Raw genomic sequence first — 1153433 nt, forward strand, 5'->3', positions numbered from 1 at the left:
CAAATACTTAGGAATTCCTATTCATAGAGACCTCTCCCATCTATGTTATCTTAATTTTGGGCCCTTTATTGAACAATTCCATACAGACCACGGTTGGCAAGTTAGAACTGTAAGATTCACTACGTGAACCACTGGTGTTTTGTGGAAAAGCACATGTACACCGCGTTCCAAATTATTATGCAAAAAGTGTTTAGGAGTGATAAGGGAAGAATTTGTTTGTTTGTCAGTTAAACTCATTGATGGTGATGTGTGTCAGGGCTCTTTATATCACTGTAAGCAATTGCAGACACCTGTGCTAATTAGTTTGGCAGGTGTGTCCAATGAAAGGCAAGACTACTTAAGAAGGCTCTCTCACATTATTAAGCAGCCTACATTTTCTGCCAAAATGGGAAAGAAAAAGGATGTGTCGGCTGCTGAGAAGCAACAAATTGTGGAGTGTTTAGGTCAAGGCATGACTACAATCAACATTGTGCGATGATCAGGATGAAGTGTCTTGGCAATCAAGAAGTATGTAGCTGATTCACAGTACACACGTGTGCGTGCTGATAAGGGCAAATTGAGGACTCTTTCCTACAGGCAATTACGTCAGGTTGAAAGAGCAGCGGCAAAAAAGCCTTGTCATAGCAGCAGACAAGTTTTTGAAGCTGCTTGTGCCTCCAACGTCCCCCGAACAACAAGATGCAGGGTCCTTCAGAGGTTTGCAGCTGTGCATACGCCATCCTGTCGACCTCCTCTATCCACTTCACACAAGCAGAAACGGCTCCAGTGGGCCAAACATTACATGAAGACTGATTTCAAAACTGTTTTGTTCACGGATGAGTGCCGTGCAGCGCTCGATGGTCCAGATGAATGGAGTGGAGGATGGCTGGTTGATGGACACCCCACGCAAACACGGCTACAGCGCCAACAAGGAGGAGGTGGAGTAATGTTTTGGGCTGGAATCATGGGGAGAGAGATTGTCGGCCCCTTTAGGATCCCTGAAGGCGCTAAAGATGAACTCCATAATGTATGTGGATTTTCTCAAACAGCACTTCCTGCCATGGTTCAAGAAGAAGAACCGTGTATTTCACAGCAAGATCATTTTTCTGCATGATAATGCACCATCTCATGCTGCACATAAAACATCTGCATCTCTGGCTGATATGGGCATAAAAGGGGACAAACTTATGGTGTGACCCCCATGCTCCCCTGACCTCTACCCCATTCAGAACCTTTGGAGCATCGTTAAAAGGAGTGTCTATGATGGCGGGAGGCAGTTCACATCTAAGCAACAGCTCTGGGAGGGTATTCTGTCCTCATGCAAAACAATTGAAGCAGAAACCATCCAAAACCTGACAAATTCAATGGACGAGAGAGTTCAGAAGCTCCTTTCGAACAAGGGGTTCTATGTGAAAATGTAACATCACCTAGAATAAAGTTTTGAGTTGAAAACTGTTTGATTTCAGTTTCTAACAACCTGCTAATGCTTATAATTTCAAAAATGACCATTTTTTTGGTCTTTATTAAAATGAAAAGGTTGATCGAAAAGTTTGGGGGATCTAAGAGTGTGGCAACCCAGTAGTCATGATTACTTCGAATTCTGACAATATGAGGGTCATGCTGCAGGTAGTGCAGCAAGAAGGCACTTATGTGTCTTGCGCATCTCGGAGCCCCAAAATTATTTTCCGGGCTAGATGCAGCTAAAAATTATTTTTAATTTTAAATCTGGTGAAGCTTATTATAGATGGCCTAATAGGATCAGTGCTGCACACTGCTACAAAGCCCAAATTATTTTCCAGTCAAGATACAGATAAACATGATTAGTAATTTGAAAGCTTAAAACGGTTGGTAGGGTGATTTTAACCAATCATCAAGCTTTTACTCTCCCCAGGATGACACAGGGGTAGAAAAGTCGTTTCGGATCCATGATTTGTTCATCTTTATGAACGTGAGTCTGTCTACATTATCAGTGGAGAGCCGCGTGCGCTTATCTGTCAGCACACCACCAGCAGCGCTGAACACACGTTCAGACAGAACGCTGGCTGCGGCGCATGACAAGATCTCCAAGGCGTAAGTGGCTAGCTCCGGCCATTTATCCAGATTGGAAGCCCAAAAAGAGCAAGGGTCCAGTGACACAGTCGTGGCTTCAATGTTTACTTGGAGATACTCCTGTACCATCGTCTCTAGGCATTGACTATGTGTCAGACTTCTTGTCTCCTGTGGCCTTGCAAAGGATGGGCTAAAAAAGTGGTGAAATGATTCCGCAAAATTGATGTTACCAGCAGATACTGTGGTTCTGTTACGGTTTGAGTGCTGAACACTTGACGGTCCCACGGTTGGCAAGTTGGAACTGTGAGATTCACTTCGTGCACCACTGGTATTTTGTGGAAAAGCACATGTAAGATTCTGCAACAGTCTCTGCTGATACTCCTGCATGCGTGCATCCCTTTCTATGGCAGGAATAATTTCTGCAAATTTACTTTTGTACCGGGGATCTAACAGTGTGGCAACCCAGTAGTCAGGATTATTTCTAATTCTCACAATTCGAGGGTCATGTTGCAGGTAGTGCAGCAAGAAGGCACTCATGTGTGTTGCGCATCCAGGAGCACCAAGTCCCTGTTGTGTTGGTGGCGAGGTAACAATCATGCTTCCTTCCTCTGTCCTCTCCCCCCAACCTCGCACAACAGAAATGTGATCAAGGTCTCCCTCATCTGATGAGTCTTCCATCAGTTCGTCCTCCACTTCTTCCTGGGCTCCTGCACCTTCCTCACTAGTTTGGCTGCTACCATGCGCCCTGGTTAAACCATCTCCCCCACCCTCACATGCCTGCCGCCTTGGTGCTGCCGACCGTCTGGACCTTGCAGATGTTAGCCCTTCCGCATACAACTCCTCCTCCTCTACTTCCTCCACCTCCTCTTGTGCCACCACCTGACTCCGAATTCTGTTTAACATGTGCTCCAGCATGTAAATCACCGGAATAGTCATGCTGATAATGGCATCGTCAGCACTAAACATCTTCGTCGCCATTTCAAAACTGTGCAGAAGGGTGCATAGGTCCCTGATCTGAGACCACTCCTCCAGCGTGATTTGCCCCACCTCTGAATCTCGTTGGCCCAGGCTATACGTCAGAACGTATTGCACCAGGGCTTGTCGGTGCTGCCACAGTCGCTGCAACATGTGCAGAGTTGAATTCCACCGGGTAGGCACATCGCATTTTAGCCGGTGAAGTGGCAGGCCCAACGACTTCTGTAGAGATGTAAGTCGCTGAGCTGCGGGATGCGAACGGCGGAAGTGAGCACACAGCGACCGTGCCCTCTGCAGAAGGCCATCTAGTCTGGGATAGTGGGCTAAAAATTGCTGGACAACCAGGTTCAACACGTGAGCCATACAAGGCACGTGTGTGACATTGCCCCGGCGAAGGGCCGCACCCAGGTTTGCAGCATTGTCGCACACGGCCTTCCCTGGTTTCAGGTCCAGTGGAGACAACCATTCATGAAATTGGTTCTCCAGAGCTGACCACAACTCCTCAGCTGTGTGACTCACATTTCCCAGACATTTTAATGTAAAAACCGCCTGATGACGTTGAGCCCTACTGCCAGCATAGTAAGGAGGTGTGCAGGATCCCTTCTGCGCAGTTAGAAAGCTTGTGGCATGACCAGACAGGCTTTGGGTGCAGGTGGAAGACCGAGAGGAGGTTGAGGAGGCAGAAGCAGTGGAGGAAAAATGACATAAAGAGGATTGACCCACAACTCGTGGGGACGGCAAGACTTGGACAGCAGCCCCTTGTCCTGCTGTCACCATAGTTACCCAGTGCCCAGTCAGCGACATGTAACGCCCCTGTCCATGCCTACTCGTCCAAGTGTCTGTGGTGAAATGCACCCTGTCACACACAGAGTTTCTCAAAGAAGCGGTGATGTTGTGTGCGACATGCTGGTGGAGCGCAGGCACACCTTTCTTTGAGAAGTAGTGCCGACTGGGCATCTGGTACTGGGGCACTGCGACGGACATAAGGTCTCGAAAATCCTCTGTGTCCACCAGGCGGAAAGGCAGCATTTCTGTAGCCAAGAGCTTGCAGATGGTGAAATTCAACCTCTTAGCTTTCTCATGGCTAGGAGGAAATGGTCTTTTACTTGTCCACATCTGAGGGACCGAGGGCTGGCTATTGTGCTTAGACGGGGTTGATAAGGGTGTCCCCGGCAAACTGCCGGTCTGTGAGGAAGATGCAGGCGGACATGTTAGGTTGCCTTGATCCAAAGGTGGTGCTATCGATGTCGGACAGCGCTCAAGACCAGCTGGTGTTACCACCTCCAAAGAAAATGATGACCTGCCAATCACGCTGGCTGTTGCGGGTAAAGAGGTGGCAGGTCTGCGCCCCAAAACAGGTGTGACTGCTGTCCCCCCAGTCACAGAGGATGAAGAGGCCGCGGATGCACAAGATATGGCAGACGGTGGTTGGCCCGGCCGGCTAGACCGCATTGTAGCACACTGAGCTTCCCACTGCAACTTATGCTTCATGTCCATGTGCCGGTTCATGCATGAAGTACTCAAACTATGTATTTTTTGGCCTCTACTTAGCTTTTGCTGACAAATGTTACAGATAACACGAGTTGGGTCATCTTTATCGATCTGAAAAAATGCCCAGGCTATGCAAGGCTTAGCACCCATGCGACCTGAAGAGCCACCACGACTTGTGGTGAGAGGCAGAGTTGTGTTTGAGGATGCAGTTGTTGACGTGCTTCCAGTACTACGTCTCTGTCCAGGAAGGCGCAACCTGACCTCGTCGTCACTAGCATCTTCCTCCACCTCCTCTGCTGACCTCATCTCTTGGCTGACTGTGGGTTGACAGTAAGTGGGATCTCCGACCTCATCATCATCACCCTGTGCGTTATCACACCCGTCGTCCTCAGAGCCAACCTGTTCCTGCCCTGACAAAAAACTAAAGTTGTCGCTCCAATCAGGTATTTGAGTCTTATCATCGTCTTCCTCATTGTCTCCACCAACAGGAGTTACAGTTTGGGAATGAGGGTCTACATTATGGTCAGAACCTTCTGCGTCTGGTCCTGGATCCGACTCATAAAGATTCTGGGCATCAGTGCAGATCATTTCCTCGTCTGGATTCACAGAAGCGCTGGAGTCGACCTCTGATTCCCAGGCTATAGTATGAGTAAACAGCTCTGCAGACTCAACCATCTGTTCTACCTCATACTCAGACGGGCAGCTGGAGATTTGGGAGCTGTGAGGAAGCAAGTGCGATTTGGGTGACACCTTTGAGGACTGGAGTATTTGTGATGTTGAAGTTGATGTGGAGGAGAGCCCACTTAAAGGAGCACTTGATATCCGTTGAAGCACCTGCTGTTTTTGTGCCTCATCTGGAATTTGTAGCGATTGGCGTGGCCGTAAGAAAGGGATCTTATCACATTGTCCGCTAAAAGAAGTAGACATTTTAGTTTGGCTGGAAGATGGTCTTTCTTCTGCACCTACCCCACGGACACAACCTTTTTTCCCCTTCTCAACACGCCTATTCCCCTTTCCACCAGCAGCAGGCCTTTTTCCACTCATTTTGGTGGTTAACTAATTCACAACTCTGGAGTTGTTTGCACAAAAAAACAATGGATGGTAACCGAGCAGAGCTGAGTGGCCAAACTGTGGTATTAGGCCAAAACTATTGGCTGGGTTAGATGCAGAAAAAAATTATTTTTAATTTGCAACCTGATGGAGGTCAGTATAGATGGACTAATAGACCAAGTCCCACACACCGCTAGAAGCCCAAATATTTTTTCAGAGCTAGATGCAGAAAATTTTTTTATTCAATTTGCAACCTGATGGAGGTCAGTATAGATGGACTAATAGACCAAGTCCCACACACTGCTAGAAGCCCAAATATTTTTTCAGAGCTAGATGCAGAAAAAAATTATTTTTAATTTGCAACCTGATGGAGGTCAGTATAGATGGACTAATAGACCAAGTCCCACACACTGCTAGAAGCCCAAATATTTTTTCAGAGCTAGATGCAGAAAAAAATTATTTTTAATTTGCAACCTGATGGAGGTCAGTATAGATGGACTAATAGACCAAGTCCCACACACTGCTAGAAGCCCAAATATTTTTTCAGAGCTAGATGCAGAAAAAAATTATTTTTAATTTGCAACCTGATGGAGGTCAGTATAGATGGACTAATAGACCAAGTCCCACACACCACTAGAAGCCCAAATATTTTTTCAGAGCTAGATGCAGAAAAAAATTATATTCAATTTGCAACCTGCTGGACGTCAGTATAGAAGGACTAATAGAACAAGTCCCACACACTGCTAGAAGCCCAAATATTTTTTCAGAGCTAAATGAAGAAAAAAATTATTTTTAATTTGCAACCTGATGGAGGTCAGTATAGATGGACTAATAGACCAAGTCCCACACACTGCTAGAAGCCCAAATATTTTTTCAGAGCTAGATGCAGAAAAAAATTATTTTTAATTTGCAACCTGATGGAGGTCAGTATAGATGGACTAATAGACCAAGTCCCACACACCGCTAGAAGCCCAAATATTTTTTCAGAGCTAGATGCAGAAAAAATTTTTATTCAATTTGCAACCTGATGGAGGTCAGTATAGATGGACTAATAGACCAAGTCCCACACACTGCTAGAAGCCCAAATATTTTTTCAGAGCTAGATGCAGAAAAAAAATATTTTTAATTTGCAACCTGATGGAGGTCAGTATAGATGGACTAATAGACCAAGTCCCACACACTGCTAGAAGCCCAAATATTTTTTCAGAGCTAGATGCAGAAAAAAATTATTTTTAATTTGCAACCTGATGGAGGTCAGTATAGATGGACTAATAGACCAAGTCCCACACACCGCTAGAAGCCCAAATATTTTTTCAGAGCTAGATGCAGAAAAAAATTATATTCAATTTGCAACCTGCTGGACGTCAGTATAGAAGGACTAATAGAACAAGTCCCACACACTGCTGGAAGCCCAAATATTTTTTCAGAGCTAAATGAAGAAAAAAATTATTTTTAATTTGCAACCTGATGGAGGTCAGTATAGATGGACTAATAGACCAAGTCCCACACACTGCTAGAAGCCCAAATATTTTTTCAGAGCTAGATGCAGAAAAAAATTATTTTTAATTTGCAACCTGATGGAGGTCAGTATAGATGGACTAATAGACCAAGTCCCACACACCGCTAGAAGCCCAAATATTTTTTCAGAGCTAGATGCAGAAAATTTTTTTATTCAATTTGCAACCTGATGGAGGTCAGTATAGATGGACTAATAGACCAAGTCCCACACACTGCTAGAAGCCCAAATATTTTTTCAGAGCTAGATGCAGAAAAAAATTATTTTTAATTTGCAACCTGATGGAGGTCAGTATAGATGGACTAATAGACCAAGTCCCACACACTGCTAGAAGCCCAAATATTTTTTCAGAGCTAGATGCAGAAAAAAATTATTTTTAATTTGCAACCTGATGGAGGTCAGTATAGATGGACTAATAGAACAAGTCCCACACGCTGCTAGAAGCCCAAATATTTTTTCAGAGATAAATGAAGAAAAAAATTATTTTTAATTTGCAACCTGATGGAGGTCAGTATAGATGGACTAATAGACCAAGTCCCACACACTGCTAGAAGCCCAAATATTTTTTCAGAGCTAGATGCAGAAAAAAATTATTTTTAATTTGCAACCTGATGGAGGTCAGTATAGATGGACTAATAGACCAAGTCCCACACACCGCTAGAAGCCCAAATATTTTTTCAGAGCTAGATGCAGAAAAAAATTATATTCAGTTTGCAACCTGATGGAGGTCAGTATAGATGGACTAATAGAATGATGCTATGCCCAAAAGATTTTACTTCACTAGGTGCAGTAAAAAAATTGGTATTCTATACACAGGTGGCTGATAAAAGTCGTAGGAAATGCTGTAACCTAGTCCTTAAAAGGACTGCAATCACAACTATTCCCTACTCCCAAGCTATCTGTATATTTGTGCGAAAATTGGCTTGAAATTAACAAGGTATAGCGCACACAGCAACAGCGGTGCCGTCTAACACGCAGCTGCAGCAGTGAGAAAATGGTGGCAACGGGGAAAATGGCTTGGTCTTATAGGGCAAGGACATGTGACATACACTGCCAATCACACATGCCCTTGCTTGTGTGAAAATAAGCACTTCGCTCCGTGTGTGCGCTGCTGATAGGCTGACAGATTGCACCTCCCCACTGCAAATGCGGGAAAGAGAAAAAAAAATGGAGATCTTCATTGTTCCTGCAGAGATCCATCCCCTGCCCCTCCCCCCGCCCCGCTGTACACTCAAACTGCGTATTAACATTAATTTTCATCATTACTGAGAAAAAATCCAGTTATGATTTTGGTGCACGAACAGTTATCGAACATAACCTCGAACAGCCGAATTTTTCTCAAATTGTTCGTGTTCGCCGACCGGCTCGAACACCGCCCAAAACAGCTCGAATTTGAGATTGGCGAACAGTTCGAGTAGAACAACGCTCATCTCTAGTGGAGAGAGGAAAGAGCGAGAGGACCCATCTGACCATAAGTGCTTACACTTTACAAAAGAGAGAGAGAACCCCACTGACCATAAGAGCTTACACTCTACAGGAGAGAGAGACCAACCTGTTGACTATAAGAGCTTACACTCTACAGTAGCGAGATGGAAAATGTCTCTGCGGTAAAAACTGCTCCACTGACACCAGTGATTACAATTACGTTATCCTTCTCTCTGATGTTTAGCAGCGTGAAAAATGGTGCTGGTAAGGTTCCAATTTGCATGAAACCGCAAATTTCAGGAAATTTGACTCAAAATTGATTGACCGCTGATCAATCCACTCATGTCTAATCCTTAGTGATGGCACCAGCATACAGCACCTACTAATTGGTAAATGATAAAGTATTATTTATTTATTTTTTTTATATATATATATATATATATATATATATATAGCGCCAACATATTCCGCAGCGCTTTACATACATTATTATCGCTGTCCCCAATGGGGTTCACAATCTAAATTCCCTACCAGTATGTCTTTGGAGTGTGGGAGGAAACCGGATAACCCGGAGGAAACCCTCACAAACACGGGGAGAACATACAAACTCCTTGCAGATGTTGTCTGTGGTAGGATATGAACTCAGGACCCCAGTGGTGCAAGGCTACAGTGCTAACCACTGAGCCACCGTGCTGCCCATTATTATAGCATTGGGGCCTCCTTATATTTAGCTGCTTCTCGGGACAGTTTCATATATTGAATATTCACGGTCTGAGCACGGACAGTGATCTCCAGACAGGTTGCGTATCTCCAGAACTGTATTCAACAGCTTCAAATATGCCTATAATGCTTTGAGTTGGAGTCAGAAAAATGAAATACAGTACTGCTTCTACAACTGTTAATATATTTGTGTGAAATTTGCTATTAAAGCTTTTTTACTGTATAAACATGACCTCACCATTTCTTATGGAGGAGACAGGTAGAACTTCTACTTGTCAATGGGTCGGAATGACTTGGATTTTTTTAATCTTTTCATTTGATGTGGCTACGGAGCCCTGTGTATATGGCCTAAAGGTTGCCTTTATTGAGAACATTTCTTTGGAATAACTTTCTGGCTGATTAAGAGGAAATTGAGCTCCCTGTCTTCTATAATGAAGAGAACAACTTCTGCTTTGCATGTTCCAGCTGTTCATACTGTAATAAACATACTAATAATTCATCTTTATTAGAGGAACTTACATAGAGGTGTACAGATGTATATGACTATAAGGAAGTCATTCAAGCGTTGTCTTATTTCTAGATAGGATCGTGGGTGTGTAAAATTCCAGATTGAATATGCTGTAACAGATGGAGAATCTCTCGGTATTAAAATATCTTATAGAGCAAAGCTTGTTTTCTATCTATCTATCTATCTATCTATCTATCTATCTATCTATCTATCTATCTATCTATCTATCTATCTATCTATTCAGCCTAAATAAAAAAAAGAAATGAAACATTTCTCCATAGTTGATGTAACTAATAGCAGATCAATAATTTTCATAATTCTATATTTTGTAGACATAGACTCAACAAACATGTACAGATGGAGGAATTGTAAGGCGTTAGCTACCTCATTTTTTAAGACTGTTAATGAGATACTGAGATACTGTGTAAGAAAAGCAAGGACTAGGACCTTCTTAATGACAGTGTCTTCAATCTTCAGAGGTTGCATGATTGACATTAGTAGGGGGTCACTTTTTATCTCAGTAATTGAAGGGAAAAGTATTCTGGAGCCCGAAATACTGAGCTTACAAGAGAAGGATTCTACATAGTTATTATTACACCTAAAGACTCATACTGTAGTCAATTTGTAATTATTTGCCGGAGGTATGCTTCAGGTAAATGCATAATTTAAACATATTGTATATTTTAGCAAAAAGTGGAACTTGCTGTTATACTGAGTCAGGACTGACCACCATGACCAATTATTATCAATCTGTCATAAATGTATCACTTTATTCTGCATTTGGAATATTTCAAACTAATCAGCCAAACTGTTTATCATTTTGTGCTGCAAATAGAGCTGCATATGCACAGATTGGTTACATAGCTTCCTTACTGAATCTTGTCACCACCTGAAAGTCCAATGGGCATCTGAGAATCAGAACTGAACCATGGAGCTGTAGGAGAATTTGGCCTGTTCTGATAAAACGCCTTGTCTTTTACATCACGTGGATGGTAGGATGTATGTGCATCAATTGCTTTAGAAAGATATACGTTGGAAGAAAGCAAGACGCAGAAGTCATATGATACTCTGGGATGCTCTTCTGAGAAAGTTTTGGTACTGGCATTCAACACTTATTCCATAATATTCATCATGAACTCTTTCAGCAGAATAATGCCCTCTACCACATTTCAAGAATTGTTTGAGGAGCATGACAAAGTTCAATTTGTTGACTTGGCATTCGAATTTTCTCAGATTGAAATTATTATTATTATTATTTATTTATATAGCACCATTGATTCCATGGTGCTGTACATAAGAAGGGGTTACATGCCAAATACAAATATCACTTACAGTAAACAAACTAACAATGTTAGACTGGTACAGAGGGAAGAGGACCCTGCCCTTGCGGGCCTACATTCTACAAGGGATGGGCGAGGATACAGTAGGTGTGGGTAGAGCTGGTTGTGCAGCGGTATGGTGGAGCGGTGGTTACTGCAGGTTGTAGGCTGGTCAGAAGAGGTGAGTCTTCAGGTTCCTTTTGAAGGTTTCCACAGAAGGCGAGAGTCTGATGCATTGGGGTAGAGAGTTCCAGAGTAGGGGGGATGCACGGGAGAAATCTTGTACGTGATTGTGGGAAGAGGAGATAAGAGGGGAGTAGAGAAGGAGATCTTGTGAAGATCGGAGCCTGCGTGTAGGTAGGTACCAGGAGACTATGTCACAGATGTATGAGGGAGACAGGTTCTGGATGGCTTTGTTTGCCAAGGTTATGGTCTTGAACTGGAGTCTCTGGGAAATTGGGAGCCAGTGAAGAGATTGACATAGGGGAGAGGACGGACAGTAGCGGGGGGACAGGTGGATTAGTCGGGCAGCAGTGTTTAGGATAGATTGAAGGGGTGCTAGACTGTTAGAAGGGAGGCCACAGAGCAGGAGGTTGCAGTAGTCGAGGCAGGAGATAATGAGGGCATGGACTAGAGTTTTTGCAGAGTCTTTTTGAGGAATGTGGGGATCCGGGAGATATTTTTGAGTTGGAGTCGGCAGGAAGTGGAAAGGGCTTGGATATGTGGTTTGAAGGAGAGGTCAGAGTCCAGAGTTACCACGAGGCAGCGAGCTTGTGGGACTGGGGAAAGTGGGCAGCCATTAACTTTGATGGATAAGTCAGATGGGGGGGGTTGATTGAGGTGGGGGAAAGATGATGAATTCAGTTTTATCCATGTAAAGTTTTAGAAATCTAGCAGAGAAGAAGGATGAAATAGCGGACAGACATTGTGGGATTCTGGTTAGTAAAGAGTTGATATCGGGTCCAGAGAGGTAGATCTGTGTGTCATCAGCATAGAGGGGATACTGAAAGCCATGAGACTCTATGAGTTGTCCCAGGCCGAAGGTGTAGATGGAGAAGAGCAGGTGCCCTAGAACTGAGTCTTGGAGGACACCAACAGATAGGTGGCGAGATGAGGAGGTGGTGTGTGAGTGGGAGATGCTGAATGTCCGGTCGGTTAGGTATGAAGAGATCCAAGATAGGCCCAAGTCCGTGATGCCAAGAGATGAGAGAGTCTGTAGTAAGAAGGAATGGTCCACTGTGTCGAAGGCAGATGACAGGTCCAGGAGTAGGAGGACAGAGTAGTGTTGCTTGAATTTGGTGGTTAGTAGGTCGTTGGTGACTTTAGTCAGGGCAGTTTCAGTGGAGTGATGCGGTCGGAAGCCAGATTGTAAGCGGTCGAAGAGGGAGCATGAGGAGAGGTGGGAGGACAGTTCAAGGTGGACATGTTGTTCCAGTAGTTTTGAGGCATAAAGGAGAAGTGATATGGGGCAATAGCTAGTCAGAGAGGATGGGTCAAGAGAGGTCTATTTGAGGATGGGTGTGATTGAGGCATATTTGAAGCATGAGGTGAAGACGCCGGTTGTTAGTGACAGGTTGAAGAAGTGGGTTAGGGTTGGGATGAAGACTGTGGTAAGGTTAGGGATGAGGTAGGATGGGATTGGGTCAAGTTCACAGGTGGTGAAGTATGATTTGGAGAGTAATTGGGAAACTTGATATTTTGTAATGGTGGAGAAGTTGGTTTTGGAGGATGAATGTTGAGTAGATGTGAGGAGGGGCTGTGGGTACTTAAGGCAAAAGCCTTGTCTGATGGTGTCAATCTTATGCTGGAAGAATGAGGCAAACTTTCGGCTGAGATGAGAGGAGAGGGAGGTGTCGCTGGGGGATGGAGAAGAGAATTGAAAGTGTTGAAGAGCTGTTTGGGGTTGTGAGACAGAGGATATGAGAGATGAGAAGTATGTTTGTTTTGCTGCTGTGAGTGTGGACTTGAAAATAGTGAGGGACTGTTTGAATGCGATGAAGTGCTCGGAGTGGGATCTTTTCCATCTTCCCTCAGCCACCCTGGAGGCCCTTCGCAGTTCTTTAGTCAGGTTGGTGTGCCAGGGTTGCCTGTTGAGTGTGCGAGTTTTGGTATGTGTGATAGGGGTGACCGAATTGAGAGCTGCAGCTGTTGTGGTGTTATATAAAGCAGCAGGAACATTTGCATCATGTAAGGAATTTATGCCTGTAAGAGGGAGAAGGGATTCAGAGAGTGAGTGTAGGTCAAGGTGTTTGAGATTTCTGCAAAGGTGTACAAGTTTGTGAAGTGGGGATTGTGGAATTGAGAGGAGAGGGCAGAGAATGTAAGTAGGTTGTGGTCAGAAAGAGGGAGAGGTTAGATAGGGAACAGAGGCATGTGAAGATGAGGTCCAGTGTGTGGCCATCTTTGTGAGTGGCTGCAGCAGACCACTGAGCAAGGCCAAAGGAGGAAGTGAGGGATAGGAGATTAGAGACAGATAAAAGGGAAGTGTCAATGGGGATGTTGAAGTTGCCCATGATAATAGTGAGGATGTCAGTGGAAAGGAAGTGAAGCAGCCAGGTGGTGAAGTGGTCAAAGAAAGTTGTGGCTGGCCCTGGGGGGCGGTAAATGACATCCAGTTGGAGGTTGGAAGGGGAGTAGATGCGCACACAGTGCACCTCAAAAGAAGGGAGAGTAACGGAGGGCGGTAGTGGGATTTGGGTGAAGGCGCAGGTGTCTGACAGGAGAAAACCTATGCCTCCACCATGTTTGCCGCTGAGGCAGGGGGTGTGAGAAAGGTGGAATGCGCCATACAAAAGTGCGGTGGGAGAGGCCGTGTCAGAGGGAGTGAGCCAGGTTTCGGTGATGGCGAAGACGGAAAGTTTGTTAGTAATGAAAAGATCATGAATGTAGGAAAGTTTGTTGCAGACGGAGCGAACGTTCCATAGAGCTCCTGTTAGTGCAACTGGGGAAGCAGGGACTGGGTGGATGGGTATGTGGTTAGAAAGGTTGCGAGAGTTTGTGGTAGATCGTGGATAGGAGGTAGAAGTGACTGTGGGGATATGGTGAGGAGTACCAGGATTTGGAGAGATGTCGCCAGCAGTGAGGAGCAGCAGAGAAAGTGTTAGCAGGTGAGAGCAGGAGAGGGCATAGGGTGGTTGCCAGTGTTTGGAGACACAGGATTGAATGTTGAGGAATAGTTCTGAGGTGGATGGGGAGGATGGATGGAGAGATGAAGAGTTCATTACTAGGTGGTTAGTAGAAAGTGGAGGAATAAAGAGGAAAAAGTGAAAACTAACAAAAACATAGTTAGAAGAGTAAGTAGTCAAAGTATGGGTTACCTGACTCCTGCCCTGACTTACTGCCTCTGAAATAACTGCCACTTGGCTCCGAAGACACTTTGCAGAAGAAGACGCGTGCACAACCCCACACGTGTGCACCCCTTAGGCAGCCTCTGATTTTTATAGGGCAGATCCAATTGATCTGTGCACTGTGCTGGAAAAGCACATCTAATCCATGGAGATCCTACTTCTCAATTTACAGGATTCAATGTTTCTGCTACTGCCGCTTTGGTGCCAGATATAAGAGGACACCTTCAGAGGTATTGTGCACTAAATGCCTAGACAGGTCATGTGGTTCACCAGAGATCATATGAGATGATCCAGACTGTGTTCCTTTAATTGTTTCAAATAAGTATTACTGTGCTGTTCACATAAACTGTTTATGCAGGGTGGTCCAATTCCCTCCTTATTTAGGTTAGACAATGGTAAAAATCCTTTACCGTGTGCACACTTTATTATAATGTTCTAGCAGATGTAAATTGTTTAAGGTATATCAAGGATACACCCAAGAACCAGCAGAGTAGTTTGTACTGCTTGTCTACATGCCCCAGATGAACGATGGATGGAAGCTAGTTAGTGGAAATGCTTAATTAATAAAAAAGAATCCAACCCTAGAATTAGTGGGGTAGTTTGGAGTAGCCTGCTCATGTAGTGCTTGCCTGTTATGAAGCCCACTTAGATGCTACCCTTATACAGAGTGAATGAAGCAAAGCTGTGTGAGGTCCAGTGGTCTGATACCCTAAAATGGTAGATGAGGACAGAGAAGTTATGTGGCCTACTATGATAGGATTTGGTACAGTGGATGGAAACCAAGCTGTAGATGATAAGCTCACTGGAATTGTCCTATAGAGGGGATAAACTGGAGGTTTGTGCAGCTGGATGTGCCTGAAACAGAAAGGGTCATTTAGATACAAGTGAAAGATTCAACTAATATGTTGTGTTTAAGTTTGTGCCGCTGCATCTCAGAAGACAAAACCAACATGTGTAAGCACAGTGCAAATTAAACCTGAGTTCTAAAACTGGTCTCCTTTTTACCTAGCCTTTTATATCTGTGAAAAATTATGAGAATAGAAGAAAAATGAGTGGCACTCACCACTGGTGCATTATTTTGTGCTTTCTTATTCCGAGGTCATATGGGAATACAGAGTGGAGACAGACAGACTGGACAGTTGAGCACCACCACGTCTTCTGTTCTCTTTTATCTAGCATTACAAACTCCTGTGGTATATACTTGCAACACTGCCAGTCTGCTGATCATGGGTTATTATACCTGTGATGCAACATATAACATTACAGCCGAAGAACAAAGCGTAACCCTCATTTTCATCATTTGGGTCACATAGTAAAGTAAGAGCCTCAGCCATTTTACAGGAGGACCAAAAATAGAGATGTACTAAGGGGACTTACGGTCCACAATATAACGTTTTAATGCTTTGGCTAATTAGTGAACATCCAAGTATTCTGTTACCTGCTTTGCTACTTTTATTTAATCCAAGTTCAATAAATACAGTAGCACTGAATTAATTTAAAAGAAAAAATATGAATTTACTAGAATTAATGTGATCCAGAAGGTGCAATATCAGCAATAATATGTTCCAGAACGAGAATTAATGTCTAATATACATTCTATACAGCATTAGGACTCTACACTGAGGCAATGAGCCTAGCATAGCAGCTCAGTAAATTGTTCTAAGCAGTAGAGTGCATTTTCCTAATAGTGTTTTGCTGTTATACCTATGCCTCATTAACTGGTATAAAAGGTTAAATCTGTAGTCTTGGAAGACTATAAACTTTCTTCACATTTTAAGTAGGTATGTTTCATGTATAGTTTTCACCATTTGGTTGATCACAGCTACTCGCTGAATATGACAGTACTTGCAACAGAACTGGATAAAGTGAACCATGTATTTGGCTGAAATAAATTGTATTTATGTTATAGCTTTAACTATTTTTGTGACTAGAACTATTTTAGGGTATATTCACATGATATAATGTATAATTATGTGCTAAATTGTAAAACACTGGGTAAAACTGTCACTGAGAGACTTGGGTGTATGGGTGAATGGCAAACTCCATTTTAATGCTCAGTGTCAGTTAGCTGCTGCCAAGACAAAAAAAAATTGATTGCATTAAAAGAGTCAAGAGATGCTCATTACAAGAACATAGTTTTGCCTATATACAGGTCACTAATTCGGCCATACTAAGTATACTGTGTACAATTTTGGTCTACGGGGTATAAGAAGGACATAGCTGACCTAGAGCGGGTGCAGAGAAGAACGACCAAGGTTATTAATGGAAAGGGTGGACTGCAGAACCAAGATGGGGTTATTCAGTTTGGATTATCCTATACACTTTTTTAAAAATATTAATAAAAGTTAATTTTTAGGGGTCTATTTTTTTCTGTTGGTTGTAAAGTAAATGAGGCCCCATTTCTGCATTTATGATTTGGTGTTTACTTATTCAGTTTGTAGAAATGAAGGTTTTGGGGGTCTCATTAAAATGTACAGAGATCTTTCTAATTATCTTTTTATACTTAGGCCTGTAACAGGAAAGAAGGACTAGATGAAAGAAGGTTTACTCATAATCACAGATGCGGATTCTTTACTGTAAGAGCAGTGAAGACTATGGAACGCTCAGCTACATGATGTTGTAATGGTTGATTCACTACTAAAATTCAAGAGAGGCCGGGATGCCTTTCTTGATAAATATAATATTACAGGTTATGGGCACTGAATTCTGTGATGAGGCGTTGATTCAGGGAGCTAGTTTGATTGCCGTATGTAGAGTCGAGAAGACATTTTTCCCATAATATGCAGCTATTAGCATCTGCTCCATGGGGTTTTTGCTTTCCTCTGGATCACCATGTTAGGCTACAGGTTGAACTCGATGGACTTAAGTCTCCCTTCAATCTTAACAACTATAAAACTAAGTTTTCTTACATTGAATTTTGAATTGGATTCTGCTCAAAAATCCACAAAAATACTAACCTCAAATACACTGAAAAATGTTCCTATTTATTTCAATGTGAAAACACGTTTATAGTGCACCTAATGCCTTTTTTTCACACTTTTCTTCAGTGTATATATAGAAACAAGAGTATGTTCAAGTGAAGTTGTTTTTACATTGGATATTCAGGTTTCAAAATCTCCAAAAAAATGCATACAAACACTTTTTTTGTCCATTTGACATTTTTTTCCTGTTTCAATTAATTCAGTAGTCAAGTTTGGAGCTATTTTTATGGTAGAAAATCTTTAAGAATTGACATGTCGCTTTTTTAACATGTTGAAAAAAACACAGCAAAAAGCAGTTCTATAAGCACAATAAGTGCATACAATACCCTTAATTTGTACTGTGCTTGCATGTGCTTGCAAGGTGGTTTCGTCTTCTGAGATGCAGAGGCACAAACTTAAACACAACATATTAGTAGAATCTTTCACTTGTATCTAAATGACCCTTTTTGTTTCAGGCACATCCAGCTGCACATACGTCCAGCTTATCTCCTCTATACAACAATTCCAGGGAGTTTATCATCTGCAGCTTGGTTTCCATCCACTCTACAAGGTCTTATACGAGTGGGCCCCTTAACTTCTCTGTCCTCATCCACCATTTTAGGGTATCAGACCACTGGGCCTCACACAGCTTTGCTTCATTCACTCTGTATAAGGGTAGCATCTCAGTGGGCTTCATAACAGGCAAGCAATACATGAGCAGGCTACTCCAATCTACCCCACTGAATCTAGGGTTGGATTATTTTTTATTAATTAAGCATTTCCACTAACTAGCTTCCATCCTTCGTTCATAAGGTTAACACCCATTAGGTATCGTTCACATAAGAAATGCGGCTTGGTCCAAACATGTGAACTTAGTTGCTCTCAGAAAATTACCAGGGATTCAAAACCAAAAACAGCCTCTTCTGGGCACAAAGATATCACAGCAAATAAACAGTTCATTTAGCAGGCCACAAATGTCAGTGCGGGCTCATCCAAACCGATTACAGTCCATTCTTCTGGAGCAAACTTCATACACAGAAGAGGCCTGATCCCATCAGTCTTAGTATCTCCTTTAGCCTGAGCTCCAGCAGCTTCCAGTGCCAAACAGAAATATTCAACTTGGTGCACAGTTCACACTGAATAGACTGCAGCTACCACAAACAGACTGCTCATCTTTCCTAGCTGAATCATGCAGTCTCCATTCAGAGAGAGACTCCGACTCATCTCTCTCCAAGCTACTGCGCACATTTTGGCTGGACACTCATCATCAGCACACTCGACTCTGCTCCATCCAACAGTTTAACACACCTAGTGAACACTGGCCCTGGTTCTAGTAAAAAGCTAGGCAGGTGCATTTGGGCAGAGCTAGGACTTATTTCTGTCCTACTTGGCTCTGCTATATATCCCTCCTCTGCCCAAAGTCAGGGGCTGGGAATCATCTGCCAACACTCAAAGCCTCCAGGGCTCTGTTACCTATAGATTACATACAATGTTCTGACACCTACAGATTACACAGGATCAACCGCCTGCACATCACGCATATAAGCTCTGCTAGACATGCACTGATGCTGGTCTGTACTCAGTACACTACATCTTCCTTTTTAGCCAATACAGTGAAAGGACATTTACCATTGACCTTGTGACCTTGTTACCATGGACGACTACTGGTGGCATACCAAACTACTGGGTGCTATATCTTTAGCCCATAAGCCCCAGAACAATGGAAAATCTTGACCAATAACAATAGTATGCAACAAGTACTTGACCACTCACACTTGATGGGACACGGAATCACAGTCTGTGTTTATGTCCATCTGGGCCATGGGACAGATCTTGTCATTTCCATGGATACACCTTCCTCCAACCATCTTTCCATGGACAAGCACATGTGGATGTGTGGCCCTTACCAGGGTCACCAAACTCCCTGAGTCCCAAAGTCCAGGCACTTGGTCACCATTCAGAGTCACCTGGCATGCCTGAGGCCTCTTGCCAGGATGAGGAACAGCACTCCAGGCAGGGTAGGCAAAGTAGGAGTTGCGCCAGTGAATGCTGGAGTCCATTGATTCTGGGACTTGGTCAATTTCATAATCTCTTTGTACCAAAGTGCTATGTGAACCTTGCTGCTGGCATTGCAAACCCTGGCTCTCCTGAGCTCAATTCCACTTAAAGAGACGGCTCCCAGCTCTCCCGAGCCATACCAGTGACACCATGACACCGTAGCAATGTCACCTTCAGGCAGGACAGCTCCTCCATGCTTTCCAACTGTCTTTGCAATGTTGTATTTGCCTTTACCCAGGGGGACTTTCAATCTCTACACTTCAATCAACTGTGCTCACAGGGACTTCTAGCCCACATGCAAAACGCCAATTGTAGGGATTCATGCTCTCAGGTAGACATTAGGTAGCGTTCATACATGCAATACGGTTTAGTCCAAAGAGGTGCAGTTTTATTGCTTTCATGAAACTCCAACGGATTCAAAACCAAAAACAACCTCTTCTGGGCACAAAGATATCACAGCAAATAAATAGTTCATTTAGCAGGGCACATATGTCAGTGTCGGCTCCTCAAACTGATTACAGTACATTCTCCCAGAACAAACTTTATACACAGAAGAGGCCCGATCCCACCAGTCTTGGTATACCCTTCAGCTTGAGCTCCAGCAGCTTCCAATGCCAAACTGAAATTTGCAACTCCGTGCACAGTTCACACTAAACAGGCTGCAGCTTCCACAAACAGACTGCTCAGCTTTCCTAGCTGACCCATGCAGTCTCCATTCTGAGAGAGAGCCAAGCACGTCTCTCTCTCAGCTAAAACTCATATTTTAGCTGAATACTCACCATCAGCACACTCGACTCTGCGGCATCCAGCAGACTGACACACCTAGTGAACGCGGGCCCTGATTCTAGTAAAAAGCTAAGCAGGTGCATCTAATCAAATACTGCAGAGCTAGGACTTAACCCTTTCCTACCTGACTCTGCTACATTGTATACCAAATAATACTCCAGTTAATTTCTTGCACTCAGTGCAAGTAAGGGCATGCTCTCCCTTTCTTTGAGCTGGGTATTACATTTATATAGCTTCCCATAGCTGGGTGTCCATATTCGGGCCCAAGTCCAGCAAAGCCCTTCTTCACATTGAGGTCATTTTTGACACATGGTAAGGTTGTAATACTAGAGGTTAGGACTAGTGTTGAGCGAGCATGCTCGACACTGCTCGTTACTCGCCAGAGCATCTCACTACTCGGGATGTTCGGCGAGCACCGAGCATTTTCGGGTTACTCAGGCGGGAGCTCAGGTCTCCGCCCTGCATACTTGGCGCCCGTTACAGAGCAAATGAACATGCAGGGATTGCCAGGCAGTCACTGTAATGCCGCAGCCATGTTGGTTGTGGGCATTACAGTGATTGGCTGGCCACACAGCGTCACCTCGAGTATTTAAAACCGGGCGCCACCATCTTGGACAGAGTCGCTCCCGATCAGACAGTGTAGGGAGAATGCTGCTGAACTAGGGAGAAATTTATACTGTGAAATAGGTAGTGTAGGGTCTCTAAAGCCTGCAAAATCAAACAAACAGTCCTTCTGAGGACTAATATCCATCCCAGATATCAGGCAGGCAGGCTGTATAGGAGACGCAGTGGTTATACCAAAAAACACTGCATTACAGTCCTGTGTGCTGCTGCTGCTCAAATTGCTAGACTTAGCCCCAGGTCTAGGGGCCAGGAAAAATCCTTTTTTTTCATCTAAATCCTCTTTTTTTTTCCTCAGTCAGACTGTGCAAATACCCGTCTTATTAACCTTTTGGTATCCCCCCCCCCCCCAAAAAAAAAAAAATTGAGTGTGTCTGTGAGTGTTCAAACACAAATATAACTGTTTAAAAGAGTCTGGTTTTGGCCAGATAGCTAGAACTGTGGTTTGGCTGTTCCACGGTTCAAATCTCTGTATTATCCATTTTTTTGCCTTTTTTCAATAAAAAAAACAGTTTGAGTGTCTCGCTGACTGTTCAGACATAAATATATCTGTTTAAAAGATTCTGGTGTAGGCCAGAGAACTAGAACTGTGGTTTTCCTCTTCCACGGTTCCAATCTGGGTGTAATCCACCTTTTTGCCTTTTTTACATAAAAAAAACAGTTTGAGTGTCTCGCTGACTGTTCAGACACAAATATATCTGTTTAAAAGATTCTGGTGTAGGCCAAAGAACTAGAACCGTGGTTTTCCTCTTCCACGGTTCTAATCTCCTTTTTATTACCCTTTTGCCATTGATAGTGCGAGTGTAAGCTATTTTACTTCATTTACTATGGGCAAGGCGTTCTGGTGATGTGCGTGCAGAGGATGGGGCCGTGGCCAAGGTGAAAATGTGCCACAACCAACAGCCACATCTTCTCGCTCCCAGTTCTGGACCGAATTACTAGGGAAGCACACAACAACACCACTATTGCGAACTGATCAGTGTGAACAGGTTATTAATTGGATAGCAGATAATACTTCCAGTTACCTGGGCACCACCACCTCCGGTCTGTCTTCCACACGGTCAAGTTTTAGTAGCCGTGAGTCTTGACCGCATACTTCTCCTCATCCTGATGCTCCTTCCTCCCACCATGCTGAGTGTCGTCAGACAGCAACTGATCCCACAGTTGGACACCCTTATGAGCTGTTCACTGGTCCATTTCCATATTTGAGCTCCTCGCCTGCTCCCATGTAGCGATGGCCAAATATTTGAACAGCCACGGCCACAGGAAGTCGACGCTGGCAATTTGTCACAAAAGGTGGACGAAGACGAGACACAATTGCCACGAAGTGAGGAGGAGGACCGTGGTGCGGAAGTGGAAGAGGAGGAGGTGGTGGATGATCTAGTAACTGACCCAACATGGCAGGAGGACACGCAGAGCGAGGCCAGCAGCACACAGGGGGAGGGAGGCAGAGTACCCTAACAGGCAGGAAGAAGCAGTGTGGTGGCCGCAGACAGAAGGCGGGCAACCGTTCCCCGTAACACCAACACGAGGCACATAGAGAGTACAACCGGTAGGTCTTCCAGAGTCTGGAATTTTTTTAAAGACTCAGCTGATAACCCCAAAAAGGCCATTGGTACCACCTGCCATGTCAGCATCAGCAGGGGTGACAAAACTACCAGCCTGACAACCACCAGCATGATTAGGCACATGTCAGCAAAGCACCCGACTTTGTGGGGCGAACCCCAGGGTCCACGACCAATGTCACCGGGTGTCACCACTGCTTCTTCCGCTGTTGTGCGTGTAAGAGAACCCCCTGTTGTGCGTGCAAGGCAATCCCCTGTCCATACTGCATGCAAAGATGCCCCCTCCTCTCAGTCTTCACTTGTTATGGCAGTTTCTCAAGAAACAGCATGAACGTCCACGTCCACGTACCACCACAGCGTTCAATTGTCCATATCCCAGACCTTTGAATGAAGGCGCAAATTCGCAGCCAACGCCCCACAGGCCACAGTCCTAAATTCGCACATTTCACGACTGCTTGCGTTGGAAATATTGCCTTTTTGGCTGGTGGAGACGGAATCCTTCCGCAACCTTATGGCGGTGGCCGTCCCTCGGTACTCGGTCCCCAACTGACACTATTTTGCCCGGTGTGTCATCCCCGCACTACAGAAGCACATGTCCCAAAACATCTGCCGTGCCCTCAACAATGCAGTTACTGGGAGAGTCCACCTGACAACGGACACGTGGACAAGTGCTTGTGGCCAGGGATGGTACATCTCCCTGACGGCACACTGGGTAAACATAGTGGAAGCCGGGACCCAGTCGGACCTTGGGACGGAACACATCCTCCCCACACCGAGGATTGCGGGCCCTATGTCAGTCAGAGTTGCCCCCACAGTGTACAGCTCCTGCGCATCATCCTCCTCCTCCTCCTCATGCTCAGCCTCCATCTCAGATATCACCACATCAGTTACAAGCTGGAAGCACTGCACTACTGCCTCAGCCAAGCGGCAACAGGCTGTGCTGAAACTCATAAGCTTAGGTGATAAACTTCACACTGCTTGTGAGTTGTGGACAGCTGTGAAAGAGCAGGCAGATCTGTGGCTGAGACCGCTGAACCTACATAGAGGCATGGTCGTGTGTGACAATGGCCGTAACCTGGTGGCGGCTCTGAGGCGAGGCGAGATCACACACGTACCATGCCTGGCTCATGTGCTTAACCTCGTGGTTCAGCGGTTTCTTAAATCATACCCCGAGTTTCCAGATCTGCTCATCAAAGTATGCCGCCTGTCAGCTCATTTTCGGAAGTCGGCTACAGCTTCCGCCGCCCTTGCTGTGCTGCAGCAGCGTTTGCAGCTTCCGGCACACCGACTGGTGTGTGATGTCCCCACACGTTGTAACTCTACCCTCCACATGTTGCAAAGGATTTGTGAGCAGAAGAGAGCAGTTGTGGAGTACCAGCTGCAACAAGGCCATTGATATTCAGGTCAGACCAAACACATAAGACCTCAGGAGTGGACCTGGATGTCTGACATATGTACCATCTTGACAAACTTTGAGGAGTTCACCAAGATGGTGAGTGGCGATGACGCCATCATTAGCATCAGCATCCCACTTGTCTGTCTTTTGCAACGCTCTCTGCAGAGAATTAAAGAGGAGGCATTGCAGCCAGAGTATGATGAGATAGATCAAGAAGCCGTAGCGGGCGATTACACAAAGCCCAGCCTCATCTCATCCCAATGTGCATTGGGGGACAATGAGGGAGAGGAGGAAGAGGAGGAAGAACTGGAGCTGGTATCATGCGCTGTAGACGGTAGTACCTGTACAAATGTCATACCGTTGGTTCAGCGTGGGTGGCCTGAGGACAGGGGGGAGGAGGAGGAGGAGGAGAGCATGGTCAGTCGTCATCGTGGTGAGGACACGGAAGTCTTGCCTCTTACCAGTCTGGCACGCATGGCTGACTTTATGTTACGCTGCCTTAACCGTGACCCTCGCGTTGTCAAAATGTTGGGTGACATTCATTACTGGTTGGTAACACTTTTAGAGGAGAACAAGGAGAACTTTCACTCTCTTATTCCTGAGGTGGAGAGGTCTACAAAAATGGGGCAGTACCAGAAGGCCCTTGCTGCAGAACTGTTAAAAAAATTCCCATCTGAACACGCTAGCGGCAGAGGTCACAGTTCGTTGCCCAACCAAGGCGTACAGGCGAGAGAGACGCAACTCCAATCCAGCAGAGGCAGGGGAACACTGTCAATGTTCTGGGACAATTTTCTGAGACCCGCCCAGCTTACAGGCCCTGAGGCACGGGGTACTCTCACAAGGAGTGGAAAGTTTCAAAAGATGGTGAGGGAGTATCTTGCCGACCGTACCAGCATCCTCCGTGATTCCTCTGTGCCTTTTAATTATTGGGTATCCAAGCTGGACACTTGGAATGAACTCGTTCTGTATGCCTTGGAGGTCCTGGCCTGCCCTGCCGCTAACGTGATATCGGAGCGTGTTTTTAGTGCCACTGGGGGAATTATAACTGATAAGCGCACTCGCCTGTCAACTGACAATGCTGACAAGCTGACCCTTATCAAAATGAACAAGGGCTGGATTGGCCCAGACTTCTCATCACCAACAAATGACAGCAGAGTAACATAAAGTCAAATCCACTGTGTTATTTCAGGAGGTGTATTCCCATGCACCGCTTCACACCCACACATAGGTATACGCTTTCTCATTTCAGCTGTTTTTTGCTCTTCTCCTTATCCTCAGCCTCCACCACCACTATACCACCAGGGTGACCGTGGTCTGTGTTGCCAGCATTGCAAGTTCCTCCGTCCTAATTTTTGGCAGATTTTGCTTGGAAGGCATAGGCAAAGACTATGGGAGACCCACTCCCAATATAATGGGAATAATGTTTTTAATATGCTGTACTGCATGGCTCTTGTAAGGGGAATTGCAAGTTCCTCCATCCTAATTTTTGGCAGCTTTTGCTTGGTAGGCATAGGCAAAGACTATGTGAGACCCACTCCCCAATAATGGGAATAATGTTTTTAATATGCTGTACTGCATGGCTCTTGTAAGGGGCATTGCAAGTTCCTCCGTCCTAATTTTTGGCAGCTTTTGCTTGGAAGGCATAGGCAAAGACTATGGGAGACCCACTCCCCAATAATGGGAATAATGTTTTTAATATGCTGTACTGCATGGCTCTTGTAAGGGGCACTAAAATCATCTTGTTAAGCTACTGTGACCTCCACCACTCTTCCAAGGGTCATTGATATTGTCTTTTTATTACACTGGGACCTCCACGTCTCTTCCAAGGGGCATTGATATTGTCTTTTTATTACACTGGGACTTCCACGTCTCTTCCAAGGGGCATTGATATTGTCTTTTTATTCCACTGTGACTTCCACGTCTATTCCAAGGGGCATTAAAACCGTCTTGTTAAACTACTTTGAACTCCACGTCTCTTCCAAGGGGCATTAAAATCGTCTTGTTAAGCTACTGTGACCTCCACGTCTCTTCCAAGGGTCATTGATATTGTCTTTTTATTCCACTGGGACCTCCACCACTCTTCCAAGGGGCATTGATATTGTCTTTTTATTCCACTGTAACCTACACCACTCTTCCAAGGGGCATTGATATTGTCTTTTTATTCCACTGGGACCTCCACGTTTCTTCCAAGGGGCATTAAAACCGTCTTGTTAAACCACTCTGAACTCCACGTCTCTTCCAAGGGGAATTAAAAGCATCTTGTTAAGCTACTGTGACCTCCACGTCTCTTGCAAGGGGCATTAAAACCGTCTTGTTAAACCACTCTGAACTCCACAGCTCTTCCAAGGGGCATTGAAATGTTGTTTTTAATTAACTCTAACCTCCACGACTCTTCCAACGGGCATTACATTTCCTCCTAATTTTAGTCAGCTTTTGCTTTTCAATACATAGGCGAACACTAAAGGAGACCCACTCCCCAATAACGGGTAGAAGGTTTTTAGTATGCTGTAATCCACGTCTGTTTCAAGGGGCATTGTAGTTCCTCATAATTTTTGAAAAGCCTTCCATTCACTGCTTAGGCCAACAGTGTACAGGAGACCCAGTTGCTATAAATGGAAAAAATGGTTTAGTTAAGGCCCTCTGACCTCCATGTCACTTCCAAGGGGCATTGGAGTGCCTCGAAATTTTTGGTAGGCATTGCACTCACTGTATGCCCTATAACTGTGTAGCCGAACCGCTCCTTTTGGTACAGAAACATATCCTACAAGACATGTGTGGTTGACTGGCCTGATATTGATGTGAATGGTCCCTGTTCCTCCTGCTCTTTCTCCTTTGCCACCACCTCATCCATCATTCATCACCTGAAGCTTTGCTTTAACGGGAGTCATAGAACTGGGATAGTAGCAGGAAAACATCCAGCAATCCTCGGAGGAGGTAGGATATGCGCCAAAACGCTGACCACCTCAGGCCTAGCCGCTACTACATACATGCGCTTGCATTCCAAGGAACAGAAAGCTTAGGAGATGGATGGCCTCATGATCATGACTAATTTTCTCATTGTGTAGGAGGCCGACTACTGCTGCTGTCTACCTTCTGAACTTTGTGTTGAAGCCTGATTGACCCAGGACTAGAGATGAGCGTTGTTCTACTCGAACTGTTCGCCAATCTCAAATTCGAGCTGTTTTGGGCGGTGTTCGAGCCGTTCGGCGAACACGAACGATTTGAGAAAAATTCGGCTGTTCGAGGTTATGTTCGATAACTGTTCGTGCACCAAAATCATAACTGGATTTTTTCTCAGTAATGATGAAAATTAATGTTAATACGCAGTTTGAGTGTACAGCGGGGTGGGGGGAGGGGCAGGGGATGGATCTCTGCAGGAATAATGAAGATCTCCATTTTTTTTTCTCTTTCCCGCATTTGCAGTGGGGAGGTGCAGTCTGTCAGCCTATCAGCAGCGCACACACGGAGCGAACTGCTGTTTTTCACACAAGCAAGGGCATGTGTCATTGGCAGTGTATGTCACATGTCCTTGCCCTATAAGACCAAGCCATTTTCCCCGTCGCCACCATTTTCTCACTGCTGCAGCTGCGTGTTAGACGGCACCGCTGTTGCTGTGTGCGCTATACCTTGTTAATTTCAAGCCAATTTTCGCACAAATCTACAGATAGCTTGGGAGTAGGGAATAGTTGTGATTGCAGTCCTTTTAAGGACTAGGTTACAGCATTTCCTACGACTTTTATCAGGCAGGTCTGTGCTCTTAAATAGATTGTGGGAGTAAAGACTAATTGTAATTGCAGTCCTTTTCAGGACTAGGTTACATCAGTTCCTATCAGTTTTTGCCAGGCAGGTCTGTGCCAGTGTTGTGCAAGTTTTTTTCACAGCATTTGGCTGAATCTAGCAAAGCTAATCCTTTTTGGCCTATTGCAGAGTGTGTTAGTCAGTGGAGTAGCCTATCTGTGTTGCAAGATATACCACCTGTGTATAGAATACCAATTTTTTTACTGCACCTAGTGAAGTAAAATCTTTTGGGCATAGCATCATTCTATTAGTCCATCTATACTGACCTCCATCAGGTTGCAAATTGAATATAATTTTTTTCTGCATCTAGCTCTGAAAAAATATTTGGGCTTCTAGCAGTGTGTGGGACTTGTTCTATTAGTCCATCTATACTGACCTCCATCAGGATGCAAACTGAATATAATTTTTTTCTGCATCTAGCTCTGAAAAAATATTTGGCCTTCTAGCAGTGTGTGGGACTTTCTCTATTAGTCCATCTATACTGACCTCCATCAGGTTGCAAATTAAAAATATTTTTTATCTGCATCTAGATCTGAAAAAATATTTGGCCTTCTAGCAGTGTGTGGGACTTTCTCTATTAGTCCATCTATACTGACCTCCATCAGGTTGCAAATTAAAAATAATTTTTATCTGCATCTACCTCTGAAAAAATATTTGGGCTTCTAGCTGTGTGTGGGACTTGTTCTATTAGTCCATCTATACTGACCTCCATCAGGTTGCAAACTGAATATAATTTTTTTCTGCATCTAGCTCTGAAAAAATATTTGGCCTTCTAGCAGTGTGTGGTACTTTCTCTATTAGTCCATCTATACTGACCTCCATCAGGTTGCAAACTGAATATATTTTTTTTCTGCATCTACCTCTGAAAAAATATTGGGCTTCTAGCTGTGTGTGGGACTTGTTCTATTAATCCATCTATACAGACCTCCATCAGGTTGCAAACTGAATATATTTTTTTTCTGCATCTACCTCTGAAAAAATATTGGGCTTCTAGCTGTGTGTGGGACTTGTTCTATTAATCCATCTATACAGACCTCCATCAGGTTGCAAACTGAATATAATTTTTTTCTGCATCTAGCTCTGAAAAAATAGTTGGCCTTCTAGCAGTGTGTGGGACTTTCTCTATTAGTCCATCTATACTGACATCCATCAGGTTGCAAATTAAAAATAATTTTTATCTGCATCTAGCTCTGAAAAAATATTTGTCATTCTAGCAGTGTGTGGGACTTTCTCTATTAGTCCATCTATACTGACCTCCATCAGGTTGCAAATTAAAAATAATTTTTATCTGCATCTACCTCTGAAAAAATATTTGGGCTTCTAGCTGTGTGTGGGACTTGTTCTATTAGTCCATCTATACTGACCTCCATCAGGTTGCAAACTCAATATAATTTTTTTCTGCATCTAGCTCTGAAAAAATATTTGGCCTTCTAGTAGTGTGTGGGACTTTCTCTATTAGTCCATCTATACTGACCTCCATCAGGTTGCAAATTAAAAATAATTTTTATCTGCATCTAGCTCTGAAAAAATATTTGGCCTTCTAGCAGTGTGTGGGACTTTCTCTATTAGTCCATCTATACTGACCTCCATCAGGTCGCAAATTAAAAATAATTTTTATCTGCATCTACCTCTGAAAAAATATTTGGGCTTCTAGCTGTGTGTGGGACTTGTTCTATTAGTCCATCTATACTGACCTCCATCAGGTTGCAAACTCAATATAATTTTTTTCTGCATCTAGCTCTGAAAAAATATTTGGCCTTCTAGTAGTGTGTGGGACTTTCTCTATTAGTCCATCTATACTGACCTCCATCAGGTTGCAAATTAAAAATAATTTTTATCTGCATCTAGCTCTGAAAAAATATTTGGCCTTCTAGCAGTGTGTGGGACTTTCTCTATTAGTCCATCTATACTGACCTCCATCAGGTTGCAAATTAAAAATAATTTTTATCTGCATCTAGCTCTGAAAAAATATTTGGCCTACTAGCAGTGTGTGGGACTTTCTCTATTAGTCCATCTATACTGACCTCCATCAGGTTGCAAATTAAAAATAATTTTTATCTGCATCTACCTCTGAAAAAATATTTGGGCTTCTAGCTGTGTGTGGGACTTGTTCTATTAGTCCATCTATACTGACCTCCATCAGGTTGCAAACTGAATATAATTTTTTTCTGCATCTAGCTCTGAAAAAATATTTGGCCTTCTAGCAGTGTGTGGGACTTTCTCTATTAGTCCATCTATACTGACCTCCATCAGGTTGCAAATTAAAAATATTTTTTTTTCTGCATCTACCTCTGAAAATATATTGGGCTTCTAGCTGTGTGTGGGACTTGTTCTATTAATCCATCTATACAGACCTCCATCAGGTTGCAAACTGAATATAATTTTTTTCTGCATCTAGCTCTGAAAAAATATTTGGCCTTCTAGCAGTGTGTGGGACTTGTTCTATTAGTCCACCTATACTGACCTCCATCAGGTTGCAAATTTAAAATAATTTTTTGTCTGCATCTAGCTCTGAAAAAATATTTGGCCTTCTAGCAGTGTGTGGGACTTTCTCTATTAGTCCATCTATACTGACCTCCATCAGGTTGCAAACTGAATATATATTTTTTCTGCATCTACCTCTGAAAAAATATTTGGGCTTCTAGCTGTGTGTAGGACTTGTTCTATTAGTCCATCTATACTGACCTCCATCAGGTTACAAATCGAATATAATTTTTTTCTCCATCTAACCCAGCCAATAGTTTTGGCCTAATACCACAGTTTGGCCACTCAGCTCTGCTCGGTTCCCATCCATTGTTTTTTTGTGCAAACAACTCCAGAGTTGTGAATTAGTTAACCACCAAAATGAGTGGAAAAAGGCCTGCTGCTGGTGGAAAGGGGAATAGGCGTGTTGGGAAGGGGAAAAAAGGTTGTGTCCGTGGGGTAGGTGTTAAAGCAACAGTAACATCTGCAGAAGAAAGACCATCTTCCAGCCAAACTAAAATGTCTACTTCTTTTAGCGGACAATGTGATAAGATCCCTTTCTTACGGCCACGCCAATCGCTACAAATTCCAGATGAGGCACAAAAACAGCAGGTGCTTCAACGGATATCAAGTGCTCCTTTAAGTGGGCTCTCCTCCACATCAACTTCAACATCACAAATACTCCAGTCCTCAAAGGTGTCACCCCAATCGCACTTGCTTCCTCACAGCTCCCAAATCTCCAGCTGCCCGTCTGAGTATGAGGTAGAACAGATGGTTGAGTCTGCAGAGCTGTTTACTCATACTATAGCCTGGGAATCAGAGGTCGACTCCAGCGCTTCTGTGAATCCAGACGAGGAAATGATCTGCACTGATGCCCAGAATCTTTATGAGTCGGATCCAGGACCAGACGCAGAAGGTTCTGACCATAATGTAGACCCTCATTCCCAAACTGTAACTCCTGTTGGTGGAGACAATGAGGAAGACGATGATGAGACTCAAATACCTGATTGGAGCGACAACTTTAGTTTTTTGTCAGGGCAGGAACAGGTTGGCTCTGAGGACGACGGGTGTGATAACGCACAGGGTGATGATGATGAGGTTGGAGATCCCACTTACTGTCAACCCACAGTCAGCCAAGAGATGAGGTCAGCAGAGGAGGTGGAGGAAGATGCTAGTGACGACGAGGTCAGGTTGCGCCTTCCTGGACAGAGACGTAGTACTGGAAGCACGTCAACAACTGCATCCTCAAACACAACTCTGACTCTCACCACAAGTCGTGGTGGCTCTTCAGGTCGCATGGGTGCTAAGCCTTGCATAGCCTGGGCATTTTTTCAGATCGATAAAGATGACCCAACTCGTGTTATCTGTAACATTTGTCAGAAAAAGCTAAGTAGAGGCCAAAAAATACATAGTTTGAGTACTTCATGCATGAACCGGCACATGGACATGAAGCATAAGTTGCAGTGGGAAGCTCAGTGTGCTACAATGCGGCCTAGCCGGCCGGGCCAACCACCGTCTGCCATATCTTGTGCATCCGGGGCATCTTCATCCTCTGTGACTGGGGGGACAGCAGTCACACCTGTTTTGGGGCGCAGACCTGCCACCTCTTTACCCGCAACAGCCAGCGTGATTGGCAGGTCATCATTTTCTTTGGAGGTGGTAACACCAGCTATCCGACATCAATAGCACCACCTTTGGATCAAGGCAACCTAACATGTCCGCCTGCATCTTCCTCACAGACCGGCAGTTTGCCGGGGACACCCTTATCAACCCCGTCTAAGCACAATAGCCAGCCCTCGGTCCCTCAGATGTGGACAAGTAAAAGACCATTTCCTCCTAGCCATGAGAAAGCTAAGAGGCTGAATTTCACCATCTGCAAGCTCTTGGATACAGAAATCTGCCTTTCCGCCTGGTGGACACAGAGGATTTTCGAGACCTTATGTCCGTCGCAGTGCCCCAGTACCAGATGCCCAGTCGGCACTACTTCTCAAAGAAAGGTGTGCCTGCGCTCCACCAGCATGTCGCACACAACATCACCGCTTCTTTGAGAAACTCTGTGTGTGACAGGGTGCATTTCACCACAGACACTTGGACGAGTAGGCATGGACAGGGGCGTTACATGTCGCTGACTGGGCACTGGGTAACTATGGTGACAGCAGGACAAGGGGCTGCTGTCCAAGTCTTGCCGTCCCCACGAGTTGTGCGTCAATCCTCTTTATGTCAAAGTTCCTCCACTGCTTCTGCCTCCTCAACCTCCTCTCGGTCTTCCACCTGCACCCAAAGCCTGTCTGGTCATGCCACAAGCTTTCTAACTGCGCAGAAGGGATCCTGCACACCTCCTTACTGTGCTGGCAGTAGGGCTCAACGTCATCAGGCGGTTTTTACTTTGAAATGTCTGGGAAATGTGAGTCACACAGATGAGGAGTTGTGGTCAGCTCTGGAGAACCAATTTCATGAATGGTTGTCTCCACTGGACCTGAAACCAGGGAAGGCCGTGTGCGACAATGCTGCAAACCTGGGTGCGGCCCTTCGCCGGGGCAATGTCACACACGTGCCTTGTATGGCTCACGTGTTGAACCTGGTTGTCCAGCAATTTTTAGCCCACTATCCCAGACTAGATGGCCTTCTGCAGAGGGCACGGTCGCTGTGTGCTCACTTCCGCCGTTCGCATCCCGCAGCTCAGCGACTTACATCTCTACAGAAGTCGTTGGGCCTGCCACTTCACCGGCTAAAATGCGATGTGCCTACCCGGTGGAATTCAACTCTGCACATGTTGCAGCGACTGTGGCAGCACCGACAAGCCCTGGTGCAATACGTTCTGACGTATAGCCTGGGCCAACGAGATCCAGAGGTGGGGCAAATCACGCTGGAGGAGTGGTCTCAGATCAGGGACCTATGCACCCTTCTGCACAGTTTTGAAATGGCGACGAAGATGTTTAGTGCTGACGATGCCATTATCAGCATGACTATTCCGGTGATTTACATGCTGGAGCACATGTTAAACAGAATTCGGAGTCAGGTGGTGGCACAAGAGGAGGTGGAGGAAGTAGAGGAGGAGGAGTTGTATGCGGAAGGGCTAACATCTGCAAGGTCCAGACGGTCGGCAGCACCAAGGCGGCAGGCATGTGAGGGTGGGGGAGATGGTTTTACCAGGGTGCATGGTAGCAGCCAAACTAGTGAGGAAGGTGCAGGAGCCCAGGAAGAAGTGGAGGACGAACTGATGGAAGACTCATCAGATGAGGGAGACCTTGATCACATTTCTGTTGTGCGAGGTTGGGGGGAGAGGACAGCGGAAGGAAGCATGATTGTTACCTCGCCACCAACACAGGGACTTGGTGCTCCTGGATGCGCAACACACATGAGTGCCTTCTTGCTGCACTACCTGCAACATGACCCTCGAATTGTGAGAATTAGAAATAATCCTGACTACTGGGTTGCCACACTGTTAGATCCCGGTACAAAAGTAAATTTGCCGAAATTATTCCTGCCATAGAAAGGGATGCACGCATGCAGGAGTATCAGCAGAGACTGTTGTAGAATCTTACATGTGCTTTTCCACAAAACACCAGTGGTGCACGTAGTGAATCTCACAGTTCCAACTTGCCAACCGTGGGACCGTCAAGTGTTCAGCACTCAAACCGTAACAGAACCACAGTATCTGCTGGTAACATCAATTTTGCGGAATCATTTCACCACTTTTTTAGCCCATCCTTTGCAAGGCCACAGGAGACAAGAAGTCTGACACATAGTCAATGCCTAGAGACGATGGTACAGGAGTATCTCCAAGTAAACATTGAAGCCATGACTGTGTCACTGGACCCTTGCTCTTTTTGGGCTTCCAATCTGGATAAATGGCCGGAGCTAGCCACTTACGCCTTGGAGATCTTGTCATGCCCCGCAGCCAGCGTTCTGTCTGAACGTGTGTTCAGCGCTGCTGGTGGTGTGCTGACAGATAAGCGCACGCGGCTCTCCACTGATAATGTAGACAGACTCACGTTCATAAAGATGAACAAATCATGGATCCAAAACGACTTTTCTACCCCTGTGTCATCCTGGGGAGAGTAAAAGCTTGATGATCACCCTACCAACCGTTTTATGCTTTCAAATTACTAATCATGTTTATCTGTATCTTGGCTGGAAAATAATTTGGGCTTTGTAGCAGTGTGCAGCACTGATTCTATTAGGCCATCTATAATAAGCTCCACCAGATTTAAAATTTCTAATCATGTTTATCTGTATCTTGGCTGGAAAATAATTTGGGCTTTGTAGCAGTGTGCAGCACTGATCCTATTAGGCCATCTATACTAAGCTCCACCAGATTTAAAATTAATAATAATTTTTAGCTGCATCTAGCCCGGAAAATAATTTTGGGGCTCCGAGATGCGCAAGACACATAAGTGCCTTCTTGCTGCACTACCTGCAACATGACCCTCATATTGTCAGAATTCGAAGTAATCATGACTACTGGGTTGCCACACTCTTAGATCCCCCAAACTTTTCGATCAACCTTTTCATTTTAATAAAGACCAAAAAAATTGTCATTTTTGAAATTATAAGCATTAGCAGGTTATTAGAAACTGAAATCAAACAGTTTTCAACTCAAAACTTTATTTTAGGTGATGTTACATTTTCACATAGGACCCCTTGTTCGAAAGGAGCTTCTGAACTCTCTCGTCCATTGAATTTGTCAGGTTTTGGATGGTTTCTGCTTCAATTGTTTTGCATGAGGACAGAATACCCTCCCAGAGCTGTTGCTTAGATGTGAACTGCCTCCTGCCATCATAGACACTCCTTTTGATGATGCTCCAGAGGTTCTGAATGGGGTAGACGTCAGGGGAGCATGGGGGTCACACCATAAGTTTGTCCCCTTTTATGCCCATATCAGCCAGAGATGCAGATGTTTTATGTGCAGCATGAGATGGTGCATTATCATGCAAAAAAATGATCTTGCTGTGAAATACACGGTTCTTCTTCTTGAACCATGGCAGGAAGTGCTGTTTGAGAAAATCCACATACATTATGGAGTTCATCTTTAGCGCCTTCAGGGATCCTAAAGGGGCCGACAATCTCTCTCCCCATGATTCCAGCCCAAAACATTACTCCACCTCCTCCTTGTTGGCGCTGTAGCTGTGTTTGCGTGAGGTGTCCATCAACCAGCCATCCTCCACTCCTTCCATCTGGACCATCGAGCGCTGCACGGCACTCATCCGTGAAAAAAACAGTTTTGAAATCAGTCTTCATGTAATGTTTAGACCACTGGAGCCGTTTCTGCTTGTGTGAAGTGGATAGAGGAGGTCGACAGGATGGCGTATGCACAGCTGCAAACCTCTGAAGGACCCTGCATCTTGTTGTTCGGGGGACGTTGGAGGCACCAGCAGCTTCAAAAACTTGTCTGCTGCTATGACAAGGCTTTTTTGCCGCTGCTCTTTTAACCTGACGTAATTGCCTGTAGGAAAGAGTCCTCAATTTGCCCTTATCAGCACGCACACTTGTGTACTGTGAATCAGCTACATACTTCTTGATTGCCAAGACACTTCATCCTGATCATCGCACAATGTTGATTGTAGTCATGCCTTGACCTAAACACTCCACAATTTGTTGCTTCTCAGCAGCCGACACATCCTTTTTCTTTCCCATTTTGGCAGAAAATGTAGGCTGCTTAATAATGTGAGACAGCCTTCTTAAGTAGTCTTGCCTTTCATTGGACACACCTGCCAAACTAATTAGCACAGGTGTCTGCAATTGCTTACAGTGATATAAAGAGCCCTGACACACATCACCATCAATGAGTTTAACTGACAAACAAACAAATTCTTCCCTTAACACTCCTAAACACTTTTTGCATAATAATTTGGAACACAGTGTACATGTGCTTTTCCACAAAACACCAGTGGTTCACGTAGTGAATCTTACAGTTCTAACTTGCCAACCGTGGTCTGTATGGAGTTGTTCAATAAAGGGCCCAAAATTAAGATAACATAGATGGGAGAGGTCTCTATGAATAGGAATTCCTAAGTATTTGATACCCTGTGAGGGCCAGGCAAAGGGAAAGTTGGACTGGATGGAATCCTATATGGATTTGGGGAGGGAGACATCGAGGGCCTCAGACTTCGCTGCATTGATTTTAAAATTTGACCATGTAACAAAGTGATCTATTTCAGCCATAACAGCATGGATGGATATATGTGATTGAGTGATATATACTAGGACATCATCAGCAAAGAGAGCACTTGTACTCGGTGCCTCCCACCTCAATCCACCTAATATTGGGGTTATGGCGAATTGATGAGAGCAGGTGCTCCGTCACTAGGATGTATAAGAGAGGGGACAGAGGACATCCCTGCCTTGTCCCATTGGTGATTGTGAAAGGTGATGAAAATGTTCTGATGCACCCCCTGGGCCTTGGGACACCCGGAGCCGGACCCTTTTTGGTGGATGCTGGTGGTTGTAGTCTTCGTGGCGGCGACCCGGTTCCGTGGCTCAGGGTGGTCAAACCAGTGGCGGAACTATTTATGTGTTTTTGATGTTTAAATGTCCGACTACGCCACCTGTGGATTGCGGTCAGAGTGAACCGCCGCTGCAGGGCAGACCGCTGAGGCTGGTGTTGTGGGTGCAGCAGAGCGTAGCATAACTCCCCACGGGAGGAGTATAGCCTCAGGGCAGTGTATGCGGAGGATGGGGGTGATGGTGCAGGGCAGCAGCAGTAACGACACTCAGTCAGTGATGCAGTCCAGGGCCTTTACTCACAGTTCTTATTATCCAGACCACGTCTGCAGGTAACGGCTGCCCACGTCGTACTGTGCTCACCAGGTGAGGGGCTCAGACAACTCCCAGATAACTTTGGAGCGCTTCACAGGACCCCCTTTGTGTGTCCTTTGTCTGGCCTTTCTTACCAACCCTTCTGTCCGGCTGCCTCGGGCCTCCTCTTGGTAAACTTGGCGCCAGTTTCCCTGACCCTATGTGGTGCCTTCCTAGCGGGTGTAGCGAGGGGCTGCGCCACATAAAATGTCAGAGCCTCCGGTTTCTAGCTGAGGGTCGTTTCCTGCCTCCACTAGTTTCGGGGACCGGTCTCCCCCTTTGGCCTGACCCCTCCACGCAGGTGGATTCGGGCGTGCGGTGGCGACTCGCCCGTCCGCACCCCTGAGATCCCTTCATTCCTCGTTCCTGGAGCCTTCTCCGCTCCTCTTCCTTCCTTCTCCCTCTTCCAGGCCTGGGCCTCTGTTACTAGGCCCGCCTCCGGAGCAGAGCTCATGCAGAGCCCCTGCTCCCTGCCACTTCTGCTCAGACTTCTCTGCACTGAACTAAGATGGTGCCCACCTTTTATACTCCCTTCTCAATGCACCCAGGAACTGCTTCCTCCCTGCTCCTGCACTACAGGGTTCCCCTTCCTCAGTGTTCCCTCCCCCCACTCCAGCCAGGGACAGGGACTGTTGTGCCCATCTCAGAGGCATATTGGTCGCCCTGCCCCACAGCAATGTGGTGTAATGCATGCAGGTGTCGGGTCCTGATCCACACTCCATCCTTACCTGAGAGTGAGATATCACACCTCTGGGTGAGGTGCAATACCTCTGTAGCAACCGAGCCCTCAGGGTGCTACAGTTCCATTTATCTTCAGCCTAGGTGACGTATTGTGATACAGGGCCGTGATTTTGGCTATAAAAGGGTCCCCTAGACCCCTACCCCAAGCTTTTTAAGAGAATCATATATGGCGTGCCAGGAGACTCTATGGAATGCTTTCTCAGCATCCAACGAGAGTATCTAATTACAAATTTTTAACTGCATCTAGCCCAGGAAATACTTTGTGCCTAGTAGCAGTGTCTGCTAGTCAGCGGATTATCCCGGCTGTTAAGCAAGCTACACCACCTGTAGTTTGGACACTTAATTTTTTCAAAGGAAATGCTTCGGGACCACGGGATACTCAGTGAAGAGAATCAGGAGGCACCCCAAGGCATAGGGGCTGGGACTGGCAGTAGGATGCCTTGCGGTGGACAGCCGAGCTCGATCCTTATAAAAGCTTTTTAACTGCAGCAGCTTTAGTGGACGCTACTGGAGCTGGAATTACGCGGCTGCTGGCATGAGACTTGCCCTCCAATAGATCCTTGTAAATGGATTTAAAGTGTATTCATTCAAATTAGAGAGACAATTTAAATTAAAAAGCTTAGAGCTGCCTCCACCACAGGGGGGCTCGCTCGACCCACCAGCGGACAGGCACCAGTATTGGGAGAGGGGGGCTGGCCGTCAGGGTTCACCGCGGCTCTGGCACAAACCCGGCGACACGGAGGTGGCACGGGCAGGAGCGGACTGAACGTGTCGGCTTCTGACTTTTTGGATTTTAGAAGGGCATGACATGCCTATATTTGTGTCTCCCCCTCCTTTTACTCCTCCACCTCTTTTCTTTTCGCATGACTATATGTACTTGTCACTTTTCCATGTGTTAGTTGTGCCTTCTGAGCAGTTTGTCAGCTTTTGGACACCTTTGAAGGTGTTTTCTATGTGTTTCTATGTGTTTTTGTTTGCCTGCCATTGGTTTTAACGGTGTTCGAAGGTGTTCGACGAACAGTTCGACGAACAGTTCGGCGAACACACGGGTGTTCGACGAACCGAACTCGAACACTACGGGGGTGGCTCAACACTACCCAGGACCCGCAATCCTCTATGTCTAGAGGATGTGTTGCATCCCAGTGTCCAACTGTGTCCCGGCTTCCACAATATTAAACCAGTGTGAAGGCGTCAGTGAGATGGACCACCCTGGCCACATTCACTTGTCCACGTGTTTGTGGTAAGGCTGTCCTTCCCACTAAATGCACTGGGGAGGGCACAGGTACTGTTTTGGTATGCGCACTTGTGTATAAGGCACACCGGGACAAATAGGGGCGGCTGGGGACAAAGTATGGACACCCGGCCACCCCCTGGCGGCTGTGGACTGAGTATGGATACCATGCTGCCGACGCAGCCATGACATGGTGGCCGGCATCTGCCTCCACAAGCCTAAAAGGCCTCATTTCAAGTGCTAGCAAGCTAGCAGTATGGTATTGCAGCCTGGGGTTGGGTGGGTGGCAGGCTGCACACTTACGCTTGCTTTCCAAGAAAACAAAGCAGATGCTAACTTTCATCATCATCATGCTCCTCACCTTGGCACTCTCAACTCCCCTGATGGAGAAGCCAGGGCCCACCGGAGGAGTCTCTGGTTGTTTGGTGGGCTCGTCCAATGCTGCCCTAAAGCAGGCCAGGCTTAGAAAAGTGTAGGGATGGTTCCCGGGACAAATAGTGGCGGCTGGGGACTGAGTATGGAGACCTTGCCGCCAATGCAGCCATGAGGTAGTGGCCAGCTTTGGCCTCCTCCAAACTAAAAGGCCCCATTTCAAGTGCAAGCTAGCAGTATAGCAGCCTGCAGGTGGGTGGGTTGTTGGCTGTATATTTGTGCTTGCATTGCAAGGAATGGGGGAGGTACAATTGAACACTGCCCTGGGACAAGGACTTGCACGGGGATAGTTGCAAGTCTGCATCTCCTTATGCGGCAAGGATTATATGCACATAAAAGGGTGTGGCCGCCCTATGTCTGAGCTGAGACGCTCATTCTGCCCCGGGTCTATGCTTATACTAGGGATCCAGTCTCTCTGCCCTTGTCCATATGTATGTCACTTGTCAAATGGTAAGGTTTTTCAATATTAGAGTTAGGACTGCCCCATAAGGGTTGTCGTGATGTGGCGGGATAGCTTTTACATTATTTTGATCAAAATTATGTTAACTAAATACCCTTTATTATTTATTATTATTTTTGCACCTGCGATCTATCCATTTACTTCCAGTTATTTGGGTATTTTTCTTGTCTTTGGCTTTTCTGTGACTCATACAGGTATCGCAGTGCTGATGAGCTGTAGTTTATATCATAAATAAACACTTACATCCAAGTACCTTACAGTGACGTCTTCTCTGATTGGAGTCATTCTCATCCCTTTCTTCTCCATTTAGTCCAGATACCATGATGACTTTTCACATCCACAGCTCATCTCTGCAGATTTATCTCTTTTCTGCCCTTGTGCAGCACATCTTGACACTACCATTAAAAATAAGTGTCATTATAGTGCCATGCCTCCTGTGCCCCTGAATAAATAATTGCCTCTGCATAAAATGTTGCCTATGAATAAATAATTGACTCTCACAGTGCTCCCTACACAAAATATGACCCCTAAACGATCCCGCTAATACTATATTGCCTCCACACTGTCCGCTTCTATACAATAATGCCTCTACATCATTCTTTCTTGAACTACTACTGCCATACCATCCCATCTTAAGCATTCCAATCGCCATACTGTCCACTTTTATGACCTATAACCGTCACATTGTCTGCTACTATAAAATATTGTATCCATACTGTTCTCCCTTATGAACTAAAACCACTATATCATCCTTCCTTATGAACTACAACTGCCATACCATCCTACCTTATTAACTATGGCCTATATGCTGTCCCCACTCCCCTCTCCACTATTTCTTCTCATTTTGTTCCTATCTCTACAATGTCCCCATAATCATTTCCACCCCATGCTGCTGCCTCATACTGCCCTCACTCCATACTATGTTTACTCTCCATACCTTGCTTCTTCCTCATTTTCCCCACCACACTGCCTGTGCTCTATCTCCATATTATGCTTTCTCACACTGCCCCCCAAAGCTGCCCCTCATCATACTGTATCTCATCTACATATTGCACCTCTTCCTCGCACTGCCTAGCTACACACTGCTTCCTCTTTATGACTCGCCCCCTGGGCCGTGGGGCACTCGGATCCGGGCAATAGGGAACGATGGGAGTAGTAGTGGCAACCCAGTTCCGTGGCTCAGGGTGGTCAGGCCAGTGGTAGTCCGTTATATTGATTATGTCCGACTACGCCACCCATGGATTGCGGTTATTAGGAACCGCCGCTGCATGCAGACCGCTGGGGCTGATGAGGTGTGCAGCTATGGTAGTGTGACTCCCCACGGGAAGAGTGCGGCCCCAGGGCAGTATAGTGGATGGTGGGAGTGATGGTAGTGCTGGAGGAGCAAGGAGCACACAGACAACAGGTTGCAGTCCAGGGTCTTTAGTAAACAGGTAAACTGACCCACAAACAGTCCCAGCTAGGAGGGGACCTGGATGTCTGAAAGCAACGGGGAAATTGGCCCTGGTCAGGGTGAGGGTGTAGGCCTACCGTGCTTTCTGCGCTCCTTCTGACTATCTCCTCCTGATAGGATAACAGCCCACGTTTCCGAGCTTTCCGTGCTTTCTCGCCTGTATGGCCTGCGACGTGGGTTCCTTTCTGCTCCCAGCCTTGTATGGCTTTACTGGTCCCTTCGGTTGTGGCAGGGCCTCCAGGCTTCTTAGGCCAAGGAATGTACAGTCCCTTGCGGGCTGGTTCTCTGCTGGGGGATGTGGAATCCCTCCAGCCTCAGACACCAAAGTCTGGTAAAGTTAAGTCTTTTCTCTGCCAAGACAGGCTCTCTTCGCCTCTTGTCTCTGGCTTGTGGCTCTCTCCTACTGCCACACTTCCTCTTAGGTTACAATGCAACTTTCTGTCCCTGCTCCACTCTGGGACACGTCTCAAAGCTGAGACAGGCAATCCAGTTCTCTCTAACCCTGTCCCCAGTACCAGCTTTTATAGGGGCAGCCTGCTCCCCCTACTGGCCTGAGACAGGAGGCATTGCATGCTAATGTTCCCCTGACCAGAGAACCTCCCCCTTGCTCTCAGACACAGCTTTATTACACTTGTGGCATCCAGGCAGGGTGACACATTCCCCCCTAGTGAAATTTAGTACTCCGGGACTAAACAATAAACAAAGACAATATGCATAACAATAAAACATTATCAGGAAAATGAAGCACAAATTGAGTTCTTTAGGTCACAGTGTGGTCTGTGACCGGGTGTCCATATCACCAGTACAACGGGGAGCCTTAACCAGGTGGGGGTCTGTCCTACCCCAAGTCCTTTACAGTCTTAGTTCATTCCTGGGTTAGGCTCAGAATGCAGTCCATACCAGGTCCCGGTTATACAAAGTCCATAACCTTTGAGTCCTTACGGTAGCTGCAAGAAACTGAAACAGAGTATTACCAAACATGCATGTAACTTTGCAAATGATTCAACATTTGGCAACAGGGTTATTTACAATCTTAATACACTCTATATTCTCCAGCGAGCGGGTATCTGCCCCTTTGTGCTCCTGGTTGACCTACGTAGCCCACTGTCTGGTGGTGGACCAACCTGTCCTTCCCCACTAGCGTTAGGGGTACAGCTACCAGCTGGGTGTACAGGTAGGGCAGGCAGCTGTCTGCGGGTTCTTTGGCTTACCGCAGGCATGGCAGGCTCACTGTCAGCAGAGGGTTGACTCTCCTGGGCTGCTGGTACAGGCTCTTCTGCCTCTGGAACCGCTTGCTCCTCTTCACCTTCCGGCTCTGGTGTTGGTTGTTGCTGTGCCGGTTGCAGGAAATGCAGGACGGGTACCACTATGGCATCATTTATGCGAGTCCAGGACTGAGGGAACTCTCCGAGAACGGTGCTGATCATTTCTTCCTTGTCCTCTGCGGGTTCAAGGTCACTCTGATCCTCTTCTGCACTGCGGAGTTGCTCGGGGCACCTTTTGAGGTGGTCTCTGGAGACGACACTAGTGGTTTCTCCTCCGTCCTTGGTGATCACGCACACCTTTGGGTTGTCGTGGTCAGACTGCAGTACGGTGTAGGGTTCCCTTTCCCACTGGTCGTCCAACTTATGTAGCCTTCTTTTTCGCTTTAGGACTTGCTCACCAGGTTCTAGGGGACTAGCAGCGGCGTGTTGATTGAAGAGTCTTTCTTGCTTCTCTCTCACCTGGGCCAGGCTCTTCTCCACACTCTCCTGTACCTTCTTGTACTGCAGTTGCCTTTCCGTATCCCAGTCCGCATCCGGGGAGGTGTCCTCAGGTATTAGGACTCCCATCTCCAGGTCTACGGGCAGCTTACCTGGTCTAGCTCGCATCAGGTAAGCCGGGGTGCAGTTTGTAGCGTTCACCGGGATGTTGTTGTACATGTCTACCAGGTCCGGCAATTTTTCTGGCCACAGGCTGCGTTCCTCCAGGGGCAACGTCTTCAGGAGATCAATGACTATATTGTTCATCTTCTCACACATCCCGTTGGTTTGGGGGTGGTAAGGCGTTGTCCGAATCTTCTTACAGCCATAGAGGTTGCAGAACTCCTGGAAGATTTCAGCTTCAAACGCTGGACCCTGGTCTGTCAGGACCTGTTCCGGATACCCGTGTGGATGGCAGAAGTATTGTTGGAAGGCTCTGGCCGTTGTTTGGGCTGTCAAGTCCTTTACCGGGACCACCACTAGAAAACGGGAATAGTGGTCCACGATTGTCAGGGCATAGATGTATCCTGACCGGCTGGGAGCCAATTTGACATGGTCCAGAGCTACCAGCTCAAGAGGCTGCGTGGTGACGATGGGCCTCAAGGGTGTCTTCTGGCTGGCACGGTCCTTCCTCCTTAGGTGACAAGGGCCACAGTCTCTGCACCATTTTTCTACAGCTCCTCTCATGCCGACCCAAAAGAATCTTCCTCTTAGTAGGAACTCCAGTTTCTTCCAACCGAAGTGTCCCGCTCTGTCATGGTAAGCTCCCAGGACCATAGCTGCATCTCGCCTTGGGACCACGACTTGCCAGGTCAGCTCGTGCGTCCGGTGGTTGACAATCCTTCTGCACAACTTGCCTTCGTAGAGGAACAGCTTGCTCTTCTCCTTCCATAGCTGCTTGGCTTCCTCTGGGGCATCTGGATCTAGGCGGGCGTCTTCCCGGGTCAGCAGATCTTTCACCAGGCGGACAGCAGGGTCACTATCTTGGGTTTCGGCCCAGCTGTGGTGAGGTAGGGGATTCATCATCACAGTTGTTAGATCCTCCTCCTTCACGCGGTGAGAGTGTTGAGCGGCTCCATACCGGTGAAACGCGGGGAGTTCTACCTCTTCCAGCTCTTCTGGGTCTTCGTCACCTTCAGGTAAGTGAGGCATTCTTGATAGGGCGTCCGCATTGGCGTTGGTTTTGCCTGCCCGGTACTTGATCACGAAGTCATAGTTGGAGAGACGGGCCATCCACCGCTGTTCCAGGGCACCCAGTCTTGCATTGTCCAGGTGTGTCAACGGGTTGTTGTCCGTGTACACGGTGAACTTTGCGGAGGCCAGGTAATGCTTGAAGCGTTCCGTCACGGCCCACACCACCGCCAAGAATTCTAGCTTGAAGGAGCTGTAATTCTCCGGGTTCCTTTCGGTGGGCCTCAGCTTCCGGCTGGCGTATGCGATCACCCGTTCTCTGCCCTGTTGGTTTTGGGACAGTACGGCTCCCAGTCCCACATTACTGGCGTCAGTGTGGAGAATGAAAGGCTGGCCATAATCAGGGTAGGCCAGGATCTCATCCCCTGTGAGGGCCAACTTTAGCTGGCGGAAGGACTCCTCTTCCGGTTTATCCCACTTGAAGGGTGGCTTTTGACTTCTGGACTTGGACTGTCCGATCAGGAGGTCCTGCATAGGAGCTGCCATCTTAGTGAACCCGGGGATGAACCTTCGGTAGTAGCCTACCAACCCGAGAAACTGTCTCACTTCTTTGATGTTCGAGGGGCTTGGCCAGCTCTTGATTGCCGTGACCTTGTCAGGGTCGGGGGCCACTCCTTCCGCGCTTACCACGTGCCCTAGGTACTGGACCTTTGGTTTCAGCAGGTGACACTTCGATGGTTTCACCTTCAGGCCATAGCCTGCCAGGGCTTCGAACACCTCGGCCAGGTGCTTGAGATGGTCCTCATAGGTCTTCGAATAGACGATCACGTCGTCCAGGTAAAGGAGGACCGTCTCGAAGTTTCGGTGCCCTAGACAGCATTCCATCAGCCGCTGGAAGGTCCCTGGTGCGTTGCAGAGCCCGAAGGGCATACAGTTGAACTCACTCAGTCCCATCGGGGTGGTGAAGGCGGTCTTCTCCTTGTCAGCCTCTGCCACAGGAACCTGCCAGTACCCGCTAGTAAGGTCCAAAGTAGAAAAGAAGTTAGCAGATTTTAGTGCGGCTAAAGACTCCTCTATTCTAGGCAGCGGATATGCGTCTTTGTGGGTGATACGGTTGATTTGTCTATAGTCTACGCACATTCTCATGGTGCCGTCTTTCTTTTTGACCAGAACCAAAGGGGCTGCCCAGGGGCTACAGCTGTCTCTAATGACCCCAGCTTCTTTCATCTCCCTTAGCATACCCTTGGCGTTCTGATAATGTGCAGGGGGTACAGGTCTGTGCCTCTCTTTTATTGGTGGGTGGCTCCCTGTGGGGATGTGGTGTTCTATCCCTTTTACTCTGCCGAAGTCTAGCGGGTGCTTACTAAAGACTCTCTCGTACTCCTGTACCACCCGGTAGACTCCTTGTTTTTGGTGCAGGGGAGTGGAGTCAGCACCCACGTGGAGTTTCTGGCACCAGTCCTCTTTTTGTTTCTGGGAGCCATTACCCTCCGCCTGAGGAGATGGAGGCAAGGGTTCCACGGCCCTGATAGCTTGGTGTTCGACAACAAACAGTTTGGCGAGTGTAGCGTACCTGGGTAAGTGTACTTCCCTCTCCCCAATGTTGAGGATGCGGACGGGCACCCTCCCATGACGGACATCAACCACCCCCCGGGCTGTCAAAATGGTGGGCCTGCTGTCTGAGTACACGGGTTCTACCATGGCTTGGTAGTCTCTACCTCTCAACCCGATTGCAGTCCGACACCAGATCATCATTTCACTTTTGGGAGGCATGGAAATGGGGAATGGATCACTGAGTCTTACGCTACCGATCTCACCACCAGACAGTTCTACCTGCTGCCGTCTCATCAGGGCTTTTATCTCCTTGTTGAGGACTCTCTTTTGGCTGGAACTAGCATTCACCGCCTCCTGTTGTAGAATTACAATTACTTCTGAAAGACAATTTTCAATTATGTTAGTACCCACAGTTATTTTAGGGTGACTTTCATGACGGTCAATGTCCACAATAATCACTCCCTGTGCCGGTAGTTCAACTTTACCAATTTTAATGGTCATCTCCTTGAACCCCATCTGCGGCACGGGTAAGCCATTACTGGCGATGATGCTCAAGTTACTGTCTGGATACCGTGTGATATCAGCATCAGTCCAATACTGCTTAAAAAGTACATAAGGGATTGTGGTTACTTGCGACCCAGTATCCAGCAAGGCGCTCATGGGGATACCGTCCAGCACCACGGGTAAAACCGGGCGCCCCCCAACGTACTTATTACGCCAATTGTAAGGGCCTGGTGATCTTATGCCTGGGGGTCGGCCCTCTGCCCCAGGTTGGACCCGTTTAAATTACAGTACCTGGAAATGTGTCCGGGCTGGTTGCATCGACGGCAAATGGGCTGTCCATCCTCTGCGTAGCGGTCTGTGGCCTCCCTCGGAACGACGGGATCCTCCTCTGTCGACGCCACGGGACATCCTCCGGACTTGAAGCCAGCTTGATGGGTCTTGACGGGTCCACTTGCAACGCCTGGACGGTCCTGGTCAACGCCGCGACGCTCCTGGTCAGCTCCTGGACTTGGTGGTGCAGGCCTTTCGACGGGGCTTGGTTCAGGGCCTGTGCATCAGCCTCCACGGAGTCCATAGAGGAGGGCGCCGCCTCTTGGTGGTAGGTGATAGCAGGGCGCCGGGGGTTTATAGCGCCACTGGTTGCAGATTCACGGAGCACCCTTATGGCCCTGTCCTTAAATTGGGCAAAGGTCAGGTCGGGGTTCTGAAAGAACATGAGGCGCAGTTGGGCCCTGTGGGCGCTAGACAGCAGACCCTCTATGAATTGTTCTGTTAGCAGTTTATCCGTTTCCTGCACACTGCCAGGGTCAGTTTGTTGAATAGCCCTCAAGGCTTCCTGCAGATTTAGGGCATAGTCTCTGATGCTGTCCTGTGCCCGCTGCCTACATCCATAGAACCTCATTTTAATCTCAGCGGAGGTACGTGTATCAAAGGTACCCCGCAGCCGGGCCAGAATACCCTTCACAGTCCTTTTCTCCTCAGTGGGCCATGATTTTACCTCCCTCTGGGCTGCGCCAGTTAACTGCCCTGTTAATATGCTGACCTTCTGTTCCTCTGTCAGGGGGTAAACCTGGAACAAACTGTATAGCCTTTCCTTGAAGTCAGTTAGGGCATGGGGCTCCCCTGAGTATTTGGGCAGCCAGGCCGCTCCAGGGATGTAGGGCAGGGAAAAGGGCATCACCGCTGCTGCAGCTGCGTTGGTGGTAGTGGGCGCCTCTGTGTCCGACATCTTCCTCCCCCCTAGTTAAGCGTGGCCTACCTTCCGACGATCCTCTTCTGTAGGCTGCGGCTCCGCTGCTGCTGCTCTGGACGAGGACCTGGTGTCGCGTCCTGATGACGTCAGCGTCGCTCTCTCTCCCTTCCAGGACCTTGCGCAGCGTAGGTGCGTGGGGCGGAGCTTCGGATCTCACGCGGTTTTGACGTCCACGCCCCTATTCTTCCCGCGCGGCGTCCTGGAGATGGCGTCCGATGGCGGGAAACAGCTGCAGATGGCGGGAAGACGGCAGAAGACGGCGGGAAAAGGTCCAAGATGGCGTCTGATGGCGGGAATCGGCTCCGGATGGCGGGAAACGACTCCAGACGGCGGGAAACTTCGCCACAGGTAAGTTACAGAAGTCTTTTTCAGGCACGCAGTACCCGGTGATTGCGGGCACGAAATCCTGCCGACTACGCCAAAGCTGACTCGCCCCCTGGGCCGTGGGGCACTCGGATCCGGGCAATAGGGAACGATGGGAGTAGTAGTGGCAACCCGGTTCCGTGGCTCAGGGTGGTCAGGCCAGTGGTAGTCCGTTATATTGATTATGTCCGACTACGCCACCCGTGGATTGCGGTTATTAGGAACCGCCGCTGCATGCAGACCGCTGGGGCTGATGAGGTGTGCAGCTATGGTAGTGTGACTCCCCACGGGAAGAGTGCGGCCCCAGGGCAGTATAGTGGATGGTGGGAGTGATGGTAGTGCTGGAGGAGCAAGGAGCACACAGACAACAGGTTGCAGTCCAGGGTCTTTAGTAAACAGGTAAACTGACCCACAAACAGTCCCAGCTAGGAGGGGACCTGGATGTCTGAGAGCAACGGGGAAATTGGCCCTGGTCAGGGTGAGGGTGTAGGCCTACCGTGCTTTCTGCGCTCCTTCTGACTATCTCCTCCTGATAGGATAACAGCCCACGTTTCCGAGCTTTCCGTGCTTTCTCGCCTGTATGGCCTGCGACGTGGGTTCCTTTCTGCTCCCAGCCTTGTATGGCTTTACTGGTCCCTTCGGTTGTGGCAGGGCCTCCAGGCTTCTTAGGCCAAGGAATGTACAGTCCCTTGCGGGCTGGTTCTCTGCTGGGGGATGTGGAATCCCTCCAGCCTCAGACACCAAAGTCTGGTAAAGTTAAGTCTTTTCTCTGCCAAGACAGGCTCTCTTCTCCTCTTGTCTCTGGCTTGTGGCTCTCTCCTACTGCCACACTTCCTCTTAGGTTACAATGCAACTTTCTGTCCCTGCTCCACTCTGGGACACGTCTCAAAGCTGAGACAGGCAATCCAGTTCTCTCTAACCCTGTCCCCAGTACCAGCTTTTATAGGGGCAGCCTGCTCCCCCTACTGGCCTGAGACAGGAGGCATTGCATGCTAATGTTCCCCTGACCAGAGAACCTCCCCCTTGCTCTCAGACACAGCTTTATTACACTTGTGGCATCCAGGCAGGGTGACACATTTACACTATAGCCCTCTTCATACTGTGCTACATGGTCACATTGCTCTCTCTTAATACTGTGCCCCTCTCCATACTCTGACCCCTCTCCATACTGTACCTGCTCCTCACACCACTCCTGCACATTGTGCCCTCTCCACACTGTGCCCCCTCTCCACACTGTGCCCCCCCTCTCTACTGTTCTTCCTCCTCACACTGCCCCAACATACTACCACCGCTCCATACTATCCCCTCTCTCCACACTGTACTTCTTCACACTGTCACCCTAAGCTGCCTCCTCTCCATACTGTGACCCCTCTCCATACTTTGATTGCGCCTTACACTGCCTCCCCTATGCTGGCCCATCTACATACAATTCCTTCTGTCCATACTGCACCTTCTCTTCATACTTTACTTCCTCCCCACACTGCCCCAATCACCCTGCCCCCCTCTCCATACTGTGTCTCTCTTTATACTATGGATTTTCTCCATACTGTTCCCCATTTTTATTTTATCTTTGGGGGGGGGCAATTAGGACTTCTGCTATGGGGCCCCGTGATTTCTATGTATGTTCATACGTCCATATAAACAGATATGCTGTTAAATAAAATGATATTATACAGGGACAAAATGATGTATTAGTGGTCATTCCATGCCCATCATTCTTTGTCAGTCTGTATAAGATGCTGGTAAACAAGCGCCAAACAACTTCAATGTAGTCGACCGCACTTGTTTTAACGGTCTGAAATCTGCTCGCATATATACAATCTAAATGTTTCTGTGTGATGATGCAATATATTAGCATTTGGCCCCCACTTTTAACTTTTGCCCATGGCCCCACTTTGTCTAAAACCGGACCGGGCTGCAAGTTAATTTACAGCAGATCTAATATGACAACCTCGCATTGAGAGCTTCGCACAAGTGCACACTATGATCAACTAATTGATATAGGTAAAAAATGATTTAATTACCAATGTTAATGAATGTTGATTACAATATCAATATCTGTATTAGCACGGCTGTAAATGAACTGTATTGCATTAAATTAAATGTCTAAACTCCACGCAGTTCCATTAGTTGTACTGTTTTTAATGATAGAAGCACAAGGCACTAAATGAATAGTTTTAATCTCGTAACAATGGCCTATCTCTTAATGAGAACAACTGCATTTTCTAATGAATACAGCCAAGGAACAGAGAAAAACGGAGGAGCACATCTTTGTGTTAGTTGTCAAACAGTTTCTGCTCTCGGTTTCTGCAGACTCCTATTTTATGTGCCTTATATAACCAAACTGTGTCTCCTGTACTTGTGAGGATGTAACATTTCTCTGTGGTGAATAGAACAAGGTAAACTCGTTTACTGTAAAAAAAAAATTACAGGATACTCTGGTATGTCTTGACACTATATATAATCCTGTACTATTATGAGATTCAATGGAAGATAAACTTACTATGCATGAACTTTACTTAACTGCATGTGGACCATCCATAGACTGGTGGTCCACATTCTCATCCTGACATTCTAAACCATCACTGTATAGTAGACCAACTATGCAGGATTGTGTCAGACACAGCCGAGCTGCCCATAAAGAAGACAGAGATAGCTCATTATCGTCTCTGCCTTCCAGATCACTGTACACACAGAACAAATGGTGCTTCCTTCTCTGGACCCAGTGGTCATGTGAATACTAGGCATAGGGTGGGAGCATAAGTTGCTCGGTCTTAGAAGACCCAGTCAGCTCTGCATTGCAGCCAACAGGTTGCATTTCGACAGTATCTCAGGCTAATATATCAGCCCCAGGAACAGAAGAAATCATATCAAGAAATAGCATCAATATGTTGAAATGACTCTCCAAGGTCCTTAATGAGGTTACGGGGGACACAATATGTGAAATAAGTGAAAAAAATATAAAAATTGAATTAATAAATAGTAGGTAAAAAAATATAAAAAAAGCCAAACCCAAATCTTTGTTAATAACCCTGCCTCTGTAAAAAAATGTATCCTATATAAAAAAATAATTGTTCCAAAAAGGGAAACTAATTTAAAATGTGTTTTAGTGTCCATTGTGGACATAAAAATGCAAAAATTGTGGACATAAAAATGGAAAAAAATAACGTGAAAAACGAGGATGTATTTCCTTTCTTTTTTCTCTGGTATTACCTGATATCTGAAAAAAAATTAAAAAAGAAAGTATGAAAATAACATAAAATTAAACCTCATGTATCATGAAAAAAGGTGCAAAAATGATTTGGATTTCCCTACAAGAAAATATTTTTACAGTTCTTTAGACTGCATGTACGGAAAAAAAATTGTGCCTGGTCAGGAACGTGGGTAAATGGCCTCGTTCATGTACTGGTAAAAGAGCTGTTTAGTAGAGATGAGCAAATCAATTTGATGTGAATTGACTTTGAGTCAAATTTCACAAAATTCGCAGTTCCCTATGGATTTAAAGAATTCATGATTCAATTTGTGCAAATCGTAATTTCATACATTGCCAAAACTGCATCAACCAGGGAAGGCTCAAATGACCTTAGGCACAGCCATATGGGCTTCCCCAAAATGCCTTTCAGATATCACATCGGAGCCTGTATTAAAGCTGAGGCAATTAAAGCAGCAGCCATTTGGGGTTTTACAGCCTAGAGAGAGGACCTCAAACCACAAAAGCACATCATTAGAGAAAAGGAAAGAAAGGTCTAAAACAGGTTGAACAACATTGACAGCACTGCATGTGGGGGACATGTGACGCATAACTGAATTTTATATACTCACTATTTGCCATACAACTTATTGATGGTACCACGGGGTGCTATCTATACAATTAAGGCATAATCTTATTGTAACGGACTGGGTGGTGGAACCACTGTGACTAAGTGCCACACCAAGACTAACCTCGGATGCACAGCAGCTGACGGTGCCACGATCTGTGTAAAGCCCGGGGTAACAAGACCAGGTGTTACACCAGGACTGACCTCGGATGCACGGCAGCTAACCCCCAAGGGACAGGAAGCAGGAACGGCCAGGAATGGGTAGACTTGGCAAGTACAGGTAGACACGGCAGGTATACCGAATGGCATGGCTGATTCACTGACAGGCTGGTACTGGCAGACGCGGCTGGTATACAGGCAGGCAGATGCTGGTGAACATGCTTGGTATACAGGCAGGTAGGTGAGCTGGAAGATATTACTGTAACACTGGCTGGCTTGGCAGATGTGGATATACAGGACAGGTATACTGGGATACGAGAACTGGGGAGCTGAGAACTAGCAAACATGCAAGACAAAACTAACACGTTGCTCAGGCACCTCCCAACAGGTGGAGGAGCCTTAAATAATAAGTGTCTCCCAGCAATTGGCTGGGGGCACTTTAGGATGGTGTGATCTTTCCCTTTAAGAGGACAGGAATGTGCACATGTGCGTCCTAAGCACAGTGCCCGGGGATCTGTACGCCATGCGCAAACCCCAGGCGGCAACAGGGGGAAGAGGGGAAGGAGCGGGACAGGGACCGCGGCAGCGAGTAAGTCGGCATCTCTGCCGGGGGAGAGGAGACACGTGCAGAGATGTCGGCACTACACTAATGTTACCCAATAGACTAATCATAATTAGATAAGGGCAAATATGATTAAATTATTTTATCCTAAACCTCATAATTTAATTTTAAATTAAGTAAAGAAAAGTTATATTTTATTGACTAGTTAGTAAAAGTTTCAATGGGGCCTTTCCCTATAGGCTTTATATTTAAATATACCCCCAGGCCAATTTGTCTCCAATAGTGTATATCTACATATAGCAACCAATCTTTTGCAGTGAACAGGCTTTGCAGTTGGAAGATAAGGCATGGACATACTGGAACAAATTGACTAGGAACTACATCTCTCTGTCAGAACATGAAGTGGCATCTGTGAAGACATGGGGTCCTCAGTGGGCTTAATACTAGTGTTGAGCCACCCCCGTAGTGTTCGAGTTCGGTTCGGTTCGTCGAACACCCGTATGTTCGATGAACTGTTCATCGAACTGTTCGACGAACACCTTCGAACACCGTTAAAACCAATGGCAATCAAACAAAAACACATAGCAACACATAGAAAACACATAGAAAACACTTCAAAGGTGTCCAAAAGCTGACAAACTGCTCAGAAGACACAACTAACACATGGAAAAGTGACAAAAACATATAGTCATGCGAAAAGAAAAGAGGTGGAGGAGTAAAAGGAGGGGGAGACACAGATATAGGCATGTCATGCCCTTCTAAAACCAAAAAAGTGCGAAGCCGACACGGCCAGTCCGTTCCTGCCCGTGCCACCTCCGTGTCGCCGTGTTTGTGCCAGAGCTGCAGTGGACCCTGACGGCCAGTCCCCCTCTCCCAATACTGATGCCTGTCCGCTGGTGGGTCGAGCGAGCCCCCCTGCGGTGGAGGCAGGTCTAAGCTTTTTCATTTAAATTGTCTCTCTAATTTGAATGAGTACACTTTAAATCCTTTTACAGGGATCTATTGGAGGGCAAGTCTGATGCCAGAGCTGCGGGAATTCCAGCTCCAGTAGCGTCCACTAAAGCTGCTGCAGTTAAAAAGCTTTTATATGGATCGAGCTTGGCGGTCCACCGCAAGGCGTCCTACCGCCAGTCCCAGCCCCTATGTCTTGGGGTGCCTCCCGATGCTCTTCACTGAGTATCCCGGGGGCCCGAAGCATTTCCTTTGAAAAAATTAAGTGTCCAAACTACAGGTGGTGTAGCTTGCTTAACAGCTGGGATAATCCGCTGACTAGCAGACACTGCTACTAGGCACAAAGTATTTCCTTGGCTAAATGCAGTTAAAAAATTTTAACTAGATACTCTCGTTGGATGCTGAGAAAGCATTCCATAGAGTCTCCTGGCACGCCATATATTATTCTCTTAAAAAGCTTGGGGTAGGGGTCTAGGGGACCCTTTTATAGCTAAAATCACGGCCCTGTATCGCAGTACGTCACCTAGGCTGAAGATAAATGGAACTGTAGCACCCCGAGGGCTCGGTTGCAACAGAGGTATTGCACCTCACCCAGAGGTGTGATATCTCACTCTCAGGTAAGGATGGAGTGTGCATCAGGACCCCCACACCTGCATGCATTACACCACATTGCCGTGGGGCAGGGCGACCAATATGCCCCTGAGATGGGCACGACAGTCCCTGTCCCTGGCTGGAGTGGGGGGAGGGAACACCGAGGAAGGGAAACCCTGTAGTGCAGGAGCAGGGAGGAAGCAGTTCCTGGGTGCATTGAGAAGGGAGTATAAAAGGTGGGCACCATCTTAGTTCAGTGCAGAGAAGTCTGAGCAGAAGTGACAGGAAGCAGGGGCTCTGCATGAGCTCTGCTCCGGAGGCGGGCCTAGTAACAGAGGCCCAGGCCTGGAAGAGGGAGAAGGAAGGAAGAGGAGCGGAGAAGGCTCCAGGAACGAGGAACGAAGGGATCCCAGGGGTGCGGACGGGCGAGTCGCCACCGCACGCCCGAATCCACCTGCGTGGAGGGGTCAGGGCAAAGGGGGAGACCGGTCCCCGAAACTAGTGGAGGCGGGAAATGACCCTCAGCTAGAAACCGGAGGCTGTGACATTTTATGTGGCGCAGGGAAACTGGCGCCAAGTTTACCAAGAGGAGGCCCGACGCAGCTGGACAGAAGGGTTGGTAAGAAAGGCCAGACAAAGGACACACAAAGGGGGTCCTGTAAAGCGCTCCAAAGTTATCTGGGAGTTGTCTGAGCCCCTCACCTGGTGAGCACAGTATGACGTGGGCAGCCGTTACCTGCAGAAGTGGTCTGGATAATAAGAACTGTGAGTAAAGGCCCTGGACTGCATCACTGACTCCGTGTCGTTACTGCTGCTGCCCTGCACCATCACCCCCATCCTCCTCATACACTGCCCTGAGGCTATACTCCTGGGGAGTTATACTAAGCTCTGCTGCACCCACAACACCAGCCTCAGCGGTCTGCCCTGCAGCGGCGGTTCACTCTGACCGCAATCCACGGGTGGCGTAGTCGGACATTTAAGCATCAAAACCACATAAATAGTTCCGCCACTGGTTTGACCGCCCTGAGCCACGGAACCGGATCGCCGACATGGAGACTACAATCCCCAGCATCCACCAAAAAGGGTCTGGCTCCGGGTGTCCCAAGGCCCAGGGGGCGCGTCAGAACATTTTCATCACCTTTCATAATCACCAATGGGACAAGGCAGGGATGTCCTCTGTCCCCTCTCTTATACATCCTAGTGACGGAGCACCTGCTCTCATCAATTCGCCATAACCCCAATATTAGGTGGATTGACGTGGGAGGCACCGAGTACAAGTGCTCTGCATTTGCTGATGATTTCCTAGTATATATCACTCAATCACATATATCCATCCTTGCTGTTATGGCTGAAATAGATCACTTTGTTACATGGTCAAATTTTAAAATCAATGCAGCGAAGTCTGAGGCCCTCGATGTTTCCCTCCCCAAATCCATACAGGATTCCATCCAGTCCAACTTTCCCTTTGCCTGGCCCTCACAGGGTATGAAATACTTAGGAATTCGAATTCATAGAGACCTCTCCCATCTATGTTATCTTAATTTTGGGCCCTTTATTGAACAACTCCATACAGACCACGGTTGGCAAGTTAGAACTGTAAGATTCACTACGTGAACCACTGGTGTTTTGTGGAAAAGCACATATACACTGTGTTCCAAATTATTATGAAAAAAGTGTTTAGGAGTGATAAGGGAAGATTTTTTTTGTTTGTCAGTTAAACTCATTGATGGTGATGTGTGTCAGGGCTCTTTATATCACTGTAAGCAATTGCAGACACCTGTGCTAATTAGTTTGGCAGTTGTGTCCAATGAAAGGCAAGACTACTTAAGAAGGCAGTCCCACATTATTAAGCAGCCTACATTTTCTGCCAAAATGGGAAAGAAAAAGGATGTGTCGGCTGCTGAGAAGCAACAAATTGTGGAGTGTTTAGGTCAAGGCATGACTACAATCAACATTGCCAAGACACTTCATCCTGATCATCGTACAATCAAGAAGTATGTAGCTGATTCACAGTACACACGTGTGCGTGCTGATAAGGGAAAATTGAGGACTCTTTCCTACAGGCAATTACGTCAGATTAAAAGAGCAGTGGCAAAAAAGCCTTGTCATAGCAGCAGACAAGTTTTTGAAGCTGCTGGTGCCTCCAACGTCCCCCAAACAACAAGATGCAGGGTCCTTCAGAGGTTTGTAGCTGTGCGTAAGCCATCCTGTCGACCTCCTCTATCCACTGTACACAAGCAGAAACGGCTCCAGTGGGCCAAACAATACATGAAGACTGACTTCAAAACTGTTTTGTTCACCAATGAGTGCCGTGAAACGCTCAACGGTCCAGATGGATGGAGTGGAGGATGGCTGGTTGATGGACACCCCATGCAAACACAGCTATGGTGCCAACAAGGAGGAGGTGGAGTAATGTTTTGGGCTGGAATCATGGGGAGAGAGATTGTCGGCCCCTTTAGGATACCTGAAGGGGTAAAGATGAACTCCATAATGTATGTGGAGTTTCTCAAACAGGACTTCCTGCCATGGTTCAAGAAGAAGAACCGTGTGTTCCGCAGCAAGATCATTTTCATGCATGATAATGCACCGTCTCATGCTGCACATAACACATCTGCATCTCTGGCTGATATGGGCATAAAAGGGGACAAACTTATGGTGTGACCCCAATGCTCGCCTGACCTCAACCCCATTGAGAACCTCTGGAGCATCATCAAAAGGAGTGTCTATGATGGCGGGAGGCAGTTCACATCTAAGCAACAGCTCTGGGAGGGTATTCTGTCCTCATGCAAAACAATTGAAGCAGAAACCATCCAAAACCTGACAAATTCAATGGACGAGAGAGTTCAGAAGCTCCTTTCGAACAAGGGGTCCTATGTGCAAATGTAACATCACCTAGAATAAAGTTTTGAGTTGAAAACTGATTTCAGTTTCTAATAACCGCTAATGCTTATAATTTCAAAAATGACAATTTTTTTGTTCTTTATTAAAATGAAAAGGTTGATCGAAGAGTGTGGGAGATCTAAGAGTGTGGCAACCCAGTAGTCAGGATTATTTTGAATTCTGACAATCTGAGGGTCATGTTGCAGGTAGTGCAGCAAGAAGGCATTCATGTGTCTTGCGCATCTAGGAGCCCCAAAATTATTTTCTGGGCTAGATGCAGCTAAAAATTATTATTAATTTGAAAGCTGGTGGAGCTTAGTATAGATGGCCTAATAGAATCAGTACTGCAAACTGCTACAAGGCCCAAATTATTTTCCAGCCAAGATACAGATAAACATGATTAGTAATTTGAAAGCTTAAAACGGTTGGTGAGGTGATTTTAACAAATCATCAAGCTTTTACTCTCCCCAGGATGACACAGGGGTAGAAAAGTCGTTTCGGATCCATGATTTGTTCATCTTTATGAATGTGAGTCTGTCTACATTATCAGTGGAGAGCCGCGTGCGCTTATCTGTCAGCACACCACCAGCAGTGCTGAACACATGTTCAGATAGAACGCTGGCTGCGGGGCATGACAAGATCTCCAAGGCGTAAGTGGCGAGCTCCGGCCATTTATCCAGATTGGAAGCCCAAAAAGAGCAAGGGTCCAGTGACACAGTCATGGCTTCAATGTTTACTTGGAGATACTCCTGTACCATCGTCTCTAGGCGTTGACTATGTGTCAGACTTCTTGTCTCCTGTGGCCTTGCAAAGGATGGGATAAAAAAGTGGTGAAATGATTCCGCAAAATTGATGTTACCAGCAGATACTGTGTTTCTGTTACGGTTTGAGTGCTGAACACTCGACGGTCCCACGGTTGGCAAGTTGGAACTGTGAGATTCACTACGTGCACCACTGGTGTTTTGAGGAAAAGCACATGTAAGATTCTACAACAGTCTCTGCTGATACTCCTGCATGTGTGCATCCCTTTCTATGGCAGGAATAATTTATGCAAATTTACTTTTGTACCGGGGATCTAACAGTGTGGCAACCCAGTAGTCAGGATTATTTCGAATTCTGACAATTCGAGAGTAATGTTGCAGGTAGTTCAGCAAGAAGGCACTCATGTGTCTTGCGCATCCAGGAGCACCAAGTCCCTGTTGTGTTGGTGGCGAGGTAACAATCATGCTTCCTTCCTCTGCCCTCTCCCCCCAACCTCACACAACAGAAATGTGATCAAGGTCTCCCTCATCTGATGAGTCTTCCATCAGTTCGTCCTCCACTTCTTCCTGGGCTCCTGCCCTTCCTCACTAGTTTGGCTGCTACCATGCACCCTGGTAAATCCATCTCCCCCACCCTCACATGCCTGCCGCCTTGGTGCTGCTAACCGTCTGGACCTTGCAGATGTTATCCCTTCCGCATACAACTCCTCCTCCTCTACTTCCTCCACCTCCTCTTGTCGCACCACCTGACTCCGAATTCTGTTTAACATGTGCTCCAGCATGTAAATCACCGGAATAGTCATGATGATAATGACATCGTCAGCACTAAACATCTTCGTCGCCATTTCAAAACTGTGCAGAAGGGTGCATAGGTCCCTGATCTGAGACCACTCCTCCAGCGTGATTTGCCCCACCTCTGGATCCCGTTGGCCCAGGCTATACGTCAGAAAGTATAGCACCAGGGCTTGTCGGTGCTGCCACAGTCGCTGCAACATGTGCAGAGTTGAATTCTACCGGGTAGGCACATCGCATTTTAGCCGGTGAAGTGGTAGGCGCAACGACTTCTGTAGAAATGTAAGTCGCTGAGCTGCGGGATGCGAACAGTGGAAGTGAGCACACAGCGACCGTGCCCTCTGCAGAAGGCCATCTAGTCTGGGATAGTGGGCTAAAAATTGCTGGACAACCAGGTTCAACACGTGAGCCATACAAGGCAAGTGTGTGATATTGCCCCGGCGAAGGGCCACACCCAGGTTTGCAGCATTGTCGCACACGGCCTTCCCTGGTTTCAGGTCCAGTGGAGACAACCATTTATGAAACTGGTTCTCCAGAGCTGACCACAACTCCTCAGCTGTGTGACTCACATTTCCCAGACATTTCAAAGTAAAAACCGCCTGATGACGTTGAGCCCTGCTGCCAGCATAGTAAGGAGGTGTGCAGGATCCCTTCTGCACAGTTAGAAAGCTTGTGGCATGACCAGACAGGCTTTGGGTGCAGGTGGAGGACCGAGAGGAGGTTGAGGAGGCAGAAGCAGTGGAGAAACTTTGAGATAAAGAGGATTGACGCACAACTCGTGGGGACGGCAAGACTTGGACAGCAGCCCCTTGTCCTGCTGTCACCATAGTTACCCAGTGCCCAGTCAGCGACATGTAACGCCCCTGTCCATGCCTACTCGTCCAAGTGTCTGTGGTGAAATGCACCCTGTCACACACAGAGTTTCTCAAAGAAGCGGTGATGTTGTGTGCGACTTGCTGGTGGAGCGCAGGCACACCTTTCTTTGAGAAGTAGTGCCGACTGGGCATCTGGTACTGGGGCACTGCGACGGACATAAGGTCTCGAAAATCTTCTGTGTCCACCAGGCGGAAAGGCAGCATTTCTGTATCCAAGAGCTTGCAGATGGTGAAATTCAACCTCTTAGCTTTCTCATGGCTCGGAGGAAATGGTCTTTTACTTGTCCACATCTGAGGGACCGAGGGCTGGCTGTTGTGCTTAGACGGGGTTGAGAAGGGTGTCCCCGGCAAACTGCCAGTCTGTGAGGAAGATGCAGGCGGACATGTTAGGTTGCCTTGATCCAAAGGTGGTGCTATCAATGTCGGACAGCGCTGAACACCAGCTGGTGTTTCCACCTCCAAAGAAAATGATGACCTGCCAATCACGCTGGCTGTTGCGGGTAAAGAGGTGGCAGGTCTGCATCCCAAAACAGGTGTGACTGCTGTCCCCCCAGTCACAGAGGATGAAGAGGCCGCGGATGCACAAGATGTGGCAGACGGTGGTTGGCCCGCCCGGCTAGGCCGCATTGTAGCACAGTGAGCTTCCCACTGCAACTTATGCTTCATATCCATGTGCCGGTTCATGCATGAAGTACTCAAACTATGTATTTTTTGGCCTCTACTTAGCTTTTGCTGACAAATGTTACAGATAACACGAGTTGGGTCATCTTCATCGATCTGAAAAAATGCCCAGGCTATGCAAGGCTTAGCACCCATGTGACCTGAAGAGCCACCATGACTTGTGTTCAGAGGCAGAGTTTTGTTTGAGGATGCAGTTGTTGACGTGCTTCCAGTACTACGTCTCTGTCCAGGAAGGCGCAACCTGACCTCGTCGTCTCTAGCATCCTCCTCCACCTCCTCTGCTGACCTCATCGACTGGCTGACTGTGGGTTGACAGTAAGTGGGATCTCCAACCTCGTCATCATCACCCTGTGTGTTATCACACCCGTCGTCCTCAGAGCCAACCTTTTCCTGCCCTGACAAAAAACTAAAGTTGTCGCTCCAATCAGGTATTTGAGTCTCATCATCGTCTTCCTCATTGTCTCCACCAACAGGAGTTACAGTTTGGGAACTTGGGTCGACATTATAGTCAGAACCTTCTGCGTCTGGTCCTGGATCCGACTCATAAAGATTCTGGGCATCAATGCAGATCATTTCCTCGTATGGATTCACAGAAGCTCTGGAGCCGACCTCTGATTCCCAGGCTATAGTATGAGTAAACAGCTCTGCAGACTCAACCATCTGTTTTACCCCATACTCAGACAGGCAGCTGGAGACTTGGGAGCTGTGAGGAAGCAAGTGCGATTGGGGTGACACCTCTGAGGACTGGAGTATTTGTGATGTTGAAGTTGAGGTGGAGGAGAGTCCACTTAAAGGAGCACTTGATATCCGTTGAAGCACCTGCTGTTTTTGTGCCTCATCTGGAATTTGTAGCGATTGGCGTGGCAGTAAGAAAGGGATCTTATCACATTGTCCGCTAAAAGAAGTAGACAGTTTGGCTGGAAGATGGTCTTTCTTCTGCAGATGTTACTGTTGCTTTAACACCTACCCCACGGACACAACCTTTTTTTCCCTTCCCAACACGCCTATTCCCCTTTCCACCAGCAGCAGGCCTTTTTCCACTCATTTTGGTGATTAACTAATTCACAACTCTGGAGTTGTTTGCACAAAAAACAATGGATGGGAACCGAACAGAGCTGAGTGGCCAAACTGTGGTATTAGCCCAAAAGTATTGGCTGGGTTAGATGCAGATAAAAATTATTTTGAATTTGCAACCTGGTGGAGGTTAGTATAGATGGACTAATAGAACAAGTCCCACACACTGCTACAAGCCGAAATATTTTTTCAGAGCTAGATGCAGAAAAAAATTATATTGAATTTGCAACCTGGTGGAGGTTAGTATAGATGGACTAATAGAACAAGTCCCACACACTGCTACAAGCCAAAATATTTTTTCAGATCTAGATGCAGAAAAAAATTATATTGAATTTGCAACCTGGTGGAGGTTAGTATAGATGGACTAATAGAACAAGTCCCACACACTGCTACAAGCCGAAATATTTTTTCAGAGCTAGATGCAGAAAAAAATTATATTGAATTTGCAACCTGGTGGAGGTTAGTATAGATGGACTAATAGAACAAGTCCCACACACTGCTACAAGCCGAAATATTTTTTCAGAGCTAGATGCAGAAAAAAATTATATTGAATTTGCAACCTGGTGGAGGTTAGTATAGATGGACTAATAGAACAAGTCCCACACACTGCTACAAGCCAAAATATTTTTTCAGAGCTAGATGCAGATAAAAATTATATTGAATTTGCAACCTGGTGGAGGTTAGTATAGATGGACTAATAGAACAAGTCCCACACACTGCTACAAGCTGAAATATTTTTTCAGAGCTAGATGCAGAAAAAAATTATATTGAATTTGCAACCTGGTGGAGGTTAGTATAGATGGACTAATAGAACAAGTTCCACGCACTGCTACAAGCCAAAATATTTTTTCAGAGCTAGATGCAGATAAAAATTATATTGAATTTGCAACCTGGTGGAGGTTAGTATAGATGGACTAATAGAATGATGCTATGCCCAAAAGGTTTTACTTCACTAGGTGCAGTAAAAAAAGTGGTATTCTATACACAGGTGGTGTAGCTTGCAACACAGATAGGCTACTCCACTGACTAACACACACTGCAAGAGGCCAACAAGGATTTGCTTTGCTAGATTTAGCCAAATGCTGTGAAATAAACTTGCACAGCACTGGCACAGACCTGGCTGGCAAAAAGTGATAGGAACTGATGTAAACTGCCCTCAAAAGGACTGCAATTACAATTAGTCTTTACTCCCAACATATCTATTTAAGAGCACAGACCTGCCTGATAAAAGTGATAGGAACTGATGTAACCTAGCCCTGAAAAGGATTGCAATTACAATTAGTCTTTACTCCCAACCTATCTATTTAAGAGCACAGACCTGCCTGATAAAAGTCGTAGGAAATGATGTAACCTAGTCCTTAAAAGGACTGCAATCACAACTATTCCCTACTCACAAGCTATCTGTAGATTTGTGCAAAAATTGGCTTGAAATTAACAAAGTATACACAGCAACAGCGGTGCCATCTAACACGCAGATGCAGCAGTGAGAAAATGGTGGCGATGGGGAAAATGGCTGGGTCTTATAGGGCAAGGACATGTGACATACACTGCCAATGACACATGCCCTTGCTTGCGTGAAAAAAAGCAGTTCGCTCCGTGTGTGCGCTGCTGATAGGCTGACAGATTGCACCTCCCCACTGTAAATGCGGGAAAGAGAAAAAAAAATGGAGATCTTCATGATTTCTGCAGAGATCCATCCCCTGCCCCCCCCCCGCCTCGCTGTACACTCAAACTGCGTATTAACATTAATTTTCAGCATTACTGAGAAAAAATCCAGTTATGATTTTGGTGCATGAACAGTTATCGAACATAGCCTCGAACAGCCGAATTTTTTTCAAATCGTTCGTGTTCGCCGAACGGCTCGAACACCGCCCAAAACAGCTCGAATTTGAGATTGGCGAACAGTTCGATTCGAACACCGCTCATCTCTTCTTAGTACTACTCAGACAACACAGGGTGAGGGTAAAACAGCATGGCAATACTTTATTGAGCCACAAAACAGACAATAAAAACATAGAACAGTCCCAGCAAATACCCAAGATGATACAACATTGCACAGTCTCACCCTTCCGCTGGCCCGCTTGGGGTAGAACAACTGCGACTTTGGGACTTTCAGGGCCATCTACCTCAACCAGTGGCCCCCTGCTTCTAGCGAACCCCCACAGAGAGAACATAGTGTTCCATTGAGGTACAATTCCAGGAGACCCGAGGGTCCCACCCTGGATTCTCCGAGAGTTTCCATGGGGCCAGATAACCAGCTAGTCCCAAACTGGCTTCTCCGAATGTCTCCATGGGTTCCAGGCGACCAGAAGGTGCCACCTGGCAACCCCAAACAACATATCCATGGGGCCAGGTGACTTCATGGTCCCAACCTGGTCTCCCCAAATGTATCCATGGGCTCTCTGATTGTCAATGGAGCAGATCCGTATCTTTCCAGTCAGGGCCATATACCCATAGGTTGAAATCATGTAGAATCCAAATCTGTGTCATTTTGGTTAAAGCTATACTTCCAAGCTGATGGTCTGAGAGAGTTTGATCCTTGATTCTCACTGTAAAGTCTCTTTTGATTCTTTATTTCAAGTCTGACTGCTACAGAAGCATATGTCCTTTTAAGTACACATCCACAGGTCAAGGGTTAGGGATCATATTATTCCACAGGGCTCAGGTCTCATTGTTTGTGCATTTAATCAATTTACATAGTTGGTATAGCAGGGGGCTCTTGTAAATAAACTAGCTAGCTTAGTATAATATGAAAATAGCACAGTAACAAACATCATTGTTCACAAGACCAAAAGAAGACAACAATCAGGGTTATACAAATACTGGTCTGTCCTTTTTGACCAGCCACAGAAATACACATACATTTACAAGTCAACACAAACCCAATAGTGTATTTCTCTTGGTTTAACAAATCTAAACGTCTGACTGATTAAGATTACAAGTTGTTCCGTCACAGCATCAACCGCTCATGTGGGGAAATCAAACTGACCAATAAGGTGAGCAAGGTTCAAGATGTCCTCTTTCTTGTCTTCCTGATTGTCGTTCCGGTAGCCAGTTTGAATCTAAAAATAGTGTCTGGTTGTTGACAAAGACCAGTGACTACTTGTCATCCTCACCATCATAACCTCATCTACTACTTTCCGTACTCTTCCTCCTCTCTCTCCACTGCATCATCAGTTAACCTTTTGTGTGCCCAAAAAAATGTGCATTCTGACATCTATTTATGTGGAAACTGAACTCTCATATGTGAAAGTTGCCCACAATCAATGCTAAGCCACCTGGATTGTACTACCTATTACAAAATAATCACGTGCCACCACTATTTATTAAATAAAGCCCTATCTGTTTTATACTGTCACATGGCAGAGACTGTGGTCCACTCCTTGACGTTCACTTTGTGCTGCATGGTGCAATTCACCGTCATCTGCACAATTATTAGGCAAGTGAGTATTTTGACCATATAATTATTTTTATGCAGATTTTCCAACTCCAAGCTGTATAAACTTGAATGTTTATTGGGTGAAGCAGATCAGGTGATATGTATTCGTGTAATGGGGGATGGTGCGAACTAAGGATATCAAGGTGTGCAGAAAATATTAGGCAGATTGTTTTCTTCAGACAAAATGGGTAAAAAAAAAAGATTTCACAAATTCCGAAAAATCAAAAATGGTGCTGGCTGACAGCACTGTAATTGTTCAATAATAAGATTAATCATTAAAAATACAAATTGCTTAATAATTGTGCGCACAGTGTACAGACAGAAACATTACATGTATTTTATGGTCCAATGAGTCAATGTTTTGCATTGCACCAATGCACTATAGAAAGCTGGCCAGGTGTTTAGTGGTGACACCTCCAAACCAAGCACTGCTCATGCATCCTCCTTAATGGACATCTTCCTGTCCCCACCAGCAACAGGACAGAAAATTACATCAAAAGTCACACTGCATGACTCCAAAGTCAACTACAACTGGGCAACCTAGTAAGCGTCAATGCCAGAAACATTGTATTTGCCATTTAATTAGGCAAAGTAAAACTTGCCCAATGCTTGGACACACTCTGATCGTGGAACTTTTTATAAAACAAATAAATCTGCTGGAGCAAAGTTGTGCTCATTGCCAGGAGAGTGTGTTGGCACTTCAACCATTCTTAAATGGTGTTCTCAAACTTTCCATGATATGCAGTAACAGACTGGTGTGTCTGATCTCCCACCTTATTTGTAAAATTATAAAGTGATAGAATTCAGCATTGAATATATACAGTAGCAGCATCTGTACAAGCAACATCAGGCGTTGAGGTGATAAATAATATTATGGAACAGATAAACCGTAGCTTGTGTTACTTTGACATCCACCATTAGTTGGTGATGAGAGTTGAGTGACGTTTACTAACGTCTTTCAAAGAGAGTCCAAAATTGTTACAAGGGACAACTGTGCCATCAGAAGTGTTGTTCCACACTTAATCATATTGGAAAAAAAAGCTGATTAGGATGCAGCAAGGCATGGAGGAAAACTAACTTCCAGATCTCTGGGTTTTTGGTGACCATGGTGCATCCCATTGCTTTTTCACAGGCTGAACTGTATGGGCTTAACCCAGTTGTTTCACATTCTATTATTAATGTCCTTTATATTAGAGTCCTTTGGGCTTTCTTGAGGGTGTGGTGATCAAGATCCTGTGCCCCTGTCATGTAATAATGTGATCAATCATGGGCCCCTTCTAGATATAATGTCCTCCATCCTGGTATAATGCCTCGCTTTCATGGTATAATGTCCTCCATCCTGGACCCTTTCCAGTAATATATATCCCTCATCCTGTCACAATGTCCCCCAGCCTGGGCCCGTTCCAGGTAAAAAGCCTCCCTTTCATGGTATAATGTCCCCCATTCTGGGCCCCTTCTATTAATATATGCCCCCCATCCTAGTATAATGTCCCCCATCCTGGGCCCCTTCCAATACCATATGTCCCCCATCCTTGTATAATGTGCCCCATCCTGGACTTGTTCCAGTAATAATGTCTCTGTTCTGCTGCTCTTCTCCAAAAATGTAAAAAAATAAACAATTCTACCCATCTTCCCCCGCTTCCATGACATGCAGCACGCTCTTCTATAGCCGGGGACTTGCTTCAGCATGCAAGCGACAGGCAGCACATGGCATCACTGTCACGCATCGCCAGTGACTTGCACATCAGCTGTCGGCCTTTGAGTGACCAGCAGCGTGTATTGCAGTGCAGGGACTGGTGGGTTTCTGTGCTGCAATACATTTCAGTTGAATATGCATCCTCGGACACACATCCTGCTGAAATAGCTGCTGCCGTTGGCGGGCCCACCTCCTGCATGGGCCCGGTCATGGTTGCACTCTGTGCAACCGCAACTGTTACACCCTTGCTTGAGGAACAGAACCTTGAGTCTCGATTTCCCATGGTCTTGAAACCATTTTACCCATGAAAAGTACCATCCAAATGTTAAAGACACAGTGTTGTTGCACCAAAAATCGATGACCATTCAAATTCTGAACCCTGCCTGCTTCATTTATAAAACACATAATCTGTCTGTGCAATGTGCTGTTGGTTACCAGCAGTTTCGAATCGCTTACCGATAGCTGTATACAGTACAGACCAAAAGTTTGGACACACCTTCTCATTTAAAGATTTTTCTGTATTTTCATGACTATCAAAATTGTACATTCACACTGAAGGCATCAAAACTATGAATTAACACATGTGGAGTTATATACTTAACAAAAACGTGTGAAACAACTGAAAATATGTCTTATATTCTAGGCTCTTCAAAGTAGCCACCTTTTGCTTTGATGACTGTTTTGCACACTCTTGGCATTCTCTTGATGAGCTTCAAGAGGTAGTCTCCGGAAATGGTCTTCCAACAATCTTGAAGGAGTTCCCAGAGATGCTTAGCACTTGTTGGCCCTTTTGCCTTCAGTCTGCGGTCCAGCTCACCCCAAACCATCTCGATTGGATTCAGGTCTGGTGACTGTGGAGGCCAGGTCATCTGGCGTAGCACCCCATCACTCTCCTTCTTGGTCAAATAGCCCTTACACAGCCTGGAGGTGTGTTTGGGGTCATTGTCCTGTTGAAAAATAAATGATGGTCCAACTAAATGCAAACCGGATGGAATAGCATGCCGCTGCAAGATGCTGTGGTAGCCATGCTGGTTCAGTATGCCTTCAATTTTGAATAAATGCCCAACAGTGTCACCAGCAAAGCACCCCCACACCATCACACCTCCTTCTCCAAGCTTCACGGTGAGAACCAGGCATGTAGAGTCCATCCGTTCACCTTTTCTGCGTCGCACAAAGACACGGTGGTTGGAACCAAAGATCTCAAATTTGGACTCATCAGACCAAAGCACAGATGTCCATTCCTTGTGTTCTTTAGCCCAAACAAGTCTCTTCTGCTTGTTGCCTGTCCTTAGCAGTGGTTTCCTAGCAGCTATTTTACCATGAAGGCCTGCTGCACAAAGTCTCCTCTTAACAGTTATTGTAGAGATGTGTCTGCTGCTAGAACACTGCGTGGGATTGACCTGGTTTCTAATCTGAGCTGCTGTTAACCTGCGATTTCTGAGGCTAGTGACTCGGATAAACTTATCCTCAGAAGCAGAGGTGACTCTTGGTCTTCTTTTCCTGGGGCGGTTGTCATGTGAGCCAGTTTCTTTGTAGCGCTTGATGGTTTTTGCAGCTGCACTTGGGGACACTTTCAAAGTTTTCACAATTTTTCGGACTGACTGACCTTCATTTCTTAAAGTAATGATGGCCACTCGTTTTTCTTTACTTAGCTGCTTTTTTCTTGCCATAATACAAATTCTAACAGTCTATTCAGTAGGACTATCAGCTGTGTATCCACCTGACTTCTGCACAACACAACTGATGGTCCCAACCCCATTTATAAGGCAAGAAATCCCACTTATTAAACCTGACAGGGCACACCTGTGAAGTGAAAACCATTTCCGGTGACTACCTCTTGAAGCTCATCAAGAGAATGCCAAGAGTGTGCAAAGCAGTCATCAAAGCAAAAGGTGGCTACTTTGAAGAACCAAGAATATAAGACATATTTTCAGCTGTTTCACACTTTTTTGTTAAGTATATAATTCCACATGTGTTAATTCATAGTTTTGATGCCTTCAGTGTGAGTGTACAATTTTCAAAGTCATGAAAATACAGAAAAATCTTTAAATGAGAAGGTGTGTCCAAACTTTTGGTCTGTACTGTATGTTGAGGTTACTTTGACATTTCTAAGGTTGTGTTTGCGTTAAAGATCTTGAAAATAGATTCAATACAGTCTTAGGAGATCTTAGACTGTTATATATCTTTTCTGGGCAGTTTAAAGTTTAGCAAGAACTTGTAGTTTGCGGCAAATCGATTTTCTGTGCATCAAACTTGGGGAAAAATTTTGACAAAATCGAATTTCAAAAGATTCAATTATCTCTATATATTAAAGGGAACCTGGCATAGCCTTTGTACTATCTAAACTTCCCCCATTGCGTTGTCAGTGATGCACATGCGTTGTGACGAGCGGCTCCCCACGTGTGTGCAGTGAAGCTTAGTGTAGTTCCCAGCTTCACTGTGTGCAGCCGGAGCCGCTCGTCACAGCGCATGTGCATCACTCCCAGATCGACCAGCGCGGATGGCCAGTATACACACTGCGCAAGCGTGTCTGGCCATGACATACTGCGCAAGCGCGGCATACTGGTGACGTCAGCACAAACCAGGCTGCAGAATTCAAATGGCGTGGGTGGCGCCAACCATGACTAAATGCTATGAATCACATCCCTATGACTAAACGAGCAGGTATGATATAAACATATAAAGTGCTTTATACACATGATTATAGCGCCGATTTCAATGAAAAAAGCGTGTTAGTAATGCACATTGCATCACTAACAATGCAATGGGGGCAGTTTAGATACTACAAAGGATATGACAGGTTGCCTTTACGTATCCATGGGATAGGCAATAAATGTATTATTGCTGAGTGTCAGGCTGCTGAGATCCCCACTGAAAATGGGCAGCCAAAATTCACCTGTGTGAAATAAAAATGATCGAACATGTGTGATCACTACTCCATTATCTATACAGTATATACAGTAACTTTATGCCATAAAGTTTACTGTATAAAGTTACTGCATAAATTCAATATTTAAGTGATATACGTTGAACTGTTGATGCAGTCTCACCATCACCACTCAGATTGTGTCTGTTAATTTATCCATCTGTGATATGCTGAACCAATAGCTTCTTAACCGGTTCCCGACCGCCCACTGTAGATAAACGTCGGCGCTTGCCGGGCTCTGTGCAGCGCCGACGTTTAAAAACGGTGGGTGGTCTCGCAGTGCTCAGGACCCCCAGGGTCCTGCAAGCGCTGCGATTCCGGTGCAGAGCGTTAGCTCTGACAGGGAACATCATCGGGACCTGATTAGATCAGGTCCCAGTGATGTTAACCCTTAGCTGTCTTCTATATGCTGTGATCTATAGTGATCGCGGCATATAGGAGACAGCAGGAGGAGAGGGGGTCGTCAACTTACCTCTCCGAAGACCTCCGAGTCCTTCCAGGACCTGGGGTTGCTATGGCAGCTGGAGGTCACATGACCGCCTCCAGCTCTGCCATATATGGTGTCCTGTCTGGCTCAGCTGCAGCTGTAGCCAGACAGGAGACTCTGACTGAAACAGTCAGGGAAGATCTCATGTAATGTAATATATGTCTATTACATTACATGAGATCAGAGATCAGAAAAATAAAAATTAATGTCCCATACAGGGACTAAGAAAAAATGTGAAAAAAAGTAAAAAAAAAGTTTTAAAACTATTAATAAAAAAATCACAAAATAAATAAAAATAAATAAATAAAATATTAAACCAATAAATCCGTATATTTTTACAAAACCAAAAAAAGTACACATATTTGGTATCGCCGCGTCCGAAACAACCCGAGCTATAAAACTGTCACACTAATTAACTCCTTCTGTGCACACCGTAATAAAAATAAATAAAAAACGGAGCAAAAAAATATGCTTTTTCATCATATTGCCAAACAAAAAGTGGAAAAAAATGCGATCAAAAAACAAAATAGAAATAAAAATGGTACCACTGAAAACGTCATCTTGTTACGCAAAAAAAAGCCGCCATACAGCTCCATCAGCCGAAAAATAAAAAAGTTATAGCGCTCAGAATAAAGCAATGCAAAAAAAATATTTTTTTCTATAAAAGAGTTTTATTGTGTAAAAGCGCCAAAACATAAAAAAAATACAGTAAGTGTAGTATCGCTGTAAACGTACTGACCCGAAGAATAACGCTGCCTGATCACTTTTACCACACGCAGAACGGCATAAAAAAAAACTCAAAAAACAATTCCTGAATTGTTTGTTTTTGTTAATTTTACCTCACAAAAAACGGAATAGAAAGCGATCAAAAAATGTCACGTCCCCAAAAATGGTACCAATAAAAATGTCAACTTGTCCCGCAAAAAACAAGCCGTCACATGACTCTGTCGGCCGAAATATGGAAAAATGATAGCTCTCAAAATATGGTGATGCAAAAACTAGATTTTGCAAAAAAAGCGTCTTTTAGTGTGTGACAGCTGTCAGTCATAAAAACCCGATATCAATCTGGTATCTCTGTAATCACACCGACCCGAAGAATAAAGTAATCTAATCAGTTATATCACACTAGGAACGGCGTAAAAAATAAATAAAACCAATTCTTCACCTGCTACTGATTTGTTTATTATGTCCCCAAAGATCCCAGTAAGGCTCTGCCCACATTTATCCTGTGCTCTGCGCTGAGCACTTACACCAGAGTTTCCGTGTAAATCTCTGAAATACATGATTCAGCCGGAACCCATGACGGAAGATTCCCTGTAATGAGACAGATATAGGCCACTGTGGACGCCGTCTAGCCTGGGATCCCACGGTGTCATTTGTTTTAGGCGTGCATAAAAGTGCGGTTGGCCACAGTTTTGTGCACTTCTGAAAAAAAGGACACCGCTACACAGAGGCCAGACGGTGTCCAGAGTAACTCTGCTGCCTCATTACAGTGAATGGATCCTGCAGGGGTTTCATCTGAATTACATCACTTGGAAATTTAGATGGAAACCCCGATGTAAGTGCTCAGCCTAGAGCGCCGGATAAATGTTACGTAAAATGTTCCCAATAAAAGCTTCAACTCAGTCCTCAAAAAAAGCTAGTCCCCACTTAGGTCCGTCATCTGTTAAAAATATAAGGGACTTCCAAGTTACTGGTAGCAGAAAGGCTCTGGAAAAGCAAAATGACCCTTGCCCCCCAAAAGAAATTCAGAAAATTTTGTGCTCCCAAATCCAAATGCCTATTCTACAATAATTTGTTCTCCAATTGTCAAATAGCGCTCCGTCCCCCCCAGATCTCACCGTATGGCTAAGCGGTACGATACAGCCACATATGGGGTATTGACACTTTTAGAAGAAATTGTGTGACACATTTCGGCACCATTTTTACCCATTGCCCTGTGTGAAAATGTAAAATCTGAGGGTAAAACATTTTTTTGTGGTAAAAATATAATTATGATTTTTTCACTGCCCAATGGTATAAATTTAAAAATTAAAAAATACTCACTACTTCCCTAGATGAATTCCTTGAGAGGTGTAGTTTACAAAATGGGGTCATTTGTGGAGGTTTCTGCTGTTTTGGCATGTCAGCGACTCTTCAAATGTGACATGGTGTCTGCTGCCTATCCCAGCCAACATAGCGCTCCTTTCTCTTCCGAACCCTGCCGTACACCAAAGCAGTGGTTTTCCCCCACATATGGGGTATCGGCGTACTCAGGAGAAATTGTACAACAAATTTCTTGGTGCAATTTCTCCGGTTATCCTTATGATAATGCAAAATTAGGGGATGAAAAACATTTTTTATGGGAAAAATGTGAAAATTTTATTTTCACGGCTCAATATTATAAACTTCTGTGAAGCAGCTGGGGGTGCGAGGTGCTCACCACACATCTAGATAAGTTCCCTAAGGGGTCTAGTTTCCAAAATGGTGGCACTTGTGGGGGGTTTCCACTGTTTAGTCACATTAGGGGCTCCCCAAATGCGACATGGCGTCTGCTAATTATTCAAACAAATTTTACATTCAAAAAGTCAAATGGCGCTCCTTCCCTTTCAAACCCTGCCATGCGCCCAAACAGTAATTTGCCTCCACATATGGGGTATCAGCGTGTTCAGGAGAAATTGCACAACAAATTTCATGGTGCAATTTATCCTATTACCCTTATGATAATGCAAAATTAAGGGATGAAAAACGGTTTTGTGGGAAAAATGTGAAAATTTTATTTTTACGGCTCAATATTATAAACTTCTGTGAAGCAGCTGGGGGTGCGAGGTGCTCACCACACATCTAGATAAGTTCCCTAAGGGGTCTAGTTTCCAAAATGGTGGCACTTGTGGGGGGTTTCCACTGTTTAGTCACATTAGGGGCTCCCCAAATGCGACATGGCGTCTGCTAATTATTCAAACAAATTTTACATTCAAAAAGTCAAATGGCGCTCCTTCCCTTCCGAACCCTGCAGTGCGCCCAAACAGTGGTTTTCCCTCACATATGGGGTATCAGCACGCTCAAGAGAAATTGCACAAAAAAATTTGGGGTCCATTTTTTCCTGTTACCCCTGTGAAAATAAAAAAAATTGGGTCTAAAGTAACTTTTTTGTGAAAAAAGTTAAATGTTAATTTTTTTTTTCCACATTCCAAAAATTCCTGTGAAGCACCTGAAGGGTTAATAAAGTTCTTGAATGTGGTTTTGAGCACCTTGAGGGGTGCAGTTTTTAGAATGGTGTCACTTTTGGGTATTTTCTGTCATAAAGACCCCTCAAAGTGACTTCAAATATGATGTGGTCCCTAAAAAAATGTTTTTGTAAATTTTGTTGGAAAAATGAGAAATCGCTGGTCAACTTTTAACCCTTATAGCTCCCTAACAAAAAAAAATTTTGGTTCCAAAATTGTGCTGATGTAAAGTAGACATGTGGGAAATGTTATTTATTAACTATTTTGTGTGACATATCTCTCTGATTTAAGGGCATGAAAATTCAAAGTTTGAAAATTGCAAAATTTTCTAAATTTTCGCCAAATTTCCGATTTTTTCACAAATAAACGCAAGTTATATGGAAGAAATTTTACCACTATCATGAAGTACAATATGTCATGAAAAAACAGTCTCAGAATCAGGGGAATACGTTGAAGCGTTCCAGAGTAATTACCTCATAAAGTGACAGTGGTCAGAATTGAAAAAATTGGCCTGGTCACGAAGGCAAAAACAGGCTCTGGTGCGAAGTGGTTAATAGCTGCTTTGTTTCATACAGTGCCAGCAAGCAAGGGTAGCATTAAACCAATCATTCCAGATTTTGCAACAAAATTGAAATTCTAATGTAATGGAGTATATGTCCCATCACTCATATCAATCACAGCAAGATGATGCACCCTCTGACAGCGACATTATAGAGTCAGCGTTCTGCTGTGTTCATTTCCTACACCAGTATAACAGTTAAAGTTGTACATGGCAGAATTTCCAATCCATTATTGACACCTGTTACTATTCTGCTCCAAAGTCAAGTCCCATAACCTACAGCACCCTGAGGTCCAAGGAGCATAATATACCAGTAACACTTCTTCAAGTTGATATCTTGGAAGACATTAATCTCTCGAAAGACATGGTGCTGCAGGAGAAGGACTATACGATCCTATTGTCAATCTGTGTTGCAGGCTCCGCACAGGAAGCCACTTTTCCTGGATGAGTCATCATCAGAACTACAGTTCTGCATTACTGCAAAGTCACTGGAAGCCCAGCTCCATCTCCTCTCCAACTCATGACCTAAGTGTTCCACTCATTCCCACTGCTAGGAACTTTACAGTGATGTAGAATTGTAGTTCTAATGATGACTCATCCATGGAAAAGAGGCTTTCGGTTTCTACATAAAGCTTAGAAGGATTCTGCTGGTTTGTTTTTAATCATGTGATGCCATAGACTTAATGGAAAAAATAAGAATTTAACTGTGTAGAAAGGCAAAATCAGCTATTGTAAGTACACAGTGCTGTATAATATGATGATTGCAATACATTAAGAGGATAAAAATGTTTATGGGAGGAGTGCTTCTTTAAACATGGTGGTCAGGATACAGAGGATATAAGGAGCTTCAGAAGTCTTCACAGAAAAATCTGGTCTATAGTTGGAGGGGTTCTTTTGAAGAGGTTTCACTATAGTTTTATTATCCACCATACTTTCTGTACCTTTATATTTGCTAGATTGTATTTCTGCTATGGAAGTCTCTTCATATATTCTGCGGTATTCTTTATAGATTAGAGAAAGCTGTCCATATCAAGTGATAAATAAGAAAATATTAAAGTCAATATTGTAACTTAAGGTTCTTAAATTAAAGGATATTACTATAGTTCCATTTACGGGAAGATTTAGTTAAATTTAACCTGTGCAATTCTATGTAAGGACTAAAGCCTGGCAACAGCAGATTATTATTTCCCAGCTGAACTGAACCGTCCTATTTGTTATGAGCTTTATGTTACTGAATAAGATTCTGTTCTTCATGTTTATTGTACACATCCTTATACTGTTGCTATGAATTCCCCTCACCCTCCCATACGTGCTCCGTTTCATACAATGTAGAGAACTGAAAGATGTGGAATGTTCAATAATGTATTTATCATTGATTTGTACACTGTACTAAATGACATAGTCACGTACCAACTGAGTTATCAGATGAGAAAATAATTTATATTTAATCAATGATTATACTATTACTATACTCTTGGTATTATTTTCATTACTTGCTTCGTTATGTGAAATCACTCTTGCCTTGGTGCCCATTTATATAAATAATAACAGGTAATTGACTCAGTACCGATTGTAAACCTCATTTTGCCTATTAATATATACTGTATCAAGCCCTTAGTCATCTATTATTTTAATTATTTCATTAATCAGTAGCATTATTTTACCTAGGGCATGAAATTAGTTCTGACCACTCTTTCAAAGGACTCAGTTTTTCTACTATCTCTCACTGCACCCCCTACACTACTGGGGGCACATGCCTTGGCAGCCCCCTTTGCCCCTACATAAATTCATTCATAGCACTCACGGTTGACATATAATGCAGCTCCTGGGAAATAAATGCATTCTCATATAGTTTAGTTTTCTTGATCTGTATAATAATATTTTCTTATACAATCTCTTTGGTCCATTAGTTGCTGACACATAAGGTAATCCTTTAATCCAAATTTAACATGAGATAACATTTTACTAATACAGAAAAGGATTTACAACTCTTGTCCCCGGAGAGAAAACATAATGCATGAAGTCAGGAGTAACAATGAATGATTTAACTCTTGTAAGCACTAATTGAAAGTATGGTAAAACATTAAAGTGCTTCAAATTAAATGACCCGGATGGTAATTCAGGAAAAGATTTACTCAAAAATTCATAGGAATTTTGTGGATTATCCAAGATTAACAACATTGGGTGAAAATACCAAGAAAAAACACAAAACTGAATAGTAAAGCAAATGTCAAAGCAACCTAAAAAATTGTGTTATTTTTCACTAACAATACAAAATGACGTTTCAGTAATAGGTTCTTGCGTTCTTGTAAATATTGCACAAGTTCACTATAATTGTTGATACAATACAGAAGGTTTTGATAAAGTCCTGTACTCATGAAATGTATCAGTGCTCTGATCATTTCCCTGCAGTTGTAAACTCTATGGCTGCTCATGCCATGCTTTGATGCATAGATGGCATACAGTATCCACTGTAGAGTCTATTTTTACCCTGACTATCCGATTGCACAGTTCCCTCTGCAGCTCCCTTCAGTGCATGCCTTCCCCTCCATGTGTCTGTGCCTTATAGCACTTTGTGCCTGCATTCTCTCAGTTCATTGCCTTGGATGTTATAATATGAATGCTTCCTAGCAGCAGCCTACCAGAATACAACCCAATCTGTCATCTTAGGTTTGTACTGAAGATTTGGTTTCTGTCCTGCATCCCTTCTCCTTCCCTCTGCTTTGCCCTCTGTAGCATGTTTCTTCTTTGCAGACCATTGCTGTATCTTTCAATCTCCCATGCACTCTTCTTTCTATTGCTGCTGCCTCCATCCTTTCTTTCCTAGAGCCTCTGGTCCCTGCCTGCCCTCTCCTTTCTCATCTCTATCACACTGCCTTGTCTCTCTCCCTCCTTCTCCATTTCAGTACAGTTTCATTCTTTTCATAAGCAGGCACAGAGCCCTCTCTGTGCATTTCTGTGCCTCTCTTTCCTCTTCCCCTTTAATCAATAGCCACACCAGGAGAGTTGCTCACATGAATGAGTCCTTGTGAATCTCACCCCCAGACATCTTTCAGTGGATGTGCAGACCAGAGCTGGAAATCTTGCTCAACTACCCTTTACTTATCCTGGTCTCCTTAAAGTCTGAGGTTCTGTCATGTTGACCCATGGAATATGCCAGGCTCCTGGTCCCTATGTCCACCCTTTCATCCTCTTCTTCCTCATCCTGCTTCTTGGAGCACACGCTGAAGGTAAGGAGATGCTTAGCATCAAGGCTGACAATGTCTTTCCTCATCTTCCTTCTAGCGCTTTCCCTTTAAATTGTTAATGCATTGAGTGCTTTAAATGTTATAGAAAGGCATAAAGAAAAGCAAAGTAGCAGCAGGGGATCAGCTATAGCTTTCAAGACTTAATCAATTAGGATTGTCCTAGTGCTGCAAGATATATGGGAATTTTAAGAAACTAGTATGTAGGACACAGAAGCACATGGTCTTCTCACTGTAATTCTTCTGAGAAAGTAGCATAGTACTGTGAGCTGCTTCTCCTCACTGCCAGAACAGCAATGATTATGAATATTTCACTACTTAGCCTATGGATGAGAGTTTAGAAACTGGTTTTCTATGTGTTAGCACAGTATATATAATATATTCCTTACAGCTTGTAGAGATGTGGATCTTGATTTTGATTGAACTTTCTCACTCTGGGACTTTGCATTCATTAGAATAACAGGGCAGTGTAAGTGTCCACATCTGATCCCACTGCACCTGGTGCTTTTCTGAAGCCAAATATTGTGTGAGTGAAAGTTAATCTTTGAGAAGGATTCAGCTCTGTCTCTTTTTTTTTAAGCAGGATGGTGAGAAATTTTTCGCTTTTGATCTTTTGCCTCTCATTTTGACGATTATTAAAGTGAATATGCAGCCTTTTAGATTTCAATCTATTTTATTTTATTCCCTTTGCTGAGTTTCTTCTGCTGCTCTGCAATGGGTTGGATTCTTACATCTTTTTCACTTAGATCTGGGAAGATTTTTTTTTATGCATTTTGATGTTTTGTTTTTTTTTGCTTTATGGTTTCAATGTGTTTCTCTGCTGTGAAATGTTTATTAAAAGATATGGCCCCCTTCTAAGTTATAATGTGAAATCTTCCAACATCTGAAGGCTAGATACTTAGATAGACTGTCTCATCAACAATGTGCAATGCAGTCAGTTACAGATAAGATAAGGACTGGGTTATCTTCTGTGTGTTATTATAAAAAGTAATGAAAATCCAGAAAATGTAATTGAATGGTATTGGAAACTATGTAAATGAAGCTTATAATTATGGCTACACATGGGTATCATCAGCCTTTAACCAAGGAGACATAAACTGCTCATCAGGTGAGTGCATCTATAGACATGTGGTTTATTCTTATGGAAACCATGTGTTAGAGTGCCATGTAACAATCACCTATTACTTGTATTAATGTGGACAGTCCTGTAGATCTAAAAAGTCTTTTAGTATCACCCTGTATAAGGTCTACCCTAAACACATGAACAATACTGATATAAAGCAGGTTAAATAGTGTCATAAAGACATAATTGTCTCAAATAATTATACTTATTAATTAAAGAAAAAGCTTGATGCTAATGAGATCTAATAATTTTATAGAACTTGGCAGATGGATAAGTAGACTCCCATAGTAATAAATTGCTTAGATGTAGACTATTAGATTATTTTAGCCTTTTTTAAATTAAAAAAAAATATATAATTTTTCTTTGTTACGTCTCTTCATTTGATAGATTGATTTTTCTGCAGACTACCTGTGTGTCTCATTAATTGGACTTACTGTGAAAGTCTTTTGTGTGTGTTTTTATTTTCCAAAAATCCAATCACTTGACCTAAACTATGTGTGTTGTTATTTGTGGCACATCTAATGTATAAAGGCAGAATCGAGAATGTGTGTCTAATAGTATCTGAGATACTGGATACAGTGTTATCACATAAGATCGAAGAAATGATATGATTGTATCCATCTAATAGGGTTGGCTGCTTCTCCAAAATGGCAATGTCATGGTTGGGGATATTCTGAAGATGGTTTATACCTGAGAGAAAGGCAAACATTTCTGTGTCTGGATCTCAGTGTTTTATCTGTAAGCTTTAGAAGAAAAGCTTTCGCACGCATCGTTGTGTATTGTGATCAGCCACCAATTGCACACACGGTCACTTCCATGAGTAATTAAACTCAGAATGAAATTTTGGATCAAAGTAGACAAGTAGTTGTAGATCTTTTTATCAGCATTTACCACGAGGGTTTCTGGTGCTGCTTCTATGCCTGTCTTGAGCTGTGCCAATAAAACACAGAGGTCTATGGAGTGTTCTTTTGGCTGTAAAAGGTTCTCTACATGTTGCCATTTTAGATATACCATCTGTCTGATAATACTACAGGTTCAGTGCCCAATGTATTAGCATAGGTTATCCACAGGTCTCAGCTAAAATCATAGTTGTACTAGTAGTTTAATAAAACAGATATAACAATGGATACAAGCAAATATGTTGATTTTGAAATAATGTAGAGAAAAGCAGCTGTACAGATGTATTGGCAATATTTGAAAATTTACCATTGCTATCAATATTACCATTGTTTTTAAAGGATTCTTCTCATGCTTCTGGCCTTCTTGTCTTCTACCAGAAGTTTAATAATATACTGGATAAATCAATCACCAGATAAGATGGCACTACTACCAAGACAACCATGGGATGGCAAAAAACTCTCATATTTTTAGGAGAAACTTTATGTGTTTGCCTATCCAATAATTCCACGTAATCTGCCAGATATATCCTCCATCAGATTTCAACTTTTGCCAAGAGATAAGAATGGCAGCATCATTGGAGATATCCTTTAAATGTTATTTTTAACTTACATTATCTTTATATAACATTTTTTTTTACTTTGCACTAAAACACATGCAAGATACCTTTTATCCTTTATGTTGCCCCAATTCCAAAATTCAAAGGATGGTTAAGTAGGTGCTGATAACCTCCACTATGTCAACCCTACTGTGTATTTTTCTCTTTTTGCCTATTATGTGTGAACCCACTGAAGACCAATTTCATTCAGGCTTAAAAATAATTGGTGGCATATAATGCTTTTATTTTTAAATGTGATATATGATGCCTTAATGTATTAAAGGGGTTGTCCAGTCTTACACTACAAATCTGCAGTCACTCAATGTGACTGCAGACTTGTGATTCCTCACATTGTGTGCACTGCGTGCTCTGAGGGTTTTGTGAGGGAGCGGTGGTCATGTGACTGAAATATGCATACTCCAGGCCATATTCTGACTAGATGGGCATAACCTCGCTCAATGCAAGTGTATTCAGTGAGGCCGGTAACAGTCTAGTTGGAATGTGGCCGGGAGTATGCATAGCCCTGGAAAACCCTCACAGTACGCAGTGCACGCGAAATGAGGATTCACAAGTCTTCAGTCACATAGAGTGACTGCAGACTTGTAGCTTAAGAATGGACAACCCCTTTAATGTGCCAATAATGTGCATGATAAAATAATTTCCTAATAAAATATGACATTATTATGGTTTAATGGACTCAGACCTGCAAAGATTTCCAACCATATGGGTCACATAGTGTTATAAACTTGTACCAAAATCCTTTGAATTCTCACCAAAACATTTGAATAACAGTCATAACAGAAAAAAATTTATTTATCCATCATTTTGTTTTGTAATGCTTCAGTGTAGTCAAGTTTTGCCATTGGTGACCCATCATATACTTTCATCACAGATGGAGACTTCTATATATCGCTACCTACAATTTTGACTAATTGTAGTTTTTTTGCACTGAGACTTTGATATTTTTGGCTTTGATTGATGCAACCATCGGGTATCATTATGCAATAATTCTATTAAATAGTTTTCCTATTTAGAGTGATTGAAATGTATCATCACCTGCCATTTGGAAATGTTTAGCTAGAAGAATGGCTGTAATTTACACGTGTACTTGCACACATTCTTACAAAATACATAACGTAAATTTCTGTCTAGTTTCTTACTATAATATAATCTCATATGCCAGCTGCTTAACAATGAGACATGTTTAACGCATAAATAAAGTGTTTCTTAAAAGAACACATGGTAAGAAACATGACAGTTCTACCATATGTGTTTAAATAGAAGAGGTGTGGGGAAAAGCTGCAATGATTAATCAGTGTCTTATGACACTGGAGCTGTGCCATTAGCTAAATGCATCTGTTTTGCACAAGACTCGCTTGTTGCTTTATTGTGTCCCTGATAATTATGACTCCCTCTGTGTTATCTTTCTCCATGATAAAAAGCCTTCTTGACTAATTATGTTCAGAAAATTTTCTATACATATACCACAGAGAATGGCTGTGAAGTTCACTTCTTTCATTTAGGTTACTGATTTACTAACTATGGCATTCCATCCAGAAATCTGGTGATCATTTTTCAAATTCAGTACCGTGACAAAGTTTTAGCCTTAATGTTAGTAGCTTATTTTTTATAAATTAACAAAATGCAAAGTGAAGAAACAAAAGAGAAATCAAAATCAAATCAATATTTAGTGTGACCTCCTTTGTGTCTTCAAAAAACGGCATCAGTACTTCTAGATACACTTGCACAAAGTTTTTGATGGAACTCAGCAGGGAGATTGTCCCAAACATCTTGAAGAACTAACCACAGATCTGTGGATGAAGACTTGTACAAATCCTTTTGTCTCCTCATGTAATCCCAAACAGACTTGATGATAAGATCAGGGCGGCACTTCGTGTATAGTTGATTCGAAGGTGTGGCTTTTTGGCCACAATTCCTCCATGAAGACCCCTTCTGGCCAGACTTCTCCAAAAAGTGGATGGTTGATGCTGGGTTCTACTGGTTACTGCCAGTTCTGAGCTGATGATGTGGTGCCCCTGCGGGTTCAGTCGCCACAGAGGTACTGCATCTCACCCAGAGGTGTGGTATCCCACTCTCAGGTAAGGATGGAGTACTGCCCGGGACCCAAACACCTGCATCCAACACTACACTACTCCAGACCAGCAGGAGGGGCAAGATGCGCTGCTCCTCTGCTGAGCCCTGACCCTGGCTGGAGTGGGGGGAACCAAGAGAGGGGGAACCATGTAGTGGGTGTGGGTGGAGGAAGAAGATCAGGGGAGCACTTGAGAAGGAGGATATAAAAAGAGAAGCCATCTTGTGAGTCCAGTCCAGTCTGAGGAGAACAGACAGTCAGTCAGTCAGTCAGAACAGTCTGAGTGCTCAGGAGGAGGGCCTAGTGAGAGAGGCCCAAGACAGACTGAAGAGAGGAGAGGAGCAGGAAGAAAGGCTCCAGTAAGAACAGAAAGGATCCCAGGGGCACTTGCAGTGCGGATGCCACCCGTGCGCCCGAACCCACCAGGAGTGGAAGGATCAGGCCACAGAGAGGGGACCGGCCCCTAAACTAGCAGAGTTCTTAAAGTCCCCACTTTGAATTTTGCAACTGATAAAAATAAACTATTAACACTTCTATTCTTTAAAGCATACTTTAAAGCAAACTGTCTGCTGAGCGTGCCAACATGTATGTAATGTTTATGGCCTTAAAAGAAGTAAGGCTCCAGATTAGTTTGCTCCTATATGTCTTCCACCTATGTGGAACTGAAGTACAAAAACTGCCTCTTTGCACTGCTGCACTGGCAAACATACGAAATGGCTTAACGGTCAAACTAACTAAAATTGGGGCAATGAGTGTGACAAGAGTTACTATCAGAGAGTCTCAAAGACATCTACCATACCTGCCAAGGTGGATGCTTGGTACAGAAAATTTACAGCTACTAATATTAATTAAACATTTAAAGGGAGAAGCTAGAGCTGAACAATTTGATTTGTGCTGCCTTGGTCTAGCGTCCAGTCTGGTCCTCCATGGCAGCTGGTCTTCACATCTGCATTGGGTATTCTTTGTCTAGCATCCTGGTTACTTTTGGAGTTTACTAGACCCTGCGACTAGTCAATAGGCCTCACATGATTTTATGACATGTGTCATAATGTCGTCGGGCCTATTGAGTGCCAGAGCCTCCAAGAATGCCAAGCCAAGGATGCTAGGCGCATAAATGAAGACCAGCTGCCACAGAGGCCTGGACTTTATGGCAGACCAGCACATTGCAAACTGAACTGCTCATTTGTAAAAAGAGACCCTATCTGGCATTCAGTCTGGTCTTTTGTGGCAACTGGTCTTCACATCTGCATTCGGTATCCTTTGTCTGGCATCCTGGTTACTTCTGGCGCTTATTAGGCACTGTGACTATCAAAAGGCCTCACATGGTGGTATTACATATGTGCTGATCTCGTAGGGTTTATTTAGTGCCAAGGATGTCAGGCGCATAAGTGAAGACCGACTGCCACAGAGGTCTGGACTTGATGGCAGAGCAGCGCAACGCAAATTGAATTGCTCATCTCCAAAAGAGCCTATGACACTATTAAGTTATACAACTGACATGCGTTTAAGTCATACAACTCATTAGAACTTGGCATATGATATGAATCAATAAGACTAGGTCTGCATGGCTTTTAACGCCGGAACACAAGCAAAAATGTATTAATTCACTGACAGGAATCAAAGAAAACAGGATATGCTTATTTTACATAAGGGATAAAAATAAAATGAGAAATTAAACACTTCCCTGACTCTTAGAGGAATAAACTGACAACTGTTTCTATTCTTATTAAGTGAGTAATACATTTTATTTTTTGATTTGGTGGCAAATTGATAAGCTTAGTTACCTAATATCTACATTTTCAATTGAATTAGGAAATGTTTTACTCCATTAACAGGTAAAGATGTCTGTTGTGTGTATAACCTTCTTTTAGAACTCAGCTATGCGTGTCGCCACTTTAGATCTCATTTAAATTTCTCTATTTTATTGAGCGTTTTTTATAGATGTATTCTCTATTATAGCTACATCATACATACAAGTATGCATAAGCGCATTAATATACAATACATCAAGCCACACATTATGTAATGCATTGCGGATATGCAAAAGATTTCCTGAGCCTATTTATGGAATATTATAGAGCTCTGTACAGAAAGCCTAAATTATTCTGGTGCCAAATATTAACTGCACAATAATAAATAATGATGAGCTTTAACTTATTTTGTAACAACATTTTTAATATTGTGTATACAGTACTGCTATAATATTGTTAAATATCAACTGGAAGTATTCTACAGGGTGGGCCATTTATATGGATACACCTAAATTAAATGGGAATGGTTGGTGATATCAACTTCCTGTTTGTGGCACATTAGTATATGGGAGGGGGAAAACGTTTCCAGATGGGTGGTGACCATGGTGGCCATTTTGAAGTCGGCCATTTTAGATCCAACTTTATTTTTTTCAATGGGAAGAGGGTCATGTGACACATCAATCTCATTGAGAATTTCATAAGAAAAACAATGGTGTGCTTGGTTTTAACGTAACTTTATTCTTTAATGAGTTTTTTCCAAGTTTATGACCACTTATAAAATGTGTTCAAAGTGCTGCCCATTGTGTTGGATTGTCAATGCAACCCTCTTCTCCCACTCTTGACACACTGATAGCAACACCGCAGAAGAAATGCTAGCACAGGTTTCCAGTATCCATTGTTTCAGATGCTGCACATCTCGTCTCTTGATGGTATGGTGTGGTATATGGGGTACAAAGATAGTGGGGCCATTCTTCATCAATGGAAACCTCAATGCCACTGGATATCTGAAATTGCTACATGATGATGTGTTGCCCTCTTTATGCACTGAAGATGGCACGTTGCCTGAGTTTTTCCAACAAGATGGTGCACCACCACATTATGGGTGTCAGGTCCGAGCATTTCTACATGAACTGTTTCCTGGAAAGTGGATTAGTCATCGTGGGCCAGTTGAATGGCCACCAAGGTCTCCCTATCTGACCACCTTAGACTTTTATCTTTGGGATCATCTGAAGGCAATTGTCTATGCTGTGAAGATACGAGATGTGCAGCATCTGAAACAACAGATACTGGAAGCCTGTGCTAGCATTTCTTCTGCGGTGTTGCTATCAGTGTGTCAAGACTGGGAGAAGAGGGTTGTATTGACAATCCAACACAATGGGCAGCACTTTGAACACATTTTATAAGTGGTCATAAACTTGGAAAAAACTCATGAAAGAATAAAGTTACGTTAAAACCAAGCACACCATTGTTTTTCTTACGAAATTCTCAATAAGTTTGATGTGTCACATGACCCTCTTCCCATTGAAAAAAATAAAGTTGGATCTAAAATGGCCGACTTCAAAATCGCCACCATGGTCACCACCCATCTGGAAAAGTTTTCTCACTCCCATATACTAATGTGCCACAAACAGGAAGTTGATATCACCAACCATTCCCATTTAATTTAGGTGTATCCATATAAATGGCCCACCCTGTATAATAATGATGCATCATATTTGCATGTACAGCACAGATAATTAGGGGTAAATTCATGAAGACTGGCATTTTATACAGTGGTCTAAATTCTGAATTTGCTGTAGTAAGATGCACCAAATTCATTGGCGAATTTGGTGGATTTTTCAGCTGTCTGTCATAGTCAGAAAATGTACTGCAGTCAATGTCTGAAGTATGTATCTCTTACAATTTGTGGCATTAATTATAGTAAATCTGTTGGGCCATACTAGACCACGCTCCTCCAACTAAGCTACACACATTTTTTAAAAAAACTGGCAAAGCTAGTATAAAATCACAAAAAATTCTTAGTTTTTAAGACATACGTCCATCGAATTCAACCTTTAACCTAACATCATAAAAGTTGCAACATTTTTGTGTAACTGTGTGTTGTGCAAATATTTATGACTTTTTAAAGACACAGTTTTCTGGTAAAAAAAAAATGCTTAATTAGCCCCCCCCATAATATTTCCTTATTATTGTCTCTTTAAAGGCTATGAAGTTACTTAAAATTCCGATTGTATTGCAATTACCAATAAATGTGTCACAAAATATGCAAAGAGTATTTACTGCTTAAATGTAGCTTGGGTCTAAGGTGTCTAATGGTAAAATCCAAAAACGATTGCAATAGAAAAAGCGAAATAATTGAGTATTACCTATCAGCTACCTCAACATTCAACAGTAAATGAGCAGCCAACATTAGGCACAGATGTTGCAGACCTACTTGGTCACTGGCCCCAATGGCTTTTTTCCCAAATAGGAAGATGGTAGTGCCATAAATGATACTTTTTGAAGACCCTGATAGCAATATACATAAGAGCCCAGGAACTTCTCTCTGACTTAAGTAGTTTTACAACATGTAAGAAAGTAAATGTGCATGTGTTGTTTGGTTATAAGATTTAGCTTTGTTCCTATGGTGAAGGATATATATTAAATGGGTTGTCCTGTCCTAAATTACAAGTCTGCAGTCACTCTTTATGACTGCAGACTTGTGAATCCTCACAACACAAGCACTGCGCACTGTGAGGATTCTCTGAAGTCAGCGCCTTCATTCTGACTAGCGAGGGCGCAGACTCGCTCAATGCATGTGTATTGAGTGAGGCTGGAAACATTCTAGTTGGAATGTGGCCAGGAGTATGCAAATCACATTCTTGCAGTCACATGACCTCTGTCTCCGGCATCGGAGGATCCTCACAGCGTTCAGTGTGTGTGATGTGAGGATCCACAAGTCTGCAGTCACATAACGTAACTGCAGACTTATAGCCTAATGTCGGACAACATGTTTAACTCCTTCCTGGCATGTGATGTACAAAAGTCACAAATATAAACTTACTTAACCCATACGGTAAACATCGTAAAGCAAAAAAAATCATACTACCACAACTGCTGTTTTTCAGTAACCTCACCTCGCCCCCAAAAAAATGCGATAGGAAACAATCAAAACATTGTATGTACCCAAAATTAACATAAAGTAAAAAAAAACTTTACAAGTTTGGCATCGCCATAATCATATTGACCTGAACAGTCATGCTGCCAGGATAATTTTGCCACTCAATGGAAGTAGTAAAAACAAAAGCCAAAAAAGAAAGGAGGAATTGCATAAAATGGATGGTATCATTCAAAACTACAACTTGTCCTCCAATAATCAAACCCTTATATGGCTATGTCAATGGAAAAAAAGGTTATGGAAGCGCAAAAGCAAAATTTGTCCATCAATGGCAGGAAGGGGTTAATATATCTGCAAAATACAATGGTCCCAATTCATAATTTGCAGGGTTTGTAAAGATCTCCTTTTCTTTTTTTCTTGTGGTACTTGTTGCCAGTTTTTTGCACCAAATTCTTCAACATTGGACACTTGTTAATGAATTTTGTGCAACGTAAAACACTTTTTTTCTTTGACCTGTTTTGCGACTTTTCAGTGCAAGAGCCATACATTGCGTAAAATGGAGCAAAATTTGCACAATAATAACTGGCATATAGAAAATACCTCCAGAAAGGACTGGCGTTCATTTGTGTCAAATTTTAAGACTTTTTAAAAAGTTGCAATTGTTGAATCAGTGGAAAGCATCTAGTAAGCACAAACTCCACCCACAATGGTGAACATAAAGGAAAAAAAACCAGGTGAGCACAGATAAGTTACACTTAAAAATGACACAAATTAAAAGAACAGTTAGGCGCAAATGAAAAGAAAGCGTCAACAACCAAAAATTAGGCAAAAGGGAACAAATGCAATGATGAATCGGGCCATTTATGTCTTCTTCACAGAGAAAAAATAAGAAGTTAGAAGTTGTGCACTTTTGGCCTTATTTCCGATATATATTAGTTAGCTTTCTCTATTTTCTGAAAAGATAGGTGAGCCTCAGGTTTTATTGTGGATATTTTAGTGTGCTGTATATGGAAAATTCAGATTGTATGAGTTGTATACCTGTCCTCCTCAAACACCATGCAACTACTCAAATATACTTAAATCCTTAAGTCACAATTTTCCTTCTTTAACAGAGCATCTCTTATCTTTGTCCCATACAAAGGTTCCTTCAAAATCTGCTTACCCTCTGCTTCAACTGTAAATGGTCCTGCACTAGTTTCCTATAACTTCTTCTTCAGCCACTCTAATAAATTGCTTTCCTAAATTACGTACAAATTATTCTCTTTAATGCTTCACTAATTTAATAAGTATTTTCAAGTTCTTTACTAAGTGCTCCACTCAATCGCTCTTGTCTTAATTTTTATTATGGTTCTTTCCTATGTAACATTCTTCTATGTGCTCTGATAAGCACTCAATCAAATGATTCTTTGGCTGATTATATAGTTACTAGTGTTGAGCCACCCCCGTAGTGTTCGGGTTCGGTTCGTCGAACACCGGGATGTTCGAGGAACTGTTCGTCGAACTGTTCGTCGAACACCTTAGAACACCGTCGAACACCGTTAAAACCAATGGCAGGCAAACAAAAACACATAGAAACACATAGAAAACACCTGCAAAGGTGTCCAAAAGCTGACAAACTGCTCAGAAGACACTCTCTTTAAAAAAGCCGGCCGGCAAATTCAGCAGCGGCATACACCGGTACCCGACAATTTAGACAAGAAGGAATAGAGCATCACACATAGATTAGATAGATAGAAACATGTCAGTCACACATATAAGAAGCACAGTGACAGTGTTGGTTACTACACTTGTCATTTAGTGTAAAGGATTTATTAAAAAAAATATTAGTGTTTTCATGCACCGTCTCTTTAAAAAAGCCGGCCGGCAATTCAGCATCTGTACCCGACAATTTAGAACAGAAAGAATAGAGCTTCACACATAGATTAGATAGATAGAAACATGTCAGTCACATATATAATAAGTACAGTGATAGTGTTGCTTACTGTACTTGTCATTTAGTGTAAAGGATTTATTTAAAAAAATAATAGTGTTTTCATGCACTGTCTCTTTAAAAAAGCCGGCCGGCAATTCAGCAGCGGTACCCGACAATTTAGAACAGAAAGATAGAGCATCACACATAGATTAGATAGATAGAAACATGTCAGTCACATATATATGAAGTACAGTGATAGTGTTGGTTACTGTACTTGTCATTTAGTATTAAAATAAAGGATTTATTATTAAAAAAATTGGCGTGGGGTTCCCCTTAATTTTAGGCTCTAGCGGAGGTTAAGCAGACGGCTGGGGCAGATGTTTGAAGCCTGGGAAGGGGGTAATACCCACGGAGCTTCCCAGGCTACTAATATCAGCCCCCAGCTGAATACATAGCCTTTACTAGCTATTAAAATGGGGGACCCCCCAAAAAAAATGACGTGGGGTCCCCCCTAATTTAATAGCTAGCAAAGGCTAGGCAGACAGCTGGGGGCTGATATTAATAGCCCAGGAAGGGAGCCATGAATATTGGCCCCCTCCCAGGCTAGAAACACCAGCCGTCAGCCGCCCCAGAAATGGCGCATTCATAGGATGCGCCAATTCTGGCACTTAGCCTCGCTCTTCCACGCTGCCCTGGTGCGGTGGCAGGGGGTAATAGGGTTGGGGTTGATGTCAGCTTATAATGCCAGCTGACATCAAGCCCAGGTTAGTAATGGAGAGGCGTCTATAAGACACCCCCATTACTAACCCCATAGTCAAAGTTAAAAAAAACACAAACACCCAGAATAAAGTCCTTTAATTGAAATAAAGACACAATCCTTTATTGTTCTAAATTAAATCATACTTACCATCACGCCCATTCCAGCTGAAGCCAACGATCTCCTGCAATAAAAGAAAAATAATAAAGCAACCTCATCCTTACCTTTCCATGGTTCCCACGACAGCTTCAGCTCTGCTACATCGAGATGACAGGCTGGACCGCAGCAGAACGCTGCCATCCAGCCTGTCATCCCGCAGACACTGAGAAGCGCAGGCTTGCTTGCGCTGCTCAGCGTCTCTCTGTGACGACATCCAGATGAGCCGAGTTCATGTCCAATGAACTCGGCTCACCTCATGCACGTCACTGACAGCGTGGGAAAATTCTCACGCTGAAGCGCTGATTGCAGGAGAATTTTCCCACGCTGTCAGTGACGTGCAGGAGGTGAGCTGAGTTCATTGGACATGAGCTCACCTCATGCACATCACTGACAGCGTGGGAGAATTCTCCTGCACTCAGCACTTCAGCGTGAGAATTTTCCCACGCTGTCAGTGACGTGCATGAGGTGAGCCGAGTTCATTGGACATGACCTCGGCTCATCTGGATGCCGTCACAGCGAGACAGTGAGGAGCGCAAGCATGCCTGCGCTTCTCAGTGTCTGCGGGATGACAGACTGGATGGCAGCGTTCTGCTGCGGTCCAGCCAGTCATCTCGATGTAGCAGAGCTGAAGCTGTCGTGGGAACCATGGAAAGGTAAGGATGAGGTTGGTTTATTATTTTTCTTTTATTGCAGGAGATCGTTGGCTTCAGCTGGAATGGGTGTGATGGTAAGTATGGTTTAATTTAGAACAATAAAGAATTGTGTCTTTATTTCAATTAAAGGACTTTATTCTGGGTGTTGTGTTTTTTTAAATACTTTACTAGAAATTCATGGCGGTCATGTCTAATACTGGCGTGACCCCATGAATTTTGGGCTTGGGGCCAGCTGATAATACCAAGCTGGCCCTAACCCCTTTATTACCCAGTGAGCCACCGCACCAGGGCCCTGGATGAGTTGGGTACAGCGCCAGAAGATGGCGCTTCTATGAACGCGCCATTTTCCGGGGTGGCTGCGGACTGCAATTTATAGCGGGGGGGGGCCCAGAAAGCTTGGGCCTCCCTGCGCTGCAGATTCCAGCCCCCAGCTGCCTAGTTGTACCTAGCTGGACACAAAAATAGGGCGAAGCCCCACGTACTTTTTTTTTAATTATTTCATGAAATTCATGAAATAATTAAGAAAAAAAGGCCTTCCCTATATTGTTGTGTCCGGCCAGGTACAAATAGGCAGCTGGTGGTTGGGGGCAGCCCGTTCCTGCCTGCTGTACCTGGCTGGACACAAATAGAGTGCGAAGCCCCACTTCAATTTTTTTTAATTATTTCATGAAATTCATGAAATAATTAAGAAAAAAAGGGCTTCCCTATATTGTTGTGTCCGGCCAGGTACAAATAGGCAGCTGGTGGATGGGGGCAGCCCGTTCCTGCCTGCTGTACCTGGCTGGACACAAATATAGTGCGAAGCCCCACTTCAATTTTTTTAAATTATTTCAGGAAATTCATGAAATAATTTAAAAAAAATTGACGTGGGGCTTCGCACTATATTTGTGTCCAGCCAGGTACAGCAGGCAGGAACGGGCTGCCCCCAACCACCAGCTGCCTATTTGTACCTGGCCGGACACAACAATATAGGGAAGCCCTTTTTTTCTTAATTATTTCATGAAATAATTTAAAGAAAATTGACGTGGGGCTTCGCCCTGTTTTTGTGTCCAGCCAGGTACAACTAGGCAGCTGGGGGCTGGAATCCGCAGCGCAGAGAGGCCCAAGCTTTCTGGGCCACCCCCGCTGCAAATTGCAGTCCGCAGCCACCCCGGAAAATGGCGCGTTCATAGAAGCGCCATCTTCTGGCGCTGTACCCAACTCATCCAGGGCCCTGATGCGGTGGCTCACTGGGTAATAAAGGGGTTAGGGCCAGCTTGGCATTATCAGCTGGCCCTAAGCCCGAAATTCATGGGGTCACGCCAATATTAGACATGACCACCATGAATTTCTAGTAAAGTATTTAAAAAAAACACAACACCCAGAAAAAAGTCCTTTAATTGAAATAAACACACAATTCTTTATTGTTCTAAATTAAACCATACTTACCATCACGCCCATTCCAGCTGAAGCCAACGATCTCCTGAAATAAAAGAAAAATAATAAAGCAACATCATCCTTACCTTTCCATGGTTCCCATGACAGCTTCAGCTCTGCTACATCGAGATGACAGGCTGGACCACAGCAGAACGCTGCCATCCAGCCTGTCATCCCGCAGACACTGAGAAGCGCAGGCTTGCTTGCGCTCCACAGTGTCTCTCTGTGAGGGCATCCAGATGAGCCGAGTTAATGTCCAATGAACTCGGCTCACCTCATGCACGTCACTGACAGCGTGGGAAAATTCTCCTGCACTCAGCGCTTCAGCGTGAGAATTTTCCCACGCTGTCAGTGACGTGCATGAGGTGAGCCGAGTTCATTGGACATGAACTCGGCTCATCTGGATGTCGTCACAGAGAGACGCTGAGCAGCGCAAGCAAGCCTGCGCTTCTCAGTGTCTGCGGGATGAGAGGCTGGATGGCAGCGTTCTGCTGCGGTCCAGCCTGTCATCTCGATGTAGCAGAGCTGAAGCTGTCGTGGGAACCATGGAAAGGTAAGGATGAGGTTGCTTTATTATTTTTCTTTTATTGCAGGAGATCGTTGGCTTCAGCTGGAATGGGCGTGACGGTAAGTATGGTTTAATTTAGAACAATAAAGGATTGTGTCTTTATTTCAATTAAAGGACTTTATTCTGGGTGTTTGTGTTTTTTTTAACTTTGACTATGGGGTTAGTAATGGGGGTGTCTTATAGACGCCTCTCCATTACTAACCTGGGCTTGATGTCAGCTGGCATTATAAGCTGACATCAACCCCAACCCTATTACCCCCTGCCACCGCACCAGGGCAGTGTGGAAGAGCGAGGCTAAGTGCCAGAATTGGCGCATCCTATGAATGCGCCATTTCTGGGGCGGCTGACGGCTGGTGTTTCTAGCCTGGGAGGGGGCCAATATTCATGGCTCCCTTCCTGGGCTATTAATATCAGCCTCCAGCTGTCTGCCTAGCCTTTGCTAGCTATTAAATTAGGGGGGACCCCACGTCATTTTTTTTGGGGGGTCCCCCATTTTAATAGCTAGTAAAGGCTATGTATTCAGCTGGGGGCTGATATTAGTAGCCTGGGAAGCTCCGTGGGTATTACCCCCTTCCCAGGCTTCAAACATCTGCCCCAGCCGTCTGCTTAACCTCCGCTAGAGCCTAAAATTACGGGGAACCCCACGCCAATTTTTTTAATAATAAATCCTTTATTTTAATACTAAATGACAAGTACAGTAACCAACACTATCACTGTACTTCATATATATGTGACTGACATGTTTCTATCTATCTAATCTATGTGTGAAGCTCTATTCTGTCTGTTATAAATTGTCGGGTACCGCTGCTGAATTGCCGGCCGGCTTTTTTAAAGAGACGGTGCATGAAAACACTATTATTTTTTTTGATAAATCCTTTACGCTAAATGACAAGTACAGTAAGCAACACTGTCACTGTACTTCGTATATATGTGGCTGACATGTTTCTATCTATCTAATCTATGTGTGAAGCTCTATTCTGTCTGTTATAAATTGTCGGGTACCGCTGCTGAATTGCCGGCCGGCTTTTTTAAAGAGACGGTGCATGAAAACACTAATATTTTTTTTGATAAATCCTTTACGCTAAATGAAAAGTACAGTAAGCAGCACTTTCACTGTACTTCGTATATATGTGGCTGACATGTTTATATCTATCTAATCTATGTGTGATACTCTATTGTTTCTGTTCTAAATTGTCGGGTACCGGTGTATGCCGCTGCTGAATTGCCGGCTTTTCATGTTTCACTGTGAGCACTGTTCCCATCGATTTGGGCAATCACTGTAATGCCACAACCACCATGGCTGTGGCATTACAGTGAGTGGCAGACAATCCCTGCATGATTGGTGCTCTAAATAGCGCCAGACATGCAGGACACGCTTTTGGTGCACGAACAGTTATCGAACATAACCTCGAACAGCCCAATTTTTTGCAAATCGTTCGGGTTCGTCGAACAACTCGAACACCGCCCAAAACAGCTCGAATTTGAGATTGGCGAACAGTTCTAGTCGAACACCGCTCATCTCTAATAGTTACTACCTTTAGTAAACTTCACCTTGTATTATAATAGGATTTCTTCTTTAAATCTATTATCTTCATTACAGAAATTCCTATTATTCTTATCATTAAGATGATAGAGCTTTAGACTATAAGAGAAAACGTATATACAGTATTGACCTGGCAGTACTACGCATCAGAATTAATAGTTTTTACCTTAATAGCTCTACCATTGTACTATACATTATAGAGGTTCTTTCTTAATGATAATATTATTTATTATCTATTTAATATCGCCAGAGGCAAGACTTAAAAGGAACTTACCACCAAGAAAATGCAGTCTAATCTGTAGGCACCATGTTATAGAGCAAGGGGAGCTGAGTAGATAAATAGGTGAGTGAGACTATTCAGTATAACCTGTGTTTTCATCATTTAAACCTCTGCTCTTTCTGGGAATTTCGGTCCAGTGGGTGGTCCTATCAGTGACTGACAGCTATCTCTGTAAGCATAACTTATGCAGAAAAAAGCTGTCAGTCATTGATAGGACCACCCACTGGACTGAAAATCCCAGAAAGACCAGATGTTTAAATGATTAAACACAGGGTATACTTAAATCTTCTCTCAAAAAGCTATATATCATTCCAATAAGCTCCACCTGCTCTATAACATGGCAACTCCAGATTAGACTGCATTTTCATGGTGACAGGCCTTGATTCATGCTGCCCATGGTTCAGGTAGCAAGAATCTGACGAGAGGTTCACTTTAAAGAGAACCTGTCACTAAATCGGCCATATGGTTTCAGAGATTTGGGCCTACTTATTTAGTACTAATTAATATGGTCTGGGGGACAGGGCTTACAGATTCTCTAGGCTGCCCTGCATAAATATTCTGTGAGCAATGCTTACTTGTAAAGACAATACAAATTAGAACTACATAAAAAGGACCATACCTCTGGAAACATAATAAAAAAAAACGTAAAAAAAATAAATAAAAAGATTACTCGGGGGAGCTGCAGGGAAAAAGTAAGAACACAAACTGATTACCTTTTACCTAGTGATCGGTTCTTAACAAAAAGTTCAAGAGAAAAGTGACAAAGTTTTTCATAAGAACAAATGAAATTCTAACTGTCCCATGACTTTAAAAATGTGTGTAGAGAAAGGTAATTTAGACATGAAATATGTCTTAAGCATTGTTTACTTTGGTTTAGTAAATATTATTGACAAGCTAGAAATGCTAGATAAAGCTACATTTCACATAGGCTTTTACCAGTAAAAACCTCTGATCTCCAAGGATAAGACTGACTTCTTTATAAAAGACACCGGGCCCGATCCATCAAGACTAGCGTTGTTCATGCCAGTCTTGAGGAGGAGATGGTCTGGAGTCAGACGATCCTTATTCATGAAGGGGAGTACCCCTCATCATCAGGAGCGCCGGACAAGTAGCATGCACCTCTGTGTGCGCCATACCACAGATCCTACTGTAAGATTTGTAGCATATCAAATGTCGCCACTTTTCATGCCCTCGTCTTAGTTCCACCTCCGCCTACTTTGTCGGAGCGTGGTGAAAATGACGTGAGAACAACAAAAGTTGCATAAATTTAGCACAGCCTAGAATTGCACCAAAATAATGGGACTTTTTAAAGCTTTTTACACCGTAATACTGTCCTAAAAGCCTTGATTAATCGGCACACTGTTGCTATGAGAGCCCAATCCACCCATGAAAACGATAGAATATTAGTACTCCTTTACCATACTCTACAGTTTATATTTGGGCAATGACTTTCACAAGACTGGGATTTATACGTCAGTATGCAGAAAGTTTTAGCTTAATCTATCACTCCAGAGAATTTATTTCCGATGGTCTAGTGTCCATAACTAGTGTGTTTTCCATCATTCCAGCTGACACTTGACAAGTATGACAGATGCAAGCTTCTATAAAGCTGCTCACTAATGGAAATCCAAACTACAAAGCTTCCTATCACCAGTTTCCACAGGAAGGCTGAAACTGGGATTTTTTCTGCTGAAATTTTTTTCTACTTCATCCTTGATCCTGTTCTGTGAGCTTGTGTGGCATGCTGCTTCATGGCTGAGCTGCTGCTTCTAGGCATTTCCACTTCACAATACCAGCACTTACATCTCTAGCTGGGATGATATTTGACAAACTGACATGTTGAAAGGTGGCGTAATACGACAGTGTGGCTATTCAGACTGAACCGTTCTACTGCTAATATTTCTCTACAGAGATTTCTCGATTGTATTTCAATTTTTGTTTTACCTGGTAGTATTGAGAGTAAACTAAAATAAACTGGGTAGAAAAGGGAATGCATTGCAGCTAAATAAAAAAGAGATAAACTTGAAAAAAAAAATTAATACAGGTATAAATTAAACATACGGTATACCCCAGGTTAAAATACATATTAATAGGTTACATACGTCCAAGGGGGTGACAGATTCCCTTTAAAGAAATCTACTGACAAATAATTCAGTTCCTCAAGCACAGGGACAGTCAAAGCAGCTAAGCTCATAGATCACATAGTATACACTGACAGCATAAATGGTAATTTATAGGGGCCAAAATATAATCAAAGGGTTATGCCCAACTCAGCAAGTTAATACCTTTTCAGGATAGTTATTAATATGCTAATCGCTGGGGGTCCAACCGCTGGAACCTCCACCAACCCCAAGAAGGGGTCTCGGAAATGCCTCATTAGCATGGAGCATGTGTAATATACATGTGTATACTTAGTAGCTGATCCAAGTGGAAATAATGTATAGCTCTAGTAAAGTTACCAGACATAATATTCAACAAGATGACACCATGTGGTTTACATATGTATAATTCATGAAAGGTCACACCTATATCACGTATGCAACAAAATGTAAACTGTTAAGATGTATTTTATGGCATATACACACAGCATACATCTAATCTATCAAATTGTCAGTGCTGCAGGCTACAAGGTCAAAGATATCCATCATTGGTAAATCTATGCTTGTTGTAACAAAAATATATTTATGCAGTTCTATGTGCACAACTCCCATATATATCTCAGAAGCATAGACTAGCAAGCAACGTTAGGATCTTTTGTTAAACTTGAACTAATAAACATAAGTTCAGCACATTCAATACTCATCAATATTAGTATTATTAATATTTTATTAGTCATTTTGTTATATGGTCCCTTATTGCTTTTACTTTACTTTTTTATGTTTATGTAAATGATTTTTCACAAATAACGTGCACTTTATGACTAATATTTAACTAACTCACTCGTGCTCAAATGTGACCAATCGTCTGCTAGTGTAAATGGATCTTAACTGTGATAAATAGATCGTTATCACCAACCATCTATCTAATGTAAAGGACATAACCTAAAATAACTTTAGGTAGATGTATAGGTAAAAAATAAACACTATAATATGAGGGTATATCTCTAAATATTCAAACAGTAAATATACTCATATGGGTCCACTGAACCAGAGTCAAACTATGAAGTAGCCTAAAGAAGCCCAGTAAGGACCAAAATAATACAACATGAATAAGTCAAATAATTTATTGGGATAAATATAGTGGCCAGACACAAGATAGTTAAAAAAAGACATGAATAAACAATAAGATATTTAAAACATAAGTTAGGTGGAGGGTCGCGCCAATGTAGAAAATGCTGAAATAATACAGTCTGGGTACAATTATATTAGATATCATGCAATGCATATACAGAGGAGATAAAATAATCCCAAGGACATATAAAGTATATAAAGTGCAAGTGCATACTGCTCAGGCTCATGTGTTTCACTCACGCCTTGACTTGCATATGCCATATTAGGTCTGTATCGTATTTTATCCCATGCTCTTTATAATGATGACATTTTTTAGCTATTGAGTCTTCTTATACCATTGTGAATGAAAAATGCCTCCGTGCGTGCAGCTAACATCCATTTCAGCCATCTGTCCCATACACAGAAGCGATCATTCAGCTGGGCGCTCCTGTGTTCCCTTTGAGGGTGCTTTCACATTGTGTTTAGTACACACTCGGTGGCCTGTCAGGGCATACATTCAAACCCCAATTCCCCTCCCCCCTGCAAAACGGTATTCGGACGTATACACCAACAGGGCCATAGACTATAATGGTGCCGGTAAAGCGAACGTGTGCTCTGCTATGCATCATTTTTGAGCTTGTATGCTTACTGGAGGCAGACACTTAGACATAGTGGACTGCATCTGAGTGTCTGCCTCCAGTAGGTGTATACCCCCGAAAATTATGCACAGCAGAGCTCACGTTCGCTCTATCGGCACCATTATAGCCTATGACCCCATCGACGCATGCGTCTGAATACCGTTTTTTTGGGGGGTTCAGACGTCAACCCCGACAAGGCCACCGAACGGGTGCCGGAGCGCAATGTGAAAGCACCTTGAGATAGCCATTGGCTGACATGTTGGAACATACAGTACAGACCAAAAGTTTGGACACACCTTCTCATTTAATGATTTTTCTGTATTTTCATGACTATGAAAATTGTACATTCACACTGAAGGCATCAAAACTATGAATTAACACATGTGGAACTATATACTTAACAAAAAAGTGTGAAACAACTGAAAATATGTCTTGTATTCTAGGTTCTTTAAAGTAGCCACGTTTTGCTTTGATGACTGCTTTGCACACTCTTGCCATTCTCTTGATGAGCTTCAAGAGGTAGTCACCGGAAATGGTCTTCCAACAATCTTGAAGGAGTTCCCAGAGATGCTTAGCACTTGTTGGCTCTTTTGCCTTCACTCTGCGGTCCAGCTCACCCCAAACCATCTCGATTGGGTTCAGGTCTGGTGACTGTGGAGGCCAGGTCATCTGGCGTTGCACCCCATCACTCTCCTTCTTGGTCAAATAGCCCTTACACAGCCTGGAGGTGTGTTTGGGGTCATTGTCCTGTTGAAAAATAAATGATCGTCCAACTAATTGCAAACCGGATGGAATAGCATGCCGCTGCAAGATGCTGTTGTAGCCATGCTGGTTCAGTATGCCTTCAATTTTGAATAAATCCCCAACAGTGTCACCAGCAAAGCACCCCCACACCATCACACCTCCTCCTCCATGCTTCACGGTGGGAGCCAGGCATGTAGAGTCCATCCATTCACCTTTTCTGCGTCGCACAAAGACACAGTGGTTGGAACCAAAGATCTCAAATTTGGACTCATCAGACCAAAGCACAGATTTCCACTGGTCTAATGTGCATTCTTTGTGTTCTTTAGCCCAAACAAGTCTCTTCTGCTTGTTGCCTGTCATTATCAGTGGTTTCCTACCAGCTATTTTACCATGAAGGCCTGCTGCACAAAGTTTCCTCTTAACAGTTGTTGAAGAGATGTGTCTGCTGCTAGAACTCTTGTGTGGCATTGACCTGGTCTCTAATCTGAGCTGCTGTTAACCTGCGATTTCTGAGGCTGGTGACTCGGATAAACTTATCCTCAGAAGCAGAGGTGACTCTTGGTCTTCCTTTCCTGGGGCGGTCCTCATGTGAGTCAGTTTCTTTGTAGTGCTTGATGGTTTTTGCAACTGCACTTGGGGACACATTCAAAGTTTGCCCAATTTTTTCGGACTGACTGAACTTCATTTCTTAAAGTAATGATGGCCACTCGTTTTTCTTTACTTAGCTTCTTTTTTCTTGCCATAATACAAATTCTAACAGTCTATTCAGTAGGACTAACAGCTGTGTATCCACCAGACTTCTGCACAACACAACTGATGGTCCCAAACCCATTTATAAGGCAAGAAATCCCACTTATTAAACCTGACAGGGCACACCTGTGAAGTGAAAACCATTTCCGGTGACTACCTCTTGAAGCTCATCAAGAAAATGCCAAGAGTGTGCAAAGCAGTCATCAAAGCAAAAGGTGGCTACTTTGAAGAACCTAGAATATAAGACATATTTTCAGTCGTTTCACACTTTTTTGCTAAGTATATAATTCCACATGTGTTAATTCATAGTTTTGATGCCTTTAGTGTGAATGTACAATTTTCATAGTCATGAAAATACAGAAAAATCTTTAAATGAGAAGGTGTGTCCAAACATTTGGTCTGTACTGTATGCCATCGACATCTCTCCCAACCATCAGCCCAATACACATTAGACCATTGGCTGAACCCATCAGCGAGTTTGGCCATCATTAGTCTAATGTGTATTATTGGGCTTTAAATCCCAACTAGATGGTTTAGAGTGGAAGGATTTGTATGGTGCACTGGCCAAGCACGGATATGAAAATAGTCAAGTGAGAGTAATAACCCTTCATTATATATCCTAGAACACAGACCTTAAACAACCTTTACGCTATAAATGTATACCTAAATATTTAACAGACAATTATTTTGTTAATACAGAGTGCAGTATTGGTACATTATTTTTATATAAGTTATTTGTATTTATTTAGGACATTAATCAGGGACTTTGAAAATGTAATTAAGTAACACATCATAATAATCTGTAAATACAATTATTTTATGAGCAATGATGCCAGGCGGTTTCAGCGTGACTTCTTGAAAATGGTAGCGATGATGAATATGCATCTTCAGACCATTCAAGCATCATCCTCATAAACACACAGGTGTTCCACAACATATGCTCTAGAAAACAGTTTCATTAAGCATTGACAGACAGCATTATTTTCCATTTACTCTGGTCACTAGATAGATTCAGCAGCTTGTCTGACTTTAAAATCTGGCTTTGAAAATTATCTAACAACATTAAGAACATTTACAACTAAAAGCATTACTGATAACTTCATTCATGCAGAATCATAGCTATAAGGGAAACAGACGTAGGAACCGCACTGCTGTCTGGGAGGGTCTGTAAGTCCTCCTGACATGTAAATAGACACCAGTTTTTTAAATGTCACATGGTAGGTTGGGGACCCTGTTACTGATTTTACATAGGGACCATTGAGCTCGGAGGCTACATCTGTGCAAGTAAAAATCTTCATAAATAATACGCAAAGATTATAAAAAGCTGGTAGAATCATAATTTGTAGATCTCAACTTGGAGACTTACAATATATAAACAAGATTTCAAAGAGAAAAATAGCTTTTTTATTTCTAAACTACACTCAAGAGAAAAAGCTGAAATTTGATTGGCTCTATCTACAGAAAAATGCATATGTAGGGCCCTTTTTGTCTTGGGTCATATTAAGATGTCTGAGGAATTGAAATGAATGAAATCTGTACCAGATTAGAGCAGATATGAAACATCTCATTCAGATATATATGGTACCTATGGAGCTGGTTTTAAACAATATACCTAACAAAAAACTGCAGTAAGCAAGACACATGCCCAGAGATCATCTGATAGCTGCGGATCCAGCACATGAAAACTTTGTTTAGCCTTACATTTCCATGTAGTTGGCCTTAAAGGGAATCTGTCACTGGGTTTTTGCAACCTCAGCTGAGAGCAGCATGATATACAGAAAGAGACCCTGATTCCAGTGATGTATCACATAGTTTACTGGGTGCAGCAATTGTGACACAATCAATTTTTTTAGATATAGCATGAAGCAAAGCTCAGAAAGCTAACCCCACCCACACCAGGCTCTCTGTGTGCATAGTTTATTGACAGTGAGCTGCTAATCAGTGCTGGGGGCGTGGTCAGACCAGTGCTCACGTGCACTGTGGTCATGGCAATGATAATCTCCTAGTGATAAAATCTTTATTGTAAATAACAGAACACAGCCTAATACCCCCACATCATGCTGTCCTCAGATTAAATAGCAAAAACCTATTGACAGATTCCCTTTAACAAGATATTACATGCCAGTTATCCAAATTATAGGTCGACCTTGTAATACATGAATAGGGCTAGTACACCAGAGTGGGAGCTGATCTTACTTAGCAACTCCCCATTCTGACATATAGGAAAAGATCTGTGATGTCCATAAGCCCAAGGCATATTAGAAGCAGGATGTAGCTGTCCTATTAGGCTCTTGTACATAAAAGAAACCACAAGTAGTTGCATGGTTGGTTGACAAAACTAATGTTGCAAAGCATAATCATTGCTTTCTCTCTACTCTTTGGGTTTATGAACATTTTCTGATAACCTCATAACAAGCATTGAAAGCTTTAACAAACAGAAAACATGTCCGCAAGGGAAGGTCTGTAGGCAATTGAATTGACATTTACACTAGAGCCTACATTCCCCCTGGCATGGGAGGCTTACATGGATAATTGAATGATAAGAAGCCATAACTAATCCTGCAAATAGATATGTTGACATAAATCAAAGTATTGATGCAATCCCTTGAATAATATAGTGATGATTTGTATATTTAAATGAGAGCTGTCACCAGAAAATAACCTATTGTTTAAATCAGGTTTTTATGTTATTTAAATGGCAATATTTTTTTTATATTTATTAAAAAATACTAAATTAGTAACATTGTAATTTCCACACTGGTCACTGGGGCTTTATTTAGACTCATGCTTCCTATCATTTCAGCAATAGTTTTCTGCAATGCTCCAAATTATCAGAGGCAGGATTACAGCGACAGGTAACACCTCTATATACAACTGGTAACACAGGACCCACTAATCACAATAGGCGATGTCACAGCGGACCCCGCTCCTCCATCCTTTACTGTGCCCTTTGCACAGGTCCATTAGACACTTCAATACAAAAGATAAAGTCTGGTGATGACCATTGTGTCTATGTACAAGTGTTGTTTCCTGAAACAAACAGAAAAAGCCCCAGTGGACAGTGTGAAAAATGCAAGAATTCTATTTTTTATTTTTAATGCAGATTGTGATATGTCTTAAAAAAATTGCCAAAAATGTCTAAAAAATTCATTTAACACAATAAACTGATTTAATTAATAGGCCATTTTCAGATTATAGCTTCCATTTAAGCTGGAGTTTTTAAGATGCAATCTAAATTTAACCATATTTCTTATATTTTACTTTGGCTTTCTAGAGTATGTTCATACATTTTTCATAAAGTAATTTCCAGGGGTTTAAATATATAGTAGCTTCTAACCCAATCTTAGTTATTACTTTCAATTATACTTACTATTGAAACATGAACCTAAAACATTGATGTGAGAGAAATGATGTTTACTTCTAAACATTCGCCCATGAATATACTGTAGATTAGTTTCACACAGAGATTTTCGAATATAATAGCGAGTGTTTAGATGGGGTACAGATGAGTTTATTTGACTAAACTCATTTTGATCTTACAGTAGAGTCACATAGGACTACATTTTCGCAAGCTTATGAAAGTTGAACAGAATTAGGTTTGCTGTTGCAGAAAAACAACATGTATCTCAATGGAATATAGAGCTGCAAGACCAGACACCACTATTTGGAATATAACGTATGTTTGGCCATGTGAGATATGCTTAAAGGAGCTGTTCGGTCTAAAGCTACAAGTCTACAGTCACTCTATGTAACTGCAGACTTGGGAATCCTCAACTCGCAAGCACTGTGTGCCGGGGTCGAGAGCGGCGGTCATGTGACCGCAATTATGTGATATGCATAGTCCCGGACACATTCTGGCTAGATGGGTGCCGCCGCCCTCAATGCTATTGCATTGAGTGAGGCCAAAAATAGTCTAGTCAGATTGTGTATAGGAATTTGTATATTGCATACTTGCGGTCACATGGCTGCCGTTGTGCCGCACAAGTCAGAAGTCAGAAGTCTGACTGCAGAATCACATAGAGTAACTGCAGACTTGTAACTTTAGACCAGACAACCTTTATTAACCTGCAAATATGGGGTTAATCTGCAGGTTAATAGCATTCTGACACTGTGTGGCGCCGCACTGAGAGCCCCTCCACCTTGAGGAAAGAACTTTATTCCCCCGGGCAGTGTTCAGCTTCCAGTCATAGTGATGATGTTGACACTGTTTCAATCACCGCTCTGTGTATAGTGAGCAGCGGATTAGCATTAGACCCGGCTTTCAGTCACTGAAACCATACAGTAGGCGGTATACATCTTGAAATAAAATACATTAATATCTATATACAAGTATATATATATATATATATAAATATATATATATACAGTACAGACCAAAAGTTTGGACACACCTTCTCATTTAAAGATTTTTCTGTATTTTCATGACTTTGAAAATTGTACATTCACACTGAAGGCATCAAAACTATGAATTAACACATGTGGAATTATATACTTAACAAAGAAGTGTGAAACAGCTGAAAATATGTCTTATATTCTAGGTTCTTCAAAGTAGCCACCTTTTTGCTTTGATGACTGCTTTGCACACTCTTGGCATTCTCTTGATGAGCTTCAAGAGGTAGTCACCGGAAATGGTTTTCACTTCACAGGTGTGCCCTGTCAGGTTTAATAAGTGGGATTTCTTGCCTTATAAATGGGGTTGGGACCATCAGTTGTGTTGTGCAGAAGTCTGGTGGATACACAGCTGATAGTCCTACTGAATAGACTGTTAGAATTTTTATTATGGCACGAAAAAAGCAGCTAAGTAAAGAAAAACGAGTTGCCATCATTACTTTAAGAAATGAAGGTCAGTCAGTGAGAAAAATTGGGAAAACTTTGAAAGTGTCCCCAAGTGCAGTTGCAAAAACCATCAAGCGCTACAAAGAAACTGGCTTACATGAGGACCGCCCCAGGAAAGAAAGACCAAGAGTCACCTCTGCTTCTGAGGATAAGTTTATCCGAGTCACCAGCCTCAGAAATCGTAGGTTAACAGCAGCTCAGATTAGAGACCCGGTCAATGCCACACAGAGTTCTAGCAGCAGACACATCTCTTCAACAACTGTTAAGAGGAGACTTTGTGCAGCAGGCCTTCATGGTAAAATAGCTGCTAGGAAACCACTGCTAAGGACAGGCAACAAGCAGAAGAGACTTGTTTGGGCTAAAGAACACAAGGAATGGACATTAGACAAGTGGAAATCTGTGCTTTGGTCTGATGAGTCCAAATTTGAGATCTTTGGTTCCAACCACCGTGTCTTTGTGCGATGCAGAAAAGGTGAACGGATGGACTCTACATGCCTGGTTGCCACCGTGAAGCATGGAGGAGGAGGTGTGATGGTGTGGGGGTGCTTTGCAGGTGACACTGTTGGGGATTCATTCAAAATTGAAGGCATACTGAACCATGGCTACCACAGCATCTTGCAGCGGCATGCTATTCCATCCGGTTTGCGTTTAGTTGGACCATCATTTATTTTTCAACAGGACAATGACCCCAAACACACCTCCAGGCTGTGTAAGGGCTATTTGACCAAGAAGGAGAGTGATGGAGTGCTACGCCAGATGACTAGGCCTCCACAGTCACCAGACTTGAATCCATTCGAGATGGTTTGGGGTGAGCTGGACGGCAGAGTGAAGGCAAAAGGGCCAACAAGTGCTAAGCATCTCTTGGAACTCCTTTAAGATTGTTGGGAGACCATTTCCGGTGACTACCTCTTGAAGCTCATCAAGAGAATGCCAAGAGTGTGCAAAGCAGTCATCAAAGCAAAAGGTGGCTACTTTGAAGAACCTAGAATATAAGACATATTTTCAGTTGTTTCACACTTTTTTGTTAAGTATATAATTCCACATGTGTTAATTCATAGTTTTGATGCCTTCAGTGTGAATGTACAATTTTCAAAGTCATGAAAATACAGAAAAATCTTTAAATGAGAAGGTGTGTCCAAACTTTTGGTCTGTACTGTATATATATGTATGTAAACATATAAAATACAGTGGGGAAAAAAAGAATTTAGTCAGCCACCAATTGTGCAAGTTCTCCACTTAAAAAGATGAGAGAGGGCTGTAATTGACATGATAGGTAGACCTCAACTATGAGAGACAAAATTAGAAAACAAATCCAGAAAATCACATTGTCTGATTTGGAAATAATTTTTTTTCAAATTTTGGTGGAAAATAAGTATTTGGTTAATTACAAACAAGCAAGATTTCTGGCTCTCACAGACCTGTAACTTCTTCTTTAAGAGGCTCTTCTGTCCTCCACTCATTATCTGTAGTACTGGCACTTGTTTGAACTTGTTATCAGTATAAAAGACACTTGTCCGCAACCTCAAACAGTCACACTCCAAATTCCACTATGGTTAAGGCCAAAGAGCTGTCGAAGGACACCAGAAACAAAATTTTAGCCCTGCACCAGGCTGGGAAGACTGAATCTTCAATAGGCAGGCAGCTTGGTGTGAAGAAATCAACTGTGGGAGCAATAATTAGAAAATGGAAGACATACAAGACCACTGATAATCTCCCTCAATCTGGGGCTCCACACAAAATCTCACCCCGTGGGGTCAAAATGATCTCAAGAACGGTGAGCAAAAATCCCAGAACCACACAGGGGGACCTAGTGAATGACCTGCAGAGAGCCGGGACCAACGTTACACAGGCTACCATCAGTTACACACTACGCCCCCAAGGACTCAGATCCTGCAGTGCCAGACGTGTCCCCCTGCCTAAGCCATTACATGTCCGGGCCCATCTGAAGTTTACTAGAGAGCATTTGGATGATCTAGAAGAGTATTGGGAGAATGTCATATGGTCAGATGAAACCAAAGTAGAACTGTTTGGTAGAAACACAACTCGTCATGTTTGGAGGAGAAAGAATGCTGAGTTGCATCCAAAGAACACCATACCTACTGTTAAGCATAGGGGTGGAAACATCATGCTTTGGGGCTGTTTCTCTGCCAAGGGACCAGGACGACTGATTTGTGTACATGAAAGAATGAATGGGGTCATGTATCGTGAGATTTTGAGTGCAAACCTCCTTCCATCAGCAAGGGCATTGAAGATGAAATGTGGCTGGGTCTTTCAGCATGACAATGATCCCAAGCACACCACCAGGGCAATGAAGGAGTGGCTTCGTAAGAAGCATTTCAAGGTCCTGGAGTGGCCTAGCCAGTCTCCAGGTCTAAACCCTATAGAAAACCTTTGCAGGGAGTTGAAAGTCCGTATTGCTCAGCGACAGCCCCAAAACATAACTGCTCTAGAGGAGATCTGCATGGAGGAATGGGCCTACATACCAGCAACAGTGTGTGCCAACCTTGTGAAGACTTACAGAAAACGTTTGACCTCTGTCATTGCCAACAAAGGATATATAACAAAGTATTGAGATGAATTTTTGTAATTGACCAAATACTTATTTTCCACCAAAATTTGAAAAAAAAATATTTCCAAATCAGACAACGTGATTTTCAGGATTTGTTTTCTCATTTCGTCTCTCATAGTTGAGGTCTACCTATGATGTCAATTACAGGCCTCTCTCATCTTTTTAAGTGGGAGAACTTTCACAATTGGTGGCTGACTAAATACTTTTTTTCCCCACTGTATATGTATGTAAATATCTAAAAATATTTATGTATGTAAATATCTAAAATATATAAGTATGTAAATATATAAAAAATATACAATACAGACAAAAAGTTTGGACACACCCTCACATTTAAAGATTTTTCTGTATTTTCATGACTATGAAAATTGTACATTCACACTGAAGGCATCAAAACTATGAATTAACACATGTGGAATTATATACTTAACAAAAAAGTGTGAAACAACTGATAATATGTCTTATATTCTAGGTTCTTCAAAGTAGCCACCTTTTGCTTTGATGACTGCTTTGCACACTCTTGGCATTCTCTTGGTCTGTACTGTACATATACATATAAAATCAATACTTTTGCTGATTACTTTTGAGTTAGGCAGAAAATGGTCTACTTTCCTTTAAACTATCATCTAGGAGTTACTAGCTGTATGCACTGTATACCAATTATATACTTTTTTGTCAGATATCCGTATGCCCTTTCTAACATCAAACCAATTTAATTGGTTTTATTTTTAATGATAAACTATCCAGTGGAAGAATAGATTTTTTGGCGGTTTCAGCACCTGTGTACTGGACAGCTCTCCATACTGAATGCAGTTATAATAGACTCATTTATTATACGCTCTTGTCCTCTTGCCTTGTTTAACTGTGAGCTTCATGACATTCACAAAGCTGATCTCAGAAACCGAAATAAATAAATGTGCTGCACAATAGATGAAGACAGAAAGGCTTCTCACCAGGTGGTCAATGATTCATTTTCCTGCCCAAACAGAAAAGAGAAAGGAAATATTGTACTTTTTCTTAAAATGCAGTAGAGTCAATAACCCTGCGGTAAGGAAGCAGATATGGAAGCGCCTGCATTTTAAGGTGACAGCTAAATTTTTATGTCCTTTTAACCAATCAGAGGTCACTCAGATCTACGGCATATGGAGATTGAAGCAGTTACCTTTGTGCATCATAGCTAAATTATCCTTTCCATTCAAAAGGACGATGTATATGTATAGAGCCCTGATAAAATCAGACAAATGTATTGTGCATTCAGTAGGACTGCACGACCAGAAAGACAAAATCTATCTCAAAAGTGGTGGACAGAGGGCCCCTGTGCAAGATAACTACATAGACTCCTTTATGTGTCTGTGGCAGAAGCAGCATGCTGCTTTGGAGGCAGAAGTGGGTGCCTTTATCTCTTGGGCCTCTGTGCTGCTGCACAGGTTGCACCTATGGTGGTATGTCCACCCCTATATTTCATAACTAATCTTCTCATGAGTACCGTGGCTTGCAAAAGTATTAACCCCCCCTTTGGGCTTTTTGCCTGTTTTGTTACATTACAACCTGTGTTTAACCCCTTAATGACCCAGGGCGTATTAGTACGCCCCAGGCATTCACCCCCGGTTCCGTGAGGGCTCCGACAGTGAGCCCGCACTGAACTGGGCACATGTCAGCTGATTCTTACAGCTGACATGTGCCGGCAACAGCCGCGGGAGGAATCGCAATCCACCCGCGGGTGAAATCGCAATCCACCCGCGGCTGTTAACATGTTAAATGCCGCTGTCAATCTCTGACAGCGGCATTTAACATCGCCGCGCCGGAAGCGCGTCACTTACCCCACCCATCGGTGACCCCGTCACGTGATCGCGGTTCACCGATGGGTGGGCATGACAACCCTGGATCTGCAGAAAACCCCAGTGGTTGTCATGTAAAGATCGCTATGAGCACTCATAGCACAGGAGCATTTCTGATACGTAGAGGTGATCTGTTCATCACCTCTATGTAGCAGAGGCGATCAGACAGTTTCTGCTTCTAGTCTCCTATGGAGACTATAGAAGCATGCAAAAAGTTAAAAAAAAAGTTTTTAAAAATATTTAAAAAATTAAAAAAATATATAAGTTTAAATCACACCCCTTTTGCCCCATTCAAAATAAAATAATAAAAAATAAACCCCACATACACATATTTGGTACCGGCGCATTCAGAATCGCCCGATCAATCAATATAAAAAAAGAATTAATCCAATTGGTAAACGCTGTAACGAGAAAAAAATTCCAAACGCCACAATTACATTTTTTTGGTCGCCGCAACATTGCAATAAAATGCAATAACAGGCGATCAAAACATCCTATCTACCCCAAAATGGTATCAATAAAAATGTCAGCCCAGCGCACAAAAAATAAGCCCTCACCCGGCCCCAGATCCTGAAAATGGAGACGCTACGGGTCTCGGAAAATGGCACCATTTTTTTTTTTTTTTTTTTTTTAGCAAACTTTGGAATTTTTTTTCACCACTTAAATAAAATAGAACCTATACATGTTTGGTGTTTACGAACTCGTAATGACCTGGAGAATAATAATGGCAGGTCAGTTTTAGCATCCAGTGAATGTTGAAAGAAAAAAAAAAAAAACAACTGTGGAATTGCATTTTTTTTGCAATTTCACCGCACTTGGATTTTTTTTTCCCCGTTTTCCAGTACACAATATGGTAAAACTAGTAATGGCGTTTAAAAGTACAACTCGTCACACAAAAAATAAGCCTTCAGATGGCCATATTGCCCAAAAATAAAAACGCTATGGCTCTGGGAACAAGGGGAGCGAAAAAACGAAAATGCAAAAACGGAAAATCCCAAGGTCGCGAAGGGGTTAAATGTTTTTGAAATCCGATTTGTGTGTGATGCATCAGCACTAAATAGTCTAAGTCGGTGAAGGGAGAAAAATATAGGCATAAATTAAATTTATGGGATCAAACAACTAAAAATTGGCATGTGCATATGTACTCACCCCTTTTGCTATGAAGCCCTTAAAAAATTTCTGGTGCAAGCAATTACCTTCATAAGTTACATGCTTAGTTAAAAGAAGTCCACGTGTGCAATCTAAGTGTCACATGGTCAATAACCATGAAGCAAATGGCATCTCTAACCAAACACCATTAAGACCAGGGAGATCTCCAAATAAGTCATTGTTGAGTTATAAAAAAATATCTTAATCTCTGATGTGTTGCAGTGGCCTAGTCATAGCACAGACCTTAATCCAATTGAGAATCTGTGGTCAGACTTGAAGATTGCTGTTCACCAGAGGAAACTATTTAACTTGAAGGAGCTGGAGCAGTTTTACCTTGAGGAATTTGCAAAAATCCCAGTGGCCTGATCTAGAAAGCTGATAAAGACTTCTAAAGTGACTTGCATCTGTAATTGCTGCAAAAGGAGGCTCTAAAAAGTACTGACTTTAGGAGGTGAATAGTTATGAGGTAGCAAAAAGCAAAAAATGCTAAGGGGGTATCTGCAGATATGCCAATTTAAAATTAGCAATTGGAGCACCATGAACATTTATTAGACATGCTGATCATTTGTATACAAATTGTATGGTGCGAACGCTGTAATACAAGGCACATTAGATAAGCAGTGCCTCTGTGCATATTGCATTGGCACACTAATCTTCTGCCATAGTGAGCTGCGAAAGTCTCTCTGGCGTTAGCGACTGTGCATCCATATCTAGTGCTTTGTTATAAAATGAGTACTTCAGATCCCATGATATTGGTATCAAATTCTTCAATACTTAAAACAGAATTTCTTACCTGATTTATCCAATTTAGAAACATTGAAGGCTTCCTTGCACAATCTATTTTTTTGCGTTAATTTTTGAAAAATTTAAAAAAAATTTACAGCTTTTTTCCAAGCTTTTTTAACTGCATTTTTATTTAGCAGCTAATTTATTTTATTTATATTTAGTTATTTTTATATGTGTATTTCTGATTTTTTTCCAATGGAAAAGTTCATGGGAAAGAAACAGAAAATTGCTATACCTAAAAGCTGCTGCATTTAGAAAAAAAAGCAATTGACATATCAAAGCTTTTAAAAAAAACACACCAGGAGGACTTTATTATTTTCTTTGTGGTAGAAAGTTACAAAAAATTGTTGCAAGTTGTACTTGCATGAAATTTTGCATCATTATGCTCTTTTGCCTAAATCTACACCAACTCATGGGCGGCGTAGATATAATTTTCTGTCAAGAAAGCCCAAATAATTGCTATATTTTTTGTGTTGTGTGCCTCTTAATACATTTGTCCCATCTAACTACAGCAGTATATAACATTAATGTAGGCTATGCTAGACTCTCTGGGTGGGTGCTCAGAATAGGATTCCACTCCAGATAAAAATAAGGAAAATTTGGCACTCCAAGTCAATGCAGAAAGTGATTACTTATTTAATACAGATTCCTCTGTGTGTTTATGACTTTTCGGCCTACAATTGGTCTTCTTCAGTACAGTCTGAAGATCAGCGGTTTATTTAATATAATAATGAACACTAGTGACCAGGGAGGAAAAGATTAGCTGTTAACAGACCACAACACATGGCGCAGGGGTATCGCACAACTGTGCTTCAGGATGGCGCTCATTACTATATATACTTACCGCTGATCTTCAGCCTGTACCGAAGAAGGCCAATTGTAGGCTGAAATGTCATAAGCACACAGAGGAATCTGTATTAAATAAATATTATTAAATAAATAATCACTTTCTGCATTGACTTGGAGTGCTGAATTTTCTTTATTTTTACAGCAGTATATAGATTCAAGATTGGCATACCTAATGCCAGCCCATTATTGTATGTAGTATGTTTCTTACTGCGCTATATACTCTATTATAACATCTGTATGTGAAAATCAGATATGCCTACAAGTCTTTCTCTATAAAACTTTAGGTGAAAAATAATATCAGCCAGATTGTTAGTTTTTATTGTTTACCTCTTTTCACCATCATCAGCTGTTGCTTTACTGAAACTTATTGATATATACCTTTAATTATTTCTTCAAACAGGCTTTGTTCAGTGTCATAAAGCATGGAGGTTGGCCCTCCTGTGGCTTAACTACATGAATTATAAGATTAAATTACTAGGATGACTGCAGCTGTCTCTCTGCATGACAGGAATCCTAATACTCACATCTGAACTGTCTTGTAACCACAAAGAAATTACATTCGAGTTCTCTAACAAGGTGGAGAGAAAGAAAACTTTTCACTTTCGGCCTTTTTGTTTTTTACTTGTATCATCAATAGTTTATTCGCAGATAGTCTCATATGTGTTCATTCCCTAAAAGAAAGTTAGTCTATTTGTCTAAAAGAATTATGTCAGCATATAGATGGATAGATGATAGATAGATAGATAGATAGATTGATAGATAGATAGAAAGATAGATAGATAGATAGATAGATAGATAGATAGATAGATACAGGTGCATCTCACAAAATTAGAATATCATCAAAAAGTTAATTTATTTCAGTTCTTCAATACAAAAAGTGAAACTCATATATTATATAGAGACATTACAAACAGAGTGATCTATTTCAAGTGTTTATTTCTGTTAATGTTGATGATTATGGCTTACAGCCAATGAAAACACAAAAGTAATTGTCTCAGTAAATTTGAATAATTAACAAAAAACACCTGAAAAGGCTTCCTAAGCATTTAAAAAGGTCCCTTAGTCTGTTTCAGTAGGCTCCACAATCATGGGGAAGACTGTTGACTTGACAGATGTCCAGAAGGTAGCCATTGACACACTAAGTAATGCAAAGTAAATTTTGCATTTCATTTGGAAATCAAGGTCCCAGAGTCTGGAGGAAGATTGGAGAGGCACACAATCCAAGCTGCTTGAGGTCTAGTGTGAAGTTTCCACAATCAGTGATGGTTTGGGGAGCCATGTCATCTGCTGGTATAGGTCCACTGTATTTTATCAAGACCAAAGTCAGCACAGCCGTCTACCAGTAAATTTTAGAGCACTTCATGCTTCCTTCTTCCGACAAGCTTTTTGGAGATGGAAATTTCATTCTCCAGCAGGACTTGGCACCTGTCCACACTGCAAAAAGTACCAATACCTGATTTAAAAACAACAGTATCACTGTGCTTGATTGGCCAGCAAACTCGCCTGACCTTAACCCCATAGAGAATCTATGGGGTATTGTCAAGAGGAAGATGAGAGAAACCAGACCCAACAATGCAGACGAGCTGAATGAATGCTGCTATCAAAGCAACCTGGGCTTCCATAACACCTCAGCAGTGCCACAGGCTGATCACCTCCAGGCCATGCCGCTTTGATGCAGTAATTGATGCAAAAGGAGCCCCGACCAAATATTGAGTGTATTTACTGAACATACATTTCAGTAGGCCAACATTTCAGATTTTAAAATCATTTTTCAAGCTGATGTTATAAAGTATTCTAATTTACTGAGATAATGACTTTTGTGTTTTCACTGACTGTAAGCATAATCATCAACATTAACAGAAATAAATATGAATTTCACTTTTTGTATTGAAGAACTGAAATAAATTAACTTTTTAATGATATTCTAATTTTGTGAGATGCACCTGTATATCCTTTCTCACCTATCCTATCCTTTGATGCTATTTGTGGGATATCCAATGTAACACTTCTAGTGTTGCTAAAGCTTAAATCATGTGGCTGACAACCATTTCCATTGTTTTGGAGCCTTATAAAATGAAAAATGTTTTTGCTAGGTAATTTTTAGGGTGATTTTCGTTTTCACCTGATAGATACAGTCTCTCCGGATCAAATTGTACACATTCGCGTTCCAGCAATGCAGAGATGTTCAGATGTTGGGGCTTTGTTTTCTACTCCTATTTTATTTTGTTTTTCCATGCTGGTAGTGATGATAATATATTAATGGTCTCTTTGCAGTATGTCATTAATGAACTCCACTAATCTCCCCTTAAGTAAGTTTCAAGCATACATGTTTCAAGGCTGAAGGTTTGCAGAGTAGATGTTCAATGCTGATGTCCTAATTAACCGTGCTCTATGTTATCATCGACAATCTTAACTAGGGACACTCATTAATTGAAAGCAAATTAATTTCCTTCCCGAGATAATTCAGCTGCTCGGGTTTTCATTTTCTAGGCCAGGTTACAGAAGTGCTACAACAAAAGGTCACTCTTTGAGGTTGGAGGTCTCAATGCTGCACCACCGTTAGGATCGTTATCTTCATAAGCAAGACAATCGTAAACCTTTCCAAAACAGCAAAGATTAAATGTAAAATATAGAAATGTAATATTAAATACAATCTGACGCAATACTGAATTATGAATACATTGCCATATACATTGGAAATTAGGCTAAAGCGTGCAACGTAGAAAGCCATCTCTCCCATAGCAATCAATCTGGTTGCTTACTTTATTTAAAGGCCTGTGAAATATGAGCGCTTATCTGATTTTTATAGGGAACACCTCTGTATTTTGCTCCAGCTTGGATAAATCTAACCTATCGACCACTTTATCAGCTGCCTACTGAGATCAAATGGGGCAGTAGCAGTACAGTGCCACAGATGACAGCATGCATCATTTCCCATATTGTCCATTTGTGCAGTTAGTAAAAGAGTGAATGTGCACAGATAGTACTTCCCATAGTGCTTTTAAAAACTGACACAGAGCAAAAGCCTATTACTTGATTCTAAGTACCCAAATTGCATTATGTAATTTATATTCATTTTCTCATTCTCATAAATCTACCCTGCAATCAGCTCATTTTTCTGGGACTGGCTTCTGAAACTCCTGGAAATCAGCTCTAATCGCTAATTTATATTATCAGATGTATGACCATGTGATAGGTGGCCAGGCTTAGTCCGGTAGAACATGAGCTGCGGTTTGATGCTCTCCATGGAGAGTTTATATGCCGTTTAGTTACTTGTTTTGTATATGATAATCACTAAGTGATTCAGATAAATTGCTTGCATCATCCTAATATTCAATGTTACTTAAAAACAAATTCCATTCACAGTGATATTTTTAATGGTTTCAACGATGTATAAGTTTCAGACTGTTGTACCCCCCATCTGCGAACATGCTGGCAGTAACTGAAGATTAAAAGAAAAATAGATGCTTTGATCCTATGCAAATGTCCATTAATGACTTGTATAATCTAGAATAAACTAACTTAAAAAAAACCCTAATAATTATATGAGCCGTAAGATTTTCAGAATTACTGGAACCTAAATATGTTCCAGTTATATCATTTAGAAATATATATATCAATAATGATAAAATAATTACTAGTATATCATTGTGAAAAGTTTTCGAGGTACCAATTGTGTGGAAGATATAAACACACCTCTAGTGAAGCATGCCAGTATTTAAGGGCAAGAGGAGCCCATACACATTAGTTGTAAATCTGCCACACTGCCCAATATTAACATCTCCATGGGTTCAGTGATGGCCAATGGAGCAGATCTGTATTCTTCCAGCTAGGGCCATGGTCTCTTAGACTGGCATCCTGTAAAATATCAAATCTGTGTCCCTCTTGATGGAGCCATGGTGCCCTGGCTGCTGTTCTGTAGAGTCTCTCTCCAGAAGGATAGAGATCCCTTTTTATGCCCACATCTGTGGTTCAGGCCATCATCCACAGGTCAGGGGAAAGGCGGGATGATATTAACTTTCATTGTTTGAGTATTAATTAGTGTTGCGCGAACATGCTCGGTTAACCCTTTCAGCGTAGCTGTTAGATTGCTGTGACACATGCAGGGATTGCTTAACAAACAGGCAATCCCTGCATGTGTCACAGCTGTCTAACAGCTGCAACACATGCAGCCGCGGTGGCTCGAGCATAGATGCCGAGCACGCTGAAAATACTCAGGCTGCATCCGAGCATGCTCGGTGAAAGGGTTAACCAAGCACGCTCGCGCAACACTAGTATTAATCAATCTGCATAGTTTGGCCTTTACTGTTTTTGCAGGTCAACAAGCTAGGTGGACTTATACAATGGGTAATCAACATATTAGCAAACATTGATTGTTCAATGGCCCTGCGTCCCTGTCCTCCAAAGATAGTCACACAATCACCTGTAGGAGCTGATATAATAGGTAAACAGCAGCCATTCAACAATTCACAAACATCAATTCAAGAGTCAACGTTCAGGCTCCTATGAACACTAGTCTATGTCTCCCGACGTACTAAAAATATACAGTACAGACCAAAAGTTTGGACACACCTTCTCATTTAAAGATTTTTCTGTATTTTCATGACTATGGAAATTGTACATTTACACTAAAGGCATCAAAACTATGAATTAACACATGTGGAACTATAAACTTAACAAAAAAGTTTGAAACAACTGAAAATATGTCTTATATTCTAGGTTCTTCAAAGTAGCCACCTTTTGCTTTGATGACTGCTTTGCACACTCTTGGCATTCTCTTGATGAGCTTCAAGAGGTAGTCACCGGAAATGGTCTCCCAACAATCTTGAAGGAGTTCCCAGAGATGCTTAGCACTTGTTGGCCCTTTTGCCTTCACTCTGCGGTCCAGCTCACCCCAAACTATCTCGATTGGGTTCAGGTCTGGTGACTGTGGAGGCCAGGTCATATGGCGTAGCACCCCATCACTCTCTGTCTTGGTCAAATAGCCCTTACACAGCCTGGAGGTGTGTTTGGGGTCATTGTCCTGTTGAAAAATAAATGATGGTCCAACTAAACGCAAACCGGATGGAATAGCATACAGCTGCAAGATGCTGTGGTAGCCATGCTGGTTCAGTATGCCTTCAATTTTGAATAAATCCCCAACATTGTTACCTGCAAAGCACCCCCACACCATCACACCTCCTCCTCCATGCTTCACGGTGGGAACCAGGCATGTAGAGTCCATCCGTTCACCTTTTCTGCGTCGCACAAAGACACGGTGGTTGGAACCAAAGATCTCAAATTTGGACTCATCAGGCCAAAGCACAGCTTTCCACTTGTCTAATGTCCATTCCTTGTGTTCTTTAGCCCAAACAAGTCTCTTCTGCTTGTTGCCTGTCCTTAGCAGTGGTTTCCTAGCAGCTATTTTACCATGAAGGCCTGCTGCACAAAGTCTCCTCTTAACAGTTGTTGAAGAGATGTGTCTGCTGCTAGAACTCTGTGTGGCATTGACCTGGTCTCTAATCTGAGCTGCTGTTAACCTCTGATTTCTAAGGCTGGTGACTCGGATAAACTTATCCTCAGAAGCAGAGGTGACTCTTGGTCTTCCTTTCCTGGGGCGGTCCTCATGTGAGCCAGTTTCTTTGTAGCGCTTGATGGTTTTTGCAACTGCACTTGGGGACACTTTCAAAGTTTTCCCAATTTTTCGGACTGACTGACCTTAATTTCTTAAAGTAATGATGGCCACTCGTTTTTCTTTACTTAGCTGCTTTTTTCTTGCCATAATACAAATTCTAACAGTCTATTCAGTAGGACTATCAGCTATGTATCCAACTAACTTCTGCACAACACAACTGATGGTCCCAACCACATTTATAAGGCAAGAAATCCCACTTATTAAACCTGACAGGGCACACCTGTGAAGTGAAAACCATTTCCGGTGATTACCTCTTGAAGCTCATCAAGAGAATGCCAAGAGTGTGCAAAGCAGTCATCAAAGCAAAAGGTGGCTACTTTGAAGAACCTAGAATATAAGACATATTTTCAGTTGTTTCACACTTTTTTGTTAAGTATATAATTCCACATGTGTTAATTCATACTTTTGATGCCTTCAGTGTGAATGTACAATTTTCATAGTCAAGAAAATACAGAAAAATCTTTAAATGAGAAGGTGTGTCCAAACTTTTGGTCTGTACTGTACGTCTGGCATATACTTCTGGCATATTTAAGATTAAATGCTGTGTCGTTACAATCTGCCACACCGCCCAATATTGGCAGTAGTGATCAACTAACCATTAATAATAATAATAATAATTTTTATTTATATAGCGCCAACATATTCCGCAGCACTTTACAATTAAGCGGGGACATGTACAAACAATAAATTCAATACAAGGTGAGACAGTTTAACAGTTACATCAGGAGTGAGGTCCCTGCTCGCAAGCTTACATTCTACAAGGAAATGGGGGGACACAATAGGTGGAAAGTGCTTGTTATTTCAGGTCAGGCAATTATAATAAGTCGGGATTATCATATAAAGCTGTATGATCCGGTCATCAGCCTGTATGTTCAAGTGCAATACTCAATTACCGAGTGCAGTTATCGTGTGCATGGAGGGTGTAGAAACAGATGAACAGTAGGGGGCAGATTCTGAAAAGTATTTAGGAGGGAACAGGGGAAAGTTAGTTTACTGGGTATTTGAGATGGTAGGCTTGTTTAAAGAGATGGGTTTTTAAAGCGTGCTTGAAGACATCAGGGCTAGGCATCAATCGGATCGTCTGGGGTAGAGCATTACAGAGAACTGGCGCAGCACGAGAGAAGTCTTGGAGATGGAGGTGCGAAGTTAGGATTATGGGTGATGTTAGTCTTAGGTCATTTGTGGAACGGAGGGCACGTGTAGGATGATAGACTGAGATGAGAGAGGAGATATAAGGTAGTGCAGAACTGTGGAGAGCTTTGTGGGTGAGAGCAATGAGTTTATATTGGACCCTGTAGCGAATGGGTAACCAGTGTAATGACTGGCACAAGGTGGAGGCATTGGTGAAGCGGCTGGACAGAAATACGTCCCTGGCTGCCGCATTCATCACAGATTGGAGATGGGAAATTTTGGTAAGAGGGAGACTGATCAGAAGAGAGTTGCAGTAGTCCAGACGGGAGTGAATAAGAGCGACAGTAAGAGTTTTAGCAGTTTCCAAAGTGAGAAAAGATCGGACTCTGGAGATGTTTTTAAGATGCAGGTGACAAGAGCGAGTGAGTGATCGGACATTGGGAGTAAAGGAAAGGTTAGTGTCGAATATGACCCCAAGGCAGCAGGGTCATATGTTAGAACCTTGCTCTTAGGTTTTTTTTCCTTTGCTGGTCACATGACCTTGTTGGCCTATTTAATCCTGCTCCGCCCTTCTGGCTTTGCTGGACTTCATTGTATAACTTCTTTCTAGCTAGCCTGTGCTCTGTGTCTTGCTCTGTTAGTTTGCTTGGTCTACTGACCTCTATGCTCTATATATTTTGTTTGTTCATCTGTCTGCTACTATTTCTGTTAGGAGGTGTCCCATATTCCTCCCAGTCCTTAGTACTTGTAGGGATTCCTTCCCCACATCTATAGGTCTCCGTACAGACTAGCTTAGGACTTTAGCAGGTCTGATCGCAGGATCAGGTTCCCTGTTACATCGTAGGGATTAAGCTGAGTTCTATCGTAGGGACAGATCTCCTCTCTTTCCTTAGCTCTGGTAGCAGAACATAACATCATATTCGACACTAACCTCCAAGGTAATTTCGATGTTAGGTAGAGTTAAGTTAGTAGAGGGGGGAAACACAAGAAGTTCAGTTTTGGAGAGATTCAGTTTAAGATAGAGGGAGGACATGATGCTAGACACAGCAGACAAACAATCCTTGGTATTTTGTATTAGGGTAGGGGTGATGTCAGGTGAAGAGGTGTATAATTGGGTGTCATCAGCATAGAGATGATACTGGAACCCAAATCTGCTGATTGTTTGTCCAATAGGGGCAGTGTATAGAGAGAAGAGGAGGGGGCCTAGGACTGAGCCCTGCGGAACCCCGATAGTAAGGGGATGAGGAGGGGAAGAGGAGCCGGCAAAAGATACAGTGAAGGAGCGGTCAGAGAGGTAGGAGGAGAACCAGGAGAGAACGGTTTCCTTGAGGCCTATAGAGCGGAGCATAGTGAGGAGGAGCTGGTGATCCACAGTGTCAAATGCTGCAGAGAGATCCAGGAGAATCAGCAGGGAGCAGTGACCTTTGGATTTGGCTGTTAGTAGATCATTAGAGACTTTAGTGAGGGCAGTTTCAGTGGAGTGTAAGGAGCGGAAACCAGATTGTAGAGGGTCGAGGAGAGAGTTTTCTGAGAGATAGCGGATTAGACGGGAGTGGACCAAGCGTTCCAGGAGTTTAGAGATGAAAGGAATATTAGAGACAGGTCTGTAGTTAGCAGTGCAGTTCTGGTCCAGGGATGGCTTTTTAATGATGGCGTGTTTAAATGAGGAGGGAAAGATACCTGAAGAAAGAGAAAGGTTAAATATTTTAGTCAGGTGAGTGGTGACCCCCGGTGAGAGGGACTGTTTGAGATGTGAAGGAATGGGGTCACTGTTGCAGGTTGTAGGCCGAGAAGAAGCGAGGAGCTGGGTAACTTCTTCTTCTGTGACAGGCTCAAAGATGGCTAGTGAGCTTGAAGTGCGGCAGGGAAGGGGATCCAGGCACTGAGGAGATTGGGCTGAGATGTCCTGATGGATGTGGTTGATTTTTTCGAAGAAATAAGTGGCCAGATCCTCCCCGCTGAGGTTGGTGGTGGGGGCCTGTGCTATAGGTTTCAGGAGGGAGTTTAAGGTTTCGAAAAGTCGTTTTGGATTGTTGGACATTGAAGTGATGAGGGTGGTGAAGTAGGATTGTTTGGCCAGATGAAGAGCAGAGTTATAGGTTTTGAGCATGAATTTATAGTGGATGAAGTCCTCTGCTAAAAGACATTTTCTCCACTGATGCTCAGCACACCCTGAGCAACGTTGAATAAAACGTGTTTGCATCGTGTGCCAGGGCTGCCGTTGTCTGTGTCGGATCTTTCTGCGAGTAGAAAGAGCTGCTTCATCTAGGGCACTCTTCAGTGTATTATTGTAGTGTGACAATGCTAAGTCTGGACAGGAGAAGGAGGAGATGGGGGCTAAAGCTGTGTGGAGATTGTCCATAAGCTGCTGGGTATTAATGGTACGTGTATTCCTATAAGTGTGGTAAGTAGGGGTGTCCCGGGTGAGGAGACAATTCATAACAGAGAAGGAAAGAAGGTTGTGGTCCGAGAGCGGGAGAGGGGAGTTGGTAAAGTCATGCAGCAAGCAGAGACTGGAAAAAAACAGGTCCAGAGTATTCCCTTCTTCATGGGTAGGAGAATTAGTAAACTGTGAGAGACGGAATGAAGAGGTTAGAGAAAGTAGATGAGAGGCAGATTGGGAGAGGGGATCATCGATGGGGATGTTAAAGTCGCCCATGATGAGGGTGGGGATGTCACAGGATAGAAAGTGAGGAAGCCAGGTGGCAAAGTGATCCAAGAACTGGCGGGGGGAGCCTGGAGGGCGATACACGACTGCCACTCACAGGGAGAAGGGTTTAAAGAGTCTGATGGTGTGGACTTCAAAGGAAGGAAACATAAGTGAGGGAACCGGGTGGATGACCTGGAAAGCACATTGTGAGGAAAGGAGCAGACCAACACCTCCACCCTGTCTGTTGCCAGGTCTGGCGGTATGTGAAAATTTCAGCCCACCAAACGAGAGAGCAGCAGCAGCGGTGGTATCTGGCTGCTGAATCCAGGTTTCTGTGATAGCCAGAAGGTTAAGAGAATTAGAGAGGAAAAAATCATGGATGTAAGTTAGTTTGTTACACACAGACCGTGCATTCCAGAGAGTGCAATGGAAATCGATAGGAGAGGGCATGCACTGAACGTTAATAAGATTAGCAGGGTTTCTATATGCAGCTGGAGGAGAGTGGTGTATGCTAGTGGAGGGGGGCCCAGGGTTGGGGGAGATGTCGCCTGCGACTAGTAAAAGGAGAAAGAAGAGAAAGAGCAGGTGGTCTAATGATTTGTATGAATGTTTTGAGTGCTGTTTGGAGGTAGAGGATGGTTGGCAGTGGGTGAGGAATGTCAGTAGAGCCTCAGAGTTATACATGGGAGAGGGGAGAAGGGAGGGGCTGATATAGAGAGAGTGCACAGAATGTGTTAAAGGGCGCGTGAGTTGTGAGAGACTAGAAGTGAAAACAAATAAAAAGCAGATTGATAAGACTAATGCATAATGCAGTATTAGTGGCCGAGAAGCATGTTTGTATGAATATCTTATGCATCTTACCTGTCTCCTGCCCTGTCCAACTGCCATTGTATAACTGCACTTGTAATTATTGCACTTAAAATCTATTGCACGCGTGACCCAGCACGCGTGCTATTCCCAGCCAGAGCTGAATATATATGAAATGAAATGTCTGATAGAGGCCAGCACCAGTTGGTCAAACTGAGTAATTAGCCAATTAGCACAGGGCTAGAGCAGGCAATGCTATGTAAGATAAACACAGAGGCCATAAACCAGTGAAAGAGAAGGCTTTGAACATTTTAAAATAGAAACCAAACAAAAACAAAAAAGACACAGGACCAAGGAATTAAATACCAAGGAAAAATGTTGGTAGAGAATATGACTCTGTTCACTCTTATCAGACAGCACACAAACGGATGGATGGATTAAATACCTGTGTGAAGAAGAAGAGAGGAGAGTGGATTATCAGCTTCCAGCCATTGTATAACTGCATTGTGTATGGATGTGACCCCACTTTTCCTTGATGGCAGAAGTAATGGGTATATTTTTAACATTGGAAGAGGGGTCCATGAGGACTGAGCTCCAATGAGAAAATGTTAAAACATAACTTTTACTGTGCAATTAAAAACATATTGAGAAAAAGCAAAAAAAAGTTAATAAAGAATAAGGATCCACAAGATTAAGTGTTTTGGGTTAGCAGCCCTTAATCATAAGTTTTCAACATGCCTAATCCCTTGTTCCTGAAAAAGATGAACCATTTCTAGAGATGTCTGGCTTATTCCCTTTTCCTTAGAACACATATATGTTTATGGAGGATTGAAGGGGAATAGCTGTCATGACAGCTATCTAAGACATACATTATACAAGGTGAAAACATTTCTAACCAAGAAATTTCAGCATGTCATAACATCCGAAGTTCATGCATTGCTTATTTATCGTTGTTATTGGTGACAACATTGAAGTGTGGTGATGGACATTATATAATATTTTTATAATATTCTTTTATTACACTTCTTTATTTAATCATATCATATGTCCGTATGCATTACCGGTGTGTCACTTTAACATCATTTTTAGCGCGGTGGTGTATGACCTATTTTAAAAATGGCTGTCATGACAGCTATCTAAAGTATACAATATACAAGGATTAAACCTTTCTAACAAGGAAACTTAAGTCTGTCATAACAGCCAAAGTTCATGCTTGAAGTAAGACCCAAAAGTCCCAACAATCCAACCAAGTGATAACTGGTATGCACCTAAAAGGGCGAGCCCTCTCTAACAGCCACCATAGACAAAAGTATTGTGGTTGGTAACAATACTTATTATCACCAAACCAAAAATGCAGAATAATTAATACAAAAAGTAAACAAGTAAATATTCATTGTGAACATAGGGAACATAGCATAGAAACTGCACTGATTCAGTCTGATCTAAAAAAGCACATTTTTTCATGTTAACATGCCAAAATACTGTAAAAAAAGAGATGTTACTACTGTCACTACGTTCTCTGAATTCTAGTAAAATATTTGTATATACTCTATACTGTGTACTGTGGTGCAGATATAAAAATCTCAGATACTTAGAAAAAACCCTAATCAAGATCAGTATACACCAACACATGTCCATCTGATGAGGTCATTAGGGGACAAAAGAGGTATAGTGCCAGGAATCCAAAATTCATTAGGATCTTGTTTGATTTAAATGAAACAATACATCCAAAACCTGAAAAAAAAAAAGTCAGAATGTGCAGTACACATCAACGATGATTGCAGTATAGACATTGTTCACTTTACAATCCCACTTAAAAAAATTACAAATTAATATTTTAAAGGAGAAAAAATAGTGTCATAATGGTCATAAATGTAAGAGAAAAAAAATCAAAATAAGATTATAGCAGATATTCAAGCAGAATTTATAAGAATATAGAAAATCAATGGTGAAATGAATACCCACAGAGCATTTAGGTGAAACTCCCAAGTCAATAGCTATCATTAAAGTCAATGATGCCATAACTGTACAGCTATACATAAGAACATGTTCAACACCATTGAACCATTTTCCCGAGGGAGACAGAATTTATTACAGCTATAAGGGAGAAGTAAAGATTCTTTTTTTTCCTAAATATGTTTAAAGTGGTGACTAGAGATGAGCAAATCCTTTAAAATTCAAATTTGTCAGCTTCACCGAATTTTCCCCCCAAATTTTGATACACAGCAAATAAATTTGCCTCGAATCTCAATACTGCAATTTCCCAGTACAGAGGTGTATAACACTCTAATGCCCCCATCTCACATAGCGAGATCGCTAGCGAGATCGCTGCTGTGTCACGGTTTTGGTGACGCAACAGCGACCTTACCGGCGATGTTTCTATATGTGACACTTTGCAGCGATCAGATCCCTGCTGTGAGGTCGCTGATCGCTGCAAAGTGTCCTGGACCATTTTTTGGTCGTTGCCCTCCCGCTGGTCAGCACACATCGCTGTGTGTGACCAGCGGGAGCAGCGATCAGGCTGGTAACAATGATAAACATCGGGTTACTAGAGGCACACGCGCACTTAGTAACCCGCTGTTTATCATGGTTACGAGCCTGCTAAAGTGAGCGGTAACCTCCTGCTCACCGTAGCAGAGAGGTAACCATGATAAACAACGGGTTACTAGGTGTGCGTGTGCCCCTAGTAACCCGATGTTTATCATGGTTACCAGCCTGCTCCTGCTTCAGCAGGCTGGTTACCAGGAGCAGGACATCGTGGAAAGATTCTTTCCACGATGTCGCTGCTCCCCTGATTGTTGGTGAGCCTGCCTGTTTGACAGCTCACCAGCGACCACATAGCGACGCAGCAACGATCCCTAACAGGTCGTATCGTTGTCGGGATCGTTGCAGCGTCGCTAAGTGTGACGGGGCCTTAAGGTCTCCTATCAGTGTATTAAACCCTCCTGAGCTCTTCAAAGCAAACACAGTCTTATTAGGGTCCAAGTGACCTCAACCTATCTGGCTAGGAGAAAACGGATGATAGGCAGCTGGAATCAACAGCCCATTTACCAACCCTACAGTAACAAACTTTCTAAGATATTTTTGTAAAAATGGTACCAAAAATTATTACAGGTTGCTGTATTTTTGGTGGCATGTATGGGTCTAATATTTTACTATTACGAAAAATAAGTATGCAAACAAGATTCAATTTTTTTTATAATGCATGCTTTGCCAGCTAGATTGTTGTGTTTACATTTCTGGAATATAGAGATTTTTCTTTTGTCTTTTTTTTTTTTTTTTTTTTTTAAAGGATAAAGATAAAGAAATGCAAAAAAAAATTGCTTATTGCTTATGGCTTGCCCATCTCACAAGCCAGGAAGCACAGTTTCTTTGACACACAAGCCTTGGTTTTAGTATTTTCTTCACTAGCAAAATTAGTACAAAGAGGTATTAAACTGCCCTCCTTGTTTGCAGTTAGTCAAGAATATAAAAAAATTATGTTATTAAGGTGTACTGCAGTATCTCTCAGATCAATCAATTAACAGACACACTGAATCTACAGCTCCTGAACTTCCCTATCACCTGAATCTTTGGATTCACAGACTACAGCTCCCATTTTCATTGTTCTTCAGCACTGCAGTAGTACACCATAATCAGATTAACCTTTTTTATCCCTAGTTTTTAAAATCCAAACATGGCCAATGCTTTCTGTGCCCTCATCTTTTATAGTCTCTGCGTTGGACCCTCTTGACCATGTGATGTGATAGCTGCAAGACATTATGGGGAAGCCTACATGGCCGCACCTGACATCATGAGCCCACCCAATCTCTGTCTGATAATTTTTCCATGCACTGATTTCCTGTTGAGCCTGTGATTAGCTTGAGCTAATGTAAGAAAAATGAACTGCAGTGTAAAGCATAAAGAAGGGACAGGTAATTCACTGTACCTCAATTATAGCCACTGATTATAGCTGTGCTATAGTTGAATAGCAAACTTTAGAAAAGTTGACTACAACTGAATCAAATTATTAGCAGTTAAGCAGCTGCAATTTCACCTTGATAAAATGGCATTGAAAAGTCAGTATGCGAGCGTATACTATGTAAATGTATGTCATGTGGATTTCAGAAGCATGGGGAAATAATTAGGCAAAATATGAATAATTAGGCAATATTTAAATAATGATAAAATCAATATGTAAATGTGCAAGTTAAAATGGAATATGTTAAGGCTCTTTTTCTAAATTATCCCATCGCTCCTTTTGTTTTATGTGCCAACTGAGACATAAAACTTATGAAATGCTATATTTTGCCTTCTGGAACAATAAAAGTTCTGGCAATCAGAAGCTTTATTCCTGATTGTTCAGAGCCACCATTGGGCTCCACATTGATTAATAATGTGGGGGCACCAGGTTCTCAAATTTCCTTACCCTCATAACTCCATTAAAATGTATAATTAAAAACAGCATGTCAGAAGCAGACACAGACAGAAGAAGGGTCTCTGTGCAAGAATAGTATATGGGCCATTTGCCGGTCACTAGATCATAAACCACATGGCAGGGGCGGACATACAGCACATTTGCTTTATTTAAAACTGCTATAGGTTTCAACGATATAGACCTTTTAATTTAGCTCTAGGTTTAATGGTCTTTACCATCATAAAGTTGTAATGTTCAACTCTCAGTGATGTTTGCGCCTCTTCTACCGACTCTCTCATAAAATTGTTGTGTCACATGAGCACTTTATGTCACTGCAGACTTGTGAATCCTCACATTGCATGCAGCGCAAGCTATAAGGATTCTCCGATGCCGGCGGTGAGACCGGGCGGTCATGTGGCCGCAAGTATGTGATATACATACTCCCGGCCACATTCCCAATAGACGTACACGGCCTCGCTCAATACGAGTGAATTGAGCAAGGCCACGCACGTCTAGTCAGAATGTGGCCAGGAGTATGTATATCACATAACTCTGGCACTGGAGAATCTTCACAGTGTGGGTTGCATGCAACTAGAGGATTCACAAGTCTGCAGTCACATACAGTCTGGACAGACCCATGGTCAATCTGATAGTGGAATTATTGGAATTCATTTTAAAACATAATTTTTTTGTTTTCAAGGATCGATTCTATCTGCAGACAAGAGGCACTGCCATGGGGGCGGTGTGCGCTCCGTCGTATGTGAATCTCTTCCTCGGCCTTTGGGAGAGGGAGGTGTTTAGTGGCGACGAAGTGCAGTGCTGGCTCTGATACATTGATGATCTTCTAATTATTTGGCAGGGAACCAAAATTGAATTGAACAACTTCATGAGAGGGTTAAATGCAAACGAATATAATATTAAATTATTATACAAATGTAGTAAGAACGAAATTGATTTTTTGGATATTGCCATATCGGTTGACAGCATAAGCCTGGTCCAGACTGACATTCACAGCAAGGCCACCTCTGTAAATACTGTGTTGCATGCTTCATCAGCACACTTGCCCTCGACCATTAGAGCCATCCCTATTGGTCAGTTCCTGAGGGCAAAAAGAACTTGTTCCACAACAACCGGTTTTGAACAGCAGGCACGTGACCTAAGGGATAGGTTCATTAGTAGAGGGTATAGTCATAAAAGAATCAAAAATGGATATATCAGAGCAAGGGCAACCCCGCGGGTTAAGCTACTCACCTCTGCTAAAAAGAAGTCCGACATTAATCCAAAAGTAAGGTTCATTTCTACCTTTGATTGTGAGTGGGATCTGATGAAAAATATTCTAAAAAGAAACTGGCCCATTTTACTTACTGATCCAGTTCTCCAGAGGGAGAGCCCCGAGATCCCACTCATGACTGCAAGATGCAGTAAGAATCTTAATGACTATCTGGTGAAGAGCCACTATGTGGCAACACCAAAAGACTTTTTTGGTAATAGTAGACAAAGATGGGGTTGCTTCACCTGTGGGGATTGCCTTGCCTGCAAAAAGGGTAATATCATTAGAACTAATTACACTCCCTGACAGAAGTTATGTCGCTTATCCATGTTATGTAAATAAAAGCTTATAACCTGACGTTAAATTCATCCATTGGTTTTATATATTACTCTTTTGAAAGTTGAAACCCTCCGAAATTTGGTTTAGGTTAAGAATATAAATTGGCATCAATGCTGAAATATTGATCATTTAATGAACACAAAATGGTCAGATTTTGGCAAGACAAAAGTTTTGTCGCCTGGTGATATAATGCACCCAATTCCTAGTTTACATCCTCACCAGTGCTCAGTAAATGATCGGTTAATTAGTGGGTGTGTATAAAAAGAAACCCAGCACCCCAGATCTTCACTTTAACTGCAACTTGAGCTCTGACAACATGCCAAAAATCCACCCTGCGACCAAAGCCTTGATTATCAAGAGGCTAAAGACCAGATCCACTGCAGAGGTGGCTGGCACCTTTAATGTGTCTTAGCTTCAAGTACAAAGACTAAAAAAAAGATTTGAAGAGACTGGAGATGTGTTTGACAAGCACAGGCCCAGCAGATCCGGCAAGAAAACTGCTCAGGAGGAACGTTTGTTGGTTAGAAAATCCAAAGCAAGCCCCTCTTCCACTGCAGCAGAGCTCCAACAGGCCTGGTCACCTCAAGTCCCTGTGTCAACTAGAACAGTTTGTAGGATTCTGTCTCAAAATGGCCTCCATGGTCGAATCAGTGCCCAGAAGACAACACTAAACAAAAGGCAAATAAAAAGCATTTGCAAAGTCCCACAGCCTGCTAAACAGATGAACGCTGGAAAAGTGTCAGAAGGTGGATTTCTCTGATGAATGTTCAGTAGAATTACACCTCAGCCGCTGCAAATACTGCAGGAGACCTACTGGAGCCCGTATGGATCCAAAATACACCCAGAAAACAGATACATTTGGTGGTGGAAAGATCATGGTCTGGGGTTACATTCAGTATGGGGGTGTGCGAAACATTTGCAAGGTGGAAGGCAATATCAATAGCCTAAAATATCAAGAAGTATTAGCTACCTCTTACATTCCAAATCATAAAAGGGGTCAAATTCTGCAGCAGGATGGTGCTCCATCTCATACATCCATCTCTACAACAAAGTTCCACCAGACAAAAAAGATCAAGGTGCTCAAGGACTGTCCAGCCCTGTCACCAGACATGAACATCATTCAGCATGTTTGGGGTAGGATGAAAGAGGAAGCTTGGAAGACAAAACCAAAGATTCTAGATGAACTCTGGGAGGCATGTAAGACTCCATTCTCTGCTATTCCTGATGACTTCATTAATAAATTGTATGTATCATTGCTGAACCGCATGGATGCAGTCCTTCAAGCTCATGGAAGTCACACAAAATATTAAATATGACTCTAATAACAGCACAACTTCATTCACCAATGTTATGCAACATATATTTGTATTTTAAGATAATTATTTGTTTGAATATCACATTAGTTTCTGTGGGCGACAAAACTTTTGTCTTGCCAAAATCTGGCCATTCTGTGTTCATGAAATGATCAATATTTCAGCATTGATGCCAAATTATTTTCTTAACCCAAACCAAATTTCGGAGGGTTTCAGCTTTCAAAAGAGTAATTTATAAAACCAATGGATAAATTTAACGTCAGGTTATAAGCTTTAATTTACATAACATGGATAAGCGACATAACTTCTGTCAGGGACTGTATTTTGTTTCAGCTGATGGGACTCAGATTTTCGCGGTCACCAACTACATCTCCTACAGTATGTCCTTTGTCATATACTATGGTGTTTGCCCATGTGGTAAGATCTACATTGGACTTACATCCAGAGAACTACGTGTACGTGTCCGCGAACACGTTAGGGACATCACTGCGGCAGGAGAGGTGGAGGATCTGAAGGTGCTCAAAACAGTACCAAAGCACTTCAAGCTCTTCCATAACTCTGATCCTGGGGGCTTTAAAATTAGGGGAAATGATAGGCTCCACTGTGGGATCAGGGGAGGTGACACCAAGAAGTGCTCAAATATAATGATTCTATAACATTTTATTACTTATATCCTACCTGCTCATTTTCAGTCATAGGGGTTTGATCCTCATAATACACATTAGACTAACATCAGCCATGCCTCCTGATATGTATGGGTTCAGTTAACAGTTTAATGTGCATGGGGGCCCCGGACAGATGATTATTGGGGAGTAATGGAGTCGGTATGTCCGTTTTCAGACTGCAGATCCTTTTGTTCCCCATAGATAAACCATCGGAGCTGTCTGGCAGCAGCTCTCTCATAGAGAACACAGCTATCTCATGTGTACGGCAGACCTTTCTAGCGATAGAGATCATTACATTATTGTGTTTTCTCCCATGTTACCACTATGAGTTACATAGACTATATGGTAATTATAACCCTTACTTGTTAAACTAAGAGAGATTAATCCTGTGTCTGCTGCAAAGTGTTGTATCCATTTCAATATCTGAGAATAAGAGAAGAGAATTGTGCATGTGGCAGCTTATCAATCAAAAGAAAACAATTGCTAGTGTGGTTAGCGCCACTTAATAAATGCAGTAACCATAGCAACTACTGCAAGGTTCTCACAATTGTCCTTTAAGTCACTCACCTGATGCTTGTTTGACAAATCCAAAGGATATGCCACAAATCTTATTACTAGGAGAAAAGAAAAGACTAGAGGAGCATGTGTGGAGGACTTAGTGAGCATGTTGTATGAGTGGAGAGTATTTGCCTAGAATACTGAGCTACAAGCCCTTTTTTACATATAATTTTTATTCCTTATTTATCTCTTATCGGTTTTATTTCTCCAAAATAGGCTAGATAGGCTGGGGCATGCCAATCATTGGTAACTCTGTATCTTTGACTTTTTTTAGATTCATCAGAATTAAAGCAAATTTGTCAGCAGGTTTTTGCTATGTAATCTGAAGACAGCAGCAGATAGAGACTGATACACAGGGATGTGTCACGTGTCAATGTGTGTGCTGTTTACTAACTGTGAAGGATTTAACACTAAGAGATTAACATTGCCAGACTAGTCCAGCAGTGCGCTTTCTGTGATAAGCACCTCACTGTCTTTGGACTTTGAACATGGGAAGCCTGGTGCGGGCGGGGCTAGCTTTCTCAGCTCTGCTTCATTCTAAATCTAAAAGCTCTGATTGTGTCAGTAAGCTAAGTGATACATCCTTGGATTCAGCTTCTTTTTACCTACATTACGCTGCTCTCAGATGAGGTAGCAAAAACATGCTAACAGATGCTCTTTAATTTATCATCTCCTCTGACTTTCTTTCCATTCAAAAGATACTCCACTCTCCATCTGCGTCACAGAGAGATTCCTTCTGTTAGGCTCACTAGGTAGGCCACATGCGTCGGTGCAGCTGGCAGTTGAGGCATGAGGGAAACAAGTAGCAGAGGTCCTGGAGAATTCAGACAGGTAGCAGAAATCCTGGAGACTGCAAACAGTAGCAGAAATCCTGGAGACTGCAGACAGTAGCAGAAATCCTGGAGACTGCAGATTACTGAGCAGGTCAAGGTGTACAGACAAACTAAGAGTCTTATTACCAAGACACAGGTGTGTGTCTTAGTAGGCCATAAGGCCTAGGTAGATGATCATGTGGGAGCATGCTGGGCTACTTGCCAAGCCCAACATGGAGCACAAGAAGGTTTATGAAAAGAGCAGAGTCCGAACCTGAGACAGGTGTGTAACACCTTTCTAGCCAGCTTAGCTCACAGTCACAATTCCTGGCTGCCACTACTGTATATATGGATTCATGACAATGAAACTGCTCATATTACTCAACTTGATCTCTATGAGCAGTCTCCTCAATGCACTTGGACTTTTTAACTTCTAATAGGTTCATGCTTTACCACAGTGCGCCAAAATTTCACCATTTGACATATGACTGGTAGCATGCACATCACCAAAGTACTACACAACCTCCTCGAAGCATTTCCTCAACCTGCCATGATGACCTCAACCGCCAATGACATGGAGGCCAATTCTGCCAAACAGCAGGGAACAACTGTACTACTTTAAGAGGAAAACACTATAGATAAGCAAATGGATTTGCAGGATCCTAGTCCAGCAGCTATATCAGTATTCCTTAGTCCCTGGATGGAAGCTATACAAGCCATCTACTAACTGCTGGCATACTGAGAGTCTCTTTTGATTAGTAGGCCCGGCGCGACATCATGCAGTTGTCACGCCACTACGATGACCTCGCACTGGGCCTACAAGTCAGAAGAGGCATTGGGATTATGGCAGGCAGGGGTTGGTTTATAGGGCTCCCATTTGGTGACCACGGAATAATGATGAAATTACTGGACCAGAGTACTATGAATCTGTACCAACATCTCTAACATGCACCATTTCAGTACACAGTTTGCATACAGCTATATACCATAAATGATATTGTAACATTAAAGTCAAATTAATAAAACTATCAAAAATGTTCACTTCTTTACAAAGTGACCAATATGAAAGTTAATTAACATAACAGTTACTAACGTGTACGACGTACAGTCAATGTAACACATAGTGGTAAATATTTAACTGGAATGGCTGGAGGCTAGTCCTGTGGAGGACATACCTGGGGAATCTGTGGTGAATGCTACAAGGAGGCCAGTCACAGTGGAAGGTCAGCTGAGACAAGAAATTGCAAAGAAGCAACTAAGAAGTGAGGGACGAGGATAGTCACCATGGCGGTGGCAATGCACAGGCACTGTCGTCGTAGCCGAAAGCAAGAAACAAAATGGAAGGCAGACGCAAGATCAGATGATTCAATAGAACCAGACAGTAGGAACCAGGTAAAGGAACAAGACAATAAATTTATGAAATGTGAACAGAAAAGCTCAGTCACGAAGTGCAGATTTTTTTAATTACAAGATGTTTCATAGATGCATAGAGAATCAGTCACAGCCATTCAGGCTCCGCAGTCTGTTTGTCATGGCTGTGTAGACTATGTTTGTCATGAAATATATATTATAATGTGAAACAATGAGGTTTTGTGGATGGGGATATTTCAAATTGTACAATGAAACCAAAGCTATGAACTCATATGCAGTGTTTGATTAGAGGTGGAGAGGAAACATTATCTTCTCATTCCCACTGCAAAATTGCTATAATTTAATCCACACTTGTGAGATAACAGATGTCAGTGCTGTTAATATAGTTAGAATACAAAGGACAAGCACAGGATTTTGGAAAGAGGGAAGTCCAAAATATAAATTAAATAACTGAATGGACACAATCATAAAGGAAAAAACGTAGTGTATAGTCTCCTGAATTAATATGCTGTGACAAAGCTATAGGCAAAGTAGTAGTGTGGCATGGTGCATTATCCTGCTTGGAGAGGCTGACATTAGGGAATATTAGGGGTAATCAAAGTAACGTTTAGGTAGGTGGTACATGCCAAAGGGAAATCCACATGAATGCCAGGACCCAAGGTTCGCCAGCAGTTCATAGGCCACAATAACACATTGCCTCATCTATCACTTCCCTCTTCACCACAGTGCATACTAGTGCCATCTCTTATCCAGGTTAGCATTGGACATGTACTCAGTATACACATTTGACTTTGAAAAAAATATTATTAATCAGTCAAGGCTAGTTTTTCTAATGCTCCTTGGTCCATTACTGATGCCATGTTTGTGGTGGGTCAAATCAAGTGATCAAGGGCAGCAATGCCAGAAACGCACCTGAACATTCTCTATGTACCATCATAGATTTTTTAGCTAATTTTCCGCTATCTGGAACCTTTCTTTCTTTGCAAGATAGTAGTGAAGTACTATTGTTGTACTACCCTCACACAAGCCTTGAACACCAATGGCCGTGTCATTGATTCACTAGTTGTCCTTCCTTGGACCATTTTCGGTAGGCACTAACTACTGCCTAGTAGTGATGAGCGAGCGTGCTCGCCACTGCTCGGTACTCACCTGAGCATCACTGTGCTCGACATGCTCAGCGAGTATTTCCGGGTAGCTCGGACGGAAGCTCGGGTCCCCGCCCTGCATATTTGGCGCTCTTGAAAGAGCCAATGAACATACTGCGATTGCTTGCCACACAATGTAATGCCGTAGCCATGTTGGTTGTGGCATTACAGTGATTTGCTGGCCGCATTGTGTCATCGGGCCTATAAAAAAACCTGGTGATGTTAGGCTTGTCACAGTCTATCCCGGAAACAGGCAGAGTAGATAGAGGTGTTGCTGTGTGAGGGACAGAAATGGCGGTGTAATAGTTAGATATAGGTAGTGGTACTCCAGGAGTGTATATATATCCATCTAAACTAACAGTCCTTCTGAGGACTAATACAGCTGCATATATTAATCCTGATAGCAGGAGTTAGGCAGGCAGGCAGGGTTTGTGTCAGTTTGTACTGCACAAGAGGGTCCATTGCGCGTTCTGTCTGCTCCTGCTGTTACCCATATTCGTAGACATAGCCCCAGATATCAGGGGCCAGGGCTACATTTTTTTATCTTAATCCTGATTCTTTGCTTAAAAAGCAATCCTGAGTAAACCATTTTACTGCTCCATTTGCTTATTAGCACTGCAGAATACAGCCAGATCTTTTCCATCATCAGAAGTGATCCCATATTACAGCAATAAAAATCCAGCCATTTGTAGTGACCGTGGAAAATATTATCTTCCATTTACAGTTTGTAGCAGTGTGTCAGTGAATCTATTCACATGTGGTCGCTGTGAATAATAGGAAATACAAGCCCGCTATTTAAATCCGTGGGCGTCCGTCAGATATATCACATATAACTGCGGTACAAATCCAGCCATTTGTAATGACCGTGGAAAATATTGTCTTCCATTTACAGTTTATAGCAGTGTGTCAGTGAAGCTATTCACACATGACCACTGTGAATAATAGGAAACCACAAGCCCGCTATTTAAAACCGTGGGCCATTTGCACCATGGAAAATATTGTCTTCCATTTAAAATGGGCAAGGAGCGTGGCAAGGGAGGGGGAAGTGGACATGATGCTGATGGTGCATGCAGAGGCTGAGGCAGTGGGCAAGCTGAAATTGTGCCACAACAAACACCCACATCTTTTCGCCTGACTTTCCTGTCCCAATTGCTAGGGCAATGCAGCACACCACTATTGAACCCAGAGCAGTGTCAAAAGGTTGTTGGTTGGATAGCAGATAATGCTTCCAGTCACTTTGCCGCCACCACCATCACCCTGTCTTACGGTCAAGTCTCAGTAGCCGTGAGTCTGGAGCGCATATTCCTCACACTTATTCTCCTTCCTCCCACCATGCCGACTGCCCGGAGACAACTGATCCCACACTTGGACACTCCGAAGAGCTGATTACTTTTCCATTTATAGATTCGGGCCTCTCTCCTGGCCAGCTTTAAGCGGGGCAAGAGGAGAACGAGTGTAGTGACGCTCAAATATTTGAGCAGACACGGTCACACGAAGGCGATGGTGGGAAAGAGCAATTACTGTTGCAAGAGGTGGATGATGATGATGAGACACAATTGCCAGAAAGTCAGGAGGAGGACCAGGGTGCAGAAGTGGAAGACGAGATGGTGGACGATGAAGTCACTGACCCAACCTGGCAAGGTGACATCAACATACAGATCGAGGACAGCAGCACACAGGGGGAGGGAGGTGTAGTACCACAACAGGCAGGAAGAAGCAGTGTGGTGGCCGCAGACACAAGGTGGGCAACCGTTCCCCGGAACACCAACACAACGGAGGTTGCCAGTACAACTGTTAGATCTTCCCGAGTTTGGTTATTTTTTAAAGACTCAGCAGATAGCCCCAAAAAAGCCATTTGTACCATCTGCCAGGCCAGCATCAGCAGGGGTAGCAAAACTAGCAGTCTGACCACCACCAGCATGATCAGGCACATGACAGCAAAGCACCCCAGTAATTGGGCCGAACCCCAGGGTCCAGAAACAGTGTCTGCAGATGAGACCTCAGCTTCTTCTGCTGTTTTGCATGCACGCCAATCCCCTGTCCATGGCACATGCGTAAATGCCTCCTGCCCTGCACCTGTCATTGCACACTCTGAACTAGCACCATCAGCAAGCATGTTCAGTTGTCCCTACCCCAGTCCTTGGATCGCAAACGCAAATACGCAGCCAACGTCCCACAGGCCACACTACTAAATTCACACATTTAGCAAATGCTTGTGCTCGAAATGTTGCCTTGTAGGCTCATGGAGACAGAAGTTTTCCACAACCTGATTGCAGCGGCCGTCCCTCGGTACTCGATCCCCAGTCGCCTCTATTTCTCTTGGTCTGCCATCCCCGCATTACACAAACACGTGTCCCAGTACATTAGCCATGTCCTCAACAACGCAGTTACTGGTAAGGTCCACCTAACCACACGTGGACAAGTGCTTGTGGGCAGGGATGGTACACCTGGCTGATGGCACACTGGGTTAATATAGTGGAAGCCGGAACCCTGTCAGACCTTGGGATGGAACACATCCTCCCGATGATGAGGATTGCGGGCCCTGGGTCAATCAGGGTTGCTCCCACATTCTACAGCTCCTGCACCTCCTCCTCCTCATCAGCCTCCATCTCCAAAGTGTCCACATCTGTCAGAAGCTGGAAGCACTGCCGAACTGCCTCGGCCAAGCGGCAACAGGCTGTGCTGAAGCTAATATTCTTAGGTGACAAACCGCACACCGCTGAAGAGTTGTGGACAGCTCTGAAAGAACAGGCAGATCTGTGGCTGTCACCACTGAACCTACAGCCAGGCATGGTCGTGTGTGAAAATGGCCCGAACCTGGTTGCAGTTCTGAAGCGAGGCAGACACACATCCATACCATGCCTGGCCCATGTGCTTAATCTTGTGGTTCAAGAGTTCCTCAAAATGTACCCAGATCTGCCGGATCTGGTTTTCAAAGTATGCCGCCTGTGTACCCATTTTAGAAAGTCAGCTCCAGCCTCCGCCACCCTTGCCATTCTTCAGCAGCGTTTGCAGCTTCCAGCTCACCGACTGGTGTGCAATGTTCCCACGTGTTCTAACTCAACCTTACAGATGTTGGCAAGGATTTGTGAGCAGCACAGGGAAATTGTTCAATACCAGATTCAAAACATTAGTCGGTATTCAGGTCAGCCTCCGCAAATAAGAGCTCAGGAGTGGGCATGGGTGTCAGACATCTGTGCTGTCCTCCAAAACTTTGAGGACTCCACCAAGATGGTGAGCGGCGATGACGCCATAATTAGCATCACCATCTTGCTTCTCTGTCTTCTGAAACGCTCTCTGCTCACAATTAAAGAGGATGCATTGCAGGCGAAGCACAATGAGATGGAGCAAGGAACCATACAGGGTCATTCCACACAACCCAGCTTCATCTCATCCCAATGTGGATGGGGTGACAATGAGGAATAGGAGGAGGAGGAAGAACAGGAGCTCGTTTCCTGCACTATAGGCGGTACTACCCACACAAATGTCATACCGTCTGTTCAGCATGGATGGCCTGAGGCGAGGGAGGAGGAGGATGAGAGCATGGTCAGTCATCCTCTTGGTAAGGACACGGAAGTCTTGCCTGTTAGCAGTCTGGCACACATGGCTGAGTTTATGTTACTCTGCCTTTCCCGTGATCCTCGCATTCTCCAAATTTTGGTATTACTGGTTGGTGACACTTCTAGACCAACGCTACAAGGAGAACTTTCTATCTCTTATTCTCGCAGCAGACAGGTCTACTAAAATGGGGCAGTACCAGAAGGCCCTTCTTGTGGAATTATTGAAAAAATTCCCATCTGAAAACGCTGGCGGCAGAGGTCATAGTTCGTTGGACAACCAAGGAGTACAAGCGAGAGAGACATGAATACTATCCAGCAGAGGCAGGGGAACACTGTCAAAGGTCTGGGAGAGATTTCTCAAACCCTTCTATCGCACAGGCCCTGATGCGCGGGGTAGTCTCACAAGGAGCAATAATTTTACAAAGATGCTGCAGGAGTACCTTGCCGACCGTACCAATGTCCTCCATGATTCCTCTGTGCCTTATAATTATTGCTTATCCAAGCTGGACACATGGCATGAACTGGCTCTCTACGCCTTGGAGGTCCTGGCCTACCCTGCCAATAGTGTTTTATCAGAGCGGGTTTTTAGTGCCGCCAGGGGAATTAAAACTGATAACATAAACTCAAATACAGTGTCTTTTTTATGTCTATTCCCATACACCTCTTCACACCCAGACATTGGTATACGCTTCTTGATTTTGTCTATTTGCTGTTGTCCTCCTCCTTCTCCCCATCCTCATCCTCCATCACCATATCACCATAATATCTACCAAATCACCATATCTACATCTCTTCCAAGGGGCATTGGAGTGCCTCCAAATTTTTGGCAGCCCTTGCATTCACTTATTATCCAATAACAGTATGGGAGACCCACTTCCTAATAATTGGAAATTTTTTTTAATAAGGCCCTCCTCTACGTCTTTTCCAAGGGGCATTGGAGTGCGTCTAAATTTTTGGCTGGCGTTGCAGTCACTGCATATGCAAGAACAGTATAGAAGTCCCGCTCCTTTATAATGGGAACAATTTGTTGCTGAGTCCCACCTCTATGTGTCTTTAATCGGTATTGGGGTATTTCCAAAATTCAGGCAGCCATTGTAGTCACTGCATACGCAATAACTGTAAGGCAGAACCGCTCCTTTCTAATGGAACATGTTTTTATGGAGGCCCTCCTCTGTGTGTCTTTAAATTGATATTGGGGTTATTCCTACATTTAGGCAGCCATTGCAGTCACTGCATATGCAATAACTGTATATGTAAAAAGACATTTTTTGCTCAGTCTCTTCTGCAATATTCTGTAACTTTCAGTGCAGACTCGTGCACAGATCTGATATAATGTTCTTAAAAGATTGGGACTTGGAAGAAACTGGTACAGATGTTCTTGCCTGCTGGCCACCCTCGTCTGCTAGGTGACTGGCTGAAGTTCTATCTACTGCAGCGTTACCCAAACCAACACTACTCAACTTTAAGTGATTGGATTGTACATACTCATTAAGGATGACAGAGATGTCAGAATTTGATATTTCCAATGGCGTTTCATACCTTAATCGACTGAAGTGAAAGGGAGAATATCTTAGAGTTGTAACATTTCTTATAGTCCTTGAATAGGTAACCGGTTCATCCCATAATTCATCCTCATAGTAGGGTGAAGTATTGTATATGTTTGAGTGTCTGCTGTCAGGTCTCCTAAAGTCTGTCCTGCAGTATGGCCACCGCACAGTGATAAGCAGAGAATTTCTACACTTCATTGTAGAATGTGAACAGCTAGGAATTCTCCTGGAGTCGAACATAGTCTGAAAACGAGGTCCATATATGTACTTTTCTTTCGATGACTTTCGTAAAATCTCCTTTAAATTACAAGTAAACCTTACATTTTCCATATCAAGAGTGTTCTGAGTAAGATCATCTGACACTGTTCTGTTACCAGAAAATACTTGGTCCAAGTCAGACCTAAACTCTCTTTGCGGATTGTTTTTGTAGCACATTCAGGGTCTTTAATATTTCTAGTTACAGTAACATTACAATGATTTGTCTTGCTCTTGTGTAACACAGGTGCCGGAAGGCAATGCACAGAGACAAAAGTCGGGAACAGTCAGGGATTGATAAAACCAGTTTATATGTATAACAATTATTATGCAAGGGGGTTAGTAACTTGGATAATAAACAGCAACTTGGAATAACAATAAGAAATAGTTTCACTGAATAACGGTAAAGTTCTTTGCAAAAGTGTGATGTACCCAGTCGTGGGAGGCACTACGTGAGTTCTCTTTGTATGGCCCTAGCAGGGGTCACAAGTTCTTCCCGCAAGACGCAAGTCTCTTCTGAATAAAGTCTATCAGATCCCATTTAGCCTCCCATGCACCAATCGGCCCCCACCCAACCTGAAATCCTAATCCCACCTGTCCCCTGTACCGTAGGTGAGAGTTGGAAGTGACGGCCCTGTTCAGTTGCGCGATTCCTCCGCTATTGCTGATGCGTCTCTCCTGTCGCAGTCCTCTCTCAGCTGTTCTCGGCTTGACCATCGATGGCAGTCTCTTACGCTTGGGGTAAGGGGATCCAGACCTCGGCTCTTGACAGGCGGCGTCGGGTCCCGGGAACTTACTCAGTGTGGGGTGCAGGTCCTGACACTGACCAACATGTGCCGGGCTCAGGGCGATTCTGTGAGGAGTCCAGAGCCTATCAGGCGGTTCTCCGACTCTGAGGCCTGTCATGCTGGGCACTGCGGTCCCTCTGGAGCACGTCTGCTCCACTCTGCAGCCTGGTGCCAAATCTGCCTGTATCTTGTCGCGCTGGACTTTTATATCCAGGAAATCCTTCCTGGGGGTCACCTGATCAGGCATCTGAATTTGCTCCCCCTTCAACTCTTCTAGCACAACTTGGTTCTGCTTGATTTCACCTGGCCAGCATATGGCAATCTTTCCTCATCTCTGGCACATCCTGCAAAAATTCTCCTGATGGTTCATTGCCCTCTACTACAGTTGTATTCACGTTCCTTTAGATGCCGTAACATATTTTCATCAGCTTCATATAGACCACTATTTGAACCAGAGTGCTTTCTAAAAGACTTTTTTGCCCTATTTGTGGGAGTCAGTTCCTAAAGATGTTTCACTTCCTCTGGAAATAAATAATCTGGGAGGTTCAGGAATATCTTCCTGGAGATCTTTTTGATGTGAGAGACGTTCTGTATATGAACGTATATATTCAATACCATCATCAGAGTTTCAGACCAGCGATCATGGTGTTCTTTTTACTTATACTTCTTGAATTTTCTATAAAGCAAATATCAGGAAGTTTTGGAGATGCATTCTATTCAATTCTGTCAGACACATCTTCAAAAGACGGCGATATTAAGCAGTTATCTTGAGGATTTCATCACTTCTTCAAGGATCTCTGGATCAACAATGTTTTCATTTATCAATTCTTCTGATGATGACTTTGAACTTTATCTATTATAGGCACTTCTTTTCTGATATTACATCACAATTCTCCATTATATTTTCTTCTGCTACTACACCACAATTGTCCATTGTAAATTCTTCAGGCTCAACATTGCAATTGTCCATTGTAGATTCTTCAGCTTCAACATTGTAGTTCTCCACTGTAGGTTCTTCTGCTTCAACAATGCAATTATCTACTGGAGGTTCCTCTGCTTCAACAATGTAATTCTCCACTGCAGGTTCTTCAGCAATGCAATTCTCCACTGCAGGTTCTTCAGCAATGCAATTCTCATTGCAGGTTCTTCAGCAATGCAATTCTCCACTGCAGGTTCTTCAACAATTCGCTGCAATACTGGTTTTCCATTCAGGTGCCAGCTGGATGGCAACGGGACTGATACTTTGATATGGGAAAAGTTTTGGCCTTGCTGCGATGGGCTCTAAATAGATTTTCTGGCAAGATACTTAATCCTAGCAGCTCTTGTACCCTACGACTCACCTCTAGACAGGCTTGACACTCTCTAACCGCCAACTGCCAACTCCCCCTGGTCACCATAGTGACCAGACTATAGAGGATGTTGATCAAATATTCTCCAATACAGTCCTTTGCCGATCCTTATACCACCACCTGCTGGTCTCCAGTGGTATTACAGAGCAAAAATTTATATTTAATTTAACAGAATGACACCAGGTAATACATCAAAGCATAAATGATTCCACGGACTCCTATGAATGCAGAAATGTTTGTAATGGCCCCTTTTGGGTCATTACAGAACCGCTCCTTTCTCATAGGAACATGTTGTTACGGAGGCCCTCCTCTATGTGTCTTTAAATTGGTATTGGGGTATTTCCCAAATTTAGGCAACCGTTGTAGTCACTGCATACGCAATAACTGCACAGCAGAGCAGCTTCTTTGTAATGGGAACATGTCGTTACTGAGGCCCACTTCTATGTGTCTTCAAATTGGTATTGGGGTATTTCCCAAATTTAGGCTGCCCTTGCAGTCACTGCATGGGCATTACCACTATAGGAGACCCACTCCTTTATAATGGGAACATTTTTTTACTGAGACCCTCCTCTTTGTCTCTTCAAAGAGGTATTGGGGTGAGTTAAAATTTTTGGCAACCCTTGCAGTCACTGCAAACGCAATAACAGTATAGGATACCCATACTTTAATAATGGGAACAACAAAGCATAGCCGGCTGATGGCTCTCTAACAATAGTGAGGGCCGACTGCTAGCCCTTTAAAAATAGTAAGGGCCGCCTGATGGCTCTATAAAAATAGGCTTTGTGACTTTCAGAGTCCCTCCTTCATAAATGAAACAGGATGTGTCTGATCATGTCTCGCACACCACATGAGAATATAAGGCAGGAAAATGTTAAAATGACATTTACTGGTAAATGTATTTTTCACCGCCGAAAGCAATGCAAAAGTTCAAAAACGCATCAAAAATGCTACGTATGAACATAGCCAAAGATGTGGAGGAGCATTTTTGTTTTTGGTTATTTATTTTGCCTTATATACACAAGTCATTACCCTGGAAAGGATGTTCCTTAACATTTTTCCCAGGAAAATCCACTTTGGTTTTGTTTTTGTATGTTTTATTGTGAGTCTGTAAAAGTGGCGTAATACTCTGACAACATTGTTGACAGCAGTAACCTGGGAGTCAATGATGCTTCCAGGGGTCTTCCCCATGCTGTTCCCTTGTCATTTGAGCATTGTTCTCATCGATTTGGGCAATTTCTAGTCCCTCTACAGACCTCCGGGGGATGGGGGGCCATCAGAAAAATGCTCGCGTTTCCCATAGACTTACATTGGGCTCATTGCTCTGGTTGAGCACTCAAGCATTCCTATTTGCTCGACTCGAGCAACGAGTACCCGAGCATTTTACTGCTCGCCCATCACTACTGCCTATCAGACTCATTACACAACAATCGGCCCTGACATCTTGTCATCACAATCTGGTGCTTGTAAAAGTCTCTCGCATCCATTCCTTACGCTTACTCATTTTCCATGTTCCCAGAAAATAAACTTCAAAACCTGTTCCTTTGCTGAGAGTCATTTCTTAAATACAGTAAGCAGACAATTTCTTCAGATATTGTAAACTACAGTATCCTGCTGGCAAAGTGCTGCATCTCTCTGAGCAGCGTCCTGCTGGCACGGGCTATTCTTTTCTTAGTTAATCTTATGTTCTTTGACTTTTTTTATTCTACCATTGGAACAATGAAAACACGTCTATACACATTTGATCTGCTTACATCGTATTTTAGCCTCTGTTGTACATTCAGTCTTACAAGACCCTTCCTTGGTGTGCAGATTAGATCATAATGGTTGTAAGAGCTGTCATTAATCTGAGTGGTGGTGAGACTTATTTTTTCAGTTTTTGATGCATTTCTCGAATACTATTGACAAAACATAAACAGGCACAAGCTCCATGTTAGATACTGCCAAGCAGTTATTTTATTCCAATTTTAAAAAGGCATCAAGACACTCGTGAAAGCTCCTATTTTTATTGACCAGCCAACTGTTTGGAAATCCCATAGATATCAATGGGGGACATTAAAGTAATCATTTCCATATTTTTCTGCAGTAACTATAGAATAACGTAGAGATGTTAGCAGCAGCCCCTTTCATATATTTTCTTTAGTATGTGCTCAGTTTCATACAGTAGAGCTATAAGCATATCTCTTTCCTAAAACTACTGTTTTAGTTTTGTAAACTTCAGTACAAACATTTTACAGCAGCCGCTGTTCGGGATGTAAATACTAGCTTAGTAAGCATATATTTTTATTTCCAAGTAAATGATGCTCTAAACAACGATGCTAAAGCACGCTGATGCTTTTGACATGGCACACATTCGCTTTTATGCTTTAGAGCTTCAAGTTTGCTTTCATTAAGCAGTTCTGAATTTGCTTAATTTCTGGACCATATACATTATTTACAAACTTAAAGAGTAACCATTGTTTTAATTTTTATTTCTTAAATCAATAGTACACGTGAAAATTAACATCTTTGTAATACATCTTATCAGAGAAACTTGCTTCTTTCGTCCCCAGGACTGATTATTCATGTTCAAAATTCTCAATTCACTGGTAAAATCTGTATTCAGTGAAGACAGATTGTTACATTACTGATGACTCGCCCAGGGGGATATGGGGGACTCGATACCCGGGCCTTTACCTCCTTGGGATGTCACGGCAGTTGGCTCCCGGGCCCGTACTCTGGGGTCACTTTTTAAAAGGGGATTTGTTAACAGTTTGTCTCGTGACGCGACCTGTGGTTCCCGGTAATGGGTACCGGCGCTGCTGCAGACCTCCGGGGGTGATGGGATGGCAGCTGGGATGTTTCTGCTCCCCACAGGCGGAGCGGGCCCCGTGGCAGGGTTGATGGAAGGGATACAGGTGAGAGATGGCCCGGTCGGGTCAGGGGGGAATGACGGACATGCACACAGGGGATTCGCTTCTGTACCTTTACTGGTGTAACGGCAGGTATGGTCCAGGGTACCTATTAGGATGGTGCACTTCAGGACTCTCCCCAGTCAGTGGGTAGTAGGCCTCCTGGTCCTTTTTTTCCTTTTGCTAAAGCTTCGGGCCAGCCTGGAACTAGGCCTTGCTTCTATGCTATTTTGCTGTTTTACTCTCTCACCTATCTGTTTGTAGTAGAACTTTTCTTTGGCTACCACTATCCCTGGATGCTGGGGCCTTCAAGGTTCCTCGTTCTGTAAAATGATGGTAGCTTCAGGTTGACCAGGGATCTGGAATCCTCCTGGTATGCCGGTTGTCCCTATTAGGTGTAGAGGACCCTGAAGGCGTGGACCCGGTGTCCGGCTTGTGTCCTGGGGTGAGCTTCAGATGCTCCTCTGCCCCCTTAACTCCTCTCTCCTCTCTCCTTGCCTTGGCCACACTCGGGACCCTCAGCACAGCAGCAGACGTGCTGCTCCTTCACTTATCTAAGTGTCAGCACACTCTGACTACCTAACTCCACCCTCCAGTATATATCTATCCCTAACAGGGCTCCTTCTGGTGGTATGAGGTGGAAGGGTGGAGGTGTCTGTTATGTAATGAGGGCCTCTGGTGGAGAAGTCCGTACATGCACCCTTTTGGGTCCTGTGGTACCTGTAATAGCTGAGATAGGACTTTTAACATTCTATGTATATGGGAGGGGGTAGGAGAGGGGAGGAGCTCTGTCTCTAGCTCCTCCCTCCTTCCCTCTGGCCACTCACTTCCTCTTGAATACTTATACATCCTAAGGCGGAGACAGCGACACCAGCACTGATTGGGTACAGGGCTCACATGACATAAAAACCTCATGTGGGTCCTGGGAATGCGAGTGCTGGAACGGCGCCAGCACGGGAGGTGAGTATAAGTGCTTATATTTTAACAGGGGAAACATTTAGATTGAGACGGGGTTGTCCCAGTAGTGGAAACTCCAATAAAATGATGGTTACTCTTTAAAGGTTCAATAACACTGAGAACCTGCAGATATAGGGTTTATCTGTATGCTATTAGCATTATGGAGGTGACCGGAAGAAAATGAACTTTATTTCTCCCAGGAGCTGCCGGCTTTCAGTCATTTAGGTGTGTCAGGACCATTACAGTCACTGCTCACATCACTGAGAGCGGCAGCTGTAAGAACGCCCCGGCACTGCTTCACATCTGGCTTTGCAGCATATCAGTGCACAGTCGGCAGTCTATCTCAGTGCCTATATCCTATATCTGCAGGATAACAGTGTTTTCCGACCTGACAGGTTCCCTTTAAAGTTCATGGACCATGATGAAAATCTGTAACAAGGCACCCCAGCTTTACATGCAGTGTATAGTAAATCAATAATCACATGGCTGTTTACGGCTTCCTTTTGTTCCTGCCTTGTGAATAAGGCCTTAAATGAAGTTCCCAAATTGTCTTATAAGAGTAAGTCCATTTCACATGTCCAATATTCAGCCTGAGTAAGGACCACAATGTCCAAACCGGCCACGGGTCTCTTGACCGTAGCTCAACAGATGCATATTGTATCTATGAGGCTGAAAAGTTCTCGTCAAGAGACCCGTGACATGTCTGGACATCACGGTTCGTACTAGGACTGTGAATGGCAGATATGTGAAACTGGCATGTCAGCAGATGTGTGTACTTCTTCTTCAATATGTCATTAGCTGTCACAACACATCTATTCCTGTGTAAAAGCCGGAGTTGTACTATATGGGAGATAAACATATTCTAAACAAATGGAAATGGTGGTGTATCCCAATTAATTTCTGCTAACTTTTTTTGAGACTTTTTTCTCCAAATTTTGCCTATTAATTGGCAATGGCTATGCCACAGAATTCCCTTTCCTCTAATTTTAGGCCTGGTTTACACAGAGAGATCACATTCCCATTATAGTTAAAATAGTTCACATACGGTATCCATGTTTTATTGTAGACCTTGTGTCCCTGTGAAAATCACGGATACATTTAAGTTTTTAGCGCCACGAATAAAAAGTACCAATACAAGTCTATAAATCAGTGAAAATTATAGACAGCACGTGAATGGCCTCAGTATACGGCCCATGAGATATGAAAAGGTTTGTAATTTATTTATTTATTCATAAGTGAAAATCACTGATGAAACACTGATGGTAAAAACTGACACACTGACCAAATACTGATGAAACTCAGATCCAAAACACTTATGAAAGTTGTACCATTTTTTTCCATAAGTAAAAAATCACGATGAATAAGACCTTGGATGATGCATGAATATTTTTGAGTCTTCAATTTATTAGACGTCCTAAAAGCCACAGATTTGAACTATGGGCTCAATTCATCGTGACTGGCGTTGTTTATGAGGAAATATGCTGGAGTCAGACACCCCTGATTTATGAAGAGACATACTCTCCTTCATGAATCAGGAGCATCGAATGAGTGGCGTACACCTCTGTGTATACCTTGGCCCATTGCTACTCCAGTACTTCATGAACTTGACAAGCGGCGATCACCACTCCCCTATCCCGCCCCAGGTCTGCACACTTTGTCAGAGCAGGGTGAAAGTTACGCCAAGAGTCACAAAATTTTAGCGCAGCTTCAATTAATGCCAAAATTATGTGAATTTTCAAAGCTTTTTAAGCCACAACACTGGTGTAAAGGCTTTCATGAATAAACCCTTAAAGGGAACCTGTCACCATGAAAATGCAGTCCAATCTGCAGGCACCATGTTATAGAGCAGGGGGAGCTGGGCAGATTGATGTATAGTATTGGCAGAAAATGTTCAACATAAACTTTGTTTTCATCATTTAATCCTTTGCTATTTCTGGGATTTTCAGTGACTGACAGCTATCTCTGCATGCACATTTATACAAAGAAAGCTGTCAGTCACTGATAGGGACCACCCACTGGACTGAAAATCCCAGAATGAGCCAAGGATTAAATGATTAAAACATTAGTTATACTGAATCTTTTCTCACAAAATTATATAACAATCTACTCAGTTCTGTACCATGATGTCTGCAGATTGGACTGCATTTTCATGGTGACAGGTTCCCTTTAATGCCCACAATATATTCTTTTCAAGAAATAATAGGTTTCACTCAGGGTGTGTGCAGATGATCCGGAGCCGCTGCGGGTTTGAAGCTGCGGACTTATGCCGCGTCAAACCCACAGCGCCCAGATGTTACAGCATAGTGGATGGGATTTGTAGAAATCCCATGTCCACTATGCGTATCTGGGCACCTGCGGATCACCTGTGGAAACTGACATGCGGCGCGTCTTTCCAGACCGTAGCATGTCAATTTCTCCTGCGGGTCCGCATGCGGGCTTTCCCCATAGACCTAACCTCTATGGAGAGAGTCCGCATGTGAAAAAAAAAATGGCCGAAGGCGGCTGTTCCGCAGCGTCTAAGCTGCAGGCCTGGACGCATCCCGAGCACATACCCTTAAAGGGATTCTACACTTTCTTAAAACAAAACCTTCCAAGGTCTTACAACTTTTCTAAAGCATACTATAAAATACTTAGCATTCTTTACATAAGAGAACATTCTCTGATAAGATTCCAGGACATGTTCTCCTACATCTTATTAAGGCTGGTCGTCTGGGGAGGGAGAATTAGAACAGAGTGTATTTTAGAAAGTTGTATCCATTCCTAATGTCTAAAGGGTAATTTTTTAAATTATTTCATTTTTACATTTAATTAAGGTACTGAAGCATTGCTCTTTTTAGCAGGTAAATTAGATAATGTAAGTAAAACCGGATCATCTATAAAGATCAGCCATCTATAAACTATGTATCACTTTCTTTCTCAGATTGTACAATTCTCATATTTCAGCGCTTAGAGGATATTTGCATAAGCAGATGGTGTAACTTTTTAATGATCTAGGGAAACAGAGCTAATCTAATCTCTTTATAGAAGTCATCTTCAGTATTTAATATCTTCATAAAAACAGGTTATTGTTTACAGATACGTTACTAAAACTACTTGTATACGCATCATGCTTTATATTAATGTTCACGCTTTCTGGTTTCTAAACGGCAAGATTGATTCTTGGTTACTTTTAAAGTTTGCTATTTTTAGTGAACTGTTAGGCCATACATTGTTTTTTTTATTTCCTTTCAGCATTTGAACAGTTCCATTAATTTTTATAGGATCATTTCCAGACGTCCAGTGTATCAATAGTTGCCCCCATTTTCTCTTAGAGGCAGATGAAAAAACATTATAAGCATTCCTTCAGACTATGGATGCTAGACTGTGAACAAAGTGCCATGAGTTGTCGCCGATTAGGGATAACTGATATATGGAAACCCAGCCTTAGGCCGGGATCAAACAAGTGATGTTTCTCCTATGTGAAAGAATTTTCTCAATTATATTAATGACACTCAGCTCAAGCTCAAACTTGAGTCGAGTGTCATCTTAGTGTGATCTGATTCTCTCACATGAGAAAATCATATTACAGGTGCGAAGAAGACGGCAACTTAATTTCTACATCTTCTCCATTGTTTGAGTCCGCAGGTGTCGGACTGCACTCCATAGACTTGTATGTTTATGAGTGATCCGAATTTCGGAGCCACTCGCAGCATGCTGCAATTTTTCTCATGCCAAACCAGCATGAGAAAAAATAGCAGATCTGCATTGCCCCATAGAATAACACTGGTCCGAGTGCTATTCGATAATACATTGGATATTATTCGGCCATGTTATACGCTCGTGCGAGCGAGGCCTAAATGTGTAACTGTCTGATGAAAGATAAAAGTGGTTATCTACTATTGCATAACCCTTTATTAATGGGTCCAGGAAGGTGGAAAAAAAAGATATTAATCTCTTGGACAGATGCCACGCTTCTATACTCAGCGCTGTCTTTCCTACCAGTTCCTTGGAATCAACATCCTACAGGAGTGTCACGCAAAAGCAGATAGACAACATTTTTAGGGTTATAACCACAGTGATAATCTGCAGCGCAACCTGTCATTCTATGGATTTCACATCTGTAGCACATGTTATTTTAGACTGCGGATATTTCACACAGAGCGAACATGAGGGGGTCAATTCCTGATATTCTTTTTGCCACATTACTGGTGTAAAACACCTTCAAATTTTGCAAAAAATGTTGTGCAACACAAAATTACTCAAAAAATGTGTGACGTTCGACATTGTCACGCTAGGTACGACCAGCTCTGTCAAAGGGAGTGGAGCTGGGGTAGGACAAAGTTTGGTAAAATTGACCCAAAAAAATTCATCAAAAGTTGTGGCATAACTTACTACAGACGTTACTTTTCTGGTGCGGCGCACACTTCTGAGCAGATGCCTCAAATTCGTTAAATAGTGTAAGCCTCTTAATGAATTAGGCTCATCCAACTCCTGCACACCCATTATTAAAACTTGTATGAAATGCCAGTCTTCATGAATTGGATCCAAGAGTTTTTTTAAACTTATCCATGGTTCTGGAATGTATTCTGCTCTAGGAAAAAACCTGGGTATCTGTTCCTGGGCACATGCAATTTTTGTAATTCTGTCTAGGGGTACTGATAAGTGGCAATAATACTTAACGATTAATAAACGTATTATAATTCAAAGGTGTATCTCTAAAAACGTATTCACAAATTGTGAGTGATAGCATAATATGCGGTGTCATACTTACCTATGAGAAATAGTGTGTGTTAGGCTAATACAGTCTATATACTTATTCCACACTGTAGATATCAATACAGGCAGTAATCAAGTTACCGGTCTCCAACTATTATATTATACAAATAAAGCATTGTCCAAATAGCTCAGAACATACCTGGGGATGCTGCCACTACAGAAACTGACAAAGCGCACACATATGTAAGTCATAGTACTCGTGCCCAAAGATAAGCCTAATGGTACAAGCATCCTATGTGCCTAAAATAGTAGACAAGAGTTGCACAGAGTAAGTCAACAAATCATAGGCAAATAATATGGGCTGAAAAGGAGAAAAAACAGAGATCTCTCCCAATCCTAACACAGTATTATGCCATAGAAACAGATCCCAGGTGGGAGCGGGAGATGTGGGTATTCAGCCTAAGTGAGGACTGCATTTGGGTACTGCCCTTGTTAGGGTAGAAATCTTTCCAGGGGTATAACCGGGGTAATAATAGAAACTGGGTACCTTCCTTCATACCGCATAAGTGATGACCTGCTCCTGTGGACCACTACTGTGTTAGGATTGGCAGAGAGCTCTTTTTTTTCTCCTTTTTAGCACTGTAAGTAGGAGTTATAATATTCTTATGCTATCGCTCACAGTGTGTGGATAAGGTTGGATATACCATTGTATGTTAATACATTTATTAAAGGTTGAGTTTTATTAGTAGTTATTCTGTATCAGTAGCTCAACCTCTGTATCCATTATGTACTTTCATGTAACCTTTCCTTGAATAGGGTTATTAGTATTGCAATTATTATAATTCTGTTCAGGATTACAATGAATTGTGGCTTCCTGCTTAAGAGAAAAAGGTAGTTTCCATCCTACTTATATATTATTCATGTTGTGTAGAGATGAATGGATCAGGCAAAATTCACACAGATTTTCCTGAGAAATTTGATTCTGAAAATAAGTTTTTCTCCATGAATTTAATCTCTCTAGACCGCAGAACATAATAAATATAAGATGTAAAAAATAATTAAAATACACCTCACCATTCACTGTTCCAGCCCCTCCACTCCGCAACGTTCCCTGTTCTGTCATCAGCTTATCTTTCTATCTTATCACCAACGCTCATGCGAGTGCGCGAAGAGTCGTGACATCATGATGTCATAACGTGCACTGTGATTTTACACCTGCATGCGTGGAACCATCATGGGCCTCATCAGAGCCAAAACTCCAAGCCTTGCGCAAGGGGCCCGGGGATTTCAGCGTGAGCAATGGTGATAAGATGTGGTGTGGAGCGGAGGGGCTGGAGAGGTGTGCGATAAGATACTCATTTTTTTCCATTGTTTAACCTTTCGATGGCCCTTGACGGTTCAGAAAAATGGTGACCGCTGCCATTTTGCTGAATTGAATTACAAAATCAGCATTTTGGCAAATGTGGATTCTTGTAATATTTGAGTAGAATTCAATTCCACTTGAATATATTTGTTCATCTCAAATTTGGGTAATAATTACTTTTAATTTGAAGAAAATTGGACAAATCCATCATCATGGCGTATAATCCATTGTACATGTGTATGATCTAAGATTAATAGTATATACAGTATGTATTTATATATGTATATATTGTTTTCCAAATTAGCTTACTGTAGTTACAGTATAATCTTTCTGTATCACAAACTGCTAGATATCATGCCATCATTTCTCATGGCTATTTTAACCTTGCTTATGACAAGAAAGGAGAGTTTAGAATAAGCTGTCTCTTTAGTTGAAGTGTCCTCAAAATTAAATGGGTGATCTAAGCTGTTCATTTATCTGGTCAACATAAATGAGCAGACCCTGTCACAAAGATACCCCGGGGCTCATTTATCATTTGTACTGGAGGAGCTGACACCACATGCTGATGACAGCTACACAGATAATATATACGTATATATTGTAGGTATAGTCAGTATAAATAATGCCTGGTTCTTCTGATGTATCCACCAGCCAGACTGTGTATGGATATGATTGTCACATTATTACAATTACGTTTATTCGATAAACTATTAATTGTTTAGGATTTCCACCAAATCCGATACCCTCTAAAAAAACACTTCAATTTGAGCTATTAAAAATGTAATTCAAAGAAAAGGTTAACAAGAATACGATTTATACCTTAAAATAAGTCACATACTGTATTAAAGGGAATGTACTGTATGTCCATTGTTCCCTCCAAGCTGTGCACTCTGGAAATGATAGTAAAAGAATATCAGACTCTGCAGAATAATTATTACCTGTAATTGGTCTCGTTAACCTTATTATTAGATTGCTTTAACTCTTTCCTTTCCAGATTGCTAATTTTACCAAGAATACTGAATCAGAAAATTACAGTTGTTAAAATCAAGTTTATATTAACATAATTTTATTGAATTTATTTATTTTTTTTACATTTTCCATGTCAATGCAAATCCTGATAATTTTCACTTTGGCCATTTAGTTTTACCATAGACTGATACTTTTCAATAGTCATTTGATTATCATCCCATGCAGGATTACAATGAAAGATATAGGTACACAGCATCTATCATTCACAACAGGAAATATCACAGCTCTCCTCTTCCTCCTCTCTGTACAATCTGTACACCTTAGCACAGATCATAGAACATGACTAGAACAATCTCCCATAAAAAACCTTTCCATAAGTACTGTAGCTGCAGTAAAGCATATCTCTAAATGATTCTGGGAAAGATGGTTACCTCCAAAATATGTCTCAATATCTGAGTAATTTTAGTTGGCATAAAATTATATGTGATAGATTCCCTTTAACATCATTTTAGGTGCAACTATTACGTTATTACACTCGTTTCATAAAAGATCTTTATAACAGTTTGGGACTTGCCTGCTTGCAATGTGGTGGTGTAACTTGAAGCTCATGGGCCCTAATGCAAAAGCTCCAACTGTGACCCCTATTATTGCAAATCTTCAAAAGTAATAGTCCAGGATCTTTTGAACCCCCTAAGCTCCAGTGCCCAAGTGCGATTGCAACCTCTGCCCCTATTACGCCCCTTGTCCTTAGGATACTATTCCATATGGTTCATAGAATGAAGTACGCTGTAACTAAGCTCTCCCTAGTGGTGACTGCAGATAGCCAGATTTTATTACTGAATTATTTTTTATCTAAGAAGAGAATTTAGGGACTTTTTATAACAGCATAAAAGGCACTATTTACTAGCACTTCAGGCTGCAGAATAGTAGGCCAGCCAAGTCTTTTTATTAAGTGGTGCCTAACAGTTTTATAGAATCTTAAAGGGGTATTCCCATTTCCAAGATCCTATCCCAATATGCAGTAGGTGTAATAATAATAATATTAGTAAATTCCTGCAATTAGAAAAGCCCTCCCCATACACATTAGATAGCTGTCAGCAAAACAATGGTTTGGCAGCTATCTAACCTGTTTCTCTCATATTCAGGCGTTCTCATTCTGCTGAGTGCTTCCTTGTTCTTTATGGAAGAGCCACTGCCAGACATCTCTAGTGGTGGTTTTTCTCTAGAGAACAAAAGGTACAGCCGCCTGAAATCGGACATGCAGGCATTGCAGGACCTTAGGTATCCATGGTTACAACCACTGATATAGTGACAGTTAGTGAGCTAGTTGCTAGTGGTCGTAACCATAGATACCTAAGGTTCTGCAATGACTGCTGTGACGACATAGCTTTTCTTCTTAATTATGCCAGACATACATTCTGTAGACCAGGATCATTATACCTTTATTCTTATGCTGACATTTGAACCTGTATTCTTCTTTGGTTGCTCAACACAGTTTATTGTTCGTATAAACCTAAATGCTGATCACTTGAGGTGATATTGGTAATTGATGAATGACTGCTATTCACATCTTATATCAGCTCTTACAACGTATCATCTGCCAGTTTTGCAATACAGGGACTCTGAAGAATGGATGTTTGCTAAGATATGTTAAATACCATTGTAGAGTGTTTGCCAGCCAACATTGGGGGGATGGGCTGTGGATATTCGAGCATTGTAAATTAACCTCTGAATAATGGCTTGAAAGGACAAATGTGAACTATAAAAAGCAGGTCTCTGTGTCTGTTCAAGAAGACACTACAGGATGACAGCCTAAGGGACAACAGCACTGACTGGAAAGATACAGAACTGCTCCATTGACCATTGCTGAACTCTCAGTGACGATTTGAAGAATCCAGGTTGGGACAATCAGGTCACCTGACCACACATCTCACTACTCTAGTCCCGGCAGGCCAGCGGAAGGGTGAGACTCTGTAGCTTGCACCATCTTGTGTATTTGCTGGGACTGTTCTATATGTTAGTGATTGCTGGTGGTTCAATAAATTATTGCCACACTGTTTACCATCACCCTGTGTTGTCTGAGTAGTGCACTGCCCACGGTAGACCGCCGTGTCTTCACACCTGCACATGAGAGAAGAGACATAGCGAATCAGAAAAACTGTACTGCATTTCTAATTGGAGGTATTTGCAAATATTATTTTTATTACACCTACTACATATTGGGATAGGATCTTGGATATGGGAATACCCCTTTAACAATGCAAATATTCCAGCAATAAAGACCTTAAAATCAATGATAAAGCGTCTAAATAACTGAATGTACAGAGCAAACATGGATATGAAGTTTGACTCTATGGTTTACTTTTCAGGATTAATGTCTGTGAATAATACTAAGCTGTCCTGCTCACTCGGAAATGAATTAGCAAGATGCAATGTTCAGGGGTGGGGAGTGATCCAAAAATGTAAGATCTGTACCCATGGAGCCAAAGCTACTTCTGTCTAGTGCACATAGGTCTGCTTGATATATATTCAGCAAGCATATTAAACATGTTCCATGGATGTCCCTGAAATATCAAGTATTTATTAATGGAAGTCATGTGCCAAGGTATAAATGTATTTAGCATGTGTAAATGTAATGGAATCTACTAGATATAGCAAAATACAGGCTGCCCCTTATTAATCTACACTGGTACAGCAAAGGATTGAATTAGAGCAATGTTTACAGCAGATGAGATATGCACCAAATTAATGAGTATACTCCAGTCCCCTTAGGTATAGATATCCCTTGCGTAGTATTACAAAATTGCAGCGAAGCATAGTGAATCTATCTGGCATGTTAGAAAATAGAAGGTCAAAACGAAATGATGTGTTGACCATTAGGTAGAGTTTGAAGAAGTCTAGATTCACCTCTTCGCGAAATAGTTCCTTGGACGGTCATAGCAACATTGCATTAGAGCATGAGGGTTAAATAGAGGAACAAATTAAATATATAGCCCAATAATTAATTCTTTGCTAAATGATTACTGCTTGGTAATGCGTATCAGCTTTCGTTAAGTGATTAAGCACCGCATACATGAGCAAGCTCAATGTAACGTACAGAGTCTATTAATCGGAGATTCAAAGACTAAGTAGGAAGTATATAGCGCTAAATAAAGACTATCACACTTTTAATTCTTTCATTTAAAACCAGTGTGCTCAAAGGTGCAGAAAGGTTGCTGTTGTTTGCAGGTTGATTGAAAGCGCAGGTTATTATTAGATGACATCATTGGGAGAGCACCATAAAGTGGACACAATTGGGCAGCGTGGTGTAAAGACCTATAAAACATTCATGAATACATTGATGAGCATGTAATTTCCTATTTATACACAGAAACTACAATGGCAGAATTTTGTTACAGTGGAATACCAAGAGACGATTAGAAAATCATACAATGAAGTATGAAGAGAAAATACTGTTACAAGTTACCAAATACAGTAAGGAGACATGGGACATTACTGCAAAATTTGGCATACAAGATGCCATCTGTAGCTAAAAGTGTTACAAAAGCAGCTCTGTGCAGTATTATTGCAGTATTATTGTTGGACACACTAGGTGAGATGGATTATCAAAGCCCAAGGTCCAGGTAGGCACATGGGCCATAGGCATCAGTGCAATTAGCTTGTTAAGGAACATGGGAAACAGGTAGCAGAGATATGGGAGACTGCAGACAGACAGGACTTCAGGAACAGTTAGCAGAGGGCCTGGAGACCGCAGACCGCAGAGAGGTACTGAGCAAGTTGTGGCACACAGAAAAACTTGGAGTCTTAATACCAAGACACATGTGTGTGTCTTGGTAGGCCTTATATAGGCCTAGGTAGATGATCACATAGGAGTACTCTGGGTTACTTGTAAAACCTGACATGGAGCACAAGAGAGTTTAGCGAATCGGGATGACGGGAACAGAGCCCGGACCCAGGACAGGTTTATAACAATTCTTACATACTATATTGAAGTATGTAATAATACTGAAAGACTCAAACCATTGGTATTCACTAGAGATAATCAAAGAAATTGAATGTGGATTTCTTGTAGTTTGCTTCTGTACGGATTCAGCAAAATGGTAGCTGCTGGCAGCCATTTTTCTGAACCTTAAAAGGATATCAAAATATTAAAAAATGAAAAGATAAACCACTTGTACTCAACTTAATGCTCACATCTCTGGTCCCTCCACATCACCCATTTGGTCTGCACCACATCTTCAGATCACAGCCCCCTTGCTGAAATTTCTGCTCGTCCAGTACTTCAGGCTTTGCTGAAGCCAAAGATGATTCTGTGCAAGCGCGCGAAAGGTCATGGCGTCAGGACATCACAGTGTGTTGCGAGCATGCGTGCACATGCACATGCACACACATCAGTGATCTGAAGATGCGCTGAGGACTGAACGCATGACAGTGAGGAGCGGATGGGCCATAGATGTGAGTGGTGACGTGAGTATAAGTGTTTTTTTATCTTTGACATCTTACATTTTTCCCGGGGGTTTAGAGAGACCCCACCACATAATAAGGGACATTAAATTCATGGAGAATAACTTATCTGCGAATCAAATTTCCCAAGAAAATCGGGGAGAAAAGGTAAATTCCCTGATCAGTTCATATATTGTAATCACCACAAAATAAAATTTCACAAAACTACATATTTAGACTGAAAATTGAAAGACGAGACGAGAACACTGGAAGAAAATATAGGTGGTGAGGAACAAACAGTGCAAAAGGTAGCGGAGTGGTGGTTCTACTCCGCCTAATCAGTTTTTGTACAATGCAAATCAATAGCAGCATAATGAACATCCTTTTACACCACCCTGTTTGAATTTTATTATTTTTTTTAAATCAAAGAAACTTACAGCTCTCTTTTGCAGCGTTACAAATAAGGGCTTATATAGAGGTACATGAGTCCTACCTACTATTGTACTATTATACCTACCTAGACCTCAGATTTTTATTTAGAGGTAAACTGAGTTATTTTTCTGTTGAATTCCATAAAAAAAAAATTAAATCGGCCTTGAACTATGGAACTTCGTATATATGAAGCATTAATTCTATTGTTTTGTATGATGGTTGTATGACACTGAACTAAGGTAAAGAAATAAGTTCTTTGGAAAAAGATGTTAAATGGTAAAAACCAAAAGGAGTTGTCTCAGATTAGACCTTGCTAGTATTTTACAAGGATATGCCATTAATGTCTGATCAGCAGAAACTCTATTAGTGTTACCCAGCTAAAACAAAGTGGCACTGGTACTACAAAACTTCCATGTCACTTAGTCTTCTTACTTTACTTGCATTTGGAGCATATTCAATGAAAACTTCTTAAATCCAAGGACATTGAATGGATTGTTTATAACCCTGGAATAAGAAGCACGGCAATGACTGTATGGAGATTTTAGTCTCTAATGTTGTAGGAGAATCTTGTATTCTTGAGTAAAAACTATTCCGAGCCATTGTACAAAGCTACAGTAGGTCCTCCAAGTATGAGACTTTTAAAAGTTAACACCAAAGTGTATGTATGTTATGTAATCTAGTATAAAACCTCCACTACACAGGTTGTGCTAGCAATATTCCATGAAATTGTATAGTTTTTATATCTATTACCACAATGTTAAAATTTATCATTTAGACTGCAAATATGGAATGACTGAAGGTCATCCTGGATCATGACCATAGACTTCCTGCACTTTACATTATTGCATTCTTTCAGGGAAATCTAACCATTGGGAGACATGTCCTTGTGACAAACCTCTAGGCTTGGAAATAAAGCCATGTAATTGTATGAACTGACACAATTGATTTCCTTTGTATGTTGAAATATAAGGAGATTGGGGGGGAAATGAGGCTGATTAATGCTGTCTGTAGCTCTTACCGCTAATACCACTCACATTTACAATGCATGTCAGATAAATGTTGACTGCACTGTATCTATCAGGGGACACATTCCAGCTTTAGATGATGAGAATAGACAAACATGACATTTACAGAGTCAGACTAAGCGCCTATATAATGCTTTAACAAAAATGCTTTACACGGAGGAGTAAACCTGCTGCCTAATCAGTGACCACATCATGATATAACTATATCTAGTGTCATCTAAAGCACTGAGACAAATATTTGGTCTCACAGTTTGTGTTCTTTTGGGGGCGTTCACACCCTCCAGGTAATCTCTGTTTCAATCTGTAAAATCTGTTAAATTTATCCTATTGATGCAAATACATTCATGATCTGCGCCCTTTATAAATTGCAGTATTCTTTTATATATATTATAATATATTATTATTAGTGTTGAGCGAGTATGTTCTATTAACCCTTTCGCCGAGTATGCTTGGGCCGAGCTCCGAGTATTTATAGCTGCTCGATGATAAGGTTAAATCGCTCCCGTGTGCATGATTTGCGACTGTTTGACAGTTTTATTACATGGGAGGAATGTCTATTTCTTACACATTCTTCATATGTAATAAAACTGTCAAACAGTTGCAAATCATGCACACGGGAGCGATTTAACCTTATCACAGAGCAGCTGTAAATACTCGGAGCTCGGCGCGAGCATACTCGGCGAAAGGGTTAATAGAACATACTCGCTCAACCCTAATTATTATATATTATTTATATATATATGATATATAATATTTTATAATATAGTTATTAAATACACGGGCAAAACTCATCCACAAATAAAATATAAGGGGCTCTTTTAATCTATTTGGACTATAGCAACTATCACCACAGAGAAGAAAGCAGAGAAAGGAAAGTGGCAGGTGCTAATTTGGCACAAGATTGTGTGTAGACCGATAATGTAGCATAAAAATTCATAAGTGTTGTAAGGAGTTTTTATCAGTCTTATTCCCCCATTTATAATATACAGCACAATATTAACAGAAGCATAGAGGATGCGTCTATGAAACTGAAGATAAGTAGCCTTCTGCCACCTCTCTTGCTGCATATCTAGAGGTAAATAATAAAAAATACACAATAAATAGAAAAATTGCAAAATATGAATAATCCAAAGTGTAATGCAAAGCTGCTACCAGCGTACGCTCTACTAGCAAAACCGAAAAAAAATATTACAGCATCTATACTAGATTTTGTTTGCCAGTCCAAGAGGTTGCATGTACCATACAGCAGTGTATAACCCAAGTAAGGCTGTGTGCCCACTATGCAGATTTAATGTGTTTCCACCGCGGAAACGCATTAAAATTGCTTGTTAAGATGTCTGCCATGTTTCCCAATGATAATCCGCATGTGCTGTGCACATGCTGCGGAAATTTCCGCTGCGGATTATCATTGCGGAAAAAACTGCAGCACAACCAATTTGGGCGCGATTTCGCGGCAAAATCATGCCCATTGACTTGCATTGAACCGCATAACATTCTCATGTATACATGCGGATATTATGCAGTTCAATGCGCAGATGGTACCCAGGTTGAGAGAAGAGGAGACTCTCATCCGATCCGAGTACAATCATACCTGTAAGTTAAAAAAGAATTATAAAGTTTAAAAATAAAAAAAAATATTCATACTCACCTCTCCGGCAGACCCCGGTCTCCTCCCGGCGGCGATCCTCTCTCCTCGGCGGCCCGAGGTGTACTGGCAGGACCTGCGGTGACATAATTTAGTCAGCTGATGGTCACGTGACCATCACCTGACCTCTGACGTCAGCGGTCGCGTGACCATCAGCTGACTAAATGACGTCACCGCAGGTCCTGCCAGTACACCGCGGGCCACCGAGGAGAGAGGACCACCGCTGGGAGGAGACCGGGGGCCACCGGAGAGGTGAGTATACAGGTTTTTTTTCTTTTTACTTTTTAATTCTTTTTATTTACACTAGATGCACCATTTGAAGCAGAAATCTCCTTATAAGTTGGTCACTCAATATAAATTCATGCCAGTTGCATAGATTTATATTGTGTGACCAACTTGTCAAGCCCTTTTACAAATGATGCTCAAAATTGCTTGGAAAATCGCTTGAAAAAAACGCATGCATAAACGCATGTAAAAACTCATGAAAAACGCTGAAAAAACGCATGTAAAATCCGCTTACGTTTTTTTCTGCCAAACAGATGCAGAAAAGCTCAGGAAATTTCTGCTTCAAATCTGCATCGTGGGCACATACATACCTTAGGCTCCATTCACACTGCATATTTTTTTGTTCTGAGTCTAGTTTTTCAGACAGTTCAAGAATTGCTCCTTGTTTCTGGCGTCTTCCCAGAGTTTTCAAACTCTGACCATTTTTTTTAGCATGTTTTAGTGATTTCTTGAAGGACTTTGTCGACTTTTTTTTTCACAGCATATTTAGATAATGCTTTCCCAGTATTTTGGGGTATCTTTTTATTACCAATTACAGATAATCTATAGATTCTACACCTATGGAATCTATATATAATCAATTATCTGTCATTTTTTTAAATCCATTAAAGGTTGGCCACTACTTTTCATGTGAACTGCCATAGATAAGCACTTTACGAATTACTTTGCGTTTGCAAATCCTTCTGTAACTTAAGCGGCTCTTCTGGTCACATGATCTTTGACTGAGAATCTCCGGACATCCTGTGATGTCACATCACAATCTCTCTCAGTTCCGGGCTCTGGAAACTGACGGATAGGCATGGTTTTCCGCGTGGGTGGACAATCTGCTATATTCCCTTTATATTTTCATCCCTCCTTTCATCCCTCCATCCATCAATCCCTCTATCCATCAGCGAGGGGGACTAGGGGATAATCTTTATTGTCAGGGCTAATGTAAGGGTGCTTTGTGCATTACTTCTATTCCCTGCAGTGTCCTGTACAAAAGATCCTGCTGATGCTGTGTGTGAGGCTGGGGGAGGTGTGGGAGGCGTTTAGGGGGCGTTACAGGTCTGTGCTCACTGCTGGCTTGCAGCCCAGCCCAAGGAATGATGGGAAATATAGTAAGAAAGGAGCAGAGGATTCTAAAGAGAAAGTGATCGCTATGATAACAGGACTGATGCCAGGGCACGGGAAGTGAAGCAGAAAGGCATAAAACAACATGAAACTTAACAGGAAAGGCACATGTGGATCGTTAGGGTCACTAGCCTTAAACATTTATTGCAAAATCAGTAACTGAGTCAAGGTAGTGGACAAGCTCTTTAAGTAATTAATAAAATGCTTGCTTTTTTAAGGTGAAAATGCGTACATAACGCTGAAAAACACATGAATAGCAGGTGTTTTTTTCATTAAAACAAATAGGATGGTTCTTCCGAGTGTTTCTTTTTCCAGTGTTTTTCCAGTACTCGAGCATTCCTACATGAACAGTTTCCTGGAAAGTGGATTGGTCGTCGTGGGCCAGGTGAATGGCCACCAAGGTCTCCCGATCTGACCCCCTTAGACTTTTATCTTTGGGGTCATCTGAAGGCAATTCCCTATGCTGTGAAGATACGAGATGTGCAGCATCTGAAAGAACGGATACTGGAAGCCTGTGCTAGCATTTCTTCTGCGGTGTTGCTATCAGTGTGTCAAGACTGGGAGAAGAGGGTTGCATTGACAATCCAACACAGTGGACAGCACTTTGAACACATTTTATAAGTGGTCATAAACTTGTAAATAACTCATGAAAGAATAAAGTTACGTTAAAACCAAGCACTCCATTGTTTTTCTTATGAAATTCTCAATAAGATTGATGTGTCACATGACCGTCTTCCCATTGAAAAAAATAAAGTTGGAAAGAAAAAGGCCGACTTCAAAATAGCCGCCATGGTCACCACCCATCTGGAAAAGTTTCCCCCTCCCATATACTAATGTGCCACAAACAGGAAGTTGATATCACCAACCATTCCCTTTTTATTTAGGTGTATTCATATAAATGGCCCACCCTGTATATTGTAACATCTGTATAGAATTACATGGATGCCATTATTTTATTGTTTTTGAGTGGAGGATATTTAACTCCTTCCTGATACAAGATGTTCTATAATGTCATGTAGCTGGTGTGATTGTATGTAGCTGAGCCTGCACCACTCCAAGTGGTGGTTTTGTTACATAGCTATTATCTGTCTCTATCAGCAGCGATCAGAGCTAGTTTCTGTTGCTGCTGTTTAATTCCTTAAATGCTACTGTCAGTGATTGACAATGGTATTTAAGCCTTCCCATCCCCGCACCGTGTCTATTTGGGTAACTTTCATCTCATTCTTCATGATCAAAGGGTGCCGATGGGTTACTATGGCAGGCGGGTGTTGCTGAAGGCTCTCCTTACCACCATGTTAATACTCCTGTGAAGCCCTGCCACAGGTCGGCTACATATAAGATGCCAAAGTATTGCAGTACATAATACAAAACGAACGCAGGTTCAAGTACCCTATGGGTAATAGAAAAATATTTTTTAATGTAAAACAAAATTAAAAAAAATATAGAATTAACCCATAAAAATTAGAATCACACCTTTTTTCCCGATTAAAAAATTAAATAACAATGTTTGGGATTGCTGCATCTGTAAAAGTTTTTTCTATGAAAATATCTAATTATTACACCCATTCAGTAATTGCTTGTTCATGGGCTGTGGCTTGTACTGCAGTTGAGCCCCTTTAACTTGGTTTAGGCAGATATCCAATACCAGACACAGCCTATAGACAAGGATGGCGTGCTTTCTGGAATAAAGCAGACATGTTTTTTTAACCATCCTATATTTTAGACATCAGATTGCTTGGAATACTGAGCAGGTATCTACTGCCTATGGCTACAGCAGTGAATATAAAGCAGTAGTTTGCGCTGTTAACGTTTTAGAGGTACAGCGGTTCGGCGGTAATTGAAATCAATCATGACATAAAGACAATGCCATTTAAGGGTATTTCATATTTTTTCTGCCTAGAATCTGTCCTAGGTTTATGATAATGCATTTCCTGTCAAACTACAAGGATCTTACAATGTCACATACATTTAATATGTATTTAAACACATTGGTGAGCCTTTGTAAAGGTACATTGTGTGCCCAAGGCTGAGGATTAGCACAGCAACATCAGCTCAGCTACTTAATAAGCTGTTTTGACAATTCAGCTCTAATTTGCACTGGCTCTAAACTGCATACTTTCTCCAATTCTCCATGCCAACCTTATGTAAGTTTTGTAATTGGGAACTGAGACAGCCTTGCTTAGCGCTTGATTCTACTTCACATGGTTGAATCAAAATTTGAGAACACATCTATATTCTGCAAGCACGCAACCCAAAAGACCCTTACTACCATTGTCAGCACTATCATGTAATGATGTTTGTTAGAGCCAAAAAAAAAGGCTTTTTTAGGGCACCTATGTGGCGCCGCTCGTAATGTTCCGATGCAGTTAAAGGTTGTTACATTTTTGCATTAGCGACACTTTGTGCTGGACGCTGTGTGACCTGCGGAAACCCTTGAGTCTCTGTTACATGTGTCACTGTACTATGTAATATCATTAGTTCACACATTTTTTCCTTTACTCTTGCCAGACTTTTCACTGTTTCATAAAAAAAAGTCCCTTCTGAAATATATAGAAGAATCGTTTTCACGTTCTTGCAAAGTAGCAAAAAACAGAGATATGATAATTGGTGAGAAATTGTAACACCTAGTCTGGCTTCTTTCACAGGTGTTAATTGTAATATCCATTCCCTCAAGACAGGAATGGATTACAAGGAGATGAGAGATGAGGAATACTTTTTATTTCGAACTTCGGGCTGAGTTTTTCCTTATATAACACAGCATAGCAAAAGATGAACAGTGCGAGAAACTCTCCTTTGTACTAGCCAGCAGAGATGTGATAATCAATTAAATATGCTACGAATTTCACAAAAATTGTATTATTAAAATCCACATTTTCTTGAATGCAGCAAAAGAGTAGGGCTAAAAAATAAGAACATACTGTAATCACCTCGCCTTTCAACTGTCCTGGCACTGAGTCTTCTGAATTCGAATTTTGGGATACTCATTCTTCTATAGTAGATAGGAGGATCTCTCTATGTAATAAAATAAAATTCTTTTAATCTGACATCCATAGTATCTAGTGATTAGCTGATTATCTAATATCCTGGATTTTTAAAGAGTCTTAGGAACCATTTATACTGCCTAATCTCGGCCGTTAATCATCAATTAGCTATATAAAAGCTAATTGACAGTCCTTTAATGACCTGTTAAGATAAGCTGACCAAAATTCTATGAGCACAGAAGGATTAATCGCACTGTGCGCAGAGAACATCATGTTCTCGGTTGCTTATGGCCTGTTTACACAGGACAATGTGCTGCCAATAATGATGAATTTTAAGCCTACTTAAAAATCATCACACACAATAACCAGGCTGAAATTGGGAAATAAGTTTTCGTAGGAACACACGTTCTCGATTATTGACTCATCTAAACAGGTTGGCAAACACCCGACGAACAAGGAAATGCTGGAATATCATACTAGATTATCTCTTAATGGCACTGAAGGATACTGAAATGTCCACCACTACTTCTTTTGCTTTCCAAAATAAGATAACAGAGGGTTGCCTTGAAAATAAGTCTCCATATAAAGTAGCGTCTCTGTACTATGAGCCAGTACACTCCCCGAGCTGGGTCTAAGGCATCTCAATCAGCCAGTCAATACACTGCTCTGTTCTGATGAGAGGCAAGAACCCCGAAGCAGTGCTGTCTGCACATTCTTCTATGTCCGGGCAAGTATAAGCTACTTCGCATGCATATATAGTAAATGTCTTACGAGTAAAGCAGGCTTAAAAAAACGTTGTCATGCGTTATACCCAGGCACAATGGGATGTGAAGGTTGGTGAATAGATCTGTTTTAAAAAGTCTCCACATGAAGGTAGATAGGGGGAAACTGACCTTTTGTGCAATAGATATTGACCACGGGCAGTTATTGTACTCACAGGCCTTCTTATGCAATCTTTTTGTACTTTTTTCCTTATATCCTTATCTCCTATTTTCTATTATAGAGTTAGGCTACGTGCCCACGATGCAGAAATGCTCCGGATTTTTTCCTGAGCGTTTCTGCATCTCCCTGGCAGAAAAAACGCATGCAGATTGTACCTGCTGATTGTACATGCGGATTGTACATGCGTTTTTACTGCCAGGGACATGCGGAAGTGAAGCGTGTGTGCCCACGATGTATTTTTTAAGCGTTTCCGCAGCGGCAAAAACGCTGCAGAAACGCTTAAAAAACGCATGGTAGAAGGCCTGCCATGTTCCCCAATGATAATCCGCATGTGCTATGCACATGCTGCGGAAATTTCCGCTGCGGATTATCATTGCGGAAAAAAACGCAGCACTACCAATTATTTTGCGGAAGTACTGTGTTTTCGCCGCCATTGACTTGCATTAGAACGCTTGGATTCCGCTTCACTAGATAACCACATGCGGAATACATGCGTTCCAATGTGCGGATGGTACCCAGGTCTGGAGGAGAGGAGACTCTCCTCCTGACCCGGGTACCATAGAAACTGTGAAAAAAATAATAAAATAAAAAATAAAGATTATATTTACTTTCTGACGGCCCCCGCTGCACTCGTCCTTTCATGCCGGCAGCTAGCGATGGACTGAAGGTCATGTGACGGGTCACGCGATGCTGACGTCGGCAGGTCCTTCAGTGTACCGCTGCCGGCAGCCAGGACGGAGGGAAGCACGACACCGGGGGCCATCAGAGGGTAAGTATATATTTATTTTTTTATTTTTTACCATTCTTTCGGTCACACTATATAAATCCATGCCGTTTGCATGGATTTATATAGTGTGACCAAGTTGACAAGCACTTTCCAAGTGATGCTAAAATCGCTTGGAAAGCGTTTGTTAACCCGCATGCGGAAATGCAAGTGAAGAACGCTTCACATCCGCATGTCCCTGGCAGGAAAACGCATGTACAATCCGCATGTACAATCCGCATGCGTTTTTTTCTGCCAGGGAGATGCAGAAACGCTCAGGAAAAATCCGGAGCATTTCTGCATCGTGGGCACATAGCTTTAGACAGTAAAATGTTGCCTGTCTGCAGCCTCCATCAATGGAACCTGCATATGGATTTAGACAACTCTTATTGAATATAAATAAAAGTGTATACATTTTTCTCAACAAACAACCTTTAAAGAGGGCTTGTCATCAGGTCAAAAGTAGCCAGTTTTTATTTTGATTTTATTGGCACTGATTTTTTATGTGAACCAACCATTGACTTTACACGTGTGGGCGCTCCCGCTCCTACTGTGCATAGCAAAATGTCACTGCATAGCAGAGGAGCTACACACAATTGAGCAGCTGCAGAAGCAGGTATGGAGACCCCATAGAGAAGGCAGAGGTGGTTTATTACCAACTGCACCTTCTCCGTCACTAATGAAGTGCTGTGTACTCGCTTAGTAAAGATCATAAAAATTGGGACTACATAAAAAGGCCCCTATCTCTGGAAACATATGTCTGATTTAAAAAAAATAAGAAAAAAGGAATCCACAAGTGACCACCAGAAATAACATAGGAACAAAAACTGGCCACTTTTGTTCTTTTGACAGGTCCGCTTTACAGTTAAAAAAGAATGCAAAAATAAAGCAATATTGTGAGTTGTGAAGGATTCTTGTCTTGACTTGGGACCCGTACAATTCTCAATCTGAGGAAAAAAAGCAATTGTTGTAAAGTAATTGATATTGTTAAAATTTAAATAAAGGTAATTTTATATTTTAAGCTAAGGAAAAACTAAAATGGAACCTGTCATGCCCCCAAATTGTATTAATCTGCAGATATAGAGTTAATCTGTAGAATAAAAGTATTACAATGTCTTACTGAAAGTATAGTTGCTGGAAGAAAATGATCTTTATTTGTCTTGTGAGACCGGATATCAGTCATAGAGGCGTGCACGGAGTGGCTATAGTCACTGCTCAGTGCACAGTGAGCGGCAGCTGTAAGCACGACCCTGCACTTTGATTGACAGCTCGCCACAGATCCCAACTTGTCTTCTTATCTCTTCTAAATATCACGGACAGAATATATTTTACGGACACATTGGAAAACAATGATAAGTCATTATGATTATAAGTGATACATGATTACAGCCCATAATTCTGATATGAAGACATCAGCTTCATTCTCTGTAAACTATAAAATGATGATCATTACAGTAAAAGTAATCTGTATAAGTTTCATCAGCTTCAAAAAAAATCATGGATGCCTTAAATTTTTTTTATGAACAGGGCAAAAAAGTGCCCATCCAGGAAGCTCTGGATTCTTGGCACATTCTGCAGCTTTCTCTACACAGTCTTTCAGTGAAGGATCGGACAGCATTGTAATGCTAGGAAACTGCATATTAACCTTATATCTGCAGGTTAATAACATTTGGGGACATGAGAGGTTCCCTTTAATCGCAATTATCATGTTTCCATGCTTCTGCTAATCTTATCAGTGCAACACCAAAAATGAAAAGTCCTGGAATTATGGAAATGACTGGATGTATAGACATGCTAATAATATCCAAATGATGAAAAATTAGAAACAAAATTTTCAAAACATTTTGATTTATTCAGCTTTATGTATGAGTGCCAAGCACAGAAATACCTACACTTGCACTCCTTCGCATGATATCATGCTATTAATGGATGTCTGAAGAATGTTATTCTACACTGAATGAACTCCGGCATGCAAATAATCAACATCCTCTGCTGGCAGTTCCCTTTTAATTCCCAATCAATGGTGTCCCAGATGTGGTCAATGAGAGACAAGTCTGGTGACACTGCAGGCTTTGGGAGCACATTAAGGCCATTTAGGCTGCTCACAATAGCAGAAGTAACAAGGTCTACAGCATCTCTGGATTTGTCTCCCATCGAGCCCATCTGGGACATCATTGCCAGCAGCGGTTCTTAATGATTTTCATGCCCAGGTCCATTCAGCCTGGCAGAACATTCCTCAGACAACTATTAACCTCATTAATAGCAGCCAAGGTGTGTAAGTGCTGTTATTTCTGCACTTGGCTCGAATACTCAATAATGAATACATTTAGATGTTTTGAAAATTTTGTTTCCTGTGATTTCCATTATTCCATGAATTTTCCTTCTTGGTGTTGCAATTTCACTGTATATACTTCTTTCTTTTTAATGTTTATATATTATATATAAATATTCAGTGTAAGATTTCTGTGTATTCTTGCACTATGTGAATAAAATGCAATCACTTAGCTTTTGCCTACTTGGTCCCTGGGCTTCCTTCTAATGTGGTTACTGTCAAACAAGAAGACATCTAGAGGAGATAATTTTGCACATAATTTAATGTACCGAGATGTTATCTAGTTTCCTAATTGCCTATTTTTCCTCTGCGTTAGCACACTGGGATTTAATGAAGAGTGAGAATGCATGGGCAGAAACAAACATCTATGCCATCTTTCTGGTGCAGTGTGTAAACATGCACTCCCTTTTGAGAGCCTGTAAACAATTTATATGTGAATATGAAAAACGTATTCTACAATTACTGAGGACCAGAGATCAGCTCTGCAATTTTATTCTTTTTTCTACTGACAGCTTACTGCATTTTAATGAGGAGGAATGCAGCTTTAATTCACCCATTGTGGGCATATCTCTTCTGAAACATGGCATTATGGTCCTTCCATGTAAGTCACTTTGTAGCCAAGAATTCCCAAAAAAAGCAATATTTAAAGGGAACTTATCACTCAATCACTCAAACCATGGGTAGCATGAATCAGAGCCTGGCTGCACCATTGTAGCCAGGTATATTTGTCTCTGAAACACCGGAGCGGAACAGAGTTTGTAGAACCAGTCGGGGACCACACGTAGAGGAAAAATGACTAGTCTAGCTTTTACCCACTCCAGGTGACTGACAGGTCTCTCCCTATGTGCACACATGGCCGAGACCTGTCAATCAACTAGAGCAGTACAGGGGAAAACCAGCTGGGGGCAGTGTCAGACTAGTCACTTCTCTCAAAATGATCCTTGGTCTGCTCTTCAAACTTTGTGGCCTGCGATCATGCAGCCAGGCTCTGATTCATGCTCTACATGGTTCGGGCTGCATGAACTTAGTGACAGTTTTTTTTAAGATGTCCTACTCTCTACTACAGCCCTCCTAATACACCTAGCCTGGGTCAGTTGGGAAAGCACTCTGTGGAATATTTCTCAATATCAATATTTCCTAATTATTAGACAGTGCAAACTTAGACTTGAGTCTAAAAATGTAGAATATTTGTCACACTGGTTCATGGTGTTAGACTAAATATGCATCACTTTTATCAGTTTAGTCAGTAAGTTTATTAGTTGGTTTACTTTATGCCCAAATTAGCGCACTGTGTTGCATGTTAAGTTACACCCCCTTTTAAAATAAACAAAATCCCTTTAGCGATTTAGAAAATGTGAGCGTCTAGGCGCAGCCCTGGCTTCATGTTGATTACTTATACGTCCAAAGGCGGGACAGTGACGCCAGCGCTGATTGGATGCAGGGCTCATGTGTCATAGCAACCTCACTAGAGCCCCAGAAACGCGAGTGCTGACACCGCTATAATGGCACCGGAGGTTAGTATAAGTGTTTATATTTTAATGATGGAAAGCATTCAGATTGAAAAGAGGTTGTCCTAGTAGTGGACAACCCCTTTAACCCCTTTACAGCCTGGTACGTAATAGTACGCACCAGGCTGTCACCCCCTGTTCAGCGCGGGCTTCGGCGCTGAGCCCACACTGAACCGGGCACATGTCAGCTGATTATTACAGCTGACATGTGCCCGCAACAGCCGCGGGTGGAATCACGATCCACCCGCGGCTGTTAACATGTTAAATGCCGCTGTCAATCTCTGACAGCGGCATTTAACATCGCCGCGCCGGAAGCGCGTCACTTACTCCGCCCATCGGTGACCCCGTCTCGTGATCGCGGGTCACTGATGGGTGGGCATGACAACCCTGGGTCTGCAGCAGACCCCAGTGGTTGTCATGTAATGATCACTATGAGCGCCATTTAGTTTTGGGCGCTCATAGCACAGGAGCATTTCTGCTACATAGAGGTGATTTGCTCATCACCTCTATGTAGCAGAGGCGATCAGACAAGTGCTGCTTCTAGTCTCCTAGGGAGACTATAGAAGCAAGCAAAAAGTGAAAAAAAAATGTTTTTAAAAATATTAAAAAAATAAAAAAAAATTTTAAATGATCCCCCTTTCGCCCCATTCAAAATAAAATAATAATAAAAAAAAAAAAAAACACATACACATATTTGGTATCACCACGTTCAGAATCGCCCGATCTATCAATATAAAAAAATAATTAATCCGATTGGTAAACTGCGTAACGAGAAAAAAATTCTAAACGCCGGAATTACGTTTTTTGGTCGCCGCAACATTGCAATAAAATGCAATAACAGGCGATCAAAACATCTGATCTACCCCAAAATGATATCAATGAAAACTTAATCTCGGCGCGCAAAAATTAAGCCCTCACCCGGCCCCAGATCCCGAAAAATGGAGACACTACGGGTCTTGGAAAATGGCGCCTTTTTTTTTTTTTTTTTTTAGCAAACTTTGGAATTTTTTTTCACCACTTAAATAAAAAAGAACCTATACATATTTGGTGTCAACGAACTCGTAATGACCTTGGAACTTTTTTCCCATTTTCCCGTACATGGTAAAACCAGTAATGTCATTCAAAAGTACAACTCATCCCGCAAAAAATAAGTCCTCACATGGTCATATTGACCAAAAAATAAAAACGCTATGGCTGTGGGAACAAGGGGAGCAAAAACGAAAATGCAAAAACGGAAAATCCCAGGGTTGCGAAGGGGTTAAGGACTAGTTCGGGAAACACTAGAATAATGCACTCATTACTAAAACTTATTAAAATAGTTTTTCTACCCCAGGGCAAATGTTACAGATTGTTGAATATTAACTGTGTAATATACTCTGCGCTTCTAGCTGTTTTGAGCGACAGTCATGAGTGCAAGCATGCGATTTACAGTCCATAGCATGTATATTATATACAACATAAATAGATAGCAAAAGGTGAGAAGGAAGTACAAACTGACATGACTAAATGAATGAGCATTATAAAAGGATAGTGGACCCTGCCCATGAGGGTTTACAATCTGTGATGGAAGAGGGGACAACTTAGTAAGTTAGGCTTGATGCTGTTTATATGATATTTTAACAGCATGGATATTGAAGGTTGTAAGCTTTCAACAGATGGGGAAGAGTTTGACCAGAAGTAAGTAAGTTCCAATGTAAGGGGGATGCACAGGATAATTGTTGTGATTGCACGTGTGAGGAACAGCCAAAGGGAGAGCAGTGAAGAAGGTCTTGTGTGAATCAGAGATTATGTGTGGGGAGTCAACAAAAGATTGAGTCAGAAATGTATAGATTGGACAAATTGTAGACCTTTTAGCTTTGTAAGTTAGTATTAATATTTTGAAATTAATTCTGTGGATAATGAGTAGTCAGTGAATAGATGGGAACAAGAATAGCTGGATTCGCCGGGCAGCAGAAATGAGGGTGGTACAGAGGAAAACAAGAGTATTAAATGGGAGTCCACAAAGACGAATGATGATGTAGTCTAGACAGAAGATGATGATGTAGTCTAGAGATGATGATGTAGTCTAGACAGAAGATGATGATGTAGTCTAGAAATGATGATGTAGTCTAGACAGAAGATGATGATGTAGTCTAGAGATGATGATGTTGTCTAAACAGAAGATGATGATATAGTCTAGAGATGATGTAGTCTGGAGAGAAGATGATGTAGTTTAGAGATGATGATGTAGTCTAGACAGAAGATGATGATGTAGTCTAGAGATGATGATGTAGTCTAGGCAGAAGATGATGATGTAGTCTAGACAGAAGATGATGATGTAGTCTAGAGATGATGATGTTGTCTAAACAGAAGATGATGATATAGTCTAGAGATGATGTAGTCTGGAGAGAAGATGATGTAGTCTAGAGATGATGATGTAGTCTAGACAGAAGATGATGATGTAGTCTAGAGATGATGATGTAGTCTAGGCAGAAGATGATGATGTAGTCTAGACAGAAGATGATGATGTAGTCTAGAGATGATGATGTAGTCTAGACAGAAGATGATGATGTAGTCTAGGCAGAAGATGATGATGTAGTGTAGAGATGATGATGTAGTCAATACAGAAGATGATGATGTAGTCTAGAGATGATGTAGTCTAGACAGAAGATGATGATGTAGTCTAGAGATGATGTAGTCTAGACAGAAGATGATGATGTAGTCTAGAGATGATGATGTAGTCTAGACAGAAGATGATGATGTAGTCTAGAGATGATGATGTAGTGTAGAGATGATGATGTAGTTTAGACAGAAGATGATGTAGTCTAGATAGAAGATGATGTAGTCTAGACAGAAGAGGATGAGGGCATTTACTGATATTTTTGTTGAGCAGAGGTTAAGGAAACAGCAGATGCGAGAAATGGTTTTGCGTGGAGGTGGCAGTTGTTTATGCATGGATATGGAACCATTGACAATTCTAAGTAAGTCACATTGACTTTTCTTATCTGGATATGCCCCATTTTGTAGATATTTTTACCCTTGCTTTCTCTACTGCATTTTAGCTAGTAGGATATGTTTTACAACAACAATCCACTACTTTTCCCCAGCTCTCTTCTGTTCTGAGTTATCATTAAATAAGCAAGCTAAATTACGGAAATAATCAAAACAGAAGTTTATGCTTTGAAGTTAAAGACACTGTCCAGTTAGAAACTCAAAAATATTTTGTATGTAACTAAAGGTGATTTTTCCTTAGATCTTGCTACATGACAGATTTCATGCTTAGCTCCATTCAGGCAGAGCTATGATCTGTGATCACAGTTAAGTTGCCTACCGAGGATGATTACCTGCAATTTATTTTCTACAGATCTTGCACACTGACTGCGTGTTAGCTCAGCTCCATTAGGCCAGAGCTGTGATCTGTGACTAAAGCTTAGCTACCATGCCTATAGGGAGTCTGAGGTAGTCTGATGTAAACCTCCTCTCTCATCATTGGTCCATCCCCTGCAGTTTTGCCTCTTCTGATTGGCTGTTGTGTAAAAACACAAGTTTATCATCTGCTTGCCAGGATAACAGTGCGTTGAGCTGACTTACTGTACAGAAAGTATATAAACTATGGACTGATATACGTTCAGTCAGAAATAATGGATTATCTTGCAATAACAAGACTGAGGCAAATGAGCCTTATCACGTGGAAGCCTGAAAGGTCACTTTAAAGTCTCAACATTTTTTATGAACTCTCTTGTCATTAAAATAAACATATTAACCAACTATGATATGCTGATGGAGCACAAGGAATAAAGGCAATGTTGGTCTCAACAATTAGATTTTTATTTTCCCAAAAGGCCACAAAACTGTATCTATTTCTGCTCCCCATGAGAGCTTTGAAACAAAAAGCAAATATTGATCTGTTTGGATTCTATCCAAATGATTAATTAATGGTCCATGGCCTTTTAGGTTGAAAGATAGCTTCATGCCCGATGCTTTTAGGCCCTTACTGTATTTGTTTTAACTGTTTGTGTGTTAAATTAATTCACGTCCCTTTGCTGCTCCAGTACAGTAATCCCTATGGGGAAAAGGTCATGTGGAATTGAATCTAGGTGACGTAATTAGCATAATGATTAATTACAACAAGGTAAAATAATCCAGCGTCATTAAATTTAGTTTAATACAATAAGCCAAAAGTTACATTTTGAACTAAGCAGGGTAAATGTCAGCAGTTGCTAAATGTTGATACGTTTTCTCTTTTACTGTGACCTTATCTAGCTTCTTGCAAAGCTCGCTGTTATATGCAATGCTTCATTAGCTATACAGGACAGCAAGCTCTTCATTGGTGCACTGTGCAGTTAATCTTTGTCAGCGTCTCGGAGGCAGTATGTTCCAGGCCGTTCAATATCAGTACACCTATTAAGGGCTTGATTTACTAAAATATGAATGTGTTGTGTGCAGTCTAATCATGCTTTTAAATAAACTATTTGACTTGGACAAAATATGGTTGTTTTGTCCCTTGCGTGCTGTACATATATATATATATATCTATATATATACATATACAGTACAGACCAAAAGTTTGGACACACCGTCTCATTTAAAGATTTTTATGTATTTTCTTGACTATGATAATTGTACATTCACACTGAAGGCATCAAAACTATGAATTAACACATGTGGAATTATATACTTAACAAAAAAGTGTGAAACAACTGAAAATATGTCTTATATTCTAGGTTCTTCAAAGTAGCCACCTTTTGCTTTGATGACTGCTTTGCACACTCTTGGCATTCTCTTGATGAACTTCAAGAGGTAGTCACTGGAAATGGTCCTCCAACAATCTTGAAGGGGTTCCCAGAGATGCTTAGCACTTGTTGGCCCTTTTGCCTTCACTCTGCGGTCCAGCTCACCCCAAACCATCTCGATTGGGTTCAGGTCTGGTGACTGTGGAGGCCAGGTCATCTGGCGTAGTACCCCATCACTCTCTTTCTTGGTCAAATAGCCCTTACACAGCCTGGAGGTGTGTTTGGAGTCATTGTCCTGTTGAAAAATAAATGATGGTCCAACTAAACGCAAACCGGATGGAATAGCATGCCGCTGCAAGATGCTGTGGTAGCCATGCTGGTTCAATATGCCTTCAATTTTGAATAAATCCCCAACAGTGTCACCAGCAAAGCACCCCCACACCATCACACCTCCTCCTCCATGCTTCACGGTGGGAACCAGGCATGTAGAGTCCATCCGTTCACCTTTTCTGTGTCGCACAAAGACACGGTGGTTGGAACCAAAGATCTCAAATTTGGACTCATCAGAACAAAGCACAGATTTCCACTGGTCTAATGTCTATTCCTTGTGTTCTTTAGCCCAAACAAGTCTCTTCTGCTTGTTGCCTGTCCTTAGCAGTGGTTTCCTAGCAGCTATTTTACCATGAAGGCCTGCTGCACAAAGTTTCCTCTTAACAGTTGTTGTAGAGATGTGTCTGCTGCTAGAACTCTGTGTGGCATTGACCTGGTCTCTAATCTGAGCTGCTGTTAACCTGCGATTTCTGAGGCTGGTGACTCGGATAAACTTATCCTCAGAAGCAGAGGTGACTCTTGGTCTTCCTTTCCTCGGGCGGTCCTCATGTGAGCCAGTTTCTTTGTAGCACTTGATGGTTATTTCAACTGCACTTGGGGACACATTCAAAGTTTGCCCAATTTTTCGGACTGACTGACCTTCATTTCTTAAAGTAATGATGGCCACTCGTTTTTCTTTACTTAGCTGCTTTTTTCTTGCCATAATACAAATTCTAACAGTCTGTTCAGTAGGACTATCAGCTGTGTATCCACCAGACTTCTGCACAACACAACTGATGGTACGAACCATATTTATAAGGCAAGAAATCCCACTTATGAAACCTGACAGGGCACACCTGTGAAGTGAAAACCATTTCCGGTGACTACCTCTTAGTACATCTGCTGAGCTTCCCTTTGGCTGTGTAGTGTCTTGAACGATAAGGTAAAATCCATAGTTAACCACATCTGTAGAACATATTGCTCAATATTTAATTTTCTTATAGTAGATGGTTCAGTGTCTGTTGGTGGGCCAGATGACAACAGTAAAACTTTAATAACGATATTAGATCTGTGACCGGTAGGGATTTTGAGAAATGTTCAATTATTGCAATCTCTATTTATCTAAAGGATATGAATAGTGTTGAGCGAGAATGTTCTATTAACCCTTTCGCCGAGTATGCTTGGGCCGAGCTCCGAGTATTTACAGCTGCTCGGTGATAAGGTTAAATCGCTCCCGTGTGCATGATTTGCGACTGTTTGACAGTTTTATTACATGTGAGGAATGTCTATTTCTTACACATTCCCCCCATGTAATAAAGCTGTCAAACAGTTGCAAATCATGCACATGGGAGCGATTCAACCATAACACCGAGCAGCTGTAAATACTCGGAGCTCGGCCCGAGCATACTCGGACACAACATACTCGCTCAACCCTAGATATGAACTATGGCTTTTTTCTATATAAATAATCAGCTTCCGCTGGTAATATCTGGTAAATTACACTAGTTGGTGAATAGTGTCACAAACTACGATCCCAAGAAAAGGAGGATTATCTCCACAAACTGGAAATCAAGGGACCTTGACCTGTACTTACTGAGGCTTGAAATGAAAACATCCACTGTGAGCATCACCGGTTCCTCATCTATTCGTCATGTGTGTAAGGAGAAGTACAGGTTGCTTAACGGGCACCGTCCATTATATTCCTTTAGGATTTATCAGTGGCAGATGTACTGGAAGAGATTTGCTACATGAACATGGAGTTATCACATTGTGACTGGAGCAGCTTTTCATTTTTAGCAATGTGATGTTTCAGAGATTCCTTAGAGTTTTATATGTTTACTCAGCAAAGAATTAAAGGCAAACAATAGCAAAAAAACACAACCCCTTGTAAAATTCCATTACTTTTTAACTTCTGAAATTTAGTAATGAGATTTAATTTTGAGATTTTGTTGCTTTGAAACAAAATAATGATTTTGTAATGCAAACTACATATATAAATAGATCGTTTAGACCTGATGAGACTATTGGCACTTTTGTTTTGAAAATCTGTGTGAGAATGGCTGTATAATCCTGATTAAAAAAAAATGTCCAGTCAAAAAGTGAGCGACCTCAAGAGTCTAAGTATATTCTGCCTCCACCCAAGCAGCCTCAATGACAGCTGCAGGTTGTACTGAGCGGCATGAGATCTCTCCAGCATCAGGAAGAAGGAACACCCAGAAGAAATCAATCAGAATAGATGGGCGGAGATTGAAAATGATTATACTGCATGACATGCATTTTCAAAGTAAGTACACCAGCCTCATGAGTAGATTTAATTAAGAATGTACTGTATGTAGTTTATATTAAGAATTTTGGTGACAAATCCTCTTTTACTTGCTAGATCTCATATGAAATAGTCCTAACACATGCATGAATACAGCATAAAGTCTTAGACTATTACTTTCAATAAAGTTTTGATGAGTTTCCATAAAAAAAAATCATTTGTTATAATAAATATAATCTATCCATTAGCAGCGTAGCTGGGCTGCCAAGCTATCACCAGCATCCAGGGCGCATGCACATCTTTCCTGCTGACTTTGCGGGATGTATGGCAACAAGTGATACCTAAGACACTAAAGAGTCCCCCCTTTGCCTCTTTCGAGTATACAATATGAATACTTCCAGCCACATTCCGACTAGGTGTGCGCAGCCTCACGTCTAGTTGGAATGTGGCCCAGATTATGCATATCGAACACTTGCAGTCACATGACCGCTCTGTCTCGCCAGTGGCACCAGAGTATCCTCATATTATGCAATGTGTGCAGTGTGATTTACAAGTCTCCAGTCACGTAAAGTGATGGTAGACTTTCATGATAAGCCTGTACAAACCCTTTAACTAAACAGGGTAGCACAGTTGCTTCCAATTGCTTCCATAGAGTCACCTTCATTGGTCATAGCCTGGATGGAGTTACTCCTGTCTCAGCCATGTGAGGCAGAGAAAGGGAATGCTCTTTTATTTATTTTTTCCATGCAAGCTTTAGTTTACAGGTGCACAGATAGAAAAGAGGTAAAAATGTGGGTTAAAATGATGCTCTGTGTGATCTCGATTAAAGAAAAAATATATATTTATAATCTTTATTATTTCCTTATTAGATTGTTCCATTCTAATAATCCTTGTTATCCCATAGCGGAAGAAAGTTATGTAAAATATTGTAATTTCTTGAGTATTTTTTACTTTGAAAGCTAATAATATTTAAATAAGGTATCCCTACAATGTATACTATATAATTAGTAATATAATTAGTAAAATTAATAGTGCTTAAAGGACTATGGGGGATATGACAATGGCCAACCTAGTAATCTTTTTATGCATAATTGGTACCTTACATAACCTTCTGTAGCACTATGTATTACTATTTTAGCAGTACAATAAGCCATTACATTGGAAAATGACACAATGTTAGATACATTATTAATGTATAATCATGAATATAGAGCACAAAGTGCAAGATTAGATGCCTATTGAAACAGGTATCCTTTACTTCATGCTAAATACAAAAAGACAATTTTTTTGGTAAAAGCACATATGCTGTGCAGACTGCTAGCAATGTACGTTAAGATCAGTGATGAGAAGTTGGGAAGGTTTAAAGGGAATTTGTTTGTAGGATCAATGCTCCTGAGCCGTCTATATGGACATACAGGTCATAGGAAGCTGAATGAAATGACACCTTGATATCTGTGATCAGATGCTTTATTCCAGAGAAATCCATGCTTTTCTTATATGTAAATGAGCTGTTAAGATCTATGGGCTGAACACTGATCTGCACAAGAATCTGCCTCCAGATCTTATCTTAAATAAAAGGGGGAGTTACCAGTGTGAGAAATGTAACTAACACAGAACAGCAGAACTGAACTTTGTCTCATAACAAGCAAATTAGCAGCTGCAGCTCTCACAGCTCTGCTGTATTGTAACAATATTGCAACACTGGCTGGCTGTGAGATGGAAGCTGAGAGAAAGCTGCAGATGTATCAGGTATAATCACACACAGCTCTGCAGGAGTGCAGGGAGCGGCCATTAAATATACTGGTAACACTGGTTACCATTACACATCACACTGGTAACTTCCCCTTTTCATTTACAATAATCTCTGGAGGCAGATTCTCAGGGAGATCAGTGTCCAGCCCATAGATCTTAACAGCTCATTTATATATAAGAAAACCGTGGATTTTTCTGGAATAAGACATCAGATCGCAGATATCAAGGTATCTTTATCTTCAGCTTCCTATGACCTACATGCCCATATAGATGGCTTAGGAGGGTTGATCCTACTGACAGATTCCCTTTAACAGCCGAAATGTCATATCCCTTTTTCCATGGTTTAGGAAGGTTCAGCACATACTTGGCAACTTATTAGCAAACAGCAGAGTGAGTGATAGCAACTTTGGTTTCTTGATTATCTGAGCAGTCATCTCATATGTTTCACCAGCCTCAGTATATATTTAGTCATGTTAATAATTTAGTAGTCAAAACAAAACACAGATTCCCTTTAAATATTTCCAGACATATAGTATATCAAAACCTATTTTCAGATGCTATATTGAGTTGGTGACTGACATGTGCTTGTTACCTTTATATAAAGATGTTACTTTTATATAAAGATTGGCAATATGATATGATAAGCAATATTGAAATATAAAGGGGTGGCAATGTGACTAACAGAATAAGGTGTTTGTCGTTGGTTATGTATTTTCTTTATCAACATAAAGATGGCTCAGAAAAAAAATGAATATCAGGAAGCTCTGTTGGGAGGAACAAGATACAATTTACATTTTAAAAGCTTTGAAGCAGAAATCTGTCACTTGAAAGTGTGGTAATGGTGCCACAACAAACTGAGTCTAAATGTTTCAGCCAATTGAATTTAAAAAGGAACTAAACTTTATTTAATTTAATTATCATTTAGCTATAAATTTCGCAATATACTTTATTTCCTTTTTTTTGTGCCAATTCTGGCACTTAGCCTCGCTCTTCCCACTGCCCTGTAGCGGTGGCAGTGGGGTAATAGGGCTGGGGTTGATGTCAGCTTATAATGCCAGCTGACATCAAGCCCAGGTTAGTAATGGAGAGGCGTCTATAAGACACCCCCATTACTAACCCCATAGTCAAAGTTAAAAAAAAAACACAAACCCCAGAATAAAGTCCTTTAATTGAAATAAACACACAATTTTTTAATGTTCTAAATTAAACCATACTTACCATCACGCCCATTCCAGCTGAAGCCAATGTCTTCTGCAATAAAAGTAAAATAATAAAGCAACATCATCCTTACCTTTCCATGGTTCCCACGACAGCTTCAGCTCTGCTACATTGACATGACAGGCTGGATCGCAACAGAACGCTGCCATCCAGCTTGCCATGCCGCACACACTGAGAAGCGCAGGCATGCTTGCGCTCCTCAGTGTCTGGCTGTGGCGGCATAAAGATGAGCCGAGGTCATGTCCAATGAACTCAGCTCACCTCATGCACGTCACTGAAAGCGTGGGAAAATTCTCCTGCTCAAGCGCTGAGCGCAGGAGAATTTTCCCACGCTGTCAGTGACGTGCATGAGGTGAGCTGAGTTCATTGGACATGAGCTCACCTCATGCACGTCACTGACAGCATGGGAAAAATCTCCTGCGCTCAGCGCTTCAGCAGGAGAATTCTCTCACACTCACTGCAAGCGCAGGAGAATTTTCCCACGCTGTCAGTGACGTGCATGAGGTGAGCTCATGTCCAATGAACTCAGCTCACCTCATGCACGTCACTGACAGCGTGGGAAAATTCTCCTGCGCTTGCAGTGAGTGTGAGAGAATTCTCCTGCTGAAGCGCTGAGCGCAGGAGATTTTTCCCACGCTGTCAGTGACGTGCATGAGGTGAGCTCATGTCCAATGAACTCAGCTCACCTCATGCACGTCACTGACAGCGTGGGAAAATTCTCCTGCGCTCAGCGCTTGAGCAGGAGAATTTTCCCACGCTGTCAGTGACATGCATGAGGTGAGCTGAGTTCATTGGACATGACCTCGGCTCATCTTTTTGCCATCACAGCCAGACACTGAGGAGCGCAAGCATGCCTGCGCTTCTCAGTCTCTGCGGCATGGCAAGCTGGATGGCAGCGTTCTGTTGCGATCCAGTCTGTCATGTGAATGTAGCAGAGCTGGAGCCGTCGTGGGAACCATGGAAAGGTAAGGATGATGTTGCTTTATTATTTTACTTTTATTGCAGGAGATCGTTGGCTTCAGCTGGAATAGGCGTGATGGTAAGTATGGTTTAATTTAGAACAATAAAGAATTGTGTCTTTATTTCAATTAAAGGACTTTATTCTGGGTGTTTGTGTTTTTTTTTTAACCTTGACTATGGTGTTAGTAATGGGGGTGTCTTATAGACGCCTCTCCATTACTAACCTGGACTTGATGTCAGCTGGCATTATAAGCTGACATCAACCCCAACTCTATTACCCCACTGCCACCGCTACAGGGCAGTGGGAAGAGCAAGGCTAAGTGCCAGAATTGGCACATCCTATGGATGCGCCATTTCTGGGGCGGCTGACGGCTGGTGTTTCTAGCCTGGGAGGGGGCCAATATTCATGGCACCCTTCCTGGGCTATTAATATCAGCCCCCAGCTGTCTGCCTAGCCTTTGCTAGCTATTAAAATAGGGGGGACCCCACTTCATTTTTTTGGGGGGTCCCCCATTTTAATAGCTAGTAAAGGCTAGGTATTCAGCTGGGGGCTGATATTAGTAGCCTGGGAAGCTCCGTGGGTATTACCCCCTTCCCAGGCTTCAAACATCTGCCCCAGCCATCTGCTTAACCTCCGCTAGAGCCTAAAATTACGGGGAACCCCACGCCAATTTTTCTTTAATAAATCCTTTATTTTAACACTAAATGACAAGTACAGTAATCAACACTATCACTGTACTTATTATAAATGTGACTGACATGTTTCTATCTATCTAATCTATGTGTGATTCTCTATTCTTTCTATTCTAAATTGTCGGGTACCGCTGCTGAATTGCCGGCTGGCTTTTTTAAAGAGATGGTGCATGAAAACACTGTTATTTTTTTTTAATAAATCCTTTACACTAAATGACAAGTACAGTAAGCAACACTATCACTGTACTTATTATATATGTGACTGACATGTTTCTATCTATCTAATCTATGTGTGATTCTCTATTCTTTCTATTCTAAATTGTCGGGTACCGCTGCTGAATTGCCGGCTGGCTTTTTTAAAGAGATGGTGCATGAAAACACTATTATTTTTTTTTAATAAATCCTTTACGCTAAATGACAAGTACCGTAAGTAACACTGTCACTGTACTTCATATATATGTGACTGACATGTTTCTATCTATCTAATCTATGTGTGATGTTCTATTCTTTCTGTTCTAAATTGTCGGGTACCGGTGTATGCCGCTACTGAATTGCCGGCCGGCTTTTCATGTAATACATTCTACATTATTCTTAGTTGTTTTCCTTCATGTAGAATTAACCTACAAGGAAAGAAAGGGTTTATTTTTATTCCGATATTTCTGTCCCATTGACTTGCATTGGTTTCCGGTATCGGAATCGGCGATATCCGATACTTTTTGGGTATCGGTCCGATCCAATCCGATCCGATATTTCCCGATATCGGAAGGTATCGCTCAACACTAGTTATGATTGGAAGAGTGACCTTAAAAAGCACATATTTCTGCAAAGTTCCTATAATGTACGAATGAAAGCTTTGGTTGAGAGGTGTTAAGAAGGATGAACATCAGATTATTTTAATACTGGAGTTTAAAATATTTTTTTATAGCCTGTGAGGGATTCCTGGTAGGAGAATTTTCTTTGTAAACATAGACTTTCCATAATTAATAAAGGCTGAAAGCATGACTATTGTGAAATAGATTACATTTTAAAGGGTTTAAATAATTTTAGAATATAACATTTAAAGTCACTAAGTCAGCTCCACTATCCTCCTCTACCTGTATCTAAGTGCAGTGTGGGATAGAGAAGGAGTCATTAGCCCAAATTCATTAAGATTGGCATTTTCTAAGGCAGTCTTAATGAGGAGCATGCAAGAATAAGATGTAACAAATTCATTAACAGGTGCATGCCACTTAATGATTTTGATGTATCTTATTGTGGCGCTCCTGAGGGTTCAGTCGTCACAGGGGTACTGCACCTCAGATAGAGGTGTGGTATCTCCTCTTCCAGGTAAGGATGGAGCAACACCCAGGACCCCACTTCACCACTCAACACTACACCACTCCTGTCCTGTAGGGGGCCTAAATGTACCAGGGTGCTGCCCCGGCCCGGGATAGAGGAGATGGGGGGAACCAAAGATAGGGGGAACCAAGAAGTGGGTGAGGGTGGAGGAAGCACTTATAAAATCATATATAATATACGGCCATCTTATGTTCAAGGTCTTTTGATTTTGGTCTTCTGTCAGGGTCCAGCAAGAGTCTGCAGCTGGCTGAAGATACACGGTCCTCGTACTCTGGCCTTGAGACGAGGAGCGGGTCAGAGTTAACCAGTGTCTCTACCCAATCAGGGTCCTGTTCTAAGAAGGCCTTGGAGGGGAGGAGAGGAGATAGGCTCCACAGGCAAAAGGATCCCAGGGGAATACGGACGGAGCGGAGTCGCCACCTGTATTCTTCACTCTGGCCCAGCCAGAGGGATTCCTGCTGCAAGAGGGGTTACCGGCCCCCGATATCTGACTTTGTCACTTCACGTCTCAGTCAGAAAAGCCCGGAGGCTTAGTGGATCCCAGTGGGATACGGACGGAGCGGAGTCGCCACCTGTATCTCTCAAACCTGCGTTTATCCAGTGGGACCCGGCTTTACACCACGTTCATACCACACACAGGAGAAGACTCAGTGGGAGAACTTCCAAACGAGAGGAACACACTAACGGGGTCTTGACAGGTGCGCTGAACCCCCTTCCTGATGGCCGCAGTACGCCGTGTGTAGCAGAGAGAAGCTTTGCGGCTGAAAGTTCATCTAACGTGAGTAAAGTACCTGGATGACTTCATTCACCGCCTCCGCTTGTTTATTCCTGCGCGGCACTGCACCCACCACTCCTCCACTCAGTTCATCAATCACTGCCCTGAGGCCTACTCCGCCTGTGGGGAGTAGTACCAACCAAGCTGCCAGAACACCAGCCTCAGAGGACTGTAGCAGCGCTCGTGGCCTTCACCAGAAACCACCGGTGGTGTAGTCGAACAACCACTCATCCAGAAAGCCCATTTTTTTATGTGACAGCCCTGGGCACGGAACGGGTGTAGGCCACGACTGCATCCCTCCACAACACCCGCAAGGCCCGGCTCCGAGTATCCCCCAATTCGCTCAGGGAGGGCGTCACATTATTAGTGGCATCTTTTTAGTGGGGTGCGCCATTCAGTGACTGGAGTAACATTTCTGGTGTAATGTATTTTGACACTTTCAATGAATTTGACTGGCAGGCATAGCTATGCCCGATTCTGCCTTTGGTTTGTCCCTAGTTCCCCCTATTTTGGTAGAGCTACTTGAAACTTTCATGGAAACAGCAAAAGTTGCAAAAAGTTAGAGCAACTCCACATTGCATAAAAATTTTAAGACTTTTTAAATTAATTTAAGCTGGCAAAAACACTTTGATGAATCTCCCCCATTGAGTTCAGAATTATATAGCTTTCTATGATTTAATTCAGTACTAAGCTTTCTAAATACTGCAAGTACTTATAGAATCAGTCTGTCAGTCCAACTTACTTCACCCACAAAGAGTGATTTACAGCTTTTAAAGTCACACATGAACTCAAAAAGCTGTCAATCATTGTGTGGGTGGGAACAACAGGACTCCCAGGCTTTTTTTGTGTGCTCCTTGTCAGCATTTATTCATGATCTTTCACCAATTTGACCATGTTACACTGGCCATATTATGGGATAGTAGCTGCAAAGCTAAGTAAAACATAGTTTTTATTTTTTAATTTCTCATGTCAGTTACGAAGATATTAGCCTGTAAAGTTTAGATTCTAATTTTCACTAAGACTAAGGGCGCATTAGCAGAGATTCTTCTCTGGGGGTGGTTACTTTTTCTCTGTATGGAATTTCCCAATCATAAGCAAGCAGTGTTATACAGAAAAAGAAAAATTAAACACCCCCAGAAACTGTCAGTAATCACTACTGTGATTATTAGCAGGGGGGAGTAGAGGACAGCTGTATGTTATGACAAATACCTCTGCGTCTGCAGCTCTCATCTCATGGCATAGTCAGTGCTGGGGGAGGGGAGAAGACCAAAGTTGTATATGATTACAAATACTGTTTTTCTTGCAGGTTTAATGTCATGGCAGTCAGTCTGGGAGAAGAACACAGCACGGCTGTGTGTAATTACAAACACTTTCTGCAGCTCTCATCTTAGGCAGTCAAAGGAGGAGTAAAGTAGGGCTGACAGTACTGTAAGAGGAGAGCTGCAAAAGGTGTTTGTAATGACACACAGCTCTCCTCTACTCCCCTCCCCCACATGTAATCATTGTACTGTAGATACCAGCAGTAAGATCAATGAGGAGAACAGGCCTGTGTGTCATTATATGCCTGACAGAGAGAAAGTTACCACCTCCAGAGAAGAATCTCTGCTAACGCCCACCTGGTCTTAGTGAAAATTAGCATGTAAACATTGCATGCTAATATCTCTACAACAGAGAAATGAAATTAGAAAATCAAAACTATGTTTTATTCAGCTCAGCAGCAACTATTTCATGATGTGACAAGTTCAACAAGCTAAAACTGGTGAAATGTCCTCTTTATACACCTTTTCATATTAAAATGGCAATCCACCCTGGGACTAAAAAATGATTACATTTCTCTAGTATAATCACCCTACCTATTTGTTTTACCCTGCCTGCTCCACTCAGACCGGCATTCCATTTCTCTTGCTTCCAAAATGGCTATCGCAGTTGGAGGAGGAGGTCATCATTAAGTTTAAGCCACACCTCAACCACCTTCCACAGCACAGAAGATACAAGGGAAAACTTAACACTGCCCCCCCCCCTGTCATTGTAGCAGCCATCTTGGAAGCAGGAGAAATTGAATGTCAATCTGAGTGGAGGAGGCAGTGGGGGGCATAAGGAGGGCATCAAATTTGGTCTCTATACATGAGAAATATATAGTCTCTTTTCAGTCCCGGAGCAAGTGTTGCTTTACAATATGAAATTAAATCACTGAATTCTGCCTCAAGAGAGGACATAGTAGACCTGGTTGCCTTAAAAAATAATTATTATCCAGGTAAATATCTAAGTAATCTTCAGAAGGTTTCAAATCCAAAACGGACATCACAATATTTTTTGTGGCATTAATAAAATAATAAAAAAATAATTTACAATCATCACCAAAGGTTTTGAGACTGACACAAATGTTGGTTTTCATAAAGTTTGCTGCTTCAGTGTTTTTAGATCTTTAGGTGACATGCACAAATTGAGTATTTTGTGAGTTTTTTACCTTAGTATTTGTAATCCATGTAATCCAAAACCAGGAGTGGGTGAATAATGCAGAAGTGGTGCACATGTTTATACTTGTTCTCTGATTCCTCCACTCCTGGTTTAGGCTTACACATACTGATGCAACATACTGACCAAATACTGAACGCATGAACGTGACCTTAGTCAGATGTTTCTATGGTTACTGAAGCCTAAGTATAAGCATTACAGAAGTTTTTGTTGTTTACCGAGCCACTTAGTTATCACTTTTGCCTTGTGAGATGGTCTTCATGGGAAAAGCATTGTTCATTACTGAATTGCTCCTGGATCGTTGGGAGAAGTTGCTTTTGCAGGATGTATAAACAAAATTATTTTTTCTTGGCAATTTTCTTAGGCAAAGTTGTCAGTGAGCCCACTGCCTTGGATGAAAAGCCCCCACACATGAATGGTCTCAGGACGCTTTACTGTTGACATGACAGAGGACTTATGGTAGCACTCATCTTTTTTCTACAGAGATTCATTCTTCCAGATGTCCCAAACAGTCTGAAGGGGTTTCTTCAAACAAAATAACTTTCATCCAATTCCTGTCCTTCCTGCAGAATATGAGTCTACTCTTGATGTTTTTCTTGGCAAAGTGGCTTCTTTGCTGTCCCTCTGGACACTAGGCCAATCTCCAAAATCCTTCACCTCTGGTGTGTAGATGAACTGACACCTGCTTACAGCCATTCTTGAGCAACCTCTGCATTGGTGTTAATCCAATCCCATAGCTACATTTTCTTTAGGAGATGATCTTGGCCCTTGCTTGACCTTCTTAGGCACCCTGAAGCCTTCTTCACAGCTATTTCACAACACAGCAATGTCTTTGCCTGTAAAGGCTTTTTGATGCAAAGCAATGATGACTGCATGTATTTCCTTGGAGAAAACCATGGTTGAATGAAGAAGCACCAGTCCCCATTTAATGCAGCCAGTCTGCTCTTATAATTCAATCAGAATAACAGGTGATTTCAGTTGCCTTGTCCTCGTTAACACTTTCTCCTGAGATAACGTGAAGATTACTGAAAGAATGAAAGCAGGTCATGGGGATTTTGTAGTTAAAGCATCACTCCAGCATTTCTTTTTCACTTCTGGAGTGGCGCTTTAAATGTAAGTCCCCTGCCTCCGGTCATATACTCACCCTCCAGGGTCTTCACCATTTTTCGGTGCCACTCCGGTCCCTCGACGCCATTTTGTAAGCACAGCTTCTCACTGTCCGAAAGTTATAAGCTACGTCACAAGTTCTTAATGCAAGTCTATGAGAGCCAGAACAAGGCCAGAACGAGACTCTCATAGAATTGTACTGTAAAGTGACCTCTGGCGCGCTACTTGAAACAGCTGCTGACAGGTCGCTTTTCGCCGGAGACTGACAGGAGTGACGCTGGAAAACGATGAAGGCGACTGCAGGTGAGTATCAGACAAGGGGTAAGGGAATTCCATTTAAAGCACCACTCCAGCCGTGCAATAAGACAAAAAGCTGGATTATTGCCTTAAGTTAATTTCCACGACATATTGGCAGCAAATTACCACTATAAAAACTTTGTGAAAAGCTAAATTTGTGTCAGTCCCAAAAGCTTTTGCCCATGATTGTATATTATAATATATGTAATAATATCTATATTTTGTTTTTAAATTATATTTAAATCATTATTGCATGTCGCGCATCACCACACACCATTCTGAATGCATTTCATCATCCCTGAAGCAAAATTTGCCCTTAGAGATATAGTAGAGTTAATAGGAGACAAATGTACTGCATCTAACAGGAAAAGTGAACTTTACAATTTCAGATACCTTCAGTCTCTACATTTATCACCCACCTTCTGTCTTTTATGTAAATGAAACATCTGCCTATTCACTTAAAGTCTAATCAATTTCATTGGCTTTCACATGTCCTAATAAAATAATGTCTGGCAATCATAAATAGCCAAATATACAAATATCCTACCATAAAATATTACTTAGAATTGTCATGAGTGGCGATGTAATGAACGCATTTGCTTGACCCTTTGTATATAGCCATAATCTGTCCATTTCTTCCCAAGAACTTTATAAGCTTCTGTATATAGCAGATGGCAGAATTTGTTCTATTTACAAAGATACTAAATGGCTAGCAGCATATTATGTCATAGGAAGAAAATGGTATTAATTAATGACAGTCATATACAGTAGTTTAACCCCTTAAGCCCCGCGGGTGGTTTGCACGTTAATGACCGGGCCAATTTTTACAATTCTGACCACTGTCACTTTATGAGGTAATTACTCTGGAACGCTTCAACGGATCCCCCTGATTCTGAGATTGTTTTTTACGTGACATATTGTACTTCATGATTGTGGAAAAATTTCTTCGATATCACTTGCGTTTATTTGTGAAAAAAACGGAAATTTGGCGAAAATTTTGAAAATTTTGCAATTTTCAAAATTTGAATTTTTAAGCCCTGAAATCAGAGCGATATGTCACGCAAAAGAGTTAATAAATAACATTTCCCACATGTCTACTTTACATCAGCACAATTTTGGAACCAAAATTTTTTTTTGTTAGGGAGCTATAAGGGTTAAAAGTTGACCAGCGATTTCTCATTTTTCCAACAAAATTTACAAAACCATTTTTTTAGGGACCACATCACATTTGAAGTCACTTTGAGAGGTCTTTATGACAGAAAATACCCAAAAGTGACACCATTCTAAAAACTGCACCCCTCAAGGTGCTCAAAACCACATTCAAGAACTTTATTAACCCTTCAGGTGCTTCACAGGAATTTTTTGAATGTGGAAGAAAAAAATGAACATTTAACTTTTTTCACAAAAATGTTACTTTAGACCCAATTTTTTTTATTTTCACAGGGGTAACAAGAAAAAATGGACCCCAAAATTTGTTGTGCAATTTCCCCTGGGCACGCAGATACCCAATATTTGGGGAAAAAATACTGTTTGGGCGCACGGCAGGGCTCGGAAGGGAAGGAGCGCCATTTGACTTTTTGATTGTAAAATTTGCTTGAATAATTAGCGGACGCCATGTTGTGTTTGGAGAGCCCATGTGTGCCCAAACTTTGGAGCTCCCCCACAAGTGACCCCATTTTGGAAACTAGACCCCCCAAGCCACCTTTCTAGATGCATAGTGAGCACTTGGAACCCCCAGGTGCTTCACAAATTGATTCGTAACAATGAAAAAGTGAAAAAAAAAAACACTTTTTCATTTTTATGAATCAATTTGTGAAGCACCTGAGGGTTCCAAGTGCTCACAATGCATCTAGATAGGTGCCTTGGGGGGTCTAGTTTCCAAAATGGGGTCACTTGTGGGGGAGCTCCAATGTTTGGGCACACAGCGGCTCTCCAAACGCAACATGGTGTCGCTAACAATTTGAGCCGATTTTCCGTTAAATTTGTTAGAGGACACCATGTTGCATTTAGAGAGTCCCTGTGTGCCCAAACATTGGAGCTCCCCCACAAGTGACCCCATTTTGGAAACTAGACCCCCCAAGGCACCTATCTAGATGCATAGTGAGCACTTGGAACCCCCAGGTGCTTCACAAATTGATTCGTAACAATGAAAAAGTGAAAAAAAAAACACTTTTTCATTTGTATGAATCAATTTGTGAAGCACCTGAGGGGTGCTAACAATTTGAGCCGACAATTTGTTAGCGGATATCATGTTGCATTTGGAGAGTCCCTGTGTGCCCAAACATTGGAGCTCCCCCACAAGTGACCCCATTTTGGAAACTAGACCCCCCAAGGCACCTATCTAGATTCATAGTGAGCACTTGGAACCCCAGGTGCTTCACAAATTGATTCATAAAAATGAAAAAGTGTTTTTTTTTTCACTTTTTCATTTTTACGAATCAATTTGTGAAGCACCTGGGGGTTCCAAGTGCTCACTATGCATCTAGAAAGGTGCCTTGGGGGGTCTAGTTTCCAAAATGGGGTCACTTGTGGGGGAGCTCCAAAGTTTGGGCACAGAGGGGCTCTCCAAACGCAATGTGGCGTCCGCTAACAATTTGAGCCGATTTTCCATTCAATTTGTTAGCGGATACCATGTTGCATTTAGAGAGTCCCTGTGTGCCCAAACATTGGAGCTCCCCCACAAGTGACCCCATTTTGGAAACTAGACCCCCCAAGGCACCTATCTAGATGCATAGTGAGCACTTGGAACCCCTAGGTGCTTCACAAATTGATTCATAAAAATGAAAAAGTGTTTTATTTTCACTTTTTCATTTTTACGAATCAATTTGTGAAGCACCTGGGGGTTCTAAGTGCTCACTATGCATCTAGATAGGTGCCTTGGGGGGTCTAGTTTCCAAAATGGGGTCACTTGTGGGGGAGCTCCAATGTTTGGGCACACAGGAGCTCTCCAAACGCAACATGGCGTCCGCTAACAATTTGAGCAGATTTTCCATTCAATTTGTTAGCGGACACCATGTCGCGTTTGGAGAGCCCGTGATGTGCCTAAACAGTGGAGCTCCCCCACAAGTGTCCCCATTTTGGAAACTATACCCCTCAAAGATTTTATTAAGGTGTATAGTGAACATTTTGAACCCAGAGGTACGGCACATTATTTGTTTACATTAGGTCATCATATTGAATAAGTTGTCATTATTCTTGAGCGCAAGTGCTCGCTACTTGAGTTTGCATCGGGTACTCAGGTATGCACCATGTACAGCGTGTGCTCGAGTGACATGCTCGAGTCCCTGCTCCGCATGTTTCACGGTTATTATACACCCAAAAAAAAACATGCGGGGATCGCTCGTGCATGGCAGGCAATCCCCGTAAAGTTTTTTGGCCGCGAAGCATATGGGGCAGAGACTCGAGCATGTCACTCAAATACCCACGATACTAAATGCATACCAGAGCACCCGATGCAAACTCAAGTAGCGAGCACTTGCTCTCAACACTAGTCGCCATATCGTCATCTTTTTTTCTTACTTTTGAAAAAAATCCCAACCCCAGCCCTAACCCTAGCACAACCCTAGCCCCAGCACAACCCTAGCCCCAGCACAACCCTAGCCCCAAACCCAGCCCTAACCCTAGCCCAATCCTAACTCAAGAGTTTATTTTTGACGCCGTTCCTTGTGTGGTATAAGTGATTAGACGACTTTATTCTTCGGGTCGGTGTGATTACAGCAATGCCAGAATCATATGGGGTTTTTATGACTGACAGCTGTCACACACTAAAAGACGCATTTTTTGTAAAATCTAGTTTTTGCATCGCCATATTTTGAGAGCTATAATTTTTCCAGATTTTGGCAGACAGTCATGTGACGGCTCGTTTTTTGCGGGATGACTTGACGTTGTTATTGGTGCCATTTTCAGGCACGTGACATTTTTTGATCGCTTTCTATTCCGATTTTTGGGAGGCAGAATAAACAAAAACCAACAATTCAGGAATTTTTTTTTTTTTTTTTTTTATTCTGTTCCGCGTGTGGTAAAATTGATGAGGCAGCTTTACTCTTCGGGTCAGTACGTTTACAGCGGTACCACATTTGTATCATTTTTCTATGTTTTGGCGCTTATACACAATAAAAGCTATTTTATAGAAAAAAATATTTTTTAGTATCGCTTTATTCTGAGAGCTATAACTTTTTTATTTTTCGGCTGATGGAGCTATATGGTGGCTTGTTTTTTGCGGGACGAGATGACGTTTTCAGCGGTATCATTTTTATTTATATGCGTCTTTTTGATCGCGTGTTATTCCACTTTTTGTTTGGCGGTATGGTGATAAAGCATTGTTTTTTGCTTGTTTTTTTTTTTTTTTTTTTTACCGTGTTCACTGAAGGGGTTAACTAGTGGGACAGTTTTATAGGTCAGGTTGTTCCGGACGCGGCGATACCAAATATGTGTACTTTTATTGTTTTTTTTTATTTTTTTATAATAATATTTATTGATGGGTACATTATATTTTTATTTTTGGTGTATTATTTATTTTTTTTTTTTATAATATTTTTGCACATTTTTTTTTTTTTTTTTTTTCCACTTTCACACAGTTTATACACTTTATTACTTTGTCCCACTCTGGGACTTTCACTTTTTTTTTTCTGATCGCCTGCATGGCACAGGAATGGAGCACCATCCCTATGCCATGAAGGCTGTCAGAAGTGCACAGTGTGAAGATTGCTTGGAGATGCACTGCGCATGTCCAAGCAATCTTCCTGCTCTCTGGTGACCCGGATGTTGTCATGACGACATCGGGTCGTCATGGCAACACCCGGGAAGCCTTTGCAGACTGCGCTGGAAGCCGGAAGAGGAGGTGAGTATCGCCGATCACCTCCCCTTGCCCCCGCAATGCCGCGATCGACTTCGATCGACTTCGATCGCAGCATCGCGGGGGTTAATGTGCTGGGAGCGGTGCGTGACCGCTCCCTGCACATAGTACCGGGTGTCAGCTGTGACAATCAGCTGACACCCGGCGGCGATCGCGCCCGCACAGCCTGTGTGCGCGCGATCGCGATGACGTACTAATACGGGTCTGGCTCTTAAGTCCCAGGGCACAGACGCGTATTAGTACGTCAGATGTTATTAAGGGGTTAAATGGGAAATGAAATAGGAATGTGTGGTATATAATATTTATGCTTACTCTGTATCTGTATGCAATAGTTTTGCAAAAATAAATCAGTATTACATCAGTAAACTTATACCATCCACTATATATGCCAATGAACATACATGTATGTACCGTATATACATATTTATTTATATATATATATATATATATATATATATATATATATACAGTACAGACCAAAAGTTTGGACACACCTTCTCATTTAAAGATTTTTAAAATAGTACATTCACACTGAAGGCATCAAAACTATGAATTAACACATGTAGAATTATATACTTAACAAAAAAGTGTGAAACAACTGAAAATATGTCTTATATTCTAGGCTCTTCAAAGTAGCCACCTTTTGCTTTGATGACTGCTTTGCACACTCTTGGCATTCTCTTGATGAGCTTCAAGAGGTAGTCACCAGAAATGGTCTTCCAACAATTTTGAAGGAGTTCCCAGAGATGCTTAGCACTTGTTGGCCCTTTTGCCTTCACTCTGCGGTCCAGCTCACCCCAAACCATCTCGATTGGGTTCAGGTCTGGTGACTGTGGAGGCACCCCATCACTCTCTTTCTTGGTCAAATAGCCCTTACACAGACCGGAGGTGTGTTTGGGGTCATTGTCCTGTTGAAAAATAAATGATGGTCCAACTAAACGCAAACTGGATGGAATAGCATGCCGCTGCAAAATGCTGTGGTAGCCATGCTGGTTCAGTATGCCTTCAGTTTTGAATAAATCCCCAACAGTGTCACCACCAAAGCACCCCCACACCATCACATCTCCTCCTCCATGCTTCACTGTGGGAACCAGGCATGTAGAGTCCATCCGTTCACCTTTTCTGCGTCGCACAAAGACACGGTGGTTGGAACTAAAGATCTCAAATTTGGACTTATCAGACCAAAGCACAGATTTCCACTGGTATAATGTCCATTTCTTGTGTTCTTTAGCCCAAACAAGTGTCTTCTGCTTGTTGCCTGTCCTTAGCAGTGGTTTCCTAGCAGCTATTTTACCATGAAGGCCTGCTGCACAAAGTCTCCTCTTAACAGTTGATGAAGAGATGTGTCTGCTGCTAGAACTCTGTGTGGCATTGACCTGGTCTCTAATCTAAGCTGCTGTTAACCTGCGATTTCTGAGGCTGGTGACTCGGATAAACTTATCCTCAGAAGCAGAGGTGACTCTTGGTCTTCCTTTCCTGGGGCGGTCCTCATGTGAGCCAGTTTCTTTGTAGCGCTTGATGGTTTTTGCAACTGCACTTGGGGACACTTTCAAAGTTTGCCCAATTTTTCGGACTGACTGACCTTCATTTCTTAAAGTAATGATGGCCTCTCGTTTTTCTTTACTTAGCTGCTTTTTTCTTGCCATAATACAAATTCTAACAGTCTATTCAGTAGGACTATCAGCTGTGTATCCACCTGACTTCTGCACAGCACAACTGATGGTCGGTCCCAACCCCATTGATAAGGCAAGAAATCCCACTTATTAAACCTGACAGGGCACACCTGTGAAGTAAAAACCCTTTCCGGTGACTACCTCTTGAAGCTCATCAAGAGAATGCCAAGAGTGTGCAAAGCAGTCATCAAAGCAAAAGGTGGCTACTTTGAAGAACCTAGAACATAAGACATATTTTTAGTTGTTTCACACTTTTTTGCTAAGTATATAATTCCACATGTGTTAATTCATAGTTTTGATGCCATCAGTGTGAATGTACAATTTTCATAGTCATGAAAATACAGAAAAATCTTTAAATGAGAAGGTGTGTCCAAACTTTTGGTCTGTACTGTATATATATATATATATATATATATATATATATATATATATATAAAACTAAAGCTGTTTTTATAGCTTGTGCTGCCCTAGGCTATAAGAATTAATATGCTCTCATTAAACAATTGAGCCACTGTTTTCCTTGGCTACGTACATCTTGCTGGTTTAGACTAAACTACTAATTCTACTTAATCTCTGACTACACAAATACATCTAGTGATCACAAAACTGTAAAATGTAATAACAGTAATTATTATAATATAATTATTATTCATTATTTAGTTAAAATTCTGAGATAGGAGCCTTTTTATTTTGTGCAAATTTTTACCGCCTTTACGGGGCATAGCTCACAGCTAAACGTGGCTAAGGGGACATGGCTCACAGCATTCTCTGGGGGCATGTCATTGGCCCCTAAAGGACTGGGTGATTTTTCAATTTTGCGCTTTTTTTTTTCCTCCCCTTATCACAAAATATCAAAGTTTCGATTGCTTCTTATTACATTTTTTTGTGTTGTGGCGGAGGATGAAAAAACGCAATTCTGGCATTTTGATTTTTTTCTCATTACACTGTTTACTGGTCAGATTAATTTATTTTATATTTTGATACCTCAAACTTTTATGAATGCAGCGATACCAAATATGTGTATTTTTAATTTTTTTGCATTTTTCATTTTTAATGTGGTAAAAGGGGAGTGATTAACTTTCATACATTTGTTTTATTTTTTTCATATTTATATAGCAAAAATCATGGTTTCCTGTGAATGTCAGCTACAGGATGGCTTTCACAGGAGTACCAACATGACAGGCACAGGGGTCTTCAGCAGACCCCTGGCCGTCATGGCAACTCATGGGCAGCCTGCAATCACATCACATTAGCGCCAATGGATGTATAAAACAGCATGGCCACCTGTCGATGCCCCTGCTTCACCAGCTGCTGTTAAAGGCAGATGATAGCTGAAGAAATCTGCAGACAAAGAAGCAGGCTTGGTTTGTGAGCCTGCACCAGAGGCGGGGAGACGGCATATGACGTACCCTGTACGTCATATGTCGTTAAGGGGTTAAGCTACTTTGCATAATTAATCTATGAGCAAAGCCCCATTGATAAAGAACAAAATTAGCACAAAATAAAAAGGACAATATCGCTATGACGGTATGGCAGGTTAATCCGGAATACATAGGCGAGCAAAAACATGTCACTTTTGGTCTTGTGACAGGTCGTCTTTAAAATAGAGAGTTTACCAGTGCAGATGTGCACTGCTGAAGATGAAGGACCCTTGTACGCTATATTTATTACCTTTTTTTCAACTTTCAAGGTGATTGGGCTCTGAGCACCATCTTGTCATTAATCACCATCTCCTGTTTGTCTGTTTATCTTACAAATAGATGGAATAGAACAAGCTGTATCTAATCAGATAACTAAAATGTCCAAAGTGGAGAAGATAAGAGCGCTGATCTTGAGGAAGGCAGGGACTTGTCAACTTGTGTGATTATGTTAGTAAGACAGGTCTGTATGTAATGGGACAGAGCAATAAATCATGATGCATAACGGCAAATGTAGAGAGAGGCTAATCCACCTGAAGGTAATAGTTGTAGCTAATACTACCCTGTATAATCCAAATGTCTTAGGCCAGTTTCACATGTCCAATATTCAGTCTGAGTATGGATCGTGATGTCCGTACCGACGACAGGTCAAACTCATTAGACTCATAGACTTATATGAACTTGTTGAGCTCAGGTCAAGAGAACCACAGCCGTCTGGACATCCATGAATGCTGGACTTGTGCAACTGGCCATATATAATGCTTTGTGTGTATATCAGTAAGGCAACGTTCCCACTCTCAGTATTTGATCAGTATTTTTTCTCAGGAGTGGGAGCCAAAACCAGGTGAGGAACAATCAGAGAAAAGGTATAATACAAACAATCACCAATTCTGCATTTATTACCCACTCCTGGTTTTGGCTCCCACTCCTGAGAAAAAATACTGACCAAATACTGATAGTGGGGCCGTGGCCTAATGCACACATTTGCATATGGCTCAAATTGCTTGGTTCCTATTATAAAGGCTTTAAAAATTGCTTATAATAGTACTTGCATTCCTTTGAATCACATCTTGTACATTCCTGTCTTAGAAATCCAATGTATGGTTTGCATGTAGGGTTGCTTTTGTAGTGCCGGCGTCCCTGCCCTCTGCTAGGCAGGGACGCTGTTCCCCTCACCGCTCTGCTCCGTGCCCGGCGTCCCTCTCCCGCTCTGCTGGCAGCGCGCGCTCCTTCCCGGCCACTGTGCTTAGGGCGCGCGCGCGCGCCCTCCCTCCCTCTTAAAGGGGCCGCGCGCGCCGTCCTAAGGAGTCCCCGGCCAATGGCCGGAGGACTTTACCATATATAAGGCACCTCCTCCAAAATGGAGGTGCCCGAGCAATGTTGTTGCACCGTTCTACTCTGCTTCAGCCCTCAGGTCCCGTTGCCAGTTACCTGCCAGTTACCTGCCAGATTCCTGCCAGCTTGCTGTCCTAATCCTGCCTGATTTCCTGTTACCTGCCTGCCTGCCTGAGGTCCGACGGTCTGCCTTACAACTCCGGTCAGTCTGTCTAAGGACCAACTTGCCCGCTCACCTGGGAGCGCACATCAGCTACCTGCCTGCTTGCCTGAGGTCCGACGGTCTGCCTTACAACTCCGGTCAGTCAGTCTGTCTATGGACCAGCTTGCCCGCTCACCTGGGAGCGCTTCTCCGCTACCTGCCTGCTTGCCTGCCCGGAGGCTCTGCTGTCACGTGCTGTGACCACCAGCTATTCCAGACTCTTGCCCGCTCACCTGGGAGCGCTTCTCCGCTACCTGCCTGCTTGCCTGCCCGGAGGCTCCGCTGTCACGTGCTGTGACCACCAGCTATTCCAGACTCTTGCCCGCTCACCTGGGAGCGCTTCTCCGCTGCTTGCCTGCCCGGGGGTTCCGCTGTCACGTGCTGGGACCACCAGCTATTCCAGAGACTCTTGCCCGCTCACCTGGGAGCGCTTCTCCGCTACCTGCCTGCTTGCCTACCTGGAGGCTCCGCCGTCACGTGCTGTGACCACCTGCTATTCCAGAGACTCTCGCTTGCTCACCTGGGAGCACACATCCTCCAACTGCCTTGCTAGCCTACCTGGAGGTTCAGCCATCACAGGTCGTACCTACCCTTTACCTAGAGACTGCCCCGGTCACTTGCCGTGACCTCCAGCCCGTTCTTCCAGAGACTGCCCCGGTCACTTGCCGTGACCTCCAGCCCGTTCTTCCAGAGACTGCCCTGATCACTTGCCGTGACCTCCTGCCCGTACACCCAGAGACTGTCCCGGTCACCTGCTGTGACTGCCTGCCTGGTCGCCACCCGCTCCCTTACAAGGACCGCTCCCTTGTATAGTAGCCCAGAGGTTCCGCCTCCCAGACCCGTTACAGTTTGCTCGGGCCATGGAACCCGGTGGCACCCAAGCTCCCTCGCTCTCGGACCTGTGTCATGAATTGTCCCGTCAAAGGTCCCAACAGGAGTCCATCCTGGGTCACCTCTGGAATGTCAATACTCGCCTGGACACTCTGACTGTTCCACCAACAACCTCCGCCAGTGCCATGTCTCGCAATCCGGCAGCTCCGCTGTCCACTAACACCATGATATCCTACCCCGGACCTCGGCTTTCTGCACCTCCTCGCTTCGGAGGCGACTCAGCCCAGGCTCGGGGCTTCATAAATCAGTGCACCCTGCACTTTGAACTATTGTCCCACCAGTTTAACTCCGACCGAGCCAAAATTGCATTCATCATGTCCCATCTCACCGGGGAGGCCCTGGCCTGGCTAAATCCTCTATGGGAGAGAGGAGACCCCCTGGTGTCCAACTTGCCTGCTTTTCTCACGGCTTTCCGGAAAGTCTTCGACGAACCCGGACGGAAGACCTCATCCGCATCATCGTTGCTACGCCTCCGTCAGGAAAGTCTCACCGTGGGCCAATATGCCATACGGTTCCGTACCCTTGCCTCGGAGCTGGCCTGGGATAACGATGCTCTGGTTTCCGTCTTCTGGGAGGGTCTGTCCGGCCGTATTAAAGATGAACTTGCCGGTCGGGACATTCCTACCACTCTCGATGACTTAATAACTCTTGCCACCCGGATTGACCTACGGTTCCAGGAGCGTGCCAGAGAGGTCACCCGTGAGAGGAGGTTACCACGTCTAGCTCCTACTTTTCAGAAACCCGTCACTCCTTCTGTCTCTAACCAGGTACACCCTCCTGAGCCTATGCAGGTCGACCAGACCAAGATGGTCAAGACCCGTCAGGACTTACGCCGTGCCGAGGGGACCTGCTTCTACTGTGGCAGTAAGGAGCACCGGATCCGTGCCTGCCCGGAGAGGTCGGGAAACGCCTGTGTCTAGGTTCGCTCAGAGAGGTCCACCTAGACAAGAATAAATCCTCTCCATCCCTGCTGTTGTCAGTTTCAATCGTCTACGGGGAGAACCGTTATTTCGAACTAGCCCAACTGGACTCTGGAGCAGCCGGGAATCTTATTTCACAGTCCCTGGTAGAGAAATACCGCATCCCCACCAAACCTCTGGCTGTACCCTTGTCTGTTGCTGCCGTGGATGGGGGGCTCTTACCACGCCCCATCCAACTCATCACCGAATCCATTACTCTGCAGGTGGGAATGCTGCATTCTGAAAGTATCTCCTTCCATGTTCTGCCTGGACTCTCTCACGCCCTCTTGCTAGGCCTACCTTGGCTCCAGAAACATGCACCCGTTCTTGACTGGCAGACCGGAGAAGTCCTTCGCTGGGGACAGGGCTGCCATAAGACCTGTCTGGTTCCCGTTCATCCCGTCCGTCCTTCTCCTACCCCAGCTAATCTACCTGGACTTCCGATTCCTTATTGGTCTTATGCTGATGTCTTTAATAAAAAGGAGGCAGAGACACTACCCCCTCATAGACCATATGACTGCCCTATCGACCTGTTACCTGGTACTTCTCCTCCCCGTGGGCGTATTTATCCATTATCCGCTGCTGAGACCCGGTCGATGTCCGAATATATTGAGGAGAATCTGGCCAGGGGATTCATCCGGAAATCTACCTCCCCGGCGGGAGCAGGCTTCTTTTTCGTCAAAAAGAAGGACGGCTCTCTCCGTCCCTGTATAGACTATAGAGGCCTTAACCAGATCACGGTGAAGAATAAGTACCCCCTTCCGCTCATTCCGGAGTTATTTGATCATCTGAGGGGGGCTAGAATCTTCACCAAACTGGACCTCCGTGGGGCGTACAACCTGGTTTGTATCCGTCAGGGGGATGAATGGAAGACGGCATTCAACACCCGGGACGGCCACTATGAATATCTGGTAATGCCCTTTGGCCTCTGTAACGCTCCTGCCGTCTTTCAAGAGTTGGTCAATGACATCTTCCGGGACCTTCTCTACTCCTGCGTAGTGGTGTACCTGGACGACATCTTGGTCTTCTCTCCGGATCTCCAGACTCACCGGAGGGATGTTCGTCAGGTCCTGCTCAGGCTCAGGCAGAACCATCTCTACGCTAAATATGAGAAGTGCCTCTTTGAGCAGACCTCGCTTCCGTTTCTGGGCTACATTATCTCTCAGACCGGCCTACAAATGGATCCTGAGAAACTGTCTGCCATCGAGAAATGGCCCCGACCAGAGGGGTTGAAGGCTATTCAACGGTTCCTGGGCTTCGCCAACTATTACCGCCTCTTCATCCCGCACTTCTCTTCCCGGACTGCCCCAATTTCCGCGCTCACCCGTAAGGGTACTAATCCCAAAGAGTGGCCGCCCGAAGCAGAGGAGGCCTTTCTTTCCCTAAAACAGGCCTTCTCTTCCGCCCCGGTGCTGCATCGCCCGGACGGCAACAAGCAGTTCTTCCTGGAAGTTGACGCCTCCTCCTCTGGAGCCGGAGCGGTACTTACTCAAAAATCATCTTCCGGGAGAATGGTAACTTGTGGCTTCTTCTCCAAACTCTTCTCCTCTTCTGAGCGCAACTATTCCATAGGAGACCGAGAGTTATTGGCCATCAAGCTGGCGTTGGAGGAGTGGCGTTACCTACTCGAGGGGGCTCTTCATCCGGTAATAATTTACACTGACCACAAGAACTTGGCTTACCTCCAGCATGCCCAGAGACTTAACCCGCGCCAAGCCCGGTGGTCCTTGTTTTTTGCTCGCTTTGATTTTGTTCTTCATTTTCGCCCGGCTGACAAAAACGTCAAAGCAGACGCCTTGTCCCGATCCTTTCTGGTGTCCGATCTCGAGGAAGAACCTAAACATATCATCGATCCCGCCAGAGTAATGCAGGTGGCTCCCGTGAGTCTAAATCGTCTCCCTCCCGGTAAGACGTTTGTTTCAGTACCTGATCGGGAGAAGATCCTACACTGGGGCCATTCGTCTAAACTAGCTGGCCACGCCGGTCAGAAAAAGACCCTCCAGCTTATTGCCCGGCACTATTGGTGGCCTACCCTGCACAAGGACATAATAGACTTTGTTTCTGCCTGTGTGTCCTGTGCCCGCAACAAAGTCCCGAGACATCTGCCAGCTGGACGCCTCCTTCCGCTTCCTGTACCTGCTGCCCCCTGGCAGCATATAGCAATGGACTTTATAACTGATCTCCCCGTCTCTGCCGGTTGTACGGTCATTTGGGTGGTCGCTGACCGCTTTTCCAAGATGGCTCACTTTATTCCCCTGCCAGGCCTTCCGTCTGCACCCGAGCTGGCTAAAGACTTTATCCGCCACATCTTCCGTCTTCATGGCCTGCCCCTCCACATCGTGTCGGATCGTGGGGTACAGTTCACCTCATGTTTCTGGAGAGCCACTTGTAAACTACTAGACGTCACCCTGGACTTCTCTTCCGCTTACCACCCACAGTCCAATGGTCAAGTGGAGCGGATCAATCAGAACCTGACCAGTTACCTCCGGCACTTCGTTAATGCCCACCATTCTGACTGGGTGGATCTCCTACCATGGGCCGAGTTCTCTTATAATAATCACGAGAGCGAATCCTCCTCCAAATCCCCATTTTTTGTAGTCTTTGGTCAGCATCCTCGGATTCCTTTTCCTGTCTCCACCTCTGTGGACAACCCGGCTGCGGAATCTCTCGTTAGCAAATTTTCCTCCATATGGGAGAGTACCCGGTCCGCACTCCTTCTGTCCGAGCGTATGAAAAGAGACGCTGACAAAAAACGCCTGGATCCTCCACAATTTCGTCCAGGAGATAAAGTCTGGCTCTCATCTAAATATGTTCGACTCAAGATACCTTCTTACAAGTTAGGGCCTCGGTTCATCGGTCCTCTGGAGGTCATCAGTCAGATCAACCCGGTGGCCTATAAATTGAAACTCCCGGCCAACTTATGGATCCCTAACTCCTTCCATGTATCTCTCCTCAAACCCGTGGTGCTTAACTCTTTTTCCAAGTCTACAGGTACGCCTCCTGCTCCGGTTTCTGCTGAGGACGAGTTTGAGGTAGAGAACATTCTTGCCACCAAAAGGGTAAGAGGAAAGACCTTTTTTCTGGTAGATTGGAAGGGGTTTGGTCCTGAGGAGAGAACGTGGGAGCCCCGGGAGAACATCCATGCCCCTCTCATCCTAGCTAAATTTCTATCTGGCCTAAAAAAGGGGGGCCTAAAGGGGGGGGTACTGTAGTGCCGGCGTCCCTGCCCTCTGCTAGGCAGGGACGCTGTTCCCCTCACCGCTCTGCTCCGTGCCCGGCGTCCCTCTCCCGCTCTGCTGGCAGCGCGCGCTCCTTCCCGGCCACTGTGCTTAGGGCGCGCGCGCGCGCCCTCCCTCCCTCTTAAAGGGGCCGCGCGCGCCGTCCTAAGGAGTCCCCGGCCAATGGCCGGAGGACTTTACCATATATAAGGCACCTCCTCCAAAATGGAGGTGCCCGAGCAATGTTGTTGCACCGTTCTACTCTGCTTCAGCCCTCAGGTCCCGTTGCCAGTTACCTGCCAGTTACCTGCCAGATTCCTGCCAGCTTGCTGTCCTAATCCTGCCTGATTTCCTGTTACCTGCCTGCCTGCCTGAGGTCCGACGGTCTGCCTTACAACTCCGGTCAGTCTGTCTAAGGACCAACTTGCCCGCTCACCTGGGAGCGCACATCAGCTACCTGCCTGCTTGCCTGAGGTCCGACGGTCTGCCTTACAACTCCGGTCAGTCTGTCTATGGACCAGCTTGCCCGCTCACCTGGGAGCGCTTCTCCGCTACCTGCCTGCTTGCCTGCCCGGAGGCTCCGCTGTCACGTGCTTTGACCACCAGCTATTCCAGACTCTTGCCCGCTCACCTGGGAGCGCTTCTCCGCTACCTGCCTGCCCGGAGGCTCCGCTGTCACGTGCTGTGACCACCAGCTATTCCAGACTCTTGCCCGCTCACCTGGGAGCGCTTCTCCGCTACCTGCCTGCTTGCCTGCCCGGGGGTTCCGCTGTCACGTGCTGGGACCACCAGCTATTCCAGAGACTCTTGCCCGCTCACCTGGTAGCGCTTCTCTGCTACCTGCCTGCTTGCCTACCTGGAGGCTCCGCCGTCACGTGCTGTGACCACCTGCTATTCCAGAGACTCTCGCTTGCTCACCTGGGAGCACACATCCTCCATCTGCCTTGCTAGCCTACCTGGAGGTTCAGCCATCACAGGTCGTACCTACCCTTTACCTAGAGACTGCCCCGGTCACTTGCCGTGACCTCCAGCCCGTTCTTCCAGAGACTGCCCCGGTCACTAGCTGTGACCTCCAGCCCGTTCTTCCAGAGACTGCCCTGATCACTTGCCGTGACCTCCTGCCCGTACACCCAGAGACTGTCCCGGTCACCTGCTGTGACTGCCTGCCTGGTCGCCACCCGCTCCCTTACAAGGACCGCTCCCTTGTATAGTAGCCCAGAGGTTCCGCCTCCCAGACCCGTTACAGCTTTCAGATAGCTTTAATGTGGCTATGCTTGAGCATCTGTATTAAAGCTGCAATGAACTGAACTGAACCAAACTTATCTCACTGGAGACCCCAATGATTGTGTAAAGACTGAGAATTCACCAAGGCTGTGAGGCCTCATGCATACAGCTGTAAGTCCAGACATCATGATACATTTTCAGATCGTGGAAGTCGAATGTGTAAAACTTTGCATAAGTGAATATACATACATGGAACCTTTATGGATGCCCCATAAAACAGATGTGTGCACAAGTCTTTATAATACCAAACTGTTCATTATCCCAATTTAGAAAAACTAAAGATTAGCGGATCAGGCAAAGCTCGAATTTGCCTGTTTGCAGGGATTTTCCTGGCAAATTCAATTTGCACAAGTTATTCTCCTATGTAGTATCTTTTATTAAACTGCAAAGTCTCTCCACACCCCGAAGCACAGCAAATATAAGATGTAAAAAATAAAAAAAATCCTTATACTCACCTTTCCACTCACCTCTCCGACTCCTCCACTCCTCACCAATGCACATTAAGTCCTCGCCACATCTTTTGATTATTGCCGCTCTCGCTGGAATACCCAGGCTTCTCACACTAGGCTGGGATTTCCAGCTTTAATATGGCCCGGAAGGGTTCTGTACAAACATGTGAAAAGTCACGGGGTTGTGACATGGGCCGTGACCTTGCACGCACATGTGTAAAACCATCCTGGGCCTCATGAGATCTGGAAGTCCCAGCCCGGCCTGAGAGGTCCAGAAATTTCAGCGTGAGTGGCAGTAATCAGAAGATGCAACGAGGACAGGATGGGTGACAGTGAGGAGCGGAGGAGTCGGAGAGGTGAGCAGCAAGGGGAGTATATGGATTTTGTTTTTATTAAATTGGAGAATAACTTCTCTACAAATCAGATTTCCTGGGAAAATCCCCACAAACAGGCGAATGCTGGCCGGCGACCGCCATTCTGCTCAATCCACGCAGAAGCGAATTACAAAAAATCCACATTTTGGCAGATGCAAACTTTTGTAAAATTTAAGCAGAATTCAATTACACTCAAGTATATTTGTTCATCTTTCCTTGTACAGCAGTAGATTTGAGATGGGTTACATGGGACACATTACATGACTGGAGATTTCTCAAACTCCTATTATTTTGTGATATATGCAAACGATGTCTCAGGTGCAGTAAACCTAGCGCAGAGTAAATGCGCAATAATAAGCAGCTCATTAACTCATCAGGTATTCTCAGCAACAGCTCGAGATCATCTAGGAACAGGGGAATACAGGAGACCTGAGTTATGGGACTGATTACAATCAGATTATTATGAGGAAGTTTTCGTGAGCGCTAAGCTGACAAAGATAACATTTCTTCATTTAAAGCCGCATCGTTTCCTAAAATTGTCCTATTCTGCGGGTTCTTCATTCTGTGCTGCATTGAATGCAGACCATTAAGAATATAATAGGGGAAAGCAGAAGATAAAAGTAAAATAAGTGGAAACACTCAACATTTTTCTGATTATTAAGTACTGAATGTAATGCTGCAGTCGTTTGGCTTGTGTTCTTTCTGGTAGATAGGTTAAATCGTGCCGGAAAAAAGCTTCATATCAGCATCTTATTAGTTATATCTTGTGGGAAACATCTGTCTTATTTCTTCTCAGCTATAATTGTGACTACTCAGTTGGGAAAGTGCGGGATAATAACTAGAAATTATTTTGGTCCTCAGCACTCAGTAAACGCCATCTATATCTTTGTAGAAGATTACATGACAAAGCTTAAGGGGATGAAACCCAATCTGCAATGTGTTAAAGTGATTTTTATGTCAGAGAACCACAGGATCTATACGGAAAACTGGTCTAAATGGACAAGATTCTTGTTCTTTGGATGTGGCAGGAGGTTATAAGATGAAATTAAATTTCAAGTGTGCTATTAACCTATTTGCGTGTGAGCACCTGAGAGATCAAATGGATGTATTTTAATAAAGTATTGATAAATGATTTAATTTGAAGCCATTCCGTCTATGTTCTTCAACTTTAATTTCCATATCTAAAGAAAAGCTGCAAAATAAAATCATTTATTACTTTTACATAGTGGTTGTCAGCAAAATTATTAATGCTGAGAAGGAAATTGTGTCAGACTCCACCCTTTTTATTTCTTTTTTCCTATATAGATTTATTTTGGAAGGTATCCATAAAAACATATTGGGCAAACCCAACCAAAGTAGAGATTTGAAAGCCACAATTGAAAATAATACATCATGGTACTGAAAAACAATAGGTTACATGTACATTTCAGCTGCAATTCCCTTTACTATTGCTGTTTCAGCAGTGGAAGAATTTACACCTTTGGATCAACGATTCTTAGGGGGTTAAGGCGATCAGAATAAAAAAGCACTTTCAAGAATTTTTCAGTGTGTGATTTATTATTTATCAAGTCTACATTCTCAGAATTGCCCTTTAGAAATAGATTGGCACTTTTTTATGACTATAAGAGTCTTTTATCCCTTTAAAAGATTTTTGAAAGCGTAATCCAATATATGCAGCACTCAAGCTGGGATCGAGGATAGGAATTTATAATAATTGTGATGTCCGTGAGTAGGGCATGTCCGCAACCAGATCTGACTAGTGCATACACAAGCAATAGCGACCATATTCCTTTTACATCTGTGCCGGTTTCTGCTTTGGTTACTAGGGCGGTGCCACACCATTGTTGTGGGTGATGCTTGATAGCATCAATCTTGTTTTATTCTTGGGACTTGGGACTATGGCCAATCCGGAAGCTACCGGGTTAATATTGTTGATTTGATTTCTGTCGGCTGTTAGCATTGGTTAAGCCTGTTCTATACAAACCCCTGAGAGCCAGCTACCCACGGCCAGTCAATGGTTCAGCTGTTGTGATTTAGACCTCTGCGCTGTGCTTCCATGTTTTGTCCTGATTATAACCGTTCTGTTCTTTGACCTCAGCTTGATATTTGACTACTTGCTTGTTCTATGATTCTGTTCCTGACAAGACCTCTTGGCTTTAACACTGCTTGGTGACCATTTCTACCTCTGGACGAAAGCCCTACCATGGTAGCAATCCACTGGATCCTGTTGTAAAACCAGATCCCTGTATAGGGGTTAAAGGGTATCGGGATTCCTCTGGAGTCTGCCAGATGGAGTGACTTGTTCCAAGTCTGTCTGATGTAGCCTTTTTGAGACGGTGGCCTTAGTCAGACGTGACAATACCTCTTTGGAGAATAAACCACAACTCTTCGTAGGGGGTGATCAACTTTTATAGATATATTTGAAAAGTAATCCAACAAAAGAAAATATTAGTGGTAACCAGCCCGAGTCTTATGAACTTTTCTTTGTTTCCGGTACGGGAAACAAATAGAAGCATAGGAAGTGGTGTGAAGAGGCAATGACCGAGTGAGACCTGTACAAGCGCAGAACAGTGTGAAAAGGCTCTCAACTCTTAACACCACTATTCCTCCCATGCTATAGCTCAATAGACTGGTGAGTGCCATGGCCTTTATCCTCGTTTGTTGAATTTGTGGTACTTGTGTCTTTTGTTGTCGACATCATGACAGATGTGTATGAGTTATAGATATTATGTATGCAAATAGGTTTATAGGTTCTATACTACTACTTTGGTATACAACAAACAGCTATTATATGGCCACATATCAGGTTTATCTTATTACTGCAATTTCTGGATCCCATTAGTTCTTCTGAACTGAACTTAGTTCACCATAAAAATGGTGGTTCAGTAGTGTCATAGGGCCCGGGTATTATAGCCATAAATCTGATGATTAAATGCATATTATAGGCTTCTGAAATTGTCCTGCAGATGATAAGATACTTTTCGTATATAATAACAACATAATGTGTTGTACTGAATGTGTTCTCTCACTTCATTGCCTGTTTGCTCACTGGGACTATTATTCCTATGTTCTTACTTTCCTTTGCGCACATCTCATTCTGTATTGTCACTATTTGTACTACCTCTGTGCAGAGCTCTTTTTGGGGTTTTTTTCAACACACTTTGCATATAATCAGTAGAACAAGAAAATAAGTTAAACTTTATAAAATATCTTATCAGAGAAATTTGCTTGTTTTTCCATGAATCATCAGTCACTAAAAGAACTGAGGCATCAGATTACAGCTGCTTATTAACCTCTTTGGAGAGAGGAGGGAGGGAGGAGCAGCATCAGAGAGCAGGCAGAGATAGACACAGCCAGTTGATGCTGCTGCTTTCTAGTAGCTATTTCTTTTTTTCCCAGTGCTGTATTCAAATCACTATTAGGTAATGCTGTATGATGCCCTCCATGCTGTTGCCATCCATCTCAGCTTAATTCCAGCAGGGACTGGTTCTTGATACATTCATGAACTGCTTTGTGTATGTATCTTACTTATTGTTTCTTCCATTGTGCTGTCTACTTGGTACATTCATTCATTGTCGTGCTTCTGAATTAGAACCCTTGATTCTGTGTTCTGTGGTCTCTTTCGCTGATCCACAACAGATATACCTTTTGTTTGGGTGTTTTAGTTCTGTTATCTTTATTTCTGTCGGTTTTGGGTAACAGGTGTTTTTCATTTACTCTGTTTGTCTGTCTTATCACCTTGCAGGTGCCGCTTTAAATATCTTACCCTACCGGTGTTTCCTGCTGGAGATAGACTTGGTTGGATTCATTCACTTTGCTGTAGTTTGTGCTGGTTGCAGTAGTTTTGTGTGTGATTTCTTTATTCCTTAGGGAACCGATACCCTAGCAATCCTAAGAGCTGCTAAGGACATTCAGGGTAAGCCGCCATTGAGTGGAGGCACCATTATGTTATCTTATGGTGCCAATATCTGCAATCAGGCAGGTACAGACCAGGGTCAGTGAAGGGTTTCTCCTAGTCAGACCAGGGACCTGTCAGGTTCAGGTATTTGTCTTCCTGGTTTGTAAGTTACCTGTGTGAATGTGCTTTTACAGTCAAAACATTCACCCTATTAAACTTCTATTCTTCTATTATTCCTTCCGTTCTCCTGCTGCACAGGTCACTCTCTTTTCTGTTTGAAGCTGGTTTTAACCTATGTATAACTGTTTAATGCTGTAATATAGTATATTTTGGTTGTCTGCTTGATTTTTGCGAGAGCAGGAGTCCCTTATGTTTGCATGTGATGTGTATTGGAGACATCAAAACTATTAGTCGCCACCCACTAGTTCAGAGACCACTGAAAATTAGAGATGGAGCCTGCAGAAAGAAAAACTATGGAAAAATTCAGGATACAAGTTGCACAATGGGCGAAATAGTGTTATTCCTCATGTACATACATACATATGACAGCTTATTCTGAAAAGCCATCTCAGCATTGATTCTATATTGTGACAGCTGTCATTTTATTTATTATACATGTATTGTCACATCCCTGCAGTTAGTATTCTGTACTGTGACATCACTGTGGTTAATATACTTCTACTGTCACATCACTCCGTTTAGTATCCCTGTTGTGGCATATCATTGTATTATTACATTTCACAACAAAACTGTTACAATTATACCTGGCATGTAGCAAATGATGCCTGCAGTGGTCCACTGGCTCCCTGAGACATGAAAGGATGCCAGTACTATATAAAGTGTAGCGCTAACAATAACTTGTGATATAATCATGATAATAATTATTATTAGTGTATGTATATTTATTTTACTTACTTTTTTTCTGACATCATATTCCACGGCGCTTTACATACATCATCATCACTGCTCCATTTAGGCTCACAATCTAGATTCCCTATCACTATGTCTTTGGAGTGTGGGAGGAAACCAGAGAACCTGGAGGAAACCCACGCAAACATGGGGAGAACATACAAACTCCTTGCAGATGTTATCCTTGGTGGGATTTGAACCCAGGACCCCAGTGCTATAAGGCTACATTGCTAACCACTGACAGCTGATTTTAATACTGCCTTGTAGTGAGAGCTGTACATCTTTATTTCTGAAACCCTCGCTTTTTTGTCATGAATTGCCCACAGCCTGATATTTTGTGATATGTCTTTCAGCAGGAGAGAAGGATATTGGTAATTTATTTTGTGGTTCATATATAAATAACTAAAGAAGAGATTACAAAATAACCGAGATGTGTAGAATAAGAATGAAAATGAAGCTTTCATATCCAAATATGCACTATTTATAACTGACTGCATGCAGGTTTGGCAACACCATTGGTTTCATGCAGTTAAGTTTAGATTGCAAATTCTGCTTAATTGAAAGATTAACCTCACATACACATACTGCCTGTTGTGAAAGGGCTGTGGGAAGGCCAGGGATCATATAGCTGCAATAACTACAGTATTTAGAGACACCCACGCAATAGAAAAATTATCCCTGATGTCAGTGGAAAGTAAGGCAATTTCATTTCTGCTTATCTGAGTCTTACATTTTTCTGGTGATATAAAACATTTTATAATAAGCACATTTTTATACATCACACTGGTACAGATATAAAATGGGGCATGCTTTTACCATTGGCAAAAATGGCACAAAATGTACTGCATATTTATTGTATGTCCCAGGTCCTTGAACGATGCAAGTACTATTTAATCGCATACACACAAGATATATAGCACTGCTGTAATGCCTCATATATACTGTAGGCATAAATAAATAGAATATGAAAAAACGCTGTATAGAAAATGCACACAAAAGGTATAGAGCTCAGAATTTTATACAAGTGTATGAGGTGTAAGAATGTATGAGTGGCAAATGTATGCACTTCATTTTTGAACTCTTCGTTTTCTAGAGCCATTTTCTTCTGAAAATACATTCCTTGTTCATCAGTATTCAAAATGAGTCCATTACCTCTTAATGACTGACACATGTGTAATCTATGCCATGATTGTTGCCTAGGCATAGCCTATATGATACATTCTCCAACCACCCCCTGATGAAGCTTGATGCGAATCACACGTCAGGTTCATTTGCTTTGATACAAAAAGTGTACTCCATGCAACTGATCATTACTATCATTATGTGTACTTTTATGTGATATCACTTCACTCTCTCCCTGTTTACCTGTTTGTATCTTAAAGGGCCTTAATTTATAAAGCACTGGCTATTTTGTCTTATATCTTTTGAGTATCCGTCCTCAATACTGTGATTGCACACAATATAATTTTGTATGATTTGTAGTATTCACACAAGGGAGGAGTTTTGTCATTATCACTATTTACCTTTGGTATTTTATATGTCTGACTTTGAAAAGTCTATTTTTACGTTTTTAATTATTATGTTATCCAATGAAGAATATAATTTTTATTGATTTTGAGCCTTGCATATAGGTATTTTTCAGTAACATAGCCAAAGATCATTTTGACAATATAAATGCATCTATAAAAGAAAGCCATAAATTACTATATTCATGTAAAATATTAAAATTTGAGAGTTCTCAGTGGTTGATACCTTTGAATGGCTAACTGAAAAGATGGTAATAATTAGCAAGCTTTTGAGACTGCTCAGGTCTCTTCATCAGGCATAGTACTATGATATGATATGATACATAGGTGATTCTTTTCTGTTTTATATTTAGAATATATTTAATTCTTTCTAATCTGTGAGGAGGACATCTGCACTTGATTCACTTATGGTTATTAGTGATGATTATTTTTTTACCATGGTCGTTGTTTTTCGGTGCCACTCATTTTGTTGGCTGGTTATTACTATTGCTTTGCAATGCTGGGGTCCTGGGTTCAAATCCCACCAATATCTGCAAGGATTCTCCCCGTGTTTGTGTGGATTTCCTTCCACACTCCAAAGACATACCGAAAGGGAATTTAGATGGAGAGCTCCAATGCTGATATCTGTAAAGTGGTGGGGATTTAATGGCGCAATATAAGTGAGTAAAAAAATTAAATAAATATTCTTTCTAATATACAAGTATAGTGGTATCTCCATTACCGGAGCATTGTCTGAGCCAACCATGTCCACATTTAGCTTCACTTACGTTTGATTTAAATTTTAATGATTATGAATCAATCGATGCCCTCGCTCGAAGTAACGTCATACACGAAGGTTGTCTAAACTTATTCATATTGTTTCAAAACTGAGGAAGATGCAAATCCTGCATCGAAACGCGCTGTCTAGCAATATAATTCTTCATATTTACCTACATGACGCTTGTCACGAGCATCACCCTACAACAGGCTGAACACTTCAAGCACATTGTTTCCATTTTCACATCTTGTATTTTCGGCCCCAGAGACAAGTTAACTCATATGGACAGAGCAGCGGCCTACACCCACTGTTTGGTATACATATCCCAGCCATTCTCACTGTAGAGTTGTGCCTATTCTTCACACACATCCTAAAGGTTAGTAATCCCATTACTTTTTAACAACCAAAAATACTGAAGATATTGCACCAGGGACACCCTTAGCTATTTTTTTGCCTTTTCACAATGCTATTGGTGGACGGATTCATTAAAGAAGCACTCACATCAAAGTTTTTATCCTCATAATATATTGCAGCCATCATATTACATAGCAATGTGTACGTACAATTGCTCATTTTGCCTTTCTACCCAGATAATTCTACTCTTTTCCCTGCTCTAGGTAGAAACAGGAACTCTCTTTTCCCTGCAAAAATCATTCCCCTCTTCAACTCCTGACCCAGCTGCTCCCTCCTATCACCTGCCAGGAACTTTTGCAGTTACTCACAAGTCATGCAGAGAAAATTGACCTCCTGTTTCGACACGGAGCTTAGAAGGATTCAGCCACTCAGTTTTTAATTATGTGATATCATAGACCTGTTGGATAAGGGGAATAATTATCTATGTAGAATGGTAAAATGAGCAATTGTAAGTACACAGTACCATATAATATAAGGATTGCAATATATTAAGAGGACAAAAACTTTGATGGGAGTATTTCTTTAAAATAGAACATATAATCTGAAAAATCGAAAAAGGAAATAACCCTGTATCCTGTAGTTATGGTTTCACTATTATTTTTTTAAAGCTACATCAATAACTACCCAAAAGTTTTACTGCCAGATAAATATGGTAGTTTAGCTAGTTTGTACTGCGGTTTTATATGGCTTTTTGCAAACCCTGTCTATCAGTGCTAGAGTGATCTCAGGCTCTGTGTTGGCTGTGATTTACGATGGCCGGTTGTCTTTGAGGCGAGGTTGCTATGTCAAATGTCCCTAACTTCAATCCTCCTCAAATGTCAGGTTATCCCAGCTTACTGCCATAGCACCAATGATTAAAGCAGGTAGCCTGGCAGTAGAAGAGCCTTACTCTTTAACAATTCTGCTGTTGACATTGATTTAATTAAAAATAGAAATCTGTGAATAGCCCTGTAAGTATAAGGATGATCGATTGTCATATTTTGTTATTGTGCTGTTAAATAGTGACATCATTTTGACAATCATTGACATTTTTTCCTAATTAAAACCTTCCTTTAATGTTATAACAAGCCCCTGGGGTCCTCTGTTTTCTTCCTGTTTTGACAATTGCATTTCTGTTTTTTTCCCGTGTAGTTCAGACTCTTTTATTTTTTTTTTCTCTTAAAATTTTGAGCTTATTTATTTCATTATATTCTAATTTCCACTTTCCTTTACATTGCTAAAAACTAAATGATAAAATATTGTCTCACAGCTGTCACTTCTGGAATTTACCGTGGAATATATACAACTCTCATTAAACTAAATTATAGATCTGACTTCAGTAACATTATTCCTCCTGGGAGTCATCGGCATTCAGACATACAGGTGGGTTGATGCAGCTACAGTCACCACTCACAGTCCTGCGATCAGAGGCTTTAAGCACTCCCAGCACTTTAACTGACAGTCGGCTCAGCACTAATGCGCTGCAGAGAAAACTGTCAATCAAAATGCCGGGTCACTGTGTGCTGAGCAGTGACTGAAGCTGTACCGGCACACCTTTATGACTGAAAGCCAATGACTACTGGGAAAAGTAAAATTCATTTTCCCCTGGGAGCCACGCTTTCGGTAAAAGTTTTCTAAATAGTAGGGAATTATCTACTCCTACTTATTATCTATTCCACTCCCAAGCAGCACGCCCGCTGCCTTGGGGTCATATTCGACACTAACCTTTCCTTTACTCCCTATATCCGATCACTCACTCGCTCTTGTCACCTGCACCTTAAAACATCTCCAGAATCCGACCTTTTCTCACCTTTGAAACTGCTAAAACTCTGACTGTCACTCTTATTCACTCTCTTCTGGACTACTGCAACTCTCTTCTGATCGGTCTCCCTCTTACCAAACTTTCTCCTCTCCAAACTGTCCTGAATGTGGCAGCCAGGGTCGTATTTCTGTCTAGCTGCTTCACCGATGCCTCCATCTTCTGCCAGTCATTACACTGGTTGCCCATTTGCTACAGGGTCCAATATAAACTCATTGCTTTCACCCACGAAGTTCTCCACAGTTCTGCACCGCCTTATATCTCCTCTCTCATCTCTGTCTATCGCCCTAAACGTGCCCTCCGTTCTACAAATGACCTAAGACTAACATCCCCCATAATCCAAACCTCGCACCCCCGTCTCCAAGACTTCTCTCGTGCTGCGCCAGTTCTCTGGAATGCACTACCCCAGGTGATCCGACTGATGCCTAGTCCCCATGTCTTCAAGCGCACTTTAAAAACCCATCTCTTTAAACAAGCCTACCACCTTAACTACTCAGTAAATTAACTTTCCCCTGTTCCCTCCTTCTAAATATTATTCAGAATCTGTTCCCTACTATTCATCTGTCTCCACACCCTCCATGCACAAAATAACTGCACACGGTACTTGAGTATTGCACTTAAACATATTGGCTGATGACCGCATCATACAGCTTTATATGAAAATCCCTATTTATTATAATTGCCAGACCAGAAATAACAAGCACTTTTCACCTATTGTGTCCCCCTCATTTCCTTGTAAAATGTAAGCTTGCGAGCAGGGACCTCACTCCTAATATAACTGTTTTTAAACTGTCTTAAATTGTACTGAATTTATTGTCTGTACATGTCCCCGCTTAATTGTAAAGTGCTGCGGAATATGTTGGCGCTATATAAATAAAAATTATTATTATTATTATTATTATCTAAACTAGTACTTTAACATTGCAGCACAACTGCTCCAGTGGTCCCCACAAGTGGTAAAACTAACGTTGCCCTGTTGATCAGTCATCAGACTATTGGAGCCATATGTTACATTTGCAGCACATGACCAATGAGGCCAGTGATTGATTGCAGCGTTCTCAAGGCTCTATAGGTCACTCTCGGTCATGTCCCACAGGCGATGACGTTACTGATGAGGACTGGTCTTATTAGGCTGGGAAGGGGAAAATATCCTTGTCCCTTCCCAGCCTATTAATATCAGCCACCAGCTGTCTTCTTTGTCTTAGCTGGTTATTAAAAATAGAGGGGACCCACGTCATTGTTTTAGGGCCCCCCATTTTTAATAACCAGCAAAGGCAAATTAGACAGCTGGGAGCTGATATTAATAGGCTGGGAAAGGATACTGGTCTCTTCCCAGCATAATAAAACCAGCTAACAGCTGTCTGCTTTCCCCTAACTGGTTATTAAAAATAGTACATAGTAATGTGGGTTGAATAAAGACCTAGGTCCATCAAGTTCAACCTTCCTCCCCCAATTGTACATTTTGTATTATTTAACTGTAAAGCACCATGTTATAGGTATCGAGGAAATCATCCAGCCCTTTTTTGAAGGCTGTTATAGTGTCTGCCATTAATAGCTCTTGTGGTAGGGCATTCCACAGTCTGACTGCTTTGACTGTAAAGAACCCTTTCCTGTTTAGGTGACGGAAACATCTTTCTTCCACCCGTGATAAGTGCTCCCTAGTCCTTAGCATGGTCTTTGGAAGGAATAAGTCATGTGCTAGGAGGGCACTGCATGTCGTTTTTTCAAATTATTTATTTATTTTATACAGCCTTTCAACAAGCTTTATTAGGCTGCCAAACCTGAACAGTAACACCGACATACAGTGAGAAGTCCATGTTCAGGGTAAGGCACCGGACACTAGGTGTCCGGTACAAACTCTAAACTTTATCGTTCGGGTTCACTCATCCTTATTCTTAAATTGTTTAGAAACATTTAATCATTAGTATATTTTTTAGAGTATATGTTAGTTGATCAGCTGTTTTTGCTGTACAACAGAGCATCATAAAGTCCCTCACCAGTGTAAACGCCTTGAAATATAACCAAGAGGCATGACTTAAAGGAGTTACACGGACTTTTTTCTTTTTTTCTATAAGGCTAAGAACTTACAAACAGGTAGTTGTTAGATACTTGCCTGTTCTGCCCTGCAATGATGTCTGCTAGCTCAGAGGGGTCATGGACCGTCCCTGCCAGCGATTATCCTGTTTTCTTTAACCTAATGTCAGCTTTCTCTTCCATTCTGCTCTGTCGACAGGGCATCACTGCCAATGCCAAGCTGATTGACAGCTGGCTCACTGCAGTTAGGCAGGGGGGAGCCCACTGTCAACCAGCATGATAGACAGAGCAGAGCGGAAGAGAAGGATCTTCTCTGTCGATGTAATATCACAGAAAGCAGGAGACTCACTGCAGGAATGGTCCATGACCCTTCTGAGCCGGGAGACATCATCACAGAGCAGGGCAGGCAGGAGTGCCGGATAACCCCTTTAACTCATTTACTTGCATCACTAACTCATTAGAAAATGAAAGGAATGCTTGTCTTAACATGATAATTTAAAGCAATGTTTTGCTGGTTTATTGAAAAGGACAATGAAATGACTATAAAATATGCATTTATTGCAGCCTGCCATTAATAAGAAGTCATCAGTGTTAAGTACGCAATTGCAAGAAGGAGATTATCATTTCATGTTATTGAATTATGTAACGCCTTTCTCAAAGGCACATTGAAAATAATCAACAACATAGTAATTGCAGTGTAATAAATGGAGCTTATAGCTGGTATTTGTACCATGCGCTGAGAAATGGAACACATTTATGCCCGTGATTCAGTGCACCTGCTCTACTCCTTAACATCAGCCTTATCCATTACTAAAAATAAAAATTGAATTTGCCCATTTACATTCTGTCAGCACTAAATCCAACTTGTTGAAATGTCTGACACATTTATAACTTTTATTTTCTCCCTTGATTGAAATTAGTCACCAGAAAGTGTCGGTCGTTTCATTGATTATTACACAGAGCAGACACGAGGCGTCCTTCTGACCAGCTAATTACTAACCGTCACGCTATCCATCCCTGCAGAAAATGATGCTCTCGCTTTCCAAATTTGAAAATCAATTACCCCTTGACTTGAGCGGGTGTAAGTCATTGCAACAGCTGAGTTATCATTAGCTCTTCTATTACTAATGACATAAGGGTCTATTTAATGAAAACCCGGCATGTTCAGACTCCGCCTTTGAACAATTTTATGTTCTCTTTGTGCAATAATTTTTCATTCAGGTCTAGACTAGCTTTATATCAATACACTCAAAGCTTTTACACATTTTCCTGTTATAAGTTAGCAATATTATTTTTACCACAGATGTATTGCAGGTCTGATTAAAGCTGAATGTAGTCTATTAAATGCTAGGACCTTTTCTTCAATTATACTGCATAGACCTCAGTCACTTTTTTTCATGTTGAACTTTATGGTTTTTCAACCAAGTCAGTGGCCTAAGCCCAATTTTGACTAATTGCATCTCCACTTACTGGTCACTTCTTCCAGTCATCACATAAGAAGACAGAGCTATGAACTTTATTTTCCCCCATATTGGCTTATATTTACAATGGTTGGCGGCATGTTTACATGATATGAAAATGATCGATCATTAAAGAAATTCTCATTCTATAAAAGTCTGATTGTCAGTGTTCAGATGCTGTAGATCTTTAAGGAAATTTTATGCACATCCCTATACTAAGGCTGCCAGGACAAGAACCACTCCTCCAAAGTGATACAACAGGACATCTGAGCCTAATCGGCTGTTTCAACAGGGGCAGTCTTCTTGAGACAATATCTTCTTAAACAATATTTATAATTTAAATTACATTTACAAACAGGCAGATCTCACTATAAATCACCCCATACTTAATTAGATAGAGCTGGCTTTAGAGCAAGGAGAGTGGGGGACAAACTGCAATTGCCTAGGGCCTCCATTCACAAAAGGACCACCAGTGAGACTCACTCGGCTGATTAAAGAGGTAGTCAAAGGAACACTTTCCGTTTAAGTTTTCAACTGGTTTATTAAAACCGTACTGCATAAACCAGTCCAAAATTAGGTACACCAACATGGCTCTTCTGGCATAACAGGGAAAACAAAACAGCATACAGTACAGTTGGTGTGGCTGCAGGGATCTGCCCTCTTAGGGGAATAAAAACATGGTTCAGTTCCCTTTAACACGAGCATAGCTCTGGAGCTCTCATCTCCAGACACACGAAACACTGAGTGAATCCAAAGGCTCCATATTTACCTTCTGTACCACACCCTGGTGTGGAGATATGGTGAACAGCCTCCCACCCACTCTTCAGATGTTCACAAAAACCCGGCCCTTAATATGGCCAATTAACCCCCTTCCAGCACTTAGTATGCTGGAACATTTTTCCAGGTTCATATCACTGAGGCTAACATCCTGAGTGACATCTATTTCCCCTCCAGTATTTTACCAGTGACCTTCTCACATAACATACAGTGTGTGTATTATGAAGTATGTGTAAAATACAGTATGAAGTGTGTGTGAGTGCATGTGTAACATACAGTGCGCGTGTGTGAATGCAGGGGTGTAGCATGGAGAGCGCGTGTGTAACATACAATGTGTGTGTTGCATGGAGTGTGTGTGTAACATACAGTGTTTGTAGCATGTACCATGCAGTGTGTGTAGCATGAAGTGTGTGTAACATACAGTGTTTATTATAGCAATGTAAAATACAGTGTGTATGTGTAGCATAGTGTGTGATTAGAACATACATTATGTGTGTAGCATACTAAATAGTCTCAGTGTAGCATGGACTGTGTGAATTTAACATGCATTGTGGATGTAGCATGGAGTATGTATGTAGCATGGAGTGTGTGTGTATCATGGAGTGTGTGTGTTACACACATTGTGTGTTACATCAACATTTACAGATTGTTGCAGGCCAAACAAATGTTCATGGGTGTAAATCATTGGGTGAGATTGGATCTTTATTCTGAAACAAAAATTATCATTCTCGGCAGCACTTTACCCATTGTATACAGGAGATAAAGTGGGGAAAATAAGTATTTGATACACTGCCAATTTTGCAAGTTTTTCCACCTACAAAGAATGGAGAGGTCTGTAATTTTTATCGCAGGTACACTTCAATTGTGAGAGACAGAATCTAAAAAAAAATCCAGAAAATCACATTGTATCATTTTTACATTAATTAACATTTTATTGCATAAAATAAGTATTTGATACAATAGAAAAACAGAACTTAATATTTGGTACAGAAACCTTTGTTTGCAATTACAAAGGTCAGACATTTCCTGTAGTCCTTGACCAAATTTGCACACACTGCAGCAGGGATTTTTGCCCATTGCTCCATACAGATCTTCCCCAGATCTTTCAGGTTTCCGGACTGTCGCTGGGCAACATTGAGTTTCAGCTCCCTCCAAAGATTTTCTATTGGGTTCAGATCTGGGGACTGGTTGGGGACTCCAGGAACTTTAAATGCTTCTTACAGAGCCACTCATTAGTTGCCCTGGCTGTGTGTTTCAGGTCATTGTCATGCTAGAAGACCCAGTCACGACCCATGTTAAATGCTGTTACTGAGGGAAGGAGATTGTGGCCAAAATCTTGCGATACATGACCCCATCCATCCTCCCTTCAATACGGTACAATCGTCCTGTCCCCTTTGCAGATAAGCAACCCCAAAGTATGATGCTTCCCCCACCATGCTTCACGGTTGGGACGGTGTTCTTGGGGTTGTACTCATCCTTCTTCTTCCTCAAAACATGACGAGTGGAGTTGATACCAAAAAGTTCTACTTTGGTTTCATTTGACCCCGTGACCTTCTCCCATGCCTCCTCTGGATCATCCAGATGGTCATTGGCATACTTCAAACAGGCCTGGACATGTGCTGGCGTGAGCATGGGGATCTTTCCTGCCCTGCAGGATTTTAATCCATGACGGTGTATTGTGTTACTAACGGTAATGTTTGAGACTGTGGTCTCAGCATTCTTCATGGCCATTGGCCAGGTCCTCCCATGTAGTTCTGGGCTAATTCCTGACCTTTCGCAGAATCATCCTTACCTCATAAAGCAAAATCTTGCATGAAGCCCCTGACCGAGAAAAATTTTCTAATAATTGCGGCAACAGTTGTTTCCTTCTCAACAAGCTGCTTGCCTATTGTCATGTAGCCCATCCCAGCCTTGTGCAGGTCTACAATTTTTTCCCTGGTGTACTTAGACAGCACTATAGTCTTGGTCATGGTGGAGATGTTGGAGAGTGATTGATTGTCTTTTATAGAGGTAACGACTTCAAACAGGTGCAATTAATACAGGTAATGAGTGCAGAGTAGGAGGGCTTCTTAAAGAAAAAATAATAGGTCTGTGTGAGCCAGAACTGTTGTTGGTTGGTAGGTGATCAAATACTTACAGTGGTGGCCAAAAGTATTGGCACCCCGGCAATTCTGTCAGATAATACTCAGTTTCTTCCTGAAAATGATTGCAATCACCAATTCTTTGGTCTTATTATCTTCATTTAATTTGCTTGCAAGGAAAAAACACAAAAAAAAATGAAGCAAAAATCAAATTATTGATCATTTCACACAAAACTCCAAAAAGGGGCCAGACAAAAGTATTGGCACCCTCAGCCTAATACTTGGTTGCATAACCTTTAGCCAAAATAACTGCGAACAACCGCTTCCGGTAACCATCAATGAGTTTCTTACAATGCTCTGCTGGAATTGTAGACCATTCTTCTTTGGCAAACTGCTCCAGGTCCCTGATATTTGAAGGGTGCCTTCTCCAAACCGCCATTTTGAGATCTCTCCACAGGTGTTCTATGGGATTCAGGTCTGGACTCATTGCTGGCCACCTTAGAAGTCTCCAGTGCTTTCTCTCAAACCATTTTATAGTGCTTTTGGAAGTGTGTTTTGGGTCATTGTCCTGCTGGAAGACCCATGACCTCTGAGGGAGACCCAGCTTTCTCACACTGGGCCCTACATTTTGCTGCAAAATTTGTTGGTAGTCTTCAGACTTCATAATGTCATGCACACGGTCAAGCAGTCCAGTGCCAGAGGTAGCAAAGCAACCCCAAAACATCAGGGAACCTCCGCCATGTTTGACTGTAGGGACCGTGTTCTTTTCTTTGAATGCCTCTTTTTTTTTCCTGTACACTCTATGTTGATGCTTTTTCCCAAAAAGCTCCACTTTTGTCTCATCTGACCAGAGAACATTCTTCCAAAACGTTTTAGGCTTTCTCAGGTAAGTTTTGGCAAACTCCAGCCTGGCTTTTTTGTGTCTCGGGGTAAGAAGTGGGGTCTTCCTGGGTATCCTACCATACAGTCCCTTTTCTTTCAGACGCCGATGGATAGTATGGGTTGACACTGTTGTACCCTCGGACTGCAGGGCAGCTTGAACTTGTTTGGATGTTAGTCGAGGTTCTTTATCCACCATCCGCACAATCTTGCGTTGAAATCTCTCGTCAATTTTTCTTTTCCGTCCACATCTAGGGAGGTTAGCCACAGTGCCATGGGCTTTAAACTTCTTGATGACACTGTGCACTGAAGACACAGGAACATTCAGGTCTTTGGAGATGGACTTGTAGCCTTGAGATTGCTCATGCTTCCTCACAATTTGGTTTCTCAAGTCCTCAGACAGTTCTTTGGTCTTCTTTCTTTTCCCCATGCTCAATGTGGTACACACAAGGACACAGGACAGAGGTTGAGTCAACTTTAATCCATGTTAACTGGCTGCAAGTGTGATTTAGTTATTGCCAACACCTGTTAGGTGCCACAGGTAAGTTACAGGTGCTGTTAATTACACGAATTAGAGAAGCACCACATGAGTTTTCAAACAGTGCCAATACTTTTGTCCACCTCCTTTTTTAGGTTTGGTGTGGAATTATATCCAATTTGGCTTTAGGACAATTATTTTTGTGTTTTTTCATTGAAGACAAATTAAGTGAAGATAATAATACCAAAGAATTTGTGATTGCAATCATTTTCAGGAAGAAACTGAGTATTATCTGACAGAATTGCAGTGGTGCCAATACTTTTGGCCACCACTGTATTTCATGCAATAAAATGCAATTTAATTATGTAAAAATCATACAATGTGATTTTCTGTTTTTTATCTTTAGATTCTGTCTCTCACAGTTGAAATGTACCTACGATAAAAATTACAGACCTCTCCATTCTTTGTAGGTGGGAAATCTTTTCTGCAATACTATACTGCCAAATTTTTGACAGCTGCTTGCACTTGAAATGTGGCCTTTTAGGCTCGTGGAGGCGGAAGCTTTTCACAACCTCATGCCGGTGGCGGCCGAGTGTCCATACTCGGTCCCCAACCGCCACTATATTTCCCGGTATCGCCTCCGCCTTCCATAAGCACGGGTCCCACAACATAACCCATGCCCTCCCCAGTGCACTTACTGGGAAGGACCGCCTAACCACAAACATGTGGACAGGTGAATGTAGCCAGGGACGGTATGGAGCCAGTCCACAACTTTTTTTGCTAAGAGTTGTATTTAGCTCGGTGAAAGGACTGGCATAGAGGGAAACCGTATCTACCCTGCGTGTCATTTCACCCAGGAAGTCCTGTAATTGAGCTTGTTGCAGAAGCAATGGCAGCCCATCCAATATCAACTCGCACTTGTCGGTGGTGCGTTGACACACACACATCTTTCTTTGCGCATTTAATTTCTTGAATACAGAGTTGGACAATGGCCTGATCTGTAATGCGTTTTGAAAAATAACATGCATAAGCATGGCCGATCCACATTAAAAAAGCAGCCATAGAGTGTCCGGGAACCTTCCCCCACACTTTTCTTAGCCAGGGCTGCTTTTCGGCAGGGTTGGACGGGCCCACCAGAGAACCGAAGACTTCTCCGGCGGGCCCTGGCTTCTCCTTCAGGAGAGTTCATAGTGCCGAGGTGAGGCCATGATGTTGATAGAGGCCACCATCTGCTTAGTTTTGCAAGTGCAAGTATGCAGCCAGCCACCCACCCACCCACAGGCCGCAGCACTAAACTACCAGATTTCTGGGCAGCTCTTTGCACTTGAAATTTGGCCTTTTAAGCTCGTGAAGGTGGAAGCTTTTCACAACCTCATGCCGACGGCGGCCGGGTGTCCATACTCGGTCCCCAGCCGCCAATATATTTCCCGGTATCGCCTCCGCCTTCCAAAAGCGCGGGTCCCACAACATAACCCATGCCCTCCCCAGTGCACTTACTGGGAAGGACCGCCTAACTACAAACATGTGGACAGGTGAATGTGGCCAGGGACGGTAAGGAGCCAGTCCTCAACTTTTTTGGCTGAGAGTTGTATTTAGCTTGGTGAAAGGACTGGCATAGAGGGAAACCGTATCTACCCTGCGTGTCATTTCTCCCAGGAAGTCCTCTAAAGCTGCTTGCACTTGAAATGTGGCCTGAACATTACTGCTGGTACTTTTCTGTGGGAATTTGCTTGCCTCCTACCAGCCTGGAATATTTCCAGCAAACTATGTACGACGCCATGGTATTAGCACTGCTCCCAGTACCAGTAGCGAAGCCATCCCCAATTTCCTTCTCAGGAATTTTATTTGGTAGACTGAGTGGCTTCCCAAATACATTTTCTCACAAAGGAGCTGAAGATAGAGTGGCAGTAGGTGCAAGTTTCTCCAGCCTGTTAGATATTAGAGGGTGAACGGCAGCACATTGGATCAGTGGTTAGCACTGAAGCCTTGCAGCGCTGGGATCCTGGGTTCAAATCCCAGCAAGGACAACATCTGCAAGGACTTTGTATGTTCTCCCTGTGTTTGCGTGTTTCCTTCTCAGTAAAAAAGCAGCCATAGAGTGTCCGGGAACCTTCCCACACACTTTTCTTAGCCAGGACTGCTTCTCAGCAGGGTTGGACGGTCCCACCAGAGAATCCTCTGGCGTGCCTTGGCTTCTACCTCAGGAGAGATCATGATAGCGCTAACTTTGCAGCTGCTATGGAGCTCTTGAGCGGGTGAGAAAGGTTAGCCCTCAGAATCAAATCTTCTGATGGGCACAATGTTTTTCAATCTGAAATAGCTTCTCAGAGGGAGTTGTATTTCACCACAGCCATATTCTTTAGCTCGGTGAAAGGGCTGGCATAGAGGGAAACCCTATCTACCCTGGCTGTCATTTCTCCGTCACCAGGTTCCGCCCATTGTCACACACGACCAAGCCTGGCTGTATGTTCAGCGATGAGAGCCACAGATCAGGCTGCTGTGTTACAGCTTTCAACAACTCTGCAGCACTGGGCAGTTTGTCAATTAATCATTAAGCATGTTATCTTCAGCACAGTCTGTTGCCGCTTGGCCAAGGCAGTGCTGCAGTGCTGTCAGCTTGTGACTGATGTGATCATTTCGGAGATGGCGGAGGAGGTGCATGAGCTGAACAGTGTGATTACATTGAGGTTAAATTGGTGACGCTGTTTTTTATACTAAAGAAAGATCCTATTGTTTTGTTTTTATTACGTTATTCTTTAAGACAAATGCATTCACCAGGAAATGGCATTTTAACATTTTACAACCTTATCTGGCAATGTGGTGTGTGACACATCATCAGACACATCCTTTTTTATTTATGATGGAGGGACTCTGAAAGTCATAAAGCCTATTTTTACAGGGACATCAGACGGCCCTTACTATTCTTAAAAGGCCAGCAGTCGGTCGTAGCTATTGTTAGAGAGCCATCAGCCGACTATGCTTTGTTGTTCCCATTATTAACAAGTGGGTCTCCTATACTGTTATTGCGTATCCAGTGACTGCAAGGGCTGCCAAAAATTTGGACGCAACCCAATACCCCCTTGAAGAGACATAGAGGAGGGTCTTAGTAAAAAAAATGTTCCCATTATAAAGGAGCGGGTCTCCAATAGTGGTAATGCCCATGCTGTGACTGCAAGGGCTGCCAAAATTTGGGAAAAACCCCACTAAGAATTTAAAGACACATAGAGCAGGGCCACAGTAACAAGGTACGACATTTCCCATTAGAAAGGAGAGGGTCTGTTATACAGTTATAGGGTATGCAGTGAGTCCAACGGCTGACCAATTTTAGGAAAAGCCCCACTAAGAATTTAAAGACACAAAGAGCAGGGCCACAGTAACAAGGTACGACATGCTGCCGTTAGAAAGGAGAGGGTCTGCTATACAGTTATAGGGTATGCAGTGAGTCCAATGGCTGACCAATTTTAGGAAAAACCCCACTGAGAATTTAAAGACACACAGAGCAGGGCCACAGTAACGACAAATTCCCATTAGAGAGGAGAGAGTCTCCCATAGTGTTGGCCTATGCAGTGAATGCAAGGGCTGCCAAAAATTTGGAGGCACTTCAATGCCCCTTGGAAAAGACGTGGAGGAGGGCCTCATAAAAAATGTTCCCATTAGAAAGGAGCGGGCCTCCTATACTTGTATTGCTCATGCACTAAGTATATGGGCTGACAAACATTTACCCCTGGGGGGTATACATGAACATACAGTATAAAAAAAAATTTTCACGGGCATCAAAAACACCCATTAAAAAAATTATGTGGGTGTTGCATCGCGGACAACGGTCACCCTGGTGATATGGTGGTGGAGGATGGAGAGGAGGAGGACAAGAGCAAATAGACAAAATCAGGAAGCGTATACCCATGTGTGGGTGTGAAAAGGTGCATGAGAATACACCTCCCAAGAAAAGACACTGGATTATAGATTATGTTACGCTGCTATCATTCGGTGGTGTTGAGAAGTCTGGCCCAATCCCTTGTTCATTTTTATAAGAGTCAGCCTGTCAGCATTTTCAGTTGACAGGTGGATGCGCTTATCAGTTATAATTCCACCAGTGGCACTAAAAACCCGCTTTGATAAGACGCTGGCGGCAGGGCAGGCCAGGACCTCCAAGGCATAGAGAGCCAGTTCATTCCACGTATCCAGCTTGGGTACCCAATAATTATAAGGCACAGAGGACGTTGGTACGGTCAGCAAGGTATTCCCTCAGCATCTTCCCAAACTTTGCACTCCTTGTGAGAGTTCCCCGCGCCTCAAGGCCTGTGCGATGGGAGGGTCTGAGAAAACTCTCCCAGAACTTTCACAGTGTTCCCCTGCCTCTGCTGGATTGAAGTTGTGTCTCTCTCGCCTGTACTCCTTGGTTGTTCAACGAAGTGTGCCCTCTGCCGCCAGCGTTTTCAGATGGGAATTTTTTTAATAGTTCCGCAACAAGGGCCTTCTGGTACTGCCCCATTTTTGTAGACCTGTCCGCCTCAGGAATAAGAGATATAAAGTTCTCCTTGTAGCGTGGGTCTAGAAGACTCACCAACCAGTAATGACTGTCACCCAAAATTTTGAGAACGCATGGGTCATGGGAAAGGCAGCGTAACATAAACTCAGCCATGCGTGCCAGACTACTAACAGGCAAGACTTCCGTGTCCTCACCAAGAAGATGACTGACCATGCTCTCCTCCTCCCCCTCCTCCTCTCTGTCCTCTGGCCATCCACGCTGAACAAACGGTATGACAGCTGTGCAGGTAGTACCGTCTATAGTGCATGAAACTAGCTCCTGTCCTTCCTCCTCCTCCTCCTCATTGTCACCCAATCCACGTTGGGATGAGATGAGGCTTGGCTGTGTTTAATCACCCTGTATGGTTCATTGCTCCATCTCATCGTTCTCCGCCTGCAATGCATCCTCTTTGATTGTGAGCAGAGAGTGTTTCAGAAGACAGAGAAGTGGAATGGTGATGCTAATTATGGCATCATCGCCGCTCACCATCTTGGTGGAGTCCTCAAAGTTTTGGAGGATGGTACATATGTCTGGCATCCATGTCCACTCCTGAGGTCTTATGTGTGGAGTCTGAGCTGAATACCGACAGCCTTCTTGATGCTGGTACTCAACAACTGCCCTCTTCTGCTCACAAATCCTTCCCAACATCTGTAGCGTAGAGTTCCAGTCTGTGAGCTGGACGCTGCAAATGCTGCTGAAATACTGCAAGGGCGGCGGAAGCTGTAGCTGTCTTTATAAAATGGGCACACAGGCGGTGTACTTTTACAAGCAGATCCGGCAGCTCCGGATAGGATTTAAGAAACTGTTGAACCACGATGTTAAGCACATGGGCCAGGCATGGTACATGTGTGAGCTCGCCTCGCCTCAGAGCTGCCACAAGGTTCCGGCCATTGTCACACATGACCATGCCTGGCTGTAGGTTCAGCGGTGTAAGCCACAAATCTGCCTGCTCTTTCAGAGCTGTCCACAACTCTTCAGCATTGTGCGGTTTTTCACCTAAGCAGATTAGCTTCAGCACAGCCTGTTGCCACTTGGCCGAGGCAGTGCTGCAGTGCTTCCAGCTTGTGACTGATGTGGTCATTTCGGAGATGGAGGCTGAAGAGGAGGAGGAGGCTGAGGAGGATGAGGTGCAGGAGCTGTAGACCGTGGGGGCAACCCTGATTGACCTAGGGCCCGCAATCCTTGGCGTCGGGAGGACGTGTTCTGTCCCAAGGTCCGACTGGGTCCCGGCTTCCACTATGTTAACCCAGTGTGCCGTCAGTGAGATGTACCATCCCTGCCCACAAGCACTTGTTCATGTGTCCGTGGTTAGGTGGACTTTACCGGTAACTGCATTGTTGAGAGCACGGCTAATGTTTTGGGACACGTGCTTGTGTAATGCGGGGATTGCACACCGGGATAAATAGTGGCAGCAGGGGACCGAGTACCGAGGGATGGCCACCGCCATCAGGTTGCGGAATGCTTCTGTCTCCACGAGCCTAAAAGGCAACATTTCGAGCGCAAGCAGTCGGGAAATGTGAGAATTTAGTAGTGTGCCAAGAGTGTGCAAAGCAGTCATCAAAGGAAAAGGAGGCTACTTTGAAGAACCTAGAATATAAGACATATTTTCAGTTGTTTCACACTTTTTTGTTAAGTATATAATTCCACATGTGTTAATTCATAGTTTTGATGCCTTCAGTATGAATGTACAAATTTCATAGTCAAGAAAATACAGAAAAATCTTTAAATGAGAAGGTGTGTCCAAACTTTTGGTCTGTACGGTATATGTGATCCGAGTGGCGGAGAAAATACAGTTTTAAATAACTGGCCTGTAGGTAAGTAGTTTGAACAGCAAACTGCGGTGAATTGCTTCACTGACACACTGAAGGAAATTTTTAATGGAGGCCAGAAATGGCAGCATTTCCTGACAACGTATATGTGATCCGCTTGATGGAGAAAATACAGTTTTAAATAACTGGCCTGTAGGTAAGTAGTTTGAACAGCAAACTGCTGTGAACTGCTTCACTGACACACTAAAGGAAATTTTTAATGGAGGCCAGAAATGGCAGTATTTTCTGACAACGCATATGTGATCCGTTTGACAGAGAAAATACAGTTTTAAATAACTGGCCTGTAGGTAAGTAGTTTGAACGGCAAGCTGCGGTGAATTGCTTCAATGACACACTAAAGGAAATTTTTAACGGAGGCCAGAAATGGCAGTATTTTCTGACAACGTATATGTGATCCGTTTGATGAAGAAAACACAGTTTTAAATAGCTGGATTTCTAGTGCTCTAATATGGAAAGGACCTGGCTGTATTCTGCAGTGCCAACAAGCAAATGACGCAGAAAAAATGGTGTTCTCTGGATTGCTTTTTAAGCAAATAATGAGGATTAAGATCCAGAGAAAAGTATTCCTGGCCCCTGAGACCTGGGCCTTTGTATAGAAATATCTAACAGCAGCAGAAGGCAGAATTGGAATGGAGCCTCTTGTGCTATATGCACTGCAGTCTGCTATATACACTGCCTGCCTATACACCCTGCCTGCCTGATATCTCTGCAGATAGATTAGTCCTCAGAAGGACTGTTTGTTAAGATTGATATGTGTAATGTACGGTTTTTCTCCCTACACTACCTAATACACAAGCAAATCTGTCCCCGACGCAGCAGCACCTCTCCCAAAACAAGCAAATGGCGCAGAAAAACGGTGTTCTCTGGATTGCTTTTTAAGCAAATAATGAGGATTAAGATCCAAAGAAAAGTATTCCTGGCCCCTGAGACCTGGGCCTTTGTATAGAAATATCTAACAGCAGCAGAAGGCAGGGTTGGAATGGAGCCTCTTGTGCTATATGCACTTCAGTCTGCTATATACACCGCCTGCCTATACACCCTGCCTGCCTGATATCTCTGCAGATGGATTAGTCCTCAGAAGTACTGTTTGTTAAGATGGATATGTGTAATGTATGGTTTTTCTCCCTACACTACCTAATACACGATCAAATCTCTCCCTGACACAGCAGCAGCTCTCCCTACACAGTCTGATCCGGAGTGACTGTGACGAGCATGGCGGCGCCAGGTCTGATATAGACCTGATGACGCTGTGAGGCCAGCCAATCACTGTAATGCCCACAACCAACATGGCTACGGCATTACAGTGCATGGCAGGCAATCACTGCATATTCATTGGCTCTCTAAAGAGCGCCAAACATGCAGGGAGGGGACCCGAGCTCCCGCCCGAGCAACCCGGAAACACTCGGCGAGCGCCGAGCATCTCGAGCAGTGAGATGCTCGGGCGAGCACCGAGCAGTAGCGAGCATGCTCGCTCATCACTAGTCCTCATCATTCTTAGTCAGCCTGTGTAAAGTCGCCAGGAAGCAAGCACTTGAACATACAGTTGATCGGTTCTCGTTTAACGTTCTGAAAGCGACTCATGTAAATGCACCCTAAATGTTTGTGTGGTGTGCAATATGTTAGCATTTGGGCCCTCACATTTAATTTTGCCCACAGCCATATTTAGTTATAAACTGGTCCTTGTTTTAGAGTATGCAGCCTACATGTAACAAATTTACTTATGGCTAATCCAATGTATAATCTACGAGATCTGCAGGTGGACACTCAGACGTGCTGCGGACATGCCGCTAATACACTGCAGATTCGAAGAATAGCGCCACTGTTATTATATGTGGATAATACAGTAAATGTCTTTTCCCAGGTAAATCTGCGAAAACAATGTTATGTTCATTATTTCAGAGGTTTATTTTTCTATGATGTGGACAAAAATCTGCACAGACTTTTTTTTCAGGAAAGTGAATGGGGACAAAAAATTATAATCAAATTCTTTGGATGCAGAAGATTTGCAGACTCAGCTACTTCACAGCAATTATCAAATATGCCTGCTCTTTCTCAAGTGCTCCTCAGTGTATGATCTTCTCTGTAATCAATCAATGTTGGATTATATAAAAAAGGAGAAAATTCATTTTAGTAAATCTCTAGACTTCAAGGAGCAATAATTACATAGTGAATATACACATATGTTTAAATGGTGTCCCTAATGTCTACATATGCAAAACATTCCATTAAAAATAAATTGCTTTGCATTAAAAAGTAACTATACTTTCAAGCAACTTTTCAGAATAAACTAAGTAGAGGTAATTCATAGGAATGATAGCAATATAGTCCGTTTATATAGATATATAATAAATATATTCAGAAAACGTATTGTCTACCCATTATTGGACTCTAAGTGGCCAATAGTCATATACATGAAGGACAACACAGCAAAACAAAAAGACGATCAAAGGGCCGCAAGGTTTGTACAATCAAACTTTATCAGCAATAATTATAAGGAAAAATAGGGGGAAAAAGTGCAAACGTGCAGGTAGCTGGGTACGCATGGGACGCACAGCAGTAGAGCTACAGTACTTTACAATAAGATAACACAGTATACAGTATATCTGCATCTCTCATATATCATAAATCAATGATTGTATGCATGGAAATATTTACTCCTATCAAGCGTTCAATACTATGCCATCAAAAAGAAATCATAATCATAAAAGTATTACAGATTTGTAAGGCATAATTGTAAGTCTGGGCAAATTGCCTACACAGGTAAGGTCACATTGACTCGTAGGACTAGTATGCTGGTTATCCCACAAAAATTCACTACCTGGATGCAGGGGAAAGAGAGAACGCATTGGGCTCCACTGTCAGTGTGGCGCCCCTGAGGGTTCGACCGCCACAGGGATGCTGCACTTCTTTAATGGAGTGTAGTGTTCCTCCTCTGAGGTAAGAACAGTGTGATAGTCATGACCCAACCTTTGCATCCAACACCACATTTCTCCACCAGAGGGAACTAGTATGCACTAGGTGCTACTCCCCTGGTTACAGGGAGACTGGGGAACCAAGAGTTAGGGGAACCAGTTAGTGGGTGAGGGTGGAGGACCTACAAGTTAGTTACACTTTAAATTTCATATTTAATAAAAAGCCATCTTTGGTCTTGGGTCTTTCGGCTGTTCTTCTGTGCTGTCATATACTGTGTGTAACTGTGACCTCCCTCCCGGAGCGCAGATCATGTGTGGGCCTGCACCGGCAAGGGACACAGCCCTCGTACCTTAGCCTTGGGACGAGGGGCAGGTTGCAGACGAGGAATGTCTCAACCCGGCCAATGACCAAGACCAAGTAGGCCCGGAGCTCAAAAGTGTGGCTCCATAGCAAATGGATCCCAGGCAGGATGCAGACGGAGCGGAGTACGCCACCTGTCCTCGCCATGCTGATATATTCAGATGGACTCCGGCTGCAAAGGGGGTACCGGCCCCCGACACCCGACCTTGCTACTCTACGTCCTGGATGGGAAAGCCCGGTAGGTCCAGAGGATCCCACCGGGTATCGGACGGAGCGGAGCTGCCAACCATGCCCTAGTTCTGAGAGGAGCTAAGAGGGAGTCCCGGCCTATTTGCACACACACGGACAGGAAAGGATTCGGTCTGTAGTTCAGGAACACTCTGCAGTAGGGTCCCGACTGAATGCTGGACTTTCTCGGAGGTTGTCGGACCCCCGCCTCTGGTGACTGCAGGACTCCGCGGGGAGCAGGGAGTCGCCTTCCTTCTGCCATCTCTAAAGTGATTAAAGCCTTGCAAGTTCACCCCTATGGCCTCCGGACTGTTTATTCTGCTCTACACCACACGACGCGGTGCCCGTTCTCCTCTACTACTACAGTTATATGAAAAAGTTTGGGCACCCCTATTAATCTTAAGCTTAATGTTTTATAAAAATTGGTGTTTTTGCAACAGCTATTTCAGTTTGATATATGTAATAACTGTTGGACACAGTAATGTTTCTGCCTTGAAATGAGGTTTATTGTACTAACAGAAAATGTGCAATCTGCATTCAAACAAAATTTGACAGGTGCATAAGTATGGGCACCCTTATCATTTTCATGTTTTAAATACTCCTACCTACTTTTTACTGACTTACTAAAGCACTTTTTTGGGTTTTGTAACCTCATTGAGCTTTGAACTTCATAGCCAGGTGTATGCAATCATGAGAAAAGCTACTTAAAGTGGCCACTTGCAAGTTGTTCTCCTTTTTGAATCTCTTCTGAAGAGTGGCATCATGGGCTCCTCAAAACAACTGTCAAATGATCTGAAAACAAAGATTATTCAACATAGTTTTTCAGGGGAAGGATACAAAAAGCTGTCTCAGAGATTTAACCTGTCAGTTTCCACTGTCAGGAACATAGTAAGGAAATGGAAGAACACAGGGACAGTTCTTGTTAAGGCCAGAAGTGGCAGGCCAAGAAAAACATCAGAAAGGCACAGAAGAAGAATAGTGAGATCAGTCAAGGACAATCCTCAGACCACCTCCTGAGAGCTGCAGCATCAACTTGCTGCAGATGGTGTCACTGTGCATCGGTCAACTATACAACGCACTTTGCACAAGGAGAAGCTGTATGGGAGAGTGATGCGAAAGAAGCCGTTTCTGCAAGCACGCCACAAACAGAGTCGGCTGAGGTATTCAAAAGCACATTTAGAGAAGCCAATTTCTTTTTTGAAGAAGGTCCTGTGGACTGATGAAGCCAAGATTGAGTTGTTTGGTCATACAAAAAGGCGTTATGCATGGCGGCAAAAAAACACAGCATTCCAAGAAAAACACTTGCTACCCACAGTAAAATTTGGTGGAGGTTCCTTCATGCTTTGGGGCTGTGTGGCCAATGCCGGCACCGGGAATCTTGTTAAAGTTGAGGGACGCATGGATTCCACTCAGTATCAGCAGATTCTTGACAATAATGTTCAAGAATCAGTGACAAAGTTGAAGTTACGCAGGGGATGGATCTTTCAGCAAGACAAAAACATGATAAATACTTTGCAACTTTGCACATTCTTGGAGAGAGAATGAGACATACATTGTAAAGCTTGCACATATATATTTTGTTGGGAGAGAGATTGACATAATATATGCATTTGCACTTTATATGTTTCACATTTTGGTCATCCTTTATATAGTTCTTATGTGACGATCATGTGTTTATGTATATAGAATTTGTTATTTATGGACTGGTAATTCTATTTATTAATTGGCTGTTCCCAATATGAATTTTTCTACATACAATCCGGATATGCTCCCCTGTTTTTAAATGGTTTTAATATATGTTTTATCATCGTCATTGTTGGCTATCCATTTGTTGGTCACCTGTAATCAATAAATAAAAAAAATTCTTTCATTGTATTTGACGTCTGGGACTTCATGGTCGCACTACCGTTCACTGTGCAGACAGTCCATTAAATTGTTTTTTCAAATTGGATGGTGAGTGACAGTGAAGAAGGGAAAAATTTACTTATAAGTGGAGAAACAAGTAGAAATATTTGATAAGATACAAAATGTATTATATATTTTCCTGTTCTATTGATTAATGCAAGGTTGTTTGAAAGTACAGTTCCCTTTAAAAATGTTGTTGGTCAAAACAGAAAGAGAATTCATCATGCGATTTGGTAATAAAAATAATTTGGGTGCAGCTTTTATCTGCGATTGGAACATACCCTTGAAGATATCAAAAATGCATTGTGTATTGACTACCAGCAAATATTCAATCCTGTGGTTTTCTGAGCAAGTTGTGCTAAAGATGCAAGGTCTGCAAAAAAAAAAGAACAAACAGTGATATGTACATGAAACTGCATCTGCCAGAACGGCATTGTCTAAATCTATGAGCAAGGGGAACTGTGATGGTTAACTCTAAACAACTGTTAGGGAACCATATTCTGGAATTACATGCTTGGGAAGATGGTTATGAAAAAATGCAAGATGTGCAATTCTGCTTGCATTCTAGCTAACGGTTGGCAGGCTTCCATATAAAAATTAACATAAAGTACAAGTTACTATAGGAATCCCAAATCACCTGTTATAGCTATATTCATAATATAAATAAGGCAGATACAATTATGGTAAATTTATGGATCATACCTTATAAAAGCCTCCATTTTTCATTGTAGATAAACAGTTTAGTATATTGCCTATACATTTTACTTTATTTTACCTGTTCTAGTCTGCTTAAAGCAGTGTTAAATTCTAATGTTATGTAAGGATATTGCCAAAATAATTGTACACTAAATGTATTCAGTGCCTCAGGTACAATAAACTCTATGTTAAGGTTATATGGTAAATTATAACTTCCTGTGCAGACCACACCAGCAAAAGTGAATATCCAAAAATATAACTTTTAATAGATGCATCTTAAAAAAGTCCGATGAGACATAAAGCACAATAATCAATACATATTACTTAACAGTCATTGGGAAATATAGTAAACTTGTGCCCTGCCAAAAAGAAAACATATGCACCAAGAACTGGTAACCTCTTATCAATGAAGCCTCAATACATTTGTTCCTTCACATTTACTCCTGTGCCCTTCTGCCCCTGTACGTAATTACCCAGCTACATCCCGTACTTGTGCCCTACAATTTAAGCCTTACTTATCCAGAACTCGTAAGGGGAGAACATATAGTACACAAAAGTAGAGACTTGTCTTTCAGCATAGAAACAGAAGGGTGTCCTTATAATAGCAGGAGTCAATGTGGGGCAATAGATTGGCCTTTGTGATATCAGGGTTTTCACAGGTCAGTAGACGTAAACGCCGCTCCACATGGATTGATTGTGGCTCCCTGAGTTGGTTATCTTATGAGATCTGGACATAATTCCCCTGTATACGGTATTCACTGTGGCAAACTGTCCTACATGGTGCTAAAATAGGCTTCACTGATAAGGGGTTACCAGTAGTGTTGAGAGATACCTTCCGATATCAGGAAATATCGTATCGGATTGGATCGGACCGATACCCAAAAAGTATCGGATATCGCCGATTCCGATACCGGAAACCAATGCAAGTCAATGGGACACAAATATCGGAATGAAAATAAACCCTTTCTTTCCTTGTAGGTTAATTCTACATGCAGTAAAACAACTAAGAATAATGTAGAATGTATTACACGAAAAGCCGGCAATTCATAAGCGGCATACACCGGTACCCGACAATTTAGAACAGAAAGAATAGAGCTTCACACATAGATTAGATAGATAGAAACATGTCAGTCACATATATATGAAGTACAGTGACAGTGTTGCTTACTGTACGTGTCATTTAGTGTAAAGGATTTATTAAAAAAAATAATAGTGTTTTCATGCACCGTCTCTTTAAAAAAGCCGGCCTGCAATTCAGCAGCGGTACCCGACAATTTACAACAGAAAAAATAGAGTATCACACATAGATTAGAAAGATAGAAACATGTCAGTCACATATATAAGAAGTACAGTGACAGTGTTGGTTACTGTACTTGTCATTTAGTGTAAAGGATTTCTAAAAAAAAATAATAGTGTTTTCATGCACCGTCTCTTTAAAAAAGCCGGCCGGCAATTCAGCATCTGTACCCGACAATTTAGAATAGAAGGAATAGAGAATCACACATAGATTAGATAGATAGAAACATGTCAGTCACATATATATGAAGTACAGTGACAGTGTTGATTACTGTACTTGTCATTTAGTGTTAAAATAAAGGATTTATTTAAAAAAAAATTGGCGTGGGGTTCCCCGTAATTTTAGTCTCTAGCGGAGGTTGAGCAGACAGCTGGGGCAGATGTTTGAAGCCTGGGAAGGGGGTAATACCCACGGAGCTTCCCAGGCTACTAATATCAACCCCCAGCTGAATACCTAGCCTTTACTAGCTATTAAAATGGGGGACCCCCCAAAAAATGATGTGGGGTCCCCCCTAATTTAATAGCTAGCAAAGGCTAGGCAGACAGCTGGGGGTTGACATTAATAGCCCAGGAAGGGTGCCATGAATATTGGCCCCCTCCCAGGCTAGAAACACCAGCCGTCAGCCGCCCCAGAAATGGCGCATCCATAGGATGCGCCAATTCAGGCACTTAGCCTCGCTCTTCCCACTGCCCTGTAGCGGTGGCAGTGGGGTAATAGGGCTGGGGTTGATGTCAGCTTATAATGCCAGCTGACATCAAGCCAAGGTTAGTAATGGAGAGGCGTCTATAAGACACCCCCATTACTAACCCCATAGTCAAAGTTAAAAAAAACACAAACACCCAGAATAAAGTCCTTTAATTGAAATAAACACACAATTCTTTATTGTTCTAAATTAAACCATACTTACCGTCACGCCCATTCCAGCTGAAGCCAACGATCTCCTGCAATAAAAGAAAAATAATAAAGCAACATCATCCTTACCTTTCGATGGTTCCCACGACAGCTTCAGCTCTGCTACATTGAGATGACAGGCTGGACCGCAGCAAAAAGCTGCCATCCAGCCTGTCATCCCGCAGACACTGAGAAGCGCAGGCTTGCTTGCGCTCCTCAGTGTCTCTCTGTGACGGCATAAAGATAAGCCGAGGTCATGTCCAATGAACTCAGCTCACCTCATGCACGTCACTGACAGCGTGGGAAAATTCTCCTGCACTCAGCGCTTCAGCGTGAGAATTCTCCCACGCTGTCAGTGACGTGCATGAGGTAAGTTCATGTCCAATGAACTCAGCTCACCTCATGCACGTCACTGACAGCGTGGGAGAATTCTCACGCTGAAGCGCTGAGTGCAGGAGAATTTTCCCACGCTGTCAGTGACGTGCATGAGGTCAGCTGAGTTCATTGGACATGACTTCACCTCATGCACGTCACTGACAGCGTGGGAGAATTCTCACGCTGAAGCGCTGAGTGCAGGAGAATTTTCCCACGCTGTCAGTGACGTGCATGAGGTGAGCTGAGTTCATTGGACATGACCTCGGCTCATCTTTATGCCGTCACAGCCAGACACTGAGGAGCGCAAGCATGCCTGCGCTTCTCAGTCTCTGCGGCATTGCAAGCTGGATGGCAGCTTTCTGCTGCGGTCCAGCCTGTCATCTCGATGTAGCAGAGCTGAAGCTGTCCTGGGAACCATGGAAAGGTAAGGATAAGGTTGGTTTATTATTTTTCTTTTATTGCAGGAGATAGTTGGCTTCAGCTGGAATGGGCGTGACGGTAAGTATGGTTTAATTTAGAACAATAAAGAATTGTGTGTTTATTTCAATTAAAGGACTTTATTGTGGGTGTTTGTGTTTTTTTTAAATACTTTACTAGAAATTCATGGCGGTCATGTCTAATATTGGTGTAACCCCATGAATTTAGGGCTTAGGGCCAGCTGATAATGCCAAGCTGGCCCTAACCCCTTTATTATCCAGTGAGCCACCGCACCAGGGCCCTGGATGAGTTGGGTACAGCGCCAGAAGATGGCGCTTCTATGAACGCGCCATTTTCCAGGGTGGCTGCGGACTGCAATTTGCAGCGGGGGTGGCCCAGAAAGCTTGGGCCTCCCAGTGCTGCGGATTCCAGCCCCCAGCTGCCTAGTTGTACCTGGCTGGACACAAAAATAGGGCGAAGCCCCACGTCAATTTTTTTTAAATTATTTCATGAAATAATTTAAAAAAAAAGGGCTTCCCTATATTGTTGTGTCCGGCCAGGTAGAAATAGGCAGCTAGTGGTTGGGGGCAGCCCGTTCCTGCCTGCTGTACCTGGCTGGACACAATTATAGGGCGAAGCCCCACTTCAATTTTTTTTAATTATTTCATGAAATAATTTAAAAAAAAGGGCTTCCCTATATTGTTGTGTTCGGTCAGGTACAAATAGGCAGCTGGGGGTTGGGGGCAGCCCGTTCCTGGATGCTGTACCTGGCTGGCATACAAAAATATGGCAAAGCCCACGTCAAAATTTTTGGGAAAAATTAATTAAAAAATAAATAATAATTTAGGGACTGCATCTTTATTAACTCCTCAAGTGTCATTTAGTGTTAAAATAAAGGATTTATTTAAAAAAAAATTGGCGTGGGATCCCCCATAATTTTAGTCTCTAGCGGAGGTTAAGCAGACGGCTGGGGCAGATGTTTGAAGCCTGGGAAGGGGGTAATACCCACGGAGCTTCCCAGGCTACTAATATCAGCCCCCAGCTGAATACCTAGCCTTTACTAGCTATTAAAATGGGAGACCCCCCAAAAAAATGACGTGGGGTCCCCCCTATTTTAATAGCTAGCAAAGGCTAGGCAGACAGCTTGGGGCTGATATTAATAGCCCAGGAAGGGTGCCATGAATATTGGCCCCCTCCCAGGCTAGAAACACCAGCCGTCAGCCGCCCCAGAAATGGCGCATCCATAGGATGCGCCAATTCTGGCACTTAGCCTCGCTCTTCCACGCTGCCCTGGTGCGGCGGCAGGGGGTAATAGTGGTGGGGTTCATGTCAGCGCCAGCTGCCATGAAGCCCAGGTTAGTAATGATGGCCATCTATAAGACACCCCCATTACTAACCTACAAAGTGTTAAGAATAAAAAACACACACTACACCCAGAAAAAAATAATTTATTTGAAATAAAACACACCATTTTATTTAATTCTTAGTTTACTAAAAAAAAAATAGTTACCTGTCCACGTTCCTGCGCTGATCTCCCATGCACAGCTGTCACATCTGGAGATGGTGATAGCTGTGCATGGCTGCTGTAAGCTCACGCTGCCGGGAACACGTCCGCTCCCGGCAGCGGGAGCCACTGACTGAGGTCACCGGAGTGCATTCAGTCAGCGCAGCTCCGGAGACCTCCATTACGGCACTGCTGTACCGTGGGAATTTCTCACGGTACAGCGGGGCCGTAAAGCAGCTAACCGGAGCTGCGCTGCCTGAACTCGGCGAACCCGCTTATGCAATGACGGGGCTGCTTTACGGCTCCATCATTCTAGCGGCGGCGGCGGTTCAGAGCGGTCACATTCTATGTGGCTGCTCTAAACTGGAGATCTTCGTGGGACACTCGTGGACTACTACGGAGGGGTAAGGATAAGGTTGTGGTTTATTATTTTATATTTTATTACAGGAGATCGATGGCTTCGGGGAATTAGGTGTCTAGGTGAGTATAGGTGTATTTTTTTATTTTTTACTTTATTTTAGGTGGCGATCGGCGGGTACAGGTAATGTATAAACTAATTTATTGTAGGTAACCACTGGCCACCAATGACATGTATTTAAAATTTATTGGGGACCAAAAAAACACGTATAGGGGCAGTTTAAATAGCAGGATCAGGCTGATGGGAACTACTGCTCCCATCGAGCTGATCCTGCTGGCACGAGTGGACGAGGGACAGACATAGGCCGATGGGAGTAGTAGTGTCACATCGGCCTATGTTTGCCTGCACGCACACACCCGCAGGCATCGCACAGACACCGCGCACACCCGCAGACATCGCACAGACACCGCGCACACCCGCAGACATCGCACAGACACCGCGCACACCCGCACACATCGCACAGACACCCACACACACCTATCATGACGGGCTGATGGTCTGGGAGGTGAGGCTGACCTGTGCGGCCGTGGGAAAGTTCATGTGAGTTCATGCAATGCAGTCAAGCATGAACTCACATGAACCCTCTGAGGGCACCGCGGCTACTTCAAATGAACAGCTGATCAGCATCACCTGATACCTCAGCTGTTCATTTGAAATAACCGGCGGGAAAGCGCAGCACAGAGCGGGAAAGCCGGCGGTGAAGTCTTTTCATTGCCGGCTTCCCCGCCCGGGTCCTTCGCTCCCTGCTCCTTGGTGCTGTGCTCCCCGCCCGGTCCTAACTTACGATCGGGATGGGAGGTGGCGAGGGGAGCGGAGGATCGGGGTGGGAAGCTGCGGGGGAGCAGTATGGGGCTGTGTGATTGTTTAAAAGCCGGCGGCTTTTTACCGCCCGCCGGCTTTTAAACAATCAGGAGAATTCTCTCACGCTGGGATGGCATTCTGATGACAGGCTGGATCGCAGCTGAGCGCTGCCTTCCAGCTTGTCATCCTTCAGAGACACTGCAGAGCGCAGGCATTATGGGAACTTCCGATTCCGGTATTCGATATTGTAAAAGTATCGGAATTAAGTACCGGCCGATACCCGATATTTCAGTATCGGAATGCTCAACACTAGTTACCAGTTCACGGTGCTGTCATTTTTATGGCATGGCACATGTTTATTATGCTTACAATGGTGTGTTATATAATTTGAATAACGGTAATTGTTCTTAAAACTTTTATAGACTTTTATATCTTTTAGGCCGTGTATTCCTACCTCCTAAGCTGTGTGCTTCTAGGAGATCTTTAGAGGGATCATGGGTGGTGGTGGGTTCTCAGGACCAGATTCCCTCTGATCTGAACAGAAATAAAGGGCCTATAACATATAAAAAAATCTTCAAAAGTTTAATACTCTTTAATAATGGAGCTACATCTTAAAGGTCTCATATGATTTATTTTAAGGTATATCTCTTATATTTTAGGATATCTTTGTCGGCTTGGTCTGCACAAACTGTTATTCTGTAATTTATGGTTAGATCCTTACATAGAGGGTATTGTTGCTGAGACAGTGAATGCATGTGGTAAGCAATTATTTTAGCAATAAATAATCGATTCATTTGTAATATTCTTTAGCACTAGGCACTTGTGTGTATTATTAGTATTCTGAGCATTATGCAGTGCTTCAAATCCTTAAAGGGGTTTTTCCACGAACAAAAGTTCATTTTGATCAATAGATCTTGTAATAATACTAACTTCCACAATTGGATGTGATTAAATAAAATGTTCCTGTGCTGAGATAATCTTATAAATGTGCCCCTGCTGTGTACTGTGTAATGGCTGTGTCTGACTGTGCAGGAACACAGTCTGATCATACAACAGCTCCTGGGCAGGGGAGGAAACAAAAGAGTATACATATATTACAGCAGGAGATCAGAGCTGATTCTTTTTGTGAGGTAAAACATTTTACTGCCTGTTTTTAAGCAATGTTTTACCTCACAGAAAGAGCTTTGATTCCCTGCTGTAATATCTGTATACTCTTTTACTTCCTCCCCTGTCCAGGAGATGTGGTATGATCAGACCATGTTCCTGTACGGTCAGACACAGCCATTACACAGTACACAGCAGGGGCACATTTATAAGATTATCTCAGCACAGGAACATTTTTTTAATCACAACTTATTTTTATTCCAAGATTTAGTGAATAAAATTAACTTTTGTTTGTGGGAAAACAACTTTAAGGTTAATGTTTGGCTTTCTAATTTGTCCATAAAAATGTGGTTTGCAATATTGTTATAACTTCCTTTATTAAAGTGATTATCAAGGCTTCCAATATCGGATAGATCATCAATGTCAGATCGTTGAGGTGGCATGTGTTTGGGACCTTATATTGATGACCTGTTATCAGCTACGGCGGCGGCTTGATATCAACAGTGAACAGTCAGAACAGCTCAGCTCCGTACACTGGTTAGTGGCTCAGGTGATATTTGGTCACCCACAAGCTACACTAATGCCATGCTTTTATGGCAATCTGTCGTGGATCCATATCCTACCTCCAGGTCAGTTTCCCACAGCGCTTTGATGCAGTCTACAAATACTAAAATAAAACCAAGGGAGGAAATGTATAAGGTAGAGATTAAGGGAAAGGTTACATTGTCTAAATCTGGCCTTAGACATTAAAAAAAATATATGTAACTAGCACATATTTACAGGGAGCAGTACATAATAGGCAAATAAATAAAAAAAATGTAAAAAAAACTATATACGGTATGGAACAGAAAATGATAAATACCAGACGACAAAAAATTATAAATGCTACTTACCCCTGTAAGGTCTCTGCCATCCGCCAGAATCACCACAAAGTGAATAGTGCTTGCCAGCTAAAACCACAATAATAATTGGAACTGTCCCTGGAAATGTTGGAAGACTATTGCAATGACATATATAATACCACAGTGTTATTTTTGGTCTGTCATAGAGTATAATCTACTGTGACCTGAATGCTCAAAGCAAATCATTCACATAATGACACACTATATGCAATTTCCAAATATTAAAACATGACCTTTTCATTCACATCAACAGAACGGCTGTACAACTTTCATTTACAACCCATTCCGTACAAAATTAAGAATTGATCCTATATACACTACCGTTCAAAAGTTTGGGGTCACACAGACAATTTTGTGTTTTCCATGAAAACTCATACTTTTATTTATCAAATGAGTTGCAAAATGAATAGAAAGTATAGTCCAGACATTGACAAGGTTAGAAATAATGATTTTTATTAGAAAGAATAATTTTCTCCTTCAAACTTTGCTTTCGTCAAAGAATGCTCCCTTTGCAGCAATTCCAGCATTGCAGACCTTTGGCATTCTAGCTGTTAATTTGCTGAGGTAATCTTGAGAAATTTCCCCCCATGCTTCCTGAAGCCCCTCCCACAAGTTGGATTGGCTTGATGGGCACTTTTTGCATACCATACGGTCAAGCTGCTCCCACAACAGCTCAATGGGGTTGAGATCTGGTGACTGCGATGGCCACTCCATTACAGATAGAATACCAGCTGCCTGCTTCTTCTCTAAATAGTTAAGCATAATATTGGAGGTGTGCTTTGGGTCATTGTCCTGTTGTAGGATGAAATTGGCTCCAATCAAGCACTGTCCACACGGTATGGCATGGCGTTGCAAAATGGAGTGATAGCCTTCCTTATTCAAAATCCCATTTACCTTGTACAAATCTCCCACTTTACCAGCACCAAAGCAACCCCAGACCATCACATTACCTCCTTTTAAACACCTAAACAAAATATCAAATGAGGGGCCTAATAAATAGAGACAACCAGCAGACACATAGCCCCCCTAAAAAATAACTTTTATTAATAATCTCTAAAAAGGACCTAAAAGTCCATAGACAAACAACAATAATACTCTAAATGATAGTACATATAGAATCAGGTAATACACCGACCGGGAGGGAATACAGATTCAAGCTGTCCCTGTTATGTCCCTAAATCCTGTCCCTACCTGACAGCGGAGGTTGGCACCCTAATTTGTACTTCGTGGCGCCCCCGCTCAACGTCGGTATCCCTAATGTCCCTACAAGGACCCTTGTCTTAAATTAAACAAAACCACAATAGTGAGAAAGGGTAGAAAAAGTGAACGTATAAATACAGAAGCCGATAATAGGTCAATGATTATAGATGGCCAAATTCATTTGGTCGGGTAAACATAAATGCTCTAGGGTAGAGGAGCACAGTGCTTGTTTCTTCATAGCCAAAACAAATCAAATAGCAGCCAGAGCAATCAAACATGGACACATGCTACACTATGATAGTCCAGCTATATACCTCAAAAGGCGGCTCAGAAAGCAAAATCCCACCCAGGTAGATGTCTCCCCATACATCAAATGGAATTTAAGTATTGGTATTTGAAAAAGCATAATATCTATATCAAAGTATCAGGTCCAGACTCTGTCTGTCATAGATGTACATAATAGAAGGACACTTATCATTATTAGTCCCTATACCTTTTCAAAGAGAGACACTCATCATTATTAGTCCCTATTCCTTTTCAAAAGACCAGAAAATGGCAATCAGAATATACATTTTCATTAGTAAAAAAAAAACAATAACACTAAAACCTTAATGGTCCCCAATTCCAGCAGTCAGAAAGTAGATATCATTAGTAAGTAAAAAAATGACACTTATCCTTAGTAGTCCCAACGCGTTTCCCCCTAGTTTCCACCAGGGTTCATCAGGGGATCTGGGGAAGACCTCAATCCCTCACCCCAGATTGCCAGACAATGCTGCATGTGTAGGAAATTCTTGCACATATACCTCCCTTATAAACTCAACTCAGCCCCATAATTAGTGATAATCGCAAACGCCTGTGTACTGCTGTCATCGTACACATGCCCGGCGTCCACCGCCAAATGTAAGTCCGTGGACCGCACATGGAACGCACGCACCCGGAAATGACGATATGCTAATGACGCCCACCGGAAATGACGTCACCAGACTGCATCAGAGTATCTGAAGCGCATCTGGAACGCACACACCCGGAAGTAACGGTGTCTAACTAGCGTCCATCGGGATATGATGTCATCCAAATGTGGTGGTACATGGTTAGGAGGCAAAGTCTACACCCATCCCCATATACGTTTGTCAGTAATTGTCATGGTAGCCAGCAATGCAAACACCGGCCAGACGGGCATCCCTCCCACCAACATACCCCATATATTTAAAGTGCCATAGACGGACAGGTCGGCACCAGGGCTAAGATGTCCAAAAGTTATTCAGCGCAAAATAAATGTACACGCTGTACACCGAAAGACAAAGGCATTCAGTATATAATAAATAGGAAGGTTAGAGTCTGACTATTATATAATTGAAGTGTTATCCACATATTACAATGTTGTTTATCATCCACAGAGTATTTAACGCTGTTAGAGTAGGAGAAAAATAAGTCCCATACATATAAATACATATTTAGCCATAATGGGTATATACATATGGTGATCATTAGACCAATACCATATAGGCTGGTTCTATTCGGCCCCTAATATCACATTCTTGGAATCAGATAAAACTCGAGAAGCTCAACTGTTCATTAATGCCCCCAGGGGCCATTGACTCCATCCAAAAGATCCAACGGGCCTCCCGTTGGAGTATTTTTTTATTCCAGTCACCCTGCCTGATTGACCGTGCCACAACCTCCAAAACCCTAAATGAAATGCATCTCACATCACCCCCATGTTTAGATATTATATGTCTGGCGAGTGGTGTATCCCTGCCATGCCTAACGTCTCCAAGGTGCTCGCCTATCCGTACGCGTAATTCACGTTTCGTTTTCCCGATGTAATCCATTGGACACGTACACGTGCAGAGGTACACCACTCCTGACGTTTTGCAGTTGGCGAAATCTTTCATCTCGTATGTGCGTTTAGTCACTGCACTCACAAAACTCTTTGAAGGTGTGACAAATTTACAGAAGGAGCAGTGACCACATCTGAACGTACCCTTAGACCTACTTCTCAACCATGTGATCTCCTTCATCTGAGGCGTAAAGTGACTATGTATGACTGTATCCTTCACGGATCTCCCCCTCCTATATGTAACCGAAGGTGTTTTTGGGACCAAGCCCACCACATCCGGATCTGCTCGTAGGATCCCCCAGTATTTTTCAAGAATGCCCATTACTTTTCTTGACTGATCATCATAGGTGCCTATCAGTCGTGTGATGGACTCAGAGTTACATCTATCTCTTGGAGTGAGGAGGGACGATCTATCTGTCGTCCTTGCCTGTTGATATGCCTTGTCTATTACTCCTTCAGGATAACCCCTAGTTCTAAGCCTATGAGATAGATTACACGACTCAGATTGAAAGTCATTCCACGAGGAACAGTTCCTCCGCACCCTAAGGAACTGTCCCTTAGGAATGTCTCTTTTTAGAGGCGGAGGATGGAAGCTCCCCCACTCTAGAAGGCTATTGGTCGCAGAAGGTTTACGATACAGTGAAGTTTTTAAAGTACCATCACCATTTCTTGAGATTTTTAAATCCAGGAAGGAGATCTCGTCCACTCCCACCTCACAAGTGAAGGATAGTCCAAAAGGGTTAACATTCAGATGTGCCACGAACGTCCGAAAAGATGCCTCATCCCCTGCCCACAGGACGAGGATGTCGTCAATATATCTGCCCCAGAAAAGTATCCGTGGGGCCCAGACGACATCCTCGTCTCTGAACACAACAGTATCCTCCCACCAACCCAGGAGCAAATTAGCGTACGTAGGGGCACAAGGGCTCCCCATCGCTGTGCCCCTGAGTTGGTGGTAGTATCTCCCATTGTATAGAAAATAATTATGTCGTAATACAAAATCCAAGAGTTCCAGGAGAAATTTATTGTGTGGCCTCAGGTGTGTCCCTCTACTTTTCAAATAGTATTCGACGGCTGTTAAACCCACTTCGTGTCGAATACTACTATATAGAGCCTCAACATCAATTGAGGCCAAAATCGTATTGGAATCAATGGACACACCTTCTAATTTGTTCAAAAGGTCCATAGTATCCCTCAGATATGATGGGAGGGCTAGGACAAATGGTCTCAAGACCTTATCCAAATACACACTCGAATTTTGGCATAGGGCATCAATCCCTGCAACAATAGGTCTTCCCTTGAGGGGGCTGATGCCCTTGTGTATCTTGAGAAGTGCATAGAACGTCGCTGTTACAGGCCACTTCGGAACGAGGAAATCATATTAATTTTTCGAAAGCAGATTCATTGTCAGTGCACATGACAGAATCTTAGATAGTCCCACCATATATTCACTGCTGGGATCCTTCCGTAGGACTTCGTATGTGGACACATCTGATAGGAGACCCTGACACATTTCAATATACTGGGTGTCGTCCAAGACAACAATGTTGCCGCCCTTATCAGAGGGCTTCAGCACTACTGCATTATTAGCACCCAGGGATTCCAACGCCCTTTTTTCCCCCAAAGACAAATTAGAACGTGCTGGTTCATATCTTGGGTTAATATTGCGAATCTCTTCAGAAACCAATTTAAGGAAGATATCTATGCCCCCTATGTCACCGACTGGGGGCACCCTAGTGCTCCTAGGTTTCAGGTCAGAGAAGGGTCCGAGGCCAGGACTCCTCTGTCCCTCCTCTGATAATTCTGATAATGTTAACACATCCGGGAGATCCTCCAAGGATATGCCCAGATGTTGGCACTTCAATCTGTCATTATGCAGAAAAAACTTTCTCCATTTTAATTTTCTGGTAAAGAGGTTAATATCTTTTATCCAAGAAAAAGGGTCAAATCTCGTTGTTGGGACAAATGTGAGGCCTTTCCGGAGGACAGACCTCTCACAATCAGACAAAGCATAAGAAGATATATTAATTATCTGGTTTTCATTATCCTCTGAAAGATCATTAGTCCTATAGCCCATTACCTGTGTGTTTGGGGCCCAGTGCGTTCCCGCAGTTTGTAAGGAAGAAGGCCCCTTGTTTCTAAAAAAGACGATGAGGAAGAGGAGGACTGTGCAGATGGGGATATAAGACTGCCCCCTCTTTGTTCCAAAATTTGTCCCTGCCATCTCCTTTGGTATCCCCTCCTCCCTCGTCCCCTACCTCTATGGTTAACCTTACCACCGAGGTGCCTTACTCCCCCTTCAGCATCTGAAGACTCAGGGTCGGAGGAGGAGATATCTACAGGGAAGTTAGCCCCCTCACTAAGGCCCGGATAGGCACGCTTTTCACGAAAGTCTGCACAGTCCCTCAAAAACCTCTTATGTTTTCTATCTTTAATATTTAGTTGAAAACGTTCAACCGCAGTTTTTAGATTATCCTCCTTGTTAGAAAAGTCAGGGTTAGTCCTATATTTCAATACTTCCTCAGTTAGCTCTCTCAGTCTACTAGAAGTTCTTTCCAATGTTATTTTTTCCTCATTCAATAGAATCTGCATAAACCTAACGGAGGAAGCTGTAGATTCCTCCTCCCACCTAGACAACAGACCCGGAGTTCTACACCTTTGTGCTGGTGCAATGTGTATTCTCAGGCCTCTTGGGACTATTTTTTGTTTAATATAACTCTCAAGGGATTGTACCTCCCACCAAGATTTAATGTTGTCTTTAAACGCACTCAGTAGCTCAGTAAACACTGTTTTTAGGGTAGGAGTTGCTGAGGAGCTATTCTCCAATTCAGCTTCAGAAAAAACCTCTCGAGCATCATCCATCCATTTATTAGTATCAAAAGGGCCTGATAAGAAGCCAGCCATACTAGAAAATCAATTTAAACACCTAAACAAAATATCAAATGAGGGGCCTAATAAATAGAGACAACCAGCAGACACATAGCCCCCCTAAAAAATAACTTTTATTAATAATCTCTAAAAAGGACCTAAAAGTCCATAGACAAACAACAATAATACTCTAAATGATAGGACATATAGAATCAGGTAATACACCGACCGGGAGGGAATACAGATTCAAGCTGTCCCTGTTATGTCCCTAAATCCTGTCCCTACCTGACAGCGGAGGTTGGCACCCTAATTTGTACTTCGTGGCGTCCCCGCTCAACGTCGGTATCCCTAATGTCCCTACAAGGACCCTTGTCTTAAATTAAACAAAACCACAATAGTGAGAAAGGGTAGAAAAAGTGAACGTATAAATACAGAAGCCGATAATAGGTCAATGATTATAGATGGCCAAATTCATTTGGTCGGGTAAACATAAATGCTCTAGGGTAGAGGAGCACAGTGCTTGTTTCTCCATAGCCAAAACAAATCAAATAGCAGCCAGAGCAATCAAACATGGACACATGCTACACTATGATAGTCCAGCTATATACCTCAAAAGGCGGCTCAGAAAGCAAAATCCCACCCAGGTAGATGGCTCCCCATACATCAAATGGAATTTAAGTATTGGTATTTGAAAAAGCATAATATCTATATCAAAGTATCAGGTCCAGACTCTGTCTGTCACCTGTCATGGACATCTTAGCCCTGGTGCCGACCTGTCCGTCTATGGCACTTTAAATATATGGGGTATGTTGGTGGGAGGTATGCCCGTCTGGCCGGTGTTTGCATTGCTGGCTACCATGACAATTACTGACAAACGTATATGGGGATGGGTGTAGACTTTGCCTCCTAACCATGTACCACCACATTTGGATGACATCATATCCCGATGGACGCTAGTTAGACACCGTTACTTCCGGGTGTGTACGTTCCAGATGCGCTTCAGATACTCTGATGCAGTCTGGTGACGTCATTTCCGGTGGGCGTCATTAGCATACCGTCATTTCCGGGTGCGTGCGTTCCATGTGCGGTCCACGGACTTACATTTGGCGGTGGACGCCGGGCATGTGTACGATGACAGCAGTACACAGGCGTTTGCGATTATCACTAATTATGGGGCTGAGTTGAGTTTATAAGGGAGGTATATGTGCAAGAATTTCCTACACATGCAGCATTGTCTGGCAATCTGGGTTGAGGGATTGAGGTCTTCCCCAGATCCCCTGATGAACCCTGGTGGAAACTAGGGGGAAACGCGTTGGGACTACTAAGGATAAGTGTCATTTTTTTACTTACTAATGATATCTACTTTCTGACTGCTGGAATTGGGGACCATTAAGGTTTTAGTGTTATTGTTTTTTTTTACTAATGAAAATGTATATTCTGATTGCCATTTTCTGGTCTTTTGAAAAGGAATAGGGACTAATAATGATGAGTGTCTCTCTTTGAAAAGGTATAGGGACTAATAATGATAAGTGTCCTTCTATTATGTACATCTATGACAGACAGAGTCTGGACCTGATACTTTGATATAGATATTATGCTTTTTCAAATACCAATACTTAAATTCCATTTGATGTATGGGGAGACATCTACCTGGGTGGGATTTTGCTTTCTGAGCCGCCTTTTGAGGTATATAGCTGGACTATCATAGTGTAGCATGTGTCCATGTTTGATTGCTCTGGCTGCTATTTGATTTGTTCTGGCTATGGAGAAACAAGCACTGTGCTCCTCTACCCTAGAGCATTTATGTTTACCCGACCAAATGAATTTGGCCATCTATAATCATTGACCTATTATCGGCTTCTGTATTTATACGTTCACTTTTTCTACCCTTTCTCACTATTGTGGTTTTGTTTAATTTAAGACAAGGGTCCTTGTAGGGACATTAGGGATACCGACGTTGAGCGGGGGCGCCACGAAGTACAAATTAGGGTGCCAACCTCCGCTGTCAGGTAGGGACAGGATTTAGGGACATAACAGGGACAGCTTGAATCTGTATTCCCTCCCGGTCGGTGTATTACCTGATTCTATATGTCCTATCATTTAGAGTATTATTGTTGTTTGTCTATGGACTTTTAGGTCCTTTTTAGAGATTATTAATAAAAGTTATTTTTTAGGGGGGCTATGTGTCTGCTGGTTGTCTCCATCACATTACCTCCACCATGCTTGACAGATGGCGTCAGGCACTCTTCCAGCATCTTTTCAGTTGTTCTGCGTCTCACAAATGTTCTTCTGTGTGATCCAAACACCTCAAACTTTGATTCGTCTGTCCATATAACTTTTTTCCAAGCTTCCTCTGTCCAATGTCTGTGTTCTTTTGCCCATATTAATCTTTTCCTTTTATTAGCCAGTCTCAGATATGGCTTTTTCTTTGCCACTTTGCCCTGAAGGCCAGCATCCCGGAGTCGCCTCTTCACTGTACACGTTGACACTGGTGTTTTGTGTGTACTATTTAATGAAGCTGCCAGTTGAGGAGCTGTGAGGCATAGATTTCTCAAACTCGAGACTCCAATGTACTTGTCTTGTTGCTCAGTTGTGCAGCGGGGCCTCCCACTTCTCTTTCTACTCTGGTTAGAGCCTGTTTGTGCTCTCCTCTGAAGGGAGTAGTACACACCATTGTAGGAAATCTTCAGTTTCTTGGAAATTTCTCGCATGGAATAGCCTTAATTTCTAAGAACAAGAATAGACTGTCGAGTTTCACATGAAAGTTCTCTTTTTCTGGCCATTTTGACAGTTTGATAGAACAAACAAATGTAATGCTCCAGATTATCAACTAGCTCAAAGGAAGGTCAATTTTATAGCTTCTCAAATCAGCCAAACCATTTTCAGCTGGGCTAACATACTTGTGTAAGGTTTTTCTAGGGTTTTCTAAACATCCATTAGCCTTCTTACACAGTTAGCAAACACAATGTACCATTAACACTAGAACTACTGATGGAGTCATTTTGACTCCTTTCGTTTTTTATTTCTCTTCTGTGACTACATTTTTCAGAATTCCGGCTTGAAACTCAGTGACTTTTCCTCAAATATGATGTGAAAAAAGATTTTGTGAGAATAAATAATTTTGGTGAAAAATTTGCGCGTTTTTTTCAAAATTTACCAAGAACTACTGAAGGGAGTCATTTTGACTCCCTACTATATTTTGAGGTCCTTTTGTCACTAAATGTTGCTATAAAGTTTTGTGCATAATTTTTTCACTCTGTCTTATTTACCCTGATGTTCATATAGATGTAGTTCAATTTACATGTCAACTTTTCACATTTTCCTTGTGTTTTACCTGCTTGTATTACTGTGTAATGCTGAACAAAATAGCTTGTTTACTCTAGGCTCTTATCTTATGCTAATGAAGGGTGGTGTTTTTCTAAGGTCCTAGCAGGAGACAGTATTCTGGATAGTAACTTTACTTTCAGTTCAGCTGAAGAGACAAAGAGAACAGACGCAGACATACGAGCTCTGAAGACTCATACAGGTATGAATTGTTATGAAATAGTTTAGCTGTCTGTCAACTGATTCAGCCCACCTACTTTTGAAGGTGGCAGAACAGTTATTATTTCTTTTAGTTTTCATTTCATTTCTATTTTTCAGCAGGGAACTATATAGAATTATGGAATTTGTGAGGAATATGGAGAGAAGACGTTTGATAAAGCCTCAGGATATTCTGGCTACTTTGCAATCCATACCGGAGGATGAATCGGAATCCGAATTGCAGGAACATGTATTTGATTCTGACAGTGATGAAGATTTCATTCCTCAGAACATATCAAGTGAATCTGAAGACTCAGAAGGAACAAATCCAGAAGGTAAGTAGTTATGTGTATTTATTTGTTCTTCCACACACTGAGTTAGGGCCTGTGCACACTAGCAGAATTCTGGCTGAATAGCCATCTGGATATTCTTGCCGTAATACAGGCCGTACCTGCCCGCTCATGCCTGAAGCTCCGCTCCGAACCCCGGGCTGGAGCCGCTGTCAGGGACAGAGCAGCGCTTGCTTACGCGCGAGCACGGCTCCGTCCCAGACAGCGGCTCCAGCCCGGGGTTCGGAGCGGAGCTTCAGGTATGAAACTCCGCTCTGTACCTGAGCGGGCAGGTACGGGCCGGATTGTGGTGAGAATATCCGGTCGGATATTCCGCCGCTAATCCAGCCAGTGTGCACGGACCCTTACAAAACAAAAATTCTAAATATTCATCAACTTTTTTACAGATATTCCAAGCACATCAACTGGGGATCGGGCTCATGCAGTTATGTTGCCTCGTGACCATCCTCCTGGTCGTGGACAGAAAAAATCAGCAAAACGTCCCAGAAATGAAAGAACAACAGATAACGATGGCGGCGAAGGTAATGCAACAACAAACACCAGAGAAGGCGAATCTGAAGGAATACTAGTTTCAGCGGATGGTATTCAATGGAAACCTGTTGAAATTGGAGAATACTTGCCTGGTAGGCATGACAGCCAAAATATTCTTCGAGAAGCACCTGGCCCTACAGGATACGCTAGAAGAAATATCATTATCGATAGTCCTTTGAGCGCATGGCGTTTATTTTTTTATTCATATATATTGACACATATAAAGAACTGTACGCTTGCAGAAGCATGCAGGAACAATAATTTACAGTTTACTCTATCTGATGAGGAGCTAGATGCATTCATTGCGATATTCTATGCTCGTGGAATATCTGGCACGAACCGTCACTCGATTAGCAGTATTTGGTGTAATGACTGGGGAATACCGTTTTGCAAAGCGACAATGTCTAGGGACCGCTTTGTTGAAATTATGAGGTTTCTCAGATTTGATGAGAAATCTACTCGATCGGAGAGACTGCAAACGGACAAGTTTGCTCTATTTTCTACTGTGTGGGACAGGTTTATTGAAAATTGTATTGCGTGTTACAAACCTGGCCCATACATAACGGTGGATGAGCAACTTTTCCCAAGCAAAACTAGGTATCCATTCATGCAGTACATGCCTTCCAAACCAGATAAATATGGCCACAAATATTGGCTAGCTGTTGATAAGAGGAGCAGATATCTGGTAAATGGCTTCCCTTATCTAGGCAAAGATGACACAAGCCGTGCTGAGGACCGTTTAGCTGACCATGTGGTAATGAAGTTATTGGACCCGTTTTTGAAAAAAGGTCGCAATGTTACAACCGATAATTATTTTACTTCAGTAAAATTAGCTAAACAGCTAAAAAGCAAAGGAACAACCATCGTGGGAACACTGAACAAGATAAGGCGAGAAGTGCCTAAAGAAATAAAATCCATGAAAGAGGAATTGTACAACACTAAAGTGTTTAGAAATGAAGACAATTTTACACTTACAGTATATCAAGGAAAGCCCAACAAAAATGTTGTCATTTTGAGTTCCGTCCATCCAGATGTTGTTGTTGCGTCTGATTCCGCTAAAAAAACTCCAGAAACGGTAAAGTCTTACAATGAAACAAAATATGGAGTAGATGTAGTGGATCAGATGGCACGAAAATATACCACACGAACATGCACAAGGAGATGGCCTGTTCATGCATTTGAAAATGCCTTAGACTTTGCGGGTATAAATGCATGGATAATATTCAAGGAGATTACCCACCAAAAAATGTCACGCAAGGCATTTTTGCAAACGCTTGTGAGAGAGTTGAGTGGTCCTTATGTCACAGATAGGGAAAAGGGTTCCACGTCCCAAGTTTCTACATGCTCAGAAGTGATGGTTCAAACAAAATTTTGCCAGATCAAAGAAAAGTGCAAGAAAAATAGATCTGTCGGAAATTGTAAGACTTGTGGTAAGTCTTTGTGTGGGCAATGTACTGCCATAAATCAAAGGCAATGCCTAAAATGCGAAACACCAAATGTTTAGAAGGTGAATTCTGCGCCATATTTTCATTTTTATGCTCCTCCACCTACATTTTCTCTGCTTTTTGTTCTTCAGTTGTTGTTTATATGTGTGCACTTGAATAAAAAAAAATGTTTGAAAAACGTCTATTATAATTATTGTTATTTTCTGTAGAAAAATAAGAAAAGCAGAAAAAAAACAATCAAAAGCATTACTGTTGGATCTCACAATAATAATACATTACAAAAAATATAATTATTAATAAATAACCACAAATGAAACTCTAAAAATAAACAAAAACAAGCAAGGAGTCAAAATGACTCCTTTCAGTAGTTCTAGGCGGGGTCACGAGTCTAGTAGTCCTAGTGTTAAAACACTGGAGTGGTGGTTGTTGGAAATGGGCCTCTATACACCTATGTAGATATTGCAATAAAAACAAGACATTTGCAGCTAGAATAGTCATTTACCACATTAACAATGTATAGAGTGTATTTCTGATTCATTTAATGTTAGCTTCATTGAAAAAAAATGTGCTTTTCTTTCAAAAATAATGAAATTTCTAAATGACCCCAAACTTTTAAACGGTAGTGTATATTGTATTTGAATATTTCTATCCATCTTGAAATGTTACTTCTTAGATACAGGTCTGATGCCTCTCACCCAGCCAAACCAGAACTCACACTTTGCACTGATGAGGGGCTGTACCCCGAAACACAGTGTCTGCAAATTGAGCTTCTGGTTTGGCTTTTATCCTAAGTCATGTGACAAGGCTCGTTAAAGGGTCATTATTGACTTTTAGGATTGCTACTTCCAATAGATGGCACTATAGTTCTAGTTCTCTTACTCTGAAGAGACAATTTGCATATTTCCCAGAGGAGCATTGCGGCTTTAAAAGTCTGCTCACCTTGACGGGCTTAGCATGTCGCTCTCCGCAAGGAGAAAATTTACTTCTTAGATATCCATCTTAAAGTAAGTCAATCTTCAAAAAAATTTCTTTCACTTTTTAGTTTGCGCTCTATACACTGGGGGTAGTGGTAAGAATCACATTATTATGACAGAGTAGCATTATAATGAAGACAACTCCTCTATTATAAAGCTAGATGCGGATAACACAGGACAGGACCACACCATTCATGAGACGTGATGAAAAAACAATTCAGCCCTACCTCCCTCCTCTATCTCTCTGCACAGCAACCACTGCACATGTCACTGAGCATGCTCACAACACTCTACTGTAAGGGATACTTTCTAATTCTGAAACTTTTTTCTTAAATGGATTGTTAAAGCAAATACATCAGTCTCATCAGGTGTAAGAGAACTATTTAATCATGTATTCAGTTTGTTTTATGAAATCTGGTGACATATCAGCTTTAAATGTGTTTTCTTAATGCTATCATCATAACTAACCATAACTTGCCAAAAAGAAACAGTAATATATTAGCTGTTATATATAGCCTTAAATTACATTATTATTAGTAATATTATATTGTTAATATCTACTGCTTTCCAAAGGCCCATGTTATTCCCATCGGTCATTGATATGTAATCTACTGAAGGTTAATTAGGCCAAGGTGACGTTTAGTACACAGTGTTGTTCAGATTTGCCAGCGAGGACACGACGGAATGTGCGTGTTAATTATTGTGCCCATTCTAGCAATTCTACTTTAAATTACAGAGGTGAGCATGAATGCTGAAATATTCTTCCTTCATCAGTACGGCTGAGTTGAGCAGAAAACCCTGGGAAATCTGCATTCAGTAATCAAATTAAGATGTTCCACACAAGCAGAGCTCAGTTAAGCTCAGCGGGGACTTTGGAGACATGGTTCTGCATGCAACATCTTCATGTGAATGTTTTCTTGAGGTCTTTATCTTAATATCTAGTCATAGCGAAGATGTAGTTAGTGTTCGGAAGCCATAGAAAATGAAAAAAGGGTATTACATTTACAGAAATATTATAGTCATAGTTTTTAACCCCTTAACAATGGCTGCTGTACATGTACAGTGGTCGTGCACTATCTCGTACAGCACGGGATCCACTCCCGGTGCCAAATCTTTTACAAAGCCGACACTAGATCTCCAATTGCATTAGTTAACGCCTCTGTCAATTATAACAGTGGCATTTAAGAGACTTCAACATGGCAGGCGTCACTTCTGACGGCCAAAGGCACCTGAGCGTTTCGATCACAGGGTGCCAATCAGATGTGCCCTGACAGGCTTACCTACAGCGTCCTCCACCAGAACCACCAATGACAGGTTCAGAACATTTAAGGGATCACGTTTAAATCCACACGGATCCCTGTACAGGCTTCTCTGGAGCACCGCACCTGCCGAGACCTTAATCTATGGGGCTGGCCATTATCGCCTCCTACACTATCTCGCAAAATATATCCCATACACGTGACACACAGGACCGAGCCAACTGCAGCACGGCACCAGACCATATTTTTCTGTCCGCCACTTATAATTTCCCAGCAGACGTGGTCCTTGTCTCCAGGACACCCTGAACCCAGCACTTTTCTAACTGACGGGCATACTCCATCCGTGTCTATACCCAGACACCTCCTATGGGATTGGTTTCCTTATCTGAGAATTGCCCCTCACTTTTTCTTGACTGGTAATTCTTCTCCTTTGTTTCCCGGATGTGTCTATCCACTTGCGACATTGTGATCAAGGCCACAGTGTTGGCCGAAACGTCCACTAGTCGCCTCAAACATCATCCTTTAAATAAAGTTTCACCTAAAGCATACCATACCTCTCTACGTGTGCAGTGATTTTTATGGTTTAATCAGATGCCAAGGCAGCCGCAAGCCTTCAGAAGGTCTCCGTACCTACCATGTGAAATATCCTATAAAGTCCATGCTATGGCTGGATGTCATAGGAGACCACTGATTTCACAATACATTCTGATACTATCGTATTGCAGTGCATTATACCACCTGATCAAGGGATCACAGATCCAATTTCCCTAAAAGGACAAATTAAAATTGTAAAAAACGTAAAAAAAATTGAGAAATATGAATAAAAAATATATGTTTAAATCACCCTCCCCCTTTTTTCCCAAATGAAATTAGCAAAATGTACAAAAAATAAAAACCCTTAATATATTGGGTATTTCTGTGTGTGTAATCATCTCAACTAAGAAAATATAAAAATATTTATACCAAACAGTGAATGCCGAAATGGAATAAAAAATTAAAACACCAGAATTGATGTTTTTTGGTCATTGCAATTCCCAAAATGTGCAATGAAAATTTCAAAGTTGAATTTATCGCAAAATAGTAATAAAAATGTCATCTTCACATGTAAGAAACTAGCCCTTACAAAGTTCCAGCAATGGAAATAAATTACGGATCACAGAAATGGTGGCACAAAGCACATTTTTTTTCAAAGTTTTAAATTATTTTTTAACTAAGGTAGAAAAAAAATCTTCTAAGTTTAGTATCATCATAGTCATACTGACATGGAAAATCATATTACCAGGTCATTTTTATATTGACTGTCCATAAAAGTAAAACCCAATAAAAAAAATGGCAGAATTGCATTTTTTCACTATTTTGCATTACTTGAAATTTTTTCCCCATTTTCAAAAAAGTTATAGTAAAATCAATAGTATCATTTTAACCTACAACTTGCCTCACTAAAAAAACAAGCCCTGATAAGACAGTTGATGGAAAAATTAAAAAATTATAACTCTAGGAAGAAGGGAAGAAAAAAAAAACGAAGCACAGAAATGAAATATCATCTGGTTCTAAATGAGTTAAAATGAGAATGGAAGATAGAATAGCATCGCCATGCTGACCAAAAATAGAGTTTTAGTAGTAGAGATAGTAATCAGTTATGAATGCTGGCAACAAACCACAATAATAGAAGAAAGAAAGTGGTTACTGATATGTTACGGGAACTGCACCAGCATGAAATCCATGGTCACCTACAGCAGCAAGACTTGCTGGTAATTGGGTTATTCTAGTTATATGCAATTACTACTGTATAAATGGCTAAATACACTAGGAAGTTGGCCAAATCTTACTATTTTATCTACATGGGATTGTAGATGTAGGTGTTTTTGGAACCACTCTGCATAATGGGTAAGAATAGGCAATTTTGGGCCGAATTTCTGATGTTTGGTTGGATGGTTTTGTGAGAGGTCACAAATACCATAGTGGTCTATATGCTCATTTGTTCTATTTCCCCCTCTTTCCTTATCCACTTCTAGGACCCATTGCTTGTGGTCCACCTTTTCCTATTACTTACATGTATATTATATTTAAAGCTTTTTAATAGTTTGTATAAATAAAGACTTTTTTAGCTTTTGAAAGCTCCATTTTCTACTCCTTTACTCTCATGTTTTGAGGAGTGGCTTTGCCCTAATTTTTGCCTACATATTTTGCTAGGGTCTATTATGGCCTGATATTTATTTATTACTGTGCTCATGGTATTTTTTTCATTAAGCGCTATAAAAAATGTTGGTGTCATAAAAGCAACTGGAAAAAAACAAACACAAAGCAATCTTTCTTAGCAAGAACCAAAATTTCAATGAAATATGTCATTGACCATACAATCACCTACTCATGATCTTTAAGTTTCAAGAATAATCTGACCTGTCATAGAAATACAGCTGCAGATGACATTGGTGTGAATCCTTGAGCCGCAATCTTCAGGAGTAAAACAGGTCCCGATACTCTTTCCAGTTGCCATGCCCATTCCACCTGTAACTGTAGATCTGAAGATCCCTAGCCTAAAGTCAAAATTGCTGTCATATCTTGCTATTCATTTCACAAGTCCATTACAGCTCCATTAGCTAAAACAAAAACTTGTGATCATGGAATATTGTTTCAACTTTAAACGGGTATTCCCATCTTCAAGATCCTATCCCAATATGTAGTAGGTGTAATAATAATAATATGAGCAAATACCTCCAATTATAAATGTAGTATGGTTCTTCTGATTAATTATGTCGCTTACCCCATGTGCAGGGCATTGCAGTAGCTTAGGTATCCACGGCCACAACCACTCATATAGTGACACTTAGTTAGCTGTTCGTGGTCTTAACCATGCATACCTAAGCTACTGCAATGCCCTGCACATGGGGTAAGTGACATAGCAAATCAGAAGATCCATGCTTAATTTCTAATTGGAGGTATTTGCTAATATTATTATTATTATTACACCTACTGTTGAGGGATGGCAGCAATGACCCTTTACGGTTGACCAAGTGATTGTCAAATTATTATGTTACAAGGCTGATTGCGCAATCCAACAGAAAACCAGACGGAGGCAAAGCTCTGTTTGGGAGGATTCGAGAATCTCTAACCCCGTTTATTTCTATTTAGCATTTTATATTGTTTTGAATTTATAAATATCCAATCACCTACAACCATACTAAAAGCTTGAACCAATGTTAGTACAATTATTACGGAAATACACATATGGTCATATTATCGTTAGTTCGGTGTACGATGGAAAGTTACAAGGTTATATATCCCGGCTCAGACTAGCTAGATAACAGGAGCAGGGTGTCTCATAGAATGTTCTTGAGAGAAAAGGTTAGTGTGGGAAAGTTGCATGTGAATCAAGAGGAAAGAAGGAAAGAATGTATGTTACGCAAAGAGTATAATAACATGATTTTGAAGCAAGCAGACAAAATGGAGTTGCCATAGCATGAATATCAATATGTCCTTTACACTACTACATATTGAGATAGGATCTTGGAGAAGGGAAAAATCCTTTAAGGCTCCCTTGCATAGTGTATTTTATAGTTTTTCATATAGATTTCTTCATAGTTTATAAGAGACAAGATTGTGCCGCCATTATTATTATTATTATTTTAAAAAATGCAGAAGTAAATTATTCTAAATGAATTGGCTTCAGTATCTGGTCTATGTGTAATTATTTTTCATCTCATAATTCTAAATCTTATTTCAGTTGCAGAGGTGTCACGATGCGTGAAAATGTGGTTAGGATTACAGGGCAGATAATAGGATTTCCTCTCACTGTAAGATTGCTGGATGTTACGTAGGTCTGCTACATCTGTGCTCAGAGGTGTTAAATTGTATAAAGTAGGATCAAATGGACATTTCGTAGTGGCAGAGTTTGTTGTGGGTATATTTTTGCTTGTGCAGAAAGTGCTGATCGCAGAGAACTGTTCTAGAAAGATGCTAGAACCTAAACACAGCTATTACTCTGGCAAGACATTCTTTATGCCAGGCCAACATTTTTCCTTTGAATTTGCTGACCCATTACTCGCTGAGAAATACAGCGCTGGTGTTTCTCTGGAGGATATTAAATTGGCAGACTCTGCCACCAACATATACGAGATTAACACACACGGCTCTATGACCTTGACAGTACAAAGCACTTCATTTTTGTTAGGATCTTCCTCAAGTAGATGTAACTGTATTTGTATTTTTAGGGTGAATACGTTTTAATGTCCTACACATTATATTAATTAATTTTATTGCAAAATTTATTATGATATAATATAAAAATGTTTATTTTAGCTGAAAGTAAAGCCCCTTTAAGACCTCATTCAAACAATCAATTTTCATACATGTGGTCTATCCCTGTTTTTCATGGATGGAACACATATCCATTATAATCTATGGAGCTGTTTACGTGTCCGTGATTTCTTGCGGACTGTATGTCCACAAAAAAATCTCTTTTTTATCCGAGTGATGGATCAAAATTACCGTGTCATATCCAAAGACATACTGATAGGAAATTTAGATTGTGAGCCCCAATGGGGACAGTGATGATGTCTGTAAAGCGCTGTGGAATATGATGGCGCTATATAAGTGAACCTAATAAATAAATGTCTATAGGACTGTGAAAATCATAGATTTGCTGCCCATTTGCTGTCCATTATTAACACTGCAATGAACAGGAGGACCTTTTCAATTAATTTATTTTTACATATGTGAAAATCACTGATGAAACGCAACACTGATAGTAAAAACTGACATACTGACCAAATACTGATGAAACTTGGATCCAAAGCATTGATGAACAAAGGTCTGTGTTTTTACATATGAGAAAAATCACGGACGTCTGACTAAGGCCTTTGAGGGAAATTAATGGGCATTTACATTATTGATAAAGTAGTCTAGAATACAAAAAAAATGTTTATTTTAGAAATATTTTCCCTCTTCTTAGTGGTCTTTATTAGTGATGAGCGAGCATGCTCACCACTGCTCGGTACTCGCCTGAGCATCTCAGTACTCGAGATTCTCGGAGCTCACGAGTAGTTGTACGATGCTCGGGCGGGAGCTCGGGTCCCCGTCCTACATGTTTGGCGCTATTTAGAGCGCCAATCAACATGCAGGGATTGCCTGCCACTCATTGTAATGCCGCAGCCATGTTGGTTGTGGCATTACAGTAATTGTCCAAAACGATGGGAATAGTGCTCAGTGAAACATGAAAGCCGGCAATTCATCAGCGGCATACAGTTATAACATCGGTACCCGACAATTTAGCACAGAAAGAATAGAGCATCACACATAGATTAGATAGATAGAAACAGGCCAATCACATATATAATAAATATAGTGACAGTGTTGGTTACTGTACTTGTCATTTAGTGTTATAATAAAGGATTTATTAAAAAAAAATTGGCATGGGGTTCCCCGTAATTTTAGTCTCTAGCGGAGGTTAAGCAGACGGCTGGGGCAGATGTTTGAAGCCTGGGAAGGGGGTAATACCCACGGAGCTTCCCAGGATACTAATATCAGCCCCCAGCTGAATACCTAGCCTTTACTAGCTATTAAAATGGGGGACCCAAAAAAAGTGATGTGCGGTCCCCCTATTTTAATAGCTAGCAAAGGCTAGGCAGACAGCTGGGGGCTGATATTAATAGCCCAGGAAGGGTGCCATGAATATCCCTGGATCATAGCAGAACGCTGCCATCCAGCTTGCCATGCCGCAGAGACACTGAGAAGATGTCCAATGAACTCGGCTCACCTCATGCACGTCAGTGACAGCGTGGGAGAATTCTGCGCATGCGGTGCTGGCAAATTACGTCACCGCGTGAGCAGGAGAATTCTCCCACGCTGTCAGTGACGTGCATGAGGTGAGCCGAGTTCATTGTACATGAACTCGGCTCATCTGGATGCCGTCGCAGCGAGACACTGTGGAGTGTAAGCATGCCTGCGCTCCACAGTGTCTCTGAAGGATGACAAGCTGGATGGCAGCGTTCTGCTACGATCCAGCCTGCCATCTCAATGTAGCAGAGCTGTAGCTGTCGTGGGAACCATGGAAAGGTAAGGATGAGGTTTGTTAATTATTTTACTTTTATTGCAGAAGACATGGGATTCAGCTGGAATGAGCGTAATGGTAAGTAGAGTTTAATTTAGAATATTAAAGTATTGTGTGTTTATTTCAATTAAAAGACACCTCCCCATTACTAACCTGGGCTTGATATCAGCTGGCATTACAAGCTGACATCAACCCCAGCCCTATTACCCCACTGCCACCTCTACAGGGCAGTGGGCAGAGCAAGGCTAAGTGCCAAAATTGGCACATCCTATGGATGCGCCATTTCTGGGGCCGCTGAGGGCTGGTGTTTCTAGCCTGGGAGGGGGCAAATATTCATGGCACCCTTCCTGGGCTATTAATATCAGCCCCCAGCTGTCTGCCTAGGCTTTGCTAGCTATTAAAATAGGGGGGACCCCACGTCATTTTTTTGGGTCCCCCATTTTAATAGTAAAGGCTAGGTATACAGCTGGGGGCTGATATTAGTAGCCTGGGAAGCTCCGTGGGTATTACCCCCTTCCCAGGCTTCAAACATCTGCCCCAGCCGTCTGCTTAACCTCCGCTAGAGACTAAAATTACGGTGAACCCCACGCCAATTTTTTTTTTAATAAATCCTTTATTATAACACTAAATGACAAGTACAGTAACCAACACTGTCACTGTATTTATTGTATATGTGATTGGCCTGTTTCTATCTATCTAATCTATGTGTGATGCTCTATTCTTTCTGTTCTAAATTATCGGGTACTGATGTTATAACTGTATGCGGCTGCTGAATTGCCGACTTTTTTCAAGAGATGGGTGCGTGAAAATCGGAGGGCACTACTGTGTTGCGAGTGCCCTGCTATGTTTTTCATGCACCCTCCTACATACCCTGCCTGCCTGTCTGCCTATATATTCTGCCTGCCTGTCATGTTTCATTGAGCACTGTTCCCATCAATTTGGGCAATTTTTGACCTTCTGCAGACTGCCGGGGGGACCGCCAAAAAAATGCTTGAGTTTCCCATAGACTTACATTGGGTTCGTTGCTCGGGTCGAGCACCCGAGTATTCCAATTTGCTCGACCTGAGCGACGAGTACCCGAGCATTTCAGTGCTCGCTCATCACTTTATTTCATATTCCAATTCATTGCCAATCAAATAAAAAGGGCTGAGCTGCAATATCAGGCATAATGGACAAGACTGACCCTTTCTGGTAAAAGTACAGATCCTTTTTATCTTCCCGGACAACCCTTTTAACAATTCTGTAATATTGTGTATAACAACATTCAAGGCATTGGAAAAAATAAAGTTGAATAAAAACTAAAGGCTGCTGTTAATGGCCTATGATATCGCAATAAATTCATAACCTTCAGACTACAAGCTATCCAAACGCAGCAGGTTTCACAGAGAACTTCAGGACTTTGCGTATCTAATCTCATCCCCATGGGAGAGGTTTGGGGTGCAATGCTTGTTGCTAGGCAACTGATTGAGATTTAATTGAAATTTTATGAGCAGGCTCAAAACTCTGGGAGCCTGTAGTTTCTATTTAATGGCTATGCACACCTTTGTAATGATTTTATTTTTACTTCTGAATGCAAAATTGAGCAACTTTCGAAATTGTCTTTATTAAAGGGGTAGTCCGAAATACAAAGGCAATGCGCTTTGTCACCGGCTCTTGACATCACTTGTGGGGGCGGCGATGGTCCCTGCAAGAATGGTATTTGCCTTTCAAGGTACACATCGTACGGTGCACATCGCGCAGGGACTAGCCCAGACTCTGAAACAAAGGTCACTTCTGGGGCTTCATTTCAGGGAGGGGGCAGGAGCCGCGGCAGTGACAGCAGCCCTTGTCCCCTGAAGATGCTTTGTTTCAGTATCCCAGCATGCACTGGGGATTCTCAAACAAAGCGTCATCAAAAAGGAAGTAGGAAAAGTTATATATCTACATTGTAGCTATTGTAGATAAGGAATTTTTAATTAAGTATATTAGAAAATAATGAGATTTTAATAGACCAAAATAAAGGGCTCTCTCCTGGTAATTAAAGAAAACCTACAATAATATGGGAGTAATAGCCAGAGAAATGCATACAATTTATATATTTTATTGAACAATACCAAAAACAATTAAAATAACAATTAAAGAGGAGAATATGAAAGACAGGCCTATACCACACAGGGCACTAAACCAATGCATACAACCACTTTGCATAAATGTATATGGTTCATTTATCGTAACACAAATGGAAAGTAATCCTGACTTGCTATCAGATTATAGGGAATCATAGAATCATAGAATCATAGAATGGTAGAGTTGGAAGGGACCTCCTGGGTCATCTGGTCCAACCCCCTGCTCAAAGCAGGATTCACTAGATCATCTCAGACAGATGTCTGTCCAGCCTCTGTTTGAAGACGTCCATTGAAGGGGAACTCACCACCTCTCGTGGCAGCCTGTTCCACTCATTAATCACCCTAACTATCAAAAAGTTTTTTCTAATATCTAATCTGTGTCTCCTCCCATTTAGTTTCATCCCATTGCTTCTAGTCTTTCCTTGTGCAAATGAGAATAAAGATGATCCTTCTACAATGTGACAGCCCTTGACATATTTGTAGACAGCTATTAAGTCTCCTCTCAGTCTTCTTTTTTGCAAGCTAAACATTCCCAAATCCTGCAACCGTTCCTCATAGGACATGGTTTGCAGACCAGTCACCATTCTGGTCGCTCTTCTCTGAACTTGCTCCAGTTTGTCGATGTCTTTTTTAAAATGTGGTGCCCAAAACTGTACACAGTATTCCAGATGAGGTCTGACCAAAGAGGAGTAAAGACCGATAATGACTTCACGTGATCTAGACTGTATGCTTCTGTTAATACATCCCAGAATTGTATTTGCCTTTTTTGCTGCTGCATCACACTGTTGACTCATGTTCAGTCTATGATCTATTAGTATACCTAAGTCTTTTTCACATGTACTGTTGCTTAGCTCTATTCCTCCCATTCTGTATATGCTTTTTTCATTTTTATTGCCCAGATGTAGTACTTTGCATTTTTCCCGGTTAAAAACCATTCTGTTGGTTGCTGCCCACTGCTCCAGTTTATTTAGGTCTTTTTGAATCCTCTCTCTCTCTCTTCTCTAGTATTAGCTATCCCTCCTAGCTTTGTGTCATCAGCAAATTTAATCAGTTTACCCTCAATTCCTTCATCTAAATCATTGATAAAGATGTTGAACAATACAGGTCCCAGGACGGAGCCCTGTGGTACCCCACTTGAGACATTCATCCAGCTGGATGTGAAGCCATTTACAACCACCCTTTGAGTCCGATCACTAAGCCAGTTATGAATCCACCTAACAGTTGCCTGGTCCATTGCATACTTGGTCATTTTTTCAATAAGGATGATGTGAGATACTTTGTCAAATGCTTTGCTGAAGTCAAGATATACTATATCTACAGCATTTCCCTGATCCACCCAGTCAGTGATTCTGTCATAGAAGGAAATTAAGTTAGTCTGACATGACTTGTTAGTTACAAACCCATGCTGACTCTGGTTAATCACTTCATTCTTATCCATGTACTTACATACATGTTGTTTAATAATTTGTTCAAAGATCTTTCCTGGTATAGAAGTCAGACTCACCGGCCTATAGTTCCCTGGGTCCACCTTCTTCCCCTTTTTGAAGATAGGAACAACATTTGCTCTTCTCCAGTCTTCTGGGACTTCTCCTGTTCTCCAAGAATTTTCAAAGATTATGGAGAGTGGTTCTAAAATTTCTTCTACAATCTCCTTCAGTACTCTGGGGTGTAATTCATCTGGACCTGGAGACTTGAACTCATTTATGTTAGCTAAATACTCCCTCACAATCTTTCTGTTTACTGATAACTTGGATTCCTCTATTCCTTTAAAAGGACAGTGAAGATCAGTTGATGTTACATTTTCTTTCTGAGAGAAAACAGATGCAAAATAGGAATTAAAAAGTTCGGCCTTCTCAACATCCTCTCTTACCATTTCTCCATTTTCATCCTGTAAAAATCCTATAGCATCTTTGACTTTTCTTTTACTTTTGACATACCCCCAAAATCCTTTTTTATTGCTTTTGACATCTCTTGCAAGCCTTAATTCATTGTCAGCTTTAGCTAACCTGATACGTGCCCTGCAGGATCTGCAGACTGCATTATAATCTTCTTTAGATATGCCTCCCTCTTTCCATTTAATAAACATTTCTTTCTTTCTTTTTAGCATGTGTTTAAGTTCTGTGTTCATCCATCCTGGTTTCCTTAAATGCTTCCCATTCTTCCTACTTTTCGGGATTGTTAACGATTGTGCTTTGAGAATCTCATTTTTAAAAATTTCCCATCCTTCCTGGACATTTTTGTCCTTAAGGACATCCAGCCATTGGATCCCTCCTATTCTCTTTCTGAGTCTCTTAAAATCTGCCTTTCTAAAATCTAACCTTGAAGTTTGAGTCTTCACATGTCTTCCTCCTCTAGTTATCCAAAATTCTATAATAGCATGATCGCTGCCTCCTAGGGTCCCAGCCACCTTTACCTCCTCAACCATTTCCTCCCTGTTTATAAGGATTAGATCCAAAGTAGCAGATCCCCTTGTTTTCTCCCCTACCTTTTGGAAGATAAAGTTGTCAGCAAGAGAGGATAAGAATTTGCTTGACCTGTTAGTTTTACTTGAGAGAGATTCCCAACAAATGTCTGGATAGTTGAAATCTCCCATGACCACTACGTCATATTTTTTGGAGAACTTGGTCATTTGATACATAAAGAGTTCATCCATATCTTCAGCTTGCCCAGGTGGCCTGTAGTAAATGCCTGCAATGGTGTCCTTTCCGTTGTTCTCTCCTTGTATTCTTACCCAAACAGTTTCCACAGAACTCCCAGTCTCTGAAGCTTCAATCTCTGTGCAGATATACGCTTTTCTAACATACAATGCAACACCTCCTCCTCGTTTATCAAGTCTGTTTCTTGCAAATAAGTTGTATCCTTTTAGCCTTTTATTCCAATCATGTGTATCGTCCCACCAAGTTTCAGTGATTCCAATGACATCATATTCCTTTTCCTGCATTAGTAGTTCCAATTCTCCTTGTTTGTTGCCCATGCTTTGTGCATTTGTATAAAAACATTTTAGTTTGTGATTGGTTTCTCTTCCTCCCATATTTTTATTATTTAGATTTTTTTGTCTTTGTTCTTCTTTTCCACTTCCAGTAGCAGAGATCTCAATAGTATTTGTCAGCTGTATGGCTTTTTCTGGCCTTTTGCTTCCCTTCCCACATTGTTCTAGTTTAAAGCTCTTCTGATGAGTGTAGCAAGGTGACTTCCAAATACATGTTTTCCAGTCTTCGTAAGGTGCACCCCATCTCTAGCAAGTAGTCCATCGTATAGGTAATTCATTCCGTGATCCAGAAATCCAAATCCTTGTTGACGGCACCATCGACGTAGCCAGTTGTTCACCTGTAGAATCTTATTCCACCTCATTGTTCCATGGCCATCCACTGGGAGGATGGATGAGTAGACCACCTGCGCTCCCAATTCTTTCACTTTCTTGCCTAAGTCTTCAAAGTCACTGCAGATGGTTGCCAGGTCCTTTCTTGCGGTGTCATTTGTCCCCACATGTATTAGCAGGAATGGGTAGTGATCTGTAGGTCTGAAGAGTCTTGATATCCTGTCAGACACATCTTTAATTTTTGCTCCTGGAAGACAGCACATTTCTCTTGAGGTTATGTCTGGTCTGCAGATAGCGGCCTCTGTTCCTCTTAACAGGGAATCCCCCATGACCACCACTCTTCGTTTTTTCTTCACAACATTCTTCTTTCTCCATCCAGGAGGATTCTGAGGGCTTACAAGGTCATTCATTGCTGGCAAAGTCTTATCTTGCTGTATTTCTTCATGGTTCTCCTGTGTGAGAGCCTGGTACTGGTTCCTGAGCAGTATGGGTGCTGACTGCCTCTCGATCCTCCTGCTTCTGTGGGTCACATGCTTCCATTCCTCTGTTTCGTCAGGTGCAGTTCGAATTTCTTCTCTTTCTGAATCATGAAGAGATAATTCTGCTCTGTCTAAGAACTCTTCACCTTCCTTAATGATTTTCAAGGTAGTTATCCTCTCTTCTAGATTTCGCAACTTTTCCTCCAACAGGGACACAAGCTTGCATTTCTGGTATGTGAAGTCTGGCTTTTCCACTGGCAAGTCTGTGAACATGTAGCAGGATATGCAGCTCACCAAATGGCTCCTGGACTCTTCCATGTTCTTATTGTTAATGTTCTGAAAACAGTGAAAAAAGCTTAAAAAAAAAGCTTCAAAATGCGCGCGCCGGTAGGCGCGTGGTTTACCGATGTCCTCTTTTCAGCTCCAACAGCCAAAATCCAGTGTTCTTTGAGCTCGCGGAGACTCTTCACTTACCCCAAAATGCAGTGGGAATATGCAAATTATCTCTTCAGGACTCCTCCCCTGGTTTACCGATGTCCTCTTTTCAGCTCCAACAGCCAAAATCCAGTGTTCTTTGAGCTCGCGGAGACTCTTCACTTACCCCAAAATGCAGTGGGAATATGCAAATTATCTCCTCAGGACTCCTCCCCTGGTTTACCGATGTCCTCTTTTCAGCTCCAACAGCCAAAATCCAGTGTTCTTTGAGCTCGCGGAGACTCTTCACTTACCCCAAAATGCAGTGGGAATATGCAAATTATCTTCTCAGGACTCCTCCCCTGGTTTACCGATGTCCTCTTTTCAGCTCCAACAGCCAAAATCCAGTGTTCTTTGAGCTCGCGGAGACTCTTCACTTACCCCAAAATGCAGTGGGAATATGCAAATTATCTCCTCAGGACTCCTCCCCTGGTTTACCGATGTCCTCTTTTCAGCTCCAACAGCCAAAATCCAGTGTTCTTTGAGCTCGCGGAGACTCTTCACTTACCCCAAAATGCAGTGGGAATATGCAAATTATCTCCTCAGGACTCCTCCCCTGGTTTACCGATGTCCTCTTTTCAGCTCCAACAGCCAAAATCCAGTGTTCTTTGAGCTCGCGGAGACTCTTCACTTACCCCAAAATGCAGTGGGAATATGCAAATTATCTTCTCAGGACTCCTCCCCTGGTTTACCGATGTCCTCTTTTCAGCTCCAACAGCCAAAATCCAGTGTTCTTTGAGCTCGCGGAGACTCTTCACTTACCCCAAAATGCAGTGGGAATATGCAAATTATCTCCTCAGGACTCCTCCCCTGGTTTACCGATGTCCTCTTTTCAGCTCCAACAGCCAAAATCCAGTGTTCTTTGAGCTCGCGGAGACTCTTCACTTACCCCAAAATGCAGTGGGAATATGCAAAGATACTCCCACAGCAAAAATACTCCCATATTATTGTATGTTTTCTTATAGTACACTATAGAAAATAGTTTAGATTGTGGCATTGAAAAGATAGGTATTTAGGGGGGAAATTATTTTGTATTGCAGACAGGGGCGTACATGGGAATCATGGGGCCCCATAGCAGAAGTTCTAATTGCCCCCCCCACACACACACACACACACACACACACACACGCACACACAAAAAAAAATGTAAATAATTGTCGGGGTCACAGAAGAGCAGATCTCCAACCTTTATATAAGACTTGAGCAGGAGGAAAATTACTAGATTCCTTTTTCATTGCCCCTTAAAGTGTGATGCCAACAAAAGTGCCCCCAAACACAGTATGATACACCCATGGTGAATTCCTTGACATGCACAGTATAATGATCCTACTGTACCTCACCTCAACTCCCAGGGCAAAGTATGGTGAGTAGTAGCAGTATAATTGACTCGCCATGGTCCTCCACGCAGTATAATGGACTCGCCATGGTCCTCCATGAGTATAATGCACTCACTATGGTCCTCCACATGGTATAATACACTCGCCATAGTCCTCCACACAGTAATAGACACTCGCCATAGTCCTCCACACAGTATAATGCAGTCGCCATGGTCCTCCACACAGTAATAGACACTCCCCATTGTCCTGCACACAGTATAATGCATTCCCCATGGTCCTCCATGCAGTATAATGAACTCGCCATGGTCCTCCACACAGTATAATGCCCTCCCTATGGTCTTCCACACAGTATAATGCTGCCCCCCCATGGTCCTCCATACAGTATAATGCACTCCCCATGGTCCTCCACACAGTATAATCCACTCCGCATGGGCCTCCACGCAGTATAATGCACTCCCCATGGTCCTCCACACAGTATAATGCACTCCCCATGGTCCTCCACACAGTATAATGCACTCCCCATGGTCCTGTACGCAGTATAATGCAGCCCCCCATAGGTTAAACTGCAGCTCCCCCCGATAGGGTAAAATGCAGCTCCCCCCTCCGCCCTATAGGGTAAAATGCAGCCCCAGTCCTCCAGTATTATCAGTACTCACTGATTTAAAAATAAATAAATACATACATACTTACCGCTCCTCATTCCCTGCTGCTTCAGTCTCTGCAGCGCGTCTCTGTCATCACCTCAGCAGCTGGCAGCTCCACTGTCTGACAGAGCGTGGAGCGTCATCACGCCGCTGCGTCAGACGCAGAGGAGGAATGATGGGAGAGGGAGTGTCACATGATGCTCCCTCCTCCATCATTGCTTTTAACCAGGGCCGGCTTCAGGTTTTCGTGGGCCCTGGGCGAAAGAGCCTCAGTGGGCCCCTAACACATACCGCGATTCAAGATGCACAGATACGACGGAGAAATATAGGTATACAACACAGGGCCCAGGCTGTCTCCTCGTCCTTCACATATGCAGACATGCATGCACACACACAGTACGCAGACATGCACGTACACACACAGTACACAGACATGCACACACACAGTACACAGACATGCACACACACACAGTACACATACATACACACACACAGTACACAGACATGCATGCACACACAGTACGCAGACATGCACGTACACACACAGTACACAGACATGCACACACACAGTACACAGACATGCACACACACACAGTACACATACATACACACACACAGTACACAGACATGCATGCACACACTGTACACAGACATGCACGTACACAGTACGCAGATATGCGCACACACAGTACGCAGACACACAGTACGCAGACATGCATGCACACACACAGTAGGAAGACATGCACAAGCACAGTACACAGACATGCACACACACAATACGCAGACATGCACGTACACACGCAGTACACAGACATGCACACACAGTACGCAGACATGCACATACACACACAATACGCAGACATGCATGCACACACACAGCAGGAAGACATGCACAAGCACAGTACGCAGACATGCACACACACAATACGCAGACATGCACGTACACACGCAGTACACAGACATGCACACACAGTACGCAGACATGCACACAGAGTACGCAGACGCACATACACAGTAGGCAGACATGCACACACACACAATAGGCAGACATGCATACACACAGTATGCAGAAATGCACACACACAGTACGCAAACATGCGCACACACGCAGTACACATACATACACACAGTACACAGACATGCACGCACACACAGTATGCAGACATGCACACACACACTGTACACAGACATGCACGCACACACACAGTAGAAATACATGCACACACACAGTACGCAGACATGCGCACACACACACAATACGCAGACATGCACGTACACACGCAGTACACAGACATGCACACACACAGTACGCAGACAAGCACGTACACACACAGTACACAGACATGCACATACACACACTGTACACAGACATGTACACACACAGTATGCAGACATGCACACAGTATGCAGACATGCACGCACACACAGTACACAGACATGCACACACAGTATGCAGACATGCACACACACAATACGCAGACATGCACATACACACACAGTACACAGACATGCACACACAGTATGCAGACATGCACACACACACAGTACGCAGACATGCACGCACACACACAATAGGCAGACATGCATACATACAGTATGCAGAAATGCACACACACAGTACGCAGACAAGCGCACACACACAGTACAAAGACACGTGCGCACACACACAGTACGCAGACACGCGCGCGCACACACATATTACGCTGACATGCACACACACAGTACGCAGACATGCACACAAACACAAACAGTATGCAGACATGCACACACAGTACGCAGACACACGCACATGCACAGTACGCAGACACGCGCATACACAGTATGCAGACACGCGCACACACAGTACGCAGACACGCGCACACACACAATATGCAGACACGTGCATACACACACACAGTACGCAGACACGCGCGCCCACACAGTACGCAGACATGCGCACACACACATGGTATGCAGACACGCACACACACATGGTACGCAGACATGCACTCATGCGGTACGCAGACATGCACGCACACGGTATGCAGACATGCACATGGTACACAGATATGCACACATACATTACACAGACACGCACATACACAGATACGTACATATTTGAACACATTCTTAAAAACACATAAAACAGACGTAAATATATATACACAGTCATACACACAAGACATATTAGAAATATATTTAATATGGGGATTGGGGAATCTGGTGACAAGCCTCACTTACCTGCCTCTTGGCCTGTGTCCAGTCCAGCTGTGCAGGGACGTCGGCTTGTCTAATGGCCATCACAGGCCCTGGACCATCAGAGGGGCGCACTCGCCATCGGGGCCCAGACCGCTCCCCCAGCATCTCTGCAGGGAGGACCTCCGGCAGTATTTGATTGCCGGCACTTCATCAGGGCCCCCTCGGGGCCTCCCTTCAGCAGGGACTCCCTCTGGCCCCCCTTCAGCAGGGCCTCCCTTCAGCAGAGCCCCCCTTCAGCAGGGCCTCCCTCCAGCAGGGCCCCACTCGGGTCCTCCATTTAGCAGGGCCCCCTTCAGCGCCTCCATTCAGCAGGGCCTCCCTCGAGGCCTCCCTTTAGCAGTGCGCCCCTCCTGCACCCCCTGCTCCGCTGCTTGATTGCCGCCGCCCGCTGGCACTGTCTTCAGGTATGGCCATGCGCTGTGCGGCTGTGTATTGTAGTAATGATGCAGTAGCACAAGCACAATTAAAGGTGCAGTGTTGCCCCTGCCGTGTTATTACAACAAGACACAGCCGCACAGTGTGCGGCCATGCCTGAAGATAGTGCCGATGGGCGGTGGCAATCAAGCAGCAGAGCACCGGGTGCAGGAGGGGGGTGACTGCAATGGGGCCCCCCCGGCTCACAGGCTTCATAGCCATCGCATGGCCTGCCGCCATTGGTAGTGCGCCAATGATTGCAGACAACCCATTTGAAAAACCTTGCAGCAGCAAAATGCAGCAAAAGGAAATATTTAATTACAGCAGCTATCTGGTGTGTAAAATCTGACATAAATCCCTTAGAAGGCTTGTACCAGTTCTAGTGGCTCTGCTGTCTCTTCTGTTCTCTCGGAGATAACAGCAGAGACAAGGAGGTTGTAATATTCAAGTTATTAGAGAGGGGAGATCACTCATGCTGTAGATTATTCTTTATGAGCTATAGAAGAGGAAATCACTCCAAAAATATAGTTGTGCTAATACATAAGAGCTAGTAAGGGCAACAGATTCCTGGAAACTGACCTTGCATTCAGCATCTACAGTTTATCAATGGGAGGGACATGCTATCATTAAAAAGTCTGAAGCTGGAAGCAGGTTGCAAACTGAACATTTCAGGGTCAGAAAATGAATGGGGGTCAGATTGTAATCTTGTAAATGTCCTTTTCTTTTTATCAAAGCATGAATTAATGCATCAAAATGTAGCTCTGGTGCCTTTGTATTGTGTCCTGTCAGATTTTAAAGACAAACTTGGGTTATTTCTATGCAGAGATCCCCTAGACTGCTGCGCAGTTACCAGTCCTGTGCCTGGACTATACATGCTACACCTTCCTTACCCTTACTGCACTGATCAGGGAGAAAACCATCCTCTCTGTATTGTAGTAGGAGTTGTAATAGAGAGAAGAGATGGAGCTCACAGTCCATAGCACAATGTGATGCTGAGAGATTGAGATGACAGCCTAGTAAGTGAAGAAATATTTAGTTGAGAAACAGTAGCATGAATAATTAGGGTTTGTGTCCCTACCCTAATCCTGTTCAGCTACTATCACATCTATAGATATGTACTTCTATATGTTATTAAGGTAGCTGGTACAGGCATTAAAATTTTCTGTGCGATTTCACAAGTAGCTGAATGCTGCATTGTGTGAAAATAAGCAGATGTTTATTATGATGGTGAAGCAGAGGAATCATCATATTATATAGCACTGTGCACTTACTATTGCTGATTTTGCCTTTCTACCCAGTAAATTCGCCTCTTTTCTCTGCTCTATCTAGAAACAGGAAGTCTCTTGTCCTTGTATCTATCATTCCCCTCTTCATCTCCTGATCCAGCTGCTCCCTCCTCCCTGCCAGGGATTTTTGCAGTGATGAGTCATGCAGGGAAAATTGACCTCCTGTTTCTACATAGAACTTAGAAGGGTCCAGGTAGTCCGTTTTTAATCATGTGATGTCATAGACCTAATGGAAAATAGAGGCATTAACTGGGTAGAAAGGCAAAATGAGCAATTGTAAGTACACAATGCTGCATAATATGACGATTGCACTATATTAAGAGGATAAAAACTTTGTTGGAAGTGCGTCCACAATAAAGTGGATTTCTTCACCAAAAGGTATCAATTTAATCTGTTTTCCAGCTCCATTACAACCATGCCTTTACTTTACAATACACCATTGTGCTGGCAGTTTCTCTTTAAGCTGCGTATAGTATCCGACCACTAGCAAGAGCGTCTCTGATCTGTCCCTGCTTATCTGCTACTAGAGATGGAATTAACCTAACAATAGGTAGCGGACGGCAAATTGCAGAAGAGGGAGTCACCAAATGGCCAGCACTTTAGTGCATTTTTATAGGGATAATACCATGTTTTCTGTAAATAAAGTGATTTGCAATTTTGCTATTTAACACACTATTAAATGAAGACAGTGGCAATTTAGATTTAGTGCAGCAATTTTAATCTAATGTAACTACTAATGTATGCATAAATCATTTAACAAAAATAATGATGACAATAATCACGATTTTATATTTAGTCATAACCACCTGTTATCATGAAACAACACATTAGTCGTTATTCTATATTTCTGGCAACAAGGATAAATCTGAAGATCTATTTTGTCCCTTTGCCTCTTAGGAGTCATCTACAGCCTGCTGTACAATTTACTGCACTGCTATATTTGTTATTTATTGGTTTTTAAATGATGAAATAAAAGCCACCATTCAGACAAACAGTTCTTGTCATTGATGGGTTTCACCTGCAGCCATTTAATTGCTGCACAAACAAGAGATTTGTTGACAAGGGCAAAATAACAGCAAAGTAATATTACAAAAGTGGAGATCGCTAGAAAATAAAAGACAGTAGAAAAAACAGTATATATGAATTAAAAGTTATCAGCATTGTAAACTTTGTCAGGTACAAGCATGGTCAATGGAAGCTGGAAAGTGCGGAAATTAGACAGTTAATCAGAGGGAAAAATTGTGTCATAGTTGCTAATGGTGTGAAATTATTTCCAGGCACAGCATAGAGCTGAGCTGGCAATACTGTCTGGGAAAAGGATTTCATACTATGTTCCTCAGGATAAAGTGGTTACTGCATTTTCATTACACAATGGATTTTTTTTGTAATAATCAATAGTCATGTTTAATAAAGAATATATTAAAAACCAAGGTAAGATGAAATTAAAACATGAACTGAATCTATTGAACCTAGAAGGTACTGTTTGAAGATTTTGAGGTTTGTCAAATGGGGTCAAATCAATGGGGTACCTCTGGAGCAGTTTAAGTCAGGCAAGGAATGGATCTGGCTCTGCATCTTTTTTTTTGTTTTTCTGTTCCTATGAAGGAACAGACAATGGGTAAATGAACACAGATGTGAAAAAAAGCACCTTAATGCAAAATAAAATGAATTGTCTGTCTGCTGTCTCTAACATCATGTCCTCCCTCTATCTGAAACTGAATTTCTCCAAAACGGAACTTCTTGGGATTCTCCCCTTTACTAACCTATCTATACCTAATACAGCAATTGCCTTGGGTGTTTCAACCATAACGCCTTAGCAGCAAGCTTGCTGTCTTGGGGTCATATTTGACACAGAACTTTCCTTTATGCCCTACATCTGATCACTCACTCACTCATGTCACCTACATCTTAAAAACATCTCCAGAATCCGACCTTTTCTCACCTTTGAAACTGCAAAAACTTGTACTGTCACTCTCATCTATTCTCGTCGGGACTACTGCAACTCTCCACTGATCGGTCTCCCTCTCCTCTCCAAATCATCCTGAATGTGGCAGTCAGGATCATATTTATGACCAGACACTACACCAATTCCATCTCCTTTTGCCAGTCATTACCCTGGTTACCCATGCACTGCAAAATACAATACAAACTTATCTTTCTCACCCACAAAGCTCTCCACAGTTCTGCACACCCATACATCTCCTCCCTCATCTCTGTCAATCACCATACCCAGGCTCTACAACTGATCTAAGACTAACATCCTCCATAATCCGAACCTCATACTTCTGTCTCCAAGACTGCTTTCGTGCAGCACCAGTTTTCAGGAATGCACTACCCCAGACAATCTGATTAATACCTACCCTCCACTTTTTATGCATGCTTTAAAGACACATCTCTTTAGACAGGCCTTTCACATCACTTCACTAGTCTCTCTCCTATTCTCCTAATTTTTTTTCAGAATCTGGTTCCTCTTATTCATCTGTCTCCACATCCTCCATGCACACAATAGCACTTGGTAACTGTACTTTGACAGATACTGGATGATGACTGGATCATGCAGCTTTATATTATAACCCCTCTTTATTTTCATGATGGATGGATCACACATGACAAGCACTTTTTATCTATTTTGCCCCCCTATTTCCTTATGGATTGTAAGCAGGGCCCTCATTCCTCCGGTAACTGTTGATCTATGTGTTACTTTGTAATGTCTTTTTTGTCTGTATATGTCCTCACTTAATTCTAAAATGCTGCGGAATATATTGGCACTATATAAATAAAATTATTAAAATTATTATTCATGTTACATCTCTTCATTAACATGTGAGCATACCTCATAGCTGAGCTAATAATTCCCATCTTGTATACATCTTTTCTTTATTTTTATATAGTTTTTTTGCTATCTTTAGCTAGGTCTTTTTAAGATTAAAAAATAGGAAATCCCCATGCAACTTACTGTATCTTAAAGGGGGTGTCCATTACTTTGACAGCCCCTTCTCAATTGCTATATTCCCCCTTCTAAAATAATAACAGGCTGTATTCAGCTCCAGTGTCTGTGCCTTACCAGCGATGTCGGCACTAGATCTCCCAGGGCTCGCATGACATTGTTATGTCACATGAGCCCTGGTGCCAATCTGCGGTCTCTAATGGGCCGCTTCATTCTCACTTCCTGTAAATAGTCTAATCTTTCAAAATGTCAAAATAAGGAATTACTGCCCAGAAGAGAAAACATAATAGAGAGTACTGATGAAAATAACAACATGCTTTCAATAGGGATACTGAAGACAGAACCAATTATTTCTCACCAAGGAGCTTCATTATAACTTGCTGAGTCCTGTAACATAATTTGTATTTAAGCATTATTGGATTTGTAAAACCATAAACCGAAGTAATAAATGCTACTGAATTTGTGATTTATGCATAAAATAATGTGTAAGACATATGCCATATAATCCAGACTATGAACATTCACTGGCTTATATAATAACAAGGTCCTTATAAAATCACTTTGTGAGTAAATTTTTTTTTATTCATTGTAAGTGACTGCTATGGTTATTTCCAGTTAATGCTCTTGAACATTGTTAATGTATTTATAATACATATCAATGGATTTTTTTCCATTAATATGATTGTAAGCTATAAATGCGTAATTGTACAGATAAAAGATACACGGTTTTACACAGATGCTGTGCAGAGTATCTCTCAGGGCAGGGCCTTTAGTCACCTCATTGCCCCTTGTAATGCTTTTGGTTAGCAGGGCTTTTGGACATCAGCATTTCGGCGTGACCCACAGATGACGTCAAGCCAGCCCTGGCTAATCATTAGACTAGTTGGGGATCCCTGATGGTAAGAGATTCACCAGCCTCCCATCCAGAGGCTGGAGACTACAGATGTGGCCAAAGGACCGGAGTCCCGCAAAGTGATCTGCCCATCTTCCCTACTAATATATATGGTATCAGGGATATACAATACAGTCTAGGTAGAATTCTTGAGCACTATATTTCATCACCATAATTCCATTTTCTATTTTTATGATACTATATGATTCATTAAAAATCATTTTAAAGTTTAACTGTTGCTTCATTAGAACTTGCAGCAGAATGTGTCTGCCTCTAGCTCCTCCTCCACATCCGCCCCTCTCCATAGAATACTATGAGCACTAACTTCTTTCTCCTGTCTCAGTAATGGGAAAATCTGTATTAGGTAAATACAGAATTTACTCATGAACTGAAAATGTTGAGAATGAATGACAAATCCGGCAAGAGAGGGAAGCAGATTTATCTGATAAGATATATTACAAAGTTTTTTACTTTCACGTGTACTATTAATTTATGTGAAAAAAAAATTAAATGATGGTTACACGTTAAAGTGCGTCATGGGTGTAAACAAAGCGGAAGATACCAGTGCTGTTATGTAACACATATAAGGAGCGGTGAAAGAAGAGACATAATTCACAGAATATCAAGGGATTTTTGTTTTGGAGAATCAATGGAGAACAGAATTTTTCAGATTTCTTCTTAAATACACAGTACTACTATTCTTTATCAAGACTTGATAATTGAGAACTTCCTCATATATACTAATTAGTAAGTCCATTGTATAACTTAAGTAAATTACATATTCTGGAAAATTATATTCTAGTCAGCTGATCAGACATCAATCTTTAGGGGAACATAGAAAACACCCCTGAGTCATTTTTGAATGCTCTAATTCATACGTGTCAAACTGGGCCAAATATGGCCCGCAGGGTGGTTACATTTGGCCCTCAACACCAGAACCACCACCCCTATGTGAGGTCCATTATATTGTATGGAGGACTATTTGTGGCTTCTTATTCTGTATGAAGGACTATGGGGGGCTCCTTATACAGTATGGAGGACTATGTGGGGCCCATTATTCTGCATGGAGGACTATGTGGGTCCATTACTCTGTATGGAGGACTATGTAGGGCCCATTATTCTGTATGGAGGACTATGTGGGGCCCATTATTCTGCATGGAGGACTATGTGGGGCCCACTATACTGTGTACTGGTTGGCCCACGACTTTGTCTAAGTTTTTAATTTTGGCCCTCTGTGTGTTTAAGTTTGACAGGTGATGGTGAAAGGACTGTGAATACAGATTTTGTCATGGGCACAGTATATCTATATTAGTGGTAGAAGAACTGATTGACTAGGTTTACGATTTGCAATTAATTGAGTTGATTGCTATCTTAAATAAAATCAATTCAAAGAGACGTGGTATATACATATGCAGATGGGAAAGTGGATTTCGCAGATGTTGCATAGGATTGGATCTGACTAATATGCTCTAAGAGGATCAATAGAAAAGAGAATGTTTGAGGACTCACTTATCTCTAATTTGGTGTTAGCCAACTACTAATTTCATTACATTATGGATACATTATGGATACGAGCATTACTAGGTAGTAAATCTAACATAGAAATGATAATTTTGCATGTCAATGCCTTTCAAAAATCACGGACTACGTTCTAGGTCTCATTGGTTATCACGATTGTAGATACAAATATTGTTCATATACTCTTTGCTACAGCAGGAATGTGCATTGACATTAACAATGACATACTAATAAGCCAAGTTCTTTGCACCCTCAAGTGCTCCAATGATTATAGGAGGACCTGCAGATAAACGGTATCCTGCTGGATATTTTTTATCACTATTAACTGTCTTGTGTTGAGGTCATAGCCATTAACAACCAATCACTTGTATTTATTGTCCATTACTGACTTCTAATAATGTGATTGTTCACAGTTTATCAGAAACATTACACACCATAACTCCAGAATGGTAAAATGTGCCCTTAGGGTTCAGTGAAAAGCAAGCTGACAATGGATTTCTGCTCGGCCTCAGTGAATCCCTTTTAAGAAAAGCCACTGTAAAGTAAGGATGAATTATATTCTGGTAATGCTTTCAATTATTCAGATACTTCCTAACATAAAATAGTATCTATTTTCTGTTTAACGAGGATGTGTCTAGAAGGACATCCGTCAAGCATTCATAGATTAGGCGATATATGTTTGATTGTTGGGGACACCACCACTGGGACCTCCAACTATCACTAGAATGGGGATTCCGAGTCCCCAATTCCTCCTCACTACTCCATCGCAGTATCATGGTTTGTTTCCTTATTAACCTCTACAGCTTTGTATATTCTTCATCTTGCCATTTTGTGAAAGGTACAGTACTTGCACTTTTAAAGGAGATTAAGGAGTTTTCAGGAAAAAGATGTGTAAATAATTAATTTTGGTCTTGAAGCAAGACATACTCTGGGCTATTTTAACACAAATAGGTGGCACAGAAAATTAAGGTTCACTGAACCGAGTCATGAGCACTTGCCCATTATACACTGTAAAGCTGAGAAGTTGAGAACATAAGGAATGATTCTCCTTGAGGCTTCACAACATGGTTTTATGAGCATGTTCTGACATTATTTATCATGCTATCCCCTTGTCTTAATAAATGACGTGCACACATTTTAATCAATACACATTTTATCTCCATGTTTCCGGACCATTAATGGGGGAAAATAGAGAGTCCAGTATCTGCGGGATCAGTGTAATGCTCAAAACATGGATTTTCTGAGCTATATTTAAAGAGCATCCTAAAACATGAAATAACAGGTATTTTACAGCTTCAAGAGATTTAAAGGGAACCTGTCATGTTGTACATGCAGTCTGATCTGTGGACAGCAGAGTATAGAGGAGAAAGCAGAATGATTCATAGGTTTGTTGGAAAAGATTCAGTATAAGTACTTTATTCATTGAAATCTGTGATGTTTTTATGCAGATGAGCCCAGTGGGCGGTGCTACTAGTGATTGAAAGCTATTTCTGCATATGCAGTAATACAAAAGTACCAGTAGCACCACCCACCGGACTCATCTACATACAAAGTCCTGGGATTTCAACGAATAAAATACGAGTTTAACTGATTAGGAAAAAAAACAATGCAATCCGCTCCTTTCACTCTATAACATCTGCCTGCAATACAGAAACCATTTTCGACATGATAGATTCCCTTTAAAGTGGTTCCTGTCTAGTGGTTCCTAAGATAATGAAACTTTATGTGCTGTGGAAAAATCATACTTAAAGCTACACAGCCATGCTAATATTTCTATTAGTCTAGGTTCATATAGCAGTTTCATACGTTATTTTTAATACCATAAGCAGAAGGCAAGAGAAGTAGAGAGGAAAATTATACGGCTCCTCATCTCTTATCTGCTCCTGGGATTTTTAGCTGAAAAAAACTTTTACCTTCGTAATTCCATCATTAGCTGAAAAATGTGGCAGCATGCTCTGCTAGATTCTGTAGGAATATGCATTAGATATTTAAGATATTTTTTGCTAAAATTATTGGCCAATAGTGCTTTTATCGCAGGTCACAAAGACCACTTTTACCATAGTAGTTGGTGTGGCAACTACTGTAGATATAAGCTTTATGGACAGAAGTATTGGGACACATCTACTAACCACTAATTCAGGTTTTTCATTCAAGCCCATTACCACAGGTGTATAAAACTAAGCACCTAGTCATGTAGTCTGCCTTTATAGACATTTCAGAAAGAATGAGTCCTGTAATAGGATGTCATCATTGTAACAAGTCATTTTATGAAATTTCATCCATTCGAAATGATCTACAATCAACTGTGAGTGGTATTATCGAGTAGTGGAAATATTTAGTAACAAAGTGAAGACCACGTAATAATACGGTGTGGGGTCACTGAATGTTGAGGTACATAGTGTGTGAGTCATCACTTCCCTGCTGACACAATAACCATAGAGCTCCAACCCTCCTCTGGCATTAACATCAACCCAAAACTATGCCAGGAGATTCATAACATGGGTTTCCATGGCCTCGCTGGGTGTAAGTGTGGCGCCCCTGAGGGTTCAGTCGCCACAGAGGTACTGCATCTCACCCAGAGGTGTGGTATCCCACTCTCAGGTAAGGATAGAGTGCTGCCCGGGACCCTAACACCTGCATTCAACACGTCCACTTCAGTAGGGCAGGGTGAGATTGCTCCTACGGGAGAGCACAGTCCCTGGTCCCTGGCTGGAGTGGAGGGGAACCAAGTGAGGGGGAACCATGTAGTGGGTGTGGGTGTGGAGGATGTAGATCAGGGGAGCACATGAAAGAAAGCTGTATAAAAAGGGGAGCCATCTTAGAAAGACAAGCCAGTCAGAGGAGGAAAGTGAGGGGAGCAGAGGCTCTGCCGGAGCTCTGCTCTCGAGGTGGGCCTAGTGAGAGGCCCAGGACTGAGAGAGGAGAGGGAGCAGGAGAAAGGCTCCAGGAACAGAAGGGATCCAAGGGGTATGGGCAGTGCTGGAGGCCACCCGTACGCCCGAATCTGCCAGGCGGTGGAGGGATCGAGCCGCAGAGGGGACCGGCCCCTAAACTAGTGGAGAACTACAAGGCTCAGCTAGGAACCCGAGGCTGCTGTACTTGCATGGTGCAGTGGCCACATCCGCAACTATATCGCCGAAAAGGTGGCCACATAGGGTACAGGGGACCGCAGGTCGCCCAACAAGACCCGAGGCTACCGGATTGGGACACTGATTGTGAGGCGCAGGGCAGGAGGGCGAGAGCCAGCGCAGGAAGACAACTGAGGAAGGCACATAGAGAGGGGTCCTGTCAGGCACTCTTCAATTACCTGAGGGATTGCTGAACCCCTGCCTGGTGAACGCAGCACGACGTGGGAGGTTGTAGTCCGGAACCTGTAACCTGAGGAACTTAAGAACTATGAGTAAACTCGGAAGACTGCACCCCACTGTCTCTGTGATTATTATCTGCGCCATCACCCCTGCACTACAACGCCCAGCATCACCTATAACATCTACACTGCCCTGGAGATAAGCTCTACCTGTGAAGAGCCACACCAGCTTTGCTGCACTAACATCAGCTCCAGAGGTCCTGCTCCGCAGCGGCGGCTCCCCTATAAAATTCCCCTTTTGAATGACCGCCCTGGGTCACGGACCGGGTCACCACCACTGTGACATCTCCCATAGCAATGACCGGCCCGACACCGAGTACCCCACGGCCCAGGGGGCGCATCATAAGCAATCCTTGCATCACATGCGGCAGATTGAGTGGTGCAATATACACAGTGCCACCAGACTCTGGAGCAGTGGAAACCTGTTCTCTGGAGTGGTGAACCACGCTTCTCTATCTGGTAGCCTGATGGACAAATCTGAATTTGGCGAAAGCCCAAGAGAGCATTTCCTACCTGACTGCACTGTGCCAACTGTAGAGTTTGGCCAGACTGTTTCACTAATACTATTGGGTTGTTTTTCACAGTTTGGCCTAATTCCATTAGTTCTTTTGAAGAGAAATCGTAATGCTTCAGCATAACAAGACATTTAATTGAATGTTTCCAACTTTGTGGAAGGCACTTTTCAGTTCCCCATGACTGTGCCCCAGTGCAAAGCATGGTCTGCATAGACCTGACCTCATTCCCATCAAATACCTTTGGGAAAATTAGGATGGAATTTGTGAACCAGACCTTCTTTTCCAACATCAGTGTCTGACCTCAGAATGCCCTTTTGGATGTATGGATGAAATTCCCACAGATACATTGCAAAAACTTGTACAAAACCTTCCCAGAAGAGTGAAAGCTGTTTTAGCTGCAAAAGGGCATCCAACTGAATCTGTTAGCCGTTTTTTGCTATGTAACCTGTTAGCAGCATGATGAAGGGACAAAGAGCCTGATTCCAGGGATGTATCACTTAGTTTACTGAGTGCAGCAGTTGTGATAGAATCACAGTTTTCTCTTTTGCACATTTAGCAGAGCGCAGAATGTTGAGCCCTGTGTAACCCCGCGCACATCACTGATTAGAAGCTTTCTGTGTACAACATATAGTGACAGATGGCTGCTAATCAGTGCTGGGGGGCGTGCTTGGACAGTGGGGAACAAGGCAGCTTGTCCTGTGGTGATAATCTCTTGCTGATTAAACACTTGTATTGAAATATCAAAACACAGCCCAGTAAGTGACACAAGCCCCTACATCATTGTGCTCTCAGATTACATAGTACAACCCTGGTAATGGATTCCCTTTAATGCCTTTGGATTTAGAATGGGATGGCATAACAGGTTCTGTAGATGTAATATAGAGATGTCCCAATACTTTTGTTCATATAGTGCAGTGTTTCCCAATCTCTTGTCCTCACGGCCCCCCACAGGTCATGTTTTCAGGATTTCCATAGTGTTGAAGCGGTGAGAGAATTACTGATGTCTTGATGATACTTCCACCACCTGGGCAATATTAAGAAAATCCTGAGAACATGACATTTTGGGGGCTGTGAGGACTGGAGTTGGGGAAACACTGGTATAGTGTAAGAAAGAGCTAGAAAAAAAAGCAGACACAAGAAAAAATAGAATAGAAAATGTAATAAACATAAAACCCAATTCATTCATCTGAAAGAACATCTTGACAGCAACATAAACCAACAAGTGGCACTTCGAAAAATTGTGCATTTTAAAGGTGTTGTCCACTACTCGGACAATTCATTCTCTTTCACCATGTTTCCCCCTTAGAAAATAATAACGCCTAAAGACATCTCCGGTGCCAGCACCATTCCAGAGGTGTAGGCTCCGGCTCTCCCAAGACTCAAAAGATATTGTTATGTCACATGACCCCTGCGGGAAATCAGTGGCCACTTCACTCTTCCTGCTTTCGGACAAATCAGACATCTCGAGGAAGTGAGAGATCAGCCGCAGCGCTCACTTCCTCCTGATATCAATTACAATGAAGTGGCTCAGCCTCATCTGTAAGTGTGTGAATTTCTATCTGAGTTATTCTATATGTTGTATGTCTCTGTGCATGCTTGTGTTTGTAGGTGCATACTGCCCGAATGTGAGCTATACAACAGCTGACAAATTAGCTATAAGGTCCATAACAAATTTAGGTAACTTCTCCCAGAAGTTTCATGGTGTTATTTTCTGTTGCTCCAGATTCCCTCAAGCCTCTTATTTCATACTAGATGGTGGCCCGATTCTAATGCATCGGGTATTCTAGAATATGTATGTGGCCGACCGGGCGCAATCAGCAAAACGGTGTTTAAATTTGGCGGCAATATCGGTGATTGGTCACGGGTGGCGGCTGCGACCAATCAGCGAACTGTGTTAGTGAGGACCGGAGAGCTTGTTTAAATTTGGCGGCAATCTCGCTGATTGGTCTCGGCCTGCCGGCGGCCGGGACCAATGAGCAGAGCGGTGTTTAAATTTGGCGCCAAAATCGCTGATTGGTAGCGGTCGCTGGCGCCCGCGACCAATCAGCACAGCGGTGTTTACATTTGGCGCCAATCTCGCTGATTGGTCGCGGTCGGCTGGCGGCCGCGACCAATCAGCAGAGCTGCGTTTAAATGTGCCGCCCATCTGGCTGATTGGTCGCGGCCGGCCACCGTGACCAATGAGCAGAGCAGCGTTTAAATTTGCCGCCCATCTCGCTGAATGGTCGCAGTCGGCCACCGCGACCAATCAGCAGAGCGGTGTTTAAATTCGCCGGCGATATCGCTGATTGGTCGCGGTGGCCGGCCGCGTTTAAATTTGCCGCCCATCTCGCTGATTGGTCGCGGTGGCCGGCCGCGATTAATCAGCAGAGCGGCATTTAAATTTTCCGAACATCTCGCTGATTGGTCGCGGCCGGCCACCGCGACCAATCAGCAGAGCGGCATTTAAATTTGCCGCCCTTCTCGCTGATTGGTCGCGGCCGGCCACCGAGACCAATCAGCAGAGCGGCGTTTAAATTTGCCGCCCATCTCGTTCATTGGTCGCGGCCGGCCACCGCGACCAATCAGCAGAGCGTTGTTTAAATTTGGCACCAATCTCGCAGATTGGACGCGTCTGGCGTCCGCGACCAATCAGCAGAGCATTGTTTAAATTTGGCGCCAAGCTCGCTGATTGGTCGCGGCTGGCGTCCGCGACCAATTAGCACAGCAGTATTTAAATGTGGCGTCAAAATTGGTGATTGGTTGCGGCCGCTATTTAAATGTGGCGCCCAAATCGGTGATTGGTCGCGGGCAGCGGCCGGGACCAATCAGCAGAGCGGTGTTTAACTTTAGCGCCAAGATCACTGATTGGTCGCGTGCAGAGAGCGTGACCAATCAGCGAATCGTATTGGTGAGGAGCGGGGAGCGGAATCGTATTAGTGAGGACCGGGGAGCGCCGCTGCCTGTGCGGATACTTCCGCTGCGAGAAGCCGGGACATGAGCGGGCGCTCGCAGCAGAAGTATCCCGACCCGCAGCGCCGCTCCCTGATCCTCCCTTCACACCCTAGCATCTGCATGGTGTTACAAAGGTCCGGACATTTGTGTTAAAAATCGCTGATTGGTCGCTGGCGCTGCCCGCGACCAATCACCGATTTGGGCGCCAAATTTAAATATCGGCCGCGACCAATCACCGATCTTGGCTCCACATTTAAACACCGCTGAGCTGATTGGTCGCCGACGCTGGGCGCGACCAATCACCGATTTTGGCGCCACATTTAAATAGCGTCCGCGACCAATAAGTACAGCGGTGTTTAAATGTGGAGCCAAGATCGGTGATTGGTCGCGGCCGATATTTAAATTTGGCGCCCAAATCGGTGATTGGTCGCGGGCAGCGCCCGCGACCAATCAGCGATTTTTAACACAAATGTCCGGACCTTTGTAACATTATGTGGATACTGTGGGGACATCAGCAGCTAGGGTGTGAAGGGAGGACCGGGGAGCGGCGCTGTGGGTCGGGATACTTCTGCTGCGAGCGCCCGCTCATGTCCCGGGTTCTCGCAGCGGAAGTATCCGCACAGGCAGCGGCGCTGACATCCATGCGGCTAGGGTGTGAAGGGAGGACCGGGGAGCGGCGCTGACATCCAATTGGTCGCGGCCGCTATTTAAATGTGCCGCACAAATCGGTGATTGGTCGCCGTCTTGGCCCGCGACCAATCACTGATCTTGCCGCCAAAGTTAAACACTACTGTGCTGATTGGTCACGGACGCTGCCCGCGACCAATCACCGATTTGGGCGCCAAATTTAAATATCGGCCGCAACCAATCACCGATCTTGGCTCCACATTTAAACACCGCTGTGCTGATTGGTCGCGGCCGATATTTAAATGTGGCGCCCAAATCGGTGATTGGTCGCGGGCAGCGTCCGCTACCAATCAGCACAGCGGTGTTTAACTTTTGCGCTAAGATCAGTGATTGGTCGGGTCCGAAGAACGCGACCAATCATCAAATCGTCTTGGTGAGCACGGGGGAGCGGCGCTGCCTGTGCGGGTACTTCCGCTGCGAGAACCCGGGACATGAGCGGGCGCTCGCAGCAGAAGTATCCCGACCCGCAGCGCCGCTCCCCGGTCCTCTCTTCCGCATGGAGGTCAGCGACGCCGGTGGTCCTTCCGCTGCTACCGGCCGGGAGATGAGCGCCTCGCGCCGCTCATCTCCCGGCTGCATCTCCGTCCCGCAGATGGGTCCGGCGGTCGAGGTTCTTCTGCTGGTACCGGCCGGGAGATGAGCGCTCATCTCCCGGCTGCATCGCTGCTGAGCTCCGTCCCGCAGATGAGCCGCTAACGGCCGCCATCTTTTTTCCGAAATCCCGCGGCGCTGATTGGCCGCTGCCGGACCAATGAGCGACGCGGGATTTCCTGGACAGACAGACAGACAGATAGACAGACAGACAGATAGACAGACAGACAGACAGACGGGATAAGACGATTATATATATAGATTATTAAGCTCACTGCGTAAAATTACTTATCACTTTGGCTTTCTTGATCTACTAGTGACTATAATATTGGAATGCAGCCATATACTGGATGCATAATAAACACACAGCATACTAGAGGACAATTTTAAAAACTGGTAAATAAGAAAATCATGCATTTTAAAACATTAGAATATTATACCTATAATTTTAGATTGAAATTGAGGCAATAAAGGCACGTATTTCTTATTTCTCGTATTGCTCAAGCCTCATTGCGCAGTATAAAAATACTATTTATACGCGCATTTCATGTTCCTGCTGAATCGGACTATACTGTAAAAGAAAGTAGGGAAATGTTTCTGACAATCAAGTATGTAATAACAAAGAGCCTAGGATTTATTTTACTTATATAGTGCCATCATATTTCACAGCACATTACCGCCATCATCATCACTGTCCCCATTGGGGTTCACAATCTACATTCCTTATCAGTATGTTTTTGGAGTATGGGAGGAAACCAGAGAACCCGGAGGAAACCCACGTAATCATGGGGAGAACATACAAACTCCTTGCAGATGTTGGTGGGATTTTAACCCAGTGCTGCAAAGCAACAATGCTAACCACTGAGCCACCATGCTCTGCATAGCAGTAGAAAATATAACCCAGCAAGAATGGAGTCACAATTCACCTTTAAGCAGACATCATCATGTATATGTCTACATGAGTATGTTTCTCGTCTCTACATACTTTATTGGTTATTGTCTCACATTCTGATCTGCTCTGTTGACCGGGTGTCACTGTCAATGTCATACTGATTGACAGCCGGCTCCCTGTTGCCTAACTGCGGGGAGCCAGCTATCAATCACCTTAACGTTGGCAGTGACGTCTCATCAACAGAGCAGACTGGAAAAGGAAAAGCTACTTTGTTGACTTGAGGTCAAAGGAAGCAGAGGAATCGCCTTCTGAGTCAGAACAGATCGTTGCAGGGTAAAACAGGCCGATCAGCAACTACCTGCGGACAAATTCTTAGCCTTATAGGAGAAATACCCAAATCCCTTTAATTCATGGATAATATGTAAATTATGGATATGCTTTAAAGCAACTTCATTTACAGACTATATGCAAATTCACTTGACACTGCGGAGTGACATGAGGGTCAGTCATGGTATCTATAATAAGTGTTCTGGCCTTTACAGTAACAGATACTTCATTTTAGTAAGAACGTCTTTGCATAATCAGACATTAGAAAAATGAACCTGAAAAGATTTCAAAGTAATGATGTGTTTCTATGGTAACCCTTTCTTTGGATGTCTTGTAATGTCGGAAAGAGACACGTCTACAGTTCCCCTTTTCTCTTGTTTCCCGTGAATCTATAACGTAATTTCATTTCTCGAGAAGTGGTTTGAGGAAAACAAGGAGACTTTCTAAAACGGAGGAAATGATTGCTAGGCTGTAGTATGTGCTATTAGCAATCAACAGACAGGTCTATTTTTTTCTAAGGCCAGCATGATGATAAAATATTACTTACAGCTTCTGGACAGGGCGCTGATTCAATAATGTATTATAATATAAAGTTGTGTTTTTAAAGGTAGCATTAGCATTTTAGTTCTGCATCTTCAAGTCTATACACCATTAACCGCTGTTCACATTAGTGCCATGGCATTGATTCATAATGGTGTCATGTCGTCTACAGATATGTCCTATCTTACCTTTCATCTTGGCTGGAGATAACCAACGTGGTTAAAAAAAAATATGATTTCACAATAATCTTAGGCTACATGCCTCTATTCGTGGCCACCAAGTGGTGTTTATGTGGCTGAAGTCTGTAGACCATTTTCCTAGGATGTTGTTATAATATATCTCATTGCTATAGCAAAAAATCCTTAGGAAAATTCCTTGTTCTTAAAAAAACCTGTATGTTTTACTTCATTTTCAGAAATTTCCAGGAAAATTCTGAAGGATCCCAATGTCATATTAAGGTCCGTTGTGTTTCCTTTGGCTTTTTTCATTCCAAAAATGATGCTGCATTTTAACAGAGTGAACAGAACCTTAACAGGTTCTATATAGAGGGATCCTGCATAAATAACTGCTTCATTTTGTAATTTTTCCTATTACTTGTCTTGTATTACTTCTGAATTATAGTCTTTATTATTTCCTGGGGCTTGATTCAGAATTCTGCAAACTTCAGAGCTGAAATTTAATAATATAAATTGTCGCTTGCTGGCTCATGATTCACACTAAGCTTACCATAGACATAGTGAAAGGGGAGATTGTGGAAGAAAGTTTCATATTACAGGTCATAGACTATGGCAATGGCACCAGGCTATGTGTTTCATACACTGTGTGCAGAATTATTAGGCAACTTGTATTTTAGAGGATTATTTTTATTATTGATCAACAACTATGTTCTCAATCAACCCAAAAGACTCATAAATATCCAAGCTTAATATTTTTGGAAGTTGGAGTGTTTTTTTTGTTTAGATTTGGCTATCTTAGGAGGATATCTGTTTGTGCAGGTAACTATCACTGTGCCGAATTATTAGGCAACTTAATAAAAACCAAATATAATCCCATCTCACTTGTTTATTTTCACCAGGTAAACCAATATCAGTGCACAAAATTTAGAAATAAACATTTCTGACATGCAAAAACCAAAACCAAAAAAATTACTGATCAATATAGCCACCTTTCTTTATGATGACACTCAACAGCCTTCCATCCATAGATTCTGTCAGTTGCTTGATCTGTTTTCGATCAACATTGCGTGCAGCAGTCACCACAGCCTCCCAGACACTGTCCCGAGAGGTGTACTGTTTTCCCTCCCTGTAGATATCACATTTTATGATGGACCACAGGTTCTCTATGGGGTTCAGATCAGGTGAACAAGGGGGCCATGTCATTATTTTTTCTTCTTTTAGACCTTTACTGGCCAGCCACACTGTGGAGTAGTTGGATGCATGTGATGGAGCATTGTCCTGCATGAAAATCATGTTTTTCTTGAACGATACCAACTTCTTCCTGTACCACTGCTTGAAAAAGTTGTCTTCCAGAAACTGGCAGTAGGTCTGGGAGTTGAGCTTCACTCCATCCTCAACCTGAAAAGGTCCCACAAGTTCATCTTTGATGATACCAGCCCATACCAGTACCCCACCTCCACCTTGCTGGCGTCTGAGTCGGAGTGGAGCTCTCTGCCCTTTACTGATCCAGCCTCTGGCCCATCCATCTGGCCCATCAAGAGTCACTCTCATTTCATCACTCCATAAAACCTTTGAAAAATCAGTCTTAAGATATTTTATCTTACGTTTCTTGTTCAAAGGTGGTCATTTTTCAGCCTTCCTTACCTTGGCCATGTCCCTGAGTAGCGCACACCTTGTGCTTTTTGATACTCCAGTAACGTTGCAGCTATGAAATATGGTAAAACTGGTGGCGAATGGCATCTTGGCAGCTTCCCGCTTGATTTTCCTTCATGGGCAGTTATTTTGGGCCTTTTTTGGCCAACACGCTTCTTGCGACCCTGTTGGCTATTTGCCATGAAAAGCTCGATTGTTCGGTGATCACGCTTCAAAAGTTTGGAAATTTCAAGACTGCTGCATCCCTCTATAAGACATCTGAGAATTTTGGACTTTTCAGAGCCCGTCAAATCTCTCTTCTGACCCATTTTGCCAAAGGAAAGGAAGTTGCCTAACAATTAAGCACACCTTATATAGGGTTTTGATGTCATTAGTCAACACCCCTCCTCATTACAGATATGCACATCACCAGATTTACTTAATTGGGAGTTGGCTCTCAAGCCTATGCAGCTTGGAGTAGGACAACATGTATAAAGAGTATCATGTGATCAAAATACTCATTTGCCTAATAATTCGGCACACAGTGTATAACACACATAACCTGCATACTTAACGTATACAGCTAGGTCCAGAAATATTTGGACAGTGACAGAATCTTCGTGATTTGGGCTCTGCAGGCCACTATTTTGGATTTAAAATGACACAAATGAGATGCAATTGAAGTGTAGTTTTTCAGGTTTAATTAAAGAGGTTGAACAAAAATATCCTATAAAATTTTTAGGATTTTTTCTACAAATCCTCATTTCAGAGGCTCAAAGTTAATTGGACAAATTTACTTTATGATATATAAAGTATTCATTTTAATACTTTGTAGAGAATCCTTTGCAGGCAATAATTTCTGAAGTCTGGAAGCCATGTATGTCACCAAACTCTGGGTTTCCTCCTCTGCGATGCTTTGTCAGCCCTTTACTATAGCTGACTTCAGTTATTACTTGATTGTGGGTCTTTCTTATCTTTCGGATAGGTCATCAATGTCTGATCGGTGGGGGTGCGACACTCATCATACTGTCGATCAGCTGTTCTCTGTGCTGGCAGTGGCCAGAAGTACCTAGTTACAGAGTTGCTCCGTCTACTGATAGTGGCTGCAGCCGGGTACTGCACAATCCCCCCTATTGATTTGAATTGGTTTGAATCTGCCCCCCATGAATGGGTTGCTTTCGCAGTATGTTTTGAGTCATTATCCATGTGTATTGTGAAGCACCGTCCGATCAACCTTGTTGCATTTGTACGCTACAGAATTCATCCTGCTGCTTCTGTCTTCAGATACATCATCAATAAACACTAGAGAGCCAGTGCCATTGAAAACCATGCATGCCCATGCCGTCACATTGCCTCCACCATGTTTTACAGAGAATGTGGTGTGCTTTGGATCATGAACCATTTCAAGCCCTCTCTATATCTTCTTATTCCCATCAATTTGATACAGGTTGATCTTAGTTTCATGTGTCCAAAGAATGTTTTCCCAGAACTGGACTGGCTTCTTTACATGTTTTTTGGTTAAGTCTAATCTGGCCTTTCTATTTTTTACACTATGAATGGTTTGCACCTCATGGTGAACCCTCTGTATTTGGTCTCATAAAGTGTTTTCTTTATTGTACACTTATATACTGAAACACCTACTTCCTGGAGAGTGTTTTTCACTCATGTGGATGTTGTGAAGGGGATTTTGTTCACCATCGAAAGGATTCTGTGATCATCCACCACTATTGTCTTTTGTGAACATTAAGGCCTTTTTTGAGTTTCCAAGGTCAGCAGTGCATTTTCTTTTTTTTTGCAGAATGAGATCTCCTTTGACTGCTTCTTGTGGGTTCACAGCATTAGTTTCCAAATGCAAATGCCACAAGTGAAATCGGCTCCAGACATTTTACCTGCTTAATTGATGATGAGTTAATGAGGGAAAAGCCCATGCAGTCCATTAAAGAGCTATTGAGATAATTGTCCAATTACTTTTTGGTCCCTTGAAAAAGAGGCAGCTACATATTAAAGAGCTGTAATTCTTAAACCGTTACTCCAAATAAAATGTGAATACCCTACAATTAAAGCTGAAAGTCTGTGCTTTAAGCCCACAATGATTATATAACTGTATCTTGAATATGTTTTGGTAGACAGCTAAAATGCCAAACCTTGTGTCAGTATCCCAATATTTCTGGACCTTTCTGTATATATACATAGAGAGAGAGATGAATATGGATTGTTTTCAGGGGGTGGCCTAAAGTCTTTAGATCCAGTGAAGAGAAATATTATTGCTTCAGTATGCCAAAACATTTTGGACAGTGTTTGATTTGAACTTTGTGGGAACAGTTTTGGGAAGACCATTTTCACTTCCACCGTGACTATGCCCAAGTGAACAAAGCAAGGTCCATAAAGGCATGGTTGGGTGAGTTTAGTGTGGAGGAACTTGACTGGCCATACAGTGCACTGATCTGAAGCCCATCCAACACATTTAGGATGAACTAGAAGGGAGATTGTGAGCCAGGCACTCTCAGCCAACATCATTGCCTGACATCACAAATGCTCTTCTTTTTGTATGATTGGCCAAGAATTCCCAAAGATACAGTATACTACAGTATACTCCAAAATCCTGTAGAAAACCTTGCCAAAAGAGCTGAAGTTGTTTTATCCGCAAATGTGGGAGGGGAGCAACTCCATATTAATCCTACAGGTGATATGTGTAAGTGTCCCAATATCTTTGTACATGTAATTTAAGATATACTGTATATCTGACAAATATATAGATATTATCTACATTTGAATTAATATTTATATATATATATATATATATATATATATATATACATACACACACATATATATATATATATATATATATATACAGTGGTGTGAAAAAATGTTTGCCCTCTTCCTGATATCTTATTCCTTTGCATGTTTGTCACACTTATATGTTTCAGATCACAAAACAAATTTAAATATTGACATAGCATTTCAATTAGATTAAAGTCGGAACTTTGACTAGGCCACTCCAAAGTTTTAATTTTGTTTTTCTTAAGCCAGTCAGAGGTGGACTTGCTGGTGTGTTTTGGATCATTGTCCTGCTGCATAACCCCAGTGCGCCTCAGCTTGAGGTCACGAACAGATGGCCGGACATTCTCCTTCAGGATTTTTTGGTAGACAGCAGAATTCATGGTTCCATTTACCACAGCAAGTCTTCCAGGTCCTGAAGCAGCAAAACAGCCCCAGACCATCTCACTACCATCACCATATTTTACTGTTTATATGATGTTCCTTTTCTGAAATGCTGTGTTACTTCTATGCCAGATGTAATGGGACATGCACCTTCCAAAAAGTTCAACTTTTGTCTTGCCAGTCCACAGAGTATTCTCCCAAAAGTCTTGGCAATCATCAAGATTTTTCCTGGCAAAACTGAGACGAGCTTTTATGTTCTTTTTGCTCAGCTGTGGTTTTCATCTTGGAAATCTGCCATGCATGTCATTTTTGTCCAGTGTCTTTTTTATGGTGGAGTCATGAACACTGACCTTAACTGAGGCAAGAAAGAAAAAGAAACAGAAAGCGCACTTTGCGCAGATCAAACTACACCACCACAGATCTCACTAGTGGATTTGCTCACCTGGGTATGTTGTGCAGATCCCGGCAAGAGACCCAGATGGAAATTCAGGATAATAGAGGGTAGCGGTGGTTTTGGATAGTGCTGCCAAAGGATTGAACAAGTATGATACCACTAGGTTATTTGTAAAAGTTAAAACATTGTGTTTTTGATCAGCTCCATAATGAGTAGCATAAAAATAAAATTGCTTAACTAAGGCAAGTGAGGCCTGCGGTTGTTTGGATGTTGTTGTGGGGTCTTTTGTGACCTATTGAGTCGTCACTGCTCTCTTGGGGTAATTTTCCACTCCTGGGAATGTTCATCACTGTTCCACGTTTTCACTATTTGTGGATAATGGCTCTCACTGTGGTTTGCTTCATTTAAAAACTGCATTTTGTGTTTACTTGTGTTATCTTTGTCTATTATTTAATTTATTTTGTTAACTGAAACATTTAAGTGTGACAAACATGCAAAAGAATAATAAATCAGGAAGGGGGTAAACACTTTTTTACACCACTGTACACTATAATAATATATTTGTAAAGTAGATAGACAAAAAATGTAATGAGTAGAGATCATTTAAATAAAATACTTTTACAACCTGGTAAAAGGATAGCACTTCTTATTAGACCTTTTCCAAAATGACTTATGTGATTGACAAGTTCACAGATGGGCATTATAGGCACAGCCAAAAATCAGCAGGCGATAACGACAACAGAACTGTAATTATTATTGCTATAATTATTACAGAATTACAATGAGTAATTATTCTACTGGGCTCTTTAAACAAAACAGGAATTAAAAAATAACAATAAATGATGTAGTAAAGCATTCGGCAATCCAGTTGTACAACAACAGCTGTAACTGTGTAAATAGGCTTTAGTGGAGCATAACGGGTGTGCGTGTTTCAGTCTTGAATCACCATCTGGTTTCAATTACATTTGAACTCTGCCAGTCAAAAAACAGTGACCAGCTTTTGATCCTATTGAAGACATCATGGCATATCACTAGCATTGTAACTAGCACCGTGATTATTTTGCAGGACTAGGTTAATTGATAATAACTGATTAAGATGTAATGATACTTACAAAAATTTCTTACTAAAAATTCATGTAATTGAATACTATATGAAGAAAACTATACTATATATAGAAGTATACTATATATAGAAATATGTATTTTGGATAATATTGCAATTTTTAGTTTTTATTTAGATTTGAGTGTCCTCAGTGGTTGATACCTTTTAATGGCTAACTGAAAAGATGATAACAAATTGCAAGTTTTCGAGACTACTCAGGTCTCTTCATCAGGCCAGTATAGCACAAAATATGAAGAGTCACATATTTATACACAGTAAGACACAGAAATAATGCAATAGATGAGATAAGTAACGTAAAGCAGAAGTATTACTATGAGAGAGACAGTTGTGGCCGTAAATGTTGGAATAGTTCATAGATAAGGAGTGTGAAAGTTTTATTATCCGGTGATTGAGGTCTGTCCAGGGTTGTGATGACCCCACAGGTTTGAGGAGCACATTCCTTAGTTGATGTAGAATGACATACATCCATGTGACACATTCATTCTTGCTCTAAAGGTGTCAAAGGTCATCATGAGTTTATATTGCCAAACTTTTCTGTCTCTCTGAGATTTGAAATTACCTTTTAATACTAGCAATTTCATGTCTGCGCTGCTGTGATCAGGGAAACAAAAATGTTTGGCCACAGGTAGATCTATTGTGTTTTCTTTTATTGTGTGGCAATGAGAATTCATCCTTGTTCTAAGATTTTGCCCTGTCTCCCCTACATATAGACCCCCAGATGGACATTTGGTACATATAATTAAGTGCACCACATTAGATGTGATGCAGCTGAAGTACCTGGGATCGTGTAGTCATGATGTGAGTTGGGTATCTTCATTTTGTCTGTGGGCATTATAAATGGACAGGTTTTACATTTTTTCTGGTTGCAGGGAAAGGTTCCTGTAGCTAGTGGAGATGAAAGGGAGCTTCTGACAGGGGCATCTTTTTGTAGTAAAGTTTGTATATCCCGTGCAATTCCCCTTAGCGCCTCCAGATTTGGATTGTAGGTGACTACTAGAGGCACCCGATTGCTTTCCTGTTTTGTTTTGTAATGTAGGAGGTGATTCCTTGATATTGTGGTGGCTCTTGTAATCTGGTTCTCAATTGTTCTTGGATGGTAGCCCTAATTCAAAAAGGTTTTTCTGAGGCCATTAAGGTGTTTGTCTCTATCCATAGGGTTGGAACATATCCGATTGTATCTGATGGCTTGGCTGTAGACAATAGAGTTTTTTATGTGTTTTGGATGGAAACTGTCCCATTTAAGGTATGTTGGACGGTCGATTGGCTTCCGGTACAGGGATGTCTCTATTTCATTGTTCTGTAGCTTAATGATGGAGTCCAAAAAGTTAATTCCAGTACAGGAGTAGTTGAGCGTTAGGTTGATGTTGGGGTGAAATTGATTAACATGTTCATGGAACGTCTTCAGCTGTTGCTCAAACTCCATCCAGATGATTCAAATATTGTCAATGTAATGATAGTAGGCCAAAGGCCTGATGGGATATGAGGACAAAAAGTCACTTTCAAGCCTCATCATGAAAATATGTGCGTACTGTGGAGCTATTTTGCTTCCCATCACTGTACCAGTCTCCTGTAGATATACAGGTGCATCTCACAAAATTAGAATATCATCAAAAAGTTAATTTATTTCAGTTCTTCAATACAAAAAGTGAAACTTCTATATTATATAGAGTCATTACAAACAGAGTGATCTATTTCAAGTGTTTATTTCTGTTAATGTTGATGATTATGGCTTACAACGAATGAAAACACAAAAGTTATGATCTCAGTAAATTAAAATAATTAACAAAATACACCTGCAAAGGTTTCCTAAGCATTTAAAAAGGTCCCTTAGTCTGTTTCAGTAGGCTCCACAATCATGGGGAAGACTGCTGACTTGACAGATGTCCAGAAGGCAGTCATTGACACACTTCACAAAGTCCCAGAGTTCCAATTTTCATTTGGAAATCAAGGTCCCAGAGTCTGGAGGAAGAGTGGAGAGGCACACCATCCAAGCTACTTGAAGTCTAGTGTGAAGTTTCCACAATCAGTAATGGTTTGGGGAGCCATTTCATCTGCTGGTGTAGGTCCATTGTGTTTTATCAAGACCAGAGTCAGCGCAGTCGTCCACTATGAAATTTTAGAGCACTTCATGCGTCCCTCTGCCGACAAGCTTTTTGGAGATAGAAATTTCATTTTCCAGCAGGACTAGGCACCTGTCCACACTGTAAAAAGTACCAATACGTGGTTTAAAAACAACAGTATCACTGTGCTTGATTGGCCAGCAAACTCGCCTGACCTTAACCCCATAGAGAATTTATGGGGTATTGTCAAGAGGAAGATGAGAGACACCAGACCCAACAATGCAGACGAGCTGAAGGCTGCTATCAAAGCAACCTGGGCTTCCATAACACCTCAGCAGTGCCACAGGCTGATCGGCTCCATGCCACGCCACATTGATGCAGTAATTGATGCAAAAGGAGCCCCGACCAAGTATTGAGTGCATTTACTGAACATGCATTTCAGTATGCCAACATTTCGGATTTTAAAAACACTTTTCAAGCTGTTGTTATAAAGTATTCTGAGATAATGACTTTTGTGTTTTCATTGGCTATAAGCCATAATCATCAACATTAACAGAAATAAACACTTGAAATAGATCACTCTGTTTGTAATGACTTTATATAATATATGAGTTTCACTTTTTGTATTGAAGAAATGAAATAAATTAACTTTTTGATGATATTCTAACTTTGTGAGATGCACCTGTATGTTGTTATCAAATTCAAAGTAATTGTGGGTGAGGATGAATTTTGTAAGTTTCACCACAGAATAAGCATAAATTCCTGTATTTTCCATGAACATTTTGCAGGCATTTAATCCATCCTGGTGTGGGATATTAGAGTACAAAGATTCCACATCCATTGTAGCCAGAATGGTTCCTTCTGGTTGAGGACTTATTGCTGCTAGCTTATTCAGTAGGTCCGTCATGTCCTGAATGTACAGTACAGACCAAAAGTTTGGACACACCTTCTCATTTAAAGATTTTTCTGTATTTTCATTACTTTGAAAATTGTACATTCACACTGAAGGCATCAAAACTATGAATTAACACATGTGGAATTATATACTTAACAAAAAAGTGTGAAACAACTGAAAATATGTCATATTCTAGGTTCCTCAAAGTAGCCACCTTTTGCTTTGATGACTGCTTTGCACACTCTTGGCATTCTCTTGATGAGCTTCAAGAGGTAGTCACTGGAAATGGTACTTCACAGGTGTGCCCTGTCAGGTTGAATAAGTAGAATTTCTTGCCTTATAAATGGGGTTGGGACCATCAGTTGTGTTGTGCAGAAGTTAGGTGGATACACAGCTGATAGTCCTACTGAATAGACTGTTAGAATTTGTATTATGGCAAGAAAAAAGCAGCTAAGTAAAGAAAAATGAGTGGCCATCATTGTTTTCAGAAATGAAGGTCAGTCAGTCTGAAAAATTGGCCAAACTTTAAATGTGTCCCCAAGTGCAGTTGCAAAAACCATCAAGCGCTACAAAGAAACTGGCTCACATGAGGACCGCCCCAAGAAAGGACGACCAAGAGTCACCTCTGCTTCTGAGGATAAGTTTATCCGAGTCACCAGCCTCAGAAATCGCAGGTTAACAGCAGCTCAGATTAGAGACCAGGTCAATGCCACTCAGAGTTCTAGCAGCAGACACATCTCTGCAACAACTGTTAAGAGGAGACTTTGTGCAGCAGGCCTTCATGGTAAAATAGCTGCTAGGAAACCACTGCAACAGGCAGGACAGGCAACAAGCAGAAGAGACTTGTTTGGGCTAAAGAACACAAGGAATTGACATTAGACTAGGAGAAATCTGTGCTTTGGTCTGATTAGTCCAAATTTGAGATCTTTGGTTCCAACCACCGTGTCTTTGTGCGACGCAGAAAGGGTGAACAGATGGACTCTACATGCCTGTTTCCCACCGTGAAGCATGGAGGAGGAGGTGTGATGGTGTAGGGGTGCTTTGCTGGTGACACTGTTGGGGATTTATTCAAAATTGAAGGCATACTGAACCAGCATGGCTACCACAGCATCTTGCAGTGGCATGCTATTCCATCCGGTTTGCGTTTAGTTGGACCATCATTTATTTTTCAACAGGACAATGACCCCAAACACACCTTCAGGCTGTGTAAGGCCTCTTCGACCAAGAGGGAGAGTGATGGAGTGCTACGCCAGATGACCTTGCCTCCACAGTCACCAGACCTGAACCCAATCGAGATGGTTTGGGGTGAGCTGGACCGCAGTGTGAAGGCAAAAGGGCCAACAAGTGCTAAGCATCTCTGGGAACTCCTTCAAGATTGTTGGAAGACCATTTCCGGTGACTACCTCTTGAAGCTCATCAAGAGAATGCCAAGAGTGTGCAAAGCAGTCATCAAAGCAAAAGGTGGCTACTTTGAAGAACCTAGAATATAAGACATATTTTCAGCTGTTTCACACTTTTTTGTTAAGTATATAATTCCACATGTGTTAATTCATAGTTTTGATGCCTTCAGTGTGAAAGTACAATTTTCAAAGTCATGAAAATACAGAAAAATCTTTAAATGAGAAGGTGTGTCCAAACTTTTGGTCTGTACTGTAGCTGGGTGTATTCTTTACCAGGTGTTTAAAAACTCCCTCTACCCATACAGAAACTTGCTCATTAAGAGTGCCCACATATGAAATAATTGGTCTTCCTGGATTTCCAGATTTGTGGATCTTGGGATAGCAGGTCCCTATTCTTGGACTCTCTGTTCATCGGCTCTTATGGATTCGTCAGGCAGACAAGATACCAACTTGTTTAGTTAGTTGTAATATTCCTGTGTAGGGTCAGACTCCAATTTTTTGTGGTAGCATTTGTGGTGTCCATCAGTTGTCTGTTTGCTTCCTTTATATAGTCTGATGTGTTCATCATCACTATTGCACCACCCTTGTCAGCAGGTTGAATGATAATTTCTTTGTTGGTTTTCATAGATTGTATGGCCTTTCTCTCCTGGGCACTGATGTTGGATGCTTGTCTCCTGTTTGTGTCTATGATGGTGGATTTTATCAAATGTCTGAGTCTATATATGTATCCAAATGAGGGTTGCGTCATGGTGGAGATGTCTAGTTTGACTTCTTCTTGGTTGTCAAGATCCCTTTTTCTTCAGTTCGGGTGGGTTCTGAATCTTCTGTATTATTGAAATATTCCCTCAGGCGCAGTTGCTTGAAATAATTTTCCATATCACTGCAGAGTTCAGTTTTATCTAGGGCCTTAGTAGTACAAAATGAGAGTCCTCTAGAAAGCACGGCCAGCTCCACTTTGTTGGGTTTATAATCTGAGAGATTGATGACACAGTTAGATGCTTCTGTGCAAAGAAGTGGTTGTCCAAGTTGTCAGGTTTTGGCTTTGTTTTGTAACTGTTTATATAGAGTCCTGAATTTAGGCGCAATCTATGTAGTTTCTTTTCCTTGTTATGAATCAGAACGGTCCGTAGTTTGTTGTAATATTGCTGTAATCTTTGCTCTGTGTTCTCCGTAAGTATTTTCCTCAGAGTTTCAAATTGCCCTCGGACTTTACACTTGATGCTGTAGAAGACATGTAAGAGGTGGTTTCTTAGTCTCTCAGAAGTCCTGTGACAAAGGTTTTGTGCATAATGAGTATTGTAGGTATGAAGAATTGGGTTTGTAATCCAGAGTCCTTTGGGAATTAGATTCTCTTTTTTGCATTTAGATAAGAAAAAAAATGTCGCTGTCCAATTGTGCACGTTTCTTCAGAAGTGGATTTACACTGTGTGCAGAATTATTAGGCAAGTTGTATTTTAGAGGATTATTTTTATTATTGATCAACAACTATGTTTTCAATCAACCCAAAAGACTCATAAATATCCAAGCTTAATATTTTTGGAAGTTGTAGTGTTTTTTTTTTTAGATTTGGATTTTAGGTTCTCTATGGGGTTCAGATCAGGTGAACAAGGGGGCCATGTCAATATTTTTTCTTCTTTTAGACCTTTACTGGCCAGCCACGCTGTGGAGTAGTTGGATGCATGTGATGGAGCATTGTCCTGCATGAAAATCATGTTTTTCTTGAACAATACTGACTTCTTCCTGTACCACTGCTTGAAGAAGTTGTCTTCCAGAAACTGGCAGTAGGTCTGGGAGTTGAGCTTCACTTCATCCTCAACCCAAAAAGGTCCCACAAGTTCATCTTTGATGATACCAGCCCATACCAGTACCCCACCTCCACCTTGCTGGCGTCTGAGTCGGAGTGGAGCTCTCTGCCCTTTACTGATCCAGTCTCTGGCCCATCCATCTGGCCCATCAAGACTCACCCTCATTTCATCAGTCCATAAAACCTTTGAAAAATCAGTCTTAAGATATTTCTTGGCCCATTCTTGACATTTTATCTTATGTTGCTTGTTCAAAGGTGGTCATTTTTCAGTCTTCCTTACCTTGGCCATGTCCCTGAGTATTGCACACCTTGTGCTTTTGATACTCCAGTAACGATGAAGCTCTGAAATATGGCAAAACTTGTGGCGAATGGCATCTTGGCAGCTTCACGCTTGATTTTCTTCAGTTCATGGGCAGTTATTTTGCACCTTTTTTGGCCAACACGCTTCTTGCGACCCTGTTGGCTATTTGCCATGAAACGCTTGATTGTTCGGTGATCACGCTTCAAAAGTTTGGAAATTTCAAGACTGCTGCATCCCTCTGCAAGACAACTCACAATTTTAGACTTTTCAGAGCCCGTCAAATCTCTCTTCTGACCCATTTTGCCAAAGGAAAGGAAGTTGCCTAATAATTAAGCACACCTTATATAGGGTGTTGATGTCATTAGTCAACACCCCTCCTCATTACAGAGATGCACTTCACCAGATTTACTTAATTGGTAGTTGGCTCTCAAGCCTATTCAGCTTGGAGTAGGACAACATGTATAAAAATTATCATGTGATCAAAATACTCATTTGCCTATTAATTCTGCACACAGTGTAGTTCTATGAAGATGCGGTACATTCTGGTATCCTCCATTTTGATACATTTTATTGTAATTTTAATTGTTACATACAACATAATTAACAACATCACTGTTAGTATTTTAGGATCCCACCCAGTGGTGTAACTAGAGTCCGATGGCCCCCACCTGCATGTTGGTCAGATGTATGGGCCCTTATAGCATCTAGGTTCCATAAAGACATTTGTGTTCACCCTTCTTCTAATAATTTCCCCATCCTGGGCACCTTTCTGGAATAATTTCCCCCATCCTGGTCCCTTTTTATAATAATGTTACCCATACTAGGCCCCTTTCCATAATAATGTGCCCCATCCTGGCCCATTTTTGTAATAATGCCCCCCATCCTGGCCCCATCCTGTAATAATGTCGCCATCTTGGGCCACTTTGTAGAATGTCCCCCATTCCGTGGCCCTTCTGGTTAGAATGTTTTTTACTGGTATATCGTTCCCTATCCTGGGCCCTTCCTGGTATAATGACTCTTATCCTGGTATAATGACCCTCATCCTGGTATAATGCCCTCCATCCTGGTATAATGTCCCCCAACCTGGGCCCCTTCCTGGTATAATGTCTCCCATTTTGTGACCACGACCGTTACACCCCCTGCTCCCACCACTAACCCCACTACCCACTCAATACTTTTAAATATGTGAGTATGTCCATTTTGGGGTGGAGATTCCTTATCCAATTGTGGCCAGGGATAGCTCTTGCAGTCTCAGAATTATTCATCCCCTTTTTGACAAGCATCTTTAGTATTTAGTAGAGCACATTTGACTGTTATGATCTGCTGCAAACATGATCTATAGCCAGACACCAGCTTATACCAGTGTTCCTGAGGAATCTAAGCCAGTCGCCAAAGACAATGGCCTCCAGTTCACTAATATTCTTGAGTTTGCATGCTGCAACCGCCTTCTTCAAATCCTACCAGATATTTTTTATGTGGTTCAAGGCAAGTGACTTTGGCCTCTACAGAATCTTCAGGAGCATCTTCTGAAACCGAGCCTTGCTTGACTTTGAGGTATGCTTGGGATTGTTGTGCCATTCGAAGGCGCAATGACGCCAAAGCTTCAGGTTCCTCACAGAAGGCATGAGGTTTTCTCCAAAGATTTCCTGATACTTGATTGAATTGAATGTATCCTCCACACACTGCTGGTTTCAGTTCAGACAGTTTATAAAGCCTATTGGAGTCTTAGTTTATGTCAAGAAACCAGTGGTTGGCCTGGGCATAACGTTCCATACATGCATGGTGAAGTACTGCTCTCTAAATCCTGCATTACATTGCTTGTGCAAGTCAATTATCTCTTCTCTTAACTTTTTTAACAAATTGAGACACTTGATTTAAAAACATTCTTTTATGCTGGATTTAATAATTCCTCTATTTACATATTCTATTATACTCTATTCAGGGGATTGAATAATTTCATAAATCTAAGACTGTAGGAGTCATCAAAAGTGGCATTTTGTGTTGAATTTGGACAAACCACTTGTTATATTAGTTGTGTTGAATTAGCTAAATTGTTCTTGTTTGGTTTATTACAGTCGAAAGTTTGCAAATTTTGCCAATAAATCTAATTTGCATAGGGAGTTGATAACTTTTCTTGCAAGCGTATGTATTGCAGGTTCCTATAGAAGTGTATTGGCACCGTATTATGTCTCCGCACAACTTGTAGGTTGAGTAAAGCCGTGATATGCTGAGTTTTGTAAAGCTCTATGATGGTATATACGAGTTATTGTTGTATAACACGGTCCCCAGAAAAGAAATGTTTCTTTTTGTCTGCATTATTGTCAAAGAGAGGATATATAGCAATAGCAGCAATTATATAGAACACCAATTTAGTCAGATTGATATACAGTATCAAGTACTAATGAGCTAGAAAAATCCCTTTTGTGACTTGAGTCAGACGAAGATTTTTTTCCACGTTTGTTCTTTAGCTTTGCGTTGCGTCCAAGAATTGCAGTGCATTGATTACATGGTAGGAAGCCGCACATTTTGCTGATATCTCCATGTATAATACCTAATCTGGGCTATACTTTTATGATCCGGACATATACAGTTAGGAAATCTATTCCTTTACTAAAAATATATATCATACCCACTGTAGACATTGGTATGCAATGAGCAATTTGTCATCCCACAGTCTAATATTACACAAGCAATGCATTATACAGTTGATATGACATTGCTGAAAAGCCCTATAAGGTGAATCATTGTATTGCTGATGCTTGTAGCAATTGAATGACATGAAATGGTAGACTAGATAGCAATGCTTCTTACAGGGTACCCAACTGTTTTGAAATGCCAGCACATAAGTAAATGTCTTGAGATGAACAAAGGAAGCCTTCAAATGTCATCTCATATTAAAGCAGCCAATTAAAGTGTACCTGTCATGTTGTCCTTTGTCCTTTTTCTGTATGGATGACTTGCACTTTTGGTACTTGTCAAGCCGCCTGGTGTACTGTACTCCGGATCTACGTCTGACTATAGATGATCAGGTTATAAGGAATTATACAAGTGTTAGGGCGCTTGCAGCAGAGCAGCTTGTGAGTAAATCCATGTAATATTAATGTAATCAGTAAAGCCCAGGTTTTGCAATACTGCAAGCTACATTTGCATGAATATGTAAAGTCTTATCATGTAGTTGGTGACAGTCTCTGTTACATCCAAGTGTAAAATGTTTAAAAGAGTTGGACATTATTACTCCAAATTTTCAAAATACCCAAAACTGATTTTTGCTACCATATCTGACAGCGGCATGATGTAGGAACAGAGACCCTGATTCCAGTGATGTATCACTTACTGGGCTGCTTGCTGCAGTTTTGATTAAATCACTTTTTTTCTGCTGCAGATCTAGCAGATTTCTGAATGCTGAGCTCTGTATAACCCTGAGCTTTGTCCCCACCACTACTTCCTCCACCCACACCCACTACATGGTTCCACCCTCCAGCTAGGGACCAGGGACTGTGCTCTCCCTTAGGAGCAATCTCGCCGTTCCCTCTGAAGTGGAGTGTAATGGATGCAAGTGTGTGGGTCCCGGGCAGTACTCCATCCTTACCTGAGAGTGGCATACGACTCCTCTGGGTGAGATGCAGTACCTCTGTGGCGACTGAACCCCCAGGGGTGCCACATAACCCCCTGGTAAAACATAGCACGTCCGTGGGCTGGAACAGAGTGAAAACAAGGTATTTTAGACATACAAAACTTTAGAACGCATTCACTTAGAAGAATAATACACAACTTTGTCTTCCCTTTATGGGAGGCTCTTTTCTTAAACGTTACAGGTTTCTTTATCAGCTTACAAAACATTATAAAACTTTCTTCACATGAATAAAACATTTTTCATATAAAACAATTTTCAGCTCAATACAGTCAGATCCATAACCAGGTGTCCATCTTACTGAAGAAGGTGCAATTTGAGGGACCCGTCCGAAAACCCTCAACGTAGGCCCTGGGCGTGGCTGCAGGGCATAGGTGATCCAGCTGTTGGACCACGTGTTCGGCCACGCCAAACGGGTTTTTGTGCTGTGGTCTGTATAAAACCAATAAGAAGCACCTTAAGAAGTGCAAACTATATACAGTTTAAAAGTTTTTGGCTGCTCACAGTCCTCAGCCTGACAGTTCTTTGTGCCTTAACTGGGTACACTAGGCAAATAAACAAAACTTTTCAAACACGCAGCATTCCTGCTTTACCTTTCCGGGTAACTATATGCAGTCTCTTTATTTTTAACTAAGCAGTTCAGTAGTGGGGCCCCCTCTGGGGGAACATTGACCCACCACTAGATGGCCCAGCCGGGTCATCTTCTTCAGGTGGCAAGGGTACACTCTCCTCCTCCACCACCCTGTGAAAATGGAGAGCATACCAGCCCCGCTCTCCTCTGTGCCTGGTATAGGTGACCTTGTCACCAGGGTAAAGATCCCGGCCGGGATGTCCCTGTTGGAGATGGGACTCTACATCGCGCCGGTTCATGAAAAAGTCCTTTGCCAACTGTGGCTCCTGCAGGGGGCCCAGGAGCAGGTCGGTGTTGGAAGCGCCCGGGGAAGGAGGTTCCTGTAGGGGGACCAGGAGTAGATCAGTGCCACCGGTGCTCAGGACAGGGATGCTGCTCCTACCTGCTCCCGCGGTCGCTCAGGCACTATCCGATGCCTCCCGGTCCAGGAGGGGCTCCGCCAGGGCTGGGGCGCTGCTGATGGAACTCAGCGCTGACTGCTGCCGGGTCACCAACTTCTCCAGCAACTCGCTTCTCCATATAGCAACGGCAGCTTGCTGGGCCTCCTCCATCCGCCAGCCCAGCTCTTGTACGTCATCACGGAGGAATCCTGTATCCTCCAGCGACAGTTTGGCCACGACTCCCTCCAGGTTGAGGGATACTGCTCCAGGCCACAGGCCACGGGCCGGAGTTTGAGGCTGGTCTCCCTCCATTGTGCCTGCCGGGTGCGGTCTGGCTGCTCTGCTGGAGACCCTGCCCTGTCTCCAAGGTTTCTCTTCTCCTCTCCCCTTTCTGGGGCTTGCTGTCGGCCACACCTGGGGACGGCTTCCCCAGACTGATGGACTGGTCTAGGTATATGGCCACAGGCGCATGGGGCGGGCTGCGCTTTTGGCGCCATTCTGGGACCCGGCCCACGATGGGAGGTTCCTTGTTGTCTTTTTCCATTCACATAATGGCACCCATTCTTCTGGGGCGGGCGCCACATTCAGTATACAACACAGTTTCTAGGCGCACATTACCTGGTTATAACGGGTTGGTTCATATTCTGTTCGTGACACCAAATATGATGCACCTCCTGGGCTGTGGGGTACTCGGTACCGGGCCGGTCGGTGCAGGGGCTGTCACAGTGGCAGTGACCCGGTCCGTGACCCAGGGCAGTCAATAAAAGGGGATTATAGTTTTTATAGTTTAATGTTTGTGACGCCACCTGTAGTATGCGGCTATATGGAGCCGCCGCTGCGGTGCAGATCCTCTGGAGCTGATGGTGACGCAGCAGAGTTAGTTCAGCTCTCCACAGGTAGAGCCAGTCTCCAGGGCGGTGCAGTGATGATTAATAAGGTAGATGTTGCTGTGCAGTGTAGTGCAAGGGATGGCGCAGATAATAATTCTAGGACACAGTGGGGTGCAGTCTTCAAGGTTTACTCACAGTTGTTGAACTCCAGGTTACCAGGACCAGGGTAACCTCCCACGCCATCCTATGTTTACCAAGGCAGGGGTTCAGCAAACTCCCAGGTGTTTCAGGAGTACCTAACGGGACCCCATTCTGTGTGCCTTCCTTGGTCGTCTTCCTGCGCTGGTTCTCACCCTCCTGCCATGTGCCTCGCAACCAGTGTCCCATCCGGTAACCTCAGATTTTGGCTGGCAACCTGCAGTCCCCTGAATCCTATGTGGCTACCTTTTTAGAGATGTAGTTGCGGTTGTGAGCAGCTGCACCCTGAAAGTACAGAAGCCTCCGGTTTCTAGCTGAGCCTTGTAGTTCTCCACTAGTTAGGGGCTGGTCCCCTTTGTGGCCTAATCCCTCCATGTTTCTGCAGATTCGGGCGCACTGGTGGCTTCCTGCACTTCCCGTGCCCCTGGGATCCCCTCACTTCTGGATCCTTCCTCTACTCCCTTCCTCGTCCTGCCAGTCCTCCTGGGCCTCTCACTCTAGGCCCACTCCTCTGAGCAGAGCTCCTACAGAGCTCCTGCTCCCACTCCTTCTCCTCTCAGACTGTCTTCTCTGACTGGACTCTCTCTTCTAAGATGATTCCCCTTTTTATACTACTCCTCAAAGTGCTCCCCTGCACTGCTTCCTCCACCCACACCCACTACATGGTTCCACCCTCCAGCTAGGGACCAAGTACGGTGCTCTCCCTTAGGAGCATTCTTGCCCTTCCCTCTGAAGTTGAGTGCAATGGATGCAAGTGTGTGGGTCCCGGGCAGTACTCCATCCTTACCTGAGAGTGGGATACCACACCTCTGGGTGAAATGCAGTACATCTGTGGCGGCTGAACCCGCAGGGGCACCTCACATCGAGTCATACTCCTCTGCTCCTCAGCATGTGCGGTCACCTCAAGCCAGGTGAGTATAATGATTTTTTTTATTTTATTCTTATTTTTACCGGTTTTGAAGACATTAGGAGCAGAATACTACTCTCAACATTGTCCCCTGCTGGCGCTGATTGCAGTGCAACCAGGGGGCAATGATGAGAGATTCCTCCAGCATCCAGCATTTGGGAACAGCGCGAACTGTACCGTCGATTCCCAAGCGCCGGTACATGTCACACTGATGAAACACGGATGTCATCACTATGCATGTGTGTTGGATGTTTTGCGGCCTGTGAGGCGTGCAAAACACGGATATGTCATCGTGTTTTGCCCACGGACAACCGGGCCTGGGAAACACACTGACATGTGCACAGACCCATTCATTTGAACGGGTCTACGTGTGTATGTGTCTCCAGTACGTGTGGAAACTGTCACCACACATACTGGAGACATTGACATGTGAATGAGGCCTAATAAGGTGCCCTGTCCCTTTCTAGCTCTATTATTCATATTAATTCTAATAATCCATGACCATACGTTGTCAATCATTTCTACCATTATAACCTAATTATTCATAAATAGCACCTCCAGTATAGAGCTGTGCTGATGTGACCGCAGAAAAGCCAGGGGACCCTATAGGCAGACATAACTCATGAAATGTAGAGCAGAACCTAAACCATGTGTTATTTTTAAACATTGCTATTTTTATTCTATTGCTGAAATTACAACTGAGACGTTTCTATGGTTACCAAGAGTCGGAGTATCACCAGCGTAGCATCCATTGGTCAGAAATCCCAGTATTGTTCAGCGTTCTCCTGCAGGAGGACTTGTTCTGGAATCTCTGTCGCAAAGATGTTGTCAGAATTTAGACAAAAACCCAGCGTTATGGCTCAGAGGTCTGGTGAAGAAAGCGTCACATCATGACACATTTCATCTTGATACTCATGAGTCCTAAGGCAGGCAGACTGCTCATTACATTTTTATATTCTGACAAATAAATCAAGCCGGATAAAAAGTACATGAAACATTTCCGATTAAGCTTCATTATTATTACAGTTCGGAAAATGTGTCTGATATGCAAATACACTTATAACAAAGCCAGGAAAAAAATCTAGTTGGAAAATTGAAGAACCAGAAAATGAATGTAAAACTCACCTTTCCCTCCACTTTGCATCATATTATAAGATTAAAAATAATATTTTATATACTGTAATCCTGCATTTGTTATCATTTGATATTAGCTTTTGTTTGTCTTCATTATAGACTGTTGCTAAGCATGGCCGGAGGAACTGTTTCTCTACTTATCAGCTACCATGTCGCAAATAAAAAAAAAAACCACTGTATTGGCTTAAGATGGTTAAAATATGATGATTAGTTTTATTATAGAACAACTACACTGCTGCTGATCAATCTAATCCTGAATATTGAAGAAAGTAAAAGAGAGGTTTTTGTCTTTCTTAGGAGAAGATCTACGTTTTGCAGAATTGTTTATTTCCAACTGAATCATAACCAAACAACTGAAAATGTACAAAAATATAATTATAACATTTGAAAAAAACTATCACTGACCAATAGAGCCACCCTTCTTTTACATAAAATAAGTCTGTCAGTTTCTTAAAGGGAATCTGTCAGCTGTTTTTTTGCAATGTAAGCTGAAGACAGCATGCTGTAGGGGTTAAAACACAGATTTCGGCAATGCCTCTCTTATCAAGTTCTGTGCTGTTGTTTACTTGGAATGATTGTTTTAGCACCAGGAGCTTATCATTGCTGGGACACAGAAGCTGGTAGTCCGACTCCGCCCCTCTTGTGATAAGCAGCTCACTGTCTATAGATTGGTCCTGCAACTGCTGTCTTTAGATTTTCAACCAGCAGAAACTCAAGAACTTTATGAAAGGTAAAAAAAAAAATCACACAAAAGTATGTAATTTGGAAAGGAAATCTCATTTTCACAATTTCATTATAGGTGAAGCTTTCATCATCTCATGAATATAGTTATATCTATTCTTACAGCAGGCTATTTATAACCTTGTGCATTAGCTATAGTACAGATAATAGGAAAAGTACATTATACACATACTTTATAAAGCCCATTTCATTCCTGCTAGAGGACATTGAAACACATTATGGAAGGAGTATTCAACTGGATTTCAGCCTAGATTACAATTATTTTTGTAGAATGTGTTCCACAGGCCAATGTGGCGGCAATGCTATCAAACTTATACTTGCAGTTGCTATGACAAGTTTCCATGAGTTTTCTGTCATTTTGATGGAAAGGAAAAATAAGTTTTGTAGTTTTGTTTCAGTAACTTGATGGCTGTGACAAAAAATCTCATAAAGTCTGCAAGTAGCCAACACTGTATAATAAAAATCCAATATATTGTGCAACAGCTTATTATAGGTAAACTTCAGCAGACACATACAATTATACCACTAAATGCTGACCTCATCCACATTGTAACAATGTCCGAGTCCCCACACGGCACCTCTAACTTATTATATAGTAATTATAATCCAGTTTCTGTCTCCCGTCTTGATTTTAAAAATGACTGTCTGCAGGCCTTAGCTCAGATAGCTCAATGTCAATGATATATATCAGAATGTAGAGTTTTTAACCCCTTCACGACCTTAGCGTAATTTTACTTTAAAGGCCGTGTACCCGTCTTTCATGCTGGCTCACACGCCAAGTCCACGTCTTTCCTCGCACAAGATGACTGATTTAATGAGCCATCATGTGCCTTTAACATATGAGGGTGGAGTAGTTCTCCGCCCGCGGCTGTTAACAAGTTAAATCCTGCTGTCACTCACTGACAGAGGGATTTACCACCCACTGTCCGGAAGCGCATGAATCATCCCGCCCAACCCCAATGGGTTGTCATGACAGCCAGGGGTCTACTGATGACCCCAGTGACTGTCATAGGAGATCGTGATTTCTGCTATAAATAGCAGTGCTGAAGCCTTGCTGTGTATAGCACAAGCGATCGGATGATCACAGCTTCAAACCTCCTAAGAGGACTATTCAATACAGTAAAAAGTGAGAAAAAATCTGAAAACAATAAGAAAAACACAAAAGTTGAAATCACCCTCCTTTTGCCCCATTAAAAATAAACCAGTTAAAAAAATACACACATTTGGTATCGCTGCGTTCTTAAAAGTCCAATCTATCAAAATATAAAGTAAGTTAATCCGATCGGTAAACAGCGTAACAAGAAAAAAATCCAAACACCAGAATTACGTTTTTTTGCCCGCTGCAACATTGCAATAAAATGAAATAAGAGGCAATCAAAACAGCGTATCTACCCCAAAATGGTATCCATAAAAACATCAGCTCAGGGTGCAAAAAATAAGCCATCACACAGCCCCATACCCTGAAAAATTGAAATGTTATGAGTGTCGAAAAATGGTGACATTAGCGAAAATTTTGTTTCTCACACATTTCCGAAATTTTTTTCACCACTTAAATAAATATATGTTTGGTATCTGTGTACTCGTACTGACTTAGAGAATCATATTGCCAGGTCAGATTTACCGTATAGTGAACATGGTAAATAAAAAAACAATTGTGCAATTGCACTTTTTTTTGAATTTCAATGCACTTGGAGCTGTTGTCCTGCTTTCCGGAGTAGTCCTCGTACGGCTATGGGGACTGAAAAATAAATTGCTCTTGGAACAATGGGAGGAAAAAACTAAAGTGCAAAAATGGAAAATCGCAATATTATGAAGGGTTAGAAAGGACCTGTCATCAGATAAAAATTAGCCAGTTTTCTCTTATTTTATTCCTGCTACTCCCCAATTTATTCAATTTTTGGTGTTATTAAAATCCACCATACGTTTCCAGAGACATAGACCTTTTAATTTAGTGCAAAGTTTTATGGTCTTTAGACACTTTACTAAATGGGCGTGGCTCACAGGATTATCTGGGGGTCTGTATTTAGGGTACTCTTCATAATTACTCTAGGACCAATGCCTACTTCATAACGAAGATAGAATAGAGCACTGAATAAAAAGTCAGATATCTCTGAAACTGTGTGGTGGATTTAAAAATAAAGTTGGACTACTCCGGGAAACAGCAAGAATAAAATAAGAACCAAAGCTGGTCACTTTTTACCTAGTGACAGGTCCTCTTTAAGAATAATCTAATTTTTGTGCATAGTACAGAAGAACCAGAAAGGTCAAAGGCATGGGAAAAAGAACAGCGTACAATATGTAGAGCAGTATATAGATCACAAATATTTCACAAATTTAAGCTCATTGCAAGAGCAGGTAGACATCACTGGCTGGCAATAGCTTTGCAGTATCTTCAGCCCACATGAAACTTACTGAACGAAAATCAGTGACAACTCCAAAACAGGATCTAAGGGGTAACATTTCTCCTTGTGGAGAAAAAAAAGTAAAAAAAAATGTTTTAAAAATATAAAAAAAATAAAAAAAAAATATAAAAGTTCAAATCACCCCCCTTTTGCCCGCATTCAAAATAAAACAATTAAAAAAAAAATGCACATATTTGGTGTCGCCGCTTTCAGAAATGCCCAATTTATCAAAATATGAAAAGAATTAATCCAATCGGTAAACGGCGGAACAAGAAAAAAAATCAAAACAGCAGAATTACGGCTTTTTGGTCGCCGCAACATTGCAATAAAATGCGATAACGGACGATCAAAACATTGTATCTATCCCAAAATGGTATCAATAAAAATGTCAGCTCGGTGAGCAAAAAATAATCCCTCACCCGGCCCCAGATCTCAAAAAATGGAAATGCTACAGGTCTCTGAAAATGGCGCCATTTTTTTTTTTCACAAACTTTGGATTTTTTTTTCACCGCTTAAATAAAAAAGAACCTATACATGTTTGATATCTACAAACTCATAATGACCTAAAGAATCATAATGGCAGGTCAGTGTTAGCATTTATTGAACATGGTAAAAAAAAAAAACAATTGTAGAATTGCACTTTTTTTTGCAATTTCACCGCACTTGGATTTTTTTCCAGTTTCTAGTACTTGATACGGTAAAACCAATGGTGTCGTTCAAAAGTACAACTCGTCTTGCAAAAAACAAACCCTCACATGGCCATAGTGACCGAAAAATAAAAAAGTTATGGCTCTGGGAAAAAGGGGAGCAAAAAACGAAAACGCAAAAATGGAAAAACCCAAGGTTGTTAAGGGGTTAAAATATTATCTGTAACAGGCTTCTTAAAGGAGTTGTCCAGTCCAGATGTATGACAGCAGACTTATAAATCCCCCCCGATGCACCTCGCGCTGTGGGGATTCACCAGTTTCGAACCCGGGACGGAGGGTATGTATGAGTTATGCATACCCCTTTAACCCTTGTTTCCATGCCAGTTTGTAGAACTTCTTATAATTAGAAATCAATTTGGTCATTTTATAGATGAATTGTATTTATTGATCTCCTGCAATTTTTATATGGAATTTCCCCATTGAGTACAGTACCTGCACATTACAACAGGAACTTTTGACTCATTTTATGCTAAGTCCATAGACACTAATATGGAGTGACCCCTGGAACTCTGCACCCAGCAGAGCATTGGTGACTTCTATCCATTACGTGCCTCAGCCCTCAGTGACCCTGCCCTGTAATGTTACGTGGCCTGTCACTTTGTGGGTGATTTGTTGTCATCTCTAAATGCTTCCTTCCATCCTTCAAGATCACGTACAGCTAACTCTATAATATTTGGGAGGGAAGAAATTTTATGAACTGATTTGTTTGGAACACTGTCATCCTACTCGCTCAAAGTCTGTGAGCTCTTTAGGACAACCCTTTCCATCACATGTATTAGTAAAGGTAGACTTCGTGGCTCGGGCTGAATTTTATACACTTGTAGATATAAGGCTGAATGAAAAACCTGAATTAATTAAGAAGTGTGTCATAATATTTTTATCCATAAATGGTATGTAAAATATAGCACTATATCCATTATATCACCATGTACCATCCTATAAATATTAGCTTCACTGTATTTTTCTCATATTTCCGTAGTCTCACATTTTGAGGGTTTCTCATATTATTCTGTTCTTCTGTTCTTCCAGCACTGGAGTAGAATGAACAAAAGGCCAAAGCAATAATTTAAATTGTCACCTTTATCTCTTTCTTGTTCTAACATTGCACAAAGGACAGGGAATCTGCTTAATGCTCATGGAAATTAATTAGATCTATGACTTATTTTTCTACAAGCCAAGGGTGACATTGCTAGACTTTACAAGATCCTCTCTGATAACAGATCTATTCTGCTTGTGCCTTTTCCTCAGGGTCCTATTGAAAGCAGTGTAACACCACCGCAAGTGCTGGTAATTACGGATATCTGTCTACCATGTATCAGGGATAAAACAAGACACACTTCATATGAATTGTAATGTATAGGGTTATTTTTAAGGAGTCAAATGAAAAGGTGACTCCATTACATCATCCTTAGAGGCATAAGGGTTTCTTTATTACTAACATGAAATTGCATATACTTCATTTTTTTTTGTAAATTATAGGGAGACCAATTCTATCATCAAACAGAATATATTAAAGTAATTAATTCACAAAAACCCTTGTGTATGTATCTTATTAGGGTAATGGATATCTTAGTAAAAAGTCACCTCTTAATATTCCCTTTTGTTCTGGAAGACACAGGCTATTAAAAGGGTTATGGAGTTTTGGAGTAAAAATCCTATAGCAATCAGTTGATCTGGATATCGGCTTCTCACACGCAATAGCAGTTTCTGTATACTATATAATTATCTATATCTGACAACATCAAAATCTGTGTGAGTAGCTGTGTTAGCTATGTGTGAATCCGGCGGCTGATAAATACATTGGCTTCAATCTGAAGAGGTTTTGTGAGGACAATTTTAGGACTGCATTCCCAATTGCAAAGTTTCCATTGTTTATGTCTTCAACCATAGTAAATTAGGTATATTTTATGGCAAGAGTAAAGTAGTTGTCACGCTTGGACACGACGATGTCCGGCGGACGGTACAACATAAAATACAATGGGATGGAAAAGGGGAAGGAAGGCCCTAACGGTAGGGAGCAAGGGATGGGACACCTCCTGACACCAACCTCTGTCTGTCCCTAAGCTCCCCTAACACCCTATGCAGGTTCTTCCCCCCGCCACCGTCACGTGCCTAGTCCCTGACTGTCACCTCAACTAGCCCTGGCTATTTCACTGGCTGACAAGGATGCTAGCCTTGTCACTACAGGTAATGTACACAGGGTAAGATGACAAACAACGGACTGGCAGCAAGAAAAACTTAACTTAGAACCTGCAGCAAAGCTCCAACAATGGCACCAGGGTACAGAACTCCTACAGCGGCTCCACCACAGTGACAGGAGGACTCCAAACCTAGCTGGTCTGCATAGAATTAACTCTATAACCAATGATCAGCTGATGGGTCATGTGGCTATTTAACGGGAGGTGGAAGTGGTTACCAACCAACATCAGCTGACCAGACAAAAAGAAACTTGCCAGCAGTTTTTTAGTGCGAAGAAACTTAAGGACCTCCATAGATACTTGGTACTTAAGGTCAATGCAGACCGATGGTGATGGTAATGACGTAGGCTCCAGAGGCACAACAAATCTCCTAAGCAACGACCTGTGGAATACATTATGGAAATGCATCACTGGGGTAACTCCAACTGGAGGTCGTAGGGCTGAGGACGGCCGTAACCCTATACAGACTGATCACCCTAGAACCCAGAGTCCCCGATGCATACTTCCTCCAGATGTTTTAGTGGACATCCGCACATACTCATTCACACACAGGTCCGGACCTGAACGTTTATTACTACACATACGTTTGGAACCAAATGGTACTCTCTTTGAAGGACTGACAACGGAGGCATTCACCCGTGTCACAAAACTCTAAGTCTTAGAATGCTCAGTTGTAACTACCACCCCACTTTGATCCATCCTCCCGGGAGAACACCAAGGTCTAGAGTTACCCTGGGTAGCGTCTCTCACCTATTCTCCGTAGCCCCTTAGCTACCTCTACCGGAGAGAGAGGGGTAGGTTTCACACCAAGATGGCACAAATAGTAGTACCCAGGCAACTGTTCTTACAAAAATTGACCCAGCTGACTACTTCTCTGGACCGCCAATCTATGACAGAATTGTGTTTCTTTAGCCAGGGAAGGCCTAAGACGATGGGCACAACAGGAACTCACTATGTAGAGTCTCTATGCATAAGTTCACAAGTTTGCAATAGGCAAGCAGCTTGATGAGAAGGCAACAACTGTTGGCACAGTTATTAAAAAATGGAAGAAACACAAGATGACTGACAATCTTCCTCTGGTGCTCCATGCAAGATCTCGCCTCGTGGGGTAAGGATGATTCTGATAAAGGTCAGGAATCAGCCCAGAACTACATGGGAGGACCTGAAGAGAGCTGTGACCACAGTCTCAAACATTGCCATTAGTAATAAAATATGCCGTCCCCCTGCTCATGCCAGCATATGTCCAGGCCCATTTGAAGTTTGCCAGTGACCATCTGGATGATCCAGATGAGGCATGGGAGAAGGTCATGTGGTCAGATGAGACCAAAATAGAACTTTTTGGTATCAACTCCACTCGCAGTGTTTGGAGGAAGAAGAAGGATGAGTACAACCCCAAGAACACCATCCCAATCGTGTAGCATGGTGGGGGGAAACATCAGACTTTGGGGTGCTTTTCTGCAAAGGGGACAGGACAGCTGCACCGCATTGAAAGGCGGATGGACGGGGTCATGTATCGCTAGATTTTGGCCAACAACCTCCTTCCCTCAGTAAGTGCATTGAAGATGGGTCATGGCTGGGTCTTCTAGCATGACAATGACCCAAAACACACAGCCATGGCAACTAAGGAGTGGCTCCGTAATAAGCATTTCAATGTCCTGGAGTGGCTTAGCCAGTCTCCAGACCTGAACCCAACAGAAAATCTTTGAAGGGAGCTGAAACTCAATGTTGCCCAGCGACAGCCCCGAAACCTAAAAGATTTGGAGAAGACCTATATGGAGGAGTGGGAAAAAATTCCTGCTGCGGTGTATGCAAACTTGGTCAAGAACTACAGGAAACATCTGGCCTGTATAATTGCAAACAAAGGCTTCTGTGCCAAATATTAAGTTTTGTTTCTATTGTATCAAATACTTGTTTCATGCAGTAAAATACAAATTAATTATACAGTGTGATTTTCTGGATTTTTTTCAAGATTCTGTCACTCACAGTTGAAGTGTACCTAAGATAATAATTACAGACGTCTCCATTTTTTGTAGGTGGGAAAACTTGCAAAATCGGCAGTGTATCAAATACTTATTTTCCCCACTGCATGTAATCACATTGTGATGAGAGCCGCGATTTAAGATCATTTTCTACACCAAAATATCAGTCATAGTTACATAGGTTGAAAAAGACTTAAGTCCATCAAGCTCAACCTTTCTCGACCAATTATACATGTTTTGACTGTAAATTATCTATACCCTACAATGCAAGGTATAAAAATATAAGATTATCAAGATATACACAGATATGGATAGCAGCACAAAGCTAAATGAAAAGCATTGAGTCCTACAATGTACCCACTTCCTAAAAATTTGGCTTTTAGGATGGGAACAATATTATTCTGATTCTTAACCCCTTTAAAGCCCATGATGTACTATTCCGTACCTGCGCCCTGGGCTTTAAGAGCCTGGTACGGAATAGTACATCAGCCTGTGTGCTGGCGCGATTGCCGCCGGGTGTCAGCTGATTGTCACAGCTGACACCCGGTACTATGTGCAGGGAGCGGTCCTGCACCGCTCCAGGCACAATAACCCCCGCAATGCTGCGATCAAAGTCGATCACATCATTGCGGTGGCTAAGGGGAGGTGATCGGGATACTCACCTCCTCTTCCGGCCTCCAGCGCTGTCTGCCGCGGCTTCCTGGATGTTGCCATGATGACCCGATGTCGTCATGACAACATCCGGGTCACCAGTCAGCAGTAAGATAGTTTGGTCATGCGCAGTGCATGACCAAACGATCTTCTCCCTGTGCAGCGCTGATAGCCTGCATAGCACAGGTATGGTGTTCCATTCCTGTGCTATGCAGGCGATCAGAATAAAAAAAGTGAAAGTACCATAGTGGGACAAAGTATAAAAGTAAAAAAGTATCAGAAAGTGAAAAAAAAAATAAAATAAAAAATTGTAAAAATATATAAAAAAAAAATAATAATAATCCATCAAAAATAAAAATATAATGTACCCATCAATAAATATTATTATGAAAAAAAAACAAACAAACAATAAAAGTACATATATTTGGTATCGCCGCGTCAGGAACAACCTGACCTATAAAATTGTCCCACTAGTTAGCCCCTTCAGTGAACACGGTTAAAAAAATAAATAAAAAACAAAGCAAAAAACAATGCTTTATCACCATACCGCCAAACAAAAAATGGAATAACATGCGATCAAAAAGACAAATATAAATAAAAATGGTACAGCTGAAAACGTCATGTTGTCCCGCAAAAAACAAGCCGCGATACAGCTCCATCATCCGAAAAATATAAAAGTTCCAGCTCTCAGAATAAAGCGATGCAAAAAAATATTTTTTTCTATAAAATAGCTTTTATTGTGTAAAAGCACCAAAACATAGAAAAATTATATAAATGTGGTACTGCTGTAAACGTACTGACCCGAAGAATAAAGCTACCTTATCAATTTTACCACACGGGGAAAAGCATAATAAATTTAAAAAAAAAACAATTCCTGAATTGTTGGTTTTGTTTATTCTGCCTCCCAAAAAACGGAATAGAAAGCGATCAAAAAATGTCACGTGCCCGGAAATGGCACCAATAAAAACGTCAACTCATCCTGCAAGCACATCAGGGGCTCACCAAACGCAACATGGCGTCTGCTAATTATTCAAGCAAATTTTACAATCAAAATGGCAAATGGCGCGCCTTCCCTTCCGAATCCTGCCGTGCGCCCAAACAGTGGTTTTCCCCCACATATGAGGTATCTTCTTACTCAGGAGAAATTTCACAACAAACTGCATGGTGTAATTTCTCCTGTTACCCTTATGAAAATGCTAAATTGGGGGCTGAAAAACATTTTTGTGGGAAAAATGTGAAAATTTTATTTTTACGGCTCAATGTTATAAACTTCTGTGAAGCACCTGGGGGTTAAAGGTGCTCAACACACATGTAGATAAGTTCCCTAAGGGGTCTAGTTTCCAAAATGGTGTCACTTGTGGGGGGTTTCCACTGTTTAGGCACTTCAGGAGCTCTCCAAACGCAACATGGCGTCCTCTAATTATTCAAGCAAATTTTACAATCAAAAAGTCAAATGGTTCTCCTTCCCTTCCAAACCCTGCCGTGCACCCAAACAGTGTTTTTTCTCCATATATGGGGTATCTGCATGCTCAGGGGAAATTGCACAACAAATTTTGGGGTCCATTTTTTCCTGTTACCCCTGTGAAAATAAAAAAAAATGGGTTTCAAATAACATTTTTGTGAAAAAAGTTAATTGTTAATTTTTTTCTTCCACATTCCAAAAATTCCTGTGAAGCACCTGAAAGGTTAATAAAGTTCTTGAATGTGGTTTTGAGCACCTTGAGGGGTGCACTTTTTAGAATGGTGTCACTTTTGGGTATTTTCTGTCATAAAGACCCCTCAAAGTCACTACAAATGGTTTTGTAAATTTTGTTGGAAAAATGAGAAATCGCTGGTCAACTTTTAACCCTTATAGCTCCCTAATAAAAAAAAATTTTGGTTCCAAAATTGTGTTGATGTAAAGTAGACATGTGGGAAATGTTATTTATTAACTCTTTTGTGTGACATAGCTCTCTGATTTAAGGGCATAAAAATTAATATTTTGAAAATTGCTAAATTTTCGCCAAATTTCCATTTTTTTCACAAATAAACGCAAGTGATATTGAAGAAATTTTGCCACTATCATGAAGTACAATTTGTCATGAAAGAACAGTCTCAGAATCAGGGGGATCCGTTGAAGCGTTCCAGAGGTATTATCTCATAAAGTGACAGTGGTCAGAATTGTAAAAATTGGCCTGGTCATTAACGTGCAAACCACCCTGGGTTGTAAAGGGGTTAATGTCGTCTGAACATGGATAAGTCTATCATTTTCAATATGTGATGGAAATTTCCAGGATTCAGTACAAGACTGAGTTATATTGAGAGTATTGCTATCTGTAAAACTAAATGCCTGTGGGATCCTTCCTTCTTTTCAATCTTCTTAATACTGATGTGGAAATGTAGCAAACCTTTCAGAAGATACACACTAATATTTTCTGGCAACAGCCAAGGGAGATCTGTACTATTAGATACATTTATCCTGAATAATAAGCACAAGAGAGTTACAAGCATGAAGATACATTTATTAAAGGGAACTGTCACCAGATTTGACCCACCCAAAGGTGGCATGTATGGCAATGATATAAATCCAAAAATGCCCATGTGTCCAGCAAATGCTTGAGCAAGGGTCCCTATGATTATAACATTGATAGTCAATCCTTTGGAAAGCTCAATAATGCAAATTGATAAGTTAACTCAATAATTAACTGGAGTATAAGTTGGTATGTATGCAAAATAGGAGCATGTCCACACTGGCCTCCGAGCAAACAAAACCCAAGACAGAAACTAAATAAACATATACCCTCCTGCAAGCAAATAAGTAAAAGCAATAGTGCATATAAATAACGTAGGGTACTTATTAAACACCGTTTTTTATTAAAAAAAAAAGTGTAAAAAACATCCCACCAGCATCAAGGTGTACTACAATCGGGATGGTCCTAACCTCTAGTATTAAAACCTTAATACTAATGTGTGAAAGTGACGTCAATGTGAATAAGGGTAGAGCAGTATCGGGTCCCGAATGGATACCGTGCAAATGGGAAGCTATGTAAACGTTATGTCCAGCTCAAAGAATGGGAGAAGAAAGAATAAGGTAGAATAGAGGACTGGATTGTACTGTGCACCAGGCTTTGACATTGTTGCTATCAATAGCAGGTCTTTTTTTATCAAAACTGTAAAGTGGCTACCATGCATTTATGTGAACACATATCGCTACAAATAACAAAGTGCTGGATTGTTGATTTAGCAAAACAGCAAATAGCCTGACATTCAGTAATCTAACTTTCTGTAGGACGTGTATCTGTACTTCTGCAGAAAAAGCTGCCGTTAGGAAATTCGCAATATGCCTCATACTGAGCAATGACAGGGGTTATACATCACAGGCAGAAATATTGTTATTTTTTCCTATTACCTTAATGCTGAAAATAATATTGGTTTGCTTTAGTGCATACAACACAATAACCTTTTTTTCCCAAGCTATAAGTTCCCGCTTCATAGGAAATGTGATTACTATTTTTCTCATAAGGCAGTGAGAATGCATTGCTAAGCTCGCTTTAAGTAATCATCATCTGGTTTTTCTGCTAACTGCAGAACAACAAAATGTTTTGTGAGGAATTATAGTGAATAGTTGGAGCCACAGTTCAGGGAAATTACTTAAAGTGGCTATTGGTACATTTACTGCTGTTATTTAAGATTATAGTTATATTGCAACAGAATCGGCTAGGAAAAAAATCTGCTCAGAATATTTTGTAACACTATTATTCTGTTCTAGCTATTTTCAGTTAGAATAAGCTGCAATATATTTTTATGTCGGCATGCTGATACTTCATAATAGGGAGGGCTGGCAGGGCTTCTAATGGATGGCTATTGAAAAAAGTCATTTCGTCTTGATAAGTCCAATAAAACCTACACCATTTGGACCATCTTTGGCATTCCCATTTTTATATCCAGTATGGCTTCTCTCTTGCACGTCTTCACCCCCTCCAGAATTGTTCTCCACTGTATCCGTCTGTTGATGATCCGCTGACTTTGCACATACATATCTTCTACGTATCTCTGCACATACATAGAATTTCTTTGGATTGCCAATCTGATTATGTTTTGCTATAAACTCGAATTACAATATAAAATCTTTAAAAATGTACAACATATTTTTATCGGACAACATGATAGTGAAGGAAAATTATCCGTTACTAAAAAGTACTTAATGGACATGACAGGAGATTCATAATGTGGGGCCATTTTAGAGTATGGTCACATAGAGAAGCTTCATTAAATTGGTTGGGACCACAGCACCCGGACTTTTGACAAAACTTCAGTACTGTACTGAACGGTAGATCACTATGGGGTTCTATGATGATTGTTTTAATTTCAGTTTTGAAGTTAAAACTTCACCATTCTAGAGTCTCAAAGTGCCATAAGTTCAGTACAGAAGAAGTGTCAAATGCATAACTGCGAGAGATCCAACTGTCCTAGCTGTAATACAAACCTTTAGATCTGAAATATGCCTTCAAGGACTGGCAGCTGTAATAGGTTTGGTTCCAACCTTGTATTTAAGGGAACATGTTATAAAGTTTATTCTGACCAGCTGTTATTGTTTAAGAGGTCTATTCCTAAAACCACTAGAGGTCCAGCTATAATTCAAACCCTAAGCTCTCCAATGTGCCTTCAAAGAGTAGCTGTTGTAATTGGGTTGGTTCCAGCTAGTCATGAGCAAGTGTGTTCATTTAACCCTTTAGCCAAGCACGCTCGGGTGCTTTCCGAGTATCTTTGGCATGCTCGTATATTAAGTTCGAGTCCCTGCATCTGCATGATTTATGACTGCTAGTCAGCCTCAACACATGTGAGGATTCCCTAACAAACAGGCAATCTCTGCATGTGTTGAGGCTGTCTAACAGTCATAAATCATGCAGATGCAGGGACTCGAACTTAATATACAAGTACACCGAAGATACTTGGAAAGCACCCGTGCGTGCTCGGTGAAAGGGTTAAACAAGCACACTCGCGCATCACTAGTTCCAACCCAACGTTAGAAGAAACATGTTAGCCGGTTTATGTTACCCAGCAAAATGCAAAGCTAGCAACCTAAAGTAAAAATTCACATAGTGCTTTAACACTGCCTTAAGAGGGGAAATTGGTAGCACCATAAAATGCATGCATTTACCAGTCATTGAGAATTGCGCAACTTGGGCAAGATTTATTTTATTAAGGTGCATTTCCACTATACGATTGTTGCTAGCAAACATTCTTAGGAACGCTTGTTTGATGACAATTGTGTAGTCTAAATAGGCCTAAAAAGATCACAGTTCTTTGCAGCACATCATTCTGTACAAACAGGACTCACGTTGCCAAGAACAATGGCAGCCTATGTGCACTGGATGATCTATTACTGATCGCTTACTGCCCATTTGAAGCATGGTCTGTCAGTGTAAATGGGCAATTAAACGACTGCCCATGCTGAGCTGCATGTAGTATAAGTGGACCTCGAGAGTCTTCTAGTGGTTATGCCACTTAATGCCTGGCACAAGTTTTACCAATATTTTGAAACAAACTATACCATGTGTTCTTTCTATAACTCCACGTAAGCCATATGCTTTTTTCTATAATTTTTCTAAAGTTTCTAGGTAATTGTAAAACTGCCTGAGGCCACGTTCACACGTTCAGTAATTGGTCAGTGATTTACATCAGTATGAAAACCGGTAATGGTGTGATTAGTGTTTTTCATCATTTCCATCAGTGTGTCATCAGTGTATGTGTGTTTACAGGGCCGGCTCGAGGTTTTTGTGGGCCCTGGGCGAAAGAGTCTCAGTGGGCCCCTTTAACACATACCACGATTCATGATGCACAGATACCGCAGAGAATTATATATACACTGCTCAAAAAAATAAAGGGAACACTTAAATAACAGAATATAGCTCCAAGTGAATCAAACTTCTGTGAAATCGAACTGTCCACTTAGGAAGCAACACTGATTGACAATCAATTTCACATGCTGTTGTGCAAATGGAATAGACAATAGATGGAAATTATTGGCAATTATCAAGACACCCTCAATAAAGGAGTGGTTCGCAGGTGGGGACCACAGACCACATCTCAGTACCAATGCTTTCTGGCTGATGCTTTGGTCACTTTTGAATGTTGGTTGTGCTGTCACACTCGTGGTAGCATGAGACAGACTCTACAACCCACAGAAGTTGCTCAGGTAGTACAGCTCATCCAGGATGGCACATCAATGTGAGCTGTGGCAAGAAGGTTTGCTGTGTCTGTCAGCGTAGTGTCCAGAGGCTGGAGGCGCTACCAGGAGACAGGCCAGTACAACAGGAGACGTGGAGGGGGCCGTAGGAGGGCAACAACCCAGCAGCAGGACTGCTACCTCCGACTTTGTGCAAGGAGGAACAGGAGGAGCACTGCCAGAGCCCTGCAAAATGACCTCCAGCAGGCCACAAATGTGCATGTGTCTGCACAAATGGTTAGAAACTGACTCCATTAGGGTGGTATGAGGTCCCGACGTCCACAGATGGGGGTTGTGCTCACAGCCCAACACCGTGCAGGACGCTTGGCATTTGCCACAGAACACCAGGATTGGCAAAGTCGCCACTGGCGCCCTGTGCTCTTCACAGATGAAAGCAGGTTCACACTGAGCACATGTGACAGACGTGACAGAGTCTGGAGACACCATGGAGAGCGATCTGCTGCCTGCAACATCTTTCAGCATGACCGGTTTGGCAGTGGGTCAGTAATGGTGTGGGGTGGCATTTCTTTGGAGGGCCGCACAGCCCTCCATGTGCTTGCCAGATGTAGCCTGACTGCCATTAGGTACCAAGATGAGATCCTCAGACCCCTTGTGAGACCATATGCTGGTGCGGTTGGCCCTGGGTTCCTCCTAATGCAGGACAATTCCAGACCTCATGTGGCTGGAGTGTGTCAGCAATTCCTGCAAAATGAAGGCATTGAAGCTATGGACTGGCCCGCCTGTTCCCCAGACCTGAATCCGATTGAGCACATCTGGGACATCATGTCTCACTCCATCCACCAATGTCACGTTGCACCACAGACTGTCCAGGAGTTGGCGGATGCTTTTGTCCAGGGTTGGGAGGAGATCCCACAGGAGACCATCTGCAAACTCATCAGGAGCATGCCCAGGCGTTGTAAGGAGGTCATACAGGCACATGGAGGCCACACACAGTACTGAGCCTCATTTTGACTTGTTTTCAGGACATTACATCAAAGTTGGATCAGCCAGTAGTGTGTTTTTCCACTTTAATTTTGGGGGTGACTCCAAATCCATGCCTCCATTGGTTAATAAATTTGATTTCCATTGATGATTTTTATGTGATTTTGTTGTCAGCATATTCAACTTTGTACAGAACAAAGTATTCAATGAGAATATTTCATTTATTCAGATCAAGGATGTTCCCTTTATTTTTTTGAGCAGTGTATATAGTACAATGCCGAAGATTTCACTTCTTACATTACATGAGTATAGTTACAATATCTATTGTAAATTCCACAATAGCTCAGAATCCGGCGATTCGCTTCATACAGAATACTGGCCCCCATAAAATGCTCCATACAGGATACTGGCCCCCATATAACGCTCCATGCAGGATACTGGCCCCCATATAACGCTCCATACAGGATACTGGCCCCCGTATAACGCTCCATACAGAATACTGGCCCCCATTTAATGCTCCATGCAGGCTGTGCCCCCACATAATTCTCCATGCAGGCTGTTCCCCCCTTATAATGCCCCATGCAGGCTGTTCCCCCCATATAATGCCCCATGCAGGATGTCACCCACCCTTATAATGCCCCATGCATTATGTCACCCCCCCTTATAATGCCCCATGCAGGATGTCACCCCCGTTATAATGCCCCATGCAGGATGTCACCCCCCTTATAACGCCCCGTGCATTATGTGACCCCCCCTTACAATGCCCCATGCAAGATGTCACTTCCCCCCATATAATGCCCCATGCAGGATGTCACTTCTCCCCCTTTTAATGCCCCATGCAGGATGTCACCCCCCCTCCCTTATAATGCCCCTTCCAGGTTGTCACTCCCCCCCTCATATTATGCCCCATGAAGGATGTCACTTCCCCCCCTTATAATGCCCCATGCAGGATGTCACTTCCCCCCTTTTAATGCCCCATGCAGGATGTCACTTAACAGCTTTTAATGCCCCATGCAGGATGTCACACACCCCCTCCCTTATAATGCCCCATGCAGGATGTCACTCCCCCCCTTTTAATGCCCCATGCAGGATGTCACCACCCCTTTTAATGCCCCATGCAGAATGTCACTTCCCCCCCCCTTTTAATGCCCCATGCAGGATGTCACAGACCCCCTCCCTTATAATTCCCCATGCCTCCATACATTAAAAAAAAAAAATCAAATACTCACCTCACTTCTCACCTGCTGCCGCTGCTCCAGACTCCTCACCTGCGTCGCTGGCATCTTCCCGCTCTGCGCTGTGACGGCTTAGGAGAGAGCACGGTGGAAAGATGTCACTGCGCCCTCTGACCTGAGACGTCACAGTAAGAGGACGCGGAAGAGACCGAAGCTGCTGCGGAGGCACGGGGAGAGGTAAATATTGTTTCGCTGGCTGCCGGGACCCTGAACAAGCGGGGGGGAGCGGGCGCTTACACCGCTCTCCTCCGCTCATGGGTCCCATAGCGCGGCGGGGTGCCCGACGGCGCTGTGTGTTTACATCAGTGTTTCCCAGTATGAATAAAATAAATAAATTCTAAAGCTTCTCCTATACTTTGCAATGTTAAACACGTACGACACACAAATGCCATCAATGTGCTGTACGTGTTTTTCATGGACCCATAGACTGGTATTGGCCCTTGTCATCCCTGCTGCCATAAAAAAAATGGACATGTCTATGTGTTATACAGGGTCACACAGTCTGTGTAAAAACACGGACATGTGAATAACAATAGGTTATAAAAGATATATGTGGTATCTGTGAAAAAAATGGATACCACACATACTGGAAACATAGACATGTGCAGGAGGCCTTAAAAACATTGTCCAGATGCCATCACCTCACCTTGGCATCTGAGGGCGCATGGCAGTGATGTCATGTGCTGCTCAGATGTGGAGGTGAGATGCTGGAGAACAGAATGCAGCGCTGGAGCAGAGGTGAGGAAGGAAGGTGATTAGAAGTGTTTTGGATTTTTTTCATGTGTGCATTGATGAAGAGCCATACATACCAGGATAGGGGGGCCATGCATACTAGGATAGAGGTGCCATGCATACCAGGAATGGGGATGAGGGGACCATGCATAACAGGATTGGGATGAGGGGTGCCATGCATACCAGGATTGGGGATGAAGGGGCCATGCATACTAGGATTGGGATGAGGGGGCCATGCATACCAGGACTGGGATGAGGGGGCCATGCATACCAGAATTGGTGATGAGCGGTGCCATGCATACCAGGATTGGGGATAAGGGGGCCATGCATACCAAGATTGGGAATGAGGGGGCCATGCATACCAGGATTGGGGATGAGGGGGCCATGCATACCAGGATTGGGAATAAGTGGGCCATGCATACCAGGATTGGGGATGAGGGGGTCATGCATACCAGGATTGGGATGAGGGGTCTGTGCATGCTAGGATTGGGATGAGGGGGCCATGCATATCAGGATTGGGGATGAGGGGTTCATGCATACCAGGATTGAGTATGAGGGGTGCCATGCATACCAGGATTGGGGATGAGGGGGCCATACATACCAGGATTGGGGATGAGGGGGCCATGAATACCAGGATTGGGGATGAGGGGGCCATGCATATCAGGATTGGTGATGAGGGGGCAATGCATACCAGGATTGGGGATGAGGGGGCCATGCATAACAGGATTGGGGATGAGGGAGTCATGCATACCAGGATTGGGGATGAGTAGGCCATGCATACCAGGATTGGGGATGAGGGGGTCATGCATACCAGGATTGGGATGAGGGGGCTGTGCATACTAGGATTGGGTTGAGGGGGCCATGAATATCAGGATTGGGGATGAGGTGGTCATGCAGATCAGGATTGGGGATGAGGGGGTCATGCATACCAGGATTGGGTATGAGGGGTGCAATGCATACCAGGATTGGGATGAGGGGGCCAAGCATACCAGGATTGGGGATGAGGGGGGCATGCATACCAGTATTGGGGATGAGGGGGCAATGCATACCAGGATTGGGGATGAGGGGGCCATTCTTACCAGGATGGAGAAATTTACCAGTAGTTGCTGCATTTCCCACCCTAGGCTTATTTTTGAGTCAATAAATTTTCCCAGTTTTTTGTGGTAAAATTAGGTGCCTCGGCTTATATTTGGGTCGGCTTATACTTGAGCATATACGGTATTTAGGTACAAGACAATGAAAGTAAAAAAATGTAAAACAAAAATGAAGGCCCTCATTACTGCAATATTAGGGTATGCTCACACAGGGAAGATTTTTGCAGAAATTTTTGTGATTTATTCACTTCTGTAATAATCTAGTCATCTATGAACATACCTTTTTTTCTGCGGTATATATAAGTAGTGCAGTAGTAACATTACCGCTCTTCAGTATTCCGGTTCTCACGCTGCACTCTCCGTGACCTGGCTAATGTGAACAGTGGTAATGTTACTGACATCACCACTTTTCCAAATCGCCAAGTCTCGCGCTGTGCAGTGGGATCTGAAAGTGGCTGTTGGCAAAGGCTATGGAGCATCAGAACGAAGCTCCACAGCCTTTGTTCAATGGAATTGTTGGATTCAGTGGACTACGGCAGACCTGTGTGGGATATTTTTCCTTTTTGAATAAAGTGGTGAAAGAGGGAAAATGTGGGGGAGATAGTTACCTCTCCATTACTAACACCAGGGCTTGATGTCAGCTATGTTTTTGGACACTACACAGTTGACATCAACCCCAAAAACCATTAGCCTGATTACCAATGCACCAGTACAGTCGGAAAGAGATAAGGCAAAGCGCCAGATTTGGAGCATCGCATGTGATGTTCCACTTCTGGGGCGGTTGATGGCTGGTATTTTTAGGCTGGAAAAGGCCCAATAACCACGGACCTTCCCAGCCTGATAACATCAGCTCTCAGCCATCTGCTTTACCTTTGCTGGTTTCAGAAAATAGGGAGACCCCACATTATTTTTTTCATTTATTTGGCTTCATAGCTCTACAAACTATCTATCTGTTATCTATTTTTATATTTGCACATCTTTAACACTTAAAAATCACTAATTTCTTGAATGCATTATGAAGGGGGCTTAAAAGTGACTTCTGCAAGGCCACTGGAGCAAGGCAAAGATGTAGCTGCAGTATTGCCCAAGTTTCTTGCCTTTCCTGGTCAGTGCCAGACATAGACTATTGTCAGCTGCACCATTTTATCTAAGCGTATTGAAAGAATAAGTCTACACTTGCAATAACAAAGTGAGATGGGAAGTGCTGAATGTTCCTACTGACAACTGTTTACAGAAAAACATGGGAGGGTAAATGACTAAATTAATGATGTAGAACAGGGAGAGAACAGACTTAAATAGCCAGTCTTGAAATTACATGAGATGACCCATAAGAAACCAGTTTGCTTCAAAGCACAAATCCTCAAATATTGTTACATTTCTACAATATAATAAGGTAGATCAGGTAATTATACCGAGCGAGGTTATATTTGGTGCATTCTGCGCAAAGACATAGCAAACAAATTATGCCGTTGATATTACACAATAACAAACAGTAGAAATAGAAATCTAATCATAGACATAGGCTGAATAGGTGATTGATGTCATAATAACCCAGGCATGGCTGCTTTACACATTCATTAACCATTTGATTGAATCCATCTGCAGTTATAGAAAACATGGATGCTTTATCACAAACTCAAGACTTAATACATGTTGTGCACAACTGGTGGAAACCAAACAGATTCCATCATTGTCATTTTCAGTGTTTACAACCATACATATTACACTGCTCAAAAAAATAAAGGGAACACTCAAATAACACATCCTAGATCTGAATGAATGAAATATTCTCATTGAATACTTTGTTCTGTACAAAGTTGAATGTGCTGACCACAAAATCACACAAAAATCATCAATGAAAATCAAATTTATTAACCAATGGAGGCATGGATTTGGAGTCACCCCCAAAATTAAAGTGGAAAAACACACTACAGGCTGATCCAACTTTGATGTAATGTCCTTAAACAAGTCAAAATGAGGCTCAGTATTGTGTGTGGCCTCCATGTGCCTCTATGACCTCCCTACAATGCCTGGGCATGCTCCTGATGAGGTTGCGGATGGTCTCCTGTGGGATCTGCTCCCAGACCTGGACTTAAGCATCCGCCAACTCCTGGACAGTCTGTGGTGCAATGTGACGTTGGTGGATGAAGCGAGACAAGATGTCCCAGATGTGTTCAATCGGATTCAGGTCTAGGGAACAGGCGGGCCAGTCCATAGCTTCAATGCCTTCATCTTGCTGGAACTGCTGACACACTCCAGCCACATGAGGTCTGGCATTGTCCTGCATTAGGAGGAACCCAGGGCCAACCGCACCAGCATATGATCTCACAAGGGGCCTAAGGATCTCATCTCGGTACCTAATGGCAGTCAGGCTACCTCTGGCGAGCACATGGAGGGCTGTGCAGCCCTCCAAAGAAATGCCACCCCGCACCATTACTGACCCATTGCCAAACCGGTCATGCTGAAGGATGTTGCAGGCAGCAGATCGCTCTCCACGACGTCTCCAGACTCTGTCACGTCTGTCACATGTGCTCAGTGTGAACTTGCTTTCATCTGTGAAGAGCACAGGGCGCCAGTGGCGACTTTGCCAATCCTGGTGTTCTGTGGCAAATGCCAAGCGTCCTGCACGGTGTTGGGCTGTGAGCACAACCCCCATCTGTGGACGTCGGGCCCTCATACCACCCTCATGGAGTCGGTTTCTAACCATTTGTGCAGACACATGCACATTTGTGGCCTGCTGGAGGTCATTTTGCAGGGCTCTGGCAGTGCTCTTCCTGTTCCTCCTTGCACAAAGGAGGAGGTAATGGTCCTGCTGCTGGGTTGTTGCCCTCCTATGGATCCCTCCACATCTCCTGGTATCTGCTCCATGCTCTGGACACTGTGCTGACAGACACAGCTACCCTTCTTGCCACAGCTCGCACTGATGTTCCATCCTGGATGAACTGCACTACCTGATCAACTTCTGTGGGTTGTACTGTAGACACCGCCTCATGCTACTGTACCTCTAGGGGTGAGAGCAATCGCAAAATGAAAAAGTGACCAAAACAACAGCCAAAAAGGATGAGAACAGAAAAATGGTCTGTGGTCACCACCTGCAGAACCACTCCTTTATAGGGGTATATTGCTAATTGCCTATCATTTCTACCAGTTGTCTGTTCCATTTGCACAACAGCAGGAGAAATTGATTCACAATCAGTGTTGCTTCATAACTGGACAGGTAGATTTCACAGAAGTGTGATAGACTTGGAGTTACAATGTGTTGTTTAAGTGTTCCCTTTATTTTTTTGAGCAGTGTATTTGACAGCTGATACTCCTATGGATTATGCACTAATGTAACTTTACAGGGGTTATCAGCTTTCAGAAAAAATAGGGTAAATTAAAAAAGTAGGTAAATTAAAATAAGCATTACTTACCTGTTAAAGCTCCAGTGGTTCCAGTACCACCTCTCGGCTGCCCCCTCTGCAGTCTGTTTACAGGGCTGCAGCTGTGACATCCTGTCTAAAACACATGACTGCTGCAGCCAATCATTGACCTCAGCGGTCATGCTGAGGTACGGATGTAGCCAACACTAACTTGACAAAACATACTATGATATTATAAGACAGCAGACCTTGGCTTGTGTTTTGTTAAATGTCAAATTATTGTTTGAAGTATCATGGTGGCGGTGAGGGATTAGTTATTTTATCCTCCGCTGGTGTTTTGGTCCCTTTTCTATTGCGGTACCTTGATATGTACAGTATATACTAAGGTTTCATTACTAATAATAAGGATTATGTGATACAAGAGATATCTAGCACCTTTTGTTGCAGGTGATATTGAGCTGTAATATCTAGTAGCTGTTTGTTTGGCCCAGTGGACCACTCATAATACAGGCAGGAAGTAGCAGAAAGTTCCACAGACACTAAATAAGTGTAAGCAACAAGATCGGAACAGGTTTTACAATACTGCTAAAACCATATCGATAAATAAATATATTTAAGTATGTTACAAGATCAACTGTGGTCATTTGGATTTGAAAAAAAAAAAAATTCCTCGAAGAAAAGAAAAAAAATTGTGCATCAATAAAAAAGAGTTTTTCTATTCTAAGAACAATGTGTTAAATTGCTTTAAAAATGGATAAAGTATGAAGGTATTATGGGTTTAGCACTGATTTCCTCTGTTTGGAACACCACCTGTTTGTTAGTGCAGTCAGTCGCTGATGGAGGAACATGGGACCAGACCTGTCCATCAACCTCTACCAATCGAAAAGCAGCTTTCCTATGTGCAGTGTTTTTCTGGTCATGTGCTCGTCCATCAACTCTTATTTTGAGAACAGGAGCATTGTACAGTCTGTGAGGAAGGCTGTACTAACAGGTAGGCAGCACTTTAGGAAGGAGGAGATTGGGGCTGAACCTGTACAGTGGCGGACATTCCACTGGTGCAACCTATGCAGCCGCATTGGGGTCCAAGAGCAGCTTATTGTTTTATGTCATTTCCCTCTTCCTATTGGCAAATATTTTCTTGATCCTTAAACTGACCCAATGGCAGTGAATTATTTTGAATTTATAACCATACAAATCAACATCAGCTCAAATTATTATTATATAGACATGCACAAAAAGCACCACACCCCTGTGATGGACAAGTGAGTCACGCAGTTTTTTAGCCCTTTTTCCCATCCTTGTAGAAGAGGAGTGCAGTATCTAACAATTACTCTTCCATTTGTAATATTGTTGAATAGGGTAACATCTGAGATTCATGCATAACTAGATCATTACCCGGACCCTCAGCTTGCTTGAAAATTTGGGATATTTTAATGTACATATAAAATGTACACATCTGTGTTCACCTGTAACATAGTTGTATGTGAAAAAAATGGTCTCCGTTATTTAGAACGGATATTGCCTTTGTATTGCGTCTGCTTTTGCTGCTCAGCTCCATTAAAGAAAATTGTCAGCTGTAAAACAAGAAATAACCCATAGACAAGACTGGTGCTGTTTATGGAAAACAGAGCAGGGTGTAGTGATAATTTGGTGGGTTTTGTCTATAGGTCACACCAGGACCAGACACAATTTAGGTCATTTTATAATATTTATGTGTCAATCACACCACACTGACTATGATTTTTGGAGCACGTATTAGCAGTAATTCTTTTCTTTTGGCCTCAGTATTTTAAATGTTTTTAACTTTGGTTGTTTCTTTTTGCTTTTTTTTGTTTGGGCTGTTATCTAGTGTGCTTCTTTATGTAGATGGGAGGGAGGAACTAGAAGCAGAGCTTCCTCCTCTGCCATCTCCTATCTCAGTAATGTAACAATCTGTCTTCACTGAATACAGATTTTACCCATGATTTAAGAATTTTGAGAATGAAAGATCAGTCCAGGAGGAGAATGAAGCAGATTTCTCTGATAAGATATATTACAAGGTTTCTTATTTTTACATATACTATTGATTTAAGTGATAAAAATTAAAGCAATGGTTACTCTTTAAAGAATCCTTTTGATTTCATTTTTCTTTCAAACTATTTGAAAGTTTATAGTGATTAACTAAGCCATCCTAATTTTTCCCACAAACAATAAGTTTAAGGCCACATGTACACGATGAGTATTTGGTGATTTTTTTACATCAGTATTTGTAAGACAAAACCAGGAGTGGGTGAATACTACCGTAGTTGTACCTATGTACATAGAAAAGTCTATACTTTTGCTCTGACTGTTCCACTCCTGATTTTGGCTTACAAATGCTAAGATAAAAAAACTCATCAAATACCCAACATGTGCACGTGGTCTACGTGTAAAAAAAAAAGCCTCATTCAGATCCATCAAGAGCAAATAGCCAGTATATGATCTACACTTTACAAAATAAAAAGGAAGATTGATGCACTGAAGTTTTATTAACGTACAAGGAAGATTCATGTTGTTGCATTTTTGTTTAGAATATCACATTTACTGTAGCTAAAGACTGCAACATAATAAGCATAAAAGGAAGCTGAAGAGCTGCATATCTAAGTCCCGCAGATGAGAAGGACCTGCCTCCAGCTTGCCATTTTTAGGATCACGCAGACAGTCTGCAGAACTGAAACAAAACTGTTCTAATGCGATCAGATCCAAATGACGTTATGATAGTGCTTTGTTTCTGTGAAAAACATATTCGAGTAATGGCATGCTGCTGAATAGTCATATTATCTACGAATGGCTTCATCGTAATGCTCTTCATGATCCTCACCATTATATGATAATATCATAACATACTTACAGGGTCCTCATCAGTCTCCTCAATGTCACTAGAAATAATGACAGCAGTTCTGCTTTCAGCCTCTCTGGCAGCTGATAAATGTTCTCTTGGAGCCGTGGTATCACTATTTGATGTCAATCCATGTTAACTGCTGCAGAGAGCGGCTTACAAAGCCTAAGCTTGTCAGAAACATATTACAGACGGGCAGTAGTCAATGTAACTATATTACATGGAGTTTTTACTTTGGGACCAAGTCTGCCGGAGCAAGTCCTTAGGGGCACACTAACATCATTTTTTCCTCTTTAATTCTGTTTTGCCCAGGTCAGTGTGTATGAAATCATTTCCTATTCACTCTGTGTGTACCAAACTGTATTGCTTGAAGTATGTTTGAAGTACAGTACAGACCAAAAGTTTGGATACACCTTCTCATTTAAAGATTTTTCTGTATTTTCATGACTATGAAAATTGTACATTCACACTGAAGGCATCAAAACTATTAATTAACACATGTGGAATTATATACTTAAAAGAGTGTGAGACAACTGAAAATATGTCTTATATTCTAGGTTCTTCAAAGTAGCCACCTTTTGCTTTGATGACTGCTTTGCACACTCTTGGCATTCTCTTGATGAGCTTCAAGAGGTAGTCACCGGAAATGGTTTTCACTTCACAGGTGTGCCCTGTCAGGTTTAATAAGTGGGATTTCTTGCCTTATAAATGGGGTTGGGACCATCAGTTGTGTTGTGCAGAAGTCTGGTGGATACACAGCTGATAGTCCTACTGAATAGACTGTTAGAATTTGTATTATGGCAAGAAAAAAGCAGCTAAGTAAAGAAAAATGAGTGGCCATCATTACTTTAAGAAATGAAGGTCAGTCAGTCTGAAAAATTGTGAAAACTTTGAAAGTGTCCCCAAGTGCAGTTGCAAAAACCATCAAGCGCTACAAAGAAACTGGCTCACATGAGGACCGGCCCAGGAAAGGAAGACCAAGAGTCACCTCTGCTTCTGAGGATAAATTTATCCGAGTCACCAGCCTCAGAAATCGCAGGTTAATAGCAGCTGAGATTAGAGACCAGGTCAATGCCACACAGAGTTCTAGCAGCAGACACATCTATTCAACAACTGTTAAGAGGAGACTTTGTGCAGCAGGCCTTCTTGGTAAAATAGCTGCTAGGAAACCACTGCTAAGGACAGACAACAAGCAGAAGAGACTTGCTTGGGCTAAAGAACACAAGGAATGGTCATTAGACCAGTGGAAATCTGTGCTTTGGTCTGGTGAGTCCGAATTTGAGATCTTTGGTTCCAACCACCGTGTCTTTGTGCGACGCAGAAAAGGTAAACGGATGGACTCTACATGCCTGGTTCCCACCGTGAAGCATGGAGGAGGAGGTGTGATGGTGTGGGGGTGCTTTGCTGGTGACACTGTTGGGGATTTATTAAAAATTGAAGGCATACTGAACCAGCATGGCTACCACAGCATCTTGCAGCGGCATGCTATTCCACCCGGTTTGCGTTTAGTTGGACCATCATTTATTTTTCAACAGGACAATGACCACAAACACACCTCCAGGCTGTGTAAGGGCTATTTGACCAAGCAGGAGAGTGATGGGGTGCTACGCCAGATGACCTGGCCTCCACAGTCACCAGACCTGAACTCAATCGAGATGGTTTGGGCTGAGCTGGACCGCAGAGTGAAGGTAAAAGGACCAACAAGTGCTAAGCATCTCTGGGAACTCCTTCAAGATTGTTGGAAGACCATTTCCGGTGACTACCTCTTGAAGCTCATCAAGAGAATGCCAAGAGTGTGCAAAGCAGTCATCAAAGCAAAAGGTAGCTACTTTGAAGAACCTAGAATATAAGACATATTTTCAGCTGTGTCACACTTTTTTGTTAAGTATATAATTCCACATGTGTTAATTCATAGTTTTGATGCCTTCAGTGTGAATGTACAATTTTCATAGTCATAAAAATACAGAAAAATCTTTAAATGAGAAGGTGTGTCCAAACTTTTGGTCTGTACTGTATGTGCTGTATATTTTAGCCCCTGAGATGACGTGCTTAGTACGTTTGGGAACAAAAGAAACATATCAACAGTATATTCTGGACAGTGACAGAATAGTGAAGCATGATAGTCGTTAGTAGAGATGATCGAATCTTTTTAAACACAAATTCGCCATTTTTTTTCCAAAATATTCAATTTGCAGTGAATCTCAAGTAATCCAATTGCATTGGAATGGTGTAGAGCATTTTGCTGTTCCACAATAATGTATCCAATCTGCTCTATTGTTAATATAGCCTTATGGCAAAGAGAGAGAGACAGGAATGGAGAGAGAGAGAGACCAAAGTTTGGCACTGCAAGAAAGATGAGAAATGTGTGTAATTGGAGTACATTATTCTGTTAGACTGATGTTGCGTCCACCTTCTGCCCTAAGTCTCTCTCCTTATTGATACAAGTAGGTGTTCATCAACACTGGTGCCTTTATCTGTCCCTATGTGGAATGAGCTGTGCACACTGACCTCTATGCCTACGCTGTAAAAGCATGAAATGGCTCCTCATCCTCTTCTTTTATGCTGGCTGTGATAGTCCTCCAGGATTGCCTGCGCTAGACCATGTGATGTAGTAACTGCAAAACATTATAGGGAAGCCCGCCTGGCCCCGCCTGACACCCTTAGCACTCTATGCAACTCTTCAGCAGTATTTGAAATGGCGTTGGGCATATTTTTGGGGGGCCAGTCCACGTGAATTAAATTGCAAACTTTTAAAATTCATTGAGATCTGTGAATTTCAGGAAATTTGACTTACATTTCATTCGCTATGGATCGATTGAATGATCTCTAGTCACTATAAGTAAAAATGGATATAATATATACAAATGCTATTATACATTAAGCAAATCTTAAAAGCGCTTTTTTTCATAATTTCCATGGAGAAACCTAGAAAATGGAAAGTGTTGACAACTATAATTAATTATGCAAAAAACGAAATGTATTATTCTAGTTTAGCAGAAAACAGTTGCATTGCCAAAGGCAACTTAATGCTGTTTACATTGGTTTCTAAACCCTTACTCACAAAATTGCAATTTTTCCATATCTACCAGTACTTCACGATGAAGCAGGATTGGAATAAGCTCAATAGCAAATAAACAAATCGGCGCAAAACATCATCGACTAGATTACTGCCAGCACTACGGTAACAGAAAAGAGGTCTCCAAGCCACCATTAAGTGGACAATACTAGAATTAGTAAGGCTTGGAAGTAATTAATATCCCAAGATCCACAGGACATTGACCTGTCCATGGTATTTGATTGAATATAATGAAACAGGTAATTGCCATTAGCAAAAGATATGCCCACATACACATTTGAAGGTCCTGTCTATGTTTCACAACTCCAACTGGAGACATAGGGGCTCAAAAGAGTAGATCCCTACTGATTGCTGGCAATGCACCATAAAGGGTACACATGGTGAAAAATAAAAGGTGGCCATTGACCTTTTCAAATAATTAGACACAGAACATCTGGTGTTGATTTATGAACAGGTTGGGAACTCAGCATCCTATAGTTATTGTGTAATGTACCGGTGACAGATTGCTTGGCCATTTCAGGGACTTCACTGGCAGTGCAGTCATGTGCAATATATATCCATTGTGATAAGTTTCCTTCAATTTCTAAAAAAAATATTGCTTCATTTTATTTTGATTAAATGGAAAATGTATTGAAATAGAATGAAACCTGACCTAATGCTAAAAGCTATCATTGCCAAAAAACAATATCACCATTTTTCCCAGAAGTTTTATAGAACCGGTAATTGGTAATATGATAAAGTTTGTTTTGATCCCTTTCCATCCCCTGGTCAATGAACCATCATCATTCCAACCAATAATTCTTACTTTCCGAGCATAGTGGTCCTTGTGAAATATTTCTTAGGTTAATACAAAGTGTCACTTTAAGGAGATTTAGTTTTATGTAAATAATGTTCAATTACTATGTAGAAAAAGGTTATAAAACTTACTGATATGCTATGTGTTAAAATTCCTTACATCTTTTAAGATCTCTGCAGGCTGCAAATGAAAGCATTATTGCCGTACATCAAAATGATGGAAATGTATCTGGGGTTGTCTGGGTTATTAGATCTTGCAGCTGTTGGGTTTATTACAACATATGTAAATGAACAGTATTGGAAAAGTCAAGGTGAAAACTCAGTCTGACACACCGCTGCTGTATAGATAAAAGGAGACCAGATAGAAATAAGTAGCAAACAAACCCACATACAGCGGATGAAATAAGTATTAAACACGTCACCACCAATGTTCTAAGTAAATATATTTCTAAAGGTGCTATTGACATGAAATTCTCACCAGATGTCGGTAACAACCCATCCAATACACACAGGCAAAGAAATCAAACCATAGATGTCCATAAATTAAGTTATGTGTAATAATCAGAAATTACACAGGGAAAAAGAATTGAACACGCTTACTAAAATTCATTTAATACTTCATATAAAAGTTTTTATTGGTAATGACAGCTTCAAGGCACCTCCTGTATGGAGAAACAAGTTGCATGCATTGCTCAGTTGTGATTTTAGCACATTCTTCCACACAAACAGTCTTTAAATCCTGAAGGTTCCGTGGGCTCCTTCCATGAACTCTGAGCTTTTGTTCCTTCCATACATTTTCTATTGGATTCAGGTCAGGTGATTGGCTGAGCCATTCTAGCAGCTTTATTTTCTTTCTCTTAAAGCAATTGAGAGTTTCTTTGGCTGCGTGTTTGGGATCATCGCTGAAATGTCTACCCTCGTTTCATCTTCATCAACCTGGTAGGTGGGAGCAGATTTTTATCAAGAATGTCTTGGTACATCTGTCTGTTCATCCTCCTTTGAATTATACAAAGTTTGCCAGTGCCGTATGCTGAAAAACAACCCCACACCATGTTGTTCCCACCACCAAACTTCACTGTTGGTATGGTGTTTTTGGGGTGACATGCAGTGCCTTTTGGACTCCAAACATGGTCTGTATTATGGTATCCAAACAGTTCAATTTTTGTCTCATCTGACTAGACTATATTCTTCTTCCAGTATTTCACAGGCTTGTCTAAATGTTGATGAGCAAACTTTAAATGCGCTTGAATATCCTATTGTTTTCTTTAAAATAATTGAACCTTCTGATTCCAGGTCTTTCTGTAGTTCTCCACAGGTGGTCCTTGGTTCTTGGACAACTCTTCTGATAATTCTTTTCAATCCTCTGTCTAAAATCTTGCAGGGAGCACCTGGTGGTGGTCAGTTTATGGTGAAATAATGTTTCTTCCACTTCCAGATTATGTCCCTGACAGTGCTCACTGGTACCTTCAGTAGTTTAGAAATTCTTCTGTAACCAATGCCATCAATATGTTTTGCAACAATAAGGTTGTGAAGGTCTTGAGACAGTTCACTGGTTTTATTCATCATGAGGTGTTTCTTGTATGGCACCTTGGTAATGAGACACCTTTTATAGACCATTAGTTGAACCAACTGATATTATTTTTTACTAAGTTACAGGATTGCTTTCTAATTACTAATAGATTTCAGCTGGGGTCATGACTTTCCATGGCTTTTTGCACCGTTCTTTCTTCATGTGTTCAATACGTTTTCCCATTATCATTTCTCAGTATTACACATAACTTAATTTATGGACATCTATGGTTTGATTTCTTTGCTTGTGTGGATTGGATGGGTTAATACCGACATCTTGTTAGAAATTCATGTCAATAGCACCTTTAGAAATATATTTACTTCAAAAATTGGTGACGTGTTTAATACTTATTTCTCCTGCTGTATTTATGAAAAACAATATGACCTGTTGCAAGACTAGAGATAAGATCAGAGACTGCTATCAATGTAAAATGAAAGAGTTAGGGACATAGAATGGAAGTTTTGGAGTTGTTTCAGGAACTTCCTTAAAGGGAACCTGTCAAATTGGACATCATGTTATAAAGCTGGAGGAATCAAGCAGATTGTTATATAGGTTTTTGGGGATTTTCTTTGTTGGAAATAACATAAAGGCCTCAATTCATCATTGTCTTTGAACTTTTTTTTTTGGAATAAAAATGGTTCTGACAGTAACTTTTTTGTTTGCACCTTATTCATTATTTAATTTGTGCCTATTTTAAGTTGATTTTATGTGGTTTTGACTGTTTTAGCCTAATTCATCATTTGTGACTTTTCAAAATGATGCAACACGTTAGTGCAGCTGTACTTCAGAACCCTAGTAAAGTACAAACCCTGTCTAATTTTAACTTTGAGCAGCTGAAGACTAATAATAAATTTGCTAAATATCAGATTTCTTGGTAAAGTCCATGTGATTTAGCAAATTCGAATCTCGTCAGATCCGCTCATCTCTAGTGAGGGTATGTACAGACCACCAGGCAGCCTCCAGAGAAGACAAAAAAATGTATTTTACTAATATGATTGCTAGAACCATTAGACTCAATGGCAGTGCATCTCACACATACAACTTACATTTATCAGAAGATACATTTGAAAATATTTGCACAATTTGAAAAATCAGTACATGCGAAAAAAATATTTTGTATAATGTATATGTGTATTTTAAAAAAAATCTGTTTTTTTAAAGCCACCTTTAGACTCTGGGCCCATGTTGTATTCCACTTTCCATCTGCAGTTCTGAAAGTTGAATAGCAAGTAAAACAGCCTGCAGCTATGTTTTTACCATAAAATATTTGAAGTGTAATGGAAATCTGAAAAATGTATAAGTCAAATAGATCCATCAGGATTTTTTGTTAAAAAGTAACCGTCTTTTTAATTTCTATTTCATAAATAAATAATACATGTGAAAATAAGCAACATTATAATATATCTTATCAGAGAAATCTGCTTCTTTCTCTGCCAGAATTGATCAGTCATTATCAGAATTCTCAATTCTGAGGTAAAATCTGTATTCAATGAAGACAAACTTTCCATTACTGAGATAGGAGATGGCAGCTGCTACTGATAAGATTCTAGGTTGCAATCATAAATAGGGAGCTTTATGACAAAGTATCATGTAGATTGTGAGCCCCAATGGGGACAGTGCTGATAATGTCTGTAAAGCGCTGTGGAATTAATGGCGCTATATAAGTGAGTAAAATAAATAAATATATTTTATTAAAGAAAAATATCATGAAATAATAAACTAATAACAAGACAAAGGATAAGATGACAAAACACCATGAACTCTGGTGATACGTGATCAATAACCAGCAATAGTGCAAGTATGGAATATATATCCTACCCTAAGCGGACAGGGATGCTTAGTAGGACATGAAGGTAGCACAAGTCTAAGTTATCTATAGAGCTATCCAAAAGTAATTTCCATAATAGACCCATTTGTAGAGAAGTTGTAACCAAAGTGCTTGTGCATTGCTAAATGATTAATTTGAATATTGCACCCTTACCCAAAGTAGGAAAACCGTCACCAGGGGATAAGAAAAAACCCCAATGCGCGTTTTGAGTACACTGCACTATGTAGAGGAGGGCAGAGCTCTGTCTGTAGCTCCTCCAGCCTCCCATCTACATAGAATCTCATCAGTAGCAGCTACCATCTCCTATCTCAGTAATGGGAAAGTCTGTCTCTATCGAATACTGATTTTACCACAGAATTGAGAATTCTGAATGCGTTTGTATCCTGAAGAAGAGATTGGAGAACCACAAAACGAGTAGATCCACACCACTGAATAAATAATCCTTTTTATCTTGTTGATTCTCCAAATTCTTTGTGGGACATTGGCAGCAATGCAGGAAAGTCGGCTATCTCCTTCCACTATCCTAAATGTTTGTAACACTTGATCAAAACAATATGTAATGATAATCAGGATTGTGGTACATAATATAAATCTGCACCATATGTTTGCTATCGCTAATTACTATCCACCTATAGGTGGAGTACTTTGATATAATCTACACTTACGTCCTGCCTAACATCGCTGTAATTCTATAAAGATGATATGGAGTGGGCTGCATGATCCCATGCACCTATGCTGAAACAGAAACACAAACTGCATGCCCTTATAGTACTCAAAACTTAAGAAAAAGGCTACATGATCACTTTTTGGAGCCTTTATAATATCCGCAGCTATTTTTATGCATATTCTAGAAGTACACAGTAGTCTTCAATATTGCTTTGCTATGACATGATCCATTAATTTACTAAGTTTCTCTTGTTTGTAGGACAGAGAATCTTTGCTAATGATTTCCATTTTGCAAAAAGTCAAAAAATACTTTAATCTAGAAAAATTATAAATGTTAATACCTGATAATTATCTTTTTTTTAGGGCACTGATGTTTTCACCTCCATCTAAAATAATCTAGCACTGGTTTCTTTATTTTGATTATGTTGAAAGCTCTTTTTAGATAGTACTTGCTTAACAATTAGGATAATAAAAGATACATTAGAGAAATGCAGTGGGTGGTGCTAGAGTTAAAGGCAGTAAAAAAATGTTCTCACTCCCATTGTAGAATTAGAATAATATATCCTTAATTTCATGCCTTGTTAAAGAGGAGACTGTGCTAATACTTCCCGCACAGCAGTGAATCAAGGTATAAGTCAAAATTCTGGAAGCAGAAAATGGATTTCACAGTAAAATGTATTGTAGAATCAAAAAATGATAAAGTGTTGTATTATTGAAATGAAAACCTTACAGGCCAATATATTTTACGCCACCACATCATGAATAAGATTTCAGAGTTATCATATCTTACAGTAGGAATTCTGTGGCAAACAAAAATTAGTCAAACATATAGTGATTACGAGGACAGGAAATTATATCGGTATTGGAATTGATTTAGAAATTAAAATGGGGCAAAATAATTCATTATTAACAGAGTTACAATGCATATGTTTGAACCATTATAGAATGGATTTCATTGACTTATGATGGGTCAGCAGTGGTGTAACTTGAAGCTTGTGGGCCCCAATGCGAAATCTCCAACAGGGCCCCCCAACTAATACAGGTCTTTAATCGTAATAGTCTTTTATATGGAAGAAAGAGACATTTTGGGCTCCCCTAGTCTCCAGGGTCCGGATATGATTGACACTCCTGCGCCTATTGTAGTTACACTCCTGTGAGTAAGTCATGAGAGTGTGGATTTCATCAAATCCTCTGGCTTTGGAATATAAGGTAAATGATTTCTTTATGAAAACAAGGCTAGTTCTGTTTTTTCTGTTTTTGATTTCTATAGGTAGTTTCATGCAGTATACGGATTATAATTACTGATAACAAGATTTCTTATAATAAAATTATAGAAATTAATTCAACCAATGATTGGATAAGCTATTTCTATGAGGTCACATAATGACATGTCTACTTGACAAACATCAGCTCAGTTTCACGAAAGTCTTTTCACCAGAATTCTGGCGTAAAACACTTTGTAAAGTCGCAACATTTTTGTACAACTTGAGGTTCCACAAAAATGTCATGATTTTTGGCATTTTCACACCGATTTCACCCAGCTCTGACAACATGATCACTGTGTACCTTATGCCAACAATCTTACTACAATCCTCGAATGGAGAAAGATTTGTGGTGAGACACACATAGGCACAAACCACTTTTTTTAGATGTGCCTGATTCATTGAGAGATGAACTCATCTTAATGAATCAGGTGCATCTCCAACATACCCCCTCATCAAGACCAGCATGAACAATGACAGTCTTGATGACCATTATGTCTACTTCATGTTCCTCTTTATGCTACACCCCACTCCGGTTCCTCCCCAGTGCTGCCCATTTTGGCAGAGCCCCCCTAAACTGGAGTGAAGATATGAAAAGTACCAAGATTTTGCGCAACTATGAGTTGCACAAAAATGTTGCAATTTTCAAAGTGTTTTACGCCAGTTTTCTGGTGTAAACATTGATGATTCAGGGCCATAGCATTGTTATTTACATATACAACACTGTTCAATTTAAAGGGGCTGTCCGGTACTTTTAAGTTGCCCAATGTATTCAGCATGTGGGCATAAGTATCTCTGTAAATACCTTGTGTTGCAGATAATGCCTGTTAGCGGCGCTATCACTGGCCGCTCACAGGCATCACGTGACCCCCGGCTGCAGCCAGCGCTCACATCTACTGATGTCACGTCAAGTCCAGGCTGCAACCGAGGGTCCCTCTTCCACGTTCCACGGGAGGCTGTTGTGGGCGGGGTTATTCCTCTGTGTCACAACTGGCATCCACAGCGTGCTCTGCCTCTCCCCTTTCATGGGGAAAGCGCATGGTGGATGCTGGGTGTGACGTGGGGAATAACCCCGCCCACACCCCAGCAGCCACCGCGGGGACCCCAGCGCTGAGTCACGCCTCACTTGTCGTGACATCAGCACGGGGTCACAAGATGCCTGTGAGCGGCCACCGATAGCGCCGCTCACAGGCATTATCAGCAACACAAGGTATTTACAAATATACTTACGCCCACATGCTGAATACATTGGGCAATTTATAAAAGTACCGGACAGCTTCTTTAATTTATAAATTTTAATCTAAAACGTTAAAAAATCATATATTAGTTAATTCCATGTAGGTACAGTACAGCCAAAGTTTAGAAATTGTTTATCTTTTTTGCATTTTATCTATTTGTGACACATGTTAAAAAAATTACAAGAGGAAGTACAGCCATATTGTCACTTGTTGGCATTTAGACGAGCCAAGAATTGGTATATTAAAGAAGTTGTCCACTACTTTTACATTGATGCCCTATCCATAGGATAGGACATCAATGTATGATCGGCCAGGGTCCCGCACGCGGCACCCCCTCCGATCAGCTGTTTTCGGTGCCAGCGGCGGCGGCCACCGGCCGGAAGTGCTCTCCTGCGGGGCTCTGTCGTCAAGTGGTAGTGTCCGCCGCGGTGTACTGCACATCCACCTCCTATTCAATTGAATGTAAAAGCAGTGGACAACCCCTTTAATAATTATTCTGTTCCCATCTCTAATCTTGAGCCTGTGTAAACCGGTGAGTAAATAAGTGCCAATCAAAGTGTTTGATCAATGTCGTGCAGGACTTTGTCCCAGTTGTAGTTTGTTGCAAAAAGAAGAAGCGGTGCTAAGTACAGCAAGAGAGCCTGCGCAGACAAACAAGTATGACAAACTTTGTTAAAAATTTGTTACTTCTTTATTGATTGTCAATGAGACATAGAAAAATTATTAAAATCCACACTAGTGAAGTGAATTTTCAGACATGTGGATTTTAATCTTTTTTTCTATTTCTTATGGATCAATAAAGAAGTAACATTTTTTTAATGAGATTTGTGGATGTGTCATTTTCCTTCAATCCTCAAAAGAATTTTAGGGTACATACCCATGATCAGGAAATGCTGCAGGTTTGACACTGTGAGTTTATGCAGCGTCAAACCCCAGCTTCCAGATGTTACAGCATAGTGGATGGGATTTCTAGAAATCCCATGTTCACTCTGTGTGCATCTGAGGCTGCGGATCACCTGCAGACATTGACATGTGGCGAGTCTTTCAGGACCATCGCATGTCAATTTTTCTTGCAGAGTCGCTATTCTCCGCAACAGAAATTTGACCACTGGAATGTATTGAATGTGATAAATCCGTATGGTTCAGTGAACATATGCGGATTTACCTGCGTTCAATAGAGTGCAGCATTTTGGACGCATCAAAAATATGCTGCGTCCAAAGCGTTGCTACGTCCAGATCATGGGCACATAGCCTAAATTCATTAAGACTTTTCAAGAACTTTTCTGGAAGTTTGGAAGTGACTCTTCGCTCCAAGACAATTTTAACCCATTTGTGACAATGAATATATTTGATCATCATTTGGACATCAGAAATCAATGGCTTCATGGCCCTGAAAAGTAAACTTAATTAAATAGATTGTAATAAAACACTAAAAGGATTATTCCGATCTTCACTGACTAGTATTGTTGAGTAGTGGTTGTAAAAATGATTTATTGTTTATTGAGAATCCACATAATTTCTCCGGTATTGCAATTTTTTTTAAACTCATTGCAAAGGAGACCGACCACCACTGTGGACTATAAGTAGTGGTTATACATGTACAGTGCTTAGATGATGTTTTCTAATGAGCTTGTACGCACTGCACTGAGCCTAGCCAGGACCAATGAAGCATTCTATTATTGCAATTACAGCTTCAGCGCCATTGATCCTCGTATGCTGCACAGGCAAATATAGCTCATATAGCAACATTAGAAGCACATAGTTCTTGCTAATAGTGTAACTATGTTGCTAGTTTAAATTGTCAATCAGGGAAGAACACCCACCCATTCCCATCCCATCAAATCATGAGTCTGTAAAGTGGTGGGCATCTGAAATGAGAAGGCAACTCCTTTAATAATACCTAAAAAATACATTTTAATATGTTCTTTTAAATACATATTAAAGTAAAAATACATTGAGCTTGATTTTATGTAATCAATCTGTGAAGATCTGAGGTTGTGGGTTGTAATAATCACCTAGGCAGGTTAATGATGCAACTAATTTTATTCCTTACGTCAAAGGCTTTACAACAACTCTGGGTAGATGGCCAAAATACATTGCCCCCCAGTCTACAAGATGCCCTTCCCGGGGCAGGTAGTCCCACTGTCTCCATTCCCGGTGATACTCACTGTCTCCCAACTATTGATTGAACGACAGATTTCATATATCCCGCCAGTATAATCTGTAGTCACAGTCCACTCTCCTCCAGGCGACAGATAACACAATGTTATGCCGATGTATCCAGCAGCAACAGTCCTTAAGAAAGTTCTTAAAATCTACACGACAGATCCCTCAACGATAGCAGGGAGAACCAGCCCAGCCAGCAACTGATATCCAAAACACCATAGGCCATCCATCCATGGCCACCAGGACCTCAGCCTAGATACTCTCCCTTCGACATCACTCTCCCAACTCCCTAACTAAACATGTGGCTTGTTTTACCCCCTCCTTGGGATCAGCCCCCTGGATGGGCAGAAGTGTTCACACCCTTCCCCCAAAGCTATCTGTCTATTGGTGGAGGAATTTTTGTTAGGTGAAACCCATCACCTGGGACTGCATGTGAGACGCCCTGTGGTGACGGCTCCACTGGGTATACTTTCCCCATCCACACAATAGCATTAGTGGCTGGGAGAACAATGGCTTAAGGCCCCTGAGACACTAACGAGATTAATGAAATGAATACTTTCTTTGATTACCAATCTTGGGTCTGGCCTTATGTGTGCATAAGATCCAGCCTGCACGTTTTCCTCTGCTTACTGTCCCTGAATGGAAACATTGATTCCTGAGGCTGAACTGACGAGCAAGCAAATCTCTAACAGAGCACAACAATAAGATTAATGTAACCGATGTTCCGTGCTAGAAAAAGTCTGCATCCCTTAGAGCCGCAGATTCCGCTCTACGTCCATTGGTTAAATAGTTTTTAGAACAAGGCCAGCTCCTCACACCATACATATTTTATGGTGTAAAAAAACAGCATATATAGTTTTAGTCCAACACAATATTTATTGTGAAATCCTTGCCTTTAAGGGGTGTTTCACTTTCAGATAATCCCTGCCCCCTGGCTGCAGTTTCTTTAAAAAAAACTGTGGTTTACTCACCATCACCAGATCCAGTGCTAAGTCTCCACCGCTGCCCTGCTGTCTGTTATTTGCAGCACTGATGTCGACAGTGTTGTAACTAATTAGTGAGCTCTGAGCAGCATGTGGTGTCAACTGAGGCAGAGCCGCTGAGCTCACTTATTGGCTGCAGAACTGTCAACATGACGTCAGCTCTGCGGACCATAACATACACTGGGAGCAGAGGAAGACACTTAGCATAAGGCCACGGCCCCACTATCGTTATTTGGTCAGTATTCGGTCAGTATTTTTTCTCAGGAGTGGGAGCCAAAACCCGGAGTGCAGAAAAATGCAGAACTGGTGCACTTGCTTCTATTATACCTTTTTTTCTGATTGTTCCATTCCTGTTTTGGCTCCCACTCCTGAGAAAAAATGCTGACCAAATACTGACCAAATACTGATAGCGGGGCTGTGGCTTTAGGCAAAGAGAAGGTGAGTTCGGCTTCTTTCAGACATAAGTTTTTGTCATGTACAAGAAAAACGGACAAAGTTACATCAATGTGTGACATTTCTCCACTTTCTCCTAGCTATCAGTCACTGAAAAACGGACAGCACACAGATGGCATTCGAGTGCTGCCCAATTTTTTCACGGACCTATAGACTTGCTTTTCTGATTTCGATTTGACACTGGGATCAATATCAGACATGTCTCTGCGATTTTGCACAGACCACTCGGTCCGAGGAAAAAATCAGACATGTGAACAACCCCATTGGCTGTCATAGGTAAGAGTGCAATCCGTGAAAAACACAGAAGGGACTCGTATGAGAAAAAGGTAAAAAAAAAAAAAGACATCTGAATGTGGCCTAAAGCACAGTTTGTTTTGTTAAAACAAGCTGCAGCTAGTAGACATGGGTTTTCCAAATCCAGAAAACTTCTTTAATGAAACCAGAGCCCTTCCCTCTTTTTAATCTAATATCTTCTGTATAGAAATTAATTTCACAGTGTTAAATAATGTCAACTAATTTAAGATGATTTAGACTAAATAGAAACTAATAAAAGTGGTCATTTATCTGATTTTATTTCTATGGAATATAAAACTACAGTATTTCTCAGTTAATCATATTGAGGTCAGTAATAAAGAAAACATATTCTTCAGAGGAAGTCTGGAGGTCACTCACAACTGCAAATAATATCCTGAGGATTTTTAATATATCACTCTTTACAGCCAGAGTCACTGGTTCTCCCACCAGGAGAATAGAACTTGTACTGGAGATGCGAGAATAGAAAAATAGTATATGCACAGTCCTCACAATTTGTCTTTTTTTGGTTTGTTTTTCTTTTTTTAGATTTTATGTTTCTTAATACTGTATCTCATCTAAGCGTTCAGTCACCCTACTAAAGCACTGCAATCAATTACTACTATAATAGCAATAATAAAAAATAACAGCCAACAAGGAACAAAAGCGTAATAAACCATGAACTTTACAGGAGCACAGTACAGTATTCTAATGTATGTTAACATTTTTTCTTTATAAAATAATTTATTAAAATTAAGTTTTAACCCTCGAAAGCTGAAAGTTTACCCCTTCATTGTGTTAACATTTTTACTTGGGATTTGATACAGTGAAATTCTTATTCTCCCAACCCACTAACAGAACTAGTATTACCATATTCAGTTCCTCTCTGCCTGGAAATAATATGCATAATTCTCTTCAATTAGGTCATGTGATCTCATGATGACTACTAGGAATTACATTAATATATATTCTCTGGATGGCTTCACTATCTTAGTTACTTATAACTTCTTATACAGTCATGGCAGAAAGTGTTGGCACCCTTGAAATTGTTCCAGAAAATGAAGTATTTCTCCCAGAAAATATTTGCAATTACACATGTTTTGTTATACTTATGTTTATTTCCTTTGTGTGTATTAGAACAACACAAAAAAACAGAAAAAAAGGCAAATTGGACATAGTTTCACACAAAACCCCAAAAATGGTCCTGACACTATTGTTGGCAAAATTATGGGTAAACAACTTTGCTTCAAGCATGGGATGCTCGTTCAAACTCACGTCTGGCAAGTAATAGGTGTGGCCAATATGAAAATCACACCTGAAACCAGATAAAAAAGGGTGACGTTGACTCAGTCTTTACATTGTGTGTATGTATGTGCCACACTAAGCATGGAGAACAGAAAGAGGAGAAGAGAACTGTCTGGGAACTTGAGAACACATTCATTCTACACCTATCCATAGAGTATAATAGAAGGTGTAACCTGACATCTCACTGAGCTGACCAAGATGGAGTTTTTTAGATAGCATAATGAGTTCAGGAGGTAGGGGAGAGGGAAAGTAGAGGCTCATATGTGGGAAAAAAGCAGATTATACAGCTTATTAGATTTACCTGAACTATTAATATATGCAAAGTTTTTTGCAAGTACAATTCCCACTTACATGTAAAATTATCTAAAATATTGTTTCAATTCAACACAAAATATTTGCCTAAAATATTATTTTCTTAGCCTTTAAGGTTGTTCTTCTTTAAATATTTAAAGTTCAATAAAACTCAGGTTATTGTTTTTAATAAAACCTGAAATGTGTGCACTTGTATGTAGGTGGTTTTTCAGAATATGATTGTTGAGCTATATTTGAAAAGATCTTAAGAGCTGCTAAGAGTATAAGAGATTGTAAATTCGGCAAATAAGCTTTTGGCAGATTGCACTAATTCTCTTTGATACATCTTTCAAATATCACATCAATCGTTTCTAGAAAAAATGCTGGTAAAATAGTCTCATGATGTAATTTTTGAAAATGGAGCATTTATTATGTATGATGTTGATGTGCTTGTTTTGTGGATCTATATCAGCTTTGACTTGAGAATGAGCTTTTTATAAGCCAATTGGCGTAAAAAATGGCTGCCAATATCTTTCTAATGATGCAGTGCCTTCTTAGGTTGCACCTGCTCACTGTAGCATTGTTAAAATAGAACAGTATTGCAATGCATTACTTAGTTATATAGTAAGGTTGAAAAAAAAACATAGGCCCAACCTATAATCCTAAGATGTTTATCTAGAGCAATATTTCCCAAACTACAGGCCCCCAACAGATCATGTTTTCAGGATTTCCTTGGTATAGCACAGGTGGTGAAAGTATCATCAAGGCATCAGGAATTCTCTCACTTGTGCAATACTAAGGAAATCTTGAAAATATATGTTGGGGGCCATCTGGACTGGAGTTTGGGAAACACTGATTTAGAAGAAGACAAAATCCCTATGAGGTAAGGTTGATTGTGATTACTGTTAATTGGGCAACCAGAGTAAATTCCTGTATTAGCATTCCACCTGCCAAAGTCAAATATCTATAATCTCTAATTGTATTTGTAATATTAGATTTTTCAAGAAGAGCATTCAGAACATGTGTTTGAGAGTTCAACATTTTCACTACTCTTACAGCAAAGGCTCCTCATCTTTGATGATGGTGAAATATTCTTTCCTCTAGATATGGAGGATGCTCCTTTGTTGTTCTTTTTTAATCACCATTTGAAGTTTTCAGCTAATTAGATTCCGGTGCATCAGGGTGGACTGTGCACTGGGTTTTCTCCTCCCTGTCTGTGATTCTCCGGCCCCTCCACCTGCGTGGAGTATTATTAATAAAACTATTAATAATACTATTTTTCTAAACCTAAAATGGCAATATGAAAAAATAAACCTAGTAACTGAATGCCAATTTTTGATTGCCACTGGTATAATTAATACAAACAATATATCTATGCAACCAATGAATGTATGTTTTTTTCAAAAATAATAGTTAATAGTGCAATAGTGCAACTGGGAACTATTAACTATGATCATTATTATTTCTGTTGAATCTAGAACATTATTATAAACTGACTGACTTATTTTACATTGTATATCTAATAGGAATTTAACCGGTTCCTGACCGCCCACTGTAGATAAACGTCTGCGCTGCCTGGGCTCTGTGCAGCGCGGACGTTTAAAAACGGTGGGTGGTCTCGCAGCGCTCAGGACCCCCAGGGTCCTGCAAGCGCTGCGATTCCGGTGCAGAGCGTTAGCTCTGACAGGGAACATCATCGGGACCTGATTGGATCAGGTCCCAGTGATTTTAACCCTTTGCTGTCTTCTATATGCTGCGATCTATAGTGATCGCGGCATATAGGAGACAGCAGGAGGAGAGGGGGTCGTCTTACTTACCTCTCCGAAGACCTCCGATTCCTTCCAGGACCTGGGGTTGCTATGGCAGCTGGAGGTCACATGACCGCCTCCAGCTCTGCCATATATGGTGTCCTGTCTGGCTCAGCATGCAGCTGAGCCAGACAGGAGACTCTGACTGAAACAGTCAGGGAAGATCTCATGTAATGTAATACATGTCTATTACATTACATGAGATCAGTGATCAGAAAAATAAAAATTAATGTCCCATACAGGGACTAAGTAAAAATGTAAAAAAAAGTTAAAAAAAAAGTTTTTAAACTGTTAAAAAAAATCACAAAATAAATAAAAATAAATAAATAAAATATTAAACCAATAAATCCGTATATTTTTACAAAACCAAAAAAAGAACACATATTTGGTATCGCCGCGTCCAAAATAACCCGAGCTATAAAACTGTCACACTAATTAACTCCTTCTGTGCACACCGTAATAAAAATAAATAAAAAAAGGAACAAAAAAAATATGCTTTTTCATCATATCGCCAAACAAAAAGTGGAAAAAAATGCGATCAAAAAGCAAAATAGAAATAAAAATGGTACCGCTGAAAACGTCATCTTGTTCTGCAAAAAACAAGCCGCCATACAGCTCCATCAGCCGAAAAATAAAAAAGTTATAGCGCTCAGAATAAAGCAATGCAAAAAATATATTTTTTTCTATAAATTTGTTTTATTGTGTAAAAGCGCCAAAACATAAAAAAAAAAACAGTAAGTGTAGTATCGCTGTAAATGTACTGACCCGAAGAATAACGCTGCCTGATCACTTTTACCACACGCAGAACGGCATAAAAAAAACCTCAAAGAACAATTCCTGAATTGTTGGTTTTTGTTAATTTTACCTCCCATAAAACGGAATAGAAAGCGATCAAAAAATGTCACATACCCAAAAATGGTACCAATAAAAATGTCAACTCGTCCCACAAAAAACAAGCCATCACTTGACTGTCGGCCAAAATGTGGAAAAATTATAGCTCTCAAAATATGGCGATGCAAAAACTAGATTTTGCAAAAAAAGCGTCTTTTAGTGTGTGACAGCTGTCAGTCATAAAAACCCTATATAAATCTGGTATCTCTGTAATCGCACCGACCCGAAGAATAAAGTAATCTAATCAGTTATATCACACTAGGAACGGCGTAAAAAAATAAATAAAACCAATTCTTCACCTGCTACTGATTTGTTTATTATGTCTCCCAAAGATCGCAGTATGGCTCGGCCCACATTTATCCTGCGCTCTGTGCTGAGCACTTACACCAGAGTTTCTGTGTAAATCTCTGAAATACGTGATTCAGCCAGAACCCATGACGGAAGATTCCCTGTAATGAGGCAGATATAGGCCACTGTGGACGCCGTCTAGCCTGGGATCCCACGGTGTCATTTGTTTTAGGGGTGCATAAAAGTGCGGTTGGCCACAGTTTTGTGCACTTCTGAAAAAAAGGACACCGCTAAACAGAGGCCAGACGGAGTCCAGAGTAACTCTGCTGCCTCATTACAGCGAATGGATCCCGCAGGGGTTTCATCTGAATTATATCACTTGGAAATTTAGATGGAAACCCCGATGTAAGTGCTCAGCCTTGAGCGCCGGATAAATGTTACATAAAATGTTCCCAATAAAAGCTTCAACTCAGTCCTCAAAAAAAGCTAGTCCCGACTCAGGTCTGTCATCTGTTAAAAATATAAGGGACTTCCAAGTTACTGGTTGCAGAAAGGCTCTGGAAAAGCGAAATGGCCTTGCCCCCCAAAAGAAATTCAGAAAATTTTGTGCTCCCAAATCCAAATGCCTATTCTACAATAATTTGTTCTCCAATTGTCAAATAGCACTCCGTCCCCCCCAGATCTCGCCGTATGGCTGAGCGGTACGATACAGCCACATATGGGGTATTGCCACTTTTAGAAGAAATTGTGTGACACATTTCGGCACCATTTTTACCCATTGCCCTGTGTGAAAATGTAAAATCTGAGGGTAAAACATTTTTTTGTGGTAAAAATATAATTATGCTTTATTCACTGTCCAATGGTGTAAATTTAAAAATTAAAAAATACTCACTACTTCCCTAGATGAATTCCTTGAGAGGTGTAGTTTACAAAATGGGGTCACTTGTGGCGGTTTCTGCTGTTTCGGCATGTCAGCGACTCTTCAAATGTGACATGGTGTCTGCCACCTATCCCAGCCACCATAGCGCTCCTTTCTCTTCCGAACCCTGCCATACACCAAAGCAGTGGTTTTACCCCACATATGGAGTATCGGCGTACTCAGGAGAAATTGCACAACAAATTTCATGGTGTAATTTATCCTATTACCCTTATGATAATGCAAAATTAAGGGATGAAAAACGTTTTTGTGGGAAAAATGTGAAAATTTTATTTTTACAGCTCAATATTATAAACTTCTGTGAAGCACCTTGGGGTTCAAGGTGCTCACCACACATCTAGATAAGTTCCTAAGGGGTCTAGTTTCCAAAATGGTGTCACTTGTGGGGGGTTTCCACTGTTTAGGCACTTCAGGAGCTCTCCAAACGCAACATGGCGTCCGCTAATTATTCAGACAAATTTTACATTCAAAAAGTCAAATGGCGCTCCTTCCCTTTCAAACCCTGCCGTGCGCCCAAACAGTGGTTTTCCTCCACATATGGGGTATCAGCGTGTTCAGGAGAAATTGCACAACAAATTTCATGGTGCAATTTTTCCTATTACCCTTATGATAATGCAAAATTAAGGGATGAAAAACGTTTTTGTGGGAAAAATGTGAAAATTTTATTTTTACAGCTCAATATTATAAACTTCTATGAAGCACCTTTAGGTGCAAGGTGCTCACCACACATCTAGATAAGTTCCCTAAGGGGTCTAGTTTCCAAAATGGTGTCACTTGTGGGGGGTTTCCACTGTTTAGGCACTTCAGAAGCTCTCCAAACGCAACATGGCGTCCGCTAATTATTCAGACAAATTTTATATTCAAAAAGTCTAATGGCGCTCCTTCCCTTCCGAACCCTGCAGTGCGCCCAAACAGTGGTTTTCCCTCACATATGGGGTATCACCACGCTCAAGAGAAATTGCACAAAAAAATTTGGGGTCCATTTTTTCCTGTTACCCCTGTGAAAATAGAAAAAATTGGGTCTAAAGTAACATTTTTGTGAAAAAAGTTAAATGTTAATTTTTTTCTTCCACATTCCAAAAATTCCTGTGAAGCACCTGAAGGGTTAATAAAGTTCTTGAATATGGTTTTGAGCACCTTGAGGGGTGCAGTTTTTAGAATGGTGTCACTTTTTGGTATTTTATGTCATAAAGACCCCTCAAAGTGACTTCAAATATGATGTGGTCCCTAAAAAAATGTTTTTGTAAATTTTGTTGGAAAAATGAGAAATCGCTGGTCAATTTTTAACCCTTATAGCTCCATAACAAAAAAAAATAATTGGTTCCAAAATTGTGCTGATGTAAAGTAGACATGTGGGAAATGTTATTTATTAACTATTTTGTGTGACATATCTCTCTGATTTAAGGGCATGAAAATTCAAAGTTAGAAAATTGCAAAATTTTCAAAATTTTCACCAAATTTCCGATTTTTTCACAAATAAACGCAAGTTATATCGAAGAAATTTTACCACTATGATGAAGTACAATATGTCATGAAAAAACAGTCTCAGAATCAGGGGAATATGTTGAAGTGTTCCAGAGTAAATACCTCATAAAGTGACAGTGGTCAGAATTGAAAAAATTGGCCCGGTCATGAAGGCAAAAACAGGCTCTGGTGCGAAGTGGTTAAATCCCTTTTTTGCCAATAAGTCTATTGCAAATCAAATATAAAATAAGAGTTCAGAGACACCCTGCACAGCGCATCTGTGCATTTCATGAATTCCAGCAACAAATGCTAGAAAAAACTTAGGATAAAAACAAAATGAGTAAATACCCTGTAGTAAGTAAATAAATGGAAATAGTACAGATAAATAACATAGGGTACGTAGTTGACACTATTTTGGTCAAAAGAGCGTAAAAGCCATCCCACCGCGACAAGGTGTCCCCAATCAGGATGGTCACTAACTCCTGTAGTTCATCACGCTATGTGTCAGCAGACCTTAAAATAGACAGGGGCAGAGCAGAACTGAATTTTCAGACACCTGCCCGTGGAAAGCTATATTGACAAAATGTCTAGGCCAAAAAGGGGGAGCCACGCCCCTGTTTGTAAAAAAAAAAAAAGTAAACCAAAACCAAAGAAATGAGCCGGAACACATGTTGATATAAGTACAATGTGTAGGTTCACATTCACACGTGGTTTTTAACAGAAAAAAACCTAGGATAAAAACAAAATTAGCAAATACCCTGTATACCCTGTAGTAAGTAAATAAATAAAAACCATAGAGAAGAGCTAGAACATACTGTATGTTGGTAAAAGTGCAATGTGTAGGTACACATTCACACTATGGCCATTTAACAGACATAACTTGTTCAGTCTGTTAAGTAAATAAATAGTAATAGTACATGTAAATAACATAGAGTACTTAGTTGACACTATTTTGATCAAAAGAGCATAAAAACCATCCCACCACGACAAAGTGTACGCAATGAAGATGGACTCGAGCTCTTGTAGTTCATATATCAGCAGGACTAAATATAGATGGTGACAGAACAGGACCCAGACCTCATAGAAGCCTGAAAAAAGTAGAAAATATTTCTCTATCAAAAGCAAGCAACAATGGGTGAATGGGTGCAGAACTTTAGGCAACAACTCAGAGTCCTTCAACAATATAATAAAAAATAGGCAGCACTCCAATATGAAAAAAAGTCAGGGTTTCCGAATTTACCTATATCTTGACAACGTTTCGCCTCTAAGCATGAGCCTTTCTCAAGCTTCAGAGGCTTGTGAAAGGCTCATGTGTTTAGAGTCAAAACATGGCTTAGATAGGGGTGAATAAAGAAACCTTGACTTTCACATTGGAGTGCTGCCTATATTTTTACTATATCTTTTACATATAATATGCAGAAAAAAATTCTTCTGATTTATTTTCAGATGAACATGCTTTATATTAACCCAAGCTATTCCAATATTAACACTACATTATGTTAGGCAATTGTAATTGCAGTTCCTTAATGTGTAGTCAATTTCTATTAAAAATAATTCCCTATTCCATAAATGGATCAATTTAATCATAGATAATTTATTATATAATGTTGTATTAATTGTTTGGATTTTATACTCTACTTTTGCAGATGTATTCCAATAATAACAACGTTATTTAAAAAGTTATTGTTTCATGTACAACTTTTGTTGTTTCATTGTACGTTGGATGATCGGTTAAATCGCTTGTGCTAAAAATACCCATCTGTTTGTTCACACCACAAATAACCGTGTAGATACAAAGCTCAGAGGTCTTATTATTTCATCATCTGTTCTCAAGTTAACGCTTTTGAACATCGTCTGTTCTCTGATGCGAAACAGAGGGATGAGAATTCAAGCCAAATAAAATTGCTTTGCTTCAGAGGTGAGACACACATGTTCAACACAAAACAATACAGCAATAAAGAAAGAATAGGATGACATAAGAATCACAATAGAATCCTGAAAACTGAACAGAAGTCTTGACAGGCTATGTTTTCATCATGGTTATGGCCTGTGTTTGACGAATGTGCCAGGAAGAACTTCCTATATATGTTAGGCCTCTGACATAGTCCATTAGGTAAACTAAGAAAGAGAGAAGAGCGCAATAGGGTCTTATCTGGTTAAAATAGATAAAATAATTAAAGGTTGTGCTAACCTGATAATGTTGTGTTCACACAACAATTAAATGAGCATGTAATCCCAGCCGCAGCAGGTCCATGGGTCCACACCATTATTTCTTCTTTAGTCGTTTCTGTTACACCGAAATGTCCGAGATGAACTTTGACAAACATCATGTTTCTGTCTTTTGGCGCAACATTTTTTTGAAATCTCACCAGTATATATATATGGCTGTAGCCTGTTATTTGTCATGTTTTTTTTTTTGTCCTGAGGAAGACGTATGGTACTTCGAAACGCGTAGACAAAATAAAAAGAAACGCATATTATCCTAGTGTAGACCTGAATTGTTATCTACCAACAGCGCGGAATTTTCTACTTTTTTCTTTCCACATATGGTCCGTTAGGTGGCATCCATCACCCATAGGGTACCATTGTATAAAAAAATGTATACTATGCAGTAAACTTATGAGTGAATACTATTGCATAGAATAGCAAAGTCTGCAGCTAGACTTAGGTTCATCTGAGCTGAATAATATGGATAAAGCCATATTAAATATTAGCTTAATCTCAACCAATATGGCCAAAAATGGAACGCTTCCATTTTTTTGGCTATATTATATTATTTGAGATGAAACTAATATATAATATGGCTTTGGCCATATTATTAAGCTCAGATGAAGCTACATAAAAACCTTTTTGGTCACTGTTGGACTAGCAGAAGCCTATGGATAGGCTCATCATATATATATATCAGCAACTTTTCCTATCATAACCGCTAAATGTAGTTCACAAGCGTGATCTGAACACAGCCCTAGTTACTCGGTCACTTTCTCATCCGCATACCTTAGTCAGTAAGTGACTAGTCACATTCAATCTGACTCCAAAATGTAATGGTAGCTGTATAGTACAAGAGCTTCTTCTAAAGATGTCCTTGCAATATTCCTGGGTGACACCTTTAGTCTAGGTTACGATTAGTGTTGACACATATTACATTTGTTTCTGTAGGAACCTGGCTGATGAAAGATCCAAAGGGCACTAGGTTAAGATTGATATAAACACTACTAGACACAATGAATTATCTATGTTAAAACCAAGGGTTCCTTTAGAAAATTCTTTATGTTATAGCTTCCTTTAGAAACCACAAAATTCAAAGAAACAAGATGTGGGTGAATTATGAAAGAAAGCTCTCTCTGGAAATTATGACTGCAAAATGACAGAATATTAATAATAAATGGACAGAATATTACACAAGTTGATTCACTCGCTACTTTACCCGGAAAAGTTGTTGTAACTTCTAAAATATACAATTTATTATGCAAAAATTTGGACAGTACATACCTTGGTTCATGAGAAACTGATGTTTTAAAGCAGATGTTGAAGATGTCCTCCATTCGCATCCAAGCACGTCTGCACGCGCTGTTCCATATTGTTGAACGTATTCTGCAGGATTTCTAGGGTCATACCCTGAATTTCTCGCTGTATGTTCTTTCGGAGTACCTGTAATGTTCGTGGCTTGTTACTGTACGCCCGACCTTTCAAATGGCCCCAAAGAAAAAATCTGACAATAACGAATTTTTTCCTCTTGATCGGGCACTTTCAATTCTTTAACAGTGGCTCTGTATGGGCGAACAAAACCTTTCTTGGCTGCTCGTTGACATGTGGAATATGACATGCCTGTCTCCTGGGAAAGCCTGTGTTACAATTTACGTGGAGGTACCAGAGGTCACTATTTCACACCTGTTACGGGTCCGGGTGGAACCTTTGTGCTGGGATGCAAGGAGGGTCCAGAGGGGCGTAATTAAGCGCCTACTCGGACTGACCCTGGCCACGTGGCGGATTAGTCGACTCCGTGAACCAAGGATGGACCGGGCAGGGAAACCTGGTGCCACTCTGCGACCCACCTTGTGTGAGAGCAGGTGACTCCCACGGGTCAGGTGGGTGAGGCTGACAGGTACAGCGGCAGGTAGCTTGACGGGTGATCCGGGTAGGCAAGCAGGCCGGTACAGCTGGTAGACAGGTGATCCGGATAGACAAGCAGGCGGACACAGCAGGTAACCTGACAGGTGATCCGGGTAGGCAAGCCGGTGGGTATGGCAGGTAGACAGGCTGGCGGGCACGGCTGATAGACAGGCTGGCGGGCACGGCTGAAAGACAGACTGGCGGGCACAACGGATAGACAGACTGGCTGGCACGGCTGATAGACAGACTGGCGGGCACTGGAACCTGAGGGCTGAGGAGAGTGTTAGCACACAAACAACAACCTTGCACAGGCACCTCCATTTTGGAGGAGGTGCTTTAAATAGGAGAGGTCCTCCGGCCATTGGCCGGGGACTTTTTAGGACGGCGCGCGCGGCCCCTTTAAGAGGGAGGGAGCGCCCGCGCCCTAAGCACAGTGCCCAGGAAGCTGCGCGCGGTGCGCACAACAGCAGCAGGGGAGTTGGAGGACGCCGGACCAGGACCGCGGCGGTGAGGGGAGCATCGTCTCTGCCCGGCAGGAGGCAGAGACGCCGGCGCTACAACACCTTGAATTATGAACATTTTCGGATGTCCTCAATTATGCCTATCCAGTAATGTTCCTGCACGCTCCAGTTTATTAACCAATGACAGAATATACTGTTTGGATGGTGAATTTTGACTTCAAAACTCCTTTAGTAACTCATTTTGGCACCTCTTTAAGGACTGCATTTTCCAATAAGTTTCACAATAAAAACGCTTTCCTCCAAACTGCATATGTACATTGTTAACAAACAAAGAAGGAATTTGGCAGCAATGAAATGCAAACACCACACATAAACTACTGACGCGCAGTAGGGCATGCAGCAAGTCTATCTCCTAGTGGAGACGACCAGTGGAGCGACAAATCAGCGAGACCACTTGGCACAAGGATGTTTGTCTTCGCTTTCACTGAGATTCATTGCACTCTCACTTCTCATGAACCAAAGTATATACAGCTCAAATTTCACTACCATATATCGCCTCTTGCATAAGTTACAGCAATTTTGGGGGGTAAAGTAGCAAGTGAATCCCCCCGTACAATGCTTTCTTAATTGTAAAGGCTTTAGGTAATAAAATATTACTGGTGCATTGCAACAAGTGTATTATGGTAAAGACACAAACTCAGACCCTATATGACAACACACAGTATAAACAAGACGCCGTACCTTCATAAGATGCCTTCATGACACAGCATGTGATTAAACACGCCACTTTTATTTAATGGATTCATACATAAAGAACTTTTGTGTATGTCCATATAAAATGTGAGTTACAGTGCACAGTGTTCCATATAGAATCATATGTGTAGAGCTTGTAGCAGACAGAGAAGTCCTTCCAGTTCTCCATGAGTCCAAACACTTCCTTCTTTCATTAATTTCTAAGCCACTTTTTTAACTCCCTAAGCTCCCGCTGTCTTTCTAGTGACACTAATGGCACTGACAGTATTTCTGAAAACACCATCTTGGAGGTCCTGGACTTCAGCTTATATCCTATCTCTCTCATATAATTTTTAGATACCTTCCATCTCCCTCTGACTTTTTACACTGGTTCCAATGTGTCCCATGGCTGCTGGGTCTTCTCCACCCCTACCCAACAATCTGTCTATCCTATAGATAACATGCTGTTCGGTATTCATGTTCTCGGCAGTCACGGCCCTATGATTATAGAGGCTCCTACTACTAACGTAGGTCTGGCCTTTGCTACACTCCAATTTCCCACTTTCCTATAACAGTCATTCTTATGGTTGCTAGCAACAATATCCAGCAGTAGTGATGCTAGTCCTGGGCTGGCATACCTAATATCAGCCAACAGGCATAGTTACTAGGGTGTGCCAGTTCAAGACTAGTCATCATGTCACTTTTTTCCCCTACCCCTTCTCTGGAGTTTTACAAGCTGAATATTTAGATCCATGACCTGTGCTTCCAAATATGCAACACACTGGGATGTAGTGCAAACTCATATACTCTTAACCAGTTGTTCAAGGTATGCATACATCTCACAAAATACACACTTGGTAGCGTTGCCGATAGAGAACATACTTAAATGAAGATGAATGGTGCAGAAGATGCCAGATATATGAACAAATATTGATATGGTTTTGAAATACATGTTTTGTGCTGCATTATATATCTAAGAATAAGATGTGACGATACAGCTTATAATTAGTGTTGAGCGAACATGCTCGACACTGCTCGGTACTCGCCCGAGCATCACGCTACTCGGGATGTTCGGCGAGCACCGAGCATTTCCGGGTTACTCGGGCGGGAGCTCGGGTCTCTGCCTTGCATGTTTGGCGCTCTTTACAGAGCCAATGAACATGCAGGGATTGCCAGCCAGTCACTGTAATGCTGCAGCCATGTTGGTTGTGGGCATTACAGTGATTGGCTGGCCGCACAGCGTCACCTCGAGTATTTTAAACGGGGCGCCGCCATCTTGGACACAGTCGCTCCGGATTAGACAGTGTAGGGACAGCGCTGCTGATTTAGGGAGAGATATAAATTGCGAAATAGTTAGTGTAGGGTCTGTAAAGGCTGCCAGAACAAACAAACAGTCCTTTTCAGGACTAATATCCATCCCAGATACCAGGCAGGCAGGCTGTATAGGAGACACAGTGGTTATACCAGCAAACGCTGCATTACAGTCCTGTGTGCTCCTGTTGCTGAAATTGCTGGACTTAGCACCAGGTGTCGGGGGCCAGGAAAAATCCTTTTTTTTTCATCTAAATCCTCCTTTTTTTTTCCTCCTTCACACTGTACAAATATCCGTCTTATTAACCTTTTGGTGTGTCCTCCCCCCCAAAAAAAAGCGTGTCTCTGATTTTTCAGACACAAATATAACTGTTGAAAATAGTCTGGTGTAGGCTAGAGAAATAGAAGTGTTGTTTTGTACTTCCACGGTTCAAACCTCTGTATTATCCATTTTGGGCCATTTGTATCTAAAAAAAAAAACAGTTTGAGTGTGTCGCTCACTGTTCAGCCGCAAATCTATATATTTAAAAAAGTCTGGTATACCCCAGTAAACAATAGCTGTGGTTTTGCCATCCCACGGTAAAAAATCTCTATTATTCAGGTTTTGGTATATTTTCCGTAAAGAAAAACAGTAGTGTCTCCTGACTGTTGTGACACAAAAATATATCTGTTGAAAATAGTCTTGTGTAGGCCCGACATCCCAGTGTGGTTTCGCAGTTCCATGGGTCAAATCGCTGTACAATGCAGTGTTGGGCCTTTGGTATCTAAAAAAAAAGCAGTTTGAGTGTGTTGCTCACTGTTCAGCCGCAAATATCTCTATTTAAAAAAGTGTGGTATACCCCAGTAAACAATAACTGTGGTTTTGCCATCCCACGGTAAAAAAATCTCTATTATTCAGGTTTTGGTATATTTTCCGTAAAGAAAAACAGTAGCGTCTCCTGACTGTTGTGACACAAAAATATATCTGTTGAAAATAGTCTTGTGTAGGCCCGACATCCCAGTGTGGTTTCGCAGTTCCACGGGTCAAATCACTGTACTATCCAGTTTTGGGCCTTTGGTATCTAAAAAAAAAGCAGTTTGAGTGTGTCGCTCACTGTTCAGCCGCAAATATCTCTATTTAAAAAAGTGTGGTATACCCCAGTAAACAATAACTGTGGTTTTCCTCTTCCACGGTTCTAATCTACTCTTTATTACCCTTTTTCCATTGATAGTGCAAGTGTAAGCTATTTTACTTCATTTACAATGGGCAAGGCGCGTGGCAAGGGATGTGGAAGTGGACGTTCTGGTGATCGTTCGTGCAGAGGACGGGGCCGTGGTCAAGGTGAAAATGTGCCACAACCAACAGCCACATCTTCTCGCTCCCACTTCTTGACCGAATTACTAGGGAAGCACAGAACAACACCAGTATTGAGAACTGATCAGTGTGAACAGGTTATTAATTGGATAGCAGATAATACTTCCAGTTACCTGGGCACCACCACCTCCGGTCTGTCTTCCACACGGTCAACTCTTAGTAGCCGTAAGTCTCGACCGCATACTCCTCCTCACCCTGATGCTCCTTCCTCCCACCATGCTGAGTGTCATCAGGCAGCAAGTGATCCCACACTTGGACACTCTGAAGAGCTGTTCACTGGTCCATTTCCATATTTGGGCCCCTCGCCTGATGCGCTTGAAGTGGTGGAAGAGGAGATCCCATGTTGCGATGCCCAAATATTTGAACAGCCACGGCCACAGGAAGTCGACATTGGCAATCTGTCACAAGAGGTGGACGATGACGAGACACAATTGCCAGGAAGTGAGGAGGAGGATCGTGGTGCGCAAGTGGAAGAGGAGGAGGTGGTGGATGATCTAGTAACTGACCCAACATGGAAGGAGGACATGCAGAGTGAGGCCAGCAGCACACAGGGGGAGGGAGGCAGAGTACCCCAACAGGCAGGAAGAAGCAGTGTGGCGGCCGCAGACAGAAGGCAGGCAACCGTTCCCCGTAACACCAACACGAGGGACGTTGCCAGTACAAGCGGTAAGTCTTCCAGAGTCTTGAATTTTTTTAAAGACTCTGCTGATAACCCCAAAAAGGCCATATGTTCCACCTGCCATGCCAGCATCAGCAGGGGTGACAAAACTACCAGCCTGACCACCACCAGCATGATCAGGCACATGGCAGCAAAGCACCCGACTTTGTGGGGTGAAACCCAGGGTCCACGACCAGTGTCAGCGGGTGTCACCACTGCTTCTTCCACTGTTGTGCATGCAATAGAACCCCCTGTTGTGTGTGCAAGGCAATCCCCTGTCCATACTGCATGTAAAGATGCCCCCTCCTCTCAGTCTTCACTTGTTATGGCAGTTTCTCAAGAAACAGCATCAACGTCCACGTCCACGTCCCACTGCAGCGTTCAATTGTCCATATCCCAGACCTTTGAACGAAAGCGGAAATTCGCAGCTAACGCCCCACAGGCCACAGTCCTAAATTCGCACATTTCACGACTGCTTGCATTGGAAATGCTGCCTTTTAGGCTGGTGGAGACGGAATCCTTCCGCAATCTTATGGCGGTGGCTGTCCTCGGTACTCGGTCCCCAGCTAACTCTATTTTGCCCGATGTGCCATCCCCGCACTACACAAGCACGTTTCCCCAAAGCATCTGCCGTGCCCTCAACAACGTAGTTACTGGGAGAGTCCACCTGACAACGGACACGTGGACAAGTGCTTGTGGCCAGGGACGGTACATCTCTCTGACGGCACACTGGGTAAACATAGTGGAAGCCGGGACCCAGTCGGACCTTGGGACGGAACACATCCTCCCCACACCGAGGATTGCGGGCCCTATGTCAGTCAGAGTTGCCCCCACAGTGTACAGCTCCTGCGCATCCTCCTCCTCCTCCTCCTCATGCTCAGCCTCCACCTCAGATATCACCACATCAGTTACAAGCTGGAAGCATTGCAGTACTGCCTCCGCCAAGCGGCAACAGGCTGTGCTGAAACTCATAAGCTTAGGTGATAAACCTCACACTGCTTGTGAGTTGTGGACAGCTGTGAAAGAGCAGGCATATCTGTGGCTGAGACCGCTGAACCTACATCCTGGCATGGTCGTGTGTGACAATGGCCGTAACCTGGTGGTGGCTCTGAGGTGAGGTGAGATCACACACGTACCATGCCTGGCTCATGTGCTTAACCTTGTGGTTCAGCGGTTTCTTAAATCGTACCCCGAGTTGCCAGATCTGCTCGTGAAAGTACGCCGCCTGTCAGCTCATTTTCGCAAGTCGGCTACAGCTTCCGCCGCCCTTGCTGTGTTGCAACAACGTTTGCAGCTTCCGGCACACGACTGGTGTGTGATGTCCCCACACGTTGGAACTCTACCCTCCACATGTTGCAAAGGATTTGTGAGCAGAAGAGAGCAGTTGTGGAGTACCAGCTGCAACAAGGCCGTCGATATTCAGGTCAGAATCCACACATAAGACCTCAGGAGTGGACCTGGATGTCTGACATATGTACCATCCTGACAAACTTTGAGGAGGCCACCAAGATGGTGAGTGGCGATGACACCATCATTAGTGTCAGCATCCCACTTGTCTGTCTTTTGCAACGCTCTCTGCAGAGAATTAAAGAGGAGGCATTGCAGCCAGAGTATGATGAGATGGATCAAGAAGCCATAGCGGGCAATTACACACAGCCCAGCCTCATCTCATCCCAACGTGCATTGGGGGACAATGAGGGAGAGGAGGAGGAGGAGGAGGAAGAACAGGAGCTGCTATCATGCGTTGTAGACGGTAGTACCGGTACAAGTGTCATACCGTCGGTTCAGCGTGGGTGGCCTGAGGACAGGGGGGAGGAGGAAGAGGAGGAGGAGAGCATGGTCAGTCGTCATCTTGGTGAGGACACGGAAATCTTGCCCGTTACCAGTCTGGCACGCATGGCTGACTTTATGTTACGCTGCCTTAACCGTGACCCTAGCGTTGTCAAAATGTTGGGTGACAGTCATTACTGGTTGGTGACACTTGTAGACCCCCGCTACAAGGAGAACTTTCACTCTCTTATTCCTGAGGTGGAGAGGTCTACAAAAATGGGGCAGTACCAGAAGGCCCTTGCTGCAGAACTCTTAAAAAAATTCCCATCTGAACACGCTAGCGGCAGAGGTCATAGTTCGTTGCCCAACCAAGGCGTACAGGCGAGAGAGATGCAACTCCAATCCAGCAGAGGCAGGGGAACACTGTCAACGTTCTGGGACAGTTTTCTGACACCCGCCCAGCTTACAGGCCCTGAAGCGCGGGGTACTCTCAGAAGAATCCGTGATTCCTCTGTGCCTTTTAATTATTGGGTATCCAAGCTGGACACTTGGAATGAACTCGCTCTGTACGCCTTGGAGGTCCTGGCCTGCCCTGCCACTAGCGTGTTATCGGAGCGTGTTTTTAGTGCCGCTGGGGGAATTATAACTGATAAGCGCACTCGCCTGTCAACTAACAATGCTGACAAGCTGACCCTTATCAAAATGAACAAGGGCTGGATTGGGCCAGACTTCTCATCACCACCAAATGACAGCAGAGTAACATAAAGTCAAATCCACTGTGTTATTTCGGGAGGTGTATTCACATGCACCGCTTCACACCCACTCATGGGTATACGCTTCCTCGTTTCGGCTGTTTTATCTTCTCCTTATCCTCAGCCTCCACCACCACTATACCACCAGGGTGCCAGCATTGCAAGTTCCTCCGTCCTTATTTTTGGCAGCTTTTGCTTGCAAGGCATAAGCAAATACTATGGGACACCCACTCCCCAATAATGGGACTTATGTTTGTAATATGCTGTACTGCATGGCTCTTGTAAGGGGCATTGCAAGCTGTTCCGTCCTAATTTTTGGCAGCATTTGCTTGGAAAGCATAAGCAAATACTATGTGAGACCCACTCCCCAATAATGGGACTTATGTTTGTATTATGCTGTACTGCATGGCTCTTGTAAGGGGCATTGCAAGTTGCTCCGTCCTAATTTTTGGCAGCTTTTGCTTGCAAGGCATAAGCAAATACTATGGGAGACCCACTCCCCAATAATGGGACTTATGTTTGTAATATGCTGAACTGCATGTGACGCGCCCCCTGGGCCGTGTGTACACGTGTGTGGGATACCCGGTGCCGGGTCTCTGGGGTCTGTAGTCTCCGTGGCGGTGACCCGGTCCCGTGGCTCAGGCTGGTCAAACCAGTGGCAGTCTTTCTTAGATTTTGAGGTTAATTGTCCGACTGCGCCACCCGTGGATTGCGGTCAGGGAGTACCACCGCTGCGAGGCAGACCGCTGAGGCTGGTGTTGTGTGCGCAGCAGAGAATGGGATAACTCCCCACGGGAGGAGTATAGCCTCAGGGCAGTGAGTGTGGATGATGGGGGTGATGGTGCACGAGCGCAGCAGGAACGACTCAGAGTCTTTGCAGTGCAGTTCAGGGTCTTTACTGATGATTATAAGGTAGACCCTCCCGGGAGTACTGGCTAGCATAAGAGGCCTGGTCAGTCTGTGAGCAAGCAGGAGTTCCCCTGGCCAGGTGGAGTTGTAGGCCTCCCCGTCTGTCTGCACTCTTCCTGGCTACCTTGCTGTAAGCAGGTAGAAGTAGCCCACGTCCCTGAGTGTACCGTGTAGTGCTCACCCGTATGGCTGGTGACTTGGGGCCTTCTGTTAGCCTCCGCTCCACGACGGCGGTGCTGGTCCCTTGCTTGTGACTGAGCCTCCGGGCTTCTATGGCCAGAGGACCTGAAATCCCCTGCCAGCTGGTTTCTGCTGCTGGATATATAAGTCCTCACAGCCTCGGACTCCTGTGTCCGGTTCCTATTGTCTTCTGCCAGGGCGAGCTCTGCTCAGCTTCCAGCCCCTGGTCTTTAGCTCCTAGCTCCTACAGAGCTCCTTGCTGTTACTTTCCCTTGCTCTCACTCTGACTCTGACTGTTCTCTGTTCTCTGACTCACTCAACCCCGCCCCAGATCCAGTTTATAAGGGCAGAATTCTCCCCTCCCAGGACTGGGGCAGGAGGATGTTACATGTTTAAGGGATCCTGACCAGGAAACCTCCCACTTGCTCTCCGACGTAATATCTCTATTACTATGGTGACCAGACCCCTGGGGTGCCACACATGGCTCTTGTAAGGGGCATTGCAGTTCCTCATAATTTTTGGAAAGCCTTCCATTCACTGCTTAGGCCAACAGTGCACAGGAGACCCAGTTGCTATAAATGGAAAAAAAGGTTTAGTTAACGCCCTCTGACCTCCATGTCATTTGCAAGGGGCATTGGAGTGCCTCAAAATTTTTGGTAGGCATTGCACTCACTGTATGCCCTATAACTGTGTAGCCAAACCGCTCCTTTTGTTACAGAAACATATCCTACAAGACATATCTGGTTGACTGGCCTGATATTGATGTGAATGGTCCCTGTTCCTCCTGCTCTTTCTCCTTTGCCACTACCTCATCCATCATTTATCACCTGAAGCTTTGTTTTAACGGGAGTCATAGAACTTGGATAGTAGCAGGAAAACATCCAGCAATCCTCGGAGGAGGTAGGATATGCGCCAAAACGCTGACCACCTCAGGCCTAGCCGCTACTACATACATGCGCTTGCATTACAACAAAACAAAGCAGATGCTAACTTCTATCATCCTCATCATGCTCCTCAACTTGGCACTCTCAACTCCCCTGATGGAGAAGCCAAGGCCCACCGGAGGAGTCTGATAGTCCGGTGGGCTCGGCCAATGCTGCCCTAAAGCAGGCCAGGCTAAGAAAAGTGTGGGAAAGGTTACCGGGACAAATAGGGGTGGCTGGAGACCGAGTATGGACACCCGGCCACCCCCTGGAGGTTGGGGAGCAAGCGGGGACACCCGGCCACCAGGCGGCTGGGGACTGAGTATGGATACGAGGCCGCCGACACAGCTATGGCGTGGTGGCCAGATTCCGCCTCCACATGCTTAAAAGGCCCAATTCAAAGTGCAAGCAAGCAAGCAGTATGGTATTGCAGCCTAGGGGTGGGTGGGTGGCAGGCTGCATACTTGCGCTTGCATTGCAAGGAATGGGAGAGGTACAATTGAACACTGCCCTGGGACAAGGACTTGAATGTGGTGCAAGGTGGGAGGCATCTTCGCATGTACCATGAACAGGGGTTTGGCATTCACACACTTAAGCGGAATAGGCTCTCCTTCCCACTAAATTCACTGGGGAGGGCACAGGTAATGTTTTGGTATACGCGCTTAATCTTATGTATAAGGCACACCAGGACAAATTGGGGCGGCTGGGGACTGAGTATGGATACCTCGCTGCCGAAGCAGCCATGAGGTAGTGGCCAGCTTCGGCCTCCTCCAAACTAATAGGCCCCATTTCAAGTGCAAGCTAGCAGTATGGAATTTCAGTCTGGGGGTGGGTGGGTGGCAGGCTGCACACTTACACTTGCATTAAAAGAAAACATAGCAGATGCTAACTTCTGTCATCATCATCATGCTCCTCACCTTGGCACTCTCAACTCTACCGATAGAGAAGTCAGGGCCCACCGGAGGAGTCTGGTTCTCTGGTGGGCTCGTCCAATGCTGCCTAAAGCAGGCCGGGCTAAGAAAAGTGTGTGGGGGGATGTTCCAAGGAGAAATAGGGGCGGCTGGGGACCGTTTATGGACACCCGGCTGCCCCCAGGCGGCTGGGGACCGTGTGTGGACACCCGGCCGCGGGGCGGCTGGGGACCGAGTATGGACCCCTGGCCGCCGGGCGGCTGGGGACTGAGTATGGATTCCAGGCCGCCAACACAGCCATGACGTGGTGGCCAGATTCCGCCTCCACATGCCTAAAAGGCCCAATTTCAAGTTCAAGCAAGCGAGCAGTATGGTATTGCAGCCTAGGGGTGGGTGGGTTGCAGGCTGCATACTTGCGCTTGTATTGCAAGGAATGGGGGAGGTACAATTGAACACTGCCCTGGGACTAGTACTTGCATGGGGATAGTTGCAAGTCTGCATCTTCTGATGCGGCAAGGATCACTTATGATGGGCACACTTTTAGACAGTGACCTGGGAGTCAGAGATGCTTCCAGGGGTCTTCCCCATGCTGTTCCCATTTTTTTCAGCACTTTATGCATGTGTCACACAGCACATGGCCAGATAAGGTTGTAAGATGTTAAAATGACATTTCCCGGTGAATGCATTTGTCATAGTTGAAAGCAATGAATCCAAAGATAACAAATACTAGTGACTAAGTGTCCCTCAATATCTGTAAAACCTACAACTATGACACATGGTCAGACGTAAAGGCTCGTTTATTCAACAAAAAATCACATACAATATATATTTATACAAAAGGTGGATAGACACAGAGGAAAAAAGTCCAGAGAAATGAGAAATGGATATTCTGAGGGCAGGCAGAAAAATCATAAAGAATCAGAGTCTATACAAGACATACCACTAAGTACCATACCGGAATCAAAAAATTCCAATCATATAGGAATAACAGTTAAATTTAAAGTGCATAGTGCAATAAATATATTCCCAGATACATGTACATATATATAGATAATGACATATAGATAATAAGCTCATAAAGATGAAGTAATAATACAGAGACACATTAAATAGGCAGAGCGGTATGTCAAAATAGTAAAATGTAAATATATAATGAACTACCTGTAAGTCCCTCAGAATCCACACAGATCCGACGCGCGTTTCGCCGTTTAGCTTTAACCAGGATATGATGAGATAAAGGAAATAGAGTATATATAGAAGGATTGGGCCAATGAGGCTGTGTGCTGACATAGCGCTATGCCCTGATGGGCCAATCACCGCCGCATCTGGGGATCGCGTCTCCGTGGAGCGCGGTCTATCAGAGGCGGCGGCATTGGCGTGCGTGTCATGCTGGAACGCAGGCCCGGAAGTGACGTATGCGGAACATCCGGAAATGGGAAAGGGGGCCGAAGGACTGAATGAGAGACATGTCAGTGTAACAAATGCGTGCCACCCTGAAACGCAAATACCGGAAGTGATGTGTACAAAGATACATGGTGAAAGATGGCCGGGGATTGGCTAATAGGAATGTGAATGTGACAAGTGTGTGCCACACTGAAACATAAAGACAGCAACTGTGACTAATATGTGTAACAATTATATATAAAAGCATGTAAAGATGTGTGTATGCGAACTATACAAAAAATATATACATATAATATATAAGACACATAAAACATGTACAGAATATACAGCATGCATATACACCTCCAAGTATAAAAAATATATATAAGATAATAACGTGAAAAAAGGGGGGAGGGAAAGCGGGGAGGGGGGGGGAAGAGGGGGAAGGGAAGAAAAGGGAGAGAGTGTACATAAGTGTATTGACATGTCTGTTGATACAGTCCATCACATAAAGAACTTGAATAAGGCTTGCTATTTCATTCATCCGACACATAAGGGCGGCCATCTTCCTCCTCATAAATAGATGTACGGAAAGGCGAAAGAACTAAAAAGAGGGGGGTAAGAGAAGTAAGTAAACATAAAATTGGAATACAAGACTAAAACATATAAATAAAAACATCATAAAATAGTGACCAGTAAAAAAACGAGAAGGGGGGGGGGAGGGGGGAAAAGGGGAGAGGGGGGAAGGGGAAGAAAAGGGAGGGTTTAAAGGAAGGGAGCAAAACTATTAAATTCGTTAAGGCCATTAGGTACCATAGTGTTGAGAATGGTTATCCATTTTACTTCCTTTTGGGCAAGGACTTTTTTCCAATTCCCACCACGAATCCCCACATAGACCCGATCAATGCCACTGACCTTTAGAAGAGAAGCGTCACATCCGTGATATCTTTTAAAATGGCGAGGTAAAGTTTTCAACTCATCCAAATTATCTATCTCCCTGGCTGTTGTAATATCAAGGACGTGTTCTCTCGTCCGCCTACGGAGCTCACGGGTAGTCATCCCAATATACATTTTACCACAGGGGCATCTTGCACTATAGATGACCCCTGTTGTAATACATGTAATGGTATGGGTAATTTTGTACTCTCTGGTTTGATCTGCGTTGGTGAATCCCTTCGTAGAGAGGATATTTGGGCAAGCCACACAGGACCCACAAGGTCTGCACCCCCATGCAGGACCTCTGGATCCGAAAATGTATATTTTTTTGTTGTTTTCTTGTAGATGGCTATGGACTAATTTATCTCGTAGGTTCTGGGATCGCCTAAATGTGACCGTGGGATTCCGGGAATATCCATTTCTCTGGACTTTTTTCCTCTGTGTCTATCCACCTTTTGTATAAATATATATTGTATGTGATTTTTTGTTGAATAAACGAGCCTTTACGTCTGACCATGTGTCATAGTTGTAGGTTTTACAGATATTGAGGGACACTTAGTCACTAGTATTTGTTATCTTTGGATTCATTTATTTCCTGTATTTTTACAGAGTTTCTTTGCCTAACATGGATTTTCGTGCCAAAGAGGCGACATGGCATGACCAGGCCTTGTCCGTCTTTAGAGGAAAAATTTCCCAGACTGATATTAGTGACCATAAAAATATTCGTGATCTTAAGCAAAAATTGAAACTTTTGTACCACCGCCGTATTAAGGTGTGGTGGAACAAATTTACCCTAGAGAGATATGTGGAGGAGAGTTTAATACCAAGAGGCCTTAGAGTTCAAGTCTTTCCATCATATGGTAAAGAGGATGGCGAGTTTACTTCACAATGGGAGACAATATGTAATGACTGCTCGGGGAAGTTCCTACGGCTGATTATTAAGAAAAATGGAACTACCATGACTGAGACGGACCAGGAAATTGACTCCTTACAGGAGCAACTTAAATCACTAACGTCCCAGAATGATTTTGATAAATTCAATAATGAAATTGATGACTTATTCGTGACTTGGGAAAAACAAATTAAGACTACGAAAACTACAAAATATCATCGTGATTTACAAGATAAAGAATATGATAAGATATATAAATGGAAATTCATAACCACTCCGCGTGAACGGAGAGCATCAAAGTCTTCCATGGTTTCTACTGATAATGAATCAAACGACTCTTCTTCCTCAAGATACAGTTATAATACTAGATGGAGGCAAAAAGGTCCGGGTTCATACAAAAATACACCTAAAGGTGGATCCACAAATGAGAAGGGAGCATCTAATTCCAGTTCAAAGGTAATCAACTTATCTGAACACACTCTTACCCAATCACAGATTGACGTCCTGGGGAAAGGTCTGTCTTTTTCACCCTCGGGTAATTTTGACTTTTTCACTGCTTTAAAAGACCTGCACTTATTTGCCCGTAAATTGATTTTTAAAAAAATGTTTCATAAACATATTGATCCCCATATGTTTCCTACTTTAGAAGAACATGAAGCCATAGAGACCCTACAAGACCTTCTTGATGAGCAGACAAAATCAAATACATGTAAGTTACCTGAATCTATCAGACCCAAATCTCAAAAATTTCCTCCTCTATCCATGTATTCAAACATTGATTTATTTGTACAATTGGTAACAGAGGAATTTAGAAAGATACCGTTCTTACGGCCCTATGACAATTGTAGTAGAGATGAAAGGAGGGCAATCGAGGAGCTCAACAATCTTCGGGACATAGTGATAAAACCTTCTGATAAAGGTGGCAATATAGTTCTTTGGCCTACCGTAAAATATAACAAGGAGGTCAAAAAACATTTGGGGGATTCTACCACTTATAAAAGACTTACATTTAATCCTCTCAGGAAGTTTCAAGACCTACTTGGGTCCATACTATCTGAGGCAGTATTGAGAGGAACTTTGTCTAAACAAGAGGCAGAATGCCTATACAACAAAAATCCACGCATCGCCACTTTTTACCACTTTTTACCTTCTCCCGAAGACTCATAAGAACTTAATCACTCCTCCAGGAAGGCCCATAGTGTCCGGTATACAAAATTTCTGTGAGCCAATTTGCAGATTTATCGATCACACCCTTCGTCCATTAGTAGAAACACTACCATCTTATCTTAAGGATACTACAGATTTCCTTAAGAAAATCGATGGAATACATGTCGATGATGATGTCATCATGGTGACTTGTGACGTGGAAGCGTTATACACGTCTATTCGCCATGAGGACGGAATCAGAGCAACAAAGGAATTCCTGGGGATGTCGGACATGGAAGATGAGATGCGCAACCTCGTGTCTGAGCTTTTACACTTTGCCTTGAATCATAACTTTTTTCTACACGGAGAATCCTTCTTCCTGCAGCTCCAGGGGAAAGCAATGGGGGCAGCATGTGCTCCCTCATACGCCAATCTGTTCCTGGGGCTGTGGGAGAGGGGTATCTTCATGACTGACCCAGTGCAGGGTGTTGACAAGATTCTGTACTGGGGTCGTTACATTGACGATATCTTTTTTCTATGGCAGGGCTCGGACACTGAGGTTGCCTGTCTCATCTCCACTCTGAATCTCAATGACCTTAATATTAACCTTACTTTCAAGGCTGGGAGACATAATATCGAATTCCTGGATGTTCTGTTGAGTGTCGATCCTAATGGATACATTCAAACGGACGTCTTTAGGAAGCCTACAGCGGCTAACACTCTCCTTCATGCAAGTTCATCGCATCCAAGAAAGTTAATTAATAGTATTCCTACAGGACAATTCTTGAGAATCCGTCGCATCTGCTCGAGTGATGACATTTTTGAAAGACAGGCATTAGACCTCAAAAAAAGATTCAGAGAGAGAGGCTATAACGAACAAGTTATACGGAAAAGTTATCGAAGAGCCAAATTTTCTAAAAAGAAAGACTTACTATACCAACAAGGAAAACCTGAAGAAAAAGACATAGTGAGATTCATTTCAACATTCAATACTCGGAGTGGTGAAATGTGGAATGCTCTAAAGAAACATTGGCAAGTGCTACAATTAGACAAAACTCTTTCCTCATACATTTCCCGGAATCCCACGGTCACATTTAGGCGATCCCAGAACCTACGAGATAAATTAGTCCATAGCCATCTGCAAGAAAACAACAAAAAAATATACATTTTCGGATCCAGAGGTCCTGCATGGGGGTGCAGACCTTGTGGGTCCTGTGTGGCTTGCCCAAATATCCTCTCTACGAAGGGATTCACCAACGCAGATCAAACCAGAGAGTACAAAATTACCCATACCATTACATGTATTACAACAGGGGTCATCTATAGTGCAAGATGCCCCTGTGGTAAAATGTATATTGGGATGACTACCCGTGAGCTCCGTAGGCGGACGAGAGAACACGTCCTTGATATTACAACAGCCAGGGAGATAGATAATTTGGATGAGTTGAAAACTTTACCTCGCCATTTTAAAAGATATCACGGATGTGACGCTTCTCTTCTAAAGGTCAGTGGCATTGATCGGGTCTATGTGGGGATTCGTGGTGGGAATTGGAAAAAAGTCCTTGCCCAAAAGGAAGTAAAATGGATAACCATTCTCAACACTATGGTACCTAATGGCCTTAACGAATTTAATAGTTTTGCTCCCTTCCTTTAAACCCTCCCTTTTCTTCCCCTTCCCCCCTCTCCCCTTTCCCCCTCCCCCCCTTCTCGGTTTTTTACTGGTCACTATTTTATGATGTTTTTATTTATATGTTTTAGTCTTGTATTCCAATTTTATGTTTACTTACTTCTCTTACCCCCCTCTTTTTAGTTCTTTCGCCTTTCTGTACATCTATTTATGAGGAGGAAGATGGCCGCCCTTATGTGTCGGATGAATGAAATAGCAAGCCTTATTCAAGTTCTTTATGTGATGGACTGTATCAACAGACATGTCAATACACTTATGTACATTCTCTCCCTTTTCTTCCCTTCCCCCTCTCCCCCCCCCCTCCCTCCCCGCTTTCCCTCCCCCCTTTTTTCACGTTATTATCTTATATATATATATTTTTTATACTTGGAGGTGTATATGCATGCTGTATATTCTGTACATGTTTTATGTGTCTTATATATTATATGTATATATTTTTTGTATAGTTCGCATACACACATCTTTACATGCTTTTATATATAATTGTTACACATATTAGTCACAGTTGCTGTCTTTATGTTTCAGTGTGGCACACACTTGTCACATTCACATTCCTATTAGCCAATCCCCGGCCATCTTTCACCATGTATCTTTGTACACATCACTTCCGGTATTTGCGTTTCAGGGTGGCACGCATTTGTTACACTGACATGTCTCTCATTCAGTCCTTCGGCCCCCTTTCCCATTTCCGGATGTTCCGCATACGTCACTTCCGGGCCTGCGTTCCAGCATGACACGCACGCCAATGCCGCCGCCTCTGATAGACCGCGCTCCACGGAGACGCGATCCCCAGATGCGGCGGTGATTGGCCCATCAGGGCATAGCGCTATGTCAGCACACAGCCTCATTGGCCCAATCCTTCTATATATACTCTATTTCCTTTATCTCATCATATCCTGGTTAAAGCTAAACGGCGAAACGCGCGTCGGATCTGTGTGGATTCTGAGGGACTTACAGGTAGTTCATTATATATTTACATTTTACTATTTTGACATACCGCTCTGCCTATTTAATGTGTCTCTGTATTATTACTTCATCTTTATGAGCTTATTATCTATCTGTCATTATCTATATATATGTACATGTATCTGGGAATATATTTATTGCACTATGCACTTTAAATTTAACTGTTATTCCTATATGATTGGAATTTTTTGATTCCGGTATGGTACTTAGTGGTATGTCTTGTATAGACTCTGATTCTTTATGATTTTTCTGCCTGCCCTCAGAATATCCATTTCTCTGGACTTTTTTCCTCTGTGTCTATCCACCTTTTGTATAAATATATATTGTATGTGATTTTTTGTTGAATAAACGAGCCTTTACATCTGACCATGTGTCATAGTTGTAGGTTTTATAGTTGAAAGCAATACAAAAGTGCAAAAACGCATAAAAAATGCTACTTGTGAACATAGCCGAAGGTGTGGAGGAGTATTTTTGTCTCTGGTCATTTATTTTAACTTATACACAAGTCTTTTCCCTGGAAAGGATGTTCCTTAACATATTTCACAGGAAAAAAGTTTCACTTTCGTTTTTGAACGTTTTATTGTGAGCCCGTAAAAGTGGCTTAATACCTCTGACCACGTTGTTGACAGCAGTGACCTGGGGGTCAGAAATGCTTCCTGGGGCGATCCCCATGCTGTCCCCGTGTCATTTGAGCACTGTCACTATCGTTTTGGGCACTTGTTAGGCTTTTAAAAGACTGCCGGGGGTGCCACCGCAAAAATGCTCGAGTCTCCCATAGACTAACATTGGGCTCGTTGCTCGGGTCGAGCACCCGAGTATCACGGCGAGCTCGACCCGAGCTTCGAGCACCCGAGCATTTTAGTGCTCGCTCAACACTACTTATAATCTTAATCAGCCAGACGATTAGATTTGTTAAGCCAAGAGAAATACACTATTGTGTTTATGTTGACTTATAAATGTATGTGTATTTCTGTGGCTGGTCAGGAAGGTCATTCTATTTGTATAACCCTGAATGTTGTGTTCTGTTGGTCTGTAAACAATGATGTTTGTTACTATGCTAATTGCATATTATACTAAGATAGCTAGTTTATTTACAAGAGCCCCCTGCTATACCAACTGTGTAAATTGAATAGCTCAAACAATGAGACCTGAGTGAGCTCTGCGCCTTTACCTCTGACCTGTGACTGATGACCTTAGCCACATATGTAAATATAAAAAAGGGTTTTTCTATCCTGCTGAAAAGGAGATTTTGAAATAGAGAATTGAAGGAGACTTTACAAGGAGAATCAAAGATCAGACTCTCGTCACACCATCAGCTTGGTAGCTTGTCTTTACCCAAAGAGACACAGATTTGGATTCTACATGATTCCAGCCTAAGAGTATATGGCCCTGACTGGAAAAATATGGATCTGCTCCATTGACCATCAGAGTGCCCATGGATAAATTTAGGGAGACCAGGTTGGAACGATGAAGTCACCTGGCCCCATGGATATGTTCTTTGGGGTTGCCAGGTGGGACCCTCCGGTCACCTAGAACCCATGGAGACATTCGGAGAAGCCAGATTGGGACCCGTCGATCATCTGGCCCCATGGAAACTCTCAGAGAGGCTAGGGTGGGACTCCCAGGTCTCCTGGCCTTGTACCTCGATGGACTGCTAGCTTCCTAAGCTTGCCGCTACCTTCTCTCTGTGGGGGGCTGCCGGAAGTGGGGGGCCACTGAGGTAGTTGGCCCTGGAAGTCCCAAAGTCACAGCTGTTCTATCCCAGGTGGGCCAGAGGAAAGGAGAGGACTGTGTAATGTTGTACCATCTTGAGTATTTGCTAGGACTGTTCTATCTGTTTATTGCCTGCTTCGTAGTTCAATACAGTATTGCCACACTGTTTTACCCTCACCCTGTGTTGTCTGAGTAGTATTATGCCCACAGAAGACCTTGGGTGTTCACATAAGACTTTAGAGATTTTATACCAAAGGCTCATTAATGTATCTGTAACATCCCTGGGGGCATGCTGGCATGGCTTACCATCTCCCACCATGCAAGACCGCCAACTTACCTACCAGTCCAGGCAGCACACTATGCTCCTCTACCTGCTGTGTTCATGTCTCTTGTCTGCCGTCTTATGGCGGTGGCGCTGGCACTTCCTGATTCTTAAAGTAACAGTGTGTGCAGTCCTAATGCATCCCCAGCCTATTTCTGTGAGTCACTGGATACTTAAAACTTCTCCACCCAGTGGGAGGTGCCTGAGCAACACTTTCTTACAGTGTGTTCTGTGCAAATGTGAGTTTCCAGGTCCTGTCCTGTATCTTGTCTGTTTCCACCACCCTGGAGCTGAGTGCCCAGGCCTGTTACCTGTATCTGTGACTTCAAGTCTATTTCCGCCACCCTGAGGGCTGAATGCCCAGGCTCATTCCTTTATCTCGCTCCTGTGTCAGTTCCTGTCTGAACTGTGTCCTAGCCTGTTACCTGCTTGTCTCTATGTCTGATCCTTCCTTTTTCCTGCAGTGTCTGAACCAGTACCTAACTCCTGCTCGTTATCTCTGTACTTCTGTTTATGAGGTTTGTGTCCACTCGCTACTTCATAGCAAGTACCTTGTGTGTATCTGGTTCTGCTTGTCCCGTTTTCCTGCTTCCGTATCTACCTCCTGTGTTCTAGCTATTTTCCTGTGTTTCCCTGTCTGTTCCCTTTGAACAGAGCCCTGTCCTGTCTGCCTGCACCTGCGGTTCTGCTCTGCTCTGCCCTGCTCTGCTTGTCCTCCACACCTGCGGCTCTGCTCTGCCCTGCTCTGCTTGTCCTCTGCACCTGTGGCTCTGCTCTGCTCTGCCCCACTCCGCTTGTCCTCATCACCTGCGGCTCTGCTCTGCCCTGCTCCGCTTGTCCTCCGCACCTGCGGCTCTGCTCTGCTCTGCCCTGCTCCACTTGTTCTCCACACCTGCAGCTCTGCTCTGCTCCACTTGTCCTCCACATTTGCGGCTCTGCTCTGCCCTGCTCCACTTGTCCTCTGCACCTGCGGCTCTGCTCTGCCCTGCCCCGCTTGTCCTTCGCACCTGCGGCTCTGCTCTGCCCCACTTGTCCTCCGCATCTGCGGCTCTGCTCTGCCCTGCTCCGCTTGTCTTCCGCACCGAGGGAACTGCTCTGCTCTGCCCTGCCCCGCTTGTCCTTCGCACCTGCGGCTCTGCTCTGCCCCACTTGTCTTCCACACCTGCGGCTCTGCTCTGCCCTGCTCCACTTGTCCTCCGCACCTGCAGCTCTGCTCTGCCCTGCTCCACTTGTCCTCCTCACCTGCGGCTTTGCTCTGCTCTGCCCTGCTCCGTTCGTCCTCAGCACCTGCAGCTCTGTTCCTGTATCCCAGTCTGCACTGGTCCCTATCCAGCCTGTTTACCTACCTGCCAGTACCCGCCCGTCTGTATACCCGCCGTGTCTGCCAGTACCCGCCAGTCTGCATATCAGCCAAACCTGCCCATCCCTGCATTCCCCGGTGTGGGTTAACAGCTGTGTGACCGGGGTCTGACTGGAGTAGCACCTGGGCCACCTCCCTCGTCCCTCCTCAGACCACGGAGTCGATTAAGCCGCCGTGCGTCCATGGTCGGATCTGGCGAGGCCCCTAGTCATGCCCCTCCAGGCACTCCTCGGTTCGTGGCCCAGTGGGACAACTAACCACGCTTACGCCAAACAATCCGGGCGTGAGCATAACAGTATCTATACAGTATATTTGAAAAACAACATGGATTTAGTTCTGGGTTCAAAAGCAGTAGGGAGTATCTGATGACAACATAGAGTACATTAATGCCCTCACATACAGTACAGACCAAAAGTTTGGACACACCTTCTCATTTAAAGATTTTTCTGTATTTTCATGACTATGAAAATTGTACATTCACACTGAAGGCATCAAAACTATGAATTAACACATGTGGAATTATATTCTTAACAAAGAAGTGTAAAACAACTGAAAATATGTCTTATATTCTAGGTTCTTCAAAGTAGCCACCTTTTGCTTTGATGACTACTTTGTACACTCTTGGCATTCTTTTGATGAGCTTCAAGAGGTAGTCACCGGAAATGGTCTTCCAACAATCTTGAAGGAGTTCTCAGAGATGCTTAGCACTTGTTGACCCTTTTGCCTTCACTCTGCGGTCCAGCTCACCCCAAACCGTCTCGATTTTGTTCAGGTCTGGTGACTGTGGAGGCCAGGTCATCTGGCGTATCACCCCATCACTCTCCTTCTTGGTAAAATATCCCTTACACAGCCTGGAGGTGTGTTTGGGGTCATTGTCCTGTTGAAAAATAAATGATGGTCCAACTAAACGCAAACCGGATGGAATAGCATGCCGCTGCAAGATGCTGTGGTAGCCATGCTTGTTCAGTATGCCTTCAATTTTGAATAAATCCCCAACAGTGTCACCAGCAAAGCACCCCCACACCATCACACCTCCTCCTCCATGCTTAACGGTGGGAACCAGGCATTTAGAATCCATCCGTTCACCTTTTCTGCGTCACACAAAGACACGGTGGTTGGTACCAAAGATCTCAAATTTGGACTCATCAGACCAAAGCACAGATTTCCACTGGTCTAATGTCCATTCCTTGTGTTCTTTAGCCCAAATAAGTCTCTTCTGCTTGTTGCCTGTCCTTAGCAGTGGTTTCCTAGCAGCTATTTTACCATGAAGGCCTGCTGCACAAAGTCTCCTCTTAATAGTTGTTGAAGAGATGTGCCTGCTGCTAGAACTCTGTGTGGCATTGACCTGGTCTCTAATCTGAGCTGCTGTTAACCTGCGATTTCTGAGGCTGGTGACTCGGATAAACTTATCCTCAGAAGCAGAGGTGACTCTTGGTCTTCCTTTCCTGGAGCGGTCCTCATGTGAGCCAGTTTCTTTGCAGCGCTTGATGGTTTTTGCAACTGCACTTGGGGACACTTTCAAAGTTTTCCCAATTTTTCGCACTGACTGACCTTCATTTCTTAAAGTAATGATGGCCACTCGTTTTTCTTTACTTAGCTGCTTTTTTCCTGCCATAATACAAATTCTAACAGTCTATTCAGTAGGACTATCAGCTGTGTATCCACCAGACTTCTGCACAACACAACTGATGGTCCCAATCCCATCTATAAGGCAAGATATCCCACTTATTAAACCTGACAGGGCACACCTGTGAAGTGAAAACCATTTCCGGCGACTACCTCTTGAGGCTCATCAAGAGAATGCCAAGAGTGTGCAAAGCAGTCATCAAAGCAAAAGGTGGCTACTTTGAAGAACCTAGAATATAAGACATATTTTCAGTTGTTTCACACTTTTTTGTTAAGTATATAATTCCACATGTGTTAATTCATAGTTTTGATGCCTTCAGTGTGAATGTACAATTTTCATAGTCATGAAAATACAGAAAAATCTTTAAATGAGAAGGTGTGTCCAAACTTTTGGTCTGTACTGTATATAACAACAACAATACAATCCATGCGAGATCTTCATGACAACGCTACACATGGCAGACATCAGAAGAAGGCAAATTGTCATCAGAGTCTCTCAAGAGTACAGCATTAGCCTGTGGTATCCCAGCATAAAGTGATGCTGTCTGTGCATATATATACACAGACAAGTCTTTGAAGACACTTTTTTTATTTTATTTTATGGACAGCAACTGGCATTTTTTCTTATATTTTCTTCCAGTGGGTCTACTTTAAGTATCCATAACCCTGAACTTCTATATATACAAAAATTCCTTAGTTTTAAATTAAAAAAAAAAAAACAATGAGGCATGGTCTACATAGTGAAACTGGTCATACTACAGCAGCAAATCCCAGATAAGTAGCCTGATTAAAAACTCTTGTACAACTTGCTGTTTTAGAGCTTCACAGACAAGTCTACTTCAAGCCACAAGTTGCATGTGACTTGTGTTTAAAGGGGTGGTCCGGCACCTAATTGTATTTTCTATCTATCTTTTCACCCTAACCAATGAGCTTTATTACACAACACCCTACACTTGTCCCTATCTACCTAATGTCTAAATGTGTTTTTTTTGCTGTAGTTCCTGTGATGTTTCGTTTGAGAGGAGTCTCAAACGTGACGTCACAGGAGGCTCGGGCTGCACTCACTCCTCACAGCGTCCATCAGCATCATCAGGGGGCAGCACTGCAGTTAATCAATAGTTTATTGCATCACTGCCCCCTATGAAGACGTCCTGGATCCTGGATGATGGGCAATGTGGGAGAGGTGAGTGCAGCGTCGGCTCTCTGCTTCTGTCTCCACTGCCGCCGTAGCTTCTGTGAAAGAGGACGTCATCAGGGGGCAAAGATGGAAGCAGTGAGTGACACTAGCGCCGCCACAGAGCTTCTAGCTCTGCCCTTCTTTAAGTCTATGGGAGCAAAATCATGTGCGACTTTCAGACTACATCCAAAAGTAGTGTTGAATTCTTTGCCATGTGAGATCACGGTCCCAATAGATCACAACTCAGCCTCAATAACAATCATTAGATGAAATTTTGCAATGTGACAGTGCTATCTTCATGCTGTAAAACCAGTGTCTCCATGAAGCACTAGCTTAACTTGAAGGGACATTATCGGGTATTTCAGCTCTGCTAAAGATTGTCAGTCTTCTATATCTGCCGTATATAATCTATTGATTGCATACAGTTTATAGAGAATGCTACTTTTAAGTAATTGAATTTTCCTGATTGGTGACAGACAAGTGATAGAATCATGTACTCTATGCTTAGTGGGAGATTCTCATTTACATAATTGATTCTGTGGCTGACTACTCATGTCAAAGAGCTTTGCTTTAGATAGAATGAAAGTGCTCTGCAGAGAATAGCGTGAGAATCTACGTGATGTTTGTGGAGTGACCATATACAACATGGCTGTAAATGTCTCTTCGTGTGAAATATATGCAGACATCACTGTTATTCACTCCATAACTAATGGAAATTCTGTTTCGGTCTGATTATAACTTAATGCCGGGAATATATTCACAACAGTTAGTTATTGCCATGCTGACTTAGCACCTCTTGCTGATGACTTTTATATGAACCATAATGTTACATGGAGAAGGGCAATTGTCCCTGTCCAATGCTGGCAGTGTAAATGGCTCTCCAGCGCTCATCCATTATAGTCTTAGTCATCTGGAAGAGGTATGTGATTCTAAAGGGAACAGTGACCCAAATACATATTTAATTTTGACACAGAGTGCTACAGCTACAATCAGGAAAGTGCTGAGCTCATCTTGTTTTGTACTACCCGAATATGGCTGTAAAACACAGCAATGGTCCTGCTATGTGCACTTGTTATGTTCCTGTAAGGAGATGGACATACTTCCCATGTTCCCCCTTGAAGACACGTGTATTGTTGTAATGTGTATTGCAACATGTGTTATTGGTGATAGTGTTGTGTTCTGCCTGACAGTAGGGAGAGTTAGGGTTAATGTTTGGGACTATCCCAGAGTAGGAGGGGCTAAAGTGAAGAAACGGAGACAGTTTCCTGTCAGGAACTCAGATATGGCCCAGTGTGCTCCAGAAGCAGACCTATGGTCTGGATAGTGAGGGATGGGGGTGTCCCTGACATAAGTGGAGACCGAGACAGTGGATAGCGAGATTCGGAGTAGAGGAAGGAAAAGTGACCGAAGAACAGGGTGATGCATTGGAGACGGATCCTGGGACAGGACACCTAGCAGTACGGCCCCGAGTTTATAACTCAAAGAGGTAATGGGCCAGGACAGGACAGGGAACGTGAGTCGAAAAGAGTGCCCCGAGTGGAAATTCCAAAGAGTCAGAAAGCACAGAAGCTAAATACTGGCCAAAGTGGAACACTAGTTCCTCTTAGAGGAAAAGAGATTGCGGAATCGCGAGTTGAGAATAGGACTCTCACTAACTGAACTGTAGCATAGTTTTGGCTTGTGGTGAAGGCAAAGGGCCTTGAGGTAGAAACAAGAAAATTTGGAAAAGGTAGGGACATGTGAAAATGCTTCGTATTGTAACGGAAACGTTTGTGAAGTTATGCACCCGCTATCTATTGTACATAGTTCCCACCAAGTTAAGTAAAAGATTGCTTATTTTAGAGTGGTGGTCTCCCTCATTGAACTGTTTAGTATCCAGTCCTGGCCAGCCGAAGTCACCGGCATCATGTCGCCTGCAAGGGCATAGCGCCCCCATAGGCAAAGTCCACATACCCAGCCAGGACCTCCATCTTAATGTAGTGTGCTGGGGCGTGAAAGATGAGTATGTCACCCATGGCTACCACCCCGCGCCACATTACATTCCTACATATAGCTTAACAACCTGTGCAAAGTAACATCACTGACGCTTTTATAGCCACTAGTGTCTTATGCCCAAGACACGGCAAGTTTCACACCCATAAACACCTCACCTTCAGTTCCATATTCTGTGTCTCCTGACCGGAAAATAAAGGATGCCATTGGCACACGACACCCTAAAATGGAAGCAGTCAGGGATCATGCAGTGATCACTGCACAGCAGCATACCTGACTGAAACTCATGTGTGATGTCACAGCAGCTTACCTGACTGAAACTCATGTGTGATGTCACAGCAGCATACCTGACTGAAACTCATGTGTGATGTCACAGTACTTGACCTGACTGAAACTCATGTGTGATGTCACAGTACCTGACCTGACTGAAAATCATGTGTGATGTCACAGTACCTGACCTGACTGAAAATCATGTGTGATGTCACAGTACCTGACCTGACTGAAAATCATGTGTGATGTCACAGTACCTGACCTGACTGAAACTCATGTGTGATGCATAGCAGCTTACCTGACTGAAAATCATGGGTGATGTCACAGTACCTGACCTGACTAAAACTCATGTGTGATGTCATAGCAGCTTACCTGACTGAAACTCATGTGTGATGTCATAGCAGCATACCTGACTGAAACTCATGTGTGATGTCATAGCAGCTTACCTGACTGAAAATCATGTGTGATGTCACAGTACCTGACCTGACTGAAACTCATGTGTGATGTCAAAGTACCTTACCTGACTGAAACTCATGTGTGATGTCATAGTAGCATACCAGACTGAAACTCCTGTGTGATGTCACAGCAGCATAACTGACTGAAACTCATGTGTGATGTCACAGTACCTTACCTGACTGAAACTCATGTGTGATGTCACAGCAGCTTACCTGACTGAAACTCATGTATGATGTCACAGCAGCATACATGACTGAAACACATGTGTGATGTCACAGTACCTTACCTGACTGAAACCCATGTGTGATGTGACAGCTTCTTAGCTGACTGAAACTCATGTGTGATGTCAAAGTACCTTTCCTTACTGAAACTCATATGTGATGTCACAGCAGCATACCTGACACAAATATATTTGTCACATCACAGTAGACTTTACCTGGCAGAAACAATTTATCAATATCACAGTCGTTTAGTCAAGAGCAAACCCAAAAAACTGTGAACCTCTATACAAGAACTTTCTAGAATATCAATTCTATTGTCTAGATCAAAATAACAGTGTCAGGAGACATTCTGCTATTCTATTTAGTGTTTATTTTACAGCCCCCCGAGGAAGCCTATGTGAAACGCGCGTCGGGGCAGGCATAGCTGGTCCACACAGGTTGAATATGGGTAAGAGGGTCCTCTCCATTAATTTAGACCATTAACTTATCTTTACTTGAGTTTACATACCCTATAGTCATTGATATTCTGGGAATTGTTATTGTGGCTATAAGTGATAGTTATGCTGGATGAAAAATATATTGTTCTCATCGGACTACATTTACGTACATGTTATATGTGGTTATATTATTCATGCACTTGTACTTTCTATACCAATTCTTGTTAGTCTTTGTGGTGATATAGACTATTTATATCAGGTCAGTACACACTGAACTTGGCCTGCATTTCTGGTCCAATTTTTTTCTCTCATAATATGACATGGTTGCACTAGCACTTTATGAGATTAATTATATATAGCGGTCAAATACTACCCCTGTCTATTATTGATTTGTGCGGTGTCTTGTCACTCAGTGAGCTCAGCACAGTGCAGTGAGTCATTCTCTCCGACTCCTCGGCATGAGTGGTCAGATGGATTACAGTGGGGGACACCTTCAGACAGGTGAGTATAAGGATTTTTTTATTTTATTATTATTTTTACACCAGGATACAGTGGGAGCAGAATACTACTCTCAACATTGTCCCTTGCTCGCGCTGATCGCAGCGCAGGCAGGGGACAATGATGAGGTCAGGATTCAGCACCCTGCGCTTGGGAACAGCGCTAACTGTACCGCTGATTTCCAGGCACCGGTACGTGTCATCCATGTGTCATCAGGGTGGGACGTTTTGCTGCCCATGCAGAGCGGAAAAAATGGACATGTCAATGTGTTTTGCCCACGGATGCACGGTCTGTGGAAACACACTAACATGTGTGCAGACTGATTCATTTCAATGGGTCTGCGAGTATAAGTGTCTCCAGTGTATGTTGAAACTGTCACCACACATACCGGAGACTCTGGCATGTGAAAGAGGCCTAAGAGAGAGTAGTGGGCTTTATGTGTGTGAATGAGCCCTCACTAGTTTCTATGTATAAAAATATAGAGTTTCACGGTGCAGGTATAACACAAAAAGTGCGAAATGTAACCATATTCCAGAAGTAAGATTAAATACAAGGTAAATATATGCAGCATGTTCACAGACTGATGGGGGAATAATGAATTGACTTTTACTGCAGTGTGTGGCAAATGTATTTCACTGAATGAGGCAAATGTATTTGTTATTATTATGAACTTGAAAAAAAATCAGCACAATAAAAAAGGAATTACAGCACGGTATGAGGTGTATTCACTGGAGTGTGATAGCCTGTATTGCTCATAAGCAGCAGTTGAAGCGTATGTGGTGCATATTATACCCAAATTATATGTTTTATTTATTTTATCAGTACTTGTACAGCTGTTTTCTTAGTATTTTTAGTTTGTTCTGGAACTTCACAAGAATTATGTTTTTGAAGGAAGTAGTAGGTCACATTGCATGAGTTTTTTATGCTCTTTTTATAACAAGTACTGGGTGTATAATTGCGGCATGATAATCACAGCGGTATTTAAATGTGCTGTTAGGCACATGTGTAAAGTGTTTTGAGTGTTTCCTGATAATTTGTAGACAATTACAAATCACTGGGAGGTGTTATTCCTGCTAATGGGTTGCAAAAAAAGAAAGGCAGAAGTGTATTTACACAAAGAAATATTTTATCAGGATGTGTGAATGGGACTACAGGTACAGGTATATGATTTACTAGAGTGGATTCTTAAAGGGATAATCCCATGAAACAAATTTTAATCTATCCACAGGATAGGTGATAAATGTGTGATTGCAGAATGCCCACTGCTGAGACTCCCACAATTACTAGAACGCTTGACTGTTTCTCTAGTCCCATATACTTTAAAGGGAACCTGTCACCAGAAAAAACGCTATTAACCTGTAGATATGGGGTTAAACTGCAGGTTAATAGCATTATTAACCTGCCCAGCACCCACACTTAGCCAAACACTGCCAGGAGAAAATGAATTTTATTCCCACCGCAACGTTCCGGTTTCAGTCTTGAGGGCAGTGCCGGCGCTTGTTCCATCACCACTCTGAGAATACAGAGCGGCGGCTGTTACCGCGCCCCCGGCCGTGACTCACGCTGGCTCTGCATTGGGACCGGATGTCAGTGAGGGTGGGAGGCGCAGTTACAGACGCTGCTCTGTATTCTCAGAGCTGTGACTGAACCTGCGCCACTCCCGTGACTGAAACTGTAACGCAGTCGGGGAGAATAAAGTTCATTTTCTCCCCACAGCGTTCGGCTAAATGTGGGCACCAGGCAGGACAATAATGCTACTACCCTGCAGATAAAACCCATAACTACAGGTTAATAACATTTTTTCTGGTGACAGGTTCCCTTTAAGGCTACATTCCAATGAGTATCAGGTGAGTTTTTGATGTTACAGATTTTCTGCACCTATTACTTACATTTTTTTTCATTGTGTTTTAGTGTGCGTATTTTTACGTGCATTTTTATCACATTTTAAAGCTGCTTTTTTGTCTCATTTTCACATGTTTTTGATACTTCTTGGTATTTGGTTTTGACAAAACTTTATTGATAGTTAGGTACGGATTACATGCATTCTTTATGTGTTTTCACTGAGGAAACACACTAAAACCACGTGTGTGTTATTACAAGTCTATGTGGAAAATTCACACAGAAAACTCAGCGTACCCGCAATAGATTCTGTGGATTCTGCGGATTTGAAACATGTACCACAGGTCAGTTTACATTGAGTAAAATAGAAGCACAGTGGACAAGTGATTTCTATAAATCCTATCCACTTTGCTGGAACAGTAAGGCCACGTTAAATATTTGGTGAGTATTTTACCTTGGTATTTTACATCAGTATTTATAAGCCAACACCAGGAGTGGGTGATAAATACAGAAGAGGTGACGTGTTTCTATTATACTTTTCCTCTGATTGTTCCACTTATGGTTTTGGTTACAAATACTGATGTAAAATACTGACCAGATACTGAACGTGTGAACATGGTCTAAGATTCTGCGTTTTTTAGGCTACGTTCCTACGATGAGTTTGTAGTGAATTTTTGACGATGCGTAAAAAAATGCAAGTAACTTATTTTACTTAATGGGCGCAGAAAATCTGCAATATCAAAAACTCACCAAAAGCTCATTGTGGGAACATAGTCTTATGCCATTTGCACACATTGAGTGTTTAGTGATTTTTTTTTGCATCAGTATTTGTAAGCCAAAACCAGGAGTGGGTGCAAAATACAGAAGTGGTGACGTGTTTCTATTATACTTTTCCTCTGGTTGTTCCACTCTTGATTTTGGTTTAATAAATACTGAGGTAAAAAAACTCACTAAATACCCAACGTGTGGACGAAGCATTAAAGTCGCAAAAAAGGTTAATGAATAAATTAAAAAAACACATGCGTCTGATTTTTGGAATTTGACGCAAAACAGTAAAAAAAAAAAGTGCCAAAAAAAACCTGTAAATGATGAATGTACTTTCCATCCTAGTGCAAGATGGGAATGAATTTCAGAATAAAAAATGGATATTGGGAAATCTAATTTTTACCCTTTGCTTTTAATTTAGAAATATTTACTGTACCATTAATTTCACTTGTTATCGGAATTACAAATTTACAGAAACTTTTTCTTCCATTATATCACCCATAAAAATGTAAATGTTCTCTATCACTCCCACTCTCTTATTGTTACAGTAAAATTATGGTAATCTAACGTGCTCAGGGCAGTGTGATCCAGCAATGACCTTCAAATCGCCATTGGGTAAAGAGAAAAAAGTCTGTAATGAAATCCGCATGCTAGACTTTATCGCCAAGTAACAGAATAATTATTTGCATTTTTTAAACATTTATGAGTAACACATTTTTGGATACCATTTTCCAGGACTTCGCATTTTAGTGCATGCAATTTTGATGTACCATTAACAAGACAAATTTAGAATAATTTGGGTAGGGCTTTACCTACCATTATGGTGCTTTAAAGGCCTTGAAATGAGGCTAGTGCCAGCTCATTGAAGGAGGTAGTGTGCTTGTTGCAATTTCTTCTAGGACAGTAGAAAATTACAGTATGTATGTGCTATTATATTTAATGAGACACTTCCAGGAAAATTGTGCTGGCAACTTTACATTTTGAATGACATTTTTAAATGTGACATCATTCAATTGACACAAAGAAACAGCTCAAAAATTCTGACCATCTGATTGATGAAGCATAATGGGCCAAATTATTGTACATTTTCGCTATTTCCATATTGTTACTTATCAGTTTAAAATTCTTATAAAAAATGTGTTTACTTTAGAATTTGATCCACCGATCAGAATTTAGCTATTCTGGGCACATTTCAATCTAGTTCTGTTTAATTAGGCTAATGTTCATTTGGGAAATCTGGTGTATGGAATATCCAAGTCATGATGAACTGATATATGCACAGAAATCCAGGTGGCCAGTAAGAACATTTGTTAAATTTCATTTGCCTGATTGATATATGCTGCAGTGTTCTGTGAGAGCGGATGATAGATTCATGGAGTCTTTGGAAATAATACACACAACACTATAATGAAACTATACCCGCTTTACAAAACCAGTACTGATTTTTTACTCACTTGTAATTGCTGCTATTAAATAACATATTAGTACAGTCTATGAAAATTAGGAGAACTGTCTGAAATGTCTCATAACTTTTCCACTCTCCGCCCCCCATCTAAATATATGTTGCAGAACCATCTGCTTCAGTGTCTTTATCGGTAATTCTGATACCTGACAGAATTACATTTTAAGTTCAAAAAAATGACATTGATGTTTGTTTTTTATTTCCCTTTTGTGACAATGGAACCACTTTGTCTTTTTTTTATTTTTACTTACCGTATTTTTCGGACTATAAGAAGCACCGGACCATAAGACGCACCTAGGTTTTAGAGGAGGAAAATAAAAAAAATTTAAGCAAAAAATGTGGTCATGATGCACTTTTAAGGGGGAGGGGGTCTTCTGCTGACACTGGTATAGGGGTAATGTCCCCCAATTCTGACAATATCCCCCATCCTGGTATATATGCCCCCCCCCCTTCCTTTTATACGTGGTCCCCATCCCCATCCTGGTATGCCTGGCATCCCTCCATCCTGGTATGCATGACACCCCTCATCCTTATCCTGGTATGCATGGCACCCCTCATCCTTATCCTGGTATGCATGGTACCCCTCATTCCTATCCTGGTATGCATGGCACCCCTCATTCCTATCCTGATATGCATGGCACCCCTCATCCCTGTCCTGGTATGCATGGCACCCCTCATCCCTGTCCTGGTATGCATGGCACTCCTCATCCTTATCCTGGTATGCATGGCATCCCTCATCCCTATCCTGGTATACATGGCACCCCTAATCCCTATCCTGGTATGCATGGCACCCCTGATCCCTATCCTGGTATGCATGGCACAGCAATCCCCATCCTGGTATGCATGGCACCCCTCATCCCTATCCTGATATGCATGGCACCCCTCATCCCTGTCCTAGTATGCATGGTACCCCTCATCCCTATCCTGGTATACATGGCACCCCTCATCCCTATCCTGATATGCATGGCACCCATCATCATTTCTTGAGGGACCATCAGGAACAAGAAATCCTGAAATTAGAATATTGTCCAACTGAAGATATGACAGCAGACATTTTAACAAAGGCATTGAATGCTGAAAAACATCAGAGACTAATGAAGAAATTAGGTTTGACTGAATAAGTCCTTACTGTTGAGAAAGGGTGTTGGTATATGCAACAGTTGTGGACTTCTTTGTGTGAAGGAGGAATTTATGCTGATCTGACAGTAGATGGCGATGTTGTGTAAAGTTTCCTTGTTTACTGTATTGTAAAAGAAAAAAGTATCTCTTGTACTTTCTGTTTTGTTCTTACTTCCTGGTGCAGTACTGTGTGACTGTGCGTTTTTTTTCCTTTACCTCATGATCTGAGAAGTAAAAGCTTGTTATCCCATGTAATCTGCTCTGTGAAGTTTCTACCCCAACTGTGGGTATCCAGAAGCTGTGCAAGCTACTGTGATTCCCAAGCGCCGGTATGTGTCACACGGATGGCATCCGTGTGCAGTACGTGTTTATACAGACCCATTGACATGAATGGGTCCGTGTGATTTCTTCCGCAACTGTGGGTATCCAGAAGCTGTGCAACAGTATCTTCAAACCAAGTGGGAACCATTAGGAAATAAATCACATGAAGCAGATTTGCTGCAGGACTTTACATGGCTAAAAATCAGTTACATCCATATGAATGGGGTTGGTTAGGTGAAAAGCACATAGATTTCTGCAAGCCCAATTCAGGTGAATAGAAAAGAAATTCGGCAAAAAAGTGTAACTAAACTCTAATTGTAGTTGTTATTACAATTACATTTGAATCACATACAGAAAACTACTCAATCTATATATTCACAAACATAGAAGATGTATTTTCTCATCCAAGATTCAGACTACAGGGTAGAACAAATACAATATAAGGCCGGTTTCACACGTCCTGATATTTCCGGTACTGGAAAAAACAGTACTGAAGAAATCGGTGTCCGTGTGCACCTGTGTGACACACGTGTGTCTCCCGGGTGCCACATCAGAATCACACGTACCAGCACCAGGGAATCAGCTGTACAGTTAGCGCTGTTCCCAAGTGCCAGGTGGTGAATGCTGCCCTCATCATTGTCTCCTGCTGGCACTGCAATCAGCACCAGCAGTGGACCATGATGAGAGAAGTAGTATTCTGCTCCCACAGTGTCCACCTGTAAAAATAAGTAAAATAAAAAAATCCATATGCTCACCTGTCCTAAGTGTTCCCCGCTTTAATCCATGCGACCGCTCAGCCGAGGAGCCGGGGAGAATGACTCTAGAAGTGATCAGGGGACACCGGAACTGTGCTGAGCTCAGTCAGTGACAGGACCCCGCTCACTGAGCACAACTCCGGAGCCCGCTCTCTGGAGGAGTCATTCTTCCCTGCTCCTCTACTGAGTGGTTGCATGGATTACAGCAGGGGACACTTAGGATGGATGAGTATATGGATTTTTTATTTTATTTTTATTTTTACAGGTTGACACTGCAGGAGCAGAAAACTACTCTCATAATTATCCCTTGCTGGTGCTGATCGCAGCGCCAGCAGGGGATAATGATGAGAGCAGCGTTCAGCACCCGGCGCTTGAGAACAGCGCTAACTGTACCGCTGATTCCCAAGCGCCGGTATATGTCACACGGATGGCATCCGTGTGCAGTACGTGTTTGTACAGACACATTGGCATGAATGGGTCCGTGTGGTCCGTGCTGCCGGCCAAAAATGGACATGTCTACGTGTGGATCATACAGACACACTGTCCGTGGAAACACACTAACATGTGCTCACACTGAATGGGTCCATGTGTGTTAGTGTCTCTGGTACGTGTGGAAACTGTCACACATGTACTGGACACATTGACGTGTGAAAGAACCCTAAGGCTGCTTTCCCATGACAGTGCTATGAACAGTATTTTGAATCAGTAGTCATGAGTAAATACCATAGGGCTACATTCCCACGATAAGTAGTTGGTGAGTTTTTACACCTGTTCGTTGAATTGGGTTATTTATGATTTTCTCATTTCTTTTTTAAGTGTATTTTTATGTACCTTTTTATTGTGTTTTTGACGCTGCAGTTTTTGGCTCTTTTTGATGTGTATGTTTTAAATAAAGCTTCTTTAATTTTGATACTTCCTGGTATTTGTCTTTGACAATAGTATATTGATACAGTCATGTGCGGATTACATGAGCTTTTAGATAATTTCCAAGTATACTCACCTCACTTCTCACCTGTCCAGCCTTTCCACTGTTCGCTGAGCTTCTAATGATCTTCAGAACAACCTCTTTTTTCCCCCTTCTCAGATGTTATGGCCTATCGCACGTCGTGACTCTTGGACTTGCAACATGCAATGACAGCTGAGGCCTAGACACATCGAGAAGTCCCGTATGATGGCAGAAAGATGAGGCTCTAAGGACCAAATGGCAGGCAATTAGCAGCTCTGCCTGCTGTCCAATAATCTTCTTTCTGCTATCTCATCTTTAATCTGTTCACCTTAGGCCAGGACCTCTGGCCACGACCAGGCCTCAGAGGTCACTGTGTCTCGCCTTTCCGTGACAGCATGACATGCAACGAGTTGTCACCTCCAAAGTCTGGTCGCAGCCGATAGTTGCAGCCTAGAATGATCAAACCAGGAGATGCGGCTCACCACAGGAAAAGAGTTGGCTCTGAGGACCAGACAGCAGGCCACTATCAGTGGAAGAGTTGGATAGGTGAGAGGTGAGTATACGTTTTTTTTGTTTATTAAACTCTTGCCATCTACAGTTCAGCAAAATGACAGCCACTCTGAGGCTATTTTGTGGAATCCAAGAGAAGCAAATTTCTCAAAATCTGTTTTTTGTTTTTTTTTTTTAATTTGTATATTCGAGTCGAGTAGTAGTTAAACTATGCATCAGCTTTTCAAATAATGAATACATGAGTTCCCCTATTGCTATACATGTTAAAAATGTAAGGTACTTAGTTGATATTTATTGACTATAAGTACAATAGCCATCCAACCATGTCAAGGTGTACCTTTAATATGGATGGTCCCTATCACTAATGTGTGACCTCTCCAGAAACCATGTGTAGCTCATAAATAAAACCTAACTTAGAAAGATGGGAAGGTAAGTGTGCTCAGCCCATACCCCTAAAAAAGAAAAAATAGGGCCTGCACACCTTTAGTATTAATTTTATGTTCAGGTGCATAGATATGCTATGTGGCGAATATACACTGCTCGAAAAAATAAAGGGAACACTCAATTAACACATCCTAGATTTGAATGAATGAAATATTCTCATTGAATACTTTGTTCTGTACAAAGTTGAATGTGCTGACAACAAAATCACACAAAAATCATCAATGGAAATCAAATTTATTAACCAATGGAGGCCTGGATTTGGAGTCACCTGCAAAATTAAAGTGGAAAAACACACTACATGATGATCCAACTTTGATGTAATGTCCTTAAAACAAGTCAAAATGAGGTTCAGTATTGTGTGTGGCCTCCATGTGCCTGTATGACCTCCCTACAACGCCTGGGCATGCTCCTGATGAGGTTGCGGATGGTTTCCGGTAGGATCTCCTCCCAGACCTGGACAAAAGCATCCACCAACTCCTGGACAATCTGTGGTGCAACGTGACGTTGGTGGATGGAACGAGACATGATGTCCCAGATGTGCTCAATCGGACTCAGGTCTGGGGAACGGGCGAGCCAGTCCATAGCTTCAATGCCTTCATCTTGCAGGAACTGCTGACACTCCAGCCACATGAGGTCTGGCATTGTCCTGCATTAGCAGGAACCCAGGGCCAACCACACCAGCATATGGTCTCACAAGGGGTCTGAGGATCTCATCTCGGTACCTAATGGCAGTCAGGCTACCTCTGGCAAGCACATGGAGGGCTGTGCGGTCCTCCAAAGAAATGCCACCCCACACCATTACTGACCCACTGCCAAACCGGTCATGCTGAAGGATGTTGCAGGCAGCAGATCGCTCTCCATGGCGTCTCCAGACTCTGTCACATCTGTCACATGTGCTCAGTGTGAACCAGCATTCATCTGTGAAGAGCCCAGGGTATCCTGGTGTTCTGTGGCAATTGCCAAGCGTCCTGCACGGTGTTGGGCTGTGAGCACAACCCCCATCTATGGACGTCGGGCCCTCATACCACCCTCATGGAGTCGGTTTCTAACCGTTTGTGCAGATACATGCACATTTATGGCCTGCTGGAGGTCATTTTTCATGGCTCTGGCAGTGCTCCTCCTGTTTCTTCTTGCACAAAGGCGGAGGTAGCGGTCCTGCTGCTGGGTTGTTGCCCTCCTACGGCCCCCTCCACGTCTCCTAGTGTACTGGCCTGTCTCTTGGTAGCGCCTCCAGCCTCTGGACACTACACTGACAGACACAGCAAACCTTCTTGCCACAGCTCGCATTGATGTGATCCTGGATGAGCTGCACTACCTGAGCAACTTCTATGGGTTGTAGAGTCCGTCTCATGCTACCACGAGTGTGAAAGCATAACCAACATTCAAAAGTGACCAAAACATCAGCCAGAAAGCATTGGTACTGAGATGTGGTCTGTGGTCCCCACCTGGAGAACCACTCCTTTATTGAGTGTGTCTTGATTATTGCCAATAATTTCCATCTATTGTCTATTCCATTTGCACAACAGCATGTGAAATTGATTGTCAATCAGTGTTGCTTCCTAAGTGGACAGTTTCATTTCACAGAAGTTTGATATATTTGGAGTTATATTCTGTTGTTTAAGTGTTCCCTTTATTTTTTTGAGCAGTGTACAAACATATGCATACACTATGCATAAGCACTGGGGATGAGCAGACCTGTGGAAGTTCGGGTTCGTTGCATTCGACCGAACATTAGTCCAACATTCGGTTCGGGTGCCAGAACTGTACTCAACCCAAACCCCATGAAAATCAATGGGGACCCGAACTATGAAGCTGGAAAATCTTTCTATCTCTCTATATCTCTCCTCCCCGAACTTTAAAACAGACTTCCAGGAGAAGTCTGTGTTCGGAGTTCAGCACCGGTCCGGTACGAACCCCAAACTTTGCAGTTCAGGTTTACTCATCTCTAGTAAGCTCACAACTTTTTCCCTTATATATTTCAATATAAATTGTGTGTGATTACAACTTACATAATCGCTGCAGAACCAGTATGGAACAGCAGAACTAGAGCAAAGGGAGATTGAATATGTAAGCAGTGGATGTGTTATTGTTTTTGTATATTCCAAGCATTTAGTACATTTTTTATGAACTCACAATAACCCCTTTAATACGGGTAAAATTCTGTACACTGCACCTGTGGTACTTTTGGAATCTAAATATTTGTAATACTTCACCAAAATGTGTCTATTTTTCTGGAACACATACTTTGATAATAAGAGTTTTCTTTTCATCTCAGAAAACTCACTTTTATACAAGCTATTACAGATGATAGAATTGATTCACTCGGTTAGGGCTTTGCAGCAGGTGATTCGCATTTTGGAGAAGCAATGAAGAATTGAATTTTTAAATGATTCTCTCATCCAAGCCAAATATAAAAGTAAGAATATAGAAAGTAAAAATTGATCCATACATTATGGTTAAACCTTTATTGTTTATATTCTGATGTTGAAAATGTGACCACATTTTGCTGACATAGGCGCAGTATGCATTGGAATATATGAGTTTTCAATGTTTTAGTGTACAATGCAGCTTCGAGCCCGGAGCACATTTCAGGAGAGAGATTCTACTGTGTTCACCCATAGTAGATTGCAAAGTCTGACACAACACAATTCTAACCCCTTTACGACATGGCTATTTTTTGTTTTTGCGTTTTTATTTTTTCCTCTCCTTCTGTGCCACCACTCATTTTATTATGTAATGTCCTGGAAAGTAAGAAAAGAATTCCAAACAGGGCTAAATTGCAAAAAAAAAACACAATTCAATTTTTTTGGGGGGGTGGGAAGTTATTTACAATGTTTACTATACAGTAAAGTTTACCCAGCAATATGATTATCCATATTAGTGCAATTATGGAGTTACCAAACTTGCATACCGTAGGTTTTTTTTTATTTGAGTGGAGAAAAGAAAAATCAAAAATTAAATGAATAAAAAAATTTCGCCCATAGTGATTTAAATTTTTGGTCCATTGGGCTGTGTGAGAGCTTGTTTTTAGCACTATGTGCCTACGTTTTTATTCACACCATTTTGGGGTTGATACAATTTTTTGATCGCCACTTATAACATTTTTTTTTTTGGTAATATTGCACATCTGTTTTATTTAGAACTAATTATCCTAATTATAGCAGGGATGTTTTGAATTACAGAATCTTGGCTGTTCTTCATTTCCTTAATGCATTTACCTTCACTAAATTTGCTCAGTAACTTTATGATCACAGTGAATGACTCATAGACGCTTATAAAAGCTCATAGAAATCTATCATCATCATCTGAAGTAAAATGCTGCATGAGGTTGATGGAAGTGAACAAAAGACAGCAAGGTAGCTCAGTGGTTAGCACTGCAGCCTTGCAGCTCTGGGGTCCTGGGTTCAAATCCCACCAAGGACAACATCTGCAAGGAGTTTGTATGTTCTCCCTGTGTTTGCGTGGGTTTCCTCCAGGTTCTCTGGTTTCCACCCACACTCCAAAGACATACTAATGGGGAATCTAGATTGTGAACCGAAATGGGGACAGCAATGATGTCTGTAAATCACTGTGGAATTAATGGTCTATATAAGTGAGTGAAATAAATAAAACACCATACAGTAAGAAAATGCAAATGTAAAGATCTTGGCCCTCAAATATATTTCTTACTCTAAAACTAAAAATGTTTCAGAAAAGACAGTTTTCAAATTTTGTTGAAGACCAAAATGATCAAATATCCAGATGTGGGGGCCACAAGGTTCTGGAATATATAAAGAGATTAAAAACTCTTAAACAAGGTGCCCCAAAAGGCTGGGAGGGTTAATATGAGGCCACATAGGCAAGATCTGTTCTTCCAAGGTTAAAGTTTATGATAAAATTTCAGATACAATATATAAACTGATACAAAATTACAAGCAGACAGAAAAGGAATGAAACTCACATTGTCATATTATGCAGCTGGAAATTTACCTCTTAATTCATAATAGTAAAAATGTCAGATTTTGTGGTTAAGATCTATGTTCCCATGCTTAACAGAAGCTATGTAACATTTTAATATTTATGACAATATTGAGCAGCCTCATTGATAACCCAACCACATGCGCAATGTCTTTCAGTTCCCCTTCAGCTGTATGAATCAGAGCACAGAGCAGGTGGAGGGGTGAAGAATGGAGAGATTTCTGGACATGTTGTCTTATGATCCATCATTACACATATTTTCATGCATTAGCACAGTAAATTTAAAATATAGTTTTTTCAGCTGAATCTCAAGATATATAGTGTTTATCGAAAACTTTGAAATATATGGCCCTACCTCAGAAATCAAACATTATTATATTACATTGGATATCATAGCTGTAGCTATTGAAAATAATATTTGCTTGATTTTCTGCATTAGGGCTCTTGCACTTGGCTTCATTACAAAACTATAATCCGCTGTTCATAACCTGTGAAGAGTACATACTGTACCTCCATGTGTGTCACATTTTATATAACAGCACATTAAGTTTTTCTAGGGCATAAGACAGTTCTTTACGAGACCCTTTCAGCTCTCCAGACACTTGTATTCTCTATTGAATAAAGTTCTGGAGAACATTTTCTTAGAACTCTAAGCTGTGCTTGTCCTCTGTTATTCCTGCTAGAAATATGTTAATAAATAGACAATTGAGTGTTACCAATAAGTTATTTTTTAATGAGGGGTATCCCTTAACATCCAATCGCTAACAGTTACATTTTTGACTACCAAAAGAATAGGCATTATTTTTCTCATATATGTTATTACTCAACTCCAGAATATTATATTACTTTCTTGATTGTTCTCACTATTTGGTTCCATTGCCTAGAAATACTCATTCCATTGCCTAGAAATTCATTTTATTACGCTGATAGCTGATACTCATAATATATTGCCAAATATATGAAATAATATTATCCTTTGATTTTTGTAGATGGTCACTTCAAACAAAATCCCATTCCTACTATTACATTGGAATTGCTCCCAGTGGAACTTGTCAGCAACAGAATCGGCAAGGAAAATTCCAACCTCAAGGACGCAGGATCACAAAGTGCCCCTCATTCAGGAGAAGAACTCTTTGACTCAGATCCAGAAAGGGAAGGATTGTTCCGTAGGGAGGTATCCCAAGCTCCAAGCTCCACTCCAGACTTTACAGATAATCAAACATTGCCAACTAGGAAAAAACCTCCATCCTTAAAGCAATTAAACATTGCAAGGAAGCGCTTGAGGCCACAAGTTATGCCAACTGTCTCGGAAAGACTAGTAGAGCTCCTCCCTAGTATGTCATCATCATCATCATTATTGTCATCCTTAGAAAAGTCCCCTGTTTTAAAGGATATCTCTTCTGAAACCAGAGAGGTAAAGGAACATATCCCAGAGTTTCCATTGTGGATAAACAGAAGACGACATACTGGATTCATCCCTCAAATACCTTTCCAGTTGACTCCCTACACAGCACAGCCTCACAATCTGCATTCTGTAAAGTTGTCTTCACCTGACATAAACACTTCACTACAAGCGGATGAACCCTACAGGACCCATTATAGGGACAGTGATATGGTTGCAGATGAAAGTCAAGATACAACCACATCTACTATAATAACCACCACAGTGATCACGACTGAACAGAGTCCAGGTATCTGTATAGCATATTCAATCCTGGTGATAGCACTGTCAATTACTCGTTGTAGTATTACTGTTTTTCATTCTGTCTATGTGATAGAAAGAGACTGTGTGGTGCTTGCAGGATAAATGTATGATTTTCACCACTGGGTCTTCCTCCAATTACAAGAACGAGAATCCCAAAGCATCCAGGTAGTGAGCATGTGCGAGTATTGCTCCATTCACTATATTTAGATGTGGTGGTCGCATATGCTCACTTCTGCTCCATTCATTGGAGCTCTTTGGGACCTTGCTCTCATGATTAGTAAGGGTCTTTATAGCTCAACCCACAACAACAATACTATTATTATCTATTCTGTGGGTAAGGGATAAATGCTCTGTATGGAAAAAAAACATTAAATAAATTCTATTGTGAAAGTGACTAATCCCTTAAAGCATAAAACCACGGTGAATGACAGAAGAAAAGTTAAGAAAAACGCAATTTAAATAACTTTTTTTAAAATTATAATTGTAATTATATTTTTTGTTTTACAGATTAAATGTATCATTTAATGAACTATAACTATACATTTCAAAAGCAATCATTGCAGTACCATACTCAGCATATTCTCATCATTTATCATTATTGTTCCAAAGGAAAATAATGAAATCTCTATTACTATATCTGTAGTAAATCCTTTCAAGTTCATATTTCAGTTATTATAATTCAGAATGACTTGGCAATTAGGATAATTAATATCTTGTAAGGTATGTAATACCGTTTTACATTGCTGGTTAAATGTGAATTAATCTCAATATAATAAACCTTATACCTGTCCATTAATTTTTTACAGTCGCCCCATTGACATAAGCTCAGAAATCACTAAGAAAATAAGCAAAATGTCCTCTTCTATCTAGTGATTCATGAGGATCCAAGCTCAGGGTTTATCGTTGGACATACAGTTATGATATAATAGAAGGTTGTTAGAACTAGAGGAAGATTTTGAGATTTTTTTTTTAATTTCCTGTGAAATCTTTATTACATATACAGTGCCTACAAGTAGTATTCAACCCCCTGCAGATTTAGCTGGTTTGATAAGATGCAAATAAGTTAGAGCCTTCAAACTGCAAACGAGAGAAGGTTTTATGAACAGAAGCATAAATCTTACAAACCAAAAAGTTATGTTGCTCAGTTGAATTTTATTAATTTTTAAACATAAAAGTGTGGGTCAATTATTATTCAACCCCTATGTTTAATATTTTGTGGAATAACCCTTGTTTGCAATTACAGCTAATAATCGTCTTTTATAAGACCTGATCAGGCCGGCACAGGTCTGTGGAGTTATCTTGGCCCACTCCTCCATGCAGATCTTCTCCAAGTTATCTAGGTTCTTTGGGTGTCTCATGTGGACTTTATTCTTGAGCCCCTTCCACAAGTTTTCAATTGGGTTAAGGTCAGGAGACTGACTAGGCCACTCCAACACCTTGACTTTTTCCCTCTTGAACCAGGCCTTGGTTTTCTTGGCTGTGTGCTTTGGGTCGTTGTCTTGTTGGAAGATGAAATTACGACCCATCTTAAGATCCTTGATGGAGGAGCGGAGGTTCTTGGCCAAAATCTCCAGGTAGGCCGTGCTATCCATCTTCCCATGGATGCGGACCAGATGGCCAGGCCCCTTGGCAGAGAAACAGCCCCACAGCATGATGCTGCCACCACCATGCTTGACTGTAGGGATGGTATTCTTGGGGTCGTATGCAGTGCCATCCAGTCTCCAAACCACACGTGTGGTTGGCACCAAAGATCTCGATCTTGGTCTCATCAGACCATAGAACCTTGAACCAGTCTGTCTCAGAGTCCTCCAAGTGATCATGAGCAAACTGTAGACGAGCCTTGACATGACGCTTTGAAAGTAAAGGTACCTTACGGGCTCGTCTGGAACGGAGACCATTGCGGTGGAGTACGTTACTTATGGTATTGACTGAAACCAATGTCTCCACTGCCATGAGATCTTCCCGGAGCTCCTTCCTTGTTGTCCTTGGGTTAGCCTTGACTCTTCGGACAAGCCTGGCCTCGGCACGGGAGGACACTTTCAAAGGCTGTCCAGGCCGTGGAAGGCTAACAGTTGTTCCATAAGCCTTCCACTTACGGATGATGCTCCCAACAGTGGAGACAGGTAGGGCCAACTCCTTGGAAAGGGTTTTGTACCCCTTGCCAGCCTTGTGACCCTCCACGATCTTGTCTCTGATGGCCTTGGAATGCTCCTTTGTCTTTCCCATGTTGACCATGTCTGAGTGCTGTTCACAAGTTTGGGGAGGGTCTTAAATAGTCAGAAAAGGCTGGCAAAAGAGATCTTTAATCCACACATGTGAAGCTCATTATTCTTGGTGCCTGAACTACTTCTTAATACTTTTGGGGGACCAAACAGAATTCTTGTGGTTTGAGGGGTTGAATAATAAATGACACTCTGAATTAACTTTTAACGTTTTAAAAAAAAAAAAAAAATTTGCTGCAGTGCATTTCCCACTTCCAGGCTGATCTACAGTACAAATGTCACAATGCCAAGTTAATTCCGCATGTGTCAACCAGCTAAATCTGCAGGGGGTTGAATACTACTTGTAGGCACTGTACTTCTACTCTGTATTCTTCTTACTAACAAGGGTTTGTATGTAGTTCAATGCAGTGTGAACTTCTTGGAACCAGAAGGATACATTGATTCAACAGATTACCCTCCACTTCCTTACAAAAATTACCTGGAATGTGCCTACAATATCACAGTCTACATGGGTTATGGAGTGGAGCTACAGGTAAGAACCTGACTTTGTTGCTTGCAAGTTAACATAGGCAAGGATGTCTTGAAAATGTATAACATTGTGATGGCAAACAATTTAATGGATAACTAACAATGTGTCTGGACAGTAACGGCAAATCTAAAAAGATTTCAGATTTTTCATGTAGCTAAAGCCAAAATGGGCTAATGGGCTTGCGTGGAACTGTATAAATCTTCTAATCCTATGAATCACAATAATAACTCATCATAGGCTTAGACAAATTAGTCACCACTGATTATTATTATTAAGTCAAAAACATTTTTGTGCCTGTATAATACCTAAATGCACACTGGATATGCTACTTAGCTTTGCTATGTAATGTCAAAGAGGCATGTTCTTCTAGTAAATTATGATGCCTAATAATATGCAATAGTTAGATTTTGGGACCAGAATGAAATTATTTAAATCCCAGGTTGCCCAAGAATTCTAGTAGGTAATTTGACTAATCATTAAAATTTGCCAATCATTTCAATTTTAAATTGTAATATCAAATTATAGGTAGCATGTATTAGCATTATTTTTGAGGATGGTGCAACCAATTGTTATGGCGGTTAGATAACTTTGCCATGTAAACTATGCCATGTGTTTACTTAGGTTCCTTTTTTCAAGGTTATGTTTTAGATAAAGAAACTTTCCATCGTAAAATAATTAAATTAGCAACAGTTGTGTCGTTCTGCAATCCTGTAGATCCTGACTGGCCCTCAACCGTTCAGGTCTTGGCTACACAGAGACTTTTTGTAGCGCTTCTCGAGTGACAGCTACAGCCCACAAGATTTTATATAACTCACCATATTTCTGTGGACTGCAAATGTAGCTTTATAGTAAAAAAAAAAATTATTAGTGTTATAAAAAGTTTAGTCATTGTGTAAGAGAAAATTTGAGAATGATGAACTTGTCTTAAGTGTGTGGTAGTGGTCTGTCTCCCTTTCCTCCATTGAAAAAATATTTATTCTCTATTACCATGCATGTTTGTGGGAAGTACAGGAAGATTGCTATTGTAATCTTCCTGTTAATACATTCATACAACCACTGCCCTGTTATCACTTCATAGCTCGGCAGATTGTCTAACAAAGGATCTAGAACATTTGGGTGACAAACCCCATGAGAGCTTTAATGTTGCCCAGCTTTCTAAGAAACACATATAACTTAACACCTTAATTCATAAGCAAAACTTGGTTTTATGAATTTATTATTTTAACCCCATAGCGCAAAATGATATACATGTTCCCTTCCCGCACATGCGACGGGTGCTAGCTATGTTACATAGCCGCTATCTGTATCTAACAGCAGCTGCCAGACCTGAGCTTAGATCACTACTGTGAACCACATAATGTCACTGTCAAACTTTGACACTGTCGTTTAATTAGAGCAGTTGCTTCAACTGGTATTCCCACGATGCAATCTAAAGGGCAACAATGGGTTAGCATGGCAGCTGGGGGCCTGCAGAAAGCCACAGTGTCTGCCATGTTAATGTGACATGCAGAAGTAGTGCTCTTGCTTCAAAAGCATCCAGAAACTATTAGAAGTAACATAAGCACAGGAGACAGGAAGTGTTGTGCTTCAGAAGCATCCAGCAACCCCAGGGGGATTGTGGGGAACTTGTATTGTATTCTGGCTGCAGCCAAAGGGAGAAGTGGTGTGATCTGTATCTCACAGAAGTGCAGGAAAGAGAACAGGATTCAAGTCCAGGGTGAAGCTCAATACCGGTCAGATACCCTGCACTGTTAGTTCAGGAAGTCTATCATCGGGCAGGAAGATAAGGACTGGAAGGAATTGTGTCACAGGGATCATCTCCCTCATCAAATCCCCCCCACCTCTATCTCCATGAAGGATAAAGAATGCTGTGTACTATTGTGTCCTTGTGAAGGAAAAGCCTGTGGTTGTGTATGCATAGAAGTGTGCTGCAAAGAGATCTAATCTATGTTTAATTATGCTACTGAAGAGACTGTAATACTGTGTCTTGTGAAGAAACTACTGTATTGTTACTGGAGCCGGTTGCTCAAGAAACTCAGACTGTACTGTAATGAAGATTGTTGCTTAAATATCCCTGAATTGCACTGGCCGTGCTTCAGATTAAACTCCACTGTTAAACTGTTGAAAAAGACTCTTGTCAGATGTGTCTGGTCAACAATTGAGTCTATCGTGTGCCTGAGAGAAGCTGCAGCCTATGGTCGCCCTGAGTAACGGTTCCCCCAGGATTCCAAACAATTCATGAAACCCGTCTCGTCCTATCTGACGCTAGCAGCGTGCGTGAAACATTCACAATTAGATGATTGCAGGTTCAAGTCCCCGAGGGGGATTCAAAACTAATAATAACATAAAAAAAAATAAAGTTTTAAAAATATAAAAATAAAAATTAGAATCTCTCTCTTTCCAACCGTTATGAATAAAACATAAACATATTTAATATCGCCTCATTTTTTAAAAGTCTAGACTATGAAAATATAATCTTAATTAAACCACTCCTTTCAAATTAAAAAAAAAGCAATAAAAATTAGCAAAGTATTGTATGTACTTCTAATTGGGATCAATAAAACTGTTAGCTCACTTTGCCCACTCAGCTACTGAGCTTGTACTGAGCAGTGTGAGATCTCAGCAACAGGAGAGCCATAGAGGCGCTGACACTCAAGCTAGGCGGGTGGATAGTGACTTAAACATGTATAAAGAATTATCCACCCATTCAGATATGGATTTTCAAAATAAATACAGTATACTTATCAGGTGTAAGACATCTATGTCATAATGAATGTAGTTCATGTTATCAAACCTGGTGACAGATAAAAACAACACTATGTGTTTCTTCAAATATCAGTAACTATTTTGTTTGACATAAATGTAATAATGGGAGATGTCTTGAATAAAAGTACAACTGTAGATAAATATATATGATACTTGCAGACGAGTTAAAGATACAAAAGATGTTTTCTAAAGAAAATAATACTGCCAAATATTTCAGCAAATATAAATGCTGCATACTATATCCAAACATTTTATTAGATATAAAGCAAAGGGCAAAAGTTTTAAATAAATATATTTTAAGTCAGAATTAGAGATGAATGGACCGCTTGGCGCAAATCCCATTAATTCATGGCCCAGGTCAGTGCTCCCTGGCCATGGACAGGAGCTGCGCAAATTTCCTTACCCTTTGGGATCCCAGCTCAGCTTATGATTAGACGGGCTGGTGAGATGTCACCTGTGTGCTGCACAAATGACATCATGCCAGGCCGGTGAATCAAATGCCATGCCAAGGAACTCGGAAGCTTAGGAAATTCACTCAATTCCTAGCCGTGGCAAAGGGACATTGACCTGGATAATGGACTGGGGTTGTGCAAAGCGATCTGCTCATCTCTAGTCAAGATGAAAGTATTCATAAATCCAAAATTCTTCACTAACATTTCACTTAAACTCATCACATACTGTAACATCTGACTGGCCACCAAATGATATATTGGAAATATGCTTCAGAAACCTACAAACCTACTCAAGCTCCAGTGTTAGATCCTTTGTTAGTAGCTTTATTAGAAAAGTGAAAGGTGAATATCTCACTCATTCCCTCATACTGCGATCAAGATTTTTTTCTTGGAGAGATTTTTGCCGGTTAAAGAGTAACCCTCATATACTTTTTATTTCTTAAATCAATAGTACACCTGAAAATGAGAAACTTTGTATTATAACTTATCAGAGAAATCTGCTTCTTTCACTGCCATAATTGATCAGTCGTTATTGAAATTCTCAATTCTGAGGTAAAATTTGTATTCAATGAAGACAGATTTTCCCATTACTGAGATAGGAGATGGCAGCTGCTACTGATAAGATTCTATCTAGATAGAAGTGAGAGGAGGAGTTTTGTCTCTAGCTCTTCCCATCTACATAGAATCTTATCAGTGGCCACTGCCATCTCCTATCTCAGTATTGGGAAAATCTGTCTTCACTGAATACAGATTTTACCTGAGAATGAGAATTTTGATAATGACTGATCAATTTTGGCAGAGAAAGAAGCAGATTTCTCTGATAAGATATATTACAAAGTTGCTTATTTTCATGTGTACTATTCATTTATGAAATAAAAATTAAAGTGACAGTTACTTTTTAAGTTTATGGAGGGCACTGGTTCTCTGTGAGGTTGGAAATCAAGCTGGTGTAGCAGGTCTTACAGAAAATGTTCCCTAGCAAAAGTTAGTAATTGATGTATAAGGTATCCAAAAACGGAGGCAGCACTCAATTGGAAAGTGAAAAAACGACGTTTCAGTCACAAGTTGGGGACCTTTCTCAGCCCCAACTTGGGACCGAAATGTTGCCACAGCCACATGGGCTATTAAACAATTTTCTTTTTTTCACTTTCAAATTGAGTGCTGCCTCCATCATTTTTTTGGATGTCTTGAGGTTTGGTATGTGCCTGGGGGGCTTTTTGCACCTAAAGTTTCTCTGTGCTGCTATTGAATTTTTTTTAAATATTGATGTTTAAGGTAGCTATGAAAAGGTGACACTAAAGAGACAGTTTTCTTTCTTAGGAAGAGAGCTAAGGAAAGATCAGAATCCCTTTCTGATCATTGTGTTGTTTTTTGCTTTACTTTTATTTAAGATAATATTAAATAAGACAAGATCTATAGAAATCTGACAATTCTGTGTACACAACCTGAAGCGAGACTCTCAGTCTGCAGTCTACAACAATAATACTGCCAACATTCATTGTGACAAGGTGTAGCGGGAGACTTCACATTCCACGGTAGGTTTGACATTGTTACGTGCACACTTTATAGAATAGGACTGACCCGCGTATGGAATAAGAAAACACAAGAATAAGAATTTGATTGTGCATGCACAATATAGGAATGAGATGCTAATAATAAGAAGAGGCAGCATTGACTTATATTACATCAGAGCACAATGAATCTTCCTTCTTAAAAGGTCTATACTTTCTCGAGATGCTATGGGAATTGGAAGTGACAGTTCGAATGCAGTACAGAGAGTTAGTCAAGCTTTTATCACTTTTATTCCGGGTCTTAGTATTTCATTGTAGTTAATCATATAGATCATATTTATGTCTTTTTATTTTCATACCAGAGTTTATCAGTAAACTACTGTAGGATCCACCAGTTCAGTATGAAATTAACCTACCTATTAAAGAGAGTATGCCACCAGGTTTTTGCTACCTAATCCGAAAACAGCATAATAAAGGGGCAGAGACCCAGATCCCAATGATGTGTCACTTACTGGGCTGCTTGTTGCAGTTTTGCTAAAATCACTGTTTTATCAGTGGGATATTATTACTAGAGGACTAGTAAACTTCCTGGCAGTAGTCCTCCATAAATCATGAGCTCACCACCACCGCTTTCTTCCTATGCACATTGTACATTGAGGACTATATGGCAGCAGGTTTATTAGTGTAATCTGTGATAAAACAATGATTTTATTGAAACTACACCAAGCAGCCCAGTAAGTGACACATCCCTGGAATTAGTGTCTAGGTCTCTACTGCTCTGAGATTAGGTGACAAAAACCTGATGACAGATTCCATTTAAGAAAATAGTCACAGTTTAATTTTTTATGCATTTTCCCCTTTTTTGGTAAATCTTAGGCATCACCATTTTTGGGATGCATTCTAGCTACTCCTTAAAAAAATTTCAGCTGTTATGTGAAACTAAAATTTGGACACAAACCAATACGTTTAACCATACTGATATTTGGTGTTACTGCAGAAGATTTCACATAGGAATAGCACAACAATTGAAGCAAAGGGCTTGTCTGATATGTCACAGACCACATGTAAGCATGCCATACTGCTCGTTAAGAGTGTATTCAGGACAAGGGTATTATTACAATTACTATGAAGGAAATTTATTTTGAGAATTACCTTCAAAACTTCTGCTAATTCGGAAATTATCCTATTCTTATATCCATCTATTTTCGCACAATGAGGTGATTTGTTCTGAGGTTTAGCATCAGATTGGGCCAATATTATACTAAACCCAAATAATAGTGGAAAAAATCATATGTCCTGTATATGAAAAAAAAAATCAGAGCCCGTATAGTGTTAAATGTTGTTGAAGTGAATAAAGAATGGGCCAAGTTGTGATTTTTTTCTGTCTTGTACTAGGTGTTGTTTCTGATTCTCTTTTCATTTAAAGGTCTATTAATAAATAGAGATGAGCGTTGTTCTACTCGAACTGTTCGCCAATCTCAAATTCGAGCTGTTTTGGGCGGTGTTCGAGCCGGTCGGCGAACACGAACAATTTGAGAAAAATTCGGCTGTTCGAGGTTATGTTCGATAACTGTTCGTGCACCAAAATCATAACTGGATTTTTTCTCAGTAATGATGAAAATTAATGTTAATACGCAGTTTGAGTGTACAGCGGGGTGGGGGGAGGGGCAGGGGATGGATCTCTGCAGGAACAATGAAGATCTCCATTTTTTTTTCTCTTTCCCGCATTTGCAGTGGGGAGGTGCAATCTGTCAGCCTATCAGCAGCGCACACACGGAGCGAAGTGCTTTTTTTCACACAAGCAAGGGCATGTGTGATTGGCAGTGTATGTCACATGTCCTTGCCCTATAAGACCAAGCCATTTTCCCCGTCGCCACCATTTTCTCACTGCTGCAGCTGCGTGTTAGACGGCACCGCTGTTGCTGTGTGCGCTATACCTTGTTAATTTCAAGCCAATTTTCGCACAAATCTACAGATAGCTTGGGAGTAGGGAATAGTTGTGATTGCAGTCCTTTTAAGGACTAGGTTACAGCATTTCCTACGACTTTTATCAGGCAGGTCTGTGCTCTTAAATAGATAGATTGTGGGAGTAAAGACTAATTGTAATTGGAGTCCTTTTCAGGACTAGGTTACATCAGTTCCTATCAGTTTTTGCCAGGCAGGTCTGTGCCAGTGCTGTGCAAGTTTTTTTCACAGCATTTGGCTGAATCTAGCAAAGCTAATCCTTTTTGGCCTATTGCAGAGTGTGTTAGTCAGTGGAGTAGCCTATCTGTGTTGCAAGATATACCACCTGTGTATAGAATACCAATTTTTTTACTGCACCTAGTGAAGTAAAATCTTTTGGGCATAGCATCATTCTATTAGTCCATCTATACTGACCTCCATCAGGTTGCAAACTGAATATAATTTTTTTCTGCATCTAGCTCTGAAAAAATATTTGGGCTTCTAGCAGTGTGTGGGACTTGGTCTATTAGTCCATCTATACTGACCTCCATCAGGTTGCAAATTAAAAATAATTTTTTTCTTCATTTATCTCTGAAAAAATATTTGGGCTTCTAGCAGCGTGTGGGACTTGTTCTATTAGTCCATCTATACTGACCTCCATCAGGTTGCAAATTAAAAATAATTTTTTTCTGCATCTAGCTCTGAAAAAATATTTGGGCTTCTAGCAGTGTGTGGGACTTGGTCTATTAGTCCATCTATACTGACCTCCATCAGGTTGCAAATTAAAAATAATTTTTTTCTGCATTTAGCTCTGAAAAAATATTTGGGCTTCTAGCAGTGTGTGGGACTTGGTCTATTAGTCCATCTATACTGACCTCCATCAGGTTGCAAATTGAATAAAAAAATTTTCTGCATCTAGCTCTGAAAAAATATTTGGGCTTCTAGCGGTGTGTGGGACTTGGTCTATTAGTCCATCTATACTGACCTCCATCAGGTTGCAAATTAAAAATAATTTTTTTCTGCATCTAGCTCTGAAAAAATATTTGGGCTTCTAGCAGTGTGTGGGACTTGGTCTATTAGTCCATCTATACTGACCTCCATCAGGTTGCAAATTAAAAATAATTTTTTTCTTCATTTAGCTCTGAAAAAATATTTGGGCTTCTAGCAGTGTGTGGGACTTGTTCTATTAGTCCTTCTATACTGACGTCCAGCAGGTTGCAAATTGAATATAATTTTTTTCTGCATCTAGCTCTGAAAAAATATTTGGGCTTCTAGCGGTGTGTGGGACTTGGTCTATTAGTCCATCTATACTGACCTCCATCAGGTTGCAAATTAAAAATAATTTTTTTCTGCATCTAGCTCTGAAAAAATATTTGGGCTTCTAGCAGTGTGTGGGACTTGGTCTATTAGTCCATCTATACTGACCTCCATCAGGTTGCAAATTAAAAATAATTTTTTTCTGCATCTAACCCAGCCAATAGTTTTGGCCTAATACCACAGTTTGGCCACTCAGCTCTGCTCGGTTACCATCCATTGTTTTTTTGTGCAAACAACTCCAGAGTTGTGAATTAGTTAACCACCAAAATGAGTGGAAAAAGGCCTGCTGCTGGTGGAAAGGGGAATAGGCGTGTTGGGAAGGGGAAAAAAGGTTGTGTCCGTGGGGTAGGTGCAGAAGAAAGACCATCTTCCAGCCAAACTAAAATGTCTACTTCTTTTAGCGGACAATGTGATAAGATCCCTTTCTTACGGCCACGCCAATCGCTACAAATTCCAGATGAGGCACAAAAACAGCAGGTGCTTCAACGGATATCAAGTGCTCCTTTAAGTGGGCTCTTCTCCACATCAACTTCAACATCACAAATACTCCAGTCCTCAAAGGTGTCACCCAAATCGCACTTGCTTCCTCACAGCTCCCAAATCTCCAGCTGCCCGTCTGAGTATGAGGTAGAACAGATGGTTGAGTCTGCAGAGCTGTTTACTCATACTATAGCCTGGGAAGCAGAGGTCGACTCCAGCGCTTCTGTGAATCCAGACGAGGAAATGATCTGCACTGATGCCCAGAATCTTTATGAGTCGGATCCAGGACCAGACGCAGAAGGTTCTGACCATAATGTAGACCCTCATTCCCAAACTGTAACTCCTGTTGGTGGAGACAATGAGGAAGACGATGATAAGACTCAAATACCTGATTGGAGCGACAACTTTAGTTTTTTGTCAGGGCAGGAACAGGTTGGCTCTGAGGACGACGGGTGTGATAACGCACAGGGTGATGATGATGAGGTCGGAGATCCCACTTACTGTCAACCCACAGTCAGCCAAGAGATGAGGTCAGCAGAGGAGGTGGAGGAAGATGCTAGTGACGACGAGGTCAGGTTGCGCCTTCCTGGACAGAGACGTAGTACTGGAAGCACGTCAACAACTGCATCCTCAAACACAACTCTGCCTCTCACCACAAGTCGTGGTGGCTCTTCAGGTCGCATGGGTGCTAAGCCTTGCATAGCCTGGGCATTTTTTCAGATCGATAAAGATGACCCAACTCGTGTTATCTGTAACATTTGTCAGCAAAAGCTAAGTAGAGGCCAAAAAATACATAGTTTGAGTACTTCATGCATGAACCGGCACATGGACATGAAGCATAAGTTGCAGTGGGAAGCTCAGTGTGCTACAATGCGGTCTAGCCGGCCGGGCCAACCACCGTCTGCCATATCTTGTGCATCCGCGGCCTCTTCATCCTCTGTGACTGGGGGGACAGCAGTCACACCTGTTTTGGGGCGCAGACCTGCCACCTCTTTACCCGCAACAGCCAGCGTGATTGGCAGGTCATCATTTTCTTTGGAGGTGGTAACACCAGCTGGTCTTGAGCGCTGTCCGACATCGATAGCACCACCTTTGGATCAAGGCAACCTAACATGTCCGCCTGCATCTTCCTCACAGACCGGCAGTTTGCCGGGGACACCCTTAACAACCCCGTCTAAGCACAATAGCCAGCCCTCGGTCCCTCAGATGTGGACAAGTAAAAGACCATTTCCTCCTAGCCATGAGAAAGCTAAGAGGTTGAATTTCACCATCTGCAAGCTCTTGGCTACAGAAATGCTGCCTTTCCGCCTGGTGGACACAGAGGATTTTCGAGACAGTATGTCCGTCGCAATGCCCCAGTACCAGATGCCCAGTCGGCACTACTTCTCAAAGAAAGGTGTGCCTGCGCTCCACCAGCATGTCGCACACAACATCACCGCTTCTTTGAGAAACTCTGTGTGTGACAGGGTGCATTTCACCACAGACACTTGGACGAGTAGGCATGGACAGGGGCGTTACATGTCGCTGACTGGGCACTGGGTAACTATGGTGACAGCAGAACAAGGGGCTGCTGTCCAAGTCTTGCCGTCCCCACGAGTTGTGCGTCAATCCTCTTTATGTCAAAGTTCCTCCACTGCTTCTGCCTCCTCAACCTCCTCTCGGTCTTCCACCTGCACCCAAAGCCTGTCTGGTCATGCCACAAGCTTTCTAACTGCGCAGAAGGGATCCTGCACACCTTCTTACTATGCTGGCAGTAGGGCTCAACGTCATCAGGCGGTTTTTACATTGAAATGTCTGGGAAATGTGAGTCACACAGCTGAGGAGTTGTGGTCAGCTCTGGAGAACCAATTTCATGAATGGTTGTCTCCACTGGACCTGAAACCAGGGAAGGCCGTGTGCGACAATGCTGCAAACCTGGGTGCGGCCCTTCGCCGGGGCAATGTCACACACGTGCCTTGTATGGCTCACGTGTTGAACCTGGTTGTCCAGCAATTTTTAGCCCACTATCCCAGACTAGATGGCCTTCTGCAGAGGGCACGGTCGCTGTGTGCTCACTTCCGCCGTTCGCATCCCGCAGCTCAGCGACTTACATCTCTACAGAAGTCGTTGGGCCTGCCACTTCACCGGCTAAAATGCGATGTGCCTACCCGGTGGAATTCAACTCTGCACATGTTGCAGCGACTGTGGCAGCACCGACAAGCCCTGGTGCAATACGTTCTGACGTATAGCCTGGGCCAACGAGATTCAGAGGTGGGGCAAATCACGCTGGAGGAGTGGTCTCAGATCAGGGACCTATGCACCCTTCTGCACAGTTTTGAAATGGCGACGAAGATGTTTAGTGCTGACGATGCCATTATCAGCATGACTATTCCGGTGATTTACATGCTGGAGCACATGTTAAACAGAATTCGGAGTCAGGTGGTGGCACAAGAGGAGGTGGAGGAAGTAGAGGAGGAGGAGTTGTATGCGGAAGGGCTAACATCTGCAAGGTCCAGACGGTCGGCAGCACCAAGGCGGCAGGCATGTGAGGGTGGGGGAGATGATTTTACCAGGGCGCATGGTAGCAGCCAAACTAGTGAGGAAGGTGCAGGAGCCCAGGAAGAAGTGGAGGACGAACTGATGGAAGACTCATCAGATGAGGGAGACCTTGATCACATTTCTGTTGTGCGAGGTTGGGGGGAGAGGACAGAGGAAGGAAGCATGATTGTTACCTCGCCACCAACACAACAGGGACTTGGTGCTCCTGGATGCGCAACACACATGAGTGCCTTCTTGCTGCACTACCTGCAACATGACCCTCGAATTGTGAGAATTAGAAATAATCCTGACTACTGGGTTGCCACACTGTTAGATCCCCGGTACAAAAGTAAATTTGCAGAAATTATTCCTGCCATAGAAAGGGATGCACGCATGCAGGAGTATCAGCAGAGACTGTTGCAGAATCTTACATGTGCTTTTCCACAAAATACCAGTGGTGCACGTAGTGAATCTCACAGTTCCAACTTGCCAACCGTGGGACCGTCAAGTGTTCAGCACTCAAACCGTAACAGAACCACAGTATCTGCTGGTAACATCAATTTTGCGGAATCATTTCACCACTTTTTTAGCCCATCCTTTGCAAGGCCACAGGAGACAAGAAGTCTGACACATAGTCAACGCCTAGAGACGATGGTACAGGAGTATCTCCAAGTAAACATTGAAGCCACGACTGTGTCACTGGACCCTTGCTCTTTTTGGGCTTCCAATCTGGATAAATGGCCGGAGCTAGCCACTTACGCCTTGGAGATCTTGTCATGCCCCGCAGCCAGCGTTCTGTCTGAACGTGTGTTCAGCGCTGCTGGTGGTGTGCTGACAGATAAGCGCACGCGACTCTCCACTGATAATGTAGACAGACTCACGTTCATAAAGATGAACAAATCATGGATCCGAAACGACTTTTCTACCCCTGTGTCATCCTGGGGAGAGTAAAAGCTTGATGATTGGTTAAAATCACCCTACCAACCGTTTTAAGCTTTCAAATTACTAATCATGTTTATCTGTATCTTGACTGGAAAATAATTTGGGCTTTGTAGCAGTGTGCAGCACTGATCCTATTAGGCCATCTATAATAAGCTTCACCAGATTTAAAATTAAAAATAATTTTTAGCTGCATCTAGCCCGGAAAATAATTTTGGGGCTCCGAGATGCGCAAGACACATAAGTGCCTTCTTGCTGCACTACCTGCAGCATGACCCTCATATTGTCAGAATTCGAAGTAATCATGACTACTGGGTTGCCACACTCTTAGATCCCCCAAACTTTTCGATCAACCTTTTCATTTTAATAAAGACCAAAAAAATGGTCATTTTTGAAATTATAAGCATTAGCAGGTTGTTAGAAACTGAAATCAAACAGTTTTCAACTCAAAACTTTATTCTAGGTGATGTTACATTTTCACATAGGACCCCTTGTTCGAAAGGAGCTTCTGAACTCTCTCGTCCATTGAATTTGTCAGGTTTTGGATGGTTTCTGCTTCAATTGTTTTGCATGAGGACAGAATACCCTCCCAGAGCTGTTGCTTAGATGTGAACTGCCTCCCGCCATCATAGACACTCCTTTTAATGATGCTCCAAAGGTTCTGAATGGGGTAGAGGTCAGGGGAGCATGGGGGTCACACCATAAGTTTGTCCCCTTTTATGCCCATATCAGCCAGAGATGCAGATGTTTTATGTGCAGCATGAGATGGTGCATTATCATGCAGAAAAATGATCTTGCTGTGAAATACACGGTTCTTCTTCTTGAACCATGGCAGGAAGTGCTGTTTGAGAAAATCCACATACATTATGGAGTTCATCTTTAGCGCCTTCAGGGATCCTAAAGGGGCCGACAATCTCTCTCCCCATGATTCCAGCCCAAAACATTACTCCACCTCCTCCTTGTTGGCGCTGTAGCCGTGTTTGCGTGGGGTGTCCATCAACCAGCCATCCTCCACTCCATTCATCTGGACCATCGAGCGCTGCACGGCACTCATCCGTGAACAAAACAGTTTTGAAATCAGTCTTCATGTAATGTTTGGCCCACTGGAGCCGTTTCTGCTTGTGTGAAGTGGATAGAGGAGGTCGACAGGATGGCGTATGCACAGCTGCAAACCTCTGAAGGACCCTGCATCTTGTTGTTCGGGGGACGTTGGAGGCACAAGCAGCTTCAAAAACTTGTCTGCTGCTATGACAAGGCTTTTTGCCGCTGCTCTTTCAACCTGACGTAATTGCCTGTAGGAAAGAGTCCTCAATTTGCCCTTATCAGCACGCACACGTGTGTACTGTGAATCAGCTACATACTTCTTGATTGCCAAGACACTTCATCCTGATCATCGCACAATGTTGATTGTAGTCATGCCTTGACCTAAACACTCCACAATTTGTTGCTTCTCAGCAGCCGACACATCCTTTTTCTTTCCCATTTTGGCAGAAAATGTAGGCTGCTTAATAATGTGAGAGAGCCTTCTTAAGTAGTCTTGCCTTTCATTGGACACACCTGCCAAACTAATTAGCACAGGTGTCTGCAATTGCTTACAGTGATATAAAGAGCCCTGACACACATCACCATCAATGAGTTTAACTGACAAACAAACAAATTCTTCCCTTATCACTCCTAAACACTTTTTGCATAATAATTTGGAACGCGGTGTACATGTGCTTTTCCACAAAACACCAGTGGTTCACGTAGTGAATCTTACAGTTCTAACTTGCCAACCGTGGTCTGTATGGAATTGTTCAATAAAGGGCCCAAAATTAAGATAACATAGATGGGAGAGGTCTCTATGAATAGGAATTCCTAAGTATTTGATACCCTGTGAGGGCCAGGCAAAGGGAAAGTTGGACTGGATGGAATCCTATATGGATTTAGGGAGGGAGACATCGAGGGCCTCAGACTTCGCTGCATTGATTTTAAAATTTTACCATGTAACAAAGTGATCTATTTCAGCCATAACAGCAGGGATGGATATATGTGATTGAGTGATATATACTAGGACATCATCAGCAAATAGAGAGCACTTGTACTCGGTGCCTCCCACCTCAATCCACCTAATATTGGGGTTATGGCGAATTGATGAGAGCAGGTGCTCCGTCACTAGGATGTATAAGAGAGGGGACAGAGGACATCCCTGCCTTGTCCCATTGGTGATTGTGAAAGGTGATGAAAATGTTCTGACGCACCCCCTGGGCCTTGGGACACCCGGAGCCGGACCCTTTTTGGTGGATGCTGGTGGTTGTAGTCTTCGTGGCGGCGATCCGGTTCCGTGGCTCAGGGCGGTCAAACCAGTGGCGGAACTATTTATGTGGTTTTGATGTTTAAATGTCCGACTACGCCACCCGTGGATTGCGGTCAGAGTGAACCGCCGCTACAGGGCAGACCGCTAAGGCTGGTGTTGTGGGTGCAGCAGAGCGTAGCATAACTCCCCACGGGAGGAGTATAGCCTCAGGGCAGTGTATGCGGAGGATGGGGGTGATGGTGCAGGGCAGCAGCAGTAACGACACGGAGTCAGTGATGCAGTTCAGGGCCTTTACTCACAGTTCTTATTATCCAGACCACATCTGCAGGTAACGGCTGCCCACGTCGTACTGTGCTCACCAGGTGAGGGGCTCAGACAACTCCCAGATAACTTTGGAGCGCTTCACAGGACCCCCTTTGTGTGTCCTTTGTCTGGCCTTTCTTACCAACACTTCTGTCCGGCTGCCTCGGGCCTCCTCTTGGTAAACTTGGCGCCAGTTTCCCTGACCCTATGTGGTGCCTTCCTAGCGGGTGGAGCAAGGGGCTGCGCCACATAAAATGTCAGAGCCTCCGGTTTCTAGCTGAGGGTCGTTTCCTGCCTCCACTAGTTCGGGGACCGGTCTCCCCCTTTGGCCTGACCCCTCCACGCAGGTGGATTCGGGCGTGCGGTGGCGACTCGCCCGTCCGCACCCCTGGGATCCCTTCATTCCTCGTTCCTGGAGCCTTCTCCGCTCCTCTTCCTTCCTTCTCCCTCTTGCAGGCCTGGGCCTCTGTTACTAGGCCCGCCTCCGGAGCAGAGCTCATGCAGAGCCCCTGCTCCCTGCCACTTCTGCTCAGACTTCTCTGCACTGAACTAAGATGGTGCCCACCTTTTATACTCCCTTCTCAATGCACCCAGGAACTGCTTCCTCCCTGCTCCTGCACTGCAGGGTTCCCCTTCCTCAGTGTTCCCTCCCCCCACTCCAGCCAGGGACAGGGACTGTCGTGCCCATCTCAGGGGCATATTGGTCGCCCTGCCCCACGGCAATGTGGTGTAATGCATGCAGGTGTCGGGTCCTGATCCACACTCCATCCTTATCTGAGAGTGAGATATCACACCTCTGGGTGAGGTGCAATACGTCTGTAGCAACCGAGCCCTCGGTGCTACAGTTCCATTTATCTTCAGCCTAGGTGACATATTGTGATACAGGGCCGTGATTTTGGCTATAAAAGGGTCCCCTAGACCCCTACCCCAAGCTTTTTAAGAGAATCATATATGGCGTGCCAGGAGACTCTATGGAATGCTTTCTCAGCATCCAACGAGAGTATCTACTTACAAATTTTTAACTGCATCTAGCCCAGGAAATACTTTGTGCCTAGTAGCAGTGTCTGCTAGTCAGCGGATTATCCCGGCTGTTAAGCAAGCTACACCACCTGTAGTTTGGACACTTAATTTTTTCAAAGGAAATGCTTCGGGACCACGGGATACTTAGTGAAGAGCATCAGGAGGCACCCCAAGGCATAGGGGCTGGGACTGGCACTAGGATGCCTTGCGGTGGACAGCCGAGCTCGATCCTTATAAAAGCTTTTTAACTGCAGCAGCTTTAGTGGACGCTACTGGAGCTGGAATTACGCGGCTGCTGGCATGAGACTTGCCCTCCAATAGATCCTTGTAAATGGATTTAAAGTGTATTCATTCAAATTAGAGGGACAATTTAAATTAAAAAGCTTAGAGCTGCCTCCACCACAGGGGGGCTCTCTCGACCCACCAGCGGACAGGCACCAGTATTGGGAGAGGGGGGCTGGCCGTCAGGGTTCACCGCGGCTCTGGCACAAACCCGGCGACACGGAGGTGGCACGGGCAGGAGCGGACTGGCCGTCTCGGCTTCTCACTTTTTGGATTTTAGAAGGGCATGACATGCCTATATCTGTGTCTCCCCCTCCTTTTACTCCTCCACCTCTTTTCTTTTCGCATGACTATATGTACTTGTCACTTTTCCATGTGTTAGTTGTGTCTTCTGAGCAGTTTGTCAGCTTTTGGACACCTTTGAAGGTGTTTTCTATGTGTTTCTATGTGTTTTTGTTTGCCTGCCATTGGTTTTAACGGTGTTCGAAGGTGTTCGACGAACAGTTCGACGAACAGTTCGGCGAACACACGGGTGTTCGACGAACCGAACCGAACTCGAACACTACGGGGGTGGCTCAACACTATTAATAAAGTCTTTTCATAAAGCCAGTTTCACAGACTGTGCTCGGATCGGAGTACCTGACCCAACCACCGGGCCTCCTCACCTGAGCTAACATATATATGTTTGTGAAGCAGTTAACTCAGGTAAGGAGACATAGCAGTTGGGATGGATATTCTGGCATGAGCACAATCTGTGAGTGGACTAAAGAGAACCTGTGACTTGTCCATAATATGTGGTACGATAAAGACATTGTATCATTGGTAGCAAGGTGAAGTGTGAAAAAAGACACATTTTTCTTGTAATTTGGTACTTTGAGCTAAGATCTGATATGCTTGATGGAGTTTATCATTTTTAACTTAAATGGAACTTGACAGAAACTTCAGGGTTACCAAACTAATACTAATTGATGGGTGAGAAGTAAAAAACAAGTTTGAACATAATATTTGACTGAAAATGGATATTCCATTGCTAAGAAAATCAACTTTGACTTTGAGTATCTATGTAATGAAATCTGAAGTACAACAATATTAGGATGATTTGTGTCTAGTGCACCATTTCTCCAATTCTATATTACTGATATCTGTACAGCGCTGATAACAATAACAGCAGTGCTGTCAGTTAATCCCATGGGGGTGGTTCAAGTCTGGAGTAGAGATGAGCGTTGTTCTACTCGAACTGTTCGCCAATCTCAAATTCGAGCTGTTTTGGGCGGTGTTCGAGCCGTTCGGCGAACACGAACAATTTGAGAAAAATTCGGCTGTTCGAGGTTATGTTCGATAACTGTTCATGCACCAAAATCATAACTGGATTTTTTCTCAGTAATGATGAAAATTAATGTTAATACGCAGTTTGAGTGTACAGCGGGGTGGGGGGAGGGGCAGGGGATGGATCTCTGCAGGAACAATGAAGATCTCCATTTTTTTTTCTCTTTCCCGCATTTGCAGTGGGGAGGTGCAATCTGTCAGCCTATCAGCAGCGCACACACGGAGCGAAGTGCTTTTTTTCACACAAGCAAGGGCATGTGTCATTGGCAGTGTATGTCACATGTCCTTGCCCTATAAGACCAAGCCATTTTCCCCGTCGCCACCATTTTCTCACTGCTGCAGCTGCGTGTTAGATGGCACCGCTGTTGCTGTGTGCGCTATACCTTGTTAATTTCAAGCCAATTTTCGCACAAATATACAGATAGCTTGGGAGTAGGGAATAGTTGTGATTGCAGTCCTTTTAAGGACTAGGTTACAGCATTTCCTACGACTTTTATCAGGCAGGTCTGTGCTCTTAAATAGATAGGTTGTGGGAGTAAAGACTAATGGTAATTGGAGTCCTTTTCAGGACTAGGTTACATGAGTTCCTATCAGTTTTTGCCAGGCAGGTCTGTGCCAGTGCTGTGCAAGTTTTTTTCACAGCATTTGGCTGAATCTAGCAAAGCTAATCCTTTTTGGCCTATTGCAGAGTGTGTTAGTCAGTGGAGTAGCCTATCTGTGTTGAAAGATATAACACCTGTGTATAGAATACCAATTTTTTTACTGCACCTAGTGAAGTAAAATCTTTTGGGCATAGCATCATTCTATTAGTCCATCTATACTGACCTCCATCAGGTTGCAAACTGAATATAATTTTTTTCTGCATCTAGCTCTGAAAAAATATTTGGGCTTCTAGCAGTGTGTGGGACTTGGTCTATTAGTCCATCTATACTGACCTCCATCAGGTTGCAAATTAAAAATAATTTTTTTCTTCATTTAGCTCTGAAAAAATATTTGGGCTTCTAGCAGTGTGTGGGACTTGTTCTATTAGTCCTTCTATACTGACCTCCAGCAGGTTGCAAATTGAATATAATTTTTTTCTGCATCTAGCTCTGAAAAAATAGTTGGGCTTCTAGAGGTGTGTGGGACTTGGTCTATTAGTCCATCTATACTGACCTCCATCAGGTTGCAAATTAAAAATAATTTTTTTCTGCATCTAGCTCTGAAAAAATATTTGGGCTTCTAGCAGTGTGTGGGACTTGGTCTATTAGTCCATCTATACTGACCTCCATCAGGTTGCAAATTAAAAATAATTTTTTTCTTCATTTAGCTCTGAAAAAATATTTGGGCTTCTAGCAGTGTGTGGGACTTGTTCTATTAGTCCTTCTATACTGACCTCCAGCAGGTTGCAAATTGAATATAATTTTTTTCTGCATCTAGCTCTGAAAAAATAGTTGGGCTTCTAGAGGTGTGTGGGACTTGGTCTATTAGTCCATCTATACTGACCTCCATCAGGTTGCAAATTAAAAATAATTTTTTTCTGCATCTAGCTCTGAAAAAATATTTGGGCTTCTAGCAGTGTGTGGGACTTGGTCTATTAGTCCATCTATACTGACCTCCATCAGGTTGCAAATTAAAAATAATTTTTTTCTGCATCTAGCTCTGAAAAAATATTTGGGCTTCTAGCAGTGTGTGGGACTTGGTCTATTAGTCCATCTATACTGACCTCCATCAGGTTGCAAATTAAAAATAATTTTTTTCTTCATTTAGCTCTGAAAAAATATTTGGGCTTCTAGCAGTGTGTGGGACTTGTTCTATTAGTCCTTCTATACTGACCTCCAGCAGGTTGCAAATTGAATATAATTTTTTTCTGCATCTAGCTCTGAAAAAATAGTTGGGCTTCTAGCGGTGTGTGGGACTTGGTCTATTAGTCCATCTATACTGACCTCCATCAGGTTGCAAATTAAAAATAATTTTTTTCTGCATCTAGCTCTGAAAAAATATTAGGGCTTCTAGCAGTGTGTGGGACTTGGTCTATTAGTCCATCTATACTGACCTCCATCAGGTTGCAAATTAAAAATAATTTTTTTCTACATCTAGCTCTGAAAAAATATTTGGGCTTCTAGCGGTGTGTGGGACTTGGTCTATTAGTCCATCTATACTGACCTCCATCAGGTTGCAAATTAAAAATAATTTTTTTCTGCATCTAGCTCTGAAAAGATATTTGGGCTTCTAGCAGTGTGTGGGACTTGGTCTATTAGTCCATCTATACTGACCTCCATCAGGTTGCAAATTAAAAATAATTTTTTTCTGCATCTAGCTCTGAAAAAATATTTGGGCTTCTAGCGGTGTGTGGGACTTGGTCTATTAGTCCATCTATACTGACCTCCATCAGGTTGCAAATTAAAAATAATTTTTTTCTGCATCTAGCTCTGAAAAAATATTTGGGCTTCTAGCAGTGTGTGGGACTTGGTCTATTAGTCCATCTATACTGACCTCCATCAGGTTGCAAATTAAAAATAATTTTTTTCTGCATCTAGCTCTGAAAAAATATTTGGGCTTCTAGCGGTGTGTGGGACTTGGTCTATTAGTCCATCTATACTGACCTCCATCAGGTTGCAAATTAAAAATAATTTTTTTCTGCATCTAGCTCTGAAAAAATATTTGGGCTTCTAGCAGTGTGTGGTACTTGGTCTATTAGTCCATCTATACTGACCTCCATCAGGTTGCAAATTAAAAATAATTTTTTTCTTCATTTAGCTCTGAAAAAATATTTGGGCTTCTAGCAGTGTGTGGGACTTGTTCTATTAGTCCTTCTATACTGACCTCCAGCAGGTTGCAAATTGAATATAATTTTTTTCTGCATCTAGCTCTGAAAAAATAGTTGGGCTTCTAGCGGTGTGTGGGACTTGGTCTATTAGTCCATCTATACTGACCTCCATCAGGTTGCAAATTAAAAATAATTTTTTTCTACATCTAGCTCTGAAAAAATATTTGGGCTTCTAGCAGTGTGTGGGACTTGGTCTATTAGTCCATCTATACTGACCTCCATCAGGTTGCAAATTAAAAATAATTTTTATCTGCATCTACAGTACCTCTGAAAAAATATTTGGGCTTCTAGCAGTGTGTGGGACTATTTGTATTAGTCCATCTATACTGACCTCCATCAGGTTGCAAATTCAAAATAATTTTTTTCTGCATCTAACCCAGCCAATAGTTTTGGCCTAATACCACAGTTTGGCCACTCAGCTCTGCTCGGTTACCATCCATTGTTTTTTTGTGCAAACAACTCCAGAGTTGTGAATTAGTTAACCACCAAAATGAGTGGAAAAAGGCCTGCTGCTGGTGGAAAGGGGAATAGGCGTGTTGGGAAGGGGAAAAAAGGTTGTGTCCGTGGGGTAGGTGTTAAAGCAACAGTAACATCTGCAGAAGAAAGACCATCTTCCAGCCAAACTAAAATGTCTACTTCTTTTAGCGGACAATGTGATAAGATCCCTTTCTTACGGCCACGCCAATCGCTACAAATTCCAGATGAGGCACAAAAACAGCAGGTGCTTCAACGGATATCAAGTGCTCCTTTAAGTGGGCTCTCCTCCACATCAACTTCAACATCACAAATACTCCAGTCCTCAAAGGTGTCACCCAAATCGCACTTGCTTCCTCACAGCTCCCAAATCTCCAGCTGCCCGTCTGAGTATGAGGTAGAACAGATGGTTGAGTCTGCAGAGCTGTTTACTCATACTATAGCCTGGGAATCAGAGGTCGACTCCAGCGCTTCTGTGAATCCAGACGAGGAAATGATCTGCACTGATGCCCAGAATGTTTATGAGTCGGATCCAGGACCAGACGCAGAATGTTCTGACCATAATGTAGACCCTCATTCCCAAACTGTAACTCCTGTTGGTGGAGACAATGAGGAAGACGATGATAAGACTCAAATACCTGATTGGAGCGACAACTTTAGTTTTTTGTCAGGGCAGGAACAGGTTGGCTCTGAGGACGACGGGTGTGATAACGCACAGGGTGATGATGATGAGGTCGGAGATCCCACTTACTGTCAACCCACAGTCAGCCAAGAGATGAGGTCAGCAGAGGAGGTGGAGGAAGATGCTAGTGACGACGAGGTCAGGTTGCGCCTTCCTGGACAGAGACGTAGTACTGGAAGCACGTCAACAACTGCATCCTCAAACACAACTCTGCCTCTCACCACAAGTCGTGGTGGCTCTTCAGGTCGCATGGGTGCTAAGCCTTGCATAGCCTGGGCATTTTTTCAGATCGATAAAGATGACCCAACTCGTGTTATCTGTAACATTTGTCAGCAAAAGCTAAGTAGAGGCCAAAAAATACATAGTTTGAGTACTTCATGCATGAACCGGCACATGGACATGAAGCATAAGTTGCAGTGGGAAGCTCAGTGTGCTACAATGCGGCCTAGCCGGCCGAGCCAATCACCGTCTGCCATATCTTGTGCATCCGCGGCCTCTTCATCCTCTGTGACTGGGGGGACAGCAGTCACACCTGTTTTGGGGCGCAGACCTGCCACCTCTTTACCCGCAACAGCCAGCGTGATTGGCAGGTCATCATTTTCTTTGGAGGTGGTAACACCAGCTGGTGTTGAGCGCTGTCCGACATCGATAGCACCACCTTTGGATCAAGGCAACCTAACATGTCCGCCTGCATCTTCCTCACAGACCGGCAGTTTGCCGGGGACACCCTTATCAACCCCGTCTAAGCACAATAGCCAGCCCTCGGTCCCTCAGATGTGGACAAGTAAAAGACCATTTCCTCCTAGCCATGAGAAAGCTAAGAGGTTGAATTTCACCATCTGCAAGCTCTTGGCTACAGAAATGCTGCCTTTCCGCCTGGTGGACACAGAGGATTTTCGAGACCTTATGTCCGTCGCAGTGCCCCAGTACCAGATGCCCAGTCGGCACTACTTCTCAAAGAAAGGTGTGCCTACGCTCCACCAGCATGTCGCACACAACATCACCGCTTCTTTGAGAAACTCTGTGTGTGACAGGGTGCATTTCACCACAGACACTTGGACGAGTAGGCATGGACAGGGGCGTTACATGTCGCTGACTGGGCACTGGGTAACTATGGTGACAGCAGGACAAGGGGCTGCTGTCCAAGTCTTGCCGTCCCCACGAGTTGTGCGTCAATCCTCTTTATGTCAAAGTTCCTCCACTGCTTCTGCCTCCTCAACCTCCTCTCGGTCTTCCACCTGCACCCAAAGCCTGTCTGGTCATGCCACAAGCTTTCTAACTGCGCAGAAGGGATCCTGCACACCTCCTTACTATGCTGGCAGTAGGACTCAACGTCATCAGGCGGTTTTTACATTGAAATGTCTGGGAAATGTGAGTCACACAGCTGAGGAGTTGTGGTCAGCTCTGGAGAACCAATTTCATGAATGGTTGTCTCCACTGGACCTGAAACCAGGGAAGGCCGTGTGCGACAATGCTGCAAACCTGGGTGCGGCCCTTCGCCGGGGCAATGTCACACACGTGCCTTGTATGGCTCACGTGTTGAACCTGGTTGTCCAGCAATTTTTAGCCCACTATCCCAGACTAGATGGCCTTCTGCAGAGGGCACGGTCACTGTGTGCTCACTTCCGCCGTTCGCATCCCGCAGCTCAGCGACTTACATCTCTACAGAAGTCGTTGGGCCTGCCACTTCACCGGCTAAAATGCGATGTGCCTACCCGGTGGAATTCAACTCTGCACATGTTGCAGCGACTGTGGCAGCACCGACAAGCCCTGGTGCAATACGTTCTGACGTATAGCCTGGGCCAACGAGATTCAGAGGTGGGGCAAATCACGCTGGAGGAGTGGTCTCAGATCAGGGACCTATGCACCCTTCTGCACAGTTTTGAAATGGCGACGAAGATGTTTAGTGCTGACGATGCCATTATCAGCATGACTATTCCGGTGATTTACATGCTGGAGCACATGTTAAACAGAATTCGGAGTCAGGTGGTGGCACAAGAGGAGGTGGAGGAAGTAGAGGAGGAGGAGTTGTATGCGGAAGGGCTAACATCTGCAAGGTCCAGACGGTCGGCAGCACCAAGGCGGCAGGCATGTGAGGGTGGGGGAGATGGTTTTACCAGGGCGCATGGTAGCAGCCAAACTAGTGAGGAAGGTGCAGGAGCCCAGGAAGAAGTGGAGGACGAACTGATGGAAGACTCATCAGATGAGGGAGACCTTGATCACATTTCTGTTGTGCGAGGTTGGGGGGAGAGGACAGAGGAAGGAAGCATGATTGTTACCTCGCCACCAACACAACAGGGACTTGGTGCTCCTGGATGCGCAACACACATGAGTGCCTTCTTGCTGCACTACCTGCAACATGACCCTCGAATTGTGAGAATTAGAAATAATCCTGACTACTGGGTTGCCACACTGTTAGATCCCCGGTACAAAAGTAAATTTGCAGAAATTATTCCTGCCATAGAAAGGGATGCACGCATGCAGGAGTATCAGCAGAGACTGTTGCAGAATCTTACATGTGCTTTTCCACAAAATACCAGTGGTGCACGTAGTGAATCTCACAGTTCCAACTTGCCAACCGTGGGACCGTCAAGTGTTCAGCACTCAAACCGTAACAGAACCACAGTATCTGCTGGTAACATCAATTTTGCGGAATCATTTCACCACTTTTTTAGCCCATCCTTTGCAAGGCCACAGGAGACAAGAAGTCTGACACATAGTCAACGCCTAGAGACGATGGTACAGGAGTATCTCCAAGTAAACATTGAAGCCACGACTGTGTCACTGGACCCTTGCTCTTTTTGGGCTTCCAATCTGGATAAATGGCCGGAGCTAGCCACTTACGCCTTGGAGATCTTGTCATGCCCCGCAGCCAGCGTTCTGTCTGAACGTGTGTTCAGCGCTGCTGGTGGTGTGCTGACAGATAAGCGCACGCGGCTCTCCACTGATAATGTAGACAGACTCACGTTCATAAAGATGAACAAATCATGGATCCGAAACGACTTTTCTACCCCTGTGTCATCCTGGGGAGAGTAAAAGCTTGATGATTGGTTAAAATCACCCTACCAACCGTTTTAAGCTTTCAAATTACTAATCATGTTTATCTGTATCTTGACTGGAAAATAATTTGGGCTTTGTAGCAGTGTTCAGCACTGATCCTATTAGGCCATCTATACTAAAGCTTCACCAGATTTAAAATTAAAAATAATTTTTAGCTGCATCTAGCCCGGAAAATAATTTTGGGGCTCCGAGATGCGCAAGGCACATAAGTGCCTTCTTGCTGCACTACCTGCAGCATGACCCTCATATTGTCAGAATTCGAAGTAATCATGACTACTGGGTTGCCACACTCTTAGATCCCCCAAACTTTTCGATCAACCTTTTCATTTTAATAAAGACCAAAAAAATGGTCATTTTTGAAATTATAAGCATTAGCAGGTTGTTAGAAACTGAAATCAAACAGTTTTCAACTCAAAACTTTATTCTAGGTGATGTTACATTTTCACATAGGACCCCTTGTTCGAAAGGAGCTTCTGAACTCTCTCGCCCATTGAATTTGTCAGGTTTTGGATGGTTTCTGCTTCAATTGTTTTGCATGAGGACAGAATACCCTCCCAGAGCTGTTGCTTAGATGTGAACTGCCTCCCGCCATCATAGACACTCCTTTTAATGATGCTCCAAAGGTTCTGAATGGGGTAGAGGTCAGGGGAGCATGGGGGTCACACCATAAGTTTGTCCCCTTTTATGCCCATATCAGCCAGAGATGCAGATGTTTTATGTGCAGCATGAGATGGTGCATTATCATGCAGAAAAATGATCTTGCTGTGAAATACACGGTTCTTCTTCTTGAACCATGGCAGGAAGTGCTGTTTGAGAAAATCCACATACATTATGGAGTTCATCTTTAGCGCCTTCAGGGATCCTAAAGGGGCCGACAATCTCTCTCCCCATGATTCCAGCCCAAAACATTACTCCACCTCCTCCTTGTTGGCGCTGTAGCCGTGTTTGCGTGGGGTGTCCATCAACCAGCCATCCTCCACTCCATCCATCTGGACCATCGAGCGCTGCACGGCACTCATCCGTGAACAAAACAGTTTTGAAATCAGTCTTCATGTAATGTTTGGCCCACTGGAGCCGTTTCTGCTTGTGTGAAGTGGATAGAGGAGGTCGACAGGATGGCGCATGCACAGCTGCAAACCTCTGAAGGACCCTGCATCTTGTTGTTCGGGGGACGTTGGAGGCACAAGCAGCTTCAAAAACTTGTCTGCTGCTATGACAAGGCTTTTTTGCCGCTGCTCTTTCAACCTGACGTAATTGCCTGTAGGAAAGAGTCCTCAATTTGCCCTTATCAGCACGCACACGTGTGTACTGTGAATCAGCTACATACTTCTTGATTGCCAAGACACTTCATCCTGATCATCGCACAATGTTGATTGTAGTCATGCCTTGACCTAAACACTCCACAATTTGTTGCTTCTCAGCAGCCGACACATCCTTTTTCTTTCCCATTTTGGCAGAAAATGTAGGCTGCTTAATAATGTGAGAGAGCCTTCTTAAGTAGTCTTGCCTTTCATTGGACACACCTGCCAAACTAATTAGCACAGGTGTCTGCAATTGCTTACAGTGATATAAAGAGCCCTGACACACATCACCATCAATGAGTTTAACTGACAAAGAACAAATTCTTCCCTTATCACTCCTAAACACTTTTTGTATAATAATTTGGAACGCAGTGTACATGTGCTTTTCCACAAAACACCAGTGGTTCACGTAGTGAATCTTACAGTTCTAACTTGCCAACCGTGGTCTGTATGGAGTTGTTCAATAAAGGGCCCAAATTTAAGATAACATAGATGGGAGAGGTCTCTATGAATAGGAATTCCTAAGTATTTGATACCCTGTGAGGGCCAGGCAAAGGGAAAGTTGGACTGGATGGAATCCTATATGGATTTGGGGAGTGAGACATCGAGGGCCTCAGACTTCGCTGCATTGATTTTAAAATTTTACCATGTAACAAAGTGATCTATTTCAGCCATAACAGCATGGATGGATATATGTGATTGAGTGATATATACTAGGACATCATCAGCAAATAGAGAGCACTTGTACTCGGTGCCTCCCACCTCAATCCACCTAATATTGGGGTTATGGCGAATTGATGAGAGCAGGTGCTCCGTCACTAGGATGTATAAGAGAGGGGACAGAGGACATCACTGCCTTGTCCCATTGGTGATTGTGAAAGGTGATGAAAATGTTCTGACGCACCCCCTGGGCCTTGGGACACCCGGAGCCGGACCCTTTTTGGTGGATGCTGGTGGTTGTAGTCTTCGTGGCGGCGACCCAGTTCCGTGGCTCAGGGCGGTCAAACCAGTGGCGGAACTATTTATGTGGTTTTCATGTTTAAATGTCCGACTACGCCACCCGTGGATTGCGGTCAGAGTGAACCGCCGCTACAGGGCAGACCACTGAGGCTGGTGTTGTGGGTGCAGCAGAGCGTAGCATAACTCCCCACGGGAGGAGTATAGCCTCAGGGCAGTGTATGCGGAGGATGGGGGTGATGGTGCAGGGCAGCAGCAGTAACGACACGGAGTCAGTGATGCAGTTCAGGGCCTTTACTCACAGTTCTTATTATCCAGACCACGTCTGCAGGTAACGGCTGCCCACGTCGTACTGTGCTCACCAGGTGAGGGGCTCAGACAACTCCCAGATAACTTTGGAGCACTTCACAGGACCCCCTTTGTGTGTCCTTTGTCTGGCCTTTCTTACCAACACTTCTGTCCGGCTGCCTCGGGCCTCCTCTTGGTAAACTTGGCTCCAGTTTCCCTGACCCTATGTGGTGCCTTCCTAGCGGGTGTAGCGAGGGGCTGCGCCACATAAAATGTCAGAGCCTCCGGTTTCTAGCTGAGGGTCGTTTCCTGCCTCCACTAGTTCGGGGACCGGTCTCCCCCTTTGGCCTGACCCCTCCACGCAGGTGGATTCGGGCGTGCGGTGGCGACTCGCCCGTCCGCACCCCTGGGATCCCTTCATTCCTCGTTCCTGGAGCCTTCTCCGCTCCTCTTCCTTCCTTCTCCCTCTTCCAGGCCTGGGCCTCTGTTACTAGGCCCGCCTCCGGAGCAGAGCTCATGCAGAGCCCCTGCTCCCTGCCACTTCTGCTCAGACTTCTCTGCACTGAACTAAGATGGTGCCCACCTTTTATACTCCCTTCTCAATGCACCCAGGAACTGCTTCCTCCCTGCTCCTGCACTACAGGGTTCCCCTTCCTCAGTGTTCCCTCCCCCCACTCCAGCCAGGGACAGGGACTGTCGTGCCCATCTCAGGGGCATATTGGTCGCCCTGCCCCACGGCAATGTGGTGTAATGCATGCAGGTGTCGGGTCCTGATCCACACTCCATCCTTACCTGAGAGTGAGATATCACACCTCTGGGTGAGGTGCAATACCTCTGTAGCAACCGAGCCCTCAGGGTGCTACAGTTCCATTTATCTTCAGCCTAGGCGACGTATTGCGATACAGGGCCGTGATTTTGGCTATAAAAGGGTCCCCTAGACCCCTACCCCAAGCTTTTTAAGAGAATCATATATGGCGTGCCAGGAGACTCTATGGAATGCTTTCTCAGCATCCAACGAGAGTATCTAATTACAAATTTTTAACTGCATCTAGCCCAGGAAATACTTTGTGCCTAGTAGCAGTGTCTGCTAGTGAGCGGATTATCCCGGCTGTTAAGCAAGCTGCACCACCTGTAGTTTAGACACTTAATTTTTTCAAAGGAAATGCTTCGGGACCATGGGATACTTAGTGAAGAGCATCAGGAGGCACCCCAAGGCATAGGGGCTGGGACTGGCAGTAGGATGCCTTGCGGTGGACAGCCGAGCTCGATCCTTATAAAAGCTTTTTAACTGCAGCAGCTTTAGTGGACGCTACTGGAGCTGGAATTACCGCGGCTGCTGGCATGAGACTTGCCCTCCAATAGATCCTTGTAAATGGATTTAAAGTGTATTCATTCAAATTAGAGAGACAATTTAAATTAAAAAGCTTAGAGCTGCCTCCACCACAGGGGGGCTCGCTCGACCCACCAGCGGACAGGCACCAGTATTGGGAGAGGGGGGCTGGCCGTCAGGGTTCACCGCGGCTCTGGCACAAACCCGGCGACACGGAGGTGGCACGGGCAGGAGCGGACTGGCCGTGTCGGCTTCTCACTTTTTGGATTTTAGAAGGGCATGACATGCCTATATCTGTGTCTCCCCCTCCTTTTACTCCTCCACCTCTTTTATTTTCGCATGACTATATGTACTTGTCACTTTTCCATGTGTTAGTTATGTCTTCTGAGCAGTTTGTCAGCTTTTGGACACCTTTGAAGGTGTTTTCTATGTGTTTCTATGTGTTTTTGTTTGCCTGCCATTGGTTTTAACGGTGTTCGAAGGTGTTCGACGAACAGTTCGACGAACAGTTCGGCGAACACACGGGTGTTCGACGAACCGAACCGAACTCGAACACTACGGGGGTGGCTCAACACTAGTCTGGAGACTAGTGATGAGCGAGCGTGCTCATTTAACCTTTTAGCTGAGCATGCTCAGGTGTTTACCGAGCATCTTTGGCGTCCTTGTATACTATGTTCGAGTCCCTGCGTCTGCATGATTTATAGCTGTTAGACAGCCTCAGCACATGCAGGGACTACCTGTTTGTTAGGGAATCCTCACACGAGTTGAGGCTGTCTTACAGCTGTAAATCATGCAGACACAGGGACTCAAACATAATATACAAGCACACTGAAGCTACTTGGTAAGCACCCAAGTGTTAGGTGTCAGGCATTTGCTGGATCTGAAATTGGGTCAGAATCATCTGTGGATTCTGTGGTCTCCCATTCTGGTCCAGCTAGGGAAGATGCTGCTCAGTATCACTGTCAGTCCCAACACCTAGCTAGTGCATGACATGTACAAGCTGTCTCTCAGGTCTTTGTTCGTAGTAGTGTTAAGCATAGGTTGCGGAGGGGAACAGGGCTGCTACAGCCTAAATCCAGGGTGCACTGCACTAAGCATGCCCGTGACATGGCGGACCGTGATTGGTGGTTTGGTGTCAGCTGATCCGGTGACCCGGTACCGCCTGATTCGCCGCGGGTGACGTCATCAGTAGTGCGACCTGTAATGCAACTGTGGGCAGGGCTTAGTCTTTAAATAGCCCGACTACAAGCATGGCGGTGCACTCTGATCATTCCGTTTAGGTTGTGTACTTGTGTGGACGCTTGTCTGTTTGGGCTCCATGTGCTCTCTAACTGCTCTCTCCGTGACATGCCGATGCCAGAGTTCACTCGGCTGATTAGCACAGGTCGCTTAGGCAGGTTCCATGTGCTCCCTAGCTGCTCTCTCCGTGACCTGCCAATGCCAGAGTTCGCTCGGCTGATTAGCACAGGTCACTTAGGCAGGCTTAAATGTGCTTAGGCAGGTAGTTCCCGTTTGGCAGTCTGGCTCTGGCAAGGAGGTTGCTATACACCTCGAGCAGACTGTGGGTTCCGTATCCCTCGCACCGCCTGTTAGCCACTTGGAGTGTTACTCCGCAGGCCGGTCACACACCGGCTGGGAGCACGTACCCTCCAGCGTTAGTCACACACACTTCCTAGCGCCTGCTGCGTAATCTCTTTGCAGTCAACAGAGCTACGGCTATGTTAGTTGTCACACATCTCCTGTGCAGTTAACGGAGATAGTGCGAATCCTTTTCCCGTCCCGATGTGTAGTAACACTGGAGGGATTTATATTTTAGTTGGTTGTTTTACATTCTTACCCGGTGGGTGTTTGGCCGCAGTCTTCTAAGCTGCATCGCGGACTCCGGGTTCGGTTGCTTTCCACTCTTAATAAAGTTGTTGCAACCGTCTCCTTAACAGTATCAGAGCGCCAGGGTCTAGCCGAACATGGCTGACAACCAACAACTGCAGCACTATATACAGCGACTTGAGGCCAGACTTAGGACTATGGAACAAACTGTTCCGGTTGCTGATCTCACTGCAGTAGCTACCCAGGCAGCTTCACAGGCGGCTAATCTTGTTAACACGGCTGCGGTGAATGCTGCGGCTACTCCTCCACTACCCCGTTTTGCTCTCCCGGAAAAATTTTCTGGTGACAGCAGATCCTGCAGAGGTTTTATTAATCTGTGCTCCATTCAGTTAGAGATGATGGAAGCACGGTTCCCCTCCGAAAGGGCCAAAGTGGGTTTTGTCATCTCGTTACTTTCTCACAGGGATTTGGAGTGGGCTACCCCTCTGTGGGAGCGGAATGTCCCGGTAGTTGCTAATACGGGCCTCTTTCTTAGAGCCTTAAAGTGTGTTTTCCTAGGTCCTCAGGTCACGTATGATACGGCTCTTAAGCTTCTACCGTTGGTCCAGGGTTCGGCCACCGCCAGCAACTATGCCATCCAGTTCAGAACCTTAGCGGCTGAATTGGATTGGTCTGAGCGGTCGCTAATCCCGGTGTTCTGGAAGGTTCTGGCTGGGCATATTAAAGATGCTCTAGCTGCCAGAGAGATTCCAACTTCTCTGGAAGAGTTAATCACTCTCGCTAACCGAATAGATTTGCATCATGCAGAACGCAAGTTAGAGCTGGAGGTCTCCAGTCCTCGGTTTCGGTTGGCACCTTCATTCTCTAGACCTATTTCCAAACCCGTGGCTCCCGACCAGGAGTCTGAGGCTATGGATATATCCCGGACTAAGTCTAGGTCCCCTCGTTTCCGACCTGCACATCTCTTGGAGTACCCCATTAATAAAGGTTCCAAGCGGTCGGGAAACGAATGTGTCTAACCGCCGTTGGAGGAGGTGTGTTAGATTTTGGGGCTTTTTCCTCCAAATTATTGTATGAGGTGACGTTGCTCTTCGGAGCAACCATGGTTACTGCCAAGGCGTGGGTGGATTCTGGCGCCGATGGCAATTTTTTGTCATCAACATTTGCCCAGTAGCACGCCATTCCTATGGAGTTACTGCCTAAACCAATGAACATTAGGGTAGTCAACGGTTCACTGCTGGACACGTAAATCACTCACCAGTCGATTCCCCTCACCATGTCGTTTCCTCAGGGTCACCGGGAGGTTATCTCCTTTCTTATTATACCCGGTGGAATGGACGAGGTGCTATTAGGTCTTCCATGGCTAAGTTGTCACACTCCACACATTGACTGGAATAAGGGAAGAATTTCTTCCTGGGGTGAGAATTGTGTTTCTCAGTGTATGGTTACAGCCGCCCGGAGGGTAGTTTCTGAGCCTTCTACTGACTTGGCCGCTCTTCCTGTGCAATATCAGAGTTTTGCGGATGTCTTTTCTAAAAAGGCTGCAGAGACTTTACCTCCCCACCAACCATATGACTGTCCTATTGATTTGGTCCCCGGCACGGAGCCTCCTCGCCGTAGGGTTTATCCCCTGTCTGTCACCGAGACCCAGGCCATGTCAGATTATATCAAAGAGAACCTGGCCCGGGGGTTTATCAGAAAATTGGTCTCTCCTGCTGGAGCGGGGTTTTTCTTCGTCCAGAAGAAAGAGGGTGATTTACATCCCTGCATTGATTACAGATGACTAAATGCCATCACCATCAAAAATAAATACCCTCTGCCCCTTATTTCTGAATTGTTTGACAGGTTGCGAGGGGCTAACATCTTCACAAAATTGGACCTGCGAGGGGCATATAATCTCATGCGAATCTGTGAGGGTGACGAGTGGAAAACGTCTTTTAACACTCGTGATGGTCATTACGAATATCTCGTCATGCCCTTCGGGTTATGCAATGCCCCCGCTGTTTTTCAGGATTTTGTCAACGATATCTTTTTCGGGATTTGCTGCTATCATCCATGGTAGTCTATCTTGATGATATCCTTATATTTCCCCGGACCACTCCACCCACAGAGAGGATGTTCGCAGAGTTTTCGAATTCTCTGTGTTGTAAGCTGGAGAAATGCCAGTTCGAACGGGAGTCTCTACCGTTCCTGGGTTACATCGTATCCAGTAAGGGATTGGCCATGGACCCACAAAAGTTGGTGGCGGTACAGAATTGGCAGGAGCCCCATTCCCTTAAAGCGGTGCAACGCTTCATGGGGTTTATCAACTACTACCGGCAATTCATACCACATTTTTCCACACTGGTGGCTCCTTTGGCCGCTTTAACCAGGAAGGGTGCCAATCCCAAGAATTGGTCTAAGAGAGACATCCGAGGCGTTCTGGGAGATTAAATCCTATTTTTCTAGAGCTCCTATTCTCCATCGCCCGGATGTTGACAGGCCATTCTTCCTGGAGGTCGACGCTTCCTCTGTAAGAGCAGGAGCAGTTCTCTCTCAAAAGAACGAACAGGGTTGGAGAAGACCATGTTTTTTCTTCTCCAAGACCTTTTCTCCAGCAGAGAGGAATTACACGATTGGGGAAAAAGAATTACTTGCTATTAAGATGGCTTTTTCAGACTGGAGGTACCTCTTGGAGGGAGCTAAACACCCTTTCGTGGTATATTCCGATCATTAGAATCTCTTGTACCTACAGACGGCACAGCGTCTTAACCCGAAGCAGGCCCTGTGGTCCCTTTTCTTTTCCGGATTCAATTTTTCCATTCATTTATTAAAAGGGGAAAAGAACCCTCGGGCGGATGCTTTGTCCCGGTCTATGGATACGGCTGAGGATGAGGACGGGCCCAGGCTTATGGTTCCTCCAGAGAGTATGCGAACGGTGGCTCCAGTGTCCCTAAACCAGGTTCCTCCCGGGAGGACGTTCGTTCCTCCTAATCTACAAAATGAGGTGCTCTCCTGGGCACATGCCTCTAAGATTGAAGGTCATTTTGGGATCAAACGTACCAGAGTTTCTCCAATGGTCGTATTGGTGGCCTCGGCTGCCCCAGGACGTTAAGGAATATGTACAAGCGTGTGTCTCCTGTGCGAGAAATAAATCGTCCTGTCAGAGGCTGGCTGGTCTTCTTCATCCGTTACCTGTGGCGGATAGACCTTGGGAGCTGGTTGGGATGGATTTCGTTGTCGAGTTACCTAAGTCCTGGGGAAATACGACAATATGGGTGGTTTCGGACCATTTTTCTGAGATGGTTCACCTTGTTCCTCTTCTTAGGGTTCCTTCTTCCCGGGTTCTGGCAACACTGTTCATTCGTCACGTTTTCCGTCTCCACGGAATGCCCGATAGGATGGTCTGTGATCGGGGTCCACAGTTTACCTCCCGGTTCTGGAGAGAATTGTGTAATTTGCTTAGCATTGAACTAAATCTTTCTACTGCCTATCACCCGGACACCAATGGTTTAGTGGAACGCACTAACCAGACGCTTGTGACATGCTTGTGCCATTTAGTTTCAGCCCACCATAATGATTGGGCGATATTGCTTCCTTGAGCAGAATTTGCTCTAAACAACGCAGTAGCGGATTCCACAGGTCAGACTCCATTTCTTCTAAATAATGGCCAACATCCGCACGTCCCGGTTCCTATGCCAGTTTCATCTGTGGAACCTAGGGTCAGAGATTGGGCTGTGGAGGCGCGGGAGGTTTGGGACCATAACCAAGAATGCTATATTGGCTTCCAAGAATCGGATGAGATAGTCGGCTGACACTCATCACCGTCCAGCCCCCGTATTCTCTCCGGGTGACAGGGTGTGGTTCGCGGCTCGCAATATCAGTACGCGGGGAATCTGCTATGTTTGCCCCCCGTTTTATTGGTCCTTTCAAAATTTTGGCCCAAGTAAACACCGTAGTGTACCGTTTACAGTTACCACGACACCTGAAGATTCACGACACTTTTCATGGGTCGCTCCTTAAGCCCGTTCGCCTGACAAAATTCTCCGAATTCCAACCTGCTTCAGACACCATGGGTGATGATCTCGAAGTACAGGCGATTGTGGGGTCTAAGATGGTTCGTGGGAAAAAATATTACCTGGTACACTGGAGGTGTCATGGATCTGAGGATTGCTCCTGGGAACTGGTAGACCACATTCATGCTCATTAAGGAATATGAGCATCAAGTGGAAGGGTATGTTAGAGGGAGGGATAATGTTAGGTGTCAGGTGTTTGCTGGATCTGAAATTGGGTCAGAATCATCTGTGGATTCTGTGGTCTCCCATTCTGGTCCAGCCAGGGCAGATGCTGCTCAGCATCACCATTGGTCCCAATGCCTAGCTAGTGCACGACATGTACAAGCTGTCTCTTGGGTCTTTGTTCCTAGTAGTGTTAAACATAGGTTGCGGAGGGGAACAGGGCTGCTACAGCCCAAGTCCAGGGTGCACTGCACTGAGCATGCCCGTGACATAGCGGACCGTGATTGGTGGTTTGGTGTCAGCTGATCCGGTGACCCGGTACCACCTGATTGGCCGTGGGTGACGTCATCAGTAGTGCGACCAATAATACGACTGTGGGCAGGGCTTAGTCTTTAAATAGCCCGACCACAAGCATGGCGGTGCACTCTGATCATTCCGTTTAGGTTGTGTACTTGTGTGGATGCTTGTCTGTTTGGGCTCCACGTGCTCTCTAGCTGCTCGCTCCGTGACCTGCCGATGCCAGATTTCACTCGGCTGATTAGCACAGGTTGCTTAGGCAGGCTCCATGTGCTCTCTAGCTGCTCTTTCCGTGACCTGCCGATGTCAGAGTTCGCTCGGCTGATTAGCACAGGTTGCTTAGGCAGGCTTAGATGTGCTTAGGCAGCTAGTTCCCGTTTGGCAGTCTGGCTCCGGCAAGGGGGTTGCTATACACCTCGAGCAGACTGCGGGTTTCATATCCCTCGCACCGCCTGTTAGCCACTTGGAGAGTTACTCCGCAGGCCGGTCACACCGGCTGGGAGCACGTACCCTCCAGCATTAGTCAAACACACTTCCTAGCACCTGCTGCGTAGTCTCTATGCAGTCAACAGAGCTACGGCTAAGTTAGTTGTCGCACATCTCCCGTGCAGTTAACGGAGATAGTGCAAATCCTTTTCCCGTCCCGGTGTGAAGTAACACTGGAGGGATTTATATTTTAGTTGGTTGTTTTACATTCTTACCCAGTGGGTGTTCGGCCGCAGTCTTCTAGGCTGCATCGCGGACCCCGCGTTCGGTTGCTTTCCATTTTTAATAAAGTTGTTGCAACCGTCCCCTTAACACCAATCATGTTTGGTTAAAGGGTTAAACTAGCACACTCACTCATCAGTACTGGAGACTTTAAAGATACTGACCCTTTAATTATTTGTCCCTTGTAACTTTACATTTCTTGTGAAAAGTTCATATAAAAAGTGATTTTTTTTTTTAAACATAATTATAGAGAGTTCAAACTAATACATATAGCTCTAAATATGGTGTCCTAACAAGGTCTAGATTAATGAACCACAGTTCATACAAATGCTTTAACACCTTTTGAACATAAGTACTTTTTAATGAGGCAAAGGGTAACTCAATTAATTACCGTACCTCTATAACAATGATGGATTTTGAAGAGCAAATACCTATATTATTGATTCCCAGTAGTCTTAAATGGATTGTCCCATTAGTGGGCATCCATACATAACTGTTCAAATGAATGATCAACCATGCAATACATTACTTGATAGCATCAACTCTCTAAGAGCAGAAATTGCTCTTTCCAGTGACTGTACACTAGATATGACCGAACATGTTCGGAAAACATTTGGTTTTTCAAATTTTGGCATGAACATTGCACATTCGGATTCTAACACTTTTACTGAAAATCACCCCAATTCAGCAAAAGTGGGTAAATGATCGCGTTTCCACTACTATATTTGTTATGACTTTAGCTAGGATAGTGGTGCTGTATGATGAGCAAGGGGAACGTGTTTGATGAGGAGAGAGGGTGGGGAGAGGTCAGAGTAGCGGCGGACTGTTAGTCTTAATTTTTTTTTTCTTAATGTGTGCAGATTCCGGCAAGCCAATCAGGGCGCAGGAACCATCCACAAGGTCCAGACACGAGGGCTTGTGCCATTGGCTGCTGAAGTCACATGTCCCTCTCCATAAAAAGAGCGGACATGTTGTTTTAGTTCAGTTTTGTCAGTGTAACAGCGCAGAGAGGCTACTCCTGACAATGCTCCTGGAAACTGAGAGATTGAGATAGTTAGCTAGGTGGTTGCTTCTAAGTCAGATAGTTTTGATAGATAGGATCCTGTGTGGCTGTGAAATCGACCTTCCAGCAGATCAATCATTTTTGCTATTACTGTGGTCCAGACAGAGACAGCAGGCAACATTTCAGCATAGAACTCTGTTGTGCACTGCTGATATTGTGCTCCATGCAGGAGTTCACCTTTGAAACTCTAATTTTTCTGTTCGTATTGTGCTACATAAAGCAGGCCACATCTAAGCTTGTAATCCTTTTGTGCTGAGATTCACACAATTTGTTGTGTTACTACCGTGCTACAGAAACTAGGCCACATTTCAGCTTTTAATTATTTTATGCTAGCATTGTGCTCCAGCCAGGAGTCCACATTTTACAATATAAGTTCTTTGTGCTAATAGCTTGGTCCAGAAATCAGGCCACATTTCAGCAAATACATATTTTGTGATAATACTGTGCTCCATCCAGCAGTCCAAATTTCAGAATCTATATTGGTTGTGCTAATAGCGTGGTCCTGAAACCATGTCACTTTCAAGCATTGGACAGGGCTTGGAGCAGCATTTCTAGGTTAAACTTTGATCAGTAACTGGTGGATGAGTGACAGGTGTAGGCCTGGTGCTCTGAGACCTCTGTCAAATTCAGGCAACACACATGAAGGAAACCCAACTTGGAGACCAAACATTTCCAAAATTATTCCATACACTACTAAAGTAAACTACTAAAGTAGTACACTACTAAATTAGTAGTACACTACTAAAGTAGTACTTTTTTCACCAGAGTAGAAAAAGTACAATGGGAACTGACACCACTTCCACTACAGGCAACCCTCCAGGTGGAGACCCAACTTGGAGTCTCCACATATCCAATAATTATGGGCAATTTCTATTTATTTATTTATTTTACTCATTTATATAGCCCCAATAATTTCACAGCACTTTACAGACATTATCAATTTCTCCATAGTAGAAATAGTATAATGGTAATTGACACCCCTTCCACTAGAGGTAACCCACCAGATGGTGACCCAACTTGGAGTCTCCATACTTCGAAAAAATTTTAGTAACATTAGCAGCACTAGCAAAAAGAGGCACAGAAGCCACGACAAAGGTGTCACAGACTGTAGTAATGCGAAATCAATGCAGCACACTAAAAACTACACCATCACCTAGTCTTCCCAGTCTGCGACTGGGGTGCAAAAGTCATCTTGATGAACGTTAGGCAGTCTACACTTTCAAGTGACAGCCAGTTGCGCTTATTTATGAAGACACCAGCACCACTGAAGACATGTTCTAAGGGAACACTGGCTACCGCCCATGACAAAACTTCTAAGGCGTGACAGGCAAGCTCAGGCTACTCTTCAAGATTTCAATGCCAAAATTCAAAAGGGTCCAAACCCCCCATGGCATTGATATTGAGCTTGAGATACTCCTGCACCATCTTTTCCAGTCCTTCATTACGTGTCAGTCTGGTACTCTGTTCTGCAGGTGCACTGTCTGGTCTAAAAAGAAGTGAAATGACTAGCAGAATTTTTTTTTCTTTTAAATTTATTTTACTCATTTAGCACCATTAATTCCACAGCACTTTACAGACATTAGTGGCACTGTCCCCATTGGGGATCACAATCTAAATTTCCTATCTGTATGTATTTGAAGTGTGGGAAGAAAAATGAGTACCCGGAAGAAACCCCTGCAAACACGGAGAGAACAAACAAACTCCTTGCAGATGTTGTCCTTGTTGGGGTTGGAACGCAGGACCCCAGCGATGCAAGGCTGGTCATGTTTTTGCGGTGATGACTCAATGTTCCCAGGGTTGGAAGTCTGTAATTGCGATGCACACTGTGTGCCTCACTGCTATCTTGGGGAAAACCTCTCTCAAGATTGTCTTCAAGCATGTTTTAATACTCTGACATGGGTGCATCCCTTTCCAGGGGGGAAGCATCTGGCAAAATTTAATCTTGTACTGTAGATCGAACAGATTGGCAACCCAGTGATCAGCACTATTTCTAATCCTAACAATGCGGGCAACAATCATGTTGCAGATAGTGCTGCAAGAAAGCGCTGATGGGTCGGTCTTTTTCATGCGGTTCAAGTCCATAGTGTGTTGGTTGCAGGATAACACTAAAGCTTGCTTCCTCTATCCCCTCCTGACAACCACGGACAACAGAGAGAGAATCATTATCCTCTTCATCTCCTAACTGTTGTGCATCCATCACTTCTTCCTCCTCATCCTCTTCCATTTTTTCCTTGGCTCCTGCACCTTCACTAACAGTTCTTCTGGTACCATGAGCCCCCCTTGATCACTGTAATCCACCCCCCCATGGCAACCACCTGTGAGAAACTTAGAGATATTGTTATCCCTTCTGCATCCTCTTCTGCTACCTCCTCTTCCTCCTCTTTCCCTGGGACCATCACTTCTTCCCACAGACTATTCAAAGTGTGCTCCAGCATGTACACTGTGTTCCAAATTATTATGCAAAAAGTGTTTAGGAGTGATAAGGTAAGAATTTTTTTGTTTGTCAATTAAACTCATTGATGGTGATGTGTGTCAGGGCTCTTTATATCACTGTAAGCAATTGCAGACACATGTGCTAATTAGTTTGGCAGGTGTGTCCAATGAAAGGCAAGACTACTTAAGAAGGCTGTCCCACATTATTAAGCAGCCTACATTTTCTGCCAAAATGGGAAAGAAAAAGGATGTGTCTGCTGCTGAGAAGCAACAAATTGTGGAGTGTTTAGGTCAAGGCATGACTACAATCAACATTGCCAAGACACTTCATCGTGATCATCGCACAATCAAGAAGTATGTAGCTGATTCACAGTACACACGTGTGCGTGCTGATAAGGGAAAATTGAGGACTCTTTCCTACAGGCAAGTACGTCAGGTTAAAAGAGCAGCGGCAAAAAAGCCTTGTCATAGCAGCAGACAAGTTTTTGAAGCTGCTGGTGCCTCCAACGTCTCCCGAACAACAAGATGCATGGTCCTTCAGAGGTTTGCAGCTGTGCGTAAGCCATCCTGTCGACCTCCTCTATCCACTGCACACAAGCAGAAATGGCTCCAGTGGGCCAAACAATACATGAAGACTGACTTCAAAACTGTTTTGTTCACCGATGAGTGCCGTGCAACGCTCGATGGTCCAGATGGATGGAGTGGAGGATGACTGGTTGATGGACACCCCATGCAAACACGGCTACGGCGCCAACAAGGAGGAGGTGGAGTAATGTTTTGGGCTGAAATCATGGGGAGAGAGATTGTCGGCCCCTTTAGGATCCCTGAAGGGGTAAAGATGAACTCCATAATGTATGTGGAGTTTCTCAAACAGCACTTCCTGTAATGGTTCAAGAAGAAGAACCGTGTATTCCGCAGCAAAATCATTTTCATGCATGATAATGCACCGTCTCATGCTGCACATAACACATCTGCATCTCTGGCTGCTATGGGCATAAAAGGGGACAAACTTATGGTGTGACCCCCATGCTCCCCTGATCTCAACCCCATTGATAACCTCTGGAGCATCATCAAAAGGAGTGTCTATGATGGCGGGAGGCAGTTTACATCTAAGCAACAGCTCTGGGAGGGTATTCTGTCCTCATGCAAAACAATTGAAGCAGAAACCATCCAAAACCTGACAAATTCAATGGACGAGAGAGTTCAGAAGCTCCTTTCGAACAAGGGGTCCTATGTGCAAATGTAACATCACCTAGAATAAAGTTTTGAGTTGAAAACTGTTTGATTTCAGTTTGTAATAACCTGCTAATGCTTATAATTTTAAAAATGACCATTTTTTTGTTCTTTATTAAAATGAAAAGGTTGAAAACTCTGCTGTGCATAATAATTTGGAACATGCATTTTGAGTGCAGTTTGAGTGTTTTATTTTTTTTTTAAATATACTGTTATCATAGGCAGTTTGTACAAAAACCTTTCAATTGTACTCTAATGGTTATTTGACTGGAAAATTACAATGACTGCAATTCATATAGGTAATTTGGAAAATATGAGAAAATATTATTTGCATAATAATTTGGAACACAGTGTAGATGACCGGAATAGTGATGCTGACTACGGCATCGTCAGTGCTAGCCTTCTTTGTAGCCATTTCGAAAATGTGCAGAAGGGTGCAGAGGTCCTTCATATGTGTACACTCCGCAAGTGTGATTTGCACCATGTCCATACTTTGCTGGCCCAGGCTATGCAAAATGACATACTGCGTCAGGGCTCGTTGCTGCTGCCACAGTCGCTGCAACATGTGCAGAGTTCAATTAGACCTAGTCGCAACATGGCATATCAACCGATTAATCGGTAGGCCAAAAGATCTCTATAGCAATGCAAGTTGATGACCCATGGGTTGCAAATGGCATAAGTGAGCAGACAGCGACCGTGGTTTCTGCAGCAGCGCATCCAGGCTGGGATAGTGGCAGAAAAATTGCTGTATCACCAGGTTGGGGATGTGAGCCATGCAATCCACATGTGTGAGGTTGCCCCTGGTGTAGGGCCGCCACCAGGTTTGTACCATTATCGCACACAGCCTTCCCTGGCTCCAGGTTCAGTGGAGACAGCCATTGTTCAAACTCAGCATAGACAGCTGTCCACAACTCTTGATCTGTATGATTGCGATCTCTCAAGGCATTTTAATTTAAACACTGCCTGATTGCAGTGAGCCCTGGCTGCACAGTGTGGAGGTGGGGGGATTCACTCTGCACTGTTGGAATGCGTGTCTCATTAAGGCAGAGGTTGAGGGCACAGGTGGAGGCCCTAGAGGAGGTGGAGAAGGCAGAAGCAGTGGAGGAAGTGTTAGATAAAGAGGTTTGTCCCGCAAGCCTTGGGGATTCCAAGACTTGGTGTCTAGCGACATCTTGGTGTCTAGTGGTTTAGTTTTCCATCCCCTGGTGTGTAGTGGTTTAGTTCTCCAACCCCTATTGTCTATTCGTTTAGTTCGGCATGTTGTGGTGTGTGTTTGTTTCGCTCTCCAACCCCAGGTGTTTAGTAGTTTAGTTCTCCAACCACTGTTGTCTAGTAGTTTAGTTCTCCATCTTCTGGTGGGTAGTGGTTTAGTTTTCCATCCCCAAGCACTATGCAAGCCTTAAGGATTCCCAACTTGTGGAGCAGACCATTCTCCGCCTGCCCCCACCTCCACCAGAGTCTCCCAGTGCCTAGTCAGCGAGATGTAACACCACTGGCCATGCTTGCTTGTCCTGGTGTCAGTGGTGAAATGCACCCTGGCAGACATAGATTTTTTCTATAAATGGGTGATGTTGTCTGCAACATACTGGTGTAGCGCAGGCACATCATTCTTAGAGAAGAAATGGTGACTGGGCAAAAGGTATTGGGGGACTGCGACGTCCATCAGCTTTCAGAAAACGTCTGTATCCACCAGGCAGAAAGGCAGCATTTCCTTGGCCAACAGATTGGAGATGTTGAAGTTCAAGCTCTTTGCTTTGGTATGTGTAGGAGGAATCAATCTTTTACGTGACCACAATTGTGGGACCGAGGGCTGGCTGCTGTGCTGAGAGAGGGTGGAGTAGGGTGAACACGACAAACTGCTGGATTGTGAGAGTTGTGCAGGAGGAGATGTTATGATGGATTGAGAAAGATGTGGTGTGCTCAGTGTCTGAGATCGGTCAAAAACAGCAGGCATGTCCACTTCCATAACAGCTGACGGGCTCTCACTCACCCCGACTGTAGCGTGTAAACAAGTGGAAGTTCTGCGGCCGGAGACCTGTGTGAGAACACTTGCCATGATGACAGAGGAGGAAAAAGCAGCAGTTGCGGTTGATGGGGCAGCCGGTGGTTGGTGAGGCCCACTAGTCTGCATTCTAGCAAATGACATACTGCGTCAGGGCTCGTTGCTGCTGCCACAGTCGCTGCAACATGTGCAGAGTTCAATTAGACCTAGTCGCAACATGGCATATCAACCGATTAATCGGTAGGCCAAAAGATCTCTATAGCAATGCAAGTTGATGACCCATGGGTTGCAAATGGCATAAGTGAGCAGACAGCGACCGTGGTTTCTGCAGCAGCGCATCCAGGCTGGGATAGTGGCAGAGAAATTGCTGTATCACCAGGTTGGGGATGTGAGCCATGCAATCCACATGTGTGAGGTTGCCCCTGGTGTAGGGCCGCCACCAGGTTTGTACCATTATCGCACACAGCCTTCCCTGGCTCCAGGTTCAGTGGAGACAGCCATTGTTCAAACTCAGCATAGACAGCTGTCCACAACTCTTGATCTGTATGATTGCGATCTCTCAAGGCATTTTAATTTAAACACTGCCTGATTGCAGTGAGCCCTGGCTGCACAGTATGGAGGTGGGGGGATTCACTCTGCACTGTTGGAATGCGTGTCTCATTAAGGCAGAGGTTGAGGGCACAGGTGGAGGCCCTAGAGGAGGTGGAGAAGGCAGAAGCAGTGGAGGAAGTGTTAGATAAAGAGGTTTGTCCCGCAAGCCTTGGGGATTCCAAGACTTGGTGTCTAGCGACATCTTGGTGTCTAGTGGTTTAGTTTTCCATCCCCTGGTGTGTAGTGGTTTAGTTCTCCAACCCCTATTGTCTATTCGTTTAGTTCGGCATGTTGTGGTGTGTGTTTGTTTCGCTCTCCAACCCCAGGTGTTTAGTAGTTTAGTTCTCCAACCACTGTTGTCTAGTAGTTTAGTTCTCCATCTTCTGGTGGGTAGTGGTTTAGTTTTCCATCCCCAAGCACTATGCAAGCCTTAAGGATTCCCAACTTGTGGAGCAGACCATTCTCCGCCTGCCCCCACCTCCACCAGAGTCTCCCAGTGCCTAGTCAGCGAGATGTAACACCACTGGCCATGCTTGCTTGTCCTGGTGTCAGTGGTGAAATGCACCCTGGCAGACATAGATTTTTTCTATAAATGGGTGATGTTGTCTGCAACATACTGGTGTAGCGCAGGCACATCATTCTTAGAGAAGAAATGGTGACTGGGCAAAAGGTATTGGGGGACTGCGACGTCCATCAGCTTTCAGAAAACGTCTGTATCCACCAGGCAGAAAGGCAGCATTTCCGTGGCCAACAGATTGGAGATGTTGAAGTTCAAGCTCTTTGCTTTGGTATGTGTAGGAGGAATCAATCTTTTACGTGACCACAATTGTGGGACCGAGGGCTGGCTGCTGTGCTGAGAGAGGGTGGAGTAGGGTGAACACGACAAACTGCTGGATTGTGAGAGTTGTGCAGGAGGAGATGTTATGATGGATTGAGAAAGATGTGGTGTGCTCAGTGTCTGAGATCGGTCAAAAACAGCAGGCATGTCCACTTCCATAACAGCTGACGGGCTCTCACTCACCCCGACTGTAGCGTGTAAACAAGTGGAAGTTCTGCGGCCGGAGACCTGTGTGAGAACACTTGCCATGATGACAGAGGAGGAAAAAGCAGCAGTTGCGGTTGATGGGGCAGCCGGTGGTTGGTGAGGCCCACTAGTCTGCATTCTAGCACAGTGAGATTCCCAGTCTAACGCATGTTGATCGCACATGTGCCAGTTCATGCATGTAGTAGTCAAATTATTGCAATTTTTGCCTCTACTCAGTCGTTTTTAACAAAGGTGGCAGATAACGTGAGTTATGTCATCCTTTGCGGTCTCCAAAAAGACACAGGCTAGGCAAACCTTGCCACCCCTACAAATTGCAGACCCGCAACCGCTGCTGTCCACAGCCACAGTTGTGCTGGTCGTGGTTGCATTACTCAGGCTGAGTTCACACGATGCGTTTTTAATGCGTTTCCGCGGCGTTTTTGCAGCTGTGTAAATGCCGCGGAAAAGCATTAAAAACGCATGGTAGAAGGGCAGCAATGTTCCCCAATTGAAATCCGCATGTGCTGTGCCCATGATGCGGATTTTTCCGCAGCGTAAACGCTGCGCTCAAAAATCCGCAGCATGTCAATAAATTTTGCGTAAATGCGGCGTCTTCGCCGCCATTGACTTGCATTAGAACGTGCCAATTCCGCAAGACTGCAATTGTACTTGCGTTATTGGCGCGTTCTAATGTGCGGATGGGACCCGGGTGTGGAGGAGAGGAGACTCTCCTCCACACCCAGGTACCATTTAAAAAGCTGTAAAACAAGAATAAAATAAAAAATAAAGATATATTCACCTTATGACGGCCCCTGGTCTCCTTCCCTCTGCTCGCGTGCAAGACTGAAGGACCTTCGGTGACTTCACAGTCATGTGACCGCAGGCCCTTCAGCGCAGTGTCTCGCGATATCCCGGCAGCCAGAAACAAGCCAGGAACGAACGCGGCAGCTCACGCCGGGCCATCAGATGGTGAGTATAGCTTTATTTTTTTATTTTTAAACATTCTTATACGGTCACACTGTATAAATCTATGCTGTTTGCATGGATTTATATAGTGTGACCTAGTTGTCAAGCACTTTCCAAGTGATGCTAAAATCGCTTGGAAAGCGCTTGTCAATCCGCATGCGGAAACGCATGTGAATCCGCATGTATTCCGCAGGAAAAACGCATGTACAATCCGCATGCGTTTTTTCTGCCAGAGAGATGCAGAAATGATGCAGAAATTTTCTGCTTCATTTCTGCATCGTGTGCACATACCCTCAGTGTCTGTGTGGGAAGCCACAATGTAGCCTCCTCATCTTCCTACTCCTCTACCTCCTCTGCTGAGCTACTCAGCTGCATGCCTCTGGGTTCACACCAAGTGGGATCTACAACCTCATCACCATCCTATCTGCTCTCCCATTCCTCGCCCAGAGAGTCACCCTCCTCCTCTTCCTGCCCTGACAGCACAGTACAGTTCATGTGCGCCTCAGATATCTGAATCTCATCAGTATCACCTCTATGCTGATGACACACAGATCTACCTATCTGGACTTAATATCCCCTTCTTACTAACCAGAATCCCTCAATGTTTGTCTGCTATTTCATCTTTCTTTTCTGCTAGATTTCTAAAAATTAAAATGAATAAAACCAAATTCATCATCTTTCCACCATCTCATTCAACCCCCCCAGCTTAGCTATCCATCAAAGTCAATGGTTGCCCACTCTACCAAGTCCCGCAAGCTTGACTCTGATCTCTCCTTCAAACCTGAGATCCACACTCTTTCCACTTCCTGCCGACTTCAACTTAAAAATATCTCCCAGATTCGCACATTCCTCAACCATGAATCTGCAAAAACACTGGTGCACAGCCTCATCATCTCCCACCTCTACTACTGCAACCTTCTGCTCTGTGGCCTTTCTTCTAACACCCTCGTACCCTTCCAATCTTTCCTAAACTCTGCTGGCCAACTAATCCATCTGTCACCCTGCTATTCCCCTGCTTCTCCCCTCTGTCAATCCCTGCACTGACTCCCCATTGCCCAGAGGCTCCAGTTCAAAACCCTAATTTTGGCATACAAAGCCATCCAAAACCTGTCTCCTCCATACATCTGTGACCTAGTCTCCCGGTACTTACCTGCACGCAACCCTCGATCCTCACAAGTTCTCTTTCTCTACTCCCCTCTTATCTCCTCTTCCCACAATCACATACGAGATTTGTCCCATGCATCTCCCCTGCTCTGGAACTCTCTACCCCAACATATCAGACTCTCGCCTACCATGGAAACCTTCAAGAGGAACCAGAACCTACCTCTTCCAACAAGCGCACAACCTGCAGTAACACTCGCTCCACCATACCGCTGCATGAGCAGCTCTACCCTCACCTACTGTATCCTCACTCATCCCTTGTTTGTGAGCCCTCGCGGCCAGGGTCCTCTCTCCTCCTGTACCAGTCGGTGACTCTTTTTTGTTCCAAATTATTGTACTTGTTGTTTGCTATGTATATCCTTTTTCACATGTAAATCGCCATGAAATAAATGGCGCTATAATAGTAAATATTACTACTAATTATACTATTTGTACTGTGGGTCAATTGATGCCAGTTTTCCTGGTGTCTGCCCCTAATTTGAGCTGTTTTGGCAGCTTTTGGGCACCTTTAAAGGTGTTGCGTTTGGTTTTGCCTCCCATTGAATGCAGTGGGATTTGGATATATTCGACGAACTGTTCAGCGAACAATGGGAAGTTCGCCGATCTGAAAAGAATCAAACCTTTAAAGGTTCGTTCATTTCTACTCTACACTAGTTAATAGAACTGGAAACCCTTCTATAATGCCTATATGCCCCAGTAGCGCCTCTTCCATATAGTAGTAATCTGATTCCGATACAAGTCATGACAAAGTCAGGATTGTCTTTGCAGTATTAGTAGTTTTAAAATAAAAATTCCATAAGGAATAAACCCAAATTTAGTAGGGCTTTATATGACCTATTAATTCTCCAAGAAATGTAATATAATGTTTGACAATGTTGGACTACTACTTCTTCAAGCTCACTCCAAGCTGTGATGCTGAATCTTACATATAACGTATATATTATGCTTAAAAAATATTAATTTTCTTTATCTGAAAGTCAAACATAAATAAAACAGATAATATTTTTTTAAATAATAAAAATTGAAAAATAATAACATTCCTAAATTTAAAAAAAAAGATTAACGATAAAAAAAATTATAATAATGGGATTTTATGATTAGTAAAGTGTATGCAAATTAACAAAGTTTCAACAGAGCATGGGTATGAACTTCTGAGTGAGAGGAAATCTCAGTATGCCCCTGGAAACTTCTCATAATTACCTGCTGGTAGCGTAGAGAGCCAAAGCTATTATCTTGCTAGTTGTCAAGAGATCTGCAGCTCTGACACAAAACAGTTATGATAAGTATTTTTGGTGGCATTTTTAACTACATACAGTATACGGTATCTTGATATTTTTCATATTTTTGTAGTAAAAAAACATTCTTTTGCTCCAATTTATGGGCAGACTCAACGAAGAGGGCCTCTTTGCAGAAACAATATATGGGCCCTTTGCAGCCTAATAACTCATCAGAATTTACAATTCCATCTGCTTTAGAGGTGGAAGTGAGCCCCTTACCTTTTAGACCCATGAACAGCTGCACTGGCTGCACCAGTGATATTTTCACCCCTGCTCTAATTTGCACACTTATGCAATTTTGCCTTTGTAATTGCTACAGATTCTTATAAAGCTTGTCATTAATTTAAGTTGTTTTATATTCACAAAACACTTAACATTTTATCACCATAAACGTTGATTAGTGATGCGTGAACGTGCTCGGATAAGGTGTTATCTGAGCATGCTCGGGTCCTAACAGAATATCTTCAGCGTGCTCAAAAAATATGTTCGCATCGCTGCGGCTGGAACTGCAACACATGCAGAGATTGACAGTTTGTTTGTCATTTACCCCTATCATAAGCTAATAAAATACATTTAAGTATAACATGACAACATTTAAGTCCAGTCCAAGACAAAAAAACATTAGCTATGGGTAATGAAATATAAAACGATGTAAATGGCCAGGCCCTCACAACTACAAATAATTTCTATAATCCAGTCGACTGGTATTGTGAACTAATATTGATTCCGCAAATTTGCATACTTCACCGCAGAGATGGAATGAAATGATGCATGGCTCTTCCATATAAGTTGTCCACAGAAAGTTAGATGTACTCTGTTAGTTTAAATGCAATATTGTAAGATGTCTGGAAAAATGTTGTAAAGTTAAAATGCAACAAAAATATAAATGTTAATTGATAACAACAAACTAAGTGAATGAACAAAAGAGAAATCAAAATCAAATCAGTATCAGGTCTGACTACTAGTGTTGAGCCACCCCCGTAGTGTTCGAGTTCGGTTCGGTTCGTCGAACACCCGTATGTTCGCCGAACTGTTCGTCGAACTGTTCGTCGAACACCTTCGAACACTGTTAAAACCAATGGCAGGCAAACAAAAACACATAGAAACACATAGAAAACACCTTCAAAGGTGTCCAAAAGCTGACAAACTGCTCAGAAGACACAACTAACACATGGAAAAGTGACAAGTACATATAGTCATGCGAAAAGAAAAGAGGTGGAGGAGTAAAAGGAGGGGGAGACACAGATATAGGCATGTCATGCCCTTCTAAAACCAAAAAAGTGCGGAGTCGACACGGCCATTACATTCCTGCCCGTGCGACCACCGTGTCGCCGGGTTTGTGCCAGAGCTGCGGTGGACCCTGACGGCCAGCCCCCCCCCTCCCAATACTGGTGCCTGTCCGCTGGTGGGTCGAGCGAGCCCCCCTGCGGTGGAGGCAGGTCTAATCTTTTTAATTTAAATTGTCTCTCTAATTTGAATGAGTACACTTTAAATCCTTTTACAAGGATCTATTGGAGGGCAAGTCTCATGCCAGCAGCTATGGTAATTCAAGCTCCAGTAGCGTCCACTAAAGCTGCTGCATTTAAAAAGCTTTTATAAGGATCGAGCTTGGCGGTCCACTGCAAGGCGTCCTACCGCCAGTCCCAGCCCCTGTGCCTTCGGGTGCCTCCCCGATGCTCTTCACTGAGTGTCCCGGGGGCCCGAACCATTTCCTTTGAAAAAATTAAGTGTCCAAACTACAGGTGGTGTAGCTTGCTTAACAGCTGGGATAATCCGCTGACTAGCAGACACTTCTACTAGGCACAAAGTATTTCCTGGGCTAGATGCAGTTAAAAATTTGTAATTAGATACTCTCGTTGGATGCTGAGAAAGCATTCCATAGAGTCTCCTGGCACGCCATATATTATCCTCTTAAAAAGCTTGGGGTAGGGGTCTAGGGTACCCTTTTATAGCCAAAATCACGGCCCTGTATTGCAATACGTCACCTAGGCTGAAGATAAATGGAACATTTTCATCACCTTTCATAATTACCAATGGGACAAGGCAGGGATGTCCTCTGTCACCTCTCTTATACATCCTAGTGATGGAGCACCTGCTCTCATCAATTCGCCATAACCCCAATATTAGGTGGATTGAGGTGGGAGGCACCGAGTACAAGTGCTCTGCATTTGCTGAAGATGTCCTAGTATATATCACTCAATCACATATATCCATCCCTGCTGTTATGGCTGAAATAGATCACTTTGTTACATGGTCAAATTTTAAAATCAATGCAGCAAAGTCTGAGGCCCTCTATGTCTCCCTCCCCAAGTCCATACAGGATTCCATCCAGTCCAACTTTCCCTTTGCCTGGCCCTCACAGGGTATCAAATACTTAAGAATTTGTATTCATAGAGACCTCTCCCATTTATGTTATCTTAATTTTGGGCCCTTTATTGAACAACTCCATACAGACTACGGTTGGCAAGTTAGAACTGTAAGATTCACTACGTGAACCACTGGTGTTTTGTGGAAAAGCACATGTACACTGTGTTCCAAATTATTATGCAAAAAGTGTTTAGGAGTGATAAGGGAAGAATTTTTTTGTTTGTCAGTTAAACTCATTGATGGGGATGTGTGTCAGGGCTCTTTATATCACTGTAAGCAATTGCAGACACCTGTGCTAATTAGTTTGGCAGGTGTGTCCAATGAAAGTCAAGAATACTTAACAAGGCTGTCCCACATTATTAAGCAGCCTACATTTTCTGCCAAAATGGGAAAGAAAAAGGATGTGTCGGCTGCTGAGAAGCCACAAATTGTGGAGTGTTTTGGTCAAGGCATGACTACAATCAACATTGCCAAGACACTTCATCCTGATCATCGCACAATCAAGAAGTATGTAGCTGATTCACAGTACACACGTGTGCGTGCTGATAAGGGAAAATTGAGGACTCTTTCCTACAGGCAATTACGTCAGGTTAAAAGAGCAGCGGTAAAAAAAGCCTTGTCATAGCAGCAGACAAGTTTTTGAAGCTGCTGGTGCCTCCAAGGTCCCCCGAACAACAAGATGCAGGGTCCTTCAGAGGTTTGCAGCTGTGCGTAAGCCATCCTGTCGACCTTCTCTATCCACTGTACACAAGCAGAAACGGCTCCAGTGGGCCAAACAATACATGAAGACTAACTTCAAAACTGTTTTGTTCACCGATGAGTGCCGTGCAACGCTCGATGGTCCAGATGGATGGAGTGGAGGATGGCTGGTTGATGGACACCCCATGCAAACACGGCTACGGCGCCAACAAGGAGGAGGTGGAGTAATGTTTTGGGCTGAAATCATGGGGAGAGAGATTGTCGGCCCCTTTAGGATCCCTGAAGGGGTAAAGATGAACTCCATAATGTATGTGGAGTTTCTCAAACAGCACTTCCTGTAATGGTTTAAGAAGAAGAACCGTGTATTCCGCAGCAAAATCATTTTCATGCATGATAATGCACCGTCTCATGCTGCACATAACACATCTGCATCTCTGGCTGCTATGGGCATAAAAGGGGACAAACTTATGGTGTGACCCCCATGCTCCCCTGATCTCAACCCCATTGATAACCTCTGGAGCATCATCAAAAGGAGTGTCTATGATGGCGGGAGGCAGTTTACATCTAAGCAACAGCTCTGGGAGGGTATTCTGTCCTCATGCAAAACAATTGAAGCAGAAACCATCCAAAACCTGACAAATTCAATGGACGAGAGAGTTCAGAAGCTCCTTTCGAGCAAGGGGTCCTATGTGCAAATGTAACATCACCTAGAATAAAGTTTTGAGTTGAAAACTGTTTGATTTCACTTTTTAATAACCTGCTAATGCTTATAATTTCAAAAATGACAATTTTTTTGTTCTTTATTAAAATGAAAAGGTTGATCGAAGAGTGTGGGGGATCTAAGAGTGTGGCAACCCAGTAGTCAGGATTATTTCGAATTCTGATAATCTGGGGTCATGTTACAGATAGTGAAGCAAGAAGGCACTCATGTGTCTTGCGCATCTAGGAGCCCCAAAATTATTTTCCGGGCTAGATGCAGCTAAAAATTATTATTAATTTGAAAGCTGGTGGAGCTTAGTATAGATGGCCTAATAGAATCAGTACTGCAAACTGCTACAAGGCCCAAATTATTTTCCAGCCAAGATACAGATAAACATGATTAGTAATTTTAAATCTGGTGGAGTTTAGTATAGATGGCCTAATAGAATCAGTACTGCACACTGCTACAAGGCCCAAATTATTTTCCAGCCAAGATACAGATAAACATGATTAGTAATTTGAAAGCTTAAAATGGTTGGTGAGGTGATTTTAAGAAGTCATCAAGCTTTTACTCTCCCCAGGATGACAGAGGGGTAGAAAAGTCATTTCGGATCCATGATTTGTTCATCTTTATGAACGTGAGTCTGTCTACATTATCAGTGGAGAGCCGCGTGCGCATATCTGTCAACACACCAACAGCAGCGCTGAACTCACGTTCAGACAGAACGCTGGCTGCGGGGCATGACAAGATCTCCAAGGCGTAAGTGGCGAGCTGCGGCCATTTATCCAGATTGGAAGCCCAAAAAGAGCAAGAGTCCAGTGACACAGTCATGGCTTCAATGTTTACTTGGAGATACTCCTGTACCATCGTCTCTAGGCGTTGACTATGTGTCAGACTTCTTGTCTCCTGTGGCCTTGCAAAGGATGGGCTAAAAAAGTGGTGAAATGATTCCGCAAAATTGATGTTACCAGCAGATACTGTGTTTCTGTTACGTTTTGAGTGCTGAACACTCGACGGTCCCACGGTTGGCAAGTTGGAACTGTGAGATTCACTATGTGCAGCACTGGTGTTTTGTGGAAAAGCACATGTAAGATTCTGCAACAGTCTCTGCTGATACTCCTACATGCGTGCATCTCTTTCTATGGCAGGAATAATTTCTGCAAATTTACTTTTGTACCGGGGATCTAAGAGTGTGGCAACCCAGTAGTCAGGATTATTTCTAATTCTCACAATTCGAGGGTCATGTTGCAGGTAGTTCAGCAAGAAGGCACTCATGTGTCTTGCGCATCCAGGAGCACCAAGTCCCTGTTGTGTTGGTGGCGAGGTAACAATCATGCTTCCTTCCTCTGCCCTCTCCCCCCAACCTCGCACAACAGAAATGTGATCAAGGTCTCCCTCATTTGATGAGTCTTCCATCAGTTCGTCCTCCACTTCTTCCTGGGCTCCTGCACCTTCCTCACTAGTTTGGCTGCTACCATGCGCCCTGGTAAAACCACTCTCACATGCCTGTCGCCTTGGTGCTGCCGACCGTCTGGACCTTGCAGATGTTAGCCCTTCCGCATACAACTCCTCCTCCTCTACTTGCTCCACCTCCTCTTGTGCCACCACCTGACTCCGAATTCTGTTTAACATGTGCTCCAGCATGTAAATCACCAGAATAGTCATGCTGATAATGGCATCGTCAGCACTAAACATCTTCGTCGCCATTTCAAAACTGTGCAGAAGGGTGCATAGGTCCCTGATCTGAGACCACTCCTCCAGCGTGATTTGCCCCACCTCTGGATCTCGTTGGCCCAGGCTATACGTCAGAACGTATTGCACCAGGGCTTGTCGGTGCTGCCACAGTCGCTGCAACATGTGCAGAGTTGAATTCCACCGGGAAGGCACATCGCATTTTAGCCGGTGAAGTGGCAGGCCCAACGACTTCTGTAGAGATGTAAGTCGCTGAGCAGCGGGATGTGAACGGCGGAAGTGAGCACACAGCGACCATGCCCTCTGCAGAAGGCCATCTAGTCCGAGATAGTGGGCTAAAAATTGCTGGACAACCAGGTTCAACACGTGAGCCATACAAGGCACGTGTGTGACATTGCCCCGGCGAAGGGCAGCACCCAGGTTTGCAGCATTGTCGCACACGGCCTTCCCTGGTTTCAGGTCCAGTGGAGACAACCATTCATGAAATTGGTTCTCCAGAGCTGACCACAACTCCTCAGCTGTGTGACTCACATTTCCCAGACATTTCAAAGTAAAAACCGCCTGATGACGTTGAGCCCTGCTGCCAGCATAGTAAAGAGGTGTGCAGGATCCCCTCTGCGCAGTTAGAAAGCTTGTGGCATGACCAGACAGGCTTTGGGTGCAGGTGGAGGACCGAGAGGAGGTTGAGGAGGCAGAAGCAGTGGCGGAACTTTGAGATAAAGAGGATTGACGCACAACTCGTGGGGATGGCAAGACTTGGACAGCAGCCCCTTGACCTGCTGTCACCATAGTTACCCAGTGCCCAGTCAGCGACATGTAACGCCCCTGTCCATGCCTACTCGTCCAAGTGTCTGTGGTGAAATGCACCCTGTCACACACAGAGTTTCTCAAAGAAGCGGTGATGTTGTGTGTGACATGCTGGTGGAGCGCAGGCACACCTTTCTTTGAGAAGTAGTGCCGACTGGGCATCTGGTGCTGGGGCACTGCGACAGACATAAGGTCTCGAAAATCCTCTGTGTCCACCAGGCGGAAAGGCAGCATTTCTGTAGCCAAGAGCTTGCAGATGGTGAAATTCAACCTCTTAGCTTTCTCGTGGCTAGGAGGAAATGGTCTTTTACTTGTCCACATCTGAGGGACCGAGGGCTGGCTGCTGTGCTTAGACGGGGTTGAGAAGGGTGTCCCCGGCAACTGCCCGTCTGTGAGGAAGATGCAGGTAGACATGTTAGGTTGCCTTGATCCAAAGGTGGTGCTATCGATGTCGGACAGCGCTGAACACCAGCTGGTGTTTCCACCTCCAAAGAAAATGATGACCTGCCAATCACGTTGGCTGTTGCGGGTAAAGAGGTGGCAGGTCTGCGTCCCAAAACAGGTGTGACTGCTGTCCCCCCAGTCACAGAGGATGAAGAGGCCGCAGATGCACAAGATGTGGCAGACGGTGGTTGGCCCGGCCGGCTAGGCCGCATTGTAGCACAGTGAGCTTCCCACTGCAACTTATGCTTCATATCCATGTGCCGGTTCATGCATGAAGTACTCAAACTATGTATTTTTTGGCCTCTACTTAGCTTTTGCTGACAAATGTTACAGATAACACGAGTTGGGTCATCCTTATCGATCTGAAAAAATGCCCAGGCTATGCAAGGCTTAGCACTCATGCGACCTGAAGAGCCACCACGACTTGTGGTCAGAGGCAGAGTTGTGTTTGAGGATGAAGTTGTTGACGTGCTTCCAGTACTACGTCTCTGTCCAGGAAGGCAGAACCTGACCTCGTCGTCACTAGCATCCTCCTCCACCTCCTCTGCTGACCTCATCGACTGGCTGACTGTGGGTTGACAGTAAGTGGGATCTCCAACCTCGTCATCATCACCCTGTGTGTTATCACACCCATCGTCCTCAGAGCCAACCTCTTCCTGCCCTGACAAAAAACTAAAGTTGTCGCTCCAATCAGGTATTTGAGTCTCATCATCGTCTTCCTCATTGACTCCACCAACAGGAGTTACAGCTTGGGAACGAGGGTCTACATTATGGTCAGAACCTTCTGCGTCTGGTCCTGGATCCGACTCATAAAGATTCTGGGCATCAGTGCAGATCATTTCCTCGTCTGGATTCACAGAAGCTCAGGAGCCGACCTCTGATTCCCAGGCTATAGTATGAGTAAAAAGCTCTACAGAATCAACCATCTGTTCTACCCCATACTGAGACGGGCAGCTGGAGATTTGGGAGCTGTGAGGAAGCAAGTGAGATTGGGGTGACACCTCTGAGGACTGGAGCATTTGTGATGTTGAAGTTGAGGTGGAGGAGAGCCCACTTAAAGGAGCACTTGATATCCGTTGAAGCACCTGCTGTTTTTGTGCCTCATCTGGAGTTTGTAGTGATTGGCGTTGCCGTAAGAAAGGGATCTTATCACATTGTCCGCTAAAAGAAGTAGACATCTTAGTTTGGCAGGAAGATGGTCTTTTTTCTGCAGATGTTACTGTTGCTTTAACACCTACCCCACGGACACAACCTTTTTTTCCCTTCCCAACACGCCTTTTCCCCTTTCCACCAGCAGCAGGCCTTTTTCCACTCATTTTGGTGGTTAACTAATTGACAACTCTGGAGTTGTTTGCACAAAAAACAATGGATGGGAACCGAGCAGAGCTGAGTGGCCAAACTGTGGTATTAGCCCAAAAGTATTGGCTGGGCTAGATGCAGATAAAAATTATTTTGAATTTGCAACCTGGTGGAGGTTAGTATAGATGGACTAACAGAAAAAGTCCCACACACTACTACAAGCCGAAGCCAAAATTTTTTTTCAGAGCTAGATGCAGATAAAAATTATTTTGAATTTGCAACCTGGTGGAGGTTAGTATAGATGGACTAATAGAACCAGTCCCACACACTGTTACAAGCCGAAGCCAAAATATTTTTTCAGAGCTAGATGCAGATAAAAATTATTTTGAATTTGCAACCTGGTGGAGGTTAGTAAAGATGGACTAGTAGAACAATTCCCACACACTGCTACAAGCCCAAGCCCAAATATTTTTTCAGAGCTAGATGCAGATAAAAATGATTTTGAATTTGCAACCTGGTGGAGGTTAGTATAGATGGACTAATAGAACAAGTCCCACACACTGCTACAAGCCAAAGCCAAAATATTTTTTCAGAGCTAGATGCAGATAAAAATTATTTTGAATTTGAAACCTGGTGGAGGTTACTATAGATGGACTAATAGAACAAGTCCCACACACTGCTACAAGCCGAAGCCAAAATATTTTTTCAGAGCTAGATGCAGATAAAAATTATTTTGAATTTGCAACCTGGTGGAGGTTAGTATAGATGGACTAATAGAACAAGTCCCACACACTGCTACAAGCCGAAGCCAAAATATTTTTTCAGAGCTAGATGCAGATAAAAATCATTTTGAATTTGCAACATGGTGGAGGTTAGTATAGATGGACTAATAGAACAAGTCCCACACACTGCTACAAGCCCAAGCCCAAATATTTTTTTCAGAGCTAGATGCAGATAAAAATTATTTTGAATTTGCAACCTGGTGGAGGTTAGTATAGATGAACAAATAGAACAAGTCCCACACACTGCTACAAGCCAAAGCCAAAATATTTTTTCAGAGCTAGATGCAAATAAAAATTATTTTGAATTTGAAACCTGGTGGAGGTTACTATAGATGAACTAATAGAACAAGTCCCACACACTGCTACAAGCCGAAGCCAAAATATTTTTTCAGAGCTAGATGCAAATAAAAATTATTTTGAATTTGCAACCTGGTGGAGGTTAGTATAGATGGACTAATAGAACAAGCCCCACACACTGCTACAAGCCGAAGCCAAAATATTTTTTCAGAGCTAGATGCAGATAAAAATTATTTTGAATTTGCAACCTGGTGGAGGTTAGTATAGATGGACTAATAGAACAAGTCCCACACACTGCTAAAAGCAGAAGCAAAAATATTTTTTCAGAGCTAGATGCAGATAAAAATTATTTTGACTTTGCAACCTGGTGGAGGTTAGTATAGATGGACTAATAGAACAAGTCCCACACACTGCTACAAGCCAAAGCCCAAATATTTTTTCAGAGCTAGATGCAGATAAAAATTATTTTGAATTTGCAACCTGGTGGAGGTTAGTAAAGATCGACTAATAGAACAAGTCCCACACACTGCTACAATCCCAAGCCCAAATATTTTTTCAGAGCTAGATGCAGATAAAAATTATTTTGAATTTGCAACCTGATGGAGGTTAGTATAGATGGACTAATAGAACAAGTCCCACACACTGCTACAAGCCAAAGCCAAAATATTTTTTCAGAGCTAGATGCAGATAAAAATTATTTTGAATTTGAAACCTGGTGGAGGTTACTATAGATGGACTAATAGAACAAGTCCCACACACTGCTACAAGCCGAAGCCAAAATATTTTTTCAGAGCTAGATGCAGATAAAAATTATTTTGAATTTGAAACCTGGTGGAGGTTATTATAGATGGACTAATAGAACAAGTCCCACACACTGCTACAAGCCGAAGCCAAAATATTTTTTCAGAGCTAGATGCAGATAAAAATTATTTTGAATTTGCAACCTGGTGGAGGTTAGTATAGATGGACTAATAGAACAAGTCCCACACACTGCTACAAGCCAAAGCCAAAATATTTTTTCAGAGCTAGATGCAGATAAAAATTATTTTGAATTTGAAACCTGGTGGAGGTTACTATAGATGGACTAATAGAACAAGTCCCACACACTGCTACAAGCCGAAGCCAAAATATTTTTTCAGAGCTAGATGCAGATAAAAATTATTTTGAATTTGCAACATGGTGGAGGTTAGTATAGATGGACTAATAGAACAAGTCCCACACACTGCTACAAGCCGAAGCCAAAATATTTTTTCAGAGCTAGATGCAGATAAAAATGATTTTGAATTTGCAACATGGTGGAGGTTAGTATAGATGGACTAATAGAACAAGTCCCACACACTGCTACAAGCCCAAGCCCAAATATTTTTTTCAGAGCTAGATGCAGATAAAAATTATTTTGAATTTGCAACCTGGTGGAGGTTAGTATAGATGGACTAATAGAACAAGTCCCACACACTGCTACAAGCCAAAGCCAAAATAATTTTTCAGAGCTAGATGCAAATAAAAATTATTTTGAATTTGAAACCTGGTGGAGGTTACTATAGATGAACTAATAGAACAAGTCCCACACACTGCTACAAGCCGAAGCCAAAATATTTTTTCAGAGCTAGATGCAGATAAAAATTATTTTGAATTTGCAACCTGGTGGAGGTTAGTATAGATGGACTAATAGAACAAGTCCCACACACTGCTACAAGCCCAAGCCCAAATATTTTTTTCAGAGCTAGATGCAGATAAAAATTATTTTGAATTTGCAACCTGGTGGAGGTTAGTATAGATGGACTAATAGAACAAGTCCCACACACTGCTACAAGCCAAAGCCAAAATATTTTATCAGAGCTAGATGCAGATAAAAATTATTTTGAATTTGCAACCTGGTGGAGGTTAGTATAGATGGACTAATAGAACAAGTCCCACACACTGCTAAAAGCAGAAGCAAAAATATTTTTTCAGAGCTAGATGCAGATAAAAATTATTTTGACTTTGCAACCTGGTGGAGGTTAGTATAGATGGACTAATAGAACAAGTCCCACACACTGCTACAAGCCAAAGCCAAAATATTTTATCAGAGCTAGATGCAGATAAAAATTATTTTGAATTTGCAACCTGGTGGAGGTTAGTATAGATAGACTAATAGAACAAGTCCCACACACTGCTACAAGCCGAAGCCAAAATATTTTTTCAGAGCTAGATGCAGATAAAAATTATTTTGAATTTGCATCCTGGTGGAGGTTAGTATAGATGGACAAATAGAACAAGTCCCACCCACTGCTACAAGCCGAAGCCAAAATATTTTTTCAGAGCTAGATGCAGATAAAAATTATTTTGAATTTGCAACCTGGTGGAGGTTAGTATAGATGGACTAATAGAACAAGTCCCACACACTGCTACAAGCCGAAGCCAAAATATTTTTTCAGAGCTAGATGCAGATAAAAATTATTTTGAATTTGCAACCTGGTGGAGGTTAGTATAGATGGACTAATAGAACAAGTCCCACACACTGCTACAAGCGGAAGCCAAAATATTTTTTCAGAGCTAGATGCAGATAAAAATTATTTTGAATTTGCAACCTGGTGGAGGTTAGTATAGATGGACTAATAGAACAAGTCCCACACACTGCTACAAGCCGAAGCCAAAATATTTTTTCAGAGCTAGATGCAGATAAAAATTATTTTGAATTTGCAACATGGTGGAGGTTAGTATAGATGGACTAATAGAACAAGTCCCACACACTACTACAAGCCCAAGCCCAAATATTTTTTTCAGAGCTAGATGCAGATAAAATTTATTTTGAATTTGCAACCTGGTGGAGGTTAGTATAGATGAACTAATAGAACAAGTCCCACACACTGCTACAAGCCAAAGCCAAAATATTTTTTCAGAGCTAGATGCAGATAAAAATTATTTTGAATTTGAAACCTGGTGGAGGTTACTATAGATGAACTAATAGAACAAGTCCCACACACTGCTACAAGCCGAAGCCAAAATATTTTTTCAGAGCTAGATGCAAATAAAAATTATTTTGAATTTGCAACCTAGTGGAGGTTAGTATAGATGGACTAATAGAACTAGTCCCACACACTGCTAAAAGCAGAAGCAAAAATATTTTTTCAGAGCTAGATGCAGATAAAAATTATTTTGACTTTGCAACCTGGTGGAGGTTAGTATAGATGGACTAATAGAACAAGTCCCACACACTGCTACAAGCCAAAGCCAAAATATTTTATCAGAGCTAGATGCAGATAAAAATTATTTTGAATTTGCAACCTGGTGGAGGTTAGTATAGATGGACTAATAGAACACGTCCCACACACTGCTACAAGCCGAAGCCAAAATATTTTTTCAGAGCTAGATGCAGATAAAAATTATTTTGAATTTGCATCCTGGTGGAGGTTAGTATAGATGGACTAATAGAACAAGTCCCACCCACTGCTACAAGCCGAAGCCAAAATATTTTTTCAGAGCTAGATGCAGATAAAAATTATTTTGAATTTGCAACCTGGTGGAGGTTAGTATAGATGGACTAATAGAACAAGTCCCACACACTGCTACAAGCCGAAGCCAAAATATTTTTTCAGAGCTAGATGCAGATAATATTTATTTTGAATTTGCAACCTAGTGGATGTTAGTATAGATGGACTAATAGAACAAGTCCCACACACTGCTACAAGCCGAAGCCAAAATATTTTTTCAGAGCTAGATGCAGATAAAAATTATTATGAATTTGCAACCTGGTGGAGGTTAGTATAAATGGACTAATAGAACAAGTCCCACACACTGCTACAAGCCAAAGCCAAAATATTTTTTCAGAGCTAGATGCAGATAAAAATTATTTTGAATTTGCCCTGGTGGAGGTTAGTATAGATCGACTAATAGAACAAGTCCCACACACTGCTACAAGCCGAAGCCAAAATATTTTTTCAGAGCTAGATGCAGATAAAAATTATTTTGAATTTGAAACCTGGTGGAGGTTAGTATAGATGGACTAATAGAACAAGTCCCACACACTGCTACAAGCCGAAGCCAAAATATTTTTTCAGAGCTAGATGCAGATAAAAATTATTTTGAATTTGCAACCTGGTGGAGGTTAGTATAGATGGAATAATATAACAAGTCCCACACACTGCTACAAGCCAAAGCCAAAATATTTTTTCAGAGCTAGATGCAGATAAAAATTATTTTGAATTTGCAACCTGGTGGATGTTAGTATAGATGGACTAATAGAACAAGTCCCACACACTGCTACAAGCCGAAGCCAAAATATTTTTTCAGAGCTAGATGCAGATAAAAATTATTTTGAATTTGCAACCTGGTGGAGGTTAGTATAGATGGACTAATAGAACAAGTCCCACACACTGCTACAAGCCGAAGCCAAAATATTTTTTCAGAGCTAGATGCAGATGAAAATTATTTTGAATTTGCAACCTGGTGGAGGTTAGTATAGATGGACTAATAGAACATGTCCCACACACTGCTACAAGCCCAAGCCCAAATATTTTTTTCAGAGCTAGATGCAGATAAAAATTATTTTGAATTTGCAACCTGGTGGAGGTTAGTATAGATGGACTAATAGAACAAGTCCCACACACTGCTACAAGCCGAAGCCAAAATATTTTTTCAGAGCTAGATGCAGATAAAAATTATTTTGAATTTGCAACCTGGTGGAGGTTAGTATAGATGGACTAATAGAACAAGTCCCACACACTGCTACAAGCCGAAGCCAAAATATTTTTTCAGAGCTAGATGCAGATAAAAATTATTTTGAATTTGCAACATGGTGGAGGTTAGTATAGATGGACTAATAGAACAAGTCCCACACACTACTACAAGTCCAAGCCCAAATATTTTTTTCAGAGCTAGATGCAGATAAAATTTATTTTGAATTTGCAACCTGGTGGAGGTTAGTATAGATGAACTAATAGAACAAGTCCCACACACTGCTACAAGCCAAAGCCAAAATATTTTTTCAGAGCTAGATGCAGATAAAAATTATTTTGAATTTGAAACCTGGTGGAGGTTACTATAGATGAACTAATAGAACAAGTCCCACACACTGCTACAAGCCGAAGCCAAAATATTTTTTCAGAGCTAGATGCAAATAAAAATTATTTTGAATTTGCAACCTGGTGGAGGTTAGTATAGATGGACTAATAGAACTAGTCCCACACACTGCTAAAAGCAGAAGCAAAAATATTTTTTCAGAGCTAGATGCAGATAAAAATTATTTTGACTTTGCAACCTGGTGGAGGTTAGTATAGATGGACTAATAGAACAAGTCCCACACACTGCTACAAGCCAAAGCCAAAATATTTTATCAGAGCTAGATGCAGATAAAAATTATTTTGAATTTGCAACCTGGTGGAGGTTAGTATAGATGGACTAATAGAACAAGTCCCACACACTGCTACAAGCCGAAGCCAAAATATTTTTTCAGAGCTAGATGCAGATAAAAATTATTTTGAATTTGCAACCTGGTGGAGGTTAGTATAGATGGACTAATAGAACAAGTCCCACACACTGCTACAAGCCGAAGCCAAAATATTTTTTCAGAGCTAGATGCAGATAATATTTATTTTGAATTTGCAACCTAGTGGATGTTAGTATAGATGGACTAATAGAACAAGTCCCACACACTGCTACAAGCCGAAGCCAAAATATTTTTTCAGAGCTAGATGCAGATAAAAATTATTATGAATTTGCAACCTGGTGGAGGTTAGTATAGATGGACTAATAGAACAAGTCCCACACACTGCTACAAGCCAAAGCCAAAATATTTTTTCAGAGCTAGATGCAGATAAAAATTATTTTGAATTTCCCCTGGTGGAGGTTAGTATAGATCGACTAATAGAACAAGTCCCACACACTGCTACAAGCCGAAGCCAAAATATTTTTTCAGAGCTAGATGCAGATAAAAATTATTTTGAATTTGCAACCTGGTGGAGGTTAGTAAAGATGGACTAATAGAACAAGTCCCACACACTGCTACAAGCCGAAGCCAAAATATTTTTTCAGAGCTAGATGCAGATAAAAATTATTTTGAATTTGCAACATGGTGGAGGTTAGTATAGATGGACTAATTGAAGAAGTCCCACACACTACTACAAGCCCAAGCCCAAATATTTTTTTAAGAGCTAGATGCAGATAAAATTTATTTTGAATTTGCAACCTGGTGGAGGTTACTATAGATGGACTAATAGAACTAGTCCCACACACTGCTAAAAGCAGAAGCAAAAATATTTTTTCAGAGCTAGATGCAGATAAAAATTATTTTGACTTTGCAACCTGGTGGAGGTTAGTATAGATGGACTAATAGAACAAGTCCCACACACTGCTACAAGCCAAAGCCAAAATATTTTGTCAGAGCTAGATGCAGATAAAAATTATTTTGAATTTGCAACCTGGTGGAGGTTAGTATAGATGGACTAATAGAACACGTCCCACACACTGCTACAAGCCGAAGCCAAAATATTTTTTCAGAGCTAGATGCAGATAAAAATTATTTTGAATTTACATCCTGGTGGAGGTTAGTATAGATGGACTAATAGAACAAGTCCCACCCACTGCTACAAGCCGAAGCCAAAATATTTTTTCAGAGCTAGATGCAGATAAAAATTATTTTGAATTTGCAACCTGGTGGAGGTTAGTATAGATGGACTAATAGAACAAGTCCCACACACTGCTACAAGCCGAAGCCAAAATATTTTTTCAGAGCTAGATGCAGATAATATTTATTTTGAATTTGCAACCTAGTGGATGTTAGTATAGATGGACTAATAGAACAAGTCCCACACACTGCTACAAGCCGAAGCCAAAATATTTTTTCAGAGCTAGATGCAGATAAAAATTATTTTGAATTTGCAACCTGGTGGAGGTTAGTAAAGATGGACTAATAGAACAAGTACCACACACTGCTACAAGCCGAAGCCAAAATATTTTTTCAGAGCTAGATGCAGATAAAAATTATTTTGAATTTGCAACATGGTGGAGGTTAGTATAGATGGACTAATAGAACAAGTCCCACACACTACTACAAGCCCAAGCCCAAATATTTTTTTAAGAGCTAGATGCAGATAAAATTTATTTTGAATTTGCAACCTGGTGGAGGTTAGTATAGATGAACTAATAGAACAAGTCCCACACACTGCTACAAGCCGAAGCCAAAATATTTTTTCAGAGCTAGATGCAAATAAAAATTATTTTGAATTTGCAACCTAGTGGAGGTTAGTATAGATGGACTAATGGAACTAGTCCCACACACTGCTAAAAGCAGAAGCAAAAATATTTTTTCAGAGCTAGATGCAGATAAAAATTATTTTGACTTTGCAACCTGGTGGAGGTTAGTATAGATGGACTAATAGAACAAGTCCCACACACTGCTACAAGCCAAAGCCAAAATATTTTGTCAGAGCTAGATGCAGATAAAAATTATTTTGAATTTGCAACCTGGTGGAGGTTAGTATAGATGGACTAATAGAACACGTCCCACACACTGCTACAAGCCGAAGCCAAAATATTTTTTCAGAGCTAGATGCAGATAAAAATTATTTTGAATTTGCATCCTGGTGGAGGTTAGTATAGATGGACTAATAGAACAAGTCCCACCCACTGCTACAAGCCGAAGCCAAAATATTTTTTCAGAGCTAGATGCAGATAAAAATTATTTTGAATTTGCAACCTGGTGGAGGTTAGTATAGATGGACTAATAGAACAAGTCCCACACACTGCTACAAGCCGAAGCCAAAATATTTTTTCAGAGCTAGATGCAGATAATATTTATTTTGAATTTGCAACCTAGTGGATGTTAGTATAGATGGACTAATAGAACAAGTCCCACACACTGCTACAAGCCGAAGCCAAAATATTTTTTCAGAGCTAGATGCAGATAAAAATTATTATGAATTTGCAACCTGGTGGAGGTTAGTATAGATGGACTAATAGAACAAGTCCCACACACTGCTACAAGCCAAAGCCAAAATATTTTTTCAGAGCTAGATGCAGATAAAAATTATTTTGAATTTGCCCTGGTGGAGGTTAGTATAGATCGACTAATAGAACAAGTCCCACACACTGCTACAAGCCGAAGCCAAAATATTTTTTCAGAGCTAGATGCAGATAAAAATTATTTTGAATTTGAAACCTGGTGGAGGTTAGTATAGATGGACTAATAGAACAAGTCCCACACACTGCTACAAGCCGAAGCCAAAATATTTTTTCAGAGCTAGATGCAGATAAAAATTATTTTGAATTTGCAACCTGGTGGAGGTTAGTATAGATGGAATAATATAACAAGTCCCACACACTGCTACAAGCCAAAGCCAAAATATTTTTTCAGAGCTAGATGCAGATAAAAATTATTTTGAATTTGCAACCTGGTGGAGGTTAGTATAGATGGACTAATAGAACAAGTCCCACACACTGCTACAAGCCGAAGCCAAAATATTTTTTCAGAGCTAGATGCAGATAAAAATTATTTTGAATTTGCAACCTGGTGGAGGTTAGTATAGATGGACTAATAGAACAAGTCCCACACACTGCTACAAGCCGAAGCCAAAATATTTTTTCAGAGCTAGATGCAGATGAAAATTATTTTGAATTTGCAACCTGGTGGAGGTTAGTATAGATGGACTAATAGAACATGTCCCACACACTGCTACAAGCCGAAGCCAAAATATTTTTTTCAGAGCTAGATGCAGATAAAAATTATTTTGAATTTGCAACCTGGTGGAGGTTAGTATAGATGGACTAATAGAACAAGTCCCACACACTGCTACAAGCCGAAGCCAAAATATTTTTTCAGAGCTAGATGCAGATAAAAATTATTTTGAATTTGCAACCTGGTGGAGGTTAGTATAGATGGACTAATAGAACAAGTCCCACACACTGCTACAAGCCGAAGCCAAAATATTTTTTCAGAGCTAGATGCAGATAAAAATTATTTTGAATTTGCAACATGGTGGAGGTTAGTATAGATGGACTAATAGAACAAGTCCCACACACTACTACAAGTCCAAGCCCAAATATTTTTTTCAGAGCTAGATGCAGATAAAATTTATTTTGAATTTGCAACCTGGTGGAGGTTAGTATAGATGAACTAATAGAACAAGTCCCACACACTGCTACAAGCCAAAGCCAAAATATTTTTTCAGAGCTAGATGCAGATAAAAATTATTTTGAATTTGAAACCTGGTGGAGGTTACTATAGATGAACTAATAGAACAAGTCCCACACACTGCTACAAGCCGAAGCCAAAATATTTTTTCAGAGCTAGATGCAAATAAAAATTATTTTGAATTTGCAACCTGGTGGAGGTTAGTATAGATGGACTAATAGAACTAGTCCCACACACTGCTAAAAGCAGAAGCAAAAATATTTTTTCAGAGCTAGATGCAGATAAAAATTATTTTGACTTTGCAACCTGGTGGAGGTTAGTATAGATGGACTAATAGAACAAGTCCCACACACTGCTACAAGCCAAAGCCAAAATATTTTATCAGAGCTAGATGCAGATAAAAATTATTTTGAATTTGCAACCTGGTGGAGGTTAGTATAGATGGACTAATAGAACACGTCCCACACACTGCTACAAGCCGAAGCCAAAATATTTTTTCAGAGCTAGATGCAGATAAAAATTATTTTGAATTTGCATCCTGGTGGAGGTTAGTATAGATGGACTAATAGAACAAGTCCCACCCACTGCTACAAGCCGAAGCCAAAATATTTTTTCAGAGCTAGATGCAGATAAAAATTATTTTGAATTTGCAACCTGGTGGAGGTTAGTATAGATGGACTAATAGAACAAGTCCCACACACTGCTACAAGCCGAAGCCAAAATATTTTTTCAGAGCTAGATGCAGATAATATTTATTTTGAATTTGCAACCTAGTGGATGTTAGTATAGATGGACTAATAGAACAAGTCCCACACACTGCTACAAGCCGAAGCCAAAATATTTTTTCAGAGCTAGATGCAGATAAAAATTATTATGAATTTGCAACCTGGTGGAGGTTAGTATAGATGGACTAATAGAACAAGTCCCACACACTGCTACAAGCCAAAGCCAAAATATTTTTTCAGAGCTAGATGCAGATAAAAATTATTTTGAATTTGCCCTGGTGGAGGTTAGTATAGATCGACTAATAGAACAAGTCCCACACACTGCTACAAGCCGAAGCCAAAATATTTTTTCAGAGCTAGATGCAGATAAAAATTATTTTGAATTTGAAACCTGGTGGAGGTTAGTATAGATGGACTAATAGAAGAAGTCCCACACACTGCTACAAGCCGAAGCCAAAATATTTTTTCAGAGCTAGATGCAGATAAAAATTATTTTGAATTTGCAACCTGGTGGAGGTTAGTATAGATGGAATAATATAACAAGTCCCACACACTGCTACAAGCCAAAGCCAAAATATTTTTTCAGAGCTAGATGCAGATAAAAATTATTTTGAATTTGCAACCTGGTGGAGATTAGTATGGATGGACTAATAGAACAAGTCCCACACACTGCTACAAGCCGAAGTCAAAATATTTTTTCAGAGCTAGATGCAGATGAAAATTATTTTGAATTTGCAACCTGGTGGAGGTTAGTATAGATGGACTAATAGAACAAGTCCCACACACTGCTACAAGCCGAAGCCAAAATATTTTTTCAGAGCTAGATGCAGATGAAAATTATTTTGAATTTGCAACCTGGTGGAGGTTAGTATAGATGGACTAATAGAACATGTCCCACACACTGCTACAAGCCCAAGCCCAAATATTTTTTTCAGAGCTAGATGCAGATAAAAATTATTTTGAATTTGCAACCTGGTGGAGGTTAGTATAGATGGACTAATAGAACAAGTCCCACACACTGCTACAAGCCGAAGCCAAAATATTTTTTCAGAGCTAGATGCAGATAAAAATTATTTTGAATTTGCAACCTGGTGGAGGTTAGTAAAGATGGACTAATAGAACAAGTCCCACACACTGCTACAAGCCGAAGCCAAAATATTTTTTCAGAGCTAGATGCAGATAAAAATTATTTTGAATTTGCAACATGGTGGAGGTTAGTATAGATGGACTAATAGAACAAGTCCCACACACTACTACAAGCCCAAGCCCAAATATTTTTTTAAGAGCTAGATGCAGATAAAATTTATTTTGAATTTGCAACCTGGTGGAGGTTAGTATAGATGAACTAATAGAACAAGTCCCACACACTGCTACAAGCCAAAGCCAAAATATTTTTTCAGAGCTAGATGCAGATAAAAATTATTTTGAATTTGAAACCTGGTGGAGGTTACTATAGATGAACTAATAGAACAAGTCCCACACACTGCTACAAGCCGAAGCCAAAATATTTTTTCAGAGCTAGATGCAGATAAAAATTATTTTGAATTTGCAACATGGTGGAGGTTAGTATAGATGGACTAATAGAACAAGTCCCACACACTACTACAAGTCCAAGCCCAAATATTTTTTTCAGAGCTAGATGCAGATAAAATTTATTTTGAATTTGCAACCTGGTGGAGGTTAGTATAGATGAACTAATAGAACAAGTCCCACACACTGCTACAAGCCAAAGCCAAAATATTTTTTCAGAGCTAGATGCAGATAAAAATTATTTTGAATTTGAAACCTGGTGGAGGTTACTATAGATGAACTAATAGAACAAGTCCCACACACTGCTACAAGCCGAAGCCAAAATATTTTTTCAGAGCTAGATGCAAATAAAAATTATTTTGAATTTGCAACCTGGTGGAGGTTAGTATAGATGGACTAATAGAACTAGTCCCACACACTGCTAAAAGCAGAAGCAAAAATATTTTTTCAGAGCTAGATGCAGATAAAAATTATTTTGACTTTGCAACCTGGTGGAGGTTAGTATAGATGGACTAATAGAACAAGTCCCACACACTGCTACAAGCCAAAGCCAAAATATTTTATCAGAGCTAGATGCAGATAAAAATTATTTTGAATTTGCAACCTGGTGGAGGTTAGTATAGATGGACTAATAGAACACGTCCCACACACTGCTACAAGCCGAAGCCAAAATATTTTTTCAGAGCTAGATGCAGATAAAAATTATTTTGAATTTGCATCCTGGTGGAGGTTAGTATAGATGGACTAATAGAACAAGTCCCACCCACTGCTACAAGCCGAAGCCAAAATATTTTTTCAGAGCTAGATGCAGATAAAAATTATTTTGAATTTGCAACCTGGTGGAGGTTAGTATAGATGGACTAATAGAACAAGTCCCACACACTGCTACAAGCCGAAGCCAAAATATTTTTTCAGAGCTAGATGCAGATAATATTTATTTTGAATTTGCAACCTAGTGGATGTTAGTATAGATGGACTAATAGAACAAGTCCCACACACTGCTACAAGCCGAAGCCAAAATATTTTTTCAGAGCTAGATGCAGATAAAAATTATTATGAATTTGCAACCTGGTGGAGGTTAGTATAGATGGACTAATAGAACAAGTCCCACACACTGCTGCAAGCCAAAGCCAAAATATTTTTTCAGAGCTAGATGCAGATAAAAATTATTTTGAATTTGCCCTGGTGGAGGTTAGTATAGATCGACTAATAGAACAAGTCCCACACACTGCTACAAGCCGAAGCCAAAATATTTTTTCAGAGCTAGATGCAGATAAAAATTATTTTGAATTTGAAACCTGGTGGAGGTTAGTATAGATGGACTAATAGAAGAAGTCCCACACACTGCTACAAGCCGAAGCCAAAATATTTTTTCAGAGCTAGATGCAGATAAAAATTATTTTGAATTTGCAACCTGGTGGAGGTTAGTATAGATGGAATAATATAACAAGTCCCACACACTGCTACAAGCCAAAGCCAAAATATTTTTTCAGAGCTAGATGCAGATAAAAATTATTTTGAATTTGCAACCTGGTGGAGATTAGTATGGATGGACTAATAGAACAAGTCCCACACACTGCTACAAGCCGAAGTCAAAATATTTTTTCAGAGCTAGATGCAGATGAAAATTATTTTGAATTTGCAACCTGGTGGAGGTTAGTATAGATGGACTAATAGAACAAGTCCCACACACTGCTACAAGCCGAAGCCAAAATATTTTTTCAGAGCTAGATGCAGATGAAAATTATTTTGAATTTGCAACCTGGTGGAGGTTAGTATAGATGGACTAATAGAACATGTCCCACACACTGCTACAAGCCCAAGCCCAAATATTTTTTTCAGAGCTAGATGCAGATAAAAATTATTTTGAATTTGCAACCTGGTGGAGGTTAGTATAGATGGACTAATAGAACAAGTCCCACACACTGCTACAAGCCGAAGCCAAAATATTTTTTCAGAGCTAGATGCAGATAAAAATTATTTTGAATTTGCAACCTGGTGGAGGTTAGTAAAGATGGACTAATAGAACAAGTCCCACACACTGCTACAAGCCGAAGCCAAAATATTTTTTCAGAGCTAGATGCAGATAAAAATTATTTTGAATTTGCAACATGGTGGAGGTTAGTATAGATGGACTAATAGAACAAGTCCCACACACTACTACAAGCCCAAGCCCAAATATTTTTTTAAGAGCTAGATGCAGATAAAATTTATTTTGAATTTGCAACCTGGTGGAGGTTAGTATAGATGAACTAATAGAACAAGTCCCACACACTGCTACAAGCCAAAGCCAAAATATTTTTTCAGAGCTAGATGCAGATAAAAATTATTTTGAATTTGAAACCTGGTGGAGGTTACTATAGATGAACTAATAGAACAAGTCCCACACACTGCTACAAGCCGAAGCCAAAATATTTTTTCAGAGCTAGATGCAAATAAAAATTATTTTGAATTTGCAACCTGGTGGAGGTTAGTATAGATGGACTAATAGAACTAGTCCCACACACTGCTAAAAGCAGAAGCAAAAATATTTTTTCAGAGCTAGATGCAGATAAAAATTATTTTGACTTTGCAACCTGGTGGAGGTTAGTATAGATGGACTAATAGAACAAGTCCCACACACTGCTACAAGCCAAAGCCAAAATATTTTATCAGAGCTAGATGCAGATAAAAATTATTTTAAATTTGCAACCTGGTGGAGGTTAGTATAGATGGACTAATAGAACACGTCCCACACACTGCTACAAGCCGAAGCCAAAATATTTTTTCAGAGCTAGATGCAGATAAAAATTATTTTGAATTTGCATCCTGGTGGAGGTTAGGATAGATGGACTAATAGAACAAGTCCCACCCACTGCTACAAGCCGAAGCCAAAATATTTTTTCAGAGCTAGATGCAGATAAAAATTATTTTGAATTTGCAACCTGGTGGAGGTTAGTATAGATGGACTAATAGAACAAGTCCCACACACTGCTACAAGCCGAAGCCAAAATATTTTTTCAGAGCTAGATGCAGATAATATTTATTTTGAATTTGCAACCTAGTGGATGTTAGTATAGATGGACTAATAGAACAAGTTCCACACACTGCTACAAGCCGAAGCCAAAATATTTTTTCAGAGCTAGATGCAGATAAAAATTATTATGAATTTGCAACCTGGTGGAGGTTAGTATAGATGGACTAATAGAACAAGTCCCACACACTGCTACAAGCCAAAGCCAAAATATTTTTTCAGAGCTAGATGCAGATAAAAATTATTTTGAATTTGCCCTGGTGGAGGTTAGTATAGATCGACTAATAGAACAAGTCCCACACACTGCTACAAGCCGAAGCCAAAATGTTTTTTCAGAGCTAGATGCAGATAAAAATTATTTTGAATTTGAAACCTGGTGGAGGTTAGTATAGATGGACTAATAGAACAAGTCCCACACACTGCTACAAGCCGAAGCCAAAATATTTTTTCAGAGCTAGATGCAGATAAAAATTATTTTGAATTTGCAACCTGGTGGAGGTTAGTATAGATGGAATAATATAACAAGTCCCACACACTGCTACAAGCCAAAGCCAAAATATTTTTTCAGAGCTAGATGCAGATAAAAATTATTTTGAATTTGCAACCTGGTGGAGATTAGTATGGATGGACTAATAGAACAAGTCCCACACACTGCTTCAAGCCGAAGTCAAAATATTTTTTCAGAGCTAGATGCAGATAAAAATTATTTTGAATTTGCAACCTGGTGGAGGTTAGTATAGATGGACTAATAGAACAAGTCCCACACACTGCTAAAAGCAGAAGCAAAAATATTTTTTCAGAGCTAGATGCAGATAAAAATTATTTTGACTTTGCAACCTAGTGGAGGTTAGTATAGATGGACTAATAGAACAAGTCCCACACACTGCTACAAGCCAAAGCAAAAATATTTTATCAGAGCTAGATGCAGATAAAAATTATTTTGAATTTGCAACCTGGTGGAGGTTAGTATAGATGGACTAATAGAACAAGTCCCACACACTGCTACAAGCCGAAGCCAAAATATTTTTTCAGAGCTAGATGCAGATAAAAATTATTTTGAATTTGCATCCTGGTGGAGGTTAGTATAGATGGACAAATAGAACAAGTCCCACCCACTGCTACAAGCCGAAGCCAAAATATTTTTTCAGAGCTAGACGCAGATAAAAATTATTTTGAATTTGCAACCTGGTGGAGGTTAGTATAGATGGACTAATAGAACAAGTCCCACACACTGATACAAGCCGAAGCCAAAATATTTTTTCAGAGCTAGATGCAGATAAAAATTATTTTGAATTTGCAACCTGGTGGAGGTTAGTATAGATGGACTAATAGAACAAGTCCCACACACTGCTACAAGCCCAAGCCCAAATATTTTTTCATAGCTAGATGCAGATAAAAATTATTTTGAATTTGCAACTGGTGGAGGTTAGTATAGATGGACTAATAGAACAAGTCCCACACACTGCTACAAGCCAAAGCCAAAATATTTTATCAGAGCTAGATGCAGATAAAAATTATTTTGAATTTGCAACCTGGTGGAGGTTAGTATAGATGGACTAATAGAACAAGTCCCACACACTGCTAAAAGCAGAAGCAAAAATATTTTTTCAGAGCTAGATGCAGATAAAAATTATTTTGACTTTGCAACCTGGTGGAGGTTAGTATAGATGGACTAATAGAACAAGTCCCACACACTGCTACAAGCCAAAGCCAAAATATTTTATCAGAGCTAGATGCAGATAAAAATTATTTTGAATTTGCAACCTGGTGGAGGTTAGTATAGATAGACTAATAGAACAAGTCCCACACACTGCTACAAGCCGAAGCCAAAATATTTTTTCAGAGCTAGATGCAGATAAAAATTATTTTGAATTTGCATCCTGGTGGAGGTTAGTATAGATGGACAAATGGAACAAGTCCCACCCACTGCTACAAGCCGAAGCCAAAATATTTTTTCAGAGCTACATGCAGATAAAAATTATTTTGAATTTGCAACCTGGTGGAGGTTAGTATAGATGGACTAATAGAACAAGTCCCACACACTGCTACAAGCCGAAGCCAAAATATTTTTTCAGAGCTAGATGCAGATAAAAATTATTTTGAATTTGCAACCTGGTGGAGGTTAGTATAGATGGACTAATAGAACAAGTCCCACACACTGCTACAAGCCGAAGCCAAAATATTTTTTCAGAGCTAGATGCAGATAAAAATTAATTTGAATTTGCAACCTGGTGGAGGTTAGTATAGATGGACTAATAGAACAAGTCCCACACATTGCTACAAGCCCAAGCCCAAATATTTTTTTCAGAGCTAGATGCAGATAAAAATTATTTTGAATTTGCAACCTGGTGGAGGTTAGTATAGATGGACTAATAGAACAAGTCCCACACACTGCTACAAGCCAAAGCCAAAATATTTTTTCAGAGATAGATGCAGATAAAACTTACTTTAAATTTGAAACCTGGTGGAGGTTACTATAGATGAAATAATAGAACAAGTCCCACACACTGCTACAAGCCGAAGCCAAAATATTTTTTCAGAGCTAGATGCAGATAAAAATTATTTTGAATTTGCAACCTTGTGGAAGTTAGTATAGATGGACTAATAGAACAAGTCCCACACACTGCTACAAGCCGAAGCCAAAATATTTTTTCAGAGCTAGATGCAGGTAAAAATTATTTTGAATTTGCAACCTGGTGGAGGTTAGTATAGATGGACTAATAGAACAAGTCCCACACACTGCTACAAGCCGAAGCCAAAATATTTTTTCAGAGCAAGATGCAGATAAAAATTATTTTGAATTTGCAACCTGGTGGCGGTTAGTATAGATGGACTAATAGAACAAGTCCCACACACTGCTACAAGCCGAAGCCAAAATATTTTTTCAGAGCTATATGCAGATAATAATTATTTTGAATTTGCAACCTGGTGGAGGTTAGTATAGATGGACTAATAGAACAAGTCCCACACACTGCTACAAGCCGAAGCCAAAATATTTTTTCAGAGCTAGATGCAGATAAAAATTATTTTGAATTTGCAACATGGTGGAGGTTAGCATAGATGGACTAATAGAACAAGTCCCACACACTACTACAAGCCCAAGCCCAAATATTTTTTTCAGAGCTAGATGCAGATAAAAATTATTTTGAATTTGCAACCTGGTGGAGGTTAGTATAGATGGACTAATAGAACAAGTCCCACACACTGCTACAAGCCAAAGCCAAAATATTTTATCAGAGCTAGATGCAGATAAAAATTATTTTGAATTTGCAACCTGGTGGAGGTTAGTATAGATGGACTAATAGAACAAGTCCCACACACTGCTACAAGCCGAAGCCAAAATATTTTTTCAGAGCTAGATGCAGATAAAAATTATTTTGAATTTGCATCCTGGTGGAGGTTAGTATAGATGGACTAATAGAACAAGTCCCACACACTGCTACAAGCCGAAGCCAAAATATTTTTTCAGAGCTAGATGCAGATAAAAATTATTTTGAATTTGCAACCTGGTGGAGGTTAGTATAGATGGACTAATAGAACAAGTCCCACACACTGGTAAAAGCAGAAGCAAAAATATTTTTTCGGAGCTAGATGCAGATAAAAATTATTTTGACTTTGCAACCTGGTGGAGGTTAGTATAGATGGACTAATAGAACAAGTCCCACACACTGGTAAAAGCAGAAGCAAAAATATTTTTTCGGAGCTAGATGCAGATAAAAATTATTTTGACTTTGCAACCTGGTGGAGGTTAGTATAGATGGACTAATAGAACAAGTCCCACACACTGCTACAAGCCAAAGCCAAAATATTTTATCAGAGCTAGATGCAGATAAAAATTATTTTGAATTTGCAACCTGGTGGAGGTTAGTATAGATGGACTAATAGAACAAGTCCCACACACTGCTACAAGCCGAAGCCAAAATATTTTTTCAGAGCTAGATGCAGATAAAAATTATTTTGAATTTGCATCCTGGTGGAGGTTAGTATAGATGGACTAATAGAACAAGTCCCACACACTGCTACAAGCCGAAGCCAAAATATTTTTTCAGAGCTAGATGCAGATAAAAATTATTTTGAATTTGCAACCTGGTGGAGGTTAGTATAGATGGACTAATAGAACAAGTCCCACACACTGGTAAAAGCAGAAGCAAAAATATTTTTTCGGAGCTAGATGCAGATAAAAATTATTTTGACTTTGCAACCTGGTGGAGGTTAGTATAGATGGACTAATAGAACAAGTCCCACACACTGCTACAAGCCAAAGCCAAAATATTTTATCAGAGCTAGATGCAGATAAAAATTATTTTGAATTAGCAACCTGGTGGAGGTTAGTATAGATGGACTAATAGAACAAGTCCCACACACTGCTACAAGCCGCAGCCAAAATATTTTTTCAGAGCTAGATGCAGATAAAAATTATTTTGAATTTGCATCCTGGTGGAGGTTAGTATAGATGGACTAATAGAACAAGTCCCACCCACTGCTACAAGCCGAAGCCAAAATATTTTTTCAGAGCTAGATGCAGATAAAAATTATTTTGAATTTGCAACCTGGTGGAGGTTAGTATAGATGGACTAATAGAACAAGTCCCACACACTGCTACAAGCCGAAGCCAAAATATTTTTTCAGAGCTAGATGCAGATAAAAATTATTTTGAATTCGCAACATGGTGGAGGTTAGCATAGATGGACTAATAGAACAAGTCCCACACACTACTACAAGCCCAAGCCCAAATATTTTTTTCAGAGCTAGATGCAGATAAAAATTATTTTGAATTTGCAACCTGGTGGAGGTTAGTATAGATGGACTAATAGAACAAGTCCCACACACTGCTACAAGCCAAAGCCAAAATATTTTATCAGAGCTAGATGCAGATAAAAATTATTTTGAATTTGCAACCTGGTGGAGGTTAGTATAGATGGACTAATAGAACAAGTCCCACACACTGCTACAAGCCGAAGCCAAAATATTTTTTCAGAGCTAGATGCACATAAAAATTATTTTGAATTTGCATCCTGGTGGAGGTTAGTATAGATGGACTAATAGAACAAGTCCCACACACTGCTACAAGCCAAAGCCAAAATATTTTTTCAGAGCTAGATGCAGATAAAAATTATTTTGAATTTGCAACCTGGTGGAGGTTAGTATAGATGGACTAATAGAACAAGTCCCACACACTGGTAAAAGCAGAAGCAAAAATATTTTTTCGGAGCTAGATGCAGATAAAAATTATTTTGACTTTGCAACCTGGTGGAGGTTAGTATAGATGGACTAATAGAACAAGTCCCACACACTGCTACAAGCCAAAGCCAAAATATTTTATCAGAGCTAGATGCAGATAAAAATTATTTTGAATTTGCAACCTGGTGGAGGTTAGTATAGATGGACTAATAGAACAAGTCCCACACACTGCTACAAGCCGAAGCCAAAATATTTTTTCAGAGCTAGATGCAGATAAAAATTATTTTGAATTTGCATCCTGGTGGAGGTTAGTATAGATGGACTAATAGAACAAGTCCCACCCACTGCTACAAGCCAAAGCCAAAATATTTTTTCAGAGATAGATGCAGATAAAAATTATTTTGAATTTGCAACCTGGTGGAGGTTAGCATAGATGGACTAATAGATCAAGTCCCACACACTGCTACAAGCCGAAGCCAAAATATTTTTTCAGAGCTAGATGCAGATAAAAATTATTTTGAATTTGCAACCTAGTGGAAGTTAGTATAGATGGACTAATAGAACAAGTCCCACACACTGCTACAAGCCGAAGCCAAAATATTTTTTCAGAGCTAGATGCAGATAAAAATTATTTTGAATTTGCAACCTGGTGGAGGTTAGTATAGATGGACTAATAGAACAAGTCCCACACACTGCTACAAGCCGAAGCCAAAATATTTTTTCAGAGCTAGATGCAGATAAAAATTATTTTGAATTTGCAACCTGGTGGAGGTTAGTATAGATGGACTAATAGAACAAGTCCCACACACTGCTCCAAGTCGAAGCCAAAATATTTTTTCAGAGCTAGATGCAGATAAAAATTATTTTGAATTTGAAACCTGGTGGAGGTTAGTATAGTTGGACTAATAGAACAAGTCCCACACACTGCTACAAGCCGAAGCCAAAATATTTTTTCAGAGCTAGATGCAGATAAAAATTATTTTGAATTTGCAACCTGGTGGAGGTTAGTATAGATGGAATAATATAACAAGTCCCACACACTGCTACAAGCCAAAGCCAAAATATTTTTTCAGAGCTAGATGCAGATAAAAATTATTTTGAATTTGCAACCTGGTGGAGAATAGTATGGATGGACTAACAGAACAAGTCCCACACACTGCTACAAGCCGAAGTCAAAATATTTTTTCAGAGCTAGATGCAGATAAAAATTATTTTGAATTTGCAACCTGGTGGAGGTTAGTATAGATGGACTAATAGAACAAGTCCCACACACTGCTAAAAGCAGAAGCTAAAATATTTTTTCAGAGCTAGATGCAGATAAAAATTATTTAGACTTTGCAACCTGGTGGAGGTTAGTATAGATGGACTAATAGAACAAGTCCCACACACTGCTACAAGCCAAAGCCAAAATATTTTATCAGAGCTAAATGCAGATAAAAATTATTTTGAATTTGCAACCTGGTGGAGGTTAGTATAGATGGACTAATAGAACAAGTCCCACACACTGCTACAAGCCGAAGCCAAAATATTTTTTCAGAGCTAGATGCAAATAAAAATTATTTTCAATTTGCATCCTGGTGGAGGTTAGTATAGATGGAAAAATAGAACAAGTCCCACCCACTGCTACAAGCCGAAGCCAAAATATTTTTTCAGAGCTAGATGCAGATAAAAATTATTTTGAATTTGCAACCTGGTGGAGGTTAGTATAGATGGACTAATAGAACAAGTCCCACACACTGATACAAGCCGAAGCCAAAATATTTTTTCAGAGCTAGATGCAGATAAAAATTATTTTGAATTTGCAACCTGGTGGAGGTTAGTATAGATGGACTAATAGAACAAGTCCCACACACTGCTACAAGCCCAAGCCCAAATATTTTTTTCATAGCTAGATGCAGATAAAAATTATTTTGAATTTGCAACCTGGTGGAGGTTAGTATAGATGGACTAATAGAACAAGTCCCACACACTGCTACAAGCCAAAGCCAAAATATTTTTTCAGAGAAAGATGCAGATAAAAATTATTTTGTATTTGAAACCTGGTGGAGGTTACTATAGATGAACTAATAGAACAAGTCCCACACACTGCTACAAGCCGAAGCCAAAATATTTTTTCAGAGCTAGATGCAGATAAAAATTATTTTGAATTTGCAACCTTGTGGAGGTTAGTATAGATGGACTAATAGAACAAGTCCCACACACTGCTACAAGCCGAAGCCAAAATATTTTTTCAGAGCTAGATGCAGATAAAAATTATTTTGACTTTGCAACCTGGTGGAGGTTAGTATAGATGGACTAATTGAACAAGTCCCACACACTGCTACAAGCCAAAGCCAAAATATTTTATCAGAGCTAGATGCAGATAAAAATTATTTTGAATTTGCAACCTGGTGGAGGTTAGTATAGATGGGCTAATAGAACAAGTCCCACACACTGCTACAAGCCGAAGCCAAAATATTTTTTCAGAGCTAGATGCAGATAAAAATTATTTTGAATTTGCATCCTGGTGGAGGTTAGTATAGATGGACTAATAGAACAAGTCCCACACACTGCTACAAGCCGAAGCCAAAATATTTTTTCAGAGCTAGATGCAGATAAAAATTATTTTGAATTTGCAACCTGGTGGAGGTTAGTATAGATGGACTAATAGAACAAGTCCCACACACTGCTACAAGCCGAAGCCAAAATATTTTTTCAGAGCTAGATGCAGATAAAAATTATTTTGAATTTGCAACCTAGTGGAAGTTAGTATAGATGGACTAATAGAACAAGTCCCACACACTGCTACAAGCCGAAGCCAAAATATTTTTTCAGAGCTAGATGCAGATTAAAATTCTTTTGAATTTGCAACCTGGTGGAGGTTAGTATAGATGGGCTAATAGAACAAGTCCCACACACTGCTACAAGCCGAAGCCAAAATATTTTTTCAGAGCTAGATGCAGATAAAAATTATTTTGAATTTGCAACCTGGTGGAGGTTAGTATAGATGGACTAATAGAACAAGTCCCACACACTGCTACAAGCCGAAGCCAAAATATTTTTTCAGAGCTAGATGCAGATAAAAATTATTTTGAATTTGAAACCTGGTGGAGTTACTATAGATGGACTAATAGAACAAGTCCCACACACTGCTACAAGCCGAAGCCAAAATATTTTTTCAGAGCTAGATGCAGATAAAAATTATTTTGAATTTGCAACCTGGTGGAGGTTAGTATAGATGGAATAATATAACAAGTCCCACACACTGCTACAAGCCAAAGCCAAAATATTTTTTCAGAGCTAGATGCAGATAAAAATTATTTTGAATTTGCAACCTGGTGGAGATTAGTATGGATGGACTAATAGAACAAGTCCCACACACTGCTACAAGCCGAAGTCAAAATATTTTTTCAGAGCTAGATGCAGATAAAAATTATTTTGAATTTGCAACCTGGTGGAGGTTAGTATGGATGGACTAATAGAACAAGTCCCACACACTGCTACAAGCCAAAGCCAAAATATTTTTTCAGAGCTAGATGCAGATAAAAATTATTTTGAATTTGCAACCTGGTGGAGGTTAGTATAGATGGACTATTAGAACAATTCCCACACACTGCTAAAAGCAGAAGCAAAAATATTTTTTCAGAGCTAGATGCAGATAAAAATTATTTTGACTTTGCAACCTGGTGGAGGTTAGTATAGATGGACTAATAGAACAAGTCCCACACACTCCTACAAGCCAAAGCCAAAATATTTTATCAGAGCTAGATGCAGATAAAAATTATTTTGAATTTGCAACCTGGTGGAGGTCAGTATAGATGGACTAATAGAACAAGTCCCACACACTGCTACAAGCCGAAGCCAAAATATTTTTTCAGAGCTAGATGCAGATAAAAATTATTTTGAATTTGCATCCTGGTGGAGGTTAGTATAGATGGACTAATAGAACAAGCCCCACACACTGCTACAAGCCGAAGCCAAAATATTTTTTCAGAGCTAGATGCAGATAAAAATTATTTTGAATTTGCAACCTGGTGGAGGTTAGTATAGATGGACTAATAGAACAAGTCCCACACACTGCTACAAGCCGAAGCCAAAATATTTTTTCAGAGCTAGATGCAGATAAAAATTATTTTGAATTTGCAACCTAGTGGAAGTTAGTATAGATGGACTAATAGAACAAGTCCCACACACTGCTACAAGCCGAAGCCAAAATATTTTTTCAGAGCTAGATGCAGATAAAAATTATTTTGAATTTGCAACCTGGTGGAGGTTAGTATGGATGGACTAATAGAACAAGTCCCACACACTGCTACAAGCCAAAGCCAAAATATTTTTTCAGAGCTAGATGCAGATAAAAATTATTTTGAATTTGCAACCTGGTGGAGGTTAGTATAGATGGACTATTAGAACAATTCCCACACACTGCTAAAAGCAGAAGCAAAAATATTTTTTCAGAGCTAGATGCAGATAAAAATTATTTTGACTTTGCAACCTGGTGGAGGTTAGTATAGATGGACTAATAGAACAAGTCCCACACACTCCTACAAGCCAAAGCCAAAATATTTTATCAGAGCTAGATGCAGATAAAAATTATTTTGAATTTGCAACCTGGTGGAGGTCAGTATAGATGGACTAATAGAACAAGTCCCACACACTGCTACAAGCCGAAGCCAAAATATTTTTTCAGAGCTAGATGCAGATAAAAATTATTTTGAATTTGCATCCTGGTGGAGGTTAGTATAGATGGACTAATAGAACAAGTCCCACCCACTGCTACAAGCCGAAGCCAAAATATTTTTTCAGAGCTAGATGCAGATAAAAATTATTTTGAATTTGCATCCTGGTGGAGGTTAGTATAGATGGACTAATAGAACAAGTCCCACACACTGCTACAAGCCGAAGCCAAAATATTTTTTCAGAGCTAGATGCAGATAAAAATTATTTTGAATTTGCAACCTGGTGGAGGTTAGTATAGATGGACTAATAGAACAAGTCCCACACACTGGTAAAAGCAGAAGCAAAAATATTTTTTCGGAGCTAGATGCAGATAAAAATTATTTTGACTTTGCAACCTGGTGGAGGTTAGTATAGATGGACTAATAGAACAAGTCCCACACACTGCTACAAGCCAAAGCCAAAATATTTTATCAGAGCTAGATGCAGATAAAAATTATTTTGAATTAGCAACCTGGTGGAGGTTAGTATAGATGGACTAATAGAACAAGTCCCACACACTGCTACAAGCCGCAGCCAAAATATTTTTTCAGAGCTAGATGCAGATAAAAATTATTTTGAGTTTGCATCCTGGTGGAGGTTAGTATAGATGGACTAATAGAACAAGTCCCACCCACTGCTACAAGCCGAAGCCAAAATATTTTTTCAGAGCTAGATGCAGATAAAAATTATTTTGAATTTGCAACCTGGTGGAGGTTAGTATAGATGGACTAATAGAACAAGTCCCACACACTGCTACAAGCCGAAGCCAAAATATTTTTTCAGAGCTAGATGCAGATAAAAATTATTTTGAATTCGCAACATGGTGGAGGTTAGCATAGATGGACTAATAGAACAAGTCCCACACACTACTACAAGCCCAAGCCCAAATATTTTTTTCAGAGCTAGATGCAGATAAAAATTATTTTGAATTTGCAACCTGGTGGAGGTTAGTATAGATGGACTAATAGAACAAGTCCCACACACTGCTACAAGCCAAAGCCAAAATATTTTATCAGAGCTAGATGCAGATAAAAATTATTTTGAATTTGCAACCTGGTGGAGGTTAGTATAGATGGACTAATAGAACAAGTCCCACACACTGCTACAAGCCGAAGCCAAAATATTTTTTCAGAGCTAGATGCACATAAAAATTATTTTGAATTTGCATCCTGGTGGAGGTTAGTATAGATGGACTAATAGAACAAGTCCCACACACTGCTACAAGCCAAAGCCAAAATATTTTTTCAGAGCTAGATGCAGATAAAAATTATTTTGAATTTGCAACCTGGTGGAGGTTAGTATAGATGGACTAATAGAACAAGTCCCACACACTGGTAAAAGCAGAAGCAAAAATATTTTTTCGGAGCTAGATGCAGATAAAAATTATTTTGACTTTGCAACCTGGTGGAGGTTAGTATAGATGGACTAATAGAACAAGTCCCACACACTGCTACAAGCCAAAGCCAAAATATTTTATCAGAGCTAGATGCAGATAAAAATTATTTTGAATTTGCAACCTGGTGGAGGTCAGTATAGATGGACTAATAGAACAAGTCCCACCCACTGCTACAAGCCGAAGCCAAAATATTTTTTCAGAGCTAGATGCAGATAAAAATTATTTTGAATTTGCATCCTGGTGGAGGTTAGTATAGATGGACTAATAGAACAAGTCCCACACACTGCTACAAGCCGAAGCCAAAATATTTTTTCAGAGCTAGATGCAGATAAAAATTATTTTGAATTTGCAACCTGGTGGAGGTTAGTATAGATGGACTAATAGAACAAGTCCCACACACTGGTAAAAGCAGAAGCAAAAATATTTTTTCGGAGCTAGATGCAGATAAAAATTATTTTGACTTTGCAACCTGGTGGAGGTTAGTATAGATGGACTAATAGAACAAGTCCCACACACTGCTACAAGCCAAAGCCAAAATATTTTATCAGAGCTAGATGCAGATAAAAATTATTTTGAATTAGCAACCTGGTGGAGGTTAGTATAGATGGACTAATAGAACAAGTCCCACACACTGCTACAAGCCGCAGCCAAAATATTTTTTCAGAGCTAGATGCAGATAAAAATTATTTTGAATTTGCATCCTGGTGGAGGTTAGTATAGATGGACTAATAGAACAAGTCCCACCCACTGCTACAAGCCGAAGCCAAAATATTTTTTCAGAGCTAGATGCAGATAAAAATTATTTTGAATTTGCAACCTGGTGGAGGTTAGTATAGATGGACTAATAGAACAAGTCCCACACACTGCTACAAGCCGAAGCCAAAATATTTTTTCAGAGCTAGATGCAGATAAAAATTATTTTGAATTCGCAACATGGTGGAGGTTAGCATAGATGGACTAATAGAACAAGTCCCACACACTACTACAAGCCCAAGCCCAAATATTTTTTTCAGAGCTAGATGCAGATAAAAATTATTTTGAATTTGCAACCTGGTGGAGGTTAGTATAGATGGACTAATAGAACAAGTCCCACACACTGCTACAAGCCAAAGCCAAAATATTTTATCAGAGCTAGATGCAGATAAAAATTATTTTGAATTTGCAACCTGGTGGAGGTTAGTATAGATGGACTAATAGAACAAGTCCCACACACTGCTACAAGCCGAAGCCAAAATATTTTTTCAGAGCTAGATGCACATAAAAATTATTTTGAATTTGCATCCTGGTGGAGGTTAGTATAGATGGACTAATAGAACAAGTCCCACACACTGCTACAAGCCAAAGCCAAAATATTTTTTCAGAGCTAGATGCAGATAAAAATTATTTTGAATTTGCAACCTGGTGGAGGTTAGTATAGATGGACTAATAGAACAAGTCCCACACACTGGTAAAAGCAGAAGCAAAAATATTTTTTCGGAGCTAGATGCAGATAAAAATTATTTTGACTTTGCAACCTGGTGGAGGTTAGTATAGATGGACTAATAGAACAAGTCCCACACACTGCTACAAGCCAAAGCCAAAATATTTTATCAGAGCTAGATGCAGATAAAAATTATTTTGAATTTGCAACCTGGTGGAGGTTAGTATAGATGGACTAATAGAACAAGTCCCACACACTGCTACAAGCCGAAGCCAAAATATTTTTTCAGAGCTAGATGCAGATAAAAATTATTTTGAATTTGCATCCTGGTGGAGGTTAGTATAGATGGACTAATAGAACAAGTCCCACCCACTGCTACAAGCCAAAGCCAAAATATTTTTTCAGAGATAGATGCAGATAAAAATTATTTTGAATTTGCAACCTGGTGGAGGTTAGCATAGATGGACTAATAGATCAAGTCCCACACACTGCTACAAGCCGAAGCCAAAATATTTTTTCAGAGCTAGATGCAGATAAAAATTATTTTGAATTTGCAACCTAGTGGAAGTTAGTATAGATGGACTAATAGAACAAGTCCCACACACTGCTACAAGCCGAAGCCAAAATATTTTTTCAGAGCTAGATGCAGATAAAAATTATTTTGAATTTGCAACCTGGTGGAGGTTAGTATAGATGGACTAATAGAACAAGTCCCACACACTGCTACAAGCCGAAGCCAAAATATTTTTTCAGAGCTAGATGCAGATAAAAATTATTTTGAATTTGCAACCTGGTGGAGGTTAGTATAGATGGACTAATAGAACAAGTCCCACACACTGCTCCAAGTCGAAGCCAAAATATTTTTTCAGAGCTAGATGCAGATAAAAATTATTTTGAATTTGAAACCTGGTGGAGGTTAGTATAGTTGGACTAATAGAACAAGTCCCACACACTGCTACAAGCCGAAGCCAAAATATTTTTTCAGAGCTAGATGCAGATAAAAATTATTTTGAATTTGCAACCTGGTGGAGGTTAGTATAGATGGAATAATATAACAAGTCCCACACACTGCTACAAGCCAAAGCCAAAATATTTTTTCAGAGCTAGATGCAGATAAAAATTATTTTGAATTTGCAACCTGGTGGAGAATAGTATGGATGGACTAACAGAACAAGTCCCACACACTGCTACAAGCCGAAGTCAAAATATTTTTTCAGAGCTAGATGCAGATAAAAATTATTTTGAATTTGCAATCTGGTGGAGGTTAGTATAGATGGACTAATAGAACAAGTCCCACACACTGCTAAAAGCAGAAGCAAAAATATTTTTTCAGAGCTAGATGCAGATAAAAATTATTTAGACTTTGCAACCTGGTGGAGGTTAGTATAGATGGACTAATAGAACAAGTCCCACACACTGCTACAAGCCAAAGCCAAAATATTTTATCAGAGCTAAATGCAGATAAAAATTATTTTGAATTTGCAACCTGGTGGAGGTTAGTATAGATGGACTATTAGAACAAGTCCCACACACTGCTACAAGCCGAAGCCAAAATATTTTTTCAGAGCTAGATGCAAATAAAAATTATTTTGAATTTGCATCCTGGTGGAGGTTAGTATAGATGGAAAAATAGAACAAGTCCCACCCACTGCTACAAGCCGAAGCCAAAATATTTTTTCAGAGCTAGATGCAGATAAAAATTATTTTGAATTTGCAACCTGGTGGAGGTTAGTATAGATGGACTAATAGAACAAGTCCCACACACTGATACAAGCCGAAGCCAAAATATTTTTTCAGAGCTAGATGCAGATAAAAATTATTTTGAATTTGCAACCTGGTGGAGGTTAGTATAGATGGACTAATAGAACAAGTCCCACACACTGCTACAAGCCCAAGCCCAAATATTTTTTTCATAGCTAGATGCAGATAAAAATTATTTTGAATTTGCAACCTGGTGGAGGTTAGTATAGATGGACTAATAGAACAAGTCCCACACACTGCTACAAGCCAAAGCCAAAATATTTTTTCAGAGAAAGATGCAGATAAAAATTATTTTGTATTTGAAACCTGGTGGAGGTTACTATAGATGAACTAATAGAACAAGTCCCACACACTGCTACAAGCCGAAGCCAAAATATTTTTTCAGAGCTAGATGCAGATAAAAATTATTTTGAATTTGCAACCTTGTGGAGGTTAGTATAGATGGACTAATAGAACAAGTCCCACACACTGCTACAAGCCGAAGCCAAAATATTTTTTCAGAGCTAGATGCAGATAAAAATTATTTTGACTTTGCAACCTGGTGGAGGTTAGTATAGATGGACTAATTGAACAAGTCCCACACACTGCTACAAGCCAAAGCCAAAATATTTTATCAGAGCTAGATGCAGATAAAAATTATTTTGAATTTGCAACCTGGTGGAGGTTAGTATAGATGGGCTAATAGAACAAGTCCCACACACTGCTACAAGCCGAAGCCAAAATATTTTTTCAGAGCTAGATGCAGATAAAAATTATTTTGAATTTGCATCCTGGTGGAGGTTAGTATAGATGGACTAATAGAACAAGTCCCACACACTGCTACAAGCCGAAGCCAAAATATTTTTTCAGAGCTAGATGCAGATAAAAATTATTTTGAATTTGCAACCTGGTGGAGGTTAGTATAGATGGACTAATAGAACAAGTCCCACACACTGCTACAAGCCGAAGCCAAAATATTTTTTCAGAGCTAGATGCAGATAAAAATTATTTTGAATTTGCAACCTAGTGGAAGTTAGTATAGATGGACTAATAGAACAAGTCCCACACACTGCTACAAGCCGAAGCCAAAATATTTTTTCAGAGCTAGATGCAGATTAAAATTCTTTTGAATTTGCAACCTGGTGGAGGTTAGTATAGATGGACTAATAGAACAAGTCCCACACACTGCTACAAGCCGAAGCCAAAATATTTTTTCAGAGCTAGATGCAGATAAAAATTATTTTGAATTTGCAACCTGGTGGAGGTTAGTATAGATGGACTAATAGAACAAGTCCCACACACTGCTACAAGCCGAAGCCAAAATATTTTTTCAGAGCTAGATGCAGATAAAAATTATTTTGAATTTGAAACCTGGTGGAGTTACTATAGATGGACTAATAGAACAAGTCCCACACACTGCTACAAGCCGAAGCCAAAATATTTTTTCAGAGCTAGATGCAGATAAAAATTATTTTGAATTTGCAACCTGGTGGAGGTTAGTATAGATGGAATAATATAACAAGTCCCACACACTGCTACAAGCCAAAGCCAAAATATTTTTTCAGAGCTAGATGCAGATAAAAATTATTTTGAATTTGCAACCTGGTGGAGATTAGTATGGATGGACTAATAGAACAAGTCCCACACACTGCTACAAGCCGAAGTCAAAATATTTTTTCAGAGCTAGATGCAGATAAAAATTATTTTGAATTTGCAACCTGGTGGAGGTTAGTATGGATGGACTAATAGAACAAGTCCCACACACTGCTACAAGCCAAAGCCAAAATATTTTTTCAGAGCTAGATGCAGATAAAAATTATTTTGAATTTGCAACCTGGTGGAGGTTAGTATAGATGGACTATTAGAACAATTCCCACACACTGCTAAAAGCAGAAGCAAAAATATTTTTTCAGAGCTAGATGCAGATAAAAATTATTTTGACTTTGCAACCTGGTGGAGGTTAGTATAGATGGACTAATAGAACAAGTCCCACACACTCCTACAAGCCAAAGCCAAAATATTTTATCAGAGCTAGATGCAGATAAAAATTATTTTGAATTTGCAACCTGGTGGAGGTCAGTATAGATGGACTAATAGAACAAGTCCCACACACTGCTACAAGCCGAAGCCAAAATATTTTTTCAGAGCTAGATGCAGATAAAAATTATTTTGAATTTGCATCCTGGTGGAGGTTAGTATAGATGGACTAATAGAACAAGCCCCACACACTGCTACAAGCCGAAGCCAAAATATTTTTTCAGAGCTAGATGCAAGTAAAAATTATTTTGAATTTGCAACCTGGTGGAGGTTAGTATAGATGGACTAATAGAACAAGTCCCACACACTGCTACAAGCCGAAGCCAAAATATTTTTTCAGAGCTAGATGCAGATAAAAATTATTTTGAATTTGCAACCTAGTGGAAGTTAGTATAGATGGACTAATAGAACAAGTCCCACACACTGCTACAAGCCGAAGCCAAAATATTTTTTCAGAGCTAGATGCAGATAAAAATTATTTTGAATTTGCAACCTGGTGGAGGTTAGTATGGATGGACTAATAGAACAAGTCCCACACACTGCTACAAGCCAAAGCCAAAATATTTTTTCAGAGCTAGATGCAGATAAAAATTATTTTGAATTTGCAACCTGGTGGAGGTTAGTATAGATGGACTATTAGAACAATTCCCACACACTGCTAAAAGCAGAAGCAAAAATATTTTTTCAGAGCTAGATGCAGATAAAAATTATTTTGACTTTGCAACCTGGTGGAGGTTAGTATAGATGGACTAATAGAACAAGTCCCACACACTCCTACAAGCCAAAGCCAAAATATTTTATCAGAGCTAGATGCAGATAAAAATTATTTTGAATTTGCAACCTGGTGGAGGTCAGTATAGATGGACTAATAGAACAAGTCCCACACACTGCTACAAGCCGAAGCCAAAATATTTTTTCAGAGCTAGATGCAGATAAAAATTATTTTGAATTTGCATCCTGGTGGAGGTTAGTATAGATGGACTAATAGAACAAGTCCCACCCACTGCTACAAGCCGAAGCCAAAATATTTTTTCAGAGCTAGATGCAGATAAAAATTATTTTGAATTTGCAACCTGGTGGAGGTTAGTATAGATGGACTAATAGAACAAGTCCCACACACTGCTACAAGCCGAAGCCAAAATATTTTTTCAGAGCTAGATGCAGATAAAAATGATTTTGAATTTGCAACCTAGTGGAAGTTAGTATAGATGGACTAATAGAATAAGTCCCACACACTGCTACAAGCCAAAGCCAAAATATTTTTTCAGAGCTAGATGCAGATAAAAATTATTTTGAATTTGCAACCTGGTGGAGGTTAATATAGATGGACTAATAGAACAAGTCCCACACACTGCTACAAGCCGAAGCCAAAATATTTTTTCAGAGCTAGATGCAGATAAAAATTATTTTGAATTTGCAACCTGGTGGAGGTTAGTATAGATGGACTAATAGAACAAGTCCCACACACTGATACAAGCCGAAGCCAAAATATTTTTTCAGAGCTAGATGCAGATAAAAATTATTTTGAATTTGCAACCTGGTGGAGGTTAGTATAGATGGACTAATAGAACAAGTCCCACACACTGCTACAAGCCCAAGCCCAAATATTTTTTTCATAGCTAGATGCAGATAAAAATTATTTTGAATTTGCAACCTGGTGGAGGTTAGTATAGATGGACTAATAGAACAAGTCCCACACACTGCTACAAGCCAAAGCCAAAATATTTTTTCAGAGAAAGATGCAGATAAAAATTATTTTGTATTTGAAACCTGGTGGAGGTTACTATAGATGAACTAATAGAACAAGTCCCACACACTGCTACAAGCCGAAGCCAAAATATTTTTTCAGAGCTAGATGCAGATAAAAATTATTTTGAATTTGCAACCTTGTGGAGGTTAGTATAGATGGACTAATAGAACAAGTCCCACACACTGCTACAAGCCGAAGCCAAAATATTTTTTCAGAGCTAGATGCAGATAAAAATTATTTTGACTTTGCAACCTGGTGGAGGTTAGTATAGATGGACTAATTGAACAAGTCCCACACACTGCTACAAGCCAAAGCCAAAATATTTTATCAGAGCTAGATGCAGATAAAAATTATTTTGAATTTGCAACCTGGTGGAGGTTAGTATAGATGGGCTAATAGAACAAGTCCCACACACTGCTACAAGCCGAAGCCAAAATATTTTTTCAGAGCTAGATGCAGATAAAAATTATTTTGAATTTGCATCCTGGTGGAGGTTAGTATAGATGGACTAATAGAACAAGTCCCACACACTGCTACAAGCCGAAGCCAAAATATTTTTTCAGAGCTAGATGCAGATAAAAATTATTTTGAATTTGCAACCTGGTGGAGGTTAGTATAGATGGACTAATAGAACAAGTCCCACACACTGCTACAAGCCGAAGCCAAAATATTTTTTCAGAGCTAGATGCAGATAAAAATTATTTTGAATTTGCAACCTAGTGGAAGTTAGTATAGATGGACTAATAGAACAAGTCCCACACACTGCTACAAGCCGAAGCCAAAATATTTTTTCAGAGCTAGATGCAGATTAAAATTCTTTTGAATTTGCAACCTGGTGGAGGTTAGTATAGATGGACTAATAGAACAAGTCCCACACACTGCTACAAGCCGAAGCCAAAATATTTTTTCAGAGCTAGATGCAGATAAAAATTATTTTGAATTTGCAACCTGGTGGAGGTTAGTATAGATGGACTAATAGAACAAGTCCCACACACTGCTACAAGCCGAAGCCAAAATATTTTTTCAGAGCTAGATGCAGATAAAAATTATTTTGAATTTGCAACCTGGTGGAGGTTAGTATAGATGGAATAATATAACAAGTCCCACACACTGCTACAAGCCAAAGCCAAAATATTTTTTCAGAGCTAGATGCAGATAAAAATTATTTTGAATTTGCAACCTGGTGGAGATTAGTATGGATGGACTAATAGAACAAGTCCCACACACTGCTACAAGCCGAAGTCAAAATATTTTTTCAGAGCTAGATGCAGATAAAAATTATTTTGAATTTGCAACCTGGTGGAGGTTAGTATGGATGGACTAATAGAACAAGTCCCACACACTGCTACAAGCCAAAGCCAAAATATTTTTTCAGAGCTAGATGCAGATAAAAATTATTTTGAATTTGCAACCTGGTGGAGGTTAGTATAGATGGACTATTAGAACAATTCCCACACACTGCTAAAAGCAGAAGCAAAAATATTTTTTCAGAGCTAGATGCAGATAAAAATTATTTTGACTTTGCAACCTGGTGGAGGTTAGTATAGATGGACTAATAGAACAAGTCCCACACACTCCTACAAGCCAAAGCCAAAATATTTTATCAGAGCTAGATGCAGATAAAAATTATTTTGAATTTGCAACCTGGTGGAGGTTAGTATAGATGGACTAATAGAACAAGTCCCACACACTGCTACAAGCCGAAGCCAAAATATTTTTTCAGAGCTAGATGCAGATAAAAATTATTTTGAATTTGCATCCTGGTGGAGGTTAGTATAGATGGACTAATAGAACAAGTCCCACCCACTGCTACAAGCCGAAGCCAAAATATTTTTTCAGAGCTAGATGCAGATAAAAATTATTTTGAATTTGCAACCTGGTGGAGGTTAGTATAGATGGACTAATAGAACAAGTCCCACACACTGCTACAAGCCGAAGCCAAAATATTTTTTCAGAGCTAGATGCAGATAAAAATGATTTTGAATTTGCAACCTAGTGGAAGTTAGTATAGATGGACTAATAGAATAAGTCCCACACACTGCTACAAGCCAAAGCCAAAATATTTTTTCAGAGCTAGATGCAGATAAAAATTATTTTGAATTTGCAACCTGGTGGAGGTTAATATAGATGGACTAATAGAACAAGTCCCACACACTGCTACAAGCCGAAGCCAAAATATTTTTTCAGAGCTAGATGCAGATAAAAATTATTTTGAATTTGAAACCTGGTGGAGGTTAGTATAGATGGACTAATAGAACAAGTCCCACACACTGCTACAAGCCGATGCCAAAATATTTTTTCAGAGCTAGATGCAGATAAAAATTATTTTGAATTTGAAACCTGGTGGAGGTTAGTATAGATGGACTAATAGAACAAGTCCCACACACTGCTATAAGCCGAAGCCAAAATATTTTTTCAGAGCTAGATGCAGATAAAAATTATTTTGAATTTGCAACATGGTGGAGGTTAGTATAGATGGACTAATAGAACAAGTCCCACACACTACTTCAAGCCGAAGCCCAAATATTTTTTTCAGAGCTAGATGCAGATAAAAATTATTTTGAATTTGCAACCTGTTGGAGGTTAGTATAGATGGACTAATAGAACAAGTCCCACACACTGCTAAAAGCAGAAGCAAAAATAGTTTTTCAGAGCTAGATGCAGATAAAAATTATTTAGACTTTGCAACCTGGTGGAGGTTAGTATATATGGACTAATAGAACAAGTCCCACACACTGCTACAAGCCAAAGCCAAAATATTTTATCAGAGCTAGATGCAGATAAAAATTATTTTGAATTTGCAACCTGGTGGAGGTTAGTGTAGATGGACTAATAGAACAAGTCCCACACACTGCTACAAGCCGAAGCCAAAATATTTTTTCAGAGCTAGATGCAGATAAAAATTATTTTGAATTTGCATCCTGGTGGAGGTTAGTATAGATGGACTAATAGAACAAGTCCCACCCACTGCTACAAGCCGAAGCCAAAATATTTTTTCAGAGCTAGATGCAGATAAAAATTATTTTGAATTTGCAACCTGGTGGAGGTTAGTATAGATGGACTAATAGAACAAGTCCCACACACTGATACAAGCCGAAGCCAAAATATTTTTTCAGAGCTAGATGCAGATAAAAATTATTTTGAATTTGCAACCTGGTGGAGGTTAGTATAGATGGACTAATAGAACAAGTCCCACACACTGCTACAAGCCCAAGCCCAAATATTTTTTTCATAGCTAGATGCAGATAAAAATTATTTTGAATTTGCAACCTGGTGGAGGTTAGTATAGATGGACTAATAGAACAAGTCCCACACACTGCTACAAGCCAAAGCCAAAATATTTTTTCAGAGAAAGATGCAGATAAAAATTATTTTGAATTTGAAACCTGGTGGAGGTTACTATAGATGAACTAATAGAACAAGTCCCACACACTGCTACAAGCCGAAGCCAAAATATTTTTTCAGAGCTAGATGCAGATAAAAATCATTTTGAATTTGCAACCTTGTGGAGGTTAGTATAGATGGACTAATAGAACAAGTCCCACACACTGCTACAAGCCGAAGCCAAAATATTTTTTCAGAGCTAGATGCAGATAAAAATTATTTTGAATTTGCAACCTGGTGGAGGTTAGTATAGATGGACTAATAGAACAAGTCCCACACACTGCTACAAGCCGAAGCCAAAATATTTTTTCAGAGCTAGATGCAGATAAAAATTATTTTGAATTTGCAACCTGGTGGAGGTTAGTATAGATGGACTAATAGAACAAGTCCCACACACTGATACAAGCCGAAGCCAAAATATTTTTTCAGAGCTAGATGCAGATAAAAATTATTTTGAATTTGCAACCTGGTGGAGGTTAGTATAGATGGACTAATAGAACAAGTCCCACACACTGCTACAAGCCAAAGCCAAAATATTTTATCAGAGCTAGATGCAGATAAAAATTATTTTGAATTTGCAACCTGGTGGAGGTTAGTATAGATGGGCTAATAGAACAAGTCCCACACACTGCTACAAGCCGAAGCCAAAATATTTTTTCAGAGCTAGATGCAGATAAAAATTATTTTGAATTTGCATCCTGGTGGAGGTTAGTATAGATGCACTAATAGAACAAGCCCCACACACTGCTACAAGCCGAAGCCAAAATATTTTTTCAGAGCTAGATGCAGATAAAAATTATTTTGAATTTGCAACCTGGTGGAGGTTAGTATAGATGGACTAATAGAACAAGTCCCACACACTGCTACAAGCCGAAGCCAAAATATTTTTTCAGAGCTAGATGCAGATAAAAATTATTTTGAATTTGCAACCTAGTGGAAGTTAGTATAGATGGACTAATAGAACAAGTCCCACACACTGCTACAAGCCGAAGCCAAAATATTTTTTCAGAGCTAGATGCAGATAAAAATTATTTTGAATTTGCAACCTGGTGGAGGTTAGTATGGATGGACTAATAGAACAAGTCCCACACACTGCTACAAGCCAAAGCCAAAATATTTTTTCAGAGCTAGATGCAGATAAAAATTATTTTGAATTTGCAACCTGGTGGAGGTTAGTATAGATGGACTATTAGAACAATTCCCACACACTGCTAAAAGCAGAAGCAAAAATATTTTTTCAGAGCTAGATGCAGATAAAAATTATTTTGACTTTGCAACCTGGTGGAGGTTAGTATAGATGGACTAATAGAACAAGTCCCACACACTCCTACAAGCCAAAGCCAAAATATTTTATCAGAGCTAGATGCAGATAAAAATTATTTTGAATTTGCAACCTGGTGGAGGTCAGTATAGATGGACTAATAGAACAAGTCCCACACACTGCTACAAGCCGAAGCCAAAATATTTTTTCAGAGCTAGATGCAGATAAAAATTATTTTGAATTTACATCCTGGTGGAGGTTAGTATAGATGGACTAATAGAACAAGTCCCACCCACTGCTACAAGCCGAAGCCAAAATATTTTTTCAGAGCTAGATGCAGATAAAAATTATTTTGAATTTGCAACCTGGTGGAGGTTAGTATAGATGGAATAATAGAACAAGTCCCACACACTGCTACAAGCCGAAGCCAAAATATTTTTTCAGAGCTAGATGCAGATAAAAATGATTTTGAATTTGCAACCTAGTGGAAGTTAGTATAGATGGACTAATAGAATAAGTCCCACACACTGCTACAAGCCAAAGCCAAAATATTTTTTCAGAGCTAGATGCAGATAAAAATTATTTTGAATTTGCAACCTGGTGGAGGTTAATATAGATGGACTAATAGAACAAGTCCCACACACTGCTACAAGCCGAAGCCAAAATATTTTTTCAGAGCTAGATGCAGATAAAAATTATTTTGAATTTGAAACCTGGTGGAGGTTAGTATAGATGGACTAATAGAACAAGTCCCACACACTGCTACAAGCCGAAGCCAAAATATTTTTTCAGAGCTAGATGCAGATAAAAATTATTTTGAATTTGAAACCTGGTGGAGGTTAGTATAGATGGACTAATAGAACAAGTCCCACACACTGCTATAAGCCGAAGCCAAAATATTTTTTCAGAGCTAGATGCAGATAAAAATTATTTTGAATTTGCAACATGGTGGAGGTTAGTATAGATGGACTAATAGAACAAGTCCCACACACTACTTCAAGCCGAAGCCCAAATATTTTTTTCAGAGCTAGATGCAGGTAAAAATTATTTTGAATTTGCAACCTGTTGGAGGTTAGTATAGATGGACTAATAGAACAAGTCCCACACACTGCTAAAAGCAGAAGCAAAAATAGTTTTTCAGAGCTAGATGCAGATAAAAATTATTTAGACTTTGCAACCTGGTGGAGGTTAGTATATATGGACTAATAGAACAAGTCCCACACACTGCTACAAGCCAAAGCCAAAATATTTTATCAGAGCTAGATGCAGATAAAAATTATTTTGAATTTGCAACCTGGTGGAGGTTAGTGTAGATGGACTAATAGAACAAGTCCCACACACTGCTACAAGCCGAAGCCAAAATATTTTTTCAGAGCTAGATGCAGATAAAAATTATTTTGAATTTGCATCCTGGTGGAGGTTAGTATAGATGGACAAATAGAACAAGTCCCACCCACTGCTACAAGCCGAAGCCAAAATATTTTTTCAGAGCTAGATGCAGATAAAAATTATTTTGAATTTGCAACCTGGTGGAGGTTAGTATAGATGGACTAATAGAACAAGTCCCACACACTGATACAAGCCGAAGCCAAAATATTTTTTCAGAGCTAGATGCAGATAAAAATTATTTTGAATTTGCAACCTGGTGGAGGTTAGTATAGATGGACTAATAGAACAAGTCCCACACACTGCTACAAGCCCAAGCCCAAATATTTTTTTCATAGCTAGATGCAGATAAAAATTATTTTGAATTTGCAACCTGGTGGAGGTTAGTATAGATGGACTAATAGAACAAGTCCCACACACTGCTACAAGCCAAAGCCAAAATATTTTTTCAGAGAAAGATGCAGATAAAAATCATTTTGAATTTGCAACCTTGTGGAGGTTAGTATAGATGGACTAATAGAACAAGTCCCACACACTGCTACAAGCCGAAGCCAAAATATTTTTTCAGAGCTAGATGCAGATAAAAATTATTTTGAATTTGCAACCTGGTGGAGGTTAGTATAGATGGACTAATAGAACAAGTCCCACACACTGCTACAAGCCGAAGCCAAAATATTTTTTCAGAGCTAGATGCAGATAAAAATTATTTTGAATTTGCAACCTGGTGGAGGTTAGTATAGATGGACTAATAGAACAAGTCCCACACACTGATACAAGCCGAAGCCAAAATATTTTTTCAGAGCTAGATGCAGATAAAAATTATTTTGAATTTGCAACCTGGTGGAGGTTAGTATAGATGGACTAATAGAACAAGTCCCACACACTGCTACAAGCCAAAGCCAAAATATTTTATCAGAGCAAGATGCAGATAAAAATTATTTTGAATTTGCAACCTGGTGGAGGTTAGTATAGATGGGCTAATAGAACAAGTCCCACACACTGCTACAAGCCGAAGCCAAAATATTTTTTCAGAGCTAGATGCAGATAAAAATTATTTTGAATTTGCATCCTGGTGGAGGTTAGTATAGATGCACTAATAGAACAAGCCCCACACACTGCTACAAGCCGAAGCCAAAATATTTTTTCAGAGCTAGATGCAGATAAAAATTATTTTGAATTTGCAACCTGGTGGAGGTTAGTATAGATGGACTAATAGAACAAGTCCCACACACTGCTACAAGCCGAAGCCAAAATATTTTTTCAGAGCTAGATGCAGATAAAAATTATTTTGAATTTGCAACCTAGTGGAAGTTAGTATAGATGGACTAATAGAACAAGTCCCACACACTGCTACAAGCCGAAGCCAAAATATTTTTTCAGAGCTAGATGCAGATAAAAATTATTTTGAATTTGCAACCTGGTGGAGGTTAGCATAGATGGACTAATAGAACAAGTCCCACACACTGCTACAAGCCGAAGCCAAAATATTTTTTCAGAGCTAGATGCAGATAAAAATTATTTTGAATTTGCATCCTGGTGGAGGTTAGTATAGATGGACTAATAGAACAAGTCCCACCCACTGCTACAAGCCGAAGCCAAAATATTTTTTCAGAGCTAGATGCAGATAAAAATTATTTTGAATTTGCAACCTGGTGGAGGTTAGTATAGATGGACTAATAGAACAAGTCCCACACACTGCTACAAGCCGAAGCCAAAGTATTTTTTCAGAGCTAGATGCAGATAAAAATGATTTTGAATTTGCAACCTAGTGGAAGTTAGTATAGATGGACTAATAGAATAAGTCCCACACACTGCTACAAGCCGAAGCCAAAATATTTTTTCAGAGCTAGATGCAGATAAAAATTATTTTGAATTTGCAACCTGGTGGAGGTTAATATAGATGGACTAATAGAACAAGTCCCACACACTGCTACAAGCCGAAGCCAAAATATTTTTTCAGAGCTAGATGCAGATAAAAATTATTTTGAATTTGCAACCTGGTGGAGTTTAGTATAGATGGACTAATAGAACAAGTCCCACACACTGCTACAAGCCGATGCCAAAATATTTTTTCAGAGCTAGATGCAGATAAAAATTATTTTGAATTTGAAACCTGGTGGAGGTTAGTATAGATGGACTAATAGAACAAGTCCCACACACTGCTACAAGCCGAAGCCAAAATATTTTTTCAGAGCTAGATGCAGATAAAAATTATTTTGAATTTGCAACATGGTGGAGGTTAGTATAGATGGACTAATAGAACAAGTCCCACACACTACTTCAAGCCCAAGCCCAAATATTTTTTTCAGAGCTAGATGCAGATAAAAATTATTTTGAATTTGCAACCTGGTGGAGGTTAGTATAGATGGACTAATAGAACAAGTCCCACACACTGCTAAAAGCAGAAGCAAAAATATTTTTTCAAAACTAGATGCAGATAAAAATTATTTAGACTTTGCAACCTGGTGGAGGTTAGTATATATGGACTAATAGAACAAGTCCCACACACTGCTACAAGCCAAAGCCAAAATATTTTATCAGAGCTAGATGCAGATAAAAATTATTTTGAATTTGCAACCTGGTGGAGGTTAGTATAGATGGACTAATAGAACAAGTCCCACACACTGCTACAAGCCGAAGCCAAAATATTTTTTCAGAGCTAGATGCAGATAAAAATTATTTTGAATTTGCATCCTGGTGGAGGTTAGTATAGATGGACAAATAGAACAAGTCCCACCCACTGCTACAAGCCGAAGCAAAAATATTTTTTCAGAGCTAGATGCAGATAAAAATTATTTTGAATTTGAAACCTGGTGGAGGTTACTATAGATGAACTAATAGAACAAGTCCCACACACTGCTACAAGCCGAAGCCAAAATATTTTTTCAGAGCTCGATGCAGATAAAAATTATTTTGAATTTGAAACCTGGTGGAGGTTAGTATAGATGGACTATTAGAACAAGTCCCACACACTGCTAAAAGCAGAAGCAAAAATATTTTTTCAGAGCTAGATGCAGATAAAAATTATTTTGACTTTGCAACCTGGTGGAGGTTAGTATAGATGGACTAATAGAGCAAGTCCCACACACTGCTACAAGCCAAAGCCAAAATATTTTATCAGAGCTAGATGCAGATAAAAATTATTTTGAATTTGCAACCTGGTGGAGGTTAGTATAGATGGACTAATAGAACAAGTCCCACCCACTGCTACAAGCCGAAGCCAAAATATTTTTTCAGAGATAGATGCAGATAAAAATTATTTTGAATTTGCAACCTGGTGGAGGTTAGTATAGATGGACTAATAGAACAAGTCCCACACACTGCTACAAGCCGAAGCCAAAATATTTTTTCAGAGCTAGATGCAGATAAAAATTATTTTGAATTTGCAACCTAGTGGAAGTTAGTATAGATGGACTAATAGAACAAGTCCCACACACTGCTACAAGCCGATGCCAAAATATTTTTTCAGAGCTAGATGCAGATAAAAATTATTTTGAATTTGAAACCTGGTGGAGGTTAGTATAGATGGACTAATAGAACAAGTCCCACACACTGCTACAAGCCGAAGCCAAAATATTTTTTCAGAGCTAGATGCAGATAAAAATTATTTTGAATTTGCAACATGGTGGAGGTTAGTATAGATGGACTAATAGAACAAGTCCCACACACTACTTCAAGCCCAAGCCCAAATATTTTTTTCAGAGCTAGATGCAGATAAAAATTATTTTGAATTTGCAACCTGGTGGAGGTTAGTATAGATGGACGAATAGAACAAGTCCCACACACTGCTACAAGCCAAAGCCAAAATATTTTTTCAGAGCTAGATGCAGATAAAAATTATTTTGAATTTGAAACCTGGTGGAGGTTACTATAGATGAACTAATAGAATAAGTCCCACACACTGCTACAAGCCGAAGCCAAAATATTTTTTCAGAGCTCGATGCAGATAAAAATTATTTTGAATTTGCAACCTGGTGGAGGTTAGTATAGATGGACTATTAGAACAAGTCCCACACACTGCTAAAAGCAGAAGCAAAAATATTTTTTCAGAGCTAGATGCAGATAAAAATTATTTTGACTTTGCAACCTGGTGGAGGTTAGTATAGATGGACTAATAGAGCAAGTCCCACACACTGCTACAAGCCAAAGCCAAAATATTTTATCAGAGCTAGATGCAGATAAAAATTATTTTGAATTTGCAACCTGGTGGAGGTTAGTATAGATGGGCTAATAGAACAAGTCCCACACACTGCTACAAGCCGAAGCCAAAATATTTTTTCAGAGCTAGATGCAGATAAAAATTATTTTGAATTTGCATCATGGTGGAGGTTAGTATAGATGGACTAATAGAACAAGTCCCACCCACTGCTACAAGCCGAAGCCAAAATATTTTTTCAGAGATAGATGCAGATAAAAATTATTTTGAATTTGCAACCTGGTGGAGGTTAGTATAGATGGACTAATAGAACAAGTCCCACACACTGCTACAAGCCGAAGCCAAAATATTTTTTCAGAGCTAGATGCAGATAAAAATGATTTTGAATTTGCAACCTAGTGGAAGTTAGTATAGATGGACTAATAGAATAAGTCCCACACACTGCTACAAGCCGAAGCCAAAATATTTTTTCAGAGCTAGATGCAGATAAAAATTATTTTGAATTTGCAACCTGGTGGAGGTTAATATAGATGGACTAATAGAACAAGTCCCACACACTGCTACAAGCCGAAGCCAAAATATTTTTTCAGAGCTAGATGCAGATAAAAATTATTTTGAATTTGCAACCTGGTGGAGGTTAGTATAGATGGACTAATAGAGCAAGTCCCACACACTGCTACAAGCCGATGCCAAAATATTTTTTCAGAGCTAGATGCAGATAAAAATTATTTTGAATTTGAAACCTGGTGGAGGTTACTATAGATGAACTAATAGAACAAGTCCCACACACTGCTACAAGCCGAAGCCAAAATATTTTTTCAGAGCTAGATGCAAATAAAAATTATTTTGAATTTGCAACCTGGTGGAGGTTAGTATAGATGGACTAATAGAACAAGTCCCACACACTGCTACAAGCCGAAGCCAAAATATTTTTTCAGAGCTCGATGCAGATAAAAATTATTTTGAATTTGCAACCTGGTGGAGGTTAGTATAGATGGACTATTAGAACAAGTCCCACACACTGCTAAAAGCAGAAGCAAAAATATTTTTTCAGAGCTAGATGCAGATAAAAATTATTTTGACTTTGCAACCTGGTGGAGGTTAGTATAGATGGACTAATAGAACAAGTCCCACACACTGCTACAAGCCAAAGCCAAAATATTTTATCAGAGCTAGATGCAGATAAAAATTATTTTGAATTTGCAACCTGGTGGAGGTTAGTATAGATGGGCTAATAGAACAAGTCCCACACACTGCTACAAGCCGAAGCCAAAATATTTTTTCAGAGCTAGATGCAGATAAAAATTATTTTGAATTTGCATCATGGTGGAGGTTAGTATAGATGGACTAATAGAACAAGTCCCACACACTGCTACAAGCCGAAGCCAAAATATTTTTTCAGAGCTAGATGCAAATAAAAATTATTTTGAATTTGCAACCTGGTGGAGGTTAGTATAGATGGACTAATAGAACAAGTCCCACACACTGCTACAAGCCGAAGCCAAAATATTTTTTCAGAGCTAGATGCAGATAAAAATGATTTTGAATTTGCAACCTAGTGGAAGTTAGTATAGATGGACTAATAGAATAAGTCCCACACACTGCTACAAGCCAAAGCCAAAATATTTTTTCAGAGCTAGATGCAGATAAAAATTATTTTGAATTTGCAACCTGGTGGAGGTTAATATAGATGGACTAATAGAACAAGTCCCACACACTGCTACAAGCCGAAGCCAAAATATTTTTTCAGAGCTAGATGCAGATAAAAATTATTTTGAATTTGCAACCTGGTGGAGGTTAGTATATATGGACTAATAGAGCAAGTCCCACACACTGCTACAAGCCGATGCCAAAATATTTTTTCAGAGCTAGATGCAGATAAAAATTATTTTGAATTTGAAACCTGGTGGAGGTTAGTATAGATGGACTAATAGAACAAGTCCCACACACTGCTACAAGCCGAAGCCAAAATATTTTTTCAGAGCTAGATGCAGATAAAAATTATTTTGAATTTGCAACATGGTGGAGGTTAGTATAGATGGACTAATAGAACAAGTCCCACACACTACTTCAAGCCCAAGCCCAAATATTTTTTTCAGAGCTAGATGCAGATAAAAATTATTTTGAATTTGCAACCTGGTGGAGGTTAGTATAGATGGACTAATAGAACAAGTCCCACACACTGCTACAAGCCAAAGCCAAAATATTTTTTCAGAGCTAGATGCAGATAAAAATTATTTTGAATTTGAAACCTGGTGGAGGTTACTATAGATGAACTAATAGAACAAGTCCCACACACTGCTACAAGCCGAAGCCAAAATATTTTATCAGAGCTAGATGCAGATAAAAATTATTTTGACTTTGCAACCTGGTAGAGGTTAGTATAGATGGACTAATAGAACAAGTCCCACACACTGCTACAAGCCAAAGCCAAAATATTTTATCAGAGCTAGATGCAGATAAAAATTATTTTGAATTTGCAACCTGGTGGAGGTTAGTATAGATGGGCTAATAGAACAAGTCCCACACACTGCTACAAGCCGAAGCCAAAATATTTTTCAGAGCTAGATGCAGATAAAAATTATTTTGAATTTGCATCCTGGTGGAGGTTAGTATAGATGGACTAATAGAACAAGTCCCACCCACTGCTACAAGCCGAAGCCAAAATATTTTTTCAGAGCTAGATGCAGATAAAAATTATTTTGAATTTGCAACCTGGTGGAGGTTAGTATAGATGGACTAATAGAACAAGTCCCACACACTGCTACAAGCCGAAGCCAAAATATTTTTTCAGAGCTAGATGCAGATAAAAATTATTTTGAATTTGCAACCTGGTGGAGGTTAGTATAGATGGACTAATAGAACAAGTCCCACACACTGCTACAAGCCCAAGCCCAAATATTTTTTCAGAGCTAGATGCAGATAAAAATTATTTTGAATTTGTAACCTGGTGGAGGTTAGTATAGATGGACTAATAGAACAAGTCCCACACACTGCTAAAAGCCGAAGCCAAAATATTTTTTCAGAGCTAGATGCAGATAAAAATTATTTTGAATTTGCAACCTGGTGGAGGTTAGTATAGATGGACTAATAGAACAAGTCCTACACACTGCTGCAAGCCGAAGCCAAAATATTTTTTCAGAGCTAGATGCAGATAAAAATTATTTTGAATTTGAAACCTGGTGGAGGTTAGTATAGATGGACTAATAGAACAAGTCCCACACACTGCTACAAGCCGAAGCCAAAATATTTTTTCAGAGCTAGATGCAGATAAAAATTATTTTGAATTTGCAACATGGTGGAGGTTAGTATAGATGGACTAATAGAACAAGTCCCACACACTACTTCAAGCCCAAGCCCAAATATTTTTTTCAGAGCTAGATGCAGATAAAAATTATTTTGAATTTGCAACCTGGTGGAGGTTAGTATAGATGGACTAATAGAACAAGTCCCACACACTGCTACAAGCCAAAGCCAAAATATTTTTTCAGAGCTAGATGCAGATAAAAATTATTTTGAATTTGAAACCTGGTGGAGGTTACTATAGATGAACTAATAGAACAAGTCCCACACACTGCTACAAGCCGAAGCCAAAATATTTTATCAGAGCTAGATGCAGATAAAAATTATTTTGACTTTGCAACCTGGTAGAGGTTAGTATAGATGGACTAATAGAACAAGTCCCACACACTGCTACAAGCCAAAGCCAAAATATTTTTTCAGAGCTAGATGCAGATAAAAATTATTTTGAATTTGCAACCTGGTGGAGGTTAGTATAGATGGGCTAATAGAACAAGTCCCACACACTGCTACAAACCGAAGCCAAAATATTTTTCAGAGCTAGATGCAGATAAAAATTATTTTGAATTTGCATCCTGGTGGAGGTTAGTATAGATGGACTAATAGAACAAGTCCCACCCACTGCTACAAGCCGAAGCCAAAATATTTTTTCAGAGCTAGATGCAGATAAAAATTATTTTGAATTTGCAACCTGGTGGAGGTTAGTATAGATGGACTAATAGAACAAGTCCCACACACTGCTACAAGCCGAAGCCAAAATATTTTTTCAGAGCTAGATGCAGAAAAAAATTATTTTGAATTTGCAACCTGGTGGAGGTTAGTATAGATGGAATAATAGAACAAGTCTCACACACTGCTACAAGCCGAAGCCAAAATATTTTTTCAGAGCTAGATGCAGATAAAAATTATTTTGAATTTGCAACCTGGTGGAGGTTAGTATAGATGGACTAATAGAACAAGTCCCACACACTGCTACAAGCCGAAGCCAAAATATTTTTTCAGAGCTAGATGCAGATAAAAATTATTTTGAATTTGCAACCTGGTGGAGGTTAGTATAGATGGACTAATAGAACAAGTCCCACACACTGCTACAAGCCCAAGCCCAAATATTTTTTCAGAGCTAGATGCAGATAAAAATTATTTTGAATTTGTAACCTGGTGGAGGTTAGTATAGATGGACTAATAGAACAAGTCCCACACACTGCTAAAAGCCGAAGCCAAAATATTTTTTCAGAGCTAGATGCAGATAAAAATTATTTTGAATTTGCAACCTGGTGGAGGTTAGTATAGATGGACTAATAGAACAAGTCCTACACACTGCTGCAAGCCGAAGCCAAAATATTTTTTCAGAGCTAGATGCAGATAAAAATTATTTTGAATTTGCAACCTGGTGGAGGTTAGTATAGGTGAACTAATAGAATGATGCTCTGCTCAAAAGGTTTTACTTCCCTAGGTGCAGTAAAAAAAATTGTATTCTATACACAGGTGGTGTAGCTTGCAGCACAGATAGTCTACTGCACTGACTAACACACACTGCAAGAGACCAAAAAGGATTTGCTTTGCTAGATTTAGCTAAATGCTGTGAAAAAAACTTGAACAGCACTGGTACAGACCTGCCTGGCAAAAAGTGATAGGAACTCATGTAACCTAGCCCTCAAAAGGACTGCAATTACAATTAGTCTTTACTCCCAACATATCTATTTAAGAGCACAGACCTGCCTGATAAAAGTTATAGGAACTGATGTAACCTAGCCCTCAAAAGGACTGCAATTACAATTAGTCTTTACTCCCAACTTTTCTATTTAAGAGCACAGACCTGCCTGATAAAAGTCGTAGGAAATGATGTAACCTAGTCCTCAAAAGGACTGCAATCACAACTATTCCCTACTCCCAAGCTATCTGTAGATTTGTGCGAAAATTGGCTTCAAATTAACACTGAAAGTATAGCGCACACAGCAACAGCGGTGCCGTCTAACACGCAGCTGCTGCAGTGAGAAAATGGTGGCGAAGGGGAAAATGGCTGGGTCTTATAGGGCAAGGACATGTGACATACACTGCCAATGACACATGCCCTTGCTTGTGTGAAAAAAAGCACTTCGCTCCGTGTGTGCGCTGCTGATAGGCTGACAGCATTTATGCAGAGATCCATCCCCTGCCCCTCCCCCCGCCCCGCTGTACACTCAAACTGCGTATTAACATTAATTTTCAGCATTACTGAGAAAAAATCCAGTTATGATTTTGGTGCACGAACAGTTATCGAACATAACCTCGAACAGCTGAATTTTTTTCCAATTGTTCGTGTTCGCCGAACGGCTCGCACACCGCCCAAAACTGCTCGAATTTGATATTGCCTAACAGTTCGAGTCGAACACCACTCATCTCTACTGACTACCCTTTACCTTGAAAACAGCATCAAAGCCTCAATTCTTCTAGGTACACTTGCACGCACTTTTTGAAGGAACTTGGCAGGGAGGGTGTCACAAACATCTTGGAGAACTAACCACAGATGTTCTGTGCATTTAATGCTAGCTTGCATTATGACTGCAGTAAGTTTGGGCAGGATCTGCTTGCCTATATCTGATGTCACATCTCCCTTCTTCTTCTGAGTGTTTGCAAAAGGATAAGGAAGGATGAAGTTTAGGATCATTGTGCAGATCCATTTTGTTGGTGACTGCAATGTGATAATGACATATGGACCATGTCACCGAAGACTACTGTTAGGGCCATTTCTGTTTTCTTCTGCTAACTGAAGCAAAAATGTAAATAGCGTCCCTTCCTCAACGTGCAATACAAACATGCAGTGAATAAATGCAATTCCTCTTTTTTTAAGGGGGAAGGGTCAATTACAACATTCATTGCATGATAAAAAAAAATTACTTGATAACATGATTCTCCAAGTCAGTATGATTACAGTAATCAGTATAATTATGGCAAAATCTTGCACTGATTTTTTTTTTAATTTAATGTTGGTTTGTGACACCATTTTCTGAGACCGTCAGTTGGAGATATGTTAGAGCTTGTTTTTTTGCGTGGTGAGCAGACATTTTTGTTTATATCATTTTTGCGTACATTTAATATTTTGATCGTTTATTATTGCATTTTTTTTAGGGAGGTGAGGTGGCTAAAAAAATGTAGGGAATTTTGATTATTTTTCTGCTTATGGTATTTACTGTAAGGGTTAATTAATTTTATATTTTATTAGATTTTGCTTTGTTGCGTTTGCAAAATGCATCAGAAGAGATGACTTTGTCGCTGGCTACAACGCTCTGTACATTGAAGTTGAATGTGCAGAGAGCTGTTGCCAGTGACAAAGTCATCTCATCTGCTGCACTTTGCAGACGCAGCAGTAAAACCTTATTTAAATGTCCATGCATTGGAGACAACTGAATGAGACTTTACACTGAGTTCAGTCCGTGTGTAGTGTTTAGAACGTGATGAGTTCACTATTGAGCTCTGCACAATGCGGGGGTGCAAACAGTTGGCATTGTTCTACTAATGCCAGTTACAGACTTGTTCTTTCCGCAGGAAGAAGTCACCACCGCAGCATTCCTCTCACCACTCAAAGCAGGGCTACAGTGGTAACTTTATCCAGTGGTGAGAAGAGGTCGGTAGTTATACAAAACCAGGCTGCGTGTTCCTCATGCTACTTTGAGCAGCCTACATAGTCTAAACGTGCTACTATGGCTTGCAGAGTCTCCAGACTTGTCTCTCTCCCATTGAGCACATCTAGGAGGTCATTGGTCAGCAGTTGCAAAAGGAGTTGGCACCAGCAGATCTTGATAATTTTCACGTGCATTCAGTGTGGCAGACCACTCCTCCAACAACCATGAATAGTATCATTGATAGCATGAAGAGTGTGTATGTATATATATATATCTATATATATATATATATATATATAGATATATATACAGTACAGACCAGAAGTTTGAACACACCTTCTCATTTAAAGGTTTTTCTGTATTTTCATGACTATGAAAATTGTACATTCACACTGAAGGCATCAAAACTATGACTTAACACATGTGGAATTATATACTTAACAAAAAAGTGTGAAACAACTGAAAATATGTCTTATATTCTAGGTTCTTCAAAGTAGCCACCTTTTGCTTTGATGACTGCTTTGCACACTCTTGGCATTCTCTTGATGAGCTTCAAGAGGTAGTCACCAGAAATGGCCTTCCAACAATCTTGAAGGAGTTCCCAGAGATGCTTAGCACTTGTTGGCCCTTTTGCCTTCACTCTGCGGTCCAGCTCACCCCAAACTATCTCGATTGGGTTCAGGTCTGGTGACTGTGGAGGCCAGGTCATCTGGCATAGCATCCCATCACTCTCCTTCTTGGTCAAATAGCCCTTACACAGCCTGGAGGTGTGTTTGGGATCATTGTCCTGTTGAAAAATAAATTATGGTGCAACTAAACGCAAATCGGATGGAATAGCATGCCTCTGCAAAATGCTGTGGTAGCCATGCTGTTTCAGTATGCCTTAAATTTTGAATAAATCCTCAACAGTGTCACCAGCAAAGTACCCCCCACACCATCACACCTCCTCCTCCATGCTTCACGGTGGGAACCAGGCATGTAGAGTCCATCCGTTCACCTTTTCTGCGTCGCACAAAGACACAGTGGTTGGAACCAAAGATCTCAAATTTGGACTTATCAGACCAAAGCACAGATTTCCACTGGTCCATTCCTTGTGTTCTTTAGCTCAAACAAGTCTCTTCTGCTTGTTGCCTGTCCTTAGCAGTGGTTTCCTAGCAGCTATTTTACCATGAAGGCCTGCTGCACAAAGTCTCCTCTTAACAGTTGTTGTAGAGATGTGTCTGCTGCCAGAACGCTGTGTGGCATTGACCTGGTCTCGAATCTGAGCTGCTGTTAACCTGCGATTTCTGAGGCTGGTGACTCGGATAAACTTATCCTCAGAAGCAGAGGTGACTCTTGGTCTTCCTTTCCTGGGGCGGTCCTCATGTGAGCCAGTTTCTTTGTAGCGCTTCATGGTTTTTGCAACTGCACTTGGGGACACTTTCAAAGTTTGCCCAATTTTTCGGACTGACTGACCCTCATTTCTTAAAGTATTGATGGCCACTTGTTTTTCTTTACTTAGCTGCTTTTCTCATGCCATAATACAAATTCAAACAGTCTATTCAGTAGGACTATCAGTTGTGTATCCACTTGACTTCTGCACAACATAACTGATGGTCCCAACCCCATTTATAAGGCAAGAAATCCCACTTATTAAACCTGACAGGGCACACCTGTGAAGTGAAAACCATTTTCGGTGACTACCTCTTGAAGCTCATCAAGAGAATGCCAAGAGTGTGCAAAGCAGTCATCAAAGCAAAAGGTGGCTACTTTGAAGAACCTAGAATATAAGACATATTTTCAGTTGTTTCACACTTTTTTTGTTAAGTATATAATTCCACATGTATTAATTCATAGTTTTGATGCCTTCAGTGTGAATGTACAATTTTCATAGTCATGAAAATACAGAAAAATCTTTACATGAGAAGTTGTATCCAAACTTTTGGTCTGTACTGTATATATATATATATATATATATAGTAGGGTTTTGTACTCACTCAGCCACGTTAGAGGTAGGCACAGGACACTGTCTCTTTAAAATGTCCAAGGCAGGTCTATTCAGGCTTCGGTTAGGGAGTGTATGAACTTGTCTATGACGACCTTCTCCACCATCTGTGCTGGGGAGGAAGATTCAGGTTGCAACCACTTTTGGACCTGGTGTAGGAGGTCGAACATTTGGGACTAGGGAAGTTTGTCACTACAATAGGCCCAGTGGTGCACCCATTGCGCACTGACAGTCAGAGTCACTCCCAAGCGCGCCTAGATCTCCATTTTTAATCTGATGTACTCTTTTGCATCCTGCAAGGCCAAGTCATAATAGGCTTTCTGCAGCTCGTCTATTAAATATGGCGCCAAAACCTCCGCCCACTGCTCCGGAGGCAATTTCTCCCGCTGTGCCACCCTCTCAAAGACGCCTCGACGTCATCACCCGCGGTCATCTTTTGTAATGCTCTTCTTACCGTTTACCTCACATGAGAGTCATCACCTGGAGCTGGGGGTGGGGCGGTTGTCCTGCCATGGATCTGCTCTGCTAGGAGTTCCATCTGTCTTTGATGCTGTTGGATTTGCTGCATAAGAAGTCTATTTGTCTCCTGCTGCTGCTCCCGTTGCTGCTGCTGTATGTTCTGCTGCAGGGGCGGACACAGACTGTACTGGGCCCCTGTGCAAGAAATTTTTGGGCCCCCCCCCCTGCTCTTCATAGGGCAACAAAGTTATGTAAACATAACCCCCCATGTGCATCTCTCACCCCACCATGTGCAGCTCTCATCCTCCCCATGTGCAGCTCTCATCCCCCCCATGTGCAGCTCTCATCCCCCCCATGTGCATCTCATCCCCCCCGTGCATCTCATCCCCCCCGTGCATCTCTCATCCCCCCCTATGTGCAGCTCTCATCCCCCCATGTGCAGCTCTCATCTCCCCCATGTGCAGCTCTCATCTCCCCCATGTGCAGCTCTCATCTCCCCCATGTGCAGCTCTCATCTCCCCCATGTGCAGCTCTCATCCCCCCCGTGCATCTCATCCCCCCCGTGCATATCTCATCCCCCCAATGTGCATCTCATCCCCCCCATGCATCTCTCATTCCCCCTTGCATCTCTGGGCCCCTTTAACACATACCATGATTCATGATGCACAGATACCGAAGAGAAATATATATATATAGTACAATGCAAAGATTTCACTTCTTACATTACATGAGTGATATCTATTGTAAATTCCACAATAGCTCAGAAACCAGCGAATCGCTCCACACAGTATACTGGTCCCCATAAAATGCTCCATACAGGATACTGGCCCCCATATAATGCTCCATACAGAATACTGGCCCCATAAAATGCTCCATACAGAATACTGGCCCCCATATAACGCTCCATATGGAATACTGGCCCCCATATAACACTCCATGCAGGATACTGGCCCCCATATAACGCTCCATACAGAATACTGGCCCCCATATAATGCTCCACGCAGGCTGTTCCCCACACATAATGCCCCACGCAGGCTGTTCCCCCACATAATGCCCCATGCAGGCTGTTCCCCCCACATAATGCCCCATGCAGGCTGTTCCTCCCCATATAGGATGTCACCCCTCCTTATAATGCCCCATGCAGGATGACACCCCCCCTTGCTTATAATGCCCCATGCAGGATGTCATACCCCCCCTCCCATATAATGCCCCATGCAGGATGTCACACACACCCCCTCCCTTATAATGCCCCATGCAGGATGTCACCCCCCCTTATAATGCCCCATGCAGGATGTCACACACACCCACCTCACCCCCTCACTTATACTGCCACAGGCCTCCATACAATAAAAAAAAAAAATCAAATACTCACCTCACATCTCACCTGTTGCCGCTGCTCCGGACTCCAGCGTCACCGGCCTCATCCCGCTCTGCTCTGTGACTACTCAGGAGAGAGCGCGGTGTACAGACGTCACCGCGCCCTCTGACCTGAGACGTCACAGTGCACGGGGAGGGGTAAGTATTGTGCTGGGGCCCTGACACCACTCTCCTCCGCTCACGGGTCCCATAGCGCGTGGGGTGCCCGACGGTGAGGGCCCCCCCCCTGCCTGCTCAGGGCCCTGGCATTTGCCCATGTGCGCCGGGTGCTGACGCCGGCCCTGTGGGGGCCCCATGAGGAGACGCACAAGAGGGGGGCCCCAACGGGGCTCCAAGGGGGCCCCGACCGGCCAGGCCCCATACTGGAGTCTGGACAGTCATGCCCTGATGGCGGCCCTGCTGGAGGCTGGAGGGGCCCCCTCTCCCTTGGGGCCCCCGTTCAATGAACGGGCTGCACAGGTGGTAGGTCCACCCCTGTTCTGCTGGCTCTGCAGGTGCTACTTCATTCTCTGCTGGTGCTGCATTTGCTGAGCCTGCTGTGCCTGCAACAAATGTTTAAGCAGGTCTTTCATTTTGTCCGGCGTCACTTGCTGGCTTACGGCCAACTAAACCCAGAACATAAACGGTTTCCTGTAGCAGTCACACTGCCCCTTGGGATTTGTGCCCGTGCTTCTAGTCCCAATTGTAGGATTTTGTACTCAATCAGCCGCGCTAGAGGTAGGCACAGGACACTGTCTCTTTAAAATGTCCAAGGCAGGTTTATTCAGGATTCATAAACTGCACTTTCAAAGGAAACAAAACACAGCCTTCTCTGTCACAAAGTAACAAAACAGGAAAATAAACAGTCCATATAGTACTGCGGGTTCGCCCGCTCACAGTCAGTGTCTTTTAGCACAGACACTCTGGAGGTCTCCATGCCTCTAGCCACAGACTCTGAATGAGACATTCGGTCTCCATTTTATACACACACCCTGGGGTGGGGATATGTGAGCAGTCAATCCCACCCATCTCTTATGACTTCTCGAAAAAACGGCCCTGATATGCCCTATTAACCCTCTCAGCACTATGAGCATGCTTTCCCGGTTTTATATCACTGAAGCTGCCAACCTCAGTGATACATATCTCCCCTCAAGGACATGTCTGGCGGCCATCTTACAATATTTAAATATATATATATGTATTAATTTTCCATCTCCAAGGTCATATGCTCATGCAATAATCCAAGTGTTGATATCAGCCAAAGGCAAAGTGGTAACTGGAATTGAAAAAAAAAATCATAGTAATTATTTGCTATGTAGCAAAGGGGAATGATAAGTGAGTGAAATCTCCATACAAGAAAGCATGCTGTTAACTATAATCATGTTATATTTATTTTCATAACACATTTTCTCAAAGAACATTCATCTTTCTGGCAAGCTTGCAACTCATCCACCCCTTGCTATATATATTTGGCTCATTTCCATTGCTCTGAAATGAGAAGAGATCGTATACCATTATTCTCTGCTGCCTGCAGTGGGGCTGCATTACTAATTGTGTATCCCTTTCCATAGTTTTCAGTTGTCCTTTGATGACCCAATTATATTTAATATGGCCTGTATCTTTTACTGTCTGCATTTCTTTCATCTTCTCATACATTCATTTTTTTTTTCAGAACATCATTCCATTTACATTTTGACCACATGAGCTTTTAATGTCTAAGTCTTGTCAGGGCAGATTGGAAAATTAATTTGGACATAAATAAAGTTCTAAGGCATTCAACATCAAATATTGCCAGAATGATGTAGACACAATTCTCTTATGATTTAGTATGTTGCTGTATATGATAATGGAAGAAATGTAGAATGATTTTTCTGTAGTGCAAAACAAGAAATGCATTAGATGATAACTCCTAGTGACTACTTAAAATGCTGTATACTTGGGTCTGCTATAGGTGTTTTTCCCATTATAGTGTTGTATAATATGTTGGCTGGATTGAAAACTAGCAAGTTCTTGGGATCAGGACCACTTACGATCAGTGTTATATAGTTTGCATTATTGATAGATCTTTTTATTTTAAAAGTCAGTTTTACCTGCATTAAGTTAAATGGGATGTACAGAAGCAAGGAGTGGGTTAAAAATAATAAAATTATGTATACTCACCCTTTCTAAAACCAACGGCTCCAGCAGGTCAGTAAGAAATGTCATGCCTGCTTTCAACCATCTAACCACTGAGGCCGATTATTGGCTGCAGCAGTTACATGACTAGAATGGGATGATGTCAGATGTGCCTCTGATGACACATTGATCTAGTCAACTGACTTTGGCAGGCAATCATGGACCTTAAAGGGGTTGTCCAGGTTTGTGATGAAAGCCTGCAGTTACTGGAGAATCCTGACAGCATGCTGTTTGCACATTGTGAGGATTGAAAGTCTGCAGTCACAAATAGTGACTGCAGACTTTTGTCACAAACCTGGACAACCTCTTTAACAGTTGGAAGAGTTCAATAGCCTGATTACTAAAGAGTATATGTCACCAGGTTTTTGCTATGTAATCTGAGAGCACAACAATGTAGGAACAGACACCCTGATTACAGCACTGTGCCACTTACTGGGCTGTGTTTGATATTTCAATACAATCAGTGTTTTATCAGCAGGAGATTATCACTACTGGACAGCTGTCCTCATACATCCTAGTCCAACCACATCTCCAGCACTGATTAGCAGATCTCTGAGATCTCTGACACTATAATGTACACAGAAAGCTATGGCATGGGCAGGATTATACACAGCTCAACAATTGAGCTCTGCTAGAAGTCCCTACTTCATGCTGCTATGAGATCACAAGGAAAAACCTGACGACATATTCCCTTTAAAGTGGTGGTCTGAAACTACATTTTATTTTACTTCTACTCTTGAAAAAAGTTATAATCAATTGTTTTTTACATATACTTTGATTAAAAATTCCTTTCCTCATTACACTAGCTAACTGTTTTAAAAAAAAAATTCTACTATTTTCTCTTTGATGATGCTTTGTTTGAGAATCCCAGTGCATGCTGGCAAAATAAAATGATGCGCCATCAGGGAGCATAGGCTATGGTCACTGCTGCAGCCTCTGCCCCTTCCCTAATACAAAGCATCATCAGTTGTTTCAGGGGCTGGGCTAGTCCCTGCTCTATTGACCATGTGTCACTAAGATCTTGTCACTGTGCACTGTTCTTCACAGTGCACAGTGACAATGCAGTCTCTCACCGGCACTAATCAGAAGTGACGAGCCAGTAACAGAGCACACAAGGGACACTTGTGGAGGCGGCACTGGTCTATGCTCGCTCGTTCTTTACTTTACAATGTGCACTGACAGTGCGCTCTGTTGCTTGTTTGTCACTTCTGATCAGAACAGTTGAGAGACTACATTGTCACTGTGCATTGAGAAAAACAGTGCCCAGTAATGAGATGAGATGTTACTGAGCATCCATCCGAATTAACATACAACGCATGCAATGTAGAACAGGGACTAGCCCCACCCCTTAAACAGAGGTCACTGATGATGCCTCCTTTCAGGGAGGAGTCAGAGGCAGGGGCAGTGACAGCGGCCTCTCATCCCTGTTGACAACTTGTTTGAGTATCCCAGCATGCACTGGGATTCTCAAACTAGGCATCATCAAAGAGGAAGTAATAGGAAAAAAATGAAGCAGTTAGATAGAGTAGTGAGGGAAGGATAGGGAATTTTTAATTAAAGTATATTAGAAAAAAGTTTGAATTATGGCATTAAATGCTGTAGATAGAGATTTAGGAGTAAAATAACATTTAGTTTCGGACCAACCCTTTAAAGCAGTTGGTAAGGAAAGCATGCTACCTGTTAACAGAACTAAATAACATGTGAAAACAAATTACTATTTAACTTGAAAATCATCAAGAACTTTAATATAAGATATTGCTACACCAATATAAATTAATATATTCTTAAATATAATTTGGACTTGTATCACTTCAGTGTTTTATAGCTCTTCCACTTAATAAGGTATCGTAAAGGTATTTTTCTTCTCCCCTTTGTTCTTGTTTGTAGTGTATGTACACTACTGTGAACTAGATGGAATTAGGGGGGCACACTGTATTCTTGTAACTGGTAAGACTCCCAGCTCCTGAACTCCTACTATTCTAATTACTTGTCATACCTCAATGACAAGTTAGATAACAATTAAAGCTGGACCTTCCTTTTAAGTATCCATTAAGACTATGAACAATAGCAATTCTTTAAAATAAAAGATGAAATGAAATGTCAGGTCAAATTTAATGCATGTTTCCACAGAGACTTCTGAATGCATTATCTCACGTTAATGAAGAACTCTAGAAAATCTAGTTACGTTTACTTTTCCCTTATTCCTATTTTCGGCTCAATAAATTGATTTAATATGTAAGTTTACATCCGCAAGATGATCTTCCTAAATACTAATTATCAGATTCAAGTTTTCTGAAAGTGGAGGAATCGCCTGAGTTCAGATGAGATTTTTGTTTTTAATTATAAGCTAAGCTCTTTATTAGCAGACGCTTTCATGTAGCATAGCTGGTTGTGGGCTTTAGATTTAAATTGTAATAGCTCATCTGTTCTTATCTTAGCTTTTCTGTATAATTCATTATTATTTATGAATTTTCCATATTTAACATTGAGCCATCATATTCCTCAGAATATTTCCATTTCCTTGTTGGTAGAATTACAATGTTATGGTTAGATCTCACACATACACAGTGGGCAATTTCATGGGTTTAATACAGCAAAGAGGGAACAAAATATACTCTATAGACTTGTTCACCTGGTTGGAATTAAAATATGACTTTTCAGCATAAGTTGATACATGTGTACATGAGAAATAACACTAATAATTGACCATCATATGACTCGTATCCTGCATTTATCACCATTTTTTTTCTCTTTGTAGACCCTATCTCTATTTTTAAAATGTCTGTTAGTGGGTGACGTGTACAAAGAGACATAAGGGGTTTCTGATCCCCTATCTCTCTGTAGCATGGGTTTAGAAGCAGACACATATAAGACATAATTTTGCAGTACTGAGCAGAGTAGCTGTTAATCCAGCATCGGGATGAGATAAAACAATTATTAGAAAGCAGCAACACTATTTCACAGTCTATGTGTAGGTCTGTAAGGTCACCTTCACACATTCAGAATTTGGTCAATATTTTACATCAGTATTTGTAAGCCAAAATCAGGAGTGGAACAATCAGAGGAAAAGTAAAATAGAAACAAGTGCACCACTTTTGCATTTTTCACTCACTCCTGGTTTTGGCTTATAAACACTGATGTAAAATACTGACCATATACTGAAAGTGTGAATGTGGCCTAACTCTGCTTCATCCTTCTCCCCTATATATAGACAGCATGAATGATAAGTTCAGAAGGCTGGACAAATGTCTCATAAGAGAGGAAATAAGTATAATTCTCTTATAATATGTATTACAAAAGTTTCTAATATTTGCATGTACTATTCATTTATGGAAAGTTTGTTATCCAAGATCCATATAGTCTCAGGAATCCAATACTGGATAAAGCTTTACTATATGTATATCATGGATGCCTACTAATGTTTCAAATAAATATTTTTTAGCATATACCTGTATACGACCAGTACATTACTGATTATTAATATAGATTATTAATATAGTAAATATTTCTACAAATAGAAATTATTCTAATGAATATACATTATTGGGATCCATAGTATTGCCTAAAAGATAATATTGAGCATACCATTTTAAGATAATATCCAATAAAAGTTTGTTAATTAGACCTGCACCTGTCCTTGTCATGGAATGATTGGTGAATTAATTTCAATTAATTTTATCTTCTTATGCTTTGTTCACCAAACTGACATCAAATATTAAACACAGCAATAAATCACTTGAAAATATTCGTTTGAATTTTACAGTGAAAATGGTTGAGTGGGCATAAAGTCCACAAAGCAAAGCTTACATTATAAAAAGCTTTAATAGGATATTTTATAAGGTCAAGGAACAAAAAGCTGTTTATTATGCACCATATATGCATCAAATAAGTCTTAGCAATTTGAAGAGATTTGTGGAAAGCATTCCTTTTCCTGCACATACTTTTATCTGTACTTCGACTGGCCACTTTAAAACTATTTTAAATTTGTTTCTGGAATTGAGTCAGCATTTCAAACAATTAGAAGATTTAAAAGGTAATCCTATGGTTTATGTCATTAACCGGAATCTGTCCACAAAACTAGGCCCCAAAATTGCCATCAATTCTGGTGCCAGGTTCTTCTGGTAGATTAGGCATAGGAGAGAAAAATAGGTTTGATAGATGTATTGAAGTGGTAGAAAGACATCACAGGGGTAGAGTCAAGCTGGCCATCTTTCCTACTTGAGTGACATCCCACAGGCCAGATATGTCACCCCATCTTTTTCCAGTTTTATGCTCACTGAAATGTCATTCTGGCCTTGGCTTCATCTATTTTTACAGCACCAGCACATTCTGCAACACTTCACAGCCAGTGTCATCACTCATGGTCCCATTTTTGGTCCCCATTTGGGCTCTATGTTGAAATTCCCTATCAGTATGTCCTAAGAGTGTTTGAGGAAACACAGTTAGCTAGTAGAAATGTGCTTAAACACAGGGAGAACCTATTCTTGTTTGAATATGAATCCAGGAGCCCAGAGTTGCAAAGCAACAGTGCTTTGTGCCAAAGAAGTTGGCTTCTAATGATGTACCTGTCCTACGGGACAACAACGAAGCCCAGTAGAGTGTCAGCCACCTTGACTGTTTGGGATAGTGGTTCCTCTCTGAATTCTCATTGCTGTTTTAATGTAGAAATCAAAGTTTTTTTCTCCCTAATGCCAGTAGAACAACAATCGTTATGAACCTGTTAACATCTTAACATAATCACAGGTTGGTGGTGGTTTAAGGGCCCAAACACTACTGAAAGGTTCACTTTAATATATAACATTTTGGTACATAGACATCAAACTTCTATAACCTCCTCCCCCCCAGATCCCCAAAATGAAAGAACTGATGTCCCTTTAGTACTTCTCGGCCAGCTCCATCCCAGTTTTTAAGGTTCTATTGCATGTACCAACACAGTAGATGGCCAGGAGCTTCGCTATGCAGGAAATCAAAAAGAAGAATGGAAAAAGTTGTTAGTCCAAGGCACTATTAGCAAAAGGTGAAGAGTTTCCCATTCTACATTTTCAATTTTCTTTGAGACACGGTTTTCTGTCTCAGCCGTCAGCCAGTTTGGATTCTTTACATCAATTCACAAAATTGTGCCTGTTTCCAGCACAACTCCAGCAGGTGAGCACCTGTTCCATACATCTATAGCTATATGGTATTACACTTTTGTTGTTCTCCATCTCTTACTTTGCAGCTATGAAGGTAATATCAGTGAAAAGACTACAGTATTTTACTACTGCAACATTTCCTGTTATCTGAGGACTATTGAGGTTCTGGTTGTCACTGAACCATCACATACAAGAGTGATAAGTTATAAAAATCTTTTACGCCTAAGAGAACCTGTATATTGGTATACGAATGATATTTCAGAAAATTGCCGTTGCAAATGCTGATTAAACAAGCCAATTACCACTAATGATTGCACTGAGTGTGATTCCATTAATTAGTATTAGGTACTGTGTTCCTGATAACTTCTGATGAAGTTCCTCAGAAGCTATATGGGGGTAGTGATAGCAGATTGCTTAGATACATTGTGGCCAGGAAAAAAAAAACTTTAAAGCTCAGTATTAAAGCCTAAGGATCAATAGATGTTTTTCTAATCTCTAAGGCTTCATGTTTGTCATTGATTTGTGTTCAAACTAGTGTGCTAATCTCTTTTCATACATTCCTCCTGTCTTTTCCAATGTCATTTGCCAAATATGTTACACATATAATATACAATCTCAATTTAGAAAAAGTTGGGCTGCTGTGTAAAATGCAAAAGAAAACAAGAATGCAATGATTTTCAAATCTCTTATAGCATTATTTCATTTACAGCAGAACACAGATCAGAAGATGAAAGTTAGACATTTGTCCATTTGATTTAAAAAAAGAACTAATTTAGAAATGGATGGCAGCAACACATCTAAAAAAAAGTTTAGACAGGGCCATGTCTGCCATTGTGTAGCATGCCCTCTTTTTACAATAGTCTGTAAATGTCTGGGAATTGAGGTGACCAAGCACTGGAGCTTTTGTGAGAAGAATCTTGTCCCATTCAGGTCTGATGTAGGATTTCACCTGCTCAACAGTTCTGGGTCTTGTTTGCCAGATTTTTTGTCTCATATTGTGCCAAATGTGATCTGTTAGTGAAAGGTCTGGACTGCAGGGGGCCAGTTCATCACCCATATTCTTCTTTTATTAAACATCAATGAATCTAATGGGCCAAACTGACCTATAATACACCAAAATTAATAAAGGCAAAGAAGCAACTATAAGACCTAAAGTTGAAAAATGCCAATACTTTAATGAAATACATTTTAAAAAATACGTACAATAATAAAAACAAGGCACACCACAGATGAAAAAAGTGGTGGGGTGCCTGGACCCATAATGTGTATAAGCTGACAGCTATGTCATCCAGAGAGCTAGCATAAATATATCATTGGTAATCAATACAAAGCACAATGTAAATACCTCGAGCAACAGAGAAAAAATATATATATACTTGTCATGGAGAATAATAACAGTTCATAAATATGTAAATTAATAATTAGCAAACAACCTCTGTTGGTCCATAATCCCAGTGCAATCACATACACAAATATATAAATGCCCAAAAGGACTATAAACAAAAATGAGATATAACAATAGTTACCAATGAGCTCAGGTCAGAGGTCCAGGCACCCACCACGCACCCGACGCGCGTTTCGCACAGGAAATGCTTCGTCCAAGGACGTGGTGGGTGCCTGGACCTCTGACCTGAGCTCATTGGTAACTATTGTTATATCTCATTTTTGTTTATAGTCCTTTTGGGCATTTATATATTTGTGTATGTGATTGCACTGGGATTATGGACCAACAGAGGTTGTTTGCTAATTATTAATTTACATATTTATGAACTGTTATTATTCTCCGTGACAAGTATATATATATTTTTTCTCTGTTGCTCGAGGTATTTACATTGTGCTTTGCATTGATTACCAATGATATATTTATGCTAGCTCTCTGGATGACATAGTTGTCAGCTTATACACATTATGGGTCTAGGCACCCCACCACTTTTTTCATCTGTGGTGTGCCTTGTTTTTATTATTGTACGTATTTTTTAAAATGTATTTCATTAAAGTATTGGCATTTTTCAACTTTGGGTCTTATAGTTGCTTCTTTGCCTTTATTAATTTTGGTGTATCATATTCTTCTTTTGCAAAGTCATGTGATTCTGTTGGATGTAGATTATGGTTTAGCATTGTCTTGTTGAAATATGCAAGGTGTTCCTTGAAATAGACAGTTTCTGAATGGGAGCGTATATTCTAAAACCTCTATATTAATAGTGCCTTTCAAGATGTACAAGCTGCCCATGCCATAATCAGTAATACAACCCCATACCATCAGAGATGCATGCTTTTGAACTGGAGGTCCCACTCCTCTTGAGTCGTCAAGACATCCATGGTTTCCATAAAGAATTGAAAATTTAGATTTATCTGACCACACAACAGTTTTAGTTTTGGACTCAGTTGTTTTAAATGAGCATTGGCCCAGAGAAGACAACAGTATTTATAAATTGTGCTGCTGTATGGCTTCTTCATGATAGTTTTCATTTGCATGTGTGCATTACATGAAGAATTGTGTTCACAGACAATGATTTCAGGAAGCATTCCTGAGCCCATGCAGTGATTTGCATGACTGAATTATGCCTGTTTTTAATGCAGTGCCACCTTATGGCCAGTATATCACGAGCATCCAGTATTGACCATCAGCCTTGTCCCTTGTGCAAAATTGAAGCTTTAGCTGTTTTCATCAGTACCACTTACTTTTTTGCAACCCACCATACAATACTACAGTGGGGGAAATAAGTATTTGATCCCTTGCTGTTTTTGTAAGTTTACCCACTGATAAAGACATGAACAGTCTATAATTTTAAGGGTAGGTTAATTAAAACATGGAAAGATAGAATATCCCCCAAAAAAATCAAGAAAATCACATTTTATAAATTAGATACATTTTTTTTCATTTTGTAGTGAGAAATAAGTATTTGATCCCTCTGGCAAACAACACTTAATATTTGCTGGCAAAACCCTTGTTGGCAAGCACAGTAGTCAGAAGTTTTTTTGCAATTGATGATGAGGTTTGCGCACATGTCAGGAGGAATTTTGGTCCACTCCTCTTTGCAGATCATCTCTAAATCATTAATATTTTGAGGCTGTCGCTTGGCAACTTGGAGCTTCAATTCCCTCCATAAGTTTTCTATGGGATTAAGGTCTGGAGACTGGCTAGGGCACTCCATGACCTTACTGTGCTTCTTTTTGAGCCACTCCTTTGTTGCCTTGGCTGTATGTTTTGGGTCATTGTCTTGCTGGAAGACACAGCCACGAACCATCTTCAATGCTCTTATTGAGGGAAGGACGTTGTTGACCAAAATCTCGCGATACATAACCCCATCCATCTTCCCTTCAGTACGGTGCAGTTGTCATGTCCCCTTGCAGAAAATCACCCCCAAAGTATAATGTCTCCCCCACCTTGCTTCACGGTTGGGACAATGTTCTTAGGGTTGTACTCATCCTTCATCTTCCTCCAACAGGTGAGTTGATTTAATGCCAAAGACCTCAATTTTTGTCTCATCTGACCACAGCACCTTCTCCCAATAACTCACAGAATCATCCAGGTGTTCATTGGCAAACTTCAGATGGGCCTGCAAATGTTCCTTCTTGAGCAGGGGGACCTTTCGGGCACTGCAGGATTTTAAACCTTTAAGGCATAATGTGTTACCAATGGTTTTCTTGAAGACTGTGGTCCCAGCTGCCTTGAGATCATTAACAAGTTCCCCCCATGTAGTTTTAGGCTGATCTTTTACTTTCCTCATGATCAAGGATACCCCACAAGGTGAGATTTTGCATGGTGCCCCAGATCGATGTCGATTGACAGTCATTTTGTATTTCTTCCATTTTCTTACTATTGCACCAACAGTTGTCTCCTTCTCACCCAGCGTCTTACTTATGGTTTTGTAGCAAATTCTGGTCTATGATCTTGTCCCTGACATCCTTAAAAAGCTATTTGCCCATGTTATAGAGGTTAGAGTCTGACTGATTAATTGAGTCTGCGGACAGGAGTCTTTTATACAGGTGCCTATGTAAAACAGCTGTTTTTAATGCAGATAACGAGTTGATTAGGATCGTCTAACTGGTCTGTAGGAGCCAGAACTCATAATGGTTTGTAGGCAATCAAATACTTATTTCTCACTGCAAAATGCAAAAAAAATTATCTAATTTATACAATGTGATTTTCTTGATTTTTTGGGGGGATATTCTATCTCTCAATGTTAAAATTAACCTACCCTTAAAATTATAGACTGTTCATGTCTTTGTCAGTGGGCAAGCTTACAAAAATAGCAGGGGAGCAAATACTTATTTCCCCCACTGTACTCTTTTTACACCCCCACAAAATAAGTAATGTCTTCTTTCAGCCTCCATTAATGATGTCACCCACGCGCCGTTTTTCAATAAAACAAAAATCAAACTCGCCTTACCCATTCCCATGATGAGAAGCCAGTTTCTCCCTCTTCTGCAGGCAGCCGGTGGCTGGAAAAAGCGGCGTGATTAAGTGACGTCATCCACTCACTCCAAAGCTTTGGTAGGCTGCAGGCCTTAAGCATCCTGTGACTTATCAGAATAAGTGGAAAAGTAAGGAGCCAAGGGCCACCTGCTCCACCACAGTCTTTAACTGTATCTGTGTCTTGAAAATGCAGATACAGTTAAAAGCAGTATATGCTAGTGGATCTGGGAAGGCCCAGTTGCAGTCGCATCCCCTGTGTCTCACGGGTGTGTCAGATGTAACAGACAATTGTTCAGCAGCTGGTTGCAGAAGGTCACTTCGTTTGGCATTACAGACTCCTTCTTAAATCTGTCTTACTTTAGGACCCATCTACTGCCTCCCTCCTGCTCTGATTGACACCCTGACCTGAGTGTTTAAATACTTTCAGTTTGCTGTAGGGAGGTGCCGGTGATATTCACATGTTCCCTTGTGAAGGCTTGGAGCTATTGCAGTCGGCTTACTTCCTCTCTGGTGCTTTGGAGGACATTTGGTGTAATCTCTCTGAAATCTGCTCAAGCTAAGTTTCTTCCCTCTGTGTTTGTCTCCCTTGTTGTATTTAGTTTATAGTGAGGACTGACCAGTGCTCATCCCCTTTCCTATCCAGGGCCTAGCTCTAGGGATATACAGGGCTTAGGTTTCCTGTTCGGCGATTGGTGAGGAACCAATATAGGGATGGTAGGGGAGAGAGGGTGATATTAGATCAGCCTAGGGGTCTCCACTTCCCCTTTCCCTAGTGCCTGGGCTCCCTTCCCCTCATCCCTTCGTGTTGCACATTGTCTTACCTACACTGTGCGTGACACTGTGACCTTGATTGTTTCACCACTGCCATATACACCTATATTTTTATTGGTCTCATGTATTTACAAGAAAATGCAGCAGCTATGTAAATAATCTTGACAAAAAATCTTCCATTTTTTTGGTATACAGATCCTATGCAGACCTTTCTGTTGCCATTTTACCAGACTACAAACAAACTCTGCGTAGTCTGATTCTTCAGTCATAGAGCCTTTTATCTGTTTCCTGCTTTGTATTAATTTAACCTCCAGTAAATGTAACTTTATATTCATGCTGCTATCAAGTGTGCACCTACTCTTTTTATCCAGCGTTAAGCAAATTACAGTACATAAAAAGCAATTATTGGTTATAGCAACTTATGTGCATCTCTGTACTATTCATTTTAAACTTTTTCATTTCTTTGTTCATGTATTAGTTACATAAAGAATAATATCCATTTGTATAACCAATGATAAGTATCAGCCATTTTCACCTTACCATTCAGGCAGCTAAGATCTTGGAACGGCATCACACAGCATGCAGAGTTTGGCAGTATAAATCTTTTTTGTTAACTATCAGTGAATGTCACAGGTGATGATGATTAATACAAATAATCTCCCACATCTGTCAAGGGATAAGAGGAAAGAAACATTGTCTGCAGTGAATCTGTCTTTCACATTAAACAAGCTATGCATTGTCAAAGCTCCCTCTCTGAAATATGGAGTGAATAGTTTCACTTATCTAGTTCAACATGTCAAGGGTAAGAGACAATGTTTGTTTCTATTGATTCAATATTCATTGTTTGTAGTTTTCTTGTGTATTATCTGATATATAATAGCCCAGTGATTAATATTATATCATGTTTGCCTCCACCATACAAACATTTATATGTTTGGCAAGCTTAAGTGTTAAAGTAGGTCTTCTCCAAAGCCAGTCATAAGTCAACACCAGTGATTCCCAATGTTTTTCACTAAAAAAAAGTTTTAAACCCCAAGGAAGCTTGGTGAAAGGGTGAGTAAAGAACTCTGTAATTCTAGCTCATTATTAGGTTTCGTCTACTGACAGGCGTTGCTGTTGATTATTAGGGGAACCCATAATAAGGGGTCAAGAACCCTAAAATAATTGGTAATCCTATTTAGGAAACTGGTTTACACCAATACAGAGGTGGAAGTCCCGTTCTTCAAAATCTTCCTAAAATGTGTTGCCTTTGTGCTAAAATTGAGCAAGAGCATGCTAGCTGTTTTCAAAGTGAAGACATAATGGCTTCTTGCCCTGGTTTGTGAGCTGTTTGATGTTTGTGTAGCACCCTGGGGGCTCGGTTGCTACAGAGGTATTGCATCTTATCGAGATGTGCAATATCCTACTCTCAGGTAAGGATGGAGTGTGGATCAGGACCCCGACACCTGCATGAATTACACCACATTTCCGGGGGGCAGGGCGACCGATATGCTCCAAGTAGAGCGCGACAGTCCCTGTCCCTGGCTGGAGTGGGGGGAGGGAACACCTAGGAAAGGGGGAACCCTGTAGTGCAGGAGCAGGGAGGAAGCAGTTCCTGGGTGCACCTAGAGGGAGGTATAAAAGGTGGGCAGTATCTTAGATCAGTGTGGAGTTCATGGAGAGAAGATGTGACAGAGCAGGACTCTGTGGAGCTCTGCTCCGGACGCGGGTCTAGACTGTGAGGCCCAGTCCGCACTGAAGAAAGAGAGAGAGAGTTGGAGAGAAGAGATGAAGAAGAGCGGAGGAGGCTCCAGGAACACAGAGGAAAGAAGGGACCCCAGGGGTGTGGACCGGCTGGTAGCCACCATATGCCCGCATCTGCCTGAGTAGAGGGGTCAGGCCAAGGGGGAGACCGGTCCCCGAAACTAGTGGAGGCGGGGAACTACCCTCAGCTAGAAGCCGGAGGCTGTGACATATAGTGCAGCTCCTCACTACACCCGCTAGGAAGACACCACATAGGGTCAGGGAAACTGGTGCCGAGGTTTACCCAGAGAAAGCCCGAGGCAGCCGGACAGAAGCGTGGTCACTGGTGGGGTTTGACAGGCCAGAGGAAGGATATGCAAAGGGGGTCCTGCGAAGCGCTCCAAAATTATCAGAGAGTGGGCCGAGCCCCCTCACCTGGTGGACATGGTGCGACACGGGAAGTTACAGCCGGCCGGAGTAACGTGGAGTAATGAACTGTGAGTAAAGATCCTGGACTGCATTACAGAGACTCTGAGTCATTATTCCCGCACACCATCACCCCCATCATCCACCTACACTGCCCTGGGGCTACACTTCTCCCATGGGGAGTTATACCATTCCTGTGCTGCTCACCAACACCAGCCCCAGCGGTCTGCCCTGCAGCGGCGTTTCATCCTGACCGCAATCCACGGGTGGCATAGTCGGACAATAATGAAAACCATATCAATTGACTGCCACTGGTTTGACCACCCTGAGCCACGGGACCGGGCCATCGCCACGGTGACTACAACCCCCAGCATCCCACAAAAGGCCCGGTTCCGGGTGCCCCACGCGGCCCAGGGGGCGCGTCATTTGTGTACTCTCAAGAGAATTTATTTAGTATTAGCACTTAAGTCTAATGCAGCAGTACTACAGCATGGACATGGAGTACATGCCCAGCTGAGTGTGGGCCATCGGCACTGGTGGCAGCAGAACTGTATAGAAAACTGACAACAGACAGTCAGGCAAGCAGATAGTATGGCCGATTTAATTATTGCCTTTGCCATCAGTCATAGGTCAATTAAAGCTGGTACTGATTCCTGTTGACAAATGTAAGGTTTTCCATGCTAGTGTAGGATAACCTGGTCTGCTTCAGTGTGACATAGTCGCCAGTCTCTCTGAATGTCCTCTCTGACAGGTTGAATATGACCCATAGCAATCTGTGCTACTTCTTTTCACTGGTCCAGTCTGCTGAGACCAGAAGTCCATGAGATAAGAGCTATGGGTAACAGATGCAGAAAAGACACAGTATAGGTAAGACAGAACCTGGTTGTTCAGGCGGTGCAACTCTATTTGCTAATGGGCATTAGATTCTTGCACTGGCAGATAAAACATCTGGTACACCATGTCATATAAACTGTAATTGGTGCTCTAGTGCTGGCACATGTTGGGGAGTGTCCTGGTCTCCTGGTCAAACATGATGTCAGCATCTGTGCACTTTTCAAAAGCTTCACTGAGCAGGCAACACATAATATAGTAAAAATAAGCCAATTCACCTGCCCCTCAAAATTAACAATTTTGAATTTTTTTTTATAATTTTGTGAAAGATGATTGCTGTTAAGCAATTCCAAGAATTTTTCTTTTATAATGTAACACATGTTTCCCCTTTCTGCCCTGTACAAGGACCCAATCTTGTGTAGGGTACAACCAGAAAAGTCACCCCACATGGAAGCACAATAAAATATCATTTTACCAAAAATTTGAAAAAAAGTGAGCTGTATGGAAACATAGACACATCGAATACAATACATTTTTTTGTTCAAAAAATGTTGCATTTTGTGCTCAAACCTGGCAGGAATGGCTTTTAAGTTCAATAAGTAATGAGGTTGCGCACATGCGATTCTTTTGCAAAAATCAATTAAGCCAAGTGGTCTGGCATCAATTTTGGTGAATGTGGACACGTGGAACTATAATTTTCTACATAATGCTTAATTGAAAGCATGTTTCTTGGACATATAAAGGAGAACTGAAGATCCAAAGGATGTAGAAAATGTACTGTATAAAAAGTTGTAGATTAAGATGATGATGGGACTGATGACAACATCAAAGCACTGCTTGCAGGTGAAGACTGGTTACCAGAAAGACGATAATGAGGAGAAGGAGGACAACTTGAGCCTTGCTCATCTTGCTCATTAGTTTTCTTTCCCCACATGAGCAGACAATAACGGAGTACATAATTCCTAGTCTATATGTGCCAGGATGTACTGACATATTTTCTAACAGCACATTGCAATAGATTGGTCCTCTGGCATCTTCAAAAATAATTCACACTCAAAAGAATCCTGCACGTAGGAATTGCCAACATCATGACCACAACCACAGATTTTAGGCACTGTTGAACGTCTTACTACAACAACAGTCGCGATACCAACAAATTCAAAGCTGAACAGGCAGATTTTTCCCCAAAGCATCTTTTAACCACAAGTCGCCTATGCTGTGTATCACCGAGGCCAACACCATTCTCTTCTGATAACATCCCCTCCTCAGGCCCCTATCGGGTTCCCAGGTCTTCTCCACTGCAGAATAATCATCATCAGAGAAATCGGCCAGAATTACCAAGAGATGGGAGTCAATAGATGCATAACCACAATCTCAGCAAGATAGCAGCACCTGTCAGGTATACACCGACATAAGAGATGGTAAATGTGCAAACACTACTAAAAATAAATTTCCCTGCCTAGGTAAATAGAGCTAGTAGTAACAAACATGAGGAAAATGCTTTCCCTGTTTGCCATTCCTCATGATCATGTCTGATCGCAGAGTTTGACACCCTAATAGGAATCAAGATATGATGACCCCACTTGTGCATCAGCTGTACCAATATAATTGACCTGGTAAACTCCTATTCCTTAACCCCTTCTTCTAAGAGTCATAACTTTTTTTTATTGTTCTGTTCACATAAACGTATGAGGGCTTGTTTTTTGCAGGGTCAGTTGTACTTTTAAATGACACCATTTTATCATGTGATGCACTGGAAAGCGGGGAAAAAACTCCAAGTGCATTGAAATTGTTTAAAAAAGTGCCATTCCACAGTTGTTTTTGATGTCTCTTATTTGCCATGATCACTGTAAGGTAAAATTGGCCTTAGGCCACGTTCACACGTTCAGTATTTGGTCAGTATTTTACATCATTATTTGTAAGCCAAAATCAGGAGTGGAACAATCAGAGAAAAAGTATAGTAGAAACACGTCACCACTTTTGCATTTTTTACCCACTCCTCGTTTTGGCTTACAAATACTGATGCAAAATATTGATCAAATGTGTGTGAACGTGGCCTTAGCGTCCTCCTTTCCTTATCTCTCCAGTATGGTCCTCTGATGAACCTCTAGCTTGTGAGAGGAAAAGCATTGGGACTAGATGCAGGAGATTTTTAAAAGATGAATTTTCTTACTGAGGGACTATTGCCTATTTTACCTAGTTATTTATTTCTGCATGCTTTTATGAAAGCTACTGAGATCCACTTACTCAGGTCTAGCAGTCTTAAGCCCCCGTCACACTAAGCGAGATTGCTAGCGAGATCGCTGCTGAGTCACAAGTTTTGTGACGCAACAGCGACCTCAGCAGCGATCTCGCTACGTTTGACACTTAGCAGCGACCAGGCCCCTGCTGTGAGATCGCTGGTCGTGTCGGAATGGTCAGGACATTTCTTTGATCGTTGAAGCCCCGCTGGGTAGCATGCATCGGTGTGTTTGACACCTTACCAACGACCTTGTTAATGACCCAGACACAGAAACACATAGGCGTGCATCGTTATACAGATCGTTACGGGTCGCCGCATCGTTGCTGGTCGTTGGGAAGATCTGACTGTTTGACAGAGGCAGTCAGCACCCATACTGAGATCTGACTGTTTCGAGAGGCAGTCAGCACCCATACTGCTCAGGAACCAGTACCAGGCTCTCACGCAGGAGAACCATGAAGAAATACAGCAAAATAAGACTTTGCCAGCAATGAATAACCTTGTAAGCCCTCAGAATCCTCCTGGATGGAGAAAGAAGAATGTTGTGAAGAAAAAACGGAGAGTGGTGGTCATGGGGGATTCCCTGTTAAGAGGAACAGAGGCCGCTATCTGCAGACCAGACATAACCTCAAGAGAAATGTGCTGTCTTCCAGGAGCAAAAATTAAAGATGTGTCTGACAGGATATCAAGACTCTTCAGACCTACAGATCACTACCCATTCCTGCTAATACATGTGGGGACAAATGACACCGCAAGAAAGGACCTGGAAACCATCTGCAGTGACTTTGAAGACTTAGGCAAGAAAGTGAAAGAATTGGGAGCACAGGTGGTCTTCTCATCCATCCTCCCAGTGGATGGCCATGGAACAATGAGGTGGAATAAGATTCTACAGGTGAACAACTGGCTACGTCGATGGTGCCGTCAACAAGGATTTGGATTTCTGGATCACGGAATGAATTACCTATACGATGGACTACTTGCTAGAGATGGGGTGCACCTTACGAAGACTGGAAAACATGTATTTGGAAGTCGCCTTGCTACACTCATCAGAAGAGCTTTAAACTAGAACAATGTGGGAAGGGAAGCAAAAGGCCAGAAAAAGCCATACAGCTGACAAATACTATTGAGATCTCTGCTACTGGAAGTGGAAAGGAAGAACAAAGACAAAACAATTTAAATAATAAAAATATGGGAGGAAGAGAAACCAATCACAAACTAAAATGTTTTTATACAAATGCACAAAGCATGGGCAACAAACAAGGAGAATTGGAACTACTAATGCAGGAAAAGGAATATGATGTCATTGGAATCACTGAAACTTGGTGGGACGATACACATGATTGGAATAAAAGGCTAAAAGGATACAACTTATTTGCAAGAAACAGACTTGATAAACGAGGAGGAGGTGTTGCATTGTATGTTAGAAAAGCGTATATCTGCACAGAGATTGAAGCTTCAGAGACTGGGAGTTCTGTGGAAACTGTTTGGGTAAGAATACAAGGAGAGAACAACGGAAAGGACACCATTGTAGGCATTTACTACAGGCCACCTGGGCAAGCTGAAGATATGGATGAACTCTTTATGTATCAAATGACCAAGTTCTCCAAAAAATATGACGTAGTGGTCATGGGAGATTTCAACTATCCAGACATTTGTTGGGAATCTCTCTCAAGTAAAACTAACAGGTCAAGCAAATTCTTATCGTCTCTTGCTGACAACTTTATCTTCCAAAAGGTAGGGGAGAAAACAAGGGGATCTGCTACTTTGGATCTAATCCTTATAAACAGGGAGGAAATGGTTGAGGAGGTAAAGGTGGCTGGGACCCTAGGAGGCAGCGATCATGCTATTATAGAATTTTGGATAACTAGAGGAGGAAGACATGTGAAGACTCAGACTTCAAGGTTAGATTTTAGAAAGGCAGATTTTAAGAGACTCAGAAAGAGAATAGGAGGGATCCAATGGCTGGATGTCCTTAAGGACAAAAATGTCCAGGAAGGATGGGAAATTTTTAAAAATGAGATTCTCAAAGCACAATCGTTAACAATCCCAAAAAGTAGGAAGAATGGGAAGCATTTAAGGAAACCAGGATGGATGAACACAGAACTTAAACACATGCTAAAAAGAAAGAAAGAAATGTTTATTAAATGGAAAGAGGGAGGCATATCTAAAGAAGATTATAATGCAGTCTGCAGATCCTGCAGGGCACGTATCAGGTTAGCTAAAGCTGACAATGAATTAAGGCTTGCAAGAGATGTCAAAAGCAATAAAAAAGGATTTTGGGGGTATGTCAAAAGTAAAAGAAAAGTCAAAGATGCTATAGGATTTTTACAGGATGAAAATGGAGAAATGGTAAGAGAGGATGTTGAGAAGGCCGAACTTTTTAATTCCTATTTTGCATCTGTTTTCTCTCAGAAAGAAAATGTAACATCAACTGATCTTCACTGTCCTTTTAAAGGAATAGAGGAATCCAAGTTATCTGTAAACAGAAAGATTGTGAGGGAATATTTAGCTAACATAAATGAGTTCAAGTCTCCAGGTCCAGATGAATTACACCCCAGAGTACTGAAGGAGATCGTAGAAGAAATTTTAGAACCACTCTCCATAATCTTTTAAAATTCTTGGAGAACAGGAGAAGTCCCAGAAGACTGGAGAAGAGCAAATGTTGTTCCTATCTTCAAAAAGGGGAAGAAGGTGGACCCAGGGAACTATAGGCCGGTGAGTCTGACTTCTATACCAGGAAAGATCTTTGAACAAATTATTAAACAACATGTATGTAAGTATATGGATAAGAATGAAGTGATTAACCAGAGTCAGCATGGGTTTGTAACTAACAAGTCATGTCAGACTAACTTAATTTCCTTCTATGACAGAATCACTGACTGGGTGGATCAGGGAAATGCTGTAGATATAGTATATCTTGACTTCAGCAAAGCATTTGACAAAGTATCTCACACCATCCTTATTGAAAAAATGACCAAGTATGCAATGGACCAGGCAACTGTTAGGTGGATTCATAACTGGCTTAGTGATCGGACTCAAAGGGTGGTTGTAAATGGCTTCACATCCAGCTGGATGAATGTCTCAAGTGGGGTACCACAGGGCTCCGTCCTGGGACCTGTATTGTTCAACATCTTTATCAATGATTTAGATGAAGGAATTGAGGGTAAACTGATTAAATTTGCTGATGACACAAAGCTAGGAGGGATAGCTAATACTAGAGAAGAGAGAGAGAGGATTCAAAAAGACCTAAATAAACTGGAGCAGTGGGCAGCAACCAACAGAATGGTTTTTAACAGGGAAAAATGCAAAGTACTACATCTGGGCAATAAAAATGAAAAAAGCATATACAGAATGGGAGGAATAGAGCTAAGCAACAGTACATGTGAAAAAGACTTAGGTATACTAATAGATCATAGACTGAACATGAGTCAACAGTGTGATGCAGCAGCAAAAAAGGCAAATACAATTCTGGGATGTATTAACAGAAGCATACAGTCTAGATCACGTGAAGTCATTATCGGTCTTTACTCCTCTTTGGTCAGACCTCATCTGGAATACTGTGTACAGTTTTGGGCACCACATTTTAAAAAAGACATAGACAAACTGGAGCAAGTTCAGAGAAGAGCGACCAGAATGGTGACTGGTCTGCAAACCATGTCCTATGAGGAACGGTTGCAGGATTTGGGAATGTTTAGCTTGCAAAAAAGAAGACTGAGAGGAGACTTAATAGCTGTCTACAAATATGTCAAGGGCTGTCACATTGTAGAAGGATCATCTTTATTCTCATTTGCACAAGGAAAGACTAGAAGCAATGGGATGAAACTAAATGGGAGGAGACACAGATTAGATATTAGAAAAAACTTTTTGACAGTTAGGGTGATTAATGAGTGGAACAGGCTGCCACGAGAGGTGGTGAGTTCCCCTTCAATGGACGTCTTCAAACAGAGGCTGGACAGACATCTGTCTGAGATGATCTAGTGAATCCTGCTTTGAGCAGGGGGTTGGACCAGATGACCCAGGAGGTCCCTTCCAACTCTACCATTCTATGATTCTATGATTCTATGATTCTATGACATCTCACCAGCGACCACATAGCGACGCAGCAACGATCCCTGCCAGGTCGTATCGTTGTCGGGATCGCTGTAGCGTCGCTTAGTGTGACGAGGCCTTAAAGCTGCATCTTAAGCTGTATCTGAAAGCTCTATTCAGACAATGTTATATTGTCTGAATAGAGATAAGCAGATCTGACAAAAATCGCCAAATTGTTTAGATTTTCCTGGGAGATTCGATTTGCAGCTAAGTTTTTCTCTGTAAATTGAAATCTCCTTATAATGCTCTGTCTCAGAACATAAGAAACGTAAAATGCAGAAAATAAAAACGTAATTGTACTAACCATTCTGCTCACCTCTTTGGCCCCTCCGCTCTTCACCATTCCTCGTCCAGTTTTAGGTGCATCTTCTCATCACCGCTGCTGAGCACTAAATCCCTGGACCTCTTCATGCCAGGACTTCCAGCTCTGATAAGAGCACATAAGGTTATGATGTCATGACGTCACAGCATATGACCTTGCATACATGAGCAGAAAACGTCTCCAGCCTCATCAGAGCTGGAAGTCTTGGCATGGCGTGATTAGAACCAGGGACTCAGCTCTCAGCAGCAGTGATAAGAAGTGATTGACCAGATGGGGGATGGTGCAGACCTGGGGAGTGGGGGAGGTCAGCAGTAAGGTAATCTGACCATCATTTTGCTGTGTCAGCACGGAACGAATTACAAAGAATTTTCATTAAGGTGAATTCGGATTTTTGCATTATTCAAGTAGATTATAATCACCCAATCTGTATAAATACATTAACCACCAAGCTGAAAACTATTTTGAGGCGAAGAATAGAAATAACAAAACCTAAAATAATGTGGCTGCATAAGTGTGAATACCCTCTTAAAATTGGAGATGTAGGTGTATTCAGAATTAGCCAATCACATTCAAATTCTTATTAAACAGTAGTCAGTACGTAGCTACCATCATTTACAGTGCTTCTGATTAACCCCATATAAAGTTTAGCTGTTCTAGTAGGATTTTCCTGACAGTTTCTTACTTGCATTTTGCACCAAAAGCCATGGTCAATAAACAGTTTACAACACAGCAATGCGATCTCATTTTTGAAAATTATCAGTAAGGAGAAGGTACAAACATTTTCCAAAGCATTAGATATACCATGGAACACTGTCTCTCAAAAATTGATGAAAATACAAGAAAAAAAATGGTCTGGGAGGCTGCCTAGAGACCTATAGAAACATTGAAGGTGCTGTAGGATTTATGGCATGTACTGGTTGTATATTGCATGTGACAACAATCTACTGTATTCTTCATACAGTATATCTGGCCTGTGTGATATGGTGACAAGATGGAAGTCTTTTATTTTTTCAAATAAAAACATCCAAGCCCAGGTATGTTTGGCCAGCACCTACATCAAGTCTACCAAAAGCATGCGGGAAAACGTGTTTATGCTCTGATGAGACCAAGGTTCAAAAATTCTGGACATAATTCTGGCCTTCAACAAAGTATTAGTTTCATGGTGTGAATATTTATTCAACCAAATTACTTTAGTTTTTTACTTTCTTTTTCAACCTGAAAATATTTCAGTTTATTTTCCAATTGAATTGTACAGATTAAGAGTGACATTAAAGTTGGAAAAGTTCTGAAAAAATTCTTCGTGGTATAATTCGTTTTGCAGGACAAATACCTAGCATTCTAACAGGGGTGTGTAGACTTTTTATATCCACTGTATTATACTGTATATGTCCATAAAAAGTTCTCCTGCCTTATTATCTTAAAGGGAGTCTCTAACTTTCAAAATGCATATTAAACAAATTGTACAGCAATATAGGGGACTTAGCCCCTATAAAAATTACAAAATCACTATATATTTTACTGTACAGAGCCTGAGAGAATTACTTTTAATCCAAATGAGGGGCCTTCAGTGCAGCCTTGGCTTGGCCAAGGGCTCAGTTCATGGTTTAGTCCACTACTTTGTATTGTGGGGACTTTCCCCGCTTTTGCTTGATAACACTCGCTTGCCCAGAGTGCTCGCTTGCCTGAACTCAGCCCGCATGTCTGCGTATGCGCACTGACACTGCCGGAGCTCGGCGGAATGCACAGTGACAGAGAGAGCATGCATGAAGCTTGGGCAGACTTGTTCTCCTTCTTGGCTCCCCTCTGAAGCCTCTTGATGGCTATACTGCCGACTATGTCAGTGTATCGATCAGAATCCACAGACAGCACCCAACATGAAAACATGCTCGCCCACACTGTGTGCGTGCCCACACTGGCACTGTGTGAAAGTGGCCAGCCTCAGGCAGTGTCATTGCACACGCACAGACACGTGGGCTAAGTTCATGCAGCACTTACTTTGGACAAGAAAGTGCTGTCAATCAGTAGCGGGGAAAGTCACAAATATGCAAACTCAGAAGACATAACAAAGGACCTTGCCCTTGGCTATGCCAAAAGTAGCCCCAAACCCCCTCATTTGCATTTTAAATCAAAGTAATTTTCTCAGACACTGAACCACTAAACTGTATAAGGCTAGTATGATTTTTAAGGTGGAGGAACCAGACTATCGTTAAGCAGCTAAAGATACTGGTATTAGTTATACGGTACATTCTGGTATGAGTCCATGTGCTGTCAAAAAAGCAGATTGCACATTGTCAGCTGGGAATTTTTTGCTCATAGCCCCTCTGCTGACAATAAAGGGAACTGAACCTCTCATCCAACTAGAGTCATAACACTCCAGGGGCTTAGGGACACTTAAGACATAGGCTGGTTTATAATGGGAGACACTAGTCAAATCATTATTGTAATGTAAGACAAACTAATGTAGAAACCACAGACTTTAACAATGTTGCCTTTTATGCTATGACTTTGAGATTAAGCCGATAACTCATACATCTCTAATTAAAACTTCAGACTGAGCAGCGCTATGCATTGATTATTTTCCTTTTATTAGGTTTAGCTTTGTATAGCATGCACCAAGCCATGTCTACCATGAATATTTTATGCACTTCTTTAATTTTTGTCTGCGTTAGATGGAATAATAAATATCCAATGCAGATGGATTCCAATTAACTAAAGTGAGAACCACTTGCCTTGATCTGTTCAGGGAACGAACATTGGGAATGCTATGCAACATATTCATGCAGCTTTGACAGCACAGCCTGTGTCTCCTTGCCCTTTTTTGTTCTCAGGAAAGGCTTTATTTGGTTCTCTTCAAGGTGAACTCAGGGGAAAGTTAATGGAGAATATAATAAACAATAATTCTTTTAGAAACCCAGTATTCAAATGCTGCAGCGGGGAGTTAAGTATATGGCTGTGTGTGGTTTCTGGATCATAGTGGGTGGTAATCTCACAAAATAAATTAAGGAAAAGCTTTCATTTTATTTCCTTGTGGGGTTTTGTAAGACTCCTTGTCCCCATAAGTGCATTAGTGGAAAAAAATACATCTTTCTGAAATTGCAGTAGTGACATGGCATGAAGAAAATCTAATTTGTATATATACATGAGCATCTGTCAACATGTTTCCCTGAGAAAAGCTTAATATATTCATGCAAATGTTTGACATGTTGAATTAAAACTTTTTTTTGTTTTGCTAACAGAGACTAGGAATATTTTGTCATTTGTTTTAACTTTGACCTGTCAACCTATAACTTTAAAAATATACATCCTTAATAGTGATAAGCGAACATGCTCGCCTGGGACTCGCCCGAGCATCATGGTGCTCGACAAGCTCGGCGAGTATTTCCGGGTTGCTCGGGCGGAATCTTTGGTCCCCGCCCTGCAAGTTTGGCGCTCTTTAGAGAGCCAATGGACATGCAGGGATTGCCTGCCACGCACTGTAATGCCGTAGCCATGTTGGTTGTGGCATTACAGTGATTGGCTGGCCGCACAGCGTCATCAGGTCTATATAAGACCTGGCGCCGCTATGCTCGTCACAGTTTACTCCGGAATCAGGGAGTAGGGATAGCTGCTGCTGCATCAAGGAGCGATTTGCTTTTTTATAGTTAGTATAAGTATTCCACAACATATATATATATATATCCATCTGAACTAACAGTCCATCTGAGGACTAATCCAGCTGCATATATTCAGTGGTGATAGCAGGAGTTAGGCAGGGAGGCAGAGTATGTGGCAGACTTCAGTGCATATAGTGCAAGAGGGTCCATTGAACGTCCTGTTAGTATAGGTATTCTACAACATATATAAGGTACAGACCAAAAGTTTGGACACACCTTCTCATTTAAAGATTTTTCTGTATTTTCATGACTAGGAAAATTGTATATTTACACTGAAGGCATCAAAACTATGAATTAACACATGTGTTAATACATAGTTTTGATGCCTTCAGTGTGAATGTACAATTTTCATAGTCATGAAAATACAGAAAAATCTTTAAATGAGAAGGTGTGTCCAAACTTTTGGTCTGTACTGTGTATATATATCCATCAGAACTAACAATCCTTCTGAGGACTAATCCAGTTGCATATAATCAGTGCTAGGCAGGCAGGCAGTGAATTGGGCAGACTGCAGTGCATATAGCGCAAGAGGGTCCATTGAACGTCATGTCTGCTGCTGCTGTAATAATTACAGATATTTGTAGACATAGCCCCAGATATCAAGGGCCAGGGCAAATTTTTTTTTATCTTAATTCTGCCAATTTGCTTAAAAAGCAATCCAGAGTACACCATTTTTCTGCTCCATTTGTTTGCTAGCACTTCAGAATAATGGCAGATCTGTTCCATATTTCAGCAATCCAGAAATTTGAACTGAACCTGGAAAATATTCTCATCCTTTTCCATTCTGTTGCAGTATGTCGGTCAAGCTATTCACACTAGGTGTCTGTGAAGAATAGTATTAGCAAATTGCAGGCCTGCAATTTAAAACCGTGGTTCTCTGTCAGACGTATTACCTATAACAGTGATCCAAAATCAGCTATTTCTTCCATTTTCATTTCGTTGCAGTGTGCCGGTCAAGCTATTCACACTAGGTCTCTGTGTAGAATAATATTAGTAAATTACTGGCCTGCTATTTAAAACCATGGTTCTCTGTCAGACATATCACCTATAACAGTGTTTCAAAATCAGCCATTTCTTCCATTTTCATTTCGTTGCAGTGTGTCGGTCAAGCTATTCACACTAGGTCTCTGTGTAGAATAATATTAGTAAATTACAGACCTGCTATTTAAAACCGTGGTTCTCTGTTAGACGTATCACATATAACTGCGTTCCAAAATCAGCCATTTCTCGTGAACGTGGAAAATATTGTCCTCCATTTAAAATGGGCAAGGTGCGTGGCAAGGGAAGGGGAAGTGGTGGTGATGGTGCATGCAGAGGCTGAGGACGTGGCCGTGGCCAAGCTGAAATTGTGCCACAACAAACACCCACATCTTGTCACTTGATCTTCCTGTCCCAATTACTAGGGGACCGCAGTACATATTCCTCACCCTGATCCTCCTTCCTCCCACTATGCTGAGTACCCGGAGACAACTGATCCCACACTTGGACACTCAGAAGAGCTGTTAACTTGTAGATTCGGGCCTCTCACCCGGCCAGCTTCAAGCGAGTCTAGAGGAGAACGCGTGTAGCAATGCCCAATTATTGGAGCAGCCACTGTCACATGAAGGCAACGGTGAGAAAGTGCAATTACTGTCGCAAGAGGTGGATGATGATGATGATGAGACACAATTGCCAGAAAGTCAGGAGGAGGACCAGGGTGCGGAAGTGGAAGAAGAAGTGGTGGATGATATAGTAACTGACCTAACCTGGCTGGGGGACATACAGAGCGAGGACAGCAGCACACAGGGGGAGGGAGGCGTAGCACCACAGCAGGCAGGAAGAAGCAGTGTGGTGGCCGCAGACACAAGTTGGGAAAGTGTTCCTCGTAACGCCAACACGACGGAAGTTGCCAGTACAACTGTTAGGTCTTCCCGAGTCTGGTTGTTTTTTAAAGACTCTGCAGATAACCCCAAAAAGGCCATTTGAGCCACCTGCCAGGCCAGCATCAGCAGGGGTAACAAAATTAGCAACCTGACCACCACCAGCATGATCAGGCACATGGCAGCAAAGCACCCGACTAAGTGGGCCGAACCGCAGGGTCCAGAAAGTGTCTGCGGGTGACACCAATGCTTCTTCCGCTGTTGTGCGTGCACACCAATCCCCTGTCCATGGCGCATGCCAAGATGCCTCCCGCCCTGCACGTGTCATTGCACACTCTTAACAAGCACCATCAGCAAGCACGTCAACGTCCTTGTCACAGCGCAGCATTTAGTTGTACCTACCCCAGTCCTTGGGGCATTGGAGTGCCTCCAAATTTTTGGCAGCCATTGCATTCACTGCATAGGCAAACAGTATGGGAGACCCACTTCCTACTAATGGGAACATTGTTTTCAGGTTGCCCTCCGACCTCTACGTCTCTTGCAATGGGCATTAGAGTGCCTCCAAATTCTTGGCAGCGGTTGCATTCACTGCATAGGCAAACAGTATGGGAGACCCACTCCTTTTTAATGGTAGCATGTCGTACTTGTTACTGTAGCCCAGCTCCATGTGTCTTTAAATTGTTAGGGCTTTTCCTAAATTTTGGCAGCCGTTGGACTCACTGCATACCCTATAACTGGATAGCCGACCCTCTCCTTCCTAATGGGAACATGTCGTTACTGTGGCCCAGCTCTATGTGTCTTTAAATTGGTAGTGGGGTTTTTCCTAAATTTTGGCAGCCGTTGGACTCACTGCATACCCTATAACTGTATAGCAGACCCTCTCCTTTCTAATGGGAACATATCGTTACTGTGGCCCAGCTCTATCTGTCTTTAAATTGTTAGTGGGGTTTTTCCTAAATTTTGGTAGCCGTTGGACTCACTGCATACCCTATAACTGTATAGCAGACCCTCTCCTTTCTAATGGGAGCATGTCATTACTGTGGCCCAGCTCTATCTGTCTTTAAATTGTTAGTGGGGTTTTTCCTAAATTTCGGCAGCTGTTGGACTCACTGCATACCCTATAACTGTATAGCAGACCCTCTCCTTTCTAATGGGAACATGTCATTACAGTGGCCCAGCTCTATGTGTCTTTAAATTGTTAGTGGGATTTTTCCAAAATTTTGGCAGCCCTTTCTGTCACCTCATGGGCATTACCACTATAGGAGACCAACTCCTTTATAATGAGAACATTTTTTTTTACTGAGACCCTCATCTATGTCTCTTCAAAGGGGTATTGGGGTGCATCCAAATTTTTGGCAGCCTTTGCAGTCACTGCATACGCAATAACAGTATAGGAGATCCACTCTTTAATAATGGGAACAACAAAGCATAGCCGACTGCTGGCCCTTTAAGAATAGTAAGGCTGAAAAGATAGTGTTTGTGACATTCACAATCCCTCCTTCATAAATGAAAGAGGATGTGTCTGGTGATGTTTTACACACCACATGGCCAGATAAGGTTGTAAAATGTTAAAATGACATTTCCAGGTGAATGCATTTGTCACGGTTGAAAACAATGCAAAAGTGCAAAAACGCATCAAAAACGCTATATGTGAACATAGCCCAAGATGTGGAGGAGCATTTTTGTTTTTGGTTATTTATTTTGCATTCAAGCATTCCAATTTGCTCGAGCAACGAGCACCTGAGCATTTTAGTGCTCGCTCATCACTAATCCTTTACACTGAAATTGCAAAAGCTAAAAGGAACAGTTGTGGAATCATGGAAATCACAGGATCGATATATATGATAATGATGTGAAAATGATGATAAAATGGAAACAAACTTTTCAAAACATCTTGAATTATTCAGTATCGAGTACCATGCACAGAAATACATCCACTTACCCTCATCTTGAGGATTGAAGCATGAGCTCACACTTTAAGACACTCCGCATGATCCTTGTTCAGCTGGGACCCCACCCCCCTATTGTGAACAGGTAATTAAAGTGGGTGTTATCAGATAGATCACAAACACTAGTCCAGTAACTGCTTTTAGAAGAATTTGAGAGGTGATGGATTTATGGCCTGTGGAATATGCCTTATCTCGACATGTCTACTGCCTTCCTATTTTCAAAGAACTGCAAGCAGACGCTTCACTGCCAAAGCCCAGTTATGAACATTGGAGATTTTAGGACAGGCGTAGGTCCTATAGTTATGGGAGACATATTTTCTGCATCGTGACAAAGTGGCGAAAGTAACACAATCACTTACATCACTATGTGAGCTGCAGATGAGCCCCAAATTAATATTGGACTGTGAGTTAACATTACACATTCCATGTTTCCTATCTATGAAAAGTGTTATGAACTGCTACAAACACTAAGGAAAGATAGGAAAACTGTCCCTACAATAGGACTAAGCTGATTCCCTTTGATGCAGCGGGGGACCTGTTCCTTGTGAACAGACCTGCCTAAGTCCTCGGCTAGTCTGAACGCAGACCTATAGATATAAGGGAGGGGTCCCTACAAGAACTAAGGACTGGGATATAGTTGGGCACCTCCTAGCAGAAATTGTAGCAGAGAAAAGACAAACAAACAAACAGAAGTACTAGTGGTCAAAAGACCAAGCAAACTACAGAGTAAGGTACAAGGCACCTGGCTAGCTTAAGAGTAAATGTAACACTGAAGTCCAGCAAGGCCAGGAGGGCGGAGCTGAATTAAATAGGCAAAAAGTCATGTGACCAGCAAAATAGAAAAAACTAACAGGAGGGTTCTACCAGAAAGATAATATGAAATACAGATTTTCAAAGGTTTTATGGACTAATGAGATGAGATTGACTCTTGACAGACCAGATGGATGGGCCCATGGTTGGATTCGTAATGGGCACAGATCTCCATTGCAGCTCAGATGCCAGAAGGGTGAAGGTTGGGTACTGTTATGGACGGGTATTATTAATGATGATGTAGTTCAACTTTTTCAGGTTCCAAACCTACTATCAGTTTTTAGAAGACTCTTTCTACAAGCAGTGATACAGGAAAATGTCTGCATCATTCAAGAAAACCATGATTTTTATGCAGGATAAATGCTCCATCACATGAATCACAGTACTCCACTGCTTATCTAGACAATAAATGCCTTAAAGATGAAAGAATAATGTCCTTTCCTCACCTAACCTAAACCCTATTGAGACCTTGTGGGTCCTTCTTAAACAGAAGATTTATGGTAAAGGAAAACAGTACACCTCTCTTAACAGTGTGGCTGTGGTTGGTGCTGCCCAAAAAATTTGCTCATCACATGATTAAGAAACTGACAGACTCCATGGATGGTTAATGAAACAAAGGGTGGCTATTTTGGTCGCTGATATCTTTTGTGAAATGTCAAATTTATTTTTGCACATTTTGAGTTGTTTGGTTATTAGTCTCACTTTAACAGAAGAAAATAAACAACTGAAATGGAAAAATGTAAGTTTTTTATTTAGTTTATAATAATAATTCTGCACACTAAGGCTGTGTGCCCACTATGCATTTTTTAAGCGTTTCCGCAGCGGCAACTCCGCCGCAGAAATGCTTAAAAAATGCTTGGTAGAAGGTCTGCTATGTTCCCCAATGATAATCCGCATGTGCTGTGCACATGATATGAAAATTTCCGCTGCGGATTATCATTGCGGAAAAATCTGCAGCACTACCAATTATTTTGCGGAATCGCGGCGATTTGGCCGCCATAGACTTGCATTGAATCACTAAATATCTGCATGACTACATGTGCACATGCGGATATTAAGCGATTCAATGTGCGGATGGTACCCGGGTCTGGAGAAGAGGAGACCCTCCTCCAGACCTGGGTAAGATAGTACCTGTAAAAAAAAAAAGAATTTAACATAAAAAAAACACATTATACTCACCTTCCGATGTCCCACGGTCTTCTATCCGGTATGTCTTGGCTCCCCAGTGGCTGGCGATGGAGTAAAAGGACCTTCCATGACATCATCCTGTCATGTGACAGGTCACGCAACAGCTGACGTCGGCGGTCGCATGACCTGTCTCGTGACTAAATGACGTCATGGAAGTTCCTTTTACACCACCGAGAGACACCAGGAAGACCGGAAAAGGAGACCGGGGGCCATCGGAAGGTGAGTATAATGTTTTTTATTGGGTTTTTTTAGCATTTTTATTCTTTTTTTAACTAACTTGGTCACACTATATAAAATCCATGACGGTTGCATGGATTTATATAGTGTGACCAAGTTGTCAAGCACTTTCCAAGTAATGCTAAAATCACTTGGAAAACGCTTAACAACCCACATACGAAATCGCATGTGCAAAACTCATGACAAACGCTTGTCCCTGGTTGAAAAAACGCATGTAAATTCCCATGCGTTTTTTCTGCTAGGGAGATGCAGAAGCGCTCAGGAAAAATCCGGAGCATTTCTGCATCGTGGGCACATAGCCTAATAGTTTCCCAATAATTATGCACACATACAGCTGCAGACAAAATTGTTGGTAACCTTCTGTTAAAGAAAAAACTACAATGGTCACTGAAATAATTTGAAAACTGACAAAAATTATTTTCAATTTAAACTTACTGAATGTATCAAAATTTATAATAATCAAGAATGTAAATGTGTCTAATTTTGAATAAACCTACATGTATGACACAAGAACTAGAAGAATATACCAATATAAAATATATAGTTTTATTATTATCAATTAAAAAAGACTCATGATATATAAAGTGCAAATGGGGGGATACACAACTAAAATGAGGGGGTACCTGGGAAGATCAGTATATTAGTACATGATAAGATTTATGTGCCTGGACATTGTAAGCTTTGAGTACATTCCATATAATAATTACATAATAATAAAGTGCAATGTGCCCAAATACATTATATAAGACGAACTCAATATACACAAGGTGCCATAGATGTTAATTTAATAAATAAATGCCATAAAGATGAGAAGAAAATAATAAATAAAGTGAACCAAGCAATTAGTGAAAATAGGAGTAAGATGTATACTGACCCAGGTGGCCCCTATCCAACGCGCGTTTCGCCGGAGCTTTGTCGAAACGCAGCTTTTTTTCAGTCAAGATGGGGTGCAGAGTGTACTTTAATGAGAAGAAAAATGAACTTTTTAGAATTTACCAAATGGATGCAATGAAACAAAGAGTGAAAAATTTAAAGGGGTCTGAATACTTTCCATACCCACTGTATATAATAACTTTTCATAATTCTCTACCAAAATCTCTACATTTCTCATTGCTTCTATATGTCTAATTCAGATATTGTGTACATATGTAGCATTTATATATACCATTTGCTTCCTTTCCTATACCTGTGCTGTTCGCTTACTTATCTATAGGTATTCACTCATGCTGGTGTGAACTGAGGTGATTACTGGTGTGCACTGATTAATTGATTTTACGCTAAGCATTTTATGAGAGGTTTTGACCCCCCAGTATCTATCTCATTCCATTCTTAGTGAACGTACCTCAACACCATTCGCTACAAAGTTGGATTATTAGGCACCATATGTTCTAATGTTATTAGGTGCTTTACAGGCACTCTCTTGAAGTGCTACAATTCTGGACAAACTACTGTCAGTCTTCTATTATTTATCTTTTGTATTGAAGTCATCTCCATTTTTAATGATTTCATGTATATTATGCGTTAAATAAAGTTGCTATTATTGTGAAATTACTTTTGTATGCAGTTCTTTTTTTCTTTCGGATTTTTGTGTATGCATACACCCCCATACCACTATTTAGGGCTTCATTGGTTTACTGATGTACCTTGACCTTGGAGTTCACCTCTATGCTCTTTGGGAGTTATTCTTGGCTCTTTGGTTACCATTCGTATTATCTGTCTGTTCAATTTGTCATCAATTTTCCTCTTGCGGCCACGTCCATGGAGGTTGGCTACTGTCCTAAAGCCCTTAAACTTCTGTATAATATGTGCAACTGCAGTAACATGAACATTAAACTGTTTGGAGGTGGTCTTATAGCCTTTACCTTTAACATGTTTGTCTATAATTTTCTTTCTAACCTCCTGAGACAACTCTCTTCTTGGCTTTTTGTGGTCAATGTTCAGTGTGGTACACACCACGATACCAGACAACACAATGACTACTATCACCAATTAATTGTGCAGACTGACGGATTACAAGTTTGTACACTCTTGTCATGCTAATTACAGGACACACCTTTAGTTTAACATGTCCCTATGGTCAAATTATTTTTTTTTAATCTTTTCTAGACGCACAATCACTTTTGTCTAGGACATTAGTTTGTGTTTTTTTTTTTCATTTTTGGTTGAACCACAATTGAAAAACAATGTCTAATTTTCATTATTTGATATTCAGTCAATTTAAATAAAAAATGCCTTTTGCTAGTTTCAAGTTATTTCAGTGACTATTATAGGTTTTTCTTATTTTAACAAGTAGGTACCAACAATTTTTCCATATCTGTAGATATTCTCCTAAGGACAAAAGCTCACTTTTACTTCCTTAAATATTCAAATTTAAGGTTAATTAACCTTTTGGATTGACTGACACCACTGTAGTTGCTCAATAATAAAATGAATCATCAAAATACAAATTGCCTAATAATTGTGCACACAGAGTAATAGATTGAAGTAAAATATGGCTTTTTCATCTTGTTTTGGAGATTTTTTTGTAGACAAATACAAAATATTTATGTATGCAGAGCTGAAACAATTACAATTTTAACATTGCTTCTTGTATTAGTAAGAAGAGCTCACGCTGGTACTGAACATTTTTTGATGATTTTCTTTGTGGATAGGACATGCAGATCACCAAAGCTATTTTCACATCTGTGTTGGAGGCTTCAAAGCAGAGTCCACCAAGAATTTTGCATTCTATCACTGCCATTACTTTTATTTCTCTGTTCCTGTGATGGAACAGAGGAACGGAAATAAAAGGGCCAATGTGAATGAAGCCCAACATGAGTAAAAAAGCTACACTACTACTGTAATTGCTAAAAGTGCATTTTTTTCTCATTTGCCTCACAAAAATTAAAGAATGATATCTTTGCTACCATGTGCAATAATCTGCAAAGTATAGCATTAGAAAACATAGTGGTCATTCAGTTTGTAATAACTTGTCTTAAGGGATCCATTGGCAAAATAAAGCTTTGTACTACAATAGCTGGAGGATAATAAAATTAAGTAAGTTTGTCCTTCAGTGAAGCAAAGAATAAAGTGTCATAAATATGGCAAATTTCTATGGCTAATTATCACTTCTTCTTTGGAACATTAAAGGCTAAAAATATACAGTGCATTGCGAAAGTATTTGGCCCTCTAGAACTTTTCTAACTTTTGCCACAGTTCTGGCTTCAAACATAAAGATATAAAATTCTAATTTTTTGGGGGAAGAATCAACAACAAGTGGGACACAATTGTGAAGTGGAATGAAATCTATTAGATATTTTAAACTTTTTTAACAAATTTAAAGCTGAAAAGTGGGGCGTGCAATATTATTCGGCCCCCTTGAGTTAATACTTTGTAGCGCCACCTTTTGCTGCGATTACAGCTGCAAGTCGCTTGGGGTATGTCTCTATCAGTTTTTCACATCGAAACGCTGAAATTCTTGCCCATTCTTCCTTGCAAAACAGCTCGAGCTCAGTGAGGTTGGATGGAGAGTGTTTGTGAACAGCAATTTTCAGCTCTTTCCACAGATTCTCGATTGGATTCAGGTCTGGACCTTGACTTAGCCATTCTAACACCTGGATACGTTTATTTTTGAACCATTCCATTGTAGATTTTGCTTTATGTTTGAGATCATTGTCTTGTTAGAGCATAAATCTCCCAGTCTCAGTTCTTTTGCAGACTCCAACAGGTTTTGTTCCTGTGTTTGGCGCCGTCCATCTTCCCATCAACTTTAACCATCTTCCCTGTCCCTGCTGAAGAAAAGCAGGCCCAAACCATGATGCTGCCACCACCATGTTTGACAGTGGGGATGAGCTGTGTTGCTTTTACGCCAAAAATATCATTTTGTATTGTGGGCAAAAAGTTCGATTTTGGATTCATCTGACCAGAGCACCTTATTCCACATGTTTGGTGTGTCTCCCAGGTGGCTTGTGGCAAACTTCAAACAAGACTTTTTGTGGATATCTTTGAGAAATGGCTTTCTTCTTGCCACTCTTCCATAAAGGCCAGATTTGTGCAGTGTCCTATTGACAGACTCTCCCACCTCAGCTGTAGATCTTTGCAGTTCTTCCAGAGTGATCATGGGCCTTTTGGCTGCATCTCCTTGTTCGAGATGAAAGTTTAGAGGGACGGCCGGGTCTTGGTATATTTGCAGTGGTCTGATACTCCTTCCATTTCAATATGATCACTTGCACAGTGCTCCTTGAGATGTTTAAAACTTGGGAAATCTTTTTGTATCCAAATCCGGCTTTAAACTTCGCCACAACAGTATCTCGGACCTGCCTGGTGTGTTTCTTGGTCTTTAGGATGCTCTCTGCACTTGAAACAGAACCCTGAGACTATCACAGAGCAGGTGCATTTATACGGAGACTTGATTACACACAGGTGGATTCTATTTATCATTACCAGTCATTTAGGACAACATTGGATCATTCAGAGATCCTGAAAGTAAAGGGGCCGAATAATATTGCACTCCCCACTTTTCAGTTTTTAATTTGTTAAAAAAGTTTAAAATATCCAATAAATTTCATTCCACTTCAAGACTGTGTCCCACTTGTTGTTGATTCTTCCCCCAAAAATTAGAATTTAATATTAGTGTTGAGCCACCCCGTAGTGTTCGGGTTCGGTTCGGTTCGTCGAACACCGGGATGTTCGAGGAACTGTTCGTCGAACTGTTCGTCGAACACCTTAGAACACCGTCGAACACCGTTAAAACCAATGGCAGGCAAACAAAAACACATAGAAACACATAGAAAACACCTGCAAAGGTGTCCAAAAGCTGACAAACTGCTCAGAAGACACTCTCTTTAAAAAAGCCGGCCGGCAAATTCAGCAGCGGCATACACCGGTACCCGACAATTTAGACAAGAAGGAATAGAGCATCACACATAGATTAGATAGATAGAAACATGTCAGTCACACATATAAGAAGCACAGTGACAGTGTTGGTTACTGCACTTGTCATTTAGTGTAAAGGATTTATTAAAAAAAATATTAGTGTTTTCATGCACCGTCTCTTTAAAAAAGCCGGCCGGCAATTCAGCATCTGTACCCGACAATTTAGAACAGAAAGAATAGAGCTTCACACATAGATTAGATAGATAGAAACATGTCAGTCACATATATAATAAGTACAGTGATAGTGTTGCTTACTGTACTTGTCATTTAGTGTAAAGGATTTATTTAAAAAAATAATAGTGTTTTCATGCACTGTCTCTTTAAAAAAGCCGGCCGGCAATTCAGCAGCGGTACCCGACAATTTAGAACAGAAAGATAGAGCATCACACATAGATTAGATAGATAGAAACATGTCAGTCACATATATATGAAGTACAGTGATAGTGTTGGTTACTGTACTTGTCATTTAGTATTAAAATAAAGGATTTATTATTAAAGAAATTGGCGTGGAGTTCCCCTTAATTTTAGGCTCTAGCGGAGGTTAAGCAGACGGCTGGGGCAGATGTTTGAAGCCTGGGAAGGGGGTAATACCCACGGAGCTTCCCAGGCTACTAATATCAGCCCCCAGCTGAATACATAGCCTTTACTAGCTATTAAAATGGGGGACCCCCCAAAAAAAATGACGTGGGGTCCCCCCTAATTTAATAGCTAGCAAAGGCTAGGCAGACAGCTGGGGGCTGATATTAATAGCCCAGGAAGGGAGCCATGAATATTGGCCCCCTCCCAGGCTAGAAACACCAGCCGTCAGCCGCCCCAGAAATGGCGCATTCATAGGATGCGCCAATTCTGGCACTTAGCCTCGCTCTTCCACGCTGCCCTGGTGCGGTGGCAGGGGGTAATAGGGTTGGGGTTGATGTCAGCTTATAATGCCAGCTGACATCAAGCCCAGGTTAGTAATGGAGAGGTGTCTATAAGACACCCCCATTACTAACCCCATAGTCAAAGTTAAAAAAAACACAAACACCCAGAATAAAGTCCTTTAATTGAAATAAAGACACAATCCTTTATTGTTCTAAATTAAACCATACTTACCATCACGCCCATTCCAGCTGAAGCCAACGATCTCCTGCAATAAAAGAAAAATAATAAAGCAACCTCATCCTTACCTTTCCATGGTTCCCACGACAGCTTCAGCTCTGCTACATCGAGATGACTGGCTGGACCGCAGCAGAACGCTGCCATCCAGCCTCTCATCCCGCAGACACTGAGAAGCGCAGGCATGCTTGCGCTCCTCAGTGTCAGGCTGTGACGGCATCCAGATGAGCCGAGGTCATGTCCAATGAACTCGGCTCACCTCATGCACGTCACTGACAGCGTGGGAAAATTCTCACGCTGAAGCGGTGAGTGCAGGAGAATTCTCCCACGCTGTCAGTGACGTACATAAGGTGAGCTCATGTCCAATGAACTCAGCTCACCTCCTGCACGTCACTGACAGCGTGGGAGAATTCTCCTGCACTCAGCGCTTCAGCGTGAGAATTCTCCCACGCTGAAGCGCTGAGTGCAGGAGAATTTTCCCACGCTGTCAGTGACGTGCATGAGGTGAGCCGAGTTCATTGGACATGAACTCGGCTCATCTGGATGTCGTCACAGAGAGACGCTGAGCAGCGCAAGCAAGCCTGCGCTTCTCAGTGTCTGCGGGATGAGAGGCTGGATGGCAGCGTTCTGCTGCGGTCCAGCCTGTTATCTCGATGTAGCAGAGCTGAAGCTGTCGTGGGAACCATGGAAAGGTAAGGATGAGGTTGCTTTATTATTTTTCTTTTATTGCAGGAGATCGTTGGCTTCAGCTGGAATGGGCGTGACGGTAAGTATGGTTTAATTTAGAACAATAAAGGATTGTGTCTTTATTTCAATTAAAGGACTTTATTCTGGGTGTTTGTGTTTTTTTTAACTTTGACTATGGGGTTAGTAATGGGGGTGTCTTATAGACGCCTCTCCATTACTAACCTGGGCTTGATGTCAGCTGGCATTATAAGCTGACATCAACCCCAACCCTATTACCCCCTGCCACCGCACCAGGGCAGCGTGGAAGAGCGAGGCTAAGTGCCAGAATTGGCGCATCCTATGAATGCGCCATTTCTGGGGCGGCTGACGGCTGGTGTTTCTAGCCTGGGAGGGGGCCAATATTCATGGCTCCCTTCCTGGGCTATTAATATCAGCCCCCAGCTGTCTGCCTAGCCTTTGCTAGCTATTAAATTAGGGGGGACCCCACGTCATTTTTTTGGGGGGGTCCCCCATTTTAATAGCTAGTAAAGGCTATGTATTCAGCTGGGGGCTGATATTAGTAGCCTGGGAAGCTCCGTGGGTATTACCCCCTTCCCAGGCTTCAAACATCTGCCCCAGCCGTCTGCTTAACCTCCGCTAGAGCCTAAAATTAAGGGGAATCCCACGCCAATTTTTTTAATAATAAATCCTTTATTTTAATACTAAATGACAAGTACAGTAACCAACACTATCACTGTACTTCATATATATGTGACTGACATGTTTCTATCTATCTAATCTATGTGTGAAGCTCTATTCTGTCTGTTATAAATTGTCGGGTACCGCTGCTGAATTGCCGGCCGGCTTTTTTAAAGAGACAGTGCATGAAAACACTATTATTTTTTTCGATAAATCCTTTACGCTAAATGACAAGTACAGTAAGCAGCACTGTCACTGTACTTCATATATATGTGACTGACATGTTTCTACCTATCTAATCTATGTGTGATTCTCTATTCTTTCTATTCTAAATTGTCGGGTACCGCTGCTGAATTGCCGGCCGGCTTTTTTAAAGAGACGGTGCATGAAAACACTATTATTTTTTTTGATAAATCCTTTACGCTAAATGACAAGTACAGTAAGCAGCACTTTCACTGTACTTCGTATATATGTGGCTGACATGTTTATATCTATCTAATCTATGTGTGAAGCTCTATTCTTTCGGTTCTAAATTGTCGGGTACCGGTGTATGCCGCTGCTGAATTGCCGGCTTTTCATGTTTCACTGTTGGCACTGTTCCCATCGATTTGGGCAATCACTGTAATGCCACAACCACCATGGCTCTGGCATTACAGTTAGTGGCAGACAATCCCTGCATGATTGGTGCTCTAAATAGCGCCAGACATACAGGACACGCTTTTGGTGCACGAACAGTTATCGAACATAACCTCGAACAGCCGAATTTTTTGCAAATCGTTCGGGTTCGTCGAACAACTCGAACACCGCCCAAAACAGCTCGAATTTGAGATTGGCGAACAGTTCTAGTCGAACACCGCTCATCTCTATTTAATATCTTTATGTTTGAATCCAGAAATGTGGCAAAAGGTAGAAAAGTTCAAGGGGGCCAAATACTTTCACAATGCACTGTATTAAATATGTTACAATTATTCCAATAATTAAGATATATTCCAAAAATTAATGAAGGATATACAAATCCTTTAGCATCTGATCTTGTTCTTGGCACTAAATATATGTTATGGCTTTGCTAGGGTCTTAAAAGATCAAGGACTCAAGCAACAAAGGATGTGTTTCCCTTAATGCTCTTTATTCTGCTAATTAAAATAAAATTATATACTAATTTCTACACACATATACACTCTGTTGCTACTCTTCCAGGAATAGATAAAACCTCCGTACTGCTCCAATCAAAACACAATATACAAAGATCATTATTACCAATAATACTACTATAGTTGGCTAAAATATTGCTGCCACATTATGACCACTACTACCATTACATAGCAAATAAATACTTCAAGAAAACAAAGCTCATTTTGCAAAGACCAATATTACCAATAATATACAACTTTACATACAATAGACCACTACAAAGTGACTGAACTATACAACCAAACTATTACTAAATATAATATTACTGAATAAAAAAAACTCTAAAAAGACCAATATTGCCACCATACAGTGACCATATAATGATAGTACCATTTTTGCAGACCTTGTCAGTGATTGCAGTACAGTTATCTATAGTGCCGTACAGCTGGAGATATTTCTGATTGGAGTCATTCACTCCTTCCATCTTTTGTATCTGGTCCAGACTGTCATGACGACTTCTTGAAGACTTTGTAACACAGACTCTTCTTGAAGAGTTTATAACGCAGACACATTTTACTTCTCTCATCCTTTTCAGCTGCTACCTACACAAACTCACTCATCCTGCTGTTTCCCTTATTTTTGTGGCTCAAGTACTAATGCCCCCTGAGTTAAATTTTCAAGTAATAATGTCCCCAAAGTACTCCTTCGAGTAATAATATACCCTCAGTGCTCCATTCAAGTAATAGTGCTCCCAGAGTGCCTTCTTCAAGTGATAATGCTGAGTTCCCGTTTCAAGTAATAATGCCCCCCTAGTTCTCCCTCCAGAAATAATGCCCCTGACTGCCCCTAAAGTGCCCCATCCAATAATAAAACCCACCAGAGTGACTCTTTTCAAGTAATAATGTCCCCAAAGTGCTCCTTCGAGTAATAATATACCCTCAGTGCTCCTTTCAAGAAATAGTGCTCCCAGAGTGCCTTCTTCAAGTGATAATGCTGAGTTTTCGTTTCAAGTAATAATGCCCCCCTTGTTCTCCCTCCAGAAATAATGCCCCCTAAATTGAAAGTGCCCCATCCAATAATAAAACCCACCAGAGTGACTCTTTCAGTTATAATGCCCTAAGTGCTCCCTCCAGTAATAGTGCTCCCTATGAACCCTCCCCTAGTAATGATGCCCATTGACTTCTGCATCCCCGCAACACTAAAGCTTATGCGCATCTGTTCTCAACCCCCTCCCCCAACATCAACAGTCACAAAGTCTTCTTCTCCCCTACATGCAAGTGTTGGCCAATAGAAGGTAGAGCAATTCAGTAATCACTGTGCCACCTGCACCGTCACACTGGCATCTTCTAGGCTATATGCTTAAAGTAACCTCTGGCCTACAAGACAAAAAGTAGTAGGGCAGGGCTCCCTCCTCTACTATAGGATTGAAATGGATCAGTGTCATGTTGATGCTGATAAAATTCAAAGTGACACTTGCCAGAGATCCTGGGCACACTTCAAGAAGTCAGGGGCCGGCCGGGAGATTTCTCACAAATATTTTGCGCCATATAAGATAAGTATAGTAAATTAAAAGTTTGATGGACTATTAGATCAAACAACAACAAGCACATTGACTTATAGCACTAGACACAAAATACAGAGGACTCAAAGCTATGAGCCCTCTGTATTAATGAGGCGAGCACTCCCGCCTCCTCCTTCCCCACTCACATTTGTTTGATGGCCTATGTTTATCTTCCTGAAATGAGCAGTCCTGTTTTGATGTTATTACTTTGCTGGGACTGTCATTTGTCCTACTGGCCGTCTGTGACCCCCAGTCATGTACAGTAGTAATGGCTTACCCTAGCAATATTCCTTAACATTAGAATACCACTTTAAGGCAAAGTGTGGGCCTGGAGTTGTTCCAAGATCCCTTCTAATGAACTTATCTTAGTGCTCTTTTGCTTTATAATATGACACCATTTCTAAAATGAATGTATAAAATCCTTTTACTGATGGAAATGAAACTCATTTTACAGGCTTTTGAATCCGTGTTAAATCATCCCATGTGAATATCTTTTTTTTTCATCAGCACTAATTGCCAAGCTAATTAAGTTATTACGCACTAAGATAAATGAAGGCAGGTGTTAAAACATTAGAATGCAATATTGCACCTTAGATATACTGCGGCTCATTGTGACAACCCTAATTGATTTACAGATTCTGCTTTAATTCTTAACAGTTCTGAGTTTCACCCCTGTAATTAGTATCAGCAGCTGAATCAAGTTCACAACTTCTAACATCTTTAATTTTAACCCTTTTTTAGAGGGAAGACATACTTTAAAATGATTAAAAACATAATTGTGTAAGACTTTCCATAAAGTAAAAAAGGCGAGCTGGCTGAATGGCCCAATCTCTGACTAGTCATGATGGCAATGGACCTCATGATTATGAAACAAAATAACAGCCACACTATAGAGTGTCACCCTAGTAGCTTATGCAGAAGGCCATATTGTAACTCTTTACAGCCCATGAGATTTTTTTCTGTCTCCTTGCCTCCAGTTTCAAATAGTGACTACAAAGGTTTTTTTTCCCTGTTAGATTCCATATGTATAAAATCATATATTTCTAGTCGAGAGTATCTTTGTACTTATGGCCTCCATGACAAAATGTTGTTTGTGAAGGAAAAAGTCTTGGAGGCCTTCATAAACATGGCACTCATGTAAAACCGCTTTTTCAATTTAGTAATGGAACAAAACCATGAATATATTGATAAATAATAATCTGTACGGCTGTTCACATTTATAGCATTGATGGGATCAGAAGGTGGGACAGTCAACAGCATAGAGAGAAAAATGGAAAATGATATATGCTATGCTGATTGGTTGGAGGCCGATCCAATAAAAATGCATCACCCGCCCATTTTTTATTTTAGAAAATCATATTTCTGCAACAGTTGACAAAAACGAACTTCAACTGCAGAACATGGTTAATACATTATTGTAAACGACTGGTCCAAATTTGTAGAAAATTAGCATTTCAGTGACACTCTCCATAAAATTTTTATATTCTGAAAATATGTACTCTTAGGCTCTGTTCACATTTCTAGTAGTTATTTCCATTTTTTGATCCATTTGGGGATGATAGCAACTGAGATGAAATCATCCAGTACGGAATCAATTTATTTGAATGGGAATTGAAGTGTTATAAAATGTTTTTCATTTGGCTCCTTTACAGCTGCTATACATTTTTTGCCAACCCAAAAATATGAGTAACAACTGGATTTGTTGTTTTTGACATTGAAGTCAATGGAAATGGATCATAATGTCTGGTCATCCTTTGTCATCCATTAGCATATCCGTTTTTTAGCACTGTACATGCCCAGAAAACCAAAGGAGTTCAGAGACACCTCTAGTAAAAATGATTTTGTTACAAATGGAACAAAAAAGAGCGAAAATCAAAAACCAAAGTGTCCATTTTTAAACAGTGATATCCTGTCTGTGATTCCTGGGCTGTCCACTCAAATTATCTGCAGTCTCAGAAGCAGGTGTATAGCCGCTGATGCCTGGGGTTTAAAAAAGGCCAAATTTTTACACCAATAAACAACTTGTTAGGAAAAATATTCCTCTCTTCGTTTCCATTTTTTCTGCTTCCTAATCAGTAGATGCAGAACAAGAACAGCAGCATTGAGAGATCACATGCTAAAACTTCAAAGAGATGTTTGTGTAAGCAAAGTAGTATAAAGAGCATATACAGTATATATAGTATGTGTAAGTTTGCTGCTAATGTATGTAGTGAATTTGCATGACTGATCATTAGCAAATATGCATATGTACAGTACAGACCAAAAGTTTGGACACACCTTCTCATTTAAAGATTTTTCTGTATTTTCATGACTATGAAAATTGTACATTCACACTGAAGGCATCAAAACTATGAATTAACACATGTGGAATTATATACTTAACAAAAAAGTGTGAAACAACTGAAAATATGTCTTATATTCTAGGGTCTTCAATTAGCCACCTTTTGCTTTGATGACTGCTTTGCACACTCTTGGCATTCTCTTGATGAGCTTCAAGAGGTAGTCACCGGAAATGGTCTTCCAACAATCTTGAAGGAGTTCCCAGAGATGCTTAGCACTTGTTGGCCCTTTTGCCTTCACTCTGCGGTCCAGCTCACCCCAAACCATCTCGATTGGGTTCAGGTCTGCTGACTGTGGAGGCCAGGTCATCTGGCATAGCACCCCATCACTCTACTCCTTGGTCAAATAGCCCTTACACAGCCTGAAGGTGTGTTTGGGGTCATTGTCCTGTTGAAAAATAAATGATGGTCCAATTAAATGCAAACCGGTTGGAATAGCATGCCGCTGCAAGATGCTGTGGTAGCCATGCTGGTTCGGTATGCCTTCAATTTTGAATAAATCCCCAACAGTGTCACCAGCAAAACACCCCCACACCATCACACCTCCTCTTCCATGCTTCACGGTGGGAACCAGGCATGTAGAGTCCATCTGTTCACCTTTTCTGCGTCGCACAAAGACACGGTGGTTGGAACCAAAGATCTCAAATTTGGACTCATCAGACCAAAGCACAGATTTCCACTGGTCTAATGTCCATTCCTTGTGTTCTTTAGCCCAAACAAGTCTCTTCTGCTTGTTGCCTGCCCTTAGCAGTAGTGTTGAGCCACCCCCGTAGTGTTCGAGTTCGGTTCGGTTCGTCGAACACCCGTGTGTTCGCCGAACTGTTCGTCGAACTGTTCGTCGAACACCTTCGAACACCGTTAAAACCAATGGCAGGCAAACAAAAACACATAGAAACACATAGAAAACACCTTCAAAGGTATCCAAAAGCTGACAAACTGCTCAGAAGACACAACTAACACATGGAAAAGTGACAAGTACATATAGTCATGAGAAAAGAAAAGAGGTGGAGGAGTAAAAGGAGGGGGAGGCACAGATATAGGCATGTCATGCCCTTCTAAAATCCAAAAAGTGAGAAGCCGACACGTTCAGTCCGCTCCTGCCCGTGCCACCTCTGTGTCGCCGGGTTTGTGCCAGAGCCGCGGTGAACCCTGACGGCCAGCCCCCCTCTCCCAATACTGGTGCCTGTCCGCTGGTGGGTCGAGCGAGCCCCCCTGTGGTGGAGGCAGCTCTAAGCTTTTTAATTTAAATTGTCTCTCTAATTTGAATGAATACACTTTAAATCCATTTACAAGGATCTATTGGAGGGCAAGTCTCATGCCAGCAGCCGCGTAATTCCAGCTCCAGTAGCGTCCACTAAAGCTGCTGCAGTTAAAAAGCTTTTATAAGGATCGAGCTCGGCTGTCCACCGCAAGGCATCCTACTGCCAGTCCCAGCCCCTATGCCTTGGGGTGCCTCCTGATGCTCTTCACTGAGTATCCCGTGGTCCCGAAGCATTTCCTTTGAAAAAATTAAGTGTCTAAACTACAGGTGGTGTAGCTTGCTTAACAGCCGGGATAATCCGCTGACTAGCAGACACTGCTACTAGGCACAAAGTATTTCCTGGGCTAGATGCAGTTAAAAATTTGTAATTAGATACTCTCGTTGGATGCTGAGAAAGCATTCCATAGAGTCTCCTGGCACGCCATATATGATTCTCTTAAAAAGCTGGGGGTAGGGGTCTAGGGGACCCTTTTATAGCCAAAATCATGGCCCTGTATCGCAATACGTCACCTAGGCTGAAGATAAATGGAACTGTAGCACCCTGAGGGCTCGATTGCTACAGAGGTATTGCTCCTCACCCAGAGGTGTGATATCTCACTCTCAGGTAAGGATGGAGTGTGGATCAGGACCCGACACCTGCATGCATTACACCACATTACCGTGGGGCAGGGCGACCAATATGCCCCTGAGATGGGCACGACAGTCCCTGTCCCTGGCTGGAGTGGGGGGAGGGAACACTGAGGAAGGGGAACCCTGTAGTGCAGGAGCAGGGAGGAAGCAATTCCTGGGTGCATTGAGAAGGGAGTATAAAAGGTGGGCACCATCTTAGTACAGTGCAGAGAAGTCTGAGCAGAAGTGGCAGGGAGCAGTGGCTCTGCATGAGCTCTGCTCCGGAGGCGGGCCTAGTAACAGAGGCCCAGGCCTGGAAGAGGGAGAAGGAAGGAAGAGGAGCGGAGAAGGCTCCAGGAACGAGGAACGAAGGGATCCCAGGGGTGCGGACGGGCGAGTTGCCACCGCACGCCCGAATCCACCTGCATGAAGGGGTCAGGCCAAAGGGGGAGACCGGTCCCCGAAACTAGTGGAGGCAGGAAACGACCGTCAGCTAGAAACCGGAGGCTGTGACATTTTATGTGGCGCAGCCCCTCGCTACACCCGCTAGGAGGGCAGCACATAGGGTCAGGGAAACTGGCGCCAAGTTTACCAAGAGGAGGCCCGAGGCAGCCGGACAGAAGGGTTGGTAAGAAAGGCCAGACAAAGGACACACAAAGGGGGTCCTGTGAAGCGCTCCAAAGTTATCTGGGAGTTGTCTGAGCCCCTCACCTGGTGAGCACAGTACGACGTGGGCAGCCGTTACCTGCAGACGTGGTCTGGATAATAAGAACTGTGAGTAAAGGCCCTGGACTGCATCACTGACTCCGTGTCGTTACTGCTGCTGCCCTGCACCATCACCCCCATCCTCCGCATACACTGCCCTGAGGCTATACTCCTCCCGTGGGGAGTTATGCTACACTCTGCTGCACCCACAACACCAGCCTCAGTGGTCTGCCCTGCAGCGGCAGTTCACTCTGACCGCAATCCACGGGTGGCGTAGTCGGACATTTAAACATCAAAACCACATAAATAGTTCCGCCACTGGTTTGACCACCCTGAGCCACGGAACCGGGTCGCCGCCACGAAGACTACAACCACCAGCATCCACCAAAAAGGGTCCGGCTCCGGGTGTCCCAAGGCCCAGGGGGTGCATCAGAACATTTTCATCACCTTTCACAATCAACAATGGGACAAGGCAGGGATGTCCTCTGTCCCCTCTCTTATACATCCTAGTGATGGAGCACCTGATCTCATCAATTCGCCATAACCCCAATATTAGGTGGATTTAGGTGGGAGGCACCGAGTACAAGTGCTCTCTATTTGCTAATGATGTACTAGTATATATCACTCAATCACATATATCCATCCATGCTGTTATGGCTGAAATAGATCACTTTGTTACATGGTCAAATTTTAAAGTCAGTGCAGCGAAGTCTGAGGCCCTCGATGTCTCCCTCCCCAAATCCATATAGGATTCCATCCAGTCCAACTTTCCCTTTGCCTGACCCTCACAGGGTATCAAATACTTAGGAATTCCTATTCATAGAGACCTCTCCCATCTATGTTATCTTAATTTTGGGCCCTTTATTGAACAACTCCATACAGACCACAGTTGGCAAGTTAGAACTGTAAGATTCACTACGTGAACCACTGGTGTTTTGTGGAAAAGCACATGTACACTGTGTTCCAAATTATTATGCAAAATGTGTTTAGGAGTGATAAGGGAAGAATTTGTTTGTTTGTCAGTTAAACTCATTGATGGTGATGTGTGTCAGGGCTCTTTATATCACTGTAAGCAATTGCAGACACCTGTGCTAATTAGTTTGGCAGGTGTGTCCAATGAAAGGCAAGACTACTTAAGAAGGCTGTCTCACATTATTAAGCAGCCTACATTTTCTGCCAAAATGGGAAAGAAAAAGGATGTGTCGGCTGCTGAGAAGCAACAAATTGTGGAGTGTTTAGGTCAAGGCATGACTACAATCAACATTGTGCGATGATCAGGATGAAGTGTCTTGGCAATCAAGAAGTATGTAGCTGATTCACAGTACACACGTGTGCGTGCTGATAAGGGCAAATTGAGGACTCTTTCCTACAGGCAATTACGTCAGGTTAAAAGAGCAGCGGCAAAAAAGCCTTGTCATAGCAGCAGACAAGTTTTTGAAGCTGCTGATGCCTCCAACGTCCCCCGAACAACAAGATGCAGGGTCCTTCAGAGGTTTGCAGCTGTGCATATGCCATCCTGTCGACCTCCTCTATCCACTTCACACAAGCAGAAATGGCTCCAGTGGGCCAAACATTACATGAAGACTGATTTCAAAACTGTTTTGTTCACGGATGAGTGCCGTGCAGCGCTCGATGGTCCAGATGGATGGAGTGGAGGATGGCTGGTTGATGGACACCCCACGCAAACACGGCTACAGCGCCAACAAGGAGGAGGTGGAGTAATGTTTTGGGCTGGAATCATGGGGAGAGAGATTGTCGGCCCCTTTAGGATCCCTGAAGGCGCTAAAGATGAACTCCATAATGTATGTGGATTTTCTCAAACAGCACTTCCTGCCATGGTTCAAGAAGAAGAACCATGTATTTCACAGCAAGATCATTTTTTTGCATGATAATGCACCATCTCATGCTGCACATAAAACATCTGCATCTCTGGCTGATATGGGCATAAAAGGGGACAAACTTATGGTGTGACCCCCATGCTCCCCTGACCTCTACCCCATTCAGAACCTCTGGAGAATCATCAAAAGGAGTGTCTATGATGGCGGGAGGCAGTTCACATCTAAGCAACAGCTCTGGGAGGGTATTCTGTCCTCATGCAAAACAATTGAAGCAGAAACCATCCAAAACCTGACAAATTCAATGGACGAGAGAGTTCAGAAGCTCCTTTCGAACAAGGGGTCCTATGTGAAAATGTAACATCACCTAGAATAAAGTTTTGAGTTGAAAACTGTTTGATTTCAGTTTCTAATAACCTGCTAATGCTTATAATTTCAAAAATGACCATTTTTTTGGTCTTTATTAAAATGAAAAGGTTGATCGAAAAGTTTGGGGGATCTAAGAGTGTGGCAACCCAGTAGTCATGATTACTTCGAATTCTGACAATATGAGGGTCATGTTGCAGGTAGTGCAGCAAGAAGGCACTTATGTGTCTTGCGCATCTCGGAGCCCCAAAATTATTTTCCGGGCTAGATGCAGCTAAAAATTATTATTAATTTTAAATCCGGTGGAGCTTAGTATAGATGGGCTAATAGGATCAGTGCTGCACACTGCTACAAAGCCCAAATTATTTTCCAGTCAAGATACAGATAAACATGATTAGTAATTTGAAAGCTTAAAACGGTTGGTAGGGTGATTTTAACCAATCATCAAGCTTTTACTCTCCCCAGGATGACACAGGGGTAGAAAAGTCGTTTCGGATCCATGATTTGTTCATCTTTATGAACGTGAGTCTGTCTACATTATCAGTGGAGAGCCGCGTGCGCTTATCTGTCAGCACACCACCAGCAGCGCTGAACACACGTTCAGACAGAACGCTGGCTGCGGGGCATGACAAGATCTCCAAGGCGTAAGTGGCTAGCTCCGGCCATTTATCCAGATTGGAAGCCCAAAAAGAGCAAGGGTCCAGTGACACAGTCATGGCATCAATGTTTACTTGGAGATACTCCTGTACCATCGTCTCTAGGCGTTGACTATGTGTCAGACTTCTTGTCTCCTGTGGCCTTGCAAAGGATGGGCTAAAAAAGTGGTGAAATGATTCCGCAAAATTGATGTTACCAGCAGATACTGTGGTTCTGTTACGGTTTGAGTGCTGAACACTTGACGGTCCCACGGTTGGCAAGTTGGAACTGTGAGATTCACTACGTGCACCACTGGTGTTTTGTGGAAAAGCACATGTAAGATTCTGCAACAGTCTCTGCTGATACTCCTGCATGCGTTCATCCCTTTCTATGGCAGGAATAATTTCTGCAAATTTACTTTTGTACCGGGGATCTAACAGTGTGGCAACCCAGTAGTCAGGATTATTTCTAATTCTCACAATTCGGGGGTCATGTTGCAGGTAGTGCAGCAAGAAGGCACTCATGTGTGTTACGCATCCAGGAGCACCAAGTCCCTGTTGTGTTGGTGGCGAGTTAACAATCATGCTTCCTTCCTCTGTCCTCTCCCCCCAACCTCGCACAACAGAAATGTGATCAAGGTCTCCCTCATCTGATGAGTCTTCCATCAGTTCGTCCTCCACTTCTTCCTGGGCTCCTGCACCTTCCTCACTAGTTTGGCTGCTACCATGCGCCCTGGTAAAACCATCTCCCCCACCCTCACATGCCTGCCGCCTTGGTGCTGCCGACCGTCTGGACCTTGCAGATGTTAGCCCTTCCGCATACAACTCCTCCTCCTCTACTTCCTCCACCTCCTCTTGTGCCACCACCTGACTCCGAATTCTGTTTAACATGTGCTCCAGCATGTAAATCACCGGAATAGTCATGCTGATAATGGCATCGTCAGCACTAAACATCTTCGTCGCCATTTCAAAACTGTGCAGAAGGGTGCATAGGTCCCTGATCTGAGACCACTCCTCCAGCGTGATTTGCCCCACCTCCGGATCTCGTTGGCCCAGGCTATACGTCAGAACGTATTGCACCAGGGCTTGTCGGTGCTGCCACAGTCGCTGCAACATGTGCAGAGTTGAATTCCACCAGGTAGGCACATCGCATTTTAGCCGGTGAAGTGGCAGGCCCAACGACTTCTGTAGAGATGTAAGTCGCTGAGCTGCGGGATGCGAACGGCGGAAGTGAGCACACAGCGACCGTGCCCTCTGCAGAAGGCCATCTAGTCTGGGATAGTGGGCTAAAAATTGCTGGACAACCAGGTTCAACACGTGAGCCATACAAGGCACGTGTGTGACATTGCCCCGGCGAAGGGCCGCACCCAGGTTTGCAGCATTGTCGCACATGGCCTTCCCTGGTTTCAGGTCCAGTGGAGACAACCATTCATGAAATTGGTTCTCCAGAGCTGACCACAACTCCTCAGACATTTCAAAGTTAAAACCACCTGATGACGTTGAGCCCTACTGCCAGCATAGTAAGGAGGTGTGCAGGATCCCTTCTGCGCAGTTAGAAAGCTTGTGGCATGACCAGACAGGCTTTGGGTGCAGGTGGAAGACCGAGAGGAGGTTGAGGAGGCAGAAGCAGTGGAGGAACTTTGACATAAAGAGGATTGACGCACAACTCGTGGGGACGGCAAGACTTGGACAGCAGCCCCTTGTCCTGCTGTCACCATAGTTGCCCAGTGCCCAGTCAGCGACATGTAACGCCCCTGTCCATGCCTACTCGTCCAAGTGTCTGTGGTGAAATGCACCCTGTCACACACAGAGTTTCTCAAAGAAGCGGTGATGTTGTGTGCGACATGCTGGTGGAGCGCAGGCACACCTTTCTTTGAGAAGTAGTGCCGACTGGGCATCTGGTACTGGGGCACTGCGACGGACATAAGGTCTCGAAAATCCTCTGTGTCCACCAGGCGGAAAGGCAGCATTTCTGTAGCCAAGAGCTTGCAGATGGTGAAATTCAACCTCTTAGCTTTCTCATGGCTAGGAGGAAATGGTCTTTTACTTGTCCACATCTGAGGGACCGAGGGCTGGCTATTGTGCTTAGACGGGGTTGATAAGGGTGTCCCCGGCAAACTGCCGGTCTGTGAGGAAGATGCAGGCGGAAATGTTAGGTTGCCTTGATCCAAAGGTGGTGCTATCGATGTCGGACAGTGCTCAACACCAGCTGGTGTTACCACCTCCAAAGAAAATGATGACCTGCCAATCACGCTGGCTGTTGCGGGTAAAGAGGTGGCAGGTCTGCGCCCCAAAACAGGTGTGACTGCTGTCCCCCCAGTCACAGAGGATGAAGAGGCCGCGGATGCACAAGATATGGCAGACGGTGGTTGGCCCGGCCAGCTAGGCCGCATTGTAGCACACTGAGCTTCCCACTGCAACTTATGCTTCATGTCCATGTGCCAGTTCATGCATGAAGTACTCAAACTATGTATTTTTTGGCCTCTACTTAGCTTTTGCTGACAAATGTTACAGATAACACGAGTTGGGTCATCTTTATCGATCTGAAAAAATGCCCAGGCTATGCAAGGCTTAGCACCCATGCGACCTGAAGAGCCACCACGACTTGTGGTGAGAGGCAGAGTTGTGTTTGAGGATGCAGTTGTTGACGTGCTTCCAGTACTACGTCTCTGTCCAGAAAGGCGCAACCTGACCTCGTTGTCACTAGCATCTTCCTCCACCTCCTCTGCTGACCTCATCTCTTGGCTGACTGTGGGTTGAAAGTAAGTGGGATCTCCAACCTCATCATCATCACCCTGTGCGTTATCACACCCGTCGTCCTCAGAGCCAACCTGTCCCTGCCCTGACAAAAAACTAAAGTTGTCGCTCCAATCAGGTATTTGAGTCTCATCATCGTCTTCCTCATTGTCTCCAGCAACAGAAGTTACAGTTTGGGAATGAGGGTCTACATTATGGTCAGAACCTTCTGCGTCTGGTCCTGGATCCGATTCATAAAGATTCTGGGCATCAGTGCAGATCATTTCCTCGTCTGGATTCACAGAAGCGCTGGAGTCGACCTCTGATTCCCAGGCTATAGTATGAGTAAACAGCTCTGCAGACTCAACCATCTGTTCTACCTCATACTCAGACGGGCAGCTGGAGATTTGGGAGCTGTGAGGAAGCAAGTGCGATTGGGGTGACACCTTTGAGGACTGGAGTATTTGTGATGTTGAAGTTGATGTGGAGGAGAGCCCACTAAAAGGAGCACTTGATATCCGTTGAAGCATCTGCTGTTTTTGTGCCTCATCTGGAATTTGTAGCGATTAGCGTGGCCGTAAGAAAGGGATCTTATCACATTGTCCGCTAAAAGAAGTAGACATTTTAGTTTGGCTGGAAGATGGTCTTTCTTCTGCAGATGTTACTGTTGCTTTATCACCTACCCCACGGACACAACCTTTTTTCCCCTTCCCAACACGCCTATTCCCCTTTCCACCAGCAGCAGGCCTTTTTCCACTCATTTTTGTGGTTAACTAATTCACAACTCTGGAGTTGTTTGCACAAAAAAACAATGGATGGGAACCGAGCAGAGCTGAGTGGCCAAACTGTGGTATTAGGCCAAAACTATTGGCTGGGTTAGATGCAGAAAAAAATTATATTCAATTTGCAACCTGATGGAGGTCAGTATAGATGGACTAATAGAGAAAGTCCCACACACTGCTAGAAGGCCAAATATTTTTTCAGAGCTAGATGCAGACAAAAAATTATTTTTAATTTGCAACCTGATGGAGGTCAGTATAGATGGACTAATAGAGAAAGTCCCACACACTGCTAGAAGGCCAAATATTTTTTCAGAGCTGGATGCAGATAAAAATTATTTTTAATTTGCAACCTGATGGAGGTCAGTATAGATGGACTAATAGAGAAAGTCCCACACACTGCTAGAAGGCCAAATATTTTTTCAGAGCTAGATGCAGAAAAAAATTATATTCAGTTTGCAACCTGATGGAGGTCAGTATAGATGGACTAATAGAACAAGTCCCACACACAGCTAGAAGCCCAAATATTTTTTCAGAGGTAGATGCAGATAAAAAATATTTTTAATTTGCAACCTGATGGAGGTCAGTATAGATGGACTAATAGAGAAAGTCCCACACACTGCTAGAAGGCCAAATATTTTTTCAGAGCTAGATGCAGACAAAAAATTATTTTCAGTTTGCAACCTGATGGAGGTCAGTATAGATGGACTAATAGAACAAGCCCCACACACAGCTAGAAGCCCAAATATTTTTTCAGAGGATGCAGAAAAAAATTATATTCAGTTTGCAACCTGATGGAGGTCTGTATAGATGGATTAATAGAACAAGTCCCACACACAGCTAGAAGCCCAATATTTTTTCAGAGGTAGATGCAGAAAAAAAATATATTCAGTTTGCAACCTGATGGAGGTCAGTATAGATGGACTAATAGAGAAAGTCCCACACACTGCTAGAAGGCCAAATATTTTTTCAGAGCTGGATGCAGATAAAAATTATTTTTAATTTGCAACCTGATGGAGGTCAGTATAGATGGACTAATAGAGAAAGTCCCACACACTGCTAGAAGGCCAAATATTTTTTCAGAGCTGGATGCAGATAAAAATTATTTTTAATTTGCAACCTGATGGAGGTCAGTATAGATGGACTAATAGAGAAAGTCCCACACACTGCTAGAAGGCCAAATATTTTTTCAGAGCTAGATGCAGACAAAAAATTATTTTCAGTTTGCAACCTGATGGAGGTCAGTATAGATGGACTAATAGAACAAGTCCCACACACAGCTAGAAGCCCAAATATTTTTTCAGAGGTAGATGCAGAAAAAAATTATATTCAGTTTGCAACCTGATGGAGGTCTGTATAGATGGATTAATAGAACAAGTCCCACACACAGCTAGAAGCCCAATATTTTTTCAGAGGTAGATGCAGAAAAAAAATATATTCAGTTTGCAACCTGATGGAGGTCAGTATAGAAGGACTAATAGAACAAGTCCCACACACTGCTAGAAGCCCAAATATTTTTTCAGAGGTAGATGCAGAAAAAAATTATATTCAGTTTGCAACCTGATGGAGGTCTGTATAGATCGATTAATAGAACAAGTCCCACACACAGCTAGAAGCCCAATATTTTTTCAGAGGTAGATGCAGAAAAAAAATATATTCAGTTTGCAACCTGATGGAGGTCAGTATAGATGGACTAATAGAGAAAGTCCCACACACTGCTAGAAGGCCAAATATTTTTTCAGAGCTAGATGCAGAAAAAAATTATATTCAGTTTGCAACCTGATGGAGGTCAGTATAGATGGACTAATAGAACAAGTCCCACACACTGCTAGAAGCCCAAATATTTTTTCAGAGCTAGATGCAGAAAAAAATTATATTCAATTTGCAACCTGATGGAGGTCAGTATAGATGGACTAATAGAATGATGCTATGCCCAAAAGGAACTGATGTAACCTAGTCCTGAAAAGGACTGCAATTACAATTAGTCTTTACTCCCACAATCTATCTATTTAAGAGCACAGACCTGCCTGATAAAAGTCGTAGGAAATGCTGTAACCTAGTCCTTAAAAGGACTGCAATCACAACTATTCCCTACTCCCAAGCTATCTGTAGATTTGTGCGAAAATTGGCTTGAAATTAACAAGGTATAGCGCACACAGCAACAGCGGTGCCGTCTAACACGCAGCTGCAGCAGTGAGAAAATGGTGGCGACGGGGAAAATGGCTTGGTCTTATAGGGCAAGGACATGTGACATACACTGCCAATGACACATGCCCTTGCTTGTGTGAAAAAAGCACTTCGCTCCGTGTGTGCGCTGCTGATAGGCTGACAGATTGCACCTCCCCACTGTAAATGCGGGAAAGAGAAAAAAAAATGGAGATCTTCATTATTCCTGCAGAGATCCATCCCCTGCCCCTCCCCCCACCCCGCTGTACACTCAAACTGCGTATTAACATTAATTTTCATCTTTACTGAGAAAAAATCCAGTTATGATTTTGGTGCACGAACAGTTATCGAACATAACCTCGAACAGCCGAATTTTTCTCAAATCGTTCGTGTTCGCCGAACGGCTCGAACACCGCCCAAAACAGCTCGAATTTGAGATTGGCGAACAGTTCGAGTAGAACAACGCTCATCTCTACTTAGCAGTGGTTTCCTAGCAGCTATTTTACCATGAAGGCCTGCTGCACAAAGTCTCCTCTTAACAGTTGTTGTAGAGATGTAGCTGCTGCTAGAACTCTGTGTGGCATTGACCTGGTCTCTAATCTGAGCTGCGATTTCTGAGGCTGGTGACTCGGATAAACTTATCCTCAGAAGCAGAGGTGACTCTTGGTCTTCCTTTCCTGGGGCGGTCCTCTTGTGAGCCAGTTTCTTGGTAGCGCTTGATGGTTTTTGCAACTGCACTTGGGGACACTTTCAAAGTTTTCCCAATTTTTCACACTGACTGACCTTCATTTCTTAAAGTAATGGTGGCCACTCGTTTTTCTTTACTTAGCTGCTTTTTTCTTGCCATAATACAAATTCTAACAGTCTATTCAGTAGGACTATCAGCTGTGTATCCACCAGACTTCTGCACAACACAACTGATGGTCCCAACCGCATTTATAAGGCAAGAAATCCCACTTATTAAACCTGACAGGGCACACCTGTGAAGTGAAAACCATTTCCGTTGACTAACTTTTGAAGCTCATCAAGAGAATGCCCAGAGTGTGCAAAGCAGTCATCAAAGCAAAAGGTGGCTACTTTGAAGAACCTAGAATATAAGATATATTTTCAGTTGTTTCACACTTTTTTGTTAAGTATATAATTACACATGTGTTAATTCATAGTTTTGATGCCTTCAGTATGAATGTCAAATTTTCATAGTCATGAAAATACAGAAAAATCTTTAAATGAGCTGTGTCCCAACTTTTGGTCTGTACTGTATATGTGTAAGTAGTACATTTGTTTATGCCGTGCATTGGTTGCACATTGGTGAGAAAACGGTGCAACAGGGATGGGCTTTCAAATAGATATAAGCAAATTTATTCAAGTGGAATTGAATTCTCCATGAATTTAACAAAAATCCATATTTTCTAGATTACAATTTTTTTTCAATTCGCTCTTCCCAAATTCAGCAAAATGTCAGCCAGCTGTGGAGATCATTTTGTTTAACCATAGAGGGCTCGGAAAACCATTATAAAAAAGTAATACTCACCACTCACCTATCCTGCCACTCCCGCTGCCTGCGCCTCTTCTTTTCCACTTCTCCTGTCATACGCATTCTCTTCAGAATCTTCACTCCAGGCTAGGTCTTCCGACTGTACAAAGCCTCGAACACTACTATATGCCGTTGCGGTGAACATTGTAATGTCTCAACATTACAATGCTTGTTGCCAAAGTGTGACACTCAGTGACATCATACAAATGGCTTTTTGAGCCAAGAGCCGGGGCCTGAAGTGAAGTAGGCTGAAGAGGATGCGTGCAATGGGGGAAGGAGAAAAGAAGATGCTCCCAGGACTGGACTGTGGGCTGCAATAATGGTAGGACAGGTGAGCAGTGAGGTGAGTATTCATTTTAAGTATTTTTATTTGCTATCCTACATTTATTATGCTCTGGGGTTTGGAGAGACCCTAGAGCATAATTATGAACATTCAATTTAGCAGGATAATAGTTTCCAATTTCCCTGTAATATCCACGTGATTTGCTGAATTCCAATCTCATCAGATCCACTCATTTTACATGTTACAATGTATGTCAGAGTCCTACAGTAACCACTCAAAAATGGTAGAATGCATTTTGTAACCTACCTTAGGTAGCAAGAGAGCTTGTCTTAATCAATATTTAAAGACCAAGCAATATTTTGTAGAAATAAAGAAGTTCACCACATCAATATTGTTCAGGATACACCAGAAATTTGAGGAATTGGTGCCAATTCCTGCTGGTGAAACACAGCTATCATAGAACCGAAGAAGAAAAAAGGATTTTCCGGCACATCCACCTATAAAATCAATCTTTTTATTAAAGATTAATTTAAAGACAGGGAGATCAATCATGAGGATAAAACCTATTTATGACTAAGGGCGTAGTGTAGACAAGCAAGGTTTAATCCTCATGATGGATCCTCCTGTTTTTAAATAAATCTCTAATAAAAAGATTGATTTTATGGATGGAAGTGCTGGAAAAATTGTTCTATCCAAACAATAATTGTTGGTCCCAAAAGTCATTGTAATTAATTTACACTTTTGGAAAGTTAATAAGTAAAAATTAGAAGAGACGTGTGAAGTTTTTGTAAAACATATTGATTAGATTCTGAAAATCTGGAAATTCCAAATATTTAGAATTATTTGAAGTTCACTGAATATACAGACTTGGGTGTGGATTATCTCAGTCCTGCATTTCTTGTTTTTTTTCCCTTACATTAAGAACCAGACTAGTAGAGAATACAAGAGATCACATTATTCCATCGCTAACTCTTTGAAGTTATTGCACATATAAAACAGCTGTGAGCGTATAGCTATGGTTTTAATTCACTTACTATCTTTCAATGCAGTGCTTACTTTTTGATGGCAGATTTATTGCTACCCAGACTGCATAAACAGCGATTTTATGTTCATACGTCTGCTGTTTTGAAGTTATTATGATAATAACATAATCATAGCATTGTTATAGAATTGTAACACTTCCTGGAATGTGATCTTTTCTCAAGGAAATGGCAGATGTTTTTATATAGTACCTCGTCATTTGGGTTTTAAAAATGTCTTATCCAGTTCATATTATGGAGGAAATCTTGCATGACAGTCTGCTAAAGAATGGTTGCTGAAGTAATTAACTCTAATGATGGGGATTTTCCTATGCGAAATGTTCCAGAGATTTCCCCTTTTTTCCATGTGTTCAGAGGACCTGCTGCTTTTTTCCGAACAATTTTAACTTTTAGTTAATGTTTAGTAGTTTATCATAGAAGATTTTGGTATGAACAATATTTCTCATATTGTCAGTTAATTTCATTACCATCTCAAAAGAAGTAATGTACGTCTGGGACTTGCATTGGAACAACTGCAGAAAGCCAATGATGCTTTGGTAAATTTTGGGGAGTTGACTGGTTGAGAGCACTAATTTACAAATCCCGCAGTAGGCATGATTTCATGGAGGAGGAGTCCTATTCAGGATCCTTAACTAATGTCTACAAAAAGCCCTTGCCCTGGAGGACTCAACTTGTCCATACATTACATGCATAGTTCTTTGATCTGCATAAAGAACGGTGTAATGCTGCATTTCACCTGTGGTGGCACTGTAGGAAAATTGAAAACTTGCTGCTAGGATCTCCCAACAAAAGCAACCGAACATTTTGATTAGACAAAGAAATTGTGTTAGCACTAGTGATGAGCGAGTATGTTTTGTTAACCCTTTCGCCAAGTATACTCGGCCGAGCACCGAGTATTTATAGCGTGCTCGGGCTATAAGTTATCGTCGCTCCGTGAACATGATTTGAAACTGTTTGACAGATTTAATACATGTAAGGAATGCTAGGAAAACAGGCATTCCTCACATGTATTAAATCTGTCAAACAGTCGCAAATCATGTTCACGGAGCGACGAAAACTTAAAGCCCGAGCACGCTATAAATACTCGTTGCTCGGCCGAGTATACTCGGCGAAAGGGTTAACAAAACATACTCGCTCATCACTAGTTATCACATCAATCTTGGCAACAATGCCAAAGGAGCTACTGCGGTTTTGGGGATCACTACTACAATTCCAAGGAATAAACAAGTAAAATAGCAAGTGACCACTGCGCTATAACATTGGATAGAAATGGGAAAAAAACTCACCACCCAATACAAATAAAGAATTACAATTACATTACTTTTAGGTTTGCTAGAAGTTTTATATGGCATCCATTAACTTTCTGGGGATTACAATGATCTGAATTGGACAATGGAGAAAGGACTCAGACTTAACACAAAATAATGATTTCAAGGTTTTACACTCCTTGCATTCAATCAAACTAATTAAATAGCATGTAACTACTTTGCCATAACATTGGATAGAAATGTTAGAATGCTCACTACCCAATACAAGTAAAGGATCATGTGTACAGAGTCCTTAATTTCAAAATAATCAGGACAGTAGACAGTAGATAGTGAAACAGCCGGTGTCCCCATAAACGTCACAGTTCAGACAGAGCAAAGTGGATAAATCCAGGTGACAGGATACCTAAACCAATAGAACGGAATTTATTGTAGATCCACTAGACCAAATAAAGAGTAAAAAACTATCTATTATATGCACAAGAGAAGCATATAATCGATATTATATGCTAATATAGTAGCATATAGTAGTATTACTTGATAGGTAATGTCATGAGAATGCTTCAAAATGCAGCATTCCTTTTTATAAATGTGGCAGAAGCTAATAGAAATGTCAGTAAGCACCTGGCATTGATTACCACCATTATACATAAAGAAAAAGTGGAAAAAGTCTGTAAAAATTAATTCTCACTTTATTTGTGCAAAATATTAAAATATATAAAGGTTAGTGACTAAGGGCATAAGCCAGAAACGCGTCGAGATTGCGCTAAGGTCCGCTATCATGGACCTTTATATATTTTAATGTTTTGCATAAGTAAAATGAGCATTCATTTTTATTGGAGACTTTTCCCACTTTTTCTTTATGTATACTGGACGAGAGTCACGGTATTGTGGGTTTGAGCCCAGAAGATATGAGCAGCAGGATGGATTAAATGCATGGTGAGGTTCATATTGTGTGTTTTATTAAGGATCGCCACCATTATTCTAATAAAAAAGACATTGACAGCCAACAGAGATTTTTTGCATTGCTAGAGATAGATTTTCCTCAAACTTTAGCTGTGTGCAATCTTGTAGACGGAAGATATCACTTTACACAATAATTAGTATTGCAAAAACTTTGCATACACAAAAGGTAAAATGTAGTGTCGAATATCAGTAAATAAGTCTCACCGTGCAGTATATATTTTTTCCAAAATGACTGATTTTGGTTGTGTTTGTAGTAAGTTTCATATTCCCATATTCACATAAGGCTAAAGTCTGGCTACAATGTTTTTTTCCACAAAAAAATCAGAAAAAAAACACAAGGAAAACAATACAAAGCTTCATAATTTTACTGAAAACATTACTTGTGAAATCACTCTAAGATCTGATTCAGACTTCCATGTTCCACATAGTTTCGTATTTGCATTTATCAAGGATAGAGCACCTATTCATTATAGTCTACAAGCTGCTCACGTGTCCATGTTTTTTTGCAGACCAAGTGTCCACAAACAAAATGGAGACATATCCGTATTTGATCCAAGTCACGGGATAGATTCACAAATGCAAGTGTATGGATCTGTGAAAAATTCAGACAGCGTTCGAATGGCATCCTAGTTCCACCCGTTTTTCCCCGACTGTTTGCCAGGAGAAGCTTGAGAAACCTCCATCAGTTGTTTGGTTTTTTTTTGTGTATTGAAAAAACTGGTGAAACACTGATGGTAAAAAACAGACACAATGACCAAACACTGATGAAAATCTAGTTGAATTGTACTTTGAAATAACACCATTCATTTTAACATCTGATGCACCAGAAAGCAAGAAAAAAAATTCCAAGTGCAACGAAATTGTGAAAAAATGCAATTCCACAATTGTTTTTTGTTTGTTTTTTTACTTTTTTTTGTTCACTATAAGGTAAAAATGATCTGGCAATATGATTCTCCAAGTCAGCATGATTGTGGAAATACAAAACATGTATAGTTTTTTTTTTTTATTTAAGTAGCGGAAAAAATAATGAAATTTGTAAAAAAAAAAAATTTGTTTCTGCCTCCATTTTCAGAGACTCACAACGTTTTAAATTTTTGGTTCATGGAGCTGTGTGAAGGCTTATTTTTGTGCCCTTAGCTAGTGTTATTATTAATACCATTTTTGGGTAGAGACAATGTTTTGATCGCCTCTTGTTGAATTTTTTGCTGTGTTGCAGCATCCGAAAGAAACGTAATTCTGCTGTTAGATTTTTTTTTTATTATGCCATTTACTGATCAGGTTAATCAATTTTATATTTTTATATATCGTACTTTTATGAAAATAGAGATACCAAATATGTGTATTTTTTTATTCCTTTATTTTTTTATTTGTAATGGTGGAAAAAGATGGTGATTTGAACTTATATATACAGTATATACACTGCTCAAAAAAATAAAGGGAACACTTAAACAACAGAATATAACTCCCAAGTAAATCAAACTTCTGTGAAATGAAACTGTCCACTTAGGAAGCAACACAGATTGACAATCAATTTCACATGCTGTTGTGCAAATGGAATAGACAATAGATGGAAATTATTGGCAATTATCAAGACACCCTCAATTAAGGAGTGGTTCTGAAGGTGGGGACCACAGACCACATCTCAGTACCAATGCTTTCTGACTGATGTTTTAGTCACTTTTGAATGTTGGTTGTGCTTTCACACTCATGGTAGCATGAGATGGACTCTATAATCCACAGACGTTGCTCAGGTAGTGGAGCTCATCCAAGATGGCACATCAATGCGAGCTGTGGCAAGAAGGTTTGCTGTGTCTGTCAGCGTAGTGTCCAGAGGCTGGAGGCGCTACCAGGAGACAGCCTAGTACACCAGAAGACGTGGAGGGGGCCGTAGGAGGGCAACAACCCAGCAGCAGGACCGCTACCTCCACCTTTGTGCAAGGAGGAACAGGAGGAGCGCTGCCAATGCCCTGCAAAATGACCTCCAGCAGGCCACAAATGTGCATGTGTCTGCACAAATGGTTAGAAACCGACTCCATGAGGGTGGTATGAGGGCCCGACGTCCACAGATGGGGGTTGTGCTCACAGCCCAACACCGTACAGGACGCTTTGCATTTGCCACAGAACACCAGGATTGGCAAAGTTGCCACTGGCACCCTGTGCTCTTCACAGATGAAAGCAGGTTCACACTGAGCACATGTGACAGACGTGACAGAGTCTGGAGACGCCGTGGAGAGCGATCTGCTGCCTACAACATCCTTCAGCATGACCGGTTTGGCAGTGGGACAGTAATGGTGTGGCGTGGCATTTCTTTGGAGGGCCGCACAGCCCTCCATGTGTTTTCCAGAGGTTGCCTGACTGCCATTAGGTACCCAGATGAGATCCTCAGACCCCTTGTGAGACCATATGCTGCTGCGGTTGGCCCTGGGTTCCTCCTAATGCAGGACAATGCCAGACCTCATGTGGCTGGAGTGTGTCAGCAGTTCCTGCAAGATGAAGGCATTGAAGCTATGTACTGGCCCGCCCATTTCCCAGACCTGAATCTGATTGAGCACATTGGGGACATCATGTCTTGCTCCATCCACCAACGTCATGTTGCACCACAGACTGTCCAGGAGTTGGCGGATGCTTTAGTCCAGGTCTGGGAGGAGATCCCACAGGAGACCATCCGCAGCCTCATCAGGAGCATGCCCAGGCATTGTAGGGAGGTCATACAGGCACGTAGAGGCCACACACAATACTGAGCCCCATTTTGACTTGTTTTAAGGACATTACATCAAAGTTGGATCAGCCTGTAGTGTGTTTTTCCACTTTAATTTTGGGGGTGACTCCAAATCCAGGCCTCCATTGGTTAATAATAATAATAAATAAATTTGATTTCCATTGATGATTTCTGTGTGATTTTTTTGTCAGCACATTCAACTTTGTACAGAACAAAGTATTCAATGAGAATATTTCATTCATTCAGATCTCGGATGTGTTATTTTAGTGCTCCTTTTATTTTTTTGAGCAGTGTATATATACACATATATATATATATATATATACATATATATATATATATACAGTGCCTACAAGTAGTATTCAACCCCCTGCAGATTTAGCTGGTTTGATAAGATGCAAATAAGTTAGAGCCTTCAAACTGCAAACGAGAGTAGGATTTATGAACAGAAGCATAAATCTTACAAACCAAAAAGTTATGTTGCTCAGTTGAATTTTATTAAATTTTAAACAGAAAAGTGTGGGTCAATTATTATACAACCCCTATGTTTAATATTTTGTGGAATAACCCTTGTTTTCAATTACAGCTAATAATCGTCTTTTATAAGACCTGATCAGGCCGGCACAGGTCTGTGTAGTTATCTTGGCCCACTCCTCCATGCAGATCTTCTCCAAGTTTTCTAGGTTCTTTGAGTGTCTCATGTGGACTTTATTCTTGAGCTCCTTCCACAAGTTTTCAATTGGGTTAAGGTCAGGAGACTGACTAGGCCACTCCAACACCTTGACTTTTTCCCTCTTGAACCAGGCCTTGGTTTTCTTGGCTGTGTGCTTTGGGTCGTTGTCTTGTTGGAAGATGAAATTACGACCCATCTTAAGATCCTTGATGGAGGAGCAGAGGTTCTTGGCCAAAATCTCCAGGTAGGCCGTGCTATCCATCTTCCCATGGATGCGGACCAGATGGCTAGGCCCCTTGGCTGAGAAACAGCCCCACAGCATGATGCTGCCACCACAATGCTTGACTGTAGGGATGGTATTCTTGGGGTCGTATGCAGTGCCATCCAGTCTCCAAACGTCACGTGTGTGGTTGGCACCAAAGATCTCGATCTTGGTCTCATCAGACCGTAGAACCTTGACCCAGTCTGTCTCAGAGTCCTCCAAGTGATCATGAGCAAACTGTAGACGAGCCTTGACATGACGCTTTAAAAGTAAAGGTACCTTACGGGCTCGTCTGGAACGGAGACCATTGCGGTGGAGTACGTTACTTATGGTATTGACTGAAACCAATGTCCCCACTGCCATGAGATCTTCCCGGAGCTCCTTCCTTGTTGTCCTTGGGTTAGCCTTGACTCTTCGGACAAGCCTGGCCTCGGCACGGGAGGACACTTTCAAAGGCTGTCCAGGCCGTGGAAGGCTAACAGTAGTTCCATAAGCCTTCCACTTACGGATGATGCTCCCAACAGTGGAGACAGATAGGCCCAACTCCTTGGAAAGGGTTTTGTACCCCTTGCCAGCCTTGTGACCCTCCACGATCTTGTCTCTGATGGCCTTGGAATGCTCCTTTGTCTTTCCCATGTTGACCATGTCTGAGTGCTGTTCACAAGTTTGGGGAGGGTCTTAAATAGTCAGAAAAGGCTGGCAAAAGAGATCTTTAATCCACACATGTGAAGCTCATTATTCTTGGTGCCTGAACTACTTCTTAATACTTTAGGGGGACCAAACAGAATTCTTGTGGTTTGAGGGGTTGAATAATAAATGACACTCTGAATTAACTTTTAACGTTTAAAAAAAAAAAAAAAAAAAAAAAAAAAAAAAACAATATTTGCTGCAGTGCATTTCCCACTTCCAGGCTGATCTACAGTACAAATGTCACAATGCCAAGTTAATTCCGCATGTGTCAACCAGCTAAATCTGCAGGGGGTTGAATACTACTTGTAGGCACTGTATATACACACGTGTACTGTATATACTGTCGTAGATTGGCTCACTCAGCTGCTTACAGAGGTAGACACAGGAACGCTTCTTGTGTTAATCTTCTGCTGTTTAATTAGAACACTGCATAAACCAATGCAGGTTCAACAAAATGAACACGACCTTTCTGGTATAACGGGAAAAAAAAAGAAAATATATAGCATAGTCCATTTGCCAGCGGGAATCCACTCCACCTGCTCAGGGAAAACAGAGTTCCCATAAACCCTTCTCTGGAGCTCTCTTGCCTCCAGACACACAGAGAGAAAAAAAAAATAACATGTTGGAGAGAACTTTCAGGTTTCACATCACTGAAGCCAACAGCCTCAGTGAAACATATCTCCCCACCAGCACTCTGCCAGTGACTTTGTCACATATCCCCCCCTCTGCCCAAAGGCGGGGGTTTTGGCACCTTTATTCGCTAAACAGGAAAGTCTGGACAGGGCATCTACATTACCATGTAGTTTCCCGGACCTGTGCTCCACATGAAAACTAAACTCCTGGAGTGCTAGAAACCACTTAGTCACCCAGGTATTATTTCCCTTCCTTTCCCTCATCCATCTCAGGGGCGTATGTTCTGATACTAGTCTGAACTTCCTGCCTAACAGATAGTGCCTCAGCGTGTCAATTTCCCATTTGATGGCCAAGCACTCTTTCTCTACGATGGCATAGTTATTTTCACAGGAGGTGTCAGGAATTTTGTTGCCCTTCTACAGTTTGACCACTAGTGGCCGCTATTGTTCACTTTAATATTGTGCTGCAGTTTCACTCCTTACCACTGGAGGCTGCTGTTGTATTCTGCAATTGCCCTTTACCAAGATGGGAAATCTGAATCTGTGGAATCCATCTTGTTTCCTGTTTGGGCCTACTTAAAGGTGCATGGATCTCTCACTCATTGCTTGAGTATTGTGTCTAGGTGTTAGCCTATTTTCAGTCTCCAGGTCTTGAACATTCTTACCCAGACTGTTCTATTCATCTACATATTGTTTCCTACAAACTCCTTGCTATCTCCAAGAACTTTTACTATCGCTTGCTGTTTCTGCTTGTGCTCCTTCGGCCACTGGTTTCAAGCAGTACTACACAAGTATCGCAACAGGAGGAGAGTTTCCTACTCAGGTATATGACTGGATGTTCCTCCCCATCTATTTCCTGGGAGAACACATCTCCCAAGCTGAGGCATTCGTCTGGACCACAAACTTCTTAGTGAAGTCAGGTACGCCCAAGACCGGTTATTTGCATAGGGCAAGCTTCAACTCCTGAAATGCCATCTGCGTTTCAGAGGACCACTTGGCCATTGACATCTTTGTGCCCTTAAGAAGATCAGTCAGGGGGGCGGCTATCATGGTGAAATTTGGGATAAACCACTGACTGGAAAACAACATCAAAAGCGATGCCACAAAAAGCTTGGGAGAACCATCCAACAAATGCTAACATCGAAAAATTCTTAAGACACAGCTGAAAGAATGACAAAAAATTATGCTTAAAAAAATATCTGACTGGAGGGGTGGTGACACCAGGCACCTCGCCGATCAGCTGTTGTCGGCAGAGGCTGGAAGTACTCGGATGCTGCCGGAACATAGCAGTTCTGTTAAAGCTAGAGTGACCATGGCCGGGTACTGCAGATCCAGCCAAGAACTCTATAGAAATAACGGAACTGCTATGTTCCAACAGCATCCAAGAACTTCCAGCCAGTGCCTCTAAGAGCTGATTGGCGCGGGTGCTGGGTGTCACATCCCCACTGATCATATATTGATGGCCTACCCCAATGATAGCTCACTAATAAGTATTGGCCAACCTCTTTAATCATCTTCTGCTTTTCAAGCATCAATGGCTTGAAAAATTCTTCGGGTTCACCTGAGTTTAAAAAACATCATGTGCACATAACCGAAAAGGGAACCATGCTAGCATTTATTACATATAAGACATATCTGTCGATGCTATTAATATCTGGTATTAAAAGCATGTTTATTGGTTTTGTACATTAGCTTAACAGCCTTAGCTTTCATATGGAGAAAAACACTGACTTCACTTACATTATATTTGATTTATTAAAATACTGTTTTCTTTTTACTTTAGATCATCTCTTCATCATTCTCATAATTTTCCTCCCCTGAATTTTTTTATTTTATTTTATTAAATTACATGTTTTATCTATTATTTAGGCTTAACAATAAAAGCTCCAGTCTTGAACTATGCGGTGATGTAAGATGTGCCAATTTTGGTGTATCTCTCAACTGCCGTGAGCTACTGACTGAAGTGTTAGTTTCTGGAGTACATTTTGTTGTAATTTATGCCACTTTTGTGACTTAAATTAATAATGGAAATGCTGGGCCATTCCCTCTGCCACCTGAGGTCTTCTTCCTTTTCCTAAAAGTTATCAGAGCTGGCTGGACCTGGCGAATAATGCCAAAATTCAACAAATGATTGCGCAACTTTAAGTTTGCAACAAATGTTGCAACATTTTAGTAAGTTATATAGCAGAATTCTGCCGAAAACTGCTTAATGAATCATATCCAGTGTCTAGATAATTTTTAATCAGATCAACTATTTGATGGAAACATCTATTTGGTGCCAAATTGTACTTTACGGAATTCTTCCACATTTAAGCATTACAACTCATTTTGTGTTTTGAGTCCCTTCTGAGAAAATTGATGTTATCGTGTTACATTTTAGCTCATATACTTATGCCATATACTATAAAGTAAATGCAAAAAAATGTCTCAAATAAAAAAAAGTCATTTAAATGCACCCTCTGTGGTGACAGTCAATTTTAATTTCCTCTTGGTTTACCATTATGACCTAATAGAAGAATAATTAGTTCATTCACTATTCAGTATTCACAGCATACATATGACATGGATAAGGTTATGACCAACCAATGATTAATTTATAATGAAAGTGACAACCCAGCACTTCCGGGATATTCCAGTAAGTACTGTCTTTTCTCTACAAGTGTAAACTGTGCAAAGGCCTCTGGAGTCGTACACCAGCTGTGATATTCTGCTGATTCCATCGTGTTATACCCAATAATTAATCCCTTACCGCTTATACACATTACCGCAGGATCAGCAGATATTGTAGGCTCATTTTGCTGAAATCATATAATCCAACAGGACCAAATGGGTTAATTCCTAATACTCCATTGAAATGCTCAGAAGTTGGGCTTTCAATTAAAAAATGTTGTTAAATTGTGCCCAATCATAAGCATACTGGAGGACACAAATAGTTCTGAACTCAGTAACACCTATTTATAGAACACTTTCCTACTCCTTTAGGCCTCGTTTAGAAGACAATTTTTTTGGGGGGGTCCGTGTGCTGTTCGTGTGCAAAACTGCTAGTGTTCGGTGGTGCGGATGTAAGTGAAGGAGCTATTTCAGATGAGTGCGTTACCACACGGACACTTGAAAAAAAATGCAGCATGCATTAGTGCCTTTTTTTGGGGGGGTGAGATGCCATAAGACCACCATCTGTATGGCATGCATTTTTAACTAATTAATTGTACAGATAACAGAGTAAACTGTGTTATTATTTCTTAATTATGGATTTACAAATTAGATGTCTTATTGATGTAAAAAAGGACATATGTATGACATATTGTTGTCAAAAATAGACAAATGGGATTATTAATCACTTGTTTTTTCAGGACGATTATTCATACTGTCTTTTCAACACGGCCTTACATGTATTCTGTGGGACCATACAAATATTTAGTTGCTGTTATATGTGCATATGTGCAAGAGTTAAATGTAGTTCAAGCAAAATAGACCTGGCTTTTCTGTATTTGATCATTATGGGCTCCTAAAGCATCAGATATTTTCTAAGTTTTATGGTTACATCTTTTTTTGGAGTAGCAGAGAATTATGATTTCAGATGAAAACCAAGAGTTTCTTATTTAATGAGTTTTTGGAATTGCTCACAAAATAATTTCTTCTAAATGGTTAGCTGAAACTAGGAGAAATTCATATGGGACTCATCCCCTTTGAGATACTATTTTCATTATACTGAAAAGGCCATTTTCTCTATATCAGAGGTAATAGCACAGGCTTCAAGCACACAGCCAATCTCATTATTTTATACCCATGTGAGAGACAGCCTATTCCCCAGATAAATCCTGTTAGAGAGCCTATTATGAGTCTGCTGACTCATAACAAGCTCCCTTGGTAAGTAAGGTGCACTAATTTACCCAGGCTCTGCAACTATTCAGATATTTAAAATATCAAAATGTAGGAGGAATATCATTGTCTCTTTGATGGAGTCCATTAGATATGTTTACACTGGAAGAGCAGAGTCACAATTATTCTACTTCATCCCAAAATCCTTTACTTATAGAATTCCGGAGAAGCATTTGAAGTTCTGCCAGCACCAAATAAGTGCCTCCCCATAGGGACAAGCACCCTAGTTTACAAGGCCAACATTGATGGCTTGGCTGCATCTTACATAGAAATGAAAAAAATGTGCAAATTTTCCTTTTAGTACTTATACAATGCAGGTGTCTGAATGCAACAGTGGAGACAACAGGCGGGATCAACAATCTACTTCTACTTTATTCACTTAACAGAGTTAAATGAGGGAAGGATTATTATCACAGATAAATCGCACAAAAACAATATTCACAGTATCATTTACAGGCAATTATATGCATAGATATATATTGGTTAGTAAATTACAAGAGCTATGTCCTTGAGATCAGTTCAGGGTCTACAGTCCAACCTTGGTTTAACTGGGAAAGGGCAAATGCCATGTCTCTGGGGCACCCTTGCAGCTTTCCGGGCCCCGACAAAGTCTAATAACGCTTTCTGGGCTGCTATAGCGTCAGCCAGGCCCCGTCTCATCTACAGCTCTGGCCCCAACAGGGGTCACCGGGTTTTCCCGCTAGGCCGCAAGTCTCTTTCTGATGTAGTCTATTAAAGCATGTTGAGCCTCCCACACAGCAATCGGCCCCCTCCCAACCTATTATCCTAATCCCAGCCGACCCTGGTACCATAGGTTATAGCTGGAAGTGACGGCCCTGCTCACTCATGTTGTCTCTCCGCAATCACAGGCGTGCCTCTCCTGGCTCAGTCTCCTCGCGGGTCTTCTCAGCTTGACCGTTGGCAAAAGTCTCTTGGGCTTGGGGCGAAAAGGACTAGGCCTCGCCTCCTGATAGGCAACGTCTGGTCTTTGAGGCTTGACCGGTGTAGGACGCAGGCCCTGATCTTGACCGGCGCAGTCTGAACTCTGAGTCTCACCAGGCGTGGTCTGGACCTTGTCTGTAAGCAGCCAGCACCCTGCTCGCACACGCTTCTTGCTGCTGCCTGTCACTCTGGCTTCAGCATCTTCTCCAATGCACATCCACACTTTGTGCTCTCTTGGTGCCAAAAGCCCCCTGAGATCTGGAACACAGGGCTTTTATACCCAGGAAATCCTCTGGGTCACCTAATCAGGTCCAGCACATAAAGTCGCTCCCCCTGCAAATCTTCTAGCACCATTTGGTTCCTGCTAACACAATTCTTAGTTTTACTTTTACTTTCAGTTTATTTCAACAGAGGATATCTCATACATAAATTGGATTTGCAACTTTTCAGCATATTAATAGTTATGCAGATTCTTGTCATGTCACTGTGTTATTATTGTTTTGCTCCTAAAAATCTAAATTTTATTTTATTTTTTATTTTTTCTAAATCCACCTTAAAATCAAAAAAATATATATATTTTTTTTAAATCCACCTTTGGCTTTCAGCACTGCCTGAATTCTTCTGGGCATGCTCTCGATCAGATTCAAACGAGACTCGACCGAAATTTGATCCTAGGTCTCTTTTACATGTTCCCAACGTTGATGCATACTGGTCGACTCACTTGGGTAAGTATACAGTTTTTTCTTCAACTCTGCCCACAAGTTTCTGGGTTGAGGTCTGGGGACTATGGGGGCCAATCCAGCACCTCTGCTTCATTGTCATTGAACGATTTCTTCACCAATCTCAACATATGCTTCGGATCGTTTTACTGCTGGAACACTATCTCATCCTTTTCATACCCATAGTACTCGAGTGTACAATGTAACTCACATATAGCTCAGCATTGAGACCACAATCAATCCTGGTCAAGTAACCAACGCCTTTGGCTGTGAAACAACCCCATATCATCGGGCTTCCTCTACCGAACTTGACAAGCTTCTTAAATTTCTCGATCCATTAGCCCCTTTTTCCCTTGTTTCTTCCAGACTCATTTCCACCCATCAGAACCTAGCCTATTGACTTTCATCCCATCGCTCCAAATCACCCGTTTCCAATTTTCTACTGTCCACTTCTCGTACTTTTTTTGCAAACTCGAGCCAACGCTTCTTATGATGATATTGAAATTGAGGCTTCTTTACGTTTTTTCGAGCCACCATTCCAGACTTGAGTAATGTGAGTCACGCAGTGCTTTCATGGAAGTTTGTGATCTCATTATTATGAAACATATGAGCCACCTCCACTGCTGTGTTTGTCGTGCCAGAACTGATAGACCTTGTGATGAGCTGACTTGTTGACTCCAATATTTTGCCTGAACGTCCACATCTTGGCTTTTGAATGGATGGACGGACTTCATTTCCAATTCTTCCTGCTGTGATGGCACTCAAATGATTCAGTTTGGCAATTTTCTGTTTCTCTTTTCTTGGGAAATCTTCTTCATGGCTGCTCCTCGTTTTGAACCAGTGACCTTTTGATTGGGAATCAACCTAATAACAGCTATTAGGGAATGTGAATACAGATTATATTTTGTAGTATATAGGAAGAAAAAGATTTTTCCACCACTAGGAGCAAAACAGTAACAATGCAGTGACATAACAAGAATCTGCATAACTAATCATTTGGTAAATAACTGCAAGTCAAATTTATGTATGAGATAGCCAAGATGATTGTTTATAAAATGATAAAATGATGTGCAAAGCAATAGTGGATGGTGAGACATGGAGCCTGAGAGTCAAAAGTTCAAAATATTACCCTTTTGCTCGTCATTGTAATTGGGGTTGAAAAGATTGTCAAAACTTAATTAAAATGTTGTACAAAATGAATGGTTGAGGAAAATTGGCATTGGCAATGGATGTAGTAACGAATAAAAGCATACCACAGTTAAGAATGTGGGAGCAAAAACAGAAAAATCACCACCAGTGGCACAAGACATCCGGGCACAAGTCAATGCCACAATTGGCTTTCTTTGCCTCCAGCAAGTATAATGATGAGGAGGAAGTACAGTATGTTATGAAATAAATGGCACATAACTCTTTTCAGTCACAGCAGGGTGATGTTACCTCTGACAGCAGCACCATCACTTTGAGTCAGTATTTTGCAGAGAATGGTCTGTCTAATCACAAATGACTAGGAGGGATTATTTTTGGATCATTTTTATTTAAAAAAACATGAAAAGTCTGTCAGTGCACTATGTTATTAAATGGACTGTTGGTTACTACCAAGTTACCATCCATTTCTATGGTGAGGTCACTTTGAGGTCATATAACATGATATATAAAGTATTACAAAGGTAATTTCAGGGTATTTGGAGTCTTTGCATTGTAACAATTCACAGTCAACCAATTAGCTGAGAATCGAATTTTAGGGGAAAATTGTTCCAACCCAGCAAATTAGAATTTCAAAAGATCATCTTTAGTGACTATCTTTTGAAACAGCATCAATTCCTCTAGATATACTTGTGTACGGTTTTTGAAGCATCTCGGCAGGGAGGTTGCCCCAAACATCTTAGAGAACTGTATGTATACTTATGCAAATCCTTCTGTCTCTTCATATAATTCCAAACAGATCTAATGATATTAAGATCAGGGCTCTGTGGAGGCCATATTACTTCCAGGACTCCTTGTTCTTCTTTATGCTGAAGATAGTTTTTAATGACATTGGCTGTATGTTTAGGGTATAAGACACCTCCCTAATGGTATTACCCTATGTACCTCTCTCCAGCCCTCTGGTAAGCAAATTACTGTTACAGACTATTTCATATTTTGAGTCATAAGTCCAGGGCACCTGCTGCCATTTTTCTGCACCCAGTTCCACTGTTTTTGTGCATAGTTGAGTCGCTTAGCCTTGTTTACATGCCAGACATATGGATTTTTGGCTGCAATTCTATCATAAAGAAAGACCACTCTGGATATATTTCATGGGATGCATGGATGCCATGTTAGTTGCTGCAAGTTCTGAGCTGATAGCAGTGCTGGACACCTGATTTTGAAGGGAAATAATCATGTGTCTTTCATCTTCTGCTCTAAGTTTCCTTAGCTCACTACTGTGTCTTAAGTCCTCAATATTGCCTACAACCCCTGGCAAAAATTATGGAATCACTGGGCTCGGAGGATGTTCATTCAGTTGTTTAATGTTGTTGAAAAAAAGCAGATCACAAAACTAAAGTCATTTCAAATGGCAACTTTAGGGCTTTAAGAAACACTAAAAGAAATCAAGATTAAAAATGTGTTACTCAGTAAGGGTAATTTTTTTCAGACCAAGCAGAGGGAAAAAATTATGGAATCACTCAATTCTGAGGAAAAAATTATGGAATCACCCTGTAAATTTTCATTTCCAAAACTAACACCTGCATCAAATTAGATCTGCTCGTTAGTCTGCATCTAAAAAGGAGTGATCACACCTTGAAGAGCTGTTACACCAAGTGGACTGACATGAATCATGGCTCCAACACAAGAGATGTCAATTGAAACAAAGGAGAGGATTATCAAACTCTTACAAGAAGGTAAATCATCACGTAATGTTGCAAAAGATGTTGGTTGTTCACAGTCAGCTGTGTCTAAAATCTGGACCAAATACAAACAACATGGGAAGGTTGTTAAAGGCAAACATACTGGTAGACCAAGGAAGACATCAAAGCGTCAAGACCGGAAACTTAAAGCAATATGTCTCCAAAACAGGAAATGCACAACAAAACAAAGGAGAAACGAATGGGAGGAAAATGGAGTCAATGTCTGTGACCGAGCTGTAAGAAACCGCCTAAAGGAAATGGGATTTACATACACAAAAGCTAAACATAAGCCATCATTAACACCTAAACAGAAAAAAACAAGGTTACAATGAGCTAAGGAAAAGCAATCGTGGACTGTGGATGACTGGATAAAAGTCATATTCAGTGATGAATCGCGAATCTGCATTGGGCAAGGTGATGATGCTGGAACTTTTGTTTGGTGCCGTTCCAATGAGATTTATAAAGATGACTGAAGAGAACATGCAAATTTCCACAGTCATTGATGATATGGGGCTGCAGGTCAGGTAAAGGCACTGGGGAGATGGCTGTCATTACATCTTCAATAAATGCCCAAGTTTACATTGATATTTTGGACAGTTTTCTTATCCCATCAATTGAAAGGATGTTTGGGGATAATGACTTCATTTTTCAAGATGATAATGCATCCTGCCATAGAGCAAAAGCTGTGAAAACATTCCTTGAAAGAAGACACATAAGGTCAATGTCATGGCCTGCAAATAGTCCGGATCTCAATCCAATTGAAAATCTTTGGTGGAAATTGAAGAAAATGGTCCATGAAAAGGCTCCAACCTGCAAAGCTGATCTGGCAACAGCAATCAGAGAAAGTTGGAGCCAGATTAATGAAAAGTTCTGTTTGTCACTCATTAAGTCCATGCCTCAGAGACTGCAAGCTGTTTTTAAAGCCAGAGGTGGTGCAACAAAATACTAGTGACGTATTGGAGTGTTCTTTTGTGTGTTTGTTTTTCATGATTCCATAATTTTTTCCTCGGATTTGAGTGATTCCATATTTTTTTCCCTCTGCTTGGTCTGAAAAAAATTACCCTTACTGAGTACCACATTTTTAATCTTGATTTCTTTTAGTGTTTCTTAAAGCCCTAAAGTTGCCATTTGAAATTACTTTAGTTTCGTGCCATGTCTGTGATCTGCTTTTTTTCAACAACATTAAACAACTGAATGAGCATCCTCTGAGCCCGGTGATTCCATAATTTTTGCCAGGGGTTGTATTTCTTTCTTGAATTGCACATCTTGAAAACCCAGTCTGCTTTGAAATCCTTTCCTGGGAGAGACCTTGCTAATGCTGTATAACTACCTTGTCTTGTTGCTGTGCTCAGTTTTGACAACAACCTCAACTTTGTAGTAGATTGGCTGCTCCTCACCCAGTTTATAGCCTCTCACTCTGCTGTTTCTGTTTCAGTTAATGACTTTGTTTCAAAGTACATATGAATATGATGATCATTTTATCACCTCTATGGTATAATTGATTACTCATGCACCTGCTTGATTTAAAGTATGGTCACAAAAAATGTGATTTGATTTAAATGTTTCTTTTGCTATTCACTTTGCATTTTGTTAACTGAGAAAAATAAACAATTAACATTTCTATTTTCTAAAGCATTGATTTGTATAATGTTTTTCCATACCTGCCTATAAGTTTTGCACAGTACTATATATATATGTGAATTAGAATTACCGTATTTTTTGGACTATAAGACACACCGGACCCTAAAAGGCACCTAGGTTTTAGAGGAGGAAAAATAGAAAAAAAATTCACTATTATGGGGGAGGGGGGTCTGCTGCTGACACTGTTATAGGGGTAATGTCCCCCAATTCTGTACTAATATCCAACATCCTGGTATATATATATGCCCCCATCCTGGTATATATGGCCCCCCTTCCTGTTATGTTTGGCCCCATCCCCATCCTGGAATACATGGTCCCCCATCCTGGTATACATAGCACCCACATCTTGGTTTGCATGGCACCCCCATCCTGGTATTCATGGCACCACCATCCTGGTATGCATGGCACCCCCATCCCCATCCTGGTATATTTGGCCCCCATACCTATCCTGGTATGCATGGCACCCCCATCCCCATCCTGGTATGCATGGCACTTCCATCCTCATCCTGGTTTGCATGGCACCCCCATCCTTGTATGCATGGCACCCTCATCCCCATCCTGGTATGCATGGCACCCCCATACTGGTATGCATGGCACCCCCATACAGGTATTTATGGCACCCCCATTATGGTATGCATAGCACCCCATCCCCATTCTGGAATGCATGGCACCCCAATGCCCATCCTAGTATGCAAGACACCCCATCCTGGTATGCATGGCACCCCCATACTGGTATGCATGGCACCCCCATACTGGTATTCATGGCACCCCCATCCTGGTATTCATGGCACCCCTATCCCCATCCTGGTATGCATGGCACCCCATCCTCATTCTGGTATGCATGTCAACCCCATACTGGTATGCATTGTACTCCCATATTGGTATGCATGGCACCCATGGCACCCTCATCCTGGTATGCATGGCACCCATATCCCCATCCTGGTATGCATGTCACCCCCATTCCCATCCTGGTATGCATGACACCCTCATCCGCATCACGCTGCATGCATAAAAATATAAATTATTCTATTCACCTTCCCTCTTCTCCAGTGCTGTGTCTTGTTCTGATGCCAGCTGCTGATCTCAGCATATCAGCAGCACATGACATCACTGCTATGCATTCCCACACACTGAAATCAGCTGTCGGAATATTCATTGCTTCCCACGCCCATAGTTTCAGGCATGAATATTCATTCTCTTTAATAGCCAGAACACTGTTAGCCGCAGCTGCCGGCTTTCTGCAGTGGCTGGGCGATCACGTGTGCCTGCTGTTAAAGAGAATGAATATTCACTCTTCTCCACGCCAAAGGGAGTGAAGAGCAATGAATATTCATTCTCTTTAATAGCGGGCACACATAATCGCCGAGCAGATGCAGGAGGCAGCGGCTGTGGCTAAGTCTGTGCGTGCTATTAAAGAGAATGAATATTCATTGCTCTCCACTCTTATGGGCTTGTGGAGCAGTGAATATTCTTTTTTTTAACAGCGGGTACAGTGTTAGCCGCAGCAGTTGGCTTCTGCCTCCTGTGACCCAACTGCTCCCCCCACACCACCACCATCCATAGCCGGACAGTAAATCTGGACTATAAGATGCATGCCCCACTTTCCTCCAAAATTTTAGAGGAAAAAAGTGCGTCTTATAGTCCAAAAAATACGGTACTTAGCTTGAAAAAAACACATGATCATGAAGTTTACTACTCCAAAAATCTAAAGTAGCTATTAGAGATGAGTGAACCTTTTGAGATTCGAATTCATAATCTTGTCATTAATTTTGGTAGAAAAATCTGTTTATGGTGAATTAATTTGTCCAATTGCCCAGAAAAGACCTGTATAACACCCTGAGTACTCTTAGGACTGTTTCCAATCCTTTTCAAGCTCTGTAACACAAATACAGTCTTAGTAATGTCAAAGTGACCTCATCATACTGTATATGGCTATGGGAAAATTGATAACTGTTCTTCACTGCTGTGCTATCACATACTATAGGTAATATTTATTCAAGGTTTCATGGCTTTTGCTCCATATCTCTATTGCTAAGCAGAGAGCTGTGACATCCTGTCACTCTCCAGATTCACCCAAAAATGGTTGCTTTATATTCTTCCTCTGGTTTTATGCTAGCTATAGTAATCCCTCCTGATTAACCGTGCTGTACCTTGTGATGTGATAGCTTCAAGGCATTAATGGGAAGCCTGAATTCCTACATCTAAGATCATATGAGCCTTCTCTTTCTGATAAAATTTTCTGCAATGTGTAAAGCCATATTTGGCAATTTGTGAAAGTCAAATCCCAAATTATTCGAATTCACTGTGTTCAGCTAATTTCTAAAAATGTAACATAATTTTTTTGCCTTTCATCCAGAAGAGCATTTGTGTGGTCAAATACTGGTATTCAATTTCCATTCTACCTCATCCCAAATGTGTTCAATGAGGTTGAGGTGTTGAGTTAAGTTCTTCCACTCCAAACTCAATGAAACATGCCTTAATTGACCTTGGTTTGTACATTGGAGCAAAGTCATGATGGAAAAGACAATGGCCTTCTCCAAACAGTTTCCACAAGGTTAGAAGCATAGATTTGTCCAAAATGTCTTAATATGCTGAAGTATTAAAAAGAAACTGTCACTTCAAAAATGGCTATTAATCTGCAAATATGAGGTTAATCTGCAGGTTAATAGCGTTCTGAAGCTGCCTGGCACCTGCACTGAGAGCCCCATTGCCGGGAGGGAATTAACTTTATTCTTCCCTGCAGAATCAGGCTTTCAGTCATAGGGGTGGGCCGACGTGATTTCAGTCACTGTTCAATGCATAGTGAGCGGCGACTGTAACCATGTTTCGGCACCAACTGACAGCTAGCTCTAATGATGAGCTCTTTCATAAAAGACTGCATGGCTAGATGCCTTATACACCTATGGCAATGGTACTTAATGAAAAATCTGAATTTACTGATTAAGAGTTGTGTCCCAGTAGTTTTGTCCATATAGAGTATCACACAAGGCCTAATTATAATGATAATGGTGGCAAATGCCTGGCACCAAATTTAGTACAAAATGTGGGTTGCACTTTGCTCAACCTTTCAGGCTTATTCTTTTGCTTGAGCATCGGCTCACAAAAGGATTAGATCCTTTAAATAGTTTTAAGCACATATTACATATCTGTATTCTCTTCAGCTACTTGTCACTAACCTATAAACTATGATATGGATTGTTAATAAAGACAAATATAAAAATACCAGTCTCATTCTTTGAGCTGAGAGCATTTTCCAAGAACATATATTATACAAGCACAGTTTAGTGTGGGAAATGTATAAAATACTGCTGTTAGCTGACATCTGACAAATGCAAATACAACCGTGAAGAAAGAAAACAATAAACTCTAAAATAACTCAATAACATTTATGACAAAACTTCCATTGTGTTGGAGGTTATTGTTTGTATTGTTGTTATATATACTTTTTTCGTTTATCCAAAATATTTCCTCCTTGAATAGTCTTGTAAATTGTGTTTTCAAAACATTATATATAAACTCTGCAGCAAGCTTGGCATAAATTGTATTTCTGTGACTTTGCACTGGGTAAGCAGTGGTTTGTGAGAAAGCCCTTGACAAAAGTTATGGATTATAAAAGAATGTATTATCATTACATTCCTGAAAGTGCTTAGGTGATTTTTCTAAAAAAAAAAAAATAATAATTCAATTAAAAAAATCCAGAAATATTCTACTTATCACCCTTGGCTTCTTTAAAAAAAACTTTAGGCAGATTATGCAGGATCAGATTGAAAATTGTTAACTCAGATCATACTCTCTCCTCGCTCTCCCTGCAGAGTGACCTCTATAGATTGCAGAGAGCGTGCCCAAAACACTCTCTGATAGAAGTCAATAAGTCACTTTTCGACTGACTGTTCTCTGCTGTTGGAGCACATCAAGTAAACTGGCTGTTTTATATAATCATGTAAAGAAAGCAAAAAAAAAACCACATATAAAGAAAATTAAAAAAAAAAGGATAGATTTAAAGTCAAGCTAAAATGTAATTTAAAAAACAGTCCTGTTATTTCTATATCTGAATCACAACAGTGATTTTTTTTAAGTGTGGTGCATTGGAAGGAGTATCACATTTTAGATCATGTTGAGTGTTGAAACGAATTTCTAGCTTGCCGCAGATTAGAAGAATGAACTCCTGTAACTCGTTTCTCTCGATGATAATGGAATGAGATTTCATGCCATCCTAATTAGATTTTCTTGGAGAATTGTTATGATGATTCTTTGTTCTCTTCATTAGGACCCACTTGACTGACGCTTTAGGTACTTATTTTAATGATCATAATAATGGTAATGGATAAATTGTAAGACAATTAACTGTTCTAAATAATAAGATATTATTCCATATATGAGGCAATGTATGTATGCTTTAGATTAATTTCTTCTCTTTGTAATGCATAGTGAAATAGTGATGTGCAACTGGATGTTGAACTATATAGACAGTAGAGTATTGTGGTACAGTGTGATGACGAAGAGCTATTTTGGTTACTTTCCAATTGGAACAGTAGGGGAACTTTTAAATATGTCAGATTGTCCATATATTTACCTCAAACACCTGATATCTCTACTCACGAAAGACAAAAATATAAAAGTCTGAGCTATGCTGTGTTTTTAGTGTAATCACCTAATGCTGTTTTAGAGTTCCCCATTGCTACATGTCAATCAAGAGTAAAAGAAGACCTCTTCGCCTCTGGCCTTAAATTTAAAATGTTTAATAAGTTAGAAGAATCAAATCAGTATTAGTACCAATAGTACGATCCTGCTTTACCTTGTTTGGGCTCATCAGATTTATCTGATAGAAGCATTGTCCTGAGGGGCTACTTTCTTTTGCTCTTCACTGACAAGTTTCCACTAGAAAAGTTACGCCTTTTTTTTTTAAATCAGACAATTTTTAAACAACTTGTACATTTTCAACTTTCCATATACAAGATATATGACAAAACCTATTACAAAAAAAAAGAATAGTACACGGAGAAAAAAAGCTCCCTCGAACACCTCCCAACCCTTCCTTCCCTCTCTGTAACTAAGTATCATAAAGTCTGTTCTGTTCTTTTGGGTTGCAGCTCTAGGACATTTTAGTGATATGGCAGGTGCTCCCAATATAACCACCTCCCCCCATTCAATATAGTCATTGTGAGGTACAGACAGGGCAAGGCTCAGATACATGAGGGGTTTTGTGTAATTTCCTCCAAGCACATAACTCCCAGATAATGACTACATCATCATGATCAAACCTATATCATTTTTAGCTTTCTTTAACAAAACAATAAACTAGATGGTAAACCCTGGTTTTATTCAATCATGGTTCCTAAACATTTGCAAACTTATACATAGTTTTTCATTTTTGTAAGTTCTCTTTTCAAACCTAACTATCATATTCATCCAATATTTGAATTGTAATAAAGTAGGAGGCTGTGTCTGTATACAGGTTGAAGCTAGTAGTTTTATGGCATGAAACAGAATGCATTATATACCTATGGGTCATTCGTCCGCTAGTAGCTCCAGAATACAGATGTTGGAGTCTACGTGTAGGGTTACAGCTAATATAAAAGTCTACACACACGTTAATATGCCAGGTTTTTGTCATTTAAAAAAAATCATGCAAAGAGGAGTCATTACTGAACTTTTTCCACCTTTGATGTCACCCATAACCTATAAAAAAATCCATTCCAAAACAACAGGAGGTGTAGACTTTTATATACACTGTATAAGATACACATTGTTAATTATGGCAATAATTCAATTCCAGAATGTACTTAACACTCCCACATCATATGCATCATGTTAGCATTATCTATGTTACATCTGGGACTTGTATTGTCAGGATGCAGTCCTGATATATTAGATTCTAGGAGGGTGGGGGTGTATTTTCAATACATAAAGTACATTTTTGACAGTCTCTGTACCTCACATAGCGATACTTTGGGTGTAAGTTCTAAAACTGTATTCTTCTGGCCTTCTGCCAAGAGACCCACTGTCTTCCTCGCATCTATTTTTGGCTTGCATTGGGAATTTTCAAATATTCCATCTATAAATGGATGGCATTATACCCTTAGATGTACGAGCTCTACCAATTAGCTTACTAAGATACAAAACACATTGACTATTGCAACACAAATAATTGACCATAAAAGGACCCGCAAGTCGCCAAGCCCATAAGAAATAGTGTGCTTGCTATATGGACCAAATTAGAATGGCAGACCATTCGGTAAGAAATACAACAAGAGGAGAACCACCGAATGATAGGTCGAAATCAAAAAAGAGACAAAGTATAATACATAAAATATCTTTATTGAGAAGCAATGGTTAGGTGGCACTACATGCACAAGCATGTCCGCACTGCAGAGCCGTACATATAAATATTAACAAAACATAAAAGATTATTAATGTTAATAGTGCATAACAATCAAGTGCTGGACTAAGTATCAGAAAGAAATGAAGAGGAGAGCAGGTAGATAGCCATAATGTGTAATCATATATTGATAAAGAAAGAACCAATGCATACAATACATATACAGATATGCAATGAATAATGATTAATGCATGTCGTATGCATAGGAGATGGTACATTTATAATAAGTCAGTGGCATCACAACCTGGAAATCAAAGATAAATAGATACCTGCATAACTGATCCAGCTACATACATGGTACCGTGCGGCACAGCCCCAATTAGCTTACTAAATAGATGATTATTTAAGTTTATAGTGTTATTCTTGTCTGCAAATTATATCCATGTCTAAACTGTAGCAATTTCTAGAATTGATTATGAGCCAGACCATAATCCGCTTGCAGCCATTCAAAGCTCTTAATAAACTGCTCTTATGAGAGACATGGAGCAGTTTATAAAGAAGAGAGGTCCAAAATTCCAGTTGAGAGGTGTAAGATGCTTGTTGATGGTTATAGGAAGCGATTGATTGCAGTTATTTATTTAAAAGGGTGTGCACCCAAATATTAAGTTGAGGATGTCAACAATTTTGTCCGTCCCATTTTTGGGGTTTTGTGTGAAATAATGTCCAATTTTATTTTCCTTCTCTGTTTTTTGTGTTGATCCAATACACACAAAGGAAATAAACATGTGAATAGCAAAACATGTGTAATTGCAATAGTTTTCTGGGAGAAATACTTCATTTTCTGGAACAATCTCAAGGGTGCCAACACTTTTGGGCATGATTGTAGGATTGCTCAGGCTCTTGCACTCTGGAGTAATGCAGGGGACAGCACCAATTTTGTAGAATTTGTTATTGAGCAAATATTCACATCAGTGAGTGGTGGTGATCATAGGAGAAAGTTATTAAATAGAGAATTGTGGTGGATTTACAATCTAATAACAAAAATACCTCAATGGTTAAATATTCACCATGATTTTCTCTATTCGTATCAAATCATGTTTTGTTTTTGAGATTTCTGTAAAATAATCATATATTATTGATTGGTTGAACAGTAATCTGACTCTTTAGGAAATTACATGAAAACTTTGTAGTTAATTCGAGTATATGGAACGACTAAGGAGTTATATCCAAAACGGGTCTTCAATTTTTATCACATGTGGCGTGTTTCTACAATTTTCACATGTTTGAATAAAAAAGTTATTCTTTAAGTGGGTTGCAGTGCTGGATTTACAGTTGAAACCAGAAGTTTACATACACTATATAAATAGACACATATGCATGTTTTTCTCAATATCTGACATGAAATCAGAATAAACCTTTCCTGTTTTAGATCAATTAGGATTACCATAATTTTTAATATTTGCCAAATGCCAGAATAATGAGAGAGAAAGAATGTTTTAAGGTATTTTTATTACTTACTGCAAAGTCGAAAGTTTACATACATTTCATTAGTGTTTGGTACCATTGCCCTTAAACTGTTGGTCAGAATTTGGGCCCATTCCTCCTGACAAAACTGTTGTAACTGATCCAGGTTTGTAGGTCGCCTTGCTCGCACCTGCCTTTTCAGCTTTGTCCATACATTTTCAATAGGATTTTGGCAGTATTCTTCAGGTCATTGTTCATTTGGAAGACCCATTTCCGTCCAAGCTTTAACTTTATGGATGATGTTTTGAGATGCTGCTTCAGTGTTGCCACATAATCTTCTTTTATCATGATGCCATCTATTTTGTGAAGTGCACCAGTCCCTCCTGCAGCAAAAAAAAACCCATAACATGATGCTAACACCCCCCGTGTTTCACAGTTGGGAAGGTGTTCTTAGGCTTCAAGCTTATCCCTTTTTCCTCCAAACGTAACAATGGTCATTATGCCCAAAAAGTTCAATTTTAGTTTCATCAGACCACAGGACATGTCTCCAAAAATTAAGGTCTTTGTTCCTGTGTGCATTTGCAAACATTAATCTGGCTTTTTTATGGTTCTTTTGGATTAATGGCTTCTTCCTGAGTGGCCTTTCATCCCATGTTGATACAGTATTTGTTTCACTGTGGATATTGACACAATCTTACCAGCTTCTGCCATCATCTTTTGCTTTTGTCCTTGGGTTGATATGCACATGTTGGACCAAAGCACGTTCATCTCTTGGACACAGAACCAGTCTCCTTCCTGAGCAGTGTGATGGCTGGACATTCCCATCTTGTTTGTACTTGCATATAATTGTTTGTACAGATGAACGAGACACCTTCAGGTATCTTGAAATTGTACCCAAGGATGAGTCAGAGTTGTGCAAGTTCATAATTCTCTTCAGGATATCTTGGCTGATTTCGTTAGACTTTCCCATGATGCTACACAAAGAAGCAGTGTTTTTTCAGGTGTGCATTAAAATACATCCACAGCTGTGTCTCTATTTAACTCAGATGTTACCAAAAAACCTATCAGAAGCTTCCAAACACATGACATCATCATATGGGCAGTCCAGAATTGTTTAAAGGCATAGTAATCTTAGTTCATGTAAACTTTTGACTTTGCAGTAAGTAATTAAAATGCATTAAAAAAATATCTCTCTCATTATTCTGGCATTTGGCAAATACTAAAAATTATAGTAATCCTAATTGACCTAAAACTGGAAAGGTTTATTCTGATTTCATGTCAGATATTGAGAAAAACATGCATATGTGTCTTTTTATATAGTGTATGTAAACTTCTGGTTTCAACCGTACAAACCAGAGAATACAGTAGCAGTCTGTAAGCGTGAAGATGTATGCAAACACTGAATTTGTGAAGTTTAAATTCTACTTTATTGCTGCCATACAGAAGTCCACCAGACAACACATGTTGACCTTTCTTTGAACATTAAATCTAATATTTGTCAAACATGTCTCACATGGGTTTAAAACCTACAAATTTAAAGGGAAGATAGGATCCAGCACTAATAAGGCACTTTTATAAGTATATTCTATATAGCAGTATTGCAGTTTACATATCATGTTCATAATCAATGTTTGCATGTATCTTAGCCCATACAGTGTGTTGCTGCATTCTTTGGCTTGTATATTATGCAGTCATAGCAGCTTTAACCTAATTCACACTTACCTTATTCTGTTAGGAGGTGCTGTTTTTTTTTCCAGTCCCGGATTAAATATTTTAGACTATCTTCACATGTTGCATTTTTTTTCCGCAGCCAAAACTTGATCTCTTGGCAGCAAAAGCACTGCTGCCATAACGCAGGTTTTGCTGCAGTTTTTGCTGCTTTTCTTACTGCATTTTTCAGAATCCCAAAGTTAAGTTGCGTTTCCACCTTGCAAGCATAAACAATATGGCCACCAATGCAAGATGTATGTAAAAACATAAAACATTTTTGCAAAAAAGGGCAATTTGATAAAAAAAACTTCTTCCCCTAAATAATTTGATGCTTATTAGGTAGGGTATTGTTTACTTTAACACATACCATTAATTGAATTATCACTAATTCAATTAAACTATGCTCGGAGTGGGGAGAAATAAAAGGATTGGTTTAAAAAAATCAAGTGCAAATTATATTAGAATAAAAAATGCTTTCATCCATGCTCATGAGATGATGCTAAGACATTATGGTTTGTACTTGTGAAAATTGCAAAAATACATGGGTTTCACATCTTGCTTATTTTCACAAAAACAGCTACAAAAACTGCTAGCAGTGTTTTTGCTGCATTTTTGCACTTATTGCTTTTTATGGGTGAAAAAACGCTGCAAAAACGCTAAAAAAATTGTCATGCTGCAGTTTTCCAAAACGCAGCAGTTTTCCAATTCAGTCAGGAAAAATAAACAAGCGTGTGCATGAGATTTCTAAAATCATATATACTTTAAAAATCAACTTTTAATTTGCATAAAAAAGCAGCAAAAAAAATGCTTCAAAAACGTAACATGTGAATATAGTCTTACAAGTTTAAGCTTCTGATAGTCCTCGAAGCCACTTAACCCTCATAGAATCATAGAATCATAGAATGGTAGAGTTGGAAGGGACCTCCTGGGTCATCTGGTCCAACCCCCTGCTCAAAGCAGGATTCACTAGATCATCTCAGACAGATGTCTGTCCAGCCTCTGTTTGAAGACGTCCATTGAAGGGGAACTCACCACCTCTCGTGGCAGCCTGTTCCACTCATTAATCACCCTAACTGTCAAAAAGTTTTTTCTAATATCTAATCTGTGTCTCCTCCCATTTAGTTTCATCCCATTGCTTCTAGTCTTTCCTTGTGCAAATGAGAATAAAGATGATCCTTCTACAATGTGACAGCCCTTGACATATTTGTAGACAGCTATTAAGTCTCCTCTCAGTCTTCTTTTTTGCAAGCTAAACATTCCCAGATCCTGTAACCGTTCCTCATAGGACATGGTTTGCAGACCAGTCACCATTCTGGTCGCTCTTCTCTGAACTTGCTCCAGTTTGTCTATGTCTTTTTTAAAATGTGGTGCCCAAAACTGTACACAGTATTCCAGATGAGGTCTGACCAAAGAGGAGTAAAGACCGATAATGACTTCACGTGATCTAGACTGTATGCTTCTGTTAATACATCCCAGAATTGTATTTGCCTTTTTTGCTGCTGCATCACACTGTTGACTCATGTCCAGTCTATGATCTATTAGTATACCTAAGTCTTTTTCACATGTACTGTTGCTTAGCTCTATTCCTCCCATTCTGTATATGCTTTTTTCATTTTTATTGCCCAGATGTAGTACTTTGCATTTTTCCCTGTTAAAAACCATTCTGTTGGTTGCTGCCCACTGCTCCAGTTTATTTAGGTCTTTTTGAATCCTCTCTCTCTCTTCTCTAGTATTAGCTATCCCTCCTAGCTTTGTGTCATCAGCAAATTTAATCAGTTTACCTTCAATTCCTTCATCTAAATCATTGATAAAGATGTTGAACAATACAGGTCCCAGGACGGAGCCCTGTGGTACCCCACTTGAGACATTCATCCAGCTGGATGTGAAGCCATTTACAACCACCCTTTGAGTCCGATCACTAAGCCAGTTATGAATCCACCTAACAGTTGCCTGGTCCATTGCATACTTGGTTATTTTTTCAATAAGGATGGTGTGAGATACTTTGTCAAATGCTTTGCTGAAGTCAAGATATACTATATCTACAGCATTTCCCTGATCCACCCAGTCAGTGATTCTGTCATAGAAGGAAATTAAGTTAGTCTGACATGACTTGTTAGTTACAAACCCATGCTGACTCTGGTTAATCACTTCATTCTTATCCATGTACTTACATACATGTTGTTTAATAATTTGTTCAAAGATCTTTCCTGGTATAGAAGTCAGACTCACCGGCCTATAGTTCCCTGGGTCCACCTTCTTCCCCTTTTTGAAGATAGGAACAACATTTGCTCTTCTCCAGTCTTCTGGGACTTCTCCTGTTCTCCAAGAATTTTCAAAGATTATGGAGAGTGGTTCTAAAATTTCTTCTACGATCTCCTTCAGTACTCTGGGGTGTAATTCATCTGGACCTGGAGACTTGAACTCATTTATGTTAGCTAAATATTCCCTCACAATCTTTCTGTTTACAGATAACTTGGATTCCTCTATTCCTTTAAAAGGACAGTGAAGATCAGTTGATGTTACATTTTCTTTCTGAGAGAAAACAGATGCAAAATAGGAATTAAAAAGTTCGGCCTTCTCAACATCCTCTCTTACCATTTCTCCACTTTCATCCTGTAAAAATCCTATAGCATCTTTGACTTTTCTTTTACTTTTGACATACTCCCAAAATCCTTTTCTATTGCTTTTGACATCTCTTGCAAGCCTTAATTCATTGTCAGCTTTAGCTAACCTGATACGTGCCCTGCAGGATCTGCAGACTGCATTATAATCTTTTTTAGATATGCCTCCCTCTTTCCATTTAATAAACATTTCTTTCTTTCTTTTAAGCATGTGTTTAAGTTCTGTGTTCATCCATCCTGGTTTCCTTAAATGCTTCCCATTCTTTCTACTTTTCGGGATTGTTAACGATTGTGCTTTGAGAATCTCATTTTTAAAAATTTCCCATCCTTCCTGGACATTTTTGTCCTTAAGGACATCCAGCCATTGGATCCCTCCTATTCTCTTTCTGAGTCTCTTAAAATCTGCCTTTCTAAAATCTAACCTTGAAGTTTGAGTCTTCACATGTCTTCCTCCTCTAGTTATCCAAAATTCTATAATAGCATGGTCGCTGCCTCCTAGGGTCCCAGCCACTTTTACCTCCTCAACCATTTCCTCCCTGTTTATAAGGATTAGATCCAAAGTAGCAGATCCCCTTGTTTTCTCCCCTACCTTTTGGAAGATAAAGTTGTCAGCAAGAGAGGATAAGAATTTGCTTGACCTGTTAGTTTTACTTGAGAGAGATTCCCAACAAATGTCTGGATAGTTGAAATCTCCCATGACCACTACGTCATATTTTTTGGAGAACTTGGTCATTTGATACATAAAGAGTTCATCCATATCTTCAGCTTGCCCAGGTGGCCTGTAGTAAATGCCTACAATGGTGTCCTTTCCGTTGTTCTCTCCTTGTATTCTTACCCAAACAGTTTCCACAGAACTCCCAGTCTCTGAAGCTTCAATCTCTGTGCAGATATACGCTTTTCTAACATACAATGCAACACCTCCTCCTCGTTTATCAAGTCTGTTTCTTGCAAATAAGTTGTATCCTTTTAGCCTTTTATTCCAATCATGTGTATCGTCCCACCAAGTTTCAGTGATTCCAATGACATCATATTCCTTTTCCTGCGTTAGTAGTTCCAATTCTCCTTGTTTGTTGCCCATGCTTTGTGCATTTGTATAAAAACATTTTAGTTTGTGATTGGTTTCTCTTCCTCCCATATTTTTATTATTTAAATTGTTTTGTCTTTGTTCTTCCTTTCCACTTCCAGTAGCAGAGATCTCAATAGTATTTGTCAGCTGTATGGCTTTTTCTGGCCTTTTGCTTCCCTTCCCACATTGTTCTAGTTTAAAGCTCTCCTGATGAGTGTAGCAAGGCGACTTCCAAATACATGTTTTCCAGTCTTCGTAAGGTGCACCCCATCTCTAGCAAGTAGTCCATCGTATAGGTAATTCATTCCGTGATCCAGAAATCCAAATCCTTGTTGACGGCACCATCGACGTAGCCAGTTGTTCACCTGTAGAATCTTATTCCACCTCATTGTTCCATGGCCATCCACTGGGAGGATGGATGAGAAGACCACCTGCGCTCCCAATTCTTTCACTTTCTTGCCTAAGTCTTCAAAGTCACTGCAGATGGTTTCCAGGTCCTTTCTTGCGGTGTCATTTGTCCCCACATGTATTAGCAGGAATGGGTAGTGATCTGTAGGTCTGAAGAGTCTTGATATCCTGTCAGACACATCTTTAATTTTTGCTCCTGGAAGACAGCACATTTCTCTTGAGGTTATGTCTGGTCTGCAGATAGCGGCCTCTGTTCCTCTTAACAGGGAATCCCCCATGACCACCACTCTCCGTTTTTTCTTCACAACATTCTTCTTTCTCCATCCAGGAGGATTCTGAGGGCTTACAAGGTTATTCATTGCTGGTAAAGTCTTATCTTGCTGTATTTCTTCATGGTTCTCCTGTGTGAGAGCCTGGTACTGGTTCCTGAGCAGTATGGGTGCTGACTGCCTCTCGATCCTCCTGCTTCTGTGGGTCACATGCTTCCATTCCTCTGTTTCGTCAGGTGCAGTTCGAATTTCTTCTCTTTCTGAATCATGAAGAGATAATTCTGCTCTGTCTAAGAACTCTTCACCTTCCTTAATGATTTTCAAGGTAGTTAACCTCTCTTCTAGATTTCGCAACTTTTCCTCCAACAGGGACACAAGCTTGCATTTCTGGCATGTGAAGTTTGGCTTTTCCACTGGCAAGTCTGTGAACATGTAGCAGGATATGCAGCTCACCAAATAGCTCCTGGACTCTTCCATGTTCTTATTGTTAATGTTCTGAAAACAGTGAAAAAAGCTCTTTTCAGCTCCAACAGCCAAAATCCAGTGTTCTTTGAGCTCGCGGAGACTCTTCACTTACCCCAAAATGCAGTGGGAATATGCAAATTATCTCCTCAGGACTCCTCCCCTGGTTTACCGATGTCCTCTTTTCAGCTCCAACAGCCAAAATCCAGTGTTCTTTGAGCTCGCGGAGACTCTTCACTTACCCCAAAATGCAGTGGGAATATGCAAATTATCTCCTCAGGACTCCTCCCCTGGTTTACCGATGTCCTCTTTTCAGCTCCAACAGCCAAAATCCAGTGTTCTTTGAGCTCGCGGAGACTCTTCACTTACCCCAAAATGCAGTGGGAATATGCAAATTATCTCCTCAGGACTCCTCCCCTGGTTTACCGATGTCCTCTTTTCAGCTCCAACAGCCAACATCCAGTGTTCTTTGAGCTCGCGGAGACTCTTCACTTACCCCAAATTGCAGTGGGAATATGCAAATTATCTCCTCAGGACTCCTCCCCTGGTTTACCGATGTCCTCTTTTCAGCTCCAACAGCCAAAATCCAGTGTTCTTTGAGCTCGCGGAGACTCTTCACTTACCCCAAAATGCAGTGGGAATATGCAAATTATCTCCTCAGGACTCCTCCCCTGGTTTACCGATGTCCTCTTTTCAGCTCCAACAGCCAAAATCCAGTGTTCTTTGAGCTCGCGGAGACTCTTCACTTACCCCAAAATGCAGTGGGAATATGCAAATTATCTCCTCAGGACTCCTCCCCTGGTTTACCGATGTCCTCTTTTCAGCTCCAACAGCCAAAATCCAGTGTTCTTTGAGCTCGCGGAGACTCTTCACTTACCCCAAATTGCAGTGGGAATATGCAAATTATCTCCTCAGGACTCCTCCCCTGGTTTACCGATGTCCTCTTTTCAGCTCCAACAGCCAAAATCCAGTGTTCTTTGAGCTCGCGGAGACTCTTCACTTACCCCAAAATGCAGTGGGAATATGCAAATTATCTCCTCAGGACTCCTCCCCTGGTTTACCGATGTCCTCTTTTCAGCTCCAACAGCCAAAATCCAGTGTTCTTTGAGCTCGCGGAGACTCTTCACTTACCCCAAAATGCAGTGGGAATATGCAAATTATCTCCTCAGGACTCCTCCCCTGGTTTACCGATGTCCTCTTTTCAGCTCCAACAGCCAAAATCCAGTGTTCTTTGAGCTCGCGGAGACTCTTCACTTACCCCAAAATGCAGTGGGAATATGCAAATTATCTCCTCAGGACTCCTCCCCTGGTTTACCGATGTCCTCTTTTCAGCTCCAACAGCCAAAATCCAGTGTTCTTTGAGCTCGCGGAGACTCTTCACTTACCCCAAATTGCAGTGGGAATATGCAAATTATCTCCTCAGGACTCCTCCCCTGGTTTACCGATGTCCTCTTTTCAGCTCCAACAGCCAAAATCCAGTGTTCTTTGAGCTCGCGGAGACTCTTCACTTACCCCAAAATGCAGTGGGAATATGCAAATTATCTCCTCAGGACTCCTCCCCTGGTTTACCGATGTCCTCTTTTCAGCTCCAACAGCCAAAATCCAGTGTTCTTTGAGCTCTCGGAGACTCTTCACTTACCCCAAAATGCAGTGGGAATATGCAAATTATCTCCTCAGGACTCCTCCCCTGGTTTACCGATGTCCTCTTTTCAGCTCCAACAGCCAAAATCCAGTGTTCTTTGAGCTCGCGGAGACTCTTCACTTACCCCAAAATGCAGTGGGAATATGCAAATTATCTCCTCAGGACTCCTCCCCTGGTTTACCGATGTCCTCTTTTCAGCTCCAACAGCCAAAATCCAGTGTTCTTTGAGCTCGCGGAGACTCTTCACTTACCCCAAAATGCAGTGGGAATATGCAAATTATCTCCTCAGGACTCCTCCCCCTCATTTCCTTATCATTTATTGCAATATTGGGTTTTACAAAAAATAATTTATGAAGATTGGCAAAATCTTATGTGCAAATGTTGTATTTGTTTTACTCAAAATGTGTGTTCTAATTTCAGGTTAAAAGTGTAAACCTATCTGAAGGAGAGCACCTGTCTATTCGAGGTATAAGTGAAGAAGGTCTTGTGGTCCTGGCAAATGAAACTCTTCTGGTTGAAGGTCAAGTGATCCGAAGTCCAACCAATAGCCTTTCAGTTTACTTCAAAACATTCCAAGATGATACAATCGGAACTTTTCAGCTGCATTATCAAAGTAAGTGTCCTGTAGCGTTTCTATATTTGCGATGAATATTAAATATATGCAGAACTTATACATTTTTATGAGACATTTAGGCTATATCCATAGTATTTGCCATAAATGTTTCAAAAATAGGGGCTTTATTTGTGACTTACAGAAACTTCACTCCTGTACCACCCCTCTAACAACTATGGCAGTTCCTGTCCCTTTAGTTCCTTCTTGGCTGTTAGGCGGTGTTGTGCCTTTGTTGCAGGTGATGCATGAAAGCATTGGTTCAGTTTAATTCCTGGGACTTTTGGTGCCACTAGATCAGGGAGCTATGGTTTATTGGGAGACTTGTCGGGGCGGCTTGCTATTTAAACGCCTGGGTTTCTGACTTCCATTTCCAGTCAATTAGCTTTGCTGCCTGACTTTTGCTCTAGTCTTTGCTTCTGCTAGTTTCCTGATTCTGCCCGTTTTCTAACCTTAGCTTGAATTTTGACTATACTCTTGTTTTACGATTCTGTTCCTGATGTGTGCTCTTAGCTCTGACCCTGCTTAGAGACCCTTCCTGTCTCTGGTTCGGTCCTGCGGACAGCAGCCCTTCCATGGCAGCAATCCTTTGGACCCCATTTTAAGACCAGATCCTTGTCCAGGGGTTAAAGGGTGAAGGTTGGGTTTTTCTGAAATCTGCCAGATGAAGTGGCTTGTGCCAAGTTTGTCTAAGGCAGCCTTTTTGAGCCTGTGGCCTCTTACAGTCATGACACCCCCTCTCCTCTTTTTTAACAACTGTCTGTTCTCCTTATAGGTGGGGGTCTAAGAGGAAGGACTCCATCTATCAGAATTTATTGACATAAGCTATTGATAAACTCCTCTAATTGAGACAACAGCTAAAAAGGTTTGAAGGCTCCTAATAGCCACTTCATACTTATAGTGACAATAGACACACTATTTATACAGATCCATTCCTTTCCCAGAGTAGACAGTTAATCTAACATATTGATTGGCTAACAAAATGCTGATGTGAGTGATGTACAAAATAACAAATAGCAAAGAAAATTCGGTTTGCAGATGAATACATTAGTTGTGTATATAGAGATGTATAGTGAGCTTAGCTATTTTTTTTAAGCTCTTAAGAAGCAAAAGTATTTTGTTTTGAAATGCCGAACCATCTGTGTATATTCATTTCCCATGTGTTGGTTTTGTTTGATTAGATGAAAGTTGAATTTCATCCTCTAGAGTGAATCACGTAAAAAATGTCTTTTAAGATGTGAGAGTCTGTTCTTTAGAAAACATAAAAAAGATAGTTTATATTTGAAAAATGTGCTGAAAACACAAGTTCTCCTGTATACATCTGTATCTAGAACACATATATCACAATAGTATCATTTATATAATTGACAATATAATAAAGCTAGAATACACTACTGCCAAAGAAATAAAGTTGGACATTAGTATTAGACAGAAGTTATCTGAACCTCTCGGTTTCTGCTGGATAAGCCCATGATATAATGTGTAGATGGTAGATGTTGGTGAGGGAGAAGAATCACACATATTAAATTTTAATATGCCCCATACTTTCTTCCTGCTGGAGAAAAAATGCAAGCAAAATCATTTGTCTTCTCATTAGAATAAACGTGAGCGCTCAGCCGAGCCAAGAGAGTATGTCCATTCAGAATAAATAATGTTAGCTGAATGAACAATCAGCTGATCTCTTGTATATGGCAATCTTAAGTGCATTTACCAATTCTTTAAGCTCTTCCCGACATACGACATACTATACTGGTACTTCTACATCATATGTTGGGTCTCATGTACAGAGCAGGCTCAGAAGCTGAGCCTGCGTTACACCCAGTAGATGTCAGCTGACATCTTTCTTTTACAGCAGCGACCAGAGCATGCTCTAATTTCTGCTGTTTAACTAATAAAAAACACTGTCATCCATTGACATCAGCATGTAAATAACTCGATCAATGGTGCGTGCATGCTCTAGCTACTATAAGCCCCTGGCAGTACTATCACAGGGATCTAATAGCTTGTCATGGCAGCTGGGGGTCTGTTGAAAGTATCCTTAGCTGCCATGTTTTTCATCCTGTCAAGCTTAGCCTAGTGGTCAGCTTCATGGGAGAATGTCATTTTATCTGTATACTGCAAAACAATTGTTTTGCATTATATATAACAAATGATCAGACAATCATAGATTCTAGTCCCTAATGGGGTCAACAAAATAAAAATAAAAATGTTAATAAAAAAAGACAATATTTTAGAAAATATAGAAATTCAAATCACTCCCATTACCACCCCCCCCCCATTAAAATAAATAAATAAATAATAAACATGTAGTGTTACTGCATCCATAAAAAGTCCAGCCTATCAATATAGAAAATTAATAACCGAACTGGTAAAAGCCGAAAAGAGAAAAAATAAAAAAGCCAGATTTCAGGCTTTACAATTGCATCAACTCTACCAAAAGATACAGTAAAAAGCAATCAAAATGCCATAGCTCACTAGGCAAAACAACAAACCCTCAAATCTCTCTATCAACTGAAAAATATTTAGATTTGAGAGTCTTCAGTAGTTGATACCTTTTAATGACTAACTGAAAAGATGGTAACAAATTTCAAGCTTTGGAGACTACTCGGGTCTCTTCATCAGGCATAGAATAACACAAAATCTGAAGAGTCACATATTTATACACAATAGGACACATAAATAATGCAATAGATGAGAGTGAAGTGAAGCAGAACCAGTTAAGTTTAAAGAACTCAGAAAATGGAACCCAAATCATTTTCTTCCCCACAAACTATACGATTTTTTCATTATTTAAATGAAAAAAAAAAATATATATATATATATACATATATATATATATACAGTACAGACTAAAAGTTTGGACACACCTTCTCATTTAAAGATTTTTCTGTATTTTCATGACTATGAAAATTGTACATTCACACTGAAGGCATCAAAACTATGAATTAACACATGTGGAATTATATACTTAACAAAAAAGTGTGAAACAACTGAAAATATGTCTTATATTCTAAGTTCTTCAAAGTAGCAACCTTTTTCTTTGATGACTGCTTTGCACACTCTTACCATTCTCTTGATGAGCTTCAAGAGGTAGTCACCGGAAATGGTCTTCCAACAATCTTGAAGGAGTTCCCAGAGATTCTTAGCACTTGCTGGCCCTTTTGCCTTCACTCTGCGGTCCAGCTCACCCCAAACCATCTCGATTGGGTTCAGGTCTGGTGACTGTGGAGGCCAGGTCATCTGGCGTAGCACCCCATCACTCTCCTTCTTGGTCAAATAGCCCTTACACAGCCTGGAGGTGTGTTTGGGGTCATTGTCCTGTTGAAAAATAAATGATGGTCCAACTAAAAGCAAACCGGATGGAATAGCATGCTGCTGCAAGATGCTGTGGTAGCCATGCTGGTTCAGTATGCCTTCAATTTTGAATAAATCCCCAACAGTGTCACCAGCAAAGCACCCCCACACCATCACACCTCCTCCTCCATGCTTCACGGTGGGAACCAGGCATGTAGAGTCCATCCGTTCACCTTTTCTGCGTCGCACAAAGACACGGTGGTTGGAACCAAAGATCTCAAATTTGGACTCATCAGACCAAACCACAGATTTGCACTGGTCTAATGTCCATTCCTTGTGTTCTTTAGCCCAAACAAGTCTCTTCTGCTTGTTGCCTGTCCTTAGCAGTGGTTTCCTAGCAGCTATTTTACCATGAAGGTCTTCTGCACAAAGTCTCCTCTTAACAGTTGTTGAAGAGATGTGTCTGCTGCTAGAACTCTGTGTGGCATTGACCTGGTCTCTAATCTGAGCTGCTGTTAACCTGCGATTTCTGAGGCTGGTGACTCGGATAAACTTATCCTCAGAAGCAGAGGAGACTCTTGGTCTTCCTTTCCTGGGGCGGTCCTCATGTGAGCCAGTTTATTTGTAGTGCTTGATGGTTTTTGCAACTGCACTTGGGGACACTTTCAAAGTTTTCCCAATTTTTCGAACTGACTGACCTTCATTTCTTAAAGTAATGATGGCTACTCGTTTTTCTTTACTTAGCTGCTTTTTTCTTGCCATAATACAAATTCTAACAGTCTTTTCAGTAGGACTATCAGCTGTGTATCCACCTGACTTCTGCACAACACAACTGATGGTCCCAACCCCATTTATAAGGCAAGAAATCCCACTTATTAAACCTGACAGGGCACACCTGTGAAGTGAAAAACATTTCTGGTGACTACCTCTTGAAGCTCACCAAGAGAATGCCAAGAGTGTGCAAAGCAGTCATCAAAGCAAAAGGTGGCTACTTTGAAGAACCTAGAATATAAGACATATTTTCAGTTGTTTCACACTTTTTTGTTAAGTATATAATACCACATGTGTTAATTCATAGTTTTGATGCCTTCAGTGTGAATGTACAATTTTCATAGTCATGAAAATACAGAAAAATCTTTAAATGAGAAGGTGTGTCCAAACTTTTGGTCTGTGCTGTATATTAAGTGTTGTTTGCCAGAGGAATCAAATACTTATTTCTCCCTGCAAAATGCAAAAAAAAATTATCTAATTTATACAATGTGATTTTCTTGATTTTTTTTGAATATTATATCTCTCAATGTTAAAATTAACCTACCCTTAAAATTATAGACTGTTAATGTCTTTGTCAGTGGGCAAACTTACAAAAACAGCAAGGGATCAAATAATTATTTCCTTCACTGTACTTATATATAGATATTGTAGGGATTGCACTCACTCAGGTGTGGTTTGAGACAAACAGGAGACATGTTCCTTTAAATGTCCGTAATGGTTTATTGGCTTCATAAACCGTTCAAAAGGAAAATGCAAACAAAGCCTTTAGTGCAGGCAAAACAAAGAAAACAGTCCTTTTAGCAAAGTCTAGCAACCCGTAACTCGGCTCCCAGGTGCACCAAACAATCCTCTTAGTGCTTATGTGCACTAGAGAAACACTCTGGGCTACATCACAGAGACCAGCCATCTCTGTGACACATACCTCCCATCGACTATGTGACCATTAGCCACCTTACATACCTCCCCCTCTGCCTAAAGCCGTGGGGCTTGGCACCTCCTACCACTAGACAGGGGATTCTCGAGAGGGCATCAGCATTAGCATGTAGCTTCCTGCTCTGTGTTCTACATGAAAGTTAAAGTCCTGTAGGGGTAAAAACCAGACGGTGACCCTGGCATTTTTCCCCTTTATTTCTTTCATCCTTCTGAGTGGGGCATGGTCGGATACAAATCTAAATTTTCGACTTAGCAGATAGTACCGCAACGTGTCCACCATCCACTTTATGGCCAAGCACTTCTTCTCTATGACCGCATAATTTTTCTCGCAGGAGGACAGCTTCCTATTCAGGTAGAAGACAGAGTGCTCCTCCCTGTGTATCTCCTGGGAAAGAACTGTTTCCAAACCAACATCTGAGGCATCTGTCTGGAGTATGAACTCTTTCTTGAAGTCGGGGCAACCAGGACCGGTTGTCTACACAGAGCCACTTTCATCTCTTGAAAGGCCATCTCCAGCTCTGCAGTCCACTTGGCCATGGCTGATTTTGTCCCTTAAGAAGGTCAGTCAGGGGTGCGGCCATCATGGCGAAGTTTGGGATGAACCTTCTGTAGTATCCCACGATCCCCAGGAAGGCTCTAACCTGTTTTTTTGACAGCGGTCTCGGCCAGGTTTGGATTTCCTCCACTTTACTGATTTGGGGTTTAATCTCGCCTCTACCAACCACATAACCCAGGTATTTGGCTTCTTCTTTCCTCATGGCACACTTCTTCGAGTTTATTGAAAACCCCGCCTTCCTGAGAGCATCAAACACCGCCTGGACCGTTTACAGATGACTCTCGCAGTCCCGGTCCTGGCTGAAGATAACAATATCGTCCAGGTATGCCGTGGCGTATTGCTTATGGGGTGCAAGAATTCAATCCATAGCTCTCTGGAAGGTTGCAGGGGCCCCCTGAAGTCCAAACGGTATCCGGACATACTGGAAGCATCCACCCGGCGTAGAAAACAGAGTCTTCTCCTTGGATCCCTGTGCCATGGGGATCTGCCAATATCCCTTTGTTGAATCCAAGGCGGTTATGTACCTTGCTGGCCCAAGACTCTCGATCAGCTCTTCGACACATGGCATGGGATATGCGTTGAATTTGGAGACTTTATTCAACTTCCGATAGTCGATAGTCGTTGCAAAATCTCCAATCACCATCGGACTTTGGGACCAAGACAATCGGGCTCGACCAACCGCTCTTGGATTCTTCAATGACACCGAGTTTAAGCATATGAGCCACCTCTTTGGAGATCAACTCTCGTCGGGCCTCAGGTATCCGATTGGGCTTCAAGTTCGCCCGCACATGTGGCTCCGTCAGAACCTCATGTTCTATGACCCTTGTGCAGCCCAGCAATTCCGAGAACAGATCCCAGTTCTTCTGAAGCAACTCCTGACACTGCTGTTTCTGGCCTTCGGTAGCGTTTCTGCTATTGCGACTCCTCCAAAGTCACCTTCTGGCTTGCCCAGCAAGCATGGAGATTCCACAGCTTCCCTGTCTTGCCACGGCTTGATGAGGTTGACGTGGTATATCTGGTACGGCTTACGTCGTCCCGGTTGATGAACCTTGTAGTTCACATCACCAAGCTTCTCCACCACCTCATGGCCCTTGCCATTTGGCCAAGAACTTTAGGAATTGGCATGAGGACTCGGTCTCCTGGACTGAATTTCCTCACTCTATCTGACCAGTTGTAGACCCAGGCCTGAGCTTCTTGTGCTTGGAGATTTCCTTTTACGATGGGCATCACCTTCGCAATCCTCTGCTGCATCAGTACCACATGCTTGATGATGCTTCTGTGGGGCGTGACCTCGGCTTCCAAGGTTTCCTTGGCTATATCCAGGAGACCTCGCGGATGTCAGCCATACAGAAGTTCGAATGGCGAGAACCCCGTAGATGACTGTGGAACCTCTCGGATGGAGAACAACAGATAGGGTAGGAGACAGTCCCAGTCTCTACCGTCCTTTTCTATGGCCATCCTTAGCATACTCTTTAGCGTTTTATTAAACCTTGCCACCAGGCCATCTGTCTGAGGAATTTACACTGAAGTTCTCAGTTGGGAGATTCGCAGGACCTTGCAAAAGTCCCTCATCACCTTACTCATAAAAGGCAGTCCCTGGTCGGTCAGGATCTCTTTTGGTAAACCTGTCTGGGAGAAAATGTGGACCAATTCGCGGGCTATACTCTTTGCGGAGGAGTTTCTCAGGGGAATTGCTTCTGGATAACGTGTGGCATAGTCCAGAATGACCAAGATATATTGATGCCCACGAGCAGATTTAACCAGGGCAGCGACCAAGTCCATGGCAATTCTCTCAAATGGCACTTCTATAATGGGCAATGGCACGAAGGGACTTTGAAAGTGAGAGGTGGGGGCGGTTAGCTGGCATGTAGGGCAGGACCTGCAATACTTTAATATTTCCCAGTAACACCCGGGCCAATAGAACCTCTGCATAATCCGTTCCTGGGTTTTTCCACCCCTATATGTCCTCCCAAGATATGCAAATGGGCCATGTCCAACACCTTCCGTCTATAGGGATCTGGCACTATTAACTGTTCCACCAGCTCTTCCCTCACTTTCGTGACCCAGTACAACAACTCTCCATTGATCATAAAATAGGGAAACCTTGTGTCAACCCCCGGCTCCTGTGCAACCCCATTTATGACGGTGACATTATTGAAGGCTTCCTTCAGAGTTAGGTCCCTATGTTGGGCAGACCCAAAATTCTCACTGGTCACTCTTAACTCTGGAATATCAGACTCAGGGGACACTACCTCCTCATCCCCCACAAGGACACAAAAGGTAAACTTGTATGACTCTGGGTGTGGTGCAACCTCATCAGGGTTAACTGGTTTCCTATCTGAACCAGCGAACCTGGAACCCTTCACCCACAGATCCCAAAATAAACAAAGTCCCGGCCTATAATTATAGGGTGCAACAAGTCCTGAACGATGCCGACCTCGTGGAACTCAGTACCATGGGCCGTTTCAATGTCCACTCTGGCCATAGGATAGTCCTTAGCCTCACCATGGATGCACCGTTCACCGACTTTTTTACCCCGGGATCAGTTGGAGAGGAAGGGTGGCCCTCACAAGGGTCACCAGACTCCCAGAGTCTAGCATTGCCATTACCTTCCATCCGTTCATCTTCACAGGACACGCTTGTGGACCCTCGCTGGGTGGATAGTTCACACTGCAAGCAGGATACGCATAATGTGGACAATGGCGTTTTATGCTTCAGTCCATTGGCTCGGAGGTCAGGGGACACCGGACAGCTATATGGCCTGGGCCTGTGACACCTCAAGCAAACAACCTCACCCATAGGGACCTTGGACACCAGCTCCCCTGCCCCTTTGGACCTTGGACACCCCACCCCCTTTTGGGCCTCTGCCCCCTGCTGGAACCCCAATTATGGAGTGGGCTTCCTTCCCAAAGAACCTTCAACCCTCTGGTATCTCTTGACCAGTCTGATCAGTTCATCCACATTCCGGGGATCACCCTGGGAAACTCAAGTCGGTATGGGCCTCGGTAGGGAGTGCACAAACCGGTCCATCATCACGCACTCTATCATCTGTGCAGGCGTAGAGGATTCTGGCTGCAGACACTTTTGGACCAAGTGCAACAGGTCAAACATTTGGGAGCAAAATGATTTGTCCCGGTGAAATGCCCAGCTGTGAACCCGCTGCGCACTGATAGTCATTGTCACCCGCAAGCGTGCGAGAATCTCAGTTTTTAGCTTACCATACTCTTTGGCTTCCTGCAAAGCTAAATCACAATATGCCTTCTGGGGCTCTCCCGTCAAGTATGGCACCAGTACCTCTGTCCACTGCTCTGGTGGAAGTTTCTCCCTCTCGGCAACCCTTTCAAACACGGTCAAGAAGGCCTCAACTTCATCCCCCGGGGTCATTTTCTGTAAAGCCTGTCTTACCGCCTTCCGGACGTGGGTGTCATCAGCCAGAAGCTGCATCTGCTGCCGTTGTTCCTGCTGGTGCTGCTGGATCTGCTGTAACAACAGCCTGTTGGTCTCCTGCCGCTGCCACTGGACCAAGTGTTTCACCAGGTCCTCCATTTTTTCTGGTGATGCTTGCTGGCTTGCGACATACTTGACCCAGGACATGCAGTCCTTCCTGTAGCAGTCACATGTCTCTGCTGGGAATGCTGCCTGCACGTCTAACACCAATTGTAGGGATGGTACTCACTCAGGTGTGGTTTGAGGCAAACAGGAGACATGTTCCTTTAAATGTCCCTAACAGTTTATTGGCTTCATAAACCGTTCAAAAGGAAAATACAAACAAACAGCCTTTAGTGCAGGCAAAACAAAGAAAACAGTCCTTTTAGCAAAGTCTATGGATGCTCACACAGGCTGGTGTAGCATCCAGTGTCCTGGCTTGGTCTGGAGACAACACACACAGGAGGCCTTCTCCATCGAAATACACAGAACCTGTGCCAAACAACAGCCTCCATTTTATAGGCTGTTAACCACACCCAGAGGTGAGGTATGTGGGTTGTTGGACCCACTCATTCTCTCCTAGCTACCCGTAACCCGGCTCCCAGGTGCACCAGACGATCCTCTTAGTGCTTATGTGCACTAGAGAAACACTCCGGGCTACATCACAGAGACCAGCCATCTCTGTGACACATACCTCCCATCGACTATGCGACCATTAGCCACCTTACAAAATATATATATATATATATATATATATATATATATATATATATATACACAGTGGGTACGGAATGTATTCAGACCCCTTTAAATTTTTCACCCTTTGTTTCATTGCAGCCATTTGGTAAATTCTAAAAAGTTTATCTTTTCTTCTCATTAAAGTACACTCTGCACCCCATCTTGACTGAAAAAAACAGAAATGTAGAAATTTTTGCAAATTTATTAAGAAAAACTGAAAAAAAAAAATATATATATATATAGAGAGAGAGAGAGAGAGAGAGAGAGAGAGATAGGGTATACATTTATAATTTAAGTAATGAAAAAAAAAATAAATTTGTGGAAAAAAAATTGTTTGTTAGCACCTTATTTTTACTGACTTTAGAGAATGTTATAGCCAGATAATGAATGTCATAAACATAAAACCCCAAAAACTTGCGGTTCTGGCACTGACAACACTGGAGGATAAAGGGTTCATGCTCAAGTTTGATTTTTCTAAAATCTTAAGTGGGCAGTTAATGTACGTTTTTTTTTTGCGTCTCTGTTAACAATTTGCAACAAAACACTTGATGCTTCTGTGATCACGCCCTAATGTTTTAGCACTTTCCACACTACCTGATCCCTCTGTAAGTCGTTTAATAATTTTTTACTTTTCAGAGTCAGTTTAATCTCTTTTTTGGCCCCTTTTGCCTGAGGAATACAAGCAGCCTAATAATTCTGCACACCTTGATGAAAGGTGTTGATGACCTTAGGTCGCACACCTCCTTATTACACAAATACACATCACCTGATCTGTTTCTTCCAATATGCATTCAAGTTTATACAACTCGGTGTTGGAAAATCTGTATAAAAATGAGGATATGGTCAAAATACTTGTAATAATTCTGCACACTTTCATAATAATTAACACACGATAATTATGAACATTTTGGTTTTCAAGTACACTGATTGTAAGAATGAATGAAGTAATTCATAACTACAACTCTTCCTGCAAAAAGCAAGTGCTCACATGGTTATGCAGATGGAAAATAAAAAAGTTTCCTCTTGGAAAAAAGAGATGAAAAAAAACGCCGCTCGCTTACGGTTATCAGGATCGTGGTGGGAGCCTTTACAGTCCCTGCTCACTATATAATGAGCGCACTATAATCACTATCTGACACTTTGATTGTCAGACTGCTGTGCAGTACGTGTGTGCAGTGTGTTTGCAGAGCAGTATTTCAGTCAGTGTGCCTGGACACGACAGGTTCCCTTTAAGAATTTCAATCAGTATTAAGTTAAGTTACCATGACGGATTCTTGGTGGGTCTTTGATGCTGCTTATTTTCACTAAAAATGCAACATCTTACAATTTCAACAAAGTGGATGGGATTTTTAGAGATCTCATGCCCACTATGCTTTTTTATGCTAAGTAAAATGACCTGCGCTACGTGTTTGAAATCCTCAACATGCCAATTCCTGTTGCAGGTACACTGAGCTTTAAGTGCAAATTTTCCCTATAGACTTACATTACACTGTGTGCAGAATTATTAGGCAAGTTGTATTTTAGAGGATTATTTTTATTATTGATCAACAACTATGTTATCAATCAACTCAAAAGACTCATAAATATCCAAGCTTAATATTTTTGGAAGTTGGAGTGGGTTTTTTTTAGATTTGGCTATCTTAGGAGGATATCTGTTTGTGCAGGTAACTATTACTGTGCAGAATTATTAGGCAACTTAATAAAAACCAAGTATAATCCCATCTCACTTGTTTATTTTCACCAGGTAAACCAATATAAGTGCACAAAATTTTGAAATAAACATTTCTGACATGCAAAAACAAAAACAAAAAAAATTAGTGATCAATATAGCCACCTTTCTTTATGATGACACTCAACAGCCTTCCATCCATAGATTCTGTCAGTTGCTTGATCTGTTTTCAATCAACATTGCGTGCAGCAGCCACCACAGCCTCCCAGACACTGTTCCGAGAGGTGTACTGTTTTCCCTCCCTGTAGATCTCACATTTTATGATGGACCACAGGTTCTCTATGGGGTTCAGATCAGGTGAACAAGGGGGCCATGTCATTATTTTTTCTTCTTTTAGACCTTTACTGGCCAGCCACGCTGTGGAGTAGTTGGATACATGTGATGGAGCATTGTCCTGCATGAAAATCATGTTTTTCTTGAACGATACCGACTTCTTCCTGTACCACTGCTTGAAGAAGTTGTTTTCTTCCAGAAACTGGCAGTAGGTCTGGGAGTTGAGCTTCACTCCATCCTCAACCCGTAAAGGTCCCACAAGTTCATCTTTGATGATACCAACCCATACCAGTACCCCACCTCCACCGTGCTGGCGTCTGAGTCAGAGTGGAGCTCTCTGTCCTTTACTGATCCAGCCTCTAGCCCATCCATCTGGCCCATCAAGAGTCACTCTCATTTCATCAGTCCATAAAACCTTTGAAAAATCAGTCTTAAGATATTTCTTGTCCCATTCTTGACGTTTTATCTTATGTTTCTTGTTCAAAGGTGGTCATTTTTCAGCCTTCCTTACCTTGGCCATGTCCCTGAGTATCGCACACCTTGTGCTTTTTGATACTCCAGTAACGTTGCAGCTCTGAAATATGGCAAAACTGGTGGCGAATGGCATCTTGGCAGCTTCACGCTTGATTTTCCTCAATTCATGGGCAGTTATTTTGTGCCTTTTTTGGCCAACACGCTTCTTGCGACCCTGTTGGCTATTTGCCATGAAACGCTTGATTGTTCGGTGATCACACTTCAAAAGTTTGGAAATTTCAAGACTGCTGCATCCCTCTGCAAGACATCTCACAATTTTGGACTTTTCAGAGCCCGTCAAATCTCTCTTCTGACCCATTTTGCCAAAGGAAAGGAAGTTGCCTAATAATTAAGCACACCTTATATAGGGTGTTGATGTCATTAGTCAACACCCCTCCTCATTACAGTGATGCACCAGATTTACTTAATTGGTAGTTGCCTCTCAAGCCTATGCAGCTTGGAGTAGGACAATATGTATAAAAAGTATCAAAGTGATCAAAATACTCATTTGCCTAATAATTCTGCATGCGGTGTAGATGCAGAAAATCCGCAGGTAACAAACACATGTAACCCACACATGACTATCAATAAAGTTTTGTCAAAGCCAAATATCAGGAAGTATCAAAAGCAAATCATATTAGTTTAAAAGATAACAAAAAATGCAGGGTTAACAATTCGATAAGAATGCATGTAAAAGAAATGCGCCAAAAAATGCAATGAAAAAGTGCAAGGGACCTAAGTTAGCTAATAGGTGCAGGAAATCTACAACATCAAAAGCTTACCAAATACACATTGAGGGAGCGTAGCCCAAGTCAGTGTTTGGAGGGACTCTGAAATGCAGCAACAAAGAGTTAAATGTCCTTGGGAGACTCTATCCATAGTCTGGCAAGTGTCCATCCATATCCTGCAATATAAGTTCTCATCTAAACATAATATACTCTATATATTTACCATTAAATATGTGGAGCCATATTGATAGTTACTTTTGAATTAACTCTGAAAAGGTAATGATTAACTATAATATTCCCACCATGTACAAGAGACAATAAAGGGGCATTTATTAGAAAGTTCAAAGCTTTGTAAGCATTTTATTCTTTTAATCATTAGCCCTGAAAAAAATACAGGTTGCTATAAATACAGTCTAAATTCTACAATCATCATCTACATGGCATCTACCGAGATTTCCCTACAGCCCTGCATTGTTATTATAGGGAAGCCATTATAAAGGGAGCCTTTCTAATAATACCCTGATAATAGGGAATCGCTATTTATGTGTTGCATTAATGAAATCATTAATGTGCCTTCGAACATGAACTTTGCTCTAATGAAGGAAACATACAGTCCATGACATTTACTCCAAAATCTATATTAACTACAGCGTAAATATTCACTGGTATTTATTCATTTGTTTATTACAAATTCAATTTTGATTTAGGGTTACTAATAATGCTCATAAATATGAAGCTAAAAGTGCCAGAAGAATGTCAGCCAATTATTATGTTTATTGGGGAAGATACTTTACAACGGACATTAAGCTTTCTGTCCAATGTTCCCCTGTGTGCACAAAGGAGTTAGCTCCTTCATAACTTAATATGAAGCTGTTTACAGTCATTTTCGTACGTAGTAAATGTTATTTTACTGAAATACCTCTGTATGAACCTAGGAATGTTATCATTTAGAAGCAGTGATCCTTTAACGGTATTCGCCCCATAACATAGATATAGGTTTAAACTGCTTGAAAAGTTATTGACATGTAATCAATGGTAAATGCCCTGAAAACCAAATGCAATATATTTTTGTCTTTTAGTTTTTATGCTGAGCTGCACTTTTCCTCGAAGGCCAGATTATGGAGAGGTTACTGTCATGGATCTTCATGCTGGAGGTACAGCCCATTTTCATTGTAATATGGGATATGAGTTGGAAGGGACCAGAAATCTCACATGCATCAATGCTTCAAAGCCACGATGGAGTGATAAAGAGCCTATCTGCATAGGTATGTACTATGGATCCATTGTTAAAATGAAGAAGAAATTCAACAGGAGTGAAATGCAAGGACCAGACATAAACTACTGATGCGCAGAAAGGCGTGCAGCAAGTCTATCTCGTAGTGGAGACGACCGGTGGGGTGACAAGGCGGCGAGACCACTCTGTGCAAAGATACACTACCGTTCAAAAGTTTGGGGTCACCCAGACAATTTTGTATTTTCCATTAAAACTCATACTTTTATTTATCAAATGAGTTGCAAAATGAATAGAAAATATAGTCCAGACATTGACAAGGTTAGAAATAATGATTTTTATTAGAAAGAATAATTTTCTCCTTCAAACTTTGCTTTCGTAAAATAATGCTCCCTTTGCAGCAATTCCAGCATTGCAGACCTTTGGCATTCTAGCTGTTAATTTGCTCAGGTAATCTTGAGAAATTTCACCCCATGCTTCCTGAAGCCCCTCCCACAAGTTGGATTGGCTTGATGGGCACTTTTTGCACACCATACGGTCAAGCTGCTCCCACAACAGATCAATGGGGTTGAGATCTGGTGACTGCGCTGGCCACTCCATTACAGATAGAATACCAGCTGCCTGCTTCTTCCCTAAATAGTTCATTCATAATTTGGAGGTGTGCTTTGGGTCATTGTCCTGATGTAGGATGAAATTGGCTCCAATTAAGCTCTGTCCACAGGGTATGGAATGGCGTTGCAAAATGGAGTGATAGCCTTGCTTATTCAAAATCCAATTTACCTTGTACAAATCTCCCACTTTACCAGCACCCAAGCAACCCCAGACCATCACATTACCTTCACCATGCATGACAGATGGTGTCAGGCACTCTTCCAGCATCTTTTCAGTTGTTCTGCATCTCACAAAAGTTCTTCTGTGTGATCCAAACACCTCAAACTTTGATTCGTCTGTCCATAAAGCTTTTTTCCAATCTTCCTCTGTCCAATATCTGTGTTCTTTTGCCCATATTAATCTTTTCCTTTTATTAGCCAGTCTCAGATATGGCTTTTTTTTTGCCACTTTGCTCTGAAGGCCAGCATCCTGGAGTCGCCTCTTCACTGTAGACCTTGACACTGGCGTTTTGCGTGTACTATTTAATGAAGCTGCCAGTTGAGGAGCTGTGAGGCATCTATTTCTAAAACTAGAGACTCTAATGTACTTGTCTTGTTGCTCAGTTGTGCAGCGGGGCTTCCCACTTCTCTTTCTACTCTGGTTAGAGCCTGTTTGTGCTCTCCTCTAAAGGGAGTAGTACACACCGTTGTAGGAAATCTGCAGTTTCTTGGCAATTTCTCACATGGAATAGCCTTCATTTCTAAGAACAAGAATAGACTGTCAAGTTTCACATGAAAGTTCTCTTTTTCTGGCCATTTTGAGAGTTTCATAGAACAAACAAATGTAATGCTCCAGATTCTCAACTAGCTCAAAGGAAGGTTAATTTTATAGCTTCTCAAATCAGCTAAACCGTTTTCAGCTGGGCTAACATACTTGTGCAAGGGTTTTCTAGGGTTTTCTAAACATCCATTAGCCTTCTTACACAGTTAGAAAACACAATGTACCATTAAAACACTGCAGTGGTGGTTGTTGGAAATGGGCCTTTATACACCTATGTATATATTGCAATAAAAACAAGACGTTTGCAGCTAGAATAGTCATTTACCACATTAACAATGTATAGTGTGTATTTCTGATTCATTTAATGTTAGCTTCATTGAAAAAAATGTGCTTTTCTTTCAAAAATATTGACATTTCTAAATGACCCCAAACTTTTGAACGGTAGTGTATTTCTCATCACTGAGGTTCATTCCATTCTCACTTCTCATGAACCAAAGCATGTACAGTCCAAATTTCAGTATGGTCGACCGTCTCTGAAGTTACAGCAATTTTTCTGGGTAAAATAGCCAGTGAATCACCATGTATAAAGACCTGACCCAATATTACTGCCATACAATGAATATATAATAGTAGATGCTAGTTCTGCAGACCATATAATGGATTACAGTACAGTCATATATAGTGACTCAAAGGTGATGTTCATTCTGATGGGAGTTGTTAATTTTCCTGTCTTTTCAATCTGACCCAGACTGCCATAACTTGTTCTAACCACGATTCATCTGCAGAGTAGAGATTAGTGTTGAGCCACCCCCGTAGTGTTCGGGTACGGTTCGATTCGTCGAACACTGGGATGTTCGTGGAACTGTTCGTCGCACACCTTAGAACACTGTCGAACACCGTCGAACACCGTTAAAACCAATGGCAGGCAAATAAAAACACATAGAAAACACCTTCAAAGGTGTCCAAAAGCTGACAAACTGCTCAAAAGACACTCTCTTTAAAAAAGCCGTCCGGCAATTCAGCACCGGTACCCGACAATTTAGAACAAAAAGAATAGAGCATCACACATAGATTAGATAGATAGAAACATGTCAGTCACATATAAAATAAGTACAGTGACAGTGTTGGTTACTGTACTAGTCATTTAGTGTTAAAGGATTTATTACAAAAAATAATAGTGTTTTCATGCACCGTCCCTTTAAAAAAGCCGGCCGGCAGTTCAGCATAGGTACCCGACAATTTAGAACAGAAAGAATAGAGTATCACACATAGATTAGATAGATAGAAACATGTCAGTCACATATATAATAAGTACAGTGATAGTGTTGATTACTGTACTTGTCATTTAGTGTTAAAATAAAGGATTTCTTAAAAAAAATTGGCGTGGGGTTCCCCGTAATTTTAGTCTCTAGCGGAGGTTAAGCAGACGGCTGGGGCAGATGTTTGAAGCTTGGGAAGGGGGTAATACCCACGGAGCTTCCCAGGCTACTAATATCAGCCCCCAGCTGAATACCTAGCCTTTACTAGCTATTAAAATGGGGGATCCCCAAAAAAAATGACGTGGGGTCCCCCCTATTTTAATAGCTAGCAAAGGCTAGGCAGACAGCTGGGGGCTGATATTAATAGCCCAGGAAGGGTGCCATGATTATTGGCCCCCTTCCAGGCTAGAAACACCATCCGTCAGCCGCCCCAGAAATGGCGCATCCATAGGATGCGCCAATGCTGGCACTTAGCCTCGCTCTTCCCACTGCCCTGTAGCGGAGGCAGTGGGGTAATAGGGCTGGGGTTGATGTCAGCTTATAATGCCAGCTGACATCAAGCCCAGGTTAGTAATGGAGAGGCGTCTATAAGACACCCCCATTACTAGCCCCATAGTCAAAGTTAAAAAAAAAACACAACACCCAGAATAAAGTCCTTTAATTGAAATAAACAAACAATTCTTTAATTTTCTAAATTAAACCATACTTACCATCACGCCCATTGCAGTTGAAGCCAACGATCTCCTGCAATAAAAATAAAATAATAAACCAACATCATCCTTACGTTTCCATGGCTCCCAGGACGACTCCAGCTCTTCTACATTGACATGACAGGCTGGATCGCAGCCGAATGCTGCCATCCAGCTTGCCATGCCGCAGACACTGAGAAGCGCAGGCATGCTTGCGGTCCTCAGTGTCTGGCTGTGACGGCATCCAGATGAGCCGAGTTCATGTCCAATGAACTCAGCTCACCTCATGCACGTCACTGACAGCGTGGGAGAATTCTCCTGAGCATGCGGTGAGCGCAGGAGAATTCTCTCACGCTCACGGCAAGCGCAGGAGAATTTTCCCATGCTGTCAGTGACGTGCATGAGGTGAGCTGAGTTCATTGGACATGAACTCGGCTCATCTGGATGCCGTCACAGCCAGACACTGAGAAGCGCAAGCATGCATGTGCTTCTCAGTGTCTGCGGCATGGCAAGCTGGATGGCAGCTTTCGGCTGCGATCCAGGATGTCATGTGAATATAGCAGAGCTGGAGCCGTCCTGGGAACCATGGAAAGGTAAGGATGATGTTGGTTTATTATTTTACTTTTATTGCAGAAGACATTTTCTTCAGCTGGAATGGGCGTGATGGTAAGTATGGTTTAATTTAGAACATTAAAAAATTGTGTGTTTATTTCAATTAAAGGACTTTATTCTGGGTGTTGTGTTTTTTTAAAATCCTTTACTAGAAATTCATGGCGGTCATGTCTAATATTGGCGTGACCCCACTAATTTTGGGCTTAGGGCCAGCTGATAATACCAAGCTGGCCCTAACCCCTTTATTACCCAGTGAGCCACCGCACCAGGGCCCTGGATGAGTTGGGTACAGCACCAGAAGATGGCGCTTCTATGAATGCGCCATTTTCTGGGGTGGCTGCGGACTGCATTTTGCAGTGGGGGGGGCCCAGAAAGCTTGGGCCTCCCTGCGCTTCGGATTCCAGCCCCCAGCTGCCTAGTTGTACCTGGCTGGACACAAAAATAGGGCGAAGCCCCACATATTTTTTTTTTTTATTATTTCATGAAATTCATGAAATAATTTAAAAAAAATGGGCTTCCCTATATTGTTGTGTCCGGCCAGGTACAAATAGGCAGCTGGTGGTTGGGGGCAGCCCGTTCCTGCCTGCTGTACCTGGCTGGACACAAAAATAGGGCGAAGCCCCACATCAATTTTTTTTTTAATTATTTCATGAATTTCATGACATAATTAAAAAAAGATACGTGGGGCTTCGCCCTATTTTTGTGTCCGGCCAGGTACAACCAGGCAGCTGGGGGCTGAAATCCGAAGCACAGGGAGGCCCAAACTTTCTGGCCCCCCCCCCCCCCCCGCTGCAAATTGCAGTCCACAGCCACCCCAGAAAATGGCGCCTTCATAGAAGCGCCATCTTCTGGTGCTGTACCCAACTCATCCAGGGCCCTGGTGCGGTGGCTCACTGGGTAATAAAGGGGTTAGGGCCAGCTTGGTATTATCAGCTGGCCCTAAGCCCAAAATTCATGGGGTCACGCCAATATTAGACATGACCGCCATGAATTTCTAGTAAAGGATTTAAAAAAAACACAACACCCAGAATAAAGTCCTTTAATTGAAATAAACACACAATTTTTTAATGTTCTAAATTAAACCATGCTTACCATCACACCAATTCCAGCTGAAGCCAACAATCTCCTGCAATAAAAGTAAAATAATAAACCAACCTCATCCTTACCTTTCCATGGTTCTCAGGACGGCTCCAGCTCTGCTACATTCACATGACAGGCTGGATCGCAGCCAAAAGCTGCCATCCAGCTTGCCATGCCGCAGACACTGAGAAGCGCAGGCATTCTTGCGCTCCTCAGTGTCTCGCTGTGACGGCATCCAGATGAGCCGAGTTCATGTCAAATGAACTCAGCTCACCTCATGCACGTCACTGACAGCGTGGGAGAATTCTCCTGCGCTTGCGGTGAGCATGAGAGAATTCTCCTTTCGCCGGCTTTTTTAAAGAGAGTATCTTCTGAGCAGTTTGTCAGCTTTTGGACACCTTTGAAGGTGTTTTCTATGTGTTTTTGTTTGCCTGCCATTGGTTTTAACGGTGTTCAACGGTGTTCGTCAGTGTTCTAAGGTGTTCAACGAACAGTTCCATGAACATCCCGGTGTTCAACGAACAGAACCGAACCGGGGGTGTCTCAACACTACTGCAGAGTTTGCAACACCTATGCCAAAATGCTGTCATCTTGTGCATTCTCCACTGTTCTGTAGGATGCAAACCTATAATGACCTGTGTCCTATGAAAAGGAGAGAAGTAGGGCAGGGAGACCATGACTCCCGATTCTACCATAGGTTTCACCAATATTAGCATATGCAGATACATTTCAGAATGGCACTCACTCTAGGATTCCGGTGGCCCCACTAAGTAAGTGGGTCTAGAGTGACTGTCCCACTGTTTCCACTTACCCCGCAGACTTTGCCACTGTCTAATGGACCTTCATGTATCTCAGCTTTAAATTGTCACTGAGTTATTTTCCTGCTAAAATCTATTTAAAGAAAAAATGTGACATTCCTTTGCATGGAATATTACAGAAATATTCTCCACTAGAAGTTTGTATTTATAAGAGTAAAATATCTCTGTTATATGGTGTTGTTATATAGAGGCATCATATGGCAGCACATAGAGAGCCTATGCACATTAAGTCCACTCCTAACCTGTGATACAGTATGTGCAGTTATTCACGTATCTACTAGAGATGAGCGGTGTTCGACTCGAACTGTTCGCCAATCTCAAATTTGAGCTGTTTTGGGCGGTGTTCGAGCCGTTCGGCGAACACGAACGATTTGAAAAAAATTCGGCTGTTCGAGGTTATGTTCGATAACTGTTCGTGCACCAAAATCATAACAGGATTTTTTCTCAGTAATGCTGAAAATTAATGTTAACACGCAGTTTGAGTGTACAGCGGGGCTGGGGGAGGGGCAGGGGATGGATCTCTGCAGGAATAATGAAGATCTCCATTTTTTTTTCTCTTTCCCACATTTACAGTGGGGAGGTGCAGACTGTCAGCCTATCAGCAGCGCACACACGGAGCGAACTGCTTTTTTTCACACAAGCAAAGGCATGTGTCATTGGCAGTGTATGTCACATGTCCTTGCCCTATAAGACCCAGACATTTTCTCCGTCGCCACCATTTTCTCACTGCTGCAGCTGCGTGTTAGACGGCACCGCTGTTGCTGTGTGCGCTATACTTTGTTAATTTCAAGCCAATTTTCGCACAAATCTACAGATAGCTTGGGAGTAGGGAAGAGTTGTGATTGCAGTCCTTTTAAGGACTAGGTTACATCATTTCCTACGACTTTTATCAGGCAGGTCTGTGCTCTTAAATAGATAGGTTGTGGGAGTAAAGACTAATTGTAATTGCAGTCCTTTTCAGGGCTAGGTTACATCAGGTTGTGGGAGTAAAGACTAATTGTAATTGCAGTCCTTTTCAGGGCTAGGTTACATCAGTTCCTATCACTTTTATCAGGCAGGTCTGTGCTCTTAAATAGATAGGTTGGGAGTAAAGACTAATTGTAATTGCAGTCCTTTTCAGGGCTAGGTTACATCAGTTCCTATCACTTTTTGCCAGGCAGCTCTGTGCCAGTACTGTGCAAGTTTTTTTCACATCATTTGGCTAAATCTAGCAAAGCAAACCCTTTCTGGCCTATTGCAGAGTGTGTTAGTCAGTGGAGTATCCTATCTGTGTTGCAAGCTACACCACCTGTGTATAGAATACAATTTTTTTTACTGCACCTAGTGAAGTAAAACCTTTTCGGCATAGCATCATTCTATTAGTCCATCTATACTAACTAGAGATGAGCGTTGTTCTACTCGAACTGTTCGCCAATCTCAAATTCGAGCTGTTTTGGGCGGTGTTCGAGCCGGTCGGCGAACACGAACAATTTGAGAAAAATTCGGCTGTTCGAGGTTATGTTCGATAACTGTTCGTGCACCAAAATCATAACTGGATTTTTTCTCAGTAATGATGAAAATTAATGTTAATACGCAGTTTGAGTGTACAGCGGGGCGGGGGGAGGGGCAGGGGATGGATCTCTGCAGAAACAATGAAGATCTCCATTTTTTTTTCTCTTTCCCGCATTTGCAGTGGGGAGGTGCAATCTGTCAGCCTATCAGCAGCGCACACATGGAGCGAAGTGCTTTTTTTCACACAAGCAAGGGCATGTGTGATTGGCAGTGTATGTCACATGTCCTTGCCCTATAAGACCAAGCCATTTTCCCCGTCGCCACCATTTTCTCACTGCTGCAGCTGCGTGTTAGACGGCACCGCTGTTGCTGTGTGTGCTATACCTTGTTAATTTCAAGCCAATTTTCTCTGAAATCTACAGATAGCTTGGGAGTAGGGAATAGTTGTGATTGCAGTCCTTTTAAGGACTAGGTTACAGCATTTCCTACGACTTTTATCAGGGAGGTCTGTGCTCTTAAATAGATAGGTTGTGGGAGTAAAGACTAATTGTAATTGGAGTCCTTTTCAGGACTAGGTTACATGAGTTCCTATCAGTTTTTGCCAGGCAGGTCTGTGCCAGTGCTGTGCAAGTTTTTTTCACAGCATTTGGCTGAATCTAGCAAAGCTAATCCTTTTTGGCCTATTGTAGAGTGTGTTAGTCAGTGGAGTAGCCTATCTGTGTTGCAAGATATAACACCTGTGTATAGAATACCAATTTTTTTACTGCACCTAGTGAAGTAAAATCTTTTGGGCATAGCATCATTCTATTAGTCCATCTATACTGACCTCCATCAGGTTGCAAACTGAATATAATTTTTTTCTGCATCTAGCTCTGAAAAAATATTTGGGCTTCTAGCGGTGTGTGGGACTTGGTCTATTAGTCCATCTATACTGACCTCCATCAGGTTGCAAATTAAAAATATTTTTTTTCTGCATCTAGCTCTGAAAAAATATTTGGGCTTCTAGCGGTGTGTGGGACTTGGTCTATTAGTCCATCTATACTGACCTCCATCAGGTTGCAAATTAAAAATAATTTTTTTCTGCATCTAGCTCTGAAAAAATATTTGGGCTTCTAGCAGTGTGTGGGACTTGGTCTATTAGTCCATCTATACTGACCTACATCAGGTTGCAAATTAAAAATAATTTTTTTCTGCATCTAGCTCTGAAAAAATATTTGGGCTTCTAGCGGTGTGTGGGACTTGGTCTATTAGTCCATCTATACTGACCTCCATCAGGTTGCAAATTAAAAATAATTTTTTTCTGCATCTAGCTCTGAAAAAATATTTGGGCTTCTAGCAGTGTGTGGGACTTGGTCTATTAGTCCATCTATACTGACCTCCATCAGGTTGCAAATTAAAAATATTTTTTTTCTGCATCTAGCTCTGAAAAAATATTTGGGCTTCTAGCGGTGTGTGGGACTTGGTCTATTAGTCCATCTATACTGACCTCCATCAGGTTGCAAATTAAAAATAATTTTTTTCTTCATTTATCTCTGAAAAAATATTTGGGCTTCTAGCAGCGTGTGGGACTTGTTCTATTAGTCCATCTATACTGACCTCCATCAGGTTGCAAATTAAAAATAATTTTTTTCTGCATCTAGCTCTGAAAAAATATTTGGGCTTCTAGCAGTGTGTGGGACTTGGTCTATTAGTCCATCTATACTGACCTCCATCAGGTTGCAAATTAAAAATAATTTTTTTCTGCATCTAGCTCTGAAAAAATATTTGGGCTTCTAGCAGTGTGTGGGACTTGGTCTATTAGTCCATCTATACTGACCTCCATCAGGTTGCAAATTGAATAAAAAAAATTTCTGCATCTAGCTCTGAAAAAATATTTGGGCTTCTAGCGGTGTGTGGGACTTGGTCTATTAGTCCATCTATACTGACCTCCATCAGGTTGCAAATTAAAAATAATTTTTTTCTTCATTTAGCTCTGAAAAAATATTTGGGCTTCTAGCAGTGTGTGGGACTTGTTCTATTAGTCCTTCTATACTGACCTCCAGCAGGTTGCAAATTGAATATAATTTTTTTCTGCATCTAGCTCTGAAAAAATATTTGGGCTTCTAGCGGTGTGTGGGACTTGGTCTACTAGTCCATCTATACTGACCTCCATCAGGTTGCAAATTAAAAATAATTTTTTTCTGCATCTAGCTCTGAAAAAATATTTGGGCTTCTAGCGGTGTGTGGGACTTGGTCTATTAGTCCATCTATACTGACCTCCATCAGGTTGCAAATTAAAAATAATTTTTTTCTGCATCTAACCTAGCCAATAGTTTTGGCCTAATACCACAGTTTGGCCACTCAGCTCTGCTCGGTTCCCATCCATTGTTTTTTTGTGCAAACAACTCCAGAGTTGTGAATTAGTTAACCACCAAAATGAGTGGAAAAAGGCCTGCTGCTGGTGGAAAGGGGAATAGGCGTGTTGGGAAGGGGAAAAAAGGTTGTGTCCTTGGGGTAGGTGCAGAAGAAAGACCATCTTCCAGCCAAACTAAAATGTCTACTTCTTTTAGCGGACAATGTGATAAGATCCCTTTCTTACGGCCACGCCAATCGCTACAAATTCCAGATGAGGCACAAAAACAGCAGGTGCTTCAACGGATATCAAGTGCTCCTTTAAGTGGGCTCTCCTCCACATCAACTTCAACATCACAAATACTCCAGTCCTCAAAGGTGTCACCCAAATCGCACTTGCTTCCTCACAGCTCCCAAATCTCCAGCTGCCCGTCTGAGTATGAGGTAGAACAGATGGTTGAGTCTGCAGAGCTGTTTACTCATACTATAGCCTGGGAATCAGAGGTCGACTCCAGCGCTTCTGTGAATCCAGACGAGGAAATGATCTCCACTGATGCCCAGAATCTTTATGAGTCGGATCCAGGACCAGACGCAGAAGGTTCTGACCATAATGTAGACCCTCATTCCCAAACTGTAACTCCTGTTGGTGGAGACAATGAGGAAGACGATGATAAGACTCAAATACCTGATTGGAGCGACAACTTTAGTTTTTTGTCAGGGCAGGAACAGGTTGGCTCTGAGGACGACGGGTGTGATAACGCACAGGGTGATGATGATGAGGTCGGAGATCCCACTTACTGTCAACCCACAGTCAGCCAAGAGATGAGGTCAGCAGAGGATATGGAGGAAGATGCTAGTGACGACGAGGTCAGGTTGCGCCTTCCTGGACAGAGACGTAGTACTGGAAGCACGTCAACAACTGCATCCTCAAACACAACTCTGCCTCTCACCACAAGTCGTGGTGGCTCTTCAGGTCGCATGGGTGCTAAGCCTTGCATAGCCTGGGCATTTTTTCAGATCGATAAAGATGACCCAACTCGTGTTATCTGTAACATTTGTCAGCAAAAGCTAAGTAGAGGCCAAAAAATACATAGTTTGAGTACTTCATGCATGAACCGGCACATGGACATGAAGCATAAGTTGCAGTGGGAAGCTCAGTGTGCTACAATGCGGTCTAGCCGGCCGGGCCAACCACCGTCTGCCATATCTTGTGCATCCGCGGCCTCTTCATCCTCTGTGACTGGGGGGACAGCAGTCACACCTGTTTTGGGGCGCAGACCTGCCACCTCTTTACCCGCAACAGCCAGCGTGATTGGCAGGTCATCATTTTCTTTGGAGGTGGTAACACCAGCTGGTCTTGAGCGCTGTCCGACATCGATAGCACCACCTTTGGATCAAGGCAACCTAACATGTCCGCCTGCATCTTCCTCACAGACCGGCAGTTTGCCGGGGACACCCTTATCAACCCCGTCTAAGCACAATAGCCAGCCCTCGGTCCCTCAGATGTGGACAAGTAAAAGACCATTTCCTCCTAGCCATGAGAAAGCTAAGAGGTTGAATTTCACCATCTGCAAGCTCTTGGCTACAGAAATGCTGCCTTTCCGCCTGGTGGACACAGAGGATTTTCGAGACCTTATGTCCGTCGCAGTGCCCCAGTACCAGATGCCCAGTCGGCACTACTTCTCAAAGAAAGGTGTGCCTGCGCTCCACCAGCATGTCGCACACAACATCACCGCTTCTTTGAGAAACTCTGTGTGTGACAGGGTGCATTTCACCACAGACACTTGGACGAGTAGGCATGGACAGGGGCGTTACATGTCGCTGACTGGGCACTGGGTAACTATGGTGACAGCAGGACAAGGGGCTGCTGTCCAAGTCTTGCCGTCCCCACGAGTTGTGCGTCAATCCTCTTTATGTCATTTTTCCACCACTGCTTCTGCCTCCTCAACCTCCTCTCGGTCTTCCACCTGCACCCAAAGCCTGTCTGGTCATGCCACAAGCTTTCTAACTGCGCAGAAGGGATCCTGCACACCTCCTTACTATGCTGGCAGTAGGGCTCAACGTCATCAGGCGGTTTTTACATTGAAATGTCTGGGAAATGTGAGTCACACAGCTGAGGAGTTGTGGTCAGCTCTGGAGAACCAATTTCATGAATGGTTGTCTCCACTGGACCTGAAACCAGGGAAGGCCGTGTGCGACAATGCTGCAAACCTGGGTGCGGCCCTTCGCCGGGGCAATGTCACACACGTGCCTTGTATGGCTCACGTGTTGAACCTGGTTGTCCAGCAATTTTTAGCCCACTATCCCAGACTAGATGGCCTTCTGCAGAGGGCACGGTCGCTGTGTGCTCACTTCCGCCGTTCGCATCCCGCAGCTCAGCAACTTACATCTCTACAGAAGTCGTTGGGCCTGCCACTTCACCGGCTAAAATGCGATGTGCCTACCCGGTGGAATTCAACTCTGCACATGTTGCAGCGACTGTGGCAGCACCGACAAGCCCTGGTGCAATACGTTCTGACGTATAGCCTGGGCCAACGAGATTCAGAGGTGGGGCAAATCACGCTGGAGGAGTGGTCTCAGATCAGGGACCTATGCACCCTTCTGCACAGTTTTGAAATGGCGACGAAGATGTTTAGTGCTGACGATGCCATTATCAGCATGACTATTCCGGTGATTTACATGCTGGAGCACATGTTAAACAGAATTCGGAGTCAGGTGGTGGCACAAGAGGAGGTGGAGGAAGTAGAGGAGGAGGAGTTGTATGCGGAAGGGCTAACATCTGCAAGGTCCAGACGGTCGGCAGCACCAAGGCGGCAGGCATGTGAGGGTGGGGGAGATGGTTTTACCAGGGCGCATGGTAGCAGCCAAACTAGTGAGGAAGGTGCAGGAGCCCAGGAAGAAGTGGAGGACGAACTGATGGAAGACTCATCAGATGAGGGAGACCTTGATCACATTTCTGTTGTGCGAGGTTGGGGGGAGAGGACAGAGGAAGGAAGCATGATTGTTACCTCGCCACCAACACAACAGGGACTTGGTGCTCCTGGATGCGCAACACACATGAGTGCCTTCTTGCTGCACTACCTGCAACATGACCCTCGAATTGTGAGAATTAGAAATAATCCTGACTACTGGGTTGCCACACTGTTAGATCCCCGGTACAAAAGTAAATTTGCAGAAATTATTCCTGCCATAGAAAGGGATGCACGCATGCAGGAGTATCAGCAGAGACTGTTGCAGAATCTTACATGTGCTTTTCCACAAAATACCAGTGGTGCACGTAGTGAATCTCACAGTTCCAACTTGCCAACCGTGGGACCGTCAAGTGTTCAGCACTCAAACCGTGACAGAACCACAGTATCTGCTGGTAACATCAATTTTGCGGAATCATTTCACCACTTTTTTAGCCCATCCTTTGCAAGGCCACAGGAGACAAGAAGTCTGACACATAGTCAACGCCTAGAGACGATGGTACAGGAGTATCTCCAAGTAAACATTGAAGCCACGACTGTGTCACTGGACCCTTGCTCTTTTTGGGCTTCCAATCTGGATAAATGGCCGGAGCTAGCCACTTACGCCTTGGAGATCTTGTCATGCCCCGCAGCCAGCGTTCTGTCTGAACGTGTGTTCAGCGCTGCTGGTGGTGTGCTGACAGATAAGCGCACGCGGCTCTCCACTGATAATGTAGACAGACTCACGTTCATAAAGATGAACAAATCATGGATCCGAAACGACTTTTCTACCCCTGTGTCATCCTGGGGAGAGTAAAAGCTTGATGATTGGTTAAAATCACCCTACCAACCGTTTTAAGCTTTCAAATTACTAATCATGTTTATCTGTATCTTGACTGGAAAATAATTTGGGCTTTGTAGCAGTGTGCAGCACTGATCCTATTAGGCCATCTATACTAAAGCTTCACCAGATTTAAAATTAAAAATAATTTTTAGCTGCATCTAGCCCGGAAAATAATTTTGGGGCTCCGAGATGCGCAAGGCACATAAGTGCCTTCTTGCTGCACTACCTGCAGCATGACCCTCATATTGTCAGAATTCGAAGTAATCATGACTACTGGGTTGCCACACTCTTAGATCCCCCAAACTTTTCGATCAACCTTTTCATTTTAATAAAGACCAAAAAAATGGTCATTTTTGAAATTATAAGCATTAGCAGGTTGTTAGAAACTGAAATCAAACAGTTTTCAACTCAAAACTTTATTCTAGGTGATGTTACATTTTCACATAGGACCCCTTGTTCGAAAGGAGCTTCTGAACTCTCTCGTCCATTGAATTTGTCAGGTTTTGGATGGTTTCTGCTTCAATTGTTTTGCATGAGGACAGAATACCCTCCCAGAGCTGTTGCTTAGATGTGAACTGCCTCCCGCCATCATAGACACTCCTTTTAATGATGCTCCAAAGGTTCTGAATGGGGTAGAGGTCAGGGGAGCATGGGGGTCACACCATAAGTTTGTCCCCTTTTATGCCCATATCAGCCAGAGATGCAGATGTTTTATGTGCAGCATGAGATGGTGCATTATCATGCAGAAAAATGATCTTGCTGTGAAATACACGGTTCTTCTTCTTGAACCATGGCAGGAAGTGCTGTTTGAGAAAATCCACATACATTATGGAGTTCATCTTTAGCGCCTTCAGGGATCCTAAAGGGGCCGACAATCTCTCTCCCCATGATTCCAGCCCAAAACATTACTCCACCTCCTCCTTGTTGGCGCTGTAGCCGTGTTTGCGTGGGGTGTCCATCAACCAGCCATCCTCCACTCCATCCATCTGGACCATCGAGCGCTGCACGGCACTCATCCGTGAACAAAACAGTTTTGAAATCAGTCTTCATGTAATGTTTGGCCCACTGGAGCCGTTTCTGCTTGTGTGAAGTGGATAGAGGAGGTCGACAGGATGGCGCATGCACAGCTGCAAACCTCTGAAGGACCCTGCATCTTGTTGTTCGGGTGACATTGGAGGCACAAGCAGCTTCAAAAACTTGTCTGCTGCTATGACAAGGCTTTTTTGCCGCTGCTCTTTCAACCTGACGTAATTGCCTGTAGGAAAGAGTCCTCAATTTGCCCTTATCAGCACGCACACGTGTGTACTGTGAATCAGCTACATACTTCTTGATTGCCAAGACACTTCATCCTGATCATCGCACAATGTTGATTGTAGTCATGCCTTGACCTAAACACTCCACAATTTGTTGCTTCTCAGCAGCCGACACATCCTTTTTCTTTCCCATTTTGGCAGAAAATGTAGGCTGCTTAATAATGTGAGAGAGCCTTCTTAAGTAGTCTTGCCTTTCATTGGACACACCTGCCAAACTAATTAGCACAGGTGTCTGCAATTGCTTACAGTGATATAAAGAGCCCTGACACACATCACCATCAATGAGTTTAACTGACAAACAAACAAATTCTTCCCTTATCACTCCTAAACACTTTTTGTATAATAATTTGGAACGCAGTGTACATGTGCTTTTCCACAAAACACCAGTGGTTCACGTAGTGAATCTTACAGTTCTAACTTGCCAACCGTGGTCTGTATGGAGTTGTTCAATAAAGGGCCCAAAATTAAGATAACATAGATGGGAGAGGTCTCTATGAATAGGAATTCCTAAGTATTTGATACCCTGTGAGGGCCAGGCAAAGGGAAAGTTGGACTGGATGGAATCCTATATGGATTTGGGGAGGGAGACATCGAGGGCCTCAGACTTCGCTGCATTGATTTTAAAATTTTACCATGTAACAAAGTGATCTATTTCAGCCATAACAGCATGGATGGATATATGTGATTGAGTGATATATACTAGGACATCATCAGCAAATAGAGAGCACTTGTACTCGGTGCCTCCCACCTCAATCCACCTAATATTGGGGTTATGGCGAATTGATGAGAGCAGGTGCTCCGTCACTAGGATGTATAAGAGAGGGGACAGAGGACATCACTGCCTTGTCCCATTGGTGATTGTGAAAGGTGATGAAAATGTTCTGACGCACCCCCTGGGCCTTGGGACACCCGGAGCCGGACCCTTTTTGGTGGATGCTGGTGGTTGTAGTCTTCGTGGCGGCGACCCAGTTCCGTGGCTCAGGGCGGTCAAACCAGTGGCGGAACTATTTATGTGGTTTTGATGTTTAAATGTCCGACTACGCCACCCGTGGATTGCGGTCAGAGTGAACCGCCGCTACAGGGCAGACCACTGAGGCTGGTGTTGTGGGTGCAGCAGAGCGTAGCATAACTCCCCACGGGAGGAGTATAGCCTCAGGGCAGTGTATGCGGAGGATGGGGGTGATGGTGCGGGGCAGCAGCAGTAACGACACGGAGTCAGTGATGCAGTTCAGGGCCTTTACTCACAGTTCTTATTATCCAGACCACGTCTGCAGGTAACGGCTGCCCACGTCGTACTGTGCTCACCAGGTGAGGGGCTCAGACAACTCCCAGATAACTTTGGAGCACTTCACAGGACCCCCTTTGTGTGTCCTTTGTCTGGCCTTTCTTACCAACACTTCTGTCCGGCTGCCTCGGGCCTCCTCTTGGTAAACTTGGCGCCAGTTTCCCTGACCCTATGTGGTGCCTTCCTAGCGGGTGTAGCGAGGGGCTGCGCCACATAAAATGTCAGAGCCTCCGGTTTCTAGCTGAGGGTCGTTTCCTGCCTCCACTAGTTCGGGGACCGGTCTCCCCCTTTGGCCTGACCCCTCCACGCAGGTGGATTCGGGCGTGCGGTGGCGACTCGCCCGTCCGCACCCCTGGGATCCCTTCATTCCTCGTTCCTGGAGCCTTCTCCGCTCCTCTTCCTTCCTTCTCCCTCTTCCAGGCCTGGGCCTCTGTTACTAGGCCCGCCTCCGGAGCAGAGCTCATGCAGAGCCCCTGCTCCCTGCCACTTCTGCTCAGACTTCTCTGCACTGAACTAAGATGGTGCCCACCTTTTATACTCCCTTCTCAATGCACCCAGGAACTGCTTCCTCCCTGCTCCTGCACTACAGGGTTCCCCTTCCTCAGTGTTCCCTCCCCCCACTCCAGCCAGGGACAGGGACTGTCGTGCCCATCTCAGGGGCATATTGGTCGCCCTGCCCCACGGCAATGTGGTGTAATGCATGCAGGTGTCGGGTCCTGATCCACACTCCATCCTTACCTGAGAGTGAGATATCACACCTCTGGGTGAGGTGCAATACGTCTTTAGCAACCGAGCCCTCAGGGTGCTACAGTTCCATTTATCTTCAGCCTAGGTGACGTATTGCGATACAGGGCCGTGATTTTGGCTATAAAAGGGTCCCCTAGACCCCTACCCCAAGCTTTTTAAGAGAATCATATATGGCGTGCCAGGAGACTCTATGGAATGCTTTCTCAGCATCCAACGAGAGTATCTAATTACAAATTTTTAACTGCATCTAGCCCAGGAAATACTTTGTGCCTAGTAGCAGTGTCTGCTAGTAAGCGGATTATCCCGGCTGTTAAGCAAGCTGCACCACCTGTAGTTTAGACACTTAATTTTTTCAAAGGAAATGCTTCGGGACCATGGGATACTTAGTGAAGACCATCAGGAGGCACCCCAAGGCATAGGGGCTGGGACTGGCAGTAGGATGCCTTGCGGTGGACAGCCGAGCTCGATCCTTATAAAAGCTTTTTAACTGCAGCAGCTTTAGTGGACGCTACTGGAGCTGGAATTACCGCGGCTGCTGGCATGAGACTTGCCCTCCAATAGATCCTTGTAAATGGATTTAAAGTGTATTCATTCAAATTAGAGAGACAATTTAAATTAAAAAGCTTAGAGCTGCCTCCACCACAAGGGGGCTCGCTCGACCCACCAGCGGACAGGCACCAGTATTGGGAGAGGGGGGCTGGCCGTCAGGGTTCACCGCGGCTCTGGCACAAACCCGGCGACACGGAGGTGGCACGGGCAGGAGCGGACTGGCCGTGTCGGCTTCTCACTTTTTGGATTTTAGAAGGGCATGACATGCCTATATCTGTGTCTCCCCCTCCTTTTACTCCTCCACCTCTTTTATTTTCGCATGACTATATGTACTTGTCACTTTTCCATGTGTTAGTTATGTCTTCTGAGCAGTTTGTCAGCTTTTGGACACCTTTGAAGGTGTTTTCTATGTGTTTCTATGTGTTTTTGTTTGCCTGCCATTGGTTTTAACGGTGTTCGAAGGTGTTCGACGAACAGTTCGACGAACAATTCGGCGAACACATGGGTGTTCGACGAACCGAACCGAACTCGAACACTACGGGGGTGGCTCAACACTAATACTAACCTCCACCAGGTTGCAAATTCAATATAATATTTTTCTGCATCGAGCTCTGAAAAAATATTTAGGCTTCTAACAGTGTTTGGGACTTGTTCTATTAGTCCATCTATACTAACCTCCATCAGGTTGCAAATTCAATATATTTTTTTTCTGCATCTAGCTCTGAAAAAATATTTAGGCTTCTAGCAGTGTGTGGGACTTGTTCTATTAGTCCATCTATACTGACCTCCATCGGGTTGCAAATTCAATATAATTTTTTTCTGCATCTAGCTCTGAATAAATATTTCAGCTTCTAGCAGTGTGTGGGACTTGTTCTATTAGTCCATCTATACTGACCTCCATCAGGTTGCAAATTCAATATAATTTTTTTCTGCATCTAGCTCTGAAAAAATATTTAGGCTTCTAGCAGTGTGTGGGGCTTGGTCTATTAGTCCATCTATACTAACCTCCTGTAGCATACCTGGCAGCGTTCTTGCATGGTGTTCCATCTCTCATCATGCAAGATCGCAAACTTCATCTCCCGCCCAGCTTCCTGGTCTGGCTTCTTTCCTTGTGCTCTGCTCTGCTCCACTTTGGCTGCATAGGGCGACACCCGCTGAACTTCCTGTTTCTTGTACCTGCTGCGGACACGCCCCTGTTGCACCTTCAGCCTATTGCTGTCCATCTTTGGGTATTTATACCACCTTCTTCCTCAAGATGGCGCCTGAGCATTGTTTCTTGTCAGTTGGCTTTTTGTCTCTGACATGCCAGGTCCTATCCTGTTTTCCTGCCTGTTTTCCAGTTCTGTGTCTGAACTGTGGTCTGTTCTTGTGAACACGCTTCTTGCCTGTTCTTTCGCCTTCTAGGGGCCGTATTCCTAGATCTGCCTGTCTGTGCCTTGCGGTATCTGTTCCCGTCTGAACAGAGTCCTGTTTGTGTCTCTGCCTTGCGGTATCTGTTCCCGTCTGAACAGAGTCCTGTTTGTGTCCCTGCCTTGCGGTATCTGTTCCCGTCTGAACAGAGTCCTGTTTGTGTTCCTGCCTTGCTGTCTCTGTTCCCGTTCCTCTGTTCCCTGTTGTCTGTGCCTCATTTCTACTTTAACCTTGTCTCCCTTTTCCCTCTATGTCTGTTTTCTGCTTCTTTCTGCAGAGTCTGAACCCGCTCCTAAATTCCTTCTCGTCGTCTCTGTACCTCTGTTGTGAATTTAGTGTACGCTCGCTACTTCTATGTAAGTACTGTGCGTGCTTCTGGTTCTGCCTTTCCTTCTCCGTCTGTTCTTTGTGAACAGAGTCCTATCCCCTTGCCTTGTTTACCGCTCTGCGGTGTCCGCTCTGCTCCTGCTTAGCTTGCCGCTCTTGCGGTTTCTGCTCTGCTCCTGCCTTGTTTACCGCTCTGCGGTGTCCGCTCTGCTCCTGCTTAGCTTGCCGCTCTTGCGGTTTCTGCTCTGCTCCTGCCTTGTTTACCGCTCTGCGGTGTCTGCTCTGCTCCTGCTTAGCTTGCTGCTCTTGCGGTTTCTGCTCTGCTCCTGCCTTGTTTACCGCTCTGCGATGTCCGCTCTGCTCCTGCTTAGCTTGCCGCTCTTGCGGTTTCTGCTCTGCTCCTGCCTTGTTTACCGCTCTGCTCCTGCTTAGCTTGCCGCTCTTGCGGTTTCTACTCTGCTCCTGCCTTGTTTACCGCTCTGCGGTGTCCGCTCTGCTCCTGCTTAGCTTGCCGCTCTTGCGGTTTCTGCTCTGCTCCTGCCTTGTTTACCGCTCTGCGGTGTCCGCTCTGCTCCTGCTTAGCTTGCCGCTCTTGCGGTTTTCACTCTGCTCTTGCCTTGCTTGCCGCTCCTGCGGTTTCTGCTCTGCTCTTATCTTGCTTACTGCTTCTGCGGTTTCCGCCCTGCCCTGCTTCTGCCCGCTGCTCCGGCAGTCCTGTCCTGCCCTGCTTGTGCTCGCTGCTCCTGCAGCCCCGTCCTGCTCTGTTCTTGCCCACCGCTTCGGGCGTTCCCTCTCTGCTGTGGTTGTCTACCGCATCTGCGGTTCTGTGACCCAGTCTGTACTGGGTCTTAACCTCTCTGTGCTCCAGCCCGTCCTTTTGGCCAGTACCTCCCTGCCTGCATACTCGCCTGTATCCACCCATCTGCATACCTGCCGTCTTTGCTTACATCCAACAGTCTGTGCCAGCCTAACCTGCCTGTTCCAGTAATCCCAGTGTGGGTCAACCCCCGTGTCCGGAGTTTGACCTGGAGTAGCACCTGGTCCCTCTGCCCGGTTTCTCCCTGGTGCACTGGCGTCGTATGCCGTCGTGCCACCTTGGTCGGATCGGCCAGATACTTAGTCACGCCTCTCCAGGCACTCTCCGGTCCATGGTCCAGTGGAACCACAACACCCGCACACGCCAGTCAGTCCGGGCGTGTGCATAACAGCATGCTCAGGCCATGGTTCCCGTTGAGCCCCACGGCCTTCGCTCTCTGAGACGTTTTCCAGCTAATACGTGCATTAAAAATAAATAAATAATTTTTTTTTTCTCTAGCTGAGTTCCAGGCTAATTTCGCACCCGTCCAGATGGAGCTTTCTGCACCCGTTCCTGCGGATCCGCCCCAGTACTATGGGGATCCAAAACAAAGTCGTGCATTTGTGGAGCAATGCATGCTGCACTTCAAGTTCTACCCTCTTTCTTTTCCTTCTGATTGGTCTAAAGTGGCATTTATAATTGACTACCTAGCGGGGGATGCCTTGAAGTGGGTCACCCCCCTATGGGAAGCTTGGGATCCTATCGTCCTTGACCTGCAGGCCTTCCTGGTGGCCTTCCTAATGGTCTTCGATGACCCCAACCCTGGAGTCCCTGCTGAAGCTGCACCTGCTCCCGCGGATCCACCACGGTACTACGGGGATCCAAAACAATGCCGTGCGTTTGTGTGGCAATGCTTGCTGCAGTTCCGGTTCTATGCTAATGCTTATTCTTCTGATCGGGTTAAGGTGGGATTTATAATGTCCAACCTAGCGGGTGATGCCTTGGAATGGATCAACCCCTTATGGGAAGCACAGGATCCTATCGTTCTTGACCTACAGGCCTTCCTGGTGGCCTTCCTTTTGGCTTTCGATGATCCTAACCCTGAAGCCCCTGCTGAAGCTTCACTTCCCTGTATCCCGGAGCAGCCCCGACGGGTAATGTGCATAGGTAGCGCACAAGTTCTCCTGCCCGAAAAGACTGTTGCTTGCCCTGAATCCACTCAGGATGACTACACTCTCCGGAATACTGCTCCCAACCTCAAGAGGCAGTCCAGACGTGCTAGACGCAGAGGCAAGCCGTCACGCCAGGGTCTGTCCTCCCTGAGACCTCCTGACCCCAACCTTGAAGTCCCTACTGAAGCTTCATCTTCCTGTATCCCGGAGAAGCCCCAGCGGGTGATGTGCGTGGGTGGTGCACCAGTTCTCCAGCCAGAAGAGACTGCTACCCATCCAGAGTCCACACAGGAGAGCTTCCTGCACCTGGCATCAGATTCTACACCCACTTTAACCAGTGTGCATGTCCAAGGATGCTCCGAAGCTGTGTTTACCTCCGAGTCTGTACACCTCTACTACCTGGCGGAGGACCCCTTGTTGCCTCCTGAATCCTCCGGGATACCACTCGATGACAATTGGAGAGAGACTTCCCTACACCCGGTACCCGATACTTCGTCCGCTCAGTCCTGTGGGCCTGACAATGGGTGCCTCAAAGTGGTAGTTACTCCCGAGTCTCTACACCCCTCTGACCAGGCGGAGGACCTCCAGTTGTCTCCAGAACCCTTCGGGGTGCTACCTGGTAGCGAAAGGACAGAGACTCTCCTATTCTCTGTACCTGATACCTCACCCGCTTCTTCCAGTGAGTCCGACCTAGTGTACTCCGAAGCAGAGGTTACCCCCGAGTCTCTACACCCCTCCGACCAGGCGGAGGACCTCCAGTCGTCTCCTGAACCCTTCGGGGTGCTACCTGATAGCGAATGGACTGAGACTCTCCTTTACTCGGTACCTGATACCTCGCCCGCTTCTTCCAGTGAGTCCGACCTAGTGTACTCCGAAGCAGAGGTTACCCCCGAGTTTCTACACCCCTCCGACCAGGCGGAGGACCTCCAGTCGTCTCCTGAACCCTCCGGGGTGCTACCTGATAGCGAATGGACAGAGACTCTCCTTTACTCGGTACCTGATACCTCGCCCGCTTCTTCCAGTGAGTCTGACCTTGTGTACTCCGAAGCAGAGGTTACCCTCGAGTCTCGGTATCCCTCCAACCTGGCGGAGGACCCCCAGTTGTTTCCTGAATCCTCCGGGGTACCACCACATAACAAAGAGGCAGTGTCTTCTCTACACCTTGTACCTGATACTTTGCCCATTTCATCCTGTGAGCTTGACAAGATGTACCCCGAAGCAGAGGCTACCCCCGAGTCTCTGCACCCCTCCAACCCGGCAGAGGACCTCCAGTTGTCTCCTGAACTTTTTGGGGTGCTGCCTAAAAATAAATGTAGAGAGACTTTTTTGTGTGCTGTTTCTGGTACTTCACCCGTTTCATCTGTTGCTGAAGATGGCTGGATGGGAAGTCGCATCCTAGCCATCCAGATTATGAGACCAGTTTTGTCTCCTCCTGTGGACAATAGAAGTAATCTCCTTGAAGAGAGGGATTGGCCCCCAAATTCCCTGTGGAAGATCCTTGCAGGCCTGAAGAAGAGGGGGCGTAAGGGGGGGGGTACTGTAGCATACCTGGCGGCGTTCTTGCATGGTGTTCCATCTCTCATCATGCAATATCGCAAACTTCATCTCCCGCCCAGCTTCCTGGTCTGGCTTCTTTCCTTGTGCTCTGCTCTGCTCCACTTTGGCTGCATAGGGCGACACCCGCTGAACTTCCTGTTTCTTGTACCTGCTGCGGACACGCCCCTGTTGCACCTTCAGCCTATTGCTGTCCATCTTTGGGTATTTATACCACCTTCTTCCTCAAGATGGCGCCTGAGCATTGTTTCTTGTCAGTTGGCTTTTTGTCTCTGACATGCCAGGTCCTATCCTGTTTTCCTGCCTGTTTTCCAGTTCTGTGTCTGAACTGTGGTCTGTTCTTGTGAACACGCTTCTTGCCTGTTCTTTCGCCTTCTAGGGGCCGTATTCCTAGATCTGCCTGTCTGTGCCTTGCGGTATCTGTTCCCGTCTGAACAGAGTCCTGTTTGTGTCTCTGCCTTGCGGTATCTGTTCCCGTCTGAACAGAGTCCTGTTTGTGTCCCTGCCTTGCGGTATCTGTTCCCGTCTGAACAGAGTCCTGTTTGTGTTCCTGCCTTGCTGTCTCTGTTCCCGTTCCTCTGTTCCCTGTTCTCTGTGCCTCGTTTCTACTTTAACCTTGTCTCCCTTTTCCCTCTATGTCTGTTTTCTGCGTCTTTCTGCAGAGTCTGAACCCGCTCCTAAATTCCTTCTCGTCGTCTCTGTACCTCTGTTGTGAATTTAGTGTACGCTCGCTACTTCTATGTAAGTACTGTGCGTGCTTCTGGTTCTGCCTTTCCTTCTCCGTCTGTTCTTTGTGAACAGAGTCCTATCCCCTTGCCTTGTTTACCGCTCTGCGGTGTCCGCTCTGCTCCTGCTTAGCTTGCCGCTCTTGCGGTTTCTGCTCTGCTCCTGCCTTGTTTACCGCTCTGCGGTGTCCGCTCTGCTCCTGCTTAGCTTGCCGCTCTTGCGGTTTCTGCTCTGCTCCTGCCTTGTTTACCGCTCTGCGGTGTCCGCTCTGCTCCTGCTTAGCTTGCCGCTCTTGCGGTTTCTGCTCTGCTCCTGCCTTGTTTACCGCTCTGTGGTGTCCGCTCTGCTCCTGCTTAGCTTGCCGCTCTTGCGGTTTCTGCTCTGCTCCTGCCTTGTTAACCGCTCTGCTCCTGCTTAGCTTGCCGCTCTTGCGGTTTCTACTCTGCTCCTGCCTTGTTTACCGCTCTGCGGTGTCCGCTCTGCTCCTGCTTAGCTTGCCGCTCTTGCGGTTTCTGCTCTGCTCCTGCCTTGTTTACCGCTCTGCGGTGTCCGCTCTGCTCCTGCTTAGCTTGCCGCTCTTGCGCTTTTCACTCTGCTCTTGCCTTGCTTGCCGCTCTTGCGGTTTCTGCTCTGCTCTTATCTTGCTTACTGCTTCTGCGGTTTCCGCCCTGCCCTGCTTCTGCCCGCTGCTCCGGCAGTCCTGTCCTGCCCTGCTTGTGCTCGCTGCTCCTGCAGCCCCGTCCTGCTCTGTTCTTGCCCACCGCTTCGGGCGTTCCCTCTCTGCTGTGGTTGTCTACCGCATCTGCGGTTCTGTGACCCAGTCTGTACTGGGTCTTAACCTCTCTGTGCTCCAGCCCGTCCTTTCGGCCAGTACCTCCCTGCCTGCATACTCGCCTGTATCCACCCATCTGCATACCTGCCGTGTTTGCTTACATCCACCAGTCTGTGCCAGACTAACCTGCCTGTTCCAGTAATCCCAGTGTGGGTCAACCCCCGTGTCCGGAGTTTGACCTGGAGTAGCACCTGGTCCCTCTGCCCGGTTTCTCCCTGGTGCACTGGCGTCGTATGCCGTCGTGCCACCTTGGTCGGATCGGCCAGATACTTAGTCACGCCCCTCCAGGCACTCTCCGGTCCATGGTCCAGTGGAACCACAACACCCGCACACGCCAGTCAGTCCGGGCGTGTGCATAACACCTCCATCAGGTTGCAAATTCAATATAATTTTTTTCTGCATCTAGCTCTGAAAAAATATTTAGGCTTCTAGCAGTGTGTGGGACTTGGTCTATTAGTCCATCTATACTAACCTCCACCAGGTTGCAAATTAAAAATAATTTTTATCTGCATCTAGCTCTGAAAAAATATTTCAGCTTCTAGCAGTGTGTGGGACTTGTTCTATTAGTCCATCTACACTGTCCTCCATCAGGTTGCAAATTCAAGATGATTTTTTTCTGCATCTAGCTCTGAAAAAATATTTAGGTTTCTAGCAGTGTGTGGGACTTGGTCTATTAGTCCATCTATACTGACCTCCATCAGGTTGCAAATTCAATATAATTTTTTTCTGCATCTAGCTCTGAAAAAATATTTAGGCTTCTAGCAGTGTGTGGGACTTGTTCTATTAGTCCATCTATACTGACCTCCATCAGGTTGCAAATAAAATATAATTTTTTTCTGCATCTAGCTCTGAAAAAAATATTTCAGCTTCTAGCAGTGTGTGGGACTTGTTCTATTAGTCCATCTATACTGACCTACATCAAGAAACAAATTCAAATTAATTTTTTTCTGCATCTAGCTCTGAAAAAATATTTAGGCTTCTAGCAGTGTGTGGGACTTGTTCTATTAGTCCATCTATACTGACCTCCATCAGGTTGCAAATTCAATATAATATTTTTCTGCATCTAGCTCTGAAAAAATATTTAGGCTTCTTGCAGTGTGTGGGACTTGGTCTATTAGTCCATCTATACTGACCTCCACCAGGTTGCAAATTAAAAATAATTTTTATCTGCATCTAGCTCTGAAATAATATTTAGGCTTCTAGCAGTGTGTGGGACTTGTTCTATTAGTCCATCTATACTGACCTCCATCAGGTTGCAAATTCAATACAATTTTTTTCTGCATCTAGCTCTGAAAAAATATTTCAGCTTGTAGCAGTGTGTGGGACTTGTTCTATTAGTCCATCTATACTGACCTCCATCAGGTTGCAAATTCAATATAATTTTTATCTGCATCTAACCCAGCCAATACTTTTGGCCTAATACCACAGTTTGGCCACTCAGCTCTGCTCGGTTCCCATCCATTGTTTTTTTGTGCAAACAACTCGAGAGTTGTGAATTAGTTAACCACCAAAATGAGTGGAAAAAGGCCTGCTGCTGGTGGAAAGGGGAATAGGCGTGTTGGGAAGGGGAAAAATGGTTGTGTCCATGGGGTAGGTGTTAAAGCAACAGTAACATCTGCAGAAGAAAGACCATCTTCCAGCCAAACTAAAATGTCTACTTCTTTTAGCGGACAATGTGATAAGATCACTTTCTTACGGCCACGCCAATCGCTACAAATTCCAGATGAGGCACAAAAACAGCAGGTGCTTCAACGGATATCAAGTGCTCCTTTAAGTGGGCTCTCCTCCACCTCAATTTCAACATCACAAATACTCCAGTCCTCAGAGGTGTCACCCCAATCGCACTTGCTTCCTCACACCTCCCAAGTCTCCAGCTGCCCGTCTGAGTATGGGGTAGAACAGATGGTGGAGTCTGCAGAGCTGTTTACTCATACTATAGCCTGGGAATCAGAGGTCGGCTCCAAAGCTTCTGTGAATCCAGACGAGGAAATTATCTGCACTGATGCCCAGAATCTTTATGAGTCAGATCCAGGACCAGACGCAGAAGTTTCTGACCATAATGTAGACCCTCGTAGACCCTCGTTCCCAAACTGTAACTCCTGTTGGTGGAGACAATGAGGAAGACGATGATGAGACTCAAATACCTGATTGGAGCGACAACTTTAGTTTTTTGTCAGGGCAGGAACAGGTTGGCTCTGAGGACGATGGGTGTGATAACACGCAGGGTGATGATGATGAGGTTGGAGATCCCACTTACTGTCAACCCACAGTCAGCCAAGAGATGAGGTCAGCAGAGGAGGTGGAGGAGGATGCTAGTGACGACGAGGTCAGGTTGCGCCTTCCTGGACAGAGACGTAGTACTGGAAGCACGTCAACAACTGCATCCTCAAACAAAACTCTGCCTCTGACCACAAGTCGTGGTGGCTCTTCAGGTCGCATGGGTGCTAAGCCTTGCATAGCCTGGGCATTTTTTCAGATCGATAAAGATGACCCAACTCGTGTCATCTGCCACATCTTGTGCATCCGCGGCCTCTTCATCCTCTGAGACTGGGGGGACAGCAGTCACACCTGTTTTGGGACGCAGACCTGCCACCTCTTTACCCGCAACAGCCAGCGTGATTGGCAGGTCATCATTTTCTTTGGAGGCGGTAACACCAGCTGGTGTTGAGCGCTGTCCGACATCAATAGCACCACCTTTGGATCAAGGCAACCTAACATGTCCGCCTGCATCTTCCTCACAGACAGGCAGTTTGCCGGGGACACCCTTCTCAACCCCTTCTAAGCACAACAGCCAGCCCTCGGTCCCTCAGATGTGGACAAGTAAAAGACCATTTCCTCCTAGCCATGAGAAAGCTAAGAGGTTGAATTTCACCATCTGAAAGCTCTTGGCTACAGAAATGCTTCCTTTCCGCCTGGTGGACACAGAGGATTTTCGAGACCTTATGTCCGTCGCAGTGCCCCAGTACCAGATGCCCAGTCGGCACTACTTCTCAAAGAAAGGTGTGCCTGCGCTCCACCAGCATGTCGCACACAACATCACCGCTTCTTTGAGAAACTCTGTGTGTGACAGGGTGCATTTCACCACAGACACTTGGACGAGTAGGCATGGACAGGGGCGTTACATGTCGCTGACTGGGCACTGGGTAACTATGGTGACAGCAGGTCAAGGGGCTGCTGTCCAAGTCTTGCCATCCCCACGAGTTGTGCGTCAATCCTCTTTATCTCAAAGTTCCTCCACTGCTTCTGCCTCCTCAACCTCCTCTCGGTCCTCCACCTGCACCCAAAGCCTGTCTGGTCATGCCACAAGCTTTCTAACTGCACAGAAGAGATCCTGCACACCTCCTTACTATGCTGGCAGCAGGGCTCAACGTTATCAGGCAGTTTTTACTTTGAAATGTCTGGGAAATGTGAGTCACACAGCTGAGGAGTTGTGGTCAGCTCTGGAGAACCAGTTTCATGAACGGTTGTCTCCACTGGACCTGAAACCAGGGAAGGCCGTGTGCGACAATGCTGCAAACCTGGGTGCGGCCCTTCGCCGGGGCAATGTCACACACATGCCTTGTATGGCTCACGTGTTGAACCTGGTTGTCCAGCAATTTTTAGCCCACTATCCCGGACTAGATGGCCTTCTGCAGAGGGCACGGTCACTGTGTGCTCACTCTGCCGTTCGCATCCCGCAGCTCAGCGACTTACATCTCTACAGAAGCCGTTGGGCCTACCTCTTCACCGGCTAAAATGCGATGTGCCTACCCGGTGGAATTCAACTCTGCACATGTTGCAGCAACTGTGGCAGCACCAACAAGCCCTGGTGCAATACGTTCTGACGTATAGCCTGGGCCAACGAGATCCAGAGGTGGGGAAAATCACGCTGGAGGAGTGGTCTCAGATCAGGGACCTATGCACCCTTCTGCACAGTTTTGAAATGGAGACGAAGATGTTTAGTGCTGACGATGCCATTATCAGCATGACTATTCCGGTGATTTACATGCTGGAGCACATGTTAAACAGAATTCAGTGTCAGGTGGTGGCACAAGAGGAGGTGGAGGAAGTAGAGGAGGAGGAGTTGTATGCAGAAGGGCTAACATCTGCAAGGTCCAGACGGTCGGCAGCATCAAGGCGGCAGGCATGTGAGGGTGGGGGAGATGGTTTTACCAGGGCGCATGGTAGCAGCCAAACTAGTGAGGAATGTGCAGGAGCCCAGGAAGAAGTGGAGGACGAACTGATGGAAGACTCATCAGATGAGGGAGACCTTGATCACATTTCTGTTGTGCGAGGTTGGGGGGAGAGGACAGAGGAAGGAAGCATGATTGTTACCTCGCCACCAACACAACAGGGACTTGGTGCTCCTGGATGCGAAAGACACATGAGTGCCTTCTTGCTGCACTACCTTAACATGACCCTCGAATTGTGAGAATTAGAAATAATCCTGACTACTGGGTTGCCACACTGTTAGATCCCCGGTACAAAAGTAAATTTGTAGAAATTATTCCTGCCATAGAAAGGGATGCACGCATGCAGGAGTATCAGCAGAGACTGTTGCAGAATCTTACATGTGCTTTTCGACAAAACACCAATGGTGCACGTAGTGAATCTCACAGTTCCAACTTGCCAACCGTGGGACCGTCGAGTGTTCAGCACTCAAACCGTAACAGAAACACAGTATCTGCTGGTAACATCAATTTTGCGGAATCATTTCACCACTTTTTTAGCCCATCCTTTGCAAGGCCACAGGAGACAAGAAGTCTGACACATAGTCAACACCTAGAGACGATGGTACAGCAGTATCTCCAAGTAAACATTGAAGCCATGACTGTGTCACTAGACCCTTGCTCTTTTTGGGCTTCCAATCTGGATAAATGGCCGGAGCTCGCCACTTACGCCTTGGAGATCTTGTCATGCCCTGCAGCCAGTGTTCTGTCTGAACATGTGTTCAGCGCTGCTGGTGGTGTGCTGACAGATAAGTGCACGCTGCTCTCTACTGATAATGTAGACAGACTCACGTTCATAAAGATGAACAAATCATGGATCCGAAATGACTTTTCTACCCCTGTGTCATCCTGGGGAGAGTAAAAGCTTGAAGATTTGTTAAAATCACCTCACCAACCGTTTTAAGCTTTAAAATTACTAATCATGTTTATCTGTATCTTGGCTGGAAAATAATTTGGGCTTTGTAGCAGTGTGCAGTACTAATTCTATTAGGCCATCTATACTAAGCTCCACCAGATTTAAAATTACTAATCATGTTTATCTGTTTCTTGGCTGGAAAATAATTTGGGCTTTTTAGCAGTGTGCAGTACTGATTCTATTAGGCCATCTATACTAAGCTCCACCAGATTTAAAATTACTAATCATGTTTTTCTGTATCTTGGCTGGAAAATAATTTGGGCTTTGTAGCAGTGTGCAGTACTGATTCTATTAGGCCATCTATACTAAGCTCCACCAGATTTAAAATTAGTAATCATGTTTATCTGTATCTTGGCTGGAAAATAATTTGGGCTTTGAAGCAGTGTGCTGTACTGATTCTATTAGGCCATCTATACTAAGCTCCACCAGCTTTCAAAGTAATAATAATTTCTAGCTGCATCTAGCCCGGAAAATAATTTTTGGTCTCCTAGATGCGCAAGACACATGAGTGCCTTCTTGCTGCACTACCAGCAACATGACCCTCAGATTGTCAGAATTCGAAGTAATCCTGACTACTAGGTTGCCACACTCTTTGATCCCCCACACTCTTCGATCAACCTTTTCATTTTAATAAAGAACAAAAAAATGGTCATTTTTGAAATTATAAGCATTAGCAGGTTATTAGAAACTGAAATCAAACAGTTTTCAACTCAAAACTTTATTCTAGGTGATGTTACATTTGCACATAGGACCCCTTGTTCGAAAGGAGCTTCTGAAATCTCTCATCCATGGAATTTGTCAGGTTTTGGATGGTTTCTGCTTCAATTGTTTTGCATGAGGACAGAATACCCTCCCAGAGCTGTTGCTTAGATGTGAACTGCCTCCCACCATCATAAACACTCCTTTTGATGATGTTCCAGAGGTTCTGAATGGGGTTGAGGTCAGGGGAGCATGGGGGTCACATCATAAGTTTGTCCCCTTTTATGCCCATATCAGCCAGAGATGCAGATGTGTTATGTGCAGCATGAGACAGTGCATTATCATGCATGAAAATGATCTTGCTGTGGAATACATGGTTCTTCTTCTTGAACCATGGCAGGAAGTGCTGTTTGAGAAACCACATACATTATGGAGTTCATCTTTACCCTTTCAGGGATCCTAAAGGGGCCGACAATCTCTCTCCCCATGATTCCAGCCCAAAACATTACTCCACCTCCTCCTTGTTGGCGCTTTAGCCGTGTTTGCGTGGGGTGTCCACAACCAGCCATCCTCCACTCCATCCATCTGGACCATCGAGCGTTGCACGGCACTCATCAGTGAACAAAACAGTTTTGAAGTCAGTCTTCATGTATTATTTGGCCCACTTTCTTGTGTGCAGTGGATAGAGGAGGTCGACAGGATAGCGTACGCACAGCTGCAAACCTCTGAAGGACCCTGCATCTTGTTGTTCGGGGGACGTTGGAGGCACCAGCAGCTTCAAAAATTTGTCTGCTGCTATGACAAGGCTTTTTTGCCACTGCTCTTTTAACCTGACGTGATTGCCTGTAGGAAAGAGTCCTCAATTTGCCCTTATCAGCACGCACACGTGTGTACTGTGAATCAGCTACATACTTCTTGATTGCCAAGACACTTCATCCTGATCATCGCACAATGTTGATTGTAGTCATGCCTTGACCTAAACACTCCACAATTTGTTGCTTCTCAGCAGCCGACACATCCTTTTTCTTTCCCATTTTGGCAGAAAATGTAGGCTGCTTAATAATGTGGGACAGACTTCTTAAGTAGTCTTGCCTTTCATTGGACACACCTGCCAAACTAATTAGCACAGGTGTCTGCAATTGCTTACAGTGATATAAAGAGCCCTGACACACATCACCATCAATGAGTTTAACTGACAAACAAAAAAATTCTTCCCTTATCACTGCTAAACACTTTTTGCATAATAATTTGGAACACAGTGTACATGTGCTTTTCCACAAAACACCAGTGGTTCACGTAGTGAATCTTACAGTTCTAACTTGCCAACCGTGGTCTGTATGGAGTTGTTCAATAAAGGGCCCAAAATTAAGATAACATAGATGGGAGAGGTCTCTATGAATAGGAATTCCTAAGTATTTGATACCCTGTGAGGGCCAGGCAAAGAGAAAGTTGGACTGGATGGAATCCTGTATGGATTTGGGGAGGGAGACATCGAGGGCCTCAGACTTCGCTGCATTGATTTTAAAATTTGACCATGTAACAAAGTGATCTATTTCAGCCATAACAGCAGGGATGGATATATGTGATTGAGTGATATATACTAGGACATCATCAGTAAATGCAGAGCACTTGTACTCGGTGACTCCCACCTCAATCCACCTAATATTGGGGTTATGGCGAATTGATGAGAGCAGGTGCTCAGTCACTAGGATGTATAAGAGAGGGGACAGAGGACATCCCTGCCTTGTCCCATTGGTGATTATGAAAGGTGATGAAAATGTTCTGACGCGCCCCCTGGGCCTTGGGACACCCGGAGCCGGACCCTTTTTGGTGGATGCTGGTGGTTGTAGTCTCCGTGGCGGTGACCCGGTTCCGTGGCTCAGGGCGGTCAAACCAGTGGCGGAACTATTTATGTGGTTTTGATGTTTAAATGTCCGACTACGCCACCCGTGGATTGCGGTCAGAGTGAACCGCCGCTGCAGGGCAGACCGCTGAGGCTGGTGTTGTGGGTGCAGCGGAGCATAGTATAAATCCCCACGGGAGGACTATAGCCTCAGGGCAGTGTATGCGGAGGATGGGGGTGATGTTGCAGGGCAGCAGCAGTAACGGCACGGAGTCAGTGATGCAGTCCAGGGCCTTTACTCACAGTTCTTATTATCCAGACCACTTCTGCAGGTAACGGCTGCCCACGTCGTACTGTGCTCACCAGGTGAGGGGCTCAGACAACTCCCAGATAACTTTGGAGCGCTTCACAGGACCCCCTTTGCGTGTCCTTTGTCTGGCCTTTCTTACCAATGCTTCTGTCCGGCTGCCTCGGGCCTCCTCTTGGTAAACTTGGCGCCAGTTTCCCTTACCCTATGTGGTGCCTTCCTAGCGGGTGTAGCGAGGGGCAGCGCCACATAAAATGTCACAGCCTCCGGTTTCTAGCTGAGGGTCGTTTCCTGCCTCCACTAGTTTCGGGGACCGGTCTCCCCCTTTGGCCTGACCCCTCCACGCAGGTGGATTCGGGCGTGCAGTGGTGACTCGCCCGTCCGCACCCCTGGGATCCCTTCATTCCTCGTTCCTGGAGCCTTCTCCGCTCCTCTTCCTTCCTTCTCCCTCTTCCAGGCCTGGGCCTCTGTTACTAGGCCCGCCTCCGGAGCAGAGCTTATGCAGAGCCCCTGCTCTCTGTCACTTCTGCTCAGACTTCTCTGCACTGAACTAAGATGGTGCCCACCTTTTATACTCCCTTCTCAATGCACCCAGGAACTGCTTCCTCCCTGCTCCTGCACTACAGGGTTCCCCTTCCTCGGTGTTCCCTCCCCCCACTCCAGCCAGGGACAGGGACTGTCGTGCCCATTTCAGGGACATATTGGTCGCCCTGCCCCATGGCAATGTGGTGTAATGAATGCAGGTGTCGGGGTCCTGATCCACACTCCATCCTTACTTGAGAGTGAGATATCACACCTCTGGGTGAGGTGCAATACCTCTGTAGCAACCGAGCCCTCGGGGTGCTACAGTTCCAATCATCTTCAGCCTAGGTGACGTATTGCGATACAGGGCCGTGACTTTGGCTATAAAAGGGTCCCCTAGACCCCTACCCCAAGCTTTTTAAGAGAATAATATATGGCGTGCCAGGAGACTCTATGGAATGCTTTCTCAGCATCCAACGAGAGTATCTAATTACAAATTTTTAACTGCATCTAGCCCAGGAAATACTTTGTGCCTAGTAGCAGTGTCTGCTAGTCAGCTGATTATCCCAGCTGTTAAGCAAGCTACACCACCTGTAGTTTGAACACTTCATTTTTTCAAAGGAAATGCTTCGGGACCCCGGGATATTCAGTGAAGAGCATCAGGAGGCACCCCAAGGCATAGGGGTTGGGACTGGCGGTAGGACGCCTTGCGGTGGACCGCCGAGCTCGATCCTTATAAAAGCTTTTTAACTGCAGCAGCTTTAGTGGACGCTACTGGAGCTGGAATTAGGCGGCTGCTGGCATGAGACTTGCCCTCCATTAGATCCTTGTAAAATGATTTAAAGTGTATTCATTCAAATTAGAGAGACAATTTAAATTAAAAAGCTTAGACCTGCCTCCACCACAGGGGGGCTCGCTCGACCCACCAGCGGACAGGCACCAGTATTGTTAGAGGGGGGCTGGCCGTCAGGGTCCACCGCAGCTCTGACACAAACCCGGCGACACGGAGGTCGCACGGGCAGGAACAGACTGGCCGTGTCGGCTTCGCACTTTTTCGGTTTTAGAAGGGCATGACATGCCTATATCTGTGTCTCCCCCTCCTTTTACTCCTCCACCTCTTTTCTTTTCGCATGACTATATGTACTTGTCACTTTTCTATGTGTTAGTTGTGTCTTCTGAGCAGTTTATCTGCTTTTGGACACCTTTGAAGGTGTTTTCTATGTGTTTCTATGTGTTTTTGTTTACCTGCCATTGGTTTTAACGGTGTTTGAAGGTGTTCGACGAACAGTTCGGCGAACATACGGGTGTTCGACGAACCGAACCGAACTCGAATACTACGGAGGTGGCTCAACACTAGTATCTACCATACATTATTTCTTCATATAAGAATATGTAAAAATAAAACACAGAAGTTACTGACTATTTTCATATTCATCCACATTAATCGAAGCCAATTTTTTAGATAGATGATGAGAAAGCTTGTTGGCTTGTTGAATATGTCTAAGAAAATAAATTACCATAAAAACACATTTCAGAAAAAAATTACTGTGCCTGTATTAAAATACAGATGCCTTTCTAAAACTGCAGTTTTTCTAACTACAAAGGCATTAAAATCTGAAAAAAGACAAGGTCAAATTAATTAAGTGCTTAAAGGTGAAAAATAATGCAAAGACGTACAATTATAACACATATTTAGGTTATATACACAGTATTTCATCTACAATATATAGGTCTCTGTTCATACTGATTGCATACTTACAGAATCCATGATTCATCCTACATGACATATCCTTTATATTATGGATGGCGCGATAGATTATTTATCAGGAAGAATAAGGAAGCAGACGAGAATATTCCGCCTATTGGGAGGAGTGAGCAGCCACAGCCCTGGCTTCCCGTTAATGTTCAATACGTCCGAAGGTGGGGACCGTGACGCCGGCGCTGTTTGTGCACAGGGCTTGTGTGATTTAACATCCTCGCGTGAGCTCCGGGTATGCGTGTACCTACACCGCTGGAACGGCGTCGGCAGCAGAGTGTTTTTATTTTAACGATATCAAACATGGGGAATGAGAAGGAGTTGTTCTAGCAGTGGACAACCCCTTTAAAAATTGTAACTAAAAAAGGTCCATATCTCTGGAGCCATATGGCGGGTTTAAGAAAACGGGATTCTCAGGGGAGCAGTGAGAATAAAATAAGAGCAATAACTGATCGCTTTAGAAATGGTTACAGGTCCTCTTTAATGTCTCTTTATGTCTTTCTTTAGCTCCTTGTGGAGGAAGAGTTCAAAATGCCACTGTTGGAAGAGTTCTGTCCCCAAATTTCCCAAGCAACTACAGCAACAATCTTTTTTGTGCATGGACAATAGATGCTCCAGGAGGACAGAAATTACATCTGCATTTTGAGAAGTTCATTTTGACTGAAAAAGACAGGTAATTATTATAAGATTAAATGTTGTTCCAACATTATAGTATATTTTCTTAATTTTGTGCAACCACTAGATAGACATATTAGTTTTTTAATATAGTGGAGATAAACCACATTCCATTAATTCTTTCACTCACTCATGTAATCCCAAAATCCAACTTTACAAATGTCTCTTGTAAAGGTGAAGAAGATGGCTAACACCCCCTCTGAAGACCCCTGTTGTTTATTGTGTGCAAATTGTATTTTATTGCATGTTTTATCCTCCTGGAGGCTGCTGTTCCTGTTAGTCAGAAGTCACAGGGTTAATTGTAGGGCTGGCCCATAGTTGGGGAGGAGTAATGGGGACTAGTTTGTGAATTCCTGGTTTTATAGTAAGTCTGGAGTTGAGAGTGAGCTTGAGGAAATAAAGGATACCCTCAGAGAAAGGCTATCATCACTGGGTGTGTGTTTGGAAATAACAGATCGGTGAGGGAGGAAGTTAATCAACAAGCAATCCTACAGTAACCCAAGTTTCCTCTTGGCATGGAAAGTTGGTGCACTTAATCTGGGAGAGTTAAAGAAGGTCACAGTGTTAGTCAGGCCTGGAGATCAGCGTGAAAGAATACAAGATCAGCCAGGCTGGGGCACGGCAGTAAGGTGGTAGGTAGTGAAGGCTCCCTTACACAGCTCACAAGAGAGCAGCTAGGGTACAGTGGCACAGTGTGGCGGGCCACTGGGGAGGTGCCAGATGTTGCAGAAGGGCCAGCTGGGGTGTGTAGTCTCCCTGGCAGCAGATAATGATGTCATGGTAGCTGAAGTGGGTCGCTTCCTTCGTGTCCACAACAATTTCAAAAGCAGAGGTGGCACTTGTGGATGGTATAGGACCCCCCGGGGGCACTCCTGTAGCGGTGGTGTCTGGGTGCAGGTTTTGGAGCGCCTTGTGATGTTTGTGAAATCTGAAGTAGCCAGACATGCAGGAGAACTTGTAACCATAACAATTTTACTGAAGGAGGTAACCAGGTACAGTCTCTCTTACAGGCAAAATTCACAGTATATTGTGCATATGAAAGTAATGGTTTTCTCTGCATGAGACAAGCATTGTTATGGCCTCTCAGGGCGGCTGAAGCAGAGTTCTCTTCACTTGCTAGTACAGGAAATGCTATGTGCAGTCCAAGAAATATTACACTGATGGAGGGACCTTCACAGATTGGCTCTCTGTGGAAACACACTAAAGTGTGGATGTACTGACAGTTTTTATCCCACCGTTCCCTCTTGCAGGGGGTAGGTTTAAGCAAAGTCGGTGGCGTGGAAGCTACGTGGATCTGGTCCTGGCTAGAAGCGATCAGGATAACCAGAGAGCAGGAGAGTCCATGTACAGCTTTCTCTCTCCTGACTGGAAGACACTTCACTCTTTTTGTGAAGGAGATTATGTGAGGAAAAATGTCCTCTCAGCATAGACTGGCAGAGAATAATATCTCTCCTAGATCTTCCTTAGGCAGCAGGAGCTGCCCACAACTGGTCTGTACCAGTGTTCAGTCAGTGTGTCCTGAGCTGAGAGACTCCTCCCAGCCATTGCTATGGCAGCTTGTTGTGTAGAGATTAATCATTACTTCATATACACACATTGGCCAGCAGATGGCAAGAAAGTACAATTTACAAGTCAATGTATTATATCCCCTAACTCAGTACACATAATGGAACAAATCTACTACCACACTACAACTGTCTCATTTAGCCATAGTAGAATGGGTACTGGGATACCACAACAGTGTAACACAGTGACCCATGTGTCCCTGTACCGGGAAGATGGAGGCCCCCAGCATAACCTGTCATACATCTGTAATGTCTCTCATAAGTAATGTGCTGCCGTCTAAAACCAAGAAGAGTGTGCCTCTGTATTGTGCAGAAGAAAAAGCCAAGCATTGTTCATGCTACCCTTTGTGTATATGTTTTACTCTCAGTAAACAAGATTTTATTTTTGAAAAGCCGTCTGGATTCTTCATCGGGAAGGTAAAAGGGTCCGGTGCCGCAGAAATGGTTCCAGAACTGAACCTGAAGGTGTCTGTAACAGTAACACAACTGCACGTGCACAACCAGGGACCCCTATGTAAGATGTTTAAGGGAACGGAAATAGATGTCAGCCAGTTTCTCCCTTACACCTGAATTAGCATAGTTGGCAGGATGTGGTTTGCCTGCTGGAAGAATTTGGGGAAGAAAAGACTCGTGGCACGAACGAGATGGTGGCCACCCAGTGACCCCTATGATAGGTGTTTAAGGGCGAGGAAATAGATGTCAGACAAATTACCCCTTGACATCCGGTACACTTTAAGTCCTTGATGCAGTTGTGCAGGATTAAAAAACTTAGCAGCTTGTGTGAGATAGTACAATGCCAGAAAAAAATGAAAAGGTGCGGAGCTGTAAGAAAAAGTGCAGACAGAATGTTATAGGGTCACACAGAAAAAACTGCCAATATGGTACCTGCTTCTCAGGAATCACTCTAGTCATTGGCTAAAGCTGAACCTCACTTCCTGATCTGCCTAATCCCAGCATGTGCTGTCATATTGCTACCTTCATTTATACAGTTCAGTAACATGCAGATGTCATTGATCTCAAAGCCCTAAAGTCTAAATCGAACTTTAGAAGAACCTTGAAAAGACTAAAGTAAAATAATTAGTTTTTACATTATGATTTTTATTATAAGAGTTTATATAGTCAGTATACAGTAGATAACTAAATGCTAGCTTCCTATTATTAAAATAAAGCATTTAAAGGGTTTGTCCACTTTATTTTTATTTTAACAAATGTGTTGGAGATAGGATTTTGTGGTACTTACTCATCTATAGGTATTATAGGTTCTCCTCCTGTATTTATTAGTGCAGCTTTCCTCACAGACTGCACATCTCTTCAGTTCTGAAAGTATTGATCGAGGGGAATGTTACCAGACTTGTCTATCCGCTTCCTCCAATAGAAAAACAATGTACATGGGAAAGTTATTTTTGAATTTGAGGAGACTGATGGAGAGTAGTGATGAGCGAGCATACTAGCAAGTACTCGGTACTCGCCCGAGCATCTTAGTACTCGAGATGCTGGGAGCGCGCCGAGTACTTGCGAGATACTCAGTCGGATGCTCGGGTCCCCTCCTTGCATGTTTGGCTCTCTTTAAAACGCCAATCAACATGCAGGGATTGCCTGCCACTCAATGTAATGCTTCAGCCATGGTGGTTGTGGCATTACAGTGATTCACTGGTTGCACAGCGTCATCAGGTCTATATCAGACCTGGCACCGCCATGCTCGTCATAGTCACTCCAGAATCGGGCAGAGTAGGGAGAGGTGCTGCTGAGCTAGGGAGAGATTTGCTTGTGTATTAGGTAGTGTAGGGAGAAAAACCGTACATTACACATATCCATCTTAACAAACAGTCCTTCTGAGGACTAATCCATCTGCATAGATATCAGGCAGGCAGTATATATAGGCAGGCAGTGTATATAGCAGACTGCAGTGCATATAGCACAAGAGGCTCCATTTCAATTCTGCCTTCTGCTGCTGTTAGATATTTCTAGACAAAGGCCCAGGTCTCAGGGGCCAGGAAGACTTTTTTTTTGGATCTTAATCCTCATTATTTGCTTAAAAAGCAATCCAGAGAACACCGTTTTCTGCGCCATTGGCTTGTTGGCACTGCAGAATACAGCCAGGTCCTTTCCATATTACTACGCTAAAAATCCAGCTATTCAAAACTGTGTTTTCTCCGTCACAGGGATCACATATAAGTTTTCAGAAAATACTGCCATTTATGGCCTCCATTCAAATTTTTTTTCACTGTGTCAGCAAAGTTTTTTGACACTGGTTTGCTGTTCAAAATAGTTACCTACAGGCCATGTATTTAAAACTGTGTTTTCTCCGTCACACCGATCACATATATGTTTTCAGAAAATACTGCCATTTCTGGCCTCCATTAAAAATTTGTTTCAGTGTGTCAGTGAAGCAATTGACACCAGTTTGCTGTTCAAAATAGTTACCTACAGGCCAGGTATTTAAAACTGTGTTTTCTCTGTCACCGGGATCACATATACGTTTTCTGAAAATACTTCCATTTTTGGCCTCCATTCAAATTTTTTTCCACTGTGTCAGCAAAGTTTTTGACACCAGATTGCTGTTCAAAATAGTTACCTACAGGCCAGGTATTTAAAACTGTGTTTTCTCTGTCACACGGATCACAAATACGTTTTCAGAAAATACTGCCATTTTTGGCCTCCATTCAGATTTTTTTTCACTGTGTCAGCAAAGTTTTTGACACCGGTTTGCTGTTCAAAATAGTTACCTACAGGCCAGGTATTTAAAACTGTGTTTTCTCCGTCACACCGATCACATATACGTTTTCAGAAAATACTGCCATTTCTGGCCTCCATTAAAAATTTGTTTCAGTGTGTCAGTGAAGCAATTGACACCAGTTTGCTGTTCAAAATAGTTACATACAGGCCTGGTATTTAAAACTGTGTTTTCTCCGTCACACCGATCACATATATGTTTTCAGAAAATACTGCCATTTTCAGCCTCCATTCAAATTTTTTTTCACTGTGTCAGCAAAGTTTTTGACACCGGTTTGCTGTTCAAAATAGTTACCTACAGGCCAGGTATTTAAAACTGTGTTTTCTCCATCACACGGATCACATATACGTTTTCAGAAAATACTGCCATTTCTGGCCTCCATTAAAAATTTGTTTCAGAGTGTCAGTGAAGCAATTGACACCAGTTTGCTGTTCAAAATAGTTACCTACAGGCCAGGTATTTAAAACTGTGGTTTCTCCATCACACGGATCACATATAAGTTCGCTCCAAATTCAGTTATTTGTAGTGAGAATGGAAGATATTGTCCTCCATTTAAAATGGGCAAGGCACGTGGCAAGGACGGGGAACTGGACGTGTTGGTGATGGTGCATGCAGAGGCCGAGAACAAGGCCGTGGGCAAGCTGGAATTGTGCCACAACAAACACCCACATCTTCTCGTCCGACCTTCCTGTCCCAATTCCTAGGGGACCGCAGCACACCACTATTGAACCCAGAGCAGTGTCAAAAGGTTGTTGGTTGGATAGCGGATAATGCTTCCAGTCACTTAGCCACCACCACAACCTCCACTCTGTCTTCCACACGGTCAAGTCTCAGTAGCCGTGAGTCTGGACCGCATATTCCTCACCCTGATCCTCCTTCCTCCCACCATGCCAAGTGCCCGGAGACAACTGATCCCACACTTGGCCACTCTGAAGAGCTGTTCACTTTTCCATTTATAGATTCGGGCCTCTCGCCCGGTCCACTTGAAGCGGGGCAAGAGGAGATCGCATGTAGCAATGCCCAAATATTTGAGCAGCCACGGTTACACGAAGGCGACGGTGGAAAAGTGTCACAAGAGGTGGACGATGATGAGACACAATTTCCAGAAAGTCAGGAGGAGGACCAGGGTGTGGAAGTGGAAGAAGAGGTGGTGGATAATATAGTAACTGACCCAACCTGACAGGAGGACATGCAGAGCAAGGACAGCAGCACACAGGGGGATGGAGGCAGAGCACCCCAACAGGCAGGAAGAAGCAATGTGGTGGCCACAGATAGAAGGCAGGCAACAGTTCCTCGTAACACCAACACGAAAGTAGTTGCCAGTACAACTGTTAGGTCTTCCCGAGTCTGGTTGTTTTTTAAAGACTCTGCTAATAACCCCAATAAAGCCATTTGCACCACCTGCCAGTCCAGCATCAGCAGGGGTGGCAAAACGACCAGCCTGACCACCACCAGCATGATCAGGCACATGGCAGCGAAGCATCCGACTTTGTGGGTCGAACCCCAGGGTCCAGGAAAAGTGTCTGCGAGTGGCACCATTGCTTCTTCCGCTGTTGTGCATGCAAGCCAATCCCCTGTCCATGGTGCATGCGAATATGCCTCCTGCCCTGCACCTGTCGTTGCACACTCTCAAGTAGCAGCATCAGGAAGCACGTCCACGTTCTTGTCCCAGCGCAGCGTTCAGTTGTCCATACCCCAGTCCTTGGAACACAAGCGCAAATACACAGTCAATGCCCCACAGGCCACACTACTAAATTCTCACATTTCACGACTGCTTGCGCTCGAAATGTTGCCTTTTAGGCTCGTGGAGACGGAAGCATTCCGCAACCTGATTGCGACGGCCGTCTCTCGGTACTTGGTCCCCAGCCGCCACTATTTCTCCTGGTGTGCCATCCCCGAATTACACAACCATGTGTCCCAAAACATTAGCCATGCCCTCAACAGTGCAGTTACCGGGAAAGTCCACCTAACCATGGACACGTGGACAAGTGCTTGTGGGCAGGGATGGTACATCTCGCTGACGGCATACTGGGTTAACATAATGGAAACCGGGACCCAGTCGGTCCTTGGGACGGAACACGTAATCCCGACACCAAGGATTGCGGACCCTAGGTCAATCAGGGTTGCCCCCACGGTCTACAGCTCCTGCACCTCATCCTCCTCAGCCTCCTCCTTTTCTTCAGCTTCCATCTCCGAAATGACCACATCAGTCACAAGCTGGAAGCACTGCAGCACTGCCTCAGCCAAGAGGCAACAGGCTGTGCTGAAGCTAATATACTTAGGTGACAAACCGCACAATGCTGAAGAGTTGTGGACAGCTCTGAAAGAGCAGGCAGACCTGTGGCTCACACCGCTGAACCTACAGCCAGGCATGGTCGTGTGTGACAATGGCCGGAACCTGGTGGCGGCTCTGAGGCGAGGCGAGCTCACACACGTACCATGCTTGGCCCATGTGCTTAACCTTGTGGTTCAGCGGTTTCTCAAATCCTACCCGGAGCTGCCAGATCTGCTTGTTAAAGTACGCCGCCTGTGTGCCCATTTTAGAAAGTCACCTACAGCTTCCGCCGCCCTTGGCGTGTTTCAGCAGCGTTTGCAGCTTCCGGCTCACAGACTGGTGTGTGATGTCCCCATGCATTGGAACTCTACACTGCAGATGTTGGGAAGGATTTGTGAGCAGAAGAGGGCAGTTGTTGAGTACCAGCATCAACAAGGCCGTCGGTATTCAGTTCAGACTCCACACTTCCTAATAATGGGAACATTTTTTTATGAGGCCCTCCTCCACGTCTTTTCCAAGGGGCATTGGAGTGCCTCCCAATTTTTAGCAGCCCTTGCATTCACTGCATAGGCAAACACAATGGGAGACCCACTTCCTAATAAAGGGAACATTGTCTTCAGGAGGCCCTCTGACCTCCACGTCTCTTCCAAGGGGCATTGGAGTGCCTCCAAATTTTTGGCAACCCTTGCATTCACTGCATAGGCAAACACAATGGGAGACCTACTTCCTAATAATGGGAACATTGTTTTCAGGAGGCCCTCCTCAAAAGTCTCTTCAAAGGGGTATTGGGGTGCATCCAAATTTTCAAAGTGGTATTGGGGTGCGTCCAAATCTTGGGCAGCCCTGCCACTCACTGCATATGCAATAACAGTATAGGAGACCCACTCTTTAGTAATGGGAACAATAAAACATAGCCGGCTGATGGCTCTCTAAGAATAGTGAGGGCCGACTGCTGGCCCTTTAAGAATAGTAAAGGCCACCTGATGGCCCTATAAAAATAGGCTTTGTGACTTTCAGAGTCCCTCCATAAATGAAACACAATGTGTCTGATGATATCTCACACACCACATGGCTTGATAAGGTTGTAAAATGTTAAAATGACATTTCCTGGTGAATACATTTGTCACAGTTGAAAGCAATGCAAAAGTGAAAAAATGCATCAAAAACACTACGTGTGAACATATCCCAAGGTGTGGAGGAGCATTTTTGTTTTTGGTTAGTTATTTTGCTTTATATACAAGTCATTACCCTTGAAAGGATGTTCCTTAACATATTTCCCAGGAAAATCCATTTTGGTTTCGTTTTGGTATGTTTTATTGTGAGTCCGTAAAAGTGGCGTAATACCTCTGACAACGGTGTTGACCAAAGTGACCTGGCAGTCAGAAATGCATCCAGGGGTCTTCCCCATGTTGTCCCATGTCATTTGAGCACTGTTCCCATCGATTTGGGCAATTTTTAGGTCCTCTGCAGACCGCCGGGGGGAGCCGCCTGAAAAATGCTCGAGTTTCCCATAGACTTACATTGGGCTCGTTGCTCGGGTCGAGCACCCGAGTATTCCAATGTGCTCGACCCGAGCATCGAGCACCCGAGCATTTTAGTGCTCGCCCATCACTAATAGAGAGGTCTGCTCACATGCTCCTCCATCGGCAACCATTTTGAGAACAGGAGTGCTGTGCAGGCTATGAGGAAGACTGCAATGACAAGTATGAGAAGAGAACTTGTAATACTTAAATGCCACGTATAAAGATAAACTGGCCAACTCCTTTTAAATGAAGATTAGTGTGCATTTATAGAGATTTTCACTATACTCAAGAGAAAAGCTGCTACTAGTATATGTAGTTGCACCTTTTTTAGGAAGCATATCTAATATATAATGTAACGGGTCTGGGAGGTGGAACTTCTGAGCAACTATACAAGGGGGCAGTCCTTGTAAGGAAGCGGGTGGCTCCCAGGGAAGGCGGGCAGGTAGTCACGGCTAGTGACGGGGACAGTCTCTGGGTAGAAGGGCAGGAGGTCACGGCAAGTGACGGGGACAGTCTCTAGACAGGCGGGTGGTCACGGCAAGTGGCGGCAGAGCCTCCAGGTAGGCTAGCAGGAAGGTAGCAGGTGGACGCTCCCAGGTGAGCGGGCAAGAGTCTCTGGACAGGCAGGAGGTCACAGCACGTGACGGCGGAGCCTCCAGGTAGGCTAGCAGGCAGGTAGCAGGTGACCACTCCCAGGTTAGCGGGCAAGAGTCTCTGGACAGGCAGGTGGTCACAGCACGTGACGGCGGAGCCTCCAGGTAGGCTAGCAGACAGGTAGTAGGTGAGCGCTCCCAGGTGAGCGGGCAGGCTGGTCCATAGACAGACTGACAGGTGTCAGAAGGCAGACCGTCGGACCACAGGCTTGCAAGCAGGTAAGCTGATATCCGGCAGGTATCAAGCAGGAATCTGGCAGGTGACTGGCAGGTAACAAGCAGGAAACTGGCAGGTGACTGGCAGGTAACTGGTAATGGGACCTGAGGGCTGAAGCAGAGTGAAGGCTTTGCAACAACATTGCTCGGGCACCTCCATTTTGGAGGAGGTGCCTTATATATGGGAGGTCCTCCGGCAATTGGCCGGGGACTCCTTAGGACGGCGCGCGCGGTCCCTTTAAGAGAGAGGGAGCGCTCGCGCGCGCGCCCTAAGCACACTGCCGGGGAAGGAGCGCGTGCCGGAAGCAGCGGGGAGAGAAGCGCTGGAGGACGCCGCGCCTGGAGCGGGGAGGTGAGAGGGACGGCATCTCTGCCTAGTACGGGGCAGAGACGCCGATGCTACAGTACCCCCCCCCTTTAGGCCCCCTCTTTTTTTGGCCAGAAAGAAATTTTTCAAGGAGAAGCGGGGCGTTGATGTTCTCCCTCAGGACCAAACCCCCTCCAATCCACCAAAAAAAAGGTTTTTCCTCTTACCCTCTTGGAGGCCAGAATACTCTCTACCTCAAAGACGTCATCAGCGGAAGCCGGAGCAGGAGGGGCACCTGGATTATTGGAAAAAGAGTTAAAGACAACGGGTTTGAGGAGAGATACGTGGAAGGAGTTGGGAATCCGTAGGGTGGCCGGGAGTTTTAATTTGTAGGCCACAGGGTTAATTTGCCTGAGGACTTCGAAGGGACCGATGAATCGAGGGCCCAACTTGAAGGAGGGTACTTTGAGCCGTACATGTTTGGACGAGAGCCAAACCTTGTCTCCCAGATGGAATTGAGGCGGATCCAGACGTCTCTTATCAGCATATCTCTTCATCCTCTCAGAGGACAGAAGAAGAGCGAACCTGGTACTCTCCCAAATAGTAGAAAATTCGCTGACAAGAGACTCCGCAGCAGGGTTGTCCACAGAAACGGAGACAGGAAGTGGAATCCGGGGATGTTGGCCACCGACTATAAAGAACGGGGATTTGGAAGAGGATTCGCTCTCATGGTTATTGTAAGAGAACTCGGCCCATGGTAAGAGATCCACCCAGTCCGAATGGTGTGCATTAACGAAGTGCCGGAGGTAACTGGTCAGGATCTGATTGATCCGCTCCACTTGACCATTGGACTGTGGGTGGCAAGCGGAGGAGAAGTCCAGGGTGATGTCAAGCAGCTTACATGTGGCTCTCCAGAAGCATGAGGTGAACTGAACCCCACGATCCGACACGATGTGGAGGGGCAGGCCATGGAGACGGAAGATGTGGCGGATAAAGTCTTTAGCCAGCTCGGGTGCAGATGGGAGACCAGGCAGGGGAATGAAGTGGGCCATCTTAGAAAAGCGGACAACCCAAATGACTGTACAACCGGCAGAAAAAGGAAGATCGGTGATAAAGTCCATAGCATTGTGCTGCCAAGGAGCAGCAGGTACGGGAAGGGGCAGGAGATGGCCGGCTGGAAGATGTCTGGGAACTTTGTTAAGGGCACAGGATGAGCAGGGCGCCACGAAGTCTACCACGTCCTTACGCAGGGTAGGCCACCAGTAATGCCGGGTAATGAGTTGGAAGTAGAGATGAGCGTTGTTCTACTCGAACTGTTCGCCAATCTCAAATTCGAGCTGTTTTGGGCGGTGTTCGAGCCGTTCGGCGAACACGAACAATTTGAGAAAAATTCGGCTGTTCGAGGTTATGTTCGATAACTGTTCGTGCACCAAAATCATAACTGGATTTTTTCTCAGTAATGATGAAAATTAATGTTAATACGCAGTTTGAGTGTACAGTGGGGTGGGGGGAGGGGCAGGGGATGGATCTCTGCAGGAACAATGAAGATCTCCATTTTTTTTTCTCTTTCCCGCATTTGCAGTGGGGAGGTGCAATCTGTCAGCCTATCAGCAGCGCACACACGGAGCGAAGTGCTTTTTTTCACACAAGCAAGGGCATGTGTCATTGGCAGTGTATGTCACATGTCCTTGCCCTATAAGACCAAGCCATTTTCCCCGTCGCCACCATTTTCTCACTGCTGCAGCTGCGTGTTAGATGGCACCGCTGTTGCTGTGTGCGCTATACCTTGTTAATTTCAAGCCAATTTTCGCACAAATCTACAGATAGCTTGGGAGTAGGGAATAGTTGTGATTGCAGTCCTTTTAAGGACTAGGTTAAAGCATTTCCTACGACTTTTATCAGGCAGGTCTGTGCTCTTAAATAGATAGATTGTGGGAGTAAAGACTAATTGTAATTGGAGTCCTTTTCAGGACTAGGTTACATCAGTTCCTATCAGTTTTTGCCAGGCAGGTCTGTGCCAGTGCTGTGCAAGTTTTTTTCACAGCATTTGGCTGAATCTAGCAAAGCTAATCCTTTTTGGCCTATTGCAGAGTGTGTTAGTCAGTGGAGTAGCCTATCTGTGTTGCAAGATATACCACCTGTGTATAGAATACCAATTTTTTTACTGCACCTAGTGAAGTAAAATCTTTTGGGCATAGCATCATTCTATTAGTCCATCTATACTGACCTCCATCAGGTTGCAAATTGAATATAATTTTTTTCTGCATCTAGCTCTGAAAAAATATTGGGCTTCTAGCTGTGTGTGGGACTTGTTCTATTAATCCATCTATACAGACCTCCATCAGGTTGCAAACTGAATATATTTTTTTCTGCATCTACCTCTGAAAAAATATTGGGCTTCTAGCTGTGTGTGGGACTTGTTCTATTAATCCATCTATACAGACCTCCATCAGGTTGCAAACTGAATATATTTTTTCCTGCATCTACCTCTGAAAAAATATTGGGCTTCTAGCTGTGTGTGGGACTTGTTGTATTAGTCCATCTATACTGACCTCCATCAGGTTGCAAACTGAATATATTTTTTTCTGCATCTACCTCTGAAAAAATATTGGGCTTCTAGCTGTGTGTGGGACTTGTTCTATTAATCCATCTATACAGACCTCCATCAGGTTGCAAACTGAATATATTTTTTTCTGCATCTAGCTCTGAAAAAATATTGGGCTTCTAGCTGTGTGTGGGACTTGTTCTATTAATCCATCTATACAGACCTCCATCAGGTTGCAAACTGAATATATTTTTTTCTGCATCTACCTCTGAAAAAATATTGGGCTTCTAGCTGTGTGTGGGACTTGTTCTATTAATCCATCTATACAGACCTCCATCAGGTTGCAAACTGAATATATTTTTTTCTGCATCTAGCTCTGAAAAAATTTTGGGCTTCTAGCTGTGTGTGGGACTTGTTCTATTAATCCATCTATACAGACCTCCATCAGGTTGCAAACTGAATATATTTTTTTTCTGCATCTACCTCTGAAAAAATATTGGGCTTCTAGCTGTGTGTGGGACTTGTTGTATTAGTCCATCTATACTGACCTCCATCAGGTTGCAAACTGAATACATTTTTTTCTGCATCTACCTCTGAAAAAATATTGGGCTTCTAGCTGTGTGTGGGACTTGTTCTATTAATCCATCTATACAGACCTCCATCAGGTTGCAAACTGAATATATTTTTTTCTGCATCTACCTCTGAAAAAATATTGGGCTTCTAGCTGTGTGTGGGACTTGTTCTATTAATCCATCTATACAGACCTCCATCAGCTTGCAAACTGAATATATTTTTTTCTGCATCTACCTCTGAAAAAATATTGGGCTTCTAGCTGTGTGTGGGACTTGTTGTATTAGTCCATCTATACTGACCTCCATCAGGTTGCAAACTGAATATATTTTTTTCTGCATCTACCTCTGAAAAAATATTGGGCTTCTAGCTGTGTGTGGGACTTGTTGTATTAGTCCATCTATACTGACCTCCATCAGGTTGCAAACTGAATATATTTTTTTCTGCATCTACCTCTGAAAAAATATTGGGCTTCTAGCTGTGTGTGGGACTTGTTCTATTAATCCATCTATACAGACCTCCATCAGGTTGCAAACTGAATATATTTTTTTCTGCATCTAGCTCTGAAAAAATATTGGGCTTCTAGCTGTGTGTGGGACTTGTTCTATTAATCCATCTATACAGACCTCCATCAGGTTGCAAACTGAATATATTTTTTTCTGCATCTACCTCTGAAAAAATATTGGGCTTCTAGCTGTGTGTGGGACTTGTTCTATTAATCCATCTATACAGACCTCCATCAGGTTGCAAACTGAATATATTTTTTTCTGCATCTAGCTCTGAAAAAATATTGGGCTTCTAGCTGTGTGTGGGACTTGTTCTATTAATCCATCTATACAGACCTCCATCAGGTTGCAAACTGAATATATTTTTTTCTGCATCTACCTCTGAAAAAATATTGGGCTTCTAGCTGTGTGTGGGACTTGTTCTATTAATCCATCTATACAGACCTCCATCAGGTTGCAAACTGAATATATTTTTTTCTGCATCTAGCTCTGAAAAAATATTGGGCTTCTAGGTGTGTGTGGGACTTGTTCTATTAATCCATCTATACAGACCTCCATCAGGTTGCAAACTGAATATATTTTTTTCTGCATCTACCTCTGAAAAAATATTGGGCTTCTAGCTGTGTGTGGGACTTGTTCTATTAATCCATCTATACAGACCTCCATCAGGTTGCAAACTGAATATATTTTTTTCTGCATCTACCTCTGAAAAAATATTGGGCTTCTAGCTGTGTGTGGGACTTGTTCTATTAATCCATCTATACAGACCTCCATCAGGTTGCAAACTGAATATATTTTTTTCTGCATCTAGCTCTGAAAAAATATTGGGCTTCTAGCTGTGTGTGGGACTTGTTCTATTAATCCATCTATACAGACCTCCATCAGGTTGCAAACTGAATATATTTTTTTTCTGCATCTACCTCTGAAAAAATATTGGGCTTCTAGCTGTGTGTGGGACTTGTATTAGTCCATCTATACTGACCTCCATCAGGTTGCAAACTGAATATATTTTTTTCTGCATCTACCTCTGAAAAAATATAGGGGTTCTAGCTGTGTGTGGGACTTGTTCTATTAATCCATCTATACAGACCTCCATCAGGTTGCAAACTGAATATATTTTTTTCTGCATCTACCTCTGAAAAAATATTGGGCTTCTAGCTGTGTGTGGGACTTGTTCTATTAATCCATCTATACAGACCTCCATCAGGTTGCAAACTGAATATATTTTTTTCTGCATCTACCTCTGAAAAAATATTGGGCTTCTAGCTGTGTGTGGGACTTGTTGTATTAGTCCATCTATACTGACCTCCATCAGGTTGCAAACTGAATATATTTTTTTCTGCATCTACCTCTGAAAAAATATTGGGCTTCTAGCTGTGTGTGGGACTTGTTCTATTAATCCATCTATACAGACCTCCATCAGGTTGCAAATTGAATATAATTTTTTTCTGCATCTAACCCAGCCAATAGTTTTGGCCTAATACCACAGTTTGGCCACTCAGCTCTGCTCGGTTCCCATCCATTGTTTTTTTGTGCAAACAACTCCAGAGTTGTGAATTAGTTAACCACCAAAATGAGTGGAAAAAGGCCTGCTGCTGGTGGAAAGGGGAATAGGCGTGTTGGGAAGGGGAAAAAAGGTTGTGTCCGTGGGGTAGGTGCTAAAGCAACAGTAACATCTGCAGAAGAAAGACCATCTTCCAGCCAAACTAAAATGTCTACTTCTTTTAGCGGACAATGTGATAAGATCCCTTTCTTACGGCCACGCCAATCGCTACAAATTCCAGATGAGGCACAAAAACAGCAGGTGCTTCAACGGATATCAAGTGCTCCTTTAAGTGGGTGTCACGCTATCTCTGTATACTGGAGGTAGGGGGCCTAAGCTGACCCTAAGCTGGGGCCCTGACTAGTCCCTCAACCTGGAGGTACTGTTAAAGGTACAGAGGTCCAGCCGCCAGCGTAACCCCTACCTCCTGAGGATCCCTGCACCTAAGTAATCTAGTCCTGAGAAGGACCCCGATCACAACAAAAGGGGACAAGTAATAATATGCCCACACACAGTACTTAGACGAACGAGACAGTACAAGGGAAAAACCAAAACCACCTTGCATACAACAACTACACAACTACAACAGAGGGAACACCAACGGGAAACGAGATAAATGATAAAGCGAGGAAGGGAAAAAACACTCCAAATACACTCCAAATACACTTATCTCAGAAACTCCAAACACCACGATCCGCTCTGTTAGTCTGAATGAAATGCTTTCACCGACACTTCCCAAACAGACCAGCAGGCATTTGAAGGAGTCTCACTACAGCAGTATTGATTGCAGCTGGGCGAGGCTGGACCTCGTCTAGCACAGAGAGAGAGAGAATTAACTCCCTCACTGCCGAAAAACACAAAGCACCAACAAGTCAGCTGCGAGAAGTCAGGCTGTGTACTCGTGACGATCTTCGTGGCGACACACCCGTGACAGTGGGCTCTCCTCCACATCAACTTCAACATCACAAATACTCCAGTCCTCAAAGGTGTCACCCCAATCGCATTTGCTTCCTCACAGCTCCCAAATCTCCAGCTGCCCGTCTGAGTATGAGGTAGAACAGATGGTTGAGTCTGCAGAGCTGTTTACTCATACTATAGCCTGGGAATCAGAGGTCGACTCCAGCACTTCTGTGAATCCAGACGAGGAAATGATCTGCACTGATGCCCAGAATCTTTATGAGTCGGATCCAGGACCAGACGCAGAAGGTTCTGACCATAATGACCCTCATTCCCAAACTGTAACTCCTGTTGGTGGAGACAATGAGGAAGACGATGATGAGACTCAAATACCTGATTGGAGCGACAACTTTAGTTTTTTGTCAGGGCAGGAACAGGTTGGCTCTGAGGACGACGGGTGTGATAACGCACAGGGTGATGATGATGAGGTTGGAGATCCCACTTACTGTCAACCCACAGTCAGCCAAGAGATGAGGTCAGCAGAGGAGGTGGAGAAAGATGCTAGTGACGACGAGGTCAGGTTGCGCCTTCCTGGACAGAGACGTAGTACTGGAAGCACGTCAACAGCTGCATCCTCAAACACAACTCTGCCTCTCACCACAAGTCGTGGTGGCTCTTCAGGTCGCATGGGTGCTAAGCCTTGCATAGCCTGGGCATTTTTTCAGATCGATAAAGATGACCCAACTCGTGTTATCTGTAACATTTGTCAGCAAAAGCTAAGTAGAGGCCAAAAAATACATAGTTTGAGTACTTCATGCATGAACCGGCACATGGACATGAAGCATAAGTTGCAGTGGGAAGCTCAGTGTGCTACAATGCGGCCTAGCCGGCCGGGCCAACCACCGTCTGCCATATCTTGTGCATCCGCGGCCTCTTCATCCTCTGTGACTGGGGGGACAGCAGTCACACCTGTTTTGGGGCGCAGACCTGCCACCTCTTTACCCGCAACAGCCAGCGTGATTGGCAGGTCATCATTTTCTTTGGAGGTGGTAACACCAGCTGGTGTTGAGCGCTGTCCGACATCGATAGCACCACCTTTGGATCAAGGCAACCTAACATGTCCGCCTGCATCTTCCTCACAGACCGGCAGTTTGCCAGGGAAACCCTTATCAACCCCGTCTAAGCACAATAGCCAGCCCTCGGTCCCTCAGATGTGGACAAGTAAAAGACCATTTCCTCCTAGCCATGAGAAAGCTAAGAGGTTGAATTTCACCATCTGCAAGCTCTTGGCTACAGAAATGCTGCCTTTCCGCCTGGTGGACACAGAGGATTTTCGAGATCTTATGTCCGTCGCAGTGCCCCAGTACTAGATGCCCAGTCGGCACTACTTCTCAAAGAAAGGTGTGCCTGCGCTCCACCAGCATGTCGCACACAACATCACCGCTTCTTTGAGAAACTCTGTGTGTGACAGGGTGCATTTCACCACAGACACTTGGACGAGTAGGCATGGACAGGGGCGTTACATGTCGCTGACTGGGCACTGGGTAACTATGGTGACAGCAGGACAAGGGGCTGCTGTCCAAGTCTTGCCGTCCCCACGAGTTGTGCGTCAATCCTCTTTATGTCAAAGTTCCTCCACTGCTTCTGCCTCCTCAACCTCCTCTCGGTCTTCCACCTGCACCCAAAGCCTGTCTGGTCATGCCACAAGCTTTCTAACTGCGCAGAAGGGATCCTGCACACCTCCTTACTATGCTGGCAGTAGGGCTCAACGTCATCAGGCGGTTTTTACATTGAAATGTCTGGGAAATGTGAGTCACATAGCTGAGGAGTTGTGGTCAGCTCTGGAGAACCAATTTCATGAATGGTTGTCTCCACTGGACCTGAAACCAGGGAAGGCCATGTGCGACAATGCTGCAAACCTGGGTGCGGCCCTTCGCCGGGGCAATGTCACACACGTGCCTTGTATGGCTCACGTGTTGAACCTGGTTGTCCAGCAATTTTTAGCCCACTATCCCAGACTAGATGGCCTTCTGCAGAGGGCACGGTCGCTGTGTGCTCACTTCCGCCGTTCGCATCCCGCAGCTCAGCGACTTACATCTCTACAGAAGTCGTTGGGCCTGCCACTTCACCGGCTAAAATGCGATGTGCCTACCTGGTGGAATTCAACTCTGCACATGTTGCAGCGACTGTGGCAGCACCGACAAGCCCTGGTGCAATACGTTCTGACGTATAGCCTGGGCCAACGAGATTCAGAGGTGGGGCAAATCACGCTGGAGGAGTGGTCTCAGATCAGGGACCTATGCACCCTTCTGCACAGTTTTGAAATGGCGACGAAGATGTTTAGTGCTGACGATGCCATTATCAGCATGACTATTCCGGTGATTTACATGCTGGAGCACATGTTAAACAGAATTCGGAGTCAGGTGGTGGCACAAGAGGAGGTGGAGGAAGTAGAGGAGGAGGAGTTGTATGCGGAAGGGCTAACATCTGCAAGGTCCAGACGGTCGGCAGCACCAAGGCGGCAGGCATGTGAGGGTGGGGGAGATGGTTTTACCAGGGCGCATGGTAGCAGCCAAACTAGTGAGGAAGGTGCAGGAGCCCAGGAAGAAGTGGAGGACGAACTGATGGAAGACTCATCAGATGAGGGAGACCTTGATCACATTTCTGTTGTGCGAGGTTGGGGGGAGAGGACAGAGGAAGGAAGCATGATTGTTACCTCGCCACCAACACAACAGGGACTTGGTGCTCCTGGATGCGCAACACACATGAGTGCCTTCTTGCTGCACTACCTGCAACATGACCCTCGAATTGTGAGAATTAGAAATAATCCTGACTACTGGGTTGCCACACTGTTAGATCCCCGGTACAAAAGTAAATTTGCAGAAATTATTCCTGCCATAGAAAGGGATGCACGCATGCAGGAGTATCAGCAGAGACTGTTGCAGAATCTTACATGTGCTTTTCCACAAAATACCAGTGGTGCACGTAGTGAATCTCACAGTTCCAACTTGCCAACCGTGGGACCGTCAAGTGTTCAGCACTCAAACCGTAACAGAACCACAGTATCTGCTGGTAACATCAATTTTGCGGAATCATTTCACCACTTTTTTAGCCCATCCTTTGCAAGGCCACAGGAGACAAGAAGTCTGACACAAAGTCAACGCCTAGAGACGATGGTACAGGAGTATCTCCAAGTAAATATTGAAGCCACGACTGTGTCACTGGACCCTTGCTCTTTTTGGGCTTCCAATCTGGATAAATGGCCGGAGCTAGCCACTTACGCCTTGGAGATCTTGTCATGCCCCGCAGCCAGCGTTCTGTCTGAACGTGTGTTCAGCGCTGCTGGTGGTGTGCTGACAGATAAGCGCACGCGGCTCTCCACTGATAATGTAGACAGACTCACGTTCATAAAGATGAACAAATCATGGATCCGAAACGACTTTTCTACCCCTGTGTCATCCTGGGGAGAGTAAAAGCTTGATGATTGGTTAAAATCACCCTACCAACCGTTTTAAGCTTTCAAATTACTAATCATGTTTATCTGTATCTTGGCTGGAAAATAATTTGGGCTTTGTAGCACTGTGCAGCACTGATTCTATTAGGCCATCTATAATAAGCTCCACCAGATTTAAAATTACTAATCATGTTTATCTGTATCTTGACTGGAAAATAATTTGGGCTTTGTAGCAGTGTGCAGCACTGATCCTATTAGGCTATCTATACTAAAGCTTCACCAGATTTAAAATTAATAATAATTTTTAGCTGCATCTAGCCCGGAAAATAATTTTGGGGCTCCGAGATGCGCAAGACACATAAGTGCCTTCTTGCTGCACTACCTGCAGCATGACCCTCATATTGTCAGAATTCGAAGTAATCATGACTACTGGGTTGCCACACTCTTAGATCCCCCAAACTTTTCGATCAACCTTTTCATTTTAATAAAGACCAAAAAAATGGTCATTTTTGAAATTATAAGCATTAGCAAGTTGTTAGAAACTGAAATCAAACAGTTTTCAACTCAAAACTTTATTCTAGGTGATGTTACATTTTCACATAGAACCCCTTGTTCGAAAGGAGCTTCTGAACTCTCTCGTCCATTGAATTTGTCAGGTTTTGGATGGTTTCTGCTTCAATTGTTTTGCATGAGGACAGAATACCCTCCCAGAGCTGTTGCTTAGATGTGAACTGCCTCCCGCCATCATAGACACTACTTTTAATGATGCTCCAAAGGTTCTGAATGGGGTACAGGTCAGGGGAGCATGGGGGTCACACCATAAGTTTGTCCCCTTTTATGCCCATATCAGCCAGAGATGCAGATGTTTTATGTGCAGCATGAGATGGTGCATTATCATGCAGAAAATGATCTTGCTGTGAAATACACGGTTCTTCTTCTTGAACCATGGCAGGAAGTGCTGTTTGAGAAAATCCACATACATTATGGAGTTCATCTTTAGCGCCTTCAGGGATCCTAAAGGGGCCGACAATCTCTCTCCCCATGATTCCAGCCCAAAACATTACTCCACCTCCTCCTTGTTGGCGCTGTAGCCGTGTTTGCGTGGGGTGTCCATCAACCAGCCATCCTCCACTCCATCCATCTGGACCATCGAGCGCTGCACGGCACTCATCCGTGAACAAAACAGTTTTGAAATCAGTCTTCATGTAATGTTTGGCCCACTGGAGCCGTTTCTGCTTGTGTGAAGTGGATAGAGGAGGTCGACAGGATGGCGTATGCACAGCTGCAAACCTCTGAAGGATCCTGCATCTTGTTGTTCGGGGGACGTTGGAGACACAAGCAGCTTCAAAAACTTGTCTGCTGCTATGACAAGGCTTTTTTGCCGCTGCTCTTTCAACCTGACGTAATTGCCTGTAGGAAAGAGTCCTCAATTTGCCCTTATCAGCACGCACACGTGTGTACTGTGAATCAGCTACATACTTCTTGATTGCCAAGACACTTCATCCTGATCATCGCACAATGTTGATTGTAGTCATGCCTTGACCTAAACACTCCACAATTTGTTGCTTCTCAGCAGCCGACACATCCTTTTTCTTTCCCATTTTGGCAGAAAATGTAGGCTGCTTAATAATGTGAGACAACCTTCTTAAGTAGTCTTGCCTTTCATTGGACACACCTGCCAAACTAATTAGCACAGGTGTCTGCAATTGCTTACAGTGATATAAAGAGCCCTGACACACATCACCATCAATGAGTTTAACTGACAAACAAACAAATTCTTCCCTTATCACTCCTAAACACTTTTTGCATAATAATTTGAAACGCAGTGTACATGTGCTTTTCCACAAAACACCAGTGGTTCACGTAGTGAATCTTACAGTTCTAACTTGCCAACCGTGGTCTGTATGGAGTTGTTCAATAAAGGGCCCAAAATTAAGATAACATAGATGGGAGAGGTCTCTATGAATAGGAATTCCTAAGTATTTGATACCCTGTGAGGGCCAGGCAAAGGGAAAGTTGGACTGGATGGAATCCTATATGGATTTGGGGAGGGAGACATCAAGGGCCTCAGACTTCGCTGCATTGATTTTAAAATTTGACCATGTAACAAAGTGATCTATTTCAGCCATAACAGCATGGATGGATATATGTGATTGAGTGATATATACTAGGACATCATCAGCAAATAGAGAGCACTTGTACTCGGTGCCTCCCACCTCAATCCACCTAATATTGGGGTTATGGCGAATTGATGAGAGCAGGTGCTCCGTCTCTAGGATGTATAAGAGAGGGGACAGAGGACATCCCTGCCTTGTCCCATTGGTGATTGTGAAAGGTGATGAAAATGTTCTGATGCACCCCCTGGGCCTTGGGACACCCGGAGCCGGACCCTTTTTGGTGGATGCTGGTGGTTGTAGTCTTCGTGGCGGCGACCCGGTTCCGTGGCTCAGGGTGGTCAAACCAGTGGCGGAACTATTTATGTGGTTTTGATGTTTAAATGTCCGACTACGCCACCCGTGGATTGCGGTCGTCAGAGTGAAACGCCGCTGCAGGGCAGACCGCTGAGGCTGGTGTTGTGGGTGCAGCAGAGCGTAGCATAACTCCCCACGGGAGGAGTATAGCCTCAGGGCAGTGTATGCTGAGGATGGGGGTGATGGTGCAGGGCAGCAGCAGTAACGACACGGAGTCAGTGATGCAGTCCAGGGCCTTTACTCACAGTTCTTATTATCCAGACCACGTCTGCAGGTAACGGCTGCCCACGTCGTACTGTGCTCACCAGGTGAGGGGCTCAGACAACTCCCAGATAACTTTGGAGCGCTTCACAGGACCCCCTTTGTGTGTCCTTTGTCTGGCCTTTCTTACCAACCCTTCTGTCCGGCTGCCTCGGGCCTCCTCTTGGTAAACTTGGCGCCAGTTTCCCTGACCCTATGTGGTGCCTTCCTAGCGGGTGTAGCGAGGGGCTGCGCCACATAAAATGTCACAGCCTCCGGTTTCTAGCTGAGGGTCGTTTCCTGCCTCCACTAGTTTCGGGGACCGGTCTCCCCCTTTGGCCTGACCCCTCAACGCAGGTGGATTCGGGCGTGCGGTGGCGACTCGCCCGTCCGCACCCCTGGGATCCCTTCATTCCTCGTTCCTGGAGCCTTCTCCGCTCCTCTTCCTTCCTTCTCCCTCTTCCAGGCCTGGGCCTCTGTTACTAGGCCCGCCTCCGGAGCAGAGCTCATGCAGAGCCCCTGCTCCCTGCCACTTCTGCTCAGACTTCTCTGCACTGAACTAAGATGGTGCCCACCTTTTATACTCCCTTCTCAATGCACCCAGGAACTGCTTCCTCCCTGCTCCTGCACTACAGGGTTCCCCTTCCTCAGTGTTCCCTCCCCCCACTCCAGCCAGGGACAGGGACTGTCGTGCCCATCTCAGAGGCATATTGGTCGCCCTGCCCCACGGCAATGTGGTGTAATGCATGCAGGTGTCGGGTCCTGATCCACACTCCATCCTTACCTGAGAGTGAGATATCACACCTCTGGGTGAGGTGCAATACCTCTGTAGCAACCGAGCCCTCAGGGTGCTACAGTTCCATTTATCTTCAGCCTAGGTGACGTATTGTGATACAGGGCCGTGATTTTGGCTATAAAAGGGTCCCCTAGACCCCTACCCCAAGTTTTAAAGGAATCATATATGGCGTGCCAGGAGTCTCTATGGAATGCTTTCTCAGCATCCAACGAGAGTATCTAATTACAAATTTTTAACTGCATCTAGCCCAGGAAATACTTTGTGCCTAGTAGCAGTGTCTGCTAGTCAGCGGATTATCCCGGCTGTTAAGCAAGCTACACCACCTGTAGTTTAGACACTTAATTTTTTCAAAGGAAATGCTTCGGGACCATGGGATACTCAGTGAAGAGCATCAGGAGGCACCCCAAGGCATAGGGGCTGGGACTGGCAGTAGGATGCCTTGCGGTGGACAGCCGAGCTCGATCCTTATAAAAGCTTTTTAACTGCAGCAGGTTTAGTGGACGCTACTGGAGCTGGAATTACGCGGCTGCTGGCATGAGACTTGCCCTCCAATAGATCCTTGTAAATGGATTTAAAGTGTATTCATTCAAATTAGAGAGACAATTTAAATTAAAAAGCTTAGAGCTGCCTCCACCACAGGGGGGCTCGCTCGACCCACCAGCGGACAGGCACCAGTATTGGGAGAGGGGGGCTGGCCATCAGGGTTCACCGCGGCTCTGGCACAAACCCGGCGACACGGAGGTGGCACGGGCAGGAGCGGACTGGCCGTATCGGCTTCTCACTTTTTGGATTTTAGAAGGGCATGACATGCCTATATCTGTGTCTCCCCCTCCTTTTACTCCTCCACCTCTTTTATTTTCACATGACTATATGTACTTGTCACTTTTCCATGTGTTAGTTATGTCTTCTGAGCAGTTTGTCAGCTTTTGGACACCTTTGAAGGTGTTTTCTATGTGTTTCTATGTGTTTTTGTTTGCCTGCCATTGGTTTTAACGGTGTTCGAAGGTGTTCGACGAACAGTTCGACGAACAGTTCAGCGAACACACGGGTGTTCGACGAACCGAACCGAACTCGAACACTACGGGGGTGGCTCAACACTAGTTGGAAGGTCTTCTTTTGGCCAGCATGGCCAGCTAGTTTAGAAGAATGTCCCCAGCGAAGAACCCTCTCCCGATCTGGTACAGCTACAAACGTCTTACCGGTTGGGAGACGAGTCAGATCCAAGGGGGCCACATTCATCACCTTGGAGGAGTCGATGATGTGCGTAGGCTCCTCCTCTTGATCGGAGGACAGGAAGGACCGGGACAAGGCATTAGCTTTGACGTTCTTGTCCGCCGGACGGAAATGAAGAATGAAGTCGAAGCGGGCAAAAAACAACGACCACCGGGCCTGGCGAGGATTGAGTCTCTGGGCATTTTGGAGATATGCCAGGTTTTTGTGATCCGTGTAGATAATTACCGGGTAGAGAGCCCCTTCAAGCAGATAGCGCCACTCCCCCAGTGCCAATTTGATGGCTAGCAATTCACGGTCTCCTATGGAGTAGTTGCGCTCAGACGAGGAGAAGATTTTGGAGAAGAAGCCGCAGGTTACCATTCTCCCGGTAGAAGATTTTTAGGTGAGTACCGCTCCGGCTCCGGAGGAGGAGGCATCAACCTCCAGGTAGAATTGTTTATTACAGTCCGGACGGTGCAGGACGGGAGCAGAGGCGAAGGCTTTCTTTAAGGAAAGGAAGGCCTCCTCGGCTTCAGGCGACCATGTCCTGGGATTAGCCCCCTTACGGGTGAGTGCAGATATGGGAGCAGTCCGAGACGAGAAGTGTGGGATGAAAAGACGATAGTAATTAGCGAAGCCCAGGAATCACTGTATCGCCTTCAAACCTTCAGGACGAGGCCATTTTAGAACGGAAGAGAGCTTCTCGGGATCCATTTGCAGACCTGTCTGGGAGATGACATAGCCCAAGAACGGTAGGGAGGTCTGGTCGAAGAGGCACTTCTCGTATTTGGCATAAAGGTGGTTCTGCCGAAGCCTAAGCAGGACCTGACGAACATCCCTTCGGTGTGTGGGGAGATCCGGAGAGAAGACCAAGATATCGTCCAGGTATACCACTACGCAGGAGTACAGGAGGTCACGGAAGATGTCGTTGACTAGTTCTTGAAAGACAGCGGGAGCATTACAGAAACCGAAGGGCATCACAAGGTACTCATAGTGACCGTCCCGGGTATTGAATGCCGTCTTCCACTCGTCTCCTTGACGAATACGAACCAGGTTATATGCTCCTCGTAGATCCAGCTTGGAGAAGATCCTGGCGCCCTTGAGACGGTCAAACAATTCGGAGATGAGCGGCAGGGGGTATTTGTTTTTTACTGTGATGAGATTGAGTCCTCTGTAGTCAATACAGGGACGTAGCGAGCCGTCTTTCTTTTTGACAAAGAAGAATCCGGCTCCAGCCGGGGAGGTAGATTTTCGGATAAATCCCCTAGCAAGATTCTCTTCAATGTACTCAGACATGGACCGGGTCTCGGCTGCAGACAACGGGTAGATACGCCCACGGGGAGGAGTGGTGCCAGGTACCAGGTCGACCGGGCAGTCATATGGCCTATGGGGTGGCAACGTCTCTGCTTCCTTCTTACCCAAGACGTCCGCATAGGGCCAGTAAGGAGCCAGAAGACTTGGTAAATTAGCTGGAGTAGGCGGAGGGCGAGCTGGGCGGACCGGAACCAGGCAGGTCCTATGGCAGTCTGGACCCCATCGGAGTACTTCACTGGATCGCCAGTTCAATACGGGTTCGTGTGTCTGGAGCCAAGGTAGACCTAGCAACAGGGAGTGAGAAAGTCCGGACAGCACATGGAATGAGATTTCCTCAGAGTGCAGCATTCCCACCTGCAGGGTTATGGGTTCAGTGACGAGCAGGATGGTCTCCGAGAGAAGTCTTCCATCCACGGAGGCGACTGACAATGGTTCAGCCAGGGGCTTAGCGGGAATACGGTATCTCTCTACCAGAGACTGGGAGATGAGGTTTCCAGCAGCTCCAGAATCCAGGTGGGTGACTTCAAAGTGACGGTTTTCTCCCCAAGCAATAGAGACCGGTAAAGTCAGAGACGGAGAGGGCTTACTTTTGTCTAGGACAACCTCTCCGAGCGGTCCTAGACACTGGCGTTTCCTGGCTTTTCCGGGCAGGAACGGATAAAGTGCTCCATACCGCCACAATAGAAACAGCTTCCCTCGGCTCGGAGAGATTCTTGGCGAGATCTGACCATCTTGGTCTGGTCGATCTGCATAGGTTCAGGCGAGGGCGCCCGCGGAGTGACTGGTTGAGAGGCAGGTCTCAGGGAAGTAGGAGCAGAGCAAGAAAAGTCTTTCTCCCAGGCAGTCTCTTTGGCACGTTCTTGGAACCGGATGCCAATCCGGGTAGCTAGTGACACCAGGTCATCCAGAGTGGTAGGAATGTCCCGACCAGCTAACTCGTCCTTAATCCGACCGGAAAGACCCTCCCAAAAGACGGACACCAGAGCCTCATTTTCCCAGGTAAGCTCAGAAGCAAGGGTGCGGAACCGTATGGCATATTGGCCCACGGTGAGACTCCCTTGGCGGAGACGTAGCAGAGAGGAGGCAGAAGAGGTTTTCCGTCCAGGTTCATTGAAGACTTTCCGGAAAGCAGCGAGGAAAGACGGCAGGTCGGACACCAGGGGATCCCATCTCTCCCACAGGGGATTTAGCCATGCCAGTGCCCCCCCAGTGAGATGGGACATGATGAAGGCCACCTTGGCCCGGTCGGAGATGAACTGGTATGCCAATAGCTCAAAGTGCAGGGTGCACTGGTTTATGAAACCCCGAGCTAAGGTAGGTTCGCCGGCAAAGCGTGGAGGTGCCAGAAGCCGAGGTCCATAGTCGGATACCATGAAGGGACTGGATTGCGGTACCGCAGGAATGGGCACGGCTGGACCAGAGGTAGACAAAGACGAGTCACACAATGCGCCTAGACGAGAGTTAACGGACCGTACCACCTCCTGCTGAGTTTTCTGACGTAAGACTTCCTGGTGCAGATCAGAGATCTGGGGACCACCGGGTTCCATGGCCCGAGCAAACTGTAACGGGTCTTGGAGGTGGAACCTCTGAGCAACTATACAAGGGGGCAGTCCTTGTAAGGAAGCGGGTGGCTCCCAGAGAAGGCGGTCAGGTAGTCACGGCTAGTGACAGGGACAGTCTCTGGGTAGAAAGGCAGGAGGTCACGGCAAGTGACGGGGACAGTCTCTAGACAGGCGGGTGGTCATGGCAAGTGACGGCAGAGCCTCCAGGTAGGCTAGCAGGAAGGTAGCAGGTGGACGCTCCCAGGTGAGCGGGCAAGAGTCTCTGGACAGGCAGGTGGTCACAGCATGTGACGGCGGAGCCTCCAGGTAGGCTAGCAGGCAGGTAGCAGGTGAGCGCTCCCAGGTGAGCGGGCAAGAGTCTCTGGACAGGCAGGTGGTCACAGCACGTGACGGCAGAGCCTCCAGGTAGGATAGCAGGCAGGTAGCAGGTGAGCACTCCCAGGTGAGCGGGCAAGAGTCTCTGGACAGGCAGGTGGTCACAGCACGTGACGGCGGAGCCTCCAGGTAGGCTAGCAGACAGGTAGTAGGTGAGCTCTCCCAGGTGAGCGGGCAGGCTGGTCCATAGACAGACTGACAGGTGTCGGAAGGCAGACCGTCGGACCGCAGGCTTGCAAGCAGGTAAGCGGATATCAGGCAGGTATCAAGCAGGAATCTGGCAGGTGACTGGCAGGTAACAAGCAGGAATCTGGCAGGTGACTGGCAGGTAACTGGTAACGGGACCTGAGGGCTGAAGCAGAGTGAAGGCTTTGCAACAACATTGCTCGGGCACCTCCATTTTGGAGGTGGTGCCTTATATATGGGAGGTCCTCCGGCAATTGGCCGGGGACTCCTTAGGACGGCGCGCGCGGTCCCTTTAAGAGAGGGGGAGCGCGCGCGCCCTAAGCACACTGCCGGGGAAGGAGCGCGTGCCGGAAGCAGCGGGGAGAGAAGCGCTGGAGGACGCCGCGCCTGGAGCGGGGAGGTGAGAGGGACGGCGTCTCTGCCTAGTACGGGGCAGAGACGCCGATGCTACATATAATAGCATATATAATAGCATAGTATTTTTAACAAACTTTTTTAGGAGGATCTCCAATAACAAACGAATCAAAAGTATTCATAGAATCATAGAATGTTAGCGTTGGAAGGGACCTCCAGGGTCAACGTGTTCAACCCCCTGCTCAATGCAGGATTACTCTCACCATCTCAGACAGATGTTTTAGTGAATCTGCATTGAGCAGGGGGTTGGATATGATGACCCCGGAGGTCATGCTGCAAGGACCCTTAACAATCAGCTGCCATCTGCAGGGTGACCCAGCCGCAAGCCTTCTTGAGATGCCTCCACCAATACAATGAATTATATTGTATTCAACAGTTTCCATTGAAGTAAACACATTGTCGGTGTCCCACAGAGAGGTGATGTATGTCCAACAGAGTTGAGAAAAAAAGATTCACACTGCCCTGGTCCAGCATCTAGTCCAGTCTTCCATGGCAGCTAGACCAGGGCAGTATTCACTTTTGTGGTAGATATCCTCAGTCCAGCATCTTGGACACATCCAGCGCTAAGTCAGTGACTAGGTCTCATGTAACATCCGACATTGCGAGGCCTAAGGTATTTGTAAATTTTTTTCCTATAAGACAACCTCTTCAATAAAAATAGCTTTGATCGCTGAGAAATGTTCTTGTTGGTTAGCTGTGTGAAGATTTATCATTTTTAGAGCACAATAGCATAATGTGATTTCAGACTTAGCACCCTCTTCCATGAAATGATCAAGGCCATTCATTTTCATGTTACTCCCGCAATCTCTGTGCTCGTTACAAGTGAACTGATTGAACAAGTTCTCGCAATGGATGTAGCACCTGCTGTTCTAATAGTTAGAGTGAAGGAGGGTAGATCGAATTCAAATCAAATTATCTGCTATCTGCAAAACATACTGCACAGAATACAATTGTCCTGACAGCTGCTTGCCTAGCAAGCAAGCTACTTAGACTAATTAGTGTTATTTCAGGTAACGGAACTAGACTTCTTAAATAATAGATATATTTTTGCTCCTCTTACTTAATAAAAATTGTGATTATATAACAAGAAATCTGAAATTTGCTCTTCTTAGGATCATATCAAGTCAGTGGTAGTTTTCTCACACATTTAAAATGAAAACTTGTATAAAATTCCTATTCATTTCTCAACGTGCAATCTAAGGCTACGTTCACACATCCATGTGTGATGGTCCTTGATACATGGACCAACCACGGGTCTCCTATGCCGAACTCAACAGCTTAATAGGCATAAATGAGGCTGTCAAATTTGGGTCAGGAGAACCACAGCCAGTTCATGCATTGCGGTCCATAGTTGGACCTGGATGTAAATATACATTGTCCCAAGAAAGCAACTTGTAAAATTTGACTGTAAGATCCCTTTGACCCGACGCGTTTCACGGTGCCATTTTTCCCCAGACAGTAATGACGCGCCCCCTGGGACATATTCCTTTGTGAGGGGAATACCCGGCACCGGATCAGATGGGGGGTTGTAGTCTCCGAGCGGCTGTGACCCGGCCCCGTGCCCAGGGCGTCAAGCTAAGTGTTATGTGGCAGTCCTTACTGATGTTATTAAAGTTCGTTGTGTCGACTACGCCACCCGTTGTGATGCGGTCACTGTGGCCGCCGCTGCTGCAGGGTCCGCTGAGGCTGATGGTGGATGCGCAGCTTGGTGGGATAACCCCCAACGGGAGGGGTATAGCCTCAGAGGGGACAGGCGCAGAGGATGGGGGTTGTGGTGGTGCGGTGCAGCCGGTAATGATTACAGACTCGGGTAGTGCAGTTAAGGGTCTTTACTTACTGCAGATGTTCCTGGTCACTCTAGCTCCAAGTGACCTCCCGAGCCGTGCTGCGTCCACCAGGTCCTGGATCCGGCCAACCCCCAAACAAGTCCGGAGCGTGGCCCTGAGCTCTCCCTCTGTCCTTCCTTCAGCCGTCCCCACCAGTGATTCACCTAAATCCAGCTCCCTCGGGCCTTCTGTTGGGCAACCTTTGGCCTCAGGTTCCCTGACCCTCCATGTGGTGTGCCTTCAGGGTGAATGTAGTGGGTGACCGTGACAGACACTGCCCACGGTCTCCGGTCTCTGGCTGGGGAATGTCTTTGCCCCCACCAGCTTGGGTTCCGGTACCCTTCTGCTGACTCCTCACCCGGTGTTCTTATTTGGGTTCTTGGGTCCCTTCTTTGTCCCCCTCTGGGTCTTTCTGTACTCCACTCTCTCACTCTTCAGGCTCAGGTCTGTTCTGCTCCCTTGCTGCAGGCTGACTTCCTCTGCAGCAGACTTACTCTCTGCGTCTGACCCTGATTCTAAGTTGGTGCCCTCCTTATATATCCCTCTATGTGTGAGCTCAGGTGACCAGCACCCAATGAGCTCCTACCACTACCCAGACTGCTCCCCCTATCTGCCCCTACACTACATGGGATGTTCCTCCCCCCTCCCACTCCAGCCAGGAACAGGCTCGGTCGCACCTGCACATTTCTAAGTGGGAGTGCCGTCGGCCTGCTCCTCTGGAATGGGATGTATGTAGTGCATGCAGTCTATCTGAGCTCAGTTCCACACTCCATCCTTACCCGGGAGTGGAATATCACACCTCTGGGTTGAGGTGCAATACCCCTGTAGCAGCCGAATCCTCAGGGTGCTACATTCCCCCCTGGTAAATCACAGCACGTCCTCGGGCTGCAAATACAAAAACACCAAACATACAAATTTTTATAAACATATAAAACATATAAAATATTATATATATATAAACTTTTTCATATAAACGTCATCATAACATTCTCGTCGTCTCTTTCTTTCTTCCTCCTCTGGTCACCGTGCAACTCGTGACCAGGTAGAGTGCGACAGTCTTTTAGAAAAATGGTTTTTCCTATAAAACCGATAGGGGGCGCTTTAGCAAGCGCAACTATGTACAGGGAATTTTGGCCGTTCTCAGTCCCCGGCCAGGTAAAGGGAAAGGGATGGCTGCTCACAGTCCTCAGCCTGGTATGGAAAGGGTTACAGGTAACAGTTCGCTGGTCCCAACGGGGACTATTTTAGCAGCAACAACAGTTCCAGTTTCAGTTTCAGTTCCGATTCACTGTGCCCCGACAGGCAACTATATACAGTCTCCTGCTCTGCCACACTCAACGGCGTCTGCCTCCTGCTCTTATCTTATGGCTGGTGGTTTCTTCAGACCCGTCCGGGTCCTCTTGCTCCTCCTCCTCGCACCGCAACTCCTCCTCCGTCAAGCGATGCACGTGGAGGGCGTAAGGTCCCTTGGCACACTTGTGCCGGGTGAACGTTACCTCATCACCGACGTAGAGGTCACGGCCTTTGTGACCCTCTGGCAGGTGGGACTCGACGTCCCGTCGTGTAACGAAGACGTCACCCATGGTGTTCCGGTCCCTTATGAAGCCCCACCCATGCTGCGCATTAAACTTTATTACCGTCCCGATGGTACGGGGACGATCTGCTGCACGGGGGTCCCTTCTGGTCCGACTCTTTTGCTCCGCGCTGCGGGTCTGGGCCCATTGCTCTTTGGCCTGCCTCTCCTCCCGCTCTCTCTTGAACTCTGCCAGCTGTTGACGGCAACACTCTGTGCGCGCTGCTGCAGCTGCCCGAGTCTCTCCGGTGAACCCCATCAGATCTTCTCCCTTGGGGTCCCACGCAAATTGAGCCTCTTCTAGGGGAGGCGAGACCCGAGTCACGGGCTTTGGAGCCGGGATCAGGGGCTCACACAAGGGCCCTAGTCTTTGCTGCCGCTCTAGCTCAGGGTACCCTTCGGGCCAGATGAAGGGCCGCCCGTCCGGCCATGTGAGCTGGCCGAAGAGGTCCTCCCCCAGGTGTGGCACCCTTGGTATTGCGGGCGCGGGCGCGGTGGTGATGGCGCCCGGGTTGCCCAGGCCTTGCGGCCAGGCCTGGGGCACCTGGAAGGTGAAGGGCACCGTTAGGACGGCGGCGCCCTGGGTTACCTGGCCTTGCGACCAGGCCGGAGGCTCCGCGGAGGTAGATGGCTCTGCTTTGGATGCGGCGCCCGGAAATGCTAGGCCCTGTGACCAGGCCGGAGGCTCCTCTTCCGGCGCCACGCTCCGGGTCACGATGCGTGACGTCATCGGGGTCGCGACGGCGGCTTCCGGTCGGGGCCTAGTCGGTGGCGATGTCATGGCGGTCTCGGGTACGGCCGGGGGACCTTCGGGCTCTGCGACGGGGAGCTGGTGCAGGTGGGTGGTCTTCCGGTATGGGGTATAGGCGTCCCCCTTACCTGCTGCCATACGTCTCGCTCCCTCTTCTGCGCCGTCTCCGGCCTTGGGTCCTCCCGCGTCATCTGCAGAGGCAGTCGATGTCTTCTTCCAAGGGAGCGGGTTAAGTGGACGGGTTCCAGCTTGCTGGGCCATCTCCCGGCCCCACTCCGCCAGAATCTCCCTCTGCACTCGGGCCATCCTTCCCGCGAGGCCCTCCAGGGCACTCCGCGCGCACTCCCGATCTCGGGGAAGCTGCGCCAGGATCTCCGCTAAGCCTAGCGGGGTTGTTGACTCCAGCAGGCTCCTGACCATCGGGTCGGTGCTGCTCTGCTCTGCTTCCGGCAGGCTCCTGGCCAGCGGGCCGGTGCTGCTCTGCTCTCCTCCTTCTTCCTCCAGCAGGCTCCTGGCCAGCGGGCCGGTGCTGCTCTGCTGCCGCTCCATTCCCGGGTCTACTCTTTCTCTCCTCGACTCCGGGTGAGCTTCTCCGCTACTCCTCATTAGACCTCTTGCCTCCGGGTGCGCTCGTTCTACACTGCTCCAAGCGACACCCATCTTTGCTCCTTTCTTTCGTCTCCTCCCACTTCGAGGGCGGTCCCGGGGCAACTCGGTGACTGTCAGCTCCAGGGGGAGTTCTTTCACGCTGACAGACACCTCCAGCATCACAGTCTCTGTTGGTGGGGGCGGTTTCCACTTTTGGCGCCATTTTCTGTCCCGGCCCACGATGGGATGTGGCCTCTTGCCCTCCTTTGGCACGCCCATAATGGCGTCCGCTGCTCTTCCAAGGCGGGAAATCTGCGGTTTTGGCGGGAAGCGTCGCCCAGTGGCGGGAAACTCTGCAGATGGCGGGAACAAGCTGGAAATGGCGGACAATCGGCGGGAAACGACTGGTGATGGAGTCCGATGGCGTGGACCCTCCGGAACCGGCAGGAGTCTTCTTTCTAAGGTAAACTTGCACTTTTCTTCAGGCACGCAGTACCCGGGTGTTGCGGGCACGTAATCCTGCCGACTACGCCAAAGTTGACGCGCCCCCTGGGACATATTCCTTTGTGAGGGGAATACCCGGCACCGGATCAGATGGGGGGTTGTAGTCTCCGAGCGGCTGTGACCCGGCCCCGTGCCCAGGGCGTCAAGCTAAGTGTTATGTGGCAGTCCTTACTGATGTTATTAAAGTTCGTTGTGTCGACTACGCCACCCGTTGTGATGCGGTCACTGTGGCCGCCGCTGCTGCAGGGTCCGCTGAGGCTGATGGTGGATGCGCAGCTTGGTGGGATAACCCCCAACGGGAGGGGTATAGCCTCAGAGGGGACAGGCGCAGAGGATGGGGGTTGTGGTGGTGCGGTGCAGCCGGTAATGATTACAGACTCGGGTAGTGCAGTTAAGGGTCTTTACTTACTGCAGATGTTCCTGGTCACTCTAGCTCCAAGTGACCTCCCGAGCCGTGCTGCGTCCACCAGGTCCTGGATCCGGCCAACCCCCAAACAAGTCCGGAGCGTGGCCCTGAGCTCTCCCTCTGTCCTTCCTTCAGCCGTCCCCACCAGTGATTCACCTAAATCCAGCTCCCTCGGGCCTTCTGTTGGGCAACCTTTGGCCTCAGGTTCCCTGACCCTCCATGTGGTGTGCCTTCAGGGTGAATGTAGTGGGTGACCGTGACAGACACTGCCCACGGTCTCCGGTCTCTGGCTGGGGAATGTCTTTGCCCCCACCAGCTTGGGTTCCGGTACCCTTCTGCTGACTCCTCACCCGGTGTTCTTATTTGGGTTCTTGGGTCCCTTCTTTGTCCCCCTCTGGGTCTTTCTGTACTCCACTCTCTCACTCTTCAGGCTCAGGTCTGTTCTGCTCCCTTGCTGCAGGCTGACTTCCTCTGCAGCAGACTTACTCTCTGCGTCTGACCCTGATTCTAAGTTGGTGCCCTCCTTATATATCCCTCTATGTGTGAGCTCAGGTGACCAGCACCCAATGAGCTCCTACCACTACCCAGACTGCTCCCCCTATCTGCCCCTACACTACATGGGATGTTCCTCCCCCCTCCCACTCCAGCCAGGAACAGGCTCGGTCGCACCTGCACATTTCTAAGTGGGAGTGCCGTCGGCCTGCTCCTCTGGAATGGGATGTATGTAGTGCATGCAGTCTATCTGAGCTCAGTTCCACACTCCATCCTTACCCGGGAGTGGAATATCACACCTCTGGGTTGAGGTGCAATACCCCTGTAGCAGCCGAATCCTCAGGGTGCTACAGTAATATCTGTGCCCTTTACTGTCTGGGGAAAAAGGCACACTGAACCATTCAGCCCTTGGATCCACTGAGGTCTTCTTTCATATATGGTCCCCTGATGAACCCCAGAATAAAAGGGGGAAACATGTCGGGACAAAGGGATCTTACAGTCACCACTTAGTGTATAGAGAGCGGTGGCTGTAACCATGTCACCAGCACTGACTGACAGCCCTAATGCTGAGCCTGCTGTCTGTCAGTGCCTGGGGTGCACAGAGCGGTCACTAAAACCGCGTCAGCACCACCCGTATTAATCCAAGGTGAATGTTGCCGGAGGAAAATAAAGTTAATTTCCTTCCAGCAGCAGCGCTCTAAGTGCAGGTGCCGGGCAGGTTCAGAATGCTATTAACTTGCAGATTAACCCCATGTCTGCAGGTTAATAGTGTGTTTTCATGTGACAGCTTCCCTTTAACTCCTCACTGACATTGTCAGTAATAGTACGTCCCTGTGCCCTGATCCTTATGGACCAGGTACATACTATTACGCACAGGTGATCGCACCCGCACACCGCCTGTTCAGGTGTGATCGCCGCCGGGTGTCAGCTGATTTTGACAGCTGACACCCGGTACTCTGTGCCAGGAGTGGTCCCACACCGCTCCCAGCATATTAACCCCCGAAATGCTGCGATCGAAGTCGATCACAGCATTTCCGGGGCAGGCAGAGGTAAGAGTGCCCCTCTTACCTTGTATCTGGGGTCCCGATCGTTGCCATGGTGACCCGATGTCGTCATGACAACATCCGGGTCACCAGGCATCAGGAAGTTAGATAGATCGTGCGCAGTGCATGATCTATCTAACTTGTGCCAGTGCAGAGCTGACAGCCTGCATAGTACAAGGATGCTGCTGAATCTCAATGCTATGCAAGCGATCAGCCTGCAAAAAATGAAAGTCCCATAGTGGAACAAAGTGTAAAAGTAAAAGAAAGTGTCAGAGTGAAAAAAAAAAATAAAAAAAATTGTAAAAATATAAAAAAATAATCAAAAAATAATCAAAAAAAAAAAAAAATATATATATATATATATATATATATATATATATATATATATATATATATACTGTACTCATAAATATTATTATGAAAAGAAAAAAAATAAATAAAAGTACACATATTTGGTATCGCCGCGTCCGGAATAACCTGACCTATAAAACTGTCCCACTAGTTAACCCCTTTAGTGAACACGGTAAAAAAAAAAAAATAAGAAAACAAAGGAAAAAACAATGCTTTATTATCATACTGCCAAACAAAAAATGGAATAATGCGCGATCAAAAAAATTAATGTAAATAAAAATTGTACCACTGAAAACGTCATCTTACAGCTCCATCAGCTGAAAAATAAAAAAAAGTTATAGCTCTCAGAATAAAGTAATGCAAAAAAAATTATTTTTTCTATAAAATAGTTTTTATTATGTAAAAGCGCCAAAACAAAAAAAAGATATAAATGTAGTATCACTGTAAACGTACTGACCCGAAGAATACAGCTGCCTTATCAATTTTACCTACCAATGGCATAAAAAAACAAAAAAAAAAAACAATTCCTGAATTGTTGGTTTTTGTTTATTCTTCCTCCCAAAAATCGTAATAGAAAGAAATCAAAAAATGTCACGTGGCCGAAAATGGTACCAAGAAAAACGCCAACTTGAAAAATCCTTGAGGGGTCTAGTTTCCAAAATGGGGTCACTTGTGGGGAGTTTCCACTGTTTAGGTGCATCAGGGGCTTTCCAAACGCGGCATGGCGTCTGCTCTCTATTCCAGCCAATTTTGCGTTCAAAAATTTACACAGTGCTCCTTCCCTTCTGAACCCTGTCGTGCGCCCAAACAGTGTTTTTCCCCACATATGGGGTATCTGCATACTCAGGAGACATTGCACAACAGTTTTTTAGGTCCACTTTCTCCTCTTACCCTTGTGCAAATAAAAAATTTGGGGCTAAAAGATCATTTTTGTGGAAAAAGTTTGATTTTTTTTATTTTCCCGGCTCTACGTTATAAATTTCTGTGAAGCACCTGGGGGTTCAGGGTGCTCACCACACATCTAGAGAAGTTCCTTGAGGGGTCTAGTTTCAAAAATGAGGTCAGTTGTTGGCAGTTTCCACTGCTTAGGCACATCAGGGGCTCTCCAAAGGCTACATGGCGTCTACTAATTATTCAAACAAATTTTACATTCAAAAAGTCAAATGGCGCTCCTTCTCTTCCGAACCAGGCCGTGCACCCAAACAATGGTTTTCCCCATATGTGGGGTATCAGCTTACTCAGGAAAAATTGCACAACAAACTGCATGGTGCAATTTCTCCTTTTACCCTTCTGAAAATGCTAAATTTGGGACTGAAAAACATTTTTGTGGGAAAAATGTGAAAATTTTATTTTTACGGCTCAATGTTATAAACTTCTGTGAAGCACCTGGGGGTTCAAGGTGCTCACCACACATCTAGATAAGTTTCCTGAGGGGTCTAGTTTCCAAAATGGTGTCACTAGTGGGAGGTTTCCCCTGTTTAGGCACATCAGAGGCTCTCCAAACGCGACATGGCATCCTCTAATTGTTCAAGCAAATTTTACATTCAAAAAGACAAATGGCGCTCCTTCCCTTCCAAACCCACATATGGGGTATCGGCTTTTATTATCTAAACCTGTGTAAATGTATATGCAGTGTAAGGCTGTGTGCCCACGATGCGTTTTTTAAGCGTTTCTGCAGCGGCAAAAACGCTGCAGAAACACTTAAAAAACGCATGGTAGAAGGCCTGCCATGTTCCCCAATGATAATCCGCATGTGCTGTGCACATGCTGCGGAAATTTCCGCTGCGGATTATCATTGCGGAAAAAAACGCAGCACTACCAATTATTTTGTGGAAGTGCTGCGTTTTCGCCACCATTGACTTGCATTAGAACGCATGGATTACGCATCACTGTATATGTAGATGCGCATTCCATGCGTTCTAATGTGCGGATGGTACCCAGGTCTAGAGAAGAGGAGACTCTCCTCCAGACCCGGGTACCATAGAAAACTGTACAAAAAAAGAATAAAATAAAAATTAAATATATACTTCTGGCGGCCACCGATGCGCTCCTCCTCTCATGCCGGCAGTTCGCGATGGACTGAAGGACCTGCGCTGACGTCATAGTCATGTGACGGGTCATGCGACGCTGACGTCGGTAGGTCCTTCAGTGTAACGCGATCTGCTGGCAGCCGGGACGGTGAAGCAAGACTGCGGGGGCCATCGGAAGGTAAGTATATATTTATTTTTTACCATTCTTTACAGTCACACTATATAAATCCATGCCGGTTGCATGGATTTATATAGTGTGACCAAGTTGACAAGCATTTTCCAAGTGACGCTAAAAGCGCTTGGAAAGCGCTTGACAACCCGCATGCGGAAATGCATGTGAAGAACGCTTCACATCCGCATGTCCCTGGCAGGAAAAACGCATGTACAATCCGCATGTACAATCCGCATGCGTTTTTTCTGACAGGGGAGATTATGAAACGCTCAGGAAAAAGCCAGAGCATTTCTGCATCGTGGGAACATAGCCTAATGCCGGTGAAATTACATATTCACTGACTGCAGTCTTCCCCAGTTTACAATGCCACTCCAGTCCTCTTCTGGATCTCATGATGGCTGTTTGACCTTGTTGGCTCACATCGTGCTCTATGTCTGAGCAAGAAGTTGCTATTACAGTGTAAGTCAATAGCCTCGTTCTGACAGCCCATAGACTTACACTGTAAAAGCGAATTCCGGCTCTCATAGAAAACTCAATGTGTGTGATCCAGCAAGGAGAAATAGACGAGGAACAGAGCAGCATTGGAAATAGGGGAAGACTGCAATCTGTGAGTATGTTATTGCATCTACACTTTATTACATACACGTTTACATGGGTTTAGCTAATGGAAAATTAAATGGAAATGCTTCTCTAAAGGGTAACTTCGTATAAGTAACTTTTTAGAATAAGCTGCTCTGTGTGTACATAATTAATAACTATTTCTGGCTATTATATAACGTATTAATGAATATAACCCCAGATCTGGCAAATTATATATAATAGGGAAACCAAGAGACAAAGTTACCCCTAGCGAACATGCAATCATAGTAACTCAAGAGAAAACAAGGAGTATTACAGACTCAAAAAATAAAAGCTAAATTTTTTTGAAGTAGAATTAAAAGTTATATTGTACAAAAAAACACACAAAATACAAAAAAAAGGAGACATATAAAGTGACATAGTGCATGGCTACAAAATATCCATATTTTTAGTATAATATAAGGCTGTCAGACATGTAAGTTGCCATCAGTCTGAATGTAGGTTACAGAAAAAAAGGGGGGAAACATATCCAAATGGACGCCTCGGAAAAAATTACAATGTATACAGATCCCCTCAAAATAGTATATCACATAGGTACCCAGATGACCTAACTAGTACACGGCAGGCATCGTGCTCCCTCAGATATTAGGCAAATAGCCATATCGAAAAGAATATAAACAGACCTCAAAAAGGAAAATGTGGCCAGCAGCAGAAGAATCACCCTCAAGGACCCCTTGATATGTGTAACATAGCTGGCAGGACCCTTAAATCTCCGTGACAACATATTACATGGTGAATACTGGCCAATAGTACTGAGCAGACCGGCGCACGTGCACCCAATTGTGAGTCATACCAGAGGCCAGGACCTGCAACTTGTAAGTCATGTGCTCACATGGGAGCCACCCCCTCCCAAGTGGTGCATAGCGACGCATGCGCGTCCCAGCCCGAGGACCCCAGCACCTCGTCAGCGGCGTCACTACCCCTGCGCATGCGCGTGAGCCAGGAACCGTCACCGTGGCACCCGTGCACGCGCGCGACAGACACAGACGCCCCGGAGAGCACGGAGCACAAGGACAAGGAAGCGCACGCGCACTGCACCACTGATGACCTAATAAGAGTCAAGGTGAGGAGACCACAACCGTGCTTATCTATACATATTACAATACAAGAATAACAAATTGAAAACAGATCCACATTATAACAGGATATCCGGATAAGTCCACAATAGTAAATAGATGCACAGATGCCGAAGTCCCCACAGCAGAAGATTTCTTAAGTACATGATGACTCCATTTTGAAAGGACATCAAAGCAATTTAAGGATCACTGTCAGATAGGAAATATGATAATAATATAATGAATAAGTATATCATCAGTATAAAATAAAAAACATAATAAACATAAAGGAAAAACAAAAAATGGAATCTACATAAAAATAACTTAGAGCAGCAATGCATGTCTACAGGAATGACAAGAAACTAATATTCTCATTAAGACCATTTGGTACAATAGACCCTATTGTGCTAATCCACCACGTCTCTTTTTGGGCGAGCATTTTCTTGAGGTTACCTCCCCTAATTCCACCTTTCACCCCATCAATCCCCCTAACTGTCAATGATTTAGCACTACTGTTGAGAAATAGCCTGAAATGGCATGGTAGTGTTTTAAACGTTGCAATATCAGTTACTGATCCCGCGGCCACTATGTCCCGGACGTGCTCCCTGGTCCTAATTCACAATTCCCTAGACGTCAGTCCAACATAAACCTTGGGGCACCCACACGTGGCATAATAGATTATGTGTGTGGTGCCGCAAGTGATGTAATGTCTAATGTTGAACTGACATTTCCCATCAACAGAACAAAAAGTGGTGGTTCGAATTATATTGGTGCATGCCACACAGTGGCCACATGGGAGACAGCTAACAAGGGGCCGTCGGAAACCGAAAAGACCAGGGGCTGTGGGGGCATAGTGGCTGCGAACAAGAAGGTCTTTTAAATTTCTAAAGTCATCGAGGGTGTTGTCCCCAAACATTCCTCTGTCCTGAGGATGGACCAATATTTGTTCATGACTGACCTCATTGTCTCCCCCTCGTGGTTGTATATTGAGATGAACCTGACCGTCTGGCCAGATCCATCCCTCCTATCCTTTGGCTGTAATAGCTCACCACGAGTGGTATTTTTGGCCCCATTGAAGCCAATCCTGCTCTTTTTACTATAACCTCTTTGGGAGAACCGCTCCCTCAAATCATCTTCTTGGTTACGGAAACGTTCCTCCGTGGAGCATATCCGTCTCATCCGGAGGAATTGACCGACCGGGACCGCCCTGATGGTAGAGCCATGATGAGCAGAGGAAGCATGAAGAAGAGAATTCACCGAAGTACTTTTCCTGAAGACATCAGTCTGGAGAGAGGCATCGTCATCCACCTCCAGACTTATGTCCAGAAAGTCAATCTGGCGAGTATTACATTTATAAGTGAGTCTAATGTTCAGTGAATTCTCATTCAGCTCCCCCATAAAGGTATCGAGCTCCTCCCTAGTGCCCAGCACTGCACATGGTCCGTGGCCCACGCGTCCTCGTAACCAAAAATACCTGCTGAAGGTAAAAACAATCCTTGAAAACAAAAAAATTATGGGTAAGCACAAAATGGAGGAGCTCGACTACCAACTCACATAGCTGGTCGTCCCGGTCGGCACCCCGCAAGAAAAAACGGACTGCTTCCAGACCATCGTTATGGTCAATGCATGTGTACAGTGACTCGATGTCAGCTGTCACAATGATCCAATCTGGATCCACAGTGACCCCGTCTGTCCTATTCAGGACGTCCGTCGTGTCCTTGACATATGATGTATATGATACATATGATATATAACGTGAATCTTTTATTTTTATCATATTTACTCTCTGCTAGATCTGTATCTTAATTTGCAATTGACTCTGAGCTATTGGGAGAACACTAGCTGCATTAATGTCTCCCATGCATGACACACACATAGTGTTGAGCATTCCGATACTGAAATATCGGGTATCGACCGATATTGGCGGTATCAGAGTTCCGATACTGAGTCCCGATACTTTTAGAATATCGAATACTGGAATCGGAAGTTCCCATAATGCCTGCGCTCTGCAGTGTCTCTGAAGGATGACAAGCTGGATGGCAGCGCTCAGCCTCGATCCAGCCTGTCATCAGAATGCCATCCCAGCGTGAGAGAATTCTCCTGCGCTCATGAGGTGGGCCGAGTTCATTGGACATGACCTCGGCTCATCTGGATGCCGCCACAGCCAGACACTGAGGAGCGCAAGCATGCCTGTGCTTCTCAGTGTCTGTGGCATGGCAAGCTGGATGGCAGCTTTCGGCTGCGATCCAGCCTGTCATGTGAATGTAGCAGAGCTGGAGCCGTCCTGGGAACCATGGAAAGGTAAGGATGATGTTGGTTTATTATTTTACTTTTATTGCAGAAGACATTGGCTTCAGCTGGAATGAGCGTGATGGTAAGTATGGTTTAATTTAGAACATTAAAAAATTGTGTGTTTATTTCAATTAAAGGACTTTATTCAGGGTGTTGTGTTTTTTTAAATACTTTACTAGAAATTCATGGCGGTCATGTCTAATATTGGTGTGACCCCATGAATTTCGGGCTTAGGGCCAGCTTATAATGCCAAGCTGGCCCTTACCCCTTTTTTACCCAGTGAGCCACCGCACCAGGGCCCTGGATAAGTTGGGTACAGCGCCAGAAGATGGCGCTTCTATGAACGTGCCATTTTCTGGGGTGGCTGCGGACTGCAATTTGCAGTGGAGGGGGCCCCAGAAAGCTTGGGCCTCCCTGTGCTGCAGATTCCAGCCCCCAGCTGCCTAGTTGTACCTGGCTGGGCACAAAAATAGGGCGAAGCCCCACGTTTTTTTTTTATTATTATTTCATGAAATTCATGAAATAATTAAAAAAGAGGGGCTTCCCTATATTGTTGTGTCCGGCCAGGTACAAATAGGCAGCTGGTGGTTGGGGGCAGCCCGTTCCGCCTGCTGTACCTGGCTGGACACAAAAATATGGCGAAGGCCACATCCAAGTTTTGGTGAAAAATTCAATAAAATTTAAAAAAAAAAACACATTTAGGGACTGCATCTTTATTAAACCTTCCATATGAGGGGTTAATAAAGATGCAGTCCCTAAATTATTATTATTATTTTTTTTTTTTTTATATATTTTTTTTCCAAAAATTTTGACGTGGGCTTTGCCATATTTTTTTATGCCAGCCAGGTACAGCATCCAGGAACGGGCTGCCCCCAAGCATCAGATGCCTATTTGTACCTAGCTGGACACAACAATATAGGGAAGCCCTTTTTTTTTATTATTTTTTCATGAATTTCATGAAGTAATTTTAAAAAAAAATACATGGGGCTTCGCCCTATTTTTGTGTCCAGCGAGGTACAGCAGGCAGGAACGGGCTGCTCCCAACCACCAGCTGCCTATTTGTACCTGGCCGGACACAACAATATAGGGAAGCTCTTTTTTTTTAATTATTTAATGAATTTCATGAAGTAATTAAAAAAAAAAAACGTGGGCTTAGCCCTATTTTTGTGTCCAGCCAGGTACAACTAGGCAGCTGGGGGCTGGAATCCGCAGCGCAGGGAGGCCCAAGCTTTCTGCCCCCCCGCTGCAAATTGCAGTCCGCAGCCACCCCAGAAAATGGCGCGTTCATAGAAGCGCCATCTTCTGGCGTTTTAACCAACTCATCCAGGGCCCTGGTGCGGTGGCTCACTGGGTAATAAAGGGGTTAGGGCCAGCTTGGTATTATCAGCTGGCCCTAAGCCCAAAATTCATGGGGTCATGCCAATATTAGACATGACCGCTATGAATTTCTAGTAAAGTATTTAAAAAAAACACAACACCCAGAATAAAGTCCTTTAATTGAAATAAACACACAATTTTTTAATGTTCTAAATTAAACCATACTTACCATCACACCCATTCCAGCTGAAGCCAATGTCTTCTGCAATAAAAGTAAAATAATAAACCAACATCATCCTTACCTTTCCATGGTTCCCAGGACGGCTCCAGCTCTGCTACATTCACATGACAGGCTGGATCGCAGCCAAAAGCTGCCATCCAGCTTGCTATGCCGCAGACACTGAGAAGCGCAGGCATGCTTGCGCTTCTCAGTGTCTGGCTGTGACGGCATCCAGATGAGCCGAGGTCATGTCCAATGAACTCAGCTCACCTCATGCACGTCACTGACAGCGTGGGAAAATTCTCCTGCGCTTGCTGTGAGCTTGAGAGAATTCTCCTGCGCTCACGGCAAGCGCAGGAGAATTTTCCCACACTGTCAGTGACGTGCATGAGGTGAGCCGAGTTCATTGGACATGACCTCATCTCATCTTTATGCCATCACAGCCAGACACTGAGGAGCGCAAGCATGCCTGCGCTTCTCAGTGTCTGCGGCATGGCAAGCTGGATGGCAGCTTTCGGCTGCGATCCAGCCTGTCATGTGAATGTAGCAGAGCTGGAGCCGTCCTGGGAACCATGGAAAGGTAAGGATGATGTTGGTTTATTATTTTACTTTTATTGCAGAAGACATTGGCTTCAGCTGGAATGGGCGTGACGGTAAGTATGGTTTAATTTAGAACAATAAAGAATTGTGTGTTTATTTCAAATAAAGGACTTTATTCTGGGTGTTTGTGTTTTTTTTTTACTTTGACTATGGGGTTAGTAATGGGGGTGTCTTATAGACGCCTCTCCATTACTAACCTGGGCTTGATGTCAGCTGGCATTATAAGCTGACATCATCCCCAGCCCTATTACCCCACTGTCACCGCTACAGGGCAGTGGGAAGAGCGAGGCTAAGTGCCAGAATTGGCGCATCCTATGGATGCGCCATTTCTGGGGCGGCTGACGGTTTGTGTTTCTAGCTTGGGAGGGGGCCAATAATCATGGCACCCTTCCTGGGCTATTAATATCAGCCCCCAGCTGTCTGCTTAGCCTTTGCTAGCTATTAAAATTGGGGGGACCCCACATCATTTTTTTTGTGGTCCCCCATTTTAATAGCTAGTAAAGGCTAGGTATTCAGCTGGGGGCTGATATTAGAAGCCTGGGAAGCTCCGTGGGTATTACCCCTTTCCCAGGCTTCAAACATCTGCCCCAGCCGTCTGCTGAACCTCCGCTAGAGACTAAAATTACGGGGAAACCCACGCCAATTTTTTTTTTTATAAATCCTTTATTTTAACACTAAATGACAAGTACAGTAATCAACACTATCACTGTACTTCTTATATATGTGACTGACATATTTCTATGTATCTAATCTATGTGCGATGCTCTATTCTTTCTGTTCTAAATTGTCGGGTACCGATGCTGAATTGCCGGCCGGCTTTTTTAAAGAGACGGTGCATGAAAACACTATTATTTTTTTAATAAATCCTTTAACACTAAATCACAAGTACAGTGAGCAACACTGTCACTGTACTTCTTATATATGTGACTGACATGTTTCTATCTATCTAATCTATGCGTCCTGCTCTATTCTTTCTGTTCTAAATTGTCGGGTACCGGTGTATGCCACTGCTGAATTGCCGGCTTTTCATGTAATACATTCTACATTATTCTTAGGTGTTTTCCTTCATGTAGAATTAACCTACAAGGAAAGAAAGGGTTTATTTTCATTTCGATATTTGTGTCCCATTGACTTGGTTTCCGGTATCGGAATCAGCAATATCCGATATTTTTTGGGTATCGGTCCGATCCAATCCGATCCGATATTTCCCGAAGATGCAGAAGCAGCAGCATGAAGGGAATTATACATCAGTAGTTTTCTGTGTAGATGTGAATCCAACTCTGGGATGAGGTTAAAGACGTGTTAAAAAGCTGCACACAATATTTTTGTTGAGGAAAATCTTGGAAAAGCAATCCAACATCTGCACATGAACCATGATCATGATTAGGAGCCATTGACGGGTTTGCTGTATCCATCGTTTTTATTCTTTTAAGAAGCCAAATTAAATATGACATTTTAGTTATATATTGTTCTCTCTGTGGATTTTGGATCACTATCCTAAGACTTTCCATAGTGTATGTAACCAGAAACCGACCTGGAGCTAGTGTGTGTCACATTCACCACTGCACTTGAATTGCCTATATTACCAGTGAGCTCATGAATTTATTTGTTTCTGTATTTGCTACAATTGTTCTGTGTCTCCTTGAGCAAGAGGGAGTTGAGCTGTTTTTTAAGAGTGGATGATACATTTTTAGAGGCTGAGGAAAGAGAAAGAAGGGGCTCATAAATGGAGAAAAAAAGCAATTTGTTATTATAAGATTTTTTTTATTGTCTTGTACTATATATTTCTGCAAGATTTCTTAAAAGTACAGTTCCCATTTAAATCTTGATAAAGTATTTTGCTATATTGACATCTGCATGTGTAGCTTCTTCCCTAATCTATTATACACTGTGTGCAGAATTATTAGGCAAATGAGTATTTTGATCACATGATACTTTTAATACATGTTGTCCTACTCCAAGCTGCATAGGCTTGAGAGCCAACTACCAATTAAGTAAATCTGGTGATGTGCATCTCTGTAATGAGGAGGGGTGTTGACTAATGGCATCAACACCCTATATAAGGTGTGCATAATTATTAGGCAACTTCCTTTCCTTTGGCAAAATGGGTCAGAAGTGAGATTAGATGGGCTCTGAAAAGTCCAAAATTGGGAGATGTCTTGCAGAGGGATGCAGCAGTCTTTAAATTTCCAAACTTTTGAAGCATGATCACCGAACAATCAAGCTTTTCATGGCAAATAGCCAACAAGGTCGCAAGAAGCGTGTTGGCCAAAAAAGGCGCAAAATAACTGCCCATGAATTGAGGAAAATCCAGCGTGAAGCTGCCAAGATGCCATTCGTCACCAGTTTTGCCATATTTCAGAGCTGCAACGTTACTGGAGTATCAAAAAGCACAAGGTGTGCGATACTCAGGACATGGCCAAGGTAAGGAAGGCTGAAAAACGACCACCTTTGAACAAGAAACATAAGATAAAACGTCAAGAATGGGCCAAGAAATATCTTAAGACTGATTTTTCAAAGGTTTTATGGACTGATGAAATGAGAGAGAGGTGGAGGTGGGGTACTGGTATGGGCTGGTATCATCAAAGATGAACTTATGGGACCTTTCCGGGTTGAGGATGGAGTGAAGCTCAACTCCCAGACCTACTGCCAATTTTTGGAAGACAACTTCTTCAGGCAGTGGTACAGGAAGAAGTTGGTATCGTTCAAGAAAAACATGATTTTCATGCAGGACAATGCTCCATCACATGCACCCTGTAACATCCCTGGCGGCGTACTGGCATGGCTTACCACCTCCCACCATGCAAGACCGCCATCTTACCTATCAGTCCAGGCTGCAAACTTTGCTCCAGTACCCACTGTGTGCATGTCTCTTGTCTGATTGCTTAGGGCGGCGGCGGGGTTAATGCCTGATTCTTATAGTTACTGTGTGCGCACTCCTAATGCGTCCCCAGCCTATTGCTATGAGTCACTGGATACTTAAACCCCCTCCACCCAGTAGGATGTGCCTGAGCAACACTTTCTTTCAGTGTGTTCTGTGTAACTGAGTTGCCAGGTCCTGTCCTGTATCTTGTCTGTTTCCGCCACCCTGGGGGCTGAATACCCAGGCCTGTTACCTGTATCTGTGACTTCTAGTCTGCTAAGCCACCCTGGGGGCTGTATACCCAGGCCTATTATCTGTATCTGTAACTTCTCGTCTGTTCCACCACCCTGGGGGCTGTATACTCAGGCCTGTTACCTGTATCTGTGACTTCTAGTCTGTTTCCGCCACCCTGGGGGCTGAGTTCCCAGGCTCGTTCCTGTATCTTGTTCCTGGTTCAGTTCCTGTCTAAACTGTGTACTAGCTTGGTACCAGTTTTCTCTCTATGTCCGAAACCTTCCCTTTTCCTGCAGTGTCTGAACCTGCACCTAACTCCAACATGTTGTCTCTGTACTTCTGTTTGTGAGTTTTGTGTCCACTCGCTACTTCATTGCAAGTACCTTGTGTGTATCCGGTTCTGTTTGTCCACCACACCTGCGGTTTCACTCTGCTCTGCTTGTCCACTGCATCTGCGGTTTCGCTCTGCTCTGCTTGTCCACCGCACCTGCGGTTTCGCTCTGCTCTGCTTGTCCACTGCACCTGCGGTTTCACTCTGCTCTGCTTGTCCACCGCACCTGCGGTTTCGCTCCGCTCTGCTTGTCCTCCGCACCTGCGGTTTTGCTCCGCTCTGCTTGTCCACCGCTCCTGCGGTTTCGCTCTGCTCTGCTTATCCACCGCACCTGCGGTTTCGCTCAGCTCTGCTTGTCCACCGCACCTGTGGTTTTGCTCTGCTCTGCTTGTCCACCGCACCTGCGGTTTCGCTCTGCTCTGCTTGTCCACCGCACCTGCGGTTTCGCTCTGCTCTGCTTGTCCACCGCACATGCTGTTTCGCTCTGCTCTGCTTGTCGTCTGCGCCTGCGGTTGTGCTCTGCTTGTACACCGCACCCGCGGCTCTGTTCCTGTATCCCAGTCTGTACTGGTCCCTATCCAGCCTGCGTTCCTACCTGCCAGTATCTGCCAGTCTGCATACCAGCCGTGCCTGCCAGTACCCGCCTGTCTGCATACCAGCCGTGCCTGTCAGTACCTACCTGTCTGCATACCAGCTGTGCCTGCCCGTTCCTGCATTCCACGGTGTGGGTCAACAGCTGTCTGACCTGGAGTAGTACCTGGTCCCTCTGCTTGGTCCCTCCCTGGTTCACGGAGTCGACTGAGCCGCCGTGCGACTTTGGTCGGACCGAGTTGATATTTAGTCACGCCCCTCCAGGCATTCCTCAGTTCATGGTCCAGTGGGATCACTAACCATTCTCACGCCAGTCAGTCTGGGCATGTGCGTAACACATCCAACTACTCCACAGCGTGGCTGGCCAGTAAAGGTCTAAAAGAAGAAAAAATAATGACATGGCCCCCTTGTTCACCTGATCTGAACCCCATAGAGAACCTGTGGTCCATCATAAAATGTGAGCTCTACAGGGAGGGAAAACAATACACCTCTCGGAACAGTGTCTGGGAGGCTGTGGTGGCTGCTGCACGCAATGTTGATCGAAAACAGATCAAGCAACTGATAGAATCTATGGATGGAAGGCTGTTGAGTGTCATCATAAAGAAAGGTGGCTATATTGATCACTAATTTTTTTGTTTTTTGTTTTTGCATGTCAGAAATGTTTATTTCTGAATTTTGTGCACTGATATTGGTTTACCTGGTGAAAATAAACAAGTGAGATGGGATTATATTTGTTTTTTATTAAGTTGCCTAATAATTCGGGACAGTAATAGTTACATGCACAAACAGATATCTTCCTAAGATAGCCAAATCTAAAAAAAAAACACTCCAACTTCCAAAAATATTAAGCTTGGATATTTATGAGTCTTTTGGGTTGATTGAGAACATAGTTGTTGATCAATAATAAAAATAATCCTCTAAAATACAACTTGCCTAATAATTCTGCACACAGTGCATATATAACATATACTGTACATCTTTATATGACTAGCTTCTGATCATTTCAGTTGTTGAGTAGTTAATCCAAATGTATAATTTTCTAGATGGAAAGGATAATTCTATGAAGAAATGTAAGTCAAGCAGAGTTGTAGATTTAAATATTCGATACGCTTAATTTTAGCAGCTTCAGCCTTCTGGGGTTTAGCTGAGGCAGGAGAATGGAAAAATATGTCTTAACCTCAAATCAGATTAGAAAAATAAGTTTTTACCGAAAAATGAGATACATACAGAAGACGATCTGATATTAGTTACATTTTAATAATCAGATGTCTCTATATTACTTCCAACAAATACAGCAGTACCCCTGGAGTAATATAAAATTAACAGAAAATAGCATACCCTGAAATCTACATAAAAAACCAAGGGTCAGAAAACTAACTAGATACAATATCTGAGAATAGATGTCAATCTTTTACAGGTTTTGAGCAACTATTGGGCAACATTTTCACAGACAAGATGCAAAGGCAAAAATGAACAATATGTATTAATGCAATTCTATATTCAAAGGGAAATGTTAGAATTTTTGCTCTGTGAATTTTTGGGTGCTGAGACAGCATTTAGCAGAGCACAGTGCCCTTTAATTTCGAAATGACTTTACCCAACTCTTTTCAGAGAACAGCCACAAATACAATGATAATAAAAAGACATGTGTACAAAGACATTGACCTGGCCAAAAGTGATGTGTAGCTCTTTGATGGAGTCATGGACCATATTTGAAACCCCCACAATTGCATGTCTGTTAAACATTACTGATATACTGTATAGAAGCAAAGAAGAGTTCACCAAAAGGGAGTGAGAGAGGAGATAGGCAAAGGGGTCCAGAAAGTACTAGTATTCTAAGATAGCAGTGAAGTAAATTAGAGCTATCAACATTATTTACTTTGCATTGCTTATATATCACCAACACATTTGGCATCTCTGTACAAAGATAGTCACTGTTAACATTCTTCCCTGTCCTCACTTGGACTCACAAGCTAATTCCCCTTTAACCCAAGCACAGTAAGGCCATTTTTATAGGAAGCCAATTCACTCTGTATGTTTTGGAAGCGTGGGAGGAAAAAAGGTTTATAGAGTAAACCCATGTAAAGTAGAAGAATAAAAAAACTCCATGCATATGCTACCTGTCACACGCGCACTGTTCATAGCCACCTGTCAGCTCAACCATGGCCACCACGAACAGGCTTGCTGCAAGCTACTCCATTTCCCAGAGCCCTGGCCTTCACCTTTTAACACCTGTACAGAGATCTGGACTTACACAGGGGTCCCTGGGCTAGGGCCGCAGACTCAGCTGCTGTTTGGTGGGGCAAGCTGGCAGGAAGGATAGTCAAAGAGTCGGGTCAGATCCAGGAGGTATGGAAGGTACAAAATCATCACGCAGGAGAAGCGTCAATAAACCAGCCGAGGTCAGAGAACAGGATAAATCAAGAAGAAACACCAGAAGCACACCACACAAGTAAAGCCAAGTAGCACAAACATTCACTGGCAGTAGGAACTGGCTCTGCAGGGTTTATATACAACTGCTCCACCCAGTGCTGACAATAGATAAAAATCCAAATGAACAGGATTAACCTCGCATCTTCTGGACTGTTCTGAACCCCAAGTCCCAGGAATAATATGGGATTGATGCTGTCAAGTATCACCCGCAACAAAGGCGTGACACCGCCTAGTGATCGAAGCAGAGACCGCCACATATGTTATACTACCCTGTAGCAAAGCCAGGTAGGCTACGGTTAAATCCTAGCTCTACCGGTTCTGATTAGATCACCTGGCTAGCCCTGCATATAATCAGTCTAGCTGTTCTCATTAGTCAGCTCAGGAAAGCTGACCAGAGTGGAATTGTGTTGGAGCTGAAGAGAGAGACAAGCTGGAATATCTCTCTGAGAAGAGATTGCACAGGCCATGTGCACCAAAGTGCAAGTATTACTGGTTGTTACGAACCATAGCTGTTTTGTTTGACTTGTTTGGGACTAACTCAGACGTGTATGAGTAGCCAGGGTCTGTGCTGTTTAGTTAGCACCAGAACAAGGCTAGTGATTATGGTTTTGTTTGGTGCTGTGCATCCAGTGAAAAATTAACATCACATTTTTTTGATGCACGAATCCAGTGCCTGTGTGAACTCTACCTCTTTCCAACCTGAGAGCGTGAAACCCTACAACGGTTAGCTGGATAGTAACCCAGGACCTTAGTGCTTAAAGCTTGCAGTTCTAATCTCTAAACCACCATGCTGCCCACCATTGAACCACTGGATTAACTACAAGTCCGAATTCCAGATCTAAGAGTCCAATTCTCTAAACTATATACTGTACATGACTCCTTAGCAGATGCTCAAAATGTCCGCCTGTCAGATCTCATAAGCATATTTTATTTCGAATAATAAATGTTGTAATTGTTTTTTTATTATCTCTCAAATATAATGGATTAGTTTGCTGTGAAAAAGCTTTAAAATAACTTCCCAAACATAATACTAGGAATCCAGAAATTGATGTGTTTTAGCTTGAAAAATAAAAATATAAAAAGTACAGCTTTCTAAATGTATCTCTTAAATTCCATAAAACATTTATAAAGTTAAAAATGTGAAACTTTCTGAAAAGCTTTGGAATATTTTATCCACAGAGCATAACTGTAATATATTCTAATGAAAAGATTAACATTTTCCTTTCATCTCGCTCCGGTATGCAGCTTTGCTCTCTGGTTCTGCCATTGTAGGCATCTAATTAAGTTAGTCTGTTTACATAGCGCAATTTGTTAAAAATCAATAGTCATTACTGAGCATCACCAGACAAAATGCAGGTCTGGGAGACAAACTAAGGGCTCTAGGACTAAAGCAATAAATAACGGTATATTCTGTGTATAGCATTTGTCTTCATTTTACTCTAAATACCGTACATTCTGTATATAATGCTTCTTTAAATAGTTAATATTAAGAATCATTTCAGTGAAAATGTAGCAGAGATCATTTACATTAACATGCAATTTTAGAAATGTTTAAAAAAAATCTATACATAAGTCATAAACACGTGGGTCGTGCAAATAATAACAGTTAAAGGGATTCTCTCACCAGGCTTCTGTTACCCCATATGAAAGGGCAGAGACCCTGATTCCATCAATGTATCACTTACTGGGTTGCTTGCTGCAGTTTTATTAAAATCACTGTTTTCTTTGCTGCAGATCTACCAGTTCTTTGAATGCTGAGTGCTGTATAACCCCACCAACCCACATCACTGATTGACAGCTTTCTCTGTACACTGTGCATAGGCAGAAAGCTGCAAATCGGTGGTGGGGCAGGGTTATACAGCGCTTATGGACATTGGGAGTGAATTGCAAGTTAATGCCACCAATGTTCGCTCATCAGTGGTCACAGGTTAATTTATGTTACTAAGACGGAGTAGACATATCAGAAGCAAGAAAACTCTCACAAAAACTTGTGTCCCCTGAGGACTTTTTAGCGATCTTGTTTAGCCAAAAGGAGGTAGAGTTATCCTGGCATGTATGTCGCTCCTTTGCTAACACCCATTGACTGTAGTGGAGAAGACTATATGTCAGCTATTCAAAATGTGGCTATGATAGAACCTCAGGAAGGTTCAGGCCGCATGGGGTCTTCAATGTCTTTATCTATTTCAGGACCCTTTTTAAATTGTATTACCATTGTATTTAACTCTTCATATCTTGGGTGCTGAAATTTACTTTAAAACATTTCTTTTACAATATTTTAGATTTTAACTTTCCTCCCGTCATGATAAAAAATTCTCACCAGACTATTATTTTGCATCATCTAGCTTTTCTTAGAATTACCTGTCTTCTTCATATACAGGGTGGTCCAAAAGTAGGTGGACAGAAAGTGTAATAAGGTTATGAAGGGGGAGATTTATCAAACACTAAATTGCAGCCGCCAGTCTGGATCATCCTCCAATAAACCATGAATTAGACATGGACGATAAGCTTTCCACCCAATAGATTTCAGGATTCGCATGATAGAAGCTCGTGAAATTCCCAATTCCAAACAGGCTCTTCTGGTGGACTTTTTTGGACTCTGAACAAATGTTTCAGCAACAAGTTGTTTATTATCTTCTGTACAGACTGTTTTGGATCGACCAGTTTTTGGAGCTTTAAGGATTGAGCCAGTGGCATTGAATTTGTCACGAATGCGGTAAATGGTTTGTCTCTTTGGGGCTTGAGTACCAAATGTTTCAACCCAATTTGCTCTAACAGTTTCAGCTTTTTGAGATTTCCAATAAAAAAAATCAGATTTGGGGGAGATCTATCTGTGAAAACTAGATCTGTGAAACTGGCTCAGTTGCTCTTAGCAACCAATCAGATTCCACCTTTCATTTTCCAAAGAGTCTGTGAGGAATGAAAAGTGGAATCTAATTGATTGCTAAGGGCAACTGAGTCCGTTTCACTTTACACCATGTTTGATAAATCTTCCCCTTCATAACCTTATTACACTTTCTGTCCACCTACTTTTGGGCCACTCTGTATACTCTATCAGCCTTTCCCTGTGATTGTATATTTTTTATTGGTTTTTAAATCTTTATTGCTTTTGCATCACAATTTTACCTTTTTCTTAGGGTTTTTTTTGTTGATTTTGTTAATATTACCGATGACATTGCTTTGACGCTCCCTGCGTGTTACTCCCACACGTGGTTTCAAAGTGCTAAATGTTTCATGTACAAAAAATAAGCCTTTGTATGATACTTCAATACAGAAATCATTTCTTTTATTCATATTATACTTATCCCTATGTGCAGAGGGATATTTAGGATAGTAACGAGTAAAACCAGCTTTAAGTCATTGGCTCAAATATGCACTAAAAGACCCAAAAGGCTAATGTTTTCATTTTAAATCCTTTAGGTTGGCAGTGTACAGCAACGGGAAGATTCTCTTTGATTCTGCAAAAACAGAAACTGTGCCGTTTGAAGGTCTGATTAGTGAAGGGTCTTGCATTAGGATTGAATTCTCCACAGATGAGTCCAAAACAGCCCCTGGGTTCAATATTCGCTTTGAAGGTAAATGAAACTTTATGTATCGGCTGTATGTAAGAAGTGTTTTTTATCTCATCAACATGCTGATTTTCTCTCTTGGAACATTTTCATTTTGCCTACTAAAGAGTTTACTTAATAATCAGTTGATAGCCACCCAAAAGTTCTCCAGTCTGTGGCAAGCATATAGATATTAGTTTATTACAAGTTACTCCACGGAGATAAAATGAAAAACGCATTTGACATAATTCCATTCCTATTTAAAGAAATTTACATTACATTTATCCATCTTTAAGCTAGCTAATAAAATAATCGCGCAGGTGCCTATAGTTTATGATTTTAATATGATTTTGCCGATAACAATGTGGCACTTGTGACACTAGTCACTACTCACGGACACACCGTGAGGTAGGGAAGTCAGGGAGTCTGAGGTCAAAAGCCAGGATGGTACATCATAAACAAAGGGCTGAGGCAAGGGCGTAGTCAGGTCCAAGGTCAGAATTCCAAGAAGATAGCGGATCAAGACAGAGGGGTTAGGCAAGTGGATGGTAAAAGGCAAAATCCAAGGTTGGTCAGCAAAAGATCAAAATACAGAACTCACAGCACAGAGGCAAACTCACAACAAGCAAAGCAGAGCTACAACTTGCAGAGACAAGAGGCACACAGCCAGCTCAATAGCTTGGGAATCATTCTGAACAGAAGATACCTGTAGGAAGCCCAGCACGCCCCGGCCCTGATTGGGTGGCTGGACGGTCACGCATCACACTGATAGCTCAGCACGCCTAAGCCTCAGGTTGAACAGCTGAGCTGTCTACCAAGATACTGGTAGCTCATCACGCCCCTGCCTCAGACTGGATAGCTGAGCTGCTACTCACCACACTGAGAGGAGAAACTGTGACAGCACTACCCTGTCTTACCATGAAAGTAATCTCAGTGCAGACATTGATATGCATTGTCATCACACATGAAGATCGCTAGGAAGTATTGGTGATAAAAAAAAGCTCTGTATAAAGGAATGTGCACACAACATCTTTTTCAGAGGGGTTTACCCGAAAAAGTGCTCAATAAAGGTAATAAAAAAAAAAGAATGAACATACGCACTGCAATGTCAAAACGACTTGCTGTGCATATTTTCAGTCTTTATAACTGCTTTTAACCGCTACAGGTATCCAGAGACGTTAAGTGTTTAAAAGAAGTGACTTGACCACTCTTTAGATGGTGTCCGCTTGGAAGTCATTCACTATTTTATACATACAAGTTAAAAAAATAGATTCAGCTGCTGAAACGTGTGATAAAACACAAAAAAACAGCATTTTCCTGAAGTGTCTTCCTGTAGCAAAACTCGGCGGGTACACCGACGTCTAGAAGACGCAATGTGCGCATACCTTTCTTTTGTATCCTGTTAGTTTCACTTTGGTTTATTGGGTTATGGTCAAGCATTGATAATAATTGACAACCATGGTGGCTCCAAAAAACAATTGGAACCAGCAAGTGACAAAGTGACATAGAACTTTCTACCACTGCTATCTCTTTCTTCTACAGAGCGATTAGTGTCTTAGCATTTGTATGTCATAATTGTCTGTTTGTAATGAGAACACCCTTTTAAAGGGGATGTTTCATAAAACAGCCCAAATCCATATACCCTATTATAGACATTTGCATGTCATGAATGGGGATATCATTCTCAGGATCATCCACTATGAGCCAGAACAGAGAGCTGACTATAAAAATTGGCTTGGAAGACTTTTTGCAATCCTTGCATTACAAGGACAGGCAATCGTTTGAATGGCCACCATGTAGCACTACATTTCCGCCGCAGTGGTTGTTGTAGGGAAAATACCTGGCTGAGCGTGGCTTCAGCTGACAAAGCCAGCTATATCCCAAGGAAACATTATATGGAACAAGTCACTGAATGGCTGAGTTTCTGATTTTTGGAAGTAAATGTAAACTACAGTATTCAGAGGAAATTGAGTGTGAACCCAAGACCCTGAAACATGAGCACAGAATTATTAGTTATATTGCCACCACTGTAAGAACATATTCCTTAAAATTAAATTACCGTATATATATATATATATATATATATATATATATATATATATATATATATACAGTACAGACCAAAAGTTTGGACACACCTCATTTAAAGATTTTTCTGTATTTTCATGACTATGAAAATTGTACATTCACACTGAAGGCATCAAAACTATGAATTAACACATGTGGAATTATATACTTAACAAAAAAATGTGAAACAACTGAAAATATGTCTTATATTCTAGGTTCTTCAAAGTAGCCACCTTTTGCTTTGATGACTGCTTTGCACACTCTTGGCATTCTCTTGATGAGCTTCAAGAGGTAGTCACCTGAAATGGTCTTCCAACAATCTTGAAGGAGTTCCCAGAGATGCTTAGCACTTGTTGGCCCTTTTGCCTTCACTCTGCGGTCCAGCTCACCCCAAACCAACTCTATTGGGTTCAGGTCTGGTGACTGTGGAGGCCAGGTCATCTGGCGTAGCACCCCATCACTCTCCTTCTTGGTCAAATAGCCCTTACACAGCCTGGAGGTGTGTTTGGGGTCATTGTCCAGTTGAAAAATAAATGATGGTCCAACTAAATTTGAATGAATAGCATGCCGCTTCAAGATGCTGTGGTAGCCGTGCTGGTTCAGTTTGCCTTCAATTTTGAATAAATCCACAACAGTATCACCAGCAAAGCACCCCCACACCATAACACCTCCTCCTCCATGCTTCACGGTAGGAACCAGGCATGTAGAGTTCATCCTTTCACCTTTTCTGCATCACACAAAGACACGGTGGTTGGAACCAAAGATCTCAAATATGGACTCGTCAGACCAAAGCTCAGATTTCCATTGGTCTAATGTCCTTTCCTTGTGTTCTTTAGCCCAAACAAGTCTCTTCTGCTTGTTGCCTATCCTTTGCAGTGGTTTACTAGCAGCTATTTTACCATGAAGGCCTGCTGCACAAAGTCTCCTCGTAACAGTTGTTGAAGAGATGTGTCTACTGCAAGAACTCCTATTGACCTGGTCTCTAATCTGAGCTGCTGTTAACCTGTGATTTGTGAGGCTGGTGACGCGGATAAAGTTATCCTCAGAAGCAGAGGTGACTCTTGGTCTTCCTTTCCTGGGGCGGTCCTCATGTGAGCCAGTTTCTTTGTAGCGCTTGATGGTTTTTGCAACTGCACTTGGGGACACTTTCAAAGTTTTCCCAATTTTTCGCACTGACGGATCTTCATTTCTTAAAGTAATGATGGCCACTCGTTTTTATTTACTTAGAATTTGTATTATGGCAAGAAAAAAGCAGCTAACAGTCTATTCAGTAGGACTATCAGCTGTGTATCCACCTGACTTCTGCATAACACAACTGATGGTCCCAACCCCATTTATAAGGCAAGAAATCCCACATATTAAACCTGACAGGGCACGCCTGTGAAGTGAAAACCATTTCAGGTGACTACCTCTTGAAGCTCATCAAGAGAATGCCAAGAGTGTGCAAAGCAGTCATCAAAGCAAAAGATGGCAACTTTGAAGAACCTAGAATAGAAGACATATTTTCAGTTGTTTCACACTTTTTTGTTAAGAATATAATTCCACATGTGTTAATTCATAGTTTTGATGCCTTCAGTGTGAATTCACAATTTTCATAGTCATGAAAAAACAGAAAAATCTTTAAATGAGAAGGTGTGTCAAAACTTTTGGTCTGTGCTGTATATATATATATATATATATATATATATATATATATACTAGCTATTGAGCCCGTCCTATGCCCGGGTGGTGAGCATTTTTATTGGTATATCGTCTCCCATGCTGGTATGTGCTGCCCCCATCCTGGTATTTGTGCTCCCCAATCCTGTTCCCCCATCCTGTTATGTGCTGCCCTCATCCCTATCCTGGTATGCATGGCACTCCTCACCCTCAATCCTGGTACGCATGGCACCCCTCACCCTCAAACCTGGTATGCATGGCACCCCTCACCCTCAATCCTGGTATGCATGGCACCCCTCACCCTCTATCCTGGTATGCATGGTACCCCTTATCCCTATCCTGCTATACATGGTACCCCTCATCCCTATCCTGGTATGCATGGCCCCTTATTCGAATCCTGGTATGCATGGCCCCCCAGATCCCTATCCTGGTATGCATGGTACCCCTCACCCCTGGTATGCATGGTACCCCTCACCCCTCAATCCTGGTATGCATGGCACCCCACCATCCCCAATCCTGGTATACATGGCACCCCCCATCCCCAATCCTGGTATGCATGGCACCCCTCATTTCAAATCTGGTATACATGGCACCCATCATCCCAATCCTGGTATGCATGGCACCCCATCTCTTATCCTGGCACACATGGCACCCCTCATCCCAATCCTGGTATGTATGGCACCCCTCATCCCCCAATCCTGGTATGCATGGCACCCCCCACCCCCCAATCCTGGTATGTATGGTACCCAATCCCTCATCCTGGTATGCATGGCTTTCTCATCCCCAATCCTGGTATGTATGGCCCCCACATCCCTATCCTGGTATGCATGACACTCCTCATCCCCCAATCCTGGTATGCATGGTACCCCTCATCCCCAAATCCTGGTATGTATGGTACTCCTCATTCCCCAATCCTGGTATGCATGGTACCCCTCATCCCCCAATCCTGGTATACGTTGTACCCTCACCCCCAATCCTGGTATGCATGGTCCCCTCACCCCCAATCCTGTTATGCATGGCACCCTTCATCCCCCAATCCTGGTATGTGTGGTCCCCTCACCCCCAATCCTGGTATGCATGGCCCCACTGATCCCCCAATTCTGGTATGTATGGTGGTACCCCTCATCCCCCAATCCTGGTATGCATGGCACCCCTCATCCCCCAATCCTGGTATGCATGGCACCCCCCACCCCCCAATCCTGGTATGTATGGTACCCAATCCCTCATCCTGGTATGCATGGCTTTCTCATCCCCAATCCTGGTATGTATGGCCCCCACATCCCTATCCTGGTATGCATGGCACTCCTCATCCCCCAATCCTGGTATGCATGGTACCCCTCATCCCCAAATCCTGGTATGCATGGTACCCCTCATCCCCCAATCCTGGTATGCATGGCACCCCTCATCCCCCAATCCTGGTATGCATGGCACCCCCCACCCCCCAATCCTGGTATGTATGGTACCCAATCCCTCATCCTGATATGCATGGCTTTCTTATCCCCAATCCTGGTATGTATGGCCCCCACATCCCTATCCTGGTATGCATGGCACTCCTCATCCCCCAATCCTGGTATGCATGGCACCCCTCATCCCCAAATCCTGGTATGCATGGTACCCCTCATTCCCCAATCCTGGTATGCATGGTACCCCTCATCCCTCAATCCTGGTATGCGTTGTACCCTCACCCCCAATCCTGGTATCTATGGTCCCCTCACCCCCAATCCTGGTATGCATGGCACCCTTCATCCCCCAATCCTGGTATGTGTGGTCCCCTCACCCCCAATCCTGGTATGCATGGCCCCCCTGATCCCCCAATTCTGGTATGTATGGCGGTACCCCTCATCCCCCAATCCTGGTATTGATGGCACCCCTCATCCCCCAATCCTGGTATGTGTGGCCCCCTCGCCCCCCAATCCTGGTATGCATGGTACACCATCCCTCATCCCTTTCACGCTGCTCACATACAAAAAAAATAAACACTTATACTCACCTTTCTTCCCTGTGCTCCGGCGCTGCTGTGTCCTGTTCTGCCGGAGGCCGGGGGAGGAGTGCGGCGCCGGAGCACCGCACTGTCCGGCGCCATTTTGCTGAAGACACACTGTAAATGTGTCTTCAGTAAAACGGCGCCGGATAGCGCTATGCGCATGCACCGATTCTGACGCCTTCACTCCGCCCCCAGTCTACGGAAAGAAGAGAGGCGCAGTAGCAATGCTCCTCCCGGTCAGGTAAGTATGTAGGTATGGCGCCGGAGATCGCGATATGCGTTCAGTGACTTCGCATACCCCGATCTCCGGTGCCATACACTCCTCTTACCTGTAAATGCTGCAAGCGTTCTTCTGCCTGGAGCCAGACTGCGTGTCGCGCATACGCAGTCTATAGAGGCTTCAGACAGAGGGACACTTGGCCGATTATATTATAGATACAGTTGAAATCAGATGTTTACATACACTATATAAAAAGACACATATGCATGTTTTTCTCAATATCTGACATGAAATCAGAATAAACCTTTCCTGATTTAGGTCAATTAGGAATACCATCATTTTTAATATTTGCCAAATGCCAGAATATTGAGAGGGAGAGAATGTTTTAAGGCATTTGTATTACTTACTGCAAAGTAAAATGTTTACATACACTAAGATAACTATGCCTTTAAACAATTATGGACTTCCCATATGATGATGTCATGTGTTTGGAAGCTTCTTTTTTTTGGCAACATTTGAGTTAATTCGAGACACACCTGTGGATGCATTTTAATGCACACCTGAAACACACTGCTTCTTTGTGTAGCATCATGGGTAAGTCTAAAGAAATCAGCCAAGATATCAGGAAGAGAATTGTGGACTTGCACAAGTCTGGCTCATCCTTGGGTACAATTTCAAGATACCTGAAGGTGCCTCATTCATCTGTACAAACAATTATACGCAAGTACAAACAAGATTGTAATGTCCAGCCATCATATCACTCAGGAAAGAGATGGGTTCTGTGTCCCAGAGATGAACGTGCTTTGGTTTGACATGTGCATATCAACCCAAGGACAAAAGCAAAAGACCTTGTGAAGATAATGGAAGAAGCTGGTAAGATTGTGTCAATATCCACAGAGAAATGAGTACTGTATCAACATGGGCTGAAAGGCCACTCTGCCAGGAAGAAGCCATTACTCCAAATAAAAAAGCCAGATTAATGTTTGCAAATGCACACAGGAACAAAGACCTTAATTTTTGGAGACATGTCCTGTGGTCTGATGAAACAAAAATGTAACTTTTTGAGCATAATGACCATCTTTACGTTTGGAGGAAAAAGGGAGAAGCTTGGAAACCTAAAAACATCGTCCCAACTGTGAAACATGGGGGTGGCAGCATCATGTTGTGGGGTTGTTTTGCTGCAGGAGGGACTAGTGCACTTCACAAAATAGATGGCATCATGAGAAAAGAAGATTATGTGGCAATACTGAAGCAACATCTAAAGACATCAGCCAGGAAGTTAAAGCTTGGGCGGAAATGGGTCTTCCAAATGGACAATGACCCAAAGCATACTGCCAAAATGGTAACAAAGTGGCTTAAGGATAAGAAAGTCAATGTTTTGGAGTGGCCATCACAAAGCCCTGATCTAAATCCTATTGAAAATGTATGGGCAAAGCTGAAAAGGCAGGTGCGAGCCTACAAACCTGAATCAGTTACACCAGTTTTGTCAGGAGGAATGGACCCAAATTCCGACCAACTATTTTGAGAAGCTTGTGGAAGGATATCCCAAACGTTTGACCCAGGTCATTCCGTTTAAGGGCAATGGTACCAAATACTAATGAAATGTATGTAAACTTTTGACTTTGCAGTAAGTAATAAAAATGCCTTAAAACATTATCTCTCTCTTATTATTCTGGCATTTGGCAAATATTAAAAATTATGGTAATCCTAATTGACCTAAATCGGGAAATGTTTATTCTGATTTCATGTCAGATATTGAGAAAAACATGCATATGTGTCTTTTTATATAGTGTATGTAAACTTCTGGTTTCAACTGTATTTCGTGAAGGATCAGCTCTGTGGTAGGCTTGGCACCTAGAGGACACATGCCTCCCAACCACAACCTGTCCAGCTGCCACCTTACAATATATATAATAAATATATATATATAATATATAATATGTATATATATATGCATTTATATATATATATATATGTATGTGTGTGTGTGTGTGTGTGTGTGTGTGTGTGTGTGTGTGTGTGTGTGTGTGTGTGTGTGTGTGTGTGAATATATATATTGATGGAAAGAAGAAAAAGTTATTTACAGTTGAGTGAAAAAGTGGAGCGCAAACTCTAACACTATATATTTTAGTAAGAAACTGTAGTGTCCTATATTATATCTGCCAGGAATATGTATTACTTTTATTCAGCTGATCTCAGGTTTCTATTGTTTATGGAATTATGTAAAGCATATTCTGCCATTTGTTTTCATCCCATTGCGTGAATGGTGTCAGATAGTGTAATCTTTACTTCACCTACTTTCCTCATAGGGTCTGTCAAGTTCTGAAACAATCCTACAGAAGTTATGTAGATGCTTAACCTGCCGAGCCCAGGAGAAGCCGATTCAAATGAATTCATCATGACTCCGATCTTTATGATTTCAAGAGCCTGAATGAAATCATTTTGTTCTGGTTGGCTAAGCTTGACCTAAATAGCAAAATTGATGATGTGCTGTTCTGGCAGTGTCCGATTTATTGAGTACAATAAGCCAGATGTAAAATGCATCATTCAGACAGTATGTCATGTTTGGGTTGTGCTCTTCAGTGAGAAGGACATTCAGGGAAGCAATGTTATGAGACAGCCAGTAAACAAGGGTAAAAGGACTAACCTGAGAAACTTGGGCTACGTTTACGTGGCAGTTTGAATCTATAAGTCTCCATTAACCCATTGTATTCCAAAAGAGTATCAAGTTGGCATTCATTTTGGGTAATATGTTCCAGCATACCTTTTTCCTGCAGTATTAAAAAGCAAAGTTAAAGGGTTTATCCAGGACTATTTTTTTTTTTTACCATGGGTCTAAAAATGAACAGGCTGATAACTGCCTGCTTGTTCTACCCGACGCCAGCACAGAGCGGTTATATACAGTACAGACCAAAGGTTTGGACACACCTTCCCATTTAAAGATTTTTCTGTATTTACATGACTATGAAAATTGTATATTCACACTGAAGGCATCAAAACTATGAATTAATACATGTGGAATTATATACTTAACAAAAAGTGTGAAACAACTGAAAATATGTCTTATATTCTAGGTTCTTCAAAGTAGCCACCTTTTGCTTTGATGACTGCTTTGCACACTCTTGGCATTCTCTTGATGAGTTTCAAGAGGTAGTCACCTGAAATGGTTTTCACTTCACAGGCGTGCCCTGTCAGGTTTAATAAGTGGGATTTCTTGAATTATAAATGGGGTTGGGACCATCAGTTGTGTTGTGCAGAAGTCTGGTGGATACACAGCTGATAGTCCTACTGAATAGACTGTTAGCTGCTTTTTTCTTGCCATAATACAAATTCTAAGTAAAGAAAAACAAGTGGCCATCATTACTTTAAGAAATTAAGGTCAGTCAATCCAAAAAATTGGGCAAACTTTGAAAGTGTCCCCAAGTGCAGTTGCAAAAACCATCAAGCGCTACAAAGAAACTGGCTCACATGAGGAACGCCCCAGGAAAGGAAGATCAAGAGTCACCTCTGCTTCTGAGGATAAGTTTATCCGAGTCACCAGCCTCAGAAATCGCAGGTTAACAGCAGCTCAAATTAGAGACCAGGTCAATGCCACAGAGTTCTAGCAGCAGACACATCTCTTCAACAACTGTTAAGAGGAGACTTTGTGCAGCAGGCCTTCATGGTAAAAAAGCTGCTAGGAAACCACTGCTAAGGACAGGCAACAAGAAGAAGAGACTTGTTTGGGCTAAAGAACACAAGGAATGGACATGAGACCAGTGGAAATCTGTGCTTTGGTCTGATGAGTCCAAATTTGAGATCTTTGGTTCCAACCACCGTGTTTTGTGAGACGCAGAAAAGGTGAACGGATGGACTCTACATGCCTGGTTCTCACAGTGAAGCATGGAGGAGGAGGTGTGATGGTTTGGGGGTGCTTTGCTGGTGACACTGTTGGGGATTTATTCAAAATTGAAGGCATACTGAACCAGCATGGCTACCACAGCATCTTGCAGCGGCATGCTATTCCATCCGGTCTGCGTTTAGTTGGACCATCATTTATTTTTCAACAGGACAATGACCCCAAACACACCTCCAGGCTGTGTAAGGGCTATTTGACCAAGAACAAGAGTGATGGGGTGCTATGCCAGATGACCTGGCCTCCACAGTCACCAGACCTGAACCCAATCGAGATGGTTTGGGGTGAGCTGGACCGCAGAGTGAAGGCAAAAGGACCAACAAGTGCTAAGCATCTCTGGGAACTCCTTCAAGAATGTTGGAAGACCATTTCCGGTGACAACCTCTTGAAGCTCATCAAGAGAATGCCAAGAGTGTGCAAAGCAGTCATCAAAGTAAAAGGTGGCTACTTTGAAGAACCTAGAATATAAGACATATTTTCAGTTGTTTCACACTTTTTTTGTAAAGTATATAATTCCACATGTGTTAATTCACAGTTTTGATGCCTTCAGTGTGAATGTACAATTTTCATAGTCATGAAAATACAGAAAAATCTTTAAATGAGAAGGTGTGTCCAAACTTTTGGTCTGTACTGTATATATACTAGCTGTACCCGGCCACTCGTTGCTGTGGCTTAGTCTGGTTAAATGGAAAAGAAAGAAAAGCGCACGTTTCTAAAATATTTAATTTAACAATGCTTGTGAGTATACAATATTTTTTGTTGTTCTATTGTCTGTGTAGATATAGAGATTGTCTGGTTTGCCGACTCTAGAACACGCAACATATACAGCGTATTGTGAAAGTATTTGGCAGCCTCGAACTTTTCTACCTTTTGCCACATTTCTGGCTTCAAACATAGAGATATAAAATTCTAATTTTTTGGGAAGAATCAACAACAAGTGGGACACAATCGTGAAGTGGAACGAAATTTATTGGATATTTTAAACTTTTTTAACAAATTAAAAACTGAAAAGTGGGGCGTGCAATATTATTGAGTTAATACTTTGTAGCACCACCTTTTGCTGCGATTACAGCTGCAAGTCGCTTGGGGTATGTCTCTATCAGTTTTGCACATCGAGAGGCGGAAATTCTTGCCCATTCTTCCTTGCAAAACAGCTCGCACTCATTGAGGTTGGATGGAGGGCATTTGTGAACAGCAGTTTTCAGCTCTTTCCACAGATTCTCGATTGGATTCAGGTTTGGACTTTGACTTGGCCATTCTAACACCTAGATACATTTATTTTTTAACCATTCCATTGTAGATTTTGCTTTATGTTTGGGATCATTGTCTTGTAGGAAGATAAATCTCCGTCCCAGTCTCAGGTCTTTTGCAAACTCCAACAGGTTTTCTTCCAGAATAGTCCTATATTTGGCTCCGTCCATCTTCCCATCAATTTTAACCATCTTCCCTGTCCCTGCTGAAGAAAAGAAGGCCCAAACCATGATGCCGCCACCACCATGTTTGACCGTGGGGATGGTGTTTTGAGGGTGATGAGCTGTGTTGCTTTTAGGCCAAACATATCGTTTTGCATTGTGGCCAAAAAGTTCGTTTTTGGTTTCATCTGAACAGAGCACCTTATTCCACATGTTTGGTGTGTCTCCCAGTGGCAAACTTCAAACAAGACTTTTTGTGGATATCTTTGAGAAATGGCTTTCTTCTTGCCACTTTTCCATAAAGGCCAGATTTGTGCAGTGTACGACTGATTGTTGTCCTATGGACAGACTCTCCCACCTCAGCTGTAGATCTCTGCAGTTCATCCAGAGTGATCATGGGCCTTTTTGCTGCATCTCTGATCAGTCTTCTCCTTGTTCGAGATGATAGTTTAGAGGGACGGCCGGGTCTTGGTAGATTTGCAGTGGTCTGATACTCCTTCCATTTCAATATGATCGCTTGCACAGTGCTCCTTGAGATGTTTAAAACTTGGGAAATCTTTCTGTATCCAAATCCGGCTTTAAACTTCGCCACAACAGTATCTCGGACCTGCCTGGTGTGTTCCTTGGTCTTCATGATGCTCTCTGCACTTGAAACAGAACCCTGAGACTATCACAGAGCAGGTGCATTTATATGGAGACTTGATTACGCACAGGTGGATTCTATTTATCATTACCAGTCATTTAGGACAACATTGGATCATTCAGAGATCCTCACTGAACTTCTGGAGTGAGTTTGCTGCACTGAAAGTAAAGGTGCCGAATAATATTTCACGCCCCACTTTTCAGTTTTTAATTTGTTAAAAAAGTTTAAAATATCCAAGAAATTTCATTCCACTTCACGATTGTGTCCCACTTGTTGTTGATTCTTCCCAAAAAAATTAGAATTTAATATCTTTGTTTGAAGCCAGAAATGTGGCAAAAGGTAGAAAAGTTCAAGGGGGCCAAATACTTTCACAATGCACTATAATTGTCCATGTGAGAAGCAATCCGTGTCTAGATTTAAACCACACAATTCTAAAGATTGGCCATAAGCTTTGTTGATGGTGATTGCAAACGCCAATTGAATTGGGAATTGCAATCTCTTAAATTGAAATGGCATATCTTTTGGAATCATAGGAATGTGAGGAGTGAGAACTTCTTCAGCTTTGAAAGGTCCTGTCAAGATTGTTGTTTCAACAATGTTGCTCATTAATTGTTTTACTGCAAGTTGCGTGCCGTTGCGAAGCTTTGACTGGTTGATATTTCGCAACATGATAATTGACACTCCAATTTTCAATTGCAGTGCGTGCGGTGGCATCCCTGGCAGATTTAAGATTTTGAACAATCGAACATTTACATTTTTATTTATATAGATTATATATTATATATATATAATATATATACTTACATTTTTATTTATATAGATATATACTGTATATATCAGATGGGGGGTGCGAGCAAGGCGAAGTACAAACCTGGATCAGTTACACTAGTTTTGTCAGGAGGAATGGGCCCATAGTTGTGTTGATAGTTGTGCCCATCAGGCAGGCATGGTGGCAGCCTGTACCCTGTGACCCATGCAGTCCTGTACTCTGCACAGGTCATGAAAGAGGTCGGTACTTGCTGTCAGGTGTCACAATGGAGCCGGTCATGTCAGGGATTGCTAGTTATGCAATTCCCTAGTACAGAGGGAATGTGACAGGAGGGGGCACAGAGATGAAGGCAGGCAGTGGCAGAGGAGGAGGGGGTGATCCACTTGACATGTCTTGGGCCGGTACCGGCCAGATCACAGCGCCACTCCTGCTGGTGGCACAGTGGGATTTGCACTCGCTCACTAGCTGCCCACTGCTGCGAGGCTTGGGCACGGCTCAGTGCCCTGAGTGGAGGCTGCGGCCTGCGCCTCTCCGTACAGCCTCCCTCTCTCCTTCCCTCCCTCCCCCGCTTGTTGTTGCGCAGTTGTAAATAAGACTCACCTGCCTGAGAAGTAGAAGCCACTGCTGCAGCGGTGCCTGAGAGCAGAGGCAGTCGCCTCTCAGGCAGTGGTAATGATGAGCAGCAGCATCTTTTGGCCTCAAACAGACGGTCTCGTCATTCCCCTTCCCCCACAACCCCATGGGGGACACGAAAGGAGCAGAACACAGGCAGCGGCTGGGGCGAATGAAGGACAGAGAGAAGGGTTTATGAATGAGATGTCACTAAGGGGGGAGAATGCCGGGCGGCCGAGGAGAGTCAGCCTGGGACTGAGCGTGTAACACCCCCCTCTCGCTGTTGCTTTTACGTCCAACAGCTGGCATATAAAAACATAGTAGGTATATAAAAACATGCGTGTATTCGAATGCAACGTTGTGTCAAAATTTCAAAGCAATCGGTGAAGAACGTTCAGAAATGTAAGATTTTGAACAAACAAACATTTACATTTTTATTTATATAGATAGATATGTGTATCCTGCCGGCGATTAAGCTGCTCCACATCAACATAGCAGCTCTTCCTCTTTTGGGATGTTCTGTCGATGGGGCGTGAATGCCAACATCATGCTGATTGACAGCTATCTCCCCGCAGTTAGGCAGCGGGCAGTTGGATGTCAAACAACATGACATCGGCATTTGCTGTCATGCCCCATCAGCAGAGCAGAGCAGAAGAGAAGACACTGCTTCAGTGGAAGCCACTAAATCATCGGCAGGAGCGGTCTGACTGCTCTGTGCCGGCAGGGATTGGCATCGGGCACAACAGGGAGGTAGGTAACTGCTACCTGTCTGTTAATCCTTAATCCCATAGTAAAAAAAGTGAAATAGTCCTAGATGACCCCTTTAGCTACTAAACAGGGGCATCCTGCAAAAAAAAAGTATTGTGAGGTACATTGTAGCTTGAACATGGCAGTCTATTATGGCCAACGCATAAAACAGTATGATATGCAGTCACATACATCAAGTGTTTACATTTGGTTAAACTCTTAGGGAATTTTCCTGGCTTTAGGAACCAAGTGTGAAAGAAAAGCTCAGTCTGTTAGTAGAGCCTTAGAAAGGTTAGATTGCATGTATTGTGGTATGTTTAGTGATATTGTGATATCTGGTTTTATTTAAGCTTTTCACACTATACAGTGTCAAGAATCCACCCCCCCCACCCCAAAACAATGTACACAAAGAAAAAATCTACTCAGCTTTATAAGGCCAGCATTAAAACTAGAAGGCAAGGATTATAAGAACTTAAGATATGATTATACCCGTGAAAGAATCCAGCGACTTTACTCATGACGGCAGGGCTGGCTCCAGGTTTTTGTGGGCCTTGGGCGAAAGAGTGTCAGTGGGCCCCTTTAACACATACCTCGATTCATGATGCACAGATACAGCAGAGAAATATATATATATATTACAAGGCCATAGATTTCACTTCTTACATTAGAGCGATATCTATTGTAAATTCCACAGTAGCTCAGAAACCGGTGAATCGCTCCACACAGGATACTAGCCCCCATATAATGCTCCATACAGAATACTGCCCCCATATAATGCTCCATGCAGGCTGTGCCCCCACATAATGCTCCATGCAGGCTGTTCCCCCCACATAATGCCCCATGCAGGGTGTTCCCCCCACATAATGCCCCATTGCAGGCTGTTCCCCCCACATAATGCCCCATGCAGGCTGTCCCCCCCTAATGCCCCATGCAGGCTGTTTCCCACATAATTCCCCATGCAGGCTGTTCCTTCCTTATATTGCCCCATGCAGGCTGTTCCTCCTTTATATTGCCCCATGCAGGCTGTTCCCCCCTTATAATGCCCCATGCAGGATGTCACCCCCCCCCCTTATAATGCCCTATACAGGATGTCACCTCCCCCTTATAATGTCCCATGCAGGATGTCACCCCCCTTATAATGCCCCAGGCAGGATGTCACCCCCCCTTATAATTCCCCATGCAGGATGTCACTTCCCCCCCATATAATGTCCCATGCAGGATGTCACTCCCCCCTTATAATGCCCCATGCAGGATGTCACTCCCCCCTTATAATGCCCCATGCAGGATGTCACTTTCCCCCCCATATAATGCCCCATGCAGGATGTCACTCCCCCCCTTATAATGCCCCATGCAGGATGTCACCCCCCTTATAATGCCCCATGCAGGATGTCACCCCCCTTTTAGGCTATGTGCACACGATGAAGAAATGCTCCGGATTTTTTCCTGAGCATTTCTGCATCTCCCTGGCAGAAAAAACGCATGCGGATTGTACATGCGTTTTTCCTGCCAGGGACAAGCGGAAGTGAAGCGTTCTTCACATGCATTACCGCATGCGGGTTGTCAAGCGCTTTCCAAGCGATTTTAGCATCACTTGGAAAGTGCTTGACAACTTGGTTACCCTATATATATCCATACAACCGGCATGGATTTATATAGTGTGACCGAAAGAATTGTAAAAAATAAAAAATAAATATATACTTACCTTCTGATTGCCCCCGGTGTCCTTGTCTTGGCTTACCAGCAGCTCGCGGTAGACTAAAGGACCTGCCGACGTCAGCGGTCGCGTGACCCGTCACATGACTAAATGACGTCACCGCAGGTCCTTGAGTCCACCGCGAGCTGCGGGCAAGCCAAGACAAGGACTCCGGGGGCCATCAGAAGGTAAGTATAATATTTATTTTTTATTTAATTCTTTTTTTTACAGGTACTATGGTACCCGGGTCCGGAGGAGAGTCTTCTCTTCTCCAAACCCAGGTACCATCCGCACATTGAAATGCATGGAATCCGCATGTACAGATTCAGTGATGCAGATTCCATGCGTTCCAATGCAAGTCAATGGCGGCGAAAACGCAGCGCTTCCGCAAAATAATTGGTAGTGCTGTGGATTTTTCAGCAATGATAATCCGCAGCATAAATTTCCGCAGCATGTGCATGGCACATGCGGATTATCATTGGGGAACATGGCAGACCTTCTACCAAGCATTTTTTAAGCATTTCTGCAGCGGAATTGCCGCTGCGGAAACGCTTAAAAAACGCATAGTGGGCACACAGCCATATTGCCCCCCTCCCCCACTTATAATGCCCCATGCAGGATGTCACCCCCCCCCATATAATGCCCCATGCAGGATGTCACTCCCCCCCCTTATAATGCCCCATGCAGAATGTCACTTCCCCTCATATAATGCCCCATGCAGGATGTTACTTCCCCCCCATATAATGCCCCATGCAGGACGTCACTTCTCCCCCCCTTATAATGCCCCATGCAGGATGTCACCCCCCATATAATACTCCATGCAGGATGTCACTCCCCCCCTTATAATGCCCCATGCAGGATGTCACTCCCCCCCATATAATGCCCCATGCTGGATGTCACCCCCCCCCCCTTATAATGCTCCATGCCTCCATACATTTAAAAAAAATCAAATACTCACCTCACTTCTCCTCACCTGCTGCCCCTGCTCAGCTCTGGACTCCAGCATCGCCGGCGTCTTCCTGCTCTGCGCCCTCTAACCTGAGATGTTACAGTGCAGCAGCCGCAGAAGATGCAGGATCTGCTGCTTAGGCACGGGGGGGAGGTAAGTATTGTGCCGGCTGCTGGGGCCCTGAGCTAGCGGAGGGGAGGGTGGGCACTGGCACTGCTGTCCTCCGCTCACGGGTCCCATAGCGCGCCAGGGTGCCCGATGGCGAGTGGGTCCCTGCGCCTGCTCAGGGCCCCGGCACTTGCCCCGGTGCGCCGGGTGCTGGCGCCGGGCCTGGATGATGGCACAAGACAAACATGTTACAGAACCTTGCAGTTTTGAGCTAGGATATCTCTTCTTTGGGATGGGGAGTAGAGAGCAGAGAGGATCGGATCAATCTGCAGCTAATCAATTTTGATCCAATTTCCTCAAATTCACAAGTCATCACAAATTTGAACAGTATGCGATTCGCGTGTATCTGCTATAATAAAAAAAAATGCCTAGCACCATTTCACACATTGCTGAAGTCACAGAGCAAGCTAATGATGTCAAGAGCAGCCAGACGAGCTTCTCCTTGCCCTGCAGCTATCACATCATATGGTCTAGCACAGCCAGTCTTAGAGGATTAATGCAAGCAGTATAAAATATGGAGGCCAGGCTTAAGTAGCGCCATTTTATGCCTTTACTGCATATGGATTGAGATCAAAGTGCACATTCGTGTTCTACACACCATTCCAAGGCAATTGGACTACTTGAGATTCGCCAAGATTTAAATTTTTGAAAAGTTCACTGGACCGGGCAAATATGAATTTCAAATGGTTCGATCATCTCCAGAAATAAGTGTTTGTGAAGCAGTTCTCCAGGTGATGATGGGGTGTTGTCACTGTCGATAGATTGGTCTTGGAATAAACTTATGAAAACATTCTGGACTAAGGAGAAACAACTAATTTTCACTCTTATGTAAAGCACAGTTTGTGGGCAGCAAGAGCAATGGGGCTATTTACTAAGAAAAATGCATGTGAAATCAGGCACAAATTATGCAAAAAAAGATCACATATATACGGCATGCACCAGATTTAGGCTTAGTTCACATCTTCAGATATTTGCCAATTTTTCATAAGAAAGATACAAAATTATCACGGGGCTATTTTCCCAAACAAAACAACCTAATAGACCACAATATAATGCCGGTTTCACACGTCCGGATATTTTCAGTACCGGAAAAATCCGTACTGGAGATATCGGTGTCCGTGTGCACCTGTGTGGCACATGTGTAACGCCCGTGTGCCGCATCAGGATCACGCGTACCGGCGCCTGGGAATCAGTGGTACAATTAGCACTGTTCCCAAGCGCCAGGTGTTGAACGCTGCCCTCATCATTGTCCTATGCGGACGCTGCGATCAGTACCAGCAGGGGTTAATGATGAGGGTAGTAGTAGTGTCTGCTCCCGGTGTCTCCACCTGTAAAAATAAGAATAAAATAAAAAAATATACACTCACCTGTCGTAAGTGTCCCCCCCTGTAATCCATGCGACCGATCAACAGAGGAGAGAATGACTCCTGCAGCGAGTGGGCCCCGGACCTCCGCTGCGCTCAGTGAGTGACTTGACACCGTTCGCTGAGCGCAGTTCCAGGGCCTGCTCCCTGCAGGAGTCATTCTCCCCGGCTCCTCTGCTGAGAGGTCGCATGGATTACAGCGGGGGTCACTTAGGACAGATGTGTATATATATTTTTTATACTCTCATCATTAACACCTGCTGGTGCTGATCGCAGTGCCGGCAGACAATATTGAGAGCAGCGTTCAGCACCCAGCGCTTGGGAACAGCACTAACTGCACCACTGATTTCCAAGCGCTGGTACGTATCACACGGATGGCATCAGTTTGCGGTACCTGATTACATGGACCCATTGACATTAATGGGTCCATGTGATCCGTGCTGCCGGTCAAAAACGGACATGTCTACTTGTGGATCACATGGACACACGGTCCGTGGAAACACACTGACATGTGCACAGACCCATTGATTTGAATGGGTCTACATGTGTCAATGTCTCCAGTACGTGTGGAAACTGTCACCACACGTACTGGAAACACTGACGTGTGAAAGAGGCCTAAGTCTAAGGAATCCATTAGGCACAACCTGTCATGCAACAACATCCATAATATAACCGGGGATGCGTGTCTCTGTCTGAAGCCTCGATAGACTGCATATGCGCGACGCGCAGTCTGGCTCCAGACAGAATCACGCATTCAGCCGTTACAGGTAAGAGGAGTGTGTATGGCGCCAGAGATCGTGGTATGCATAGGCACTGAACGCATACCGCGATCTCCGGCGCCATACTTACATACTTACCTGACCGGGAGGAGCATTGCCGTGGCGCCTCTCTTCGCCGGAGACCGGGGCAGGACTGAGGCGTCGGATAGGCGCATGCGCATAGCGCTATCCGGCGCCATTTTACTGAAGACACCTTTACAGTGTGTGTCTTCAGTAAAATGGCACCAGACAGCGCGGTGCTCCAGCGCCGCACTCCTCCCCTGGCCTCCGGCAGAACAGGACGCAGCAGCGCTGGGGCACAGAGAAGAAAGGTGAATATAATTGTTTCTTTTTTTGTATGTGTGTACAGTGTGAAAGGGATGAGGGGGCCACATATACCAGGATTGGGTGGTGAGGGGGCCACACATACCAGGATTGGGTGGTGAGGGGGCCACACATACCAGGATTGGAGGGTGAGGGGGCCACACATACCAGGATTGGAGGGTGAGGGGGCCACACATACCAGGATTGTGGGGAGAGGGGACCATGCATACCAGGATTGTGAGGTGAGGGGATCATGCATACCAGGATTGGGGGGTGAGGGGACCATGCATACCAGGAATGGGGGGTGAGGGGACCATGCATACCAGGATTTGGGGGTGAGGGGACTATGCATTCCAGGATTGGAGGGTGAGGAGTACCACACATACCAGGATTGGGGGTGAGGTGACCATGCATACCAGGATTGGGGGGTGAGGGGTACCACACATACCAGGATTGGTGGGTGAGGGGACCATGCATACAAGGATTGGGGGGTGAGGGGTACCACACATACCAGGATTGGGGGGTGAAGGGACCATGCATACCAGGATTTGGGATGAGGGGTACCATGCATACCAGGATTGGGGGGTGAGGGGTACCACACATACCAGGATTGGGGGGTGAGGGGACCATGCATTCAAGGATTGGGGGGTGAGGGGTACCACACATACCAGGATTGGGGGTAAGGGGACCATGCATACCAGCATGAGGGGTACCACACATACCATTATTGGGGAATGAGGGGCCCATGCATACCAGGATTGGGGGGTGAGGGGACCATGCATACCAGGATTGGGGGGTGAGGGGACCATGCATACCAGGATTGGAGGGTGAGGGGACCACACATACCAGGATTGGTGGGTGAGGGGACCATGCATACAAGGATTGGGGGTGAGGGGTACCACACATACCAGGATTGGGGGGGTGAAGGGACCATGCATACCAGGATTGGGGGGTGAGGGGACCATGCATGCCAGGATTGGGGGGTGAGGGGTACCACACATATAAGGATTGGAGGGTGAGGGGACCATGCATACCAGGATTTGGGATGAGGGGTACCACACATACCAGGATTGGGGGGTGAGGGGACCATGCATACCAGGATTGGGGGGTGAGGGGTACCACACACACCAGGATTGGTGGGTGAGGGGACCATGCATACAGGGATTGGGGGGTGAGGGGTACCACACATACCAAGATTGGGGGTAAGGGGAATATGCATACCAGGATGAGGGGTACCACCCATACCATTATTGGGGGATGAGGGGCCCATGCATACCAGGATTGGGGGGGTGAGGGGACCATGCATACCAGGATTGGGGGGTGAGGGGACCATGCATACCAGGATTGGAGGGTGAGGGGACATTGCATACCAGGATTGGGGGGTGGGGGGTGCCATGCATGCCAGAATAGGGATAAGGGGTACCATACATACCAGGATACGAATGCGGGGTACCATGCATACCAGGATGAGGGATGGGGTGCCATGCATACCAGGATGAGGGGTATCATGCATACCAGAATAGGGATGAGGGGTACCATGCATACCAGGATAAGGATGAGGGGTGCCATGCATACCAGGATTGGGGATGAGGGGTATCATGCATACCAGGATTGGGGATGAGGGAGCCATGCATACCAGGATTGGGGATGAGGGAGCCATGCATACCAGGATTGGGGATGAGGGGTGCCATGCATACCAGGATTGGGGATGAGGGGTGCCATGCATACCAGGATTGGGGATGAGTGGTGCCATGCATACCAGGATTGGGGATGAGGGAGCCATGCATACCAGGATTGAGGATGAGGGGTGCCATGCATACCAGGATTGGGCATGAGGGAGCCATGCATACCAGGATTGGGGATGACGGGTGCCATGCATACCAGGATGGGGATGAGGGGTGCCATGCATACCAGGATAGGATGATGGGGACAGGATGGGGGCAGCACAAATACCAGGAGGGGGGCAGCACATACCAGCATGAGAGACCATATACCAATAAAAATGCTCACCACCCGGGCGTAGAACAGGTTCAATAGCTAGTTCTGTTATAAATGGAAAACACAATGCAAAAATGAGCACAGGCTCATTATGTGGTTTACTTGTTATGCACCTTCATTTACAAAATGTGAAAAAGGAGCAATAAGCTCACCTGTCCAGGTACACGTCAAAATACTCCAGTAACAGCAACAGTCCAAACGATAGCCGGCACTCACATCTTCTTAAAAGATTTGCTTCATTGATCCAGTAGTATAAAAGGCACAAAAAATGGTTGGATACAACAGCACAAAAATTTAAAAAGTAGAAAATAAATATCTACTGCGCTCCCAGGCAACATATTTCAGACTTGCATGATCCTTTGTCAAGCCTTATATTTCTTTTCTGCCTTTTTAATTTTTTCTCCAGGTTTGCATGATTACAGTGACACCAAACTTGTAAAGTTTTTTTTTATTGAAGTGGTAAAAAAAAAAAAAAATCACCATTTTTAGAGACAAGCAATATTTTCAGCTTTGTAGCTGTTTAGGGCTTGTTTTTTGCACGGCAAGCTGATGTTTTCATTGATGCCATTATTGGATATTTATGACTTTGTAATCCTTTTTTTTTATCTTTTAGCACCCTTCGGGGACTTGAACCTGCGATCGTCTGATCGCTTATACTATATACTAAATTTATATACATATATAATATAAGCAAGTAATGTGCAAAGTATTCGGTTTATGTGGAAAAATGCTCCAAAGTAAGAATGCTTTAATTGTTATCAATTAACAAAATGCAAAGTAAAGCAACCACTTTCTATCAATACAGAAAAGGTACAGTGAAGGAAATAATTATTTGATCCCTTGCTGTTTTTGTAAGTTTGCCCACTGACAAAGACATGACCAGTCTATAATTTTAAGGGTAGGTTAATTTTAACATTGAGAGACAGAATATCCCCCAAAAAATCAAGAAAATCACATTGTATAAATTAGATATATTTTTTTGCATTTTTCAGTGAGAAATAAGTATTTGATCCCCTGCAAACCATTATGATTTCTGGCTCCTACAGACCAGTTAGATGCTCCTAATCAACTCTTTACCTGCATTAAAGACAGCTGTCTTACATAGTCACCTGTATAAAAGACTCCTGTCCACAGGCTCAATTAATCAGTCAGACTCTAACCTGTACAACTTGGGCAAGACCAAATAGCTTTCTAAGGATGTCAGGAACAAGATCATAGACCTGCACAAAGCTGGATTGGGCTACAAAATCATAAGTAAGACGCTGGGTGAGAAGGAGACAACTGTTGGTGCAATAGTAAGAAAATGGAAGAAATACAAAATGACTGTCATTCGACATCGATCTGGGGCACCATGCAAAATCTCACCTCGTGGGGTATCCTTGATCATGAGGAAGGTGAGAGTTCAGCCTAAAACTACACGGGGGGAACTTGTTAGTGATCTCAAGGCAGCTGGGACCACAGTCACCAAAAAAACCATTGGTAACACATTACGCCTTAAAGGTTTAAAATCCTGCAGTGCCTGCAAGGTCCCCCTGCTCAAGAAGGCACATGTGCAGGCCCGTCTGAAGCTTGCCAATGAACACCTGGATGATTCCGTGAGTTATTGGGAGAAGGTACTGTGGTCAGATGAGACAAAAATGTAGATCTTTGGCATTAACTCAACACACCGTGTTTGGAGGAAGAAGAAGGATGAGTACAACCCTAAGAACATCATCCCATGAAGCATGGTGGGGGAAACATTATACTTTGGAGGTGCTTTTCTGCAAAGGGGACATGATGACTGCACCATACTGAAGGGAAGATGGATGGGGTCATGTATCGCGAGATTTTGGCCAACAACCTCCTTCCCTCAGTAAGAGCATTGAAGATGGGTCGTGGCTGGGTCTTCCACCAAGACAATGACTCAAAACATACAGCCAAGGCAACAAAGGAAATGCTCAAAAAGAAGCACATTAAGGTCATTGAGTGGCCTAGCCAGTCTCCAGACATTAATCCCATAGAAAACTTATGGAGGGAGTTGAAGCTCCAAGTTGCCAAGCGACAGCCTCAAAATCTTAATGATTTAGAGATGATCTGCAAAGAGGATTGGACCAAAATTCCTCCTGACATGTGCGCAACCCTCATCATCAAGTACAAAAAACGTCTGACTGCTGTGCTTACCAACAAGGGTTTTGCCACCAAGTATTAAGTGTTGTTTGCCAGAGGGATCAAATACTTATTTCTCACTGCAAAATGCAAATACATTTATCAAATTTATACAATGTGATTTTCTTGAATTTTTTGGGATATTCTATCTCTCAATGTTAAAATTATCCTACCCTTAAAATTATAGACTGTTCATGTCTTTGTCAGTGGGCAAACTTACAAAAACCGCAAGGGATCAAATAATTATTTCCTTCACTGTATATATTTACTATTAATTTCTTGTTATCATGTACTCAGGATGGCCAGGTCTACTCTGGCACTACATTTTCAGACAAATGTGTTGTGATTTGAGAAATATAGCAATGGCTTCAGAATTGTGCCAATTGTGCACATTTCTGTAAAAAAAAATTCACCACTTTTCTACCCTGCTAGCTTAGGCATTGTGCTAATATTCTTTGTAAATCAAATTCTCATGGTTTTCTAGATCTGTTTTATTGTTTTATTTCATTGTTCACTTCCAGAGGCTATATATCAATCTTGGTCGTGTTGATTGCTTGTTAAAGGTGAATTCCTAACATCACAATGTGGTCATATACTAATGTACACATATATTTATTTGTGCCAATATAAAGCTGTTTTAAATCTGCCCCGTTTTGCACATATTATCTCGATAAGGATGCCCCTCCATGCTCTATTTACCCTTCAGTTGCCATTAGAACCGTCCTGTTTTCCTTAGGGCCTGGCTGATTCTGCGCAGTACAGTCTTTCTCATTTGTCATCCTACCAGCATAGCAGTGCTGTGTCTAGAAGGGAGCTTCAACTGTTCGGGATGAAGTCACAGAAAGGGGCCAAGCCTCCTTTATTATGCTGTGGGAGTTCATACCAACAAAAAGCAATGTGCCTGATAACTATAACTAAGATGGGCTGCACATACAGGGGACAGAGAAGAGAGATATACTGCAGAATGGGCTGAATATAGATGGGACAGAAAGGAAAGATATACTGTAAGTTGGGCTGTATACCGGGGGGTTAAGAGGAGAGATATAGTGCAGTATGAATCTCTTATGAATCTCTTTGTAAAGGAGTAAATTAGTTAAGCTATGTTTATTGCCTGCTCCTTAGAGTTCAGTGATGTGAAAGTACAAATGCTGCTCTGTTGATGCATATAGCAAAGGATTTTCTTCTGCTCTATGCATCAACACAGCAGCATTTTTAGTTTTGCATTACTTATCTGTCTGAAGAAGAAAACAAATGAGACTATGCACTGCCATTGTGGAGGCAGACATGGCAGTTGAGCTTTGCTAGAACCAGCTAATGATGAAAACCATACTGTAGCTATATTGATGTAAATGGCAATAGATAAAATCAGTCAGGCTGGGTACTTCAAAGGAGATTGTAGTGCACAGTGTATTCTACACTTAGATTAGTTTGATGATAACTCAAAAAGGTGAGGCTTGCACACAGGAACGGAGGAGGGGTGTGCAACATTGAGAAGAAGCCAGTGCTGCTTGTAAATGTAGTTTTAGCAGATAAAAATAAGACTGCCCTTCTGCTATGTAAAGCTGGATGCACCAAGGGGCAAATAAAAATTAAAAAAAGACACAAAGGTACAAGAAATGAACTTTATTTGGGACTTAGTCTCTATATTAATATTAAGTATGCATTTACTGTGCTTTGTGAAAAATAATGTGATTCTTGGAATAACCCCAAAGGACCTCATTTAGAAAACTTTTTGTTGGATGAGATAAAAAGGACCAATTTTCATCAGTGTGCTGTATTGGATTTTCATCTGTATTTGGTCAGTGTGTTAGTGTTTACCATCAGTGTTTCATTAGTTTTTCTCATATACAAAACATTCAAATGATGAAGGTGTCTCAAGCTTCTCAAAGTCAAATAAAACAGTCAGCACATGTATGCAGCTAGGATGTATTGGAAAGCTTGATCTACTACTCAAATCAAGAATCATGTCCGGCATGCCACTTTCCATAAGGAGAAAAATTACCCCTTAGTCCCCAGTCAGAGTCTCTAGGCCTCTCATACTGCCAAATCAGATCTCATACTTTGTACTGAGGAGGGGCAACACCCCAAAACACGTGTCTGCAAATTGAGATTCTGGTTTGGCTTTTATTATCCTAAGTGATGTGACAAGGCTTGTTAAAGTGTCAATATTGCCTTTCGGATTGCTATTTCCAATAGGTGGCAGTAGAGTTCAAGTCTGTTCCCTCTCTGGAGAGACAATTTGCACATCAAATCAAGAAGGGACACATTTTTGTTACATGGATGTGTGAACAGCCCTATAGACTATAATGAGTACATGTTCTATCTGTAAAAAACATGGATAGAACTGTGACATTTGATTGGGGTCTTCAAAAAGGAGAAATTTCTGATAAATGTCCTGTAAACTGTAACTAGCAATTCTTCACTAGTATGATCATTAGATTCAGAGGACACATCTTCATCCTGTGCAAGAAATCATTGATCCTCCTATTTGATGATCTTGAGATCATGAGAACCATGTCTTGATACAAAAATCATATTAGTACATTTTATAACCTTTTTTCTTGAAACCAAATGCAAGTTACTTTAAAGTAACTAATAATTGGATGTAAAGTGCATAAAAGAATATGGTTACAGTAATTAGATGAGTTGGATAAAAAGTAACAGTAAGTGTTATATTGATGACCGGCATTATACACTTGCAAATAATTGATTTTGTTTCCAACTTCTGCATATCAGATTTACTGTTAGGCATCGGTCTGGTGCTGGATTTGAAATGGGTCCAAGACCTTCTGTGGGCTTCAGTCCAGCCAGGGGTGATGCTGCTCAGCATCGCCGTCAGCCCCAACGCCTAGCTGGTCCGCAAGTACTGTTTGTCTCCCAGGTAGTTGTGCCTAGCAATGTTAAGCCTGGGTTACAGAGGGAGACAGGGCTTGCAGAATCTAAGTCCAGGATTTGCCGCACTGAGCATGTCCGTGACCTGGCGGATCATGACCGTGACCTGGCGGATCATGATTGGTGGGTTGGCACCCACCTGACCCGGTGACCTGGCACCGCCTGATTGGTCACGGGAGTCGTCACCAACGGTGCGACAGTGGGGCAGGGCTTAATCTTTAAAGGCCCGCCCACAAACATGGCGGCGCGCTCAGATCATTTGAGATAGCTGTTTGTGGTGTGCACGCTTACTCTGGGCTCAAAGAGCCATAGCTTTAGCTAGGCAGGCCGGGCTCAAAGAGCCATAGCTTTAGTAGGCAGGTAGCTTTGCCTCGCTGACTGGCTCTATCCAGGGGGTTCGCCTTACACCCCGAGCCGCCTGTGAGCTATATAGAGCGGGTTTTCTCAGTCCGGTAGCACGCCGGCTGAGTGCTCAAATACCCGGCGGGAATCAACCGCACGCTAGCGCCGTCTCCTATAGCGTAGCACCTGTACCGAAGACAGGGCTACAGCTCATAGTCCGGTCACACATCTCCCTGCGGTTCTTGGAGATTGTGTGAACCGCTTTAGCGCCAATCCCCATAGCGTAGCGCCTGTATCAAAGACAGGGCTACTGCTGTTCCCACGGACGCACGTCTTCCTGCGGTTCTTGGAGATTGTGCGTACCGTCTTACCTTTCCGTGTGCGTTAACACAAAGGGCTAAGATATTTTTTAGGTGCGTCGCCGGTCGCTCTCTCCTCTGTGCAGTAAACGGAGATAGAGCGTACCGCTATACCCTGTCCGGTGTGTAGTTAACACGGAAGGGTTTATCTTTTAGTTGTCGTTTGCCTTTCCACCCGGGAAGTGTTCGGCAGCAGTCCTCTAGGCTGCATCGCGGACCCCGGGGTCGGTTGCTTTCCATTAAAGTTGTCTGCAACCGCTCCCCCTAACAGTATCTGAGTGCCAGGGTCTTGCTGAACATGGCTGACAACCAGCAACTGCAGCGTTACGTACAGCAACTGGAGTCCAGACTTAGAACTCTGGAACAAACTGCTCCGGCTGTTGATATCACTGCAGTAGCGTCCCAGGCGGCAACTTTAGCAGCCAATATTATCAACTCGGCTGCGGCGAATACTGCAACCACTGCAAGTGCCCCATTACCCCGGTTTGCTCTCCCGGATACATTTTCTGGGGATAGTAAACTTTGCAGGGGTTTTATTAATGTATGTTCCATTCACATGGAGATGATGGAGGCACGGTTCCCCTCCGAAAGAGCCAAAGTGGGATATATCATCTCATTGCTTTCTCACAGGGCTCTGGAGTGGGCTACTCCTCTATGGGAGCGGAACAACCCGGTGGTAGTAAATGCGGGTCTCTTTCTTAAGACCCTAAAGAGTGTTTTCCTGGGTCCTCAGGTCACGCATGATACGGCTCTTAAGCTCCTTGTGTTGGTCCAGGGTTCGGCCACCGCCAGTCACTATGCCGTCCAGTTCAGAACCTTAGCGGCTGAACTGGATTGGTCTGAGCAGTCGCTTATCCCGGTGTTCTGGAAGGGTCTGGCTGGGCATATTAAAGATGCCTTATCTACCAGAGAGATTCCAACCACCCTGGAGGAGTTAATATCTCTCGCTGACCGTATATACTTACGTCATGCAGAACACAGGTTATAGATAGAGGTTGGCAGTCCCCAGTACCTGTTGGCACCAGGCGTCTTTAGACCGAAATCCAAGACCTCCGACCCGGAGCCTGAGGCTATGGATGTATCCCGTACTGAGTCTAGTCCCTCTCGTTCCCGTTCTGCACATCTCTCAGAGCACCCCGCAAATAAGGGCTCCAAGCAGCCGGTAAAACGAGTAGGGCTTACCACCGTTGGTGGGGGCACATTAAATTCTGGGTTCTCTTCCTCCAAACTATCTTATAAGGTGACCTTGTCCTTCGGTAAATCTGCAGTTACTGCCAAGGCGTAGGTGGACTCTGGTGCTGAGGGTAATTTTCTATCTTCTACATTTGCCCAGAGACATGCCATCTCTACTGAGCCACTCTCTAGCCCAATGAAGATTAGTGTTACCAATGGGTCACTCCTGGATGTGCAAATCACTCATCGGTCGATCCCTCTCACCATGTCATTTCCTGAGGGCCACCGGGAGGTTATTTCTTTTCTTATTATTCCCGGTGGATTAGACTAGGTGTTGTTGGGTCTCCCCTGGTTACGTTGTCATTCTCCACACATTAACTGGAATTCGGGGAGAATTTCTTCATGGAGTGAGAATTGTGCATCTCAGTGTTTGGGCAAAGTCACCCAGAGGGTAGTCTCTGATCCTCCTATCATTGCGACATCCGGTACAGATTCCTTGTCGGTTTCTAGGACCCGGCCCTTGTCAGACTATGTCGCGGAGAATTCTCAGGAGGAGAGAGTGGCTGCAGTGTCCTCCAACCCGGTTCCGTCGGGGAGGACGTTTGTTTCCCCTAATCTACGGAGTATGGTGCTCTCCTGGGCTCATGCCCCTAAGTCCGGAGCTCACCTGGGGGTCAAACGTACCACTAAGTCCCTTCTACGGTCCTATTGGTGTCCCCGGTGGTGCCAGGACGTCAAGGACTTTGTTCTCGCGTGTCCCGTCTGTGCGAGAGATAAATCTTTTCGCCAGAGACCGGCGGGTCCTTCCTCTCTGTCACCCATGAGGGATCTTACGCATAGAGAACCAGTTGTCACTGCTTTCCGTCCTAAAAGAGGGTGCCCTGTACACCGGAGGGGTCACTGTATCTTGGGTCCTCTCTGTGACCCGTTGGACCACATCCTTGCCCCCCGGCTCATAGAGGAAAATGAGCGTCAAATGGAGGGGGAAAATGTTAGGCGTCGGTCTGGTGCTGGATTCGAAATGGGTCCAAGACCTTCTGTGGTCTCCCATTTCAGTCCAGCCAGGGCTGAAGCTGTTCAGCATCACCATCAGCCCCAACGCCTAGCTGATCCACAAGCACTGTTTTTCTCCCAGGTAGTTGTGCCTAGCAATGTTAAGCCTGGGTTACAGAGGGCGACAGGGCTTGCAGAATCTAAGTCCAGGATTTGCCGCACTGAGCATGTCCGTGACCTGGCGGATCATGATTGGTGGGTTGGCACCCACCTGACTCGGTGACCTGGCACCGCCTGATTGGTCACGGGAGTCGTCACCAATGGTGCAACAGTGGGGCAGGGCTTAATCTTTAAAAGGCCCGCCCACAAACATGGCGGCGCGCTCAGATCATTTGAGATAGCTGTTTGTGGTGTGCACGCTTACTCTGGGCTCAAAGAGCCATAGCTTTAGTAGGCAGGTAGCTTTGCCTCGCTGACTGGCTCTATCCAGGGGGTTCGCCTTACACCCCCAACCGCCTGTGAGCTATATAGAGCGGGTTTGCTCAGGCTGAGTGCTCGAATACCCGGCGGGAATCACCCGCACGCTAGCGCCGTCTCCTATAGCGTAGCGCCTGTACCGAAGACAGGGCTACTGCTCATAGTCCGGTCACACGTCTCCCTGCGGTTCTTGGAGATTGTGTGAACCGCTTTAGCGCCAATCCCCATAGCGTAGCGCCTGTATCAAAGACAGGGCTACTGCTGTTCCCACGGACGCACGTCTTCCTGCGGTTCTTGGAGATTATGCGTACCGTCTTACCCTTCCGTGTGTGTTAACACAAAGGGCTAAGATATTTGTTAGGTGCGTCACCGGTCGCTCTCTCCTCTGTGAAGTAAACGGAGATAGAGCGTACCGCTATACCCTGTCCGGTGTGTAGTTAACACGGAAGGGTTTATCTTTTAGTTGTCGTTAGCCTTTCCACCCGGGAAGTGTTCGGCAGCAGTCCTCTAGGCTGCATCGTGGACCCTGGGGTCGGTTGCTGCATCGCGGACCCCCTAACATTTACTACCATGGATTGAAAGACTGCATTATATTGAACAAATTGAACATTACACTGTGTTCCAAATTATTATGCAAATAATATTTTCTCAGATTTTCCCAAATTACCTATATGAATTGCAGTCCTTGTAATTTTCCAGTCAAATAACTATTAGAGTACAATTGAAAGGTTTTTGTACAAACTGCCTATGATAACAGTATATTTTTAAAAAAATAAAACACTCAAACTGCACTCAAAATGCATGTTCCAAATTATTATGCACAGCAGAGTTTTCAACCTTTTCATTTTAATAAAGAACAAAAAAATGGTCATTTTTGAAATTATAAGCATTAGCAGGTTATTACAAACTGAAATCAAACAGTTTTCAACTCAAAACTTTATTCTAGGTGATGTTACATTTACACATAGGACCCCTTGTTCGAAAGGAGCTTCTGAACTCTCTCGTCCATTGAATTTGTCAGGTTTTGGATGGTTTCTGCTTCAATTGTTTTGCATGAGGACAGAATACCCTCCCAGAGCTGTTGCTTAGATGTGAACTGCCTCCCGCCATCATAGACACTCCTTTTGATGATGGTCCATAGGTTCTCAATGGGGTTGAGGCCAGGGGAGCATGGGGACCACACCATAAGTTTTTCCCCTTTTATGCCCATAGCAGCCAGAGATGCAGATGTGTTATGTGCAGCATGAGACGGTGCATTATCATGCATGAAAATGATCTTGCTGCGGAATGCACGGTTCTTCTTCTTGAACCATGGCAGGAAGTGCTGTTTGAGAAACTCAACATACATTATGGAGTTCATCTTTACCCCTTCAGGGATCCTAAAGGGGCCGACAATCTCTCTCCCCATGATTCCAGCCCAAAACATTACTCCACCTCCTCCTTGTTGGCGCCGTAGCTGTGTTTGCATGGGGTGTCCATCAACCAGCCATCCTCCACTCCATCCATCTGGACCATCGAGCGTTGCACGGCACTCATCGGTGAACAAAACAGTTTTGAACTCAGTCTTCATGTATTGTTTGGCCCACTGGAGCCATTTCTGCTTGTGTGCAGTGGATAGAGGAGGTCGACAGGATGGCTTATGCACAGCTGCAAACCTCTGAAGGACCCTGCATCTTGTTGTTCGGGGGACGTTGGAGGCACCAGCAGCTTCAAAAACTTGTCTGCTGCTATGACAAGGCTTTTTTGCTGCTGCTCTTTTAACCTGACGTAATTGCCTGTAGGAAAGAGTCCTCAATTTTCCCTTATCAGCACACACACGTGTGTACTGTGAATCAGCTACATACTTCTTGATTGTGCGATGATCACGATGAAGTGTCTTGGCAATGTTGATTGTAGTCATGCCTTGACCTAAACACTCCACAATTTGTTGCTTCTCAGCAGCCGACACATCCTTTTTCTTTCCCATTTTGGCAGAAAATGTAGGCTGCTTAATAATGTGGGACAGCCTTCTTAAGTAGTCTTGCCTTTCATTGGACACACCTGCCAAACTAATTAGCACAGGTGTCTGCAATTGCTTACAGTGATATAAAGAGCCCTGACACACATCACCATCAATGAGTTTAACTGACAAACAAACAAATTCTTCCCTTATCACTCCTAAACACTTTTTGCATAATAATTTGGAACACAGTGTAAACTTCATGGAATAAGAAACTTGATGGTAGTAAAGGACCACTCCATCAATTATGTCCATTTCTGTACTTGCATATAAATAGAAATCACAATTTATAATCTTGCATGAAGGCTGCAGAAATGTATGATGTCTTTGGTGAATTTATGATTTTTGTTTATTCTAGTCACAGCCATTAAATGGTTCTAAGAAAAGCGAGAAGCCAAAAAACACTGATTCAAAAACTGTAAATATATTTCAATATGAAAGTTCTAGGTTATGGAACCAATGCAGCAAAGCACTGCAAACCTTCAGGGAAATGTGTACTGCTTCATTATTTCCAATTGGAGCATCATTAGACTGGGTTCACACATGGTGGCTGCGATGAACAAAGAAGCAGGTGGCCAAACTGCTCATGGTTTATTGTGAGCAGATTCAGGTGAGACATATAAAACCATGTGCTTCACCTGGACTTTCCCCACTTATGCTTGGCATGAAAGCACGCCACAGTCACCAATTTTCACCCTCATAGGAAAAGTACTAAACTACTTTTGATAATGAATTGCCCAGATAGTATGGCAAATCTGAAATATTTCTTCAAAACATAAAATGGTTTTCCATTTTTCTGCAAATAATCACAGTCATTATATAATGAAAGGTTCTGCAGCTTTCAATTCCTTATTATTAGATGTTTGTTTGCTATTTGTGCTTTCAGCTGAGAAGTGGATACAGCTGCGTACATGAGTGTGGCAGAAGTCTGATTATTTGCCAAAATATATCAAAATACAATGTTTGCTAAATGTATCAGTACAAACAAATGTCAACAAAATCAAGTGACAACATCAAACTTTTCTCTTTGCCATGAGTACAGCACAAGTTTACCATTTCGACAAGTTAAGGCAAATAGCTGTATTGTATGAACAATTGTGCAACTTTGCAATATATTGGAACTTGACTATACAACATTCTAGGCTTAAAGGGGTATCCAGGACTATTTAATTTTTTTTACTACAGGCCTAAGAACTAACAGTCAGGTAAGTGCTAGCTATGTGCCGGTTGTACCTGGTGCCAATCTCTGATGGCACAGAGCGGTCATAGAACGCTCCTGCCGGCCATTCAGTGGCTTCCGCTGTTGACACATCGACAGAGCAGTGGCTTCGATTCTGTTCTGCTCTGTTGACAGGGCTTGTCTGCTGACATCATACTGATTGACAGCCGGCTCCCCACTACCCAACTGTGGGGAGCCGGCTGTCAATCAGCCTGGCATAGGCAGTCATACCCCATCTAAAGAACAGCCCTGAAGAAAAAGAGCTGCTCTTTGGCTTGAAGCAGCTGAATCGCCGGCAGGAGTGGTTGGTAGAACAGGCAGGTAGTAGCCTCTATTAGAAACTACCTGCCTGATAGTTTTTAGGTACAGAGTAAAAAAAAAGTCCCAGACAACCCCTTTAACTAGAAGATGCTGTCTACAAATGGGCTCTGTACACAGCAGAAGACTCTCTTTGGCTCCTTAGAATATAGACTGGAGTGCTGAGAATTTGGCCAGATACTTGCCTCGGAATAGTCAGAACTTACAAATAGTTCTGGGCCGGCTCTTCAAATTTTGTTCATGTTTATCTTTGAGAGTAACACAAGCCTGGCTGTAATCGTGCAGCCGTTGTCTGATTCATGCTGCCTGTGGTTTGGGCAGCTTAAACGGGTTGTCCACTACTTATTATTCCCCCCACAATGTATCCCCCAGGGGCCCATAAGGGTCTTTGTAATTACCTTCTGTTGAGGTTACTGCCTTACTCACAGGCATCACGTGACCCCCGGCTGCAGCCGGCTCTGATATCCGCTGATGTCACGTCATAATTCCGGATGCAGCCGGGGGTCTCTGTCTTCTGCTTTCCACCAGTGGATGCTGGGTTGTGGGTGGAGTTACCCAACACGTCACACCTGGAATCCACCACGCGCTTTCCCTCTCCTCATTCACCGGGAAAGCACATGGTGGTTACTGGGTGTGACAAGCGGGGAAACCCCGCCCACAACCCAGCAGCCACCACTGGGACCGCGTCACTGATGTCACGCCTCACTTGTCGTGACGTCAGTGGCGGGTCACGTGATACCTGTGAGTGGCCACCGATAGTGACGCTCACAGGCAGAAACGGCAACAGAAGGTAATTACAAAGACACTTATGGGCCCTGGGGGGATACATTGGGGGCTCTGTTGTCAGATTATGTTTAAATGCGCACTGTCAATAGTAATAGACAAGCCCTTGTAATATTGTTGTATTTCTGAGCAGATGGCATGCATTAATCATAACTCTTTACTATTACTGTACCTTTGATGTAATATCACTGGGTGTAATGCCTCCCATTATAATGTAATGAATTATCACAAGAATAATGGAAGTGGTAACACATGCTGACACAGGCCAATTTTTACATAGAATATTAATAAATGGCAATGTATTTCTTCCATTCTGAGAACAATCGGCGTTAATCTTGCAAACCCCTGCTACTCATGTGAAGTATTAAAAAACTGATGAACATCAATGTTACTAAGAACAATCTGAGCAAGTTATTGCCAGTGCCAGGACCTTCTTAAGAAGAGATTAAGGACATCTTGCGGAGAGATGAAAAAAATCAGGCTGTGATGTTATCACCATTTAAAGGATTTATAAAAACGGATAAAAATATGTTTTATTATAAATATTTGTACAATAAAGGACAAAGTCCATTTAGTGTTAGTTCTATGGCAGCCAATCTATGACAAGAAAGTGGTTTTCTACACCCCAGTAAATGTCATGAGGCTAAAAAGAATAATCACTATGTTGCCCAGAGTCATTGTTGGTTACCTTCCATCATAATAAATGACAGTAATTGTTTAACTATTTGTTTTCCATCCACTTGTTAAGCCTTTGAAAGAGGACACTGCTATGAACCATATATACAGAATGGTAACTTCACAACAACAGACCCGACATACAGTATGGGAACCGTGGTGGAGTTTTCATGTGACCCCGGTCATTCTCTGGAACAAGGACCAGCTATCATAGAGTGTATTAATATGAAGGACCCCTACTGGAATGACACAGAACCCCTTTGTAGAGGTAAGATAGCCATATGACCCAAACTGGGCGGTAGATTATTGTAATCCAGTCATAATGTATGTACAGTAATCATATAAAAAATCAAGTCCACTGGGTATTTTGGCACACAATGCATGTAAACTAAAACTAATGTCATGTAAAGTGAAGGATCACATATTATAGACTGAATATAAGAAAGAGCGCTAAATATTTCTGAAAGAATACTCATATCTAATTTTACAAATTTCACATGAAGAGGCTGATGCCAGACTGGCTGTATTAGCCTATTTGAGAATATATCTTGTTATCACAATTATACAGCTGTTCTGATGTCCATTTTCAAAGTAAGTGCACCAGCCTCATTTGGTCTAAGAGGTCTTTGTAATATTGTATACAAATGTATTTATTCTACTTACATATATAGCACCAATATATTCCACAGTGCTTTACAGACATTATCGGCACTGTCCCCATTGGGGCTCACAATCTAGATTCCCTATCAGTAGCTCTTTGGAATGTGGGAGGAAACCGAAGAACCCCGAGGAAACCCACGCAAACACGGGGAGAACATACAAACTCCTTTCAAATGTTGTCCTTGGTGGGATATGGATCCCAGAACCAAGCGCTGCAAAGCAACAGTACCAACCACTGAGCCCCATGCTGCCCTATAGATATCAACTTAATCTAAAAGTTGACCTTGAACTAAAACTCCAAAACTAAAATGAGGATCAGTATCTAACAGAAGTTTGCTCACAAATTGCAAGTTGTAATTGTAAAAGCTGGTGACAAAATGTAATTTCCATCTGGGGCATTTATGGCAATTCTTATCTGGGGCATTTATGGCAATTTTCGGAACTACCATACAAAAGAGTGAGAGACTTGCAACTTTCTCAAGCGGTGAATGATAGGGCCCCTTTCTTGACATAGTTGTGGGTTCCAGCAGTCCCATGAATATGCCAATAAGGTCACAAACGATAAAACTAATTTAAAGTGTTTGTCAAGGACTTAATTACTACTGACTTATCCACAGTATAAGTAAACAAAATGAGATTGGTGGGATCTGACACCTGACAACCCCACCAATCAACTGAAAACTGCTCCGGCAGCAGAATGGGAGATAAAGTGCTACATGTTCTGCCCCATACATTGCTTATATCCGACCACTGCAACCGCAGTTTTAAGGTGATTAGTGAAAGTGCTAGGTGCTGGACCCCCATCAAATGTTAAAGTGGTTGTCGAGGCTTGGGAAAAAAGTCTGCAGTCTTTCTATGTGACTACAGATTATCGACTGTCACGATTTCCCAATATTCCTGGTGTGAGTAGACAGCCACGTGACCAAATGTATGCAGTTTGCCTACTTCCGGTCATGTGCTAACTTGACTCATTCCACTTTTCTCAATTCTCTACTATTGTAAGAAGCCGAACGTGTCTAGTCGGCACGGGACCGCAAGTACACAAATCACATACATGCTGCTCACTCCGTGAATACAAGGGAATGGCGACAACGCACAGAATGTACACTGTCACGATTCAGCAGTCTGAAGTCACATACAGTGATTGCAGACTTTTGTCCCAAACCCAGACAACCCTCTTAAAGATTATTGAAATCAACCTAATAATTAAGTCTTGATACTATAAAAGCAGGGACCTTTTTTGGTGATTTTTTAGAGTTAATTTCCTTAAGCAACCAAATTGTATATATAATAAATATCACTAAAGAGCAATGTTGCCTTTAAGCTGTACGTCCCGCCCCAGCAAAAAAAAAAAAAAAGTTCAAATAACATTCTAGTGAGGTTAACAATCCCTTTGTAGTTGTACTTGTCTCCAGATTTTGTGATTTTTAACTCAATTTGCTAGCAGAGCGTACATCTTAGAGGGAGCAGTGCTAGAGAACCTAACTTGATATTTCTGATATATCAGAATGTGCTGATACAGAAAAGTAACTGCCACCCTGTGTCCTTGGTTTAGGACTCACCTACACTCTTAAGGTTCCTCCAGATGAAGCAGTGATTGATGCGTGGTCTCCAATATAACACTTTTCTCCTTTGTATATATATATATTTACCTTCATTTTTAAAACTCAAGTTCAAAACCTTATTCATCTTGCATTTAAAATGTCTCTTTATTATTCACACCAGTGATGTTAATAATTAATAGAAAATGCCTGTAGCCTAGAGCTGGTTTTGCATAGATGATGAACTACTGTGACATGTAATAATCGTATAATTTACAATTGGGGGGCATTATGCCATATACAGGTATGCATCCCTTTCATATTTATATAGCTTACTGTTATCCTTTCCTCTGCCCAGCAATGTGTGGTGGTGAGCTGTCTACCCCTGCAGGGGTTATATTGTCACCAAACTGGCCTGATTTATATACAGAGGGAGAAGACTGTATATGGCGAATCCATGTGGGCGATGACAGAAGGATATTCCTCGATATCCAGCTGTAAGTATTAACATATACAGTTAAAACAAATGTGTCCCTTAAGGACTTGCACCTTGATGATACAACTGGTAACTACAGTCATGGCCGAAAGTGTTGGCGCTCTTGAAATTGTTCCAGAAAAGTATTTCTCCCAGAAAATGATTGCAATTACACATGTTTTGTTATACACATGTTTATTTCCTTTGTATGGATTGGAACAACACAAAAAAAACTGAAAAAAAGGCAAATTGTACATAATTTCACACAAAACCTCAAAATTAGGCCTGACAAAATTGTTGCCATCTTTTCAAAATTGTAGGTAAACAACTTTGCTTCAAGCATGTGATGCTCGTTCAAACTTACCTGTGGCAAGTAACAGGCGTGGGCAATATTGTAACGATTTGCACACCTTTCATTTGATGCTCCAATATTAATATAGTGTTATAGTTTTTTAAAAAGTTTGTATTGATGTGCACTATTTTACAATTCTATTATATACTAAATGTTCAGCATGTACAACTATACAGGGACTGTAAAAGCATGTGAGCCACTATTACTTTCAAATACTTTATGTGTCTTAGACACATTTTGTGAGTCACACAAGGATTAGGCTTAAGGGAAAAGTGTGTGGCTTTCTGTAAAATTTGTGGGTTCTGAAAAGTGACACCATGCATCTAAATTGCACTAAAATATCGCACAAATTAAACTAATAGTTGTGATAAACATAGACTAAACAGTATAAAGATGCATCCTATTTATCAAACAGCACAAATCACTATCTGGCATATTTTTAGGCTGCAAAAAGTTTACATTGTCTTGTCTAAAAATTAGACATGATAAGTAGTGATGAGCGAGCAATAAAATGCCCGGGTACTCGTTGCTCGGGTCGAGCAAATTGGAATACTCGGGTGCTCGACCCAAGCAACAAGTCCAATGTAAGTCTATGGGAAACTCGAGTATTTTTCAGGCGGCTCCCCCCGGCGGTCTGCAGAGGGCCTAAAAATTGCCCAAATCGATGGGAACAGTGCTCAAATGACATGGGAACAGCATGGGGAAGACCCCTGGAAGCATTTCTGACTCCCAGGTCACTGCTGTCAACAACATTGTCAGAGGTATTACGCAACTTTTATGGACTCACAATAAAACATACAAAAACTAATCCAAAATAGATTTTCCAGGGTAGTATGTTAAGGAACACCCTTTCCAGGGTAATGACTTCTATATAAGGCAGAATAAATAACCAAAACCAAAAATACTCCTCCACACCTTGGGCTATGTTCACACATAGCGTTTTGGATACATTTTTGTACTTTTGTATTGCTTTCAACCAAGACAAATGCATTCACTGGGAAATGTCATTTTAACATTTTACAACCTTATCTGGCCATGTGGTGTGTGACACATCATCAGACACATGCATACAGTGCTGAAAAGACATGGGAACAGCATGGAGATTGGAGAAGACCTCTGGAAGCATCTCTGACTCCCAGGTCACCGCCTAAAAGTGTGCCCATCATAAGTGATCCTTGGCGCATGCGAAGATGCCTCCCACCATGCACCTGTCATTGCAGATTTGCAACAATCACCGTCCACGTCCTTGCCCAGTGCAGCATTCAGTTGTCCCTACCCCATTCCTTGGAATGCAAGCGCAAGTATGCAGCCAAAAACCCACCCACGAAATGTGGCCTTTTATGCTCGTGGAGGTGGAAGCTGTCCACAATCTTATGGTGGCAGCGACCTGGTATCCATACTCGGTTCCCAGCCGCCACTATTTGTCCGGGTGTTGTCTCCGCCTTCCACGAGCACGGGTCCCACAACATTACCCGTGCCCTCCCCAGTGAACTTACTGGGAAGGACCTCCTAACCACAAACACGTGGTCAAGTGAATGTGTCCAGGGATGGTATGGAGCCAGTCCACAGCTTTTTTTGCTGAAAGTTGTATTTCACCACAGCCATATTCTTTAGCTCGGTGAAAGGACTGGCATAGAGGGAAACCGTATCTACTCTGGGTGTCATTTCTCCCAGGAAGTCCTCTAATGCAGCTTGTTACAGAAGAAATGGCAGCACGTCCATCATCAGCTCGCACTTGTCAGTGGTGCTTTGACACACAAACATCTTTCTTTGCGCATTTAATTTTATGACTACAGAGTTGGGCAATGACCTGATCTGCAATGCGATTTGAGAAATAACAGGCATAAGCATGTCCGATCCAAATGAATAAAGCAGCAGCCATAGAGTGTCCGGGAACCTTCCCCCACACTTTTCTTAGCCAGGGCTGCTTCTTGTCAGGGTTGGACGGGCCCACCAGAGAACCGGAGACTCCTCCGGTAGGCCCTGGCTTCTCCTTCAGGAGAGTTCATAGTGCCGAGGTGAGGCCATGATGATGATAGAGACCACCATCTGCTTAGTTTTCTGTTACTTGGAATGCAAGCGCAAGTATGCAGCCAGTCACGCACTCACTTAACCACAGGCCGCAATACTAAGCTGCCAGATTTCTGGCAGCTGCTTGCACTTGAAATGTGGCCTTTTAGGCTCGTGGTGGTGGAAGCTTTTCACAACCTCATGCCGGTGGTGGCCAGGTGTCAATACTTGGTCCCCAGCCGCCACTATTTCTCCCGGAGTCGTCTCCGCCTTCCACAAGCATGGGTCCCGCAACATTACCCGTGCCCTCCCCAGTGAACTTAGTGGGAAGGGCCGCCTACCCACAAACACGTGGTCAAGTGAATGTGGCTAGGGACGGTACGGAGCCAGTCCACAGCTTTTTTTGCTGAGTTGTATTTCACCACAACCATATTCTTTAGCTTGGTGAAAGGACTTGGAAACCATATCTACTCCAGCTGTAATTTCTCCCAGGAAGTCCTCTAAAGCTGTTTTCACTTGAAATGTGGCTTTTTAGGCTCATGGAGGCGGAAACTTTTCACAACCTCGTGCCTCATGTCCATACTCGGTCCCCAGCTGCCACTATTTCTCCCGGTGTTGTCTCCGCCTTCTACAAGCGTGGGTCCCTGAAAATTACTGCTAGTTCTTTTCTGTGGGAATCTGCTTGCCTCCTACCAGCCTGGAACATTTCCAGTAAACTATGGTATGACGCCATGGTATTAGCTTTGCCCCCAGTACCAGTAGCGAAGCCATCTCCAATCTCCTTCTCAGGAATTTTATTTGGTAGACTGAGTGGCTGCCCAAATACATTAGATTCTCACAAAGAAGCTGAAGATAGAGTGGCAGTAGGTGCAAGTATCTCCAGCCTGTTAGATATCAGAGGGTGAACGGCAGCACATTGGATCAGTGGTTAGCACTGAAGCCTTGCAGCGCTGGGATCCTGGGTTCAAATCCCAGCAACATCTGCAAGGATTTTGTATGTTCTCCTCTTGTTTGCGTGGGTTTCCACTTCAGTAAAAAAGCAGCCATAGAGTGTCGGGAACCTTCCCTCACACTTTTCTTAGCCAGGACTGCTTCTCGGCAGGGTTGGACGGTCCCACCAGAGAATCCTCTGTTGTGCCCTGGCTTCTACATCAGGAGATTTCATGATAGCGCTAACTTTGCAGCTGCTATGGGGCTCTTCAGAGGGGGAGAAAGGTGACCCTCAGAATCAAACCCTCTGGTGGGCCCAATGTTTTTCAATCTGAAACAGCTTCTCAGTGGGAATTGTATTTCACCACAGCCATATTCTTTAGCTCGGTGAAAGGATTGTCATAGAGGGAAACCGTATCTACTCTGGCTGTCATTTCTCCATCACCAGGTTCCGCCCATTGTCACAAATGACCATGCTTGGCTGTATGTTCAGCGGTGAGAGCTACAGATCAGGCTACTGTGTTACAGCTTTCAACTACTCTGCAGCGCTGGGCGGTTTGTCACCTAAGCATTAAGCATGTTATCTTCAGCACAGCCTGTTGCCGCTTGGCCAAGGCAGTGCTGCAGTGCTTTCAGCTTGTGACTGATGTGGTTATTTCGGAGATGGAGGAGGAGGTGCAGAAGCTGAACAATGTGATTACATTGAGGTTACATTGGCGACTCTGTTCTTTATAATAAAGAAAGATCCTACTGTTTTGTTTTTTGTTTACGTTATTTTTTAAGACAAATGCATTCACTGGGAAATGTCATTTTACAACCTTATCTGGCAATGTGGTGTGTGACACATCATCAGACACATCCTGTTTTATTTATGATGGAGGGACTCTGAAAGTCACAAAGCCTATTTTTATAGGGCCATCAGGCGGCCCTTACTATTCTTAAAAGGCCAGCAGTCGGCCCTCGCTATTGTTAGAGAGCCATCAGCCGGCTAGGCTTTGTTGTTCCCATTATTAATGAGTGGGTCTCCTATACTGTAATTGCGTATGCAGTGACTGCAAGGGCTGCCAAAAATTCTGACGCAGCCAAATACCCCTTTGAAGAGACATAGAAGAGGGTCTCAGAAAAAAAATGTTCCCATTATAAAGGAGCGGGTCTCCTATAGTGGTAATGCCCATGCTGTGACTGCTAGGGCTGCCAAAATTTGGGAAAAATCCCACTAAGAATTTAAAGACACATAGAGTAGGGCCACAGTAATGAGTTCGACATGTTCCCATTAGAAAGGAGAGAGTATGCTATACAGTTATAGGGTATGCAGTGAGTCCAACGGCTGACCAAATTTAAGAAAAACCCCACTAACAATTTAAAGACACATAGAGCAGGGCCACAGTAACCAGTATGACATGTTCCCATTAGAAAGGAGAGAGTCTGCTATACAGTTATAGGGTATGCAATGAGTCCAGCAGCTGACCAAATTTAGGAAAAACCCCACTAACAATTTAAAGACACATAGAGCAGGGCCACAGTAACCACAAATTCCCATTAGAAAGGAGAGGGTCTCCCATAGTGTTGGCATAGTGTTGGCAAGCACGGCAAGGGCGGCGGAAGCTGTAGCTCACTTTCTAAAATGGGCACACAGGTGGCGTACTTTGACAAGCAGATCTGGCAGCTCCAGGTAGGATTTGAGAAATCGCTGAACCACGAGGTTAAGCACATGGGCCAGGCATGATACGTGTGTGAGCTCACCTCGCCTCAGAGCCGCCACCAGGTTCCGGACATTGTCACACATGACCATGCCTGGCTGTAGGTTCAGTGGTGTGAGCCACAGATCTGCCTGCTCTTTCAGAGCTGTGCACAACTCTTCAGCATTGTGCGGTTTGTCACCTAAGCATGTTAGTTTTAACACAGCCTGTTGCCACTTGGCCGAGGCCGTGCTGCAGTGCTTCCAGCTTGTGACTGATGTGGTCATTTCGGAGATGGAGGCTGAAGGGAAACCAGGGATTCAAACCAGGGATTGAAGCTTGAACAGGACAATTTGCATATTCCAGGTGCCTTCCGGGAAAAGCGAAGAGTCTACTTCAGCTAGAAGATCGTTGGGTACAGCCGGGACCAGCTGCTTGGAAAGCATCGCCAAACTAGGGATTGAAGCTTGAAGAGGACAATTTGTATATTCCAGGTGCCTTCCGGGAAAAGCGAAGAGTCTCCTTCAGCTAGAAGATCGTTGGGTACAGCCGGGACCAGCTGCTTGGAAAGCATCGCCAAACCTGGGATTGAAGCTTGAAGAGGACAATTTGCATATTCCAGGTGCCTTCCGGGAAAAGCGAAGAGTCTACTTCAGCTAGAAGATCGTTGGGTACAGCCGGGACCAGCTGCTTGGAAAGCATCGCCAAACCAGGGATTGAAGCTTGAAGAGGACAATTTGCATAATCCAGGTGCCTTCCGGGAAAAGCGAAGAGTCTCCTTCAGCTAGAAGATCGTTGGGTACAGCCGGGACCAGCTGCTTGGAAAGCATCGCCAAACCAGGGATTGAAGCTTGAAGAGGACAATTTGCATATTCCAGGTGCCTTCCGGGAAAAGCGAAGAGTCTCCTTCAGCTAGAAGATCGTTGGGTACAGCCGGGACCAGCTGCTTGGAAAGCATCGCCAAACCGCGTGCCTGACGGCGCGCAAATTTGTTTAATTTGTTTATCCTAGGGTATCACAAGAAAGAAGACAGACATCAAGTCAGCAGGGACAAGGAGCAGCATGGCAGATGTGACAACCTACATGGTGAGCTGCAACATGTGCTACATGTTCACAGATCGACCAGAAGCTGAAACCAATTTCACCTGCCAGAAGTATAGACTACTGGCTCTTTTAGAAGAAAACTTGCGGGGACTGGAAGAAAGAATTGCGACATTAAAACTCATCAAGGAAAATGAAGACTTCATGGACAGAACAGAAGCGTCACTACTGTTCACGGAAAGTGAAGGAAGCGTCAGAGAACTTCCAGAGGCAGACAAGTGGAGGCAAGTGACCAAAAGAAGCAAGAAGACCATGGAGACACCACCAACCACACAACTGAGAAACAGGTTCCAAGGACTTGTGGAGGACGAAGATGGCACACCTAAGGATGAGGAACTACCAGCAAGCAAAAAAGAAAAGAGCACCCAGAAACACCCAGAAGTGACAAGAAAAAGGACAGCCAAGAAGGGAAGAAGAGTGGTGGTGGTGGGAGACTCACTACTGAGAGGAACAGAAGCAGCTATCTGCAGACCGGACATAACCGCAAGAGAAGTATGCTGCCTCCCAGGGGCGAAGATCAAGGATGTTACCGATAGGATACCGAAGCTCATCAGTTCCAAGGATGTCCACCCATTTCTTCTGATACATGTTGGCACCAATGACACGGCAAAGAAGGACCTACCGACAATCTGCAAGGACTTTGAAGCATTGGGGAAGAAAGTAAAAGAACTGGATGCGCAGGTAGTTTTTTCTTCTATCCTTCCAGTAGACGGGCATGGCGTCAGGAGATGGAACAGGATCCTTGATGTGAACAACTGGCTGAGACGATGGTGCAGACAACAAGGATTTGGATTCCTGGACCATGGTGTGAATTACCTCTATGACGGACTCCTTGCCAGAGACGGACCACACCTCAACAAACCCGGGAAACACACATTCGCCAGGAGACTCGCAACACTCATCAGGAGGGCGTTAAACTAGAAGAAGAGGGGATGGGAAGAAAAACGCCGGACACGAACATGCAACGAGAGAACATACTAATGAAAGATATGAAGTGCGACAAAGAAGGTCCAAGACAAGATACTTGGAAGGGAGGTAAGAAAATTTCTAATACAATCCACAGGGAGAAGATTGGAATAAAACAAAATCGTGTAAACTGCGTGCTAGCAAATGCCAGGAGCCTGACAAACAAGATGGATGAACTGGAAGCAGAAATATCTACAGGTAACTATGACATAGTGGGAATAACAGAGACATGGTTAGATGAAAGCTATGACTGGGCAGTTAACTTACAGGGTTACAGTCTGTTTAGAAGGGATCGAAGAAGTCGGAAAGGGGGTGGAGTCTGTCTATATGTAAAGACGTGTCTAAAGCCTACAATACGGGAGGATGTATGGGAGGGAAATGAGGAGGTCGAGTCCTTATGGGTGGAGATACATGGGGCAAAAAACAATAATAAAATTATCATAGGAGTCTGTTATAAACCACCAAATATAGCAGAAGCCACAGAAAGTCTATTAATGAGACAAATAGACAAAAAATAACGAGGTGATTATTATGGGGGACTTCAACTACCCCGATATAGACTGGGAAACCGAAAGCTGTAGATCTCAGAAAGGAAACAGGTTTCTGTCAATTATCAAAGACAATTATTTGTCACAACTTGTGCAGGAACCAACTAGAGGGACGGCCCTTTTAGACTTAATATTAACTAACAGGCCAGACAGAATAACTGAGGTGCAGGTCGGGGGGGCACCTGAGAAATAGTGACCACAACATTATACAATTCCACATGTGCTTCAGTAGGGTGCCCAGCAAGGGAGTCACAAAAACACTGAACTTAAGGAGGGCAAAGTTTGATCAGCTAAGAGATGCCCTTCACCTTATAGACTGGGATAGTATCTTTAGTAATAGGAGCACGGATAGAAAATGGGAAATTTTCAAAACAGTCCTACATAGTCACTGTAGAAGGTACATACCTTATGGGAATAAAAGGGCTAGGAATAGGAGGAAGCCAATGTGGCTAAATAAGGAAGTCAAGAGGGCAATGAAAAACAAAAAAAGGGCTTTCGGTAAACTTAAAGAAGAAGGCAGCGAGGAAGCGCTAATATCTTATAGGGAAAAAAACAAAATCTGTAAGAAACAAATAAGAATAGCAAAAGAGGAGACAGAGAGACTAATTGCCAAGGAAAGTAAAACGAATCCCAAACTGTTCTTTAACTATATAAACAGTAAAAGGATTAAAACTAATGGAGTTCGCCCATTGAAAAATAACCTGGGTAAAATCATAGAGGGCGATGAGGGTAAAGCAAACCTACTCAATAGCTTCTTCTCCACTGTTTTCACAAAAGAAAACAATTTATCGGAGGAAATGCGGAGTGATAAAGTAAACCCTCCGCTAAATATCACCCACCTAACCCAGGAGGAAGTTCAGAAACGCCTAAATAATATCAAAATAGACAAGTCACCAGGCCCAGATGACATACACCCCCGGGTACTAAAAGAATTAAGTAATGTGATAGACAGGCCGCTGTATCTTATATTCAAGCACTCTTTATGGACAGGGACTGTCCCACTAGACTGGCGCCAAGCAAATGTGGCACTAATATTCAAAAAGGGGTCTAAAAGTGACCCTGGGAACTATAGACTAGTCAGCTTAACGTCTGTTGTGGGTAAATTGTTTGAAGGATTTCTTAGAGATGCTATTGTAGAATATCTTAATGATAATAACTGTCTAACTCCATATCAACATGGATTCATGAGGGATCGCTCCTGCCAAACAAACCTGATGGCCTTCTACGAGGAGGTGAGCTCACAGCTGGACCGGGGAGAGTCAGTGGATGTTGTATACCTTGACTTCTCCAAAGCGTTTGATACCGTGCCACACAAAAGGTTGGTATATAAAATGAGAATGCTTGGTCTGGGGGATAATGTGTGCAAGTGGGTAAATAGCTGGCTGAGTGATAGAAAGCAGAGGGTGGTTATCAATGGAGTAAGCTCAGGGTGTGTCAGGGTTACTAGCGGGGTGCCTCAAGGGTCTGTCTTGGGCCCTATATTATTTAATATATTTATTAATGATCTACTGGAAGGGTTGCATAGTAAAATAGCAATATTTGCAGATAATACTAAACTTTGTAAAGTAGTTAATACAGATGAGGATAGGGCACAGCTACAGGAGGATTTAGATAAATTGGGGAGTTGGGCCAAAAAATGGCAAATGGGGTTCAATGCCGATAAATGTAAGGTCATGCACATGGGAAAGAAAAACAGCAGTCACCCATACATATTAAATGGGAAATCTGACATGGAGAAGGACCTGGGCGTCTTGGTTAATAGCAAATTAAATTGGAGTGCCCAGTGTCAGGCAGCAGCTGCGAAGGCAAATAGAGTCATGGCATGCATCAGAAGAGGAATAGGGGCATATGATGAGAACATTGTTCTTCCTCTGTATAAAGCGCTGGTAAGGCCGCACTTAGAATATTGTGCACAGCTCTGGGCTCCGGTGCTCAGGAAAGACATATTGGAGCTAGAGAGGGTACAAAGGAGGGCGAATAAGGTAATAAAGGGAATGGAGGGACTAGAATACCCAGAGAAGTTGTCAAAATTAGGCCTATTTACGTTGGAAAAGAGAAGGCTTAGGGGAGACCTCATAAACATGTATAAATACATCAGGGGGCAGTACAGAGATCTCTCCCATGACCTGTTTATACCAAGGATGGTGACAAAGACGAGGGGGCACACTATGCGTCTGGAGGGAAGCAGGTTCCTGCACCAGCATAGAAGGGGATTCTTTACGGTCAGAGCCGTGAGACTCTGGAACTCTCTGGGAGAGGAAGTGGTGATGTCCAACTCACTTAAAGAGTTCAAGAGAGGCCTGGACGCCTTTCTTGAGAACAATAAAATTACATCTTATGCTTAGTGATAGTTAATTAATCCAGGGATTTAATCTGACTGCCAGATTGGTGTCGGGAAGTGAATTTTTCCTCAATGATGTAAATTGGCCTATACCGCATGGTTTTTTGTTGCCTTCCCCTGGATCAACGTTGCGGAATAGCTGCAGTGCACAAGAAATAGGCTGAACTGGATGGACGCTTGTCTTTTTTCGGCCTTATAAACTATGTAACTATGTAACTTTGTAACTATGTAAGAGGAGGAGGAGCAGGAGCTGTAGACTGTGGGGGCAAGCCTGATTGACCTAGGACCTGCAATCCTTGGCATCAGGAGGACGTGTTCCGTCCCAAGGTCCGCCTGGGTCCCAGCTTCCACTATGTTAACCCAGTGTGCCGTCAGCGAGATGTACCATCCCTGACCACAAGCATTTGTCCACGTGTCTGTGGTTAGGTGGACTTTCCGAGTAACTGCGTTGTTTAGGGCACGGCTAATGTTTTGGGACACGTGCTTGTGTAATGTGGGGACGGCACACCGGGAGAAATAGTGGCTGCTAGGGACCGAGTACCGAGGAACGGCCGCTGCCATCAGGTTGCGGAATGCTTCCATCTCCATGAGCCTAAAAGGCAACATTTCTAGCGCATGCAGTCGCGAAATGTGGGAGATTAGTAGTGTGGCCTGTGGGGCGTTGGCTGCGTATTTGCACTTGCATTCCAAGGACTGGGGTATGGACAACTAAACGCTGCACTGGGACAAGGACGTGGATGTGCTTTCTGATGCTGCTACTTGAGAGTTTGCAATGACAGGTGCAGGACAGAAGGCATCTTTGCATGCACCATGGACGGGGGATTGACTTGCATGCACAACAGCGGAAGAAGCAGTGGTGCCACCCGCAGACACTGTTCCTGGGCCCTGGGGTTTTGGCCACAAAGTCAGGTGCTTTGCTGCCATGTGCCTGATCATGCTGGTGGTTGTCAGACTGGCCGTTTTGCCACCCCTGCTGATGCTGGCCTGGCAAGTGGTGCAAATGGCCTTTTTGGGGTTATCGGCAGAGTCTTTAAAAAACAACCAGACTCGGGAAGACCTAACAGTTTTACTGGCAACTTCCTTCGTGTTGGTGTTACAGGGAACTGTTGCCTTCTTTCTGCAGCCACCACACTGCTTCTTACTGCCTGTTGGGGTGCTCTGCCTCCCTCCCCCTGTGTGCTGCTTTCCTCGCTCTGCATGTCCTCCTGCCAGGTTGGGTCAGTTACTATATCATCCACCACCTTATCTTCCACTTCTGCACTCTGGTCCTCCTCCTGAATTTCTGGCAATTGTGTCCCACCATCGTCCACCTCTTGTGACACTTTCCCACCGTCACCTTTGTGTGACTGTGGCTGCTCAAATATTTGGACATCGCTACATGCGATCTCCTCTTGCCCCGCTTCAAGTGGACCAGGCGAGAGGCCCGGATCTATAAATGGAAAAGTGAACAGCTCTTCGGAGTGTCCAAGTGTGGGATCAGTTGTCTCCGAGCACTCGGCATGGTGGAAGGAAGGAGGTTCAGGGTGAGGAATATGCAGTCCAGACTCACAGCTACTGAGACTTGACCGTGTGGAAGACAAGGTGGTGGTGGTGGTGGCTAAGTGACTGGAAACATTATCTACTATCCAACCAATAACCTTTTCACACTGCTCTGTGTTCAATAGTGGTGTTTTGCGGTCCCCTATTAATAGAGACAGGAAGGTCGAGTGAGAAGGTATGGGTGTTTGTTGTGGCACAATATCAGCTTGCTCACGGCGTCGGCCTCCGCATGCACCATCACCATCATGTCCAGTTCCCCGTCCCTTGCCACGTGCCTTGCCCATTTTAAATGGAGGACAAAATCTTCCACGCTCACTACAAATGACTGAATTTGGAGCAAACTTATATGTGATCCGTGTGACAGACAAACCACAGTTTTAAATACCTGACCTGTAGGTAACTATTTTGAACAGCAAACTGGTGTCAATTGTTTCAATCACACACTGAAACTAATTTTTAATGGAGGCCAGAAATGGCAGTATTTTCTGAAAATGTATATGTGATCCGTGTGACGGAGAAAACACAGTTTTAAATACCTGGCCTGTAGGTAACTATTTTGAACAGCAAACTGGTTTCAATGGCTTCACTGACACACTGAAATAAATTTTTAATGGATGCCAGAAATGGCAGTATTTTCAGCGCAATTATATGTGATCCGTGTGACGGACAAACCACAGTTTTAAATAGCTGGATTTTTAGCGCTGTGATATGGAAAGGACCCGGCTGTATTCTGCAGTGCCAACAAGCAAATGGCGCAGAACAACGGTGTTCTCTGGATTGCTTTTTAATCAAATAATGAGGATTAAGATAAAAAAAAAAATATTCCTGGCCCCTGAGACCTGGGCCTATTTCTAGAAATATCTAACAGCAGCAGCAGACAAAACTGGAATGGAGCCTCTTGTGCTATGTGCACTGCAGTCTTCTATATACCCTGCCTGCCTGCCTATATACACTGCCTGCCTGCTATCTCTGCAGCTGGATTAGTCTTCAGAAGGACTGTTAGTTGAGATGGATATGTGTCTCTAATATAGTTTGGTACAACTACACTAGCTAGAAACAAGCAAATCTCTCCCTAGCTCAGCAGCACCTCTCCCTACACCGTCTGATTCCGGAGTGACTGTGACGAGCACGGCGGCGCCAGGTCTGATATAGACCTGATGACTCTGTGTGGCCAGCCAATCACTGTGATGACACAACCAACATGGCTACGGCATTACAGTGAGTGACAGGCAATCTCTGCATGTTCATTGGCTCTGTAAAGAGCGCCAAACATGCAGGGAGGAAACCCAAGCTCCCGCCGAGCAACCCTGGAAATACTCGGCGAGCGCCGAGCATCTCGAGCAGTGAGATGCTCGGGCGAGCACCGAGCAGTAGCGAGCATGCTCGCTCATCACTAATGATTAGTAAATTTTATTATGCTATATCAATAGTAATAGCAGTAGAATATATAGTAGAAGTAGCATAAGAACCGATAGCTATTAAACAGTATAATACACCAGTCAGAATTTTGTTCGCCAATTGCCAATAATTACTATTTCCTTCCTGCAAGAATCAGCTGTTTTGAGTCAATTAAAGGGAACCTGACAGCTGACACATGCTGCCCAATCCACGGGCAGCTTGTATCACATACTGGCAGTATGATTTCAGCCATATATGTTTGATTCTGAAATGCTGCAGTGTTTCAGATAAAAACATAGTTTAATAACCAGCAGGGACCAATCCACTTGGGAGTCTAGTTGGACAGGTGTATCCCAGTATGGTTTCTCCCTGCCTACTCCCCTTTGAGTGATAGGTCTCTCTCTGCGTGCATGTACATAGAGAGACCTATCACTGCAGGGTGGCAGGCAGGGAGAAGCCACCGTGGACCCACCTTTATAACTAGTCTCCCTCAAGGCTTGGTCCTCAACGGCTATCAAGCATATCTTGCTTGAAATCATTCAGCCAATGCCTGATACATGCTGCCCGTGGATCGCGCAGCATTCATTAGCTGTCAGGTTCTCTTTAAATTGCGTAATAAAATGTATCTTAATAATAAATTGCATAATAAGATCAATTCAATGGTTTTAAATGAACAAATAAAAGTTAAGACTGGAAGACTACAGGAATAATGCAAACTCAACTAGGTTTTCTGCTGATTGGGTCTACTTGGTGCCATGACCAGGGTGAAGAATGCTTCAGCCATTTTTAGGAAACAGCTTAATAAATGGAGATATGATTGGTTGATTGGAATCCAGAAAATCCGTTTCTTCAGTGGGAAGCACGGAATATCCATCTTATTCACACAAACCAATTAAACCTGTCCAGGAGCCAAAGAATCTGTTACAGGCTTAGTCCCGCTATTGTTTTAGGAAATACCAATCCAGGTTGCAATGACATTCATTCCTGTGGAGAAGGTTACACTTTGAAGTCCTGGCATCTGTAGAAAAGCCTTTTCTGGAACAGATACAAATACTGTAGTAACAGTAGATACACATTTTATATTGTACCAGTTAAAAAGGATAAGGTTATTTCCATAATAAACCCTCATCATTATTCCAGACCAAGCTATATTCATGAATTTATTCAATGCTGGAAATATTTATCTTTGAGCATATTAAATTATACTTTTATTTTTATTCCTGTCCTAGAATTTCGGAAATGAGAAAATAAATCTCCCGCTGAATTATAATGGAATAATTAACAATTATACAACTGTGCAAAAAAAAAGCATAATAAACACAGAGTCATATAAATAACCAAATGCTGCTGCTCAGTGGATTTTTGAGTTTTATTTCTTTTTGTAAGATGTTATGATTAAAATGTTATTACTTTTGAGTTTCCAGAAGGTCTGGGAATTAAAGAATAGGCTGCTATATATAGAAAAGCTTTAAGGACTTGGAAGATAATTTTATTACGCTAGTAATGAGTACTTAATCTTTTCATATTCATAAGTTCATCAACCAACAGGGAATGTAAAGATTGCACTTTATACCTCAAAAGCAATGGCTGAAAGTGTGCTGAACATCATTGCCTGTGCTGGCGCGTAAGCCATCCAAAGCCACGCAAGAAGAAAGGTTAAGAATTCAATCAAATATAAGATGAGTAGAACACAAGCGCCAGAACAATAAGACGTCATTCCTAAAACTCATAGACCCACCAAAGATTTACAAAGAAAATACAGAATATTTCATGTGTAATTAGTGTTTTTTGTTATTTTTTTTAAGATGGTTATTTAGTGCTTAGAGATAAAGGTATGGCTGATGGCCTCCTTTTTTACTATCTGTCCTCCGTTTCATTAAAATTCTGCCTTTAGCTAAATACATTCCTGAGAAAAACTATGCTTTTACATTAGGACATAGAAAGAAAATGATGTGGTCGTAAAAAAGTCTTACAATACGATAAATATAATCTCAGATGAGCAACAAATGACAAAATGACAAAATTACAGCGGGTCATTTATTTACTCAAAACTAGGCCAGAATGCTGAGACAGTGTGTGAAAAATTAAGTACACCCCATGAATTATTGTACAATTGCTTTAAGCGGCAATAATTTGAAGTAATCATTTTCTGTATGATATTATCAGTCCCTCACATCATTCTGGAGGAATATGGGTCCACTCTTCCTTACAACGTTGCTTAAAGGGAATTTGTCATCACGGTTTTGCTACCACATCTAAGAGCATCATGATGTAGGGACAGAGACCCAGATGCTAGGTGATGTGTCAGTTAGTGGGCCATGCGTTGTATTTAAAATAAAATCACTGCTTTATCTGCTGCTAATCTACCAGTTCTCTGAATGCTGAGCTTTGTAAAACCGCACCCACATCACTGATTGGCTGATTTCTATGTACACTGTGCATAGGCAGAAAGCTGCCAATCTGTGGTGGGGGCGGGATTATACAGAGCTCATGGATATGATGGACGACCATGGCAGCAGGTTTACTAGTTCTCTAGTGATGGTCTTTTGCTGATAAAACAGTGATTTTATCAAAACTACAGCAAGCAGCCCAGTAAGTGACACATCGTTGGAATCAGAGTCTCTGTCTCTACAGTAGGTTGCTCTCAGATTAGATGGCAAAAAACTGATGACAGATTCCTTTTAAGTTAATTGAGATTTGTGTGCATTCTTTTATGCACAGATCTCTTAAAGATAACCTGTCATTTGGTTCATGCACATGAATCAGAGCCTGACTGCACAACTGCAATCAGATACGTATTTCTCTGAAAAACGTTGGCATTTCAGAGAAACCTAGTTTGAAGAGTCAGCTGGGAACCATAGGCAGAGACATGACTAGTCCAGCACAACCCCCACATGGCTTCTCCCCCCATTACTTCAATTGATTCATTGATTGATTCTTATGTACTGTACATACATGGGAGTCACCTGTCAATTAACTAGAGCAATGCAGGAGAAGCCAGGCTAGTCATGTCTCTGCCTATGGTCCCTAGGATGCTCGACAGACTGAGTTTTCTCTGAAACTCCCAAACATTTTAGAGAAGACCATACTTAGCTGCAATGATGGAGTCCAGTTCTGATTCATGCTGCCCGTGGTTTAGGCAGCATAGAGTGACACGTTGCCTCTAAAGTGTGCAATTAGGTTGAGGTCTAGAGTTTGACCAGGCCATTATAACACTTTAATTCTTTTCTTTTTCAGCCGTTCTGATGTAGATATGCTAGTGTACCAAGGAGTATTGTCCTGTTCAATGTTGATAATAGGGCTGAGCTACAATACAGCAGACAAGCGCGCTCACAGGCAAAAGTGGCGCTATTTCTAGAAAAAAATAAAAAATACTAAATAGCTGGACTACAGGGTGCTGCCTTTAGGAAGTGTCTAGTAAATACTAACCAGATTTCTTTCTTTTGTATTTTAGGCTAAATTTGAGTAACAATGACATCCTAACTATTTATGATGGGGATGAAATTACCTCCAAGATTTTAGGGCAGTTTGTTGGAAGCACCGGTCCCCAGAAGCTCTACTCATCCTCTCCTGACCTCTCCATTCAGTTTCATTCGGACCCAGCTGGTATGATTTTTGGAAAGGGGCAAGGTTTTATCCTAAATTACATAGGTAAGTATTTTCTGCTTTTTTAATTAAAATGACAATTTTTCTTTTAAACCTGCGAATGAGATGGACTATAGTGATTTTTTTTCTGAGGATATCATGTATTGAGTATTATATTTTATTTCAAAACGATGTTATTCCTGGTTTTTGCCATTTGTGGCTTACTGACATAAAGGGGTTAAGGGAGACTTCATTTCTGTTCTTAGCATCCAGCCAGGCTCGTAGATATTCTTGCTGCTTTTTGAGATAGGATACTACTCTTTGTCAAAACAGCCCCATTATTTGGATAGATTGTGCCAATTTAGTACTTGCTGAGCTTCAAAAATGTAGTGTAACAGAATAGATAGAAAAAAGGACTTTTAACCCATGGTTTATAGATCAGAGAAGGAAACATTCATGATGGATTTAAATTTCAATATACATGTGTCATAAATCTAATTAAATATATGTAAATATATGTATAATACCTAATTTATTTCATTGACATAGTAGACACTGAAAGAAAAAGCTGCTTTACATAGGTAGTGTGATTTGTTTTTAAATGTTCAGAGAAAAAAGTATACATTTTATTTCATGCTACCTCCATGTGAATGCTGCAATTTGTTTCCCTTCTGTTGTCTCATACCAATGAGAGCCACAATCATCCTTCCAGTGCCAGTCATAGAACTACATTACAGAGCCAGCCATGTAACCCTTCAACAGTGCCAGCCATGTTCCTATGAGTTGTAATTAGACTAATTGTTAGAATGTTTTCCTATATAAATATACATCGATCAATTAAATTTCGCAAAAAACACCAATATTTTTTCCCATGTATTTTAGAAGTGTCAAGAAATGATTCATGTTCAGATCTTCCCGAAATTCAGAATGGATGGAAAACAACATCTCACACAGATCTTGTCAGAGGAGCAAAAATTACTTACCAGTGTGACACTGGATATGATATTGTGGGAAGTGAAACCTTAACCTGCCAGTGGGACCTGAGCTGGAGCAGCGACCCACCATTTTGTGAAAAAAGTAAGACACAAACAGTTTTATTACTCCATTCTAGATTATTCCATGGTCTTCTTGAATCTTCTGCAATTGATATTCATCTCAAGACATCAAATTTGTTTCCTTGGAATTATCATATTCAAAATACAATCTCTGTTGTGCTTGTTTTCAGCATGTATGTACATTTGTAAAGGTGATCGAGGGGGTTAAAATACTGCTACGAATATGAATGTTACAATATATGAACTGGAAGATAGGTAGGAGAAGGGAAGAAGTATTGATGCACCAAAAATGTTATTAACTGCATTTGGAAACAAAACATAGGACAATTATATTGTATTTAATGTGCAACAAAACACTGCACTAAACATTACATTTAAAGAGGATCTGTCACTTGAGTTAAATGTCTGGTAAAAAAAAACAAAAAAAAAAACTGAGCTCCACTGATTCTTCTACTCTTTTTCGTTTTGTGCTGCGTCATTCCTTTGCAGAGTTATGCACATTTGTTGCTTTTGCAGCGCAGTATGAGCAATCTCTTTTTGCAGTCCAACTGGGCATTTTTCAGAGCCTTCTCTGGGGGAGTGCGCTTTTACTTCTCCCTCCCAGATGCTATCAATCACAGCTCAACATCGTCTGACATTGTTAGACTGCTAGATCAGCTGCTTAGCAATATTTGGGAGCATCTCGGAGGGAGGGGTGAAAGCGCACATTTCCAGACAAGACTCTGAAGAAACGTCCAGTTGGAATCCAGTCTGAAATCACATATACTATACTCCAAAGGCTACAAATGTAAATATGTCTGCAATGGAGTGACGCAATGCAAGAAAGGAAAAAAGCAGCAGAATCAGGGGTGATCAGGTATTTTTACAAGGTATTTAACTCAAAAAATTTTATCGAATGACAGGCAGTCTACTAGTCTTTAAAACAGTGAGAAGAGACTTTTTTTAAGGTTCACCAATATAGAGTTATAGACTCAGCATTAAGTGTCCATTGGTACCACTATGCTAACTAATCCAAAAAAATAAGGAATTAAAATGGATCTGCCATCATACTATTCTGCCCTGTATGAGAGCAGTAGATTATTGGGACACTTTTGCTTTCTAAATAGTCAAATTGGCACAATAAAATATTTTGTTGTTTGGCTAATTAGAGCATTCAGATAGTAGGACACATAGTTTAAGAGTTTGGTGTATTTGTGATCGATGCGGGTCTCCTAACCCAAACTAACAGCCTCATAGGCATATATGATGTTAATAGTTTGGGTCAAGAGACTTAGTCGGTCTGGGCATTGCAGACCTCAGACAATTAGATAAGGAGACATGTAATACCTTTGTGTGAATGTACTCTTACACTGATTAATGGGCTGCTCAGCTGTATTCTCTGATCACACCTATCAGGCATGGCTCAATAGTTTTGTGTTGTTTTAGGAAATAGGAAAGTGATCTTGGCATCATACCAAGTTGCCCTTAAATAGGGCAGCATAGTCAATTGACACATGCAGATATGAAGAGTGTTTCACTCATACTTGCAACCTAAAGGACATATTTAAATACCATGCATGTAAGATAATTTTGCGCAAAGGTTGAACTTAATGGACCTGTGTCTTTAAATTTAACAACTATGAAACTATGAAATGAAGCCATAATTCTGGTGACTGCAGCTTAGTTAATCAGCCCCATTGTTGAGGTTGGGTGATGCTGTGTTAGTATATTTGTATATAGACGTAGGACACAATGTAAGCCATAACTATGGCTCCATCCATGAGTTCCTGGGCTGCCATACCACTCGTAATGCACCGACATGCCAACTAGGAATGAACATAGCAATGGTGAACAGTTGACTTCCTCCTAGTGAATCGAATGATAGGTCCACTCCATACAAGCAAAAAAAGGATTGATATTTTTATATATAGGTAATGATGGCCAAAACAAAAAGTCTTAAGTGCACCCAAAGCCTTCACTTTTTATAGAGTGACACTTGTCGAGCGCTTTTAGAATGAAAACTCTCATTCAAAAATGTATGGCTTGTTCGAAGTAGTGACTATAATTGATGTTTCCAGGAAAAAACATTACATGTGTTCTGTTCTTACAATTCTTATACTGAGAGTCCTTTAAAATTGTGAAGTAATGGAAACCCAAATATGAAATGCACCTTTACAAAATGAAATGATGAGAGATATCGGAAAAAGTGTAAAATAAGAGAAACGAATGGGTCTTGGAGGAAAGCAGGAGATAATTAACAGTTTGTGAGGTTGGTGAATTCACCGGTTGGAAGTCACCAAACGCTATGTGGGCGGTGGAGTGTTACATAACTCATATTCATTATCCATCTATTATTCACACTGGCAGTATTATTACTAGTTAATTATTGATATTATTGTTAAAAGGATTCCTGTTGCAAAGGAAAATCTGGTAAATGGAAAAACTGCAGAGCAGAGCATTGTATACATGAGGTGAATACATTTATTATTCTAGATGCACAGCCTGTAACATCTACTGAACAATGAAAAATTCATTTACAACATTTCATTCATTAATTGACTGCATTACACATATGTCATGCTTTTATTCTTAAACATTCACCTTGGAGAACAATTTTACAGATCACATCCAGATATAACCAACAGGTCAGGGTAAAAAAAAACAACTTATTTTGTATTTGCCATACATTAATGAGGTATCTGTATGGGGTGCAGTACCAGGCACTTCCTCTTGGGTTGCCCATAGGAATAATATAAAGACAGTATTGTGGCATATTATGCCTCTTGTACAATGATGTAATCATATCATACATAGCTATTTCACTCTACAAATTATTAGTCATTTTTACATTAATCTACTGCTACCAAAAGTATTATTATATTATGCCAATTTTGTTTTATAGATGTCATTAAAATGTTTGTTTTTTCGCTCATTTCTTCCAAGCTTCCGGCTTGTTCAGTGTCTTTGCAGTGCTTTCTCAGGTTATTGATCCCCTATGAATGTAGATTAGATACTTTTTGCTGTAGGGAGCCAAAGGTATTATTACTTTATGCCCATTTTCACCAATAGATGTCATTAAAATTCTGTTGGCTTCTGAGCTATTTTATCCTAACCATCATGCTTGTTCAGTGTCTGTAAACAGGTTACTCTTATTATTTGTCCCTTCTCAATTAGAAACAAGGTAAACATTTTGTTTCTGGGAACAAAAGTATTATCACACAATATCCTTTTCATCAGCCGCTGTAATTTCAATTCTGCTGGCCACTGAGCTCATTTCACCCATCTTCCTGCTAATTCAGTCTGTGCAGAGTTTGCTCTGGTTAGTCAACTCCTATAAAATTAAGATTAGATACTTTTTGTTATGTTGAGTCAAAATTATTATCACTCTATATCCATTTTCAGCCACAGAGATTAAAATTCTGCTGGCCTCTCAGTTAATTTCTCCCAAGTGACCTTCTTATTCAGTGTCTATAAAGAACTTACTTTGGTTAATCATCCCCATTAAATTAGAAACAACGTAAACATTTTGTTTCAGGGGACGAAAATATTATCACACTACAACCATTTTCATGCACAGATATGAATTAAATTCTTCAGATCTCTAAGCTCATTTCTCCCAGGCTTACTGCATGCTCAATGTCTGTGCAGAGCTAGCCCTGGTTAGACATCCTCCATGAAATGAAGATTAGATACTTTTTTTTTGTAGGGGGGTCAAAGATATTATCATTCTATACCCATTTTTATCCACAGATGTTATTGAAACTCTGCTGGCCTTTGAGTTCATTTCTCCCAAGTGCCCTGCTTATTCAGTGTCTACAAAGAGCTTATTCTGGTTATTTCTCCCATGTCAATTAGAAACAAAGTAAATATTTTGTTTCTGGCGCCAAAAGTATTATCGCACTTTACCCATTTTCATTCACAGAAGTAATATCAAAGCTGCTGGCAGACTTCTAAGCTGAATTCTCTCAAGTGTCCTGCTTTTTCAGGGCATCAAACATGTCTTGGTGATTTGCTGCCTAGAAAATATAGTTGTTCCACCAGGCATTGTACAGAAATCTGTTTTAGAAAAACAACTAAAGTGCAATAAAGATCTGTGCATTGCAGTTCTGTAGTTCAGCTAAGAAGGACTATGGTGCCATTATCAAGAATATTCTGAGGTCAGCTCCGAACTATATTATATTGTGTAACTCAGCATTAGCACGAGATAAGAAATGTAAGGGATATGAAAAGGTATTCAACTTTTTATGCAAATTAAATCTGTGCTTAACAAGAAGTGGCAGTATTCAAAGGTGAAAATACACTGCAGCATATGTGTTCAAACATTTACCAGAAATATCAGATCTGGGAAACCTTTTGAGATTTTGGCATAAAGGTTAAGCAAAGCCTTAAATATTTTTTAATCAACATCTTTCTCTAGACAGCTTTGACATTTATGCAGAGCATTACAGCATTGTTACAACAATATGAAAGATAGAATTACTATTTTACAGAATAGATTTGCTTTTCCAACTGAACTATAAGGCATTTAGGCTCAAGCAAGTCAGTCATAATGGTATTAAAAGAAAATCTTCTTCACTTCATTATAAAGTAAGAAGAGATTTCCTATCCAATTTTGTTAGTGGCACCTTTAAAATAGATGTCAAATTACAGAATATGAAGGGTTACTAGTTGCTATAAGTGTAAGAAGGCAGCATGAGCTAGGAGCTGAGACACTGATTTCAGCGGTGTGTCACTTATTAGGCTGAGTGCTGTTGTTTCAATACAATGAGTGTTTTATCAGCAGGCGATTATCACTGCCCGGACTGGAACATTCATGAGATCTGGTCCACCTCTGCCCCCACCACTAATTAGCAGCTTACTGTCATTATACAATGTACTCAGAAAACTGTGGTGTGGGTGGGGTTAGCTTTCTGAGCTCTGCTGCATTCTACATCTAAGAACTCCGATTGTGTCACAATTGTTGCACCCAGTAAACTAAGTGATACATCACTGGAATCAGGGTCTCTTTTCCTACATTATGCTGCTATCAGACGGGGTAGCAAAAACCTTGTGACAGATTCGCTTTAAAAGTCTTTGTATGATGTCCAATACACAAAAATTTGTACGACAACCACTGATAAATCAGACATGTGATAAGTGTTATTGGTGGGGCTCAGCCTCTATGAATAAGTCCAACTTTCACTTGAAAAAAGGAAACTGGAAATTCTGTCGGGTGCAGTTTGTTCATATTGCATTCAAGAAAAGTGGTGTGAAATTTTTGCCCCCTCCCCCTTCTTCCCCATACACAATTTTTTTAATTAAATGCTATACAGTTACATACATCTGCCGTTGACTCCTTTCCTAAAAAGAGCTTAGCTGATGACCCCTTTTAATACAGCTTAAACACAAGTTTGTACTAACATAAACCTACAAACAAATGGTAAATTGCCACTTTTTTCACGTAGTCCATGGGCTGACTTGCACGCCAAATGCATATTGCAGATCTGATGTGTAAGAGCCTTGGAGTTGAGTTTTGTGGCCATACCCCAACCATCTGAACTTTTATGGCTTGTCTAACTAAAATGACCTAAATGCCCTTTTATGCATCCATCAGTAGCCTATACAAATGGGCAGTATAAAAAAAAAACCTTACCTCCAATATTCTAAATCTATTGACTTCCAATGCTATGTTTTTTATGAATTGTGTGTTTTCTTTAATGACTTTTCTCTGGGTATTGATGGTATTCTCATTTGATCATTCTTTAACCATCTTAGTCTTCTTAGCGTGAAAGTGACTGTCCTCATATAGCCATGATATGATTCAGCAGGATCAACATTTCATCATCAGCTGTGGATGCTTTTCTTTTTTCATAATATCATCTTCAACGTGATAATAATCCTCTCATCTATGTTGCGGATGAAAAAAAAATGGACTGGAAAATCTCATAAATGACGCTTTAAATGTCCATGAGTAAGACCAGCTAACTTGGATTTTTCTGAAGACGTCATCATCATTCGGAAAAGTGGTTGGATAGGCAAGACCAAGAATTCTTGACTTGTCCGAAGCGCCATCAAAAGATTACGATTGGTGTTGTGAAGTATCATGTGACTTTTGTGATGAATTCCACATTCTTTATTGAACTGTTTGTAACTGTGCCTGTCAAAGTGCCTCCTGCTCTAAAATTCTTCTTCTATGTTTGTTCATAAGAATATGAATGATAAAAGTTGTTTTTTTTTTAGTTACTTGTAACATTTAACAAAAACCATGGTAAAATAAAAAGTTTAAAAGTACTATTGATCTGTGACTCGTACATGCTATTTCTGAATGTAATCATTTTGTTAAAATGTTGTGTTGACAGTTTCTTTAATGTCTAGATGTATCTAACGGGATAAATGGGGTCACACAAAACACCTTCAGAGCTGCACCGAGACTTACCAAACTAAATGAGACAAACTTTGAAATACAGCCCTAGAGAAAAATATTTTTTTTTTATTGAAAACAAAGATCATGCTCATGTTACATATTATATTTTGTTAGATTCTTGCATAAAAATACATAAGATAAATTGAGAGTAAAATACACTTGCGTATTAATATGCATTTTAGTTGTAGAGTTTTAGGTCAAGATCATTTTTTTAAGTTAAGCTGATGACTAAAGCTTAAAGGTGATTTGTCACCAGATTTCACAATGTAAACTGCATACATTATTAAATAGAGCTATCAGACCTGAAGAAGCTGATGTGCTTACTTTGAAATTCCATGCTCAAATGGCTGTATAATCCTCATATTAAAATTATAATTGTATGAGTCCAGCTATTGAGTGAAGGGGCTCATTAGTCTAAGTGTGTTCAGTCTTCACCGGGCCCAGACTGACAGCTGCAGCATGTACTGAGCAGTGTGAGATCTCAGCAGGAATGAGGAAGGACACTGGAGAATTGTCAATCAGGCTACGTGGGTTGAGATTGAGTTTAAACTTCCAAAAAGAATTGTTTAGCCATTTGACATGGATTTTCAAAGTAAGTACATCAGCCCCTTCACATCTTCATTTTGCGGAATCTGGTGACAGATCCACTTTAAAAAAACTTTGGGAAGAGCCATTTGGTCATATGGTTGACCATAGTGGTGACTTCAAAGCAATGATGACCCCACAAACTACACAATACTTTCACATATACAGTTCTGCTGCTTTAAAACATTCCACTGAATAAAAAGTCTTTTTTTCATTTATAATACAACAGTAGTAATAATTCTATTTTCTATAAATAAATGATATTTTATTAATAACTATTGTCTATAATGTATAATTATTTTAGGTCAATTGACAAGTATTTTTAAAGTTTTAGTTTACACATATCCTGACAAACTCATTGGTTAGCGCTTATCTCCTTTCCTATCATCCATTTTTGTATTTATCCCTTTCCCCATCTCTTTATAGACTATATGCTGGGGTATATTAATCAGAATTCATCTTTCTCTTTGTGTTGCAGTCATGTACTGCACAGATCCTGGAGAGGTGGAGCAGTCCACTCGTCTTATTTCAGATCCAGTCCTGTTGGTGGGAACCACAATACAGTACACATGCAACACAGGCTTTGTTCTTGAAGGAAGCTCCCTGCTAACATGCTACAGTCGAGAGACCGGGACCCCCATATGGACTTCAAGAATCCCGCACTGTGTTTGTAAGTAACTCAAATCTGGACTTTCAAATATGAATGTGGCTATATATTAAGGACATTGATTCAAACCTTAATAATAATAATTAGATGTCTTGTGATTAAAAGGGGTTGTCCATTTTATGTTAACAAATGTGTTGGGTTATGATTTTGTGATACTTACGAATATATATTAGTACTACAGGTTCAATAGTGGCCATAGACAGAAGAAGGCCTCTGTGCAAGAACAATATATGGGACTTTTGCTCTTTTATAGCTCATAATAATACACAATTTCACCTGCTTTGGAGATAGAAGTGAGCCTCTTACCTTCTGGACCCCAATGCGGCTGCATAGGTTGCACCAGTGGAATGTCTACCACTGTACAGGTTCAGCCCCAATCTCCTCCTTCCTAAAGTGCTTAAATACCTTTATTTATTGATATGGTTTTAGCAGTATTGTAAAACCTGTTCCGATCTTGTTGCTCACACTTATTTAGTGTCTGTGGAACTTTCTGCTACTTCCTGCCTGTATTATGAGTGGTCCACTGGGCCAAACAAACAGCTACTAGATATTACAGCTCAATATCACCTGCAACAAAAGGTGCTAGATATCTCTTGTATCACATAATCCTTATTATAAGTAATGAAACCTTTAGTATATACATGTCAAGATACCCCAATAGAAAAGGAACCAAAACACCAGCAGAGGATAAAAAAGTTTTTTCTGGACTTATATTTTATTCTACAATTAGTGAAATAATATAACAGAGAAGAATATAAGTAAGGGAAATAAGTTAGCAAGGTATAATAACTAGTAAAATATATTTAAATACTGAAGATTTAGCAAAAGTCCTTAATATAGTAATTTAGGAAAAATACAGTTTTCTAATATTCACATTTGCTAAGAAAATGTATATCTCCAATTTGATAACAAATAAAGTGCACAGTCAAAATTTATTAAATACAGTAATTGGGGAAAGTTCCCAATTGTAAAGCATGGCCAAGAATTATATCACTAATTGTAGAATAAAATACAAGCCCAGTATTTAAAATAACATGGTCATTTAAATGAGTTTATTTTATGCTCCACTGGTGGTTTTTGGTCCCTTTTCTATTGGGGTATTTTGTCATGTACAGTATATACCCTGCTCAAAAAAATTAAAGTGAACACTTAAACAACAGAATATAATTCCAAGTGAATCAAACTTATGTGAAATCAAACCGTCCACTTAGGAAGCAACACTGATTGACAATCAATTTCACATGCTGTTGTGCAAATGGAATAGACAATAGATGGAATTATCAAGACCCACTCAATAAAGGAGTGGTTCTGCAGGTGGGGACCACAGACCACATCTCAGTACCAATGCTTTCTGGCTGATGTTTTGGTCACTTTTGAATGTTGGTTGTGCTTTCACACTCGTTGTAGCATGTGAGGGACTCTACAACCCACAAAAGTTGCTCAGGTAGTGCAGCTAATCCAGGATGGCACATCAATGTGAGCTGTGGCAAGAAGGTTTGCTGTGTCTGTTAGCGTAGTGTCCAGAGGCTGGAGGCGCTACCAGGAGACAGGCCAGTACACCAGGAGACATGGAGGGGGCCGTAGGAGGGCAACAACCCAGCAGCAGGACCGCTACCTCCGCCTTTGTACAAGGCAGAACAGTAGGAGCACTGCCAGAGCCCTGCAAAATGACCTCCAGCAGGCCAAAAATGTGCATGTGTCTGCACAAACGGTTAGAAACCGACTCCATGAGGGTGGTATGAGGGCCCGATGTCCACAGATGGGGGTTGTGCTCACAGCCCAATGCCGTGCAGGAGGCTTGGCATTTGCCACAGAACACCAGGATTGGCAAAGTTGCCACTGGCGCCCTGTGCTCTTTACAGATGAAAGCAGGTTCACACTGAGCACATGTGACAGACGTGACAGAGTCTGTAGACGCCGTGGAAAGCGATCTGCTGCCTGCAACATCCTTCAGCATGACCAGTTTGGCAGTGTATCAGTAATGGTGTGGGGTGGCATTTCTTTGGAGGGCCGCACAGCCTTCCATGTGCTCTCCAGAGGTAGCCTGACTGCCATTAGGTACTGTGATGAGATTCTCACACCCCTTGTGAGACCATATGTTGGTGACGTTGGCCCTGGGTTCCTCCTAATGCAGAACAGTGCTAGACCTCATGTGGCTGGAGTGTGTCAGCCGTTCCTGCAAGATGAAGGCATTGAAGGTATGAACTGGCCCGCCCGTTCCCCAGACCTGAATCCGATTGAGCACATCTGGGACATCATGTCTCGCTCCATCCACCAACGTCACGTTGCACCACAGAGTGTCCAGGAGTTGGCAGATGATTTAGTCCAGGTCTGGGAGGAGATCCCACAGGAGACCATCCGCAACCTCATCAGGAGCATGCCCAGGCGTTGTAGGGAGGTCATACAGGCATGTGGAGGCCACACACAATACTGAGCCTCATTTTGACTTGTTTTAAGGACATTACATCAAAGTTGGATCAGCCTGTAGTGTGTTTTTCCACTTTAATTTTGGGGGTGACTCCAAATCCAGGCCTCCATTGGTTAATAAATTTGATTTCCATTTGTGATTTTTGTGTGATTTTGTTGTCAGCACATTCAACTTTGTACAGAACAAAGTATTCAATGAGAATATTTCATTCATTCAGATCTAGGATGTGTTATTTGAGTGTTCCCTTTATTTTTTTGAGCAGTGTATATATACAGTGCCTTGTGAAAGTATTTGGCCCCCTTGAACTTTTCTACCTTTTGCCACATTTCTGGCTTCAAATGTAAAGATATAAAATTCTAATTTTTGGGGGGAAGAATCAACAACAAGTGGGACAGAATCGTGAAGTGGAACTAAATTTATTGGATATTTTAAACTTTTTAAAAAAAAATTGAAAACTGAAAAGTGGGGCATGAAATATTATTCGGCCCCTTTACTTTCAGTGCAGCAAACTCACTCCAGAAGTTCAGTGAGGATCTCTGAATGACCCAATGTTGTCCTAAATGACTGGTAATGATAAATAGAATCCACCTGTGTGTAATTAAGTCTCCGTATAAATGCACCTTCTCTGTGATAGTCTCAGGGTTCTGTTTCAAGTGCAGAGAGCATCATGAAGACCAAGGAACACATCAGGCAGGTCCGAGATACTGTTGTAGTGAAGTTTAAAGCCGGATTTGGATACAAAAAGATTTCCCAAGTTTTAAACATCTCAAGGAGCACTGTGCAAGTGATCATATTAAAATGGAAGGAGTATCAAACCACTGCAAATCTACCAAGACCCGGCCATCCCTCTAAACGTTCATCTAGAACACAGAGAAGACTGATCAGAGATGCAGCCAAAAGGCCCATGATCACTCTGCATGAACTGCAGAGATCTACAGCTGAGGTGGGAGAGTCTGTCCATAGGACAACAATCAGTCGTACACTGCACAAATCTGGCCTTTATGGAAGAGTGGCAAGAAGAAAGCCATTTCTCAAAGATATCCATAAAAAGTCTCGTTTGAAGTTTGCCACAAGCCACCTTGGGGACACACCAAACATGTGGAATAAGGTGCTTTGGTCAGATGAAACTAAAATCAAACTCTTTGGCCACAATGCAAAACGATATGTTTGGCGTAAAAGCAACACAGCTCATCACCCTCAAAACATCATCCCCACTGTCAAACATGGTGGTGGCAGCATCATGGTGTGGGCCTGCTTTTCTTCAGCAGGGACAGGGAAGATGGTTAAAATTGATGGGAAGATGGACGGAGCCAAATACAGGACCATTCTGGAAGAAAACCTGTTGAGTCTGCAAAACACCTGAGACTGGGACGGAGATTTATCTTCCAACAAGACAATGATCCCAATCATAAAGCAAAATCTATAATGGAATGGTTCAAAAATGAATGTATCTAGGTGTTAGAATGGCCAAGTCAAAGTCCAGACCTGAATCCAATCAAGAATCTGTGGAAAGAGCTGAAAACTGCCTTTCACAAACGCCCTCCATCCAACCTCACTGAGCTTGAGCTGTTTTGCAAGGAAGAATGGGCAAGAATTTCAGCCTCTTGATATGTAAAACTGATAGAGACATACCCCAAGCGACTGGCAGCTGTAATCGCAGCAAAAGGTGGCGCTACAAAGTATTAACTCAAGGGGGCCGAATAATATTGCACATCCCACTTTTCAGTTTTTAAAAAAGTTTAAAATATCCAATAAATTTCGTTCCACTTCACGATTATATCCCACTTGTTGTTGATTCTTCCCAAAAAAATTAGAATTTTATATCTTTATGTTTGAAGCCAGAAATGTGGCAAAAGGTACAAAAGTTCAAGAGGGCCAAATACTTTCACAAGGCACTGTATATATATATATATATATATATATATATATATACAGTCATATGAAAAAGTTTGGGCACCCCTATTATTCTTAAGCTTAATGTTTTCTAAAAATTGGTGTTTTTGCAACAGCTATTTCAGTTTGATATATGTAATAACTGTTGGACACAGTAATGTTTCTGCCTTGAAATGAGGTTTATTGTACTAACAGAAAATGTGCAATCTGCATTCAAACAAAATTTGACAGGTGCATAAGTATGGGCACCCTTATCATTTTCTTGTTTTAAATACTCCTACCTACTTTTTACTGACTTACTAAAGCACTTTTTTTGGTTTTGTAACCTCATTGAGCTTTGAACTTCATAGCCAGGTGTATGCAATCATGAGAAAAGCTACTTAAAGTGGCCACTTACAAGTTGTTCTCCTGTTTGAAGCTCCACTGAAGAGTGCCATCATGGGCTCCTCAAAACAACTGTCAAATGATCTGAAAACAAAGATTATTCAACATAGTTGTTCAGGGGAAGGATACAAAAAGCTGTCTCAGAGATTTAACCTGTCAGTTTCCACTGTGAGGAACATAGTAAGGAAATGGAAGAACACAGGGACAGTTCTTGTTAAGGCCAGAAGTGGCAGGCCAAGAAAAACTTCAGAAAGGCAGAGAAGAAGAATGGTGAGATCAGTCAAGGACAATCCTCAGACCACCTCCAGAGAGCTGCAGCATCAACTTGCTGCAGATGGTGTCACTGTGCATCGGTCAACTATACAACGCACTTTGCACAAGGAGAAGCTGTATGGGAGAGTGATGCGAAAGAAGCCGTTTCTGCAAGCACGCCACAAACAGAGTCGGCTGAGGTATGCAAAAGCACATTTGGAGAAGCCAATTTCTTTTTGGAAGAAGGTCCTATGGACTGATGAAACCAAGATTGAGTTGTTTGGTCATACAAAAAGGCGTTATGCATGGTGGCAAAGAAACACAGCATTCCAAGAAAAACACTTGCTACCCACAGTAAAATTTGGTGGAGGTTCCATCATGCTTTGGGGCTGTGTGGCCAATGCCGGCACCGGGAATCTTGTTAAAGTTGAGGGATGCATGGATTCCACTCAGTATCAGCAGATTCTTGACAAAAATTTTCAAGAATCAGTGATAAAGTTGAAGTTGCGCAGGGGATGGATCTTTCAGCAAGACAATGATCCAAAACACCGCTCCAAATCTACTCAGGCATTCATGCAGAGGAACAATTACAATGTTCTGGAATGGCCATCTCAGTCCCCAGACCTGAATATCATTGAACATCTGTGGGATCATTTGAAGAGGGCTGTCCATGCTCGGCGACCATCAAACTTAACTGAACTGGAATTGTTTTGTAAAGAGGAATGGTCAAAAATACCTTCATCCAGGATCCAGGAACTCATTAAAAGCTACAGGAAGCGACTAGAGGCTGTTATTTTTGCAAAAGGAGGATCTACTAAATATTAATTTCACTTTTCTGGTGAGGTGCCCATACTTATGCACCTGTCAAATTTTGTTTGAATACAGATTGCACATTTTCTGTTAGTACAATAAACCTCATTTCAAGGCAGAAACATTACTGTGTCCAACAGTTATTACATATATCAAACTGAAATAGCTGTTGCAAAAACACCAATTTTTATAAAACATTAAGCTTAAGATTAATAGGGGTGCCCAAACTTTTTCATATGACTGTATATATATATGTATATATATATATATATACACAGTTATATGAAAAAGTTTGGGCACCCCTATTAATCTTAATCTTATTGTTTTATAAAAATTGGTGTTTTTGCAACAGCTATTTCAGTTTGATATATGTAATAGCTTTTGGACACAGTAATGTTTCTGCCTTGAAATGAGGTTTATTGTACTAACAGAAAATGTGCAATCTGCATTCAAACAAAATTTGACAGGTGCATAAGTATGGGCACCTCACCAGAAAAGTGACATTAATATTTAGTAGATCCTCCTTTTGCAAAAATAACAGCCTCTAGTCGCTTCCTGTAGCTTTTAATGAGTTCCTGGATGAAGGTATTTTTGACCATTCCTCTTTACAAAACAATTCCAGTTCAGTTAAGTTTGATGGTCGCCGAGCATGGACAGCCCTCTTCAAATGATCCCACAGATGTTCAATGATATTCAGGTCTGGGGACTGGGATGGCCATTCCAGAACATTGTAATTGTTCCTCTGCATGAATGCCTGAGTAGATTTGGAGCGGTGTTTTGGATCATTGTCTTGCTGAAAGATCCATCCCCTGCGTAACTTCAACTTTATCACTGATTCTTGATCATTATTGTCAAGAATCTGCTGATACTGAGTGGAATACATGCGTCCCTCAACTTTAACAAGATTCCCGGTGCCGGCATTGGCCACACAGCCCAAAAGCATGATGGAACCTTCACCAAATTTTACTGTGGGTAGCAAGTGTTTTTCTTGGAATGCTGTGTTTTTTTGCCGCCATGCATAACGCCTTTTTGTATGACCAAACAACTCAATCTTGGTTTCATCAGTCCACAGGACCTTCTTCCAAAAAGAAATTGGCTTCTCCAAATGTGCTTTTGCATACCTCAGCCGACTCTGTTTGTGGCATGCTTGCAGAAACGGCTTATTTCGCATCACTCTCCCATACAGCTTCTCCTTGTGCAAAGTGTGTTGTATAGTTGACCGATGCACAGTGACACCATCTGCAGCAAGTTGATGCTGCAGCTCACTGGAGGTGGTCTGAGGATTGTCCTTGACTGATCTCACCATTCTTCTTCTCTGCCTTTCTGATGTTTTTCTTGGCCTGCCACTTCTGGCCTTAACAAGAACTGTCCCTGTGTTCTTCCATTTCCTTACTATGTTCCTCACAGTGGAAACTGACAGGTTAAATCTCTGAGACAGCTTTTTGTATCCTTCCCCTGAACAACTATGTTGAATAATCTTTGTTTTCAGATCATTTGACAGTTGTTTTGAGGAGCCCATAATTCCACTCTTCAGAGGAAATTCAAACAGGAGAACAACTTGCAAGTGGCCACTTTAAGTAGCTTTTCTCATGATTGCATACACCTGGCTCTGAAGTTCAAAGCTCAATGAGGTTACAAAACCAAAAAAAGTGCTTTAGTAAGTCAGTAAAAAGTAGGTAGGAGTATTTAAATCAAGAAAATGATAAGTGTGCCCATACTTATGCACCTGTCAAATTTTGTTTGAAAGCAGATTGCACATTTTCTGTTAGTACAATAAACCTCATTTCAAGGCAGAAACTTTACTGTGTCCAACAGTTATTACATATATTAAACTGAAATAGCTGTTGCAAAAACACCAATTTTTATAAAACATTAAGCTTAAGATTAATAGGGGTGCCCAAACTTTTTCATATAACTGTATATATATGTATATCATTAAAGTCAATCTAGGCAACAATTATTTTGGTATTTAGACATTACAGCTGTCATGTAAAATTCGGAAGTGCTCTCAGTAATATGGAGAGGCAAGACAGCTAGAGACAAGGAGTCCATTGTAAAGTATGAGAAATGAGAGTTGGGGTTTTATATAGTTTTTATAGTTATTACTTAATGTTCCCAATTTCCAATCTGTGTAGAAGCATATTAGATATGTTAAGATTGTATTTGTTTCCCTCAGATAATAACAAAGTGAGATGAACTAACTAATTTCGTTCTACTAAAAGTCTTAGAAGTCAAAGTAGTTTATTTAATAGATGAAACTGCGCAAATTTCACATTATCATGGTAGAAAAATATTAAAATTTGAGAGTCTTTAGTGGTTGATATCTTTTAATGGCTAACTGAAACCTTGGTAACAAACTGCAAGCAAATTGTAGCAAGCATCACTGCATGCTACATCATTTGAGGACAGTAATAGAAGCTATGGGGCAGTGCTAGTGTCACTCACTGCTTCTATCTCTACCGCCTAGTGATCACAGGTAGAAACTGTGGAGACAGACGCAGAGTGCCGGCGCTGCACTCCTCTCTCCAACAGCTTCATGGAACCAGGACAACTTCAGAGGGAATTGATGCAAGAAAGGTTCCTGTTCCAGGAAGGGTGATAGATATAGAAACACAGTTATATAATAATGTAGGTTGAATAAAGACCTAGGTCAATCAAGTTCAACCTTCCTATTATTATTCCTGTTATTCTGCAAGGAAGTGAGTGCAGCACCGGCCTCCTGTGACATCCTGTTTAAGACTCCTCTCAAACAAAACATGACAGGAAGTGAAATAAACAAAACACATTTAGGCATTAACAGGATAGGGAGAAATATGGGGTTTTTATAATAAATCTAATTACAAAAGTTATTAAAGAGTAAAAATAGATATTTAGAAAAGACATTTTATATACCGGACTACCCTCAGGATTAAAAAGGGGTGTTGTTTTGGAAGGGAGAAGCCAACAGAGGTATTCCCCCCAAGACTGGCTATTACATGACTGGGGAGTGTCAACTAGTCCCTCTGCCTTGATTAGTGAATCCTTGCTTCAGGCGAAGGAGACTCATAAAAAAAAAACAGATGTAAATATTTATATTCAGGTGAAATCTTGGTTGCACAATATACAAGTATGGCAGTGTCCTCTATTATTTATCGTAAACGTTCAGGAGAATTTCTGAAAAGCATTAGATAACCCATAACTTCAACGAAGATCTATTATTTATGTTTACCCCTGTGTATGTTGCCTATACTAGGGTGTGTGATTGTCTTCACTGGATTCCTTCCCAAGACCCTAGCACTACAAAACAATCATTGAGCCAATACCTTTGCCAATAATATATTGAGATACATTTCATAATTGTTATAAAAACAGTTCCCAATAAAAAACTTTTTGCAATTTTTTGTAAAAAGATAACTATCTTCCTAATATTCTAATGATCACTTCACCTTATGATCGGCTTTGTGTAACTTTTGGTTACCCAGTTGAAGATGCTGATGGATGGTCCATCATTAAGTATAATAAGCCTAATTAATAGGGCACTGCAGTCTAACAGAGTTGAGTCCTGATCACTTAATTGGGCAGATATTGAGGAATTGATGTGGTGAAGGCTACAAATATGTCCCTCTAACAGATATTTACATAACTCAGTATAGCCATGTTCAAGACAGTACACAATATGCTGATATCACCGACAGTCAGTGCCACCTAAAACATCATTTGGTAGAATCAGGTTCTTAAAGGGTGGTCCACTATTGGACAACCCCTTATGAGTAGCTACCTTGTGCAGCATAGAATAATAATAATAATAATAACAATAATAAAACTGTACACTTAAATCCCAGTCTGGCATCATTTCTTTGAGTTCAGAGCTGTGTACCTAGTGGTCAAATGATATAAGCAATGTCACATGACTAGTGCAGCCAATAAATAGCTGCAGATGATCAGTGGCTGTTAATTGGCTGCAGCAGTCACATGACATTATTTACATCACATGACCACTGGGAACACAGCACCGGCAGCAAGTTAAGTATACAATTTTTTTATTTTACGCAGAGCTATTACTAAGAAATTGCCCAGTAGTAGACAACCCCTTGAAGTTAGAAAACAAACTCTGATTATAATTAGTGATGAGCGAGCACTAAAATGCTCGGATACTCAATGCTCGGGTACTGGTTGGTTGGGACGAGCAAACTGGAATGCTCGAGTGCTCAGTCCGAGTAACGAGCCCAATGTAAGTCTATGGGAAACTCAAGCATTTTTTCGGCACCTCCCCTTCTCCGGAGGTCTGCAGAGGGCCTAAAAATTGCGCAAATGGATGGGAACCGTGCTCAAATAACATGGAAATAGCATGGGGAAGACCCCTGGAACCATCTCTGACTCCCAGGTCACTGCTGTCAACAATGTTGTCAGAGTATTACGCCACTTTTACACACGCACAATAAAACATACAAAAACGAAACCAAAATGGATTTTCCTGTGAAAACAGTTAAGGAACATCCTTTCCAGGGTAATGACTTGTATATAAGGCAAAATAAATAACCAAAAACAAAAATTCTTCTCCACACCTTAGGCTATATTCACACGTAGCATTTTTGATGGACTTTTGCATTGCTTTCAACAGTGAAAAATACATTCACCAGTAAATGTCATTTTAACATTTTACAACGTTATCTGACCATGTGGTGTGTGAGATATGATCAGACACATCCTGTTTCATTTATGAAGGAGGGACTCTGAAAGTCACAAACACTATTTTTATATGGCCATCAGGCGGCCCTTACTATTCTTAAAGGGCCAGAAGTCGGCCCTCACTATTGTTAAAGGGCCATTAGCCGGCTATGCTTTATTGTTCCCATTATTAGCGAGTGGGTCTCCCATACTGTTATTGCATATGCAGTGACTGAAAGGGCTACTAAAAATTTGGATGCACTCCAATACCCCTTTGAAGAGACATAGAGGAGGGCCTCAGTAAAAAAAAAATTCCCATTATAAAGGAGTGCATCTCCTATAGTGGTAATGTCCATGCAATGACTGCAAGGGCTGCCAAAATTTGGGAAAAACCCCAATACCAATTTAAAGACACACAGAGCTGGGCCACAGTAACAACATGTTCCCATTAGAAAGGAGAGGGTCTGCTATAGAGTTATAGGCTATACAGTGGGTCCAATAGCTGCCAAAATTTAGGAAAAACCCTACTAACAATTTAAAGACACATAGAGCTGGGCCACAGTAACAACATGTTCCTATTAGAAAGGAGAGGGTCTGCTATACAGTTATAAGGTATGGAGTTAGTCCAACGGCTGCCAAAATTTAGGAAAAACCCCACTAACAATTTAAAGACACATAGAGCTGGGCCACAGTAACAACATGTTCCCATTAGAAAGGAGAAGGTCCGCTATACAGTTATAGGCTATGCAATGGGTCCAACGGCTGCCAAAATTTAGGAAAAACCCTTCTAACAATTTAAAGATACATAGAGCTGGGCCACAGTAACGACATGTTCCTATTAGAAAGGAGAGGGTCTGCTATACAGTTATAAGGTATGGAGTTAGTCCAACGGCTGCCAAAATTTAGGAAAAACCCCACTAACAATTTAATGACACATAGAGCAGGGCCACAGTAATGACATGTTCCCATTAGAAAGGAGAGGATCTGCTATACAGTTATAGGCTATGCAATGGGTCCAACGGCTACCAAAATTTAGGAAAAACCCTACTAACAATTTAAAGACACATAGAGCTGGGCCACAGTAACAACATGTTCCCATTAGAAAGGAGAGGGTCCGCTATACAGTTATAGGCTATGCAATGGGTCCAACGGCTGCCAAAATTTAGGAAAAACCCTTCTAACAATTTAAAGATACATAGAGCTGGGCCACAGTAACGACATGTTCCTATTAGAAAGGAGAGGGTCTGCTATACAGTTATAAGGTATGGAGTTAGTCCAATGGCTGCCAAAATTTAGGAAAAACCCTGCTAACAATTTAATGACACATAGAGCAGAGCCACAGTAATGACATGTTCCCATTAGAAAGGAGAGGATCTGCTATACAGTTATAGGCTATGCAATGGGTCCAACGGCTACCAAAATTTAGGAAAAACCCTACTAACAATTTAAAGACACATAGAGCTGGGCCACAGTAACGACATGTTCCCATTAGAAAGGAGAGGGTCTGCTATACAGTTATAGAGTATGCAGGGAATGCAACGGCTTCCAAAAATTTGGAGGTACTCCAAAGTCCCTTGCAAGAGACGTAGAGGTTGGACGGCCTCCTGAAAACAATGTTCCCATTATTAGGAAGTGAGTCTCCCATACTGTTTGCCTATGCAGTGAATGCAACGGCTGCCAAAAATTTGGAGGCACTTCAATGTCCCTTGCAAGAGACGTAGAGGTCGGAAGGCCTCCTGAAAACAATGTTCTCATTATTAGGAATTGGGTCTTCCATACTGTTTGCCTATGCAGTGAATGCAAGGACTTCCAAAAATTCGGAGGCACTCCATTGTCCCTTTGCAAGAGACGTAGATATGGTGATATGGTAGATATGGTGGTGATATGGTGGTGGAGGATGAGGATGAGGAAAAGGAGGAGGACAAGAGCAAATAGACAAAATCAGGAAGCGTATACCCATGTCTGAGTGTGAAGACAGAGGTGCATGGGAATAGTTAGTCATCCCTAAAAAAGACACTGTATTTGAGTTTATGTTATGCTGCTATCATTCGGTGGTGACGAGAAGTCTGGCCCAATCCAGCCCTTGTTCATTTTTATAATAGTCAGCCTGTCAGCATTTTCAGTTGACAGGCAGATGTGCCTATCAGTTATAATTCCATCAGAGCCGCCGCCAGGTTCCATGCATTGTCACACATGACCATGCCTGGCTGTAGGGTCAGCAGTGGCAGCCACAGATCTGCCTGCTGTCTCAGAGCGGTCCACAACTTTTCAGTGTTGTGCGGTTTGTCACCTAAGCATATTAGGTCCAGCACAGCTTGTTGCCACTTGACCGAGGCAGTGCTGCAGTGCTTCCAGCTTGTGATTGATGTGGTCATTTCAGAGATAGAGGCTGAAGAGGAGGAGGTGCAGGAGCTGTAGAATGTGGGGGCAACCCTGATTGACCCAGGGCCCGCAATCCTCGACGTCGGGAGAAATAGTGGTGGCTGGGGACCGAGGGATGGCCACCGCCATCAGGTTGTGGAAAGCTTCCGTCTCCACGAGCCTAAAAGGCAACATTTTGAGCGCAAACATTCGTGAAATGTGTGAATATAGTACAGTGGCCTGTGGGGCGTTGGCTACCTATTTGCGCTTGCTTTCCAAGGACTGGGGTAGGGACAACTGAATGCTGCGCTGGGACAAGGACTTGGACGTGCTTGCTGATGGTGCTAGTTGAGAGTGTGCAACGACAGGAGGAGGGCGGGAGGCATCTTCGCATGCGCCAAATCTCTCCCTGACTCAGCAGCAGCTCTCCCTTCTCTGCCTGGTTCCGGGCTATACTGTCACGAGCATAGCGGCGCCAGGTCTTATATAGACCTGTTGACGCTGTGCGGCCAGCCAATCACTGTAATGCCCATAACCCGCATGGCTACGGCATTACAGTGCGTGGCAAGCAATCCCTGCATGTTCATTGGCTCTCTAAAGAGCACCAAACATGCAGGGCAGGGACCCGAGTTCACGCCCGAGCAACCCAGAAATACTCGCCCAGCTCCAAGCTTGTCGAGCACTGTGATGCTCGGGCGAGTACCGAGCAGTGGCGAGCACATTCGCTCATCACTGATTATAATGCATAATACTATTGTAACATAGCAAGGATCAGGAGTTATAACCTGGTCTGTTAGTAGCATTAATTCAACTGAAAGTATTCCTAAACAGATAATGGCTTTATGCGCTGGAATATGAAGACAACTATTTTATCTATTGACAAATAAGAAAGCTCAATTGCATGGTCCCTGTGAGCCCAAAGTAATGTGAAAGAAAAAATGTAGAGTTACTTTGTTTAGAGGTGACTCACCAGCACTTCCTCTGTCATATCAGCAGATCTATTGAATGCATTGATTGCGGCTGTCACAATATGTTTGCTGCATCAAAGAGATAGTCGAGGGAATCAATACAAGGAAACACCCATATAATTATATACGGTGTCTGTGTCAAAATGCCAAGAAATTTGACTTTCCCTTTTGTCCTTGTAATTTACTGTCTCACTTAATATATCAGTTGTGAGATAGTAGCTGTGCTAGGATTGTGCTCAAATCTTACGCGAGAATGATTGCTAGCATTCTAGTCAAAACTGCATGTCTCCATCTGCCGTGTAAAGAGGATACGCTCAGATAAATATGTAGATGTAATCAAAAAATCAAGAAAAAGTACAGTAAATGAGGCAATGGTGATGTCAAATACTTGAACAGACGAAAGTAGGCTGAATCCACTGGGGAGATAAGCTGCAGGCAGATGTGTCTGACATAGTCTTTCTTCTCTCTCTCAGTTAACACTTAAATGCTCGGCTAAGTCAGATGTTCATGCGTATGGGGTTATCTGGAGAGATAGCAGTCTGCCAATAGCTATCTTATGTGTATTGGGGAGATTGGAGAGATAGCGGTCTTTGTCAATATCTATTTTATGTGTATGGGGGAGTCTGGAGAGATAGCAGTCTGCTAATATTTATCTTTTGTGTATGGAGATATTTGGAGAGATAGTGGTCTGCCAAAAGCTGCCTGATGTGTATGGATGAGTCTGGAGAGAAGGTTGACTGTCTCAGCATGACAATCACGAGCACTTTAGTTAATTATATTTTCATCCTAGATTAATATTCTTTTCATGTCTTTAAAGCTGAAGAGTCGCTAGCCTGTGATAATCCCGGACTACCTGAAAATGGATATCAAATACTCTACAAAAGGCTTTATCTTCCTGGAGAGTCGCTCACTTTTATGTGCTATGAAGGTTTTGAATTAATGGGAGAAGTCACAATCAAATGTATCTTAGGTCAACCATCTCAATGGAGTGGGCCACTTCCAGTATGCAAAGGTATTTATATTCCATCCCTTTTACTATAAGGTGGCCATATAAAGAAAAAAATGATAAGCCACAATGGATCAATTGTATGAGCAATGCCACCAGCACCATAATGAGACACATTAAGCATTTAAAAAACATGTTCTGACGTGGTAAATGACTGTAGTGTTAGCTTACTAAAGGTAACAAAAGATCCAATTACACAGAAGTCTGCCATTTGCCATTTCATAGGAAATATTTTGAAATGATGATTGGTCTAATTAGTCAATATTGGACGTTTTGGATGACTTTTATCCATTGTATAAGGATAGTTATACAGGGTGGGCCATTTATATGGATACACCTAAATTAAATGGAAATGGTTGGTGATATCAACTTCCTGTATGTGGCACATTAGCATATGGAAGGGGGAAAACTTTTCCAGATGGGTGGTGGCCATGGCGGCCATTTTGAAGTCAGCCATTTTGGATCCAACTTTATTTTTTTCAATGGGAAGAGGGTCATGTGACATATCAAACATATTGAGAATTTCATAAGAAAAACAATGGTGTGCTTGGTTTTAACATAACTTTATTCTTTCATGAGTTTTTTACAAGTTTATAACCACTTATAAAATGTGTTCAAAGTGCTGCCCATTGTGTTGGATTGTCAATGCAACCCTCTTCTCCCACTCTTGACACACTGATAGCAACACCGCAGAAGAAATGATAGCACAGGCTTCTAGTATCTGTTGTTTCAGATGCTGCACATCTCGTATCTTCACAGCATAGACAATTACCTTCAGATGACCCCAAAGATAAAAGTCTAAGGGGGTCAGATCGGGAGACCTTGGTGGCCATTCAACTGGCCCACGATGACCAATCCACTTTCCAGGAAACTGTTCATGTAGGAATGCTCGGACCTGACACCCATAATGTGGTGGTGCAACATCTTGTTGGAAAAACTTAGGGAACGTGCCATCTTCAGTGCATAAAGAGGGCAACACATCATCATGTAACAATTTCAGATATCCAGTGGCATTGAGGTTTCCATTGATGAAGAATGGCCCCACCATCTTTGTACCCCATATACCACACAATACCATCAAGATACGAGATGTGCAGCATCTGAAACAATGGATACTGGAAGCCTGTGCTAGCATTTCTTCTGCGGTGTTGCTATCAGTGTGTCAAGAGTGGGAGAAGAGGGTTGCATTGACAATCCAACACAAGGGACAGCACTTTGAACACATTTTATAAGTGGCTATAAACTTGTAAAAAACTCATGAAAGAATAAAGTTATGTTAAAACCAAGCACACCATTGATTTTCTTATGAAATTCTCAATAAGTTTGATGTGTCACATGACCCTCTTCCCATTGAAAAAAATAAAGTTGGATCCAAAATGGCCAACTTCAAAATGACCGCCATGGTCACCACCCATCTGGAAACGTTTTCCCCCTCCCATATACTAATGTGCCACAAACAGGAAGTTGATATCACCAACAATTCCCATTTAATTTAGGTGTATCCATATAAATGGCCAACCCTGTAGTTGTCTCTCATGACTGTCCATTCAGCCAATACTTAAATTCACCAGTCGTCAGGGGATTTTATTACATGCCTTTTCAGCTTAAAAGAAGTTCCATACTTTCTTGCAATTTTTTAAGCAGTCTTTCGATGCTAATCCTATAAATCATGTAGTGCCAAAGAGCTAAGATGTCAAGAGATTTTTATAGAGTGATATAGTCAGCCTCTTAGGACAGGAACAGTCAACTCATTTTAGTCATTTACCACTTGATAGTTTGAAGTTTAGGGACCTTAAAAACAAATTATTGTATTCTACAGTGGCCATTGTGAGCAGATGGTATCTTCAACGCCCAACGCATTTCATGTCACCCAGTAGAGATGAAAAGAGAGATTCTGCCAGGTTATACTAAACAGATGTCTGTGTTAGAGTAACTTGTTACCCAGCAATATCTGCTTTGGATAACATAGTGTGAAGCATCTGGTATGATATGAGCTTTTGATTTCAGAATCAGCCATAGTTTTATTATCCTCAAACTGGGATGTCATTAGAGCAAGTTATGAAAACATCTAAAAGAAAAGTCAAATGTCTTTTGTACTTTTTACTATGGTAAAAGCAATTGAAATTGTATTTATTACCTTTACAATAAGAAATATTATTAAAAGATGTGTATATTATGTACAATAATAATAATGAAGAAAACTCTAATCATCTGTCATGTATAGGGATAAACAAAGACAAGAGACATTTCCAACACATTCTTTAGAATCTGAATTTTGCTGTAATTGACCCTGCTAAGTTCTTTATTGAGCATTTATATAGAGCGATAGGAGGAGTTACAAGTCATCAAACTCCATTATCACTTAATGTGGCTCTTCTGTCTGAAGCTCCCATTCCAATAGACTGAACCTACAGCCAGAACAACCTCATTAATCAGTAACACTTTGATAAATAACACCCACAATGTTATACGATCTTCTAAATTTGACAGCCGGGAACACACATTTACTTCTTTGTACTGAACCTTATTCTTCATTTGTGGTTTGTAGTTTTGGTTGATTTATTGCTTCTGAAATAAAAGACTGGATGTAATTTTTGGCTTCATTTAATAAATTGAGAACACTGAAAACTAACCACATATTATATTCTGATAAAAGAAATACCAGTCTTTAAAATATGCTGAAAAGTTGCTTTTCAATGGTCCAACAGTAAATCAGTCACTAAGACAGTGGCTTTAAAATGTATAACTCCTGCCCATTATGTACCCATTCTGTAGTGGTCTGTGTCAATTCTTCTTCTTTAGTTTAGTTAAAGAAGCACTCCTCCTCCCATCAAAGTTTTTATCCTCTTAATATATTGCAATCATCATATTATATAGCACTGTGTACTTACAATTGCTAATTTTGCCTTTCTACCCAGTTACCATATTATTCGGACTATAAAACGCACTTTTTTCCTCCAAAATTTTGGAGGAAAGTGGGGGGGTGTCTTATAGATGTACCTTATAGTCCACCTGTGGCTGTGGATGGGGGGGGCTATGTCTACCAGGATGGGGATGGGGGACATGTCTACCAGGATGGAGATGTGGGACCATGTATACCAGGATGGGGATGGGGGACCATGTATGCCAGGATGGGGATGGGGGACCATGTCTAACAGTATGGGGATGGGGGACCATGTATACCAGGATGGGGATGGGGGACCATGTATACCAGGATGGAGGTGGAGAACCATGTATACCAGGATTGGGATGGGGGACCATGTATACTAGGATGGGGATGGGGGACCATGTATACCAGGATGGGGGCGGTGGACCATGTATACCAGGATGGGAGACCATGTATACCAGGATGGGGATAGGGGACCATGTATACTAGGATTGGGACCATGTATACCAGGATGGGATGCCAAGTATACCAGGATGGAGGTGGAGGACCTTGTATACCAGGATTGGGATGGGGGACCATGTATACTAGGATGGGGGACCATGTATACCTGGTTAGAGATGGGGGACCATGTATACTAGAATGGGGATGAGGGACCATGTAGTCTAGGATGGGGATGGGGGACCATATATACCAAGATGGGGATGGGGGACCAGGTATACCAGGATGGGGATGGGAGACCATGTCTACCAGGATGGGGATGGGAGACCATGTCTACCAGGATGGGTATGGGGTACCATGTAGTCTAGGATGGGGATGGGGTTCCATGTATGCCAGGATGGGGATGGGGGACCATGTATACCAGGATGGGGGCGGTGGACCATGTATACCAGGATGGGAGACCATGTGTACCAGGATGGGGATAGGGGACCATGTATACTAGGATTGGGACCATGTATACCAGGATGGGATGCCAAGTATACCAGGATGGAGGTGGAGGACCTTGTATACCAGGATTGGGATGGGGGACCATGTATACTAGGATGGGGGACCATGTATACCTGGTTAGAGATGGGGGACCATGTATACTAGGATGGGGATGGGGGACCATGTAGTCTAGGATGGGGATGGGGGACCAGGTATACCAGGATGGGGATGGGGGACCATGTCTACCAGGATGGGGATGGGGGACCATGTCTACCAGGATGGGGATGGGGGACCATGTCTACCAGGATGGGGATGGGGGTCCATGTCTACCAGGATTGGGATGGGGGACCATGTATACCAGGATGGGGGCGGTGGACCATGTATACCAGGATGGGAGACCATGTATACCAGGATGGGGATAGGGGACCATGTATACTAGGATTGGGACCATGTATACCAGGATGGGATGCCAAGTATACCAGGATGGAGGTGGAGGACCTTGTATACCAGGATTGGGATGGGGGACCATGTATACTAGGATGGGGGACCATGTATACCTGGTTAGAGATGGGGGACCATGTATACTAGGATGGGGATGGGGGACCATGTAGTCTAGGATGGGGATGGGGGACCAGGTATACCAGGATGGGGATGGGGGACCATGTCTACCAGGATGGGGATGGGGGACCATGTCTACCAGGATGGGGATGGGGGACCATGTCTACCAGGATGGGGTTGGGGGTCCATGTCTACCAGGATTGGGATGGGGGTCCATGTATACTAGGATGGGGTTGGAGGACCATGTATACCATGATTGGGATGGGGGACCATGTATTCTAGGATGGGGATGGGGGACCATGTATACCGGGATGGGGGTGGGTGACCATGTATACCAGGATAGGGGACCATGTATATCAGGATGGGGGGCCATGTATACCTGGATGAGGATGGGGGACCATGTCTACAAGGATAGGGATGGGTGACCATGTATACCAGGATTGGAATGGGGAACCATGTATACCAGGATGGGGATGGGGGACCATGTATACCAGGATTGGGATGGGGGACCATGTATACCAGGATAGGGATGGGGGACCATGTATACCAGGTTGGGGGAATTGTATACCAGGATGCGAATGGGGGACCATATATACCATTATGGGGTGCCATGTAAACCAGGATGGAGGGCCATGTATACCAGGACGGAGGGCCATGTATACCAGGACTGAGGGCCATGTATACCTGGATGGGGGGGGGCATGTATAACTGGATAGGGGACCATATATACCTGAATGGGGATCATAAATATCAGGATGGAGGGGGCCATATATACCAGGATAGGGACTTATATATACCTGGATGGGGGATATTAGTACAGAATTGGGGGGCATTACCCCTATAACAGTGTCAGCAGCCGATTCGCCCCGTCCCCATAACAGTGTGTCATGACCACGTTTTTTGCTTTAATTATTTTCTATTTTCCTCCTCCAAAACCTAGGTGCGTCTTATGGTCCAATGCGTCTTACAGTCCGAAAAATATGGTAATTCTTCTCTTTTCTCTGCTAAATGTAGAAACAGGAAGTATCTTGTCCCTGCATGAATCATTACCCTCTTCAACTTCTAACCCAGCTGCTCATTCTTCCTCCCTGTCGGTGACTTTTGGAGTGACTTATGACTCATGCAGCGAAAATAGACTTCCTGTTTTTATATAGAGCTAAGAAGGATTCAGCTAGTCAGTTTTAATCACCTGATGTCATAGACCTAATGGAAAAGAAAATAATTAGCTAGGTAGAAAGGTAAAATGAGCAATTGTAAGTGCACAGTGTCATATAATAGGATAACTGCAATATATTAAAAGAATAAAAACTTTGATGGGAGGAGTGCTTCTTGAAGGCAAATAACTCTCTTGTGCAAGTCATGGAGAGCAATTATGAAGAAAATCGAGTACATTTCTGAATATTTTTCGTTTCTGAATATGTACTACATAGAATACTTTGTACTGATTTTGGTTGACTAGGTGATTTCTGCTCTATTCCCAGTCAAAGCTAAAGCTAAAATTTATCTTGCTTCTTATTAAAAACATGTGAGTACATTTTGGGATCTCAGGGGACAGGGGAACTGTCTTACTTTCTTCAAGGCGGTTTTTAAAGCAGCTAAGTGTATTAGTAAAGAAAAAGTCACGTTAATGCTCAAAGCTTCCATTATAAGATAAGTACTCAAAATTATGATAATTACTGAATATTTATGTAGGTTAAACTTTAGATTTTAAACTTTTGAGAATTGATTTATGAGGATAGCTATAAAAAATATTTTGCACTTAAACCCCACCCTTAAATATTAACCATTTCCCCATATCTCCAGCAAAAAAAACTTCTATTAGCAGTGCTAGAGCCCATGTAATTAGCGCCCAAGTACCCCATAAACACTGAAATTTATACTCTTATCTCCTTTTTCTCTGTTTTCGGTACTACAAAACTATTCTCATTCAAAAGTGTTCCATCAAGTGAAGAATATTCTCATACTTTAACACCGAATGATGGCCAACAAATGGCAGCATATAGAGTGCTTTCAACTCTGCAGTATGAACCTCTACACTGGTACAAGTGTCACTTAATTTAGGACAGAGCTGAAAAAAGTTATTATTATTTCATAAAGTGATATTGATTTAATTTTCTTTCTTTAGCAACACAAGACAGATTTGAACATGCATTACAAGGTAAGTGGCATTTGCCCTCATTTATCAAAAATGGCGTAATTTGCAGCAAAGCTTTAGTGCACGTACTTCAACTCCGCCACTCCATATGTCATCAAATGTCGCACCTTACTGATACCTTTGCGACTTTTTACAAATTTTTCTTCTAGTTGCAATTTTTTAAGTTTTTTTGAGAATTGCAATCATAAATACACTCCTTAAGGCTATGTGCCCACAATGCAGAAATGCTCCGGATTTTTTCCTGAGCGTTTCTGCATCTCCCTGGCAGAAAAAACGCATGCGGATTGTACATGCAGATTGTACATGCGGATTGTACATGCGTTTTTCCTGCCAGGGACATGCGGATGTGAAGCGTTCTTCACTTGCATTTCCGCATGCGGGTTATCAAGCGCTTTCCAAGCGATTTTAGCATCACTTGGAAAGTGCTTGACAACTTGGTCACACTATATAAATCCATGCAAACGGCATAGATTTATATAGTGTGACCGTAAAGAATGGTAAAAAATAAAAAAATAAATCTATACTTACCTTCTGATGGCCCCCGGAGTCTTGCTTCGCTCCGTCCTGGCTTGCCGGCAGATCGCGGTACACTGACGGACCTGCCGTCACATGACTCTGACGTCAGCGCAGGTCCTTCAGGCCACCGCGATCTGCCGGCAAGCGAAGACAAGCACACCGGGAGCAATCAGACGGTAAATATCATATTTATTTTTTATTTTATTCTTTTTTTTACAGGTACTATGGTACCCGGGTCCGTAGGAGAGTCTCCTCTTCTCCAGACCCGGGTACCATCCGCACATTGAAACGTTTGGATTCCGCATGTACAGATGCAGTGATGCGGATTACATGTGTTCCAATGCAAGTCAATGGCGGTGAAAACGCAGCACTTACGCAAAATAATTGGTAGTGCTGCGTTTTTTTCCGCAATGACAATCCGCAGCGGAAATTTCCGCAGCATGTGCACAGCACATGCGGATTATCATTGGGGAACATGGCAGACCTTCTACCAAGCGTTTTTTAAGCGTTTCTGCAGCGGAATTGCCGCTGCGGAAACACTTAAAAAACGCATCGTGGGCACATAGCCTGAAATAGCAAAGCGAAGAAGGAAAAGTCATAGAGTTATGGAAATCAGAGGATCAAAAGACATGTTAACAATATGCGAATGATTAACAAATGGAAGCATGAGTGTCAGAACTACCCGCACTTATACACTTCAGCATGCTATCAATGAGATTATTATTATTAACCATTGACGTGAAGGGGTTAATAAATAAATGCTATGTATAGCACAAGCAAACAGGCAATCAGACAATTGCAGACTATTAAATACAGTAAAGAGTTTAAAAAAAGTTTTTTAAAAATATGAAAAAAAAACACAAAAATCAGTCCCTTTTTTGCCCCACTTAAAATAAGACAAAAAAATGAAATACACATATTTGGTATCACTGTGTTCGTTAAAGTCTGATCTATCATATAATAAATCTATCAAAATCTAAAGTAAATTAATCTGATTGTAAATGACGTAATGAAAAAAAAAAATCAAAACTTCAGAATTACGTTTTTTTGCCTTTGCAACATTGCACATTGAAACTTGCAGCCTGGTATTGTCTATCAACATGTCTATCAGTCCTGGGATTTTCATAATTCTACAAGTTTTCCTTTTTAGTATTGCAATTTCTATGTTGAGTTGTGTATGATGTACTTCATGACGAAAGGTTATAATCATGTCCCCTTTCATATTTTTAAGTTTTGCCATAGGTTCTAAAAAATTGTGTTATAAAGGGTGTTAATTACTGAAATATTTGGCTCAGACATTTATGGCAAAGAAATGGCACAATTTGCACACAAAAATTGGTACAAACATAATGATAAATGTCCCCAATATATGCAATGGGGTAAATTTTAATATTGCTGCATTGGACCAATGAGTTTAATAAAACATACAACAGAAATTTGTACAAATTAAAGCATACATTTACACCTACTCATATCAGATGCAGATATGTCACAATAAGTATCCATGCTACATTGCATGAAATGAATTCTGAAGCGTTTTAAATATATTTCCCACATCTTAATCCAACCTAAATTAGTTTAAATGGAATTTATCACCAGGTTTTTGCTACTCCATATGAGAACAGGATAAGACAGGTACAAAATGCTGATGAAACAACCACTCACAACCTACCAATTCAAGGAGGGGGTGATTGCTTAGTATTAAAGTTGCACACCAGAAAGTCCTGTATAGGGCATTGGTTACACACAGGTAGCACACAGTGTCTGGCTAACAGTCTATTAGTAATGCCCATGCTATTAGATTAGGCGGGCGGCTCAGCATTATATACAGTAAGTGCCCCCTACTGGGACAGACACCCTAGTGCCAGGTTTTTGTTTCTCCATTTGAGAGTAGGACAATGTAGGGACAGAGCCTTTGATTCCAGCGATGTGTCACTTGCTGAGCTGTTTGCTGTCATTTTGATGCAATCACTGCTGCAAATGTACCAGCTCTCTAAATACCAAGTTGTGTATAACCCCGCTCACACCACTGATTGGCAGCTTTCTGCCCATGTACAGTGTACACAGGTAGCTGTCAGTCAGTGGAGGGGCAGAGTTACACAGAAGTAGACAGTGTCTGGCTTACAGACTATTGCTGATGCCCAAACTATTAGATTAGGCGGGATGCCCAGCACTATATAAGTGCACCCCACCTGCACAGACACCCTAGTGTCAAGTTTTTACTACTCCATATGAGGGTTTGGATTATAGGACACACTTTTTTCCTCCAAATTTGGGAGGAAAATGGAGATGCATCTTATCATCTGAATGTAGCTTACCGGGAGGTCTGTGGCTTCAGGAGCCTGGAGGCAGGAGTGGGGCGATGCTGCGGTGCCTAGGCCCTCATTAGATGTCGGCGCCGATGACCGGAATCCCCTTTCCCATCCAGTTCCCTTTGGTGGGCTTGGGGAAAATGTCCACCGGAGATGGCGTATGCGCAGATTGAGATCTTGAGAGACAAGATCTCTTCTACTGAGATCTCATTTCCCGAGAATAATCTGTGCATGCGCCATCTCCAGCTGACATTTTCCCGAAGCCCACCACAGTGAACTGAATGGGAATGAGGACTCCGCTCACCGGCGCCAGCATCTAATGAGCGTCCAGGCATCACCCCACACCTGCCGCCGGCCTCCTGAAGCTGTGATGCTGCCTCCTGTTACCACGCTCCACCGCCATGACCCTCCCGATAAGCTACCATTAAAGCAGACTATAAGACACCACCATTTTACTTAAAAAAAAATGTTTTCCTATTTTTCACTATAGTCCGGTGCATCTTATAGTCTGCAAAATAAGTTCTGTTTAAGCCTGTAAATTCACATGGCTATGCTTGGTAAATAGATGTCGAAAATGCATATTTCTTATTTTTTCTAGTGGCAGAAGCAGCTGCAGAAACATCCTTAGAAGGAGGGAACATGGCTCTGGCAATCTTCATCCCAGTAGTGATCATTTCTGTGCTGCTTGGAGGAGCGTACATTTATATAACAAGGTATTTTTTACATAAAGACAATTCTGATCATAGTAAAAATGGAGACAAAAAAGTTTGTGTTGGCTTTGTAACTAGTTTCAAGGGGTTCATTTTAATTGGGTTTTCTAGGATTTTTTTTTATATTTCATAGAGATCGTCTTGCTAAAAATAACAAATTAAACTGTTCTCATCTCTGCCACTCCAGCACTGCCTCTCCGTTGCTGCCCCAGTCTTTGTTGATATGGATGCAGTGGTAATGTGAGACCTCTGCAGCAAGTCATTACATGACATAACTACTGAACCTAGTGATTGGCAGCAGTGGTGATGATTGTAATTGTGATGTCACCATTAGAGCCATATCAACAAAGACCATGAACAGCAGGACAGAACAAGTATTAGAACTGCAAGAGGTTACCACAAGACATTTTGCTATTTTTAAGCAGATTTTCTGAGGACGGACTTGTCCATATAAAATCGCATAGACAAGTCCTATATTAAGCTGAGTGTTAGATCAAAGTCGGCAATGCAAGTCTATGGGCCCATGACAAAATTTGACAGCATCGGGAAAAACTGTTGAAAATGGGACCAAATTCTGATGAAACTTGGATGAATGTCACTGATGAAACTCAATCCTTTTATCTGAAGCGTGAAAAAGCGGAAGTCTGAATAAACCCAGTAAACATCATTAAATGGCATTAGTTTTTTTATTTTGTATATGACATTTTACTTTGCAATGACTTGCCATATGAATATAGTACTATAGTTCTACAGTGCTCATCTAGCATTTATTACATATAGTGATTACCATTCTGACAATACAATGCTCCTCATTCGTACATCATATTTTCCAGAGTAAACCTATATTAAACCTATAGCCGTCATCATACAGTACTTTCTTCATACTTTTCTAGTTGGAAACTTTTAGCATTCACATACAGCAGGTCAGTTAATTCAGTGTGACATGGAAAGAGAATTTTTCCTTTGGCATTAAATATGAGCAACTGAAGCAAATGAGCTGGAATGGCACCAGCATGCAAACCACCCAAATGATATTACTGTGAGGGCATGAGAACATTATGCCAACATCTCTGAGTGAACATTACTGCACACTAATCAATGAGGAGACCATTTTCTATGCCTCTCCAGGATTCTTTTCATTTTTAACAGGGTTGTCTGATTGCTGGGGGTCTCACCTCCAGTGACAAGAGAGCAATGCATTGTGGGTAAACTATCTTTTCATATACAATGAGGAAAATACGGTAAGTATTTGATGCACTGCAGATTTTGCAAGTTTTCCCACCTACACAGAATGGAGAGGTCTGTAATTATTATCTTAGGTACACTTCCACCGTGAGAGCCAGAATCTAAAAATAAAAACCAGAAAATCACATTGTATGATTTTCAAATAATTAAATTGCATTTCATTGCATGAAATAAGTATTCGATCACCTACCAACCAGCAAGAATTCTGGCTCTCACAGATCTGTTAGTTTTTCTTTAAGAAGCCCTCCTACTCTGCACTCATTACCTGTATTAATTGCACCTGTTTGAACTCATTACCTGTATAAAAGACACCTGTCCACACAATCAATTACACTCCAACCTCTCCACCATGGCCAATACCAAATAGCTGTCTAAGGGCACCAGGGAAAAAAATGTAGACCTGCACAAGGCTGGGATGGGCTACAGGACAATAGATCCGCAGCTTGTTGAGAAGGAAGCAACTTTTGGTGCAATTATTAGAAAATGGAAGAAACACAAGATGACTGTCAATCTTCCTTGGTCTGGGGCTCCATGCAAGTTCTCGCCTTGTGGGTTAAGGATGATTCTGAGAAAGGTAAGAAATCATCCCAGAACGGGAGGACCTGGTCAATGACCTGAAAAGAGCTGAGACCACAGTCTCAAACATTACTGTTAGTAACAGACTACGCTATCATGGATTAATATTCTGCAGAGCATGGAAGGTCCCCCTGCCCATGCCAGCACATGTCCAGGCCCATTTGAAGTTTGCCTATGACCATCTGGATGATCCAGAGGAGGCATGGGAGAAGGTCATGTGGTCAGATGAGACCAAAATAGAACTTTTTTGTATCAGCTCCACTCGCCGTGTTTGGAGGAAGAAGAGGGATGAGTACAACCCCACGAACACCGTCCCGACCGTGAAGCATGGTGGGGAAAACATCATACTTTGGAGGTGCTTTGCTGCAAAGGGCACAGGACAACTGCACCGTATTGAAAGTAGGATGGATGGGGTCATGTATCATGGGATTTGGGCAAAGAACCTCCTTTCCTCAGTAAGAGCATTGAAGATGGGTCGTGGCTGGGTCTTCCAGCATGACAATGACCCGAAACACACAGCCAGGGCAACTAAGGAGTGGCTCCGTAAGAAGCATTTCAAGGTCCAGGAGTGGCCTAGCCAGACCTGAACCCAATAGAAAATCTTTGGAGGTAACTGAAACTCAATGTTGCCCAGCGACAGCCCCGAAATCTGAAAGATCTGGAGAAGATCTGTATGGAGGAGTGGGCCAAAATCCCTGCTGCAGTGTGTGCAAACTTGGTCAAGAACTACAGGAAATGACTGACCTCTGTAATTGCAAACAAAGGATTTTGTATCAAATATTAAGTTGTTTTTCTGTTGTATCAAATACTTATTTCATGCAATAAAATGCAAATTAATTATGTAAAAATCATACAATGTGATTTATTGGATTTTTTTCCTAAGATTCTGTCTCTCACAGGTGAAGTGTACAATAAAAATTACAGACCTTTCCATTCTTTGTAGTTGGGAAAACTTACAAGTCGGCAGTGTATCAAATACTTATTTTCCCCACTGTACTTTTTGGAACTGTAGTTTCAATCATGACTATGGACAACTTAAAGGGAATCTGTCAGCAGGCTTTTCTATGTAGTCCGACAGCAGCTAAGGCAGGGACAGAGACCCTGATTCCAGAGATGTATCACTTAGTTTACTGAGTGCAGCAGTAATGATAGTCACACTTTTCTCTGCTGCAGATTGAGCAGAGCTCAGTTGTTGAGCTGTGTATAACCCCAACCACTCCGCAGCTTTCTGTGTACATTGTATAGTGACATAGAGCTGCTAGTCAGTGCTGGGGGTGTGGTTAGACCTAGATGCCCCTGCCTTGTTGTTCTCTAGTGACAATCTCCTGCTGATAAAACACTGGTTGTATTGAAACTGCAAAACACAGCCAAGTAAGTGACACATCACTGTAATGGGGGTCTCTGCTCCTACATTGTGGTGCTCACAGATTACATAGCTGAAACCTTCTGACAGATTGCACTTAAAGGGAACCTGTCACCAGTTTTTTCATGTCTGAACTAAGACTAGCAGTTTAATCAGCACATGTGCTGCATTCCATAAAGGGGTAAATAACACCCTTACTCCCCCTGTATACCCACCAAAAACCTTTTGAAACTCTCCCGCGCTCTATCTAAATCCTGCCAGTCAGGTCTGATAGGCGTCCTTGCTGAGGCTTCTATCCGTCCTCCTGACTTCTGATCGCCGTCCTCCTGACTTGATTGACATGGATGATGCCTCCTGCATCATCCACATAGCCAGCCGAAATCTTGCGCCTGCGCACTATGCCCACAATGTGCGGGCAGAGCCTAAAACATAACGGTGCAGGCGCAAGATTTTGCCCTGCTACGTGTATGACGCATGGGGCATCATCTATGTCAATCAGAGCTGGAGGATGGAGATCAGAAGGTTTTTGGGCAGTATAAAGGGGGAGTCAGGGGGTCCTATACTACCTTCTAGAGTGCAGCACAAGTGCTGATTAAGGTGGCTAGTCTTAGTTCAGACATGAAAAAACTGGTGACAGGTTTCCTTTAAAGGTGTATACTAAATATTATGCTTCTCCCTCTCACCATTATTGCTTGCTCCTTGTTGTATCACTGAGCTTCACAAAAAGTAGATCTATAAGTGAAAACATATCTGAACAATATATTAAAATACTAAAAAGAACAGAGAACCATGTTCACAACCACAGCACATACAGCAGTCCGTAAGCTTTTGTGTCATACATGATATAATGACAAAGACTGGCAGTTTGAGAGTTCTTTAACCAGAGAATCCCTTTAATGTAATGTTGTAAAATCTTTCTAACTTGCTCGGCTTTTACGTTCTTTTAGCAGTCCCTCCTTTTATTGGTTTTCAGCGAGATTGTTACATCAGGTTCTAGGAACCATCAAGGACTGATCTATATCTAGATCCCCATGCTTACTTATTGCATTTAGCTTATTGATCTAAGCTACTGAACAAGGGGGGTGGATGGGGTGAAAAAAAGAGAAGCACATTTTTTAAAGGGCTCAAAAGCCTATTATTATTTAATATTATTTATTAATAATAAGCCTATTCAATTTCTTCACAGAAATATCTTTTATACAGAAGATAAATATGTACCTACCACTCTCATAACCACAAATAATATACACAGGTTGATGATTTGCCATTTATGCTAATAATATTGTAATAAATAATGATTCCATAACATGATATTCATATATTAGTTCCATCAAATCGGTGTTCCATCAAACCTTTTATGTGAACCTTCATACATCATTACAATGCAGACAATCGATACATATTAAACTAATATACAGCTAATATAACAAGGGGTTTCTCCAAATTCATCACAAAATGTCACTTGTATTGACTCCTGCAGTCTTAAAATTAATCAACCCCCTGAATACAATCCTTTATAAGAGCACACATTAGCAAATTGCATTTTGGATCAAGCACAACTGATGTAATAATCAGGGGCTTCATTAGTTGTAACAGGTTTGCTGGAGATAAAACCAATCAAATACTTGGACTGGCTAGGGGTTGGTTCATTGTGACTCATGTTAAACATATGGCAAGACAGTGGTCCAAAACGTTGTTAAGACACAATTATCCTGCACAGAGAGAAGGATATATAAAGGCAGCAAAGGCATTCATTTTTCCCAAGGATATAGTGAGAAGCCTAGTTTGCAAGGTCAAACTTAAAGGAACACTGGCTACACTACCTGGATATGGCAGATTATCACCGGCAGCAGCCAGACTCTTGACAAGGCACAAGCAAAGCCCTCATTCATCACGTAAAAAAAAATGTAACCTTGCTTAAAAATCATCATTCTTTGCAGTGCATTGTTCTATGTAAACCGGACATGTGCTGTCGAAAATATGAGGTTCTATGGGCACAGAATTGGTGATTGTTCTGTGCGCTTGGAGAACGCATTAAATGACTACTGATCCGCTTACATGTAGCTGATGGACGTTCGCTTAACAGCTGCACTCAGGCTGCCTAAATGCTGCCTTTTGTCAGCTTGATTTCACCACTACCACCATGGAAACTGTTCATATGTGCAAAGACAAGACCATACATACCTTTAGCTCTCCTGTCAATTCATCCGTTATCGGGAAATTGGCGTTTGAATCAATATAGACTGAAGTGCTTTGGCCATGACGAAGCACAAGTCTCTGCCTCTCCTTATGTGACTTTAAGCAAAGGAGCTGTCAGTCAAGCAGGAGAAGGCAACTCTGGGTGGAGAATAGAGCTGGAGAGACAGAGGCTTGGGAAGTTCTTTGATATACCCAAAGCATTTAAGCCTCATTTGCATAACTATTCTTTGTCTTTACAACAGCTACTTATGCTGGTAGTCTCTTCAGAGAAGAAGAGGGGTTGATCTCTGGTACCACCTATTGGATGTAGCAATCCTAAAAGTCAATATCGACCCTTTAAGTTTCCTTGCAATGGCTTGGCACTAACCACAAGGAGAAATGTTCCCCCTTAGACCAACAGCTACATATACACTTATGACAGTTTGGGGAGGGGGTGTTAGGCTATGTGCCCACGATGCAGAAATGCGGCATATTTTTTCCGCTTCTCCCTGGCCGGAAAAACGCATGCGGATTTTACATCTGTTTTTCCCGCCAGGGAATGTGACAGGTCACATGACTCAGTGACGTCATGGCAGGTCCTTCACAACAACGCGACCCATACAGCAGACCAGATGGAGGGGAGAAAACACCGGGAGGACATCGGAAGGTGAGTATAAGCTTTAGTTTTTATTTTAAATTCTTTTTTTTACAGTTTCTGTGGTACCTGGGTCCGGAGGAGAGTCTCCTCTCCTCCAGGCCTGGGTACCATCCGCACATTGAACCGTGTGATATCCGCTTGTGCAGATGCAGTGATGCAGATGTCACACAGTCCAATGCAAGTCAACGGCGGCGATTACGCTGCGTGTCCGCAAAATTAATGGACATGCTGCGTATTTTTCCGCAATGATAATCCGCAGCGGAAATTTCCGCAGCATGTGCACAGCACATGCGGATCATCATTGGGGACCATGGGGCACGTATTACCAAGCGTTTTTTTAACGTTTTCGCTGAGGAAATTCCGCAGCAAAAACACTTGAAAAACGCATAGTGGGCACGCAGCCTTAAAATCAAGCTAACAGATTCCCTTAAAAAACCAATGTGGGCAAGTGTTGGTGGGGGCAGACGAATTGGCAGTATGTGGCCCTATAATTTCTGATGGTGGCCCTCAGCATCACATTCTATATTAAATATAAACCCTTATATCAATGTCTGAATGCTGGGGAAGACTAGAAGGCGGACAATCTGTGCCGGATTTCCACAGTGCTTCTCACATTTTCTTGCAAAACGTTGCACATTTTTGGTGAATTGCTGACATCTGCTGGTCACTTTTGTACTGCTTATGGCCACACATTTTCCAAAATAGATTTATGCCAGTATATATATATACAATAATGATCAGCCACTGGAAGAAACCCAGGCAATAATAATATGATATATAAGTATGATTTTACTATCTAAAACATAAGAAGTCACTTACTTACTGAGATCTATTATATTGTATTTGTCTTCAGCAGTGAGAATGTGAATGTGTCTCATAACAAAAAATAAAGGAAAAAGAGGAGATATACTAAAAAGGGGAGAAACTAAAGATGCAACTAATCTGCAATAAAAATGTCCTACCACCTTATGTATGCTGCAACTATGCAGGGTTGTGTCTTCATGGGTAAAGATCACAAACAAACCCTGTGTAGTTTGATCCTGCAGTTATGTGTAAATCCATTTCTTCTGTTCCTTCTTCATGTTAGCCTACTAAAAACAGTATAACTTGACTTTTTTATGGGATTTAAAAAATATAATAATAATAATAATAATCTCTTTATTTATATAGCGCCAACATATTCCGCAGCGCTTTACAATTCAGATACATGATCGGCACTGTCCCCATTGGGGTCACAATTAGTGATGAGCGAGTATGTTTGGTTAACCCTTTTGGCGAGTATCGAGTATCTTCAGCGTACTCGGGGATAATAATAATAATAATTTTTATTTATATAGCGCCAACATATTCCGCAGCACTTTACAATTAAGCGGGGACATGTACATACAATAAATTCAATACAAGGTGAGACAGTTTAACAGTTACATCAGGAGTGAGGTCCCTGCTCGCAAGCTTACATTCTACAAGGAAATGGGGGGACACAATAGGTGGAAAGTGCTTGCTATTTCAGGTCTGGCAATTATAATAAGTCAGGATTATCATATAAAGCTGTATGATCCGGTCATCAGCCTGTATGTTCAAGTGCAATACTCAATTACCGAGTGCAGTTATCGTGGGCATGGAGGGTGTAGAGATAGATGAACAGTAGGGAGCAGATTCTGAATAGTATTTAGGAGGGAACAAGGGAAAGTTAGTTTACTGGGTTTTTGAGGTGGTAGGCTTGTTTAAAGAGATGGGTTTTTAAAGCGCGCTTGAAGACATCGGGGCTAGGCATCAATCGGATCGTCTGGGGTAGAGCATTCCAGAGAACTGGCGCAGCACAAGATAAGTCTTGGAGACGGAGGTGCGAGGTTCGGATTATGGGGGATGTTAGTCTTAGGTCATTTGTGGAACGGAGGGCACGTGTAGGATGATAGACTGAGATGAGAGAGGAGATATAAGGTGGTGCAGAACTGTGGAGAGCTTTGTGGGTGAGAGCAATGAGTTTATATTGGACCCTGTAGCGAATGGGTAACCAGTGTAATGACTGGCACAAGGTGGAGGCATCGGTGAAGCGGCTGGACAGAAATACGACCCTGGCTGTGGATATGTTTGTATCACTCCTATGTGCATCATTTGCAACTGTTTGACAGCTTTAATACATGTGAGGAATGCGAAAGAAACAAGCGTTCCTCACATGTATTAAAGCTGTCAAACAGTCACAAATCATGCACACGGGAGTGATGCAAACATATCACTGAGTACGCTGAAGATACTCGGTTCTTGCCCGAGCATACTCGCCCATCATTGGTCACAATCTAAATTCCCTATCAGTATGTCTTTGGAGTGTGGGAGGAAACCAATGCAAACACAAACCCACGCCAAACGCAATCTCCTTGCAGATGTTGTCCTTGGTGGGATTTGAACCCAGGGCCCCAGCGTTGCAAGGCTGCAGTGCTAACCATTCAGCCACCATGCTTTTAACCCCTTTACAGCCCAAGGCGTACTAATACATACCTGCGCCCTGGGCTTTAAGAGCCAGGTACGTATCAGTACGCACTGTTGATTTTGCCCGCACAAAGGCTTTGCGGGCGCAATCGCCGCCGGGTGGAAGCTGATTGTCACAGCTGACACCCGGTGCTATGTGCTGGGAGCGGACAACATCCGGGTTACCAGACAGCAAGAAGATACTTTGGTCATGAGCAGTGCATGACCAAAGTATCTTCTGCACCTGCAGAGCTGACAGCCTGTATAGCACAGGGATGGTGCTCCATCCCTATGCTATACAGGCGATCAGAATGTAAAAAGTGAAAGTCCCATAGTGGGACAAAGTATAAAAGTCCAAAAAGTGTTAAAAAATGAAAAAAATAAAAATTTGTAAAAATATAAAAAAATAAATAGAAAAAAATAATCCACCAAAAATAAAAATATAATGTACGCATCAATAAATAAATATTATTATGAAAAAAACAAACAATAAAAGTACACATATTTGGTATCGCCGTGTCCAGAACGACCTAACCTATAAAACTGTCCCACTAGTTAACCCCTTTAGTGAACACGGTACAAAAAAAAAAAGAACGAAGCAAAAAACAATGCTTTATCATCATACCCCAAACAAAAAGTGGAATAAAACGCGATCAAAAAGACGAATATAACTAAAAATGGAACTGCTGAAAACGTCATCTTGTCCCGCAAGAAACAAGCTGACATACAGCTCCATCAGCCGTAAAATAAAAAAGTTATAGCTCTCAGAATAAAGCGATGCAAAAAACATTTTTTCAATAAAATAACTTTTATTGTGTAAAAGGGCCAAAACATAGAAAAACGATATAAATGTGGTACTGCTGTAAAAGTATTAACCCGAAAGAAGAGCATAAAAACATTTAAAAAAAAAAAACAATCCCTGAATTGTTGGTTTTCTGTTTATTCTGCCTCCCAAAAATCGGAATAGAAAGCGATCAAAAAATGTCATGTGCCTGAAAATGGTACCAATAAAAACGTCAACTCACCCCGCAAAAAACAAGTGATCACATGACTGTCGGCCAAAATATGGAAAAATTATAGCTCTCAAAATATGGCGACACAAAGACTAGATTTTACAAAAAAATGCGTCTTTTAGTGTGTGACAGCTGTCAATTATAAAAACTCAATATGATTCTGGTATCACTGTAATCACACCGACCTGAAAAATAAAGTTGTCTAATCACTTATACCGCACGAGGAACAACGTAAAAAATAAACTCTAGGGTTAGGGTTGGGCTAGGGTTAGCCTACGGTTACGGTTGGGGTTGGGGTTAAGGTTAGGCTAGGGTTAGGCTAGGGTTAGGGTTAGGGTTGTGGTTGGGGTTGGGGTCAGGGTTGGGCTAGGGTTAGGGTTGGGCTAGGGTTGGGCTAGGGCTAGGGTTAGGGTTGGGCTAGGGTTGGGCTAGGGTTATATTATGGTTAGGGTTAGGGTTGGGATTTTTTTCAAAAGTAAAAAAAAAAAAGCTGACGATATGGCGACTAGTGTTGAGCGCAAGTGCTCGCTACTTGAGTTTGCATCGGGTGCACGGGTATGCACCGAATATCGCGGGTGCTCGAGTGACATGCTCGAGTCTCCGCCCCATATGCTTCGTGGGCAAAAAAACCTTGTGGGGATTGCCTGCCATGCACAAGCGATCCCCGCGTGTTTTTTTTCTGGGTGTCTAATAACCGTGAAACATGCGGGCGGGGACTCGAGCATGTCACTTGAGCACGCGCAATACATGGTGCATACCCAACTACCCAATACAAACTCAAGTAGTGAGCACTTGCGCTCAACACTAATGACAACTTATTCAATATGTTGACCTACAAAACCAGGAGTGGGTGATAAATGCAGAATTTGTGACTTGTTTCTATTATACCTTTTCTCTGATTGTTCCTAACCTGGTTTTGGCTTCCACTTCTGAGAAAAAATACTGACCGAATACTGACCAAATACTGATAGTGGGGCCGTGACCTCTGTCATTTTCTCCTATGCCTACAAAAAAATTGCAAAACTTCTCCTACCCATTGCAGTGTTAAAAATTAACAGCACACGGATGGCAGCCATGTGCTGTGAGTTTAATGAATTCATAGACTCGTTTGGGTAATTTTGATCCATTACTCAGAAAACAAACGTGTCTTCATGATTTTTTTACAGACACATGGTATGCAAAAAGAACATGGACATAAGAACAGTACCATACACAGAGTCAGGGCCAGCTCCAGGGTATCATGGGCACCGGCCAAAAGAGTCTCAGTGGGCCCCTTTAACTTATAACATGATTCATGATGCACAGATATGACGGAGAAATATAGGTATACAATACAGGGCCCAGGCTGTCCCCTCATCCTTCACATATGCAGACATGCACACATATACAGTACGCAGACAGGCACGCACGCACACCCACACAGCAAGCAGACATGCATAGACACAGTACGCAGACATGCACACAGTACGCAGGCATGCAAACAGTACGCAGACATGCACACCGTATGCAGACATGCACACGCACACACAGTACACAGACATGCTCACGCACACACACAGTACGCAGACATGCACATGCACACGGTACGCAGACTTGCACACGGTACGCAGACTTGCACACACATATGCAGCACGCAGACATCCGCACACACATGCAGTACGCAGACATGTGCACATATGCAAGCATGCGCACACATGCAGGCATGTACACACATACCCACACACACATGCACATGGTACACAGATATGCCCACATACAATACGCAGACACACATACAGACATACAGTACAAACCAAAAGTTTGGACACACCTTCTCATTTAAAGATTTTTCTGTATTTTCATGACTATGAAAATTGTACATTCACACTGAAGGCATCAAAACTATGAATTAACACATGTGGAATTATATACTTAACAAAAAAGTGTGAAACAACTGAAAATATGTCTTATATTCTAGGTTCTTCAAAGTAGCCACCTTTTGCTTTGATGACTGCTTTGCACATTCTTGGTATTCTCTTGATGAGCATCAAGAGGTAGTCACCGGAAATGGTCTTCCAACAATCTTGAAGGAGTTCCCAGAGATGCTTAGCACTTGTTGGCTCTTTTGCTTTCACTCTGCGGTCCAGCTCACCCCAAACCATCTCGATTGGGTTCAGGTCTGGTGACTGTGGAGGCCAGGTCATCTGGCGTAGCACCCCATCACTCTCCTTCTTGGTCAAATAGCCCTTACACAGCCTGGAGGTGTGTTTGGGGTCATTGTCCTGTTGAAAGATAAATGATGGTCCAACTAAACGCAAACCGGATGGAATAGCATGCCGCTGCAAGATGCTGTGGTAGCCATGCTGGTTCAGTATGCCTTCAATTTTGAATAAATCCCCGACAGTGTCACCAGCAAAGCACCCCTACACCATCACACCTCCTCCTCCATGCTTCACGGTGGGAATCAGGCAAGTAGAGTCCATCCGTTCACCTTTTCTGCGTCGCACAAAGACACGGTGGTTGGAACCAAAGATCTCAAATTTGGACTCATCAGACCAAAGCTCAGATTTCCACTTGTCTAATGTCCATTCCTTGTGTTCTTTAGCCTAAACAAGTCTCTTCTGCTTGTTGCCTGTTCTTAGCAGTGGTTTTCTAGCAGCTATTTTACCATGAAGGCCTGCTGCACAAAGTCTCCTATTTAACAGTTGTTGTAGAGATGTGTCTGCTGCTAGAACTCTGTGTGGCATTGACCTGGTCTCTAATCTGAGCTGCTGTTAACCTGCGATTTCTGAGGCTGGTGACTCGGATAAACTTATCCTCAGAAGCAGAGGTGACTCTTTCTCTTCCTTTCCTGGGGCGGTCCTCATGTGAGCCAGTTTCTTTGTAGCGCTTGATGGTTTTTGCAAGTGCACTTGGGGACACTTTCAAAGTTTTCCACATTTTTCGGACTGACCTTAATTTCTTAAAGTAATGATGGCCACTCATTTTTCTTTACTTAGCTGCTTTTTTCTTGCCATAATACAAATTCTAACAGTCTATTCAGTAGGACTATCAGCTGTGTATCCACCAGACTTCTGCACAACACAACTGATGGTCCCAACCCCATTTATAAGGCAAAAAATCCCACTTATTAAACCTGACAGGGCACACCTGTGAAGTGAAACCATTTCTGGTGACTACCTCTTGAAGCTCATCAAGAGAATGCCAAGAATGTGCAAAGCAGTCATCAAAGCAAAAGGTGGCTACTTTGAAGAACCTAGATTATAAGACATATTTTCAGTTGTTTCACACTTTTTTGTTAAGTATATAATTCCACATTTGTTAATTCATAGTTTTGATGCCTTTAGTGTGAATGTACAATTTTCATAGTCATGAAAATACAGAAAAATGTTTAAATGAGAAGGTGTGTCCAAACTTTTGGTCTGTACTGTACATATTTGAACACAAATTTATAAAAACACATATAAAACAGACATAAATATATATACACAGTCATACACACTGACATACACAGACATTCACATCATACATACACACACACACACACAGACAGATTAGAAATATTTTTAATATGGGGATTTGGGAAGCTAGCAACATGCCTCGCTCAATTGCCCCCGGCCTGTCTCCTGTCCAGCTCCTTAGACACGTGTCTGTGCAGGGCCGCTGGTGTGTGTTTGATGGCCGTCACAGACATGGGCCTGGAGCATCAGGGGGGCCCACTCGCCATCGGGGCCCAGGCCGCTGCCCCTGCATCTGTGTAGGACCTCTGACACTGTTTGATTGCCATCACTTTACCAGACATGGCCGCACGCAGTGCGCTGTGCTGCTGTGTCTGCTAGTAATAACGCACCAGGGGTGACACACAAGGACAATTAAAGGTGCAATGCCGACCCTCCCGTGCATTACTACAAGACACAGCCGCACAGCTCATTGAGCGCAGCCATGTCTGGTAAAGTGACAGCAATCAAGCAGCGCCGACGGTCCTGCACAGATGCTGGGAGAGCGGCCTGGGCCATAGTGGCGAGTGGGCCCCCCTGATAGTCCAGGGCCCCGACACTTGCCCGGGTGCTGACGCCGGCTCTGCACAGGATATGAAAAGGCAAAATGATCAATTGAATGAGGCATTTTGGTAACACTACTTTTCTAAAAAGTCAATTTGCTTGCCGTAGTCTGTAGAATACTAGAATACAGTCCCTCTTGTCCGCACTCATATAATTCATATTTTCTGAATTACTCTGAGGGTATTTTTTTTTTTAGAAAAGATTAGGAAAATTGCTCATCATAACACAATTCAATAGCATAATACTTATATGATTTCAAACTGGGGGCGCCCTTTTTTAGCATCTGAGTCTCAGCACTGTGTTGGGTTTTATTGGGGGCCTTATAATATGTGTGGGGGAATAGTGGGGGCATCATACTGTGTGGTGGATTGTGGGTGCCATTATACAGTGTGGGTGACTGTGGGATCTATCATATGCTGTGGAGGGCTGTGAGACCATCATACTGTGAGGGAGTCTGTTGTTGCCATTATGCTGTGTGTGAATTGTGGGGGCATCATACTGTGTTGTGAGTTACTAGGGCCTCATAATATGTGAGGGGGAATTATGGGGGCATGATACTGTGTGGCAAGGGTTATTATGGAAGCTTCATAATGTGTGTGGAGAAACTCTGCGGACATAAAAGTTTGTAGAGAGAATTGTAGGGGCATCATACTCTGTGGGGGCCCTGTGGAGGCATCATACAGTTTTCAGGCCATTGTGTTGCGGGCAATGTGGGGACATCATAATTTGCTGGGGGCACTGTGGGGGTCATCAGATTGTGCATGTGGGAGAAGTCACTTTGGGGGTATCGTACTGTGTGGGAAAATTTTGGGGAGTCATCATTCTGTGGGTGTCATGAAGGAGGTATTGTAGTGAGTGAGAACACTAGGGAGCTTCAATAATGGCAAATTTAAAGAGTGAGTACTGCAATACATGTTCTTCTTCCTGTGTTTAAAAGTTCTGAGATATACCTTTTAGTGACTGCACCTTTTCACCGTGACACCTGTTACACTGAAAAAAATGGGGGGGTAAGGTAGAGTGGGCCCAATTAGATCTTTTGCTATGAGCCCCCATAGTTTCTATGATCTCTGCTGTGGACCATGTGACTCGCCCAGGGGGATATGGGGGAGACTCGGTACCCGGGCCTTGACCTTCTGTGGGATGTCACAGCAGTCGGCTCCCGGGCCCGTACCCTGGGGTCACACTTTAAAAGGGGTTTGTTAACAGTTTTGTCTCGTGACTCCACCTGTGGTTCCCGGTAATGAGTACCGGCGCTGCTGCAGACCTCCAGGGGTGATGGGATGGCAGCTGTGATGTTTCTGCTCCCCACAGGCAGAGCGGGCCCCCGGGGCAGGGTTGATGAAAGGGATGCAGGTGAGAGGTGAGAGGGGAGACTAACAGACACGCACACAGGGGATTCGCTTCAGTACCTTTACTGGTGTAGATGGCAGGTACTGTCCAGGGTACTTGATAGGAAGGGTGCACTTCTGGACTCTCCCCAGTGAGCGGGTATAAGGCCTCCTGATCTGTTTCTTCCTCTCTCTCTGCAGCTTCTGACCAGCCTGAAACTAGGCCTAGCTTCTTTACTCTTTCACTCTCCTCACCTGCATGCTTGGTGGTAAGAACTTTCTTCTGGCTACCACTATCCCTGGACGCTGGGGCCTTCGTGGTTCCTAGTTCTTTAAATGATTGTAGCTTCAGGTGGACCAGGGATCTAGAATCCTCCTGGTATACCGGTTATTCCTACTGGGCGTAGAGGACCCTGTAGGCGCGGACCCGGTGTCCGGCTTGTGTTCTAGGCTGAGCCTAAGATGCTCCTCTGCCCCCGTAACTCCTCTCACTCTTCTCCTTGCCTCCGGCCCCACTCTAGGCCCCAAGGGTTCAGCATGTGCTTTAGGCCCTGGCTGGCCCTCAGCACAGCAGCTCACATGCTGCTTCTTCACTGATCTGATGTGCCAGCACACTCTGCCTACCTAACTCCACCCTCCAGTATATATATCCCTAACAGGGCTCCCTCTGGTGGTATGAGGTGGAAGGGTGGAGGTGTCTGTTATGTAGTGAGGGCCTCTTGTGGAGAAGTCTGTCCATGCACCCTTTTGGGTCCTGTGGTACCTGTGGTAGCAGGGTGCCACACATGTGTCTCAGATGACTTGTCCAAGAGGCTGATCCCCTGCAGTTTCTCCCCACGGCACTCCCATGCACTGACAGATGTCTCCCTGTGTGTGTGTATAGGGGAGCAGTGTGTGTGTCTAGGGGACTGTAGCATGGAAAGCACTGGGGACCTGCCTCTTGGACTAATTATCATTGTCCCCAGCCAGCTTTAAAGTATGTTTTCTTTGAAAAGCCACATTGTTTCAGAGTAAGGATGCTTTCACATTGCGTTTTGTGTCCCCATCGGGGCATGCGTCCTAAAATTCCTCACAAAATGGGGTCTGGACGTATGCTGTGATGGGGGCCATAGACCGCAATGGTAACGGCAAAGCGAACGTGTGCTCTGCTGTGCACTTTTTTCGAGAGTGTATCCCTACAGGAGGCTGACACTCAGATGTAGGCCCCGACGGGGACACAGAACGCAATGTGAAAGAACCCTTACTTGAGCAAGATATGGACGGCACTCAGCGGTAAGCGTTTAGTGCTCAGTGGTAGTGGAGATACAGGTAGTAATATATGCCACGGCACTCGTAGAAATCTAAGTAATATCCGTATTTATTTATGCAGCATGCATGCAGCAGTCAATGATGTCAGACACTCCTTCAGCATCCGGTCTGACATCATTCACTGGCCAGGAAAAAGGTCTGTTGACCGAAACATTGGCCCTCTTCTGTACAGATACATGCTGCATTAATAAATACGCATATTATTTGGATTTCTACGATTGCCATTGCATTTATAACTAATTGTTTCAAAGAAAAGCATATATGGCTGAACTGCAATAACACAACCAGTGTCTGATTCGGGCAGCATAAATCTGATGACATGTTCCCTTCAAATGTATTATATCTCCTTGTATGATAATACACCTAGTAGTGACAAAATACTTGAATAACAAGCCCGGTGAGGAGAAAATATATGGATAATACTAATTGCTCACAGTGATGTCATAGAACAGGTATAATACATGAATAGTGATGTCACAACTAGAGATGAGTGTATCAATCTGCAGAGGATTGAGTTTGAGTCGAATTTCCTGAAATTTGCTGTTTCACACAGATTCGCACACCTTGAGATCCAGTTCAGGGCTTGCAAAAAGAAAAATTGCCTGGCACCATTTCCCACACTCAGAGAGCAGGCTAACGTCTTTGTGCGTGGCCACGTGGGTTTCCTCACAATGCCCTGCAGCTGTGACATCTTGTTGATTATCATACCTTACAGACTCCTTTCACTCATCACTGTCCCCAATCTCCTCTTTTTCCTGTCCTGACCTGGCTGTAAATCACTACAATGACACTCTCAGAAGCACCCTGGACCAAGTAGCGCCTCTCACCCTCAGAACTTCTAAAAACATAGTAAAACAGCCCTGGCTCACACCACAAACGCAAACCCGATTTCTCCAGCGATGCTCTAGGAGTGCCGAACGCCTATGGAGGAAAACTCGTTCTCTAGAAAACTTTCTCCACTATAAAGTTATGTTAAAAACCTATAACTGTGCCCTTCACCTTGCCAAACAGTCGTACTTCACCACCCTGATCTCCTCACTATCCAACAACCCAAAAAAACTCTTTGACATCTTTCACTCCCTCCTCAGTCCTAAAGCGCAGGCTCCTATCATGGATATCTGTGCTGAGGACCTGGTCTCCTACTTCACAGAGAAAATAGAGAACATCCAGCAGGAAATCAGCTGGCAGCCGCCAAATGCCATGACTACCATCCCTCCACACATCTCCTCTGGATCACTCTCCATATTTGATCCAGTCACAGAAGAAGAAGTCTACAGGCTCCTCTCTTCTTCTCATCCTACTGCATGCACCACTGACCCCATTCCCTCAGACCTACTCCAGTCTCTCCCTTAAGTGGTCACTTCTCACCTAACTAAAATCTTCAACTTCTCCCTCTCTTCTGGTATCTTCCCCTCCTCCTTCAAACACCCTATCATCACTCCATTACTAAAAAAGCCCTCTCTTGACCCTTCCTGCACAAACAACTACACACCAGTCTCCAATCTCCCCTTCATCTCTAAACTCTTGGAGTGCCTTGTCTACTCCTGCCTTACCGGTTACCTCTCCATTCACTCTCTTCTAGATCCATCACAGTCCGGCTTCCGCCCCCTACATTCAACAGAAATTGCACTCATCAAAGTAACCAATGACCTTCTGACAGCGAAATGTAATGGTGACTACTCTCTGCTCATTCTTCTTGACCTCTCTGCAGCTTTCGACACCGTTGACCACCACCTCCTACTCTCTATGCTCGACTCAATCGACATAAAGGACACTGCTCTCTCCTGGTTCTCCTACCTATCTGACCACTCTTTCAGTGTATCGTTCGCTGGCTCCACTTCTTCCCCCCTTCCTCTCACTATTGGGGTTCCTCAGGGTTCAGTCCTTGGCCCTCTTCTCTTTTCTCTCTACACGGCCCAAATTGGACAGACCATCAGCAAATTTGGCTTTCAGTACCATCTTTCTGCTGATGACACTATACACAACTATACACTTCATCCCCTGACCTTACCCCCACTGTACTACAGAACACCAGTGACTATCTGGCCTCAGTTTCCAACATCATGTCCGCTCTCTATCTGAAACTCAACCTTTCCAAAACTGAACTACTTGTGCTCCCGCCGTCTACACACCTCCCTAAATCTGACATCTCCCTCTCTGTGTGTGGCACTACAGCAGGCTTGTTGTCTGGGTGTTGTGTTTGACACAAATCTGTCCTTCACCTTCCATATACAATATCTTGCCCGCTCTTGTCGCTTACACCTGAAGACCATCATTACAATCCACCCCTTTCTCACCTTGGAAGCAAAAAAACCCCTCACTGTTGCCCTGATCCACTCTCGCCTCGACTGCTGTAACTCTCTTTTAATTGGCCTCCCCCTCATTCGGCTTTCCCCTCTCCAGTCCATCCTTAATGCTGCAACCAGGGTCATCTATCTGGCTAATCGTTACTCGATCGCTTCCGCTCTATGCCAGTCATTGCACTGGCTGCCTATACATTATAGGATCCAATTTAAATTGCTTGTTCTCACCCAAAAGCTCTCCATAGTGCTCCCCCCCCTACATCTCCTCCCTCATTTCTGTTTATCGGCCTACCCATTCTCTACGCTCCACAAGTGACTTTCGACTAGCATCCTCACTAATCCGTACCTCCCACTCCTGGCTCCAAGACTTCTCTCGAGCTGCACCTATTCTTTGGAATGCTTTACCCCAAGGAATTAGGATGAACCACAACTTACACAGTTTTAGGCGCTCCTTAAAAACACATCTGTTTAGGGTGGCCTATCATGTTCCCTAATCAAAGTCCTTTTATATATTTATAGCCCATTCATTATTTCTCCAACATAATTCTCCACCAAAGTCCACCGCACCCAAAAGCACTACTAATATAGGCTGGTAACTAGCTCATGCAGCCTTTATCTATCCCTCATCCCCTCAAGATGGCTGGACCATTATTGTAAATAAGCCCCTGTACTTTGTGTCACCCCACCTCATTGTAGATTGTAAGCTCTTATGAGCAGGGTCATCATTATTTTTGCTTTATTTATTGTATTATCTTTAGCTATGTAGCTTTTGACTGTTGTATATGAACCTCTGAATTGTAAAGTGCTGCAGAATATTTTGGCGCTATTTAAATTAAGATTATTATTATTATTATTAAAGGAGTGAGGGCTCTGCTTGCAAACTTACAGTCTATGAGGAAATAAGGGAGACACGAAAGGTAAATGGTAAAAAGTGCTTGTATTGTATGCTCCAACCGTCATTATAATAAATAGGGTATTCAAATAACGCTGCATGAACCGGTCACCAGCCAGTATCTGTACAGTACAGATACAGAGTGCTATTACGTGAATGGAGGGTGTGTTAACAGGTGATACGAGGAACCAGATTGAGAGCAGAATGTTGGAAGGGCAAAACATGAATGGTTAGATAAGTGAGGTGAGGCAATAGGCCAGTTGGAATATATGCGTTTTTATGGGATGCTTAAAACTATGGGTGTAAGGAGGGAGTTTGGTTGACAACTACATCTGCATCCCTAAACACCTTGCATAGGTGTCCCTGAGTGTATGCGCCCACGTTTGCTGCAGGAACCATTACTCTCAGTGTGAATTTTGCCGTATTTTGGTGCAGGTAGGGACTCTTTGTTTCCACGAAGAAGGAGCCAGAGATAGTTGATAAACTAAACCCTTGTTTACTGTTGGTTAAAACTATATATATTTGGCAGCAGGTGTTCTTTATCTTCTGCACAATACGGAGGCACCTTCTTAGTGGTTATGAATGGAAATACTTGTGATGAACATTGCTGAGGAACAACAAGACAGATTGGATAACTCCATCTTCCTGGTACATGGACACAATGGTCAACAACATGTTACGCTGTGCCAACTGCACCCTAGCTGCACTCTGTGAACAGTTTAAGAGAGCTCTTACTAGTTACCACCTTACGGATGTGCTCCAGCCTTCTTAATTCCGTAATCTTTCACAAAGACCTCCAGGTCTGGCTAACACTGACAACTTGCATTATTAGTCTCTTGCAACAGGTCTCCAACTTGCCTGCTATGGATGTTTCTGCCATTTCTGTTACATAGGTGATGAGGAGTGTGCTAACTTCTGTTAACTCTGTTCCACTTCTGGCACACATACCAAATGCGGGCTTTGCTTCTGAGAGATGCTCTTCTTGCTGTCACTGACCTACAACTGTCCTTAAAGCCAGGAACTAGGGTATTAGTCTCCATTAACTCCTCCTCAACTATGGGCTGGCCCTACAGTTAACCCGGTCACCCCTGACTAACAGGAAACTGCAACCTACAAGAGGGTAGAACACACCATAAAATGGAATTCACACATGATATAACAACAGGGGTTTTCAGAGAGAGTGTTACACCATCTTCTCCACCTTTACATGGGTATTGGGAATTGGGAATAATTTTCAATCTATAAAGTCACTGGGTAAGTCTCGCTCTCCTGTAGAGTGTAAGCTCTTATGGTTAGCTGGGTTCTCTCTCTCTCGCCTTTAAAGTGTAAGCTCTTATGGTCAGCTGGATTTTTTCTTCTCTCTCTCTCTCCTCTTCTCCACATATATTTTCTGAGCAATTACAAGCTTTTCAGTATTGATATTTGCATGAATTTATTCTCTGTCATGAGTTATTATAATATACACAATGATGTCAGATGTGGAGACAATAAAGACAGTTAAGAAATAATTATTTGGGCTATCCAATTTAAAACATGTGCTCATGGTGGTCTGAAGATTAAGAAAAATATGAAGAGACCCTCACAGCCATGGTTAACAGAAGAGACCCTAAAGATCATTGAAGAAAGACAAATGGCAAAAGCAAACGGTAACAAGCAGGACACAGACAACATTGGAAAAAGACTAAAGAAAGTAATTTGAGCAGACAAAGAACTTAGTTACCAAAAATATGTACAGAGATAGAAAGTGAACATCTGAGGGGCAAAACAAGGAAGGCATACCTAAATATCAAAGCGATTTGACTATTGAGCTGATACCTCATGCCAGCAAAATACTACTGAAGATCCTACAAAGACGGTTACAGCCTTACTTTGACAAAGAGATGTGATTGCGAATGTAAGATGCGCAGGGTCCCTCCCGTCTGTTGTGTAGTTTGTGTGTAGTGGAAAACACTCACTGTTGCTTCCAGAGGTCCGTTTGCTCCGCAATCCCAGATCCAGAGTCAGCCACACAGTTCACACCAGACTCTTGATCCTTTTTCAACAATCCAACTTTACGTAACATGTTCAGTCTTAGTCACGGACAAAGCACAGTGTGTTACAATAGTAAAAGTTTCTGCTGCCTGCCTTATCCTTCTCTCTGCTGAAACTTCTTGCCCCTGATATGTCCCACCCAGGTCCGCAGATTCTTAGAACTGAGCCCTGATTTCTGTCAGTGAATCCCTGTCCATTTTCCCCCTTGATGAAAGCAAGGCTGATTCCTCCATACCTTTTCCAGGCCATAGGCCTTGGACGTTACAAAATGGACCATCAAAATTGGTCACTGCCATTCTCTTTCCTCTTTCCGTTTGCTTCATATCCTATGTGACCTTCAGTCCACAGGCCCTGAACTCCTGCTGTAATACTTTTTATCTACTCCAAACAGTATTATCTCCAATACTATCTACATCTCTTTCTATCTAAACCAGGAAATACTTCCCCTTATATTATCCATGCCCCTACCTAACTAAGGCTGTTCCTATCTGTTAACCATTACCTTACTATAGCTAGCTACTTCCTTATCTACAGTGCCCTCCACTGCACTTCCCATTCCTAACTATACTTATCACTGAAATCCTAAGTTATATACTATTCCTCAAACTGTCCCTATGTTCCATATTATACAATACAATATCAGAACACATCATTATTAGGGTTGAGCGAGTATGTTCTGTCCGAGTATGCTCGGGCCGAGCTCCGAGTATTTACAGCTGCTCGGTGATAAGGTTAAATCGCTCCCATGTGCATGATTTGCAACTGTTTGACAGCTTTATTACATGTGAGGAATGTGTAAGAAATAGACATTCCTCACATGTAATAAAGTTGTCAAACAGTTGCAAATCATGCACACGGGAGCGATTTAACCATATCACCGAGCATCTGTAAATACTCGGAGCTCGGCCCGAGCATACTCGGCGAAAAGGTTAATAGAACATACTCGCTCCACACTAGTCATTAACAAAGTACACATGAGTCATCCACAACATTAATAGTAGTAAAACCATTACCAAAATATATACACATTCTACAGTATTATTCACATCACAACAAAAAGCGTACCCGTTTTATTAAGGCGGAATGAAGTGCATGAATTGTCCCGAACATACCCTTACACTAATATTAGATGGATAATGGAAAAGGCCAAAGAATACAAGGAGATCTAATTTTGCTTCATCGACTACAACAAAGCCTTTGACTGTGTTGATCACCAAAACTTTGGAATGCCATGAAGACTATGAGTGTGCCAAACCATCTAATCTGCCTCATTAGCAATCTTTACATCGACCTAGAAGCGACAGTCCGAACAAAGCATGATGACATGGCATGGTTCAAAGAGAGCAAGGCATTAGACAAGGCTGCATCCTGTCACCATTTCTCTTCAATTTATATGCAGAAGAGACTTTTGGGAAGGCTGGGCTTGCGAAAAGGAAGAAGGAATCAAAATTGCTGGACAAATCATCAATAATCTTAAATATGCAGATGATACAACATTGATAGCAACAAGCGTAGATGGAATGAAGTACTTATTACAGTGTCAAGATGGAAAGCTCAAACATGGGACTGCTACTCAATACAGAGAAGACAAAGATATTGACTACTGCCAGATACGACAGGGACACATTTGAGATAGACGGTGACTAACTGGAAGTTGCAAAGGACTTCAACCTAATCTAATCAACGATGACTCAAGATACAGCAATGACGTCGTAAGTCAACAGGAGAATAGCTATGGGCAAATCAACAATGAAGTCACTGGACAAGGTAATCAAATCAAGGAATCACTGGCGATAAATACATGGCTCGTACGTAGTTTGGTCTTTTCTGTGGTAACATACAGATGCCAAACCTGGACACTAAAGAAACAAGACAGAAAAAGAATTGACGCCTTTGGATGGCAAGAAGAACAATCAAATCAATCTTGGAAAAAATCAAGTGAGACATGTCACTCGAAACAAGGATCACCAAGCTATGACTTGCCTACTTTGTACAGATCATATGAAGAGAGCAATCACTGGAGAAGGGCATCATGGTCAGAAGAATAGAAAGAATAAGACGAAGAGGAAGACCAGTCTAGGCTTGCAGAAGATCGATCTTTCTACAGAGTGTTCATCCATCAAGTTGCCATGGCTCAAGATCGAGCCAAAAGCCATTAAATATTAATAATACTTACCTACCCCTGTTGCTCCTTGGTATTTCAGCTGCAGACAGTATAACTCAAATTTGGCAAGGAAATTCAATCTGCATCGACTTCATTCAGTGTGAACCGAATAAATCTGGACCAGAATGACTGAGCAGGGAGATGCACAGACATGATAAGCATTGGCGAAATGTGAATATTATTTTTTTTTTATCCCTTCCCAGCCCTTTTAAATCCAGAAAAATGCAGTCATCTCTCATCTTTACTAATGTGCCACCTGAGCCAGAAGAAAAAGCTAATAGTTTCAGAGGGTGCTGATTGCCAACAGAGGTCAAGTGGTGTCCCCTGTTAGAAGGGAAAGCAAGCACATCGGTACAGGTGGCAACAACAGTAGTATCTGAGAATGTCAAGGATCCAGCAGGAGAGTAGATATATTTTTTTGATTTTCAGACCAGCATTTTTTTCTTTTTTTCATAAAGAATAAAAATAGCAGACAAACCGTTTATTGCAAAAATGCGGCTGCAAACTATGAGCCCTAGAGAGTTATGCCTGTAGTTCAATGAACACACAATCTTACCTGGAATGTATTATTATTATTAATAATAATTCTTCTTATTATTAATGCATTGAATTTCATGTTTGTTTAGGAAGAATTACAATTAGGAGCAAAAAAAATACACTGTTTTATATTATTTATGAAGAAAGAAAAGTGTGAAACTGATAAAAAGTTTGGATAGTATTCACAACAAACAGCAAAACTGATGAGGATATTGGTTTTCTGGAGTTAATTTATTGTCTTTGATTACTTGGTAACTGCATTACTGGTGCAGAATGTTCTGTCAGCGACAACGTGTTATATTTACCAGTCATCCGCTATCTAATATTCAAGGCTGTTATAATCTCCTGATGTTTGCTGCTGTTGTAGTTTATGTTCAAGGCCACTCGTCTTCTATCTCCAGCTAGCAAAACATACTTGGTGGTTTGCTGCTAGCTTTAATAAACAGTAATGCACATACGATGTGTGCCCACGATGCGTTTTTTAAGAGTTTTTCCGCTGCAGAAACGCTTAAAAAACGCTTGGTAGAAGGCCTGCCATGTTCCCCAATGATAATCCGCATATGCTGTGCACATGCTGTGGAAATTTTCGCTGCTGATTATCATTGTGGAAAAAAATGCAGCACTACCAATTATTTTGCGGAAGCGCTGCGTTTTCACCGCCATTGACTTGCATTGGGACCCATGGAATCCGCATCACTGCATCTGTACATGCGGATTCCATGCGTTTCAATGTGCGGATGGAACCCGGGTCTGGAGAAGAGGAGACTCTCCTCTGGACCCGGGTACCATAGAACCTGTAAAAAAAAGAATAAAATAAAAAATAGATATTATATTTACCTTCTGATGGCCCGCGGTGCGCTTGTCTTCGCTTGCCGGCAGATTGCGGTGGACTGAAGGACCTGCGCTGTCGTCATTTAGTCATGTGACAGCAGGTCCTTCAGTGTACCGCAAGCTGCCGACAAGCCAGGACGGATCGAATAAAGACTCTCTGAGCAATGTTAGACCAAGTTCCTATCAGGCTGAGGGGCAGCATCGTGAATGTGCATAAGTGATCCCTTCACTCAGTCTGACAGGTGTACATACTTCCCTTCTGGTGCAATTGGACCCATTATTCTCAGTCAGCCTGACAGGTTTAGAGCAGAGCACACAGATGGACTGAGCAGAACAGGTTACAACTGAGCAGGAATGAAGCAGAAGAAAAAAAGGCTATTCTGCAGTCAGCCAAGGATATTTTTTTCTCCTACTTCAGCCCTAATCCATGACCAGTTATAAACCAGCTGTAAATCTGAGTAAGAATATCAGGTATCCTCATTTATGATGCTAACCTTCAGCCTGACAGGAACTTGTCCCAACATTGCTCAGACATTTGCCTAGCAGTGTTTCTTCAGGCAACCTGTCCTAATGCCTGGGATGGGTTGCAGCTTGAAATATGTGGTGGCGGCCATTAAGGACACCTTCTTGGAGAACCTTCTTTAGTCTGCTAAAAACATGGCTTAATTTCAATTTCATTAGAACAAAAAAGCTTTTCACAGTTTGTCCCACTGCGTGCACACCATCAGTCAACTTTAATCTGTAGGAGAACCTGGCAACAATTACTCAATTTCCCTGTAATGCCGGCAAAATAAAAAAGTATGCATTGTATGGTGTCTACTGAAACAAATTGGCGATCTGTGGAAGGATAAAATCTGGTGTCCCCTCCAGTGTAAAATAATGTTTCTGGCTAAATGTTTGTGAGCCCCATCAGCTTCAAGTGATATTTTCCAAAAGCTATATAACACATGCACAGATGCTCAATTTAGATAACATATACAATACAGACCAAAAGTTTGGACACACCTTCTCATTTAAAGATTTTTCTGTATTTTCTTGACTATGAAAATTGTACATTCACACTGAAGGCATCAAAAGTATGAATTAACACATGTGGAATTATATACTTAACAAAAAAGTGTGAAACAACTGAAAATATGTCTTATATTCTAGGTTCTTCAAAGTAGCCACCTTTTGCTTTGATGACTGCTTTGCACACTCTTGGCATTCTCTTGATGAGCTTCAAGATGTAGTCACCGGAAATGGTTTTCACTTCACAGGTGTGCCCTGTCAGGTTTAATAAGTGGGATTTCTTGCCTTATAAATGAGGTTGGGACCATCAGTTGTGTTGTGCAGAAGTTAGGTGGATACACAGCTGATAGTCCTACTGAATAGACTGTTAGAATTTGTATTATGGCAAGAAAAAAGCAGCTAAGTAAAGAAAAACGAGTGGCCATCATTACTTTAAGAAATTAAGGTCAGTCAGTCCGAAAAATTGGGAAAACTTTGAAAGTGTCCCCAAGCGCAGTTGCAAAAACCATCAAGCGCTACAAAGAAACTGGCTCACATGAGGACCGCCCCAGGAAAAGAAGACCAAGAGTCACCTCTGCTTCTGAGGATAAGTTTATCCGAGTCACCAGCCTTAGAAATCAGAGGTTAACAGCAGCTCAGATTAGAGACCAGGTCAATGCCACACAGAGTTCTAGCAGCAGACACATCTCTTCAACAACTGTTAAGAGGAGACTTTGTGCAGCAGGCCTTCCTGGTAAAATAGCTGCTAGGAAACCACTGCTAAGGACAGGCAACAAGCAGAAGAGACTTGTTTGGGCTAAAGAACACAAGGAATGGACATTAGACAAGTGGAAATCTGTGCTTTGGTCTGATGAGTCCAAATTTGAGATCTTTGGTTCCAACCACCGTGTCTTTGTGCGACGCAGAAAAGGTGAACGGATGGACTCTACATGCCTGGTTCCCACCGTGAAGCATGGAGGAGGAGGTGTGATGGTGTGGGGGTGCTTTGCAGGTGACAATGTTGGGGATTTATTCAAAATTGAAGGCATACTGAACCAGCATGGCTACCACAGCATCTTGCAGCGGCATGCTATTCCATCCGGTTTGCGTTTAGTTGGACCATCATTTATTTTTCAACAGGACAATGACCCCAAACACACCTCCAGGCTGTGTAAGGGCTATTTGACCAAGACAGAGAGTGATAGGGTGCTACGCCATATGACCTGGCCTCCACAGTCACCAGACCTGAACCCAATCAAGATAGTTTGGGGTGAGCTGGACCGCAGAGTGAAGGCAAAAGGGCCAACAAGTGCTAAGCATCTCTGGGAACTCCTTCAAGATTGTTGGGAGACCATTTCCGGTGACTACATCTTGAAGCTCATCAAGAGAATGCCAAGAGTGTGCAAAGCAGTCATCAAAGCAAAAGGTGGCTACTTTGAAGAACCTAGAATATAAGACATATTTTCAGTTGTTTCAAACTTTTTTGTTAAGTTTATAGTTCCACATGTGTTAATTCATAGTTTTGATGCCTTTAGTGTGAATGTACAATTTCCATAGTCATGAAAATACAGAAAAAGCTTTAAATGAGAAGGTGTGTCCAAACTTTTGGTCTGTACTGTATACTAAAATGCCAAATACAGGTCTACAGAGATACCTGATCTTGTTCATCTTACTAATTTGTACAGGTTTAGGCTCTGTCACAGATTCTGTCAAATTTATTAGAACAAATTGTGCCACATGTTGCCCTAGTAAACCTTGCAGACCCCATTAAATGTCTATGGAATCTATTCTGTGCCAATTGGGTCAAATGATCCATTCCTACTCTGAATTTTGTCATTCTAGTTCCGAAAAGTATAACAGAATGCATAACGCTGGCGTGAATCCACATGATAACCATTCAGTGCATAATTTTTCAACTTGTGGTACATGGACACTAATAAATATACACAGCAAATATGAAAGATACATTTGTTGTTCCCAGGACTAGAGATGAGCGTTGTTCTACTCGAACTGTTCGCCAATCTCAAATTCGAGCTGTTTTGGGCGGTGTTCGAGCCGATCGGCGAACACGAACAATTTGAGAAAAATTCGGCTGTTCGAGGTTATGTTCGATAACTGTTCGTGCACCAAAATCATAACTGGATTTTTTCTCAGTAATGATGAAAATTAATGTTAATACGCAGTTTGAGTGTACAGCGGGGCGGGGGGAGGGGCAGGGGATGGATCTCTGCAGGAACAATGAAGATCTCCATTTTTTTTTCTCTTTCCCGCATTTGCAGTGGGGAGGTGCAATCTGTCAGCCTATCAGCAGCGCACACACGGAGCGAAGTGCTTTTTTTCACACAAGCAAGGGCATGTGTCATTGGCAGTGTATGTCACATGTCCTTGCCCTATAAGACCAAGCCATTTTCCCCGTCGCCACCATTTTCTCACTGCTGCAGCTGCGTGTTAGACGGCACCGCTGTTGCTGTGTGCGCTATACCTTGTTAATTTCAAGCCAATTTTCGCACAAATATACAGATAGCTTGGGAGTAGGGAATAGTTGTGATTGCAGTCCTTTTAAGGACTAGGTTACAGCATTTCCTACGACTTTTATCAGGCAGGTCTGTGCTCTTAAATAGATAGATTGTGGGAGTAAAGACTAATTGTAATTGGAGTCCTTTTCAGGACTAGGTTACATCAGTTCCTATCAGTTTTTGCCAGGCAGGTCTGTGCCAGTGCTGTGCAAGTTTTTTTTCACAGCATTTGGCTGAATCTAGCAAAGCTAATCCTTTTTGGCCTATTGCAGAGTGTGTTAGTCAGTGAAGTAGCCTATCTGTGTTGCAAGATATACCACCTGTGTATAGAATACCAATTTTTTTACTGCACCTAGTGAAGTAAAATCTTTTGGGCATAGCATCATTCTATTAGTCCATCTATACTGACCTCCATCAGGTTGCAAACTGAATATAATTTTTTTCTGCATCTAGCTCTGAAAAAATATTTGGGCTTCTAGCAGTGTGTGGGACTTGGTCTATTAGTCCATCTATACTGACCTCCATCAGGTTGCAAATTAAAAATAATTTTTTTCTTCATTTAGCTCTGAAAAAATATTTAGGCTTCTAGCAGTGTGTGGGACTTGTTCTATTAGTCCTTCTATACTGACCTCCAGCAGGTTGCAAATTGAATATAATTTTTTTCTGCATCTAGCTCTGAAAAAATATTTGGGCTTCTAGCGGTGTGTGGGACTTGTTGTATTAGTCCATCTATACTGACCTCCATCAGGTTGCAAATTAAAAATAATTTTTTTCTTCATTTATCTCTGAAAAAATATTTGGGCTTCTAGCAGCGTGTGGGACTTGTTCTATTAGTCCATCTATACTGACCTCCATCAGGTTGCAAATTAAAAATAATTTTTTTCTGCATCTAGCTCTGAAAAAATATTTGGGCTTCTAGCAGTGTGTGGGACTTGGTCTATTAGTCCATCTATACTGACCTCCATCAGGTTGCAAATTAAAAATAATTTTTTTCTGCATCTAGCTCTGAAAAAATATTTGGGCTTCTAGCAGTGTGTGGGACTTGGTCTATTAGTCCATCTATACTGACCTCCATCAGGTTGCAAATTAAAAATAATTTTTTTCTTCATTTATCTCTGAAAAAATATTTGGGCTTCTAGCAGCGTGTGGGACTTGTTCTATTAGTCCATCTATACTGACCTCCATCAGGTTGCAAATTAAAAATAATTTTTTTCTGCATCTAGCTCTGAAAAAATATTTGGGCTTCTAGCAGTGTGTGGGACTTGGTCTATTAGTCCATCTATACTGACCTCCATCAGGTTGCAAATTAAAAATAATTTTTTTCTTCATTTAGCTCTGAAAAAATATTTGGGCTTCTAGCAGCGTGTGGGACTTGTTCTATTAGTCCATCTATACTGACCTCCATCAGGTTGCAAATTAAAAATAATTTTTTTCTGCATCTAGCTCTGAAAAAATATTTGGGCTTCTAGCAGTGTGTGGGACTTGGTCTATTAGTCCATCTATACTGACCTCCATCAGGTTGCAAATTAAAAATAATTTTTTTCTGCATCTAGCTCTGAAAAAATCTTTGGGCTTCTAGCAGCGTGTGGGACTTGTTCTATTAGTCCATCTATACTGACCTCCATCAGGTTGCAAATTAAAAATAATTTTTTTCTTCATTTATCTCTGAAAAAATATTTGGGCTTCTAGCAGCGTGTGGGACTTGTTCTATTAGTCCATCTATACTGACCTCCATCAGGTTGCAAATTAAAAATAATTTTTTTCTGCATCTAGCTCTGAAAAAATATTTGGGCTTCTAGCAGTGTGTGGGACTTGGTCTATTAGTCCATCTATACTGACCTCCATCAGGTTGCAAATTAAAAATAATTTTTTTCTGCATCTAGCTCTGAAAAAATATTTGGGCTTCTAGCAGTGTGTGGGACTTGGTCTATTAGTCCATCTATACTGACCTCCATCAGGTTGCAAATTAAAAATAATTTTTTTCTGCATCTAGCTCTGAAAAAATATTTGGGCTTCTAGCAGTGTGTGGGACTTGGTCTATTAGTCCATCTATACTGACCTCCATCAGGTTGCAAATTGAATAAAAAAATTTTCTGCATCTAGCTCTGAAAAAATATTTGGGCTTCTAGCGGTGTGTGGGACTTGGTCTATTAGTCCATCTATACTGACCTCCATCAGGTTGCAAATTAAAAATAATTTTTTTCTGCATCTAACCCAGCCAATAGTTTTGGCCTAATACCACAGTTTGGCCACTCAGCTCTGCTCGGTTACCATCCATTGTTTTTTGTGCAAACAACTCCAGAGTTGTGAATTAGTTAACCACCAAAATGAGTGGAAAAAGGCCTGCTGCTGGTGGAAAGGGGAATAGGCGTGTTGGGAAGGGGAAAAAGGTTGTGTCCGTGGGGTAGGTGCAGAAGAAAGACCATCTTCCAGCCAAACTAAAATGTCTACTTCTTTTAGCGGACAATGTGATAAGATCCCTTTCTTACGGCCACGCCAATCGCTACAATTTCCAGATGAGGCACAAAAACAGCAGGTGCTTCAACGGATATCAAGTGCTCCTTTAAGTGGGCTCTCCTCCACATCAACTTCAACATCACAAATACTCCAGTCCTCAAAGGTGTCACCCAAATCGCACTTGCTTCCTCACAGCTCCCAAATCTCCAGCTGCCCGTCTGAGTATGAGGTAGAACAGATGGTTGAGTCTGCAGAGCTGTTTACTCATACTATAGCCTGGGAATCAGAGGTCGACTCCAGCGCTTCTGTGAATCCAGACGAGGAAATGATCTGCACTGATGCCCAGAATCTTTATGAGTCGGATCCAGGACCAGACGCAGAAGGTTCTGACCATAATGTAGACCCTCATTCCCAAACTGTAACTCCTGTTGGTGGAGACAATGAGGAAGACGATGATAAGACTCAAATACCTGATTGGAGCGACAACTTTAGTTTTTTGTCAGGGCAGGAACAGGTTGGCTCTGAGGACGACGGGTGTGATAACGCACAGGGTGATGATGATGAGGTCGGAGATCCCACTTACTGTCAACCCACAGTCAGCCAAGAGATGAGGTCAGCAGAGGAGGTGGAGGAAGATGCTAGTGACGACGAGGTCAGGTTGCGCCTTCCTGGACAGAGACGTAGTACTGGAAGCACGTCAACAACTGCATCCTCAAACACAACTCTGCCTCTCACCACAAGTCGTGGTGGCTCTTCAGGTCGCATGGGTGCTAAGCCTTGCATAGCCTGGGCATTTTTTCAGATCGATAAAGATGACCCAACTCGTGTTATCTGTAACATTTGTCAGCAAAAGCTAAGTAGAGGCCAAAAAATACATAGTTTGAGTACTTCATGCATGAACCGGCACATGGACATGAAGCATAAGTTGCAGTGGGAAGCTCAGTGTGCTACAATGCGGTCTAGCCGGCCGGGCCAACCACCGTCTGCCATATCTTGTGCATCCGCGGCCTCTTCATCCTCTGTGACTGGGGGGACAGCAGTCACACCTGTTTTGGGGCGCAGACCTGCCACCTCTTTACCCGCAACAGCCAGCGTGATTGGCAGGTCATCATTTTCTTTGGAGGTGGTAACACCAGCTGGTCTTGAGCGCTGTCCGACATCGATAGCACCACCTTTGGATCAAGGCAACCTAACATGTCCGCCTGCATCTTCCTCACAGACCGTCAGTTTGCCGGGGACACCCTTATCAACCCCGTCTAAGCACAATAGCCAGCCCTCGGTCCCTCAGATGTGGACAAGTAAAAGACCATTTCCTCCTAGCCATGAGAAAGCTAAGAGGTTGAATTTCACCATCTGCAAGCTCTTGGCTACAGAAATGCTGCCTTTCCGCCTGGTGGACACAGAGGATTTTCGAGACCTTATGTCCGTCGCAGTGCCCCAGTACCAGATGCCCAGTCGGCACTACTTCTCAAAGAAAGGTGTGCCTGCGCTCCACCAGCATGTCGCACACAACATCACCGCTTCTTTGAGAAACTCTGTGTGTGACAGGGTGCATTTCACCACAGACACTTGGACGAGTAGGCATGGACAGGGGCGTTACATGTCGCTGACTGGGCACTGGGTAACTATGGTGACAGCAGGACAAGGGGCTGCTGTCCAAGTCTTGCCGTCCCCACGAGTTGTGCGTCAATCCTCTTTATGTCATTTTTCCTCCACTGCTTCTGCCTCCTCAACCTCCTCTCGGTCTTCCACCTGCACCCAAAGCCTGTCTGGTCATGCCACAAGCTTTCTAACTGCGCAGAAGGGATCCTGCACACCTCCTTACTATGCTGGCAGTAGGGCTCAACGTCATCAGGCGGTTTTTACATTGAAATGTCTGGGAAATGTGAGTCACACAGCTGAGGAGTTGTGGTCAGCTCTGGAGAACCAATTTCATGAATGGTTGTCTCCACTGGACCTGAAACCAGGGAAGGCCGTGTGCGACAATGCTGCAAACCTGGGTGCGGCCCTTCGCCGGGGCAATGTCACACACGTGCCTTGTATGGCTCACGTGTTGAACCTGGTTGTCCAGCAATTTTTAGCCCACTATCCCAGACTAGATGGCCTTCTGCAGAGGGCACGGTCGCTGTGTGCTCACTTCCGCCGTTCGCATCCCGCAGCTCAGCGACTTACATCTCTACAGAAGTCGTTGGGCCTGCCACTTCACCGGCTAAAATGCGATGTGCCTACCCGGTGGAATTCAACTCTGCACATGTTGCAGCGACTGTGGCAGCACCGACAAGCCCTGGTGCAATACGTTCTGACGTATAGCCTGGGCCAACGAGATTCAGAGGTGGGGCAAATCACGCTGGAGGAGTGGTCTCAGATCAGGGACCTATGCACCCTTCTGCACAGTTTTGAAATGGCGACGAAGATGTTTAGTGCTGACGATGCCATTATCAGCATGACTATTCCGGTGATTTACATGCTGGAGCACATGTTAAACAGAATTCGGAGTCAGGTGGTGGCACAAGAGGAGGTGGAGGAAGTAGAGGAGGAGGAGTTGTATGCGGAAGGGCTAACATCTGCAAGGTCCAGACGGTCGGCAGCACCAAGGCGGCAGGCATGTGAGGGTGGGGGAGATGATTTTACCAGGGCGCATGGTAGCAGCCAAACTAGTGAGGAAGGTGCAGGAGCCCAGGAAGAAGTGGAGGACGAACTGATGGAAGACTCATCAGATGAGGGAGACCTTGATCACATTTCTGTTGTGCGAGGTTGGGGGGAGAGGACAGAGGAAGGAAGCATGATTGCTACCTCGCCACCAACACAACAGGGACTTGGTGCTCCTGGATGCGCAACACACATGAGTGCCTTCTTGCTGCACTACCTGCAACATGACCCTCGAATTGTGAGAATTAGAAATAATCCTGACTACTGGGTTGCCACACTGTTAGATCCCCGGTACAAAAGTAAATTTGCAGAAATTATTCCTGCCATAGAAAGGGATGCACGCATGCAGGAGTATCAGCAGAGACTGTTGCAGAATCTTACATGTGCTTTTCCACAAAACACCAGTGGTGCACGTAGTGAATCTCACAGTTCCAACTTGCCAACCGTGGGACCGTCAAGTGTTCAGCACTCAAACCGTAACAGAACCACAGTATCTGCTGGTAACATCAATTTTGCGGAATCATTTCACCACTTTTTTAGCCCATCCTTTGCAAGGCCACAGGAGACAAGAAGTCTGACACATAGTCAACGCCTAGAGACGATGGTACAGGAGTATCTCCAAGTAAACATTGAAGCCACGACTGTGTCACTGGACCCTTGCTCTTTTTGGGCTTCCAATCTGGATAAATGGCCGGAGCTAGCCACTTACGCCTTGGAGATCTTGTCATGCCCCGCAGCCAGCGTTCTGTCTGAACGTGTGTTCAGCGCTGCTGGTGGTGTGCTGACAGATAAGCGCACGCGGCTCTCCACTGATAATGTAGACAGACTCACGTTCATAAAGATGAACAAATCATGGATCCGAAACGACTTTTCTACCCCTGTGTCATCCTGGGGAGAGTAAAAGCTTGATGATTGGTTAAAATCACCCTACCAACCGTTTTAAGCTTTCAAATTACTAATCATGTTTATCTGTATCTTGACTGGAAAATAATTTGGGCTTTGTAGCAGTGTGCAGCACTGATCCTATTAGGCCATCTATAATAAGCTTCACCAGATTTAAAATTAAAAATAATTTTTAGCTGCATCTAGCCCGGAAAATAATTTTGGGGCTCCGAGATGCGCAAGACACATAAGTGCCTTCTTGCTGCACTACCTGCAGCATGACCCTCATATTGTCAGAATTCGAAGTAATCATGACTACTGGGTTGCCACACTCTTAGATCCCCCAAACTTTTCGATCAACCTTTTCATTTTAATAAAGACCAAAAAAATGGTCATTTTTGAAATTATAAGCATTAGCAGGTTGTTAGAAACTGAAATCAAACAGTTTTCAACTCAAAACTTTATTCTAGGTGATGTTACATTTTCACATAGGACCCCTTGTTTGAAAGGAGCTTCTGAACTCTCTCGTCCATTGAATTTGTCAGGTTTTGGATGGTTTCTGCTTCAGTTGTTTTGCATGAGGACAGAATACCCTCCCAGAGCTGTTGCTTAGATGTGAACTGCCTCCCGCCATCATAGACACTCCTTTTAATGATGCTCCAAAGGTTCTGAATGGGGTAGAGGTCAGGGGAGCATGGGGGTCACACCATAAGTTTGTCCCCTTTTATGCCCATATCAGCCAGAGATGCAGATGTTTTATGTGCAGCATGAGATGGTGCATTATCATGCAGAAAAATGATCTTGCTGTGAAATACACAGTTCTTCTTCTTGAACCATGGCAGGAAGTGCTGTTTGAGAAAATCCACATACATTATGGAGTTCATCTTTAGCGCCTTCAGGGATCCTAAAGGGGCCGACAATCTCTCTCCCCATGATTCCAGCCCAAAACATTACTCCACCTCCTCCTTGTTGGCGCTGTAGCCGTGTTTGCGTGGGGTGTCCATCAACCAGCCATCCTCCACTCCATTCATCTGGACCATCGAGCGCTGCACGGCACTCATCCGTGAACAAAACAGTTTTGAAATCAGTCTTCATGTAATGTTTGGCCCACTGGAGCCGTTTCTGCTTGTGTGAAGTGGATAGAGGAGGTCGACAGGATGGCATATGCACAGCTGCAAACCTCTGAAGGACCCTGCATCTTGTTGTTCGGGGGACGTTGGAGGCACAAGCAGCTTCAAAAACTTGTCTGCTGCTATGACAAGGCTTTTTTGCCGCTGCTGTTTCAACCTGACGTAATTGCCTGTAGGAAAGAGTCCTCAATTTGCCCTTATCAGCACGCACACGTGTGTACTGTGAATCAGCTACATACTTCTTGATTGCCAAGACACTTCATCCTGATCATCGCACAATGTTGATTGTAGTCATGCCTTGACCTAAACACTCCACAATTTGTTGCTTCTCAGCAGCCGACACATCCTTTTTCTTTCCCATTTTGGCAGAAAATGTAGGCTGCTTAATAATGTGAGAGAGCCTTCTTAAGTAGTCTTGCCTTTCATTGGACACACCTGCCAAACTAATTAGCACAGGTGTCTGCAATTGCTTACAGTGATATAAAGAGCCCTGACACACATCACCATCAATGAGTTTAACTGACAAACAAACAAATTCTTCCCTTATCACTCCTAAACACTTTTTGCATAATAATTTGGAACGCGGTGTACATGTGCTTTTCCACAAAACACCAGTGGTTCACGTAGTGAATCTTACAGTTCTAACTTGCCAACCGTGGTCTGTATGGAATTGTTCAATAAAGGGCCCAAAATTAAGATAACATAGATGGGAGAGGTCTCTATGAATAGGAATTCCTAAGTATTTGATACCCTGTGAGGGCCAGGCAAAGGGAAAGTTGGACTGGATGGAATCCTATATGGATTTAGGGAGGGAGACATCGAGGGCCTCAGACTTCGCTGCATTGATTTTAAAATTTTACCATGTAACAAAGTGATCTATTTCAGCCATAACAGCAGGGATGGATATATGTGATTGAGTGATATATACTAGGACATCATCAGCAAATAGAGAGCACTTGTACTCGGTGCCTCCCACCTCAATCCACCTAATATTGGGGTTATGGCGAATTGATGAGAGCAGGTGCTCCGTCACTAGGATGTATAAGAGAGGGGACAGAGGACATCCCTGCCTTGTCCCATTGGTGATTGTGAAAGGTGATGAAAATGTTCTGACGCACCCCCTGGGCCTTGGGACACCCGGAGCCGGACCCTTTTTGGTGGATGCTGGTGGTTGTAGTCTTCGTGGCGGCGATCCGGTTCCGTGGCTCAGGGCGGTCAAACCAGTGGCGGAACTATTTATGTGGTTTTGATATTTAAATGTCTGACTACGCCACCCGTGGATTGCGGTCAGAGTGAACCGCCGCTACAGGGCAGACCGCTAAGGCTGGTGTTGTGGGTGCAGCAGAGCGTAGCATAACTCCCCACGGGAGGAGTATAGCCTCAGGGCAGTGTATGCGGAGGATGGGGGTGATGGTGCAGGGCAGCAGCAGTAACGACACGGAGTCAGTGATGCAGTTCAGGGCCTTTACTCACAGTTCTTATTATCCAGACCACGTCTGCAGGTAACGGCTGCCCACGTCGTACTTTGCTCACCAGGTGAGGGGCTCAGACAACTCCCAGATAACTTTGGAGCGCTTCACAGGACCCCCTTTGTGTGTCCTTTGTCTGGCCTTTCTTACCAACACTTCTGTCCGGCTGCCTCGGGCCTCCTCTTGGTAAACTTGGCGCCAGTTTCCCTGACCCTATGTGGTGCCTTCCTAGCGGGTGGAGCAAGGGGCTGTGCCACATAAAATGTCAGAGCCTCCGGTTTCTAGCTGAGGGTCGTTTCCTGCCTCCACTAGTTCGGGGACCGGTCTCCCCCTTTGGCCTGACCCCTCCACGCAGGTGGATTCGGGCGTGCGGTGGCGACTCGCCCGTCCGCACCCCTGGGATCCCTTCATTCCTCGTTCCTGGAGCCTTCTCCGCTCCTCTTCCTTCCTTCTCCCTCTTGCAGGCCTGGGCCTCTGTTACTAGGCCCGCCTCCGGAGCAGAGCTCATGCAGAGCCCCTGCTCCCTGCCACTTCTGCTCAGACTTCTCTGCACTGAACTAAGATGGTGCCCACCTTTTATACTCCCTTCTCAATGCACCCATCAACTGCTTCCTCCCTGCTCCTGCACTGCAGGGTTCCCCTTCCTCAGTGTTCCCTCCCCCCACTCCAGCCAGGGACAGTGACTGTCGTGCCCATCTCAGGGGCATATTGGTCGCCCTGCCCCACGGCAATGTGGTGTAATGCATGCAGGTGTCGGGTCCTGATCCACACTCCATCCTTATCTGAGAGTGAGATATCACACCTCTGGGTGAGGTGCAATACGTCTGTAGCAACCGAGCCCTCGGTGCTACAGTTCCATTTATCTTCAGCCTAGGTGACGTATTGTGATACAGGGCCGTGATTTTGGCTATAAAAGGGTCCCCTAGACCCCTACCCCAAGCTTTTTAAGAGAATCATATATGGCGTGCCAGGAGACTCTATGGAATGCTTTCTCAGCATCCAACGAGAGTATCTACTTACAAATTTTTAACTGCATCTAGCCCAGGAAATACTTTGTGCCTAGTAGCAGTGTCTGCTAGTCAGCGGATTATCCCGGCTGTTAAGCAAGCTACACCACCTGTAGTTTGGACACTTAATTTTTTCAAAGGAAATGCTTCGGGACCACGGGATACTTAGTGAAGAGCATCAGGAGGCACCCCAAGGCATAGGGGCTGGGACTGGCACTAGGATGCCTTGCGGTGGACAGCCGAGCTCGATCCTTATAAAAGCTTTTTAACTGCAGCAGCTTTAGTGGACGCTACTGGAGCTGGAATTACGCGGCTGCTGGCATGAGACTTGCCCTCCAATAGATCCTTGTAAATGGATTTAAAGTGTATTCATTTAAATTAGAGGGACAATTTAAATTAAAAAGCTTAGAGCTGCCTCCACCACAGGGGGGCTCTCTCGACCCACCAGCGGACAGGCACCAGTATTGGGAGAGGGGGGCTGGCCGTCAGGGTTCACCGCGGCTCTGGCACAAACCCGGCGACACGGAGGTGGCACGGGCAGGAGCGGACTGGCCGTCTCGGCTTCTCACTTTTTGGATTTTAGAAGGGCATGACATGCCTATATCTGTGTCTCCCCCTCCTTTTACTCCTCCACCTCTTTTCTTTTCGCATGACTATATGTACTTGTCACTTTTCCATGTGTTAGTTGTGTCTTCTGAGCAGTTTGTCAGCTTTTGGACACCTTTGAAGGTGTTTTCTATGTGTTTCTATGTGTTTTTGTTTGCCTGCCATTGGTTTTAACGGTGTTCGAAGGTGTTCGACGAACAGTTCGACGAACAGTTCGGCGAACACACGGGTGTTCGACGAACCGAACCGAACTCGAACACTACGGGGGTGGCTCAACACTACCCAGGACCTGCTCATGTTTCAGACCTTTTTCACAAGTTTCTATTTAGTAAGTTAGAAGTTGCTTTCATTATGGGGCACTTACGTGAGCTGTATTTTACGACTAAATTTGTTCTCAGAGACCTTTCCAGGATAGTTCTAATATGGTGGGGCGCTGTAATGGGGGCCATAACTATTCATGTTATAGGAGCAAAGCTACTGTGTAGTTATGGTGACAAATGGCTTTTTCTGTTAAAATTCACAGTGTATATGAAAACATATAGGCCCTGATTCATCAAAGCAATTTCACCAGAATTTTGGCGTAAATTGCTTTGAAAAGGCGCAAAAATTTTGCCCAACTCGGAGTTTAGCGGAGTTTGGCATTTTCAATTTCTCCCAGCACCGCCAAAATGGCATAGCTGGTGCAAGTCAAGGGTGCGATAGGGGCGTAATGCCACAACTCATCTAATTCATAACGAGATGTGGTGCTCCTTACACAGTAAATCTTACTACTGCAGTAAGACTTCTGGAGAGACGCAGGGAGTTGCATGCCACTTGTCAGACACTACTGATTCATTAAGACGAATGTGCCTCTCAATGAATCAGGAGTTTCTGACTCCAACACGTTCCCTTATCAAGACCGGGGAGAAAATTGCCCATCTTGGTGATTCGGTGCTGTAATGTATTTTACTTTTTCATGTTAGGTGGTGCTATAGAGTTCAAGTCCTCTTTTTCTCTGAAGAGGCAATTTGCATATTAGTTATTATAGACAGTAGTACTGTCAAGTGGTACATATGTTGACTGATTAATGACAAATTATTGTCACGAGAAATGTCATAGAGGAAACAGTAAATGTGTGCGTCTGTCAAAAAACAAAGTGATTAACTATATGTCTAATATACAATAAACCTAATCCTATTACAAGATTTTCTAGTAATCTTACATTATTTCTTATGCTTTCAGATGCAGATATTATTCCAGCCTTCGCCTTCCTCTTATGTATTCTCATCCATACAGCCAGATAACAGTAGAGACCGAGTTTGACAATCCAATCTACGAGACTGGGGTATGTATCCATCCTTGTGCCAATCCTTTAGTTTGATACAGCACCTATGTTCTATGTATTGAATGAGTTGCTGTGAAGTCCGCCAACAACAACCTGGCCCTCTCTTTTTGCATCGGAAAATCTTTCTTCATTGTTGTATTTTTGTCATTTTAAGAAAGGCTACATCTGTACAACCTTGCAGAGCCAGGACCATTATTGTGCACTGCCTATTAGACTCCCTGTGTGTGCTGAGATCTGCAAAACATATGTAAGACAAAACTGTCTGAAAATTAGGACAGTTTCAGCAAATCTCTCCCACTGTTTGAAAATAACTAGTGATGAGCGAGTATGTTCGGTTAACCCTTTCGGCAAGTATGCTCGGACAAGTACCGAGTATCTTCAGCGTACTCGGTGATATGTTTGAATCACTCCAGTGTGCATGATTTGCAACTGTTTGACAGCTTTAATACATGTGAGGAATGCTTGTTTCTTAACTTTCAAGTCCGCAGCATGTCAAATTCTCTTGTGAAGTCGCTAGGTTCTGCAACAGAAAGTTGACCACTAGAATGTATTGAATGCGGTAGATTCGCATGGTTCAGTGTATACATGTGGATTTACCTGTGTTCAATAGAATGCAATGTTTTGGACGCAGCAAAAAATATGCGTACAAAGCGCTGCTACGTCCGGGTCGTGGACTCAGCCTAAAATTAAAAATATGGTGTGGGCGCACGCGTGATTCTTATAACCAGCAGAGGGAAAGCCGACTTCTGGGTGCTGATATTAGTATCCAGGGAAGGGGCCATTTGCCAAAAATGTTCCCTGGCTATTAATATCAGCCCATAGCTGTTTGCTTAGCCTTTACTGGCTAGATTACAGGGGGACCCCAAAAAAAAATTTGACCTAGGGTCCCATATAAAATCTAATCAGAAAAGGCTAAACAGACACCTGTGGGCTGACATTAATAGCCAGGGAATGGGCCATGGATCCTGGCCCCCTCCACGACTAATAATATCACCCCTCAGCAGTTCCAGAAATGGCGCATCCATAAGATGCGCCAAATCTGGCGCTTAGCCTCCGCTCTTCCCACTGCCCTGTAGCAGTGGCGAGTGGGGTAATGGCATTGGGGTTCACGTCAGTCTTGAATTGGCGACTGATGTGAAGCCCAGGTTAGCAATGGAGGGCGTCTATAAGACACCCCCATTACTAACCGCGTAGTAAAGTGGTCGCCACTTTTTCAATAAATACACAGCCAGAATAAAGTATTTTAATGAAATAAAAAACACATGATTTTAAAAAAAAATTTTATTGTACTCTCAGTCCCCAAATCCCTCGTCCTCTGAAAAAAAGTCAAATAAAAAACAACCATATTCCTCACCTGTCCGCCGTCACGACGTAGTCCAAGATTCCGGCACGATTGTCCCTCGGCGATCCGGGTCACATCTACAGCAGTGACATCAGCAATCACTGATGTCACTGCTGTAGAAGACAGCAATGTACACTGACAAGGAGTGTAAAATCATTCCTGTCAGTGTACATTGCTGCTGCAGGAGTGAGGTCACTGGGGGTTCATCAGCTGAAGATCATCAGATCAGCCCCGGTGACCTCAGCACCAGTACTGGTGGGAACATTCTTGAGAATGTTCCCACGCAGCACCGGTGCCATAAAGTGAGGTCACATGAGCTCTCAGCTGATCTTCAGCTGACAGATCACGTGACCGTCACGTGACCACAGGTTCTGACAGCGCAGTACATTGCTGAGAGCGAGCACTCTCCCTGCAGTGTACCGCCAGCCGCCGACCTGATCAGATCACCGGGGACCAAAGACCAGGAGGACACCGGGGGGACACCGGACAGGTAAGTATAGTGTTTTTTTTTTCATTTTTACTTTTTTTTTTCTTTTTTTACCGCGAGTGGTTCCCGGCTCGGTTGAGAAGACTACTGCTCCCCTCAGCCTCGTCGCTCTTTCTATTATCAGTGGAAGCGGCGGTCGGATGAGGGGAGTTGGCTAGTGGTAACAGGTTGACCCAGGTAATCTATATAGGGCAAGTGATGAAAGTATAAGCTCACAGTGTGCCACTAAAATTCGAACTCCCAGGGCCACCATCAGCAAATGTATAAGTATCAGAATAATGAAACAAAAAGCCTATGACCACTTACCGTAAATTGTAATATCCCAAGGACCCTCAGACCGGTAGCTGGGGTGGATTAGCTTCTTCCCAACGCGCGTTTCTTGTTGCCTGTGCTTTGCTTTCTCAAGGGAAGTAGTGGTGTTGTCCTTCCAGGACCTTAATGTATCATGGCAACCGATCACATGGGAAAGTGAGACAATTTACAGTAGGTATTTTTGTCCCTCAGTTGTCGGAAGGCCTCGTGTTCGTAAAGAGTGCAGGGCCATACCACGATGTCCCCCCCCCCATGTCCGCCTGTTTAAATACCACATCTCAATAAGATTGCAAATCTTTAATGGCATTCCGCTGTGCATGAGTTAAATTATCATGCTTGCGTATTGTGGATAGAGTTGTAAAATCTTCAGACACGAATTTGGTAAAGATTTCTATTGCACGACTTAGGGACAAAGGGGGGAAGCATGTCAACTTAGGTGAAATGTGCTGAGGGAACCTACCTTGATGATTCGATGTTTGTTCATTCAATAACTCTTCCAGTACCTGTATTGCCTTCCTCTTGGCTGGACTCACCAGGGCTGGAGTATTGTCGTTCTTATGGTGTAATTTTTTAGAATTAACTTTCGAGAGAACAGCTGAAGGTCTTTCAGAGCTGTGAAATAATGAAAAAAATAAATATTATACCTGCGGATTTGCAGCGGTTCAATTAACATGCTGCAGAAACGCCACGGAAACCGCCATGGAAACGCACCGAGAATGCTATGTGTGTAAGTGCACACGTAGCGTTTTCGCTGCATTTCCGCTGCTGTTTTTCCACCATGAAAATGCTGCGAAAACGCTTGGTAATCAGTCGGCCAGCTATTGCAATGGTAATCCTGAAGTGCTATGCACATGATGCAGAAATTTCCTCTCAGAATTACCATTGCAGAAAAAAATGCAGCATGTCAATTGTGCGCGCATTTCCGCCGCGAATTTGCACCCATTGACTTTACTTAATCGGCAGCAAATCCATAGGTATAATAATATATATTTATACCTGCGGATTTGCTGCATTTCAATTAAAGCCAATGGGCGCGAATTCGAGGCAGAAACGATGCGGGTGGTACTGCTCCCCTCATCCGACCAACGCTCCCACTGATAACAGCGAGAGCGGCGTGGCTGAGGGGAGCAGTAGTCTCCTCAGCCGAGCCGGGAACCACTCGCGGAAAAGAAAAGTAAAGAAAAAACAAACAAAAAAAAAAAACTATACTCACCTGTCCGGCGCTTCCGCCCCCCCGGTGTCCTCCTGGTCCTTGGTCCCCGGCGATCAGGTCGGCGGTTGGCGGTACACTGCCGGGAGCACGCTCGATCCCAGCAGTGTCCTGCTTCCAGGATTTGTGGTCATGTATTGGTCACATGAGCTGTCAGCTGAAGATCAGCTGAGAGCTCACGTGACCTCACTTTATGGCACTGGTGGTGCATGGGAACATTCTTAAGAATGTTCCCACCAGTACTGGTGCTGAGGTCACTGGGGCTGATCTTCAGCTGATGACCCACAGTGACCTCATTCCTGCAGCAGCAATGTACAATGACAGGAGTGATCGCCGAGGGACAATCGTGACGGAATCGTGAACTACGTCATGACGGCGGACAGGTTATTCTGGCTGTGTATTTATTGAAAAAGCGGCGACCACTTTACTACTCGGTTAGTAATGGGGGTGTCTTATAGACACCCTCAATTACTAACCTGGGCTTCACGTCAGCATCCCATGCAAGGCTGACGTGAACCTCAACCCCATTACCCCACTCACCACCGGAACAGGGCAGTGGGAAAAGCAGAGGTAAAGCGCCAGATTTGGCGCATCTTATGGATGCGCCATTTCTGGGACTGCTGAGGGGTGATATTATTAGCCATGCAGGGGGCCAGGATCCATGGCCCCTTCCCTGGCTATTAATATCAGCCCGCAGCTGTCTGTTTGGCCTTTTCTGGTTAGATTTTATATGGGACCCTACATATTTTTTTTCTGGGGTCCCCCTGTAATCTAGCCAGTAAAGGCTAAGCAAACAGCTGTGGACAGATATTAATAGCCAGGAAACATTTTTGACTAATGGTCCCTTCCCCGGCTACTAATATCAACCCCCAGCGGTCGGCTTTCCCTCTGCTGGTTATAAAAATGACACGGGAGCCCACGCCATTATTTAAAAAAAAAAATTTAGGCTTGTGTCCACGATCCGGACGTAGCAGCTGTTTTGACGCATATTTTTATGTGCATCCAAAATGTTGCATTCTATTGAACGCAGGTAAATCCACATGTGTATACTGAACCATGTGGATTTACCGCATTCAATACATTCTAGTGGTCAAATTTCTGTTGCGGAGACTAGCGACTCCACAAGATAATTTGACATGCTGCAGTCCTGAAAGACGCACTGCATGTCAATGTCCACGGGTGATTCGCAGCCTCTGATCCACGCATAGCGGACATGGGATTTCTAGAGATCCCATTCACTATGCTGTAACATCTGGACGCTGCGGGTTTGACGCTGTATAAACACGCAGCGTCAAACCTGCAGCGGCTCTTGACCGTGGCCACGTACCCAAACTCACCCACAGCATGTCTATTTCTGTTTCTCCGCTACAGATTTTGACTGACTGAAGTGTTATTATATGCGGTGGGTTCACATGTACCGACAACAAAAGTGCGGCATTAGAACACCGCGTTTTGAAGCAGAAAAAATATGCTGCGTCCAAAGGGCTGCTGAGTGGTGATTTGGGGGATGTAGTGGCTAATGAAACAGCTGTGAGCTGTTAATTATAGGCAGGGACCATGTTTGCCTAATGAAGATTGGGTGAATGGGATTAGCTGACACCTAGCTCTTTTGTTTGATGATGTCAAGGTGTCAATCAGACCCTTTCATCACCAAACCTAATTTAAGTAAAGACTTAAATAAGCACACAGACACAGAGTAAACACTTTATTTGAAATACAACAGACACATTCTTTAACCATTTAAATTAACCAATCTACTCACCCCAGTTCTGAGGGTAATCCAAAAAGCAATGTCCCACCAAATAACTTTATTTCGCTCCTAAAAGCATTCATTGATGTACAAAAATGGTTCAAAAACCACATCAAAAAAGCTTAAAAAAATGCATCAAAAACTGTGTCAAAAACACGTCAAAATGCGGCAAAACCGCACTTTTTTTTGGCAGCATTTTTCCTGCCAAGGAGATGCAGAAACGCTGCGGAAATTTCGGCTTCAAATCCTGAACGTGCACACATAGCCTTAAATGACTTTGGACCATTGATCTCACACCTCTGTTACACAGATAGTGATGCTATTCAGGTCGCTACTCAGGTCACTCCAGCCTGACTCAAATGGGTTTTAGGCATCAGAACTGGCAGCAAAGTGGGCAAATGACCAATGTTCACAGATTTGAATAAGTAACTGGTGTTTTTAAGGGGTAAAATGAGTTTGGACCACCGATCTCACATCAGCATTGCATAGATCACTCCAGCCTGGCTCAAATTGGTTTTGGGCATTAGAATTGGCATCAAAGTGGGCAGATGACCAATTTTCACAGATTTGAGTAAGTAACTGGTGTTTTTTAGGAGTTAAATGACTTTGGACCTCTAAATTCACAGAGAGTGATGGCAAGCATTAAGTTCAGGTCACTGCAGCCTGGCTCAATTGGGTTCTGGGCATCAGAACTGACATTAAAGTGAGGAAATTACCGGTTTTAACAGATCTGAATAAGTAACTGTTTTTTTTACAGATTTGAAAATTGGTTATTTGCCCAGTTTGATGGCCATTCTAATGCCCAGAACCCCTTTGAACCAGACTGTGGTGACCTGATTTTGATGTGGGGCATCAATTTCTGTCTGACAATTATGGGAATTCAGTGGCCCAAAGTCATTTAACTCCTTGAAACACCAGTTACTTATTCAAATCTGAAAAATTGGTCATATGCCCACTTTGATGCCAGTTCTGACATCCAAAACCCGTTTGAGCCATGCTGCAGTGACCTGAATTTAATGCGGGGTATCATCTGTGTACTGGTGGTGTGAGTTCAGTAGCCCAAACTCATATAACACCTGAAAAACACCAATTACTTATTCAAATCATCAAAATTGATGGCCTGCCCGCTTTGATACCCAGAACCCACTTGGGCCAGACTGGAGCAACCTGAATTTGATTTATGACATCCTTATCTATGTGTCTGCAGTGTGAGATCAGTGACCTAAACTCTTTTAATTCATTTAATAATGCCCTTTGTTGTACACTATGTGCCCCTGCTGTGTACTGAGTAATGGCTGTGTCTAACTGTGCAGGAACATGGTCTGATCATACCACATCTCTTGGGCAGGGAAAGGAGGGAAAAAGACATTACAGCAGGGGATCACAGCTGATTCTTTCTTTCAAGTAAAACATTGTTTATAAAAAGGAAGGTAAATGTTTTACCTGACAAAAAGAATCAGCTCTGATCCCCGGCTGTCCTGTCTGTATACTCTTTTCCTTCCTCCCCTGCCCAGAGCATGTGATATGATCAGACCATGTTCCTGTACGGTCAGACACAGCCATTACACAGTACACAGCAGGGGCACATTTATAAGATTATCTCAGCACAGGAACATTTTCATAGAATCATAGAATCATAGAATGGTAGAGTTGGAAGGGACCTCCTGGGTCATCTGGTCCAACCCCCTGCTCAAAGCAGGATTCACTAGATCATCTCAGACAGATGTCTGTCCAGCCTCTGTTTGAAGACGTCCATTGAAGGGGAACTCACCACCTCTCGTGGCAGCCTGTTCCACTCATTAATCACCCTAACTGTCAAAAAGTTTTTTCTAATATCTAATCTGTGTCTCCTCCCATTTAGTTTCATCCCATTGCTTCTAGTCTTTCCTTGTGCAAATGAGAATAAAGATGATCCTTCTACAATGTGACAGCCCTTGACATATTTGTAGACAGCTATTAAGTCTCCTCTCAGTCTTCTTTTTTGCAAGCTAAACATTCCCAAATCCTGCAACCGTTCCTCATAGGACATGGTTTGCAGACCAGTCACCATTCTGGTCGCTCTTCTCTGAACTTGCTCCAGTTTGTCTATGTCTTTTTTAAAATGTGGTGCCCAAAACTGTACACAGTATTCCAGATGAGGTCTGACCAAAGAGGAGTAAAGACCGATAATGACTTCACGTGATCTAGACTGTATGCTTCTGTTAATACATCCCAGAATTGTATTTGCCTTTTTTGCTGCTGCATCACACTGTTGACTCATGTTCAGTCTATGATCTATTAGTATACCTAAGTCTTTTTCACATGTACTGTTGCTTAGCTCTATTCCTCCCATTCTGTATATGCTTTTTTCATTTTTATTGCCCAGATGTAGTACTTTGCATTTTTCCCTGTTGAAAACCATTCTGTTGGTTGCTGCCCACTGCTCCAGTTTATTTAGGTCTTTTTGAATCCTCTCTCTCTCTTCTCTAGTATTAGCTATCCCTCCTAGCTTTGTGTCATCAGCAAATTTAATCAGTTTACCCTCAATTCCTTCATCTAAATCATTGATAAAGATGTTGAACAATACAGGTCCCAGGATGGAGCCCTGTGGTACCCCACTTGAGACATTCATCCAGCTGGATGTGAAGCCATTTACAACCACCCTTTGAGTCCGATCACTAAGCCAGTTATGAATCCACCTAACAGTTGCCTGGTCCATTGCATACTTGGTCATTTTTTCAATAAGGATGGTGTGAGATACTTTGTCAAATGCTTTGCTGAAGTCAAGATATACTATATCTACAGCATTTCCCTGATCCACCCAGTCAGTGATTCTGTCATAGAAGGAAATTAAGTTAGTCTGACATGACTTGTTAGTTACAAACCCATGCTGACTCTGGTTAATCACTTCATTCTTATCCAGGTACTTACATACATGTTGTTTAATAATTTGTTCAAAGATCTTTCCTGGTATAGAAGTCAGACTCACCGGCCTATAGTTCCCTGGGTCCACCTTCTTCCCCTTTTTGAAGATAGGAACAACATTTGCTCTTCTCCAGTCTTCTGGGACTTCTCCTGTTCTCCAAGAATTTTCAAAGATTATGGAGAGTGGTTCTAAAATTTCTTCTACGATCTCCTTCAGTACTCTGGGGTGTAATTCATCTGGACCTGGAGACTTGAACTCATTTATGTTAGCTAAATATTCCCTCACAATCTTTCTGTTTACAGATAACTTGGATTCCTCTATTCCTTTAAAAGGACAGTGAAGATCAGTTGATGTTACATTTTCTTTCTGAGAGAAAACAGATGCAAAATAGGAATTAAAAAGTTCGGCCTTCTCAACATCCTCTCTTACCATTTCTCCATTTTCATCCTGTAAAAATCCTATAACATCTTTGACTTTTCTTTTACTTTTGACATACCCCCAAAATCCTTTTTTATTGCTTTTGACATCTCTTGCAAGCCTTAATTCATTGTCAGCTTTAGCTAACCTGATACGTGCCCTGCAGGATCTGCAGACTGCATTATAATCTTCTTTAGATATGCCTCCCTCTTTCCATTTAATAAACATTTCTTTCTTTCTTTTTAGCATGTGTTTAAGTTCTGTGTTCATCCATCCTGGTTTACTTAAATGCTTCCCATTCTTCCTACTTTTTGGGATTGTTAACGATTGTGCTTTGAGAATCTCATTTTTAAAAATTTCCCATCCTTCCTGGACATTTTTGTCCTTAAGGACATCCAGCCATTGGATCCCTCCTATTCTCTTTCTGAGTCTCTTAAAATCTGCCTTTCTAAAATCTAACCTTGAAGTCTGAGTCTTCACATGTCTTCCTCCTCTAGTTATCCAAAATTCTATAATAGCATGATCGCTGCCTCCTAGGGTCCCAGCCACCTTTACCTCCTCAACCATTTCCTCCCTGTTTATAAGGATTAGATCCAAAGTAGCAGATCCCCTTGTTTTCTCCCCTACCTTTTGGAAGATAAAGTTGTCAGCAAGAGAGGATAAGAATTTGCTTGACCTGTTAGTTTTACTTGAGAGAGATTCCCAACAAATGTCTGGATAGTTGAAATCTCCCATGACCACTACGTCATATTTTTTGGAGAACTTGGTCATTTGATACATAAAGAGTTCATCCATATCTTCAGCTTGCCCAGGTGGCCTGTAGTAAATGCCTACAATGGTGTCCTTTCCGTTGTTCTCTCCTTGTATTCTTACCCAAACAGTTTCCACAGAACTCCCAGTCTCTGAAGCTTCAATCTCTGTGCAGATATACGCTTTTCTAACATACAATGCGACACCTCCTCCTCGTTTATCAAGTCTGTTTCTTGCAAATAAGTTGTATCCTTTTAGCCTTTTATTCCAATCATGTGTATCGTCCCACCAAGTTTCAGTGATTCCAATGACATCATATTCCTTTTCCTGCATTAGTAGTTCCAATTCTCCTTGTTTGTTGCCCATGCTTTGTGCATTTGTATAAAAACATTTTAGTTTGTGATTGGTTTCTCTTCCTCCCATATTTTTATTATTTAGATTTTTTTGTCTTTGTTCTTCTTTTCCACTTCCAGTAGCAGAGATCTCAATAGTATTTGTCAGCTGTATGGCTTTTTCTGGCCTTTTGCTTCCCTTCCCACATTGTTCTAGTTTAAAGCTCTTCTGATGAGTGTAGCAAGGCGACTTCCAAATACATGTTTTCCAGTCTTCGTAAGGTGCACCCCATCTCTAGCAAGTAGTCCATCGTATAGGTAATTCATTCCGTGATCCAGAAATCCAAATCCTTGTTGACGGCACCATCGACGTAGCCAGTTGTTCACCTGTAGAATCTTATTCCACCTCATTGTTCCATGGCCATCCACTGGGAGGATGGATGAGAAGACCACCTGCGCTCCCAATTCTTTCACTTTCTTGCCTAAGTCTTCAAAGTCACTGCAGATGGTTTCCAGGTCCTTTCCTGCGGTGTCATTTGTCCCCACATGTATTAGCAGGAATGGGTAGTGATCTGTAGGTCTGAAGAGTCTTGATATCCTGTCAGACACATCTTTAATTTTTGCTCCTGGAAGACAGCACATTTCTCTTGAGGTTATGTCTGGTCTGCAGATAGCGGCCTCTATTCCTCTTAGCAGGGAATCCCCCATGACCACCATTCTCCGTTTTTTCTTCACAACATTCTTCTTTCTCCATCCAGGAGGATTCTGAGGGCTTACAAGGTTATTCATTGCTGGCAAAGTCTTATTTTGCTGTATTTCTTCATGGTTCTCCTGCGTGAGAGCCTGGTACTGGTTCCTGAGCAGTATGGGTGCTGACTGCCTCTCGATCCTCCTGCTTCTGTGGGTCACATGCTTCCATTCCTCTGTTTCGTCAGGTGCAGTTCGAATTTCTTCTCTTTCTGAATCATGAAGAGATAATTCTGCTCTGTCTAAGAACTCTTCACCTTCCTTAATGATTTTCAAGGTAGTTAACCTCTCTTCTAGATTTCGCAACTTTTCCTCCAACAGGGACACAAGCTTGCATTTCTGGCATGTGAAGTTTCGGCTTTTCCACTGGCAAGTCTGTGAAGATGTAGCAGGATATGCAGCTCACCAAATGGCTCCTGGACTCCATGTTCTTATTGTTAATGTTCTGAAAACAGTGAAAAAAGCTTAAAAAAAAAGCTTCAAAATGCGCGCGCCTACCGGCGCGCGGTTTACCGATGTCCTCTTTTCAGCTCCAACACCCAAAATCCAGTGTTCTTTGAGCTCGCGGAGACTCTTCACTTACCCCAAAATGCAGTGGGAATATGCAAATTATCTCATCAGGACTCCTCCCCTGGTTTTTATTTAATCACATCCAATTGTGGAAGTTATTATTATTCAAAGATCTATTGATTAAAATTAACTTTTGTTCGTGGGAGAACCCCTTTAAATGCAGGCAGGTCATGACGACACTGCGGTGCACAAAGGGAGTTTACCATGTCAGACGCTGGCTAGCGTCAGGAAGTTTTTGTGTGGGCAAAGTTCACGCTCTGCTCTGTCCCCTGCGTCCCCATGGAATCTGCTCCATGCTGCCACCTTTCATCTTCCCCTCATCAGGATCTGGGTGGGTCACGAGATGGAGCCTTCATTAGAATATGCTGTAGTCACAGCCTCCTAAGATGTATATACCGCACTCGGCCTCCTAAGATGTATATACCGCACTCGGCCTCCTACTATGTATATACCGCACTCGGCCTCCTACTATGTATATACCGCACTCGGCCTCCTACTATGTATATACCGCACTCGGCCTCCTACTATGTATATACCGCACTCGGCCTCCTACTATGTATATACCGCACTCGGCCTCCTACTATGTATATACCGCACTCGGCCTCCTACTATGTATATACCGCACTCGGCCTCCTACGATGTATATACCGCACTCGGCCTCCTACGATGTATATACCGCACTCGGCCTCCTACGATGTATATACCGCACTCGGCCTCCTACGATGTATATACCGCACTCGGCCTCCTACGATGTATATACCGCACTCGGCCTCCTACGATGTATATACCGCACTCGGCCTCCTACGATGTATATACCGCACTCGGCCTCCTACGATGTATATACCGCACTCGGCCTCCTACTATGTATATACCGCACTGAGGGTCCTACGATGTACAGTGGGTATGGAAAGTATTCAGACCCCTTTAAATTTTTCACTCTTTGTTTCATTGCAGCCATTTGATAAATTCTAAAAAGTTCATTTTTTTTCTCATTAAAGTACACTCTGCACCCCTTCTTGACTGAAAAGAAACAGAAATGTAGAAATTTTTGCAAATTTATTAAAAAAGAAAAACTGAAATATCACATGGTCATAAGTATTCAGACCCTTTGCTCAGACACTCATATTTAAGTCACATGCTGTCCATTTCCTTGTGATCCTGCTTGAGATCATTCTACTCCCTCATTGGAGTCCCAGCTGTGTTTAATTAAACTGATAGGACTTGATTTGGAAAGGCACACACCTGTCGATATAAGACCTCACAGCTCACAGTGCATGTCAGACCAAATGAGAACCATGAGCTCAAAGGAACTGCCCAAGGAGCTCAGAGACAGAATTGTTGCAAGGCACAGATCTGGCCAAGGTTACAAAAGAATTTCTGCATTACTCAAGGTTCCTAAGAGCACAGTGGCCTATATAATCCTTAAATGGAAGAAGTTTGGGACCACCAGGAGTCTTTCTAGAACTGGCTGTCCAGCAAACTGAGAAATCATGGGAGAAGAGCCATGGTGAGAGAGGTAAAGAAGAACCCCAAGATCACTGTGGCTGAGCTCCAGAGATGCAGTAGGGAGATGGGAGAAAGTTCCACAAAGTCAACTATCACTGCAGCCCTCCACCAGTCGGGCCTTTATGGCGGAGTGGCCTGACGAAAGCCTCTCCTCAGTGCAAGACATATGAAAGCCGCATAGAGTTTGCTCAAAAATACATGAAGGACTCCCAGACAATGAGAAATAAGATTCTCTGGTCTGATGAGACGAAGATAGAACTTTTTGGTGATAATTCTAAGCGATATGTGTGGAGAAAACCAGGCACTGCTCATCACCTACCCAATACAATCCCAACAGTGAAACATGGTGGTGGCAGCATCATGCTATGGGGGTGTTTTTCAGCTGCAGGAACAGGATGACTAGTTGCAATTGAAGGAAACATGAATGCGGCCAAGTACAGAGATATCATGGATGAAAACCTCTTCCAGAGTGTTCTGGACCTCAGACTTGGCCGAAGGTTCAACTTCCAACAAGACAATGACCCTAAGCACACAGCAAAAATAACAAAGGAGTGGCTTCAGAACAACTCTGTGACCATTCTTGACTGGCCCAGCCAGAGCCCTGACCTAAACCCAATTGAGCATCTCTGGAGAGACCTGAAAATGGCTGTCCACCAACATTCACCATCCAACCTGACTGAACTGGAGAGGATCTGCAAGGAAGAATGGCAGAGGATCCCCAAATCCAGGTGTGAAAAACTTGTTGCATCATTCCCAAGAAGACTCATGGCTGTACTAGCTCAAAAGGGTGCTTCTACTCAATACAGAGCAAAGGGTCTGAATATTTATGACCATGTGATATTTGTTTGTTTTTTGTTTTTTTTAAAAGAAGTTGTCCGGTACTTTTTTTTTAATTGCATAGACTTGTATGGGTGCATGCGATCCCGTTCTTGGATGTACCCGCAGCATGCTGTGACTGTTTTCTTATGCTGAATCGACATGAGAATATAATTGAAGATCTGCACTGACCCATAATATAAGATTGGGCCTAGTGCTATCCAAAAAAACATCGGAGAGCACTCAGCCATTGTATACAGCTGTGTGAGCGAGCCCTTAGAGTATGCTCACACTAGCGTGTAAATATTCGGTCCTGTTCTCATCCAGGAGAGTGGGAAAAATTTTTACTCACTTGTCATCCGCATTCGTGTGCAGTCTGGGTGCAATCCTTTTTTTATATTCAACACCTATTAACCATTTATGGGACCATTAACAGTTTCCTATGCTACAGGGTTGTAATGTATCTGGGATGCCATGGGGTGTATGGGATGCCATACTGACGGTCCATATGGCATTTGATTTTTTTCTTGCACTGTCCGATTCCAGAGTGAAATCACAGCATTCTGCGATATTTTTCTCATGACGAATACAGCAGAGAAAAATACGCAGATCTGCACCGCCTCATTGAATAACATAAGTCTGAGTGCAGTCCCTTTTTTTTTATCGGATTGCACTCGTTCGATTTATATGCAAGTGTGAGCAAGCATATACATACACTGCACAGTACCTCCTCTGTCCTGTATACTGGGTTTAAGGGTTTGTTCACAATAGAATATAAATTGGACGAGTGCAATCCAATAATAAAGGGGATTGCACTGGGACTTGTATTATTCAATGACTCTGTGCAGATCTGAGTATTCGGCTTGAGAAAAAAAATCGCAGCATGCTGCGATTTGATTGCAAAATCAAACAGTTTGAGAAAAAAATCATATGCCATATGGACCATCAGTATGGCATTGGATTTTTACAGATACATTGCAATTCTGTAGCATAGGAAACTGTAAATGGTCTTGTAAAAGATTAATAGCTGCTGTGTAAAAAAAAATGTATTGTATACGGACTGCACTCGGATGACAAGTGAGAAAAAAATCGCCCCACTCTCCTGGATGAATCAGAATGTTAGAGTTGGAAGGGTCATTGTGCCACCCTGGCAGTCACGGTGCTGGTGCACGGCAGTCCGAGTGCTGGTATGGTCCGACCAGGGGCGCGCGCCAGTCTTTATCAATTGTGGGGGGGGTTAATAAAATAATAAAAAGGTTCGTGACGCCAGTTGGGATGCTCGGCCTGATATGGCCGGGCACTGATGAGGGTCCCTGGGAGTTTCGTGGTGATGAGCAGTGCCAGATGATTAACCCTTCCCAACCAGGGCTGGCTCCCAGGGGGGATGGAGCAGGAATGGCACAGCAGGAAATAATCAGCTTGAGGCAGGGTGATAACCAGTTTGTACCTTTTACTGGAATCCAGCACACAGCTCCAACAGCTTCTGTACAGTTCACATACAGGGGTTTGGACAGCCCTGCATGGTGAGGGTTCAGTTTCTCTGCTGTGCGGTTGTGTAGCCTCCCTGCTGCTAATTTTTCCCTCTGTTAGACAATTCCTTGGATCCCCAGGGGTCCAAGGTAAACAGTTACTGGATCTGTGATCCCTTCCAGCGTTCAGGCAACATGAATCCAGTCAGAACACTCACTTTCAATTGCAGCAGTGTCTCTGTGACTCCATCCGGTTGCTGAGCTCCCGGGAAAACACTTCACTGCTCGTTAAATGAAGACCGAGCTGGCTCACAGTTTAGCACAGACTCTGGAAGTCTCTGTGCTCTCGGGACAGGACCCTGCCTTGTGTGGCTTAAACATGCAGAGAGCAGACTTCTCTCTCTTGCACAGTGAACTCCATGATGCTGCTTCTTCCTCACACACTACAAACTACAACTAAGCACCTCCTCCCCTCTAAGGGATTGTGCACAAATTCCTGATTTGGCAGAAGTGCAAAACCCTTCAGTAAGGGATCGAGTAACAATATACAGTATGTAGGTAAAGAAAACAGCAGAGAACTTTTCCCTCACCATTGCTGGCAATACATATGAATTATATTACATATGCAGGCATTTTGTGGCGCTATAGACACAGGCGCCACATCATCGTGTCCAACCCCCTGCTCAATACAGGATTCACTAACCATCTCAGACAGATGTCTGTCCAGCCTCTGTTTGAAGACTTCCATTAAAGGAGAACTCACCACCTCTTGTGGCAGCCTGTTCCACTCATTGATTACCATCACTGTCAAAAAGTTTTTACTAATATCTAATCTGTGTCTCCTCCCATTCAGTTTCATTCTATTGCTTCTTTGTTTCCATGTGCATATGAGAATAAGAATGATCCCTCTAAACTGTGACATCCCTTCAGATATTTGTAGACAACTATTAAGTCTCCTTTTAGCCGTCTTTTTTGCAAGCTAAATATTCCCAGATCCTTTAACCATTCCTTGTAAGACATAGTTTGTAGTCTGCTCATCATCTTGGTAGCTCTTCTCTGAACTTGCTCCAGTTTTTCGATATCTTTTTTAAAATGTGGTGCCCAGAACTGGACACAGTATTCCAGATGAGGTCTGACCAAGGACGAGTAGAGGAGGATAATTACTTCACGTGATCTAGAATCTATGCTTCTCTTAATACATCCCAGAACTGTGTTTGCCTTTTTTGCTGCTGCATCACACTGTTGACTCATGTGCAGTCTGTGATCTACTAGTTTACCCAAGTCTTTTTCACACATACTGTTGCTTAATTCTATTCCTTCCATTCTGTAGATCTAATTTTCGTTTTTCTTATCCAGATGTAGAATCTTGCATTTTTCCCTGTTAAATACCATTCTATTAGTCGGTGCACATTGTTCAAGCTTATCTAGATCGTTCTGAATCCGTTCTCTGTCTTCTCTAGTGTTAGCTATCCCTACTAGCTTTGCATCATCTGCATGTTCCCGTATCTAGATCATGTATTGAAACTGTTGAACAACACTGGGGCCAGGACAGAGCCTTGTGGTACCCCACTTGAAACACTCTTCCAATTGGATGAGCAAGCATTTATTACCACTCTTTGAGTACAATCACTGATCCAGTTATGAATCCACCTAAACGTAGCCTTGTCAATCCCATACTTGGACATTTTTTCAATAAGGATAGTATGAGATACTTTATCAAATGCTTTGCTGAAGTCAAGATATACTATATCTACCAGATTTCCCTGATCCACCCAGACAGTGATTCCATCATAAAAGGAAATTAGATTAGTTTGGCATGACTTGTTTGCTACAAACCCATCCTGGCTCTGGTTAATTACTGTATTCTTATCTAAGTACTTACATACATGCTGTTTAATAATTTGTTCAAAGATCTTTTCTGGAGAGGAAGTAAGGCTCACTGGCCTGTAATTTGCCATCTTCTTTCCTTTTTGATGATAGGGCCAATATTTGCCCTTCTCCAATCTTCTGGGACTTCTCCTGTTCTCCAGAAATTTTCAAAGATTCTAGCTAGTGATTCTGCAATTTCCTCTGCTATCTCTTTTAGTACCCTAAGATGTAATTCATCTGGACCAGGAGATTTAAATTAGTTTAAATTATCTAAGTGTTCCTTCACCATCTATGTTTATAGATAGTATGGATTATTTTATTCCTTGGATAGCACAGTGGAGTTCAGTTGATATTACATTTGCTTTCCTAGAACACAGATGCAAAATAGGAATTTAAAAGTTCAGCCTTCTCAACATCATTTTTAACCACTTCACCCTTGTCTGCCAGTAAAAATCCTATAGCATCTTTGACTTTTCTTTTGCTTTTGAGAATGGGACCGATTTTTTTTTATATGCTTGTGTGAGCAAACCCTAATTCTCAGTATCTTTTTTTGGCTACGTTCACATGTTCAGTATTTGGTCAGTATTTGTAAGCCAAAACCAGGAGTGGGTGGAAAATGCAGAAATGGCACATGTTTCTATTATACCTTTCCTTTGATTGTTCCACTCCTGATTTTGGCTTATAAATACTGATGTAAAATACTGACCAAATACTGAACATGTGAATGTGGCCTAATTCTGTATATATACACTGCACAGTACCACATCTCCTGTCCTGTATACTGGGTGTAATTCTCAGTATTTGTATTAGGGCTCTTACACGTCTGTATCTCTGGTACGTGTGGTGACAGTTTCCACACGTACTGGAGACACTGACACATGCAGACCCATTCAAATGAATGGGTCTGTGCACATGTCAGCGTGTTTCCACGAACCGTGTGTTCGTGGGCAAAACACGCTGACATGTCCGTTTTTTAGCCACTGCACGGGCCGCAAAACATCCCACACTGATGACACACGAATGACAACCATGTGTCATGGTTCCCATGGGAACCATGTGTTCCCAAGTGCTGGGTGCTGAACGCTGCCCTCATCATTGTCTCCTGCTGGCATTGTGATCAGCACCAGCAGGGGCCATGATGAGAGTAGTAGTCTGATCCCGGTGTCTCCAACTGTAAAAATAAGAATAAAATAAAAAATCCTTATACTCACCTGTCCTAAGCGTCCCCCACTGTAATCCACCTGACCGCTCACGCAAAGGAGCCGGGGAGAATGACTCGCTGAAGCGAGCGAGCCCCGGAGCTCTGCTGAGTTCACTGAGCGGTGTCCCGTCACTCACTGAGCGTAGCTCCGAGGCCAATATCTTGGTACCATTATAGCCAATGGCCCTGTTGGCACATACACCCGAATTCTGTTTTGCGGGGTTTCGGAAATAGGCCCCGACGGAACTAACAAACTTGGCGAAGAGCATAGTATGAAAGAGCCCTTAGAATAATACTGGTGAGTATAACAACTTCCACTAATCAGTGACACTAATTGAAAGAACTTCTTGGTTCTGAGGGTTCACATCCTGTATCATATGATCTCTCAGCCAGTCAGCTGCTGTGTAAAGCAGTATATGAAATACATTTTCTATCATCACTTTTAAGCCAATTTGCATACCTTTTCCGAGGCAATTAGGGTGTCATACTCATGTGTTTAAAACTTGGTCAATTAACAGGTTTTTTTGAAAATGTCCCTGTGCCTCTTCAGTATGATTCTTCTTTTGTTTCAGGAAACCAGAGAATATGAAGTTTCAATATAGAAACCTAGGGTTTGATATGAATGAAAGTGCCGGACAACTTCAATCAAGATGTCAGCTCTGCAACATGATAGAACTTCTCAGTTCTTAATCCAGAGACTATGTGGAGTTGAAATGAACCTTTTAGTATTTTAGTTGTATTTCCTTTTGACTCTTTCTTGAAGATTTCCATCTCTGTATTTATAACATTTACATTTAGGAGACTAGATGTGTTTTAGGAAACACTGTTATGTTACAGGGGACAAGAAAACCTTATGTCAGAACAAGGACAGCTAATGCCCCCGGGATTATTCTAACATAAATCTAGCAAAACTGCAGTGCTAACAAAGTGAGAGCCCTCAGCTTGTCAGGATTTGCTTCAAGTCTTGAGGATTTGTATCCTTGCTTCATTTGTGTTATAGAACTAACTGGAAAAAGAAAAGATATTAGCGAAGTTTGTGCCGCCTTTTATGCACTTTATAGAATTGCACATGAAAGCAAAATTGGAATATGTTGAGGATGAAAAGGGAGACATGTTTAACCATTTTTTTAGAAATTACCCAAAAGTTGAGGCATAAAACTGAGTAAAATAAATAATTTAGGTTGCCACGAAAAAGTGTAAATTGATGTGATCCAGAACAAGCTGAATCCTATAAATAAATAAATCTTATTATATATCATGCACCTATCACTATTTCACTGATCTGCTTCCAAACAGCAGTACACATTGTTCTAAGACCCCCAGAGCTTTATTTTACTCAGACACTTCACAGAAAACAGAACAGCGGGCTCATAGGTTGCATATTTCTGTCTATATTTTTCTCTTTCTGGTATCTGTTTTTTTCTTTAAATGACTGGACTATGTCTGTTGTGGAATTTGTGAGATATTTCCTAGAGGTAATACATTTTTTTTTCAATGTAGTCCATGAAAATGCCAGGGCTTTCTATATGTAGTACAAATCCAAATTACTAATACAGAGAAATGTAGATTAATGGATAATTTATAAAATATGTGATCATACTAATAGTACCAGCCCAAATCCCATAACATTACGGTAAGGAGATCCTTAAAAAAAGTATTTTTTATCAGTATTTTTTCTCAGGAGTGGGAGCCAAAACCAGGAGTGGGTGATAAATGCAGAATTGGTGACTTGTTTCTATTAGACCTTTTCTCTGATTGTTCCTTACCTGGTTTTGGCTCCCACTCCTGAGAAAAAATACTGACCAAATACTGATAGGCCACGGCCCCACTAAGGTGAAAAAACTGACCTTAATGTGTAGGCATTACATAAGCATGATAATGCAGTGGTGTAGAGCATCAACATTATAGTATTTGAACAAGAAATTCTGGTGAATGTGGGAAAATAGACAGAGAAAAATTGTGAAGGGCATATGGTTCTAAGCCAGGTTCACACATAGTTTGGTGCAGTTTTTCATGCTTTTTTTTTTTAGATCAGACATTGCCAGGTATAATGCACGTGTCTTGGTAATTAGAATAGGGACACGTTCACAATACCTGCCAATCATGCATGTATCTCATCAGATGTTGGGGGGGGGGTCATAACATTATAATTACTGCTCACCTCTGATGTAGAAGATAAGGCCTTAATGAATTTGGCACAACATTTTTAGGATATGTGTATACTGAGTTTTTTTGAAGAGTTTTTGTCCACTCTGAAAAAAGCCTGAAAAATTACTCAGGAACACTTCAAAGACTCTTCCTATTCATTCCAATTCTAAAACCACTTTGCTCTTCAGTCTTAGTCTTTTGAGCGTTTTTCTTCCGCTTCAGGATTTGAAAAACAACTGGTGGGAAAAAAGAAAGTGCATGTCATTACTTTGAAGCGCCTCCTGATGGAAAAGCTCCAAACTAGTCACTGTGCAATAAAAAGGCTGCTAAAAATGCTCCAAGAAACGCTCACATGAATACAGTGTCTGTTTAGAAACTGGTGAAGCCATTGAGTTTTCCCAAGCAAAGTCACTTCAGGAAAATCCCTCTGTGTGCACCTACCCTTAGAATTCTTACCCATACCAACAGATAACAGGAAGGAGGAATGGAAAATATCTCACAATGCCAGTTATAGGCTAAATAATAGAATTTAATGCAACCTCCTCTCTGGTCCTGCGCCAGACATGGCAGAGTGTTTCCCTTTTACACATAGCATTTGTACATCATTTACAGGTATTGCTTTCCTACAAAGGAAACACCTCTTGTAGAAGAGCAGCAAAATATAAGAGCCAATTTAAAGCAGCCTGCCATCTGTGAATGGAAAGGGCAGATCGGCAATCAGCATGTGCTCCTCATTCAGAGAATACAGGCTGCCATAAATGTTACATGGATTCTTGTACACAGCACTAGCAATAACTGCTCCATCTAATTGGCAATTTCCAAGGAAAAAACAGCGCCTGTCACTAATTTATGATGCTGAATGATAAAATCATTGTGAAATATGTCCATTTATGTGGGGTAACACATTGTATGATTGAACATGTAGATTATGGTTTACCATTCCCAACCACCCCTGGGACAATCAGAAACTGACACTGAGTAAATCAACTTTCTAACTATTTGTACTGAAAACCATTCTCAGCTTTAATAACACAAGTTTATTTGCTTTGTATTACTGTATAAAATGATATTACACAATAACGCTTACATTCACTCTCCATGGGCAAGCGATTCGGTAAGAATTTAGCAGATAACTCACTGACACTACTAATATTCAGGAAAGCAATTTTTACATGCTGTTGGTAACTATACAGGCAACTTTGTCTCCTTCAGATTATTTTTCTGTTTTCTTTATATATGCAATTTTTAGATTGTAACAAATGTTTGTTTTTCATAACTGGATTAGGAAAGAATAAAGACTGGAATATGTAACTTTACAGTTTTTCCAACGTCTAAACCCAATACATTACAGCTGTTGTTTTGGAAGTTCTGCTGAAGTCCGTTATCGATGCCGTGTGTAACCCCAGGACCATTTGAGTGATGGTGATTGTGCTACTGTCAACCTGACCTTTCTCTACCGAGCTGTGTTTTGTGGAAAGAAGACCTTTTAGATGTCTTTTTTATGTTGTATTTTTATTGATAATGGAATAACGGAATGTGGACACAGGGACTTTTGTAAAGGGTGCCTAGAGATGTGACTACTAATCCCTGCATGGATAAATCTACTGCCCATAACTGAGACTGGAAAGGACTACTAACTCTTATTGGATGGCATTGTGTTTACTTTGTCATATATTTTTTTTCTCTTTTCAATGTCTCCTATCTTAGCCATTTGGAAACTACAGCAAATATTTTAATAGTTTACGTTTGTTTTGAAAAATAACAAAATGCATTGGACTTATACCTGGAATATTTAAAATTTAATAAAAAAGACGAATGTGTATTTGTATGGTTGAAAAGTAACAAATATGGCGTATGATATTTTCTCCTTGAGCACTAACAAAAGGGTTTATTTCTGAATTGATGCGAGTCTCTCTGAGGGTCTCTTATCAGTTGTCACTAACTAATGGTGAATTGTACCCCTAAGGGTTCTTTTTGGAAACTTAGAGTTTGTTGAGATCAGTAATATAGGCACTCCACTATTTTTGTAAAATGTGTTAACTAGATGCATATGGTGCTGGTGCCCCCATTATTTAATTTTAACAATCATTCTTTGCTCTATAAGATATAGATACATATGTATATGTATAAATAACAGTGTGCACATATACATACAATATGTGCACAATGTAAAATTGAAGTTGAAGGAAAATTCCTGGGACTATGGAAATCACAGTATTGATGGACATCGTAATGATATGTAAATGATGAAAAAATGGAAACACAATTTTCCAAAACATCTCAATTTATAGAGTATCGAATATGAGGGCGATGTGCAAAAATACATGCATTTACACACCTTGACATACTAGTTTTGAGGTTATTAATGATTGTCTGAGGAATGTTGTGCTTTGCAGAATGCAGTTGAGCACACAAATCATCAAGATCAGCTGCTGGGAGTTCTATTTGCAATTGCCAACTAATGACGTTTCTGATGTGCTAAATGACAAATTCCAGAGATGATGCAGTCCATGGTACCATGTTTGGGCCATGAGGGCTGCTCATAGTAGCACAAGCAAAAGGCAGCATCGTGGTGTTGTGTTGAAAAGCTACTCCGTACCACTGGTTCCATGACAAAACTGCTGAAATGCCGAACTGTTAGTGTACCTAGAATGAACACTTGAGGGGCCCAGCTGCTGTACATTATGCTTCCCACAACTGTAGAGTAAGACTGGTGTGACATTCCCTCGTGGCTATCATTGTGTAAAGTAAGATGGCAATGGAGACTGGATTGAAGGTCTATCCCATTCAGTCAGGCATCCTGCTTTGTCTTGGATGTAGTGATAACCGGAGATTGGTGTGGAGACTTTTTCAACACAACACTAAAACACAAGGCTGAATGTTGCTTGTCCGACTATAAGCAGCCTGACTGCCGTTAGGCTATGTGCCCACGATGCATAAATGCTCCGGATTTTTCCTGAGCGTTTCTGCATTTCCCTGGCAGAAAAAACGCATGCGGATTGTAGATGTGGATTGTACATGCGGATTGTACATGCGTTTTCCTGCCAGGGACATGCGGATGTGAAGCGTTCTTCACATGCATTTCCGCATGCAGGTTGTCAACCGCTTTCCAAGTGATTTTAGCATCACTTGGAAAGTACTTGACAACTTGGTCACACTATATAAATCCATGCAAACGGAATGGATTTATATAGTGTGACCAAGTTATAGTAAAAGAATGGTAAAAAATAAACATTATACTCACCTTCCGATGGCCCCCGGTCTCCTTGTCTGATTCGTTCGGTGTGTTGGGCAGCTTGCAGTGGTCTAAAAGGACCTTCCATAACATCATTTAGTCATGTGACAGGTCATGCGACCACCGAGCCGGGAAGCCAGGACGCATCACTATGGAGACCAGGGGCCATAAGAAGGTAAGTATAATGTATTTTTTTATTTTAAATTCTTTTTTTTACAGGTTCTATGGTACCCGGGTCTGGAGGAGAGTCTCCTCTTCTCCAGACTCGGGTACTATCCGCACATTGAATCGCTTAATATCCGCATGTGCACATGTAGTCATGCGGATATTATGTGATTCAATGAAAGTCAATAGTGGCAAAAACGCCTCGATTATGCAAAATAATTGATAGTGCTGCGGATTTTTCCGCAATGATAATCCGCAGCGGAAATTTCCGCGGCATGTGCACAGCACATGCGGATTATCATTGGGGAACATAGCAGACCTTCTACCAAGCATTTTTTAAGCATTTCTGCAGCGGAATTGCCACTGCGGAAACGCTTGAAAAATGCATAGTGGGCACACAGCCTAAATGTGCTACCATGGTCTCTGGCGTCTCCAGGCTTGTCTCCTACAGAGCACAATTGTGACGCCATTGGTCGATAATTGCAAAAGGAGATGCCAGCTGAGGATCTTGTTGATTTACATGCCAAAGTGCAGTTGGTGTGGCACTCATACTCAATACTGAAGAATTTGAGATGTTATATTTTTTCATAATTTGCATGTCATTAGCGTGTCTATCAATCCTGTGATTTTTACAATTCCTTCTGCTGGTGTTGCAACTTCAACACTTGAGGAGAGTGTGTGTGTGTCTATGTACATATTGTATATGTGCAAATCCAAAAAATGGGGTCAGCACACCTAAGTCAGATGGTCAGAAAATGGATTTTAATCAGTCCCTGCAACATTTTGGCCCCGAAAATCAGAGATTTTCTCAAGCTATGCTATTTTGAGCCGAAACGTTGCAGGGTCTGTGTTATGATATTGTATCAACTCACTCGGGAAAATAGATAACACACTAAAAACTGCAACTGACCCTGCCGTTTCCTGTACAGACTAGAGATTCTGACCCCACAGTCCCTAGTGGTTCCTGTGTGTGCTGAGATAGCCCTAACCACAGACTAGGCAATGGCAACTCAGACCTATGATGCTTGAAAGGCCATTGAGCGCTTCACGTTCCTCCTAAAGAACTGGAGGGCAGAGCAGAGTGCAAATTAACTACAGAAGGGAAAGTGTGCTAAAGCAGAAAGAGATTCCAGAGTGAGTAAAACAAAACACGAAATACAAAATAAAGGATTAAGTATGTACTGTTAGAGAATATGCCACCAGGGTAAAGAACATAAACAGCAGAGAGATAATCCATAGCTGGTCTTTCACTAACTGGCTTAAACTACAGCAGTATGGCTGGGTATCCATATGAGACTATCACCAGCGAGAAATACCTGCAGGGGGAAAGTATATAAAGCCACACCCAAAAGGTGATAGGGCAGAAAAAATTAGTAAATTGAAACACCTGTTACCCTAAAAAGACTGAAGCAAGCATAACAGAAACTAAACACCCAGAGAAAAGGTGTATCTGCTGTGGCTCAGCGGACAGAGAAGCCGAACACAAAACACAGGCTGAAGGGTTCAAACATGACAGCAAATCTTCCGCATCAACTCAGGAATTATCCTCGAGACTGAAACCCTTCCACTTAATGAGATATTGCAGTCAACATCTGACACATTCCACCTCATACTCCTTGTCCTCCTCCAAGTCAACCTCAATTTTGTCCTGAGTAGAGATGAGCATACCCAAACTGTAATGTTTGGGGTTTGTACTGGATATCTAGTGTCTGATGCTGAACTCCGAATACGAACTTCTCCTGGAAGAGAGAGATTGATTTTCCAGCTCCAAAATTCGGGTCCCCATTGATTTCTATGGGGTTCATGTTCAAGTTGGAGGTACAACTCTGGTACCCGAACTGAACTTTGGACTTAAGTTTCGTCAAACCCGAACTTCCATGCGTCTTCTCATTCCTAGTCCTGAGAACCTGGTGCCCCCTTAAACTTTTTAAGGAGAGATCAATGGAAGGAATTATTAATCCTCCAAGCAAACAAGGAGTTGGAGCTTGACCATCACAGAATTAATGACCATAATTACCTTATAAGGACCAACAATATTTAGGTGCAAATTTCATTGATGGAACTTTAAAGCAAAGATTTTTTTATGATAGCCAAACAAAATCTGCCACCTTAAATACAGGGGCTCTCCTATGTCTGTGGTTCACAGTTCACTTGGTCCTATCGCTAGTTATCAAAAGACCTTTTTAAACTTCTCTACAAACCTTAATTGAACGAGAAGAATATCTTTCCTCTGGGACCAGAGACTGCAAACCAGAAAAAAATCCAAAAACTGGATGAAAACCCCCACAACAAAAAAAGGGCGAGGTACAGGTTGCTGTAGAGGTACGGTTATTGAGAGCGAATTCAGCCAGAGGAAGAAAATCCACCGAGTCCTCTTGATTAGATGAAACAAAACGTATTAAATATTGTTCTAACTCTTATTAACTCATGCAATTAGTTAAACCAAATGTTGTGTATCCACTGGAATTATTGAACCTATATATATGACACACAACTACATTATTATGATAAAATATCAAATCTTTATTTATTACATATCAACAGAAATAATAATAAAATCAGTGCGGGAAAAATGTTCCTCAATTAGAATAAAATTTCCAGGAAGTGGGGTTTCAATAGCATGAATTATATAAATGTCAAATATGAAATTTTTTAAAATTTTGTACACTAATAAATGGTATATTAGCAAGGACCCAAAGAATTACTGCATATATTAACAGATGTAAAAGTATATATAATTATTTATAAAAGTATAATAGGATAGCACCTGTCTATGGCGCCTAAATTACCAAAGGGTCAATATTAATAAATATCAATTGATGTATAACAAAATTATATAGTCAGCAAAAAATAGAAATTACATATCTACAGCACATAATAAATAGGCATGAATAAAATATATGAATTTAAAATATGGTATATATTTCTTTAGAAAAATATATGTATATATATATATAGTACAGACCAAAAGTTTGGACACACCTTCTCATTTAAAGATTTTTCTGTATTTTCATGACTTAGAAAATTGTACATTCACACTGAAGGCATCAAAACTATGAATTAACACATGTGGAATTATATACTTAGCAAAAAAGTGTGAAACAACTGGAAATATGTCTTATATTCTAGGTTCTTCAAAGTAGCCACCTTTTGCTTTGATGACTGCTTTGCATACTCTTGGCATTCTCTTGATGAGCTTCAAGTGGTAGTCACCGAAAATGGTTTTCACTTCACAGGTGTGCCTTGTCAGGTTTAATAAGTGGGATTTCTTGGCTTATAAATCGGGTTAGGACCATCAGTTGTGTTGTGCAGAAGTCTGGTGGATACACAGCTGATAGTCCTACTGAATAGACTGTTAGAATTTGTATTATGGCAAGAAAAAAGCAGCTAAGTAAAGAAAAACGAGTGGCCATCGTTACTTTAAGAAATGAAGGTCAGTCAGTGCGAAAAATTGGGAAAACTTTGAAAGTGTCATCAAGTGCAGTTGCAAAAACTATCAAGCGCTATAATGAAACTGGCTCACATTAGGACCGCCCCAGGAAAGGAAGACCAAGAGTCACCTCTGCTTCTGAGCATAAGTTTATCCCAGTCACCAGCCTCAGAAATCACAGGTTAACAGCAGCTCAGATTAGAGACCAGGTCAATGCCACACAGAGTTCTAGCAGCAGACACATCTCTACAACAACTGTTAAGAGGAGACTTTGTGCAGCAGGCCTTCATTGTAAAATAGCTGCTAGGAAACCACTGCTAAGAACAGGCAACAAGCAGATGAGACTTTTTTGGGCTGAAGAACACAAGGAATGGACATTAGACCAGTGGAAATACGTGCTTTGGTCTGATGAGTCCAAATTTGAGATCTTTGACACTGGTGACACTGTTGGGGATTTATTCATAATTGAAGGCATACTGAACCAGCATGGGTACCACAGCATCTTGCAGCGGCATGCTATACCATCCGGTTTGAGTTTAGTTGGACCATCATTTATTTTTCAACAGGACAATGACCCCAAACACACCTCCAGGCTGTGTAAGGGCTATTTGACCAAGAAGGAGAGTGATGGGGTGCTACGCCAGATGACCTGGCCTCTACAGTCACGAGACCTGAACCCAATCGAGAAGGTTTGGGGTGAGCTGGACCGCAGAGTGAAGGCAAAAGGGCCAACAAGTGCTAAGCATCTCTGGGAACTCCTTCAAGATTGTTGCAAGACCATTTCCGGTGACTGCCTCTTTAAGCTCATCAAGAGAATGCCAAGAGTGTGCAAAGCAGTCATCAAAGCAAAAGATGGCTACTTTGAAGAACCTAGAATATAAGACATATTTTCAGTTGTTTCACACTTTTTTGTTAAGTATATAATTCCAGATGTGTTAATTCATAGTTTTGATGCCTTCAGTGTGAATGTACAATTTTCTTAGTCATGAAAATACAGAAAAATCTTTAAATGAGAAGGTGTGTCCAAACTTTTGGTCTGTACTGTATATACACATAGTAACAATGCTACTCGCTTGGGAGCGATTTGAGGTATCACAGGAACTGTTTCTATTTAAAGTCCGGCTGGTTTATTGCAATCTTCATAAACCATATCACAGGAAACTCAAATAAAGCCCTTGTCCGGCATAAAGAAAAACATAAAGCAAAAAGTCCATACAATAGTGCTGGTTAGTCCATCTGGCTTAGAGTCCAGTTTCTTACTCTTTTAGCAAAGGCACACAACCCAGGAGGTCTGCAACCTTCACACACACTGACTTGTGTGAGACAAACTGGTCTCATTTTACAAAGTGAACCACACCCAGGTGTGGAGATATGGTGAGCAACCATCTAACTCAACTCTGCAGCTGCTCATAATCAAATTGTCATGGCCGATTAACCCCTTTTAGTCCTATATGTGCTAAAGCATTACTCCAGGCTTATCTCCCATCCACTAGATGTCCGACAGCCACCTAACCATATAAATAAATATAATTATTAATAAATGTTAATGGTCACATAGATAATTAAATAGAAACCAAGTGGTGTGGCCTATATATTAATAAAGTGACAATGCTTAAATTACTATAAGAGTTATAGACCATAATAAACTTGTGAATAAATACATCTATGTATAAATAATAAGAGAATAAATAACATCAATCCATCAGAATTAGAAAGTGCCTGTGCCTGTGCCAAAACAAAGAAGCTGACAAGTTAATACAGACCCCAAATGCACTGCAGCTGTCCAACACGTGTTTTGCCTGAGCTCTGACAAGGGATCTGCTGTGGCTCAGTGGACAGAGAAGCTGACCACAAAGCGCAGGCTCATGGGTTCAAACCCTGATACTTGATTAAAATCCCTTTTCTCACCATCTGACTTTGGAGTGCAGCCAGTATTTTTTGAATTTCTATACAAGATGTTTTGGTGATAACTTTGGGGACTTTACACACACTTTCTTCAAAAGAGCTGTTTTTATTTTTTTGTTTTTATTTTTCTATCTGTATATATAGGTATACATATGTATAGATATATACAGTGGCATGTAAAAGTTTGGGTACCTCTAGACAAAATTACTGTTATTGTGAACAGTTAAGCAAGTTGAAAATTAAATGATCTCTAAAAGGCCTAAAGATAAAGAGGACACATTTCCTTTTTTATTTTAGGCAAAAACAAAATATACCGTATATACTCGAGTATAAGCCGACTTTTTCAGTTGAAAAAGCCCCGCTCGGCTTATACTCGGGTATATACTCGAGTATATACATAATCCAGTGGTCGACAGTGGTGGGGGGAGTTGCGGCAGCAGAAGAGCAGGGCACATGCAGTAGCTGGCTGCTGCAGCTACCACGTGTGCCCGCTGCTAAAGGTAAATAAATATTCACCCTTCTCCACGCCAATGGGAGTGGAGAGGGGTGAATATTAATTTCTTTAATAGTGTGCGCAGAGTGTCAGCAGCGCCGCAGCTACTGCTGTGGCTCAGTGATCCTCTGTGCCCGCTACTAAAGAGAATGCATATTCACCCTTCTCCACGCCCATGGGTGTGGAGAAGGGTGAATATGCATTCTCTTTAGTAGCAGGCACACAAAATCGCTGAGCCGCAGCGGGAACTTCGGCGCTGCTGATACTGTGCGCACGCCATTAAAGAACGGGGATATTCACTCTTCTCCATGCACATAGTCATGGCGTGGAGAGGAGTGAATATCCCTGCAGCTCACTTCGGCATCTGAGGGCACATGGCAGTGACGTCATGCGCTGCTCAGAAGCGGAGTTGAGCTGCTGCTGGCAGAACAGAAGCAGCGCTGGCGCTGAGGGGAGGAAGGTGAGTATGAGTGTTTATTTTTTTAATGTGTGCAGTGATGGGGGCCATGCAAACCTGGATATGGGGGCCATGGATTGGGATGAGGGGGCCATGTGTACCAGGATTGGATCTGAGGGGGCCATGCATACCAAGATTTTGGGATGAGGGGGCCATACATACCAGGATTGAGGATGAGGGGTGCCATACATACCAGGATTGGGGAGGAGGGGCCATGCATATCAGGATTGGGGTTGAGGGGGCCATGTATATCAGGATTGGGGATGAGGGCGCCATACATATCAGGATTGGAGATGAGGGGGCCATGCATACCAGGTTTGGGGATGAGGGGACCATGCATACCAGGATTGGGGATGAGGGGTGCCATAAATACCAGGATTGGAGATGAATGGGCCATGCATGTAAGGATTGGGGATGAGGAAGCCATGCATATAAGGATTGGGGATGAGGGGGCCATGCATATCAGGATTGGGGATGAGGGCGCCATGCATATCAGGATTGGGGATGAGGGGGTCATGCATACCAGGATCGGGGATGAGAGGGTCATGCATACCAGGATTGGGGGTGACGGGTGCCATAAATACCAGGATTGGGGATGAGGGAGCCATGCATATCAGGATTGGGGATGAGGGGGCCATGCATATCAGGATTGGGGATGAGGGGGCCATGCATATCAGGATTGGGGATGAGGGCGCCATGCATATCAGGATTGGGGATGAGGGGGTCATGCATACCAGGATCGGGGATGAGCGGGTCATGCATACCAGGATTGGGGATGACGGGTGCCATAAATACCAGGATTGGGGATGAGGGAGCCATGCATATCAGGATTGGGGATGAGGGGGCCATCCATACTAGGATTGGGGATGAGGGGGCCATGCATACCAGGATTGGGGATGAGGGGTACCATAAATACCAGGATTGGGGATGATGGGGCCATGCATATAAGGATTGGGGATGAGGGGGCCATGCATATCAGGATTGGGGATGAGGGGGCCATGCATATCAGGATTGGGGATGAGGGGAGCCATGCATACCAGGATTGGGGATGAGGGGTGCCATACATACCAGGATTGGGGATGAGGGGTGCCATACATAACCAGGATTGGGGATGAGGAGTGCCATACATACCAGGATTGGGGATGAGGGGGCCATGCATACCAGGATTGGGGATGAAGGGGCCATGAATATCAGGATCGGGGATGAGGGGGCCATCCATATCAGGATTGGGGATGAGGGGGCCATGCATATCAGGATTGGGGATGAGGGGAGCCATGCATACCAGGATTGGGGATGATGAGGCCATGCATACCAGGATTGGGGATGAGGGGTGCCATGCATACCAGGATTGGGTATGATGGGGCCATGCATACCAGGATTGGGTTGAGGGGAGCCATGCATACCAGGATTGGGGATGATGATCCTCTGTGCCTGCTACTGAAGAGAATGCATATTCACCCTTCTCCATGCCCATGGGCGTGGAGCAGGGTGAATATGCATTCTCTTTAGTAGCGGGCACACAAGATCACTGAGCCACAGCAGGAGCTGCGGAGCTGCTGACACTGTGCGCATGCCATTAAAGAACAGGGATATTCACTCTTCTCCACGCACATAGTCCCGGAGTGGAGAGGAGTGAATATCCCCGCAGCTCACTTCGGCATCTGAGGGCACATGGCAGTGACGTTATGCGCTGTTCAGAAGCGGAGTTGAGCTGTGCAGTGATGAGGGGCCATGCAAACCAGGATATGGGGCCATACATACCAGGATTGGGATGAGGAGGCCATGTGTACCAGGATTGGGTCTGTGGAGGCCATGCATATCAGGATTGGGCCTGAGGGGGCCATGTATATTAGGATTGGGGATGAGGGGACCATGCATGCCAGGATTGGGGATGAGGGGGCCATACATACCAGGATTGCGGATGAGGGGTGCCATACATACCAGGATTGGGGATGAGGGGGCCATGCATATCAGGATTGGGGATGAGGGGGCCATGCATACCAGGATTGGGCATGAGGGGGCCATGCATACCGGGATTGGGGATGAGGAGGCCATGCATATCGGGATTGGGGATGAGGGGGCCATGCATATCAGGATGAGGGAAGCCATGCATACCAGGATTGGGGATGAGAGGGCCATGCATATCAGGATTGGGGATGAGGGGGCCATGCATAACAGGATTGGGTATGAGGGAGCCATGCATACCAGGATTGGGGATGAGGGGTGCCATACATACCAGGATTGGGGATAAGGAGGCCATGCATATCAGGATTGGGGATGAGGGAGCCATGCATACCAGGATTGGGGATGAGGGTGCCATGCATACCAGGATTGGGGATGAGGGGTGCCATATGTAACACCTGCACATGGAACTGTCAGATCAGCTACTGGTATACTGGGACTTACAGACACTAAGAAGAGCTTTGCAGCTGCTGTTAAATAGGGGCCTACAGACATTAATCGTTTTTCCCCTGAGCTGCAGTGGACTATAATTCCCAGGGACCCTTGTTTCAGTCAGATGACACAGCCTGGAAGGATAGAAGGAGAGAGAATGGATTGGAGGAGGAGGGACTTGGGGGAGGGAGCAGGGCAGGAAGTGAAAGTGAAAGTAAAAGTTCAGAGGAAAGAGAGCGTGGCAGCTTGCTGTGAAAGACGGAGCGCTGTGGATTTGTATTCCTCTACGTTGCAGAGTGTTGCCGTCCCCTCTGATATACCCACGCTGCTGGAGAGAGCGCGGCCTTGTCACCCTGTGAAGCAAGTGACATCAAGGACTCGGAGAGTTCTGCCGGCACTCCCACCATATAAAGAGCTGAATCCTGCCGTCCCCAGTTGATGTCCAGGGAAACATACGACCGTTTGAGACGCACCGTGAGTGACCTTCTGAGACTTGTGGTTCTACCAGCGCTATTTACAGTGAGTACACTACAACCCAGACTATTGACATTAATATTCATCTAAGTGCACCAACGGTTATAATTTGCGCGCCAACATCCGCGGCAACTGGGCCCCAACATTTGGACTGATGACGCGCCCCTGGGCCTGCTGTGTCGTGCGGCATCGCGCGCACGGGGGCTTACCCGGAGCCGGATCAGATGGGGGTAGTAGTCTCGTGGCGGTGACCCGGTCCGTGCCCAGGGAGTCAAACTGAGCGGCAGTCTTTAGCAGTAGATGTTAGAATGTTCGACTACGCCACCCGTTGAATGCGGCTATGAAGCCGCCGCTGCAGGACAGTCCGCTGAGGTCGGTGGTACGGATGTGCAGCGTGGATGGTATAACCCCCAACGGGAGGGGTATGGCCTCAGGGCAGCAGATGTGGATGATAGTGGTAGTGATGGTGCAGCAAGGAAGCTCAGAGACGTGTGGTGCAGTTTCAAGGCTTTTACTCACAGGTGTTGCTCCGGTCACTTCGGCCAAGAGTGACCACCCGAGCCGTGCTGCGTCCACCAGGTGCGGGACTCGGCCAACCCCCAGGCAGTTCCAGAGCGTGGTCCCAAGCTCCCCTCTATTCCTTCCTACGGGCCGTCCTCACCAGGGACCCACCTTTGTCCGGCTCCCTCGGGTCTTTTGGTGGCGAAACCTTTCCCGGCTTCCCTGACCCTATGCGTGGTTTGCCTTCCTGGTGGATATGGTGAGGGGTCGCGCCAAAACTTGTCCACGACCTCCGGTTCCTGGCTAAGGATGTTTAGCCTCTACCAGTTTGGGATCCGGTACCCTCTTCTGCCAACCCTTCACCCGTCTTAGTTCACTTGTGGGATCTCAGGGTTCCCTCTAATTGTGTCTCTGGGCCTTTCACTGGGTTTTTCCTCTTCTTCCTCTTTCTCTGCGCTTCAGGCCTGGCCCTGGAGCTGGGCCCAGCCGGAGCCACAGCTCCCTGTCAGCCCTCTCTGGCTGAACTCTTCTCTGCACAGACTCTCCTCTGAACAGGACCCTGTCTCAAGATGGTGCCCACCTCTTATACTCCCTCTGACACCCGAGCCCAGGTGACTAGCACCCAATGGGCTCCTTCCTATGCCCAGAGTCCCTCCCCTGTCTGCTCCTACACTACTGGGATGTTCCTCCCCCCCTCCCACTCCAGCCAGGGACAGACGCTGTCGTACCTGCACATCTACCTAGTGGGAGTACCGTTGTTCTGTCCCCCGGAAATGGGATGAGTGTAGTCCATGCAGCTAACTGAGCTCGGTCCCACACTCCATCCTTACCCGGGAGTGGAATACCACACCTCTGGATCGAGGTGCAATACCCCTGTAGCAGCCGAGCCCTCGGGGTGCTACACTGAGTTAATACAAAAAAGGGAAAACCTGCTACGTTATATTTGCAGGGTCGGGGTAGAATTAGATTGTGATATGTATATGACTTTTACAGAGCACCGTTACTTGTATTGTATGTTATTTCTTTAAATCCACCTCATTTCTGCTGCATAGCAATAAACCTGTTAAACAGTTTTACTCCTGTTCTGGGTGAGTGTGTACTGAGCTGTGGCAGGGGCTTCCCGAATCAGTCCCTGGCAGAAGATAACAGTCCTTCTGCAGTCCCAGAGAGAGAGCTTCAATCAAGATTCGGGTGGAGGCACTGCGCCCTAGAGAGGTGAGACCCCCCATAACACCCAGCGTACTGTGGTAGCCCTAAAGGAGTGTTACACATACATACCAGGATTGGGGATGAGGGGTGCCATACATACCAGGATTGGGGATGAGAGGTAGTACATAAGAGAGATAGTGTAGTGGTCATAGTACATTAGTGGAGATGGTGTGGAGTAAATATTTTATAGCAGAGGATAATGTATCAGAAGAGAAACAATGTGGGGGTCATTTTTTGTGTAGGAAGTATAGTGAGAGACAATTATTTATTCAAGGGCACAGCATAGGGCTTACTTAGTGCACAGTATCCCCATGTGTAGATATTTTTTATGTGAGTACAGAATAGTGACACTATTTTTAAGGGCACTATGTCGGGATATGCTTCAAAAGGAGTCTGCAGAGATAAGTTGTGTCCTGTTGTCAGGACTAAATGAAGAAGAAAGACATGAAAACAACTCCAGTCACAGAAGATGTCACTTTTAAGGTACCTGGATGTAAGGGTGCATTTACACTGCTCAATCACAACCTTTAATGAAGCCATAAAAAGATTGATAAAGGCAACCTGTCAAGTTCGATAATGCTATTAACCTGCAGATATAGGGTAAATTTGCAGATTAATAGCGTTACAAAGGTGCCAGCCGCAGTGCGGCAAGCAGAAAAAGTTAACTTTATTTCTCCCAGGAACCAACGGCTTTCAGTCTGTACAGAGTTGGCAAAGTACAACTGCCACTTTCAGTGTTGTTGTAATCGCTCCAGGTACACCTGCATGACTGAAAGTACACTTTCTCCAGGAAGCCGCACTTTTAGTACTGCGGCCAGGCATCTTCATAACGCTATTAATCTGTAGTTTATTGAATCTGCAGCTTAATAGCGTTATCAGACATGACAGAGTCCCTTTAATATGCTCACTCTGAATTTTTCTCGGCCGCACACGTTTACAGGATGACTTGCTGCCGAGAACATTGATATTTAAGAGAGCTTAAAAATCACTTTAGTTGCAGAACAGTTTGCTCGTGCATCAGGTGATTGACATCCTTTTTAGGCTGATCAGTTCCCAATTATCGGCCAGTGTAAATCACCATAAACCCCTTTACGACCTATGATGTATAAGTACGTCACAGGTCACCTCCCCCTTTTCGGTGCGGGCTCTGGCGATGAGCCCACACTTTTTCAGGCTGACATGTGCCCCTAACAGCCAATCTCTGTCAATCTGTCAATCTCTGACAGTGGCATGTAACATGATTGAACCGGAAGCGCGTCATTAGCTCCGCCCATCAGCACGCCCATCACATGATTGAGGGCCGCCGATGGGATGGCATGGCAACCTTGGTTCTGCAGGAGACCCCTCTGGTTGTCATTGCTGAACTGCTGTGAGCGCCGCCCAGCAGATGAGCATTTTAGTTACACATAGCAGGGCTGAAGCACTGCTATGTGCAGCACAAGTGATCAGATGATCGCAGCTTCAAATCTCCCATGGAAACTTTTGAAGCATGTAAAAAGTAAAAAAAAAAGGTTTTCAAAAATCTTAAAAAAAATTAAAAAAATATAAAAGTTCAAATCACCCACTTTTCGCACCATTCAAAATAAAACAATAAAAAAAATAAAAAATACACATATTTAGAATCTATCTATCTATCAATATATAAAAACAATTAATCCCATCGATAAACGGCATAACAAGAAAAGTAAATTAAAACGCCAGAATTACGTTTTTTGGGACGTCGCAACATTGCAATAAAATGCAATAACAGGCGATCAAAACATTGTATCTATCCCAAGATTGTATCAACAAAAATACCAGCTCTATGCACAAAAAATAAGCTCTCATGCGTCCCCAGATCCCGAAAAATGGCCCTTTTTTTTTTTTTTCAGACATTGGATTTTGTTTTCACCACATAAATAAAAAAGAACCTATATATGTTTGGTACCTATGAACTCAAAATGACATGGAGAGTCACAATCTCAGGTCAGTTTTAACATTTAGTGAGCATGGTAACAAAAAATAAAGAAAAACAACTGTGGAATTGCTTTTGTTTTGCAATTTCACTGCACTTGGAATTTTTTTCCCGCTATCCAGTACACTATATGGTAAAACCAATGGTGTCGTTCAAAAGTACAACTCGTCCCACAAAAAACAAGCCCTCACATGGCCATGCTGACGGAAAAATAAAAAAGTTATGGCTCTGGGAAAAAGGGGAGCAAGAAACGAAAACGGAAAAACGGAAAAACCCAAGGTGGTGAAGGGGTTAAAGAGTAACTAAACATTTTAGAGATTGATACAAATTTATAAATCTTTATATATATATATACTGTATATTCACTACTCAAAAAAATAAAGGGAACACTCACATAACACATCCTAGATCTGAATGAATGAAATATTCTCATTGAATACTTTGTTCTGTACAAAGTTGAATGTGCTGACAACAAAATCACACAAAAATCATCAATGGAAATCAAATGTATTAACCAATGGAGTCCTGGATTTGGAGTCACCCCAAAATTAAAGTGGAAAAACACACTACAGGCTGATCCAACTTTGATGTAATGTCCTTAAAACAAGTCAAAATGACGCTCAGTATTGTGTGTGGCCTCCACGTGCCTGTATGACCTCCCTACAACGCCTGGGCATGCTCCTGATGAGGTTGCGGATGGTCTCCTGTGGGATCTCCTCCCAGACCTGGACTAAAGCATCCGCCAACTCCTGGACAGTCTGTGGCACAACGTGACGTTGGTGGATGGAGCGAGACATGATGCCCCAGATGTGCTCAATCGGATTCAGGTCTGGGGAACTGGCGGGCCAGTCCATAGCTTCAATGCCTTAATTTTGCAGGAACTGCTGACACACTCCAGCCACATGAGGTCTGGCATTGTCCTGCATTAGGAGGAACCCAGGGCCAACCGCACCAGCATATGGTCTCACAAAGGGTCTGAGGATCTCATCTCGGTACCTAATGGCAGTCAGGCTACCTCTGGCAATCAGATGGAGGGCTGTGTGGCCCTCCAAAGAAATGCCACCCCACACCATTACTGACCCACTGCCAAACCGGTCATGCTGAAGGATGTTGCAGGCAGCAGATCGCTCTCCACGACGTCTCCAGACTCTGTTACGTCTGTCACATGTGCTCAGCGTGAACCTGCTTTCATCTGTGAAGAGCACAGGGCGCCAGTGGTGACTTTGCCCATCCTAGTGTTCTGTGGCAAATGCCAAGCGTCCTGCACAGTGTAGGGCTGTGATCACAACCCCTGTCTGTGGACGTCGGGCCCTCATACCACCCTTATGGAGTCGGTTTCTAACCGTTTGTGCAGACACATGCACATTTGTGGCCTGCTGGAGGTCATTTTGCAGGGCTCTGGCAGTGCTCCTCCTGTTCCTCCTTGCACAAAGGCGGAGGTAGCGGTCCTGCTGCTGGGTTGTTGCCCTCCTACGGCCCCCTCCACGTCTTGTACTGGCCTGTCTCCTGGTAGCGGCTCCAGCCTCTGGACACTACGGTGATAGACACAGCAAACCTTCTTGCCACAGCTCGCATTGATGTGCCATCCTGGATGAGCTGCACTACCTGAGCAGTTTCTGTGGGTTGTAGAGTCCGTCTCATGCTACCACGAGTGTGAAAGCACAACTAACATTCAAAAGTGACCAAAACATCAGCCAGAAAGCATTGGTACTGAGATGTGGTCTGTGGTCCCCACCAGCAGAACCACTCCTTTATTGAGAGTGTCTTGATAATTGCCAATAATTTCCATCTATGGTCTATTCCATTTGCACAACAGCATGTGAAACTGATTGTCAATCACTGTTGCTTCCTAAGTGGACAGTTTGATTTCACAGAAGTCTGATTTACTTGGAGTTATATTCTGTTTAAGTGCTCCCTTTATTTTTTTGAGCAGTGTATAATATATACTGTATATACATAACTTTATTTGTTTATCTCATAGAGAACAAACAAATCTGTAGCCTGAAATCTGACATAATGGAATCTTATCTCCCCGAACAATCATCTGTCAGGAGCTCCCATACACATTGGACTGTGAGCCAAATCCATCAATATCTCCAGATTTAGATGAAGTTAATGTGTATGGGGGCCTTAACTATTATCTAAAGGGTACAAGCACTTATAGTCTGACTTACCAATAGGAAGCAGGTCCACTTAAAGGAAATCTGTCAGCTGATACAGGTCCACTTAAAGGAAATCTGTCAGCTGATACATGCTGCCCAAACCGTCCCAAACGCTACAGTGTTTCAGAGAAAAACCTACTTTTAATAGCCCCCGGGAATCGAGTCGCACAGGTGACTAGTCATAAAGGACAGTCCTTGGCAGCTTCTCACAACCTGCTCCCCTTGAGTGACAGTTCTCTCCCTACATGAGTTATGGTTCTCTCTCTGTATACATAAGGGCAGAAGGGCAGAGAGAAGCCACCAGGACCCTGCCTTTTGTACTAGACATCTGTGCGGCACAGTCCCCTGCCGCCTTTTAAATGTATGTTTTTCTCTGAAACACCACAGCAATACAAGTAAAACATACCAATGTCTGAGTCATGCTGCCCACGGTTTGGTAAACACCAATTTGATATCAGGTTCCATGTAAATGACAAAATCCTACAGTAAAAAGCTAAAAATAGTTATAACATCTTTACTGTATAGCAAATAAATAAAAAGCTCATATTTTCTGGAAGTTTATTTGCAGCATAACCAAAGACCAACTAGTAAAAAAAAAACATCTGTTCCATAAATATATATATATTTCTATTCAAAAAACATTATTTTACTAAGAGCAGCTGCTGGAGAATTACACACATTACAGGACATTGAGAACATCAACACATTATCCTCGACGCTGGGCTCAACTGAAATTACCACATATACAACTTCATTCCTGGGACTGCACTAAACTCATACAACAATTTCCTATACAAAAGATTTTGTGAAAACCCATTTGAAAATGGATTCTCATATTATTATAAAACAGAATGGGTATAAAACTGCATCTGTATATTCAGCGTTTGTAAGTAAAACCAGTACAGGAAAATGCCATCCACTACAAGGAATTTGTACACGATGGGACCTGTTTATCAGTATGATAAAGAGGAATTCTTCCACTATTATACTTTTCATTAGTTTCACTAATGTTTGTGATATGTTCCTTAAGATTGCCATGAATCCTATTTTTATATTCCTCCATCTGCAGCTGACCGTATTGTGGGAAAAAAATATATAAGATGATGGTCCATCCGATAATTCTTCATGAAGTACTGACACTTTCACACTGGATAAAAGTACAGTAGTCTTTTTATTGCAGTAATTGTGTGGCATAAGGATGTGACCGGCCGCCTGATGAACTTCTAAAACTTATGAGCAAGGGCCGCATGATGACTCTCTAAAAATTATGAGTAAGGGCCGCCTGTTAACCCTCTAAATATTATGATAGAGGGCTGCATGATGACCCTTGAAAAATCATGAGTTAGAGCCGCCTGATAACCCTCTAAAAATTATGACCAATGGCTGCATGATGACCCCCTAAAAATTATGAGGAAGGGCTGCCTGTTTACCTTCTAAAAATTATGAACGAGGTCCGCCTGATGACCCTCTAAAAATTATGAGTGAGGGCTGCATGATGACCCTCTAAAATATATGGGCGAGGGTCTCATGATGACCATCTAAAAATTATGAGCGATGGCCGCCTGTTTCCCCTTTAAAATTATGAGCCTGGGCCGCATGATGACCCTCTAAAAATTTTGAGTGAGGGCTGCCTGTTCAGGCTCTAAAAATGACGAGCAAGGGCCGCATGGTGACCCTCTAAGAATTATGAGTGAGGGTCGCCTGATGACCATCTAAAATTTACAAGTGAGGGCAGCCTGATCACGCTCTAAAAATTATGAGCGAGGGCCGCCTGATGACCCTCTAAAAATTGTGATTGTAGGCCGCATGATGACCCTCTAAAAATTATTAGCAAGAGCCGCCTGTCTGCCTTTTAAAAATTATTAGTGAGGGCCGCATGATTACCCTCTAAAAATTATGAGCGAGGGCCACCTGTTTACGCTCTAAAAATTATGAGCAAGGGTCGCCTGTTTACCCTCTAAAATTATGAGTGAGGGCCGTATGATGACCCTCTAAAAATTATGAGCAAGAGCCACATGATGACCCTGTAAAAATTATGAGCGAGGGCTGCCTGATGACTCTCTAAAAAGTATGAGCAAGGGCCAAATGGGTTACCCTCTAAAAATTATGAGCAAGGGCAGTCTGTTTACCCTCTAAAATTATGAGTGAGGGCCGCATGATGACCCTCTAAAATTATGATTGAGGGCCGCCTCTTCACCCCAAGCATCAGGGTTTGGATGCTGGGAGGGTCTAAAGGAACTGTCTCAAACATTTGATATTGTTATCCTGCATTTGTTGAACCTGGTGTGTGTCTCCCTCGTCTCTCCTCCTTAGTTGCGCAAGGAACTATGATTTTTGCTGCCAGCGTTGTCAGATGGGATTTTTTTTACTAATTGTACGACTATGGCCTTCTGGGATTACACCATTTTACTAGCCCTCTCCACTGCATCAAGGAGAGATGGAAAGTTCTCATTGTAGTGTAGGTCGAGAAAAGTGAACAACCAGTAATCATTGTTGGCCAAAAGGCATATAACGGCAAAGGCAGAGGGACATAAAGTCAGCCATGTGTACTAGACTCTCAACAGGCAAGACTTCTCTGTCCTCACCAGGAGGATGGCACTCCAACTCTTCCTTCTCACTCTCCTCTTCCTCCTTTTTAGCCCATCAACGCTGAAGAGACCGGATGAAGCTGGTGTGGGTAGTGCCCTCTGCAGCGCAGGCAACCATCTCCTGTTCCTTCTCCTCCTCAGCCTCCACCTCTTCATTATCACCCAATCTGCGCTGAGCAGATGAATGAGGCTGGGCTGGGTAGTATTTCTCTGTCTCATGTCTTCCTCCATCTCCACCTGGTCCATATGCAAAGCTTGCTCATTAATTGTAAGCAGCGAGTGTTTGAGTAGACACAGAAATTAGATGGTTACGCTGATTATAGCATCAATGCCACACACCATCTTGGTTGATTCCTCAAAGTTTTGTAGAACCTCACAGATATCAGACTTCACTCATCAGTCGTAATATGCGGAAGCTGACCGGAAAACCGACGGGCATGTTGTAGCTGGTATTCAACTACTACCCTCTGCTTTTCACAAAGCCTTGCTAACATGTGTAATTTCGAGTTCTTCACAAGTAGCTCAGGCAAAATGGGTAGGTTTTGAGAAACTTCTGGACCACTAAGTTGAGCACGTGGGCCAGGCATGGTACGTGTGCAAGCTTGCCAAGCTTCAAGGCCACCACCAGGTTACGGCCATTATCACACACAATCATTCCTTGTTCTAGGTGCAGCTACGAGAGCCACAAACCTGTCTGGTCTATTATACCTTTCCACAACTCTGTGGCGCTCTGCTGTTTGTCACCTAAACAAATTAGTTTCAGCAGAGCCTGTTGCCGCTTCACTGAGGCAGTGCTGCAGTGCTTCCAGATTGCGACTGATATGGATGACGTGCTCCAAGTTGACAATTCGGAGATGGAGGATGAAGAGGAGGAGAGGGTGCAGGAACTCGTGTATGAGGTGGAGGAAACCATAGTGGAACTAGGCTCCCAATCCTCAGCATTAGTAACACGTGTTCCGTCCCAGGGTCAGACTCAGTCCCAGCCTCCACAAGGTTCACCCAGTGTGCTGTCAGGGAAATGTAGCATCCCTGGCCACAAGCACTTGTCCACGTGTCGGTGGTTAAGTGGACCTTCCCAATAACTACATTGGTCAGGGCACAGGTGATGTTATTGGACACGTGCTGGTGTAAGGCTGGGACGGCACACCGGGAAAAATAGTGGCTGCTTGGGACCGAGTACCGAGGGACAGCCCCCGTCATGAGGTTGCGAAAAGTCACAGTGTCCACAAGCCTAAATGGCAACATTTTGAGTGCAAGCAGTCTGGAAATGTGCCTGTTTAGTGTTTGGGCTGGTGGGTGGATGGCTAAGTATTTGCATTTGCATTCCAAGGCCTGAGGTAAGGACAGCTGAACGCTACACTGGGACAACGAATTGGACGTGGTTGCTGATGGTGCTTGTGAATGTGCAATGCCAGTTGCAGGGCAGGAGGCTGGACAGGGGATTAGCAAGCATATAGCACATGGGAAGAGGTAGTGATGTCATCCGTCGAACAGGCATTTGGCCCACCTAGTAGGGTGCTTTGATGACATGTGCCTGAGCATGCTGGTGGTGGTCAGGATGGGAGCGGTCAGGCCCTGGCTGATCTTGGTATGGCACAGGTTGCAAATGACAGTTCTTTTATCATCCACACTTATTTTAAAAAAGCACTAGACTGGAGTACACGTAACCTTTGGCCTGGGAACTTGCCTGAGTGTTCTGAGGAATAGTTACCCGCTTTCTCCCTCTGACCATCACACTGCCTCTTCCTCCCTGTTGCAGTGCTGCGTATCCCTCCCCCTCTGTGCTGCTGGCCTCGCTCTACATGGCACCTTCACAGGTTGTGTCAGTGACTTCATAGTCATCATCAATAAGTAATGAATAAGAAGTATCACTTCAAAACGCGTCAACTAGGACTTTGAATATTTCTCTTGGGACTTTCTCCTTGGATGATACATTTGTCAATTTGATGATGTAGATTTGCCTTTGAGCCATGTTTTTACTGATGGAATACTATTGAAATAAAATTTCGCATTTTATCTGAAGTGCTGGATCAACTCCCCTCTTTTTATGGACTGCTTTTCCTTGGATTTGGGATCCTGTCCACTCATGGATGGGTGAGTTGATCATACCTTTTAAGTTTTAACTGTGATAACATTCTCAAATTGGTCACCGATCTCAACAAATTTACAGAATGTATAATTTCCACATCTATAGGTATCAAGTTTCCATCTATCCAACAACAAGCCACCTTTTTTTGGGGGGGATATAGGTACAATGTACAAGTTTCTCCCCAATGAACCTCCCTTTCCTAAAAGTGAATGCAGGTGTGGCAGAGAGGAAATCACAGACACACATCTTTATCAGCCATAAGAATGTCCCAATGTTTATTGATGATTTTTCTAACTTTAAAGGAACGGTTGTCAAAATTCCCTATCAATCTCAAGAGGGGATCATCATTGATATTACTCTGATGTCTTAGCAGGCTTACTCTGGTTCGTGATTCTGCATTTTCAAAGGCCTCTTTCAGCACGACCTTTGGATAGCCCCTCTCCAAAAATCTATCCTTTAGTTGAGATGCCAGAGTGTGGAACATTGATGGTGAAGAGCAGTTCCTTCTCACTCTTAAATATTGCCCATTAGGGATCCTCCTTCTAAGGCCGAATGGGTGATGACTATCCCATCCAAGTAAATTATTTGTTGAGGTCGGTTTGCGGTCAGTTTCCTGAATATAATCGTCTGTAGATGTCCATCTTTATCTTTTTTGATGTTAATGTCCAGAAAATTGATTGAATTGGGATCAAGTTCGGAAGTAAATTTAAGGCCCACTTCATTGATATTCAACTCCTGAACAAATCCATTGAAAGAAGCAACACCTCCTATCCAGAGAATCAGGATATCATCTATGTAGCCCCCCCCTTCCCCCAGAATAATATCTGGGGGGTAGCCCAAAGAAGATCTGTCTTCACCAAACACTACAGTGTCCTCCCACCAGCCCAGGAGCAGGTTGGCATATGTGGGAGTACAGAGGCTCCCCATCGCAGTGCCCTTGAGCAGGTGGTAAAACCTGCCATCAAATAGAAAGTAGTTGTGCGTCAATACAAATTTCAATAGTTCACATTCAAATTGACTATGTGGGATCAGGTGTACAGTACACCTCTAGATCTTAGGTAGAATTCTGTTGCTCGTATCCCCATGTCATGTGGGATAGAGCTATATAAGGCATCTACATCGATTGATGCTAAAAATATATTGTCGCCCACAATGATGTCTTCTAATTTCAACAACAGATCAGAGGTGTCACATATATAAGATGGTAATGCTGTGACAAATTGTGTTAATACCCTGTCAATGTAAATCCCACAGTTCTGTGAAATGGAGTCATTGCCTGAAACTATTGGTCGGCCTTTCAATGGAGTCAGTCTTTTATGCACTTTGGGTAAAGCATAAAACACTGGGATTATAGGTGTCTTTTGTAGGTGCTAATAATCTCACACTTTCCTCTATACCTAGGACAGCACATTGTGCCTGGTCATGAATCTTAAAAAAAAATCTCTTCCACTTTAGTTTTTTTTTTTTACAATAAATTAATCTCCCAATCAAATTCATTACATTTATTTGTAGAGACAAAAGAGAGACATTTATGCAAAACTGAAAGTTTCCTATTAGAAAAGGAATGTGATGACAAATGAATGATTCTATTGTTATCTGAATGATTCATTTGGTATAATACCGAGAAGTGCCTTTTCTTTCTCTCAGATGGTATGGTATCCCAACATTTCTCCTCTCTTAAAAAGCAGAGGAAGAGGAGGATACACCAGAGGGGGTAGAATTGTGTGTTTGATAGGTGAGGTTTCCCTTTGGAGGAACAAGTCTCCTCCTTCCTGATTTTCCTCATCTTTCTCTACAGGGTCCATTTGATCAAGTAAAATTACTGTCCTCAACCGTTCTTACAGGTCCTCCTCAGTCACTATCTGATGCCTCTTTATCAAAGGATGATACACCCATACTGATGTCACCAGTGATTATTGGTTTTTCTTCCAATAGAAAGTTGAAGATCTAGTTTTCTTTGAAGTCTAAACTATCCCTGTCAAAATGTTTTTGCTTCCTCTTTTTGATATCCATTTGGAACCTTTCCATATTGGTTTGTAATGTAGATTCTCTTCTGTTATAATCTAAATCACTCTTAAATTTAAGAATATTGTCTATTAATTCTGCAAGTTTTTTACTGGACCTTTCAAATGCAATTCTCTCCTCCGTTAGAAGAATTTCCATAAACCTCACCGATCTATCAATTAGTTCCTTTTGCCACTTTTGAAGCAATTCAGGGGTTCTAGCCCTACGTACCAGTGAGATATTCATCCTCAAACCTCTGGGGACAATTCTATTTTTGATGTAATTTTGCAAAGACTAAATCACCCACCATGACTTTATATTATCTCTTTAACAACCTGTTAGCTCATGGAAGAGATTTCTTCGGTGACCGATTTGAGAGTGTTAGCATGGGTAAAACATACATTAGTAGGCACTCTGCCAATTGCATAACAATGGGGGTTATTTATCTCTTCAAGTGCTTCTGTCCGATCGATTACATCGGGAAGATGAAGAGGGAATTCAAAAGGAGAATAGGCGACCACAAAGGCGACATTAAACATGCTAGTGATGGGGGGGCATCCCGGAAGCTGATGGAGTAAGACGTGTGGCGCAGAGCTATGCTTCCTAATGGCCTCTTATCACGGTCATTCTATCAGAAGAACCTGGTCCCGTATGCTTAAAGATGGTCAGGAAGACATCACAGCATCTTCTGACCAAAACTGTACCACCTTTACTTGGTACTTCAGTCTCGGGACCGTTGGATGCGTACCTCCAAACAAACGCAACTCCCGCGCACATGGTAATGGCGTCTCTTGCTTCACCGCGGGAACTGGAGGACGGTGCCATGGATCTGGCGGTGACACAGGATGATCTGGAGTCATCTTCCTGGACTCCACTGATGGTGGGTGATGATTTATCTGGCCCACAGGCCATCGAAAAGCAAGGGGCTGATACATGTGAAGGCCCACAGCCTCCCCCCTCACTTAATGACTTTCCCACCCCTTCACTAGTGGAACAGGACAGGGACGCCGCATCCCTTCAGGCTGTCTCGGTATCACAGACATCACAGGGGATTCCCTCTTTACCGAAAGAACAGAGGGCCAGGAAAACGGTATGTGGGTGAAAACAATCTCAATGCATTTTTGAGGGAGCTGATCATAGTATAAAAGCAACTCCTCATATGCCTCAATTTGCCCAAGCGGGGTCATCATCATCAGACTCTGAATCTGGGACTTTAGATGGGGGCAAGGGAAAATGGCACTTATACCTGAAACAGCTTCCCACTAAAGTAGATTTTAAATCCCTCCTAACTGAAGTAAAAGAAACATGTCGCTTGGAGATTGAGACTGTTAAACAAGACATTCAGCTTATATCCAACAGAGTTGAAACTTTAGAGGAAGATCATGATTTAACAAGGACCTATGTGACTCAGCTCCAGTCCACGGTAATGTCACAACATGAAGCTATTTGTGATGATCAAAAACACTTGGAGGATCTGGATAATAAGGGTCGTAGACATAACATTAGAGTTCAAGGTCTCCCTGAGTCAGCAGCGGAAGAAAATCTTCCAAGGATCCTACAGACCATTCTTAACAAAATAATGGGCGCTCCAGCATCCCAAATTATCAAAATAGATAGAGCTCATACGGCTCTCCGTCTGAAAGGATCTCCCCCCAACCTCGGAGTATAATATGCTTGCTGTGTGACAGATTATGGATTGAAGTAAGAAATAATGTTCCATTCTAGGAAACAACGTGTTATTGAGTTTGGAGTATGGAGCACATCTTCAACTCTTACCTGACCTCTCTTGGGTCACTCTCCAGGGATGTGTTGCCTACGCGGTCCTCTTCTGTCAACTTGGAGAGATAACGAGATTTTATATAGATGGGGGTTTTCATTCATCCTTATAGTCAGAAGACATGGTCGCTCAGCAATTCTTAAATATCCGGCTGACCTAAATCAATTTTGTTCAACACTGGACATATCAATTCCAAAACTACCAAACTGGGGACTGACTCCCCTCCATCCCCACTTCCACCACACCCTCCAGCATGGAAACAGGTCCAAGCAAAAAGGCGTTCTACCTTTCCTTCTGGATAGGGGTCGTCAAAATATAAAACGATGAGGACACACAGATCTGATGTTCATGGATATCCTATTTACAGAGGAGAACTGACGTTGGACTGATACTTCTGAAGGCTTTATTCACATTGAAACATGATCGTATTTTGAAAAATTATATGATCCATATGGTTGTTAGGGAGCACATGAAGGTTTTTTTCTTTGTTTACTGTGCTTGTGCCTAACTGACTGCTGCAGAATCTTTTGGTTCGAATCTTTACTCCATTTGGTATTTCCAATTTCCTGACGTTAGTTCTTTTGTCAGAGATGGACTCTATCAAGTTTGGGAATTTTTTCTCTTATCTTCTAACCATTTTTTGGCTTTGGTTTTTCTTTCAGCGCTCAAATGTAAATGAGGACATAATTTTGATTGTGGACACATGTTGTGTTGTTTATAATGTTTTTTTGTTCTTTGTATTTCCCTCACCCTCTTCCCTCTCTCTTTTATCCCCATCTTTCCTCCTTTGCTAGGTACACTCATTAAGGATGTATCCTGTTCTCGGAAGGGCAGCCTGATGGGAAACCCTATTTGTTAGTGTTCAGGCATGGCTGGGAGTTAGTTGGGTAGTTTTTCTTTTCTGCATGTTCTACATACTCATGATACACAAGTGATGGATCTACCATGGTGAATCTTATTTCATTAAACGTCAAGGGACTTAACACTTGTGTTAAGAGATGCCTGCTTCTTCAGGAGTTGAAAACTCTAAAAGCTGATGTGGCATTCCTTCACAAGATGCATCATGATAGATTGGGATCTTTTAAATTTGCTCAAGAGAGGTTTCCTACAATATATACGTCCACCAAAAACAAAAAGAAATCTGAGGTAGCTATTTTGGTTGCTCGGAATTGCCCTTTACAGGTCACTAACTCTATTTCAGACACTAATGGTTGATATCCTATCAGACACCCTAAGAGGAACCCAAATCACTTCGTGCAATGTATATGCCCCTAACTCTGGTCAACTTCCCTTCTTGAGACATGTACAGTGAGGTGCAGTGGATAGTTTTAAAACTCTATCAGAGCACTGCTCCGTCACTTACAGTTGTGGATTTGGCTGTCCACAATCTGTGTTACCATTTACCACGACTATCAAAATTGTCTCACGCTACGGATCCTACCCCGATTCACACCTCAACCAGGTAAACTGCACTCTCTTTTTCTGGTCATGTGGTGAGTAAACCCGCTCACTAACCTCTTTCTCCCCCTCTACTCTAATCCAGGAAACCACCTGGACTATCCCCAAACGTTCAACTTCAATCAGCCCATAAATCCACGGGCCTACTGCAAAAAGAATCCCGTATAGAGCTTCATTTTACCCTTCCTTCAAGAATTACTTTTTATAATTCTTATCTTCCTTTCTTAATTTTTAACGTGATACTCTTTTTAAAAATTTAAAAATAAAAATGACATGTGAAATATACCTATGCTTTTAATATTTATTTATTTAATCTAACCATCTTACTTTTACAATAAGGCCTAATCTTACTAGCGCAAGACACACTTTATATCTACTCTTACATTGGATTATCCAAATTTGTCAACCTGTGGTTGGTTGTCTGTCTTTCTGCAGCAGGTATAACCAGGCCTACCTACCAGAACCTTCATGCTCTTTATTTACAATTGTCTTTACAACCTGCCAGAAATACCCAGCGTATTGTTGACATTCAAGGGCAAATTAAAGACCTTTTAGATGTTAGTTTATACCAAAGACTCTATGATAGCAGTAGCAAGGCTCATTCTCTTTTGGCATCCCAGCTGAAGGAGAGATTGATCCAGGCTTCTCCGTTTGATGTAAAAAATTCACAAGGTCACCTAATCTGTGATCCCTAAAAACAAGCAGACATATTCCCAAATATTATAACCATTTATACTCACTATCCTCTGACCTACCTGTAGATCCAAATAAGAGTTCTGAAAGACTCAAAACTAGAGATGAGCGGTGTTCGACTCGAACTGTTCGCCAATCTCAAATTCGAGCTGTTTTGGGCGGTGTTCGAGCCGTTCGGCGAACACGAACGATTTGAAAAAAATTCGGCTGTTCGAGGTTATGTTCGATAACTGTTCGTGCACCAAAATCATAACTGGATTTTTTCTCAGTAATGCTGAAAATTAATGTTAATACGCAGTTTGAGTGTACAGAGGGGCGGGGGGAAGGGCAGAGGATGGATCTCTGCAGGAATAATGAAGATCTCCATTTTTTTTTCTCTTTCCCGCATTTACAGTGGGGAGGTGCAGTCTGTCAGCCTATCAGCAGCGTACACACGGAGCGAAGTGCTTTTTTTCACACAAGCAAGGGCATGTGTCATTGGCAGTGTATGTCACATGTCCTTGCCCTATAAGACCCAGCCATTTTCCCCGTCGCCACCATTTTCTCACTGCTGCAGCTGCGTGTTAGACGGCACCGCTGTTGCTGTGTGCGCTATACCTTGTTAATTTCAAGCCAATTTTCGCACAAATCTACAGATAGCTTGGGAGTAGGGAAGAGTTGTGATTGCAGTCCTTTTAAGAACTAGGTTACATCATTTCCTACGACTTTTATCAGGCAGGTCTGTGCTCTTAAATAGATAGGTTGGGAGTAAAGACTAATTGTAATTGCAGTCCTTTTCAGGACTAAGTTACATCAGTTCCTATCAGTTTTTGCCAGGCAGGTCTGTGCCAGTGCTGTGCAAGTTTTTTTTTCACAGCATTTGGCTAAATCTAGCAAAGCAAATCCTTTTTGGCCTATTGCAGAGTGTGTTAGTCAGTGGAGTAGCCTATCTGTGTTGCAAGCTACACCACCTGTGTATAGAATACCAATTTTTTTACTGCACCTAGTGAAGTAAAACCTTTTCGGCATAGCATCATTCTATTAGTCCATCTATACTAACCTCCACCAGGTTGCAAATTCAATATAATATTTTTCTGCATCGAGCTCTGAAAAAATATTTCGGTTTCTAGCAGTGTGTGGGACTTGTTCTATTAGTCCATCTATACTGACCTCCATCAGGTTGCAAATTCAATATAATTTTTTTCTGAATCTAGCTCTGAAAAAATGTTTCGGCTTCTAGCAGTGTGTGGGACTTGTTCTATTAGTCCATCTATACTGACCTCCATCAGGTTGCAAATTCAATATAATTTTTTTCTGCATCTAGCTCTGAAAAAATATTTTGGCTTCTAGCAGTGTGTGGGACTTGTTCTATCAGTCCATCTATACTGACCTCCATGACGTTGCAAATTCAATATAATTTTTTTCTGCATCTAGCTCTGAAAAAATATTTCGGCTTCTCGCAGTGTGTGGGACTTGTTCTATTAGTCCATCTATACTAACCTCCACCAGGTTGCAAATTAAAAATAATTTTTATCTGCATCTAGCTCTGAAAAAATATTTGGGCTTCTAGGAGTGTGTGGGACTTGGTCTATTAGTCCATCTATACTGACCTCCATCAGGTTGCAAATTCAATATAATTTTTTTCTGCATCTAGCTCTGAAAAAATATTTCGGCTTCTAGCAGTGTGTGGGACTTGGTCTATTAGTCCATCTATACTAACCTCCACCAGGTTGCAAATTAAAAATAATTTTTATCTGCATCTATCTCTGAAAAAATATTTGGGCTTCTAGCAGTGTGTGGGACTTGTTCTATTAGTCCATCTATACTGACCTCCATCAGGTTGCAAATTGAATATAATTTTTATCTGCATCTAGCTCTGAAAAAATATTTGGGCTTCTAGCAGTGTGTGGGACTTGTTCTATTAGTCCATCTATACTAACCTCCATCAGGTTGCAAATTCAATATAATTTTTTTCTGCATCTAGCTCTGAAAAAATATTTTGGCTTCTAGCAGTGTGTGGGACTTGGTCTATTAGTCCATCTATACTAACCTCCACCAGGTTGCAAATTAAAAATAATTTTTATCTGCATCTAGCTCTGAAAAAATATTTGGGCTTCTAGCAGTGTGTGGGACTTGGTCTATTAGTCCATCTATACTGACCTCCATCAGGTTGCAAATTCAATATAATTTTTTTCTGCATCTAGCTCTGAAAAAATATTTCGGCTTCTAGCAGGGTGTGGGACTTGGTCTATTAGTCCATCGATACTAACCTCCACCAGGTTGCAAATTAAAAATAATTTTTATCTGCATCTATCTCTGAAAAAATATTTGGGCTTCTAGCAGTGTGTGGGACTTGTTCTATTAGTCCATCTATACTAACCTCCATCAGGATGCAAATTCAATATAATTTTTTTCTGCATCTAGCTCTGAAAAAATATTTCGGCTTCTAGCAGTGTGTGCGACTTGGTCTATTAGTCCATCTATACTGACCTCCATCAGGTTGCAAATTCAATATAATTTTTTTCTGCATCTAGCTCCGAAAAAATATTTCGGCTTCTAGCAGTGTGTGGGACTTGGTCTAATAGTCCATCTATGCTAACCTCCACCAGGTTGCAAATTAAAAATAATTTTTATCTGCATCTATCTCTGAAAAAATATTTGGGCTTCTAGCAGTGTGTGGGACTTGTTCTATTAGTCCATCTATACTAAAACCCGTCAGGTTGCAAATTCAATATAATTTTTTTCTGCATCTAGCTCTGAAAAAATATTTGGGCTTCTAGCAGTGTGTGGGACTTGGTCTATTAGTCCATCTATACTGACCTCCATCAGGTTGCAAATTCAATATAATTTTTTTCTGCATCTAGCTCTGAAAAAATATTTCGGCTTCTAGCAGTGTGTGGGGCTTGGTCTATTAGTCCATCTATACTAACCTCCACCAGGTTGCAAATTAAAAATAATTTTAATCTGCATTTATCTCTGAAAAAATATTTGGGCTTCTAGCAGTGTTTGGGACTTGTTCTATTAGTCCATCTATACTAACCTCCATCAGGTTGCAAATTCAATATAATTTTTTTCTGCATCTAGCTCTGAAACAATATTTTGGCTTCTAGCAGGGTGTGGGACTTGGTCTATTAGTCCATCTATACTGACCTCCATCAGGTTGCTAATTCAATAAAAAAAAATTCTGCATCTAGCTCTGAAAAAATATTTTGGCTTCTAGCAGTGTGCGGGACTTGGTCTATTAGTCCATCTATACTAACCTCCATAAGGTTGCAAATTAAAAACAATTTTTATCTGCATCTACCTCTGAAAAAATATTTGGGCTTCTAGCAGTGTGTGGGACTTGGTCTATTAGTCCATCTATACTGACCTCCATAAGGTTGCAAATTCAATATAATTTTTTTCTGCATCTAGCTCTGAAAAAATATTTTGGCTTCTAGCATTGTGTGGGACTTGGTCTATTAGTCCATCTATACTGACCTCCATCAGGTTGCAAATTCAATATAATTTTTTTCTGCATCTAGCTCTGAAAAAATATTTCGGCTTCTAGCAGTGTATGGGACTTTGTCTATTAGTCCATCTATACTAACTTCCACCAGGTTGCAAATTAAAAATAATTTTTAACTGCATCTACCTCTGAAAAAATATTTGGGCTTCTAGCAGTGTGTGGGACTTGGTCTATTAGTTCATCTCTACTGACCTCCATCAGGTTGCAAATTTAATATAATTTTTTTCTGCATCTAGCTCTGAAAAAATATTTGGGCTTCTAGCAGTGTGTGGGACTTGGTCTATTAGTCCATCTATACTAACCTAAACCAGGTTGCAAATTAAAAATTATTTTTATCTGCATCTATCTCTGAAAAAATATTTGGGCTTCTAGCAGTGTGTGGGACTTGGTCTATTAGTCCACCTATACTGACCTCCATCAGGTTGCAAATTCAATATAATTTTTTCTGCATCTAGCTGTGAAAAAATATTTGGGCTTCTAACAGTGTGTGGGACTTGGTCTATTAGTCCATCTATACTAACCTCCACCAGGTTGCAAATTAAAAATAATTTTTATCTGCATCTAGCTCTGAAAAAAACATTTGGGCTTCTAGCAGTGTGTGGGACTTGGTCTATTAGTCCATCTATACTGACCTCCATCAGGTTGCAAATTCAATATAATTTTTTTCTGCATCTAGCTCTGAAAAATCATTTCGGCTTCTAGCAGTGTGTGGGACTTGTTCTGTTAGTCCATCTATACTAACCTCCACCAGGTTGCAAATTCAATATAATTTTTATCTGCATCTAACCCAGCCAATACTTTTGGCCTAATACCACAGTTTGGCCACTCAGCTCTGCTCGGTTCCCATCCATTGTTTTTTTGTGCAAACAACTCCAGAGTTGTGAATTAGTTAACCACCAAAATGAGTGGAAAAAGGCCTGCTGCTGGTGGAAAGGGAAATAGGCGTGTTGGGAAGGGGAAAAAAGGTTGTGTCCGTGGGGTAGGTGTTAAAGCAACAGTAACATCTGCAGAAGAAAGACCATCTTCCAGCCAAACTAAAATGTCTACTTCTTTTAGCGGACAATGTGATAAGATCCCTTTCTTACGGCCACGCCAATCGCTACAAATTCCAGATGAGGCACAAAAACAGCAGGTGCTTCAACGGATATCAAGTGCTCCTTTAAGTGGGCTCTCCTCCACCTCGACTTCAACATCACAAATACTCCAGTCCTCAGAGGTGTCACCCCAATCGCACTTGCTTCCTCACAGCTCCCAAATCTCCAGCTGCCCGTCTGAGTATGGGGTAGAAAAGATGGTTGAGTCTGCAGAGTTGTTTACTCATACTATAGCCTGGGAATCAGAGGTAGGCTCAAGAGCTTCTGTGAATCCAGACGAGGAAATGATCTGCACTGATGCCCAGAATCTTTATGAGTCGGATCCAGGACCAGACGCAGAAGGTTCTGACCATAATGTAGACCCTCATTCCCAAACTGTAACTACTGTTGGTGGAGACAATGAGGAAGACGATGATGAGACTCAAATACCTGATTGGAGCGACAACTTTAGATTTTTGGCAGGGCAGGAACAGGTTGGCTCTGAGGACGACGGGTGTGATAACACACAGGGTGATGATGATGAGGTTGGAGATCCCACTTACTGTCAACCCACAGTCAGCCAAGAGATGAGGTCAGCAGAGGAGGTGGAGGAGGATGCTAGTGACGACGAGGTCAGGTTGCGCCTTCCTGGACAGAGACGTAGTACTGGAAGCACGTCAACAACTGCATCCTCAAACACAACTCTGCCTCTGACCACAATTCATGGTGGCTCTTCAGGTCGCATGGGTGCTAAACCTTGCATAGCCTGGGCATTTTTTCAGATCGATAAAGATGACCCAACTCGTGTTATCTGTAACATTTGTCAGCAAAAGCTAAGTAGAGGCCAAAAAATACATAGTTTGAGTACTTCATGCATGAACCGGCACATGGACATGAAGCATAAGTTGCAGTGGTAAGCTCACTGTGCTACAATGCGGCCTAGCCGGCCGGGCCAACCACCGTCTGCCACATCTTGTGCATCCGCGGCCTCTTCATCCTCTGTGACTGGGGGGACAGCAGTCACACCTGTTTTGGGACACAGACCTGCCACCTCTTTACCCGCAACAGCCAGAGTGATTGGCAGGTCATCATTTTCTTTGGAGGTGGAAACACCAGCTGGTGTTGAGCGCTCTCCGACATCGAGAGCACCACCTTTGGATCAAGGCAACCTAACATGTCCGCCTGCATCTTCCTCACAGACCGGCAGTTTGCCGAGGACACCCTTCTCAACCCCGTCTAAGCACAACAGCCAGCCCTCGGTCCCTCAGATGTGGACAAGTAAAAGATCATTTCCTCCTAGCCATGAGAAAGATAAGAGGTTGAATTTCACCATCTGCAAGCTCTTGGCTACAGAAATGCTTCCTTTCCGCCTGGTGGACACAGAGGATTTTCGAGACCTTATGTCCGTCGCAGTGCCCCAGTACCAGATGCCCAGTCGGCACTACTTCTCAAAGAAAGGTGTGCCTGCGCTCCACCAGCATGTCGCACACAACATCACCGCTTCTTTGAGAAACTCTGTGTGTGACAGGGTGCATTTCACCACAGACACTTGGACAAGTAGGCATGGACAGGGGCGTTACAGGTCGCTGACTGGGCACTGGGTAACTATGGTGACAGCAGGACAAGGGGCTGCTGTCCAAGTCTTGCCGTCCCCACGAGTTGTTCGTCAATCCTCTTTATCTCAAAGTTCCTCCACTGCTTCTGCCTCCTCAACCTCCTCTCGGTCCTCCACCTGCACCCAAAGCCTGTCTGGTCATGCCACAAGCTTTCTAACTGCGCAGAAGGGATCCTGCACACCTCCTTACTATGCTGGCAGTAGGGCTCAACGTCATCAGGCGGTTTTTACTTTGAAATGTCTGGGAAATGTGAGTCACACAGCTGAGGAGTTGTGGTCAGCTCTGGAGAACCAATTTCATGAATGGTTGTCTCCACTGGACCTGAAACCAGGGAAGGCCGTGTGCGACAATGCTGCAAACCTGGGTGCGGCCCTTCGCCGGGGCAATGTCACACACGTGCCTTGTATGGCTCACGTGTTGAACCTGGTTGTCCAGCAATTTTTAGCCCACTATCCCGGACTAGATGGCCTTCTGCAGAGGGCACGGTCGCTGTGTGCTCACTTCCGCCGTTCGCATCCCGCAGCTCAGCGACTTACATCTCTACAGAAGTCGTTGGGCCTGCCACTTCACTGGCTAAAATGCGATGTGCCTACCCGGTTGAAATCAACTCTGCACATGTTGCAGCGACTGTGGCAGCACCGACAAGCCCTGGTGCAATACGTTCTGACGTATAGCCTGGGCCAACGAGATCCAGAGGTGGGACAAATCACGCTGGAGGAGTGGTCTCAGATCAGGGACCTATGCACCCTTCTGCACAGTTTTGAAATGGCGATGAAGATGTTTAGTGCTGACGATGCCATTATCAGCATGACTATTCCGGTGATTTACATACTGGAGCACATGTTAAACAGAATTCGGAGTCAGGTGGTGGCACAAGGGAGGTGGAGGAAGTAGAGGAGGAGGAGTTGTATGCGGAAGGGCTAACATCTGCAAGGTCCAGACGGTCGGCAGCACCAAGGCGGCAGGCATGTGAGGGTGGGGGAGATGGTTTTACCAGGGCGCATGGTAGCAGCCAAACTAGTGAGGAAGGTGCAGGAGCCCAGGAAGAAGTGGAGGACGAACTGATGGAAGACTCATCAGATGAGGGAGACCTTGATCACATTTCTGTTGTGCGAGGTTGGGGGGAGAGGACAGAGGAAGGAAGCATGATTGTTACCTCGCCACCAACACAACAGGGACTTGGTGCTCCTGGATGCGCAAGACACTTGAGTGCCTTCTTGCTGCACTACCTGCAACATGACCCTCGAATTGTGAGAATTAGAAATAATCCTGACTACTGGGTTGCCACACTGTTAGATCCCTGGTACAAAAGTAAATTTGCAGAAATTATTCCTGCCATAGAAAGGGATGCACGCATGCAGGAGTATCAGCAGAGACTGTTGCAGAATCTTACATGTGCTTTTCCACAAAACACCAGTGGTGCACGTAGTGAATCTCACAGTTCCAACTTGCCAACTGTGGGACCGTCGAGTGTTCAGCACTCAAACCGTAACAGAAACACAGTATCTGCTGGTAACATCAATTTTGCGGAATCATTTCACCACTTTTTTAGCCCTTCCTTTGCAAGGCCACAGGAGACAAGAAGTCTGACACATAGTCAACGCCTAGAGACGATGGTACAGGAGTATCTCCAAGTAAACATAGAAGCCATGACTGTGTCACTGGACCCTTGCTCTTTTTGGGCTTCCAATCTGGATAAATGGCCGAAGCTAGCCACTTAAGCCTTGGAGATCTTGCCATGCCCCGCAGCCAGCGTTCTGTCTGAACGTGTGTTCAGCGCTGCTGGTGGTGTGCTGACAGATAAGCGCACGCGGCTCTCCATTGATAATGTAGACAGACTCACGTTCATAAATATGAACAAATCATGGATCCGAAACGACTTTTCTACCCCTGTGTCATCCTGGGGAGAGTAAAAGCTTGATGATTGGCTAAAATCACCTCACCAACCGTTTTAAGCTTTCAAATTACTAATCATGTTTATCTCTATCTTGGCTGGAAAATAATTTGGGATTTGCAGCAGTGTGTAGTACTGATTCTATTAGGCCATCTATACTAAGCTCCACCAGATTTAAAATTACTAATCATGCTTATCTGTATCTTTGCTGGAAAATAATTTGGGCTTTGTAGCAGTGTGCAGCACTGATTCTATTAGGCCATCTATACTAAGCTCCACCAGATTTAAAATTACTAATCATGTTTATCTGTATCTTGGCTGGAAAATAATTTGGGCTTTGTAGCAGTGTGCAGTACTGATTCTATTAGGCCATCTATACTAAGCTCCATCAGATTTAAAATTAATAATAATTTTTAGCTGCATCTAGCCCGGAAAATAATTTTGGGGCTCCAAGATGCGCAAGACACATAAGTACCTTCTTGCTTCACTACCTGCAACATGACCCTCAGATTGTCAGAATTCGAAGTAATCCTGACTACTGGGTTGCCACACTCTTAGATCCCCCACACTCTTCGATCAACCTTTTCATTTTAATAAAGAACAAAAAAATGGTCATTTTTGAAATTATAAGCATTAGCGGGTTAATAGAAACTGAAATCAAACAGTTTTCAACTCAAAACTTTATTCTAGGTGATGTTACATTTGCACATAGGACCCCTTGTTCGAAAGGAGCTTCTGAACTCTCTCGTCCATTGAATTTGTCAGGTTTTGGATGGTTTCTGCTTCAATTGTTTTGCATGAGGACAGAATACCCTCCCAGAGCTGTTGCTTAGATGTGAACTGCCTCCCGCCATCATAGACACTCCTTTTGATGATGCTCCAGAGGTTCTGAATGGGGTAGAGGTCAGGGGAGCATGGGGGTCACACCATAAGTTTGTTCCCTTTTATGCCCATATCAGCCAGAGATGCAGATGTGTTATGTGCAGCATGAGACGGTGCATTATCATGCATGAAAATGATCTTGCTGTGGAATACACGGTTCTTCTTCTTGCTGCAAACCTCTGAAGGAGCCTGCATCTTGTTGTTCGGGGGACGTTGGAGGCACCAGCAGCTTCAAAAACTTGTCTGCTGCTATGACAAGGCTTTTTTGCCGCTGCTCTTTTAACCTGACGTAATTGCCTGTAGGAAAGAGTCCTCAATTTGCCCTTATCAGCACGCACATGTGTGTACTGTGAATCAGCTACATACTTCTTGATTGCCAAGACACTTCATCCTGATCATCGCACAATGTTGATTGTAGTCATGCCTTGACCTAAACACTCCACAATTTGTTGCTTCTCAGCAGCCGACACATCCTTTTTCTTTCCCATTTTGGCAGAATATGTAGGCTGCTTAATAATGTGGGGCAGCCTTCTTAAGTAGTCTTGCCTTTCATTGGACACACCTGCCAAACTAATTAGCACAGGTGTCTGCAATTGCTTACAGTGATATAAAGAGCCCTGACACACATCACCATCAATGAGTTTAACTGACAAACAAACAAATTCTTCCCTTATCACTCCTAAACACTTTTTGCATAATAATTTGGAACACAGTGTACATGTGCTTTTCCACAAAACACCAGTGGTTCACGTGGTGAATCTTACAGTTCTAACTTGCCAACCATGGTCTGTATGGAGTTGTTCAATAAAGGGCCCAAAATTAAGATAACATAGACGGGAGAGGTCTCTATGAATAGGAATTCCTAAGTATTTGATACCCTGTGAGGGCCAGGCAAAGGGAAAGTTGGACTGGATGGAATCCTGTATGGATTTGGGGAGGGAGACATCGAGGGCCTCAGACTTCGCTGCATTGATTTTAAAATTTGACCATGTAACAAAGTGATCTATTTCAGCCATAACAGCAGGGATGGATATATGTGATTGAGTGATATATACTAGGACATCATCAGCAAATAGAGAGCACTTGTACTCGGTGCCTCCCACCTCAATCCACCTAATATTGGGGTTATGGCGAATTGATGAGAGCAGGTGCTCCGTCACTAGGATGTATAAGAGAGGGGACAGAGGACATCCCTGCCTTGTCCCATTGGTGATTATGAAAGGTGATGAAAATGTTCTGACGTGCCCCCTGGGCCTTGGGACACCCGGAGCCGGACCCTTTTTGGTGGATGCTGGTGGTTGTAGTCTCCATGGCGGCGACCCTCTTCCATGGCTCAGGGCGGTCAAACCAGTGGCGGAACTATTTATGTGGTTTAGATGTTTAAATGTCCGACTACGCCACCCGTGGATTGCGGTCAGAGTGAACCGCCGCTGCAGGGCAGACCGTTGAGGCTGGTGTTGTGGATGCAGCAGAGCGTAGCATAACTCCCCACGGGAGGAGTATAGCCTCAGGGCAGTGTATGCAGAGGATGGGGGTGATGGTGCAGGGCAGCAGCAGTAACGACACGGAGTCAGTGATGCAGTCCAGGGCCTTTACTCACAGTTCTTATTATCCAGACCACTTCTGCAGGTAACGGCTGCCCACGTCATACTGTGCTCACCAGGTGAGGGGCTCAGACAACTCCCAGATAACTTTGGAGCGCTTCACAGGACCCCCTTTGCGTGTCCTTTGTCTGGCCTTTCTTACCAACCCTTCTGTCCGGCTGCCTCGGGCCTCCTCTTGGTAAACTTGGCGCCAGTTTCCCTGACCCTATGTGGTGCCTTCCTAGCGGGTGTAGCGAGGGGCTGCACCACATAAAATGTCACAGCCTCCGGTTTCCAGCTGAGGGTCGTTTCCCGCCTCCACTAGTTTCGGGGACCGGTCTACCCCTTTGGCCTGACCCCTCCACGCAGGTGGATTCGGGCGTGCGGTGGCGACTCGCCCATCCGCACCCCTGGGATCCCTTTGTTCCTCATTCCTGGAGCCTTCTCCGCTCCTCTTCCTTCCTTCTCCCTCTTCCAGGCCTGGGCCTCTGTTACTAGGCCCGCCTCCGGAGCAGAACTCAGGCAGAGCCCCTGCTCCCTGTCACTTCTGCTCAGACTTCTCTCCACTGAACTAAGATGGTGCCCACCTTTTATACTCCCTTCTCAGTGTTCCCTCCCCCCACTCTAGCCAGGGACAGGGACTGTCGTGCCCATCCCAGGGGCATATTGGTCGCCCTGCCCCACGCCAATGTGGTGTAATGCATGCAGGTGTCGGGGTCCTGATCCACACTCCATCCTTACCTGAGAGTGAGATATCACACCTCTGGGTGAGGTGCAATACCTCTGTAGCAACCGAGCCATCAGGGTGCTACAGTTCCATTTATCTTCAGCCTAGGTGACGTATTGCGATACAGGGCCGTGATTTTGGCTATAAAAGGGTCCCCTAGACCCCTACCCCAAGCTTTTCAAGAGAATAATATATGGCGTGCCAGGAGACTCTATGGAATGCTTTCTCAGCATCCAACGAGAGTATCTAATTACAAATTTTTAACTGCATCTAGCCCAGGAAATACTTTGTGCCTAGTAGCAGTGTCTGCTAGTCAGCGGATTATCCCAGCTGTTAAGCAAGCTACACCACCTGTAGTTTGGACACTTAATTTTTTCAAAGGAAATGCTTCGGGACCCCGGGATACTCAGTGAAGAGCATCAGGAGGCACCCCAAGGCATAGGGGCTGGGACTGGCGGTAGGATGCCTTGCGGTGGACAGCTGAGCTCGATCCTTATAAAAGCTTTTTAACTGCAGCAGCTTTAGTGGACGCTACTGGAGCTGGAATTACGCGGCTGCTGGCATGAGACTTGCCCTCCAATAGATCCTTGTAAAAGGATTTAAAGTGTATTCATTCAAATTAGAGAGACAATTTAAATTAAAAAGCTTAGAGCTGCCTCCACCACAGGGGGGCTCGCTCGACCCACCAGCGGACAGGCACCAGTATTGGGAGAGGGGGGCTGGCCATCAGGGTCCACCGCGGCTCTGGCACAAACCCGGCGACACGGAGGTGGCACGGGCAGGAACGGACTGGCCGTGTCGGCTTCTCACTTTTTGGATTTTAGAAGGGCATGACATGCCTATATCTGTGTCTCCCCCTCCTTTTACTCCTCTACCTCTTATCTTTTCGCATGACTATATGTACTTGTCACTTTTCCATGTGTTAGTTATGTCTTCTGAGCAGTTTGTCAGCTTTTGGACACCTTTGAAGGTGTTTTCTATGTGTTTCTATGTGTTTTTGTTTGCCTGCCATTGGTTTTAACGGTGTTCGAAGGTGTCCGACGAACAGTTCGGCGAACACACGGGTGTTCGACGAACCGAACTCGAACACTACGGGGGTGGCTCAACACTATTCCTAACGTGATACAGCAGGGTAGATCTGAATTTGAAATAGTTTGGAGAATATCTTGCATGTTATACAGGTCTCATCCACAGTAAAAATAATACTTTATTCGGTTCCTAACGTTATACAGCAGGGACATTTCAGTTTGAAATAGTTTGGAAAATATCTCCTATGTTATACAGGCCTCATCCACACTAAAAAAATACTTTGTTCTGTTATAACGTTATAGAGCAAGCCATATTTTACCTTGTCATTTAGTGCCGATGATATTCAGGTGTGTGCAGAGCTGTTGCAGAGGAAAAAATCTAATTTTGTTTTGCTAATAGTGTGCTCCTACCACAGTATCTGAGCAACATGATTGGGAAAAAGAGAGGTCGTGGTGGAAGGGGGAATAGGCTTGGTATTCAAGGTATACGTGGGGCAGGTGGTAATGTTAGTGAAAGCACTAGTGAACCAACACAGTCATGTCCTATCCGAAGACAACTGACAACTTCTGTTAGTGGATGGGCTACTCCACTCCCTTTCTTTGACAGCAGCACAGCGATACGCCTTGTTGATAACAGCAGATGCTCCAGTGGATGGCAATCGCTGCTTCAAGTGGTCTCTCCTCTTCTTCTTCCACCTCAACATCACACACAGTACAGTCCACAGAGGTGGCACCCCAATTACCCTTGCTTCCCCCCGCGTCACAACTGTCCAAGTGCAAAACTGACTGTAGCAAACTACAGATGGGTGAGTCTGTAGAACTGTTCACCCATTCTATACCTTGGCCATCAGAAGTGTACTGCAAATATTCACATAGTCAAGAAGAGGATGAAAGCATCTGCACCGATGCCCAAAATTTTTTTAGGTTGGATTCGGGGCAGGACGGAGTAGGGTCCCAACAGGTTCCTGAACATTGTCACCAGACGTTAACCACCGGGGAGGGAGGTGATCCTGAGTTGGCTCATCCTTTGCGGTGACAGAAAAGGCACAGGCTAGGCAACCCTTGCCGCCCCTGTGAGCTGCAGACCCGCGACCGCTGCTGGCCACAGCCACAGTTGTGGCTAAGGATGCAGTGCTCCTTGTGCTTGCATCACTCCGTGTCTGCGCCGTAGGGTGAAAGGTAACCTCCTCGTCTTCCTCCTCCACCCCCTCAGATGAGCTACTCGGCTGCGTGACTCTGGGTTCACACCAAGTAGGATTTTCAACCTCGTCATCATCCAATGTATTATCCCATTCCTCGCCCTCAGAGTTACTTTTCTCCTCTTGTTGCCCTAACAGCACAGTACAGTTCGCATGAGCCTCAGGTATCTGAGTCTCATCATGTTATCTGCAAATTTTGCGATAAAAAACTCAGAGGGAAAAACTGCAATAATTTGACTACTACATGGATGACCTTCGCATGCCCTAACAACATGCATTACGCTGGGAATCTCACCGCACTGAAATGCCAACCAGCGGACCTCAACAACCATCAGCTGCCCTATGAACCGCATCCGCTGCTTCTTCCTCCTCCTCTGTTACCGCGCCAAGTATTGTCACGCAGGTCTCTCACCGCAGAACCTCCGTTTCTCTACCCGCTCCAGTCAGGCTGATTGAGAGCCCGTCAGCTGTAACTGAAGCGCATATGCCTGCTTTGTTTGTTTCACCAAGCACACCACATTTTTCCCAATCCACCGTAACATCTGCGCCTGCACCTAACTCACGGTCCAGCAGTTTGTCCGTTTCAACTAACTCCGCCCTCTCTAAGCACTGCAGCCAGCCCTCGGTCCCACAGTTGTGGTCTCGTAAAAGATTGTTTCATCCTACACATGACAAAGCTAAGAGGTTGAACTCCACCATCTCCAATCTGTTGGCCGCAGAAATGCTGCCTTTCCACTTGGTAGATACAGACGGTTTCCGAAAGCTAATGGCCGTCGCAGTCCCCCAGTACCAGTTGCCCAGGTGCCATTACTGCTCTAAGAAAACTGTGCCTGCGCTACACCAGCATGTCGCAGACAACATCACCAGTTCCTTGACTAAATCTATATCTGCCAGGGTGCATTTCACCACAGACACCTGGACGAGTAAGCATGGCCAAGGGTGTTACATCTCGCTGAGTGGGCACTGGGTGACTCTAGTGGCTGTGGGGACAGGCGGGGAAGGGGCTGCTCCACAAATCTTGGAATCCCCAAGGCTTTCAGAACAAACCTGTGCATTTCACACTTCCTCCACTGCTTCTGCCTCCTCCACCTGCTCTAGGGGCTCCACCTACACAGTCAGCCTCTGCCTTAGCGAGACACGTGTTCCAACAGTGCAGAGCGAATCCACACCACTTCCGTACTGCACAGCCAGGGCTCACCACAATCAGGCAGTCTTCAAATTAATATGCCTTGGAGATCGCAGTCATACAGCTGAAGAGCTGTGGACAGCTCTCCACCCTCAGTTTGAGCAATGGCTGTCTCTGCTGAACCTGGCGCCAGGGAAGGCCGTGTGCAATAACGGTGCGAACCTGTTGGCGGCCCTACACTGAGGCGAGATCACACACGTGCCTTGCATGGCTTACGTCCTCAACCTGGTGGTGCAGCAATTTCTCCACCGCTATCCCGGTCTGGATGAGCTGCTTCAAAAAGTACGGAAACTGTGTGCTCACTTCCGCCGTTCGCACTCCTCATGTTATCGACTTGCATCGATACAGAGGTCTTTCTCCATGCCAGTTAACAGGTTGATATGCAATGTGCCGACGCAGTGGAATTTCACGCTGCATATGTTGCAGTGACTGTGTCAGCAGCAACGAGCCCTGATGCAGTATGTCATGTTGTGTAGCCTTGGCCAACGAAGTATACATAGTAGACATATACGTTGTCAGAAAATACTGCCATCTCTGGCCTCCATTAAAAATTTCCTTTAGTGTGTCAGTGAAGCAATTCACACCAGTTTGCTGTTCAAAATACTTGCCTACAGGCCAGGTATTTAAAACTCTGTTTTCTCCGTCATACGGATCACATATATGCTGTCAGAAAATACTGCCATTTCTGAACTCTATTAAAAATTTCCTTTAGTGTGTCAGTGAAGCAATTAACAGCAGTTTGCTGTTCAAACTACTTACCTACAGGCCAGGTATTTAAAACTCTGTTTTCTCCATCACACGGATCACATATACAGTGGTGGCCAAAAGTATTGGCACCCCTGCAATTCTGTCAGATAATACTCAGTTTCTTCCTGAAAATGATTGCAATCACAAATTCTTTGGTATTATTATCTTCATTTAATTTGTCTTCAATGAAAAAACACAAAAAGAATTGTCCTAAAGCCAAATTGGATATAATTCCACACCAAACCTAAAAAAGGGGGTTGACAAAAGTATTGGCACTGTTTGAAAAATCATGTGATGCTTCTCTAATTCGTGTAATTAACAGCACCTGTAACTTACCTGTGGCACCTAACAGGTGTTGGCAATAACTAAATCACACTTGCAGCCAGTTAACATGGATTAAAGTTGACTCAACCTCTGTCCTGTGTCCTTGTGTGTACCACATTGAGCATGGAGAAAAGAAAGAAGACCAAAGAACTGTCTGAGGACTTGAGAAACCAAATTGCGAGGAAGCATGAGCAATCTCAAGGCTACAAGTCCATCTCCAAAGACCTGAATGTTCCTGTGTCTTCCGTGCGCAGTGTCATCAAGAAGTTTAAAGCCCATGGCACTGTGGCTAACCTCCCTAGATGTGGACGGAAAAGAAAAATTGACGAGAGATTTCAACGCAAGATTGTGCGGATGGTGGATAAAGAACCTCGACTAACATCCAAACAAGTTCAAGCTGCCCTGCAGTCCGAGGGTACAACAGTGTCAACCCGTACTATCCGTTGGCATCTGAATGAAAAGGGACTGTATGGTAGGATACCCAGGAAGACTCCACTTCTTACCCCGAGACATAAAAAAGGCAGGCTGGAGTTTGCCAAAATTTACCTGAGAAAGCCTAAAACGTTTTTGAAGAATGTTCTCTGGTCAGATGAGACAAAAGTAGAGCTTTTAGGGAAAAAGCATCAACATAGAGTGTACAGGAAAAAAAAAGAGGCATTCAAAGAAAAGAACACGGTCCCTATAGTCTAACATGGCGGAGGTTCCCTGATGTTTTGGGGTTGCTTTGCTGCCTCTGGCACTGGACTGCTTGACCGTGTGCATGGCATTATGAAGTCTGAAGACTACCAACAAATTTTGCAGCAAAATGTAGGGCCCAGTGTGAGAAAGCTGGGTCTCCCTCAGAGGTCATGGGTCATCCAGCAGGACAATGACCAAAAACACACTTCCAAAAGCACTATAAAATGGTTTGAGAGAAAGCACTGGAGACTTCTAAGGTGGCCAGCAATGAGTCCAGACCTGAATCCCATAGAACACCTGTGGAGAGATCTCAAAATGGCAGTTTGGAGAAGGCACCCTTCAAATATCAGGGACCTGGAGCAGTTTGCCAAAGAAGAATGGTCTACAATTCCAGCAGAGCATTGTAAGAAACTCATTGATGGTTACCGGAAGCGGTTGTTCGCAGTTATTTTGGCTAAAGGTTGTGCAACCAAGTATTAGGCTGAGGGTGCCAATACTTTTGTCTGGCCCATTTTTGGAGTTTTGTGTGAAATGATCAATGATTTGATTTTTGCTTCATTCTCTTTTGTGTTTTTTCCTTGCAAGCAAATTAAATGAAGATAATAATACCAAAGAATTTGTGATTGCAATCATTTTCAGGAAGAAACTGAGTATTATCTGACAGAATTGCAGGGGTGCCAATACTTTTGTCCACCACTGTACGTTGTCAGAAAATACTGCCATTTCTGGCCTCCATTAACAATTTCCTTTAGTGTGTCAGTGAAGCAATTCACAGCAGTTTGCTGTTCAAACTACTTACCTACAGGCCAGGTATTTAAAACTCTGTTTTCTCCGTCACACGGATCACATATTTGTTGTCAGAAAATACTGCCATTTCTGGCCTCCATTAAAAATTTCCTTTAGTGTGTCAGTGAAGCAATTCACCGTAGTTTGCTGTTCAAACTACTTACCTACAGGCTAGGTATTTAAAACTCTGTTTTCTCTATCACACGGATCACATATAAGTTCGCTCCAAACTCACTCATTTGTAGTGAGCATGGAAGACACTGTCCTCCATTTAAAATGGGCAAGGCACGTGGCAAGGGACGGGGTACTGGACGTGATGGTAATGGTGCATGCAGAGGCTGAGGACAAGGCCGTGGGCAAGCTGAAATTGTGCCACAGCAAACACCCACATCTTCTCGCCTGACCTTCCTGTCCCAATTTCTAGGGGACCACAGCACACCACTATTGAACCCAGAGCAGTGTCAAAAGGTTGTTGGTTGGATAGCGGATAATGCTTCCAGTCACTTAGCCACCATCACCACCACCACCCTGTCTTCCACACGGTCAAGTCTCAGTAGCCGTGAGTCTGGAACGCATATTCCTCACCCTGATCATCCTTCCTCCCACCATGCCGAGTGCCCGGAGACAACTGATCCCACACTTGGACACTCTGAAGAGCTGTTCACTTTTCCACTTATAGATTCGGGCCTCTCGCCCGGTCCACTTGAAGCGGGGCAAGAGGAGATCGCGTGTAGCGATGCCCAAATATTTGAGCAGCCACGGTCACACGAAAGCGACATTGGGAAAGTGTCACAAGAGGTGGACGAAGATGAGACACAATTGCCAGAAAGTCAGGAGGAGGACCAGGGTGTGGAAGTGGAAGACGAGGTGGTGGATGATATAGTAACTGACCCAACCTGGCAGCAGGACATGTAGAGCGAGGACAGCAGCACACAGGGGAGGGAGGCAGACAGAAGGCAGGCAACCGTTCCCCGTAACACCAACACGAAGGAAGTTGCCAGTACAACTGTTAGGTCTTCCCGAGTCTGGTTGTTTTTTAAAGACTCTGCCGATAACCCCAAAAAGTCATTTGCACCACCTGCCAGGCCAGCATCAGCAGGGGTGGCAAAACGACCAGCCTGACCACCACCAGCATGATCAGGCACATGGCAGCAAAGCACCCGACTTCGTGGGCCGAACCCCAGGGTCCAGGAACAGTGTCTGCGGGTGGCACCATTGCTTCTTCCGCTGTTGTGCATGCAAGCCAATCCCCTGTCCATGGTGCATGCGAAGACGCCTCCTGCCCTGCACCTGTCGTTGCACACTCTCAAGTAGCAGTATCAGGAAGCACATCCATGTCCTTGTCCCAGCGCAGCGTTCAGGTGTCCATACCGGAACCTGGTGGCGGCTATGAGGCGAGGCGAGCTCACACACGTACCATGCCTGGCCCATGTGCTTAACCTCGTGGTTCAGCGGTTTCTAAAATCCTACCCGGAGCTGCCAGATCTGCTTGTTAAAGTACACCGCCTGTGTGCCCATTTTAGAAAGTCAGCTACAGCTTCCGCCGCCCTTGCCGTGTTTCAGCAGGGTTTGCAGCTTCCGGCTCACAGACTGGTGTGTGATGTCCCCACGTGTTGGAACTCTACACTGCAGATGTTGGGAAGGATTTGTGAGCAGAAGAGGGCAGTTGTTGAGTACCAGCATCAACAAGGCCGTCGGTATTCAGTTCAGACTCCACACATAAGACCTCAGGAGTGGTCATGGATGTCAGACATATGTACCATCCTCCAAAACTTTGAGGACTCCACCAAGATGGTGAGCGGCGATGACGCCATAATTAGCGTCACCATCCCGCTTCTCTGTTTTCTGAAACGCTCTCTGCTCACAATCAAAGAGGATGCATTGCAGGTCGAGCACGATGAGATGGAGCAAGGAACCAAACAGGGTGATTACACACAGCCAAGCCTCATCTCATCCCAAAGTGGATTGGGTGACAATGAGGAAGAGGAGGAGGAGGAGAAAGGACAGGAACTAGTTTCATGCACTATAGACGGTACTACCTGCACAGCTGTCATACCGTCGGTTCAGCGTGGATGGCCAGAGGACAGAGAGGAGGAGGAGGAGGAGGAGGAGAGCATGGTCAGTCATCCTCTTGGTGAGGACACTGAAGTTTTGCCTGTTAGTAGTCTGGCACGCATGGCTGAGTTTATGTTACGCTGCCTTTCCCATGACCCTCGCATTCTGAAAATTTTGGGTGACAGTCATTACTGGTTGGTGACACTTCTAGACCCACGCTACAAGGAGAATTTTATATCACTTATTCCTGAGGCGGACCCTTGTTGCGGAACTATTAAAAAAATTCCCATCTGAAAACGCTGGCAGCAGAGGGCACACTTCGTTGGACAACCAAGGAGTACAGGCGAGAGAGACACAACTTCAATCCAGCAGAGGCAGGGGAACACTGTCAAAGTTATGGGAGAGTTTTCTCAGACCCTCCCATCGCACAGGCCCTGAGGCACGGGGTACTCTCACAAGGAGTGCAAAGTTTTGGAAGATGCTGAGGGAGTACCTTGCCGACCGTACCAATGTCCTCCGTGATTCCTCTATGCCTTATAATTATTGGGTATCCAACCTGGATACGTGGAATGAACTGGCTCTCTTGCCTTGGAGGTCCTGGCCTGCCCTGCCACCAGCGTTTTATCAGAGTGGGTTTTTAGTGCTGCTCGTGGAATTATAACTGATAAGCGCATCCGCCTGTCAACTGAAAATGGTGACAGGCTGACTCTTATAAAAATGAACAAGGGCTGGATTGGGCCAGACTTCTCAACACCACCGAATGATAGCAGCGTAACATAAACTCAAATCCAGTGTCTTTTCTTAGGAGGTGTATTCCCATGCACCTTTTCACACCCACACATGGGTATACGCTTCCTGATTTTGGCTATTTGCTCTTGTCCTCCTCCTTCTCCTCATCCTCCACAGCCATATCACCAGGGTGACCATGGTCCGTGATGCAACACCCACATAATTTTTTTAAAGGGTGTGTATGATGCCCGTAAAAAAAAAATTTTATACAGTATGTTCATGTATACCCCCCAGGGGTAAATGTTTGTCAGTCCATACACTTAGTGCATGGGCATTACAAGTATAGGAGGCCCGCTCCTTTCTAATGGAAACATTTTTTTATGAGTCCCTCCTCCACGTCTCTTCCAAGGGGCATTGAAGTGTCTCCAAATTTTTGGCAGCCCTTGCATTCACTGCATAGGCCAACACTATGGGAGACTCTCTCCTTTCTAATGGGAATTTGTCGTTATTGTGGCCCTGCTCTATGTGTCTTTAAATTCTTAGTGGGGTTTTTCCTAAAATTGGTCAGCCGTTGGACTCACTGCATACCCTATAACTGTATAGCAGACCCTCTCCTTTCTAATGGGAACATGTCATACTTGTTACTGTGGCCCTGCTCTGTGTGTCTTTAAATTCTTAGTGGGGTTTTTCCTAAAATTGGTCAGCCGTTAGACTCACTGCATACCCTATAACTGTATAGCAGGCTCTCTCCTTTCGAAATGGAATTTGTCGTTACTTTGGCCCTGCTCTATGTGTCTTTAAATTCTTAGTGGGGTTTTTCCTAAAATTGGTCAGCAGTTGGACTCACTGCATACCCTATAACTGTATAGCAGACTCTCTCCTTTCTAAATGGAATTTGTCATTACTGTGGCCCTGCTGTGTGTGTCTTTAAATTTTTAGTGGGGTTTTTCCTAAAATTGGTCAGCCGTTGGACTCACTGCATACCCTATAACTGTATAGCAGACCCTCTCCTTTCTAATGGGAACATGTCGTACTTGTTACTGTGGCCCTGCTCTGTGTGTCTTTAAATTCTTAGTGAGGTTTTTCCTAAAATTGGTCAGCCGTTGGACTCACTGCATACCCTATAACTGTATAGCAGACTCTCTCCTTTCGAAATGGAATTTGTCGTTACTGTGGCCCTGCTCTATGTGTCTTTAAATTCTTAGTGGGGTTTTTCCCAAACTTTTGCATCCCTTGCAGTCACAGCATGGGCATTACCACTATAGGAGACCCGCTCCTTTATAATGGGAACATTTTTTACTGAGACCCTCCTCTATGTCTCTTCAAAGGGGTATTGGGTTGCGTCCAAATTTTTGGCAGCCCTTGCTGTCACTGGATACGCAATAACAGTATAGGAGACCCACTTGTTAATAATGGGAACAACAAAGCATAGCCGGCTGATGGCGCTCTAACAATAGCGAGGGCCGACTGCTGGCCTTTTAAGATGTCCCTATAAAAATAGGCTTTATGACTTTCAGAGTCCCTCCATCATAAATAAAACAGGATGTGTCTGATGATGTGTCACACACCACATTGCCAGATAAGGTTGTAAAATGTTAAAATGACATTTCCCGGTGAATGCATTTGTCTTAAAAAATAACGTAAAAAAAACAAAACAATAGGATCTTTCTTTAGTATAAAAAACAGCGTCACCAATTTAACCTCAATGTAATCACATTGTTCAGCTCCTGCTCCTCCTCCATCTCCGAAATGACCACATCAGTCACAAGCTGACAGCACTGCAGCACTGTCTTGGCCAAGCGGCAACAGGCTGTGCTGAAGATAACATGCTTAATGCTTAATTGACAAACCGCCCAGCACTGCAGAGTTGTTGAAAGCTGTAACACAGCAGCCTGATCTGTGGCTCTCAGAGCTGAACATACAGCCAGGCATGGTCGTGTGTGACAACGGGCGGAACCAGGTGATGGAGAAATGACAGCCGGAGTAGATACGGTTTCCCTCTATGCCAGTCCTTTCACCGAGCTAAATACAACTCTCAGCAAAAAAAGATGTGGACTGGCTCCGTACTGTCCCTGGCCTCACCTGTCCACGTGTTTGTGGGTAGGCGGTCCTTCCCAGTAAGTGCACTGTGGAGGGCATGGGTAATGTTGTGGGACCCGTGCTTGTGGAAGGCAGAGACGATACCGGGAGAAATAGTGGCGGCTGGGGACTGTGTATGGACACCCGGCCCCGCCGACATGAGGTTGTGAAAAGCTTCCGCCTCCACAAGCCTAAAAGGCCATATTTCAAGTGCAAGCAGCTGCCCAGAAATCTGGCAGTTTAGTGTTGCGGCCTGTGGGTGAGTGGCTGGCTGCCTACTTGCGCTTGCATCCAAGGAATGGGGTAGGGAAAACTGAACACTGCACTGGGACAAGGACATGGACGGTGATTGTTGCAAGTCTGCAATGACAGGTGCATGGCGGGAGGCATCTTCGCATGCGCCAAGGATCACTTATGATGGGCACACTTTTAGGCAGTGACCTGGGAGTCAGAAATGCTTCCAGAGGTCTTCCCCATGCTGTTCCCATGTCTTTTCAGCACTGTATGCATGTGTCTGCTGATGTGTCACACACTACATGGCCAGATAAGGTTGTAAAATGTTAAAATGACATTTCCCAGTGAATGCATTTGTCTTTGTTGAAAGCAATGCAAAAGTGCAAAAACGCATCAAAAACGCTACGTGTGAACATAGCCCAAGGTGTGGAGGAGTATTTTTGGTTTTGGATGTTCCTTAATATATTTCCCAGGAAAATCCATTTTGGTTTTGTATGTTTTATTGTGAATCCGTAAAAGTGGCGTAATACTCAGACAACATTGTTGACAGTAGTGACCTGGGAGTCAGAAATGCTTCCAGGGTTCTTCCCCATGCTGTTCCCATGTCATTTGAGCACTGTTCCCATCGATTTGGGCAATTTTTAGGCCACTGCAGAGCGCCGGGAGGAGCCGCCTGAAAAATGCTCGAGTTTCCCATAGACTTACATTGGGCTCGTTCAGTTTGCTCGACATGAGCAACAAGTACCCGAGCAATTTAGTGCTCGCTCATCACTAATCTGCGCCGCAAAGTAATTAAAGAACATCATAACTCTGTGCTTTCTGGGCATCCAGGTGGTAAGGCAACCGCGGATCTCCTCTCTTGTCGTCTTTGGTGGCTGGGGTTGCATCGGGATGTGATTGAACACGTAGCTGCTTGTAGTATTTGTGCGCTTTCTAAGGTTTTGCATACCCATCCATCTGGTACTCTTCTTCCGCTACCTATCCCTAGTAGGCCATGGACACACTTGTCTATGGATTTTATTACTGACCGACCGGTTTCTGCAGGCAAAACAATGGTTTTAGAGGTAGTAGATAGGCTCAGTAAAATGGTTCACTTTGTCGTATTGCCTGCACTTCCAAATGCCAAGACACTTGCTCAGGTGTTCATAAATGAGATTGTGAAGCTTTACGGGGTTCCCTCCGATGTGGTGTCAGATCGGGGGACCCAGTTTGTTTCCAAGTTCTGGAAAGCATTCTGTTCTTAACTGGCGGTGCAGCTGTCCTTTTCCTCTGTCTTCCACCCTCAGTCGAATGGTCAGACCGAGCGTGTCAATCAGAAATTGGAGACCTACCTCAGGTGTTTCGTCTCCGAAAATCAGGAGGTTTGGGCATCCTACTTACCGCTGGCAGAATTTGCCATTAATAATCATTGGCAAGAATCCACTGGCATGTCACCGCTTTTCAGTGCATACGGTTGTCACCCACAGTTTGATACCTTTAGTGGGGGAAGAGCTTCAGGAGTTCCTAAGGAGGAATGGTTTGCTTTGTCGCTCTCCTCGGTATGGCAGGGTGTTCTGGGTAATTTAAAGATCATGGGAAACAGGTATAAACGTATGGCTGACAGAAAACGCATCCATATTCGGACCTCAATGTGAATGACTTTGTGTGGTTGTCTATCAGGAATATAAGATTGAAAGTTCCTTCTGGGAAGCTGGGATCTAGGTTTATTGGTCCTTATAAAATAACCGCCGTCGTTAACCCAGCAGCGTTTCATCTTGAACTTCCTCAGGCCCTTAAGGTCCACAATGTGTTCCACAGGTCCTTACTCAAAATGTATGTGGAACGTCTTGAGCCCTCACCTCTACCACCGCCCCCAGTAATGGTTGATGGTAATCTGGAGTTCCAGATTTTGAGGATTGTAGATTCTCGTCTCCAACGTCGTTCTCTACAATACTTGGTGCCCTGGACGACTATGGTCCAGAGGAGAGGATGTGGGTTTCAGCGTCAGAGGTGAACGCTTCCAGATTGGTTCGCTCATTCCACACCTCTTTTCCTGAAAACCTGGTCCTGCTGAGTGTCCGGAGGCCACTCGTAGAGGTGGGGGTACTGTCATGGGTGTATCAGAGGTGACAGACAGTCACCTTGCAGTTGGTTGCAGGAGATCTCTACGTTTGGCATTACAGCATCTTCTTAGATGAGAGGCTGTCTCTAGGACCTAGCAGCTACCTCCCTCTGGTAATTAGCTCCCTAGCCTGAGTGTATTTATACCTGGTGTGTCTGAGAGGGAGATGCCGGCTATATTCATTTCTACTTGTGAAGGCTTAGCAAGAGCAGTACTTCGTCTTCTCTGGAACTTGAGGCCGAGTTCGCATTTGTCTGGAGTCATCTAAAGCTAAGCATTCTCCCCCTGTTTGTCTACCCTTGTTTTCTATAGAGTTTAGTGGAGATCGACTAGTGCTCATCTCCTCCCATCCCTAGCCTTAAGCCATACGCCAGGGAAAGACAGGCTGAGGCACACGTGCGGCGATTGCTGAAAAGGCAATATAGGGACCGTAATTGAGACAAGGTGACACTAGACCAGACTAGGAGGTCTCCACTTCCCCCTTTCCCTAGTGTCTGGGCTCCCTTTCCCTCTTCCCCGTATGTTGCACTAAGTCTTTCCCACACCTGGCGTGACATCTACATGCTGAATAAGACTTTGAATAGCGTGCAGCACAAGGTGGTTGTCCCAGAAGAAGGGGAGAATGCGGAAGGGATAAGAATGTCTCAAAGTTCCAGACTGTCGCCATACAGGTGGATGCCAAGTGACGATGGATTCCTGAGATCGAGGGGGTTTGATGACACCAGACATACTGTTAGTGAAGGTGCAAGAGCTGAGGAACAAATGGAGCAGGAAGAGGTGATGGGCGAGCAACAGTCAGAAGATAAAGAGGATAATTATCCCCTCTCTGTTGAAAGTGGTTGGCAGGAGAGGACGGAGGAAACAAGCATCAGTGTTATTCAGCCAACAATGGAGCCTGGCTTTGGACCACCTGGAAGAGGCCGACATATGAGTGTCTTCTTGCTGCGCTATCTGCAACATGATCCTCGTATAGTTAAGATTCAAAATAATGCTGACTACTTGGTTGCCACTCTGTTAGATCCATATTATAAGAGTAAATTTTGCCTGATGCTTCCTGCCCTGGAAAGGGACCCGCTAATGTTGGAGTATTGAAACAAGCTTTTAAGCAACCTTAATAGAGCTTTTCCCCAAGATCATAGAATCATAGAATCATAGAATGGTAGAGTTAGAAGGGACCTCCTGGGTCATCTGGTCCAACCCCCTGCTCAAAGCAGGATTCACTAAATCATCTCAGACAGATGTCTGTCCAGCCTCTGTTTGAAGACGTCCATTGAAGGGGAACTCACAACCTCTCGTGGCAGCCTGTTCCACTCATTGATCACCCTAACTGTCAAAAAGTTTTTTCTAATATCTAATCTGTGTCTCCTCCCATTTAGTTTCATCCCATTGCTTCTAGTCTTTCCTTGTGCAAATGAGAATAAAGATGATCCTTCTACAATGTGACAGCCCTTGACATATTTGTAGACAGCTATTAAGTCTCCTCTCAGTCTTCTTTTTTGCAAGCTAAACATTCCCAAATCCTGCAACTGTTCCTCATAGGACATGGTTTGCAGACCAGTCACCATTCTGGTCGCTCTTCTCTGAACTTGCTCCAGTTTGTCTATGTCTTTTTTAAAATGTGGTGCCCAAAACTGTACACCGTATTCCAGATGAGGTCTGACCAAAGAGGAGTAAAGACCGATAATGACTTCACGTGACCTAGACTGTATGCTTCTGTTAATACATCCCAGAATTGTATTTGCCTTTTTTGCTGCTGCATCACACTGTTGACTCATGTTCAGTCTATGATCTATTAGTATACCTAAGTCTTTTTCACATGTACTGTTGCTTAGCTCTATTCCTCCCATTCTGTATATGCTTTTTTCATTTTTATTGCCCAGATGTAGTACTTTGCATTTTTCCCTGTTAAAAACCATTCTGTTGGTTGCTGCCCACTGCTCCAGTTTATTTAGGTCTTTTTGAATCCTCTCTCTCTCTTCTCTAGTATTAGCTATCCCTCCTAGCTTTGTGTCATCAGCAAATTTAATCAGTTTACCCTCAATTCCTTCATCTAAATCATTGATAAAGATGTTGAACAATACAGGTCCCAGGACAGAGCCCTGTGGTACCCCACTTGAGACATTCATCCAGCTGGATGTGAAGCCATTTACAACCACCCTTTGAGTCCGATCACTAAGCCAGTTATGAATCCACCTAACAGTTGCCTGGTCCATTGCATACTTGGTCATTTTTTCAATAAGGATGGTGTGAGATACTTTGTCAAATGCTTTGCTGAAGTCAAGATATACTATATCTACAGAATTTCCCTGATCCACCCAGTCAGTGATTCTGTCATAGAAGGAAATTAAGTTAGTCTGACATGACTTGTTAGTTACAAACCCATGCTGACTCTGGTTAATCACTTCATTCTTATCCATGTACTTACATACATGTTGTTTAATAATTTGTTCAAAGATCTTTCCTGGTATAGAAGTCAGACTCACCGGCCTATAGTTCCCTGGGTCCACCTTCTTCCCCTTTTTGAAGATAGGAACAACATTTGCTCTTCTCCAGTCTTCTGGGACTTCTCCTGTTCTCCAAGAATTTTCAAAGATTATGGAGAGTGGTTCTAAAATTTCTTCTATGATCTCCTTCAGTACTCTGGGGTGTAATTCATCTGGACCTGGAGACTTGAACTCATTTATGTTAGCTAAATATTCCCTCACAATCTTTCTGTTTACAGATAACTTGGATTCCTCTATTCCTTTAAAAGGACAGTGAAGATCAGTTGATGTTACATTTTCTTTCTGAGAGAAAACAGATGCAAAATAGGAATTAAAAAGTTCGGCCTTCTCAACATCCTCTCTTACCATTTCTCCATTTTCATCCTGTAAAAATCCTATAGCATCTTTGACTTTTCTTTTACTTTTGACATACCCCCAAAATCCTTTTTTATTGCTTTTGACATCTCTTGCAAGCCTTAATTCATTGTCAGCTTTAGCTAACCTGATACGTGCCCTGCAGGATCTGCAGACTGCATTATAATCTTCTTTAGATATGCCTCCCTCTTTCCATTTAATAAACATTTCTTTCTTTCTTTTTAGCATGTGTTTAAGTTCTGTGTTCATCCATCCTGGTTTCCTTAAATGCTTCCCATTCTTCCTACTTTTCGGGATTGTTAACGATTGTGCTTTGAGAATCTCATTTTTAAAAATTTCCCATCCTTCCTGGACATTTTTGTCCTTAAGGACATCCAGCCATTGGATCCCTCCTATTCTCTTTCTGAGTCTCTTAAAATCTGCCTTTCTAAAATCTAACCTTGAAGTTTGAGTCTTCACATGTCTTCCTCCTCTAGTTATCCAAAATTCTATAATAGCATGATCGCTGCCTCCTAGCGTCCCAGCCACCTTTACCTCCTCAACCATTTCCTCCCTGTTTATAAGGATTAGATCCAAAGTAGCAGATCCCCTTGTTTTCTCCCCTACCTTTTGGAAGATAAAGTTGTCAGCAAGAGAGGATAAGAATTTGCTTGACCTGTTAGTTTTACTTGAGAGAGATTCCCAACAAATGTCTGGATAGTTGAAATCTCCCATGACCACTACGTCATATTTTTTGGAGAACTTGGTCATTTGATACATAAAGAGTTCATCCATATCTTCAGCTTGCCCAGGTGGCCTGTAGGAGTGAGGCACACAGTGTGCATCGCAGCTGTAGTCTTTCTACCTCTGGCACGTCAGTTCATCAATGCCAAAACATTAGCAGCAGCAGAGTAAGTGGCAGAAGCAATTTATTTATGTCCTTTCACACATTTTTAGAACAGCTCAAACACCAGCACAAACGAGTACAAGTCTGACATGTGGTGAACGACTGGAGAGGATGGTGGAGGAGTATCTAGAGCTCAATATGAATACCATCAGGGAGGATTTTGACCCTTTTACAATTTGGTCTTTAAAAATGGAAGTATGGCCTGAGCTCGCCTGTCACGCCTTGGAGCCTTTATCATGCCCGGCAGCCAACGCTCTCTCAGAACGTGTCTTCAGCGCTGCTGGTGGTGTCCTGACGGATAAGCGCAGCCGGCTGTCCCGTGAAAGTGTTGACCGCCTAACTTTCATCAAGATGAATAAGTCATGGATCTCAAAGGACTTTTGCACTCCAATTGTTGACTGTACAGACTAGGCGATGTTAAACAAATCCACTCACACAGCATATTTGTATCTACATACTGGAATAACCACAAATGCCTAGAATCCACATGGATAGTTCAAAAGTTCAATACACATATATAATAATATCATATGAAAAAATGTCTGTATGTACGAACCCTCTCTAGTAATGTCAAAATATCACCACAAAAACTGCAGTAAATGATTACACTTCATCTTTATTGAAAAAAATTAAAAACAACACACAGTTAAAAAAATGGGAGAAACCACCAGACTAGGCGATGTTGTAGTTTTTAGTGTGCTGCATTGATCTTGCGGAATTGCAGTCTGTGATATGGCTTGTGTGCCTGCTCTTGCTGCTGCAGGTTTTAGACCCTAATTTTTTGAAATGTGAAGAATATAGATTTGGTCTCTCAATCCATTGGGTTGGCTGTAGTGGAAGAGGTGTCTTTTCCTTAATCTACAATTTCTACTGTACTCAAATTGATGCCACTTTGCTGGTGTTAGGCCCTAATTTAGGGAAACGTGAACACTCCAGGTTAGGTGTCCATCTCCTGGGTTGGCTGTAGTGGAAGAGGTGTCGTTCCTAATTTTACAATTTGTACTGTACTAAAATAGATGTTACTTTGGTGGTTTTAGGCCCAAATGTTTTCAAATGTGAACACTCCTGATTGGGTCTCCATCTACTGGGTTGGCTGTAGGGGAAGTGGTGTCATTTCTAATTCTACAATTTCTACTGTATTGAAATTGATGCCACTTTGTTGGTGTCTGCCACTATTTTTTGGAAATGTGGGGAATCCTGATTTGGTCTCCATCTACTGTGTAGATCCTAATTATACTATTATACTATTTCTACTGTAGTGAAATTGATGCCACTTTGGTGGTGTTAGGCCCTAATTTAGGGAAATGTGAACACTCCTGATTGGGTCTCCATGTGCTGGGTTGGCTGTAGTGGAAGAGGTTTTGGTCTCCTTTGCAATAGTTATACTCTAGTGAAATTAATTCTTTGGGCCAGATATTCTTCTCCACACAGGGGTACACAGACTTGATAAACTCAAAATTGGTATATAAAGCAGGCTACATCTCCGCTTAAAATTGTTTGGGGCAGATATTCTTCTCCACACAGGGGTACACAGACCTGCTAAACTCAAAACTGGTATATAAAGCAGACTACATCTCAGCTTAAAATTGTTTGGGGCAGATATTGGGGCAGATATTGTTCACCATACAGGGGGAAAAAAAGGTTGGGTACGAGCAGCTTCCTGACCCTCGACTGTACTGTACTGTCAGGGCAAGAAGAGGAGGAGGGTGACTTTGAGGGCTAGCAATGGGAAAACACATTCGAAGATGAAGGGGTTGTACATCCAACTTGGTGTGAACCCAGAGCCACGCAGCTGAGTAGCTCATCTGAGGAGGTGGTGGAGGAGGAAGATGATGAGATTATGTTGCGTCCTAAGGCACAGACAGGGGGTGATGCAACCACGAGGAGAACTGCATCCTTAGCGACAACCGTGGCAGTGACCAGCAGCGGTCGTGGGTCTGCTGCTCGCAGAGGCAGCAAGGGTTATCTAGCCTGGGCCTTTTTTGAGACCGCAAAGGATGAGCCAGCGCACGTTATCTGCAAACTTTGTGCTAAAAAACTCAGCAGAGGTAAAAAGTGCAATAATTTAACTACTACATGCATGAACCTTCACATGCGCAATCAACTTGCATTACTCTGACAATCTAACTGCGATAAAATGCGCACCAGCGGAGCTCAACAACCATCAGCCGCCCCATCAACCGCATCCGTTGCTTCTTCCTCCTCCTCTATTACCGTGCCAAGTATTGTCACGCAAGTTACCCACGGCAGAACTTCTGGCTCTCTACCCGCTCCAGTCAGGCTGAGTGAGAGCCCAGTTATATAAAGGTTTCCCAAGATCATATTAGACTAGGGCACATCAGCATGCATAAGTAAGAGTGTGCCCATGTAACTCCAAAAACATGAAAAAAAACAGAGTAACTAGGAGTTTCTTGTACAAAAATATAACAAAATCTTTATTAAATACACATGTATACATATTAGCAAGAAGACAATATGGGTAAAAGCAGTGTGCATAAATATATTTAAGGCTAATCATAACAGGTTAATCTAGGTAGTGTATATAAAGCAAGTAATAGGAGTATAAGCACACAGTGTGCCTGCTAAAATACAAACTCCCAGGGCCACCATCAACACATATATAAGTACCAGAGTATTGTACCACAATGCCTAAGACCGCTTACCCTAATTCTAGTGTCCCAAAGACACTCAGACCGGTAGCTGGGGTGGATTGGCGTCTTCCCAACGCACGTTTCGCGTTGCCTGTGCTTTGCTTTCTCAAGGGAAGTAGATGCGCAATCAACTTGCATTACTCTGGCAATCTAACTGCGATAAAATGCGCACCAGCGGACCTCAACAACCATCAGCCGCCCCATCAACCGCATCCACTGCTTCTTCCTCCTCCTCTCTTACCGTGCCAAGTATTGTCACGCAAGTCACCCACGGCAGAACTTCTGGTTCTCTACCCGCTCCAGTCAGGCTGAGTGAGAGCCCATCATTTGTAACGGAAGTGGTCACGTAAAAGATTGTTTCCTCCCACACATGACAAAGCTAAGAGGTTGAACTCCACCATCTCCAATCTCTTGGCCATGGAAATGGTGGTGTCAGGCCCTTGTTTTTTGAACTGTGAACACTACTGTATGGCTTCATTTTTACTGAGGAGGTAACCGGAGAACCTGGGGGAACCCCCCGCAAACACGGTAGAACATACAAACTACTTGCAGATTGTTAGAATCTATGTTGTTTTACTTTTCGGCCATCTTATTGTGGTTTGCTGACTTCTAGTCTTTTCCTCTGGTGCTGGGTGTTTTGGTCACGTGATCTCCTCACTCTTTATTACTCAGCACCTGTGTCCCATTCCTCACTGGACATCCGTGTTGTTACGCTTGTGCTCTGGCTAAGTTGCCTTGTTAGTTCTTTGTGCTTAGGACAATTGATATCCTGGGACTTCTTGTTCCACCAGTTTTTTGTTTCCTTTAATCTTCGTTTCTGCAACTAACTTTTCCTTTAGGAGGTCACCTGTATTTTCTTCCAGTCCTTAGATCTTTTAGGTACACCCTTTCCCCTTCCTTCAGGTCTTCGTTTGAGTTCAGTGCAGGATCGTCGGTGGGGCTATTCTCAAGGAATAGGGCACCCACCCTAGCGTAGGGTTTAAGCAGAGTCTTAGTGCAGGGACAGCTTTTCCCTCCTATTCCTTAGTTCTTAGTTGCAGAACATAACACAGATGTTGTCCTCTATCATCATAAAGAAGTTAGCTCGTTGTCTAGGAGACCGACCACCGCTGCTGTCTACGTTGTGAACATTGTGTTGAAGCTTGCAAGGTGTCACAGGTTTACAGTGACAGAGAGGAGCCAGAAGACCGCAGCGTCTGATTCCTCCCACTGCTGCAGTCATTAGAAGCCTTTCGCCTTCATATTAATCGGTGCAGGGGTTAATCTGCTCAGTTGTGAGCTCCTGGAAACTTACCGTGATTTAGGCTCTCAACAGATTTGTCCCGTGCATCTCCTCTACTGTGATAACACTGTACCCCAACACATCACACTGTCGCCTATCGTGGAAACCTTGAAAAGAAAGCTGAAGACCCACTTCTTGTGACAAGCGTACAATCAACGGTAATCCTCGCATCAGCATACCGCTGCACGACTAGCTGTACCCTGACCTACTGTACCCTCACCCATCCCTTGTACATTGTTAGTGCGCCCTCATTGGCAGGTTCCTCTCTCTTCTTGTACCAGTCGGTGACCCCTTTTCACATGTAACGCGCCACAGAATAAATGTCGCTGTAATAGTAATAATGATGATAGTACTTGTACTCTGGGTCAATTGATGGCACTTTCCTGGTGTCTACCACTTATTTGATGCGTTTTGGCAGCTTGAAGGTGTTGTATATGCTTCCCCCCCCCCCCCCCCCCATTGAATCCTATGGCGTTCGGAAATGTTCAACGAACATTCGATGAATAAATTTGGCGAATGTCTAAATATTCAGAGAGCATTTCCGAACTGAACATTGAAAATCTCTAACCAGGACCTGATGGGTTTACATATTTATATTATAGAACTTTTCAACAAGATCTGATCACATATATGCTTTTCAATTCTTTTATGTCAAGTTCCACTATCCTTAAACCTAAACAAGGGAAGAACCCTGCCGATTGTGCCAATTACCTATCTATATCTTTATTAAATGCAGATGTAAAAATTTTTACAAAAATTCTAGCAAACAGAATGAGTTCGTTCCTCCCAGATTTGATCCACAAAGACCAGGTCGGTTTTGTGTTACATAGCCAGGAAGGAGACAATACCAGGAGTACTATAAACTTGGTTGATACTCTTAGAAGAAGCAATTAGTCTGGTCTTTTACTTAGCCTTGATGCTGAGAAGGCATTTGATGAGTTAAACTGGCCGTTTTCATTTGCATCTTTAGAAAGATATGGCTTATCAGTCCGAGTCCTTCAAGCCATACACGCTCTCTATTCAGTGCTTAGTGCCGTCCTTAAATTTGCCCATGCTTCCCCTTCACGTTTTAATATTTTCAACAGGTCTAGACAGGGATGTCCCTTATCTCCCCTTCTGTTTGTGCTCAGCATATGGCCACTGGCATGTAATATAAGGAATAATCCTAATATTCAGGGTTTTTCAATAAAACAGAAGGAGATTAAGTTGTCTCTTTTTGCAGACGATATTCTACTCACTTTATGCAACCCACGAATTTCCTTACCCAATCTAGATACTACTTGGATGGAATATGGTGCACTTTTGGGCTATAAGATAAACACAACAAAAACTGAAGCTCTCCCTATTAACCTACCTTCCTCGACAGTAACTATCTTACGTGAAAAGTTCAAATTTGCCTGGAAGTACACTAAGCTTAAATATTTTGGTATCTTCATAACTGGGTCTTATGATTCCTTATATAGACATAACTTCCCAGACTTCTTTCAAGAAGTCAAGCTACTACTCTCCAAATGGTCAAAACTTCCCCTCTCAATTCTTGGGAGAGCAGCTGCTGTAAAAATGACCATTTTGTTTAAATTTCTGTAAATGTTAGAAACCCTACCTATACCAATACCATGTCTAGTTTTAAATAAATTTCAAACTGGTCTTCTTCTCCCCAAATACACAGGGAGGTCTTGTCTTCCCAGACATTTGGCATTATTATCTGGCAGTTCATCTTCGCCGAATTTCGGCCTAGGCCTGATTGAAAGCTTATACTAAGTGGTCAGAAATTGAAAAACTTTGGATCGCCCCTAGACATCATAATTCATTTTGTCAACTACAAAAATTATTAACCCTACGACACCCTTGCTGCGGCCTATGTTATTTACACAAAATATCTAGAGAATAAGTAGTAAGGTTTCCCCCCTGAGGTCTCCTATGATGCCCTTTCTCTTTACGCCTTTGATACAAGACAATTTTCTCAGCAAATATGACAAAGCCGTGGTTTCAAGCCCACTTATTCTACTATGCAGATATAGTGGACCTCTTTACTAGAGATCATTTTCCTTTCCAAACTATTAGAGAACAGTTTCAAATTCCAAAATCTGCTTTTTTTAACTATTTACAAATCCGTCATCTAGCATTGACATGGACAGATGGGAGAGATATTTATGTAGGGAATTGCCTATAACTCTCTGGCGAATTATTTGGTCTAGGGAGGCTAAATCGTCTCTATGTGTAACACAAAAAGAAAACCAATATAAAATACTGATGCATTTGGTACCATACACCAAATATCTTACACATAAGTTTTTCCCCTCTACATCTGATCGATTTGGGAGGTGCATGGGGGCAGAGGGTTCATTACCACACATATTTTGAGATTGCCCATTAATCTCTCCTTTTTGGCTGAAGATGAGGGATTTGATCTTCCAGATCCTGGGCATTGTGGTACCTTAAGATCCTTTGGTCTATTTGCTCAATGTACCCCCACGATCTATGGAAAAAAACATTCTGCCAGGCAGCTTCTCTACTTATGAACAGCAACTAAATGCCTTATAGCCTCCTACTGGAAGAAAAGTTTTGCACATACCATCAGAGCTGCCACCAGGAATTTCGGGGTCCCATATTGGCAAAATTTTTGGGCCCCCTTGAAACTCCACCCAGGCTCCACCCCAGCTCCGTCTTCACCCCAGCTCCGCCTCCATCCCAGCTCCGCCTCCATTCCTCGAACCTTCCACAGTCACACCGCCCACTCTTGGAAAAACTCTACTTTCTGCACCACATCTTCACCAATCACACATTTACAGTTCCCATTGAACACCATACCACATACATAACCAGCAGCTTTTGTTTTGGCCAAAAGATTTTTTAAGCCGCCACCAGGACAAGGAGAGTCTTCTGGCCGGGCCCTACTCTACTCTAACCTATTAAACATTTCTTATAATACCCAATAATCTTTTTAGGTATATTTTTATTTATGGGAATGTGTCGCATACATTTTTTTAAATGACCAATAATACCACATACAAGGGACAAATGCCACCACACTATGACCATATGACATATTACCACCACAAAGTGACCAAATAATACCACATACAAGGGACAAATACAGCCACACCATGACCGGACCACATATTACCACCACATAGTGAAAGAATAATACCACATACAAGAGACAAATACCGCCACACCATGACCAGACCACATAATACCACCACATAGTCATCGAATAATACCACATACAAGGAACAAATACCGCCACACGGGTGACCAGATCACATATTACCACCACATAGTGACTGAATAATACCACATACAAGGAACAAATATCACCACACCATGACCAGACCACATATTACCACCACATAGTGACCAAATACTACAATACTGATCATTAATAAAAAAAACAGAATATTAATATTACTATAAGTACCATTATACACAGGATCTCTGTGTTACGCTCGCGCCCATACTGACTGGCGTGAGCGTGATTAGTGATCCCACTGTACCATGAACCGAGGAGTGCCTGGAGGGGCGTAACTAAGTATCAATCTGATCCGACCAAGGTCGCACGGCGGCTTAGTCGACTCCGTGGACCAAGGAGGAACTGAGCAGAGGGACCAGGTGTACCTCCAGGTCAGACCCCGGTCACAGTTGTTGACCCACACCGGGGAATGCAGGAACAGGCAGGTTAGACTGGCATACAGGCAGGTGGGTATTGGCAAGTACGGCTGGTATGCAGACAGGTGGGCACTGGCAAGCACGGTTGGTATGCAGACAGGTGGGCACTGGCAAGCACGCCTGGTATGCAGACAGGTGGGCACTGGCAAGCACGGCTGGTATGCAGACAGGTGGGCACTAGCAAGCACGGCTGGAGTACAGACAGGTGGGCACTGGCAAGCACAGCTGGAGTGCAGACAGGGAGGTACTAGCAGGTTGGAGCGCAGACTGGATAGGGTCCAGTACAGACAGGGAGACGGGTTCAGAGCCGCAGATGCGGTAGTCAAGCAGAGTAAAGCGAAACCGCAGGTGCGATGGACAAGGCTGAGCAGAGCAAAACCGCAGGTGCAGTGGACAAGGCTGAGTGAGCAAAACCGCAGGTGCGGTGGACAAGGCTGAGCAGCGCGAAGCCGCAGGTGCGGTGGACAAGGCTGAGCACAGCGAAACCACAGGTGCGGTGGACAAGGCTGAGCAGAGCGAAACCGCAGGTGTGGTGGACAAGGCTGAGTAGAGCGAAACCGCAGATGCGGTGGACAAGGCTGAGCAGAGCGAAACCGCAAGTGTGGTGGACAAGACAGAACAGAGCGAAACCGCAGGTGCGGTGGACAAGGCTGAGCAGAGCGAAACCGCAGGTGCGGTGGACAAGGCAGAGCAGAGCGAAACCGCAGGTGCGGTGGACAAGACAGAACAGAGCTAAACCGCAGGTGCGGTGGACAAGGCTGTGCAGAGCGAAACCGCAGGTGCGGTGGACAAGACAGAACAGAGCGAAACCGCAGGTGCGGTGGACAAGGCTGAGCAGAGCGAAACCGCAGGTGCGGTGGACAAGGCTGAGCAGAGCGAAACCGCAGGTGCGGTGGACAAGGCTGAGCAGAGCGAAACCCCAGGTGCGGTGGACAAGGCTGAGCAGAGCGAAACCGCAAGTGCGGTGGACAAGGCAGAGCAGAGCGAAACCGCAGGTGCAGTGGACAAGGCTGAGCAGAGCGAAACCGCAGGAGCGGTGGGCAAGGCAGAGAAGAGAGAAGCCGCCGAAGCAGTGAGCAAGTCAGAGCGGAGTGAAACTGCAGGTGCGGTGGACAAGGCAGAGAGGACAGGGCTCCATTCACATGGAACAGACAGGAAAATGCAGGAAAATGGCTAGAACACAGGAGGAAGATACGGAGGAAGGGAAAAGGGACAAGCAGAACCAGATACACACAAGGTACTTCACATGAAGTAGCGAGTGGACACAAAACTCACAAACAGAAGTACAGAGACAACGAGTTGGAGTTAGGTGCAGGTTCAGATACCGCAGGAAAAGTGAAGGTACGGACATAGAGACAAACAGGTAACAGGCTAGGGTACAGTTCAGACAGGAACTGCTACTGCAATGAGATACAAGAACGAGCCTGGGTATACAGCCCCCAGAGTGGCGGGAACAGACTAGAAGTCAGAGATAACAGGTCTGGGAATGCAGCCCCCAGAATGGCGGAGACAGACTAGAAACAGAACAGGACCTGGCAATTCAGTAGCAAAGTCTAACTGAGTGAAGGTGTTGCTCAGGCACCTCCTACTGGGTGGAAGGGGTTTAAATATCCAGTGACTCACAGCAATAGGCTGGAGACGCATTAGGGGTGTGCCCACAGCAACTATAAGAATCAGGAAGTAACCGGGCCGCCGCCCTAAACAGTCAGTCAAGAGACATGCACATAGCATGAACTGGAGCAAGGTTTGTAGGCTGGACTGACAGGTAAGATTGCGGTCTTGCATAGTGGGAGGTGGTGCACTATGCAAGCACGCCACCAGGGATGTCACAGTACCCCCCCCTTTACGCCCCCTCTTCTTCAAGCCTGCAAGGGTCTTCTGCAGAGAATTTGGAGGCCAATCCTTCTCTTCAAGAGGATTACCTCTTCTGTCCATTAGAGGAAACGAAACTGATCTCATCATCTTGGTGACTAGGATGCTTCCTCCTATCAAGCTATCCTCAGCAACAGATGAAGTGGGTGAAGTACCAGGAACAGCACACAGGAAAGTCTCTCTCCATTTGTTATCAGGTAGCACCCTGGTGGATTCAGGAGACAACTGGAGGTCCTCCGCCTGGTTGGAGGGGTGCAGAGACTCGGGGGTAACCACCGCCTTGACGTACACTTTGCCAAGCTTACTGGATGAAGTGGGCGGCGTACCAGGTACCGGGTGTAGGAAAGTCTCTCTCCATTTATCAGGTAGCACCCCGGGAAATTCAGGAGACAACTGGAGGTCCTCCGCCTGGTTGGAGGGGTGCAGAGACTCGGGGGTAATCACTGCTTCGATGTACACTTTGCCAAGCTTACTGGATGAAGTGGGCGAAGTACCAGGTACAGGGTGTAGGAAAGTCTCTCTCCCTTTGTTATCAGGTAGCACCCCGGAGGATTCAGGAGACAACTGGAGGTCCTAAGTCTGGTTGGAGGGGTGCAGAGACTCGGGGGTAAACACCGCCTTGATGGACGTAGGACCAGATTTATTAGAGACGGAGGGTCCTTGCTTTAGGACCATCTTCAGACTGGTTTCAGAGATGACATGTCTGTAAGGCGGGACGGTACCTGAAGCCAGATCATTGGTACAATCGTCGAGACTGTGTGGGGACATTGCCTCCGCTTCTCTTCCCTCGGAGCCTTCAGCGCACAGCGAGTCAGCGACTAGCAGATCTGGTGAAGAAGAAGAAGAAACTGTTGACTGTCCTGAAGATGTGGGGACTGGACTCCCCTTGAACCTCAGCAGTTCCCCAGGATACACCATGCAGGATCTCCAGACCTGAGCGGGCACTAGATCTCTCGGCTCTGGACGACCTGTGGGTAAGCCAGTCAGCACCTGGAATGTGAACTTCTTCATGTGTAATACTCCAATCTGGAGCTTAATTTGTACAGACATATTTTGACTGTTTCTGAGTAGGACTCGTCCTTCTGCTCACAATGCCCAAACCGGCTTCTGGAGTTGTCGGACGGGAATCAGACACCGACTCTTCAAGGCTTTAAGCCCGAAACTTCCAGTTAATCCTAGGCCTTCACTTGCCACGGAGACAGTCATGGTCATCTGTGGAGAGAAAACACTAACGCCAAGGGCAGCCTCTCCTACAGGCCTAATGTCTTGGGATTCTCCAACCTTCGCTGGACAAAGACCGTCAGGGGGTCCCAAACCACCGCAGCGGGACCGCAATCCGATTTCCTGACTGAGTTCAGACTTCTGCTTTGCCTGACGAACATAGTCATCCTTCATGGATTCTGTGCGGAAAGCTGCCTCTACAGGCTGGGGAACAGGAGGTCTTTGGGAGGACAGAACCTGGCGTGACGGTTTACCTCTACGCCTTGCACGTCTGGACTGCCTCTTGAGGTTGGGAAGAGAAGTATTCTGTGGAGCATAGTCATCCTGTGTGGATTCTGGGTGGGCAGCAGTCTCTTCGGGCTGGAGGACTGGTAGGCTACCTACACACATTACCCATCGGGGCTGCTCCGGGATATTGGGAAGGGAAGCTTTAGCAGAGGCTTCAGGATTAGGGTCATCGAAGACCATTAGAAAGGCCACCAGGAAGGCCTGCAGGTCAAAGACGATAGGATCCCATGCTTCCCATAGGGGGGTGATCCATTTCAAGGCGTCACCCGCTAGGTAGGACATCATAAATGCCACTTTAACCTGATCGGTAGGAAAATAGTGAGCATAGAACTTGAAATGCAGCATGCATTGCTCCACAAATGCACGGCTTCGTTTTGGATCCCCATAGTACCGTGGTGGATCCGCAGGAACGAGTGCTGATAGATCCATTTGAGCTGATGTGTAAATCGCCTGGGCCATAGCTTGAAAAAAAATTTTTCTTGGTGCACGTATTCACCAGACAAGGATTCAAAATGTCTCTGAGAGCGAAAGGCCGTGGGGCTCAACGGGAACCATAGCCTGAGCAAACTGTTACGCTCGCGCCCACACTGACTGGCGTGAGCGTGATTAGTGATCCCACTGTACCATGAACCAAGGAGTGCCTGGAGGGGCGTAACTAAGTATCAACCCGATCCGACCAAGGTCGCACGGCGGCTTAGTCGACTCCGTGGACCAAGGAGGAACCGAGCAGAGGGACCAGGTGCGACTCCAGGTCAGACCCCGGTCACAGTTGTTGACCCACACCGGGGAATGCAGGAACAGGCAGGTTAGACTGGCATACAGGCAGGTGGGTATTGGCAAGTATGGCTGGTATGCAGACAGGTGGGCACTGGCAAGCACGGCTGGTATGTAGACAGGTGGGCACTGGCAAGCACGGCTGGTATGCAGACAGGTGGGCACTGGCAAGCACGGCTGGAGTGCAGACAGGTGGGCACTGGCAGGCACGGCTGGAGTGCAGACAGGGAGGTACTAGCAGGTTGGAGCGCAGGCTGGATAGGGTCCAGTACAGACAGGGAGACGGGTTCAGAGCCGCAGATGCGGTAGTCAAGCAGAGTAAAGTGAAACCGCAGGTGCGGTGGACAAGGCTGAGCAGAGCGAAACCGCAGGTGCGGTGGACAAGGATGAGCAGAGCGAAACCACAGGTGCGGTGGACAAGGCTGAGCAGAGCGAAACCGCATGTGCGGTGGACAAGGCTGAGCAGAGCGAAACCGCAGGTGCGGTGGACAAGGCTGAGCACAGCGAAACCACAGGTGCGGTGGACAAGGCTGAGCAGAGCGAAACCGCAGGTGCGGTGGACAAGGCTGAGCAGAGCGAAACCGCAGGTGCGGTGGACAAGGCTGAGCAGAGAAAAACCGCAAGTGCGGTGGACAAGGCTGAGCAGAGAGAAACCGCAGGTGCGGTGGACAAGACTGAGCAGAGCGAAACCGCAGGTGCGGTGGACAAGGCAGAGCACAGCGAAACCGCAGGTGCGGTGGACAAGACAGAACAGAGCTAAAACGCAGGTGCGGTGGAAAAGGCTGAGCAGAGCGAAACCGCAGGTGCGGTGGACAAGGCTGAGCAGAGCGAAACTGCAGGTGCGGTGGACAAGGCTGAGCAGAGCGAAACCGCAGGTGCGGTGGACAAGGCTGAGCAGAGCGAAACCACAGGTGCGGTGGGCAAGGCTGAGCAGAGCAAAACCGCAGGTGCGGTGGACAAGGCTGAGCAGAGCGAAACCGCAAGGGCGGTGGACAAGGCTGAGCAGAGCGAAACCGCAGGTGCGATGGACAAGGCTGAGCAGAGCGAAACCGCAGGAGCGGTGGGCAAGGCAGAGCAGAGAGAAGCCACCGGAGCGGTGGGCAAGTCAGAGCGGAGCGAAACCGCAGGTGCGGTGGACAAGGCAGAGAGGACAGGGCTCTGTTCACATGGAACAGACAGGAAAATGCAGGAAGATGGCTAGAACACAGGAGGAAGATACGGAGGAAGGGAAAAGGGACAAGCAGAACCAGATACACACAAGGTACTTCACATGAAGTAGCGAGTGGACACAAAACTCACAAACAGAAGTATAGAGACAACGAGTTGGAGTTAGGTGCAGGTTCAGATACTGCAGGAAAAGGGAAGGTACGGACATAGAGACAAAAAGGGAACAGGCTAGGGTACAGTTGAGACAGGAACTGCTACTGCAATGAGATACAAGAACGAGCCTGGGTATACAGCCCCCAGAGTGGCGGGAACAGACTAGAAGTCAGAGATAACAGGTCTGGGAATGCAGCCCCCAGAATGGCGGAGACAGACTAGAAACAGAACAGGACCTGGCAATTCAGTAGCAAAGACTAACTGAGTGAAGGTGTTGCTCAGGCACCTCCTACTGGGTGGAGGGGGTTTAAATATCCAGTGACTCACAGCAATAGGCTGGAGACGCATTAGGGGTGCGCCCACAGCAACTATAAGAATAAGGAAGTAACGGGGCCGCCGCCCTAAACAGTCAGTCAAGAGACATGCACATAGCATGAACTGGAGCAAGGTTTGTAGGCTGGACTGACAGGTAAGATAGCGGTCTTGCATAGTGGGAGGTGGTGCACTATGCAAGCACGCCGCCAGGGATGTTACACTCTGTGCATAGTATTCAGCGTAAGTGTACAGATAACACACAGACTCACCGGTGATGTCTCTAGTTGAAGTCCTTCATCTTCGCTTTTCCTCTTTATCCAGCCCAGACCGCCATCACTTCTTTCAGCCAGGACTCGTCTCAGCATAAAATAACAAAGTTATCTAGAGCAGCTTACAGAGCACATTCCCCAATTTTTCCCCAACTTCTATGCTACACCAGAGGAAGAAAAAAAAGTGACATAGTGCAGCCCTGCACAGTAACAGGACCCCCCTCGCTGAAAACAGTATCCTCAAAAATAAAATACATCAAAGCAGTAATAATGTGCTTTAATTAGCCCCTACAGTACATCCTGCCCCCATGTCGCCACCCTGCCCCCATTGTCTCCATCCTGCCTCCATGTCTCCATCCTGCCCCCAATGTCTCCCATACTGCCTCCATGTCTCCATTCTGCCTCTCATGTCTCTCCATCCTGCCCCCAATGTCTCCCATTCTGCCTCCATGTTTCCATTCTGCCCCCAATGTCTCTTCATTCTGCCCTCTTGTCTCTCAATCCTGCTCCACATGTTTCCATTCTGCCTCCAATGTCTCCCATCCTGCCCTCAATGTTTCCATTCTACCCCAATGTCTCACATTGTGCCCCCATGTTTCCATTCTGCCCCAATGTCTCACATTCTGACCCAATGTCTCACATTCTGCCCCCATGTTACCATTCTGCCCTCATGTTACCATTCTGCCCTCATGTTTCCATTCTGCCCCCATGTTTCCATTCTGCCCCCAAGTTTCCATCCTGCCCCCAATGTCCCCCTTTCTGCCCCCATGTTTCCATCCTGCCCCTATAGTGCGGCTTTAAAAAAAAAGTTAAATAAAAAGTTTAAAAAAAAAGTTTCTTCTTACCTTGCGGCTCCCATCTCTGCCATCACTGGAAGCATGACAGTGACGTCATATGCCAGTGGTGTGCACACTGATGTCAGCTGCCAGCCTGTGATAAGCCAGTGGCTGTTAACTATTGTAAGCTTCCCACACGACAATAGAATTCAAGTGAACGTACGTTCACTGAGCCACCAGAATCCTGCCGCTGGGGCCCGTCTGCTCACCGGGCCCCATTCGCCAATAAGGGCAGTAATGCCCTGATGGCAGCTCTGCCTACCATTAAAAAACTTAAAGTGAAGATTAGACGGAAGGAGAATCTTACCGCATGTCTTAATAACCAGCTTGAAGGGTTTAATTGTATATGGGCTCCATGGGATGATTTTACTAACTTGATTAAGATGAGGCGTACCATGTTCCCTTATTCCTCTTTCTCTTCCATCCCCTCTCTTTTTGTCCACCCCACCTCCCCTCTATTGTTGTACTGTTTTATTTTCTGATTATTGATGTTTGACTGGAAAAATGTGGAAAATATTTTATTCACTGAATATCGTACTTTCGTTCTGGTTTTTGATAAAACTCTTCACTGATAACTCTTTGTCTGATATGATTATAGGATTTCACAAGTTTATAATATGTATTAAATGAATGCATACTTGTTGGGCTATGTTAAAGATAAAAAATGTTAAATAAACAGTTAAAAAAAAAAATATGCTAGGGATACGCCTATATCTAGGCATGTCCGAGATAAACATCATGGCAATTTAAACTCCTTCTCCTTCTGTGTAATTGAAGTGGTTGCCTCTCTATTAGAAAAGGCAACTGGGACCAACTGGGACCTTCACAAAGAGCTTAAGTGGATTCACAGACTGGATTCTGTTCACCCAAAAGGGTTAAATGAGCAGATGCATTTTGGATGCTACATCTAATATACAGTATTAACACCCGAATCCTATTCACCATCATGTAGCACCAATGCTTATTAACCTTGTCAGCCACATTGACCCAGATGGGTATTTCTTGACTTGTATGTATCCAATTCCCATATGATAGGGATTTCTACATCTTTATATAGAACTAACCAACATGAAACTATTTGCACACCTTTACCCCAAAACTCAATAGTGCTCACTTTAGTAGCACATGGCTGCTTTCTCCTAGTGCATTGTCTCTAATTATATGGGCCACCACCATTATTGTTTATAATAAATTCGGAGTATTGAATATTTTCAACCTCTATAGTCTAATTATTGACTGAATTATATCATGGCAAACTAGGAACATTATATAATATTGACTGGCTTATCTATCAGTGTATACCACATTAAAATAACCTTCCATCTACTGTATAATTAATTCCCTCTTTTTATCAAAATATAACAACAATGCTTTATTTTAAAAAGTATTGATCCTATATTTTCAATACTACCTAATCTGATCCCAGTATACAGTATATATTGCGCTATGGTCATATTTATATAAAGCGATGCATAGGTGAATTTGCATTCCACTTCTATGTGGAACGGAAATTGACTAGCAGACCTGGCGGAGATGATGGCGACACTGGTGACTGACCTGGATGTATGGGGACCAGACAAGGACAGCCTTTCCTACTGTCGCAAGGCTTTGGAATTTTTTAGACTTCTCAGGACAAAGACCGTCAGGATGACCCACACAACCGCAGAGATACCACAATCTCTTCTCACAGCTAAGTTCCGGCTTCTGCTCAGCCAGCCAAACATGGTCGACCTTAATGGATTCTGTTCGAGTAGCTGCCTCAACAGGCTGGGGAACAGGTGGTATGTGGAAGGACAGAGTCAGACGTGACGGTTTCCTCACCTGTCTGGTCTGCTCCTGGAAGCCGGGAATCTAAGAGGTCGCAGAAGATTCCGGATTTGGCTCATCGAAGACCTTTCGGAAGGCCAATAGAAAGGCCTGTAGGTCCGAGGTGACAGGATTCCTTCTCTCCTATATGGGGGTTGAGCCATGCTAGGCAGGACATTAGGAATCCTACCTTGACCGAATCGGAAGAAAACTGATGCCACAAAACTTCATAGTGCTGCATGCACTGCTCTAAGGAACTGCTTCGGATCCCCATAGTACCGTGGCGGATCAGACAGGACTGGTTTCACTCCAGAAGCATAAGTTTCAGGAAGAATAGGCACAGCCGTGGTACTGCATCTTGGGCTGGCACAGCTGACATCAGGGCTTTCAATTGGGCATCTAATGTCTGCAGAAGAAACAAAAATTTTTCCTGGCTCTCTCGCTGGTAACTGAAATGCTGACACAGCTCTGACCACACAGAGGACTGGGGATCAGCAGGGCCCATAGACAAAGAAAACTGTTACACACGCAGGTGGCGCACGTAGTTCGTGGATCCACTGTGCCACAGGACCGGGCTTGCCTAGGAAGGGCATAGCTAAGCGGCTAGCTGGTGTTCACTGGAGCTCCTGATGGTGGAGTCAGGCTTGAGCTGCAGGTAGCCACCAGATACCACTTCTAGGCAGTCCCCGGTTCTGCAGCTGCTGACCCCAGGGGTCAGGTGCCCAGACACGAAAATAACTGGGGCTCCGTTCAGACTACTAGGTTCAGGATGCTCTCCAGAATGGTTACTGACATGAACACAGACTTGGACTCCATTCAGACTACTAGGTTCAGAGTCTCAAACAGGGCTGATTCGGAGACTGTTAGTACAGTCCGGATAAACGGAATACTCAGATAGGCAAACATTCAGACACACGAGTCTTGGATATAGATTCATGGACTGGCAACACGTGGACCGGGGGACAAGGTGCAGGCCCTGGCCGCACAAGCACCAGGGACTACGGGTTCGGGACTGACCACGCAAGGACCAGGGACTAAGGGCTCAGGACTCTGGCCACACCAGGACCAGGGGTTCAGGAACATGACATTGGCCACACTAGGACCAGGGAACTTCACAACTAACTAGTAGACTACCACACTACCTTATGATGCTTCAGGACCTCCCTATTTTAAAACAAGATGCCTCCATGCTATTGGCTGGGAGCCATCTTGCAGGTGCACACGCTGTGCCTTTAAGAACAGGGCAGCGCGTGCACTAGGCACGCCGCTGACAACCAGAAAGTAGGGACCACACCAGGGACCACGTCGCTTGGCAGCGACGGTGAGTGTGCCGGCGTCCCTGCATGGAGGGGGAAGGGAAACCATGCAGGGGCGCCGGCAATAGCATCAAACATAGCTGCCAATAGCATTGGGTTACTATTTATTTATTTATTTTACTCACCTATATAGCGCTTCACAGACAATGTTGGCACTGTCTCCATTGGGGCTCACAATCTAAATTCCCTATCAACATGTCTTTGGAGTGTGGGAAGAAACCAGAGAACCCGGAGGAAACCCACACAAACATGGGGAGAACATACAAACTCCTTGGAGATGTTACTTATGTTTATTCATGATGTGACTGAAGACAGAAGCAGCCAAATGAATTCTAACATGTACAGGGCTATACTTTCTGCTCAGATTCAATCAAATGCAGCAAGGCTGATTGGACGGCGCTTCACATCATAGATGGATAATGACCCAAAACGTACAGCAAAAGCAACCCAGGAGTTTTTTAAGCAAATCCGTGGAATATTCTGCAATGGCTGAGTGAATAACCAAATCTCAGCCCCATCAAGCATGCATTTCACATGCTTAAAGGGGTTTTCCCACGAACAAAAGTTCATTTTAATCAATGGCTGTGTCTGCATCACAAAGAAGGAAACACAGCATTTGGTGACGTCCATGGCTTCTAGACTACAGGCACTCATTGCCTGCAAAGGATTCTCTACAAAGAATTAAAAATAAACATTTTATTTATGGCAAAGTTAAATTATCCAATTACTTTGGAGCCCCTGACATGAGGTGGCTTTGTAGAAAAATGGTTGCAATTCCTAAACGTTTCACAGGATATTTCTCGAACTATACATATGCAGTTCATCTTAATGTCCAGAAGATGGTGCTGTTGTGTAAAAACTACAGGAATTTGCAGCCAAAGGAAAGTTCTAAATTCTAGTTTAAGGGGTAATGTTTCTCCTTGTGGAGAGTGGCACACCGGCTCTGGCATGTCAAGGTAAGGAGGCTTAATCGCCGTGCAATGCTCCTGTGGGAAATTTAATATAAAAATTGCCTCTTCAGAGAAAAAGAGGACTTGCACTCTATAGATTGGAAGACTTGTAGGATTGCTGCTTCCAATAGGTGGCGCTATAGAGTTTAAGTCCTCTTTTTCTCTGAAAGGCAATTTGCATATTAAATTATAGTTTAAAACTTATGAATTATAGTTTCCAATTATTTATGTGTCTTTCACCATTTAAATTCAAAAGACCATGGGACGGGGCGTGGCCTGAAGGTCTTACGGAGCAGACGTGCCTCGGAGCTGCTCCCTTGTCTGAGCCCTATTTTGTGTCCCACCCACGCCGGATCGAGAAATCCTAGGCCTTACCCGGTGTCTAAAGGCTTCACAGCTCCTGGGGGATCGGCTCTCCACGATCTCCAGACAGGGAGCAAAGAAAAGCGGCGACTGAGAGCTCAGGAGAGAAGGCGCCATTTTGGGGAGAAGAGCCTTCTCCCAGCCGGTCCCTGGACTCGAGTGAGTGACGCTGTCCCTACCATGACTGGCGTCGGGGTCTGGCAGAGGATCGAGCGCGGGCACCGTGCGTTGCTGGTCAGCGGGGGTCCTGCTGTGGGCTGTCTGCGGACTGGAGGATCGGAGGACAGCGAGGAGCTGACGGGCGGAAGGATTTAAGGCCTGCAAACGCAGCCATTTTGCCCTGCTACACGAGCTGCAACAATGCTAGAGAAGACACAGTGAGTGACAGCTGCGGAATCCGCACACATCACCCCTCTTCCTGTGGCCCGCTCTCCTTGTCAAGCCTCTGCTAGCCCCCAGTAGCACTAATTGTTCTGGTCCTTGCGTGAAGACATCAGCCACAAATAGTTTCTGGAACTATTTTTTTATAAGCGGAAGACTAAACTGTCATACTTGAGAGGAGAGTGCACACAGGGCTTGTTTCTCTTTTTTTTCTCTTCTCTTAGGCTATGTGCCCACGTTGCATTTATGAAGCAGAAAATTTCTGCTGCATAAATGCAAGTCCTCTCCCGGAAAAACGCATGCGGAATTCCGCACGCGTTTATCGCGCGTTTATCACGCGTTTTCCACATGCGGAATTGCCTTGCGTTTTTTATGCATTGGACAAAGGCAATTCCGCTTGCGGAAACGCAAAATTAAATGACATGCTGCGGATTTTTGAACGCGGCATAAACGCTGCGGAAAAATCCGCAGCATGTGCATAGAACTTGCGGAATCCCATTGGGGACCATGGGGTGCGGATATACATGCGTTTTTCAAGCGTTTACGCTGCGGAAATTCCGCAGCATATACGCTTGAAAAATGCTACGTGGGCACACAGCCTTACCATCATGCGCAGTATATTATCATCAGCACTAAAGACACAAAGGGCACAAAAGAAGATCTAGTCCACGTTCCCCCGTATAAAAAAAAAAACAGAAATCAACATATAAACAGGAGAAGGTCTGCTGATGGCAAACTAAGACAAATGGGGGTAGTGACCCTGTTCTCCGTGCTCCCCCTTTAATAATCACCTTTAAGATAACAGTAGCCACAGGTACGTATGGGCAATCCTAGGCGGACCACTGAACAAAATATTAATTCAGAGGGTACCCCTAAAGGAATGAAACGCTACTTAAGCTCAAACTCCCAGACCAGGGATACAAGGTCCGCAATGACACAAGCAACACCCCGTGACAGCTTTTCATCATGGGATTCCTTGGCTTCCCACGGTTCTACCTCAAAACTAATAGATGAATATGAGGGAGACAGCGAGACAGCAGAGGACATGAATATTTCTGAATTAAGTAAATTTATTAAAGCCCTACCCACTAAAAAAGACCTAGAGGGATTTGCTTGTAGACTAGAAAATTCCTATAAAAAAGAACTCCACAACCTAAAAGCTGAATTCACCCCTCGAATTGAGGATGTGGAGAAATCCCAGAAAGATATTTTTCAAGAAATACAAGCGCACAGAGAGATCATAACCAGCCATATCCTCAAACTGGAGGACATAACATCCGGACTAGGAGACTTGGAAAATCGTAATAGACGGAACAGTATCCGTATACGTGGCTTGCCGGAATCTATCAGCGTGTCAGAGCTCAATTCCACAGTTCAAAAAATTTTCCTGGATTAATTAGATGACAACGAAGCTAATTCAATAGAGTTTGGTCGTATTTATAGGTCATTGGGCCCTAAACCATCATCAGAAACCCGCCCTAGAGACGTCATTTGCAGAGTGCATTATTATAAAGTCAAAGAAGCCATTATGACAGCCTCAAGACAAAACGGGACTATAAATTATGCGGATCATCAAATTTTACTGCTCTCAGACTTATCCAGACACACGCTACAACTACGAAGAGTACTAATACCACTACTATCAGGCCTTAAAGAAAGAGATATCCCTTACAGGTGGAGCTACCCCTTTCAACTGAAAGCTTTCAAGGGAGGGAAAACAGCTATTTTCTGTCATATTGGAGACCTGGCCAATTTTCTTGGAACTTTTGACCTTCCAATAATAGATCTTCCCGAATGGCCGCAGATCCCAGTACTCCCAGATGCACCTCCAAGATGGCTCAAAGTCCAACAGGCCAAAAAACAGAAAAAACACGGAGCATCATCCAATGTCACCTGAAGAGGCCTATCTCATTCCATTTCCTTGACTCTTTACTTTTCTCTTATCCCCGTCTCCTCTCTGGCATACCTCCACCACAAGACGGGGACCATACAGAGTTCAGTGAACTCGCCTGGATTTTTGTAATTGCCTATAATAATAATAAATAATAATAATTTTTATTTTTTATAGCGCCAACATATTCCGCAGCACTTTACAATTTTAGGGGGGGCTTGAACAGACAAAAAGATGTTCCAAACTAAGCATAATTCAGATATTAAAAGGAGTGAGGGCCCTGCTCGCGAGCTTACAGTCTATGAGGAAATAGGGGGGAACACAAAAGGTAAAATGTACATATATTGTATAATTCAGCCATAATATGCTAAATAGGGTAAGTACATAGCACTACATAAACTGGTCGCTAGCCAGTATGTGTACAGTACAAACAGAGGCTATTCAGTGCATGGATGATATGAACATGATTTTGAAGAAAATTTGGGCCAAACTGGGACAGTTAGAGAAGTGTGTTAAGGCGATAGGCCTGTCTAAAAAAATGAGTTTTTAGGGCATGCTTAAAGCTGTGGGTATTGGGAATGAATCAAATTGTAATATACATTACTATGTGAATTTTGTTGAGTTTCAGTTACACTTCAGTTTATTGTACACTTATGGTGTAGAGGCGTTATTCCCCATGATGGGGTTTTTTCCTAGCATTTTCCACTTGTTGTACCCATTTAAAGGCCAAGTTAGAAGACAAATTTTAGTTGGCGGTTACAAGCAGCAAGGTCTGTTCTGTTTAGTTATAGATATATTTTCTAGTCACTTGTCAACATAGAGACCTGTCTCACTTGTAATTTTATTTCTAGCCATGGCTTCAATTTTGAATCTAAATTTAAACTCGCCTCTTACACGATAGGTCCTGTCAATAATAATTGTAATATATTCCTGAGACTTACATGGTGGAGGGGAGCATGACAAAAACGTCGTTTCGTGCTCGGCATTTTTCCTCCAATTTTGGTGCCCAGGTAGAATGTACTACCTACATTTGCACCAATGGAGCTTGATACTCAATGTTCAAACTCCAACTCCACACTTACCCTAACCTCCTATTTCTTCTTTTCCATCTTTTCCTTCCTCTCTCTTCTACTATATAATTGTCTTATCCCGTCTGTCTGTCTGTCTGTCTGTCTATCTGTCTGTCTGTCTGTCTGTCCAGGAAATCCCGCGTCGCTCATTGGTCCGGCAGCGGCCACTCAGCGCCGCGGGATTTCAGAAAAAAGATGGCGGCCGTTAGCGGCTCATCTGCGGGACGGAGCTCAGTGGTGTTGCAGCCGGGAGATGAGCGCCGCGAGGCGCTCATCTCCCGGCCGGTACCAGCAGAAGGACCCCGACCGCCGGACCCATCTGCGGGACGGAGATGCAGCCGGGAGATGAGCGGCGCGAGGCACTCATGTCCCGGCCGGTAGCAGCGGAAGGACCGCCGGCATCGCTGACATCAATGCGGAAGGGAGGACCGGGGAGCGGCGCTGCGGGTCGGGATACTTCTGCTGCGAGTGCCCGCTCATGTCCCGGGTTCTCGCAGCGGAAGTAGCCGCACAGGCAGCGCCGCTCCCCGGTCCTCACCAAGACGATTCGATGATTGGTCGCGGTCTTCGGACCCGACCAATCACTGATCTTAGCGCAAAAGTTAAATACCGCTGTGCTGATTGGTCGCGGACGCTGCCCGCAACCAATCACCGATTTGGGCGCCAAATTTAAATATCGGCCGCGACCAATCAGCACAGTAGTGGTTAACTTTAGCCGCAAGATCAGTGATTGGTCGCGGGCCAAGACCGCGACCAATCACCGATTTGTGCGGCACATTTAAATAGCGGCCGCGACCAATTGGATGTCAGCGCCGCTCCCCGGTCCTCCCTTCACACCCTTGCCGCATGGATGTCAGCGGCGCTGCCTGTGCGGATACTTCCGCTGCGAGAACCCGGGACATGAGCGGGCGCTCGCAGCAGAAGTATCCCGACCCGCAGCGCCGCTCCCCGTCCTCCCTACACAACCTAGCCGCTGATGTCCCCACAGTATCCGCATGGTGTTACAAAGATACGGACATTTGTGTTAAAAATCGCTGATTGGTCGCTGGCGGTGCCCGTGACCAATCACCGATTTGGGCGCCAAATTTAAATATCGGCCGCGACCAATCAGCACAGTAGTGGTTAACTTTAGCCGCAAGATCAGTGATTGGTCGCGGGCCAAGACCGCGACCAATCACCGATTTGTGCGGCACATTTAAATAGCGGCCGCGACCAATTGGATGTCAGCGCCGCTCCCCGGTCCTCCCTTCACACCCTTGCCGCATGGATGTCAGCGGCGCTGCCTGTGCGGATACTTCCGCTGCGAGAACCCGGGACATGAGCGGGCGCTCGCAGCAGAAGTATCCCGACCCGCAGCGCCGCTCCCCGTCCTCCCTTCACACCCTAGCCGCTGATGTCCCCACAGTATCCGCATGGTGTTACAAAGATACGGACATTTGTGTTAAAAATCGCTGATTGGTCGCTGGCGGTGCCCGTGACCAATCACCGATTTGGGCGCCAAATTTAAATATCGGCCGTGACCAATCACCGATCTTGGCTCCACATTTAAACACCGCTGTACTGATTGGTCGCGGCCGCTATTTTAATGTGGCGCCCAAATCGGTGATTGATCGCGGGCAGTGGCCGTGACCAATCAGCAGAGCGGTGTTTAACTTTAGCGCCAAGATCACTGATTGGTCGCGTGCGGAGAGCGCAACCAATCAGCGAATCGTATTGGTGAGGAGCGGGGAGCGGAATCGTATTAGTGAGGAACAGGGAGCGCCGCTGCCTGTGCGGATACTTCCACTGCGAGAAGCCTGGAGATGAGCGACTGCTCGCAGCAGAAGTATCCCGACCCGCAGCGCTGCTCCCCGGTCCTCCCTTCACACCCTAGCCTCTGATGTCCACACAGTATCCGCATGGTGTTACAAAGATCCGGACATTTGTGTTAAAAATCGCTGATTGGTCACTGGCGCTGCCCGCGACCAATCACCGATTTGGGCGCCAAATTTAAATATCGGCCGCGACCAATCACCGATCTTGGCTCCACATTTAAACACCGCTGTACTGATTAGTCGCGGACGCTATTTAAATGTGGCGCCAAAATCGGTGTTTGGTCGCGCCCAGCGTCGGCGACCAATCAGCACAGCGGTGTTTAAATGTGGAGCCAAGATCGGTGATTGGTCGCGGCTGATATTTAAATTTGGCGCTCAAATCGGTGATTGGTCGCGGGCAGCGCCAGCGACCAATCAGCGATTTTTAACACAAATGTCCAGACCTTTGTAACACCATGCGGATACTGTGGGGAGATCAGCGGCTAGGGTGTGAAGGGAAGACCGGGGAGCGGCGCTGCGGGTCGGGATACTTCTGCTGCGAGCAGTCGCTCATGTCCCGGGTTCTCGCAGCGGAAGTAGCCGCACAGGCAGCGGCGCTCCCCGATCCTCACTAATACGATTCCGCTCCCCGCTCCTCACCAATACAATTCGCTGATTGGTCGCGCTCTCCGCACGCGACCAATCAGTGATCTTGGCGCTAAAGTTAAACACCGCTCTGCTGATTGGTCGCGGCCGCTGCCCGCGACCAATCACCGATTTGGGCGCCACATTTAAATAGCGGCCGCGACCAATCATTGATCTTGCCGCCACATTTAAACACTGCTGTGCTAATTGGTCGTGGACGCCAGCCGCGACCAATCAGCGAGCTTGGCGCCAAATTTAAACAAAGCTCTGCTGATTGGTCGCGGACGCCAGACGCGTCCAATCAGCGAGATTGGCGCCAAATTTAAACAACGCTCTGCTGATTGATCGCAGTCGCTGGCCGAGATCAATCAGCAGTATTGGCGCAAAATTTAAACAACGCTCTGCTGATTGGTCGCGGCCGGCGACCAATCAGTGATTTTGGTGCCAAATTTAAACCCCGCTCTGCATCGCTCTGCTGATTGGTCGCGGTCGCCGGCCGCGACCAATCAGCAGTATTGTCGCCAAATTTAAACACCTCTTTGCTGATTGGTCGCGGTCGCGACTAATCAGCGATTTTGGTGCCAAATTTAAACACGCTTTCCATTCCTCACTAACACGGTTCGCTGATTGGTCGCGGCCACAGCCCGCGACCAATCAGCGATTTTGACGCCAAATTTAAACACCGCTCTGCTGATTGGTCGCGGCCGCCATCCGCGACCAATCAGCGAGATTGGCACCAAATTTAAACAACGCTCTGCTGACCGCGACCAATCAGCAGAGCGATGCAGAGCGGGGATTAAATTTGGCCCCAAAGTCAGCAGAGCGTTGTTTAAATTTTGCGCCAAAATCGCTGATTGGTCGCGGCCGGCCAATTTTGGTGGCAAATTTAAACCCCGCTCTGTATCGCTCTGCTGATTGGTCGCGGTCGGCGGCCGCGACCAATCAGCAGTATTGGCGCCAAATTTAAACACCGCTCTGCTGATTGGTCGCAACTAATCAGCGATTTTGGTGCCAAATTTAAACACGCTCTCCAGTCCTCACTAACACGGTTCGCAGATTGGTCGCTGCCGCCGCCCGCGACCAGTCACCGATATTGCCGCCAAATTTAAACACCGCTTTGCTGATTGGTCGCGGTTGCCTAACACAACCAATCAGCGATTTGGGCGCCAAATTTAAACGCTGCTCTGCTAATTGCGCCCTGTCGGCCGTATACCTATTCTAGAATACCCGATGCGTTCGAATCGGGCCACCATCTAGTACTAATATACTCTCCTATCTAATTTCACCTCTCCAATCTAATTTCAACCCCCGATCTCTCCTCCGGAGTGGCGTCCAGGTTCTCGGGGGTTCAGAAAAATTGAAAGATTATGGATAGATTTTGCTCCTTTAATGTAAAGGGGTTAAATAGTCCAGAAAAGAGAAGACAAGAACTATATTCAAACCACAAACAACGGGTCTCAGTCTTAATGCTCCAAGAGACTCATTTCAAAACTGGAGCTATATCGCAATGCATTTCGAAATATTAGGTAGTTTCATAGTACCAAGCAAATTCCAAATCTCAAGGTGTCTCGATAGCGTTCCATAAATTTTCATGCCCGAGGTCCTGGATTCCTTAATTGATACGGAGGGCAGGTATATATTCTTACAAATTTCCTGGGCGGCACGTAAAATGGTTATTGCTAACATATATTTTCCAAACCAAGGACAAGAGAAATTTGGTGCAGAATGTAAGAGGCGTCTCGAGGAATTTGCTGGCTCCTCTCCTGTGATACTCGGAGGCGACTTGAATCTACCTATGAATCCCACATTAGACGTTTCTTCGGGTAAGTCTTCATACCCCCCAGCCTCCATACAACAGATAAAGAGACAGATACATACCCTGAGACTGATGAACATCTTGAGGGTTTTGCATTCCAACACTAAAGATTTCAGTTTTTTCTCGCGGGCTCACACTACTTACAGCAGAATTGATTATTTTTTTCGTCTCGCATAGCATGTTGGATCTTCAAATAGAGGCAAAGATAGGGTCGATACTATTGTCAGACCATGCCCCCATATTTTTTTCGATCCTACTAAACCCGCATTATAGATCAGGCTTCTCATAGCGCCTAAATGAAAACTTACTCCAGGATTCCTTATGCAAATCAGAAATAGAACAAGCAATAATTAATTTTGCAGCCGATCATGGTGGAGACCCTTCATCTCCATCTATTAAATGGGAAGCGCTGAAAAGTGTCATAAGGGGAGTGTTCATATTTCATGGATCAAGCTTAAAAAACGAGTGAGCCGCCGAGATAGCTAAATTATCTGCCCAAATTCTCACACTTGAAACCCAACATAAACAAGACCTTTCTGCAAATACATTTTCACATCTCTCAACAGCCAGGCAAAAACTACTTGCCATAATATATCAGAAAACAAGATGCTTTAGAGAGAGAATCAGAAGCCGCTTTTGGGAACAAAAGTGGCAAATTGTTGGCCAGAGCTATCCATCCACGCAACCCAAACACTTACATTCCATTCATTAAAAACTTGAAGGGCACGAGCGATGTACTTACAAGTTTTAGTGACTATTATAAATCACTGTATAATATAGCTGGACAATTTAAAGACCTTCCAATGAAGTCACTTTGTGAAAAAATGAAATTATATTTGCAGCAAAATAAATTACCCACAGTCTCGGAAGAAACACTATTAGATTTAGAAAAGGATTTCTCACTGGAAGAATTCACCTCAACCATGAAAGAACTAAAGTTGGGGAAAAGTCCTGGACCAGATGGATATTCCGCTGGTTTTTATAAGAAATTTTCTGATCTAGTAAGCCCTTTATTCCTGTCGGTATGTAATTCCATATCTTCAGGAGGATCATTTCCAACTCAGGCACTATCCGCACACATCACAGTTCTCCCCAAACCTGGAAAGGATCTGTCATCATGCAGTAGCTACCTCCCCATCTCTCTGATCAACCTAGATATTAAAATGTATGCAAAAATTATCGCGAAAAAATTACGCCATCTTCAGGTTTCATAAATCAGGATCAGGTGGGGTTTGTCCCGGGGCGTGAGGCAAGGGACAACACCATAAGAACTATTTCGTTGGTGGACGGGGGGGCCCCATGTGTACGTGTCGATCGACGCCGAGAAAGCGTTCGACAGGGTACACTGGGAATTCATATTCCACACTCTGGAGGGAACTGGACTACAGGAAAATATGCTCCATAGAATAACAGTATTATACACTTGTCCCACTGCTCAAGTCAAAATGAATGGCTCTATATCAAACCCGTTCCCAGTAAAAAACGGAACAAGGCAAGGTTGCCCCCTCTCCCCCCTCCTTTACATACTAGCCATGGAATACCTTGCAGGTGCAATACGTGGTAATACCTCAATTAAAGGAGTGAAGCTTCAATTGGAACACAAATTAGCCTTATTCGCGGCCGACGTTCTTTTATATATCACATCCCCCATAACAAGCTTACCGAACATTATTTTAGAATTACACAAATTTGGATCTCTAAGTAACTTTAAAATAAATTCAAATCTGAGTTAATAAATATATCATTACAATCTTTATTGGTGACCCAGCTAGCAGCCTCTTTTCCTTTTAAATGGCATTCTGATTTGATCACCTACTTAGGAATCAAACTGACCACCAAAACGTCTCAGCTGTATGAAGCTAACTTTAAAATGCTTTACATAAAACTGAACTTGATATAGAGAAATGGCATAATTTACAGCTATCTTGGCTTGGTAGGGTAAATGCAATAAAAATGGACCTTCTACCACGCCTTCTATACTTCTTCCAAATGATCCCAATATTTTTACCTGCCTCCTTCTTCTATCGAATCAAGAAAGCGATCATTAGATTCATATGGTCCCATAACCGATCATGCCTATCTTACTTTCTATTAAGCAGATCTAAACAAACCGGCGGAATTAGTCTCCCCGATTTCTCTTTATACAGTTTTGCATCACTCGGAACATGTATATTAGATTTATTCCATAATGGGAAAAATAAAAAATGGCTTAACTTGGAAAAAGATCTTGTGGGCCGCGACCCGCAGGCGGTCCTATGGTCTACAAGAACTGGGGAAGGAAGAGACGAATCCCTCCCCTTCCTTACTAAAAATCTAATTTTATTCATTAAAAAGGGAATAGGGCCCTCCATTTATCATCCTCACCTGGTCCACTAACCCCAATCTATGACAACCCAGCATTTCCTGCAGGCATTAACACAACACACTTCTTAACTAAACATAAAAATGCTCAGCCCATTTTATATAATTACATAAACCAAACTGGAATGAGATCACTACAAGAATTTTTTTGTGGCAAGGAACCTCCTGGTTCTTTTATGAGCAACTTAAAAGCTATATTAACACAACAGCTAGGCAAACCAACATTTTTAGGCCTCTTACCTCTTTCGAAACACTATGCATGTCAAAGAATCCTCCAGATTACACAGTTTCTCTATTATATAAACTTTACAAAGAGGGACAAACAACTCCACACAATTTCCCTATGTTCTTCTCAAAGTAGGAGAGTGATTTGGGAAGACCGTTATTGCCCGAAGATAGATCGAAAATCCTTCTATTTACGCTCAGATCTTCACTGTGCTCAGTATCACAGGAGAGGATTTACAAGGTCTTATCAAGATAGTACAGATGCCCATCTACCATGCATTCAATGTTCCCAACTACCCCAGACACCTGTTGGAGATGCTTAGAAGAAAAAGGCTCATTCACACATATATGGTGGGCTTGCCCACTTATCAAGAAACTGTGGGTAGCAATTTTTGAGTTATATAACAAACTCTCCTTACATAAGGTTCAACCATCAATGGAATTAGCTCTATTATCTCTAAGTGACATTTCAATCTCCAAATTCAAGAAGGGTCTCCTTCGACACTTTCTCACGGCCACTAGGAACTTGATTCCTCGATAGTGGAAAAAAGATAAGTCACTATCATGTCCAGAATTCGTATCGGAGCTCAATAACATTTCTAGAATTGATAGGTCAAGTTAACGGAGATCCTGATAAGATTTATAACACTTGGGCTCCTTGGATCGCGTTCAGGGAAACTCCAGACCTGGATTCCTGGCTATCTGGGCATCAATTTGCACCCTAAAGCAGATTGTCATATATCTTATTCCTGTATTACTGGGACTTATAGGAAGTCCGTGGTTTGGATCACTGACCCTGTTCACTTGCTGGTTGGCTGTCCAGGCCTGTCCGGAGGAGAGATCTAAGATCTAACCCTTTCCCCTTCCCTCCCCTCCCCCTTCTTTCTTCTACCTAACTTACCCCCCTTTATCTATTCCCTTCTCTCATTTGTTATTTGTTTTTATTGTATAATTTGCATTTATTTGCATATTCGGATAGTTACCACAGTTGTATCAATGCATATAAAGATATATCATTCATACTGTTAATTGTTACTTAAACATAATTAGCATTTCTTTCATTAAGTAAAATTTGTGATTTTTCGCTGTGCCATATTACAATAAACTTGATTTACATAAAAGAACATGGGACATGGATTCGAACTGGTTGTGGTATGTAATATTTGACAAAACTGATTAAATATCTGAGCTTAAAAAAAGACACACAGAATGGTCTTAATGCCTTTACTGCATACAATGCAACGTTCTTTATATATTTATATTTATATAATTTACCAAAAAATACATTCAACATCGTTGTAAGAAAAGAAAATTAAACATCTGGAAACCTTCAGATAATGCTAAAAGAATAAACTCATCTCAATGGTATGGTGCACTTATCCATAAGTTAAATCTGCTTCAGCAGCAGTAAGTTCAAAGATAAATGTGTTAAAACAATAAAATTAACAAATTACATTGAATAGGACTGACATATTATGCTGTATACCACAAACAGTTTTCAATAAGCTAAATATATAGTTGAATTCACTGTTGACGGTTTGCGACAGTTCAGTTCAGTTCTGATGAGTGAGCACTAAAATGCTCGGCTGCTCGTTACTCGAATCGAGCACGTTCGACTTCTCGGGTGCTCAACTCGAGTAACAAGCATAATGGAAGTCAATGGGAAACCCAAATGTTTTTCCGGTGGCCCCCCAGGAGGTCTGGGGGGCATTAAAATCGCTGTAATGGTTGGATAAAGTGCTCAGATGAAGTGGGAACAGCATGGGGAAGATACCTGGAAGCATCTCTGACTCCCAGGTCCCTGCTGGGAACAATGTTGTCAGAGTATTTTGCCACTTTTACAGACTGATAATAAAACATACCAAACCTAAGACAAAATGGATTTTACAGGAAAAAATGTTAGGAAACATTCTTTCCTGAACAATGACTTGTATATAAGGCAAATCTAAAAAGAGAGAAAAACCGCCTCCTTACACTTTCTCGTTGCTTTCAATGGTGAAAAAAACATCCACAAGTAAATATAATTTTAACCCCTTTGCAACCCACGTCTTAGTACGCACAAATTGCATCCCCCCGTTCAGTGAGGGCTGCTGCACTGAGCTCGCACTGAACCGAGCACATGTCAGCTGATTCTTACGATCCACCCGTGGCTGTTAACATGTTAAATGCCGCTGTCAATCTCCGACAGCGGTATTTAACGCGCGCTTCCGGGAAGCGCGTCCTAAGCCCCGCCCATCGGCGACCCCGTCACGTGATCGCGGGTCACCGATGGGTGGGCATGACAACCCAGGGTCTGCAGCAGACGCCTGTGGTTGTCATGAGCTGGTTGCTATGAGCGCCACCTAGTGGTCGGCGCTCATATGACAGGACCAATTCTGCTATATGCAGGGGATCTGCTGATCCCCTGTATGTAGCAGAGTCGATCGGATAGTTGCTGCTTCTAGTCTCCTATGGAGACTATAGAAGCAAGCAAAAAGTGAAAAAAAACGTTTTTAAAAATATAAAAAAAATAAAAAAAATATAAAAGTTTAAATCACCCCCCTTTCACCCTATTCAAAATAAAATATTTAAAAAAAAAACCTACACAGACATATTTGGTATCGCCGCGTTCAGAATCGCCCGATCTATCAATATAAAGAAAGAATTAATCCGAACAGTAAACGGCGCAATGAGAAAAAAATTCTAAACGTCAGAATTACGTTTTTTGGTCGCCGCAAAATTGCAATAACGGGCGATCAAAACATCGGATCTACCCCAAAATGTTATCAATAAAAATGTCAGCCCGGCGCACAAAAAATTAGCCCTCACCCAGCCCCAGATCTAGAAAAATGGAGACGCTACAGGTCTTAGAAAATGGCGCTATTTTTTTTTTTTACCAAATTTTGGAATTTTTTTTCACCACTTAAATATAAAAGAACCTATACATGTTTGGTGTCTACGAACTCGTAATGACCTGGAGAATAAGAATGGCAGGTCAGTTTTAGCATTCAGTGAAAGTGGTAAAAAAAAACAAAAAAAAACAACTGTTGTATTGCACTTTTTTTGCAACTTTACCGCACTTGGAATTTTTTTCCCGTTTTCCCGTACACGATATGGTAAAACTAGTAATGGCGTTGAAAAGTACAACTTGTCCTGCAAAAAATAAGCCCTCACATGGCCATATTGACCAAAAAATAAAAACGCTATGGCTCTGGGAACAAGGGGAGCAAAAAATGAAAAAGCAAACACGGAAAATGCTCTGGTCCTTAAGGGGTTAAAATTTTACTACCTTATCTGTGGTGTGTATGGCATGGTCATACACATCATGTTTAATTTGTGGAGAAGGGACTCTGAAACTCACAAAGCCTATGCGGACAATGCAAGAACTGCCAAAAATTAGAAGGAAGAGGGACTCTGATACACCCTGTATTAGACATAACGGGACTCATACACATTCTGTTAAAAGTGTTAGGTAGTGGGACTCCTAAACTCATAAAGCCAATGCACTAAGTGCAAAGGCTGGCAAAAATTATAAGGAGGTACTGCAATACACCCTGGAATACACGTAGCGGAAGGCCTCAGAATTTTTTTTTTACCATTTGGAAGGAGTGGGGCTACTAGAATGGTAAAGCCGATGAACTATGTGCAAGGGCTGCCAAAAATTAGAAGGAGGCACTATGATACACTCTGGAAGAGACGTAGAGGAGGGCCTCAGAAAACATTTTTTTACGATTTGGAAGAAATGGGACACCTAGATTGGTAAAGCCAATGTGCATTGGCTGAAAAACATTTGCCCCTCGGGGTAAACAAATAAATATGTAAGAGGATTTTAGAGGCAGTGGTGTCACCCGCAGACACTGATTGTGGACCCAGGCGTTCGGCCCACCTAATCGGGTGCTTGGATGACATGTGCCTGAGCAAGCTGGTGGTGGTCAGACTGGTAGTGGTCTGGCCCCTGCTGAGCTTGGTATGGCACAGGTTGTAAATTACTGTTTTCTAGTCTTTCGCACTTTCTGTAAAAAAGCGCCACACTGGGGAACGCATAACCCTTGGCCTGGGAACTTCATGTGTGTGGGTGATCTGGGGAACATTTGACCGCCTTCTCCCTCTGTCAGCCTCCCTGCCTCTTCCTGCCTGTTGCAGTGCTGTAGATCCCTCTCTTCACTGCTGTGCTCGCTCTGCATGCCCCCTTGCCAGGTTGGGTCAGTGACTTCAACATCCACCACCTAATCTTTCACTTCCTAACATTGGTCCTCCTCCTGACTTGTTGTCTTGACATGACTTGTTGGCAACTGTGTCTCATCATCATCCACCTCTTGAGACAGTAATTGCCATTCACTGCCATCTGCTTCTTCTGACCATGGCTGCTCAAATATTTGGGCATCAGAGCACACAACCTCCTCATGTCCCTCTTGAAACCTGCACGGTGAGAGGCCATAAGAAGACATAAATGAAAAGGTAAAGAGCTCCTCACAGTGTCCAAGTATGGGTTTACTTGTCTCCTGGGACTTTCCATTGTGCGAGGAAGGAGGAAGGAGGATCAGGGTGAGGATTATGTGGTCCAGAATCTTGGCTAGTGAGACTGGACCGTGTGGAAGAGAGGGTGGTGCTGGGAAACATACTGGAAACATTTTCAGCCATCTAATCCACAATCTGCTTGCACTGTTCTGTCTTCAACAGTGGTGTCCCTCGTCCCCCTGAAAAGTGGGACAGGAAGCTAGGTCTCATGGATGAGCATGTTTGTTGTGATTCCACTGCAGGCACAGTTACACCAGCAGCACATCCATTTCTCCATCCCTTACCGCATGCCTTGCACATTTTAAATTATATACGCACCTAAGAGCGATATTAGTAGACAATAGAATCTATTTAAATTGTTCTTGAAAGAACTTTTGCTTGTACGTGTCAGCACCAAGAACTGTAACGCAATCAAGCTGCCTAAATGCCTCTAATACACTATCTCTACTCTGCCAGCTAACCCTACACGAATTGCAGATAAGAGCGGTGTTATTAGAAAATAGAATCTATTTGAATTAGCCCTGAAAAGGACTGTTGGTTTAACCCCTTCATGACTGGAGCATTTTCCGTTTTGTGTTTTCATTTTTTGCTCCCCTTCTTCCTAGAGCCATAACTTTTTTTATTTTTCAGTAAATATGGCTGTGTGAGGGCTTATTTTTTTGTGGGAAAAGTTGTACTTTTGAACGACATCACTGGTTTTACCATATCATGTACCGGAAAACAGGAAAAAAATTCCAAGTGCGGTGAAATTGCAAAAAAATGCAATTCCACAGTTGTTTTTTGTTTTTACCATGTTCACTGAATGCTAAAACTGACCTGCCATTATTATTCTTCAGGTCATTACGAGTTCGTAGATAGCAAACATGTATAGGTTCTTTTTTATTTAAGTGGTGAAAAAAAAATTGAGCCATTTTCCGAGACCTGTAATGTCTCCATTTTTCGTGATCTGGGGCCGGGTGAGGGCTTATTTTTTGCTCACCGAGCTGATGTTTTTATTGATACCATTTTGGGGTAGATACAATGTTTTGATCGCCCGTTATTGCATTTTATTGCAGTTTTGCAGCGACCAAAAAACGTAATTCTGGCATTTAGAATTTTTTTTCTCGTTACGCCGTTTACCGATCGGATTATTTCTTTTTTTATATTGATAGATCGGGCGGTTCTGAATGTATACATATATATATATATATATATATATATATATATATATATATATATATATATGTACAGACCAAAAGTTTGGACACACCTTCTCATTTAAAGATTTTTCTGTATTTTCCTGACTATGAAAATTGTACATTCACACTGAAGGCATCAAAACTATTAATTAACACATGTGGAATTATATACTTAACAAAAAAGTGTAAAACAATTGAAAATATTTCTTATATTCTAGGTTCTTCAAAGTAGCCACCTTTTGCTTTGATGACTGCTTTGCACACTCTTGGCATTCTCTTGATGAGCTTCAAGAGGTAGTCACCGGAAATGGTTTTCACTTCACAGGTGTGCCCTGTCAGGTTTAATAAGTGGGATTTCTTGCCTTATAAATGGGGTTGGGACGATCAGTGGTGTTGTGCAGAAGTCTGGTGGATACACAGCTGATAGTCCTACTGAATAGACTGTTAGAATTTGTATTATGGCAAGAAAAAAGCAGCTAAGTAAAGAAAAATGAGTGGCCATCATTACTTTAAGAAATGATGGTCAGTCAGTGCGAAAAATTGGGCAAACTTTGAAAGTGTCCCCAAGTGCAGTTGCAAAAACCATCAAGCGCTACAAAGAAACTGGCTCACATGAGGACCGCCCCAGAAAAGGAAGACCAAGAGTCACCTCTGCTTCTAAGGATAAGTTTATCCTAGTCACCAGCCTCAGAAATCGCAGGTTAACAGCAGCTCAGATTAGAGACCAGGTCAATGCCACACAGAGTTCTAGCAGCAGACACATCTCTACAACAACTGTTAAGAGGAGACTTAGTGCAGCAGGCCTTCATGGTAAAATAGCTGCTAGGAAACCACTGCTAAGGACAGGCAACAAGCAGAAGAGACTTGTTTGGGCTAAAGAACACAAGGAATGGACATTAGACCAGTGTAAATCTGTGCTTTGGTCTGATGAGTCCAAATTTGAGATCTTTGGTTCCAACCACCGTGTCTTTGTGCGACACAGAAAAGGTGAACGGATGGATTCTACATGCCTGGTTCCCACCGTGAAGCATGGAGGAGGAAGTGTGATGGTGTGGGGGTGCTTTGCTGGTGACACTGTTGGGGATTTATTCAAAATTAAAGACATACTGAACCAGCATGGCTACCACAGCATCTTGCAGCGGCATGCTATTCCATCCGGTTTGCGTTTAGTTGGACCATCATTTATTTTTCAACAGGACAATGACCCCAAACACACCTCCATGCTGTGTAAAGGCTATTTGACCAAGAAGGAGAGTGATGGGGTCCTACGCCAGATGACCTGGCCTCCACAGTCACCAGACCTGAACCCAATCGAGATGGTTTGGGGTGAGCTGGACCGCAAAGTGAAGGTAAAAGGGCCAACAAGTGCTAATCATCTCTGTGAACTCCTTCAAGATTGTTGGAAGACCATTTCCGGTGACTACCTCTTGAAGCTCATCAAGAGAATGCCAAGAGTGTGCCAAGCAGTCATCAAAGCAAAAGGTGGCTACTTTGAAGAACCTAGAATATAAGACATATTTTCAGTTGTTTCACACTTTTTTGTTAAGTATATAATTCCACATGTGTTAATTCATAGTTTTGATGCCTTCAGTGTGAATGTACAATTTTCATAGTCATGAAAATACAGAAAAATCTTTAATTGAGAAGGTGTGTCCAAACTTTTGGTCTGTACTGTATATATATATATATATATATATATATATATATATATATATATATATACAGTTATATGAAAAAGTTTGGGCACCCCTATTAATCTTAAGCTTATTGTTTTAGAAAAATTGGTGTTTTTGCAACAGCTATTTCAGTTTGATATATGTAATAACTGTTGGACACAGTAATGTTTCTGCCTTGAAATGAGGTTTATTGTACTAACAGAAAATGTGCAATCTGCATTCAAACAAAATTTGACAGGTGCATAAGTATGGGCACCTCACCAGAAAAGTGACATTAATATTTAGTAGATCCTCCTTTTGCAAAAATAACAGCCTCTAGTTGCTTCCTGTAGCTTTTAATGAGTTCCTGGATCATGGATGAAGGTATTTTTGACCATTCCTCTTTACAAAACAATTCCAGTTCAGTTAAGTTTGATGGTCGCCGAGCATGGACAGCCCTCTTCAAATGATCCCACAGATGTTCAATGATATTCAGGTCTGGGGACTGGGATGGCCATTCCAGAACATTGTAATTGTTCCTCTGCATGAATGCCTGAGTAGATTTTGAGCGGTGTTTTGGATCATTGTCTTGCTGAAAGATCCATCCCCTGCGTAACTTCAACTTTATCACTGATTCTTGAACATTATTGTCAAGAATCTGCTGATACTGAGTGGAATCCATGTGTTCCTCAACTTTAACAAGATTCCCGGTGCTGGCATTGGCCACACAGCCCCAAAGCATGATGGAACCTCCACCAAATTTTACTGTGGATAGCAAGTGTTTTTCTTGGAATGCTGTGTTTTTTTGCCGCCATGAATAACGCCTTTTTGTATGACCAAACAACTCAATCTTGGTTTCATCAGTCCACAGGACCTTCTTCCAAAAAGAAATTGGCTTCTCCAATTGTGCTTTTGCATACCTCAGCCGACTCTGTTTGTGGCGTGCTTGCAGAAACGGCTTCTTTTGCATCACTCTCCCATACAGCTTCTCCTTGTGCAAAGTGCGTTGTATAGTTGACCGATGCACAGTGACACCATATGCAGCAAGTTGATGCTGCAGCTCTCTGGAGATGGTCTGAGGATTGTCCTTGACTGATCTCACCATTCTTCTTCTCTGCCTTTCTGATGTTTTTCTTGGCCTGCCACTTCTGGCCTTAACAAGAACTGTCCCTGTGTTCTTCCATTTCCTTACTATGTTCCTCACAGTGGAAACTGACAGGTTAAATCTCTGAGACAGCTTTTTGTATCCTTCCCCTGCACAACTATGTTGAATAATCTTTGTTTTCAGATCATTTGACAGTTGTTTTGAGGAGCCCATGATGCCACTCTTCAGAGGAGATTCAAACAGGAGAACAACTTGCAAGTGGCCACTTTAAGTAGCTTTTCTCATGATTGCATACACCTGGCTATGAAGTTCAAAGCTCAATGACGTTACAAAACCAAAAAAAGTGCTTTAGTAAGTCAGTAAAAAGTAGGTAGGAGTATTTAAAACAAGAAAATGATAAGGGTGCCCATACTTATGCACCTGTCAAATTTTGTTTGAATGCAGATTGCACATTTTCTGTTAGTACAATAAACCTCATTTCAAGGCAGAAACATTACTGTGTCCAACAGTTATTACATATATCAAACTGAAATAGCTGTTGCAAAAACAACAATTTTTATAAAACATTAAGCTTAAGATTAATAGGGGTGCCTAAACTTTTTCATATAACTGTATATATATATATATATATATATATATATATATATATATATAAATATGTGTATGTTTTTTACTGTTTTATTTTGAATGGGGCGAAAGAGGGGTGATTTAAACTTAAATTTTATTTTTATTTTTAAAAACATTATTTTTTTTTACACTTTTCACATGCTTCAATAGTCTCCATAGGAGACTAGAAGCTGCAGTTGCCTGATCCCCTCTGCTACACACAGGCGATGATCAGATCGGCTGTGTGTAGCAGAATTGCTCACTTGCTATGAGCACCGACCACTGGGCGGCGCTCATAGCAATCTGGCAATGACAACTACAGGGGTATCCTGCAGACACCGGGTTGTCATGCCAACCCATCGGTGACCCGTGATCACGTGACAGGGTCACCGAAGGGAAGGGCCAACGATGCGCTTCCCAGAAGAGTGAGTTAAATGCCGCTGTCAGAGATTGACAGCGGCATTTAACTAGTTAACAGCCGCAGGTGGATCGCGATTCCACCATCGGCTGTGGTGGGCACATGTCAGCTGTATAGATCAGCTGACATGTGCACGGAAAGGTGCGGTCTCAGGAGGATCTGACTATTACGCTCCACGTCAGAAAGGGGTTAACATATCAGCACCAAAGACTGTAACGCAATCAACCCTTCCTCTAATACACTATTCCTACTCCAGCAGCTAATCCTACCCTAATTGCAGCTAAGACAGATATTATAGAATAGAATCTATTTGAATTAGCCCTGAAAAGAACTGTTGGTTTTATGTTGCATCGACAGCTACTGGAACTCTATATAACACATTGTCCCTTCTACAGTAGAAAGTCTTATATAGACCCAATAACGCTATGTGGATGGCCAATCGCAGTAATGCCAGTATCCAACATGGCTACGGAATTACTGTGATTGGCAAGCAATCCCTGCAGGTTTAGTGGCTGAAAATCAGTTGCAAAACATGTGAGGCAGAGAATCAAGCATGGCGCCCGAGTACCCGGATACTCGATCGAATACCGAGCATCTCGAGCACCAGGAGGCTCGATCGAGTACCGAGCAGTGCCGAGCACGCTCGCCTATCACTAGTTCTGATAATTTGCAATGTGCTAGTGAAAGGTTGAACTCACAATATGCGGTCCTGTATGTTTAGTTCACATATGATTGTCTAGACCAGTGATGGCGAACCTTTTAGAGAGGTTGCCGAACTGCAAACAAAACCCACTTATTTATCGCCAAGTGCCAACACGGCAATTTAACCTGAATACTGAGGTTTTAGTTTAGGAAAAACAACTCATACAGAGAGCAGGTGGGGGGGCAGAGACCAGACGGGGGCAGCATAGAGCAGCCACAGACAGGAGCAGAGGTATGAGACTGCAGATATAAAGAATATGCTCACCCCCACCCTGGTATATATGCTGCCCCCATTCTTGCATATACACTACCGTTCAAAAGTTTGGGGTCATTTAGAAATTTCTTTATTTTTGAAAGAAAAGCACATTTTTTTCAATGAAGCTAACATTAAATGAATCAGAAATACACTCTATACATTGTTAATGTGGTAAATTACTATTTTAGCTGCAAACGTCTTGTTTTTATTGCAATATCTACATAGGTGTATAGAGGCCTATTTCCAACAACCACCACTCCAGTGTTTTAATGGTACATTGTGTTTGCTAACTGTGTAAGAAGGATAATGGATGTTTAGAAAACCCTAGAAAACCTTTGCAAAAGTATGTTAGCCCAGCTGAAAACGGTTTGGCTGATTTGAGAAGCTATAAAATTAACCTTCCTTTGAGCTAGTTGAGAATCTGGAGCATTACATTTGTTTGTTCTATGAAACTCTCAAAATGGCCAGAAAAAGAGAACTTTCATGTGAAACTTGACAGTCTATTCTCTGTTCTTAGAAATGAAGGCTATTCCATGTGAGAAATTGCCAAGAAACTGAAGATTTCCTACAACGGTGTGTACTACTCCCTTCTGAGGAGAGCACAAACAGGCTCTAACCAGAGTAGAAAGAGAAGTGGGAGGCCCCGCTGCACAACTGAGCAACAAGACAAGTACATTAGAGTCTCTAGTTTCAGAAATCGACACCTCACAGCTCCTCAACTGGCAGCATCATTAAATAGTACACGCAAAACGCCAGTGTCAACGTCTACAGTGAAGAGGCGACTCCGGGATGCTTGCCTTCAGGGCAAAGTGGCAAAGAAAAAGCCATATTTGAGACTGGCTAATAAAAGGAAAAGATTAATATGGGCAAAAGAACACAGACATTGGACAGAGGAAGATTGGAAAAAAGTTTTATGGCTAGACGAATCAAAGTTTGAGGTGTTTGGATCACACAGAAGAACATTTGTGAGACACAGAACAACTGAAAAGATGCTGGAAGAGTGCCTGACGCCATCTGTCAAGCATGGTGGAGGTAATGTGATGGTCTGGGGTTGCTTTGGTGCTGGTAGAGTGGGAGATTTGTACAAGGTAAATTGGATTTTGAATAAGGAAGGCTATCACTCCATTTTGCAACGCCATGCCATACCCTGTGGACAGCGCTTGATTGGAGCCAATTTTATCCTACAACAGGACAATGACCCAAAGCACACCTCCAAATTATGCATGAACTATTTAGGGCAGAAGCAGGCAGCTGGTATTCTATCAGTAATGGAGTGGCCAGCGCAGTCACCAGATCTCAACCCCATTGAGCTGTTGTGGGAGCAGCTTGACTGTATGGTACGCAAAAAGTGCCCATTAAGCCAATCCAACTTGTGGGAGGGACTTCAGGAAGCATGGGGTGAAATTTCTCAAGAATACCTCAGCAAATTAACAGCTAGAATGCCAAAGGTCTGCATTCCTGTAATTGCTGCAAAGGGAGCATTCTTTGACAAAAGCAAAGCTTGAAGGAGAAAATTATTCTTTCAAATAAAAATCATTATTTCTAACCTTGTCAATGCCTGGACTATATTTTCTATTCATTTTGCTACTCATTTGATAAATAAAAGTATGAGTTTTCATGGAAAACACAAAATTGTCTGGGTGACCCCAAACTTTTGAACGGTAGTGTATGTTGCCCCCAATCCTTGTATATATGTTGCCCCCAATCCTTGTATATGCCCTTCATCCTTGTATATGCCCCCATCCATGTATATGCCCCCCATCCATGTATATGTTCCCCTAATTCTTGTATATGTTCCCCCATCCTGGTATATGTTCCCCCAATCCATGAATATGCCCCCCATCCTTGTATATGTTCCCCCCAATCCTGGTATATCCCCCATCCTTTGTATATACCCTCCATCCTGTAATATGCTCCCCCAATACTGGTATACCCCCCTTCCTTGAATCTGCGCCCCCATCCTGGTATATGCTCCCCCATCCTTGTATATGCCCCATAAGTGTATATGCTACCCCCATCCTGGTATATCCCCCACCAGTGTATATACGCCCCCATCCTGGCATATGCCCCATCAGTGTATGTGCTGCCCCCATCCTGGTATATCCCCCATTAATGTATATGCACCCCCATCAGTGTATATGCACCCCCATCCTGGTATATTCCCCATCATTGTATATGCGCCCCCATCCTGGTATATCCCCCATCATTGTATATGCTCCCCCATCATGGTATATCCCCCTTCATTGTATATGCTCACCCATCATGGTATAGCCCTCATCATTGTATATGCTCCCCCCTCCTGGTATATGCTGCCCCCATCATTGTATGTCCTCCATCATTGTATATGCGCCCCCATGATATATCCCCCATCATTGTATATGCTGCCCCCATCATTGGATATCCTCCATCATTGTATATGCTCTCTCATCATGGTATATGCTGCCCCCATTATTGTATATCCTCCATCAGTGTATATGCACCCCCATCCTGGTATATTCCCCATCATTGTATATGCGCCCCCATCCTGGTATATCCCTCATCATGGTATATGCTCCCCCATCATGGTATATCCCTCTCCATTGTATATGCTCACCCATCATGGTATAGCCTCCATCATTGTATATGCTCCCCCCTCCTGGTATATGCTGCCCCCATCATTATATATCCTCCACCATTGTATATGCGCCCCCATCCTGATATATCCCCCATCATTGTATATGCTGCCCCCATCATTGGATATCCTCCATCATTGTATATGCTCTCTCATCATGGTATATGCTGCCCCCATTATTGTATATCCTCCATCAGTGTATATGCACCCCCATCCTGGTATATTCCCCATCATTGTATATGCGCCCCCATCCTGGTATATCCCTCATCATGGTATATGCTCCCCCATCATGGTATATCCCCCTCCATTGTATATGCTCACCCATCATGGTATAGCCTCCATCATTGTATATGCTCCCCCCTCCTGGTATATGCTGCCCCCATCATTGTATATCCTCCATCATTGTATATGCGCCCCCATCCTGATATATCCCCCATCATTGTATATGCTGCCCCCATCATTGGATATCCTCCATCATTGTATATGCTCTCTCATCATGGTATATGCTGCCCCCATTATTGTATATCCTCCATCAGTGTATATGCACCCCCATCCTGGTATATTCCCCATCATTGTATATGCGCCCCCATCCTGGTATATCCCTCATCATGGTATATGCTCCCCCATCATGGTATATCCCCCTCCATTGTATATGCTCACCCATCATGGTATAGCCTCCATCATTGTATATGCTCCCCCCTCCTGGTATATGCTGCCCCCATCATTATATATCCTCCACCATTGTATATGCGCCCCCATCCTGATATATCCCCCATCATTGTATATGCTGTCCCCATCATTGGATATCCTCCATCATTGTATATGCTCTCTCATCATGGTATATGCTGCCCCCATTATTGTATATCCTCCATCATTGTATATGCGCCCCCATCCTGCCAGCGCCGCTGTTCATCGCATAGAAAAAAAAACATAATAAACACTCCTACTCACCTTCCTTCCTCTCGCGCGTCACATTGTCTTCTGAAGCCGGCAGCTGACTTCAGCGTCCAGCGAGCAGGCCCTGGAGCGGTATCCTGTCACTCACTGAGCTCAGCGCAGCTCCGGGGCCCGCTCGCCAGAGCGGCTCATTCTCCCCGGCATCAGCGGTCAGGGGATTACAGCGGGGAACACCCCCCAAGGAGGAGTAGCTCCCAAGCAATAAATACGTCTGAGAGAGGTGAGTAATAAGAGCTGGGACAAAGCCCTGACGTGCCGGGACTGTGGGGCTGAATCCGTGACGGTTGGGAGCTATGCTAAGAGAGTAACATTGCCGGACTACTCTGGCAACTAAGCACCTCACTGTCTATGGACTTTGCACATGGAGAGCCTGGTGTGAGCATTCTATATCTAAAAGCTCTGATTGTGTCAGAACTAAATTAAGCGCACATCATTGGATTAAGCTTCTCTTTACCTACATCATGCTGCTCTCAGATGAGGTAGCAAAAATCTGTGAAAAATTCCTTTTAAATCGTGTTAAGACCCTGTGTAGCCAGCTTCCTAAAACAGCAACTACAGGGAGAAAATTAAGTTATATTCTCCCTACAGCCACTCACTTCTAGTAATAAGGGCAGTAGAAGGTGCTGTTACAACCACCAATCAATACACAATGAGCGAGCTGTAATAACTCGCTGTAGAGGTAGACTTGACCAAAGGGAAGAGGTCTGGTCTCTTAGTAACTGTTCAGGGCCGCTGGGTGGCTCAACTGTGCTGTACCTTTCATTAAATCACAATCTCTAAGGTGCTACTGTGATACAACCACGGGTAATTTAATGCAAGGCACAGCGCTGCAGAGGCATCCAATGACCCTTTGCGTGCCTCAGCAGCGCTGTACCTTTAAACATGCTGCCACTTCAGGAAAAGTAGGATGTAAGTAGGCAGTGTCATACGGAGAGGAGTGATGGGATCAAGCGATGCAACAAGCTACTTGTAAGTATACAGGGGCTAAGGAGCAATGCAGTGCAGATTGAGGCAGTATACAAGAACTGAGGACCATTGCAGTGCAGTTGTAGTTTGTATACAAGGGCTCAGGAGTGATATACTGCAGATGGAGGCTGTATACAGAGGCTGAAGAGCAATGTACTAGAGATGGAAGTTGTATACATGGGCTGAGAAGAGATGCAGTGCAGATGAAGACTGTATACAGGGGCAGACGAGAAGTCCAATGCTGCAGATAGAGGCTGTATACAAGAGCTAAGGAGTGATGTACTGCAATATGGAGGCTATATACAGGGGATGAGGAGCAAGTACTGCATATGGTGGTTGTATATATTGACTGAGGAATGATGCAGTGGAGATGGAGGCTATATACATGGGCTGAGGAATAAAGCAGTACAAATGGAGCCTATATTTAAGGGCTGAGAAGCAATGTACTGCAGGAGGGGGTTGTATTTAGGGACTGAGGAGCAATGTACTTCAGGAGGGGACTGTATATAGAGGAACAAAGGAGTGATGTACAGCAGGATGGAATTCTATATGGAGAGTGCTGAGAGGAGAAAATATACGGCTACATCACAATATTTAAATTACACTCATGCAACAGGATGCCTATGCATGCTCCCTGCCAGAGCGCTGCACTTGTGGGCCAGGAGTCGTCATTGTCGATGGCTAAATATGACACTAGGTGAGACTGATCACTCATACAGTAGTACTCAGGTTGTTAAGCGCTGCTGTCACTCGGCCACTGGATTGTGTGCATCTGGTTGTGTCACACTGGTGGCAGCATTCAACTGGTTATATATTTAATGCAGCAAATTCTAACCCTTTAGGTGCTTCATGCAAATAAAAGCAATATGGGAGGTAAAAATTAAAATTTGACATTTTCCCACAAAAATCTTGCTTTAGTCCCAAACTTTTTCATTTTCACAAGGGGAACAGAAGAAAATGGACATCAAAATGTGTTGTGCAATTTCTCCTGGAAAACTACTGCTTGGGCGCATGACAGGGCTCGGAAGGAGCACCATTTGACTTTTGGAGTGCAAAATTGTCTGGAATAGATAGCGGATGCCATCTATGTCATGTTTGCAGAGCCCCTGACTGTTAGAACCTTGCTGTTAGGTTTTTTTTCCTTTGCTGGTCACATGACCTTGTTGGCCTATTTAATCCTGCTCCGCCCTTCTGGCTTTGCTGGACTTCATTGTATATCTACTTTCTAGCTAGCCTGTGCTCTGTATCTATCTCTGTTAGTTTGCTTGGTCTACGGGCCTCTATGTTCTATCTATTTTGTTTGTTCGTCTGTCTGCTACTATTTCTGTTAGGAGGTGTCCCATATTCCTTCCAGTCCTTAGTACTTGTAGGGATTCCCTCCCCACATCTATAGGTCTTCGTACAGACTAGATTAGGACTTTAGCAGGTCTGATCGCAGGATCAGGTTCCCTGTTACATCGTAGGGTTTCAGCTGAGTCCTATAGTAGGGACAGATCTCCTCTCTTTCCTTAGCTTTGGTAGCAGAACATAACAGTAAGTCCAGCCTGCAAATTCTCTAAGGAAAGATTTTTTTTGTTCCATCATGGTGTCGGTTCAGGATTTGGCTAAACACCTGCAGGGACTCTCTCTGGAAGTGGCCGAGCTCCGTCAGCACGTGAGTAACTGTCTGTAATGCACACGCCCGGGCTAAGCGGCGTGTGCGTGTGATTGGTAGTGATTCCACTGGACCGTGCCGGAGAGTGAATGCCTGGAGGGGCGTGACTAAGTATTCACCCGATCCGACCAGGGTCGCACGACGGCATACGACGCCAGTGCACCAAGGAGGAACCGAGCAGAGGGACCAGGTGCTACTCCAGGACAGACCCCGGACACGGCTGTTGACCCACACAGGGGAATACAGGAACAGGCTGGTAGGCTGGCACACAGACTGGAGGGTATAGGCAGGCACGACTGGTATGCAGGCAGGCGGGTATGCAGGCAGGGGGGTAAAGGCAAGCACAGCTAGAGTGCAGACAGGGAGGCACTAGCAGGTAGGAACACAGGCGGGATAGGACCCAGTACACACCGGGACTCAGGAACAATACAGGCAGAGGGTTACAGGCAAGCACAGCTAGAGTGCAGACAAGGCTGAGCAGGGAGGACAGGGCTCTGTTCACACGGAACAGACAGGAAGGGAAAGACAGAGCCAGATACTCACACAGTACTTGCAGAGACAACAAGCAGGAGTTAGGTACGAGTTCAGACTCTGCAGAAAAAGGAAGGGAACGGACATAGAGGCAAAACAGGTAAAGGACAGGAGAGAGTTCAGACTGGAACTGAGTGTACGGAGGAGACCGACACTGCAGAGGGATACAGGAGCGGGTCTGGGAATACGGCCCCCAGAGAGGCGGAACGAACAGGCAAGGAGCGTGTTCAGACAGGACAGACCAGACACAGGACTCAGTTCAGACACGGGAGCTGATACCGCAAAGCAGGAGACATACAGGACAGACAAGAGAGCACAGAAAGGACTCAGTTCAGACACGGGAGCTGATACCGCAAAACAGGAGACATACAGGACTCAGTTCAGACACGGGAGCTGATACCGCAAAGCAGGAGACATACAGGACACAGTTCAGACACGGGAGCTGATACCGCAAAGCAGGAGACATACAGGACTCAGTTCAGACACGGGAACTGATACAAAAAGCAGGAGACAAGAGACGGGACCTGGCACCTTCAGAGTGCAAGCACACACTGAAGGAAACACTATGCTCAGGCAGGGATAGAAGGGAGCTGCTGAGCTATATACCAAGTGACAGACAGCAATAGGCTGAGGACGCACAAGGGGTGTGACCCACAGCAGGTACAAAAGGCAGGAAGTGATCGGGCGCCGCCCTTAAGCAGCAGAAACAGACACAAACAGACAGCATGGAGGGAAGCCAGAGAGACATTCTGGACAGGAGATCAAGTGCGCCCTCTTGCACAGTGGGAGATGGACCACCATGCAAGGACGCCGCCAGGTATGTTACAGTACCTCCCCCCTTACGCCCCCTCTTCTTCAGGCCTGCCAGAATCTTCCGCAGGGAATTCGAGGGCCAGTCGTTCACTGGGTTGGAGGGGGACAGAGACTTAAGGGTAATCTCTGCTTCGAGGTACATCTTGTCAAGCTCACAGGAAGAAATAGACGGGTTATCACGTACATAATGAGGAAAAGTCACTGTCTCTTTGTTATCTGGTGGTATCCCGGAGGATTCAGGAAACAACTGGAGGTCCTCCGCCGGGTCAGAAGAGTGCAGAGGCTCAGAGAAAACAACTGCTTCAGAGTACACTAGGTCGGACTCACTGGAGGAAGCAGGCGAGGTATCGGGTACCGAGTATAGGAAAGTCTCTGTCCATTCACCACCAGGTGGCACCCCGAAGGGTTCTGGAGACAGCTGGCGGTCCTCCGCCTGGTCAGAGGGGTGTAGAGACTCACGGGTAACCTCTGCTTCAGAGTACACTAGGTCGGACTCACTGGAGGAAGCAGGCGAGGTATCGGGTACCGAGTATAGGAAAGTCTCTGTCCATTCACCACCAGGTGGCACCCCGAAGGGTTCTGGAGACAGCTGGCGGTCCTCCGCCTGGTCAGAGGGGTGTAGAGACTCACGGGTAACCTCTGCTTCAGAGTACACTAGGTCGGACTCACTGGACGAAGCAAGCGAGGTATCAGATCCAGGATATAGGAAAGTCTCTGTCCATTCACCACTAGGTGGCACCCCGAAGGATTCTGAACACAACTGGAGGTCCTCCGCCTGGTCGGAGGGGTGTAGAGACTCAGGAGTAACCTCTGCTTCGGAGTACACTAAGTTGGACTCACTGGACGAAGCGAGCGAGGTATCAGGTACAGAGTATAGGAGAGTCTCTGTCCTTTCGCTACCAGGTAGCACCCCGAAGGGTTCAGGAGACAACTGGAGATCCTCCGCCTGGTCGGAGGGGTGTAGAGACTCGGAGGTAACTACCACTTTGGGGTACCCATTGTCAGGCTCACAGGACGAAGCGGACAAAGTATTGAGTACCGGGTGTAGAGAAGTCTCTCTCCATTTGTCATCGAGTGGTATCCCGGAGGGTTCAGGAGGCAACAGGGGATCCTCCGCCAGGTAGTAGAGGTGCACAGACTCTGAGGTAACCACAGCTTTGGAGCATCCTTGGACATGCACACCGGTTAAAGAGAAAGAAGCATCTGATGCCGGGTGCAGGAAGTTCTCCTGTGTGGAGTCTGGATGGGCAGAAGTCTCTTCGGCCAGGAGGACTGGTGCACTACCCACGCACATTACCCATTGGGGTTTCTCCGGGATACAGGGAGATGAAGCTTCAGTAGGGACTTCAAGGTTGGGGTCAGGAGGTCTCAGGGAGGACAGACCCTGGCGTGACGGCTTGCCTCTAAGTCTAGCACGTCTGGACTGCCTCTTGAGGTTGAGAGAAGTATTCCGGAAAGCGTAGTCACCCTGTGAGGATTCTGGGTGGGCAGTAGTCTCATTGGGCTGGAGGACTATTGCGCTACCCACACACATTACCCGTCGGGGCTGCTCCGGGATATTGGGAAGTGAAGCTTCAGCAGGGGCTTCAGAGTTAGGGTCCTCGAAGACCATACGAAAGGCCACCAGGAAGGCCTGCAGGTCAAGGATGACAGGATCCCATGCTTCCCATAGGGGGGTGACCCATTTCAAGGCATCACCCGCTAGGTAGTCAATCATAAAGGCCACTTTAGCCCAATCGGAAGGAAAATAGAGAGGGTAGGCCTTAAAGTGTAGCATGCATTGCTCCACAAATGCACGACACTGTCTTGGATCCCCATAGTAACGTGGCGGATCCGCAGGAACGAGGGCTGATAGATCCATCTGGACGGGTGCGTAATTCGCCTGGAACTCAGCTAAAGGGGGAAAAAAATTTATTTATTTATTTTAATGCATGTATTCGCTGGAAAAACTTCTCAAAGAGCGAAGGCCGTGGGGCTCAACGGGAACCATGGCCTGAGCATGCTGTAATGCACACGCCCGGGCTAAGCGGCGTGTGCGTGTGATTGGTAGTGATTCCACTGGACCGTGCCGGAGAGTGAATGCCTGGAGGGGCGTGACTAAGTATTCACCCGATCCGACCAGGGTCGCACGACGGCATACGACACCAGTGCACCAAGGAGGAACCGAGCAGAGGGACCAGGTGCTACTCCAGGACAGACCCCGGACACGGCTGTTGACCCACACAGGGGAATACAGGAACAGGCTGGTAGGCTGGCACACAGACTGGAGGGTATAGGCAGGCACGACTGGTATGCAGGCAGGCGGGTATGCAGGCAGGGGGGTAAAGGCAAGCACAGCTAGAGTGCAGACAGGGAGGCACTAGCAGGTAGGAACACAGGCGGGATAGGACCCAGTACACACCGGGACTCAGGAACAATACAGGCAGAGGGTTACAGGCAAGCACAGCTAGAGTGCAGACAAGGCTGAGCAGGGAGGACAGGGCTCTGTTCACACGGAACAGACAGGAAGGGAAAGACAGAGCCAGATACTCACACAGTACTTGCAGAGACAACAAGCAGGAGTTAGGTACGAGTTCAGACTCTGCAGAAAAAGGAAGGGAACGGACATAGAGGCAAAACAGGTAAAGGACAGGAGAGAGTTCAGACTGGAACTGAGTGTACGGAGGAGACCGACACTGCAGAGGGATACAGGAGCGGGTCTGGGAATACGGCCCCCAGAGAGGCGGAACGAACAGGCAAGGAGCGTGTTCAGACAGGACAGACCAGACACAGGACTCAGTTCAGACACGGGAGCTGATACCGCAAAGCAGGAGACATACAGGACAGACAAGAGAGCACAGAAAGGACTCAGTTCAGACACGGGAGCTGATACCGCAAAACAGGAGACATACAGGACTCAGTTCAGACACGGGGGCTGATACCGCAAAGCAGGAGACATACAGGACACAGTTCAGACACGGGAGCTGATACCGCAAAGCAGGAGACATACAGGACTCAGTTCAGACACGGGAACTGATACAAAAAGCAGGAGACAAGAGACGGGACCTGGCACCTTCAGAGTGCAAGCACACACTGAAGGAAACACTATGCTCAGGCAGGGATAGAAGGGAGCTGCTGAGCTATATACCAAGTGACAGACAGCAATAGGCTGAGGACGCACAAGGGGTGTGACCCACAGCAGGTACAAAAGGCAGGAAGTGATCGGGCGCCGCCCTTAAGCAGCAGAAACAGACACAAACAGACAGCATGGAGGGAAGCCAGAGAGACATTCTGGACAGGAGATCAAGTGCGCCCTCTTGCACAGTGGGAGATGGACCACCATGCAAGGACGCCGCCAGGTATGTTACACTGTCCTGGAGCATATTTCTTGGAGCCTAAGGTATGTTTGCCGGATTTATTTTTTGGTGAACATCGAGAATTTTTTTCATTTAAAAATGCTTGCTTATTGTATTTTCGTTTGAGACCCAAGTCCTCTGGGGATGAATCCCAGCGCGTAGGGTTCATAATGTCACTTTTGCGCAAAGAGCCTCAGGAGTGGGCCTTTTCTTTGCAACCTAGTGATACATGCTTCAGATCAGTGGATAGTTTTTTTTCTGCTTTAGGACTATTATATGATGATCCTGACCGTGTGGCATCAGCTGAGACTGAGTTGAGACGTTTAAAGCAAGGATCAGGTAATGTGGAAAAATATTGTACTCATTTTCGTCGTTGGTCCACTCAAACAGGGTGGAACGATTCTGCTCTGAAAAGTCTATTTCTTGCTGGGCTCAGTGAAAGGGTTAAAGACCTGCTAATTGCTTATCCTACACCTGAGGATTTGCAACAGGCTATGCAATTAGCTATACGGGTGGATAGAAGACTGCGTGCTAGGGTTAATGAGAGCAAATCCTCTGCTATGTCAGTTTCTGGTTATGATAATGTGTGTACTAACAGTGGTGAACCGATGGAGATTGGATCGGTGGCACCTCGCTCTCAAGAAAAAGACCGTCGTTTTTCGGAAGGCTTGTGTTTCTATTGCGGAAAATCTGGTCATTTGATTAAAGGCTGTGAGCTTCGTATGAAGAAAGAAAAAAAAATGGTCAGTCACGCCCGTATTGCCTGTTTAAATTCCAAGGGTATATTTTTAGCTGCTTCCACGATTGCTCAGGAAAAATTAATGGAATTTCGGGTGTTTGTTGATTGCGGGTCTACACTAAATGTAATTGATGGGGGATTCGTGGAAAAACTCAATTTAAAACCTGAACCTTTATCATCCCCCATTGCTGTGGTTTCTGTGGATGGCTCCCCTTTGAAGAATATTACTCTCAAGGTCAGTGAATTTCCTCTCACTATTAATGGTGTTCACCATGAGAAATTGGATTTGGTAGTTTTGAATAACTTGCCTTCTCCAGTAATATTGGGATTGCCCTGGTTAAAATTTCACAATCCTGTACTGGATTGGTCTACCAGTGAAATTAAATCCTGGAGCCATAAATGTTATGACAAGTGTTGTAACGGGCGTATTGCAGCTTTGGATAGGGGAGAATTGCCTGTTCCTATTCAGGATTTTTGGAGAGTTTTTTCTGAGAAAGAATCGCAGGTTTTGCCTCCCCATAGAGACTATGATTGCTCTATTGAATTTGTCCCTGGAGCGACTCTTCCTAAAAGTCGTTTATTTAACCTTACTATTCCTGAGAGGAAGGCTTTGGAGGAATACATACAGACAAGTTTGGCCGCCGGTCACATTAGGCCCTCTAAGTCTCCTGTGGCGGTTGGATTTTTTTTTGTAAAAAAAAAGGACGGCGGTTTACGTCCTTGTCTAGATTTTCGTGAGATTAACAAAATTACGGTACGCAATCCTTACCCACTGCCATTGATTCCTGATCTGTTTAACCAGTTATTGGGGGCCAAGTGGTTCTCTAAAATTGACCTTAAGGGGGCATACAATCTGTTGCGCTTGAAGGAGGGTGATGAATGGAAGACTGCTTTTAACACTCCTGTGGGTCATTTTGAGAATCTGGTTATGCCTTTTGGTCTTACTAATGCTCCTGCATTTTTTCAGAATCTGATTAATGACATCCTTAGACCTTTGATCGGTAAAAATGTGGTTGTGTATTTGGATGACATTTTGATTTATTCGCCAGATCTGGAGTCTCATTGGCGGAGCGTGCGTGAGGTATTACAGTTATTAATGGACAATTCGCTTTTTGCTAAGCTGGAGAAATGTGAGTTCGCTGTACAGAGAATTAGTTTTTTGGGCTACATTATCTCCAGCAAAGGTTTTGAGATGGATCCGGTTAAGGTTCAGGCTGTGCAGGAATGGCCTAGGCCTATTGGTTTGAAATCGATACAGAGGTTTTTGGGTTTCGCCAATTACTATAGAAAATTCATAAAAAATTTTTCTAGTATTGTCAAACCTCTGACTGATCTCACCAGGAAAGGTGCTGATGCGGTTCAGTGGTCTTCTGAGGCCATTGAAGCTTTTGTGTATCTCAAGGAGAGGTTCACCTCTGCTCCCATCCTTATACAGCCTGATGTTACTAGGCCGTTTTTGGTTGAGGTTGATGCTTCCTCTGTGGGGGTTGGCGCAGTATTGTCTCAGGATAACGGGGATGGATTACATCCCTGTGCCTTTTTTTCAAAAAAATTTTCGGAGACTGAATTGAATTACGATGTTGGTAATCGGGAATTATTGGCTATTAAACTCGCATTTGAACACTGGCGCCACTTCTTGGAAGGTGCGGAATTTCCCGTTCAGGTTCTTACGGATCATAAAAATCTGATATATCTTGATGCTGCCAAGCGCCTGAATGCCCGTCAGGCTAGGTGGGCACTGTTTTTCTCGCGGTTTAATTTCTCCGTTACTTACATCCCTGGTACTAAGAATGTTAAGGCGGATGCCTTGTCTCGCAGTTTTTCTCCCATAGTCGGTGCTGAGAAAGAGGAAAACATTTTACAAGAAGGTGTTGTGATAGCTGCTTTAGACTCCGTTTTGGAAGATGAGATTCTTAAAGCTCAGGAGAATGCCCCATCTAACACTCCTCATGGGAGGTTGTTTGTGCCTGGGACCTTTAGGAGAGATTTGTTTGTTGAGTGTCACGAATCTCGGTTGGCAGGTCATCCCGGAATCTCTGAGACCAAGAGACTGGTGGGTCGCAGTTTTTGGTGGCCTGGATGGCAGAAGGAAGTCATTAAGTGGGTGCGCCAATGTACTATATGTGCTAGATCTAAGTCCTCACATACTCCTGCTGCGGGGTTGCTTTGTCCTTTGGAGGTCCCCAGTGCTCCTTGGACACATTTGGCTATGGACTTTATAACTGACCTTCCCCCCTCTGAGGGTTTTACTGTCATCTGGGTGGTCGTGGACCGTTTTAGCAAGATGTGTCACTTGGTTCCCTTCGTCAAACTGCCCTGCGCTAAAACTCTCGCTAAGACCTTTGTCAAAGAAATTGTCAGACTTCATGGCGTTCCTACTGACATTGTTTCTGATAGGGGTCCTCAGTTCGTGGCTCGTTTTTGCCGTGCCTTTTGTGACAGGTTGGGAATTCATTTGTCTTTTTCGTCCGGATATCATCCTGAATCTAATGGCCAGACAGAAAGGAAAAACCAGGATGTTGAGCAGTTCTTGCGTTGTTTTGTGGCAGACAATCAAGAGGGGTGGTCTGAGTTTCTGCCACTTGCCGAATTTGCTCTGAACAATCATACATCTTCTTCTGCTGGTTGTTCGCCTTTTTTTTGTTGTTCTGGGAGACATCCGTCGTTTGGGTCGTTCTCCAAGTTGGGATCTGCCGTGCCTGAGGAGGAGAATTTTTCCGGTGATTTGGAAAGAGTTTGGACGGATGTGCGTGGTAATCTTCAGGAGGCCAACAGAAAATCTAAAGACTACTTTGATAGGAAACGACAGGAGGTTTTGTTCGCTGTTGGTGACATGGTTTGGTTGTCCTCTAGGAATCTGCGGTTGAGGATTCCTTCTAAGAAATTGGGTCCCAAGTTTGTAGGGCCCTTTAAGGTGCTTCAGGTTGTCAACCAATCTGCTGTTAGGTTGGAGGTTCCTACCTCCTGGAGAATTAATCCGGTCTTTCATGTCTCTCTGTTAAAAAAAGCTGTTGTGTCGGATGGTGACGCCTCTGCCTCTGTTCCTCCGGTGGTGGAGGACGGGGAATATGAAATTTCTCGCATCCTTGACTCTAGACGGTATAGAGGTAGTTTTCAGTATCTTGTGGCCTGGAAAGGTTTCGGACCCGAGGATAACTCTTGGGTGAGGTCAGATGATGTTTCCGCGTCCAGACTTATCAGAGCGTTTCACAGGAGATTTCCTGATAAGCCTGGTCCTAGGGGATCCGGAGGATCCTCTTAGAAGGGGGGGTACTGTTAGAACCTTGCTGTTAGGTTTTTTTTCCTTTGCTGGTCACATGACCTTGTTGGCCTATTTAATCCTGCTCCGCCCTTCTGGCTTTGCTGGACTTCATTGTATATCTACTTTCTAGCTAGCCTGTGCTCTGTATCTATCTCTGTTAGTTTGCTTGGTCTACGGGCCTCTATGTTCTATCTATTTTGGTTGTTCGTCTGTCTGCTACTATTTCTGTTAGGAGGTGTCCCATATTCCTTCCAGTCCTTAGTACTTGTAGGGATTCCCTCCCCACATCTATAGGTCTTCGTACAGACTAGATTAGGACTTTAGCAGGTCTGATCGCAGGATCAGGTTCCCTGTTACATCGTAGGGATTCAGCTGAGTCCTATAGTAGGGACAGATCTCCTCTCTTTCCTTAGCTTTGGTAGCAGAACATAACACTGACATGCCTAAAGAGTGGAAACACCCCACAAGTGATCTCATTTTGGAAATTACATCCCTCAAGGAATTTATCTAGATGTGAGGTGAAAACCTTGAACACACAGGTGCTTCAAAGAATTTTATAACATTGAGCCATGAAAATAAAAATTAGGATTTTTCCCACAAAAATGTTGCTATAGCTGATTTTCACACAAGGGTAACAGGAGAAAATGAACCCCAAAAATGTGTTGGGCAATTTCTTCTGAGTACAAAGATACCCCATATATGGTGGAAAACTACTGTTTGGGTGCACAGCAGGGCTCAGAAGGGAACGAGCACCATTTGACTTTTGGAACACAAAATTGACTGAAACAGATAGCGAATGCTATGTCGCACTTGCAGAGCCCCTGATGTGCCTAAACAGTGGAATATATCTAGATATATGGTAAGAAACCTTGAACTAACAGGTGCTTCACAGAATTTTATAATGTTAAGCAGTGAAAATGAAAATTAAGTTTGCCCTTGCTGGCCAATAATCCCTGTACAGTGTTTAGAGGGTGAAGGTCAGGGAAACACCCGGGATCTGGTAAACAAAATGGCTTGCATTAAGTCTCTCCATGGTAGCCATTTTTAGAGCTGTCAGTTGACGACTGACAAAGCCTCGTAGCATCAATATAATTCTCTGTAGCTCTGGAATCAACAAATGTCTGAGGCGGTGTGTCCAATACATGCGCAGAGATCTTGCACAGCCTGGACAAGCTCCCATTGGTCCAGAGCAAGTTGCAAAACCAGTCCAGTCACATTACCTATATCCCTTGACAACTGTTTTGTAGACGCTGCACCTTTGGAATTCTTGGTCTTAGTATTCTGGGCTCACCTGGTCAGGTGGATTCATGTACTCAAACATCAGGGTAGAAACACAGACCTAGAGCTTTGGAACAGCAGGCTGAAAGGCATGTTGAACAGCGAAGAATTGTATACAATGGAAGCCACAGAAACAGAAGGACTGATGAACAGGAGATACGGCAAGTGCGCAGCAGTACGCAGAAATGCAGAGAACCACAGACTTTTTGAAAAATCGAATGCACAATGTGAATAAAGACCAATAGCAGTAACTGTTGCTTACCTCAACTGATGGGTTAACCAGGAGGTTGAAAGCGGAGGGTTAACCAGCAGGTCTGAGAGTATGCAGGAATCACAGTTTTGCAAAGATGAATACACAATGAGAATGAATGGTGGAGCATTCCAAATAGCAACTGAACATAAGTATCAATATTGATACACAAGTGTGTGTCTAACTAGGCTTTAAAAGGCCTAGGCAGATTATGTTACTGAGACATGCTGGGCATAGATGTGCAACCGGTAGGACTAGCAGGACAATGACCCCAAACACACCTCTAGGCTGTGTAAGGGCTATTTGACCAAGAACAAGAGTGATGGGATGACCTGGCCTCCACAGTCACCAGACCTGAACCCAATTGAGATGGTTTGGGGTGAGCTGGACTGCAGAATGAAGGCAAAAGGGCCAACAAGTGCTAAGCATCTCTGGGAACTCCTTCAAGATTGTTGGAAGACCATTTCGGTGACTACCTCTTGAAGCTCATCAAGAGAATGCCAAGAGTGTGCAAAGCAGTCATCAAAGCAAAAGGTGGCTACTTTGAAGAACCTAGAATATAAGACATATTTTCAGTTGTTTCACACTTTTTTGTTAAGTATATAATTCCACATGTGTTAATTCATAGTTTTGATGCCTTCAGTGTGAATGTACAATTTTCATAGTCATGAAAATACAAAAAAATCTTTAAATGAGAAGGTGTGTCCAAACTTTTGGTCTGTACTGTAGATGGTGAACATCATTACGGCAAGTGCTCCAATGGAGCTGGAGAAACCAAAGATTTATTGTAAACTAATGTATTGTGAGTGAACAGTATAAAGGATAAGAAGAAGTTTGAGGAGACACTATGGCAAGGGGGAAATGTGTGAGGAAACAGTATGAGAAGCAGGGAAGATGTGTGAGGAAACAGTATGTAGAGCGGGAGGAATGTGTGGGGAGGGAAGTGTGAGGGGATAGTATGGAGGGAGAAAAGTGTGAGGGTGTAGAGAGTATAGACTGGGTAGGTTGGCGTCAGTATAGAGAGGGGGCTGCATGGGGGGACAGTGTGAGGGGACAGTATGCAGATATGGGAAGTGTGAGACAGCGGCACAGTATAGAGACTGGGTAGTATAGAGGAACACAGTGTGAGAGGTCAGTGTGAAGAGGAGGCCCAGCATGGAGAGGAGAGGACAATGTGGAGACCATGTACCATAAGAAGAACAGCATGGAAGTCATATTTTGTGCAGGAAGCAATTTATTCAAGGGCACAGAGTAGGGCAGATATTTTTACTCAGGAGCATTATAATCACGCTGTTATTTTTAAAACCACCATGTCTGGATGTGCTGTAAGAATATACAGGGAATTGTGGTTTCATGTAATACAATTTTATATGGGACTGAGATGACATTGCAATTGATCGCTGAAGTAAGCTTTGTGCTCGCTCTATTCATGCACTGATTGTGGTTCTGGTGATGTATTCTTGTACTAATGGTGGTTCTGGTGATGTATTTCTGTACTGATGGGGGTTTTGATGCTGTATTTTTGTACTCATGGTGGTTCTGGTGATTTATTACTGTACAGATGATGGTTATAGTAATGTGGTACTGTACTGATGATGGTTCTAGTGATGTATATCTTCACTGATGGTGGTTCTGGTAATGTATTCCTGTACTGATTGTGGTTCCAGTGATGTATTTCTGTACTGAAGAGTATTATGATGCTGCATTTCTGTACTCATGGTGTTTCTGGTGATGTATTTCTGTACTGATGGCGGTTCTGGTGATGTATTCATGAGCTGATGATGGTTTTGGTGATGTATTTCTGTACTGGTGGTGGTTTTGGTAATGTATTACTGTACCTATGGTGGTTCTGGTGATGTATTTCTGAGCTGAAGAGGATTATGATGCTGAATTTCTGTACTCATGGTGGTTCTGGTGATGTATTAATGTACTGTTGGTGGTTCTTCTGGTAATGTTTTTCTGTGCTTATGGTGGTTCTGGTGATGTAGTCCTGTACTGATGGTGGTTTTGATTAAGTATTTTTGTAGTTATCGTGGTTCTAGTAATGTGTTCCTGTACTGATGATGGTTCTGATGATATATTTCTGCACTGCTGGTGGTTCTGGTGATGTATTACTGTCCTGTTATTGGTTCTGATCCTGTACACATATAACAGTCCATAATTTGTAAGATTACATGGCCACGTTAACAAAGTATTGTGCCATCTGACAAGTTAAGTATTACTACATTTGTATTTATCTTAGGAGCATTAAAGGGGTTGTCAAGGTTTGTGGTAAAAATCTTTAGCCACTATGTGAATGCAGACTTCTGAATCTTCACAGTGCGCACTCTAAACATTGTCATGATTTTCCAGTGCCAGTGGCGAAAGTGGGAGGTCCCGTAACTATAAGTATGCAATTTGCATACACGATGTCCTGGGCTGACTAGATGTGTGAGAGGTAGACACTGGATCATCCGCTCCCGGCACTGGCATAGGAGAATCCGAACAGAGCGCAGTGTGAAAGTTTTGAGGATTCAGAAGTCTGCAATCCCATAGAGTGACTGCAGACTGTCATTACAAACTTGGACAACCCCTTTAATTATAAAATTAAGCACTATAGAATGCCCAATCATAACAGCATGTAATATGCTCACTGACAGGATTTGGCTTTGCTTGCCAGCTCTAGTGGTCATCACTTGACCACTCATGTGATTTTCATACTTACGGTCACGTGCAGACTAGCTTCTCTCAATAAAGCAGGGGCTGTAGTATTTTACTGAACATTGACAGAATTAGGAAGAGCAGCTCATCAGTACGTGACTGTAAGTGTGCAAATCACATATGAGCAGTCAGATGGCTTCTATTCAAACTGCTTAAGCTTTGTATAGGATGGGGCACCAAACTGAATTGTTACCCCAGGTGCCGGAAAACCTAGATCCACCTCTGGTACAGCACTATAAAACCCTGTGTGCAGCCAGGAGATGTGTGGCTGGCCAGTTCCAGTGGCAGAAGTAGCACAGTATAAGAATATGATGGGTCAGGCAATGCGATGTCTGGGAGTGATGGCCAGCAATGGCAGCCTCAGAAATAGCAGTACTGTATAGCACAAAAAACATGGTGTGCAGCTGGTAGATATGTGGCTGGCATGGCTCTGCAGTGGCAGTGGCAGCAGCAGAAGTCACACGGTATAAAATATGATAGGTCAGGAATGAGATGTCTGGCAGTATAGGGCTAGCAACGGCAGCAGCAGTACATCATAGCATTATAAAACAGTTTGCAGCCAGGAGATGTGAGGTTGGCATGGCTATGCAATATACTGCGGGTGAAATAAGTATTGGACACATCACCAATTTTCAAAGTAAATATATTTCTAAATGTGCTATTGACATGAAATTCTCACCAGATGTCGGCAACAACCCATCTAATCCACACAGGCAAAAAAAATCAAACCATAGATGTCCATAAACTAAGTCATGTGTAATAATGAGAAATTACACAGGGAAAATGTATTGAACACATGAAGAAAGAGAGGTGCAAAAAGCTATGGAAAGTCATGACACCGGCTGAGATCTATCAGTAATTAGAAAGCAATCCTGCCACTTAGTGAAAAATAATATCGGTTGGTACAACTGATGGCCAATAAAAAGGTATCTCATTACCAAGGTGCCACACAAGAAACATCTCTTGATGGGTAAAACCAGTGAGCTGTCTCAAGACCTTTGCAGAAATATACTATATACGTTGCAAAATATACTAATGGCATTGGTTACATAAGAATTTCTAAACTGCTGAATGGTCCAGTGAGTGCTGTCGGGACCATAACATAATCCAGAAGTGGAAAAGTCATCATTTCACATAATCCGGGAACAACCAGGTGCCCCCACAAGATTTCAGTTACAGGAGGAAAAGAATTATCAGAAGAGTTGTCCAAGATGTGTGTGGAATCTGCTGTTGTTGGGGATGAGGTCACATCTTAGGAGTATGAGACAAATAGGGTATAAGAGACAAATAACTGCCGCTTAGTGGTGGGAACAGATGTATCTCCAAGTTATGGAGGCTTCACCACCTGTCCCAGTTGCAGCGTTGCATTGCAAGGCTGTCACTAACGTGCTGATTCATTTACCTTCAGATGAAACTCGGAGGTCCGAGGAAAGGATGAGAACTCCAGTACATTAGTAGCCGCTGACTTGCTGTAGCGCTCTGGAGACATAACATCACGCAAGCCCCGGGAGATCCATTGTCCATACTGCTGTAGTGTCACCATTGTGGGAGGTATCTGCTATTTTTCATTTACTTTCAAGTATAAGCTTATAAGTTTGCAGCTGCTGTATTCTTCAACACTTCTATTCAATAGCTAAGGCTCAGTCCATTAGGTCCAGATTTTTCATCATAGAGGAACAAAGGAAACTATGAGTACAATTGGCTTACAAAGAGGAATTTATTTATTAATCAATAGGTATACAGTACCAAATTTTAAATATCATGAGCATAAAAATAGGGGACAAAAAAGTCCAATGTGCCTATCCAAAGCCCCCAAGATATAATGCGTCCCATCCCTGTACAATAGAATCACTATGGCCGTGAAGGACCCCGCATAACTAGTCAGGGGTAAAAGTATAGAGTGCTGCTACCATAATTAGATCGCACTCACCACTAAAGTAGTGACCTGAGCAGGTATGGAAAGGACTCAACTTGCCATGTGGCAGAAAATGTGTACTCACCACAAGGACAGGACCAGACTGGATGGGAACGCAAAGAGGGGGGGCCACAAGGTAGCAGGCGCGCCTCGACGCGCGTTTCGCTGTCACAAGGCAGCTTTCTCAAGAGGGAGTGTGTGTGAAAGTTCGTAGGACATTCTTAAATACGCCCCATGTTGGTCACATGGACGAATCATGTGACCAAAAAGTATCAGGGATGAACTAGCAGGACCTGCGGTGGCGCATGCGCGGTGGTGCTGACACCCCGCACGTGGATCCCGGCCGTCACACCCCCAGCGCGTCATCCAAGGCACAGAGGTGCCTGGAGTCAGTGCAAGGAGGATATTGACATCAAGATCAACGCCCGGGACCGGGGAGCCGCGGCGCATGCGCGCACCGGTTGCTGCGCCTCATCTTTACTCCCCAATATGTAGACCTATCTAACCTGACCCTACAAAGGTAGGAGGGACTATCAAACACAGCCCCCCAGAGGTGTAGTGGGAACACACATACAAGAGTGGCATCATATCACAATAACACATATAATTACACCGCTGTATACAGTTGTAAGATTCATGGGAGTTTCCACATATTAGTCCACCAGAGATTCAAATTCCGCAAAGTCCAGAACACATGTGTAGTCCACATATGGTCTTCAGGGGTCAGAAAAGATTTTTCATCAGCATGGAACGTCTCTCTCTGTAGTCCATTGATTTTCAAATTATCCCGCAGTCATGTTCTCATATGGGCAGTAGAGACAGTTCAGAAGTCCATTTTCTTAAAGATCTCTCTACATTCAAGTCATTGAGCACTCAATACCACCCTGCTTATACATGTCGACAAGCAATGATGAGTGGAAAACAATTGTTAATATGATCATTCTATCACTATATACAGGACATGTTATCAGCAGCAGATGTCCTGCTTACACAGACAATGTGCTGCTGATAACAATGATTTTTCTACATGCATAAAAATTCTAACACAAGGCGAACAAACGTATTGCACATTCGTCAAGTGATTGCTGGCAGTTTTACACAGGCAGAAAACCGGGAATGAACAGTCCTGCAAATGCCCTTTCACTGATTATTCGTTCAAGTCAAAAGTCTTTACATTTGGTTTGTCACCATGCTACAGTTCTGGAGAATTCGTCATTATTATCATTGTGAAGTATGAGAGGTTTCCACTTAAAATTATTATTGTCTTTGTATATCCAAAACTTTACTCATGTTTTTCATTAGATAAGTTCCATTGTATCTTGAATAGTCACTTATAAAATTCAATTTATACCTATTGCTGCAGGTGTATGCAATTACATTGACCTATACACTGTGTGTTACATCAAGCGGTTATAGTCCTGGTATGACTTTCTTTAGGAAGCTGTGCCATTGTAGCTTTGGATTTAATGCAATATTCACATCTTAAAATATTTGAAGCTGAGCCACGATAAGATCCCTTTTTCAGGTTCCACTTTTGCATTTCCTTAAATGGAACCTCACAGCAGATTCATGAAGCCCAAAATATGGGCAACATGAATCAAACACTGGCTCCATAATTGCAGCCGTGCATGTTTTACCCTAAAACGTAGCAGCATTTCAAAGAAAACATACTTTTAAAAGTTGTGCAGGGACCATGCGTATCAGATGACTTGACCAAGAAGCAGTTCCCCAGTGGCTTTTTCCTGCTTTACTCCCTTAGACTGACAGGTCTCTCCCTATGTGTGTACAGGAAGAGGGCATCAGGGCACAGAGAAGATGCCAGGGAACTGTCTCTTGGACCAGTCATTAGTGATGAGAGAGCATGCTCGTTACTCGAGATTTACGAGCATGCTCGGGTGTTTTCCGGTATCTTCGGCGTGCTCGGATGTTATGCTTGAGTCACTATGTGTGCATGATTTGCGACAGTTTGACAGCTTTAATACATGTGAGGAATGCCTGTTTTTCTTAGGCATTCCTCATGTGTATTAAAGCTGTCAAACAGTCGCAAATCATGCACACACAGTGGCTCAACATAACATTCGAGCACGCCGCAAATACTCGGCGAGCACCCGAGCATGCTCGCCGAAAGGGTTAACAGAACACGCACGCTCATAACTACTAGCCATCTGTGAAGCATGGTCTCTAGACCACTTTTAAAAGAGTTTTCTTTGAAATGCTTGATCTGTCTAGCTTCAGTTATCCTGCGCTGTGATGCTTTGATTTTGGGATTCAATCCAGTGACCTCTTGCTCTGTGGTCGGTTCTCCTGTCTGTTAAGCTATTGCCCTTTTCTTCCCTGTCATAATGCTGATGGTTCCTATTACCTTTATTTTTCCTTTCTAGGTTTCCTCCTCTTCAGGTGTTTCCCATTGTTCCGGTTTGATTTGCCCTACCACAGTCTGGGTTGGGCTATATATATTCTCCCTGCACTACACTTCCTTGCTGGCTATACTTTTAGGTGGATTAGTGCTAAGTAGTTTCAGCTCTTCAGGGAGGGGATTTTCCCTGCTAGGCAAATAACGTCTGTATTTCTGCTGAGCGTTTGTTTGTCTGCCTTCCCAGCACTTTTCTTTCTTCTTGGTTAGGTTGGTAGGAGGTTATACTTGTTTCAGTTATTATTTTCCTTTTTTCCTCTTTGTGCACGTGCTTTAAGTTTCCTCACCCTGGGTCCTCGAATCTCTCTGCACACTTTCCCTCTCCTCGTTAGCTGTGCGTAGAGGCCTCCCCTCTGGTTCCTCAGGAGGTACGAGAAAATCCTCAATGACCTTTTAGGGAGCCAGGTCTGAGAAGGTGTTGTTCTTAGTTATAGTTAGGGATTGTCCAGTCTGTACAGGAACCAGTAGGGTGTGGGTGTGACTATTCTGTGTTGTAGGCTTTATTATTCCCGTGTGTGAGAGTGAGTTACATGCATATCAGCGCTCCTCCAATGCTACATGAGGCATCAGAGAGCACACAATTCTGGCTAGCAACATGACAAAACTTCTAGTCCAAACTGTCATTAAATCAGGAGCATCCCCCTCCAGCAAAAAGAAAAGTAGAAGGCAGGAATGGTGTGCCCCTGATTGAGAATTTGGGGCAGATCCTTTAAGTATCCCTGTTTATGACATCTGAAATTTGCTCTATTTTCCTTTTCATATGACTTTGTATCCTCAGCTGTAGGGTGAGTTCACACGATGGTATATTCTCTTTGCAAATAACATGCTATTTTATGTTGGAGGCAACACTTAAATCTAGTGATGAAGAAATGGGATAGTTGTTGTGTGGCCCAGGTGCTGGTTTTACATTGTTCATAGGGATATACCCTATAGGCACTGGGATACATACTATCTATTTAATAACGTGTATCACTATTGGTACACAATTGCTTTTGGTGGTCCTCCACAGGGATACTCTGCCTTGTTATTTTTTAGTTGTTAATTATTTTATTTACTTTAATAAAATAATTTATTTATGAGACTTTAGAGCACTATTTTCTTTAGTTGGTATTCATCAGATAGCACTCGCTTGAGTTATATGCTCGTCTGAGTGAGTCCTTAAGAGCAATTACACAGTCACTGCCTTATCTGATTAATCAATGTACTGTATGTGTCAGATAAACGCCATAGCATCCTTGCTCAGTTGTAAACACTGCAGCCTTTCAGCGCTAGGATCCTGGGACAACATCTGCAAGGAGTTTGTATGCGTTTCCTCCCACACTCCAAAGACACGCTGATAGGGAATTTAGATTGTAAGGATAGTGGTGATCATCTCTGTAAAGCATTGCAGCATATGGTGCTTAGTAAGCAAAATAAATAGCAATATGGCTGTTTTTATTTTCACTGTTCTCAGTTGTGTGATCACTTCCAGCATTGCAATTACCATATGTACTCGTATATAAACCGACTTTTTCAGCACATTTTTTTATGCTGAAAAAGCCCCCCTCGGTTTATACTCGAGTACATACTTACGTTCGGGCTATTGAAGGTTGTGGGGGGGGGGGGGTAGTTGCGGCGGCGGAGGAGTGGTGCACAGGCAGGAGCTGGCTGCTGTAGCTACCACATGTGCCCGCTGCTAAAGAAAATGAATATTCACTGTTCTCCATGCCTATGGGAGTGGGGAGGAGTTAATATTCATACTCTCTAATAGCAGGCACAGAGGATCGCTGAGCTGCAGCAGGAAGCCGGCGGCTGCGGCTGCAGTGTGCGCTATTAAAGAAAATTAATTTTCACTCCTCTCCACGCCCTGACAGTAGACTCCCTAAGGTAGGACTGGAAACTTTGTTCTATGGAGGGTGTGGTTTCCCTAAGATCTGTATCCGCAGAGCCCAGCACGAACCCAGGTACAGTGAGTATTACTGGTATGGGTAAGATACCACTCTTTTGGATCAGGATCCGAACTTAGGGCATCTTCCCTCTTTTGCTTTAGGAGGACAAGGATCCTGCGCCAACAGTGAGTTATGCCAAGGGTGTACAGAGAAGATTATAAAGGAGGGGCAGCCTTCTTTTGTGGAGGAAGTAAGGAGAATGGTACGACAGGAAATTCAGATTTCCCTAGCCTCTTTTTCAATCTCTTTTCATGGCACAGTCAGCACAAAAGATGAAGTACAACCCCAGGGATAGTTCACTCAGAGATGGACATATTCATTTTGGATGAATGGATGGAAGAAGGAGAGATAATCCCGATTTAGAATAGGGAGATAAAAAAAAAAATTTTCTTCCGAAGATATGGAAAAGCTTTTGTCGGCAGTAAGGAATATGATGAAAGTAGAGGAAGAAAAGAAGACTCGAACTGTCCAAGATGAAATGTTTGGAGGACTAAGGTCAAAGAGGAAAATGGTATATCCCCATTCATGATAACATACAGAACTTAATTCTGGATGAAAGGGAGTTCCCAGAGAAGCAGCCAAGCATTCGGGGAGAGCTGAAGGTAGATTTCCTCTAGAGGACATAACCAGATGTTGGTGCGAGATTCCTAAAGTAGATATCCAAGTAGCTAAAGTGGCAAGGAAAACCTTACCGTTTGAAGACTCCTCTCAGCTCAAAGACCCGATGGACTGGAAAATGGATAGTTTATTGAGGAAATCTTGTGAGACATCGGCGGCTTCATTAAAGACAAATGTCAATTCCACCTAGGTAGCAAGATCCATGTTCAGTTGGTTACATCAGCTTGAAAATCATCTCAGTGGTGGTACTCCTATGTAAGACCTACTTGCCTCTTTACCTCTACTAAAGAAATCTATGGGATTCCTATTGGATGTCTCAGCAGAATCAGTTAGGATAGCGGCAAGATCTTCGGTTTTATCAAAGACCTCAAGGAGAGCCCTCTGGTTCAAAAAGGGGAGCGGAGATATTGTATACAAATCCAAACTTAGTTACTGTAACGGGTCTGGGAGGTGGAACCTCTGAGCGACTATACAAAGGGGCAGTCCTTGTAAGGAAGCGGGTGGCTCCCAGGGAAGGCGGGCAGGTAGTCACGGCAAGTGACAGGGACAGTCTCTGGGTAGAAGGGGCAGGGAGTCACGGCAAGTGACGGGGACAGTCTCTTGACAGGCGGATGGTCACGGCAAGTGACAGCAGGGTAAGAGTCTCTAGACGGGCAGGTGGTCACGGCAAGTGACAGCAGGGAAAGAGTCTCTAGACGGGCAGGTGGTCACGGCAAGTGACAGCGGGGAAGAGTCTCTAGATAGGCTAGCAGGCAGGTAGCAGGTGAGCGCTCCCAGGTGAGCGGGCAAGAGTCTCTGGACAGGCAGGTGGTCACGGCAAGTGACGGCAGGGCCTCCAGGTAGGCTAGCAGGCAGGTAGCAGGTGAGCGCTCCCAGGTGAGCGGGCAAGAGTCTCTGGACAGGCAGGTGGTCACGGCAAGTGACGGCAGAGCCTCCAGGTAGGCTAGCAGGCAGGTAGCAGGTGAGCGCTCCCAGGTGAGCGGGCAAGAGTCTCTGGACAGGCAGGTGGTCACAGCAAGTGACGGCTAAGCCTCCAGGTAGGCTATCAGGCAGGTAGCAGGTGAGCGCTCCCAGGTGAGCGAGTAAGAGTCTCTAGACAGGCAGGCAAGTATCAGGCAGGTATCTGGCAGGAACTTCCTGGTCCGCAGGCGGACTGATCCATAGACAGACTGGCAGGTGCTGGTAGGCAGACTGTCGGACCACAGGATAGCAAGCAGGTAAGCAGATATCAGGCAGGTATCAAGCAGGAATCTGGCAGGTGACTGGCAGGTAACTGGTAACGGGACCTGAGGGCTGAAGCAGAGTTGAAAGGCTTTGCAACAACATTGCTCGGGCCCTAAGCACAGAGGCCGGGAAGCAGCGCGCGCTGCCAGCAGAGCGGGAGGAAGACGCCGGGCACGGAGCGGGGAGGTGAGGGGAACGGCGTCCCTGCCTAGCAGGAGGCAGGGACGCCGACGCTACAGTACCCCCCCTTTAGACCCCCCTTTTTTAGGCCAGACAGAAATTTATCAAGGATGAGCGGGGCATGGATGTTCTCCCGGGGCTCCCATGTTCTCTCCTCAGGACCAAACCCCTTCCAATCCACTAGAAAAAAGGTTCTTCCTCTTACCCTTTTTGTGGTCAGAATGTTCTCTACCTCAAACTCGTTTTCAGCGGAAACCGGAGCAGGAGGCGTACCTGTAGACTTGGAAAAAGAGTTATGTATCACGGGTTTGAGTAGAGATACATGGAAGGAGTTAGGAATCCGCAAATTGGCCGGGAGTTTTAATTTATAGGCCACCGGGTTGATTTGTTTGATAACTTCCAATGGGCCGATGAACCGAGGCCCTAACTTGTAGGAAGGAATCTTGAGCCGGACATATTTGGACGAGAGCCAGACCTAATCTCCAGGACGGAATTGTGGTGCATCCAGACGTCTCTTGTCAGCCTGTCTTTTCATCCGCTCGGATGACTGAAGAAGTGCGGATCTGGTACTTTCCCAAATGGAGGAAAATTCGTTAACGAGAGATTCCGCAGCCGGATTGTCCACCGAGGCGGAGACGGGAAACGGGATCCGAGGATGCTGACCGAAGACTACAAAAAACGGGGATTTGGAGGAAGATTCGCTCTCGTGATTATTGTAAGAAAATTCGGCCCACGGTAAAAGGTCCACCCAGTCGGAATGGTGAGCATTAACAAAGTGCCGGAGGTAACTGGTTAAAATTTGGTTGATCCGTTCTACTTGGCCATTGGACTGTGGGTGATAAGCAGAAGAAAAGTCCGAGGTGACCACCAGCAGTTTACACATGGCTCGCCAAAAACGAGAGGTGAACTGAACCCCTCGGTCAGATACAATGTGGAGAGGAAGACCATGAAGACAGAAGACATGATGGATAAAGTCTTTAGCTAACTCTGATGCAGACGGGAGACCCGGCAGGGGAATAAAGTGAGCCATTTTGGAAAAGCGGTCAGCGACCACCCATATGACCGTACAACCGGCAGAGACAGGGAGGTCCGTTATAAAGTCCATAGCTATATGCTGCCACGGGGCAGCAGGTACAGGAAGTGGAAGGAGACGGCCGGATGGCAGATGTCTCGGAACCTTGTTTCGGGCGCAGGACACACAGGCTGAAACAAAGTCTATTACGTCCTTGTGCAGGGTAGGCCACCAGTAATGCCGGGAAATAAGCTGGAGGGCCAGCTAGCTTGGATGAGTGTCCCCAGTGTAGAACCTTCTCACGATCAGGAACAGTTACGAACGTCTTACCGGGTGGAAGACGATTTAGATTCACGGGGGCCACCTGCATTACTTTGGCGGGGTCGATGATGTGTTTAGGCTCCTCCTCAAGATCAGAGACCAAAAAGGATCGGTATAAGGCATCAGCTTTGATGTTTTTGTCAGCCGGGCGAAAATGAAGAATGAAATTAAAGCGGGCGAAGAACAAGGACCACCGGGCTTGGCGCGGGTTAAGTCTCTGGGCACTCTGGAGGTAAGCAAAGTTCTTGTGGTCCGTGTAAATTATTACCAGGTGAAGAGCCCCCTCGAGCAGGTAACGCCACTCCTCCAGTGCCAGCTTAATGGCCAACAATTCTCGGTCTCCTATAGAATAATTGCGCTCAGAAGAGGAGAAGAGTTTGGAGAAGAAGCCGCAAGTTACCATTCTTCCGGAAGACGACTTTTGGGTAAGTACTGCTCCGGCTCCGGAGGAGGAAGCGTCGACTTCTAGAAAGAATTGTTTGTTGCCGTCCGGACGATGCAGCACAGGGGCGGAGGAAAAAGCTTGTTTTAAGGAAAGGAAGGCCTCCTCTGCTTCGAGCGACCATTCTCTGGGATTAGCGCCCTTACGGGTGAGCGCTGAGATAGGGACAGTCCGGGAAGAGAAGTGCGGAATGAAGAGGTGGTAGTAGTTGGCGAAGCCCAGGAACCGCTGAATAGCCTTCAACCCCTCTGGTCGGGGCCACTTCTCGATGGCAGACAGTTTCTCAGGGTCCATTTGTAGGCCGGTCTGAGAGATTATGTAGCCCAGAAACGGAAGCGAGGTCTGCTCGAAGAGGCACTTCTCATATTTAGCGTAGAGGTGGTTCTGCCTGAGCCTGAGCAGGACCTGACGAACGTCCCTCCGGTGAGTGAGAAGATCCGGAGAGAAGACCAAGATGTCGTCCAGGTACACCACCACGCAGGAGTAGAGAAGGTCACGGAAGATGTCATTGACCAACTCTTGAACGACGGCGGGAGCGTTACAGAGACCGAAGGTCATTACAAGATATTCATAGTGGCCATCCCGGGTGTTGAATGCCGTCTTCCATTCATCTCCCTGACGGATACGGACCAGATTATACGCCCCACGGAGGTCCAGCTTGGTGAAGATTCTAGCCCCCCTCAGACGGTCAAATAATTCAGGAATGAGCGGAAGGGGGTATTTATTCTTCACTGTGATCTGGTTAAGGCCTCTATAGTCTATACAGGGACGGAGTGAGCCGTCCTTCTTTTTGACGAAGAAGAAGCCTGCTCCCGCCGGGGAGGTAGATTTCCGGATAAATCACCGGGCCAGATTATCCTCAATATATTCAGACATGGACCGGGTCTCAGCAACGGACAAAGGGTAAATACGCCCACGGGGAGGAGTAGCGCCGGGCATCAGGTCAATTGGGCAGTCGTATGGTCTATGAGGGGGTAATGTCTCTGCTTCTCTTTTATTAAAGACGTCCGCAAAAGACCAATAGGGAGCCGGTAGGCTGGGTAGATTGGCTGGGGTAGGAGAAGGACGAGCAGGATGAACGGGAACTAAACAAGTCTTATGGCAGTCCTGTCCCCAGCGAAGAACTTCTCCGGTCTGCCAATCAAGCACGGGTGCGTGTCTCTGGAGCCAAGGTAGGCCTAGCAAGAGGGCGTGAGAGAGTCTAAGCAGAACATGGAAGCAGATGCTCTCAGAGTGCAGCATTTCCACCTGCAGAGTTATGGATTCGGTGATGAGTTGGATGGGATGTGGTAAGAGGCCCCCATCCACGGCGGCGACAGATAAGGGTACAGCCAGAGGTTTGGTGGGAATGCGGTATTTCTCTACCAGGGACTGAGAAATGAGATTTCCGGCAGCTCCAGAGTCAAGTTGAGCCTGTTCAAAATAACGCTTCTCCCCGCAGATGATAGAGACCGACAGCATTAGAGATGGAGAGGGTTTATTTCCGTCTAGGGTGACCTCTCTGAGCGATCCTAGACACAGGCGTTTCCCGACCTCTCCGGGCAGGAACGGATCCGGTGCTTCTTACTGCCACAGTAGAAGCAGCTCCCCTCGGCACGGCGTAATTCCTGACGGGTCTTGACCATCTTGGTCTGGTCGACCTGCATAGGCTCGGGTGAGTGCGCCGGAGGAGTAACGGAGGAAGTGACGGATCTCTGGAAGGTAGGGGCAAGGCGTCGAAACCTCCTCTCACGGGTGACCTCTTTGGTGCGCTCCTGGAACCGGATGTCAATCCGGGTGGCAAGTGTAATTAAGTCGTCGAGAGTGGTAGGAATGTCCCGACCGGCGAGTTCATCTTTAATACGGCCGGACAGACCCTCCCAGAAGACGGACACCAGGGCGTCGTTATCCCAGGCAAGCTCCGAAGCAAGGGTACGGAACCATATGGCATATTGGCCCACGGTGAGACTTCCTTGGCGGAGGCGTAGCAGAGATGAGGCGGATGAGGTCCTCCATCCTGGTTCATCGAAGACCTTCCGGAAAGCCAAGAGAAAGGCTGGCAGATTGGACACCAGGGGGTCTCCTCTCTCCCATAGAGGATTTAGCCAAGCCAGCGCCTCCCCCGTGAGATGGGACATGATGAAGGCTACTTTGGCTTGGTCGGTGGAAAACTGGTGTGCCAACAGTTCGAAGTGCAGAGTGCACAGGTTAATGAAGCCCCGTGCCTGACCGGGCTCTCCGCCAAAACGAGGCGGGGCGGTGAGGCGGGGACCGGGAAGAGATGCCATGGAATTGATGGGCAGCGGCGCTGCCGGGGTAGGAGTCGTGCGACTGGAAGCCGGACCCGAAGATGTAGCCAGTGTGTCCAGGCGGGAGTTAACACTACGCAGGTGGCTCAGGATGGACTCCTGTTGGGACCTCTGACCGGACAGTTCATGGCATAGGTCCGAGAGCGAGGGAGCTTGGGTGCCACCGGGTTCCAGGGCCCGAGCAAACTGTAACGGGTCTGGGAGGTGGAACCTCTGAGCGACTATACAAAGGGGCAGTCCTTGTAAGGAAGCGGGTGGCTCCCAGGGAAGGCGGGCAGGTAGTCACGGCAAGTGACAGGGACAATCTCTGGGTAGAAGGGGCAGGGGGTCACGGCAAGTGACGGGGACAGTCTCTTGACAGGCGGATGGTCACGGCAAGTGACAGCAGGGTAAGAGTCTCTAGACGGGCAGGTGGTCACGGCAAGTGACAGCAGGGAAAGAGTCTCTAGACTGGCAGGTGGTCACGGCAAGTGACGGCAGGGCCTCCAGGTAGGCTAGCAGGCAGGTAGCAGGTGAGCGCTCCCAGGTGAGCGGGCAAGAGTCTCTGGACAGGCAGGTGGTCACGGCAAGTGACGGCAGAGCCTCCAGGTAGGCTAGCAGGCAGGTAGCAGGTGAGCGCTCCCAGGTGAGCGGGCAAGAGTCTCTGGACAGGCAGGTGGTCACAGCAAGTGACGGCTAAGCCTCCAGGTAGGCTATCAGGCAGGCAGCAGGTGAGCGCTCCCAGGTGAGCGAGTAAGAGTCTCTAGACAGGCAGGCAAGTCTGTCTAGGCAGGTATCTGGCAGGAACTTCCTGGTCCGCAGGCGGACTGATCCATAGACAGACTGGCAGGTGCTGGTAGGCAGACTGTCGGATCACAGGATTGCAAGCAGGTAAGCAGATATCAGGCAGGTATCAGGCAGGTATCAAGCAGGAATCTGGCAGGTGACTGGCAGGTAACTGGTAACGGGACCTGAGGGCTGAAGCAGAGTTGAAAGGCTTTGCAACAACACTGCTCGGGCACCTTTTGGAGGAGGTGCCTTATATATGGTGAGGTCCTCCGGCCATTGGCCGGGGACTCCTTAGGACGACGCGCGCGGCCCCTTTAAGAGAGGGGGAGCGCGCGCCCTAAGCACAGAGGCCGGGAAGAGCAGCAGAGCCAGCAGAGCGGGAGGAAGACGCCGGGCACGGAGCGGAGAGGTGAGGGGAACGGCGTCCCTGCCTAGCAGGAGGCAGGGACGCCGACGCTACAGTTACATTCCTTTCAGAGGAGAATATGTATTTGTTTTAGCTCTGGACGATCTACTAGAAAAAGCATCTGAAAGGAAGAAATCGCTACCCGATTAAAAAATTTTAAGAAGAAGAACCTTTCGTCCATAAAAGACCCAAACCATGCAGTACAGAGGGAAAGGGAAATCGGGATGCTGGAGTTAGGCCAAAGGAGGAAGAGGAAGGATTATTTTTCAGAACCAGAGGCAAGAATGGCAATGACGCCAGACGAATGGGAGGCAGAATTTCAGGTTTTCTCTCACAATGGCAAAAAAATCTCTTCGGATCAAAGGATTCTGGATTCCGTCAGAGTGGGGACAAAGATCAAGTTCTCCTTCTATTCCCCACAGAGACTAGAAATAACATCTCTGTCATCCCTGAGATTACACAAAATCCTGATTTTAGGGTTACAGAACCTAGAGTCAGGAGTGATCTCTTCAGTTCTAGAAACGGAATGGGGCCGTGGACACTATTCGCGTCTATTCCTGATAGAAAAAAAAACAAAAAGCTGGGCCTACAGAATTATCATAAATTTGAAACATCTGAACCATCATATTACAAAGAGAAGGTTCAGAATGGAGTCTATAATATCGACGGTCCCGCTGATAGGAAAAGAATTCATCATGGCGACCGTCGATCTACAGGATGCGTATTACCATATTCCCATACATCCAGCTTATCAGATATTCCTGAGATTTACGGTCAGTCAAGAACAATAACTTCACTTCCAATTCAATGTCATTCCTTTAGAAATTTCTTCAGCTCCTCGGATATTCACAAAGATCATGGCGGAGGTCGTAGCCTTCATAAGGAAGCAGAAAATTTGTATAATCCCCTACTTAGATAATTTTTTAATAATGACTGCCTCTGTATGGAGATTCAAACAACATCTACAGACAACTCTCCAAATTCTGGCATCTCTGTGTTGGCTAGTAAATCTGCATAAATCAGACCTGAATCCTTCCACCAGAAAGGTGTTCCTGGGAATTCCTAGATTCCCAAGAACTGACCTCTTTCTTAGCAAAAAAAAACAAACAGATACTGATTAGATTCTGGATCTTTAGTCTGTGGAACCAGAGAATGGGGACGGTGCCTATAAAATTTGCAATGTCAGTCCTGGAGTCCATGACATCTTGTATAGAAGCAGTTCCTTGCTCTCAGGCCCATACAAGGAACCTTCAAGATTTCATTCTTTCACGCTGGAACAGATCCCCGGGTTCACTCAGCAGAAGAATCCACCTGCCCTACCAGATAAAAGTGTCCCTCAGCTGGTGGCTCTGTCCGCGAAATCTGGCAAAAGGAACACCTTGGATTCAGCATCCCCTAACATCGGTAATGATGGATGCCAACAAGATAAGTTGGGGAGCTGTTGTCTCCCAGGTCACCTTCCAGAGAATTTGACCGCAAGAGATTGCCAGTCAGTCCTCAAACTTCAGAGAGTTTAAAGCGGTAGAGGAAGCCCTCAAGACAGCAACATTCTATTGGGAACCACCCAACATCCTTCATGGGACCCACGCCATAGTTTATTCTGACAACATGACCACAGTGAAACATCAAGGGAGCACAAAATAAGAGAATCTGTGGGCTATCTCAGCGAGAATCTTTTCTTGGCCATAACATCACCTTCAGTCCATATCAGCTCTCCACCTAAGAGGTTCCGACAACATTCAAACAAACTTCCTAAGCAGAACAGACATTTCATCCCATCGAATGGATTCTGAATACCAATATCTTTCAGATGATGATCAGAAGATGGTATTATCCAGAAATAGACCTATTTGCAAATCATCAAAACGCAAAAGTAAAACTATGCTTTTCCCTAGATCCAAACAATGCTTTGGCGACATTACAGTAGATGCAATCAGCCATCCTTGGGAATTGAAACTAGCCTTTGCATTTCCTACGATTCCCTTACTACCAAGGACGCTATAAAAAAATTAGAGCAGAGTAAGTCAAGAATATACTTATAGCACGTCTGTGCCCAAAAAGGGGCTGGTTTGGAACATTTAACAGCTTGAAATTGGAGGATCCACTAGTCCATTCTCCGATCCATGACCTTCTACATGAGGGTCCGATTTATCATCCATCCCCTCAGAGTCTGTGTTTGGCTGCTTGGCTTCTGAAGCCTCAATCCAGGGCCATTCAGATGGGGGTCATACATACCTTCCAGAAGAGCAGGAAGCAAATTACAAATGACATCTATGGCAAAATATGGAAAACCTTCAGGTTATGGTACAGGTCTATTCCTCTCGATCAATTTCGTGCAGACAAATCCAGAGTATTGGATTTTTTTCAGGATGGTTGTCAAGAGGTTTAAAACCTAGTACTCTTAAAGTTCAGGTGTCGGCTGTAATCTCATATTTTGACCAAAATTTGGCGGATTATCGATGGATAAAGAGCTTTATGACGGTAGTATCTTGAATGCACCAAAGAAGATCCAGTACAATCTCATCTTGGGATCTAAATACTGTACTAATAGGTCAAACTATACTTCCCTTCAAACCAATTTCCCTGGTACATATAGATAACTTATCTTGGAAAGCAGTATTCCTAGTAGCCATAATAACAGCTAGGAGAGTAAGGCTATGTGCCCACGTAGCAGATTTGATGCAGAGCGTTTTTGCCTCTCTCTGGCAGAAAAAAACGCATGCAGATTTACATGCGTTTTTTCTGCCAGAGAGAAGCGTTTTTTCAGCGTTTTTACATGCGTTTTCGCATGAGTTTTTTCAAGCAGTTTTCCAAGCGATTTTGAGCATCACTTGGAAAAGTGCTTGACAAGTTGGTCACACAATATAAATCCATGCAACCGGCATGGATTTATAATGTGTGAACAACTGATGCTTTAAATGCAGCATCTATAGTAAAAAAAAGAGAATTAAAACGTTAAAAATAAAAAAAAACCTGTATACTCACCTCTCCGGTCTCCTCCAGTCTGCTCCCGGCCGCGTCCTCTCTCTTCGGCGTCCCACAGTGTACTGTCAGGACCTGCGGTAATGTCATTTAGTCAGCTGATGGTCACGCGACCATCACCTGACCGCCGACGTCAGTGGTCGCGTGACCATCAGGTGACTAAATGACGTCACCGCAGGTCCTGACAGTACACCACGGGACGCCAAGGAGAGAGGACGTGGCCGGGAGCAGACCGGGGGCCGCCGGAGAGGTGAATATACAGGTTTTGTTTATTTTTAACTTTTTATTTCTTTTTTTCACCACATGGTAGCCGGGATGAAAAGGAGTTGTAGTCTCCTCTTCATCCCGGGTACCAAACGCACCGCGATTACGCTGCAAATTCGCTGCCATTGAATTTAATTGAAACGCAGCAAATCCACATATACATGCGGGTTTGCTGTGTTTCAATGTTCCTCAATGGCCGCAAATTTGTAGCGTAATAGCGGTAAATGGTCATGCTGCGTTTTGCAACGCAATGCGAATTTGGCGCGCAAATTAGCGCATCATATGCACAGCACATCCGAATTCACATTGCTTTGCATGGCAGACTGTTTTACAAGCGTTTTCGCAGACATAAAAGACCCGCAAAAACGCTACGTGGGCACATGGCCTTAGGGAATCCTATCTAAAAATCCTAGAAGATAGGTCTCGGTGGAGCAACACCCTATCAGTCTTGCCCAAAGTGACAACAGAGTTCCATATGTCTCGGGAGATAGTCCCCTCTTCCTTTTGTCAAAATCTGACAAACAGCAGAGAATAATTTCATTCTTTGGAAGTCCAGAGAGCTATCTTCTACTACCTACAACAAACAGAGTCTTGGAGAAATGATCAAAATCTTTTTGTCCAGTATTGTGGACCTAATAAAGGGAAGAAGATTTCAAAAGGTGCTTTAGCGAACTGGATTAAGAAAGCAATTTGTGAATTATAAGAGCCACAATCTATCTCCTCCAGGAGCTCATTCCACAAGAACCATGTCTGTCTCCTGGAAGGGGCTAGTGCCTCCATCAAGAAGATCTACAGAGCAGCCACCTGGTCCATGGTCTATACCTTCTAAAAGCACTATAGATTAGATTTGATGTCAAATAAAGATTTAGAATTTGGGAGAAAAATCCTCCAGATTTTCGTCCCTCCCTAGTGTTATTCTTTGGTATTCCTCGTGTGTTGCTGTCGTGGTGGAGAGTAGAGAATATAGTATTAGACTTACTAGTAGTCCGGTTTCTAAGACCCTTCACGACAGCAAGGGTAGTTTTCTGCTCTTCTGTTTTTTATAATTATTCCTTGGTGTTAAATAAATATTTGATGAATTCATAACTGTGAGATCCTTTAAAAAACACTGATGATAGAGGGTGGGAAGTGCTATTTAACCTGTTTGTGTTTCCTCTCCCTATTAAGAAGGGGAGGCAACCTCCTGTGTTGCTGTCATGGAGGGTCTTCAAAACGGAATTACCAGTAAGTCTAATTCTATTTTTTTATGTTTTATTATTTTTGCAATTGAAAATAACTTAAATTTTTTTATATCGTTATATGCAGTGAGCCAGAACTTTTTCATTCTCCGTTAACATAGCTTTATGAAGGCTTATTTTCTGTATAACAAAACGATCTAATAGGTATGGATCTATAGCATATGCAAATGCCTTTCTTAGGCCTCAGGCCGTCATAGTAGCCCATTGGCACTCTATGATTATGCCACACCTAAGTAATTAGAGCCAGGAGGCACTATTAGGCCCAAAGGTAGGTGCAGTATGACTATTCTGCGGTGTTGTGCAGTTTGGAGTGTCATGGTGGTCCTACCTAGTTCCTGGCATTCCCAGGGTACATCTAGATGATTTAGAGATAGGTAGGAAGAAGGTAGACCAGACCTTGGTATGAACAGTTCAAACTGTTTACTGGATAACAGATCAATGATTCACAGGTTCTTCAGCATTTCGCAGCAACACTGGATTTCCACACAGGTTCTGGCTGGGTGGCAACTGGACTGATACTCTAATATGGCAAATCTATAACTGAGGTTTGACCTTACTGCGATAGGCTTTGTAGCTTTAGGGCCTTTAAGGTTATATTTTTAGTCTCTTGAACTACCTACTATAGAGGGCAGGACGCTGAGTGCCCCTCGGCAGTGACCAAACCTGTCTGATTTCTGTATTTAGATTCCTTGCAGAAGGCAGGAACGTGCCTTTATAGTTCTTCTATTGTCGGCTCTTGGTTGTCAGGGCTCTGAAAAGACTGTCTGGCAAGATACTCAATCCTAACAGCCCTTGTACCCTACTCCTCATCTCTAGTCGGGCCTGACTCTCTTCAACTCTCAACTATCTCCGGTGAACGCAGTGAGCAGACTATAGAGGATGTTGAGGGGTTAAATTGGCGTGCACTCTGTCTAAAGGCGAGGTGCAGATGCAATGGGCTTGGTTTGCCCTAGATACACTGTAAAGTTAATTCATCGCACTCCCAAGATTCTGATGGTGCAAAATGTAATTTATTTATACAACAAAACCAAGGAAATTATCAAACCAGTGGTGAGTGGCGACAATAGATAGAGACTAGTGTTGAGCGAGCACTAAAATGCTCGGGTGCTCGAAGCTCAGGCCGAACTCACCGTAATACTCGGGTGCTCGACCCAAGCAACGAGCCCAATGTTAGTCTATGGCAGACCCCAGCATTTTTGCGGCGGCACCCCCGGCAGTCTGTAGAAAGCCTAAAAAGTGCCCAAAACGATAGTGACAGTGCTCAAATGACATGGGGACAGCATGGGGATCGCCCCAGGAAGCATTTCTGACCCCCAGGTCACTGCTGTCAACAACGTGGTCAGAGGTATTAAGCCACTTTTATGGACTCACAATGAAACGTTCAAAAACGAAACTGAAACTGTTTTCCTGTGAAATATGTTAAGGAACATCCTTTCCAGGGTAAAGACTTGTGTATAAGGTAAAATAAATAACCAAAAACAAAAATACTCCGCCACACCTTGGGCTATGTTCACAAGTAGCATTTTTTATGCGTTTTTGCACTTTTGTATTGCTTTCAACCGTGACAAATGCATTCACCGGGAAATGTCATTTTAACATTTTACAACCTTATCTGGCCATGTGCTGTGTGACACATGCATACAGTGCTGAAAAGACATGGGAACAGCATGGGGAAGACCCCTGGAAGCATCTCTGACATCCAGGTCACTGCCTAAAAGTGTGCCCATCAGAAGTGATCCTTGCCGCATCAGAAGATGCAGACTTGCAACTATCCCCGTGCAAGTCCTTGTCCCAGGGCAGTGTTCAATTGTACCTCCCCCATTCCTTGCAATGCAAGCGCAAATATGCAGCCAACCACCCACCCACCCGCAGGCTGCAATACTATACTGATAGCTTGCACTTGAAATGGGGCCTTTTAGTTTGGAGGAGGCCGAAGATGGCCACTACCTCATGGCTGCGTCGGCGGCGAGGTCTCCATACTCAGTCCCCATCCGCCACTATTTGTCCCGGGAACCTTCCCCACACTTTTCTTAGCCTGGCCTGCTTTAGGGCAGCATTGGACGAGCCCACCAGACAACCAGACTCCTCCGGTGGGCCCTGGCTTCTCCATCAGGATAGTTGAGAGTGCCAAGGTGAGGAGCATGATGATGATGATAGAAGTTAGCATCTGCTTTGTTTTCTTGGAATGCAAGCGCAAGAATGCAGCCTGCCACCCACCCACCCCCATGCTGCACTACCATACTGCTTGCTTGCTTGCACTTGAAATTGGGCCTTTTAGGCATGTGGAGGCGGAATCTGGCCACCACGTCATGGCTGCGTCGGCGGCCTGGTATCCATACTCAGTCCCCAGCCACATGGCGGCCGGGTGTCCACGCTTGGTCCCCAGCCGCCAGGGGGCGGCCGGGTGCCTATACTCGGTCCCCAGCTGGGCCGGGTGTCCATAAACGGTCCCCAGCCACCCATATTTGTCCCAGTGCGCCTTATACACAAGCGCGCATACCAAAACATTACCTGTGCCCTCCCCAGTGCATTTAGTGGGAAGGACAGCCTAACCACAAACACATGGACAAGTGAATGTGGCCAGGGATTGTCCATCTCACTGACGCCTTCACACTGGGTTAATATTGTGGAAGCCGGGACACAGTTGGACACTGGGATGCAACACGTACTCCAGACATAGAGGATTGCGGGTCCTGGGTCAATCAGGCTTCAACACAAAGTTCAGAAGGTAGACAGCAGCAGTGGTCGGCCTCCTACACAACGAGTAAATTATTCATGATCATGAGGCCATCCATATCCTTAGCTTTCTGTTCCTTGGAATGCAAGCGCATGTATGTAGTAGCGGCTAGGCCAAAGGTGGTCAGCGTTTTGGCGCATATCCTACCTCCTCCGAGGATTGCTGGATGTTTTCCTGCTACTATCCCAGTTCTATGACTCACGTTAAAACAAAGCTTCAGGTGATGAATGATGGATGAGGTGGTGGCAAAGGAGAAGGAGCAGGAGGAACAGGGACCATTCACATCAATATCAGGCCAGTCAACCACACATGTCTTGTAGGATATGTTTCTGTACCAAAAGGAGCGGTTTGGCTACACAGTTATAGGGCATACAGTGAGTGCAATGCCTACCAAAAATTTAGAGGCACTCCAATGCCCCTTGGAAGTGACATGGAGGTGAGAGGGCCTTAACTAAACCGTTTTTTCCATTTATAGCAACTGGGTCTCCTGTGCACTGTTGGCCTAAGCAGTGAATGGAAGGCTTTCCAAAAATTATGAGGAACTGCAATGCCCTTTGAAACAGACGTGGATTACAGCGTACTAAAAACCTTCTACCCATTATGGGGGAGTGGGTCTCGATTAGTGTTCACCTATGCATTGAAAAGCAAAAGCTGACTAAAATTAGGAGGAAATGCAATGCCCGTTGGAAGAGTCGTGGAGGTTAGAGGTAATTAAAAACAACATTTCAATGCCCCTTGGAAGAGCTGTGGAGGTCACAGTAGCTTAACAAGACGGTTTTAATGCCCCTTGGAAGAGTGGTGGAGGTCCCAGTGGAATAAAAAGACAATATCAATGAGACGTGGAGGTCACAGTAGCTTAACAAGACGATTTTAATGCCCCTTGGAAGAGACGTGGAGTTCAGAGTGGTTTAACAAGACGGTTTTAATGCCCCTTGGAAGAGACGTGGAGGTCACAGTAGCTTAACAAGACGGTTTTAATGCCCCTTGGAAGAGACGTTGAGTTCAGAGTGGTTTAACAAGACAGTTTTAATGCCCCTTGGAAGAGACGTGGTGGTCCCAGTGGAATAAAAAGACAATAGCAATGCCCCTTGGAAGAGTGGTGGAGGTTACAGTGGAATAAAAAGACAATATCAATGCCCATTGGAAGAGTGGTGGAGGTTACAGTGGAATAAAAAGACAATATCAATGACCCTTGGAAGAGACGTGGAGGTCACAGTAGCTTAACAAGACGGTTTTAATGCCCCTTGGAAGAGACGTGGAGGTCACAGTAGCTTAATAAGACGGTTTTAATGCCCCTTGGAAGAGCCATGCAGTACAGCATATTAAAAACATTCCCATTATTGGGGAGTGGGTCTCCCATAGTCTTTGCCTATGCCTTCCAAGCAAAAGCTTCCAAAAATTAGGATAGAGGAACTTGCAATGCCCCTTACAAGAGCCATGCAGTACAGCATATTAAAAACATTCCCATTATTGGGGAGTGGGTCTCCCATAGTCTTTGCCTATGCCTTCCAAGCAAATTAGGACGGAGGAACTTGCAATGCTGGCAACACGGACCACGGTCACCCTTGTGGTATAGTGGTGGTGGAGGCTGAGGATAAGGAGAAGAGCAAAAAAACAGCCGAAATGAGGAAGCGTATACCCATGTGTGGGTGTGAAGCGGTGCATGGGAATACACCTCCCGAAATAACACAATGGATTTGACTTTATGTTACTCTGCTGTCATTTGGTGGCGATGAGAAGTCTGGCCCAATCCAGCCCTTGTTCATTTTGATAAGGGTCAGCTTGTCAGCATTGTCAGTTGACAGGCGAGTGCGCTTATCAGTTATAATTCCCCCAGCGGCACTAAAAACACGCTCCGATAACACGCTAGCGGCAGGGCAGGCCAGGACCTCCAAGGCGTACAGAGCGAGTTCATTCCAAGTGTCCTGCTTGGATACCCAATAATTAAAAGGCACAGAGGAATCATGGAGGACGCTGGTACAGTTGGCAAGGTACTCCCTTCACCATCTTTTGAAACTTTCCACTCCTTGTGAGAGTACCCCACGCCTCAGGGCCTGTAAGCTGGGCGGGTCTCAGAAAACAGTCCCAGAACATTGACAGTGTTCCCCTGCCTCTGCTGGATTGGAGTTGCGTCTCTCTCGCCTGTACGCCTTGGTTGGGCAACGAACTGTGACCTCTTCCGCTAGCATGTTCAGATGCAAATTTTTTTAACAGTTCTGCAGCAAGGGCCTTCTGGTACTGCCCCATTTTTGTAGACCTCTCCACCTCAGGAATAAGAGAGTGAAAGTTCTCCTTGTAGCAGGGGTCTAAAAGTGTCACCAACCAGTAATGACTGTCACCCAACATTTTGACAACGCTAGGGTCACGGTTAAGGCAGCGTAACATAAAGTCAGCCATACGTGCCAGACTGGTAACGGGCAAGACTTCCGTGTCCTCACCAAGATGACGACTGACCATGCTCTCCTCCTCCTCCTCCCCCCTGTCCTCAGGCCACCCACGTTGAACCGACGGTATGACAGTTGTACAGGTACTACCGTCTACAGCGCATGATACCAGCTCCTGTTCTTCCTCCTCCTCCTCCTCTCCCTCATTGTCCCCCAATGCACGTTGGGATGAGATGAGGCTGGGCTGTGTGTAATCGCCCACTACGGCTTCTTGATCCATTTCATCATACTCTGACTGGAATGCCTCCTCTTTAATTCTCTGCAGAGAGCGTTGCAAAAGACAGACAAGTGGGATGCTGACGCTAATGATGGCGTCATCGCCACTCACTATCTAGGTGGACTCCTCAAAGTTTGTCAGGATGGTACATATGACAGACATCCAGGTCCACTCCTGAGGTCTTATGTGTGGAGTCTGACATGAATATCGACGGCCTTGTTGCAGCTGGTACTCCACAACTGGTCTCTTCTGCTCACAAATCCTTTGCAACATGTGGAGGGTAGAGTTCCAACGTGTGGGGACATCACACACCAGTCGGTGTGCCAGAAGCTGCAAACACTGCTGCAACACAGCAAGGGCGGCGGAAGCTGTAGCCGACTTTCTGAAAATGAGCTGACAGGAGGCGTACTTTGACGAGCAGACCTGGCAACTCGGGGTACGATTTAAGAAACCGCTGAACCACGAGGTTAAGCACATGAGCCAGGCATGGTACGTGTGTGATCTCGCCTCGCCTCAGAGCCGCCACCAGGTTACGGCCATTGTCACACACGACCATGCCTGGATGTAGGTTCAGCGGTCTCAGCCACAGATCTGCCTGCTTTTTCACAGCTGTCCACAACTCACAAGCAGTGTGAGGTTTATCACCTAAGCTTATGAGTTTCAGCACAGCCTGGCAGAGGCAGTACTGCAGTGCTTCCAGCTTGTAACTGATGTGGTGATATCTGAGATGGAGGCTGAACATGAGGAGGAGGAGGATGATGCGCAGGAGCTGTACACTGTGGGGGCAACTCTGACTGACATAGAGCCCGCAATCCTCGGTGTGGGGAGGATGTGTTCCATCCCAAGGTCCGACTGGGTCCCGGCTTCCACTATCTTTACCCAGTGTGCCGTCAGGGAGATGTACCGTCCCTGGCCACAAGCACTTGTCCACGTGTCCGTTGTCAGGTGGACTCTCCCAGTAACTGCGTTGTTGAGGGCACGGCAGATGTTTTGGGACACGTGCTTGTGTAGTGCGGGGATGGCACACCGGGCATCAAAACCCTAACCATGACATACAAAGCCATTCACAACCTGTCTCCTCCATATATCTCCGACCTAGTCTCCCGTTACATACCTGCACGCAACCTCCGATCCTCACAAGATCTCCTGCTCTACTCCCCTCTTATCTCCTCCTCCCACAACCGTATACAAGATTTCTCCCGTGCTTCCGCCCTACTCTGGAACTCTCTACCCCAACGTATCAGACTCTCGCCTACCGTGGAAACCTTCAAAAGGAACCTGAAGACCCACCTCTTCCAACAAGCCTACAACCTGCAGTAACCACCGCTCCACCATACCGCTGCACGACCAGCTCTACCCTCACCTACTGTATCCTCACCCATCCCTCGTAGATTGTGAGCCCTCGCGGGCAGGGTCCTCGCTCCGCCTGTACCAGTCGCTGTCACATTGTGTTCAAGATTATTGAAATTGTTCTTGTATTATACCCCCTTTTTCACATGTAAAGCGCCATGGAATAAATGGCGCTATAATAATAAATAATAATAATAATAATAATAATAGTGTCGGCTGGGGACCGAGTACCGAGGGACGGCCACCGCCATAAGGTTGCGGAAGGATTCCGTCTCCACCAGCCTAAAAGGCAGCATTTCCAACGCAAGCAGTCGTGAAATGAGCGAATTTAGGACTGTGGCCTGTGGGGCGTTGGCTGCGAATTTGCGCTTTCGTTCAAAGGTCTGGGATATGGACAATTGAACGCTGCAGTGGGACGTGGACATTGATGCTGTTTCTTGAGAAACTGCCATAACAAGTGAAGACAGATGAGGGGGCATCTTTGCATGCAGTATGGACAGGGGATTGCCTTGCACGCTCAACAGGGGGTTCTCTTACACGCACAACAGCGGAAGAAGCAGTGGTGACACCCGCTGACACTGGTCGTGGACCCTGGGGTTCGCCCCACAAAGTCGGGTGCTTTGCTGCCATGTGCCTGATCATGCTGGTGGTGGTCAGGCTGGTAGTTTTATCACCCCTGCTGATGCTGGCCTGGCAGGCGGTACAAATGGCCTTTTTGGGGTTATCAGCAGAGTCTTTAAAAAAATTCCAGACTCTGGAAGTCCTACAGGTTGTACTGGCAACGTCCCTCGTGTTGGTGTTACGGGGAACGGTTGCCCGCCTTCTGTCTGCGGTCACCACACTGCTTCTTCCTGCCTGTTGGGGTACTCTGCCTCCCTCCCCCTGTGTGCTGCTGGCCTTGCTCTGCATGTCCTCCTGCCACGTTGGGTCAGTTACTAGATCATCCACAACCTCCTCCTCTTCCACTTCCGCACCACGATCCTCCTCCTCACTTCGTGGCAATTGTATCTCGTCATCGTCCACCTCTTGTGACAAATTGCCAGCGTGCTTTCCTGTGGCCGTGGCTGTTCAAATATTTGGCCATCGCTACATGGGATCTCCTCTTCCACCACTTGGGCGAGGGGCCCAAATCTGGAAATGGACCAGTGAACAGCTCTTCAGAGTGTCCAAGTGTGGGATCAGTTGCTGTCTGACGACACTCGGCATGGTGGGAGGAAGGAGCATCAGGGTGAGGAGGAGTATGCGGTCGAGACTCACGGCTACTAACATTTGACCGTGTGGAAGATAGACCGGAGGTGGTGGTGCCCAGGTGACTGGAAGTATTATCTGCTATCCAATTAATAACCTCTTCACACTGATCAGTTCGCAATAGTGGTGTTGTTGTGTGCTTCCCTAGTAATTCGGTCAAGAACTGGGAGCGAGAAGATGTGGCTGTTGGTTGTGGCACATTTTGACCTTGGCCAAGGCCCCGTCCTCTGCACGCACCATCATCAGAACGTCCAGTTCCACGTCCCTTGCCACGCGCCTTGCCCATTTGTAAATGAAGTAAAATAGCTTACACTCGCACTATCAATGGCAAAAGGGTAATAAAAAGATTAGAACCGTGGAAGAGGAAAACCACAGTTCTAGTCCTCTAGCCTACACCAGAATCTTTTAAACAGATATATTTGTGTCTGAACAGTCAGCGAGACACTCAACCTTTTTTTTTTTATGGAAAAAAAGGCAAAAAAGTGGATAATACAGAGATTTGAACCGTGGAACTGCAAAACCACAGTTCTAGTTATCTGGCCGAAACCAGACTCTTTTAAACACATATATATTTGTGTCTGAACACTCACAGACACACTTAATTTTTTTTTCGGGGGGGGGGGGGGGGGATACCAAAAGGTTAATAAGACTGGTTTTTGTACAGTCTGACTGAGGGGGAAAAAAAAGAGGATTTAGATGAAAAAAAAAAAGGATTTTTCCTGGCCCCTGAGGCCTGGGGCTAAGTCTAGGAATTTGAGCAGCGGTAGAACACAGGACTGTAATGCAGTGTTTGTTGGTATAACCACTGCATCTCCTATACAGCCTGCCTGATATCTGGGATGGATATTAGTCCTCAGAAGGACTGTTTGCAGGCTTTAGAGACCCTACACTACCTATTTTGCAGTATAAATCTCTCCCTAGCTCAGCAGCACTCTACCTACACTGTCTGATCCGGAGTGTCTAAGATGGCGGCACCCGGTTTTAAATACTTGAGGTGACGCTGTGTGGCCAGCCAATCACTAATGCCCACAACCAACATGGCTGCGGCATTACAGTGACTGGCTGGCAATCGCTGCATGTTCATTGGCTCTGTAAAGAGCGCTAAACATGCAGGGCGGAGACCAGAGCTCCCGCCCGAGTAACCCGAAAATGCTCGGTGCTCGCCGAACATGCCGAGTAGTGAGATGCTCGGGCGAGTACCGAGCAGTGTCGACCAAGCTCGCTCAACACTAATAGAGCCGTTTCGGCCTGAAACTGGCCTTCTTCAATTCAGTCGCTACTGTAAGAGAAGGACAGGTAGCATTCTAGACTCATAGCAGCTCACCAACAGTCCTATTATGGTATCCCCCTCCCCTCCCCAACCCATATCTGGACTTGACAACCCTTATGCATCTACTCCCTGTGCATACACACGCCTACCACATATGCTGTACATGCGCCCATCATGGGGCACCTCTCCTGCCAATCACCATACCTACCAAATGCTTACCTTTACCCCACACTGCGCATGCGGGGCGCCATGCTTTACACGTCCCCTGAACTACTCATACACCAGTTACCATCACCGCACACACGGCGCATGCGCATCAGGGACTACGTTGTTTAACAGGTCCCCATGGTAACCATCGCAACTTCCCTGCACAGCCACGCCACATCCGGCAGCCCGCCCGTTCCGGTCCGGTGGCCGTGCGGACTTTAAGAAGGGCCCTCCTCCCCACACACATTACGGCCTCCCATAAGCAAGGCGCTGTTAGCGCCGCTATACCCAAGCGCCGTTCTAATGTCCACAGCGCCCCCCAACCAGCTGAAATACCGGCATCTACTACTTCAAAGGTAACATTCTATACTATTCAGGTGGCTGCCAGCATACCGGACCTTATCTCCAAACCCCCCCGCCTTATAACCATCCCTCATTTTATTCCTCTCAGGCTTACTCACAGCCAGCGCCCCCTGGAGTATAAAAAGGTAGCCCTTCCTATACACCACTTCCCCACCGATAACATCAGTTATTGTTCGTATAATGTTGTTATACCTCTGCCCCACAGTCTACCACCACAATGGTCCTTCTTGTTTGAAATACAACCTAAACCTCTAGGCTACATACTAACCAACAGAAAGTAAGGATTTTTCTTTTAGTTTAATGGTTACTCTATTATAATATGTTATACGTATTTGACACATTTGTATATATGTATATATTGATGTCTCTCCTATTCCTTTTTCCTCCATTTTTCCCATCCCCCTTCCCAACACCCCATCTTCCCCCTCCCCCCTTTTTAGCATTTCTTCTCTCTAAACGTCCTGGAATTTTATTATTGAATTGATCATTTGTCAGTATCACCATCTATTTATTGTAATGCACACGCCCGGGCTGAGAGGCGTGTGCGTGTGATTCCACTGGACCGTGCCGGAGAGTGAATGCCTGGAGGGGCGAAACTAGGTATTCACCCGATCCGATCAGGGTCGCACGACGGCATACGACGCCAGTGCACCAAGGAGGAACCGAGCAGAGGGACCAGGTGCTACTCCAGGACAGACCCCGGACACGGCTGTTGACCCACACAGGGGAATACAGGAACAGACAGGTTAGGCTGGCACACAGACTGGTGGGTATAGGCAGGCACGACTGGTATGCAGGCAGGCGGGTACAGGCAAGCACGGCTAGAGTGCAGACAGGGAGGTACTAGCAGGTAGGAACACAGGCGGGATAGGACCCAGTACACACTGGGACTCAGGAACAGAACCACAGATGTGGCGGACAAACACAGCAGAGTAAGGCCGCCCAGAGTGGTGAGCGAGAGCAGGGCAAGACGAGGCCGCCGGGAGCAGTGAGCGAGAGTAGAGCAGGACGAGGCCGCCTGGAGCGGTGAGCGAGAGTAGAGCAGGACGAGGCCGCCTGGAGCGGTGAGCGAGAGTAGAGCAGGACGAGGCCGCCTGGAGCGGTGAGCGAGAGTAGAGCAGGACGAGGCCGCCTGGAGCGGTGAGCGAGAGTAGAGCAGGACGAGGCCGCCTGGAGCGGTGAGCAAGAGTAGAGCAGGACGAGGCCGCCTGGAGCGGTGAGCAAGAGTAGAGCAGGACGAGGCCGCCTGGAGCGGTGAGCAAGAGTAGAGCAGGACGAGGCCGCCTAGAGCGGTGAGCAAGAGTAGAGCAGGACGAGGCCGCCTAGAGCGGTGAGCAAGAGTAGGGCAGGACGAGGCCGCCTAGAGCGGTGAGCAAGAGTAGTCAGAGCAGAGCGAGACTGCCGGAGCAGTGAGCAAAGGGTCAGAGGAGAGCGAGACTGCCGGAGCAGGGAGCAAAGGGTCAGAGCGGAGCGAGACTGCCGAAGCAGTGAGCAAAGGGTCAGAGCGGAGCGAGACTGCCAGAGCAGGGAGCAAAGGGTCAGAGCGGAGCGAGACTGCCGGAGCAGGGAGCAAAGGGTCAGAGCAGAGCGAGACTGCCGGAGCAGTGAGCAAAGGGTCAGAGCAGAGCGAGACTGCCGGAGCAGTGAGCAAAGGGTCAGAGCAGAGCGAGACTGCCGGAGCAGTGAGCAAAGGGTCAGAGCGGAGCGAGACTGCCAGAGCAGTGAGCAAAGGGTCAGAGCGGAGCAAGACTGCCAGAGCAGTGAGCAAAGGGTCAGAGCGGAGCAAGACTGCCAGAGCAGTGAGCAAAGGGTCAGAGCGGAGCAAGACTGCCAGAGCAGTGAGCAAAGGGTCAGAGCGGAGCAAGACTGCCGGAGCAGTGAGCAAAGGGTCAGAGCGGAGCGAGACTGCCGGAGCAGTGAGCAAAGGGTCAGAGCAGAGCGAGACTGCCGGAGCAGTGAGCAAAGGGTCAGAGCAGAGCGAGACTGCCGGAGCAGTGAGCAAAGGGTCAGAGCAGAGCGAGACTGCCGGAGCAGTGAGCAAAGGGTCAGAGCGGAGCGAGACTGCCGGAGCGGTGAGCAAGGCAGAGCAGGCTAGAACAGCCGGAGCGGTGAGCAAGGCAGAGCAGGCTAGAACCGCCGGAGCGGTGAGCAAGGCAGAGCAGGCTAGAACCGCCGGAGCGGAGTGCAAGGCAGAGCAGGCTAGAACCGCCGGAGCGGTGAGCAAGGCAGAGCAGGCTAGAACCGCCGGAGCGGTGAGCAAGGCAGAGCAGGCTAGAACCGCCGGAGCGGTGAGCAAAGCAGAGCAGGCTAGAACCGCCGGAGCGGTGAGCAAGGCAGAGCGGGCTAGAACCGCCGGAGCGGTGAGCAAGGCAGAGCACGGGGGGACAGGGCTCTGTACACACGGAACAGGCAGGAAGGGAAAGGCAGAACCAGATACCCACAGGGTACTTACAGTGAAGTAGCGAGTAGACCACTAACTCACAAACGGAAGTACAGTGACAACGAGCAGGAGTTAGGTACGAGTTCAGACTCTGCAGAAAAAGGAAAGGTATGGACATAGAGAAACACAGGAAACAGGCTAGAAGAGAATACAGACAAGAACAGACACAGTAGCAAGATACAGGAGCGGGTCTAGGTATGGAGCCCCTAGAAGGCGGGAGGAACAGGCTAGGAGCGTGTTCAGACAGGCCTGGAAATACAGCCTCCAGGAAGGGCAGGCAAGCAAACACAGAAGGGGACCTGGCACATTCAGAGTGAAAGCGCACACTGAATGAAACACAATGCTCAGGCAGGGTTTCTTGGGAGGAGCTGGGTTAAATACCAGATGACAGACAGCAATAGGCTGAGGACGCACAAGGGGTGTGCCCGCAGCAGGTACAAGAAACAGGAAGTGATCGGGCGCCGCCCTTAAGCAGCAGAAAGAGGTAAACAGACAGCATGGAGGGAAGCCAGGCTAGCAGACTGGACTGGAGATCAAGTGCGCGCTCTTGCACAGTGGGAGATGGACCACTATGCAAGGACGCCGCCAGGTAGGTTACAGTACCCCCCCCTTACGCCCCCTCTTCTTCAGGCCTGCCAGAATGTTCCGCAGGGAATTCGAGGGCCAATCCTTCACTTCAAGGAGATCACTTCCACGGTCCACCGGAAAAACTTGTCTCTTCTGGGTAGCTATGATGCTACCTCCTATCCAGCCATCCTCAGCAACAGACGAAACGGGTGGAGTACCAGGAACAGCACACAAGGAAGTCTCTCTCCACTTATTATCAGGTAGCACCCCAGAGGGTTCAGGAGACAACTGGAAGCCCTCCGCCGGGTTGGAGGGGTGCAGAGACTCGGGGGTAACCTTTGCTTCAGGGTACATCTTGTCAAGCTCACAGGATGAAATGGGCGAGGTATCATGTACAAGGTGTAGAAAAGTCACTGTCTCTTTGTTATCAGGTGGTACCCCGGAGGATTCAGGAAACAACTGGGGGTCCTCCGCCGGGTCGGAAGAGTGCAGAGACTCGGGGGTAACCTTTGCTTCGGAGTACACTAGGTCGGACTCACTGGAAGAAGCGGGCAAGGTATCAGGTACCGAGTATAGGAGAGTCTCTGTCCATTCGCTATCAGGTAGCACCCCGAAGGGTTCAGGAGACAACTGGAGGTCCTCCGCCTGGTCGGAGGGGTGTAGAGACTCGGGGTTAACTACCGCTTTGAGGTACCCATTGTCAGGCTCACAGGACGGAGCGGACGAAGTATCGGGTACCGGGTGTAGGGAAGTCTCTCTCCATTTGTCATCAGGTGGTATCCCGGAGGATTCTAGGTGGGCAGAAGTCTCTTCGGGCAGGAGAACAGGTGCGCTACCCACGCATATTACCCGTAGGGGCTGCTCCGGGATACAGGGAAATGAAGCTTCAGCAGGGACTTCAAGGTTGGGATCAGGAGGACTTTGGGAGGACAGACCCAGGCGTGACGGCTTGCCTCTACGCCTAGCACGTCTGGACTGCCTCTTGAGGTTGGGAGAAGAATTCCGAAGAGCGTAGTCATCCTGTGTGGATTCTGGATGGGCAGTAGTCTCTTCGGGCAGGAGGACTAGTGCGCTATCCTCACACATTACCCATCGGGGTTGCTCCGGGATATTGGGAGGTGAAGCTTCAGCAGGAGCCTCCGGGTTAGGATCATCGAAGACCATTAGAAAGGCCACCAGGAAGGCCATTATGTCCAGGACGATAGGATCCTGTGCGTCCCATAGGGGGGTGATCCATTTCAAGGCATCACCCGCTAGGTAAGACATCATGAATCCCACCTTAGCCCGATCGGTGGGAAAACAAAGAGGGTAGAACTTGAAGTGCAGCATGCATTGCTCCACAAATGCACGACTCTGTCTTGGATCCCCATAGTACCGTGGCGGATCCGCAGGAACGAGTGCAGAAAGATCCATCTGGACGGGTGCGTAATTCGCCTGGAACTCAGCTAAAGAAAAAAAAATATATATATATTTTTTTTATTTTTAATGCACGTATTCGTGGAAATCGTCTCAGAGAGCGAAGGCCGTGGGGCTCAACGGGAACCATGGCCTGAGCATGCTGTAATGCACACGCTCGGGCTGAGCGGCGTGTGCGTGTGATTCCACTGGACCGTGCCGGAGAGTGAATGCCTGGAGGGGCATAACTAGGTATTCACCCGATCCGACCAGGGTCGCACGACGGCATATGACGCCAGTGCACCAAGGAGGAACCGAGCAGAGGGACCAGGTGCTACTCCAGGACAGACCCCGGACACGGCTGTTGACCCACACAGGGGAATACAGGAACAGACAGGTTAGGCTGGCACACAGACTGGTGGGTATAGGTAGGCACGACTGGTATGCAGGCAGGCAGGTATGCAGGCAGGCGGGTACAGGCAAGCATGGCTAGAGTGCAGACAGGGAGGCACTAGCAGGTAGGAACACAGGCGGGATAGGACCCAGTACACACTGGGACTCAGGAACAGAACCACAGATGTGGCGTCCAAACACAGCAGAGTAAGGCCGCCCAGAGCGGTGAGCGAGAGCAGGGCAAGACGAGACCGCCTAGAGCGGTGAGCGTGAGTAGAGCAGGACGAGGCCACCGGGAGCGGTGAGCGAGAGTAGAGCAGGACGAAGCCACCGGGAGCGGTGAGCGAGAGTAGAGCAGGACGAGGCCACCGGGAGCGGTGAGCGAGAGTAGAGCAGGACGAGGCCACCGGGAGCGGTGAGCGAGAGTAGAGCAGGACGAGGCCACCGGGAGCGGTGAGCGAGAGTAGAGCAGGACGAGGCCACCGGGAGCGGTGAGCGAGAGTAGAGCAGGACGAGGCCACCGGGAGCGGTGAGCGAGAGTAGAGCAGGACGAGGCCACCGGGAGCGGTGAGCGAGAGTAGAGCAGGACGAGGCCACCGGGAGCGGTGAGCGAGAGTAGAGCAGGACGAGGCCACCGGGAGCGGTGAGCGAGAGTAGAGCAGGACGAGGCCACCGGGAGCGGTGAGCGAGAGTAGAGCAGGACGAGGCCACCGGGAGCGGTGAGCGAGAGTAGAGCAGGACGAGGCCACCGGGAGCGGTGAGCGAGAGTAGAGCAGGACGAGGCCACCGGGAGCGGTGAGCGAGAGTAGAGCAGGACGAGGCCACCGGGAGCGGTGAGCGAGAGTAGAGCAGGACGAGGCCACCGGGAGCGGTGAGCGAGAGTAGAGCAGGACGAGGCCGCCTGGAGCGGTGAGCGAGAGTAGAGCAGGACGAGGCCGCCTGGAGCGGTGAGCGAGAGTAGAGCAGGAAGAGGCCGCCTGGAGCGGTGAGCAAGAGTAGAGCAGGACGAGGCCGCCTGGAGCGGTGAGCAAGAGTAGTCAGAGCGGAGCGAGACTGCCGGAGCAGTGAGCAAAGGGTCAGAGCGGAGCAAGACTGCCGGAGCAGTGAGCAAAGGGTCAGAGCGGAGTGAGACTGCCGGAGCAGTGAGCAAAGGGTCAGAGCGGAGCAAGACTGCCAGAGCAGTGAGCAAAGGGTCAGAGCGGAGCAAGACTGCCAGAGCAGTGAGCAAGGCAGAGCAGGCTAGAACCGCCGGAGCGGTGAGCAAGGCAGAGCAGGCTAGAACCGCCGGAGCGGTGAGCAAGGCAGAGCAGGCTAGAACCGCCGGAGCGGTGAGCAAGGCAGAGCAGGCTAGAACCGCCGGAGCGGTGAGCAAGGCAGAGCAGGCTAGAACCGCCGGAGCGTTGAGCAAGGCAGAGCAGGCTAGAACCGCCGGAGCGGTGAGCAAGGCAGAGCAGGCTAGAACCGCCGGAGCGGTGAGCAAGGCAGAGCAGGCTAGAACCGCCGGAGCGGTGAGCAAGGCAGAGCAGGCTAGAACCGCCGGAGCGGTGAGCAAGGCAGAGCAGGGGGGACAGGGCTCTGTACACACGCAACAGGCAGGAAGGGAAAGGCAGAACCAGATACCCACAGGGTACTTACAGTGAAGTAGCGAGTGGACCACTAACTCACAAACGGAAGTACAGTGACAACGAGCAGGAGTTAGGTACGGACATAGAGAAACACAGGAACAGGCTAGAAGAGAATACAGACAAGAACAGACACAGTAGCAAGATACAGGAGCGGGTCTAGGTATGCAGCCCCTAGAAGGCGGGAGGAACAGGCTAGGAGCGTGTTCAGGCAGGACAGACAAGATACAGGAGCGGGTCTAGGTATGCGGCCCCTAGAAGGCGGAACGAACAGGCAAGGAGCGTGTTTAGACAGGCCTGGAAATACAGCCTCCAGGAAGGGCAGGCAAGCAAACACAGAAGGGGACCTGGCACATTCTGAGTGAAAGAGCACACTGAATGAAACACAATGCTCAGGCAGGGTTTCTTGGGAGGAGCTGGGTTAAATACCCAATGACAGACAGCAATAGGCTGAGGACGCACAAGGGGTGTGCCCGCAGCAGGTACAAGAAACAGAAAGTGATCGGGCGCCGCCCTTAAGCAGCAGAAACAGAGGTAAACAGACAGCATGGAGGGAAGCCAGGCTAGCAGACTGGACTGGAGATCAAGTGTGCACTCTTGCACAGTGGGAGATGGACCACTATGCAAGGACGCCGCCAGGTATGTTACATTTATATACCTGTCCATCTCTTACAGTAGCGACTGAATTCAATAAGGCCAGTTTCAGGCCGAAACGTCTCTATCTATTGTCGCCCCTCACCACTGGTTTGATAATTTCTTTGGTTTTGTTGTATAAATAAATTAAATTTATATACAGGATGTTGATCAGACATCTTCCAATACAGTCCCTTGCCAACCCCTATACCGCACCTGCTGGTCTCCAGTGGTATTACAGAGCAACAACTTCCATTTAATCTAACAGAATGACACCAGGCAATACATAAAAGCATGAATTATTCCACAGGCTCCTATGGATGCATAAACGTTTGTAATGGCCCCTTCTGGGTCACTACAATTTCAATGCTGGAAGCGCTCTTCTTCAGTATCTAATGGGTTAAACTGCTGGGATTTCTCGCCCATTTTTGTATATTAGGCAACAGCCCCATTATCAGTATTTGGTCAGTAATTTTTCTCAGGAGTGGGAGCCAAAACCAGGTGAGGAATAATCAGAGAAAAGGGATAAGGGTATGTGCGCACGTTCAGGATTTGATTGCAGAAGTTTCTGCAAGGTTTCTGTATCTCTTGGCAGCAAAAACGCTGTGGCAAAAAGGCGCATTTTGCTGCAATTTTGGTGCGTTTGACACATTTTTTATGCTTTTTTGTACAGAAATGAATGCTTTTTGGACCTAAATAAAGATATTTGAAAAAAGAAAAGTGGGACATCGTTTTAACCCTCAGATTACCGTTGGACCTGGGGTGAGTATATTGGTTAATTTAAGTGATTAAAGAATGTATTTGTTGTATTTCAAATAAAGTGTTTTATTCTCAGTGTGTTTGTTTATTTAACTCTTTACTTAGGTTTAGTAATGAGGGTGTCTGGTTGACACCTCTTCATCACTAAACAAAGGGCTTGGTGTCAGAGACACCTAATCCCATTAGCCCTAATTCCTATTCATGTCATTTCTGGGGCAGCTGAGAGCTGCTATTTTTAGCCCAGGAAGGGGTGATTAGGCCAACATGTTCCAGTTGTTTAGTTAGCTGCTACATCCCCATGATCAGCAACTAGCAGCGCTTTGAACGCAGCGTATTTTCGCTGCATCCAAAATGCTGTGTTCTAATGGCGCACTTTTGTTCTCAGTTCATGCGAATCCACAGCATGTAATGACATTTCAATTGGTCAAAATCTGCAGAAATTTACATGCTGCGGGTGAGTTTTGGTACGAGTCCACGATCAGGAAATGCTGCGGGTTTCAAACTGGGTATTTATGCAGCGTCAAACCCGCAGCAGCCAGATGTTACAGCATAGAGGATGGGATTTCTAGAAATCCCATGTCCACTATCCGTGCATCTGAGAATAAAGTCTTATATTTTAAATAAAACTCCACACGGTTTTAATCATTTAAAAATAAAAAACACAGGCGAGTATACTAATGCCTAATCCCCAATGACCTAGTCTCCTGTAAGAAACCAAAAATAAAAAACAACCATATCCCTCACCTGTCCGCCGTGATGACATAATCCAGTGTCCCACGACGATCTGGGTGACTTCTACAGCAGTCACACCAGCAATCACTGGTGTGACTGTTGTAGAAGACAGCACTCTATATACTGACAGGAGTGTAATCACTCCTGTCAGTGTATAGCGCTGAGCTGCTGGGGCTGAGGTCACTTGAGTTCATGGGCTGAAGATCAGCTGATAAGCTCCAGTGACCTCATTTACTGCATCAGTGTTGAGTTGGAAAATTCTCACGCAGCACCTGTGCTGTAAGAGAGGTCAAAGGAGCCCTCAGCTGATCATCAGCTGATTGAACTCGTGACCTCAGTCCCAGCAGCTCAGCGCTATACACTGCTGTGTCAGTGTATAGAGTGCTGCCGGGTGATCAGATCGCCGTAGGACACTTGGGGTACGTCAGACAGGTGAATATAAGGTGTTTGTATTTTAATATTGATTTAAACTTTTTTTTTTTTTTTTACACTGCGCAGCTAAGGAGACTAATTCTCCCCTGAGCCGTGCCTGCTCTCGCTTCATCAGCGGAAGCGGCCGTAGGATGATGGGAGGCGTAGTCTCCCTCAGGCAATTCTCTGTGCGTTTTTGACTCATTAACTTGAATTAAGTCAGTCAAATACGCAGCAAACATCCGCAGCAAACCCGCAAATATTTTTATACCTGCGTTTTTGCTGCGGATTTGACTGACTCGATTGAAGTCAATGCGTGAAAAACGCTGCATAAACGCACAAAGAACTGAAATCCTGGGGATTTAAAAACAATGACAATCCTGACAGGAAAATTCCTGATCATATACACAGCACTTCAGGATTGTCATTGCATTAGCTGGCACACGGATTACCTAGCGTTTTTGGCCCATTTCAGCCTCTTAAAAAAAGCCTGAATATTTCCTAGCAAAACACGCATCGAGGCGTTGTTTGCCACCACTCTCTTCCACAGCGCTCTATAGTCCTCCTGACCTGACTCTGGTAAGACTGTCTTTGACCTGCTTGCTTGTGAATTTATTGTGGCGCACTTGTGCCCTTATGTATATTCAGCGTGCGGCTTTGTCTTTTCAGTCCACACTGCCTTCCTACCAATTAGGCAGTTTTCAGGCGGTTATGCTTTACTGCGCTGTGTTTCTCGGCACATTGCACCTTGGTTGTTAGGGATAGGTAATGTTATTTATTATGATGTATTGTACTAATTTTTGCTATGAATAAAATCTGATGTTTTATACCAAGGATGCTCTTGTTTCCTCCTCTTGATTGAGTTGGTATTTTACATGCTGGCTCTGGTATAGATTCTTGACCAGATATCCAGCATTTCCTGCCGTATCATGTATTGGACCTTTGTGGTACCCCAGGGGGTGATGCCATGCCTGGAAGCAAGGAGGGGTCCCCTAATCAGGTATACCAGAATCCAACACTTTCCTGGCTCCAGACCAGAAAGGGCAGCTCCTCCCCTTTAAACTGGAATCTGGAGGCAGGATTAGTAAGAGTGAGTTGAAGAGAGTTGGACACTGGAGAGCGACGAGGAAGGACGCCATAGACAAGCTCGCCCCAGAGAGAAGCGCAAGGGAACCGGACACCGGAGTCCGTAGTTGTGCGGGCACTGAAGGCCCGGCAGCAGAATCCAGAGGGCAGGAGACTGCAGGACTCCTGGCCCCACCAGACGCCCGGCGGCTCAGCAGCATCATAGGGCCCAGCACCGCCACGTGGGAGCAATACTTGGGGAAGGCCCGAGCTGCCTGCCATACGGGTGAGGAAAAAGACGTTTTACTCAGGGACGAAGGCCGCAACATAGCTTCAAGCTGCAAGGCCAAAGAGAATAGCGCAGAGGGAAGGCCTACAACTCCACCTAGCAAGGTGGATCCCCAACTTGCTTTCAGGCCGCCCGGATCTCCACTACCAGCTAGTACCCGGGCCCCGGTCTGCTCTGACAAACCGCAAGTAAAGATAGAGGAAACCGCCATTAATTTGTTGTCTGGTCATTTTCTGCGCCCTCAGCCCTACATTACACCGTACCAACAACATCTACCTCTACAATTCATCATATACTGCCCTGGAGCTTAGCTCTGCCTGTGAAGAGCTGAACCAACCCTGCTGCGTCACCATCAGCTCCAGTGGATCTGAACCGCAGCGGCGGCCCCATATAGCCGAATACCACAGGTGGCGTCACAAACATTATCTCTAAAAACTTTATTTACTTTTACTTTTCCTTTAATTGACCACCCTGGGTCACGGACCGGGTCACTGCCACCGTGACATCCCCAGCATCGACCGGCGCGGCTACCGAGTACCCCACGGCCCAGGGGGCGCGTCACCTTCCTCTATTTACATGCTCCATGCACCCCACCCACACATACAACCTCTGCTGTGTGTATCTAACCAAGAATGACAGCTTTGCTGCCTGCACAATACCCACACAGCTCTGCTACAAACATTCCAGCCACACGGCTCTGCTACATACATTCCAGCCACACGGCTCTGCTACATACATTCCAGCCACACGGCTCTGCTACATACATTCCAGCCACACGGCTCTGCTACATACATTCCACCCACACGGCTCTGCTACATACATTCCACCCACACGGCTCTGCTACATACATTCCACCCACACGGCTCTGCTAAATACATTCCACCCACACGGCTCTGCTAAATACATTCCACCCACACGGCTCTGCTACATACATTCCACCCACACGGCTCTGCTACATACATTCCACCCACACGGCTGTGCTACATACATTCCACCCACACGGCTGTGCTACATACATTCCACCCACACGGCTGTGCTACATACATTCCACCCACACGGCTCTGCTACATACATTCCACCCACACGGATCTGCTACATACATTCCACCCACACGGATCTGCTACATACATTCCACCCACACGGATCTGCTACATACATTCCACCCACACGGCTGTGCTACATACATTCCACCCACACGGCTGTGCTACATACATTCCACCCACACGGCTGTGCTACATACATTCCACCCACACGGCTGTGCTACATACATTCCACCCACACGGCTGTGCTACATACATTCCACCCACACGGATCTGCTACATACATTCCACCCACACGGATCTGCTACATACATTCCACCCACACGGATCTGCTACATACATTCCACCCACACGGATCTGCTACATACATTCCACCCACACGGATCTGCTACATACATTCCACCCACACGGATCTGCTACATACATTCCACCCACACGGCTCTGCTACATACATTCCACCCACACGGCTCTGCTACATACATTCCACCCACACGGCTCTGCTACATACATTCCACCCACACGTCTGTGCTACATACATTCCAACCACACGTCTGTGCTACATACATTCCACCCACACGTCTGTGCTACATACATTCCAACCACACGTCTGTGCTACATACATTCCACCCACACAGCTCTGCTACATGCACCTCACCCACCCATACAACCCAGCTGTGCGCACTTTCACCACAGGTATACAGCTATTATCTGCATACCAGCTGCACAGGTACCTCTGCTGGGTACAGCTAATCAAGACTGGCAGCTTTGCTGCCTGCACCCCACCCACACAGCTCTGCTACATGCACCTTGCCTACCATACAGCCCTGCCGCATGCGTCTTTCCCACATACACAGCCCTACTGGGGGTACAGTACCCACACAACTCCACTACTCCGTGTGTCACCTCACAGACACATGTACTTAGTGGTCTAGCTCCATGCCCCCTGCACACAGCAGGGATCACACCAGCTAAGTTCCTGGCAGGAATCTCCCGCACAGACTGAGGTGACAGCACTCTACTACACGCAGCACTACAGAGCCAGAGCCAGAGCCCTCCCCAGCACGTGACCTCTCACATGACCGTGACGTCAGCGCAGGTCCTAGCGCCCACCAGTGACTAGGCTCTAGCTTCCAGCCGGGATTTAAAGGCTCCGTGTGAGCCGGAGATAATGCAGCAGGTTGGTTAGGGGATTTTACTGCAATGTACGTACGTATTTCAATGAGTGTATAGAAAAAACGAATGACAGGGTGAGACATGAGCAGAGTGAGAAGATCTACCCGTCACCCCACAGCATTCTGCTAGAAGGTACAGTAACTGCAGCCTGCTGTGATCCAGCGCATGATGTGTGATTGCTGCCCTGTGGAGCGCATGATGGGCCGTGGCTGGCAGCAGTGGACAGGCAGGACAGGGGACCTGGCTCGCATTGATTTGCATTGTGGCTGCTGCAGCTGCCTCAGATCTGCTGCATTGGGCTCTTTAAACTGCTACACAGGGTTGTGAGAATCCCCAGCAGTGATGTGACAGCAGATGGGACTGTGTTATGTAAAAGCACTGCAGATCCTGTCCTGCCAGCCCTCAGCCCCACCATGCCTGCCTGCTCCTCTCCATGCATTGGGGGGGGTTATTAAGTGTAATATGTATGCTAAACAGGTAGAGCATCTGCAGCAGTCCTCCGCTGTGTGCAGAGGGATTGGTCGCTGACAGCCCCCAGTGATCAGATCTATTGGGGGCCCCATGGGTGCTCCGTCCGCCTCTCCCCTGTACCGTCATCTATTCTGCTGCCATACAGCACAGGTTCTGTGCGCCGGCATCGACTGAATCTGCATCACAGGCCCTAATAATATCCGGCATGGTGGCTACTGTTGGGAAACAATACCAGGAATGTCTTTAAAACATATATTATTATAGTGAATCCTTTTATAGTAAGATATTAGGATCGGTGATAGGTGATTTTTAACCTGCAGGAAAAATGGCTAAAACTTGTGAACACAGAGGTTTTTGGAGGCAGTCAAAAACAACGAGTTTTCTGGTGAAAACCCTCCTTTGGGGAGTTTTTTCTTAAGTGTTTCTTTTTTGCAGCCTTCTGATTGGACATTGCCATGTTTGAAGCGGATTCCATTAGATACTACTTCAAGCTAGTGACATTTCTTTCACTCACTTGTATATCACCTTCGGGGATCACAATCTACATTCCTTATCAGTATGTCTTTGGAGTGTGGGAGGAAACCGGAGAACCTGGAGGAAACCCTCACAAACACGGGGAACATACAAACTCATTGCAGATGCTGTACTTGGTGGGGATTGATGGTGCTAACCACTGAGCCACCCACCATTCTGCCCTATGTGCACTTTATTCTCCACCAGGCGTTTTTCAAAACCTGAGAAAGGGGGAAAAAAAAGCACTCAAAAGACTGAACATACACTGCTCAAAAAATATAAAGGGAACACTCAAATAACACATCCTAGATCTGAATGAATGAAATATTCTCATTGAATACTTTGTTCTGTACAAAGTTGAATGTGCTGACCACAAAATCATCAATGGAAATCAAATTTATTAACCAATGGAGGCCTGGATTTGGAGTCACCCCCAAAATTAAAGTGGAAAAACACACTACAGGCTGATCCAACTTTAATGTAATGTCCTTAAAACAAGTCAAAATGAGGCTCAGTATTGTGTGTGGCCTCTGTCTCATGCTACCACGAGTGTGAAAACGCAACCAACATTCAAAAGCGACCAAAACATCAGCCAGAAAGCATTGGTACTGAGATATGGTCTGTGGTCCCCACCTGCAGAACCACTCCTTTATTGAGGGTGTCTTGATAATTGCCAATAATTTCCATCTATTGTCTATTCCATTTGCACAACAGCATGTGAAATTGATTGTCAATCAGTGTTGCTTCCTAAGTGGACAGTTTGATTTCACAGAAGTTTGATTTACTTGGAGTTATATTCTGTTGTTTTAGTGTTCCCTTTATTTTTTTGAGCAGTGTATGTCAGCAGAGTGGTTTTTCGATAGAAAAAGTCTTTCAGGCATTTTTTAAGTAATTTTTTCGGTGCTTTTCTGAAGCAGATCCACTCCAATAAACTCCTTGTGCACAATCTCATATACTGTGAAGAATATCTGCTGTCTACATCGCGCTGATTTCTGATAAATGGTGTATTACTGTGTAGAACTACATCTCATCCAGGACATGATGTGGATTGATATCGCTGACACTGTGTACGTAGACTGCATATACTACAGCGAGAGGGCATTGACTTACGGTGATTTAGACCCTTTACAATCTCCATTTCTATCTTCCCATCTCTTCTATCAATTGCTAGAAGAGAGTGTAAGAACTTTTCTAATCTAGTAATTACTAAGTTACCTTTTAGTCTTCCAAAGTCCTTCCCCTAAGTGTTCCTCTCTGTATGGTGTCTTACATTTTGGTGGCGAAAAAAAAGTAAATTACTTGATTGAAGCATCTCCTGATGGAATCTGCTCTAAGGCTGTGTTCACACTGTGCCTTTTAGATTTTGGCGCAGTTTTCCAAGGCGAAGCCGCTTTAGAGAAGTACTGGTGGTCATTTTCCTAAAGTGGCTTCGCCAGGGGTTTTTCAGCCCACCAAAGAATGAGCAGGGCACTTTTTTTTTTTAAACTGTTTCAGGGTCTCCAAAGCTGTTAAAGAAGGTGGAACATATTTACAGACAATGTCGTTTTGACACTGCTATGTATTGTGTTCATTTTATGGGGAATTTTTGCGGCGCTTTCTCAGGTGGATTCCGAGCAGAATCTGCCTGAAAACATACAAACTTTTGACAAGCAATTAAGGAAAACTCTACCAAAGACTTCTCCAGAAAAGTCTAATAGATACCCCTTCTGTACTGATGCTTTAAATAATTCCTAGAAGTATCTTAAGGGTATCTAACTTTTTGGCTTATTTTATATTAATCTCTATAAAAAATTCTTGGTGCCCGAATGCTAAAAAAAAAAAAATAATCAGAATTTTGGCTACTTTTGTATAAAGAAACACAGTGCAAAATTGTTCTACATTGTTCTGCCCCAGTGCACGGTGGCCACTAATGACACAGGGATTTAAAGAACTGCGTCACTTCCTGCTTCTGCAGGTCCTGCACATGGCACAACCCGGTGAACACGCCCGGCGGTCTGCAGAATACATAACGTTATCCTACCTATTATTAGACCAAAAATTGTGCTAAGACCGTAATTCTAGTAGCATAGGAATAATATGGAACGGCTGCATTTTTAGCTCCTTACTACAGAGGACAGGTTCACATCAATTATAGTCTTTTCGTCAAGACTTGCTTGATATTTTTCACACAATTTCATTAGACTACTAGATATTGGTACATTATATCATCTACCGTATATAGTTTATTATCTACTAATTATCATTTATTGAAACCCTAGGATCTAGTTGTTGGCCAGTAAGAGTATGTGCACGTCTGCTCTGCAACCCACCTGAAATGTGCTAAATAAATCCTAAAAGGAATGAACAATCATGTAAAGCTACTTGCTGTTCACATGCTCAGTCTTTTGAGCTTTCCATAAAGAGGTTGTCCACCCCCGCCGATCAGCTGTTATGTGTCGGTGGCCGGAAATACTCCCTTGCGGAGCTGGCTGTCTTCTCATAGTGGCCGAGGCTTGGTACTACACATCTGCCTCCTATTCAAATCAGAAGACCGCCAGCTCCGTGAGTGAGTAATTCTGGCCGTCAACACCGATAACAGCTGATCGGCGGAGGTGCCGGGTGTCGGACCCCGGCCGATCAGACATTGATGACCTATCTGAAGGATAGGTCATTAGTGCTAAAGTAGAGGACAATCTCTTTAACTGCTTCAGATTTCCAAAAGATCAGAAGCAGTTAAAAGAAGTGACCCAACCATTCTTTAGGTGGCTTCTGCTTGGAAGAAAACACTACTTTATTCAACTAGACTCCAAAAAAAGACACCAATGTGTCCTGAAGCTTCTTCTTCTTGGAAACCTGGCCAGTTTCACACGTCTAAAAGATGTTGTGTTCACGTACCCTTGAGGCCTTCATGCACACTATTCTCTGCAAATCAAGTAGTCCTGTGTTAGGAGAGAAGGCTGATTATGGCTGCAGCCATCTAATGTGTATTGCCCGATGTAGTCCAAAAAATAGTTTTTGACCATTTCAGTGACATGCGATGCATGGACAAGTTCAGGCAGCACAACTACTTTGCAGCATATGGGATGCGGTTGCACGAATAGGAGCTGTTCTGCAGTACTCGGCATCAGTCGCTACACATTGAAAGCAGCTGTGCTGCACACCTCCATTCATTGTTTACATCCGGCCACCGCCAGAGGTAGTAGCAGCTGATCGGTAAGGGTGCTAGATTCCCATCTCCCATAAGATAGTCATCAATATCAAATACCTGGAGACACCTTTTTAATTCAATAGTTTTCATGGGTTTTAGGTGTGGCTTATTAAAAATTTGGATAAACATTATTATAAAGGTTTGCATTAAATGGGTGTTTTAGGACCTATGTTGATGACTTCTGCTAAGTTTTTTTATGAATGTAATATTGAAAATGCAGTACCTCTTGCTGTTGGTGTCATATTGAACTCTCCTACCGTTTTCTTCTTAAAGGGGTTGTTCAGGTCTGACACAATTCTGCAGTCGCTCTCGTGTTGCAGATTTGTGAATTCTCACAGTTTTCACATTGTGTGCTGTAAAGGATTCTCCAGTGCTAGTAGTGAGACTGGGCTATCACCTTAAGTGTACGATTTGCATACTTCCAGCCACATTCCGACTAGACGTGCACAGCATCGCCCAATACACTTGTATTGAGCGAGGCCGCACATGTCTAGTCATAATGTGACCGGGAGTATGCATACTTGCAATCACATGACCACCCTCTCCTGGCAGTGGAGTATTTTGACAGCGCACAGTTTGCCCGCTGTGAGGATTCGCAAGTCTGCTGTCACTTGTGAATCCTCAAACCTGGCCAACCCTTTAAAGCGTCTGTGCAGACTACGGCCCCTATTCATCAAAGCTTTGAAAAGTAGCAGAAAGTTTCACAGAAATTTTGCAACTTTTGGTGTTTTCGTCCAGCACTGCCAAAATGAATTAAGCCGGGGTGGGAGAGGAGCAGGGAATAAATTAGACGAGTTGTTGTATACCTTATGCCAGAAATATTACTCTATTCCCTTACTGAAATAAGATTTGTTGCGAAGCACTCTCCACTTCTCAGACATGCCGGATTCATTAAAGGGATCCTGTCACAAGAAAAAACACTATTAACCTGCAGACCTAACCCGGGGTTAATCTGCATTTTAATAGCGTTGTTATCCTGCCCGGCGCCTGCACCAAGCGAACACTGCCTGGAGAAAATTAACTTTATTCCGCCCGGCAGCGTTCCGGTTTCAGTCACGGGGGCGGCACTGACTCGGTTCAGTCACCAGAGCGGCAGCAATAACTGCGCCCCCTGCCCTGACTGACTGAGAGACCTAATGCTGAGCCAGTGTCAGGGAACCTAAAAACAGTTTAATAGCGCAAAATCTGATGATAGGTTCCCTTTACACTCATTTGCTTGTCTATATGCCACATTTTCAATCTGTAAAATGCTTTGTTATAAAAAAAAAATGTCTTATTGTGTCTTTCTTCTGTCTGACTGGGTGAACACTGCATGTCAGGTGTAATACGTCTCTGGGCGTGGGGTTCTTCTGCTTCTACTGCTCCCCTGTCTGCCTAACTGCATATGGCACAACAGAGAGGGGGGCTTACAATTCAGGGAAGGAGCAATACATGCTGGGAAGTGAGGAGAAGTAAAGTTCCAGTGCCTATGATGCTGGCAGAATGCTGAGGGAGGAGGACAGCCCATTCAGAATTTCTACATGGCATTTGAGCTTGAGAATTGGGACAGTTTCTGGACGTGTTAGAATGGTATCTGCACCAAATACAGTTTTTAATTTTGTGGATCTGCACTAGGACCCTAAATCACAATATGGTCTTATAATAACGTACACATTTATTCCCATTTCAAATCTGCCCTGTTTTTGCACATATCACCCTTGTAATGATGACCCTTCAGGCTCTATTTATCTTCAGTTGCCATTAGAACCATCCTTTAGTTGTTCTAGCTCATAGTTGGTCATCTGCAGAGCAGTCTGTATCCGCTGTTATCCTCCCAGCATAACTGTTCTCTGGCATGTATCTATAACAGAGTTCCTATTGTGAGGGATCATGTCACAGAAAGGGACAGTCTCCTTTATACTGCCAGAGCTCATACCAGAAAGCAGTGGTGCCTGTGTGCTGGTAATGAAGAGGAGCGATGTACTGCAGGTTGGGGCTGTGTGTACAGGGGCGGAGATAAGTTGATCTTGTTTGTTGCCTGCTGGTGAGAGAACCATGATGTTAAACTGCAAATGCCACACTATTGATGCCTGTAACAAAGGATTATCTTCTGCTTTATGCATCAATAGAGCAGCATTTGCAGCTTCACATAACTGATCTGCCTACAGTATGCAACAAATACAGCCCTGCAGTGCCTAGTAATTACATGCTCCATTGTGTAGGAGTGCAGGAGAGTTTAGCTGTGCTAGAACCAGCTAATGATGTAAAACCACATATGCAGCTATACTGATGTAGATGGCAGAAGATAAAATTGGTCAGGGAGGGTACTAAAAATAAAAAAGCAGTGTATAGAATAATAAGGGGAAAGATTTAGCTTGATGATAACTAGGAGAGGCGAGACTGGCCAGAAACGCAAGAGAAGGGTCTGAAGCACTGAGAAGCAACTACTGCTGGGAAATGTAGTTTTGTCAGTGTAAAAATAGGACTGTACATTCAGCTACAGTGGGTGAAATAAGTATTGGACACGTCACCAATTTTCAAAGTAAATATATTTCTAAAGGTGCTATGAACATTAAATTCTTACCAGCTGTTGGTAACAACCCATCCAATCCATACAGGCAAAGAAATCAAACCATGGATGTCCATGACTTAAGTTATGTGTAATAATAAGAAATGACACAGGAAAAAACACACATGAAGAAAGAGAAGTGCAAAAAAGCCATGGAAAATCATAACACCAGCTGAAATCTATCAGTAATTAGAAATCCTGCCAATTAGTGAAAAATAATATCAGCTGGTTCAACTGATAGCCTATAAAAGGTGTTTCATTTCCAAGGTGCCGCACAAGAAACTTCTCATGATGAGTAAAACCAGTGAGCTATCTCAAGATCTTTGCAACCTTATTGTTTCAAAGCATACTGATGGCATTGGTTACAGATGAATTTCTAAACTATTGAAGGTTCCAGTGAGCACTGTTGGGGCTATAGTCCGGAATTGTAAAGAACATAATTTCTCCATAAACCGACCGCCACCAGGTGCTCCCTGCAAGATTCCTGACAGAGGAGTGAAAAGAGTTGTCAAAGAGCCAAGGACCACCTGCGGAGAGCTACAGAAAGACTTGGAATCAGCAGGTACAGTTATTTCAAAGAAAACTATAAGTAATACACTTAACCTCCATGGCCTGTATGCACGCTCACCACACAAGACTCCTTTCCTGAACAAAAAGCATGTTCAAGCGCATTTACAGTTTTCATAATATTTAGACAAGCTTGTGAAATACTGGGAGAATATAGTCTGGTCAGATGAGACCGAAATGTAACTATTTGGATGCCTTAATTCACACCATGTTTGGAGCCCAAAAAGCACTGCATATCACCCCAAAAACACCATACCAACAGTGCAGTTTAGAGATGGGAACATCATGGTGTGGGGCTGTTTTTCAGCATACGGCACTGGCAAACTTCATATAACTGAAAGAAGGATAATGGACAAATGTACCGAGACATTCTTGATTAAAAATCTGCTGCAATCTACCAGGATGAAGAAGATGAAATGATGGTGGGTCTTTCAGCAAGACAATGATCCCAAACACACAACCAGGGAAGAATGAGCCAAAATCAAACCTGAGCAATACAGGAGGCATCTTGAAGCTGTCATTGCCAACAAAGGCTTTTGTACGAAGTATTAAATAAATTTCTGTAAGCGTGTTCAATACTTTTTCCTTGTGTCATTTCTCTTTAATACACATAACTTAATTTATGGACATCTATGGTCTGATTTTATTTGCCTGTGTGGATTGGATGTTACCGACATCTGGTGAGAATTTCATTTCAATTGCACCTTTAGAAATAGATTTACTTGGTGACGTGTTCAATACTTATTTCATCTGCTGTGTATGTGCTACCGAGGGGGACATGGAGATGAAAAAAGTACAAGAAATAAACTTTATGTTGGACTTGGTCTGTATATTAGCAAAGTATGGATTTACTTTGTTTTGTGGAAAAATAATACAATTCTGGGAATCACCCTTTTTTAAAAGACCTAGTTTTGGCTTAGAAAAATAAGCTTCTAAAGGGATATCATCTTACTGTATATGTTAGACCCCACATTCTCATAGCTGCCTTGTGTCATTTATAATTCGCTCTGCCAGGTACACAGCTATGGTCATTAATCTCCTAAACCACCTTTGTGGTGGACTCTAACCACTGAAAGTGTATCAATATTATATTATCATGACTATTATTATTTTACATAAATCAGTAGTACTTGTACAAATCTGAAACGTTGTTACAGTCTACTAATATAGGTATCTGTCATACCTGGTTCCTGAGTCAACAAAAATCTCCAATGTAATACAGAAAATAGAAGGTAGGGAGGAGGGGGATGCAGCTGCAGTTTCTAACCTGTGTTCCAGTGAAATAACAACAAATAGATGAAGGGAAGACTTGGGAGACAAATGATTGGGGGGAAAAATACCTAAAATATTGAGGTTAGATGCATAATTGAAAGGTTCTGGGCTAGATTGCAAAACTACTATTCAATTTTTTTTTTTTTTTTTTTTTTTTTTTTTTCTGCTCAACTGGATCAAAATTCACAGGCAGTCCAAATTTTTTACAGACATTCAATCTGTTCCTTTAATAAAGGCCACTCCTCCAGACCAAGCCCTTGTAACTGAACAAAAATGAAAAAGCTAGTCCAGCTTAAACTGATAGAAGGAAAATAAAAAAAAGCTGTTTGCAACTTTATAGTCGCTAGCAACCCAATTGTTCAGTGTCCATACATGTAGAATATAGAGAATTACTGTACACCCAACATACAAGACAGGAGAAGTGGTATTGTGGAGGGTCCATATATACAGATACTGGGAATTCCACCTAGCAAATGGGAGAAGCAGTACCGTGCAATGTCCAAATGTACAGAATAAGAGAATAATTATATGGAGCATACAGGACAAAAGAAATAGTACTGTGCAGTGTCCATATTGTAGGGGTTTCAGCTCTCTGGTAGCTGCTTAGATTCGCAAAGGATTTTTATATCAAAACAGAATAAAGTTTATTGTCCTTTTATAAATAACAAAACAATCCTCTCTCTGGTTAAGGCAAAGTAAATCAAACTGTTTTACCAAATTGGTGTTACAAAAAGCTCTCAGGTTGCAGTACAGATTATCCACCAGCTGTCTTTCTCCAGCCTCAGCACACTACTCCTACCTGAGCTAGACCAGGTGCATTTTATTAGGTCAGTAAGACACAGACTGGAGTATGGGAACAACCTTTCCCACCCAGACTTTTTTGATCTTCCCTAAATCCCGGACCTAAAATCTAGTCAAATACCATCTCAGTAACACATACCTGCCATCCAGGACTTTACCTCCTGTCTTCTTACAATACATACAGCATAAGAGCAGGTAATGAGAATTGCAAACAGGACAGGAGAAATAGTACTGTGTGCGGGGGGGGGGAGGTATGTATATCAATACAGATTATTTCAAATACTAATTACCCACAGTATGTGACGCGCCCCCTGGGCCAGTATTGTTTGGGGGATACCCGGATCCGGATCAGATGGGGGTTGTAGTCTCCGAGTGGCGGTGACCCGGTCCGTGCCCAGGGTGTCAAGCTCAGTGTGTGGCAGTCCTACAGATGTTGCTGGATGTTCTTTAGTGTCGACTACGCCACCCGTTGATTTGCGGTCAATACGGCCGCCGCTGCAGCAGGGTCCGCTGAGGCTGGTGGTGTGTGTGCAGCTTCTGGTAGTATAACCCCCAACGGGAGGGGTATAGCCTCAGGGGGTCAGTTGTAGAGGGTGGTGGTTGTGGTGGTGCAGTGAGGATGGTATTAAGACTCAGAGTCGGGCTGTGCAGTTCAGGGTTTTTACTTACTGCTGTTGTTCTGGTCACTCCGGCCTTGAGTGACCGCCCGAGCCGTGCTGCGTCCACCAGGTCCTGGACTCGGCCAACCCCCAGGTAATTCTGGAGCGTGATCCTGAGCTCCCTTTCTGACGTTCCTTTTCTCTGGCCTTCCCCACCAGGGATCCACCTATGTCCGGCTCCCTCGGGTCTCTTGGTGGGTACACCTCTTCTGGGTTCCCTGACCCTATACTTGGTCTGCCTTCCTGGTGGATTTAGTGGGGGGTCGTGGCAGATCCTGCCCACAACCTCCGGTCTCTGGCTGAGGATTAGTGCCCTCCACCAGCTTGGGATCCGGTACCCTTGTGCCAACCCTTCACCCTGTTGCTTGTATTTGGGCTCTTGGGGTTCCCTCTTCTTCCCCTCTGGGTCCTTCTGACTCCTCTCTCTCTTCTTTCAGGACTGCTTGACCCTCTACAACAGACTGACTAGTAGCTGTCTGCCTGTCTGACCCTGATCTAAGATGGTTCCCACCTTATATACTCCCTCTATGTGTGAGCTCAGGTGACCAGCACCCAATGAGCTCCTAGCATTACCCAGACTGCTCCCCCTATCTGCCCCTACACTACTGGGATGTTCCACCCCCCTCCCACTCCAGCCAGGGACAGACACTATCGTACCTGCACATAAACTGGTGGGAGTACCGTTGATCTGTCCCCCGGAAATGGGATGTATGTAGTGTATGCAGCCTACTGAGCTCAGTTCCACACTCCATCCTTACCCGGGAGTGGAATACCACACCTCTGGCTTGAGGTGTAATACCCCTGTAGCAGCCGAATCCTCAGGGTGCTACATTCCCCCCTGGTAAATCACAGCACGTCCTCGGGCTGTAAGAGAATAAAAACATCAAACATACAAATTTTCATAACAACAATAACATATAAAACAATATATATATCAGCATAAACTTTTCATAAATAACATTCTTGTTCCTCCGGCCACGGTGCAACTTGTGACCGGGTAAAGTGCGACAGTCTCTTCAAGAAAAACAACAGTTTCCTATAAAACCGGTAGGGGGCGCCTTAGAAAGCGCAACTATTTACAAGGGGAAAGTGGCCGCTCTCAGTCCTCGGCCAGGTATAAGGAAGGAATGACCGCTCTCAGTCCTCGGTCAGTTGGATTAAGGGAAATACGGGTAAACAGTTTACACTTGTCCCAACGGGGACATATTTAAAGCAGCAACAGTTCACTGTACCCAGACGGGTAACTATTTACAGTCTCTTTACCGTACTTTAACGACGGCGTCCTCCTGCTCCTTCTTTGTCTTCAGACCCGTCCGGGTCCTCTTGCTCCTCCTCACACCGCAGCTCCTCCTCCGTCAGGCGATGCACATGGAGGGCGTAGGGTCCTTTGGCACACTTGTGCCAGGTGAACGTGACCTCGTCCCCTACGTACAGGTCACGACCTCTGTGTCCCTCCGGCAGATGGCTTTCTACGTCTCTGCGGGTTACAAAGACGTCGCCGGGGGTATGATGGTCTCTTATGAAGCCCCACCCATGCTGCAGGTTGAATTTTATCACAGTCCCGGTGGTACGGGGACCATGAGCTGCACGGGGGTTCCTCCTGGTCCGGCTCTTCTGCCCTGCGCTCTGTTCCTGCAGCCGCTGCTCACGGATCCGCCTCTCTTTCCGCTCTTGCTCGAAGGCTGCCAACTGCTGGCGGCAGCACTCCACTCGCTCTGCTGCGGCTGCCCGCGTTTCTTGAGTGAACCCCATGAGGTCTCCTCCGGTGGGGTCCCACTCGAATTGCGCTTCTTCTAGCGGGAGCGGGGTTCTCCTGACGGGCTTCGGAGCCGGAATCAGGGGCTCGCACAGGGGCCTTGCTCTTTGGAGTTCCAGTTGGTAGTACTCCTGGGGCCATACAAAGGGCTGCCCATCCGGGCACGTGTGCTGGGCAAATAGATCTTCGCCCAGGTGCGGCACTCGAGATGTTGAGGGCGCGTTGATGGTAGCGGCGCCCGGATTGACCAGGCCTTGCGACCAGGCCTGGGGTACCCTGAACGTAAAGGGCACCGTAAGGACGGCGGCGCCCGGGGGTACTCGGCCCTGCGACCAGGCCGGTGGCTCCGCGGAGGTAGGGGGCGCTGTTGGAATTGCGGCGCCCGGAGGTACTAGACCTTGCGACCAGGCCGTTGGTATTTCCTGTTTGGTCGCGCTCAGAGTCGAGGCGTGTGACGTCACAGGGGCCGCGGCTTCTGCTTGAGGCCTAGTCCGGCACGGTGACGATGCAGCGACGGGCACGGCAGGGGGAATTTCGGGCTCTGCGACGGGGAGCTGGGGCAGGCTTACGGTTTCTCGGCTCGGGGTAGTGACGTCCCCTTTACCTGCCTCCGTCCGTTCAGCTCCCTCCTCGGCGCCGTCTCCGGCCTTCACTCCTCCTGCACCATCCTCAGAGGCGGTCTGTCTCCTCGTCTCGGGTGGCGTGCTCCGCTGACGGGTTCCGGTCTGCTGGGCCATCTCACGGCTCCACTCCGTCAGCGTCTCTCGCTGCACCTGGGCCATCCTCCGTGCGAGGCGCTCCAGCGCGGTCTGTGCACACTCCCGGTCTCGGGGGAGCTGTGCCAGGATCTCCACTAAGCCTAGTGGGGTTGTTGCTTGCAACAGGCTCCTGACCACTGGGTCGGTGCTGCCTGCCTCTCCCTCCATCTCCGGGTACGACTTCTCCGGAGTCCTCTCCAGACTTCTTGTCTCCGGGTGCGCTCTCTCCAGACTCCTCCAGGCTGCACCCATCTTCGTTCTTTTGTTCAGTCTCCGCCCACATTGAGGGTGGTCCCGGGGCAACTTTGTGATTGTCAGTTCCAGGGGCAGTTCTCTTACGCTGATGGACACTTCCAGCATCACAGTCTCTGTTGGTGGGCGCGGTTTCCGCTTTTGGCGCCATTCTTCGACCTGGCCCACGATGGGAGGTGGCCTCTTGCCACCCTCTGGCACGCCCATAATGGCGTCCGCTCTTCCAAGGCGGGAAATCTTTGGAAATGGCGGGAATCGTCTCCCAGTGGCGGGAAACTCCATGGATGGCGGGAAAAAGCTGCAAATGGCGGACAACCGGCGGGAAACGACCTGTGATGGGGTCCGTTGGCGGGGACCCTCCGGAACCGGCGGGAGACTTCTTTTTAAGGTAACGGTGAACTTTTCTTCAGGCACGCAGTACCCGGTTGTTGCGGGCACGTAATCCTGCCGACTACGCCAAAGTTGACGCGCCCCCTGGGCCAGTGTTGTTTGGGGGATACCCGGATCCGGATCAGATGGGGGTTGTAGTCTCCGAGTGGCGGTGACCCGGTCCGTGCCCAGGGTGTCAAGCTCAGTGTGTGGCAGTCCTACAGATGTTGCTGGATGTTCTTTAGTGTCGACTACGCCACCCTTTGATTTGCGGTCAATACGGCCGCCGCTGCAGCAGGGTCCGCTGAGGCTGGTGGTGTGTGTGCAGCTTCTGGTAGTATAACCCCCAACGGGAGGGGTATAGCCTCAGGGGGTCAGTTGTAGAGGGTGGTGGTTGTGGTGGTGCAGTGAGGATGGTATTAAGACTCAGAGTCGGGCTGTGCAGTTCAGGGTTTTTACTTACTGCTGTTGTTCTGGTCACTCCGGCCTTGAGTGACCGCCCGAGCCGTGCTGCGTCCACCAGGTCCTGGACTCGGCCAACCCCCAGGTAATTCTGGAGCGTGATCCTGAGTTCCCTTTCTGACGTTCCTTTTCTCTGGCCTTCCCCACCAGGGATCCACCTATGTCCGGCTCCCTCGGGTCTCTTGGTGGGTCCACCTCTTCTGGGTTCCCTGACCCTATACTTGGTCTGCCTTCCTGGTGGATGTAGTGGGGGGGTCGTGGCAGATCCTGCCCACAACCTCCGGTCTCTGGCTGAGGATTAGTGCCCTCCACCAGCTTGGGATCCGGTACCCTTGTGCCAACCCTTCACCCTGTTGCTTGTATTTGGGCTCTTGGGGTTCCCTCTTCTTCCCCTCTGGGTCCTTCTGACTCCTCTCTCTCTTCTTTCAGGACTGCTTGACCCTCTACAACAGACTGACTAGTAGCTGTCTGCCTGTCTGACCCTGATCTAAGATGGTTCCCACCTTATATACTCCCTCTATGTGTGAGCTCAGGTGACCAGCACCCAATGAGCTCCTAGCATTACCCAGACTGCTCCCCCTATCTGCCCCTACACTACTGGGATGTTTCACCCCCCTCCCACTCCAGCCAGGGACAGACACTATCGTACCTGCACATAAACTGGTGGGAGTACTGTTGATCTGTCCCCCGGAAATGGGATGTATGTAGTGTATGTGACGCGCCCCTGGGCCTGTGTCGCGCTGCGGTGCGCACGCGGGAGCTTACCCGGAGCCGGATCCGTGGAGGGTTGTAATCTCGTGGCGGTGACCCGGTCCGTGCCCAGGGAGTCAAACTAGACGGCAGTCTATTAGTAGTAAATAGTTGATGACTACGCCACCCGTTGAGTGCAGCCAGGAAGCTGCTGCTGCAGGGCAGACCGCTGAGGCCGGTGGTAGGATTGTGCAGCGTGATAGTATAACCCCCAACGGGAGGGGTATGGCCTCAGGGCAGCCGACGTGGATGATGGGGGTAGCAGGAACCACTCAGAGACGGTACGGTGTAGTTCAGGGTCTTTACTGGTAACAACGACAGACCCTCCCGGAGTACTTGCTAGCAAACGGGGCCTGGTCAGTCTTTGAGCAGATGGGATCTCCCCTGGCCAGGCGTAGTTGTAGGCCTCCCAAACTGACTGTACTCTTCTGGCTACCTTGCTAGAAGCTGATGTAAATAGCCCACGTCCCTGAGTGTACCGTGTGGTGCTCACCCGTATGGCCGGTGACTCGGGGCCTTCTAATGGCTTCCGCTCCACGATGGCGGTGCTGGTCCCACGCGTGTGACCGTGCCTTCGGGCTTCTGGGCCAGAGGACCTGAAATCCCCTGCCCGACGGATTCTGCTGCTGGGTAGGAGTTAGTCCCCACAGCCTCGGACTCCGGGTCCGGTAAAGAATCTTCTTAGTCAGGGCGAGCTCTGTAGCTGCCAGCCCCTGACTCCTTGTAACTCTGCTGTTTCCTATGCTGCTTCTCTTCTCCACTCTCCTTGTCTGACTCACCCTGCCTCAGCCCCGGGTTTATACAGGGGAAGTTCTTCCCCTCCCAAGACTGGGCAGGAGGTGTGGCATGCACAGGATCCCTGACCAAAGGACCTCCCACCTGCTCTCAGACATAATATCTCTATCACTGTGGCAACCAGACCCCTGGGGTGTCACATATGCAGCCTACTGAGCTCAGTTCCACACTCCATCCTTACCCGGGAGTGGAATACCACACCTCTGGCTTGAGGTGTAATACCCCTGTAGCAGCCGAATCCTCAGGGTGCTACATATGCAAGACAGGAGAAGTGATGCTGTGTATCTACAGTTGTGTTTCTCCCCTTCCTGATTTCTTATTCTTTTGCATGTTTGTCACACTTTAATGTTTCAGATCACAAAACAAATTTAAATATTAGACAAAGATAACACAAGTAAACCCAAGATGCAGTTTTTAAATGAAGGTCTTTATTAAGGGAAAAGAAATCCGGCCCTGCAGGGCCATGTGTGCGCCATGTAAGCGCTATCTCTGGACGCTTACAGGCATCACGTGACCCCCGGCTGCAGCCGGCTCTGACATCCGCAGATGTCACGTCAAGTTCCGGCTGCAGCAGGGGATACTCACTTCTACGGTGTACGCTGGGCTGTGAGCGGGGTTACCCAGCACATCACACCCGGCATCCACCGCTCGCTCTCCCTCTCCTCATTCACCGGGAAAGCGCTCGGTGGATGCTCGGTAACCCCGCCCACAGCCCAGCATCCACCGTGGGGAGCGCGTCACTGATGTCACGCTTCACTTGACGTGACATCATTGATGGATCACGTGATGTGTCTGAGCGGCCAGCGATAGCTCCGCTCAGAGGCAGAAAAGGTGCCTCAAGGTATTTACAAAAATACTTCTGGGCCCCAGGAGGATACATTGAGGGTTTCATATAAAGTAGTGGGCAATTTCTTTAAGGTCATGCCACAGCATCTCAATCAGATTAAGATCAGGACTTTGACTAGGCCACTCCAAAGTCTTAATTTTTTTTTTTTTTTTTTTTTAAGCCATTCAGAGGTGGACTTGCTGGTGTGTTTTGGATCATTGTCCTGCTGCATAACCCAAGTGTACTTCAGCTTGAGGTCACAAACACCTGGCCGGACATTCTCCTTTAGGATTTTTTGATAGACAGCAGAATTCATGGTTCCATTTAGCACAGCAAGTCTTCCAGTTCCTGAAGCAGCAAAACAGCCCCAGACCATCAAAATAAATAAAAATTATTGTTGGTGTGATGTTCCTTTTATGAAATGCTGTGTTACTTCTATGTCAGATGTAATGGGACATGCATCTTCAGTTCACAAAAGTTTTGGCGATCATCAAGATGTTTTGCAAAACTAAGGCAAGTCTTTATGTTCTTTTTGCTCAGCAGTGGTTTTTATCTTGGAACTTTGCCATGCATGCCATTTTTGCCCAGTCTCTTTCTTATGGCGGAGTCGTGAACACTGACCGCAAGTGAGGCCTGCAGTTCTTTGGATGTTGTTGTGGGGTCTTTTGTGACCTCTAGGATGAGTCATCACTGCTCTCTTGGGGTAATTTTGGTCAGCCGGCCACTCCTGGGAAGGTTCGCCACTGTTCCATGTTTTTGCCTTTTGTGGATAATGACTCACTGTGGTTCTGCTGGGTCCCAAAGCTTTAGAAATGGCTTTGTAACCTTTTGCAGACTTATAGATATCAATTACTTTATTTCTCATTTGTTCCTGAATTTCTTTCGATCCCAGCATGATGTTCAGATTTTGAGGATCTTTTGGTCTACTTGACTTTGTCAGACAGGTCCTATTTAAGTGATTTCTTGATTGAGAACAGGTGTGGCAGTAATCAGGCCTGTGTGTGGCTAGGGAAATTGAACTCCGCTTCCCGAAGATGTGATAAACCACAGTTAATTTATGTTTTAAGGGAGGGGGTCACTTTTTCACACAGGGCCCTGTAGGTTTGGATTTCTTTTTCCCTTAACAGTAAAGACCTTCATTTAAAAACTGCATTTTGTTTTTACTTGTGTTATCTTTGTCTAATATTTAAATTTGTTTTGTGATCTTAAACATATAAGTGTGACAAACATGCAAAGGAACAAGAAATCCGGAAGGGGGCAGACACTTTTTAACACCACTGTATATATGCAGAATAATACTGATACTGAAAATTACATGTGTTAGGCTATGTGCCCACAATGCGGAAATGCTCCGGATTTTTTCCTGAGCGTTTCTGCATCTCCCTGGCAGAAAAAAACGCATGCGGATTGTACATGTGTTTTTCCTGCCAGGGACAAGCGGAAGTGAAGCGTTCTTCACATGCATTTCCGCACGCGGGTTGACAAGCGCTTTCCAAGCGATTTTAGCATCACTTGACAACTTGGTCACACTATATAAATCCATGCAACCGGCATGGATTTATATAGTGTGACCGAAAGAATGGTAAAAAATAAATATATACTTACCTTCTGATGGCCCCCAGAGTCCTTGTCTCTGCTTGCCAGCTGCTCGCGGTAGATTTAAGGACCTGCCGAAGTCAGCGGTCGCGTGACCCGTCACATGACTAAATGACGTCAGCGTAGGTCCTTTAGTCTACCGCGAGCTGCCGGCAAGCCAAGACAAGCACACCGGGGGCCATCAGAAGGTAGGTATAATATTTATTTTTTATTTTATTCTTCTTTTTTTTTACAGGTTCTATGGTACCCGGATCCGGAGGAGAGTCTCCTCTTCTCCAAACCCGGGTACCATCCGCACATTGAAACGCATGGATTCCGCATGTACAGATGCAGTGATGCGGATTACATGCGTTCCAATGCAAGTCAATGGCGGCGAAAACGCAGTGCTTCCGCAAAATAATTGGTAGTGCTGCGGATTTTTCCGCAATGATAATCCGCAGCGGAAATTTCCGCAGCATGTGCACAGCACATGCGGATTATCATTGGGGAACATGGCAGGACTTCTACCATGCTTTTTTTTAAGCGTTTCTACAGCGGAATTGCCGCTGCGGAAACGCTTAAACACATCGTGGGCACACAGCCTTATGCAGGACAGTAGAAGTGGTAGTGTGGTTGGTCCAGTTATGCAGAATATGAGCAGATTCTATCCACAATACAGACCTTGAGAATAGCAGATACAAGGGAAGAGGTGCGTATTGTGTGAGTCAGGAGACGTGGTACTAAGAAGTGTATATGTACAGGATGTAGGAATTATCCCCAGTATTCAAGACAGGAGAAGTGGTACTTTGCAGTGCAGGGTTAGACAAATCGCTGGTGTCGCTGCATTGGGGCCCAGAGGTGGAGGGGGGCCCGCCGGCACCAACGACTATTTCAGCTGGATGTGCGTCCCCAAATGCACATTCAACTGAAATGTATTGCGGCTCAGGGGATCTTCTGGCTCCCTGCTCTTCAGTACATGCCGGCAACCAATCAGTGCCCAGCAGCTGATTGGGGGGGGCATGGCAGTACCCGTGACTGGGGGCGCATGGCAGTGTAGTCATGGCAGGGGCGCCAAAGTCAGCTGCCAGCTCCCTTGCCAGCTGTGGAAGAGGACACCGCGCGGCGTGGGAGCGTTGAGGAAGGTGAGTAGTAACATTTGTTTTTAAATTATTACCAAACAGGGCACACGTATACCAGGATGGGGGGCACATTATACCAAGAAGGGGCTCTGGATAGGGGACATTATCCCAGGAAAGGGCCCAGTATTTGGGGACATTATTACTGGAAAGGGCCTCCCTTATTACATGCCATCCTCTCTAGTTATGTATAGGGCAGTCTCTTATTTTGTAGCGTCCTTTTGTGTACAGCATTGTCCCATTATTACATAGTACTATGTCTTGTTATATATAGTACCATCCCTTACATAGCATATTCTCGTTATTTTTGTTAGTCACAGCGTCCTCTCTTGTTAGATATAAAATGACTGCTGATGGAGCAGCATCTCACCAGAAGACCAGTTCATCAGCTCCTCCATTAGAACACACTTGCAAGGGACTGGTAAGAAATGGTGGCTCTTCCTCCCCATGTTTTGCTTGTACTGCATGATCAACTTGACAGTAGGAGATGAGCAAATATGTCATACTTTTTTTTCCCTGCATTAAAATGCCAGGAAAAGTCTATTATTTCATTTATGGTTAGACCCAATTTTCTTTATTAGTTACAGTTAGGTCCATATATATTTGGACAGAGACAACATTTTTCAAATTTTGGTTCTAGACATTACCACAATGAATTTTAAACAAAACAATTCAGATGCAGTTCAAGTTCAGACTTTCAGCTTTCATTTGAGGGTATCCACATTAAAATTGGATGAAGGGTTTAGGAGTTTCAGCTCCTTAACAGGTGCCACCCTGTTTTTAAAAGGACCAAAAGTAATTGGACAGATTAAATAATTGTAAATAAAATGTTCATTTCTAGTACTTGGTTGAAAACCCTTTGTTGGCAATGACTGCCTGAAGTCTTGAACTCATGGACATCACCAGACGCTGTGTTTCCTCCTTTTTGATGCTCTGCCAGGCCTTCACTGCGGTGGTTTTCCGTTGCTGTTTGTTTGTGGGCCTTTCTGTCTGAAGTTTAGTCTTTAACAAGTGAAATGCATGCTCAATTGGGTTGAGATCAGGTGACTGACTTGACCATTCAAGAATATTCCACTTCTTTGCTTTAATAAACTCCTGGATTGCTTTGGCTTTATGTTTTGGGTCATTGTCCATCTGTAGTATGAAACGACAACCAATCAGTTTGGCTGCATTTGGCTGGATCTGAGCACACAGTATGGCTCTGAATACATCAGAATTCATTCGGCTGCTTCTGTCCTGTGTCACATCATCAATAAACACTAGTGACCCAGTGCCACTGGCAGCCATGCATGCCGAAGCCATCACACTGCCTCCGCCATGTTTTACAGATGATGTGGTATGCTTTGGATCATGAGCTGTACCACGCCTTCGCCATACTTTTCTCTTTCCATCATTCTGGTAGAGGTTGATCTTGGTTTCATCTGTCCAAAGAATGTTCTTCCAGAACTCTGCTGGCTTTTTTAGATGTTTTTTAGCAAAGTCCGGTCTAGCCTTTTTATTCTTGATGCTTATGAGTGGCTTGTACTGTGCAGTGAACCCTCTGTAGTTACTTTCATGCAGTCTTCTCTTTATGGTAGATTTGGATATTGATACGCCTACCTCCTGGAGAGTGTTGTTCACTTGGTTGGCTGTTGTGAAGGGGTTTCTCTTCACCATGGAGATTATTCTGCGATCATCCACCACTGTTGTCTTCCGTGGGCGCCCAGGTCTTTTTGCATTGATGAGTTCACCAGTGCTTTCTTTCTTTCTCAGGATGTACCAAACTGTAGATTTTGCCACTCATAATATTGTAGCAATTTCTCAGATGTGTTTTTTCTGTTTTTGCAGCTTAAGGATGGCTCGTTTCACCTGCATGGAGAGCTCCTTTGACCGCATGTTTACTTCACAGCAAAACCTTCCAAATGCAAGCACCACACCTCAAATCAACTCCAGGCCTTTTATCTGCTTAATTGAGAATGACATAACGAAGGGTTTGCCCACACCTGTCCATTAAATAGCCTTGGAGTCAATTGTCCTATTACTTTTGGTCCCTTTAAAAACAGGGTGGCACATGTTAAGGAGCTGAAACTCCTAAACCCTTCATCCAATTTTAATGTGGATACCCTCAAATGAAAGCTGAAAGTCTGAACTTCAACTGCATCTGAATTGTTTTGTTTAAAATTCATTGTGGTAATGTCTAGAACCAAAATTAGAAAAATGTTGTCTCTGTCCAAATATATATGGACCTAACTGTATATGCAATTATTGGCCCAGAGGATGCATGGAGCCTGTGTGCATTAGTACTAGAAGGCCATAAATGCCTTTACCAGTGGCCAGAAGCAGATGGAAATGATCACTGGCAAAATACGGTAGGTATGGCCATTAATTGGGACGGAGCTGTGAAAGGTTTACGCACTTGACCTGAGAGAATCCATGAGAATCAACCCTAAATTTAAATTCTTTGTTTTGTATGTTTATACTCATTGAACATTGATTTTTCTCTTTTTCAGTGCATTAAGTATTAGTATGGTGAGAATCTGTAGATTTTGATGTACAGGGGATGTGCTGCACATAGTGACAGTTTGGAATCTAGAAATCAATAGCTGAAATGTTAACATTTCAAGATGTCCATGTTCTGGTCTTCAGCAAGTGATCCGATTAATTTTGTGATCATGCTGCAGCGCTACAGTTGTCAGCTGGGGAGTGATGATGAGTGAAAGGTGAATATACATGCAAGTGGGAAACAGAAGTATATTCTAAAGGTCCAAATCCTTTCATTTCTGTAGCACAATAAGTGGTTTAAAGCTCAGACAAGGGCAAAGCCATCACTTTATATAGAATAGTAATAAATCAACTACACCCGTTTTTTGACCACATTGACTGCGTCACAACTGCGCTGTAAGGCCTACCCGAAGGGTGGGCTCCAGGATTGACAACTTGACTTTTTTCCTGGACAGCTCATCAAAAAAATCAGACAGACAATATTTTTTACGGACACCTTGTAAAACCATAATAAGTCATTATGATCATAAGTGATGAATGTCTACAGCCAATAGTTCTGATACGAATAAATTGGCTGCATTCACTGTGAACTGTAAAATGATGTCACAATAATCTGTAGAAGATTCTTCAGCTTTAAAAAAAAATCACAGCCGCCTTAAATAGTTTTTACAGACGGCAAAAAAGTGCCCAATTTTTGCAAACTGTCCTAGAATTTCTGAACTGTTTGTAAATTGCAACTCTGGTGGCTTACCATGGGCTGTAATTATACCACTGACAAATCCTCAACATAATCTGCATTTTTTTCATATGAATTTTAATGTGGAAATCCTTAAAATCTGCATGTTTGCTGATTTTGCTTTTTGAAATGTTAGTGGGGGCACCTTTCCAAAGCATATTACTGATACTAAATGCAGAACTATGTCAATTTCTCGTACCCTCCTTTAACAGACAAGATTAAAGGGGTTGTCCACTACTCGGACAACCCCTTCTCAATCAGTATGTTTTCCCCCAGTAAAATAATAACAGTAATAATACTCCCCTTTGGGGCCGTCACTGTTCCAGCTATGTCGGCACTGTGTTTCCCAGTGATCCCCTGACATTGTTATGTGATCCCTGCTACCAATCAGTAGCCACTGCACTCTTCACTTCTTTGGACGTATCACATACATCTGGAGGAATTGAGAGAGCAGCAGCGCTCACTTCCTCCAGATGTAAGTGATTTGTCCGAAGGCGAGGAGAATGAAGCGCCTGCTGACTGGACCAGGGATCACGTAATGTACCTATGTCGCAATCACCGGGAGAGCCAGTGTCAACACCACTGGAACGGCATAGGAAGGGAGTATAAGTATTATTTTACTGGGTACAAACATACAGATTGAGAAGGGGTAATGGGCAACCCCTTTAAAGAAGGGAATCTGTCATCAGGTTTTAGCCACATGCATAATGTGGAGCAGAGACCCTAATTCCAGGAATGTGTCACTTGAAAGCATAAAGTGGGAAGGCACCTCCAGTTAAAACAATCTTCAAACTTTATTTCATATCAAAAATAGACTAAAAATTCCCACATGTTGGTGGTAAAAACACTAGTCTAGATAAAATCCCTGTTTTATCAGCAGGAGATTATCACTAGAGCACTAGTAAACCTACTGCCATGTAGTCCTCCATATTAATGGGCTGTGTATAACCCCATCCCCACCACTGATTGCCAGCTTTCTGTGTACATCATGCAGAAAGCTGCCAGTGGTTTGGATGAGGTTATACAGACTGAGAACTGGTAGATCTGCCGCAAATAAAACGCTGATTTTATCAAAACTGCACCAAAGAGCCCAGCAACTGCTGAAATCCGGGTCTCTGCCCCTACATCATGCTGCTCTCAGATGGGATAGCTAAAACCTGGTTGTGAGAGATTTCCTTTAAGGACTGAAGCTTTACATAAGGCTGTGTTCACATCTGCGTTGGAGGCTCTGTTTTTAGAGCCTTCATCACTTATGAAGCCAAAAAAAGCACAGCATGCTGTGCTACTTTGTTGAGTAGAATGTTGGACACCATGATGAGTACCTGACAGACCCTGTTATAGACATTTGATGTTAATTGTGTTGTTCAGTTCCTATGATGGAGCAAAGCTATGGAATTGGCAAAACAGATGTGAACAAAGCCTAATCTCTTTGCGGTCACAAATTCCTTAATTTCACATGCTTGTGGGTTTCCTCAATCATTTCATTTTGACAGATTTTTCTTCCACTTGAGGGGTTCTGGCTTTTTTTTTTTAATAATTGTAATTTTAATTGAAAGATTTTCATATTCAACAAGACTCAGGTGTGAGAAAGGGAATAAAGATTAGCAGAAAACAGTGAATCAGCTTTGTGATATACAAATATACATTGTTGTGATGTACAAATATATATACAGTGGGTATGGAAAGTATTCAGACCCATTTTTTATAAATTTTTCACTCTGTTTCATTGCAGCCATTTGGTAAATTCTTAAGTTATTTTTTTTTTCTCATTAAAGTGCACTCTGCACCCCATCTTGACTGAAAAAAAACAAATGTCACAAGAAAAACTGAAATATCACATGGTCCTAAGTATTCAGACCCTTTGCTCAGACACTCATATTTAAGTCACATGCTGTCCATTTCCTTGTGATCCTCCTTGAGATGATTCTACTCCTTCATTTGAGTCCAGCTGTGTTTAATTAAACTGATAGGATTTGATTTGGAAAGGCACACACCTGTCTGTATAAGACCTCACAGCTCACAGTGCATGTCAGACCAAATGAGAATCATGAGCTCAAAGGAACTGCCCAAGGAGCTCAGAGACAGAATTGTGGCAAGGCACAGATCTGGCCAAGGTTACAAAAGAATTTCTGATGTACTCAAGGTTCCTAAGAGCACAGTGGTCTCCATAATCCTTAAATGGATGAAGTTTGGGACCACCAGAAGTCTTCCTAGACCTGGCCGTCCAGCCAAACTGAGCAGTCGTGGGAGAATAGCCTTGGTGAGAGACGTAAAGAAGAACCCCAAGATCACTGTGGCTGAGCTCCAGAGATGTAGTAGGGAGATGGGAGAAAGTTCCACAAAGTCAACTATCACTGCAGCCCTCCACCAGTCGGGCCTTTATAGCAGAGTGGCCCAACGGAAGCCTCTCCTCAGTGCAAGACATATGAAAGCCTGCATAGAGTTTGCTCAAAAGCACATGAAGGACTCACAGTCTAAGAGAAATAAGATTCTCTGGTCTGATGAGACGAAGATAGAACTTTTTGGTGATAATGCTAAGCGGTATGATTGGAGAAAACCAGGCACTGCCCCCACCTGCCCAATACAATCCCAACAGTGAAACATGGTGGTGGCAACATCATGGTATGGGGGTGTTTTTCAGCTGCAGGGACAGGACAACTGGTTCCAGTTGAAGGAAACATGAATGCGGCCAAGTACAGAGATATCCTGGATGAAAACCTCTTCCAGAGTGCTCTGGACCTCAGACTTGGCCAAAGGTTCACCTTCCAACAAGACAATGACCCTAAGCACACAGCTAAAAAAACAAAGGAGTGGCTTCAGAACAACTCCGTGACTATTCTTGACTGGCCCAGCCAGAGCCCCAACCTAAACCCAATTCAGCATCTCTGGAGAGACCTGAAAAATGGCTGTCCACCAACGTTCACCATCCAACCTGACGGAACTGGAGAGGAGCTGCAAGGAAGAATGGCAGAGGATCCCCAAATCCAGGTGTGAAAAACTTGTTGCATCATTCCCAAGAAGACTCATGGCTGTACTAGCTCAAAAGGGTGCTTCTACTCAATACTGAGCAAAGGATCTGAATAATAATGTGATATTTCAGTTTTTCTTTTTTAATAAATTTGCAAAAATTTCTACATTTCTGTTTTTTTCAGTCAAGATGGGGTGCAGAGTGTACTTTAATGAGAAAAAAAATGAACTTTTTAGAATTTACCAAATGACTGCAATGAAACAGAGTGAAAAATGTAAAGGAGGTCTGAATACTCTCTGTACCCACTGTATGTATACATATATATATATATGTGTGTGTGTGTGTGTGTATCGCTCTCAAACTAAAAAACAATGGGGGAATACATACATACAAATAGAAGGGAAAGGGGATGAGTAAATGTATTATGGGCTGGAAGGTGGAAGGTGATATGACCAAGTGAATAAAGTTCCTAAATATTCAGAAGTACCCAACAGGTGTCCCAGGGGGACCAAATGAGGTTGAATCTCTCTACCGTTTCATCATTCAGAGCATTGGCATACTTTTTTAATGTTGGCCTATTGATATCTTATGTCACTGGTCCATGGAAAACCGTTAACATACACTGAATGGCCACTTAATTACAAACTTCCATTCAGTAGTTCAGGCAACATGGTAATGGGACCTCACTGTGAGCATGATGGCGCATTAGCCTGGGCAGATGACAAAGTCGGTTTTCTAAACTCCTTAAAAACTGATCAGATAAATCTCAAGAAATATATACAAATCTAGAATAAAATATCCTATAGTGATGGCATCTGATTACTGGTGATAGAACCGCTCTACACAGTCTCATTCCCTTTCAAGGTCATGGGTCATAAACTGGCTGGGCAGGACATGTAGGGAATGTAGGTGTATGGCTAATCTATTCCACAGGGGGGAAGCTATAGATATGTTATATGGTCATACCCATAGGTTGCACATTACTGAAGTGTTTGTTGTATTCAAGGTGACAAGCTACTCTTGGAACTAATTAAGAGTTCATGACTAAACAGTAAAAATGCTTCAGTGCATTGCTGACTCTCGCAGATTGTGACCTCTACTAAGCTTATATGAAGTAATATTAAACCAGGCGGCTGAAATTTACAGTACTGTAGGCTAATCAGACATGAATCAGGGGAGGCATAAAGACTCCTGTGGTTGAGGGCTATGTGTTTGCTTAGGATGGGCCTAGTATGGTCATATTTAGTCCAGCTGGATGGGAGATGGAATTTATCATTTTGTTTGGTGAAAAAATATATTTAGATTGCGTTGGTGAATCATAAGAAGCCGTTCTTATTTATTTCTTTATTTTAAGTCCGACACTCTTTAATGGAGGTTATTTCTCTCTGGTAGAGTCACAAGGTCTATGTGCGCTGCAAAATAGATGGATTTCTAGACATACAGAGTTAGATAGGGACTCCCTTGTGGCATGTTCTATGTACTTTTATGTGGCCCTACTAATACAGGCATGTGCACCAGCCCTTATGAAAACAAAATGCCTTTAAAACATGTAGATTTAAAGGGGTTTATCTTTATTTTAACAGATGTGTTGTGGACAGGATTTTGTGTCCCTTACTAATATAGAAGTGTTACATGTTACGGCAGTGTACCTCACACCTGCACAGCTCTCCTGTTCTCAGGATGGCAGTAAGTGGAGATGAATGTAACCAGTCCTGTGTATCAGTAGCAATATGAGATAAAAACTGCTTTTCCATGTGAAGTGTTTTTCAATTGGACTGGTCTGCTCACATGTTCTTCCATTAGCAGCCATTTTGAGAACAGGAGCTCCTATACTTCAGTACTGTTAGGAATCGTGGTTCTGTGCTCCCACCTGGGAGTGGATTGGGTCAGGTGCTACGCTACTCCGGTCGCAAGCGCCACCATTGTCCTGAACCTGGAGGCCGAGCTACTACATGCGCAGGAAAACTGTCCCAATCTTATGGAGTGTCGTGTTCTAGAGTAGTAAGATGTGTGGTGATGCGGGACGCCATGTCTCCCATGGATTTCACTGCCCTGGGAACATATGATGCAGTGTTCCCCAGTTGCCAGGCAACGCTGGACGCTGCTGTGTCTTGTACTAGGGAGATGTGGGACTGTGTCCATTCTGCTGTGCAAGTTAGCAGGGAGTGGTTGTCTGGGGATGATTGGGAGGTATTCAACACCTGATCATTTCCTTCAGCGTTAGGCGGGCTATATAACCCTGCTCCCAGCTCTGTCCTTTGCTGTTAATTGCAGTTCCTATGTGCTGTGGTGGTGAGTTGTGCTGGCAGTAGTGGTTGCCATCTTTTCAGGGGTTTTGTTAGGGGTTCTTCTCTTTTCTTGCTGCACTTCCTGGGGTTCTTTCAGAGGTACTCACCTGGTTATTGACTGTTCACCGGCCGTGTAACCAGACACCAACAGTGGGCCTGGGAAGGGCTCTGCCAAAGTCCCCCTTCCATTTACTGGGAGCTGGGTGAAGAGTATTCCCAGTCCTCAAGGGCTCGCCTAGCTGGGCAGCTTGTGCCAATTTCATCTATGGCTACACGTTTGGTGCCATTCTTGCTGGGTCTCCTGCGTTGGCGCATAACAAGTACAAGTCGGTAGCTTTACCCAATATGTACTCTAACATGACCATAGGCAACCATTCACCATATGGAGAATGAAAGTCCGTTCTTTTGGCTTCCGTCTGGCTGGTATGCAAATCCTTTTTTTATTTTTTTTTTAAATGTATAGGAAAGCGTAGTAGACTGTGCTTTTCTTTACACTAGGACCCTCTGGTGGACAATTTCCTTGGCATCCATCCTGTGCACACTATCGGACGCATTCCTCTAAAGCGTATGCGCTCAACAGTAGGCATAAATGCAGTGTGGACTGAGCCCAAGTACCAAGAAATCCCCAACACGTTTGTTAACATAACATAAATAGCCTCTAACTCTGCTCTGGCTTTTGTTTTTATTCCCTGATCCTTTTGGTCTTTTGTCTGCAGGTTAATAGCATTTTTTCTGGTGACAGGTTCCCTTTAAGCTTGCTCTCAAATCATCATGCTCGACAGAAGATCGTCCTTTGTTCAGTGCTCATAGTCTGCCTTTATTCTTGGTAGAACCGTTTGATTGACGATCTTCTTACTGATCGTTCTGTGTGCATCAGAAGCGCACTCAGCCTTTCTAACCAGGCTATTAAATGACCGCTAATTGGCTTCTATGTAGTCAATGGCTCGCCACTGTACACAAGACCTTACACAAGTTTGTGGTTCACATCCTGTCCCTGTAACTGTCAGTCCTAGAGCGCCGTGGGGTACGGATCATAATGGATCAGTGGCTAAACCTAAAGAATCTCGGAACAAAGTATTTGTTAATTTAATCATTATTTTAAAGCACCACTCCACTTTTTCTTTTTTTTTATTGCAGCACTGGGGTGGTGTCACTAATCTAATTTCCCTGACCCTAGGTTTACCATCTTCAGCCTTTCCCGGGCCCATTCTGGTCATGCACCGCCAACTTCTGACGGACCGGAAGTCAGAAGTGACGGTCACAAGCTCTCAATGTAAGTTTATGAGAACAAGAGCGCGGCTCTCATGAACTTGCATTGAGTTGTGACTTCCAGCTCACACTGGAGCGATCCGGCAGGTCACAAACTGCATGAGACGACTGGAGCAGTGCCAAGAGCAGAAGAAGACGGCGGCGGGTAAGTATATTACTAAGGGCAAGGAACTTAGATTAGTTGCACCGCTGCAGCCAAAAAATGATGCTGGAGTGGTGCTATAACTTTTTTTTTTTTTACTTTACAGTGGCGATGTACATTTTAATAATATATGCATTACTCTAGAGCAAATGAATCTAGTTTGTGCAGCGTACACATGCCTTCCTATGGTTTTTCTTATGCCCGTCTTTGTGCTCTGTAGGCAGAGAAGACATGGCTGACGGTGCCAGGCACAGAGGAGGTCTGCTGCATGTTCAGGCATTAAATATTTGTAGTCCCAGCAGCTGGTCCTGAGTGGGTGTATTACAGAAACAACTTTTCTCTTCACTAGCGTATTTTGTCAATACAAGACTATTGAAAAAAGGCAAAGCTACATGCGACAGCGGAAACCTCCTCCGCTCTGGGTTTCCTATCACAAATGCTCCAATTCGATGTCTGCTGTAAAAATGACAGATTAAAAAAATAAATAAAGGGTGCAAGGACTTTCATAATATTCTGAATCTATAAATATTAATAACAAAATTGAACACCATAGGGATGCAGCTATTTTTCTTTTTCTTTTCTGGGGAATTGGGTTGCTCACCGACCATCAACCACCATAAGTTTCTTTGTTGTATTGCTTCCTAATTTACGTGCTCATTATTTTTTTTTTTTTTATTTTCTCTTTGCTTTTATTTTAATGCAAAATATGTATGAATTTCTTTCTTGTATTAAACTAGTTTCCATAGAAAATAAATAGTTGTATGTCCCAGCAATGGTGTCGATGATCAGTGCTCCTCCATTAACATTCACAGACCTTATTGATCATTGTCCGAAAATTGAGATCTGCAATCTGATTGGATGTTATACTGAATTCAATTCATGGTAACTATATTGTGTATTGGAAACTGTCTATGGTTGGTGTTTTTGGGCTTTGGATTTCTGAGTGTAATCCTTCAGCCAGCAGAAATGTTCTGTATCTATTAAAAACTAGAAATAACCTTTTAACATGTTCTCTCCCAGAGTCTCCGCTCTTCATTACCATGATCCCCTCTAGCACAAGATAAGTTAATTAAACATAAAATCTCTCCTTACGGGAATGAATTGGATTTTCGTGATGGCATTTGCCCAGAGTGATAACATCTTGTGTCTCTTCTGTACACGGCATGATTTATCTTTTGACCTTGATCTTTCGATCCCTTTTTTTTTTTTTTAATTATGGTCTTTATTTCTCGCAGCGTATACGGTATCTCAGAATATTACTAACTGCTTTTGAAATATACATCTATTTAGGTCGAGGACAGAATGATGGAAATTTTCCACAACAAATTTGGCCACTGATCTGTGCGGTACAGAGATGAGCAGCACATGCACAAATTTCTCCGTAGTTTGCTACAGTGTAATGGATCATTCTGCAGGGCATTGCTGAGGCTGGATACAATTCATTAAGTCTGGGCTAACACCAGGACTGGTTATGTAAGAGTTTTCGGTCTCTGTATGAAACCTAAAAGTGCATCCGACAGTTGTACAACTTTTTATCTATACAAGGACTTTGCATTATTCAAAGCTAATCGGTCACCAGACTTCACAATATAAACATCATGTATGTTATTGAAGCAACTCTAGTGAGCCTGGTGTACTTACTTTGAAAATCCATATCAGAATTCTTTGTGGAAGTTTAATCTCAATCTCTGCTCGCCTAGCATGACTGACAGCTCCTTAACTCCTCTTTCTTGCTGTTGCTGCTGAAATCTCACACTGCTCTGTACAAGCTGCAGCAGTCAGGCTGGGTGGGTGCAGAATGAGTACACTTGGACTTCAGCTCTCTGTTTAGCTGGATTCATAAAATGCTAATTTTAATATAATTATTATGCAAATACAGCATCTTCATCAGGTCCAAGAGATCTGTTTTATAATGTATGCACTTTGTATTGTGAAATCTGACATGCCCTCTTTAAAGGGGTTGTCTGGTCATAATATATTGATGGAATAAGTCATCAATATCAGATGGGTGGGGGTGCAACACTTGACATCCCCATTAATCAGCTGATGTATGCTCTCGCCAGATGTAAACCCCTTGAATAGAGCTAAAAAGTATAGCTTTATTCAGTGTAGTGGTGATTGCTGGGTACTGCAGAACAGTGCCTATTCAAAAGAATATGACTTATTTGTGTTGTGGCTCAGTGGTTAGAACTGTTGCTTTACAGCACTGAGGTCCTGGAATCAAATCCCACCAAGGACAACATCTGTAGGGAGTCTGTAGTATGTTCTCCCCATATTTGCGTGGGTTTCCTCCTACACTCCAAAGACATACTGATAGGACAGATTGTGAGCCCCTTGGGGATAGTGATGATGATGTCTGCGGAATATGATGGCGCCATATAAGCGAGTAAAATAAATTTTGTACTGTATCTGGCAGCGCCATTCAAAGTGTTTGTATCCTGCAACCTCCTTGCCTTGTAGTAGTTGATCAGTTGGGGTGCTGGGTGTCAGACCCCCAAGTGGCTCAAGTGCTTTTTGGCATTTTGGAACTAGAAATTGGGTCAAAGTTGCCTGTTTTATTCTGGAAGGGTGGTTTTCATGTCTTTAAAACCAGGGTCTTCCGTCCACAGTGCCCAATCCAGTCTCCCTCCGATGCTCTTCTTGTATATTCTACATTTACTTGTGTTCGTTTGGCAGAAGACATGACTTGTTTTCAATGCTCTTTGTATCCTTTTTAGCATTGAAGCCAAGTGGCTTGTTTTGAAGGTCATCTAAGTATAGTGGCATGGTAAGAGTCAGGAAAGAAAAAAGTGGTCGTTAATAAAAGCCAACACACAATACCACTTTCCATGTGTGTACTTCTAGACTATGGGAATTTGTCATTCCTGCTGACAAGTGTTCTGTTTCTATCCATTTCATAGCCGTGCGTGAAGCAGACATGTCTTCTCTTTCCCCCTCTGCAAAGAAAAGGCCGAGCACAGTGTTGATGATTTTGTTTGTTCTAACAGCCTCCTGAATAATTTACAGCCAAATTACATGCTGCCTTAGGGAAACATTGATCGCAGGCTATGTCTGTATATATGGATGAGCGGATAAGTGTAAAAGGTAAATAATTGTGGGGATTTTTATACATAATCCATGTGTTAGGCGAATGTACCATGGTGGTTAAAAGAAAAAGTGTGATTTGTAAGCGATGTCAACCACGCCGACAGTAAAATATATAGTGTAAACCCCAAGCGAGTACTTATTAGCCTTAGAAATGAGAGGTGCAGGTAGATAACGGTTTATGAATCTAGGGATGAGATTTAATATACCGCCCCTTGTAACATCACTGTCATTCATCCTCTTCATCTTACATTTTCATATTGTCTAAATAAATTGTTTCTTGATATACATTCCATAAAAAGATTTCTATGAACCTGGATATTGCCTTTTCTAAGCAGAGGTGTATCTAGGTTTTCTGGCACCCAGGGCAAGAATTCAGTTTGGTGCCCCCCCCCATCCCGCCCCCAAGCACATATGTGATTTGAACACTTAGTCCTGTGCTCCTCTCCCTAATTCTCTCAATGTTCAGTGAAAAATTGAGAAGCAGAAAGAAAAGCTAGCTCTCACGTGACCATAAGTATGAAATTCACATATGAGTGAAGTGGCATTGTGATGACTGCTGGAACCAGCAAGCAGAGCTGAATCCTGACAGTGAGTATATTACACGCAGTTAGGATTGGCTACAGGGCTTCATTTTATAATTAAAGGGCTTGTCCTGGTTTGAGATGAAAGTCTGCAGTCACTCTAGGTGACATCTTGAACCACAGCATTAGGTGGCCCGATGGTGCCCCCCCCCGCCTGCTGCACCCGGGGCAGATGCCCCGCCTGCCCACCCAAGATATGGCTCTGTTCTAAGTGTCTTTTTTCATGTGCATAAAGTGCCAAGTGATTAATAATCGATGATATAGGAAGTATATATTCCATTGTTTGACATGCAGAAATAATCACGACTGTATGTGCATTCTGTATGGGGAAGAACTCATATGGTCCCCATACAGTTTGCATCATTGTCCATAATTTATCTCTATTGTTATGCTTGTCATTTCTGTGAAGAAAAAGAATGCATTTAAGTGTGTCCCTGTTTTCCCCAGTGTATATGCCTTTAGCAATATTGATATCAGAACATACTCATTTGGAGTACAGCTGCTGGCAGTGAAAGGGACCGCTCAGCACTTGTGTCTCACTAAGTCTAGGGATAAGCTGCTGCAGGAGTATCTTCTGATGAGCACAACACTCAGTGGAGCAGAAAGTTGCTGACCCTTTCACATCCATCATCTGTACTCTAAGGCTGTGTGCCCACTATGCGTTTTTCAAGCGTTTTTGATGCGGATTTTCCACAGCATAAACGCTTGCAAAACGCTTGGTAATCCGTGCCCCATGATCCCCAATGAAAATCTGCATGTTCTGTGCCCATGCTGCGGAATTTTCCGCAGCGGATTTTCCTTGCGTAAAAATCTGCAGCATGTCCATTATTTGTGCGTTTCCGCATGCGGATTTGAGGTCCCAATGCACTTGAAAAACGCAAGTCAAATCCGCATGTAAAAACACTGCAAAAAACGCGTGTAAAATCCGCAAGCGTTTTGGACTGCCAAGACCATGCAGAAACGCTGCAGAAATTTTCTGCATCGTGGGAACATACCCTAAATGAGTAGGTTCTGGAATAAATGCAGCTGAAGGCAGGCAAATAGACTGGGTAAAAGCAGGGGTTTGGAAGCCGTGGCACTTACACTTTTTTTTTCTTTTTTACTTTAATGAAGACAAATCCCATAATAAAGTGTTCTGCAAAGTTTCTTAATTTCCAACATGAAAGGCTATGTTCACACATGTTGGGTTTTTTCAGCGTCACAAATCTTCAACAAAACTCCACTTTGGCAGGAAATCACCTGCGTCAGAAACGCAGGTTTTGCTACATTTTTTGTGTGTTTTTTTTTTCAGCGTTCTTTTCACTGTCCTTTTGTCTCTTTATGCATGTACATGAAGTTCAGTGAAAAAAAAAAAATCTCCTTCTGGTTTTGGCATAGTGGAGGAGGTGAATTGTTGAGGAATAGTTTAGTCACTGGCAGTGCATTGAGTTTGTATGACACTATTTACTTTCACACTATGGGGTCTGCCATTCAGTTGTGCAGGCATTGTTCAATTTCACACCTCACTGGGCCACAGGTATTGTTCAATGTCCCATGTAGCTCAGCCAATGTTTACACTTATTTACACATCACTAATTTTAATCAAACTCTCTGAATACAAACAACCATCTCTGTGACCAAGACAAGATGGTATAATCACAAAAATAAATTACTTCCAGTGGGTGAAAAAACGCTGAAAGAAGTGACTTGCTCGATCTTTCAAAAACCCAACCAAGGCACAAAATACGCAACAACAAAAAAAAAAAAAACAAGATGTGCGAACAGAGAATTCTGGTTTCTCATAGACTTTGCTGGTACTGCAAAACGCAGCTAAAAATTTCCATAAAAATCTGCAGCAAAAAAAGCTGCAAAACCCAACATGTGTGAACATAGGTTCGCTTTAAACCTTTAGGCTAACAACTGAAACATGCTGACCGATCCATGGGCAGCATATCAGGCACTGGCTGTATGATCTCAGCTAGGTATGTTTGATTTTGAAATGCTGCAGAGTTTCAGAGAAAAACATACTTTAGGCTATGTTCACACATTGCGTTTTTTATGCAAATCTTCAGCTGCATTTTACAGTACCAGCAAAGTCTATGAGATTTCAGAAATCTCATGCACACGCCTTGTTTTTTTTTTTTCCTGACTGTTTTGCCAAATGCAGCATGTCACTTCCTTCAGCGTTATTCACAAAAATTGCAACGTGTGAACATAGCCTTAAACGCCGGTGGGGACCGAGCCGCATGGAAGACTAGTCACACAGGCAGATTCCCGGTGGCTTCTCCTCGCTCGCTGCCCTGAAGTGACCAGTCTCGACCTACGTGCACGTATACGGAGAGATCTGTCACTCCACTGCAGTGGGCGGGGCGAAGCTGGTGGGGACCTGCCTGACGGACTAGTCTGTCTCCATCACTGCTCTGTCCCCAGCAGCTTTAAAGTATGTTTCAGCATGTGTCAGCTGTCGGGTTCACTTTGCCTAAACTTTTTTTTTTTTTTTTACCTTTAAAATTTTTTCCATGCTAGCGCAGTTTTCCACCCTGCAATAAGCCTGTGCAGCAGGGAGAGGCAGTCTATTGTATAGCAAACAAAGTCTGTTCATCACAAATTGTATTTTTGCAATGAGACTATATAGTTACTAGCGTGATAGCCGTTATACATGAAATTTCCCCTATAGATATAATAATTTGTTTCTATAGCGCCAACATATTCCGCGACACTTTACAATTCAGAGGGGACATGTACAGACAATAAAGACATTACAGAGTAACATAAAGCTCAACACATACCAAGAGAAACGAGGGACCTGACCACAAACTTGCAATCTATGATGAAATAGGTGTGACACAAAAAGTGAAAATAAAATGCTTGTATTGTATGATCCAGCCATCAGTGTAATAATTAGGGTATTCACATAATGTTAGTTAGATTAGTCAGGTGATAGAGAAAGAAATGTGTTTTTGGGGCACGCATGAAACTGTGGACACTGGGAACTAAATACATTTTCTGAGGTACTGCATTCCAGAAAACTGGTGCAGTATGAGAGAAGTCCTGGAGATGGCGGTTGTAGGTTCAGCGTTTGGGAGATGTTAGGCTTCGGCCGTTAGCAGAACGGAGAGGACAGGTAGGCTGTAGGCTGGTAGACAGAGATGTAGGGCAGTGCAGAAATGTGGAGAGCTTTGTGGATAAGAATGATAAGTTTACATTGGACTTTGTAGTGGGTGGGCAACCAGTGCAAAGACTGGCACAGAGTGATGGCATCATTGTAGCGGCAGGAGAGAAATATCATCCTGGCTGCTGCATTCAGCATAGATTAGAGAGGGGAGAGTTTAGTAAGAGATTAGTAGAGAGTTGCAATAGTCCAGGCGAGAATGAATTAGAGCAAAAATAAACATTTTAGCAGAGTCAAAAGTAAGGAAAAGTGGAATTCTAGATATGTTTTGAGGTGCATGAGAGCGAGTGATTAGATATAAGGAATGAAAAGTTCTGAATCAAATATAACCCCAATACAGTGAGCGTGCTGCTTAGTAGCTATGGTAGAACCACCCACAGAAATGGCAATTTCAGGTTTAGGTAGGTTAATTTAGAGGGGTAAACACAAGGAGTTGAGTTTTTGACACATTCCGTTTCCGATAGAGGGAAGACATAATGTTAGATAGATAATCACTGATATTTTATAGTAATTCAGCGGTGATGTCAGGGGACTATGTGTATAATTGGGTATCATCAGCATATAGATGGTACTGGAAACCAAATCTACTGATAGTTTGTCCAATAGTGGCGATGTATAGAGAAAAAAGAAGACCGAACCCTGAGAAACCCCAACAGTAAGGGGTGGAGGAGAGGAGTTGGAGCTGGCAAATGATACAGTGAAGGAGTTGTCAGAGAGGTAGGAGGAGAACCAAGAGAGAGCAGTTTGAGGCCAAGAACGGAGGAGCATAGTGAGGAGGAGGTGGTGATCCACAGTGTCGAATGCTGCAGAGACATCCAGGAGAGTCATCAGGGAGTAGTGACCATTAGATTTAGCTGTTATTAGATTGTTAGAGACTTTAGTAAGGGCAGTTTTTGTAGAATGTAAGGCTACGATCAGGAAATAGCAGCATTTTGGACGCAGCGTATCTTCACTGTGTTCAATCCGCATATGTTCATTGAAGCATGCAGATTTACTGCATCAATATTGTGGAAATTTCTGTTGCAGAGATTTCTATAAATCCCATCCACCGTGCTTGTATTGTAGAACGCAGCATTTTGGACGCAGTGCAGGTGAGTTGCGTCCAAAACACTGCTATTCCTGATCGCATGCACCCTAAGGAGCGGAAGAGTGTTATCGAAGAGATAGCGGATTATATGGGAGTAGACTAAGCGTTCCACCAGTTTAGATCTAAAGGGAGATTAGCGATAGGTCTGTAGTTAGAAAAAACAAAACATCCCTTTACCAGAACTGCACTGCTATTTTTATACATGGGTTCATGGTGTTGTGTTTGAAAGAGAAGAGAAAGATACCAGAAGAAAGAGGTTAAGGCTATGTGCCCACGATGCTGAAATGCTACAGATTTTTTCCGCTTCTCCCTGGCAGGATGCGGATTTTACATGCGTTTTTCCCGCCAGGTAGAAGCGTTTGTCAAGCGTTTTTGCATGCATTTCTGCATGCGGGTTATCAAGCGCTTTTCCAAGCGATTTTAGCATCACTTGGAAAAGTGCTCGACAACTTGGTCACACTATATAAATCCATGCAACCGGCATGGATTCATATAGTGTGACCAAGTAATAGTTAAAAGAATAAGAATGGCCCTCGGTGTTTTCTCTGCTCCGTCTGGTCTGTTGTATCTGTCGCGGTGGTGTGAAGGACCTGCGATGACGTCATTGAGTCATGTGACAGGTCACGCGACCGCCGACGTCAGCGGTCGCGTGACCTGTCACATGACTAAATGATGTCATGGCAGGTCCTCACACCACCGCAACCCGTACAAGAGACTGGACGCATCGCTGAGGAGGCCGGAGGACATCGGAAGGTAAGTATAATGTATATTTTTTTATTTTAAATTCCTTTTTTTACAGGTTCTATGGTACCCGGGTCTGGAGGAGAGTCTCTTCTCCAAACCTGGGTACCATCCGCACATTGAAATGCTTAATATCCGTGTGTGCAAATGTGCTGACACGGATATTAAGCGTTTCAATGCAAGTCAATGGCGGCAATTACGCTGCGTGTCCACAAAATTAATGGACATGCTACGTATTTTTTCGCAATGATAATCCGCAGCGGAAATTTCCGCAGCATGTGCACAGCACATGCGGATTATCATTGGGGACCATTGGGCATGTATTACCAAGCGTTTTTTTTTAAGCGTTTTCGCTGCTGAAATTCCGCGGCAAAAAACGCTTGAAAACCGCATAGTGGGCACGCAGCCTCAATGTTTTAGGTAGACCGTGACAGTTGAGGAGAGGGACTGAAGGAAATGTGAGGGGGAATAGGGTCACTGTTGCAGGTAGTAGGGCGAGGAGCCTGGTGGCCTCTTTTTTTCTGTGACTAGTTCAAAGATGGAAAGTGAAGTGCAGGAGGGAAGTGAATCCATGATATTGGGAGATTGTATCTGACAGGAAACTGCCTCCCAATCAATTGTTTCTTTGAACTTGGCCAGATGGTCAGCACTGAAATTGGTGATCAGGGCTGGCACTTTATGACTGAGGAGGGAGTGAAAAGTGTCAAATAGTCATTTAGGATTATTGAGCAGTGAGGTGATAAGGTTGTTAACTCTGCCCTTTACCTATCCCAAACTAGCCTACTTTATGTTTTAAGCATAAACTTATAATGGATGAAATCTTCAGCCAAAAGGGGTTTTCTACACACACTTTGGGCACACCTTGTGCACCGCTGGAGAAAACATGTTTGCAACATGTGCCAGAGTTGCTGCCTTCTGTGCCAAGTTTTTCTGTGTGTAGGGGGTGCACCTTCATCAGGGCACTTTCCAGTGCTTTATTATAATGCTTCAAACCGGAGTCAGAACATGGGAGGGAGGAGATTGGGGCAAACTATGAATGCAAATGATTAATAAGTTGCTGGGTATTGATGGCATGTAGATTTCTATATGTTTGATAAGTGGGGGGTGTCCTGAGCGGGACGACGGTTCTTGACAGAGAAGGAAAGAAGGTTGGGGTCAGACAGCGGGAGATGGGAATTAGTAAGATGATGCACTGAGCAAAGCGAAGAGGAGACCAGGTCCAGTGTATTCCCATCTTCATGTGTAGGAGAGTTGGTAAACTGTGAAGGGCCGAGAGTGAAGGTTCGACACAGAAGATGAGTGGCAGATGGGGAGAGTGGATTATCAATTGGGGTGCAAAAGTCCCCCAAGATGAGTGGGAATGTCACAGGATGGAAAGCCTGAAGGCAAAGTGCTCCAGAATGTGGTGGGAGGGACCCGGAGGGCAGTACACAACCGCCACTCACAACTACCCCTGCACAAATGTCTTCCCCTTGACCAAGTCTAAATTCATAGAGAAATTAGAGCTAGATCTAAGAGCAAACTTAACTTTGTAACTTTAAGCCAATTGATTAATTGTTTAACAGTCACCAGAAAAACACTATTAACCTGCAGATATGGGGTAATCTGCAGTTTAATAGCGTTAAATTTATTCCCCCGGCAACGTTCGACTTCTAGCCATAGGGGCGGTGGCAGTGCGCGTTCAGTCACCAGACTACAAAGCGACAGCTGTAACCGCGTCCCTGGCCCTGACTGACACTGGTTCTGCATTAGGGCTGTCTGTCAGTCAGTGCCGGAGGTGCGGTTACAGCTGCCACAGAGCGGTGACTGAACCGGCGCCCGCCCCTCTTGACTGCAAGCTCAACACTGCGGGGGAATAAAGTTAATTTTCTCCTGACAGCGTTCAGCTAAGTGCGGATGCCTGGCAGGTTAAAAACGCTATTAACCTGCAGATTGACGCCATATCTGCAGGTTAATAGCGTTTTTTTCTGGTGACAGGTTCCTTTTAAGATGGGCAATGATATTTTACTGTGTTTAACAATTCCGTATTAAAGTCCAAAATTACATTAAAAAATGGTCTTTTAGACAGATAGTCCTCTTAAAGAAGATGGCAGTACACTCCCTGACAGAAGTTATGTCGCTTATCCATGTTATGTAAATAAAAGCTTATAACCTGATGTTAAATTCATCCATTGGTTTTATAAATTACTCTTTTGAAAGCTGAAACCCTCCCAAATTTGGTTTCGGTTAAGAAAATAAATTGGCATCAATGCTGAAATATTGATCATTTAATGAACACAGAATGGTCAAATTTTGGCAAGACAAAAGTTTTGTCGCCTGGTCATATAATGCACCCAATCCTAGTTTACATCCTCACCAGTGCTCCGTAAATGATCGATTAATTAGTGGATGTGTATAAAAAGAAACCCAGCACCGCAGACCTTCACTTGAACTGCCAAAAATCCACCCTGCGACCAAAGCCTTAATTATCAAGAGGCTGAAGACCAGATCCACTGCAGAGGTGGCTGGCACCTTTTAATGTGATTCAGCGTCAAGTACAAAGAATTAAAAAAAGATTTGAAGAGACTGGAGATGTGTTTGACAAGTCCAGGTCCGGCAGACCCCGCAAGACAACTGCTCAGGAGTAACGTTTGTTGGTTAGATAATCCAAAGCAAGCCCCTCTTCCACTGCAGCAGAGCTCCAACAGGCCTGGTCACCTCAAGTCCCTGTGTCAACTAGAACAGTTTGTAGGATTCTGTCTCAAAATGGTCTCCATGGTTGAATCAGAGCCCAGAAGCCAGCACTAAACAAAAGGCAAATAAAAAACCGTGTGGCATTTGCAAAGTCCCACAGCCTGCTAAACAGATGGACGCTGGAAAAGTGGCAGAAGGTGGATTTCTGATGAATCTTCAGTAGAATTACACCACAGCCGCCGCAAATACTGCAGGAGACCTACTGGAGCCCGTATGGATCCAAAATACCAGCAAACAGTTAAATTTGGTGGTGGAAAGATCATGGTCTGGGGTTACAATCAGTATGGGGGTGTGCAAAACATTTGCAAGGTGGAAGGCAATATCAATAACCTAAAATATCAAGAAGTATTAGCTACCTCTTACATTCCAAATCATAAAAGGGGTCAAATTCTGCAGCAGGATGGTGCTCCATCTCATCCATCCATCTCTACAACAAAGTTCCTCCAGGCAAAAAAGATCAAGGTGCTCAAGGACTGGCCAGCCCAGTCACCAGACATGAACATCATTCAGCATGTTTGGGGTAGGATGAAAGAGGAAGCTTGGAAGACAAAACCAAAGAATCTAGATGAACTCTGGGAGGCATATAAGACTCCATTCTCTGCTATTCCTGATGACTTCATTAATAAATTGTATGAATCATTGTTGAACCGCATGGATGCAGTCCTTCAAGCTCATGGAAGTCACACAAAATATTAAATATGACTCTAATAACAGCACAACTTCATTCACCAATGCTATGCAACATATATTTGTATTTTAAGATAATTATTTGTTTGAATATCACATTACTTTCTGTGGGCGACAAAACTTTTGTCTTGCCAAAATCTGACCATTCTGTGTTCATTAAATGATCAATATTTCAGCATTGATGCCAAATTATTTTCTTAACCCAAACCAAATTTGGGAGGGTTTCAGCTTTCAAAAGAGTAATTTAATTTATAAAACCAATGGATGAATTTAAGGTCAGGTTATAAGCTTTTATTTACATAACATGGATAAGCGACATAACTTCTGTCAGGGAGTGTATATGACAGAACTAAATCGGACTCAGGAAATCTGCTAGTCTTTCCAATAAAGTGGTTATCTGTAGCGATTTTGCTGTGTAGAATTCCAAATGCAACAAAATATTGTCTCCCACCATCACTGAAAAGGCTAAAAGGTTTTTATCAGTAGCCGTTGTGCAATTTAAGAAACCATTGTAATTGGTATCTTATTCCAAGTATTCTACTTAATTGCAGTGGGGTATGAATTATGGCTGCTGCTGAGGAAGGCAGGAATTGCATAAACCAACAGAAATGGTGAGATAAAAAGTAGCTGTCATATCCCAGAATACACAGCAGGATTAATGGCCTTATACAACCCATGGCAAAAATTATGGAATCACTAAAAGAAATCAAGATTAAAAATGTGGTACTCAGTAAGGGTAATTTTTTTCAGACCGAGCAGAGGGAAAAAATAATGGAATCACTCAATTCTGAGGAAAAAATTATGGAATCACCCTGTAAATTTTCATTTCCAAAACTAACACTTGCATCAAATTAGATCTGCTCGTTAGTCTGCATCTAAAAAGGAGTGATCACACCTTGGAGAGCTGTTGCACCAAGTGGACTGACATGAATCATGGCTCCAACAAGAGAGATGTCAATTGAAGCAAAGGAGAGGATTATCAAACTCTTTAAAGAAGGTAAATCATCACGCAATGTTGCAAAAGATGTTGGTTGTTCACAGTCCGCTGTGTCTAAAATCTGGACCAAATACAAACAACATGGGAAGGTTGTTAAAGGCAAACATACTGGTAGTCCAAGTAAGACATCAAAGTGTCAAGACCGGAAACTTAAAGCAATATGTCCCCAAAACAGGGAGTGCACAACAAAACTAATGAAGAGCTAATGGGAGGAAACTGGAGCCAATGTCTGTGACCGAACTGTAAGAAACCGCCTAAAGGAAATGGGATTTACATACAGAAAAGCTAAACATAAGCCATCATTAACACCTAAACAGAAAAAAACAAGGTTACAATGGGCTAAGGAAAAGCAATCGTGGACTGTGGATGACTGGATGAAAGTCATATTCAGTGAAGAATCGTGAATCTGCATTGGGCAAGGTGATGATGCTGGAACTTTTGTTTGGTGCCGTTACAATGAGATTTATAAAGATGACTGCATGAAGAGAACATGCAAATTTCCACAGTCATTGATGATATGGGGCTGCACGTCAGGTAAAGGCACTGGGAAGATGGCTGTCATTACATCTTCAATAAATGCCCAAGTTTACATTGATATTTTGGACAGTTTTCTTATTCCATCAATTGAAAGGATGTTTGGGGATGATGACATAATTTTTCAAGATGATAATGCATCCTGCCATAGAGCAAAAACTGTGAAAACATTCCTTGAAAGAAGACACATAAGGTCAATGTCATGGCCTGCTAATAGTCCGGATCTCAATTCAATTGAAAATCTTTGGTGGAAGTTGAAGAAAATGGTCCATGACAAGGCTCCAACCTGCAAAGCTGATCTGGCAACAGCAATCAGAGAAAGTTGGAGCCAGATTGATGGAAGAGTACTGTTTGTCACTCATTAAGTCCATGCCTCAGAGACTGCAAGCTGTTATTAAAGCCAGAGGTGGTGCAACAAAATACTAGTGATGTATTGGAGTGTTCTTTTGTGTGTTTGTTTTTCATGATTCCATAATTTTTTCCTCAGAATTGAGTGATTCCATAATTTTTCCCTCTGCTTGGTCTGAAAAAAATTACCCTTACTGAGTACCACATTTTTAATCTTGATTTCTTTTAGTGTTTCTTAAAGCCCTAAAGTTGCCATTTGAAATGACTTTAGTTTTGTGCCATGTCTGTGATCTGCTTTTTTTTCAACAACATTAAACAACTGAATGAACATCCTCCGAGCCCGGTGATTCCATAATTTTTGCCAGGGGTTGTAGTTAGGAGCTGTGAAGATCAAACCTGAAAATGTTGGTTTTACTTTGGGCTTTTGTATACAGAAATGGGGTTGTCTCTCCAACATTGAAGCTATGTTTTAATATGTACTTATATTGCTCCAAAGGAGAGTGAGGAATTGACTCTCTGATGAAAACGACACAATGTTAGAAAACATAAAAAAACAGTCATCTGTTAAGAGTTCGTCACTCCCAAAATGGCAATTAAAAGGGTTATCCAGGACTTTAGCATTGATGGCCTATCCTTAGAATAGGTCATAATGTCTGTCTGAGCGGTGGGGGGGTTGGAACTGCTCAGTTACGGAGCTGCACAGCTCCATTGGTGGAATAGTGGCCGCGGCTGGGTACTGCACATCCGCCACCTATTGATTTGAATAGGATGTTCCAGTCTAATGGAAGAGTTTCTATATCTTTTAACTGCCTTTTTTTTCAGCTCCTCTCAGCTGATTTATGACCACAGACTAAATCAGGTGAATGTGCAGGAAAACCAAGAGCTCGTAAAAGCAAAGCATTTCAACATTTTTGTTTTAAATATTAATTATTCATTTTTATAACTATTTACAAAAATAACAACAAATATCAGGTAACGTACTTCAGATTAACATAACAATAAAATAAACATTGTAACAATAACCTGAGGGAGAGAAAGGGAGGAAGGTAGGATAGAAAATGTATGCTGGGTAAGAATTTAATTTTTTTTTAATGAAACCAAATTGCCAATCTTGCATTCATTTAGGTAAAAAAAAAAAAAATGTCCCCAGAAATCCAAAACAATTTGTCCCTGAACTTAGAAAACCACTGCCCCCAAACATTGAATGGATTGAAAATTTAGATTGGCTATTGTTTATGGGGCCTCCCAACTCAGATCATGTTGGGGGAGAGAAGTATCAGCGTTGAGAATTTTAAAGGAAAGGTGCCATCAAAATGTTTTGGTTTTTTTTGCAACAATTGAAAAAATCTAAAGTATTAATGTTGTAATTTAAAAAAAAAAAAAAAAAATCATTTATTTTTAATAAACTATGAAAAATAATTTAAAAAGATTTGGTATTTCCACTTTTAAACAATAGGGGGAGCAGCTGCTGATATTTGCCATGAAAAGCTAGTGTACAACTAGCTCACATTACGACTGCAGTAAATGTGGGTGGGATCTGCTCACATGTGTCTGATGTCACTCCTCCCCTCCTGCGTGTTTGTAACAGGATAAGAGAGGATGAAGTTTAGGATCACATTTTGTTGGTGACTGCCAGTGATAGTGACTAGTACAGTGTCACCGAGGACGGCCGGCAGCACTGGCTCTGTTGGATGGTGCTGCTATCTGTATCATAAGCTGGGATTAGATACATGGAGTGTATCACATGTGTGATTAGATACGCCCAGGTCGCAGCTAAGAGGCTGGGGTAGCGGGCTCGGTGTCAGAGATGCAGTCGGCCAGCGACCACAGTCTCTTATGCACAGCACTGCCGTAAGTGAGGTGTGTAACTGTCCTGCGCGGACATTTATACACCCCCCAAATGAAAATGGCAGCCCCCAGTGAGTGAAATAAAAATTAATTTAAAAAAACCCCAAAACTATTAAAGTATTGCATTTAATTTTGTATTAAAAATAATTGATTATATAATCAATAATTATTAATACAAAATTAAAAATCGCGGCACCTTCCCTTTAAATGCCTATCTGGTAGATACACCCCCCAACATAGGAGTCTGGCAGCGCCTTGCAGCACAACGGGCCTAGTTCAAATCAAATCCCACCAAGGAATTTGCATGTTCGCCCTATTTTCGTGTGGGTTTCCTCCGGGTACTCTTCCACTCACACTTCAAAGACATACTGATAGGGAGTTTAGATTGTGAGCCCCGATGGGGACAGTAATGATGTCTGTAAAGCGCTGCGGAATATGGTGGAGCTATTTAAGGAAGCATAATAAAAAATAATTTGAAAATTATTTTATCACCATCTAAAAAGTAGTTTTGATTTTTGTTTCTTGATTGAGATACATTGCATTGCCGGTTGTGCTGTCTGAGATATAGATGTCAGTTCCTGTGCTAAGAAATTGCTTGTTAATAATGCAATGTCTAGCAATTATCATGCATACAATGCCTGGGAGGGATGTTTTGCATTGTAATATGATTTTTGTACTATATAAATCTCTAGTGTACAATTAAGAAGGCGCGCTTCATGCATCCAGCAGCATTTTAGTAGGACGCCTAATTAGTCGCCTTTTTAGAAAATGGGAATCAACTTTTCTGAAAATGAATTACCGCATTTGCTTTGAAGTCCTATATATTTGTATATCTTTGCATTATACTTCTACATCCTCCCACTATTTGCTCAATTGAATAGTTTTGAAAAGCCCGTTTGCTCGCAATAGATGTAAAGATGTCGACAAGCGTAATAATTGAGGTGGGGTGTGGGATGAGGGCTGTCTTAAGGAAATTGGTCATAAATGAAAAGATATCTACCCTTGTGAACAACTGGAAATCATTCTAGAGTATATTAAGAAATATTGATAGTGGGATACTACTATTTCAATAGATAATGGTTCTATATTATACCATGAATAGTTGTACAATTTTCCTACATATGTATCCAACATATTCATGGTTTTTAGTATTTGTTTGCAGTCATTCACTAGAACCTAATAGTACCCCCCTTGGTTAAAATGGGCTTTGACAATTAAATTTGGTGTAGGCCACTCTCTTTAGCAGAATCTATGAAAAGCCCTATTTATTCTCCCTTTCAGCCCTATACAAGGACATGATCATCATGTGAGCCCCTGAGGCATCTGCACTGTGGTCACTAGCTGAACAAAATACATAAATAAGATGCAGTCAGGCCCTGAGAAACTCATTAAAGTCAAGGAAAATTAGACCAGAATCCAGGAGAAGCAGGTAGAGCAATCGAACAACTGAGGGGTCAACCAGTCCAAAGTCAGAACCAGAGCAGGAATCCAAGGGTTATTTTAGCAAGTAGGGTAACCGTAGCTGGGTCAGAACCGCAATCCAATAAAAGTGTACTGTGTAATACTAGAATACAAAACAGGGCTCTGAAGTTCCCTGGGTGCCTCCATTGGTCAGTTGAGTCTTTACATTGAGTAGCTGGGCAGATGACCACTTCTCAAGCGCCACTTGACACCTCTCGGAAATTTGGAGCAACATCGCGGTAGTCCAGAAAATATATTGAGAAGGTGTATAAATAATTAACCTTTTTATATTGGCTTTTATATAGGAATACATTTAAGGAAAATGGACAGACATCTGTCTGAGATGGTTTAGTGAATTCTGCATTGAGCAGGGGGTTGGAAACTATGACCCTGGTGGTCCCCTCCAACTCTAACATTCTATGATTCTATGAAATTCTATGATGATACTTTGAATAACCAACAGAAATGTTCCAACCCATTTCAATCAGACAAAACTAATTCTAAGTACCATGCAGGCAACTATTATTGTTACCAATCACCAAAATTTGTTTGGATCATTAAACAGAATCATTCCATCTATGGCCAGTTTTACTATGGGTAGCGTAAGTTTGTTTCCAGTGTTTTTATCATACCATGTTTACTAGCTGATAAGTTTGAAGGCAAACTGAATTTTTTATTTGTGTTTTTTTTTCTGTTTATTTTATTTCCAACAGATCTAGACAACCTGTGGTCCTCTTCAGAATGACCTCTCCTCAGTGGATAGCAGTAAAGCCGGTAATGACACATTGCTACGTCCTATACAAAACCAGACCCCGGAAGTCTGTATGGTCCCATGTGTTTCTATGCGCTTCTGAATGTCAGCACCAAACCCCTCGTAGCTACTAATACTCTGCTTAGATGTCTAAAGAGAACAGGCAGGATCATGTTGTGTTGTTCACCAATTCATCCATATTAACCCGCATGGTGTGGGCCCCTCCTAGAACTTCCAGTCCTTGTTGCATTGCATCGTCTTACAAACCAGACAGCACCTGGACAAAAATGTCTGCAGAGTGGTTGACTGACTGGACCTGTTTGCTGAAAGGACTCCGTGACCTGATTGCTGGCTGCATCCAAGCTGTGCGTGACTGCAATACCTTCGCACTAACCACCGTAATCTGCCTCCTGCTCTTGTTTGCATGGTATTGTTACCGAGTTGGCAAGGACCAACCCCGTTCTCCCTTTGCCACTGTGAATTTACTGATCCAGAGTTCAGATGCGAAAGGCTTGCAGAACGGGTTTGCTTATTGCCACTCACGTGAGTGTGTACGCTGTACGCATAATGATGGACTGAACCAAAAACTCTATCACAATCTGCAGGAATATGCCAAAAGATACTCCTGGTCCGGCATGGGTAGAATTCATAAAGGCATCCGTGAACAAGGTCGTTATTTAAACGACAGGCCATCCATACAAAAGCCAGAGGTTTTCTTCCTTCCTGATTTACCCACCATGCCGTATTTTTCACGGGATGCTCAAAAGCATGACGTGGAACTGCTAGAACAGAACTTTGCCGCCATTCTTAGTGAATTTCAAGTCATCTACAAAGCCTTTTCAAGCTGCAACTTGCCTCAAGGTTGGAAAATAAACAGTACGCCCACTGGGGAGTGGTACACGTTTTATTTAGTCAACCAAGGTGTGTGTATTCCTGCCAATTGCAAGAAATGCCCACGGACGTATCGTTTGCTTGGAAACCTCCGTACCTTCATTGGCAACAATGTGTTTGGGAATGCTTGTATATCTGTGCTTACTCCGGGAACTGTCATCACAGAGCACTATGGTCCCACCAACATCAGGATAAGATGCCATCTTGGTATGTATTTTCTAAAGCTGTATATTTATGATGTTGATATTATGTCAGTAACTGAACTGTACTTTCAATAAACTTTACATAAATTTATAATGCAGGTGAATATAAGAAACTTTGTAATATATCTTCTCAGAGAAATCTGTTTCCTTTCCCACTTCTCAAACACTTCTTCCTCCTCCACTACATGCTTCCTGAACATTTCTTCCACTTTGTCTCTGACCAAGATGGACTTGAACTGTTTTCAGACTGCAGGCTCACTTAACCCAGCCCATTATACTATAGGGAGGAGGAAGAGCAGAGAGAGGAAACAGGCAGAGGGAAACATAGAAAAATTATAATGAACTTTCTAACAACTCCTTTACCCTATCATAGAACTGATTTACATCCAGACAGCTCCAGTTCAGCTCTGATGTATATCCTCTGAGTTGCTTGTCTCTGTGAGCTAAAAAAAAAAAAAAAAAAAAAAAAGGGAATGAAGATAATGAATCCTTCTCTCAGTGGATTGCAGACGGGAGAGGGTACAACTTATTCTGAAAAGTTACTTGAAAGTACAGTTACAATAATGTGTTGGCCTTAACGCCTGTGATTTAGAATCATTGTTCTTATAGCGTGGTTAAATTTGCTGTTTGATTATCCCGAGCATTACTTTAATTGCCTGGAAATTATAGCTTTAAATTATTTTTTTTTAAAAGTTGATTTGAGTCTGTTTATTAGATATTTAAAACTTTAGTTACCCTGTAAGACATCATTTTTGATCTGTTGTAGCCCCTGTTCACTATTCTTGCTGAGGATTACTGCCCCTCATTCTCAGGAACTGAATCCAAACTCATTGCTCAAAGCAAGGGGCAGAAGGGCTAAACTCAAGTCTGGGCAGAGTTGTGAGAAGACCTACAGACGTTCTCCAACAGAAACCTAGTGATTATTCATCTTGGTACTTGGCACTCAGGACTCTGATATCCATTGGTCGCTCAAGCCACGAGGCAGAAGCACTTGGCTTATTCTTGAATATACGCAGCTTAATGTGTAGTTTCATAGACTTTCTATTGAGCATGAAATGTACAAAATTGACGGCACAGTAGTCAACACCACAAATTAATCAAGAAGTATAGAAAGAGTGTAGTAATATGTGTCCATAATGTGGTGAATGGGGGAGGATTCCTATGCCCAAAACAAACGCCTACAAAAGATGGGCAAATCAAATCCACTGAAAATATAAGTATTATTTAATTTTTTTAAAAGACAAGAAATTAAAAATGAGTCACATGATGGACTGCGGCATTGTCGCAGGGAAGAAAAAGGTTAAATAAATAAGTGCAAAAATGTATGAATGGAAGTACCAGGTGATGATGAATAATCAATCCAATAAAGTGCAAAATATCATACCCAGCAGGAACATGACCATATATGTAATTACCCACAAGATTAAAGTCCAAAACTTAATATTGAAAATGATGAAATCCGAATCAATCTGCCCTCTGGGATATCGTCGGCCCCGACGCACGTTTCATTGCTCTGTGCATGATTTAGTATAAGCCGAAAACTTCCTTTGCTTGGTTTGAGTGGTCGATGGAGGTCTTGGGATGCAGACCACTATTGATTAAAAGTGCTGAAGAGGAGCTGCAGAATTTTGGAGCTACAAATTATTACAAGCTTATGGTGAAAGGGAAGCTGTCAACAAATGTTTCCATATTAGTAGTGTTATGGCTGTGTAAGCAGTTATTCCCCAATAAAAATGATGTTGTTTTTTTTTCTTTTTATGCGATCCAATGTACCAGTCATGAGAAATCTAGTATAGAAGTCTTATTGCAAATTAGTCTGGAAGTGCACTGAGGATGTGTCGCTACACTTGGAGGGTGCATTGACACGCCCCCAGTGCACTTCCAGCCTAATTTGCATGTGGTTTATGCTAGATATCTCATGCCTGGCACATCGTATCTCTACAAAAAGGTATCGTTTTTATTGAGGGACAAACGCTTATACAGCATCACAACTACTTCCATATGTAACGTGCTAACAGGTTCCCTTTAAACTGGAGATACTATGCCTCTCTCAAACCTTACATAATGGGTAACATGAGCAGAAAATCTGAGCTAATATTTCCCACAGATAAATGTAGAAGAGCTGTTTGGGGAGTAATGAGGCACATCACAACACTAGTCAAGAACGGAGCAGTACGAGTACATTTTTGACATTAATGCATAACGGCACCAAAGCTTGAATGTCATTTACTATACTTGGTTTATACAGAAGAGATTGATGCATCTTTTTCCCCTCTACCATTGATATCAGTTGCTAACAAAATGATGTACTGCACCCAGCGTTCACAATCATTGGTGTAGATGGCTGCAGTGCATCACAAAGCCATGGTGTGGTTCACCTGTATAAAAGTATTGGATAACTAAAGGTCCATACTATAGAAATGGTACATGAAGGTGAATGGACCCAGGAGGCCACAGGCTGTAGTTTGTGTATGAAGTGATGGATTGGGTGCTTGGATGATCTGACCATGCATGTTCACTACTATAAGGAGAGGAAAAAAGATGCTTCCAGATTTTGCCCTCTTTCCTGGGGATACAAGTGAGGTTAAAAATCTGAAAGTTTGATTTGACTTCTGAGAAATTTTCTTTTTGGTACGAAATTGTTTACAATGAACTTTTTTTTTTTTTTTTAAATTGGAGTCCTATCCAGAGGAGCATAAGACAGATGTCTTGAAATGCTTCCAGTGCCATTAAATATTGATCAGATTCAAGGACAGAAATAGTGACTGCTGCTGCCTCTTCTATTAATACCTGGCTAATGTCACTGTTCACATTAGCCTTGTCGATACATTTTCCACTTTGGAATGTCATTGTCACATGAGTAGAAGGTGTTCAGGAAATTGCTGCATTATGAGCGGCACAGTGGGTACTTCTGATATTATCTGACAACTTCTCTTTTCTCTTAATGACTTGTGAGACGTTTACATGAAACATTCGGTGCAAGGGTTGGTACGTGTCATTTTTATTTTTTTTATTTTGCTTCCTATATGCTAAACTAAACCACTTCCCAAACAGCCTTCATTAAAAAATGCCCCACCATTTTCTGCTGTAGACTGTGTAACTCCTTCCCATAGCTGCTTGTCCTGGTGCTTTTCACATAGCTCCAACTCACAGTTTTTGTCTTTGTCTGCTCTTTCTGTATCCCTACTCCCTCCTTTCACTCCTAAGATCCACTTCCACATACAAGTAATATATTCGTGGACCAGGCGATTAAAATGGAGCAGGTGACTAATGTGCATGGGGCCTAATGTGATGGTATTTTGCTTACAGCTCAAAAGTGCTGCAAATGGGGAGGTCTCTTGCCCAGGCCAACACTGTTCTTACTTTATTCCTGTGGATTCCCTGAAATTTCAGGCCTTTTTCCATTAGGGCTAATCTTTATGGTCTGTATGCCGCTCCTTAGGCTGCTCTCCATAATTACCCTTTTGAACTACAAGTCCCCCTAGTCACAGCAGGGGAGAACGCATCTAGGTATGGTTAAGCAGTGATAAGTAGTTGTATACTGCTTAGGGCAAAAGCTATTACTCCATTAGTATCACACAAGTTAGTTTATACTGCATTCTGCCCAAATACATGTAGACTGAAGTTGGCCAAACTGACCAATATCTGCAGGATCAGCAAACAACTTACTGTGTATGGGGGGCCTCCCTACTTTCCCCTGACACATGATGTATGGATAGGGAGGCGTCTGGCCTGTTGAATTTCAAGGGCTGATCCTTTTTGTTCTCCCTGGAGATAAATTGCTGTCAGATGAGGCTGGCAATGGTTCTTTCACAGAGAACACGAGCGCCCAGCTGAGCTGACCATTCCTGTGTATAAGGCCATGTGCACACGTTCAGTTTTTGGTAATTTTTTTATTTTTTTTTACCTTAGTATTTTGTAAGCCAAAACCAGGATTGGGTAAAAAAATACAGAAGAGGGTGACATGTATTGTATTATGTTTCCTCTGACTGTTCCTCTCCTGATTTTGGTTTACATATACTGAGGTGTATATATACCGGTCTGACGCCTCTCATCCAGCCAAACCAGAACTCACACTTTGCACTGACGAGGGGCTGTACCCCGAAACACAGTGTCTGCAAATTGAGTTTCTGGTCTTGGCTTATATCCTAAGTCATGTGATAAGGCTCGTTAGAGGGTCACTATGGACTTTTAGGATTGCTACATCCTGTAGGTGGCACTAGAGTTCTAAGCCCCTTCCTCTCTGAAGAGACAATTTGCATATACTGAGGTAAAAAACTGAGGCCTAAGGAATCCAAGAGAGACCGATGTTGGATGAATGATTCAAATGATCGCCATTAAGTGTGTATGGGGGCCTTACCTGCCACTTTAATGCTACTCACTAAATTACCAGCTTTTGTGCCAGACTGGTAGAAGCCAACAAGCCCTAAACCCATTCATCATATGCCCCAGAAAAGTGCGTAAATCTGATTAAAATTGTTAGAAATAATTCCATTAAGACTATTAAATCAAAATCTAGAGTCTAAAAATCCATAACCAGTTAGTTTGTGTGGATTTCCTTCATTAGGAGAGGAAGTCTATACGAGAAGAACCTAATCATGGATGTCATTATGTTGTACCGGGAAGGCTAAAGGTTTCATTGATTAGCTGGTTATAGGTGAACTTTTGTGCTCCGTGGATACACTATGCCGACAGCCCTGTATTGATAGAATCCCATTGATTGGAGACACTTTTAGTTCTGAATGTCCCTGGCCATTTGCATGACGCTTCTCATAGTAGGTTTTTCCATACTGCCAACAGTTTATGGAGACATTTCATACTGTTGGCTTTAGATTGCCGATTCACAAGGCAAAAGCCCTTCCAGCTTTTAATCATCATTTATTTGTAAAGCGAGTGATTAGAATAAGTATGTAATAAGGAATTCCCTTGCTTATTAATGTAGAGTTACAAGGCTAAGTTTAAATGGATTGTCCATTGCATGGGTAACACCTTTTTAAATGAACTAGCCCCTTTTGTAAAATAAAGATAATAGATTCTCCCCTCCCGCACATCAATGGAATGGCGCCAGCTCTGGTTCGTTTTGCATTGTCGTGCCACGTGAGCTTTTCAACCAAAAAAAAGGCCGCTATTGGGTTGCTGCGCTCTTCTTCTTGTCCAACATTCGTCCGAAGGAAGTGAGAGCACAGTAGCTTGTTGGAGCCACTGATGGGCTGCAGGGCTCACCTGTCATAGTGGTGGCATGTTAACCATGGCTGATCCAGCGCTGGTGGGGACAGTGAGTATCAGTTCTTTTTATTTTACAAAGGGGACTACTTTATTTAAAAAGGGGTTACCCCTGTACTGGATAATATGTCAGCAGGTTTTAGCTGTCCCATATGAGAGCAGAATAAAGTAGGGAAGGAAAACCTGATTCTAATACTCAGTCACTTACTGGGCTTCTTGCTGTAGTTTTGATAAGACACTGGTTTATCTGCTGCAGCTCTGCTAGTCCTCTCAATGATGAATTCTAGCTATGTAATCCTCAATAGTAATAGTAATGGCAATTCCTGTGAAGACAGAAAGCTGTCAATCAACAGCATGGGAGGATTAGACAGAGCTCATCTTTAAGAGGGCTATTAATCAGAGGACTGTAATCAAAACTACAGCAAGAAGTCAAGTAAGTTACAACTTAATGGAATCTGGGTCTGCCCCTGTTTTATGATGCCCTCATATTGGTGACAGATTCCCTTTTAACCTAGGTTGACTTTCCAATATTATTCTACAGCTTTCAACATTCAAACTAAAACAATATATAAATGTAACTATTTTTTTAAATGCATTGCTTTTAGCTTCTACTAATCTGGAGTTTCAGATATGTAATTCACCCATCTGTTGGCTCTGAGCTAAAATCATCCAAAAAATCCCTGCTGGAAAAGTGTGTGCTTTGATCTTTATTCTGAAATGAATTTCTGATCTCTGTAGAAACCCTCCCAAGATGCAGTAAGGGATATTGCATCATAGAATCTGTAATATTCTTACCGTGTATTATTGGTGCGTTTGCTGTCTGAGCTATAGCCGCAACGATCAGTGCAGTACTAGTTACTAGTGCTAGTTAACATTATTAATAACATGACCTTGGTCCAGCAGCCACATTGGTAGACTGAGTCTGCTGGACCTGAACCCTGCAAACCTCCTCCTATTATCTGACATCTCCAGCAGGGCTGTGGAGTCTGTAAGCCAAACCTCCAACTCCAACTCCTCAATTTCTCCGACTCCCTCATACATGGCTCATGTTTAAGTGTTAAATTTACTGTAGGTCTATGTGCCCACGATGCAGAAATGCTCCGGATTTTTCCTGAGCGTTTCTGCATCTCCCTGGCAGAAAAAACACATGCGGATTGTACATGTGGATTGTACATGCGTTTTCCTGCCAGGGACATGCGGATGTGAAGCGTTCTTCACATGCATTTCCGCATGCAGGTTGACAAGCGCTTTCCAAGCGATTTTAGCATCACTTGGAAAGTGCTTGACAACTTGGTCACACTATATAAATCCATGCAACCGGCATGGATTTATATAGTGTGACCGTAAAGAATGGTAAAAAATAACTAAATCTATACTTACCTTCTGATGGCCCCCGGAGTCTTCATTCGCTCCATCCTGGCGTGCCGGCAGCTCGCGGTACACTGAAGGACCTGCCGTCACATGACTATGACGTCAGCGCAGGTCCTCCAGTCCACCGCGAGCTGCCGGCAAGCGAAGACAAGCACACTGGGGCCATCAGAAGGGAAGTATAATATTTTATTTTTTATTTTATTCTTTTTTTTTTTTTTTTACAGGTTCTATGGTACCCGGGTCCGGAGGAGAGTCTCCTCTTCTCCAAACCCGGGTACCATCCGCACATTGAAACGCATGGAATCTGCATGTACAGATGCAGTGATGCGGATTTCATGCTTTCCAATGAAAGTCAATGGTGGCGAAAACGCAGCGCTTCCACAAAATAATTGGTAGTGCTGCGTTTTTTCCACAATGATAATCCGCAGCGGAAACTTCCGCAGCATGTGCATAGCACATTCGGATTATCATTGGGGAACATGGCAGACCTTCTACCAAGCGTTTTTTAAGCGTTTCTGCAGTGTTATTGCCGCTGCGGAAACGCTTAAAAAACGCATCGTGGGCACACAGCCTAGCACAGATTCATCTCCGCTAAAAGTCTAGACCCTTAGATCAGGAATAGGACAGACATTTATAGGACATTTCATAACTTTCCCAAATTCTTATGAAAAAAATATTCCCCACAAACTACATTGAACTACTGTACCCAATTTATAAAATATTTTAGGAGTTGGAGGCGGTCCATTTTATACCGACTCTACGACTCCGACTCCACAGCCCTGATCTCCAGGGCCTTTTATGATTAGAAGGGACGGCGCAACATCATCTTTGAGACACGATACAGGCATGACGTTGTACTGGGCCTACTAATCAGAAGAGGCACTGTAGATGTCAGTTGATATACGAGGACTTTCGCAGGGTTCGGATCCTACAGCCACAGATTACCAGCATGGCCACTAGACCAGGGTCCTGCAACTCTTTTTGTACATTTTTGTACATTTCTAATTGTTAACTGCCCAGCCTGCAGTAAGAGAAGTATGGGCTAGTAATTACTTTTCTACTTCAGTCTGATTCAGACTATTATTCTGCATTTTGTTGGATTTGCAGGGTTAACGCTTTGTATTGTTTAGGCCATGATACATAGACCGTCATTATCTTATGTATATAGTATCCTAAGAACACTCATTCCTGATTATCAGCCCCTGTAAACATGCCGACCAACAAATGTGCTGCAGACAACATGGTTATGTATAAGACCCAACAATTGGAATAGCAATTGTTCTGCCTCCATAAGCTTGTCCATATGAACTGGCCACTAAGCAATCATCCATCACCTTGTATGTAGGCGCTCACTAGTGGGCCCAAATGGATCTACACTGTTGGTGCTTGATTTGTACAGTGGCTTGCGAAAGTATTCGCGCCACCCCCCATCTGACCTTTGACCTGTTTTGTTAAATTACAACCTGTGTTTATATATTTTTGTAATCTGATTTATGTGTGTGATGCATCAGCGCTAAATAGTCTAAGTTGGTGAATTTAGGAAAATTATAGGCATTAATTACAGTTATGGGATTAAATAACTAAAATTGCCATGTGCATATGTACTCACCCCTTTTGCGATGAAGCCCCTAAAAATTTCTGGTGTAAGCGATTCCCTTCATAAGTCACGTGCTTAGTGAAAGGAAGTCCACTTGTGTGCGATCTAAGTATCACCTGGTCTGTCAGTGTATATGCACCCCTTTTCCGAAAGGCCACAGAGACTGCAACACCATTAATCAAGAGGCACCACTAACCAAACAACACCATGAAGACCAAGGAGATCTCCAAACAAGTCCGAGACAAAATTGTTGAGAAGTCCAAGTCAGGGTTGAGTTATGTAAAATAAATAAATAAATATATCCCAATCTCTGATGACCCCCGGAGCAACATCAAATCCATTATCATCAAATGGAAAGAACATGGTACCACAACAAACTTGCCAAGAGAGTGCCGCCCACCAAAATTTTCAGCCTGGCCAAGGAGGGCATTAATCAGAGAGGTAACACAGAGACCAAAGATAACCCTGAAGGAGCTGCACAATTCTCAAGAAGAGACTAGAGTATCTGTCCATATAACCACAATAAGCTGTACACTCCATAGAGGTGGTCCTTATGGAAGAATTCCCAGAAAAAAAAGTCTTTACTTACACACAAAAATTGTAAAAGTCGTTTTGAGTTTGCCAAGACGTGGAAGAATTCCCAAATTTATGGAGGCAGGTGCTGTGGTCAGATGAGACCAAAATTTAACTTTTTGGCCACCAAGGTAAACGCTATGTCTGGCGCCAAACCAACACAGCTCATCACCCTAAGAGCACCATCCCCACAGTCAAACGTGGTGGCAGTATCATGCTCTGGGGATGTTTTTCTACAGCAGGGACAGGGAAGACGATCCACGTTGAGGGGAAGATGGATGGTTCGACATACAGGGATATTCTTAAGCAAAACCTGTTTCAGTCTGTCAGTGATTTGAGAATGGGACAGAGGTTCACCTTCCAACAAGACAATGACCCAAAGCATACTGCTAAAGCAACACTCGAGTGGTTTAAGGGAAAACGTGTAAATGTTTTGTAGTGGCCTAGTCAAAGCCCAGACCTTATTCACCATAGGAAACCATCTAACTTGAAGGAGCTGAAGCAGTTTTGCCTTGAGGAATGGGCAAAAATTCCCGTGGCAAGAACTCCTAAAAACTTATCCAAAGTGACTTGCAGCTGTAATTGCCACAAAAGGAGGCTCTACAGAGTATTGACTTTAGGGGGATTAATAGATCTGCACACTATAGTGTTATTTTGTCCTATTTCTTGTTTGCTTCACAATGAAAAGAAAACGTCAAAATGTGTCGGCTCTAGTTCTTTGTCAAAAACAATGTCGTAATGATTTATGTACATTGCTTTCTCCTGGGATTGGCGACAGAATGAAAACTGATTAGCAATTAGCATATGGTATTGATCTGACTAATGGCAAGGCTCCGCTGGATTTCTCTGCTAAGAAATCTGTACTTTTATAAAAGGAGATCACAGCAGGTGTCTACAGTTTTGTACTATTGTATCAGCCTGAAATCTGCTGTATCATTGGGACACAGCAATGAAATGTCATCAATACCGCATGCTCTATTCTCAGTCTAGCTTCTGTATGTTGGTACTTACCATGAAGCAAGTTACATATGTGTTGGGCTATATTTCCATGCACTGTAAATGCTGTGCTGTTTCTGCTGCGTTTTTTAAAAAAAATTTATTTTGTGCTGAAAATTTGCTGCGATGAACAGGTCAAGCAAAGTGGATATGATTTCATAAAAACCTATGTCCACTGTGCATTTAAGCCCTTCACACACATGCCAGAAAAAGCTATACAGCTGACAAATACTATTGAGATCTCTGCTATTGGAAGTGGAAAGAAAGAACAAAGACAAAAAAAACTAAATAGTAAAAATATGGGAGGAAGAGAAACCAATCACAAACTAAAATGTTTTTATGCAAATGCTCAAAGCATGGGCAACAAACAAGGAGAATTGGAACTACTAACGCAGGAAAAGAAATATGATGTAATTGGAATCACTGAAACTTGGTGGGACGATACACATGATTGGAATAAAAGGCTAAAAGGATACAACTTATTTGCAAGAAACAGACTTGATAAACGAGGAGGAGGTGTCGCATTGTACGTTAGAAAAGTGTATATCTGCACAGAGATTGAAGTTTCAGAGACTGGGGGTTCTGTGGAAACTGTTTGGGTAAGAATACAAGGAGAGAACAACGGAAAGGACACCATTGTAGGCATTTACTACAGGCCACCTGGGCAAGCTGAAGATATGGATGAACTCTTTATGTATCAAATGACCAAGTTCTCCAAAAAATATGACTTAGTGGTCATGGGACATTTCAACTATCCAGACATTTGTTGGGAATCTCTCTCAAGTAAAACTAACAGGTCAAGCAAATTCTTCTCCTCTCTTGCTGACAACTTTATCTTCCAAAAGGTAGGGGAGAAACCAAGGGGATCTGCTACTTTGGATCTAATCCTTATAAGCAGGGAGGAAATGGTTGAGGAGGTAAAAGTGGCTGGAACCCTAGGAGGCAGCGATCATGCTATTATAGAATTTTGGATAACTAGAGGAGGAAGACATGTGAAGACTCAAACTTCAAGGTTCGATTTCAGAAAGGCAGATTTTAAGCGACTCAGAGAATAGGAGGGATCCAATGGCTGGATGTCCTTAAGGACAAAAATGTCCAGGAAGGATGGGAAATTTTGAAAAATGAGATTCTCAAAGCACAATCGTTAACAATCCCAAAAAGTAGGAAGAATGGAAAGCATTTAAGGAAACCAGGATGGATGAACACAGAACTTAAACACATGCTAAATAGAAAGAAAGAAATGTTTATCAAATGGAAAGAGGGAGGCATATCTAAAGAAGATTATAATGCAGTCTGCAGAACCTGCAGGGCATGTATCAGGTTAGCTAAAGCTAACCATGAATTAAGGCTTGCAAGAGATGTCAAAAGCAATAAAAAAGGATTTTGGAGGTATGTCAAAAGTAAAAGAAAAGTCAAAGATACTATAGGATTTTTACAGGATGAAAATGGTGAAATGGTAAGAAAGGATGTTGAGAAGGCCGAACTTTTTAATTCCTATTTTGCATCAGTTTTCTCTCAGAAAGAAAATGTAACATCAACTGATCTTCACTGTCCTATTTAAGGAATAGAAGAATCCAAGTTATCTGTAAACAGAAAGATTGTGAGGGAATATTTAGCTAACATAAATGAGTTCAAGTCTCCAGGTCCAGATGAATTACATTCCAGAGTACTGAAGGAGATCGTAGAAGAAATTTTAGAACCACTCTCCATAATCTTTGAAAATTCTTGGAGAACAGGAGAAGTCCCAGAAGACTGGAGAAGAGCAAATGTTGTTCCTATCTTCAAAAAGGGGAAGAAGGTGGACCCAGGGAACTATAGGCCGGTGAGTCTGACTTCTATACCAGGAAAGATCTTTGAACAAATTATTAAACATCATGTATGTAAGTACCTGGATAAGAATGAAGTGATTAACCAGAGTCAGCATGGGTTTGTAACTAACAAGTCATGTCAGACTAACTTAATTTCCTTCTATGACAGAATCACTGACTGGGTGGATCAGGGAAATGCTGTAGATATAGTATATCTTGACTTCAGCAAAGCATTTGACAAAGTATCTCACACCATCCTTATGGAAAAAATGACCAAGTATGGAATGGACAAGGCAACTGTTAGGTGGATTCATAACTGGCTTAGTGATCGGACTCAAAGAGTGGTCGTAAATGGCTTCACATCCAGTTGAATGAATGTCTCAAGTGGGGTACCACAGGGCTCTGTCCTGGGACCTGTATTGTTCAACATCTTTATCAATGATTTAGATGAAGGAATTGAGGGTAAACTGATTAAATTTGCTGATGACACAAAGCTAGGAGGGATAGTTAACACTAGAGAAGAGAGAGAGAGGCTTCAAAAAGACCTAAATAAACTGGAGCAGCGGGCAGCAGCTAATAGAATGATTTTTAACAGGGAAAAATGCAAAGTACTATATCTGGGCAATAAAAATGAAAAAAGCATATACAGAATGGAAGGAATAGAGCTAAGCAACAGTACATGTGAAAAAGACTTAGGCATACTAATAGATCATAGACTGAACATGAGTCAACAGTGTGATGCAGCAGCAAAAAAAGGCAAATACAATTCTGGGATGTATTAACAGAAGCATACAGTCTAGATCACGTGAAGTCATTCTCGCACTTTACTCCTCTTTGGTCAGACCTCATCTGGAATACTGTGTCCAGTTTTGGGCACCACATTTTAAAAAAGACATTGACAAACTGGAGCAAGTTCAGAGAAGAGCGACCAGAATGGTGACTGGTCTGCAAACCATGTCCTATGAGGAACGGTTACAGGATTTGGGAATGTTTAGCTTGCAAAAAAGAAGACTGAGAGGAGACTTAATAGCTGTCTACAAATATCTCAAGGGCTGTCACATTGTAGAAGGATCATCTTTATTATCATTTGCACAAGGAAAGACTAGAAGCAATGGGATGAAACTAAATGGGAAGAGACACAGATTAGATGTTAGAAAAAACTTTTTGACAGTTAGGGTGATTAATGAGTGGAACAGGCTGCCACGAGAGGTGGTGAGTTCTCCTTCAATGGACGTCTTCAAACAGAGGCTGGACAGACATCTGTTTGAGATGATCTAGTGAATCCTGCTCTGAGCAGGGGGTTGGACCAGATGACCCAGGAGGTCCCTTCCAACTCTACAATTCTATGATCTTTTTCTGAGATACATCAGTGTGGACGGAGCTCAGAAACTGAAATGCAATAGATGGCAGCCATTTTTCCTGTGTCCAACAGCAGCGGCTTCTGTGTTGTTAGCCATTTAGATGCGCTGTCCATCTCGGACAGAGGCATTTAATCCCATACTGACATACAGTACAGACCAAAAGTTTGGACACACCTCATTTAAAGATTTTTCTGTATTTTCATGACTTTGAAAATTGTACATTCACACTGAAGGCATCAAAACTATAAATTAACACATGTGGAATTATATACTTAACAAAAAAGTGTGAAACAACTGAAAATATGTCTTATATTCTAGATTTTTCAAAGTAGCCAACTTTTGCTTTGATGACTGCTTTGCACACTCTTGGCATTCTCTTGATGAGCTTCAAGAGGTAGTCACCGGAAATGGTTTTCACTTCACAGGTGTGCCCTGTCAGATTTAATGAGTGGGATTTCTTGCCTTATAAATGGGGTTGGGACCATCAGTTGTGTTGTGCAGAAGTCAGGTGGATACACAGCTGATAGTCCTACTGAATAGACTGTTAGCTGCTTTTTTCTTGCCATAATACAAATTCTAAGTAAAGAAAAACGAGTGGCCATCATTACTTTAAGAAATGAAGGTCAGTCAGTCTGAAAAATTGGGCAAACTTTGAAAGTGTCCCCAAGTGCAGTTGCAAAAACCATCAAGCGCTACAAAGAAACTGGCTCACATGAGGACCGCCCCAGGAAAGGAAGACCAAGAGTTTATCCGAGTCACCAGCCTCAGAAATCGCAGGTTAACAGCAGCTCAGATTAGAGACCAGGTCAATGCCACACAGAGTTCTAGCAGCAGACTCCTCTCTACAACAACTGTTAAGAGGAGACTTTGTGCAGCAGGCCTTCATGGTAAAATAGCTGCTAGGAAACCACTTCTAAGGACAGGCAACAAGCAGAAGAGACTTGTTTGGGCTAAAGAACACAAGGAATGGACATTTGACCAGTGGAAATCTGTGCTTTGGTCTGATGACTCCAAATTTGAGATCTTTGGTTCCAACCACCGTGTCTTTGTGCGACGCAGAAAAGGTGAACGGATGGACTCTACATGCCTGGATCCCACCATGAAGCATGGAAGAGGAGGTGTGGGGGTGCTTTGCTGGTGACACTGTTGGGGATTTATTCAAAATTGAAGGCATACTGAACCAGCATGGCTACCACAGCATCTTGCAGCGGCATGCTATTCCATCCGGTTTGCGTTTAGTTGGACCATCATTTATTTTTCAACAGGACAATGACCCCAAACACACCTCCAGGCTGTGTAAGGGCTATTTGACCAAGGAGAGTGATGAGGTGCTACGCCAGATGACCTGGCCTCCACAGTCACCAGACCTGAACCCAATCTAGATGGTTTGGGGTGAGCTGGACCGCAGAGTGAAGGCAAAAGGGCCAACAAGTGCTAAGCATCTCTGGGAACTCCTTCAAGATTGTTGGAAGTGTGCAAAGCAGTCATCAAAGCAAAAGGTGGCTACTTTGAAGAACCTAGAATATAAGACATATTTTCAGTTTCACACTTTTTTTTATTAAGTATATAATTCCAGATTTGTTCATTCATAGTTTTGATGCCTTCAGTGTGAATGTACAATTTTCATAGTCATGAAAATACTGAAAAATCTTTAAATGAGAAGGTGTGTCCAAACTTTTGGTCTGTACTGTATGACGTACAGTTGCATCATATGCCGGCACCCTAACTTTGATGCAGGCTCAGAAACAGCCCACATCTTTACTGGCAGGTGGCTGTGATATCCATCATCCGCCTCTAACTTCGACCCATTTAGCGGAGCTCAGTCTGCTACTGTTAACCTGTTAAATGCTATTGTCATTCTCTGATGGTGGCATTTTACAGCCCTCTAGAAAGGGGGCATGTCATTCTATACCCCCATTGGTGCTCCCAGTGATGCAATCGCCAGTGGGTTTCTATGTTGGACGGGTGGTCTGCTGAAGACTTCCATTCCTATCATGACAGTAGTGTATTCCCGCGAACGTAATCTTCTGCTGGTGTTCACAGGACACTGTGACTTTTGCTATATACAGTGATGCTGTGGTATTGCTGTATATTGCATGTTCAAGTCCAAGCAAATACGGTGAAAAAGTGTGTGGGTGGGGGGGGAAAACGTTTTTGGAAATATATAAAAAATTCAAATTACCCCACCCCCCATTTCTCGCATAAAAAAATAAAGAAAATGCTAAAAAAAAAAACATGGTATCACTACGTCAATGAAAGTCAGATCTATCAAATATAAAATGATCAAATCAATTACAGTATGTACTGCCGCACTATGGAATTGCAGTGTATATATAGCATAATCGATCGAATAATCTCACGGTCAAGTGAAAGGAAAAAAAAGGTAATGTTTTGAATTATAAAAAAAAATAAACCAGTACTGTAAAAAGTTGAAACGTCAATTTTGTTTTAGTCACCACACTATTATAATAATAATAATAATAATAATAATATCTTAAAAAATGTCCATAGTTATCAAAACATTGGAAATGTCTACTCTCCATGCAAAAAAGGCTTTTGTCTGATGAATCGACTATCTAATGTGTATGGCCAATCAGCCAATTGCCATCTCAGCTGACACTCCCATACATAGGAGCGCTCGCATGGCCGAGTCCTCCTGTGTTCTCTATGAGAAAACTGGCATCTGTCAGCGGCTTATGTCTGGGAGAACAATGCGATCGATAGTCCGAAATTAGACATGTGCGAGTGACATCTCTCTATAAAAACATATACAGTGGAGAAAATAAGTACCGTATTTTTCGGACTATAAGACGCACCCCAAATTTTGGGGTGGAATATAGGAAAAAAAATATTTTTAGAACATGGGGGTCCGTCTTCTAGTCTGAATAGGTACGGTATCTTACCTTTGGGGCGGTGAGGCGAGGGTCACAGGAAGCCGGTGCTTCAGCAACGTGGAGTTGCGGTGGTGGTGGAGCAGGATCTCATGGCCCTCCGTTCCCTCTCTCAAGAGCCTGGCAGCTGCAGCAGAAGAGGTGAGATGGCTAGGGGCCTGGGACTTGGCTGGCGGCCGGGACCAGGGCCGGTGTCTGGCTACGTGCCTAAGGGCCGGGACGGGTGTCTGGCTGCGTACCAGGGCCTGCCTGGGGACCGGGACGGTGTCTGGCTGTGGCCCGGGACCAATGTCTGGCTGTGGCCCGGGACCAGTGTCTGGCTGCGGGCCAGGGCCGGTGAGCGGCGCGGCAGAGCTGCGTGCACGGCTTTTCAAAGTGTGCGTGGCCATCTTCCTGAAGCTGTGATCGACAGGAAAATGTCTGCACAAGCTACAAGTCTGCGCATGCGTCAGCTCGGACGGCCATTTTCCTGTAGATCACAGCTTCAGGAAGATGGCCGCTCAAACCGGAAACCTGCGTCGCTCACTGGCCCCCAGCCAAACACCGGCCCGCAGTATCTCACCTCCTCTGCTGCCGCCGCCACCGCCGTGTTCCTAAAGTAGGGAGGGAACGGAGGCCTTCGATCCCGCTCCACCACCACCGCAACTAACCGGTATTGCAACTATCTACGTTTCGGACCATAAGACACACACCCCATTTTCCTCCCAAATTTGGGGGGGGGGGGGAGTGCGTCTTATGGTCCGAAAAATACGGTATTTAATACGCTGCCGATTTTGCAAGTTTTCACACCTACAAGGAATGGAGAGGTCTGTAATTTTTATCGTAGGTACACTTCAACTGTGAGACAGAATCTAAGAAAAAATCCAGAAAATCACGTTGTATGATTTTTAAGTAATTAAATTGCATTTTATTGCATGAAATAAGTACTTGATCACCTACAAACAAGCAAGAATTCTGGCTCTCCCAGACCTGTTAGTTTTTCTTTAAGAAGCCCCCCTACTCTGCACTCATTACCTGACGCAATTATTAGAAAATGGAGGAAACACAAGTGGACTGTCAATCTTTCTCGGTCTGGTGCTCCATTGCAAGAGCTCACCTTGTCAGGTAAGGATGATTCTGAGAAAGGTCAGGTCAGGAATCAGCCCAGAACTACACAGGAGGACCTGGTCAATGACCTGAAAAGAGTTGGGACCATAGTCTCAAACATTACCGTTCATAACACACTACGCCCTAATGGATTAAAATCCTGCAGGACACGCAAGGTCCCCCTGCTCATGCCAGCACATGTCCAGGACCGTTTGAAGTTCACCAATGACCATGAGGATGATCCAGAGGAGGCATGAGAGAAGGTCATGTGGTCAGATGAAACTAAAATAGAACTTTTTGGTATCAACTCCACTTGCTGTGTTTGGAGAAAAAAGGATGAGTACAACCCCAAGAACACCGTCCCAACCGTGAAGCATGGTGGGGGAAATGTCATACTTTTGGGGTGCTTTTCTGCAAAGGGGACAGGGCGACTGCGCTAAATTGAAGGGAGGATGGATGGGGTCATATATAAGAGCATTGAAGATGGGTCGTGGCTGGGTCTTCCAGCATGACCATAACCAGAAACACAGAGCCAGGTCAACTAAGAAGAGGCTCCATAAGAAGCATTCAAGGTCCTGGAGTGGCCGAGCCAGTCTCCAGACCTGAACCCATTAGAAAATCTTTGGAGGGAGCTGAAACTCCATGTTGCCCAGCGACAGCCCTGAAACCTGAAAGATCTGGAGAGAATCTGTATGGGGGAGTGGGCCAAAATCCCTGCTGCAGTGTGGTGCAAATTTGGTCAAGAACTACAGGAAACGTCTGACCTCTGTAATTGCAAACACAGTTTTCTGTACCAAATATTAAGTTCTGTTTTTCTATTGTATCAAATACTTATTTCATGCAGTAAAATGCAAATGAATTATGTAAAAATCATACAATGTGATTTTCTGGACTTTTTTTTTTAGGTTCTGTCTCTCACAGTTGAAGTGTACCAACAATAAAAATTACAGACATCTCCATTCTTTGTAGAAGGGAAAACTTGCAAAATTGGCAGTGTATCAAATACTTATTTTCCCCACTGTAGCAGGGCATCAGTACTGCTGTGTACAGTGGATTGCGAAAGTATTCACATCCTTGGCTTTTTACGTATTTTGTTACACTACAACCAGTGTTGTTTTTGTATTCCAATTTGTGTGTGATGCATGAGCACTAAATAGTATAAGTTGGGGAAGTGAGAAAAATATAGGCATAAATTAAATTTATGGGATCAAATAATTGGTATATGCATATGTATTGCCATGTGCATATGTATTCACCTCTTTTGCGATGAAGCCCCTAAAAAATTTTGGTGCGAGCAATTCCCTTTTATAAGTCACATGCTTAGTGAAAGGAAGTCCACCTGTGTGCAATCTAAGTGTCACATGGTCTGTCAGTGTATATACATACCTGTTCTAAAAGGCCACAGAGGCTGCAACACCATTAAGCAAAAGGCACCACTAACCAAACAACACCATGAAGACCAAGGAGATCTCCAGACAAGTCAGAGACAAAATTGTTGAGAAGTCCAAGTCAGGGTTGAATTATTAAAAAAAAAAAATCCCAATCTCTGATGATCCCAGGAGCACCATCAAATCCATTGTCATCAAATGAAAAGAACATGGTACCACAACAAACCTGCCAAGAGAGGACCGCGCACCAAAACTCTCAGCCTGGGCAAGAAGGGCATTAATCAGAGAGGCAGCAGAGAGACCATAGGTAATCCTGAATGAGCTGCAGAGTTCCCAAGCAGAGACTGGATTATCTGTTCTTACAACCACAATAAGTCATACACTCCACAGAGGTGGCCTTTATGGAAGAGTGAGCAAAAACACACACACACACACACACACACACACACACACACACACACACACACACTGTAAGGCTCGTTTTGCGTTTGCAACACAGCTCATCACCCCAAGAACACGATCCCCACAGTGAAACACGGTGGTGGCAACATCATGCTGTGGGGATGTTTTTCGACAGCAGGGCCGGGGAAGATGGTGCGAAATAAAGAGATATTCTTGAGAAAAACCTGTTTCAGTCTATCAGAGATTTGAGACTGGGACATAGGTTCATCTCCCAACAAGACAATTACCCAAAGCATACTGCTAAAGCAACACTCAAGTGGATTAAGGGGAAACATGTAAATGTTTTTGGAGTGGCCTAGTCAAAGCCCAGATCTTAATTCAATTGAGAATCTGTGGTGAGACTTGAAGATTTCTGTTCACCAGAGGAAACCATCTAACTTGAAGGAGCTGTAGCAGTTTTGCCTTGAGGAATCGGCAAAAATCCCAGTGGCCAGATGTGGTAAGCTCATAGAGACTTATCCAAATAGACTTGCAGATGTAATTGTCGCAAAAGAAGGCTCCACAAAGTACTGACTTTAGGGGAGTGAATAGTTATGCACACTGAAGTTTTCAGTTATTTTGTCCTATTTATGTTTGCTTCACAAAAAAGGAAAAGCTAATGTTCACAGTTGTAGGCATGTTCTTTACATGAACTGATGCAAACCCTCAAAAAAACAGTGAAATTCCAAGTTGTATGGTAGCAAAACATGAAAAATGCCAAGGTGGGGTGAATACCTTTTGAAAGCCACTGTAAAGCTAAAATCAAGAGCTCTTATGAACGTCCGCCATGGGCTGGCTTTCTCACATGTTTGTTGTAATGACAGGCATAGGGTCATCAGTAGACCCCTATCTGTCATGACCACCCATCAACTCCCCGCGATCAAGTTACAGGCGCACCGATGGGAGTTTGGAACGAGGCTTGTTAAATACCACTCTCTGAGATTGACAGCAGGATTTAACTGGTTAACAGCCGCAGGTGGAGCCTCTTAAATGCACATGATGGTATACTTTGTCGAGAAAGATGCAGGCTTGTTATGCGAGCCTGCATCAAAGGTAGTGATACGACATATGACGTGTATGTATGTCCTATGTTGTGAAGGGTTTAAGGGGTTTTCCAGTTGGAATAAGGTAGTCACCTATCAATGGAAAAAATGATAACTTTTAGATCTGTTAGGTGTCAGACCGCCAGAATGGGCACTTTAATCCTCTTTAGAATGCCCATGCGCGTTGGGACTGTCTTGAGCGCTGACTTTGGCTCTCTGGTTAGTTTCTTAGGGCATGAATGGAGCTGCTGTTGAGTCAATCCATTCTATTGAGAGTAAAAGTGCCCCATTCTGGCATTCAATTCAGAATCAAAGCAGTTGGACCCCCAATGAACTAAAAGTTGTCATTTATCCTATAGGTGATTACTTTTTCCATCTGGAATATCCCTTTAAAGTGGACTTGTTGGTTCCCTTTACATTTAATTGGGAATGTAAGTATTTACTAGAATAGACCTAACAATTCTGGAGCATCTTTTACTATTATTCCTCCAGGAAAAGTATGAACAAATTGACAACTGTGTGTTGCCATTCACCTTGTCAATAGGACATGTTCATCCTCTGTCTGACACTGCTCAAGTCAGTGCTGACAATAACAGTGTGTAGAGATGCAACCCTTCGACAACGAGAATGGTAATTAATAGTTGTAAACTTATTCATACATTTCCGGGAGGAATAACCGAGAAATTCCATTATGCAGGATGAATCAGAAACTGCTATGTCTGTTCTTGTTAGTATTTCCATTTTCCATAAAGTGCTGACCTGTTACATTATGTCTGGCCTTTTAAAAAATAAAGAATCCTATGCTAAAGGTGCAATACCAATTCCGACCAAGTTAGGATGTTGTATACAATGTAGAGAACACACAAATGCAGTGATTGGAAATCTCTAATAGCCATATTTTATTCAGCTAGGCAAAATTCTAATGAATATGAGGATTCAAAAATCAATCTAACAAGAAACAATTATTATTAAAATCTATATACTTTAATGGGTATACATTAAAAGGTATAAGGTAAGAAAAAAATTAAATATCCCCAAAAATAGACCTTCAAAAAACAAATAGGGGTACAAAAAGGAAGTGTGGCAATGTGACCACTACAATGTCTCTGTGATGCCCCAAATAATGAGCCCTACCTATCCACGGAGGTTGACACCCTAATAAGTAACCCAAGAGAAAGCGCCCCCTCTCCATGTTGTCCGACCCTGAGAGCCCCTAGAACGACCCTAGCTAGGTATTGTACCCTTAAGACAGATTCTGCCACAAGAAACACAGACATATATACACATTAAAGTATTTATATTTTATTAATAATGGTTTCTTCACTTGTTAGATCCATATTTTATTCAGAACATAGAATACATATCAGAAGGTTAGACATTTTTCCATTTCATTTGAAAAAAAAATTATTTACAAATTGATGGCAGCAACACGTCTAAAAAAGTCGGGACAGGGTCATGTCTGCCATTGTGTAGCATCCCCAATTCTTTTAACATCAGTCTATAAATATCTGGGAAGTGAGAAGACCAATCGCTGGAGTTTTGGGAGAGGAATATTATCCAATTCTTGTCTGATGTAGGATTCCAGCTGCTCAACACTGCTGGGACTTTGCTGGATTTTTCATTTCATAATCTGTCAATTGTTTTCAATTAGTGGAAGGCCTGGACTGCAGGCGGCCAGTTAATCATCCAAACTCTTCTTTATTTGGGTTGAGATCTGGGAAATTTGGAAGCACAAATTTACATTGTGAACATTTCTTATGCTGTCCAAACCATTTCAGGACCTAATGTGTGCATTATCATGCTGAAGGAGGCCACTGCCATTAGGGAACTTGGCCTGCTGCAATGTTTAGGTATGTGGCACATGTTAAAGTAATATTCACATGAATACAAGAACCCAACGATTCCCAGCAGAACAATGCCGAGAGAATCACTCTGCCTGCAATTGCTTGCTTTTTTTTCCTTGGTGCATCCGGGTGCTATCTCTGCTGCCTGTAGGTGGTACACACAAACTCGGCCACGTTCTTCCATTGCTCAATGATGCATTTCTGATATTTAGGTGTTCATTGTGGCCGATTTTGGGCGGTGGACAAGAATCATCATTGGCTCTGTACACAGACCCATACACAGAAAGTTGCAATGCAACATGCAATCTGACACCTTTCTATTATAGCAAGCGTTAAAGGGTTTTTCCGCTATTTGGACAATCCCTTCTTAAATGATACAGTACCTCATGTAAGATAAAAGCCGCATGCAGCCCTCACACGTCCTTCATCCAAAACTGTTTCATCTGAGGGAAGTGTGAGCGTTGCCTTCCATCAGTGGCCGCTTATGGGTAGCAGTGCTCACGTGACATAACAGTGTTACACAAGTGCCCATATACACAGCGCCATTCGCACTGGAATGGTGCTGGTCCAGCCGGTGAATATATGCTGCTTTTATTTTACAAAACGCACTGTTTCATGAATTCTGCTTTCTGCACGTCCACTTCAAGAACTTACTGCTCACTTGTTGGCAAAACAATTCCAGAGTATAATTCTTCTTTGAGCAAGCTTCTGGACCTGTTCTTACTTTGATTGGGATTTTGGAGATGACAGACTTTACCCCCTTCACCCCGAAGGTTGTTCTCACCTTCCTGACCTGACCAATTTTTTCAATTCTGACCAGTATCACTTTATGAGGTAATAACTCTGTAACGCTTCAACGGATCTCACTGATTCTAAGATTGTTTTTGTTTTTTTTGTGACATATTGAACTTCATGCTAGTGGAAAAATTTGTTTGATGCAACTTTATTTGTGAAAATATTGGAAATTTGGCGAAAATTTTGCAATTTTCAAACTTTTCATTTTTATGTCCTTAAACCAGAGAGTTATGCCACACAAAATAGTTAATAAACAACATTTCACACATGTCCTACTCTACATCAGCACAATTTTTGAAACATATTTTTTTTGTTAAGTTAGAGGGGTGAAAAGTTGACCAGCATTTTCTTATTTTCCCCAAAAAATGTTACAAAACTTTTTTCTTTTAGGGACCACATCACACTTGAATTGATTTTGAGGGACCTATGTGACAGAAAATACCCAAAAGTGGCACCATTCTATAACTGCACCCTCCAAGTCCTCAAAACCACATTGAATAAGTTTATTAACCCTTTAGGTGCTTCACATGAGGAATTAATGCAATGTGGAAGGAAAAAATAAATATTTTACTTTTTTTGACAACAATTTTTTACTTTAGCTCCAAATTTTTAGTTTTCACAAGGGTAACAGGAGAAAATGGACCCCAAAATTTGTTGTGCAATTTCTCCTGAGTACGCCGATACTCCATATGTGGGGGGAAAACTATTGTCTGGGCGCACTGTAGGGCTTGGAAGGGAAGGCGCACCAATTGACTTTTGGAACGCAAAATTGGCTGGAATAGATAGCTTACGCCATATCGCGTTTGCAGAGCCCCTGAAGTGCCTAAACACTGGAAACGCCCCCAAGTGTTCCCATTTTGGAAACTACACCCCTCAAGGAACTCATCTAGAGGTGTGGTGAGCACCTTGAAACCACAGGTGCTTCACAGAATTTTATATAGTTTATCCGTGAAAATGAAAAAAATACATTTTTCCCACAAAAATGTTGCTCTAGCCCCAAATTTTTCATTTTCAAAAGGGTAAGAGGAGAAAATAGACTATACAATTTGTTGTACACAGTTGCCCCATATGTAGTGGAAAATTACTGTTTGGGCACATGACAGGGCTTGGAAAGGAAGGATCCCCAATTGAATTCTGAAGCGCAATTTTGTCTGGAACAGATTGCGAATGCCCCTGACATGGCAAAACAGCAGAAGCTCCCACAAGTGACCCCATTTTGGAAACTACACTTCTTGAGGAATTCATCTAGCTGTGTAGTGAGCATTTTTAACCCTCAAGTGATTTCACAGAATTGTATAATATTAGGCTAAGTCGATGCAAAATTAACATTTTTTCCACTAAAATGTTACTTTGGCCTCAAGTTTTCAATTTTTATAAGGGATAATAGGAGAAATTGCGTAACATGTTTTGAGATCCATTTTCTCCTGAGTACGCCAATACCTCATATGTGGTCGAAAACTACTTTTAAGGCACAATACAAAGCTCCGAAGGGAAGGAACACCCTATGTTAGTGCACGTTTTGCTGGAATGATTTGAGGGTGCCATGTCACATTGGCAGAGCCTCTGAGGTGCCATAATCGCAGAAACCCCCCATAAGTGACCCCATTTTACAAACTACACATTTCAATGAATTCATCTAGGGGTGCCGTGATCATATTGACACCACGGGTGTGTGACAGAACCTTACATCATTGGGCAGTAAAGAAAAAATAGAATTACATTTTTACCACAAAAAAAAATTTCTTTTAGCCCCAGATTTTACACACGGAGAAATGGGTAAAAATGGCACCAAAATTTGTTACACAATTTCTGCTGAACGTGGCAATACCCCATATGTGGCTGTACAGTACTGCTTAGCCACACGGCGAGACTCGGGAGGGACGGAGCGCTATTTGACTCTTGGAGAACACATTATTGCAGAATAGTTTGCAGACTCTATATACAGAGCCCCAAGTGCCAGAAGAGCAGAATCTCCCCTCAAGTGACCCCATTTTGGAAATGACACACCTTTGGGGATTATATACAGGTGTAGTGATGATTTTTGACTCCATGGGTGTTTTCCAGAAACAAGCAGCAGTGGATGTGGCTAAGTGAAACTTGCAAATCTGCCAGTGTAGTGCCCAGTACATTGTAGTGCCCTTAGATTGTGCCCAGCTTGTGCTTTTATTTATTTCTTACGTCGTTCCTCGTGCGGTATAAGTCATTAGACATCTTTATTCTTCGGGTCGGTGCTATTACAGCGATACCAGATTTATATAGTATTTTTATGTTTGGCTGCTATCTCACACTAAAAGACTTTTTTTTTTTTTTTTTTTTGGCGTCTCCATATTTTGAGAGCTATTTTTTTTTCTATATTTCTGCCAACAGAGTCATGTGAGGGCTTGTTTTTTGTGGGACGAGTTGTGTAAAAGCGAAAAAAATAAACAATTTTATAGGAAAAAAATTGTTTTTGCATCTCTTTTTATTCTGAGAGCTATTACTTTTTTTATTTTTGCGTAGATGTATGGCGGCTTATTTTTTGCGGGACAAGAAGACGTTTTCAGCGATTCCATTTTTATTTACAATCGACTTTTTGATCACGTTTTATTCCACTGTTCCTTCAGTGGTATGATGAAGAAGCATAGTTTTTGCCATGTTTTTTGTTTATTTTTGTACGGTGTTCCCTGAAGGGGATAACTAGTGTGACCGTTTTATAGGTCCGATCGTTCCGGACACAGCAATACCAAATATGTGTACTCTTAGTTGTTTTTATTTTTGCTTTTACATAAATGTATTTATTGGATTCATTTTTTTTTGTTCTTTATTTTGTTTTGTTTTTTTAATATTTTTAAAAACAGATTTTTTTTTTGTTTGTTTTTTTTTACCTTGTCCCAAGATGGAACATCAGCTTTTCCTTCCCTGATTGCTGATCTAATACTCTAATGCAGGCCACCGTCCCTGGGTGACCCTGCGGCCATCTTTCGACCTGGGGTCGATCACAATCGCATTGTGCCGATGGGTGCAGAGAAGGAGCTCCCTCCCTCTGGGATGCCGATCGATGTCGCTGTCACTATTGATAGCGGCATCACAGGGTTAAACGCCCGCAATCAGCGCTCGCACCGATCGTGGGCATTCCTGCAGAGTGTCAGCTCTCACATAGAGTTGACACCTACATTTGATCTCGGCGCTTGTTGTGAGCCCACGTGATCGTTACACAATATATGTACAGTAGTTTGCGGAAACACACCTCCCGCAGCGCTGTACATGTACGGCGCATTAAGTGAAGTGGTTAATAGTATTTATTAATAACCATTTCTTTCCTAGAAGTCCACACTTCAACCTAGGGAACCATTAAGTCCGGTTAACTTGTGTGAAAATCCACAGCCGCGCATATTGCAAATCTGTGGTAGAAATCCAAGGGTCCGCCACAACTTTGACTGCAGAGATTCATACAACCGGAACAGAATGATCACTGGCCATACATGTGATAAGAGATTCACTGCTGTGGCCAATGATTGGCTGCATCGTTAACAGGTCTGTTCTTCCTACAGTAGTAGAGTAGCCGCATGGGACGAGTGGCGGTGGATTGGTAAATGAGTACGCTTCAATTTTTATTTTTCGTTCATTCTGGGATTTTTTTTGGTAAACGGCCTTTTAGTATACCAAAAATGTTTTTATTCGACTCCAGATAACGGTTTTATATTACTGAAAAAAATTGCACCATTCAAGAGCCACAATCCCTAATATCAAGCCAGAGTCCTACAATTCAAAGACGAAGTGCAGAAAGAAGCTTGTGTGCCCTGCCAAAGAATAACCCTGATAAGTAGTAATGCTGAAGGTTGCTTCAGGGCTCTGAGGACAAGAGTGTGACATGATGAAGATAGCTACTGATGACTGAAAGGTAGTAAAAGTAATAAAAAAAACTATATATATGTGATAAGAACAAATAATAATATGCGAATAATACCAAAAGGAAAGAAGATGATCAATAACATTGGGGCGAGAGCCAGTAGTACCTGAAAAGTAGAGTAGGTGGGTCTGCTTCATAAGGCCATGTTCACACATTCAGTATTTGGTCAGGATTTTACATCAGTATTTGCCAAAACCAGGAGTGGAACAATCCGAGGAAAAGTATAATAGAAACATGAGCACCACTTCAGTATTTTACATCAGTATTTGTAAGCCAAATCTAGGAGTGAGTGATAAATACTGAACAAATACTGAACGTGGCCTAATAGTGACTAGTGTCCTACAGAGTCCATCCAATATTGCATCTAGTCTTCAATGGGACCTTGTTTTCACTCCTAATGTGTGGAGTGAGGGAACTCTCCGGTCAGTCGCTGATTGATACAACAGCTCTAATGAATTCCGCTATCACAGGTCCGCTGATAAGGAGGGTGCACCTGTTCTTTCACTACTCCCTGGCAAAGGAAACCAGCATTTCCGAAACCCGGTGGAAGCTGTGTGGACTATGGAGGCATCCGTACTGGAGGTTATAGTGACCTCACTTGAAGTGTCTGGAGTATTGGTGGGAGAGAGAGGATCACGCTGCTGACCAGAGCGCCCATTGAAGACTCTTTATCGAATACTGGATGGACTCTCTCAGTTGGAAACTAGTTACTATTAGGAAGGAGACCCGCAGACTCTACTTTTCAGGTACCACTGGATCTCACCCCAATATCATTGATCCTCTCCTTTCCTTACGATATTACACGCATAGTCATTTGTTAGTGCATCTATTGTGATATAGTCAGCCATGATTACCTTTACTAGCATTCAGTCGTCAGTACCCATCTTTGTCTTGTCACAGGCTTGTCCTCAGGGCGCTGAAGCTGCTTTCAATATTACTTTATTTGTTCTCTAGTAATAAAGCTGTTTTTGTTTTGATTTTATACTTTTACAGTAGGTTTTCTGTAACCGAAGTAAATTCCAAACTGCTAGCGGAATACACATGTGCAAAAGCTTGCGGGAAGAACATTGGAAGATTTTGATGTCTGGCCTAGATAAATTTGTTGCTGTATATTCTCTCGTAATTAACAGCTTCATATCGCACCAAGCGGATGTGTCAACCCTCAGGAAAGTGAAGACGTTCAGAGCTGCCGCATAGCTGTGAAGTCTGATTATTCTGTTACTAGCATCTCTGCAGTGAAGGTCTTACAAATCTTTTTTGAGAAGTTGTTTTTAGTATGTCAGATATAGTCACGTGAGTACACCTAAAATCAAGGGAAAAACCGCTTGTGTAATGCGATTGCAGCTACAGTGAAAGAAATAATTTATTTGATCCCTTGCTGTTTTTGTAAATTTGCCCACTGACAAAGACCTGAACAGTCTATAATTTTAAGGGTAGGTTAATTTTAACATTGAGAGATAGAATATCCAAAAAAAAAACAAGAAAATCACATTGTATAAATTAGATAAATGTATTTGCATTTTGCAGTGAGAAATAAGTATTTGATCCCTCTGGCAAACAACACTTAATACTTGGTGGCAAAACCCTTGTTGGCAAGCACAGCAGTCAGACGCTTTTTGTAGTTGATGATGAGGGTTGCGCACATGTCAGGAGGAATTTTGGTCCACTCCTCTTTGCAGATCATCTCTAAATCATTCAGATTTCGAGGCTGTCGCTTGGCAACTCAGAGCTTCAACTCCCTCCATAAGTTTTCTATGGGATTAATGTCTGGAGACTGGCTAGGCCACTCCATGACCTTAATGTGTTTCTTTTTGAGCCACTCCTTTGTTGCCTTGGCTGTATGTTTTGGGGCATTGTCTTGCTGGAAGACCCAGCCACGACCCATTTTTAATGTACTGGCGGAGGGAAGGAGGTTGTCACTCTCAGGATTTTATGGTACATGGCTCCATCCATTCTCCCATTGATGCGGTGAAGTAGTCCTGTGCCCTTAGCAGAGAAACACCCCCAAATCATAATGTTTCCACCTCCATGCTTGACAGTGGGGACGGTGTTCTTTGGGTCATAGGTAGCATTTCTCTTCCTCCAAACACGGCGAGTTGAGTTAATACCAAAGGGCTCAATTTTTGTCTCCTCTGACCACAGCACCTTCTCCCAATAACTCACAGAATCATCCAGGTGTTCATTGGCAAACTTTAGACACACCTGCACATGTGCCTTCTTGAGCAGGGCGACATTGCGGGCACTGCAGGATTTTAAACCTTTAAGGCGTAATGTGTTACCATTAACAAGTTCCCCCCGTGTAGTTTTAGGCTGATCTCTCACCTTCCTCATGATCAAGGATACCCCACAAGGTGAGATTTTGCATGGTGCCCCAGATCGATGTCAATTGACGTCATTGTGTATTTCTTCCATTTTCTTACTATTGCACCAACAGTTGTCTCCATCTCACACAGCGTCTTACTTAAGGTTTTGTAACCCATTCCAGCTTAGTGCTAGTCTCTGATCTTGTCCCTGACATCCTTAGAAAGCTCTTTGGTCTTGCCCATGTTGTAGAGGTTAGAGTCTTTAACCCCTTTAAAGCCCATGATGTACTAATACGCGTCTGTGCCCTAGGACTTAAGAGTCTGACCCGTAGTAGTACGTCACTGCGATCGCGCGCGCGCACACAGGCTGTGCGGGCTCGATCGCCGCCGGGTGTCAGCTGATTGTCACAGCTGACACCCGGTACTATGTGCACCGCTCCCGGAACATTAACCACCGCAATGCTGCGATCGAAGTCGATCGCAGCATTGCGGTGGCAAAGGGGAGGTGATCGCAATACTCACCTCCTCTTCCGGCCTCCAGCGCTGTCTGCCGCGGCTTCCCGGGTGTTGCCATGACAACCCGATGTCGTCATGACAACCCGATGTCGTCATGACAACCCGATGTCGTCATGACAACATCCGGGTCACGAGTCAGCAGGAAGATTGTTTGGTCATGCGCAGTGCATGACCAAACAATCTTCTCACTGTGCAGCGCTGATAGCCTGCATAGCACAGGGATGGTGCTCCATCCCTATGCTATGCAGGCGATCAGAATAAAAAAAGTGAAAGTCCCAGAGTGGGACAAAGTAAAAAAGTAAAAAAAAACTTTCAGAAAGTGAAAAAAAAAATTTTTTTAAAAATTGTAAAAATATATAAAAAAAATAATCCACCAAAAATAAAAATATAATGTACCCATCAATAAATATTATTATGAAAAAAAAAAACACAAACAATAAAAGTACACCTATTTGGTATCGCCGCGTCCGTAACGACCTGACCTATAAAACTGTGCCACTAGTTAACCCCTTCAGTGAACACGGTAAAAAAAATATAAAAAAAACTGAGCAAAAAACAATTCTTTATCATACCGCCAAACAAAAAATGGAATAACACTCGATCAAAAAGACGAATATAAATAAAAATGGTACCGCTGAAAACGTCATCTTGTCCTGCAAAAAACAAGCCACAATACAGCTCCATCATCTGAAAAATCAAAAAGTTATAGCTCTCAGAATAAAGCGATGCAAAAAAATATTTTTTTCTATAAAATAGCTTTTATTGTGTAAAAACGCCAAAACATAGAAAAATGATATAAATGTGGTACCGCTGTAAACGTACTGACCCAAAGAATAAAGCTACCTTATCAATTTTACCACACGCGGAGTAGAATAAAAAAATTAAAAAAAAAAAAAAACAATTCCTGAATTGTTGGTTTTTGTTTATTCTGCCTCCCAAAAGCTGGAGTAGAAAGCGATCAAAAAATGTCACGTGCCTGAAAATGGCACCAATAAAAACGTCAACCCATCCCGCAAAAAACAAGCCGTCACATGACTCTGTCAGCCAAAATATGGAAAAAATGATAGCTCTCAAAATATGGCAATGCAAAAACTAGATTTTACTAAATATGTGTCTTTTAGTGTGTGACAGCTGTCAATCATAAAAACCCAATATGATTTTAGTATCTCTGTAGTCACACCGACCCGAAGAATAAGGTCGTCTAATCACTTATACCGCACTAGGAACGGCGTAAAAAATAAACGCTAGGGCTGGGGTTGGGGTTAGGGTTGTTTTTTTTTTCAAAAGTAAAAAAAAAATAAAAAAATGACGATATGGCAACTAGTGTTGAACGCAAGTGCTTACTACTTGAGTTTGCATCGGTTGCTCGGGTATGCACTGAGTATCGCGGGTGCTCGAGTCTCCGCCCCATATGCTTCGAGGCCAAAAACCTCGCGGGGATTGCCTGCCATGCACGAGCGATCCCCGCATGTTTTTTTGGGGGTGTCTAATAACCGTGAAACATGCGGGGCGGGGACTCGAGCATGTCACTTGAGCACCCGTGATACATGGTGCATACCTGAGTACCCGATGCAAACTCAAGTAGCGAGCACTTGCGCTCAAGACTAATGACAACTTATTCAATATGATGACCTAATGTCATCAAATTCTGTGTCGTACCTCTGGGTTCAAAATGTTCACTATACCCCTTGGTAAAATCCTTGAGGGTGTAGTTTCCAAAATGGGGTCACTTGGGGGAGTTTCAACTATTTAGGCACATCAGGGGCTCTCCAAACGCGACATGGCGTCCGCTCTCGATTCCAGCCGATTTTGCGCTCAAAAAGTCACACAGTGCTCCTTCCCTTCTGAACTCTGCCGTGCGCCCAAACACTGTATTTTCCCCACATATGGGGTATTGGCGTACTCAGGAGAAATTGCACAAAAGTTTTTGGGGTCCATTTTCTCCTCTTACCCTTGTGAAAATAAAAAAATTGGGGCTAAAACATCATTTTTGTGGAAAAAGTTAGATTTTTTTATTTTCACGGCTCCATGTTATAAACTTCTGTAAAGGACTTGGGGGTTCAAGGTGCTCACCACACATCTAGATAAGTCTAGAGGGGTCTAGTTTCCAAGCATGCCTGCGCTTCTCAGTGTCTGCCTGCGGCATGGCAAGCTGGATGGCAGCTTTCTGCTGGGATGCATCCTATGGATGCGCCATTTCTGGGGCGGCTGACAGCTGGTGTTTCTAGCCTGGGAGAGGGCCAATATTCATGGCACCCTTCCTGTGCTATTAATATCAGCCCCCAGCTGTCTGCCTTGCCTTTGCTAGCTGTTAAAATAGGGGGGACCCCACGTCACTTTTTTTTGGGGTCCCCCATTTTAATAGCTAGTAAAGGCTAGGTATTCAGCTGGGGGATGATATTAGTAGCCTGGGAAGCTCCGTGGGTATTACCTCCTTCCCAGGCTTCAAACATCTGCCCCAGCCGTCTGCTTAACCTCTGCTAGAGACTAAAATTAAGGGGAACCCTACGCCAATTTTTTTTTTAATAAATCCTTTATTTTAACACTAAATGACAAGTACAGTAACCAACACTGTTACTGTACTTATTATATATGTGACTGACATGTTTCTATCTATCTAATCTATGTGTGATGCTCTATTTTTCTGTTCTAAATTGTTGGGTACCGATGCTGAATTGCCGGCCGGCTTTTTTAAAGAGACGGTGCATGAAAACACTATTATTTTTTTAAATAAATCCTTTACACTAAATGACAAGTACAGTAAGCAACACTGTCACTGTACTTAGAAACATGTCAGTCACATATATAATATCTATCTAATCTATGTGTGATGCTTTATTCTTTCTGTTCTAAATTGTCGGGTACCGGTGTATGCCGCTGCTGAATTGCCGGCTTTTCATGTTTCACTGTGAGCACTGTTCCCATCGATTTGGGCAACCACCTCCCCCAATACATTCTACATTATTCTTAGTTGTTTTCCTTCTTGTAGAATTAACCTACAAGGAAAGAAAGGGTTTATTTTCATTCCGATATTTGTGTCCCATTGACTTGCATTGGTTTCCGGTATCGGAATCGGCGATATCCGATACTTTTTCGGTATCGGCCCGATCCAATCTGATCCGATATTTCCTGATATCGGAAGGTATCGCTCAACACTAATAGAGAAACGCAAAAAGCTTGGCTAGCCATAAAGCAGAGATGACTTTTGTGAGGAGCTTTGTGAAAGAGAAGAGTAGCTCACAGAGCTCTCCTTAGGCTATGTGCCCACGATGCAGAAATGCTGCATATTTTTTCCGCTTCTCCCTGGCAGGAAAAACGCATGCGGATTTTACATGCGTTTTTCCCCCCAGGTAGAAGCGTTTGTAAAGCGTTTTTGCATGCATTTCCGCATGCGGGTTATCAAGTGCTTTTCCAAGCGATTTTAGCATCACTTGGAAAGTGCTTGACAACTTGTTCACACTATATAAATCCATGCAACCGGCATATATAGTGTGACCAAGTAAGTTAAAAAAAAGAATAAGAATGGTAAACAATAAAAAAATAAAGTTTATACTCACCTTCCGTTGTCCTCCCGGTGTTTTCTCTGCTGCGTCCTGTGTGTTGGGCGGCTCGCGCTGTTGTGAAGGACCTTCGGTGACGTCATTGAGTCATGTGATGGGTCACATGACTCAGTGACGTCATGGCAGGTCCTTCACAACAGCGCGAGCATTGCAAGGGGCCGGACCGAGCGGACAAAACACCAGGAGGACATCGAAAGGTGAGTATAAACTTTATTTTTTATTTTAAATTCTTTTTTTTACCGTTTCTATGGTACGCAGGTCTGGAGGAGAGTCTCCTCTCCTCCAGATTTGGGTACCATCCGCACATAGAAACGCATAATATCCGTGTGTACAAATGTACTGACACGGATATTATGCGTTTCAATGCAAGTCAATTGTGGCGATTACGCTGCGTGTCCACAAAATTAATGGACATGCTGCGGATTTTTGAGCGCAGCATAAATGCTGCGGAAAAATCCGCAGCATGGGTATTGACATTGCGGCTTGTCATTGGGGACCATGGGGAGCTGATTACCAAGCGTTTCCCAAGCGTTTATGCTGCGGAAATTCCGCAGCATAAACGCTTGGAAAACGCATAGTGGGCACACAACCTTACAATTCTTCTTACAAATGTCCTTAACATTTGACTGCCAAGTACAGTGTAAAGCCTCCTAAAAAAAAATTTGCTGCAACCATTTATTCAGATTTTTATAGCGTTCCCTAATGTTTCTGCCCATCCGCTTTCAGTGCATCTACTTTTTGGTGGACATTATTGTATAGCCTGTGTGTTCGCTGACAAAATTATCTATGGCGGAAAAAGGATCTGAAGTTTTTAGCCTTGTTCTTGGTGGCGGTGTTTTCGTTTGGGCATTTCCAAATGTGGTAATGTAGGTAAATACAAAGAGCTTGTGTTGCATTATTGCTTTTTAAACCATCTCCTATGCTGATCTAAAACCGTTTCATAGTAGAGTTAAAGTTCAAACAAGCTAACAAAAAAGTGATTTGTAAAGGATTCAAAGAAATCAGGCGAACATGTGAAGACTATCCCTATAATGTGAACAAAAACATTAAATACGTTAATTGATATACATTAAAAGCCAAAAACAGAAATTGAAAAAAAGACAAATTTCTTGTCACAGGAAAAAGTGTTATACAGTGGGGAAGATAAGTATTTGATACACTGCCAATTTTAAAAGTTTTACCACCTACAAAGATTGGAGAGGTCTGTAATTTTTATCGTAGGTACACTTCAACTGTGAGAGACAGAATTTTACAATATGATTTTCTGGATTATTTTTATGATTTTTACATAATAAATTTGCATTTTATTGCATGAAATAAGTATTTGATACAATAGAAAAAAACAGAACTTAATATTTGGTACAGAGACCTTGTTTGCAATTACAGAGGGCAGACGTTTCCTGTAGTTCTTGACCAAGTTTGCATACACTGCAGCAGGGATTTTGGCTCACTCCTCAATACAGATCTTCTCCAGATCTTTCAGGTTTGGGGGCTGTCGCTGGGCAACATGAAGTTTCAGCTTCCTCCAAAGATTTTCTATTGGGTTCAGGTCTAGAGACTGGCTAGGCCACTCCAGGACCTTGAAATGCTTCTTACGGAGCCACTCCTTAATTGGCCTGGCTGTGTGTTTCAGGGTCTTTGTCATGCTGGAAGACCCACGCATGACCCATCTTCAATGCTCTTATTGAGGGAAGGAGGTTGCTGGCCAAAATCTCGCAATACATGACCCCATCCATCCTCCCTTCAATACGCTGTAGTTGTCCTGTCCCCATTGCAGAAAAGCACCCACAAAGTATGATGTTTCCCCCACCATGCTTCATGGTTGGGATGTAGTTCTTTGGGTTGTACTCCTCCTTCTTCATCCTCCAAACACGGCGAGTGGAGTTGATGCCAAAAAGTACTATTTTGGTCTCATCTGACCACATGACCTTCTCCCATGACTCCTCTCGATCATCCAGATGGTCACTGGTGAACTTCAAACGGGCCTGGACATGTGCTGGCTTGAGCAGGGGGACCTTGCGAGCCCTCCAGGATTTGAATCCATGATGGTGTAGTGTGTTACTAATGGTAATGTTTGAGACTGTGGTCCCTGCTCTCTTCAGGTCATTGACCAGGTCCTCCCGTGTATTTCTGGGCTGATTCCAGACCGTTCTCAGAATCATTCTTGCCCCATGAGGCGAGGTCAACTTGTTTCTTCCATTTTCTAATAATTGTGCCAACAGTTTTTGCCTTCTCACTAAGCTGCTTGCCTATTGTCCTGTAGCCCATCCCAGCTTTCTGCAGGTCTACAATTTTGTCCCTGGTGTCCTTAGACAGCTCTTTGCTCTTGGCCATGGTGGAGAGGTTGGAGTGTGATTGATTGATTGAGTGTGTGGACAGGAGTCTTTTATACAGGTAATGAGTTCAAACAGGTGCAATTAATACAGGTAATGAGTGCAGAGTAGGAGAGCTTCTTAAAGAAAAACGAACAGGTCTGTGAGAGCCAGAATACTTGCTGGTAGGTAGGTGATCAAATAATTATTTCATGCAATCAAATGCAATTAAATTATTTAAAAATCATACAATGTGATTTTCTAGATTTTCTTTTTTTTTTTTTTTTTTTTTTTTAGATTCTGTCTCTCACAGTTGAAGTGTACAATTAAATTACAGACCTCTCCATTCTTTTTAGGAGGGAAAACATGCAAAATCGGTAGTGTATCAAATACTTATTTTCCCCACTGTAGGTGAATCCACAGGGAAAAAATGGAAAATTGGAAATAATTCCACTAACAAAAATTACCTATATGGCTCTAGAAGTGACCCGGCCTGAATGCGGAGGTTAGCACCCTAACAGGAAGCGCAAGGGATGATGCCTCTACTCATCATGGTCTGGCCCTAGTAACCCCTGTATAGCCCTAAAGAATGTACAGTACAGACCAAAAGTTTGGACACACCTTATCATTTAAAGATTTTTCTGTATTTTCATGACTTTGAAAATTGTACATTCACACTGAAGGCATCAAAACTATGAATTAACACATGTGGAATTATATACTTAACAAAAAAGTGTGAAACAACTGAAAATATGTCTTATATTCTAGGTTCTTCAAAGTAGCCACCTTTTGCTTTGATGACTGCTTTGCACACTCTTGGCATTCTCTTGATGAGCTTCAAGAGGTAGTCATCGGAAATGGTCTTCCAACAATCTTGAAGGAGTTCCCAGAGATGCTTAGCACTTGTTGGCCCTTTTTCCTTCACTCTGCGGTCCAGCTCACCCCAAACCATCTCGATTGGGTTCAGGTCTGGTGACTGTGGAGGCCAGAACATCTGGCATAGCACCCCATCACTCTCCTTCTTGGTCAAATAGCCCTTACACAGCCTGGAGGTGTGTTTGGGGTCATTGTCCTGTTGAAAAATAAATGATGGTCCAACTAAACGCAAACCGGATGGAATAGCATGCCGCTGCAAGATCCTGTGGTAGCCATGCTGGTTCAGTATGCCTTCAATTTTGAATAAACCCCCAACAGTGTCACCAGCAAAGCACCCCCACACCATCACACCTCCTCCTCCATGCTTCATGGTGGGAACCAGGCATGTAGAGTCCATCCGTTCACCTTTTCTGCGTCGCACAAAGACATGGTGGTTGGAACCAAAGATCTCAAATTTGGACTCATCAGACCTAAGCACAGATTTCCACTGGTCTAATGTCCATTCCTTGTGTTCTTTAGCCCAAACAAGTCTCTTCTGCTTGTTGTCTGTCCTTAGCAGTGGTTTCCTAGCAGCTATTTTACCATGAAGGCCTGCTGCACAAAGTCTCCTCTTAACAGTTGTTGAAGAGATGTGTCTGCTGCTAAAATTCTGTGTGGCATTGACCTGGTCTCTAATCTGAGCTGGTGTTAACCTGCAATTTCTGAGGCTGGTGACTCGGATAAACTTATCCTCAGAAGCAGAGGTGACTCTTGGTCTTCCTTTCCTGGGGCGGTCCTCATGTGAGCCAGTTTCTTTGTTGCGCTTGATGGTTTTTGCAACTGCACTTGGGGACGCATTCAAAGTTTGCCCAATTTTTCGGACTGACTGACCTTCATTTCTTAAAGTAATGATGGCCACTTGTTTTTCTTTACTTAGCTGCTTTTTTCTTGCCATGATACAAATTCTAACAGTCTATTCAGTAGGACTATCAGCTGTGTATCCACCAGACTTGTGCACAACACAACTGATGGTCCCAACCCCATTTATAAGGCAAGAAATCCCACTTATTAAACCTGACAGGGCACACCTGTGAAGTGAAAACCATTTCTGGTGACTACCTCTTGAAGCTCATCAAGAGAATGCCAAGAGTGTGCAAAGCAGTCATCAAAGCAAAAGGTGGCTACTTTGAAGAACCTAGAATATAAGACATATTTTCAGTTGTTTCACACTTTTTTGTTAAGTATATAATACCACATGTGTTAATTCATAGTTTTGATGCCTTCAGTGTGAATGTACAATTTTCCTAGTCATGAAAATACAGAAAAATCTTTAAATGAGAAGGTGTGTCCAAACTTTTGGTCTGTACTGTATATCAAAAATTTACAATTTTCTGTAGCAAAGGACAACAATATAATAGTATGATACAAAATGCAAATTCACTGTCAAATACAGTAGTATATAAAATATAACTTTTATTATTTATTTATATTAAAAAGGACAAAAACAAACACACAACTACATATATTTTCTCATAAGGCCAGATAAATGTATACTACAGCAACAATTATTATTGCTGGTACACCGTCGCAGCTAATAGACATTTTTGAATCAGCAATAATCTATTGACGGTATAGTAAGTTACACCACTATTACTCTATGAATCCTATAAAATACTGACGGTGACCGCTAGTTGTAGTATGCACCTAATGGTGTTACTGAGTAATTCTAACCTCTTGGCACCCTACACATTATCAAGCATAACCACTAGTCTTAGTGGCCACACTAACCTCTATCTGGGTGACCACTAGTTGTAGCGGACACTATTAGTGATCAGATTTATTGCAGACCTAAGCACTTTAAAAAAATCAGCCCTTAGTGCTAGGACTTACTGCAAACATGTGCACTTTAGAGAGTCAGCCCTACGCGTTTCATCAATCAACTATCACTGCCTTGAGTCATCAGGGGCTAGCCGCAAGTAAAGTGAACTAAATACATTCAATCTCAATCTCATGATGTACAACAATAACGTGTCAGCATGGTTGCTGACCGCATTTGGCAGCCAAACCACCATCATTTAATAGGCAAGGATTCGCCATCTCTCCAGATTCCCGGACACACCCCTTAACCAATCGCATGAAGGGGGGCTAGATCTGCCCTACAGCTGAACCGTCCCACCAATAGACAGACAAAGCGTGGAAAGGGCCAGTCTGTAAGAGCCAATCAAAAATTGCCGGCATCATTATCACATCACTCAATACTGGACCAATCAAAATCCACAGCGTAACAATCACGTCACCTGTTTCTGGGCCAGCCCGACAATGCAAACTTTTATAACCAGGTAAACAAGAATCCTCTGCCCCACCATGGAGCGGGCAGGCTGCAATCATTAGCATATGTGGACGGAGGTAAATGTCACAATGATTGTGCAGTGTTCATGATAATACAGGCCATATTCTTAATTCAGTAGCCCCAGTATCTATATGAAAGTTGATACTCGTAATGAACCTCCTGAAACTATAACATCATATGAACAGGACGATACCTTTATTGTTTATACAACAGGGCAATTATTAAAAGCTCAATAGCGTCAAATTAAGTCGTACCTTCTATCTATATTATTAAACACATCACGATTAGTGTTGAGCATACCGATACTGAAATATCGGAGTTCCGATACTGAAATATCGGAGTTCCGATACTGAGTTCCGATACTTTTAGAATATCGAATACCGGAATCGGAAGTTCCCATAATGCAATGAGCCAGTTTGATTTTATTCAGCCAATGAGGATCCTAAGAAGTGTGGGCACATCCTGTTAGGCATGTTAGGCATGTTAACTAATGGCATGGCTGTGATTGGCTGCTGATATGATGTCATGATGCACTATAAAAGCCGCCGCCGCCATTTTGGGTTCACTCTGCTGTGAATTCAGTTAGGGACAGGACGCTGCTGTTCTGAGGGACAGTTTTAGCTACTGATTTGCTTTATTGTGCTTTACCCAGACTACTTTATAAACCGCTGTGCCTTGCAGCGCTAGTGCACAGTGCTCTGTACTGTTCACGGCTGTCTGTGAGGTCTCTGTGTGTGAGTGCAGCTCACCCTGTAGTGTGTGCTTCAGCCACGTCTGGTTGTAGTGCTCTCAGCGTGCGTCACTGCCTCATACATTGTCCTTTTTTGCATTAGTGCTGCTCATTTTTTCTGATTTCTCCTATTAGTGTGGTTCCATCCGTATCCAGCTAGATTGCTTCCAAACACACTATATAGGAGTAGATAGAGGAGCCTTTCTGCAGCCTTGTGCCCTGCAGCCCCAGCCAGATTAGTATTAGCCTATTTTTTGTAGCCTCATCTATTGCATTGTAGGTTACCTTCCTGCATTGTAATAGCTACAAAAAGTTTGTGATACTATCGGTTTTACATCTTTGGGCACATCCAGTGTCTTTTTGTGACAAAAAAAAACCTAAATAAAGTTCACCAAACACTCCACTTTACAGTTGTGTAGGCCACATTAGCTCATATTAAAGTCTAGTCCACACTTTATAAAATTAGTGTTTCTTATACCTGTTAGCAGCTGTTCAGGAATAAGCACACTAAGCCCTTAGTACTTTTCTGCCTATCTTTATCAGTCTACCAAGATGAAGAAGGCAGGGAGTAAGGCAAGTGGTCGTGGTCGTGGGCGTGGAGTTTCTGCAGGGAGAGAACGTGGGGATTCTGTGCCTGCTGCGGGCACCAGTGACTCAGCATCCCCCAGTTTTACCAGGGAACAGTCCTTTATGCGCAGCTTTGTAGGAGCGCGCCATACCCCACTGTTGCGGGAGGACCAAATTGAAGCCGTTGTCGGATGGATGGCAGCTAACGCATCAACTTCAATTAGTTCCAGATCCTCTCAGGTCCTGAGCACTGAAGAGCACCCATCTTTCTCTTCACCACCTGCCAAATTGCCCAGGCAGTCAGAGAGCCCTGGACAGGAGCCATCTCTACTTCTGTTCTCTGAATCTCTTGGCTTGGAAAGAGGGGGCCAGCCAAGCAGAATTCTAGAATTTGAAGAAGAGGTAGTATGCAGTGATGCGCAACCGCTTTGTCTCTCTGAATCTGAAGAGGCGGGTGGGCCAGTGCCTATAGTCAGCACACCTCAGTACGCATCTGATGATGAGACTCAGGTGCCACTTTCTGGTGCGTACTGTGCTCTTGAGACTACCCAGGAGAAGCAGTTGTTTGAAGAGGGTGGTGTAGATGATGAGGTCCTTGACCCATCATGGCGTGAGGTACAGGAAGGTGGTGGGAGCAGCTCTGAGGAAGAGATTCCCCGAATGGCCCAAAAAGGAGGGAGAGGGAGGGGGCAGACTTGGTTGCCTGTAGCCTCCACTTCGGCACCCATTAGGAGCGTGCCTCTTCCAAAACCCAAAACGGGCGCTCCCAAGACTTGCAGTGCCTGGTCCTTTTTTGACACAGTTGCAGATGACATTTGCTTTGTCAAATGCAAGCTGTGTAATCAGAAAGTGAAAAGAGGGAAAAGTGTCAGCAACCTCAATACCACAAATATGTGGAAACCTGTGCGGACCAAGCACGTGGTGGAGTTACAAAGACGCACTGAAGACCTAGGCCAACCTGCAGCGCAACCTACCACCTCTTCAGCTCGTGTTGTCGCCTCTTCCTCCAGCTCACACACAGCTGGTTCGGCTTCCTCACAAGATCGCCATGGAAGAACCTCTGGCACTCTTGTACAGAGACAGTGTCATTCCACCCACAGCACCATGTTCCCTGTCATCCTCACACTCCCAGGCCAGTCTACAGCCATCGTTAGCACAGGCATGGGAGAAAAGGCGCCCATACTCGGCAAACCCACCCCCGAGCACAGGCTCTGAATGCTGGCATTGCAAAACTACTGGCCCTTGAAATTCTATCATTCAGGCTGGTGGAGACTGACGCCTTCCGTAACTTGATGGCATTGGCAGTCCCACAATACAACGTGCCCAGCCGCTTTTGTTTCAGCAGGCAAGCCGTCCCTGCCCTGCAACAGCATGTGGAGGGAAAAATTAAACATGCGCTACAAAACGCCGTCAGTAGCAAGGTCCACCTGACCACCGATGCGTGAACCAGAAAGCATAGACAGGGACGATACCTTTCCCTCACTGCCCATTCGGTAAATGTTGTGGAGTCGGGTACAGATTTTGAGAGTGGCGCTGTACGTGTTCTGCCAACTCCAAGGATTGCAGGAATCCAGTCTGTACACATTGACTCGTCTTCATACTCCAGTTCCTCTGAATCAGCGCTGCAGGAGCTGTCACGGTCTACATCCACATCGACCCGTGAACGGTAACCTGTTACGACCGATATGAGCACAGCCGTGGCCAAACGTCAACAGGCCGTATTGAAATTAATTTATTTGGGGAATCGAAGCCACACCGTGCAGGAGCTCTGGAATGCCATCAAGCAGCAGAGCGACGTGTGGTTTGTGCCAGCGAATCTCCAGCCAGGCATGGTAATGTGTGACAATGGCCGAAATCTGGTGGCAGCTCTGGGCCTAGGCAACCTCACTCACATCCCATGTCTGGCACATGTGCTCAACTTGGTCGTGCAGAGTTTTTTGAGGGACTATCCGGATCTTGATGCACTGCTTCACAAGGTCCGCATAGAGTGCGCTCACTTGCGGCGTTCCAGCATCGCGAGATCGCGCATTGCAGCTCTGCAGCGCCGATTACGCCTTCTGGAACATCGCATCATATGTGACCTACCCACCAGGTGGCATTCAACATTACATATGTTGGAGAGGTTGTGTGAGCAGCAGGCAGCAGTAATGGAGTACCAGCTGCAGCAGGCGCAAACAAGTCGCACTGCGCGCCGTTCACACTTCACCACCACTGAGTGGGCCTCTATGAAAGACATCTGCCACATTTTGCGTGCCTTCGATTATTCCACGCGGATGGCGAGTGCAGATTATGCACTAGTCAGCATGACTATCCCCCTTATCTACCTGCTTGAAAAAACACTGCAAGCACTAAGGGAGGAGGTTTTGGAAGAGGTGGAGGATGAGGAGTCACAAATGCCATCTGCTTCTGTACAGTCTGCGCAACGTGGTTCCCCACAAAGGCCTAGGCTGGGGACACTTTGTGAGGAGGATGAGGAGGAGTCAATGGATGAGGAAGACATCTGTCCAGAGGAGGGAGGTACACAATGCTCTAGTAGTCAGTATCTAGAGCGAGGGTGGGGTGATGCAGAGCAGGAAGAGATCATGCCTCAAGCAGGGGACAGCGTTTCTTGGCAAGTTGGCAGTCTGCAGCACATGGTTGATTTCATGATACAGCGCCTGAGAAACGACTGCCGCATCGCCCACATTCTCAACACGGCTGATTATTGGGTGTCCACCCTCCTATATCCTCGCTACCGGGACAACTTACAAAGCCTCATAACACCGTTGAACCGGGAGCGTAAAATGCGGGAGTACCAAGACACACTGGTGCATTCCATCATGTTCTCCATTCCACCCGAGAGCAGTGCTGCTAGTGCTTTACAAAGCAGATCAGTGCGTCGAGGCAGTGGAGGAAGCTCTGCACAAAGAGGGAGCAGAAGCAGGGCCTCAGCACAAGGCAAGACCAGTATGGCCCAAATGTGGCAAAGTTTTGTGTCCCCGCCACAAATGTCTACACCATCACAGACGGCTCCAGTCAGCAGGAGGCAACGTTTCCGTCAGATGGTGACCGACTACATGTCTTGCCCTGTCAGTGTACTCCCAGACGGCTCTTCCCCCTTCAAGTTTTGGATCTCTAAGCTGGATACATGGCCAGAGCTTGGCCAGTATGCATTGGAGGTGCTGGCTTGCCCTGCTGCTAGTGTATTATCGGAACGCGTCTTTAGTGCCGCAGGTGGTGTACTAACAGACCTTCGCATCCGACTATCCTCCGATAACGTTGACTGGCTTACTTTTCTGAAAATGAACAAGGCCTGGATCTCGCATGAATTTGCCAGTCCTCTTCCAGATTAAATAATTGGTTGGCAACAGTATCCAGGTCTCCTGTTGTGTTCATGTTTCTACCACCTGAACTGTAATCCCTGGGCTCCCACACCGCCAGTTGCTGCTCAGAAGTGCCGTCTGCACAGTCAACACTTGCTCCAGTGTTATTGGGGTTCAGTAACGTCAACTGATCCCCCTGCTGTGTGTCTGGCAATTTCTCCTGCTCTGTCCACAATCACACTACTACTGATTTTAAACTTGCTCCAGTTAGGCCTCTGGCTCCTCTCTGTTTTCAGTATTTACCCTGGGCTCCAACACCGCCAGTTGCTGCTCAGAAGTGCCGTCTGCACAGTCAACACTTGCTCCAGTGTTATTGGGGTTCAGTAACGTCAACTGATCCCCTGCTGTGTGCCCGGCAATTTCTCTTGCTCTGTCCACATTCACACTACTACTGATTTTAAACTTGCTCCAATTAGGCCTCTGGCTCCACTCTGTTTTCAGTATTTACCCTGGGCTCCAACACCGCCAGCTGTTTCCCAGCAGTGTCTTTGGCACGGGTACTCCCTCCTGCCCAGCCTGGTTCCAGCACGCCAGCTGTTTCCGGGTAGTGTCAACGTCACTTTGCCTCCAATACGTTGTCCTGTCGTGTTGCGGTCGGGTTAGCCGACTCTATGGTGCCTGCAGTTTAGGTGACTCCTATGTGGGCTGCGGGATCTGGCAATGAAGGCTGGTTCCATAGTGCGAATAGGACAAGCACCCCCTGTAGGACTGTGGGTTTCGGTAACTCCGGCCGGCTCGCGGCCTTGCAACTTTTTTTTTCATGTGTACCTTCTGCTGCCTATCTGAGTTCCAGTACCATTAGCTGGTTCTTTAGAAGTCAATCTTGAATATGTCCCCCTGGGTTCCAGTAACATCAGCTGGTTCCAGGCAGTGCCTTTGGCTTAGGTGCCTCCTTCTCGGTATCCGAGTTCCACCAACGTCTGCTGGTCCTTGGTAGTGCTTTCTGGCTCTTGTACCTTCTGCTACCCATCCGGGTTCGAGGACCGTCAGCTGGTTCTCGGCAGTTCCTCAGCCTTCTTGTACCTTCTGCTACATTTCCAAGTTCAAGCTTTTTGAAATGGTTTTTGGTAATCACTCTGGATCACCCTGAAGACGACGACCCTGAAGACAACCCCGAAGAAGACGACGACCCCGAAGAAGACGACGACCCTGACGACGACCCCGAAGAAGACGACGACCCCGAATAAGAAGACGACCCCGAAGACGACCCCGAAGAAGACGACGACCCCGAATAAGAAGACGACGACCCCGAAGATGACGACCCCGAAGAAGACGGGGACCCCGAAGAAGACGACGACCCTGAAGACGATGACCCTGAAGACCACCCCAAAGAAGACCAAGAAGATGACCCTGAAGAAGATGACCAAGAGGACAAAGAGCAAGAAGACAACCACCAAGATACAGAAAAACAAGAGACAGAAGACCAAGAAGCAGAAGAACATTAAGCATAAGACTAAAAATCAGAGCAAAAGATATTATCTAAATTATAAGCAGAAGAAGACTAAGCAGTGTATGGGGGTGAGTCCGTTCCTCCTCGTGGTGCCCCTGGAAAATACCTGCTGCTGCAGGCCAAACTGAACGCGGACAAATCCTGTTGTAAATCTTTTGTGACAGGCAGAACGGAAGGTGTAATCTTCCAACTTTTATAGATAACAACTACAGGAATGCCTGTCACAAATAAGAATATGATGAAGATGAAGAATATAAAGGAGATGAAGAAGTAGAATATGAAGAATGTAAAAAAAAAGAATAATAGGAAGAAGGTGAAGAAGAAGAAGATGAATAAGGTGAAGAAGAAGTTGATGAAAAAGATGCTGCTGCTGAGGATGATGAAGGAGAAAGTGTGGGAGAAGTAAAAAAGAAGGTGAAGAGCATGGAAGTAGTGAAACATAAATATCTGACCAAATATAAAAAAGCTTAACATAGTCAATATCTTTGTAACTCCGAACGTCTTAAAAAAAATATTAATTCCTGCTATTCCATTTGATTGGGCTAAACTTCTATGCCTTTAATGTCTCCTCCACCTCCCCCAATACATTCTACATTATTCTTAGTTGTTTTCCTTCGTGTAGAATTAACCTACAAGGAAAGAAAGGGTTTATTTTCATTCCGATATTTGTGTCCCATTGACTTGCATTGGTTTCCGGTATCGGAATCGGCGATATCCGATATTTTTTGGGTAACTGTCTGATCCAATCCAATCCGATATTTCCCGATATCGGAAGATATTTCTCAACACTAATCACGATGGCAAAAACACCATCTTTATAATGAAAGCAGCGCCTACGTCTGGCGTCAAACCAGCATAGCTCATCACCCCAATAACACCATCCCCACAGTAAATGGGGATGTTTTTCAGCAGCAGGAACAGGAAAAATGGTACGAGTCTAGGGGAAGATGGTTGGTGCGAAATATAGGGATATTCTTGTGCAAAACCTGTTTCAGTCTGTCAGTGATTTCAGACTGGGACGGAGGTTCACCTTTCAACAAGACGATGACCCAAAGCATACTGCTAAAGCAACACTCGAGTGGTTTAAGGGAAAACGTGTAAATGTTTTGTAGTGGCCTAGTCAAAGCCCAGACCTTATTCACCATAGGAAACCATCTAACTTGAAGGAGCTGAAGCAGTTTTGCCTTGAGGAATGGGCAAAAATTCCCGTGGCAAGAACTCCTAAAAACTTATCCAAAGTGACTTGCAGCTGTAATTGCCACAAAAGGAGGCTCTACAGAGTATTGACTTTAGGGGGATTAATAGATATGCACACTGTAGTGTTATTTTGTCCTATTTCTTGTTTGCTTCACAATGAAAAGAAAACGTGAAAATGTGGCAGCTCTAGTTCTTTGTCAAAAACAATGTCGGTTTAAGAGGAAACATTGTAAATGTTTTGAAGTGGCCTTGTCAGGATTTGCTGATTGCTTATCCCACACCTGGAAACTTGCAGGAGGCAATGCAATTAGCTATACGGGTGGACAGGAGACTGCGTGCAAGGGTTAATGAGAGTAAATCCTCTGCCATGTCAGCTCCAAGTCTTGAGAGGGTCTGTACTGACATTGGAGAGCCGATGGAGATTGGGGCGATGGCACCCCGCTCTCAGGAAAAAGACCGCAGGTCTTCTGAAGGTTTGTGCTTTTATTGCGGGAAATCTGACCATTTTATTAAGAACTGTGTGCTTCGTATGAACAAAGAAAAAAAAAAAAGGTCAGTTGCTCCCGTATAGCCTGTTTAAATACTAAGGGGGTATTTCTTTCTGCTACTACTGCTGCTCAGGAAGAATTAATTGAATTTCGGGTATTTGTGGATTGTGGTTCTACTCTGAATGTGATTGATGGGGGATTCTTGGAAAAACTTAAATTAAAACCCAAACCTTTGTCATCCTCTATTGCTGTGGTTTCTTTCGATGGCTCCCCCTTGAAAAGTGTTACTCACAAGGTCTGTGAATTTCCCCTCACTATTAATGGTATTCACCAAGAAAATTTGGATTTGGTAGTATTAAATAATTTGCCTTCTCCAGTAGTTTTGGGGTTACCCTGGTTAAAATTGTACAATCCTGTACTGGATTGGTCTACCAATGAAATTAAGTCCTGGAGCCCTAAGTGTTATGACAAGTGTTATAACGGACGTATTGCTGCGGTGGAAAAAGGGGAATTACCTGTACCTATTCAGGATTTTTGGAGAGTTTTTTTTCTGAGGAGGAGTCACAAGTTTTGCCTCCCCATAGAGACTATGATTGTACCATTGAATTTGTCCCTGGAGCGACTCTTCCTAAAAGTCGTTTATTTAATCTTACTATTCCTGAGAGAAAGGCTTTGGAGGAATACATACAGACAAGCTTGGCCACCGGTCACATTAGGCCTTCCAAGTCTCCTGTGGCTGTTGGATTTTTTTTTGTTAAAAAAAAGGACGGCGGTTTACGTCCTTGTCTGGATTTTCGTGAGATTAATAAAATTACTGTACGCAATCCTTACCCACTGCCATTGATTCCTGATTTGTTTAACCAGTTAGTTGGGGCCAAGTGGTTCTCTAAAATTGATCTCCGGGGAGCATACAATTTGTTGCGCATGAAGGAGGGTGATGAATGGAAGACTGCTTTTAACACTCCTGTGGGTCATTTTGAGAATCTGGTTATGCCTTTTGGTCTTACCAATGCTCCAGCATTTTTTCAGAATCTTATTAATGACTTCCTTAGACCTTTGATCGGCAAAAATGTGGTTGTGTATTTGGATGACATTTTGATTTATTCACCGGATCTGGAGTCTCATTGGCGGAGCGTACGTGAGGTATTACAGTTGTTATTTGACAATTCTCTTTTTGCTAAGCTGGAGAAATGTGAGTTCGCTGTACAGAGAATTCGTTTTTTGGGCTACATTATCTCCAGCGAGGGCTTTGAGATGGACCCGGTTAAAGTTCAAGCTGTGCAGGAATGGCCTAGGCCTATTGGTTTGAAATCGATACAGAGGTTTTTGGGTTTCGCCAATTATTACAGAAAATTCATTAAAAAATTTTCTATTATTGTCAAACCACTGACCGATCTCACCAGGAAAGGTGCTAATGCGGTTCAGTGGACTACTGAGGCCATTGAAGCTTTTGTGTTTCTAAAGGAGAGGTTCAGCTCTGCTCCCATCCTTATGCAGCCTGATGTGACTAAGCCGTTTTTGGTTGAGGTTGATGCTTCTTCGGTGGGGGTCGGTGCAGTGTTGTCTCAGAAAAACAAGGATGGAGTACATCCCTGTGCCTTTTTTTCAAAAAAATTTTCTGAGACTGAACTTAATTACGATCTTGGTAATCGGAAATTGCTGGCTATTAAACTCGCATTTGAACACTGGCGTCATCTCTTGGAAGGTGCTGAATTTCCCATTCAGGTTTTCACTGATCATAAAAATCTGATCTATCTTGATGCTGCCAAGCGCTTGAATGCCCATCAGGCTAGGTGGGGACTTTTTTTCTCGCTGTTTAATTTTTCCGTTACTTACATCCCGGGTACCAAGAATGTTAAAGCTGATGCTTTGTCTCGCAGCTTTTCTCCCATGGTCGGTGCTGAGGAGGAGGGGAGCATTTTACAAGAAGGTGTTGTGATTGCTGCATTGGACTCCTTTTTGGAAGATGAGATTCTTAAAGCACAGGAGAATGCCCCATCTAACACTCCCCATGGGAGGTTGTTTGGGTGTCATGAGTCTCGGTTGGTAGGTCATCCAGGAATTTCTGAGACCAAGAGACTTGTGGGTCGCAGTTTTTGGTGGCCTGGATGGCAGAAGGAAGTCATTAAGTGGGTGTGTCAATGTACGGTGTGTGCTAGATCTAAGTCTTCGCATGCTCCTGCTGCGGGGTTGCTTTGCCCTCTGGAGGTTCCTAGTGCTCCTTGGACACATCTGGCTATGGACTTTATTACTGACCTTCCCTCCTCTGAGGGTTTCACGGTCATCTGGGTGGTCGTGGACCGTTTTAGCAAGATGTGTCACTTGGTTCCTTTCATCAAACTGCCCTGCGCTAAGACACTCGCTAAGGCCTTTGTCAAGGAAATTGTCAGACTACATGGCGTTCCTACTGACATTGTTTCGGATAGGGGACCTCAGTTCGTGGCTCGTTTTTGGCGTGCTTTTTGTGACAGGTTGGGAGTTCATTTGTCGTTTTCATCCGGATATCATCCTGAGTCTAATGGCCAGACAGAAAGGAAGAATCAGGATGTTAAGCAGTTCTTGCGTTGTTTTGTGGCAGACAATCAGGAGGGGTGGTCTGAGTTTCTGCCACTTGCTGAGTTTGCTCTTAACAACCATACATCCTCTTCTGCTGGTTGTTCGCCTTTTTTTGTTGTTCTGGGAGACATCCGTCTTTTGGGTCATTCTCCAAATTGGTATCGGTCGTGCCTGAGGAGGAGAGTTTTTCCGGTGATTTGGAGAGAGTTTGGACGGATGTGCGTGGTAATCTTCAGGAGGCTAACAAAAAATCTAAGAGGTACTTTGATAGGAAACGGCAAGAGGTTTTGTTTGCTATTGGTGACATGGTTTGGTTGTCCTTTAAGAATCTGCGGTTGAGGATTCCTTCTAAAAAATTGGGTCCCAAGTTTGTAGGGCCCTTTTAAGGTGCTTCAGGTAGTTAACCAATCTGCTGTTAGGTTGGAGGTTCCTACCTCCTGGAAGATTAATCCGGTGTTTCATGTTTCTCTGTTGAAAAGAGCTTATGTGTCGGATGGAGACGCCTCTGCCACTGTTCCTCCGGTGGTGGAGGACGGGGAATACGAAATTTCCCGCATCCTAAATTCTAGACAGTATAGAGGGAGTTTGCAGTATCTCGTCGCTTGGAAGGGTTTCGGACCCGAGGATAACTCATGGGTGAGGGCGGATGATGTTTCTGCTTCCAGACTTGTCAGAGCGTTTCACAAGAGGTTTCCTGATAAGCCTGGGCCTAGGGGATCCGGAGGATCCTCATAGGTTTTTTCTAACAGTACCCCCTCTTCTAACAGGAGAGTTCTATCTTGCTGGTAAGCATGACCTTTTTTGCCTATTTAATCCTGCTCCGCCCTCCTGGCCTTGCTGAACTTCATTGTAATTTCTACTCTTAAGCTAGCCTGGTGCTTAGTTACCTTTCTCAGTCAGTTTAGTTAGGTCTTCGGACCTTTATGTTCTATGTTGTGTGTTTGTCTTTTACTGCTACAATTTCTGCTAGGAGGTGTCCAACTTTATCCCAGTCCCTAGTTCTTGTAGGGATCCCTCCCTTGCATCTATAGGTCTTCATACAGACTAGCCGAGGACTTTAGCGGGTCTGATCGCAGGATCAGGTTCCCCGTTACATCGTAGGGATCTAGCTTAGTTCTATTGTAGGGACAGATCTCCTTTCTTTCCTTAGTGCTTGTAGCAGATCATAACAGCTTCTTTGTGTAGCATCATGGGAAAGTCTAAAGAAATCAGCTAAGATATCCGGAAGAGAATTGTGGTCTTGCACAAGTCTGGCTCATCCTTGGGTACAATTTCAAGATACCCGAAGGTAGTTAAAGCTTGGGCGGAAATGGGTCTTCCAAATGGACAATGACCCGAAGCAAACTGCCAAAATGGTAACACAGTGGCTTAAGGATAACAAAGTCAATGTTTTGGAGTGGCCATCACAATGCCCTGATCTCAATCCTATTGAAAATGTATGGGCAAAGCTGAAAAGTCAGGTGCTAACAAGGTGACCTACAAACCTGTATCAGTTACACCAGTTTTGTCAGGAGGAATGGGCCCAAATTCCGACCAACTATTGTGAGAAGCTTGTGGAAGGATATCCCAAACGTTTGACCCAAGTCATTCAGTTTAAGGGCAATCGTACCAAATACTAATGAAATGTATGTAAACTTTTGACTTTCCAGTAAGAAATACAAATGGCTTAAAACATTCTCTCTCATTATTCTGACATTTGGCAAATATTAAAAATCGTGGTAATCCTAATTGACCTAAAACAGGAAAGGTTTATTCTGATTTCATGTCAGATATTGAGAAAAACATGCATATGTGTTTTATATAGTGTATATAAACTTCTGGTTTCAATTGTATATAATTTTTCTGTAATTATTTGCCCATTTGTAGTGTCTTTTTTTTACCATGTTCATAGAGTCCTTTTGCATACTCCTATAGTTTTGAAAGTTTATTTTCTACTGTTATATCTAATCTTTCATGTAGGGATGAATGCCTTCTCTTATCGACCCATGAATTCGGGCCTTCATGTCTTGACATCTTTTGTGGCGATATTTCACCACTTTTCTACCTTTTATTTATCATCGATTCATTGGGAATGTGTTTTTTTTTTGTTTGTTTGTTTTTTTATTCCCCTTTTGGTTACATGCTGGTCTCTTGGATTTGATGTACATGTACAGTACAGATCAAAAGTTTGGAGACACCTTCTCATTTAAAGATTTTTCTTTATTTTCATGACTGAAAATTGAACATTCAAACTGAAGGCATCAAAACTATGAATTAACACATGTGGAATTATATTCTTAACAAAAAAGTGTGAAACGCGGGGGCGTGGCTTAGCGTCTCCTGGCTTCCTGCCATCATTACTTAGGCAGGAAGCGCTTGGTTGAGCGTGCGCTGGCGGTCCCTGCTTCTCCCTCCGGCGTCCATTTCGGAGTCAGCGGCGAAATCCATCTATGAAGCCGCGGGTCATGGTTTCCGAGCGGCCTTGGGAGCCATGTGGGCCGGTGAGGCTTCTCTGCGGTGGTTGGATCAGCTGCGTGCGGCGTGGCAGGATGGGACTTCGTGTTCAGAAGTGGAAAAGCTTTTTCAGCGAATGGAAGAAGCTATGTGTTATGGCAGAGATGCAGTACTGGACACTGCTTCAATTCTGTCCAGGGCTCAGGCTTCGGCAGTCACGATTAGAAGAGCTCTGTGGCTTAAACAGTGGACCGGGGATGCAGTATCCAAACAGGGATTGCTTAGTCTGGCATATAAGGGCGGTCAGCTCTTTGGTTCAGATCTTTTGGAACTAATTGCCAAAGCTAAAGCTAAGGATGTTACTCTGCCTGGGAAAAAGGCAGTGGCATCCACAGCCAGCAGGACAGGGCCCGGCAGAGGTCTTCGGGCCAGGGGACGTTTCAGTCAGCCTTCTTGAAGATTGGGTCGTCCCTCATCCTCCGGCAGATCCGCCCAGAAATCTTGTACTCTTTGGAAGCAACGGTCCCGTCAGGACAGACGGGAGGTTGATAAAAAGTCCTCTAAGGCTGACTGACGCCAGGGATCCCCCCGAGGGCTCTCGGGTGGGAGGTCGTCTGCTACAATTCGGGTCGATCTGGGCATCCCACATAGCAGACGCCTGGGTGACACGGGTTATGTCGGCAGGCTATTTCATAGAGTTTCATTCGCTGCCTCCAGACAGGTTTCGTCTGACGGGCATTCCGTCCGTGCCAAGACTGGCTGCCGCACTGTTTCAGGATGTCGACTCTCTCCTACAGCAGGGTGTGGTGGTTCAGGTTCCTCCAGAAGACCAGGGAAAGGGTTTTTATTCCAACCTTTTTGTGGTCCCCAAAAAGGAGGACAAGTTTCGTCCGGTGCTGGATCTCAGGGATTTGAATATTTACGTCCGGACACGGAAGTTCCGCATGGAGTCTCTCCGATCGGTGATAGCGACCCTGTCGCAGTACGATTTCTTGGTGTCCATAGACATCCGCGACGACTATTTGCATATCCCTATCGGCAGGGCTCACCAGCGTTTCTTGCGTTTCGCTATAGGTCAAACCCATTACCAGTTTGTGGCCCTGCCTTTCGGGTTGGCCTCAGCTCCCAGGGTTTTTACAAAAATTCTGGCTCCTCTCATGGCGCTTCTTCGAAGACAGGGGGTTACGATCCTCCCCTACCTGAACGACCTGTTCATAGTGTCACCCACAGCGGAGGAGGCAATAGCGGCTCGCGATCTCTCCCTTCAGTACCTGATGGACTTCGGGTGGCTGATCAATTGGAAGAAATCGTCATTGGAGCCAGCACAGTCCATTCTTTTCCTGGGGATGCAGTTCGATACTGTTCGGGCAGTTGTGTCCCTGCCTCCTGTCAAACAGACGAACCTTCGTCTTCTGGTCCAGGCTATGAGGTCGGCGCTGTCAATGTCCCTTCGGGAATGCATGCGCCTTCTGGGTCAAATGGTGGCAACTATGGAAGCAGTACCATTTGCATAATTTCATTCCCGGGATCTCCAGAGCCTTATTCTGACCCATTGGGATCGATCGCTAACTTCTCTGGATCGCTCGGTCATTATCTCCCGCAGGGTGCGAGAATCTCTTGGATAGTGGTTACGTCTGGAGACTCTATCCGTGGGGAAATCCTTCCTTCCTCCGAGATGGTCGGTGGTGACAACCGATGCCAGCCGGACAGGCTGGGGGGGAGTTTGGAACAACCTCTGGATTCAGGGAGTTTGGTCGCCAAAGGAGTCGTCTCTCCTGATCAACATTTTGGAGTTGAGAGCAATATTTCTCTGTCTCCAACATTGGGCGGTCTTATTGAGCGGTCTACCGGTCCAGTCGGACAACGCTACGGCTGTCGCGTACATCAACCACCAAGGCGGGACGAGGAGTTCCAGTCTCATGTCGGAGGTCTCTCGGATCCTGGTCTGGGCCGAGTCCAAAGTTCCAGCAATCTCTGCAATTCACATTCCAGGGGTGTTGAATATCTCGGCGGACTTCCTCAGTCGCGAGCAAGTGGACCCTGGGGAATGGAGTCTCCATCCAGAAGTGTTTTCTCTGCTGTGTTCCCGTTGGGGGACTCCTCAGGTGGACTTGATGGCATCCAGGCTGAACGCCAGGGTTCCGACGTTCATGTCCAGGTACAGGGACCCGGAGGCGGTGGCGGTGGATGCTCTAGTGGCCCCGTGGGGTCAGTTCAAGCTGATCTATGCGTTTCCGCCGATATCCTTACTACCTCTGGTGATCCGACGGATCAAACTCGAAAGGGTATCAATAATTCTGATAGCACCAGACTGGCCGCGGAGGACATGGTATTCGACGCTGGTGTCTCTTCAGGTGGCACCTCCGTTTCCGCTGCCCCTTCGCCCGGACTTGCTCACTCAGGGGCCCATTCGTCATCCGGACCTGAGGTCCCTTCGTTTGACAGCATGGCTCTTGAGACCGAGATCTTGACCCGTCGCGGTTTTTCGCCCGAGGTCATTGCTACCTTGCGGGCGGCCCGGAGTCCAGCTACGTCCAGGATTTATCACAGAACTTGGGAGTCTTTCTATTCATGGTGTTCTGGATCCTCAAGAAACCCGAGGGTTTTTTCCATCCCCAACTTCTTGGCCTTTCTGCAATCTAGTCTGGCCAGGGGTTTGGCAGTTAGTACGGTGCGGGGACAGGTATCTGCTCTTTCCGCACTTTTTAGGAAGGCTATTGCCTCTCGTATGGATGTGCGCTCTTTTTTTCGCGGAGTCGCACGTCAGTTTCCGCCACGGAGGGCAGTTGTGGCTCCATGGCGGCTTAATCTAGTCCTGGAAGCTGTAGTGCCGGCGTCCCTGCCCTCTGCTAGGCAGGGACGCTGCTCCCCTCACCGCTCTGCCCCGTGCCCGGCGTCCCTCTCCCGCTCTGCTGTCAGCGCGCGCTCCTTCCCGGCGTCCTCCTCCCGCTCTGCTCTCAGCGCGCGCTCCTTCCCGGTCCCTGTGCTTAGGGCGCGCGCGCGCTCCCCTCCTCTTAAAGGGGCCGCGCGCGCCGTCCTAAGGAGTCCCCGGCCAATGGCCGGAGGACTTCATCATATATAAGGCACCTCCTCCAAAATGGAGGTGCCCGAGCAATGTTGTTTGCACCTGTGTCTCTCCTGTGCTTCAGCCCTCAGGTCCCGTTGCCAGTTACCTGCCAGTTACCTGTCAGATTCCTGCCTGATTACTTGCTACCTGTCTGCTAGTCTGAGGTCCGACGGTCTGCCTTACTACTCCTGTCAGTCTGTCTAAGGACCAGCCTGCCCGCTCACCTGGGAGCGCACCTCAGCTACCTGCCTGCTTGCCTGAGGTCCGACGGTCTGCCTTACAACTCCGGTCAGTCTGTCTATGGACCAGCTTGCCCGCTCACCTGGGAGCGCTTCTCCGTTACCTGCCTGCTTGCCAGCCCGGAGGCTCCGCTGTCACGTGCTGTGACCACCAGCTACTCCAGACTCTTGCCCGCTCACCTGGGAGCGCTTCTCCGCTACCTGCCTGCTTGCCTGCCCGGAGGCTCCGCTGTCACGTGCTGTGACCACCAGCTACTCCAGACTCTTGCCCGCTCACCTGGGAGCGCTTCTCCGCTACCTGCCTGCTTGCCTGCCCGGAGGCTCCGCGGTCACGTGCTGTGACCACCAGCTATTCCTGAGACTCTTGCCCGCTCACCTGGGAGCGCTTCTCCGTTACCTGCCTGCTAGCCTACCTGGAGGCTCCGCCGTCACGTGCTGTGACCACCTGCTATTCCAGAGACTCTCGCTTGCTCACCTGGGAGCACACATTCTCCATCTGCCTTGCTAGCCTACCTGGAGGTTCAGCCATCACAGGTCGTACCTACCCTTTATCCAGAGACTGCCCCGATCACTTGCCGTGTCCTCCTGCCCGTACACCCAGAGACTGTTCTGGTCACCTCCTGTGACTACCTGCCTGGTCGCCACCCGCTCCCTTACAAGGACCGCCCCCTTGTATTGTAGCCCAGAGGTTCCGCCTCCCAGACTCGTTACAGTTTCTCGGGCCATGGAACCCGGTGGCACCCAAGCTCCCTCGCTCTCGGACCTCTGTCTTGAACTGTCCCGTCAGAGGTCCCAACAGGAGTCCATCCTGGGTCACCTGCGGAATGTCAATACTCGCCTGAACACTCTGTCTGATCCACCAACAACCTCCGCCAGTGCCATATCTTGCAATCCGGCAGCTCCGCTGCCCACTAATACCATGGTATCCTACCCCGGACCCCGGCTTTCTGCACCTCCTCGCTTCGGAGGTGACTCCGTCCAGGCTCGGGGCTTCTTAAATCAGTGCACCCTGCACTTTGAACTTTGTCCCACCAGTTTAACTCCGACCGGGCCAAAATTGCCTTCATCATGTCCCATCTCACCGGGGAGGCCCTGGCCTGGCTAAATCCTCTATGGGAGAGAGGAGACCCCCTGGTGTCCAACTTGCCTGCTTTTCTCACGGCTTTCCGGAAAGTCTTCGACGAACCCGGACGGAAGACCTCATCTGCATCATCGTTGCTACGCCTCCGTCAGGAGAGTCTCACCGTGGGCCAATATGCCATACGGTTCCGTACCCTTGCCTCGGAGCTGGCCTGGGATAACGACGCTCTGGTTTCCGTCTTCTGGGAGGGTCTGTCCGGCCGTATTAAAGATGAACTTGCCGGTCGGGACATTCCTACCACTCTCGATGACTTAATAACTCTTGCCACCCGGATTGACCTACGGTTCCAGGAGCGTGCCAGAGAGGTCACCCGTGAGAGGAGGTTACCACGTCTAGCTCCTACTTTTCAGAAACCCGTCACTCCTTCTGTCTCTAACCAGGTACTCCCTCCTGAGCCTATGCAGGTCGACCAGACCAAGATGGTCAAGACCCGTCAGGACTTACGCCGTGCCGAGGGGACCTGCTTCTACTGTGGCAGTAAGGAGCACCGGATCCGTGCCTGCCCGGAGAGGTCGGGAAACGCCTGTGTCTAGGTTCGCTCAGAGAGGTCCACCTAGACAAGAATAAATCCTCTCCATCCCTGCTGTTGTCAGTTTCAATCGTCTACGGGGAGAACCGTTATTTCGAACTAGCCCAACTGGACTCTGGAGCAGCCGGGAATCTTATTTCACAGTCCCTGGTAGAGAAATACCGCATCCCCACCAAACCTCTGGCTGTACCCTTGTCTGTGGCTGCCGTGGATGGGGGGCTCTTACCACGCCCCATCCAACTCATCACCGAATCCATTACTCTGCAGGTGGGAATGCTGCATTCTGAAAGTATCTCCTTTCATGTTCTGCCTGGACTCTCTCACGCCCTCTTGCTAGGTCTGCCTTGGCTCCAGAAACATGCACCCGTGCTTGACTGGCAAACCGGAGAAGTCCTTCGCTGGGGACAAGACTGTCATAAGACCTGCCTGGTTCCCGTCCATCCCGTCCGTCCCTCTCCTACCCCAGCTAATCTACCTGGACTTCCAATTCCTTATTGGTCTTATGCTGATGTCTTTAATAAAAAGGAGGCAGAGACATTACCCCCTCATAGACCATACGACTGTCCCATCGACCTGTTACCCGGTACTACTCCTCCCCGTGGGCGTATTTATCCTTTATCCGCTGCTGAGACCCGGTCGATGTCCGAATATATTGAGGAGAATCTGGCCAGGGGATTCATCCGGAAATCTACCTCCCCGGCGGGAGCAGGCTTCTTTTTCGTCAAAAAGAAGGACGGCTCTCTCCGTCCCTGTATAGACTATAGAGGCCTAAACCAGATCACGGTGAAGAATAAGTACCCCCTTCCGCTCATTCCAGAATTATTTGATCGTCTGAGGGGGGCTAGAATCTTCACCAAACTAGACCTCCGTGGGGCGTACAACCTGGTTCGTATCCGTCAAGGGGATGAATGGAAGACGGCATTCAACACCCGGGACGGCCACTATGAATACCTGGTAATGCCCTTTGGTCTCTGTAACGCTCCTGCCGTCTTTCAAGAGTTGGTCAATGACATCTTCCGGGACCTTCTCTACTCCTGCGTAGTGGTGTACCTGGACGACATCTTGGTCTTCTCTCCGGATCTCCAGACTCACCGGAGGGACGTTCGTCAGGTCCTGCTCAGGCTCAGGCAGAATCACCTCTTCGCTAAATACGAGAAGTGCCTTTTTGAGCAGACCTCGCTTCCGTTTTTGGGCTACATTATTTCTCAGACCGGCCTACGAATGGATCCAGAGAAACTGTCTGCCATCGAGAAATGGCCCCGACCGGAGGGGTTGAAGGCCATTCAGCGGTTCCTGGGCTTCGCCAACTACTACCGCCTCTTCATACCACACTTCTCTTCCCGGACTGCCCCAATTTCCGCGCTCACCCGTAAGGGTACTAATCCCAAAGAGTGGCCGCCCGAAGCAGAAGAAGCCTTTCTTTCCTTAAAACAGGCCTTCTCTTCCGCCCCGGTGCTGCATCGCCCGGACGGCAACAATCAGTTCTTCCTGGAAGTGGACGCCTCCTCCTCTGGAGCTGGAGCGGTACTTACTCAAAAATCTTCTTCCGGGAGGATGGTAACTTGCGGCTTCTTCTCTAAACTCTTCTCCTCCTCTGAGCGCAATTATTCCATAGGAGATCGAGAGTTATTGGCCATCAAACTGGCATTGGAGGAGTGGCGTTACCTGCTTGAGGGGGCTCTTCACCCGGTAATAATTTACACTGACCACAAGAACTTGGCTTACCTCCAGCATGCCCAGAGACTTAACCCGCGCCAAGCCCGGTGGTCCTTGTTTTTTGCTCGTTTTGATTTTGTCCTTCATTTTCGCCCGGCTGACAAAAACGTCAAGGCGGACGCCTTGTCTCGATCCTTTCTGGTATCTGATCTCGAGGAAGATCCGAAACACATCATCGATCCCGCCAGAGTAATGCAGGTGGCTCCCGTGAGTCTAAATCGTCTCCCTCCCGGAAAGACGTTCGTATCAGTACCTGATCGGGAGAAGATCCTTCACTGGGGTCACTCGTCTAAACTGGCTGGCCACGCTGGTCAGAAGAAGACCCTCCAGCTTATTTCCCGGCACTACTGGTGGCCTACCCTGCACAAGGATGTAATAGACTTTGTTTCTGCCTGTGTGTCCTGCGCCCGCAACAAGGTTCCGAGACATCTGCCAGCCGGTCGCCTCCTTCCGCTCCCAGTACCTGCTGCCCCCTGGCAGCATATTGCAATGGACTTCATAACTGACCTCCCACTCTCTGCCGGTTGTACGGTCATTCGGGTGGTCGCTGACCGCTTCTCCAAGATGGCTCATTTCGTTCCCCTGCCAGGCCTCCCGTCTGCACCCGAGCTAGCTAGAGACTTTATTCGTCACATCTTCCATCTTCATGGCCTGCCCCTCCACATCGTGTCGGATCGTGGGGTACAGTTCACCTCACGCTTCTGGAGAGCCACTTGTAAACTACTAGACGTCACCCTGGACTTCTCTTCCGCTTACCACCCACAGTCCAATGGTCAAGTGGAGCGGATCAATCAGAACCTGACCAGTTACCTCCGGCACTTCGTTAATGCCCACCATTCTGACTGGGTGGATCTCCTACCATGGGCCGAGTTCTCTTACAATAATCACGAGAGCGAATCCTCCTCCAAATCCCCGTTTTTTGTAGTCTTTGGTCAGCATCCTCGGATTCCTTTTCCTGTCTCCACCTCGGTGGACAACCCGACTGCGGAATCTCTCGTTAGCAAATTTTCCTCCATTTGGGAGAGTACCCGATCCGCACTCCTTCAGTCGTCCGAGCGGATGAAAAGACACGCTGACAAAAAACGCCTGGATCCTCCTCAATTTCGTCCAGGAGATAAGGTCTGGCTCTCATCTAAATATGTTCGACTCAAGATACCCTCTTACAAGTTAGGGCCTCGGTTCATCGGACCTCTGGAGGTCACCAGTCAGATCAACCCGGTGGCCTATAAATTGAAACTCCCGGCCAACTTACGGATCCCTAACTCCTTCCATGTATCTCTCCTCAAACCTGTGGTACTTAACTCTTTTTCCAAGTCTACAGGTACGCCTCCTGCTCCGGTTTCTGCTGAGGACGAGTTTGAGGTAGAGAACATTCTTGCCACCAAAAGGGTAAGAGGAAAGACCTTTTTTCTAGTAGATTGGAAGGGGTTTGGTCCTGAGGAGAGAACGTGGGAGCCCCGGGAGAACATCCATGCCCCTCTCATCCTAGCTAAATTTCTGTCTGGCCTAAAAAAGGGGGGGCCTAAAAGGGGGGGTACTGTAGTGCCGGCGTCCCTGCCCTCTGCTAGGCAGGGACGCTGCTCCCCTCACCGCTCTGCCCCGTGCCCGGCGTCCCTCTCCCGCTCTGCTGTCAGCGCGCGCTCCTTCCCGGCGTCCTCCTCCCGCTCTGCTCTCAGCGCGCGCTCCTTCCCGGCCCCTGTGCTTAGGGCGCGCGCGCGCTCCCCTCCTCTTAAAGGGGCCGCGCGCGCCGTCCTAAGGAGTCCCCGGCCAATGGCCGGAGGACTTCATCATATATAAGGCACCTCCTCCAAAATGGAGGTGCCCGAGCAATGTTGTTTGCACCTGTGTCTCTCCTGTGCTTCAGCCCTCAGGTCCCGTTGCCAGTTACCTGCCAGTTACCTGTCAGATTCCTGCCTGATTACTTGCTACCTGTCTGCTAGTCTGAGGTCCGACGGTCTGCCTTACTACTCCTGTCAGTCTGTCTAAGGACCAGCCTGCCCGCTCACCTGGGAGCGCACCTCAGCTACCTGCCTGCTTGCCTGAGGTCCGACGGTCTGCCTTACAACTCCGGTCAGTCTGTCTATGGACCAGCTTGCCCGCTCACCTGGGAGCGCTTCTCCGTTACCTGCCTGCTTGCCAGCCCGGAGGCTCCGCTGTCACGTGCTGTGACCACCAGCTACTCCAGACTCTTGCCCGCTCACCTGAGAGCGCTTCTCCGCTACCTGCCTGCTTGCCTGCCCGGAGGCTCCGCTGTCACGTGCTGTGACCACCAGCTACTCCAGACTCTTGCCCGCTCACCTGGGAGCGCTTCTCCGTTACCTGCCTGCTTGCCTACCTGGAGGCTCCGCCGTCACGTGCTGTGACCACCTGCTATTCCAGAGACTCTCGCTTGCTCACCTGGGAGCACACATTCTCCATCTGCCTTGCTAGCCTACCTGGAGGTTCAGCCATCACAGGTCGTACCTACCCTTTATCCAGAGACTGCCCCGATCACTTGCCGTGTCCTCCTGCCCGTACACCCAGAGACTGTCCTGGTCACCTCCTGTGACTACCTGCCTGGTCGCCACCCGCTCCCTTACAAGGACCGCCCCCTTGTATTGTAGCCCAGAGGTTCCGCCTCCCAGACCCGTTACAGAAGCCCTTCAGCATAGGCCTTTTGAGCCTATGGATTCGGCTAAACTTTCACTACTTTCTTGGAAGGTGGCCTTCTTGGTGGCAGTCACCTCTTTGAGAAGGGTATCGGAATTGGCAGCACTTTCTTGCTCACCTCCTTTTCTGGAATTTTTTCCGGATCGCGTGGTGCTTCGTACGCGTGAAGATTTTTTGCCTAAGGTAGTGTCACAATTCCACATTAATCAGGACATTGTGTTGCCTTCTCTTTGTCCAGGACCTAAGAATCCAAGGGAGCGGGCCTTGCACTCGTTGGACTTAGTGCGGGCATTGAAGTTCTATCTTACGATCACCCAAGGTTTTCGGAAGTCGGACTCTCTTTTTATAATTCCGGCAGGTCGTCGGCGTGGTCAACGTGCTTCCAAAGACACGATAGCTCGGTGGATCCGTTCAGCTATCCTGGAAGCGTACCGGCTCAAGGGCGAGCCTTGTCCGGTTAAAGTTAAAGCTCATTCCACGAGAGCCATTGGCTCATCGTGGGCTTTTCGTCAGGGGGCCTCGGCAGCGCAGCTCTGCCGGGCGGCCACCTGGCGCTCCGTTCACACCTTTACTAAGTTTTATAAGGTGGACGTAAGTGCTTCAGCCGATGCGGCCCTGGGACGCAGGGTCCTGCAGGCGGCGGTAATTTAAGTTATCCCTTTACTTAGTTTTCCGTTATTTTAGCGCGGTTTGCGCTCTTGCCTAAGTTTTGGGGTATGGAAGCTTCTGCCTCTATTTCCCACCCTTAAGTAGGTACTACTTTAGGACGTCCCACGAAGTAGAGAATCTGTGTCTCCCTTCCTTCCCTTCTGCTGCTGAAAGCCGGATTTTGGTAAGAACTTACCTGTAAAATCTTTTTCAGCGAAGGAAGGAAGGGAGACACAGCACCCTCCCAGGGCAGAAGTGTTTTTTTGTGTTTCTAGATGCAGCGCGTCTCCTTCCTGATGTCGATCTTCTGGACTGGGTTTAGCGCTCTACGGCTCTCCTTCCAGTTTCGCCAGCTCTACACAGTTGTCCGGTCCAATGGGGTATGCCTAAGACTGTGTGTTTCTATTACATAACCTGTTTTCTCTCATTTCTGAAATTTCAGAAGGGGATATGTTGTTCTGCTGGTTGGTCTGCTCTTCCTTAGCTTGTGTACGGACTGATGAACATGGGAGTAGGAGGAGCCTATATACTGGAGGGGCCGGTCGTCTTTTTCCAATCTGAGGTGACTATCCTATGGGGCTCCGCCTACCCACGAAGTAGAGAATCTGTGTCTCCCTTCCTTCCTTGAAAAGGATTTTACAGGTAAGTTCTTACCAAAATCCGGCTTTCATAGTCATGAAAATACAGAAAAATCTTTAAATGAGAAGGTGTGTCCAAACTTTTGGTCTGTACTGTATATCTTGTGTCCAGTGTAGTCAGGATTATCATAACCACTACCATTACATTTGTGCCATTATTTCTATATACAGTGACCACCAAAAGTTTGCCATTTTTTTCACATCCAAAGACTATGCCAAATTTATCACCAGATGTCAGGAAGCTTATTATTCTGAGAGTGAAGTCAAGCAAAAGCCAAAAAGAGGTAGCTATGGAATTCAACTGTTCTCAGAGTCAAATGTCACGTATATTTAAAGAAAGAAAAAGGTTATAGAACAGCTGACAAACCTAGAAGTGGACGACCATGGAAAACTTCCTCCAGAGTTTATCACATTATTAAGAAAAAGTCAGTATCTTATGTCCATTAAAGTGATATACAGATTTCACATAAAACTAACGAAGAATATGGGGTCAAAGTGAGTCGACAAACTGTGGTGCAACGGCTAAGAGCAGTAGGGTTGAATGCACAAGTTCCAGTCAAGAAGCCTTTCATGTCTGCAAAGAACCAGAAGGTCCGAATTTGCTAAAAGAACACCGCCAATGGGAAGAGACGGATTGGTGTAAGGTGATGCGGTCGGATGAATCCAAGTTTAGTCTGTTTGGTAGTGATGGCAAGCACTATATATACCGCCCAATTAGAAAATATAATGATGTAAGGTACCAAATACCTACAGTGAAACGTGGTGGCAATGTCATTATTTGGGGCTCCTTTTCCGCATCTGCCATTCGCCCTCTACATAGAATTCGTGGAAATATGAATGCTACCAAGTACAAGGATATACTGGAGAATGTAATGCTGCTACGTGGTAAAACCAAAGTAGGCAGGGGATGGAAATTCCAGCAAGACAATGATCCTAAGCACACATCCAATTTCCCTTGCACCAGAAGTCTGCTGCCTCGGTGTAACCCTCGACTCTGCTCTGTCTTTCAAACTACACATCCAAGCTCTCGCCACCTCCTGTCGCCTCCAGCTCAAAAATATTTCTAGAATCCGTCCTTTCCTCAACCCTCAATCTACTAAACTGCTTGTGCATGCCCTCATCATCTCCCGCCTCGACTACTTCAACATCCTCCTCTGTGGTCTACCTGCTAAGTCTCGCACCTCTCCAGTCTGTCCTTAACTCTGCTGCTCAACTAGTTCATCTCTCTCCTCACTACTCCTCTGCTACCCCCCTTTGCAAATCTCTTCACTGGCTCCCAATTGCCCAGCATATCCAGTTCAAACTACTAACACTGACCTACAAAGCCACCTTTCTCCTCCATACATCTCTGAACTAATCTCCCGATATATTCCCTCACATAATCTCCGGTCCTCCCAAGACCACCGCCTCTCCTCCACACTTATTCGTTCCTCACCCAATCGCTTCCAAGACTTCTTCCGACTATCCCCCATCCTCTGGAATTCTGTGCCTCTACATGTCCGATTATCTGCCAGATCCGGATCCTTCAGATGGTACCTAAAACTCATCTCTTCAAGAAAGCTTACTACCTGCTATGACCACGCTGCAGCCTCACCACCACCAGAGTTGCTGCAACCCCCCACCTACTGTCTCCTTCCCCATTATCCAGTAGAATAGAACGATGAACTGATCAGCTGATGAACTCCAGTGATCTCACTCACGCAGCTCAGCGCTATACACTGCCGAGAGCGATCGCGCTCCTGTCAGTGTATAGAGTGCTGCCTGGTGATCGGATCACCGTAGGACACACCGATGCCTCTTCCCTGTGCCATTCATTGCATTGGTTGACTATCCAATATAGAGTTCAATATAAACTTATCACGCTTACCCACAAAGCACTCCATGCTTCAGCATCGCCTTACATCTCCTCCCTTGTCTCAGTCTACCACTCTACACGTGCCCTCCATTCTGCCAATGACTTAAAACTAAAATGCTCTATAATCCGAACTTCCCACTCCCATCTCCAAGATTTCTCGCGTGCTGCGCCAATTCTTTGGAATGCACTACCCAGGACAGTTCGATTAATTCCCAATACTCAGGTTTTTAGGGTCCGCTTGAAACTATTTCTTTAGACTGGCGTATCGCCTCAACACACTATCCCAGTTTTGTCTCCCACATTTCCTCATAGACTAAGCTTGCGAGCAGGTCCCTCGCTCCTTTCGATATGAGATATGCTTATTCTGTATTGTCTGTATAAGTCCCCCCTAAAATTGGAAAGTGCTGCTTAATATGTTGGCGCTATAAAAATAAAAATTATTATAGAATGTAAGCCCCGCAAGGGCAGGGACCTCTTTCCTCTATACCAGTCTATCATCATTAGTTCATTTACTGTAAGTGATATCTGTATTGTGTATGTAACCCCTTCTTATGTACAGCACCATGGAATCAATGGCACTATATAAATAAATAATAATAATTTAGGCAAAAATTGGTTAGCAAAGAAAAATGTTCGCCTGTTGCAATGGCCAAGCCAATTACAAGATTTAAACCCTATAGAGCACCTTTGAGATGAGTTAGGGCGACTAGTTGGGACCCGTACCCATTGCAATACAGATGAATTGCTTGTAGATTTGCAAATGGAATGGAGCAAGATCCCTCAAGATGTCTTGAATATCCTAGTCGCTTCAATGACTCGGTGTGGTGCAGTAATTAAAGCAAGAGGGAGGTTATGCTACAAAATACTAAGTTGTGGCATTGTAAATAATGAATCACTCTCTATGTTGTGATCAATAAATAGTATATGCAAAACTTTTCACAGTCAGTTTTCGTTAATTAAGTGACCATACCTATATTCAAAAGAATTTTGGTTAAAATTAAGGTCTTGCATGATGACAACTTCATGCATTTTTAATTCATCACCAGGTAAATGGCATCACAACAACCAGACAGAAGTAATCACACTTTAAAAAAAAAAAAATGCAAAACTTTTGGTCGCCACTGTACGTGTTGTTAGGGGCTACTGTTGTATAGCATTTTGTATCATACTATTGTATTGTTGTGCTTCACTACAGGAAGTTGTAAATTCTTTAGGGCTATACAGGTGTTACTAGGGCCATCGCTTGTGCTGCCTATAAGGAATGCCAACCTCTGCAGTCAGGCAGGGCAACTTCTAGGGCCACATAGGGAATTTTTTAGTGGAATTATTTCCAATTTTCCATTGTTTCCCTGTGGATTCACTTATATAACTTTTCCCTGTGACAATATATTTGTCTTTTTTTTTTTTTTTTCTATTTCGTTTTTTTTTTTTTTCAATGTATATCCATTAATATATTTAATGATTTTATTCGCATTATAGGGATTGTCTTCGCATGTTAGCCTGGAGCTAAAGTTTCTAAGAATCTCAGATCTTTCACAGGACATCATGTTTCATGTCAACTCCGAAACACATACTGTACATGTATTGTTAGGGGCAGGCCCTACCATCCTCCACTATTGTGGCTGTTTGCCTATCTGACCATATTCACCATTTTGTTTTTTCCTGCTTACTGGTAACCTAAAATCCTGGGCATAGAGTTTATCGTGTCAGATTAGCTTTTACCACTAGATAGCTAAATCATAGTAGGAGCCAGCCAGAGCTAATGTAAAAGAGCTGCTAGCAAGAAATATCAGTGTGTGGCTGAAGCCAAGTGTAGTGTCAGGGCCCGTGTAGCTCAGCCAAAAGGCTCTAGGCCCCAATGAATGGGTTCAGATCTAGAAAGTCTGAAAAATGGGCAGTAAGACTGAATGAGGTGCATCCGCTACCTGTTATTGGCCTTAGAATATAGTAACCAGAGTTTGTGCTACATTGTTACAGAAGTGTATAAATACAGATCTTACCGTTTCTGAGGATTATTTTTAGCCAAGAAGGATTTTGCAGTAATTCAAATTTTGTAATGCGTAGACATGACTAGTGGCATTCCAAAGTAGATGATACTTTATTTGTTTTAAACACTGCCCAGGATATATGATGGATGGGGGTCTGCCTGCCATGACAGACTGACAGCATTCGGACATTTTCACCAATCCTGTACATACAGTCATATGAAAAAGTTTGGGCACCCCTATTAATCTTAAGCTTAATGTTTTATAAAAATTGGTGTTTTTGCAGCAGCTATTTCAGTTTGATATATGTAATAACTGTTGGACACAGTAATGTTTCTGCCTTGAAATGAGGTTTATTGTGCTAACAGAAAATGTGCAATCTGCATTCAAACAAAATTTGACCGGTGCATAAGTATGGGCACCCTTATCATTTTCTTGTTTTAAATACTCCTGCCTACTTTTTACTGACTTACTAAAGCACTTTTTTTGGTTTTGTAACCTCATTGAGCTTTGAACTTTATAGCCAGGTGTATGCAATCATGACAAAAGCTACTTAAAGTGGCCACTTGCAAGTTGTTCTCCTGTTTGAATCTCCTCTGAAGAGTGGCATCATGGGCTCCTCAAAACAACTGTCAAATGATCTGAAAACAAAGATTATTCAACATAGTTGTTCAGGGGAAGGATACAAAAAGCTGTCTCAGAGATTTAACCTGTCAGTTTCCACTGTGAGGAACATAGTAAGGAAATGGAAGAACATAGGGACAGTTCTTGTTAAGGCCAGAAGTGTCAGGACAAGAAAAACATCAGAAAGCAGAGAAGAAGAATGGTGAGATCAGTCAAGGACAATCCTCAGACCACCTCCAGAGAGCTGCAGCATCAACTTGCTGCAGATGGTGTCACTGTGCATCGGTCAACTATACAACGCACTTTGCACAAGGAGAAGCTGTATGGGAGAGTGATGCGAAAGAAGCCGTTTCTGCAAGTACGCACAAACAGAGTCGGCTGAGGTATGCAAAAGCACATTTGAAGAAGCCTATTTCTTTTTGGAAGAAGGTCCTGTGGACTGATGAAACCAAGATTGAGTTGTTTGGTCATACAAAAAGGCGTTATGCATGGTGGCAAAAAAACACAGCATTCCAAGAAAAACACTTGCTACCCACAGTAAAATTTGGTGGAGGTTCCATCATGCTTTGGGGCTGTGTGGTCAATGCCGGCACTGGGAATCTTGTTAAAGTTGAGGGACGCATGGATTCCACTCAGTATCAGCAGATTCTTGGCAATAGTGTTCAAGAATCAGTGATAAAGTTGAAGTTACGCAGTGGATGGATCTTTCAGCAAGACAATGATCCAAAACACCGCTCCAAATCTACTCAGGCATTCATGCAGAGGAACAATTACAATGTTCTGGAATGGCCATCCCAGTCCCCAGACCTGAATATCATTGAACATCTGTGGGATCATTTGAAGAGGCTGTCCATGCTCGGCGACCATCAAACTTAACTGAACTGGAATTGTTTTGTAAAGAGGAATGGTCAAAAATACCTTCATCCAGGATCCAGGAACTCATTAAAAGCTACAGGAAGTGACTAGAGGCTGTTATTTTTGCAAAAGGAGGATCTACTAAATATTAATGTCACTTTTCTGGTGAGGTGCCCATACTTATGCACCTGTCAAATTTAGTTTGAATGCAGATTGCACATTTTCTGTTAGTACAATAAACCTCATTTCAAGGCAGAAACATTACTGTATCCAACAGTTATTACATATATCAAACTGAAATAGCTGTTGCAAAAACACCAATTTTTATAAAACATTAAGCTTAAGATTAATAGGGGTGCCCAAACTTTTTCATATGACTGTAGGTGATATGATGTTTGTAGCACAAGTTCAACACATTTAAAGGGGTTATCCAATACTGTACATCCCCCTTATTAATGTTAAAAATGTGCTGAATAAATGAAAAAAAAAATCATACTTCCCTCCCAGGCTGGCACGACTTGTCTGCTATGAGTGCTACATTCTTGTGTGTTTTGTGAACACTGCACATGATCAGCACTTGGAGCATACGTGGGTGTATTCTTCACAAGGTGCACAAGGGGAGGGGAAAGTGGTAGAAGAGGGATAGAACTGCCTATTCCACTCATTTTTAAGTAATGAATAGTGAGGAGCTAACACTAAAATGCTCTGGTACTCATTGCTCGAGTTGAGCAAATTGGAATACTCGGGTGCTCGACCCGAGCAGCGAGCCCAATGTAAGTCTATGGGAAACTCGAGCATTTTTCCGGCAGCCCCTTATCCCCCGGAGGTCTGCAGAGGGCCTAAAAACTGCCCAAATCGATGGAAACAGTGCTCAAATGACATGGGAACAGCATGGGGAAGACCCCTGGAAGCATCTGTGACTCCCAGGTCACTGCTGTCAACAATCTTGTCAGAGTATTACGCCAATTTTACGGGCTCACAATAAAACATACAAAAAGGAAACCAAAATAAATTTTCCTGAGAAATATGTTAAGGTACATGCTTTCCAGGGTAATGACTTGTATATAAGGCAAAATAAATAACCAAAACCAAAAATGATCCTCCACACCTTGGGCTATGTTCAAACATAGCGTTTTTGATGCACTTTCGCATTGCTTTCAACGGTGAAAAATTAATTTACCAGTAAATGTCATTTTAACATTTTACTACCTTATCTACCTTACCTTATGAGTCAGCCCTCACTATTGTTAGAGGGCCATCAGCTGGCTATGCTTTATTGTTCCCATTATTAAAGAATGGGTCTCCTATACTTTTATTGCATATGCAGTGACTTCAAGGGCTGCCAAAAATTTGGATGCACCCCAATACCCCTTTGAAGACACATAGATGAGGGGGCCTCCATAACAACATGTTCCCATTATAAAGGAGTGGTTCTGCTATACAGTTATAGGGTATGCAGTGACTGCAACAGCTGCCTAAATTTAGGAGGACAAGGACTTGGATGTCGTTGCTGATGGTGGCACTTGCGAGTGTGCAACGACAGGTGCAAGCGGGAGGCATCTTTGCCTGTGCCATGGACAGGGCATTGGCGTGCACACACAACAGCGGAACAAGCAGTGGTGTCACCCGCAGACACTTTCTGGATCCTGGCGTTCGACCCACCGGGTTCTTTTCTGTCATGTGCCTGAACATGCTGGTGGTGGTCAGGCTGCTAGTTTTGCTACCCCTGCTGATGCTGGCCTGGCAGATGATGCAAATGACCTTTTGTGGGGTTATCTGCAGAGTCTTTGAAAAACAACCAGACTCGGGAATACCTAACAGTTGTACTGGCAACTTTCATCGTGTTGGTGTTCCGGGGAACAGTTGCCCGCCTTGTGTCTGTGGCCACTACACTGCTTGTTCCTGCCTGTTGTGGTGCTGCGCCTCCCTTCTCCTGTGTGCTGCTGTCCTCGCTCTGCATGTCACCTTTCCAGGTTGGGTCAGTGACTTCATCATCCACAACTTCTTCTTCCACTTCTGCACCCTGGTCCTCCTCCTGACTTTCTGGCAGTTGTGTCTCATCATCATCCACCTCTTGCGACAGTAAGTGCACTTTCCCACCATTGCCTTCATGTGACCGTGGCTGCTCAAATATTTGGGCATCGCTACACGCATTCCCCTCTTGCCCCGCTTGAATCTGGCTGGGCGAGAGGCCCAAATCTATAAATGAAAAAGTGAACAGCTTTTCAGAGTGTCCAAGTGTGGGATCAGTTGTCTCTGGGTACTCGGCATAGCGGAAGGAAGGAGGATCAGGGTGGGGAATATGCGGTCAAGACTCACAGCTACTGAGACTTGACCGTGTGGAAGACCGGGTGGCGGTGGCTAAGTGACTGGAAGCATTATCTGCTATCCAACCAACAACCTTTTGACACTGCTCTGGGTTCAATAGTGGTGTGCTGCGGTCCCCTAGTAATTGGGACATGAAGGTAGGGAGACATGATAAGGGTGCTTGTTATGGCCCAATTTCAGTTTGGCCTCGGCCTCTGCATGCATCATCACCGTCACGTCCACTTCCTTGTCCCTTGCCACGCCTCTTGCCCATTTTTAAATGGAAGATAATATTTTGCACGGTCGCTACAAATGGCTGGATTTGTACCGCAGTTATATGTGATATGTCTGACGGATGGTTTTAAATAGCGAGCTTGTAGTTTCCTATTATTCACAGCGACCACATGTGAATAGCTTCACTGACACACTGCTACAAACTGTAAATGGAAGATAATATTTTCCACGTTCACTACAAATTTCTGGATTTTTATCGCTGTAATTTGGGATCACTTCAGAACGTGCAATGGACACTGTTGTGCTCTATAGTGTTCAAAATCTCTGCCTACCTAACTCCTGCTATCACCAATGAATGTATAAAACTGGATTAGTCCTCAGGACTGTTAGTTCAGATGAAAATAAATATATATATATATATATATATATATATATATATATATACTCCTGGAATACCTATATCTAACTATTACACCGCCAATTCTGTCCCTCACTCAGCAGCACCTCTCCCTACTCTGCCTGATTCTGGGGTTGACTGTGACGAGCCTAGTGTCACCAGGTCTCATATAGACTTGATGACGCTGTGCAGCCAGCCAATCACTGTAATGCCCACAACCAACATGGCTACGGCATTACAGTGCGTGGCAAGCCATCCCTGCATGTTCATTGGCTCTCTAAAGAGCGCCAAAAATGCAAGGCGGGGATTTGAGCTCCCACCTGAACATCCCGGAAATACCCGTCGAGCAGTGAGGTGCTCGGCGAGTACCGAGTAGTGGCGAGCATGCTCGCTCATCACTAGTAATGATGTTGCTCCATGAAACACTCTTCTTGATTTTTTTGTTTTTTTTAGAGAATCTACTTGGTAACTGACAATTAGTCATCTGAGGGCTGTGCTGGCGGACTGGAAGCAAATATCAGGTAGTATAAGTGATGGATAGCCTGTTTGGATGTGGTGGGCGGATCTCTAAGGCCTCAGTATTTGTAAGCCAAAACCAGGAGTGGAACAATCAGAGGAAAAGTATAATAGAAACCCGTCACCACTTCTGTATTTTTTTTTACCTACTCCTGGTTTTGGACTGCACATACTGAGGTAAAAAACCTCCCCAAATACTCCAACGTGTGCACGTGGTCTATTAAATAGCTGCAGTGAGTTTGCCGTTTAGGCCACGGCTCCACTATCCATATTTGGTAAATATTCGGTCAGTATTTTTTCTCAGGAGTGGGAACCAAAACCAGGAGTGGGTGATAAATGCAGAATTGGTGACTTGTTTCTATTATACCTTTTACTGTTCCTCACCTGGTTTTGAAACCCACTCCTGAGAAAAAATACTGACCAAATACTAATAGTATTAAACCTAAAGACAGAGACCAAAAAGTGCAAGTGCTCCACAGCCAGATGGTTGTGGCTGAAGAGAAGGTGATGGGATAATGGGAGTAAAACGGTCTGAGAAACTGTAAAAGAAAACAAATCCTAGTTGAATCAGTTTGGGCTTCATTACTGAAAGAGAGTGAGCAACCACTGGTTAATGAGTGATGAGCAGTGCTCTAGGGTGAGCGAAAGCCAACAGCTACTTCGCGCACAACTCCCAGTCAGGTAGAAATTGAATCCAAAAGTAAGATCTGCATCCATCAAGTGTATTGTGCCAGTCAGTGTGATTTACAAACGCCAAGCATCCTGTGCCACCAAGTAAAAATATAACCAAGTGTTCTGACGTTTCTTAAAGAGAAATACCTCACTTATGCATTGAGCATGGAGATGTTTGTGACCTTTTATGTAATTTAAAGGGAATCTGTCACCCCAATACTTAAAGCACACCTGTTAGTAGGATTGTACTCAGTAAACCACATATACTGTCGGGTGGGCGACATTACACTGATTAATATGATACCTTGGTTGATGAAATCCGTCCTGTGGTTCTTGTGTAATCTTTACTTTCAGTTTGTAGATAATGATATGCTTGTGCTTCGGGGTGGGACTGTGGGGGGCCCTCTATCTGGCGCTCTGCTTACATATTCGTCTGTATGCTCTCATGACAGGTCACTGTGCCTTCACTGACCTGCCTCCTATTTTACCTAGCCCCGCACAACAAGATGCATTATGTAAAATAGGAGGCAGGTCAGTGAACGATCAGTGAGCTGTCATAAGAGCATACAGATGAATATGTAAGCAGAGCATCAGACAGAGCGCCCGCCACAGGCTGCCCCTGAGCACGAGTATATCATTATCTCCACACTGAAAGTAAAGATTACACAAGAACCACAGGATGGATTTCATCAACTAAGGTATCATTTTAATCAGTGTAATGTCACCCACCTGACAGTGTATGTAGTTTACTGAGCACAATCCTGCCCACAGATTCGCTATAGGCTGTGTTCACACGATGCGTATTTCATGCGTTTCCGCGGCGTTTTTGCAGTTGCGTAAACGCCGCGGAAACGCATGAAAAACGCATGGTAGAAGGGCAGCAATGTTCCCCAATGGAAATCCGCATGTGCTGTGCCCATGATGCGGATTTTTCCGCAGCGTTAACGCTGCGGTCAAAAATCCGCAGCATGTCAATTAATTTTGCGGAAACGCGGCGATTTCGCCGCCATTGACTTGCATTAGAACGCGCCAATTCCGCAAGACAGCATTTGTACTTGCGTAATTGGTGCGTTCTAATGTGCGGATGGTACCCGGGTGTGGAGGAGAGGAGAGTCTCATCCACACCCAGGTACCATTAAAAAAGCTGTAAAAAGAAGAATAAAATAAAAAATAAATGTATTCTTACCTTCTGTCGGCCCGCGCTGCGCTCCCGCTTGGTTTCCGGCACTTGCAGTGAGTTGTAGGACCTGCGGTGACGTCAGAGTCATGTGACGGGTCACGTGACGCTGACGTCGGCAGGTCTTTCAATTCAAAGTTGCCGGCAGCCGGGAGAACGGAGTGAGCAGGACAGCGCGGGCCATCGGAGGTAAGTATATACACTCTCTCGGTTCACACTGTATAAATCCATGCTGTTTGCATGGATTTATATAGTGTGACCTAGTTGTCAAGCACTTTCCAGGTGATGCTAACATCGCCTGGAAAGCGCTTGTCAATCTGCATGCGGAAACGCATGTGAATCTGCATGTGGATCCGCATGTATTCTGCAGGAAAAACGCATGCACAATCTGCATGCGTTTTTTCTGCCAGGGAGATGCAGAAATGATGCAGAAATTTTCTGCTTCATTTCTGCATCGTGTGCACATACCCATATAAATAAGTAGGGCTTTGGTGCACCCTTGGCATGGGCAAGTGCTCCGTACACCAGTCCACCCCCTCATTTACCGCTTTCCTCCCCTCCTGCCAATATGATGATTGACAGCGCTCCAAAGAGAGCTTCCTTTATTAAATCCTCAGCTCTGTACACACTGACACTGCAGGAGCTACAAACTCCGTGTCGTTGTGTGACTGCTGTCATCCCTCTCTCCTGTCAGCATCAGTCACCCTCCACTGTGCAATCTAGTGTGCAGCGAGCAGCCGCTGCAGACAGGACAGGGAGATCAGATTGTGCCCACATACACTGACACTGTGTGTGCTCTCAGTCCCTGCAGTATCAGTGTGTGCATGACTAAGGATTCCAATACAGGCAGCGCTCCTTGGAACGCTGTTAATCATCATAAGGGGAGGGGCCGAGGATTGTAATTGAGCAGGTGGAAAGGTGCACCAAGCACTTGGCCTTTCTCTGAGGGTACACCAAAGCCCCTTATTTATATATGGAATGAATCTGTTCTACATGAAACTAAATAATTAAATCTGTACCACAAGTAAGATATTTATGGGGCAAAGTCTCATGTATGAATGTATAAATGGTTTATTTTGAGTTTTGAGGGTGACGGACTCCTTTAGTGAAGGCCACATATCTATTCAATGCTTGAATGCTGGAGATACAGTAAGTTATACTGAAATAATTTTTTCTACTAAAATATGAGACTTTATAAAGCTGACATACCTTAAAAGGGTACTATATAATAACACAGCATGTTTAATTTCAAGGTCTACGAATCCCAGCTAACTGTGAGCTTGTGGTAGGAGGAGAACCTCAGTGTTGGGCAGAAGGACATTGTCTTCTCTTCGATGACTCTTTCTTGCATACTGCATTTCATGAAGGTAGGTTCATTTTCTACTATATTGAAAAAGCCTTTATTTGTTTTTGTAAATTAACCGTCTGCCAGTAGTCACGCGGAGCTTTCAGTTGTCACATCATGAAATACATATTCATGAAATATATTTTCATGTTTCCCACTGTACCCATGGGATCAGCGACTGTAGTGCCAGGATTGGAGAAGGGTCTAAACTCAACTCTTGTTATCAAACAATGCAACCTGTGCACTGAACATGATAGGAGGTCCTTTTAAACATTTAAAGCCCCAAAAATGTGACAAAGGAAGGTCCCTAAGCTATCTTCTCGTTAATACAGTGGGGAAAATAAGTATTTGATACACTGCCGATTTTGCAAGTTTTCCCATATACAAAGAATGGAGAGATCTGTAATTTTTATCGTAGGTACACTTCAACTGGAAGGAATCTAAAAAAAAAAAAAATCCAGAAAATCACATTGTATGATTTTTACATAATTAATTTGCATGAAATGTATTTTGCTTATTATAAGATGCACCGGTTTATAAGACACACCCCAAATTTTGGAGAGGAAAATAGGAAAAAAGTGTTTTTTGTTTGTTTTATAAACTGGTGCGTGTTATAATCCGCTTACTTTGGGGGGGCCAAGGCGTTGATGGAGCGGGGTCCCAGGTGGCTGGGTCGAGGCAGGAGTTGGGAGATCGCTGCTGCAGGAAGCTTCTGCCTTCCGGCAGAGTGCCGTAGTCTGAAGATGGCTGCGGGCCCCTTGCTTGTAGTAGTCGTGTTCGGTGGTGCGGGGACTCCGCCGACATTTTGTAAAAGCCGGAGCCACGCACCTTCCGGCGGTCTCCGGGAAAATGGCTACCGGAGGCGGTGCATGCTCAGATTGAGATCTCGGCTTAATCTTAATATTTGGCACAGAAACCTTTGTTTTCAATTACAGAGGTCAGACGTTTCCTGTAGTTCTTGACCAAGTTTACACACACTGCACCAGGGATTTTGGCTCACTCCTCCATACAGATCTTCTCCAGATATTTCAGGTTTCGGGGCAGACTCTGGGCAACATTGAGTTTCAGCTCCCTCCAAAGATTTTCTATTGGGTTCACGTCTGGACACTGGCTAGGCCACTCCAGGACCTTGAGTGCTTCTTACGGAGCCTCTTCTTAGTTTCCCTGGCTGTATGTTTTGGGTTATTGTCATGCTGGATGACCCACCAACAACCCATCTTCAATTCTCTTACTGAGGAAAGGAGGTTGTTGGCCAAAATCTCGCGATACAGGACCCCATCCATCCTCCCTGAAATATGGTGCAGTCGTTCTGTCCCCTTTGCAGAAAAGCACCCCTAAAGTATGACGTTTCCACCACCTTTCTTCACGGTTGGGACGGTGTTCTTGGGGTTGTAATCATCCTTCTTTTTTCTCCAAACATGGCGAGTGGAGCTGATAAAAATTTCATTTTGGTATCATCTGACCACATGACCTTCTCACATGCCTCCTCTGGATCATCCAGATGGTTATTAGCGAACTTCAAACGGGCCTGGACATTTGCGGGCGTGAGCAGTGGGACTTTGCGTGCCCTGCAGAATTTTAATACATGATGGTGTAGTGTGTAACTAATGGTAATGTTTGAGACTGTGGTCCCAGCTCTCTACAGGTCATTGACCAGGTCCTCCTGTGTAGTTCTGGGCTGATTCCTGACCTTTCTCAGAATCATCCTTACCCTGTGAGGCAAGATCTTGCATGGAGCTCCAGACCAAGGTAGATTAACAGTCATCTTGTGTTTCTTCCTTTTTCTAATAATTGTGCCAACAGTTATTGCCTTCTCAACAAGCTGCTTGCATATTGTCCAGAATTCTTTCTGGTTGGTAGGTGATCAAATACTTATTTAATGCAATAAAATGCAATTTTAATTATTTAAAAATCATACAATGTGATTTTCTGGTTTTTATTTTTAGATTCTGTCTCTCACAGGTGAAGTGTACCTAAGATAATAATTACAGACCTCTCCATTCTGTGTAGGTGGGAAAACTTGCAAAATCGACAGTGTATCAAATACCGTACTTATTTTCCCCCACTGTACCTATGAGGGCATATTTTTAGAATGTCGAGAAAGGTGGCTGTGGGTAGGGACAATTTGCAGGCAAACAGAAACATTCAAACATTTTGCCAATATGAAAAATTAAAGTGATTTTATATCACTATGATATGCTTTTGCTTTGACGGGTGCAGCTCCAACCTCTGGGAATTAAAGTGCCACAATGCTAATCTAGCTCTTTGAACCTTTTTTTCCCCCCCTGCACAGTGGCACCTTCAATGATGATTGTGCAGGGAGCTGCAGATGAGTGATGTGATGTAGTTCACTGCACAGCAGGTGGCCGGGTGCCACTGTGCAGAAAAATCCCACAGGGCTAATCCAGCAGTGGGGAGCCTTTAGGGCTATGTTAAGAGATTTTTTTATAAGAATTTTAAAGCAGATTCTGTTTCAAGATCAATGTAAAAAATGAAAAAAATAAAATGTCTTTTTTTTAAAAAAAAAAATGTCCTATTGATTTCAATGGAAAGTGACTCTATAGTGCACATGGTAGTATTTTTTTTTCTCAATTGTTTTACTTCAAGGTAAAGGAGGAGGGAGCTTTCTTCTCCTCTCTGTGACTGTGATGGGGACTTGCTGTCTGGCTCATTTCAAAAAGTGTGACTGTCCTCTTCTCTGACATAGGCGATGCAGACATTCAGAGGGAAGATGAAGCTAGGATATTAGAGTACATTTAAAGGGGTTGACCGGTCAAAAGTGATAAGTCTGCAGTCACTGTGTGTGTCTGCAGACTTATGAATCCTCCTAGCGCACACCCTCCGTTACCGGGTCTGAAACCCTCGAATCCCCGCAGTGTACAGTGTATGTTTAAATTATACGTATCTCCGGCCAGTCGGCCCCGCCTCACTCCGTACACTTATATGGAGCGAGGCCACGCCCCATCTAGTGACGCAGCCGGCCAGTGGGCGTATCCGACTAGATCACTTATCACTTTTGACTGGACAACCCCTATAAATGTGAAGTTTGCAGTCATTCAGTGTGACTGCAGACTTATGAATCCCCCTAGCACACGCACTGTGCGCTGCAGGAATTAGCTGGTTTCAAACCCAGGACAGGAGGGTATATATGAATTATACATACTCCCGGCCAGTCGACGTGGCCTTGGTCTCCATACACTTGTATTGAGCAAGGCTGTGGCTTCTAGTCGGACACGCCCACTGGCCGGCCGCATCACTAGACGGGGTATGGCCTCGCTCCATACAAGCATACGGAGCGAGGCGGCGCCGACTGTCTGGGGATATGTATAACTTATACATACCCTCCGTTACCGGGTCTGATACCCTTGAATCCCCGCAGCGCCCAGTGGGTGTGCTGGGGGGGGGATTCATAAGTCTGCAGCCACACAGACGGACTGCAGACTTATCACTCTTGACTGGACAACCCCTTTAAGCAATAAACTATATTACCGCAGGAAATTTTGTTCACCATGGGACATTTTGTTTAGTGCTGTTGGATGAACCTATTAATGGCGTTGTCAAGGCTTTGGGTTCAAGTCTGCAGTAGAGATGGCGGACTTCCCCAGGAAGTCCATGTTGCTGTTCGGGCTCAGCAGCCCGAGCAACGACTATTTGTTTCCCACTCTGTCATCTGCATGACAGAGTGGGAAACAGGGGCTCTGATAGGCGGTAACATTGTTACTGCCGGTCAGAGCGCTGTGGGATCAAACTGCCAGATATCGGCGTGATCCCGCAGCTGTCACTGTGACTTTGACCTGCGGTAAAAAGCTTACCACGGGTTACAGGTGTCGGCTGATGAGAGTACTACTACTCCCATCAGCCTACGCCTGCTGTCACTAATAACAGCGAGAGCAGGCACTGCTGATGGGAGTAGTCATCAACAGGCGCCTGTGCTCCAAGTAGAAAAAGAAAAGTTAAAATATATACATGTTGAAATAAAAATACAAAACAGTTATACTCCCCTAACACCTAATCCCCGAAGCCTACGTCACCTATAAAAAAAAATATATATATATAAATGAAAAAAACACCATAATACTCGCCTATCTGCCGTAATCCAGTGTGTCCTACGACTATCTCCCTTGTAGAACAGTCACATCAGCAGATGTCACTGCTATACCCAGCAGCCGGCTATAGCAGTGCCGGAACGTAATCACTCCCGCAGTTTATAGCGTTGAGCTGCCTTGGGAGAACTCGCAGGAATTCATCAGTTCATGAGCTGCGGATGATCTCGCTTACTGCACCGCCGCTTGAGGAAGTTCTCACGCAGCAGCAGTGCCGTAAGTGAGGTCACCGGGGATCATCAGCTGAAGTTCAGTTGTGTCAGTGTGCAGCCGGCTGTCTTGTGGAGCAGTCACACCAGTGACTGCTGATGTGACTGCTCTACAACTGATCCAGATTCTGAAGTGTTAGGTGAGTATAATTGTGTTTTTTATTTTTATTTCAATATGTATTTATTTAAACTTCTTTTTTTTTTTTTTTTTTTTTTTTTTTAACTTGGAGCACAGGCATCAGTTGATGACTACTTCCATCAGTGGCGCCTGCTCTCTCATCGTTACCGCCGATCAGAACCCCTGTTCGGGCCCCCATTCATATGAATGAGGTCCTGGTTCGGGTCCTGTTCTGGTACCCAAACTTTTAATAGATGTTTGGCCGAACCCATCGGACCTGAACATCCAGGGGTCCGCCCATCACTAGTCTGCAGTCATTCTGTGACTGCTGACTTGTGAATCCTCACAGAGCACACAATGCACTCTGTCAGGATTCAGCAGCTCCAGGAGTGTGTGTTCATGTGACCCCAAATATACGATTTGCATACTTCCGGCCACATTCCGACTAGACGTGTCCGTCCTCGCTCAATTCACTTCTATTGACAGTACCCACAGTTCATGCTATTAGGATTTAAGGCAACATTCACACGTTCAGTATTTGTTCCACTCCTGGTTTTGGCTTACAAAAACTGAGGTAAAATACTGACCACATGCTGAACATGTGAATGTGGCCTCAGAAGTCTGCAGTCACATGTGCCCCAAGCCTGGACAACCCCTTTTAAACCCATTGTTAATCTAAATGTTTGGCCCCGATAAAATAAAAACGCTTATACTCCCCCATACCACCCCCCCAACAACCCCCCCGTGCCGGCACCGTTCCAGTGGTTTCGGTACTCGCATTCCCAGGGCTCTTGTGCGGTTGTTATGACACGTGAGCTCAGCGCTCAATCAGTGCTGGCGTCACAAGCCCCGCCTTCGGACGAATTGAACATGAAGAGGAAGTCAGAGATCAGCTGCAGCCCTGACTTCCTGTTAATGTTCAATTCGTTCGAAGGTGGGGCTAGTGACACCAGCACTGATTGGGCGCTGGGCTCACGTGTCATAACAACCGCATGAGAGCCCTGGGACCGCGAAAGCAGATAATGCTGGAACGGCGCCGACACGTGTAATCTTTACTTTCAGTTTGGAGATAATGATATGCTTTGGGACAGCCTGTGGGGGCGCTCTATCTGGTGTTCTGCTTACATATTCATCTGTTTGCTCTTATGACAGCTCACTGTGCCTTCACTGACCTGCCTCCTATTTTACCTAGCCCCGCACTACTAGATGCATTATGTAAAATAGGAGGCAGGTCAGTGAACAATCAGTGAGCTGTCATAAGAGCATACAGATGAATATGTAAGCAGAGCACCAGATAGAGGGCCCCCCACAGTCCCGCCCCGAAGCACAAGTATATCATTATTTCCAAACTGAAAGTAAAGATTACACAAGAACTACAGGACGGATTTCATCAACCAAGGTATCATTTTAATTAGTGTCATGTCGCCCACCTGACAGTGTATGTAGTTTACTGAGCACAATCCTGCTGACAGGTGCGCTTTAAGATCCATTCCTAACAATAATATTTTAGTGCAGCAATTCTTCATTTTCATTAAACACTTTCTTTCATTGTTATTATATTAGGATCAGCTGAGGAAGGACCAAGAGTCATTTTCATGGTTGATTTGTGGCACCCCAACGTAGCAGCAGCTGAACGCCAAGCCCTGGATTCCATATTTGCGCCTGGACGCTGATTCAAGAAAACTCACTTTTGCAACAAAACATCTATGCTCATGGAATCTTGCCTCAAAAAAATAAAAAAGGAAAAAAAAAAGCTTGTCTCTAAAACAAAAAGAAAAAAAAAATCTTCTGTGTATATTAAGTACATCTTATGTTACCTATTTAACCATTGGCTTCTCCATAGGTTTACATTGTAGAAATTATGTGATCAAGCATATGCATCAACCAACTTGCAACTCTGGCACGAAAGAGCACCGAACTCTACTCAGCGGAGGAGAGCACTTAATATGGAAGCTAAAGACTCCTGGCTCCATATTTATTCAACAGCACAAACCAACTTTCTACTTAAAAGCTTATTAACAATGAGACCAAGTCTGGGAGAAAATCAATAGGCGCTATTTGAAGTATTCAGGGAATGGCTGAAAAGACTACAATGCTCAGTTCTGTAGCAAGTACTGTATTATCTCACGTTGCAGCTAATCCCATATTCTCCATTCTTTACTAGAATGCAGCACTACTATAGTATGTTACATGTTGCTACTGTATATTTATACAACTCTGAAATACAAAGTTATGGATGTGACATAATGAGGTGTACTCCTGACATGAACATGACAATACTCTCTAAGGTTCATGTCAAAATCTTACAACCGCGTAGAGTTATCTTCTAGATCCCCGAGATATATCAGGGTGATTACAACTTCATCTCTCATACGAGAGTCGCCTCTCTCAGCCAAGACGAGCAAAAAATTAATAATATCTTTTTTAAATGAGCTTCTGTATGGCATTCGGAGATTTCACGAATTCAGTTGATAATGCTTAAGTCATAGATAAATTAAAATAAAATTGAGGACTTTCTACTACGGTCCAAATTTCTAGCGACTTTTTTTCAATTGACAAATAGAAATAATTATTAATATGTTTAGATATCTCTACAGATATATATGAGCTCACTTATGTCATTGTGGGCATTGGAAGGGCTGGGTCAAGTTTATTTTTAAGGAATTTCAGAGAACTTGTATCTTTATCCGACCAAAGCATTTTTGTTTGTTTTTTGTTTGATAAAAGGAACCTTTCCATTTTGTCTGTCTAGTGTCCCAGCTCCAAATTTTAGGATCTCTGTTTATGGTGGTTGTAAAGCAGCTAATTTTGTCTTTAATGTAGATTTTTTTTTTTCTTTCGTCTTGTACTTTCACAGTGCAACAAACTCCATTTTGTTCCGTAATAAAAGAAAAAAGTGTCTAAGATAAATAATGATTTCATTTGGTGTTTTCTTGTGGGATGACATCAGTATACATTTAAAATGTCAGGTACAGTGGGTACGGAAAGTATTTAGACCCCTTTAAATTTCTCACTCTTTGTTTCATTGCAGCCATTTGGTAAATTCTAAAAAGTTCATTTTTTTTTCTCATTAAAGTACATTCTGCACCCCATCTTGACTGAAAAAAAACAGAAATGTAGAAATTTTTTCAAATTTTATTAAAAAAGAAAAACTGAAATATCACATGGTCATAAGTATTCAGACCCTTTGCTCAGTATTGAGTAGAAGCACCCTTTTGAGCTAGTACAGCCATGAGTCTTCTTGGGAATGATGCAACAAGTTTTTCACACCTAGATCTGGGGATCCTCTGCCATTCTTCCTTGCAGATCCTCTCCAGTTCCGTCAGGTTGGATGGTGAGCATTGGTGGACAGCCATTTTTAGGTCTCTCCAGAGATGCTCAATTGGGTTTAGGTCAGGGCTGTGGCTGGGCCAGTCAAGAATAGTCACAGAGTAGTTCTGAAGCCACTCCTTTGTTATTTTAGCTGTGTGCTTAGGGTCATTATCTTGTTGAAAGGTGAACCTTCGTCCAAGTCTGAGGTCCAGAGCACTCTGGAAGAGGTTTTCATCCAGGATATCTGTGTACTTGGCCGCATTCATGTTTCCTTCAATTGCATCCAGTTGTCCTGTCCCTGCAGCTGAAAAACACCCCAATAGCATGAGCTCATGATTATCATTTGGTCTGACATGCACTGTGAGCTGTGAGGTCTTATGTAGACAGGTGTGTGCCTTTCCAAATCAAGTCCTATCAGTTTAATTAAACACAGCTGGACCCCAATGAAGGAGTAGAACCATCTCAAGGAGGATCACAAGGAAATGGACAGAATGTGACTTAAATATGAGTGTCTGAGCAAAGGGTCTGAATACTTATGACCACGTGATATTTCAGTTTTTCTTTTTTTAATAAATTTCTAAAAATTTATACATTTCTATTTTTTTTTGCAGTCAAGATGGAGTGCAGAGTGTACTTTAATGAGGAAAAAAAAAAACTTTTTAGAATTTACCAAATGGCTGCAATGAAACAAAGAGTGAAAAATTTAAAGGGGTCAGAATACTTTTCTTACCCACTGTATATTTAAAATGTCAGGTGTGTGTGTAATTTACTATATATTAAATATACAGTACAGACCAAAAGTTTGGACACACCTTCTCATTTAAAGATTTTTCTGTATTTTCATGACTATGAAAATTGTACATTCACACTGAAGGCATCAAAACTATGAATTAACACATGTGGAATTATATACTTAACAAAAAAGTGTGAAACAACTGAAAATATGTCTTATATTCTAGGTTCTTCAAAGTAGCCACCTTTTGCTTTGATGACTGCTTTGCACACTCTTGGCATTCTCTTGATGAGCTTCAAGAGGTACAGTAGTCACCGGAAATGGTTTTCACTTCACAGGTGTGCCCTGTCAGGTTTAATAAGTGGGATTTCTTGCCTTATAAATGGGGTTGGGACCATCAGTTGTGTTGTTCAGAAGTCAGGTGGATACACAGCTGATAGTCCTACTGAATAGACTGTTAGCTGCTTTTTTCTTGCCATAATACAAATTCTAAGTAAAGAAAAAAGAGTGGCTATCATTACTTTAAGAAATGAAGGTCAGTCCGTCCGAAAAATTGGGCAAACTTTGAATGTGTCCCCAAGTGCAGTTGCAAAAACCATCAAGCGCTACAAAGAAACTGACTCACATGAAGACCGCCCCAGGAAAGGAAAACCAAGAGTCACCTCTGCTTCTGAGGATAAGTTTATCCGAGTCACCAGCCTCAGAAATCACAGGTCAACAGCAGCTCAGATTAGAGACCAGGTCAATGCCACACAGAGTTCTAGCAGCAGACACATCTCTACAACAACTGTTAAGAGGAGACTTTGTGCAGCAGGCCTTCATGGTAAAATAGCTGCTAGGAAACCACTGCTAAGGACAGGCAACAAGCAGAAGAGACTTGTTTGGGCTAAAGAACACAAGGAATGGACATTAGACCAGTGGAAATCTGTGCTTTGGTCTGATGAGTCCAAATTTGAGATCTTTGGTTCCAACCACCGTGTCTTTGTGCGACGCAGAAAACGTGAACGGATGGACTCTACATGCCTGGTTCCCACCATGAAGCATGGAGGAGGAGGTGTGATGTTGTGGGGGTGCTTTGCTGGTGACACTGTTGGGGATTTATTCAAAATTGAAGGCATACTGAACCAGCATGGCTACCCCAGCATCTTGCAGCGGCATGCTATTCCATCCGGTTTGCGTTTAGTTGGACAATCATTTATTTTTCAACAGGACAATGACCCCAAACACACCTCCAGGCTGTGTAAGGGCTATTTGACCAAGAAGGAGAGTGATGGGATGCTACGCCAGATGACCTGGTCTCCACAGTCACCAGACCTGAACCCAATCGAGATGGTTTGGGGTGAGCTGGACTGCAGAGTGAAGGCAAAAGGGCCAACAAGTGCTAAGCATCTCTGGGAACTCCTTCAAGATTGTTGGAAGACCATTCCCGGTGACTACCTCTTGAAGTTCATCAAGAGAATGCCAAGAGTGTGCAAAGCAGTCATCAAAGCAAAAAGTGTCTACTTTGAAGAACCTAGAATATAAGACATAATTTCAGTTGCTTCACACTTTTTTGTTAAGTATATAATTCCACATGTGTTAATTCATAGTTTTGATGCCTTCAGTGTGAATGTACAATTTTCATAGTCATGAAAATACAGAAAAATCTTTAAATGAGAAGGTGTGTCCAAACTTTTATACTGTACTGTATAACAAGGGCATGTCTGTGTCTAAACTTCAAGGGTATCTGTCAACAGGATTTCTCAGCTTTTAACTATTCATATGCTCATGTATCTTTTTCGAAGACCAGTCCAGCAATACCTTTACATGCCCAGTCCATCCCTCTGTTACTGAGAAATCAGCATTTGAATTCATATGCATATGAGGCTAAAGAGCTATCAGCCACTGGTGGACACAGACAGAAAAGGGCCCCTGTGTAAGAACAATATATGGGCCCTTTGCAGCCCAAGAGCTCCTAAAAATGCAAAATTGCAACTGCTTTGGAGGTAGAAATGGGCTCCCTTACCACTTGGGCCACTGTGCGGCAGCACAGATTGCACCAATGATATGTCCACCCCTGACTCCAGCTATATTCCCTCCCCCCCACCACATGTTGCCTCCTCCTTTTCACAACTTCCCTAAGAAGAGTAATAGAAACCCAAGTGGGGCAAATAAACAAATGGCATTCGAGGCAGAAGTTCTAAGCTGCTAGAGAAGCAAGTTTTGGTAAGTGTAACAGAGGCAGATATTGAGATATTGGGAAGGGGTTTTACAGCAGTCTTTTTAGTTAATAAAACAAACAAAAACACGGATGGTTCTTTCAGAATGCTTATCAACCTAAAAGCCCAAAATCTCATTCTAAAGGCCACAAACTTCAAAATGGAAACACTGAATTCAACCATAACATTGCTTTACCCCTTCTGTTTCATGTCAGTGATAGACCTGAAGGTCACATACTACCACGTCCCGATCCACCCATCTCATCAAAAATATCTGAGTGGCAGTAAAGATCAGAGGAGACTACCTTTATCTGCAATATCAGTGCATTCCCTTTCTTCCTCTAAACCCCAGGGAATCCCTAGATGGGGTGGACGCCCTCCTACAAAAGTGGCATTTTCACCTAGTTTACACCTCCTGCCTCTTCCCTCTAATCCCGGCGGTATTGAAAAAAATCTGGGAGAAGGGAGCCAGAGTCATAGGAATTTCCATGGTGCCCAGATCTTTACAAAAAATTCCAAGTGTCAATAGAGGTATTGGATTCACTAGTTTGGTGGTTGAACAATGGGAACCTCTCAAACGGAGTTGTGGTGGGTGGAAAAAAAACATTTTATCCCTGACTGCCTGTCACCTAAAGGGATCAAAGAATACCATATTCGACTAGCTAAATTGTTACTTGTTCAGCCAAGGGAAATGGACATAGAATCAAATGATCTTCAGTCCGATTAGTGCTCTGTGGGGGTTGATTTGTTTTCCACCAGGGTGAATCACCAGGTAGAGGCATTTTCTCCCTCTAAACCCCAGGGAATCCCTAGATGGGGTGGACGCCCTCCTACAAAAGTGGCATTTTCACCTAGTTTACACCTCCTGCCTCTTCCCTGTAAGGATTACGTCCGTGTCGGACCCTTGGATACTACCCAACATTCCCAATCTTCTGTCCCAGGGGCCAGTTTTAACCCACAGGTTCACAAACTATAGGGTTTTTATCTGACTTTGTCTTCTCTTCATTTGAGTAGAATAAAAGTTACCTCCCTTATATATGCTAAATTATGGAGTAAATTCCTGCATTTTTCTGGGTCCAATCTATCATCAGAACAGCAGGTCCACCTGACGGAAATATTTAGTTTCTTTAGAAAGGGCTAGAGATGAGTCGTTCCACTATTACAGTGAAGGTTCAGGTTTCTGCTCTGGGGGTTCTATTCAACAAAAAAATCACTGACCACCCTTGAGTACATAGGTTTGTTAGAGCTTCTTTTACTAACAGACTGGAGAGTGTCCCTAGGGTAGCGCCTTGGGACCTGAATCTAGTGCTTAATGTCCTTACTAGAGATGAGCGTTGTTCAACTCGAACTGTTCGCCAATCTCAAATTCGAGCTGTTTTGGGCGGTGTTCGAGCCGTTCGGCGAACACGAACAATTTGAGAAAAATTCGGCTGTTCGAGGTTATGTTCGATAACTGTTCGTGCACCAAAATCATAACTGGATTTTTTCTCAGTAATGATGAAAATTAATGTTAATACGCAGTTTGAGTGTACAGCGGGGTGGGGGGAGGTGCAGGGGATGGATCTCTGCAGGAATAATGAAGATCTCCATTTTTTTTCTCTTTCCCGCATTTACAGTGGGGAGGTGCAGTCTGTCAGCCTATCAGCAGCGCACACACGGAGCGAAGTGCTTTTTTTCACACAAGCAAGGGCATGTGTCATTGGCAGTGTATGTCACATGTCCTTGCCCTATAAGACCAAGCCATTTTCCCCGTCGCCACCATTTTCTCACTGCTGAAGCTGCGTGTTAGACGGCACCGCTGTTGCTGTGTGCGCTATACCTTGTTAATTTCAAGCCAATTTTCGCACAAATCTACAGATAGCTTGGGAGTAGGGAATAGTTGTGATTGCAGTCCTTTTAAGGACTAGGTTACAGCATTTCCTACGACTTTTATCAGGCAGGTCTGTGCTCTTAAATAGATAGGTTGTGGGAGTAAAGACTAATTGTAATTGCAGTCCTTTTCAGGACTAGGTTACATCAGTTCCTATCAGTTTTTGCCAGGCAGGTCTGTGCCAGTGCTGTGCAAGTTTTTTTCACAGCATTTGGCTGAATCTAGCAAAGCTAATCCTTTTTGGCCTATTGCAGAGTGTGTTAGTCAGTGGAGTAGCCTATCTGTGTTGCAAGATATACCACCTGTGTATAGAATACCAATTTTTTTACTGCACCTAGTGAAGTAAAATCTTTTGGGCATAGCATCATTCTATTAGTCCATCTATACTGACCTCCATCAGGTTGCAAATTGAATATAATTTTTTTCTGCATCTAGCTCTGAAAAAATATTTGGGCTTCTAGCAGTGTGTGGGACATGTTCTATTAGTCCATCTATACTGACCTCCATCAGGTTGCAAACTGAATATAATTTTTTTCTGCATCTAGCTCTGAAAAAATATTTGGCCTTCTAGCAGTGTGTGGGACTTTCTCTATTAGTCCATCTATACTGACCTCCATCAGGTTGCAAACTGAATATATTTTTTTTCTGCATCTACCTCTGAAAAAATATTTGGGCTTCTAGCTGTGTGTGGGACTTGTTCTATTAGTCCATGTATACTGACCTCCATCAGGTTGCAAACTGAATATAATTTTTTTCTGCATCTACCTCTGAAAAAATATTTGGGCTTCTAGCAGTGTGTGGGACTTGTTCTATTAGTCCATCTATACTGACCTCCATCAGGTTGCAAACTGAATATAATTTTTTTCTGCATCTAGCTTTGAAAAAATATTTGGCCTTCTAGCAGTGTGTGGGACTTGTTCTATTAGTCCATCTATACTGACCTCCATCAGGTTGCAAATTAAAAATAATTTTTTGTCTGCATCTAATCCAGCCAATAGTTTTGGCCTAATACCACAGTTTGGCCACTCAGCTCTGCTCGGTTCCCATCCATTGTTTTTTTGTGCAAACAACTCCAGAGTTGTGAATTAGTTAACCACCAAAATGAGTGGAAAAAGGTCTGCTGCTGGTGGAAAGAGGAATAGGCGTGTTGGGAAGGGGAAAAAAGGTTGTGTCCGTGGGGTAGGTGTTAAAGCAACAGTAACATCTGCAGAAGAAAGACCATCTTCCAGCCAAACTAAAATGTCTACTTCTTTTAGCGGACAATGTGATAAGATCCCTTTCTTACGACCACGCCAATCGCTACAAATTCCAGATGAGGCACAAAAACAGCAGGTGCTTCAACGGATATCAAGTGTTCCTTTAAGTGGGCTCTCCTCCACATCAACTTCAACATCACAAATACTCCAGTCCTCAAAGGTGTCACCCCAATCGCACTTGCTTCCTCACAGCTCCCAAATCTCCAGCTGCCCGTCTGAGTATGAGGTAGAACAGATGGTTGAGTCTGCAGAGCTGTTTACTCATACTATAGCCTGGGAATCAAAGGTTGACTCCAGCGCTTCTGTTAATCCAGACGAGGAAATGATCTGCACTGATGCCCAGAATCTTTGAGTCGGATCCAGGACCAGACGCAGAAGGTTCTGACTATAATGTAGACCCTCATTCCCAAACTGTAACTCCTGTTGGTGGAGACAATGAGGAAGACGATGATGAGACTCAAATACCTGATTGGAGCAACAACTTTAGTTTTTTGTCAGGGCAGGAACAGGTTGGCTCTGAGGACGACGGGTGTGATAACGCACAGGGTGATGATAATGAGGTTGGAGATCCCACTTACTGTCAGCCCACAGTCAGCCAAGAGATGAGGTCAGCAGAGGAGGTGGAGGAGGATGCTAGTGATGACGAGGTCAGGTTGCGCCTTCCTGGACAGAGACGTAGTACTGGAAGCACGTCAACAACTGCATCCTCAAACACAACTCTGCCTCTCACCACAAGTCATGGTGGCTCTTCAGGTCGCATGGGTGCTAAGCCTTGCATAGCCTGGGCATTTTTTCAGATCGATAAAGATGACCCAACTCGTGTTATCTGTAACATTTGTCAGCAAAAGCTAAGTAGAGGCCAAAAAATACATAGTTTGAGTACTTCATGCATGAACCGGCACATGGACATGAAGCATAAGTTGCAGTGGGAAGCTCACTGTGCTACAATGCGGCCTAGCCGGCCGGGCCAACCACCGTCTGCCATATCTTGTGCATCCGCGGCCTCTTCATCCTCTGTGACTGGGGGGACAGCAGTCACACCTGTTTTGGGGCGCAGACCTGCCACCTCTTTACCCGCAACAGCCAGCGTGATTGGCAGGTCATCATTTTCTTTGGAGGTGGTAACACCAGCTAGTGTTGAGCGCTGTCCGACATCGATAGCTCCACCTTTGGATCAAGGCAACCTAACATGTCCGCCTGCATCTTCCTCACAAACCGGAAGTTTGCCGGGGACACCCTTATCAACCCCGTCTAAGCACAATAGCCAGCCCTCGGTCCCTCAGATGTGGACAAGTAAAAGACCATTTCCTCCTAGCCATGAGAAAGCTAAGAGGTTGAATTTCACCATCTGCAAGCTCTTGGCTACAGAAATGCTGCCTTTCCGCCTGGTGGACACAGAGGATTTTCGAGACCTTATGTCCGTCGCAGTGCCCCAGTACCAGATGCCCAGTCGGCACTACTTCTCAAAGAAAGGTGTGCCTGCGCTCCACCAGCATGTCGCACACAACATCACCGCTTCTTTGAGAAACTCTGTGTGTGACAGGGTGCATTTCACCACAGACACTTGGACGAGTAGGTATGGACAGGGGCGTTACATGTCGCTGACTGGGCGCTGGGTAACTATGGTGACAGTAGGACAAGGGGCTGCTGTCCAAGTCTTGCCGTCCCCACGAGTTGTGCGTCAATCCTCTTTATCTCAAAGTTCCTCCACTGCTTCTGCCTCCTCAACCTCCTCTCGGTCCTCCACCTGCACCCAAAGCCTGTCTGGTCATGCCACAAGCTTTCTAACTGCGCAGAAGTGATCCTGCACACCTCCTTACTATGCTGGCAGTACGGCTCAACGTCATCAAGCGGTTTTTACTTTGAAATGTCTGGGAAATGTGAGTCACACAGCTGAGGAGTTGTGGTCAGCTCTGGAGAACCAATTTCATGAATGGTTGTCTCCACTGGACCTGAAACCAGGGAAGGCCGTGTGCGACAATGCTGCAAACCTGGGTGCGGCCCTTCGCCGGGGCAATGTCACAAACGTGCCTTGTATGGCTCACGTGTTGAACCTGGTTGTCCAGCAATTTTTAGCCCACTATCCCGGACTAGATGGCCTTCTGCAGAGGGCACGGTCGCTGTGTGCTCACTTCCGCCGTTCGCATCCCGCAGCTCAGCGACTTACATCTCTACAGAAGTCGTTGGGCCTGCCACTTCACCGGCTAAAATGCGATGTGCCTACCCGGTGGAATTCAACTCTGCACATGTTGCAGCGACTGTGGCAGCACCGACAAGCCCTGGTGCAATACGTTCTGACGTATAGCCTGGGCCAACGAGATCCAGAGGTGGGGCAAATCACGCTGGAGGAGTGGTCTCAGATCAGGGACCTATGCACCCTTCTGCACAGTTTTGAAATGGCGACGAAGATGTTTAGTGCGGACGATGCCATTATCAGCATGACTATTCTGGTGATTTACATGCTGGAGCACATGTTAAACAGAATTCGGAGTCAGGTGGTGGCACAAGAGGAGGTGGAGGAAGTAGAGGAGGAGGAGTTGTATGCGGAAGGGCTAACATATGCAAGGTCCAGACGGTCGGCAGCACCAAGGCGGCAGGCATGTGAGGGTGGGGGAGATGGTTTTACCAGGCCGCATAGTAGCAGCCAAACTAGTGAGGAAGGTGCAGGAGCCCAGGAAGAAGTGGAGGACGAACTGATGGAAGACTCATCAGATGAGGGAGACCTTGATCACATTTCTGTTGTGCGAGGTTGGGGGGAGAGGACAGAGGAAGGAAGCATGATTGTTACCTCGCCACCAACACAACAGGGACTTGGTGCTCCTGGATGCGCAACACACATGAGTGCCTTCTTGCTGCACTACCTGCAACATGACCCTCGAATTGTGAGAATTAGAAATAATCCTGACTACTGGGTTGCCACACTGTTAGATCCCCGGTACAAAAGTAAATTTGCAGAAATTATTCCTGCCATAGAAAGGGATGCACGCATGCAGGAGTATCAGCAGAGACTGTTGCAGAATCTTACATGTGCTTTTCCACAAAACACCAGTGGTGCACGTAGTGAATCTCACAGTTCCAACTTGCCAACCGTGGGACCGTCGAGTGTTCAGCACTCAAACCGTTACAGAACCACAGTATCTGCTGGTAACATCAATTTTGCGGAATCATTTCACCACTTTTTTAGCCCATCCTTTGCAAGGCCACAGGAGACAAGAAGTCTGACACATAGTCAACGCCTAGAGACGATGGTACAGGAGTATCTCCAAGTAAACATTGAAGCCATGACTGTGTCACTGGACCCTTGCTCTTTTTGGGCTTCCAATCTGGATAAATGGCCGGAGCTAGCCACTTACGCCTTGGAGATCTTGTCATGCCCCGCAGCCAGCGTTCTGTCTGAACGTGTGTTCAGCGCTGCTGGTGGTGTGCTGACAGATAAGCGCACGCGGCTCTCCACTGATAATGTAGACAGACTCACGTTCATAAAGATGAACAAATCATGGATCCGAAACGACTTTTCTACCCCTGTGTCATCCTGGGGAGAGTAAAAGCTTGATGATTGGTTAAAATCACCTCACCAACCGTTTTAAGCTTTCAAATTACTAATCATGTTTATCTGTATCTTGGCTGGAAAATAATTTGGGCTTTGTAGCAGTGTGCAGCACTGATTCTATTAGGCCATCTATAATAAGCTCCGCCAGATTTAAAATTACTAATCATGTTTATCTGTATCTTGGCTGGAAAATAATTTGGGCTTTGTAGCAGTGTGCAGTACTGATTCTATTAGGCCATCTATACTAAGCTCCACCAGATTTAAAATTACTAATCATGTTTATCTGTACCTTGGCTGGAAAATAATTTGGGCTTTGTAGCAGTGTGCAGCACTGATTCTATTAGGCCATCTATACTAAGCTCCACCAGATTTAAAATTAATAATATTTTTTAGCTGCATCTAGCCCGGAAAATAATTTTGGGGCTCCGAGATGCGCAAGACACATAAGTGCCTTCTTGCTGCACTACCTGCAACATGACCCTCATATTGTCAGAATTCGAAGTGATCCTGACTACTGGATTGCCACACTCTTAGATCCCCCAAACTTTTCGATCAACCTTTTCATTTTAATAAAGACCAAAAAAATGGTCATTTTTGAAATTATAAGCATTAGCAGGTTATTAGAAACTGAAATCAAACAGTTTTCAACTCAAAACTTTATTCTAGGTGATGTTACATTTTCACATAGGACCCCTTGTTCGAAAGGAGCTTCTGAACTCTCTCGTCCATTGAATTTGTCAGGTTTTGGATGGTTTCTGCTTCAATTGTTTTGCATGAGGACAGAATACCCTCCCAGAGCTGTTGCTTAGATGTGAACTGCCTCCCGCCATCATAGACACTCCTTTTGATGATGCTCCAGAGGTTCTGAATGGGGTAGAGGTCAGGGGAGCATGGGGGTCACACCATAAGTTTGTCCCCTTTTATGCCCATATCAGCCAGAGATGCAGATGTTTTATGTGCAGCATGAGATGGTGCATTATCATGCATAAAAATGATCTTGCTGTGGAATACACGGTTCTTCTTCTTGAACCATGGCAGGAAGTGCTGTTTGAGAAACTCCACATACATTATGGAGTTCATCTTTACCCCTTCAGGGATCCTAAAGGGGCCGACAATCTCTCTCCCCATGATTCCAGCCCAAAACATTACTCCACCTCCTCCTTGTTGGCGCTGTAGCCGTGTTTGCGTGGGGTGTCCATCAACCAGCCATCCTCCACTCCATCCATCTGGACCATCGAGCGTTGCACGGCACTCATCCGTGAGCAAAACAGTTTTGAAATCAGTCTTCATGTAATGTTTGGCCCACTGGAGCCGTTTCTGCTTGTGTGAAGTGGATAGAGGAGGTCGACAGGATGGCGTATGCACAGCTGCAAACCTCTGAAGGACCCTGCATCTTGTTGTTCGGGGGACTTTGGAGGCACCAGCAGCTTCAAAAACTTGTCTGCTGCTATGACAAGGCTTTTTTGCCGCTGCTCTTTTAACCTGACGTAATTGCCTGTAGGAAAGAGTCCTCAATTTGCCCTTATCAGCACGCACACGTGTGTACTGTGAATCAGCTACATACTTCTTGATTGCCAAGACACTTCATCCTGATCATCGCACAATGTTGATTGTAGTCATGCCTTGACCTAAACACTCCACAATTTGTTGCTTCTCAGCAGCCGACACATCCTTTTTCTTTCCCATTTTGGCAGAAAATGTAGGCTGCTTAATAATGTGGAACAGCCTTCTTAAGTAGTCTTGCCTTTCATTGGACACACCTGCCAAACTAATTAGCACAGGTGTCTGCAATTGCTTACAGTGATATAAAGAGCCCTGACACACATCACCATCAATGAGTTTAACTGACAAGCAAACAAATTCTTCCCTTATCACTCCTAAACACTTTTTGCATAATAATTTGGAACACAGTGTGCATGTGCTTTTCCACAAAACACCAGTGGTTCACGTAGTGAATCTTACAGTTCTAACTTGCCAACCGTGGTCTGTATGGAGTTGTTCAATAAAGGGCCCAAAATTAAGATAACATAGATGGGAGAGGTCTCTATGAATAGGAATTCCTAAGTATTTGATACCCTGTGAGGGCCAGGCAAAGGGAAAGTTGGACTGGATGGAATCCTGTATGGATTTGGGGAGGGAGACATCGAGGGCCTCAGACTTCGCTGCATTGATTTTAAAATTTGACCATGTAACAAAGTGATCTATTTCAGCCATAACTGCATGGATGGATATATGTGATTGAGTGATATATACTAGGACATCATCAGCAAATAGAGAGCACTTGTACTCGGTGCCTCCCACCTCAATCCACCTAATATTGGGGTTATGGCGAATTGATGAGAGCAGGTGCTCCGTCACTAGGATGTATAAGAGAGGGGACAGAGGACATCCCTGCCTTGTCCCATTGGTGATTGTGAAAGGTGATGAAAATGTTCTGATGCACCCCCTGGGCCTTGGGACACCCGGAGCCGGACCCTTTTTGGTGGATGCTGGTGGTTGTAGTCTCCGTGGCGGCGACCCGGTTCCGTGGCTCAGGGCGGTCAAACCAGTGGCGGAACTATTTATGTGGTTTTGATGTTTAAATGTCCGACTACGCCACCCGTGGATTGCGGTCAGAGTGAACCGCCGCTGCAGGGCAGACCGCTGAGGCTGGTGTTGTGGGTGCAGCAGAGCGTAGCATAACTCCCCACGGGAGGAGTATAGCCTCAGGGCAGTGTATGCGGAGGATGGGGGTGATGGTGCAGGGCAGCAGCAGTAACGACACGGAGTCAGTGATGCAGTCCAGGGCCTTTACTCACAGTTCTTATTATCCAGACGACGTCTGCAGGTAACGGCTGCCCACGTCGTACTGTGCTCACCAGGTGAGGGGCTCAGACAACTCCCAGATAACTTTGGAGCGCTTCACAGTACCCCCTTTGTGTGTCCTTTGTCTGGCCTTTCTTACCAACCCTTCTGTCCGGCTGCTTCGGGCCTCCTCTTGGTAAACTTGGCGCCAGTTTCCCTGACCCTATGTGGTGCCTTCCTAGCGGGTGTAGCGAGGGGCTGCACCACATAAAATGGCACAGCCTCCGGTTTCTAGCTGAGGGTCGTTTCCTGCCTCCACTAGTTTCGGAGACCGGTCTCCCCCTTTGGCCTGACCCCTCCACGCAGGTGGATTCGGGCGTGCGGTGGCGACTCGCCCGTCCGCACCCCTGGGATCCCTTCGTTCCTCGCTCCTGGAGCCTTCTCCGCTCCTCTTCCTTCCTTCTCCCTCTTCCAGGCCTGGGCCTCTGTTACTAGGCCCGCCTCCGGAGCAGAGCTCATGCGGAGCCCCTGCTCCCTGTCACTTCTGCTCAGACTTCTCTGCACTGAACTAAGATGGTGCCCACCTTTTATACTCCCTTCTCAATGCACCCAGGAACTGCTTCCTCCCTGCTCCTGCACTACAGGGCTCCCCTTCCTCAGTGTTCCCTCCCCCCACTCCAGCCAGGGACAGGGACTGTCGTGCCCATCTCAGGGGCATATTGGTCGCCCTGCCCCATGGCAATGTGGTGTAATGCATGCAGGTGTCGGGTCCTGATCCACACTCCATCCTTACCTGAGAGTGAGATATCACACCTCTGGGTGAGGTGCAATACCTCTGTAGCAACCGAGCCCTCAGGGTGCTACAGTTCCATTTATCTTCAGCCTAGTTGACGTATTGCGATACAGGGCTGTGATTTTGGCTATAAAAGGGTCCCCTAGACCCCTACCCCAAGCTTTTTAAGAGAATCATATATGGCGTGCCAGGAGACTCTATGGAATGCTTTCTCAGCATCCAACGAGAGTATCTAATTACAAATTTTTAACTGCATCTAGCCCAGGAAATACTTTGTGCCTAGTAGCAGTGTCTGCTAGTCAGCGGATTATCCCGGCTGTTAAGCAAGCTACACCACCTGTAGTTTGGACACTTAATTTTTTCAAAGGAAATGCTTCGGGACCACGGGATACTCAGTGAAGAGCATCAGGAGGCACCCCAAGGCATAGGGGCTGGGACTGGCAGTAGGATGCCTTGCGGTGGACAGCCGAGCTCGATCCTTATAAAAGCTTTTTAACTGCAGCAGCTTTAGTGGACGCTACTGGAGCTGGAATTACGCGGCTGCTGGCATGAGACTTGCCCTCCAATAGATCCTTGTAAATGGATTTAAAGTGTATTCATTCAAATTAGAGAGACAATTTAAATTAAAAAGCTTAGAGCTGCCTCCACCTCAGGGGGGCTCGCTCGACCCACCAGCGGACAGGCACCAGTATTGGGAGAGGGGGGCTGGCCGTCAGGGTTCACCGCGGCTCTGGCACAAACCCGGAGACACGGAGGAGGCACGGGCAGGAACGGACTGGCCGTGTCGGCTTCTCACTTTTTGGATTTTAGAAGGGCATGACATGCCTATATCTGTGTCTCCCCCTCCTTTTACTCCTCCACCTCTTTTCTTTTCGCATGACTATATGTACTTGTCACTTTTCCATGTGTTAGTTGTGTCTTCTGAGCAGTTTGTCAGCTTTTGGACACCTTTGAAGGTGTTTTCTATGTGTTTTATGTGTTTTTGTTTGCCTGCCATTGGTTTTAACGGTGTTTGAAGGTGTTCGACGAACAGTTCGGCGAACACACGGGTGTTCGACGAACCGAACCGAACTCGAACACTACGGGGGTGGCTCAACACTAGTCCTTACACAAGATCCATTTGAACCAATTTCATCTACCTTTTGTCAGGTTACTCACTCTAACATCAGTCCTTTTGGTGGCCATAACCTCGGTTAGGCGATTGTGTGAATCGCAGGCCCTCTCTTTCAATCCACTATTTACAACCTTCCTGGAGGACAGGGTGATAATAAAGACTGACTCAGCATTTGTTCCACAAGTAGTGTCCAAGTTTCAAAAGTCACAAGAAATGCTCCTCCCTTCCTTCTGTGAGAAACTGAAATCTCAGGGTGAGGTAGTCCTCCAATCCTTGTATGTCAGAAGATGCCTTCTTAAATACCTTGAGGTCACAGAACCTTGGCAAAAATCTTCATCTATGTTTCCATTATTCAAG

General features: G+C 43.5%; 2 protein-coding genes across 7 annotated transcripts; both read left to right on the top strand.

The window, feature by feature from the left end:
* Positions 1-75610: 75610 nt before the first annotated feature.
* On the top strand, positions 75611-855501 carry SEZ6L (seizure related 6 homolog like). The gene is made up of 18 exons (XM_073672981.1): positions 75611-75814; positions 76190-76374; positions 399199-399900; positions 402535-402668; positions 603924-604116; positions 618154-618339; positions 653218-653383; positions 706472-706626; positions 741310-741504; positions 743796-743934; positions 760231-760427; positions 761244-761438; positions 768862-769053; positions 783611-783805; positions 790294-790326; positions 793750-793864; positions 833722-833824; positions 852080-855501. Exons 2-18 carry the CDS (start codon positions 76281-76283, stop codon positions 852107-852109), a joined length of 3024 nt encoding a protein of 1007 aa, XP_073529082.1. The 5' UTR covers positions 75611-75814; positions 76190-76280; the 3' UTR covers positions 852110-855501.
* A 150633-nt stretch (positions 855502-1006134) lies between these two features.
* On the top strand, positions 1006135-1138379 carry ASPHD2 (aspartate beta-hydroxylase domain containing 2). 6 transcript variants are annotated; one of them, XM_073673028.1, is made up of 5 exons: positions 1009669-1009780; positions 1056326-1056386; positions 1056969-1057461; positions 1130945-1131058; positions 1137030-1138379. In XM_073673028.1, the coding sequence occupies exons 2-5, from the start codon at positions 1056354-1056356 to the stop codon at positions 1137137-1137139; spliced, it is 750 nt and encodes a 249-aa protein (XP_073529129.1). In that variant the 5' UTR covers positions 1009669-1009780; positions 1056326-1056353; the 3' UTR covers positions 1137140-1138379. The 6 variants fall into 6 exon arrangements, with proteins under 6 accessions (XP_073529106.1, XP_073529114.1, XP_073529129.1 ...); XM_073673022.1 differs by having other exon boundaries at positions 1009673-1009908; XM_073673005.1 differs by lacking the exon at positions 1009669-1009780 and adding an exon at positions 1006135-1006217 and having other exon boundaries at positions 1056326-1057461.
* Positions 1138380-1153433: the final 15054 nt, after the last annotated feature.

The sequence above is a fragment of the Phyllobates terribilis genome, unplaced genomic scaffold (genome assembly GCF_046119375.1).
Source record: "Phyllobates terribilis strain yellow unplaced genomic scaffold, ASM4611937v1 Scaffold_1__5_contigs__length_1240528914, whole genome shotgun sequence".
NCBI lineage: Eukaryota > Metazoa > Chordata > Amphibia > Anura > Dendrobatidae > Phyllobates > Phyllobates terribilis.

What these genes read in the sequence shown, in the direction of transcription:
- ASPHD2 (XM_073673005.1), top strand. Translation starts at nt 1,056,510, where the DNA reads ATGTCTAAAGAGAACAGGCAGGATCATGTTGTGTTGTTCACCAATTCA. An exon ending in CAGGATAAGATGCCATCTTG is followed by an intron (nt 1,057,462 to 1,130,944) that starts GTATGTATTTTC and finishes TTTAATTTCAAG; the next exon opens with GTCTACGAATCCCAGCTAAC. An exon ending in GCATACTGCATTTCATGAAG is followed by an intron (nt 1,131,059 to 1,137,029) that starts GTAGGTTCATTT and finishes TTATTATATTAG; the next exon opens with GATCAGCTGAGGAAGGACCA.
- SEZ6L (XM_073672981.1), top strand. Translation starts at nt 76,281, where the DNA reads ATGTTGACCCATGGAATATGCCAGGCTCCTGGTCCCTATGTCCACCCT. An exon ending in GTTATGGAGTGGAGCTACAG is followed by an intron (nt 402,669 to 603,923) that starts GTAAGAACCTGA and finishes TTCTAATTTCAG; the next exon opens with GTTAAAAGTGTAAACCTATC. An exon ending in TAAAGAGCCTATCTGCATAG is followed by an intron (nt 618,340 to 653,217) that starts GTATGTACTATG and finishes GTCTTTCTTTAG; the next exon opens with CTCCTTGTGGAGGAAGAGTT.